Raw genomic sequence first — 1,153,433 nt, 5'->3', positions numbered from 1 at the left:
GCAATTCTGCCCCGCTTTCAAGTCCTCTTGGCAGCCTTACTTCAATATATTTTTGGACGATAGCTGTCATTTATAACTCTGCAGGTTTGCGAATTACAGTGCCCCTGAGCTCCTTTCTTCAACTCGCTTTCTTTTGAGCTGGCCACGAACCCGCAGGATTGCTTCAGGCCCTAATCTGTTTCCAGCCTGGCACGCTGAGCCTTTGGTTAATTCCTCTTCCTGGTGGGAAATGAGAGTTCAATTTGCCCGTCAGGACACCTCCAGCTAGTCTCTCATTGGTTCTCCCTATTCTAGTTCATCTTCCACAGGAATTGCAAATTGGGCCAAACAGGAGGTTAAAGACACTGACTCTCCAAGTGGGGAGAATGTTAGTAAAGGGTCTGCAAAGTTGAACCCGAGTAGCAGGGGAAGAAATCTGAGATGCATTTAAAAACGTTTCCCGATCACACTGCAGACCATACTCTGGGTTCCCCATGCATGTTTTAGCTGAAGGAAGAATCCCTTAAACCAGGAGAGTTGGGACCCATGGAATGGGTACCATTCAATATGACTTCAAAGGGTCTGCATTTGCTCACCGAATCTCACCAATCCTATCAGCCCCAAGTGTCCAGCCTTATGTGTCACCAAGCTCTGGGTGTAGATGTGGTAAATCCAGGTTGCATCACAAGCCCTGAATAAATTATTTAAGAATTGCTCTCTATTTCACTGTCATTGTGTTTTCTTTAAGGAATTTATTTTTATAATGGGATTTATCTGATTTTCACTACTGCTTTTATGCCTCTGTACACATGCATGATTCTCTTACAGAGACATATAAATCCATAGGTTTTAAGATTCTTACTAGTCAGGTATATTCCTAGGCGTTGAATATGGGGTGTTGAGTCCTTTTCCTTGAGCCAGGAGTAGGTCTGGTCTATTACATAATTGGCTTATGGAACGGTATCTGTGCTAATTTCAATCTCTGGTTTTATGAAGCTCCCCAACTCACCTTTCCCCTTAAGCAAGCATAAGGTGGTATTCTAAGTTTGAGACACTGTTCTGTTTTGTAATTCAGTTCCTGTGTAGCCAAGTTTACATTTCGTGTATTAAAGATATCTTATGATGTTTCTTTTTCTGTGTGACTTATTTCACTTAGAATCATCGTACCTGGATCCACTCGTTATGCTGCTACGGGCCTCATAACATAGATTTCATTGCTGAGTGATATTGCATTTTACATAAGCACCACAACTTCTTTATCCATTTTTCACTTTCTGGGATATTGAAATGGTACCGTAAACGAGGTTCTTGTAAACACAGCTGTCCCACAATTGGGGTGAATGTGTCTTTTTGATTTTAATTTCCCTAAGCTATAGAACCATAAGTGGAAGTGCCCTAGGCTCTGTTACTTTGTTTTTTAGATGTTTCAGGAAACACCATACACTTCTCCAGAGTGGCTGTTGGCAATTTACATCCTGCTCATCAGCATATAAGGCTCCCTGTTCTCCATGGCCTGTCCTGCCTTTCTGGGTTTTACACTTTTTTCAGATGGCCCTTTCGACCGGGGGGAAGTGAGACTTCATTGTAGTGCAGATTTCCTTTGCAAGCTTGCTTGGTTGGCCAAAAAGGGCATATGCGTTCTTTCCTGAATATATTCAGGAAAAAACACATACGCCCTTTTTGGCCAAGTGCATCATTGTCGACGTTCTGCCTCTTTTCTTATGCTTTAAATGCAATTCCAGTCTACCTCCTGAAATCGGTTAACTGCAATTGTGCCCCGCTTTCAAGTCCTCTTGGTAGCCTTACTTCAATATAATTTTGGACGATAGCTGTCATTTATATGTCGGCAGGTTTGTGAATTACAGTGTCCCTGAGCTCCTTTCTTCAACTCGCTTTCATGTGAGCTGGCCGCAAAACCACTAGATCCCTTCAGGCCGTAATCTTGTTCCCACACTGCACACTGAGCCTTTGGTTAATTCCTCTTCCTGGTGGGACATGAGAGTTAAATTTGCCGGGCCAGACAGCTACAGCTAGTCTCTCATTGGTTCTCCCTATTACACGTCATCTTCCACAGAAATTGCAAACTGGGTCAAACAGGAGGTTAAAGGCACTGACTCTCCAAGTGGGGAGAGTGTTAGTAAACAAACTGGAATGTTGAACCCGAGTACCAGTACCGGAGATACATTTAAAAACTTTTCCCGATCATACGGTGGACCATACTCTGGGTTCCCCATGCATGTTTTAGCGGAAGAAATAGTCCCTTATACCTGGAGAGTTGGCACCCATGGAATGGTTACCATGCAATATGACTTCACAGGGTCTGCATTTGCTCACCGAACCTCACCAATCCTATCAGCCCCAAGTGTCCAGACTTATGTGTCACCCCGCTCCGGGTGTAGAAGTTGAAAATCCAGCTTGCATCACAAGCCCTGAATGAATTATCTAAGAATTGCTCTCTATTTCACTGTCATTGTGTTTTGTTTAAGAAATGTATTTTTATAATGGGATTTAGTGGATTTTCACTGCTGCGTTTATGCCAGTTTACACATGCTTGATTCTCTTATGGAGACATATAAATCCATAGGTTTTAAGATTCTTACTAGTCAGGTATATTCCTAGGCATTGAATATGGGGTTTTGAGTCCATTTCGCTGAGCAAGGAGTAGGTCTTGCCTATTACGTATTTGGCTTATGGAACGGTATTTGTGCTAATTTCAATTTCTGGTTTATGCAGCACCCCAACTCACCTTTCCACTTAAGCAAGCATAAGGTGGTTTTCTACATTTGAGACCCTGTTCTGTTTTGTAATTCATTTCCTGTGTAGCCAACTTTACATTCCGTGTATTAGTGATATCTTATGATGTTTCTTTTTCTGTGTGACTTATTTCACTTAGAATCATCGTACCTGAATCCACTCATTATACTGCTATGGGCCTGATGACATAGATTTCATTGCTGAGTGATATTGCATTGTATGTAAGTACCACAACTTCTTTATCGATTTTTTGCTTTCTGGGATATTGAACTTCTACCGTAAACGAGGTCCTTGTAAACAGAGCCATGCCAAACTCTGGGGTGGTTGTGTCTTTTGAATTTAATTTCCCTAAGCTATAGGACCATAAGTGGAAGTCCCTAGGCTCTGTTGCTTTGTTTTTTAGATGTTTCAGGAAACACTATACACTTCACCAGAGTGGCTGTTGGCAATTTACATCATGCCCATCAGCATAACAAGGCTCCCTGTTCTCCATGGCCTGTCCTGCTTTTCTGAATTTTACTCTTTTTTCAGACGGCCCTCTTAACCGGGGGCAGTGAGACATCATTGTAGTGCCGATTTCCTTCGCAAGCTTGCTTGGTTGGCCAAAAAGGGCGTATGCGTTTTTTCCTGAATATATTCAGGAAAAAACGCATACGCCCTTTTTGGCCAAGTGCATCACTGTCGACGTTCTGCCTCTTTTCCTATGCTTTAAATGCAATTCTAGTCTACCTCCTGAAATCGGTTTCCTGCAATTCTGCCCCGCTTTCAAGTCCTCTTGGCAGCCTTACTTCAATATATTTTTGGACGATAGCTGTCATTTATAACTCTGCAGGTTTGCGAATTACAGTGCCCCTGAGCTCCTTTCTTCAACTCGCTTTCTTTTGAGCTGGCCACGAACCCGCAGGATTGCTTCAGGCCCTAATCTGTTTCCAGCCTGGCACGCTGAGCCTTTGGTTAATTCCTCTTCCTGGTGGGAAATGAGAGTTCAATTTGCCCGTCAGGACACCTCCAGCTAGTCTCTCATTGGTTCTCCCTATTCTAGTTCATCTTCCACAGGAATTGCAAATTGGGCCAAACAGGAGGTTAAAGACACTGACTCTCCAAGTGGGGAGAATGTTAGTAAAGGGTCTGCAAAGTTGAACCCGAGTAGCAGGGGAAGAAATCTGAGATGCATTTAAAAACGTTTCCCGATCACACTGCAGACCATACTCTGGGTTCCCCATGCATGTTTTAGCTGAAGGAAGAATCCCTTAAACCAGGAGAGTTGGGACCCATGGAATGGGTACCATTCAATATGACTTCAAAGGGTCTGCATTTGCTCACCGAATCTCACCAATCCTATCAGCCCCAAGTGTCCAGCCTTATGTGTCACCAAGCTCTGGGTGTAGATGTGGTAAATCCAGGTTGCATCACAAGCCCTGAATAAATTATTTAAGAATTGCTCTCTATTTCACTGTCATTGTGTTTTCTTTAAGGAATTTATTTTTATAATGGGATTTATCTGATTTTCACTACTGCTTTTATGCCTCTGTACACATGCATGATTCTCTTACAGAGACATATAAATCCATAGGTTTTAAGATTCTTACTAGTCAGGTATATTCCTAGGCGTTGAATATGGGGTGTTGAGTCCTTTTCCTTGAGCCAGGAGTAGGTCTGGTCTATTACATAATTGGCTTATGGAACGGTATCTGTGCTAATTTCAATCTCTGGTTTTATGAAGCTCCCCAACTCACCTTTCCCCTTAAGCAAGCATAAGGTGGTATTCTAAGTTTGAGACACTGTTCTGTTTTGTAATTCAGTTCCTGTGTAGCCAAGTTTACATTTCGTGTATTAAAGATATCTTATGATGTTTCTTTTTCTGTGTGACTTATTTCACTTAGAATCATCGTACCTGGATCCACTCGTTATGCTGCTACGGGCCTCATAACATAGATTTCATTGCTGAGTGATATTGCATTTTACATAAGCACCACAACTTCTTTATCCATTTTTCACTTTCTGGGATATTGAAATGGTACCGTAAACGAGGTTCTTGTAAACACAGCTGTCCCACAATTGGGGTGAATGTGTCTTTTTGATTTTAATTTCCCTAAGCCATAGAACCATAAGTGGAAGTGCCCTAGGCTCTGTTACTTTGTTTTTTCGATGTTTCAGGAAACACCATACACTTCTCCAGAGTGGCTGTTGGCAATTTACATCCTGCTCATCAGCATATAAGGCTCCCTGTTCTCCATGGCCTGTCCTGCCTTTCTGGGTTTTACACTTTTTTCAGATGGCCCTTTCGACCGGGGGGAAGTGAGACTTCATTGTAGTGCAGATTTCCTTTGCAAGCTTGCTTGGTTGGCCAAAAAGGGCATATGCGTTCTTTCCTGAATATATTCAGGAAAAAACACATACGCCCTTTTTGGCCAAGTGCATCATTGTCGACGTTCTGCCTCTTTTCTTATGCTTTAAATGCAATTCCAGTCTACCTCCTGAAATCGGTTAACTGCAATTGTGCCCCGCTTTCAAGTCCTCTTGGTAGCCTTACTTCAATATAATTTTGGACGATAGCTGTCATTTATATGTCGGCAGGTTTGTGAATTACAGTGTCCCTGAGCTCCTTTCTTCAACTCGCTTTCATGTGAGCTGGCCGCAAAACCACTAGATCACTTCAGGCCGTAATCTTGTTCCCACACTGCACACTGAGCCTTTGGTTAATTCCTCTTCCTGGTGGGACATGAGAGTTAAATTTGCCGGGCCAGACAGCTACAGCTAGTCTCTCATGGGTTCTCCCTATTCCTGTTCATTTCCCGCAGAAATTGCAAACTGGGCCAAACAGGAGGTTTAAGGCGCTGACTTTCCAAGTGGGGAGAGTGTTAATAAACCTCTGGAATGTTGCACCCGAGTACCAGGGGACGACAACTGAGACACATTTGAACACGTTTCCCGATCACACGGTGGATCATACACTGGGTTCCACATGCATGTTTTAGCTGAAGGAAGAATCCCTTAAACCTGGAGAGTTGAGACCCATGGAATGGGTACCATGCAATATGACTTCAAAGGGTCTGCATTTGCTCACTGAACCTCACCATTCCTATAACTGCTGCGCTTATGCCGCTATACACACGCTTGATTCTCTTTTGGAGACGTATAAATCCATAGGTTTTAAGATTCTTACTAGTCATGTATATCCTTAGGCGTTTAATATGGCGTGTTGAGTCCACTTCGTTGAGCAAGGATTAGCTCTGGTCTATTACATATTTGGCTTATGGAACGGTATCTGTGCTAATTTCAATCTCTTGTTTTATGCAGCACCCCAACTCACCTTTCCCCTTAAGCAAGCATAAGTTGGTTTTCTACATTTGAGACCCTGTTCTGTTTTGTAATTCAGTTCCTGTGTAGCCAAGTTTACATTCCGTGTATTAGAGATATCTTTTGATGTTTCTTTTTCTGTGTGACTTATTTCACTTAGAATCATCGTACCTGAATCCACTCATTATTCTGCTATGGGCCTGATGACATAGATTTCGTTGCTGAGTGATATTGCATTGTACGTAAGTACCACAACTTCTTTATCCATTTTTTGCTTTCTGTGATTTTGAACTTGTACCGTAAACGAGGTTCTTGTAAACAGAGCCGTTCCAAACTTTGGGGTGGCTGTGTCTTTTTGATTTTAATTTCCCTAAGCTATAGGACCGTAAGTGGAAGTGCCCTAGACTCTGTTGCTTTGTTTTTTAGATGTTTCAGGAAACACCATACACTTCTCCAGAGTGGCTTTTGGCAATTTACATCCCGCCCATCAGCATAACAAGGCTCCCAGTTCTCCATGGCCTGTCCTGCCTTTCTGGATTTTACACTTTTTTCAGATGGCCCTTTTGACCGGGGGGCAGTGAGACTTCATTGTAGTGCAGATTTCCTTTGCAAGCTTGCTTGGTTGGCCAAAAAGGGCGTATGCGTTTTTTCCTGAATATATTCAGGAAAAAACGCATACGCCCTTTTTGGCCAAGTGCATCATTGTGGACGTTCTGCCTCTTTTCCTATGCTTTACATGCAATTCCAGTCTACCTCCTGAAATCGGTTTCCTGCAATTCTGCCCCGCTTTCAAGTCCTCTTGGCAGCCTTACTTCAATATACTTTTGGACGATAGCTGTCATTTATAACCCTGCAAGTTTGTGAATTATAGTGCCCCTGAGCTCCTTTCTTCAACTCGCTTTCTTGTGAGCTGGCCGCAACACCGCAGGATTGCTTCAGGCCCTAGTGTGGTTCCGGCATGGCAAGCTGAACCTTTGGTTAATTCCTCTTCCTGTTGGGAAATGAGAGTTAAATTTGCCCGTCCAGACACCTCCAGCTAGTCTCTCATAGGTTCTCCATATTCCTGTTCATTTTCCGCAGAAATTGCAAACTGGGCCAAACAGGAGGTTAAAGGCACTGACTCTCCAAGTGGGGAGAGTGTTAGTAAAGCGTCTGGAATGTTGCACCCGAGTACCAGGGGACGAAAACTGAGACACATTTGAACACGTTTCCCGATCACACGGTGGATCATACGATGGGTTCCACATGCATGTTTTAGCTGAAGGAAGAATCCCTTAAACCTGGAGAGTTGAGACCCATGGAATGGGTACCATGCAATATGACTTCAAAGGGTCTGAATTTGCTCACCAAACCTCACCAATCCTATCACTGCTGCGTTTATGCCGCTGTACACACGCTTGATTCTCTTTCGGAGACATATAAATCCATAGGTTTTAAGATTCTTACTAGTCAGTTATATTCTTAGGCGTTTAATATGGGGTGTTGAGGCCACTTTGTTGAGCAAGAAGTAGCTCTTCTCTATTATATATTTGGCTTATGGAACGGTATCTGTGTTAATTTCAATCTCTGGTTTTATGCAGCACCCCAACTCACCTTTCCCCTTAAGCAAGCATAAGTTCGTTTTCTACATTTGAAACCCTGTTCTGTTTTGTAATTCAGTTCCTGTGTAGCGAAGTTTACATTCCGTGTAGTAGAGATATCTTTTGATGTTTCTTTTCCTGTGTGACTTATTTCACATAGAATCATCGTACCTGAATCCACTCATTATGCTGCTATGGGCCTGATGACATAGATTTCATTGCTGAGTGATATTGCATTGTACGTAAATACCACAACTTCTTTATCCATATTTCACTTTCTGCGATATTGAACTTGTACCGTAAACGAGGTTCTTGTAAACAGAGCCATCCCAAATTTTGGGGTGGCTGTGTCTTTTTGATTTCAATTTCCCTAAGCTATAGGACAATAAGTGGAAGTGCCCTAGGCTCTGTTACTTTGTTTTTTAGATGTTTCAGGAAACACCATACACTTCTCCAGAGTGGCTGTTGGCAATTTACATCCCGCCCATCAGCATAACAAGGTTTCAGTTCTCCATGGTCTGTCCTGCCTTTCTGGATTTTACACATTTTTCAGATGGCCCTTTTGACCAGGGGGAAGTGAGACTTCATTGTAGTGCAGATTTCCTTTGCAACCTTGCTTAGTTGGCCAAAAAGGGCGTATGCGTTTTTTCCTGAATATATTCAGGAAAAAACGCATACGCCCTTTTTGGCCAAGTGCATCATTGTGGACGTTCTGCCTCTTTTCCTATGCTTTAAATGCAATTTGTGTCTACTTCCTGAAATCAGTTTCCTGCAATTCTGCCCCGCTTTCAAGTCCTGTTGGCAACCTTACTTCAATATATTTTTGGACGATAGCTGTCATTTATAACTCTGCAGGTTTGTGAATTACAGTGCCCCTGAGCTCCTTTCTTCAACTCGCTTTCTTGTGAGGTGGCCGCAACACCGCATGATTGCTTCAGGCCCTAGTGTGGTTCCGGCACGGCATGCTGATCCTTTGGTTAATTCCTCTTCCTGGTGGGAAATGAGAGTTAAATATACCTGTCCAGACACCTCCAGCTAGTCTCTCATGGGTTCTCCCTATTCCTGTTCATTTCCCGCAGAAATTGCAAACTGGGCCAAACAGGAGGTTTAAGGCGCTGACTTTCCAAGTGGGGAGAGTGTTAATAAACCTCTGGAATGTTGCACCCGAGTACCAGGGGACGACAACTGAGACACATTTGAACACGTTTCCCGATCACACGGTGGATCATACACTGGGTTCCACATGCATGTTTTAGCTGAAGGAAGAATCCCTTAAACCTGGAGAGTTGAGACCCATGGAATGGGTACCATGCAATATGACTTCAAAGGGTCTGCATTTGCTCACTGAACCTCACCATTCCTATAACTGCTGCGCTTATGCCGCTATACACACGCTTGATTCTCTTTTGGAGACGTATAAATCCATAGGTTTTAAGATTCTTACTAGTCATGTATATCCTTAGGCGTTTAATATGGCGTGTTGAGTCCACTTCGTTGAGCAAGGATTAGCTCTGGTCTATTACATATTTGGCTTATGGAACGGTATCTGTGCTAATTTCAATCTCTTGTTTTATGCAGCACCCCAACTCACCTTTCCCCTTAAGCAAGCATAAGTTGGTTTTCTACATTTGAGACCCTGTTCTGTTTTGTAATTCAGTTCCTGTGTAGCCAAGTTTACATTCCGTGTATTAGAGATATCTTTTGATGTTTCTTTTTCTGTGTGACTTATTTCACTTAGAATCATCGTACCTGAATCCACTCATTATTCTGCTATGGGCCTGATGACATAGATTTCGTTGCTGAGTGATATTGCATTGTACGTAAGTACCACAACTTCTTTATCCATTTTTTGCTTTCTGTGATTTTGAACTTGTACCGTAAACGAGGTTCTTGTAAACAGAGCCGTTCCAAACTTTGGGGTGGCTGTGTCTTTTTGATTTTAATTTCCCTAAGCTATAGGACCGTAAGTGGAAGTGCCCTAGACTCTGTTGCTTTGTTTTTTAGATGTTTCAGGAAACACCATACACTTCTCCAGAGTGGCTTTTGGCAATTTACATCCCGCCCATCAGCATAACAAGGCTCCCAGTTCTCCATGGCCTGTCCTGCCTTTCTGGATTTTACACTTTTTTCAGATGGCCCTTTTGACCGGGGGGCAGTGAGACTTCATTGTAGTGCAGATTTCCTTTGCAAGCTTGCTTGGTTGGCCAAAAAGGGCGTATGCGTTTTTTCCTGAATATATTCAGGAAAAAACGCATACGCCCTTTTTGGCCAAGTGCATCATTGTGGACGTTCTGCCTCTTTTCCTATGCTTTACATGCAATTCCAGTCTCCCTCCTGAAATCGGTTTCCTGCAATTCTGCCCCGCTTTCAAGTCCTCTTGGCAGCCTTACTTCAATATACTTTTGGACGATAGCTGTCATTTATAACCCTGCAAGTTTGTGAATTACAGTGCCCCTGAGCTCCTTTCTTCAACTCGCTTTCTTGTGAGCTGGCCGCAACACCGCAGGATTGCTTCAGGCCCTAGTGTGGTTCCGGCATGGCAAGCTGAACCTTTGGTTAATTCCTCTTCCTGTTGGGAAATGAGAGTTAAATTTGCCCGTCCAGACACCTCCAGCTAGTCTCTCATAGGTTCTCCATATTCCTGTTCATTTTCCGCAGAAATTGCAAACTGGGCCAAACAGGAGGTTAAAGGCACTGACTCTCCAAGTGGGGAGAGTGTTAGTAAAGCGTCTGGAATGTTGCACCCGAGTACCAGGGGACGAAAACTGAGACACATTTGAACACGTTTCCCGATCACACGGTGGATCATACGATGGGTTCCACATGCATGTTTTAGCTGAAGGAAGAATCCCTTAAACCTGGAGAGTTGAGACCCATGGAATGGGTACCATGCAATATGACTTCAAAGGGTCTGAATTTGCTCACCAAACCTCACCAATCCTATCACTGCTGCGTTTATGCCGCTGTACACACGCTTGATTCTCTTTCGGAGACATATAAATCCATAGGTTTTAAGATTCTTACTAGTCAGGTATATTCTTAGGCGTTTAATATGGGGTGTTGAGGCCACTTTGTTGAGCAAGAAGTAGCTCTTCTCTATTATATATTTGGCTTATGGAACGGTATCTGTGTTAATTTCAATCTCTGGTTTTATGCAGCACCCCAACTCACCTTTCCCCTTAAGGAAGCATAAGTTCATTTTCTACATTTGAAACCCTGTTCTGTTTTGTAATTCAGTTCCTGTGTAGCGAAGTTTACATTCCGTGTAGTAGAGATATCTTTTGATGTTTCTTTTCCTGTGTGACTTATTTCACATAGAATCATCGTACCTGAATCCACTCATTATGCTGCTACGGGCCTGATGACATAGATTTCATTGCTGAGTGATATTGCATTGTACGTAAATACCACAACTTCTTTATCCATATTTCACTTTCTGCGATATTGAACTTGTACCGTAAACGAGGTTCTTGTAAACAGAGCCATCCCAAATTTTGGGGTGGCTGTGTCTTTTTGATTTCAATTTCCCTAAGCTATAGGACAATAAGTGGAAGTGCCCTAGGCTCTGTTACTTTGTTTTTTAGATGTTTCAGGAAACACCATACACTTCTCCAGAGTGGCTGTTGGCAATTTACATCCCGCCCATCAGCATAACAAGGTTTCAGTTCTCCATGGTCTGTCCTGCCTTTCTGGATTTTACACATTTTTCAGATGGCCCTTTTGACCGGGGGGAAGTGAGACTTCATTGTAGTGCAGATTTCCTTTGCTACCTTGCTTAGTTGGCCAAAAAGGGCGTATGCGTTTTTTCCTGAATATATACAGGAAAAAACGCATACGCCCTTTTTGCCCAAGTGCATCATTGTGGACGTTCTGCCTCTTTTCCTATGCTTTAAATGCAATTTGTGTCTACTTCCTGAAATCAGTTTCCTGCAATTCTGCCCCGCTTTCAAGTCCTGGTGGCAACCTTACTTCAATATATTTTTGGACGATAGCTGTCATTTATAACTCTGCAGGTTTGTAAATTACAGTGCCCCTGAGCTCCTTTCTTCAACTCGCTTTCTTGTGAGGTGGCCGCAACACCGCATGATTGCTTCAGGCCCTAGTGTGGTTCCGGCACGGCATGCTGATCCTTTGGTTAATTCCTCTTCCTGGTGGGAAATGAGAGTTAAATATACCCGTCCAGACACCTCCAGCTAGTCTCTCATGGGTTCTCCCTATTCCTGTTCATTTCCCGCAGAAATTGCAAACTGGGCCAAACAGGAGGTTTAAGGCGCTGACTTTCCAAGTGGGGAGAGTGTTAGTAAAGCGTCTGGAATGTTGCACCTGAGTACCAGGGTACGAAAACTGAGACACATTTGAACACGTTTCCTGATCACACGGTGGATCATACTCTGGGTTCCACATGCATGTTTTAGCTGAAGGAAGAATCCCTTAAACCTGGAGGGTTGAGACCCATGGAATGGGTACCATGCAATATGACTTCAAAGGGTCTGCATTTGCTCACCGAACCTCCCCAATCCTATCACTGCTGCATTTATGCTGCTGTACACATGCTTGATTCTCTTTCGGAGACATATAAATCCATAGGTTTTAAGATTCTTACTAGTCAGGTACATTCTTAGGCGTTTAATATGGGGTGTTGAGTCCATTTCGTTGAGCAAGGAGTAACTCTTGTTTATTCTATATTTGGCTTAAGGAACTTTATCTGTGCTCATTTCAATCTCTGGTTTTATGCAGCACCCCAACTCACCTTTCCCCTTAAGCAAGCATAAGTTGGTTTTCTAAATTTGAGACCGTTTTCTGTTTTGTAATTCAGTTCCTGTGTAGCCAAATTTACATTTCGTGTATTAGTGATATCTTATGATGTTTCTTTTTCTGTGTGACTTAATTCAGTTAGAATCATCATACCTGAATCCACTCATTATGCTGCTACGGGCCTGATGACGTAGATTTCATTGCTGAGTGATATTGCATTGTATGTAAGTACCACAACTTCTTTATCCATTTTTCGCTTTCTGCGATATTGAACTTGTACCGTAAATGAGTTTCTTGTAAACAGAGCCGTCCCAAAGTTTGGGGTGGCTGTGTCTTTTTGATTTTTATTTCCCTAAGCTATAGGACCATAAGTGGAAGTGCCCTAGGCTCTGTTGCTTTGTTTTTTAGATGTTTCAGGAAACACCATACACTTCTCCAGAGTGGCTGTTGGCAATTTACATCCCACCCATCAGCATAACAAGGCTCCCAGTTCTCCATGGCCTGTCCTGCCTTTCTGGATTTTACACTTTTTTCAGATGACCCTTTTGACCGGGGTGAAGTGAGACTTCATTGTAATGCAGATTTCCTTTGCAAGCTTGCTTGGTTGGCCAAAAAGGGCGTATGCGTTTTTTCCTGAATATATTCAGGAAAAAACGCATACGCCCTTTTTGGCCAAGTGCACCATTTTTGACGTTCTGCCTCTATTCCTATGCTTTAAATGCAATTCCAGTCTACCTCCTGAAATTGGTTTCGTGCAATTCTGCCCCGCTTTCAAGTCCTCTTGGCAGCCTTACTTCAGTATATTTTTGGATGATAGCTGTCATTTATAACTCTGCAGGTTTGTGAATTACAGTGCCCCTGAGCTCCTTTCTTCAACTCGCTTTCTTGTGAGCTGGCCGCAACACCGCAGGATTGCTTCAGGCCCTAATCTGGTTCCGGCATGGCATGCTGAGCCTTTGGTTAATTCGTCTTCCTTGTGGGAAATGAGAGTTAAATTTGCCCGTCCAGACACCTCCAGCTTGTCTCTCATTGGTTCTCCATATTCCTGTGCATCTTCCGCAGAAATTGCAAACTGGGCCAAACAGGAGGTTACAGGCACTGACTCTCCAAGTCGGGAGAGTGTTTGTAAAGTGTCTGGAATGTTGCACCCGAGTACCAGGGGACGAAAACTGAGACACATTTAAACACGTTTCCCGATCACACGGTGGATCATACTCTGGGTTCCACATGCATGTTTTAGCTAAAGGAAGAATCCCTTAAACCTGGAGAGTTGAGACCCATGGAATGGCTACCATGCAATATGACTTCAAAGGGTCTGCATTTGCTCACCGAACCTCACCAATCCTATCACTGCTGTGCTTATGTCGCTGTACACATGCTTGATTCTCTTTCAGAGACATATAAATCCATAGGTTTTAAGATATTTACTAGTCAGGTATATTCTTAGGCGTTTAATATGGGGTGTTGAGTCCACTTCGTTGAGCAAGGAGTAACTCTTGTCTATTACATATTTGGCTTATGGAACGGTATCTGTGCTAATTTCAATCTCTGGTTTTATGCAGCACCCCAACTCACCTTTCCCCTTAAGCAACCATAAGTTGATTTTCTAAATTTGAGACCCTGTTCTGTTTTGTAATTCAGTTCCTGTGTAGCCAAGTTTACATTCCGTGTATTAGTGATAGCTTATGATGTTTCTTTTTCTTTGTGACTTATTTCACTTAGAATCATCGTACCTGAATCCACTGATTATGCTGCTATGGGCCTGATGACATAGATTTCATTGCTGAGTGATATTACTTTGTACGTAAGTACCACAACTTCTTTATCCATTTTTCGCTTTCTGCTATATTGAACTTGTACCGTAAACGAGGTTCTTGTAAACAGAGCCGGCCCAAAGTTTCGGGTGGCTGTGTCTTTTTGATTTTAATTTCCCTAACCTATAGGACGATAAGTGGAAGTGCCCTAGGCTCTGTTGCTTTCTTTTTGGATGTTTCAGGAAACACCATACACTTCTCCAGAGTGGCTGTTGGCAATTTACATCCCGCCCATCAGCATAACAAGGTTCCCAGTTCTCCATGGCCTGTCCTGCCTTTCTTGATTTTACACATTTGTCAGATGGCCCTTTTGACGGGGGGGAAGTGAGACTTCATTTTAGTGCAGATTTCCTTTGCAAGCTTGCTTCGTTGTCCAAAAAGGGCGTATGTGTTTTTTCCTGAATATATTCAGGAACTAGGCCTGAATATATTCAGGAAAAAATGCATATCCCGTTTTTGACCAAGTGCATCATTGTGGACGTTCTGCCTCTTTTCCTATGCTTTAAATGCAATTCCAGTCTAACTCCTGAAATCGGTTTCCTGCAATTCTGCCCCGCTTTCAAGTCCTCTTGGCAGCCTTACTTCAATATATTTTTGGATGATATCTGTCATTTATAACTCTGTAGGTTTGTGAATTACAGTGCCCCTGAGCTCCTTTCTTCAACTCGCTTTCTTGTGAGCTGGCCGCAACACCGCAGGATTGCTTCAGCCCCTAGTGTGGTTCTGGCACGGCATGCTGAGCCTTTGGTTAATTCCTCTTCCTGGTGGGAAATGAGAGTTAAATTTGCCCGTCCAGAAACCTCCACCTAGTCTCTCATTGGTTCTCCCTATTCCTGTTCATCTTCCGCAGAAATTGCAAACTAGGCCACACAGGAGGTTAAAGGCACTGACTCTCCAAGTGGGGAGAGTGTTAGTACAGCATCTGCAATGTTGCACCCGAGTACCAGGGGACGAAAACTGAGACACATTTGAACACGTTTCCCGATCACACGGTGGATCATACTCTGGGTTCCACATGCATGTTTTAGCTGAAGGAAGAATCCCTTAAACCTGGAGAGTTGAGACCCATGGAATGAGTACCATGCAATATGACTTCAAAGGGAATGCATTTACTCACCGAACCTCAGCAATCCTATCACTGCTACATTTATGCCACTGTACACACGCTTGATTCTCTTTCGGAGACATATAAATCCATAGGTTTTAAGATTCTTAGTAGTCAGGTATATTCTTCGGCATTTAATATGAGGTTTTGAGTCAATTTCATTGAGCAAGCAGTAGCTCTTGTCTGTTACATATTTGGCTTATGGAACGGTATCTGTGCTAATTTCAATCTCTGGTTTTATGCAGCACCCCAACTCACCTTTCCCCTTAAGCAAGCATAAGTTGGTTTTCTACATTTGACCCTGTTCTGTTTTGTAATTCAGTTCCTGTGTAGCCAAGTTTACATTCCGTGTAGTAGTGATATCTTTTGATGTTTCTTTTTCTGTGTGACTTATTTCACTTAGAATCATCATACCTGAATCCACTCATTATGCTGCTACGGGCCTGATGACATAGATTTCATTGCTGAGTGATATTGCATTGTACGTAAATACCACACTTTCTTTATCCATATTTCGCTTTCTGCGATATTGAACTTGTACCGTAAACGAGGTTTTTGTAAACAGAGCCGTCCCAAACTTTGGGGTGGCTGTGTCTTTTTGATTTTAATTTCCCTAAGTTATAGGACAATAAGTGGAAGTGCCCTAGGCTCTGTTACCTTGTTTTTTAGATGTTTCAGGAAACACCATACACTTCTCCAGAGTGGCTGTTGGCAATTTACATCCCGCCCATCAGCATAACAAGGCTCTAGTTCTCCATGGCCTGTCCTGCCTTTCTGGATTTTACACTTTTTTCAGATGGCCCTTTTGACCGGCGGGAAGTGAGACTTCATTGTAGTGCAGATTTCCTTTGCAAGCTTGCTTGGTTGGCCAAAAAGGGCGTATGCGTTTTTTCCTGAATATATTCAGGAAAAAACGCATACGCCCTTTTTGGCCAAGTGCATCATTGTGGACGTTCTGCCTCTTTTCCTATGTTTTAAATGCAATTTGAGTCTACTTCCTGAAATCGGTTTCCTGCAATTCTGCCCCGCTTTCAAGTCCTGTAGGCAGCCTTACTTCAATATATTTTTGGACGATAGCTGTCATTTATAACTCTGCAGGTTTGTGAATGACAGTGCCCCTGAGCTCCTTTCTTCAACTCGCTTTCTTGTGAGGTGGCCTCAACACCGCATGATTGTTTCAGGCCCTAGTGTGGTTCCGGCACGGCATGCTGAGCCTTTGGTTAATTCCTCTTCCTGGTGGGAAATGAGAGTTAAATTTACCCGTCCAGACACCTCTAGGTAGTCTCTCATGGGTTCTCCCTATTCCTGTTCATTTCCCGCAGAAATTGCAAACTGGGCCAAACAGGAGGTTTAAGGCACTGACTCTCCAAGTGGGGAGAGTGTTAATAAACGTCTGGAATGTTGCACCCGAGTACCAGGGGACGACAACTGAGACACATTTGAACACGTTTCCCGATCACATGGTGGATCATACGCTGGGTTCCACATGCATGTTTTAGCTGAAGGAAGAATCCCTTAAACCTGGAGAGTTGAGACCCATGGAATGGGTACCATGCAATATGACATCAAAGGGTCTGCATTTGCTTACTGAACCTCACCATTCGTATAACTGCTGCGCTTATGCTGCTGTACACACGCTTGATTCTCTTTCGGAGACCTATAAATCCATAGGTTTTAAGATTCTTACTAGTCAGGTATATCCTTAGGCGTTTAATATGGCGTGTTGAGTCCACTTCGTTGAGCAAGGATTAGCTCTGGTCTATTACATATTTGGCTTATGGAACGGTATCTGTGCTAATTTCAATCTCTTGTTTTATGCAGCACCCCAACTCACCTTTCCCCTTAAGCAAGCATAAGTTGGTTTTCTACATTTGAGACCCTGTTCTGTTTTGTAATTCAGTTCCTGTGTAGCCAAGTTTACATTCCGTGTATTAGAGATATCTTATGATGTTTCTTTTTCTGTGTGACTTATTTCACTTAGAATCATCGTACCTGAATCCACTCATTATGCTGCTACGGGCCTGATGACATAGATTTCATTGCTGAGTGATATTGCATTGTACGTAAGTACCACAACTTCTTTATCCATTTTTTGCTTTCTGTGATATTGAACTTGTACTGTAAACGAGGTTCTTGTAAACAGAGCCGTCCCAAACTTTGGGGTGGCTGTGTCTTTTTGATTTTAAATTCCCTAAGCTATAGGACCGTAAGTGGAAGTGCCCTAGACTCTGTTTCTTTGTTTTTTAGATGTTTCAGGAAACACCATACACTTCTCCAGAGTGGCTGTTGGCAATTTACATCCCACCCATCAGCATAACAAGGCTCCCAGTTCTCCATGGCCTGTCCTGCCTTTCTGGATTTTACACTTTTTTCAGATGGCCCTTTTGACCGAGGGTCAGTGAGACTTCATTGTAGTGCAGATTTCCTTTGCAAGCTTGCTTGGTTGGCCAAAAAGGGCGTATGCGTTTTTTCCTGAATATATTCAGGAAAAAAAGCATACGCCCTTTTTGGCCAAGTGCATCATTGTGGACGTTCTGCCTCTTTTCCTATGCTTTACATGCAATTCCAGTCTACCTCCTGAAATCGGTTTCCTGCAATTCTGCCCCGCTTTCAAGTCCTCTTGGCAGCCTTACTTCAATATACTTTTGGACGATAGCTGTCATTTATAACTCTGCAAGTTTGTGAATTACAGTGCCCCTGAGCTCCTTTCTTCAACTCGCTTTCTTGTGAGCTGGCCGCAACACCGCAGGATTGCTTCAGGCCCTAGTGTGGTTCCGGCATGGCAAGCTGAACCTTTGGTTAATTCCTCTTCCTGTTGGGAAATGAGAGTTAAATTTGCCCGTCCGGACACCTCCAGCTAGTCTCTCATTGGTTCTCCATATTCCTGTTCATTTTCCACAGAAATTGCAAACTGGGCCAAACAGGAGGTTAAAGGCACTGACTCTCCAAGTGGGGAGAGTGTTAGTAAAGCGTCTGGAATGTTGCACCCAAGTACCAGGGGATGAAAACTGAGACACATTTGAACACGTTTCCCGATCACATGGTGGATCATACTCTGGGTTCCACATGCATGTTTTAGCTGAAGGAAGAATCCCTTAAACCTGGAGAGTTGAGACCCATGGAATGGGTACCATGCAATATGACTTCAAAGGGTCTGCATTTGCTCACCAAACCTCACCAATCCTATCACTGCTGCGTTTATGCCGCTGTACACACGCTTGATTCTCTTTCGGAGACATATAAATCCATAGGTTTTAAGATTCTTACTAGTCAGATATGTTCTTAGGCGTTTAATATGGGGTGTTGAGGCCACTTCGTTGAGCAAGAAGTAGCTCTTGTCTATCATATATTTCGCTTATGGAACGGTATCTGTGCTAATTTCAATCTCTGGTTTTATGCAGCACCCCAACTCACCTTTCCCCTTAAGCAAGCATAAGTTGGTTTTCTACATTTGAGACCCTGTTCTGTTTTGTAATTCAGTTCCTGCGTAGCCAAGTTTACATTCCGTGTAGTAGTGATAACTTTTGATGTTTCTTTTTCTGTGTGACTTATTTCACTTAGAATCATCGTACCTGAATCCACTCATTATGCTGCTACGGGCCTGATGACATAGATTTCATTGCTGAGTGATATTGCATTGTACGTAAATACCACACCTTCTTTATCCATATTTCGCTTTCTGCGATATTGAACTTGTACCGTAAATGAGGTTCTTGTAAACAGAGCCATCCCAAACTTTGGGGTGGCTGTGTCTTTTTGATTTTAATTTCCCTAAGCTATAGGACCATAAGTGGAAGTGCCCTAGGCTCTGTTGCTTTGTTTTTTGTATGTTTCAGGAAACACCATACACTTCTCCAGAGTGGCTGTTGGCAATTTACATCCCGCCCATCAGCATAACAAGGCTCCCAGTTCTCCATGGCCTGTCCTGCCTTTTTGGATTTTACACTTTTTTCAGATGGCCCTTTTGACCGGGGGGAAGTGCGACTTCATTGTAGTGCAGATTTCCTTTGCAAGCTTGCTTGGTTGGCAAAAAAGTGCGTATGCGTTTTTTCCTGAATATATTCAGGAAAAAATGCACACGCCCTTTTTGGCCAAGTGCATCATTGTGGACGTTCTGCCTCTTTTCCTATGCTTTAAATGCAATTCCAGTCTATCTCCTGAAATCGGTTTCCTGCAATTCTGCCTTGCTCTCAGTGCCTCTTCATAGCCTTACCTCAATATACTTTTGGAAAATAGTTGGCCTTTATAACTCTGTAGGTTTTTGAATTGCAGTGGCCCTTACCTCCATTTTTCATCTCTTATTTTTGTGATCTTGCCTCATATCCACAGGATTTCTTCAGGCCCTATTCTTCTCTGGGGCGCCTTGCTCTGCCTTTGGTTAATTATTCTTCCTGATGTGAAATTAGAGTGACATGTGCCCATTGAAACCGCTACAGCTATTTTCTCACTGGTTCCCCCTATTCCCATTCATCCTCCGCACTAACTGCGGACTGTGCGATACCGGAACTTAAAGGCATTGACTCTCCATGTGGGGATGTTGTTAGTAAAGTGGCTGGAATGTTGATCCGGAGCCCCAGGAGAGGAAAATGAGGTGCGTTTTAGAAACCTTTCCCGATCATATGGTATACCATCCGCTGGATTTCCCATGCATGGTTTAGCTGTAGGAAGATTCCCTTCAACCTCGAGTGTTGGGACCCTTGGAATGAGTAGCATGAAGTATTGCATTAAACTTTCGGCAGTTGCTCACCTAAGCTCACCAATCCTCTCAGCCCCAAGTGTCCAGCCTTATGTCTTATCCAGCTGTGGGTTTATATGTGGTCATTCCAGGTTGCATCACAGCCCCTGAGCGAATTTTGTAAGAATTTTTCTCTCTTTCTTTTTTTCTGCGTTTTGGTTTTAAAATTTATTTCTATAATGGGGTTTAGCTCATTTTCACTGCTGTGTTTGTGCCGCTCTGCGCACACTTGATTCCCTTATGGAGATATATCAATACATGGGTTTTAAGATTCTTATTACTCAGATATATTTCTCTGCGGTGTATAGGGTGTGTTGAGGCCAGTTCATTGAGCAAGGTGTAGATCTTGTCTAATACCTATTTGGTTTATTGAACGGTATCTGTGCTAATTTCAAACTCTGGTTTTATGCATCACCCCACCTCTCCTTTCCCCTTAAGCTGACATAAGTGTGTTTTCTAAATGTGAGACACTGTTCTGTTTTGTAATTCATTTTTTGTGCAGCCATATTTATCCTCCCTCTATAAGTGATATCTTATGATATGTTTCTTTTTCTGTTTGACTTATTTCAAGTAGTATTATCGGACCTAAATCCACTCTTTATCGTTCTACTAGCCTTATTACCTTGATTTCATGGTGAAGAGATATTCCATTGTACATAAGTACCACATTTTCTTTATCTATTGTTCTCTTTCCTGGGATATTTAAGGTGTACTGAAGTTGAGGTTCTTGTAAACAGAGTAGCCCTAAACTGTGGTGTGCTTGTGTCTTGTTGATTTTTAGACTTCCCTAGATATACTCCCGTGATTGGAAGTGCCCTATGCTCTGTAGCTCTGTTTTTTAGATGATTTAGGAACCACCATACACTTCTCCAGAGTGGCTCTCGGCAGTTGACACGCTGTCCATCAGCGTATAAAGGCTCCCTGTTCTCCATGGCCTGTCCTGCATTTCTGGTTTTTACAATTTTTTCGGATGGCCCTTTTGACCGGTGGGAAATGAGACTTTTTTGTTGTGCACATTTGCATTGCTTGCTTGCTTGGTTGCCCATAAAGTGCGTATGCGTTTTTTCCTGGATATATTCAGGAAAAAACGCATACTCCCTTTTGGGCCAACTGCATCATTGTCGAAATTCTGCCGCTTTTCATGTGCTTTAAAGACGAGTCCAATCTATCTCTTGAAATCTGTTTCTTGCAATTCTGTCTTGCATTCAGATCCTCTTCTTTGCCTTACCTCAACATATTTTTGGACGTTAGTTTTCATTTATAACTCTGCAGGTTTGTGAATTGCAGTGACCCTGAGCTCCACTTTTTAAGTTGCTCTTTTGTGAGCTGGCCTCAAAGCCGCAGGATTGCTTCAGGCCCTATTTTGGCTCCGGCGAGGCGGGCTGAGCCTTTTTTTAATTCTTATTCTTAATGGGAAATTAGAGTGACATGTGCCCGTCCAAACCCCTACAACTATTCTCTCATTGGTTCCCCCTCTTCCCGTTCATCCTCCTCACAATTTGCAAAATGTGTGAAACAGAAGTTTAAATGTGCTGATTCTCTAAGTGGGGAGATTCTAAGTACCGTGGCTGGAATGATGAACAGGAGCACCAGGACAGGATAAATGAGGTGCATTTTAGACACATCTCCCGATCACATGGTGTACAGTCCTCTGGGTTTTCCATGCATGTTTTAGCTGTAGGAAGATGCCTTGAACCTGCAGATTTGGGACCCATTGAATGGGTACCAGGTAGTATTACTTTAAAGGGTGTGCATTTCCTCACCCAACCTCACATTTCTCTTAGCGTGAACAGTTTCCAGCCTTATGTCTCATCCTGCTGTGGGTCTAGATGTGTTCAATCCATGTTGCATCACCGTCCCTGAGGAAAAGTTGTAAGAGGTTTTCTCTGTCTCTCTGTCGTTTATTTTTTTCAATTTATTACTATATTGGTTACAGCTGATTTTCAAAGCTCTGTTTCTTGCTGCTGTACATCCACTTGATTCACGTACAGAGAGACATCAATAAATTCTTTTTCAGATTCTTACCAGTCATAGATATTCTTTTCCGGTGACTTGAGTGTGCTGAGTGCAGTTCTTTTAGCTACCGTGTAGGCCTTGTTGATTATCAGTTTGGTATTTGGAATGGTATCTTTGCTAATTTCAACCTCCTGGATGATGCCTCACCCCTCCCCACCTTTCCCGTTTAGCAGCCTTACGCGTGTTTTCTACATATTTGACTATGTTTTTGTTTTGTAATTTATTTCATGTGTAGCCATTTTGGATTCCACCTTTAAGTGATATCTTATGATATGTGTCTTTTTCTTTTTGAATTATGTCACTTAGAATGATCATACGTAACTCCTCCGGAGTTGTTACAACTGGCCATATTTCATTGATTTCCAGGCTGAGTAATATTCCACTCTACATAAGTACCACATCTCTATCCATTTTTTCCCTCCAGAGACATTTAAGTTATATCCTAGTCGAGGATCTTTTAAACAGAGAGGCAGTAAACATTGGGGTGCCTGTGTCCTGTCGATTTTTGTTTTTCCCAAGATATACGCCCATGAATGCAAGTGCCCTATGCTCTGTAGCTCATTTTTTAGATGCTTTAGTAAACACAATACACTTCTCCAGAATGGCCGTTGGCAATATACATTTCCAGTATAAGCCTCACAGGGCTCCCTCTTCTCCTTGCCCTGTCCTGCATTTCTGGTGTTTACACTTTATGAGGATGGCTCTTCTGACTGATGCGAAGTGATATCTTTTGTAGTATTGATTTCCAGTGCCCACCTGTTTGGTTGGCTAAAAAAGTGTATGCCCTTTTCTTGAATATATACAGAAAAAAACGCATACAGCCTTTTTGGCCAACTGCAATGTTGGCAATGTTCAGCCCCTTTTCTTGTGCTTAATGGCGAGTCCTTTCTACCTCCTCAAATCCCTTTCCTGCCATTCTCCCTTGCTTACCAATCCTTTTCTCTGACTTTCCTCAAGACATTTTTCAGTGATAGATATTTTCAACTCTGCAGTTTCGTGAATTTTACTGCCCCTGAGTTCCATTTTTCAACTTGTGTTTATGGGAACTGGCCACAAAGCAGTGGGATTTCCTCAAGCCCTATACTGTTTCCATGGGCAACCTTAGCCTTTCGTCAATTCGTCTTCCTGATTGGAAATTAGAGTGACATGTGCCTGTCTGAACACCTAGGACTTGTCTCTCATTGTTCCTCATCCTTCCGCTTCATCCTCTGGACAAATTCCAAACTGTACGCAACAGGATGTTGACAGTGCTGACATCTCCAAGTGGGGAGACTGTTAGTAAAGACGCTGGAGGGGTGAACCCGAGCACCAGGAGATGAGGAGATGAGATGCCTTTTCCAAACTCTTCCCGATCAGACGGTATACCATCCTCTGGGTGTGACAGACATGTTTTAGCAGTAGGAAGAGTCCCATTCATGTAAGGAGAACACCAGGGCTTTTTCAAAATCAGTGTCTCCCCGAAATCCAAACTGGGGAATTTTTTAAGCTACGGCTACACATATGTTCATTAAGGGCCTTGGGAAGTAGGCAGAGTCCAAACTTTAGATGATTGAAGTCTTCAGGGTCAGAAGCACTCACCACCGGCTTCCCTTAGGTTACACTTTAACTGTCATTGATAGATGATGTCAATAAAAATATCTATTCTTTTTCCGATTATTTCCCCTTATAGGTTATTGCAAAATATTGAGTGTAGTTCCCTGTGCTATCCAGTAGTTCCTTGTTGATGATCTATTTTATACATAGCAGTGTGTATGTGTTAATTCCAAACTGTTAATTTATCCCTCCTCCCACCTTTCCCCTTTGGTAATAATAAATTATAAGATTTTATACTTCTCAGAAATGGGGGAGCTGAAAGAGAGGTATCATTTTCAATGGAAAAGCATTTAAAACAAGATTGAAGCTTTAACCAAGATTATTAGATGTACATCCTTGGAAAGAAATCACTTCATTTCTCTAATATTGACCTGACAAATAAGACAAACCTTTTCACTGAACTTGCTTATAATAAAGTGATGGAAATATCAAATGGAAGTGTTAGAAACATCTTATTTTACCCGAGCCTTATAAACTGTTCTATGTTAACTACAGTTTGGCTCACACATCTGTTCATTGAAGTTACAATAGTCTCAATTTCTGTTACTGATCCTCCAGAGTGGACCCCAACAAGTGGCCCCCTGCCCAGTGTCATTGGGGCCAACAGATCGAGACTGAGTTTGGTTCACAAGCAAAGGAAACTTTATATTTTGATCAGAGAATGGAGAGGTGAGAGCATGCACTACCCCGTGGGCTGTGGGCTGGGCTGCTGTGTAGAGATCCTGTCAGAGTCAGTGGGAGGGAGGGGGCGGAGCTCTCGAGAGCCGGGTTGGCTGCAGCTCAGGCTCTATATCTCGGAGTCTGCACTGGGCCCCAGGAGCTGAGGTGTCGACCCAGCCATTCTGCACTAGGAAATCTGGTCTGAAGTGCCGGGTGTGGAACCTCTGCATGCGGGACCCTAGGAGCACGTGAAATTAGACAAAGCACAAAGGATAAAAAAGGTCAGACTTGACTTTATTGCCCAGATTCTATTTTTATCTCCCAGAGATTTTTAATGGGCTTTGCTGGGGACAAACCCCTCCTCTGCCTTTTGTCCCGTTCCTCATTCTTGGAGTGCTGAGGGTGCAGACCCTTCTTCTGTAACTGCTGAGTGCTGAGTTGGGAGCCCTCATACCAGGGGACGAGGGTCAGAACTTCTCCCCAGCAGCCTCCAGGTGACGTTGATTGGCCCCAGGACCCCTGCCTCCCTGCTCGTCCGCCTGAGCACCAGCATTGGAAGTGTTATAGATTCTAATGACCTTTAAGGGTCCAGGAAAGAGATGTGCAGAGACGCTGTGGGGGCCGGTTTCACCCCGCCCCACATTTGTTCGGCCACCTTAGGCTGACCGTTTCTGCCAGCCTAGATGCTCTGACCAGTAGTCTGCTCTTTCTTCAATTAGGCCCCTGAATTAACGTAAAAACAGCACCAGGTGTCAGAGCCCTGCCCGCTCAACTCCCAGACAGTCCAGGGTCAGTGGTGATCAAGGACCATGATGGCCACTGAGTCAACAGCCTTTTGAAGTAAACAGGAGTCCAGCCGGTCTTATTGGCCACCATCATCACGGTGTCTGTAGGCTTTTCTATGGTGACAGTGTGATATACGGTTCCCCCACCAAGATTATTATCTCCCCTCCGGGTGCAGTAAGTCCTGCAAGCAGTAGTCTACTCCTTCGGGACACACTATTGTTGTTTTATGAGAGAAACTCCAGGTCAAGTGATGTTCACACGAGTCGTCATGGTGCCCTGTTGCCCCCGGTTATCTCTCTGGATGTTGGAGTTGGAGGGCCTCCTCACTCGAGGTCGGTGTGCCCACGGAGCGAACCCTGCAACTTCAGGGCATGGTTGGTGATTAGGATCACCACGTGGGGTCCTTTTCCCTTAGGAGGGAGGTGGCCTTTTGGGCTGCTGATTTCCAGGTTTTTAGATACCGCCAGTATCTTGGCCAGATGTGGCAGTGGGCCAAGCCCCTTGGTGACTGTAGTTGATCCTACCTGGATGGCATTCTTGCGTTGTTTCATTTCAAGTGGTCCCAGTTTTTGCACTAATTCTCCAATGGCGATTCACCTTTCAACAGGAATGTAAAGGTCAAAGGGTTTAGCTCAATTAGGGAGTTCCAGGGCAAGGGTCTGAATTGACTGCTCTTTCCATTCTTGAAAGGCCACTTCTGGATTCTGTTCAAAAGGATCATCATCTTTTCCTTTCAGTGTTTCATATAGAGGCCCAGCTAGTAGACTGTAGTTAGGGATCCAAAAGCAGCAAACCCTGGCCTCCCCAGGAACCCCTAAGCTGTCTTCTAGTTTTAGAAAGGGGTAAGGCTGCAAATGGTTTCTTCCCTTTCCTGGGATGGGCTTCTCTGACCTTGTGTGAGAATGAAGCCCAGGCAGGTCACCGCAGTCTGTGATATTTGAGCTTTTTCTTGGACAACTTCTATCCTTTATTGGCTTGGTAGTTCAGAGGCCTCCTTAGTAGGGCTGGCGATCAGAATGTCATCTGCATATTGAAGGAGGGTTTCCTTTTCCAGAGGTAGAACTTTTCGGTCTTTAGCTAAGCTTTCCCCAAAGATGGTGTGGGAATTTTTGAACCCTTGGGGCAAGACGGCCCGGAAGTATTGTTTTAGTTGTATGTTGAGTCCTGCCACTCACAAGCCAAAATTTCTTGTGACTCTGGGACTAATGGAATACAAAAGAAGGCATCATTGAAGACTAATACAGAATACCATGTCCTGGTGGTTGGTAGAATGACCAGCAGGGTGTAGGAATCAGGAGCAACTGGAGGTATATCCTCGGTGGCTTCACTGACTGTCCTGACATCCTTTACCAGGTCCCCAGCTGCCCATGGGGCTCTCGTGGTCAGGCCAATCCCAGGATATGGAGCTCTCCTGGGCAGGTACCCCACCCCCAACCCAGCCCACGGGGCTCTCATGGTCAGGCCCCTCCCAGGATACAGAGCTACCCTTGCAGGTACCGTGGCAGGGCTGGGCACACAGGAACCGTGCACATAGCCCTCATTGAAGAGCACCCCAAGCTCACCTGTCACTCAGAGCTGACACAGAGCACCTCAGAGCAGGACTTGAACTAACAAACAGCAGCTCCGACAGGTCTGTGACCCTGGGCATCACTCTGTGTGGCCTCCCTCCACCTGGTCTTCCAGAGACTTCCACTGCACCCAGGGCACCAGGCCTCTGTCTCCAACCACCACCCACCCCTCCTCTCCCTGACTCCTGGGTTCCTCTCATTAGGAGAGGGTTTTCTTGAAGTTGTCTCCCACTCATGGGCCAGATAAAATGATTAGAAAACAAGCCAAAGCTGCAGCCCCTTGTCTATCCTGACTCTCAGGAGCCCACACCTGTTCCTTGGACCTGGCCGGTTCAGCAAGTTCCATTTTCTGCAACTGTGAGCCCCTGAGGGGTGATGATTGGCTGACCTGGGCAGCCTTACCATGCCGGCCAGCCCTCCCCAGGTGTGCCTGGGTTGAGATCAATATAAATACCACTCCAGGCAGCAAGAGCCCCTGCAGCTGTGCCTGACGCCATTTTCTCTGCCCTGTCAGCAGTCTCGGGGCTGGGCTGGTGGGAGGGAGTGAGAGGCCACGGCTTTGTGGGTGGCCCAGTGTGAGTGGGGCTCTGCTGGACTTTCTGCAGCAGTTGCCAGGCTGCCACCTGCTAAAGAAGAGGATGTGTCACCCATACCTGCTGCTGGAATTTCTCCCTGGGCAGAGGTGAGGAAGGAAAAAAGCAGTGGGGGCAGGGACAGGACGGGTATCTCAGGCAGGGAAATGGAAATCTTCCAGAAGAGCACCCAGGGCCAGGACCATCCTGGCTGGCCTGCAGGCACCAAGTCAGCTGGCATGCTGTCACTCGTGTGGCTCCATGGCCCTTCCTCTAGGCTTTCAAGTCCTTGTATATATTCAGGTGTTTTACCTGCGAAGGGTGGGAACAGTTCAGCAGCAACTGGCCTGGGGCTCAGCTCACGTTTACTCCCAGATGCCTCGGCACGGTGCCCCAGCTTTGCAATGAGGACGCTTGTTGTGTGGGGGCTGCTGGCTGAATGGGAGACGATTCCCCACCACTGACCAACTTCAGAATTGTTTACAACTGGAGCAAGTGCCCTGATACGGTTTTCCTCTGAGTAACTGGTGGGTTCTGTTTTTTATTTTCTCTTTTTCGTTTTTGGTTCAAGGTAGATTTTATTCCTCTTTTTTGTATTTACAGATATAAGCATGGAAATGATTTATTCATATAAATACATGTATGTGAAGGGCATAATTGTTTTTTCTGTTTTATTTTTTAAATTTTATTTCTTTTTAATTTTGAATTTTATTTTATATTTTTATACAGCAGGTTCTTATTGGTTATCTATTTTATACATATAAATGTTTACATGCCAATCCCAATCTCTCAACTCCTCCCACCACCACCCCCCCAAGAGCTTTCCCCCCTTGTTGTCCATATGATTGTTGTCTACATCTGTTGCTCTATTTATGCCTTGCAAAACGGTTAATCTGTACAGTTTTTCTAGGTTCCACATATATGCATGAATATACAAGATTTGTTTTTCTCTTTCTGACTTACTTCACTCTGTATGACAGTCTCTAGATCCATCGACGTCTCTACAAATGACCCAATTTCATTCCTTTCATGGCTTAGTAATATTCCATTTTATATATGTACCACATCTTTCTGCATTCGTCTGTGTGTGGGCATTTAGGTTGCTTCCATTACCTCGATATTGTAAATAGTGATGCAATGAACATTGCGGTGAATGTCTCTTTTTGATTTATGGTTTTGTCTGGGTATATCTCCAGTACTGGGATTGCTGTATCATATGGTAATTCTATTATTAGTTTCTTAAGAAACTCCATATTGTTCTCCATAGTGACTGTATCAATTTATATTCCCAACAATAGTGGAAGAGGCTTCCTTTTCTCCACACCCTTTCCAGCATTTGTTGTTTGTAGATTTTCAGATGATGCCCATTCTAACAGGTGTGAGGTGATACCTCATTGTTGAGTCCATTTCGTTGAGCAAGGGGTAGGTCTTGTCTATTACATATTTGGCTTATGGAACGGTATCTGTGCTAATTTCAAACTCTGGTTTTATGCAGCACCCCAACTCACCTTTCCCCTTAAGCAAGCATAAGTTGGTTTTCTAAACTTGAGACCGTGTTCTGTTTTGTAATTCAGTTCCTGTGTAGCCAAGTTTACATTCCGTGCATTAGTGATACCTTATGATGTTTCTTTTTCTGTGTGACTTATTTCACTTAGAATCATCGTGCCTCAATCCACTCATTATTCTGGTACAGGCCTGGTGACACAGATTTCATTGCTGAGTGGTATTCTGTTGTACGTAAGTACCGCAACTTCTTTATCAATTATTTGTTCTCTGGGATATTTAACTTGTACTGTAGAAGAGGTTCCTGTAAACAGAGCCGTCCCAAATTTTGGGGTGGCTGTGTCTTTTTGATTTTAATTTCCCTAAGCTATAGGACCATAAGTGGAAATGCCCTAGACTCTGTTGCTTTGTTTTTCAGATGTATCAAGAAACACCATACACTTCTCCAGAGTGGCTGTTGGCAATTTACATCCCACCCATCAGCATAACAAGGCTCCTTTTTCCCCATGGCCTGTCTTGCCTTTCTGGATTTTACACTTTTCTCAGATGGCCCTTTAGACCGGGGGGAAGTGACACTTCATAGTAGTTCGGATTTCCATTGCAAGCTTTCTTGGTTTGCCAAAAAGGGCGTATGTGTTTTTTCCTGAATATATTCAGGAACAAACTCATACGCCCTTTTTTGCCAAGTGCATCATTGTCGATGTTCTGCCTCTTTTCCTATGCTTTAAATGCAAATCCAGTCTACCTCCTGAAATCGGTTTCCTGAAATTCTGCCCCGCTTTCAAGTCCTCTTCGCAGCCTTACTTCAATATATTTTTGGACGTTATCTGTCATTTATAACTCTGCAGGTTTGTGAATTACAGGGCCCCTGAGCTCCTTTCTTCAACTCGCTTTCTTGTGAGCTGGCTGCAAACCCGCAAGACTGCTTCAGGCCCTAATCTGCTTCTGGCAGGGCACGCTGAGCCTTTGGCTAATTCCTCTTCCTGGTGAGAAATGAGTGTTAAATATGCCCGTCCAGACACCTACCTCACTCTCAACCCCTTGGTGATGTGGGTCCTCTGGTTTGTGGCCACCTTTGCTGGGTTCCTCACCTTTCGATGATGTGGCCCCACTAGTGTGAGGACACTCCTGCCTGGTTCTCATCCACGTGGTTATGTGGACCCCCTGGTGAGAGTCTGTTTCTGGCTGTGTTCCTCACCCTTCTGTGAGGGAGACCCTCTGCTGATAGGTCACTCCTGCATGGCTGGCACACATTGCCTTGGTGAAGTCAGCCGTGTGGTGGCAGTTGGAGCGTGCTGGGAATCTCCTCCCCCCGGTGATGAGGGCCCTCTGGTGTCAGGCCCTAACTGCTGGGCTCACCAACTTTTCTTAGTGAGCCCAATGATGCTTGGGCACTCCTCTTAGGATCCCATCTCCATGGGGATGTGGGCCTTCTGCTCTGAGGTCCCAACGGCTGGGTTGCTCACAGTTTCATGATGTGGGCTCTCTGCTGTTAGTTCACTCCTGCCTGCATCCCATAGCTTCTGTGCTCTCGGCCGCCTGCTGGGAGGTTCCAACTGCTGGATTCCTCACCTTTCTTATTCTTTGGGCCCTCTGTTTTTAGGCTACTCCTGCCTGCCTCACACCCATTCCCTTTGTGATATGTGTCCTCTGATTTGAGGCCACATGTGCTGGGTTCCGCACCTTTCGATGATGTGGCCCCACTAGAGGGAAGACAGTCCTGACTGGTTCCCATCCCCTTGCTGATGTGGGCCCTCAGGTGAGAGTCTGATCCTGGCTGGGTTCCTCACCCTTCTGTGAGGTGGGTCCTCTGCTGTAAGGTCAATCATGCCTGTCTGGCACACGTCACCTTGGCGACGTGGGCCCTCTGGTGGCAGTTGGAGTGTGCTGGGATCCTCCTCCCCTCGGTGATGATGGCCCTCTTGCCTTAGGCCATAACTGCTGGGCTCCCCACATTTTCTGATGTGTGCCAAGTGAGTGAGGACACTCTTGCCAGGTTCCCATCCCCATGGGGATATGGGCCTTCTGCTCTGAGGTCAAAACGGCTGGCTTGCTCACAGTACCATGATGTGGGCCCTCTGCTGTGAGTTCACTCCGGCAAGGATCCATTATCATCGGTGCTCTGAGCCGCCTGCTGGGAGGTTCCAACTGCTGGATTCCTCAACTTTTTTATTCTATGTGCCCTCTGTTGTGAGGCTCCTCCTGCCTGCCTCACTGCCAGCCCCTTGGTGATGACTGTCCTATGGCTTGAGGCCACATGTGCTGCATTCCTCACCTTTCAATGATGTGGCCCCACTCGTGTGAGGACACTCCTGCCTGGTTCCCATCCCCTTGGTGAGGTGGGCCCTCTGGCGAGTCTAATCCTGGCTGGGTTCCTCAACGTTCTGTGAGGTAGGCCCTCTGCTGTGAGGTCACTCCTGCCTGGCTGGCACACGTCACCTTGGAGACGTGAGCTCTCTGGTGGCAGTTGGAGCATGCAAGGTGCCTCCTCCTCTCGGTGATGACGGCCCTCTGGCGTCAGGCCCTAAATGGTGGGCTCCCCACATTTTCTGATGTGCGCCCAGTGGTGCGAGGACACTCCAGCCAGGTTCCCATTCCCATGGGGATGTGGGCCTTCTGCGCTGAGGTCCCAACGCCTGGGTTGCTCACAGTTTTATGATGTGGGCCCTCTGTTGTCAGTTCACTGTGGCCTGGATCCCATAGCCTCAGTGTTCTGGGCCGCCTGCTGGAAGGTCTAAATGCTGGAATCCTCACGTTTTTTATATTATGTGCCCTGTGTTGTGAGGCTACTCCTGCCTGCCTCACTCCAAGGCCCTTGGTGATGTGGGTCCTCTGGTTTGAGGACACATGTGCTGGGTTCCTCACCTTAAGATGATGAGGCCCCACTGGTGTGAGGATAATCCTGACTGGTTCCCATCCCCTTTGTGATGTGGGTCCTCTGGTGAGAGTCTGATCCTGGCTGGGTTCCTCACCCATCTGTGAGGTGGGCCCTGTACTATCAGGTAACTCTTGCCTGGCTTGCTCACCTCGCCTTGTTGACATGAGCCCTCTGGTGATACTTGGACCCTGCTGGGAGCCTCCTCACCTCTGTGATGAGGGCCCTCTGACGTCAGGCCCTAACTGCTGGGCTCCCCAACTTTTCTTAGTGAGCCCAGTGATGCTCGGGCACTCCTCTTAGGTTCCCATCTCCATGGGGATGTGGGCCTTCTGCTCTGAGGTCCCAACGGCTGGGTTGATCACAATTTCATGATGTGGGCTCTCGTGTTAGTTCACTGTGGCCTGGATCCCATAGCCTCTGTGCCTTTGGCCGCCTGCTGGGAGGTTCCAACTGCTCGATTCCTCAACTTTTGTATTCTATGGGTCCTGTTTTGTGATGTTCCTCCTGCCTGTCTCACTCGCAACCCCTTCGTGATGTGGGTCTTCTGGTTTGAGGCCACATGTGCTGGGTTCCGCAACTTTCTATGATGTGGCCCCACTGGTGTGAGGACACTCCTGCCTGGTTCCCATCCCCTTGGTGATGTGGGCCTTCTGGTGACAGTCTTATCCTGGCTGGGTTCCTCACTCTTCTGTGAGGTAGGCCCTCTGCTGTGAGGTCAATCCTTCCTGACTTGCACACATCACCTTGGCGACATGAGCCCTCTGTTGGCAAACGGAACCTGCTGGGAGCCTCCTGCCCTCGGTGATGATGGCCCTCTAGCATCAGGCCCTAACTGCTGGGCTCCCCACGTTTTCTGATGTGAGCCCAGTGATGCCAGGACACTCCTGTCAGGTTCCCATCCCCATGGGGATGTGGGCTTTCTGCTCTGAGGTCCCAACGCCTGGGTTGCTCACAGTTTCATGATGTGGGCTCTCTGGTGTTAGTTCACTCCTGCCTGCATCCCATAGCTTCTGTGCTCTCGGCCGCCTGCTGGGAGGTTCCAAATGCTGGATTCCTCACCTTTTTTATTCTTTGGGCCCTCTGTTTTTAGGCTACTCCTACCTGCCTCACTCCCAACCCCTTTGTGATGTATGTCCTCTGATATGAGGCCACATGTGCTGGGTTCCTCACCTTTTGATGATGTGGCCCCACTGGTGGGAGGACAGTCCTGACTGGTTCCCATCCCCTTGGTGTTGTGGGCCCTCTGGCGAGAGTCTCATCCTGCCTCGGTTCCTCACCCTTCTGTGAGATAGGCCCTCTGCTGTGAGGTCACTACTGCCTGGCTGGCGCATGCCACCTTGTAGACGTGGGCCCTCTGTTGGCAGTTGGAACCTGCTGGGAGTCTCCTCCCCTCAGTTATGAGGGCCCCCTGGTGTCAGGCCCTAACTGCTGGGCTCCTAACATTTTCTGATATGTGCTAAGTGGTGCGAAGCCACTCCTGCCAGGTTCCCATCCCAATGGGGATGTGGGCCTTCTGTTCTGAGGTCCCAACGGCTGGGCTGCTCACAGGTTCATGATGTGGGCCCTCTGCTGTGAGTTCACTGCGGCCTGGATCCCATAGCCTCAGTGCTCTGGGCCTCTTGCTGGGAGGTTCCAACTGCTGGATTCCTCAACTTTTATATTCTATGGACCCTGTGTTGTGAGGCCGGTCCTGCCAGCCTCATTCCGAACCCCTTGGTGATGTGGTTCCTCTGGTTTGAGGCTACATGTGCTGGGATCCTCACCTTTCGATGATGTTGTCCCACTGGTGTGGGGACACTCTTGCCTGGTTCCCATCCCCTTGGTGATGTGGGCGCTCTGGTGAGAGTCTGATCCTGGCTGTGTTCCTCACCCTTCTGTGAGGTAGGCCCTCTGTTTTGAGGTCACTCCTGCCGGGCTGGCACACATCACCTTCGCGACGTTGGCCCTGTGGTGGCAGCTGGAGCCTGCTGGGAGCCTCCTCCCCTCAGTGATGAGTGCCCTCTAGCGTCAGGCCCTAACTTCTGAGCACCCCACGTTTTCTGATGTGAGCCCAGTGATGCCAGGACACTCCTGTCATGTTCCCATCACCATGGGGATGTGGGCCTTCTGCTCTGAGGTCCCAATGTCTGGGTTGCTCACAGGTTCATGATGTGGGCTGTCTGGTGTTAGTTCACTCCGGCCTGCATCCCCTAGCCTCTGTGCTCTGGGCCGCCTGCTGGGAGGTTCCAAATGCTGGATTCCTCACCTTTCTTATTTTTGGGCCCTCTGTTATGAGGCTCCTCCTGCCTGCCTCACTCCCAGCCCCTTGGTGATGGGTGTCCTATGGTTTGAAGCCACATGTTCTGGGTTCCTCACCTTTAGATGATGTGGCCCTACTCATGTGAGGACACTCCTGCCTGGTTCCAATCTATTTGGTGATGTGGGCCCTCTGGTGCGAGTCTGATCCTCACTGGGTTCGTCACACTTCTCTGAGGTGGGCCCTCTGCTGTGAGGTCATTCGTGCCTGGTTGGCACACATCACCTTGGCGACGTCAGCCCTCTGGTGGCAGTTGGAGCCTGCTGGGAGCCTCCTTCCCTTGGTGATGAGGGTCCTCTGGCGTCAGGCCCTAACTGCTGGTCGCCCAAAATTTTCTGATACGTTCTCAGTGGTGCGAGGACACTCCTACCAGATTTCCATCCCCATGGGGATGTGGGCCTCCTGCTCTGAGGTCCCAATGGCTGGGTTGCTCAGTTTCATGACATGGGCCCTCTTCTGTGAGTTCACTGTGGCCTGGATCCCATAGCCTCGGTGCTCTGGGCCGCCTGCTGGGAGGTTCCAACTGCTGGATTCCTCACTTTTTTATTCTATGGGCCCAGTGTTGTGAGGCTACTCCTGCCTGCCTCACTCCGAGGCCCTTGGTGATGTGGGTCCTCTGCTTTGAGGACACATGTGCTGAGTACCTCACCTTTCGATGATGTGGCCCCACTGATGTGAAGACACTCCTGCCTGGTTCACATCCTCTTGGTGATCTGAGCCCTCTGGTGAGAGTCTGATGTTGGCTGGGTTTCTCACCCTTCTGTGAGGTGGGACCTCTGTTGTGAGGTAACTCCTGCCTGGCCTGCTCACGTTGCCTTGGCAATGTGAGCCCTCAGGTGGCAGTTGGAGCCTGCTGGGAATCTCCTCCCCTCAGTTATGAGAGCTCTGGATAAAACACATATACCCTTTTTTGCCAAGTGCATTATTTTCCAAGTTCTGTCTATTTTCCTATGCTTTAAGAGCGACTCAAGTGTACCTTCTGAAATCGGTTTCCAGCAATTCTGCCCCGCATTCAAGTCCTCTTCGCAGCCTTACTTCAGTATATTTTTGGACGATAGCTGTCATTTATAACTCCACAGGTTTGTGAATTACAGTGCCTCTCAACTCCTTTCTTCAACTCGCTTTCTTGTGAGCTGGCCGCAACACCGAAGGATGGCTTCAGGCCCTAGTGTGGTTCCGGTATGGCACGCTGAGCCTTTGGTTAATTCCTCTTCCTGGTGGGAAATGAGAGTTAAATTTGCCCGTCCAGACACCTCTAGCTAGTCTCTCATGGGTTCTCCCTATTCCTGTTCATTTTCCACAGAAATTGAAAACTGGGCCAAACAGGAGGTTAAAGGCACTGACTCTCCAAGTGGGGAGAGTGTTAGTAAAGCATCTGGAATGTTGCACCCGAGTACCAGGGGACGAAAACTGAGACACATTTAAACACGTTTCCCGATCACACGGTGGATCATACTCTGGGTTCCACATGCATGTTTTAGCTGAAGGAAGAATCCCTTAAACCTGGAGAGTTGAGACCCATGGAATGGGTACCATGCAATATGACTTCAAAGGTTCTGCTTTTGCTCACTGAACCTCACCAATCCTATCTCTGCTGCGTTTATGCAGCTGTACACACGCTTGATTCTCTTTCGGAGACATATAAATCCATAGGTTTTAAGATTCATACTAGTCAGGTATATTCTTAGGCGTTTAATATGGGGTGTTGAGTCCATTTCGTTGAGCAAGGAGTAGCTCTTGTCTATTACACATTTGGCTTATGGAATGGTATCTGTGCTAATTTCAATCTCTGGTTTTATGCAGCACCCCAACTCACCTTTCCCCTTAAGCAAGCATAAGATGGTTTTCTACATTTGAAACCCTGTTCTGTTTTGTAATTCAGTTCCTGTGTAGCCAAGTTTACATTCCGTGTATTAGTGATATCTTATGATGTTTCTTTTTCTGTGTGACTTATTTCACTTAGAATCATCGTACCTGAATCCACTCATTATGCTGCTACGGGCCTGATGACATAGATTTCATTGCTGAGTGATATTGCTTTGTACGTAGGTACCACAATTTCTTTATCCATTTTTCGCTTTCTGTGATATTGAACTTGTACCGTAAACGAGGTTCTTGTAAACAGAGCCGTCCCAAACTTTGGGGTGGCTGTGTCTTTTTGATTTTAATTTCCCTAAGCTATAGGACCATAAGTGGAAGTGCCCTAGGCTCTGTTGCTTTTTTTTTAGATGTTTCTGGAAACACTATACACTTCTCCAGAGTGGCCGTTGGCAATTTACATCCCACCCATCAGCATAACAAGGCTCCCAGTTGTCCATGGCCTGTCCTGCCTTTCTGGATTTTACACTTTTTTCAGATGGCCCTTTTGACTGTGGGGAAGAGAGACTTCATTGTAGTGCAGATATCCTCTGCAAGCTTGCTTGGTTGGACAAAAAGGGCGTATGTGTTTTTCCTGAATATATTCAGGAAAAAACGCATAAGTCCTTTTTGGCCAAGTGCATCATTGTGGACGTACTGCCTCTTTTCCTATGCTTTACATGCAATTCCAGTCTACCTCCTGAAAGCGGTTTCCTGCAATTCTGCCCCGCTTTCAAGTCCTCTTGGCAGCCTTACTTCAATATATTTTTGGACGATAGCTGTCATTTATAACTCTGCAGGTTTGTGAATTACAGTGCCCCTGAGATCCTTTCTTCAACTCTCTTTCTTGTGAGCTGGCCGCAACACCACAGGATTGCTTCAGGCCCTAGTGTGGTTCCTGCATGGCATGCTGAGCCTTTGGTTAATTCCTCTTCCTGGTGGGAAATGAGAGTTAAATTTGCCCATCCAGACACCTCCAGCTAGTCTCTCATTGGTTCTCCCTATTCCTGTTCATCTTCCTCAGAAATTGCAACTGGGCCAAACAGGAGGTTAAAGGCACTTACTCTCCAAGTGGGCAGAGTGGTAGTAAAGCATCTGAAATGTTGCACCCAAGTACCAGAGGACAAAAACTGAGACACATTTGAACATGTTTCCCGATCATATGGTGGATCATACTCTGGGTTCCACATGCATGTTTTAGCTGAAGCAAGAATCCCTTAAACCTGAAGAGTTAAGACCCATGGAATGGGTACCATGCAATATGACTTCAAAGGGTCTGCATTTGCTCACTGAACCTCACCAATCCTATCACTGCTGCGTTTATACCGCTGTACACACGCTTGATTCTCTTTCGCAGACATAGAAATCCATAGGTTTTAAGATCTTACTAGTCAGGTATATTCTTAGGCGTTTAATATGGGTTGTTGAGTCCACTTCGTTGAGCAAGGAGTAGCTCTTGTCTATTACATATTTGGCTTATGGAACGGTATCTGTGCTAATTTCAATCTCTGGTTTATGCAGCACCCGAACTCACCTTTCCCCTTAAGCAAGCATAAGTTGGTTTTCTACATTTGAGACCCTGTTCTGTTTTGGAATTCAGTTCCTGTGTAGCCAAGTTTACATTCTGTGTATTAGTGATATCTTATGGTGTTTCTTTTTCTGTGTGACTTATTTCACTTAGAATCATCGTACCTGAATCCACTCATTATGCTGCTACGGGCCTGATGACATAGATTTCATTGCTGAGTGATATTGAATTGTACATAAGTATCACAACTTCTTTATCCATTTTTCACTTTCTGCGATATTGAACATGTACCGTAAACAATGTTCTTGTAAACAGAGCCGTTCCAAACCTTGGGGTGGCTGTGTCTTTTTGATTTTCATTTCCCTAATCTATAGGACCATAAGTGGAATTGCCCTAGGCTCCTTTGCTGTGTTTATTAGATGTTTCAGGAAACACCATACACTTCTCGAGAGTGGCTGTTGGCAATTTACATGCCGCCCATCAGCATAACAAGGCTCCCAGTTGTTCATGGCCTGTCCTGCCTTTCTGGATTTTACACTTTTTTCAGATGGCCCTTTTGACTGGGGGGAAGTGAGACTTCATTGTAGTGCAGACTTCCTTTGCAAGCTTGCTTGGTTGGCCAAAAAGTGCGTATGTGTTTTTCCTGAATATATTCAGGAAAAAATGCATACGCCCTTTTTGGCCAACTGCATCATTGTGGACGTTCTGCCTCTTTTCCTATGCTTTACATGCAATTCCAGTCTACCTCCTGAAATCGGTTTCTGCAATTCTGCCCCGCTTTCAAGTCCTCTTGGCAGCCTTACTTCAATATATTTTTGGACGATAGCTGTCATTTATAGCTCTGCAGGTTTGTGAATTACAGTGCCCCTGAGGTCCTGTCTTCAGCTTGCTTTCTTGTGAGCTGGCCGCAACACCAGAGGATTGCTTCAGGCCCTAGTGTGGTTCCGGCATGGCACGCTGAGCCTTTGGTTAATTCCTCTTCCTGGTGGGAAATGAGAGTTAAATTTGCCCGTCCAGACACCTCCAGCCACTCTCTCATGGGTTCTCCCTATTCCTGTTCATTTTCCGCAGAAATTGCAAACTTGGCCAAACAGGAAGTTAAAGGCACTGATTCTCCAAGTGGGGAGAGTGTTAGTAAAGCGTCTGGAATGTTGCACCCGAGTACAAGGGGACAAAAACTGAGACACATTTGAACACGTTTCCCGATCACACGGTGGATCATACTCTGGCTTCCACATGCATGTTTTAGCTGAAGGAAGAATCCCTTAAACCTGGAGAGTTGAGACCCATGGAATAGGTACCATGCAATATGACTTCAAAAGGTCTGCATTTGCTCACCGATCCTCACCAATCCTATCACTGCTGCATTTATGATGCTGTACACACGCTTGGTTCTCTTTCGGAGACATATAAATCCATAGGTTTTAAGATGCTTACTAGTCAGGTGTATTCTTAGGCGTTTAATATGTGGTGTTGAGTCCACTTCGTTGAGCAAGGAGTAGCTCTTATTTATTAAATATTTGGCTTATGGAACAGTATCTGTGCTAATTTCAATCTCTGGTTTATGCAGCACCCCAACTCACCTTTCCGCATAAGCAAGGATAAGTTGGTTTCCTATATTTGAGACCCTGTTCTGTTTTGCAATACAGTTCCTGTGTAGCCACGTTTACATTCCGTGTATTAGTGATATCTTGTGATGTTTCTTTTTCTGTATGACTTATTTCACTTAGAATCATCGTACCTGAATCCACTCATTATGCTGCTACGGGCCTGATGACATAGATTTCATTGCTGAGTGATATTGCATTGTACGTAAGTACCACAAGTTCTTTATCCATTTTTCGCTTTCTGTGATATTGAACTTGTACTGTAAACGAGGTTCTTGTAAACAGAGCCGTCCCAAACTTTGGGGTGGCTGTGTCTTTTTGATTTTAATTTCCCTAAGCTATAGGACCATAAGTGGAAGTACCCTAGGCTCTGTTGCTTTGTTTTTTAGATGTTTCAGGAAACACCATACACTTCTCCAGAGTGGCTGTTGGCAATTTACATCCCGCCCATCAGCATAACAAGTCTCACCGTTTTCCATGGCCTGTCCTGCCTTTCTGGATTTTACACTTTTTCAAATGGCCCTTTTGACTGGGGGGCAGTGAGACTTCATTGTAGTGCAGATTTCCTTTGTAAGCTTGCTTGGTTGGTGAAAAATGGCGTATCGGTTTTTTCATGAATATATTCAGGAAAAAACGCACACGCCGTTTTTGGCCAAGTGCATCATTGTGGACGTTCTGCCTCTTTTCCTATGCTTTACATGCAATTCCAGTCTACCTCCTGAAATCGGTTTCCTGCAATTCTGCCCCGCTTTCAAGTCCTCTTGGCGGCCTTACTTCAATATATTTTTGGACGATAGCTGTCATTTATAACTATGCAGTTTTGTGAATTACAGTGCCCCTGAGCTCCTTTCTTCAACTTGCTTTCTTGTGAGCTGGCCGCAACACCGCAGGATTGCTTCAGTCCCTAGTGTGGTTCCGGCATGGCACGCTGAGCCTTTGGTTAATTCCTCTTCCTGGTGAGAAATGAGAGTTAAATTTGCCCGTCCAGACACCTCCAGCTAGTCTCTCATTGGTTCTCCCTATTCCTGTTCATTTTCCGCAGAAATTGCAAACTGGGCCAAACAGGAGGTTAAAGGCACTGACTCTCCAAGTGGGGAGAGTGTTAGTAAAGCATCTGGAATGTTGCACCCGAGTCCCAGGGGACAAAAACTGAGACACATTTGAACACGTTTCCCGATCACACGGTGGATCATCCTCTGGGTTCCACATGCATGTTTTAGCTGAAGGAAGAATCCCTTAAACCTGGAGAGTTGAGACCCATGGAATGGGTACCATGCAATATGACTTCAAAGGGTCTGCATTTGCTCAATGAACCTCACCAATCCTATCACTGCTGCGTTTATGCTGCTGTACACACGCTTGATTCTCTTTCGGAGACATATATATCCATAGGTTTTAAGATTCTTACTAGTCAGGTATATTCTTAGGCGTTAAATATGGGGTGTTGAGTCTACTTCGTTGAGCAAAGAGTAGCTCTTGTCTATTACATATTTGGCTTCTGGAATGGTATCTGTGCTAATTTCAATCTCTGGTTTTATGCAGCACCCCAACTCACCTTTCCCCTTAAGCAAGTATAAGTTGGTTTTCTACATTTGAGGCCCTGTTCTGTTTTGTAATTCAGTTCCTGTGTAGCCAAGTTTACATTCCGTGTAGTAGTGATATCTTATGATGTTTCTTTTTCTGTGTGACTTATTTCACTTAAAATCATCGTACCTGCATCCACTCATTATGCTGCTACGGGCCTGATGACATAGATTTCATTGCTGAGTGATATTGTATTGTACATAAGTACCACAACTTCTTTATCCATTTTTCGCTTTCTGTGATATTGAACTTGTACCGTAAACGAGGTTCTTGTAAACAGAGCCATCCCAAACTTTGGGGTGGCTGTGTCTTTTTGATTTTAATTTCCCTAAGCTATAGGACCCTAAGTGGAAGTGCCCTAGGCTCTGTTGCTTTGTTTTTTAGATGTTTCAGGAAACACCATACACTTCTCCAGAGTGGCTGTTGGCAATTTACATCCCGCCCATCAGCATAACAAGGCTCCCAATTCTCCATGGCCTTTCCTGCCTTTCTGGATTTTACACTTTTTTCAGATGGCCCTTTTGACCAAGGGGCAGTGAGACTTCATTGTACTGCAGATATCCTTTACACGCTTGCTTGGTTGGCCAAAACGGGCGTATGCGTTTTTTCCTGAATATATTCAGGAAAAAACGCATACGCCCTTTTTGGCCAAGTGCATCATTGTGGACGTTCTGCCTCTTTTCCTATGCTTTACATGCAATTCCAGTCTACCTCCTGAAATCGGTTTCCTGCAATTCTGCCCCGCTTTCAAGTCCTCTTGGCAACCTTACTTCAAAATATTTTTGGACGAGAGCTGTCATTTATAACTCTGCAGTTTTGTGAATTACAGTGACCCTGAGCTCCTGTCTTCAACTCGCTTTCTTGTGAACTGGCCGCAACACCGCAGGATTGCTTCATGCCCTAGTGTAGTTCCGTCATGGCACGCTGAGCCTTTTGTTAATTCCTCTTCCTGGTGGGAAATGAGAGTTAAATTTGCCCGTCCAGACACCTCCAGCTAGTCTCTCATTGGTTCTCCCTATTCCTGTTCATCTTCCGCAGAAATTGCAAACTGGGCCAAACAGGAGGTTAAATGCCCTGACTCTCCAAGTGGGGAGAGTGTTAGTAAAGTGTCTGGAATGTTGCACCCGAGTACCAGTGGATGAAAACTGAGACACATTTGAACACGTTTCCCGATCACACGATGGATCATACTCTGGGTTCCACATGCATGTTTTAGCTGAAGGAAGAATCCCTTAAACCTGGAGAGTTGAGACCCATGGAATGGGTACCATGCAATATGACTTCAAAGGGTCTGCATTTGCTCAATGAACCTCAACAATCCTACCACTGCTGCGTTTATGCCACTGTACACATGCTTGATTCTCTTTCGGAGACATATAAATCCATAGGTTTTAAGATTCTTACTAGTCAGGTATATTCTTAGGCGTTTAATATGGGGTGTTGAGTCCACTTCGTTGAGCAAGGAGTAGCTATTGTCTATTACATATTTGGCTTATGGAACGGTATCTGTGCTAATTTCAATCTCTGGTTTTATGCAGCACCCCATCTCACCTTTCCCCTTAAGCAAGCATAAGTTGGTTTTCTACATTTGAGACCGTGTTCTGTTTTGTAATTCAGTTCCTGTGTAGCCAAGTTTACATTCCGTGTAGTAGTGATATCTTATGATGTTTCTTTTTCTGTGTGACTTATTTCACTTAGAATCATCATACCTGAATCCACTCATTATGCTGCTACGGGCCTGATGACATAGATTTCATTGCTGAGTGATATTGCATTGTACGTAAGTACCACAACTTCTTTATCCATTTTTCGCTTTCTGTGATATTGAACTTGTACCGTAAACGAGGTTCTTGTAAACAGAGCTGTCCCAAAATTTGGGGTGGCTGTGTCTTTTTGATTTTAATTTTCCTAAGCTATAGGACCATAAGTGGAAGTGCCCTAGGCTCTGTTGCTTTGTTTTTTAGATGTTTCAGGAAACACCATACACTTCTCCAGAGCGGCTGTTGGCAATTTACATCCCGCCCATCAGCATAACAAGGCTCCCAGTTCTCCATGGCCTGTCCTGTCTTTCTGGATTTTACACTGTTTTCAGATGGCCCTTTTGACCGGGGGGCAGTGAGACTTCATTGTAGTGCACATTTCCTTTGCAAGCTTGCTTGGTTGGCCAAAAAGCGCGTATGCGTTTTTTCCTGAATATATTCAGGAAAAAACGCATACGCCCTTTTTGGCCAAGTGCATCATTGTGGAAGTTCTGCGTCTTTTCCTATGCTTTACATGCAATTCCAGTCTACCTCCTGAAATCGGTTTCCTGCAATTCTACCCCGCTTTGAAGTCCTCTTGGCAGCCTTACTTCAATATATTTTTGGACGATAGCTGTCATTTATAACTCTGCAGGTTTGTGAATGACAGTGCCCCTGAGCTCCTTTCTTCAACTCGCTTTCTTGTGAGCTGGCCGCAACACCGCCGGATTGCTTCAGTCCCTTGTGTGGTTCCGGCATGGCACGCTGAGCCTTTGGTTAATTCCTCTTCCTGGTGGGAAATGAGAGTTAAATTTGCCCGACCAGACACCTCCAGCTAGTCTCTCATTGGTTCTCCCTATTCCTGTTCATTTTCCGCAGAAATTGCAAACAGGGCCAAACAGGAGGTTAAAGGCACTGACTCTCCAAGTGGGGAGAGTGTTAGTAAAGCGTCTGGAATGTTGCACCCGAGTACCAGGGGATGAAAACTGAGACACATTTGAACACGTTTCCCGATCACACGGTGGATCATACTCTGGGTTCCACATGCATGTTTTAGCTGAAGGAAGAATCCCTGAAACCTGGAGAGTTGAGACCCATGGAATGGGTACCATGCAATATGACTTCAAAGGGTCTGCATTTGCTCGATGAACCTCACCAATCCTAACACTGCTGCGTTTATGTCACTGTACACATGCTTGATCCTCTTTCGGAGACATATAAATCCATAGGTTTTAAGACTCTTACTAGTCAGGTATATTCTTAGGCGTTTAATATGGGGTGTTGAGTCCACTTCGTTGAGCAAGGAGTAGCTCTTGTCTATTACATATTTGGCTTATGGAACGGTATCTGTGCTAATTTCAATCTCTTGTTTTATGCAGCACCCCAACTCACTTTTCCCCTTAAGCAAGCATAAGTTGGTTTTCTACATTTGAAACCCTGTTCTGTTTTGTAATTCAGTTCCTGTGTAGCCAAGTTTACATTCCGTGTAGTAGTGATATCTTATGATGTTTCTTTTTCTGTGTGACTTATTTCACTTAGAATCATCGTACCTGAATCCACTCATTATGCTGCTACGGGCCTGATGACATAGATTTCATTGCTGAGTGATATTGCATTGTACGTAAGTACCACAACTTCTTTATCCATTTTTCGCTTTCTGTGATATTGAACTTGTACCGTAAACGAGGTTCTTGTAAACAGAGCCGTCCCAAAATTTGGGGTGGCTGTGTCTTTTTGATTTTAATTTTCCTAAGCTATAGGACCATAAGTGGAAGTGCCCTAGGCTCTGTTGCTTTGTTTTTTAGATGTTTCAGGAAACACCATACACTTCTCCAGAGTGGCTGTTGGCAATTTACATCCCGCCCATCAGCATAACAAGGCTCCCAGTTCTCCATGGCCTGTCCTGTCTTTCTGGATTTTACACTGTTTTCAGATGGCCCTTTTGACCGGGGGGCAGTGAGACTTCATTGTAGTGCACATTTCCTTTGCAAGCTTGCTTGGTTGGCCAAAAAGCGCGTATGCGTTTTTTCCTGAATATATTCAGGAAAAAACGCATACGCCCTTTTTGGCCAAGTGCATCATTGTGGAAGTTCTGCGTCTTTTCCTATGCTTTACATGCAATTCCAGTCTACCTCCTGAAATCGGTTTCCTGCAATTCTACCCCGCTTTGAAGTCCTCTTGGCAGCCTTACTTCAATATATTTTTGGACGATAGCTGTCATTTATAACTCTGCAGGTTTGTGAATGACAGTGCCCCTGAGCTCCTTTCTTCAACTCGCTTTCTTGTGAGCTGGCCGCAACACCGCCGGATTGCTTCAGTCCCTTGTGTGGTTCCGGCATGGCACGCTGAGCCTTTGGTTAATTCCTCTTCCTGGTGGGAAATGAGAGTTAAATTTGCCCGACCAGACACCTCCAGCTAGTCTCTCATTGGTTCTCCCTATTCCTGTTCATTTTCCGCAGAAATTGCAAACAGGGCCAAACAGGAGGTTAAAGGCACTGACTCTCCAAGTGGGGAGAGTGTTAGTAAAGCGTCTGGAATGTTGCACCCGAGTACCAGGGGATGAAAACTGAGACACATTTGAACACGTTTCCCGATCACACGGTGGATCATACTCTGGGTTCCACATGCATGTTTTAGCTGAAGGAAGAATCCCTGAAACCTGGAGAGTTGAGACCCATGGAATGGGTACCATGCAATATGACTTCAAAGGGTCTGCATTTGCTCAATGAACCTCACCAATCCTAACACTGCTGCGTTTATGCCACTGTACACATGCTTGATTCTCTTTCGGAGACATATAAATCCATAGGTTTTAAGATTCTTACTAGTCAGGTATATTCTTAGGCGTTTAATATGGGGTGTTGAGTCCACTTCGTTGAGCAAGGAGTAGCTCTTGTCTATTACATATTTGGCTTATGGAATGGTATCTGTGCTAATTTCAATCTCTTGTTTTATGCAGCACCCCATCTCACCTTTCACTTTAAGCAAGAATAAGTTGGTTTTCTACATTTGAGACCCTGTTCTGTTTTGTAATTCAGTTCCTGGGTAGCCAAGTTTACATTCCGTGTAGTAGTGATATCTTAGGATGTTTCTTTTTCTGTGTGACTTATTTCACTTAGAATCATCGTACCTGAATCCACTCATTATGCTGCTACGGGCCTGATGACATAGATTTCATTGCTGAGTGATATTGCATTGTACATAAGTACCACAACTTCTTTATCCATTTTTCACTTTCTGCGATATTGAACTTGTACCGTAAACGAGGTTCTTGTAAACAGTGCCGGCCCAAATTTTGGGGTGGCTGTGTCTTTTTGATTTAAATTTCCCTAAGCTATAGGAGCATAAGTGGAAGTGCCCTAGGCTCTGTTGCTTTGTTTTTTAGATGTTTCAGGAAACACCATACACTTCTCCAGAGTGGCTGTTGGCAATTTACATCCCGCCCATCAGCATAACAAGGCTCCCAGTTCTCCATGGCCTGTCCTGCCTTCTGGATTTTACACTTTTTTCAGATGGCCCTTTTGACTGGGGTGCAGTGAGACGTCATTGTAGTGCAGATTTCCTTTGGAAGCTTGCTTGGTTGGCCAAAAAGGGCGTATGCGTTTTTTCCTGAACATATTCAGGAAAAAACGCATAGGCACTTTTTGGCCAAGTGCATCACTGTGGACGTTCTGCCACTTTTCCTATACTTTACATGCAATTCCAGTCTACCTCCTGAAATCAGTTTCCTGCAATTCTGCCCCGCTTTCAAGTCCTCTTGGCAGCCTTACTTCAATATATTTTTGGACGATAGCTGTCATTTATAACTCTGCAGGTTTGTGAATTACAGTGCCCCTGAGGTCCTGTCTTCAGCTTGCTTTCTTGTGAGCTAGTCGCAACACCGCAGGATTGCTTCAGGCCCTAGTGTGGTTCCGGCATGGCACGCTGAGCCTTTGGTTAATTCCTCTTCCTGGTGGGAAATGAGAGTTAAATTTGCCCGTCCAGACACCTCCAGCCAGCCTCTCATTGGTTCTCCCTATTCCTGTTCATTTTCCGCAGAAATTGCAACCTTGGCCAAACAGGAGGTTAAAGGCACTGATTCTCCAAGTGGGGAGAGTGTTAGTAAAGCGTCTGGAATCTTGCACCCGAGTACAAGGGGACAAAAACTGAGACACATTTGAACACGTTTCCCGATCACACGGTGGATCATACTCTGGGTTCCACATGCATGTTTTAGCTGAAGGAAGAATCCCTTAAACCTGGAGAGTTGAGACCCATGGAATAGGTACCATGCAATATGACTTCAAAGGGTCTGCATTTGCTCACCGATCCTCACCAATCCTATCACTGTTGCATTTATGATGCTGTACACACGCTTGGTTCTCTTTCGGAGACATATAAATCCATAGGTTTTAAGATGCTTACTAGTCAGGTATATTCTTAGGCGTTTAATATGTGGTGTTGAGTCCACTTCGTTGAGCAAGGAGTAGCTCTTGTCTATTACATATTTGGCTTATGGAATGGTATCTGTGCTAATTTCAATCTCTTGTTTTATGCAGCACCCCATCTCACCTTTCACTTTAAGCAAGAATAAGTTGGTTTTCTACATTTGAGACCCTGTTCTGTTTTGTAATTCAGTTCCTGGGTAGCCAAGTTTACATTCCGTGTAGTAGTGATATCTTATGATGTTTCTTTTTCTGTGTGACTTACTTCACTTAGAATCATAGTACCTGAATCCACTCATTATGCTGCTACGTGCCTGATGACATAGATTTCATTGCTGAGTGATATTGCATTGTACGTAAGTACCACAACGTCTTTATCCATTTTTCGCTGTCTGTGATATTGAACTTGTACTGTAAACGAGGTTCTTGTAAACAGAGCCGTCCCAAACTTTGGGGTGGCTGTGTCTTTTTGATTTTAATTTCCCTAAGCTATAGGACCATAAGTGGAAATGCCCTAGGCTCTGTTGCTTTGTTTTGTAGATGTTTCAGGAAACACCATACACTTCTCCAGAGTGGCTCTTGGCAATTTACATCCCGCCCATCAGCATAACAAGGCTCCCAGTTCTCCATGGCCTGTCCTGCCTTTCTGGATTTTACACTTTTTTCTGATGGCCCTTTTGACCGGGGGGCCGTGAGACTTCATTGTAGTGCAGATTTCCTTTGCAAGCTTGCTTGGTTGGCCAGAAAGTGCGTATGCGTTTTTTCCTGAATATATTCAGGAGAAAACGCATACACACTTTTTGGCCAAGTGCATCATTGTGGACGTTCTGCCTATTTTCCTATGCTTTACATGCAATTCCAGTCTACCTCCTGAAATCGGTTTCCTGCAATTCTGCCCTGCTTTCAAGTCCTCTTGGCAGCCTAACTTCAATATATTATTGGACGATAGCTGTCATTTATAACTCTGCAGGTTTGTGAATTACAGTGCCCCTGAGCTCCTTTCTTCAACTCGCTTTCTTGTGAGCTGGCCGCAACACCTCAGGATTGCTTCAGGCCCTAGTGTGGTTCCGGCATGGCACGCTGAGCCTTTGGTTAATTCCTCTTCCAGGTGGGAAATGAGAGATAAATTTGCCCGTCCAGCCACCTCCAGCTAGTCTCTCATTGGTTCTCCCTATTCCTGTTCATTTTCTGCAGAAATTGCAAACTGGGCCACACAGGTGGTTAAAGGCAGTGACTCTCCAAGTTGGGAGAGTGTTAGTAAAGCGTCTGGAAGGTTGCACCCGAGTACCAGGGGACGATAACTGAGACACATTTGAAGACGTTTCCTGATCACACGGTGGATCATACTCTGGGTTCCACATGCATGTTTTAGCTGAAGGAAGAATCCCTTAAACCTGGAGAGTTGAGATCCATGGAATGGGTACCATGCAATATGACTTCAAAGGGTCTGCATTTGCTCACCGATCCTCACCAATCCTATCACTGCTGAGTTTATGCCGCTGTATACACGCTTGATTCTCTTTCGGAGACATAGAAATCCATAGGTTTTAAGATTCTTACTAGTCAGGTGTATTGTTAGGCGTTTCATATTGGGTGTTGAGTCCACTTCGTTGAGCAAGGAGTAGCTCTTGTCTATTACATATTTGGCTTATGGAACGGTATCTGTGCTAATTTCAATCTCTGGTTTTATGCAGCAGCCCAACTCACCTTTCCCCTTAAGCAAGCATAAGTTGGTTTTCTACATTTGAGACCCGGTTCTGTTTTGTAATTCAGTTCCTGTGTAGCCAAGTTTACATTCCGTGTAGTAGTGATATCTTATGATGTTTCTCTTTCTGTGTGACTTATTTCACTTAGAATCATCGTACCTGAATCCACTCATTATGCTGCTACGTGCCTGATGACATAGATTTCATTGCTGAGTGATATTGCATTGTACGTAAGTACCACGACTTCTTTATCCATTTTTCGCTTTCTGTGATATTGAACTTGTACCATAAACGAGGTTCTTGTAAACAGAGCCATACCAAACTTTGGGGTGGCTGTGTCTTTTTGATTTTAATTTCCCTAAGCTATAGGACCATAAGTGGAAGTTCTCTAGGCTCTGTTGCTTTGTTTTTTAGATGTTTCAGGAAACACCAAAAACTTCTCCAGAGCGGCTGTTGGCAATTTACATCCTGCCCATCAGCATAACAAGGCTCCCAGTTCTCCATGGCCTGTTGTGCCTTTCTGGATTTTACACTTTTTTCAGATGCCCCTTTTGACCTGTGGGAAGTGAGACTTCATTGTAGTGCAGATTTCCTTTGCAAGCTTGCTTGGTTGGCTAAAAAGGGCGTATGCGTTTTTTCCTGAATATATTCAGGAAAAAACGCATACGCCCTTTTTACCCAAGTGCATCATTGTGGACGTTCTGCCTCTTTTCCTATGCTTTACATGCAATTCCAGTCTACATCCTGAAATCAGTTTCCTGCAATTCTGCCCCGCTTTCAAGTCCTCTTGGCAGCCTTACTTCAATATATTTTTGGACGATAGCTGTCATTTATAACTCTGCAGGTTTGTGAATTACAGTGCCCCTGAGCTCCTTTCTTCAACTCGCTTTCTTGTGAGCTGTCCGCAACACCGCAGGATTGCTTCAGCCCCTAGTGTGTTTCCGGCATGGCACGCTGAGCCTTTGGTTAATTCCTCTTCCTGTTGGGAAATGAGAGTTAAATTTGCCCGTCCAGACACCTCCAGCTAGTCTCTCATTGGTTCTCCCTATTCCTGTTCATTTTCCGCAGAAATTGCAAACTGGGCCAAACAGGAGGTTAAAGGCACTGACTCTCCAAGTGGGGAGAGTGTTAGTAAAGCGTCTGGAATGTTGCACCCGAGTACCGGGGGACTAAATCTGAGACACATTTGAACACGTTTCCCGATCACACGGTGGATCATACTCTGGGTTCCACATGCATGTTTTAGCTGAAGGAAGAATCCCTTAAACCTGGAGAGTTGAGACCCATGGAATGGGTACTATGCAATATGACTTCAAAGGGTCTGCATTTGCTCACCGAACCTCACCAATCCTATCACTGCTGCGTTTATTCCGCTCTACACATGCTTGATTCTCTTTCGGAGACATATAAATCCATAGGTTTTAAGATTCTTACTAGCCAGGTATATTGTTAGGCGTTTAATATGGGGTGTTGAGTCCACTTCGTTGAGCAAGCAGTAGCTCTTGTCTGTTACATATTTGGCTTATTGAACAGTATCTGTGCTAATTTCAATCTCTGGTTTTATGCAGCACCCCAACTCACCTTTCCCCTTAAGCAAGCATAAGTTGGTTTTCTACATTTGAGACCCTGTTCTGTTTTGTAATTCAGTTCCTGTGTAGCCAAGTTTACATTCCGTGTAGTAGTGATATCTTATGATGTTTCTTTTTCTGTGTGACTTATTTCACTTAGAATCATCGTACCTGAATCCACTCATTATGCTGCTACGGGCCTGATGACATAGATTTCATTGCTGAGTGATATTGCATTGTACGTAAGTACCACAAGTTCTTTATCCATTTTTCGCATTCTGTGATATTGAACTTGTACCGTAAATGAGGTTCTTGTAAACACAGCCATCCCAAACTTCGGGGTGGCTGTGTCTTTTTGATTTTAATTTCCCTAAGCTATAAGACCATAAGTGGAAGTGCCCTAGGCTCTGTTGCTTTGTTTTTTAGATGTTTCAGGAAACACCATACACTTCTCCAGATTGGCTGTTGGCAAATTACATCCCGCCCATCAGCATAACAAGGCTCCCAGTTCTCCATGGCCTGTCCTGCCTTTCTGGATTTTACACTTTTTTCAGATGGCCCTTTTGACTGGGGGGCAGTGACACTTCATTGTAGTGCAGATTTCCTTTGCAAGCTTGCTTCCTTGGCCAAAAAGGGCGTATGCGTTTTTTCATGAATATATTCAGGAAAAAACACATATAACCTTTTTGGCCAAGTGCATCATTGTGGACGTTCTGCCTCTTTTCCTATGCTTTACATGCAATTCCAGTCTACCTCCTGAAATCGGTTTCCTGCAATTCTGCCCCGCTTTCAAGTCCTCTTGGCAGCCTTACTTCAATATATTTTTGGACGATAGCTGTCATTTATAACTCTGCAGGTTTGTGAATTACAGTGCCCCTGAGCTCGTTTCTTCAACTCGCATTCTTGTGAGCTGGCCACAACATGGCAGGATTGCTTCAGGTCCTAGAGTGGTTCTGGCATGGCACGCTGAGCCTTTGGTTAATTCCTCTTCCTGGTGGGAAATGAGAGTTATATTTGCTCGTCCAGACACCTCCAGCTAGTCTCTCATTGGTTCTCCCTATTCCTGTTCATTTTCCGCAGAAATTGCAAACTGGGCCAAACAGGAGGTTAAAGGCACTGACTCTCCAAGTGGGGAGAGTGTTAGTAAAGCATCTGGAATGTTGCACCCGAGTACCAGGGGACGAAAACTGAGAGACATTTGAACACATTTCCCGATCAAATGGTGGATCATACTCTGGGTTCCACATGCATGTTTTAGATGAAGGAAGAATCCCTTAATCCTGGATAGTTGAGACCCTCGGAATGGGTACCAGGCAATATGACTTCAAAGGGTCTGCATTTGCTCACCGAACCTCACCAATCCTATCACTGCTGCGTTTATGCCGCTGTACACACGCTTGATTCTCTTTCAGAGACATATAAATCCATAGGTTTTAAGATTCTTACTAGTCAGGTATATTCTTAGGCGTTTAATATGGGGTGTTGTGTCCACATCGTTGAGCAAGGAGTAGCTCTTGTCTATTACATATTTGGCTTATGGAACGGTATCTGTGCTAATTTCAATCTCTGGTTTTATGCAGCACCCCAGCTCACCTTTCCCCTTAAGCAAGCATAAGATGGTTTTCTACATTTGAGACCCTGTTCTGTTTTGTAATTCAGTTCCTGTGTAGCCAAGTTTACATTCTGTGTAGTAGTGATATCTTATGATATTTCTTTTTCTGTGTCACTTATTTCACTTAGAATCATCGTACCTGAATCCACTCATCATGCTGCTACAGGCCTGATGACGTAGATTTCATTGCTGAGTGATATTGCATTGTACGTAAGTTCCACAACGTCTTTATCCATTTTTCACTTTCTGTGATATTGAACTTGTACCGTAAACGAGGTTCTTGTAAACAGAACCGTCCCAAACTTTGGGGTGGCTGTGTCTTTTTGATTTTAATTTCCCTAAGCTCTAGGACCATAAGTGGAAGTGCCCTAGGCTCTGTTGCTTTGTTTTTTAGACGTTTCAGGAAACACCATAGACTTTTCCAGAGTGGCTGTTAGCAATTTACATCCCGCCCATCAGCATAACAAGGCTCCCATTTCTCCATGGCCTGTCCTGCCTTTCTGGATTTTACACTTTTTTCAGATGGCCCTTTCGACCAGGGGGACGTGAGATTTCATTGTAGTGCAGATTTCCTTTGCAAGATTGCTTTGTTGCCCAAAAAGGGCGTATGCGTTTTTTCCTGAATATATTGAGGAAAAAACGCATATGCCCTTTTTGGCCAAGTGCATCATTGTGGACGTTCTGCCTCTTTTCCTATGCTTTACATGCAATTCCAGTCTACCTCCTGAAATCGGTTTCCTGCAATTCTGCCCCGCTTTCAAGTCCTCTTGGCAGCCTTACTTCAATATATTTTTGGACGATAGCTGTCATTTATAACTCTGCAGGTTTGTGAATTACAGTTCCCCTGAGCTCCTTTCTTCAACTCGCTTTCTTGTGAGCTGGCCGCAACACCGCAGGATTTCTTCAGCCCCTAGTGTGGTTCTGCACGGCATGCTGAGCTTTTGGTTAATTCCTCTTCCTGGTGGGGAATGAGAGTTAAATTTGCCCGTCCAGACACCTCCAGCTTGTCTCTCATTGGTTTTCCCTTTTCCTGTTCATCTTCCACAGAAATTGCAACCTGGGCCAAACAGGAGGTTAAAGGCACTGACTCTCAAACTGCGGAGAGTGTTAGTAAAGCGTCTGGAATGTTGCACACGAGTACCAGGGGACGAAAACTGAGACACATTTGAACACGTTTCCCAATCACACGGTGGATCATACTCTGGGAACCACATGCATATTTTAGCTGAAGGAAGAATCCCTTAAACCTGGAGAGTTGAGACCCATAGCATGGGTACCATGCATTATGACTTCAAAGGGTTTGCATTTGCTCACTGAACCTCACGAATCCTATCACTGTTGCATTTATGCCGCTGTACACACGCTTGATTCTCTTTCGGAGACATAGAAATCCATAGGTTGTAAGATTCTTACTAGTCAGGTTTATTCTCAGACGTTTAATATGGGGTGTTGAGTCCACTTCGTTGAGCAAGGAGTAGCTCTTGTCTATTACATATTTGGCTTATGGAACGGTATCTGTGCTAATTTCCATCTCTGGTTTTATTCAGCACCCCAACTCACCTTTCCCCTTAAGCAAGCATAAGTTGGTTTTCTACATTTGAGACCCGGTTCTGTTTTGTAATTCAGTTCCTGTGTAGCCAAGTTTACATTCCCTATAGTAGTGATATCTTATGATGTTTCTTTTTCTGTGTGACTTATTTCAGTTAGAATCATCGTACCTGAATCCACTTATTATGCTGCTATGGGCCTGATGTCATAGATTTCATTGCTGAGTGATATTGCATTGTACGTAATTACCACAACTTCTTTATCCATTTTTCGCTCTCTGTGATATTGAACTTGTAACGTAAACGAGGTTCTTGTAAACAGAGCCGTCCCAAACTTTGGGGTGGTTGTGTCTTTTTGATTTTAATTTCCCTAAGCTATAGGACCATAAGTGGAAGTGCCCTAGGCTCTGTTGCTTTGTTTTATAGATATTTCAGGAAACACCATACACTTCTCCAGAGTGGCTGTTGGCAATTCACATCCCGCCCATCAGCATAACAAGGCTCCCAGTTCTCCATGGCCTGTCCTGCCTTTCTGGATTTTACACTTTTTTCAGATGGCCCTTTTGACCGGGGGGCAGTGAGACTTCATTGTAGTGCAGATTTCCTTTGCAAGCTTGCTTGGTTGGCCACAAAGGGCGTATGCGTTTTTTCATGAATATATTCAGGAAAAAAACACATACGCCCTTTTTGGCCAAGTGCATCATTGTGGACGTTCTGCCTCTTTTCCTATGCTTTACATGCAATTCCAGTCTACCTCCTGAAATCGGTTTCCTGCAATTCTGCCCCGCTTTCATGTCCTCTTGGCAGCCTTACTTCAATATATTTTTGGACGATAGCTGTCATTTATAACTCTGCAGGTTTGTGAATTAGAGTGTCCCGAGCTCCTTTCTTCAACTCGCTTTCTTGTGAGCTGGCCGCAACACCGCAAGATTGCTTCAGGCCCTAGTGTGGTTCCGGCATGGCATGCTGAGCCTTTGGTTAATTCCTCTTCCTGGTGTTAAGTGAGAGTTAAATTTGCCCGTCCAGACACCTCCAGCTAGTCTCTCATTGGTTCTCCCTATTCCTGTTCATTTTCTGCAGAAATTGCAAACTGGGCCAAACAAGAGGTTAAAGGCACTGACTCTCCAAGTGGGGAGAGTGTTAGTAAAGCTTCTGGAATGTTGCACCCGAGTACCAGGGGACGAAAACTGAGACACGTTTGAACACGTTTCCCGATCACATGGTGGATCATACTCTGGGTTCCACATGCATGTTTTGGCTGAAGGAAGAATCCCTTAAACCTGGAGAGTTGAGACCCATGGAATGGGTACCATGCAATATGACTTCAAAGGGTCTGCATTTGCTCACCGAACCTCACAAATCCTATCACTGCTGTGTTTATGCCGCTGTACACACATTTGATTCTCTTTCGGAGACATATAAATCCATAGGTTTTAAGATTCTTACTAGTCAGGTATATTCTTAGGCCTTTAATATGCGGTTTTGAGTCCACTTCGTTGAGCAAGGAGTAGCTCTTGTCTATTACATATTTGGCTTATTGAACGGTATCTGTGCTAATTTCAATCTCTGGTTTTATGCAGCACCCCAACTCACCTTTCCCCTTAAGCAAGCATAAGTTGGTTTTCTACATTTGAGACCCTGTTCTGTTTTGTAATTCAGTTCCTGTGTAGCCAAGTTTACATTCCGTGTAGTAGTGATATCTTATGGTGTTTCTTTTTCTGTGTGACTTATTTCGCTTAGAATCATCGTACCTGAATCCACTCATTATGTTGCTATGGGCCTGATGACATAGATTTCATTGCTGAGTGATATTGCATTGTACATAAGTACCACAACTTCTTTATCCATTTTTCGCTTTCTGCGATATTGAACTTGTACCGTAAACGAGGTTCTTGTAAACAGAGCCGTCCCAAACTTTGGGGTGGCTGTGTCTTTTTGATTTTAATTTCCCTAAGCTATAGGACCATAAGTGGAAGTGCCCTAGGCTCTGTTGCTTTGTTTTTTGGATGTTTCAGGAAACACCATACACTTCTCCAGAGTGGCTGTTGGCAATTTACATCCCGCCCATCAGCACAACAAGGCTCCCAGGTCTCCATGGCCTGTCCTGCCTTTCTGGATTTTACACTTTTTTCAGATGGCCCTTTTGACCGGGAGGCAGTCAGACTTCATTTTAGTGCAGATTTCCTTTGCAAGCTTGCTTGGTTGGCCAAAAAGGGAGTATGAGTTTTTTCCTGAATATATTCAGGAAAAAACTCATACTCCCTTTTTGGATAAGTGCATCATTGTGGACATTTTGCCTCTTTTCCTATGCTTTACATTCAATTCCAGTCTACCTCCTGAAATCGGTTTCCTGCAATTCTGCCCCGCTTTCAAGTCCTCTTGGCAGCCTTACTTCAATATATTTTTGGATGATAGCTGTCAATTATAACTCTGCAGGTTTGTGAATTACAGTGCTCCTGAGCTCCTTTCTTCAACTCGCTTTCTTGTGAGCTGGCCGCAACACTGCAGGATTGCTTCAGGCCCTAGTGTGGTTCCGGCATGGCATGCTGAGCCTTTGGTTAATTCCTCTTTCTGGTGGGAAGTGAGAGTTAAATTTGCCCGTCCATACACCTCCAGCTAGTCTTTCGTTAGTTCTCCCTATTCCTGTTCATTTTCCGCAGAAATTGCAAACTGGGCCAAACAGGAGGTTAAAGGCACTGACTCTCCAAGTGGGGAGAGTGTTAGTAAAGCGTCTGGATTGTTGCACCCGAGTACCTGGGGACGAAAACTGAGACACATTTGAACACGTTTCCCGATCACACGGTGGATCATACTCTGGGTTCCACATGCATGTTTTAGCTGAAGGAAGAATCCCTTAAACCTGGAGAGTTGAGACCCATGGAATGGGTACCATGCAATATGACTTCAAAGGGTCTGCATTTGCTCACTGAACCTCACCAATCCTATTACTGCTGTGCTTATGCCACTGTACACACGCTTGATTCTCTTTCGGAGACATATAAATCCATAGGTTTTAAGATTCTTACTAGTCAGGTATATTCTTAGGCGTTTAATATGGGGTGTTGAGTCCACTTCGTTGAGCAAGGAATAGCTCTTGTCTATTACATATTTGTCTTATGGAACGGTATCTGTGCTAATTTCAATCTCTGGTTTTATGCAGCACCCCAACTCACCTTTCCCCTTAAGCAAGCATAAGTTGGTTTTCTACATTTGAGACCCTGTTCTGTTTTGTAATTCAGTTCCTGTGTAGCCAAGTTTACATTCCGTGTATTAGTGATATCTTATGATGTTTCTTTTTCTGTGTGACATATTTCACTTAGAATCATCGTACCTGAATCCACTCATTATGCTGCTACGGGCCTGATGACATAGATTTCATTGCTGAGTGATATTGCATTGTACGTAAGTACCACAACGTCTTTATCCATTTTTCCCTTTCTGTGATATTGAACTTGTACCGTACGAGGTTCTTGTAAACAGAGCCGTCCCAAACTTTGGGGTGGCTGTGTCTTTTTGATTTTAATTTCCCTAAGTTATAGTACCATAAGTGGAAGTGCCCTAGGCTCTGTTGCTTTCTTTTTTGGATGTTTCAGGAAACACCATACACTTCTCCAGAGTGGCTGTTGGCAATTTACATCCCGCCCATCAGCACAACAAGGCTCCCAGGTCTCCATGGCCTGTCCTGCCTTTCTGGATTTTACACTTTTTTCAGATGGCCCTTTTGACCGGGGGGCAGTGAGACTTCATTGTAGTGCAGATTTCCTTTGTAAGCTTGCTTGGTTGGTGAAAAATGGCGTATCGGTTTTTTCATGAATATATTCAGGAAAAAACGCATACGCCGTTTTTGGCCAAGTGCATCATTGTGGACGTTCTGCCTCTTTTCCTATGCTTTACATGCAATTCCAGTCTACCTCCTGAAATCGGTTTCCTGCAATTCTGCCCCGCTTTCAAGTCCTCTTGGCGGCCTTACTTCAATATATTTTTGGACGATAGCTGTCATTTATAACTATGCAGTTTTGTGAATTACAGTGCCCCTGAGCTCCTTTCTTCAACTCGCTTTCTTGTGAGCTGGCCGCAACACCGCAGGATTGCTTCAGCCCCTAGTGTGTTTCCGGCATGCCACGCTGAGCCTTTGGTTAATTCCTCTTCCTGGTGGGAAATGAGAGTTAAATTTGCCCGTCCAGACACCTCCAGCTAGTCTCTCATTGGTTCTCCCTATTCCTGTTCATTTTCCACAGAAATTGCAAACTGGGCCAAACAGGAGGTTAAAGGCACTGACTCTCCAAGTGGGGAGAGTGTTAGTAAAGCATCTGAAATGTTGCACCCGAGTACCAGGGGACTAAAACTGAGACACATTTGAACACGTTTCCCGATCACACGGTGGATCATACTCTGGGTTCCACATGCATGTTTTAGCTGAAGGAAGAATCCCTTAAACCTGGAGAGTTGAGACCCATGGAATGGGTACCATGCAATATGACTTCAAAGGGTCTGCATTTGCTCACCGAACCTCACCAATCCTATCACTGCTGCGTTTATGTCGCTCTACACATGCTTGATTCTCTTTCGGAGACATATAAATCCATAGGTTTTAAGATTCTTACTAGTCAGGTATATTGTTTGGCGTTTAATATGGGGTGTTGAGTCCACTTTGTTGAGCAAGGAGTAGCTCTTGTCTATTACATATTTGGCTTATGGAACGGTATCTGTGCTAATTTCAATGTCTGGTTTTATGCAGCACCCCAACTCACCTTTCCCCTTAAGCAAGCATAAGTTGGTTTTCTACATTTGAGACCCTGTTCTGTTTTGTAATTCAGTTCCTGTGTAGCCAAGTTTACATTCCGTGTATTACTGATATCTTATGATGTTTCTTTTTCTGTGTGACTTATTTCACTTAGAATCATCATACCTGAATCCTCTCATTCTGCTGCTACGGGACTGATGACATAGATTTCATTGCTGAGTGATATTGCATTGTACGTAAGTACCACAACTTCTTTATCCATTTTTCGCTTTCTGCGATATTGAACTTGTACCGTAAACGAGGTTCTTGTCAACAGAGCCGTCCCAAACTTTGGAGTGGCTGTGTCTTTTCGATTTTAATTTCCCTAAGGTATAGGACCGTAAGTGGAAGTGCCCTAGGCTCTGTTGCTTTGTTTTTTAGATGTTTCAGGAAACACCATACACTTCTCCAGAGTGACTGTTGGCAATTTACATCCTGCCCATCAGCATAACAAGGCTCCCAGTTCCCCATGGCCTGTCCTGCTTTTCTGCATTTTACACTTTTTTCAGATGGCCCTTTTGACTGGGGGGAGGTGAGACTTCATTGTATTGCAGATTTCCTTTGCAAGCTTGCTTGTTTTGTCAGAAAGGGCGTATGCGTTTCTTCCTGAATATATTCAGGAAAAAACGCATATGCCCTTTTTGGCCAAATGCATGATTGTCGAGGTTCTGAGTCTTTTCATATGTTTTCAATGCAATTCCAGTCTACCTCCTGAAATCAGTTTCCTGCAATTCTGCCTTGCTCTCAGTGCCTCTTCATAGCCTTACCTCAATATACTTTTGGAAAATAGTTGGCCTTTATAACTCTGCAGGTTTTTGAATTGCAGTTGCCCTTAGTTCCATTTTTCAGCTCTTATTTTTGTGATCTTGCCTCATATCCACAGGATATCTTCAGGCCCTATTCTTCTTCTGGGGGGCCTTGCTCTGCCTTTGGTTAATTCTTCTTCCTATGTGAAATTAGAGTGACATGTGGCCATTGAAACCGCTACAGCTATTTTCTCACTGGTTCCCCCTATTCCCATTCATCGTCTGCACTAACTGCAGACTGTTTAATACCAGAACTTAAAGGCATTGACTCTCCATGTGGGGATGTTCTTAGTAAAGTGACTGGAATGTTGATCCGGAGCCCCTGGAGAGGAAAATGAGGTGCGTTTTAGAAACCTTTCCCGATCATATGGTATACCATCTGCTGGATTTCCCATGCATGGTTTAGCTGTAGGAAGATTCCCTTCAACCTGGAGTGTTGGGACCCTTGGAATGAGTAGCATGAAGTATTTCATTAAACTTTCGGCAGTTGCTCACCAAAGCTCACCAATCCTCTCAGCCCCAAGTGTCCAGCCTTATGTCTTATCTAGCTGTGGGTTTGTATGTGGTCATTCCAGGTTGCATCACAGCCCCTGAGCGAATTTTGTAAGAATTTTTCTCTCTTTCATTGTTTCTGCGTTTTGGTTTTAAAATTTATTTCTATAATGGGGTTTAGCTCATTTTCACTGCTGTGTTTGTGCCGCTCTGCGCACACTTGATTCCCTTATGGAGATATATCAATACATGGGTTTTAAGATTCTTATTACTCAGATATATTTCTCTGCGGTGTATAGGGTGTGTTGAGGCCAGTTCATTGAGCAAGGTGTAGATCTTGTCTAATACCTATTTGGTTTATTGAACGGTATCTGTGCTAATTTCAAACTCTGGTTTTATGCATCACCCCACCTCTCCTTTCCCCTTAAGCTGACATAAGAGTGTTTTCTAAATGTGAGACAGTGTTCTGTTTTGTAATTCATTTTTTGTGCAGCCATATTTATCCTCCCTCTATAAGTGATATCTTATGATATGTTTCTTTTTCTGTTTGACTTATTTCAAGTAGTATTGTCGGAGCTAAATCCACTCTTTATCCTTCTACTAGCCTTATTACATTGATTTCATGGTGAAGAGATATTCCATTGTACATAAGTACCACATTTTCTTTATCCATTGTTCTCTTTCCTGGGATATTTAAGGTGTACTGAAGTTGAGGTTCTTGTAAACAGAGTAGCCCTAAACTGTGGTGTGCTTGTGTCTTGTTGATTTTTAGACTTCCCTAGATATACTCCCGTGATTGGAAGTGCCCTATGCTCTGTAGCTCTGTTTTTTAGATGATTTAGGAACCACCATACACTTCTCCAGAGTGGCTCTCGGCAGTTCACACACTGTCCATCAGTGTATAAAGGCTCCCTGTTCTCCATGGCCTGTCCTGCATTTCTCGTTTTTACAATTTTTTCGGATGGCCCTTTTGACAGGTGGGAAATGAGACTTCTTTGTTGTGCACATTTGCATTGCTTGCTTGCTTGGTTGCCCATAAAGTGCGTATGCGTTTTTTCCTGGATATATTCAGGAAAAAACGCATACTCCCTTTTGGGCCAACTGCATCATTGTCGAAATTCTGCCGCTTTTCATGTGCTTTAAAGACGAGTCCAATCTATCTCTTGAAATCTGTTTCTTGCAATTCTGTCTTGCATTCAGATCCTCTTCTTTGCCTTACCTCAACATATTTTTGGACGTTAGTTTTCATTTATAACTCTGCAGCTTTGTGAATTGCAGTGACCCTGAGCTCCATTTTTTAAGTTGCTCTTTTGTGAGCTGGCCTCAAAGCCGCAGGATTGCTTCAGGCCCTATTTTGGCTCCGGCGAGGCGGGCTGAGCCTTTTTTTAATTCTTATTCTTAATGGGAAATTAGAGTGACATGTGCCCGTCCAAACCCCTACAACTATTCTCTCATTGGTTCCCCCTCTTCCCGTTCATCCTCCTCACAATTTGCAAAATGTGTGAAACAGAAGTTTAAATGTGCTGATTCTCTAAGTGGGGAGATTCTAAGAAACGTGGCTGGAATGATGAACAGGAGCACCAGGAGAGGATAAATGAGGTGCATTTTAGACACATCTCCCGATCACATGGTGTACAGTCCTCTGGGTTTTCCATGCATGTTTTAGCTGTAGGAAGATTCCTTGAACCTGCAGATTTGGGACCCATTGAATGGGTACCAGGTAGTATTACTTTAAAGGGTGTGCATTTCCTCACCCAAGCTCACATTTCTCTTAGCGCGAACAGTTTCCAGCCTTATGTCTCATCCTGCTGTGGGTCTAGATGTGTTCAATCCACGTTGCATCACCGTCCCTGAGGAAAAGTTGTAAGAGATTTTCTCTGTCTCTGTCGTTTATTTTTTTCAATTTATTACTATATTGGTTACAGCTGATTTTCAAAGCTCTGTTTCTTGCTGCTGTACATCCACTTGATTCACGTACAGAGAGACATCAATAAATTCTTTTTCAGATTCTTACCAGTCATAGATATTCTTTTCCGGTGACTTGAGTGTGCTGAGTGCAGTTCTTTTAGCTACCGTGTAGGCCTTGTTGATTATCAGTTTGGTATTTGGAATGGTATCTTTGCTAATTTCAACCTCCTGGATGATGCCTCACCCCTCCCCACCTTTCCCGTTTAGCAGCCTTATGCATGTTTTCTACATATTTGACTATGTTTTTGTTTTGTAATTTATTTCATGTGTAGCCATTTTGGATTCCACCTTTAAGTGATATCTTATGATATGTGTCTTTTTCTTTTTGAATTATGTCACTTAGAATGATCATACATAACTCCTCCGGAGTTGTTACAACTGGCCATATTTCATTGATTTCCAGGCTGAGTAATATTCCACTCTACATAAGTACCACATCTCTATCCATTTTTTCCCTCCAGAGACATTTAAGTTATATCCTAGTCGAGGATCTTTTAAACAGAGAGGCAGTAAACATTGGGGTGCCTGTGTCCTCTCGATTTTTGTTTTTCCCAAGATATACGCCCATGAGTGCAAGTGCCCTATGCTCTGTAGCTCATTTTTTAGATGCTTTAGTAAACACAATACACTTCTCCAGAATGGCCGTTGGCAATATACATTTCCACTATAAGCCTCACAGGGCTCCCTCTTCTCCTTGCCCTGTCCTGCATTTCTGGTGTTTACACTTTATGAGGATGGCTCTTCTGACTGATGCGAAGTGATATCTTTTGTAGTATTGATTTCCAGTGCCCACCTGTTTGGTTGGCTAAAAAAGTGTATGCCCTTTTCTTGAATATATACAGAGAAAAACGCATACAGCCTTTTTGGCCAACTGCAATGTTGGCAATGTTCAGCCCCTTTTCTTGTGCTTAATGGCGAGTCCTTTCTACCTCCTCAAATCCCTTTCCTGCCATTCTCCCTTGCTTACCAATCCTTTTCTCTGACTTTCCTCAAGACATTTTTCAGTGATAGATATTTTCAACTCTGCAGTTTCGTGAATTTTACTGCCCCTGAGTTCCATTGTTCAACTTGTGTTTATGGGAACTGACCACAAAGCAGTGGGATTTCCTCAAGCCCTATACTGTTTCCATGGGCAACCCTAGCCTTTGGTCAATTCATCTTCCTGATTGGAAATTAGAGTGACATGTGCCTGTCTGAACACCTAGGACTTGTCTCTCATTGTTCCTCTTCCTTCCGCTTCATCCTCTGGACAAATTCCAAACTGTACGCAACAGGATGTTGACAGTGCTGACATCTCCAAGTGGGGAGACTGTTAGTAAAGACGCTGGAGGGGTGAACCCGAGCACCAGGAGATGAGGAGATGAGATGCCTTTTCCAAACTCTTCCCGATCAGACGGTATACCATCCTCTGGATGTGACAGACATGTTTTAGCAGTAGGAAGAGTCCCATTCATGTAAGGAGAACACCAGGGCTTTTTCAAAATCAGTGTCTCCCCGAAACCCAAACTGGGGAGTTTTTTAAGCTATGGCTACACATATGTTCATTAAGGGCCTTGGGAAGTAGGCAGAGTCCAAACTTTAGATGATTGAAGTCTTCAGGGTCAGAAGCACTCACCACCGGCTTCCCTTAGGTTACACTTTAACTGTCATTGATAGATGATGTCAATAAAAATATCTATTCTTTTTCCGATTATTTCCCCTTATAGGTTATTGCAAAATATTGAGTGTAGTTCCCTGTGCTATCCAGTAGTTCCTTGTTGATGATCTATTTTATACATAGCAGTGTGTATGTGTTAATTCCAAACTGTTAATTTATCCCTCCTCCCACCTTTCCCCTTTGATAATAATAAATTATAAGATTTTATACTTCTCAGAAATGGGGGAGCTGAAAGAGAGGTATCATTTTCAATGGAAAAGCATTTAAAACAAGATTGAAGCTTTAACCAAGATTATTAGATGTACATCCTTGGAAAGAAATCACTTCATTTCTCTAATATTGACCTGACAAATAAGACAAACCTTTTCACTGAACTTGCTTATAATAAAGCGATGGAAATATCAAATGGAAGTGTTAGAAACATCTTATTTTACCCGAGCCTTATAAACTGTTCTACGTTAACTACAGTTTGGCTCACACATCTGTTCATTGAAGTTACAATAGTCTCAATTTCTGTTAGTGATCCTCCAGAGTGGACCCCAACAAGTGTCCCCCTGCCCAGTGTCATTGGGGCCAACAGATCGAGACTGAGTTTGGTTCACAAGCAAAGGAAACTTTATATTTTGATCAGAGAATGGAGAGGTGAGAGCATGCACTACCCCGTGGGCTGTGGGCTGGGCTGCTGTGTAGAGATCCTGTCAGAGTCAGTGGGAGGGAGGGGGCGGAGCTCTCGAGAGCCGGGTTGGCTGCAGCTCAGGCTCTATATCTCGGAGTCTGCACTGGGCCCCAGGAGCTGAGGTGTCGACCCAGCCATTCTGCACTAGGAAATCTGGTCTGAAGTGCCGGGTGTGGAACCTCTGCATGCGGGACCCTAGGAGCACGTGAAATTAGACAAAGCACAAAGGATAAAAAAGGTCAGACTTGACTTTATTGCCCAGATTCTATTTTTATCTCCCAGGGATTTTTAATGGGCTTTGCTGGGGACAAACCCCTCCTCTGCCTTTTGTCCCGTTCCTCATTCTTGGAGTGCTGAGGGTGCAGACCCTTCTTCTGTAACTGCTGAGTGCTGAGTTGGGAGCCCTCATACCAGGGGACGAGGGTCAGAACTTCTCCTCAGCAGCCTCCAGGTGACGTTGATTGGCCCCAGGACCCCTGCCTCCCTGCTCGTCCGCCTGAGCACCAGCATTGGAAGTGTTATAGATTCTAATGACCTTTAAGGGTCCAGGAAAGAGATGTGCAGAGACGCTGTGGGGGCCGGTTTCACCCCGCCCCACATTTGTTCGGCCACCTTAGGCTGACCGTTTCTGCCAGCCTAGATGCTCTGACCAGTAGTCTGCTCTTTCTTCAATTAGGCCCCTGAATTAACGTAAAAACAGCACCAGGTGTCAGAGCCCTGCCCGCTCCATTCCCAGACAGGCCAGGGTCAGTGGTGATCAAGGACCATGATGGCCACTGAGTCAACAGCCTTTTGAAGTAAACAGGAGTCTATCCGGTCTTATTGGCCACCATCATCACGGTTTCTGTAGGCTTTTCTATGGTGACAGTGTGATATACGGTTCCCCCGCCAAGATTATTAGCTCCCCTCTGGGTGCAGTAAATCCTGCAAGCAGTAGTCTACTCCTTCAGGACACACTATTGTTGTTTTATGAGAGAAACTCCAGGTCAAGTGATGTTCACACGAGTCATCATGGTGCCCTGTTGCCCCCGGTTATCTCTCTGGATGTTGGAGTTGGAGGGCCTCCTCACTCGAGGTCGGTGTGCCCACGGAGCGAACCCTGCAACTTCAGGGCATGGTTGGTGATTAGGATCACCACGTGGGGTCCTTTTCCCTTAGGAGGGAGGTGGCCTTTTGGGCTGCTGATTTCCAGGTTTTTAGATACCGCCAGTATCTTGGCCAGATGTGGCAGTGGGCCAAACCCCTTGGTGACTGTAGTTGATCCTACCTGGATGGCATTCTTGCGTTGTTCCATTTCAAGTGGTCCCAGTTTTTGCACTAATTCTCCAATGGCGATTCACCTTTCACCAGGAATGGAAAGGTCAAAGGGTTTAGCTCAATTAGGGAGTTCCAGGGCAAGGGTCTGAATTGACTGCTCTTTCCATTCTTGAAAGGCCACTTCTGGATTCTGTTCAAAAGGATCATCATCTTTTCCTTTCAGTGTTTCATACAGAGGCCCAGCTAGTAGACTGTAGTTAGGGATCCAGAAGCAGCAAACCCTGGCCTCCCCAGGAACCCCTAAGCTGTCTTCTAGTTTTAGAAAGGGGTAAGGCTGCAAATGGTTTCTTCCCTTTCCTGGGATGGGCTTCTCTGACCTTGTGTGAGAATGAAGCCCAGGCAGGTCACTGCAGTCTGTGATATTTGAGCTTTTTCTTGGACAACTTCTATCCTTTATTGGCTTGGTAGTTCAGAGGCCTCCTTAGTAGGGCTGGTGATCAGAATGTCGTCTGCATATTGAAGGAGGGTTTCCTTTTCCAGAGGTAGAACTTTTTGGTCTTTTGCTAAGCTTTCCCCAAAGATGGTGTGGGAATTTTTGAACCCTTGGGGCAAGACGGCCCGGAAGTATTGTTTTAGTTGTATGTTGAGTCCTGCCACTCACAAGCCAAAATTTCTTGTGACTCTGGGACTAATGGAATACAAAAGAAGGCGTTATTGAAGACTAATACAGAATAACATGTCCTGGTGGTTGGTAGAATGACCAGCAGGGTGTAGGAATCAGGAGCAACTGGAGGTATATCCTCGGTGGCTTCACTGACTGTCCTGACATCCTTTACCAGGTCCCCAGCAGCCCATGGGGCTCTCGTGGTCAGGCCAATCCCAGGATATGGAGCTCTCCTGGGCAGGTACCCCACCCCCAACCCAGCCCACGGGGTTCTCATGGTCAGGCCCCTCCCAGGATACAGAGCTACCCTTGCAGGTACCGTGGCAGGGCTGGGCACACAGGAACCGTGCACATAGCCCTCATTGAAGAGCACCCCCAGCTCACCTGTCGCTCAGAGCTGACACAGAGCACCTCAGAGCAGGACTTGAACTAACAAACAGCAGCTCCGACAGGTCTGTGACCCTGGGCATCACTCTGTGTGGCCTCCCTCCACCTGGTCTTCCAGAGACTTCCACTGCACCCAGGGCACCAGGCCTCTGTCTCCAACCACCACCCACCCCTCCTCTCCCTGACTCCTGGGTTCCTCTCATTAGGAGAGGGTTTTCTTGAAGTTGTCTCCCACTCATGGGCCAGATAAAATGATTAGAAAACAAGGCAAAGCTGCAGCCCCTTGTCTATCCTGACTCTCAGGAGCCCACACCTGTTGCTTGGACCTGGCCGGTTCAGCAAGTTCCATTTTCTGCAACTGTGAGCCCCGAGGGTTGATGATTGGCTGACCTGGGCAGCCTTACAGTGCGGGCCAGCCCCCCCCAGGTGTGCCTGGGTTGAGATCAATATAAATACCACTCCAGGCAGCAAGAGCCCCTGCAGCTGTGCCTGACGCCATTTTCTCTGCCCTGTCAGCAGTCTCGGGGCTGGGCTGGTGGGAGGGAGTGAGAGGCCATGGCTTTGTGGGTGGCCCAGTGTGAGTGGGGCTCTGCTGGACTTTCTGCAGCAGTTGCCAGGCTGCCACCTGCTAAAGAAGAGGATGTGTCACACATACCTGCTGCTGGAATTTCTCCCTGGGCAGAGGTGAGGAAGGAAAAAAGCAGTGGGGGCAGGGACAGGACGGGTATCTCAGGCAGGGAAACGGAAATCTTCCAGAAGAGCACCCAGGGCCAGGACCATCCTGGCTGGCCTGCAGGCACCAAGTCAGCTGGCATGCTGTCACTCGTGTGGCTCCATGGCCCTTCCTCTAGGCTTTCAAGTCCTTGTATATATTCAGGTGTTTTACCTGGGAAGGGTGGGAACAGTTCAGCAGTAACTGGCCTGGGGCTCAGCTCACGTTTACTCACAGATGCCTCGGCACGGTGCCCCAGCTTTGCAATGAGGACGCTTGTTGTGTGGGGGCTGCTGGCTGAATGGGAGACGATTCCCCACCACTGACCAACTTCAGAATTGTTTACAACTGGAGCAAGTGCCCTGATACGGGTTTCCTCTGAGTAACTGGTAGGTTCTGTTTTTTTTTTCTTTTTCGTTTTTGGTTCAAGGTAGATTTTATTCCTCTTTTTTGTATTTACAGATATAAGCATGGAAATAATTTATTCATATAAATACATGTATGTGAAGGGAATAATAGTTTTTTCTGTTTTATTTTTTAAATTTTATTTCTTTTTAATTTTGAATTTTATTTTATATTTTTATACAGCAGGTTCTTATTGGTTATCTCTTTTATACATATAAATGTTTACATGCCAATCCCAATCTCTCAACTCCTCCCACCACCACCCCCTCAAGAGCTTTCCCCTCTTGTTGTCCATACGATTGTTGTCTACATCTGTTGCTCTATTTATGCCTTGCAAAACGGTTAATCTGTACAGTTTTTCTAGGTTCCACATATATGCATGAATATACAAGATTTGTTTTTCTCTTTCTGACTTACTTCACTCTGTATGACAGTCTCTAGATCCATCGACCTCTCTACAAATGACCCAATTTCATTCCTTTCATGGCTTAGTAATATTCCATTTTATATATGTACCACATCTTTATGCATTCGTCTGTGTGTGGGCATTTAGGTTGCTTGCATTACCTCGATATTGTAAATAGTGATGATGCAATGAACATTGCGGTGAATGTCTCTTTTTGATTTATGGTTTTGTCTGGGTATATGTCCAGTACTGGGATTGCTGTATCATATGGTAATTCTATTATTAGTTTCTTAAGAAACTCCATATTGTTCTCCATAGTGACTGTATCAATTTATATTCCCAACAATAGTGGAAGAGGGTTCCTTTTCTCCACACCCTTTCCAGCATTTGTTGTTTGTAGATTTTCAGATGATGCCCATTCTAACAGGTGTGAGGTGATACCTCATTGTTGAGTCCATTTCGTTGAGCAAGGGGTAGGTCTTGTCTATTATATATTTGGCTTATGGAACGGTATCTGTGCTAATTTCAAACTCTGGTTTTATGCAGAACCACAACTCAACTTTCCCCTTAAGCAAGCATAAGTTGGTTTTCTAAACTTGAGACCCTGTTCTGTTTTGTAATTCAGTTCATGTGTAGCCAAGTTTACATTCCGTGCATTAGTGATACCTTATGATGTTTCTTTTTCTGTGTGACTTATTTCACTTAGAATCATCGTGCCTCAATCCACTCATTATGCTGGTACAGGCCTGGTGACACAGATTTCATTGCTGAGTGGTATTCTGTTGCACGTAAGTACCGCAACTTCTTTATCAATTATTTGTTCTCTGGGATATTTAACTTGTACTGTAGAAGAGGTTCCTGTAAACAGAGCCATCCCAAATTTTGGGGTGGCTGTGTCTTTTTGATTTTAATTTCCCTAAGCTATAGGACCATAAGTGGAAATGCCCTAGACTCTGTTGCTTTGTTTTTCAGATGTATCAGGAAACACCATACACTTCTCCAGAGTGGCTGTTGGCAATTTACATCCCGCCCATCAGCATAACAAGGCTCCTTTTTCCCCATGGCCTGTCTTTCCTTTCTGGATTTTACACTTTTTTCAGATGGCCCTTTAGACTGGGGGGAAGTGACACTTCATAGTAGTTCGGATTTCCATTGCAAGCTTGCTTGGTTTGCCAAAAAGGGCGTTTGTGTTTTTTCCTGAATATATTCAGGAACAAACTCATACGCCCTTTTTTGCCAAGTGCATCATTGTCGATATTCTGCCTCTTTTCCTATGCTTTAAATGCAAATCCAGTCTACCTCCTGAAATCAGTTTCCTGAAATTCTGCCCCGCTTTCAAGTCCTCTTCGCAGCCTTACTTCAATATATTTTTGGACGTTATATGTCATTTATAACTCTGCAGGTTTGTGAATTACAGGGCCCCTGAGCTCCTTTCTTCAACTCGCTTTCTTGTGAGCTGGCCGCAAACCCGCAAGACTGCTTCAGGCCCTAATCTGCTTCTGGCAGGGCACGCTGAGCCTTTGGTTAATTCCTCTTCCTGGTGGGAAATGAGTGTTAAATATGCCCGTCCAGACACCTACCTCACTCTCAACCCCTTCGTGATGTGGGTCCTCTGGTTTGTGGCCACCTTTGCTGGGTTCCTCACCTTTCGATGATGTGGCCCCACTAGTGTGAGGACACTCCCGCCTGGTTCTCATCCACGTGGTTATGTGGACCCCCTGGTGAGAGTCTGTTCCTGGCTGTGTTCCTCACCCTTCTGTGAGGGAGACCCTCTGCTGATAGGTCACTCCTGCATGGCTGGCACACATTGCCTTGGTGAAGTCAGCCGTGTGGTGGCAGTTGGAGCGTGCTGGGAATCTGCTCCCCCCGGTGATGAGGGCCCTCTTCGGTCAGGCCCTAACTGCTGGGCTCACCAACTTTTCTTAGTGAACCCAGTGATGCTTGGGCACTCCTCTTAAGATCCCATCTCCATGGGGATGTGGGCCTTCTGCTCTGAGGTCCCAACGGCTGGGTTGTTCACATTTTCATGATGTGGGCTCTCTGGTGTTAGTTCACAGAGGCCTGGATCCCATAGCCTCTGTGCTCTTGGCCGCCTGCTGGGAGGTTCCAACTGCTGGATTCCTCACTTTTTTAATTTTTTGGGCCCTCTGTTGTGATGCTCCTCCTGCCTGCCTCACTCCCAGCCCCTTCGTGATGTGTGTTGTCTGGTTTGAGGCCACATGTGCTGGGTTCCTCACCTTTCGATGATGTGGGACCAATGGTCTTAGGAGACTCCTGCATGGTTCACATCCCCTTGGTGATGTGGGCCCTCTGTTGAGAGTCTGATCCTGGCTGGGTTCCTCACCCATCTGTGAGGTGGGCCGTCTGCTGTGAGGTCACTTCTGCCTGGCTTGCTCACCTCGCCTTGTGGACATGAGCCCTCTGGTGGCACTTGGATCCTGCTGGGAGCCTCCTCCCCTAGGTGATGAGGGCCCTCTGGCATCACTCCCTAACTGCTGGGCTCCCCACATTTTGTGATGTGCACCCAGTGGTGCGAGGACACTCCAGCCAGGTTCCCATCCCCATGGGGATGTGGGCTTTCTGCTCTGAGGTCCCAACGCCTGGGTTGCTCACAGTTTCATGATGTGGGCTCTCTGCTGTTAGTTCACTCCTGCCTGCATCCCATAGCTTCTGTGCTCTCGGCCGCCTGCTAGGAGGTTCCAAATGCTGGATTCCTCACCTTTTTTATTCTTTGGGCCCTCTGTTTTTAGGCTACTCCTACTTGCCTCACTCCCATCCCCTTTGTTATGTATGTCCTCTGATATGAGGCCACATGTGCTGGGTTCCTCACCTTTCGATGATGTGGCCCCACTGGTGGGAGGACACTCCTGACTGGTTCCCATCCCCTTGGTGTTGTGGGCCCTCTGGTGAGAGTCTCATCCTGCCTCGGTTCCTCACCCTTCTGTGAGATAGGCCCTCTGTTGTGAGGTCACTACTGCCTGGCTGGCGCATGCCACCTTGTAGACGTGGGCCCTCTGTTGGCAGTTGGAACCTGCTGGGAGTCTCCTCCCCTCAGTTATGAGGGCCCCCTGGCGTCAGGCCCTAACTGATGGGCTCCTAACATTTTCTGATATGTGCTAAGTGGTGTGAAGCCACTCCTGCCAGGTTCCCATCCCAATGGGGATGTGGGCCTTCTGTTCTGAGGTCCCAACGGCTGGGCTGCTCACAGGTTCATGATGTGGGCCCTCTGCTGTGAGTTCACTGCGGCCTGGATCCCATAGCCTCGGTGCTCTGGGCCACTTGCTGGGAGGTTCCAACTGCTGGATTCCTCAACTTTTATATTCTATGGACCCTGTGTTGTGAGGCCGGTCCTGCCAGCCTCATTCCGAACCCCTTGGTGATGTGGTTCCTCTGGTTTGAGGACACATGTGCTGGGATCCTCACCTTTCGATGATGTTGTCCCACTGGTGTGGGGACACTCCTGACTGGTTCCCATCCCCTTGGTGATGTGGGCACTCTGGTGAGAGTCTGATCCTGGCTGTGTTCCTCACCCTTCTGTGAGGTGGGCCCTCTGCTGTGAGGTCACTCCTGCTGGGCTGGCACACATTGCCTTGGCAACGTTGGCCCTCTGGTGGCAGCTGGAGCCTGCTGGGAGCCTCCTCCTCTCGGTGATGAGTGCCCTCTTGTGTCAGGCCCTAACTTCTGAGCACCCCACGTTTTCTGATGTGAGCCCAGTGATGCCAGGACACTCCTGTCATGTTCCCATCACCATGGGGATGTGGGCCTTCTGCTCTGAGGTCCCAATGTCTGGGTTGCTCACAGTTTCATGATGTGGACTGTCTGGAGTTAGTTCACTCTGGCCTGGATCCCCTAACCTCTGTGCTCTCGGCCGCCTGCTGGGAGGTTCCAACTGCTGGATTCCTCACCTTTCTTATTTTTGGGCCCTCTGTTATGAGGCTCCTCCTGCCTGCCTCACTCCCAGCCCCTTGGTGATGGGTTTCCTATGGTTTGAAGCCACATGTTCTGGGTTCCTCACCTTTAGATGATGTGGCCCTACTCATGTGAGGACACTCATGCCTGGTTCCAATCCATATGGTGATGTGGGCCCTCTGGTGCGAGTCTGATCCTCACTGGGTTCGTCACACTTCTCTGAGGTGGGCCCTCTGCTGTGAGGTCATTCGTGCCTGGTTGGCACACATCGGCTTGGGGACGTCAGCCCTCTGGTGACTGTTGGAGCCTGCTGGGAGCCTCCTTCCCTTGGTGATGAGGGTCCTCTGGCGTCAGGCCCTAACTGCTGGTCTCCCAAAATTTTCTGATATGTTCTCAGTGGTGCGAGGACACTCCTACCAGATTTCCATCCCCATGGGGATGTGGGCCTCCTGCTCTGAGGTCCCAATGCCTGGGTTGCTCAGTTTCATGACATGGGCCCTCTTCTGTGAGTTCACTGTGGCCTGGATCCCATAGCCTCAGTGCTCTGGGCCACCTGCTGGGAAGTTCCAACTGCTGAATTCTTCACTTTTTTATTCTATGGGCCCAGTGTTGTGAGACTACTCTTGCCTGCCTCACTCCGAGGCCCTTGGTGATGTGGGTCCTCTGGTTTGAGGACACATGTGCTGAGTACCTCACCTTTCGATGATGTGGCCCCACTGGTGTGAAGACACTCCTGCCTGGTTCCCATCCCCTTGGTGATGTGGGCCCTCTGGTGAGAGTCTGATGTTGGCTGGGTTTCTCACCCTTCTGTGAGGTGGGACCTCTGCTGTGAGGTAAGTTCTGCCTGGCTTGCTCACATTGCCTTGGCAATATGAGCATTCAGGTGGCAGTTGGAGCCTGCTGGGAATCTCCTCCCCTCTGTTATGAGAGCTCTGGATAAAACACATATGCCCTTTTTTGCCAAGTGCATTATTTTCCAAGTTCTGTCTCTTTTCCTATGCTTTAAGAGCGACTCCCGTGTACCTTCTGAAATCGGTTTCCAGCAATTCTGCAACGCATTCAAGTCCTCTTCGCAGCCTTACTTCAGTATAATTTTAGATGATAGCTGTCATTTATAACTCCACAGGATTGTGAATTACAGTGAACCTGAGCTCCTTTCTTCAACTCGCTTTCTTGTGAGCTGGCCACAACACCACAGGATCTCTTCAGACCCTAATCTAGTTCCAGCATGGCACGCGGAGCCTTTCGTTCATTCGTCTTCCTGGTGGGAAATGAGAGTTAAATTTGCCCGTCCAGACACCTACAGATAGTCTCCCATTGCTTCTCCTTATTCCTGTTCATCTTCCGAAGAAATTGCAAACTGGGCCAAACAGGAGGTTAAAGGCACTGACTCGCAAAGTGGGGAGAGTGTTAGTAAAGCGTCTGGCAAGTTGCAGCAAGGAGCAGGGGACGTAAAATGAGATACATTTGACCACGTTTCCCGATCACACGGTGGATCATACTCTGTGTTCCTCATGCATGTTTTAGCTGAAGGAAGAATCCCTTACACCGGGAGAGTTGGGCCCCATGGAATGGGTACCATGCAATATGACTTCAAAGGGTCTGCATTTGCTCACCGAACCTCACCAATCCTATCACTGCTGCGTTTATGCCGCTGTACACACACATAATTCTCTTTCGGAGACATATCAATCCATAGGTTTTAAGATTCTTACTATTCAGGTATATTCTTAGGCGTTTAATATGGCGTGTTGAGTCCACTTCGTTGAGCAAGGAGTAGCTCTTGTCTATTACATATTTGGCTTATGGAACGGTATCTGTGCTAATTTCAATCTCTGGTTTTATGCAGCACCCCAACTCACCTTTCCCCTTAAGCAAGCATAAGTTGGTTTTCTACATTTGAGACCCTGTTCTGTTTTGTAATTCAGTTCCTGTGTAGCCAAGTTTACATTCCGTGTAGTAGTGATATCTTATGATTTTTCTTTTTCTGTGTGACTTATTTCACTTAGAATCATCGTACCTGAATCCACTCATTATGCTGCTACGTGCCTGATGACATAGATTTCATTGCTGAGTGATATTGCATTGTACGTAAGTACCACAACTTCTTTATCCATTTTTCGCTTTCTGCGATATTGAACTTGTACCGTAAATGAGGTTCTTGTAAACAGAGCCGTCCCAAACTTTGGGGTGGCTGTGTCTTTTTGATTTTAATTTCCCTAAGCTATAGGACCATAAGTGGAAGTGCCCTAGGCTCTGTTGCTTTGTTTTTTAGATGTTTCAGGAAACACCATACACTTCTCCAGAGTGGCTGTTGGCAATTTACATCCCGCCCATCAGCATAACAAGGCTCCCATTTCTCCATGGCCTGTCCTTCCTTTCCAGATTTTACACTTTTTTCAGATGGCCTTTTTGACCGGGGGGCAGTGAGACTTCATTGTAGTGCAGATTTCCTTTGCAAGCTTGCTTGGTTGGCCAAAAAGGGCATATGCGTTTTTTCCTGAATATATTCAGGAAAAAACGCATATGCCCTTTTTGGCCAAGTGCATCATTGTGGACGTTCTGCCTCTTTTCCTATGCTTTACATGCAATTCCAGTCTACCTCCTGAAATCGGTTTCCTGCAATTCTGCCCCGCATTCAAGTCCTCTTGGCAGACTTACTTCAGTATATTTTTGGACGATAGCTGTCATTTTTAACTCTGAAGGTTTGTGAATTACAGTGCCCCTGAGCTCCTTTCTTCAACTCGCTTTCTTGTGAGCTGGCCGCAACACCGCAGGATTGCTTCAGGCCCTAGTGTGGTCCCGGCATGGCACGCTGAGCCTTTGGTTAATTCCTCTTCCTGGTGGGAAATGAGAGTTAAATTTGCCCGTCCAGACACCTCCAGCTAGTCTCTCATTGTTTCTCACTATTCCTGTTCATTTTCCGCAGAAATTGCAAACTGGGCCAAACAGGAGGTTAAAGGCACTGACTCTCCAAGTGGGGAGAGTGTTAGTAAATCGTCTGGAATGTTGCACCTGAGTACCAGGGAACGAAAACTGAGACACATTTGAACACGTTTCCCGATCACACGGTGGATCATACTCTGGGTTCCACATGCATGTTGTATCTGAAGGAAGAATCCCTTAAACCTGGAGAGTGGAGACCCATGGAATCGGTCCCATGCAATATGACTTCAAAGGGTCTGCATTTGCTCACCGAACCTCACCAATCCTACAACTGCTGTGTTTATGCCGCTGTACACATGCTTCAATCTCTTTCGGAGACATATAAATCCATAGGTTTTAAGATTCTTACTAGTCAGGTATATTCTTAGGCATTTAATATGGGGTGTTGAGTCCACTTCGTTGAGCAAGGAGTAGCTCTTGTCTATTACATATTTGGCTTATGGAATGGTATCTGTGCTCATTTCAATCTATGGTTTTACGCAGCGCCCCAACTCACCTTTCCCCTTAAGCAAGCATAAGTTGGTTTTCTACATTTGAGACCCTGTTCTGTTTTGTAATTCAGTTCCTGTGTAGCCAAGTTTACATTCCGTGTAGTAGTGATATCTTATAATGTTTCTTTTTCTGTGTGACTTATTTCACTTAGAATCTTCGTACCTAAATCCACTAGTTATGCTGCTACAGCCTGATAACATATATTTCATTGCTGATTGATACTGCATTGTATGTAAGTACCACAACTTCTTTATCCGTTTTTCGCTTTCTGCGATATTGAACTTGTACCGTAAATGAGGTTCTTGTAAACAGAGCTGTCCCAAACTTTGGGTTGGCTGTGTCTTTTTGATTTTAATTTCCCTAAGCCCTAGGACCATAAGTGGAAGTGCCCTAGGCTGTGTTGCTTTGTTTTTTAGATGTTTCAAGAAACACCATACACTTCTCCAGAGTGGCTGTTGGCAATTTACATCCCACCCATCAGCATAGCATGGCGCCCAGTTCTCCATGGCCTGTCCTGCCTTTCTGGATTTTACAACTTTTTCAGATGGCCCTTTTGACCGGCGGGAAGTGAGACTTCATTGTAGTGCAGATTTCCTTTGCAAGCTTGCTTGGTTGGCCAAGGAAGAAACGCATACGCCCTTTTGGCCAAGTGCATCATTGTGGACGTTCTGCCTCTTTTCCTATGCTTTACATGCAATTCCAGTCTACCTCCTGAAATTGATTTCCTGCAATTCTGTCCCAATTTCAAGTCCTCCTGTGAGCCTTACTTCAATATATTTTTGGATGATAGCTGTCATTTATAACTCTGCAGGTTTGTGAATTACAATGCCCCTGACATCCTTTGTTCAACTCGCTTTCTTGTGAGCTGGCCGCAACACAGCATGATTGCTTCAGGCCCTAGTGTGGTTCCGGCATGGCACGCTGAGCCTTTGGTTCATTCCTCTTCCTGGTGGGAAATGAGAGTTAAATTTGCCTATCCAGACACCTCCAGCTAGTATCTCATTGGTTCTCCCTATTCCTGTTCATTTTGCGCAGAAATTGCAAACTGGGCCAAACAGGAGGTTAAAGGCACTGACTCTCCAAGTGGGGAGAGTGTTAGTAAAGCGTCTGGAATGTTGCACCGGAGTACCAAGGGACGAAATCTGAGACACATTTGAACATGTTTCCCGATCACACGGTGGATCATACTCTGGGTTCCACATGCATGTTTTAGCTGAAGGAAGAATCCCTTAAACCTGGAGAGTTGAGACCCATGGAATGGGTACCATGCAATATGACTTCAAATGGTCTGCATTTGCTCACCGAACCTCACCAATCCTATCACTGCTGTGCTTATGCCGCTGTACACATGCTTGATTCTCTTTCGGAGACATATAAATCCATAGGTTTTAAGATTCTTACAAGTCAGATATATTCTTAGGCGTTTAATATGGGGTGTTGAGTCCACTTCGTTGAGCAAGGAGTAGCTCTTGTCTATTACATATTTGGCTTATGGAACGGTATCTGTGCTAATTTCAATCTCTGGTTTTATGCAGCACCCCAACTCACCTTTCCCCTTAAGCAAGCATACGTTGGTTTTCTACATTTGAGACCCTGTTCTGTTTTGTAATTCAGTTCCTGTGTAGCCAAGTTTACATTCCGTGTAGTAGTGATATCTTATGATGTTTCTTTTTCTGTGTGACTTATTTCATTTAGAATCATCGTACCTGAATCCACTCATTATGCTGCTACGGTCCTGATGACATAGATTTCATTGCTGAGTGATATTGCATTGTACGTAAGTACCACAACTTCTTTATCCATTTTTCGCTTTCTGTGATATTGAACTTGTACCCTAAACGAGGTTCTTGTAAACAGAGCCGTCCCAAAATTTGGGGTGGCTGTGTCTTTTTGATTTTAATTTCCCTAAGCTATAGGACCATATGGGGAAGTGCCCTAGGCTCTGTTGCTTTGTTTTTTAGATGTTTCAGGAAACACCATACACTTCTCCAGAGTGGCTGTTGGCAATTTACATCCCGCCCATCAGCATAACAAGGCTCCCAGTTCTCCATGGCCTGTCCTGCCTTTCTGGATTTTACACTTTTTTCAGATGGCCCTTCTGACCAGGGGGAAGTGAGACTTCATTGTAGTGCAGATTTCCTTTGCAAGCTTGCTTGGTTGGCCAAAAAGTGCGTATGCGTTTTTTTCCTGAATATATTCAGGAAAAAACGCATACGCCCTTTTTGGCCAAGTGCATCATTGTGGACGTTCTGCCTCTTTTCCTATGCTTTACATGCAATTCCAGTCTACCTCCTGAAATCGGTTTCCTGCAATTCTGCCCCGCTTTCAAGTCCTCTTGGCAGCCTTACTTCAACATATTTTTGGACGATAGCTGTCATTTATAACTCTACAGGTTGTGAGTTACAGTGCCCCTGAGCTCCTTTGTTCAACTCGCTTTCTTGTGAGCTGGCCGCAACACCGCAGGATTGCTTCAGGCCCTAGTGTGGTTCCAGGAAGGCACTCTGAGACTTTGGTTAATTCCTCTTCCTGGAGGGAAATGAGAGTTAAATTTGCCCGTCCAGACACCTCTAGCTAGTTTCTCATCTGCTCTCACTATTCCTGTTCATCTTACGCAGAAATTGCAAACTGGGCCAAACAGGAGGTTAAAGACACTGACTCTCCAAGTGGGGAGAGTGTTAGTAAAGCGTCTGGAATGTTGCACCCGAGTACCAGGGGACAAAAACTGAGACACATTTGAAAACGTTTCCCGATCACACGGTGGATCATACTCTGGGTTCCCCATGCATGTTTTAGCTGAAGGAAGAATCCCTTAAACCTGGAGAGTTGAGACCCATGGAATGGGTACCATGCAATATGACTTCAAAGGGTCTGCATTTGCTCACCGAACCTCACCAATCCTATCACTGCTGTGTTCATGCCGCTGTACACACGCTTCATTCACTTTCAGAGACGTATAAATCCATAGGTTTTAAGATTCTTACTAGTCAGGTATATTCTTAGGCGTTTAATATGGGGTGTTGAGTCCACTTCGTTGAGCAATGAGTAGCTCTTGTCTATTACATATTTGGCTTATGGAACGGTATCTGTGCTAATTTCAATCTCTGGTTTTATGCAGCACCCCAACTCACCTTTCCCCTTAAGCAAGCATAAGTTGGTTTTCTACATTTGAGACCCTGTTCTGTTTTGTAATTCAGTTCCTTGTGTACCCAAGTTTACATTCGGTGTAGTTGTGATATCTTATGATGTTTCTTTTTCTCTGTGACTTATTTCACTTAGAATCATCGTACCTGAATCCACTCATTATGCTGCTACGGGCCTGATGACATAGATTTCATTGCTGAGTGATATTGCATTGTACGTAATTACCACAACTTCTTTATCTATTTTTCGCTTTCTGTGATATTGAACTTGTACCCTAAACGAGGTTCTTGTAAACAGAGCCATCCCAAACTTTGGGGTGGCTGTGTCTTTTTTATTTTAATTTCCCTAATCTATAGGACCATAAGTGGAAGTGCCCTAGGCTCTGTTGCTTTGTTTTTTAGATGTTTCAGGAAACACCATACACTTCTCCAGAGTGGCTGTTGGCAATTTACATCCCGCCCATCAGCATAAGAAGGCTCCCAGTTCTCCATGGCCTGTCCTGCCTTCCTGAATTTTACACTTTTTTCAGATGGCCCTTTTGACCGGGGGACAGTGAGACTTCATTGTAGTACAGATTTCCTTTGCTAGCTTGCTTGGTTGGCCAAAAAGGGTGTATGCGTTTTTTCCTGAATATATTCAGGAAAAAATGCATACGCACTTTTTGGCCAAGTGCATCATTGTGGACGTTCTGCCTCTTTTCCTATGCTTTACATGCAATTCCAGTCTACCTCCTGAAATGGGTTTCCTGAAATTCTGCCCCACTTTCAAGTCCTCTTGGCAGCCTTACTTCAATATATTTTTGGACAATACCTGTCATTTATAACTCTGCATGTTTGTGAATTACAGTGCCCCTGAGCTCCTTTCTTCAACTCGCTTTCTTGTGAGCTGGCCGCAACACCGCAGGATTGCTTCAGGCCCTAGTGTGGTTCCGGCATGGCACACTGAGCCTTTGGTTCATTCCTCTTCCTGGTGGGAAATGAGAGTTAAATTTGCCTATCCAGACACCTCCAGCTAGTATCTCATTTGTTCTCCTTATTCCTGTTCATTTTGCGCAGAAATTGCAAACTGGGCCAAACAGGAGGTTAAAGGCACTGACTCTCCAAGTGGGGAGAGTGTTAGTAAAGCGTCTGGAATGTTGCACCGGAGTACCAAGGGACGAAATCTGAGACACATTTGAACATGTTTCCCGATCACACGGTGGATCATACTCTGGGTTCCCCATGCATGTTTTAGCTGAAGGAAGAATCCCTTAAACATGGAGAGTGGAGACCCATGGAATGCGTAGCATGCAATATGACTTCAAGGGGTCTGCATTTGCTCACCGAACCTCACCAATCCTATCACTGCTGCGTTCATGCCGCTGTACACACGCTTCATTCTCTTTCAGAGATGTATAAATCCATAGGTTTTAAGATTCTTACAAGTCAGGTATATTCTTAGGCGTTTAATATGGGGTGTTGAGTCCACTTCGTTGAGCAAGGAGTAGCTCTTGTCTATTATATATTTGGCTTATGGAACGGTACCTGTGCTAATTTCAATCTCTGGTTTTATGCAGCACCCCAACTCACCTTTCCCCTTAAGCAAGCATAAGTTGGTTTTCTACTTTTGAGACCCTGTTCTGTTTTGTAATTCAGTTCCTTGTGTACCCAAGTTTACATTCGGTGTAGTTGTGATATCTTATGATGTTTCTTTTTCTGTGTGACTTATTTCACTTAGAATCATCGTACCTGAATCCACTCATTATGCTGCTACGGGCCTGATGACATAGATTTCATTGCTGAGTGATATTGCATTGTACGTAATTACCACAACTTCTTTATCTATTTTTCGCTTTCTGTGATATTTAACTTGTACCCTAAACGAGGTTCTTGTAAACAGAGCCATCCCTAACTTTGGGGTGGCTGTGTCTTTTTTATTTTAATTTCCCTAATCTATAGGACCATAAGTGGAAGTGCCCTAGGCTCTGTTGCTTTGTTTTTTAGATGTTTCAGGAAACACCATACACTTCTCCAGAGTGGCTGTTGGCAATTTACATCCCGCCCTTCAGCATAAGAAGGCTCCCAGTTCTCCATGGCCTGTCCTGCCTTTCTGAATTTTACACTTTTTTCAGATGGCCCTTTTGACCGGGGGGCAGTGAGACTTCATTGTAGTACAGATTTCCTTTGCTAGCTTGCTTGGTTGGCCAAAAAGGGCGTATGCGTTTTTTCCTGAATATATTCAGGAAAAAATGCATACGCCCTTTTTGGCCAAGTGCATCATTGTGGACGTTCTGCCTCTTTTCCTATGCTTTACATGCAATTCCAGTCTACCTCCTGAAATGGGTTTCCTGCAATTCTGCCCCACTTTCAAATCCTCTTGGCAGCCTTACTTCAATATATTTTTGGACAATAGCTGTCATTTATAACTCTGCATGTTTGTGAATTACAGTGCCCCTGAGCTCCTTTCTTCAACTCGGTTCTTGTGAGCTGGCCGCAACACCACAGGTTTGTTTCAGGGCCTAGTGTGGTTCCGGCATGGCACGCTGAGCCTTTGGTTAATTCCTCTTCCTGGTGGGAAATGAGAGTTAAATTTGCCCGTCCAGACACCTGCAGCTAGTCTCTCATTGGTTCTCCCTATTCCTGTTCATCTTCTGCAGAAATTGCAAACTGGGCAAAACAGGCGGTTAAAGGCACTGACTCTCCAAGTGGGGAGAGTGTTAGTAAAGCGTCTGGAATGTTGCCCCCAAGTACCAGGGGACGAAATCTGAGACACATTTGAACACGTTTCCCGATCACATGGTGGATCATTCTCTGGGTTCCACATGCATGTTTTAGCTGAAGGAAGAATCCCTTAAACCTGGAGAGTTGAGACCCATGGAATGGGTACCATAAAATATGACTTCAAAGGGTCTTCATTTGCTCACCGAATCTCACCAATCCTATCACTGCTGCGCTTATGCCGCCATACACACGCTTGATTCTCTTTCGGAGACATATAAATCCATAGGTTTTAAGATTCTTTCTAGTCAGGTATATTCTTAGGCGTTTAATATGGGGTGTTGAGTCCATTTCGTTGATCAAGGAGTAGCTCTTGTCTATTACATATTTGGCTTATGGAACGGTATCTGTGCTCATTTCAATCTCTCGTTTTATGCAGCGCCCCAACTCACCTTTCGCCTTAAGCAAGCATAAGTTTGTTTTCTACATTTGAGACCGTGTTCTGTTTTGTAATTCAGTTCCTGTGTTGCCAAGTTTGCATTCCGTGTATTAGTGATATGTTATGATGGTTCTTTTTCTGTGTGACTTATTTCACTTAGAATCATCGTAACTGAATCCACTCATTATGCTGCTACGGGCCTGATAACATAGATTTCATTGCTGAGTGATATTGAATTGTACGTAAGTACCACAACTTCTTTATCCATTTTTCGCTTTCTGTGATATTGAACTTGTACCGTAAACGAGGTTCTTGTAAACAGAGCCGTCCCAAACTTTGGGGTGGCTGTGTCATTTTGATTTTAATTTCCCTAAGCTATAGGACCATAAGTGGAAGTGCCCTAGGCTCTGTGGCTTTGTTTTTTAGATGTTTCAGGAAACACACTACACTTCTCCAGAGTGGCTGTTGGCAATTTACATCCCGCCCATCAGCAGAACAAGGCTCCCAGTTCTCCATGGCCTGTCCTGCCTTTCTGGATTTTACACTTTTTTCCGATGGCCCTTTTGACCGGGGGGATGTGAGACTTCATTGTAGTGCAGATTTCCTTTGCAAGCTTGCTTGGTTGGCCAAAAAGGGCGTATGCGTTTTTTTCCTGAATATATTCAGGAAAAACGCATACGCCCTTTTTGGCCAAGTGCATCATTGTGGACGTTCTGCCTCTTTTCCTATGCTTTACATGCAATTCCAGTCTACCTCCTGAAATCGGTTTCCTGCAATTCTGCCCCGCTTTCAAGTCCTCTTGGCAGCCTTACTTCAACATATTTTTGGACGATAGCTGTCATTTATAACTCTGCAGGTTTGTGAATTACAGTGCCCCTGAACTCCTTTGTTCTACTCGCTTTCTTGTGAGCTGGCAGCAACACCGCAGGATTGCTTCAGGCCCTAGTGTGGTTCCAGCAAGGCACTCTCAGCCTTTGGTTAATTCCTCTTCCTGGAGGGAAATGAGAGTTAAATTTGCCCGTCCAGACACCTCTAGCTAGTCTCTCATCTGTTCTCACTATTCCTGTTCATCTTACGCAGAAATTGCAAACTGGGCCAAACAGGAGGTTAAAGACACTGACTCTCCAAGTGGGGAGAGTGTTAGTAAAGCGTCTGGAATGTTGCACCCGAGTACCAGGGGACGAAACCTGAGACACATTTGAACACGTTTCCCGATCACACAGTGGATCATACTCTGGGTTCCCCATGCATGTTTTAGGTGAAGGAAGAATCCCTTAAACATGGAGAGTGGAGACCCATGGAATGCGTAGCATGCAATATGACTTCAAGGGGTCTGCATTTGCTCACCGAACCTCACCAATCCTATCACTGCTGCGTTCATGCCGCTGTACACACGCTTCATTCTCTTTCAGAGATGTATAAATCCATAGGTTTTAAGATTCTTACAAGTCAGGTATATTCTTAGGCGTTTAATATGGGGTGTTGAGTCCACTTCATTGAGCAAGGAGTAGCTCTTGTCTATTACATATTTGGCTTATGGAACGGTATCTGTGCTAATTTCAATCTCTGGTTTTATGCAGCACCCCAACTCACCTTTCCCGTTAAGCAAGCATAAGTTGGTTTTCTACATTTGAGACCCTGTTCTGTTTTGTAATTCAGTTCCTGTGTGGCCAAGTTTATATTCCGTGTAGTAGTGATATCTTATGATATTTCTTTTACTGTGTGACTTATTTCACTTAGAATCATCGTACCTGAATCCACTCATTATGCTGTTATGGGCCTGATGACATAGATTTCAGTGCTGAGTGATATTGCATTGTACGTAAGTACCACAACTTCTTTATCCATTTTTCGCTTTCTGCGATATTGAACTTGTACCGTAAATGAGGTTCTTGTAAACAGAGCCGTCCCAAACTTTGGGGTGGCTGTGTCTTTTTGATTTTAATTTCTCTAAGCTATAGGACCATAAGTGGAAGTGCCGTAGGCTCTGTTGCTTTGTTTTTTGGATGTTTCAGGAGACACCATACACTTCTCCAGAGTGGCTGTTGGCAATTTACATCCCGCCCACCAGCATAACAAGGCTCCCAGTTCTCCATGGCCTGTCCTGCCTTTCTGGATTTTACACTTTTTTCAGATGGCCCTTTTGACCGGGGGACAGTGAGACTTCATTGTTGTGCAGATATCCTTTGCAAGCTTGCTTGGTTGACCAAAAGGGCGTATGCATTTTTTCCTGAATATATTCAGGAAAAAACGCATACACCCTTTTTGTCCAAGTGCATCATTGTGGACGTTCTGCCTCTTTTCCTATGCTTTACATGCAATTCCTGTCTACCTCCTGCAATCCGTTTCATGCAATTCTGCCCCGCATTCAAGTCCTCTTGGCAGCCTTACTTCAATATAGTTTTAGACGATAGCTGTCATTTATAATTCTGCAGGTTTGTGAATTACAGTGCCCCTGAGCTCCTTTCTTCAACTCGCTTTCTTGTGAGCTGGCAGCAACACCGCAGGATTGCTTCAGGCCCTAGTGTGGTTCCGGCATGGCACGCTGAGCCTTTGGTTCATTCCTCTTCCTGGTGGGAAATGAGAGTTAAATTTGCCCGTCCAGACACCTCCAGCTAGTCTCTCATTGGTTCTCCCTATTCGTGATCATTTTCCGCAGAAATTGCAAACTGGGCCAAACAGGAGGTTAAAGGTACTGACTCTCCAAGTGGGGAGAGTGTTAGTAAAGCGTCTGGAATGTTGCACCCGAGTACCAGGGGACGAAAACTGAGACACATTTGAACACGTTTCCCGATCACACGGTGGATCATACTCTGGGTTCCACATGCATGTTTTAGCTGAAGGAAGAATCCCTTAAACCTGGAGAGTTGAGACCCATGGAATGGGTACCATGCAATATGACTTCAAAGGGTCTGCATTTGCTCACCAAACCTCACCAATCCTATCACTGCTGCGTTTATGCCGCTGTACACATGCTTGATTCTCTTTCGGAGACATATAAATCCATAGGTTTTAAGATTCTTACTAGTCAGGTATATTCTTAGGCGTTTAATTTGGGGTGTTGAGTCCACTTCGTTGAGCAAGGAGTAGCTATTGTCTATTACATATTTGGCTTATGGAACGGTATCTGTGCTAATTTCAATCTCTGGTTTTATGTAGCACCCCAACTCACCTTTCCCCTTAAGCAAGCATAAGTTGGTTTTCTACATTTGAGACCCAGTTCAGTTTTGTAGTTCAGTTCCTGTGTAGCCAAGTTTACATTCCGTGTAGTAGTGATATCTTATGATGTTTCTTTTTCTGTGTGACTTATTTCACTTAGAATCATAGTACCTGAATCCACTCATTATGCTGCTACGGACCTGATGACAAAGATTTCATTGCTGAGTGATATTGCATTGTATGTAAGTACCACAACTTCTTTATCCATTTTTCGCTTTCTGTGATATTGAACTTGTACAGTAAACGAGGTTTTTGTAAACAGAGCCATCCCAAATATTGGGGTGGCTGTGTCTTTTTGATTTTAATTTTTCTAAGCTATAGCACCATAAGAGGAAGTGCCCTAGGCTCTGTTGCTTTGTTTTTTAGATGTTTCAGGAAACACCATACACTTCTCCAGAGTGGCTGTTGGCAATTTACATCCTGCCATCAGCATAACAAGGCTCCCAGTTCTCCATGGCCTGTCCTGCCTTTCTGGATTTTACCTTTTTTCAGATGGCCCTTTTGACCGGGGGGCTGTGAGACTTCATTGTAGTGCATATTTCCATTACAAGCTTGCTTGTTTGGCCAAAAGTGGCGTATGCGTTTTTTCCTGAATATATTCAGGAAAAAACGCATACGCCCTTTTTGGCCAAGTGCATCATTGTGGACGTTCTGCCTCTTTTCCTATTCTTTACATGCAATTCCCTTCTACCTCCTCAAATCGTTTTCCTGCAATTCTGCCCCGCTTTCAAGTCCTCTTGGCAGCCTTACTTCAATATATTTTTGGACGATAGCTCTCATTTATAACTCTGCAGGTTTGTGAATTACAGTGCCCCTGAGCTCCTTTCTTCAACTCGCTTTCTTGTGAGCTGGCCGCAAAACCTCAGGATTGCTTCAGGCCCTAGTGTGGTTCCGGCATGGCACGCTGAGCCTTTGGTTAATTCCTCTTCCTGGTGGGAAATGAGAGTTAATTTGCCCGTCCAGACACCTCCAGCTGGTCTCTAATTGGTTCTCCCTATTCCTGTTCTTCTTCCACAGAAATTGCAAACTGGGCAAAACAGGAGGTTAAAGGCACTGACTCTCCAAGTGGGGAGAGTGTTAGTAAAGCGTTTGGAATGTTGCACCCCAGTACCAGGGGACGAAAACTGAGACACATTTGAACACGTTTCACGGTCACACGGTGGATCATACTCTGGGTTCCACATGCAAGTTTTAGCTGAAGGAAGAATCCCTTAAACCTGGAGAGTTGAGACCCATGGAATGGGTACCATGCAATATGACTTCAAAGGGTCTGCATTTGCTCACCGAACCTCACCAATCCTATCACTGCTGCGTTTATGCCGCTATACACACGCTTGTTTCTCTTTCAGAGACATATAAATCCATAGGTTTTAAGATTCTTACTAGTCAGGTATATTCTTAGGCGTTTAATATGGGGTGTTGAGTCCACTTCGTTGAGCAAGGAGTAGCTCTTGTCTGTTACATATTTGGCTTATGGAATGGTATCTGTGCTAATTTCAATCTCTGGTTTTATGTAGCACCCCAACTCACCTTTCCCCTTAAGCAAGCATAAGTTGGTTTTCTACATTTGAGACCCTGTTCTGTTTTGTAATTCAGTTCCTGTGTAGCCAAGTTTAAATTCCGTGTATTAGTGATATCTTATGATGTTTCTTTTTCTGTGTGACTTATTTCACTTAGAATCATCGTACCTGAATCCACTCATTATGCTGCTACGGGCCTGATGACATAGATTTCATTGCTGAGTGATATTGCATTGTACGTAATTACCACAACTTCTATATCTATTTTTCGCTTTCTGTGATATTTAACTTGTACCGTAAACGAGGTTCTTGTAAACAGAGCCATCCGAAATTTTGGGGTGGCTGTGTCTTTTTTATTTTAATTTCCCTAATCTATAGGACCATAAGTGGAAGTGCCCTAGGCTCTGTTGCTTTGTTTTTTAGATGTTTCAGGAAACACCATACACTTCTCCAGAGTGGCTGTTGGCAATTTACATCCCGCCCATCAGCATAAGAAGGCTCCTAGTTCTCCATGGCCTGTCCTGCCTTTCTGGATTTTACACTTTTTTCAGATGGCCCTTTTGACCGGGGGACAGTGAGACTTCATTGTTGTGCAGATATCCTTTGCAAGCTTGCTTGGTTGGCCATAAAGGGCGTATGCGTTTTTTTCCTGAATATATTCAGGAAAAAACGCATACACCCTTTTCGTCCAAGTGCATCATTGTGGACGTTCTGCCTCTTTTCCTATGCTTTACATGCAATTCCTGTCTACCTCCTGCAATCCGTTTCATGCAATTCTGCCCCGCTTTCAAGTCGTCTTGGCAGCCTTACTTCAATATAGTTTTGGACGATAGCTGTCATTTATAATTCTGCAGGTTTGTGAATTACAGTGCCCCTGAGCTCCTTTCTTAAACTCGCTTTCTTCTGAGCTGGCAGCAACACCGCAGGACTGCTTCAGGCCCTAGTGTGGTTCCGGCATGGCATGCTGAGCCTTTGGTTCATTCCTCTTCCTGGTGGGAAATGAGAGTTAAATTTGCCCGTCCAGACACCTCCAGCTAGTCTCTCATTGGTTCTCCCTATTCCTGTTCATCTTCCGCAGAAATTGCAAACTGGGCCAAACAGGAGGTTAAAGGTACTGACTCTCCAAGTGGGGAGAGTGTTAGTAAAGCGTCTGGAATGTTGCACCCGAGTACCAGGGGACGAAAACTGAGACACATTTGAACACGTTTCCCGATCACACGGTGGATCATACTCTGGGTTCCACATGCATGTTTTAGCTGAAGGAAGAATCCCTTAAACCTGGAGAGTTGAGACCCATGGAATGGGTACCAGGCAATATGACTTCAAAGGGTCTGCATTTGCTCACCGAACCTCACCAATCCTATCACTGCTGCGCTTATGCCGCCATACACACGCTTGATTCTCTTTCGGAGACATATAAATCCATAGGTTTAAGATTCTTTCTAGTCAGGTATATTCTTAGGCGTTTAATATGGGGTGTTGAGTCCATTTCGTTGATCAAGGAGTAGCTCTTGTCTGTTACATATTTGGCTTATGGAACGGTATCTGTGCTCATTTCAATCTCTGGTTTTATGCAGCGCCCCAACTCACCTTTCGCCTTAAGCAAGCATATGTTGGTTTTCTACATTTGAGACCGTGTTCTGTTTTGTAATTCAGTTCCTGTGTTGCCAAGTTTGCATTCCGTGTATTAGTGATATCTTATGATGGTTCTTTTTCTGTGTGACTTATTTCACTTAGAATCATCGTAACTGAATCCACTCATTATGCTGCTACGGGCCTGATAACATAGATTTCATTGCTGAGTGATATTGAATTGTACGTAAGTACCACAACTTCTTTATCCATTTTTCGCTTTATGTGATATTGAACTTGTACTGTAAACGAGGTTCTTGTAAACAGAGCCGTCTGAATCTTTGGGGTAGCTGTGTCTTTTTGATTTTAATTTCCCTAAGCTATAGGACCATAAGTGGAAGTGCCCTAGGCTCTGTGGCTTTGTTTTTTAGATGTTTCAGGAAACACCATACACTTCTCCAGAGTGGCTGTTGGCAATTTACATCCCGCCCATCAGCAGAACAAGGCTCCCAGTTCTCCATGGCCTGTCCTGCCTTTCTGGATTTTACACTTTTTTCCGATGGCCCTTTTGACCGGGGGGATGTGAGACTTCATTGTAGTGCAGATTTCCTTTGCAAGCTTGCTTGGTTGGCCAAAAAGGGCGTATGCGTTTTTTTCCTGAATATATTCAGGAAAAAACGCATACGCCCTTTTTGGCCAAGTGCATCATTGTGGACGTTCTGCCTCTTTTCCTATGCTTTACATGCAATTCCAGTCTACCTCCTGAAATCGGTTTCCTGCAATTCTGCCCCGCTTTCAAGTCCTCTTGGCAGCCTTACTTCAACATATTTTTGGACGATAGCTGTCATTTATAACTTTGCAGTTTTGTGAATTACAGTGCCCCTGAGCTCCTTTGTTCAACTCGCTTTCTTGTGAGCTGGCAGCAACACCGCAGGATTGCTTCAGGCCCTAGTGTGGTTCCAGCAAGGCACTCTGAGCCTTTGGTTAATTCCTCTTCCTGGAGGGAAATGAGAGTTAAATTTGCCCGTCCAGACACCTCTAGCTAGTCTCTCATCTGTTCTCACTATTCCTGTTCATTTTCCGCAGAAAGTGCAAACTGGGCCAAACAGGAGGTTAAAGGCACTGACTCTCCAAGTGGGGAGAGTGTTAGTAAAGCTTCTGGAATGTTGCACCCGAGTACCAGGGGACGAAACCTGAGACACATTTGAACACGTTTCCCGATCACAGAGTGGATCATACTCTGGGTTCCCCATGCATGTTTTAGCTGAAGGAAGAATCCCTTAAACATGGAGAGTGGAGACCCATGGAATGCGTAGCATGCAATATGACTTCAAGGGGTCTGCATTTGCTCACCGAACCTCACCAATCCTATCACTGCTGCGTTCATGCCACTGTACACACGCTTCATTCTCTTTCAGAGATGTATAAATCCATAGGTTTTAAGATTCTTACAAGTCAGGTATATTCTTAGGCGTTTAATATGGGGTGTTGAGTCCACTTCATTGAGCAAGGAGTAGCTCTTGTCTATTACATATTTGGCTTATGGAACGGTATCTGTGCTAATTTCAATCTCTGATTTTATGCAGCACCCCAACTCACCTTTCCCCTTAAGCAAGCATAAGTTGTTTTTCTACATTTGAGACCCTGTTCTGTTTTGTAATTCAGTTCCTGTGTAGCCAAGTTTACATTCCGTGTAGTAGTGATATCTTATGATGTTTCTTTTTCTGTGTGACTTATTTCACTTAGAATCATCGTACCTGAATCCACTCATTATGCTGCTACGGGCCTGATGACATAGATTTCATTGCTGAGTAATATTGAATTGTACGTAAGTACCACAACTTCTTTATCCATTTTTCGCTTTATGTGATATTGAACTTGTACCATAAATGAGGTTCTTGTAAACAGAGCTGTCCCAAACTTTGGGGTGGCTGTGTCTTTTTTATTTTAATTTCTCTAATCTATAGGACCATAAGTGGAAGTGCCCTAGGCTCTGTTGCTTTGTTTTTTGGATGTTTCAGGAAACACCATACACTTCTCCAGAGTGGCTGTTGGCAATTTACATCCCGCCCACCAGCATAACAAGGCTCCCAGTTCTCCATGGCCTGTCCTGCCTTTCTGGATTTTACACTTTTTTCAGATGGCCCTTTTGACTGGGGGACAGTGAGACTTCATTGTTGTGCAGATATCCTTTGCAAGCTTGCTTGGTTGGCCATAAAGGGCGTATGCATTTTTTCCTGAATATATTCAGGAAAAAACGCATACACCCTTTTTGTCCAAGTGCATCATTGTGGACGTTCTGCCTCTTTTCCTATGCTTTACATGCAATTCCTGTCTACCTTCTGCAATCCGTTTCATGCAATTCTGCCCCGCTTTCAAGTCGTCTTGGCAGCCTTACTTCAATATAGTTTTGGACGATAGCTGTCATTTATAATTCTGCAGGTTTGTGAATTACAGTGCCCCTGAGCTCCTTTCTTCAACTCGCTTTCTTCTGAGCTGGCAGCAACACCGCAGGACTGCTTCAGGCCCTAGTGTGGTTCCGGCATGGCACGCTGAGCCTTTGGTTCATTCCTCTTCCTGGTGGGAAATGAGAGTTAAATTTGCCCGTCCAGACACCTCCAGCTAGTCTCTCATTGGTTCTCCCTATTCCTGTTCATCTTCCGCAGAAATTGCAAACTGGGCCAAACAGGAGGTTAAAGGCACTGACTCTCCAAGTGGGGAGAGTGTTAGTAAAGCGTCTGGAATGTTGCACCCGAGTACCAGGGGACGAAAACTGAGACACATTTGAACATGTTTCCCGATCACACGGTGGATCATACTTTGGGTTCCACATGCATGTTTTAGCTGAAGGAAGAATCCCTTAAACCTGGAGAGTTGAGACCCATGGAATGGGTACCATGCAATATGACTTCAAAGGGTCTGCATTTGCTCACCGAACCTCACCAATCCTATCACTGCTGCGTTTATGCCGCTGTACACACGCTTGATTCTCTTTCGGAGACTTATAAATCCATAGGTTTTAAGATTCTTACTAGTCAGGTATATTCTTAGGCGTTTAATATGGGGTGTTGAGTCCACTTCGTTGAGCAAGGAGTAGCTCTTGTCTATTACATATTTGGCTTATGGAACGGTATCTGTGCTAATTTCAATCTCTGGTTTTATGTAGCACCCCAACTCACCTTTCCCCTTAAGCAAGCATAAGTTGGTTTTCTACATTTGAGACCCTGTTCTGTTTTGTAATTCAGTTCCTGTGTAGCCAAGTTTACATTCCGTGTAGTAGTGATATCTTATGATGTTTCTTTTTCTGTGTGTCTTATTTCACTTAGAATCATCGTACCTGAATCCACTCATTATGCTGCTACGGGCTTGATGACATAGATTTCATTGCTGAGTGATATTGCATTGTATGTAAGTACCACAACTTCTTTATCCATTTTTCGCTTTCTGTGATATTGATCTTGTACCGTAAACGAGGTTCTTGTAAACAGAGCCATCCCAAACTTTGGGGTGGCTGTGTCTTTTTGATGTTAATTTCTCTAAGCTATAAGACCATAAGAGGAAGTGCCGTAGGCTCTGTTGCTTTGTTTTTTAGATGTTTCAGGAAACACCATACACTTCTCCAGAGTGGCTGTTGGCAATTTACATCCTGCCATCAGCATAACAAGGCTCCCAGTTCTCCATGGCCTGTCCTGCCTTTCTGGATTTTACCTTTTTTCCGATGGCCCTTTTGACCGGGGGGCAGTGACACTTCATGTAGTGCAGATTTCCATTACAAGCTTGCTTGGTTGGCCAAAAAGGGCGTATGCGTTTTTTCCTGAATATATTCAGGAAAAAACGCATACGCCCTTTTTGGCCAAGTGCATCATTGTGGACGTTCTGCCTCTTTTCCTATGCTTTACATGCAATTCCAGTCTACCTCCTGAAATCCGTTTCATGCAATTCTGCCCCGCTTTCAAGTCCTCTTGGCAGCCTTACTTCAATATAGTTTTGGATGATAGCTGTCATTTATAATTCTGCATGTTTGTGAATTACAGTGCCCCTGAGCTCCTTTCTTCAACTCGCTTTGTTGTGAGCTGGCAGCAACACCGCAGGATTGCTTCAGGCCCTAGTGTGGTTCCGGCATGGCACGCTGAGCCTTTGGTTAATTCCTTTTCCTGGTGGGAAATGAGAGTTAATTTGCCCGTCCAGACACCTCCAGCTAGTCTCTCATTGGTTCTCCCTATTCCTGTTCATCTTCCACAGAAATTGCAAACTGGGCCAAACAGGAGGTTAAAGGCACTGACTCTCCAAGTGGGGAGAGTGTTAGTAAAGTGTCTGGAATGTTGCACCCCAGTACCAGGGGACGAAAACTGAGACACATTTGAACACGTTTCCCGGTCACATGGTGGATCATACTCTGGGTTCCACATGCATGTTTTAGCTGAAGGAAGAATCCCTTAAACCTGGAGAGTTGAGACCCATGGAATGGGTACCATGCAATATGACTTCAAAGGGTCTGCATTTGCTCACCGAACCTCACCAATCCTATCACTGCTGCGTTTATGCCGCTGTACACACGCCTGTTTCTCTTTCGGAGACATATAAATCCATAGGTTTTAAGATTCTTACTAGTCAGGTATATTCTTAGGCGTTTAATATGGGGTGTTGAGTCCACTTCATTGAGCAATGAGTAGCTCTTGTCTATTACATATTTGGCTTATGGAACGGTATCTGTGCTAATTTCAATCTCTCGTTTTATGTAGCACCCCAACTCACCTTTCCCCTTAAGCAAGCATAAGTTGGTTTTCTACATTTGAGACCCTGTTCTGTTTTGTAATTCAGTTCCTGTGTAGCCAAGTTTACATTCCGTGTAGTAGTGATATCCTATGACGTTTCTTTTTCTGTGTGACTTATTTCACTTAGAATCATCGTACCTGAATCCACTCATTATGCTGCTACGGGCCTGATGACATAGATTTCATTGCTGAGTGATATTGCATTGTACGTAAGTACCACAACTTCTTTATCCATTTTTCGCTTTCTGTGATATTGAACTTGTACCGTAAACGAGGTTCTTGTAAACAGAGCCATCCCAAACTTTGGGGTGGCTGTGTCTTTTTGATTTTAATTTCCCTAAGCTATAGGACCATAAGTGGAATTGCCCTAGGCTCTGTTGCTTTGTTTTTTGGATGTTTCAGGAAACACCATACACTTCTCCAGAGTGGCTGTTGGCAATTTACATCCCACCCATCAGCATAACAAGGCTCCCAGTTCTCTATGGCCTGTCCTGCCTTTCTGGATTTTACACTTTTTTCCTATGACCCTTTTGATCAGGGGGCAGTGAGACTTCATTGTTGTGCAGATTTCCTTTGCCAGCTTGCTTGGTTGGCCAAAAAGGTCGTATGCATTTTTTCCTGAATATATTCAGAAAAAACGCATTCGCCCTTTTTGGCCAAGTGCATCATTGTGGACATTCTGCCTCTTTTCCTATGCTTTACATGCAATTCCAGTCTACCTCCTGAAATCTGTTTCATGCAATTCTGCCCCGCTTTCAAGTCCTCTTGGCAGCCTTACTTCAATATAGTTTTGGACGATAGCTGTCATTTATAACTCTGCAGGTTTGTGAATTACAGTGCCCCTGAGCTCCTTTCTTCAACTCGCTTTCTTGTGAGCTGGCCGCAACACCGCAGGAATGCTTCAGGCCCTAGAGTGGTTCCAGCACGGCATGCTGAGACTTTGGTTAATTCCTATTCCTGGTGGGACATGAGAGTTAAATTTGCCCGTCCAGACACCTTCAGCTAGTCTCCCATTTGTTCTCCCTATTCGTGTTCATTTTCCGCAGAAATTGCAAACTGGGCCAAACAGGAGGTTAAAGGCACTGACTCTCCAAGTGGGGATAGTGTTAGTTAAGAGTCTGGAATGTTGCACCCGAGTACCAGGGGACAAAAACTGAGACACATTTGAAAACGTTTCCGGATCATACGGTGGATCATACTCTGGGTTCCACATGCATGTTTTAGCTGAAGGAAGAATCCCTTAAACCTGGAGAGTTGAGACCAATGGAATGGGTACCATGCAATATGACTTCAAAGGGTCTGCATTTGCTCACCGAACCTCACCAATCCTATCACTGCTGTGTTTATGCCCCTGTACACACACTTGATTCTCTTTCGGAGACATATATATCCATAGGTTTTAAGATTCTTACTAGTCAGGTATATTCTTAGGCGTTTAATAAGGGGGGTTGAGTCCACTTCGTTGACCAAGGAGTAGCTCTTGTCTATTACATATTTGGCTTATGGAACGGTATCTGTGCTAATTTCAATCTCTGGTTTTATGCAGCACCCCAACTCACCTTTCCCCTTAAGCAAGCATAAGTTGGTTTTCTACATTTGAGACCCAGTTCTGTTTTGTAATTCAGTTCCTGTGTAGCCAAGTTTACATTCCATGTAGTAGTGATATCTTATGATGTTTCTTTTTCTGTGTGACTTATTTCACTTAGAATCTTCGTACCTGAATCCATTCATTATGCTGCTACGGGCCTGATGACATAGATTTCATTGCTGAGTGATATTGCATTGTACGTAAGTACCACAAATTCTTTATCCATTTTTCGCTTTCTGTGATATTGAACTTGTACCGTAAACGAGGTTCTTGTAAACAGAGCCATCCCAAACTTTGGGGTGGCTGTGTCTTTTTGATTTTAATTTCTCTAAGCTATAGTACCATAAGAGGAAGTGCCCTAGGCTCTGTTGCTTTGTTTTTTAGATGTTTCAGGAAACACCATACACTTCTCCAGAGTGGCTGTTGGCAATTTACATCCTGCCATCAGCATAACAAGGCTCCCAGTTCTCCATGGCCTGTCCTGCCTTTCTGGATTTTACCTTTTTTCAGATGGCCCTTTTGACCGGGGGGCAGTGAGACTTCATTGTAGTGCAGATTTCCATTACAAGCTTGCTTGGTTGGCCAAAAAGGGCGTATGCGTTTTTTCCTGAATATATTCAGGAAATAACGCATACACCCTTTTTGGCCAAGTGCATCATTGGGGACGTTCTGCCTCTTTTCCTATGCTTTACATGCAATTCCAGACTACCTCCTGAAATCCGTTTCATGCAATTCTGCCCCGCTTTCAACTCCTCTTGGCAGCCTTACTTCAATATAGTTTTGGACGATAGCTGTCATTTATAATTCTGCAGGTTTGTGAATTACAGTGCCCCTGAGCTCCTTTCTTCAACTCGCTTTGTTGTGAGCTGGCAGCAACACCGCTGGATTGCTTCAGGCCCTAGTGTGGTTCCGGCATGGCACGCTGAGCCTTTGGTTAATTCCTCTTCCTGGTGGGAAATGAGAGTTAATTTGCCCGTCCAGACACCTCCAGCTGGTCTCTCATTGGTTTTCCCTATTCCTGTTCATCTTCCACAGAAATTGCAAACTGGGCCAAACAGGAGGTTAAAGGCACTGACTCTCCAAGTGGGGAGAGTGTTAGTAAAGCGTTTGGAATGTTGCACCCCAGTACCAGGGGACGAAAACTGAGACACATTTGAACTCGTTTCCCGGTCACACGGTGGATCATACTCTGGGTTCCACATGCATGTTTTAGCTGAAGGAAGAATCCCTTAAACCTGGAGAGTTGAGACCCATGGAATGGGTACCATGCAATATGACTTCAAAGGGTCTGCATTTGCTCACCGAACCTCACCAATCCTATCACTGCTGCGTTTATGCCGCTGTACACACGCTTGTTTCTCTTTCGGAGACATATAAATCCATAGGTTTTAAGATTCTTACTAGTCAGGTATATTCTTAGGCGTTTAATATGGGGTGTTGAGTCCACTTCGTTGAGCAAGGAGTAGCTCTTGTCTATTACATATTTGGCTTATGGAATGGTATCTGTGCTAATTTCAATCTCTGTTTTTATGTAGCACCCCAACTCACCTTTCCCCTTAAGCAAGCATAAGTTGGTTTTCTACATTTGAGACCCTGTTCTGTTTTGTAATTCAGTTCCTGTGTAGCCAAGTTTACATTCCGTGTATTAGTGATATCTTATGATGTTTCTTTTTCTGTGTGACTTATTTCACTTAGAATCATCGTACCTGAATCCACTCATTATGCTGCTATGGGCCTGATGACATAGATTTCATTGCTGAGTGATATTGCATTGTACGTAAGTACCACAACTTCTTTATCCATTTTTCGCTTTCTGCGATATTGAAGTTGTACCGTAAATGAGGTTCTTGTAAACAGAGCCATCCCAAACTTTGAGGTGGCTGTGTCTTTTTGATTTTAATTTCTCTAAGCTATAGGACCATAAGTGGAAGTGCCCTAGGCTCTGTTGCTTTGTTTTTCGGATGTTTCAGGAAACACCATACACTTCTCCAGAGTGGCTGTTGGCAATTTACATCCCGCCCATCAGCATAACAAGGCTCCCAGTTCTCCATGGCCTGTCCTGCCTTTCTGGATTTTACAATTTTTTCTGATGGCCCTTTTGACAGGGGGGCAGTGAGACTTCATTGTTGTGCAGATTTCCTTTGCAAGCTTGCTTGGTTGGCCAAAAAGGGCGTATGCATTTTTTCCTGAATACATTCAGAAAAAAACGCATACACCCTTTTTGTCCAAGTGCATCATTGTGGACGTTCTGCCTCTTTTCCTATGCTTTACATGCAATTCCTGTCTACCTCCTGCAATCCGTTTCATGCAATTCTGCCCCGATTTCAAGTCCTCTTGGCAGCCTTACTTCAATATAGTTTTGGACGATAGCTGTCATTTATAATTCTGCAGGTTTGTGAATTACAGTGCCCCTGAGCTCCTTTCTTCAACTCGCTTTCTTCTGAGCTGGCAGCAACACCGCAGGATTGCTTCAGGCCCTAGTGTGGTTCCAGCATGGCAGGCTGAGCCTTTGGTTAATTCCTCTTCCTGGTTGGAAATGAGAGTTAAATTTGCCCGTCCAGACACCTCCAGCTAGTCTCTCATTGGTTCTCCCTATTCCTGTTCATCTTCCGCAGAAATTGCAAACTGGGCCAAACAGGAGGTTAAAGGCACTGACTCTCCAAGTGGGGAGAGTGTTAGTAAAGCGTCTGGAATGTTGCACCCGAGTACCAGGGGACGAAAACTGAGACACATTTGAACACGTTTCCCGATCACACGGTGGATCATACTCTGGGTTCCACATGCATGTTTTAGCTGAAGGAAGAATCCCTTAAACCTGGAGAGTTGAGACCCATGGAATGGGTACCATGCAATATGACTTCAAAGTGTCTGCATTTGCTCACCGAACCTCACCAATCCTATCACTGCTGCGTTTATGCCGCTGTACACACGCTTGATTCTCTTTCGGAGACATATAAATCCATAGGTTTTAAGATTCTTACTAGTCAGGTATATTCTTAGGCGTTTAATATGGGGTGTTGAGTCCACTTCGTTGAGCAAGGAGTAGCTCTTGTGTATTACATACTTTTCTTATGGAGTGGTATCTGTGCTAATTTCAATCTCTGGTTTTATGTAGCACCCCAACTCACCTTTCCCCTTAAGCAAGCATAAGTTGGTTTTCTACATTTGAGACCCTGTTCTGTTTTGTAATTCAGTTCCTGTGTAGCCAAGTTTACATTCCGTGTAGTAGTGATATCCTATGATGTTTATTTTTCTGTGTGACTTATTTCACTTAGAATCATCGTACCTGAATCCACTCATTATGCTGTTACGGGCCTGATAACATAGATTTCATTGCTGAGTGCTATTGCATTGTACATAAGTACCACAACTTCTTTATCCATTTTTCGCTTTCTGTGATATTGAACTTGTACCGTAAACGAGGTTCTTGTAAACAGAGCCCTCCCAAACTTTGGGGTGGCTGTGTCTTTTTGATTTTAATTTCCCTAAGCTATAGGACCATAAGTGGAAGTGCCCTAGGCTTTGTTGCATTCTTTTTTGGATGTTTCAGGAAACACCATACACTTCTCCAGAGTGGCTGTTGGCAATTTACATCCCGCCCATCAGCATAACAAGGTTCCCAGTTCTTCATGGCCTGTACTGCCTTTCTGGATTTTACACTCTTTTCAGATGGCCCTTTTGACTGGGGGGCAGTGAGAATTCATTGTTGTGCAGATTTCCTTTGCACGCTTGCTTGGTTGGCCAAAAAGGGCGTATGCGTTTTTTCCTGAATATATTCAGGAAAAAACGCATACGCCCTTTTTGGCCAAGTGCATCATTGTGGACGTTCTGCCTCTTTTCCTATGCTTTACATGCAATTCCAGTCTACCTCCTGAAATCCGTTTCATGCAATTCTGCCCCGTTTTCAAGTCCTCTTGGCAGCCTTACTTCAATATATTTTTGGACGATAGCTGTGATTTATACCTCTGCAGGTTTGTGAATGACAGTGCCCCTGAGCTCCTTTCTTCAACTCGCTTTCTTGTGAGCTGGCCGCAACACCGCAGGATTGCTTCACGCCCTAGTGTGTTTCCGGCACGGCACGCTGAGACTTTGGTTAATTCCTCTTCCTGGTGGGAAATGAGTCTTAAATTTGCCCGTCCAGACACCTCCAGCTAGTCTCTCATTGGTTCTCCCTATTCCTGTTCATCTTCCGCAGAAATTGCAAACTGGGCCAAACAGGAGGTTAAAGGCACTGACTCTCCAAGTGGGGAGAGTGTTAGTAAAGCATCTGGAATGTTGCACCCGAGTACCAGGGGACGAAAACTGAGACAGATTTGAACACGTTTCCCGATCACACGGTGGATCATACTCTGGGTTCCACATGCATGTTTTAGCTGAAGGAAGAATCCCTTAAACCTGGAGAGTTGAGACCGATGGAATGGGTTCTATGCAATATGACTTCAAAGGGTCTGCATTTGCTCACCGAACCTCACCAATCCTATCACTGCTGCGTTTATGCCACTGTACGCACGCTTGATTCTCTTTTGGAGACATATAAATCCATAGGTTTTAAGATTCTTACTAGTCAGGTATATTCTTAGGCGTTTAATATGCGGTGTTGATTCCACTTCGTTGAGCAAGCAGTAGCTCTTTTCTATTACATATTTGGCTTATGGAACGCTATCTGTGCTCATTTCAATCTCTGGTTTTATGCAGCACCCAACTCACCTTTCCCCTTAAGCAAGCATAAGTTGCTTTTCTACATTTGGAACCCTGTTCTGTTTTGTAATTCAGTTCCTCTGTAGCCAAGTTTACATTCCGTGTATTAGATGTATCTTATGATGTTACTTTTTCTGTGTGACTTATTTCACTTAGAATCATCGTACCTGAATCCACTCATTATGCTGCTATGGGTCTGATGACATATATTTTATTGCTGAATGATATTGCATTGTACGTAAATACCACAACTTCTTTATCCGTTTTTCGCTTTCTGTGATATTGAACTTGTACCGTAAATGAGGTTCTTGTAAACAGAGCCCTCCCAAACATTTGGGCGGCTGTGTCTTTTTGATTTTAATTTCTCTAAGCTATAGGACCATAAGTGGAAGTGCCCTAGGCTCTGTTGCTTTGTTTTCTAGATGTTTCAGGAAACACCATACACTTCTCCAGAGTGGCTGTTGGCAATTTACATCCCGCCCATGAGCATAACAAGCATCCCAATTCTCCATGGTCTATCCAGCCTTTCTGGATTTTACACTTTTTTCAGATGGCCCTTTTGACTGGGGGGCAGGGAGACTTCATTGTTGTGCAGATTTCCTTTGCAAGCTTGCTTGGTTGGCCAAAAAGGGCGTATGGGTCTTTTCCTGAATATATTCAGGAAAAAACGCAAACGCTCCTTTTGGACAAGTGCATCATTGTGGACGTTCTGCCTCTTTTCCTATGCTTTACATGCAATTCCAGTCTACCTCCTGAAATCGGTTTCCTGCAATTCTGCCCCACTTTCAAGTCCTCTTGGCAGCCTTACTTCAATATATTTTTGCACCATAGTTGTCATTTATAACTCTGCAGGTTGTGAATTACAGTGCCCCTGAGCTCCTTTCTTCAACTCGCTTTCTTGTGATCTGGCCGCAACACCGCAGTATTGCTTCAGGCCCTAGTGTCGTTCCGGCACGGCACGCTGAGCCTTTGGTTAATTCCTCTTCCTGGTGGGAAATGAGAGTTAAATTTGCCTGTCCAGACACCTCCAGCTAGTCTCTAATTGGTTCTCCCTATTCCTGTTCATTTTCCGCAGAAATTGCAAACTGGGCCCAACAGGAGGTTAAAGGCACTGACTCTCCAAGTGGGGAGAGTGTTAGTAAAGCGTCTGGAATGTTGCACCCGAGTACCAGGGGATGAAAACTGAGACACATTTGAACACGTTTCCCGATCACACGGTGGATCATACTCTGGGTTCCACATGCATGTTTTAGCTGAAGGAAGAATCCCTTAAACCTGGAGAGTTGAGACCCATGGAATGGGTACCATGCAATATGACTTCAAAGGGTCTGCATTTGGTCACCGAACCTCACCAATCCTATCACTGCTGCATTTGTGTCGCTGTACACACGCTTGATTCTCTTTCGGAGACATATAAATCCATAGGTTTTAAGATTCTTACTAGTCAGGTATATTCTTAGGCGTTTAATATGGGGTGTTGAGTCCACTTCGTTGAGCAAGGAGTAGCTCTTGTCTATTACATATTTGGCTTATGGAACGGTATCTGTGCTAATTTCAATCTCTGGTTTTATGCAGCACCCCAACTCACCTTTCCCCTTAAGCAAGCATAAGTTGGTTTTCTACATTTGAGACCCTGTTCTGTTTTGTAATTCAGTTCCTGTGTAGCCAAGGTTACATTCCGTGTATTAGTGATATCTTATGATGTTTGTTTTCTGTGTGACTTATTTCACTTAGAATCATCGTACCTGAATCCACTCATTATGCTGCTACGGGCCTGATGACATAGATTTCATTGCTGAGTGATATTGCATTGTACGTAAGTACCACAACTTCTTTATCCATTTTTCGCTTTCTGTGATATTGAACTTGTACCGTAAACGAGGTTCTTGTAAACAGAGCCTTCGCAAAATTTGAGGTGGCTGTGTCTTTTTGATTTTAATTTCCCTAAGCTATAGGACCATAAGTGGAAGTGCCCTAGGCTCTGTTGCTTTGTTTTTTAGATGTTTCAGGAAACACCATACACTTCTCCAGAGTGGCTGTTGGCAATTTACATCCCGCCCATCAGCATAACAAGGCTCCCAGTTCTCCATGGCCTGTCCTGCCTTTCTGGATTTTACACTTTTTTCAGACGGCCCTTTTGACCGGGGGGAACTGAGACTTCATTGTAGTGCAGATTTCCTTTGCAAGCTTGCTTGGTTGGCCAAAAAGGGCGTATGCGTTTTTTACTGAATATATTCAGGAAAAAACGCATATGCCCTTTTTGGCCAAGTGCATCATTGTGGACGTTCTGCCTCTTTTCCTATGCTTTACATGCAATTCCAGTCTACCTCCTGAGATCGGTTTCCTGCAATTCTGCCCCGCTTTCAAGTCCTCTTGGCAGCCTTACTTTAATATATTTTTGGACGATAGCTGTCATTTATAACTCTTCAGGTATGTGAATTACAGTGCCCCTGAGCTCCTTTCTTCAACTGGCTTTCTTGTGAGCTGGCCGCAACACTGCAGTATTGCTTCAGGCCCTAGTGTGGTTCCCTCATGGCACGCTTAGCCTTTGGTTAATTCCTCTTCCTGGTGGGAAATGAGACTTAAATTTGCCCGTCCAGACACCTCCAGCTAGTCTCTCATTGGTTCTCCCTATTCCTTTTCATCTTCCGCAGAATTTGCAAACTGGGCCAACCAGGAGGTTAAAGGCACTGACTCTCCAAGTGGAGAGAGTGTTAGTAAAGTGTCTGGAATGCTGCACCCGAGTACCAGGGGACGAAAACTGAGACACATTTGAACACGTTTCCTGATCACACGGTGGATCATACTCTGGGTTCCACACACATGTTTTAGCTGAAGGAAGAATCCCTTAAAGCTGGAGAGTTGAGACCCATGGAATGGGTACCATGCAATAAGACTTCAAAGGGTCTGCATTTGCTCACCGAACCTCACCAATCCTATCACTGCTGCATTTATGCCGCTGTACACACGCTTGATTCTCTTTCGGAGACATATAAATCCATAGGTTTTAAGATTCTTACTAGTCAGGTATATTCTTAGGCGTTTAATATGGGGTGTTGAGTCCACTTCGTTGAGCAAGGAGTAGCTCTTGTCTATTACATATTTGGCTTATGGAACGGTATCTGTGCTAATTTCAATCTCTGGTTTTATGCAGCACCCCAACTCACCTTTCCCCTTAAGCAAGCATAAGTTGGTTTTCTACATTTGAGACCCGGTTCTGTTTTGTAATTCAGTTCCTGTGTAGCCAAGTTTACATTCCCTGTAGTAGTGATATCTTATGAGGTTTCTTTTTCTGTGTGACTTATTTCACTTAGAATCATCGTACCTGAATCCACTGATTATGCTGCTACGGGCCTGATGACATAGATTTCATTGCTGAGTGATATTGCATTGTACGTAAGTACCACAACTTCTTTATCCATTTTTCGCTTTCTGTGATATTGAACTTGTACCGTAAACGAGGTTCTTGTAAACAGAGCCGGCCCAAACTTTGGGGTGGCTGTGTCTTTTTGATTTTAATTTCCCTAAGCTATAGGACCATAAGTGGAAGTGCCCTAGGCTCTGTTGCTTGGTTTTTTGGATGTTTCAGGAAACACCATACACTTCTCCAGAGTGGCTGTTGGCAATTTACATCCCGCCCATCAGCATAACAAGGCTCCCAGTTTTCCATGGCCTGTCCTGCCTTTCTGGATTTTACACTTTTCTCAGATGGTCCTTTTGACTGGGGGGCAGTGAGACTTCATTGTAGTGCAGATTTCCTTTGCAAGCTTGCTTGGTTGGCCAAAAGGGCGTATGCGTTTTTTCCTGAATAAAAAAAAAAAAAACGCATAGGCTCTTTTTGGCCAAGTGCATCATTGTGGACATTCTGCCTCTTTTCCTATGCTTTATGCAATTCCAGTCTACCTCCTGAAATCGGTTTCCTGCAATTCTGCCCCGCTTTCAAGTCCTCTTGGCAGCCTTACTTCAATATATTTTTGGACGATAGCTGTCATTTATAACTCTGCAGGTTTGTGAATTACAGTGCCCCTGAGCTCCTTTCTTCAACTGGCTTTCTTGTGAGCTGGCCGCAACACCGCAGGATTGCTTCAGGCCCTAGTGTGGTTCCTGCACCGCACGCTTAGCCTTTGGTTAATTCCTCTTCCTGGTGGGAAATGAGACTTAAATTTGCCCGTCCAGACACCTCCAGCTAGTCTCTCATTGTTTCTCCCTATTCCTGTTCATCTTCCGCAAAAATTGCAAACTGGGCCAACCGGGAGGTTAAAGGCACTCACTCTCCAAGTGGGGAGAGGGTTAGTAAAGCGTCTGGAATGTTGTGCCCGTGTACCAGGGGATGAAAATGGAGACACATTTGAACACGTTTCCCGAACACACAGTGGATCATACTCTGGGTTCCACATGCATGTTTTAGCTGAAGGAAGAATCTTTTAAACCTGGAGAGTTGAGAACCATGGAATGGGTACCATGCAATATGACTTCAAAGGGTCGCATTTGCTCACCGAGCGTCACCAATCCTATCACTGCTGCATTTATGCCGCTGTCCACACGCTTGATTCTCTTTCGGAGACATATAAATCCATAGGTTTTAAGTTTCTTACTAGTCAGGTATATTCTTTGGCGTTTAATATGGGGGGTTGAGTCCACTTCGTTGAAAAAGGAGTAGCTCTTGTCTATTACATATTTGGCTTATGGAATGGTATCTGTGCTAATTTCAATCTCTGGTTTTATGCAGCACCCCAACTCACCTTTCCCCTTAAGCAAGCATAAGTTGGTTTTCTACATTTGAGAACCTGTTCTGTTTTGTAATTCAGTTCCTGTGTAGCCAAGTTTACATTCCGTGTAGTAGTGATATCTTATGATGTTTATTTTTCTGTGTGACTTATTTCACTTAGAATCTTCGTATCTGAATCCACTCATTATGCTGCTACCGGCCTGATGACATAGATTTCATTGCTGAGTGCTATTGCATTGTACGTAAGTCCCACAACTTCTTTATCCATTTTTCGCTTTCTGTGATATTGAACTTGTACCGTAAATGAGGTTCTTGTAAACAGAGCCATCCCAAACTTTGGGGTGGCTGTGTCTTTTTGATTTTAATTTCCCTAAGCTATAGGACCATAAGTGGAAGTGCCCTAGGCTTTGTTGCATTCTTTTTTGGATGTTTCAGGAAACACCATACACTTCTCCAGAGTGGCTGTTGGCAATTTATATCCCACCCATCAGCATAACAAGATTCCCAGTTCTTCATGGCCTGTCCTGCCTTTCTGGATTTTACACTTTTTTCAGATGGCCCTTTTGATTGGGGGGCAGTGAGAATTCATTGTTGTGCAGATTTCCTTTGCAAGCTTGCTTTGTTGGCCAAAAAGGGCGTATGCGTTTTTTCCTGAATATATTCAGGAAAAAACGCATACGCCCTTTTTGGCCAAGTGCATCATTGTGGACGTTCTGCCTCTTTTCCTATGCTTTACATGCAATTCCAGTCTACCTCCTGAAATCGGTTTCCTGCAATTCTGCCCCGCTTTCAAGTCCTCTTGGCAGCCTTACTTCAATATATTTTTGGACGATAGCTGTGATTTATACCTCTGCAGGTTTGTGAATGACAGTGCCCCTGAGCTCCTTTCTTCAACTCGCTTTCTTGTGAGCTGGCCGCAACACCGCAGGATTGCTTCAGGCCCTAGTGTGGTTCCGGCATGGCACGCTGAGCCTTTGGTTAATTCCTCTTCCTGGTGGGAAATGAGAGTTAAATTTGCCCGTCCAGACACCTCCAGCTAGTCTCTCATTGGTTCTCCCTATTCCTGTTCCTTTTCCGCAGAAATTGCAAACTGGGCCAAACAGGAGGTTAAAGGCACTGACTCTCCAAGTGGGGAGAGTGTTAGTAAAACGTCTGGAATGTTGCACCCGAGTACCAGGGGACAAAAACTGAGGCACATTTGAACACGTTTCCCGATCACACGGTGGATCATACTCTGGGTTCCACATGCATGTTTTAGCTGAAGGAAGAATCCCTTAAACCTGGAGAGTTGAGACCCATGGAATGGGTACCATGCAATATGACTTCAAAGGGTCGCATTTGCTCACTGAACCACACCAATCCTATCACTGCTGCATTTATGCCGCTGTCCACACGCTTGATTCTCTTTCGGAGACATATAAATCCATAGGTTTTAAGATTCTTACTAGTCAGGTATATTCTTAGGCGTTTAATATGGGGTGTTGAGTCCACTTCGTTGAGCAAGGAGTAGCTCTTGTCTATTACATATTTGGCTTATGGAACGGTATCTGTGCTAATTTCAATCTGTGGTTTTATGTAGCACCCCAACTCACCTTTCCCCTTAAGCAAGCATAAGTTGGTTTTCTACATTTTAGACACTGTTCTGTGTTGTAATTCAGGTCCTGTGTAGCCATTTTTACATTCCTTGTATTAGTGATATCTTATGATGTTTCTTTTTCTGTGTGACTTATTTCACTTTGAATCATCGTACCTGAATCCACTCATTATGCTGCTACGGGCCTGGTGACATAGATTTCACTGCTGAGTGATATTGCATTGTACGTAAGTACCACAACTTCTTTATCCATTTCTCACTTTCTGCGATATTGAACTTGTACCGTAAACGAGGTTCTTGTAAACAGAGCCGTCCCAAACTTTGGGGTGGCTGTGTCTTGTTGATTTTAATTTCCCTAAGCTACAGGACCATAAGTGGAAGTGCCCTATGCTCTGTTGATTTTTTTTTAGATGATTCAGGAAACACCATACACTTCTCCAGAGTGACTGTTGGCAATTTACATCCCGCCCATCAGCATAACAAGGCTCCCAGTTCTCCATGGCCTGTCCTGCCTTTCTGGATTTTACACTTTTTTCAGATGTCCCTTTTGACCGGGGGGCAGTGAGACTTCATTGTAGTGCAGATTGGCTTTGCAAGTTTGCTTGGTTGGCCAAAAAGGGCATATGCGTTTTTTCCTGAATATATTCAGGAAAAAACGCATATGCCCTTTTTGGCCAAGTGCATCATTGTGAACGTTCTGCCTCTTTTCCTATGCTTTACATGCAACTCCAGTCTACCTCCTGAAATCGGTTTCCTGCAATTCTGCCTCACTTTCAAGTCCTCTTGGCAGCCTTACTTAAATATAATTTTGGACGATAGCTGTCATTTATAACTCTGCAGGTTTGTGAATTACAGTACCCCTAAGCTCCTTTCTTCAACTCGCTTTCTTGTGAGCTGGCCGCAACACCGCAGGATTGCTTCAGGCCCTAGTGTGCTTCCGGCATGGCACGCTGAGCCTTTGGTTAATTCCTCTTCCTGGTGGGAAATGAGTGTTAAATATGCCCGTCCAGACACCTACCTCACTCTCAACCCCTTGGTGATGTGGGTCCTCTGGTTTGTGGCCACCTTTGCTGGTTTACTCAACTTTCGATGATGTGGCCCCACTAGTGTGAGGACACTCCTGCCTGGTTCTCATCCACGTGGTTATGTGGACCCCCTGGTGAGAGTCTGTTCCTGGCTGTGTTCCTCACCCTTCTGTGAGGGAGACCCTCTGCTGATAGGTCACTCCTGCATGGCTGGCACACATTGCCTTGGTGAAGTCAGCCATGTGGTGGCAGTTGGAGCGTGCTGGGAATCTCCTCCCCCCGGTGATGAGGGCCATCTTGCGTCAGGCCCTAACTGCTGGGCTCACCAACTTTTCTTAGTGAGCCCAGTGATGCCTTGGCACTCCTCTTAGGATCCCATCTCCATGGGGATGTGGGCCTTCTGCTCTGAGGTCCCAACGGCTGGGTTGTTCACATTTTCATGATGTGGGCTCTCTGGTGTTAGTTCACAGAGGCCTGGATCCCATAGCCTCTGTGCTCTTGGCCCCCTGCTGGGAGGTTCCAACTGCTGGATTCCTCACTTTTTAAATTTTTTGGGCCCTCTGTTGTGAGGATCCTCCTGCCTGCCTCACTCCCAGCCCCTTCGTGATGTGTGTCGTCTGGTTTGAGGCCACAAGTGCTGGGTTCCTCACCTTTCGATGATGTGGGACCAATGGTCTTAGGAGACTCCTGCATGGTTCACATCCCCTTGGTGATGTGGGCCCTCTGTTGAGAGTCTGATCCTGGCTGGGTTCCTCACCCATCTGTGAGGTGGGCCGTCTGCTGTGAGGTCACTCCTGCCTGGCTTGCTCACCTCGCCTTGTGGACATGAGCCCTCTGGTGGCACTTGGAGCCTGCTGGGAGCCTCCTCCCCTCGGTGATGAGGGCCCTCTGGTGTCAGGCCCTAACTGCTGGGCTCCCCACATTTTGTGATGTGCGCCCAGTGGTGCGAGGACACTCCAGCCAGGTTCACATCCCCATTGGGATGTGGGCCTTCTGCTCTGAGGTCCCAACGCCTGGGTTGCTCACAGTTTCATGATGTGGGCTCTCTGTTGTTAGTTCACTCCTGCCTGCATCCCATAGCTTCTGTGCTCTCGGCCGCCTGCTGGGAGGTTCCAACTGCTGAATTCCTCACCTTTCTTATTCTTTGGGCCCTCTGTTTTTAGGCTACTCCTGCCTGCCTCACTCCCATTCCCTTTGTGGTATGTGTCCTCTGATTTGAGTCCACATGTGCTGGGTTCCGCACCTTTCGATGATGTGGCCCCACTGGAGGGAAGACAGTCCTGACTGGTTCCCATCCCCTTGCAGATGTGGGCCCTCAGGTGAGAGTCTGATCCTGGCTGGGTTCCTCACCCTTCTGTGAGGTGGGCCCTCTGCTGTGAGGTCAATCATGCCTGTCTGGCACACGTCACCTTGGCGACGTGGGCCCTCTGGTGGTAGTTGCAGTGTGCTGGGATCCTCCTCTGCTCAGTGATGAGGGCCCTCTTGCCTTAGGCCATAACTGCTGGGCTCCCCACATTTTCTGATGTGCACCAAGTGAGTGAGGACACTCTTGCCAGGTTCCCATCCCCATGGGGATATGGGCCTTCTGCTCTGAGGTCAAAACTGCTGGCTTGCTCACAGTACCATGATGTGGGCCCTCTGCTGTGAGTTCACTCCGGCAAGGATCCCTTATCATCGGTGCTCTGAGCCGCCTGCTGGGAGGTTCCAACTGCTGGATTCCTCAACTTTTTTATTCTATGTGCCCTCTGTTGTGAGGCTCCTCCTGCCTGCCTCACTGCCAGCCCCTTGGTGATGACTGTCCTATGGCTTGAGGCCACATGTGCTGCGTTCCTCACCTTTCGATGATGTGGCCCCACTCGTGTGAGGACACTCCTGCCTGGTTCCCATCCCCTTGGTGAGGTGGGCCCTCTGGCGAGAGTCTAATCCTGGCTGGGTTCCTCAACGTTCTGTGAGGTAGGCCCTCTGCTGTGAGGTCACTCCTGCCTGGCTGGCACACCTCACCTTGGAGACATGAGCCCTCTGGTGGCAGTTGGAGCGTGCAGGGTGCCTCCTCCTCTCGGTGATGACGGCCCTCTGGCGTCAGGCCCTAAATGGTGGGCTCCCCACATTTTCTGATGTGCGCCCAGTGGTGCGAGGACACTCCAGCCAGGTTCCCATTCTCATGGGGATGTGGGCCTTCGGCGCTGAGGTCCCAACGCCTGGGTTGCTCACAGTTTTATGATGTGGGCCCTCTGCTGTGAGTTCACTGTGGCCTGGCTTCCATAGCCTTGGTGTTCTGGGCCTCCTGCTGGAAGGTCTAAATGCTGGAATCCTCACGTTTTTTATATTATGTGCCCTGTGTTGTGAGGCTACTCCTGCCTGCCTCACTCCAAGGCCCTTGGTGATGTGGGTCCTCTGGTTTGAGGACACATGTGCTGGGTTCCTCACCTTAAGATGATGAGGCCCCACTGGTGTGAGGATAATCCTGACTGGTTCCCATCCCCTTTGTGATGTGGGTCCTCTGGTGAGAGTCTGATCCTGGCTGGGTTCCTCACCCATCTGTGAGGTGGGCCCTGTACTATCAGGTAACTCTTGCCTGGCTTGCTCACCTCACCTTGTTGACATGAGCCCTCTGGTGGCACTTGGACCCTGCTGGGAGCCTCCTCACCTCTGTGATGAGGGCCCTCTGACGTCAGGCCCTAACTGCTGGGCTCCCCAACATTTCTTAGTGAGCCCAGTGATGCTCGGGCACTCCTCTTAGGTTCCCATCTCCATGGGGATGTGGGCCTTCTGCTCTGAGGTTCCAACGGCTGGGTTGATCACAATTTCATGATGTGGGCTCTCTGGTGTTAGTTCACTGTGGCCTGGATCCCATAGCCTCTGTGCTCTTGGCCGCCTGCTGGGAGGTTCCAACTGCTCGATTCCTCAAGTTTTGTATTCTATGGGTCCTGTGTTGTGATGCTCCTCCTGCCTGCCTCACTCGCAACCCCTTCGTGATGTGGGTCTTCTGGTTTGAGGCCACATGTGCTGGGTTCCGCAACTTTCAATGATGTGGCCCCACTGGTGTGAGGACACTCCTGCCTGGTTCCCATCCCCTTGGTGATGTGGGCCTTCTGGTGACAGTCTTATCCTGCCTGGGTTCCTCACTCTTCTGTGAGGTAGGCCCTCTGTTGTGAGGTCAACCCTGCCTGACTTGCACACATCACCTTGGCGACGTGGGCCCTCTGTTGGCACATGGATCCAGCTGGGAGCCTCCTGCCCTCGGTGATGACGGCCCTCTAGCATCAGGCCCTAACTGCTGGGCTCCCCACGTTTTCTGATGTGAGCCCAGTGATGCCAGGACACTCCTGTCAGGTTCCCATCCCCATGGGGATGTGGGCTTTCTGCTCTGAGGTCCCAACGCCTGGGTTGCTCACAGTTTCATGATGTGGGCTCTCTGGTGTTAGTTCACTCCTGCCTGCATCCCATAGCTTCTGTGCTCTCGGCCGCCTGCTGGGAGGTTCCAAATGCTGGATTCCTCACCTTTTTTATTCTTTGGGCCCTCTGTTTTTAGGCTACTCCTACCTGCCTCACTCCCATCCCCTTTGTGATGTATGTCCTCTGATATGAGGCCACATGTGCTGGGTTCCTCACCTTTCGATGATGTGGCCCCACTGGTGGGAGGACAGTCCTGACTGGTTCCCATCCCCTTCGTGTTGTGGGCCCTCTGGCGAGAGTCTCATCCTGCCCCGGTTCCTCACCCTTCTGTGAGATAGGCCCTCTGCTGTGAGGTCACTACTGCCTGGCTGGTGCATGCCACCTTGTAGACGTGGGCCCTCTGTTGGCAGTTGGAACCTGCTGGGAGTCTCCTCCCCTCAGTTATGAGGGACCCCTGGCGTCAGGCCCTAACTGCTGGGCTCCTAACATTTTGTGATATGAGCTAAGTGGTGCGAAGCCACTCCTGCCAGGTTCCCATCCCAATGGGGATGTGGGCTTTCTGTTCTGAGGTCCCAACGGCTGGGCTGCTCACAGGTTCATGATGTGGGCCCTCTGCTGTGAGTTCACTGCGGCCTGGATCCCATAGCCTCGGTGCTCTGGGCCACTTGCTGGGAGGTTCCAACTGCTGGATTCCTCAACTTTTATATTCTGTGGACCCTGTGTTGTGAGGCCGGTCCTGCCAGCCTCATTCCGAACCCATTGGTGATGTGGTTCCTCTGGTTTGAGGACACATGTGCTGGGATCCTCACCTTTTGATGATGTTGTCTCACTGGTGTGGGGACACTCCTGACTGGTTCCCATCCCCTTGGTGATGTGGGCCCACTGGTGAGAGTCTGATCCTGGCTGTGTTCCTCACCCTTCTGTGAGGTGGGCCCTGTGCTGTGAGGTCACTCCTGCCGGGCTGGCACACATCGTCTTGGCGACGTTGGCCCTCTGGTGGCAGCTGGAGCCTGCTGGGAGCCTCCTCCTCTCGGTGATGAGTGCCCTCTAGCGTCAGGCTCTAACTTCTGAGCACCCCACTTTTTCTGATGTGAGCCCAGTGATGCCAGGACACTCCTGTCCTGTTCCCATCACCATGGGGATGTGGGCCTTCTGCTCTGAGGTCCCAATGTCTGGGTTGCTCACAGTTTCATGATGTGGGCTGTCTGGTGTTAGTTCACTCTGGCCTGGATCCCCTAGCCTCTGTGCTCTGGGCCGCCTGCTGGGAGGTTCCAACTGCTGGATTCCTCACCTTTCTTATTTTTGGGCCCTCTGTTATGAGGCTCCACCTGCCTGCCTCACACCCAGCCCCTTGGTGATGGGTGTCCTATGGTTTGAAGCCACATGTTCTGGGTTCCTCACCTTTAGATGTTGTGGCCCTACTCATGTGAGGACACTCCTGCCTGTTTCCAATCCATTTGGTGATGTGGGCCCTCTGGTGCAAGTCTGATCCTGACTGGGTTCGTCACACTTCTCTGAGGTGGGCCCTCTGCTGTGAGGTCATTCGTGCCTGGTTGACACACATCGCCTTGGTGACGTCAGCCCTCTGGTGGCAGTTGGAGCCTGCTGGGAGCCTCCTTCCCTTGGTGATGAGGGTCGTCTGGCGTCAGGCCCTAACTGCTGGTCGCCCAAAATTTTCTGATACGTTCTCAGTGGTGCGAGGACACTCCTACCAGATTTCCATCCCCATGGGGATGTGGGCCTCCTGCTCTGAGGTCCCAATGGCTGGGTTGCTCAGTTTCATGACATGGGCCCTCTTCTGTGAGTTCACTGTGGCCTGGATCCCATAGCCTTGGTGCTGTGGGCCGCCTGCTGGGAGGTTCCAACTGCTGGATTCCTCACTTTTTTATTCTATGGGCCCAGTGTTTTGAGGCTACTCCTGCCTGCCTCACTCCGAGGCCCTTGGTGATGTGGGTCCTCTGGTTTGAGGACACATGTGCTGAGTACCTCACCTTTCGATGATGTGGCCCCACTGGTGTGAAGACACTCCTGCCTGGTTCCCATCCCCTTGGTGATGTGGGCCCTCTGGTGAGAGTCTGATGTTGGGTGGGTTTCTCACCCTTCTGTGAGGTGGGACCTCTGCTGTGAGGTAAATCCTGCCTGGCTTGCTCACGATGCCTTGGCAATGTGAGCCTTCAGGTGGCAGTTGGAGCCTGCTGGGAATCTCCTCCCCTCAGTTATGAGAGCTCTGGATAAAACATATATGCCCTTTTTTGCCAAGTGCATTATTTTCCAAGTTCTGTCTCTTTTCTTATGCTTTAAGAGCGACTCCCGTGTACCTTCTGAAATCAGTTTCCAGCAATTCTGCCCCGCATTCAAGTCCTCTTGGCAGCCTTACTTCAATATATTTTTGGACGATAGCTGTCATTTATAACTCTGCAGGTTTGTGAATTACAGTGCCCCTGAGCTCCTTTCTTCAACTCGCTTTCTTGTGAGCTGGCCGCAACACCGCAGGATTGCTTCAGGCCCTAGTGTGGTTCCGGCACGGCACGCTGAGCCTTTGGATAATTCTTCTTCCTGGTGGGAAATGATAGTTAAATTTGCGTGTCCAGACACCTCCAGCTAGTCTCTCATTGGTTCTCCCTATTCCTGTTCATTTTCCGCAGAAATTGCAAACTGGGCCAAACAGGAGTTTAAAGGCATTGACTCTCCAAGTGGGGAGTGTGTTAGTAAAGCGTCTGGAATGTTGCACCCGAGTACCAGGGGATGAAAACTGAGACACATTTGAACACGTTTCCAGATCACACGGTGGATCATACTCTGGGTTCCACATGCATGTTTTAGCTGAAGGAAGAATCCCTTAAACCTGGAGATTTGAGACCCATGGAATGGGTACCATGCAATATGACTTCAAAGGGTCTGCATTTGCTCACCAAACCTCTCCAATCCTATCACTGCTGCGTTTATGCAGCTGTACACACGCTTGATTGTCTTTTGGAGACATATAAATCCATAGGTTTTAAGATTCTTACTAGTCAGGTATATTCTTAGGCGTTTAATATGGGGTGTTGAGTCCACTTCGTTGAGCAAGGAGTAGCTCTTTTCTATTACGTATTTGGCTTATGGAACGGTATCTGTGCTAATTTCAATCTCTGGTTTTATGCAACACCCCAACTCACCTTTCCCCTTAAGCAAGCATAAGTTGGTTTTCTACATTTGAGACCCTGTTCTGTTTTGTAATTCAGTTCCTGTGTAGCCAAGTTTACATTCCGTGTAGTAGTGATATCTTATGATGTTTCTTTTTCTGTGTGACTTATTTCACTTAGAATCATCGTACCTGAATCCACTCATTATGCTGCTATGGGCCTGATGACATAGATTTCATTGCTGAGTGATATTGCATTGTACGTAAGTACCACATCTTCTTTATCCATTTTTCACTTTCCGTGATATTGAACTTGTACCTTAAAGAAGTTCTTGTAAACAGAGCCGTCCCAAACTTTTGGGTGGCTGTGTCTTTTTGATTTTAATTTCCCTAAGCTATAGGACCATAAGTGGAAGTGCCCTAGGCTCTGTTGCTTTGTTTTTTGGATGTTTCAGGAAACACCATACACTTCTCCAGAGTGGCTGTTGGCAATTTACATCCCGCCCATCAGCATAACAAGGCTCCCAGTTCTCCATGGCCTGTCCTGCCTTTCTGGATTTTACACTTTTTTCAGATGGGCCTTTTGACTGGGGGGCAGTGAGATTTCATTGTAGTGCAGATTTCCTTTGCAAGCTTGCTTGGTTGGCCAAAAATGGCGTATGGGTTTTTTCATGAATATATTCAGGAAAAAACGCATACGCCCTTTTTGTCCAAGTGCATCATTGTGGACTTTCTGCCTCTTTTCCTATGCTTTACATGCAATTCCAGTCTACCTCCTGAAATCGGTTTCCTGCAATTCTGCCCCACATTCAAGTCCTCTTGGCAGCCTTACTTCAATATATTTTTGGAAGATAGCTGTCATTTATAACTCTGCAGGTTTGTGAATGACAGTGCCCCTGAGCTCCTTTCTTCAACTCGCTTTCTTGTGAGGTGGCCGCAACACCGCAGGATTGCTTCAGGTCCTAGTGTGGTTCCGGCATGACACGCTGAGCCTTTGGTTAATTCCTCTTCCTGGTGGGAAATGAGAGTTAAATTTGCCCGTCCAGACACCTCCAGGTAGTCTCTCATTGGTTCTCCCTATTCCTGTTCATTTTCCACAGAAATTGCAAACTGGGCCAAACAGGAGGTTAAAGGCACTGACTCTCCAAGTGGGGAGAGTGTTAGTAAAGTGTCTGGAATGTTGCACCCGACTACCAGGGGACGAGAAACTGAGACACATTTGAACACGTTTCCCGATCACACGGTAGATCATACTCTGGGTTCCACATGTATGATTTAGCTGAAGGAAGAATCCCTTAAACCTGGAGAGTTGAGACCCATGGAATGTGTACCATGCAATATGACTGCAAAGGGTCTGCATTTGCTCACTGAACTTCACCAATCCTATCACTGCTGCATTTATGTCGCTGTACACACGCTTGATTCTCTTTCGGAGACATATAAATCCATAGGTTTTAAGATTCTTACTAGTCAGGTATATTCTTAGGCGTTTAATAGGGGGTGTTGAGTCCACTTCATTGAGCAAGGAGTAGTTCTTGTCTATTACATATTTGGCTTATGGAACGGTATCTGTGCTAATTTCAATCTCTGGTTTTATGCAGCACCCCAACTCACCTTTCCCCTTAAGCAAGCATAAGTTGGTTTTCTACATTTGAGACCCGGTTCTGTTTTGTAATTCAGTTCCTGTGTAGCCAAGTTTACATTCCCTGTAGTAGTGATATCTTATGATGTTTCTTTTTCTGTGTGACTTATTTCACTTAGAATCATCGTACCTGAATCCACTCATTATGCTGCTACGGGCCTGATGTCATAGATTTCATTGCTGAGTGATATTGCATTGTACGTAAGTACCACATCTTCTTTATCCATTTTTCGCTTTCTGTGAAATTGAACTTGTACCGGAAACGAGGTTCTTGTAAACAGAGCCGGCCCAAATTTTGGGGTGGCTGTGTCTTTTTGATTTTAATTTCCCTAAGCTATAGGACCATAAGTGGAATTGCCTTAGACTCTGTTGCTTTGTTTTCTAGATGTTTCAGGAAACACCATACACTTCTCCAGAGTGGCTGTTGGCAATTTACATCCCGCCCATCAGCATAACAAGGCTCCCAGTTCTCCATGGCCTGTCCTGCCTTTCTGGATTTTATACTTTTTTCAGATGGCCCTTTTGACCGGGGGGAAGTGAGATTTCATTGTAGTGCAGATTTCCTTTGCAAGCTTGCTTGGTTGGCCAAAAAGGGCGTATGCGTTTTTTCCTGAATATATTCAGGAAAAAACGCATACGCACCTTTTGGCCAAGTGCATCATTGTGGACGTTCTTCCTCTTTTCCTATGCTTTACATGCAATTCCAGTCTACCTCCTGAAATCGGATTCCTGCATTTCTGCCCCGCTTTCAAGTCCTCTTGGCAGCCTTACTTCAATATATTTTTGGACGATAGCTGTCATTTATAACTCTGCAGGTTTGTGAATAACAGTGCCCCTCAGCTCGTTTCTTCAACTCGCATTCTTGTGAGCTGGCCACAACACAGCAGGATTGCTTCAGGCCCTAGAGTGGTTCTGGCATGGCACGCTGAGCCTTTGGTTAATTCCTCTTCCTGGTGGGAAATGAGAGTTAAATTTGCCCGTCCAGACACCTCCAGCTAGTCTCTCATTGGTTCTCCCTATTCCTGTTCATTTTCCGCAGAAATTGCAAACTGGGCCAAACAGGGTTTAAAGGCACTGACTCTCCAAGTGGGGAGAGTGTTAGTAAAGCATCTGGAATGTTGCACCCGAGTACCAGGTGACGAAAACTGAGAGACATTTGAACACATTTCCCAATCACACGGTGGATCATACTCTGGGTACCACATGCATGTTTTAGCTGAAGGAAGAATCCCTTAAACTTGGATAGTTGAGACCCATGGCATGGGTACCATGCATTATGACTTCAAAGGGTCTGCATTTGCTCACTGAACCTCACCAATCCTATCACAGCTGCGTTTATGCCACTGTACACACGCTTGATTCTCTTTCGGAGACATATAAATCCATAGGTTTTAAGATTCTTACTAGTCAGGTATATTCTTAGGCGTTTAATATGGGGTGTTGAGTCCACTTCGTTGAGCAAGGAGTAGCTCTTGTCTATTACATATTTGGCTTATGGAACGGTATCTGTGCTAATTTCAATCTCTGGTTGTATGCAGCACCCCAACTCACCTTTCCCCTTCAGCAAGCATAAGTTGGTTTTCTACATTTGAGACCCTGTTCTGTTTTGTATTTCAGTTCCTGTGTAGCCAAGTTTACATTCCGTGTAGTAGTGATATCTTATGATGTTTCTTTTTCTGTGTGACTTATTTCACTTAGAATCATCGTACCTGAATCCACTCATTACGTTGCTACAGGCCTGATGACATAGATTCATTGCTGAGTGATATTGCATTGTACGTAAGTACCACAACGTCTTTATCGATTTTTCACTCTCTGTGATATTGAACTTGTACCATAAACGAGATTCTTGTAAACAGAACCGTCCCAACCTTTGGGGTGGCTGTGTCTTTCTGATTTTAATTTCCCTAAGCTCTAGGACCATAAGCGGAAGTGCCCTAGGCTCTGTTGCTTTGTTTTGTAGATGTTTCAGGAAACACCATACACTTCTCCAGAGTGGCTGTTGGCAATTTACATCTCGCCCATCAGCATAACAAGGCTCCCAGTTCTCCATGGCCTGTCCTGCCTTTCTGGATTTTACACTTTTTTTCAGATGGCCCTTTTGACTTGGGGGCAGTGAGACTTCATTGTAGTGCAGATTTCCTTTTTAAGCTTCCTTGGTTGTCCAAAAAGGGCATATGCGTTTTTTCCTGAATATATTCAGGAAAAAACGCATACGCTCTTTTTGGCCAAGTGCATCATTGTGGACGTTCTGCCTCTTTTCCTATGCTTTACATGCAATATCAGCCTACCTCCTGAAATCGGTTTCCTGTAATTCTGCCCCACTTTCAAGTCCTCTTGGCAGCCTTACTTCAATATATTTTTGAACGATAGCTGTCATTTATAACTCTGCAGGTTTGTGAATTACAGTGCCCCTGAGCTCCTTCCTTCAACTCGCTTTCTTGTGAGCTGGCCGCAACACCGCAAATTGCTTCAGGCCCTAGTGTGGTTCCGGCATGGCACGCTGAGCCTTTGGTTAATTCCTCTTCCTGGTGGGAAATGAGAGTTAAATTTGCCCGTCCAGACACCTCCAGCTAGTCTCTCATTGATTCTCCCTATTCCTGTTCATTTTCCGCAGAAATTGCAAACTGGGCCAAACAGGAGGTTAAAGGCACTGACTGTCCAACTGGGGAGAGTGTTAGTAAAGCGTCTGGAATGTTGCAGCCGAGTACCAGGGGACGAAAACTGAGACACATTTGAACACGTTTCCCAATCACATGGTGGATCATACTCTGGGTTCCGCATGCATGTTTTAGCTGAAGGAAGAATACTTAAACCAGGAGAGTTGAGACCCATGGAATGGGTACCATGCAATATGACTTCAAAGGGTCTGCATTTGCTCACTAAACCTCACCAATACTATCACTGCTGCGTTTATGCCGCTGTACACACGTTTGATTCTCTTTCGGAGACATATAATTCCATAGGTTTTAAGATTCTTACTAGTCAGGTATATTCTTAGGCGTTTAATATGGGGTGTTGAGTCCACTTCGTTGAGGAAGGAGTAGCTCTTGTCTATTACATATTTGGCTTATGGAACGGTATCTGTGCTAATTTCAATCTCTGGTTTTATGCAGCACCCCAACTCACCTTTCGCCTTAAGCAAGCATAAGTTGGTTTTTTATATTTGAGACCCTGTTCTGTTTTGTAATTCAGTTCCTCTGTAGCCAAGTTTATATTCCGTGTAGTAGTGATACCTTATGATGTTTCTTTTTCTGTGTGACTTATTTCACTTAGAATCATCGTACCTGAATCCACTCATTATTCTGCTATGGGCCTGATGACATAGATTTCATTGCTGAGTGATATTGCATTGTACGTAAGTACCACAACTTCTTTATCCATTTTTCGCTTTCTGTGATATTCAACTTGTACTGTAAACGAGGTTCTTGTAAACAGAGCCGTTCCAAACTTTGGGGTGACTGTGTCTTTTTTATTTTAATTTCCCTAAGCTATAGGACCATAAGTGGAATTGCCCTAGGCTCTGTTGCTTTGTTTTTTAGATGTATCAGGAAACACCATGCACTTCTCCAGAGTGGCTGTTGGCAATTTACATCCCACCCATCAGCATAACATGGCTCCCAGTTCTCCATGGCCTGTCCTGCCTTTCTGGATTTTACACTTTTTTCAGATGGCCCTTTTGACCGGGGGTCAGTGAGACTTCATTGTAGTGCAGATTTCCTTTGCAAGCTTGCTTGGTTGGCCAAAAACGGCGTATGCGTTTTTTCCTGAATATATGCAGGAAAACACGCATACGCCCTTTTTGGCCAAGTGCATCATTGTGGAGGTTCTGCCTCTTTTCCTATGCTTTACATGCAATTCCAGTCTACCTCCTGAAATCGGTTTCCTGCAATTCTGCCCCGCTTTCAAGTCCTCTTGGCAGCCTTACTTCAATATATTTTTGGACGATAGCTGTCATTTATAACTCTGCAGGTTTGTGAATTACAGTGCCCCTGAGCTCCTTTCTTCAACTCGCTTTCTTGTGAGCTGGCCGCAACACCGCAGGATTGCTTCAGGCCGTAGTGTGGTTCCGGCATGGCACGCTGAGCCTTTGGTTAATTCCTCTTCCTGGTGGGAAATGAGAGTTAAATTTGCCCGTCCAGACACCTCCAGCTAGTCTCTCATTGGTTCTCCCTATTCCTGTTCATTTTCCGCAGAAATTGCAAACTGGGCCAAACAGGAGTTTAAAGGCACTGACTCTCCAAGTGGGGAGAGTGTTAGTAAAGTATCTGGAATGTTGCACCCTAGTACCAGGGGACAAAAACTGAGACACATTTGAACACATTTCCCAATCACACGGTGGATCATACTCTGGGTTCCACATGCATGTTTTAGCTGAAGGAAGAATCCCTTAAACCTGGAGATTTGAGACCCATGGAATGGGTACCATGCAATGTGAATTCAAAGGGTCTGCATTTGCTCACCGAACCTCACCAATTCTATAACTGCTGCGCTTATGCCACTGTACACACCCTTGATTCTCTTTCAGAGAGATATAAATCGATAGGTTTTATGATTCTTACTAGTCAGGTATATTCTTAGGCGTTTAATATGGCGTGTTGATTCCACTTCGTTCAACAAGGAGTAGCTCTTGTCTATTACATATTTGGCTTATGGAATGGTATCTGTGCCAATTTCAATCTCTGGTTTCATGCAGCACCCCTACTCACCTTTCCCCTTCAGCAAGCATAAGTTGGTTTTCTACATTTGAGACCCAGTTCTGTTTTGTAATTCAGTTCCTGTGTAGCCAAGTTTACATTCCGTGTAATAGTGATATCTTATGATGTTTCTTTTTCTGTGTGACTTATTTCACTTAGAATCATTGTAGGTAAATCCACTCATTATGCTGCTATGGGCCTGATGACATAGATTTCATTGCTGAGTGATACTGCATTGGACGTAAGTACCACAACTTCTTTATCCATTTTTTGCTTTCTGTGATATTGAAGTTATACCATAAACTAGGTTCTTGTAAACAGAGGCGTCCCATTGGGGTGGCTGTGTCTTTTTGATTTTAATTTCCCTAAGCTATAGGACCATATGTGGAAGTGCCCTATGCTCTGTTGCTTTGTTTTTTAGATGTTTCAGGAAACACCATACACTTGTCCAGAGTGGCTGTTGGCAATTTACATCCCGCCCATCAGCATAACAAGGCTCCCAGTTCTCCATGGCCTGTCCTGACTTTCTCGATTTTACACTTTTTTCAGATGGCCCTTTTGACCAGGGGGAAGTGAGACTTCATTGTAGTGCAGATTTCCTTTGCAAGCTTGCTTGGTTGCCCAAAAAGGGCGTATGCGTTTTTTCCTGAATATATTCAGGAAAAAACGCAAACACACTTTTTGGCCAAGTGCATCATTGTGGACGTTCTGCCTCTTTTCCTATGCTTTACATGCAACTCCACTCTACCTCCTGAAATCGGTTTCCTGCAATTCTGCTCCACTTTCAAGTGCTCTTGGCAGCCTTACTTCAATATATTTTTGGACGATAGCTGTCATTTATAATTCTGCAAGTTTGTGAATTACAGTGCCCATGAGCCCCTTTCTTCAACTCGCTTTCTTGTGAGCTGGCTGCAACACAGCAGGATTGCTTCAGGCCCTAGTGTGGTTACGGCATGGTACGCTGAGCCTTTGGTTAATTCCTCTTCCTGGTGGGAAATGAGAGTTAAATTTGCCCGTCCAGACACCTCCAGCTAGTCTCTCATTGGTTCTCTCTATTCCTGTTCATTTTCCGCAGAAATTGCAAACTGGGCCAAACAGGAGGTTAAAGGCACTGACTGTCCAACTGGGGAGAGTGTTAGTACAGCATCTGGAACGTTGCACCCGAGTACCAGGGGACGAAAACTGAGACACATTTCAACACGTTTCCCGATCACACGGTGGATCATACTCTGGGTTCCACATGCATGTTTTACTGAAGGAAGAATCCCTTAAACCTGGAGAGTTGAGACCCATGGAATTGGTACCATGCAATATGATTTCAAAGGGTCTGCATTTGCTCACCGAACCTCACCACTCCAACACTGCTGCATTTATGCCGCTGTACACATGCTTGATTCTCTTTCAGAGACATATAAATCCATAGGTTTTAAGATTCTTACTAGTCAGGTATATTCTTAGGCGTTTAATATGGGGTGTTGAGTCCACTTCGTTGAGCAAGGAGTTGCTCTTTTCTATTACATATTTGGCTTATAGAAGGGTATCTGTGCTAATTTCAATCTCTGGTTTTATGCAGCACCCCAAATCACCTTTCCCCTTAAACAAGCATAAGTTGGTTTTCTACATTTGAGATCCTGTTCTGTTTTGTAATTCAGTTCCTGTGTAGCCAAGTTTACATTCCGTGTAGTAGTGATATCTTATGATGTTTCATTTTCTGTGTGACTTATTTCACTTACAATCATCGTAACTGAATCCAGTCATTATGCTGCTACGGGCCTGATGACATAGATTGCATTGCTGAGTGATATTGCATTGTACGTAAGTACCACAAATTCTTTATCCATTTTTCGGTTTCTGTGATATTGAACTTGTACCGTAAATCAGGTTCTTGTAAACAGTGCCGTCCCAGACTTTGGGGTGGCTGTGTCTTTTTGATTTTAATTTCCCTAAGCTATAGGACCATAAGAGGAAGTGCGCTAGGCTCTGTTACCTTGTTTTTTAGATGTTTCAGGAAACACCATACACTTCTCCAGAGTGGCTGTTGGCAATTTACATCCCGCCCATCAGCATAACAAGGCTCCAGTTCTCCATGGCCTGTCCTGCCTTTCTGGATTTTACACTTTTTTCAGATGGCCCTTTTGACTGGGGGGCAGTGAGACTTCATTGTAGTGCAGATTTCCTTTGCAACCTTGCTTGGTTGGCCAAACAGGGCGTATGCGTGTTTTCCTGAATATATTCAGGAAAACACGCATATGCCCTGTTTGGCCAAGTGCATCATTGTGGACGTTCTGCCTCTTTTCCTATGTTTTAAATGCAATTTGAGTCTACTTCCTGAAATCGGTTTCCTGCAATTCTGCCCTGCTTTCAATTCCTGTTGGCAGCCTTACCTCAATATATTTTTGGACGATAGCTGTCATTTATAACTCTGCAGGTTTGTGAATTACAGTGCCCCTGAGCTCCTTTCTTCAACTGGCTTTCTTGTGATGTGGCCGCAACACCGCATGATTGCTTCAGGCCCTAGTGTGGTTCCGGCACGGCATGCTGAGCCTTTGTTTAATTCCTCTTCCTGGTGGGAAATGAGAGTTAAATTTACCCGTCCAGACACCTCCAGCTAGTCTCTCATGGGTTCTCCCTATTCCTGTTCATTTCCCGCAGAAATTGCAAACTGGGCCAAACAGGAGGTTTAAGGCACTGACTCTCCAAGTGGGGAGAGTGTTAATAAACGTCTGGAATGTTGCACCCGAGTACCAGGGGACGACAACTGAGACACATTTGAACACGTTTCCCGATCAAACGGTGGATCATACGCTGGGTTCCACATGCATGTTTTAGCTGAAGGAAGAATCCCTTAAACCTGGAGAGTTGAGACCCATGGAATGGGTACCATGCAATATGACATCAAAGGGTCTGCATTTGCTTACTGAACCTCACCATTCCTATAACTGCTGCGCTTATGCTGCTCTACACACGCTTGGTTCTCTTTTGGAGACCTATAAATCCATAGGTTTTAAGATTCTTACTAGTCAGGTATATCCTTAGGCGTTTAATATGGCGTGTTGAGTCCACTTCGTTGAGCAAGGATTAGCTCTGGTCTATTACATATTTGGCTTATGGAACGGTATCTGTGCTAATTTCAATCTCTTGTTTTATGCAGCACCCCAAGTCACCTTTCCCCTTAAGCAAGCATAAGTTGGTTTTCTACATTTGAGTCCCTGTTCTGTTTTGTAATTCAGTTCCTGTGTAGCCAAGTTTACATTCCGTGTATTAGAGATATTTTATGATATTTCTTTTTCTGTGTGACTTATTTCACTTAGAATCATCGTACCTGAATCCACTCATTATGCTGCTACGGGCCTGATGACATAGATTTCATTGCTGAGAGATATTGCATTGTACGTAAGTACCACAACTTCTTTATCCATTTTTTGCTTTCTGTGATATTGAACTTGTACCGTAAACGAGGTTCTTGTAAACAGAGCCGTCCCAAACTTTGGGGTGGCTGTGTCTTTTTGATTTTAATTTCCCTAAGCTATAGTACCGTAAGTGGAAGTGCCCTAGGCTCTGTTGCTTTGTTTTTTAGATGTTTCAGGAAACACCATACACTTCTCCAGAGTGGCTGTTGGCAATTTACATCCCGCCCATCAGCATAACAAGGCTCCCAGTTCTCCATGGCCTGTCCTGCCTTTCTGGATTTTACACTTTTTTCAGATGGCCCTTTTGACCGGGGGGCAGTGAGACTTCATTGTGATGCAGAATTCCTTTGCAAGCTTGCTTGGTTGGCCAAAAAGGGCGTATGCGTTTTTTCCTGAATATATTCAGGAAAAAACGCATACGCCCTTTTTGTCCAAGTGCATCATTGTGGAGGTTCTGCCTCTTTTCCTATGCTTTACATGCAATTCCAGTCTACCTCCTGAAATCGGTTTCCTGCAATTCTGCCCCGCTTTCAAGTCCTCTTGGCAGCCTTACTTCAATATATTTTTGGACGATAGCTGTCATTTACAACTCTGCAGGTTTTTGAATAACAGTGCCCCTGAGCTCCTTTCTTCAACTCGCTTTCTTGTGAGCTGGCCGCAACACCGCAGGATTGCTTCAGGCCCTAGTGTGGTTCCGGCATGGCAAGCTGAACCTTTGGTTAATTCCTCTTCCTGTTGGGAAATGAGAGTTAAATTTGCCCGTCCGGACACCTCCAGCTAGTCTCTCATTGGTTCTCCATATTCCTGTTCATTTTCCGCAGAAATTGCAAACTGGGCCAAACAGGAGGTTAAAGGCACTGACTCTCCAAGTGGGGAGAGTGTTAGTAAAGCGTCTGGAATGTTGCAGCCGAGTACCAGGGGACGAAAACTGAGACACATTTGAACACATTTCCCGATCACACGGTGGATCATACTCTGGGTTCCACATGCATGTTTTAGCTGAAGGAAGAATCCCTTAAACCTGGAGAGTTGAGACCCATGGAATGGGTACCATGCAATATGACTTCAAAGGGTCTGCATTTGCTCACCGAACCTCACCAATCCTATCACTGCTGCATTAATGCCGCTGTACACACGCTTGATTCTCTTTCGGAGACATATAAATCCATAGGTTTTAAGATTCTTACTAGTCAGATATATTCTTAGGCGTTTAATATGGGGTGTTGAGTCCACTTCGTTGAGCAAGAAGTAGCTCTTGTCTATTATATATTTGGCTTATGGAACGGTATCTGTGCTAATTTCAATCTCTGGTTTTATGCCGCAACCCAACTCACCTTTCCCCTTAAGCAAGCATAAGTTGGTTTTGTACATTTGAGACCCTGTTCTGTTTTGTAATTCAGTTCCTGTGTAGCCAAGTTTACATTCCGTGTAGTAGTGATATCTTTTGATGTTTCTTTTTCTGTGTGACTTATTTCACTTAGAATCATCGTACCTGAATCCACTCATTATGCTGCTACGGGCCTGATGACATAGATTTCATTGCTGAGTGATATTGCATTGTACGTAAATACCACACCTTCTTTATCCATATTTCGCTTTCTGCGATATTGAACTTGTACCGTAAACGAGGTTCTTGTAAACAGAGCCGTCCCAAACTTTGAGGTGGCTGTGTCTTTTTGATTTCAATTTCCCTAAGCTATAGGACAATAAGTGGAAGTGCCCTAGGCTCTGTTACCTTGTTTTTTAGATGTTTCAGGAAACACCATACACTTCTCCAGAGTGGCTGTTGGCAATTTACATCCCGCCCATCAGCATAACAAGGCTCCAGTTCTCCATGGCCTGTCCTGCCTTTCTGGATTTTACACTTTTTTCAGATGGCCCTTTTGACCGGGGGGAAGTGAGACTTCATTGTAGTGCAGATTTCCTTTGCAACCTTGCTTAGTTGGCCAAAAAGGGCGTATGCGTTTTTTCCTGAATATATTCAGGAAAAAACGCATACGCCCTTTTTGGCCAAGTGCATCATTGTGGACGTTCTGCCTCTTTTCCTATGTTTTAAATGCAATTTGAGTCTACTTCCTGAAATCGGTTTCCTGCAATTCTGCCCCGCTTTCAAGTCCTCTTGGCAGCCTTACTTCAATATATTTTTGGACGATAGCTGTCATTTATAACTCTGCAGGTTTGTGAATTACAGTGCCCCTGAGCTCCTTTCTTCAACTCGCTTTCTTGTGAGGTGGCCGCAACACCGCATGATTGCTTCAGGCCCTAGTGTGGTTCCGGCACGGCATGCTGAGCCTTTGGTTAATTCCTCTTCCTGGTGGGAAATGAGAGTTAAATTTACCCGTCCAGACACCTCCAGCTAGTCTCTCATTGGTTCTCCCTATTCCTGTTCATTTCCCGCAGAAATTGCAAACTGGGCCAAACAGGAGTTTTAAGGCACTGACTCTCCAAGTGGGGAGAGTGTTAATAAACGTGTGGAATGTTGCACCCGAGTACCAGGGGACGACAACTGAGAAACATTTGAACACGTTTCCTGATCACACACTGGATCATACGCTGGGTTCCACATGCATGTTTTAGCTGAAGGAAGAATCCCTTAAACCTGGAGAGTTGAGACCCATGGAATGGGTACCATGCAATATGACATCAAAGGGTCTGCATTTGCTTACTGAACCTCACCATTCCTATCACTGCTGCGCTTATGCTGCTGTACACACGCTTGATTCTCTTTCGGAGACCTATAAATCCATAGGTTTTAAGATTCTTACTAGTCAGGTATATCCTTAGGCGTTTAATATGGCGTGTTGAGTCCACTTCGTTGAGCAAGGATTAGCTCTGGTCTATTACATATTTGGCTTATGGAACGGTATGTGTGCTAATTTCAATCTCTTGTTTTATGCAGCACCCCAACTCACCTTTCCCCTTAAGCAAGCATAAGTTGGTTTTCTACATTTGAGACCCTGTTCTGTTTTGTAATTCAGTTCCTGTGTAGCCAACTTTACATTCCGTGTATTAGAGATATTTTATGATGTTTCTTTTTCTGTGTGACTTATTTCACTTAGAATCATCGTACCTGAATCCACTCATTATGCTGCTACGGGCCTGATGCCATAGATTTCATTGCTGAGTGATATTGCATTGTACGTAAATACCACACCTTCTTTATCCATATTTCGCTTTCTGCGATATTGAACTTGTACCGTAAACGAGGTTCTTGTAAACAGAGCCGTCCCAAACTTTGGGGTGGCTGTGTCTTTTTGATTTCAATTTCCCTAAGCTATAGGACAATAAGTGGAAGTGCCCTAGGCTCTGTTACCTTGTTTTTTAGATGTTTCAGGAAACACCATACACTTCTCCAGAGTGGCTGTTGGCAATTTACATCCCGCCCATCAGCATAACAAGGCTCCAGTTCTCCATGGCCTGTCCTGCCTTTCTGATTTTACACTTTTTTCAGATGGCCCTTTTGACCGGGGGGAAGTGAGACTTCATTGTAGTGCAGATTTCCTTTGCAACCTTGCTTAATTGGCCAAAAAGGGCGTATGTGTTTTTTCCTGAATATATTCAGGAAAAAACGCATACGCCCTTTTTGGCCAAGTGCATCATTGTGGACGTTCTGCCTCTTTTCCTATGTTTTAAATGCAATTTGTGTCTACTTCCTGAAATCCGTTTCCTGCAATTCTGCCCCGCTTTCAAGTCCTGTTGACAGCCTTACTTCAATATATTTTTGGACGATAGCTGTCATTTATAACTCTGCATGTTTGTGAATTACAGTGCCCCTGAGCTCCTTTCTTCAACTCGCTTTCTTGTGAGGTGGCCGCAAGACCGCATGATTGCTTCAGGCCCTAGTGTGGTTCCGGCACGGCATGCTGAGCCTTTGGTTAATTCCTCTTCCTGGTCGGAAATGAGAGTTAAATTTACCCGTCCAGACACCTCCAGCTAGTCTCTCATTGGTTCTCCCTATTCCTGTTCATTTTCCGCAGAAATTGCAAACTGGGCCAAACAGGAGGTTAAAGGCACTGACTCTCCAAGTGGGGAGAGTGTTAGTAAAGCGTCTGGAATGTTGCACCCGAGTACCAGGGGACGAAAACTGAGACACATTTGAACACGTTTCCCGATCACACAGTGGATCATACTCTGGGTTCCACATGCATGTTTTAGCTGAAGGAAGAATCCCTTAAACCTGGAGAGTTGAGACCCATGGAATGGGTACCATGCAATATGACATCAAAGGGTCTGCATTTGCTTACTGAACCTCACCATTCCTATAACTGCTGCGCTTATGCTGCTGTACACACGCTTGATTCTCTTTCGGAGACCTATAAATCCATAGGTTTTAAGATTCTTACTAGTCAGGTATATCCTTAGGCATTTAATATGGCGTGTTGAGTCCACTTCGTTGAGCAAGGATTAGCTCTGGTCTATTACATATTTGGCTTATGGAACGGTATCTGTGCTAATTTCAATCTCTTGTTTTATGCAGCACCCCAACTCACCTTTCCCCTTAAGCAAGCATAAGTTGGTTTTCTACATTTGAGACCCTGTTCTGTTTTGTAATTCAGTTCCTGTGTAGCCAAGTTTACATTCCGTGTAGTAGTGATATCTTTTGATGTTTCTTTTTCTGTGTGACTTATTTCACTTAGAATCATCGTACCTGAATCCACTCATTATGCTGCTACGGGCCTGATGCCATAGATTTCATTGCTGAGTGATATTGCATTGTACGTAAATACCACACCTTCTTTATCCATATTTCGCTTTCTGCGATATTGAACTTGTACCGTAAACGAGGTTCTTGTAAACAGAGCCATCCCAAACTTTGGGGTGGCTGTGTCTTTTTGATTTCAATTTCCCTAAGCTATAGGACAATAAGTGGAAGTGCCCTAGGCTCTGTTACCTTGTTTTTTAGATGTTTCAGGAAACACCATACACTTCTCCAGAGTGGCTGTTGGCAATTTACATCCCGCCCATCAGCATAACAAGGCTCCAGTTCTCCATGGCCTGTCCTGCCTTTCTGGATTTTACACTTTTTTCAGATGGCCCTTTTGACCGGGGGGAAGTGAGACTTCATTGTAGTGCAGATTTCCTTTGCAACCTTGCTTAGTTGGCCAAAAAGGGCGTATGTGTTTTTTCCTGAATATATTCAGGAAAAAACACATACGCCCTTTTTGGCCAAGTGCATCATTGTGGACGTTCTGCCTCTTTTCCTATGCTTTAAATGCAATTTGCGTCTACTTACTGAAATCGGTTTCCTGCAATTCTGCCCCGCTTTCAAGTCCTGTTGGCAGCCTTACTTCAATATAGTTTTGGAAGATAGCTGTCATTTATAACTCTGCAGGTTTGTGAATTACAGTTCCCCTAAGCTCCTTTCTTCAACTCGCTTTATTGTGAGCTGGCCGCAACACCGCAGGATTGCTTCAGGCCCTAGTGTGGTTCCGGCATGGCACGCTGAGCCTTTGGTTAATTCCTCTTCCTGGTGGGAAATGAGAGTTAAATTTGCCCGTCCAGACACCTCCAGCTAGTCTCTCATTGGTTCTCTCTATTCCTGTTCATTTTCCGCAGAAATTGCAAACTGGGCCAAACAGGAGGTTAAAGGCACTGACTCTCCAAGTGGGGAGAGTGTTAGTAAAGCGTCTGGAATGTTGCACCCGAGTACCAGGGGACGAAAACTGAGACACATTTGAACAGGTTTCCCGATCACACGGTGGATCATACTCTGGGTTCCACATGCATGTTTTAGCTGAAGGAGGAATCCCTTAAACCTGGAGAGTTGAGACCCATGGAATGGGTACCATGCAATATGACTTCAAAGGGTCTGCATTTGCTCACCGAACCTCACCAATCCTATCACTGCTGCATTTATGCCGCTGTACACACGCTTGATTCTCTTTCGGAGACATATAAATCCATAGGTTTTAAGTTTCTTACTAGTCAGGTATATTCTTAGGCGTTTAATATGGGTGTTGAGTCCACTTCGTTGAGCAAGGAGTAGCTCTTGTCTATTACATATTTGGCTTATGGAACGGTATCTGTGCTAATTTCAATCTCTAGTTTTATGCAGCACCCCAACTCACCTTTCCCCTTAAGCAAGCATAAGTTGGTTTTCTACATTTGAGACCCTGTTCTGCTTTGTAATTCAGTTCCTGTGTAGCCAAGTTTACATTCCGTGTATTAGTGATATCTTATGATGTTTCAATTTCTGTGTGACTTATTTCACTTAGAATCATCGTACCTGAATCCACTCATTATGTTGCTATGGGCCTGATGACATAGATTTCATTGCTGAGTGATATTGCATTGTACGTAAGTACCACAACTTCTTTATCCATTTTTCACTTTCTGCGATATTGAACTTGTACCGTAAACGAGGTTCTTGTAAACAGAGCTGTCCCAAACTTTGGGGTGGCTGTGTCTTTTTGATTTTAATTTCCCTAAGTTATAGGACCATAAGTGGAATTGCCCTAGGCTCTGTTGCTTTGTTTTGTAGATGTTTCAGGAAACACCATACACTTCTCCCGAGTGGCTGTTGGCAATTTATATCCCGCCCATCAGCATAACAAGGCTCCCAGTTCTCCATGGCCTGTCCTGCCTTTCTGGATTTTACACTTTTTTCAGAAGGCCCTTTTGACCAGGGGGCAGTGAGACTTCATTGTAGTGCAGATTTCCTTTGCAAGCTTGCTTGGTTGGCCAAAAAGTGCGTATGGGTTTTTTCCTGAATATATTCAGGAAAAAACGCATATGCCCTTTTTGACCAAGTGCATCATTGTGGACGTTCTGCCTCTTTTCCTATGCTTTACATGCAATTCCAGTCTACCTCCTGAAATCGGTTTCCTGCAATTCTGCCCCACTTTCAAGTCCTCTTGGCAGCCTTACTTCAATATATTTTTGGACGATAGCTGTCATTTATAACTCTGCAGGTTTGTGAATTACAGTGCCCCTGAGCTCCTTTCTTCAACTCGCTTTTTGTGAGCTGGCTGCAACACCGCAGGATTGCTTCAGGCCCTAGTGTGGTTCCGGCATGGCACGCTGAGCCTTTGGTTAATTCCTCTTCCTGGTGGGAAATGAGAGTTAAATTTGCCCGTCCAGACACCTCCAGCTAGTCTCTCATGGGTTCTCCCTATTCCTGTTTATTTTCCGCAGAATTTGCAAACTGGGCCAAACAGGAGGTTAAAGGCACTGACTCTCCAAGTGGGGAGAGTGTTAGTAAAGCGTCTGGAAAGTTGCACCCGAGTACCAGGGGACGAAAACTGAGACACATTTGAACACGTTTCCCGATCACACGGTGGATCATACTCTGGGTTCCATATGCATGATTTAGCTGAAGGAAGAATCCCTTAAACGTGGAGAGTTGAGACCCATGGAATGGATACCATGCAATATAACTTCACAGGGTCTGCATTTGCTCACCGATCCTCAGCAATCCTATCACTGCTGCATTTATGCCGCTGTCCAGACGCTTGATTCTCTTTCGGAGACATATAAATCCATAGGTTTTAAGATTCTTACTAGTCAGGTATATTCTTAGGCGTTTAATATGGGGTGTTGAGTCCACTTCGTTGAGCAAGGAGTAGCTCTTGTCTATTACATATTTGGCTTATGGAATGGTGTCTGTGGTAATTTCAATCTCTGGTTTTATGCAGCACCCCAACTCACCTTTCCCCTTAAGCAAACATAAGTTGGTTTTCTACATTTGAGACCCTTTTCTGTTTTGGAATTCAGTTGATGTGTAGCCAAGTTTACATTCCGTGCAGTAGTGATATCTTATGATGTTTCTTTTTCTGTGTGACTTATTTCACTTAGAATCATCGTACCTGAACCCACTCATTATGCTGCTACGGGCCTGATGACATAGATTTCATTGCTGAGTGATATTGTATTGTACGTAAATACCACATCTTCTTTATCTATTTTTCACTTTCTGTGATATTGAAATTGTACCGTAAACGAGGTTCTTGTAAACAGAGCCGACCCAAACTTTGGGGTGGCTGTGTCTTTTTGATTTTAATTTCCCTAAGCTATAGGACCATAAGTGGAAGAGCCCTAGGCAATGTTGCTTTGTTTCTTAGATGTTTCAGGAAACACCATTCAGTTCTCCAGAGTGGCTGTTGGCAATTTACATCCCGCCCATCAGCATATCAAGGCTCCCAGTTCTCCATGGCCTGTTCTGCCTTTCTGGATTGTACACTTTTTTCAGATGGCCCTTTTGACCGGGGGGCAGTGAGACTTCATTGTAGTGCAGATTTCCTTTGCAAGCTTGCTTGGTTGGCCAAAAAGGGCGTATGGGTTTTTTCCTGAATATATTCAGGAAAAAACGCATACGCCCTTTTTGGCCAAGTGCATCATTGTGCACGTTCTGCCTCTTTTCCTATGCTTTACATGCAATTCCAGTCTACCTCCTGAAATCGGTTTCCTGCAATTCTGGCCCGCTTTCAAGTCCTCTTGGCAGCCTTAGTTCAATATACTTTTGGACAATAGCTGTCATTTATAACTCTGCAGGTTTGTGAATTTCAGTGCCCCTGAGCTCCTTTCTTCAACACGCTTTCTTGTGAGCTGGCCGCAACACCGCAGGATTGCTTCAGGCCCTAGTGTGGTTCCGGCATGGCACGCTGAGCCTTTGGATAATTCCTCTTCCTGGTGGGAAATGAGAGTTAAATTTGCCCGTCCAGACACCTCCAGCTAGTCTCTCATTGGTTCTCCCTATTCCTGTTCATCTTACGCAGAAATTGCAAACTGGGCCAAACAGGAGGTTAAAGGCAGTGACTCTCCAAGTGGGGAGAGTGTTAGTAAAGCGTCTGGAATGTTGCACCCGAGTACCAGAGGACGAAAACTGAGACACATTGCAACACGTTTCCCGATCACATGTGGATCATACTCTGGGTTCCTCATGCATGTTTTAGCTGAAGAAAGAATCCCTTAAACCTGGAGACTTGAGACCCATGGAATGGGTACCATGCAGTATGACTTCAAAGGGTCTGCATTTGCTCACCGAACCTCACCAATCCTATCACTGCTGCGTTCATGCCACTGTACACATGCTTGATTCTCTTTCGGAGACATATAAATCCATAGGTTTTAAGATTCTTACTAGTCAGGTATATTCTTAGGCGTTAAATATGGCGTCTTGAGTCCACTACGTTGAGCAAGGAGTAGCTCTTGTCTATTACATATTTGGCTTATGGAACGGTATCTGTGCTAATTTCAATCTCTGGTTTTATGCAGCACCCCAACTCACCTTTCCCCTTAAGCAAGCATAAGTTGGTTTTCTACATTTGAGACCCTGTTCTGTTTTGTAATTCAGTTCCTGTGTAGCCAAGTTTACATTCCGTGTATTAGTGATATCTTATGACGTTTCTTTTTCTGTGTGACTTATTTCACTTAGAATCATCGTACCTGAATCCACTCATTATGCTGCTACGGGCCTGATGACATAGATTTCATTGCTGAGTGATATTGCATTGTAGGTAAGTACCACAACTTCTTTATCCATTTTTCGCTTTCTGTGATATTGAACTTGTACCGTAAACGAGGTTCTTGTAAACAGAGCCGTCCCAAACTTTGGGGTGGCTGTGTCCTTTTGATTTTAATTTCCCTAAGCTATAGGACCATATGTGGAAGTGCCCTAGGCTCTGTTGCTTTGTTTTGTAGATGTTTCAGGAAACACCATACACTTCTCCAGAGAGGCTGTTGGCAATTTACATCCCGCCCATCAGCATAACAAGGCTCCCAGTTCTCCATGGCCTGTCCTGCCTTTCTGGATTTTACACGTTTTTCAGATGGCCCTTTTGACCGGGGGGCAGTGAGACTTCATTGTAGTGCAGATTTCCTTTGCAAGCTTGCTTGGTTGGCCAAAAAGTGTGTATGCGTTTTTTCCTGAATATATTCAGGAAAAAACGCATACGCCCTTTTTGGCCAAGTGCATCTTTGTGGACGTTCTGCCTCTTTTCCTATGCTTTACATGCAATTCCAGTCTACCTCCTGAAATCGGTTTCCTGCAATTCTGCCCCGCTTTCGAGTCCTCTTGGCAGCCTTACTTCAATATATTTTGGGACGATAGCTGTCATTTATAACTCTGCAGGTTTGTGAATTACAGTGCCCCTGAGCTCCTTTCTTCAACTCGCTTTCTTGTGAGCTGGCCGCAACACTGCAAGATTGCTTCAGGCCCTAGTGTGGTTCCGGCACAGCACGCTGAGCCTTTGGTTAATCCTCTTCCTGTTGGGAAATGAGAGTTAAATTTGCCCGTCCAGACACCTCCAGCTAGTCTCTCATTGGTTCTCCCTATTCCTGTTCATTTTCCGCAGACATTGTAAACTGGGCCAAACAGGAGGTTAAAGGCACTGACTCTCTAAGTGGGAAGAGTGTTAGTGAAGCGTCTGGAATGTTGCACCCGTGTACCAGGGGACGAAAACTGAGACACATTTGAACACGTTTCCCGATCACACGGTGGATCATACTCTGGGTTCCACATGCATGATTTAGCTGAAGGAAGAATCCCTTAAACCTGGAGAGTTGAGACCCATGGAATGGATACCATGCAATATAACTTCAAAGGGTCTGCATTTGCTCACCGATCCTCAGCAATCCTATCACTGCTGCATGTATGCCGCTGTACACACGCTTGGTTCTCTTTCAGAGGCATATAAATCCATAGGTTTTAAGATTCTTACTAGTCAGGTATATTCTTAGGCGTTTAATATGCGGTGTTGAGTCCACTTCGTTGAGCAAGGACTAGCTCTTGTCTATTACATATTTGGCTTATGGAATGGTATCTGTGCTAATTTCAATCTCTGGTTTTATGCAGCACCCCAACTCACCTTTCCCCTTAAGCAAACATAAGTTGGTTTTCTACATTTGAGACCCTGTTCTGTTTTGGAATTCAGTTGATGTGTAGCCAAGTTTACATTCCGTGCAGTAGTGATATCTTATGATGTTTCTTTTTCTCTGTGACTTATTTCACTTAGAATCATCGTACCTGAATCCACTCATTATGCTGCTATGGGCCTGATGACATAGATTTCATTGCTGAGTGATATTGCCTTGTACGTAAGTACCAAAACTCCTTTATCCATTTTTCGCTTTCTGCGATATTGAACTTGTATCGTAAACGAGGTTCTTGTAAACAGAGCCATCCCAAACTTTCCGGTGGTTGTGTCTTTTGGATTTTAATTTCCCTAAGCTATAGGACCATAAATTGAAGTGCCCTAGGCTCTGTTGCTTTGTTTTTTAGATGTTTTAGTAAACACCATACACTTCTCCAGAGTGGCTCTTGGCAATTTACATCCCGCCCATCAGCATGACAAGGCTCCCAGTTCTCCATGGCTTGTCCTGCATTTCTGGATTTTACAGTTTTTTCAGATGGCCCTTCTGACCGTGGGGCAGTGAGACTTCATTGTAGTGCAGATTTCTTTGCAAGCTTGCTTGGTTGGCCAATAAGGGCGTATGCGTTTTTTCATGAATATATTCAGGAAAAAACGCATACGCCCTTTTTGGCCAAGTGCATCATTGTGGACGTTCTGCCTCTTTTCCTATGCTTTACATGAAATTCCATTCTACCTCCTGAAATCGGATTCCTGCAATTCTGCCCCGCTTGCAAGTCCTCTTGGCATCCTTACTTCAATATATTTTTGGACGATAGCTGTCATTTATAACTCTGCAGGTTTGTGAATTACAGTGACCCTGATCTCCTTTCTTCAACTCGCTTTATTGTGAGCTGGCCGCAACATCGCGTGATTGCTTCAGGCCCTAGTGTGGTTCTGGCACGGCACACAGAGCCTTTGGTTAATTCCCCTTCCTGGTGGGAAATGGGAATTAAATTTGCCCGTCCAGACACCTCCAGCTAGTCTCTCATTGATTCTCCCTATTCCTGTTCATCTTCCGCAGAAATTGCAAACTGGGCCAAACAGGAGGTTAAAGGCACTGACTCTCCATGTGGGCAGAGTGTTAGTAAAGCGTCTGGAATGTTGCACCCAAGTACCAGCGGATGAAAACTGAGACACATTTGAACACATTTCCCGATCACACGGTGGATCATACTGTGGGTTCCACATGCATGTTTTAGCTAAAAGAAGAATCCTTTAAACCTGGAGAGTTGAGACCCATGGAATGGGAACCATGCAATATGACTTCAAAGGGTCTGCATTTGCTCACCGAACCTCACCAATCCTATCACTGCTTTGTTTATGCCACTGTACACACGCTTGATTCCCTTTCAGAGACATATAAATCCATAGGTTTTAAGATTCTTAGTAGTCAGCTATATTCTTAGGTGTTTAATATGCGGGGTTGTGTCCACTTCGTTGAGCAAGGTGTAGCTCTTGTCTATTACATATTTGGCTTATGGAATGGTATCTGTGCTAATTTCAATCTCTTGTTTTATGCAGCACCCCAACTCACCTTTCCCCTTAAGCAAGCATAAGTTGGTTTTATACATTTGAGACCCTGTTCTGTTTTGTAATTTAGTTCCTGTGTAGCCAAGTTTACATTCCATGTATTAGTGATATCTTATGATGTTTCTTTATCTCTGTGATTAATTTCACTTAGAATCATCGTACCTGAATCCACTCATTATGCTGCTACGGGCCTGATGACATAGATTTCATTGCTGAGTGATATTGCATTGTACATAAGTACCACAACTTCTTTATCCATTTTTCGCTTTCTGTGATATTGAACTTGTACCGTAAACGAGGTTCTTGTAAACAGAGCCGTCCCAAAATTTGGGGTGGCTGTGTCTTTTTGATTTTAATTTCCCTAAGCTATAGGACCATAAGTGGAAGTGCCCTAGGCTCTGTTGCTTTGTTTTTTAGATGTTTCAGGAAACACCATACACTTCTCCAGAGTGGCTGTTGGCAATTTACATCCTGCCCATCACCAAAACAAGGCTGCCAGTTCTCCATGGCCTGTCCTGACTTTCTGAATTTTACACATTTTTCAGATGGCCCTTTTGAACCGGGGGCAGTGAGACTTCATTGTAGTGCAGATTTCCTTTGCAAGCTTGCTTGGTTGGCCAAAAAGTTCGTATGCGTTTTTTCCTGAAAATATTCCTGAATATATTCTAGAAAAAACGCATACGCCCTTTTTGGCCAAGTGCATCATTGTGGACGTTCTGCCTCTTTTCCTATGCTTCACATGCAATTCCAGTCTACCTCCTGAAATTGGTTTCCTGCAATTCTGCCCCGCATTCAAGTCCTCTTGCCAGCCTTACTTCAATATATTTTTGGACGATAGCTGTCATTTATAACTCTGCAGGTTTGTGAATTACAGTGCCCCTGAGCTCCTTTCTTCAACTCGCTTTCTTGTGAGCTGGCCGCAACACCGCAGGATTGCTTTAGGTCCTAGTGTGGTTCCGGCATGGCACGCTGAGCCTTTGGTTAATTCTTCTTCCTGGTGGGAAATGGGAGTTAAATTTGCCCGTCCAGACACCTCCAGCTAGTCTCTCATTGGTTCTCCGTATTCCTGTTCATTTTCCGCAGAAATTGCAAACTGGGCCAAACAGGAGGTTAAAGGCACTGACTCTCCAAGTAGGGAGAGTGTTAGTAAAGCGTCTGGAATGTTGCACCCGAGTACCAGGGGACGAAAACTGAGACACATTTGAACACGTTTCCCGATCACACGGTGGATCATACTCTGGGTTCCACATGCATGTTTTAGCTGAAGGAAGAATCCCTTAAACATGGAGAGTTGAGAGCCATGGAATGGGTACCATGCAATATGACTTCAAAGGGTCTGCATTAGCTCACCGAACCTCACCAATCCTATTACTGCTGCGTTTATGCCGCTGTACACATGCTTGATTCTCTTTCGGAGACATATAAATCCATAGGTTTTAAGATTCTTACTAGTCAGGTATATTCTTAGGCGTTTAATATGGCATCTTCAGTCCACTTCGTTGAGCAAGGAGTAGCTCCTGTCTATTACACATTTGGCTTATAGAACGGTATCTGTGCCAATTTCAATCTCTGGTTTCATTCAGCACCCCAACTCACCATTCCCCTTAAGCAAGCATAAGTTGGTTTTCTACATTGGAGACCCTGTTCTGTTTTGTAATTCAGTTCCTGTGTAGCCAAGTTTACATTCCGTGTAGTAGTGATATCTTATGATGTTTCTTTTTCTGTGTGACTTATTTCACTTAGAATCATCGTACCTGAATCCACTCATTATGCTGCTACCGGCCTGATGACATAGATTTCATTGCTGAGTGATATTGCATTCTACATAAGTACCACAACTTCTTTATCCATTTTTCGCTTTCTGCGATATTGAACTTGTACCGTAAACGAGGTTCTTGTACACAGATCCGTCCCAAAATTTGGGTTGGCCATGTCTTTTTGATTTTAATTTCCCTAAGCTATAGGACCATAAGTGGAAGTGCCCTAGGCTCTGTTGCTTTGTTTTTTAGATGTTTCAGGAAACACCATACACTTCTCCAGAGTGGCTGTTGGCAATTGACATCCCGCCCATCAGCATAACAAGGCTCCCAGTTCTCCATGGCCTGTCCTGCCTTTCTGGAATTTAACCTTTTTTCAGATGGCCCTTTTGTCTGGGGGGCAGTGAGACTTCATTGTAGTGCAGATTTCCATTTCAAGCTTGCTTGGTTGGCCAAAAAGGGCGTATGCGTTTTTTCCTGAATATATTCAGGAAAAAACGCATACGCCCTTTTTGGCCAAGTGCATCATTGTGGACGTTCTGCCTCTTTTCCTCTGCTTTACATGTAATTGCAGTCTACCTCCTGAAATCGGTTTCCTGCAATTCTGCCCCGCTTTCAAGTCCTCTTGGCAACCTTACTTCAATATATTTTTGGACGATAGCTGTCATTTATAACTCTGCAGGTTTGTGAATTACAGTGCCCCTGAGCTCCTTTCTTCAACTCGCTTTCTTGTGAGCTGGCCGCAAGACCGCAGGATTGCTTCAGGCCCTAGTGTGTTTCCGACATGACACGCTGAGCCTTTGGTTAATTCCTCTTCCTGGTGGGAAATGAGAGTTAAATTTGCCCGTCCAGACACCTCCTGCTAGTCTCTCATTGGTTCTCCCTATTCCTGTTCATCTTCCGCAGAAATTGCAAACTGGGCCAAACAGGAGGTTAAAGGCACTCACTCTCCAAGTGGGGAGAGTGTTAGTAAAGCGTCTGGAATGTTGCACCCGAGTACCAGGGGATGAAAACTGAGACACATTTGAACACGTTTCCCGATCACACGGTGGATCATACTCTGTGTTCCAGATGCATGTTTTAGCTGCAGGAAGAATCCCTTAAACCTGGAGACTTGAGACCCATGGAATGGGTACCATGCAGTATGACTTCAAAGGGTCTGCATTTGCTCACCGAACCTCACAAATCCTATCACTGCTGTGCTTATGCCGCTGTACACACGCTTGATTCTCTTTCGGAGACATATAAATCCATAGGTTTTAAGAATCTTACTAGTCAGGTATATTCTTAGGCCTTTAATATGGGGTGTTGAGTCTACTTCGTTGAGCAAGGAGTAGCTCTTGTCTATTACATATTTAGCTTATGGAACGGTATCTGTGCTCATTTCAATCTCTGGTTTTATGCAGCGCCCCAACTTACCTTTCTCCTTAAGCAAGCATAAGTTGGTTTTCTACATATGAGACCCTGTTCTGTTTTGTAATTCAGTTCCTGTGTAGCCAAGTTTACATTCCGTGTATTAGTGATATCTTATGATGTTTCTTTTTCTGTGTGACTTATTTCACTTTGAATCATCGTACCTGAATCCACTCAGTATGCTGCTACGGGCCTGATGACATAGATTTCATTGCTGAGTGATATTGCATTGTACGTAAGTACCACAACGTGTTTATCTATTTTTCGCTTTCTGCGATATTGAACTTGTACCGTAAACGAGGTTTTTGTAAACAGAGCCATCCCAAATTTTGGGGTGGTTGTGTCTTTTTGATTTTAATTTCCGTAAGCTATAGGACCATAAGTTGAAGTGCCCTAGGCTCTGTTGCTTTGTTTTTTAGATGTTTCAGGAAACACCATACACTTCTCCAGAGTGGCTGTTGGCAATTTACATCCCGCCCATCAGCATAACAAGGCTCCCAGTTCTCCATGGCCTGTCCTTCCTTTCTGGATTTTACACTTTTTTCGGATGGTCCTTTTGACCGGGGGGCAGTGAGACTTCATTGTAGTGCAGATTTCCTTTGCAAGCTTGTTTGCTTGGCCAAAAAGTGCGCATGCGTTTTTTCCTGAATATATTCAGGAAAAAACGCATACGCCCTTTTTGGCCAAGTGCATCGTTGTGGATGTTCTGCCTCTTTTCCTATGCTTTACATGCAACTCCAGTCTACCTCCTGAAATCGGTTTCCTGCAATTCTGCCCCGCTTTCAAGTCCTCTTGGCAGCCTTACTTCAATATATTTTTGCACGATAGCTGTCATTTATAACTCTGCAGGTTTGTGAATGACAGTGCCCCTGAGCTCCTTTCTTCTACTCGCTTTCTTGTGAGCTGGCCGCAACACGCAGGATTGCTTCAGGCCCTAGTGTGGTTCTGGCATGGCACGCTGAGCCTTTGGTTAATTCCTCTTCCTGGTGGGAAATGAGAGTTAAATTTGCCCGTCCAGACACCTCCAGCTAGTCTCTCATTAGTTCTCCCTATTGCTGTTCATTTTCCGCAGAAATTGCAAACTGGGCCAAACAGGAGGTTAAAGGCACTGACTCTCCAAGTGGGGAGAGTGTTAGTAAAGCGTCTGGAATGTTGCACTCGAGTACCAGGGGACGAAAACTGAGACACATTTACACACGTTTCCCAATCACACGGTAGATCATACTCTGGGTTCCACAAGCATGTTTTAGCTGAAGGAAGAATACCTTAAACCATGAGAGTTGAGACCCATGGAATGGGTACCATGCAATATGTCTTCAAATGGTCTGCATTTGCTCACCGAACCTCACCAATCCTATCACTGCTGCGTTTATGCCACTGTACACACGCTTGATTCTCTTTCGGAGACATAGAAATCCATAGGTTTTAAGATTCTTACTAGTCAGGTATATTCCTAGGCGTTGAAAATGGGGTGTTGAGTCCATTTCGTTGAGCATGGAGTAGCTCTTGTCTATTATATATTTGGCATATGGAACGGTATCTGTGCTAATATCAATCTCTGGTTTTATGCAGCACCCCAACTCACATTTCCCCTAAAGCAAGCATAAGTTGGTTTTCTACAATTGAGACCCTGTTCTGTTTTGTAATTCAGTTCCTGTGTAGCCAAGTTTGCATTCCGTGTATTAGTGATATCTTATGATGTTTCTTTTTCTGTGTGACTTATTTCACTTAGAATCATCGTACCTGTATCCACTCATTATGCTGCTACGGGCCTGATGACATAGAGTTCATTGCTGTTTGATATTGCATTGTACGTAAGTACCACAACTTCTTTATCCATTTTTCGCTTTCTGTGATGTTGAACTTGTACCATAAATGTGGTTCTTGTAAACAGAGTCATCCCAAACTTTGGGGTGGCTGTGTCTTTTTGATTTTAATTTCCCTAAGCTATAGGACCATAAGTGGAAGTGCCCTAGGCTCTGTTGCTTTGTTTTTTAGAGGTTTCAGGAAACACCATACACTTCTCCAGAGTGGCTGTTGGTAATTTACATCCCACCCATCAGCATGACAAGGCTCCCAGTTCTCCATGGCCTGTCCTTCCTTTCTGCATTTTACAGTTTTTTCAGATGGCCCTCTTGACCTGGGGGCAGTGAGACTTCATTGCAGTGCAGATTTCCTTTGCAAGCTTGCTTGGTTGGCCAAAAAGGGCGTATGCGTTTTTTCCTGAATATATTCAGGAAAAAACGCATACGCCCTTTTTGGCCAAGTGCATCATTGTGGACGTTCTTCCTCTTTTACTATGCTTTACATGCAATTCCATTCTACCTCCTGAAATCGGTTTCCTGCAATTCTGCCCCGCTTTCAAGTCCTCTTGGCAGCCTTACTTCAATATATTTTGGGACGATAGCTCTCATTTATATCTCTGCAGGTTTGTGAATGAGAGTGCCCCTGAGCTCCTTTCTTCAACTCGCTTTCTTGTGAGCTGGCCGCAACACCGCAGGATTGCTTCAGGCCCTAATGTGGTTCTGGCACGGCATGCTGAGCCTTTGGTTAATTCCTCTTCCTGGTGGGAAATGAGAGTTAAATTTGCCCATCCAGACACCTCCAGCTAGCCTGTCATTGGTTCTCCCTATTTCTGTTCATTTTCCGCAGAAATTGCAAACTGGGCCAAACAGGAGGTTGAAGGCACTGACTCTCCAAGTGGGGAGAGTGTTTGTAAAGCATCTGGAATGTTGCACCCAAGTACCAGGGGACGAAAACTGAGACACATTTGAACACGTTTCCCGATCACATGGTGGATCATACTCTGGGTTCCACATGCGTCTTTTAGCTGAAGGAAGAATCCCTTAAACCTGGAGAGTTGAGACCCATGGATTGGGTACCATGCAATATGACTTCAAAGGGTCTGCATTTGCTCACTGAACCTCACCAATCCTATCACTGCTGCGTTTATGCCGCTGTACACACGCTTGATTGTCTTTCGGAGACATATAAATCCGTAGGTTTTAAGATTCTTACTAGTCAGGTATATTCTTAGTCGTTTACTATGGGGTGTTGAGTCCATTTCGTTGAGCAAGGAGTAGCTGTTGTCTATTACATATTTGGCTTATGGAACGGTATCTGTGCTCATTTCAATCTCTGGTTTTATGCAGCGCCCGAACTCACCTTTCGCCTTAAGCAAGCATAAGTTGGCTTTCTACATTTGAGACCGTGTTCTGTTTTGTAATTCAGTTCCTGTGTAACCAAGTTTACATTCCGTTTATTAGTGATATCTTATGATGTTTCTTTTTCTGTGTGACTTATTTCACTTAGAATCATCGTACCTGAATCCACTCATTATGCAGCTACGGGCCTGATGACATATATTTCATTGCTGAGTGATATTGCATTGTACGTAAGTACAACAATTTCTTTATCCATTTTTCGCTTTCTGCGATATTGAACTTGTACCGTAAATAAGGTTCTTTTAAACCGAGCCGGCCCAAACTTTGGGGTGGCTGTGTCTTTTTGATTTTAATTTTCCTAAGCTATAGGACCATAAGTAGAAGTGCCCTAGGCTCTGTTGCTTTGTTTTTTAGATGTTTCAGGAAACACCATACACTTCTCCAGAGTGGCTGTTGGCAATTTACATCCCGCCCATCAGCATAACAAGGCTCCAGTTCTCCATGGCCTGTCCTGTCTTTCTGGATTTTATACTTTTTTCAGATGGCCCTTTTGACCGGGAGGCAGTGAGACTTCATTGTAGTGCAGATTTCCTTTGCAAGCTTGCTTGGTTGGCCAAAAAGGGCGTATGCGTTTTTTCCTGAATATATTCAGGAAAAAACGCATACGCCCTTTTTGGCCAAGTGCATCATTGTGGACGTTCTGCCTCTTTTCCTATGCTTTACATGCAATTCCAGTCTACCTCCTGAAATCGGTTTCCTGCAATTCTGCCCCGCTTTCAAGTCCTCTTGGCAGCCTTACTTCAATATATTTTTGGACGATAGCTGTCATTTATAACTCTGCAGGTTTGTGAATTACAGTGCCCCTGAGCTCCTTTCTTCAACTCGCTTTTTGTGAGCTGGCTGCAACACCGCATGATTGCTTCAGGCCCTAGTGTGGTTCCGGCACGGCATGCTGTGCCTTTGGTTAATTCCTCTTCCTGGTGGGAAATGAGAGTTAAATTTGCCCGTCCAGACACCTCCAGCTAGTCTCTCATTGGTTCTCCATATTCCTGTTCATCTTCTGCAGAAACCGCAAACTGTTCGAAACAGGAGGTTAAAGGAACTGACTCTCCAAGTGGGGAGAGTGTTAGTAAAGCGTCTGGAATGTTGCACCCGAGTACCAGGGGACGAAAACTGAGACACATTTGAACACGTTTCTCGATACACGGAGGATCATACTCTGGGTTCCACATGCATGTTTTAGCTGAAGGAAGAATCCCTTAAACCTGGAGAGTTGAGACCCATGGAATTGGCACCATGCAATATGACTTCAAAGGGTCTGCATTTGCTCACCGAACCTCACCAATCCTATAACTGCTGCGCTTATACCGCTGTACACATGCTTGATTCTCTTTCGGAGACATATAAATCTATAGGTTTTAAGATTCTTACTAGTCAGGTATATTCTTAGGCGTTTAATATGTGGTGTTGAGTCCATTTCGTTGAGCAAGGAGTAGCTCTTGTCTATTACATATTTTGCTTACGGAACGGTATCGGTGCTCATTTCAATCTCTGGTTTTATGCAGCGCCCCAACTCACCTTTCTCCTTAAGCAAGCATAAGTTGGTTTTCTACATTTGAGACCCTGTTCTGTTTTGTAATTCAGTTCCTGTGTAGCAAGTTTACATTCCGTGTATTAGTGATATCTTATGATGTTTCTTTTTCTGTGTAACTTATTTCACTTTGAATCATTGTACCTGAATCCACTCATTATGCTGCTACAGGCCTGATGACATAGATTTCATTGCTGAGTGATATTGCATTGTACATAAGTACCACAAGTTCTTTATCCACTTTTCGCTTTATGTGATATTGAACTTGTACCGTAAACGAGATTCTTGTAAACAGAGCAGTCCCAAACTTTGCGGTGGCTGTGTCTTTTTGATTTTAATTTCCGTAAGCTATCGGACCATAAGTTGAAGTGCCCTAGGCTCTGTTGCTTTGTTTTTTAGATGTTTCAGGAAACACCATACACTTCTCCAGAGTGGCTTTTGGCAATTTACATCCTGCCCTTCAGCATAACAAGGCTCCCAGTTCTCCATGGCCTGTCTTGCCTTTCTGGATTTTAAACTTTTTTCAGATGGCCCTTTTGACCGGGGGGCAGTGAGACTTCATTGTAGTGCAGATTTCCTTTGCAAGCTTGCTTGGTTGGCCAAAAAGGGCGTATGCGTTTTTTCCTGAATATATTCAGGAAAAAACGCATACGCCCTTTTTGGCCAAGTGCATCATTGTGGACGTTCTGCCTCTTTTCCTATGCTTTACATGCAACTCCAGTCTACCTCCTGATATTGGTTTCCTGCAATTCTGCCCCACTTTCAAGTCCTGTTGGCAGCCTTACTTTAATATATTTTTGGATGATAGCTGTCATTTATAACTCTGCAGCTTTGTGAATTACAGTGCCCTTGAGCTCCTTTCTTCAACTCGCTTTCTTGTGAGCTGGCCACAACACTGCAGGATTGCTTCAGGCCCTAGTGTGGTTCCGGCATGGCACTCTGAGAGTTTGGTTAATTCCTTTTACTGGTGGGAAATGAGAGTTAAATTTGCCCGTCCAGACACCTCCAGCTAGTCTCTCATGGGTTCTCCCTATTCCTGTTCATTTTCCCCAGAAATTGCAAACTGGGCCAAACAGGAGGTTAAAGGCACTGACTCTCCACTTGGGGAGAGTTTTAGTAAAGCGTCTGGAATGTTGCACCCGAGTACCAAGGGATGAAAACTGAGACACATTTGAACACGTTTCCCAATCACACGGTGGATCATACTCTGGGTTCCACATGCCTGTTTTAGCTGAAGGAAGAATCCCTTAAACCTGGAGAGTTGAGACCCATGGAATGGGTACCATGCAATATGACTTCAAAGGGTCTGCATTTGCTCACCGAACCTCACCAATCCTATCACTGCTGCATTTATGCCGCTGTAAACATGCTTGACTCTCTTTCGGAGACATATAAATCCATAGGTTATAAGATTCTTACTAGTCAGGTATATTGTTAGGCATTTCATATGGGGTGTTGAGTCCATTTCGTTGAGCAAGGAGTTGCTATTGTCTATTACATATTTGGCTTATGGAACGGTATCTGTGCTAATTTCAATCTCTGGTTTTATGCAGCACCCCAACTCACCTTTCCCCTTAAGCAAGCATAAATTGGTTTTCTACATTTGAGACCCTGTTCTGTTTTGTAATTCAGTTCCTGTGTAGCCAAGTTTACATTCCTTGTAGTAGTGATATCTTATGATGTTTCTTTTTCTGTGTGACTTATTTCACTTAGAATCATCGTACCTGAATCCACTCATTATGCTGCTACGGGCCTGATGACATAGATTTCTTTGCTGAGTGATATTGCATTGTACGTAAGTACCACAACTTATTTATCCATATTTCGTTTTCTGCGATATTGAACTTGTACCGTTAATGAGGTTCTTGTAAACAGAGCCGTCCCAAATTTTGGGGTGGCTGTGTCTTTTTGATTTTAATATCCCTAAGCTATAGGACCATAAGTGGAAGTGCCCTAGGCTCTGCTGCTTTGTTTTTTAGATGTTTCAGGAAACACCATACACTTCTCCAGAGTGGCTGTTGGCAATTTACATCCCACCCATCAGCATAACAAGGCTCCCAGTTCTCCATGGCCTGTCCTGCCTTTCTGGATTTTACACTTTTTTCAGATGGCCATTTTGACCAGGGGGCAGTGAGACTTCATTGTAGTGCAGATTTCCTTTGCAAGCTTGCTTGGTTGGCAAAAAAGTGCGTATGCGTTTTTTCCTGAATATATTCAGGAAAAAACGCCTACGCCCTTTTTGGCCAAGTGCATGATTGTGGACGTTCTGCCTCTTTTCCTATGCTTTACATGCAATTGCAGTCTACCTCCTGAAATCGGTTTCCTGCAATTCTGCCCAGCTTTCAAGTCCTCTTGGCAGCCTTACTTCAATATATTTTTGCACGATAGCTGTCATTTATAACTCTGCAGGTTTGTGAATGACAGTGCCCCTGAGCTCCTTTCTTCAACTCGCTTTCTTGTGAGCTGGCCGCAACACCGCATGATTGCTTCAGGCCCTAGTGTGGTTCCGGCCTGGCATGCTGAGCCTTTGGTTAATTCCTCTTCCTGGTGGGAAATGAGAGTTAAATTTGCCCGTCCAGACACCTCCAGCTAGTCTCTCATTGGTTCTCCCTATTCCTGTTCATCTTCCGCAGAAATTGCCAACTGGGCCAAACAGGAGGTTAAAGGCACTGACTCTCCAAGTGGGGAGAGTGTTAGTAAAGCGTCTGGAATGTTGCACCCAAGTACCAGGGGACGAAAACTGAGACACATTTGAACACGATTCCCGATCACACAGTGGATCATACTCTGGGTTCCACATGCATGTTTTAGCTGAAGGAAGAATCCCTTAAACCTGGAGAGTTGAGACCCATGGAATGGGTAGCATACAATATGACTTCAAAGGGTCTGCATTTGCTCACGGAACCTCACCAGTCCTATTACTGCTGCACTTATGCCGCTCTACACACGCTTGATTCTCTTTCGGAGACATATAAATCCATAGGTTTTAAGATTCTTACTAGTCAGGTATATTCTTAGGCGTTTAATATGTGGTGTTGAGTCCATTTCGTTGAGCAAGGAGTAGCTCTTGTCTGTTACATATTTTGCTTACGGAACGGTATCTGTGCTAATTTCAATCTCTTGTTTTATGCAGCACCCCAACTCACCTTTCCCCTTAAGCAAGCATAAGTTGGTTTTCTACATTTGAGACCCTGTTCTGTTTTGTAATTCAGTTCCTGTGTAGCTAAGTTTACATTCCGTGTATTAGAGATATCTTATGATGTTTCTTTTTCTGTGTGACTTATTTCACTTAGAATCATCGTACCTGAATCCACTCATTATGCTGCTACGGGCGTGATGACATAGATTTCATTGCTGAGTGATATTGCATTGTACGTAAGTACCACAACTTCTTTATCCATTTTTCGTTTTCTGTGATATTGAACTTGTACCGTAAACGAGGTTCTTGTAAACAGAACCGTCCCAAACTTTGGGGTGGCTGTGTCTTTTTTATTTTAATTTCCCTAAGCTATAGGACCGTAAGTGGAAGTGCCCTAGACTCTGTTGCTTTGTTTTTTAGATGTTTCAGGAAACACCATACACTTCTCCAGAGTAGCTGTTGGCAATTTACATCCCGCCCATCAGCATAACAAGGCTCCCAGTTCCCCATGGCCTGTCCTGCCTTTCTGGATTTTACACTTTTTTCAGATGGCCCTTTTGACCGGGGGGCAGTGAGACTTCATTGTAGTGCAGATTTCCTTTGCAAGCTTGCTTGGTTGGCCAAAAAGGGCGTATGCGTTTTTTGCTGAATATATTCATCAAAAAATGCATATGCCCTTTTCGGCCAAGTGCATCATTGTGGACGTTCTGCCTCTTTTCCTATGCTTTACGTGCAATTCCAGTCTACATCCTGAAATCGGTTTCCTGCAATTCTGCCCCGCTTTCAAGTCCTCTTGGCAGCCTTACTTCAATATATTTTTGGGCGATAGCTGTCATTTATAACTCTGCAGTTTTCTGAATGACAGTGCCCCTGAGCTCCTTTCTTCAACTCGCTTTCTTGTGAGCTGGCCGCAACACCGCAGGATTGCTTCAGGCCCTAGTGTGGTTCCAGCATGACACGTTGAGCCTTTGGTTAATTCCTCTTCCTGATGGGAAATGAGAGTTAAATTTGTCCATCCAGACACCTCCAGGTAGTCTCTCATTGGTTCTCCCTATTCCTGTTCATTTTCCGCAGAAATTGCAAACTGGGCCAAACAGGAGGTTAAAGGCACTGACTCTCCAAGTGGGGAGAGTGTTAGTAAAGCATCTGGAATGTTGAACCCGAGTACCAGGGGATGAAATCTGAGACACATTTGAACACGTTTCCCGATCACACGGTGGATCATACTCTGGGTTCCACATGCATGTTTTAGCTGAAGGAAGAATCCCTTAAACCTGGAGAGTTGAGACCCATGGAATGGGTACCCTGCAATATGACTTCAAAGGGTCTGCATTGGCTGACCGAACCTCACCAATCCTATCACTGCTCCGTTTATGCCACTGGACACACACTTGATTCTCTTTCGGAGACATATAAATCCATACGTTTTAAGATTCTTACTAGACAGGTATATTCTTAGGCGTTTAATATGGGGTGTTGAGTCCACTTCGTTCAGCAAGGAGTTCCTCTTGTCTATTACATATTTGGCTTATGGAACGGTATCTGTGCTAATTTCAATCTCTGGTTTCATGCAGCACCCCAACTCACCTTTCCCGTTAAGCAAACATAAGTTGGTTTTCTACATTTGAGACCCTGTTCTGTTTTGTAATTCAGTTCCTGTGTAGCCAAGTTTACATTCTGTGTAGTAGTGATATCTTATGATATTTCTTTTTCTGTGTGACTTATTTCACTTAGAATCATCGTACCTGAATCCACTCATTATGCTGCTATGGGCCTGATGACATAGATTTCATTGCTGCTTGATATTGCATTGTACGTATGTACCACAACTTCTTTATCCATTTTTCACATTCTGTGATATTGAACTTGTACCGTAAAGGAGGTTCTTGTAAACAGAGCCATCCCAAACTTTGGGGTGGCTGTGTCTTTTTGATTTTAATTTCCCTAAGCTATAGGACCATAAGTGGAAGTGCCCTAGGCTCTGTTGCTTTGTTTTTTAGGTGTTTCAGGAAACACCATACACTTCTCCAGAGTGGCTGTTGGCAATTTACATCCCGCCCATCAGCATAACAAAGCTCCCCATTCTCCATGGCCTGTCCTGCCTTTCTGGATTTTACACTTTTTTCAGATGGCCCTTTTGACCAGGGGGAAGTGAGACTTCATTGTAGTGCAGATTTCCTTTGCAAGCTTGCTTGGTTGCCCAAAAAGGGCGTATGCATTTTTTCCTGAATATATTCAGGAAAAAATGCATACGATCTTTTAGGCCAAGTGCATCATTGTGGACGTTCTGCCTCTTTTCCTATGCTTTATATGCAATTCCAGTCTACCTCCTGAAATCGGTTTCCTGCAATTCTGCCCCGCTTGCAAGTCCTCTTGGCAGCCTTACTTCAATATATTTTTGGAGGATAGCTGTCATTTATAACTCTGCAGGTTTGTGAATGACAGTGACCCTTAGCTCCTTTCTTCAACTTGCTTTCTTGTGAGGTGGCCGCAACACCGCAGGATTGCTTCAGGCCCTAGTGTGGTTCCATCACGGCAAGCTGAGCCTTTGGTTAATTCCTCTTCCTGCTGGGAAATGAGAGTTAAATTTGCCCGTCCAGACACCTCCAGCTAGTCTCTCATTGGTTCTCCTTATTCCTGTTCATCTTACGCAGAAATTGCAAACTGGGCCAAACAGGAGGTTAAACGCACTGACTCTCCAAGTGGGGAGAGTGTTAATAAAGCGTCTGGAATGTTGCACCCGAGGACCAGGGGACGAAAACTGAGACACATTTGAACACGTTCCCCGATCACACTGTGGATCATACTCTGGGTTCCACATGCATGTTTTAGCTGAAGGAAGAATCCCTTAAACCTGGAGAGTTGAGACCCATGGAATGGGTACCATGCAATATGACTCAAAGGGTCTGCATTTGCTCACCGATCCTCACCAATCCTATCACTGCTGCATTTATGCCGCTGTACACATGCTTGATTCTCTTTCGGAGACATATAAATCCATAGGTTTTAAGATTCTTTCTAGTCAGGTATATTCTTAGGCGTTTAATATGGGATGTTGTGTCCACTTCGTTGAGCAAGGAGTAGCTCTTGTCTATTACATATTTGGCTTATGGAACAGTATCTGTGCTAATTTCAATCTCTGGTTTTATGCAGCACCCCAACCCACCTTTCCCGTTAAGCAAGCATAAGTTGGTTTTCTACATTTGAGACCCTGTTCTGTTTTGTAATTCAGTTCCTCTGTAGCCAAGTTTACATTCCGTGTATTAGTGATATCTTATGATGTTTCTTTTTCTGTGTGACTTATTTCACTTAGAATCATCGTACCTGAAACCACTCATTAGGCTGCTACGGGCCTGATGACATAGATTTCATTGCTGAGTGATATTCCATTGTACGTAATTACCACAACTTCTTTACCCATTTTTCGCTTTCTGCGATATTGAACTTGTACCGTAAACGAGGTTCTTGTACACAGAGCCGTCCAAAACTTTGGGGTGGCTGTGTCTTTTTGATTTTAATTTCCCTAAGCTATAGGACCATAAGTGGAACTGCCCTAGGCTCTGTTGCTTTGTTTTTTAGATGTTTCAGGAAACACCATACACTTGTCCAGAGTGGCTGTTGACAATTTACATCCCGCCCATGAGCATAACAAGGCTCCCAGTTCTCCATGGCCTGTCCTGCCTTTCTGGATTTTACACTTTTTTCAGATGGCCCTTTTGACCGGGGGGATGTGAGTTTTCATTGTAGTGCAGATTTCCTTTGCAATCTTGCTTGGTTGGTCAAAAAGTGCGTATGCGTTTTTTCCTGAATATATTCAGGAAAAAACGCATATACACTTTTTGCCCATTTGCATCATTGTGGACGTTCTGCCTCCTTTCCTATGCTTTAAATGCAATTGCAGTCTACCTCCTGAAATCGGTTTCCTGCAATTCTGCCCCGCTTTCAACTCCTCTTGGCAGCCTTACTTCAATATGTTTTTGGAAGATAGCTGTCATTTATAACTCTGCAGGTTTGTGAATTACAGTGCCCCTGAGCTCCTTTCTTCAACTCGCTTTCTTGTGAGCTGGCCACAACACTGCAGGATTGTTTCAGCCCCTAGTGTTGTTCCGGCACAGCATGCTGAGCCTTTGGTTAATTCTTCTTCCTGGTGGGAAATGAGAGTTAAATTTGCCCATCCAGACACTTCCAGCTAGTCTCTCATTGGTTCTCCCTATTCCTGTACATCTTCCGCAGAAATTGCAAACTGGGCCAAACAGGAGGTTAAAGGCACTGACTCTCCAATTGGGGAGAGTGTTAGTAAAGCGTCTGGAATGTTGCACCCGAGTACCAGGGGACGAAATCTGAGACACATTTGAACACATTTCCCAATGACATGGTGGATCATACTCTGGGTTCCACATGCATGTTTTAGCTGAAGGAAGAATTCCTAAACCTCGAGAGTTGAGACCCATGGATGGGTACCATGCAATATGACTTCAAAGGGTCTGCTTTTGCTCACCGAACCTCACAAATCCTATCACTGCTGTGCTTATGCCGCTGTACACATGATTGATTTTCTTTCGGAGACATATAAATCCATAGGTTTTAAGATTCTTACTAGTCAGGTATATTCTTAGGCGTTTAATATAGGTTGTTGTGTCCACTTCGTTGAGCAAGGAGTAGCTCTTGTCTATTACATATTTGGCTTATGGAACGGTATCTGTGCTAATTTCCATCTCTGGTTTTATGCAGCACCCCAACTCACCTTTCCCCTTAAGCAAGCATAAGTTGGTTTTCTACATTTGAGACCCTGTTCTGTTTTGTAATTCAGTTCCTGTGTAGCCAAGTTTACATTCCGTGTAGTAGTGATATGTTATGATGTTTCTTTTTCTGTGTGACTTATTTCACTTAGAATCATCGTACCTGAATCCACTCATTATGCTGCTACGGGCCTGATGACATAGATTTCATTGCTGAGTGATATTGTATTGTACGCAAATACCACAACTTCTTTATCCATATTTCGCTTTCTGCGATATTGAACTTGTACCGAAATGAGGTTCTTGTTAACAGAGCCATCCCAAACTTTGGGGTGGCTGTGTCTTTTTGATTTCAATTTCCCTAAGCTATAGGACAATAAGTGGAAGTGCCCTAGGCTCTGTTACCTTGTTTTTTACATGTTTCAGGAAACACCATACACTTCTCCAGAGTGGCTGTTGGCAATTTACATCCCGCCCATCAGCATAACAAGGCTCCAGTTCTCCATGGCCTGTCCTGACTTTCTGGATTGTACACTTTTTTCAGATGGCCCTTTTGACCGGGGGGCAGTGAGACTTCATTGTAGTGCAGATTTCCTTTGCAACCTTGCTTAGTTGGCCAAAAAGTGCGTATGTGTTTTTTCCTGAATATATTCAGGAAAAAACGCATACGCCCTTTTTGGCCAAGTGCATCATTGTGGACGTTCTGCCTCTTTTCCTATGTTTTAAATGCAATTTGAGTCTACTTCCTGAAATCGGTTTCCTGAAATTCTGCCCCACTTTCAAGTCCTGTTGGCAGCCTTACTTCAATATATTTTTGGACGATAGCTGTCATTTATAACTCTGCAGGTTTGTGAATTACAGTGCCCCTGAGCTCCTTTCTCCAACTCGCTTTCTTGTGAGGTGGCCGCAACACCGCATGATTGCTTCAGGCCCTAGTGTGGTTCCGGCACGGCATGCTGAGCCTTTGGTTAATTCCTCTTCCTGGTGTGAAATGAGAGTTAAATTTACCCGTCCAGACACCTCCAGCTAGTCTCTCATGGGTTCTCCCTATTCCTGTTCATTTCCCGCAGAAATTGCAAACTGGGCAAAACAGGAGGTTTAAGGCACTGACTCTCCAAGTGGGGAGAGTGTTAATAAACGTCTGGAATGTTGCACCCGAGTACCAGGGGACGACAACTGAGACACATTTGAACACGTTTCCCGATCACATGGTGGATCATACGCTGGGTTCCACATGCATGTGTTAGCTGAAGGAAGAATCCCTTAAACCTGGAAAGTTGAGACCCATGGAATGGGTACCATGCAATATGACATCAAAGGGTCTGCATTTGCTCACTGAACCTCACCATTCCTATAACTGCTGCGCTTATGCCGCTGTACACACGCTTGATTCTCTTTCGGAGACATATAAATCCATAGGTTTTAAGATTCATACTAGTGAGGTATATCCTTAGGCGTTTAATATGGCGTTTTGAGTCCACTTCGTTGAGCAAGGAGTAGCTCTGGTCTATTACATATTTAGCTTATGGAACGGTATCTGTGCTAATTTCAATCTCTTGTTTTATGCAGCACCCCAACTCACCTTTCCCCTTAAGCAAGCATAAGTTGGTTTTCTACATTTGAGACCCTGTTCTGTTTTGTAATTCAGTTCCTGTGTAGCCAAGTTTACATTCCGTGTATTAGAGATATCTTATGATGTTTCTTTTTCTGTGTGACTTATTTCACTTAGAATCATCGTACCTGAATCCACTCATTATGCTGCTACGGGCCTGATGACATAGATTTCATTGCTGAGTGATATTGCATTGTACGTAAGTACCACAACTTCTTTATCCATTTTTCACTTTCTGCGATATTGAACTTGTACCGTAAACGAGGTTCTTGTAAACAGAGCCGTCCCAAACTTTGTGGTGGCTGTGTCTTTTTTATTTTAATTTCCCTAAGCTATAGGACCGTAAGTGGAAGTGCCCTAGACTCTGTTGCTTTGTTTTTTAGATGTTTCAGGAAACACCATACACTTCTCCAGAGTAGCTGTTGGCAATTTACATCCCGCCCATCAGCATAACAAGGCTCCCAGTTCTCCATGGCCTGTCCTGCCTTTCTGGATTTTACACTTTTTTCAGATGGCCCTTTTGACCGGGGGGCAGTAAGACTTCATTGTAGTGCAGATTTCCTTTGCAAGCTTGCTTGGTTGGCCAAAAAGGGCGTATGCATTTTTTCGTGAATACATTCAGGAAAAAACGCATACACCCTTTTTGTCCAAGTGCATCATTGTGGACGTTCTGCCTCTATTCCTATGCTTTACATGCACTTCCAGTCTACCTCCTGAAATCGGTTTCCTGCAATTCTGCCCCGCTTTCAAGTCCTCTTGGCAGCCTTACTTCAATATACTTTTGGACGATAGCTGTCATTTATAACTCTGCATGTTTGTGAATGACAGTGCCCCTGAGCTCCTTTCTTCAACTTGCTTTCTTGTGAGCTGGCCGCAACACCGTAGGATTGCTTCAGCCCCTAGTGTGGTTTCGGCACAGCATGCTGAGCCTTTGGTTAATTCCTCTTCCTGGTGGGAAATGAGAGTTAAATTTGCCCGTCCAGACACCTCTAGCTAGTCTCTCATTGATTCTCCCTATTCCTTTTCATCTTCCGCAGAAATTGGAAACTGGGCCAAACAGGAGGTTAAAGGCACTGACTCTCCAAGTGAGGAGAGTGTTAGTAAAGCGTCTGGAATGTTGCACCGGAGTACCAGGGGATGAAAACTGAGACAGATTTGAACACGTTTCCCAATCACATGGTCGATCATACACTGGGTTCCACATGCATGTTTTAGCTGAAGGAAGAATCCCTTAAACCTGGAGAGTTGAGACCCATGGAATGGGTACCGTGCAATATGACTTCAAAGGGTCTGCATTGGCTCACCGAACCTCACCAATCCTATCATTGCTGTGTTTATGCCGCTGTACATATGCTTGATTCTCTTTCAGAGACATATAAATCCATAAGTTTTAAGATTCTTACTAGTCAGGTATATTCTTAGGCGTTTAATATGGGGTGTTGAGTCCACTTCGTTGAGCAAGGAGTAGCTCTTGTCTATTACATATTTGGCTTATGGAACGGTATCTGTGCCAATTTCAATCTCTGGTTTCATGCAGAACCCCAACTCACCATTCCCCTTAAGCAAGCATATGTTGGTTTTCTACATTGGAGACCCTGTTCTGTTTTGTAATTCAGTTCCTGTGTAGCCAAGTTTACATTCCGTGTATTAGTGATATCTTATGATGTTTCTTTTTCTCTTTGACTTATTTCACTTAGAATCATCGTACCTGAATCCACTCATTATGCTGCTACGGGCCTGATGACATAGATTTCATTGCTGAGTGATATTGCATTGTACGTAGGTACCACAAATTCTTTATCCATTTATCGCTTTCTGTGATATTGAACTTGTACCGTAAACGAGGTTCTTGTAAACAGAGCTGTCCCAAACTTTGGGGTGGCTGTGTCTTTTTGATTTTAATTTCCCTAAGCTATAGGACCATATGTGGAAGTGCCCTAGGCTCTGTTACTTTGTTTTTTAGATGTTTCAGGAAACACCATACACTTCTCCAGAGTGGCTGTTGGCAATTTACATCCCGACCATCAGCATAACAAGGCTTCCCTTTCTCCATGGCATGTCCTGCCTTTCTGGATTTTACACTTTTTTCAGATGGCCCTTTTGACCCGGGGGAAGTGAGACTTCATTGTAGTGCAGATTTCCTTTGCAAGCTTGCTTGGTTGGCCAAAAAGGGCGTATGCGTTTTTTCCTGAATATATTCAGGAAAAAACGCATACGCCCTTTTTGGCCAAGTGCATCATTGTGGACGTTCTGCCTCTTTTCCTATGCTTTACATGCAATTCCAGTCTACCTCCTGAAATCAGTTTCCTGCAATTCTGCCCCGCTTTCAAGTCCTCTTGGCAGCCTTACTTCAATATATTTTTGGACGATAGCTGTCATTTATAACTCTGCAGGTTTGTGAATGACAGTGCCCCTGAGCTCCTTTCTTCAACTCGCTTTCTTGTGAGCTGGCCGCAACACCGCAGGATTGCTTCAGCCCCTAGTGTTTTTCCGGCACAGCATGCTGAGCCTTTGGTTAATTCCTCTTCCTGGTGGGAAATGAGAGTTATATTTGTCCGTCCAGACACCTCCAGCTAGTCTCTCATTGATTCTCCCTATTCCTGTTCATCTTCCGCAGAAATTGCAAACTGGGCCAAACAGGAGGTTAAAGGCACTGACTCTCCAAGTGGGGAGAGTGTTAGTAAAGCGTCTGGAATGTTGCACCCGAGTACCAGGGGACGAAAACTGAGACACATTTGAACACGTTTCTCGATCACACGGTGGATCATACTCTGGGTTCCACATGCATGTTTTAGCTGAAGGAAGAATCCCTTAAACCTGGAGAGTTGAGACCCATGGAATGGGTACCATGCAATATGACTTCAAAGGGTCTGCATTTGCTCACGGAACCTCACCAATCCTATCACTGCTGCGCTTATGCCGCTGTACACACGCTTGATTCTCTATCGGAGACATATAAATCCATAGGTTTTAAGATTCTTACTAGTCAGGTACATTCTTAGGCGTTTAATATGGGGTGTTGAGTCCACTTCGTTGAGCAAGGAGTAGCTCTTGTCTATTACATATTTGGCTTATGGAACGGTATCTGTGCTAATTTCCATCTCTGGTTTTATGCAGCACCCCAACTCACCTTTCCCCTTAAGCAAGCATAAGTTGGTTTTCTACCTTTGAGACCCTGTTCTGTTTTGTAATTCAGTTCCTGTGTAGCCAAGTTTATATTCCGTGTAGTAGTGATATCTTATGATGTTTCTTTCTCTGTGTGACTTATTTCACTTAGAATCATCGTACCTGAATCCACTCATTATGCTGCTACGGGCCTGATGACATAGATTTCATTGCTGAGTGATATTGCATTGTACGTAAGTACCACAACTTCTTTATCCATTTATCACTTTCTGTGATATTGAACTTGTACCTTAAACGAGGTTCTTGTAAACAGAGCCGTCCCAAACTTTGGGGTGGCTGTGTCTTTTTGATTTTAATTTCCCTAAGCTATAGGACCATAAGTGGAAGTGCCCTAGGCTCTGTTGCTTTGTTTTTTAGATGTTTCAGGAAACAGCATACACTTCTCCAGAGTGGCTGTTGGGAATTTACATACCGCCCATCAGCATAACAAGTCTCCCCGTTCTCCATGGCGTGTCCTGCCTTTCTGGCTTTTACACTTTTTTCAGATGGCCCTTTTGACTGCGGGGAAGTGAGACTTCATTGTAGTGCAGATTTCCTTTGCAACCTTGCTTAGTTGGCCAAAAAGTGCGTATGTGTTTTTTCCTGAATATATTCAGGAAAAAACGCATACGCCCTTTTTGGCCAAGTGCATCATTGTGGACGTTCTGCCTCTTTTCCAATGTTTTACATGCAATTTGAGTCTACTTCCTGAAATCGGTTTCCTGCAATTCTGCCCCTTTTTCAAGTCCTGTTGGCAGCCTTACTTCAATATATTTTTGGACGATAGCTGTTATTTATAACTCTGCAGGTTTGTGCATTACAGTGCCCCTGAGCTCCTTTCTTCAACTCGCTTTCTTGTGAGCTGGCCGCAACACTACAGGATTGCTTCAGGCCCTAGTGTGGTTCCGACATGGCACGCTGAGCCGTTGGTTAATTCCTCTTCCTGGTGGGAAATGAGAGTTAAATTTGCCCGTCCAGACACCTCCAGCTAGTCTCTCATTGGTTCTCCCTATTCCTGTACATCTTCCGCAAAAATTGCAAACTGGGCCAAACAGGAGGTTAAAGGCACTGACTCTCCAAGTGGGTAGAGTGTTAGTAAAGCATATGGAATGTTGCACCCGAGTACCAGGGGACGAAAACTGAGACACATTTGAACACGTTTCCCGATCACACAGTGGATCATACTCTGGGTTCTACATGCATGTTTTAGCTGAAGGAAGAATCCCTTAAACCTGGAGAGTTGAGACCCATGGAATGGGTACCATGCAATATGACTTCAAAGGGTCTGCATTTGCTCACCAAACCTCACCAATCCTATCACTGCTGCGTTTATGCCGCTGTACACACGCTTGATTCTCGTTCGGAGACATATAAATCCATAGGTTTTAAGATTCTTATTAGTCAGGAATATTCTTAGGCGTTTAATATGAGGTGTTGAGTCAATTTCGTTGAGCAAGGAGTAGCTCTTGTCTATTACATATTTCTCTTATGGAACGGTATCTGTGCTAATTTCAATCTCTGGTTTTATGCAGCACCCCAACTCACCTTTCCCCTTAAGCAAGTATAAGTTGGTTTTCTACATTTGAGACCCTGTTCTGTTTTGTAATTCAGTTCCTGTGTAGCCAAGTTTACATTCCATGTAGTAGTGATATCTTACGATGTTTCTTTTTCTGTGTGACTTATTTCATTTAGAATCATCGCACCTGAAGCCACTCATTATGCTGCTACGGGCCTGATGACATAGATTTCATTGCTGAGTGATACTGCATTGTACGTAAATACCAAAACTTCTTTATCCATTTTTCGCTTTCTGCGATATTGAACTTGTACCGTAAACGAGGTTCTTGTAAACAGAGCCGTCCCAAACTTTGGGGTGGCTGTGTCTTTTTGATTTCAATTTCCCTAAGCTATTGGACAATAAGTGGAAGTGCACTAGGCTCTGTTACTTTGTTTTTTAGATGTTTCAGGAAACACCATTCACTTCTCCAGAGTGGCTGTTGGCAATTAACATCCCGCCCTTCAGCATAACAAGGCTCCCAGTTCTCCATGGCCTGTTCTGCGTTTCTGGATTTTACACTTTTTTTCAGATGGCCCTTTTGACCGCGGGGAAGTGAGACTTTACTGTAGTGCAGATTTCCTTTGCAAGCTTGCTTGGTTGGCCAAAAAGGGCGTATGTATTTTTTCCTGAATATATTCAGGAAAAAACGCATACGCTCTTTTAGGCCAAGTGCATCATTGTGGACGTTCTGCCTCTTTTCCTATGCTTTACATGCAATTCCAATCTACCTCCTGAAATCGGTTTCCTGCAATTCTGCCCCGCTTTCAAGTCCTCTTGGCAGCCTTAGTTCAATATATTTTTGGACGATAGCTGTCATTTATAACTCTGCAGGTTTCTGAATTACAGTGCCCCTGAGCTCCTTTCTTCAACTCGCTTTCTTGTGAGCTGGCCGCAACACCGCAGGTCAGCTTCAGGCCCTAGTGTGGTTCCGGCATGGCACGCTGTGCCTTTGGTTAATTCCTCTTCCTGGTGGGAAATGAGAGTTAAATTTGCCCGTCCAGACACCTCCAGCTAGTCTCTCATTGGTTCTCCCTATTCCTGTTCATCTTCCGCAGAAATTGCAAACTGGGCCAAACAGGAGGTTAAAGGCACTGACTCTCCAAGTGGGGAGAGTGTTAGTAAAGCGTCTGGAATGTTGCACCCGAGTACCAGGGGACGAAAACTGAGACACATTTGAACACGTTTCCCTATCACACGGTGGATCATACTCTGGGTTCCACATGCATGTTTTAGCTGAAGGAAGAATCCCTTAAACCTGGAGAGTTGAGACTCATGGAATGAGTACCATGCAATATGACTTCAAAGGGTCTGCATTTGCTCACCGAACCTCACCAATCCTATCACTGCTGCATTTATGCCACTGTACACATGCTTGATTCTCTTTCGGAGACATATAAATCCATAGGTTTTAAGATTCTTACTAGTCAGGTATATTCTTAGGCGTTTAATATGGGGTGTTGAGTCAATTTCGTTGAGCAAGGAGTAGCTCTGGTCTATTACATATTTGGCTTATGGAACAGTATCTGTGCTAATTTCAATCTCTGGTTTTATGCAGCACCCCAACTCACCTTTCCCCTTAAGCAAGCATAAGTTGATTTTCTACATTTGAGACCCTGTTCTGTTTTGTAATTCAGTTCCTGTGTAGCCAAGTTTACATTCCGTGTAGTAGTGATATCTTATGATGTTTCTTTTTCTGTGTGACTTATTTCACTTAGAATCATCGTACCTGAATCCACTCCTTATGCTGCTATGGGCCTGATGACATAGATTTCATTGCTGAGTGATATTGCATTGTACGTAAGTACCACAACTTCTTTATCCATTTTTCGCTTCCTGTGATATTGAACTTGTACCGTAAACGAGGTTCTTGTAAACAGAGCCATCCCAAACTTTGGGGTGGCTGTGTCTTTTTGATTTTAATTTCCCTATGCTATAGGACCATAAGTGGAAGTGCCCTAGGCTCTGTTGCTTTGTTTTTTAGATGTTTCAGGAAACACCATACACTTCTCCAGAGTGGCTGTTGGCAATTTACATCGCGCCCATCAGCATAACAAGGCTCCCAGTTATTCATGGCCTGTCCTACCTTTCTGGATTTTACACTTTTTTCAGATGGCCCTTTTGACCGGGGGAAATTGAGACTTCATTGTAGTGCAGATTTCCTTTGCAAGCTTGCTTGGTTGGCCAAAAAGTGCGTATGCTTTTTTTCCTGAATATATTCAGGAAAAAACACATACGCCCTTTTTGGCCAAGTGCATCATTGTGGACGTTCTGCCTCTTTTTCTATGCTTTACATGCAATTCCAGTCTACCTCCTGAAATCGGTTTCCTGCAATTCTGCCCCGCTTTCAAGTCCTCTTGGCAGCCTTACTTCAATATATTTTTGGACCATAGCTGTCATTTATAACTCTGCAGGTTTGTGAATGACAGTGCCCCTGAGCTCCTTTCTTCAACTCGCTTTCTTGTGAGCTGGCCGCAACACCGCAGGATTGCTTCAGCCCCTACTGTTGTTCCGGCACAGCATGCTGAGCCTTTGGTTAATTCCTCTTCCTGGTGGGAAATGAGAGTTAAATTTCCCGTCCAGACACCTCCAGCTAGTCTCTCATTGGTTCTCCCTATTCCTGTTCATCTTCTGCAGAAACTGCAAACTGTTCCAAATAGGAGGTTAAAGGCACTGACTCTCCAGGTGGGGAGAGTGTTAGTAAAGCCTCTGGAATGTTGCACCCGAGTACCAGGGGACGAAAACTGAGACACATTTGAACACGTTTCCCGATCACACGGTGGATCATACTCTGGGATCCACATGCATCTTTTAGCTGAAGGAAGAATCCCTTAAACCTGGAGAGTTGAGACCCATGGAATGGGTACCATGCAATATGACTTCAAAGGGTCTGCATTTGCTCACCAAACCTCACCAATCCTATCACTGTTGCGCTTATGCTGCTGTACACATGCTTGTTTGTCTTTCGGAGACATATAAATGCATAGGTTTTAAGATTCTTACTAGTCAGGTATATGCTTAGTCGTTTAATATGGCGTCTTCAGTCCACTCCGTTGAGCAAGGAGTAGCTCTTGTCTATTACATATTTGGCTTATGGAACGGTATCTGTGCCAATTTCAATCTCTGGTTTCATGCAGAACCCCAACTCACCATTCCCCTTAAGCAAGCATATGTTGGTTTTCTACATTGGAGACACTGTTCTGTTTTGTAATTCAGTTCCTGTGTAGCCAAGTTTACATTCTCTGTAGTAGTGATAACTTATGATGTTTCTTTTTCTCTGTGACTTATTTCACTTAGAATCATCGTACCTGAATCCACTCATTAGGCTGCTACGGGCCTGATGACATAGATTTCATTGCTGAGTGATATTGCATTGTACGTAAGTACCACAACTTCTTTATCAATTTTTCGCTTTCTGCGATATTGAACTTGTACCGTAAACGAGGTTCTTGTAAACAGAGCCGTCCCAAACTTTGTCGTGGCTGTGTCTTTTTGATTTTAATTTCCCTAAGCTATAGGACCATAAGTGGAAGTGCCCTAGGCTCTGTTGCTTTGTTTTTTAGCTGTTTCAGGAAACACCATACACTTCTCCAGAGTGGCTGTTGGCAATTTACATCCCGCCCATCGGCATAACAAGGCTCCAGGTTCTCCATGGCCTCTCCTGCCTTTCTGGATTTTACACTTTTTTCAGATGGCCGTTTTGACCGGGGGGAAGTGAGACATCATTGTAGTGCAGATTTCCTTTGCAAGCTTGCTTGGTTGGCCAAAAAGGGCGTATTTATTTTTTCCTGAATATATTCAGGTAAAAACTCATACGCTCTTTTAGGCCAAGTGCATCATTGTGGACGTTCTGCCTCTTTTCCTATGCTTTACATGCAATTCCAATCTACCTCCTGAAATCGGTTTCCTGCAATTCTGCCCCGCTTTCAAGTCCTCTTGGCAGCCTTAGTTCAATATATTTTTGGACGATAGCTGTCATTTATAACTCTGCATGTTTCTGAATGACAGTGCCCCTGAGCTCCTTTCTTCAACTCGCTTTCTTGTGAGCTGGCCGCAACACCGCAGGTCAGCTTCAGGCCCTAGTGTGGTTCCGGCACGGCATGCTGTGCCTTTGGTTAATTCCTCTTCCTGGTGGGAAATGAGAGTTAAATTTGCCCGTCCAGACACCTCCAGCTAGTCTCTCATTGGTTCTCCATATTCCTGTTCATCTTCTGCAGAAACCGCAAACTGTTCGAAACAGGAGGTTAAAGGAACTGACTCTCCAAGTGGGGAGAGTGTTAGTAAAGCGTCTGGAATGTTGCACCCGAGTACCAGGGGACGAAAACTGAGACACATTTGAACACGTTTCCCGATCACACGGTGGATCATACTCTGGGTTCCACATGCATGTTTTAGCTGAAGGAAGAATCCCTTAAACCTGGAGAGTTGAGACCCATGGAATGGGTACCATGCAATATGACTTCAAAGGGTCTGCATTTGCTCACCGAACCTCACCAATCCTATCACTGTTGCGCTTATGCCGCTGTACACATGCTTGATTCTCTTTCGGAGACATATAAATGCATAGGTTTTAAGATTCTTATTAGTCAGGTATATTCTTAGGCGTTTAATATGGGGTGTTGAGTCCACTTCGTTGAACAAGGAGTAGCTCTTGTCTATTACATATTTGGCTTATGGAACGGTATCTGTGCTAATTTCAATCTATGGTTTTATATAGCACACCAACTCACCTTTCCCCTTAAGCAAGCATAAGTTGGTTTTCTACATTTGAGACCCTGTTCTGTTTTGTAATTCAGTTCCTGTGTAGCCAAGTTTACATTCCGTGTAGTAGTGATATCTTTTGATGTTTCTTTTTCTGTGTGACTTATTTCACTTAGAATCATCGTACCTGAATCCACTCATTATGCTGCTACGGGCCTGATGACATAGATTTCATTGCTGAGTGATATTGCATTGTACGTAAGTACCACAACTTCTTTATCCATTTTTTGCTTTCTGTGATATTGAACTTGTACCGTAAACGAGGTTCTTGTAAACAGAGCCGTCCCAAACTTTGGGGTGGCTGTGTCTTTTGATTTTAATTTCCCTAAGCTATAGGACCGTAAGTGGAAGTGCCCTAGGCTCTGTTGATTTGTTTTTTGGATGTTTCAGGAAACACCATACACTTCTCCAGAGTGGCTGTTGGCAATTTACATCCCGCCCATCAGCATAACAAGGCTCCCAGATCTCCATGGCCTGTCCTGCCTTTCTGGATTTTACACACTTTTCAGATGGCGCTTTTGACCGTGGGGCAGTGAGACTTCATTGTAGTGCAGATTTTCTTTGCAAGCTTGCTTGGTTGGCCAAAAAGTGCAAATGCCTTTTTTCATGAATATATTCAGGAAAAAACGTATATGCCCTTTTTGGCCAAGTGCATCATTGTGGACCTTCTGCCTCTTTTTTTATGCTCTACTTGCAATTCCAGTCTACCTCCTGAAATCGGTTTCCTGCAATTCTGCCCCACTTTCAAGTCCTCTTGGCAGCCTTACTTCAATATATTTTTGAACGATAGCTGTCATTTATAACTCTGCAGGTTTGTGAATCACAGTGCCCCTGAGCTCCTTTCTTCAACTCGCTTTCTTGTGAGCTGGCCGCAACACTGCAGGATTGCTTCAGGCCCTAGTGTGGTTTCGGCATGGCACGCTGAGCCTTTGGTAAATTCCTCTTCCTGGTGGGAAATGAGAGTTAAATTTGCCCGTCCAGACACCTCCAGCTAGTCTCTCATTGGTTCTCCCTATTCCTGTTTATCTTACGCAGAAATTGCAAACTGGGCCAAACAGGAGGTTAAAGGCACTGACTCTCCAAGTGGGGAGAGTGTTAGTAAAGCGTCTGGAATGTTGCACCCGAGTACCAGGGGACAAAAACTGAGACACATTTGAACACGTTTCCCGATCACACGGTGGATCATACTCTGGGTTCCACATGCATGTTTTAGCTGAAGGAAGAATCCCTTAAACCTGGAGAGTTGAGACCCATGGAATGGGTACCATGCAATATGACTTCAAAGGGTCTGCATTTGCTCACCGAATCTCACCAATCCTATCACTGCTGCGTTTATGCCACTTACACACGCTTGATTCTCTTTCAGAGACATATAAATTCATAGGTTTTAAGATTCTTACTAGTCAGGTATATTCTTAGGCATTTAATATGGGGTGTTGAGTCCACTTCGTTGAGCAAGGAGTAGCTCTTGTCTATTACATATTTGGCTTATGAAACGGTATCTGTGCTAATTTCAATCTCTGGTTTTATGCAGCACCCAACTCACCTTTCCCCTTAAGCAAGCATAAGTTGGTTTTCTACATTTGAGGCCCTGTTCTGTTTTGTAATTCAGTTCCTGTGTAGCCAAGTTTACATTCCGTGTATTAGTGATATCTTATGATGTTTCTATTTCTGTGTGACTTATTTCACTTAGAATCATCGTACCTGAATCCACTCATTATGCTGCTACGGGCCTGATGAGATAGATTTCATTGCTGAGTGATATTGCATTGTACGTATGTACCACAAGTCATTTATCCATTTTTTGCTCTCTGTGATATTGAACTTGTACCGTAAACGAGGTTCTTGTAAACAGAGCCGTCTGAAACTTTGGGGTGGCTGTGTCTTTTTGATTTTAATTTCCCTAAGCTATAGGACCATAAGTGGAAGTGCCCTATGCTCTGTTGCTTTGTTTTTTGGATGTTTCAGGAAACACCATACACTTCTCCAGAGTGGCTCTTGGCAATTTACATCCCACCCACCAGCATAACAAGGCTCCCAGTTCTCCATGGCCTGTCCTGCCTTTCTGGATTTTACACGTTTTTCAGATGGCCCGTTTGACCGGGGGGCAGTGAGACTTCATTGTAGTGCAGATTTCCTTTGCAAGCTTGCTTGGTTGGCCAAAAAGAGCGTATGCATTTTTTCCTGAATATATTCAGGAAAAAACGCATACGCTCTTTTTGGCCAAGTGCATCATTGTGGACGTTCTGCCTCTTTTCCTATGCTTTACATGCAATTCCAATCTACCTCCTGAAATCGGTTTCCTGCAATTCTGGTCCACTTTCAAGTCCTCTTGGCAGCCTTACTTCAATATATTTTTGTACGATAGCTGTCACTTATAACTCTGCAAGTTTGTGAATTACAGTGCCCTTGAGCTGCTTTCTTCAATTCGCTTTCTTGTGAGCTCACCGCAACACCGCAGGATTACTTCAGGCCCTAGTGTGGTTCCGGCACAGCACGCTGAGCCTTTGGTTAATTCCTCTTCCTGGTGGGAAATGAGAGTTAAATTTGCCCGTCCAGACACCTCCAGCTAGTCTCTCACTGGTTCTCCCTATTCCTGTTCATTTTCCGCAGTTATTGCAAACTGGGCCAAACAGGAGTTTAAAGGCACTGACTCTCCAAGTGGGGAGAGTGTTAGTAAAGCTTCTGGAATGTTGCACCCATGTACCAGGGTACGAAAACTGAGACATATTTGAACACATTTCCCGATCACACGGTGGGTCATACTCTGGGTTCCACATGCTTGTTTTAGCTGAAGTAAGAATCCCTTAAACCTGGAGAGTTGAGACCCATGGAATGGGTACCATTCAATATGACTTCAAAGGGTCTGCGTTTGCTCACCGAACCTCACCAATCGTATCACTGCTGCGTTTATTCCGCTGTACACACGCTTGATTCTCTTTCGGAGACATATAAATCCATAGGTTTTAAGATTCTTACTAGTCAGGTATTTTCTTGGGTGTTTAATATGGCGTCTTGAGTCCACTTCATTGAGCAAGGAGTAGCTCTTGTCTATTACATATTTGGCTTATGGAACGGTATCTGTGCTAATATCAATCTCTGGTTTTATGCAGCACCCCAACTCACCTTTCCCCTTAAGCAAGCATAAGTTGGTTTTCTACATTTGAGACCCTGTTCTGTTTTGTAATTCAGTTCCTGTGTAGCCAAGTTTACATTCCGTGTAGTAGTGATATGTTATGATGTTTCTTTTTCTGTGTGACTTATTTCACTTAGAATCATCGTACCTGAATCCACTCATTATGCTGCTACGGGCCTGATGACATAGATTTCATTGCTGAGTGATATTGCATTGTACGTAAGTACCACAACTTCTTTATCCATTTTTCGCTTTCTGTGATATTGAACTAGTACCGTAAACGAGGTTCTTGTAAACAGAGCCGTCCCAAATTTTGGGGTGGCTGTGTCTTTTTGATTTTAATTTCCCTAATCTATAGGACCATAAGTGGAAGTGCCCTAGGCTCTGTTGCTTTGTTTCTTAGATGTTTCAGGAAACACCATACACTTCTCCAGAGTGGCTGTTGGCAATTTACATCCCGCCCATCAGCATAACAAGGCTCCCAGTTCTCCATGGCCTGTCCTGCCTTTCTGGATTTTACACTTTATTCAGATGGCCGTTGTGACCTGGGGGCAGTGAGACTTCATTGTAGTGCAGATTTCCATTGCAAGCTTGCTTGGTTGGCCAAAAAGGGCGTATGCATTTTTTCCTGAATATATTCAGGAAAAAACGCATACGCCCTTTTTGGCCAAGTGCATCATTGTCGACGTTCTGCCTCTTTTCCTATGCTTTAAATGCAATTCCAGTCTACCTCCTGAAATCGGCTTCCTGCAATTCTGCCCCGGTTTCAAGTCCTCTTGGCAGCCTTAATTCAGTATATTTTTGGACGATAGCTGTCATTTATAACTCTGCAGGTTTGTGAATTACAGTGCCCCGAGCTCCTTTCTTCACCTTGCTTTCTTGTGAGCTGGCCGCAACACCGCAGGATTGCTTCAGGCCCTAGTGTGGTTCCGGCAAAGCACACTGAGCCTTTGGTTAATTCCTATTCCTGGTGGGAAATGAGAGTTAAATTTGCCCGTCCAGACACCTCCAGCTAGTCTCTCATTGGTTCTCCCTATTCCTGTTCATTTTCCGCAGATATTGCAAACTGGGCCAAACAGGAGGTTAAAGGCACTGACTCTCCAAGTGGGGAGAGTGTTAGTAAAGCGTCTGGAATGTTGCACCCAAGTACCAGGGGACGAAAACTGCGACATATTTGAACACATTTCCCGATCACACGGTGGGTCATACTCTGGGTTCCACATGCTTGTTTTAGCTGAACGAAGAATCCCTTAAACCTGGAGAGTTGAGACCCATGGAATGGGTACCATGCAATATGACTTCAAAGGGTCTGCGTTTCCTCACCGAACCTCACCAATCCTATCACTGCTGCGTTTATGCCGCTGTACACACGCTTGATTCTCTTTCGGAGACATATAAATCCATAGGTTTTAAGATTCTTACTAGTCAGGTATATTCTTAGGCGTTTAATATGTGGTGTTGAGTCCACTTCGTTGATCAAGGAGTAGCTCTTGTCTATTACATATTTGGCTTATGGAACGGTATCTGTGCTAATTTCAATCTCTGGTTTTATGCAGCACCCCAACTCACCTTTCCCCTTAAGCAAGCATAAGTTGGTTTTCTACATTTGAGACCCTGTTCTGTTTTGTAATTCAGTTCCTGTGTAGACAAGTTTACATTCCGTGTAGTAGTGATAACTTATGATGTTTCTTTTTCTGTGTGACTTATTTCACTTAGAATCATCGTACCTGAATGCACTCATTATGCTGCTACGGGCCTGATGACATAGATTTCATTGCTGAGTGATATTGCATTGTAGGTAAGTACCACATCTTCTTTATCCATTTTTCGCTTTCTGTGATATTGAACTTGTACCGTAAACCAGGTTCTTGTAAACAGAGCCGTCCCACACTTTGGGGTGGCTGTGTCCATTTGATTTTAATTTCCCTAAGCTATAGGACCAGAAGTGGAAGTGCCCTAGGCTCTGTTGCTTTGCTTTTGGATGTTGCAGGAAACACCATACACTTCTCCAGAGTGGCTGATGGCAAGTTACATCCCGCCCATCAGCATAACAAGGCTCCCAGTTCTCCATGGCCTGTCCTGCCTTTCTAGATTTTACACTTTTTACAGATTACCCTTTTGACCGGGGGAAGTGAGACTTCATTGTAGTGCAGATTCCATTTGCAAACTTGCTTGGTTGTCCAAAAAGGGCGTATGCGTTTTTTCCTGAATATAATCAGGAAACAAAGCATACGCCCTTTTAGTCCAAGTGCATCATTGTGGACGTTTTGCCTCTTTTCCTATGCTTTACATGCAATTCCAGTCTACCTCTTGAAATCGGTTTCCTGCAATTCTGCCACGCTTTCAAGTCCTCTTGGCAGGCTTACTTCAATATATTTTTGGACGATAGCTGTCATTTATAACTCTGCAGATTTGTGAATTACAGTGCCCCTGAGCTCCTTTCTTCAACTCGCTTTCTTGTGAGCTGGCCGCAACACCGCAGGGTTGCTCCAGGCCCTAGTGTGGTTCCGGCATGGCACGCCGAGCCTTTGGTTAATTCCTCTTCCTGGTGGGAAATGAGAGTTAAATTTGCCCGTCCAGACACCTCCAGCTAGTCTCTCATTGGTTCTCCCTATTCCTGTTCATCTTCCGCAGAAATTGCAAACTGGGCCAAACAGGATTTTAAAGGCACTGACTCTCCAAGTGGGGAGAGTGTTAGTAAAGTGTCTGGAATGTTGCACCTGAGTACCAGGGGATGAAAACTGAGACACATTTGAACACGTTTCCCGATCACACGGTGGATCATACTCTGGGTTCCACATGCATGTTTTAGCTGAAGGAAGAATCCCTTAAACCTGGAGAGATGAGACCCTTGGAATGGGTACCATGCAATATGACTTCAAAGGTCTGCATTTGCTCACCGAACCTCACCAATCCTATCACTGCTGCGTTTATGCTGCTGTACACACGCTTGATTCTCTTTCGGAGACTTATCAATGCATAGGTTTAAGATTCTTCCTAGTCAGGTATATTCTTAGGTGTTTAATATGGGGTGTTGTGTCCACTTCGTTGAGCAAGCAGTAGCTTTTGTCTATTACATATTTGGCTTATGGAACGGTATCTGTGCTCATTTCAATCTCTGGTTTCATGCAGCACCCCAACTCACCTTTCCCCTTAATCAGGCATAAGTTGGTTTTCTACATTTGAGACCCTGTTCTGTTTTGTAATTCAGTTCCTGTGTAGCCGAGTTTACATTCCGTGTATTAGTGATATCTTATGATATTTCTTTTTCTGTGTGACTTATTTCACTTAGAATCATCGTACCTGAATCCACTCATTATGCTGCTACAGGCTTGATGACATAGATTTCATTGATGAGTGATATTGCATTGTACATAAGTACCACAACTTCTTTATCCATTTATCGCTTTCTGTGATATTTAACTTGTACCGTAAACGAGGTTCTTGTAAACAGAGCCGTCCCAAACTTTGGTGTGGCTCTGTCTTTTTGATTTTAATTTCCCTAAGCTATAGGTCCATAAGTGGAAGTGCCCTATGCTCTGTTGCTTTGTATTTTAGATGTTTCAGGAAACACCATACACTTCTCCAGAGTGGCTGTTGGCAATTTACATCCCGCCCATCAGCATAACAAGGCTCCCAGTTCTCCATGGCCTGTCCTGCCTTTCTGGATTTTACACTGTTTTCAGATGGCCCTTTTGACCGGGGGGCAGTGAGACTTCATTGTAGTGCAGATTTCCTTTGCAAGCTTGCTTGGTTGGCCAAAAAGGGCGTATGCGTTTTTTCCTGAATATATTCAGGAAAAAACGCATACGCCCTTTTTGGCCAAGGGCATCATTGTGGACGTTCTGCCTCTTTTCCTATGCTTTACATGCAATTCCAGTCTACCTCCTGAAATTGGTTTCCTGCAATTCTGCCCCGCTTTCAAGTCCTCTTGGCAGCCTTACTTCAATATATTTTTGGACGGTAGCTGTCACTTATAACTCTGCAGTTTTGTTAATTACAGTGCCCCTGAGCTCCTTTCTTCAACTCGCTTTCTGTGAGCTGGCCGCAACACCACAGGATTGCTTCAGGCCCTAGTGTGGTTCCGGCACGGCACGCTGAGACTTTGGTTAATTCCTCTTCCTGGTGGGAAATGAGAGTTAAATTTGCCCATCCAGAAACCTCCAGCTAGTCTCTCATTGGTTCTCCCTATTCCTGTTCATCTTCCGCAGAAATTGCAAACTGGGCCAAACAGGAGGTTAAAGGCACTGACTCTCCAAGTGCGGAGAGTGATATTAAAGCGTCTGGAATGTTGCACCAGAGTACCAGGGGACGAAAACTGAGACACACTTGAACACGTTTCACGATCACACGGTGGATCATACTCTGGGTTCCACATGCATGTTTTAGCTGAAGGAAGAATCCCTTAAACCTGGAGAGTTGAGACCGATGGAATGGGTACCATGCAATATGACTTCAAAGGGTCTGCATTTACTCACGGAACCTCACCAATCGTATCACTGCCGCGTTTATGCTGCTGTACACACGCTTGATTCTCCTTCGGAGACATATAAATCCATAGGTTTTAAGATTCTTACTAGTCAGGTATATTCTTAGGCATTTAATATGGGGTGTTGAGTCCAGTTCGTTGAGCAAGGAGTAGCTCTTGTCTATTACATATTTGGCTTATGGAACGGTATCTGTGCTAATTTCAATCTCTGGTTTTATGCATCACCCCAACTCACCTTTCCCCTTAAGCAAGCATAAGTTGGTTTTCTACATTTGAGACCCTGTTCTGTTTTGTAATTCAGTTCCTGTGTAGCCAAGTTTACATTCCGTGTATTAGTGATAACTTACGAATTTTCATTTTCTGTGTGACTTATTTCACTTAGAATCATCGTACCTGAATCCACTCATTATGCTGTTACGGGCCTGATGACATAGATTTCATTGCTGAGTGATATTGCATTGTACATAAGAACCACAACTTCTTTATCCATTTTTCGCTTTCTGCGATATTGAACTTGTACCCTAAACGAGGTTCTTGTAAACAGAGCCGTCCCGAACTTTGGGGTGGCTGTGTCTTTTTGATTTTAATTTCCCTAAGCTATAGGACCATAAGTGGAAGTGCCCTAGGCTTTGTTGCATTCTTTTTTGGATGTTTCAGGAAACACCATACACTTCTCCAGAGTGGCTGTTGGCAATTTACATCCCGCCCATCAGCATAACAAGGCTCCCAGTTCTCCATGGCCTGTCCTGCCTTTCTGGATTTTACACTTTTTTCAGATGGCCCTTTTGACTGGGGGGCAGTGAGACTTCATTGTTGTGCAGATTTCCTTTGCAAGCTTGCTTGGTTGGCCAAAAAGGGCGTATGCGTTTTTTCCTGAATTTATTCAGGAAAAAACGCATACGCCCTTTTTGGCCAAGTGCATCATTGTGGACGTTCTGCCTCTTTTCCTATGCTTTACATGCAATTCCAGTCTACCTCCTGAAATCCGTTTCATGCAATTCTGCCCCATTTTCAAGTCCTCTTGGCAGCCTTACTTCAATATAGTTTTCGACGATAGCTGTCATTTATAATTATGCAGATTTTTGAATGACAGTGCCCCTGAGCTCCTTTCTTCAACTCGCTTTCTTGTGAGCTGGCAGCAACACCGCAGGTTTGCTTCAGGCCCTAGTGTGGTTCCGGCATGGCACGCTGAGCCTTTGGTTAATTCCTCTTCCTGGTGGGAAATGAGACTTAAATTTGCCCGTCCAGACACCTCCAGCTAGTCTCTCATTAGTTCTCCATATTCCTGTTCATTTTCCACAGAAATTGCAAACTGGGCCAAACAGGAGGCTAAAGGCATGACTCTCCAAGTGGTGAGAGTGTTAGTAAAGCGTCTGGAATGTTGCACCCGAGTACCAGGGGTTGAAAACTGAGACACATTTGAACACATTTCCCGATCACACGGTGGATCATACTCTGGGTTCCACATGCATGTTTTAGCTGAAGGAAGAATCCCTTAAACCTGGAGAGTTGAGACCCATGGAATGGGTACCATGCAATATGACTTCAAAGGGTCTGCATTTGCTCACCGAACCTCACCAATCCTATCACTGCTGCGTTTATGCCACTGTACACACGCTTGATTCTCTTTTGGAGACATATAAATCCATAGGTTTTAAGATTCTTACTAGTCAGGTATATTCTTATGCGTTTAATATGGGGGGTTGAGTCCACTTCGTTGAGCAAGGAGTAGCTCTTGTCTATTACATATTTGGCTTATGGAACGGTATCTGTGCTAATTTCAATCTGTGGTTTTATGCAGCACCCCAACTCACCTTTCCCCTTAAGCAAGCATAAGTTGGTTTTCTACATTTGAGACCCTGTTCTGTTTTGTAATTCAGTCCCTGTGTAGCCAAGTTTACATTCCGTGTAGTAGTGATATCTTATGATGTTTCTTTTTCTGTGTGACTTATTTAACTTAGAATCATCGTACCTGAATCCACTCATTATGCTGCTACGGGCCTGATGACATAGATTTCATTGCTGAGTGATATTGCATTGTACGTAAATCCCACAACTTCTTTTTTTTTTTTTAAACATCTTTATTGGAGCATAATTCCTTTACAATGGTATGTTAGTTTCAGCTTCACAACAAAATGAATCAGTTATATATATACATATGTTCCCATATCTCTTCCTGCTTGCGTCACCCTCCCTCCCACCCTCCCTATCCCACGCCTCCAGGCGGTCACAAAGCACCGAGCTGATCTCCCTGTGCTATGCAGCTGCTTCCCACTAGCTATCTATTTTAGGTTTCGTAGTGTATATATGTCCATGCCTCTTTATTGCTTTGTCACCGTTTACCCTTCCCCCTCCCCATAGCCTCAAGTCCATTCTCTAGTAAGTCTGTGTCTTTATTCCTGTTTCACCCCTAGGTTTTTCATGACATTTTTTTTTCTTAAATTCCATATATATGTGTTAGCATACGGTATTTGTCTCTCTCTTTCTGACTTACTTCACTGTGTATGACAGACTCTAGGTCTATCCACCTCATTACAAATAGCTCAATTTCGTCTCTTTTTATGGCTGAGTAATATTCCATTGTATATATGTGCCACATCTTCTTTATCTATTCGTCCGATGATGGACACTTAGGTTGTTTCCATCTCTGGGCTATTGTAAATAGAGCTGCAATGAACATTTTGGTACATGACTCTTTTTGAATTATGGTTTTCTCAGGGTATATGCCCAGTAGTGGGATTGCTGGGTCATATGGTAGTTCTATTTGTAGCTTTTTAAGGAACCTCCATACTGTTCTCCACAGTGGCTGTATCAATTTACATTCCCACCAACAGTGTAAGAGGGTTCCCTTTTCTCCACACCCTCTCCAGCATTTATTGTTTCTAGATTTTTTGATGATGGCCATTCTGACTGGTGTGAGATGATATCTCATTGTAGTTTTGATTTGCATTTCTCTAATGATTAGTGATGTTGAGCATTCTTTCATGTGTTTGTTGGCACTCTGTATATCTTCTTTGGAGAAATGTCTATTTAGGTCTTCTGCCCATTTTTGGATTGGGTTGTTTGTTCTTTTGTTATTAAGCTGCATGAGCTGCTTATAAATTTTGGAGATTAATCCTTTGTCAGTTGCTTCATTTGCAAATATTTTCTCCCATTCTGAGGGTTGTCTTTTGGTCTTCTTTATGGTTTCCTTTGCTGCGCAAAAGCTTTTAAGTTTCATTAGGTCCCATTTGTTTACTTTTGTTTTTATTTCCATTTCTCTAGGAGGTGGGTCAAAAAGGATCTTGCTGTGATTTATGTCATAGAGTGTTCTGCCTATGTTTTCCTCTAAGAGTTTGATAGTTTCTGGCCTTATATTTAGGTCTTGAATCCATTTTGAGCTTATTTTTGTGTATGGTGTTAGGGAGTGATCTAATCTCATACTTTTACATGTAGCTGTCCAGTTTTCCCAGCACCACTTATTGAATAGGCTGTCCTTTCTCCACTGTACATTTCTGCCTCCTTTGTCAAAGATAAGGTGACCATATGTGCGTGGGTTTATCTCTGGGCTTTCTATCCTGTTCCATTGATCTATATTTCTGTTTTTGTGCCAGTACCATACTGTCTTGATTACTGTAGCTTTGTAGTATAGTCTGAAGTCAGGAAGCCTGATTCCTCCAGCTCCATTTTTCGTTCTCAAGATTGCTTTGGCTATTCGGGGTCTTTTGTGTTTCCATACAAATTGTGAGATTTTTTGTTCTAGTTCTGTGAAAAATGCCAGTGGTAGTTTCATAGGGATTGCATTGAATCTGTAGATTGCTTTGGGTAGTAGAGTCATTTTCACAATGTTGATTCTTCCAATCCAAGAACATGGTATATCTCTCCATCTATTTGTATCATTTTTAATTTCTTTCATCAGTGTCTTATAATTTTCTGCATACAGGTCTTTTGTCTCCTTAGGTAGGTTTATTCCTAGGTATTTTATTCTTTTTGTTGCAATGGTAAATGGGAGTGTTTTCTTGATTTCACTTTCAGATTTTTCATCCTTAGTGTATAGGAATGCCAGAGATTTCTGTGCATTAATTTTGTATCCTGCTACTTTACCAAATTCATTGATTAGCTCTAGTAGTTTTCTGGTAGCATCTTTAGGATTCTGTATGTATAGTATCATGTCATCTGCAAACAGTGACAGCTTTACTTCTTCTTTTCCGATTTGGATTCCTTTTATTTCCTTTTCTTCTCTGATTGCTGTGGCTACAACTTCCAAAACTATGTTGAATAAGAGTGGTGAGAGTGGGCAACCTTGTCTTGTTCCTGATCTTAGTGGAAATGTTTTCAGTTTTTCACCATTGAGGATGATGTTGGCTGTGGGTTTGTTATATATGGCCTTTATTATGTTGAGGAAAGTTCTCTCTATGCCTACTTTCTGCAGGGTTTTTATCATAAATGGGTGTTGAATTTTGTCAAAAGTTTTCTCTGCATCTATTGAGATGATCATATGGTTTTTCTCCTTCAATTTGTTAATATGTTGTATCACGTTGATTGATTTGCGTATATTGAAGAATCCTTGCATTCCTGGAATAAACCCCACTTGATCATGGTGTATGATCCGTTTAATGTGCTGTTGGATTCTGTTTGCTAGTATTTTGTTGAGGATCTTTGCATCTATGTTCATCAGTGATATTGGCCTGTAGTTTTCTTTCTTTGTGACATCCTTGTCTGGTTTTGGTATCAGGGTGATGGTGGCCTCGTAGAATGAGTTGGGGAGTGTTCCTCCCTCTGCTATATTTTGGAAGAGTCTGAGAAGGATAGGTGATAGCTCTTCTCTAAATGTTTGATAGAATTCGCCTGTGAAGCCATCTGGTCCTGGGCTTTTGCTTGTTGGAAGATTTTTAATCACAGTTTCAATTTCAGTGCTTGTGATTGGTCTGTTCATATTTTCTATTTCTTCCTGATTCAGTCTTGGCAGGTTGTGCCTTTCTAAGAATTTGTCCATTTCTTCCACGTTGTCCATTTTATTGGCATAGAGTTGCTTGTAGTAATCTCTCATGATCTTTTGTATTTCTGCAGTGTCAGTTGTTACTTCTCCTTTTTCATTTCTAATTCTATTGATTTGAGTCTTCTCCCTTTTTTTCTTGATGAGTCTGGCTAATGGTTTATCAATTTTGTTTATCCTTTCAAAGAACCAGCTTTTAGTTTTATTGATCTTTGCTATCGTTTCCTTCATTTCTTTTTCATTTATTTCTGATCTGATTTTTATGATTTCTTTCCTCCTGCTAACTTTGGGGTTTTTTTGTTCTTCTTTCTCTAATTGCTTTAGGTGCAAGGTTAGGTTGTTTATTCGAGATGTTTCCTGTTTCTTAAGGTAAGATTGTATTGCTATAAACTTCCCTCTTAGAACTGCTTTTGCTGCATCCCATAGATTTTGAGTCGTCGTGTCTCCATTGTCATTTGTTTCTAGGTATTTTTTGATTTCCCCTTTGATTTCTTCAGTGATCACTTCGTTATTAAGTAGTGTATTGTTTAGCCTCCATGTGTTTGTATTTTTTACAGATCTTCTCCTGTGATTGATATCGAGTCTCATAGCGTTGTGGTCGGAAAAGATACTTGATACAATTTCAATTTTCTTAAATTTACCAAGGCTTGATTTGTGACCCAAGATATGATCTATCCTGGAGAATGTTCCATGAGCACTTGAGAAAAATGTGTATTCTGTTGTTTTTGGATGGAATGTCCTATAAATATCAATTAACTCCATCTCATTTAATGTATCATTTAAAGCTTGTGTTTCCTTATTTATTTTCATTTTGGATGATCTGTCCATTGGTGAAAGTGGGGTGTTAAAGTCCCCTACTATGAATGTGTTACTGTCGATTTCCCCTTTTATGGTTGTCAGTATTTGCCTTATGTATTGAGGTGCACCTATGTTGGGTGCATAAATATTTACAATTGTTATACCTTCCTCTTGGATCGATCCCTTGATCATTATGTAGTGTCCTTCTTTGTCTCTTCTAATAGTCTTTGTTTTAAAGTCTATTTTGTCTGATATGAGAATTGCTACTCCAGCTTTCTTTTGGTTTCCATTTGCATGAAATACCTTTTTCCATCCCCTTACTTTCAGTCTGTATGTGTCTCTAGGTCTGAAGTGGGTCTCTTGTAGACAGCAAATATATGGGTCTTGTTTTTGTATCCATTCAGCCAATCTGTGTCTTTTGGTGGGAGCATTTAGTCCATTTACATTTAAGGTAATTATCGATATGTGTGTTCCCATTCCCATTTTCTTAATTGTTTTGGGTTTGTTATTGTAGGTCTTTTCCTTCTTTTGTGTTTCTTGCCTAGAGAAGTTCCTTTAGCAGTTGTTGTAGAGCTGGTTTGGTGGTGCTGAACTCTCTCAGCTTTTGCTTGTCTGTAAAGGTTTTAATTTCTCCATCAAATCTGAATGAGATCCTTGCTGGGTAGAGTAATCTTGGTTGCAGGTTTTTCTCCTTCAACACTTTCAATATGTCCTGCCACTCCCTTCTGGCTTGCAGAGTTTCTGCTGAAAGATCAGCTGTTAACCTTATGGGGATTCCTTTGTGTGTTATTTGTTGTTTTTCCCTTGCTGCTTTTAATATGTTTTCTTTGTATTTAATTTTTGACAGTTTGATTAATATGTGTCTTGGCGTATTTCTCCTTGGATTTATCCTGTATGGGACTCTCTGTGCTTCCTGGACTTGATTAACTATTTCCTTTCCCATATTAGGGAAGTTTTCAACTATAATCTCTTCAAATATTTTCTCAGTCCCTTTCTTTTTCTCTTCTTCTTCTGGAACCCCTATAATTCGAATGTTGGTACGTTTAATGTTGTCCCAGAGGTCTCTGAGACTGTCCTCAGTTCTTTTCATTCTTTTTTCTTTATTCTGCTCTGCAGTAGTTATTTCCACTATTTTATCTTCCAGGTCACTTATCCGTTCTTCTGCCTCAGTTATTCTGCTATTGATCCCATCTAGAGTACTTTTAATTTCATTTATTGTGTTGTTCATCGTTGCTTGTTTCATCTTTAGTTCTTCTAGGTCCTTGTTAACTGATTCTTGCATTTTGTCCATTCTATTGTCCATTCTATCTCCAAGATTTCGGATCAACTTTACTATCATTATTCTGAATTCTTTTTCAGGTAGACTGGCTATTTCCTCTTCATTTGTTAGGTCTGATGGGTTTTTATCTTGCTCCTTCATCTGCAGTGTGTTTTTCTGTCTTTTCATTTTGCTTATCTTACTGTGTTTGGGGTCTCCTTTTTTGCAGGCTGAAGGTTCGTAGTTCCTGTTGTTTTTTGTGTCTGTCCCCAGTGGCTAAGGTTGGTTCAATGGGTTGTGTAGGCTTCCTGGTGGAGGGTACTAGTGCCTGTGTTCTGGTGGATGAGGCTAGATCTTGTCTTTCTGGTGGGCAGGTCCACGTCTGGTGGTGTGTTTTGGGGTGTCTGTAGACTTATTATGATTTTGGGCCGCCTCTCTGCTAATGGGTGGGGTTGTGTTCCTGTCTTGCTAGTTGTTTGGCATAGGATGTCCAGCACTGTAGCTTGCTGGTCGTTGAGTGAAGCTGGGTGCTGGCGTTGAGATGGAGATCTCTCGGAGATTTTTGCTGTTTGATATTATGTGCAGCTGGGAGGTCTCTTGTGGATCAGTGTCCTGAAGTTGGCTCTCCCACCTCAGAGGCACAGCACTGACTCCTGGCTGCAGCACCAAGCGCCTTTCATCCACAGGGCTCCTTAATTTGGGATGATTCGTTGTCTATTCAGGTATTCCACAGATGCAGGGTATATCAAGTTGATTGTGGAGCTTTAATCCGCTGCTTCTGAGGCTGCTGGGAGAGATTTCCCTTTCTCTTCTTTGTTCTCACAGTTCCCAGGGGCTCAGCTTTGGATTTAGCCCCGCCTGTGCGTGTAGGTCGCCGGAGGGCGTCTGTTCTTTGCTCAGACAGGACGGGGTTAAAGGAGCCGCTGATTCAGAGGCTGTGGCTCACTCAGGCCCGGGGGTAGGGACGGGCACGGAGTGTGGGGTGGGCCTGCGGCGGCAGAGGCCGACGAGACGTTGCAGCCTGAGGCGCGCCTGTGCGTTCTCCCGGGGGAGTTGTCCCTGGATCCCGGGACCCTGGCAGTGGCGGGCTGCACAGGCTCCCCGGAAGGGCGTGTGGCTAGTGACCTGTGTTCGCACACAGGCCTCCCGGTGGCGGCAGCAGCGGCCCTAGCGTCTCATGTCTGTCTCTGGGCTCCGCACTTTTAGCCACGGCTCGCGCCCGTCCCTGGAGCTCTCTCAAGCAGCGTTCTTAATCCCCTCTCCTCGTGCACCAGGAAACAAAGAGGGACGTAAAAGTCTCTTGCCTCTTCGGCAGTTCCAGACTTCTCCCCGGACTCTCTCCCGGCCAGCCGCGGTGCATTAACGCCCTGCAGGCTGTGTTCACGCCGCCAACCTCAGTCCTCTCCCGGCGCTCCGACAAAAGCCGGAGCCTCAGCTCCCAGTCCCGCCCGCCCCGGCGGGCGAGCAGACAAGCCTCTCGGCTGGCGAGTTCCGGTCGGCCCGATCCTCTGCGCTGGAATCTGTCCGCTTTGCCCTCCGCACCCCTGTTGCTGTGCTCTCCTCCGCGGCTCCCAAGCTCCCCCACTCCGCCTCCCGAAGTCTCCACCCGCGAAGGGGCTTCCTAGTGTGTGGACACTTTTCCTCCTTCACAGCTCTCTCCCGCTGGTGCAGGACCCGTCCCTGTACTTTTGTCTCTGTTTAGTTTTTTCTTTTGCCCTACCCAGGTACGTGGGGGGTTTCTTGCCTTTTGGCAGGTCTGAGGTATTCTGCCAGCGTTCAGTAGATGCTCTGTAGGAGTTGTTCCACGCGTAGATGTATTTCTGGTGTATCTGTGGGGAGGAACGTGATCTCCGCGTCTTACTCTTCCGCCATCTTCCCCACAACTTCTTTATCCATTTTTCGCTTTCTGTGATATTGAACTTGTACTGTAAATGAGGTTCTTGTAAACAGAGACGTCCCAAACTTCGGGGTGGCTGTGTCTTTTTGATTTTAATTTCCCTAAGCTATAGGACCATAAGTGGAAGTGCCCTAGGCTCTGTTGCTTTGTTTTTTAGATGTTACAGGAAACACCATACACTTCTCCAGAGTGGCTGCTGGCAATTTACATCCCGCCCATCAGCATAACAAGGCTCCCAGTTCTCCATGGCCTATCCTGCCTTTCTGGATTTTACACTTTTTTCAGATGGCCCTTTTGACCAGGGGGAAGTGAGACTTCATTGTAGTGCAGATTTCCTTTGCAAGCTTGCTTGGTTGGCCAAAGGGGCGTATGCGTTTTTTCCTGAATATATTCAGAAAAAAACGCATACGCCCCTTTTGGACAAGTGCATCATTGTGGACGTTCTGCCTCTTCTCCTATGCTTTACATGCAATTCCAGTCTACCTCCTGAAATCGGTTTCCTGCAATTCTGCCCCGCTTCCAAGTCCTCTTGGCAGCCTTACTTCAATATATTTTTGGACGATAGCTGTGATTTATACCTCTGCAGGTTTGTGAATGACAGTGCCCCTGAGCTCCTTTCTTCAACTGGCTTTCTTGTGAGCTGGCCGCAACACCGCAGGATTGCTTCAGGCCCTAGTGTGGTTCCCACACGGCACGCTTAGCCTTTGGTTAATTCCTCTTCCTGGTGGGAAATGAGACTTAAATTTGCCCTTCCAGACACCTCCGGCTAGTCTCTCATTGGTTCTCCCTCTTCCTGTTCATCTTCCGCAGAAATTGCAAACTGGGCCAACCAGGAGGTTAAAGGCACTGACTCTCCAAGTGGGGAGAGGGTTAGTAAAGCATCTGGAATGTTGTGCCCGTGTACCAGGGGACGAAAATGGAGACACATTTGAACACGTTTCCCGAACACACGGTGGATCATACTCTGGGTTCCACATGCATGTTTTAGCTGAAGGAAGAATCCCTTAAAACTGGAGAGTTGAGACCCATGGAATGGGTACCATGCAATATGACTTCAAAGGGTCTGCATTTGCTCACCGAACCTCTCCAATCCTATCACTGCTGCATTTATGCCGCTGTCCACACGCTTGATTCTCTTTCGGAGACATATAAATCCATAGGTTTTAAGTTTCTTACTAGTCAGGTATATTCTTTGGCGTTTAATATGGGGGGTTGAGTCCACTTCGTTGAAAAAGGAGTAGCTCTTGTCTATTACATATTTGGCTCATGGAATGGTATCTGTGCTAATTTCAATCTCTGGTTTTATGCAGCACCCCAACTCACCTTTCCCCTTAAGCAAGCATAAGTTGGTTTTCTACATTTGAGAACCTGTTCTGTTTTGTAATTCAGTTCCTGTGTAGCCAAGTTTACATTCCGTGTAGTAGTGATATCTTATGATGTTTCTTTTTCTGTGTGACTTATTTCACTTAGAATCTTCGTATCTGAATCCACTCATTATGCTGCTACCGGCCTGATGACATAGATTTCATTGCTGAGTGATATTGCATTGTACGTAAGTCCCACAACTTCTTTATCCATTTTTCGCTTTCTGTGATATTGAACTTGTACCGTAAACGAGGTTCTTGTAAACAGAGCCGTCCCAAACTTTGGGGTGGCTGTATCTTTTTGATTTTAATTTCCCTAAGCTATAGGACCATAAGTGGAAGTGCCCTAGGCTCTGTTGCTTTGTTTTTTAGATGTTTCAGGAAACACCATACACTTCTCCAGAGTGGCTGTTGGCAATTTACATCCCGCCCATCAGCATAACAAGGTTCCCAGTTCTCCATGGCCTGTCCTGCCTTTCTGGATTTTACACTTTTTTCAGATGGCCCTTTTGACCAGGGGGCAGTGAGACTTCATTGTAGTACAGATTTCCTTTGCAAGCTTGCTTGGTTGGCCAAAAAGGAGCGTATGCGTTTTTTCCTCAATATATTCAGGAAAAAACACATACGCCCTTTTTGGCCAAGTGCATCATTGTGGACGTTCTGCCTCTTTTCCTATGCTTTACATGCAATTCCAGTCTACCTCCTGAAATCCGTTTCCTGCAATTCTGCCCCGCTTTCAAGTCCTCTTGGCAGCCTTACTTCAATATATTTTTGGACGATAGCTGTCATTTATACCTCTGCAGGTTTGTGAATGACAGTGCCCCTGAGCTCCTTTCTTCAACTCGCTTTCTTGTGAGCTGGCCGCAACACCACAGGATTGCTTTAGGCCCTAGTGTGGTTCCAGCATGGCACGCTGAGCCTTTGGTTAATTCCTCTTCCTGGTGGGAAATGAGAGTTAATTTTGCCCGTCCAGACACCTCCAGCTAGTCTCTCATTGGTTCTCCCTATTCCTGTTCATTTTCCGCAGAAATTGCAAACTGGGCCAAACAGGAGGTTAAAGGCACTGACTCTCCAAGTGGGGAGAGTGTTATTAAAGCGTCTGGAATGTTGCACCCGAGTACCAGGGGACAAAAACTGAGACACACTTGAACACGTTTCCTGATCACACGGTGGATCATACTCTGGGTTCCACATGCATGTTTTAGCTGAAGGAAGAATCCCTTAAACCTGCAGATTTGAGACCCATGGAACGGGTACCATGCAATATGACTTCAAAGGGTCTGCATTTGCTCACCGAACCTCACCAATCCTATCACTGCTGCATTTATGCCGCTGTACACACGCTTCATTCTCTTTCGGAGACATATAAATCCATAGGTTTTAAGATTCTTACTAGTCAGGTATATTCTTAGGCGTTTAATACGGGGTGTTGAGTCCACTTCGTTGAGCAAGGAGTAGCTCTTGTCTATTACATATTTGGCTCATGGAATGGTATCTGTGCTAATTTCAATCTCTGGTTTTATGCAGCACCCCAACTCACCTTTCCCCTTAAGCAAGCATAAGTTGGTTTTCTACATTTGAGACCCTGTTCTGTTTTGTGATTCAGTTCCTGTGTAGCCAAGTGTACATTCCGTGTAGTAGTGATATCTTATGATGATTCTTTTTCTGTGTGACATATTTCACTTAGAATCATCGTACCTGAATTCACTCATTATGCTGCTACGGGCCTGATGACATACATTTCATTGCCGAGTGATATTGCATTGTACGTAAGTACCACAACTTCTTTATCCATTTTTCGCTTTCTGTGATATCGAACTTGTTCCGTAAACGAGGTTCTTGTAAACAGAGCCGTCCCAAAATTTGGGGTGGCTGTGTCTTTTTGATTTTAATTTCCCTAAGCTATAGGACCATAAGTGGAAGTGCCCTAGGCTCTGTTGCTTTGTTTTTTGGATGTTTCAGGAAACACCATACACTTCTCCAGAGTGGCTGTTGGCAATTTACATCCCGCCCATCAGCATAACAAGGCTCCCAGTTCTCCATGGCCTGTCCTGCCTTTCTGGATTTTACACATTTTTCAGATGGCGCTTTTGACTGGGGGGCAGTGAGAGTTCATTTTTGTGCAGATTTCCTTTGCAAGCTTGCTTGGTTGGCCAAAAAGGGCGTATGCATTTTTTCCTGAATATATTCAGGAAAAAACGCATATGCACTTTTTGGCCAAGTGCATCATTGTGGATGTTCTGCCTCTTTTCCTATGCTTTACATGCAATTCCAGTCTACCTCCTGAAATCGGTTTGCTGCAATTCTGCCCCGCTTTCAAGTCCTCTTGGCAGCCTTTCTTCAATATAGTTTTGGACGATACCTGTCATTTATAACTCTGCAGGTTGTGAATTACAGTGCCCCTGAGCTCCTTTCTTCAACTTGCTTTCTTGTGAGCTGGCAGTAACACCGCAGGATTGCTTCAGGCCCTAGAGTGGTTCCGGCATGGCACGCTGAGCCTTTGGTTAATTCCTCTTCCTGGTGGGAAATGAGAGTTAAATTTTCCAGTCCAGACACCTCCAGCTAGTCTCTCATTGGTTCTCCCTATTCCTGTTCATCTTCCGCAGAAATTGCAAACTGGGCCAAACAGGAGGCTAAAGGCACTGACTCTCCAAGTGTGGAGAGTGTTAGTAAAGCGTGTGGAATGTTGCACCAGAGTACCAGGGGACGAAAACTGAGACACACTTGAACACGTTTCACAATCACACGGTGGATCATACTCTGGGTTCCACATGCATGTTTTAGCTGAAGGAAGAATCCCTTAAACCTGGAGAGTTGAGACCCATGGAACGGGTACCATGCAATATGACTTCAAAGGGTCTGCATTTGCTCACCGAACCTCACCAATCCTATCACTGCTGCGTTTATGCCACTGTACACACGCTTGATTCTCCTTCGGAGACATATAAATCCATAGGTTTTAAGATTCTTACTAGTCAGGTATATTCTTAGGCATTTAATATGGGGTGTTGAGTCCAGTTCGTTGAGCAAGGAGTAGCTCTTGTCTGTTACATATTTGGCTTATGGAATGGTATCTGTGCTAATTTCAATCTCTGGTTTTATGCAGCACCCCAACTCACCTTTCCCCTTAAGCAAGCATAAGTTGGTTTTCTACATTTGAGGCCCTGTTCTGTTTTGTAATTCAGTTCCTGTGTAGCCAAGTTTACATTCCGTGTATTAGTGATAACTTACGATGTTTCTTTTTCTGTGTGACTTATTTCACTTAGAATCATCGTGCCTCAATCCACTCATTATGCTGGTACAGGCCTGGTGACACAGATTTCATTGCTGAGTGGTATTCTGTTGTACGTAAGTACCGCAACTTCTTTATAAATTATTTGTTCTCTGCGATATTTAACTTGTACTGTAGAAGAGTTTCCTGTAAACAGAGCCGTCCCAAATTTTGGGGTGGCTGTGTCTTTTTGATTTTAATTTCCCTAAGCTATAGGACCATAAGTGGAAATGCCCTAGACTCTGTTGCTTTGCTTTTCAGATGTATCAGGAAACACCATACACTTCTCCAGAGTGGCTGTTGGCAATTTACATCCCGCCCATCAGCATAACAAGGCTCCTTTTTCCACATGGCCCGTCTAGCCTTTCTGGATTTTACACTTATTTCAGATGGCCGTTTAGACCGGGGAGAAGTGACACTTCATAGTAGTTCGGATTTCCATTGCAAGCTTGCTTGGTTTGCCAAAAAGGGCATATGTGTTTTTTCCTGAATATATTCAGGAACAAACTCATACGCCCTTTTTTGCCAAGTGCATCATTGTGGATGTTCTGCCTCTTTTCCTATGCTTTAAATGCAATTCCAGTCTACCTCCCGAAATCGGTTTCCTGCAATTCTGCGCTGCTTTCAAGTCCTCTTGGCAGCCTTATTACAATATATTTTTGGACGATAGCTGTCATTTATAACTCTGCAGGTTTGTGAATGACAGTGCCCCTGAGCTGCTTTCTTCAACTCGCTTTCTTGTGAGCTGGCCGCAACACCACAGGATTGTTTCAGGCCCTAGTGTGGTTCCGGCACGGCACGCTGAGCCTTTGGTTAATTCCTCTTCTTGGTGGGAAATAAGAGTTAAATTTGCCCGTCCAGACACCTCCAGCTAGTCTCACATTTGTTTTCCCTATTCCTGTTCATCTTCCGCAGAATTTGCAAACTGGGCCAAAAGGAGGTTAAAGGCACTGACTCTCCAAGTGGGGAGAGTGTTAGTAAAGCGTGTGGAATGTTGCACCCGGGTACCAGGGGACGAAAACTGAGACACATTTGAACACGTTTCCTGATCACACTGTGGATTATACTCTGGGTTCCACATGCATGTTTTAGCTGAAGGAAGAATCCCTTAAACCTGGAGAGTTGAGACCCATGGAATGGGTACCATGCAATATGACTTCAAAGGGTCTGCGTTTGCTCACCGAACCTCACCAATCCTATCACTGCTGTGTTTATGCCGCTGTACGCACGCTTGATTCTCTTACGGAGACATATAAATCCATAGGTTTTAAGATTCTTACTAGTCAGGTATATTCTAAGGCGTTTAATATGGGGTGTTGAGTCCACTTCGTTGAGCAAGGAGTAGCTCTTGTCTATTGCATATTTGGCTTATGGAATGGTATCTGTGCTAATTTTAATCTCTGGTTTTATGCAGCACCCAAACTCACTTTTCCCCTTAAGCAAGCATAAGTTGGTTTTCTACATTTGAGCCCCTGTTCTGTTTTGTAATTCAGTTCCTGTGTAGCCAAGTTTACATTCCATGTAGTAGTGATATGTTATGATGTTTCTTTTTCTGTGTGACTTATTTCACTTAGAATCATCGTACCTGAATCCACTCATTATGCTGCTATGGGCCTGATGACGTAGATTTCATTGCTGAGTGATATTTTATTGTACGCAAATTCCACAACTTCTTTATCCATATTTCGCTTTCTGCGATATTGAACTTGTACCGTAAACGAGGTTCTTGTTAACAGAGCCATCCCAAACTTTGGGGTGGCTGTGTCTTTTTGATTTCAATTTCCCTAAGCTATAGGACAATAAGTGGAAGTGCCCTAGGCTCTGTTACCTTGTTTTTTAGATGTTTCAGGAAACACCATACACTTCTCCAGAGTGGCTGTTGGCAATTTACATCCCGCCCATCAGCATAACAAGGCTCCAGTTCTCCATGGCCTGTCCTGCTTTTCTGGATTTTACACTTTTTTCAGATGGCCCTTTTGACCGGGGGGAAGTGAGACTTCATTGTAGTGCAGATTCCTTTGCAACCTTGCTTAGTTGGCCAAAAAGGGCGTATGTGTTTTTTCCTGAATATATTCAGGAAAAAACGCATACGCCCTTTTTGGCCAAGTGCATCATTGTGGACGTTCTGCCTCTTTTCCTATGTTTTAAATGCAATTTGAGTCTACTTCCTGAAATCGGTTTCCTGCAATTCTGCCCCGCTTTCAAGTCCTGTTGGCAGCCTTACTTCAATATATTTTTGGACGATAGCTGTCATTTATAACTCTGCAGGTTTGTGAATTACAGTGCCCCTGAGCTCCTTTCTTCAACTCGCTTTCTTGTGAGGTGGCCGAAACACCACATGATTGCTTCAGGCCCTAGTGTGGTTCCGGCACGGCATGCTGAGCCTTTGGTTAATTCCTCTTTCTGGTGGGAAATGAGAGTTAAATTTACCCGTCCAGACACCTCCAGCTAGTCTCTCATGGGTTCTCCCTATTCCTGTTCATTTCCCGCAGAAATTGCAAACTGGGCCAAACAGGAGGTTTAAGGCACTGACTCTCCAAGTGGGGAGAGTGTTAATAAACGTCTGGAATGTTGCACCCAAGTACCAGAGGACAAAAACTGAGACACATTTGAACATGTTTCCCGATCATATGGTGGATCATACTCTGGGTTCCACATGCATGTTTTAGCTGAAGCAAGAATCCCTTAAACCTGAAGAGTTAAGACCCATGGAATGGGTACCATGCAATATGACTTCAAAGGGTCTGCATTTGCTCACTGAACCTCACCAATCCTATCACTGCTGCGTTTATACCGCTGTACACACGCTTGATTCTCTTTCGCAGACATAGAAATCCATAGGTTTTAAGATCTTACTAGTCAGGTATATTCTTAGGCGTTTAATATGGGTTGTTGAGTCCACTTCGTTGAGCAAGGAGTAGCTCTTGTCTATTACATATTTGGCTTATGGAACGGTATCTGTGCTAATTTCAATCTCTGGTTTATGCAGCACCCGAACTCACCTTTCCCCTTAAGCAAGCATAAGTTGGTTTTCTACATTTGAGACCCTGTTCTGTTTTGTAATTCAGTTCCTGTGTAGCCAAGTTTACATTCCGTGTATTAGTGATATCTTATGGTGTTTCTTTTTCTGTGTGACTTATTTCACTTAGAATCATCGTACCTGAATCCACTCATTATGCTGCTACGGGCCTGATGACATAGATTTCATTGCTGAGTGATATTGAATTGTACATAAGTATCACAACTTCTTTATCCATTTTTCACTTTCTGCGATATTGAACATGTACCGTAAACAATGTTCTTGTAAACAGAGCCGTTCCAAACCTTGGGGTGGCTGTGTCTTTTTGATTTTCATTTCCCTAATCTATAGGACCATAAGTGGAATTGCCCTAGGCTCCTTTGCTGTGTTTATTAGATGTTTCAGGAAACACCATACACTTCTCCAGAGTGGCTGTTGGCAATTTACATGCCGCCCATCAGCATAACAAGGCTCCCAGTTGTCCATGGCCTGTCCTGCCTTTCTGGATTTTACACTTTTTTCAGATGGCCCTTTTGACTGGGGGGAAGTGAGACTTCATTGTAGTGCAGACTTCCTTTGCAAGCTTGCTTGGTTGGCCAAAAAGGGCGTATGCGTTTTTCCTGAATATATTCAGGAAAAAACGCATACGCCCTTTTTGGCCAACTGCATCATTGTGGACGTTCTGCCTCTTTTCCTATGCTTTACATGCAATTCCAGTCTACCTCCTGAAATCGGTTTCTGCAATTCTGCCCCGCTTTCAAGTCCTCTTGGCAGCCTTACTTCAATATATTTTTGGACGATAGCTGTCATTTATAGCTCTGCAGGTTTGTGAATTACAGTGCCCCTGAGGTCCTGTCTTCAGCTTGCTTTCTTGTGAGCTGGCCGCAACACCACAGGATTGCTTCAGGCCCTAGTGTGGTTCCGGCATGGCACGCTGAGCCTTTGGTTAATTCCTCTTCCTGGTGGGAAATGAGAGTTAAATTTGCCCGTCCAGACACCTCCAGCCACTCTCTCATGGGTTCTCCCTATTCCTGTTCATTTTCCGCAGAAATTGCAAACTTGGCCAAACAGGAAGTTAAAGGCACTGATTCTCCAAGTGGGGAGAGTGTTAGTAAAGCGTCTGGAATGTTGCACCCGAGTACAAGGGGACAAAAACTGAGACACATTTGAACACGTTTCCCGATCACACGGTGGATCATACTCTGGGTTCCACATGCATGTTTTAGCTGAAGGAAGAATCCCTTAAACCTGGAGAGTTGAGACCCATGGAATAGGTACCATGCAATATGACTTCAAAAGGTCTGCATTTGCTCACCGATCCTCACCAATCCTATCACTGCTGCATTTTTGATGCTGTACACACGCTTGGTTCTCTTTCGGAGACATATAAATCCATAGGTTTTAAGATGCTTACTAGTCAGGTATATTCTTAGGCGTTTAATATGTGGTGTTGAGTCCACTTCGTTGAGCAAGGAGTAGCTCTTATTTATTAAATATTTGGCTTATGGAACGGTATCTGTGCTAATTTCAATCTCTGGTTTTATGCAGCACCCCAACTCACCTTTCCGCATAAGCAAGGATAAGTTGGTTTCCTATATTTGAGACCCTGTTCTGTTTTGCAATACAGTTCCTGTGTAGCCACGTTTACATTCCGTGTAGTAGTGATATCTTGTGATGTTTCTTTTTCTGTATGACTTATTTCACTTAGAATCATCGTACCTGAATCCACTCATTATGCTGCTACGGGCCTGATGACATAGATTTCATTGCTGAGTGATATTGCATTGTACGTAAGTACCACAAGTTCTTTATCCATTTTTCGCTTTCTGTGATATTGAACTTGTACTGTAAACGAGGTTCTTGTAAACAGAGCCGTCCCAAACTTTGGGGTGGCTGTGTCTTTTTGATTTTAATTTCCCTAAGCTATAGGACCATAAGTGGAAGTACCCTAGGCTCTGTTGCTTTGTTTTTTAGATGTTTCAGGAAACACCATACACTTCTCCAGAGTGGCTGTTGGCAATTTACATCCCGCCCATCAGCATAACAAGTCTCACCGTTTTCCATGGCCTGTCCTGCCTTTCTGGATTTTACACTTTTTCAAATGGCCCTTTTGACTGGGGGGCAGTGAGACTTCATTGTAGTGCAGATTTCCTTTGTAAGCTTGCTTGGTTGGTGAAAAATGGCGTATCGGTTTTTTCATGAATATATTCAGGAAAAAACGCACACGCCGTTTTTGGCCAAGTGCATCATTGTGGACGTTCTGCCTCTTTTCCTATGCTTTACATGCAATTCCAGTCTACCTCCTGAAATCGGTTTCCTGCAATTCTGCCCCGCTTTCAAGTCCTCTTGGCGGCCTTACTTCAATATATTTTTGGACGATAGCTGTCATTTATAACTATGCAGTTTTGTGAATTACAGTGCCCCTGAGCTCCTTTCTTCAACTCGCTTTCTTGTGAACTGGCCGCAACACCGCAGGATTGCTTCATGCCCTAGTGTAGTTCCGTCATGGCACGCTGAGCCTTTTGTTAATTCCTCTTCCTGGTGGGAAATGAGAGTTAAATTTGCCCGTCCAGACACCTCCAGCTAGTCTCTCATTGGTTCTCCCTATTCCTGTTCATCTTCCGCAGAAATTGCAAACTGGGCCAAACAGGAGGTTAAATGCCCTGACTCTCCAAGTGGGGAGAGTGTTAGTAAAGTGTCTGGAATGTTGCACCCGAGTACCAGTGGATGAAAACTGAGACACATTTGAACACGTTTCCCGATCACACGATGGATCATACTCTGGGTTCCACATGCATGTTTTAGCTGAAGGAAGAATCCCTTAAACCTGGAGAGTTGAGACCCATGGAATGGGTACCATGCAATATGACTTCAAAGGGTCTGCATTTGCTCAATGAACCTCAACAATCCTACCACTGCTGCGTTTATGCCACTGTACACATGCTTGATTCTCTTTCGGAGACATATAAATCCATAGGTTTTAAGATTCTTACTAGTCAGGTATATTCTTAGGCGTTTAATATGGGGTGTTGAGTCCACTTCGTTGAGCAAGGAGTAGCTCTTGTCTATTACATATTTGGCTTATGGAACGGTATCTGTGCTAATTTCAATCTCTGGTTTTATGCAGCACCCCATCTCACCTTTCACTTTAAGGAAGAATAAGTTTGTTTTCTACATTTGAGACCCTCTTCTGTTTTGTAATTCAGTTCCTGGGTAGCCAAGTTTACATTCCGTGCAGTAGTGATATCTTATGATGTTTTTATTTCTGTGTGACTTATTTCACTTAGAATCATCGTACCTGAATCCACTCATTATGCTGCTACGGGCCTGATGACATAGATTTCATTGCTGAGTGATATTGCATTGTACATAAGTACCACAACTTCTTTATCCATTTTTCACTTTCTGCGATATTGAACTTGTACCGTAAACGAGGTTCTTGTAAACAGTGCCGGCCCAAATTTTGGGGTGGCTGTGTCTTTTTGATTTAAATTTCCCTAAGCTATAGGAGCATAAGTGGAAGTGCCCTAGGCTCTGTTGCTTTGTTTTTTAGATGTTTCAGGAAACACCATACACTTCTCCAGAGTGGCTGTTGGCAATTTACATCCCGCCCATCAGCATAACAAGGCTCCCAGTTCTCCATGGCCTGTCCTGCCTTCTGGATTTTACACTTTTTTCAGATGGCCCTTTTGACTGGGGTGCAGTGAGACGTCATTGTAGTGCAGATTTCCTTTGGAAGCTTGCTTGGTTGGCCAAAAAGGGCGTATGCGTTTTTTCCAGAACATATTCAGGAAAAAACGCATAGGCACTTTTTGGCCAAGTGCATCACTGTGGACATTCTGCCACTTTTCCTATACTTTACATGCAATTCCAGTCTACCTCCTGAAATCAGTTTCCTGCAATTCTGCCCCGCTTTCAAGTCCTCTTGGCAGCCTTACTTCAATATATTTTTGGACGATAGCTGTCATTTATAACTCTGCAGGTTTGTGAATTACAGTGCCCCTGAGGTCCTGTCTTCAGCTTGCTTTCTTGTGAGCTAGTCGCAACACCGCAGGATTGCTTCAGGCCCTAGTGTGGTTCCGGCATGGCACGCTGAGCCTTTGGTTAATTCCTCTTCCTGGTGGGAAATGAGAGTTAAATTTGCCCGTCCAGACACCTCCAGCCAGTCTCTCATTGGTTCTCCCTATTCCTGTTCATTTTCCGCAGAAATTGCAACCTTGGCCAAACAGGAGGTTAAAGGCACTGATTCTCCAAGTGGGGAGAGTGTTAGTAAAGCGTCTGGAATCTTGCACCCGAGTACAAGGGGACAAAAACTGAGACACATTTGAACACGTTTCCCGATCACACGGTGGATCATACTCTGGGTTCCACATGCATGTTTTAGCTGAAGGAAGAATCCCTTAAACCTGGAGAGTTGAGACCCATGGAATAGGTACCATGCAATATGACTTCAAAGGGTCTGCATTTGCTCACCGATCCTCACCAATCCTATCACTGTTGCATTTATGATGCTGTACACACGCTTGGTTCTCTTTCGGAGACATATAAATCCATAGGTTTTAAGATGCTTACTAGTCAGGTATATTCTTAGGCGTTTAATATGTGGTGTTGAGTCCACTTCGTTGAGCAAGGAGTAGCTCTTGTCTATTACATATTTGGCTTATGGAACGGTATCTGTGCTAATTTCAATCTCTTGTTTTATGCAGCACCCCAACTCACTTTTCCCCTTAAGCAAGCATAAGTTGGTTTTCTACATTTGAAACCCTGTTCTGTTTTGTAATTCAGTTCCTGTGTAGCCAAGTTTACATTCCGTGTAGTAGTGATATCTTATGATGTTTCTTTTTCTGTGTGACTTATTTCACTTAGAATCATCGTACCTGAATCCACTCATTATGCTGCTACGGGCCTGATGACATAGATTTCATTGCTGAGTGATATTGCATTGTACGTAAGTACCACAACTTCTTTATCCATTTTTCGCTTTCTGTGATATTGAACTTGTACCGTAAACGAGGTTCTTGTAAACAGAGCTGTCCCAAAATTTGGGGTGGCTGTGTCTTTTTGATTTTAATTTTCCTAAGCTATAGGACCATAAGTGGAAGTGCCCTAGGCTCTGTTGCTTTGTTTTTTAGATGTTTCAGGAAACACCATACACTTCTCCAGAGCGGCTGTTGGCAATTTACATCCCGCCCATCAGCATAACAAGGCTCCCAGTTCTCCATGGCCTGTCCTGTCTTTCTGGATTTTACACTGTTTTCAGATGGCCCTTTTGACCGGGGGGCAGTGAGACTTCATTGTAGTGCACATTTCCTTTGCAAGCTTGCTTGGTTGGCCAAAAAGCGCGTATGCGTTTTTTCCTGAATATATTCAGGAAAAAACGCATACGCCCTTTTTGGCCAAGTGCATCATTGTGGAAGTTCTGCGTCTTTTCCTATGCTTTACATGCAATTCCAGTCTACCTCCTGAAATCGGTTTCCTGCAATTCTACCCCGATTTGAAGTCCTCTTGGCAGCCTTACTTCAATATATTTTTGGACGATAGCTGTCATTTATAACTCTGCAGGTTTGTGAATGACAGTGCCCCTGAGCTCCTTTCTTCAACTCGCTTTCTTGTGAGCTGGCCGCAACACCGCCGGATTGCTTCAGTCCCTTGTGTGGTTCCGGCATGGCACGCTGAGCCTTTGGTTAATTCCTCTTCCTGGTGGGAAATGAGAGTTAAATTTGCCCGACCAGACACCTCCAGCTAGTCTCTCATTGGTTCTCCCTATTCCTGTTCATTTTCCGCAGAAATTGCAAACAGGGCCAAACAGGAGGTTAAAGGCACTGACTCTCCAAGTGGGGAGAGTGTTAGTAAAGCGTCTGGAATGTTGCACCCGAGTACCAGGGGATGAAAACTGAGACACATTTGAACACGTTTCCCGATCACACGGTGGATCATACTCTGGGTTCCACATGCATGTTTTAGCTGAAGGAAGAATCCCTGAAACCTGGAGAGTTGAGACCCATGGAATGGGTACCATGCAATATGACTTCAAAGGGTCTGCATTTGCTCGATGAACCTCACCAATCCTAACACTGCTGCGTTTATGCCACTGTACACATGCTTGATCCTCTTTCGGAGACATATAAATCCATAGGTTTTAAGACTCTTACTAGTCAGGTATATTCTTAGGCGTTTAATATGGGGTGTTGAGTCCACTTCGTTGAGCAAGGAGTAGCTCTTGTCTATTACATATTTGGCTTATGGAATGGTATCTGTGCTAATTTCAATCTCTTGTTTTATGCAGCACCCCATCTCACCTTTCACTTTAAGCAAGAATAAGTTGGTTTTCTACATTTGAGACCCTGTTCTGTTTTGTAATTCAGTTCCTGGGTAGCCAAGTTTACATTCCGTGTAGTAGTGATATCTTAGGATGTTTCTTTTTCTGTGTGACTTATTTCACTTAGAATCATCGTACCTGAATCCACTCATTATGCTGCTACGGGCCTGATGACATAGATTTCATTGCTGAGTGATATTGCATTGTACATAAGTACTACAACTTCTTTATCCATTTTTCACTTTCTGCGATATTGAACTTGTACCGTAAACGAGGTTCTTGTAAACAGTGCCGGCCCAAATTTTGGGGTGGCTGTGTCTTTTTGATTTAAATTTCCCTAAGCTATAGGAGCATAAGTGGAAGTGCCCTAGGCTCTGTTGCTTTGTTTTTTAGATGTTTCAGGAAACACCATACACTTCTCCAGAGTGGCTGTTGGCAATTTACATCCCGCCCATCAGCATAACAAGGCTCCCAGTTTTCCATGGCCTGTCCTGCCTTCTGGATTTTACACTTTTTTCAGATGGCCCTTTTGACTGGGGTGCAGTGAGACGTCATTGTAGTGCAGATTTCCTTTGGAAGCTTGCTTGGTTGGCCAAAAAGGGCGTATGCGTTTTTTCCTGAACATATTCAGGAAAAAACGCATAGGCACTTTTTGGCCAAGTGCATCACTGTGGACGTTCTGCCACTTTTCCTATACTTTACATGCAATTCCAGTCTACCTCCTGAAATCAGTTTCCTGCAATTCTGCCCCGCTTTCAAGTCCTCTTGGCAGCCTTACTTCAATATATTTTTGGACGATAGCTGTCATTTATAACTCTGCAGGTTTGTGAATTACAGTGCCCCTGAGGTCCTGTCTTCAGCTTGCTTTCTTGTGAGCTAGTCGCAACACCGCAGGATTGCTTCAGGCCCTAGTGTGGTTCCGGCATGGCACGCTGAGCCTTTGGTTAATTCCTCTTCCTGGTGGGAAATGAGAGTTAAATTTGCCCGTCCAGACACCTCCAGCCAGTCTCTCATTGGTTCTCCCTATTCCTGTTCATTTTCCGCAGAAATTGCAACCTTGGCCAAACAGGAGGTTAAAGGCACTGATTCTCCAAGTGGGGAGAGTGTTAGTAAAGCGTCTGGAATCTTGCACCCGAGTACAAGGGGACAAAAACTGAGACACATTTGAACACGTTTCCCGATCACACGGTGGATCATACTCTGGGTTCCACATGCATGTTTTAGCTGAAGGAAGAATCCCTTAAACCTGGAGAGTTGAGACCCATGGAATAGGTACCATGCAATATGACTTCAAAGGGTCTGCATTTGCTCACCGATCCTCACCAATCCTATCACTGTTGCATTTATGATGCTGTACACACGCTTGGTTCTCTTTCGGAGACATATAAATCCATAGGTTTTAAGATGCTTACTAGTCAGGTATATTCTTAGGCGTTTAATATGTGGTGTTGAGTCCACTTCGTTGAGCAAGGAGTAGCTCTTGTCTATTACATATTTGGCTTATGGAACGGTATCTGTGCTAATTTCAATCTCTTGTTTTATGCAGCACCCCAAGTCACTTTTCCCCTTAAGCAAGCATAAGTTGGTTTTCTACATTTGAAACCCTGTTCTGTTTTGTAATTCAGTTCCTGTGTAGCCAAGTTTACATTCCGTGTAGTAGTGATATCTTATGATGTTTCTTTTTCTGTGTGACTTATTTCACTTAGAATCATCGTACCTGAATCCACTCATTATGCTGCTACGGGCCTGATGACATAGATTTCATTGCTGAGTGATATTGCATTGTACGTAAGTACCACAACTTCTTTATCCATTTTTCGCTTTCTGTGATATTGAACTTGTACCGTAAACGAGGTTCTTGTAAACAGAGCTGTCCCAAAATTTGGGGTGGCTGTGTCTTTTTGATTTTAATTTTCCTAAGCTATAGGACCATAAGTGGAAGTGCCCTAGGCTCTGTTGCTTTGTTTTTTAGATGTTTCAGGAAACACCATACACTTCTCCAGAGCGGCTGTTGGCAATTTACATCCCGCCCATCAGCATAACAAGGCTCCCAGTTCTCCATGGCCTGTCCTGTCTTTCTGGATTTTACACTGTTTTCAGATGGCCCTTTTGACCGGGGGGCAGTGAGACTTCATTGTAGTGCACATTTCCTTTGCAAGCTTGCTTGGTTGGCCAAAAAGCGCGAATGCGTTTTTTCCTGAATATATTCAGGAAAAAACGCATACGCCCTTTTTGGCCAAGTGCATCATTGTGGAAGTTCTGCGTCTTTTCCTATGCTTTACATGCAATTCCAGTCTACCTCCTGAAATCGGTTTCCTGCAATTCTACCCCGCTTTGAAGTCCTCTTGGCAGCCTTACTTCAATATATTTTTGGACGATAGCTGTCATTTATAACTCTGCAGGTTTGTGAATGACAGTGCCCCTGAGCTCCTTTCTTCAACTCGCTTTCTTGTGAGCTGGCCGCAACACCGCCGGATTGCTTCAGTCCCTTGTGTGGTTCCGGCATGGCACGCTGAGCCTTTGGTTAATTCCTCTTCCTGGTGGGAAATGAGAGTTAAATTTGCCCGACCAGACACCTCCAGCTAGTCTCTCATTGGTTCTCCCTATTCCTGTTCATTTTCCGCAGAAATTGCAAACAGGGCCAAACAGGAGGTTAAAGGCACTGACTCTCCAAGTGGGGAGAGTGTTAGTAAAGCGTCTGGAATGTTGCACCTGAGTACCAGGGGATGAAAACTGAGACACATTTGAACACGTTTCCCGATCACACGGTGGATCATACTCTGGGTTCCACATGCATGTTTTAGCTGAAGGAAGAATCCCTGAAACCTGGAGAGTTGAGACCCATGGAATGGGTACCATGCAATATGACTTCAAAGGGTCTGCATTTGCTCGATGAACCTCACCAATCCTAACACTGCTGCGTTTATGCCACTGTACACATGCTTGATCCTCTTTCGGAGACATATAAATCCATAGGTTTTAAGACTCTTACTAGTCAGGTATATTCTTAGGCGTTTAATATGGGGTGTTGAGTCCACTTCGTTGAGCAAGGAGTAGCTCTTGTCTATTACATATTTGGCTTATGGAATGGTATCTGTGCTAATTTCAATCTCTTGTTTTATGCAGCACCCCATCTCACCTTTCACTTTAAGCAAGAATAAGTTGGTTTTCTACATTTGAGACCCTGTTCTGTTTTGTAATTCAGTTCCTGGGTAGCCAAGTTTACATTCCGTGTAGTAGTGATATCTTAGGATGTTTCTTTTTCTGTGTGACTTATTTCACTTAGAATCATCGTACCTGAATCCACTCATTATGCTGCTACGGGCCTGATGACATAGATTTCATTGCTGAGTGATATTGCATTGTACATAAGTACCACAACTTCTTTATCCATTTTTCACTTTCTGCGATATTGAACTTGTACCGTAAACGAGGTTCTTGTAAACAGTGCCGGCCCAAATTTTGGGGTGGCTGTGTCTTTTTGATTTAAATTTCCCTAAGCTATAGGAGCATAAGTGGAAGTGCCCTAGGCTCTGTTGCTTTGTTTTTTAGATGTTTCAGGAAACACCATACACTTCTCCAGAGTGGCTGTTGGCAATTTACATCCCGCCCATCAGCATAACAAGGCTCCCAGTTCTCCATGGCCTGTCCTGCCTTCTGGATTTTACACTTTTTTCAGATGGCCCTTTTGACTGGGGTGCAGTGAGACGTCATTGTAGTGCAGATTTCCTTTGGAAGCTTGCTTGGTTGGCCAAAAAGGGCGTATGCGTTTTTTCCTGAACATATTCAGGAAAAAACGCATAGGCACTTTTTGGCCAAGTGCATCACTGTGGACGTTCTGCCACTTTTCCTATACTTTACATGCAATTCCAGTCTACCTCCTGAAATCAGTTTCCTGCAATTCTGCCCCGCTTTCAAGTCCTCTTGGCAGCCTTACTTCAATATATTTTTGGACGATAGCTGTCATTTATAACTCTGCAGGTTTGTGAATTACAGTGCCCCTGAGGTCCTGTCTTCAGCTTGCTTTCTTGTGAGCTAGTCGCAACACTGCAGGATTGCTTCAGGCCCTAGTGTGGTTCCGGCATGGCACGCTGAGCCTTTGGTTAATTCCTCTTCCTGGTGGGAAATGAGAGTTAAATTTGCCCGTCCAGACACCTCCAGCCAGTCTCTCATTGGTTCTCCCTATTCCTGTTCATTTTCCGCAGAAATTGCAACCTTGGCCAAACAGGAGGTTAAAGGCACTGATTCTCCAAGTGGGGAGAGTGTTAGTAAAGCGTCTGGAATCTTGCACCCGAGTACAAGGGGACAAAAACTGAGACACATTTGAACACGTTTCCCGATCACACGGTGGATCATACTCTGGGTTCCACATGCATGTTTTAGCTGAAGGAAGAATCCCTTAAACCTGGAGAGTTGAGACCCATGGAATAGGTACCATGCAATATGACTTCAAAGGGTCTGCATTTGCTCACCGATCCTCACCAATCCTATCACTGTTGCATTTATGATGCTGTACACACGCTTGGTTCTCTTTCGGAGACATATAAATCCATAGGTTTTAAGATGCTTACTAGTCAGGTATATTCTTAGGCGTTTAATATGTGGTGTTGAGTCCACTTCGTTGAGCAAGGAGTAGCTCTTGTCTATTACATATTTGGCTTATGGAACGGTATCTGTGCTAATTTCAATCTCTTGTTTTATGCAGCACCCCAACTCACTTTTCCCCTTAAGCAAGCATAAGTTGGTTTTCTACATTTGAAACCCTGTTCTGTTTTGTAATTCAGTTCCTGTGTAGCCAAGTTTACATTCCGTGTAGTAGTGATATCTTATGATGTTTCTTTTTCTGTGTGACTTATTTCACTTAGAATCATCGTACCTGAATCCACTCATTATGCTGCTATGGGCCTGATGACATAGATTTCATTGCTGAGTGATATTGCATTGTACGTAAGTACCACAACTTCTTTATCCATTTTTCGCTTTCTGTGATATTGAACTTGTACCGTAAACGAGGTTCTTGTAAACAGAGCCGTCCCAAAATTTGGGGTGGCTGTGTCTTTTTGATTTTAATTTTCCTAAGCTATAGGACCATAAGTGGAAGTGCCCTAGGCTCTGTTGCTTTGTTTTTTAGATGTTTCAGGAAACACCATACACTTCTCCAGAGCGGCTGTTGGCAATTTACATCCCGCCCATCAGCATAACAAGGCTCCCAGTTCTCCATGGCCTGTCCTGTCTTTCTGGATTTTACACTGTTTTCAGATGGCCCTTTTGACCGGGGGGCAGTGAGACTTCATTGTAGTGCACATTTCCTTTGCAAGCTTGCTTGGTTGGCCAAAAAGCGCGTATGCGTTTTTTCCTGAATATATTCAGGAAAAAATGCATATGCCCTTTTTGGCCAAGTGCATCATTATGGAAGTTCTGCGTCTTTTCCTATGCTTTACATGCAATTCCAGTCTACCTCCTGAAATCGGTTTCCTGCAATTCTACCCCGCTTTGAAGTCCTCTTGGCAGCCTTACTTCAATATATTTTTGGACGATAGCTGTCATTTATAACTCTGCAGGTTTGTGAATGACAGTGCCCCTGAGCTCCTTTCTTCAACTCGCTTTCTTGTGAGCTGGCCGCAACACCGCCGGATTGCTTCAGTCCCTTGTGTGGTTCCGGCATGGCACGCTGAGCCTTTGGTTAATTCCTCTTCCTGGTGGGAAATGAGAGTTAAATTTGCCCGTCCAGACACCTCCAGCTAGTCTCTCATTGGTTCTCCCTATTCCTGTTCATTTTCCGCAGAAATTGCAAACAGGGCCAAACAGGAGGTTAAAGGCACTGACTCTCCAAGTGGGGAGAGTGTTAGTAAAGCGTCTGGAATGTTGCACCCGAGTACCAGGGGATGAAAACTGAGACACATTTGAACACGTTTCCCGATCACACGGTGGATCATACTCTGGGTTCCACATGCATGTTTTAGCTGAAGGAAGAATCCCTGAAACCTGGAGAGTTGAGACCCATGGAATGGGTACCATGCAATATGACTTCAAAGGGTCTGCATTTGCTCGATGAACCTCACCAATCCTAACACTGCTGCGTTTATGCCACTGTACACATGCTTGATTCTCTTTCGGAGACATATAAATCCATAGGTTTTAAGATTCTTACTAGTCAGGTATATTCTTAGGCGTTTAATATGGGGTGTTGAGTCCACTTCGTTGAGCAAGGAGTAGCTCTTGTCTATTACATATTTGGCTTATGGAATGGTATCTGTGCTAATTTCAATCTCTTGTTTTATGCAGCACCCCATCTCACCTTTCACTTTAAGCAAGAATAAGTTGGTTTTCTACATTTGAGACCCTGTTCTGTTTTGTAATTCAGTTCCTGGGTAGCCAAGTTTACATTCCGTGTAGTAGTGATATCTTAGGATGTTTCTTTTTCTGTGTGACTTATTTCACTTAGAATCATCGTACCTGAATCCACTCATTATGCTGCTACGGGCCTGATGACATAGATTTCATTGCTGAGTGATATTGCATTGTACGTAAGTACCACAACTTCTTTATCCATTTTTCACTTTCTGCGATATTGAACTTGTACCGTAAACGAGGTTCTTGTAAACAGTGCCGGCCCAAATTTTGGGGTGGCTGTGTCTTTTTGATTTAAATTTCCCTAAGCTATAGGAGCATAAGTGGAAGTGCCCTAGGCTCTGTTGCTTTGTTTTTTAGATGTTTCAGGAAACACCATACACTTCTCCAGAGTGGCTGTTGGCAATTTACATCCCGCCCATCAGCATAACAAGGCTCCCAGTTCTCCATGGCCTGTCCTGCCTTCTGGATTTTACACTTTATTCAGATGGCCCTTTTGACTGGGGGGCAGTGAGACTTCATTGTAGTGCAGACTTCCTTTGCAAGCTTGCTTGGTTGGCCAAAAAGGGCGTATGCGTTTTTTCCTGAACATATTCAGGAAAAAACGCATAGGCACTTTTTGGCCAAGTGCATCACTGTGGACGTTCTGCCACTTTTCCTATACTTTACATGCAATTCCAGTCTACCTCCTGAAATCGGTTTCCTGCAATTCTGCCCCGCTTTCAAGTCCTCTTGGCAGCCTTACTTCAATATATTTTTGGACGATAGCTGTCATTTATAACTCTGCAGGTTTGTGAATTACAGTGCCCCTGAGGTCCTGTCTTCAGCTTGCTTTCTTGTGAGTTAGTCGCAACACCGCAGGATTGCTTCAGGCCCTAGTGTGGTTCCGGCATGGCACGCTGAGCCTTTGGTTAATTCCTCTTCCTGGTGGGAAATGAGAGTTAAATTTGCCCGTCCAGACACCTCCAGCCAGTCTCTCATTGGTTCTCCCTATTCCTGTTCATTTTCCGCAGAAATTGCAACCTTGGCCAAACAGGAGGTTAAAGGCACTGATTCTCCAAGTGGGGAGAGTGTTAGTAAAGCGTCTGGAATGTTGCACCCGAGTACAAGGGGACAAAAACTGAGACACATTTGAACACGTTTCCCGATCACACGGTGGATCATACTCTGGGTTCCACATGCATGTTTTAGCTGAAGGAAGAATCCCTTAAACCTGGAGAGTTGAGACCCATGGAATAGGTACCATGCAATATGACTTCAAAGGGTCTGCATTTGCTCACCGATCCTCACCAATCCTATCACTGCTGCATTTATGATGCTGTACACACGCTTGGTTCTCTTTCGGAGACATATAAACCCATAGGTTTTAAGATGCTTACTAGTCAGGTATATTCTTAGGCGTTTAATATGTGGTGTTGAGTCCACTTCATTGAGCAAGGAGTAGCTCTTGTCTATTACATATTTGGCTTATGGAACGGTATCTGTGCTAATTTCAATCTCTGGTTTTATGCAGCAGCCCAACTCACCTTTCCCCTTAAGCAAGCATAAGTTGGTTTTCTACATTTGAGACCCGGTTCTGTTTTGTAATTCAGTTCCTGTGTAGCCAAGTTTACATTCCGTGTAGTAGTGATATCTTATGATGTTTCTTTTTCTGTGTGACTTACTTCACTTAGAATCATAGTACCTGAATCCACTCATTATGCTGCTACGTGCCTGATGACATAGATTTCATTGCTGAGTGATATTGCATTGTACGTAAGTACCACGACTTCTTTATCCATTTTTCGCTTTCTGTGATATTGAACTTGTACCATAAACGAGGTTCTTGTAAACAGAGCCGTCCCAAACTTTGGGGTGGCTGTGTCTTTTTGATTTTAATTTCCCTAAGCTATAGGACCATAAGTGGAAATGCCCTAGGCTCTGTTGCTTTGTTTTGTAGATGTTTCAGGAAACACCATACACTTCTCCAGAGTGGCTCTTGGCAATTTACATCCCGCCCATCAGCATAACAAGGCTCCCAGTTCTCCATGGCCTGTCCTGCCTTTCTGGATTTTACACTTTTTTCAGATGGCCCTTTTGACCGGGGGGCCGTGAGACTTCATTGTAGTGCAGATTTCCTTTGCAAGCTTGCTTGGTTGGCCAGAAAGTGCGTATGCGTTTTTTCCTGAATATATTCAGGAGAAAACGCATACACACTTTTTGGCCAAGTGCATCATTGTGGACGTTCTGCCTATTTTCCTATGCTTTACATGCAATTCCAGTCTACCTCCTGAAATCGGTTTCCTGCAATTCTGCCCTGCTTTCAAGTCCTCTTGGCAGCCTAACTTCAATATATTATTGGACGATAGCTGTCATTTATAACTCTGCAGGTTTGTGAATTACAGTGCCCCTGAGCTCCTTTCTTCAACTCGCTTTCTTGTGAGCTGGCCGCAACACCGCAGGATTGCTTCAGGCCCTAGTGTGGTTCCGGCATGGCACGCTGAGCCTTTGGTTAATTCCTCTTCCGGGTGGGAAATGAGAGATAAATTTGCCCGTCCAGCCACCTCCAGCTAGTCTCTCATTGGTTCTCCCTATTCCTGTTCATTTTCTGCAGAAATTGCAAACTGGGCCACACAGGTGGTTAAAGGCAGTGACTCTCCAAGTTGGGAGAGTGTTAGTAAAGCGTCTGGAAGGTTGCACCCGAGTACCAGGGGACGATAACTGAGACACATTTGAAGACGTTTCCCGATCACACGGTGGATCATACTCTGGGTTCCACATGCATGTTTTAGCTGAAGGAAGAATCCCTTAAACCTGGAGAGTTGAGATCCATGGAATGGGTACCATGCAATATGAATTCAAAGGGTCTGCATTTGCTCACTGAACCTCACCAATCCTATCACTGCTGCATTAATGCCACTGTACACATGCTTGATTGTCTTTCGGACACATATAAATCCATAGGTTTTAAGATTCTTACTAGACAGGTATATTTTTAGGCGTTTAATATGGGGTGTTGAGTCCACTTCGTTGAGCAAGGAGTAGCTCTTGTCTATTACATATTTGGCTTATGGAACGGTATCTGTGCTAATTTCAATCTCTGGTTTTATGCAGCAGCCCAACTCACCTTTCCCCTTAAGCAAGCATAAGATGGTTTTCTACATTTGAGACCCGGTTCTGTTTTGTAATTCAGTTCCTGTGTAGCCAAGTTTACATTCCGTGTAGTAGTGATATCTTATGATGTTTCTCTTTCTGTGTGACTTATTTCACTTAGAATCATCGTACCTGAATCCACTCATTATGCTGCTACGTGCCTGATGACATAGATTTCATTGCTGAGTGATATTGCATTGTACGTAAGTACCACGACTTCTTTATCCATTTTTCGCTTTCTGTGATATTGAACTTGTACCATAAACGAGGTTCTTGTAAACAGAGCCATACCAAACTTTGGGGTGGCTGTGTCTTTTTGATTTTAATTTCCCTAAGCTATAGGACCATAAGTGGAAGTTCTCTAGGCTCTGTTGCTTTGTTTTTTAGATGTTTCAGGAAACACCAAAAACTTCTCCAGAGCGGCTGTTGGCAATTTACATCCCGCCCATCAGCATAACAAGGCTCCCAGTTCTCCATGGCCTGTTGTGCCTTTCTGGATTTTACACTTTTTTCAGATGCCCCTTTTGACCTGTGGGAAGTGAGACTTCATTGTAGTGCAGATTTCCTTTGCAAGCTTGCTTGGTTGGCTAAAAAGGGCGTATGCGTTTTTTCCTGAATATATTCAGGAAAAAACGCATACGCCCTTTTTACCCAAGTGCATCATTGTGGACGTTCTGCCTCTTTTCCTATGCTTTACATGCAATTCCAGTCTACATCCTGAAATCAGTTTCCTGCAATTCTGCCCCGCTTTCAAGTCCTCTTGGCAGCCTTACTTCAATATATTTTTGGACGATAGCTGTCATTTATAACTCTGCAGGTTTGTGAATGACAGTGCCCCTGAGCTCCTTTCTTCAACTCGCTTTCTTGTGAGCTGGCCGCAACACCGCAGGATTGCTTCAGGCCCTAGTGTGGTTCCGGCATGGCATGCTGAGCCTTTGGTTAATTCCTCTTCCTGGTGGGAAATGAGAGTTAAATTTGCCCGTCCAGACACCTCCAGCTAATCTCTCATTGGTTCTCCCTATTCCTGTTTATCTTCTGCAGAAATTGCAAACTGGGCCATACAGGAGGTTAAAGACACTGACTCTCCAAGTGGGGAGAGTGTTAGTAAAGCGTCTGGAATGTTGCACCCGAGTACCAGGGGAGGAAAACTGAGACACATTTGAACACGTTTCCCGATCAAATGGTGGATCATACTCTGGGTTCCACATGCATATTTTAGCTGAAGGAAGAATCCCTTAAACCTGGAGAGTTGAGACCCATGGAATGGGTACCATGCAATATGAGTTCAAAGGGTCTGCATTTACTCTCCGAACCTCACCAATCCTATCACTGCTGCGTTTATGCCGCTGTACACAGGCTTGATTCTCTTTCGGAGACATATAATTCCAAAGATTTTAAGATTCTTACTAGTCAGGTATATTCTTAGGCATTTAATATGGGGTGTTGAGTGCACTTCGTTGAGCATGGAGTAGCTCTTGTCTATTACATATTTGGCTTATGGAACGGTATCTGTGCTAATTTCAATCTCTGGTTTTATGCAGCACCCCAACTCACCTTTCCCCTTAAGCAAGCATAAGTTGGTTTACTACATTTGAGACCCTGTTCTCTTTTGTAATTCAGTTCCTGTGTAGCCAAGTTTACATTCCGTGTAGTAGTGACATCTTATGATGTTTCTTTTTCTGTGTGACTTATTTCACTTAGAATCATCGTACCTGAATCCACTCATTATGCTGCTACGGGCCTGATGACATAGATTTCATTGCTGAGTGTTATTGCATTGTACGTAAGTACCACAACTTCTTTATAAATTTTTCGCTTTCTGCGATATTGTACTTGTACCGTAAACGAGGTTCTTGTAAACACAGCCATCCCAAATTTTGGGGTGGCTGTGTCTTTTTTATTTTAATTTCCCTAAGCTATAGGACCATAAGTGGAAGTGCCCTATTCTCTGTTGCTTTGTTTTTTGGATGTTTCAGGAAACACCATACACTTCTCCAGAGTGGCTGTTGGCAATTTACATCCCGCCCATCAGCATAACAAGACTCCCAGTTCTCCATGGCCAGTCCTGCCTTTCTGGATTTTATGCTTTTTTCAGATGGCACTTTTGACCGGGTCACAGTGAGACTTCATTGTAGTGCAGATTTCGTTTGCAAGCTTGCTTTGTTGGCAAAAAAGGGCGTATGCGTTTTTTCTTGAATATATTCAGGAAAAAACGCATACGCCCTTTTTGGCCAAGTGCAACACTGTGGACGTTCTGCCTCTTTTCCTATGCTTTACATGCAACTCCAGTCTACCTCCTGAAATCGGTTTCCTGCAATTCTGCCCCGCTTTCAAGTACTCTTGGCAGCCTTACTTCAATATATTTTTGGACGATAGCTGTCATTTATAACTCTGCAGGATTCTGAATTACAGTGCCGCTGACCTCCTTTCTTCAACTCGCTTTCTTGTGAACTGGCCGCAACACCGCAGGATTGCTTCAGGCCCTAGTGTGGTTCCGGCATGGCACGCTGAGCCTTTGGTTAATTCCTCTTCCCGGTGGGAAGTGAGAGTTAAATTTGCCCGTCCAGACACCTCCAGGTAGTCTCTCATTGGTTCTCCCTATTCCTGTTCATTTTCCGCAGAAATTGCAAACTGGGCCAAACAAGAGTTTAAAGGCACTGACTCTCCAAATGGGGAGAGTGTTACTAAAGTGTCTGGAATGTTGCACCCGAGTACCAGGGGATGAAAACTGAGACACATTTGAACACGTTTCCCGATCACACGGTGGATCATACTCTGGGTTCCACATGCATGTTTTAGCTGAAGGAAGAATCCCTTAAACCTGGAGAGTTGAGACCCATGGAATGGGTACCATGCAATATGGCTTCAAAGGGTCTGCATTTGCTCACCGAACCTCACCAATCCTATCACTGCTGCCTTTATGCCACTCTACAAACGCTTGATTCTCTTTCGGAGACATATAAATCCATAGGTTTTAAGATTCTTACTAGTCAGGTATATTCTTAGGCGTTTAATATGGGGTGTTGAGTCCACTTCGTTGAACAAAGAGTAGCTCTAGTCTATTATATATTTGGCTTATGGAACAGTATCTGTGTTAATTTCAATCTCTGGTTTTATGCAGCACCCCAACTCACCTTTCCCCGTAAGCAATCATAAGTTGGTTTTCTACATTTGAGACCCTGTTCTGTTTTGTAATTCAGTTCCTGTGTAGCCAAGTTTACATTCCGTGTAGTAGTGATATCTTATGATGTTTCTTTTTCTGTGTGACTTATTTCACTTAGAATCATCATACCTGAATCCACTCATCATACTGCTATGGGCCTGATGACATAGATTTCATTGTGGAGTGATATTGCATTGTACGTAAGTACCACAACGTCTTTATCCATTTTTAGCTTTCTGTGATATTGAACTTGTACCGTAAACGAGGTTCTTGTAAACAGAGCCGTCCCAAACTTTAGGGTGGCTGTGTCTTTTAGATTTTAATTTCCCTAATCTATAGGACCATAAGTGCAAGTGCCCTAGGCTCTGTTGCTTTGTTATTTAGATGTTTCAGGAAACACCATACACTTCTCCAGAGTGGCTGTTGGCAATTCACATCCCGCCCATCAGCATAACAAGGCTCCCAGTTCTCCATGGCCTGTCCTGCCTTTCTGGATTTTACACTTTTTTCAGATGGCCCTTTTGACCGGGGGGGCAGTGAGACTTCATTGTAGTGCAGATTTCCTTTGTAAGCTTGCTTGGTTGGCGAAAAATGGCGTATGGGTTTTTTCATGAATATATTCAGGAAAAAACGCATACGCCCTTTTTGGCCAAGTGCATCATTGTGGACGTTCTGCCTCTTTTCCTATGCTTTACATGCAATTCCAGTCTACCTCCTGAAATCGGTTTCCTGCAATTCTGCCCCGCTTTCAAGTCCTCTTGGCAGCCTTACTTCAATATATTTTTGGACGATAGCTGTCATTTATAACTCTGCAGGTTTGTGAATTACAGTGCCCCTGAGCTCCTTTCTTCAACTCGCTTTCTTGTGAGCTGTCCGCAACACCGCAGGATTGCTTCAGCCCCTAGTGTGTTTCCGGCATGGCACGCTGAGCCTTTGGTTAATTCCTCTTCCTGGTGGGAAATGAGAGTTAAATTTGCCCGTCCAGACACCTCCAGCTAGTCTCTCATTGGTTCTCCCTATTCCTGTTCATTTTCCGCAGAAATTGCAAACTGGGCCAAACAGGAGGTTAAAGGCACTGACTCTCCAAGTGGGGAGAGTGTTAGTAAAGCGTCTGGAATGTTGCACCCGAGTACCGGGGGACTAAATCTGAGACACATTTGAACACGTTTCCCGATCACACGGTGGATCATACTCTGGGTTCCACATGCATGTTTTAGCTGAAGGAAGAATCCCTTAAACCTGGAGAGTTGAGACCCATGGAATGGGTACTATGCAATATGACTTCAAAGGGTCTGCATTTGCTCACCGAACCTCACCAATCCTATCACTGCTGCGTTTATTCCGCTCTACACATGCTTGATTCTCTTTCGGAGACATATAAATCCATAGGTTTTAAGATTCTTACTAGCCAGGTATATTGTTAGGCGTTTAATATGGGGTGTTGAGTCCACTTCGTTGAGCAAGCAGTAGCTCTTGTCTGTTACATATTTGGCTTATTGAACAGTATCTGTGCTAATTTCAATCTCTGGTTTTATGCAGCACCCCAACTCACCTTTCCCCTTAAGCAAGCATAAGTTGGTTTTCTACATTTGAGACCCTGTTCTGTTTTGTAACTCAGTTCCTGTGTAGCCAAGTTTACATTCCGTGTAGTAGTGATATCTTATGATGTTTCTTTTTCTGTGTGACTTATTTCACTTAGAATCATCGTACCTGAATCCACTCATTATGCTGCTACGGGCCTGATGACATAGATTTCATTGCTGAGTGATATTGCATTGTACGTAAGTACCACAAGTTCTTTATCCATTTTTCGCATTCTGTGATATTGAACTTGTACCGTAAATGAGGTTCTTGTAAACACAGCCATCCCAAACTTCGGGGTGGCTGTGTCTTTTTGATTTTAATTTCCCTAAGCTATAAGACCATAAGTGGAAATGCCCTAGGCTCTGTTGCTTTGTTTTTTAGATGTTTCAGGAAACACCATACACTTCTCCAGATTGGCTGTTGGCAATTTACATCCCGCCCATCAGCATAACAAGGCTCCCAGTTCTCCATGGCCTGTCCTGCCTTTCTGGATTTTACACTTTTTTCAGATGGCCCTTTTGACTGGGGGGCAGTGAGACTTCATTGTAGTGCAGATTTCCTTTGCAAGCTTGCTTCCTTGGCCAAAAAGGGCGTATGCGTTTTTTCATGAATATATTCAGGAAAAAACACATATGCCCTTTTTGGCCAAGTGCATCATTGTGGACGTTCTGCCTCTTTTCCTATGCTTTACATGCAATTCCAGTCTACCTCCTGAAATCGGTTTCCTGCAATTCTGCCCCGCTTTCAAGTCCTCTTGGCAGCCTTACTTCAATATATTTTTGGACGATAGCTGTCATTTATAACTCTGCAGGTTTGTGAATTACAGTGCCCCTGAGCTCGTTTCTTCAACTCGCATTCTTGTGAGCTGGCCACAACATGGCAGGATTGCTTCAGGCCCTAGAGTGGTTCTGGCATGGCACGCTGAGCCTTTGGTTAATTCCTCTTCCTGGTGGGAAATGAGAGTTATATTTGCCCGTCCAGACACCTCCAGCTAGTCTCTCATTGGTTCTCCCTATTCCTGTTCATTTTCCGCAGAAATTGCAAACTGGGCCAAACAGGAGGTTAAAGGCACTGACTCTCCAAGTGGGGAGAGTGTTAGTAAAGCATCTGGAATGTTGCACCCGAGTACCAGGGGACGAAAACTGAGAGACATTTGAACACATTTCCCGATCAAATGGTGGATCATACTCTGGGTTCCACATGCATGTTTTAGATGAAGGAAGAATCCCTTAATCCTGGAGAGTTGAGACCCTTGGAATGGGTACCAGGCAATATGACTTCAAAGGGTCTGCATTTGCTCACCGAACCTCACCAATCCTATCACTGCTGCGTTTATGCCGCTGTACACACGCTTGATTCTCTTTCAGAGACATATAAATCCATAGGTTTTAAGATTCTTACTAGTCAGGTATATTCTTAGGCGTTTAATATGGGGTGTTGTGTCCACATCTTTGAGCAAGGAGTAGCTCTTGTCTATTACATATTTGGCTTATGGAACGGTATCTGTGCTAATTTCAATCTCTGGTTTTATGCAGCACCCCAGCTCACCTTTCCCCTTAAGCAAGCATAAGATGGTTTTCTACATTTGAGACCCTGTTCTGTTTTGTAATTCAGTTCCTGTGTAGCCAAGTTTACATTCTGTGTAGTAGTGATATCTTATGATATTTCTTTTTCTGTGTCACTTATTTCACTTAGAATCATCGTACCTGAATCCACTCATCATGCTGCTACAGGCCTGATGACGTAGATTTCATTGCTGAGTGATATTGCATTGTACGTAAGTTCCACAACGTCTTTATCCATTTTTCACTTTCTGTGATATTGAACTTGTACCGTAAACGAGGTTCTTGTAAACAGAACCGTCCCAAACTTTGGGGTGGCTGTGTCTTTTTGATTTTAATTTCGCTAAGCTCTAGGACCATAAGTGGAAGTGCCCTAGGCTCTGTTGCTTTGTTTTTTAGATGTTTCAGGAAACACCATAGACTTTTCCAGAGTGGCTGTTAGCAATTTACATCCCGCCCATCAGCATAACAAGGCTCCCATTTCTCCATGGCCTGTCCTGCCTTTCTGGATTTTACACTTTTTTCAGATGGCCCTTTCGACCAGGGGGACGTGAGATTTCATTGTAGTGCAGATTTCCTTTGCAAGATTGCTTTGTTGCCCAAAAAGGGCGTATGCGTTTTTTCCTGAATATATTGAGGAAAAAACGCATATGCCCTTTTTGGCCAAGTGCATCATTGTGGACGTTCTGCCTCTTTTCCTATGCTTTACATGCAATTCCAGTCTACCTCCTGAAATCGGTTTCCTGCAATTCTGCCCCGCTTTCAAGTCCTCTTGGCAGCCTTACTTCAATATATTTTTGGACGATAGCTGTCATTTATAACTCTGCAGGTTTGTGAATTACAGTTCCCCTGAGCTCCTTTCTTCAACTCGCTTTCTTGTGAGCTGGCCGCAACACCGCAGGATTTCTTCAGCCCCTAGTGTGGTTCTGCACGGCATGCTGAGCTTTTGGTTAATTCCTCTTCCTGGTGGGGAATGAGAGTTAAATTTGCCCGTCCAGACACCTCCAGCTTGTCTCTCATTGGTTTTCCCTTTTCCTGTTCATCTTCCACAGAAATTGCAACCTGGGCCAAACAGGAGGTTAAAGGCACTGACTCTCAAACTGCGGAGAGTGTTAGTAAAGCGTCTGGAATGTTGCACACGAGTACCAGGGGACGAAAACTGAGACACATTTGAACACGTTTCCCAATCACACGGTGGATCATACTCTGGGAACCACATGCATATTTTAGCTGAAGGAAGAATCCCTTAAACCTGGAGAGTTGAGACCCATAGCATGGGTACCATGCATTATGACTTCAAAGGGTTTGCATTTGCTCACTGAACCTCACGAATCCTATCACTGTTGCATTTATGCCGCTGTACACACGCTTGATTCTCTTTCGGAGACATAGAAATCCATAGGTTGTAAGATTCTTACTAGTCAGGTTTATTCTCAGACGTTTAATATGGGGTGTTGAGTCCACTTCGTTGAGCAAGGAGTAGCTCTTGTCTATTACATATTTGGCTTATGGAACGGTATCTGTGCTAATTTCCATCTCTGGTTTTATTCAGCACCCCAACTCACCTTTCCCCTTAAGCAAGCATAAGTTGGTTTTCTACATTTGAGACCCTGTTCTGTTTTGTAATTCAGTTCCTGTGTAGCCAAGTTTACATTCCGTGTATTAGTGATATCTTATGATGTTTCTTTTTCTGTGTGACATATTTCACTTAGAATCATCGTACCTGAATCCACTCATTATGCTGCTACGGGCCTGATGACATAGATTTCATTGCTGAGTGATATTGCATTGTACGTAAGTACCACAACGTCTTTATCCATTTTTCCCTTTCTGTGATATTGAACTTGTACCGTACGAGGTTCTTGTAAACAGAGCCGTCCCAAACTTTGGGGTGGCTGTGTCTTTTTGATTTTAATTTCCCTAAGTTATAGGACCATAAGTGGAAGTGCCCTAGGCTCTGTTGCTTTCTTTTTTGGATGTTTCAGGAAACACCATACACTTCTCCAGAGTGGCTGTTGGCAATTTACATCCCGCCCATCAGCACAACAAGGCTCCCAGGTCTCCATGGCCTGTCCTGCCTTTCTGGATTTTACACTTTTTTCAGATGGCCCTTTTGACCGGGGGGCAGTGAGACTTCATTGTAGTGCAGATTTCCTTTGTAAGCTTGCTTGGTTGGTGAAAAATGGCGTATCAGTTTTTTCATGAATATATTCAGGAAAAAACGCATACGCCGTTTTTGGCCAAGTGCATCATTGTGGACGTTCTGCCTCTTTTCCTATGCTTTACATGCAATTCCAGTCTACCTCCTGAAATCGGTTTCCTGCAATTCTGCCCCGCTTTCAAGTCCTCTTGGCGGCCTTACTTCAATATATTTTTGGACGATAGCTGTCATTTATAACTATGCAGTTTTGTGAATTACAGTGCCCCTGAGCTCCTTTCTTCAACTCGCTTTCTTGTGAGCTGGCCGCAACACCGCAGGATTGCTTCAGCCCCTAGTGTGTTTCTGGCATGCCACGCTGAGCCTTTGGTTAATTCCTCTTCCTGGTGGGAAATGAGAGTTAAATTTGCCCGTCCAGACACCTCCAGCTAGTCTCTCATTGGTTCTCCCTATTCCTGTTCATTTTCCACAGAAATTGCAAACTGGGCCAAACAGGAGGTTAAAGGCACTGACTCTCCAAGTGGGGAGAGTGTTAGTAAAGCATCTGAAATGTTGCACCCGAGTACCAGGGGACTAAAACTGAGACACATTTGAACACGTTTCCCGATCACACGGTGGATCATACTCTGGGTTCCACATGCATGTTTTAGCTGAAGGAAGAATCCCTTAAACCTGGAGAGTTGAGACCCATGGAATGGGTACCATGCAATATGACTTCAAAGGGTCTGCATTTGCTCACCGAACCTCACCAATCCTATCACTGCTGCGTTTATGTCGCTCTACACATGCTTGATTCTCTTTCGGAGACATATAAATCCATAGGTTTTAAGATTCTTACTAGTCAGGTATATTGTTTGGCGTTTAATATGGGGTGTTGAGTCCACTTTGTTGAACAAGGAGTAGCTCTTGTCTATTACATATTTGGCTTATGGAACGGTATCTGTGCTAATTTCAATGTCTGGTTTTATGCAGCACCCCAACTCACCTTTCCCCTTAAGCAAGCATAAGTTGGTTTTCTACATTTGAGACCCTGTTCTGTTTTGTAATTCAGTTCCTGTGTAGCCAAGTTTACATTCCGTGTATTACTGATATCTTATGATGTTTCTTTTTCTGTGTGACTTATTTCACTTAGAATCATCATACCTGAATCCTCTCATTCTGCTGCTACGGGACTGATGACATAGATTTCATTGCTGAGTGATATTGCATTGTACGTAAGTACCACAACTTCTTTATCCATTTTTCGCTTTCTGCGATATTGAACTTGTACCGTAAACGAGGTTCTTGTCAACAGAGCCGTCCCAAACTTTGGAGTGGCTGTGTCTTTTCGATTTTAATTTCCCTAAGGTATAGGACTGTAAGTGGAAGTGCCCTAGGCTCTGTTGCTTTGTTTTTTAGATGTTTCAGGAAACACCATACACTTCTCCAGAGTGACTGTTGGCAATTTACATCCTGCCCATCAGCATAACAAGGCTCCCAGTTCCCCATGGCCTGTCCTGCTTTTCTGCATTTTACACTTTTTTCAGATGGCCCTTTTGACTGGGGGGAGGTGAGACTTCATTGTATTGCAGATTTCCTTTGCAAGCTTGCTTGGTTTGTCAGAAAGGGCATATGCGTTTCTTCCTGAATATATTCAGGAAAAAACGCATATGCCCTTTTTGGCCAAATGCATGATTGTCGAGGTTCTGAGTCTTTTCATATGTTTTCAATGCAATTCCAGTCTACCTCCTGAAATCAGTTTCCTGCAATTCTGCCTTGCTCTCAGTGCCTCTTCATAGCCTTACCTCAATATACTTTTGGAAAATAGTTGGCCTTTATAACTCTGCAGGTTTTTGAATTGCAGTTGCCCTTAGTTCCATTTTTCAGCTCTTATTTTTGTGATCTTGCCTCATATCCACAGGATATCTTCAGGCCCTATTCTTCTTCTGGGGGGCCTTGCTCTGCCTTTGGTTAATTCTTCTTCCTATGTGAAATTAGAGTGACATGTGGCCATTGAAACCGCTACAGCTATTTTCTCACTGGTTCCCCCTATTCCCATTCATCGTCTGCACTAACTGCAGACTGTTTAATACCGGAACTTAAAGGCATTGACTCTCCATGTGGGGATGTTCTTAGTAAAGTGGCTGGAATGTTGATCCGGAGCCCCTGGAGAGGAAAATGAGGTGCGTTTTAGAAACCTTTCCCGATCATATGGTATACCATCTGCTGGATTTCCCATGCATGGTTTAGCTGTAGGAAGATTCCCTTCAACCTGGAGTGTTGGGACCCTTGGAATGAGTCGCATGAAGTATTGCATTAAACTTTCGGCAGTTGCTCACCAAAGCTCACCAATCCTCTCAGCCCCAAGTGTCCAGCCTTATGTCTTATCTAGCTGTGGGTTTGTATGTGGTCATTCCAGGTTGCATCACAGCCCCTGAGCGAATTTTGTAAGAATTTTTCTCTCTTTCATTGTTTCTGCGTTTTGGTTTTAAAATTTATTTCTATAATGGGGTTTAGCTCATTTTCACTGCTGTGTTTGTGCCGCTCTGCGCACACTTGATTCCCTTATGGAGATATATCAATACATGGATTTTAAGATTCTTATTACTCAGATATATTTCTCTGCGGTGTATAGGGTGTGTTGAGGCCAGTTCATTGAGCAAGGTGTAGATCTTGTCTAATACCTATTTGGTTTATTGAACGGTATCTGTGCTAATTTCAAACTCTGGTTTTATGCATCACCCCACCTCTCCTTTCCCCTTAAGCTGACATAAGAGTGTTTTCTAAATGTGAGACAGTGTTCTGTTTTGTAATTCATTTTTTGTGCAGCCATATTTATCCTCCCTCTATAAGTGATATCTTATGATATGTTTCTTTTTCTGTTTGACTTATTTCAAGTAGTATTGTCGGAGCTAAATCCACTCTTTATCCTTCTACTAGCCTTATTACATTGATTTCATGGTGAAGAGATATTCCATTGTACATAAGTACCACATCTTCTTTATCCATTGTTCTCTTTCCTGGGATATTTAAGGTGTACTGAAGTTGAGGTTCTTGTAAACAGAGTAGCCCTAAACTGTGGTGTGCTTGTGTCTTGTTGATTTTTAGACTTCCCTAGATATACTCCCGTGATTGGAAGTGCCCTATGCTCTGTAGCTCTGTTTTTTAGATGATTTAGGAACCACCATACACTTCTCCAGAGTGGCTCTCGGCAGTTCACACACTGTCCATCAGTGTATAAAGGCTCCCTGTTCTCCATGGCCTGTCCTGCATTTCTCGTTTTTACAATTTTTTCGGATGGCCCTTTTGACAGGTGGGAAATGAGACTTCTTTGTTGTGCACATTTGCATTGCTTGCTTGCTTGGTTGCCCATAAAGTGCGTATGCGTTTTTTCCTGGATATATTCAGGAAAAAACGCATACTCCCTTTTGGGCCAACTGCATCATTGTCGAAATTCTGCCGCTTTTCATGTGCTTTAAAGACGAGTCCAATCTATCTCTTGAAATCTGTTTCTTGCAATTCTGTCTTGCATTCAGATCCTCTTCTTTGCCTTACCTCAACATATTTTTGGACGTTAGTTTTCATTTATAACTCTGCAGCTTTGTGAATTGCAGTGACCCTGAGCTCCATTTTTTAAGTTGCTCTTTTGTGAGCTGGCCTCAAAGCCGCAGGATTGCTTCAGGCCCTATTTTGGCTCCGGCGAGGCGGGCTGAGCCTTTTTTTAATTCTTATTCTTAATGGGAAATTAGAGTGACATGTGCCCGTCCAAACCCCTACAACTATTCTCTCATTGGTTCCCCCTCTTCCCGTTCATCCTCCTCACAATTTGCAAAATGTGTGAAACAGAAGTTTAAATGTGCTGATTCTCTAAGTGGGGAGATTCTAAGAAACGTGGCTGGAATGATGAACAGGGGCACCAGGAGAGGATAAATGAGGTGCATTTTAGACACATCTCCCGATCACATGGTGTACAGTCCTCTGGGTTTTCCATGCATGTTTTAGCTGTAGGAAGATTCCTTGAACCTGCAGATTTGGGACCCATTGAATGGGTACCAGGTAGTATTACTTTAAAGGGTGTGCATTTCCTCACCCAAGCTCACATTTCTCTTAGCGTGAACAGTTTCCAGCCTTATGTCTCATCCTGCTGTGGGTCTAGATGTGTTCAATCCACGTTGCATCACCGTCCCTGAGGAAAAGTTGTAAGAGATTTTCTCTGTCTCTGTCGTTTATTTTTTTCAATTTATTACTATATTGGTTACAGCTGATTTTCAAAGCTCTGTTTCTTGCTGCTGTACATCCACTTGATTCACGTACAGAGAGACATCAATAAATTCTTTTTCAGATTCTTACCAGTCATAGATATTCTTTTCCGGTGACTTGAGTGTGCTGAGTGCAGTTCTTTTAGCTACCGTGTAGGCCTTGTTGATTATCAGTTTGGTATTTGGAATGGTATCTTTGCTAATTTCAACCTCCTGGATGATGCCTCACCCCTCCCCACCTTTCCCGTTTAGCAGCCTTATGCATGTTTTCTACATATTTGACTATGTTTTTGTTTTGTAATTTATTTCATGTGTAGCCATTTTGGATTCCACCTTTAAGTGATATCTTATGATATGTGTCTTTTTCTTTTTGAATTATGTCACTTAGAATGATCATACATAACTCCTCCGGAGTTGTTACAACTGGCCATATTTCATTGATTTCCAGGCTGAGTAATATTCCACTCTACATAAGTACCACATCTCTATCCATTTTTTCCCTCCAGAGACATTTAAGTTATATCCTAGTCGAGGATCTTTTAAACAGAGAGGCAGTAAACATTGGGGTGCCTGTGTCCTCTCGATTTTTGTTTTTCCCAAGATATACGCCCATGAGTGCAAGTGCCCTATGCTCTGTAGCTCATTTTTTAGATGCTTTAGTAAACACAATACACTTCTCCAGAATGGCCGTTGGCAATATACATTTCCACTATAAGCCTCACAGGGCTCCCTCTTCTCCTTGCCCTGTCCTGCATTTCTGGTGTTTACACTTTATGAGGATGGCTCTTCTGACTGATGCGAAGTGATATCTTTTGTAGTATTGATTTCCAGTGCCCACCTGTTTGGTTGGCTAAAAAAGTGTATGCCCTTTTCTTGAATATATACAGAGAAAAACGCATACAGCCTTTTTGGCCAACTGCAATGTTGGCAATGTTCAGCCCCTTTTCTTGTGCTTAATGGCGAGTCCTTTCTACCTCCTCAAATCCCTTTCCTGCCATTCTCCCTTGCTTACCAATCCTTTTCTCTGACTTTCCTCAAGACATTTTTCAGTGATAGATATTTTCAACTCTGCAGTTTCGTGAATTTTACTGCCCCTGAGTTCCATTGTTCAACTTGTGTTTATAGGAACTGACCACAAAGCAGTGGGATTTCCTCAAGCCCTATACTGTTTCCATGGGCAACCCTAGCCTTTGGTCAATTCATCTTCCTGATTGGAAATTAGAGTGACATGTGCCTGTCTGAACACCTAGGACTTGTCTCTCATTGTTCCTCTTCCTTCCGCTTCATCCTCTGGACAAATTCCAAACTGTACGCAACAGGATGTTGACAGTGCTGACATCTCCAAGTGGGGAGACTGTTAGTAAAGACGCTGGAGGGGTGAACCCGAGCACCAGGAGATGAGGAGATGAGATGCCTTTTCCAAACTCTTCCCGATCAGACGGTATACCATCCTCTGGATGTGACAGACATGTTTTAGCAGTAGGAAGAGTCCCATTCATGTAAGGAGAACACCAGGGCTTTTTCAAAATCAGTGTCTCCCCGAAACCCAAACTGGGGAGTTTTTTAAGCTATGGCTACACATATGTTCATTAAGGGCCTTGGGAAGTAGGCAGAGTCCAAACTTTAGATGATTGAAGTCTTCAGGGTCAGAAGCACTCACCACCGGCTTCCCTTAGGTTACACTTTAACTGTCATTGATAGATGATGTCAATAAAAATATCTATTCTTTTTCCGATTATTTCCCCTTATAGGTTATTGCAAAATATTGAGTGTAGTTCCCTGTGCTATCCAGTAGTTCCTTGTTGATGATCTATTTTATACATAGCAGTGTGTATGTGTTAATTCCAAACTGTTAATTTATCCCTCCTCCCACCTTTCCCCTTTGATAATAATAAATTATAAGATTTTATACTTCTCAGAAATGGGGGAGCTGAAAGAGAGGTATCATTTTCAATGGAAAAGCATTTAAAACAAGATTGAAGCTTTAACCAAGATTATTAGATGTACATCCTTGGAAAGAAATCACTTCATTTCTCTAATATTGACCTGACAAATAAGACAAACCTTTTCACTGAACTTGCTTATAATAAAGTGATGGAAATATCAAATGGAAGTGTTAGAAACATCTTATTTTACCTGAGCCTTATAAACTGTTCTACGTTAACTACAGTTTGGCTCACACATCTGTTCATTGAAGTTACAATAGTCTCAATTTCTGTTAGTGATCCTCCAGAGTGGACCCCAACAAGTGTCCCCCTGCCCAGTGTCATTGGGGCCAACAGATCGAGACTGAGTTTGGTTCACAAGCAAAGGAAACTTTATATTTTGATCAGAGAATGGAGAGGTGAGAGCATGCACTACCCCGTGGGCTGTGGGCTGGGCTGCTGTGTAGAGATCCTGTCAGAGTCAGTGGGAGGGAGGGGGCGGAGCTCTCGAGAGCCGGGTTGGCTGCAGCTCAGGCTCTATATCTCGGAGTCTGCACTGGGCCCCAGGAGCTGAGGTGTCGACCCAGCCATTCTGCACTAGGAAATCTGGTCTGAAGTGCCGGGTGTGGAACCTCTGCATGCGGGACCCTAGGAGCACGTGAAATTAGACAAAGCACAAAGGATAAAAAAGGTCAGACTTGACTTTATTGCCCAGATTCTATTTTTATCTCCCAGGGATTTTTAATGGGCTTTGCTGGGGACAAACCCCTCCTCTGCCTTTTGTCCCGTTCCTCATTCTTGGAGTGCTGAGGGTGCAGACCCTTCTTCTGTAACTGCTGAGTGCTGAGTTGGGAGCCCTCATACCAGGGGACGAGGGTCAGAACTTCTCCTCAGCAGCATCCAGGTGACGTTGATTGGCCCCAGGACCCCTGCCTCCCTGCTCGTCCGCCTGAGCACCAGCATTGGAAGTGTTATAGATTCTAATGACCTTTAAGGGTCCAGGAAAGAGATGTGCAGAGACGCTGTGGGGGCCGGTTTCACCCCGCCCCACATTTGTTCGGCCACCTTAGGCTGACCGTTTCTGCCAGCCTAGATGCTCTGACCAGTAGTCTGCTCTTTCTTCAATTAGGCCCCTGAATTAACGTAAAAACAGCACCAGGTGTCAGAGCCCTGCCCGCTCCATTCCCAGACAGGCCAGGGTCAGTGGTGATCAAGGACCATGATGGCCACTGAGTCAACAGCCTTTTGAAGTAAACAGGAGTCTAGCCGGTCTTATTGGCCACCATCATCACGGTTTCTGTAGGCTTTTCTATGGTGACAGTGTGATATACGGTTCCCCCGCCAAGATTATTAGCTCCCCTCTGGGTGCAGTAAATCCTGCAAGCAGTAGTCTACTCCTTCGGGACACACTATTGTTGTTTTATGAGAGAAACTCCAGGTCAAGTGATGTTCACACGAGTCATCATGGTGCCCTGTTGCCCCCGGTTATCTCTCTGGATGTTGGAGTTGGAGGGCCTCCTCACTCGAGGTCGGTGTGCCCACGGAGCGAACCCTGCAACTTCAGGGCATGGTTGGTGATTAGGATCACCACGTGGGGTCCTTTTCCCTTAGGAGGGAGGTGGCCTTTTGGGCTGCTGATTTCCAGGTTTTTAGATACCGCCAGTATCTTGGCCAGATGTGGCAGTGGGCCAAACCCCTTGGTGACTGTAGTTGATCCTACCTGGATGGCATTCTTGCGTTGTTCCATTTCAAGTGGTCCCAGTTTTTGCACTAATTCTCCAATGGCGATTCACCTTTCACCAGGAATGGAAAGGTCAAAGGGTTTAGCTCAATTAGGGAGTTCCAGGGCAAGGGTCTGAATTGACTGCTCTTTCCATTCTTGAAAGGCCACTTCTGGATTCTGTTCAAAAGGATCATCATCTTTTCCTTTCAGTGTTTCATACAGAGGCCCAGCTAGTAGACTGTAGTTAGGGATCCAGAAGCAGCAAACCCTGGCCTCCCCAGGAACCCCTAAGCTGTCTTCTAGTTTTAGAAAGGGGTAAGGCTGCAAATGGTTTCTTCCCTTTCCTGGGATGGGCTTCTCTGACCTTGTGTGAGAATGAAGCCCAGGCAGGTCACCGCAGTCTGTGATATTTGAGCTTTTTCTTGGACAACTTCTATCCTTTATTGGCTTGGTAGTTCAGAGGCCTCCTTAGTAGGGCTGGTGATCAGAATGTCGTCTGCATATTGAAGGAGGGTTTCCTTTTCCAGAGGTAGAACTTTTTGGTCTTTTGCTAAGCTTTCCCCAAAGATGGTGTGGGAATTTTTGAACCCTTGGGGCAAGACGGCCCGGAAGTATTGTTTTAGTTGTATGTTGAGTCCTGCCACTCACAAGCCAAAATTTCTTGTGACTCTGGGACTAATGGAATACAAAAGAAGGCGTCATTGAAGACTAATACAGAATACCATGTCCTGGTGGTTGGTAGAATGACCAGCAGGGTGTAGGAATCAGGAGCAACTGGAGGTATATCCTCGGTGGCTTCACTGACTGTCCTGACATCCTTTACCAGGTCCCCAGCAGCCCATGGGGCTCTCGTGGTCAGGCCAATCCCAGGATATGGAGCTCTCCTGGGCAGGTACCCCACCCCCAACCCAGCCCACGGGGCTCTCATGGTCAGGCCCCTCCCAGGATACAGAGCTACCCTTGCAGGTACCGTGGCAGGGCTGGGCACACAGGAACCGTGCACATAGCCCTCATTGAAGAGCACCCCCAGCTCACCTGTCGCTCAGAGCTGACACAGAGCACCTCAGAGCAGGACTTGAACTAACAAACAGCAGCTCCGACAGGTCTGTGACCCTGGGCATCACGCTGTGTGGCCTCCCTCCACCTGGTCTTCCAGAGACTTCCACTGCACCCAGGGCACCAGGCCTCTGTCTCCAACCACCACCCACCCCTCCTCTACCTGACTCCTGGGTTCCTCTCATTAGGAGAGGGTTTTCTTGAAGTTGTCTCCCACTCATGGGCCAGATAAAATGATTAGAAAACAAGGCAAAGCTGCAGCCCCTTGTCTATCCTGACTCTCAGGAGCCCACACCTGTTCCTTGGACCTGGCCGGTTCAGCAAGTTCCATTTTCTGCAACTGTGAGCCCCGAGGGTTGATGATGGGCTGACCTGGGCAGCCTTACAGTGCGGGCCAGCCCCCCCCAGGTGTGCCTGGGTTGAGATCAATATAAATACCACTCCAGGCAGCAAGAGCCCCTGCAGCTGTGCCTGACGCCATTTTCTCTGCCCTGTCAGCAGTCTCGGGGCTGGGCTGGTGGGAGGGAGTGAGAGGCCATGGCTTTGTGGGTGGCCCAGTGTGAGTGGGGCTCTGCTGGACTTTCTGCAGCAGTTGCCAGGCTGCCACCTGCTAAAGAAGAGGATGTGTCACACATACCTGCTGCTGGAATTTCTCCCTGGGCAGAGGTGAGGAAGGAAAAAAGCAGGGGGGGCAGGGACAGGACGGGTATCTCAGGCAGGGAAACGGAAATCTTCCAGAAGAGCACCCAGGGCCAGGACCATCCTGGCTGGCCTGCAGGCACCAAGTCAGCTGGCATGCTGTCACTCGTGTGGCTCCATGGCCCTTCCTCTAGGCTTTCAAGTCCTTGTATATATTCAGGTGTTTTACCTGGGAAGGGTGGGAACAGTTCAGCAGTAACTGGCCTGGGGCTCAGCTCACGTTTACTCACAGATGCCTCGGCACGGTGCCCCAGCTTTGCAATGAGGACGTTTGTTGTGTGGGGGCTGCTGGCTGAATGGGAGACGATTCCCCACCACTGACCAACTTCAGAATTGTTTACAACTGGAGCAAGTGCCCTGATACGGGTTTCCTCTGAGTAACTGGTAGGTTCTGTTTTTTTTTTCTTTTTCGTTTTTGGTTCAAGGTAGATTTTATTCCTCTTTTTTGTATTTACAGATATAAGCATGGAAATAATTTATTCATATAAATACATGTATGTGAAGGGAATAATAGTTTTTTCTGTTTTATTTTTTAAATTTTATTTCTTTTTAATTTTGAATTTTATTTTATATTTTTATACAGCAGGTTCTTATTGGTTATCTCTTTTATACATATAAATGTTTACATGCCAATCCCAATCTCTCAACTCCTCCCACCACCACCCCCTCAAGAGCTTTCCCCTCTTGTTGTCCATACGATTGTTGTCTACATCTGTTGCTCTATTTATGCCTTGCAAAACGGTTAATCTGTACAGTTTTTCTAGGTTCCACATATATGCATGAATATACAAGATTTGTTTTTCTCTTTCTGACTTACTTCACTCTGTATGACAGTCTCTAGATCCATCGACCTCTCTACAAATGACCCAATTTCATTCCTTTCATGGCTTAGTAATATTCCATTTTATATATGTACCACATCTTTATGCATTCGTCTGTGTGTGGGCATTTAGGTTGCTTGCATTACCTCGATATTGTAAATAGTGATGATGCAATGAACATTGCGGTGAATGTCTCTTTTTGATTTATGGTTTTGTCTGGGTATATGTCCAGTACTGGGATTGCTGTATCATATGGTAATTCTATTATTAGTTTCTTAAGAAACTCCATATTGTTCTCCATAGTGACTGTATCAATTTATATTCCCAACAATAGTGGAAGAGGGTTCCTTTTCTCCACACCCTTTCCAGCATTTGTTGTTTGTAGATTTTCAGATGATGCCCATTCTAACAGGTGTGAGGTGATACCTCATTGTTGAGTCCATTTCGTTGAGCAAGGGGTAGGTCTTGTCTATTATATATTTGGCTTATGGAACGGTATCTGTGCTAATTTCAAACTCTGGTTTTATGCAGAACCACAACTCAACTTTCCCCTTAAGCAAGCATAAGTTGGTTTTCTAAACTTGAGACCCTGTTCTGTTTTGTAATTCAGTTCATGTGTAGCCAAGTTTACATTCCGTGCATTAGTGATACCTTATGATGTTTCTTTTTCTGTGTGACTTATTTCACTTAGAATCATCGTGCCTCAATCCACTCATTATGCTGGTACAGGCCTGGTGACACAGATTTCATTGCTGAGTGGTATTCTGTTGCACGTAAGTACCGCAACTTCTTTATCAATTATTTGTTCTCTGGGATATTTAACTTGTACTGTAGAAGAGGTTCCTGTAAACAGAGCCATCCCAAATTTTGGGGTGGCTGTGTCTTTTTGATTTTAATTTCCCTAAGCTATAGGACCATAAGTGGAAATGCCCTAGACTCTGTTGCTTTGTTTTTCAGATGTATCAGGAAACACCATACACTTCTCCAGAGTGGCTGTTGGCAATTTACATCCCGCCCATCAGCATAACAAGGCTCCTTTTTCCCCATGGCCTGTCTTTCCTTTCTGGATTTTACACTTTTTTCAGATGGCCCTTTAGACTGGGGGGAAGTGACACTTCATAGTAGTTCGGATTTCCATTGCAAGCTTGCTTGGTTTGCCAAAAAGGGCGTTTGTGTTTTTTCCTGAATATATTCAGGAACAAACTCATACGCCCTTTTTTGCCAAGTGCATCATTGTCGATATTCTGCCTCTTTTCCTATGCTTTAAATGCAAATCCAGTCTACCTCCTGAAATCAGTTTCCTGAAATTCTGCCCCGCTTTCAAGTCCTCTTCGCAGCCTTACTTCAATATATTTTTGGACGTTATATGTCATTTATAACTCTGCAGGTTTGTGAATTACAGGGCCCCTGAGCTCCTTTCTTCAACTCGCTTTCTTGTGAGCTGGCCGCAAACCCGCAAGACTGCTTCAGGCCCTAATCTGCTTCTGGCAGGGCACGCTGAGCCTTTGGTTAATTCCTCTTCCTGGTGGGAAATGAGTGTTAAATATGCCCGTCCAGACACCTACCTCACTCTCAACCCCTTCGTGATGTGGGTCCTCTGGTTTGTGGCCACCTTTGCTGGGTTCCTCACCTTTCGATGATGTGGCCCCACTAGTGTGAGGACACTCCCGCCTGGTTCTCATCCACGTGGTTATGTGGACCCCCTGGTGAGAGTCTGTTCCTGGCTGTGTTCCTCACCCTTCTGTGAGGGAGACCCTCTGCTGATAGGTCACTCCTGCATGGCTGGCACACATTGCCTTGGTGAAGTCAGCCGTGTGGTGGCAGTTGGAGCGTGCTGGGAATCTGCTCCCCCCGGTGATGAGGGCCCTCTTCGGTCAGGCCCTAACTGCTGGGCTCACCAACTTTTCTTAGTGAACCCAGTGATGCTTGGGCACTCCTCTTAAGATCCCATCTCCATGGGGATGTGGGCCTTCTGCTCTGAGGTCCCAACGGCTGGGTTGTTCACATTTTCATGATGTGGGCTCTCTAGTGTTAGTTCACAGAGGCCTGGATCCCATAGCCTCTGTGCTCTTGGCCGCCTGCTGGGAGGTTCCAACTGCTGGATTCCTCACTTTTTTAATTTTTTGGGCCCTCTGTTGTGATGCTCCTCCTGCCTGCCTCACTCCCAGCCCCTTCGTGATGTGTGTTGTCTGGTTTGAGGCCACATGTGCTGGGTTCCTCACCTTTCGATGATGTGGGACCAATGGTCTTAGGAGACTCCTGCATGGTTCACATCCCCTTGGTGATGTGGGCCCTCTGTTGAGAGTCTGATCCTGGCTGGGTTCCTCACCCATCTGTGAGGTGGGCCGTCTGCTGTGAGGTCACTTCTGCCTGGCTTGCTCACCTCGCCTTGTGGACATGAGCCCTCTGGTGGCACTTGGATCCTGCTGGGAGCCTCCTCCCCTAGGTGATGAGGGCCCTCTGGCATCACTCCCTAACTGCTGGGCTCCCCGCATTTTGTGATGTGCACCCAGTGGTGCGAGGACACTCCAGCCAGGTTCCCATCCCCATGGGGATGTGGGCTTTCTGCTCTGAGGTCCCAACGCCTGGGTTGCTCACAGTTTCATGATGTGGGCTCTCTGCTGTTAGTTCACTCCTGCCTGCATCCCATAGCTTCTGTGCTCTCGGCCGCCTGCTAGGAGGTTCCAAATGCTGGATTCCTCACCTTTTTTATTCTTTGGGCCCTCTGTTTTTAGGCTACTCCTACTTGCCTCACTCCCATCCCCTTTGTTATGTATGTCCTCTGATATGAGGCCACATGTGCTGGGTTCCTCACCTTTCGATGATGTGGCCCCACTGGTGGGAGGACACTCCTGACTGGTTCCCATCCCCTTGGTGTTGTGGGCCCTCTGGTGAGAGTCTCATCCTGCCTCGGTTCCTCACCCTTCTGTGAGATAGGCCCTCTGTTGTGAGGTCACTACTGCCTGGCTGGCGCATGCCACCTTGTAGACGTGGGCCCTCTTTTGGCAGTTGGAACCTGCTGGGAGTCTCCTCCCCTCAGTTATGAGGGCCCCCTGGCGTCAGGCCCTAACTGATGGGCTCCTAACATTTTCTGATATGTGATAAGTGGTGTGAAGCCACTCCTGCCAGGTTCCCATCCCAATGGGGATGTGGGCCTTCTGTTCTGAGGTCCCAACGGCTGGGCTGCTCACAGGTTCATGATGTGGGCCCTCTGCTGTGAGTTCACTGCGGCCTGGATCCCATAGCCTCGGTGCTCTGGGCCACTTGCTGGGAGGTTCCAACTGCTGGATTCCTCAACTTTTATATTCTATGGACCCTGTGTTGTGAGGCCGGTCCTGCCAGCCTCATTCCGAACCCATTGGTGATGTGGTTCCTCTGGTTTGAGGACACATGTGCTGGGATCCTCACCTTTCGATGATGTTGTCCCACTGGTGTGGGGACACTCCTGACTGGTTCCCATCCCCTTGGTGATGTGGGCACTCTGGTGAGAGTCTGATCCTGGCTGTGTTCCTCACCCTTCTGTGAGGTGGGCCCTCTGCTGTGAGGTCACTCCTGCTGGGCTGGCACACATTGCCTTGGCAACGTTGGCCCTCTGGTGGCAGCTGGAGCCTGCTGGGAGCCTCCTCCTCTCGGTGATGAGTGCCCTCTTGTGTCAGGCCCTAACTTCTGAGCACCCCACGTTTTCTGATGTGAGCCCAGTGATGCCAGGACACTCCTGTCATGTTCCCATCACCATGGGGATGTGGGCCTTCTGCTCTGAGGTCCCAATGTCTGGGTTGCTCACAGTTTCATGATGTGGACTGTCTGGAGTTAGTTCACTCTGGCCTGGATCCCCTAACCTCTGTGCTCTCGGCCGCCTGCTGGGAGGTTCCAACTGCTGGATTCCTCACCTTTCTTATTTTTTGGCCCTCTGTTATGAGGCTCCTCCTGCCTGCCTCACTCCCAGCCCCTTGGTGATGGGTTTCCTATGGTTTGAAGCCACATGTTCTGGGTTCCTCACCTTTAGATGATGTGGCCCTACTCATGTGAGGACACTCATGCCTGGTTCCAATCCATATGGTGATGTGGGCCCTCTGGTGCGAGTCTGATCCTCACTGGGTTCGTCACACTTCTCTGAGGTGGGCCCTCTGCTGTGAGGTCATTCGTGCCTGGTTGGCACACATCGGCTTGGGGACGTCAGCCCTCTGGTGACTGTTGGAGCCTGCTGGGAGCCTCCTTCCCTTGGTGATGAGGGTCCTCTGGCGTCAGGCCCTAACTGCTGGTCTCCCAAAATTTTCTGATATGTTCTCAGTGGTGCGAGGACACTCCTACCAGATTTCCATCCCCATGGGGATGTGGGCCTCCTGCTCTGAGGTCCCAATGCCTGGGTTGCTCAGTTTCATGACATGGGCCCTCTTCTGTGAGTTCACTGTGGCCTGGATCCCATAGCCTCAGTGCTCTGGGCCACCTGCTGGGAGGTTCCAACTGCTGAATTCTTCACTTTTTTATTCTATGGGCCCAGTGTTGTGAGACTACTCTTGCCTGCCTCACTCCGAGGCCCTTGGTGATGTGGGTCCTCTGGTTTGAGGACACATGTGCTGAGTACCTCACCTTTCGATGATGTGGCCCCACTGGTGTGAAGACACTCCTGCCTGGTTCCCATCCCCTTGGTGATGTGGGCCCTCTGGTGAGAGTCTGATGTTGGCTGGGTTTCTCACCCTTCTGTGAGGTGGGACCTCTGCTGTGAGGTAAGTTCTGCCTGGCTTGCTCACATTGCCTTGGCAATATGAGCATTCAGGTGGCAGTTGGAGCCTGCTGGGAATCTCCTCCCCTCTGTTATGAGAGCTCTGGATAAAACACATATGCCCTTTTTTGCCAAGTGCATTATTTTCCAAGTTCTGTCTCTTTTCCTATGCTTTAAGAGCGACTCCCGTGTACCTTCTGAAATCGGTTTCCAGCAATTCTGCAACGCATTCAAGTCCTCTTCGCAGCCTTACTTCAGTATAATTTTAGATGATAGCTGTCATTTATAACTCCACAGGATTGTGAATTACAGTGAACCTGAGCTCCTTTCTTCAACTCGCTTTCTTGTGAGCTGGCCACAACACCACAGGATCTCTTCAGACCCTAATCTAGTTCCAGCATGGCACGCGGAGCCTTTCGTTCATTCGTCTTCCTGGTGGGAAATGAGAGTTAAATTTGCCCGTCCAGACACCTACAGATAGTCTCCCATTGCTTCTCCTTATTCCTGTTCATCTTCCGAAGAAATTGCAAACTGGGCCAAACAGGAGGTTAAAGGCACTGACTCGCCAAGTGGGGAGAGTGTTAGTAAAGCGTCTGGCAAGTTGCAGCAAGGAGCAGGGGACGAAAAATGAGATACATTTGACCACGTTTCCCGATCACACGGTGGATCATACTCTGTGTTCCTCATGCATGTTTTAGCTGAAGGAAGAATCCCTTACACCGGGAGAGTTGGGACCCATGGAATGGGTACCATGCAATATGACTTCAAAGGGTCTGCATTTGCTCACCGAACCTCACCAATCCTATCACTGCTGCGTTTATGCCGCTGTACACACACATAATTCTCTTTCGGAGACATATCAATCCATAGGTTTTAAGATTCTTACTATTCAGGTATATTCTTAGGCGTTTAATATGGCGTGTTGAGTCCACTTCGTTGAGCAAGGAGTAGCTCTTGTCTATTACATATTTGGCTTATGGAACGGTATCTGTGCTAATTTCAATCTCTGGTTTTATGCAGCACCCCAACTCACCTTTCCCCTTAAGCAAGCATAAGTTGGTTTTCTACATTTGAGACCCTGTTCTGTTTTGTAATTCAGTTCCTGTGTAGCCAAGTTTACATTCCGTGTAGTAGTGATATCTTATGATTTTTCTTTTTCTGTGTGACTTATTTCACTTAGAATCATCGTACCTGAATCCACTCATTATGCTGCTACGTGCCTGATGACATAGATTTCATTGCTGAGTGATATTGCATTGTACGTAAGTACCACAACTTCTTTATCCATTTTTCGCTTTCTGCGATATTGAACTTGTACTGGAAACGAGGTTCTTGTAAACAGAGCCGGCCCAAATTTTGGGGTGGCTGTGTCTTTTTGATTTTAATTTCCCTAAGCTATAGGACCATAAGTGGAAGTGCCCTAGGCTCTGTTGCTTTGTTTTTTAGATGTTTCAGGAAACACCATACACTTCTCCAGAGTGGCTGTTGGCAATTTACATCCCGCCCATCAGCATAACAAGGCTCCCATTTCTCCATGGCCTGTCCTTCCTTTCCAGATTTTACACTTTTTTCAGATGGCCTTTTTGACCGGGGGGCAGTGAGACTTCATTGTAGTGCAGATTTCCTTTGCAAGCTTGCTTGGTTGGCCAAAAAGGGCGTATGCGTTTTTTCCTGAATATATTCAGGAAAAAACGCATACGCCCTTTTTGGCCAAGTGCATCATTGTGGACGTTCTGCCTCTTTTCCTATGCTTTACATGCAATTCCAGTCTACCTCCTGAAATCGGTTTCCTGCAATTCTGCCCCGCATTCAAGTCCTCTTGGCAGACTTACTTCAGTATATTTTTGGACGATAGCTGTCATTTTTAACTCTGAAGGTTTGTGAATTACAGTGCCCCTGAGCTCCTTTCTTCAACTCGCTTTCTTGTGAGCTGGCCGCAACACCGCAGGATTGCTTCAGGCCCTAGTGTGGTCCCGGCATGGCACGCTGAGCCTTTGGTTAATTCCTCTTCCTGGTGGGAAATGAGAGTTAAATTTGCCCGTCCAGACACCTCCAGCTAGTCTCTCATTGTTTCTCACTATTCCTGTTCATTTTCCGCAGAAATTGCAAACTGGGCCAAACAGGAGGTTAAAGGCACTGACTCTCCAAGTGGGGAGAGTGTTAGTAAATCGTCTGGAATGTTGCACCTGAGTACCAGGGAACGAAAACTGAGACACATTTGAACACGTTTCCCGATCACACGGTGGATCATACTCTGGGTTCCACATGCATGTTGTATCTGAAGGAAGAATCCCTTAAACCTGGAGAGTGGAGACCCATGGAATCGGTCCCATGCAATATGACTTCAAAGGGTCTGCATTTGCTCACCGAACCTCACCAATCCTACAACTGCTGCGTTTATGCCGCTGTACACATGCTTCAATCTCTTTCGGAGACATATAAATCCATAGGTTTTAAGATTCTTACTAGTCAGGTATATTCTTTGGCATTTAATATGGGGTGTTGAGTCCACTTCGTTGAGCAAGGAGTAGCTCTTGTCTATTACATATTTGGCTTATGGAATGGTATCTGTGCTCATTTCAATCTATGGTTTTACGCAGCGCCCCAACTCACCTTTCCCCTTAAGCAAGCATAAGTTGGTTTTCTACATTTGAGACCCTGTTCTGTTTTGGAATTCAGTTCCTGTGTAGCCAAGTTTACATTCCGTGTAGTAGTGATATCTTATAATGTTTCTTTTTCTGTGTGACTTATTTCACTTAGAATCATCGTACCTAAATCCACTAGTTATGCTGCTACAGCCTGATAACATATATTTCATTGCTGATTGATACTGCATTGTATGTAAGTACCACAACTTCTTTATCCGTTTTTCGCTTTCTGCGATATTGAACTTGTACCGTAAATGAGGTTCTTGTAAACAGAGCTGTCCCAAACTTTGGGTTGGCTGTGTCTTTTTGATTTTAATTTCCCTAAGCCCTAGGACCATAAGTGGAAGTGCCCTAGGCTGTGTTGCTTTGTTTTTTAGATGTTTCAAGAAACACCATAAACTTCTCCAGAGTGGCTGTTGGCAATTTACATCCCACCCATCAGCATAGCATGGCGCCCAGTTCTCCATGGCCTGTCCTGCCTTTCTGGATTTTACAACTTTTTCAGATGGCCCTTTTGACCGGCGGGAAGTGAGACTTCATTGTAGTGCAGATTTCCTTTGCAAGCTTGCTTGGTTGGCCAAGGAAGAAACGCATACGCCCTTTTGGCCAAGTGCATCATTGTGGACGTTCTGCCTCTTTTCCTATGCTTTACATGCAATTCCAGTCTACCTCCTGAAATTGATTTCCTGCAATTCTGTCCCAATTTCAAGTCCTCCTGTGAGCCTTACTTCAATATATTTTTGGATGATAGCTGTCATTTATAACTCTGCAGGTTTGTGAATTACAATGCCCCTGACATCCTTTGTTCAACTCGCTTTCTTGTGAGCTGGCCGCAACACAGCATGATTGCTTCAGGCCCTAGTGTGGTTCCGGCACGGCACGCGGAGCATTTAGTTTATTCCTCTTCCTGGTGGGAAATGAGAGTTAAATTTGCCCGTCCAGACACCTCCAGCTAGTCTCTCATTGGTTCTCCCTATTCCTGTTCATTTTCCACAGAAATTGGAAACTGGGCCAAACAGGAGGTTAAAGGCACTGACTCTCCAAGTGGGGAGACTGTTAGTAAAGCGTCTGGAATGTTGCACCCGAGTACCAGAGGAGGAAAACTGAGACACATTTGAACACGTTTCCCGATCACATGGTGGATCATACTCTGGGTTCCACATGCATGTTTTAGCTGAAGGAAGAATCCCTTAAACCTGGAGAGTTGAGACCCATGGAATGGGTACCATGCAATATGACTTCAAAGGGTCTGCATTTGCTCACCGAACCTCACCAATCCTATCACTGCTGCGTTTATGCCACTGTACACACGCTTGATTCTCTTTCAGAGACATATAAATCCATAGGTTTTAACATTCTTACTAGTCAGGTATATTCTTAGGCGTTTAATATGGGGCGTTGAGTCCACTTCGTTGAGCAAGGAGTAGCTGTTGTCTATTACATATTTGGCTTATGGAACGGTATCTGTGCTAATTTCAATCTCCGGTTTTATGCAGCACTCCAACTCACCTTTCCCCTTAAGCAAACATCAGTTGGTTTTCTACATTTGAGACCCTGCTCTGTTTTGTAATTCAGTTCCTGAGTAGCCAAGTTTACATTCCGTGTAGTAGTGATATGTTATGATGTTTCTTTTTCTGTGTGACTTATTTCACTTAGAATCATCGTACCTGAATCCACTCATTATGTTGCTATGGGCCTGATGACATAGATTTCATTGCTGAGTGATATTGCATTGTACGTAAGTACCACAACGTCTTTATCTATTTTTCGCTTTCTCTGATATTGAACTTGTATCGTAAACGAGGTTCGTGTAAACAGAGCTGTCCCAAACTTTGGGGTGGCTGTGTCTTTTTGATTTTAATTTCCCTAAGCTATAGGACCATAAGTGGAAGTGCCCTAGGCTCTGTTGCTTTGTTTTTTAGATGTTTCAGGAAACACCATACACTTCTCCAGAGTGGCTCTTGGCAATTTACATCCCGCCCATCAGCATAACAAGGCTCCCAGTTCTCCATGGCCTGTCCTGCCTTTCTGGATTTTACACTTTTTTCAGATGGCCCTTTGACTGGGGGGCAGTGAGACTTCATTGTAGTGCAGATTTCCTTTGCAAGCTTGCTTGGTTGGCCAAAAAGGGCGTATGCGTTTTTTCCTGAATATATTCAGGAAAAAACACATACGCCCTTTCTGGCCAAGTGCATCATTGTGGACGTTCTGCCTCTTTTCCTATGCTTTACATGCAATTCCAGTCTACCTCCTGAAATCGGTTTCCTGCAATTCTGCCCCGCTTTCAAGTCCTCTTGGCAGCCTTACTTCAACATATTTTTGGACGATAGCTGTCATTTATAACTCTGCAGGTTTGTGCATTACAGTGCCCCTGAGCTCCTTTGTTCAACTCGCTTTCTTGTGAGCTGGCCGCAACACCGCAGGATTGCTTCAGGCCCTAGTGTGGTTCCAGGAAGGCACTCTGAGCCTTTGGTTAATTCCTCTTCCTGGAGGGAAATGAGAGTTAAATTTGCCCGTCCAGACACCTCTAGCTAGTTTCTCATCTGCTCTCACTATTCCTGTTCATCTTACGCAGAAATTGCAAACTGGGCCAAACAGGAGGTTAAAGACACTGACTCTCCAAGTGGGGAGAGTGTTAGTAAAGCGTCTGGAATGTTGCACCCGAGTACCAGGGGACAAAAACTGAGACACATTTGAAAACGTTTCCCGATCACACAGTGGATCATACTCTGGGTTCCCCATGCATGTTTTAGCTGAAGGAAGAATCCCTTAAACCTGGAGAGTTGAGACCCATGGAATGGGTACCATGCAATATGACTTCAAAGGGTCTGCATTTGCTCACCGAACCTTACCAATCCTATCACTGCTGCGTTCATGCCGCTGTACACACGCTTCATTCACTTTCAGAGACGTATAAATCCATAGGTTTTAAGATTCTTACTAGTCAGGTATATTCTTAGGCGTTTAATATGGGGTGTTGAGTCCACTTCGTTGAGCAAGGAGTAGCTCTTGTCTATTACATATTTGGCTTATGGAACGGTATCTGTGCTAATTTCAATCTCTGGTTTTATGCAGCACCCCAACTCACCTTTCCCCTTAAGCAAGCATAAGTTGGTTTTCTACATTTGAGACCCTGTTCTGTTTTGTAATTCAGTTCCTTGTGTACCCAAGTTTACATTCGGTGTAGTTGTGATATCTTATGATGTTTCTTTTTCTGTGTGACTTATTTCACTTAGAATCATCGTACCTGAATCCACTCATTATGCTGCTACGGGCCTGATGACATAGATTTCATTGCTGAGTGATATTGCATTGTACGTAATTACCACAACTTCTTTATCTATTTTTCGCTTTCTGTGATATTGAACTTGTACCCTAAACGAGGTTCTTGTAAACAGAGCCATCCCAAACTTTGGGGTGGCTGTGTCTTTTTTATTTTAATTTCCCTAATCTATAGGACCATAAGTGGAAGTGCCCTAGGCTCTGTTGCTTTGTTTTTTAGATGTTTCAGGAAACACCATACACTTCTCCAGAGTGGCTGTTGGCAATTTACATCCCGCCCATCAGCATAAGAAGGCTCCCAGTTCTCCATGGCCTGTACTGCCTTTCTGGATTTTATAATTTTTTCAGATGGCCCTTTTGACCGGGGGGAAGTGAGACTTCATTGTACTGCAGATTTCCTTTGCAAGTTTGCTTGGTTGGCCAAAAAGGGCGTATGCGTTTTTTCCTGAATATATTCAGAAAAAACACATACGCCCTTTTTGGCCAACTGCATCATTGTGGACGTTCTGCCTCTTTTCCTATGCTTTACATGCAATTCCAGTCTACCTCCTGAAATGGGTTTCCTGCAATTCTGCCCCACTTTCAAGTCCTCTTGGCAGCCTTACTTCAATATATTTTTGGACAATAGCTGTCATTTATAACTCTGCATGTTTGTGAATTACAGTGCCCCTGAGCTCCTTTCTTCAACTCGCTTTCTTGTGAGCTGGCCGCAACACCGCAGGATTGCTTCAGGCCCTAGTGTGGTTCCGGCATGGCACGCTGAGCCTTTGGTTCATTCCTCTTCCTGGTGGGAAATGAGAGTTAAATTTGCCTACCCAGACACCTCCAGCTAGTATCTCATTGGTTCTCCCTATTCCTGTTCATTTTGCGCAGAAATTGCAAACTGGGCCAAACAGGAGGTTAAAGGCACTGACTCTCCAAGTGGGGAGAGTGTTAGTAAAGCGTCTGGAATGTTGCACCGGAGTACCAAGGGACGAAATCTGAGACACATTTGAACATGTTTCCCGATCACACGGTGGATCATACTCTGGGTTCCACATGCATGTTTTAGCTGAAGGAAGAATCCCTTAAACCTGGAGAGTTGAGACCCATGGAATGGGTACCATGCAATATGACTTCAAATGGTCTGCATTTGCTCACCGAACCTCACCAATCCTATCACTGCTGTGCTTATGCCGCTGTACACATGCTTGATTCTCTTTCGGAGACATATAAATCCATAGGTTTTAAGATTCTTACAAGTCAGATATATTCTTAGGCGTTTAATATGGGGTGTTGAGTCCACTTCGTTGAGCAAGGAGTAGCTCTTGTCTATTACATATTTGGCTTATGGAACGGTATCTGTGCTAATTTCAATCTCTGGTTTTATGCAGCACCCCAACTCACCTTTCCCCTTAAGCAAGCATACGTTGGTTTTCTACATTTGAGACCCTGTTCTGTTTTGTAATTCAGTTCCTGTGTAGCCAAGTTTACATTCCGTGTAGTAGTGATATCTTATGATGTTTCTTTTTCTGTGTGACTTATTTCATTTAGAATCATCGTACCTGAATCCACTCATTATGCTGCTACGGTCCTGATGACATAGATTTCATTGCTGAGTGATATTGCATTGTACGTAAGTACCACAACTTCTTTATCCATTTTTCGCTTTCTGTGATATTGAACTTGTACCCTAAACGAGGTTCTTGTAAAGAGAGCCGTCCCAAAATTTGGGGTGGCTGTGTCTTTTTGATTTTAATTTCCCTAAGCTATAGGACCATATGGGGAAGTGCCCTAGGCTCTGTTGCTTTGTTTTTTAGATGTTTCAGGAAACACCATACACTTCTCCAGAGTGGCTGTTGGCAATTTACATCCCGCCCATCAGCATAACAAGGCTCCCAGTTCTCCATGGCCTGTCCTGCCTTTCTGGATTTTACACTTTTTTCAGATGGCCCTTCTGACCAGGGGGAAGTGAGACTTCATTGTAGTGCAGATTTCCTTTGCAAGCTTGCTTGGTTGGCCAAAAAGTGCGTATGCTTTTTTTTCCTGAATATATTCAGGAAAAAACGCATACGCCCTTTTTGGCCAAGTGCATCATTGTGGACGTTCTGCCTCTTTTCCTATGCTTTACATGCAATTCCAGTCTACCTCCTGAAATCGGTTTCCTGCAATTCTGCCCCGCTTTCAAGTCCTCTTGGCAGCCTTACTTCAACATATTTTTGGACGATAGCTGTCATTTATAACTCTACAGGTTGTGAATTACAGTGCCCCTGAGCTCCTTTGTTCAACTCGCTTTCTTGTGAGCTGGCCGCAACACCGCAGGATTGCTTCAGGCCCTAGTGTGGTTCCAGGAAGGCACTCTGAGACTTTGGTTAATTCCTCTTCCTGGAGGGAAATGAGAGTTAAATTTGCCCGTCCAGACACCTCTAGCTAGTTTCTCATCTGCTCTCACTATTCCTGTTCATCTTACGCAGAAATTGCAAACTGGGCCAAACAGGAGGTTAAAGACACTGACTCTCCAAGTGGGGAGAGTGTTAGTAAAGCGTCTGGAATGTTGCACCCGAGTACCAGGGGACAAAAACTGAGACACATTTGAAAACGTTTCCCGATCACACGGTGGATCATACTCTGGGTTCCCCATGCATGTTTTAGCTGAAGGAAGAATCCCTTAAACCTGGAGAGTTGAGACCCATGGAATGGGTACCATGCAATATGACTTCAAAGGGTCTGCATTTGCTCACCGAACCTCACCAATCCTATCACTGCTGTGTTCATGCCGCTGTACACACGCTTCATTCACTTTCAGAGACGTATAAATCCATAGGTTTTAAGATTCTTACTAGTCAGGTATATTCTTAGGCGTTTAATATGGGGTGTTGAGTCCACTTCGTTGAGCAATGAGTAGCTCTTGTCTATTACATATTTGGCTTATGGAACGGTATCTGTGCTAATTTCAATCTCTGGTTTTATGCAGCACCCCAACTCACCTTTCCCCTTAAGCAAGCATAAGTTGGTTTTCTACATTTGAGACCCTGTTCTGTTTTGTAATTCAGTTCCTTGTGTACCCAAGTTTACATTCGGTGTAGTTGTGATATCTTATGATGTTTCTTTTTCTCTGTGACTTATTTCACTTAGAATCATCGTACCTGAATCCACTCATTATGCTGCTACGGGCCTGATGACATAGATTTCATTGCTGAGTGATATTGCATTGTACGTAATTACCACAACTTCTTTATCTATTTTTCGCTTTCTATGATATTGAACTTGTACCCTAAATGAGGTTCTTGTAAACAGAGCCATCCCAAACTTTGGGGTGGCTGTGTCTTTTTTATTTTAATTTCCCTAATCTATAGGACCATAAGTGGAAGTGCCCTAGGCTCTGTTGCTTTGTTTTTTAGATGTTTCAGGAAACACCATACACTTCTCCAGAGTGGCTGTTGGCAATTTACATCCCGCCCATCAGCATAAGAAGGCTCCCAGTTCTCCATGGCCTGTCCTGCCTTTCTGAATTTTACACTTTTTTCAGATGGCCCTTTTGACCGGGGGACAGTGACACTTCATTGTAGTACAGATTTCCTTTGCTAGCTTGCTTGGTTGGCCAAAAAGGGCGTATGCGTTTTTTCCTGAATATATTCAGGAAAAAATGCATACGCACTTTTTGGCCAAGTGCATCATTGTGGACGTTCTGCCTCTTTTCCTATGCTTTACATGCAATTCCAGTCTACCTCCTGAAATGGGTTTCCTGAAATTCTGCCCCACTTTCAAGTCCTCTTGGCAGCCTTACTTCAATATATTTTTGGACAATACCTGTCATTTATAACTCTGCATGTTTGTGAATTACAGTGCCCCTGAGCTCCTTTCTTCAACTCGCTTTCTTGTGAGCTGGCCGCAACACCGCAGGATTGCTTCAGGCCCTAGTGTGGTTCCGGCATGGCACGCTGAGCCTTTGGTTCATTCCTCTTCCTGGTGGGAAATGAGAGTTAAATTTGCCTATCCAGACACCTCCAGCTAGTATCTCATTGGTTCTCCTTATTCCTGTTCATTTTGCGCAGAAATTGCAAACTGGGCCAAACAGGAGGTTAAAGGCACTGACTCTCCAAGTGGGGAGAGTGTTAGTAAAGCGTCTGGAATGTTGCACCCGAGTACCAAGGGACGAAATCTGAGACACATTTGAACATGTTTCCCGATCACACGGTGGATCATACTCTGGGTTCCCCATGCATGTTTTAGCTAAAGGAAGAATCCCTTAAACATGGAGAGTGGAGACCCATGGAATGCGTAGCATGCAATATGACTTCAAGGGGTCTGCATTTGCTCACCGAACCTCACCAATCCTATCACTGCTGCGTTCATGCCGCTGTACACACGCTTCATTCTCTTTCAGAGATGTATAAATCCATAGGTTTTAAGATTCTTACAAGTCAGGTATATTCTTAGGCGTTTAATATGGGGTGTTGAGTCCACTTCGTTGAGCAAGGAGTAGCTCTTGTCTATTACATATTTGGCTTATGGAACGGTACCTGTGCTAATTTCAATCTCTGGTTTTATGCAGCACCCCAACTCACCTTTCCCCTTAAGCAAGCATAAGTTGGTTTTCTACTTTTGAGACCCTGTTCTGTTTTGTAATTCAGTTCCTTGTGTACCCAAGTTTACATTCGGTGTAGTTGTGATATCTTATGATGTTTCTTTTTCTGTGTGACTTATTTCACTTAGAATCATCGTACCTGAATCCACTCATTATGCTGTTACGGGCCTGATAACATAGATTTCATTGCTGAGTGATATTGAATTGTACGTAAGTACCACAACTTCTTTATCCATTTTTCGCTTTCTGTGATATTGAACTTGTACCGTAAACGAGGTTCTTGTAAACAGAGCCGTCCCAAACTTTGGGGTGGCTGTGTCATTTTGATTTTAATTTCCCTAAGCTATAGGACCATAAGTGGAAGTGCCCTAGGCTCTGTGGCTTTGTTTTTTAGATGTTTCAGGAAACACCCTACACTTCTCCAGAGTGGCTGTTGGCAATTTACATCCCGCCCATCAGCAGAACAAGGCTCCCAGTTCTCCATGGCCTGTCCTGCCTTTCTGGATTTTACACTTTTTTCCGATGGCCCTTTTGACCGGGGGGATGTGAGACTTCATTGTAGTGCAGATTTCCTTTGCAAGCTTGCTTGGTTGGCCAAAAGGGCGTATGCGTTTTTTTCCTGAATATATTCAGGAAAAACGCATACGACCTTTTTGGCCAAGTGCATCATTGTGGACGTTCTGCCTCTTTTCCTATGCTTTACATGCAATTCCAGTCTACCTCCTGAAATCGGTTTCCTGCAATTCTGCCCCGCTTTCAAGTCCTCTTGGCAGCCTTACTTCAACATATTTTTGGACGATAGCTGTCATTTATAACTCTGCAGGTTTTTGAATTACAGTGCCCCTGAACTCCTTTGTTCTACTCGCTTTCTTGTGAGCTGGCAGCAACACCGCAGGATTGCTTCAGGCCCTAGTGTGGTTCCAGCAAGGCACTCTCAGCCTTTGGTTAATTCCTCTTCCTGGAGGGAAATGAGAGTTAAATTTGCCCGTCCAGACACCTCTAGCTAGTCTCTCATCTGTTCTCACTATTCCTGTTCATCTTACGCAGAAATTGCAAACTGGGCCAAACAGGAGGTTAAAGACACTGACTCTCCAAGTGGGGAGAGTGTTAGTAAAGCGTCTGGAATGTTGCACCCGAGTACCAGGGGACGAAACCTGAGACACATTTGAACACGTTTCCCGATCACACAGTGGATCATACTCTGGGTTCCCCATGCATGTTTTAGGTGAAGGAAGAATCCCTTAAACATGGAGAGTGGAGACCCATGGAATGCGTAGCATGCAATATGACTTCAAGGGGTCTGCATTTGCTCACCGAACCTCACCAATCCTATCACTGCTGCGTTCATGCCGCTGTACACACGCTTCATTCTCTTTCAGAGATGTATAAATCCATAGGTTTTAAGATTCTTACAAGTCAGGTATATTCTTAGGCGTTTAATATGGGGTGTTGAGTCCACTTCATTGAGCAAGGAGTAGCTCTTGTCTATTACATATTTGGCTTATGGAACGGTATCTGTGCTAATTTCAATCTCTGGTTTTATGCAGCACCCCAACTCACCTTTCCCCTTAAGCAAGCATAAGTTGGTTTTCTACATTTGAGACCCTGTTCTGTTTTGTAATTCAGTTCCTGTGTGGCCAAGTTTATATTCCGTGTAGTAGTGATATCTTATGATATTTCTTTTACTGTGTGACTTATTTCACTTAGAATCATCGTACCTGAATCCACTCATTATGCTGTTATGGGCCTGATGACATAGATTTCAGTGCTGAGTGATATTGCATTGTACGTAAGTACCACAACTTCTTTATCCATTTTTCGCTTTCTGCGATATTGAACTTGTACCGTAAATGAGGTTCTTGTAAACAGAGCCGTCCCAAATTTTGGGGTGGCTGTGTCTTTTTGATTTTAATTTCTCTAAGCTATAGGACCATAAGTGGAAGTGCCCTAGGCTCTGTTGCTTTGTTTTTTGGATGTTTCAGGAGACACCATACACTTCTCCAGAGTGGCTGTTGGCAATTTACATCCCGCCCACCAGCATAACAAGGCTCCCAGTTCTCCATGGCCTGTCCTGCCTTTCTGGATTTTACACTTTTTTCAGATGGCCCTTTTGACCGGGGGACAGTGAGACTTCATTGTTGTGCAGATATCCTTTGCAAGCTTGCTTGGTTGACCAAAAGGGCGTATGCATTTTTTCCTGAATATATTCAGGAAAAAACGCATACACCCTTTTTGTCCAAGTGCATCATTGTGGACGTTCTGCCTCTTTTCCTATGCTTTACATGCAATTCCTGTCTACCTCCTGCAATCCGTTTCATGCAATTCTGCCCCGCATTCAAGTCCTCTTGGCAGCCTTACTTCAATATAGTTTTAGACGATAGCTGTCATTTATAATTCTGCAGGTTTGTGAATTACAGTGCCCCTGAGCTCCTTTCTTCAACTCGCTTTCTTGTGAGCTGGCAGCAACACCGCAGGATTGCTTCAGGCCCTAGTGTGGTTCCGGCATGGCACGCTGAGCCTTTGGTTCATTCCTCTTCCTGGTGGGAAATGAGAGTTAAATTTGCCCGTCCAGACACCTCCAGCTAGTCTCTCATTGGTTCTCCCTATTCGTGATCATTTTCCGCAGAAATTGCAAACTGGGCCAAACAGGAGGTTAAAGGTACTGACTCTCCAAGTGGGGAGAGTGTTAGTAAAGCGTCTGGAATGTTGCACCCGAGTACCAGGGGACGAAAACTGAGACACATTTGAACACGTTTCCAGAACACACGGTGGATCATACTCTGGGTTCCACATGCATGTTTTAGCTGAAGGAAGAATCCCTTAAACCTGGAGAGTTGAGACCCATGGAATGGGTACCATGCAATATGACTTCAAAGGGTCTGCATTTGCTCACCAAACCTCACCAATCCTATCACTGCTGCGTTTATGCCGCTGTACACATGCTTGATTCTCTTTCGGAGACATATAAATCCATAGGTTTTAAGATTCTTACTAGTCAGGTATATTCTTAGGCGTTTAATTTGGGGTGTTGAGTCCACTTCGTTGAGCAAGGAGTAGCTCTTGTCTATTACATATTTGGCTTATGGAACGGTATCTGTGCTAATTTCAATCTCTGGTTTTATGTAGCACCCCAACTCACCTTTCCCCTTAAGCAAGCATAAGTTGGTTTTCTACATTTGAGACCCAGTTCAGTTTTGTAGTTCAGTTCCTGTGTAGCCAAGTTTACATTCCGTGTAGTAGTGATATCTTATGATGTTACTTTTTCTGTGTGACTTATTTCACTTAGAATCATAGTACCTGAATCCACTCATTATGCTGCTACGGACCTGATGACAAAGATTTCATTGCTGAGTGATATTGCATTGTATGTAAGTACCACAACTTCTTTATCCATTTTTCGCTTTCTGTGATATTGAACTTGTACAGTAAACGAGGTTTTTGTAAACAGAGCCATCCCAAATATTGGGGTGGCTGTGTCTTTTTGATTTTAATTTTTCTAAGCTATAGCACCATAAGAGGAAGTGCCCTAGGCTCTGTTGCTTTGTTTTTTAGATGTTTCAGGAAACACCATACACTTCTCCAGAGTGGCTGTTGGCAATTTACATCCTGCCATCAGCATAACAAGGCTCCCAGTTCTCCATGGCCTGTCCTGCCTTTCTGGATTTTACCTTTTTTCAGATGGCCCTTTTGACCGGGGGGCTGAGAGACTTCATTGTAGTGCATATTTCCATTACAAGCTTGCTTGTTTGGCCAAAAGTGGCGTATGCGTTTTTTCCTGAATATATTCAGGAAAAAACGCATACGCCCTTTTTGGCCAAGTGCATCATTGTGGACGTTCTGCCTCTTTTCCTATTCTTTACATGCAATTCCCTTCTACCTCCTCAAATCGTTTTCCTGCAATTCTGCCCCGCTTTCAAGTCCTCTTGGCAGCCTTACTTCAATATATTTTTGGACGATAGCTCTCATTTATAACTCTGCAGGTCTGTGAATTACAGTGCCCCTGAGCTCCTTTCTTCAACTCGCTTTCTTGTGAGCTGGCCGCAAAACCTCAGGATTGCTTCAGGCCCTAGTGTGGTTCCGGCATGGCACGCTGAGCCTTTGGTTAATTCCTCTTCCTGGTGGGAAATGAGAGTTAATTTGCCCGTCCAGACACCTCCAGCTGGTCTCTAATTGGTTCTCCCTATTCCTGTTCTTCTTCCACAGAAATTGCAAACTGGGCAAAACAGGAGGTTAAAGGCACTGACTCTCCAAGTGGGGAGAGTGTTAGTAAAGCGTTTGGAATGTTGCACCCCAGTACCAGGGGACGAAAACTGAGACACATTTGAACACGTTTCACGGTCACACGGTGGATCATACTCTGGGTTCCACATGCAAGTTTTAGCTGAAGGAAGAATCCCTTAAACCTGGAGAGTTGAGACCCATGGAATGGGTTGCATGCAATATGACTTCAAAGGGTCTGCATTTGCTCACCGAACCTCACCAATCCTATCACTGCTGCGTTTATGCCACTATACACACGCTTGTTTCTCTTTCAGAGACATATAAATCCATAGGTTTTAAGATTCTTACTAGTCAGGTATATTCTTAGGCGTTTAATATGGGGTGTTGAGTCCACTTCGTTGAGCAAGGAGTAGCTCTTGTCTGTTACATATTTGGCTTATGGAATGGTATCTGTGCTAATTTCAATCTCTGGTTTTATGTAGCACCCCAACTCACCTTTCCCCTTAAGCAAGCATAAGTTGGTTTTCTACATTTGAGACCCTGTTCTGTTTTGTAATTCAGTTCCTGTGTAGCCAAGTTTAAATTCCGTGTATTAGTGATATCTTATGATGTTTCTTTTTCTGTGTGACTTATTTCACTTAGAATCATCGTACCTGAATCCACTCATTATGCTGCTACGGGCCTGATGACATAGATTTCATTGCTGAGTGATATTGCATTGTACGTAATTACCACAACTTCTATATCTATTTTTCGCTTTCTGTGATATTTAACTTGTACCGTAAACGAGGTTCTTGTAAACAGAGCCATCCGAAATTTTGGGGTGGCTGTGTCTTTTTTATTTTAATTTCCCTAATCTATAGGACCATAAGTGGAAGTGCCCTAGGCTCTGTTGCTTTGTTTTTTAGATGTTTCAGGAAACACCATACACTTCTCCAGAGTGGCTGTTGGCAATTTACATCCCGCCCATCAGCATAAGAAGGCTCCCAGTTCTCCATGGCCTGTCCTGTCTTTCTGAATTTTACACTTTTTTCAGATGGCCCTTTTGACCGCGGGGCAGTGAGACTTCATTGTAGTACAGATTTCCTTTGCTAGCTTGCTTGGTTGGCCAAAAAGGGCGTATGCGTTTTTTCCACAATATATTCATGAAAAAATGCATACGCCCTTTTTGGCCAAGTGCATCATTGTGGACGTTCTGCCTCTTTTCCTATGCTTTACATGCAATTCCAGTCTACCTCCTGAAATGGGTTTCCTGCAATTCTGCCCCACTTTCAAGTCCTCTTGGCAGCCTTACTTCAATATATTTTTGGACAATAGCTGTCATTTATAACTCTGCATGTTTGTGAATTTCAGTGCCCCTGAGCTCCTTTCTTCAACTCGCTTTCTTGTGAGCTGGCCGCAACACCGCAGGATTGCTTCAGGCCCTAGTGTGGTTCCGGCATGGCACGCTGAGCCTTTGGTTAATTCCTCTTCCTGGTGGGAAATGAGAGTTAAATTTGCCCGTCCAGACACCTGCAGCTAGTCTCTCATTGGTTCTCCCTATTCCTGTTCATCTTCTGCAGAACTTGCAAAATGGGCCAAACAGGAGGTTAAAGGCACTGACTCTCCAAGGGGGAGATTGTTAGTAAAGCGTCTGGAATGTTGCCCCCGAGTACCAGGGGACGAAATCTGAGACACATTTGAACATGTTTCCCGATCACACGGTGGATCATTCTCTGGGTTCCACATGCATGTTTTAGCTGAAGGAAGAATCCCTTAAACCTGGAGAGTTGAGACCCATGGAATGGGTACCAGGCAATATGACTTCAAAGGGTCTGCATTTGCTCACCGAACCTCACCAATCCTATCACTGCTGCGCTTATGCCGCCATACACACGCTTGATTCTCTTTCGGAGACATATAAATCCATAGGTTTTAAGATTCTTACAAGTCAGGTATATTCTTAGGCGTTTAATATGGGGTGTTGAGTCCACTTCGTTGAGCAAGGAGTAGCTCTTGTCTATTACATATTTGGCTTATGGAACGGTATCTGTGCTAATTTCAATCTCTGATTTTATGCAGCACCCCAACTCACTTTTCCCCTTAAGCAAGCATAAGTTGGTTTCTACATTTGAGACCCTGTTCTGTTTTGTAATTCAGTTCCTGTGTGGCCAAGTTTACATTCCGTGTAGTAGTGATATCTTATGATATTTCTTTTTCTGTGTGACTTATTTCACTTAGAATCATCGTACCTGAGTCCACTCATTATGCTGCTATGGGCCTGATGACATAGATTTCATTGCTGAGTGATATTGAATTGTACGTAAGTACCACAACTTCTTTATCCATTTTTCGATTTATGTGATATTGAACTTGTACCGTAAATGAGGTTCTTGTAAACAGAGCCGTCCCAAACTTTGGGGTGGCTGTGTCTTTTTTATTTTAATTTCCCTAAGCTATAGGACCATAAGTGGAAGTGCCCTAGGCTCTGTTGCTTTGTTTTTTGGATGTTTCAGGAAACACCATACACTTCTCCAGAGTGGCTGTTGGCAATTTACATCCCGCTCACCAGCATAACAAGGCTCCTAGTTCTCCATGGCCTGTCCTGCCTTTCTGGATTTTACACTTTTTTCAGATGGCCCTTTTGACCGGGGGACAGTGAGACTTCATTGTTGTGCAGATTTCCTTTGCAAGCTTGCTTGGTTGGCCATAAAGGGCGTATGCGTTTTTTTCCTGAATATATTCAGGAAAAAACGCATACACCCTTTTCGTCCAAGTGCATCATTGTGGACGTTCTGCCTCTTTTCCTATGCTTTACATGCAATTCCTGTCTACCTCCTGCAATCCGTTTCATGCAATTCTGCCCCGCTTTCAAGTCGTCTTGGCAGCCTTACTTCAATATAGTTTTGGACGATAGCTGTCATTTATAATTCTGCAGGTTTGTGAATTACAGTGCCCCTGAGCTCCTTTCTTAAACTCGCTTTCTTCTGAGCTGGCAGCAACACCGCAGGACTGCTTCAGGCCCTAGTGTGGTTCCGGCATGGCATGCTGAGCCTTTGGTTCATTCCTCTTCCTGGTGGGAAATGAGAGTTAAATTTGCCCGTCCAGACACCTCCAGCTAGTCTCTCATTGGTTCTCCCTATTCCTGTTCATCTTCCGCAGAAATTGCAAACTGGGCCAAACAGGAGGTTAAAGGTACTGACTCTCCAAGTGGGGAGAGTGTTAGTAAAGCGTCTGGAATGTTGCACCCGAGTACCAGGGGACGAAAACTGAGACACATTTGAACACGTTTCCCGATCACACGGTGGATCATACTCTGGGTTCCACATGCATGTTTTAGCTGAAGGAAGAATCCCTTAAACCTGGAGAGTTGAGACCCATGGAATGGGTACCAGGCAATATGACTTCAAAGGGTCTGCATTTGCTCACCGAACCTCACCAATCCTATCACTGCTGCGCTTATGCCGCCATACACACGCTTGATTCTCTTTCGGAGACATATAAATCCATAGGTTTAAGATTCTTTCTAGTCAGGTATATTCTTAGGCGTTTAATATGGGGTGTTGAGTCCATTTCGTTGATCAAGGAGTAGCTCTTGTCTGTTACATATTTGGCTTATGGAACGGTATCTGTGCTCATTTCAATCTCTGGTTTTATGCAGCGCCCCAACTCACCTTTCGCCTTAATCAAGCATATGTTGGTTTTCTACATTTGAGACCGTGTTCTGTTTTGTAATTCAGTTCCTGTGTTGCCAAGTTTGCATTCCGTGTATTAGTGATATCTTATGATGGTTCTTTTTCTGTGTGACTTATTTCACTTAGAATCATCGTAACTGAATCCACTCATTATGCTGCTACGGGCCTGATAACATAGATTTCATTGCTGAGTGATATTGAATTGTACGTAAGTACCACAACTTCTTTATCCATTTTTCGCTTTATGTGATATTGAACTTGTACTGTAAACGAGGTTCTTGTAAACAGAGCCGTCTGAATCTTTGGGGTAGCTGTGTCTTTTTGATTTTAATTTCCCTAAGCTATAGGACCATAAGTGGAAGTGCCCTAGGCTCTGTGGCTTTGTTTTTTAGATGTTTCAGGAAACACCATACACTTCTCCAGAGTGGCTGTTGGCAATTTACATCCCGCCCATCAGCAGAACAAGGCTCCCAGTTCTCCATGGCCTGTCCTGCCTTTCTGGATTTTACACTTTTTTCCGATGGCCCTTTTGACCGGGGGGATATGAGACTTCATTGTAGTGCAGATTTCCTTTGCAAGCTTGCTTGGTTGGCCAAAAAGGGCGTATGCGTTTTTTTCCTGAATATATTCAGGAAAAAACGCATACGCCCTTTTTGGCCAAGTGCATCATTGTGGACGTTCTGCCTCTTTTCCTATGCTTTACATGCAATTCCAGTCTACCTCCTGAAATCGGTTTCCTGCAATTCTGCCCCGCTTTCAAGTCCTCTTGGCAGCCTTACTTCAACATATTTTTGGACGATAGCTGTCATTTATAACTCTGCAGTTTTGTGAATTACAGTGCCCCTGAGCTCCTTTGTTCAACTCGCTTTCTTGTGAGCTGGCAGCAACACCGCAGGATTGCTTCAGGCCCTAGTGTGGTTCCAGCAAGGCACTCTGAGCCTTTGGTTAATTCCTCTTCCTGGAGGGAAATGAGAGTTAAATTTGCCCGTCCAGACACCTCTAGCTAGTCTCTCATCTGTTCTCACTATTCCTGTTCATTTTCCGCAGAAATTGCAAACTGGGCCAAACAGGAGGTTAAAGGCACTGACTCTCCAAGTGGGGAGAGTGTTAGTAAAGCTTCTGGAATGTTGCACCCGAGTACCAGGGGACGAAACCTGAGACAAATTTGAACACGTTTCCCGATCACAGAGTGGATCATACTCTGGGTTCCCCATGCATGTTTTAGCTGAAGGAAGAATCCCTTAAACATGGAGAGTGGAGACCCATGGAATGCGTAGCATGCAATATGACTTCAAGGGGTCTGCATTTGCTCACCGAACCTCACCAATCCTATCACTGCTGCGTTCATGCCACTGTACACACGCTTCATTCTCTTTCAGAGATGTATAAATCCATAGGTTTTAAGATTCTTACAAGTCAGGTATATTCTTAGGCGTTTAATATGGGGTGTTGAGTCCACTTCATTGAGCAAGGAGTAGCTCTTGTCTATTACATATTTGGCTTATGGAACGGTATCTGTGCTAATTTCAATCTCTGATTTTATGCAGCACCCCAACTCACCTTTCCCCTTAAGCAAGCATAAGTTGGTTTTCTACATTTGAGACCCTGTTCTGTTTTGTAATTCAGTTCCTGTGTAGCCAAGTTTACATTCCGTGTAGTAGTGATATCTTATGATGTTTCTTTTTCTGTGTGACTTATTTCACTTAGAATCATCGTACCTGAATCCACTCATTATGCTGCTACAGGCCTGATGACATAGATTTCATTGCTGAGTAATATTGAATTGTACGTAAGTACCACAACTTCTTTATCCATTTTTCGCTTTATGTGATATTGAACTTGTACCATAAATGAGGTTCTTGTAAACAGAGCTGTCCCAAACTTTGGGGTGGCTGTGTCTTTTTTATTTTAAATTCTCTAATCTATAGGACCATAAGTGGAAGTGCCCTAGGCTCTGTTGCTTTGTTTTTTGGATGTTTCAGGAAACACCATACACTTCTCCAGAGTGGCTGTTGGCAATTTACATCCCGCCCACCAGCATAACAAGGCTCCCAGTTCTCCATGGCCTGTCCTGCCTTTCTGGATTTTACACTTTTTTCAGATGGCCCTTTTGACCGGGGGACAGTGAGACTTCATTGTTGTGCAGATATCCTTTGCAAGCTTGCTTGGTTGGCCATAAAGGGCGTATGCATTTTTTCCTGAATATATTCAGGAAAAAACGCATACACCCTTTTTGTCCAAGTGCATCATTGTGGACGTTCTGCCTCTTTTCCTATGCTTTACATGCAATTCCTGTCTACCTTCTGCAATCCGTTTCATGCAATTCTGCCCCGCTTTCAAGTCGTCTTGGCAGCCTTACTTCAATATAGTTTTGGACAATAGCTGTCATTTATAATTCTGCAGGTTTGTGAATTACAGTGCCCCTGAGCTCCTTTCTTAAACTCGCTTTCTTCTGAGCTGGCAGCAACACCGCAGGACTGCTTCAGGCCCTAGTGTGGTTCCGGCATGGCAGGCTGAGCCTTTGGTTCATTCCTCTTCCTGGTGGGAAATGAGAGTTAAATTTGCCCGTCCAGACACCTCCAGCTAGTCTCTCATTGGTTCTCCCTATTCCTGTTCATCTTCCGCAGAAATTGCAAACTGGGCCAAACAGGAGGTTAAAGGCACTGACTCTCCAAGTGGGGAGAGTGTTAGTAAAGCGTCTGGAATGTTGCACCCGAGTACCAGGGGACGAAAACTGAGACACATTTGAACATGTTTCCCGATCACACGGTGGATCATACTCTGGGTTCCACATGCATGTTTTAGCTGAAGGAAGAATCCCTTAAACCTGGAGAGTTGAGACCCATGGAATGGGTACCATGCAATATGACTTCAAAGGGTCTGCATTTGCTCACCGAACCTCACCAATCCTATCACTGCTGCGTTTATGCCGCTGTACACACGCTTGATTCTCTTTCGGAGACATATAAATCCATAGGTTTTAAGATTCTTACTAGTCAGGTATATTCTTAGGCGTTTAATATGGGGTGTTGAGTCCACTTCGTTGAGCAAGGAGTAGCTCTTGTCTATTACATATTTGGCTTATGGAACGGTATCTGTGCTAATTTCAATCTCTGGTTTTATGTAGCACCCCAACTCACCTTTCCCCTTAAGCAAGCATAAGTTGGTTTTCTACATTTGAGACCCTGTTCTGTTTTGTAATTCAGTTCCTGTGTAGCCAAGTTTACATTCCGTGTAGTAGTGATATCTTATGATGTTTCTTTTTCTGTGTGTCTTATTTCACTTAGAATCATCGTACCTGAATCCACTCATTATGCTGCTACGGGCTTGATGACATAGATTTCATTGCTGAGTGATATTGCATTGTATGTAACTACCACAACTTCTTTATCCATTTTTCGCTTTCTGTGATATTGATCTTGTACCGTAAACGAGGTTCTTGTAAACAGAGCCATCCCAAACTTTGGGGTGGCTGTGCCTTTTTGATGTTAATTTCTCTAAGCTATAAGACCATAAGAGGAAGTGCCGTAGGCTCTGTTGCTTTGTTTTTTAGATGTTTCAGGAAACACCATACACTTCTCCAGAGTGGCTGTTGGCAATTTACATCCTGCCATCAGCATAACAAGGCTCCCAGTTCTCCATGGCCTGTCCTGCCTTTCTGGATTTTACCTTTTTTCCGATGGCCCTTTTGACCGGGGGGCAGTGACACTTCATGTAGTGCAGATTTCCATTACAAGCTTGCTTGGTTGGCCAAAAAGGGCGTATGCGTTTTTTCCTGAATATATTCAGGAAAAAACGCATATGCCCTTTTTGGCCAAGTGCATCATTGTGGACGTTCTGCCTCTTTTCCTATGCTTTACATGCAATTCCAGTCTACCTCCTGAAATCCGTTTCATGCAATTCTGCCCCGCTTTCAAGTCCTCTTGGCAGCCTTACTTCAATATAGTTTTGGACGATAGCTGTCATTTATAATTCTGCAGGTTTGTGAATTACAGTGCCCCTGAGCTCCTTTCTTCAACTCGCTTTGTTGTGAGCTGGCAGCAACACCGCAGGATTGCTTCAGGCCCTAGTGTGGTTCCGGCATGGCACGCTGAGCCTTTGGTTAATTCCTTTTCCTGGTGGGAAATGAGAGTTAATTTGCCCGTCCAGACACCTCCAGCTAGTCTCTCATTGGTTCTCCCTATTCCTGTTCATCTTCCACAGAAATTGCAAACTGGGCCAAACAGGAGGTTAAAGGCACTGACTCTCCAAGTGGGGAGAGTGTTAGTAAAGCGTTTGGAATGTTGCACCCCAGTACCAGGGGACGAAAACTGAGACACATTTGAACACGTTTCCCGGTCACACGGTGGATCATACTCTGGGTTCCACATGCATGTTTTAGCTGAAGGAAGAATCCCTTAAACCTGGAGAGTTGAGACCCATGGAATGGGTACCATGCAATATGACTTCAAAGGGTCTGCATTTGCTCACCGAACCTCACCAATCCTATCACTGCTGCGTTTATGCCGCTGTACACACGCTTGTTTCTCTTTCGGAGACATATAAATCCATAGGTTTTAAGATTCTTACTAGTCAGGTATATTCTTAGGCGTTTAATATGGGGTGTTGAGTCCACTTCGTTGAGCAAGGAGTAGCTCTTGTCTATTACATATTTGGCTTATGGAATGGTATCTGTGCTAATTTCAATCTCTGTTTTTATGTAGCACCCCAACTCACCTTTCCCCTTAAGCAAGCATAAGTTGGTTTTCTACATTTGAGACCCTGTTCTGTTTTGTAATTCAGTTCCTGTGTAGCCAAGTTTACATTCCGTGTATTAGTGATATCTTATGATGTTTCTTTTTCTGTGTGACTTATTTCACTTAGAATCATCGTACCTGAATCCACTCATTATGCTGCTATGGGTCTGATGACATAGATTTCATTGCTGAGTGATATTGCATTGTACGTAAGTACCACAACTTCTTTATCCATTTTTCGCTTTCTGCGATATTGAAGTTGTACCGTAAATGAGGTTCTTGTAAACAGAGCCATCCCAAACTTTGAGGTGGCTGTGTCTTTTTGATTTTAATTTCTCTAAGCTATAGGACCATAAGTGGAAGTGCCCTAGGCTCTGTTGCTTTGTTTTTCGGATGTTTCAGGAAACACCATACACTTCTCCAGAGTGGCTGTTGGCAATTTACATCCCGCCCATCAGCATAACAAGGCTCCCAGTTCTCCATGGCCTGTCCTGCCTTTCTGGATTTTACAATTTTTTCTGATGGCCCTTTTGACAGGGGGGCAGTGAGACTTCATTGTTGTGCAGATTTCCTTTGCAAGCTTGCTTGGTTGGCCAAAAAGGGCGTATGCATTTTTTCGTGAATACATTCAGGAAAAAACGCATACACCCTTTTTGTCCAAGTGCATCATTGTGGACGTTCTGCCTCTTTTCCTATGCTTTACATGCCATTCCTGTCTACCTCCTGCAATCCGTTTCATGCAATTCTGCCCCGCTTTCAAGTCCTCTTGGCAGCCTTACTTCAATATAGTTTTGGACGATAGCTGTCATTTATAATTCTGCAGGTTTGTGAATTACAGTGCCCCTGAGCTCCTTTCTTCAACTCGCTTTCTTCTGAGCTGGCAGCAACACCGCAGGATTGCTTCAGGCCCTAGTGTGGTTCCAGCATGGCAGGCTGAGCCTTTGGTTAATTCCTCTTCCTGGTTGGAAATGAGAGTTAAATTTGCCCGTCCAGACACCTCCAGCTAGTCTCTCATTGGTTCTCCCTATTCCTGTTCATCTTCCGCAGAAATTGCAAACTGGGCCAAACAGGAGGTTAAAGGCACTGACTCTCCAAGTGGGGAGAGTGTTAGTAAAGCGTCTGGAATGTTGCACCCGAGTACCAGGGGACGAAAACTGAGACACATTTGAACACGTTTCCCGGTCACACGGTGGATCATACTCTGGGTTCCACATGCATGTTTTAGCTGAAGGAAGAATCCCTTAAACGTGGAGAGTTGAGACCCATGGAATGGGTACCATGCAATATGACTTCAAAGGGTCGCATTTGCTCACCGAACCTCACCAATCCTATCACTGCTGCATTTATTCTGCTGTCCACACGCTTGATTCTCTTTCGGAGACATATAAATCCATAGGTTTTAAGATTCTTACTAGTCAGGTATATTCTTAGGCGTTTAATATGGGGTGTTGAGTCCACTTCGTTGAGCAAGGAGTAGCTCTTGTCTATTACATATTTGGCTTATGGAACGGTATCTGTGCTAATTTCAATCTCTGGTTTTATGCAGCACCCCAACTCACCTTTTCCCTTAAGCAAGCATAAGTTGGTTTTCTACATCTGAGACCCTGTTCTGTTTTGTAATTCAGTTCCTGTGTAGCCAAGTTTACATTCCGTGTAGTAGTGATATCTTATGATGTTTCTTTTTCTGTGTGACTTATTTCACTTAGAATCATCGTACCTGAATCCATTCATTATGCTGCTACGGGCCTGATGACATAGATTTCATTGCTGAGTGATATTGCGTTGTACGTAAGTACCACAACTTCTTTATCCATTTTTCGCTTTCTGTGATATTGAACTTGTACCATAAACGAGGTTCTTGTAAACAGAGCCGTCCCAAACTTTGGGGTGGCTGTGTCTTTTTGATTTTAATTTCCCTAAGCTATAGGACCATAAGTGGAAGTGCCCTAGGCTCTGTGGCTTTGTTTTTTAGATGTTTCAAGAAACACCATACACTTCTCCAGAGTGGCTGTTGGCAATTTACATCCCGCCCATAAGCATAACAAGGCTCCCTGTTCTCCATGGCCTGTCCTGCCTTTCTGGATTTTACACTTTTCTCAGATGGTCCTTTTAACTGGGGGGCAGTGAGACTTCATTGTAGTGCAGATTTCCTTTGCAAGCTTGCTTGGTTGGCCAAAAGGGCGTATGCGTTTTTTCCTGAATATATAAAAAAAAAACGCATAGGCGCTTTTTGGCCAAGTGCATCATTGTGGACATTCTGCCTCTTTTCCTATGCTTTATGCAATTCCAGTCTACCTCCTGAAATCGGTTTCCTGCAATTCTGCCCCGCTTTCAAGTCCTCTTGGCAGCCTTACTTCAATATATTTTTGGACGATAGCTGTCATTTATACCTCTGCAGGTTTGTGAATTACACTGTCCCTGAGCTCCTTTCTTCAACTGGCTTTCTTGTGAGCTGGCCGCAACACCGCAGGATTGCTTCAGGCCCTAGTGTGGTTCCCGCACCGCACGCTTAGCCTTTGGTTAATTCCTCTTCCTTGTTGGGAAATGAGACTTAAATTTGCCCGTCCAGACACCTCCAGCTAGTCTCTCATTGTTTCTCCCTATTCCTGTTCATCTTCCGCAAAAATTGCAAACTGGGCCAACCAGGAGGTTAAAGGCACTCACTCTCCAAGTGGGGAGAGGGTTAGTAAAGCGTCTGGAATGTTGTGCTCGTGTACCAGGGGACGAAAATGGAGACACATTTGAACACGTTTCCCGAACACACGGTGGATCATACTCTGGGTTTCTCATGCATGTTTTAGCTGAAGGAAGAATCCCTTAAACCTGGAGAGTTGAGACCCATGGAATGGGTACCATGCAATATGACTTCAAAGGGTCTGCAGTTGCTCACCGAACCTCACCAGTCGTATCACTGGTGCATATATGCTGCTGTACACACGCTTGATTCTCTTTCGGAGACATATAAATCCATAGGTTTTAAGATTCTTACTAGTCAGGTATATTCTTAGGCGTTTAATATGGGGTGTTGAGTCCACTTCGTTGAGCAAGGATTAGCTCTGGTCTATTACATATTTGGCTTATGGAACGGTATCTGTGCTAATTTCAATCTCTTGTTTTATGCAGCACCCCAGCTCACCTTTCCCCTTAAGCAAGCATAAGTTGGTTTTCTACATTTGAGACCCTGTTCTGTTTTGTAATTCAGTTCCTGTGTAGCCAAGTTTACATTCCGTGTAGTAGTGATATCTTATGATGTTTCTTTTTCTGTGTGACTTATTTCACTTAGAATCATCGTACCTGAATCCACTCATTATGCTGCTATGGGCCTGATGGCATAGATTTCATTGCTGAGTGATATTGCATTGTACGTAAGTACCACAACTTCTTTATCCATTTTTCGCTTTCTGTGATATTGAACTTGTACCGTAAACGAGGTTCTTGTAAACAGAGCCGTCCCAAACATTGGGGTGGCTGTGTCTTTTTGATTTTAATTTCCCTAAGCTATAGGACCATAAGTGGAAGTGCCCTAAGCTCTGTTACTTTGTTTTTTAGATGTTTCAGGAAACACCATACACTTCTCCAGAGTGGCTGTTGGCAATTTACATCCCGCCCGTCAGCATAACAAGGCTCCCAGTTCTCCATGGCCTGTCCTTCTTTTCTGGATTTTACACTTTTTTCAGATGCCCTTTTGACCGGGGGGCAGTGAGACTTCATTGTAGTGCAGATTTCCTTTGCAAGCTTTCTTGGTTGGCCAAAAAGGGCGTATGCGTTTTTTCCTGAATATATTCAGGAAAAAACGCATACGCCCTTTTTGGCCAAGTGCATCATTGTGGACGTTCTGCCTCTTTTCCTATGCTTTACATGCAATTCCAGTCTACCTCCTGAAATTGGTTTCCTGCAATTCTGCCCCATATTCAAGTCCTCTTGGCAGCCTTACTTCAGTATATTTTTGAACGATAGCTGTCATTTATAACTCTGCAGTTTTGTGAATTACAGTGCCCCTGAGCTCCTTTCTTCAACTCGCTTTCTTGTGAGCTGGCCGCAACACCGCGGGATTGCTTCAGGCCCTAGTGTGGTTCCGGCATGGCACGCTGAGCCTTTGGTTAATTCCTCTTCCTGGTGGGAAATGAGAGTTAAATTTGCCCGTCCAGACACCTCCAGCTAGTCTCTCATTGGTCCTCCCCATTCCTGGTCATTTTCCGTGGAAAATGCAAACTGGGCCAAACAGGAGGTTAAAGGCACTGACTCTCCAAGTGGAGAGAGTGTTAGTAAAGTGTCTGGAATGTTGCACCCGAGTACCAGGGGACGAAAACTGAGACACATTTGAACACGTTTCCTGATCACACGGTGGATCATACTCTGGGTTCCACACACATGTTTTAGCTGAAGGAAGAATCCCTTAAAGCTGGAGAGTTGAGACCCATGGAATGGGTACCATGCAATAAGACTTCAAAGGGTCTGCATTTGCTCACCGAACCTCACCAATCCTATCACTGCTGCATTTATGCCGCTGTACACACGCTTGATTCTCTTTCGGAGACATATAAATCCATAGGTTTTAAGATTCTTACTAGTCAGGTATATTCTTAGGCGTTTAATATGGGGTGTTGAGTCCACTTCGTTGAGCAAGGAGTAGCTCTTGTCTATTACATATTTGGCTTATGGAACGGTATCTGTGCTAATTTCAATCTCTGGTTTTATGTAGCACCCCAACTCACCTTTCCCCTTAAGCAAGCATAAGTTTGTTTTCTACATTTTAGACCCTGTTCTGTGTTGTAATTCAGTTCCTGTGTAGCCATTTTTACATTCCTTGTATTAGTGGTATCTTATGATGTTTCTTTTTCTGTGTGACTTATTTCACTTAGAATCATCGTACCTGAATCCACTCATTATGCTGCTACGGGCCTGGTGACATAGATTTCACTGCTGAGTGATATTGCATTGTACGTAAGTACCACAACTTCTTTATCCATTTCTCACTTTCTGCGATATTGAACTTGTACTGTAAACGAGGTTCTTGTAAACAGAGCCGTCCCAAACTTTGTGGTGGCTGTGTCTTGTTGATTTTAATTTCCCTAAGCTACAGGACCATAAGTGGAAGTTCCCTATGCTCTGTTGTTTTTTTTAAAATGATTCAGGAAACACCATACACTTCTCCAGAGTGGCTGTTGGCAATTTACATCCCGCCCATCTGCATAACAAGGCTCCCAGTTCTCCATGGCCTGTCCTGCCTTTCTGGATTTTACACTTTTTTCAGATGTCCCTTTTGACCGGGGGGCAGTGAGACTTCATTGTAGTGCAGATTTGCTTTGCAAGTTTGCTTGGTTGGCCAAAAAGGGCATATGCGTTTTTTCCTGAATATATTCAGGAAAAAACGCATATGCCCTTTTTGGCCAAGTGCATCATTGTGAACGTTCTGCCTCTTTTCCTATGCTTTACATGCAACTCCAGTCTACCTCCTGAAATCGGTTTCCTGCAATTCTGCCTCACTTTCAAGTCCTCTTGGCAGCCTTACTTAAATATAATTTTGGACGATAGCTGTCATTTATAACTCTGCAGGTTTGTGAATTACAGTACCCCTAAGCTCCTTTCTTCAACTCGCTTTCTTGTGAGCTGGCCGCAACACCGCAGGATTGCTTCAGGCCCTAGTGTGCTTCCGGCATGGCACGCTGAGTCTTTGGTTAATTCCTCTTCCTGGTGGGAAATGAGTGTTAAATATGCCCGTCCAGACACCTACCTCACTCTCAACCCCTTGGTGATATGGGTCCTCTGGTTTGTGGCCACCTTTGCTGGGTTACTCAACTTTCGATGATGTGGCCCCACTAGTGTGAGGACACTCCTGCCTGGTTCTCATCCACGTGGTTATGTGGACCCCCTGGTGAGAGTCTGTTCCTGGCTGTGTTCCTCACCCTTCTGTGAGGGAGACCCTCTGCTGATAGGTCACTCCTGCATGGCTGGCACACATTGCCTTGGTGAAGTCAGCCATGTGGTGGCAGTTGGAGCGTGCTGGGAATCTCCTCCCCCCGGTGATGAGGGCCATCTTGCGTCAGGCCCTAACTGCTGGGCTCACCAACTTTTCTTAGTGAGCCCAGTGATGCCTTGGCACTCCTCTTAGGATCCCATCTCCATGGGGATGTGGGCCTTCTGCTCTGAGGTCCCAACGGCTGGGTTGTTCACATTTTCATGATGTGGGCTCTCTGGTGTTAGTTCACAGAGGCCTGGATCCCATAGCCTCTGTGCTCTTGGCCCCCTGCTGGGAGGTTCCAACTGCTGGATTCCTCACTTTTTAAATTTTTTGGGCCCTCTGTTGTGAGGATCCTCCTGCCTGCCTCACTCCCAGCCCCTTCGTGATGTGTGTCGTCTGGTTTGAGGCCACATGTGCTGGGTTCCTCACCTTTCGATGATGTGGGACCAATGGTCTTAGGAGACTCCTGCATGGTTCACATCCCCTTGGTGATGTGGGCCCTCTGTTGAGAGTCTGATCCTGGCTGGGTTCCTCACCCATCTGTGAGGTGGGCCGTCTGCTGTGAGGTCACTCCTGCCTGGCTTGCTCACCTCGCCTTGTGGACATGAGCCCTCTGGTGGCACTTGGAGCCTGCTGGGAGCCTCCTCCCCTCGGTGATGAGGGCCCTCTGGTGTCAGGCCTTAACTGCTGGGCTCCCCACATTTTGTGATGTGCGCCCAGTGGTGCGAGGACACTCCAGCCAGGTTCACATCCCCATTGGGATGTGGGCCTTCTGCTCTGAGGTCCCAACGCCTGGGTTGCTCACAGTTTCATGATGTGGGCTCTCTGTTGTTAGTTCACTCCTGCCTGCATCCCATAGCTTCTGTGCTCTCGGCCGCCTGCTGGGAGGTTCCAACTGCTGAATTCCTCACCTTTCTTATTCTTTGGGCCCTCTGTTTTTAGGCTACTCCTGCCTGCCTCACTCCCATTCCCTTTGTGATATGTGTCCTCTGATTTGAGTCCACATGTGCTGGGTTCCGCACCTTTCGATGATGTGGCCCCACTGGAGGGAAGACAGTCCTGACTGGTTCCCATCCCCTTGCAGATGTGGGCCCTCAGGTGAGAGTCTGATCCTGGCTGGGTTCCTCACCCTTCTGTGAGGTGGGCCCTCTGCTGTGAGGTCAATCATGCCTGTCTGGCACACGTCACCTTGGCGACGTGGGCCCTCTGGTGGTAGTTGCAGTGTGCTGGGATCCTCCTCTGCTCAGTGATGAGGGCCCTCTTGCCTTAGGCCATAACTGCTGGGCTCCCCACATTTTCTGATGTGCACCAAGTGAGTGAGGACACTCTTGCCAGGTTCCCATCCCCATGGGGATATGGGCCTTCTGCTCTGAGGTCAAAACGGCTGGCTTGCTCACAGTACCATGATGTGGGCCCTCTGCTGTGAGTTCACTCCGGCAAGGATCCCTTATCATCGGTGCTCTGAGCCGCCTGCTGGGAGGTTCCAACTGCTGGATTCCTCAACTTTTTTATTCTATGTGCCCTCTGTTGTGAGGCTCCTCCTGCCTGCCTCACTGCCAGCCCCTTGGTGATGACTGTCCTATGGCTTGAGGCCACATGTGCTGCGTTCCTCACCTTTCGATGATGTGGCCCCACTCGTGTGAGGACACTCCTGCCTGGTTCCCATCCCCTTGGTGAGGTGGGCCCTCTGGCGAGAGTCTAATCCTGGCTGGGTTCCTCAACGTTCTGTGAGGTAGGCCCTCTGCTGTGAGGTCACTCCTGCCTGGCTGGCACACCTCACCTTGGAGACATGAGCCCTCTGGTGGCAGTTGGAGCGTGCAGGGTGCCTCCTCCTCTCGGTGATGACGGCCCTCTGGCGTCAGGCCCTAAATGGTGGGCTCCCCACATTTTCTGATGTGCGCCCAGTGGTGCGAGGACACTCCAGCCAGGTTCCCATTCTCATGGGGATGTGGGCCTTCGGCGCTGAGGTCCCAACGCCTGGGTTGCTCACAGTTTTATGATGTGGGCCCTCTGCTGTGAGTTCACTGTGGCCTGGCTTCCATAGCCTTGGTGTTCTGGGCCTCCTGCTGGAAGGTCTAAATGCTGGAATCCTCACGTTTTTTATATTATGTGCCCTGTGTTGTGAGGCTACTCCTGCCTGCCTCACTCCAAGGCCCTTGGTGATGTGGGTCCTCTGGTTTGAGGACACATGTGCTGGGTTCCTCACCTTAAGATGATGAGGCCCCACTGGTGTGAGGATAATCCTGACTGGTTCCCATCCCCTTTGTGATGTGGGTCCTCTGGTGAGAGTCTGATCCTGGCTGGGTTCCTCACCCATCTGTGAGGTGGGCCCTGTACTATCAGGTAACTCTTGCCTGGCTTGCTCACCTCACCTTGTTGACATGAGCCCTCTGGTGGCACTTGGACCCTGCTGGGAGCCTCCTCACCTCTGTGATGAGGGCCCTCTGACGTCAGGCCCTAACTGCTGGGCTCCCCAACATTTCTTAGTGAGCCCAGTGATGCTCGGGCACTCCTCTTAGGTTCCCATCTCCATGGGGATGTGGGCCTTCTGCTCTGAGGTTCCAACGGCTGGGTTGATCACAATTTCATGATGTGGGCTCTCTGGTGTTAGTTCACTGTGGCCTGGATCCCATAGCCTCTGTGCTCTTGGCCGCCTGCTGGGAGGTTCCAACTGCTCGATTCCTCAAGTTTTGTATTCTATGGGTCCTGTGTTGTGATGCTCCTCCTGCCTGCCTCACTCGCAACCCCTTCGTGATGTGGGTCTTCTGGTTTGAGGCCACATGTGCTGGGTTCCGCAACTTTCAATGATGTGGCCCCACTGGTGTGAGGACACTCCTGCCTGGTTCCCATCCCCTTGGTGATGTGGGCCTTCTGGTGACAGTCTTATCCTGCCTGGGTTCCTCACTCTTCTGTGAGGTAGGCCCTCTGTTGTGAGGTCAATCCTGCCTGACTTGCACACATCACCTTGGCGACGTGGGCCCTCTGTTGGCACATGGATCCAGCTGGGAGCCTCCTGCCCTCGGTGATGACGGCCCTCTAGCATCAGGCCCTAACTGCTGGGCTCCCCACGTTTTCTGATGTGAGCCCAGTGATGCCAGGACACTCCTGTCAGGTTCCCATCCCCATGGGGATGTGGGCTTTCTGCTCTGAGGTCCCAACGCCTGGGTTGCTCACAGTTTCATGATGTGGGCTCTCTGGTGTTAGTTCACTCCTGCCTGCATCCCATAGCTTCTGTGCTCTCGGCCGCCTGCTGGGAGGTTCCAAATGCTGGATTCCTCACCTTTTTTATTCTTTGGGCCCTCTGTTTTTAGGCTACTCCTACCTGCCTCACTCCCATCCCCTTTGTGATGTATGTCCTCTGATATGAGGCCACATGTGCTGGGTTCCTCACCTTTCGATGATGTGGCCCCACTGGTGGGAGGACAGTCCTGACTGGTTCCCATCCCCTTCGTGTTGTGGGCCCTCTGGCGAGAGTCTCATCCTGCCCCGGTTCCTCACCCTTCTGTGAGATAGGCCCTCTGCTGTGAGGTCACTACTGCCTGGCTGGTGCATGCCACCTTGTAGACGTGGGCCCTCTGTTGGCAGTTGGAACCTGCTGGGAGTCTCCTCCCCTCAGTTATGAGGGACCCCTGGCGTCAGGCCCTAACTGCTGGGCTCCTAACATTTTCTGATATGAGCTAAGTGGTGTGAAGCCACTCCTGCCAGGTTCCCATCCCAATGGGGATGTGGGCTTTCTGTTCTGAGGTCCCAACGGCTGGGCTGCTCACAGGTTCATGATGTGGGCCCTCTGCTGTGAGTTCACTGCGGCCTGGATCCCATAGCCTCGGTGCTCTGGGCCACTTGCTGGGAGGTTCCAACTGCTGGATTCCTCAACTTTTATATTCTGTGGACCCTGTGTTGTGAGGCCGGTCCTGCCAGCCTCATTCCGAACCCATTGGTGATGTGGTTCCTCTGGTTTGAGGACACATGTGCTGGGATCCTCACCTTTTGATGATGTTGTCTCACTGGTGTGGGGACACTCCTGCCTGGTTCCCATCCCCTTGGTGATGTGGGCCCACTGGTGAGAGTCTGATCCTGGCTGTGTTCCTCACCCTTCTGTGAGGTGGGCCCTGTGCTGTGAGGTCACTCCTGCCGGGCTGGCACACATCGTCTTGGCGACGTTGGCCCTCTGGTGGCAGCTGGAGCCTGCTGGGAGCCTCCTCCTCTCGGTGATGAGTGCCCTCTAGCGTCAGGCCCTAACTTCTGAGCACCCCACTTTTTCTGATGTGAGCCCAGTGATGCCAGGACACTCCTGTCCTGTTCCCATCACCATGGGGATGTGGGCCTTCTGCTCTGAGGTCCCAATGTCTGGGTTGCTCACAGTTTCATGATGTGGGCTGTCTGGTGTTAGTTCACTCTGGCCTGGATCCCCTAGCCTCTGTGCTCTGGGCCGCCTGCTGGGAGGTTCCAACTGCTGGATTCCTCACCTTTCTTATTTTTGGGCCCTCTGTTATGAGGCTCCACCTGCCTGCCTCACACCCAGCCCCTTGGTGATGGGTGTCCTATGGTTTGAAGCCACATGTTCTGGGTTCCTCACCTTTAGATGTTGTGGCCCTACTCATGTGAGGACACTCCTGCCTGTTTCCAATCCATTTGGTGATGTGGGCCCTCTGGTGCAAGTCTGATCCTGACTGGGTTCGTCACACTTCTCTGAGGTGGGCCCTCTGCTGTGAGGTCATTCGTGCCTGGTTGACACACATCGCCTTGGTGACGTCAGCCCTCTGGTGGCAGTTGGAGCCTGCTGGGAGCCTCCTTCCCTTGGTGATGAGGGTCCTCTGGCGTCAGGCCCTAACTGCTGGTCGCCCAAAATTTTCTGATACGTTCTCAGTGGTGCGAGGACACTCCTACCAGATTTCCATCCCCATGGGGATGTGGGCCTCCTGCTCTGAGGTCCCAATGGCTGGGTTGCTCAGTTTCATGACATGGGCCCTCTTCTGTGAGTTCACTGTGGCCTGGATCCCATAGCCTTGGTGCTGTGGGCCGCCTGCTGGGAGGTTCCAACTGCTGGATTCCTCACTTTTTTATTCTATGGGCCCAGTGTTTTGAGGCTACTCCTGCCTGCCTCACTCCGAGGCCCTTGGTGATGTGGGTCCTCTGGTTTGAGGACACATGTGCTGAGTACCTCACCTTTCGATGATGTGGCCCCACTGGTGTGAAGACACTCCTGCCTGGTTCCCATCCCCTTGGTGATGTGGGCCCTCTGGTGAGAGTCTGATGTTGGGTGGGTTTCTCACCCTTCTGTGAGGTGGGACCTCTGCTGTGAGGTAAATCCTGCCTGGCTTGCTCACGATGCCTTGGCAATGTGAGCCTTCAGGTGGCAGTTGGAGCCTGCTGGGAATCTCCTCCCCTCAGTTATGAGAGCTCTGGATAAAACATATATGCCCTTTTTTGCCAAGTGCATTATTTTCCAAGTTCTGTCTCTTTTCTTATGCTTTAAGAGCGACTCCCGTGTACCTTCTGAAATCAGTTTCCAGCAATTCTGCCCCGCATTCAAGTCCTCTTGGCAGCCTTACTTCCATATATATTTTTGGACGATAGCTGTCATTTATAACTCTGCAGGTTTGTGAATTACAGTGCCCCTGAGCTCCTTTCTTCAACTCGCTTTCTTGTGAGCTGGCCGCAACACCGCAGGATTGCTTCAGGCCCTAGTGTGGTTCCGGCACGGCACGCTGAGCCTTTGGATAATTCTTCTTCCTGGTGGGAAATGATAGTTAAATTTGCGTGTCCAGACACCTCCAGCTAGTCTCTCATTGGTTCTCCCTATTCCTGTTCATTTTCCGCAGAAATTGCAAACTGGGCCAAACAGGAGTTTAAAGGCATTGACTCTCCAAGTGGGGAGTGTGTTAGTAAAGCGTCTGGAATGTTGCACCCGAGTACCAGGGGATGAAAACTGAGACACATTTGAACACGTTTCCAGATCACACGGTGGATCATACTCTGGGTTCCACATGCATGTTTTAGCTGAAGGAAGAATCCCTTAAACCTGGAGATTTGAGACCCATGGAATGGGTACCATGCAATATGACTTCAAAGGGTCTGCATTTGCTCACCAAACCTCTCCAATCCTATCACTGCTGCGTTTATGCAGCTGTACACACGCTTGATTGTCTTTTGGAGACATATAAATCCATAGGTTTTAAGATTCTTACTAGTCAGGTATATTCTTAGGCGTTTAATATGGGGTGTTGAGTCCACTTCGTTGAGCAAGGAGTAGCTCTTTTCTATTACGTATTTGGCTTATGGAACGGTATCTGTGCTAATTTCAATCTCTGGTTTTATGCAACACCCCAACTCACCTTTCCCCTTAAGCAAGCATAAGTTGGTTTTCTACATTTGAGACCCTGTTCTGTTTTGTAATTCAGTTCCTGTGTAGCCAAGTTTACATTCCGTGTAGTAGTGATATCTTATGATGTTTCTTTTTCTGTGTGACTTATTTCACTTAGAATCATCGTACCTGAATCCACTCATTATGCTGCTATGGGCCTGATGACATAGATTTCATTGCTGAGTGTTATTGCATTGTACGTAAGTACCACATCTTCTTTATCCATTTTTCACTTTCCGTGATATTGAACTTGTACCTTAAAGAAGTTCTTGTAGACAGAGCCGTCCCAAACTTTGGGGTGGCTGTGTCTTTTTGATTTTAATTTCCCTAAGCTATAGGACCATAAGTGGAAGTGCCCTAGGCTCTGTTGCTTTGTTTTTTGGATGTTTCAGGAAACACCATACACTTCTCCAGAGTGGCTGTTGGCAATTTACATCCCGCCCATCAGCATAACAAGGCTCCTAGTTCTCCATGGCCTGTCCTGCCTTTCTGGATTTTACACTTTTTTCAGATGGCCCTTTTGACTGGGGGGCAGTGAGACTTCATTGTAGTGCAGATTTCCTTTGCAAGCTTGCTTGGTTGGCCAAAAATGGCGTATGGGTTTTTTCATGAATATATTCAGGAAAAAACGCATACACCCTTTTTGTCCAAGTGCATCATTGTGGACTTTCTGCCTCTTTTCCTATGCTTTACATGCAATTCCAGTCTACCTCCTGAAATCGGTTTCCTGCAATTCTGCCCCACATTCAAGTCCTCTTGGCAGCCTTACTTCAATATATTTTTGGAAGATAGCTGTCATTTATAACTCTGCAGGTTTGTGAATGACAGTGCCCCTGAGCTCCTTTCTTCAACTCGCTTTCTTGTGAGGTGGCCGCAACACCGCAGGATTGCTTCAGGCCCTAGTGTGGTTCCGGCATGACACACTGAGCCTTTGGTTAATTCCTCTTCCTGGTGGGAAATGAGAGTTAAATTTGCCCGTCCAGACACCTCCAGGTAGTCTCTCATTGGTTCTCCCTATTCCTGTTCATTTTCCACAGAAATTGCAAACTGGGCCAAACAGGAGGTTAAAGGCACTGACTCTCCAAGTGGGGAGAGTGTTAGTAAAGTGTCTGGAATGTTGCACCCGACTACCAGGGGACGAGAAACTGAGACACATTTGAACACGTTTCCCGATCACACGGTAGATCATACTCTGGGTTCCACATGTATGATTTAGCTGAAGGAAGAATCCCTTAAACCTGGAGAGTTGAGACCCATGGAATGTGTACCATGCAATATGACTGCAAAGGGTCTGCATTTGCTCACCGAACCTCACCAATCCTATCACTGCTGCATTTATGTCGCTGTACACACGCTTGATTCTCTTTCGGAGACATATAAATCCATAGGTTTTAAGATTCTTACTAGTCAGGTATATTCTTAGGCGTTTAATAGGGGGTGTTGAGTCCACTTCATTGAGCAAGGAGTAGTTCTTGTCTATTACATATTTGGCTTATGGAACGGTATCTGTGCTAATTTCAATCTCTGGTTTTATGCAGCACCCCAACTCACCTTTCCCCTTAAGCAAGCATAAGTTGGTTTTCTACATTTGAGACCCGGTTCTGTTTTGTAATTCAGTTCCTGTGTAGCCAAGTTTACATTCCCTGTAGTAGTGATATTTTATGATGTTTCTTTTTCTGTGTGACTTATTTCACTTAGAATCATCGTACCTGAATCCACTCATTATGCTGCTACGGGCCTGATGTCATAGATTTCATTGCTGAGTGATATTGCATTGTACGTAAGTATCACAACTTCTTTATCCATTTTTCGCTTTCTGTGATATTGAACTTGTACCGTAAACGAGGTTCTTGTAAACAGAGCCGGCCCAAATTTTGGGGTGGCTGTGTCTTTTTGATTTTAATTTCCCTAAGCTATAGGACCATAAGTGGAATTACCTTAGCCTCTGTTGCTTTGTTTTCTAGATGTTTCAGGAAACACCATACACTTCTCCAGAGTGGCTGTTGGCAATTTACATCCCGCCCATCAGCATAACAAGGCTCCCAGTTCTCCATGGCCTGTCCTGCCTTTCTGGATTTTATACTTTTTTCAGATGGCCCTTTTGACCGGGGGGAAGTGAGATTTCATTGTAGTGCAGATTTCCTTTGCAAGCTTGCTTGGTTGGCCAAAAAGGGCGTATGCGTTTTTTCCTGAATATATTCAGGAAAAAACGCATACGCACCTTTTGGCCAAGTGCATCATTGTGGACGTTCTTCCTCTTTTCCTATGCTTTACATGCAATTCCAGTCTACCTCCTGAAATCGGATTCCTGCATTTCTGCCCCGCTTTCAAGTCCTCTTGGCAGCCTTACTTCAATATATTTTTGGACGATAGCTGTCATTTATAACTCTGCAGGTTTGTGAATAACAGTGCCCCTCAGCTCGTTTCTTCAACTCGCATTCTTGTGAGCTGGCCACAACACGGCAGGATTGCTTCAGGCCGTAGAGTGGTTCTGGCATGGCACGCTGAGCCTTTGGTTAATTCCTCTTCCTGGTGGGAAATGAGAGTTAAATTTGCCCGTCCAGACACCTCCAGCTAGTCTCTCATTGGTTCTCCCTATTCCTGTTCATTTTCCGCAGAAATTGCAAACTGGGCCAAACAGGGGTTAAAGGCACTGACTCTCCAAGTGGGGAGAGTGTTAGTAAAGCATCTGGAATGTTGCACCTGAGTACCAGGTGACGAAAATTGAGAGACATTTGAACACATTTCCCAATCACACGGTGGATCATACTCTGGGTACCACATGCATGTTTTAGCTGAAGGAAGAATCCCTTAAACTTGGATAGTTGAGACCCATGGCATGGGTACCATGCATTATGACTTCAAAGGGTCTGCATTTGTTCACTGAACCTCACCAATCCTATCACAGCTGCGTTTATGCCACTGTACACACGCTTGATTCTCTTTCGGAGACATATAAATCCATAGGTTTTAAGATTCTTACTAGTCAGGTATATTCTTAGGCGTTTAATATGGGGTGTTGAGTCCACTTCGTTGAGCAAGGAGTAGCTCTTGTCTATTACATATTTGGCTTATGGAACGGTATCTGTGCTAATTTCCATCTCTGGTTTTATGCAGCACGCCAACTCACCTTTTCCCTTAAGCAAGCATAAGTTGGTTTTCTACATTTGAGACCCTGTTCTGTTTTGTAATTCAGTTCCTGTGTAGCCAAGTTTACATTCCGTGTAGTAGTGATATCTTATGATGTTTCTTTTTCTGTGTGACTTATTTCACTTAGAATCATCGTACCTGAATCCATTCATTATGCTGCTACGGGCCTGATGACATAGATTTCATTGCTGAGTGATATTGCGTTGTACGTAAGTACCACAACTTCTTTATCCATTTTTCGCTTTCTGTGATATTGAACTTGTACCGTAAACGAGGTTCTTGTAAACAGAGCCGTCCCAAACTTTGGGGTGGCTGTGTCTTTTTTATTTTAATTTCCCTAAGCTATAGGACCATAAGTGGAAGTGCCCTAGGCTCTGTTGCTTTGTTTTTTAGATTTTTCAGGAAACACCATACACTTCTCCAGAGTGGCTGTTGGCAATTTACATCCCGCCCATCAGCATAACAAGGCTCCCAGTTCTCCATGGCCTGTCCTGCCTTTCTGGATTTTACACTTTTTTCAGATGTCCCTTTTGACCGGGGGGCAGTGAGACTTCATTGTAGTGCAGATTTGCTTTGCAAGTTTGCTTGGTTGACCAAAAAGGGCATATGCGTTTTTTCCTGAATATATTCAGGAAAAAACGCATATGCCCTTTTTGGCCAAGTGCATCATTGTGAACGTTCTGCCTCTTTTCCTATGCTTTACATGCAACTCCAGTCTACCTCCTGAAATCGGTTTCCTGCAATTCTGCCTCACTTTCAAGTCCTCTTGTCAGCCTTACTTAAATATAATTTTGGACGATAGCTGTCATTTATAACTCTGCAGGTTTGTGAATTACAGTACCCCTGAGCTCCTTTCTTCAACTCGCTTTCTTGTGAGCTGGCCGCAACACCGCAGGATTGCTTCAGGCCCTAGTGTGCTTCCGGCATGGCACGCTGAGCCTTTGGTTAATTCCTCTTCCTGGTGGGAAATGAGTGTTAAATATGCCCGTCCAGACACCTACCTCACTCTCAACCCCTTGGTGATGTGGGTCCTCTGGTTTGTGGCCACCTTTGCTGGGTTACTCAACTTTCGATGATGTGGCCCCACTAGTGTGAGGACACTCCTGCCTGGTTCTCATCCACGTGGTTATGTGGACCCCCTGGTGAGAGTCTGTTCCTGGCTGTGTTCCTCACCCTTCTGTGAGGGAGACCCTCTGCTGATAGGTCACTCCTGCATGGCTGGCACACATTGCCTTGGTGAAGTCAGCCGTGTGGTGGCAGTTGGAGCGTGCTGGGAATCTCCTCCCCCCGGTGATGAGGGCCATCTTGTGTCAGGCCCTAACTGCTGGGCTCACCAACTTTTCTTAGTGAGCCCAGTGATGCCTTGGCACTCCTTTTAGGATCCCATCTCCATGGGGATGTGGGCCTTCTGCTCTGAGGTCCCAACGGCTGGGTTGTTCACATTTTCATGATGTGGGCTCTCTGGTGTTAGTTCACAGAGGCCTGGATCCCATAGCCTCTGTGCTCTTGGCCCCCTGCTGGGAGGTTCCAACTGCTGGATTCCTCACTTTTTAAATTTTTTGGGCCCTCTGTTGTGAGGATCCTCCTGCCTGCCTCACTCCCAGCCCCTTCGTGATGTGTGTCGTCTGGTTTGAGGCCACAAGTGCTGGGTTCCTCACCTTTCGATGATGTGGGACCAATGGTCTTAGGAGACTCCTGCATGGTTCACATCCCCTTGGTGATGTGGGCCCTCTGTTGAGAGTCTGATCCTGGCTGGGTTCCTCAACGTTCTGTGAGGTAGGCCCTCTGCTGTGAGGTCACTCCTGCCTGGCTGGCACACCTCACCTTGGAGACGTGAGCCCTCTGGTGGCAGTTGGAGCGTGCAGGGTGCCTCCTCCTCTCGGTGATGACGGCCCTCTGGCGTCAGGCCGTAAATGGTGGGCTCCCCACATTTTCTGATGTGCGCCCAGTGGTGCGAGGACACTCCAGCCAGGTTCCCATTCTCATGGGGATGTGGGCCTTCGGCGCTGAGGTCCCAACGCCTGGGTTGCTCACAGTTTTATGATGTGGGCCCTCTGCTGTGAGTTCACTGTGGCCTGGCTTCCATAGCCTTGGTGTTCTGGGCCGCCTGCTGGAAGGTCTAAATGCTGGAATCCTCACGTTTTTTATATTATGTGCCCTGTGTTGTGAGGCTACTCCTGCCTGCCTCACTCCAAGGCCCTTGGTGATGTGGGTCCTCTGGTTTGAGGACACATGTGCTGGGTTCCTCACCTTAAGATGATGAGGCCCCACTGGTGTGAGGATAATCCTGACTGGTTCCCATCCCCTTTGTGATGTGGGTCCTCTGGTGAGAGTCTGATCCTGGCTGGGTTCCTCACCCATCTGTGAGGTGGGCCCTGTACTATCAGGTAACTCTTGCCTGGCTTGCTCACCTCACCTTGTTGACATGAGCCCTCTGGTGGCACTTGGACCCTGCTGGGAGCCTCCTCACCTCTGTGATGAGGGCCCTCTGACGTCAGGCCCTAACTGCTGGGCTCCCCAACATTTCTTAGTGAGCCCAGTGATGCTCGGGCACTCCTCTTAGGTTCCCATCTCCATGGGGATGTGGGCCTTCTGCTCTGAGGTTCCAACGGCTGGGTTGATCACAATTTCATGATGTGGGCTCTCTGGTGTTAGTTCACTGTGGCCTGGATCCCATAGCCTCTGTGCTCTTGGCCGCCTGCTGGGAGGTTCCAACTGCTCGATTCCTCAAGTTTTGTATTCTATGGGTCCTGTGTTGTGATGCTCCTCCTGCCTGCCTCACTCGCAACCCCTTCGTGATGTGGGTCTTCTGGTTTGAGGCCACATGTGCTGGGTTCCGCAACTTTCAATGATGTGGCCCCACTGGTGTGAGGACACTCCTGCCTGGTTCCCATCCCCTTGGTGATGTGGGCCTTCTGGTGACAGTCTTATCCTGCCTGGGTTCCTCACTCTTCTGTGAGGTAGGCCCTCTGTTGTGAGGTCAATCCTGCCTGACTTGCACACATCACCTTGGCGACGTGGGCCCTCTGTTGGCACATGGATCCAGCTGGGAGCCTCCTGCCCTCGGTGATGACGGCCCTCTAGCATCAGGCCCTAACTGCTGGGCTCCCCACGTTTTCTGATGTGAGCCCAGTGATGCCAGGACACTCCTGTCAGGTTCCCATCCCCATGGGGATGTGGGCTTTCTGCTCTGAGGTCCCAACGCCTGGGTTGCTCACAGTTTCATGATGTGGGCTCTCTGGTGTTAGTTCACTCCTGCCTGCATCCCATAGCTTCTGTGCTCTCGGCCGCCTGCTGGGAGGTTCCAAATGCTGGATTCCTCACCTTTTTTATTCTTTGGGCCCTCTGTTTTTAGGCTACTCCTACCTGCCTCACTCCCATCCCCTTTGTGATGTATGTCCTCTGATATGAGGCCACATGTGCTGGGTTCCTCACCTTTCGATGATGTGGCCCCACTGGTGGGAGGACAGTCCTGACTGGTTCCCATCCCCTTCGTGTTGTGGGCCCTCTGGCGAGAGTCTCATCCTGCCCCGGTTCCTCACCCTTCTGTGAGATAGGCCCTCTGCTGTGAGGTCACTACTGCCTGGCTGGTGCATGCCACCTTGTAGACGTGGGCCCTCTGTTGGCAGTTGGAACCTGCTGGGAGTCTCCTCCCCTCAGTTATGAGGGACCCCTGGCGTCAGGCCCTAACTGCTGGGCTCCTAACATTTTCTGATATGAGCTAAGTGGTGTGAAGCCACTCCTGCCAGGTTCCCATCCCAATGGGGATGTGGGCTTTCTGTTCTGAGGTCCCAACGGCTGGGCTGCTCACAGGTTCATGATGTGGGCCCTCTGCTGTGAGTTCACTGCGGCCTGGATCCCATAGCCTCGGTGCTCTGGGCCACTTGCTGGGAGGTTCCAACTGCTGGATTCCTCAACTTTTATATTCTGTGGACCCTGTGTTGTGAGGCCGGTCCTGCCAGCCTCATTCCGAACCCATTGGTGATGTGGTTCCTCTGGTTTGAGGACACATGTGCTGGGATCCTCACCTTTTGATGATGTTGTCTCACTGGTGTGGGGACACTCCTGCCTGGTTCCCATCCCCTTGGTGATGTGGGCCCACTGGTGAGAGTCTGATCCTGGCTGTGTTCCTCACCCTTCTGTGAGGTGGGCCCTGTGCTGTGAGGTCACTCCTGCCGGGCTGGCACACATCGTCTTGGCGACGTTGGCCCTCTGGTGGCAGCTGGAGCCTGCTGGGAGCCTCCTCCTCTCGGTGATGAGTGCCCTCTAGCGTCAGGCCCTAACTTCTGAGCACCCCACTTTTTCTGATGTGAGCCCAGTGATGCCAGGACACTCCTGTCCTGTTCCCATCACCATGGGGATGTGGGCCTTCTGCTCTGAGGTCCCAATGTCTGGGTTGCTCACAGTTTCATGATGTGGGCTGTCTGGTGTTAGTTCACTCTGGCCTGGATCCCCTAGCCTCTGTGCTCTGGGCCGCCTGCTGGGAGGTTCCAACTGCTGGATTCCTCACCTTTCTTATTTTTGGGCCCTCTGTTATGAGGCTCCACCTGCCTGCCTCACACCCAGCCCCTTGGTGATGGGTGTCCTATGGTTTGAAGCCACATGTTCTGGGTTCCTCACCTTTAGATGTTGTGGCCCTACTCATGTGAGGACACTCCTGCCTGTTTCCAATCCATTTGGTGATGTGGGCCCTCTGGTGCAAGTCTGATCCTGACTGGGTTCGTCACACTTCTCTGAGGTGGGCCCTCTGCTGTGAGGTCATTCGTGCCTGGTTGACACACATCGCCTTGGTGACGTCAGCCCTCTGGTGGCAGTTGGAGCCTGCTGGGAGCCTCCTTCCCTTGGTGATGAGGGTCCTCTGGCGTCAGGCCCTAACTGCTGGTCGCCCAAAATTTTCTGATACGTTCTCAGTGGTGCGAGGACACTCCTACCAGATTTCCATCCCCATGGGGATGTGGGCCTCCTGCTCTGAGGTCCCAATGGCTGGGTTGCTCAGTTTCATGACATGGGCCCTCTTCTGTGAGTTCACTGTGGCCTGGATCCCATAGCCTTGGTGCTGTGGGCCGCCTGCTGGGAGGTTCCAACTGCTGGATTCCTCACTTTTTTATTCTATGGGCCCAGTGTTTTGAGGCTACTCCTGCCTGCCTCACTCCGAGGCCCTTGGTGATGTGGGTCCTCTGGTTTGAGGACACATGTGCTGAGTACCTCACCTTTCGATGATGTGGCCCCACTGGTGTGAAGACACTCCTGCCTGGTTCCCATCCCCTTGGTGATGTGGGCCCTCTGGTGAGAGTCTGATGTTGGGTGGGTTTCTCACCCTTCTGTGAGGTGGGACCTCTGCTGTGAGGTAAATCCTGCCTGGCTTGCTCACGATGCCTTGGCAATGTGAGCCTTCAGGTGGCAGTTGGAGCCTGCTGGGAATCTCCTCCCCTCAGTTATGAGAGCTCTGGATAAAACATATATGCCCTTTTTTGCCAAGTGCATTATTTTCCAAGTTCTGTCTCTTTTCTTATGCTTTAAGAGCGACTCCCGTGTACCTTCTGAAATCAGTTTCCAGCAATTCTGCCCCGCATTCAAGTCCTCTTGGCAGCCTTACTTCAATATATTTTTGGACGATAGCTGTCATTTATAACTCTGCAGGTTTGTGAATTACAGTGCCCCTGAGCTCCTTTCTTCAACTCGCTTTCTTGTGAGCTGGCCGCAACACCGCAGGATTGCTTCAGGCCCTAGTGTGGTTCCGGCACGGCACGCTGAGCCTTTGGATAATTCTTCTTCCTGGTGGGAAATGATAGTTAAATTTGCGTGTCCAGACACCTCCAGCTAGTCTCTCATTGGTTCTCCCTATTCCTGTTCATTTTCCGCAGAAATTGCAAACTGGGCCAAACAGGAGTTTAAAGGCATTGACTCTCCAAGTGGGGAGTGTGTTAGTAAAGCGTCTGGAATGTTGCACCCGAGTACCAGGGGATGAAAACTGAGACACATTTGAACACGTTTCCAGATCACACGGTGGATCATACTCTGGGTTCCACATGCATGTTTTAGCTGAAGGAAGAATCCCTTAAACCTGGAGATTTGAGACCCATGGAATGGGTACCATGCAATATGACTTCAAAGGGTCTGCATTTGCTCACCAAACCTCTCCAATCCTATCACTGCTGCGTTTATGCAGCTGTACACACGCTTGATTGTCTTTTGGAGACATATAAATCCATAGGTTTTAAGATTCTTACTAGTCAGGTATATTCTTAGGCGTTTAATATGGGGTGTTGAGTCCACTTCGTTGAGCAAGGAGTAGCTCTTTTCTATTACGTATTTGGCTTATGGAACGGTATCTGTGCTAATTTCAATCTCTGGTTTTATGCAACACCCCAACTCACCTTTCCCCTTAAGCAAGCATAAGTTGGTTTTCTACATTTGAGACCCTGTTCTGTTTTGTAATTCAGTTCCTGTGTAGCCAAGTTTACATTCCGTGTAGTAGTGATATCTTATGATGTTTCTTTTTCTGTGTGACTTATTTCACTTAGAATCATCGTACCTGAATCCACTCATTATGCTGCTATGGGCCTGATGACATAGATTTCATTGCTGAGTGATATTGCATTGTACGTAAGTACCACATCTTCTTTATCCATTTTTCACTTTCCGTGATATTGAACTTGTACCTTAAAGAAGTTCTTGTAAACAGAGCCGTCCCAAACTTTTGGGTGGCTGTGTCTTTTTGATTTTAATTTCCCTAAGCTATAGGACCATAAGTGGAAGTGCCCTAGGCTCTGTTGCTTTGTTTTTTGGATGTTTCAGGAAACACCATACACTTCTCCAGAGTGGCTGTTGGCAATTTACATCCCGCCCATCAGCATAACAAGGCTCCCAGTTCTCCATGGCCTGTCCTGCCTTTCTGGATTTTACACTTTTTTCAGATGGCCCTTTTGACTGGGGGGCAGTGAGATTTCATTGTAGTGCAGATTTCCTTTGCAAGCTTGCTTGGTTGGCCAAAAATGGCGTATGGGTTTTTTCATGAATATATTCAGGAAAAAACGCATACGCCATTTTTGTCCAAGTGCATCATTGTGGACTTTCTGCCTCTTTTCCTATGCTTTACATGCAATTCCAGTCTACCTCCTGAAATCGGTTTCCTGCAATTCTGCCCCACATTCAAGTCCTCTTGGCAGCCTTACTTCAATATATTTTTGGACGATAGCTGTCATTTATAACTGTGCAGGTTTGTGAATGACAGTGCCCCTGAGCTCCTTTCTTCAACTCGCTTTCTTGTGAGGTGGCCGCAACACCGCAGGATTGCTTCAGGTCCTAGTGTGGTTCCGGCATGACACGCTGAGCCTTTGGTTAATTCCTCTTCCTGGTGGGAAATGAGAGTTAAATTTGCCCGTCCAGACACCTCCAGGTAGTCTCTCATTGGTTCTCCCTATTCCTGTTCATTTTCCACAGAAATTGCAAACTGGGCCAAACAGGAGGTTAAAGGCACTGACTCTCCAAGTGGGGAGAGTGTTAGTAAAGTGTCTGGAATGTTGCACCCGACTACCAGGGGACGAGAAACTGAGACACATTTGAACACGTTTCCCGATCACACGGTAGATCATACTCTGGGTTCCACATGTATGATTTAGCTGAAGGAAGAATCCCTTAAACCTGGAGAGTTGAGACCCATGGAATGTGTACCATGCAATATGACTGCAAAGGGTCTGCATTTGCTCACCGAACTTCACCAATCCTATCACTGCTGCATTTATGTCGCTGTACACACGCTTGATTCTCTTTCGGAGACATATAAATCCACAGGTTTTAAGATTCTTACTAGTCAGGTATATTCTTAGGCGTTTAATATGGGGTGTTGAGTCCACTTCGTTGAGCAAGGAGTAGCTCTTTTCTATTACGTATTTGGCTTATGGAACGGTATCTGTGCTAATTTCAATCTCTGGTTTTATGCAACACCCCAACTCACCTTTCCCCTTAAGCAAGCATAAGTTGGTTTTCTACATTTGAGACCCGGTTCTGTTTTGTAATTCAGTTCCTGTGTAGCCAAGTTTACATTCCCTGTAGTAGTGATATCTTATGATGTTTCTTTTTCTGTGTGACTTATTTCACTTAGAATCATCGTACCTGAATCCACTCATTATGCTGCTACGGGCCTGATGTCATAGATTTCATTGCTGAGTGATATTGCATTGTACGTAAGTACCACAACTTCTTTATCCATTTTTCGCTTTCTGTGAAATTGAACTTGTACCGGAAACGAGGTTCTTGTAAACAGAGCCGGCCCAAATTTTGGGGTGGCTGTGTCTTTTTGATTTTAATTTCCCTAAGCTATAGGACCATAAGTGGAATTGCCTTAGACTCTGTTGCTTTGTTTTCTAGATGTTTCAGGAAACACCATACACTTCTCCAGAGTGGCTGTTGGCAATTTACATCCCGCCCATCAGCATAACAAGGCTCCCAGTTCTCCATGGCCTGTCCTGCCTTTCTGGATTTTATACTTTTTTCAGATGGCCCTTTTGACCGGGGGGAAGTGAGATTTCATTGTAGTGCAGATTTCCTTTGCAAGCTTGCTTGGTTGGCCAAAAAGGGCGTATGCGTTTTTTCCTGAATATATTCAGGAAAAAACGCATACGCACCTTTTGGCCAAGTGCATCATTGTGGACGTTCTTCCTCTTTTCCTATGCTTTACATGCAATTCCAGTCTACCTCCTGAAATCGGATTCCTGCATTTCTGCCCCGCTTTCAAGTCCTCTTGGCAGCCTTACTTCAATATATTTTTGGACGATAGCTGTCATTTATAACTCTGCAGGTTTGTGAATAACAGTGCCCCTCAGCTCGTTTCTTCAACTCGCATTCTTGTGAGCTGGCCACAACACAGCAGGATTGCTTCAGGCCCTAGAGTGGTTCTGGCATGGCACGCTGAGCCTTTGGTTAATTCCTCTTCCTGGTGGGAAATGAGAGTTAAATTTGCCCGTCCAGACACCTCCAGCTAGTCTCTCATTGGTTCTCCCTATTCCTGTTCATTTTCCGCAGAAATTGCAAACTGGGCCAAACAGGGTTTAAAGGCACTGACTCTCCAAGTGGGGAGAGTGTTAGTAAAGCATCTGGAATGTTGCACCCGAGTACCAGGTGACGAAAACTGAGAGACATTTGAACACATTTCCCAATCACACGGTGGATCATACTCTGGGTACCACATGCATGTTTTAGCTGAAGGAAGAATCCCTTAAACTTGGATAGTTGAGACCCATGGCATGGGTACCATGCATTATGACTTCAAAGGGTCTGCATTTGCTCACTGAACCTCACCAATCCTATCACAGCTGCGTTTATGCCACTGTACACACGCTTGATTCTCTTTCGGAGACATATAAATCCATAGGTTTTAAGATTCTTACTAGTCAGGTATATTCTTAGGCGTTTAATATGTGGTGTTGAGTCCACTTCGTTGAGCAAGGAGTAGCTCTTGTCTATTACATATTTGGCTTATGGAACGGTATCTGTGCTAATTTCAATCTCTGGTTGTATGCAGCACCCCAACTCACCTTTCCCCTTCAGCAGGCATAAGTTGGTTTTCTACATTTGAGACCCTGTTCTGTTTTGTAATTCAGTTCCTGTGTAGCCAAGTTTACATTCCGTGTAGTAGTGATATCTTATGATGTTTCTTTTTCTGTGTGACTTATTTCACTTAGAATCATCGTACCTGAATCCACTCATTACGTTGCTACGGGCCTGATGACATAGATTCATTGCTGAGTGATATTGCATTGTACGTAAGTACCACAACGTCTTTATCGATTTTTCACTCTTTGTGTTATTGAACTTGTACCATAAACGAGATTCTTGTAAACAGAACCGTCCCAACCTTTGGGGTGGCTGTGTCTTTCTGATTTTAATTTCCCTAAGCTCTAGGACCATAAGCGGAAGTGCCCTAGGCTCTGTTGCTTTGTTTTGTAGATGTTTCAGGAAACACCATACACTTCTCCAGAGTGGCTGTTGGCAATTTACATCTCGCCCATCAGCATAACAAGGCTCCCAGTTCTCCATGGCCTGTCCTGCCTTTCTGGATTTTACACTTTTTTTCAGATGGCCCTTTTGACTTGGGGGCAGTGAGACTTCATTGTAGTGCAGATTTCCTTTTTAAGCTTCCTTGGTTGTCCAAAAAGGGCATATGCGTTTTTTCCTGAATATATTCAGGAAAAAACGCATACGCTCTTTTTGGCCAAGTGCATCATTGTGGACGTTCTGCCTCTTTTCCTATGCTTTACATGCAATATCAGCCTACCTCCTGAAATCGGTTTCCTGTAATTCTGCCCCACTTTCAAGTCCTCTTGGCAGCCTTACTTCAATATATTTTTGAACGATAGCTGTCATTTATAACTCTGCAGGTTTGTGAATTACAGTGCCCCTGAGCTCCTTCCTTCAACTCGCTTTCTTGTGAGCTGGCCGCAACACCGCAAATTGCTTCAGGCCCTAGTGTGGTTCCGGCATGGCACGCTGAGCCTTTGGTTAATTCCTCTTCCTGGTGGGAAATGAGAGTTAAATTTGCCCGTCCAGACAACTCCAGCTAGTCTCTCATTGGTTCTCCCTATTCCTGTTCATTTTCCGCAGAAATTGCAAACTGGGCCAAACAGGAGGTTAAAGGCACTGACTGTCCAAGTGGGGAGAGTGTTAGTAAAGCGTCTGGAATGTTGCAGCCGAGTACCAGGGGACGAAAACTGAGACACATTTGAACACGTTTCCCAATCACATGGTGGATCATACTCTGGGTTCCGCATGCATGTTTTAGCTGAAGGAAGAATACTTAAACCAGGAGAGTTGAGACCCATGGAATGGGTACCATGCAATATGACTTCAAAGGGTCTGCATTTGCTCACTAAACCTCACCAATACTATCACTGCTGCGTTTATGCCGCTGTACACACGTTTGATTCTCTTTCGGAGACATATAATTCCATAGGTTTTAAGATTCTTACTAGTCAGGTATATTCTTAGGCGTTTAATATGGGGTGTTGAGTCCACTTCGTTGAGGAAGGAGTAGCTCTTGTCTATTACATATTTGGCTTATGGAACGGTATCTGTGCTAATTTCAATCTCTGGTTTTATGCAGCACCCCAACTCACCTTTCGCCTTAAGCAAGCATAAGTTGGTTTTTTATATTTGAGACCCTGTTCTGTTTTGTAATTCAGTTCCTGTGTAGCCAAGTTTATATTCCGTGTAGTAGTGATACCTTATGATGTTTCTTTTTCTGTGTGACTTATTTCACTTAGAATCATCGTACCTGAATCCACTCATTATTCTGCTATGGGCCTGATGACATAGATTTCATTGCTGAGTGATATTGCATTGTACGTAAGTACCACAACTTCTTTATCCATTTTTCGCTTTCTGTGATATTCAACTTGTACTGTAAACGAGGTTCTTGTAAACAGAGCCGTTCCAAACTTTGGGGTGACTGTGTCTTTTTTATTTTAATTTCCCTAAGCTATAGGACCATAAGTGGAATTGCCCTAGGCTCTGTTGCTTTGTTTTTTAGATGTATCAGGAAACACCATGCACTTCTCCAGAGTGGCTGTTGGCAATTTACATCCCACCCATCAGCATAACATGGCTCCCAGTTCTCCATGGCCTGTCCTGCCTTTCTGGATTTTACACTTTTTTCAGATGGCCCTTTTGACCGGGGGGCAGTGAGACTTCATTGTAGTGCAGATTTCCTTTGCAAGCTTGCTTGGTTGGCCAAAAACGGCGTATGCGTTTTTTCCTGAATATATGCAGGAAAACACGCATACGCCCTTTTTGGCCAAGTGCATCATTGTGGACGTTCTGCCTCTTTTCCTATGCTTTACATGCAATTCCAGTCTACCTCCTGAAATCGGTTTCCTGCAATTCTGCCCCGCTTTCAAGTCCTCTTGGCAGCCTTACTTCAATATATTTTTGGACGATAGCTGTCATTTATAACTCTGCAGGTTTGTGAATTACAGTGCCCCTGAGCTCCTTTCTTCAACTCGCTTTCTTGTGAGCTGGCCGCAACACCGCAGGATTGCTTCAGGCCGTAGTGTGGTTCCGGCATGGCACGCTGAGCCTTTGGTTAATTCCTCTTCCTGGTGGGAAATGAGAGTTAAATTTGCCCGTCCAGACACCTCCAGCTAGTCTCTCATTGGTTCTCCCTATTCCTGTTCATTTTCCACAGAAATTGCAAACTGGGCCAAACAGGAGTTTAAAGGCACTGACTCTCCAAGTGGGGAGAGTGTTAGTAAAGTATCTGGAATGTTGCACCCTAGTACCAGGGGACAAAAACTGAGACACATTTGAACACATTTCCCGATCACACGGTGGATCATACTCTGGGTTCCACATGCATGTTTTAGCTGAAGGAAGAATCCCTTAAACCTGGAGATTTGAGACCCATGGAATGGGTACCATGCAATGTGAATTCAAAGGGTCTGCATTTGCTCACCGAACCTCACCAATTCTATAACTGCTGCGCTTATGCCACTGTACACACCCTTGATTCTCTTTCAGAGAGATATAAATCGATAGGTTTTATGATTCTTACTAGTCAGGTATATTCTTAGGCGTTTAATATGGCGTGTTGATTCCACTTCGTTCAACAAGGAGTAGCTCTTGTCTATTACATATTTGGCTTATGGAATGGTATCTGTGCCAATTTCAATCTCTGGTTTCATGAAGCACCCCTACTCACCTTTCCCCTTCAGCAAGCATAAGTTGGTTTTCTACATTTGAGACCCTGTTCTGTTTTGTAATTCAGTTCCTGTGTAGCCAAGTTTACATTCCGTGTAATAGTGATATCTTATGATGTTTCTTTTTCTGTGTGACTTATTTCACTTCGAATCATCGTACCTGAACCACTCATTATGCTGCTAAGGGCCTGATGACATAGATTTCATTGCTGAGTGATATTGCATTGTATGTAAGTACTATAGCTTCTTTATCCATTTTTCGCTTTCTGTGATATTGAACTTATACCGTAAACGAGGTTCTTGTAAACAGAGCCGTCCCAAAATTTGGGGTGGCTGTGTCTTTTTGATTTTAATTTCCCTAAGTTATAGGACCATAAGTGGAAGTGCCCTAGGCTCTGTTGCTTTGTTTTTTAGATGTTTCAGGAAACACCATATACTTCTCCAGAGTGGCTGTTGGCAATTTACATCCCGCCCATCAGCATAACAAGGCTCCCAGTTCTCCATGGCCTGTCCTGCCTTTCTGGATTTTACACTTTTTTCAGATGGCCCTTTTGACCGGGGGACAGTGAGACTTCATTGTAGTGCAGATTTCCTTTGCAAGCTTGCTTGGTTGGCCAAAAAGTGCGTATGCGTTTTTTCCTGAATATATTCAGGAAAAAACGCATACACACTTTTTGGCCAAGTACATCATTGTGGACATTCTGTATCTTTTCCTAAGCTTTACATGCAATTCCAGTCTACCTCCTGAAATCGGTTTCCTGCAATTCTGCCCCGCTTTCAAGTCCTCTTGGCAGCCTCACTTCAATATATTTTTGGACGATAGCTGTCATTTATAACCCTCCAGGTTTGTGAATTACAGTGCCCCTGAGCTCCTTTCTTCAGCTCGCTTCCTTGTGAGCTGGCCGCAACACCGCAGGATTGCTTCAGGCCCTACTGTGGTTCTGGCATGGCATGCTGAGCATTTGGTTAATTCCTCTTCCTGGTGGGAAATGAGAGTTAAATTTGCCCGTCCAGACACCTCCAGCTAGTCTCTCATTGGTTCTCCCTATTGCTGTTCATTTTCCGCAGAAATTGCAAACTGGGACAAACAGGAGGTTAAAGGCACTGACTCTCCAAGTGGGGAGAGTGTTAGTAAAGCATCTGGAATGTTGCACCTGAGTACCGGGGGACGAAAACTGAGACACATTTGAACACGTTTCCCGATCACACGGTGGATCATACTCTGGGTTCCACATGCATGTTTTAGCTGAGGGAAGAATACTTAAACCTGGAGAGTTGAGACCCATGGAATTGGTACCATGCAATATGACTTCAAAGGGTCTGCATTTGCTGACCGAACCTCACCAATCCTATCACTGCTGCGCTTATGCCACTGTACACACGCTTGATTCTCTTTCAGAGACATATAAATCCATAGGTTTTAAGATTCTTACTAGTCAGGTATATTCTTAGGCGTTTAATATTTCGTCTTGAGTCCACTTCGTTGAGCAAGGAGTAGCTCTTGTCTATTACATGTTTGGCTTATGGAACGGTATCTGTGCCAATTTCAATCTCTGGTTTCATGCACTGCCCCAACTCACCTTTCCCCTTAAGCAAGCATAAGTTGGTTTTCTACATTTGAGACCCTGTTCTGTTTTGTAATTCAGTTCCTGTGTAGACAAGTTTACATTCCGTGTATTAGGGATATCTTATGATGTTTCTTTTTCTGTGTGACTTATTTCACTTAGAATCATTGTAGGTAAATCCACTCATTATGCTGCTATGGGCCTGATGACATAGATTTCATTGCTGAGTGATACTGCATTGGACGTAAGTACCACAACTTCTTTATCCATTTTTTGCTTTCTGTGATATTGAAGTTATACCATAAACTAGGTTCTTGTAAACAGAGGCGTCCCATTGGGGTGGCTGTGTCTTTTTGATTTTAATTTCCCTAAGCTATAGGACCATTTGTGGAAGTGCTCTATGCTCTGTTGCTTTGTTTTTTAGATGTTTCAGGAAACACCATACACTTGTCCAGAGTGGCTGTTGGCAATTTACATCCCGCCCATCAGCATAACAAGGCTCCCCGTTCTCCATGGCCTGTCCTGACTTTCTCGATTTTACACTTTTTTCTGATGGCCCTTTTGACCAGGGGGAAGTGAGACTTCATTGTAGTGCAGATTTCCTTTGCAAGCTTGCTTGGTTGCCCAAAAAGGGCGTATGCGTTTTTTCCTGAATATATTCAGGAAAAAACGCAAACACACTTTTTGGCCAAGTGCATCATTGTGGACGTTCTGCCTCTTTTCCTATGCTTTACATGCAACTCCACTCTACCTCCTGAAATCGGTTTCCTGCAATTCTGCTCCACTTTCAAGTGCTCTTGGCAGCCTTACTTCAATATATTTTTGGACGATAGCTGTCATTTATAATTCTGCAAGTTTGTGAATTACAGTGCCCCTGAGCCCCTTTCTTCAACTCGCTTTCTTGTGAGCTGGCTGCAACACAGCAGGATTGCTTCAGGCCCTAGTGTGGTTACGGCATGGTACGCTGAGCCTTTGGTTAATTCCTCTTCCTGGTGGGAAATGAGAGTTAAATTTGCCCGTCCAGACACCTCCAGCTAGTCTCTCATTGGTTCTCTCTATTCCTGTTCATTTTCCGCAGAAATTGCAAACTGGGCCAAACAGGAGGTTAAAGGCACTGACTGTCCAACTGGGGAGAGTGTTAGTACAGCATCTGGAACGTTGCACCCGAGTACCAGGGGACGAAAACTGAGACACATTTGAACACGTTTCCCGATCACACGGTGGATCATACTCTGGGTTCCACATGCATGTTTTACTGAAGGAAGAATCCCTTAAACCTGGAGAGTTGAGACCCATGGAATGGGTACCATGCAATATGATTTCAAAGGGTCTGCATTTGCTCACCGAACCTCACCACTCCAACACTGCTGCATTTATGCCGCTGTACACATGCTTGATTCTCTTTCAGAGACATATAAATCCATAGGTTTTAAGATTCTTACTAGTCAGGTATATTCTTAGGCGTTTAATATGGGGTGTTGAGTCCACTTCGTTGAGCAAGGAGTTGCTCTTTTCTATTACATATTTGGCTTATAGAAGGGTATCTGTGCTAATTTCAATCTCTGGTTTTATGCAGCACCCCAAATCACCTTTCCCCTTAAACAAGCATAAGTTGGTTTTCTACATTTGAGATCCTGTTCTGTTTTGTAATTCAGTTCCTGTGTAGCCAAGTTTACATTCCGTGTAGTAGTGATATCTTATGATGTTTCATTTTCTGTGTGACTTATTTCACTTACAATCATCGTAACTGAATCCAGTCATTATGCTGCTACGGGCCTGATGACATAGATTGCATTGCTGAGTGATATTGCATTGTACGTAAGTACCACAAATTCTTTATCCATTTTTCGGTTTCTGTGATATTGAACTTGTACCGTAAATCAGGTTCTTGTAAACAGTGCCGTCCCAGACTTTGGGGTGGCTGTGTCTTTTTGATTTTAATTTCCCTAAGCTATAGGACCATAAGAGGAAGTGCGCTAGGCTCTGTTGCTTTGTTTTGTAGATGTTTCAGGAAACACCATACACTTCTCCAGAGTGGCTTTTGGCAATTTACATCCCGCCCATCAGCATAACAAGGCTCCCAGTTCTCCAAGGCCTGTCCTGCCTTTCTGGATTTTACACTTTTTTCAGATGGCCCTTTTGACTGGGGGGCAGTGAGACTTCATTGTAGTGCAGATTTCCTTTGCAACCTTGCTTGGTTGGCCAAACAGGGCGTATGCGTGTTTTCCTGAATATATTCAGGAAAACACGCATATGCCCTGTTTGGCCAAGTGCATCATTGTGGACGTTCTGCCTCTTTTCCTATGTTTTAAATGCAATTTGAGTCTACTTCCTGAAATCGGTTTCCTGCAATTCTGCCCTGCTTTCAATTCCTGTTGGCAGCCTTACCTCAATATATTTTTGGACGATAGCTGTCATTTATAACTCTGCAGGTTTGTGAATTACAGTGCCCCTGAGCTCCTTTCTTCAACTGGCTTTCTTGTGATGTGGCCGCAACACTGCATGATTGCTTCAGGCCCTAGTGTGGTTCCGGCACGGCATGCTGAGCCTCTGTTTAATTCCTCTTCCTGGTGGGAAATGAGAGTTAAATTTACCCGTCCAGACACCTCCAGCTAGTCTCTCATGGGTTCTCCCTATTCCTGTTCATTTCCCGCAGAAATTGCAAACTGGGCCAAACAGGAGGTTTAAGGCACTGACTCTCCAAGTGGGGAGAGTGTTAATAAACGTCTGGAATGTTGCACCCGAGTACCAGGGGACGACAACTGAGACACATTTGAACACGTTTCCCGATCAAACGGTGGATCATACGCTGGGTTCCACATGCATGTTTTAGCTGAAGGAAGAATCCCTTAAACCTGGAGAGTTGAGACCCATGGAATGGGTACCATGCAATATGACATCAAAGGGTCTGCATTTGCTTACTGAACCTCACCATTCCTATAACTGCTGCGCTTATGCTGCTCTACACACGCTTGATTCTCTTTTGGAGACCTATAAATCCATAGGTTTTAAGATTCTTACTAGTCAGGTATATCCTTAGGCGTTTAATATGGCGTGTTGAGTCCACTTCGTTGAGCAAGGATTAGCTCTGGTCTATTACATATTTGGCTTATGGAACGGTATCTGTGCTAATTTCAATCTCTTGTTTTATGCAGCACCCCAAGTCACCTTTCCCCTTAAGCAAGCATAAGTTGGTTTTCTACATTTGAGTCCCTGTTCTGTTTTGTAATTCAGTTCCTGTGTAGCCAAGTTTACATTCCGTGTATTAGAGATATCTTATGATATTTCTTTTTCTGTGTGACTTATTTCACTTAGAATCATCGTACCTGAATCCACTCATTATGCTGCTACGGGCCTGATGACATAGATTTCATTGCTGAGAGATATTGCATTGTACGTAAGTACCACAACTTCTTTATCCATTTTTTGCTTTCTGTGATATTGAACTTGTACCGTAAACGAGGTTCTTGTAAACAGAGCCGTCCCAAACTTTGGGGTGGCTGTGTCTTTTTGATTTTAATTTCCCTAAGCTATAGTACCGTAAGTGGAAGTGCCCTAGGCTCTGTTGCTTTGTTTTTTAGATGTTTCAGGAAACACCATACACTTCTCCAGAGTGGCTGTTGGCAATTTACATCCCGCCCATCAGCATAACAAGGCTCCCAGTTCTCCATGGCCTGTCCTGCCTTTCTGGATTTTACACTTTTTTCAGATGGCCCTTTTGACAGGGGCGAAGTGAGACTTCACTGTTGTGCAGATTTCCTTTGCAACCTTGCTTAGTTGGCCAAAAAGGGCGTATGTGTTTTTTCCTGAATATATTCAGGAAAAAACGCATACGCCCTTTTTGGCCAAGTGCATCATTGTGGAGGTTCTGCCTCTTTTCCTATGCTTTACATGCAATTCCAGTCTACCTCCTGAAATCGGTTTCCTGCAATTCTGCCCCACTTTCAAGTCCTGTTGGCAGCCTTACTTCAATATACTTTTGGACGATAGCTGTCATTTATAACTCTGCAGGATTGTGAATTACAGTGCCCCTGAGCTCCTTTCTTCAACTCGCTTTCTTGTGAGCTGGCCGCAACACCGCAGGATTGCTTCAGGCCGTAGTGTGGTTCCGGCATGGCACGCTGAGCCTTTGGTTAATTCCTCTTCCTGGTGGGAAATGAGAGTTAAATTTGCCCGTCCAGACACCTCCAGCTAGTCTCTCATTGGTTCTCCCTATTCCTGTTCATTTTCCACAGAAATTGCAAACTGGGCCAAACAGGAGTTTAAAGGCACTGACTCTCCAAGTGGGGAGAGTGTTAGTAAAGTATCTGGAATGTTGCACCCTAGTACCAGGGGACAAAAACTGAGACACATTTGAACACATTTCCCGATCACACGGTGGATCATACTCTGGGTTCCACATGCATGTTTTAGCTGAAGGAAGAATCCCTTAAACCTGGAGATTTGAGACCCATGGAATGGGTACCATGCAATGTGAATTCAAAGGGTCTGCATTTGCTCACCGAACCTCACCAATTCTATAACTGCTGCGCTTATGCCACTGTACACACCCTTGATTCTCTTTCAGAGAGATATAAATCGATAGGTTTTATGATTCTTACTAGTCAGGTATATTCTTAGGCGTTTAATATGGCGTGTTGATTCCACTTCGTTCAACAAGGAGTAGCTCTTGTCTATTACATATTTGGCTTATGGAATGGTATCTGTGCTAATTTCAATCTCTGGTTTCATGAAGCACCCCTACTCACCTTTCCCCTTCAGCAAGCATAAGTTGGTTTTCTACATTTGAGACCCTGTTCTGTTTTGTAATTCAGTTCCTGTGTAGCCAAGTTTACATTCCGTGTAATAGTGATATCTTATGATGTTTCTTTTTCTGTGTGACTTATTTCACTTCGAATCATCGTACCTGAACCACTCATTATGCTGCTAAGGGCCTGATGACATAGATTTCATTGCTGAGTGATATTGCATTGTATGTAAGTACTATAGCTTCTTTATCCATTTTTCGCTTTCTGTGATATTGAACTTATACCGTAAACGAGGTTCTTGTAAACAGAGCCGTCCCAAAATTTGGGGTGGCTGTGTCTTTTTGATTTTAATTTCCCTAAGTTATAGGACCATAAGTGGAAGTGCCCTAGGCTCTGTTGCTTTGTTTTTTAGATGTTTCAGGAAACACCATATACTTCTCCAGAGTGGCTGTTGGCAATTTACATCCCGCCCATCAGCATAACAAGGCTCCCAGTTCTCCATGGCCTGTCCTGCCTTTCTGGATTTTACACTTTTTTCAGATGGCCCTTTTGACCGGGGGACAGTGAGACTTCATTGTAGTGCAGATTTCCTTTGCAAGCTTGCTTGGTTGGCCAAAAAGTGCGTATGCGTTTTTTCCTGAATATATTCAGGAAAAAACGCATACACACTTTTTGGCCAAGTACATCATTGTGGACATTCTGTATCTTTTCCTAAGCTTTACATGCAATTCCAGTCTACCTCCTGAAATCGGTTTCCTGCAATTCTGCCCCGCTTTCAAGTCCTCTTGGCAGCCTCACTTCAATATATTTTTGGACGATAGCTGTCATTTATAACCCTCCAGGTTTGTGAATTACAGTGCCCCTGAGCTCCTTTCTTCAGCTCGCTTCCTTGTGAGCTGGCCGCAACACCGCAGGATTGCTTCAGGCCCTACTGTGGTTCTGGCATGGCATGCTGAGCATTTGGTTAATTCCTCTTCCTGGTGGGAAATGAGAGTTAAATTTGCCCGTCCAGACACCTCCAGCTAGTCTCTCATTGGTTCTCCCTATTGCTGTTCATTTTCCGCAGAAATTGCAAACTGGGACAAACAGGAGGTTAAAGGCACTGACTCTCCAAGTGGGGAGAGTGTTAGTAAAGCATCTGGAATGTTGCACCTGAGTACCGGGGGACGAAAACTGAGACACATTTGAACACGTTTCCCGATCACACGGTGGATCATACTCTGGGTTCCACATGCATGTTTTAGCTGAGGGAAGAATACTTAAACCTGGAGAGTTGAGACCCATGGAATTGGTACCATGCAATATGACTTCAAAGGGTCTGCATTTGCTGACCGAACCTCACCAATCCTATCACTGCTGCGCTTATGCCGCTGTACACACGCTTGATTCTCTTTCAGAGACATATAAATCCATAGGTTTTAAGATTCTTACTAGTCAGGTATATTCTTAGGCGTTTAATATTTCGTCTTGAGTCCACTTCGTTGAGCAAGGAGTAGCTCTTGTCTATTACATGTTTGGCTTATGGAACGGTATCTGTGCCAATTTCAATCTCTGGTTTCATGCACTGCCCCAACTCACCTTTCCCCTTAAGCAAGCATAAGTTGGTTTTCTACATTTGAGACCCTGTTCTGTTTTGTAATTCAGTTCCTGTGTAGACAAGTTTACATTCCGTGTATTAGGGATATCTTATGATGTTTCTTTTTCTGTGTGACTTATTTCACTTAGAATCATTGTAGGTAAATCCACTCATTATGCTGCTATGGGCCTGATGACATAGATTTCATTGCTGAGTGATACTGCATTGGACGTAAGTACCACAACTTCTTTATCCATTTTTTGCTTTCTGTGATATTGAAGTTATACCATAAACTAGGTTCTTGTAAACAGAGGCGTCCCATTGGGGTGGCTGTGTCTTTTTGATTTTAATTTCCCTAAGCTATAGGACCATTTGTGGAAGTGCTCTATGCTCTGTTGCTTTGTTTTTTAGATGTTTCAGGAAACACCATACACTTGTCCAGAGTGGCTGTTGGCAATTTACATCCCGCCCATCAGCATAACAAGGCTCCCCGTTCTCCATGGCCTGTCCTGACTTTCTCGATTTTACACTTTTTTCTGATGGCCCTTTTGACCAGGGGGAAGTGAGACTTCATTGTAGTGCAGATTTCCTTTGCAAGCTTGCTTGGTTGCCCAAAAAGGGCGTATGCGTTTTTTCCTGAATATATTCAGGAAAAAACGCAAACACACTTTTTGGCCAAGTGCATCATTGTGGACGTTCTGCCTCTTTTCCTATGCTTTACATGCAACTCCACTCTACCTCCTGAAATCGGTTTCCTGCAATTCTGCTCCACTTTCAAGTGCTCTTGGCAGCCTTACTTCAATATATTTTTGGACGATAGCTGTCATTTATAATTCTGCAAGTTTGTGAATTACAGTGCCCCTGAGCCCCTTTCTTCAACTCGCTTTCTTGTGAGCTGGCTGCAACACAGCAGGATTGCTTCAGGCCCTAGTGTGGTTACGGCATGGTACGCTGAGCCTTTGGTTAATTCCTCTTCCTGGTGGGAAATGAGAGTTAAATTTGCCCGTCCAGACACCTCCAGCTAGTCTCTCATTGGTTCTCTCTATTCCTGTTCATTTTCCGCAGAAATTGCAAACTGGGCCAAACAGGAGGTTAAAGGCACTGACTGTCCAACTGGGGAGAGTGTTAGTACAGCATCTGGAACGTTGCACCCGAGTACCAGGGGACGAAAACTGAGACACATTTGAACACGTTTCCCGATCACACGGTGGATCATACTCTGGGTTCCACATGCATGTTTTACTGAAGGAAGAATCCCTTAAACCTGGAGAGTTGAGACCCATGGAATGGGTACCATGCAATATGATTTCAAAGGGTCTGCATTTGCTCACCGAACCTCACCACTCCAACACTGCTGCATTTATGCCGCTGTACACATGCTTGATTCTCTTTCAGAGACATATAAATCCATAGGTTTTAAGATTCTTACTAGTCAGGTATATTCTTAGGCGTTTAATATGGGGTGTTGAGTCCACTTCGTTGAGCAAGGAGTTGCTCTTTTCTATTACATATTTGGCTTATAGAAGGGTATCTGTGCTAATTTCAATCTCTGGTTTTATGCAGCACCCCAAATCACCTTTCCCCTTAAACAAGCATAAGTTGGTTTTCTACATTTGAGATCCTGTTCTGTTTTGTAATTCAGTTCCTGTGTAGCCAAGTTTACATTCCGTGTAGTAGTGATATCTTATGATGTTTCATTTTCTGTGTGACTTATTTCACTTACAATCATCGTAACTGAATCCAGTCATTATGCTGCTACGGGCCTGATGACATAGATTGCATTGCTGAGTGATATTGCATTGTACGTAAGTACCACAAATTCTTTATCCATTTTTCGGTTTCTGTGATATTGAACTTGTACCGTAAATCAGGTTCTTGTAAACAGTGCCGTCCCAGACTTTGGGGTGGCTGTGTCTTTTTGATTTTAATTTCCCTAAGCTATAGGACCATAAGAGGAAGTGCGCTAGGCTCTGTTGCTTTGTTTTGTAGATGTTTCAGGAAACACCATACACTTCTCCAGAGTGGCTTTTGGCAATTTACATCCCGCCCATCAGCATAACAAGGCTCCCAGTTCTCCAAGGCCTGTCCTGCCTTTCTGGATTTTACACTTTTTTCAGATGGCCCTTTTGACTGGGGGGCAGTGAGACTTCATTGTAGTGCAGATTTCCTTTGCAACCTTGCTTGGTTGGCCAAACAGGGCGTATGCGTGTTTTCCTGAATATATTCAGGAAAACACGCATATGCCCTGTTTGGCCAAGTGCATCATTGTGGACGTTCTGCCTCTTTTCCTATGTTTTAAATGCAATTTGAGTCTACTTCCTGAAATCGGTTTCCTGCAATTCTGCCCTGCTTTCAATTCCTGTTGGCAGCCTTACCTCAATATATTTTTGGACGATAGCTGTCATTTATAACTCTGCAGGTTTGTGAATTACAGTGCCCCTGAGCTCCTTTCTTCAACTGGCTTTCTTGTGATGTGGCCGCAACACTGCATGATTGCTTCAGGCCCTAGTGTGGTTCCGGCACGGCATGCTGAGCCTCTGTTTAATTCCTCTTCCTGGTGGGAAATGAGAGTTAAATTTACCCGTCCAGACACCTCCAGCTAGTCTCTCATGGGTTCTCCCTATTCCTGTTCATTTCCCGCAGAAATTGCAAACTGGGCCAAACAGGAGGTTTAAGGCACTGACTCTCCAAGTGGGGAGAGTGTTAATAAACGTCTGGAATGTTGCACCCGAGTACCAGGGGACGACAACTGAGACACATTTGAACACGTTTCCCGATCAAACGGTGGATCATACGCTGGGTTCCACATGCATGTTTTAGCTGAAGGAAGAATCCCTTAAACCTGGAGAGTTGAGACCCATGGAATGGGTACCATGCAATATGACATCAAAGGGTCTGCATTTGCTTACTGAACCTCACCATTCCTATAACTGCTGCGCTTATGCTGCTCTACACACGCTTGATTCTCTTTTGGAGACCTATAAATCCATAGGTTTTAAGATTCTTACTAGTCAGGTATATCCTTAGGCGTTTAATATGGCGTGTTGAGTCCACTTCGTTGAGCAAGGATTAGCTCTGGTCTATTACATATTTGGCTTATGGAACGGTATCTGTGCTAATTTCAATCTCTTGTTTTATGCAGCACCCCAAGTCACCTTTCCCCTTAAGCAAGCATAAGTTGGTTTTCTACATTTGAGTCCCTGTTCTGTTTTGTAATTCAGTTCCTGTGTAGCCAAGTTTACATTCCGTGTATTAGAGATATCTTATGATATTTCTTTTTCTGTGTGACTTATTTCACTTAGAATCATCGTACCTGAATCCACTCATTATGCTGCTACGGGCCTGATGACATAGATTTCATTGCTGAGAGATATTGCATTGTACGTAAGTACCACAACTTCTTTATCCATTTTTTGCTTTCTGTGATATTGAACTTGTACCGTAAACGAGGTTCTTGTAAACAGAGCCGTCCCAAACTTTGGGGTGGCTGTGTCTTTTTGATTTTAATTTCCCTAAGCTATAGTACCGTAAGTGGAAGTGCCCTAGGCTCTGTTGCTTTGTTTTTTAGATGTTTCAGGAAACACCATACACTTCTCCAGAGTGGCTGTTGGCAATTTACATCCCGCCCATCAGCATAACAAGGCTCCCAGTTCTCCATGGCCTGTCCTGCCTTTCTGGATTTTACACTTTTTTCAGATGGCCCTTTTGACCGGGGGGCAGTGAGACTTCATTGTGATGCAGAATTCCTTTGCAAGCTTGCTTGGTTGGCCAAAAAGGGCGTATGCGTTTTTTCCTGAATATATTCAGGAAAAAACGCATACGCCCTTTTTGGCCAAGTGCATCATTGTGGAGGTTCTGCCTCTTTTCCTATGCTTTACATGCAATTCCAGTCTACCTCCTGAAATCGGTTTCCTGCAATTCTGCCCCGCTTTCAAGTCCTGTTGGCAGCCTTACTTCAATATACTTTTGGACGATAGCTGTCATTTATAACTCTGCAAGTTTGTGAATTACAGTGCCCCTGAGCTCCTTTCTTCAACTCGCTTTCTTGTGAGCTGGCCGCAACACCGCAGGATTGCTTCAGGCCCTAGTGTGGTTCCGGCATGGCAAGCTGAACCTTTGGTTAATTCCTCTTCCTGTTGGGAAATGAGAGTTAAATTTGCCCGTCTGGACACCTCCAGCTAGTCTCTCATTGGTTCTCCATATTCCTGTTCATTTTCCGCAGAAATTGCAAACTGGGCCAAACAGGAGGTTAAAGGCACTGACTCTCCAAGTGGGGAGAGTGTTAGTAAAGCGTCTGGAATGTTGCAGCCGAGTACCAGGGGACGAAAACTGAGACACATTTGAACACATTTCCCGATCACACGGTGGATCATACTCTGGGTTCCACATGCATGTTTTAGCTGAAGGAAGAATCCCTTAAACCTGGAGAGTTGAGACCCATGGAATGGGTACCATGCAATATGACTTCAAAGGGTCTGCATTTGCTCACCAAACCTCACCAATCCTATCACTGAGCGTTTATGCCGCTGTACACACCCTTGATTCTCTTTCGGAGACATATAAATCCATAGGTTTTAAGATTCTTACTAGTCAGATATATTCTTAGGCGTTTAATATGGGGTGTTGAGTCCACTTCGTTGAGCAAGAAGTAGCTCTTGTCTATTATATATTTGGCTTATGGAACGGTATCTGTGCTAATTTCAATCTCTGGTTTTATGCAGCAACCCAACTCACCTTTCCCCTTAAGCAAGCATAAGTTGGTTTTGTACATGTGAGACCCTGTTCTGTTTTGTAATTCAGTTCCTGTGTAGCCAAGTTTACATTCCGTGTAGTAGTGATATCTTTTGATGTTTCTTTTTCTGTGTGACTTATTTCACTTAGAATCATCGTACCTGAATCCACTCATTATGCTGCTACGGGCCTGATGACATAGATTTCATTGCTGAGTGATATTGCATTGTACGTAAATACCACACCTTCTTTATCCATATTTCGCTTTCTGCGATATTGAACTTGTACCGTAAACGAGGTTCTTGTAAACAGAGCCGTCCCAAACTTTGAGGTGGCTGTGTCTTTTTGATTTCAATTTCCCTAAGCTATAGGACAATAAGTGGAAGTGCCCTAGGCTCTGTTACCTTGTTTTTTAGATGTTTCAGGAAACACCATACACTTCTCCAGAGTGGCTGTTGGCAATTTACATCCCGCCCATCAGCATAACAAGGCTCCAGTTCTCCATGGCCTGTCCTGCCTTTCTGGATTTTACACTTTTTTCAGATGGCCCTTTTGACCGGGGGGAAGTGAGACTTCATTGTAGTGCAGATTTCCTTTGCAACCTTGCTTAGTTGGCCAAAAAGGGCGTATGCGTTTTTTCCTGATTCAGGAAAAAACGCATACGCCCTTTTTGGCCAAGTGCATCATTGTGGACGTTCTGCCTCTTTTCCTATGTTTTAAATGCAATTTGAGTCTACTTCCTGAAATCGGTTTCCTGCAATTCTGCCCCGCTTTCAAGTCCTCTTGGCAGCCTTACTTCAATATATTTTTGGACGATAGCTGTCATTTATAACTCTGCAGGTTTGTGAATTACAGTGCCCCTGAGCTCCTTTCTTCAACTCACTTTCTTGTGAGGTGGCCGCAACACCGCATGATTGCTTCAGGCCCTAGTGTGGTTCCGGCACGGCATGCTGAGCCTTTGGTTAATTCCTCTTCCTGGTGGGAAATGAGAGTTAAATTTACCCGTCCAGACACCTCCAGCTAGTCTCTCATGGGTTCTCCCTATTCCTGTTCATTTCCCGCAGAAATTGCAAACTGGGCCAAACAGGAGTTTTAAGGCACTGACTCTCCAAGTGGAGAGAGTGTTAATAAACGTGTGGAATGTTGCACCCGAGTACCAGGGGATGAAAACTGAGACACATTTGAACACGTTTCCTGATCACACAGTGGATCATACGCTGGGTTCCACATGCATGTTTTAGCTGAAGGAAGAATCCCTTAAACCTGGAGAGTTGAGACCCATGGAATGGGTACCATGCAATATGACATCAAAGGGTCTGCATTTGCTTACTGAACCTCACCATTCCTATCACTGCTGCGCTTATGCTGCTGTACACACGCTTGATTCTCTTTCAGAGACCTATAAATCCATAGGTTTTAAGATTCTTACTAGTCAGGTATATCCTTAGGCGTTTAATATGGCGTGTTGAGTCCACTTCGTTGAGCAAGGATTAGCTCTGGTCTATTACATATTTGGCTTATGGAACGGTATCTGTGCTAATTTCAATCTCTGGTTTTATGCAGCACCCCAACTCACCTTTCCCCTTAAGCAAGCATAAGTTGGTTTTCTACATTTGAGACCCTGTTCTGTTTTGTAATTCATTTCCTGTGTAGCCAAGTTTACATTCCGTGTATTAGAGATATTTTATGATGTTTCTTTTTCTGTGTGACTTATTTCACTTAGAATCATCGTACCTGAATCCACTCATTATGCTGCTACGGGCCTGATGCCATAGATTTCATTGCTGAGTGATATTGCATTGTACGTAAATACCACACCTTCTTTATCCATATTTCGCTTTCTGCGATATTGAACTTGTACCGTAAACGAGGTTCTTGTAAACAGAGCCGTCCCAAACTTTGGGGTGGCTGTGTCTTTTTGATTTCAATTTCCCTAAGCTATAGGACAATAAGTGGAAGTGCCCTAGGCTCTGTTACCTTGTTTTTTAGATGTTTCAGGAAACACCATACACTTCTCCAGAGTGGCTGTTGGCAATTTACATCCCGCCCATCAGCATAACAAGGCTCCAGTTCTCCATGGCCTGTCCTGCCTTTCTGATTTTACACTTTTTTCAGATGGCCCTTTTGACCGGGGGGAAGTGAGACTTCATTGTAGTGCAGATTTCCTTTGCAACCTTGCTTAATTGGCCAAAAAGGGCGTATGTGTTTTTTCCTGAATATATTCAGGAAAAAACGCATACGCCCTTTTTGGCCAAGTGCATCATTGTGGACGTTCTGCCTCTTTTCCTATGTTTTAAATGCAATTTGTGTCTACTTCCTGAAATCCGTTTCCTGCAATTCTGCCCCGCTTTCAAGTCCTGTTGACAGCCTTACTTCAATATATTTTTGGACGATAGCTGTCATTTATAACTCTGCATGTTTGTGAATTACAGTGCCCCTGAGCTCCTTTCTTCAACTCGCTTTCTTGTGAGGTGGCCGCAAGACCGCATGATTGCTTCAGGCCCTAGTGTGGTTCCGGCACGGCATGCTGAGCCTTTGGTTAATTCCTCTTCCTGGTGGGAAATGAGAGTTAAATTTACCCGTCCAGACACCTCCAGCTAGTCTCTCATTGGTTCTCCATATTCCTGTTCATTTTCCGCAGAAATTGCAAACTGGGCCAAACAGGAGGTTAAAGGCACTGACTCTCCAAGTGGGGAGAGTGTTAGTAAAGCGTCTGGAATGTTGCACCCGAGTACCAGGGGACGAAAACTGAGACACATTTGAACACGTTTCCCGATCACACAGTGGATCATACTCTGGGTTCCACATGCATGTTTTAGCTGAAGGAAGAATCCCTTAAACCTGGAGAGTTGAGACCCATGGAATGGGTACCATGCAATATGACATCAAAGGGTCTGCATTTGCTTACTGAACCTCACCATTCCTATAACTGCTGCGCTTATGCTGCTGTACACATGCTTGATTCTCTTTCGGAGACCTATAAATCCATAGGTTTTAAGATTCTTACTAGTCAGGTATATCCTTAGGCATTTAATATGGCGTGTTGAGTCCACTTCGTTGAGCAAGATTAGCTCTGGTCTATTACATATTTGGCTTATGGAACGGTATCTGTGCTAATTTCAATCTCTTGTTTTATGCAGCACCCCAACTCACCTTTCCCCTTAAGCAAGCATAAGTTGGTTTTCTACATTTGAGACCCTGTTCTGTTTTGTAATTCAGTTCCTGTGTAGCCAAGTTTACATTCCGTGTAGTAGTGATATCTTTTGATGTTTCTTTTTCTGTGTGACTTATTTCACTTAGAATCATCGTACCTGAATCCACTCATTATGCTGCTACCGGCCTGATGACATAGATTTCATTGCTGAGTGATATTGCATTGTACGTAAATACCACACCTTCTTTATCCATATTTCGCTTTCTGCGATATTGAACTTGTACCGTAAACGAGATTCTTGTAAACAGAGCCGTCCCAAACTTTGGGGTGGCTGTGTCTTTTTTATTTCAATTTCCCTAAGCTATAGGACAATAAGTGGAAGTGCCCTAGGCTCTGTTACCTTGTTTTTTAGATGTTTCAGGAAACACCATACACTTCTCCAGAGTGGCTGTTGGCAATTTACATCCCGCCCATCAGCATAACAAGGCTCCAGTTCTCCATGGCCTGTCCTGCCTTTCTGGATTTTACACTTTTTTCAGATGGCCCTTTTGACCGGGGGGAAGTGAGACTTCATTGTAGTGCAGATTTCCTTTGCAACCTTGCTTAGTTGGCCAAAAAGGGCGTATGTGTTTTTTCCTGAATATATTCAGGAAAAAACGCATACGCCCTTTTTGGCCAAGTGCATCATTGTGGACGTTCTGCCTCTTTTCCTATGCTTTAAATGCAATTTGCGTCTACTTACTGAAATCGGTTTCCTGCAATTCTGCCCCGCTTTCAAGTCCTGTTGGCAGCCTTACTTCAATATATTTTTGGACGATAGCTGTCATTTATAACTCTGCAGGTTTGTGAATTACAGTGCCCCTGAGCTCCTTTCTTCAACTCGCTTTCTTGTGAGGTGGCCGCAACACCGCATGATTGCTTCAGGCCCTAGTGTGGTTCCGGCACGGCATGCTGAGCCTTTGGTTAATTCCTCTTCCTGGTGGGAAATGAGAGTTAAATTTACCCGTCCAGACACCTCCAGCTAGTCTCTCATGGGTTCTCCCTATTCCTGTTCATTTCCCGCAGAAATTGCAAACTGGGCCAAACAGGAGTTTTAAGGCACTGACTCTCCAAGTGGGGAGAGTGTTAATAAACGTGTGGAATGTTGCACCCGAGTACCAGGGGACGACAACTGAGAAACATTTGAACACGTTTCCTGATCACACACTGGATCATACGCTGGGTTCCACATGCATGTTTTAGCTGAAGGAAGAATCCCTTAAACCTGGAGAGTTGAGACCCATGGAATGGGTACCATGCAATATGACATCAAAGGGTCTGCATTTGCTTACTGAACCTCACCATTCCTATCACTGCTGCGCTTATGCTGCTGTACACACGCTTGATTCTCTTTTGGAGACCTATAAATCCATAGGTTTTAAGATTCTTACTAGTCAGGTATATCCTTAGGCGTTTAATATGGCGTGTTGAGTCCACTTCGTTGAGCAAGGATTAGCTCTGGTCTATTACATATTTGGCTTATGGAACGGTATGTGTGCTAATTTCAATCTCTTGTTTTATGCAGCACCCCAACTCACCTTTCCCCTTAAGCAAGCATAAGTTGGTTTTCTACATTTGAGACCCTGTTCTGTTTTGTAATTCAGTTCCTGTGTAGCCAAGTTTACATTCCGTGTATTAGAGATATTTTATGATGTTTCTTTTTCTGTGTGACTTATTTCACTTAGAATCATCGTACCTGAATCCACTCATTATGCTGCTACGGGCCTGATGCCATAGATTTCATTGCTGAGTGATATTGCATTGTACGTAAATACCACACCTTCTTTATCCATATTTCGCTTTCTGCGATATTGAACTTGTACCGTAAACGAGGTTCTTGTAAACAGAGCCGTCCCAAACTTTGGGGTGGCTGTGTCTTTTTGATTTCAATTTCCCTAAGCTATAGGACAATAAGTGGAAGTGCCCTAGGCTCTGTTACCTTGTTTTTTAGATGTTTCAGGAAACACCATACACTTCTCCAGAGTGGCTGTTGGCAATTTACATCCCGCCCATCAGCATAACAAGGCTCCAGTTCTCCATGGCCTGTCCTGCCTTTCTGATTTTACACTTTTTTCAGATGGCCCTTTTGACCGGGGGGAAGTGAGACTTCATTGTAGTGCAGATTTCCTTTGCAACCTTGCTTAATTGGCCAAAAAGGGCGTATGTGTTTTTTCCTGAATATATTCAGGAAAAAACGCATACGCCCTTTTTGGCCAAGTGCATCATTGTGGACGTTTTGCCTCTTTTCCTATGTTTTAAATGCAATTTGTGTCTACTTCCTGAAATCCGTTTCCTGCAATTCTGCCCCGCTTTCAAGTCCTGTTGACAGCCTTACTTCAATATATTTTTGGACGATAGCTGTCATTTATAACTCTGCATGTTTGTGAATTACAGTGCCCCTGAGCTCCTTTCTTCAACTCGCTTTCTTGTGAGGTGGCCGCAAGACCGCATGATTGCTTCAGGCCCTAGTGTGGTTCCGGCACGGCATGCTGAGCCTTTGGTTAATTCCTCTTCCTGGTGGGAAATGAGAGTTAAATTTACCCGTCCAGACACCTCCAGCTAGTCTCTCATTGGTTCTCCCTATTCCTGTTCATTTTCCGCAGAAATTGCAAACTGGGCCAAACAGGAGGTTAAAGGCACTGACTCTCCAAGTGGGGAGAGTGTTAGTAAAGCGTCTGGAATGTTGCACCCGAGTACCAGGGGACGAAAACTGAGACACATTTGAACACGTTTCCCGATCACACAGTGGATCATACTCTGGGTTCCACATGCATGTTTTAGCTGAAGGAAGAATCCCTTAAACCTGGAGAGTTGAGACCCATGGAATGGGTACCATGCAATATGACATCAAAGGGTCTGCATTTGCTTACTGAACCTCACCATTCCTATAACTGCTGCGCTTATGCTGCTGTACACACGCTTGATTCTCTTTCGGAGACCTATAAATCCATAGGTTTTAAGATTCTTACTAGTCAGGTATATCCTTAGGCATTTAATATGGCGTGTTGAGTCCACTTCGTTGAGCAAGGATTAGCTCTGGTCTATTACATATTTGGCTTATGGAACGGTATCTGTGCTAATTTCAATCTCTTGTTTTATGCAGCACCCCAACTCACCTTTCCCCTTAAGCAAGCATAAGTTGGTTTTCTACATTTGAGACCCTGTTCTGTTTTGTAATTCAGTTCCTGTGTAGCCAAGTTTACATTCCGTGTAGTAGTGATATCTTTTGATGTTTCTTTTTCTGTGTGACTTATTTCACTTAGAATCATCGTACCTGAATCCACTCATTATGCTGCTACGGGCCTGATGCCATAGATTTCATTGCTGAGTGATATTGCATTGTACGTAAATACCACACCTTCTTTATCCATATTTCGCTTTCTGCGATATTGAACTTGTACCGTAAACGAGGTTCTTGTAAACAGAGCCGTCCCAAACTTTGGGGTGGCTGTGTCTTTTTGATTTCAATTTCCCTAAGCTATAGGACAATAAGTGGAAGTGCCCTAGGCTCTGTTACCTTGTTTTTTAGATGTTTCAGGAAACACCATACACTTCTCCAGAGTGGCTGTTGGCAATTTACATCCCGCCCATCAGCATAACAAGGCTCCAGTTCTCCATGGCCTGTCCTGCCTTTCTGGATTTTACACTTTTTTCAGATGGCCCTTTTGACCGGGGGGAAGTGAGACTTCATTGTAGTGCAGATTTCCTTTACAACCTTGCTTAGTTGGCCAAAAAGGGCGTATGTGTTTTTTCCTGAATATATTCAGGAAAAAACACATACGCCCTTTTTGGCCAAGTGCATCATTGTGGACGTTCTGCCTCTTTTCCTATGCTTTAAATGCAATTTGCGTCTACTTACTGAAATCGGTTTCCTGCAATTCTGCCCCGCTTTCAAGTCCTGTTGGCAGCCTTACTTCAATATATTTTTGGACGATAGCTGTCATTTATAACTCTGCATGTTTGTGTATTACAGTGCCCCTGAGCTCCTTTCTTCAACTCGCTTTCTTGTGAGGTGGCCGCAAGACCGCATGATTGCTTCAGGCCCTAGTGTGGTTCCGGATGGCATGCTGAGCCTTTGGTTAATTCCTCTTCCTGGTGGGAAATGAGAGTTAAATTTACCCGTCCAGACACCTCCAGCTAGTCTCTCATGGGTTCTCCCTATTCCTGTTCATTTCCCGCAGAAATTGCAAACTGGGCCAAACAGGAGGTTTAAGGCACTGACTCTCCAAGTGGGGAGAGTGTTAATAAACGTCTGGAATGTTGTACCCGAGTACCAGGGGACGACAACTGAGACACATTTGAACACGTTTCCCGATCACACGGTGGATCATATGCTGGGTTCCACATGCATGTTTTAGCTGAAGGAAGAATCCCTTAAACTTGGAGAGTTGAGACCCATGGAATGGGTACCATGCAATATGACATCAAAGGGTCTGCATTTGCTTACTGAACCTCACCATTCCTATCACTGCTGCACTTATGCTGCTGTACACACGCTTGATTCTCTTTCGGAGACCTATAAATCCATAGGTTTTAAGATTCTTACTAGTCAGGTATATCCTTAGGCGTTTAATATGGTGTGTTGAGTCCACTTCGTTGAGCAAGGATTAGCTCTGGTCTATTACATATTTGGCTTATGGAACGGTATCTGTGCTAATTGCAATCTCTTGTTTTATGCAGCACCCCAACTCACCTTTCCCCTTAAGCAAGCATAAGTTGGTTTTCTACATTTGAGACCCTGTTCTGTTTTGTAATTCAGTTCCTGTGTAGCCAAGTTTACATTCCGTGTATTAGAGATATCTTATGATGTTTCTTTTTCTGTGTGACTTATTTCACTTAGAATCATCGTACCTGAATCCACTCATTATGCTGCTACGGGCCTGATGACATAGATTTCATTGCTGAGTGATATTGCATTGTACGTAAGTACCACAACTTCTTTATCCATTTTTTGCTTTCTGTGATATTGAACTTGTCCCGTAAACGAGGTTCTTGTAAACAGCGCCGTCCCAAACTTTGGGGTGGCTGTGTCTTTTTGATTTTAATTTCCCTAGGCTATAGGACCATAAGTGGAAGTGCCCTAGACTCTGTTGCTTTGTTTTTCAGATGTTTCAGGAAACACCATACACTTCTCCAGAGTTGCTGTTGGCAATTTACATACCGCCTTTCAGCATAACAAGGCTCCCAGTTCTCCATAGCCTGTCCTGCCTTTCTGGATTTTACACTTTTTTCAGATGGCCCTTTTGACCGGGGGGAAGTGAGACTTCATTGTAGTGCAGATTTCCTTTGCAAGCTTGCTTGGTTGGCCAAAAAGGGCATATGCGTTTTTTCTTTAATATATTCAGGAAAAAACGCATACGCGCTTTTTGGCCAAGTGCATCATTGTGGACGTTCTGCCTCTTTTCCTATGCTTTACATGCAATTCCAGTCTACCTCCTGAAATCGGTTTCCTGCAATTCTGCCCCGCTTGCAAGTCCTCTTGGCAGTCTTACTTCAATATAATTTTGGATGATAGCTGTCATTTATAACTCTGCAGGTTTGTGAATGACAGTGACCCTGAGCTCCTTTCTTCACCTTGCTTTCTTGTGAGCTGGCCGCAACACCGCAGGATTGCTTCAGGCCCTAGTGTGGTTCTGGCACGGCACGCTCACCCTTTGGTTAATTCCTCTTCCTGGTGGGAAATGACAGTTAAATTTGCCCGTCCAGACACCTCCAGCTAGTCTCTCATTGGTTCTCCCTATTCCTGTTCACTTTCCGCAGAAATTGCAAACTGGGCCAAACAGGAGGTTAAAGGCATTGACTCTCCAAGTGGGGAGAGTGTTAGTAAAGCGTCTGGAATGTTGCACCCGAGTACCAGGGGACGAAAACTGAGACACATGTGAACACGTTTCCCGATCACATGGTGGATCATACTCTGGGTTCCACATGCATGTTTTAGCTGAAGGAAGAATCCCTTAAACCTGGAGAGTTGAGACCCATGGAATGGGTACCATGCAATATGACTTCACAGGGTCTGCATTTGCTCACCAAACCTCACCAATCCTATCACTGTTGCGCTTATGCTGCTGTACACATGCTTGATTCACTTTCGGAGACATATAAATCCATAGGTTTTAAGATTCTTACTAGTCAGGTATATACTTAGGCGTTTAATATGTCATCTTCAGTCCACTTCGTTCAGCAAGGAGTAGCTGTTGTCTATTACATATTTGGCTTATGGAACGGTATCTGTGCCAATTTCAATCTCTGGTTTCATGCAGCACCCCAACTCACCATTCCCCTTAATCAAGCATATGTTGGTTTTCTACATTGGAGACACTGTTCTGTTTTGTAATTCAGTTCCTGTGTAGCCAAGTTTACATTCTGTGTAGTAGTGATATCTTATGATGTTTCTTTTTCTCTGTGACTTATTTCACTTAGAATCATCGTACCTGAATCCACTCATTAGGCTGCTATGGGCCTGATGACATAGATTTCATTGCTGAGTGATATTCCATTGTACGTAAGTACCACAACTTCTTTATCCATTTTTCGCTTTCTGTGATATTGAACTTGTACCGTAAACGAGGTTCTTGTAAACAGAGCCGTCCCAAACTTTGGGGTGGCTGTGTCTTTTTGATTTTAATTTCCCTAAGCTATAGGACAATAAGTGGAAGTTCCCTAGGCTCTGTTACTTTGTTTTTTAGATGTTACAGGAAACACCATACACTTCTCCAGAGTGGCTGTTGGCAATTTATATCCCGCCCATCAGCATAACAAGGCTCAAGTTCTCCATGGCCTGTCCTGCCTTTCTGGATTTTACACTTTTTTCAGATGGCCCTTTTGACCTGGGGGCAGTGAGACTTCATTGTTGTGCAGATTTCCTTTGCAAGCTTGCTTGGTTGGCCGAAAAGTGCGTATGCGTTTTTTCCAGAATATATTCAGGAAAAAACGCTTACGCCGTTTTTGGCCAAGTGCATCACTGTGGACGTTCTGCCTCTTTTCCTATGCTTTAAGTGCAATTCCAGTCTACCACTTGAAATCGCTTTCCTGCAATTCTGCCCCATATTCAAGTCCTCTTGGCAGCCTTACTTCAATATATATTTGCACGATAGCTGTCATTTATAACTCTGCAGGTTTGTGAATTACAGTGCCCCTGAGCTCCTTTCTTCAACTCGCTTTCTTGTGAGCTGGCTGCAACACCGCATTATTGCTTCAGGCCCTAGTGTTGTTCTGGCATGGCACGCTGAGCCTTTGGTTAATTCCTCTTCCTGGTGGGAAATGAGAGTTAAATTTGCCCGTCTAGACTCCTCCAGCTAGTTTCTCATTGGTTCTCCCTATTCCTGTTCATTTTCCGCAGAAATTGCAAACTGGGCCATACAGGAGGTTAAAGGCACTGACTCTCCAAGTGGGGATAGTGTTAGGAAAGCGTCTGGAATGTTGCACCCGAGTACCAGGGGACGAAAACTGAGACACATTTGAACACGTTTCCCGATCACACGGTGGATCATACTCTGGGTTCCACATGCATGTTTTAGCTGAAGGAAGAATCCCTTAAACCTGGAGAGTTGAGACCCATGGAATGGGTACCATGCAATATGACTTCAAAGGGTCTGCATTTGCTAACCAAACCTCACCAATCCTATCACTGCTGCGTTTATGCCGCTGTACACACGGTTGATTCTCTTTCGGAGACATATAAATCCATAGGTTTTAAGATTCTTACTAGTCAGATATATTCTTAGGCGTTTAATATGGGGTGTTGAGGCCACTTCGTTGAGCAAGAAGTAGCTCTTGTCTATTATATATTTGGCTTATGGAACGGTATCTGTGCTAATTTCAATCTCTGGTTTTATGCAGCACCCCAACTCACCTTTCCCCTTAAGCAAGCATAAGTTCGTTTTCTACATTTGAGACCCTGTTCTGTTTTGTAATTCAGTTCCTGTGTAGCCAAGTTTACATTCCGTGTAGTAGTGATATCCTTTGATGTTTCTTTTTCTGTGTGACTTATTTCACTTAGAATCATCGTACCTGAATCCACTCATTATGCTGCTACGGGCCTGATGACATAGATTTCATTGCTGAGTGATATTGCATTGTACGTAAATACCACACCTTCTTTATCCATATTTCGCTTTCTGTGATATTGAACTTGTACCGTAAACGAGGTTCTTGTAAACAGAGCCGTCCCAAAGTTTGGGGTGGCTGTGTCTTTTTGATTTCAATTTCCCTAAGCTATAGGACAATAAGTGGAAGTGCCCTAGGCTCTGTTACCTTGTTTTTTAGATGTTTCAGGAAACACCATACACTTCTCCAGAGTGGCTGTTGGCAGTTTACATCCCGCCCATCAGCATAACAAGCCTCCCAGTTCTCAATGGCCTGTCCTGCCTTTCTGGATTTTACACTTTTTTCAGATGGCCCTTTTGACCGGGGGGAAGTGAGACTTCATTGTAGTGCAGATTTCCTTTGCAACCTTGCTTAGTTGGCCAAAAAGGGCGTATGTGTTTTTTCCTGAATATATTCAGGAAAAAACGCATACGCCCTTTTTGGCCAAGTGCATCATTGTGGATGTTCTGCCTCTTTTCCTATGTTTTAAATGCAATTTGACTCTACTTCCTGAAATCGGTTTCCTGCAATTCTGCCCCGCTTTCAAGTCCTGTTGACAGCCTTACTTCAATATAATTTTGGACGATAGCTGTCATTTATAACTCTGCAGGTTTGTGAATTACAGTGCCCCTGAGCTCCTTTCTTCAACTCACTTTCTTGTGAGGTGGCCGCAACACCGCATGATTGCTTCAGGCCCTAGTGTGGTTCCGGCACGGCATGCTGAGCCTTTGGTTAATTCCTCTTCCTGGTGGGAAATGAGAGTTAAATTTGCCCGTCTAGACTCCTCCAGCTAGTTTCTCATTGGTTCTCCCTATTCCTGTTCATTTTCCGCAGAAATTGCAAACTGGGCCATACAGGAGGTTAAAGGCACTGACTCTCCAAGTGGGGATAGTGTTAGGAAAGCGTCTGGAATGTTGCACCCGAGTACCAGGGGACGAAAACTGAGACACATTTGAACACGTTTCCCGATCACACGGTGGATCATACTCTGGGTTCCACATGCATGTTTTAGCTGAAGGAAGAATCCCTTAAACCTGGAGAGTTGAGACCCATGGAATGGGTACCATGCAATATGACTTCAAAGGGTCTGCATTTGCTAATCAAACCTCACCAATCCTATCACTGCTGCGTTTATGCCGCTGTACACACGGTTGATTCTCTTTCGGAGACATATAAATCCATAGGTTTTAAGATTCTTACTAGTCAGATATATTCTTAGGCGTTTAATATGGGGTGTTGAGGCCACTTCGTTGAGCAAGAAGTAGCTCTTGTCTATTATATATTTGGCTTATGGAACGGTATCTGTGCTAATTTCAATCTCTGGTTTTATGCAGCACCCCAACTCACCTTTCCCCTTAAGCAAGCATAAGTTCGTTTTCTACATTTGAGACCCTGTTCTGTTTTGTAATTCAGTTCCTGTGTAGCCAAGTTTACATTCCGTGTAGTAGTGATATCCTTTGATGTTTCTTTTTCTGTGTGACTTATTTCACTTAGAATCATCGTACCTGAATCCACTCATTATGCTGCTACGGGCCTGATGACATAGATTTCATTGCTGAGTGATATTGCATTGTACGTAAATACCACACCTTCTTTATCCATATTTCGCTTTCTGTGATATTGAACTTGTACCGTAAACGAGGTTCTTGTAAACAGAGCCGTCCCAAAGTTTGGGGTGGCTGTGTCTTTTTGATTTCAATTTTCCTAAGCTATAGGACAATAAGTGGAAGTGCCCTAGGCTCTGTTACCTTGTTTTTTAGATGTTTCAGGAAACACCATACACTTCTCCAGAGTGGCTGTTGGCAGTTTACATCCCGCCCATCAGCATAACAAGCCTCCCAGTTCTCAATGGCCTGTCCTGCCTTTCTGGATTTTACACTTTTTTCAGATGGCCCTTTTGACCGGGGGGAAGTGAGACTTCATTGTAGTGCAGATTTCCTTTGCAACCTTGCTTAGTTGGCCAAAAAGGGCGTATGTGTTTTTTCCTGAATATATTCAGGAAAAAACGCATACGCCCTTTTTGGCCAAGTGCATCATTGTGGATGTTCTGCCTCTTTTCCTATGTTTTAAATGCAATTTGACTCTACTTCCTGAAATCGGTTTCCTGCAATTCTGCCCCGCTTTCAAGTCCTGTTGACAGCCTTACTTCAATATAATTTTGGACGATAGCTGTCATTTATAACTCTGCAGGTTTGTGAATTACAGTGCCCCTGAGCTCCTTTCTTCAACTCACTTTCTTGTGAGGTGGCCGCAACACCGCATGATTGCTTCAGGCCCTAGTGTGGTTCCGGCACGGCATGCTGAGCCTTTGGTTAATTCCTCTTCCTGGTGGGAAATGAGAGTTAAATTTACCCGTCCAGACACCTCCAGCTAGTCTCTCATGGGTTCTCCCTATTCCTGTTCATTTCCTGCAGAAATTGCAAACTGGGCCAAACAGGAGGTTTAAGGCACTGACTCTCCAAGTGGGGAGAGTGTTAATAAACGTCTGGAATGTTGCACCCGAGTACCAGGGGACGACAACTGAGACACATTTGAAAACGTTTCCCGATCACACGGTGGATCATATGCTGGGTTCCACATGCATGTTTTAGCTGAAGGAAGAATCCCTTAAACCTGGAGAGTTGAGACCCATGGAATGGGTACCATGCAATATGACATCAAAGGGTCTGCATTTGCTTACTGAACCTCACCATTCCTATAACTGCTGCGCTTATGCTGCTGTACACACACTTGATTCTCTTTCAGAGACCTATAAATCCATAGGTTTTAAGATTCTTACTAGTCAGGTATATCCTTAGGCGTTTAATATTGAGTGTTGAGTCCACTTCGTTGAACAAGGATTAGCTCTGGTCTATTACATATTTGGCTTATGGAACGGTATCTGTGCTAATTTCAATCTCTTGTTTTATGCAGCACCCCAACTCACCTTTCCCCTTAAGCAAGCATAAGTTGGTTTTCTACATTTGAGACCCTGTTCTGTTTTGTAATTCAGTTCCTGTGTAGCCAAGTTTACATTCCGTGTATTAGAGATATCTTTTGATGTTTCTTTTTCTGTGTGACTTATTTCACTTAGAATCATCGTACCTGAATCCACTCATTATGCTGCTACGGGCCTGATGACATAAATTTCATTGCTGAGTGATATTGAATTGTACGTAAGTACCACAACTTCTTTATCCATTTTTTGCTTTCTGTGATATTGAACTTGTACTGTAAACGAGGTTCTTGTAAACACAGCCGTCCCAAACTTTGGGGTGGCTGTGTCTTTTTGATTTTAATTTCCCTAAGCTATAGGACAATAAGTGGAAGTGCCCTAGGCTCTGTTACCTTGTTTTTTAGATGTTTCAGGAAACACCATACACTTCTCCAGAGTGGCTGTTGGCAATTTACATCCCGCCCATCAGCATAACAAGGCTCCAGTTCTCCATGGCCTGTCCTGCCTTTCTGGATTTTACACTTTTTTCAGATGGCCCTTTTGACAGGGGCGAAGTGAGACTTCACTGTTGTGCAGATTTCCTTTGCAACCTTGCTTAGTTGGCCAAAAAGGGCGTATGTGTTTTTTCCTGAATATATTCAGGAAAAAACGCATACGCCCTTTTTGGCCAAGTGCATCATTGTGGACGTTCTGCCTCTTTTCCTATGCTTTACATGCAATTCCAGTCTACCTCCTGAAATCGGTTTCCTGCAATTCTGCCCCGCTTGCAAGTCCTGTTGTCAGCCTTACTTCAATATATTTTTGGACGATAGCTGTCATTTATAACTCTGCAAGTTTGTGAATTACAGTGCCCCTGAGCTCCTTTCTTCAACTCGCTTTCTTCTGAGCTGGCCGCAACACCGCAGGATTGCTTCAGGCCCTAGTGTGGTTCCGGCATGGCAAGCTGAACCTTTGGTTAATTCCTCTTCCTGGTGGGAAATGAGAGTTAAATTTGCCCGTCCAGACACCTCCAGGTAGTGTCTCATTGGTTCTCCTTATTCCTGTTCATTTTCCGCAGAAATTGCAAACTGGGCAAAACAGGAGGTTAAAGGCACTGACTCTCCAAGTGGGGATAGTGTTAGTAAAGCGTCTGGAATGTTGCACCCGAGTACCAGGGGACGAAAACTGAGACACATGTGAACACGTTTCCCGATCACACGGTGGATCATACTCTGGGTTCCACATGCATGTTTTAGCTGAAGGAAGAATCCCTTAAACCTGGAGAGTTGAGACCCATGGATTGGGTACCATGCAATATGACTTCAAAGGGTCTGCATTTGCTCACCAAACCTCACCAATCCTATCACTGTTGCGCTTATGCTGCTGTACACATGCTTGATTCTCTTTCGGAGACATATAAATCCATAGGTTTTAAGATTCTTACTAGTCAGGTATATTCTTAGGAGTTTAATATGTCATCTTCAGTCCACTTCGTTCAGCAAGGAGTAGCTGTTGTCTATTACATATTTGGCTTATGGACGGTATCTGTGCCAATTTCAATCTCTGGTTTCATGCAGCACCCCAACTCACCATTCCCCTTAATCAAGCATATGTTGGTTTTCTACATTGGAGACACTGTTCTGTTTTGTAATTCAGTTCCTGTGTAGCCAAGTTTACATTCTGTGTAGTAGTGATATCTTATGATGTTTCTTTTTCTCTGTGACTTATTTCACTTAGAATCATCGTACCTGAATCCACTCATTAGGCTGCTATGGGCCTGATGACATAGATTTCATTGCTGAGTGATATTCCATTGTACATAAGTACCACAACTTCTTTATCCATTTTTCGCTTTCTGTGATATTGAACTTGTACCGTAAACGAGGTTCTTGTAAACAGAGCCGTCCCAAACTTTGGGGTGGCTGTGTCTTTTTGATTTTAATTTCCCTAAGCTATAGGACAATAAGTGGAAGTTCCCTAGGCTCTGTTACTTTGTTTTTTAGATGTTACAGGAAACACCATACACTTCTCCAGAGTGGCTGTTGGCAATTTATATCCCGCCCATCAGCATAACAAGGCTCCAGTTCTCCATGGCCTGTCCTGCCTTTCTGGATTTTACACTTTTTTCAGATGGCCCTTTTGACCTGGGGGCAGTGAGACTTCATTGTTGTGCAGATTTCCTTTGCAAGCTTGCTTGGTTGGCCGAAAAGTGCGTATGCGTTTTTTCCAGAATATATTCAGGAAAAAACGCTTACGCCGTTTTTGGCCAAGTGCATCACTGTGGACGTTCTGCCTCTTTTCCTATGCTTTAAGTGCAATTCCAGTCTACCACCTGAAATCGCTTTCCTGCAATTCTGCCCCATATTCAAGTCCTCTTGGCAGCCTTACTTCAATATATATTTGCACGATAGCTGTCATTTATAACTCTGCAGGTTTGTGAATTACAGTGCCCCTGAGCTCCTTTCTTCAACTCGCTTTCTTGTGAGCTGGCTGCAACACCGCATTATTGCTTCAGGCCCTAGTGTTGTTCTGGCATGGCACGCTGAGCCTTTGGTTAATTCCTCTTCCTGGTGGGAAATGAGAGTTAAATTTGCCCGTCTAGACTCCTCCAGCTAGTTTCTCATTGGTTCTCCCTATTCCTGTTCATTTTCCGCAGAAATTGCAAACTGGGCCATACAGGAGGTTAAAGGCACTGACTCTCCAAGTGGGGATAGTGTTAGGAAAGCGTCTGGAATGTTGCACCCGAGTACCAGGGGACGAAAACTGAGACACATTTGAACACGTTTCCCGATCACACGGTGGATCATACTCTGGGTTCCACATGCATGTTTTAGCTGAAGGAAGAATCCCTTAAACCTGGAGAGTTGAGACCCATGGAATGGGTACCATGCAATATGACTTCAAAGGGTCTGCATTTGCTAACCAAACCTCACCAATCCTATCACTGCTGCGTTTATGCCGCTGTACACACGGTTGATTCTCTTTCGGAGACATATAAATCCATAGGTTTTAAGATTCTTACTAGTCAGATATATTCTTAGGCGTTTAATATGGGGTGTTGAGGCCACTTCGTTGAGCAAGAAGTAGCTCTTGTCTATTATATATTTGGCTTATGGAACGGTATCTGTGCTAATTTCAATCTCTGGTTTTATGCAGCACCCCAACTCACCTTTCCCCTTAAGCAAGCATAAGTTCGTTTTCTACATTTGAGACCCTGTTCTGTTTTGTAATTCAGTTCCTGTGTAGCCAAGTTTACATTCCGTGTAGTAGTGATATCCTTTGATGTTTCTTTTTCTGTGTGACTTATTTCACTTAGAATCATCGTACCTGAATCCACTCATTATGCTGCTACGGGCCTGATGACATAGATTTCATTGCTGAGTGATATTGCATTGTACGTAAATACCACACCTTCTTTATCCATATTTCGCTTTCTGTGATATTGAACTTGTACCGTAAACGAGGTTCTTGTAAACAGAGCCGTCCCAAAGTTTGGGGTGGCTGTGTCTTTTTGATTTCAATTTTCCTAAGCTATAGGACAATAAGTGGAAGTGCCCTAGGCTCTGTTACCTTGTTTTTTAGATGTTTCAGGAAACACCATACACTTCTCCAGAGTGGCTGTTGGCAGTTTACATCCCGCCCATCAGCATAACAAGCCTCCCAGTTCTCAATGGCCTGTCCTGCCTTTCTGGATTTTACACTTTTTTCAGATGGCCCTTTTGACCGGGGGGAAGTGAGACTTCATTGTAGTGCAGATTTCCTTTGCAACCTTGCTTAGTTGGCCAAAAAGGGCGTATGTGTTTTTTCCTGAATATATTCAGGAAAAAACGCATACGCCCTTTTTGGCCAAGTGCATCATTGTGGATGTTCTGCCTCTTTTCCTATGTTTTAAATGCAATTTGACTCTACTTCCTGAAATCGGTTTCCTGCAATTCTGCCCCGCTTTCAAGTCCTGTTGACAGCCTTACTTCAATATAATTTTGGACGATAGCTGTCATTTATAACTCTGCAGGTTTGTGAATTACAGTGCCCCTGAGCTCCTTTCTTCAACTCACTTTCTTGTGAGGTGGCCGCAACACCGCATGATTGCTTCAGGCCCTAGTGTGGTTCCGGCACGGCATGCTGAGCCTTTGGTTAATTCCTCTTCCTGGTGGGAAATGAGAGTTAAATTTACCCGTCCAGACACCTCCAGCTAGTCTCTCATGGGTTCTCCCTATTCCTGTTCATTTCCTGCAGAAATTGCAAACTGGGCCAAACAGGAGGTTTAAGGCACTGACTCTCCAAGTGGGGAGAGTGTTAATAAACGTCTGGAATGTTGCACCCGAGTACCAGGGGACGACAACTGAGACACATTTGAACACGTTTCCCGATCACACGGTGGATCATATGCTGGGTTCCACATGCATGTTTTAGCTGAAGGAAGAATCCCTTAAACCTGGAGAGTTGAGACCCATGGAATGGGTACCATGCAATATGACATCAAAGGGTCTGCATTTGCTTACTGAACCTCACCATTCCTATAACTGCTGCGCTTATGCTGCTGTACACACGCTTGATTCTCTTTCAGAGACCTATAAATCCATAGGTTTTAAGATTCTTACTAGTCAGGTATATCCTTAGGCGTTTAATATTGAGTGTTGAGTCCACTTCGTTGAACAAGGATTAGCTCTGGTCTATTACATATTTGGCTTATGGAACGGTATCTGTGCTAATTTCAATCTCTTGTTTTATGCAGCACCCCAACTCACCTTTCCCCTTAAGCAAGCATAAGTTGGTTTTCTACATTTGAGACCCTGTTCTGTTTTGTAATTCAGTTCCTGTGTAGCCAAGTTTACATTCCGTGTATTAGAGATATCTTTTGATGTTTCTTTTTCTGTGTGACTTATTTCACTTAGAATCATCGTACCTGAATCCACTCATTATGCTGCTACGGGCCTGATGACATAAATTTCATTGCTGAGTGATATTGAATTGTACGTAAGTACCACAACTTCTTTATCCATTTTTTGCTTTCTGTGATATTGAACTTGTACTGTAAACGAGGTTCTTGTAAACACAGCCGTCCCAAACTTTGGGGTGGCTGTGTCTTTTTGATTTTAATTTCCCTAAGCTATAGGACAATAAGTGGAAGTGCCCTAGGCTCTGTTACCTTGTTTTTTAGATGTTTCAGGAAACACCATACACTTCTCCAGAGTGGCTGTTGGCAATTTACATCCCGCCCATCAGCATAACAAGGCTCCAGTTCTCCATGGCCTGTCCTGCCTTTCTGGATTTTACACTTTTTTCAGATGGCCCTTTTGACAGGGGCGAAGTGAGACTTCACTGTTGTGCAGATTTCCTTTGCAACCTTGCTTAGTTGGCCAAAAAGGGCGTATGTGTTTTTTCCTGAATATATTCAGGAAAAAACGCATACGCCCTTTTTGGCCAAGTGCATCATTGTGGACGTTCTGCCTCTTTTCCTATGCTTTACATGCAATTCCAGTCTACCTCCTGAAATCGGTTTCCTGCAATTCTGCCCCGCTTGCAAGTCCTGTTGTCAGCCTTACTTCAATATATTTTTGGACGATAGCTGTCATTTATAACTCTGCAAGTTTGTGAATTACAGTGCCCCTGAGCTCCTTTCTTCAACTCGCTTTCTTCTGAGCTGGCCGCAACACCGCAGGATTGCTTCAGGCCCTAGTGTGGTTCCGGCATGGCAAGCTGAACCTTTGGTTAATTCCTCTTCCTGGTGGGAAATGAGAGTTAAATTTGCCCGTCCAGACACCTCCAGGTAGTGTCTCATTGGTTCTCCTTATTCCTGTTCATTTTCCGCAGAAATTGCAAACTGGGCAAAACAGGAGGTTAAAGGCACTGACTCTCCAAGTGGGGATAGTGTTAGTAAAGCGTCTGGAATGTTGCACCCGAGTACCAGGGGACGAAAACTGAGACACATGTGAACACGTTTCCCGATCACACGGTGGATCATACTCTGGGTTCCACATGCATGTTTTAGCTGAAGGAAGAATCCCTTAAACCTGGAGAGTTGAGACCCATGGATTGGGTACCATGCAATATGACTTCAAAGGGTCTGCATTTGCTCACCAAACCTCACCAATCCTATCACTGTTGCGCTTATGCTGCTGTACACATGCTTGATTCTCTTTCGGAGACATATAAATCCATAGGTTTTAAGATTCTTACTAGTCAGGTATATTCTTAGGAGTTTAATATGTCATCTTCAGTCCACTTCGTTCAGCAAGGAGTAGCTGTTGTCTATTACATATTTGGCTTATGGAACGGTATCTGTGCCAATTTCAATCTCTGGTTTCATGCAGCACCCCAACTCACCATTCCCCTTAATCAAGCATATGTTGGTTTTCTACATTGGAGACACTGTTCTGTTTTGTAATTCAGTTCCTGTGTAGCCAAGTTTACATTCTGTGTAGTAGTGATATCTTATGATGTTTCTTTTTCTCTGTGACTTATTTCACTTAGAATCATCGTACCTGAATCCACTCATTAGGCTGCTATGGGCCTGATGACATAGATTTCATTGCTGAGTGATATTCCATTGTACGTAAGTACCACAACTTCTTTATCCATTTTTCGCTTTCTGTGATATTGAACTTGTACCGTAAACGAGGTTCTTGTAAACAGAGCCGTCCCAAACTTTGGGGTGGCTGTGTCTTTTTGATTTTAATTTCCCTAAGCTATAGGACAATAAGTGGAAGTTCCCTAGGCTCTGTTACTTTGTTTTTTAGATGTTACAGGAAACACCATACACTTCTCCAGAGTGGCTGTTGGCAATTTATATCCCGCCCATCAGCATAACAAGGCTCCAGTTCTCCATGGCCTGTCCTGCCTTTCTGGATTTTACACTTTTTTCAGATGGCCCTTTTGACCTGGGGGCAGTGAGACTTCATTGTTGTGCAGATTTCCTTTGCAAGCTTGCTTGGTTGGCCGAAAAGTGCGTATGCGTTTTTTCCAGAATATATTCAGGAAAAAACGCTTACGCCGTTTTTGGCCAAGTGCATCACTGTGGACGTTCTGCCTCTTTTCCTATGCTTTAAGTGCAATTCCAGTCTACCACCTGAAATCGCTTTCCTGCAATTCTGCCCCATATTCAAGTCCTCTTGGCAGCCTTACTTCAATATATATTTGCACGATAGCTGTCATTTATAACTCTGCAGGTTTGTGAATTACAGTGCCCCTGAGCTCCTTTCTTCAACTCGCTTTCTTGTGAGCTGGCTGCAACACCGCATTATTGCTTCAGGCCCTAGTGTTGTTCTGGCATGGCACGCTGAGCCTTTGGTTAATTCCTCTTCCTGGTGGGAAATGAGAGTTAAATTTGCCCGTCTAGACTCCTCCAGCTAGTTTCTCATTGGTTCTCCCTATTCCTGTTCATTTTCCGCAGAAATTGCAAACTGGGCCAAACAGGAGGTTAAAGGCACTGACTCTCCAAGTGGGGATAGTGTTAGGAAAGCGTCTGGAATGTTGCACCCGAGTACCAGGGGACGAAAACTGAGACACATTTGAACACGTTTCCCGATCACACGGTGGATCATACTCTGGGTTCCACATGCATGTTTTAGCTGAAGGAAGAATCCCTTAAACCTGGAGAGTTGAGACCCATGGAATGGGTACCATGCAATATGACTTCAAAGGGTCTGCATTTGCTAATCAAACCTCACCAATCGTATCACTGCTGCGTTTATGCCGCTGTACACACGGTTGATTCTCTTTCGGAGACATATAAATCCATAGGTTTTAAGATTCTTACTAGTCAGATATATTCTTAGGCGTTTAATATGGGGTGTTGAGGCCACTTCGTTGAGCAAGAAGTAGCTCTTGTCTATTATATATTTGGCTTATGGAACGGTATCTGTGCTAATTTCAATCTCTGGTTTTATGTAGCACCCCAACTCACCTTTCCCCTTAAGCAAGCATAAGTTCGTTTTCTACATTTGAGACCCTGTTCTGTTTTGTAATTCAGTTCCTGTGTAGCCAAGTTTACATTCCGTGTAGTAGTGATATCCTTTGATGTTTCTTTTTCTGTGTGACTTATTTCACTTAGAATCATCGTACCTGAATCCACTCATTATGCTGCTACGGGCCTGATGACATAGATTTCATTGCTGAGTGATATTGCATTGTACGTAAATACCACACCTTCTTTATCCATATTTCGCTTTCTGTGATATTGAACTTGTACCGTAAACGAGGTTCTTGTAAACAGAGCCGTCCCAAAGTTTGGGGTGGCTGTGTCTTTTTGATTTCAATTTTCCTAAGCTATAGGACAATAAGTGGAAGTGCCCTAGGCTCTGTTACCTTGTTTTTTAGATGTTTCAGGAAACACCATACACTTCTCCAGAGTGGCTGTTGGCAGTTTACATCCCGCCCATCAGCATAACAAGCCTCCCAGTTCTCAATGGCCTGTCCTGCCTTTCTGGATTTTACACTTTTTTCAGATGGCCCTTTTGACCGGGGGGAAGTGAGACTTCATTGTAGTGCAGATTTCCTTTGCAACCTTGCTTAGTTGGCCAAAAAGGGCGTATGTGTTTTTTCCTGAATATATTCAGGAAAAAACGCATACGCCCTTTTTGGCCAAGTGCATCATTGTGGATGTTCTGCCTCTTTTCCTATGTTTTAAATGCAATTTGACTCTACTTCCTGAAATCGGTTTCCTGCAATTCTGCCCCGCTTTCAAGTCCTGTTGACAGCCTTACTTCAATATAATTTTGGACGATAGCTGTCATTTATAACTCTGCAGGTTTGTGAATTACAGTGCCCCTGAGCTCCTTTCTTCAACTCACTTTCTTGTGAGGTGGCCGCAACACCGCATGATTGCTTCAGGCCCTAGTGTGGTTCCGGCACGGCATGCTGAGCCTTTGGTTAATTCCTCTTCCTGGTGGGAAATGAGAGTTAAATTTACCCGTCCAGACACCTCCAGCTAGTCTCTCATGGGTTCTCCCTATTCCTGTTCATTTCCTGCAGAAATTGCAAACTGGGCCAAACAGGAGGTTTAAGGCACTGACTCTCCAAGTGGGGAGAGTGTTAATAAACGTCTGGAATGTTGCACCCGAGTACCAGGGGACGACAACTGAGACACATTTGAACACGTTTCCCGATCACACGGTGGATCATATGCTGGGTTCCACATGCATGTTTTAGCTGAAGGAAGAATCCCTTAAACCTGGAGAGTTGAGACCCATGGAATGGGTACCATGCAATATGACATCAAAGGGTCTGCATTTGCTTACTGAACCTCACCATTCCTATAACTGCTGCGCTTATGCTGCTGTACACACGCTTGATTCTCTTTCAGAGACCTATAAATCCATAGGTTTTAAGATTCTTACTAGTCAGGTATATCCTTAGGCGTTTAATATTGAGTGTTGAGTCCACTTCGTTGAACAAGGATTAGCTCTGGTCTATTACATATTTGGCTTATGGAACGGTATCTGTGCTAATTTCAATCTCTTGTTTTATGCAGCACCCCAACTCACCTTTCCCCTTAAGCAAGCATAAGTTGGTTTTCTACATTTGAGACCCTGTTCTGTTTTGTAATTCAGTTCCTGTGTAGCCAAGTTTACATTCCGTGTATTAGAGATATCTTTTGATGTTTCTTTTTCTGTGTGACTTATTTCACTTAGAATCATCGTACCTGAATCCACTCATTATGCTGCTACGGGCCTGATGACATAAATTTCATTGCTGAGTGATATTGAATTGTACGTAAGTACCACAACTTCTTTATCCATTTTTTGCTTTCTGTGATATTGAACTTGTACTGTAAACGAGGTTCTTGTAAACACAGCCGTCCCAAACTTTGGGGTGGCTGTGTCTTTTTGATTTTAATTTCCCTAAGCTATAGGACAATAAGTGGAAGTGCCCTAGGCTCTGTTGCTTTGTTTTTTAGATGTTTCAGGAAACACCGTACACTTGTTCAGAGTGGCTGTTGGCAATTTACATCCCGCCCATCAGCATAACAAGGCTCCCAGTTCTCCATGGCCTGTCCTGCCTTTCTGGATTTTACACTTTTTTCAGATGGCCCTATTGACCGGGGGGCAGTGAGACTTCATTGTTGTGCAGATTTCCTTTGCAAGCTTGCTTGGTTGGCCAAAAAGTGCGTATGCATTTTTTCCAGAATATATTCAGGAAAAAACGCATATGCCGTTTTTGGCCAAGTGCATCACTGTGGACGTTCTGCCTCTTTTCCTATGCTTTAAGTGCAATTCCAGTCTACCACCTGAAATCGCTTTCATGCAATTCCGCCCCATATTCAAGTCCTCTTGGCAGCCTTACTTCAATATATTGTTGGAGGATAGCTCTCATTTATAACTCTGCAGGTTTGTGAATTACAGTGCCCCTGAGCTCCTTTCTTCAACTCGCTTTCTTGTGAGCTGGCTGCAACACCGCATTATTGCTTCAGGCCCTAGTGTTGTTCTGGCATGGCACGCTGAACCTTTGGTTAATTCCTCTTCCTGGTGGGAAATGAGAGTTAAATTTGCCCGTCCAGACACCTCCAGCTAGTCTCTCATTGGTTCTCCCTATTCCTGTTCATTTTCCGCAGAAATTGCAAACTGGGCCAAACAGGAGGTTAAAGGCACTGACTCTCCAAGTGGGGATAGTGTTAGTAAAGCGTCTGGAATGTTGCACCCGAGTACCAGGGGACGAAAACTGAGACACATTTGAACACGTTTCCCGATCACACGGTGGATCATACTCTGGGTTCCACATGCATGTTTTAGCTGAGGGAAGAATCCCTTAAACCTGGAGAGTTGAGACCCATGGAATGGGTACCATGCAATATGACTTCAAAGGGTCTGCATTTGCTCACCAAACCTCACCAATCCTATCACTGCTGCGTTTATGCCGCTGTACACACGCTTGATTCTCTTTTGGAGACATATAAATCCATAGGTTTTAAGATTCTTACTAGTCAGATATATTCTTAGGCGTTTAATATGGGGTGTTGAGGCCACTTCGTTGAGCAAGGAGTAGCTCTTGTCTATTATATATTTGGCTTATGGAACGGTATCTGTGCTAATTTCAATCTCTGGTTTTATGTAGCACCCCAACTCACCTTTCCCCTTAAGCAAACATAAGTTGGTTTTCTACATTTGAGACCCTTTTCTGTATTGTAATTCAGTTCCTGTGTAGCCAAGTTTACATTCTGTGTTGTAGTGATATCTTTTGATGTTTCTTTTTCTGTGTGACTTATTTCACTTAGAATCATCGTACCTGAATCCACTCATTATGCTGCTACGGGCCTGATGACATAGATTTCATTGCTGAGTGATATTTCATTGTACGCAAATACCACAACTTCTTTATCCATTTTTTGCTTTCTGCGATATTGAACTTGTACCGTAAAGGAGGTTCTTGTAAACAGAGCCGTCCCAAACTTTGGGGTGGCTGTGTCTTTTTGATTTCAATTTCCCTAAGCTATAGGACAATAAGTGGAAGTTTCCTAGGCTCTGTTACTTTGTTTTTTAGATGTTACAGGAAACACCATACACTTCTCCAGAGTGGCTGTTGGCAATTTATATCCCGCCCATCCGCATAACAAGGTTCCAGTTCTACATGGCCTGTCCTGACTTTCTGGATTTTACAATTTTTTCAGATGGCCCTTTTAACAGGGGGGAAGTGAGACTTCATTGTAGTGCAGATTTCCTTTTCAACCTTGCTTAGTTGGCCAAAAAGGGCGTATGTGTTTTTTCCTGAATATATTCAGAAAAAACCGCATACGCCCTTTTTGGCCAAGTGCATCGTTGTGGACGTTCTGCCTCTTTTCCTATGCTTTAAATGCAATTTGAGTCTACTTCCTGAAATCGGTTTCCTGCAATTCTGCTCCGCTTTCAAGTCCTGTTGGCAGCCTTACTTCAATATATTTTTGGATGATAGCTGTCATTTATAACTCTGCAGGTTTGTGAATTACAGTGCCCCTGAGCTCCTTTCTTCAACTCGCTTTCTTGTGAGGTGGCCGCAACACCACATGATTGCTTCAGGCCCTAGTGTGGTTCCGGCACAGCATGCTGAGCCTTTGGTTAATTCCCCTTCCTGGTGGGAAATGAGAGTTAAATTTGCCCGTCCAGACAACTCCAGCTAGTCTCTCATTGATTCTCCCTATTCCTGTTCATCTTCCGCAGAAATTGCAAACTGGGCCAAACAGGAGGTTAAAGGCACTGACACTCCAAGTGGGGAGAGTGTTAGTAAAGCGTCTGGAAAGTTGCACCCGAGTACCAGGGGACGAAAACTGAGACACATTTGAACACGTTTCCCGATCACACGGTGGATCATACTCTGGGTTCCACATGCATGTTTTAGCTGAAGGAAGAATCCCTTAAACCTGGAGAGTTGAGACCCATGGATTGGGTACCACGCAATATGACTTCAAAGGGTCTGCATTTGCTCACCGAACCTCACCAATCCTATCACTGTTGCGCTTATGCCGCTGTACACATGCTTGTTTCTCTTTCGGAGACATATAAATCCATAGGTTTTAAGATTCTTACTAGTCAGGTATATTCTTAGGCGTTTAATATGGCGTCTTCAGTCCACTTCGTTCAGCAAGGAGTAGCTGTTGTCTATTACATATTTGGCTTATGGAACGGTATCTGTGCCAATTTCAATCTCTGGTTTCATGCAGCACCCCAACTCACCATTCCCCTTAAGCAAGCATGTGTTGGTTTTCTACATTGGAGACACTGTTCTGTTTTGTAATTCAGTTCCTGTGTAGCCAAGTTTACATTCTGTGTAGTAGTGATATCTTATGATGTTTCTTTTTCTCTGTGACTTATTTCACTTAGAATCATCGTACCTGAATCCACTCATTATGCTGCTATGGGCCTGATGACATAGATTTCATTGCTGAGTGATATTGCATTGTACGTAAATACCACAACTTCTTTATCCATATTTCACTTTCTGCGATATTGAACTTGTACCGTAAACGAGGTTCTTGTAAACAGAGCCATCCCAAATTTTTGGGTGGCTGTGTCTTTTTGATTTCAATTTCCCTAAGCTATAGGACAATAAGTGGAAGTGCCCTAGGCTCTGTTACTTTGTTTTTTAGATGTTTCAGGAAACACCATACACTTCTCCAGAGTGGCTGTTGGCAATTTACATCCCGCCCATCAGCATAACAAGGCTTCAGTTCTCCATGGTCTGTCCTGCCTTTCTGGATTTTACACTTTTTTCAGATGGCCCTTTTGACCGGGGGGAAGTGACACTTCATTGTAGTGCAGATTTCCTTTGCAACCTTGCTTAGTTGGCCAAAAAGGGCGTATGAGTTTTTTCCTGAATATATTCAGGAAAAAACGCATACGCCCTTTTTGGCCAAGTGCATCATTGTGGACGTTCTGCCTCTTTTCCTATGCTTTAAATGCAATTTGTGTCTACTTCCTGAAATCAGTTTCCTGCAATTCTGCCCCGCTTTCAAGTCCTGTTGGCAGCCTTACTTCAATATATTTTTTGACGATAGCTGTCATTTATAACTCTGCAGGTTTGTGAATTACAGTGCCCCTGAGCTCCTTTCTTCAACTCGCTTTCTTGTGAGGTGGCCGCAACACCGCATGATTGCTTCAGGCCCTAGTGTGGTTCCGGCACGGCATGCTGATCCTTTGGTTAATTCCTCTTCCTGGTGGGAAATGAGAGTTAAATTTACCCGTCCAGACACCTCCAGCTAGTCTCTCATGGGTTCTCCCTATTCCTGTTCATTTCCCGCAGAAATTGCAAACTGGGCCAAACAGGAGGTTTAAGGCGCTGACTCTCCAAGTGGGGAGAGTGTTAATAAACGTCTGGAATGTTGCACCCGAGTACCAGGGGACGACAACTGAGACACATGTGAACACGTTTCCCGATCACACGGTGGATCATACGCTGGGTTCCACATGCATGTTTTAGCTGAAGGAAGAATCCCTTAAACCTGGAGAGTTGAGACCCATGGAATGGGTACCATGCAATATGACTTCAAAGGGTCTGCATTTGCTCACTGAACCTCACCATTGCTATAACTGCTGCGCTTATGCCGCTATACACACGCTTGATTCTCTTTTGGAGACGTATAAATCCATAGGTTTTAAGATTCTTACTAGTCAGGTATATCCTTAGGCGTTTAATATGGCATGTTGAGTCCACTTCGTTGAGCAAGGAGTAGCTCTGGTCTATTACATATTTGGCTTATGGAACGGTATCTGTGCTAATTTCAATCTCTTGTTTTATGCAGCACCCCAACTTACCTTTCCCGTTAAGCAAGCATAAGTTGGTTTTCTACATTTGAGACCCTGTTCTGTTTTGTAATTCAGTCCCTGTGTAGCCAAGTTTACATTCCGTGTAGTAGTGATATCTTATGATGTTTCTTTTTCTGTGTGACTTATTTCACTTAGAATCATCGTACCTGAATCCACTCATTATGCTGCTACGGGCCTGATGACATAGATTTCATTGCTGAGTGATATTGCATTGTACGTAAGTACGACAACTTCTCTATCCATTTTTTGCTTTCTGTGATATTGAACTTGTACCGTAAACGAGGTTCTTGTAAACAGAGCCGTCCCAAACTTTGGGGTGGCTGTGTCTTTTTGATTTTAATTTCCCTAAACTATAGGACCATAAGTGGAAGTGCCCTAGGCTCTGTTGCTTTGTTTTTTAGATGTTTCAGGAAACACCATACACTTGTCCAGAGTGGCTGTTGGCAATTTACATCCCGCCCATCAGCATAACAAGGCTCCCAGTTCTCCATAGCCTGTCCTGCCTTTCTGGATTTTACACTTTTTTCAGATGGCCCTTTTGACCGGGGGGAAGTGAGACTTCATTGTAGTGCAGATTTCCTTTGCAAGCTTGCTTGGTTGGCCTAAAACTGCGTATGCGTTTTTTCCTGAATATATTCAGGAAAAAATGCATACGCTCTTTTTGGCCAAGTGCATCATTTTCGAGGTTCTGACTTTCTTCATATATTTTCAATGCAATTCCAGTCTACCTCCTGAAATCGGTTTCCTGCAATTCTGCCTTGCTTTCATTGCGTCTTCATAGCATTATCTCAATATATTTTTTGAAAATAGTTGGCCTTTATAACTCTGCATGTTTTTGAATTGCAGTGGCCCTTAGCTCCATTTTTCAGCTCTTATTTTTGTGATTTTGCCTCACAACCACAGGATTCCTTCAGGCCCTATTCTTCTGGGGCACTTTGCCGTGCCTTTGGTTAATTCTTCTTACTGATGTGAAATTAGAGTGACATGTGCCCATTGAAACCGCTACTGCTAGTTTCTCACTGGTTCCCCCTATTCCTATTCATCCTCCGCACTAACTGCAGACTGTGCGATACCAGAACTTAAAGGCATTGACTCTCCATGTGGGGATGTTGTTAGTAAAGTGGCTGGAATGTTGATCCGGAGCCCCAGGAGAGGAAAAATGAGGTGCGTTTTAGAAAGCTTTCCCGATCATATGGTATACCAGTCGCTGGGTTTCCCATGCATGGTTTAGCTGTAGGAAGATTCCCTTCAACCTGGAGTGTTGGGACCCTTGGAATGAGTAGCATGAAGTATTGCATTAAACTTTCGGCAGTTGCTCACCAAAGCTCACCAATCCTCTCAGCCCCAAGTGTCCAGCCTTATGTCTTATCCAGCTGTGGGTTTATATGTGGTCAATCCAGGTTGCATCACAGCCCGTGAGCGAATTTTGTAAGAATTTTTCTCTCTTTGATTGTTTCTGCGTTTTGTTTTTAAAATTTATTTCTATAATGGGGTTTAGCTCATTTTCACTGCTGTGTTTGTGCCGCTCTGTACACACTTGATTTCCTTATGGACATATACCAATACATGGGTTTTAAGATTCTTATTACTCAGATATATTTCTCTGCGGTGTATAGGGTGTGTTGAGGCCAGTTCATTGAGCAAGATGTAGATCTTGTCTAATACCTATTTGGTTTATTGAACGGTATCTGTGCTAATTTCAAACTCTGGTTTTATGCATCACCCCACCTCTCCTTGCCCCTTAAGCTGACATGAGTGTGTTTTCTAAATGTGAGACACTGTTCTGTTCTGTAATTCATTTCTTGTGCAGCCATATTTACCCTCCCTCTATAAGTGATATCTTATGATATGTTTCTTTTTCTGTTTGACTTATTTCAAGTGGTATTATCGGACCTAAATCCACTCTTTATCCTTCTACTAGCCTTATTACATTGATTTCATGGTGAAGAGATATTCCATTGTACATAAGTACCACATCTTCTTTATCCATTGTTCTCTTTCCTGGGATATTTAAGGTGTACTGAAGTTGAGGTTCTTGTAAACAGAGTAGCCCTAAACTGTGGTGTGCTTGTGTCTTTTTGATTTTTAGACTTCCCTAGATATACTCCCATGATTGGAAGTGTCCTATGCTCTGTAGCTCTGTTTTTTAGATGATTTAGGAACCACCATACACTTCTCCAGAGTGGCTCTCGGCAGTTCACACACTGCCCATCAGCGTATAAAGGCTCCTTGTTCTCCATGGCCTGTCCTGCATTTCTGGTTTTTACAATTTTTTAGGATGGCCCTTTTGACTGGTGGGAAATGAGACTTCTTTGTTGTGCACATTTGCATTGCTTGCTTGCTTCGTTGACCATAAAGTGCGTATGCGTTTTTTCCTGGATATAATCAGGAAAAAACGCATACGCCCTTTTGGGCCAACTGCATCATTGTCGAAATTCTGCCGCTTGTCATGTGCTTTAAAGACGAGTCCAATCTATCTCTTGAAATCTGTTTCTTGCAATTCTGTCTTGCATTCAGATCCTCTTCTTTGCCTTACCTCAACATAGTTTTGGACGTTAGTTTTCATTTATAACTCTGCAGGTTTGTGAATTGCAGTGACCCTGAGCTCCATTTTTTAAGTTGCTCTTTTGTGAGCTGGCCTCAAAGCCGCAGGATTGCTTCAGGCCCTATTTTGGCTGCGGCGAGGTGGGCTGAGCCTTTTTTCAATTCTTATTCTTAATGGGAAATTAGAGTGATATGTGCCCGTCCAAACCCCTACAACTATTCTCTCATTGGTTCCCCCTCTTCCCGTTCATCCTCCTCACAATTTGCAAAATGTGTGAAACAGAAGTTGAAATGTGCTGATTCTCCAAGTGGGGAGATTCTAAGTAACGTGGCTGGAATGGTGAACAGGAGCACCAGGAGAGGATAAATGAGGTGCATTTTAGACACATCTCCCGATCACATGGTGTACAGTCCTCTGGGTTTTCCATGCATGTTTTAGCTGTAGGAAGATCCCTTGAACCTGCAGATTTGGGACCCATTGAATGGGTACCAGGTAGTATTACTTTCAAGGGTGTGCATTTCCTCACCCAACCTCACATTTCTCTTAGTGCAAACAGTTTCCAGCCTTATGTCTCATCCTGCTGTGGGTCTAGATGTGTTCAATCCATGTTGCATCACCGTCCCTGAGGAAAAGTTGTAAGAGGTTTTCTCTGTCTCTCTGTCGTTTATTTTTCTCAATTTATTACTATATTGGTTACAGCTGATTTTCAAAGCTCTGTTTCTTGCTGCTGTACATCCACTTGATTCACGTACAGAGGGACATCAGTAAATTCCTTTTCAGATTCTTACCAGTCGTATATATTCTTTTCCGGTGACTTGAGTGTGCTGAGTGCAGTTCTTTTAGCTACCGCGTAGGCCTTGTTGATTATCAGTTTGGTATTTGGAATGGTATCTTTGCTAATTTCAACCTCCTGGATGATGCCTCACCCCTCCCCACCTTTCCCGTTTAGCAGCCTTATGCATGTTTTCTACATATTTGACTATGTTTTTGTTTTGTAATTTATTTCATGTGTAGCCATTTTGGATTCCACCTTTAAGTGATATCTTATGATATGTGTCTTTTTCTTTTTGAATTATGTCACTTAGAATGATCATACGTAACTCCTCCGGAGTTGTTACAACTGGCCATATTTCATTGATTTCCAGGCTGAATAATATTCCACTCTACCTAAGTACCACATCTCTATCCATTTTTTCTCTCCAGAGACATTTAAGTTATATCCCAGTCGAGGATCTTTTAAACAGAGAGGCAGTAAACATTGGGGTGCCTGTGTCCTCTCGATTTTTGTTTTTCCCAAGATATACGCCCATGAGTGCAAGTGCCCTATGCTCTGTAGCTCATTTTTTAGATGCTTTAGTAAACACAATACACTTCTCCAGAATGGCCGTTGGCAATATACATTTCCACTATAAGTCTCACAGGGCTCCCTCTTCTCCTTGCCCTGTCCTGCATATCTGTTGTTTACGCTTTATGAGGATGGCTCTTCTGACTGATGCGAAGTGATATCTTTTGTAGTATTGACTTCCAGTGCCCACCTGTTTGCTTGGCTAAAAAAGTGTATGCCCTTTTCTTGAATATATACAGAAAAAAACGCATACACCCTTTTTGGCCAACTGCAATGTTGGCAATGTTCAGCTCCTTTTCTTGTGCTTAATGGCGAGTCCTTTCTACCTCCTCAAATCCCTTTCCTGCCATTCTCCCTTGCTAACAAGTCCTTTTCTCTGACATTCCTCAAGACATTTTTCAGTGATGGATATTTTCAACTCTGAAGTTTCGTGAATTTTACTGCCCCTGAGTTCCATTGTTCAACTTGTGTTTATGGGAACTGGCCACAAAGCAGCGGGATTTCCTCAAGCCCTATACTCTTTCCATGGGCAACCCTAGCCTTTGGTCAATTCGTCTTCCTGATTGGAAATTAGAGTGACATGTGCCTGTCTGAACACCTAGGACTTGTCTCTCATTGTTCCTCATCCTTCCGCTTCATCCTCTGGACAAATTCCAAACTGTACACAACAGGATGTTGACAGTGCTGACATCTCCAAGTGGGGAGACTGTTAGTAAAGACGCTGGAGGGGTGAACCCGAGCACCAGGAGATGAGGAGATGAGATGCCTTTTCCAAACTCTTCCCGATCAGACGGTATACCATCCTCTGGGTGTGACAGACATGTTTTAGCAGTACGAAGAGTCCCATTCATGTAAGGAGAACACCAGGGCTTTTTCAAAATCAGTGTCTCCCCGAAACCCAAACTGGGGAGTTTTTTAAGCTACGGCTACACATATGTTCATTAAGGGCCTTGGGAAGTAGGCAGAGTCCAAACTTTAGATGATTGAAGTCTTCAGGGTCAGAAGCACTCACCACCGGCTTCCCTTAGGTTACACTTTAACTGTCATTGATAGATGATGTCAATAAAAATATCTATTCTTTTTCCGATTATTTCCCCTTATAGGTTATTGCAAAATGTTGAGTGTAGTTCCCTGTGCTATCCAGTAGTTCCTTGTTGATGATCTATTTTATACATAGCAGTGTGTATGTGTTAATCCCAAACTGTTAATTTATCCCTCCTCCCACCTTTCCCCTTTGGTAATAATAAATTATAAGATTTTATACTTCTCAGAAATGGGGGAGCTAAAAGAGAGGTATCATTTTCAATGGAAAAGCATTTAAAACAAGATTGAAGCTTTAACCAAGATTATTAGATGTACATCCTTGGAAAGAAATCACTTCGTTTCTCTAATATTGACCTGACAAATAAGACAAACCTTTTCACTGAACTTGCTTATAATAAAGTGATAGAAATATCAAATGGAAGTGTTAGAAACATCTTATTTTACCCGAGCCTTATACACTGTTCTATGTTAACTACAGTTTGGCTCACACATCTGTTCATTGAGGTTACAATAGTCTCAATTTCTGTTACTGATCCTCCAGAGTGGACCCCAACAAGTGTCCCCCTGCCCAGTGTCATTGGGGCCAAGAGATCGAGACTGAGTTTGGTTCACAAGCAAAGGAAACTTTATATTTTGATCAGAGAATGGAGAGGTGAGAGCATGCACTACCCCGTGGGCTGTGGGCTGGGCTGCTGTGTAGAGATCCTGTCAGAGTCAGTGGGAGGGAGGGGGCGGAGCTCTCGAGGGCCGGGTTGGCTGCAGCTCAGGCTCTATATCGCGGAGTCTGCACTGGGCCCCAGGAGCTGAGGTGTCGACCCAGCCATTCTGCACTAGGAAATCTGGTCTGAAGTGCCGGGTGTGGAACCTCTGCATGCGGGACCCTAGGAGCACATGAAATTAGACAAAGCACAAAGGATAAAAAAGGTTAGACTTGACTTTATTGCCCAGATTCTATTTTTATCTCCCAGGGATTTTTAATGGGCTTTGCTGGGGACAAACCCCTCCTGTGCCTTTTGTCCCGTTCCTCATTCTTGGAGTGCTGAGGGTGCAGACCCTTCTTCTGTAACTGCTGAGTGCTGAGTTGGGAGCCCTCATACCAGGGGACGAGGGTCAGAACTTCTCCCCAGCAGCCTCCAGGTGATGTTGATTGTCCCCAGGCCCCCTGCCTCCCTGCTCGTCCACCTGAGCACCAGCATTGGAAGTGTTATAGATTCTAATGACCTTTAAGGGTCCAGGAAAGAGATGTGCAGAGACGCTGTGGGTCCGGTTTCACCCCGCCCCACATTTGTTCGGCCACCTTAGGCTGACAGTTTCTGCCAGCCTAGATGCTCTGACCAGTAGTCTGCTCGTTCTTCAATTAGGCCCCTGAATTAACGTACAAACAGCACCAGGTGTCAGAGCCCTGCCCGCTCAACTCCCAGACAGTCCAGGGTCAGTGGTGATCAAGGACCATGATGGCCACTGAGTCAACAGCCTTTTGAAGTAAACAGGAGTCCAGCCGGTCTTATTGGCCACCATCATCACGGTGTCTGTAGGCTTTTCTATGGTGACAGTGTGATATACTGTTCCCCCGCCAAGATTATTAGCTCCCCTATGGGTGCAGTAAGTCCTGCAAGCAGTAGTCTACTCTTTTGGGACACACTCTTGTTGTTTTATGAGAGAAACTCCAGGTCAAGTGATGTTCACACGAGTCATCATGGTGCCCTGTTGCCCCCGGTTATCTCTCTGGATGTTGGAGTTGGAGGGCCTCCTCAATCGAGGTCGGTGTGCCCACGGAGCGAACCCTGCAACTTCAGGGCATGGTTGGTGGTTAGGATCACCACGTGGGGTCCTTTTCCCTTAGGAGGGAGGTGGCCTTTTGGGTTGCTGATTTCCAGGTTTTTAGATACCGCCAGTATCTTGGCCAGATGTGGCAGTGGGCCAAGCCCCTTGGTGACTGTAGTTTATCCTACCTGGATGGCATTCTTGCATTGTTCCATTTCAAGTGGTCCCGGTTTTTGCACTAATTCTCCAATGGCGATTCACCTTTCACCAGGAATGTAAAGGTCAAAGGGTTTAGCTCAATTAGGGAGTTCCAGGGCAAGGGTCTGAATTGACTGCTCTTTCCATTCTTGAAAGGCCACTTCTGGATTCTATTCAAAAGGATCATCATCTTTTCCTTTCAGTGTTTCATATAGAGGCCCAGCTAGTAGACTGTAGTTAGGGATCCAGAAGCAGCAAACCCTGGCCTCCCCAGGAACTCCTAAGCTGTCTTCTAGTTTTAGAAAGGGGTAAGGCTGAAAATGGTTTCTTCCCTTTCCTGGGATGGGCTTCTCCGACCTTGTGTGAGAATGAAGCCCAGGCAGGTCACCGCAGTCTGTGATATTTGAGCTTTTTCTTGGACAACTTCAATCCTTTTTTGTCTTGGTAGTTCAGAGGCCTCCTTAGTAGGGCTGGCGATCAGAATGTCGTCTGCGTACTGAAGGAGGATTTCCTTTTCCAGAGGTAGAACTTTTAGGTCTTTAGCTAAGCTTTCCCCAAAGATGGTGTGGGAATTTTTGCACCCTTGGGGCAAGACGGCCCGGAAGTATTGTTTTAGTTGTATGTTGAGTCCTGCCACTCACAAGCCAAAATTTCTTGTGACTCTGGGACTAATGGAATACAAAAGAAGGCATCATTGAAGACTAATACAGAATACCATGTCCTGGTGGTTGGTAGAATGACCAGCAGGGTGTAGGAATCAGGAGCAACTGGAGGTATATCCTCGGTGGCTTCACTGACTGTCCTGACATCCTTTACCAGGTCCCCAGCAGCCCATGGGGCTCTCGTGGTCAGGCCAATCCCAGGATATGGAGCTCACCTGGGCAGGTACCCCACCCACACCCCAGCCCACGGGGCTCTCGTGGTCAGGCCCCTCCCAGGATACAGAGCTACCCTTGCAGGTACCGTGGCAGGGCTGGGCACACAAGAACCGTGCCCATAGCCCTCATTGCAGAGCACCCCCAGCTCACCTGTTGCTCAGAGCTGACACAGAGCACCTCAGAGCAGGACTTGAACTAACAAACAGCAGCTCCGACGGGTCTGTGACCCTGGGCATCACTCTGTGCGGCCTCCCTCCACCTGGTCTTCCAGAGACTTCCACTGCACCCGGGGCACCAGGCCTCTGTCTCCAACCACCACCCACCCCTCCTCTCCCTGACTCCTGGGTTCCTCTCATTAGGAGAGTGTTTTCTTGAAGTTGTCTCCCACACATGGGCCAGATAAAATGATTAGAAAACAAGCCAAAGCTGCAGCCCCTTGTCTATCCTGACTCTCAGGAGCCCACACCTGTTCCTTGGACCTGGCCGGTTCAGCAAGTTCCATTTTCTGCAACTGTGAGCCCCTGAGGGGTGATGATTGGCTGACCTGGGCAGCCTTACCGTGCCGGCCAGCCCTCCCCAGGTGTGCCTGGGTTGAGATCAATATAAATACCACTCCAGGCAGCAAGAGCCCCTGCAGCTGTGCCTGACGCCATTTTCTCTGCCCAGTCAGCAGTCTCGGGGCTGGGCTGGTGGGAGGGAGTGAGAGGCCACGGCTTTGTGGGTGGCCCAGTGTGAGTGGGGCTCTGCTGGACTTTCTGCAGCAGTTGCCAGGCTGCCACCTGCTAAAGAAGAGGATGTGTCACCCATACGTGCTGCTGGAATTTCTCCCTGGGCAGAGGTGAGGAAGGAAAAAAGCAGTGGGGGCAGGGACAGGACGGGTATCTCAGGCAGGGAAATGGAAATCTTCCAGAAGAGCACCCAGGGCCAGGACCATCCTGGCTGGCCTGCAGGCACCAAGTCGGCCGGCATGCTGTCACTCATGTGGCTTTATGGCCCTTCCTCTAGGATTTCAAGTCCTTGTATATATTCAGGTGTTTTACCTGGGACAGGTGGGAATAGTTCAGCAGCAACTGGCCTGGGGCTCAGCTCACGTTTACTCACAGATGCCTCGGCACGGTGCCCCAGCTTTGCAATGAGGACGCTTGTTGCGTGGGGGCTGCTGGCTGAATGGGAGACGATTCCCCACCACTGACCAACTTCAGAATTGTTTACAACTGGAGCAAGTGCCCTGATACGGTTTTCCTCTGTGTAACTGGTGGGTTCTGTGTTTTTTTTCTCTTTTTCGTTTTTGGTTCAAGGTACATTTTATTCCTCTTTTTTGTATTTATAGATATAAGCATGGAAATAATTTATTCATATAAATACATGTATGTGAAGGGAATAATTGTTTTTTCTGTTTTATTTTTTAAATTTTATTTCTTTTTAATTTTGAATTTTATTTTATATTTTTATACAGCAGGTTCTTATTGGTTATCTATTTTATACATATAAATGTATACATGCCAATCCCAGTCTCTCAACTCCTCCCACCACCACCACCCCAACAGCTTTCCCCCCTTGTTGTCTATACATTTGTTGTCTACATCTGTTGCTCTATTTATGCCTTGCAAAATGGTTAATCTGTACAGTTTTTCTAGGTTCCACATATATGCATGAATATACAAGATTTGTTTTTCTCTTTCTGACTTACTTCACTCTGTATGACAGTCTCTAGATCCATCGACGTCTCTACAAATGACCCAATTTCATTCCTTTTCATGGCTTAGTAATATTCCATTTTATATATGTACCACATCTTTATGCATTCATCTGTGTGTGGGCATTTAGGTTGCTTCCATTACCTCGATATTGTAAATAGTGATGCAATGAACATTGCGGTGAATGTCTCTGTTTGATTTATGGTTTTGTCTGGGTATATGTCCAGTACTGGGATTGCTGTATCATATGGTAATTCTATTGTTAGTTTCTTAAGAAACTCCATATTGTTCTCCATAGTGACTGTATCAATTTATATTCCCAACAATAGTGGGAAAGGGTTCCTTTTCTCCACACCCTTTCCAGCATTTTTTGTTTGTAGATTTTCTGATGATGCCCATTCTATCAGGTGTGAGGTGATACCTCATTGTTGAGTCCATTTTGTTGAGCAAGGGGTAGGTCTTGTCTATTACATATTTGGCTTATGAAACGGTATCTGTGCTAATTTCAAACTCTGGTTTTATGCGGCACCCCAACTCACCTTCCCCCTTAAGAAACCATAAGTCGGTTTTCTAAACTTGAGATCCTGTTCTGTTTTGTAATTCAGTTCATGTGTAGCCAAGTTCACATTCTGTGTATTAGTCATATCTTATGTTGTTTCTTTTTCTGTGTGAATTATTTCAGTTAGAATCATCATACCTGAATCCACTCATTATGCTGCTACGGGCCTGATGACATAGATTTCATTGCTGAGTGACATTGCATTGTACATAAGTACCACAACTTCTTTATCCATTTTTCTCTTTCTGCGATATTGAACTTGTACCGTAAAGGAGGTTCTTGTAAACAGATCCGTTCCAAACTTTGGGCTGGCTGTGTCTTTTTGATTTTAATTTCCCTAAGCTATAGGACCATAAGTGGAAGTGCCCTAGGCTCTGTTGCTCTGTTTTTAGATGTTTCAGGAAACACCACACAATTCTCCCGAGTGGCTGTTGGCAATTTACATCCCGCCCATCAGCATAACAAGGCTCCCAGTTCTCCATGGCCTGTCCTGCCTGTCTGGATTTTACACTTTTTTCAAATGGCCCTTTTGACTGGGGGGAAGTGAGACTTCATTGTAGTGCAGATTTCCTTTGCAAGCTTGCTTGGTTGGCCAAAAAGGGCGTATGCGTTTTTTCCTGAATATATTCAGGAAAAAACGCATACACCGTTTTTGTCCAAGTGCATCATTGTCCACGTTCTGCCTCTCTTCCTATGCTTTAAATGCAATTCCAGTCTACCTCTTGAAATCGGTTTCCTGCAATTCTGCCCCGCTTTCAAGTCCTCTTGGCAGCCTTACTTCAGTATATTTTTGGACGATAGCTGTCATTTATAACTCTGCAGGTTTGTGAATGACAGTGCCCCTGAGCTCCTTTCTTCAACTCGCTTTCTTGTGAGCTGGCCGCAACACCGCAGGATTGCTTCAGGCCCTAATCTGGTTCCGGCACGGCATGCTGAGCCTTTGGTTAATTCTTCTTCCTGGTGGGAAATGAGAGTTAAATTTGCCCATCCAGACACCTCCAGCTAGTCTCTCATTGGTCCTCCCTATTCCTTTTCCTCTTCCGCAGAAATTGCAAACTGGGCCAAACAGAAGTTTAAAGGCACTGACTCTCCAAGTGGGGAGAGTGTTAGTAAAGCGTCTGGAATGTTGCACCCGAGTACCATGGGACGAAAACTGACACATATTTGAACACGTCTCCGGATCACACGGTTGATCATACTCTGGGTTCCACATGCATGTTTCAGCTGAAGGAAGATTCCCTTAAACCTGGAGAGTTGAGACCCGTGGAATGGGTACCATGCAATATGACTTCCAAGGGTCTTCATTTGCTCACCGAACCTCTCCAATCCTATCACTGCTGCGTTTATGCCCCTGTACTCACACTTGATTCTCTATCGGAGACATAGCAATCCATAAGTTTTAAAATACTTACTAGTCAGGTACATTTTTAGGTGTTTAATATGGGGTGTTGAGTCCATTTCGTTAGCAAGGAGTAGCTCTTATCTATTCCATATTTGGCTTAAGGAACTTTATCTGTGCTCATTTCAATCTCTGGTTTTATGCAGCACCCCAACTCACCTTTCCCCTTAAGCAAGCATAAGTTGTTTTTCTAAATTTGAGACCATGTTCTGTTTTGTAATTCAGTTCCTGTGTAGCCAAGTTTCCATTCCGTGTATTAGTGATATCATATGATGTTTCTTGTTCTGTGTGACTTATTTCAGTTAGAATCATCATACTTGAACCCACTCATTTTCTGCTACAGGCCTGATGACATAGATTTCATTGCTGAGTGAGATTGCATTGTACGTAAGTACCACAACTTCTTTATCCACTTTTCACTTTCTGCAATATTGAACTTGTACCATAAACGAGGTTCTTGTAAACAGAGCCGTCCCAAACTTTGGGGTGCTTGTGTCTTTTTGATTTTAATTTCCCTAAGATATAGGATCATAAGTGGAAGTGCCCTAGGCTCTGTTGCTTTGTTTTTTAGATGTTTCAGGAAACACCATACACTTCTCTGAGTGGCTGTTGGCAATTTACATCCCGCCCATCAGCATAACATGGCTCCCAGTTCTCCATGGCCTGTCCTGCCTTTCTGGATTTTACACTTTTTTCAGGCGGCCCTTTTGACTGGGGGGAAGTGAGACTTCATTATAGTGCAGATTTCCTTTGGAAGCTTGCTTGGTTGGCCAAAAAGGGCGTATGCGTTTTTTCCTGAATATATTCAGGAAGAAACGCATACGCCCTTTTTGGCCAAGTGCATCATTGTCGACGTTCTGCCTCTTTTCCTATGCTTTAAATGCAATTCCAGTCTACCTCCTGAAATCGGTTTCCTGAATTCTGCCCCGCTTTCAAGTCCTCTTGGAAGCCTTACTTCAGTATATTTTTTGACGATAGCTGTCATTTATAACTCTGCAGGTTTGTGAATTACAGTGACCCTCAGCTCCTGTCTTCAACTCGCTTTCTTGTGAGCTGGCCGCAACACCGCAGGATTGCTTCAGGCCCTAATCTGGTTCTGGCACGGCATGCTGAGCCTTTGGTTAATTCCTCTTCCTGGTGGGAAATGAGAGTTAAATTTGCCCGTCCAGACACCTCCAGCTAGTCTCTCATTGGTCCTCCCTATTCCTGTTCATCTTCCGCAGAAATTGCAAACTGGGCCAAACAGGAGGTTAAAGGCACTGACTCTCCAAGTGGGGAGAGTGTTAGTAAAGCGTCTGGAATGTTGCACCCGAGTACCAGGGGACGAAAACTGAGACACATTTGAACACGTTTCCCGATCACACAGTGGATCATACTCTGGGTTCCACATGCATGTTTTAGCTGAAGGAAGAATCCCTTAAACCTGGAGAGTTGAGACCCATGGAATGGGTACCATGCAAGATGACTTCAAAGGGTCTGCATTTGCTCACCGAACCTCACCAATCCTATCACTGCTGCATTTATGCTGCTGTACACACGCTTGATTCTCTTTCGGAGACATATAAATCCATAGGTTTTAAGATTCTTACTAGTCAGGTATATTCTTAGGCGTTTAATATGGCGTGTTGTGTCCACTACCTTGAGCAAGCAGTAGCTCTTGTCTATTACATATTTGGCTTATGGAACGGTATCTGTGCTCATTTCAATCTCTGGTTTTATGCAGCACCCCAACTCACCTTTCCCCTTAAGCAAGCATAAGTTGGTTTCCTACATTTGAGATGCTGTTCTGTTTTGTAATTCAGTTCCTGGGTAGCCAAGTTTACATTCCGTGTAGTAGTGATATCTTATGATTTTTCTTTTTCTGTGTGACTTATTTCACTTAGAATCATCGTACCTAAATCCACTCATTATGCTGCTACGGGCCTGATGACATAGATTTCATTGCTGAGTGGTATTGCATAGTACGTAAGTACCACAACGTCTTTATCCATTTTTCGCTTTCTGTGATATTGGAGTTGTACCGTAAACGAGGTTCTTGTAAACAGAGCCGTCCCAAACTTTGGGGTGGCTGTGTCTTTTTGATTTTAATTTCCCTAAGCTATAGGACCATAAGTGGAAGTGCCCTAGGCTCTGTTGCTTTGTTTTGTAGATGTTTCAGGAAACACCATACACTTCTCCAGAGTGGCTGTTGGCAATTTACAGCCCGCCCATCAGCATAACAAGGCTCCCAGTTCTCCATGGCCTGTCCTGCCTTTCTGGATTTTACACTTTTTTCAGATGGCCCTTTTGACCGGGGGACAGTGAGACTTCATTGTAGTGCAGATTTCCTTTGCAAGCTTGCTTGGTTGGCGAAAAAGGGCGTATGCGTTTTTTCCTGAATATATTCAGGAAGAAATGCATACGCGCTTTTTGGCCAAGTGCATCATTGTGGACGTTCTGCCTCTTTTCCTATGCTTTACATGCAATTCCACTCTACCTCCTGAAATCGGTTTCCTGCAATTCTGCCCCGTATTCAAGTCCTCTTGGCAGCCTTACTTCAATATATTTTTGGACAATAGCTATCATTTATAACTCTGCAGGTTTGTGAATGACAGTGCCCCTGAGCTCCTTTCTTCAACTCGCTTTCTTCTGAGCGGCCGCAACACAACATGATTGCTTCAGGCCCCTGTGTGGTTCTGGCACGGCACGCTGAGCATTTGGTTAATTACTCTTCCTTGTGGGAAATGAGAGTTAAATTTGCCCGTCCAGACACCTCCAGCTAGTCTCTCATAGGTTCTCCCTATTCCTGTTCATTTTCCGCAGAAATTGCAAACTGGGCCAAACAGAAGGTTAAAGGCCCTGACTCTCCAAGTCAGGAGAGTGTTAGTAAAGCATCTGGAATGTTGCACCCGAGTACCAGGGGACGAAAACTGAGACACATTTGAACACGATTCCGGATCACACGGTGGATCATACTCTGGGTAACACATGCATGTTTTAGCTGAAGGAAGAATCCCTTAAACCTGGAGAGTTGAGATCCATGGAATGGGTACCATGCAAGATGACTTCAAAGGGTCTGCATTTGCTCACCGAACCTCACCAATCCTATCACTGCTGCGTTTATGCTGCTGTACACACGCTTGATTCTCTTTCGGAGACATATAAATCCATAGGTTTTAAGATTCTTACTAGTCAGGTATATTCTTAGGCGTTTAATATGGCGTGTTGTGTCCACTACCTTGAGCAAGCAGTAGCTCTTGTCTATTACATATTTGGCTTATGGAACGGTATCTGTGCTCATTTCAATCTCTGGTTTTATGCAGTACCCCAACTCACCTTTCCCCTTAAGCAAGCATAAGTTGGTTTTCTACATTTGAGACCCTGTTCTGTTTTGTAATTCAGTTCCTGTGTAGCCAAGTTTACATTCCGTGTAGTAGTGATATCTTATGATGTTTCTTTTTCTGTGTGACTTGTTTCACTTAGAATCATCGTACCTGAATCCACTCATTATGCTGCTACGGGCCTGATGACATAGATTTCATTGCTGAGTGATACTGCATTGTATGTAAGTACCACAAATTCTTTATCCATTTTTCGCTTTCTGTGATATTGAACTTGTACCGTAAAAGAGGTTCTTGTAAACAGAGCCGTCCCAAAATTTGGGGTGGCTGTGTGTTTTTGATTTTAATTTCCCTAAACCATAGGACCATAAGTGGAAGTGCCCTAGGCTCTGTTGCTTTGTTTTTTAGATGTTTAGGAAAAACCATACACTTCTCCAGAGTGGCTGTTGGCAATTTACATCCCTCCCATCATAATAACAAGGCTCCCAGTTCTCCATGGCCTGTCCTGCCTTTCTGGATATTACACTTTTTTCAGATGGCCCTTTTGACCGGGGGGCAGTGAGAGTTCATTGTAGTGCAGATTTCCTTTGCAAGCTTGGTTTGTTGGCCAAATAGTTCATATGCGTTTTTTCTTGAATATATTCAGGAAAAAACGCATACTTCCTTTTTGGCCAAGTGCATCATTGTGGACGTTCTGCCTCTTTTCCTATGCTTTACATGCAATTCCAGTCTACCTCCTGAAATCGGTTTCCTGCAATTCTGCCCCGCTTTCAAGTCCTCTTGGCAGCCTTACTTCAATATATTTTTGGACGATAGCTGTCATTTATAACTCTGCAGGTTTGTGAATTACAGTGCCCCTGAGCTCCTTTCTTCAACTCGCATTCTTGTGAGCTGGCCGCAACACCGCAGGATTGCTTCAGGCCCTAGTGTGGTTCCGGCATGGCACGCTGAGCCTTTGGTTAATTCCTCTTCCTGGTGGGAAATGAGAGTAAAATTTGCCCGTCCAGACACCTCCAGCTAGTCTCTCATTGGTTCTCCCTATTCCTGTTCATTTTCCTCAGAAATTGCAAACTGGGCCAAACAGGAGGTTAAAGGCACTGACTCTCCAAGTGGGGAGAGTGTTAGTAAAGCGTCTGGAATGTTGCACCCGTGTACCAGGGGACGAAAACTGAGACACATTTGAACACATTTCCCGATCACACGGTGGATCATACTCTGGGTTCCACATGCATGTTTTAGCTGAAGGAAGAATCCCTTAAACCTGGAGAGTTGAGACCCATGGAATGGGTACCATGCAATATGACTTCAAAGGGTCTGCATTTGCTCACCGAACCTCACCAATCCTATCACTGCTGCATTTATGCTGCTGTACACACGCTTGATTCTCTTTCGGAGACGTATAAATCCATAGGTTTTAAGATTCTTACTAGTCAGGTATATTCTTAGGCGTTTAATATGGGGTGTTGAGTCCAATCGTTGAGCAAGGAGTAGCTCTTGTCTATTACATATTTGGCTTACGGAATGGTATCTGTGCTAATTTCAATCTCTGGTTTTATGCAGCACCCCAACTCACCTTTCCCCTTAAGCAAGCATAAGTTGGTTTTCTACATTTGAGACCGTGTTCTGTTTTGTAATTCAGTTCCTGTGTAGGCAAGTTTACTTTCCGTGTATTTGTGATATTTTATGATGTTTCTTTTTCTGTGTGACTTATTTCACTTAGAATCATCGTACCTGAATCCACTCATTATGCTGCTATGGGCCTGATGACATAGATTTCCTTGCTGAGTGATATTGCATTGTACGTAAGTACCACAACTTCTTTATCAATTTTTCGCTTTCTGCGATATTGAACTTGTACCGTAAACGAGGTTTTTGTAAACAGAGCCGTCCCAATCTTTGGGGTGCTCTGTCTTTTTAATTTCCCTAAGCTATAGGACCATAAGTGGAAGTGCCCTAGGCTCTGTTGCTTTGTTTTTTGGATGTTTCAGGAAACACCATACAGTTCTCCACAGTGGCTGTTGGCAATTTACATCCCGCCCATCAGCATAACAAGGCTCCCAGTTCTCCGTGGCCTGTCCTGCCTTTCTGGATTTTACACTTTTTTCAGATGGCCCTTTTGACCGGGGGGCAGTGAGACTTCATTGTAGTGCAGATTTCCTTTGCAAGCTTGCTTGGTTGCCAAAAAGAGCGTATGCGTTTTTTGCTGAATATATTCAGGAAAAAACGCATACGCCCTTTTTGGCCAAGTGCATCATTGTGGACGTTCTGCCTCTTTTCCTATGCTTTAAATGCAATTCCAGTCTACCTCCTGAAATCGGTTTCCTGCAATTCTGCCCCGCTTTCAAGTCCTCTTGGCAGCCCTACTTCAATATAGTTTTGGACGATAGCTGTCATTTATAACTCTGTAGGTTTGTGAATTACAGTGCCCCTGAGCTCCTTTCTTCAACTTGCTTTCTTGTGAGCTGTCAACAACACCGCAGGATTGCTTCAGGCCCTAGTGTGGTTCCGGCATGGCACGCTGAGCCTTTGGTTAATTCGTCTTCCTGGTGGGAAATGAGAGTTAAATTTGCCCGTCCAGACACCTCCAGCTAGTCTCTCATTGGTTCTCCCTATTCCTGTTCATCTTCCACAGAAATTGCAAACTGGGCCAAACAGGAGGTTAAAGGCACTGACTCTCCAAGTTGGGAGAGTGTTAGTAAAGCGTCTGGAATGTTGCACCCGAGTACCAGGGAGACCAGGAGTACCAGGAGAGGAAAATGAGGTGCGTTTTAGAAACCTTTTCCGATCATATGGTATACCATCTGCTGGATTTCCCATGCATGGTTTAGCTGTAGGAAATTTCCCTTCAACCTGCAGTGTTGGGACCCTTGGAATGAGTAGCATGAAGTATTGCATTAAACTTTCGGCAGTTGCTCACCAAAGCTCACCAATCCTCTCAGCCCCAAGTGTCCAGCCTTATGTCTTATCCAGCTGTGGGTTTATATGTGGTCATTCCAGGTTGCATCACAGCCCCTGAGCGAATTTTGTAAGAATTTTTCTCTCTTTCATTGTTTCTGCGTTTTGGTTTTAAAATTTATTTCTATAATGGGGTTTAGCTCATTTCCACTGCTGTGTTTGTGCCGCTCTGCACACACTTGATTCCCTTATGTAGATATATCAATACATGGGTTTTAAGATTCTTATTACTCAGATATATTTCTCTGCGGTGTATAGGGTGTGTTGAGGCCAGTTCATTGAGCAAGGTGTAGATCTTGTCTAATACCTATTTGGTTTATTGAATGGTATCTGTGCTAATTTCAAACTCTGGATTTATGCATCACCCCACCTCTCCTTTCCCCTTAAGCTGACATAAGTGTGTTTTCTAAATGTGAGACACTGTTCTGTTTTGTAATTCATTTTTTGTGCAGCCATATTTATCCTCCCTCTATAAGTGATATCTTATGATATGTTTCTTTTTCTGTTTGACTTATTTCAAGTAGTATTATCGGACCTAAATCCACTCTTTATCCTTCTACTAGCCTTATTACATTGATTTCATGGTGAAGAGATATTCCATTGTACATAAGTACCACATTTTCTTTATCCATTGTTCTCTTTCCTGGGATATTTAAGGTGTACTGAAGGTGAGGTTCTTGTAAACAGAGTAGCCCTAAACTGTGGTGTGCTTGTGTCTTGTTGATTTTTAGACTTCCCTAGATATACTCCCGTGATTGGAAGTGCCCTATGCTCTGTAGCTCTGTTTTTTAGATGATTTAGGAACCACCATACACTTCTCCAGAGTGGCTCTCGGCAGTTCACACACTGTCCATCAGCGTATAAAGGCTCCCTGTTCTCCATGGCCTGTCCTGCATTTCTGGTTTTTACAATTTTTTCGGATGGCCCTTTTGACCGGTGGGAAATGAGACTTCTTTGTTGTGCACATTTGCATTGCTTGCTTGCTTGGTTGCCCATAAAGTGCGTATGCGTTTTTTCCTGGATATATTCAGGAAAAAACGCATACTCCCTTTTGGGCCAATTGCATCATTGTCGAAATTCTGCCGCTTTTCATGTGCTTTAAAGACGAGTCCAATCTATCTCTTGAAATCTGTTTCTTGCATTCTGTCTTGCATTCAGATCCTCTTCTTTGCCTTACCTCAACATATTTTTGGACGTTAGTTTTCATTTATAACTCTGCAGGTTTGTGAATTGCAGTGACCCTGAGCTCCATTTTTTAAGTTGCTCTTTTGTGAGCTGGCCTCAAAGCCGCAGGATTGCTTCAGGCCCTATTTTGGCTCCGGCGAGGCGGGCTGAGCCTTTTTTTAATTCTTATTCTTAATGGGAAATTAGAGTGACATGTGCCCGTCCAAACCCCTACAACTATTCTCTCATTGGTTCCCCCTCTTCCCGTTCATCCTCCTCACAATTTGCAAAATGTGTGAAACAGAAGTTTAAATGTGCTGATTCTCTAAGTGGGGAGATTCTAAGTAACGTGGCTGGAATGATGAACAGCAGCACCAGGAGAGGATAAATGAGGTGCATTTTAGACACATCTCCCGATCACATGGTGTACAGTCCTCTGGGTTTTCCATGCATGTTTTAGCTGTAGGAAGATTCCTTGAACCTGCAGATTTGGGACCCATTGAATGGGTACCAGGTAGTATTACTTTAAAGGGTGTGCATTTCCTCACCCAACCTCACATTTCTCTTAGTGCGAACAGTTTCCAGCCTTATGTCTCATCCTGTTGTGGGTCTAGATGTGTTCAATCCATGTTGCATCACCGTCCCTGAGGAAAAGTTGTAAGAGGTTTTCTCTGTCTCTCTGTCGTTTATTTTTTTCAATTTATTACTATATTGGTTACAGCTGATTTTCAAAGCTCTGTTTCTTGCTGCTGTACATCCACTTGATTCACGTACAGAGAGACATCAATAAATTCTTTTTCAGATTCTTACCAGTCATAGATATTCTTTTCCGGTGACTTGAGTGTGCTGAGTGCAGTTCTTTTAGCTACCGTGTAGGCCTTGTTGATTATCAGTTTGGTATTTGGAATGGTATCTTTGCTAATTTCAACCTCCTGGATGATGCCTCACCCCTCCCCACCTTTCCCGTTTAGCAGCCTTACGCGTGTTTCCTACATATTTGACTATGTTTTTGTTTTGTAATTTATTTCATGTGTAGCCATTTTGGATTCCACCTTTAAGTGATATCTTATGATATGTGTCTTTTTCTTTTTGAATTATGTCACTTAGAATGATCATACGTAACTCCTCCGGAGTTGTTACAACTGGCCATATTTCATTGATTTCCAGGCTGAGTAATATTCCACTCTACATAAGTACCACATCTCTATCCATTTTTTCCCTCCAGAGACATTTAAGTTATATCCTAGTCGAGGATCTTTTAAACAGAGAGGCAGTAAACATTGGGGTGCCTGTGTCCTCTCGATTTTTGTTTTTCCCAAGATATACGCCCATGAGTGCAAGTGCCCTATGCTCTGTAGCTCATTTTTTAGATGCTTTAGTAAACACAATACACTTCTCCAGAATGGCCGTTGGCAATATACATTTCCACTATAAGCCTCACAGGGCTCCCTCTTCTCCTTGCCCTGTCCTGCATTTCTGGTGTTTACACTTTATGAGGATGGCTCTTCTGACTGATGCGAAGTGATATCTTTTGTAGTATTGATTTCCAGTGCCCACCTGTTTGCTTGGCTAAAAAAGTGTATGCCCTTTTCTTGAATATATACAGAAAAAAACTCATACAGCCTTTTTGGCCAACTGCAATGTTGGCAATGTTCAGCCCCTTTTCTTGTGCTTAATGGCGAGTCCTTTCTACCTCCTCAAATCCCTTTCCTGCCATTCTCCCTTGCTTACCAATCCTTTTCTCTGACTTTCCTCAAGACATTTTTCAGTGATAGATATTTTCAACTCTGCAGTTTTGTGAATTTTACTGCCCCTGAGTTCCATTGTTCAACTTGTGTTTATGGGAACTGGCCACAAAGCAGTGGGATTTCCTCAAGCCCTATACTGTTTCCATGGGCAACCCTAGCCTTTGGTCAATTCGTCTTCCTGATTGGAAATTAGAGTGACATGTGCCTGTCTGAACACCTAGGACTTGTCTCTCATTGTTCCTCATCCTTCCGCTTCATCCTCTGGACAAATTCCAAACTGTACGCAACAGGATGTTGACAGTGCTGACATCTCCAAGTGGGGAGGCTGTTAGTAAAGACGCTGGAGGGGTGAACCCGAGCACCAGGAGATGAGGAGATGAGATGCCTTTTCCAAACTCTTCCCGATCAGACGGTATACCATCCTCTGGATGTGACAGACATTTTTTAGCAGTAGGAAGAGTCCCATTCATGTAAGGAGAACACCAGGGCTTTTTCAAAATCTGTGTCTCCCCGAAACCCAAACTGGGGAGTTTTTTAAGCTACGGCTACACATATGTTCATTAAGGGCCTTGGGAAGTAGGCAGAGTCCAAACTTTAGATGATTGAAGTCTTCAGGGTCAGAAGCACTCACCACCGGCTTCCCTTAGGTTACACTTTAACTGTCATTGATAGATGATGTCAATAAAAATATCTATTCTTTTTCCGATTATTTCCCCTTATAGGTTATTGCAAAATATTGAGTGTAGTTCCCTGTGCTATACAGTAGTTCCTTGTTGATGATCTATTTTATACATAGCAGTGTGTATGTGTTAATTCCAAACTGTTAATTTATCCCTCCTCCCACCTTTCCCCTTTGGTTATAATAAATTATAAGATTTTATACTTCTCAGAAATGGGGGAGCTGAAAGAGAGGTATCATTTTCAATGGAAAAGCATTTAAAACAAGATTGAAGCTTTAACCAAGATTATTAGATGTACATCCTTGGAAAGAAATCACTTCATTTCTCTAATATTGACCTGACAAATAAGACAAACCTTTTCACTGAACTTGCTTATAATAAAGTGATAGAAATATCAAATGGAAGTGTTAGAAACATCTTATTTTACCCGAGCCTTATAAACTGTTCTATGTTAACTACAGTTTGGCTCACACATCTGTTCATTGAAGTTACAATAGTCTCAATTTCTGTTACTGATCCTCCAGAGTGGACCCCAACAAGTGTCCCCCTGCCCAGTGTCATTGGGGCCAACAGATCGAGACTGAGTTTGGTTCACAAGCAAAGGAAACTTTATATTTTGATCAGAGAATGGAGAGGTGAGAGCATGCACTACCCCGTGGGCTGTGGGCTGGGCTGCTGTGTAGAGATCCTGTCAGAGTCAGTGGGAGGGAGGGGGCGGAGCTCTCGAGGGCCGGGTTGGCTGCAGCTCAGGCTCTATATCGCGGAGTCTGCACTGGGCCCCAGGAACTGAGGTGTCGACCCAGCCATTCTGCACTAGGAAATCTGGTCTGAAGTGCCGGGTGTGGAACCTCTGCATGCGGGACCCTAGGAGCACGTGAAATTAGACAAAGCACAAAGGATAAAAAAGGTCAGACTTGACTTTATTGCCCAGATTCTATTTTTATCTCCCAGGGATTTTTAATGGGCTTTGCTGGGGACAAATCCCTCCTCTGCCTTTTGTCCCGTTCCTCATTCTTGGAGTGCTGAGGGTGCAGACCCTTCTTCTGTAACTGCTGAGTGCTGAGTTGGGAGCCCTCATACCAGGGGACGAGGGTCAGAACTTCTCCCCAGCAGCCTCCAGGTGACGTTGATTGGCCCCAGGACCCCTGCCTCCCTGCTCGTCGGCCTGAGCACCAGCATTGGAAGTGTTATAGATTCTAATGACCTGTAAGGGTCCAGGAAAAAGATGTGCAGAGACGCTGTAGGGGCTGATTTCACCCCACCCCACATTTGTTTGGCCACCTTAGGCTGACCGTTTCTGCCAGCCTAGATGCTCTGACCAGTAGTCTGCTCTTTCTTCAATTAGGCCCCTGAATTAACGTACAAACAGCACCAGGTGTCAGAGCCCTGCCCGCTCAACTCCCAGACAGTCCAGGGTCAGTGGTGATCAAGGACCATGATGGCCACTGAGTCAACAGCCTTTTGAAGTAAACAGGAGTCCAGCCGGTCTTATTGGCCACCATCATCACGGTGTCTGTAGGCTTTTCTATGGTGACAGTGTGATATACGGTTCCCCAGCCAAGATTATTAGCTCCCCTCTGGGTGCAGTAAGTCCTGCAAGCAGTAGTCTACTCCTTCGGGACACACTATTGTTGTTTTATGAGAGAAACTCCAGGTCAAGTGATGTTCACACGAGTCGTCATGGTGCCCTGTTGCCCCCGGTTATCTCTCTGGATGTTGGAGTTGGAGGGCCTCCTCACTCGAGGTCGGTGTGCCCATGGAGCGAACCCTGCAACTTCAGGGCATGGTTGGTGATTAGGATCACCACGTGGGGTCCTTTTCCCTTAGGAGGGAGGTGGCCTTTTGGGCTGCTGATTTCCAGGTTTTTAGATACCGCCAGTATCTTGGCCAGATGTGGCAGTGAGCCAAGCCCCTTGGTGACTGTAGTTTATCCTACCTGGATGGCATTCTTGCGTTGTTCCATTTCAAGTGGTCCCAGTTTTTGCACTAATTCTCCAATGGCGATTCACCTTTCACTGGGAATGTAAAGGTCAAAGTGTTTAGCTCAATTAGGGAGTTCCAGGGCAAGGGTCTGAATTGACTGCTCTTTCCATTCTTGAAAGGCCACTTCTGGATTCTGTTCAAAAGGATCATCATCTTTTCCTTTCAGTGTTTCATATAGAGGCCCAGCTAGTAGACTGTAGTTAGGGATCCAGAAGCAGCAAACCCTGGCCTCCCCAGGAACCCCTAAGCTGTCTTCTAGTTTTAGAAAGGGGTAAGGCTGCAAATGGTTTCTTCCCTTTCCTGGGATGGGCTTCTCTGACCTTGTGTGAGAATGAAGCCCAGGCAGGTCACCGCAGTCTGTGATATTTGAGCTTTTTCTTGGACAACTTCTATCCTTTATTGGCTTGGTAGTTCAGAGGCCTCCTTCGTAGGGCTGGCGATCAGAATGTCATCTGCATATTGAAGGAGGGTTTCCTTTTCCAGAGGTAGAACTTTTCGGTCTTTAGCTAAGCTTTCCCCAAAGATGGTGTGGGAATTTTTGAACCCTTGGGGCAAGACGGCCCAGAAGTATTGTTTTAGTTGTATGTTGAGTCCTGCCACTCACAAGCCAAAATTTCTTGTGACTCTGGGACTAATGGAATACAAAAGAAGGCATCATTGAAGACTAATAGAGAATACCATGTCCTGGTGGTTGGTAGAATGACCAGCAGGGTGTAGGAATTAGGAGCAACTGGAGGTATATCCTCGGTGGCTTCACTGACTGTCCTGACATCCTTTACCAGGTCCCCAGCAGCCCATGGGGCTCTCATGGTCAGGCCAATCCCAGGATATGGAGGTCTCCTGGGCAGGTACCCCACCCCCAACCCAGCCCACGGGGCTCACATGGTCAGGCCCCTCCCAGGATACAGAGCTACCCTTGCAGGTACCGTGGCAGGGCTGGGCACACAGGAACCATGCACATAGCCCTTATTGAAGAGCACCCCCAGCTCACCTGTTGCTCAGAGCTGACACAGAGCACCTCAGAGCAGGACTTGAACTAACAAACAGCAGCTCCGACAGGTCTGTGACCCTGGGCATCACTCTGTGTGGCCTCCCTCCACCTGGTCTTCCAGAGACTTCCACTGCACCCAGGGCACCAGGCCTCTGTCTCCAACCACCACCCACCCCCTCCTCTCCCTGACTCCTGGGTTCCTCTCATTAGGAGAGGGTTTTCTTGAAGTTGTCTCCCACTCATGGGCCAGATAAAATGATTAGAAAACAAGCCAAAGCTGCAGCCCCTTGTCTATCCTGACTCTCAGGATCCCACACCTGTTCCTTGGACCTGGCCTGTTCAGCAAGTTCCATTTTCTGCAACTGTGAGCCCCTGAGGGGTGATGATTGGTTGACCTGGGCAGCCTTACCGTGCTGGCCAGCCCTTCCCAGGTGTGCCTGGGTTGAGATCAATATAAATACCACTCCAGGCAGCAAGAGCCCCTGCAGCTGTGCCTGACGCCATTTTCTCTGCCCTGTCAGCAGTCTCGGGGCTGGGCTGGTGGGAGGGAGTGAGAGGCCACGGCTTTGTGGGTGGCCCAGTGTGAGTGGGGCTCTGCTGGACTTTCTGCAGCAGTTGCCAGGCTGCCACCTGCTAAAGAAGAGGATGTGTCACCCATACGTGCTGCTGGAATTTCTCCCTGGGCAGAGGTGAGGAAGGAAAAAAGCAGTGGGGGCAGGGACAGGACGGGTATCTCAGGCAGGGAAATGGAAATCTTCCAGAAGAGCACCCAGGGCCAGGACCATCCTGGCTGGCCTGCAGGCACCAAGTCAGCTGGCATGCTGTCACTCGTGTGGCTCCATGGCCCTTCCTCTAGGCTTTCAAGTCCTTGTATATATTCAGGTGTTTTACCTGGGAAGGGTGGGAACAGTTCAGCAGTAACTGGCCTGGGGCTCAGCTCACGTTTACTCACAGATGCCTCGGCATGGTGCCCCAGCTTTGCAATGAGGACGCTTGCTGTGTAGGGGCTGCTGGCTGAATGGGAGATGATTCCCCACCACTGACCAACTTCAGAATTGTTTACAACTGGAGCAAGTGCCCTGATACGGTTTTCCTCTGAGTAACTGGTGGGTTCTGTTTTTTTTTTCTCTTTTTCGTTTTTGGTTCAAGGTAGATTTTATTCCTCTTTTTTGTATTTACAGATATAAGCATGGAAATAATTTATTCATATAAATACATGTATGTGAAGGGAATAATTGTTTTTTCTGTTTTATTTTTTAAATTTTATTTCTTTTTAATTTTGAATTTTATTTTATATTTTTATACAGCAGGTTCTTATTGGTTATCTATTTTATACATATAAATGTTTACATGCCAATCCCAATCTCTCAACTCCTCCCACCACCACCCCTCCAAGAGCTTTCCCCCCTTGTTGTCCATACGATTGTTGTCTACATCTGTTGCTCTATTTATGCCTTGCAAAACGGTTAATCTGTACAGTTTTTCTAGGTTCCACATATATGCATGAATATACAAGATTTGTTTTTCTCTTTCTGACTTACTTCACTCTGTATGACAGTCTCTAGATCCATCGACGTCTCAACAAATGACCCAATTTCATTCCTTTCATGGCTTAGTAATATTCCATTTTATATATGTACCACATCTTTATGCATTCGTCTGTCTGTGGGCATTTAGGTTGCTTCCATTACCTCGATATTGTAAATAGTGATGCAATGAACATTGCGGTGAATGTCTCTTTTTGATTTATGGTTTTGTCTGGGTATATGTCCAGTACTGGGATTGCTGTATCATATGGTAATTCTATTATTAGTTTCTTAAGAAACTCCATATTGTTCTCCATAGTGACTGTATCAATTTATATTCCCAACAATAGTGGAATAGGGTTCCTTTTCTCCACACCCTTTCCAGCATTTGTTGTTTGTAGATTTTCGGATGATGCCCATTCTAACAGGTGTGAGGTGATACCTCATTGTTGAGTCCATTTCGTTTAGCAAGGGGTAGGTCTTGTCTATTACATATTTGGCTTATGGAACGGTATCTGTGCTAATTTCAAACTCTGGTTTTATGCAGCGCCCCAACTCACCTTTCCCCTTAAGCAAGCATAAGTTGGTTTTCTAAACTTGAGACCCTGTTCTGTTTTGTAATTCAGTTCATGTGTAGCCAAGTTTACATTCCGTGCATTAGTGATACCTTATGATGTTTCTTTTTCTGTGTGACTTATTTCACTTAGAATCATCGTGCCTCAATCCACTCATTATGCTGGTACAGGCCTGGTGACACACATTTCATTGCTGAGTGGTATTCTGTTGTACGTAAGTACCGCAACTTCTTTATCAATTATTTGTTCTCTGGGATATTTAACTTGTACTGTAGAAAAGGTTCTTGTAAACAGAGCCGTCCCAAATTTTGGGGTGGCTGTGTCTTTTTGATTTTAATTTTCCTAAGCTATAGGACCATAAGTGGAAATGCCCTAGACTCTGTTGCTTTGTTTTTCAGATGTATCAGGAAACACCATACACTTCTCCAGAGTGGCTGTTGGCAATTTACATCCCGCCTATCAGCATAACAAGGCTCCTTTTTCCCCATGGCCTGTCTTGCCTTTCTGGATTTTCCACTTTTCTCAGATGGCCCTTTAGACCAGGAGGAAGTGACACTTCATAGTAGTTCGGATTTCCATTGCAAGCTTGCTTGGTTTTCCAAAAAGGGCGTATGTGTTTTTTCCTGAATATATTCAGAAACAAACGCATACGCCCTTTTTTGCCAAGTGCATCATTGTCGATGTTCTGCCTCTTTTCCTATGCTTTAAATGCAAATCCAGTCTACCTCCTGAAATCGGTTTCCTGCATTTCTGCCCCGCTTTCAAGTCCTCTTCGCAGCCTTACTTCAATATATTTTTGGACGATAGCTGTCATTTATGACTCTGCAGGTTTGTGAATGACAGTGCCCCTGAGCTCCTTTCTTCAAGTCGCTTTCTTGTGAGCTGGCCGCAACACCGCAGGATTGCTTCAGGCCCTAGTGTCGTTCTGGCATGGCACGCTGAGCCTTTGGTTAATTCCTCTTCCTGGTGGGAAATGAGAGTTAAATTTGCCCGTCCAGACACCTCCAGCTAGTCTCTCATTGGTTCTCCCTATTCCTGTTCATTTTCCACAGAAATTGCAAACTGGGCCAAACAGGAGGTTAAAGGCACTGACTCTCCAAGTGGGGAGAGTGTTAGTAAAGCGTCTGGAATGTTGCACCCGAGTACCAGGGGACGAAAACTGAGACACATTTGAACACGTTTCCCGATCACACGGTGGATCGTACTCTGGGTTCCACATGCATGTTTTAGCTGAAGGAAGAATCCCTTAAACGTGGAGAGTTGAGACCCATGGAATGGGTACCATGCAATATGACTTCAAAGGGTCTGCATTTGCTCACCGAACCTCAACAATCCTATCACTGCTGCGTTTATGCCGCTGTACACACGCTTGATTCTCTTTCGGAGACATAGAAATCCATAGGATTTAAGATTCTTACTAGTCAGGTATATTCTTAAGCGTTTAATATGGGTTGTTGAGTCCACTTTGTTGAGCAAGGAGTAGCTCTTGTCTATTATATATTTGGCTTATGTAACGGTATCTGTGCTAATTTCAATCTCTGGTTTTATGCAGCACCCCAACTCACCTTTCCCGTTAAGCAAGCATAAGTTGGTTTTCTACATTTGACACCCTGTTCTGTTTTGTAATTCAGTTCCTGTGTAGCCAAGTTTACATTCCGTGTATTAGTGATATCTTATGATGTTTCTTTTTCTGTGTGACTTACTTCACTTAGAATCATCGTACCTGAATCCACTCATTATGCTGCTACGGGCCTGATGACATAGATTTCATTGCTGAGTGATATTGCATTGTACGTAAGTACCACAACTTCTTTATCCATTTTTTGCTTTCTGTGATGTTGAACTTGTACCGTAAACGAGGTTCTTGTAAACAGAGCCGTCCCAAACTTTGGGGTGGCTGTGTCTTTTTGATTTTAATTTCCCTAAGCTATAGGACCATAAGTGGAAGTGCCGTATGCTCTGTTGCTTTGTTCTTTAGATGTTTCAGGAAACACCATACACTTCTCCAGAGTGGCTGTTGGCAAGTTACATCCTGCCCATCAGCATAACAAGGCTCCCAGTTCTCCATGGCCTGTCCTGCCTTTCTGGATTTTACACTTTTTTCAGATGGCCCTTTTGACTGGGGGGAAGTGAGACTTCATTGTAGTGCAGTTTTCTCTGCAAGATTGCTTTGTTGGACAAAAAGGGCGTATGCGTTTTTTCCTGAATATATTCAGGGAAAAACGCATACGCACTTTTTGGCCAAGTGCATCATTGTGGACGTTCTGCCTCTTTTCCTATGCTTTACATGCAATTCCAGTCTACCTCCTGAAATCGGTTTCCTGCAATTCTGCGCCGCTTTCAAATCCTCTTGGCAGCCTTACCTCAATATATTTTTGGACGATAGCTGTCATTTATAACTCTGCAGGTTTGTGAATTAAAGTGCCCCTGAGCTTCTTTCTTCAACTCGCTTTCTTGTGAGCTGGCCGCAACACCCCAGGATTGCTTCAGGCCCTAGTGTGGTTCCGGCACGGCACGCTGAGCCTCTGGTTAATTCCTCTTCCTGGTGGGAATTGAGAGATAAATTTGCCAGTCCAGACACCTCCAGCTAATCTCTCTTTGGTTCTCCCTATTCCTGTTCATTTTCCACAGAAATTGCAAACTGGGCCAAACAGGAGGTTAAAGGCTCTGACTCTCCAAGTGGGGAGAGTGTTAGTAAAGCGTCTGGAATGTTGCACCTGAGTACCAAGGGACGAAAACTGAGACACATTTGAACACGTTTCCCTATCACACGGTGGATCATACTCTGGGTTCCACATGCATGTTTTAGCTGAAGGAAGAATCCCTTAATCCTGGAGAGTTGAGACCCATGGAATGGGTACCATGTAATATGACTTCAAAGGGTATGCATTTGCTCACCGAACCTCACCAATCCTATCACTGCTGCGTTTATGCTGCTGTACACACACATGATTCTCTTTCGGAGACATATAAATCCATAGGTTTTAAGATTCTTACTAGTGAGGTATATTCTTAGGCGTTTAATATGGGGTGTTGAGTCCATTTCGTTGAGCAAAGAGTACTTCTTGTCTATTATATATTTGGCTTATGGAATGGTATCTGTGCTAATTTCAATCTCTTGTTTTATGCAACACCCCAACACACCTTTCACCTTAAGCAAGTATAATTCGGTTTTCTACATTTGAGACCCTGTTCTGTTTTGTAATTCAGTTCCTGTGTAGCCAAGTTTACATTCCCTTTATTAGTGATATCTTATGATGTTTCTTTTTCTTTGTGACTTATTTCACTTAGAATCATCGTACCTGAATCCACTCATTATTGTGCTACGGGCCTGATGACATAGATTTCATTGCTGAGTGATATTGCATTGTACGTAAGTACCACAACTGCTTTTTCGATTTTTCGCTTTCTGCGATATTGCACTTGTACCGTAAACGAGGTTCTTGTAAACAGAGCCGTCCCAAACTTTGGGGTGGCTGTGTCTTTTTGATTTTAATTTCTCTAAGCTATAGGACCATAAGTGGAAGTGCCCTAGCCTCTGTTGCTTTGTTTTTTGGATGTTTCAGGAAACACCATACACTTCTCCAGAGTGGCTGTTGGCCATTTACATCCCGCCCATCAGCATAACAAGGCTCCCAGTTCTCCATGGCCTGTCCTGCCTTTCTGGATTTTACACTTTTTTCAGATGGCCCTTTTGACCGGGGGAAGTGAGACTTCATTGTAGTGCAGATTTCCTTTGCATGCTTGCTTGGTTGGCCGGAAAGGGCGTATGCGTTTCTTCCTAAATATATTCAGGAAAAAACGTATACGCCCTTTTTGGCCAAGTATATGATTGTCAATGTTCTGAGTCTTTTCATATGTTTTCAATGCAATTCCTGTCTACCTCCTGAAATCGGTTTCCTGCAATTCTGCCCCGCTTTCAAGTCCTCTTGGCAGCCTTACTTCAATATATTTTTGGACGATAGCTGTCATTTATAACTCTGCAGGTTTGTGAATTACAGTGCCCCTGAGCTCCTTTCTTCAACTCGCTTTCTTGTGAGCTGGCCGCAACACCGCAGGATTGCTTCAGGACCTAGTGTGGTTCCAGCACGGCACGCTGAGCCTTTGGTTAATTCCTCTTCCTGGTGGGAAATGAGAGTTAAATTTGCCTGTCCAGACACCTCCAGCTAGTCTCTCATTGGTTCTCCCTATTCCTGTTCATTTTCCGCAGAAATTGCAAACTGGGCTAAACAGGAGGTTAAAGGCACTGACTCTCCAAGTGGGGAGAGTGTTAGTAAAGCGTCTGGAATGTTGCACCTGAGTACCAGGGGACGAAAACTGAGACACATTTGAACACGTTTCTCGATCACACGGTGGATCATACTCTGGGTTCCACATGCATGTTTTAGCTGAAGGAAGAATCCCTTAAACCTGGACAGTTGAGACCCATGGAATGGGTACCATGCAATATGACTTCAAAGGGTCTGCATTTGCTCACCGAACCTCTCCAGTCCTATCACTGCTGCGTTTTTGCCGCTGTACACATGCTTGATTCTCTTTCGGAGACATATAAATCCATAGGTTTTTTTTTTTTTTAACATCTTTATTGGGGTATCATTGCTTTACAATGATGTGTTAGTTTCTGCTTTATAACAAAGTGAATCAGTTATACATATACATATTTTCCCATATCTCTTCCCTCTTGCGTCTCCCTCCCTCCCACCCTCCCTATCCCACCCCTCCCGGCTGTCACAAAGCACCAAACCAATATCCCTCTGCCATGCGGCTGCTTCCCACTAGCTATCTACCTTACTACGTTTGTTAGTGTGTATATGTCCATGACTCTCTCTCGCCCCGTCACAGCTCACCCTTCCCCCTCCCCATAACCTCAAGTCTGTTCTCTAGGAGGTCTGCGTCTTTATTCCTGCCTTACCCCTAGGTTCTTCATGACATTTTTTTCTTAAATTCCATATATATGTGTTAGCATACGGTATTTGTCTTTTTCTTTCTGACTTACTTCACTGTGTATGACAGACTCTAGGTCTATCCACCTCATTACAAATAGCTCAATTTCATTTCTTTTTATGGCTGAGTAATATTCCATTGTATATATGTGCCACATCTTCTTTATCCATTCATCCGATGACGGGCACTTAGGTTGTTTCCATCTCTGGGCTATTGTAAATAGAGCTGCAATGAACATTTTGGTACATGACTCTTTTTGAATTTCGGTTTTCTCAGGGTATATGCCCAGTAGTGGGATTGCTGGGTCATATGGTAGTTCTATTTGTAGTTTTTTAAGGAACCTCCATACTGTTCTCCATAGTGGCTGAACCAATTCACATTCCCACCAGCAGTGCAAGAGGTTTCCCTTTTCTCCACACCCTCTCCAGCATTTATTGTTTCTAGATTTTTTGATGATGGCCATTCTGACTGGTGTGAGATGATATCTCATTGTAGTTTTGATTTGCATTTCTCTAATGATTAATGATATTGAGCATTCTTTCATGTGTTTGTTGGCAGACTGTATATCTTCTTTGGAGAAATGTCTATTTAGGTCTTCTGCCCATTTTTGGATTGGGTTGTTTGTTTTTTTTGTTATTGAGCTGCATGAGCTGCTTGTAAATTTTGGAGATTAATCCTTTGTCGGTTGCTTCATTTGCAAATATTTTCTCCCATTCTGAGGGTTGTCTTTTGGTCTTGTTTATGGTTTCCTTTGCTGTGCAAAAGCTTTGAAGTTTCATTAGGTCCCATTTGTTTATTTCTGTTTTTATTTCCATTACTCTAGGAGGTGGGTCAGAAAGAATCTTGCTGTGATTTATGTCATAGAGTGTTCTGCCTATGTTTTCCTCTAAGAGTTTGATAGTTTCTGGCCTTATATTTAGGTCTTGAATCCATTTTGAGCTTATTTTTGTGTATGGTGTTAGGGAGTGATCTAATCTCATACTTTTACATGTACCTGTCCAGTTTTCCCAGCACCACTTATTGAAGAGGCTGTCCTTTCTCCACTGTACATTCCTGCCACCTTTATCAAAGATAAGGTGTCCATATGTGCATGGGTTTATCTCTGGGCTTTCTATCCTGTTCCATTGATCTATCTTTCTGTTTTTGTGCCAGTACCATACCGTCTTGATAACTGTAGCTTTGTAATATAGTCTGAAGTCAGGGAGCCTGATTCCTCCAGTTCCTTTTTTTGTTCTCAAGATTGCTTTGGCTATTCGGGGTCTTTTGTGTTTCCATACAAATTGCGAAATTTTTTGTTCTAGTTCTGTGAAAAATGCCAGTGGTAGTTTGATAGGGATTGCATTGAATCTATAGATTGCTTTGGGTAGTAGAGTCATTTTCACAATGTTGATTCTTCCAATCCAAGAACATGGTATATGTCTCCATCTATTTGTATCATCTTTAATTTCTTTCATCAGTGTCTTATAATTTTCTGCATACAGGTCTTTTGTCTCCTTAGGTAGGTTTATTCCTAGATATTTTATTCTTTTTGTTACAATGGTAAATGGGAGTGTTTTCTTGATTTCACTTTCAGATTTTCATCATTAGTATATAGGAATGCCAGAGATTTCTGTGCATTAATTTTGTATCCTGCCACTTTACCAAATTCATTGATTAGCTCTAGTAGTTTTCTGGTAGCATCTTTAGGATTCTCTATGTATAGGATCATGTCATCTGCAAACAGTGACAGCTTTACTTCTTCTTTTCCGATTTGGATTCCTTTTATTTCCTTCTCTTCTCTGATTGCTGTGGCTAAAACTTCCAAAACTATGTTGAATAAGAGTGGTGAGAGTGGGCACCCTTGTCTTGTTCCTGATCTTAGTGGAAATGCTTTCAGTTTTTCCCCATTGAGGATGATGTTTGCTGTGGGCTTGTCGTATATGGCCTTTATTATGTTGAGGAAAGTTCCCTCTATGCCTACTTTCTGCAGGGTTTTTATCATAAATGGGTGTTGAATTTTGTCAAAAGCTTTCTCTGCATCTATTGAGATGATCATATGGTTTTTCTCCTTCAATTTGTTAATATGGTTTATCACATTGATAGATTTGCGTATATTGAAGAATCCTTGCATTCCTGGAATAAACCCCACTTGATCATGGTGTATGATCCTTTTAATGTGCTGTTGGATTCTGTTTGCTAGTATTTTGTTGAGGATTTTTGCATCTATGTTCATCAGTGATATTGGTCTGTAGTTTTCTTTCTTTGTGACATCCTTGCCTGGTTTTGGTATCAAGGTGACGGTGGCCTCGTAGAAGGAGTTTGGGAGTGTTCCTCCCTCTACTATATTTTGGAAGAGTTTGAGAACGATAGGTGTTAGCTCTTCTCTAAATGTTTGATAGAATTCGCCTGTGAAGCCATCTGGTCCTGGGCTTTTCTTTGTTGGAAGATTTTTAATCACAGTTTCAATTTCAGTGCTTGTGATTGGTCTGTTCATATTTTCTATTTCTTCCTGATTCAGTCTTGGCAGGTTGTGCATTTCTAAGAATTTGTCCATTTCTTCCAGATTGTCCATTTTATTGGCATAGAGTTGCTTGTAGTAATCTCTCATGATCTCTTTTATCTCTGCAGTGTCAGTTGTTACCTCTCCTTTTTCATTTCTAATTCTATTGATTTGAGTCTTCTCCCTTTTTTTCTTGATGAGTCTGGCTAGTGGTTTATCAATTTTGTTTATCTTCTCAAAGAACCAGCTTTTAGTTTTATTGATCTTTGCTATTGTTTCCTTCATTTCTTTTTCATTTATTTCTGATCTGATTTTTATGATTTCTTTCCTTCTGCTAGCTTTGGGTTTTTTTTGTTCTTCTTTCTCTAATTGCTTGAGGTGCAAGGTTAGGTTGTTTATTCTAGATGTTTCCTGCTTCTTAAGGTGGGCTTGTATTACTATAAACTTCCCCCTTAGAACTGCTTTTGCTGCATCCCACAGGTTTTGGGTCGTTGTGTCTCCATTGTCATTTGTTTCTAGGTATTTTTTGATTTCCTCTTTGATTTCTTCAGTGATCACTTCATTATTAAGTAGTGTATTGTTTAGCCTCCATGTGTTTGTATTTTTTACAGATCTTTTCCTGTAATTGATATCTAGTCTCATGGCGTTGTGGTCAGAAAAGATACTTGATACAATTTCAATTTTCTTAAATTTACCAAGGCTTGATTTGTGACCCAAGATATGATCTATCCTGGAGAATGTTCCATGAGCACTTGAGAAAAATGTGTATTCTGTTGTTTTTGGATGGAGTGTCCTATAAATATCAATTAAGTCCATCTTGTTTAATGTATCATTTAAAGCTTGTGTTTCCTTATTTATTTTCATTTTGGGTGATCTGTCCATGGGTGAAAGTGGGGTGTTTAAGTCCCCTACTATGAATGTGTTACTGTCGATTTCCCCTTTTATGGCTGTTAGTATTTGCCTTATGTATTGAGGTGCTCCTATGTTGGGTGCATAAATATTTACAATTGTTATATCTTCTTCTTGGATCGATCCCTTGATCATTATGTAGTGTCCTTCTTTGTCTCTTTTAATAGTCCTTATTTTAAAGTCTATTTTGTCTGATATGAGAATTGCTACTCCAGCTTTCTTTTGGTTTCCATTTGCATGGAATATCTTTTTCCATCCCCTTACTTTCAGTCTGTATGTGTCTCTAGGTCTGAAGTGGGTCTCTTGTAGACAGCATATATAAGGGTCTTGTTTTTGTATCCATTCAGCTAATCTGTGTCTTTTGGTGGGAGCATTTAGTCCATTTACATTTAAGGTAATTATCGATATGTATGTTCCTATTCCCATTTTCTAAATTGTTTTGGGTTCGTTATTATAGGTCTTTTCCTTCTCTTGTGTTTCTTGCCTAGAGAAGATCCTTTAGCATTTGTTGTAAAGCTGGTTTGGTGGTGCTGAACTCTCTCAGCTTTTGCTTGTCTGTAAAGATTTTAATTTCTCCATCAAATCTGAATGAGATCCTTGCTGGGTAGAGTAGTCTTGGCTGCAGGTTTTTCTCCTTCATCACTTTCAGTATGTCCTGCCACTCCCTTCTGGCTTGTAGGGTTTCTGCTGAGAGATCAGCTGTTAACCTTATGGGGATTCCCTTATGTGTTATTTGTTGTTTTTCCCTTGCTGCTTTTAATATGCTTTCTTTGTATTTAATTTTTGACAGTTTGATTAATATGTGTCTTGGCGTATTTCTCCTAGTATTTATCCTGTATGGGACTCTCTGTGCTTCCTGGACTTGATTAACTATTTCCTTTCCCATATTAGGGAAATTTTCAACTATAATCTCTTCAAATATTTTCTCAGTCCCTTTCTTTTTCTCTTCTTCTTCTGGAACCCCTATAATTCGAATGTTGGTGCGTTTAATGTTGTCCCAGAGGTCTCTGAGACTGTCCTCAGTTCTTTTCATTCTTTTTTCTTTATTCTGCTCTGCAGTAGTTATTTCCACTATTTTATCTTCCAGGTCACTTATCCGTTCTTCTGCCTCAGTTATTCTGCTATTGATCCCATCTAGAGTATTTTTAATTTCATTTATTGTGTTGTTCATCGTTGCTTGTTTCATCTTTAGTTCTTCTAGGTCCTTGTTAACTGATTCTTGCATTTTGTCCATTCTATTGTCCATTCTATCTCCAAGATTTCGGATCAACCTTACTATCATTATTCTGAATTCTTTTTCAGGTAGACTGCCTATTTCCTCTTCATTTGTTAGGTCTGGTGCATTTTTATCTTGCTCCTTTATCTGCTGTGTGTTTTTCTGTTTTCTCATTGTGCTTATCTTACTGTGTTTGGGGTCTCCTTTTTGCAGGCTGCAGGTTCGTAGTTCCTCCTGTTTTTGATGTCTGTCTCCAGTGGCTAAGGTTGGTTCAATGGATTGTGTAGGCTTCCTGGTGGAGGGGACTAGTGCCTGTGTTGTGGTGGATGAGGCTGGATCTTGTCTCTCTAGTGGGCAGGTTCACATCTGGTGGTGTGTTTTGGGGTGTCTGTGGCCTTATTATGATTTTAGACTGCCTCTCTGTTAATGGGTGGGGTTGTGTTCCTGTTTTGCTAGTTGTTTGGCACAGGTTGTCCAGTACTGTGGCTTGCTGGTCGTTGAGTGAAGCTGGGTGCTGGTGTTAAGATGGAGGTCTCTGGGAGATTTTCGCCGTTTGATATTATGTGGAGCTGGGAGGTCTCTTGTGGACCAGTGTCCTGAAGTTGGCTCTCCTACCTCAGAGGCAGAGCCCTGACTCCTGGCTGGAGCACCAAGAGCCTTTCATCCACATGGCTCAGAATAAAAGGGAGAAAAAGTAGAGGGAATTAGTAGAAGTATGAGGAAAGAAAGAAGGAAAGGAGGGAAGGAAGGAGGGAAGGAAGGAAGGAAGGAAGGAAGAAAGAAAGAAAGAAAGAAGCAACGAAGGAAGGAAGGCAAGAAGGAACGAAAGGAGGGAGGGAGGGAGGGAGGAAGGAAGGAAGGAAGGAGGGAAAGAAGGAAAAACAGAAAGAAAGAAGATACAGTAAAAATAAAATAAAGTATAATAAAGTTATTGAATTAAAAAATTCTTATTTAGGAAAAAAAACAAGGGACGGATAGAACCTTAGGACAAATGTTGGAAGCAAAGCTATACAGACAAAATCTTACACAGAAGTGTACACATACACCCTCACTAAAAGAGGTAAAGGGGGAAAAATCATAAATCTTGCTGTCAGAGACCACCTCCTCAATTTGGGATGATTCATTGTCTAAAGGAGGGAAGGAAGGAAGGAAAGAAAGAAAGAAAAAGAAAGGATGAAGGTAAAGTATAATAACGTTCTTAAAATTAAAATTGATTATTAAGAAAAAAATTTTAAGAAAAAACCATGAAGGGATAGAACCCTAGGACAAATGGTGGAAGCAAGACTATACAGACAAGATCTCACACAGAAGCATACACATACACATTCACAAAAAGAGGAATAGGGGAAAAAATCATAGATCTTGCTCCCAAAGTCCACCTCCTTAATTTGGGATGATTGGCTGTCTATTCATGTATTCCACAGATGCAGGGTACATCAAGTTGATTGTGGAGCTTTAATCCGCTGCTTCTGAGGCTGCTGGGAGAGATTTCCCTTTCTCTTCTTTGTTCTCACAGCTCACAGGGGCTCAGCTTTGGATTTGGCCCTGCCTCTGCGTGTAGGTCGCTGGAGGGCGTCTGTTTTTTGCTCAGACAGGACGGGGTTAAAGGAGCCGCTGATTCGGGGGTTCTGGCGTACTGAGGCTGGCGGGGAGGGAGGGGCATGGAATGCGGGGCGGGCCTGCGGCGGCAAAGTCTGGCGTGACCCTGCACCAGCCCGAGGCCCGCCGTGCGCTCTCCCGGGGAAGTCGTCCCCGGATCCCGGGAACCCGGCAGTGGCGGGCTGCACAGGCTCCACGGAAGAGGGGTGTGGAGAGCGACCTGTGCTCGCACACAGGCCCCTTGGTGGCGGCAGCAGCAGCCCCAACGTCTCCCGCCCGCCTCTGGGGTCCGCGCCTCCAGCTGCGGCTTGTGCCCGTCTCTGGAGTCCGCACCCTCAGCCGCGGCTCGCGCCCGTCTCTGGGGTCCGCGCCCTCAGCCGCGGCTCACGCCCGTCTCTGGGGTCCGCGCTTTCAGCCGCGGCTCGCGCCCGTCTCTGGGGTCCGCGCTTTCAGCCGCGGCTCGCGTCCGTCTCTGGGGTCCGCGCTTTCAGCCGCGGCTCGCGTCCGTCTCTGGAGTTCCTTTAAGCAGCATTCTTAAACCCCTCTCCTCAAGCACCAGGAAACAAAGAGGGAAGAAAAAGTCTCTTGCCTCTTCGGCAGGTGCAGACTTTTCCCCGGACTCCCTCCCGGCTAGCTGTGGTGCACTAACCCCTTCAGGCTATGTTCAAGCCGCCAACCCCCGTCCTCTCCCTGCGCTCCGTCCGAAACCGAAACCCGAGCCTCAGAGCCTCAGCTCGCAGCACCGCCCGCCCCGGCGGGTGAGCAGACAAGCCTCTCGGGCTGGTGAGTGCCGGTCAGCACCGATCCTCTGTGCGGGAATCTCCCCGATTTGCCCTCCGCACCCGTTGCTGTGCACTCCTCCGCAGGTTCGAAGCTCCCCCCTCCGCCTCCCGCAGTCTCCGCCCGCAAAGGGGCTTCCTAGCGTGTGGAAACTTTTCCTCCTTCACAGCTCCCTCCCACTGGTGCAGGTGCCGTCCCTATCCTTTTGTCTCTTTATTCTTTTTTTCTTTTGCCCTACCCAGGTACGCGGGGAGTTTCTTGCCTTTTGGGAGGTCTGAGGTCTTCTGCCAGCCTACAGTAGGTGATCTGTAGCAGTTGTTCCACGTGTAGATGTATTTCTGGTGTATCTGTGGGGAGGAAGGTGATCTCCGCATCTTACTCTTCCACCATCTTCCTGCTCCTGGATCAATCCATAGGTTTTAAGATTCTTACTAGTCAGGTATATTCTTAGGCGTTTAATATGGGGTGTTGAGTCACTTCGTTGAGCAAGGAGTAGCTCTTGTCTATTACATATTTGGCTTATGGAACGGTATGTGTGCTAATTTTTATCTCTGGTTTTATGCAGTACCCCAACTCGCCTTTCCCCTTAAGCAAGCATAAGTTGGTTTTCTACATTTGAGACCCTGTTCTGTTTTGTAATTCAGTTCCTGTGTAGCCAAGTTTACATTCCGTGTAGTAGTGATATCTTATGATGTTTCTTTTTCTGTGTGACTTATTTCACTTAGAATAATCGTAAATGAATCCACTCATTATGCTGCTACGGGCCTGATGACATAGATTTCATTGCTGAGTGATATTGCATTGTACGTAAGTACCACAACATCTCTATCCATTTTTCGCTTTCTGCGATATTGAACTTGTACCGTAAACGAGGTTCTTGTAAACAGAGCCGTCCCAAACTTTGGGGTGGCTGTGTCTTTTTGATTTTAATTTCCCTAAGCTATAGGACCATAAGTGGAAGTGCCCTAGGCTCTGTTGCTTTGTTTTTTAGATGTTTCAGGAAACACCATACACTTCTCCAGAGTGGCTGTTGGCAATTTCCATCCCACCCAGCAGCATAACAAGGCTCCCAGTTCTCCATGGCCTGTCCTGCCTTTCTGGGTTTTACACTTTTTTCAGATGGCCCTTTTGACCGGGGGGAAGTGAGACTTCATTGTAGTGCAGATTTCCTTTGCAAGCTTGCTTGGTTGGCCAAAAAGGGCGTATGCATTTTTTTCTGAATATATTCAGGAAAAAACGCATACATCCTTTTTGGCCAAGTGCATCATTGTGGACGTTCTGCCTCTTTTCCTATGCTTTACATGCAATTCCAGTCTATCTCCTGAAAGTGGTTTCTTGAAATTGTGCCCCTCTTTCAAGTCCTCTTGGAAGCCTTACTTCAATATATTTTTGGACGATAGCTGTCATTTATAACTCTGCAGGTTTGTGAATGACAGTGCCCCAGAGCTCCTTTCTTCAACACGCTTTCTTGTGAGCTGGCCGCAACACCGCAGGATTGCTTCAGGCCCTAGTGTGTTTCCGGCATGGCACGCTGAGCCTTTGGTTAATTCCTCTTCCTGGTGGGAAATCAGAGTTAAATTTGCCCGTCCAGACACCTCCAGCTAGTCTCTCATTGGTTCTCCCTATTCCTGTTCATCTTCCGCAGAAATTGCAAACTGGGCCAAACAGGAGGTTAAAGGCACTGACTCTCCAAGTGGGGAGAGTGTTAGTAAAGCGTCTGGAATGTTGTACCCGAGTACCAGGGGACGAAAACTGAGACACATTTGAACACGTTTCCCGATCACACGGTGGATCATACTCTGGGTTCCACATGCATGTTTTAGCTGAAGGAAGAATCCCTTAAACCTGGACAGTTGAGACCCATGGAATGGGTACCATGCAATATGACTTCAAAGGGTCTGCATTTGCTCACCGAACCTCACCAATCCTATCACTGCTGCGTTTATGCTGCTGTACACACGCTTGATTCTCTTTTGGAGACATATAAATCCATAGGTTTTAAGATTCTTACTAGTCAGGTATATTCTTAGGCGTTTAATATGGGGTGTTGCGTCACTTCGTTGAGCAAGTGGTAGCTCTTGTCTATTACATATTTGGCTTATGGAACGGTATCTGTGCTAATTTCAATCTCTGGTTTTATGCAGCACCCCAACTCACCTTTCCCCTTCAGCAAGCATAAGTTGGTTTTCTACATTTGAGACCCTGTTCTGTTTTGTAATTCATTTCCTGTGTAGCCAAGTTTACATTCCGTGTAGTAGTGATATCTTATGATGTTTCTTTTTCTCTGTGACTTATTTCACTTAGAATCATCGTACCTGAATCCACTCCTTATGCTGCTACGGGCCTGATGACATAGATTTCATTGCTGAGTCATATTGCATTGTACGTAACTACCACAACTTCTTTATCCATTTTTCGCTTTCTGCGATATTGAACTTGTACCGTAAACGAGGTTCTTGTAAACAGAGCCGTCCCAAACTTTGGGGTGGCTGTGTCTTTTTGATTTTAATTGCCCTAAGCTATAGGACCATAAGTGGAAGTGCCCTAGGCTCTGTTGGTTTGTTTTTTAGATGTTTCAGGAAACACCATACACTTCTCCAGAGTGGCTGTTGGCAATTTCCATCCTGCCCAGCAACATAAGAAGGCTCCCATGGCCTGTTCTGCCTTTCTGGATTTTACACTTTTTTCAGATGGCCCTTTTGACCGGGGGGAAGTGAGACTTCATTGTAGTGCAGATTTCCTTTGCAAGCTTGCTTGGTTGGCCAAAAAGTGCGTATGTGTGTTTTCCTGAATGTATTCAGGAAAAAACGCAAACGCCCTTTATGGCCAAGTGCATCGTTGTGGACGTTCTGCCTCTTTTCCTATGCTTTACATGCAATTCCTGTCTACCTCCTGAAATCGGTTTCCTGCAATTCTACCCCGCTTTCAAGTCCTCTTCGCACCCATACTTCAATATATTTTTGGACTATAGCTGTCATTTATAACTCTGCAGTTTTGTGAATTACAGGGCCCCTGAGCTGCTTTCTTCAACTCGCTTTCTTGTGATCTGGCCGCAAACCTGCAAGACTGCTTCAGGCCCTAATCTGCTTCTAGCAGGGCATGCTGAGCCTTTGGTTAATTCCTCTTCCTGGTGGGAAATGAGTGTTAAATATGCCCGTCCAGACACCTACCTCACCCTCAACCCCTTCATGATGTGGGTCCTCTGGTTTGTGGCCACCTTTGCTGGGTTCCTCACCTTTCGATGATGTGGTCCCACTAGTGTGAGGATACTCCTGCCTGGTTCTCATCCACGTGGTTATGTGGACCCCCTGGTGAGAGTCTGTTCCTGGCTGTGTTCCTCACCCTTCTGTGAGGGAGACCCTCTGCTGATAGGTCACTCCTGCATGGCTGGCACACATTGCCTTGGTGAAGTCAGCCGTGTGGTGGCAGTTGGAGCGTGCTGGGAATCTCCTCCCACCAGTGATGAGGGCCCTCTTGGCTCAGGCCCTAACTGCTGGGCTCACCAACTTTTCTTAGTGAGCCCAATGATGCTTGGGCACTCCTCTTAGGATCCCATCTCCATGGGGATGTGGGCCTTCTGCTCTGAGGTTCCAACGGCTGGGTTGTTCACATTTTCATGATGTGGGCTCTCTGGTGTTAGTTCACAGAGGCCTGGATCCCATAGCCTCTGTGCTCTTGGCCGCCTGTTGGGAGGTTCCAACTGCTGGATTCCTTACTTTTTTAATTTTTTTGGCCCTCTGTTGTGAGGATCCTCCTGCCTGCCTCGCTCCCAGCCCCTTCGTGATGTGTGTCGTCTGGTTTGAGGCCACATGTGCTGGGTTCCTCACCTTTTGATGATGTGGGACCAATGGTCTTAGGAGACTCCTGCCTGGTTCACATCCCCTTGGTGATGTGGGCCCTCTGTTGAGAGTCTGATCCTGGCTGGGTTCCTCACCCATCTGTGAGGTGGGCCGTCTGCTGTGAGGTCACTCCTGCCTGGCTTGCTCACCTCGCCTTGTGGACATGAGCCCTCTGGTGGCACTTGGAGCCTGCTGGGAGCCTCCTCCCCTCGGTGATGAGGGCCCTCTGGCGTCAGGCCCTAACTGCTGGGCTCCCCACATTTTGTGATGTGTGCCCAGTGGTGCGAGGACACTCCAGCCAGGTTCACATCCCCATTGGGATGTGGGCCTTCTGCTCTGAGGTCCCAACGCCTGGGTTGCTCACAGTTTCATGATGTGGGCTCTCTGCTGTTAGTTCACTCCTGCCTGCATCCCATAACTTCTGTGCTCTCGGTCGCCTGCTGGGAGGTTCCAACTGCTGGATTCCTCACCTTTCTTATTCTTCGGGCCCTCTGTTTTCAGGCTACTCCTGCCTGCCTCACTCCCATTCTCTTTGTGATATGTGTCCTCTGATTTGAGGTCACATGTGCTGCGTTCCGCACCTTTCGATGATGTGGCCCCACTGGAGGGAAGACAGTCCTGACTGGTTCCCATCCCCTTGCTGATGTGGACCCTCAGGTGAGAGTCTGATCCTGGCTGGGTTCCTCACCCTTCTGTGAGGTGGGCCCTCTGCTGTGAGGTCAATCATGCCTGTCTGGCACACGTCACCTTGGCGACGTGGGCCCTCTGGTGGCAGTTGGAGTGTGCTGGGATCCTCCTCCCCTCGGTGATGAGGGCCCTCTTGCCTTAGGCCATAACTGCTGGGCTCCCCACATTATCTGATGTGCACCAAGTGAGTGAGGACACTCTTGCCATGTTCCCATCCCCATGGGGATATGGGCCTTCTGCTCTGAGGTCAAAACGGCTGGCTTGCTCACAGTACTATGATGTGGGCCCTCTGCTGTGAGTTCATTCCGGCAAGGATCCCTTATCATCGGTGCTCTGAGCCGCCTGCTGGGAGGTTCCAACTGCTGGATTCCTCAACTTTTTTATTCTATGTGCCCTCTGTTGTGAGGCTCCTCCTGCCTGCCTCACTGCCAGCCCCTTGGTGATGACTGTCCTATTGCTTGAGGCCACATGTGCTGCGTTCCTCACCTTTCGATGATGTGGCCCCACTCGTGTGAGGACACTCCTGCCTGGTTCCCATCCCCTTGGTGAGGTGGGCTCTCTGGCGAGAGTCTAATCCTGGCTGGGTTCCTCAACGTTCTGTGAGGTTGGCCCTCTGCTGTGAGGTCACTCCTGCCTGGCTGGCACACATCACCTTGGAGACGTGAGCCCTCTGGTGGCAGTTGGAGCATGCAGGGTGCCTCCTCCTCTCGGTGATGATGGCCCTCTGGCGTCAGGCCCTAAATGGTGGGCTCCCCACATTTTCTGATGTGTGCCCAGTGGTGCGAGGACACTCCAGCCAGGTTCCCATTCCCATGGGGATGTGGGCCTTCTGCGCTGAGGTCCCAACGCCTGGGTTGCTCACAGTTTTATGATGTGGGCCCTCTGCTGTGAGTTCACTGCGGCCTGGATCCCATAGCCTCGGTGTTCTGAGCCGCCTGCTGGAGGTCTAAATGCTGGAATCCTCACGTTTTTTATATTATGTGCCCTGTGTTGTGAGGCTACTCCTGCCTGCCTCACTCCAAGGCCCGTGGTGATGTGGGTCCTCTGGTTTGAGGACACATGTGCTGGGTTCCTCACCTTAAGATGATGAGGCCCCACTGGTGTGAGGATAAACCTGACTGGTTCCCATCCCCTTTGTGATGTGGGTCCTCTGGTGAGAGTCTGATCCTGCCTGGGTTCCTCACCCATCTGTGAGGTGGGCCCTCTACTATCAGGTAACTCTTGCCTGGCTTGCTCACCTCGCCTTGTTGACATTAGCCCTCTGGTGGCACTTGGACCCTGCTGGGAGCCTCCTCACCTCTGTGATGAGGGCCCTCTGACGTCAGGTCCTAACTGCTGGGCTCCCCAACTTTTCTTAGTGAGCCCAGTGATGCTCGGGCACTCCTCTTAGGTTCCCATCTCCATGGGGATGTGGGCCTTCTGCTCTGAGGTTCCAACGGCTGGGTTGATCACAATTTCATGATGTGGGCTCTCTGGTGTTAGTTCACTGTGGCCTGGATCCCATAGCCTCTGTGCTCTTGACCGCCTGCTGGGAGGTTCCAACTGCTGGATTCCTCACTTTTTTAATTTTTTTGGCCCTCTGTTGTGAGGATCCTCCTGCCTGCCTCACTCCCAGTCCCTTCGTGATGTGTGTCCTCTGGTTTGAGGCCACATGTGCTGGGTTCCTCACCTTTCGATGATGTGGGACCAATGGTCTTAGGAGACTCCTGCCTGGTTCACATCCCCTTGGTGATGTGGGCCCTCTGTTGAGAGTCTGATCCTGGCTGGGTTCCTCACCCTTCTGTGAGGTGGGCCGTCTGCTGTGAGGTCACTCCTGCCTGGCTTGCTCACCTCGCCTTGTGGACATGAGCCCTCTGGTGGCACTTGGAGCCTGCTGGGAGCCTCCTCCCCTCGGTGATGAGGGCCCTCTGGCATCAGACCCTAACTGCTGGGCTCCCCACATTTTGTGATGTGCGCCCAGTGGTTCGAGGACACTCCATCCAGGTTCACATCCCCATTGGGATGTGGGCCTTCTGCTCTGAGGTCCCAACGCCTGGGTTGCTCACAGTTTCATGATGTGGGCTCTCTGCTGTTAGTTCACTCCTGCCTGCATCCCATAACTTCTGTGCTCTCGGTCGCCTGCTGGGAGGTTCCAACTGCTGGATTCCTCACCTTTCTTATTCTTCGGGCCCTCTGTTTTTAGGCTACTCCTGCCTGCCTCACTCCCCTCCCCTTTGTGATGTATGTCTTCTGATATGAGGCCGCATGTGCTGGGTTCCTCACCTTTCGATGATGTGGCCCCACTGGTGAGAGGACAGTCCTGACTGGTTCCCATCCCCTTGGTGTTGTGAGCCCTCTGGCGAGAGTCTCATCCTGCCTCGGTTCCTCACCCTTCTGTGAGATAGGCCCTCTGCTGTGAGGTCACTACTGCCTGGCTGGCGCATGCCACCTTGTAGACGTGGGCCATCTGTTGGCAGTTGGAACCTGCTGGGAGTCTCCTCCCCTCAGTTATGAGGGCCCCCTGGCGTCAGACCCTAACTGCTGGGCTCCTAACATTTTCTGATATGTGCTAAGTGGTGCGAGGCCACTCCTGCCAGGTTCCCATCCCAATGGGGATGTGGGCCTTCTGTTCTGAGGTCCCAACGGCCGGGCTGCTCACAGGTTCATGATGTGGGCCCTCTGCTGTGAGTTCACTGCGGCCTGGATCCCATAGCCTCAGTGCTCTGGGCCACTTGCTGGGAGGTTCCAACTGCTGGATTCCTCAACTTTTATATTCTGTGGACCCTGTGTTGTGAGGCCGGTCCTGCCAGCCTAATTCTGAACCCCTTGGTGATGTGGTTCCTCTGGTTTGAGGCTACATGTGCTGGGATCCTCACCTTTCGATGATGTTGTCCCACTGGTGTGGGGACACTCCTGCCTGGTTCCCATCCCCTTGGTGATGTGGGCCCACTGGTGCGAGTCTGATCCTGACTGGGTTCGTCACACTTCTCTGAGGTGAGCCCTCTGCTGTGAGGTCATTCGTGCCTGGTTGGCACACATCGCCTTGGCGACGTCAGCCCTCTGGTGGCAGTTGGAGCCTGCTGGGAGCCTCCTTCCCTTGGTGATGAGGGTCCTCTGGCGTCAGGCCCTAACTGCTGGTCTCCCAAAATTTTCTGATACGTTCTCAGTGGTGCGAGGACACTCCTACCAGATTTCCATCCCCATGTGGATGTGGGCCTCCTGCTCTGAGGTCCCAATGGCTGGGTTGCTCAGTTTCATGACATGGGTCCTCTTCTGTGAGTTCACTGTGGCCTGGATCCCATAGCCTCGGTGCTCTGGGCCACCTGCTGGGAGGTTCCAACTGCTGGATTCCTCACTTTTTTATTCTATGGGCCCTGTGTTGTGAGGCTACTCCTGCCTGCCTCACTCCGAGGCCCTTGGTGATGTGGGTCCTCTGGTTTGAGGACACATTTGCTGAGTACCTCACCTGTCAATGATGTGGCCCCACTGGTGTGAAGACACTCCTGCCTGGTTCCCATCCCCTTGGTGATGTGGACCCTCTGGTGAGAGTCTGATGTTGGCTGGGTTTCTCACCCTTCTGTGAGGTGGGACCTCTGCTGTGAGGTAACTCCTGCCTGGCTTGCTCACGTTGCCTTGGTAACGTGAGCCCTCAGGTGGCAGTTGGAGCCTGCTGGGAATCTCCTCCCCTCAGTTATGAGAGCTCTGGATAAAACACATATGCACTTTTTTGCCAAGTGCATTATTTTCCAAGTTCTCTCTCTTTCCTATGCTTTAAGAGCGACTCCCGTATACCTTCTGAAATCAGTTTCCTGCAATTCTGCCCCGCTTTCAAGTCCTCTTGGCAGCGTAACTTCAATATATTTTTGGACCATAGTTGTCATTTATAACTCTGCATGTTTTTGAATGACAGTGCCCCTGAGCTCCTTTCTTCAACTCGCTTTCTTGTGAGCTCTCCGCAACACCGCAGGATTGCTTCAGGCCCTAGTTTGGTTCCGGCATGGCACGCTGAGCCTTTGGTTAATTCCTCTTCCTGGTGGGAAATGAGAGTTAAATTTGCCCGTCCAGACACCTCCAGCTAGTCTCTCATTGGTTCTCCCTATTCCTGTTCATTTTCCACAGAAATTGCAAACTGGGCCAAACAGAAGGTGAAAGACACTGATTCTCCAAGTGGGGAGAGTGTTAATAAAGCATCCGGAATGTTGTACCCGAGTACCAGGGGATGAAAACTGAGACACATTTGAACACGTTTCCCGATCACACGGTGGATCATACTCCGGGATCCACATGCATGTTTTAGCTGAAGGAAGAATCTCTTAAAGCTGGCGAGTTGAGACCCATGGAATGGGTACCATGCAGTATGACTACATAGGGTCTGCATTTGCTCACCGAACCTCACCAATCCTATCACTGCTGCATTTATGCCGCTGCACACACGATTGATTCTCTTTCGGAGACATATAAATCCATAGGTTTTAAGATTCTTACTAGTCAGGTATATTCTTAGGCGTTTAATATGGTGTGTTGAGTCCACTTCGTTGAGCAAGGAGTAGCTCTTGTCTATTACATATTTGGCTTATGGAATGGTATCTGTGCTAATTTCAATCTCTGGTTTTATGTAGCACCCCAACTCACCTTTCCCCTTAAGCAAGCATAAGTTGGTTTTCTACATTTGAGACCCTGTTCTGTTTTGTAATTCAGTTCCTGTGTAGCCAAGTTTACATTCCGTGTAGTAGTGATATCTTATGATGTTTCTTTTTCTGTGTGACCTATTTCACTTAGATTCATCGTACCTGAATCCACTCATTATGCTGCTACGGGCCTGATGACATAGATTTCATTGCTGAGTGATATTGCATTGTACGTAAGTACCACAACTTCTTTATCCATTTTTTGCTTTCTGTGAAATTGAACTTGTACCGTATACGAGGTTCTTGTAAACAGAGCTGTCCCAAAATTTGGGGTGGCTGTGTCTTTTTGATTTTAATTTCCCTAAGCTATAGGACCATAAATGGAAGTGCCCTAGGCTCTGTTGCTTTGTTTCTTAGATGTTTCAGGAAACACCATACACTTCTCCAGAGTGGCTGTTGGCAATTTACATCCCGCCCATCAGCATAACAAGGCTCCCATTTCTCCATGGCCTGTCCGGCCTTTCTGGATTTTACCCTTTTTTCAGATGGCCCTTTTGACCGGGGGGCAGTGAGACTTCATTGCAGTGCAGATTTCCTTTGCAAACTTGCTTGGTTGGCCAAAAAGGGCGTATGCGTTTTTTCCTGAATATATTCAGGAAAAAACGCATACGCCCTTTTTGGCCAAGTGCATCATTTTGGACGTTCTGCCTCTTTTCCTATGCTTTACATGCAATTCCACTCTACCTCCTGAAATTGGTTTCCTGCAATTCTGCCCCACTTTCAAGTCCTCTTGGCAGCCTTACTTCAATATATTTTTGGACGATAGCTGTCATTTATAACTCTGCAGTTTTGTGAATTACAGTGCCCCTGAGCTCCTTTCTTCAACTCGCTTTCTTGTGAGCTGCCCGCAACCCCGCAGGATTGCTTCAGGCCCTAGTGTGGTTCCGGCATGGCACGCTGAGTCTTTGGTTAACTCCTCTTCCTGGTGGGAAATGAGAGTTAAATTTGCCCGTCCAGACACCTCAAGCTAGTCTCTCATTGGTTCTCCTTATTCCTGTTCATCTTACGCAGAAATTGCAAACTGGGCCAAACAGGAGGTTAAAGACACTGACTCTCCAAGTGGGGAGAGTGTAAGTAAAGCATCTGGAATGTTGCACCCTCATACCAGGGGACGTAAACTGAGACACATTTGAACACATTTCCCGATCACACGGTGGATCATACTCTGGGTTCCACATGCATGTTTTAGCTGATGGAAGAATCCCTTAAACCTGGAGAGTTGAGACCCATTGAATGGGTACCATGCAATATGACTTCAAAGGGTCTGCATTTGCTCACTGATCCTCACCAATCCTATCACTGCTGCGCTTATGCCACTGTACACACGCTTGATTCTCTTTTGGAGACATATAAATCCATAGGTTTTAAGATTCTTACTAGTCAGGTATATTCTTAGGTGTTTAATATGTGGTGTTGTGTCCTCTTCGTTGAGCAAGGAGTAGCTCTTGTCTATTACATATTTGGCTTATGGAACGGTATCTGTGCTAATTTCAATCTCTGGTTTTATGCAGCATCCCAACTCACCTTTCCCCTTAAGCAAGCATAAGTTGGTTTTCTACATTTGAGACCCTGTTCTGTTTTGTAATTTAGTTCCTGTGTAGCCAAGTTTACATTCCATGTATTAGTGATATCTTATGATGTTTCTTTATCTCTGTGATTAATTTCACTTAGAATCATCGTACCTGAATCCACTCATTATGCTGCTACGGGCCTGATGACATAGATTTCATTGCTGAGTGATATTGCATTGTACATAAGTACCACAACTTCTTTATCCATTTTTCGCTTTCTGTGATATTGAACTTGTACCGTAAACGAGGTTCTTGTAAACAGAGCCCTCCCAAAATTTGGGGTGGCTGTGTCTTTTTGATTTTAATTTCCCTAAGCTATAGGACCATAAGTGGAAGTGCCCTAGGCTCTGTTGCTTTGTTTTTTAGATGTTTCAGGAAACACCATACACTTCTCCAGAGTGGCTGTTGGCAATTTACATCCCGCCCATCAGCATAACAAGGCTCCCAGTTCTCCATGGCCTGTCCTGCCTTTCTGGATTTTACACTTTTTTCAGATGGCCCTTTTGACCGGGGGGCACTGAGACTTCATTGCAGTGCACAATTCCTTTGCAAGCTTGCTTGGTTGGCCAAAAAGGACGTATGCGTTTTTTCCTGAATATATTCAGGAAAAAACGCATATGCCCTTTTTGGCCAAGTGCATCATTGTGGACGTTCTGCCTCTTTTCCTATGCTTTACATGCAATTCCTGTCTACCTCCTGAAATCGGTTTCCTGCAATTCTGCCCCGCTTTCAAGTCCTCTTGGCAGCCTTACTTCAATATATTTTTGGACGATAGCTGTCATTTATAACTCTGCAGTTTTGTGAATTACAGTGCCCCTGAGCTCCTTTCTTCAACTCGCTTTCTTGTGAGCTGGCCGCAACAGTGCAAGATTGCTTCAGGCCCTAGTGTGGTTCCGGCATGGCACGCTGAGCCTTTGGTTAATTCCTCTTCCTGGTGGGAAATGAGAGTTAAATTTGCCCGTCCAGCCACCTCCAGCTAGTCTCTCATTGGTTCTCCCAATTCCTGTTCATCTTACGCAGAAATTGCAAACTGGAACAAACAGGAGGTAAAGGCCCAGACTCTCCAAGTGGGGAGAGTTTTAGTAAAGCATCTGGAATGTTGCACCCGAGTACCAGGGGATGAAAACTGTGACACATTTGAACACGTTTCCCGATCACACGGTGGATCATACTCTGGGTTCCACATGCATGTTTTAGCTGAAGGAAGAATCCCTTAAACCTGGAGAGTTGAGATCCATGGAATGGGTACCATGCAATAGGACTTCAAACGGTCTGCATTTGCTCACCGATCCTCACCAATCCTATCACTGCTGCGCTTATGCCGCTGTACACATGCTTGATTCTCTTTCGGAGACATATAAATCCATAGGTTTTAAGATTCTTACTAGTCAGGTATATTCTTAGGCTTTTAATATGGCGTCTTGAGTCCACTTCGTTGAGCAAGGAGTAGCTCTTGTCTATTACATATTTGGCTTATGGAACGGTGTCTGTGCTAATTTCAATCTATGGTTTTATGCAGCACCCCAACTCACCTTTCCCCTTAAGCAAGCATAAGTTGGTTTTCTACATCTGAGACCCTGTTCTGTTTTGTAATTCAGTTCCTGTGTAGCCAAGTTTACATTCCGTGTATTAGTGATATCTTATGATGTTTCTTTTTCTGTGTGACTTATTTCACTTAGAATCATTGTACCTGAATCCACTGATTATGCTGCTATGGGCCTGATGATATAAATTTCATTGCTGAGTGATATTGCATTGTACGTAAGTACCAGAATTTCTTTATCCATTTTTCGCTTTCTGTGATATTGAACTTGTACCATAAACGAGGTTCTTGTAAACAGAGCGGTCCCAAACTTTGGGGTGGCTGTGTCTCTTTGATTTTAATTTCCCTAAGCTATAGGGCCATAAGTGGAAGTGCCCTAGGCTCTGTTGCTTTGTTTTTTAGATGTTTCAGGAAACACCATACACTTCTCCAGAGTGGCTGTTGGCAATTTACATCCCGCCCATCAGCATAACAAGGCTCCCAGTTCTCCATGGCCTGTCCTGCCTTTCTGGATTTTACACTTTTTTCAGATGGCCCTTTTGACCGGGGGGCAGTGAGACTTCATTGTAGTGCAGATTTCCTTTGCAAGCTTGCTTGGTTGGCCAAAAAGGGCGTATGCATCTTTTCCTAAATATATTCAGGAAAAAACGCATACGCCCTTTTTGGCCAAGTGCATCATTGTGGACGTTCTGCCTCTTTTCCTATGCTTTACATGCAATTCCTGTCTACCTCCTGAAATCGGTTTCCTGCAATTCTGCCCCGCTTTCAAGTCCTCTTGGCAGCCTTACTTCAATATATTTTTGAACGAAAGCTGTCATTTATAACTCTGCAGGTTTGTGAATTACAGTGTCCCTGAGCTCCTTTCTTCAACTCGCTTTCTTGTGAGCTGCCCGCAACCCCGCAGGATTGCTTCAGGCCCTAGTGTGGTTCCGGCATGGCACGCTGAGCCTTTGGCTAATTCCTCTTCCTGGTGGGAAATGAGAGTTAAATTTGCCCGTCCAGACACCTCCAGCTAGTCTCTCATGGGTTCTCCCTATTCCTGTTCATTTTCCGCAGAAATTGCAAACTGGGCCAAACAGGAGGTTAAAGGCACTGACTCTCCAAGTGGGGAGAGTGTTAGTAAAGCGTCTGGAATGTTGCGCACGAGTACCAGGGGACGAAAACTGAGACCCATTTGAACACGTTTCCCGAACACACGGTGGATCATACTCTGGGTTCCACATGCATGTTTTAGCTGAAGGAAGAATCCCTTAAACCTGGAGAGTTGAGACCCATGGAATGGGTACCATGCAATATGACTTCATAGGTTCTGCATTTGCTCACCGAACATCACCAATCCTATCACTGCTGCGTTTATGCCGCTGTACACACGCTTGATTCTCTTTCGGAGACATATAAATCCATAGGTTTTAAGATTCTTACTAGTCAGGTATATTCTTAGGCTTTTAATATGGCGTCTTGAGTCCACTTCGTTGAGCAAGGAGTAGCTCTTGTCTATTACATATTTGGCTTATGGAACGGTATCTGTGCTAATTTCAATCTCTGGTTTTATGCAGCACCCCAACTCACCTTTCCCCTTAAGCAAGCATAAGTTGGTTTTCTACATTTGAGACCCTGTTCTCTTTTGTAATTCAGTTCCTGTGTAGCCAAGTTTACATTCCGTGTAGTAGTGATATGTTATGATGTTTCTTTTTCTGTGTGACTTATTTCACTTAGAATCATTGTACCTGAAGCCACTGATTATGCTGCTACGGGCCTGATGACATAAATTTCATTGCTGAGTGAAATTGCATACTACGTAAGTATCACAATGTCTTTATCCATTTTTCGCTTTCTGTGATATTGAACTTGTACCGTAAACGAGGTTCTTGTAAACAGAGCTGTCCCAAACTTTGGGGTGGCTGTGTCTTTTTGATTTTAATTTCCCTAAGCTATAGGACCATAAGTGGAAGTGCCCTAGGCTCTGTTGCTTTGTTTTTTAGATGTTTCAGGAAACACCATACACTTCTCCAGAGTGGCTTTTGGCAATTTACATCCCGCCCATCAGCATAACAAGGCTCCCAGTTCTCCATGGCCTGTCCTGCCTTTCTGGATTTTACACGTTTTTCAGATGGCCCTTTTGACTGGGGGGCAGTGAGACTTCATTTTAGTGCAGATTTCCTTTGCAAGCTTGCTTGGTTGGCCAAAAAGGGCGTATGCGTTTTTTCCTGAATATATTCAGGAAAAAACGCATACGCCCTTTTTGGCCAAGTGCATCATTGTGGACGTTCTGCCTCTTTTCCTATGCTTTACATGCAATTCCAGTCTACCTCCTGAAATCGGTTTCCTGCAATTCTGTCCCGTTTTCAAGTCCTCTTGGCAGCCTTACTTCAATATATTTTTGGACGATAGCTATCATTTATAACTCTGCAGTTTGTGAATTAGAGTGCCCCTGAGCTCCTTTCTTCAACTCGCTTTCTTGTGAGCTGGCCACAACACCGCAGGATTGGTTCAGGCCCTAGTGTGGTTCCGGCATGGCACGCTGAGCCTTTGGTTAATTAGTCTACCTGGTGGGAAATGAGAGTTAAATTTGCTCGTCCAGGCACCTCTAGCTAGTCTCTCATTGGTTCTCCCTATTCCTGTTCATTTTCCGCAGAAATTGCAAACTGGGCCAAACAGGAGGTTAAAGGCACTGACTCTCCAAGTGGGGAGAGTGTTAGTAAAGCGTCTGGAATGTTGCACCCGCGTACCTGGGGACGAAAACTGAGACACATTTGAACACGTTTCCCGATCACACGGTGGATCATACTCTGGGTTCCACATGCATGTTTTAGCTGAAGGAAGAATCCCTTAAACCTGGAGAGTTGAGACCCATGGAATGGGTACCATGCAATATGATTACAAAGGGTCTGCATTTGCTCACCGAACCTCACCAATCCTATCACTGCTGCGTTTATGCCGCTGTACACATGCTTGATTCTCTTTCGGAGACATATAAATCCATAGGTTTTAAGATTCTTACTAGTCAGGTATATTCTTAGGCTTTTAATATGGCGTCTTGAGTCCACTTCGTTGAGCAAGGAGTAGCTCTTGTCTATTACATATTTGGCTTATGGAACGGTATCTGTGCTAATTTCAATCTCTGGTTTTATGCAGCACCCCAACTCACCTTTCCCCTTAAGCAAGCATAAGTTAGTTTTCTACGTTTGAGACCCTGTTCTGTTTTGTAATTCAGTTCCTGTGTAGCCAAGTTTACATTCCATGTATTAGTGATTTCTTATGATGTTTCTTTATCTCTGTGAATAATTTCACTTAGAATCATCGTACCTGAATCCACTCATTATGCTGCTATGGGCCTGATGACATAGATTTAATTGCTGAGTGATATTGCATTGTACATAAGTACCACAACTTCTTTATCCATTTTTCGCTTTCTGTGATATTGAACTTGTACCGTAAACGAGGTTCTTCTAAACAGAGCCGTCCCAAAATTTGGGGTGGCTGTGTCTTTTTGATTTTAATTTCCCTAAGCTATAGGACCATAAGTGGAAGTGCCCTAGGCTCTGTTGCTTTGTTTTTTAGATGTTTCAGGAAACACCATACACTTCTCCAGAGTGGCTGTTGGCAATTTACATCCCGCCCATCAGCATAACAAGGCTCCCAGTTCTCCATGGCCTGTCCGGCCTTTCTGGACTTTACACTTTTTTCAGATGGCCCTTTTGACCGGGGGACAGTGAGACTTCATTGTAGTGCACAATTCCTTTGCAAGCTTGCTTGGTTGGCCAAAAAGGACGTATGCGTTTTTTCCTGAATATATTCAGGAAAAAACGCATATGCCCTTTTTGACCAAGTGCATCATTGTGGACGTTCTGCCTCTTTTCCTATGCTTTACATGCAATTCCAGTCTACCTCCTGAAATCGGTTTCCTGCAATTCTGACCCGCTTTCAAGTCCTCTTGGCAGCCTTACTTCAATAAATTTTTGGACGATAGCTGTCATTTATAACTCTGCAGGTTTGTGAATTACAGTGCCCCTGAACTCCTTTCTTTAACTCGCTTTCTTGTGAGCTGTCCGCAACACCACAGGATTGCTTCAGGCCCTAGTGTGGTTCCGCATGGCATGCTGAGCCTTTGGTTAATTCCTCTTCCTGGTGGGAAATGAGAGTTAAATTTGCCCGTCCAGACACCTTCAGCTAGTCTCTCATTGGTTCTCCCTATTTCTGTTCATTTTCCGCAGAAATTGCAAACTGGGCCAAACAGGAGGTTAAAGGCACTGACTCTCCAAGTGGGGAGAGTGTAAGTAAAGCATGTGGAATGTTGCACCCTCATACCAGGGGACGTAAACTGAGAAACATTTGAACACATTTCCCGATCACACGGTGGATCATACTCTGGGTTCCACATGCATGTTTTACCTGATGGAAGAATCCCTTAAACCTGGAGAGTTGAGACCCATGGAATGGGTACCATGCAATATGACTTCAAAGGGTCTTCATTTGCTCACCGATCCTCACCAATCCTATCACTGCTGCGCTTATGCCACTGTACACACGCTTGATTCTCTTTTGGAGACATATAAATCCATAGGTTTTAAGATTCTTACTAGTCAGGTATATTCTTAGGCGTTTACTATGTGATTTTGTGTCCTCTTCATTGAGCAAGGAGTAGCTCTTGTCTATTACATATTTGGCTTATGGAACGGTATCTGTGCTAATTTCAATCTCTGGTTTTATGCAGCACCCCAACTCACCTTTCCCCTTAAGCAAGCATACGTTGGTTTCTACATTTGAGACCCTGTTCTGTTTTGTAATTCAGTTCCTTTTAGCCAAGTTTACATTCTGTGTAGTAGTGATATCTTATGATGTTTCTTTATCTCTGTGACTTACTTCACTTAGAATCATCGTACCTGAATCCACTCATTATGCTGCTACGGGCATGATGACATAGATTTCATTGCTGAGTTATATTGCATTGTACATAAGTACCACAACTTCTTTATCCATTTTTCACTTTCTGTGATATTGAACTTGTACAGTAAACGAGGTTCTTGTAAACAGAGCCGTCCCAAAGATTGGGGTGGCTGTGTCTTTTTGATTTTAATTTCCCTAAGCTATAGGACCATAAGTGGAAGTGCCCTAGGCTCTGTTGCTTTGTTTCTTAGATGTTTCAGGAAACACCATACACTGCTCCAGAGAGGCTGTTGGAAATTTACATCCCGCCCATCAGCATACCAAGGCTCCCAGTTCTCCATGGCCTGTCTTGATTTTCTGGATTTTACACTTTTTTCAGATGGCCCTTTTGCCCGGGGGGCAGTGAGACTTCATTGTAGTGCAGATTTCCTTTGCAAGCTTGCTTGGTTGGCCAAAAAGGGCGTATACGTTTTTTCCTCAATATATTCAGGAAAAAACGCATACGCCCTTTTTGGCCAAGTGCATCATTGTGGACGTTCTGCCTCTTTTCCTAAGCTTTACATGCAATTCCAGTCTACCTCCTGAAATCGCTTTCCTGCAATTCTGCCCCGCTTTCAAGTCCTCTTGGCAGCCTTACTTCAATATATTTTTGGACCATAGCTGTCATTTATAACTCTGCAGGTTTGTGAATTACACTGCCCCTGAGCTGCTTTCTTCAACTCGCTTTCTTGTGAGCTGGCCGCAGCACCGCAGGATTGCTTCAGGCCCTAGTGTGGTTCCGGCATGGCACGCTGAGCCTTTGGTTAATTCCTCTTCCTGGTGGGAAATGAGAGATAAATTTGCACGTCCAGACACCTCCAGCTAGTCTCTCATTGGTTCTCCCTATTCCTGTTCATCTTCCGCAGAAATTGCAAACTGGGCCAAACAGGAGGTTAAAGGCACTGACTCTCCAAGTGGGGAGAGTGTTAGTAAAGCGTCTGGAATGGTGCACCCAAGTACCAGGGGACGAAAACTGAGACACATTTGAACATGTTTCCCGATCACACGGTGGATCATACTCTGGGTTCCACATGCATGTTTTATCTGAAGGAAGAATCCCTTAAACCTGGAGAGTTGAGACCCATGGAATGGGTACCATGCAATATGACTTCAAAGGGTCTGCATTTGTTCACCGAACCTCACCAATCCTATCACTGCTGCGTTTTTGCCGCTGTACACACGCTTGATTCTCTTTCAGAGACATATAAATCCATAGGTTTTAAGATTCTTACTAGTCAGGTATATTCTTAGGCGTTTAATATGGGGTGTTGAGTCCACTTCGTTGAGCAAGGAGTAGTTCTTGACTATTACATATTTGGCTTATGGAACGGTATCTGTGCTAATTTCAATCTCTGGTTTTATGCAGCACCCCAACTCACCTTTCCCCTTAAGCAAGCATAAGTTGGTTTTCTACATTTGAGACCGTGTTCTGTTTTGTAATTCAGTTCCTGTGTAGCCAAGTTTATATTCCGTGTAGTAGTGATATCTTATGATGTTTCTTTTTCTGTGTGACTTATTTCACTTAGAATCATCGTACCTGAATCCACTCATTATGCTGCTACGGGCCTGATGACATAGATTTCATTGCTGAGTGATATTGCATTGTACGTAAGTACCACAACTTCTTTATCCATTTTTCGCTTTCTGTGATATTGAACTTGTACCGTAAACGAGGTTCTTGTCAACAGAGCCGCCCCAAACTTTGGGGTGGCTGTGTCTTTTTGATTTTAATTTCCCTAAGCTATAGGACCATAAGTGGAAGTGCCCTAGGCTCTGTTGCTTTGTTTTGTAGATGTTTCAGTAAACACCATACACTTCTCCAGAGTGGCTGTTGGCAATTTACATCCCGCCCATCAGCATAACAAAGCTCCCAGTTCTCCATGGCCTGTCCTGCCTTTCAGGATTTTACACTTTTTTCAGATGGCCCTTTTGACCGGGGGGGCAGTGTGACTTGATTGTAGTGCACATTTCCTTTGCAAGCTTGCTTGGTTGGCCAAAAAGGGCGTATGCGTTTTTTCCTGAATATATTCAGGAAAAAACGCATACGCCCTTTTTGGCCAAGTGCATCATTGTGGACTTTCTGCCTCTTTTCCTATGCTTTACATGCAATTCCAGACTACCTCCTGAAATGGGTTTCCTGCAATTCTGCCCTGCTCTCAAGTCCTCTTGGCAGCCTTACTTCATTATATCTTTGGACGATAGCTGTCATTTATAACTCTGCAGTTTTGTGAATTACAGTGCCCCTGAGCTCCTTTCTTCAACTCGCTTTCTTGTGACCTGGCCGCAACACCGCAGGATTGCTTCAGGCCCTAGTGTCGTTCCGGCACGGCACGCTGAGCCTTTGGTTAATTCTCCTTCCTTGTGGGAAATGAGAGTTAAATTTGCCCTTCCAGACACCTCCAGCTGGTCTCTCATTGATTCTGCCTATTCCTGTTCATCTTTCGCAGAAATTGCAAACTGGGCCAAAAAGGAGGTTAAAGGCACTGACTCTCCAAGTGGGGAGAGTGTTAGTACAGCATCTGGAATGTTGCACCTGAGTACCAGGGAAAGAAAACTGAGACACATTTGAACACGTTTTCTGATCACACGGTGGATTATACTCTGGGTTACAGATGTATGTTTTAGCTGAAGGAAGAATCCCTTAAACCTGGAGAGTTGAGACCCATGGAATGGGTACCATGCAATATGACTTCAAAGGGTCTGCATTAGATCACCGAACCTCACCAATCTTATCACTGCTGCGTTTATGCCACTGTACACACGCTTGATTCTCTTTCGGAGACATATAAATCCATAGGTTTTAAGATTATTACTAGTCAGGTATATTCTAAGGCCTTTAATATGGGGTGTTGTGTCCTCTTCGTTGAGCAAGGAGTAGCTCTTGTCTATTACATATTTGGCTTATGGAACGGTATATGTGCCAATTTCAATCTCTGGTTTCATGCAGCACCCCAACTCACCATTCCCCTTATGCAAGCATATGTTGGTTTTCTATATTTGAGACCCTGTTCTCTTTTGTAATTCAGTTCCTGTGTATCCAAGTTTACATTCCGTGTAGTAGTGATATCTTATGAAGTTTCTTTTTCTGTGTGACTTATTTCACTTAGAATCATCGTACCTGAATCCACTCATTATGCTGCTACGGGCCTGATGACATAGATTTCATTGCTGAGTGATATTGCATTGTACGTAAGTACCACAACTTCTTTATCCATTTTTCGCTTTCTGCGATATTGATCTTGTACCGTAAACGAGGTTCTTGTAAACAGAGCCGCCCCAAACTTTGGGGTGGCTGTGTCTTTTTTATTTTAATTTCCCTAAGCTATAGGACCATAAGTGGAAGTGCCCTAGACTCTGTTGCTTTGTTTTTTAGATGTTTCAGGAAACACCATACACGTCTCCAGAGTGGCTGTTGGCAATTTACATCCCGCCCATCAGCATAACAAGGCTCCCAGTTCTCCATGGCCTGTCCTGCCATTCTGGATTTTACACTTTTTTCAGATAGCCCTTTTTACCGGGGGTAAGTGAGACTTCATTGTAGTGCAGATTTCCTTTGCAAGCTTGCTTGGTTGGCCAAACAGGACGTATGCGTTTTTTCCTGAATATATTCAGGAAAAAACGCATACGCCCTTTTTGGCCAAGTGCATCATTGTCGATGTTCTGCCTCATTTCCTATGCTTTAAATGCAATTCCAGTCTACTTCCTGAAATCAGTTTCCTGCAATTCTGCCCCGCTTTCAAGTCCTCTTGGCAGCCTTACTTCAGTATATTTTTGGACGATAGCTGTCATTTATAACTCTGCAGGTTTGTGAATTACAGTGCCCCTGAGCTCCTTTCTTCAACTCGCTTTCTTGTGAGCTGGCCGCAACACCGCAGGATTGCTTCAGGCCCTAATTTGGTTCCGGCACGGCACGCGGAGTCTTTGGTTAATTCCTCTTCCTGGTGGGTAATGAGAGTTAAATTTGCCCGTCCAGACACCTCCAGCTAGTCTCTCATTGGTTCTCCCTATTCCTTTTCATCTTCCGCAGAAATTGCAAACTGGGACAAACAAGATGTTAAAGGCACTGACTCTCCACGTGGGGAGAGTGTTAGTAAAGCTTCTGGAATGTTGCACCCGAGTACCAGGGGACGAAAACTGTGACATATTTGAACACGTCTCCTGATCACACGGTTGATCCTACTCTGGGTTCCACATGCATGTTTTAGCTGAAGGAAGAATCCCTTAAACCTGGAGAGTTGATACCTGTGGAATGGGTACCATGGAATATGACTTCAAAGGGTCTTCATTTGCTCACCGAACCTCTCCAATCCTATCACTGCTTGGTTTATGCCCCTGTACACACGCTTGATTCTCTTTCGGAGACATAGAAATCCATACGTTTAAAGATACTTACTAGTCAGGTACATTCTTAGGCGTTTAATATGGGGTGTTGAGTCCATTTCGTTGAGCATGGAGTAGCTCTTGTCTATTACATGTTTGGCTTAAGGAAATTTTTCTGTGCTCATTTCAATCTCTGGTTTTATGCAGCACCCCAACTCACCTTTCCCCTTAAGCAAGCATAAGTTGGCTTTCTAAATTTGAGACCCTGTTCTGTTTTGTAATCCAGTTCCTGTTTAGCCAAGTTTACATTCCGTGTATTAGTGATATCTAATGATGTATCTTTTTCTGTGTGACTTATTTCAATTAGAATCATCATACCTGAATCCACTCATTATGCTGCTACGGGCCTGATGACATAGATGTCATTGCTGAGTGATATTGCATTGTACGTAAGTACCACAACTTCTTTATCCATTTTTCACTTTCTGCGATATTGAACTTGTACCGTAAACGAGGTTCTTGTAAACAGAGCCGTTCCAAATTTTGGGGTGGCTGTGTCTTTTTGATTTTAATTTCCCTAAGCTATAGGACCATAAGTGGAAGTGCCCTAGGCACTGTTGCTTCGTTTTTTAGATGTTTCAGGAAACACCATACACTTCTCCAGAGTGGCTGTTGGCAATTTACATCCCGCCCATCAGCATAACAAGGCTCCCAGTTCTCCGTGGCCTGTCCTGCCTTTCTGGATTTTACACTTTTTTTAGATGGCCCTTTTGACCGGGGGGCAGTGAGACTTCATTGTAGTGCAGATTTCCATTGCAAGCTTTCTTGGTTGGCCAAAAAGGTCGTATGCGTTTTTTCCTGAATATATTCAGGAAAAAACGTATACGGCCTTTGTGGCCAAGTGCATCATTGTGGACGTTCTGCCTCTTTTCCTATGCTTTACATGCAATTCCAGTCTACCTCCTGAAATCGGTTTCCTGCAATTCTGTCCCGCTTTCAAGTCCTCTTGGCAGCCTTACTGCAATATATTTTTGGACGATAGCTGTCATTTATAACTCTGCAGGTTTGTGAATTACAGTGCCCCTGAGCTCCTTTCTTCAACTCGCTTTCTTGTGAGCTGGCCACAACACCGCATGATTGCTTCAGGCCCTAGTGTGGTTCCGGCATGGCACGCTGAGCCTTTGGTTAATTCCTCTTCCTGGTGGGAAATGAGAGTTAAATTTGCCCGTCCAGACACCTCCAGTTAGTCTCTCATTGGTTCTCCCTATTCCTGTTCCTCTTCCGCAGAAATTGCAAACTGGGCCAAACAGGAGGTTAAAGGCACTGACTCTCCAAGTGGGGAGAGTGTTAGTAGAGCGTCTGGAATGTTGCACCCGAGTACCAGGGGACGAAAACTGAGACACATTTGAACACGTTTCCCGATCACATGGTGGATCATACTCTGGGTTCCACATGCATGTTTTAGCTGAAGGAAGAATCCCTTAAACCTGGAGAGTTGAGACCCATGGAATGGGTACCATGCAATATGACTTCAAAGCGTCTGCATTTGCTCACCAAACCTCACCAATCCTATCACTGCTGTGTTTATGCCGCTGTACACACGCTTGATTCTCTTTCGGAGACATATAAATCCATAAGTTTTAAGATTCTTACTAGTCAGGTATATTCTTAGGCGTTTAATATGTTGTGTTGAGTCCACTTCGTTGAGCAAGGAGTAGCTCTTGTCTATTATATATTTGGCTCTTGGAACGGTATCTGTGCTAATTTCAATCTATGGTTTTATGCAGCACCCCAACTCACCTTTACCCTTAAGCAAGCATAAGTTGGTTTTCTACATTTGAGACCCTGTTCTGTTTTGTAATTCAGTTCCTGTGTATCCAAGTTTACATTCCGTGTTTTAGTGATATCTTATGATTTTTCTTTTTCTGTGTGACTTATTTCACTTAGAATCATCGTACCTGAATCCACTCATTATGTTACTACGGGCCTGATGACATAGATTTCATTGCTGAGTGATATTGCATTGTACATAAGTGCCACAACTTCTTTATACATTTTTCGCTTTCTGCGATATTGAACTTGTACCGTAAACGAGGTTCTTGTAAACAGAGACGGCCCAAACTTTGGGGTGGCTGTGTCTTTTTGATTTTAATTTCCCTAAGCTATAGGACCATAAGTGGAAGTGCCCTAGGCTCTGTTGCTTTGTTTTTTAGATGTTTCAGGAAACACCATAGACTTCTCCAGAGTGGCTGTTGGCAATTTACATCCCGCCCATCAGCATAACAAGGCTCCCAGTTCTCCGTGACCTGTCCTGCCTTTCTGGATTTTACACTTTTTTCATATGGCCCTTTTGACTGGGGTGAAGTGAGACATCATTTTAGTGCAGATATCCTTTGCAAGCTTGCTTGGTTGGCCAAAAAGGGCGTATGTGTTTTTTCCTGAATATATTCAGGAAAAAACGCATACGCCCTTTTTGGCCAAGTGCATCATTGTGGACGTTCTGCCTCTTTTCCTATGCTTTACATGCAATTCCAGTCTACCTCCTGAAATCGGTTTCCTGCAATTCTGCCCCGCTTTCAAGTCCTCTTGGCAGCCTTACTTCAATATATTTTTGAACGATAGCTGTCATTTATAACTCTGCAGGTTTGTGAATGACAGTGCCCCTGAGCTCCTTTCTTCAACTCGCTTTCTTGTGAGCAGGCCGCAACACCGCAGGATTGCTTCAGGCCCTAGTGTGGTTCCGGCACGGCACGCTGAGCCTTTGGTTAATTCCTCTTCCTGGTGGGAAATGAGAGTTAAATTTGCCCGTCCGGACACCTCCAGCTAGTCTCTTATTGCTTCTCCCTATTCCTGTTCATTTTCCGCAGAAATTGCAAACTGGGCCAAACAGGAGGTTAAAGGCACTGACTCTCCAAGTGGGGAGAGTGTTAGTAAAGCGTCTGGAATGTTTCACCTGAGTACCAGGGGACGAAAACTGAGACACATTTGAACACGTTTCTCGATCACATGGTGGATCATACTCTGGGTTCCACATGCATGTTTTAGCTGAAGGAAGAATCCCTTAAACCTGGAGAGTTGAGACCCATGGAATGGGTACCATGCAGTATGACTTCAAAGGGTCTGCATTTGCTCACCGAACCTCTCCAGTCCTATCACTGCTGCGTTTATGCCGCTGTACACACGCTTGATTCTCTTTCGGAGACATATAAATCCATAGGTTTTTTTTTTTTTAACATCTTTATTGGGGTATAATTGCTTTACAATGATGTGTTAGTTTCTGCTTTATAACAAAGTGAATCAGTTATACATATACATATGTTCCCATATCTCTTCCCTCTTGCGTCTCCCTCCCTCCCACCCTCCCTATCCCACCCCTCCAGGCTGTCACAAAGCACCCAGCCAATATCCCTCTGCCATGCGGCTGCTTCCCACTAGCTATCTACCTTACTACGTTTGTTAGTGTGTATATGTCCATGACTCTCTCTCGCCCCGTCACAGCTCACCCTTCCCCCTCCCCATAACCTCAAGTCCGTTCTCTAGGAGGTCTGCGTCTTTATTCCTGCCTTACCCCTACGTTCTTCATGACATTTTTTTCTTAAATTCCATATATATGTGTTAGCATACGGTATTTGTCTTTTTCTTTCTGACTTACTTCACTGTGTATGACAGACTCTAGGTCTATCCACCTCATTACAAATAGCTCAATTTCATTTCTTTTTATGGCTGAGTAATATTCCATTGTATATATGTGCCACATCGTCTTTATCCGTTCATCCGATGACGGGCACTTAGGTTGTTTCCATCTCTGGGCTATTGTAAATAGAGCTGCAATGAACATTTTGGTACATGACTCTTTTTGAATTTCGGTTTTCTCAGGGTATATGCCCAGTAGTGGGATTGCTGGGTCATATGGTAGTTCTATTTGTAGTTTTTTAAGGAACCTCCATACTGTTCTCCATAGTGGCTGAACCAATTCACATTCCCACCAGCAGTGCAAGAGGTTTCCCTTTTCTCCACACCCTCTCCAGCATTTATTGTTTCTAGATTTTTTGATGATGGCCATTCTGACTGGTGTGAGATGATATCTCATTGTAGTTTTGATTTGCATTTCTCTAATGATTAATGATATTGAGCATTCTTTCATGTGTTTGTTGGCAGACTGTATATCTTCTTTGGAGAAATGTCTATTTAGGTCTTCTGCCCATTTTTGGATTGGGTTGTTTGTTTTTTTTGTTATTGAGCTGCATGAGCTGCTTGTAAATTTTGGAGATTAATCCTTTGTCGGTTGCTTCATTTGCAAATATTTTCTCCCATTCTGAGGGTTGTCTTTTGGTCTTGTTTATGGTTTCCTTTGCTGTGCAAAAGCTTTGAAGTTTCATTAGGTCCCATTTGTTTATTTCTGTTTTTATTTCCATTACTCTAGGAGGTGGGTCAGAAAGAATCTTGCTGTGATTTATGTCATAGAGTGTTCTGCCTATGTTTTCCTCTAAGAGTTTGATAGTTTCTGGCCTTATATTTAGGTCTTTAATCCATTTTGAGCTTATTTTTGTGTATGGTGTTAGGGAGTGATCTAATCTCATACTTTTACATGTACCTGTCCAGTTTTCCCAGCACCACTTATTGAAGAGGCTGTCCTTTCTCCACTGTACATTCCTGCCACCTTTATCAAAGATAAGGTGTCCATATGTGCATGGGTTTATCTCTGGGCTTTCTATCCTGTTCCATTGATCTATCTTTCTGTTTTTGTGCCAGTACCATACCGTCTTGATAACTGTAGCTTTGTAGTATAGTCTGAAGTCAGGGAGCCTGATTCCTCCAGTTCCTTTTTTTGTTCTCAAGATTGCTTTGGCTATTCGGGGTCTTTTGTGTTTCCATACAAATTGCGAAATTTTTTGTTCTAGTTCTGTGAAAAATGACAGTGGTAGTTTGATAGGGATTGCATTGAATCTATAGATTGCTTTGGGTAGTAGAGTCATTTTCACAATGTTGATTCTTCCAATCCAAGAACATGGTATATGTCTCCATCTATTTGTATCATCTTTAATTTCTTTCATCAGTGTCTTATAATTTTCTGCATACAGGTCTTTTGTCTCCTTAGGTAGGTTTATTCCTAGATATTTTATTCTTTTTGTTGCAATGGTAAATGGGAGTGTTTTCTTGATTTCACTTTCAGATTTTCATCATTAGTATATAGGAATGCCAGAGATTTCTGTGCATTAATTTTGTATCCTGCCACTTTACCAAATTCATTGATTAGCTCTAGTAGTTTTCTGGTAGCATCTTTAGGATTCTCTATGTATAGGATCATGTCATCTGCAAACAGTGACAGCTTTACTTCTTCTTTTCCGATTTGGATTCCTTTTATTTCCTTCTCTTCTCTGATTGCTGTGGCTAAAACTTCCAAAACTATGTTGAATAAGAGTGGTGAGAGTGGGCACCCTTGTCTTGTTCCTGATCTTAGTGGAAATGCTTTCAGTTTTTCCCCATTGAGGATGATGTTTGCTGTGGGCTTGTCGTATATGGCCTTTATTATGTTGAGGAAAGTTCCCTCTATGCCTACTTTCTGCAGGGTTTTTATCATAAATGGGTGTTGAATTTTGTCAAAAGCTTTCTCTGCATCTATTGAGATGATCATATGGTTTTTCTCCTTCAATTTGTTAATATGGTTTATCACATTGATAGATTTGCGTATATTGAAGAATCCTTGCATTCCTGGAATAAACCCCACTTGATCATGGTGTATGATCCTTTTAATGTGCTGTTGGATTCTGTTTGCTAGTATTTTGTTGAGGATTTTTGCATCTATGTTCATCAGTGATATTGGTCTGTAGTTTTCTTTCTTTGTGACATCCTTGCCTGGTTTTGGTATCAAGGTGACGGTGGCCTCGTAGAAGGAGTTTGGGAGTGTTCCTCCCTCTACTATATTTTGGAAGAGTTTGAGAACGATAGGTGTTAGCTCTTCTCTAAATGTTTGATAGAATTCGCCTGTGAAGCCATCTGGTCCTGGGCTTTTCTTTGTTGGAAGATTTTTAATCACAGTTTCAATTTCAGTGCTTGTGATTGGTCTGTTCATATTTTCTATTTCTTCCTGATTCAGTCTTGGCAGGTTGTGCATTTCTAAGAATTTGTCCATTTCTTCCAGATTGTCCATTTTATTGGCATAGAGTTGCTTGTAGTAATCTCTCATGATCTCTTTTATCTCTGCAGTGTCAGTTGTTACCTCTCCTTTTTCATTTCTAATTCTATTGATTTGAGTCTTCTCCCTTTTTTTCTTGATGAGTCTGGCTAGTGGTTTATCAATTTTGTTTATCTTCTCAAAGAACCAGCTTTTAGTTTTATTGATCTTTGCTATTGTTTCCTTCATTTCTTTTTCATTTATTTCTGATCTGATTTTTATGATTTCTTTCCTTCTGCTAGCTTTGGGTTTTTTTTGTTCTTCTTTCTCTAATTGCTTGAGGTGCAAGCTTAGGTTGTTTATTCTAGATGTTTCCTGCTTCTTAAGGTGGGCTTGTATTGCTATAAACTTCCCCCTTAGAACTGCTTTTGCTGCATCCCACAGGTTTTGGGTCGTTGTGTCTCCATTGTCATTTGTTTCTAGGTATTTTTTGATTTCCTCTTTGATTTCTTCAGTGATCACTTCATTATTAAGTAGTGTATTGTTTAGCCTCCATGTGTTTGTATTTTTTACAGATCTTTTCCTGTAATTGATATCTAGTCTCATGGCGTTGTGGTCAGAAAAGATACTTGATACAATTTCAATTTTCTTAAATTTACCAAGGCTTGATTTGTGACCCAAGATATGATCTATCCTGGAGAATGTTCCATGAGCACTTGAGAAAAATGTGTATTCTGTTGTTTTTGGATGGAGTGTCCTATAAATATCAATTAAGTCCATCTTGTTTAATGTATCATTTAAAGCTTGTGTTTCCTTATTTATTTTCATTTTGGGTGATCTGTCCATGGGTGAAAGTGGGGTGTTTAAGTCCCCTACTATGAATGTGTTACTGTCGATTTCCCCTTTTATGGCTGTTAGTATTTGCCTTATGTATTGAGGTGCTCCTATGTTGGGTGCATAAATATTTACAATTGTTATATCTTCTTCTTGGATCGATCCCTTGATCATTATGTAGTGTCCTTCTTTTTCTCTTTTAATAGTCCTTATTTTAAAGTCTATTTTGTCTGATATGAGAATTGCTACTCCAGCTTTCTTTTGGTTTCCATTTGCATGGAATATCTTTTTCCATCCCCTTACTTTCAGTCTGTATGTGTCTCTAGGTCTGAAGTGGGTCTCTTGTAGACAGCATATATAAGGGTCTTGTTTTTGTATCCATTCAGCTAATCTGTGTCTTTTGGTGGGAGCATTTAGTCCATTTACATTTAAGGTAATTATCGATATGTATGTTCCTATTCCCATTTTCTAAATTGTTTTGGGTTCGTTATTATAGGTCTTTTCCTTCTCTTGTGTTTCTTGCCTAGAGAAGATCCTTTAGCATTTGTTGTAAAGCTGGTTTGGTGGTGCTGAACTCTCTCAGCTTTTGCTTGTCTGTAAAGGTTTTAATTTCTCCATCAAATCTGAATGAGATCCTTGCTGGGTAGAGTAGTCTTGGCTGCAGGTTTTTCTCCTTCATCACTTTCAGTATGTCCTGCCACTCCCTTCTGGCTTGTAGGGTTTCTGCTGAGAGATCAGCTGTTAACCTTATGGGGATTCCCTTATGTGTTATTTGTTGTTTTTCCCTTGCTGCTTTTAATATGCTTTCTTTGTATTTAATTTTTGACAGTTTGATTAATATGTGTCTTGGCGTATTTCTCCTAGTATTTATCCTGTATGGGACTCTCTGTGCTTCCTGGACTTGATTAACTATTTCCTTTCCCATATTAGGGAAGTTTTCAACTATAATCTCTTCAAATATTTTCTCAGTCCCTTTCTTTTTCTCTTCTTCTTCTGGAACCCCTATAATTTGAATGTTGGTGCGTTTAATGTTGTCCCAGAGGTCTCTGAGACTGTCCTCAGTTCTTTTCATTCTTTTTTCTTTATTCTGCTCTGCAGTAGTTATTTCCACTATTTTATCTTCCAGGTCACTTATCCGTTCTTCTGCCTCAGTTATTCTGCTATTGATCCCATCTAGAGTAGTTTTAATTTCATTTATTGTGTTGTTCATCGTTGCTTGTTTCATCTTTAGTTCTTCTAGGTCCTTGTTAACTGATTCTTGCATTTTGTCCATTCTATTGTCCATTCTATCTCCAAGATTTCGGATCAACCTTACTATCATTATTCTGAATTCTTTTTCAGGTAGACTGCCTATTTCCTCTTCATTTGTTAGGTCTGGTGCATTTTTATCTTGCTCCTTTATCTGCTGTGTGTTTTTCTGTTTTCTCATTGTGCTTATCTTACTGTGTTTGGGGTCTCCTTTTTGCAGGCTGCAGGTTCGTAGTTCCTCCTGTTTTTGATGTCTGTCTCCAGTGGCTAAGGTTGGTTCAATGGATTGTGTAGGCTTCCTGGTGGAGGGGACTAGTGCCTGTGTTGTGGTGGATGAGGCTGGATCTTGTCTCTCTAGTGGGCAGGTTCACATCTGGTGGTGTGTTTTGGGGTGTCTGTGGCCTTATTATGATTTTAGACTGCCTCTCTGCTAATGGGTGGGGTTGTGTTCCTGTTTTGCTAGTTGTTTGGCACAGGTTGTCCAGTACTGTGGCTTGCTGGTCGTTGAGTGAAGCTGGGTGCTGGTGTTAAGATGGAGGTCTCTGGGAGATTTTCGCCGTTTGATATTATGTGGAGCTGGGAGGTCTCTTGTGGACCAGTGTCCTGAAGTTGGCTCTCCTACCTCAGAGGCAGAGCCCTGACTCCTGGCTGGAGCACCAAGAGCCTTTCATCCACATGGCTCAGAATAAAAGGGAGAAAAAGTAGAGGGAATTAGTAGAAGTATGAGGAAAGAAAGAAGGAAAGGAGGGAAGGAAGGAGGGAAGGAAGGAAGGAAGGAAGGAGGGAAGGAAGGAAGGAAGGAAGGAAGAAAGAAAGAAAGAAAGAAGCAACGAAGGAAGGAAGGCAAGAAGGAACGAAAGGAGGGAGGGAGGGAGGGAGGAAGGAAGGAAGGAAGGAGGGAAAGAAGGAAAAACAGAAAGAAAGAAGATACAGTAAAAATAAAATAAAGTATAATAAAGTTATTGAATTAAAAAATTCTTATTTAGGAAAAAAACAAGGGACGGATAGAACCTTAGGACAAATGTTGGAAGCAAAGCTATACAGACAAAATCTTACACAGAAGTGTACACATACACCCTCACTAAAAGAGGTAAAGGGGGAAAAATCATAAATCTTGCTGTCAGAGACCACCTCCTCAATTTGGGATGATTCATTGTCTAAAGGAGGGAAGGAAGGAAGGAAAGAAAGAAAGAAAAAGAAAGGATGAAGGTAAAGTATAATAACGTTCTTAAAATTAAAATTGATTATTAAGAAAAAAATTTTAAGAAAAAACCATGAAGGGATAGAACCCTAGGACAAATGGTGGAAGCAAGACTATACAGACAAGATCTCACACAGAAGCATACACATACACATTCACAAAAAGAGGAATAGGGGAAAAAATCATAGATCTTGCTCCCAAAGTCCACCTCCTTAATTTGGGATGATTGGCTGTCTATTCATGTATTCCACAGATGCAGGGTACATCAAGTTGATTGTGGAGCTTTAATCCGCTGCTTCTGAGGCTGCTGGGAGAGATTTCCCTTTCTCTTCTTTGTTCTCACAGCTCACAGGGGCTCAGCTTTGGATTTGGCCCTGCCTCTGCGTGTAGGTCGCTGGAGGGCGTCTGTTTTTTGCTCAGACAGGACGGGGTTAAAGGAGCCGCTGATTCGGGGGTTCTGGCGTACTGAGGCTGGCGGGGAGGGAGGGGCATGGAATGCGGGGCGGGCCTGCGGCGGCAAAGTCTGGCGTGACCCTGCACCAGCCCGAGGCCCGCCGTGCGCTCTCCCGGGGAAGTCGTCCCCGGATCCCGGGAACCCGGCAGTGGCGGGCTGCACAGGCTCCACGGAAGAGGGGTGTGGAGAGCGACCTGTGCTCGCACACAGGCCCCTTGGTGGCGGCAGCAGCAGCCCCAACGTCTCCCGCCCGCCTCTGGGGTCCACGCCTCCAGCTGCGGCTTGTGCCCGTCTCTGGAGTCCGCACCCTCAGCCGCGGCTCGCGCCCGTCTCTGGGGTCCGCGCCCTCAGCCGCGGCTCACGCCCGTCTCTGGGGTCCGCGCTTTCAGCCGCGGCTCGCGCCCGTCTCTGGGGTCCGCGCTTTCAGCCGCGGCTCGCGTCCGTCTCTGGGGTCCGCGCTTTCAGCCGCGGCTCGCGTCCGTCTCTGGAGTTCCTTTAAGCAGCATTCTTAAACCCCTCTCCTCAAGCACCAGGAAACAAAGAGGGAAGAAAAAGTCTCTTGCCTCTTCGGCAGGTGCAGACTTTTCCCCGGACTCCCTCCCGGCTAGCTGTGGTGCACTAACCCCTTCAGGCTATGTTCAAGCCGCCAACCCCCGTCCTCTCCCTGCGCTCCGTCCGAAACCGAAACCCGAGCCTCAGAGCCTCAGCTCGCAGCACCGCCCGCCCCGGCGGGTGAGCAGACAAGCCTCTCGGGCTGGTGAGTGCCGGTCAGCACCGATCCTCTGTGCGGGAATCTCCCCGATTTGCCCTCCGCACCCGTTGCTGTGCACTCCTCCGCAGGTTCGAAGCTCCCCCCTCCGCCTCCCGCAGTCTCCGCCCGCAAAGGGGCTTCCTAGCGTGTGGAAACTTTTCCTCCTTCACAGCTCCCTCCCACTGGTGCAGGTGCCGTCCCTATCCTTTTGTCTCTTTATTCTTTTTTTCTTTTGCCCTACCCAGGTACGCGGGGAGTTTCTTGCCTTTTGGGAGGTCTGAGGTCTTCTGCCAGCCTACAGTAGGTGATCTGTAGCAGTTGTTCCACGTGTAGATGTATTTCTGGTGTATCTGTGGGGAGGAAGGTGATCTCCGCATCTTACTCTTCCGCCATCTTCCTGCTCCTGGATCAATCCATAGGTTTTAAGATTCTTACTAGTCAGGTATATTCTTAGGCGTTTAATATGGGGTGTTGAGTCACTTCGTTGAGCAAGGAGTAGCTCTTGTCTATTACATATTTGGCTTATGGAACGGTATGTGTGCTAATTTTTATCTCTGGTTTTATGCAGTACCCCAACTCGCCTTTCCCCTTAAGCAAGCATAAGTTGGTTTTCTACATTTGAGACCCTGTTCTGTTTTGTAATTCAGTTCCTGTGTAGCCAAGTTTACATTCCGTGTAGTAGTGATATCTTATGATGTTTCTTTTTCTGTGTGACTTATTTCACTTAGAATAATCGTAAATGAATCCACTCATTATGCTGCTACGGGCCTGATGACATAGATTTCATTGCTGAGTGATATTGCATTGTACGTAAGTACCACAACATCTTTATCCATTTTTCGCTTTCTGCGATATTGAACTTGTACCGTAAACGAGGTTCTTGTAAACAGAGCCGTCCCAAACTTTGGGGTGGCTGTGTCTTTTTGATTTTAATTTCCCTAAGCTATAGGACCATAAGTGGAAGTGCCCTAGGCTCTGTTGCTTTGTTTTTTAGATGTTTCAGGAAACACCATACACTTCTCCAGAGTGGCTGTTGGCAATTTCCATCCCACCCAGCAGCATAACAAGGCTCCCAGTTCTCCATGGCCTGTCCTGCCTTTCTGGGTTTTACACTTTTTTCAGATGGCCCTTTTGACCGGGGGGAAGTGAGACTTCATTGTAGTGCAGATTTCCTTTGCAAGCTTGCTTGGTTGGCCAAAAAGGGCGTATGCATTTTTTTCTGAATATATTCAGGAAAAAACGCATACATCCTTTTTGGCCAAGTGCATCATTGTGGACGTTCTGCCTCTTTTCCTATGCTTTACATGCAATTCCAGTCTACCTCCTGAAAGTGGTTTCTTGAAATTGTGCCCCTCTTTCAAGTCCTCTTGGAAGCCTTACTTCAATATATTTTTGGACGATAGCTGTCATTTATAACTCTGCAGGTTTGTGAATGACAGTGCCCCAGAGCTCCTTTCTTCAACACGCTTTCTTGTGAGCTGGCCGCAACACCGCAGGATTGCTTCAGGCCCTAGTGTGTTTCCGGCATGGCACGCTGAGCCTTTGGTTAATTCCTCTTCCTGGTGGGAAATCAGAGTTAAATTTGCCCGTCCAGACACCTCCAGCTAGTCTCTCATTGGTTCTCCCTATTCCTGTTCATCTTCCGCAGAAATTGCAAACTGGGCCAAACAGGAGGTTAAAGGCACTGACTCTCCAAGTGGGGAGAGTGTTAGTAAAGCGTCTGGAATGTTGTACCCGAGTACCAGGGGACGAAAACTGAGACACATTTGAACACGTTTCCCGATCACACGGTGGATCATACTCTGGGTTCCACATGCATGTTTTAGCTGAAGGAAGAATCCCTTAAACCTGGACAGTTGAGACCCATGGAATGGGTACCATGCAATATGACTTCAAAGGGTCTGCATTTGCTCACCGAACCTCACCAATCCTATCACTGCTGCGTTTATGCTGCTGTACACACGCTTGATTCTCTTTTGGAGACATATAAATCCATAGGTTTTAAGATTCTTACTAGTCAGGTATATTCTTAGGCGTTTAATATGGGGTGTTGCGTCACTTCGTTGAGCAAGTGGTAGCTCTTGTCTATTACATATTTGGCTTATGGAACGGTATCTGTGCTAATTTCAATGTCTGGTTTTATGCAGCACCCCAACTCACCTTTCCCCTTCAGCAAGCATAAGTTGGTTTTCTACATTTGAGACCCTGTTCTGTTTTGTAATTCAGTTCCTGTGTAGCCAAGTTTACATTCCGTGTAGTAGTGATATCTTATGATGTTTCTTTTTCTCTGTGACTTATTTCACTTAGAATCATCGTACCTGAATCCACTCATTATGCTGCTACGGGCCTGATGACATAGATTTCATTGCTGAGTCATATTGCATTGTACGTAACTACCACAACTTCTTTATCCATTTTTCGCTTTCTGCGATATTGAACTTGTACCGTAAACGAGGTTCTTGTAAACAGAGCCGTCCCAAACTTTGGGGTGGCTGTGTCTTTTTGATTTTAATTGCCCTAAGCTATAGGACCATAAGTGGAAGTGCCCTAGGCTCTGTTGGTTTGTTTTTTAGATGTTTCAGGAAACACCATACACTTCTCCAGAGTGGCTGTTGGCAATTTCCATCCTGCCCAGCAACATAAGAAGGCTCCCATGGCCTGTCCTGCCTTTCTGGATTTTACACTTTTTTCAGATGGCCCTTTTGACCGGGGGGAAGTGAGACTTCATTGTAGTGCAGATTTCCTTTGCAAGCTTGCTTGGTTGGCCAAAAAGTGCGTATGTGTGTTTTCCTGAATGTATTCAGGAAAAAACGCAAACGCCCTTTATGGCCAAGTGCATCGTTGTGGACGTTCTGCCTCTTTTCCTATGCTTTACATGCAATTCCTGTCTACCTCCTGAAATCGGTTTCCTGCAATTCTGCCCCGCTTTCAAGTCCTCTTCGCACCCATACTTCAATATATTTTTGGACTATAGCTGTCATTTATAACTCTGCAGTTTTGTGAATTACAGGGCCCCTGAGCTGCTTTCTTCAACTCGCTTTCTTGTGAGCTGGCCGCAAACCTGCAAGACTGCTTCAGGCCCTAATCTGCTTCTAGCAGGGCATGCTGAGCCTTTGGTTAATTCCTCTTCCTGGTGGGAAATGAGTGTTAAATATGCCCGTCCAGACACCTACCTCACCCTCAACCCCTTCATGATGTGGGTCCTCTGGTTTGTGGCCACCTTTGCTGGGTTCCTCACCTTTCGATGATGTGGTCCCACTAGTGTGAGGATACTCCTGCCTGGTTCTCATCCACGTGGTTATGTGGACCCCCTGGTGAGAGTCTGTTCCTGGCTGTGTTCCTCACCCTTCTGTGAGGGAGACCCTCTGCTGATAGGTCACTCCTGCATGGCTGGCACACATTGCCTTGGTGAAGTCAGCCGTGTGGTGGCAGTTGGAGCGTGCTGGGAATCTCCTCCCACCAGTGATGAGGGCCCTCTTGGCTCAGGCCCTAACTGCTGGGCTCACCAACTTTTCTTAGTGAGCCCAATGATGCTTGGGCACTCCTCTTAGGATCCCATCTCCATGGGGATGTGGGCCTTCTGCTCTGAGGTTCCAACGGCTGGGTTGATCACAATTTCATGATGTGGGCTCTCTGGTGTTAGTTCACAGAGGCCTGGATCCCATAGCCTCTGTGCTCTTGGCCGCCTGTTGGGAGGTTCCAACTGCTGGATTCCTTACTTTTTTAATTTTTTTGGCCCTCTGTTGTGAGGATCCTCCTGCCTGCCTCGCTCCCAGTCCCTTCGTGATGTGTGTCGTCTGGTTTGAGGCCACATGTGCTGGGTTCCTCACCTTTTGATGATGTGGGACCAATGGTCTTAGGAGACTCCTGCCTGGTTCACATCCCCTTGGTGATGTGGGCCCTCTGTTGAGAGTCTGATCCTGGCTGGGTTCCTCACCCATCTGTGAGGTGGGCCGTCTGCTGTGAGGTCACTCCTGCCTGGCTTGCTCACCTCGCCTTGTGGACATGAGCCCTCTGGTGGCACTTGGAGCCTGCTGGGAGCCTCCTCCCCTCGGTGATGAGGGCCCTCTGGCGTCAGGCCCTAACTGCTGGGCTCCCCACATTTTGTGATGTGTGCCCAGTGGTGCGAGGACACTCCAGCCAGGTTCACATCCCCATTGGGATGTGGGCCTTCTGCTCTGAGGTCCCAACGCCTGGGTTGCTCACAGTTTCATGATGTGGGCTCTCTGCTGTTAGTTCACTCCTGCCTGCATCCCATAACTTCTGTGCTCTCGGTCGCCTGCTGGGAGGTTCCAACTGCTGGATTCCTCACCTTTCTTATTCTTCGGGCCCTCTGTTTTCAGGCTACTCCTGCCTGCCTCACTCCCATTCTCTTTGTGATATGTGTCCTCTGATTTGAGGTCACATGTGCTGCGTTCCGCACCTTTCGATGATGTGGCCCCACTGGAGGGAAGACAGTCCTGACTGGTTCCCATCCCCTTGCTGATGTGGACCCTCAGGTGAGAGTCTGATCCTGGCTGGGTTCCTCACCCTTCTGTGAGGTGGGCCCTCTGCTGTGAGGTCAATCATGCCTGTCTGGCACACGTCACCTTGGCGACGTGGGCCCTCTGGTGGCAGTTGGAGTGTGCTGGGATCCTCCTCCCCTCGGTGATGAGGGCCCTCTTGCCTTAGGCCATAACTGCTGGGCTCCCCACATTATCTGATGTGCACCAAGTGAGTGAGGACACTCTTGCCATGTTCCCATCCCCATGGGGATATGGGCCTTCTGCTCTGAGGTCAAAACGGCTGGCTTGCTCACAGTACTATGATGTGGGCCCTCTGCTGTGAGTTCATTCCGGCAAGGATCCCTTATCATCGGTGCTCTGAGCCGCCTGCTGGGAGGTTCCAACTGCTGGATTCCTCAACTTTTTTATTCTATGTGCCCTCTGTTGTGAGGCTCCTCCTGCCTGCCTCACTGCCAGCCCCTTGGTGATGACTGTCCTATTGCTTGAGGCCACATGTGCTGCGTTCCTCACCTTTCGATGATGTGGCCCCACTCGTGTGAGGACACTCCTGCCTGGTTCCCATCCCCTTGGTGAGGTGGGCTCTCTGGCGAGAGTCTAATCCTGGCTGGGTTCCTCAACGTTCTGTGAGGTTGGCCCTCTGCTGTGAGGTCACTCCTGCCTGGCTGGCACACATCACCTTGGAGACGTGAGCCCTCTGGTGGCAGTTGGAGCATGCAGGGTGCCTCCTCCTCTCGGTGATGATGGCCCTCTGGCGTCAGGCCCTAAATGGTGGGCTCCCCACATTTTCTGATGTGTGCCCAGTGGTGCGAGGACACTCCAGCCAGGTTCCCATTCCCATGGGGATGTGGGCCTTCTGCGCTGAGGTCCCAACGCCTGGGTTGCTCACAGTTTTATGATGTGGGCCCTCTGCTGTGAGTTCACTGCGGCCTGGATCCCATAGCCTCGGTGTTCTGAGCCGCCTGCTGGAGGTCTAAATGCTGGAATCCTCACGTTTTTTATATTATGTGCCCTGTGTTGTGAGGCTACTCCTGCCTGCCTCACTCCAAGGCCCGTGGTGATGTGGGTCCTCTGGTTTGAGGACACATGTGCTGGGTTCCTCACCTTAAGATGATGAGGCCCCACTGGTGTGAGGATAAACCTGACTGGTTCCCATCCCCTTTGTGATGTGGGTCCTCTGGTGAGAGTCTGATCCTGCCTGGGTTCCTCACCCATCTGTGAGGTGGGCCCTCTACTATCAGGTAACTCTTGCCTGGCTTGCTCACCTCGCCTTGTTGACATTAGCCCTCTGGTGGCACTTGGACCCTGCTGGGAGCCTCCTCACCTCTGTGATGAGGGCCCTCTGACGTCAGGTCCTAACTGCTGGGCTCCCCAACTTTTCTTAGTGAGCCCAGTGATGCTCGGGCACTCCTCTTAGGTTCCCATCTCCATGGGGATGTGGGCCTTCTGCTCTGAGGTTCCAACGGCTGGGTTGATCACAATTTCATGATGTGGGCTCTCTGGTGTTAGTTCACTGTGGCCTGGATCCCATAGCCTCTGTGCTCTTGACCGCCTGCTGGGAGGTTCCAACTGCTGGATTCCTCACTTTTTTAATTTTTTTGGCCCTCTGTTGTGAGGATCCTCCTGCCTGCCTCACTCCCAGTCCCTTCGTGATGTGTGTCCTCTGGTTTGAGGCCACATGTGCTGGGTTCCTCACCTTTCGATGATGTGGGACCAATGGTCTTAGGAGACTCCTGCCTGGTTCACATCCCCTTGGTGATGTGGGCCCTCTGTTGAGAGTCTGATCCTGGCTGGGTTCCTCACCCTTCTGTGAGGTGGGCCGTCTGCTGTGAGGTCACTCCTGCCTGGCTTGCTCACCTCGCCTTGTGGACATGAGCCCTCTGGTGGCACTTGGAGCCTGCTGGGAGCCTCCTCCCCTCGGTGATGAGGGCCCTCTGGCGTCAGGCCCTAACTGCTGGGCTCCCCACATTTTGTGATGTGTGCCCAGTGGTTCGAGGACACTCCATCCAGGTTCACATCCCCATTGGGATGTGGGCCTTCTGCTCTGAGGTCCCAACGCCTGGGTTGCTCACAGTTTCATGATGTGGGCTCTCTGCTGTTAGTTCACTCCTGCCTGCATCCCATAACTTCTGTGCTCTCGGTCGCCTGCTGGGAGGTTCCAACTGCTGGATTCCTCACCTTTCTTATTCTTCGGGCCCTCTGTTTTTAGGCTACTCCTGCCTGCCTCACTCCCCTCCCCTTTGTGATGTATGTCTTCTGATATGAGGCCGCATGTGCTGGGTTCCTCACCTTTCGATGATGTGGCCCCACTGGTGAGAGGACAGTCCTGACTGGTTCCCATCCCCTTGGTGTTGTGAGCCCTCTGGCGAGAGTCTCATCCTGCCTCGGTTCCTCACCCTTCTGTGAGATAGGCCCTCTGCTGTGAGGTCACTACTGCCTGGCTGGCGCATGCCACCTTGTAGACGTGGGCCATCTGTTGGCAGTTGGAACCTGCTGGGAGTCTCCTCCCCTCAGTTATGAGGGCCCCCTGGCGTCAGACCCTAACTGCTGGGCTCCTAACATTTTCTGATATGTGCTAAGTGGTGCGAGGCCACTCCTGCCAGGTTCCCATCCCAATGGGGATGTGGGCCTTCTGTTCTGAGGTCCCAATGGCCGGGCTGCTCACAGGTTCATGATGTGGGCCCTCTGCTGTGAGTTCACTGCCGCCTGGATCCCATAGCCTCAGTGCTCTGGGCCACTTGCTGGGAGGTTCCAACTGCTGGATTCCTCAACTTTTATATTCTGTGGACCCTGTGTTGTGAGGCCGGTCCTGCCAGCCTAATTCTGAACCCCTTGGTGATGTGGTTCCTCTGGTTTGAGGCTACATGTGCTGGGATCCTCACCTTTCGATGATGTTGTCCCACTGGTGTGGGGACACTCCTGCCTGGTTCCCATCCCCTTGGTGATGTGGGCCCACTGGTGCGAGTCTGATCCTGACTGGGTTCGTCACACTTCTCTGAGGTGAGCCCTCTGCTGTGAGGTCATTCGTGCCTGGTTGGCACACATCGCCTTGGCGACGTCAGCCCTCTGGTGGCAGTTGGAGCCTGCTGGGAGCCTCCTTCCCTTGGTGATGAGGGTCCTCTGGCGTCAGGCCCTAACTGCTGGTCTCCCAAAATTTTCTGATACGTTCTCAGTGGTGCGAGGACACTCCTACCAGATTTCCATCCCCATGGGGATGTGGGCCTCCTGCTCTGAGGTCCCAATGGCTGGGTTGCTCAGTTTCATGACATGGGTCCTCTTCTGTGAGTTCACTGTGGCCTGGATCCCATAGCCTCGGTGCTCTGGGCCACCTGCTGGGAGGTTCCAACTGCTGGATTCCTCACTTTTTTATTCTATGGGCCCTGTGTTGTGAGGCTACTCCTGCCTGCCTCACTCCGAGGCCCTTGGTGATGTGGGTCCTCTGGTTTGAGGACACATTTGCTGAGTACCTCACCTGTCAATGATGTGGCCCCACTGGTGTGAAGACACTCCTACCTGGTTCCCATCCCCTTGGTGATGTGGACCCTCTGGTGAGAGTCTGATGTTGGCTGGGTTTCTCACCCTTCTGTGAGGTGGGACCTCTGCTGTGAGGTAACTCCTGCCTGGCTTGCTCACGTTGCCTTGGTAACGTGAGCCCTCAGGTGGCAGTTGGAGCCTGCTGGGAATCTCCTCCCCTCAGTTATGAGAGCTCTGGATAAAACACATATGCACTTTTTTGCCAAGTGCATTATTTTCCAAGTTCTCTCTCTTTCCTATGCTTTAAGAGCGACTCCCGTATACCTTCTGAAATCAGTTTCCTGCAATTCTGCCCCGCTTTCAAGTCCTCTTGGCAGCGTAACTTCAATATATTTTTGGACCATAGCTGTCATTTATAACTCTGCAGGTTTTTGAATGACAGTGCCCCTGAGCTCCTTTCTTCAACTCGCTTTCTTGTGAGCTCTCCGCAACACCGCAGGATTGCTTCAGGCCCTAGTTTGGTTCCGGCATGGCACGCTGAGCCTTTGGTTAATTCCTCTTCCTGGTGGGAAATGAGAGTTAAATTTGCCCGTCCAGACACCTCCAGCTAGTCTCTCATTGGTTCTCCCTATTCCTGTTCATTTTCCACAGAAATTGCAAACTGGGCCAAACAGAAGGTTAAAGACACTGATTCTCCAAGTGGGGAGAGTGTTAATAAAGCATCCGGAATGTTGTACCCGAGTACCAGGGGATGAAAACTGAGACACATTTGAACACGTTTCCCGATCACACGGTGGATCATACTCTGGGTTCCACATGCATGTTTTAGCTGAAGGAAGAATCCCTTAAACCTGGAGATTTGAGACCCATGGAATGGGTACCATGCAATATGACTTCAAAGGGTCTGCATTTGCTCACCAAACCTCTCCAATCCTATCACTGCTGCGTTTATGCAGCTGTACACACGCTTGATTGTCTTTTGGAGACATATAAATCCATAGGTTTTAAGATTCTTACTAGTCAGGTATATTCTTATGTGTTTAATATGGGGTTTTGTGTCCTCTTCGTTGAGCAGGGACTAGCTCTTGTCAATTACATATTTGGCTTATGGAACGGTATCTGTGCTAATTTCAATCTCTGGTTTTATGCAGCACCCCAACTCACCTTTCCCCTTAAGCAAGCATAAGTTGGTTTTCTACATTTGAGACACTGTTCTGTTTTGTAGTTCAGTTCCTGTGTAGCCAAGTTTACATTCCGTGTAGTAGTGATATTTTATGATGTTTCTTTTTCTGTGTGACTTATTTCAGTTAGAATCATCATACCTGAATCCACTCATTATGCTGCTACGGGCCTGATGACATAGATTTCATTTCTGAGTGATATTGCATTGTACGTAAGTACCACAACTTCTTTATCCATTTTCCGCTTTCTGCGATATTGAACTTGTACCATAAATGCGGTTCTTGTAAAGAGAGCCATCCCAAACTTTCGGGTGGCTGTGTGTTTTTGATTTTAATTTCCCTAAGCTATAGGACCATAAGTGGAAGTGCCCTAGGCTCTGTTGCTTTGTTTTTTAGATGTTTCAGGAAACACCATACACTTGTCCAGAGTGGCTGTTGGCAATTTACATCCCGGCCATCAGCATAACAAGGCTCCCAGTTCTCCATGGCCTGTCCTGCCTTTCTGGATTTTACAATTTTTTCAGATGGCCCTTTTGACCGGGGGAAGTGAGACTTCATTGTACTGCAGATTTCCTTTGCAAGTTTGCTTGGTTGGCCAAAAAGGGCGTATGCGTTTTTTCCTGAATATATTCAGGAAAAAACACATACGCCCTTTCTGGCCAAGTGAATCATTGTGGACGTTCTGCCTCTTTTCCTATGCTTTACATGCAATTCCAGTCTACCTCCTGAAATCGGTTTCCTGCAATTCTGCCCCACTTTCAAGTCCTCTTGGCAGCCTTACTTCAATATACTTTTGGACGATAGCTGTCATTTATAACTCTGCAAGTTTGTGAATTACAGTGCCCCTGAGCTCCTTTCTTCAACTCGCTACTTGTGAGGTGGCCGCAACACCGCATGATTGCTTCAGGCCCTAGTGTGGTTCCGGCACGGCATGCTGAGCCTTTGGTTAATTCCCCTTCCTGGTGGGAAATGAGAGTTAAATTTGCCCGTCCGGACACCTCCAGCTAGTCTCTCATTGATTCTCCCTATTCCTGTTCATCTTCCGCAGAAATTGCAAACTGGGCCAAACAGGAGGTTAAAGGCACTGACTCTCCAAGTGGGGAGAGTGTTAGTAAAGCAACTGGAATGTTGCACACGAGTACCAGGGGACGAAAACTGAGACACATTTGAACACATTTCCCGATCACACGGTGGATCATACTCTGGGTTCCACATGCATGTTTTAGCTGAAGGAAGAATCACTTAAACCTGGAGAGTTGAGACCCATGGAATGGGTACCATGGTCAAAGGGTCTGCATTTGCTCACTGAACTTAACCAATCCTATCACTGTTGCGTTTATGCCGCTGTACACACGTTTGTTTCTCTTTCGGAGACATATAAATCCATAGGTTTTAAGATTCTTACTAGTCAGGTATATTCTTAGGCGTTTAATATGGCGTCTTCAGTCCACTTCGTTGAACAAGGAGTAGCTCTTGTCTATTACATATTTGGCTTATGGAATGGTATCTATGCTAATTTCAATTTCTGGTTTTATGCAGCACCCCAACTCACCTTTCCCCTTAAGCAAGCATAAGTTGGTTTTCTACATTTGAGACCCTTTTCTGTTTTGTAATTCAGTTCCTGTGTAGCCAAGTTTACATTCCGTGTATTAGTGATATCTTATGATGTTTCTTTTTCTGTGTGACTTATTTCACTTAGAATCATCGTACCTGAATCCATTCATTATGTTGCTATGAGCCTGATGACATAGATTTCATTGCTGAGTGATATTGCATTGTACGTAAGTACCACAACTTCTTTATCCATTTTTCGCTTTCTGTGATATTGAACTTGTACCGTAAATGAGGTTCTTGTAAACAGAATTGTCCCAAACTTTGGGGTGGCTGTGTCTTTTTGATTTTAATTTCCTTAAGCTATAGGACCATAAGTGGAATTGCCCTAGGCTCTGTTGCTTTGTCTTGTAGATGTTTCAGAAAACACCATACACTTCTCCAGAGTGGCTGTTGGCAATTTACATCCCACCCATCAGCATAACAAGGCTCCCAGTTCTCCATGGCCTGTCCTGCCTTTCTGGATTTTACACTTTTTTCAGATGGCCCTTTTGACCGGGTGGCAGTGAGACTTCATTGTAGTGCAGATTTCCTTTGCAAGCTTGCTTGGTTGGCCAAAAAGTGCGTATGCGTTTTTTCCTGAATATATTCAGGAAGAAACGCATACTCCCTTTTTGGCGAAGTGCATCATTGTGCACTTTCTGCCCCTTTTCCTATGCTTTACATGCAATTCCAGTCTACCTCCTGAAATCGGTTTCCTGCAATTCTGCCCCGCTTTCAAGTCCTCTTGGCAGCCTTACTTCAATATATTTTTGGACGATAGCTGTCATTTATAACTCTGCAGGTTTGTGAATTACAGTGCCCCTGAACTCCTTCCTTCAACTCTCTTTCTTGTGAGCTGGCCGCAACACCACAGTATTGCTTCAGGCCCTAGTGTGGTTCTGGCATGGCATGCTGAGCCTTTGGTTAATTCCTCTTCCTGGTGGGAAATGAGAGTTAAATTTGCCCGTCCAGACACCTCCAGCTAGTCGTTCATGGGTACTCCCTATTCATGTTCATCTTCCACAGAAATTGCAAACTGGGCCAAACAGGAGGTTAAAGGCACTGAGTCTCCAAGTGGGGAGAGTGTTAGTAAAGTGTCTGGAATGTTGCAAACGAGTACAAGGGGACGAAAACTGAGACACATTTGAACACGTTTCCCGATCACATGGTGGATCATACTCTGGGTTCCACATGCATGTTTTAGCTGAAGGAAGAATCCCTTAAACCTGGAGAGTTGAGACCCTTGGAATGGGTACCATGCAATATGACTTCAAAGGGTCTGCATTTGCTCACCGAACCTCACCAATCCTATCACTGCTGCGTTTATGCCGCTGTACACATGCTTCATTCTCTTTCAGAGACATATAAATCCATAGGTTTTAAGATTCTTACTAGTCAGGTATATACTTAGGCGTTTAATATGGGGTGTTGAGTCCACTTCGTTGAGCAAGGAGTAGCTCTTTTCTACTACGTATTTGGCTTATTGAACGGTATCTGTGCTAATTTCAATCTCTGGTTTTATGCAGCACCCCAACTCACCTTTCCCCTTAAGCAAGCATAAGTTGGTTTTCTACATTTCAGACACTGTTCTGTTTTGTAATTCAGTTCCTGTGTAGCCAAGTTTACATTCCATGTAGTAGTGATATCTTATGATGTTTCTTTTTCTGTGTGACTTATTTCACTTAGAATCATCGTACCTGAATCCACTCATTATCCTGCTACGGGCCTGATGACATAGATTTCACTGCTGAGTGATATTGCATTGTACGTAAGTACCACAACTTGTTTATCCATTTTTCGCTTTCTGCGATATTGAACTTGTACCGTAAACGAGGTTCTTGTAAACAGAGCTGTCCCAAACTTTGGGGTGGCTGTGTCTTTTTGATTTTAATTTCCCTAAGCTATAGGACCATAAGTTGAAGTGCCCTATGGTTTGTGGATTTTTTTTTTAGATGATTCAGGAAACACCATACACTTCTCCAGAGTGGCTGTTGGCAATTTACATCCCGCCCATGAGCATAACAAGGCACCCAGTTCTCCATGGCCTGTCCTGCCTTTCTGGATTTTACACTTTTTTCAGATGTCCCTTTTGACCAGGGGGCAGTGAGACTTCATTGTAGTGCAGATTTGCTTTAAAAGTTTGCTTGGTTGGCCAAAAAGAACGTATGCGTTTTTTCTTGAATATATTCAGGAAAAAACGCATACGCCCTTTTTGGCCAAGTGCATCATTGTGGACGTTCTGCCTCTTTTCCTATGCTTTACATTCAACTCCAGTCTACCTCCTGAAATCGGTTTCCTGCAATTCTGCCCTGCTTTCAAGTCCTCTCGGCAGCCTTACTTAAATATAGTTTTGGAAGATAGCTGTCATTTATAACTCTGCAGGTTTGTGAATTACAGTTCCCCTATGCTCCTTTCTTCAACTCGCTTTATTGTGAGCTGGCCGCAACACCGCAGGATTGCTTCAGGCCCTAGTGTGGTTCCGGCATGGCACACTGAGCCTTTGGTTAATTCCTCTTCCTGGTGGGAAATGAGAGTTAAATTTGCCCGTCCAGACACCTCCAGCTAGTCTCTCATTGGTTCTCTCTATTCCTGTTCATTTTCCGCAGAAATTGCAAACTGGGCCAAACAGGAGGTTAAAGGCACTGACTCTCCAAGTGGGGAGAGTGTTAGTAAAGCGTCTGGAATGTTGCACCCGAGTACCAGGGGACGAAAACTGAGACACATTTGAACAGGTTTCCCGATCACACGGTGGATCATACTCTGGGTTCCACATGCATGTTTTAGCTGAAGGAGGAATCCCTTAAACCTGGAGAGTTGAGACCCATGGAATGGGTACCATGCAATATGACTTCAAAGGGTCTGCATTTGCTCACCGAACCTCACCAATCCTATCACTGCTGCATTTATGCCGCTGTACACACGCTTGATTCTCTTTCGGAGACATATAAATCCATAGGTTTTAAGTTTCTTACTAGTCAGGTATATTCTTAGGCGTTTAATATGGGTGTTGAGTCCACTTCGTTGAGCAAGGAGTAGCTCTTGTCTATTACATATTTGGCTTATGGAACGGTATCTGTGCTAATTTCAATCTCTAGTTTTATGCAGCACCCCAACTCACCTTTCCCCTTAAGCAAGCATAAGTTGGTTTTCTACATTTGAGACCCTGTTCTGCTTTGTAATTCAGTTCCTGTGTAGCCAAGTTTACATTCCGTGTATTAGTGATATCTTATGATGTTTCTTTTTCTGTGTGACTTATTTCACTTAGAATCATCGTACCTGAATCCACTCATTATGTTGCTATGGGCCTGATGACATAGATTTCATTGCTGAGTGATATTGCATTGTACGTAAGTACCACAACTTCTTTATCCATTTTTCACTTTCTGCGATATTGAACTTGTACCGTAAACGAGGTTCTTGTAAACAGAGCTGTCCCAAACTTTGGGGTGGCTGTGTCTTTTTGATTTTAATTTCCCTAAGTTATAGGACCATAAGTGGAATTGCCCTAGGCTCTGTTGCTTTGTTTTTTAGATGTTTCAGGAAACACCATACACTTCTCCAGAGTGGCTGTTGGCAATTTACATCCCGCCCATCAGCATAACAAGGCTCCCAGTTCTCCATGGCCTGTCCTGCCTTTCTGGATTTTACACTTTTTTCAGAAGGCCCTTTTGACCAGGGGGCAGTGAGACTTCATTGTAGTGCAGATTTCCTTTGCAAGCTTGCTTGGTTGGCCAAAAAGTGCGTATGGGTTTTTTCCTGAATATATTCAGGAAAAAACGCATACGCCCTTTTTGACCAAGTGCATCATTGTGGACGTTCTGCCTCTTTTCCTATGCTTTACATGCAATTCCAGTCTACCTCCTGAAATCGGTTTCCTGCAATTCTGCCCCACTTTCAAGTCCTCTTGGCAGCCTTACTTCAATATATTTTTGGACGATAGCTGTCATTTATAACTCTGCAGGTTTGTGAATTACAGTGCCCCTGAGCTCCTTTCTTCAACTCGCTTTTTGTGAGCTGGCTGCAACACCGCAGGATTGCTTCAGGCCCTAGTGTGGTTCCGGCATGGCACGCTGAGCCTTTGGTTAATTCCTCTTCCTGGTGGGAAATGAGAGTTAAATTTGCCCGTCCAGACACCTCCAGCTAGTCTCTCATGGGTTCTCCCTATTCCTGTTTATTTTCCGCAGAATTTGCAAACTGGGCCAAACAGGAGGTTAAAGGCACTGACTCTCCAAGTGGGGAGAGTGTTAGTAAAGCGTCTGGAAAGTTGCACCCGAGTACCAGGGGACGAAAACTGAGACACATTTGAACACGTTTCCCGATCACACGGTGGATCATACTCTGGGTTCCACATGCATGATTTAGCTGAAGGAAGAATCCCTTAAACGTGGAGAGTTGAGACCCATGGAATGGATACCATGCAATATAACTTCAAATGGTCTGCATTTGCTCACCGATCCTCAGCAATCCTATCACTGCTGCATTTATGCTGCTGTCCAGATGCTTGATTCTCTTTCGGAGACATATAAATCCATAGGTTTTAAGATTCTTACTAGTCAGGTATATTCTTAGGCGTTTAATATGGGGTGTTGAGTCCACTTCGTTGAGCAAGGAGTAGCTCTTGTCTATTACATATTTGGCTTATGGAATGGTGTCTGTGGTAATTTCAATCTCTGGTTTTATGCAGCACCCCAACTCACCTTTCCCCTTAAGCAAACATAAGTTGGTTTTCTACATTTGAGACCCTGTTCTGTTTTGGAATTCAGTTGATGTGTAGCCAAGTTTACATTCCGTGCAGTAGTGATATCTTATGATGTTTCTTTTTCTGTGTGACTTATTTCACTTAGAATTATCGTACCTGAACCCACTCATTATGCTGCTACGGGCCTGATGACATAGATTTCATTGCTGAGTGATATTGTATTGTACGTAAATACCACAACTTCTTTATCTATTTTTCACTTTCTGTGATATTGAAATTGTACCGTAAACGAGGTTCTTGTAAACAGAGCCGACCCAAACTTTGGGGTGGCTGTGTCTTTTTGATTTTAATTTCCCTAAGCTATAGGACCATAAGTGGAAGAGCCCTAGGCAATGTTGCTTTGTTTCTTAGATGTTTCAGGAAACACCATTCAGTTCTCCAGAGTGGCTGTTGGCAATTTACATCCCGCCCATCAGCATATCAAGGCTCCCAGTTCTCCATGGCCTGTCCTGCCTTTCTGGATTGTACACTTTTTTCAGATGGCCCTTTTGACCGGGGGGCAGTGAGACTTCATTGTAGTGCAGATTTCCTTTGCAAGCTTGCTTGGTTGGCCAAAAAGGGCGTATGGGTTTTTTCCTGAATATATTCAGGAAAAAACGCATACGCCCTTTTTGGCCAAGTGCATCATTGTGCACGTTCTGCCTCTTTTCCTATGCTTTACATGCAATTCCAGTCTACCTCCTGAAATCGGTTTCCTGCAATTCTGGCCCGCTTTCAAGTCCTCTTGGCAGCCTTAGTTCAATATACTTTTGGACAATAGCTGTCATTTATAACTCTGCAGGTTTGTGAATTTCAGTGCCCTGAGCTCCTTTCTTCAACACGCTTTCTTGTGAGCTGGCCGCAACACCGCAGGATTGCTTCAGGCCCTAGTGTGGTTCCGGCATGGCACGCTGAGCCTTTGGATAATTCCTCTTCCTGGTGGGAAATGAGAGTTAAATTTGCCCGTCCAGACACCTCCAGCTAGTCTCTCATTGGTTCTCCCTATTCCTGTTCATCTTACGCAGAAATTGCAAACTGGGCCAAACAGGAGGTTAAAGGCAGTGACTCTCCAAGTGGGGAGAGTGTTAGTAAAGCGTCTGGAATGTTGCACCCGAGTACCAGAGGACGAAAACTGAGACACATTGCAACACGTTTCCCGATCACATGTGGATCATACTCTGGGTTCCTCATGCATGTTTTAGCTGAAGAAAGAATCCCTTAAACCTGGAGACTTGAGACCCATGGAATGGGTACCATGCAGTATGACTTCAAAGGGTCTGCATTTGCTCACCGAACCTCACCAATCCTATCACTGCTGCGTTCATGCCACTGTACACATGCTTGATTCTCTTTCGGAGACATATAAATCCATAGGTTTTAAGATTCTTACTAGTCAGGTATATTCTTAGGCGTTAAATATGGCGTCTTGAGTCCACTACGTTGAGCAAGGAGTAGCTCTTGTCTATTACATATTTGGCTTATGGAACGGTATCTGTGCTAATTTCAATCTCTGGTTTTATGCAGCACCCCAACTCACCTTTCCCCTTAAGCAAGCATAAGTTGGTTTTCTACATTTGAGACCCTGTTCTGTTTTGTAATTCAGTTGATGTGTAGCCAAGTTTACATTCCGTGTATTAGTGATATCTTATGACGTTTCTTTTTCTGTGTGACCTATTTCACTTAGAATCATCGTACCTGAATCCACTCATTATGCTGCTACGGGCCTGATGACATAGATTTCATTGCTGAGTGATATTGCATTGTAGGTAAGTACCACAACTTCTTTATCCATTTTTCGCTTTCTGTGATATTGAACTTGTACCGTAAACGAGGTTCTTGTAAACAGAGCCGTCCCAAACTTAGGGGTGGCTGTGTCCTTTTGATTTTAATTTCCCTAAGCTATAGGACCATATGTGGAAGTGCCCTAGGCTCTGTTGCTTTGTTTTGTAGATGTTTCAGGAAACACCATACACTTCTCCAGAGAGGCTGTTGGCAATTTACATCCCGCCCATCAGCATAACAAGGCTCCCAGTTCTCCATGGCCTGTCCTGCCTTTCTGGATTTTACACGTTTTTCAGATGGCCCTTTTGACCGGGGGGCAGTGAGACTTCATTGTAGTGCAGATTTCCTTTGCAAGCTTGCTTGGTTGGCCAAAAAGGGCGTATGCGTTTTTTCCTGAATATATTCAGGAAAAAACGCATACGCCCTTTTTGGCCAAGTGCATCTTTGTGGACGTTCTGCCTCTTTTCCTATGCTTTACATGCAATTCCAGTCTACCTCCTGAAATCGGTTTCCTGCAATTCTGCCCCGCTTTCGAGTCCTCTTGGCAGCCTTACTTCAATATATTTTGGGACGATAGCTGTCATTTATAACTCTGCAGGTTTGTGAATTACAGTGCCCCTGAGCTCCTTTCTTCAACTCGCTTTCTTGTGAGCTTGCCGCAACACTGCAAGATTGCTTCAGGCCCTAGTGTGGTTCCGGCACAGCACGCTGAGCCTTTGGTTAATCCTCTTCCTGTTGGGAAATGAGAGTTAAATTTGCCCGTCCAGACACCTCCAGCTAGTCTCTCATTGGTTCTCCCTATTCCTGTTCATTTTCCGCAGACATTGTAAACTGGGCCAAACAGGAGGTTAAAGGCACTGACTCTCTAAGTGGGAAGAGTGTTAGTGAAGCGTCTGGAATGTTGCACCCGTGTACCAGGGGACGAAAACTGAGACACATTTGAACACGTTTCCCGATCACACGGTGGATCATACTCTGGGTTCCACATGCATGATTTAGCTGAAGGAAGAATCCCTTAAACCTGGAGAGTTGAGACCCATGGAATGGATACCATGCAATATAACTTCAAAGGGTCTGCATTTGCTCACCGATCCTCAGCAATCCTATCACTGCTGCATTTATGCCGCTGTACACACGCTTGGTTCTCTTTCAGAGGCATATAAATCCATAGGTTTTAAGATTCTTACTAGTCAGGTATATTCTTAGGCGTTTAATATGCGGTGTTGAGTCCACTTCGTTGAGCAAGGACTAGCTCTTGTCTATTACATATTTGGCTTATGGAATGGTATCTGTGCTAATTTCAATCTCTGGTTTTATGCAGCACCCCAACTCACCTTTCCCCTTAAGCAAACATAAGTTGGTTTTCTACATTTGAGACCCTGTTCTGTTTTGGAATTCAGTTGATGTGTAGCCAAGTTTACATTCCGTGCAGTAGTGATATCTTATGATGTTTCTTTTTCTCTGTGACTTATTTCACTTAGAATCATCGTACCTGAATCCACTCATTATGCTGCTACGGGCCTGATGACATAGATTTCATTGCTGAGTGATATTGCCTTGTACGTAAGTACCAAAACTCCTTTATCCATTTTTCGCTTTCTGCGATATTGAACTTGTATCGTAAACGAGGTTCTTGTAAACAGAGCCATCCCAAACTTTCCGGTGGTTGTGTCTTTTGGATTTTAATTTCCCTAAGCTATAGGACCATAAATTGAAGTGCCCTAGGCTCTGTTGCTTTGTTTTTTAGATGTTTTAGTAAACACCATACACTTCTCCAGAGTGGCTCTTGGCAATTTACATCCCGCCCATCAGCATGACAAGGCTCCCAGTTCTCCATGGCTTGTCCTGCATTTCTGGATTTTACAGTTTTTTCAGATGGTCCTTCTGACCGTGGGGCAGTGAGACTTCATTGTAGTGCAGATTTCCTTTGCAAGCTTGCTTGGTTGGCCAATAAGGGCGTATGCGTTTTTTCATGAATATATTCAGGAAAAAACGCATACGCCCTTTTTGGCCAAGTGCATCATTGTGGACGTTCTGCCTCTTTTCCTATGCTTTACATGAAATTCCATTCTACCTCCTGAAATCGGATTCCTGCAATTCTGCCCCGCTTGCAAGTCCTCTTGGCATCCTTACTTCAATATATTTTTGGACGATAGCTGTCATTTATAACTCTGCAGGTTTGTGAATTACAGTGACCCTGATCTCCTTTCTTCATCTCGCTTTATTGTGAGCTGGCCGCAACATCGCGTGATTGCTTCAGGCCCTAGTGTGGTTCTGGCACGGCACACAGAGCCTTTGGTTAATTCCCCTTCCTGGTGGGAAATGGGAATTAAATTTGCCCGTCCAGACACCTCCAGCTAGTCTCTCATTGATTCTCCCTATTCCTGTTCATCTTCCGCAGAAATTGCAAACTGGGCCAAACAGGAGGTTAAAGGCACTGACTCTCCATGTGGGCAGAGTGTTAGTAAAGCGTCTGGAATGTTGCACCCAAGTACCAGCGGATGAAAACTGAGACACATTTGAACACATTTCCCGATCACACGGTGGATCATACTGTGGGTTCCACATGCATGTTTTAGCTAAAAGAAGAATCCTTTAAACCTGGAGAGTTGAGACCCATGGAATGGGAACCATGCAATATGACTTCAAAGGGTCTGCATTTGCTCACCGAACCTCACCAATCCTATCACTGCTTTGTTTATGCCACTGTACACACGCTTGATTCCCTTTCAGAGACATATAAATCCATAGGTTTTAAGATTCTTAGTAGTCAGCTATATTCTTAGGTGTTTAATATGCGGGGTTGTGTCCACTTCGTTGAGCAAGGTGTAGCTCTTGTCTATTACACATTTGGCTTATAGAACGGTATCTGTGCCAATTTCAATCTCTGGTTTCATTCAGCACCCCAACTCACCATTCCCCTTAAGCAAGCATAAGTTGGTTTTCTACATTGGAGACCCTGTTCTGTTTTGTAATTCAGTTCCTGTGTAGCCAAGTTTACATTCCGTGTAGTAGTGATATCTTATGATGTTTCTTTTTCTGTGTGACTTATTTCACTTAGAATCATCGTACCTGAATCCACTCATTATGCTGCTACCGGCCTGATGACATAGATTTCATTGCTGAGTGATATTGCATTCTACATAAGTACCACAACTTCTTTATCCATTTTTCGCTTTCTGCGATATTGAACTTGTACCGTAAACGAGGTTCTTGTACACAGATCCGTCCCAAACTTTGGGTTGGCCATGTCTTTTTGATTTTAATTTCCCTAAGCTATAGGACCATAAGTGGAAGTGCCCTAGGCTCTGTTGCTTTGTTTTTTAGATGTTTCAGGAAACACCATACACTTCTCCAGAGTGGCTGTTGGCAATTGACATCCCGCCCATCAGCATAACAAGGCTCCCAGTTCTCCATGGCCTGTCCTGCCTTTCTGGAATTTAACCTTTTTTCAGATGGCCCTTTTGTCTGGGGGGCAGTGAGACTTCATTGTAGTGCAGATTTCCTTTGCAAGCTTGCTTGGTTGGCCAAAAAGGGCGTATGCGTTTTTTCCTGAATATATTCAGGAAAAAACGCATACGCACTTTTTGGCCAAGTGCATCATTGTGGACGTTCTGCCTCTTTTCCTCTGCTTTACATGTAATTGCAGTCTACCTCCTGAAATCGGTTTCCTGCAATTCTGCCCCGCTTTCAAGTCCTCTTGGCAACCTTACTTCAATATATTTTTGGACGATAGCTGTCATTTATAACTCTGCAGGTTTGTGAATTACAGTGCCCCTGAGCTCCTTTCTTCAACTCGCTTTCTTGTGAGCTGGCCGCAAGACCGCAGGATTGCTTCAGGCCCTAGTGTGTTTCCGACATGACACGCTGAGCCTTTGGTTAATTCCTCTTCCTGGTGGGAAATGAGAGTTAAATTTGCCCGTCCAGACACCTCCTGCTAGTCTCTCATTGGTTCTCCCTATTCCTGTTCATCTTCCGCAGAAATTGCAAACTGGGCCAAACAGGAGGTTAAAGGCACTCACTCTCCAAGTGGGGAGAGTGTTAGTAAAGCGTCTGGAATGTTGCACCCGAGTACCAGGGGATGAAAACTGAGACACATTTGAACACGTTTCCCGATCACACGGTGGATCATACTCTGTGTTCCAGATGCATGTTTTAGCTGAAGGAAGAATCCCTTAAACCTGGAGACTTGAGACCCATGGAATGGGTACCATGCAGTATGACTTCAAAGGGTCTGCATTTGCTCACCGAACCTCACAAATCCTATCACTGCTGTGCTTATGCCGCTGTACACACGCTTGATTCTCTTTCGGAGACATATAAATCCATAGGTTTTAAGAATCTTACTAGTCAGGTATATTCTTAGGCCTTTAATATGGGGTGTTGAGTCTACTTCGTTGAGCAAGGAGTAGCTCTTGTCTATTACATATTTAGCTTAGGGAACGGTATCTGTGCTCATTTCAATCTCTGGTTTTATGCAGCGCCCCAACTCACCTTTCTCCTTAAGCAAGCATAAGTTGGTTTTCTACATATGAGACCCTGTTCTGTTTTGTAATTCAGTTCCTGTGTAGCCAAGTTTACATTCCGTGTATTAGTGATATCTTATGATGTTTCTTTTTCTGTGTGACTTATTTCACTTTGAATCATCGTACCTGAATCCACTCATTATGCTGCTACGGGCCTGATGACATAGATTTCATTGCTGAGTGATATTGCATTGTACGTAAGTACCACAACGTGTTTATCTATTTTTCGCTTTCTGCGATATTGAACTTGTACCGTAAACGAGGTTTTTGTAAACAGAGCCATCCCAAATTTTGGGGTGGTTGTGTCTTTTTGATTTTAATTTCCGTAAGCTATAGGACCATAAGTTGAAGTGCCCTAGGCTCTGTTGCTTTGTTTTTTAGATGTTTCAGGAAACACCATACACTTCTCCAGAGTGGCTGTTGGTAATTTACATCCCACCCATCAGCATGACAAGGCTCCCAGTTCTCCATGGCCTGTCCTTCCTTTCTGCATTTTACAGTTTTTTCAGATGGCCCTTTTGACCTGCGGGCAGTGAGACTTCATTGCAGTGCAGATTTCCTTTGCAAGCTTGCTTGGTTGGCCAAAAAGGGCGTATGCGTTTTTTCCTGAATATATTCAGGAAAAAACGCATACGCCCTTTTTGGCCAAGTGCATCATTGTGGACGTTCTTCCTCTTTTACTATGCTTTACATGCAATTCCATTCTACCTCCTGAAATCGGTTTCCTGCAATTCTGCCCCGCTTTCAAGTCCTCTTGGCAGCCTTACTTCAATATATTTTGGGACGATAGCTCTCATTTATATCTCTGCAGGTTTGTGAATGAGAGTGCCGCTGAGCTCCTTTCTTCAACTCGCTTTCTTGTGAGCTGGCCGCAACACCGCAGGATTGCTTCAGGCCCTAATGTGGTTCTGGCACGGCATGCTGAGCCTTTGGTTAATTCCTCTTCCTGGTGGGAAATGAGAGTTAAATTTGCCCATCCAGACACCTCCAGCTAGTCTGTCATTGGTTCTCCCTATTTCTGTTCATTTTCCGCAGAAATTGCAAACTGGGCCAAACAGGAGGTTGAAGGCACTGACTGTCCAAGTGGGGAGAGTGTTTGTAAAGCATCTGGAATGTTGCACCCAAGTACCAGGGGACGAAAACTGAGACACATTTGAACACGTTTCCCGATCACATGGTGGATCATACTCTGGGTTCCACATGCGTCTTTTAGCTGAAGGAAGAATCCCTTAAACCTGGAGAGTTGAGACCCATGGATTGGGTACCATGCAATATGACTTCAAAGGGTCTGCATTTGCTCACTGAACCTCACCAATCCTATCACTGCTGCGTTTATGCCGCTGTACACACGCTTGATTGTCTTTCGGAGACATATAAATCCGTAGGTTTTAAGATTCTTACTAGTCAGGTATATTCTTAGTCGTTTACTATGGGGTGTTGAGTCCATTTCGTTGAGCAAGGAGTAGCTGTTGTCTATTACATATTTGGCTTATGGAACGGTATCTGTGCTCATTTCAATCTCTGGTTTTATGCAGCGCCCGAACTCACCTTTCGCCTTAAGCAAGCATAAGTTGGCTTTCTACATTTGAGACCGTGTTCTGTTTTGTAATTCAGTTCCTGTGTAACCAAGTTTACATTCCGTGTATTAGTGATATCTTATGATGTTTCTTTTTCTGTGTGACTTATTTCACTTAGAATCATCGTACCTGAATCCACTCATTATACAGCTACGGGCCTGATGACATATATTTCAATGCTGAGTGATATTTCATTGTACGTAAGTACAACAATTTCTTTATCCATTTTTCGCTTTCTGCGATATTGAACTTGTACCGTAAATAAGGTTCTTGTAAACCGAGCCGGCCCAAACTTTGGGGTGGCTGTGTCTTTTTGATTTTAATTTTCCTAAGCTATAGGACCATAAGTAGAAGTGCCCTAGGCTCTGTTGCTTTGTTTTTTAGATGTTTCAGGAAACACCATACACTTCTCCAGAGTGGCTGTTGGCAATTTACATCCCGCCCATCAGCATAACAAGGCTCCAGTTCTCCATGGCCTGTCCTGCCTTTCTGGATTTTATACTTTTTTCAGATGGCCCTTTTGACCGGGAGGCAGTGAGACTTCATTGTAGTGCAGATTTCCTTTGCAAGCTTGCTTGGTTGGCCAAAAAGGGCGTATGCGTTTTTTCCTGAATATATTCAGGAAAAAACGCATACGCCCTTTTTGGCCAAGTGCATCATTGTGGACGTTCTGCCTCTTTTCCTATGCTTTACATGCAATTCCAGTCTACCTCCTGAAATCGGTTTCCTGCAATTCTGCCCCGCTTTCAAGTCCTCTTGGCAGCCTTACTTCAATATATTTTTGGACGATAGCTGTCATTTATAACTCTGCAGGTTTGTGAATTACAGTGCCCCTGAGCTCCTTTCTTCACCTTGCTTTCTTGTGAGCTGGCCGCAACACCGCAAGATTGTTTCAGGCCCTAGTGTGGTTCCAGCATGGCACTCTGAGCATTTGGTTAATTCCTCTTCCTGTTGGGAAATGAGAGTTAATTTTGCCCGTCCAGACACCTCCAGCTAGTCTGTCATTGGTTCTCCCTATTCCTGTTCATTTTCTGTAGAAATTGCAAAGTGGACCAAACAGGAGGTTAAAGGCACTGACTCTCCAAGTGGGGAGAGTGTTAGTAAAGCGTCTGGAATGTTGCACCCGAGTACCAGGGGACGAAAACTGAGACACATTTGAACACGTTTCTCGATCACACGGAGGATCATACTCTGGGTTCCACATGCATGTTTTAGCTGAAGGAAGAATCCCTTAAACCTGGAGAGTTGAGACCCATGGAATTGGCACCATGCAATATGACTTCAAAGGGTCTGCATTTGCTCACCGAACCTCACCAATCCTATAACTGCTGCGCTTATACCACTGTACACATGCTTGATTCTCTTTCGGAGACATATAAATCTATAGGTTTTAAGATTCTTACTAGTCAGATATATTCTTAGGCGTTTAATATGTGGTGTTGAGTCCATTTCGTTGAGCAAGGAGTAGCTCTTGTCTATTACATATTTTGCTTACGGAACGGTATCGGTGCTCATTTCAATCTCTGGTTTTATGCAGCGCCCCAACTCACCTTTCTCCTTAAGCAAGCATAAGTTGGTTTTCTACATTTGAGACCCTGTTCTGTTTTGTAATTCAGTTCCTGTGTAACCAAGTTTACATTCCGTGTATTAGTGATATCTTATGATGTTTCTTTTTCTGTGTAACTTATTTCACTTTGAATCATTGTACCTGAATCCACTCATTATGCTGCTACAGGCCTGATGACATAGATTTCATTGCTGAGTGATATTGCATTGTACATAAGTACCACAAGTTCTTTATCCACTTTTCGCTTTATGTGATATTGAACTTGTACCGTAAACGAGATTCTTGTAAACAGAGCAGTCCCAAACTTTGCGGTGGCTGTGTCTTTTTGATTTTAATTTCCGTAAGCTATAGGACCATAAGTTGAAGTGCCCTAGGCTCTGTTGCTTTGTTTTTTAGATGTTTCAGGAAACACCATACTCTTCTCCAGAGTGGCTGTTGGCAATTTACATCCCGCCCTTCAGCATAACAAGGCTCCCAGTTCTCCATGGCCTGTCTTGCCTTTCTGGATTTTAAACTTTTTTCAGATGGCCCTTTTGACCGGGGGGCAGTGAGACTTCATTGTAGTGCAGATTTCCTTTGCAAGCTTGCTTGGTTGGCCAAAAAGGGCGTATGCGTTTTTTCCTGAATATATTCAGGAAAAAACGCATACGCCCTTTTTGGCCAAGTGCATCATTGTGGACGTTCTGCCTCTTTTCCTATGCTTTACATGCAACTCCAGTCTACCTCCTGAAATCGGTTTCCTGCAATTCTGCCCCGCTTTCAAGTCCTCTTGGCAGCCTTACTTCAATATATTTTTGGACGATAGCTGTCATTTATAACTCTGCAGGTTTGTGAATTACAGTGCCCCTGAGCTCCTTTCTTCACCTTGCTTTCTTGTGAGCTGGCCGCAACACCGCAAGATTGCTTCAGGCCCTAGTGTGGTTCCAGCATGGCACTCTGAACATTTGGTTAATTCCTCTTCCTGTTGGGGAATGAGAGTTAAATTTGCCCGTCCAGACACCTCCAGCTAGTCTGTCATTGGTTCTCCCTATTCCTGTTCATTTTCTGTAGAAATTGCAAAGTGGGCCAAACAGGAGGTTAAAGGCACTGACTCTCCAAGTGGGGAGAGTGTTAGTAAAGCGTCTGGAATGTTGCACCCGAGTACCAGGGGACGAAAACTGAGACACATTTGAACACGTTTCTCGATACACGGAGGATCATACTCTGGGTTCCACATGCATGTTTTAGCTGAAGGAAGAATCCCTTAAACCTGGAGAGTTGAGACCCTTGGAATGGGTTCCATGCAATATTACTTCAAAGGGTCTGCATTTGCTCACCGAACCTCACCAATCCTATCACGGCTGCGTTTATGCTGCTGTACACACGCTGGATTCTCTTTCAGAGACATATAAATCCATAGGTTTTAAGATTCTTACTAGTCAGGTATATTTTTAGGCGTTTAAAATGGGGTGTTGAGTCCACTTCGTTGAGCAAGGACTAGATCTTGTTATTATATATTTGGCTTATGGAATGATATCTGTGCTAATTTCAATCTCTGGTTTTATGCAGCACCCCAACTCTCCTTTCCCCTTAAGCAAGCATAAGTTGGTTTTCTACATTGGAGACACTGTTCTGTTTTGTAATTCAGTTCCTGTGTAGGAAGTTTACATTCCGTGTTTTAGTGATATCTTATGATGTTTCTTTCTCTGTGTGACTTATTTCACTTAGAATAATCGTTCCTGAATCCACTCATTATGCTGCTACGGGCCTGATGACATAGAGTTCATTGCTGAGTGATATTGCATTGTACGTAAGTACCACAACTTCTTTATCCATTTTTCGCTTTCTGTGATGTTGAACTTGTACCATAAACGTGGTTCTTGTAAACAGAGTCATCCCAAATTTTGGGGTGGCTGTGTCTTTTTGATTTTAATTTCCCTAAGCTATAGGACCATAAGTGGAAGTGCCCTAGGCTCTGTTGCTTTGTTTTTTAGAGGTTTCAGGAAACACCATACACTTCTCCAGAGTGGCTGTTGGTAATTTACATCCCACCCATCAGCATGACAAGGCTCCCAGTTCTCCATGGCCTGTCCTTCCTTTCTGCATTTTACAGTTTTTTCAGATGGCCCTTTTGACCTGGGGGCAGTGAGACTTCATTGCAGTGCAGATTTCCTTTGCAAGCTTGCTTGGTTGGCCAAAAAGGGCGTATGCGTTTTTTCCTGAATATATTCAGGAAAAAACGCATACGCCCTTTTTGGCCAAGTGCATCATTGTGGACGTTCTTCCTCTTTTACTATGCTTTACATGCAATTCCATTCTACCTCCTGAAATCGGTTTCCTGCAATTCTGCCCCGCTTTCAAGTCCTCTTGGCAGCCTTACTTCAATATATTTTGGGGCGATAGCTCTCATTTATATCTCTGCAGGTTTGTGAATGAGAGTGCCGCTGAGCTCCTTTCTTCAACTCGCTTTCTTGTGAGCTGGCCGCAACACCGCAGGATTGCTTCAGGCCCTAATGTGGTTCTGGCACGGCATGCTGAGCCTTTGGTTAATTCCTCTTCCTGGTGGGAAATGAGAGTTAAATTTGCCCATCCAGACACCTCCAGCTAGTCTGTCATTGGTTCTCCCTATTTCTGTTCATTTTCCGCAGAAATTGCAAACTGGGCCAAACAGGAGGTTGAAGGCACTGACTCTCCAAGTGGGGAGAGTGTTTGTAAAGCATCTGGAATGTTGCACCCAAGTACCAGGGGACGAAAACTGAGACACATTTGAACACGTTTCCCGATCACATGGTGGATCATACTCTGGGTTCCACATGCGTCTTTTAGCTGAAGGAAGAATCCCTTAAACCTGGAGAGTTGAGACCCATGGATTGGGTACCATGCAATATGACTTCAAAGGGTCTGCATTTGCTCACTGAACCTCACCAATCCTATCACTGCTGCGTTTATGCCGCTGTACACACGCTTGATTGTCTTTCGGAGACATATAAATCCGTAGGTTTTAAGATTCTTACTAGTCAGGTATATTCTTAGTCGTTTACTATGGGGTGTTGAGTCCATTTCGTTGAGCAAGGAGTAGCTGTTGTCTATTACATATTTGGCTTATGGAACGGTATCTGTGCTCATTTCAATCTCTGGTTTTATGCAGCGCCCGAACTCACCTTTCGCCTTAAGCAAGCATAAGTTGGCTTTCTACATTTGAGACCGTGTTCTGTTTTGTAATTCAGTTCCTGTGTAACCAAGTTTACATTCCGTGTATTAGTGATATCTTATGATGTTTCTTTTTCTGTGTGACTTATTTCACTTAGAATCATCGTACCTGAATCCACTCATTATGCAGCTACGGGCCTGATGACATATATTTCATTGCTGAGTGATATTGCATTGTACGTAAGTACAACAATTTCTTTATCCATTTTTCGCTTTCTGCGATATTGAACTTGTACCGTAAATAAGGTTCTTGTAAACCGAGCCGGCCCAAACTTTGGGGTGGCTGTGTCTTTTTGATTTTAATTTTCCTAAGCTATAGGACCATAAGTAGAAGTGCCCTAGGCTCTGTTGCTTTGTTTTTTAGATGTTTCAGGAAACACCATACACTTCTCCAGAGTGGCTGTTGGCAATTTACATCCCGCCCATCAGCATAACAAGGCTCCAGTTCTCCATGGCCTGTCTTGCCTTTCTGGATTTTAAACTTTTTTCAGATGGCCCTTTTGACCGGGGGGCAGTGAGACTTCATTGTAGTGCAGATTTCCTTTGCAAGCTTGCTTGGTTGGCCAAAAAGGGCGTATGCATTTTTTCCTGAATATATTCAGGAAAAAACGCATACGCCCTTTTTGGCCAAGTGCATCATTGTGGACGTTCTGCCTCTTTTCCTATGCTTTACATGCAACTCCAGTCTACCTCCTGAAATCGGTTTCCTGCAATTCTGCCCCGCTTTCAAGTCCTCTTGGCAGCCTTACTTCAATATATTTTTGGACGATAGCTGTCATTTATAACTCTGCAGCTTTGTGAATTACAGTGCCCTTGAGCTCCTTTCTTCAACTCGCTTTCTTGTGAGCTGGCCACAACACTGCAGGATTGCTTCAGGCCCTAGTGTGGTTCCGGCATGGCACTCTGAGACTTTGGTTAATTCCTTTTTCTGGTGGGAAATGAGAGTTAAATTTGCCCGTCCAGACACCTCCAGCTAGTCTCTCATGGGTTCTCCCTATTCCTGTTCATTTTCCCCAGAAATTGCAAACTGGGCCAAACAGGAGGTTAAAGGCACTGACTCTCCACTTGGGGAGAGTTTTAGTAAAGCGTCTGGAATGTTGCACCCGAGTACCAAGGGATGAAAACTGAGACACATTTGAACACGTTTCCCAATCACACGGTGGATCATACTCTGGGTTCCACATGCCTGTTTTAGCTGAAGGAAGAATCCCTTAAACCTGGAGAGTTGAGACCCATGGAATGGGTACCATGCAATATGACTTCAAAGGGTCTTCATTTGCTCACCGAACCTCACCAATCCTATCACTGCTGCATTTATGCCGCTGTAAACATGCTTGATTCTCTTTAGGAGACATATAAATCCATAGGTTATAAGATTCTTACTAGTCAGGTATATTGTTAGGCGTTTCATATGGGGTGTTGAGTCCATTTCGTTGAGCAAGGAGTTGCTATTGTCTATTACATATTTGGCTTATGGAACGGTATCTGTGCTAATTTCAATCTCTGGTTTTATGCAGCACCCCAACTCACCTTTCCCCTTAAGCAAGCATAAATTGGTTTTCTACATTTGAGACCCTGTTCTGTTTTGTAATTCAGTTCCTGTGTAGCCAAGTTTACATTCCTTGTAGTAGTGATATCTTATGATGTTTCTTTTTCTGTGTGACTTATTTCACTTAGAATCATCGTACCTGAATCCACTCATTATGCTGCTACGGGCCTGATGACATAGATTTCTTTGCTGAGTGATATTGCATTGTACGTAAGTACCACAACTTCTTTATCCATATTTCGTTTTCTGCGATATTGAACTTGTACCGTTAATGAGGTTCTTGTAAACAGAGCCGTCCCAAATTTTGGGGTGGCTGTGTCTTTTTGATTTTAATATCCCTAAGCTATAGGACCATAAGTGGAAGTGCCCTAGGCTCTGCTGCTTTGTTTTTTAGATGTTTCAGGAAACACCATACACTTCTCCAGAGTGGCTGTTGGCAATTTACATCCCACCCATCAGCATAACAAGGCTCCCAGTTCTCCATGGCCTGTCCTGCCTTTCTGGATTTTACACTTTTTTCAGATGGCCATTTTGACCAGGGGGCAGTGAGACTTCATTGTAGTGCAGATTTCCTTTGCAAGCTTGCTTGGTTGGCAAAAAAGTGCGTATGCGTTTTTTCCTGAATATATTCAGGAAAAAACGCCTACGCCCTTTTTGGCCAAGTGCATGATTGTGGACGTTCTGCCTCTTTTCCTATGCTTTACATGCAATTGCAGTCTACCTCCTGAAATCGGTTTCCTGCAATTCTGCCCCGCTTTCAAGTCCTCTTGGCAGCCTTACTTCAATATATTTTTGCACGATAGCTGTCATTTATAACTCTGCAGGTTTGTGAATGACAGTGCCCCTGAGCTCCTTTCTTCAACTCGCTTTCTTGTGAGCTGGCCGCAACACCGCATGATTGCTTCAGGCCCTAGTGTGGTTCCGGCCTGGCATGCTGAGCCTTTGGTTAATTCCTCTTCCTGGTGGGAAATGAGAGTTAAATTTGCCCGTCCAGACACCTCCAGCTAGTCTCTCATTGGTTCTCCCTATTCCTGTTCATCTTCCGCAGAAATTGCCAACTGGGCCAAACAGGAGGTTAAAGGCACTGACTCTCCAAGTGGGGAGAGTGTTAGTAAAGCGTCTGGAATGTTGCACCCAAGTACCAGGGGACGAAAACTGAGACACATTTGAACACGATTCCCGATCACACAGTGGATCATACTCTGGGTTCCACATGCATGTTTTAGCTGAAGGAAGAATCCCTTAAACCTGGAGAGTTGAGACCCATGGAATGGGTAACATACAATATGACTTCAAAGGGTCTGCATTTGCTCACGGAACCTCACCAGTCCTATTACTGCTGCACTTATGCCGCTCTACACACGCTTGATTCTCTTTCGGAGACATATAAATCCATAGGTTTTAAGATTCTTACTAGTCAGGTATATTCTTAGGCGTTTAATATGTGGTGTTGAGTCCATTTCGTTGAGCAAGGAGTAGCTGTTGTCTGTTACATATTTTGCTTACGGAACGGTATCTGTGCTAATTTCAATCTCTTGTTTTATGCAGCACCCCAACTCACCTTTCCCCTTAAGCAAGCATAAGTTGGTTTTCTACATTTGAGACCCTGTTCTGTTTTGTAATTCAGTTCCTGTGTAGCCAAGTTTCCATTCCGTGTATTAGAGATATCTTATGATGTTTCTTTTTCTGTGTGACTTATTTCACTTAGAATCATCGTACCTGAATCCACTCATTATGCTGCTACGGGCGTGATGACATAGATTTCATTGCTGAGTGATATTGCATTGTACGTAAGTACCACAACTTCTTTATCCATTTTTCGTTTTCTGTGATATTGAACTTGTACCGTAAACGAGGTTCTTGTAAACAGAACCGTCCCAAACTTTGGGGTGGCTGTGTCTTTTTTATTTTAATTTCCCTAAGCTATAGGACCGTAAGTGGAAGTGCCCTAGACTCTGTTGCTTTGTTTTTTAGATGTTTCAGGAAACACCATACACTTCTCCAGAGTAGCTGTTGGCAATTTACATCCCGCCCATCAGCATAACAAGGCTCCCAGTTCCCCATGGCCTGTCCTGCCTTTCTGGATTTTACACTTTTTTCAGATGGCCCTTTTGACCGGGGGGCAGTGAGACTTCATTGTAGTGCAGATTTCCTTTGCAAGCTTGCTTGGTTGGCCAAAAAGGGCGTATGCGTTTTTTGCTGAATATATTCATCAAAAAATGCATATGCCCTTTTCGGCCAAGTGCATCATTGTGGACGTTCTGCCTCTTTTCCTATGCTTTACGTGCAATTCCAGTCTACATCCTGAAATCGGTTTCCTGCAATTCTGCCCCGCTTTCAAGTCCTCTTGGCAGCCTTACTTCAATATATTTTTGGGCGATAGCTGTCATTTATAACTCTGCAGTTTTCTGAATGACAGTGCCCCTGAGCTCCTTTCTTCAACTCGCTTTCTTGGTAGCTGGCCGCAACACCGCAGGATTGCTTCAGGCCCTAGTGTGGTTCCAGCATGGCACGTTGAGCCTTTGGTTAATTCCTCTTCCTGATGGGAAATGAGAGTTAAATTTGTCCATCCAGACACCTCCAGGTAGTCTCTCATTGGTTCTCCCTATTCCTGTTCATTTTCCGCAGAAATTGCAAACTGGGCCAAACAGGAGGTTAAAGGCACTGACTCTCCAAGTGGGGAGAGTGTTAGTAAAGCATCTGGAATGTTGAACCCGAGTACCAGGGGATGAAATCTGAGACACATTTGAACACGTTTCCCGATCACACGGTGGATCATACTCTGGGTTCCACATGCATGTTTTAGCTGAAGGAAGAATCCCTTAAACCTGGAGAGTTGAGACCCATAGAATGGGTACCCTGCAATATGACTTCAAAGGGTCTGCATTGGCTGACCGAACCTCACCAATCCTATCACTGCTCCGTTTATGCCACTGGACACACACTTGATTCTCTTTCGGAGACATAAAAATCCATACGTTTTAAGATTCTTACTAGACAGGTATATTCTTAGGCGTTTAATATGGGGTGTTGAGTCCACTTCGTTCAGCAAGGAGTTCCTCTTGTCTATTACATATTTGGCTTATGGAACGGTATCTGTGCTAATTTCAATCTCTGGTTTCATGCAGCACCCCAACTCACCTTTCCCGTTAAGCAAACATAAGTTGGTTTTCTACATTTGAGACCCTGTTCTGTTTTGTAATTCAGTTCCTGTGTAGCCAAGTTTACATTCCGTGTAGTAGTGATATCTTATGATATTTCTTTTTCTGTGTGACTTATTTCACTTAGAATCATCGTACCTGAATCCACTCATTATGCTGCTATGGGCCTGATGACATAGATTTCATTGCTGCTTGATATTGCATTGTACGTATGTACCACAACTTCTTTATCCATTTTTCACATTCTGTGATATTGAACTTGTACCGTAAAGGAGGTTCTTGTAAACAGAGCCATCCCAAACTTTGGGGTGGCTGTGTCTTTTTGATTTTAATTTCCCTAAGCTATAGGACCATAAGTGGAAGTGCCCTAGGCTCTGTTGCTTTGTTTTTTAGGTGTTTCAGGAAACACCATACACTTCTCCAGAGTGGCTGTTGGCAATTTACATCCCGCCCATCAGCATAACAAAGCTCCCCATTCTCCATGGCCTGTCCTGCCTTTCTGGATTTTACACTTTTTTCAGATGGCCCTTTTGACCGGGGGAAGTGAGACTTCATTGTAGTGCAGATTTCCTTTGCAAGCTTGCTTGGTTGCCCAAAAAGGGCGTATGCATTTTTTCCTGAATATATTCAGGAAAAAATGCATACGATCTTTTAGGCCAAGTGCATCATTGTGGACGTTCTGCCTCTTTTCCTATGCTTTATATGCAATTCCAGTCTACCTCCTGAAATCGGTTTCCTGCAATTCTGCCCCGCTTGCAAGTCCTCTTGGCAGCCTTACTTCAATATATTTTTGGAGGATAGCTGTCATTTATAACTCTGCAGGTTTGTGAATGACAGTGACCCTTAGCTCCTTTCTTCAACTTGCTTTCTTGTGAGCTGGCCGCAACACCGCAGGATTGCTTCAGGCCCTAGTGTGGTTCCATCACGGCAAGCTGAGCCTTTGGTTAATTCCTCTTCCTGCTGGGAAATGAGAGTTAAATTTTGCCCGTCCAGACACCTCCAGCTAGTCTCTCATTGGTTCTCCTTATTCCTGTTCATCTTACGCAGAAATTGCAAACTGGGCCAAACAGGAGGTTAAACGCACTGACTCTCCAAGTGGGGAGAGTGTTAATAAAGCGTCTGGAATGTTGCACCCGAGGACCAGGGGACGAAAACTGAGACACATTTGAACACGTTCCCCGATCACACTGTGGATCATACTCTGGGTTCCACATGCATGTTTTAGCTGAAGGAAGAATCCCTTAAACCTGGAGAGTTGAGACCCATGGAATGGGTACCATGCAATATGACTCAAAGGGTCTGCATTTGCTCACCGATCCTCACCAATCCTATCACTGCTGCATTTATGCCGCTGTACACACGCTTGATTCTCTTTCGGAGACATATAAATCCATAGGTTTTAAGATTCTTTCTAGTCAGGTATATTCTTAGGCGTTTAATATGGGATGTTGTGTCCACTTCGTTGAGCAAGGAGTAGCTCTTGTCTATTACATATTTGGCTTATGGAACAGTATCTGTGCTAATTTCAATCTCTGGTTTTATGCAGCACCCCAACCCACCTTTCCCGTTAAGCAAGCATAAGTTGGTTTTCTACATTTGAGACCCTGTTCTGTTTTGTAATTCAGTTCCTCTGTAGCCAAGTTTACATTCCGTGTATTAGTGATATCTTATGATGTTTCTTTTTCTGTGTGACTTATTTCACTTAGAATCATCGTACCTGAAACCACTCATTAGGCTGCTACGGGCCTGATGACATAGATTTCATTGCTGAGTGATATTCCATTGTACGTAATTACCACAACTTCTTTACCCATTTTTCGCTTTCTGCGATATTGAACTTGTACCGTAAACGAGGTTCTTGTACACAGAGCCGTCCAAAACTTTGGGGTGGCTGTGTCTTTTTGATTTTAATTTCCCTAAGCTATAGGACCATAAGTGGAACTGCCCTAGGCTCTGTTGCTTTGTTTTTTAGATGTTTCAGGAAACACCATACACTTGTCCAGAGTGGCTGTTGACAATTTACATCCCGCCCATGAGCATAACAAGGCTCCCAGTTCTCCATGGCCTGTCCTGCCTTTCTGGATTTTACACTTTTTTCAGATGGCCCTTTTGACCGGGGGGATGTGAGTTTTCATTGTAGTGCAGATTTCCTTTGCAATCTTGCTTGGTTGGTCAAAAAGTGCGTATGCGTTTTTTCCTGAATATATTCAGGAAAAAACGCATATACACTTTTTGGCCATTTGCATCATTGTGGACGTTCTGCCTCCTTTCTTATGCTTTAAATGCAATTGCAGTCTACCTCCTGAAATCGGTTTCCTGCAATTCTGCCCCGCTTTCAACTCCTCTTGGCAGCCTTACTTCAATATGTTTTTGGAAGATAGCTGTCATTTATAACTCTGCAGGTTTGTGAATTACAGTGCCCCTGAGCTCCTTTCTTCAACTCGCTTTCTTGTGAGCTGGCCACAACACTGCAGGATTGTTTCAGCCCCTAGTGTTGTTCCGGCACAGCATGCTGAGCCTTTGGTTAATTCTTCTTCCTGGTGGGAAATGAGAGTTAAATTTGCCCATCCAGACACTTCCAGCTAGTCTCTCATTGGTTCTCCCTATTCCTGTACATCTTCCGCAGAAATTGCAAACTGGGCCAAACAGGAGGTTAAAGGCACTGACTCTCCAATTGGGGAGAGTGTTAGTAAAGCGTCTGGAATGTTGCACCCGAGTACCAGGGGACGAAATCTGAGACACATTTGAACACATTTCCCAATGACATGGTGGATCATACTCTGGGTTCCACATGCATGTTTTAGCTGAAGGAAGAATTCCTAAACCTGGAGAGTTGAGACCCATGGATGGGTACCATGCAATATGACTTCAAAGGGTCTGCTTTTGCTCACCGAACCTCACAAATCCTATCACTGCTGTGCTTATGCCGCTGTACACATGATTGATTTTCTTTCGGAGACATATAAATCCATAGGTTTTAAGATTCTTACTAGTCAGGTATATTCTTAGGCGTTTAATATAGGTTGTTGTGTCCACTTCGTTGAGCAAGGAGTAGCTCTTGTCTATTACATATTTGGCTTATGGAACGGTATCTGTGCTAATTTCCATCTCTGGTTTTATGCAGCACCCCAACTCACCTTTCCCCTTAAGCAAGCATAAGTTGGTTTTCTACATTTGAGACCCTGTTCTGTTTTGTAATTCAGTTCCTGTGTAGCCAAGTTTACATTCCGTGTAGTAGTGATATGTTATGATGTTTCTTTTTCTGTGTGACTTATTTCACTTAGAATCATCGTACCTGAATCCACTCATTATGCTGCTACGGGCCTGATGACATAGATTTCATTGCTGAGTGATATTGTATTGTACGCAAATACCACAACTTCTTTATCCATATTTCGCTTTCTGCGATATTGAACTTGTACCGAAATGAGGTTCTTGTTAACAGAGCCATCCCAAACTTTGGGGTGGCTGTGTCTTTTTGATTTCAATTTCCCTAAGCTATAGGACAATAAGTGGAAGTGCCCTAGGCTCTGTTACCTTGTTTTTTAGATGTTTCAGGAAACACCATACACTTCTCCAGAGTGGCTGTTGGCAATTTACATCCCGCCCATCAACATAACAAGGCTCCAGTTCTCCATGGCCTGTCCTGCCTTTCTGGATTGTACACTTTTTTCAGATGGCCCTTTTGACCGGGGGGCAGTGAGACTTCATTGTAGTGCAGATTTCCTTTGCAACCTTGCTTAGTTGGCCAAAAAGTGCGTATGTGTTTTTTCCTGAATATATTCAGGAAAAAACGCATACGCCCTTTTTGGCCAAGTGCATCATTGTGGACGTTCTGCCTCTTTTCCTATGTTTTAAATGCAATTTGAGTCTACTTCCTGAAATCGGTTTCCTGAAATTCTGCCCCACTTTCAAGTCCTGTTGGCAGCCTTACTTCAATATATTTTTGGACGATAGCTGTCATTTATAACTCTGCAGGTTTGTGAATTACAGTGCCCCTGAGCTCCTTTCTCCAACTCGCTTTCTTGTGAGGTGGCCGCAACACCGCATGATTGCTTCAGGCCCTAGTGTGGTTCCGGCACGGCATGCTGAGCCTTTGGTTAATTCCTCTTCCTGGTGTGAAATGAGAGTTAAATTTACCCGTCCAGACACCTCCAGCTAGTCTCTCATGGGTTCTCCCTATTCCTGTTCATTTCCCGCAGAAATTGCAGAATGGGCAAAACAGGAGGTTTAAGGCACTGACTCTCCAAGTGGGGAGAGTGTTAATAAACGTCTGGAATGTTGCACCCGAGTACCAGGGGACGACAACTGAGACACATTTGAACACGTTTCCCGATCACATGGTGGATCATACGCTGGGTTCCACATGCATGTGTTAGCTGAAGGAAGAATCCCTTAAACCTGGAAAGTTGAGACCCATGGAATGGGTACCATGCAATATGACATCAAAGGGTCTGCATTTGCTCACTGAACCTCACCATTCCTATAACTGCTGCGCTTATGCCGCTGTACACACGCTTGATTCTCTTTCGGAGACATATAAATCCATAGGTTTTAAGATTCATACTAGTGAGGTATATCCTTAGGCGTTTAATATGGCGTGTTGAGTCCACTTCGTTGAGCAAGGAGTAGCTCTGGTCTATTACATATTTGGCTTATGGAACGGTATCTGTGCTAATTTCAATCTCTTGTTTTATGCAGCACCCCAACTCACCTTTCCCCTTAAGCAAGCATAAGTTGGTTTTCTACATTTGAGACCCTGTTCTGTTTTGTAATTCAGTTCCTGTGTAGCCAAGTTTACATTCCGTGTATTAGAGATATCTTATGATGTTTCTTTTTCTGTGTGACTTATTTCACTTAGAATCATCGTACCTGAATCCACTCATTATGCTGCTACGGGCCTGATGACATAGATTTCATTGCTGAGTGATATTGCATTGTACGTAAGTACCACAACTTCTTTATCCATTTTTCACTTTCTGCGATATTGAACTTGTACCGTAAACGAGCTTCTTGTAAACAGAGCCGTCCCAAACTTTGTGGTGGCTGTGTCTTTTTTATTTTAATTTCCCTAAGCTATAGGACCGTAAGTGGAAGTGCCCTAGACTCTGTTGCTTTGTTTTTTAGATGTTTCAGGAAACACCATACACTTCTCCAGAGTAGCTGTTGGCAATTTACATCCCGCCCATCAGCATAACAAGGCTCCCAGTTCTCCATGGCCTGTCCTGCCTTTCTGGATTTTACACTTTTTTCAGATGGCCCTTTTGACCGGGGGGCAGTGAGACTTCATTGTAGTGCAGATTTCCTTTCCAAGCTTGCTTGGTTGGCCAAAAAGGGCGTATGCGTTTTTTCCTGAATATATTCAGGAAAAAACGCATACGCCCTTTTTGGCCAAGTGCATCATTGTGGACGTTCTGCCTCTATTCCTATGCTTTACATGCACTTCCAGTCTACCTCCTGAAATCGGTTTCCTGCAATTCTGCCCCGCTTTCAAGTCCTCTTGGCAGCCTTACTTCAATATACTTTTGGACGATAGCTGTCATTTATAACTCTGCATGTTTGTGAATGACAGTGCCCCTGAGCTCCTTTCTTCAACTCGCTTTCTTGTGAGCTGGCCGCAACACCGTAGGATTGCTTCAGCCCCTAGTGTGGTTTCGGCACAGCATGCTGAGCCTTTGGTTAATTCCTCTTCCTGGTGGGAAATGAGAGTTAAATTTGCCCGTCCAGACACCTCTAGCTAGTCTCTCATTGATTCTCCCTATTCCTTTTCATCTTCCGCAGAAATTGGAAACTGGGCCAAACAGGAGGTTAAAGGCACTGACTCTCCAAGTGAGGAGAGTGTTAGTAAAGCGTCTGGAATGTTGCACCGGAGTACCAGGGGATGAAAACTGAGACACATTTGAACACGTTTCCCAATCACATGGTCGATCATACACTGGGTTCCACATGCATGTTTTAGCTGAAGGAAGAATCCCTTAAACCTGGAGAGTTGAGACCCATGGAATGGGTACCGTGCAATATGACTTCAAAGGGTCTGCATTGGCTCACCGAACCTCACCAATCCTATCATTGCTGTGTTTATGCCGCTGTACATATGCTTGATTCTCTTTCAGAGACATATAAATCCATAAGTTTTAAGATTCTTACTAGTCAGGTATATTCTTAGGCGTTTAATATGGGGTGTTGAGTCCACTTCGTTGAGCAAGGAGTAGCTCTTGTCTATTACATATTTGGCTTATGGAACGGTATCTGTGCCAATTTCAATCTCTGGTTTCATGCAGAACCCCAACTCACCATTCCCCTTAAGCAAGCATATGTTGGTTTTCTACATTGGAGACCCTGTTCTGTTTTGTAATTCAGTTCCTGTGTAGCCAAGTTTACATTCCGTGTATTAGTGATATCTTATAATGTTTCTTTTTCTCTTTGACTTATTTCACTTAGAATCATCGTACCTGAATCCACTCATTATGCTGCTACGGGCCTGATGACATAGATTTCATTGCTGAGTGATATTGCATTGTACGTAGGTACCACAAATTCTTTATCCATTTATCGCTTTCTGTGATATTGAACTTGTACCGTAAACGAGGTTCTTGTAAACAGAGCTGTCCCAAACTTTGGGGTGGCTGTGTCTTTTTGATTTTAATTTCCCTAAGCTATAGGACCATATGTGGAAGTGCCCTAGGCTCTGTTACTTTGTTTTTTAGATGTTTCAGGAAACACCATACACTTCTCCAGAGTGGCTGTTGGCAATTTACATCCCGACCATCAGCATAACAAGGCTTCCCTTTCTCCATGGCATGTCCTGCCTTTCTGGATTTTACACTTTTTTCAGATGGCCCTTTTGACGCGGGGGAAGTGAGACTTCATTGTAGTGCAGATTTCCTTTGCAAGCTTGCTTGGTTGGCCAAAAAGGGCGTATGCGTTTTTTCCTGAATATATTCAGGAAAAAACGCATACGCCCTTTTTGGCCAAGTGCATCATTGTGGACGTTCTGCCTCTTTTCCTATGCTTTACATGCAATTCCTGTCTACCTCCTGAAATCAGTTTCCTGCAATTCTGCCCCGCTTTCAAGTCCTCTTGGCAGCCTTACTTCAATATATTTTTGGACGATAGCTGTCATTTATAACTCTGCAGGTTTGTGAATGACAGTGCCCCTGAGCTCCTTTCTTCAACTCGCTTTCTTGTGAGCTGGCCGCAACACCGCAGGATTGCTTCAGCCCCTAGTGTTTTTCCGGCACAGCATGCTGAGCCTTTGGTTAATTCCTCTTCCTGGTGGGAAATGAGAGTTATATTTGTCCGTCCAGACACCTCCAGCTAGTCTCTCATTGATTCTCCCTATTCCTGTTCATCTTCCGCAGAAATTGCAAACTGGGCCAAACAGGAGGTTAAAGGCACTGACTCTCCAAGTGGGGAGAGTGTTAGTAAAGCGTCTGGAATGTTGCACCCGAGTACCAGGGGACGAAAACTGAGACACATTTGAACACGTTTCTCGATCACACGGTGGATCATACTCTGGGTTCCACATGCATGTTTTAGCTGAAGGAAGAATCCCTTAAACCTGGAGAGTTGAGACCCATGGAATGGGTACCATGCAATATGACTTCAAAGGGTCTGCATTTGCTCACGGAACCTCACCAATCCTATCACTGCTGCGCTTATGCCGCTGTACACACGCTTGATTCTCTATCGGAGACATATAAATCCATAGGTTTTAAGATTCTTACTAGTCAGGTACATTCTTAGGCGTTTAATATGGGGTGTTGAGTCCACTTCGTTGAGCAAGGAGTAGCTCTTGTCTATTACATATTTGGCTTATGGAACGGTATCTGTGCTAATTTCCATCTCTGGTTTTATGCAGCACCCCAACTCACCTTTCCCCTTAAGCAAGCATAAGTTGGTTTTCTACATTTGAGACCCTGTTCTGTTTTGTAATTCAGTTCCTGTGTAGCCAAGTTTATATTCCGTGTAGTAGTGATATCTTATGATGTTTCTTTCTCTGTGTGACTTATTTCACTTAGAATCATCGTACCTGAATCCACTCATTATGCTGCTACGGGCCTGATGACATAGATTTCATTGCTGAGTGATATTGCATTGTACGTAAGTACCACAACTTCTTTATCCATTTATCACTTTCTGTGATATTGAACTTGTACCTTAAACGAGGTTCTTGTAAACAGAGCCGTCCCAAACTTTGGGGTGGCTGTGTCTTTTTGATTTTAATTTCCCTACGCTATAGGACCATAAGTGGAAGTGCCCTAGGCTCTGTTGCTTTGTTTTTTAGATGTTTCAGGAAACAGCATACACTTCTCCAGAGTGGCTGTTGGGAATTTACATACCGCCCATCAGCATAACAAGTCTCCCCGTTCTCCATGGCGTGTCCTGCCTTTCTGGCTTTTACACTTTTTTCAGATGGCCCTTTTGACTGCGGGGAAGTGAGACTTCATTGTAGTGCAGATTTCCTTTGCAACCTTGCTTAGTTGGCCAAAAAGTGCGTATGTGTTTTTTCATGAATATATTCAGGAAAAAACGCATACGCCCTTTTTGGCCAAGTGCATCATTGTGGACGTTCTGCCTCTTTTCCAATGTTTTACATGCAATTTGAGTCTACTTCCTGAAATCGGTTTCCTGCAATTCTGCCCCTTTTTCAAGTCCTGTTGGCAGCCTTACTTCAATATATTTTTGGACGATAGCTGTTATTTATAACTCTGCAGGTTTGTGCATTACAGTGCCCCTGAGCTCCTTTCTTCAACTCGCTTTCTTGTGAGCTGGCCGCAACACTAGAGGATTGCTTCAGGCCCTAGTGTGGTTCCGACATGGCACGCTGAGCCGTTGGTTAATTCCTCTTCCTGGTGGGAAATGAGAGTTAAATTTGCCCGTCCAGACACCTCCAGCTAGTCTCTCATTGGTTCTCCCTATTCCTGTACATCTTCCGCAAAAATTGCAAACTGGGCCAAACAGGAGGTTAAAGGCACTGACTCTCCAAGTGGGTAGAGTGTTAGTAAAGCATATGGAATGTTGCACCCGAGTACCAGGGGACGAAAACTGAGACACATTTGAACACGTTTCCCGATCACACAGTGGATCATACTCTGGGTTCTACATGCATGTTTTAGCTGAAGGAAGAATCCCTTAAACCTGGAGAGTTGAGACCCATGGAATGGGTACCATGCAATATGACTTCAAAGGGTCTGCATTTGCTCACCAAACCTCACCAATCCTATCACTGCTGCATTTATGCCGCTGTACACACGCTTGATTCTCGTTCGGAGACATATAAATCCATAGGTTTTAAGATTCTTAGTAGTCAGGAATATTCTTAGGCGTTTAATATGAGGTGTTGAGTCAATTTCGTTGAGCAAGGAGTAGCTCTTGTCTATTACATATTTCTCTTATGGAACGGTATCTGTGCTAATTTCAATCTCTGGTTTTATGCAGCACCCCAACTCACCTTTCCCCTTAAGCAAGTATAAGTTGGTTTTCTACATTTGAGACACTGTTCTGTTTTGTAATTCAGTTCCTGTGTAGCCAAGTTTACATTCCATGTAGTAGTGATATCTTACGATGTTTCTTTTTCTGTGTGACTTATTTCATTTAGAATCATCGCACCTGAAGCCACTCATTATGCTGCTACGGGCCTGATGACATAGATTTCATTGCTGAGTGATACTGCATTGTACGTAAATACCAAAACTTCTTTATCCATTTTTCGCTTTCTGCGATATTGAACTTGTACCGTAAACGAGGTTCTTGTAAACAGAGCCGTCCCAAACTTTGGGGTGGCTGTGTCTTTTTGATTTCAATTTCCCTAAGCTATTGGACAATAAGTGGAAGTGCACTAGGCTCTGTTACTTTGTTTTTTAGATGTTTCAGGAAACACCATTCACTTCTCCAGAGTGGCTGTTGGCAATTAACATCCCGCCCTTCAGCATAACAAGGCTCCCAGTTCTCCATGGCCTGTCCTGCGTTTCTGGATTTTACACTTTTTTTCAGATGGCCCTTTTGACCGCGGGGAAGTGAGACTTTACTGTAGTGCAGATTTCCTTTGCAAGCTTGCTTGGTTGGCCAAAAAGGGCGTATGTATTTTTTCCTGAATATATTCAGGAAAAAACGCATACGCTCTTTTAGGCCAAGTGCATCATTGTGGACGTTCTGCCTCTTTTCCTATGCTTTACATGCAATTCCAATCTACCTCCTGAAATCGGTTTCCTGCAATTCTGCCCCGCTTTCAAGTCCTCTTGGCAGCCTTAGTTCAATATATTTTTGGACGATAGCTGTCATTTATAACTCTGCAGGTTTCTGAATTACAGTGCCCCTGAGCTCCTTTCTTCAACTCGCTTTCTTGTGAGCTGGCCGCAACACCGCAGGTCAGCTTCAGGCCCTAGTGTGGTTCCGGCATGGCACGCTGTGCCTTTGGTTAATTCCTCTTCCTGGTGGGAAATGAGAGTTAAATTTGCCCGTCCAGACACCTCCAGCTAGTCTCTCATTGGTTCTCCCTATTCCTGTTCATCTTCCGCAGAAATTGCAAACTGGGCCAAACAGGAGGTTAAAGGCACTGACTCTCCAAGTGGGGAGAGTGTTAGTAAAGCGTCTGGAATGTTGCACCCGAGTACCAGGGGACGAAAACTGAGACACATTTGAACACGTTTCCCTATCACACGGTGGATCATACTCTGGGTTCCACATGCATGTTTTAGCTGAAGGAAGAATCCCTTAAACCTGGAGAGTTGAGACTCATGGAATGAGTACCATGCAATATGACTTCAAAGGGTCTGCATTTGCTCACCGAACCTCACCAATCCTATCACTGCTGCATTTATGCCACTGTACACATGCTTGATTCTCTTTCGGAGACATATAAATCCATAGGTTTTAAGATTCTTACTAGTCAGGTATATTCTTAGGCGTTTAATATGGGGTGTTGAGTCAATTTCGTTGAGCAAGGAGTAGCTCTGGTCTATTACATATTTGGCTTATGGAACAGTATCTGTGCTAATTTCAATCTCTGGTTTTATGAAGCACCCCAACTCACCTTTCCCCTTAAGCAAGCATAAGTTGATTTTCTACATTTGAGACCCTGTTCTGTTTTGTAATTCAGTTCCTGTGTAGCCAAGTTTACATTCCGTGTAGTAGTGATATCTTATGATGTTTCTTTTTCTGTGTGACTTATTTCACTTAGAATCATCGTACCTGAATCCACTCCTTATGCTGCTATGGGCCTGATGACATAGATTTCATTGCTGAGTGATATTGCATTGTACGTAAGTACCACAACTTCTTTATCCATTTTTCGCTTCCTGTGATATTGAACTTGTACCGTAAACGAGGTTCTTGTAAACAGAGCCATCCCAAACTTTGGGGTGGCTGTGTCTTTTTGATTTTATTTTCCCTATGCTATAGGACCATAAGTGGAAGTGCCCTAGGCTCTGTTGCTTTGTTTTTTAGATGTTTCAGGAAACACCATACACTTCTCCAGAGTGGCTGTTGGCAATTTACATCCCGCCCATCAGCATAACAAGGCTCCCAGTTATTCATGGCCTGTCCTACCTTTCTGGATTTTACACTTTTTTCAGATGGCCCTTTTGACCGGGGGAAATTGAGACTTCATTGTAGTGCAGATTTCCTTTGCAAGCTTGCTTGGTTGGCCAAAAAGTGCGTATGCTTTTTTTCCTGAATATATTCAGGAAAAAACACATACGCCCTTTTTGGCCAAGTGCATCATTGTGGACGTTCTGCCTCTTTTTCTATGCTTTACATGCAATTCCAGTCTACCTCCTGAAATCGGTTTCCTGCAATTCTGCCCCGCTTTCAAGTCCTCTTGGCAGCCTTACTTCAATATATTTTTGGACCATAGCTGTCATTTATAACTCTGCAGGTTTGTGAATGACAGTGCCCCTGAGCTCCTTTCTTCAACTCGCTTTCTTGTGAGCTGGCCGCAACACCGCAGGATTGCTTCAGCCCCTAGTGTTGTTCCGGAACAGTATGCTGAGCCTTTGGTTAATTCCTCTTCCTGGTGGGAAATGAGAGTTAAATTTCCCGTCCAGACACCTCCAGCTAGTCTCTCATTGGTTCTCCCTATTCCTGTTCATCTTCTGCAGAAACTGCAAACTGTTCCAAATAGGAGGTTAAAGGCACTGACTCTCCAGGTGGGGAGAGTGTTAGTAAAGCCTCTGGAATGTTGCACCCGAGTACCAGGGGACGAAAACTGAGACACATTTGAACACTTTTCCCGATCACACGGTGGATCATACTCTGGGATCCACATGCATGTTTTAGCTGAAGGAAGAATCCCTTAAACCTGGAGAGTTGAGACCCATGGAATGGGTACCATGCAATATGACTTCAAAGGGTCTGCATTTGCTCACCAAACCTCACCAATCCAATCACTGCTGCTTTTATGCCGCTGTACACACGCTTGATTCTCTTTCGGAGACATATAAATCCATAGGTTTTAAGATTCTTACTAGTCAGGTATATTCTTAGGAGTTTAATATGGCGTCTTCAGTCCACTTCGTTGAACAAGGAGTAGCTCTTGTCTATTACATATTTGGCTTATGGAACGGTATCTGTGCCAATTTCAATCTCTGGTTTCATGCAGCACCCCAACTCACCATTCCCCTTAAGCAAGCATATGTTGGTTTTCTACATTGGAGACACTGTTCTGTTTTGTAATTCAGTTCCTGTGTAGCCAAGTTTACATTCTGTTTAGTAGTGATATTTTATGATGTTTCTTTTTCTCTGTGACTTATTTCACTTAGAATCATCGTACCTGAATCCACTCATTAGGCTGCTACGGGCCTGATGACATAGATTTCATTGCTGAGTGATATTGCATTGTACGCAAATACCACAACTTCTTTATCCATATTTCACTTTCTGCGATATTGAACTTGTACCGTAAATGAGCTTCTTGTAAAAAGAGCCGTCCCAAACTTTGGGGTGGCTGTGTCTTTTTGATTTCAATTACCCTAAGCTATAGGACAATAAGTGGAGGTGCCCTAGGCTCTGTTACCTTGTTTTTTAGATGTTTCAGGAAACACCATACACTTCTCCAGAGTGGCTGTTGGGAATTTACATCCCGCCCATCAGCATAACAAGGCTCCAGTTCTCCATGGCCTGTCATGCCTTTCTGGATTTTACACTTTTTTCTGATGGCCCTTTTGACCGGGGGGAAGTGAGACTTCATTGTAGTGCAGATTTCTTTGCAACCTTGCTTAGTTGGCCAAAAAGTGCGTATGTGTTTTTTCCTAAATATATTCAGGAAAAAACGCATACGCCCTTTTTGGCCAAGTGCATCATTGTGGACGTTCTGCCTCTTTTCCTATGTTTTAAATGCAATTTGAGTCTACTTCCTGAAATCGGTTTCCTGCAATTCTGCCCCGATTTCAAGTCCTGTTGGCAGCCTTACTTCAATATATTTTCGGACGATAGGTGTCATTTATAACTCTGCAGGTTTGTGAATTACAGTGCCCCTGAGCTCCTTTCTTCAACTCGCTTTCTTGTGAGGTGGCCGCAACACCGCATGATTGCTTCAGGCCCTAGTGTGGTTCCGGCACAGCATGCTGAGCCTTTGGTTAATTCCTCTTCCTGGTGGGAAATGAGAGTTAAATTTACCCGTCCAGACACCTCCAGCTAGTCTCTCATGGGTTCTCCCTATTCCTGTTCATTTCCCGCAGAAATTGCAAACTGGGCCAAACAGGAGGTTAAAGGCACTGACTCTCCAAGTGGGGAGAGTGTTAATAAACGTCTGGAATATTGCACCCGAGTACCAGGGGACGACAACTGAGACACATTTGAACACATTTCCCGATCACACGGTGGATCATACGCTGGGTTTCACATGCATGTTTTAGCTGTAGGAAGAATCCCTTAAACCTGGAGAGTTGAGACCCATGGAATGGGTACCATGCAATATGACATCAAAGGGTCTGCATTTGCTCACTGAACCTCACCATTCCTATAACTGCTACGCTTATGCCATTGTACACACGCTTGATTCTCTTTCGGAGACCTATAAATCCATAGGTTTTAAGATTCTTACTAGTCAGGTATATCCTTAGGCGTTTAATATGGCGTGTTGAGTCCACTTTCTTGAGCAAGGAGTAGCTCTGGTCTATTATATATTTGGCTTATGGAACGGTATCTGTGCTAATTTCAATCTCTTCTTTTATGCAGCACCCCAACTCACCTTTCCCCTTAAGCAAGCATAAGTTGGTTTTCTACATTTGAGACCCTGTTCTGTTTTGTAATTCAGTTCCTGTGCAGCCAAGTTTACATTCCGTGTATTAGAGATATCTTATGATGTTTCTTTTTCTGTGTGACTTATTTCACTTAGAATCATCGTACCTGAATCCACTCATTATGCTGCTTCGGCCCTGATGATATAGATTTCATTGCTGAGTGATATTGCATTGTACGTAAGTACCACAACTTCTTTATCCATTTTTCGCTTTCTGTGATATTGAACTTGTACCGTAAACGAGGTTCTTGTAAACAGAGCCGTCCCAAACTTTGGGGTGGCTGTGTCTTTTTCATTTTAATTTCCCTAAGCTAAAGGACCATAAGTGGAAGTGCCCTAGGCTCTGTTGCTTTGTTTTTTAGATGTTTCAGGAAACACCATACACTTCTCCAGAGTGGCTGTTGGCAATTTACATCCCGCCCATCAGCATAACAAGGCTCCCAGTTCTCCATGGCCTGTCCTGCCTTTCTGGATTTTACACTTTTTTCAGATGGCCCTTTTGACCGGGGGAAAGTGAGACTTCATTGTAGTGCAGATTTCCTTTGCAAGCTTGCTTGGTTGGCCAAAAAGGGCGTATGCGTTTTTTCCTGAATATATTCAGGAAAAAACGCATACGCCCTTTTTGGCCAAGTGCATCATTGTGGAGGTTCTGCCTCTTTTCCTATGCTTTACATGCAATTCCAGTCTACCTCCTGAAATCGGTTTCCTGCAATTCTGCCCCGCTTTCAAGTCCTCTTCGCAGCCTTACTTCAATATATTTTTGGACGATAGCTGTCCTTTATAACTCTGCAGTTTTGTGAATGACAGTGCCCCTGAGCTCCTTTCTTCAACTCGCTTTCTTGTGAGCTGGCCGCAACACCGCAGGATTGCTTCAGCCCCTAGTGTTGGTCCGGCACAGCATGCTGAGCCTTTGGTTAATTCCTCTTCCTGGTGGGAAATGAGAGTTAAATTTGCCCGTCCAGACACCTCCAGCTAGTCTCTCATTGGTTCTCCCTATTCCTGTTCATCTTCCGCAGAAACTGCAAACTGTTCCAAAGAGGAGGTTAAAGGCACTGACTCTCCAAGTGGGGAGAGTGTTAGTAAAGCCTCTGGAATGTTGTACCCGAGTACCAGGGGACGAAAACTGAGACACATTTGAACACATTTCCCGATCACACGGTGGATCATACTCTGGGTTCCACATGCATGTTTTAGCTGAAGGAAGAATCCCTTAAACCTGGAGAGTTGAGACCCATGGAATGGGTACCATGCAATATGACTTCAAAGGGTCTGCATTTGCTCACCAAACCTCACCAATCCTATCACTGTTGCGCTTATGCTGCTGTACACATGCTTGTTTGTCTTTTGGAGACATATAAATGCATAGGTTTTAAGATTCTTACTAGTCAGGTATATGCTTAGTCGTTTAATATGGCGTCTTCAGTCCACTCCGTTGAGCAAGGAGTAGCTATTGTCTATTACATATTTGGCTTATGGAACGGTATCTGTGCCAATTTCAATCTCTGGTTTCATGCAGAACCCCAACTCACCATTCCCCTTAAGCAAGCATATGTTGGTTTTCTACATTGGAGACACTGTTCTGTTTTGTAATTCAGTTCCTGTGTAGCCAAGTTTACATTCTCTGTAGTAGTGATAACTTATGATGTTTCTTTTTCTCTGTGACTTATTTCACTTAGAATCATCGTACCTGAATCCACTCATTAGGCTGCTACGGGCCTGATGACATAGATTTCATTGCTGAGTGATATTGCATTGTACGTAAGTACCACAACTTCTTTATCAATTTTTCGCTTTCTGCGATATTGAACTTGTACCGTAAACGAGGTTCTTGTAAACAGAGCCATCCCAAACTTTGTCGTGGCTGTGTCTTTTTGATTTTAATTTCCCTAAGCTATAGGACCATAAGTGGAAGTGCCCTAGGCTCTGTTGCTTTGTTTTTTAGCTGTTTCAGGAAACACCATACACTTCTCCAGAGTGGCTGTTGGCAATTTACATCCCGCCCATCGGCATAACAAGGCTCCCAGTTCTCCATGGCCTCTCCTGCCTTTCTGGATTTTACACTTTTTTCAGATGGCCGTTTTGACCGGGGGGAAGTGAGACTTCATTGTAGTGCAGATTTCCTTTGCAAGCTTGCTTGGTTGGCCAAAAAGGGCGTATTTATTTTTTCCTGAATATATTCAGGTAAAAACTCATACGCTCTTTTAGGCCAAGTGCATCATTGTGGACGTTCTGCCTCTTTTCCTATGCTTTACATGCAATTCCAATCTACCTCCTGAAATCGGTTTCCTGAAATTCTGCCCCGCTTTCAAGTCCTCTTGGCAGCCTTAGTTCAATATATTTTTGGACGATAGCTGTCATTTATAACTCTGCATGTTTCTGAATGACAGTGCCCCAGAGCTCCTTTCTTCAACTCGCTTTCTTGTGAGCTGGCCGCAACACCGCAGGTCAGCTTCAGGCCCTAGTGTGGTTCCGGCACGGCATGCTGTGCCTTTGGTTAATTCCTCTTCCTGGTGGGAAATGAGAGTTAAATTTGCCCGTCCAGACACCTCCAGCTAGTCTCTCATTGGTTCTCCATATTCCTGTTCATCTTCCGCAGAAACCGCAAACTGTTCGAAACAGGAGGTTAAAGGAACTGACTCTCCAAGTGGGGAGAGTGTTAGTAAAGCGTCTGGAATGTTGCACCCGAGTACCAGGGGACGAAAACTGAGACACATTTGAACACGTTTCCCGATCACACGGTGGATCATACTCTGGGTTCCACATGCATGTTTTAGCTGAAGGAAGAATCCCTTAAACCTGGAGAGTTGAGACCCATGGAATGGGTACCATGCAATATGACTTCAAAGGGTCTGCATTTGCTCACCGAACCTCACCAATCCTATCACTGTTGCGCTTATGCCGCTGTACACATGCTTGATTCTCTTTCGGAGACATATAAATGCATAGGTTTTAAGATTCTTACTAGTCAGGTATATTCTTAGGCGTTTAATATGGGGTGTTGAGTCCACTTCGTTGAACAAGGAGTAGCTCTTGTCTATTACATATTTGGCTTATGGAACGGTATCTGTGCTAATTTCAATCTATGGTTTTATATAGCACACCAACTCACCTTTCCCCTTAAGCAAGCATAAGTTGGTTTTCTACATTTGAGACCCTGTTCTGTTTTGTAATTCAGTTCCTGTGTAGCCAAGTTTACATTCCGTGTAGTAGTGATATCTTTTGATGTTTCTTTTTCTGTGTGACTTATTTCACTTAGAATCATCGTACCTGAATCCACTCATTATGCTGCTACGGGCCTGATGACATAGATTTCATTGCTGAGTGATATTGCATTGTACGTAAGTACCACAACTTCTTTATCCATTTTTTGCTTTCTGTGATATTGAACTTGTACCGTAAACGAGGTTCTTGTAAACAGAGCCGTCCCAAACTTTGGGGTGGCTGTGTCTTTTTGATTTTAATTTCCCTAAGCTATAGGACCGTAAGTGGAAGTGCCCTAGACTCTGTTGCTTTGTTTTTTAGATGTTTCAGGAAACACCATACACTTCTCCAGAGTGGCTGTTGGCAATTTACATCCCGCCCATCAGCATAACAAGGCTCCCCATTCTCCATGGCCTGTCCTACCTTTCTGGATTTTACACTTTTTTCAGATGGCCGTTTTGACCGGGGGGAAGTGAGACTTCAGTGTAGTGCAGATTTCCTTTGCAAGCTTGCTTGGTTGGCCAAAAAGGGCGTATGCGTTTTTTCCTGAATATATTCAGGAAAAAACGCATACGCCCTTTTTGGCCAAGTGCATCATTGTGGACGTTCTGCCTCTTTTCCTATGCTTTACATGCAATTCCAGTCTACCTCCTGAAATTGGTTTCCTGCAATTCTGCCCCGCTTTCAAGTCCTCTTGGCATCCTTACTTCAATATACTTTTGGACAATAGCTGTCATTTATAACTCTGCAGGTTTGTGAATTACAGTGCCCCTGAGCTCCTTTCTTCAACACGCTTTCTTGTGAGCTGGCCGCAACACCGCAGGATTGCTTCTGGCCCTAGTGTTGTTCCGGCATGGCACGCTGAGCCTTTGGATAATTCCTCTTCCTGGTGGGAAATGAGAGTTAAATTTGCCCGTCCAGACACCTCCAGCTAGTCTCTCATTGGTTCTCCCTATTCCTGTTCATCTTACGCAGAAATTGTAAACTGGGCCAAACAGGAGGTTAAAGGCACTGACTCTCCAAGTGGGGAGAGTGTTAGTAAAGCGTCTGGAATATTGCACCCGAGTACCAGAGGATGAAAACGGAGACACATTTGAACACGTTTCCCGATCACATGTGGATCATACTCTGGGTTCCTCATGCATGTTTTAGCTGAAGATAGAATCCCTTAAACCTGGAGAGTTGAGACCCATGGAATGGGTACCATGCAGTATGACTTCAAAGGGTCTGCATTTGCTCACCGAACCTCACCAATCCTATCACTGCTGCGTTTATGCCACTGTACACACGCTTGATTCTCTTTCGGAGACATATAAATCCATAGGTTTTAAGATTCTTACTAGTCAGGTATATTCTTAGGCGTTTAATATGGCGTCTTGAGTCCACTTCGTTGAGCAAGGAGTAGCTCTTGTCTATTACATATTTGGCTTATGGAACGGTATCTGTGCTAATTTCAATCTCTGGTTTTATGCAGCACCCCAACTCACCTTTCCCCTTAAGCAAGCATAAGTTGGTTTTCTACATTTGAGACCCTGTTCTGTTTTGTAATTCAGTTCCTGTGTAGCCAAGTTTACATTCCGTGTATTAGTGATATCTTATGATGTTTCTTTTTCTGTGTGACTTATTTCACTTAGAATCATCGTACCTGAATCCACTCGTTATGCTGCTACGGGCCTTATGACATAGATTTCATTGCTGAGTGATATTGCATTGTACGTAAGTACCACAACTTCTTTATCCATTTTTCGCTTTCTGTGATATTGAACTTGTACCGTAAACGAGGTTCTTGTAAACAGAGCCGTCCCAAACTTTGTGGTGGCTGTGTCTTTTTGATTTTAATTTCCCTAAGCTATAGGACCATAAGTGGAAGTGCCCTAGGCTCTGTTGCTTTGTATTTTAGATGTTTCAGGAAACACCACACACTTCTCTAGAGTGGCTGTTGGTAATTTTCATCCCGCACATCAGCATAACAAGGCTCCCAGTTCTCCATGGCCTGTCCTGCCTTTCTGGATTTTACACTTTTTTCAGACGGCCCTTTTGACTGGGGGGCAGTCAGACTTCATTGTAGTGCAGATTTCCTTTGGAAGCTTGCTTGGTTGGCCAACAAGGGCGTATGCGTGTTTTCTTGAATATATTCAGGAAAAAACGTATACGCACTTTTTATCCAAGTGCATCATTGTGGACGTTCTGCCTCTTTTCCTATGCTTTACATGCAATTCCAGTCTACCTCCTGAAATCGGTTTCCTGCAATGCTGTCCCGCTTTCAAGTCCTCTTGGCAACCTTACTTCAATATATTTTTGGACGATAGCTGTCATTTATAACTCTGCAGGTTTGTGAATGACAGTGCCCCTGAGCTCCTTTCTTCAACTCGCTTTCTCGTGAGCTGGCCGCAACACCGCAGGATTGCTTCAGGCCCTAGTGTGGTTCCGGCTTGGCACGCTGAGCCTTTGGTTTATTTCTCTTCTTTGTGGGAAATGAGAGTTAAATTTGCCCGTCCAGACACCTCCAGCTAGTCTCTCATTGGTTCTCCCTCTTCCTGTTCATCTTCCACAGAAATTGCAAACTGGGCCAAACAGGAGGTTAAAGGCACTGACTCTCCAAGTTGGGAGAGTGTTAGTAAAGCGTCTGGAATGTTGCACCCGAGTACCAGGGGACGAAACCTGAGACATATTTGAACACGTTTCCCGATCACACAGTGGATCATACTCTAGTTTCCCCATGCATGTTTTAGCTGAAGGAAGAATCCCTTAAACCAGGAGAGTTGAGACTCATGGAATGGGTACCATGCAATATGACTTCAAAGGGTCTGCATTTGCTCACCGAACCTCACCAATCCTATCACTGCTGCGTTTATGCCGCTGTACACACGCTTGATTCTCTTTCGGAGACATATAAATCCATAGGTTTTAAGATTCTTACTAGTCAGCTATATTCTTAGGCGTTTAATATGCAGTGTTGAGTCCACTTCGTTGAGCCAGCAGTAGCTGTTTTCTATTACATATTTGGCTTATGGAATGGTATCTGTGCTCATTTCAAGCTCTGGTTTTATGCAGCACCCCAACTCACCTTTCCCCTTAAGCAAGCATAAGTTGGTTTTCTACATTTGAGACCCTGTTCTGTTTTGTAATTCAGTTCCTGTGTAGCCAAGTTTACATTCCGTGTAGTAGTGATATCTTATGATGTTTCTTTTTTTGTGTGACTTATTTCACTTAGAATCATCGTACCTGAATCCACTCATTATGCTGCTACGGGCCTGATGACATATATTTCATTGCTGTGTGATATTTCATTGTACGTAAGTACCAGAACTTCTTTATCCATTTTTTGCTTTCTGCTATATTGAACTTGTACCGTAAACCAGTTTCTTGTAAACACAGCCGTCCCAAATTTGGGGTGGCTGTGTCTTTTTGATTTTAATTTCTATAAGCTGTAGGACCATAAGTGGAAGTGCCCTAGGCTCTGTTGCTTTGTTTTTTGGATGTTTCAGGAAACACCATACACTTCTCCAGAGTGGCTGTTGGCAGTTTTCATCCCGCCCAGCAGCATAACAAGGCTCCCAGTTCTCCATGGCCTGTCCTGCCTTTCTGGATTGTACACTTTTTTCAGATGGCCCTTTTAACCGGGGGGCAGTGAGACTTCATTTTAGTTCAGATTTCCTTTGCAAGCTTGCTTCGTTGGCCAAAAAGTGCGTATGCGTGTTTTCCTGAATATATTCAGGAAAACACGCATACGCCCTTTTTAGCGAAGTGCATCATTGTGGACGTTCTGCCTCTTTTCCTATGCTTTACATGCAATTCCTGTCTGCCTCCTGAAATCGGTTTCCTGCAATTCTGCCCCGCTTTCACGTCCTCTTTGCAGCCTTACTTCAATATATTTTTGGACGATAGCTGTCATTTATAACTCTGCAGGTTTGTGAATTACAGTGCCCCTGAGCTCCTTTCTTCAACTCGCTTTCTTGTGAGCTGGCCGCAACACCGCAAGATTGCTTCAGGCCCTAGTGTGGTTCCGGCACGGCACGCTGAGCCTTTGGTTAATTCCTCTTCCTGGTGGGAAATGAGAGTTAAATTTGCCCGTCCAGACACCTCCAGCTAGTCTCTAATGTGTTCTCCCTATTCCTGTTCATCTTCGGCAGAAATTGCAAACTGGGCCATCGGGAGGTTAAAGGCACTGACTCTCCTAGTGGGGAGAATGATAGTAAAGCGTCTGGAATGTTGCACCCGAGTACCAGGGGACGAAAACTGAGACACATTTGAACACGTTTACCGATCACACGGTGGATCATACTCTGGGTCCCACATGCATGTTTTAGCTGAAGGAAGAATCCCTTAAACCTGGAGAGTTGAGACCCATGGAATTGGCACCATGCAATATGACTACAAAGGGTATGCATTTGCTCACTAAACCTCACCAATCCTATCACTGCTCCGTTTATGCCACTGTACACACGCTTGATTCTCTTTCAGAGACATATAAATCCATAGGTTTTAAGATTCTTACTAGTCAGGTATATTCTTAGGCGTTTAATATGGGGTGTTGAGTCCACTTCATTGAGCAAGGAATAGCTCTTGTGTATTACATATTTGGCTTATGGAATGGTATCTGTGCTAATTTCAATCTCTGGTTTTATGCAGCACCCCAACTCACCTTTCCCCTTAAGCGAGCATAAGTTGGTTTTCTACATTTGAGACCCTGTTCTGTTTTGTAATTCAGTTCCTGTGTAGCCAAGTTTACATTCCGTGTATTAGTGATATCTTATGATGTTTCTTTTTCTGTGTGACTTATTTCACTTAGAATCATCGTACCTGAATCCACTCGTTATGCTGCTACGGGCCTTATGACATAGATTTCATTGCTGAGTGATATTGCATTGTACGTAAGTACCACAACTTCTTTATCCATTTTTCGCTTTCTGTGATATTGAACTTGTACCGTAAACGAAGTTCTTGTAAACAGAGCCGTCCCAAACTTTGGGGTGGCTGTGTCTTTTTGATTTTAATTTCCCTAAGCTATAGGACCATAAGTGGAAATGCCCTAGGCTCTGTTGCTTTGTTTTTTAGATGTTTCAGGAAACACCATACACTTCTCCAGAGTGGCTGTTGGCAATTTACATCCCGCCCATCAGCATAACAAGGCTCCCAGTTCTCCATGGCCTGTCCTGCCTTTCTGGATTGTACACTTTTTTCAGATGGCCCTTTTGACCGTGGGGCAGTGAGACTTCATTGTAGTGCGGATATCCCTTGCAAGCTTGCTTGGTTGGCCAAAAAGGACGTATGCGTTTTTTCCTGAATATATTCAGGAAAAAACGCATACGCCCTTTTTAGCCAAGTGCATCATTGTGGACGTTCTGCCTCTTTTCCTATGCTTTACATGCAAATCCTGTCTACCTCCTGAAATTGGTTTCCTGCAATTGTGCCCCGCTTTCAACTCCTCTTGGCAGCCTTAATTCAATATATTTTTGAACGATAGCTGTCATTTATAACTCTGAAGTTTTGTGAATTACAGTGCCCTTGAGCTCCTTTCTTCAACTCGCTTTCTTGTGAGCTGGCCGCAACACCGCATGATTGTTTCAGGCCCTAGTGTTTTTCCAGCATGGCACGCTGAGCCTTTGGTTAATTCCTCTTCCTGGTGGGAAATGAGAGTTAAATTTGCCCGTCCAGACACCTCCAGCTAGTCTCTCATTGGTTCTCCCTATTCCTGTTCATTTTCCGCAGAAATTGCAAACTGGGCCAAAAAGGAGGTTAAAGGCACTGACTCTCCATGTGGGGAGAATGTTAGTAAAGCGTCTGGAATGTTGCACCCGAGTACCAGAGTACGAAAAATGAGACACATTTGAACACGATTCCCGATCACACGGTGGATCATACTCTGGGTTCCACATGCATGTTTTAGCTGAAGGAAGAATCCCTTAAACCTGGAGAGTTGAGACCCATGGAATGGGTACCATGCAATATGACTTCAAAGGGTCTGCATTTGCTCACCAAACCTCACCAATCCTATCACTGCTGCGTTTATGCTGCTGTACACACGCTTGATTCTCTTTCGGAGACTTATCAATGCATAGGTTTTAAGATTCTTACTAGTGAGGTATATTCTTAGGCGTTTAATATGGGGTGTTGAGTCCACTTCGTTGAGCAAGGAGTAGGTCTAGTCTATTACATATTTGGCTTATGGAACTGTATCTGTGCTAATTTCAATCTCTGGTTTTATGCAGCACCCCAACTCACCTTTCCCCTTAAGCAAGCATAAGTTGGTTTTCTACATTTGAGACCCTGTTCTGTTTTGTAATTCAGTCCCTGTGTAGCCAAGTTTACATTCCGTGTAGTAGTGATATCTTATGATGTTTCTTTTTCTGTGTGACTTATTTCACTTAGAATCTTCGTACCTGAATCCACTCTTTAGGCTGCTACGGGCCTGATGACATAGATTTCATTGCTGAATGATATTGCATTGTACGTAAGTACCACAACTTCTTTATCCATTTTTCGCTTTCTGTGATATTGAACTTGTACCGTAAACGAGGTTCTTGTAAACAGAGCCGTCCCAAACTTTGGGGTGGCTGTATCTTTTTGATTTTAATTTCCCTAAGCTATAGGACCATAAGTGGAAGTGCCCTAGGCTCTGATGCTTTGTTTTTTAGATGTTTCAGGAAACACCATACTCTTCTCCAGAGTGGCTGTTTGCAATTTACATTCCGCCCATCAGCATAACAAGGCTCCCAGTTCTCCATGGCCTTTCCTGCCTTTCTGGATTTTACACTTTTTTCAGATGGCCCTTTTGACCGGGGGGCAGTGAGACTTCATTGTAGTGCAGATTTCCTTTGCAAGCTTGCTTGGTTGGCCAAAAAGGGCATATGCGTTTTTTCCTCAATATATTCAGGAAAAAATGCATACGCCCTTTTTAGCCAAGTGCATGATTGTGGACGTTCTGCCTCTTTTCCTATGCTTTACATGCAATTCCAGTCTACCTCCTGAAATCGGTTTTCTGCAATTCTGCCTTGCTGTCAGTGCCTCTTCATAGCCTTACCTCAATATACTTTTGGAAAATAGTTGGCATTTATAACTCGGCAGGTTTTTGAATTGCAGTTGCCCTTAGTTCCATTTTTCAGCTCTTATTTTTGTGATCTTGCCTCATATCCACATGATTTCTTCAGGCCCTATTCTTCTTCTGGGGCTCCTTGCTGTGCCTTTGGTTAATTCTTCTTCCTATGTGAAATTAGAGTGACATGTGCCCATTGAAACCACTACAGCTATTTTCTCACTGGTTCCCCCTATTCCCATTCATCCTCCGCACTAACTGCAGACTGCGATACCGGAACTTAAAGGCATTGACTCTCCATGTGGGGATGTTGTTAGTAAAGGTGCTGGAATATTGATCCGGAGCCCCAGGAGAGGAAAATGAGGTGCGTTTTAGAAACCTTTCCCGATCATATGGTATACCATCTGCTGGATTTCCCATGCATGGTTTAGCTGTAGGAAGATTCCCTTCAACCTGGAGTGTTGGGACCCTTGGAATGAGTAGCATGAAGTATTGCATTAAACTTTCGGCAGTTGCTCACCAAAGCTCACCAATCCTCTCAGCCCCAAGTGTCCAGCCTTATGTCTTATCCAGCTGTGGGTTTATATGTGGTCATTCCAGGTTGCATCACAGCCCCTGAGCGAATTTTGTAAGAATTTTTCTCTCTTTCATTGTTTCTGCGTTTTGTTTTTAAAATTTATTTCTATAATGGGGTTTAGCTCATTTTCACTGCTGTGTTTGTGCCACTCTGCACACACTTGATTCCCTTATGGAGATATATCAATACATGGGTTTTAAGATTCTTATTACTCAGACATATTTCTCTGTGGTGTATAGGGTGTGTTGAGGCCAGTTCATTGAGCAAGGTGTAGATCTTGTCTAATACCTATTTGGTTTATTGAACGGTATCTGTGCTAATTTCAAACTCTGGTTTTATGCATCACCCCACCTCTCCTTTCCCCTTAAGCTGACATAAGTGTGTTTTCTAAATGTGAGACACTGTTCTGTTTTGTAATTCATTTTTTGTGCAGCCATATTTATCCTCCCTCTATAAGTGATATCTTATGATATGTTTCTTTTTCTGTTTGACTTATTTCAAGTAGTATTATCGGACCTAAATCCACTCTTTATCCTTCTACTAGCCTTATTACATTGATTTCATGGTGAAGAGATATTCCATTGTACATAAGTACCACATTTTCTTTATCCATTGTTCTCTTTCCTGGGATATTTAAGGTGTACTGAAGGTGAGGTTCTTGTAAACAGAGTAGCCCTAAACTGTGGTGTGCTTGTGTCTTGTTGATTTTTAGACTTCCCTAGATATACTCCCGTGATTGGAAGTGCCCTATGCTCTGTAGCTCTGTTTTTTAGATGATTTAGGAACCACCATACACTTCTCCAGAGTGGCTCTCGGCAGTTCACACACTGTCCATCAGCGTATAAAGGCTCCCTGTTCTCCATGGCCTGTCCTGCATTTCTGGTTTTTACAATTTTTTCGGATGGCCCTTTTGACCGGTGGGAAATGAGACTTCTTTGTTGTGCACATTTGCATTGCTTGCTTGCTTGGTTGCCCATAAAGTGCGTATGCGTTTTTTCCTGGATATATTCAGGAAAAAACGCATACTCCCTTTTGGGCCAACTGCATCATTGTCGAAATTCTGCCGCTTTTCATGTGCTTTAAAGACGAGTCCAATCTATCTCTTGAAATCTGTTTCTTGCAATTCTGTCTTGCATTCAGATCCTCTTCTTTGCCTTACCTCAACATATTTTTGGACGTTAGTTTTCATTTATAACTCTGCAGGTTTGTGAATTGCAGTGACCCTGAGCTCCATGTTTTAAGTTGCTCTTTTGTGAGCTGGCCTCAAAGCCGCAGGATTGCTTCAGGCCCTATTTTGGCTCCGGTGAGGCGGGCTGAGCCTTTTTTTAATTCTTATTCTTAATGGGAAATTAGAGTGACATGTGCCCGTCCAAACCCCTACAACTATTCTCTCATTGGTTCCCCCTCTTCCCGTTCATCCTCCTCACAATTTGCAAAATGTGTGAAACAGAAGTTTAAATGTGCTGATTCTCTAAGTGGGGAGATTCTAAGTAACGTGGCTGGAATGATGAACAGGAGCACCAGGAGAGGATAAATGAGGTGCATTTTAGACACATCTCCCGATCACATGGTGTACAGTCCTCTGGGTTTTCCATGCATGTTTTAGCTGTAGGAAGATGCCTTGAACCTGCAGATTTGGGACCCATTGAATGGGTACCAGGTAGTATTACTTTAAAGGGTGTGCATTTCCTCACCCAAGCTCACATTTCTCTTAGCGCGAACAGTTTCCAGCCTTATGTCTCATCCTGCTGTGGGTCTAGATGTGTTCAATCCATGTTGCATCACCGTCCCTGAGGAAAAGTTGTAAGAGGTTTTCTCTGTCTCTCTGTCGTTTATTTTTTTCAATTTATTACTATATTGGTTACAGCTGATTTTCAAAGCTCTGTTTCTTGCTGCTGTACATCCACTTGATTCACGTACAGAGAGACATCAATAAATTCTTTTTCAGATTCTTACCAGTCATAGATATTCTTTTCCGGTGACTTGAGTGTGCTGAGTGTAGTTCTTTTAGCTACCGTGTAGGCCTTGTTGATTATCAGTTTGGTATTTGGAATGGTATCTTTGCTAATTTCAACCTCCTGGATGATGCCTCACCCCTCCCCACCTTTCCCGTTTAGCAGCCTTACGTGTGTTTTCTACATATTTGACTATGTTTTTGTGTTGTAATTTATTGCATGTGTAGCCATTTTGGATTCCACCTTTAAGTGATATCTTATGATATGTGTCTTTTTCTTTTTGAATTATGTCACTTAGAATGATCATACGTAACTCCTCCGGAGTTGTTACAACTGGCCATATTTCATTGATTTCCAGGCTGAGTAATATTCCACTCTACATAAGTACCACATCTCTATCCATTTTTTCCCTCCAGAGACATTTAAGTTATATCCTAGTCGAGGATCTTTTAAACAGAGAGGCAGTAAACATTGGGGTGCCTGTGTCCTCTCGATTTTTGTTTTTCCCAAGATATACGCCCATGAGTGCAAGTGCCCTATGCTCTGTAGCTCATTTTTTAGATGCTTTAGTAAACACAATACACTTCTCCAGAATGGCCGTTGGCAATATACATTTCCACTATAAGCCTCACAGGGCTCCCTCTTCTCCTTGCCCTGTCCTGCATTTCTGGTGTTTACACTTTATGAGGATGGCTCTTCTGACTGATGCGAAGTGATATCTTTTGTAGTATTGATTTCCAGTGCCCACCTGTTTGGTTGGCTAAAAAAGTGTATGCCCTTTTCTTGAATATATACAGAAAAAAACGCATACAGCCTTTTTGGCCAACTGCAATGTTGGCAATGTTCAGCCCCTTTTCTTGTGCTTAATGGCGAGTCCTTTCTACCTCCTCAAATCCCTTTCCTGCCATTCTCCCTTGCTTACCAATCCTTTTCTCTGACTTTCCTCAAGACATTTTTCAGTGATAGATATTTTCAACTCTGCAGTTTCATGAATTTTACTGCCCCTGAGTTCCATTGTTCAACTTGTGTTTATGGGAACTGGCCACAAAGCAGTGGGATTTCCTCAAGCCTTATACTCTTTCCATGGGCAACCCTAGCCTTTGGTCAATTCATCTTCCTGATTGGAAATTAGAGTGGCATGTGCCTGTCTGAACACCTAGGACTTGTCTCTCATTGTTCCTCATCCTTCCGCTTCATCCTCTGGACAAATTCCAAACTGTACGCAACAGGATGTTGACAGTGCTGACATCTCCAAGTGGGGAGACTGTTAGTAAAGACGCTGGAGGGGTGAACCCGAGCACCAGGAGATGAGGAGATGAGATGCCTTTTCCAAACTCTTCCCGATCAGACGGTATACCATCCTCTGGGTGTGACAGACATGTTTTAGCAGTAGGAAGAGTCCCATTCATGTAAGGAGAACACCAGGGCTTTTTCAAAATCAGTGTCTCCCCGAAACCCAAACTGGGAAGTTTTTTAAGCTACGCTACACATATGTTCATTAAGGGCCTTGGGAAGTAGGCAGAGTCCAAACTTTAGATGATTGAAGTCTTCAGGGTCAGAAGCACTCACCACCGGCTTCCCTTAGGTTACACTTTAACTGTCATTGATAGATGATGTCAATAAAAATATCTATTCTTTTTCCGATTATTTCCCCTTATAGGTTATTGCAAAATATTGAGTGTAGTTCCCTGTGCTATACAGTAGTTCCTTGTTGATGATCTATTTTATACATAGCAGTGTGTATGTGTTAATTCCAAACTGTTAATTTATCCCTCCTCCCACCTTTCCCCTTTGGTAATAATAAATTATAAGATTTTATACTTCTCAGAAATGGGGGAGCTGAAAGAGAGGTATCATTTTCAATGGAAAAGCATTTAAAACAAGATTGAAGCTTTAACTAAGATTATTAGATGTACATCCTTGGAAAGAAATCACTTCATTTCTCTAATATTGACCTGACAAATAAGACAAACCTTTTCACTGAACTTGCTTATAATAAAGTGATGGAAATATCAAATGGAAGTGTTAGAAACATCTTATTTTACCCAAGCCTTCTAAACTGTTCTATGTTAACTACAGTTTGGCTCACACATCTGTTCATTGAAGTTACAATAGTCTCAATTTCTGTTACTGATCCTCCAGAGTGGACCCCAACAAGGGTCCCGCTGCCCAGTGTCATTGGGGCCAACAGATCGAGACTGAGTTTGGTTCACAAGCAAAGGAAACTTTATATTTCGATCAGAGAATGGAGAGGTGAGAGCATGCACTACCCCGTGGGCTGTGGGCTGGGCTGCTGTGTAGAGATCCTGTCAGAGTCTCTGACAGGAGGGAGGGAGGGGGAGGAGCTCTCGAGGGCCGGGTTGGCTGCAGCTCAGGCTCTATATCTCGGAGTCTGCACTGGGCCCCAGGAGCTGAGGTGTCGACCCAGCCATTCTGCACTAGGAAATCTGGTCTGAAGTGCCGGGTGTGGAACCTCTGCATGCGGGACCCTAGGAGCACGTGAAATTAGACAAAGCACAAAGGATAAAAAAGGTCAGACTTGACTTTATTGCCCAGATTCTATTTTTATCTCCCAGGGATTTTTAATGGGCTTTGCTGGGGACAAACCCCTCCTCTGCCTTTTGTCCCATTCCTCATTCTTGGAGTGCTGAGGGTGCAGACCCTTCTTCTGTAACTGCTGAGTGCTGAGTTGGGAGCCCTCATACCAGGGAACGAGGGTCAGAACTTCTCCCCAGCAGCCTCCAGGTGACGTTGATTGGCCCTAGGACCCCTGCCTCCCTGCTCGTCCACCTGAGCACCAGCATTGGAAGTGTTATAGATTCTAATGACCTGTAAGGGTCCAGGAAAGACATGTGCAGAGACGCTGTGGGGGCCGGTTTCACCCCGCCCCACATTTGTTCGGCCACCTTAGGCTGACCGTTTCTGCCAGCCTAGATGCTCTGACCAGTAGTCTGCTCTTTCTTCAATTAGGCCCCTGAATTAACGTAAAAACAGCACCAGGTGTCAGAGCCCTGCCCGCTCAACTCCCAGACAGTCCAGGGTCAGTGGTGATCAAGGACCATGATGGCCACTGAGTCAACAGCCTTTTGAAGTAAACAGGAGTCCAGCCGGTCTTATTGGCCACCATCATCACGGTGTCTGTAGGCTTTTCTATGGTGACAGTGTGATATACGGTTCCCCAGCCAAGATTATTAGCTCCCCTCCGGGTGCAGTAAGTCCTGCAAGCAGTAGTCTACTCCTTCGGGATACACTATTGTTGTTTTATGAGAGAAACTCCAGGTCAAGTGATGTTCACACGAGTCGTCATGGTGCCCTGTTGCCCCCGGTTATCTCTCTGGATGTTGGAGTTGGAGGGCCTCCTCACTCGAGGTCGGTGTGCCCACGGAGCGAACCCTGCAACTTCAGGGCATGGTTGGTGATTAGGATCACCACGTGGGGTCCTTTTCCCTTAGGAGGGAGGTGGCCTTTTGGGCTGCTGATTTCCAGGTTTTTAGATACCGCCAGTATCTTGGCCAGATGTGGCAGTGGGCCAAGCCCCTTGGTGACTGTAGTTTATCCTACCTGGATGGCATTCTTGCGTTGTTCCATTTCAAGTGGTCCCAGTTTTTGCACTAATTCTCCAATGGCGATTCACCTTTCACTGGGAATGGAAAGGTCAAAGGGTTTAGCTCAATTAGGGAGTTCCAGGGCAAGGGTCTGAATTGACTGCTCTTTCCATTCTTGAAAGGCCACTTCTGGATTATGTTCAAAAGGATCATCATCTTTTCCTTTCAGTGTTTCATATAGAGGCCCAGCTAGTAGACTGTAGTTAGGGATCCAGAAGCAGCAAACCCTGGCCTCCCCAGGAACCCCTAAGCTGTCTTCTAGTTTTAGAAAGGGGTAAGGTTGCAAATGGTTTCTTCCCTTTCCTGGGATGGGCTTCTCCGACCTTGTGTGAGAATGAAGCCCAGGCAGGTCACCGCAGTCTGTGATATTTGAGCTTTTTCTTGGACAACTTCTATCCTTTATTGGCTTGGTAGTTCAGAGGCCTCCTTAGTAGGGCTGGCGATTAGAATGTCATCTGCATATTGAAGGAGGGTTTCCTTTTCCAGAGGTAGAACTTTTCGGTCTTTAGCTAAGCTTTCCCCAAAGATGGTGTGGGAATTTTTGAACCCTTGGGGCAAGACGGCCCGGAAGTATTGTTTTAGTTGTATGTTGAGTCCTGCCACTCACAAGCCAAAATTTCTTGTGACTCTGGGACTAATGGAATACAAAAGAAGGCATCATTGAAGACTAATAGAGAATACCATGTCCTGGTGGTTGGTAGAATGACCAGCAGGGTGTAGGAATCAGGAGCAACTGGAGGTATATCCTCGGTGGCTTCACTGACTGTCCTGACATCCTTTACCATGTCCCCAGCAGCCCATGGGGCTCTCGAGGTCAGGCCAATCCCAGGATATGGAGCTCTCCTGGGCAGGTACCCCACCCCCAACCCAGCCCACGGGGATCTCATGGTCAGGCCCCTCCCAGGATACAGAGCTACCTTTGCAGGTACCGTGGCAGGGCTGGGCACACAGGAACCGTGCACATAGCCCTCATTGAAGAGCAACCCCAGCTCACCTGTCGCTCAGAGCTGACACAGAGCACCTCAGAGCAGGACTTGAACTAACAAACAGCAGCTCCGACAGGTCTGTGACCCTGGGCATCACTCTGTGTGGCCTCCCTCCACCTGGTCTTCCAGAGACTTCCACTGCACCTGGGGCACCAGGCCTCTGTCTCCAACCACCACCCACCCCCTCCCCTCCCTGACTCCTGGGTTCCTCTCATTAGGAGAGGGTTTTCTTGAAGTTGTCTCCCACTCATGGGCCAGATAAAATGATTAGAAAACAAGCCAAAGCTGCAGCCCCTTGTCTATCCTGACTCTCAGGAGCCCACACCTGTTCCTTGGACCTGGCCGGTTCAGCAAGTTCCATTTTCTGCAACTGTGAGCCCCTGAGGGGTGATGATTGGCTGACCTGGGCAGCCTTACCGTGCTGGCCAGCCCTCCCCAGGTGTGCCTGGGTTGAGATCAATATAAATACCACTCCAGGCAGCAAGAGCCCCTGCAGCTGTGCCTGACGCCATTTTCTCTGCCCTGTCAGCCGTCTCGGGGCTGGGCTGGTGGGAGGGAGTGAGAGGCCACGGCTTTGTGGGTGGCCCAGTGTAAGTGGGGCTCTGCTGGACTTTCTGCAGCAGTTGCTAGGCTGCCACCTGCTAAAGAAGAGGATGTGTCACCCATACGTGCTGCTGGAATTTCTCCCTGGGCAGAGGTGAGGAAGGAAAAAAGCAGTGGGGGCAGGGACAGGACGGGTATCTCAGGCAGGGAAATGGAAATCTTCCAGAAGAGCACCCAGGGCCAGGACCATCCTGGCTGGCCTGCAGGCACCAAGTCAGCTGGCATGCTGTCACTCGTGTGGCTCCATGGCCCTTCCTCTAGGCTTTCAAGTCCTTGTATATATTCAGGTGTTTTACCTGGGAAGGGTGGGAACAGTTCAGCAGCAACTGGCCTGGGGCTCAGCTCACGTTTACTCACAGATGCCTCGGCATGGTGCCCCAGTTTTGCAATGAGGACGCTTGTTGTGTGGGGGCTGCTGGCTGAATGGGAGACGATTCCCCACCACCGACCAACTTCAGAATTGTTTACAACTGGAGCAAGTGCCCTGATACGGTTTTCCTCTGAGTAACTGGTGGGTTCTGTTTTTTTTTTCTCTTTTTCGTTTTTGGTTCAAGGTAGATTTTATTCCTCTTTTTTGTATTTACAGATATAAGCATGAAAACAATTTATTCATATAAATACATGTATGTGAAGGGAATAATTGTTTTTTCTGTTTTATTTTTTAAATTTTATTTCTTTTTAATTTTGAATTTTATTTTATATTTTTATACAGCAGGTTCTTATTGGTTATCTATTTTATACATATAAATGTTTACATGCCAATCCCAATCTCTCAACTCCTCCCACCACCACCCCCCCAAGAGCTTTCCCCCCTTGTTGTCCATACGATTGTTGCCTACATCTGTTGCTCTATTTATGCCTTGCAAAACAGTTAATCTGTACAGTTTTTCTAGGTTCCACATATATGCATGAATATACAAGATTTGTTTTTCTCTTTCTGACTTACTTCACTCTGTATGACAGTCTCTAGATCCATCGACGTCTCTACAAATGACCCAATTTCATTCCTTTCATGGCTTAGTAATATTCCATTTTATATATGTACCACATCTTTATGCATTCGTCTGTCTGTGGGCATTTAGGTTGCTTCCATTACCTCGATATTGTAAATAGTGATGCAATGAACATTGCGTTGAATGTCTCTTTTTGATTTATGGTTTTGTCTGTGTATATGTCCAGTACTGGGATTGCTGTATCATATGGTAATTCTATTATTAGTTTCTTAAGAAACTCCATATTGTTCTCCATAGTGACTGTATCAATTTATATTCCCAACAATAGTGGAAGAGGCTTCCTTTTCTCCACACCCTTTCCAGCATTTGTTGTTTGTAGATTTTCAGATGATGCCCATTCTAACAGGTGTGAGGTGATACCTCATTGTTGAGTCCATTTCGTTGAGCAAGGGGTAGGTCTTGTCTATTACATATTTGGCTTATGGAACGGTATCTGTGCTAATTTCAAACTCTGGTTTTATGCAGCACCCCAACTCACCTTTCCCCTTAAGCAAGCATAAGTTGGTTTTCTAAACTTGGGACCCTGTTCTGTTTTGTAATTCAGTTCATGTGTAGCCAAGTTTACATTCCGTGCATTAGTGATACCTTATGATGTTTCTTTTTCTGTGTGACTTATTTCACTTAGAATCATCGTGCCTCAATCCACTCATTATGCTGGTACAGGCCTTGTGACACAGATTTCATTGCTGAGTGGTATTCTGTTGTACGTATACCGCAACTTCTTTATCAATTATTTGTTCTCTGGGATATTTAACTTGTCCTGTAGAAGAGGTTCCTGTAAACAGAGCCATCCCAAATTTTAGGGTGGCTGTGTCTTTTTGATTTTAATTTCCCTAAGCTATAGGACCATAAGTGGAAGTGCCCTAGGCTCTGTTGCTTTGTTTTTCAGATGTATCAGGAAACACCATACACTTCTCCAGAGTGGCTGTTGGCAATTTACATCCCGCCCATCAGCATAACAAGGCTCCTTTTTCCCCATGGCCTGTCTTGCCTTTCTGGATTTTACACTTTTTTCAGATGGCCCTTTAGACCGGGGGGAAGTGACACTTCATAGTAGTTCGGATTTCCATTGCAAGCTTGCTTGGTTTGCCAAAAAGGGCGTATGTGTTTTTTCCTGAATATATTCAGGAACAAACTCATATGCCCTTTTTTGCCAAGTGCATCATTGTCGATGTTCTGCCTCTTTTCCTATGCTTTAAATGCAAATCCAGTCTACCTCCTGAAATCGGTTTCCTGAAATTCTGCCCCGCTTTCAAGTCCTCTTCACAGCCTTACTTCAATATATTTTTGGACGTTATCTGTCATTTATAACTCTGCAGGTTTGTGAATTACAGGGTCCCTGAGCTCCTTTCTTCAAGTCGCTTTCTTGTGAGCTGGCCGCAAACCCACAAGACTGCTTCAGGCCCTAATCTGCTTCTGGCTGGGCATGCTGAGCCTTTGGTTAATTCCTCTTCCTGGTGGGAAATGAGTGTTAAATATGCCCGTCCAGACACCTACCTCACTCTCAACCGCTTGGTGATGTGGGTCCTCTGGTTTGTGGCCACCTTTGCTGGGTTCCTCACCTTTCGATGATGTGGCCCCACTAGTGTGAGGACACTCCTGTCTGGTTCTCATCCTCGTGGTTATGTGGACCCCCTGGTGAGAGTCTGTTCCTGGCTGTGTTCCTCACCCACCTGTGAGGGAGACCCTCTGCTGATAGGTCACTCCTGCATGGCTGGCACACATTGCCTTGGTGAAGTCAGCCGTGTGGTGGCAGTTGGAGCGTGCTGGGAATCTCCTCCCCCCGGTAATGAGGGCCCTCTTGCGATAGGCCCTAACTGCTGGGCTCACCAACTTTTCTTAGTGAGCCCAATGATGCTTGGGCACTCCTCTTAGGATCCCATCTCCATGGGGATGTGGGCCTTCTGCTCTGAGGTCCCAACGGCTGAGTTGTTCACATTTTCATGATGTGGGCTCTCTGGTGTTAGTTCACAGAGGCCTGGATCCCATAGCCTCTGTGCTCTTGGCCGCCTGCTGGGAGGTTCCAACTGCTGGATTCCTCACTTTTTTAATTTTTTGGGCCCTCTGTTGTGAGGATCCTCCTGCCTGCCTCACTCCCAGCCCCTTCGTGATGTGTGTCGTCTGGTTTGAGGCCACATGTGCTGGGTTCCTCACCTTTGGATGATGTGGGACCAATGGTCTTAGGAGACTCCTGCCTGGTTCATATCCCCTTGGTGATGTGGGCCCTCTGTTGAGAGTCTGATCCTGGCTGGGTTCCTCACCCTTCTGTGAGGTGGGCCGTCTGCTGTGAGGTCACTCCTGCCTGGCTTGCTCACCTCGCCTTGTGGACATGAGCCCTCTGGTGGCACTTGGAGCCTGCTGGGAGCCTCCTCCCCTCAGTGATGAGGGCCCTCTGGCGTCAGGCCCTAACTGCTGGGCTCCCCACATTTTGTGATGTGCGCCCAGTGGTGCGAGGACACTCCAGCCAGGTTCACATCCCCATTGGGATGTGGGCCTTCTGCTCTGAGGTCCCAACGCCTGGGTTGCTCACAGTTTCATGATGTGGGCTCTCTGCTGTTAGTTCACTCCTGCCTTCATCCCATAGCTTCTGTGCTCTCGGCCGCCTGCTGGGAGGTTCCAACTGCTGGATTCCTCACCTTTCTTATTCTTTGGGCCCTCTGTTTTTAGGCTACTCCTGCCTGCCTCACTCCCATTCCCTTTGTGATATGTGTCCTCTGATTTGAGGCCACATGTGCTGGGTTCCGCACCTTTCGATGATGTGGCCCCACTGGAGGGAAGACAGTCCTGACTGGTTCCCATCCCCTTGCTGATATGGGCCCTCAGGTGAGAGTCTGATCCTGGCTGGGTTCCTCACCCTTCTGTGAGGTGGGCCCTCTGCTGTGAGGTCAATCATGCCTGTCTGGCACACGTCACCTTGGCAACGTGGGCCCTCTGGTGGCAGTTGGAGTGTGCTGGGATCCTCCTCCCCTCGGTGATGAGGGCCCTCTTGCCTTAGGCCATAACTGCTGGGCTCCCCACATTTTCTGATGTGCGCCAAGTGAGCGAGGACACTCTTGCCAGCTTCCCATCCCCATGGGGATATGGGCCTTCTGCTCTGAGGTCAAAACGGCTGGCTTGCTCACAGTACCATGATGTGGGCCCTCTGCTGTGAGTTCACTCCGGCAAGGATCCCTTATCATCGGTGCTCTGAGCCGCCTGCTGGGAGGTTCCAACTGCTGGATTCCTCAAATTTTTTATTCTATGTGCCCGCTGTTGTGAGGCTCCTCCTGCCTGCCTCACTGCCAGCCCCTCGGTGATGACTGTCCTATGGCTTGAGGCCACATGTGCTGCGTTCCTCACCTTTCGATGATGTGGCCCCACTGGTGTGAGGACATTCCTGCCTGGTTCCCATCCCCTTGGTGAGGTGGGCCTTCTGGTGACAGTCTTATCCTGGATGGGTTCCTCACTCTTCTGTGAGGTAGGCCCTCTGCTGTGAGGTCAATCCTGCTTGACTTGCACACATCACCTTGGAGACGTGAGCCCTCTGGTGGCAGTTGGAGCATGCAGGGTGCCTCCTCCTCTCGGTGATGATGGCCCTCTGGCGTCAGGCCCTAAATGGTGGGCTCCCCACATTTTCTGATGTGTGCCCAGTGGTGCGAGGACACTCCAGCCAGGTTCCCATTCCCATGGGGATGTGGGCCTTCTGCGCTGAGGTCCCAACGCCTGGGTTGCTCACAGTTTTATGATGTGGGCCCTCTGCTGTGAGTTCACTGCGGCCTGGATCCCATAGCCTCGGTGTTCTGAGCCGCCTGCTGGAGGTCTAAATGCTGGAATCCTCACGTTTTTTATATTATGTGCCCTGTGTTGTGAGGCTACTCCTGCCTGCCTCACTCCAAGGCCCGTGGTGATGTGGGTCCTCTGGTTTGAGGACACATGTGCTGCGTTCCTCACCTTAAGATGATGAGGCCCCACTGGTGTGAGGATAAACCTGACTGGTTCCCATCCCCTTTGTGATGTGGGTCCTCTGGTGAGAGTCTGATCCTGCCTGGGTTCCTCACCCATCTGTGAGGTGGGCCCTCTACTATCAGGTAACTCTTGCCTGGCTTGCTCACCTCGCCTTGTTGACATTAGCCCTCTGGTGGCACTTGGACCCTGCTGGGAGCCTCCTCACCTCTGTGATGAGGGCCCTCTGACGTCAGGTCCTAACTGCTGGGCTCCCCAACTTTTCTTAGTGAGCCCAGTGATGCTCGGGCACTCCTCTTAGGTTCCCATCTCCATGGGGATGTGGGCCTTCTGCTCTGAGGTTCCAACGGCTGGGTTGATCACAATTTCATGATGTGGGCTCTCTGGTGTTAGTTCACTGTGGCCTGGATCCCATAGCCTCTGTGCTCTTGACCGCCTGCTGGGAGGTTCCAACTGCTGGATTCCTCACTTTTTTAATTTTTTTGGCCCTCTGTTGTGAGGATCCTCCTGCCTGCCTCACTCCCAGTCCCTTCGTGATGTGTGTCCTCTGGTTTGAGGCCACATGTGCTGGGTTCCTCACCTTTCGATGATGTGGGACCAATGGTCTTAGGAGACTCCTGCCTGGTTCACATCCCCTTGGTGATGTGGGCCCTCTGTTGAGAGTCTGATCCTGGCTGGGTTCCTCACCCTTCTGTGAGGTGGGCCGTCTGCTGTGAGGTCACTCCTGCCTGGCTTGCTCACCTCGCCTTGTGGACATGAGCCCTCTGGTGGCACTTGGAGCCTGCTGGGAGCCTCCTCCCCTCGGTGATGAGGGCCCTCTGGCATCAGACCCTAACTGCTGGGCTCCCCACATTTTGTGATGTGCGCCCAGTGGTTCGAGGACACTCCATCCAGGTTCACATCCCCATTGGGATGTGGGCCTTCTGCTCTGAGGTCCCAACGCCTGGGTTGCTCACAGTTTCATGATGTGGGCTCTCTGCTGTTAGTTCACTCCTGCCTGCATCCCATAACTTCTGTGCTCTCGGTCGCCTGCTGGGAGGTTCCAACTGCTGGATTCCTCACCTTTCTTATTCTTCGGGCCCTCTGTTTTTAGGCTACTCCTGCCTGCCTCACTCCCCTCCCCTTTGTGATGTATGTCTTCTGATATGAGGCCGCATGTGCTGGGTTCCTCACCTTTCGATGATGTGGCCCCACTGGTGAGAGGACAGTCCTGACTGGTTCCCATCCCCTTGGTGTTGTGAGCCCTCTGGCGAGAGTCTCATCCTGCCTCGGTTCCTCACCCTTCTGTGAGATAGGCCCTCTGCTGTGAGGTCACTACTGCCTGGCTGGCGCATGCCACCTTGTAGACGTGGGCCATCTGTTGGCAGTTGGAACCTGCTGGGAGTCTCCTCCCCTCAGTTATGAGGGCCCCCTGGCGTCAGACCCTAACTGCTGGGCTCCTAACATTTTCTGATATGTGCTAAGTGGTGCGAGGCCACTCCTGCCAGGTTCCCATCTCAATGGGGATGTGGGCCTTCTGTTCTGAGGTCCCAACGGCCGGGCTGCTCACAGGTTCATGATGTGGGCCCTCTGCTGTGAGTTCACTGCGGCCTTGATCCCATAGCCTCAGTGCTCTGGGCCACTTGCTGGGAGGTTCCAACTGCTGGATTCCTCAACTTTTATATTCTGTGGACCCTGTGTTGTGAGGCCGGTCCTGCCAGCCTAATTCTGAACCCCTTGGTGATGTGGTTCCTCTGGTTTGAGGCTACATGTGCTGGGATCCTCACCTTTCGATGATGTTGTCCCACTGGTGTGGGGACACTCCTGCCTGGTTCCCATCCCCTTGGTGATGTGGGCCCACTGGTGCGAGTCTGATCCTGACTGGGTTCGTCACACTTCTCTGAGGTGAGCCCTCTGCTGTGAGGTCATTCGTGCCTGGTTGGCACACATCGCCTTGGCGACGTCAGCCCTCTGGTGGCAGTTGGAGCCTGCTGGGAGCCTCCTTCCCTTGGTGATGAGGGTCCTCTGGCGTCAGGCCCTAACTGCTGGTCTCCCAAAATTTTCTGATACGTTCTCAGTGGTGCGAGGACACTCCTACCAGATTTCCATCCCCATGGGGATGTGGGCCTCCTGCTCTGAGGTCCCAATGGCTGGGTTGCTCAGTTTCATGACATGGGTCCTCTTCTGTGAGTTCACTGTGGCCTGGATCCCATAGCCTCGGTGCTCTGGGCCACCTGCTGGGAGGTTCCAACTGCTGGATTCCTCACTTTTTTATTCTATGGGCCCTGTGTTGTGAGGCTACTCCTGCCTGCCTCACTCCGAGGCCCTTGGTGATGTGGGTCCTCTGGTTTGAGAACACATTTGCTGAGTACCTCACCTGTCAATGATGTGGCCCCACTGGTGTGAAGACACTCCTGCCTGGTTCCCATCCCCTTGGTGATGTGGACCCTCTGGTGAGAGTCTGATGTTGGCTGGGTTTCTCACCCTTCTGTGAGGTGGGACTTCTGCTGTGAGGTAACTCCTGCCTGGCTTGCTCACGTTGCCTTGGTAACGTGAGCCCTCAGGTGGCAGTTGGAGCCTGCTGGGAATCTCCTCCCCTCAGTTATGAGAGCTCTGGATAAAACACATATGCACTTTTTTGCCAAGTGCATTATTTTCCAAGTTCTCTCTCTTTCCTATGCTTTAAGAGCGACTCCCGTATACCTTCTGAAATCAGTTTCCTGCAATTCTGCCCCGCTTTCAAGTCCTCTTGGCAGCGTAACTTCAATATATTTTTGGACCATAGCTGTCATTTATAACTCTGCAGGTTTTTGAATGACAGTGCCCCTGAGCTCCTTTCTTCAACTCGCTTTCTTGTGAGCTCTCCGCAACACCGCAGGATTGCTTCAGGCCCTAGTTTGGTTCCGGCATGGCACGCTGAGCCTTTGGTTAATTCCTCTTCCTGGTGGGAAATGAGAGTTAAATTTGCCCGTCCAGACACCTCCAGCTAGTCTCTCATTGGTTCTCCCTATTCCTGTTCATTTTCCACAGAAATTGCAAACTGGGCCAAACAGAAGGTTAAAGACACTGATTCTCCAAGTGGGGAGAGTGTTAATAAAGCATCCGGAATGTTGTACCCGAGTACCAGGGGATGAAAACTGAGACACATTTGAACACGTTTCCCGATCACACGGTGGATCATACTCTGGGTTCCACATGCATGTTTTAGCTGAAGGAAGAATCCCTTAAACCTGGAGAGTTGAGACCCATGGAATGGGTACCATGCAATATGACTTCAAAGGGTCTGCATTTGCTCACCGATCCTCACCAGTCCTATCACTGCTGCGCTTATGCCGCTGTACACACGCTTGATTCTCTTTCGGAGATATGTAAATCCATAGGTTTTAAGATTCTTATTAGTCAGGTATATTCTTATGTGTTGAATATGGGGTTTTGTGTCCTCTTCGTTGAGCAGGGACTAGCTCTTGTCAATTACATATTTGGCTTATGGAACGGTATCTGTGCTAATTTCAATCTCTGGTTTTATGCAGCACCCCAACTCACCTTTCCCCTTAAGCAAGCATAAGTTTGTTTTCTACATTTGAGACACTGTTCTGTTTTGTAGTTCAGTTCCTGTGTAGCCAAGTTTACATTCCGTGTAGTAGTGATATCTTGTGATGTTTCTTTTTCTGTGTGACTTTTTGCACTTAGAATCGTCATACCTGAATCCACTCATTGTGCTGCTACGGGCCTGATGACATAGAGTTCATTGCTGAGAGATATTGCATTTTACGTAAGTACCACAACTTCTTTATCCATTTTTCGCTTTCTGTGATATTGAACTTGTACCGTAAACGAGGTTCTTGTAAACAGAGCCGTCCCAAACTTTGGGGTGGCTGTGTCTTTTTGATTTTAATTTCCCTAAGCTATAGGACCATAAGTGGAAGTGCCCTATGCTCTGTTGCTTTGTTTTTTAGATGTTTCAGGAAACACCATACACTTCTCCAGAGTGGCTGTTGGCAATTTATATCCGGCCCATCAGCATAACAAGGCTCCCAGTTCTCCATGTCCTATTCTGCCTTTCTGGATTTAACACTTTTTTCAGATGGCCCTTTTGACCGGGGGGCACTGAGACTTCATTGCAGTGCAGATTTCTTTGCAAGCTTGCTTGGTTGGCCAAAAAGGGCGTATGCGTTTTTTCCTGAATATATTCAGGAAAAAACGCATACGCCCTTTTTGGCCAAGTGCATCATTGTGGACGTTCTGCCTCTTTTCCTATGCTTTACATGCAATTCCTGTCTACCTCCTGAAATCGCTTTCCTGCAATTCTGCCCCGCTTTCAAGTCCTCTTCGCAGCCTTACTTCAATATATTTTTGAACGATAGCTGTCATTTATAACTCTGCAGGTTTGTTAATTACAGTTTCCCTGAGCTCCTTTCTTCAACTCGCTTTCTCGTGAGCTGGCCGCAACACCGCAGGATTGCTTCAGGCCCTAGTGTGGTTCCGGCATGGCACGCTGAGTCTTTGGTTAACTCCTCTTCCTGGTGGGAAATGAGAGTTAAATTTGTGCGTCCAGACACCTCCAGCTAGTCTCTCATTGGTTCTCCCTATTCCTGTTCATCTTACGCAGAAATTGCAAACTGGGCCAAACAGGAGTTTAAAGGCACTGACTCTCCAAGTGGGGAGAGTGTTAGTAAAGCGTCTGGAATGTTGTACTTCAGTACCAGAGGACAAAAACTGAGACACATTTGAACACATTTCCCGATCACACGGTGGATCATACTCCGGGTTCCACATGCATGTTTTAGCTGAAGGAAGAATCCCTTAAACCTGGACAGTTGAGACCCATGGAATGGGTACCATGCAGTATGACTACATAGGGTCTGCATTTGCTCACCGAACCTCACCAATCCTATCACTGCTGCATTTATGCCGCTGCACACACGCTTGATTCTCTTTCGGAGACATATAAATCCATAGGTTTTAAGATTCTTACTAGTCAGGTATATTCTTAGGCGTTTAATATGGAGTGTTGAGTCCACTTCGTTGAGCAAGGAGTAGCTCTTGTCTATTACATATTTGGCTTATGGAATGGTATCTGTGCTAATTTCAATCTCTGGTTTTATGTAGCACCCCAACTCACCTTTCCCCTTAAGCAAGCATAAGTTGGTTTTCTACATTTGAGACCCTGTTCTGTTTTGTAATTCAGTTCCTGTGTAGCCAAGTTTACATTCCGTGTAGTAGTGATATCTTATGATGTTTCTTTTTCTGTGTGACCTATTTCACTTAGATTCATCGTACCTGAATCCACTCATTATGCTGCTACGGGCCTGATGACATAGATTTCATTGCTGAGTGATATTGCATTGTACGTAAGTACCACAACTTCTTTATCCATTTTTTGCTTTCTGTGAAATTGAACTTGTACCGTATACGAGGTTCTTGTAAACAGAGCTGTCCCAAAATTTGGGGTGGCTGTGTCTTTTTGATTTTAATTTCCCTAAGCTATAGGACCATAAATGGAAGTGCCCTAGGCTCTGTTGCTTTGTTTCTTAGATGTTTCAGGAAACACCATACACTTCTCCAGAGTGGCTGTTGGCAATTTACATCCCGCCCATCAGCATAACAAGGCTCCCATTTCTCCATGGCCTGTCCGGCCTTTCTGGATTTTACCCTTTTTTCAGATGGCCCTTTTGACCGGGGGGCAGTGAGACTTCATTGCAGTGCAGATTTCCTTTGCAAACTTGCTTGGTTGGCCAAAAAGGGCGTATGCGTTTTTTCCTGAATATATTCAGGAAAAAACGCATACGCCCTTTTTGGCCAAGTGCATCATTTTGGACGTTCTGCCTCTTTTCCTATGCTTTACATGCAATTCCACTCTACCTCCTGAAATTGGTTTCCTGCAATTCTGCCCCACTTTCAAGTCCTCTTGGCAGCCTTACTTCAATATATTTTTGGACGATAGCTGTCATTTATAACTCTGCAGTTTTGTGAATTACAGTGCCCCTGAGCTCCTTTCTTCAACTCGCTTTCTTGTGAGCTGCCCGCAACCCCGCAGGATTGCTTCAGGCCCTAGTGTGGTTCCGGCATGGCATGCTGAGCCTTTGGTTAATTCCTCTTCCTGGTGGGAAATGAGAGTTAAATTTGCCCGTCCAGACACCTCCAGCTAGTCTCTCATTGGTTCTCCTTATTCCTGTTCATCTTACGCAGAAATTGCAAACTGGGCCAAACAGGAGGTTAAAGACACTGACTCTCCAAGTGGGGAGAGTGTAAGTAAAGCATCTGGAATGTTGCACCCTCATACCAGGGGACGTAAACTGAGACACATTTGAACACATTTCCCGATCACACGGTGGATCATACTCTGGGTTCCACATGCATGTTTTAGCTGATGGAAGAATCCCTTAAACCTGGAGAGTTGAGACCCATTGAATGGGTACCATGCAATATGACTTCAAAGGGTCTGCATTTGCTCACTGATCCTCACCAATCCTATCACTGCTGCGCTTATGCCACTGTACACACGCTTGATTCTCTTTTGGAGACATATAAATCCATAGGTTTTAAGATTCTTACTAGTCAGGTATATTCTTAGGTGTTTAATATGTGGTGTTGTGTCCTCTTCGTTGAGCAAGGAGTAGCTCTTGTCTATTACATATTTGGCTTATGGAACGGTATCTGTGCTAATTTCAATCTCTGGTTTTATGCAGCACCCCAACTCACCTTTCCCCTTAAGCAAGCATAAGTTGGTTTTCTACATTTGAGACCCTGTTCTGTTTTGTAATTTAGTTCCTGTGTAGCCAAGTTTACATTCCATGTATTAGTGATATCTTATGATGTTTCTTTATCTCTGTGATTAATTTCACTTAGAATCATCGTACCTGAATCCACTCATTATGCTGCTACGGGCCTGATGACATAGATTTCATTGCTGAGTGATATTGCATTGTACATAAGTACCACAACTTCTTTATCCATTTTTCGCTTTCTGTGATATTAAACTTGTACCGTAAACGAGGTTCTTGTAAACAGAGCCCTCCCAAAATTTGGGGTGGCTGTGTCTTTTTGATTTTAATTTCCCTAAGCTATAGGACCATAAGTGGAAGTGCCCTAGGCTCTGTTGCTTTGTTTTTTAGATGTTTCAGGAAACACCATACACTTCTCCAGAGTGGCTGTTGGCAATTTACATCCCGCCCATCAGCATAACAAGGCTCCCAGTTCTCCATGGCCTGTCCTGCCTTTCTGGATTTTACACTTTTTTCAGATGGCCCTTTTGACCGGGGGGCACTGAGACTTCATTGCAGTGCACAATTCCTTTGCAAGCTTGCTTGGTTGGCCAAAAAGGACGTATGCGTTTTTTCCTGAATATATTCAGGAAAAAACGCATACGCCCTTTTTGACCAAGTGCATCATTGTGGACGTTCTGCCTCTTTTCCTATGCTTTACATGCAATTCCAGTCTACCTCCTGAAATCGGTTTCCTGCAATTCTGCCCCGCTTTCAAGTCCTCTTGGCAGCCTTACTTCAATATATTTTTGGACGATAGCTGTCATTTATAACTCTGCAGGTTTGTGAATTACAGTGTCCCTGAGCTCCTTTCTTCAACTCGCTTTCTTGTGAGCTGGCCGCAACAGCGCAAGATTGCTTCAGGCCCTAGTGTGGTTCCGGCATGGCACGCTGAGCCTTTGGTTAATTCCTCTTCCTGTTGGGAAATGAGAGTTAAATTTACCCGTCCAGCCACCTCCAGCTAGTCTCTCATTGGTTCTCCCAATTCCTGTTCATCTTACGCAGAAATTGCAAACTGGAACAAACAGGAGGTAAAGGCCCAGACTCTCCAAGTGGGGAGAGTTTTAGTAAAGCATCTGGAATGTTGCACCCGAGTACCAGGGGATGAAAACTGTGACACATTTGAACACGTTTCCCGATCACACGGTGGATCATACTCTGGGTTCCACATGCATGTTTTAGCTGAAGGAAGAATCCCTTAAACCTGGAGAGTTGAGATCCATGGAATGGGTACCATGCAATAGGACTTCAAACGGTCTGCATTTGCTCACCGATCCTCACCAATCCTATCACTGCTGCGCTTATGCCGCTGTACACATGCTTGATTCTCTTTCGGAGACATATAAATCCATAGGTTTTAAGATTCTTACTAGTCAGGTATATTCTTAGGCTTTTAATATGGCGTCTTGAGTCCACTTCGTTGAGCAAGGAGTAGCTCTTGTCTATTACATATTTGGCTTATGGAACGGTATCTGTGCTAATTTCAATCTCTGGTTTTATGCAGCACCCCAACTCACCTTTACCCTTAAGCAAGCATAAGTTGGTTTTCTACATCTGAGACCCTGTTCTGTTTTGTAATTCAGTTCCTGTGTAGCCAAGTTTACATTCCGTGTATTAGTGATATCTTATGATGTTTCTTTTTCTGTGTGACTTATTTCACTTAGAATCATTGTACCTGAATCCACTGATTATGCTGCTATGGGCCTGATGATATAAATTTCATTGCTGAGTGATATTGCATTGTACGTAAGTACCAGAATTTCTTTATCCATTTTTCGCTTTCTGTGATATTGAACTTGCACCATAAACGAGGTTCTTGTAAACAGAGCGGTCCCAAACTTTGGGGTGGCTGTGTCTCTTTGATTTTAATTTCCCTAAGCTATAGGGCCATAAGTGGAAGTGCCCTAGTCTCTGTTGCTTTGTTTTTTAGATGTTTCAGGAAACACCATACACTTCTCCAGAGTGGCTGTTGGCAATTTACATCCCGCCCATCAGCATAACAAGGCTCCCAGTTCTCCATGGCCTGTCCTGCCTTTCTGGATTTTACACTTTTTTCAGATGGCCCTTTTGACCGGGGGGCAGTGAGACTTCATTGTAGTGCAGATTTCCTTTGCAAGCTTGCTTGGTTGGCCAAAAAGGGCGTATGCGTCTTTTCCTGAATATATTCAGGAAAAAACGCATACGCCCTTTTTGGCCAAGTGCATCATTGTGGACGTTCTGCCTCTTTTCCTATGCTTTACATGCAATTCCTGTCTACCTCCTGAAATCGGTTTCCTGCAATTCTGCCCCGCTTTCAAGTCCTCTTGGCAGCCTTACTTCAATATATTTTTGGACGAAAGCTGTCATTTATAACTCTGCAGGTTTGTGAATTACAGTGTCCCTGAGCTCCTTTCTTCAACTCGCTTTCTTGTGAGCTGGCCGCAACACCGCAAGATTGCTTCAGGCCCTAGTGTGGTTCCGGCATGGCACGCTGAGCCTTTGGCTAATTCCTCTTCCTGGTGGGAAATGAGAGTTAAATTTGCCCGTCCAGACACCTCCAGCTAGTCTCTCATTGGTTCTCCCTATTCCTGTTCATTTTCCGCAGAAATTGCAAACTGGGCCAAACAGGAGGTTAAAGGCACTGACTCTCCAAGTGGGGAGAGTGTTAGTAAAGCGTCTGGAATGTTGCGCACGAGTACCAGGGGACGAAAACTGAGACCCATTTGAACACGTTTCCCGAACACACGGTGGATCATACTCTGGGTTCCACATGCATGTTTTAGCTGAAGGAAGAATCCCTTAAACCTGGAGAGTTGAGACCCATGGAATGGGTACCATGCAATATGACTTCATAGGTTCTGCATTTGCTCACCGAACATCACCAATCCTATCACTGCTGCGTTTATGCCGCTGTACACACGCTTGATTCTCTTTCGGAGACATATAAATCCATAGGTTTTAAGATTCTTACTAGTCAGGTATATTCTTAGGCTTTTAATATGGCGTCTTGAGTCCACTTCGTTGAGCAAGGAGTAGCTCTTGTCTATTACATATTTGGCTTATGGAACGGTATCTGTGCTAATTTCAATCTCTGGTTTTATGCAGCACCCCAACTCACCTTTCCCCTTAAGCAAGCATAGGTTGGTTTTCTACATTTGAGACCCTGTTCTGTTTTGTAATTCAGTTCCTGTGTAGCCAAGTTTACATTCCGTGTAGTAGTGATATGTTATGATGTTTCTTTTTCTGTGTGACTTATTTCACTTAGAATCATTGTACCTGAATCCACTGATTATGCTGCTACGGGCCTGATGACATAAATTTCATTGCTGAGTGAAATTGCATACTACGTAAGTATCACAATGTCTTTATCCATTTTTCGCTTTCTGTGATATTGAACTTGTACCGTAAACGAGGTTCTTGTAAACAGAGCTGTCCCAAACTTTGGGGTGGCTGTGTCTTTTTGATTTTAATTTCCCTAAGCTATAGGACCATAAGTGGAAGTGCCCTAGGCTCTGTTGCTTTGTTTTTTAGATGTTTCAGGAAACACCATACACTTCTCCAGAGTGGCTTTTGGCAATTTACATCCCGCCCATCAGCATAACAAGGCTCCCAGCTCTCCATGGCCTGTCCTGCCTTTCTGGATTTTACACGTTTTTCAGATGGCCCTTTTGACTGGGGGGCAGTGAGACTTCATTTTAGTGCAGATTTCCTTTGCAAGCTTGCTTGGTTCGCCAAAAAGGGCGTATGCGTTTTTTCCTGAATATATTCAGGAAAAAACGCATACGCCCTTTTTGGCCAAGTGCATCATTGTGGACGTTCTGCCTCTTTTCCTATGCTTTACATGCAATTCCAGTCTACCTCCTGAAATCGGTTTCCTGCAATTCTGCCCCGTTTTCAAGTCCTCTTGGCAGGCTTACTTCAATATATTTTTGGACGATAGCTATCATTTATAACTCTGCAGGTTTGTGAATTAGAGTGCCCCTGAGCTCCTTTCTTCAACTCGCTTTCTTGTGAGCTGGCCACAACACCGCAGGATTGGTTCAGGCCCTAGTGTGGTTCCGGCATGGCACGCTGAGCCTTTGGTTAATTAGTCTACCTGGTGGGAAATGAGAGTTAAATTTGCTCGTCCAGGCACCTCTAGCTAGTCTCTCATTGGTTCTCCCTATTCCTGTTCATTTTCCGCAGAAATTGCAAACTGGGCCAAACAGGAGGTTAAAGGCACTGACTCTCCAAGTGGGGAGAGTGTTAGTAAAGCGTCTGGAATGTTGCACCCGCGTACCAGGGGACGAAAACTGAGACACATTTGAACACGTTTCCCGATCACACGGTGGATCATACTCTGGGTTCCACATGCATGTTTTAGCTGAAGGAAGAATCCCTTAAACCTGGAGAGTTGAGACCCATGGAATGGGTACCATGCAATATGATTACAAAGGGTCTGCATTTGCTCACCGAACCTCACCAATCCTATCACTGCTGCGTTTATGCCGCTGTACACATGCTTGATTCTCTTTCGGAGACATATAAATCCATAGGTTTTAAGATTCTTACTAGTCAGGTATATTCTTAGGCTTTTAATACGGCGTCTTGAGTCCACTTCGTTGAGCAAGGAGTAGCTCTTGTCTATTACATATTTGGCTTATGGAACAGTATCTGTGCTAATTTCAATCTCTGGTTTTATGCAGCACCCCAACTCACCTTTCCCCTTAAGCAAGCATAAGTTGGTTTTCTACGTTTGAGACCCTGTTCTGTTTTGTAATTCAGTTCCTGTGTAGCCAAGTTTACATTCCATGTATTAGTGATTTCTTATGATGTTTCTTTATCTCTGTGAATAATTTCACTTAGAATCATCGTACCTGAATCCACTCATTATGCTGCTATGGGCCTGATGACATAGATTTAATTGCTGAGTGATATTGCATTGTACATAAGTACCACAACTTCTTTATCCATTTTTCGCTTTCTGTGATATTGAACTTGTACCGTAAACGAGGTTCTTCTAAACAGAGCCGTCCCAAAATTTGGGGTGGCTGTGTCTTTTTGATTTTAATTTCCCTAAGCTATAGGACCATAAGTGGAAGTGCCCTAGGCTCTGTTGCTTTGTTTTTTAGATGTTTCAGGAAACACCATACACTTCTCCAGAGTGGCTGTTGGCAATTTACATCCCGCCCATCAGCATAACAAGGCTCCCAGTTCTCCATGGCCTGTCCGGCCTTTCTGGACTTTACACTTTTTTCAGATGGCCCTTTTGACCGGGGGACAGTGAGACTTCATTGTAGTGCACAATTCCTTTGCAAGCTTGCTTGGTTGGCCAAAAAGGACGTATGCGTTTTTTCCTGAATATATTCAGGAAAAAACGCATATGCCCTTTTTGACCAAGTGCATCATTGTGGACGTTCTGCCTCTTTTCCTATGCTTTACATGCAATTCCAGTCTACCTCCTGAAATCGGTTTCCTGCAATTCTGCCCCGCTTTCAAGTCCTCTTGGCAGCCTTACTTCAATAAATTTTTGGACGATAGCTGTCATTTATAACTCTGCAGGTTTGTGAATTACAGTGCCCCTGAACTCCTTTCTTTAACTCGCTTTCTTGTGAGCTGTCCGCAACACCACAGGATTGCTTCAGGCCCTAGTGTGGTTCCGCATGGCATGCTGAGCCTTTGGTTAATTCCTCTTCCTGGTGGGAAATGAGAGTTAAATTTGCCCGTCCAGACACCTCCAGCTAGTCTCTCATTGGTTCTCCCTATTTCTGTTCATTTTCCGCAGAAATTGCAAACTGGGCCAAACAGGAGGTTAAAGGCACTGACTCTCCCAGTGGGGAGAGTGTAAGTAAAGCATGTGGAATGTTGCACCCTCATACCAGGGGACGTAAACTGAGACACATTTGAACACATTTCCCGATCACACGGTGGATCATACTCTGGGTTCCACATGCATGTTTTACCTGATGGAAGAATCCCTTAAACCTGGAGAGTTGAGACCCATGGAATGGGTACCATGCAATATGACTTCAAAGGGTCTTCATTTGCTCACCGATCCTCACCAATCCTATCACTGCTGCGCTTATGCCACTGTACACACGCTTGATTCTCTTTTGGAGACATATAAATCCATAGGTTTTAAGATTCTTACTAGTCAGGTATATTCTTAGGCGTTTACTATGTGATTTTGTGTCCTCTTCATTGAGCAAGGAGTAGCTCTTGTCTATTACATATTTGGCTTATGGAACGGTATCTGTGCTAATTTCAATCTCTGGTTTTATGCAGCACCCCAACTCACCTTTCCCCTTAAGCAAGCATACGTTGGTTTCTACATTTGAGACCCTGTTCTGTTTTGTAATTCAGTTCCTTTTAGCCAAGTTTACATTCTGTGTAGTAGTGATATCTTATGATGTTTCTTTATCTCTGTGATTTATTTCACTTAGAATCATCGTACCTGAATCCACTCATTATGCTGCTACGGGCATGATGACATAGATTTCATTGCTGAGTTATATTGCATTGTACATAAGTACCACAACTTCTTTATCCATTTTTCACTTTCTGTGATATTGAACTTGTACAGTAAACGAGGTTCTTGTAAACAGAGCCGTCCCAAAGATTGGGGTGGCTGTGTCTTTTTGATTTTAATTTCCCTAAGCTATAGGACCATAAGTGGAAGTGCCCTAGGCTCTGTTGCTTTGTTTCTTAGATGTTTCAGGAAACACCATACACTGCTCCAGAGTGGCTGTTGGAAATTTACATCCCGCCCATCAGCATACCAAGGCTCCCAGTTCTCCATGGCCTGTCCTGACTTTCTGGATTTTACACTTTTTTCAGATGGCCCTTTTGCCCGGGGGGCAGTGAGACTTCATTGTAGTGCAGATTTCCTTTGCAAGCTTGCTTGGTTGGCCAAAAAGGGCGTATACGTTTTTTCCTGAATATATTCAGGAAAAAACGCATACGCCCTTTTTGGCCAAGTGCATCATTGTGGACGTTCTGCCTCTTTTCCTAAGCTTTACATGCAATTCCAGTCTACCTCCTGAAATCGCTTTCCTGCAATTCTGCCCCGCTTTCAAGTCCTCTTGGCAGCCTTACTTCAATATATTTTTGGACCATAGCTGTCATTTATAACTCTGCAGGTTTGTGAATTACACTGCCCCTGAGCTGCTTTCTTCAACTCGCTTTCTTGTGAGCTGGCCGCAGCACCGCAGGATTGCTTCAGGCCCTAGTGTGGTTCCGGCATGGCACGCTGAGCCTTTGGTTAATTCCTCTTCCTGGTGGGAAATGAGAGATAAATTTGCACGTCCAGACACCTCCAGCTAGTCTCTCATTGGTTCTCCCTATTCCTGTTCATCTTCCGCAGAAATTGCAAACTGGGCCAAACAGGAGGTTAAAGGCACTGACTCTCCAAGTGGGGAGAGTGTTAGTAAAGCGTCTGGAATGGTGCACCCAAGTACCAGGGAAAGAAAACTGAGACACATTTGAACACGTTTTCTGATCACACGGTGGATTATACTCTGGGTTACAGATGTATGTTTTAGCTGAAGGAAGAATCCCTTAAACCTGGAGAGTTGAGACCCATGGAATGGGTACCATGCAATATGACTTCAAAGGGTCTGCATTAGATCACCGAACCTCACCAATCTTATCACTGCTGCGTTTATGCCACTGTACACACGCTTGATTCTCTTTCGGAGACATATAAATCCATAGGTTTTAAGATTATTACTAGTCAGGTATATTCTAAGGCCTTTAATATGGGGTGTTGTGTCCTCTTCGTTGAGCAAGGAGTAGCTCTTGTCTATTACATATTTGGCTTATGGAACGGTATATGTGCCAATTTCAATCTCTGGTTTCATGCAGCACCCCAACTCACCATTCCCCTTATGCAAGCATATGTTGGTTTTCTATATTTGAGACCCTGTTCTCTTTTGTAATTCAGTTCCTGTGTATCCAAGTTTACATTCCGTGTAGTAGTGATATCTTATGAAGTTTCTTTTTCTGTGTGACTTATTTCACTTAGAATCATCGTACCTGAATCCACTCATTATGCTGCTACGGGCCTGATGACATAGATTTCATTGCTGAGTGATATTGCATTGTACGTAAGTACCACAACTTCTTTATCCATTTTTCGCTTTCTGCGATATTGATCTTGTACCGTAAACGAGGTTCTTGTAAACAGAGCCGCCCCAAACTTTGGGGTGGCTGTGTCTTTTTTATTTTAATTTCCCTAAGCTATAGGACCATAAGTGGAAGTGCCCTAGGCTCTGTTGCTTTGTTTTTTAGATGTTTCAGGAAACACCATACACTTCTCCAGAGTGGCTGTTGGCAATTTACATCCCGCCCATCAGCATAACAAGGCTCCCAGTTCTCCATGGCCTGTCCTGCCATTCTGGATTTTACACTTTTTTCAGATAGCCCTTTTTACCGGGGGTAAGTGAGACTTCATTGTAGTGCAGATTTCCTTTGCAAGCTTGCTTGGTTGGCCAAACAGGACGTATGCGTTTTTTCCTGAATATATTCAGGAAAAAACGCATACGCCCTTTTTGGCCAAGTGCATCATTGTCGATGTTCTGCCTCATTTCCTATGCTTTAAATGCAATTCCAGTCTACTTCCTGAAATCAGTTTCCTGCAATTCTGCCCCGCTTTCAAGTCCTCTTGGCAGCCTTACTTCAGTATATTTTTGGACGATAGCTGTCATTTATAACTCTGCAGGTTTGTGAATTACAGTGCCCCTGAGCTCCTTTCTTCAACTCGCTTTCTTGTGAGCTGGCCGCAACACCGCAGGATTGCTTCAGTCCCTAATTTGATTCCGGCACGGCACGCGGAGTCTTTGGTTAATTCCTCTCCCTGGTGGGTAATGAGAGTTAAATTTGCCCGTCCAGACACCTCCAGCTAGTCTCTCATTGGTTCTCCCTATTCCTTTTCATCTTCCGCAGAAATTGCAAACTGGGACAAACAAGAGGTTAAAGGCACTGACTCTCCAAGTGGGGAGAGTGTTAGTAAAGCTTCTGGAATGTTGCACCCGAGTACCAGGGGACGAAAACTGTGACATATTTGAACACGTCTCCTGATCACACGGTTGATCCTACTCTGGGTTCCACATGCATGTTTTAGCTGAAGGAAGAATCCCTTACACCAGGAGAGCTGGGACCCATGGAATGCGTACCATGCAATATGATTTCAAAGGGTCTGCATTTGCTCACCGAACCTCTCCAATCCTATCACTGCTTGGTTTATGCCCCTGTACACACGCTTGATTCTCTTTCGGAGACATAGAAATCCATACGTTTTAAGATACTTACTAGTCAGGTACATTCTTAGGCGTTTAATATGGGGTGTTGAGTCCATTTCGTTGAGCATGGAGTAGCTCTTGTCTATTACATGTTTGGCTTAAGGAAATTTTTCTGTGCTCATTTCAATCTCTGGTTTTATGCAGCACCCCAACTCACCTTTCCCCTTAAGCAAGCATAAGTTGGCTTTCTAAATTTGAGACCCTGTTCTGTTTTGTAATCCACTTCCTGTTTAGCCAAGTTTACATTCCGTGTATTAGTGATATCTAATGATGTATCTTTTTCTGTGTGATTTATTTCAATTAGAATCATCATACCTGAATCCACTCATTATGCTGCTACGGGACTGATGACATAGATGTCATTGCTGAGTGATATTGCATTGTACGTAAGTACCACAACTTCTTTATCTATTTTTCACTTTCTGCGATATTGAACTTGTACCGTAAACGAGGTTCTTGTAAACAGAGCCGTTCCAAATTTTGGGGTGGCTGTGTCTTTTTGATTTTAATTTCCCTAAGCTATAGGACCATAAGTGGAAGTGCCCTAGGCACTGTTGCTTCGTTTTTTAGATGTTTCAGGAAACACCATACACTTCTCCAGAGTGGCTGTTGGCAATTTACATCCCGCCCATCAGCATAACAAGGCTCCCAGTTCTCCGTGGCCTGTCCTGCCTTTCTGGATTTTACACTTTTTTTAGATGGCCCTTTTGACCGGGGGGCAGTGAGACTTCATTGTAGTGCAGATTTCCATTGCAAGCTTTCTTGGTTGGCCAAAAAGGTCGTATGCGTTTTTTCCTGAATATATTCAGGAAAAAACGTATACGGCCTTTTTGGCCAAGTGCATCATTGTGGACGTTCTGCCTCTTTTCCTATGCTTTACATGCAATTCCAGTCTACCTCCTGAAATCGGTTTCCTGCAATTCTGTCCCGCTTTCAAGTCCTCTTGGCAGCCTTACTGCAATATATTTTTGGACGATAGCTGTCATTTATAACTCTGCAGGTTTGTGAATTACAGTGCCCCTGAGCTCCTTTCTTCAACTCGCTTTCTTGTGAGCTGGCCACAACACCGCATGATTGCTTCAGGCCCTAGTGTGGTTCCGGCATGGCATGCTGAGCCTTTGGTTAATTCCTCTTCCTGGTGGGAAATGAGAGTTAAATTTGCCCGTCCAGACACCTCCAGTTAGTCTCTCATTGGTTCTCCCTATTCCTGTTCCTCTTCCGCAGAAATTGCAAACTGGGCCAAACAGGAGGTTAAAGGCACTGACTCTCCAAGTGGGGAGAGTGTTAGTAGAGCGTCTGGAATGTTGCACCCGAGTACCAGGGGACGAAAACTGAGACACATTTGAACACGTTTCCCGATCACATGGTGGATCATACTCTGGGTTCCACATGCATGTTTTAGCTGAAGGAAGAATCCCTTAAACCTGGAGAGTTGAGACCCATGGAATGGGTACCATGCAATATGACTTCAAAGCGTCTGCATTTGCTCACCAAACCTCACCAATCCTATCACTGCTGCGTTTATGCCGCTGTACACACGCTTGATTCTCTTTCGGAGACATATAAATCCATAAGTTTTAAGATTCTTACTAGTCAGGTATATTCTTAGGCGTTTAATATGTTGTGTTGAGTCCACTTCGTTGAGCAAGGAGTAGCTCTTGTCTATTATATATTTGGCTCTTGGAACGGTATCTGTGCTAATTTCAATCTATGGTTTTATGCAGCACCCCAACTCACCTTTACCCTTAAGCAAGCATAAGTTGGTTTTCTACATTTGAGACCCTGTTCTGTTTTGTAATTCAGTTCCTGTGTATCCAAGTTTACATTCCGTGTTTTAGTGATATCTTATGATGTTTCTTTTTCTGTGTGACTTATTTCACTTAGAATCATCGTACCTGAATCCACTCATTATGTTACTACGGGCCTGATGACATAGATTTCATTGCTGAGTGATATTGCATTGTACATAAGTACCACAACTTCTTTATACATTTTTCGCTTTCTGCGATATTGAACTTGTACCGTAAACGAGGTTCTTGTAAACAGAGCCGGCCCAAACTTTGGGGTGGCTGTGTCTTTTTGATTTTAATTTCCCTAAGCTATAGGACCATAAGTGGAAGTGCCCTAGGCTCTGTTGCTTTGTTTTTTAGATGTTTCAGGAAACACCATAGACTTCTCCAGAGTGGCTGTTGGCAATTTACATCCCGCCCATCAGCATAACAAGGCTCCCAGTTCTCCGTGACCTGTCCTGCCTTTCTGGATTTTACACTTTTTTCAGATGGCCCTTTTGACTGGGGTGAAGTGAGACATCATTTTAGTGCAGATATCCTTTGCAAGCTTGCTTGGTTGGCCAAAAAGGGTGTATGTGTTTTTTCCTGAATATATTCAGGAAAAAACGCATACGCCCTTTTTGGCCAAGTGCATCATTGTGGACGTTCTGCCTCTTTTCCTATGCTTTACATGCAATTCCAGTCTACCTCCTGAAATCTGTTTCCTGCAATTCTGCCCCGCTTTCAAGTCCTCTTGGCAGCCTTACTTCAATATATTTTTGAACGATAGCTGTCATTTATAACTCTGCAGGTTTGTGAATGACAGTGCCCCTGAGCTCCTTTCTTCAACTCGCTTTCTTGTGAGCAGGCCGCAACACTGCAGGATTGCTTCAGGCCCTAGTGTGGTTCCGGCACGGCACGCTGAGCCTTTGGTTAATTCCTCTTCCTGGTGGGAAATGAGAGTTAAATTTGCCTGTCCAGACACCTCCAGCTAGTCTCTTATTGCTTCTCCCTATTCCTGTTCATTTTCCGCAGAAATTGCAAACTGGGCCAAACAGGAGGTTAAAGGCACTGACTCTCCAAGTGGGGAGAGTGTTAGTAAAGCGTCTGGAATGTTTCACCTGAGTACCAGGGGACGAAAACTGAGACACATTTGAACACGTTTCTCGATCACATGGTGGATCATACTCTGGGTTCCACATGCATGTTTTAGCTGAAGGAAGAATCCCTTAAACCTGGAGAGTTGAGACCCATGGAATGGGTACCATGCAGTATGACTTCAAAGGGTCTGCATTTGCTCACCGAACCTCTCCAGTCCTATCACTGCTGCGTTTATGCCGCTGTACACACGCTTGATTCTCTTTCGGAGACATATAAATCCATAGGTTTTTTTTTTTTAACATCTTTATTGGGGTATAATTGCTTTACAATGATGTGTTAGTTTCTGCTTTATAACAAAGTGAATCAGTTATACATATACATATGTTCCCATATCTCTTCCCTCTTGCGTCTCCCTCCCTCCCACCCTCCCTATCCCACCCCTCCAGGCTGTCACAAAGCACCCAGCCAATATCCCTCTGCCATGCGGCTGCTTCCCACTAGCTATCTACCTTACTACGTTTGTTAGTGTGTATATGTCCATGACTCTCTCTCGCCCCGTCACAGCCCACCCTTCCCCCTCCCCATAACCTCAAGTCCGTTCTCTAGGAGGTCTGCGTCTTTATTCCTGCCTTACCCCTAGGTTCTTCATGACATTTTTTTCTTAAATTCCATATATATGTGTTAGCATACGGTATTTGTCTTTTTCTTTCTGACTTACTTCACTGTGTATGACAGACTCTAGGTCTATCCACCTCATTACAAATAGCTCAATTTCATTTCTTTTTATGGCTGAGTAATATTCCATTGTATATATGTGCCACATCGTCTTTATCCGTTCATCCGATGACGGGCACTTAGGTTGTTTCCATCTCTGGGCTATTGTAAATAGAGCTGCAATGAACATTTTGGTACATGACTCTTTTTGAATTTCGGTTTTCTCAGGGTATATGCCCAGTAGTGGGATTGCTGGGTCATATGGTAGTTCTATTTGTAGTTTTTTAAGGAACCTCCATACTGTTCTCCATAGTGGCTGAACCAATTCACATTCCCACCAGCAGTGCAAGAGGTTTCCCTTTTCTCCACACCCTCTCCAGCATTTATTGTTTCTAGATTTTTTGATGATGGCCATTCTGACTGGTGTGAGATGATATCTCATTGTAGTTTTGATTTGCATTTCTCTAATGATTAATGATATTGAGCATTCTTTCATGTGTTTGTTGGCAGACTGTATATCTTCTTTGGAGAAATGTCTATTTAGGTCTTCTGCCCATTTTTGGATTGGGTTGTTTGTTTTTTTTGTTATTGAGCTGCATGAGCTGCTTGTAAATTTTGGAGATTAATCCTTTGTCGGTTGCTTCATTTGCAAATATTTTCTCCCATTCTGAGGGTTGTCTTTTGGTCTTGTTTATGGTTTCCTTTGCTGTGCAAAAGCTTTGAAGTTTCATTAGGTCCCATTTGTTTATTTCTGTTTTTATTTCCATTACTCTAGGAGGTGGGTCAGAAAGAATCTTGCTGTGATTTATGTCATAGAGTGTTCTGCCTATGTTTTCCTCTAAGAGTTTGATAGTTTCTGGCCTTATATTTAGGTCTTTAATCCATTTTGAGCTTATTTTTGTGTATGGTGTTAGGGAGTGATCTAATCTCATACTTTTACATGTACCTGTCCAGTTTTCCCAGCACCACTTATTGAAGAGGCTGTCCTTTCTCCACTGTACATTCCTGCCACCTTTATCAAAGATAAGGTGTCCATATGTGCATGGGTTTATCTCTGGGCTTTCTATCCTGTTCCATTGATCTATCTTTCTGTTTTTGTGCCAGTACCATACCGTCTTGATAACTGTAGCTTTGTAGTATAGTCTGAAGTCAGGGAGCCTGATTCCTCCAGTTCCTTTTTTTGTTCTCAAGATTGCTTTGGCTATTCGGGGTCTTTTGTGTTTCCATACAAATTGCGAAATTTTTTGTTCTAGTTCTGTGAAAAATGCCAGTGGTAGTTTGATAGGGATTGCATTGAATCTATAGATTGCTTTGGGTAGTAGAGTCATTTTCACAATGTTGATTCTTCCAATCCAAGAACATGGTATATGTCTCCATCTATTTGTATCATCTTTAATTTCTTTCATCAGTGTCTTATAATTTTCTGCATACAGGTCTTTTGTCTCCTTAGGTAGGTTTATTCCTAGATATTTTATTCTTTTTGTTGCAATGGTAAATGGGAGTGTTTTCTTGATTTCACTTTCAGATTTTCATCATTAGTATATAGGAATGCCAGAGATTTCTGTGCATTAATTTTGTATCCTGCCACTTTACCAAATTCATTGATTAGCTCTAGTAGTTTTCTGGTAGCATCTTTAGGATTCTCTATGTATAGGATCATGTCATCTGCAAACAGTGACAGCTTTACTTCTTCTTTTCCGATTTGGATTCCTTTTATTTCCTTCTCTTCTCTGATTGCTGTGGCTAAAACTTCCAAAACTATGTTGAATAAGAGTGGTGAGAGTGGGCACCCTTGTCTTGTTCCTGATCTTAGTGGAAATGCTTTCAGTTTTTCCCCATTGAGGATGATGTTTGCTGTGGGCTTGTCGTATATGGCCTTTATTATGTTGAGGAAAGTTCCCTCTATGCCTACTTTCTGCAGGGTTTTTATCATAAATGGGTGTTGAATTTTGTCAAAAGCTTTCTCTGCATCTATTGAGATGATCATATGGTTTTTCTCCTTCAATTTGTTAATATGGTTTATCACATTGATAGATTTGCGTATATTGAAGAATCCTTGCATTCCTGGAATAAACCCCACTTGATCATGGTGTATGATCCTTTTAATGTGCTGTTGGATTCTGTTTGCTAGTATTTTGTTGAGGATTTTTGCATCTATGTTCATCAGTGATATTGGTCTGTAGTTTTCTTTCTTTGTGACATCCTTGCCTGGTTTTGGTATCAAGGTGACGGTGGCCTCGTAGAAGGAGTTTGGGAGTGTTCCTCCCTCTACTATATTTTGGAAGAGTTTGAGAACGATAGGTGTTAGCTCTTCTCTAAATGTTTGATAGAATTCGCCTGTGAAGCCATCTGGTCCTGGGCTTTTCTTTGTTGGAAGATTTTTAATCACAGTTTCAATTTCAGTGCTTGTGATTGGTCTGTTCATATTTTCTATTTCTTCCTGATTCAGTCTTGGCAGGTTGTGCATTTCTAAGAATTTGTCCATTTCTTCCAGATTGTCCATTTTATTGGCATAGAGTTGCTTGTAGTAATCTCTCATGATCTCTTTTATCTCTGCAGTGTCAGTTGTTACCTCTCCTTTTTCATTTCTAATTCTATTGATTTGAGTCTTCTCCCTTTTTTTCTTGATGAGTCTGGCTAGTGGTTTATCAATTTTGTTTATCTTCTCAAAGAACCAGCTTTTAGTTTTATTGATCTTTGCTATTGTTTCCTTCATTTCTTTTTCATTTATTTCTGATCTGATTTTTATGATTTCTTTCCTTCTGCTAGCTTTGGGTTTTTTTTGTTCTTCTTTCTCTAATTGCTTGAGGTGCAAGGTTAGGTTGTTTATTCGAGATGTTTCCTGCTTCTTAAGGTGGGCTTGTATTGCTATAAACTTCCCCCTTAGAACTGCTTTTGCTGCATCCCACAGGTTTTGGGTCGTTGTGTCTCCATTGTCATTTGTTTCTAGGTATTTTTTGATTTCCTCTTTGATTTCTTCAGTGATCACTTCATTATTAAGTAGTGTATTGTTTAGCCTCCATGTGTTTGTATTTTTTACAGATCTTTTCCTGTAATTGATATCTAGTCTCATGGCGTTGTGGTCAGAAAAGATACTTGATACAATTTCAATTTTCTTAAATTTACCAAGGCTTGATTTGTGACCCAAGATATGATCTATCCTGGAGAATGTTCCATGAGCACTTGAGAAAAATGTGTATTCTGTTGTTTTTGGATGGAGTGTCCTATAAATATCAATTAAGTCCATCTTGTTTAATGTATCATTTAAAGCTTGTGTTTCCTTATTTATTTTCATTTTGGGTGATCTGTCCATGGGTGAAAGTGGGGTGTTTAAGTCCCCTACTATGAATGTGTTACTGTCGATTTCCCCTTTTATGGCTGTTAGTATTTGCCTTATGTATTGAGGTGCTCCTATGTTGGGTGCATAAATATTTACAATTGTTATATCTTCTTCTTGGATCGATCCCTTGATCATTATGTAGTGTCCTTCTTTGTCTCTTTTAATAGTCCTTATTTTAAAGTCTATTTTGTCTGATATGAGAATTGCTACTCCAGCTTTCTTTTGGTTTCCATTTGCATGGAATATCTTTTTCCATCCCCTTACTTTCAGTCTGTATGTGTCTCTAGGTCTGAAGTGGGTCTCTTGTAGACAGCATATATAAGGGTCTTGTTTTTGTATCCATTCAGCTAATCTGTGTCTTTTGGTGGGAGCATTTAGTCCATTTACATTTAAGGTAATTATCGATATGTATGTTCCTATTCCCATTTTCTAAATTGTTTTGGGTTCGTTATTATAGGTCTTTTCCTTCTCTTGTGTTTCTTGCCTAGAGAAGATCCTTTAGCATTTGTTGTAAAGCTGGTTTGGTGGTGCTGAACTCTCTCAGCTTTTGCTTGTCTGTAAAGGTTTTAATTTCTCCATCAAATCTGAATGAGATCCTTGCTGGGTAGAGTAGTCTTGGCTGCAGGTTTTTCTCCTTCATCACTTTCAGTATGTCCTGCCACTCCCTTCTGGCTTGTAGGGTTTCTGCTGAGAGATCAGCTGTTAACCTTATGGGGATTCCCTTATGTGTTATTTGTTGTTTTTCCCTTGCTGCTTTTAATATGCTTTCTTTGTATTTAATTTTTGACAGTTTGATTAATATGTGTCTTGGCATATTTCTCCTAGTATTTATCCTGTATGGGACTCTCTGTGCTTCCTGGACTTGATTAACTATTTCCTTTCCCATATTAGGGAAGTTTTCAACTATAATCTCTTCAAATATTTTCTCAGTCCCTTTCTTTTTCTCTTCTTCTTCTGGAACCCCTATAATTCGAATGTTGGTGCGTTTAATGTTGTCCCAGAGGTCTCTGAGACTGTCCTCAGTTCTTTTCATTCTTTTTTCTTTATTCTGCTCTGCAGTAGTTATTTCCACTATTTTATCTTCCAGGTCACTTATCCGTTCTTCTGCCTCAGTTATTCTGCTATTGATCCCATCTAGAGTATTTTTAATTTCATTTATTGTGTTGTTCATCGTTGCTTGTTTCATCTTTAGTTCTTCTAGGTCCTTGTTAACTGATTCTTGCATTTTGTCCATTCTATTGTCCATTCTATCTCCAAGATTTCGGATCAACCTTACTATCATTATTCTGAATTCTTTTTCAGGTAGACTGCCTATTTCCTCTTCATTTGTTAGGTCTGGTGCATTTTTATCTTGCTCCTTTATCTGCTGTGTGTTTTTCTGTTTTCTCATTGTGCTTATCTTACTGTGTTTGGGGTCTCCTTTTTGCAGGCTGCAGGTTCGTAGTTCCTCCTGTTTTTGATGTCTGTCTCCAGTGGCTAAGGTTGGTTCAATGGATTGTGTAGGCTTCCTGGTGGAGGGGACTAGTGCCTGTGTTGTGGTGGATGAGGCTGGATCTTGTCTCTCTAGTGGGCAGGTTCACATCTGGTGGTGTGTTTTGGGGTGTCTGTGGCCTTATTATGATTTTAGACTGCCTCTCTGCTAATGGGTGGGGTTGTGTTCCTGTTTTGCTAGTTGTTTGGCACAGGTTGTCCAGTACTGTGGCTTGCTGGTCGTTGAGTGAAGCTGGGTGCTGGTGTTAAGATGGAGGTCTCTGGGAGATTTTCGCCGTTTGATATTATGTGGAGCTGGGAGGTCTCTTGTGGACCAGTGTCCTGAAGTTGGCTCTCCTACCTCAGAGGCAGAGCCCTGACTCCTGGCTGGAGCACCAAGAGCCTTTCATCCACATGGCTCAGAATAAAAGGGAGAAAAAGTAGAGGGAATTAGTAGAAGTATGAGGAAAGAAAGAAGGAAAGGAGGGAAGGAAGGAGGGAAGGAAGGAAGGAAGGAAGGAAGAAAGAAAGAAAGAAAGAAGCAACGAAGGAAGGAAGGCAAGAAGGAAAGAAAGGAGGGAGGGAGGGAGGGAGGAAGGAAGGAAGGAAGGAGGGAAAGAAGGAAAAACAGAAAGAAAGAAGATACAGTAAAAATAAAATAAAGTATAATAAAGTTATTGAATTAAAAAATTCTTATTTAGGAAAAAAAACAAGGGACGGATAGAACCTTAGGACAAATGTTGGAAGCAAAGCTATACAGACAAAATCTTACACAGAAGTGTACACATACACCCTCACTAAAAGAGGTAAAGGGGGAAAAATCATAAATCTTGCTGTCAGAGACCACCTCCTCAATTTGGGATGATTCATTGTCTAAAGGAGGGAAGGAAGGAAGGAAAGAAAGAAAGAAAAAGAAAGGATGAAGGTAAAGTATAATAACGTTCTTAAAATTAAAATTGATTATTAAGAAAAAAATTTTAAGAAAAAACCATGAAGGGATAGAACCCTAGGACAAATGGTGGAAGCAAGACTATACAGACAAGATCTCACACAGAAGCATACACATACACATTCACAAAAAGAGGAATAGGGGAAAAAATCATAGATCTTGCTCCCAAAGTCCACCTCCTTAATTTGGGATGATTGGCTGTCTATTCATGTATTCCACAGATGCAGGGTACATCAAGTTGATTGTGGAGCTTTAATCCGCTGCTTCTGAGGCTGCTGGGAGAGATTTCCCTTTCTCTTCTTTGTTCTCACAGCTCACAGGGGCTCAGCTTTGGATTTGGCCCTGCCTCTGCGTGTAGGTCGCTGGAGGGCGTCTGTTTTCTGCTCAGACAGGACGGGGTTAAAGGAGCCGCTGATTCGGGGGTTCTGGCGTACTGAGGCTGGCGGGGAGGGAGGGGCATGGAATGCGGGGCGGGCCTGCGGCGGCAAAGTCTGGCGTGACCCTGCACCAGCCCGAGGCCCGCCGTGCGCTCTCCCGGGGAAGTCGTCCCCGGATCCCGGGAACCCGGCAGTGGCGGGCTGCACAGGCTCCACGGAAGAGGGGTGTGGAGAGCGACCTGTGCTCGCACACAGGCCCCTTGGTGGCGGCAGCAGCAGCCCCAACGTCTCCCGCCCGCCTCTGGGGTCCGCGCCTCCAGCTGCGGCTTGTGCCCGTCTCTGGAGTCCGCACCCTCAGCCGCGGCTCGCGCCCGTCTCTGGGGTCCGCGCCCTCAGCCGCGGCTCGCGCCCGTCTCTGGGGTCCGCGCTTTCAGCCGCGGCTCGCGCCCGTCTCTGCGGTCCGCGCTTTCAGCCGCGGCTCGCGTCCGTCTCTGGGGTCCGCGCTTTCAGCCGCGGCTCGCGTCCGTCTCTGGAGTTCCTTTAAGCAGCATTCTTAAACCCCTCTCCTCAAGCACCAGGAAACAAAGAGGGAAGAAAAAGTCTCTTGCCTCTTCGGCAGGTGCAGACTTTTCCCCGGACTCCCTCCCGGCTAGCTGTGGTGCACTAACCCCTTCAGGCTATGTTCAAGCCGCCAACCCCCGTCCTCTCCCTGCGCTCCGTCCTAAACCGAAACCCGAGCCTCAGAGCCTCAGCTCGCAGCACCGCCCGCCCCGGCGGGTGAGCAGACAAGCCTCTCGGGCTGGTGAGTGCCGGTCGGCACCGATCCTCTGTGCGGGAATCTCCCCGATTTGCCCTCCGCACCCGTTGCTGTGCACTCCTCCGCAGGTTCGAAGCTCCCCCCTCCGCCTCCCGCAGTCTCCGCCCGCAAAGGGGCTTCCTAGCGTGTGGAAACTTTTCCTCCTTCATAGCTCCCTCCCACTGGTGCAGGTGCCGTCCCTATCCTTTTGTCTCTTTATTCTTTTTTTCTTTTGCCCTACCCAGGTACGCGGGGAGTTTCTTGCCTTTTGGGAGGTCTGAGGTCTTCTGCCAGCCTACAGTAGGTGATCTGTAGCAGTTGTTCCACGTGTAGATGTATTTCTGGTGTATCTGTGGGGAGGAAGGTGATCTCCGCATCTTACTCTTCCGCCATCTTCCTGCTCCTGGATCAATCCATAGGTTTTAAGATTCTAACTAGTCAGGTATATTCTTAGGCGTTTAATATGGGGTGTTGAGTCACTTCGTTGAGCAAGGAGTAGCTCTTGTCTATTACATATTTGGCTTATGGAAAGGTATGTGTGCTAATTTTTATCTCTGGTTTTATGCAGTACCCCAACTCGCCTTTCCCCTTAAGCAAGCATAAGTTGGTTTTCTACATTTGAGACCCTGTTCTGTTTTGTAATTCAGTTCCTGTGTAACCAAGTTTACATTCCGTGTATTAGTGATATCTTATGATGTTTGTTTTTCTGTGTGACTTATTTCACTTAGAATAATCGTAAATGAATCCACTCATTATGCTGCTATGGGCCTGATGTCATAGATTTCATTGCTGAGTGATATTGCATTGTACGTAAGTACCACAACATCTTTATCCATTTTTCGCTTTCTGTGATATTGAACTTGCACCGTAAACGAGGTTCTTGTAAACAGAGCCGTCCCAAACTTTGGGGTGGCTGTGTCTTTTTGATTTTAATTTCCCTAAGCTATAGGACCATAAGTGGAAGTACCCTAGGCTCTGTTGCTTTGTTTTTTAGATGTTTCAGGAAACACCATACACTTCTCCAGAGTGGCTGTTGGCAATTTCCATCCCACCCAGCAGCATAACAAGGCTCCCAGTTCTCCATGGCCTGTCCTGCCTTTCTGGGTTTTACACTTTTTTCAGATGGCCCTTTTGACCGGGGGGAAGGGAGACTTCATTGTAGTGCAGATTTCCTTTGCAAGCTTGCTTGGTTGGCCAAAAAGGGCGTATGCGTTTTTTCCTGAATATATTCAGGAAAAAACGCATACATCCTTTTTGGCCAAGTGCATCATTGTGGACGTTCTGCCTCTTTTCCTATGCTTTACATGCAATTCCAGTCTACCTCCTGAAATCGGTTTCCTGCAATTCTGCCCCGCTTTCAAGTCCTCTTGGAAGCCTTACTTCAATATATTTTTGGATGATACCTGTCATTTATAACTCTGCAGGTTTGTGAATGACAGTGCCCCAGAGCTCCTTTCTTCAACACGCTTTCTTGTGACCTGGCCGCAACACCGCAGGATTGCTTCAGGCCCTAGTGTGGTTCCGGCATGGCACACTGAGCCTTTGGTTAATTCCTCTTCCTGGTGGGAAATCAGAGTTAAATTTGCCCGTCCAGACACCTCCAGCTAGTCTCTCATTGGTTCTCCCTATTCCTGTTCATCTTCCGCAGAAATTGCAAACTGGGCCAAACAGGAGGTTAAAGGCACTGACTCTCCAAGTGGGGAGAGTGTTAGTAAAGCATCTGGAATGTTGCACCCGAGTACCAGGGGATGAAAACTGAGACACATTTGAACACGTTTCCCGATCACACGGTGGATCATACTCTGGGTTCCACATGCATGTTTTAGCTGAAGGAAGAATCCCTTAAACCTGGAGAGTTGAGACCCATGGAATGGGTACCATGCAATATGACTTCAAAGGGTCTGCATTTGCTCACCGAACCTCACCAATCCTATCACTGCTGCGTTTATGCTGCTGTACACACGCTTGATTCTCTTTTGCAGACATATAAATCCATAGGTTTTAAGATTCTTACTAGTCAGGTATATTCTTAGGCGTTTAATATGGGGTGTTGCGTCACTTCGTTGAGCAAGGAGTAGCTCTTGTCTATTACATATTTGGCTTATGGAACGGTATCTGTGCTAATTTCAATCTCTGGTTTTATGCAGCACCCCAACTCACCTTTCCCCTTCAGCAAGCATAAGTTGGTTTTCTACATTTGAGACACTGTTCTGTTTTGTAATTCAGTTCCTGTGTAGCCAAGTTTACATTCCGTGTAGTAGTGATATCTTATGATGTTTCTTTTTCTCTGTGACTTATTTCACTTAGAATCATCGTACCTGAATCCACTCATTATGCTGCTGTGGGCCTGATGACATAGATTTCATTGCTGAGTGATATTGCATTGTATGTAACTACCACAACTTCTTTATCCATTTTTCGCTTTCTGCGATATTGAACTTGTACCGTAAACGAGGTTCTTGTAAACAGAGCCGTCCCAAACTTTGGGGTGGCTGTGTCTTTTTGATTTTAATTTCCCTAAGCTATAGGACCATAAGTGGAAGTGCCCTAGGCTCTGTTGCTTTGTTTTTTAGATGTTTCAGGAAACACCATACACTTCTCCAGAGTGGCTGTTGGCAATTTCCATCCTGCCCAGCAATATAAGAAGGCTCCCAGTTCTCCATGGCCTGTCCTGCCTTTCTGGATTTTACACTTTTTTCAGATGGCCCTTTTGACCGGGGGGAAGTGAGACTTCATTGTAGTGCAGATTTCCTTTGCAAGCTTGCTTGGTTGGCCAAAAAGTGCGTATGTGTGTTTTCCTGAATGTATTCAGGAAAAAACGCAAACGCCCTTTATGGCCAAGTGCATCGTTGTGGACGTTCTGCCTCTTTTCCTATGCTTTACATGCAATTCCAGTCTACCTCCTGAAATCGGTTTCCTGCAATTCTGCCCCGCTTTCAAGTCCTCTTCGCACCCATACTTCAATATATTTTTGGACTATAGCTGTCATTTATAACTCTGCAGTTTTGTGAATTACAGGGCCCCTGAGCTCCTTTCTTCAACTCGCTTTCTTGTGAGCTGGCCGCAAACCTGCAAGACTGCTTCAGGCCCTAATCTGCTTCTGGCAGGGCATGCTGAGCCTTTGGTTAATTCCTCTTCCTGGTGGGAAATGAGTGTTAAATATGCCCGTCCAGACACCTACCTGACCCTCAACCCCTTCATGATGTGGGTCCTCTGGTTTGTGGCCACCTTTGCTGGGTTCCTCACCTTTCGATGATGTGGTCCCACTAGTGTGAGGACACTCCTGCCTGGTTCTCATCCACGTGGTTATGTGGACCCCCTTGTGAGAGTCTGTTCCTGGCTGTGTTCCTCACCCTTCTGTGAGGGAGACCCTCTGCTGATAGGTCACTCCTGCATGGCTGGCACACATTGCCTTGGTGAAGTCAGCCGTGTGGTGGCAGTTGGAGCGTGCTGGGAATCTCCTCCCACCAGTGATGAGGGCCCTCTTGGCTCAGGCCCTAACTGCTGGGCTCACCAACTTTTCTTAGTGAGCCCAATGATGCTTGGGCACTCCTCTTAGGATCCCATCTCCATGGGGATGTGGGCCTTCTGCTCTGAGGTTCCAACGGCTGGGTTCTTCACATTTTCATGATGTGGGCTCTCTGGTGTTAGTTCACAGAGGCCTGGATCCCATAGCCTCTGTGCTCTTGGCCGCCTGCTGGGAGGTTCCAACTGCTGGATTCCTCACTTTTTTAATTTTTTTGGCCCTCTGTTGTGAGGATCCTCCTGCCTGCCTCACTCCCAGCCCCTTCGTGATGTGTGTCGTCTGGTTTGAGGCCACATGTGCTGGGTTCCTCACCTTAAGATGATGAGGCCCCACTGGTGTGAGGATAAACCTGACTGGTTCCCATCCCCTTTGTGATGTGGGTCCTCTGGTGAGAGTCTGATCCTGCCTGGGTTCCTCACCCATCTGTGAGGTGGGCCCTCTACTATCAGGTAACTCTTGCCTGGCTTGCTCACCTCGCCTTGTTGACATTAGCCCTCTGGTGGCACTTGGACCCTGCTGGGAGCCTCCTCACCTCTGTGATGAGGGCCCTCTGACGTCAGGTCCTAACTGCTGGGCTCCCCAACTTTTCTTAGTGAGCCCAGTGATGCTCGGGCACTCCTCTTAGGTTCCCATCTCCATGGGGATGTGGGCCTTCTGCTCTGAGGTTCCAACGGCTGGGTTGATCACAATTTCATGATGTGGGCTCTCTGGTGTTAGTTCACTGTGGCCTGGATCCCATAGCCTCTGTGCTCTTGACCGCCTGCTGGGAGGTTCCAACTGCTGGATTCCTCACTGTTTTAATTTTTTTGGCCCTCTGTTGTGAGGATCCTCCTGCCTGCCTCACTCCCAGTCCCTTCGTGATGTGTGTCCTCTGGTTTGAGGCCACATGTGCTGGGTTCCTCACCTTTCGATGATGTGGGACCAATGGTCTTAGGAGACTCCTGCCTGGTTCACATCCCCTTGGTGATGTGGGCCCTCTGTTGAGAGTCTGATCCTGGCTGGGTTCCTCACCCTTCTGTGAGGTGGGCCGTCTGCTGTGAGGTCACTCCTGCCTGGCTTGCTCACCTCGTCTTGTGGACATGAGCCCTCTGGTGGCACTTGGAGCCTGCTGGGAGCCTCCTCCCCTCAGTGATGAGGGCCCTCTGGCGTCAGGCCCTAACTGCTGGGCTCCCCACATTTTGTGATGTGTGCCCAGTGGTGCGAGGACACTCCAGCCAGGTTCACATCCCCATTGGGATGTGGGCCTTCTGCTCTGAGGTCCCAACGCCTGGGTTGCTCACAGTTTCATGATGTGGGCTCTCTGCTGTTAGTTCACTCCTGCCTGCATCCCATAACTTCTGTGCTCTCAGTCGCCTGCTGGGAGGTTCCAACTGCTGGATTCCTCACCTTTCTTATTCTTCGGGCCCTCTGTTTTCAGGCTACTCCTGCCTGCCTCACTCCCATTCTCCTTGTGATATGTGTCCTCTGATTTGAGGTCACATGTGCTGGGTTCCGCACCTTTCGATGATGTGGCCCCACTGGAGGGAAGACAGTCCTGACTGGTTCCCATCCCCTTGCTGATGTGGACCCTCAGGTGAGAGTCTGATCCTGGCTGGGTTCCTCACCCTTCTGTGAGGTGGGCCCTCTGCTGTGAGGTCAATCATGCCTGTCTGGCACACGTCACCTTGGCGATGTGGGCCCTCTGGTGGCAGTTGGAGTGTGCTGGGATCCTCCTCCCCTCGGTGATGAGGGCCCTCTTGCCTTAGGCCATAACTGCTGGGCTCCCCACATTATCTGATGTGCACCAAGTGAGTGAGGACACTCTTGCCATGTTCCCATCCCCATGGGGATATGGGCCTTCTGCTCTGAGGTCAAAACGGCTGGCTTGCTCACAGTACTATGATGTGGGCCCTCTGCTGTGAGTTCACTCCGGCAAGGATCCCTTATCATCGGTGCTCTGAGCCGCCTGCTGGGAGGTTCCAACTGCTGGATTCCTCAACTTTTTTATTCTATGTGCCCTCTGTTGTGAGGCTCCTCCTGCCTGCCTCACTGCCAGCCCCTTGGTGATGACTGTCCTATTGCTTGAGGCCACATGTGCTGCGTTCCTCACCTTTCGATGATGTGGCCCCACTCGTGTGAGGACACTCCTGCCTGGTTCCCATCCCCTTGGTGAGGTGGGCTCTCTGGCGAGAGTCTAATCCTGGCTGGGTTCCTCAACGTTCTGTGAGGTTGGCCCTCTGCTGTGAGGTCACTCCTGCCTGGCTGGCACACATCACCTTGGAGACGTGAGCCCTCTGGTGGCAGTTGGAGCATGCAGGGTGCCTCCTCCTCTCGGTGATGATGGCCCTCTGGTGTCAGGCCCTAAATGGTGGGCTCCCCACATTTTCTGATGTGCGCCCAGTGGTGCGAGGACACTCCAGCCAGGTTCCCATTCCCATGGGGATGTGGGCCTTCTGCGCTGAGGTCCCAACGCCTGGGTTGCTCACAGTTTTATGATGTGGGCCCTCTGCTGTGAGTTCACTGCGGCCTGGATCCCATAGCCTCGGTGTTCTGAGCCACCTGCTGGAGGTCTAAATGCTGGAATCCTCACGTTTTTTATATTATGTGCCCTGTGTTGTGAGGCTACTCCTGCCTGCCTCACTCCAAGGCCCGTGGTGATGTGGGTCCTCTGGTTTGAGGACACATGTGCTGGGTTCCTCACCTTAAGATGATGAGGCCCCACTGGTGTGAGGATAAACCTGACTGGTTCCCATCCCCTTTGTGATGTGGGTCCTCTGGTGAGAGTCTGATCCTGCCTGGGTTCCTCACCCATCTGTGAGGTGGGCCCTCTACTATCAGGTAACTCTTGCCTGGCTTGCTCACCTCGCCTTGTTGACATTAGCCCTCTGGTGGCACTTGGACCCTGCTGGGAGCCTCCTCACCTCTGTGATGAGGGCCCTCTGACGTCAGGTCCTAACTGCTGGGCTCCCCAACTTTTCTTAGTGAGCCCAGTGATGCTCGGGCACTCCTCTTAGGTTCCCATCTCCATGGGGATGTGGGCCTTCTGCTCTGAGGTTCCAACGGCTGGGTTGATCACAATTTCATGATGTGGGCTCTCTGGTGTTAGTTCACTGTGGCCTGGATCCCATAGCCTCTGTGCTCTTGACCGCCTGCTGGGAGGTTCCAACTGCTGGATTCCTCACTTTTTTAATTTTTTTGGCCCTCTGTTGTGAGGATCCTCCTGCCTGCCTCACTCCCAGTCCCTTCGTGATGTGTGTCCTCTGGTTTGAGGCCACATGTGCTGGGTTCCTCACCTTTCGATGATGTGGGACCAATGGTCTTAGGAGACTCCTGCCTGGTTCACATCCCCTTGGTGATGTGGGCCCTCTGTTGAGAGTCTGATCCTGGCTGGGTTCCTCACCCTTCTGTGAGGTGGGCCGTCTGCTGTGAGGTCACTCCTGCCTGGCTTGCTCACCTCGCCTTGTGGACATGAGCCCTCTGGTGGCACTTGGAGCCTGCTGGGAGCCTCCTCCCCTCGGTGATGAGGGCCCTCTGGCATCAGACCCTAACTGCTGGGCTCCCCACATTTTGTGATGTGCGCCCAGTGGTTCGAGGACACTCCATCCAGGTTCACATCCCCATTGGGATGTGGGCCTTCTGCTCTGAGGTCCCAACGCCTGGGTTGCTCACAGTTTCATGATGTGGGCTCTCTGCTGTTAGTTCACTCCTGCCTGCATCCCATAACTTCTGTGCTCTCGGTCGCCTGCTGGGAGGTTCCAACTGCTGGATTCCTCACCTTTCTTATTCTTCGGGCCCTCTGTTTTTAGGCTACTCCTGCCTGCCTCACTCCCCTCCCCTTTGTGATGTATGTCTTCTGATATGAGGCCGCATGTGCTGGGTTCCTCACCTTTCGATGATGTGGCCCCACTGGTGGGAGGACAGTCCTGACTGGTTCCCATCCCCTTGGTGTTGTGAGCCCTCTGGCGAGAGTCTCATCCTGCCTCGGTTCCTCACCCTTCTGTGAGATAGGCCCTCTGCTGTGAGGTCACTACTGCCTGGCTGGCGCATGCCACCTTGTAGACGTGGGCCATCTGTTGGCAGTTGGAACCTGCTGGGAGTCTCCTCCCCTCAGTTATGAGGGCCCCCTGGCGTCAGGCCCTAACTGCTGGGCTCCTAACATTTTCTGATATGTGCTAAGTGGTGCGAGGCCACTCCTGCCAGGTTCCCATCCCAATGGGGATGTGGGCCTTCTGTTCTGAGGTCCCAACGGCCGGGCTGCTCACAGGTTCATGATGTGGGCCCTCTGCTGTGAGTTCACTGCGGCCTGGATCCCATAGCCTCAGTGCTCTGGGCCACTTGCTGGGAGGTTCCAACTGCTGGATTCCTCAACTTTTATATTCTGTGGACCCTGTGTTGTGAGGCCGGTCCTGCCAGCCTAATTCTGAACCCCTTGGTGATGTGGTTCCTCTGGTTTGAGGCTACATGTGCTGGGATCCTCACCTTTCGATGATGTTGTCCCACTGGTGTGGGGACACTCCTGCCTGGTTCCCATCCCCTTGGTGATGTGGGCCCACTGGTGCGAGTCTGATCCTGACTGGGTTCGTCACACTTCTCTGAGGTGAGCCCTCTGCTGTGAGGTCATTCGTGCCTGGTTGGCACACATCGCCTTGGCGACGTCAGCCCTCTGGTGGCAGTTGGAGCCTGCTGGGAGCCTCCTTCCCTTGGTGATGAGGGTCCTCTGGCGTCAGGCCCTAACTGCTGGTCTCCCAAAATTTTCTGATACGTTCTCAGTGGTGCGAGGACACTCCTACCAGATTTCCATCCCCATGGGGATGTGGACCTCCTGCTCTGAGGTCCCAATGGCTGGGTTGCTCAGTTTCATGACATGGGTCCTCTTCTGTGAGTTCACTGTGGCCTGGATCCCATAGCCTCGGTGCTCTGGGCCACCTGCTGGGAGGTTCCAACTGCTGGATTCCTCACTTTTTTATTCTATGGGCCCTGTGTTGTGAGGCTACTCCTGCCTGCCTCACTCCGAGGCCCTTGGTGATGTGGGTCCTCTGGTTTGAGGACACATTTGCTGAGTACCTCACCTGTCAATGATGTGGCCCCACTGGTGTGAAGACACTCCTGCCTGGTTCCCATCCCCTTGGTGATGTGGGCCCTCTGGTGAGAGTCTGATGTTGGCTGGGTTTCTCACCCTTCTGTGAGGTGGGACCTCTGCTGTGAGGTAACTCCTGCCTGGCTTGCTCACGTTGCCTTGGTAACGTGAGCCCTCAGGTGGCAGTTGGAGCCTGCTGGGAATCTCCTCCCCTCAGTTATGAGAGCTCTGGATAAAACACATATGCACTTTTTTGCCAAGTGCATTATTTTCCAAGTTCTCTCTCTTTCCTATGCTTTAAGAGCGACTCCCGTATACCTTCTGAAATCAGTTTCCTGCAATTCTGCCCCGCTTTCAAGTCCTCTTGGCAGCCTAACTTCAATATATTTTTGGACCATAGCTGTCATTTATAACTCTGCAGGTTTTTGAATGACAGTGCCCCTGAGCTCCTTTCTTCAACTCGCTTTCTTGTGAGTTCTCCGCAACACCGCAGGATTGCTTCAGGCCCTAGTTTGGTTCCGGCATGGCACGCTGAGCCTTTGGTTAATTCCTCTTCCTGGTGGGAAATGAGAGTTAAATTTGCCCGTCCAGACACCTCCAGCTAGTCTCTCATTGGTTCTCCCTATTCCTGTTCATTTTCCACAGAAATTGCAAACTGGGCCAAACAGAAGGTTAAAGGCACTGATTCTCCAAGTGGGGAGAGTGTTAATTAAGCATCCGGAATGTTGCACCCGAGTACCAGGGGACGAAAACTGAGACACATTTGAACACGTTTCCCGATCACACGGTGGATCATACTCTGGGTTGACACATGCATGTTTTAGCTGAAGGAAGAATCCCTTAAACATGGAGGGTTGAGACGCATGGAATGGATACCATGCAATATGACTTCAAAGGGTCTGCATTTGCTCACCGAACCTCACCAATCCTATCACTGCTGCGTTTATGCCACTGTACACACGCTTGATTCTCTTTCGGAGACATATAAATCCATAGGTGATAAGATTCTTACTAGTCAGGTACATTCTTAGGCGTTTAATATGGGGTGTTGAGTCCACTTCGTTGAGAAAGGAGTAGCTCTTGTCTATTACATATTTGGCTTATGGAACGGTATCTGTGCTAATTTCAATCTCTGGTTTTATGCAGCACCCCAACTCATCTTTCCCCTTAAGCAAGCATATGTTGGGTTTCTACGTTTGAGACCCTGTTCTGTTTTGTAATTCAGTTCCTGTGTAGCCAAGTTTACATTCCGTGTAGTAGTGATATCTTATGATGTTTCTTTTTCTGTGTTACTTATTTCACTTAGAATCATCGTACCTGAATCCACTCATTATGCTGCTATGGGCCTGATGAGATAGATTTCATTGCTGAGTGATATTGCATTGTACATAAGTACCACAACTTCTTTATCCATTTTTCGCTTTCTGTGATATAGAACTTGTACTGTAAACGAGGTTCTTGTACACAGAGCCGTCCCAAACCATGGGTGGCTGTGTCTTTTTGAATTTAATTTCCCTAAGCTAGAGGACCATAAGTTGAAGTGCCCTAGGCTCTGTTGCTTTGTTTTTTAGATGTTTCAGGAAACACCATACACTTCTCCAGAGTGGCTGTTGGCAATTTACATCCCGCCCATCAGCATAACAAGGCTCCCAGTTCTCCATGGCCTGTCCTGCCTTTCTGGATTTTACACTTTTTTCAGATGGCCCTTTTGACCAGGGGGCAGTGAGACTTCATTGTAGTCCAGATTTCCTTTGCAGGCTTGCTTGGTTGGCCAAAAACGGCGTATGCGTTTTAACTGAATATATTCAGGAAAAAACTCATACGCCCTTATTGGCCAAGTGCATCATTGTGGACATTCTGCCTCTTTTCCTATGCTTTACATGCAATTCCAGTCTACCTCCTGAAATCGGTTTCCTGCAATTCTGCCCCGCTTTCAAGTCCTCTTGGCAGACTTACTTCAATATATTTTTGGACGATAGCTGTCATTTATAACTCTGCAGGTTTGTGAATGACAGTGCCCCTGAGCTCCTTTCTTCAACTTGCTTTCTTGTGAGCTGGCCGCAACACTGCAGGATTGCTTCAGACCCTAGTGAGGTTCCAGCCTGGCATGCTGAGCCTTTGGTTAATTCCTCCTCCTGGTGGGAAATGAGAGTTAAATTTGCCCGTCCAGACACCTCCAGCTAGTCTCTCATTGGTTCTCCCTATTCCTGTTCATTTTCCGCAGAAATTGCAAACTGGGCCAAACAGGAGGTTAAAGGCACTGACTCTCCAAGTCGGGAGAGTGTTAGTAAAGCGTCTGGAATGTTGCACCGAGTACCAGGGGATGAAAACTGAGACACATTTGAACACGTTTGCCAATCACACGGTGGATAATACTCTGGGTTCCACATGCATGTTTTAGCTGAAGGAAGAATCCCTTAAACCTGGAGAGTTGAGACCCATGGAATGGGTACCATGCAATAGGACTTCAAAGGGTCTGCATTTGCTCACCGATCCTCACCAATCCTATCACTGCTGCGCTTATGCCGCTGTACACATGCTTGATTCTCTTTCGGAGACATATAAATCCATAGGTTTTAAGATTCTTACTAGTCAGGTATATTCTTAGGCTTTTAATATGGCGTCTTGAGTCCACTTCATTGAGCAAGGAGTAGCTCTTGTCTATTACATATTTGGCTTATGGAACGGTATCTGTGCTAATTTCAATCTCTGGTTTTATGCAGCACCCCAACTCACCTTTCCCCTTAAGCAAGCATAAGTTGGTTTTCTACATTTGAGACCCTGTTCTGTTTTGTAATTCAGTTCCTGTGTAGCCAAGTTTACATTCCGTGTATTAGTGATATCTTATGATGTTTCTTTTTCTGTGTGACTTATTTCACTTAGAATCATTGTACCTGAATCCACTGATTATGCTGCTATGGGCCTGATGATATAAATTTCATTGCTGAGTGATATTGCATTGTACGTAAGTACCAGAATTTCTTTATCCATTTTTCGCTTTCTGTGATATTGAACTTGTACCGTAAACGAGGTTCTTGTAAACAGAGCGGTCCCAAACTTTGGGGTGGCTGTGTCTTTTTGATTTTAATTTCCCTAAGCTATAGGGCCATAAGTGGAAGTGCCCTAGGCTCTGTTGCTTTGTTTTTTAGATGTTTCAGGAAACACCATACACTTCTCCAGAGTGGCTGTTGGCAATTTACATCCCGCCCATCAGCATAACAAGGCTCCCAGTTCTCCATGGCCTGTCCTGCCTTTCTGGATTTTACACTTTTTTCAGATGGCCCTTTTGACCGGGGGGCAGTGTGACTTGATTGTAGTGCAGATTTCCTTTGCAAGCTTGCTTGGTTGGCCAAAAACGGCGTATGCGTCTTTTCCTGAATATATTCAGGAAAAAACGCATACGCCCTTTTTGGCCAAGTGCATCATTGTGGACGTTCTGCCTCTTTTCCTATGCTTTACATGCGATTCCAGTCTACCTCCTGAAATCGGTTTCCTGCAATTCTGCCCCGCTTTCAAGTCCTCTTGGCAGCCTTACTTCAATATATTTTTGGACGATAGCTGTCATTTATAACTCTGCAGGTTTGTGAATTACAGTGCCCCTGAACTCCTTTCTTCAACTCGCTTTCTTGTGTGCTGGCGGCAACACCACAGGATTGCTTCAGGCCCTAGTGTGGTTCCGCATGGCATGCTGAGCCTTTGGTTAATTCCTCTTCCTGGTGGGAAATGAGAGTTAAATTTGCCCGTCCAGACACCTGCAGCTAGTCTCTCATTGGTTCTCCCTGTTCCTGTTCATTTTCCGCAGAACTTGCAAACTGGGCCAAACAGGAGGATAAAGGCACTGACTCTCCAAGTGGGGAGAGTGTAAGTAAAGCATGTGGAATGTTGCACCCTCATACCAGGGGACGTAAACTGAGACACATTTGAACACATTTCCCGATCACACGGTGGATCATACTCTGGGTTCCACATGCATGTTTTAGCTGATGGAAGAATCCCTTAAACCTGGAGAGTTGAGACCCATGGAATGGGTACCATGCAATATGACTTCAAAGGGTCTTCATTTGCTCACCGATCCTCACCAATCCTATCACTGCTGCGCTTATGCCACTGTACACACGCTTGATTCTCTTTTGGAGACATATAAATCCATAGGTTTTAAGATTCTTACTAGTCAGGTATATTCTTAGGCATTTACTATGTGATTTTGTGTCCTCTTCGTTGAGCAAGGAGTAGCTCTTGTCTATTACATATTTGGCTTATAGAACGGTATCTGTGCTAATTTCAATCTCTGGTTTTATGCAGCACCCGAACTCACCTTTCCCCTTAAGCAAGCATACGTTGGTTTCTACATTTGAGACCCTGTTCTGTTTTGTTATTCAGTTCCTTTTAGCCAAGTTTACATTCTGTGTAGTAGTGATATCTTATGATGTTTCTTTATCTCTGTGATTTATTTCACTTAGAATCATCGTACCTGAATCCACTCATTATGCTGCTACGGGCATGATGACATAGATTTCATTGCTCAGTTATATTGCATTGTACATAAGTACCACAACTTCTTTATCCATTTTTCACTTTCTGTGATATTGAACTTGTACAGGAAACGAGGTTCTTGTAAACAGAGCCGTCCCAAAGATTGGGGTGGCTGTGTCTTTTTGATTTTAATTTCCCTAAGCTATAGGACCATAAGTGGAAGTGCCCTAGGCTCTGTTGCTTTGTTTTTTAGATGTTTCAGGAAACACCATACACTTCTCCAGAGTGGCTGTTGGCAATTTACATCCCGCACATCAGCATACCAAGGCTCCCAGTTCTCCATGTTCTGTCCTGCCTTTCTGGATTTTACACTTTTTTCAGATGGCCCTTTTGACCGGGGGGCACTGAGACTTCATTGCAGTGCAGATTTCCTTTGCAAGCTTGCTTGGTTGGCCAAAAAGGGCGTATGCGTTTTTTCCTGAATATATTCAAGAAAAAACGCATACGCCCTTTTTGACCAAGTGCATCATTGTGGACGTTCTGCCTCTTTTCCTATGCTTTACATGCAATTCCACTCTACCTCCTGAAATCGTTTTCCTGCAATTCTGCCCCGCTTTCAAGTCCTCTTGGCAGCCTTACTTCAATATATTTTTGGACGATAGCTGTTATTTATAACTCTGCAGTTTTGTGAATTACAGTGCCCTTGAGCTCCTTTCTTCAACTCGCTTTCTTGTGAGCTGGCCGCAACACCGCAAGATTGCTTCAGGCCCTAGTGTGGTTCAGGCATGGCACGCTGAGCCTTTGGTTAATTCCTCTTCCTGTTGGGAAATCAGAGTTAAATTTACCCGTCCAGCCACCTCCAGCTAGTCTCTCATTGGTTCTCCCAATTCCTGTTCATCTTACGCAGAAATTGCAAACTGGAACAAACAGGAGGTAAAGGCCCAGACTCTCCAAGTGGGGAGAGTTTTAGTAAAGCATCTGGAATGTTGCACCCGAGTACCAGGGGATGAAAACTGTGACACATTTGAACACGTTTCCCGATCACACGGGGGATCATACTCTGTGTTCCACATGCATGTTTTAGCTGAAGGAAGAATCCCTTAAACCTGGAGAGTTGAGATCCATGGAATGGGTACCATGCAATAGGACTTCAAAGGGTCTGCATTTGCTCACCGATCCTCACCAATCCTATCACTGGTGCGCTTATGCCGCTGTACACATGCTTGATTCTCTTTCGGAGACATATAAATCCATAGGTTTTAAGATTCTTACTAGTCAGGTATATTCTTAGGCTTTTAATATGGCGTGTTGAGTCCACTTCGTTGAGCAAGGAGTAGCTCTTGTCTATTACATCTTTGGCTTATGGAACGGTATCTGTGCTAATTTCAATCTCTGGTTTTATGCAGCACCCCAACTCACCTTTCCCCTTAAGCAAGCATAAGTTGGTTTTCTACATCTGAGACCCTGTTCTGTTTTGTAATTCAGTTCCTGTGTAGCCAAGTTTACATTCCGTGTATTAGTGATATCTTATGATGTTTCTTTTTCTGTGTGACTTATTTCACTTAGAATCATTGTACCTGAATCCACTGATTATGCTGCTATGGGCCTGATGATATAAATTTCATTGCTGAGTGATATTGCATTGTACGTAAGTACCAGAATTTCTTTATCCATTTTTCGCTTTCTGTGATATTGAACTTGTACCGTAAACGAGGTTCTTGTCAACAGAGCCGCCCCAAACTTTGGGGTGGCTGTGTCTTTTTGATTTTAATTTCCCTAAGCTATAGGACCATAAGTGGAAGTGCCCTAGGCTCTGTTGCTTTTTTATTTAGATGTTTCAGGAAACACCATACACTTCTCCAGAGTGGCTGTTGGCAATTTACATCCCGCCCATCAGCATAACAAGGCTCCCAGTTCTCCATGGCCTGTCCTGCCTTTCTGGATTTTACACCTTTTTCAGATGGCCCTTTTGACCAGGGGGCAGTGAGACTTCATTGTAGTGCAGATTTCCTTTGCAAGCTTGCTTGGTTGGCCAAAAAGAGCGTATGCGTTTTTTCCTCAATATATTCAGGAAAAAACGCATACGCCCTTTTTGGCCAAGTGCATCATTGTGGACGTTCTGCCTCTTTTCCTATTCTTTAAATGCAATGCCAGTCTACCTCCTGAAATCGGTTTCCTGCAATTCTGCCCCGATTTCAAGTCCTCTTGGCAGCCTTACTTCAATATATTTCTGGACGATAGCTGTCATTTATAACTCTGCAGGTTTCTGAATGACAGTGCCCCTGAGCTCCTTTCTTCAACTCGCTTTCTTGTGATCTGCCCGCAACACCGCAGGATTGCTTCAGGACCTAGTGTGGTTCCGGCATGGCACGCTGAGCCTTTGGTTAATTCCTCTTCCTGGTGGGAAATGAGAGTTAAATTTGCCCGTCCAGTCACCTCCAGCTAGTCTCTCATGGGTTCTCCCTATTCCTGTTCATGTTCCGCAGAAATTGCAAACTGGGCCAAACATGAGGTTAAAGGCACTGACTCTCCAAGTGGGGAGAGTGTTAGTAAAGCGTCTGGAATGTTACACCCGAGTACCAGGGGATGAAAACTGAGACACATTTGAACACGTTTCCTGATCACACGGTGGATCATACTCTGGTTTCCACATGAATTTTTTAGTTGAAGGTAGTATCCCTTAAACCTGGAGAGTTGAGACCCATGGAATGGGTACAATGCAATATGACTTCAAAGGGTCTGCATTTGCCCCCCGAACCTCACCAGTCCTATCACTGCTGCGCTTATGCCGCTGTACACATGCTTGATTCTCTTTCGGAGACATATAAATCCATAGGTTTTAAGATTCTTACTAGTCAGGTATATTCTTAGGCGTTTAATATGGCGTCTTGAGTCCACTTCGTTTTGCAAGGAGTAGCTCTGGTCTATTACATATTTGGCTTATAGAACGGTATCTGTTCTAATTTCAATCTCTGGTTTCATGCAACACCCCAACTCAACTTTCCCCTTAAGGAAGCATACATTGGTTTTCAACTTTTGAGACCCTGTTCTGTTTTGTAATTCAGTTCCTGTGTAGCCAAGTTTACATTCCGTGTAGTAGTCATATCTTATGATGTTTCTTTTTCTGTGTGACTTATTTCACTTAGAATCATCGTACCTGAATCCACTCATTATGCTGCTATGGTACTGATGACATAGATTTCATTGCTGAGTGATATTGCATTGTACGTAAGTACCAAAACGTCTTTATCCATTTTTCGCTTTCTGTGATATTGAACTTGTACCGTAAACGAGGTTCTTGTAAACAGAGCCCTCCCAAACTTTGGGGTGGCTGTGTCTTTTTGATTTTAATTTCCCTAAGCTATAGGACCATAAGTGGAAGTGCCCTAGGCTCTGTTGCTTTGTTTTGTAGATGTTTCAGTAAACACCATACACTTCTCCAGAGTGGCTGTTGGCAATTTACATCCCGCCCATCAGCATAACAAAGCTCCCAGTTCTCCATGGCCTGTCCTGCCTTTCTGGATTTTACACTTTTTTCAGATGGCCCTTTTGACCGGGGGGCAGTGTGACTTGATTGTAGTGCAGATTTCCTTTGCAAGCTTGCTTGCTTGGCCAAAAAGTGCGTATGTGTTTTTTCCTGAATATATTCAGGAAAAAACGCATACGCCCTTTTTGGCCAAGTGCATCATTGTGGACATTCTGCCTCTTTTCCTATGCTTTACATGCAATTCCAGACTACCTCCTGAAATGGGTTTCCTGCAATTCTGCCCTGCTTTCAAGTCCTCTTGGCAGCCTTACTTCAATATATCTTTGGACGATAGCTGTCATTTATAACTCTGCAGTTTTGTGAATTACAGTGCCCCTGAGCTCCTTTCTTCAACTCGCTTTCTTGTGACCTGGCCGCAACACCGCAGGATTGCTTCAGGCCCTAGTGTCGTTCCGACACGGCACGCTGAGCCTTTGGTTAATTCTCCTTCCTTGTGGGAAATGAGAGTTAAATTTGCCCTTCCAGACACCTCCAGCTGGTCTCTCATTGATTCTGCCTATTCCTGTTCATCTTTCGCAGAAATTGCAAACTGAGCCAAAAAGGAGGTTAAAGGCACTGACTCTCCAAGTGGGGAGAGTGTTAGTACAGCATCTGGAATGTTGCGCCTGAGTACCAGGGAAAGAAAACTGAGACACATTTGAACACGTTTTCCGATCACACGGTGGATTATACTCTGGGTTACAGATGTATGTTTTAGCTGAAGGAAGAATCCCTTAAACCTGGAGAGTTGAGACCCATGGAATGGGTACCATGCAATATGACTTCAAAGGGTCTGCATTAGATCACCGAACCTCACCAATCTTATCACTGCTGCGTTTATGCCGCTGTACACACGCTTGATTCTCTTTCGGAGACATATAAATCCATAGGTTTTAAGATTATTACTAGTCAGGTATATTCTAAGGCCTTTAATATGGGGTGTTGTGTCCTCTTCGTTGAGCAAGGAGTAGCTCTTCTCTATTACATATTTGGCTTATGGAACGGTATATGTGCCAATTTCAATCTCTGGTTTCATGCAGCACCCCAACTCACCATTCCCCTTATGCAAGCATATGTTGGTTTTCTATATTTGAGACCCTGTTCTCTTTTGTAATTCAGTTCCTGTGTATCCAAGTTTACATTCCGTGTAGTAGTGATATCTTATGAAGTTTCTTTTTCTGTGTGACTTATTTCACTTAGAATCATCGTACCTGAATCCACTCATTATGCTGCTACGGGCCTGATGACATAGATTTCATTGCTGAGTGATATTGCATTGTACGTAAGTACCACAACTTCTTTATCCATTTTTCGCTTTCTGCAATATTGATCTTGTACTGTAAACGAGGTTCTTGTAAACAGAGCCGCCCCAAACTTTGGGGTGGCTGTGTCTTTTTTATTTTAATTTCCCTAAGCTATAGGACCATAAGTGGAAGTGCCCTAGGCTCTGTTGCTTTGTTTTTTAGATGTTTCAGGAAACACCATACACTTCTCCAGAGTGGCTGTTGGCAATTTACATCCCGCCCATCAGCATAACAAGGCTCCCAGTTCTCCATGGCCTGTCCTGCCATTCTGGATTTTACACTTTTTTCAGATAGCCCTTTTGACCGGGGGTAAGTGAGACTTCATTGTAGTGCAGATTTCCTTTGCAAGCTTGCTTGGTTGGCCAAACAGGACGTATGCGTTTTTTCCTGAATATATTCAGGAAAAAACGCATACGCCCTTTTTGGCCAAGTGCATCATTGTCGATGTTCTGCCTCATTTCCTATGCTTTAAATGCAATTCCAGTCTACTTCCTGAAATCAGTTTCCTGCAATTCTGCCCCACTTTCAAGTCCTCTTGGCAGCCTTACTTCAGTATATTTTTGGACGATAGCTGTCATTTATAACTCTGCAGGTTTGTGAATTACAGTGCCCCTGAGCTCCTTTCTTCAACTCGCTTTCTTGTGAGCTGGCCGCAACACCGCAGGATTGCTTCAGGCCCTAATCTGGTTCCGGCACGGCACGCGGAGTCTTTGGTTAATTCCTCTTCCTGGTGGGTAATGAGAGTTAAATTTGCCCGTCCAGACACCTCCAGCTAGTCTCTCATTGGTTCTCCCTATTCCTTTTCATCTTCCGCAGAAATTGCAAAGTGGGACAAACAAGAGGTTAAAGGCACTGACTCTCCAAGTGGGGAGAGTGTTAGTAAAGCTTCTGGAATGTTGCACCCGAGTACCAGGGGACGAAAACTGTGACATATTTGAACACGTCTCCTGATCACACGGTTGATCCTACTCTGGGTTCCACATGCATGTTTTAGCTGAAGGAAGAATCCCTTAAACCTGGAGAGTTGATACCTGTGGAATGGGTACCATGGAATATGACTTCAAAGGGTCTTCATTTGCTCACCGAACCTCTCCAATCCTATCACTGCTTGGTTTATGCCCCTGTACACACGCTTGATTCTCTTTCGGCGACATAGAAATCCATACGTTTTAAGATACTTACTAGTCAAGTACATTCTTAGGCGTTTAATATGGGTTGTTGAGTCCATTTCGTTGAGCAAGGAGTAGCTCTTGTCTATTCCATATTTGGCTTAAGGAACTTTATATGTGCTCATTTCAATCTCTGGTTTTATGCAGCACCCCAACTCACCTTTCCCCTTAAGCAAGCATAAGTTGGTTTTCTAAATATGAGACCCTGTTCTGTTTTGTAATCCAGTTCCTGTGTAGCCAAGTTTACATTCCGTGTATTAGTGATATCTTATGATGTTTCTTTTTCTGTGTGACTTATTTCAGTTAGAATCATCATACCTGAAATCACTCATTATTCTGCTATGGGCCTGATGACATACATTTCATTGCTGAGTGATATTGCATTGTACGTAAGTACCACAACTTCTTTATCCATTTTTCACTTTCTGCGATATTGAACTTGTACCGTAAACGAGGTTCTTGTAAACAGAGCTGTTCCAAAATTTGGGGTGGCTGTGTCTTTTTGATTTTAATTTCTCTAAGCTATAGGACCATAAGTGGAAGTGCCCTAGGCTCTGTTGCTTTGTTTGTTAGACGTTTCAGGAAACACCATACACTTTTCCAGAGTGGCTGTTGGCAATTTACATCCCGCCCATCAGCATAAGAAGGCTCCCAGTTCTCCATGGCCTGTCCTGCCTTTCTGGATTTTACACTTTTTTCAGATGGCCCTTTTGACCGGGGGGAAGTGAGACTTCATTGTAGTGCAGATTTCCTTTGCAAGCTTGCTTGGTTGGCCAAACAGGACGTATGCATTTTTTCCTGAATATATTCAGGAAAAAACGCATACGCCCTTTTTGGCCAAGTGCATCATTGTCGATGTTCTGCCTCATTTCCTATGCTTTAAATGCAATTCCAGTCTACCTCCTGAAATCAGTTTCCTGCAATTCTGCCCCGCTTTCAAGTCCTCTTGGCAGCCTTACTTCAGTATATTTTTGGACGATAGCTGTCATTTATAACTCTGCAGGTTTGTGAATTACAGTGCCCCTGAGCTCCTTTCTTCAACTCGCTTTCTTGTGAGCTGGCCGCAACACCGCAGGATTGCTTCAGGCCCTAATCTGGTTCCGGCATGGCACGCGGAGTCTTTGGTTAATTCCTCTTCCTGGTGGGTAATGAGAGTTAAATTTGCCCGTCCAGACACCTCCAGCTAGTCTCTCATTGGTTCTCCCTATTCCTTTTCATCTTCCGCAGAAATTGCAAACTGGGACAAACAAGAGGTTAAAGGCACTGACTCTCCAAGTGGGGAGAGTGTTAGTAAAGCTTCTGGAATGTTGCACCCGAGTACCAGGGGATGAAAACTGTGACATATTTGAACACGTTTCCTGATCACACGGTTGATCCTACTCTGGGTTCCACATGCATGTTTTAGCTGAAGGAAGAATCCCTTAAACCTGGAGAGTTGAGACCTGTGGAATGGGTACCATGGTATATGACTTCAAAGGGTCTTCATTTGCTCACCGAACCTCTCCAATCCTATCACTGCTTGGTTTATGCCCCTGTACACACGCTTGATTCTCTTTCAGAGACATAGCAATCCATACGTTTTAAGATACTTACTAGTCAGGTACATTCTTAGGCGTTTAATATGGGGTGTTGAGTCCATTTCGTTGAGCATGGAGTAGCTCTTGTCTATTACATGTTTGGCTTAAGGAAATTTTTCTGTGCTCATTTCAATCTCTGGTTTTATGCAGCACCCCAACTCACCTTTCCCCTTAAGCAAGCATAAGTTGGCTTTCTAAATTTGAGACCCTGTTCTGTTTTGTAATCCAGTTCCTGTTTAGCCAAGTTTACATTCCGTGTATTAGTGATATCTAATGATGTTTCTTTTTCTGTGTGACTTATTTCAATTAGAATCATCATACCTGAATCCACTCATTATGCTGCTACGGGCCTGATGACATAGATGTCATTGCTGAGTGATATTGCATTGTACGTAAGTACCACAACTTCTTTATCCATTTTTCACTTTCTGCGATATTGAACTTGTACCGTAAACGAGGTTCTTGTAAACAGAGCCGTTCCAAACTTTGGGGTGGCTGTGTCTTTTTGATTTTAATTTCCCTAAGCTATAGGACCATAAGTGGAAGTGCCCTAGGCACTGTTGCTTCGTTTTTTAGATGTTTCAGGAAACACCATACACTTCTCCAGAGTGGCTGTTGGCAATTTACATCCCGCCCATCAGCATAACAAGGCTCCCAGTTCTCCATGGCCTGTCCTGCCTTTCTGGATTTTACACTTTTTTTAGATGACCCTTTTGACCGGGGGGCAGTGAGACTTCATTGTAGTGCAGATTTCCTTTGCAAGCTTGCTTGGTTGGCCCAAAAGTGCGTATGCCTTTTTTCCTGAATATATTCCTGGGATATATTCAGGAAAAAACGCATATGCCGTTTTTGGCCAAGTGCATCATTGTGGACGTTCTGCCTCTTTTCCTATGCTTTACATGCAATTCCAGTCTACCTCCTGAAATCGGTTTCGTGCAATTCTACCCCGCTTTCAAGTCCTCTTGGCAGCCTTACTTCAATATATTTTTGGACGATAGTTGTCATTTTTAACTCTGCAGGTTTGTGAATGACTGTGCCCCTGAGCTCCTTTCTTCAACTCGCTTTCTTGTGAGCTGGTCGCAACACCGCAGGATTGCTTCAGGCCCTAGTGTGGTTCTGGCATGGCACACTGAGCCTTTGGTTAATTCCTCTTCCTGGTGGGAAATGAGAGTTAAATTTGCCCGTCCAGACACCTCCAGCTAGTCTCTCATTGGTTCTCCCTATTCCTGTTCATCTTACGCAGAAATTGCAAACTGGGCCAAACAGGAGGTTAAAGGCACTGACTCTCCAAGTGGGGAGAGTGTTAGTAGAGCGTCTGGAATGTTGCACCCGAGTACCAGGGGACGAAAACTGAGACACATTTGAACACGTTTCCCGATCACATGGTGGATCATACTCTGGGTTCCACATGCATGTTTTAGCTGAAGGAAGAATCCCTTAAACCTGGAGAGTTGAGACCCATGGAATGGGTACCATGCAATAGGACTTCAAAGCGTCTGCATTTGCTCACCAAACCTCACCAATCCTATCACTGCTGCGTTTATGCCGCTGTACACACGCTTGATTCTCTTTCGGAGACATATAAATCCATAAGTTTTAAGATTCTTACTAGTCAGGTATATTCTTAGGCGTTTAATATGTTGTGTTGAGTCCACTTCGTTGAGCAAGGAGTAGCTCTTGTCTATTATATATTTGGCTCTTGGAACGGTATCTGTGCTAATTTCAATCTCTGGTTTTATGCAGCACCCCAACTCACCTTTACCCTTAAGCAAGCATAAGTTGGTTTTCTACATTTGAGACCCTGTTCTGTTTTGTAATTCAGTTCCTGTGTATCCAAGTTTACATTCCGTGTTTTAGTGATATCTTATGATGTTTCTTTTTCTGTGTGACTTATTTCACTTAGAATCATCGTACCTGAATCCACTCATTATGGTACTACGGGCCTGATGACATAGATTCCATTGCTGAGTGATATTGCATTGTACGTAAGTACCACAACTTCTTAATACATTTTTCGCTTTCTGCGATATTGAACTTGTACGGTAAATGTGGTTCTTGTAAACAGAGCCGTCTCAAACTTTGGGGTGGCTGTGTCTTTTTGATTTTAATTTCCCTAAGCTATGGGACCATAAGTGGAAGTGCCCTAGGCTCTGTTGCTTTGTTTTTTAGATGTTTCAGGAAACAGCATACACTTCTCCAGAGTGGCTATTGGCAATTTACATCCCGCCCATCAGCATAACAAGGCTCCCAGTTCTCCATGGCCTGTCCTGCCTTTCTGGATTTTACACTTTTTTCAGATGGCCCTTTTGACAGGAGGGCAGTGAGACTTCATTGTAGTGCAGATTTCCTTTGCAAGCTTGCTTGGTTGGCCAAAAAGGGCGTATGCGTTTTTTCCTGAATATATTCAGGAAAAAACGCATACGCCCTTTTTGGCCAAGTGCATCATTGTGGACGTTCTGCCTCTTTTCCTATGCTTTACATGCAATTCCAGTCTACCTCCTGAAATCGGTTTCCTGCAATTCTGCCCCGCTTTCAAGTCCTCTTGGCAGGCTTACTTCAATATATTTTTGGAGGATAGCTGTCATTTATAACTCTGCAGGTTTGTGAATTACACTGCCCCTGAGCTCCTTTCTTCAACTCGCTTTCTTGTGAGCTGGCTGCAACACCGCAGGCTTGCTTCAGGCCCTACTGTGGTTCCGGCATGGCACGCTGAGCCTTTGGTTAATTCCTCTTCCTGGTGGGAAATGAGAGTTAAATTTGCCCGTCCAGACACCTCCAGCTAGTCTCTCATTCGTTCTCCCTATTCCTGTTAATTTTCTGCAGAAATTGCAAACTGTGCCAAACAGGAGGTTAAAGGCACTGACTCTACAAGAGGGCAGAGTGTTAGTAAAGCGTCTTGAATGTTGTACCCGAGTACCAGGGGACGAAAACTGAGAAACATTTGAACACGTTTCCCGATCACACGGTGGATCATACTCTGGGTTGACACATGCATGTTTTAGCTGAAGGAAGAATCCCTTAAACATGGAGGGTTGAGACGCATGGAATGGATACCATGCAATATGACTTCAAAGGGTCTGCATTTGCTCACCGAACCTCACCAATCCTATCACTGCTGCGTTTATGCCGCTGTACACACGCTTGATTCTCTTTCGGAGACATATAAATCCATAGGTGATAAGATTCTTACTAGTCAGGTACATTCTTAGGCGTTTAATATGGGGTGTTGTGTCCACTTCGTTGAGCAAGGAGTAGCTCTTGTCTATTACATATTTGGCTTATGGAACGGTATCTGTGCTAATTTCAATCTCTGGTTTTATGCAGCACCCCAACTCACCTTTCCCCTTAAGCAAGCATAAGTTGGTTTTCGACATTTGAGACCGTGTTCTCTTTTGTAATTCAGTTCCTGTGTAGCCAAGTTTACATTCCGTGTAGTAGTGATATCTTATGATGTTTCTTTTTCTGTGTGATTTATTTCACTTAGAGTCATCATACCTGAATCCACTCATTATGCTGCTACGGGCCTGATGACATAGATTTCATTGCTGAGTGATATTGCATTGTACGTAAGTACCACAACTTCTTTATCTATTTTTCACTTTTTGCGATATTGAACTTGTACCGTAAACGAGGTTCTTGTAAACAGAGCCATCCCAAACTCTGGGGTGGCTGTGTCTTTTTGATGTTAATTTCCCTAAGCTATAGGACCATAAGTGGAAGTGCCCTAGGCTCTGTTGCTTTGTTTTTTAGATGTTTCAGGAAACACCATAGACTTCTCCAGAGTGGCTGTTGGCAATTTACATCCCGCCCATCAGCATAAGAAGGCTCCCAGTTTTCCATGGCCTGTCCTGCCTTTCTGGATTTTACACTTTTTTCAGATGGCCCTTTTGACCGGGGGGCAGTGAGACTTCATTGTAGTGCAGATTTCCTTTGCAAGCTTGCTTGGTTGGCCAAAAAGTGCGTATGCATTTTTTCCTGAATATATTCAGGAAAAAACGCATACGCCCTTTTAGGCCAAGTGCATCATTGTGGACGTTCTGCCTCTTTTCCTATGCTTTACATGCAATTCCAGTCTACCTCCTGAAATCGGTTTCCTGCAATTCTGCCCCGCTTTCAAGTCCTCTTGGCAGCCTTACTTCAATATATTTTTGGACGATAGCTGTCATTTATAACTCTGCAGGTTTGTGAATTACAGTGCCCCTGAGCTCCTTTCTTCAACTTGCTTTCTTGTGAGATGGCCGCAACACTGCAGGATTGCTTCAGGCCCTAGTGTGGTTCCGGCCTGGCATGCTGAGCCTTTGGTTAATTCCTCCTCCTGGTGGGAAATGAGAGTTAAATTTGCCCGTCCAGACACCTCCAGCTAGTCTCTCATGGGTTCTCCCTATTCCTGTTCATTTTCCGCAGAAATTGCAAACTGGGCCAAAAGGAGGTTAAAGGCACTGACTCTCCAAGTGGGGAGAGTGTTAGTAAAGCGTCTGGAATGTTGCAGCCAAGTACCAGGGGACGAAAACTGAGACACATTTGAACACGTTTGCCGATCACACGGTGGATCATACTCTGGGTTCAACATGCATGTTTTAGCTGAAGGAAGAATCCCTTAAACCTGGAGAGTTGAGACCCATGGAATGGGTACCATGCAATATGACTTCAAAGGGTCTGCATTTGCTCACCAAACCTCACCAATCCTATCACTGCTGCGTTTATGCCGCTGTAAACACGCTTGATTCTCTTTTGGAGACATATAAATACATAGGTTTTCATGTTATTGCCAGTCAGGTATATTCTTAGGCGTTTAATATGGGGTGTTGAGTCCACTTCGTTGAGAAAGGAGTAGCTCTTGTCTATTACATATTTGGCTTTTGGAATGGTATCTGTGCTAATTTCAATCTCTGGTTTTATGCAGCACCCCAACTCATCTTTCCCGTTAAGCAAGCATATGTTGGGTTTCTACGTTTGAGACCCTGTTCTGTTTTGTAATTCAGTTCCTGTGTAGCCAAGTTTACATTCCGTGTAGTAGTGATATCTTATGATGTTTCTTTTTCTGTGTTACTTATTTCACTTAGAATCATCGTACCTGAATCCACTCATTATGCTGCTATGGGCCTGATGAGATAGATTTCATTGCTGAGTGATATTGCATTGTACATAAGTACCACAACTTCTTTATCCATTTTTCGCTTTCTGTGATATAGAACTTGTACTGTAAACGAGGTTCTTGTACACAGAGCCGTCCCAAACCTTGGGTGGCTGTGTCTTTTTGAATTTAATTTCCCTAAGCTAGAGGACCATAAGTTGAAGTGCCCTAGGCTCTGTTGCTTTGTTTTTTAGATGTTTCAGGAAACACCATACACTTCTCCAGAGTGGCTGTTGGCAATTTACATCCCGCCCATCAGCATAACAAGGCTCCCAGTTCTCCATGGCCTGTCCTGCCTTTCTGGATTTTACACTTTTTTCAGATGGCCCTTTTGACCGGGGGGAAGTGAGACTTCATTGTAGTGCACATTTCCTTTGCAAGCTTGCTTGGTTGGCCAAAAAGGGCGTATGCATTTTTTCCTGAATATATTCAGGAAAAAACGCATACGCCCTTTTTGGCCAAGTGCATCATTGTGGAGGTTCTGCCTCTTTTAATATGCTTTAAATGCAATTCCAGTCTACCTCCTGAACTCGGTTCCTGCAATTCTTCACCGCGTTCAAGTCCTCTTGGCAGCCTTACTTCAATATATTTTTGGAGGATAGCTGCCATTTATAACTCTGCAGGTTTGTGAATGACAGTGCCCCTGAGCTTCTTTCTTCAACTCGCTTTCTTGTGAGCTGGCCACAACACCGCAGGATTGCTTCAGGCCCTAGTGTGGTTCCGGCACGGCACGCTGAGCCTTTGTTTAATTCCTCTTCCTGGTGGGAAATAAGAGTTAAATTTGCCCGTCCAGACACCTCCAGCTAGTCTCTCATTGGTTCTCCCTATTCCTGTTCATCTTACGCAGAAATTGCAAACTGGGCCGAACAGGAGTTTAAAGGCACTGACTCTCCAAGTGGGGAAAGTGTTAGTAAAGCGTCTGGAATGTTGCACCCGAGTACCAGGGGACGAAAACTGAGACACATCTGAACACGTTTCCCGATCACATGGTGGATGATACGCTGGGTTCCACATGCATGTTTTAGCTGAAGGAAGAATCCCTTAAACCTGGAGAGTTGCGACCCATGGAATGGGTACCATGCAATATGACTTCAAAGGGTCTGCATTTGCTCACCGAACCTCACCAATCCTATCACTGCTGTGTGTATGCCGCTGTACACACGCTTGATTTTCTTTCGGAGACATATAAATCCATAGGTTTTAAGATTCTTACTAGTCAGGTATATTCTTAGGCGTTTAATATGAGGTGTTTAGTCCATTTCGTTCAGCAAGGAGTAGTTCTTTTCTGTTACATATTTGGCTTATGGAACGGTATCTGTGCTAATTTCAATCTCTTGTTTTATGCAGCACCCCAACTCACCTTTCCCCTTAAGCAAGCATAAGATGGTTTTCTACATTTGAGACCCTGTTCTGTTTTGTAATTCAGTTCCTGTGTAGCCAAGTTTACATTACATGTATTAGTGATATCTTATGGTATTTATTTTTCTGTGTACCTTATTTCACTTAGAATCATCGTACCTAAATCCACTCATTATGCTGCTACGGGCCCGATGACATAGGTTTCATTGCTGTGTGTTATTGCACTGTACGTAAGTACCACAACTTCTTTATCCATTTTTTGCTCTGTGATATTGAACTTGTACCGTAAACGAGGTTCTTGTAAACAGAGCCATCCCAAATTTTGGGGTGGCTGTGTCTTTTTGATTTTAATTTCCTTAAGCTATAGGACCATAAGTGAAAGTGCCCTAGGCTCTGTTGCTTTGTTTCTTAGGTGTTTCAGGAAACACCATACACTTCTCCAGAGTGGCTGTGGGTAATTTACATCCCGCTCACCAGCATAACAAGGCTCCCAGTTCTCCATGGCCTGTCCTTCCTTTCTGGATTTTACACTTTTTTCAGATGGCCCTTTTGACCGGGGGGAAGTGAGACTTCATTGTAGTGCAGATTTGACTTGCAAGCTTGCTTGGTTGGCCAAAAAGGGCGTATGCTTTTTTTCCTGAATATATTCAGGAAAAAACGCATACGCCCTTTTTGGCCAAGTGCATCATTGTGGACGTTCTGCCTCTTTTAATATGCTTTAAATGCAATTCCAGTCTACCTCCTGAAATTGGTTTCCTGCAATTCTGCCCCGCTTTCAAGTCCTCTTGGCAGCCTTACTTCAATATATTTTTGGAAGATAGCTGTCATTTATAACTCTGCAGGTTTGTGAATTACAGTGCCCCTAAGCTCCTTTCTTCAACTCGCTTTCTTGTGAGCTGGCCGCAACACCGCAGGATTACTTCAAACCCTAGTGTGGTTTCGGAACCGCACGCTGAGCCTTTGGTTAATTCCTCTTCCTGGTGGGAAATGAGAGTTAAATTTGCCCGTCCAGACACCTCCAGCTAGTCTCTGATTGGTTCTCCCTATTCCTGTTCAACTTACGCAGAAATTGCAAACTGGGCCAAACAGGAGGTTAAAGGCACTGAGTCTCTAAATGTGGAGAGTGTTAGTAAAGTGTCAGGAATCTTGCATACGTGTACCAGGGGACGAAAACTGAGACACATTTGAACACGTTTCCCGATCACACGGTGTATCATACTCTGGGTTCCACATGCATGTTTTAGCTGAAGGAAGAATCCCTTAAACATGGAGAGTTGAGACCCATGGAATGGGTAACATGCAATATGACTTCACAGAGTCTGCATTTGCTCACCAAACCTCACCAGTCCTATCAATGCTGCGTTTATGCCACTATACACATGCTTGATTCTCTTTCGGAGACATATAAATCCATAGGTTTTAAGATTCTTAGTAGTCAGGTATATTCTTAGGCGTTTAATATGGAGGGTTGAGTCCACTTCGTTGAGCAAGCAGTAGCTCTTGTCTATTACATATTTGGCTTATAGAACGGTATCTGTGCTAATTTCAACCTCTGGTTTTTAGCAGCACCCCAACTCACCTTTCCCCTTAAGCAAGCATAAGTTGGTTTTCTACATTTGAGACCCTGTTCTGTTTTGTAATTCAGTTCCTGTGTAGCCAAGTATACATTCCGTGTAGTAGTGATATCTTATGATATTTCTTTCTCTGTGTGACTTATTTCACTTAGAATCATCGTATCTGAATCCACTCATTATGCTGCTACGGGCCTGATGACATAGATTTCATTGCTGAGTGATATTGCATTGTACGTAAGTACCACAACTTCTTTATCCATTTTTCGCTTTCTGTGATATTGAACTTGTACTGGAAACGAAGTTCTTGTACACAGAGCCATCCCAAACTTTGGGGTGGCTGTGTCTTTTTGATTTTAATTTCCCTATGCTATAGGACTATAAGTGGAAGTGCCCTAGGCTCTGTTGCTTTGTTTTTTAGATGTTTCAGGAAACACCATACACTTCTCCAGAGTGTCTGTTGGCAATTTACATCCCGCCCATCAGCATAACAATGCTCCGAGTTCTCCATGGCCTGTCCTGCCTTTCTGGATTTTACACTTTTTTCAGATGGCCCTTTTGACCTGGGGGAAGTGAGACTTCATTGTAGTGCAGATTTCCCTTGCAAGCTTGCTTGGTTGGCCAAAAAGGGCATGTGCGTTTTTTCCTGAATATATTCAGGAAAAAACGCATATGCCCTTTTTGGCCAAGTGCATCATTGTGGACGTTCTGCCTCTTTTCCTATGCTTTACATGCAATTCCAGTCTACCTCCTGAAATCGGTTTCCTGCAATTCTGCCCCGCTTTCAAGTTCTCTTGGCAGCCTTACTTCAATATATTTTTGGACGATAGCTGTCATTTATAACTCTGCAGGATTGTGAGTTATAGTGCCCCTGAGCTCCTTTCTTCAACTCGCTTTCTTGTAAGCAGGCCGCAACACTGGAAGGATTGCTTCAGGCCCTAGTGTGGCTCCGGCACGGCACACTGAGCTTTTGGTTAATTCCTCTTCCTGGTGGGAAATGAGAGTTAAATTTGCCCGTCCAGACACCTCCAGCTAGTCTCGCATTTGTTCTCCCTATTCCTGTACATCCTCCGCAGAAATTGCAAACTGGGCCAAACAGGAGGTTAAAGGCACTGACTCTCCAAGTGAGGAGAGTGTTAGTAAAGCGTCTGGAATATTGCACCCGAGTATCAGGGGACGAAAACTGAGACACATTTGAACACATTTCCCAATCACATGGTGGATCATACTCTGGGTTCCACATGCATGTTTTAGCTGAAGGAACAATCCCTTAAACATGGAGAGTTGAGACCCATGGAATGGGTACCATGCAATATGACTTCAAAGGGTCTGCATTTGCTCACCGAACCTCACCAATCCTATCACTGCTGCGTTTATGCCGCTGTACACATGCTTGATTCTCTTTCGGAGACATATAAATCCATAGGTTTTAAGATTCTTACTAGTCAGGTATATTCTTAGGCGTTTAATATGGCGTCTTCAGTCCACTTCGTTGAGGAAGGAGTAGCTCTTGTCTATTACATATTTGGCTTATGGAACGGTATCTGTGCCAATTTCAATCTCTGGTTTCATGCAGCACCCCAACTCACCTTTCCCCTTAAGCAAGCATATGTTGGTTTTCTACATTGCAGCCCCTGTTCTGTTTTGTAATTCAGTTCCTGTGTAGCCAAGTTTACATTCCGTGTAGTAGTGATATCTTATGATGTTTCTTTTTCTGTGTGACTTATTTCACTTAGAATCATCGTACCTGAATCCACTCATTATGCTGCTATGGGCCTGATGACATAGATTTCATTGCTGAGTGATATAGCATTGTACGTAAGTACCACAACTTCTTTATCCATTTTTCGCTTTCTGCGATATTGAACTTGTACCGTAAACGAGGTTCTTGTAAACAGAGCCGTCCCAAACTTTGGGGTGGCTGTGTCTTTTTGATTTTAATTGCCCTAAGCTATAGAACCATAAGTGGAAGTGCCCTAGGCTCTGTTGCTTTGTTTTTTAGATGGTTCAGGAAACACCATACACTTCTCCAGAGTGGCTGTTGGCAATTTACATCCTGCCCATCAGCATAACAAGGCTCCCAGTTCTCCATGGCCTGTCCTGCCTTTCTGGATTTTACACTTTTTTTCAGATGGCCCTTTTGACCGGGGGGAAGTGAGACTTCATTGTAGTGCAGACTTCCTTTGCAAGCTTGCTTGGTTGGCCAAAAAGGGCGTATGCGTTTTTTCCTGAATATATTCAGGAAAAAACGCATACGACCTTTTTGGCCAAGTGCATCATTGTGGACGTTCTGCCTCTTTTCCTATGCTTTAAATGAAATTCCAGTCTATCTCCTGAAATCGGTTTCCTGCAATTCTGCCTTGCTCTCAGTGCCTCTTCATAGCCTTACCTCAATATACTTTTGGAAAATAGTTGGCCTTTATAACTCTGCAAGTTTTTGAATTGCAGTGGCCCTTAGCTCCAAGTTTCAGCTCTTATTTTTGTGATCTTGCCTCATATCCACAGGATTTCTTCAGGCCCTATTCTTCTCTGGGGCGCCTTGCTCTGCCTTTGGTTAATTATTCTTACTGATGTGAAATTAGAGTGACATGTGCCCATTGAAACCGCTACAGCTATTTTCTCACTGGTTCCCCCTATTCCCATTCATCCTCTGCACTAACTGCAGACTGTGCGATACCGGAACTTAAAGGCATTGACTCTCCATGTGGAGATGTTTTTAGTAAAGTGGCTGGAATGTTGATCCGGAGCCCCAGGAGAGGAAAATGATGTGCGTTTTAGAAACCTTTCCCGATCATATGGTATACCATCCGCTGGATTTCCCATGCATGGTTTAGCTCTAGGAAGATTCGCTTCAACCTGGAGTGTTGGGACCCTTGGAATGAGTAGCATGAAGTATTGCATTAAACTTTCGGCAGTTGCTCACCAAAGCTCACCAATCCTCTCAGCCCCAAGTGTCCAGCCTTATGTCTTATCCAGCTGTGGGTTTATATGTGGTCATTCCAGGTTGCATCACAGCCCCTGAGTGAATTTTGTAAGAATTTTTCTCTCTTTCATTGTTTCTGCGTTTTGGTTTTAAAATTTATTTCTATAATGGGGTTTAGCTCATTTTCACTGCTGTGTTTGTGCCGCTCTGCACACACTTGATTCCCTTATGGAGATATATCAATACATGGGTTTTAAGATTCTTATTACTCAGATATATTTCTCTGCGTTGTATAGGGTGTGTTGAGGCCAGTTCATTGAGCAAGGTGTAGATCTTGTCTAATACCTATTTGGTTTATTGAATGGTATCTGTGCTAATTTCAAACTCTGGTTTTATGCATCACCCCACCTCTCCTTTCCCCTTAAGCTGACATAAGTGTGTTTTCTAAATGTGAGACACTGTTGTGTTTTGTAATTCATTTTTTGTGCAGCCATATTTATCCTCCCTCTATAAGTGATATCTTATGATATGTTTCTTTTTCTGTTTGACTTATTTCAAGTAGTATTATCGGACCTAAATCCACTCTTTATCCTTCTACTAGCCTTATTACATTGATTTCATGGTGAAGAGATATTCCATTGTACATAAGTACCACATTTTCTTTATCTATTGTTCTCTTTCCTGGGATATTTAAGGTGTACTGAAGTTGAGGTTCTTGTAAACAGAGTAGCCCTAAACTGTGGTGTCCTTTGTCTTGTTGATTTTTAGACTTCCCTAGATATACTCCCGTGATTGGAAGTGCCCTATGCTCTGTAGCTCTGTTTTTTAGATGATTTAGGAACCACCATACACTTCTCCAGAGTGGCTCTCGGCAGTTCACACACTGTCCATCAGCGTATAAAGGCTCCCTGTTCTCCATGGCCTGTCCTGCATTTCTGGTTTTTACGCTTTTTTCGGATGGCCCTTTTGACCGGTGGGAAATGAGACTTCTTTGTTGTGCACATTTGCATTGCTTGCTTGCTTGTTTGCCCATAAAGTGCGTATGCGTTTTTTCCTGGATATATTCAGGAAAAAACGCATACTCCCTTTTGGGCCAACTGCATCATTGTCGAAATTCTGCCGCTTTTCATGTGCTTTAAAGACGAGTCCAATCTATCTCTTGAAATCTGTTTCTTGCAATTCTGTCTTGCATTCAGATCCTCTTCTTTGCCTTACCTCAACATATTTTTGGACGTTAGTTTTCATTTATAACTCTGCAGGTTTGTGAATTGCAGTGACCCTGAGCTCCATTTTTTAAGTTGCTCTTTTGTGAGCTGGCCTCAAAGCCGCAGGATTGCTTCAGGCCCTATTTTGGCTCCGGCGAGGCGGGCTGAGCCTTTTTTTAATTCTTATTCTTAATGGGAAATTAGAGTGACATGTGCCCGTCCAAACCCCTACAACAATTCTCTCATTGGTTCCCCCTCTTCCCGTTCATCCTCCTCACAATTTGCAAAATGTGTGAAACAGAAGTTTAAATGTGCTGATTCTCTAAGTGGGGAGATTCTAAGTAACGTGGCTGGAATGATGAACAGGAGCACCAGGAGAGGATAAGTGAGGTGCATTTTAGACACATCTCCCGATCACATCGTGTACAGTCCTCTGGGTTTTCCATGCATGTTTTAGCTGTAGGAAGATGCCTTGAACCTGCAGATTTGGGACCCATTGAATGGGTACCAGGTAGTATGACTTTAAAGGGTGTGCATTTCCTCACCCAACCTCACATTTCTCTTAGCGCGAACAGTTTCCAGCCTTATGTCTCATCCTGCTGTGGGTCTAGATGTGTTCAATCCATGTTGCATCACCGTCCCTGAGGAAAAGTTGTAAGAGGTTTTCTCTGTCTCTCTGTCGTTTATTTTTTTCAATTTATTACTATATTGGTTACAGCTGATTTTCAAAGCTCTGTTTCTTGCTGCTGTACATCCACTTGATTCACGTACAGAGAGACATCAATAAATTCTTTTTCAGATTCTTACCAGTCATAGATATTCTTTTCCGGTGACTTGAGTGTGCTGAGTGCAGTTCTTTTAGCTACCGTGTAGGCCTTGTTGATTATCAGTTTGGTATTTGGAATGGTATCTTTGCTAATTTCAACCTCCTGGATGATGCCTCACCCCTCCCCACCTTTCCCGTTTAGCAGTCTTAAGCGTGTTTTCTACATATTTGACTATGTTTTTGTTTTGTAATTTATTTCATGTGTAGCCATTTTGGATTCCACCTTTAAGTGATATCTTATGATATGTGTCTTTTTCTTTTTGAATTATGTCACTTAGAATGATCATACGTAACTCCTCCGGAGTTGTTACAACTGGCCATATTTCATTGATTTTCAGGCTGAGTAATATTCCACTCTGCATAAGTACCACATCTCTATCCATTTTTTCCCTCCAGAGACATTTAAGTTATATCCCAGTCGAGGATCTTTTAAACAGAGAGGCAGTAAACATTGGGGTGCCTGTGTCCTCTCGATTTTTGTTTTTCCCAAGATATACGCCCATGAGTGCAAGTGCCCTATGCTCTGTAGCTCATTTTTTAGATGCTTTAGTAAACACAATACACTTCTCCAGAATGGCCGTTGGCAATATACATTTCCACTATAAGCCTCACAGGGCTCCCTCTTCTCCTTGCCCTGTCCTGCATTTCTGGTGTTTACACTTTATGAGGATGGCTCTTCTGACTGATGCGAAGTGATATCTTTTGTAGTATTGATTTCCAGTGCCCACCTGTTTGGTTGGCTAAAAAAGTGTATGCCCTTTTCTTGAATATATACAGAAAAAAATGCATACAGCCTTTTTGGCCAACTGCAATGTTGGCAATGTTCAGCCCCTTTTCTTGTGCTTAATGGCGAGTCCTTTCTACCTCCTCAAATCCCTTTCCTGCCATTCTCCCTTGCTTACCAATCTTTTTCTCTGACTTTCCTCAAGACATTTTTCAGTGATAGATATTTTCAACTCTGCAGTTTCGTGAATTTTACTGCCCCTGAGTTCCATTGTTCAACTTGTGTTTATGGGAACTGGCCACAAAGCAGTGGGATTTCCTCAAGCCCTATACTGTTTCCATGGGCAACCTTAGCCTTTGGTCAATTCGTCTTCCTGATTGGAAATTAGAGTGACATGTGCCTGTCTGAACACCTAGGACTTGTCTCTCATTGTTCCTCATCCTTCCGCTTCATCCTCTGGACAAATTCCAAACTGTACGCAACAGGATGTTGACAGTGCTGACATCTCCAAGTGGGGAGACTGTTAGTAAAGACGCTGGAGGGGTGAACCCGAGCACCAGGAGATGAGGAGATGAGATGCCTTTTCCAAACTCTTCCCGATCAGACGGTATACCATCCTCTGGGTGTGACAGACATGTTTTAGCAGTAGGAAGAGTCCCATTCATGTAAGGAGAACACCAGGGCTTTTTCAAAATCAGTGTCTCCCCGAAACCCAAACTGGGGAGTTGTTTAAGCTACGGCTACACATATGTTCATTAAGGGCCTTGGGAAGTAGGCAGAGTCCAAACTTTAGATGATTGAAGTCTTCAGGGTCAGAAGCACTCACCACCGGCTTCCCTTAGGTTACACTTTAACTGTCATTGATAGATGATGTCAATAAAAATATCTATTCTTTTTCCGATTATTTCCCCTTATAGGTTATTGCAAAATATTGAGTGTAGTTCCCTGTGCTATCCAGTAGTTCCTTGTTGATGATCTATTTTATACATAGCAGTGTGTATGTGTTAATTCCAAACTGTTAATTTATCCCTCCTCCCACCTTTCCCCTTTGGTAATAATAAATTATAAGATTTTCTACTTCTCAGAAATGGGGGAGCTGAAAGACAGGTATCATTTTCAATGGAAAAGCATTTAAAACAAGATTGAAGCTTTAACCAAGATTATTAGATGTACATCCTTGGAAAGAAATCACTTCATTTCTCTAATATTGACCTGACAAATAAGACAAACCTTTTCACTGAACTTGCTTATAATAAAGTGATGGAAATATCAAATGGAAGTGTTAGAAACATCTTATTTTACCCGAGCCTTATAAACTGTTCTATGTTAACTACAGTTTGGCTCACACATCTGTTCATTGAAGTTACAATAGTCTCAATTTCTGTTACTGATCCTCCAGAGTGGACCCCAACAAGGGTCCCCCTGCCCAGTGTCATTGGGGCCAACAGATCGAGACTGAGTTTGGTTCACAAGCAAAGGAAACTTTATATTTTGATCAGAGAATGGAGAGGTGAGAGCATGCACTACCCCGTGGGCTGTGGGCTGGGCTGCTGTGTAGAGATCCTGTCAGAGTCAGTGGGAGGGAGGGGGCGGAGCTCTCGAGGGCCGGGTTGGCTGCAGCTCAGGCTCTATATCTCGGAGTCTGCACTGGGCCCCAGGAGCTGAGGTGTCGACCCAGCCATTCTGCACTAGGAAATCTGGTCTGAAGTGCCGGGTGTGGAACCTCTGCATGCGGGACCCTAGGAGCACGTGAAATTAGACAAAGCACAAAGGATAAAAAAGGTCAGACTTGACTTTATTGCCCAGATTCTATTTTTATCTCCCAGGGATTTTTAATGGGCTTTGCTGGGGACAAACCCCTCCTCTGCCTTTTGTCCCGTTCCTCATTCTTGGAGTGCTGAGGGTGCAGACCCTTCTTCTGTAACTGCTGAGTGCTGAGTTGGGAGCCCTCATACCAGGGGACGAGGGTCAGAACTTCTCCCCAGCACCCTCCAGGTGACGTTGATTGGCCCCAGGACCCCTGCCTCCCTGCTCGTCCGCCTGAGCACCAGCATTGGAAGTATTATAGATTCTAATAACCTTTAAGGGTCCAGGAAAGAGATGTGCAGAGACGCTGTGGGGGCCGATTTCACCCCGCCCCACATTTGTTCGGCCACCTTAGGCTGACCATTTCTGCCAGCCTAGATGCTCTGACCAGTAGTCTGCTCTTTCTTCAATTAGGCCCCTGAATTAACATACAAACAGCACCAGGTGTCAGAGCCCTGCCCGCTCAACTCCCAGACAGTCCAGGGTCAGTGGTGATCAAGGACCATGATGGCCACTGAGTCAACAGCCTTTTGAAGTAAACAGGAGTCCAGCCGGTCTTATTGGCCACCATCATCACGGTGTCTGTAGGCTTTTCTATGGTGACAGTGTGATATACGGTTCCCCCGCCAAGATTATTAGCTCCACTCCGGGTGTAGTAAGTCCTGCAAGCAGTAGTCTACTCCTTCGGGACACACTATTGTTGTTTTATGAGAGAAACTCCAGGTCAAGTGATGTTCACACGAGTCGTCATGGTGCCCTGTTGCCCCCGGTTATCTCTCTGGATGTTGGAGTTGGAGGGCCTCCTCACTCGAGGTCGGTGTGCCCACGGAGCGAACCCTGCAACTTCAGGGCATGGTTGGTGATTAGGATCACCACGTGGGGTCCTTTTCCCTTAGGAGGGAGGTGGTCTTTTGGGCTGCTGATTTCCAGGTTTTTAGATACCGCCAGTATCTTGGCCAGATGTGGCAGTGGGCCAAGCCCCTTGGTGACTGTAGTTTATCCTACCTGGATGGCATTCTTGCGTTGTTCCATTTCAAGTGGTCCCGGTTTTTGCACTAATTCTCCAATGGCGATTCACCTTTCACCGGGAATGGAAAGGTCAAAGGGTTTAGCTCAATTAGGGAGTTCCAGGGCAAGGGTCTGAATTGGCTGCTCTTTCCATTCTTGAAAGGCCACTTCTGGATTCTGTTCAAAAGGATCATCATCTTTTCCTTTCAGTGTTTCATATAGAGGCCCAGCTAGTAGACTGTAGTTAGGGATCCCGAAGCAGCAAACCCTGGCCTCCCCAGGAACCCCTAAGCTGTCTTCTAGTTTTAGAAAGGGGTAAGGCTGCAAATGGTTTCTTCCCTTTCCTGGGATGGGCTTCTCTGACCTTGTGTGAGAATGAAGCCCAGGCAGGTCACCGCAGTCTGTGATATTTGAGCTTTTTCTTGGACAACTTCTATCCTTTATTGGCTTGGTAGTTCAGAGGCCTCCTTAGTAGGGCTGGCAATCAGAATGTCATCTGCATATTGAAGGAGGGTTTCCTTTTCCAGAGGTAGAACTTTTCGGTCTTTCGCTAAGCTTTCCCCAAAGATAGTGTGGGAATTTTTGAACCCTTGGGGCAAGACGGCCTGGAAGTATTGTTTTAGTTGTATGTTGAGTCCTGCCACTCACAAGCCAAAATTTCTTGTGACTCTGGGACTAATGGAATACAAAAGAAGGCATCATTGAAGACTAATACAGAATACCATGTCCTGGTGGTTGGTAGAATGACCAGCAGGGTGTAGGAATCAGGAGCAACTGGAGGTATATCCTCGGTGGCTTCACTGACTGTCCTGACATCCTTTACCAGGTCCCCAGCAGCCCGTGGGGCTCTCGTGGTCAGGCCAATCCCAGGATATGGAGGTCTCCTGGGCAGGTACCCCACCCTCAACCCAGCCCACGGGGCTCTCATGGTCAGGCCCTTCCCAGGATACAGAGCTACCCTTGCAGGTACCGTGGCAGGACTGGGCACACAGGAACCGTGCACATAGCCCTCATTGAAGAGCACCCCCAGCTCACCTGTCGCTCAGAGCTGACACAGAGCACCTCAGAGCAGGACTTGAACTAACAAACAGCAGCTGCGACAGGTCTGTGACCCTGGGCATCACTCTGTGTGGCCTCCCTCCACCTGGTCTTCCAGAGACTTCCACTGCACCCAGGGCACCAGGTCTCTGTCTCCAACTACCACCCACCCTCTCCTCTCCCTGACTCCTGGGTTCCTCTCATTAGGAGAGGGTTTTCTTGAAGTTGTCTCCCACTCATGGGCCAGATAAAATGATTAGAAAACAAGCCAAAGCTGCAGCCCCTTGTCTATCCTGACTCTCAGGAGCCCACACCTGTTCCTTGGACCTGGCCCGGTTCAGCAAGTTCCATTTTCTGCAACTGTGAGCCCCTGAGGGGTGATGATTGGCTGACCTGAGCAGCCTTACCTTGCCGGCCAGCCCTCCCCAGGTGTGCCTGGGTTGAGATCAATATAAATACCACTCCAGGCAGCAAGAGCCCCTGCAGCTGTGCCTGACGCCATTTTCTCTGCCCTGTCAGCAGTCTCGGGGCTGGGCTGGTGGGAGGGAGTGAGAGGCCACGGCTTTGTGGGTGACCCAGTGTGAGTGGGGCTCTGCTGGACTTTCTGCAGCAGTTGCCAGGCTGCCACCTGCTAAAGAAGAGGATGTGTCACCCATACGTGCTGCTGGAATTTCTCCCTGGGCAGAGGTGAGGAAGGAAAAAAGCAGTGGGGGCAGGGACAGGACGGGTATCTCAGGCAGGGAAATGGAAATCTTCCAGAAGAGCACCCAGGGCCAGGACCATCCTGGCTGGCCTGCAGGCACCAAGTCAGCTGGCATGCTGTCACTCGTGTGGCTCCATGGCCCTTCCTCTAGGCTTTCAAGTCCTTGTATATATTCAGGTGTTTTACCTGGGAAGGGTGGGAACAGTTCAGCAGCAGCTGGCCTGGGGCTCAGCTCACGTTTACTCACAGATGCCTCGGCACGGTGCCCCAGCTTTGCAATGAGGACGCTTGTTGTGTGGGGGCTGCTGGCTGAATGGGAGACGATTCCCCACCACTGACCAACTTCAGAATTGTTTAAAACTGGAGCAAGTGCCCTGCTACGGTTTTCCTCTGAGTAACTGGTGGGTTCTGTTTTTTTTTTCTCTTTTTCGTTTTTGGTTCAAGGTAGATTTTATTCCTCTTTTTTGTATTTACAGATATAAGCATGGAAATAATTTATTCATATAAATACATGTATGTGAAGGGAATAATTGTTTTTTCTGTTTTATTTTTTAAATTTTATTTCTTTTTAATTTTGAATTTTATTTTATATTTTTATACAGCAGGTTCTTATTGGTTATCTATTTTATACATATAAATGTTTACATGCCAATCCCAATCTCTCAACTCCTCCCACCACCACCTCCCCAAGAGCTTTCCCCCATTGTTGTCCATACAATTGTTGTCTACATCTGTTGCTCTATTTATGCCTTGCAAAACGGTTAATCTGTACAGTTTTTCTAGGTTCCACATATATGCATGAATATACAAGATTTGTTTTTCTCTTTCTGACTTACTTCACTCTGTATGACAGTCTCTAGATCCATCGATGTCTCTACAAATGACCCAATTTCATTCCTTTCATGGCTTAGTAATATTCCATTTTATATATGTACCACATCTTTATGCATTCGTCTGTCTGTGGGCATTTAGGTTGCTTCCATTACCTCGATATTGTAAATAGTGATGCAATGAACATTGCAGTGAATGTCTCTTTTTGATTTATGGTTTTGTCTGGGTATATGTCCAGTACTGGGATTGCTGTATCATATGGTAATTCTATTATTAGTTTCTTAAGAAACTCCATATTGTTCTCCATAGTGACTGTATCAATTTATATTCCCAACAATAGTGGAAGAGGGTTCCTTTTCTCCACACCCTTTCCAGCATTTGTTGTTTGTAGATTTTCAGACGATGCCCATTCTAACAGGTGTGAGGTGATACCTCATTGTTGAGTCCATTTCGTTGAGCAAGGTGTAGGTCTTGTCTATAACATATTTGGGTTATGGAATGGTATCTGTGCTAATTTCAAACTCTGGTTTTATGCAGCGCCCCAACTCACCTTTCCCCTTAAGCAAGCATAAGTTGGTTTTCTAAACTTGAGACCCTGTTCTGTTTTGTAATTCAGTTCATGTGTAGCCAAGTTTACATTCCGTGCCTTAGTGATACCTTATGATGTTTCTTTTTCTGTGTGACTTATTTCACTTAGAATCATCGTGCCTCAATCCACTCATTATGCAGGTACAGGCCTGGTGACACAGATTTCATAGCTGAGTGGTATTCTGTTGTACGTAAGTACCGCAACTTCTTTATCAATTATTTGTTCTCTGGGATATTTAACTTGTACTGTAGAAGAGGTTCCTGTAAACAGAGCCGTCCCAAATTTTGGGGTGGCTGTGTCTTTTTGATTTTAATTTCCCTAAGCTATAGGACCATAAGTGGAAATGTCCTAGACTCTGTTGCTTTGTTTTTCAGATGTATCAGGAAACACCATATACTTCTCCAGAGTGGCTGTTGGCAATTTACATACCGACCATCAGCATAAAAAGGCTCCTTTTTCCCCATGGCCTGTCTTGTCTTTCTGGATTTTACACTTTTTTTCAGATGGCCCTTTAGACCGGGGGGAAGTGACACTTCATAGTAGTTCGGATTTCCATTGCAAGCTTGCTTGGTTTGCCAAAAAGGGCGTATGTGTTTTTTCCTGAATATATTCAGGAACAAACTCATACGCCCTTTTTTGCCAAGTGCATCATTGTCAATGTTCTGCCTCTTTTCCTATGCTTTAAATGCAAATCCAGTCTACCTCCTGAAATTGGTTTCCTGAAATTCTGCCCCGCTTTCAAGTCCTCTTCGCAGCCTTACTTCAATATATTTTTGGACGTTATCTGTCATTTATAACTCTGCAGGTTTGTGAATTACAGGGCCCCTGAGCTCCTTTCTTCAACTCGGTTTCTTGTGAGCTGGCCGCAAACCCGCAAGACTGCTGCAGGCCCTAATCTGCTTCTGGCAGGGCACGCTGAGCCTTTGGTTAATTCCTCTTTCTGGTTGGAAATGAGTGTTAAATATGCCGGTCCAGACACCTACCTCACTCTCAACCCCTTGGTGATGTGGGTTCTCTGGTTTGTGGCCACCTTTGCTGGGGTCCTCACCTTTCGATGATGTGGCCCCACTAGTGTGAGGACACTCCTGCCTGGTTCTCATCCACGTGGTTATGTGGACCCCCTGGTGAGAGTCTGTTCCTGGCTGTGTTCCTCACCCTTCTGTGAGGGAGACCCTCTGCTGATAGGTCACTCCTGCATGGCTGGCACACATTGCTTTGGTGAAGTCAGCCGTGTGGTGGCAGTTGGAGCGTGCTGGGAATCTCGTCCCCCCGGTGATGAGGGCCCTCTTTCGTCAGGCCCTAACTGCTGGACTCACCAACTTTTCTTAGTGAGCCCAGTGATGCTTTGGCACTCCTCTTAGGATCCCATCTCCATGGGGATGTGGGCCTTCTGCTCTGAGGTCCCAACGGCTGGGTTGTTCACATTTTCATGATGTGGGCTCTCTGGTGTTAGTTCACAGAGGCCTGGATCCCATAGCCTCTGTGCTCTTGGCCGCCTGCTGGGAGGTTCCAACTGCTGGATTCCTCACTTTTTTAATTTTTTGGGCCCTTTGTTGTGAGGATCCTCCTGCCTGCCTCACTCCCAGCCCCTTCGTGATGTGTGTCGTCTGGTTTGAGGCCACATGTGCTGGGTTCCTCACCTTTCGATGATGTGGGACCAATGGTCTTAGGAGACTCCTGCCTGGTTCACATCCCCTTGGTGATGTGGGCCCTCTGTTGAGAGTCTGATCCTGGCTGGGTTCCTCACCCATCTGTGAGGTGGGCCGTCTGCTGTGAGGTCACTCCTGCCTGGCTTGCTCACCTCGCCTTGTGGACATGAGCCCTCTGGTGGCACTTGGAGCCTGCTGGGAGCCTCCTCCCCTCGGTGATGAGGGCCCTCTGGCGTCAGGCCCTAACTGCTGGGCTCCCCACATTTTGTGATGTGCGCCCAGTGGTGCGAGGACACTCCAGCCAGGTTCACATCCCCATTGGGATGTGGGCCTTCTGTTCTGAGGTCCCAACGCCTGGGTTGCTCACAGTTTCATGATGTGGGCTCTCTGCTGTTAGTTCACTCCTGCCTGCATCCCATAGCTTCTGTGCTCTCGGCCGCCTGCTGGGAGGTTCCAACTTCTGGATTCCTCACCTTTCTTATTCTTTGGGCCCTCTGTTTTTAGGCTACTCCTGCCTGCCTCACTCCCATTCCCTTTGTGATATGTGTCCTCTGATTTGAGGCCACATGTGCTGGGTTCCGCACCTTTTGATGATGTGGCCCCACTGGAGGGAAGACAGTCCTGACTGGTTCCCATCCCCTTGCTGATGTGGGCCCTCAGGTGAGAGTCTGATCCTGGCTGGGTTCCTCACCCTTCTGTGAGGTGGGCCCTCTGCTGTGAGGTCCACCATGCCTGTCTGGCACACATCACCTTGGCGACGTGGGCCCTCTGGTGGCAGTTGGAGTGTGCTGGGATCCTCCTCCCCTCGGTGATGAGGGCCCTCTTGCCTTAGGCCATAACTGCTGGGCTCCCCACATTTTCTGATGTGCGCCGAGTGAGTGAGGACACTCTTGCCAGGTTCCCATCCCCATGGGGATATGGGCCTTCTGCTCTGAGGTCAAAACGGCTGGCTTGCTCACAGTACCATGATGTGGGCCCTCTGCTGTGAGTTCACTCTGGCAAGGATCCCTTATCATTGGTGCTCTGAGCCGCCTGCTGGGAGGTTCCAACTGCTGGATTCCTCAACTTTTTTATTCTATGTGCCCTCTGTTGTGAGGCTCCTCCTGCCTGCCTCACTGCCAGCCCCTTGGTGATGAATGTCCTATGGCTTGAGGCCACATGTGCTGCGTTCCTCACCTTTCGATGATGTGGCCCCACTCGTGTGAGGACACTCCTGCCTGGTTCCCATCCCCTTGGTGAGGTGGGCTCTCTGGCGAGAGTCTAATCCTGGCTGGGTTCCTCAACGTTCTGTGAGGTAGGCCCTCTGCTGTGAGGTCACTCCTGCCTGGCTGGCACACGTCACCTTGGAGACGTGAGCCCTCTGGTGGCAGTTGGAGCATGCAGGGTGCCTCCTCCTCTCGGTGATGACGGCCCTCTGGTGTCAGGCCCTAAATGGTGGGCTCCCCACATTTTCTGATGTGCGCCCAGTGGAGCGAGGACACTCCAGCCAGGTTCCCATTCCCATGGGGATGTGGGCCTTCTGTGCTGAGGTCCCAACGCCTGGGTTGCTCACAGTTTTATGATGTGGGCCCTCTGCTGTGAGTTCACTGTGGCCTGGATCCCATAGCCTAGGTGTTCTGGGCCGCCTGCTGGAAGGTCTAAATGCTGGAATCCTCACGTTTTTTATATTATGTGCCCTGTGTTGTGAGGCTACTCCTGCCTGCCTCACTCCAAGGCCCTTGGTGATGTGGGTCCTCTGGTTTGAGGACACATGTGCTGGGTTCCTCACCTTAAGATGATGAGGCCCCACTGGTGTGAGGATAATCCTGACTGGTTCCCATCCCCTTTGTGATGTGGGCCCTCTGGTGAGAGTCTGATCATGGCTGGGTTCCTCACCCATCTGTGAGGTGGGCCCTCTACTATCAGGTAACTCTTGCCTGGCTTGCTCACCTCGCCTTGTTGACATGAGCCCTCTGGTGGCACTTGGACCCTGCTGGGAGCCTCCTCACCTCTGTGATGAGGGCCCTCTGACGTCAGGCCCTAACTGCTGGGCTCCCCAACTTTTCTTAGTGAGCCCAGTGATGCTCGGGCACTCCTCTTAGGTTCCCATCTCCATGGGGATGTGGGCCTTCTGCTCTGAGGTTCCAACGGCTGGGTTGATCACAATTTCATGATGTGGGCTCTCTGGTGTTAGTTCACTGTGGCCTGGATCCCATAGCCCCTGTGCTCTTGGCCGCCTGCTGGGAGGTTCCAAATGCTCGATTCCTAAACTTTTGTATTCTATGGGTCCTGTGTTGTGATGCTGCTCCTGCCTGCCTCACTCGCAACCCCTTCGTGATGTGGGTCTTCTGGTTTGAGGCCACATGTGCTGGGTTCCGCAACTTTCAATGATGTGGCCCCACTGGTGTGAGGACACTCCTGCCTGGTTCCCATCCCCTTGGTGATGTGGGCCTTCTGGTGACAGTCTGATCCTGGCTGGGTTCCTCACTCTTTTGTGAGGTAGGCCCTCTGCTGTGAGGTCAATCCTGCCTGACTTGCACACATCACCTTGGCGACGTGGGCCCTCTGTTGGCACATGGAACCTGCTGGGAGCCTCCTGCCCTCGGTGATGACGGCCCTCTAGCATCAGGCCCTAACTGCTGGGCTCGCCACGTTTTCTGATGTGAGCCCAGTGATGCCAGGACACTCCTGTCAGGTTCCCATCTCCATGGGGATGTGGGCTTTCTGCTCTGAGGTCCCAACACCTGGGTTGCTCACAGTTTCATGATGTGGGCTCTCTGCTGTTAGTTCACTCCTGCCTGCATCCCATAACTTCTGTGCTCTCGGTCGCCTGCTGGGAGGTTCCAAATGCTGGATTCCTCACCTTTTTTATTCTTTGGGCCCTCTGTTTTTAGGCTACTCCTACCTGCCTCAATCCCATCCCCTTTGTGATGTATGTCCTCTGATATGAGGCCACATGTGCTGGGTTCCTCACCTTTCGATGATGTGGCCCCACTGGTGGGAGGACAGTCCTGACTGGTTCCCAACCCCTTGGTGTTGTGGGCCCTCTGGCGAGAGTCTCATCCTGCCTCGGTTCCTCACCCTTCTGTGAGATAGGCCCTCTGCTGTGAGGTCACTACTGCCTAGCTGTTGCATGCCACCTTGTAGACGTGCGCCCTCTGTTGGCAGTTGGAACCTGCTGGGAGTCTCCTCCCCTCAGTTATGAGGGCCCCCTGGCGTCAGGCCCTAACTGCTGGGCTCCTAACATTTTCTGATATGTGCTAAGTGGTGCGAAGCCACTCCTGCCAGGTTCCCATCCCATTGGGGATGTGGGCCTTCTGTTCTGAGGTCCCAACGGCTGGGCTGCTCACAGGTTCATGATGTGGGCCCTCTGCTGTGAGTTCACTGCGGCCTGGATCCCATAGCCTCGGTGCTCTGGGCCACTTGCTGGGAGGTTCCAACTGCTGGATTCCTCAACTTTTATATTCTATGGACTCTGTGTTGTGAGGCCGGTCCTGCCAGACTCATTCCGAACCCCTTGGTGATGTGGTTCCTCTGGTTTGAGACTACATGTGCTGGGATCCTCACCTTTCGATGATGTTGTCCCACTGGTGTGGGGACACTCCTGTCTGGTTCCCATCCCCTTGGTGATGTGGGCTCTCTGGTGAGAGTCTGATCCTGGCTGTGTTCCTCACCCTTCTGTGAGGTGGGCCCTCTGCTGTAAGGTCACTCCTGCCGGGCTGGCACACATCGCCTTGGCGACGTTGGCCCTCTGGTGGCAGCTGGAGCCTGCTGGGAGACTCCTCCTCTCGGTGATGAGTGCCCTCTAGCGTCAGGCCCTAACTTCTGAGCACCCCACGTTTTCTGATGTGAGCCCAGTGATTCCAGGACACTCCTGTCATGTTCCCATCACCATGGGGATGTGGGCCTTCTGCTCTGAGGTCCCAATGTCTGGGTTGCTCACAGTTTCATGATGTGGGCTGTCTGGTGTTAGTTCACTCCGGCCTGGATCCCCTAGCCTCTGTGCTCTGGGCCGCCTGCTGGGAGGTTCCAACTGCTGGATTCCTCACCTTTCTTATTTTTGGGCCCTCTGTTGTGAGGCTCCTCCTGCCTGCCTCACTCCCAGCCCCTTGGTGATGGGTGTCCTATGGTTTGAAGCCACATGTTCTGGGTTCCTCAACTTTAGATGATGTGGCCCTACTCATGTGACTACACTCCTGCCTGGTTCCAATCCATTTGGTGATGTGGGCCCTCTGGTGCGAGTCTGATCCTGACTGGGTTCGTCACACTTCTCTGAGGTGGGCCCTCTGCTGTGAGGTCATTCGTGCCTGGTTGGCACACATCGCCTTGGCGACGTCAGCCCTCTGGTGGCAGTTGGAGCCTGCTGGGAGCCTCCTTCCCTTGATGATGAGGGTCCTCTGGCGTCAGGCCCTAACTGCTGGTCGCCCAAAATTTTCTGATACGTTCTCAGTGTTGCGAGGACACTCCTACCAGATTTCCATCCCCATGGGGATGTGGGCCTCCTGCTCTGAGGTTCCAATGGCTGGTTTGCTCAGTTTCATGACATGGGCCCTCTTCTGTGAGTTCACTGTGGCCTGGATCCCATAGCCTCGGTGCTCTGGGCCGCCTGCTGGGAGGTTCCAACTGCTGGATTCCTCACTTTTTTATTCTATGGGCCCAGTGTTGTGAGGCTACTCCTGCCTGCCTCACTCCGAGGCCCTTGGTGATGTGGGTCCTCTGGTTTGAGGACACATGTGCTGAGTACCTCACCTTTCGATGATGTGGCCCACTGGTGTGAAGACACTCCTGCCTGGTTCCCATCCCCTTGGTGATGTGGACCCTCTGGTGAGAGTCTGATGTTGGCTGGGTTTCTCACCCTTCTGTGAGGTGGGACCTCTGCTGTGAGGTAACTCCTGCCTGGCTTGCTCACGTTGCCTTTGCAATGTGATCCCTCAGGTGGTAGTTGGAGCCTGCTGGGAATCTCCTCCCCTCAGTTATGAGAGCTCTGGATAAAACACATATGCCCTTTTTTGTCAAGTGCATTATTTTCCAAGTTCTGTCTCTTTTGCTATGCTTTAAGAGCGACTCCCGTGTACCTTCTGAAATCGGTTTCCAGCAATTCTGCCCCGCTTTCAAGTCCTCTTCGCAGCCTTGCTTCAGTATAATTTTGGATGATAGCTGTCATTTATACTTCCGCAGGTTAGTTAATTACAGTGCCCCTCAGCTCCTTTCTTCAACTCGCCTTCTTGTGAGCTGGCCGCAAAACCGCAGGATCTCCTCAGGCCCTAATCTAGTTTGAGCACGGCACGCGGAGCCATTGGTTCATTCGTCTTCCTGGTGGGAAATGAGAGTAAAATTTGCCCGTCCAGACGCCTACAGAGAGTCTCCCATTGCTTCTCTTTATTCCTGTTCATCTTCCGAAGAAATTGCAAACTGGGCCAAACAGGAGGTTAAAGGCACTGACTCTCCAAGTGGGGAGAGTGTTAGTAAAGCGTCTGGAATGTTGCACCCGAAAACCAGGGAATGAAAACAGAGACACATTTGAACACGTTTCCTGATCACACGGTGGATCATACTCTGGGTTCCACATGCATGTTTTAGCTGAAGGAAGAATCCCTTAAACCTGGAGAGTTGAAACCCATGGAATGGGTACCATGCAATATGAATTCAAAGGGTCTGCATTTGCTCACCGAACCTCACCAATCCTATCACTGCTGCGTTTATGCCGCTGTACACACGCTTGATTCTCTTTCAGAGACATATAAATACATAGGTTTTAAGATTCTTACTAGTCAGGTATATTCTTAGGCGTTTAATATGGGGTGTTGAGTCCACTTCGTTGAGCAAGGAGTAGCTCTTTTCTATTATATATTTGGCTTATGGAACGGTATCTGTGCTAATTTCAATCTCTGGTTTTATGCAGCACCCCAACTCAACTTTCCCCTTAAGCAAAAATAAGTTGGTTTTCTACATTTGAGACCATGTTCTGTTTTGTAATTCAGTTCCTGGGTAGCCAAGTTTACATTCCGTGTAGTAGTGATATCTTATAATATTTCTTTTTCTCTGTGACTTATTTCACTTAGAATCATCGTACCTGAATCCACTCATTATGCTGCTATGGGCCTGATGACATAGATTTCATTGCTGAGTGATATAGCATTGTACGTAAGTACCACAACATCTTTATCCATTTTTCGCTTTCTGTGATATTGAACTTGTACCGTAAACGAGGTTCTTGTAAACAGAGCCGTCCCAAACTTTGGGGTAGCTGTGTCTTTTTGATTTTAATTTCCCTATGCTATAGGACCATAAGTGGAAGTACCCTAGGCTCTGTTGCTTTGTTTCTTAGATGTTTCAGGAAACACCATTCACTTCTCCAGAGTGGCTGTTGGCAATTTACATCCCGCCCATCAGCATAACAAGGCTCCCAGTTCTCCATGGCCTATCCTGCCTTTCTGGATTTTACACTTTTTTCAGTTGGCCCTTTTGACTGGGGGGCAGTGAGACTTCAATGTAGTGCAGATTTCCTTTGCAAGCTTGCTTGTTTGGCCAAAAAGGGCGTATGCGTTTTTTCCTGAATATATTCAGGAAAAAACGCATACGCCCTTTTTGGCCAAGTGCATCATTGTGAACGTTCTGCCTCTTTTCCTATGCTTTACATGCAATTCCAGTGTACCTCCTGAAATCGGTTTCCTGCAATTCTGTCCCGCTTTCAAGTCCTCTTGGCAGCCTTACTTCAATATATTTTTGGACGATAGCTGTCATTTATAACTTTTCAGATTTGTGAATTACAGTGCCCCTGAGCTCCTTTCTTCAACTCGCTTTCTTGTGAGCTGGCCGCAACACTGCAGGATTGCTTCAGGCCCTACTGTGGTTCCGGCATGGCACGCTGAGCCTTTGGTTAATTCCTCTTCCTGGTGGGAAATGAGAGTTAAATTTGCCCGTCCAGACACCTCCAGCTAGTCTCTCATTGGTTCTCCCTATTCCTGTTCATTTTCTGGAGAATTTGCAAGCTGGGCCAAACAGGAGGTTAAAGGCATTGACTATCCAAGTGGGGAGAGTGACAGTAAAGCGTCTGGAATGTTGCACCCGAGTACCAGGGGACGAAAACAGACACATTTGAACACGTTTCCCAATCACACGGTGAATCATACTCTGGGTTCCACATACATGTTTTAGCTGAAGGAAGTATCCCTTAAACCTGGAGAGTTGAGACCCATGGAATGGGTACCATGCACTATGACTTCAAAGGGTGTGCATTTGCTCACCGAACCTCACCAATCCTATCACTGCTGCTTTTTTGCCACTGTACACACGCTTGATTCTCTTTCGGAGATATATAAATCAATAGGTTTTAAGATTCTTACTAGTCAGGTATATTCTTAGGCGTTTAATATGGAGTGTTGAGTCCACTTCGTTGAGCAAGGAGTAGCTCTTGTCTATTACATATTTGGCTTATGGAACGGTATCTGTGCTAATTTCAATCTCTGGTTTTATGCAGCACCCCAACTCACCTTTCCCCTTAAGCAAGCATAAGTTGGTTTTCTACATTTGAGACCCTGTTCTGTTTTGTAATTCAGTTCCTGTGTAGCCAAGTTTACATTCCATTTAGTAGTGATATCTTATGATTCTTTTTCTGTGTGACTTATTTCACTTAGAATAATCGTACCTGAATCCACTCATTATGCTGCTACGGGCCTGATGATATAGATTTCATTGCTGAGTGATATTGCATTGTATGTAAGTACCACAACTTCTTTATCCATTTTTCGCTTTCTGTGATATTGAACTTGTACCATAAACGAAGTTCTTGTAAACAGAGCCGTCCCAAACTTTGGAGTGGCTGTGTCTTTTTGATTTTAATTTCCCTAAGCTATAGGACCATTAGTGGAAGTGACCTAGGCTCTTTTGCTATTTTTTTAGATGTTTCAGGAAACACTATACACTTCTCCAGAGTGGCTGTCGGCAATTTACGTCCTGCCCATCAGCATAACAAGGCTTCCAGTTCTCCATGGCCTGTCCTGCCTTTCTGGATTTTACACTTTTTTCAGATGGCCCTTTTGACCCGGGGGCAGTGAGACTTCATTGTAGTGCAGATTTCCTTTGCAAGCTTGCTTGGTTGGCCAAAAAGTGCGTATGCGTTTTTTCCTGGACATATTAGGAAAAAACGCATACGCACTTTTTGGCCAAGTGCATCATTGTGGACGTTCTGCCTCTATTCCTATGCTTTAAAAGCAATTCCAGTCTACCTCCTGAAATGGGTTTCCTGCAATTCTGCCCCGCTTTCAAGTCCTCTTGGCAGCCTTACTTCAATATATTTTTGGACGATAGCTGTCATTTATAACTCTGTAGGTTTTCGAATTACAGTACCCCTGAGCTCCTTTCTTCAACTCGCTTTCTTGTGAGCTGGCCGCAACACCGCAGGATTGCTTCAGGCCCGAGTGTATTTCCAGCATGGCACAATGAGCCTTTGGTTAATTCCTCTTCCTGGTGGGAAATGAGAGTTAAATTTGCCCGTACAGACACCTCCAGCTAGTCGCTCATTGGTTCTCCCTATTCCTGTTCATTTTCCGCAGAAATTGCAAACTGGGCCAAACAGGAGGTTAAAGGCACTGACTCTCCTAGTGGGGAGAGTGTTAGTAAAGCGTCTGGAATGTTGCACCCGAGTACCAGGGGACGAAAACTGAGACACATTTGAACACGTTTCCCGATCACATGGTGGATCATACTCTGGGTTCCACATGCATGTTTTAGCTGAAGGAAGAATCACTTAAACCTGGAGAGTTGAGACCCATGGAATGGGTACAATGCAATATGACTTCAAAGGGTCTGCATTTGCTCACCGAACCTCACCAATCCTATCACTGCTGCGTTTATGTCACTGTACACACGCTTGATTCTCTTTCAGAGACATATAAATCCATAGGTTTTAAGATTCGTAATAGTCAGGTATATTCTTAGGCGTTTAATATGGCGTCTTGAGTCCACTTCGCTGAGCAAGGAGTAGCTCTTGTCTATTATATATTTGGCTTATGGAACGGTATCTGTGCTAATTTCAATCTCTGGTTTTATGCAGCACCCCAACTCACCTTTCCCCTTAAGCAAGCATAAGTTGGTTTTCTATATTTGAGACCCTGTTCTGTTTTGTAATTCAGTTCCTGTGTAGCCAAGTTTACATTCCGTGTAGTAGTGATATCTTATGATGTTTCTTTTTCTGTTTGACTTATTTCGCTTAGAATCATCGTACCTGAATCCACTCATTATGCTGCTACGGGCCTGATGACATAGATTTCATTGCTGAGTGATATTGCATTGTACGTAAGTACCACAACTTCTTTATCCATTTTTCGCTTTCTGTGATATTGAACTTGTACCGTAAACGAGGTTCTTGTAAACAGAGCCGTTCCAAAATTTGGGGTGGCTGTGTCTATTTGATTTTAATTTCCCTATGCTATAGGACCATAAGTGGAAGTGCCCTAGGCTCTGTTGCTTTGTTTCTTACATGTTTCAGGAAACACCATACACTTCTCCAGAGTGGCTGTTGGCAATTTACATCCCGCCCATCAGCATAACAAGGCTCCCAGTTCTCCATGGCCTGTCCTGCCTTTCTGGATTTTACACTTTTCAGATGGCCCTTTTGACAGGGGGGGCAGTGAGACTTCATTGTAGTGCAGATTTCCTTTGCAAGCTTGCTTGGTTGGCCAAAAAGGGCGTATGCGTTTTTTCCTGAATATATTCAGGAAAAAACGCATACGCCCTTTTTGGCCAAGTGCATCATTGTGGACGTTCTGCCTCTTTTCCTATGCTGTACCTGCAATTCCAGTCTACCTCCTGAAATGGGTTTCCTGCAATTCTGCCCCGCTTTCAAGTCCTCTTGGCAGCCTTACTTCAATATATTTTTGGACGATAGCTGTCATTTATAACTCTGGAGGTTTGTGAATTACAGTGTCCCTGAGCTCCTTTCTTCAACTCGCTTTCTTGTGAGGTGGCCGCAACACCGCAGGATTGCTTCAGGCCCCAGTGTGGTTCCGGCATGGCACGCTGAGCCTTTGGTTAATTCCTCTTCCTGGTGGGAAATGAGAGTTAAATTTGCCCATCCAGACACCTCCAGCTAGTCTCTCATTGGTTCTCCCTATTCCTGTTCATCCTACGCAGAAATTGCAAACTGGGCCAAACAGGAGGTTAACGGCATTGACTCTCCAAGTGGGGAGAGTGTTAGTAAAGCGTCTGGAATGTTGCACCCGAGTACCAGGGGATGAAAACTGAGACACATTTGAACACGTTTCCCGATCACATGGAGGATCATATTCTGGGTTCCACATGCATGTTTTAGCTGAAGGAAGAATCCCTTAAACCTGGAGAGTTGAGACCCATGGAATGGGTACCATGCAATATGATGTCAAAGGGTCTGCATTTGCTCACCGAGCCTCACCAATCCTATAACTGCTGCGTTTATGCCGTTGTACACATGCTTGATTCTCTTTCGGAGACATATAAATCCATAGGTTTGAAGATTCTTACTAGTCAGGTATATTCTTAGCCATTTAATATGGGGTGTTGGTTCCACTTTGTTGAGCAAGGAGTAGCTCTTATCTGTTACATATTGGGCTTATGAAACGGTATCTGTGCTAATTTCAATCTCTGGTTTTATGCAGCACCCCAACTCACCTTTCCCCTTAAGCAAGCATAAGTTGGTTTTCTACATTTGAGACCCTGTTCTGTTTTGTAATTCAGTTCCTGTGTAGCCAAGTTTACATTCCGTGTAGTAGTCATATCTTATGATGTTTCTTTTTCTGTGTGACTTATTTCACTTAGAATCATCGTACCTGAATCCACTCATTATGCTGCTACGGGTCTGATGACATAGATTTCATTGCTGAGTGATATTGCATTGTACGTAAGTACCACATCTTCTTTATCCATTTTTCGCTTTCTGTGATATTGAACTTGCACCGTAAACGAGGTTCTTGTAAACAGAGCCGTCCCAAACTTTGGGGTGGCTGTGTCTTTTTGATTTTAATTTCCCTAAGCTATAGGACCATAAGTGGAAGTGCCCTAGGCTCTGTTGCTTTGTTTCTTAGATGTTTCAGGAAACACCATACACTTCTCCAGAGTGGCTATTGGCAATTTACATCCCGCCCATCAGCATAACAAGGCTCCCAGTTCTCCATGGCCTGTCCTGCCTTTCTGGATTTTACACATTTTTCAGATGGCCCTTTTGACCCGGGGGAAGTGAGACTTCATTGTAGTGCAGATTTCCTTTGCAAGCTTGCTTGGTTGGCCAAAAAGGGCGTATGCGTTTTTTCCTGAATATATTCAGGAAAAAACGCATACGCCCTTTTTGGCCAAGTGCATCATTGTGGACGTTCTGCCTCTTTTCCTATGCTTTAAATGCAGTTCCAGTCTACCTCCTGAAATTGGTTTCCTGCAATTCTGCCCTGCTTTCAAGTCCTCTTGGCAGACATACTTCAATATATTTTTGGACGATAGCTGTCAGTTATAACTCTACAGGTTTGTGAATTACAGTGCCCCTGAGCTCCTTTCTTCAACTCGCTTTCTTGTGAGCTGACCGCAACACCACAGGATTGCTTCAGGCCCTAGTGTGATTCCGGTATGCAACGCTGAGCCTTTGGTTAATTCCTCTTCCTGGTGGGAAATGAGAGTTAAATTTGCCCGTCCAGACACCTCCAGCTAGTCTCTCATTGGTTCTCCCTATTCCTGTTCATCCTACACAGAAATTGCAAACTGGGCCAAACAGGAGGTTAACGGCATTGACTCTCCAAGTGGGGAGAGTGTTAGTAAAGCGTCTGGAATGTTGCACCCGAGTACCAGGGGATGAAAACTGAGACACATTTGAACACGTTTCCCGATCACACGGTGGATCATACTCTGGGTTCCACATGCATGTTTTAGCTGAAGGAAGAATCCCTTAAACCTGGAGAGTTGAGACCCATGGAATGGGTACCATGAAATATGACTTCAAAGGGTCTGCAGTTGCTCACTGCACCTCACCAATCCTATCACTGCTGCGTTTATGCCGCTGTACACACGCTTGATTCTCTTTCGGAGACATATAAATACATAGGTTTTAAGATTCTTACTAGTCAGGTATATTCTTAGGCGTTTAATATGGGGTGTTGAGTCCACTTCGTTGAGCAAGGAGTAGCTCTTGTCTATTACATATTTGGCTTAAGGAATGGTATCTGTGCTAATTTCAATCTCTGGTTTTATGCAGCACCCCAACTCACCTTTCCCCTTAAGCAAGCATAAGTTGGTTTTCGACATTTGAGACCCTGTTCTGTTTTGTAATTCAGTTCCTGTGTAGCCAAGTTTACATTCTGTGTAGTAGTGATCTCTTATGATGTTTCTTTTTCTGTGTGACTTATTTCACTTTGAATCATCGTACCTGAATCCACTCATTATGCTGCTACGGGCCTGATGACATAGATTTCATTGCTGAGTGATATTGCATTGTACGTAAGTACCACAACGTCTTTATCCATTTTTGCTTTCTGTGATATTGAACTTGTACCGTAAACGAGCTTCTTGTAAACAGAGCCGTCCCAAACTTTGGGGTGGCTGTGTCTTTTTGATTTTAATTTCCCTAAGCTATAGGACCATAAGTGGAAATGCCCTAAGCTCTGTTGCTTTGTTTTTTAGATGTTTCAGGAAACACCATACACTTCTCCAGAATGGCTGTTGGCAATTTACATCCCGCCCATCAGCATAACAAGGCTCCCAGTTCTCCATGGCCTGTCCTGCCTTTCTGCATTTTACACTGTTTTCAGATGGCCCTTTTGACCGGGGGACAGTGAGACTTCATTGTAGTGCAGATTTCCTTTGCAAGCTTGCTTGGTTGGCCGAAAAGCACGTATGCGTTTTTTCCTGAATATATTCAGGAAAAAACACATACGCCCTTCTTGGCCAAGTGCATCATTGTGGACGTTCTGCCTCTATTCCTATGCTTTAAATGCAATTCCAGTCTACCTCCTGAAATCGGTTTCCTGCAATTTTGCCCCGATTTCAAGTCCTCTTGGCAGTCTTACTTCAATATATTTTTGGACGATAGCTGTCATTTATAACTCTGTAGGTTTTCGAATTACAGTACCCCTGAGCTCCTTTCTTCAACTCGCTTTCTTGTGAGCTGGCCGCAACACTGCAGGATTGCTTCAGGCCCGAGTGTGTTTCCAGCATGGCACAATGAGCCTTTGGTTAATTCCTCTTCCTGGTGGGAAATGAGAGTTAAATTTGCCCGTACAGACACCTCCAGCTAGTCGCTCATTGGTTCTCCCTATTCCTGTTCATTTTCCGCAGAAATTGCAAACTGGGCCAAACAGGAGGTTAAAGGCACTGACTCTCCAAGTGGGGAGAGTGTTAGTAAAGCATCTGGAATGTTGCACCCGAGTACCAGGGGACGAAAACTGAGACACATTTGAACACGTTTCCCGATCACATGGTGGATCATACTCTGGGTTCCACATGCATGTTTTAGCTGAAGGAAGAATCACTTAAACCTGGAGAGTTGAGACCCATGGAATGGGTACCATGCAATATGACTTCAAAGGGTCTGCATTTGCTCACCGAACCTCACCAATCCTATCACTGCTGCGTTTATGTCACTGTACACACGCTTGATTCTCTTTCAGAGACATATAAATCCATAGGTTTTAAGATTCGTAATAGTCAGGTATATTCTTAGGCGTTTAATATGGCGTCTTGAGTCCACTTCGCTGAGCAAGGAGTAGCTCTTGTCTATTATATATTTGGCTTATGGAACGGTATCTGTGCTAATTTCAATCTCTGGTTTTATGCAGCACCCCAACTCACCTTTCCCCTTAAGCAAGCATAAGTTGGTTTTCTATATTTGAGACCCTGTTCTGTTTTGTAATTCAGTTCCTGTGTAGCCAAGTTTACATTCCGTGTAGTAGTGATATCTTATGATGTTTCTTTTTCTGTTTGACTTATTTCGCTTAGAATCATCGTACCTGAATCCACTCATTATGCTGCTACGGGCCTGATGACATAGATTTCATTGCTGAGTGATATTGCATTGTACGTAAGTACCACAACTTCTTTATCCATTTTTCGCTTTCTGTGATATTGAACTTGTACCGTAAACGAGGTTCTTGTAAACAGAGCCGTTCCAAAATTTGGGGTGGCTGTGTCTATTTGATTTTAATTTCCCTATGCTATAGGACCATAAGTGGAAGTGCCCTAGGCTCTGTTGCTTTGTTTCTTACATGTTTCAGGAAACACCATACACTTCTCCAGAGTGGCTGTTGGCAATTTACATCGGGCCCATCAGCATAACAAGGCTCCCAGTTCTCCATGGCCTGTCCTGCCTTTCTGGATTTTACACTTTTTTCAGATGGCCCTTTTGACCATGGGGCAGTGAGACTTCATTGTAGTGCAGATTTCCTTTGCAAGCTTGCTTGGTTGGCCAAAAAGGGCGTATGCGTTTTTTCCTGAATATATTCAGGAAAAAACGCATACGCCCTTTTTGGCCAAGTACATCATTGTGGAGGTTCTGCCTCTTTTCTTATGCTTTATATGCAATTCCAGTCTACCTCCTGAAATCGGTTTCCTGCAATTCTGCCCCGCTTTCAAGTCATTTTGGCAGTCTTACTTCAATATATTTTTGGACGATAGCTCTCATTTATAACTCTGCAGGTTTGTGAATTACAGTGCCCCTGAGCTCCTTTCTTCAACTCGCTTTCTTGTGAGCTGGCCGCAACACCGCAGGATTGCTTCAGTCCCTAGTGTGGTTCCGGCACGGCACGCTGAGCCTTTGGTTAATTCCTCTTCCTGGTGGGAAATGAGAGTTAAATTTGCCCGTCCAGACACCTCCAGCTAGTCTCTCATTCATTCTCCCTATTCCTGTTCATTTTCCGCAGAAATTGCAAACTGGGCCAAACAGGAGGTTAAAGGCACTGACTCTCCAAGTGGGGAGAGTGTTAGTAAAGCGTCTGGAATGTTGCACCCGAGTACCAGGGGACGAAAACTGAGACACATTTGAATACGTTTCCCGATCACACGGTGGATCATATTCTGGGTTCCACATGCATGTTTTAGCTGAAGGAAGAATCCCTTAAACCTGGAGAGTTGAGACCCATGGAATGGGTACCATGCAATATGACTTCAAAGCGTCTGCATTTGCTCACCGAACCTCACCAATCGTATCACTGCTGCGTTTATGCCGCTGTACACACGCTTGATTCTCTTTCGGAGACATATAAATCCATAGGTTTTAAGATTGTTACTAGTCAGGTATATTCTTAGGCATTTAATATGGGGTGTTGGGTCCACTTCATTGAGCAAGGAGTAGCTGTTGTCTATTACATATTTGGCTTATGGAACGGTATCTGTGCTAATTTCAATCTCTGGTTTTATGCAGCACCCCAACTCACCTTTCCCCTTAAGCAAGCATAAGTTGGTTTTCTACATTTGAGACCCTGTTCTGTTTTGTAATTCAGTTCCTGTGTAGCCAAGTTACATTCCGTGTAGTAGTGATATCTTATGATGTTTCTTTTTCTCTGTGACTTATTTCACTTAGAATCATCATACCTGAATCCACTCGTTATGCTGCCACGGGCCTGATGACATAGATTTCATTGCTGAGTGATATTGCATTGTACGTAAGTACCACAACTTCTTTATCCATTTTTCGCTTTCTGTGATATTGAAATTGTACCGTAAACGAGGTTCTTGTAAACAGAGCCATCCCCAAATTTGGGGTGGCTGTGTGTTTTTCATTTTAATTTCCCTATGCTATAGGACCATACGAGGTAGTGCCCTAGGCTCTGTTGCTTTGTTTCTTAGATGTTTCAGGAAACACCATACACTTCTCCAGAGTGGCTGTTGGCAATTTACATCTCGCCCATCAGCATAACAAGGTTCCCAGTTCTCCATGGCCTGTCCTGACTTTCTGGATTTTACACTTTTTTCAGATGGCCCTTTTTACAGGGGGGGCAGTGAGACTTCATTGTAGTGCAGATTTCCTTTGCAAACTTGCTTGGTTGGCCAAAAAGGGCGTATGCGTTTTTTCCTGAATATATTCAGGAAAAAACGCATACGCCCTTTTTGGCCAAGTGCATCATTGTGGACGTTCTGCCTCTTTTCCTATGCTGTACCTGCAATTCCAGTCTACCTCCTGAAATGGGTTTCCTGCAATTCTGCCCCGCTTTCAAGTCCTCTTGGCAGCCTTACTTCAATATATTTTTGGACGATAGCTGTCATTTATAACTCTGGAGGTTTGTGAATTACAGTGTCCCTGAGCTCCTTTCTTCAACTCGCTTTCTTGTGAGGTGGCCGCAACACCGCAGGATTGCTTCAGGCCCCAGTGTGGTTCCGGCATGGCACGCTGAGCCTTTGGTTAATTCCTCTTCCTGGTGGGAAATGAGAGTTAAATTTGCCCATCCAGACACCTCCAGCTAGTCTCTCATTGGTTCTCCCTATTCCTGTTCATCCTACGCAGAAATTGCAAACTGGGCCAAACAGGAGGTTAACGGCATTGACTCTCCAAGTGGGGAGAGTGTTAGTAAAGCGTCTGGAATGTTGCACCCGAGTACCAGGGGATGAAAACTGAGACACATTTGAACACGTTTCCCGATCACATGGAGGATCATATTCTGGGTTCCACATGCATGTTTTAGCTGAAGGAAGAATCCCTTAAACCTGGAGAGTTGAGACCCATGGAATGGGTACCATGCAATATGATGTCAAAGGGTCTGCATTTGCTCACCGAGCCTCACCAATCCTATAACTGCTGCGTTTATGCCGCTGTACACATGCTTGATTCTCTTTCGGAGACATATAAATCCATAGGTTTGAAGATTCTTACTAGTCAGGTATATTCTTAGCCATTTAATATGGGGTGTTGGTTCCACTTTGTTGAGCAAGGAGTAGCTCTTATCTGTTACATATTGGGCTTATGAAACGGTATCTGTGCTAATTTCAATCTCTGGTTTTATGCAGCACCCCAACTCACCTTTCCCCTTAAGCAAGCATAAGTTGGTTTTCTACATTTGAGACCCTGTTCTGTTTTGTAATTCAGTTCCTGTGTAGCCAAGTTTACATTCCGTGTAGTAGTCATATCTTATGATGTTTCTTTTTCTGTGTGACTTATTTCACTTAGAATCATCGTACCTGAATCCACTCATTATGCTGCTACGGGTCTGATGACATAGATTTCATTGCTGAGTGATATTGCATTGTACGTAAGTACCACATCTTCTTTATCCATTTTTCGCTTTCTGTGATATTGAACTTGCACCGTAAACGAGGTTCTTGTAAACAGAGCCGTCCCAAACTTTGGGGTGGCTGTGTCTTTTTGATTTTAATTTCCCTAAGCTATAGGACCATAAGTGGAAGTGCCCTAGGCTCTGTTGCTTTGTTTCTTAGATGTTTCAGGAAACACCATACACTTCTCCAGAGTGGCTATTGGCAATTTACATCCCACCCATCAGCATAACAAGGCTCCCAGTTCTCCATGGCCTGTCCTGCCTTTCTGGATTTTACACATTTTTCAGATGGCCCTTTTGACCCGGGGGAAGTGAGACTTCATTGTAGTGCAGATTTCCTTTGCAAGCTTGCTTGGTTGGCCAAAAAGGGCGTATGCGTTTTTTCCTGAATATATTCAGGAAAAAACGCATACGCACTTTTTGGCCAAGTGCATCATTGTGGACGTTCTGCCTCTTTTCCTATGCTTTAAATGCAGTTCCAGTCTACCTCCTGAAATTGGTTTCCTGCAATTCTGCCCTGCTTTCAAGTCCTCTTGGCAGACATACTTCAATATATTTTTGGACGATAGCTGTCAGTTATAACTCTACAGGTTTGTGAATTACAGTGCCCCTGAGCTCCTTTCTTCAACTCGCTTTCTTGTGAGCTGACCGCAACACCACAGGATTGCTTCAGGCCCTAGTGTGATTCCGGTATGCAACGCTGAGCCTTTGGTTAATTCCTCTTCCTGGTGGGAAATGAGAGTTAAATTTGCCCGTCCAGACACCTCCAGCTAGTCTCCCATTGGTTCTCCCTATTCCTGTTCATCTTTCGCAAAAATTGCAAACTGAGCCAAACAGGAGGTTAAAGGCACTGACTCTCCAAGTGGGTAGAGTGTTAGTAAAGCACACGGAATGTTGCACCCGAGTACCAGGGGACGAAAACTGAGACACATTTGAACACGTTTCCCGATCACATGGAGGATCATATTCTGGGTTCCACATGCATGTTTTAGCTGAAGGAAGAATCCCTTAAACCTGCAGAGTTGAGACCCATGGAATGGGTACCATGCAATATGATGTCTAGGGTCTGCATTTGCTTACTGAACCTCACCAATCCTATCACTGCTGCGTTTATGCCGCTGTACACACGCTTGATTCTCTTTCGGAGACATATCAATCCATAGGTTTTAAGATTCTTACTAGTCAGGTATATTCTTAGGCGTTTAATATGGGGTGTTGAGTCCACTTCGTTGAGCAAGGAGTAGCTCTTGTCTATTACATATTTGGCTTATGGATCGGTATCTGTGCTAATTTCAATCTCTGGTTTTATGCAGCACCCGAACTCACCTTTCCCCTTAAGCAAGCATAAGTCAGTTTTCTACATTTGAGACCCTGTTCTGTTTTGTAATTCAGTTCCTGTGTAGCCAAGTTTACATTCCGTGTAGTAGTGATATCTTATGATGTTTCTTTTTCTCTGTGACTTATTTCACTTAGAATCATCGTACCTGAATCCACTCATTATGCGGCTTCGGCCCTGATGACATAGATTTCATTGCTGAGTGATATTGCATTGTATGTAAGTACCACAACTTCTTTATCCATTTTTCGCTTTCTGTGATATTGAACTTGTACCGTAAACGAGGTTCTTGTAAACAGAGATGCCCAAACTTTTGGGTGGCTGTGTCTTTTTGATTTTAATTTCCCTAAGTTATAGGACCATAAGTGAAAGTGCCCTAGGCTCTGTTGCTTTGTTTTTTAGATGTTTCAGGAAACGCCATACACTTCTGCAGAGTGGCTGTTGGCAATTTACATCCCGCCCATCAGCATAACAAGGCTCCCAGTTCTCCATGGCCTGTCCTGCCTTTCTGGATTTTACACTTTTTATTAGATGGCCCTTTTGACCAGGGGGAAGTGAGACTTCATTGTAGTGCAGATTTCTTTGCAAGATTGCTTGGTTGGCCAAAAAGGGCATATGCGTTTTTTCCTGAATATATTCAGGAAAAAACGCACACGCCCTTTTTAGCCAAGTGCATCATTGTGGACGTTCTGCCTCTTTTCCTATGCTTTAAATGCAATTCCAGTCTACCTCCTGAAATCGGTTTCCTGCAATTCTGTCCCGCATTCAAGTCCTCTTGGCAGCCTTACTTCAATATATTTCTGGACGATAGCTGTCATTTATAATTCTGCAGGTTTGTGAATTACAGTGCCCCTGAGCTCCTTTCTTCAACTCGCTTTCTTGTGAGCTGGCTGCAACACCGCAGGATTGCTTCAGGCCCTAGTGTGGTTCCGGCACAGGACACTGAGCCTTTGGTTAATTCCTCTTCCTGGTGGGAAATGAGAGTTAAATTTGCCCGTCCAGACACCTCCAGCTAGTCTCTCATTGGTTCTCCGTATTCCTGTTCATCTTCCTCAGAAATTGCAACTGGGCCAAACAGGAGGTTAAAGGCACTGACTCTCCAAGTGGGTACAGTGTTAGTAAAGCACACGGAATGTTGCACCCGAGTACCAGGGGACGAAAACTGAGACACATTTGAACACGTTTCCCTATCACATGGAGGATCATATTCTGGGTTCCACATGCATGTTTTAGCTGAAGGAAGAATCCCTTAAACCTGGAGAGTTGAGACCCATGGAATGGGTACCATGCAATATGATGTCAAAGGGTCTGCATTTGCTCACCGAGCCTCACCAATCCTATAACTGCTGCGTTTATGCCGCTGTACACATGCTTGATTCTCTTTCGGAGACATATAAATCCATAGGTTTGAAGATTCTTACTAGTCAGGTATATTCTTAGCCATTTAATATGGGGTGTTGGTTCCACTTTGTTGAGCAAGGAGTAGCTCTTATCTGTTACATATTGGGCTTATGAAACGGTATCTGTGCTAATTTCAATCTCTGGTTTTATGCAGCACCCCAACTCACCTTTCCCCTTAAGCAAGCATAAGTTGGTTTTCTACATTTGAGACCCTGTTCTGTTTTGTAATTCAGTTCCTGTGTAGCCAAGTTTACATTCCGTGTAGTAGTCATATCTTATGATGTTTCTTTTTCTGTGTGACTTATTTCACTTAGAATCATCGTACCTGAATCCACTCATTATGCTGCTACGGGTCTGATGACATAGATTTCATTGCTGAGTGATATTGCATTGTACGTAAGTACCACATCTTCTTTATCCATTTTTCGCTTTCTGTGATATTGAACTTGCACCGTAAACGAGGTTCTTGTAAACAGAGCCGTCCCAAACTTTGGGGTGGCTGTGTCTTTTTGATTTTAATTTCCCTAAGCTATAGGACCATAAGTGGAAGTGCCCTAGGCTCTGTTGCTTTGTTTCTTAGATGTTTCAGGAAACACCATACACTTCTCCAGAGTGGCTATTGGCAATTTACATCCCGCCCATCAGCATAACAAGGCTCCCAGTTCTCCATGGCCTGTCCTGCCTTTCTGGATTTTACACATTTTTCAGATGGCCCTTTTGACCCGGGGGAAGTGAGACTTCATTGTAGTGCAGATTTCCTTTGCAAGCTTGCTTGGTTGGCCAAAAAGGGCGTATGCGTTTTTTCCTGAATATATTCAGGAAAAAACGCATACGCACTTTTTGGCCAAGTGCATCATTGTGGACGTTCTGCCTCTTTTCCTATGCTTTAAATGCAGTTCCAGTCTACCTCCTGAAATTGGTTTCCTGCAATTCTGCCCTGCTTTCAAGTCCTCTTGGCAGACATACTTCAATATATTTTTGGACGATAGCTGTCAGTTATAACTCTACAGGTTTGTGAATTACAGTGCCCCTGAGCTCCTTTCTTCAACTCGCTTTCTTGTGAGCTGACCGCAACACCACAGGATTGCTTCAGGCCCTAGTGTGATTCCGGTATGCAACGCTGAGCCTTTGGTTAATTCCTCTTCCTGGTGGGAAATGAGAGTTAAATTTGCCCGTCCAGACACCTCCAGCTAGTCTCCCATTGGTTCTCCCTATTCCTGTTCATCTTTCGCAAAAATTGCAAACTGAGCCAAACAGGAGGTTAAAGGCACTGACTCTCCAAGTGGGTAGAGTGTTAGTAAAGCACACGGAATGTTGCACCCGAGTACCAGGGGACGAAAACTGAGACACATTTGAACACGTTTCCCGATCACATGGAGGATCATATTCTGGGTTCCACATGCATGTTTTAGCTGAAGGAAGAATCCCTTAAACCTGCAGAGTTGAGACCCATGGAATGGGTACCATGCAATATGATGTCTAGGGTCTGCATTTGCTTACTGAACCTCACCAATCCTATCACTGCTGCGTTTATGCCGCTGTACACACGCTTGATTCTCTTTCGGAGACATATCAATCCATAGGTTTTAAGATTCTTACTAGTCAGGTATATTCTTAGGCGTTTAATATGGGGTGTTGAGTCCACTTCGTTGAGCAAGGAGTAGCTCTTGTCTATTACATATTTGGCTTATGGATCGGTATCTGTGCTAATTTCAATCTCTGGTTTTATGCAGCACCCGAACTCACCTTTCCCCTTAAGCAAGCATAAGTCAGTTTTCTACATTTGAGACCCTGTTCTGTTTTGTAATTCAGTTCCTGTGTAGCCAAGTTTACATTCCGTGTAGTAGTGATATCTTATGATGTTTCTTTTTCTCTGTGACTTATTTCACTTAGAATCATCGTACCTGAATCCACTCATTATGCGGCTTCGGCCCTGATGACATAGATTTCATTGCTGAGTGATATTGCATTGTATGTAAGTACCACAACTTCTTTATCCATTTTTCGCTTTCTGTGATATTGAACTTGTACCGTAAACGAGGTTCTTGTAAACAGAGATGCCCAAACTTTTGGGTGGCTGTGTCTTTTTGATTTTAATTTCCCTAAGTTATAGGACCATAAGTGAAAGTGCCCTAGGCTCTGTTGCTTTGTTTTTTAGATGTTTCAGGAAACGCCATACACTTCTGCAGAGTGGCTGTTGGCAATTTACATCCCGCCCATCAGCATAACAAGGCTCCCAGTTCTCCATGGCCTGTCCTGCCTTTCTGGATTTTACACTTTTTATTAGATGGCCCTTTTGACCAGGGGGAAGTGAGACTTCATTGTAGTGCAGATTTCTTTGCAAGATTGCTTGGTTGGCCAAAAAGGGCATATGCGTTTTTTCCTGAATATATTCAGGAAAAAACGCACACGCCCTTTTTAGCCAAGTGCATCATTGTGGACGTTCTGCCTCTTTTCCTATGCTTTAAATGCAATTCCAGTCTACCTCCTGAAATCGGTTTCCTGCAATTCTGTCCCGCATTCAAGTCCTCTTGGCAGCCTTACTTCAATATATTTCTGGACGATAGCTGTCATTTATAATTCTGCAGGTTTGTGAATTACAGTGCCCCTGAGCTCCTTTCTTCAACTCGCTTTCTTGTGAGCTGGCTGCAACACCGCAGGATTGCTTCAGGCCCTAGTGTGGTTCCGGCACAGGACACTGAGCCTTTGGTTAATTCCTCTTCCTGGTGGGAAATGAGAGTTAAATTTGCCCGTCCAGACACCTCCAGCTAGTCTCTCATTGGTTCTCCGTATTCCTGTTCATCTTCCTCAGAAATTGCAACTGGGCCAAACAGGAGGTTAAAGGCACTGACTCTCCAAGTGGGTACAGTGTTAGTAAAGCACACGGAATGTTGCACCCGAGTACCAGGGGACGAAAACTGAGACACATTTGAACACGTTTCCCTATCACATGGAGGATCATATTCTGGGTTCCACATGCATGTTTTAGCTGAAGGAAGAATCCCTTAAACCTGGAGAGTTGAGACCCATGGAATGGGTACCATGCAATATGATGTCAAAGGGTCTGCATTTGCTCACCGAGCCTCACCAATCCTATAACTGCTGCGTTTATGCCGCTGTACACATGCTTGATTCTCTTTCGGAGACATATAAATCCATAGGTTTGAAGATTCTTACTAGTCAGGTATATTCTTAGCCATTTAATATGGGGTGTTGGTTCCACTTTGTTGAGCAAGGAGTAGCTCTTATCTGTTACATATTGGGCTTATGAAACGGTATCTGTGCTAATTTCAATCTCTGGTTTTATGCAGCACCCCAACTCACCTTTCCCCTTAAGCAAGCATAAGTTGGTTTTCTACATTTGAGACCCTGTTCTGTTTTGTAATTCAGTTCCTGTGTAGCCAAGTTTACATTCCGTGTAGTAGTCATATCTTATGATGTTTCTTTTTCTGTGTGACTTATTTCACTTAGAATCATCGTACCTGAATCCACTCATTATGCTGCTACGGGTCTGATGACATAGATTTCATTGCTGAGTGATATTGCATTGTACGTAAGTACCACATCTTCTTTATCCATTTTTCGCTTTCTGTGATATTGAACTTGTACCATAAATGAGGTTCTTGTAAACAGAGCCGTCCCAAACTTTGGGGTGGCTGTGTCTTTTTGATTTTAATTTCCCTAAGCTATAGGACCATAAGTGGAAGTGCCCTAGGCTCTGTTGCTTTGTTTCTTAGATGTTTCAGGAAACACCATACACTTCTCCAGAGTGGCTATTGGCAATTTACATCCCGCCCATCAGCATAACAAGGCTCCCAGTTCTCCATGGCCTGTCCTGCCTTTCTGGATTTTACACATTTTTCAGATGGCCCTTTTGACCCGGGGGAAGTGAGACTTCATTGTAGTGCAGATTTCCTTTGCAAGCTTGCTTGGTTGGCCAAAAAGGGCGTATGCGTTTTTTCCTGAATATATTCAGGAAAAAACGCATACGCCCTTTTTGGCCAAGTGCATCATTGTGGACGTTCTGCCTCTTTTCCTATGCTTTAAATGCAGTTCCAGTCTACCTCCTGAAATTGGTTTCCTGCAATTCTGCCCTGCTTTCAAGTCCTCTTGGCAGACATACTTCAATATATTTTTGGACGATAGCTGTCAGTTATAACTCTACAGGTTTGTGAATTACAGTGCCCCTGAGCTCCTTTCTTCAACTCGCTTTCTTGTGAGCTGACCGCAACACCACAGGATTGCTTCAGGCCCTAGTGTGGTTCCGGCACGGGACGCTGAGCCTTTGGTTAATTCCTCTTCCTGGTGGGAAATGAGAGTTAAATTTGCCCGTCCAGACACCTCCAGCTAGTCTCTCATTGGTTCTCCGTATTCCTGTTCATCTTCCTCAGAAATTGCAACTGGGCCAAACAGGAGGTTAAAGGCACTGACTCTCCAAGTGGGTACAGTGTTAGTAAAGCACACGGAATGTTGTACCCGAGTACCAGGGGACGAAAACTGAGACACATTTGAACACGTTTCCCTATCACATGGAGGATCATATTCTGGGTTCCACATGCATGTTTTAGCTGAAGGAAGAATCCCTTAAACCTGGAGAGTTGAGACCCATGGAATGGGTACCATGCAATATGATGTCAAAGGGTCTGCATTTGCTCACCGAGCCTCACCAATCCTATAACTGCTGCGTTTATGCCGCTGTACACATGCTTGATTCTCTTTCGGAGACATATAAATCCATAGGTTTGAAGATTCTTACTAGTCAGGTATATTATTAGCCATTTAATATGGGGTGTTGGTTCCACTTTGTTGAGCAAGGAGTAGCTCTTATCTGTTACATATTGGGCTTATGAAACGGTATCTGTGCTAATTTCAATCTCTGGTTTTATGCAGCACCCCAACTCACCTTTCCCCTTAAGCAAGCATAAGTTGGTTTTCTACATTTGAGACCCTGTTCTGTTTTGTAATTCAGTTCCTGTGTAGCCAAGTTTACATTCCGTGCAGTAGTCATATCTTATGATGTTTCTTTTTCTGTGTGACTTATTTCACTTAGAATCATCGTACCTGAATCCACTCATTATGCTGCTACGGGTCTGATGACATAGATTTCATTGCTGAGTGATATTGCATTGTACGTAAGTACCACATCTTCTTTATCCATTTTTCGCTTTCTGTGATATTGAACTTGTACCGTAAACGAGGTTCTTGTAAACAGAGCCGTCCCAAACTTTGGGGTGGCTGTGTCTTTTTGATTTTAATTTCCCTAAGCTATAGGACCATAAGTGGAAGTGCCCTAGGCTCTGTTGCTTTGTTTCTTAGATGTTTCAGGAAACACCATACACTTCTCCAGAGTGGCTATTGGCAATTTACATCCCGCCCATCAGCATAACAAGGCTCCCAGTTCTCCATGGCCTGTCCTGCCTTTCTGGATTTTACACATTTTTCAGATGGCCCTTTTGACCCGGGGGAAGTGAGACTTCATTGTAGTGCAGATTTCCTTTGCAAGCTTGCTTGGTTGGCCAAAAAGGGCGTATGCGTTTTTTCCTGAATATATTCAGGAAAAAACGCATACGCCCTTTTTGGCCAAGTGCATCATTGTGGACGTTCTGCCTCTTTTCCTATGCTTTAAATGCAGTTCCAGTCTACCTCCTGAAATTGGTTTCCTGCAATTCTGCCCTGCTTTCAAGTCCTCTTGGCAGACATACTTCAATATATTTTTGGACGATAGCTGTCAGTTATAACTCTACAGGTTTGTGAATTACAGTGCCCCTGAGCTCGTTTCTTCAACTCGCTTTCTTGTGAGCTGACCGCAACACCACAGGATTGCTTCAGGCCCTAGTGTGATTCCGGTATGCAACGCTGAGCCTTTGGTTAATTCCTCTTCCTGGTGGGAAATGAGAGTTAAATTTGCCCGTCCAGACACCTCCAGCTAGTCTCCCATTGGTTCTCCCTATTCCTGTTCATCTTTCGCAAAAATTGCAAACTGAGCCAAACAGGAGGTTAAAGGCACTGACTCTCCAAGTGGGTAGAGTGTTAGTAAAGCACACGGAATGTTGCACCCGAGTACCAGGGGACGAAAACTGAGACACATTTGAACACGTTTCCCGATCACATGGAGGATCATATTCTGGGTTCCACATGCATGTTTTAGCTGAAGGAAGAATCCCTTAAACCTGCAGAGTTGAGACCCATGGAATGGGTACCATGCAATATGATGTCTAGGGTCTGCATTTGCTTACTGAACCTCACCAATCCTATCACTGCTGCGTTTATGCCGCTGTACACACGCTTGATTCTCTTTCGGAGACATATCAATCCATAGGTTTTAAGATTCTTACTAGTCAGGTATATTCTTAGGCGTTTAATATGGGGTGTTGAGTCCACTTCGTTGAGCAAGGAGTAGCTCTTGTCTATTACATATTTGGCTTATGGATCGGTATCTGTGCTAATTTCAATCTCTGGTTTTATGCAGCACCCGAACTCACCTTTCCCCTTAAGCAAGCATAAGTCAGTTTTCTACATTTGAGACCCTGTTCTGTTTTGTAATTCAGTTCCTGTGTAGCCAAGTTTACATTCCGTGTAGTAGTGATATCTTATGATGTTTCTTTTTCTCTGTGACTTATTTCACTTAGAATCATCGTACCTGAATCCACTCATTATGCGGCTTCGGCCCTGATGACATAGATTTCATTGCTGAGTGATATTGCATTGTATGTAAGTACCACAACTTCTTTATCCATTTTTCGCTTTCTGTGATATTGAACTTGTACCGTAAACGAGGTTCTTGTAAACAGAGATGCCCAAACTTTTGGGTGGCTGTGTCTTTTTGATTTTAATTTCCCTAAGTTATAGGACCATAAGTGAAAGTGCCCTAGGCTCTGTTGCTTTGTTTTTTAGATGTTTCAGGAAACGCCATACACTTCTGCAGAGTGGCTGTTGGCAATTTACATCCCGCCCATCAGCATAACAAGGCTCCCAGTTCTCCATGGCCTGTCCTGCCTTTCTGGATTTTACACTTTTTATTAGATGGCCCTTTTGACCAGGGGGAAGTGAGACTTCATTGTAGTGCAGATTTCTTTGCAAGATTGCTTGGTTGGCCAAAAAGGGCATATGCGTTTTTTCCTGAATATATTCAGGAAAAAACGCACACGCCCTTTTTAGCCAAGTGCATCATTGTGGACGTTCTGCCTCTTTTCCTATGCTTTAAATGCAATTCCAGTCTACCTCCTGAAATCGGTTTCCTGCAATTCTGTCCCGCATTCAAGTCCTCTTGGCAGCCTTACTTCAATATATTTCTGGACGATAGCTGTCATTTATAATTCTGCAGGTTTGTGAATTACAGTGCCCCTGAGCTCCTTTCTTCAACTCGCTTTCTTGTGAGCTGGCTGCAACACCGCAGGATTGCTTCAGGCCCTAGTGTGGTTCCGGCACAGGACACTGAGCCTTTGGTTAATTCCTCTTCCTGGTGGGAAATGAGAGTTAAATTTGCCCGTCCAGACACCTCCAGCTAGTCTCTCATTGGTTCTCCGTATTCCTGTTCATCTTCCTCAGAAATTGCAACTGGGCCAAACAGGAGGTTAAAGGCACTGACTCTCCAAGTGGGTACAGTGTTAGTAAAGCACACGGAATGTTGCACCCGAGTACCAGGGGACGAAAACTGAGACACATTTGAACACGTTTCCCTATCACATGGAGGATCATATTCTGGGTTCCACATGCATGTTTTAGCTGAAGGAAGAATCCCTTAAACCTGGAGAGTTGAGACCCATGGAATGGGTACCATGCAATATGATGTCAAAGGGTCTGCATTTGCTCACCGAGCCTCACCAATCCTATAACTGCTGCGTTTATGCCGCTGTACACATGCTTGATTCTCTTTCGGAGACATATAAATCCATAGGTTTGAAGATTCTTACTAGTCAGGTATATTATTAGCCATTTAATATGGGGTGTTGGTTCCACTTTGTTGAGCAAGGAGTAGCTCTTATCTGTTACATATTGGGCTTATGAAACGGTATCTGTGCTACTTTCAATCTCTGGTTTTATGCAGCACCCCAACTCACCTTTCCCCTTAAGCAAGCATAAGTTGGTTTTCTACATTTGAGACCCTGTTCTGTTTTGTAATTCAGTTCCTGTGTAGCCAAGTTTACATTCCGTGTAGTAGTCATATCTTATGATGTTTCTTTTTCTGTGTGACTTATTTCACTTAGAATCATCGTACCTGAATCCACTCATTATGCTGCTACGGGTCTGATGACATAGATTTCATTGCTGAGTGATATTGCATTGTACGTAAGTACCACATCTTCTTTATCCATTTTTCGCTTTCTGTGATATTGAACTTGTACCATAAATGAGGTTCTTGTAAACAGAGCCGTCCCAAACTTTGGGGTGGCTGTGTCTTTTTGATTTTAATTTCCCTAAGCTATAGGACCATAAGTGGAAGTGCCCTAGGCTCTGTTGCTTTGTTTCTTAGATGTTTCAGGAAACACCATACACTTCTCCAGAGTGGCTATTGGCAATTTACATCCCGCCCATCAGCATAACAAGGCTCCCAGTTCTCCATGGCCTGTCCTGCCTTTCTGGATTTTACACATTTTTCAGATGGCCCTTTTGACCCGGGGGAAGTGAGACTTCATTGTAGTGCAGATTTCCTTTGCAAGCTTGCTTGGTTGGCCAAAAAGGGCGTATGCGTTTTTTCCTGAATATATTCAGGAAAAAACGCATACGCCCTTTTTGGCCAAGTGCATCATTGTGGACGTTCTGCCTCTTTTCCTATGCTTTAAATGCAGTTCCAGTCTACCTCCTGAAATTGGTTTCCTGCAATTCTGCCCTGCTTTCAAGTCCTCTTGGCAGACATACTTCAATATATTTTTGGACGATAGCTGTCAGTTATAACTCTACAGGTTTGTGAATTACAGTGCCCCTGAGCTCCTTTCTTCAACTCGCTTTCTTGTGAGCTGACCGCAACACCACAGGATTGCTTCAGGCCCTAGTGTGGTTCCGGCACGGGACGCTGAGCCTTTGGTTAATTCCTCTTCCTGGTGGGAAATGAGAGTTAAATTTGCCCGTCCAGACACCTCCAGCTAGTCTCTCATTGGTTCTCCGTATTCCTGTTCATCTTCCTCAGAAATTGCAACTGGGCCAAACAGGAGGTTAAAGGCACTGACTCTCCAAGTGGGTACAGTGTTAGTAAAGCACACGGAATGTTGTACCCGAGTACCAGGGACGAAAACTGAGACACATTTGAACACGTTTCCCTATCACATGGAGGATCATATTCTGGGTTCCACATGCATGTTTTAGCTGAAGGAAGAATCCCTTAAACCTGGAGAGTTGAGACCCATGGAATGGGTACCATGCAATATGATGTCAAAGGGTCTGCATTTGCTCACCGAGCCTCACCAATCCTATAACTGCTGCGTTTATGCCGCTGTACACATGCTTGATTCTCTTTCGGAGACATATAAATCCATAGGTTTGAAGATTCTTACTAGTCAGGTATATTATTAGCCATTTAATATGGGGTGTTGGTTCCACTTTGTTGAGCAAGGAGTAGCTCTTATCTGTTACATATTGGGCTTATGAAACGGTATCTGTGCTAATTTCAATCTCTGGTTTTATGCAGCACCCCAACTCACCTTTCCCCTTAAGCAAGCATAAGTTGGTTTTCTACATTTGAGACCCTGTTCTGTTTTGTAATTCAGTTCCTGTGTAGCCAAGTTTACATTCCGTGCAGGAGTCATATCTTATGATGTTTCTTTTTCTGTGTGACTTATTTCACTTAGAATCATCGTACCTGAATCCACTCATTATGCTGCTACGGGTCTGATGACATAGATTTCATTGCTGAGTGATATTGCATTGTACGTAAGTACCACATCTTCTTTATCCATTTTTCGCTTTCTGTGATATTGAACTTGTACCGTAAACGAGGTTCTTGTAAACAGAGCCGTCCCAAACTTTGGGGTGGCTGTGTCTTTTTGATTTTAATTTCCCTAAGCTATAGGACCATAAGTGGAAGTGCCCTAGGCTCTGTTGCTTTGTTTCTTAGATGTTTCAGGAAACACCATACACTTCTCCAGAGTGGCTATTGGCAATTTACATCCCGCCCATCAGCATAACAAGGCTCCCAGTTCTCCATGGCCTGTCCTGCCTTTCTGGATTTTACACATTTTTCAGATGGCCCTTTTGACCCGGGGGAAGTGAGACTTCATTGTAGTGCAGATTTCCTTTGCAAGCTTGCTTGGTTGGCCAAAAAGGGGGTATGCGTTTTTTCCTGAATATATTCAGGAAAAAACGCATACGCCCTTTTTGGCCAAGTGCATCATTGTGGACGTTCTGCCTCTTTTCCTATGCTTTAAATGCAGTTCCAGTCTACCTCCTGAAATTGGTTTCCTGCAATTCTGCCCTGCTTTCAAGTCCTCTTGGCAGACATACTTCAATATATTTTTGGACGATAGCTGTCAGTTATAACTCTACAGGTTTGTGAATTACAGTGCCCCTGAGCTCGTTTCTTCAACTCGCTTTCTTGTGAGCTGACCGCAACACCACAGGATTGCTTCAGGCCCTAGTGTGATTCCGGTATGCAACGCTGAGCCTTTGGTTAATTCCTCTTCCTGGTGGGAAATGAGAGTTAAATTTGCCCGTCCAGACACCTCCAGCTAGTCTCCCATTGGTTCTCCCTATTCCTGTTCATCTTTCGCAAAAATTGCAAACTGAGCCAAACAGGAGGTTAAAGGCACTGACTCTCCAAGTGGGTAGAGTGTTAGTAAAGCACACGGAATGTTGAACCCGAGTACCAGGGGACGAAAACTGAGACACATTTGAACACGTTTCCCGATCACATGGAGGATCATATTCTGGGTTCCACATGCATGTTTTAGCTGAAGGAAGAATCCCTTAAACCTGCAGAGTTGAGACCCATGGAATGGGTACCATGCAATATGATGTCTAGGGTCTGCATTTGCTTACTGAACCTCACCAATCCTATCACTGCTGCGTTTATGCCGCTGTACACACGCTTGATTCTCTTTCGGAGACATATCAATCCATAGGTTTTAAGATTCTTACTAGTCAGGTATATTCTTAGGCGTTTAATATGGGGTGTTGAGTCCACTTCGTTGAGCAAGGAGTAGCTCTTGTCTATTACATATTTGGCTTATGGATCGGTATCTGTGCTAATTTCAATCTCTGGTTTTATGCAGCACCCAACTCACCTTTCCCCTTAAGCAAGCATAAGTCAGTTTTCTACATTTGAGACCCTGTTCTGTTTTGTAATTCAGTTCCTGTGTAGCCAAGTTTACATTCCGTGTAGTAGTGATATCTTATGATGTTTCTTTTTCTCTGTGACTTATTTCACTTAGAATCATCGTACCTGAATCCACTCATTATGCGGCTTCGGCCCTGATGACATAGATTTCATTGCTGAGTGATATTGCATTGTATGTAAGTACCACAACTTCTTTATCCATTTTTCGCTTTCTGTGATATTGAACTTGTACCGTAAACGAGGTTCTTGTAAACAGAGATGCCCAAACTTTTGGGTGGCTGTGTCTTTTTGATTTTAATTTCCCTAAGTTATAGGACCATAAGTGAAAGTGCCCTAGGCTCTGTTGCTTTGTTTTTTAGATGTTTCAGGAAACGCCATACACTTCTGCAGAGTGGCTGTTGGCAATTTACATCCCGCCCATCAGCATAACAAGGCTCCCAGTTCTCCATGGCCTGTCCTGCCTTTCTGGATTTTACACTTTTTATTAGATGGCCCTTTTGACCAGGGGGAAGTGAGACTTCATTGTAGTGCAGATTTCTTTGCAAGATTGCTTGGTTGGCCAAAAAGGGCATATGCGTTTTTTCCTGAATATATTCAGGAAAAAACGCACACGCCCTTTTTAGCCAAGTGCATCATTGTGGACGTTCTGCCTCTTTTCCTATGCTTTAAATGCAATTCCAGTCTACCTCCTGAAATCGGTTTCCTGCAATTCTGTCCCGCATTCAAGTCCTCTTGGCAGCCTTACTTCAATATATTTCTGGACGATAGCTGTCATTTATAATTCTGCAGGTTTGTGAATTACAGTGCCCCTGAGCTCCTTTCTTCAACTCGCTTTCTTGTGAGCTGGCTGCAACACCGCAGGATTGCTTCAGGCCCTAGTGTGGTTCCGGCACGGCACGCTGAGCCTTTGGTTAATTCCTCTTCCTGGTGGGAAATGAGAGTTAAATTGGCCCGTCCAGACACCTCCAGCTAGTCTCTCATTGGTCCTCCCTATTCCTGTTCACGTTCCGCAGAAATTGCAAACTGGGCCAAACAGGAGGTTAAAGGCACTGACTCTCCAAGTGGGGAGAGTGTTAGTAAAGCGTCTGGAATGTTGCACCCGAGTACCAGGGGACGAAAACTGAGACACATTTGAACACGTTTCCCTATCACATGGAGGATCATACTCTGTGTTCCACATGCATGTTTTAGCTGAAGGAAGAATCCCTTAAACCTGGAGAGTTGAGACCCATGGAATGGGTACCATGCAATATGACTTCAAAGGGTCTGCATTTGCTCCCCGAACCTCACCAATCCTATCACTGCCACATTTATGCCACCGTACACACGCTTGATTCTCTTTCGGAGACATATAAATCCATAGGTTTTAAGATTCTTACTAGTCAGGTATATTCTTAGGCGTTTAATATGCGGTGTTGAGTCCACTTCGTTGAGCAAGGAGTAGCTCTTGTCTGTTACATATTTGGCGTATGGAACGGTATCTGTGCTCATTTCAAGCTCTGGTTTTATGCAGCACCCCAACTCACCTTTCCCCTTAAGCAAGCATAAGTAGGTTTTCTACATTTGAGACCCTGTTCTGTTTTGTAATTCAGTTCCTGTGTAGCCAAGTTTACATTCCGTTTATTAGTGATATCTTATGATGTTTCTTTTTCTGTGTGACTTATTTCACTTAGAATCATCGTACCTGAATCCACTCATTATGCTGCTACGGTCCTGATGACATAGATTTCATTGCTGAGTGATATTGCATTGTACGTAAGTACCACAACGTCTTTATCCATTTTTCGCTTTCTGCGATATTGAACTTCTACCGTAACCGAGGTTCTTGTAAACAGAGTCATCCCAAACTTTGGGGTGGCTGTGTCTTTTTTATTTTAATTTCCCTAAGCTATAGGACCATAACTGGAAGTGCCCCAGGCTCTGTTGCTTTGTTTTTTAGATATTTCAGGAAACACCATACACTTCTCCAGAGTGGCTGTTGGCAATTTACATCCCGCCCATCAGCATAACAAGGCTCCCAGTTCTACATGGCCTGTCCTGCCTTTCTGGATTTTACACTTTTTATTAGATGGCCCTTTTGACCAGGGGGAAGTGAGACTTCATTGTAGTGCAGATTTCTTTGCAAGATTGCTTGGTTGGCCAAAAAGGGCATATGCGTTTTTTCCTGAATATATTCAGGAAAAAACGCACACGCCCTTTTTAGCCAAGTGCATCATTGTGGACGTTCTGCCTCTTTTCCTATGCTTTAAATGCAATTCCAGTCTACCTCCTGAAATCGGTTTCCTGCAATTCTGTCCCGCATTCAAGTCCTCTTGGCAGCCTTACTTCAATATATTTCTGGACGATAGCTGTCATTTATAATTCTGCAGGTTTGTGAATTACAGTGCCCCTGAGCTCCTTTCTTCAACTCGCTTTCTTGTGAGCTGGCTGCAACACCGCAGGATTGCTTCAGGCCCTAGTGTGGTTCCGGCACGGCACGCTGAGCCTTTGGTTAATTCCTCTTCCTGGTGGGAAATGAGAGTTAAATTGGCCCGTCCAGACACCTCCAGCTAGTCTCTCATTGGTCCTCCCTATTCCTGTTCACGTTCCGCAGAAATTGCAAACTTGGCCAAACAGGAGGTTAAAGGGACTGACTCTCCAAGTGGGGAGAGTGTTAGTAAAGCGTCTGGAATGTTGCACCCGAGTACCAGGGGACGAAAACTGAGACACATTTGAACACGTTTCCCTATCACATGGAGGATCATACTCTGTGTTCCACATGCATGTTTTAGCTGAAGGAAGAATCCCTTAAACCTGGAGAGTTGAGACCCATGGAATGGGTACCATGCAATATGACTTCAAAGGGTCTGCATTTGCTCCCCGAACCTCACCAATCCTATCACTGCCACATTTATGCCACCGTACACACGCTTGATTCTCTTTCGGAGACATATAAATCCATAGGTTTTAAGATTCTTACTAGTCAGGTATATTCTTAGGCGTTTAATATGCGGTGTTGAGTCCACTTCGTTGAGCAAGGAGTAGCTCTTGTCTGTTACATATTTGGCGTATGGAACGGTATCTGTGCTCATTTCAAGCTCTGGTTTTATGCAGCACCCCAACTCACCTTTCCCCTTACGCAAGCATAAGTAGGTTTTCTACATTTGAGACCCTGTTCTGTTTTGTAATTCAGTTCCTGTGTAGCCAAGTTTACATTCCGTTTATTAGTGATATCTTATGATGTTTCTTTTTCTGTGTGACTTATTTCACTTAGAATCATCGTACCTGAATCCACTCATTATGCTGCTACGGTCCTGATGACATAGATTTCATTGCTGAGTGATATTGCATTGTACGTAAGTACCACAACGTCTTTATCCATTTTTCGCTTTCTGCGATATTGAACTTCTACCGTAACCGAGGTTCTTGTAAACAGAGTCATCCCAAACTTTGGGGTGGCTGTGTCTTTTTTATTTTAATTTCCCTAAGCTATAGGACCATAACTGGAAGTGCCCCAGGCTCTGTTGCTTTGTTTTTTAGATATTTCAGGAAACACCATACACTTCTCCAGAGTGGCTGTTGGCAATTTACATCCCGCCCATCAGCATAACAAGACTTCCAGTTCTACATGGCCTGTCCTGCCTTTCTGGATTTTACACTTTTTTCAGATGGCCCTTTTGACCGGGGGGCAGTGAGACTTCATTGTAGTGCAGATTTCCTTTGCAAGCTTGCTTGGTTGGCCAAAAAGGGCGTATGCGTTTTTTCCTGAATACATTCAGGAAAAAACGCATACGCACTTTTTGGCCAAGTGCATCATTGTGGACGTTCTGCCTCTTTTCCTATGCATTACATGCAATTCCAGTCTACCTCCTGAAATGGGTTTCCTGCAATTCTGCCCCGCTTTCAAGTCCTCTTGGCAGCCTTACTTCAATATATTTTTGGACGATAGCTGTCATTTTTAACTCTGCAGGTTTGTGAATTACAGTGCCCCTGAGCTACTTTCTTCAACTCGCTTTCTTGTGAGCTGGCTGCAACACCGCAGGATTGCTTCAGGCCTTAGTGTGGTTCTGGCACGGCATGCTGAGCCTTTGGTTAATTCCTCTTCCTTGTGGGAAATGAGAGTTAAATTTGCCTGTCCAGACACCTCCAGCTAGTCTCTCATTGGTTATCCCTATTCCTGTTCATCTTACGCAGAAATTGCAAACTGGGCCAAACAGGAGGTTAAAGGCACTGACTCTCCAAGTGGGGAGAGTGTTAGTAAAGCGTCTGGAATGTTGCACCTGAGTACCAGGGGACGACAACTGAGATACATTTGAACACGTTTCCCGATCACACGGTGGATCATACTCTGGGTTCCACATGCATGTTTTAGCTGAAGGAAGAATCCCTTAAACCTGGAGAGTTGAGACCCATGGAATGGGTACCATGAAATATGACTTCAAAGGGTCTGCATTTGCTCACCGAACCTCACCAGTCCTATTCCTGCTGCGTTTATGCCGCTGTAAACATGCTTGATTCTCTTTCGGAGACATATCAATCCATAGGTTTTATGATTCTTACTAGTCAGGTATATTCTTAGGCGTTTAATATGGGGTGTTGAGTCCACTTCGTTGAGCAAGTTGTAGCTCTTGTCTATTACATATTTATCTTATGGAAGGGTATCTGTGCTAATTTCAATCTCTGGTTTTATGCAGCACCCCAACTCACCTTTCCCCTTAAGCAAGCATAAGTTGATTTTCTACATTTGAGACCCTGTTCTGTTTTGTAATTCAGTTCCTGTGTAGCCAAGTTTACATTCCGTGTAGTAGTCATATCTTATGATGTTTCTTTTTCTGTGTGACTTATTTCACTTAGAATCATCGTACCTGAATCCACTCATTATGCTGCTACGGGTCTGATGACATAGATTTCATTGCTGAGTGATATTGCATTGTACGTAAGTACCACATCTTCTTTATCCATTTTTCGCTTTCTGTGATATTGAACTTGCACCGTAAACGAGGTTCTTGTAAACAGAGCCGTCCCAAACTTTGGGGTGGCTGTGTCTTTTTGATTTTAATTTCCCTAAGCTATAGGACCATAAGTGGAAGTGCCCTAGGCTCTGTTGCTTTGTTTCTTAGATGTTTCAGGAAACACCATACACTTCTCCAGAGTGGCTATTGGCAATTTACATCCCGCCCATCAGCATAACAAGGCTCCCAGTTCTCCATGGCCTGTCCTGCCTTTCTGGATTTTACACATTTTTCAGATGGCCCTTTTGACCCGGGGGAAGTGAGACTTCATTGTAGTGCAGATTTCCTTTGCAAGCTTGCTTGGTTGGCCAAAAAGGGCGTATGCGTTTTTTCCTGAATATATTCAGGAAAAAACGCATACGCACTTTTTGGCCAAGTGCATCATTGTGGACGTTCTGCCTCTTTTCCTATGCTTTAAATGCAGTTCCAGTCTACCTCCTGAAATTGGTTTCCTGCAATTCTGCCCTGCTTTCAAGTCCTCTTGGCAGACATACTTCAATATATTTTTGGACGATAGCTGTCAGTTATAACTCTACAGGTTTGTGAATTACAGTGCCCCTGAGCTCCTTTCTTCAACTCGCTTTCTTGTGAGCTGACCGCAACACCACAGGATTGCTTCAGGCCCTAGTGTGGTTCCGGCACGGGACGCTGAGCCTTTGGTTAATTCCTCTTCCTGGTGGGAAATGAGAGTTAAATTTGCCCGTCCAGACACCTCCAGCTAGTCTCTCATTGGTTCTCCGTATTCCTGTTCATCTTCCTCAGAAATTGCAACTGGGCCAAACAGGAGGTTAAAGGCACTGACTCTCCAAGTGGGTAGAGTGTTAGTAAAGCACACGGAATGTTGCACCCGAGTACCAGGGGACGAAAACTGAGACACATTTGAACACGTTTCCCTATCACATGGAGGATCATATTCTGGGTTCCACATGCATGTTTTAGCTGAAGGAAGAATCCCTTAAACCTGGAGAGTTGAGACCCATGGAATGGGTACCATGCAATATGATGTCAAAGGGTCTGCATTTGCTCACCGAGCCTCACCAATCCTATAACTGCTGCGTTTATGCCGCTGTACACATGCTTGATTCTCTTTCGGAGACATATAAATCCATAGGTTTGAAGATTCTTACTAGTCAGGTATATTATTAGCCATTTAATATGGGGTGTTGGTTCCACTTTGTTGAGCAAGGAGTAGCTCTTATCTGTTACATATTGGGCTTATGAAACGGTATCTGTGCTAATTTCAATCTCTGGTTTTATGCAGCACCCCAACTCACCTTTCCCCTTAAGCAAGCATAAGTTGGTTTTCTACATTTGAGACCCTGTTCTGTTTTGTAATTCAGTTCCTGTGTAGCCAAGTTTACATTCCGTGCAGTAGTCATATCTTATGATGTTTCTTTTTCTGTGTGACTTATTTCACTTAGAATCATCGTACCTGAATCCACTCATTATGCTGCTACGGGTCTGATGACATAGATTTCATTGCTGAGTGATATTGCATTGTACGTAAGTACCACATCTTCTTTATCCATTTTTCGCTTTCTGTGATATTGAACTTGTACCGTAAACGAGGTTCTTGTAAACAGAGCCGTCCCAAACTTTGGGGTGGCTGTGTCTTTTTGATTTTAATTTCCCTAAGCTATAGGACCATAAGTGGAAGTGCCCTAGGCTCTGTTGCTTTGTTTCTTAGATGTTTCAGGAAACACCATACACTTCTCCAGAGTGGCTGTTGGCAATTTACATCCCGCCCATCAGCATAACAAGGCTCCCAGTTCTCCATGGCCTGTCCTGCCTTTCTGGATTTTACACTTTTTTCAGATGGCCCTTTTGTCTGGGGGGCAGTGAGACTTCATTGTAGTGCAGATTTCCTTTGCAAACTTGCTTGCTTGGCGAAAAAGGGCGTATGCGTTTTTTCCTGAATATATTCAGGAAAAAACGCATACGCCCTTTTTGGCCAAGTGCATCATTGTGGACGTTCTGCCTCTTTTCCTATGCTTTACATGCAATTCCAGTCTACCTCCAGAAATTGGTTTCCTGCAATTCTGCCCCGCTTTCAAATCCTCTTGGCAGCCTTACTTCAATATACTTTTGGACGATAGCTGTCATTTATAACTCTGCAGGTTTGTGAATTACAGTGCCCCTGAGCTCCTTTCTTCAACTCGCTTTCTTGTGAGCTGGCCGCAACACCGCAGGATTGCTTTAGGCCCTAGTGTGGTTCCGGCATGGCACGCTGAGCCTTTGGTTAATTCCTCTTCCTGGTGGGGAATGAGAGTTAAATTTGCCCATCCAGACACCTCCAGCTAGTCTCTCATTGGTTCTCCCTATTCCTGTTCATTTTCCACAGAAATTGCAAACTGGGCCAAACAGGAGGTTAAAGGCACTGACTCTCCAAGTGAGGAGAGTGTTAGTAAAGCGTCTGGAATGTTGCACCCGAGTACCAGGGGATGAAAACTGAGACACATTTGAACACGTTTCCCGATCACATGGTGGATCATACTCTGGGTTCCACATGCATGTTTTAGCTGAAGGAAGAATCCCTAAAACCTGGAGAGTTGAGACCCATGGAATGGGTACCATGCAATATGACTTCCAAGGGTCTGCATTTGCTCACCGAACATCACCAATCCTATCACGACTGCGCTTATGCCGCTGTACACACACTTGATTCTCGTTCAGGGACATATAAATCCATAGGTTTTAAGATTATTACTAGTCAGGTATATTCTTAGGCGTTTAATATGGGGTGTTGAGTCCACTTCGTTGAGCAAGGAGTAGCTCTTGTCTATTACATATTTGGCTTATGGAATGTATCTGTACTAATTTCAATCTCTGGTTTTATACAGCACCCCAACTCACCTTTCCCCTTAAGCAAGCATAAGTTGGTTTTCTACATTTGAGACACTGTTCTGTTTTGTAATTCAGTTCCTGTGTAGCCAAGTTTACATTCCGTGTATTAGTGATACCTTATGATGTTTCTTTTCTGTGTGACTTATTTCACTTACAATCATCGTACCTGAATCCACTCATTATGCTCCTACGGGCCTGATGACATAGATTTTATTGCTGAGTGATATTGCATTGTACGTAAGTACCACAACTTCTTTATCCATTTTTCGCTTTCTGTGATATTGAACTTGTACCGTAAACGAGGTTCTTGTAAACAGAGCCGTCCCAAACTTTGGGGTGGCTGTGTCTTTTTTATTTCAATTTCCCTAAGCTGTAGGACCATAAGTGGAAGTGCCCTAGGCTCTGTTGCTTTGTTTTTTAGATGTTTCAGGAAACACCATACACTTCTCCAGAGTGGCTGTTGGCAATTTACATCCCGCCCATCAGCATAACAAGGCTCCCAGTTCTCCATGGCCTGTCCTGCCTTTCTGGATTTTACACTTTTTTCAGATGGCCCTTTTGACCGGGGGGCAGTGAGACTTCAGTGTAGTGCAGATTTCCTTTGCAAGCTTGCTTGGTTGGCCAAAAAGGGCGTATGCGTTTTTTCCTGAATATATTCCTGAATATATTCAGGAAAAAACGCATACGCCCTTTTTGGCCAAGTGCATCATTGTGGACGTTCTGCCACTTTTCCTATGCTTTACATGCAATTCCAGTCTACCTCCAGAAATTAGTTTCCTGCAATTCTGCCCCGCTTTCAAATCCTCTTGGCAGCCTTACTTCAATATACTTTTGCACGATAGCTGTCATTTATAACTCTGCAGGTTTGTGAATTACAGTGACCCTGAGCTCCTTTCTTCAACTCGCTTTCTTGTGAGCTGGCCGCAACACCGCAGGATTGCTTTAGGCCCTAGTGTGGTTCCGGCATGGCACGCTGAGCCTTTGGTTAATTCCTCTTCCTGGTGGGAAATGAGAGTTAAATTTGCCCGTCCAGACACCTCCAGCTAGTCTATCATTGGTTCTCCCTATTCCTGTTCATTTTCCGCAGAAATTGCAAACTGGGCCAAACAGGAGGTTAAAGGCACTGACTCTCCAAGTGAGGAGAGTGTTAGTAAAGCGTCTGGAATGTTGCACCCGAGTACCAGGGGAGGAAAACTGAGACACATTTGAACACGTTTCCCGATCACATGGTGGATCATACTCTGGGTTCCACATGCATGTTTTAGCTGAAGGAAGAATCCCTTAAACATGGAGAGTTGAGACCCATGGAATGGGTACCATACAATATGACTTCAAAGGGTCTGCATTTGCTCACTGAACCTCACCAATCCTATCACTGTTGCGTTTATGCCACTGTACACACGCTTGATTCTCTTTCGGAGACATATAAATCCATAGGTTTTAAGATTCTTACTAGTCAGGTATATTCTTAGGCGTTTAATATGGGGTGTTGGGTCCACTTCGTTGAGCAAGGAGTAGCTCTTGTCTATTACATATTTGGCTTATGGAATGGTGTCTGTGCTAATTTCAATCTCTGGTTTTATGCAGCACCCCAACTCACCTTTCCCCTTAAGCAAGCATAAGTTGGTTTTCTACATTTGAGACCCTGTTCTGTTTTGTAATTCATTTCCTGTGTAGCCAAGTTGACATAACGTGTAGTAGTTATATCTTATGATGTTTCTTTTTCTGTGTGACTTATTTCACTTAGAATCATCGTACCTGAACCCACTCATTATGCTCCTATGGGCCTGATGACATAGATTGCATTGCTGAGTGATATTGCATTCTACGTAAGTACCACAACTTCTTTATCCATTTTTTGCTTTCTGTGATATTGAACTTGTACCGTAAACGAGGTTCTTGTAAACAGACCCGTCCCAAACTTTGGGGTGGCTGTGTCTTTTTGATTTTAATTTCCCTATGCTATAGGACCATAAGTGGAAGTGCCCTAGGCTCTGTTGCTTTGTTTTTTAGATGTTTCAGGAAACACCATACACTTCTCCAGAGTGGCTGTTGGCAATTTACATCCCGCCCATCAGCATAACAAGGCTCCCAGTTCTCCATGGCCAGTCCTGCCTTTCTGGATTTTACACTTTTTTCAGATGGACCTTTTGACCAGGGGGCAGTGAGACTACATTTTAGTGCAGATTCCCTTTGCAAGCTTGCTTGGTTGGCCAAAAAGTGCGTATGCGTTTTTTCCTGAATATATTCAGGAAAAAACTCATACGCCCTTTTTGGCCAAGTGCATCATTGTGGACGTTCTGCCTCTTTTCCTATGCTTTACATGCAATTCCAGTCTACCTCCTGAAGTCGGTTTCCTGCAATTCTTCCCCGCTTTCAAGTCGTCTTCGCAGCCTTACTTCAATATATTTTTGGACGATAGCTGTCATTGATAACTCTGCAGGTTTGTGAATTACAGTGCCCCTGAGCTCCTTTCTTCAACTCGCTTTCTTGTGAGCAGGCCGCAACACCGGAAGCATTGCTTCAGGCCCTAGTGTGGCTCCGGCACGGCACACTGAGGTTTTGGTTAATTCCTCTTCCTGGTGGGAAATGAGAGTTAAATTTGCCCGTCCAGACACCTCCAGCTAGTCTCACATTTGTTCTCCCTATTCCTGTTCATTTTCCGCAGAAATTGCAAACTGGGCCAAACAGGAGATTAAAGGCCCTGACTCTCCAAGTGGGGAGAGAGTTAGTAAAGCGTCTGGAATGTTGCCTCCGAGTACCAGGGCACGAAAACTGAGACACATTTGAACACGTTTCCCGATCACACGGTGGATCATACTCTGGGTTCCACATGCATGTTTTAGCTGAAGGAAGAATCCCTAAAACCTGGAGAGTTGAGACCCATGGAATGGGTACCATGCAATATGACTTCCAAGGGTCTGCATTTGCTCACCGAACCTCACCAATCCTATAACGACTGCGCTTATGCCGCTGTACACACACTTGATTCTCGTTCAGGGACATATAAATCCATAGGTTTTAAGATTCTTACTAGTCAGGTATATTCTTAGGCGTTTAATATGGGGTGTTGAGTCCACTTCGTTGAGCAAGGAGTAGCTCTTGTCTATTACATATTTGGCTTATGGAATGTATCTGTGCTAATTTCAATCTCTGGTTTTATACAGCACCCCAACTCACCTTTCCCCTTAAGCAAGCATAAGTTGGTTTTCTACATTTGAGACACTGTTCTGTTTTGTAATTCAGTTCCTGTGTAGCCAAGTTTACATTCCGTGTATTAGTGATACCTTATGATGTTTCTTTTCTGTGTGACTTATTTCACTTACAATCATCGTACCTGAATCCACTCATTATGCTCCTACGGGCCTGATGACATAGATTTTATTGCTGAGTGATATTGCATTGTACGTAAGTACCACAACTTCTTTATCCATTTTTTGCTTTCTGTGATATTGAACTTGTACTGTAAACGAGATTCTTGTAAACAGAGCCGTCCCAAACTTTGGGGTGGCTGTGTGTTTTTGATTTTAATATCCCTAAGCTATAGGACCATAAGTGGAAGTGCCCTAGGCTCTGTTGCTTTGTTTTTTGGATGTTTCAGGAAACACCATACACTTCTCCAGAGTGGCTGTTGGCAATTTACATCCCGCCCATCAGCATAACAAGGCTCCTAGTTCTCCATGGCCTGTCCTGCGTTTCTGAATTTTACACTTTTTTCAGATGGCCCTTTTGACCGGGGGCTGTGAGACTTCATTGTAGTGCAGATTTCCTTTGCAAGCTTGCTTGGTTGGCCAAAAAGGGTGTATGCGTTTTTTACTAAATATATTCAGGAAAAAACGCATACGCCCTTTTTGGCCAAGTGCATCATTGTGGACGTTCTGCCTCTTTTCCTATGCTTTACATGCAATTCCAGTCTACCTCCTGATATCGGTTTCCTGCAATTCTGCCCCGCTTTGAAGTCGTCCTGGCAGCCTTACTTCAATATATTTTTGGACGATAGCTGTCATTTATAACTCTGCAGGTTTGTGAATGACAGTGCCCCTGAGCTCCTTTCTTTAACTCGCTTTCTTGTGAGCTGGCCGCAAAACCGCAGGATTGCTTCAGGCACTAGTGTGGTTCCGGCACGGCACGCTGAGCCTTTGGTTAATTCCTCTTCCTGGTGGGAAATGAGAGTTAAATTTGCCCGTCCAGACACCTCCAGCTAGTCTCTCATTGGTTCTCCCTATTCCTGTTCATCCTACGCAGAAATTGCAAACTGGGCCAAACAGGAGGTTAACGGCATTGACTCTCCAAGTGGGGAGAGTGTTAGTAAAGCGTCTGGAATTTTGCACCCGAGTACCAGGGGATGAAAACTGAGACACATTTGAACATGATTCCCGATCACATGGTGGATCATACTCTGGGTTCCACATGCATGTTTTAGCTGAAGGAAGAATCCCTTAAACCTGGAGAGTTGAGACCCATGGAATGGGTACCATGCAATATGACTTCAAAGGGTCTGCATTTGCTCACCGAACCTCACCAATCCTATCACTGCTGCGTTTATGCCGCTGTACACACGCTTGATTCTCTTTCGGAGACATATAAATCCATAGGTTTTAAGATTCTTACTAGTCACGTATATTCTTAGGCGTTTAATATGGGGTGTTGAGTCCACTTCGTTGAGCAAGGAGTAGCTCTTGTTTATTACATATTTGGCTTATGGAACGGTATCTGTGCTAATTTCAATCTCTGGTTTCATGCAGCACCCCAACTCACCATTCCCCTTAAGCAAGCATATGTTGGTTTTCTACATTTGAGACCCTATTCTGTTTTGTAATTCAGTTCCTGTGTACCCAAGTTTACATTCCGTGTATTAGTGATATCTTATGATGTTTCTTTTTCTCTGTGACTTATTTCACTTAGAATCATCGTACCTGAATCCACTCATTCTGTTGCTACGGGCCTGATGACATAGATTTCATTGCTGAGTGATATTGCATTGTACGTAAGTACCACAACTTCTTTATCCATTTTTCGCTTTCTGTGATATTGAACTTGTACCATAAACGAGGTTCTTGTAAACAGAGCCGTCCCAAAATTTGGGGTGGCTGTGTCTTTTTGATTTTAATTTCCCTAAGCTGTAGGACCATAAGTGGAAGTGCCCTAGGCTCTGTTGCTTTGTTTTTTAGATGTTTCAGGAAACACCATACACTTCTCCAGAGTGGCTGTTGGCAATTTACATCCCGCCCATCAGCATAACAAGGCTCCCAGTTCTCCATGGCCTGTCCTGCCTTTCTGGATTTTACACTTTTTTCAGATGGCCCTTTTGACCGGGGGAAGTGAGACTTCATTGTAGTGCAGATTTCCTTTGCAAGCTTGCTTGGTTGGCCAAAAAGGGCGTATGCGTTTTTTCCTGAATATATTCCTGAATATATTCAGGAAAAAACGCATACGCCCTTTTTGGCCAAGTGCATCATTGTGGACGTTCTGCCACTTTTCCTATGCTTTACATTCAATTCTAGTCTACCTCCAGAAATTGGTTTCCTGCAATTCTGCCCCGCTTTCAAGTCCTCTTGGCAGCCTTACTTCAATATACTTTTGGACGATAGCTGTCATTTATAACTCTGCAGATTTGTGAATTACAGTGACCCTGAGCTCCTTTCTTCAACTCGCTTTCTTGTGAGCTGGCCGCAACACCGCAGGATTGCTTTAGGCCCTAGTGTGGTTCCGGCATGGCACGCTGAGCCTTTGGTTAATTCCTCTTCCTGGTGGGAAATGAGAGTTAAATTTGCCCGTCCAGACACCTCCAGCTAGTCTATCATTGGTTCTCCCTATTCCTGTTCATTTTCCGCAGAAATTGCAAACTGGGCCAAACAGGAGGTTAAAGGCACTGACTCTCCAAGTGAGGAGAGTGTTAGTAAAGCGTCTGGAATGTTGCACCCGAGTACCAGGGGATGAAAACTGAGACACATTTGAACACGTTTCCCGATCACATGGTGGATCATACTCTGGGTTCCACATGCATGTTTTAGCTGAAGGAAGAATCCCTTAAACATGGAGAGTTGAGACCCATGGAATGGGTACCATGCAATATGACTTCCAAGGGTCTGCATTTGCTCACCGAACATCACCAATCCTATCACGACTGCGCTTATGCCGCTGTACACACACTTGATTCTCGTTCAGGGACATATAAATCCATAGGTTTTAAGATTCTTACTAGTCAGGTATATTCTTAGGCGTTTAATATGGGGTGTTGAGTCCACTTCGTTGAGCAAGGAGTAGCTCTTGTCTATTACATATTTGGCTTATGGAATGTATCTGTGCTAATTTCAATCTCTGGTTTTATACAGCACCCCAACTCACCTTTCCCCTTAAGCAAGCATAAGTTGGTTTTCTACATTTGAGACACTGTTCTGTTTTGTAATTCAGTTCCTGTGTAGCCAAGTTTACATTCCGTGTATTAGTGATATCTTATGATGTTTCTTTTTCTGGGTGACTTATTTCACTTAGAATCATCGTACCTGAATCCACTCATTATGCTGCTACGGGCCTGATGACATAGATTTCATTGCTGAGTGATATTGCATTGTACGTAAGTACCACAACTTCTTTATCCATTTTTCGCTTTCTGTGATATTGAACTTGTTCTGTAAACGAGGTTCTTGTAAACAGAGCCGTCCCAAACTTTGGGGTAGCTGTGTCTTTTTGATTTTAATTTCCCTAAGTTATAGGACCATAAGTGGAAGTGCCCTAGGCTCTGTTGCTTTGTTTTGTAGATAATTCAGGAAACACCATACACTTCTCCAGAGTGGCTGTTGGCAATTTACATCCCGCCCATCAGCATAACAAGTCTCCCAGTTCTCCATGGCCAGTCCTGCCTTTCTGGATTTTACACTTTTTTCAGATGGCCCTTTTGACCGGGGGACAGTGAGACTTCATTGTAGTGTAGATTTACATTGCAAGCTTGCTTGGTTGGCCAAAACGGGCGTATGCGTTTTTTCCTGAATATATTCAGGAAAAAACGCATACGCCCTTTTTGTCCAAGTGCATCATTGTGGACGTTCTGCCTCGTTTCCTATGCTTTACATGCAATTCCAGTCTACCTCCTGAAATCGGTTTCCTGCAATTCTGCGCTGCTTTCAAGTCCTCTTGGCAGCCTTACTTCAATATATTTTTGGACGATAGGTGTCATTTATAACTCTGCAGGTTTGTGAATTACAGTGCCCCTGAGCTCCTTCCTTCAACTCGCTTTCTTGTGAGCTGGCCGCAACACCGCAGGATTGCTTCAGGCCCTAGTGTGGTTCCGGCATGGCACGCTGAGCCTTTGATTAATTCCTCTTCCTGGTGGGAAATGAGAGTTAAATTTGCCCGTCCAGACACCTCCAGCTAGTCTCTCATTTGTTCTCCCTATTCCTGTTCATCTTCCACAGAAATTGCAACTGGGCCAAACAGCAGGTTAAAGCCACTGACTCTCCATGTGGGTAGAGTGTTAGTAAAGCAACTGAAATGTTGCACCCAAGTACCAGAGGACCAAAACTGAGACACATTTGAACATGTTTCCCGATCACATGGTGGATCATACTTTGGGTTCCACATGCATGTTTTAGCTGAAGGAAGAATCCCTTAAACCTGGAGAGTTGAGACCCGTGGAATGGGTACCATACAATATGACTTCAAAGGGTCTGCCTTTACTCACTGAACCTCACCAATCCTATCACTGCTGCGTTTATACCGCTGTACACACGCTTGATTCTCTTTCAGAGACATATAAATCCATAGGTTTTAAGATTCTTACTAGTCAGGTATATTCTTAGGCGTTTAATATCGGGTGTTTAGTGCACTTCGTTGAGCAAGGAGTAGCTCTTCACTATTACATATTTGGCTTATGGGAACAGTATCTGTGCTAATTTCAATCTCTGATTTTATGCAGCACCCAAACTCACCTTTCCCCTTAAGCAAGCATAAGTTGGTTTTCTACATTTGAGACCCTGTTCTGTTTTGTAATTCAGTTCCTGTGTAGCCAAGTTGACATTCTGTGTAGTAGTGATATCTTATGATGTTTCTTTTTCTGTGTGACTTATTTCACTTAAAATTGTCGTACCTGAATCCACTCATTATGCTGCTACGGGCTTGATGACATAGATTTCATTGCTGAGTGATATTGCATTGTACGTAAGTTCCACAACTTCTTTATCCATTTTTCGCTTTCTGTGATATTGAACTTGTACTGTAAACGAGGTTCTTGTAAACAGAGCCATTCCAAACCTTGGGGTAGCTGTGTCTTTTTGATATTAATTTCCCTAAGCTATAGGACCATAATTGGAATGCCCTAGGATCTGTTGCTTTGTTTTTCAGATGTTTCAGGAAACACCATAGACTTCTCCAGAGTGGCTGTTGGCAATTTACATCCCACCCATCAGCATAACAAGGCTCCCAGTTCTCCATGGCCTGTCCTGCCTTTCTGGATTTTACACTTTTTTCAGATGCCCCTTTTGACCGGGAGGAAGTAAGACTTCATTGTAGTGCAGATTTCCTTTGCAAGCTTTCTTGGTTGGCCAAAAAGGGCGTGTGCGTTTTTTCCTGAATATAGTCAGGAAAAAACTCATACGCCCTTTTTGTCCAAGTGCATCATTGTGGACGTTCTGCCTCTTTTCCTATGCTTTACATGCAATTCCAGTCTACCTCCTGAAATCGGTTTCCTGCAATTCTGCCCCGCTTTCAAGTCCTCTTGGCAGTCTTACTTCAATATATTTTTGGACGATAGCGCTCATTTGTAACTCTGCAGGTTTGTGAATTACAGTGTCCCTGAGCTCCTTTCTTCAACTCGCTTTCTTGTGAGCTGGCCGCAACACCGCAGGATTGCTTCAGGCCCTAGTGTGGTTCTGGCACAGCACGCTGAGCCTTTGGTTAATTCCTCTTCCTGGTGGGAAATGAGAGTTAAATTTGCCCGTCCAGATACCTCCAGCTAGTCTCTCATGGGTTCTCCCTATTCCTGTTCATTTTCCGCAGAAATTGCAAACTGGGCCAAACAGGAGGTTAAAGGCCCTGACTCTCCAAGTGGGGAGAGAGTTAGTAAAGTGTCTGGAATGTTGCCTCCGAGTAACAGGGGTCGAAAACTGAGACACATTTGAAAACGTTTCCCGATCACACGGTGGATCATACTCTGGGTTCCACATGCATGTTTTAGCTGAAGGAAGAATCCCTTAAACCTGGAGAGTTGAGACCCATGGAATGGGTACCATGCAATATGACTTCAAAGGGTCTGCATTTGCTCACCGAACCTCACCAATCCTATCACTGCTGCATTTATGCCGCTCTACACTCGCTTGATTCTCTTTCGGAGACATATAAATCCATAGGTTTTAAGATTCTTACTAGTCAGGTATATTCTTAGGCATTTAATATGGGGTGTTGAGTCCACTTCGTTGAGCAAGGAGTAGCTCTTGTGTATTACATATTTGGCTTATGGAACGGTATCTGTGCTAATTTCAATCTCTGGTTTTATGCAGCACCCCAACTCACCTTTCCCCTTAAGCAAGCATAGTTGGTTTTCTACATTTGAGACCCTGTTCTGTTTTGGAATTCAATTCCTGTGTAGCCAAGCTTACATTCCGTGTAGTAGTGATATCTTATGATGTTTCTTTTTCTGAGTGACTTATTTCACTTAGAATCATCGTACCTGAATCCACTCATTATGCTGCTATGGGCCTGATGACATAGATTTCATTGCTGAGTGATATTGCATTGTACGTAAGTACCACAACTTCTTTATCCATTTTTCGCATTCTGTCATATTGAACTTGTACCGTAAACGAGGTTCTTGTAAACAGAGCCGGCCCAAACTTTGGGGTGGCTGTGTCTTTTTGATTTCAATTTCCCTAAGCTATAGGACCATAAGTGGAAGTGCCCTAGGCTCTGTTGCTTTGTTTTTTAGATGTTTCAGGCAACACCATACACTTCTCCAGAGTGGCTGTTGGCAATTTACATCCCGCCCATCAGCATAACAAGGCTCCCAGTTCTCCATGGCCTGTCCTGCCTTTCTGTATTTTACACTTCTTTCAGATGGCCCTTTTGACGGGGGGCAGTGAGACTTCATTGTAGTGCAGATTTCCTTTGCAAGCTTGCTTGGTTGGCCAAAAAGGGCGTATGCGTTTTTTCCTGAATATATTCAGGAAAAAACGCATACGCCCTTTTTGGCCAAGTGCATCATTGTGGACGTTCTGCCTCTTTTCCTCTGCTTTACATGCAATTCCAGTCTACCTCCTGAAATCGGTTTCCTGCAATTCTGCCCCAGTTTCAAGTCCTCTTGGGAGCCTTACTTCAATATATTTTTGGACGATAGCTGTCATTTATAACTCTGCAGGTTTGTGAATTACAGTGTCCCTGAGCTCCTTTCTTCAACTCGCTTTCTTGTGAGCTGGCCGCAACGCCGCCGGATTGCTTCAGGCCCTAGTGTGTTTCCGGCATGGCATGCTGAGCCTTTGGTTAACTCCTCTTCCTGGTGGAAAATGAGAGTTAAATTTGCCCGTCCAGACACCTCCAACTAGTCTCTCATTAGTTCTCCCTATTCCTGTTCATCTTCCACAGAAATTGCAAACTGGGCCAAACAGGAGGTTAAAGGCACTGACTCTACAAGTGGGGAGAGTGTTAGTAAAGCGTCTGGAATGTTGCACCCGAGGACCAGGGGACAAAAACTGAGACACATTTGAACACGTTCCCCGATCACACTGTCGATCATACTCTGGGTTCCACATACATGTTTTAGCTGAAGGAAGAATCCCTTAAACCTGGAGAGTTGAGACACATGTAATGGGTACCATGCAATATGACTTCAAAGGGTCTGCATTTGCTCACCGATCCTCACCAATCCTATCACTGCTGCGTTTATGCCACTGTACACACTCTTGATTCTCTTTCGGAGACATATAAATCCATAGGTTTTAAGATTTTTAGTAGTCAGGTATATTCTTAGGCGTTTAATATGAGGTGTTTAGTCCACTTCGTTGAGCAAGGAGTAGCTCTGGTCTATTACATATTTGGCTTATGGAACGGTATCTGTGCTAATTTCAATCTCTTGTTTTATGCAGCACCCCAACTCACCTTTCCCCTTAAGCAAGCATAAGTTGGTTTTCTACATTTGAGACCCTGTTCTGTTTTGTAATTCAGTTCCTGTGTAGCCAAGTTTACATTCCGTGTATTAGAGATATCTTATGATGTTTCTTTTTCTGTGTGATTTATTTCACTTAGAATCATCGTACCTGAATCCACTCGTTATGCTCCTACGGGCCTGATGACATAGATTTCATTGCTGAGTGATATTGCATTGTACGTAAGTACGACAACTTCTTTATCCATTTTTCGCTTTCTGTGATATTGAACTTGTACCATAAACGAGGTTCTTGTAAACACAGCCGTCCCAAACTATGGGGTGGCTTTGTCTTTTTGATTTTAATTTCCCTAAGCTATAGGACCGTAAGTGGAAGTGCCCTAGACTTTGTTGCTTTGTTTTTTAGATGTTTCAGGAAACCCCATACACTTCTCCAGAGTGGCTGTTGGCAATTTATATCCCGCCCATCAGCATAACAAGGCTCCCAGTTCTCCATGGCCTGTCCTGCGTTTCTGGATTTTACACTTTTTTCAGATGGCCCTTTTGACCGGGGGGCAGTGAGACTTCATTGTAGTGCAGATTTCCTTTGCAAACTTGCTTGGTTGGCCAAAAAGGTCGTATGCGTTTTTTCCTGAATATATTCAGGAAAAAACGCATACGCACTTTTTGGCCAAGTGCATCATTGTGGACGTTCTGCCTCGTTTCCTATGCTTTACATGCAATTCCAGTCTACCTCCTGAAATCGGTTGCCTGCAATTCAACCCCGCTCTCAAGTCCTCTTGGCAGCCTTACTTGAATATACTTTTGGACGATAGCTGTCATGTATAACTCTGCGAGTTTGTGAATGAGAGTGCCCCTGAGCTCCTTTCTTCAACTCGCTTTCTTGTGAGCTGGCCGCAACACCGCAGGATTGCTTCAGGCCCTAGTGTGCTTCCGGCATGGCAAGCTGAACCTTTGGTTAATTCCTCTTCCTGTTGGGAAATGAGAGTTAAATTTGCCCGTCCGGACACCTCCAGCTAGTCTCTCATTGGTTCTCCATATTCCTGTTCATTTTCCGCAGAAATTGCAAACTGGGCCAAACAGGAGGTTAAAGGCACTGACTCTCCAAGTGGGGAGAGTGATAGTAAAGCGTCTGGAATGTTGCAACCGAGTACCACGGGATGAAAACTGAGACACATTTGAACACGTTTCTCGATCACACAGTGGATCATACTCTGGGTTCCACATGCATGTTTTAGCTGAAGGAAGAATCCCTTAAACCTGGAGAGTTGAGACCCATGTAATGGGTACCATGCAATATGACTTCAAAGGGTCTGCATTTGTTCACCGAACTTCAACAATCCTATCACTGCTGCGTTTATGCTGCTGTACACACGCTTGATTCTCTTTCAGAGACATAGCAATCCATAGGTTTTAAGATACTTACTAGTCAGGTTCATTCTTAGGCGTTTAATATGGGGTGTTGAGTCCATTTCGTTGAGCATGGAGTAGCTCTTGTCTATTACATATTTGGCTTAAGGAACTTTATCTATGCTCATTTCAACCTCTGGTTTTATGCAGCACCCCAACTCACCTTTCCCCTTAAGCAAGCATAAGTTGGTTTTCTACATTTGAGACCCTGTTCTGTTTTGTAATTCAGTTCCTGTGTAGCCAAGTTTACATTCCGTGTAGTAGTGATATCTTATGATGTTTCTTTTTCTGTGTGACTTATTTCAGTTAGAATCATCATACCTGAACCCACATATTTTCTGCTACAGGCCGGTTGAAATAGATTTCATTGCTGAGTGATATTGCATTGTACGTAAGTACCACAACTTCTTTATCCATTTTTCACTTTCTGCGATATTGAAATTGTACCATAAACGAGGTTCTTGCAAACACAGCTGTCCCAAACTTTGGGGTGGCTGTGTCTTTTTGATTTTAATTTCCCTAAGCTATAGGACCATAAGTGGAAGAGCCCTAGGCTCTGTTGCTTTGTTTTTAGATGTTTCAGGAAACACCATACACTTCTCCGAGTGGCTGTTGGCAATTTACATCCCGCCTATCAGCATGACAAGGCTCCCAGTTCTCCATGGCCTGTCCTGCCTTTCTGGATTTTACACTTTTTTCAGATGGCCCTTTTGACTCGGGGGCAGTGAGACTTCATTGTAGTGCAGATTTCCTTTGCAAGCTTGCTTGCTTGGCCAAAAAGGGCGTATGCGTTTTTTCCTGAATATATTCAGGAAAAAACGCATATGCCCTTTTTGGCCAAGTGCATCATTGTGGACGTTATGCCTCTTTTCCTATGCTTTACATGCAATTCCAGTCTACCTCCTGAAATCGGTTTCCTGCAATTCTGCCCCACTTTCAAGTCCTCTTGGCAGGCTTACTTCAGGATATTTTTGACGATAGCTGTAATTTATAACTCTGCAGGTTTGTGAATTACAGTGCCCCTGAGCTCCTTTCTTCATCTCACTTTCTTGTGAGCTGGCCGCAACACCGCAGGATTGCTTCAGGCCCTAATCTGGTTCCAGCACGGCACGCTGAGCCTTTTGTTAATTCCTCTTCCTGGTGGGAAATGAGAGTTAAATTTGCCCGTGCAGACACCTCCAGCTAGTCTCTCACTGGTCCTCCCTATTCCCGTTCATCTTCCGCAGAAATTGCAAACTTGGCCAAACAGGAGGTTAAAGGCACTGACTCTCCAAGTGGGGAGAGTGTTAGTAAAGCGTCTGGAATGTTGCACCCGAGTACCAGGGGACAAAAACTGACACATATTTGAACATGTCTCCGGATCACACGGTTGATCATACTCTGGGTTCCACATGCATGTTTCAGCTGAAGGAAGAATCCCTTAAACCTGGAGAGTTGAGACCCGTGGAATGGGTACCATGCAATATGACTTCAAAGGGTCTTCATTTGCTCACCGAACCTCTCCAATCCTATCACTGCTGCGTTTATGCCCCTGTACACACGCTTGATTCTCTTTCAGAGACATAGCAATCCATAGGTTTTAAGATTCTTACTAGTCAGGTACATTCTTAGGCATTTAATATGGGGTGTTGAGCCCATTTCGTTGAGCAAGGAGTAGCTCTTGTCTATTTCATATTTGGCTTAAGGAACTTTATCTGTGCTCATTTCAATCTCTGGTTTTATGCAGCACCCCAACTCACCTTTTCCCTTAAGCAAGCATAAGTTGGTTTTCTAAATTTGAGACCCTGTTCTGTTTTGTAATTCCGTTCCTGTGTAGCCAAGTTTACATTCCGTGTATTAGTGATATCTTATGATGTTTCTTTTTCTGTGTGACTTATTTCAGTTAGAATCATCATACCTGAATCCACTCTATGCTGCTATGGCCCTGATGACATAGATTTCATTGCTGAGTGATATTGCATTGTACGTAAGTACCACAACTTCTTTATCCATTTCTCAATTTCTGCGATATTGAACTTGTACCGTAAACGAGGTTCTTGTATACAGAGCCGTCCCAAACTTTGGGGTGGCTGTGTCTTTTGGATTTCAATTTCCCTAAGCTATAGGACCATAAGTGGAAGTGCCCTAGGCTCTGTTGCTCTGTTTTTAGATGTTTCAGGAAACACCATACACTTGTCCAGAGTGGCTGTTGGCAATTTACATCCCGCCCATCAGCATAACAAGGCTCCCAGTTCTCCATGCCCTGTCCTGCCTGTCTGGATTTTACACTTTTTTCAGATGGCCCTTTTGACCGGGGAGCAGGGAGACTTCATTGTAGTGCAGATTTCCTTTGCAAGCTTGCTTGGTTGGCCAAAAAGGGCGTATGCGTTTTTTCCTGAATATATTCAGGAAAAAACGCATACGCCCTTTTTGGCCAAGTGCATCATTGTGAACGTTCTGCCTCCTTTCCTATGCTTTACATGCAATTCCAGTGTACCTCCTGAAATCGGTTTCCTGCAATTCTGCCCCGCTTTCAAGTCCTCTTGGCAGCCTTACTTCAATATATTTTTGGATGATAGCTGTCATTTATAACTCTGCAGGTTTGTGTATGACAGTTCCACTGAGCTCCTTTCTTCATCTCACTTTCTTGTGAGCTGGCCGCAACACCACCGGATTGCTTCAGTCCCTAGTGTGGTTCCGGCACGGCACGCCGAGCCTTTGGTTAATTCCTCTTCCTGGTGGGAAATGAGAGTTAAATTTGCCCGTCCAGACACCTCCACCTAGTCTCTCATTGGTTCTCCCTATTCCTGTTCATCTTACGCAGAAATTGCCAACTGGGCCAAACAGGAGGTTAAAGGCACTGACTCTCCAAGTGGGGAGAGTGTTAGTAAAGCGTCTGGAATGTTGCACCCGAGTACCAGGGGACGAAAACTGAGACACATTTGAACACGTTTGCCGATCACACTGTGGATCATACTCTGGGTTCCATATGCATGTTTTAGCTGAAGGAAGAATCCCTTAAACCTGGAGAGTTGAGACCCATGGAATGGGTACCATGCAATATGACTTCAAAGGGTCTTCATTTGCTCACCGATACTCTCCAATACTATCACTGCTGCGTTTAGGCCGCTGTACACATGCTTGATTCTCTTTCGGAGACACAGCAATCCATAACTTTTAAGATACTTACTAGTCAGGTACATTCTTAGGCGTTTAATATGGGGTGTTGAGTCCATTTTGTTGAGCAAGGAGTAGCTCTTGTCTATTACATATTTGGCTTAAGGAAGTTTATCTGTGCTCATTTCAATCTCTGGTTTTATGCAGCACCTCAACTCACCTTTCCCCTTAAGCAAGCATAAGTTGGTTTTCTAAATTTGAGACCCTGTTCTGTTTTGTAATCCAGTTCCTGTGTAGCCAAGTTTACATTCCGTGTAGTAGTGATATCTTATGATGTTTCTTTTTCCGTGTGACTTAATTCAGTTAGATTCATCATAGCTGAATCCACTCATTATGCTGCTACGGGGCTGATGACATAGATTTCATTGCTGAGTGATATTGCATTGTACATAAGTACCACAACTTCTTTATCCATTTTTCGCTTTCTGCGATATTGAACTTGTACCGTAAACGAGGTTCTTGTAAACAGAGTCGTCCCAAACTTTGGGGTGGCTCTGTCTTTTTTATTTTAATTTTCCTACGCTATAGGACCATAAGTGGAAGTGCCCTAGGCTCTGTTGCTTTGTTTTTTAGATGTTTCAGGAAGCACCATACACTTCTCCTGAGTGGCTGTTGACCATTTACATCCCGCCCATCAGCATAACAAGGCTCCCAGTTCTCCATGGCCTGTCCTGCCTTTCTGGATTTTACACTTTTTTCAGATGGCCCTTTGACCGGGGGGAAGTGAGACTTCATTGTAGTGCAGATTTCCTTTGCAAGCTTGCTTGGTTGGCCAAAAAGTGCGTATGAGTTTCGTCCTGAATATATTCAGGAAAAAACTCATATGCCCTTTTTGGCCAAGTGCATCATTGTGGACGTTCTGCCTCTTTTCCTATGCTTTAAATGCAATTCCAGTCTACCTCCTGAAATCGGTTTCCTGCAATTCTGCCCCGCTTTCAAATCCTCTTGGCAGCCTTACTTCAGTATATTTTTGGACGATAGCTGTCATTTATAACTCTGCATGTTTGTGAATTACAGTGCCCCTGAGCTCCTTTCTTCAACTCGCTTTCTTGTGAGCTGACCGCAACACCGCAGGATTTCTTCAGGCCCTAATCTGGTTCCGGAACGGCACACTGAGCCTTTGGTTAATTCCTCTTCCTGGTGGGGAATGAGAGTTAAATTTGCCCGTCCAGACACCTCCAGCTAGTCTCTCATTGTTTCTCCCTATTCCTGTTCATCTTCCGCAGAAATTGCAAACTGGGCCAAACAGGAGGTTAAAGGCACTGACTCTCCAAGTTGGGAGAGTGTTAGTAAAGTGTTTGGAATGTTGCACCCGAGTACCAGGGTACGAGAACTGAGACATATTTGAACACGTCTCGCGATCACATGGTTGATCATACTCTGGGTTCCACATGCATGTTTTAGCTGAAGGAAGAATCCCTTAAACCTGGAGAGTTGAGACCCGTGGAATGGGTACCATGCAATATGACTTCAAAGGGTCTGCATTTGCTCACCGAACCTCTCCAATCCTATCACTGCTGCGTTTATGCCCCTGTACACACGCTTGATTCTTTTTCAGTGACATAGCAATCCATAGGTTTTAAGATACTTACTAGTCAGGTACATTGTTAGGCGTTTAATATGGGGTGTTGAGTCCATTTCGTTGAGCAAGGAGTAGCTCTTGTCTATTACATATTTGGCTTAAGGAACTTTATCTGTGCTCATTTCAATCTCTGGTTTTATGCAGCACCCCAACTCACCTTTCCACTTGAGCAAGCATAAGTTGGTTTTCTGAATTTGAGACCCAGTTCTGTTTTGTAATTCAGTTCCTGTGTAGCCATGTTTACATTCCGTGTTTTAGTGATATCTTATGATATTTCTTTTTCTGTGTGACTTATTTCTGTTAGAATCATCATACCTGAATCCACTCATTATGCTGCTACGGGCCTGATGACATAGATTTCACTGCTGAGTGATATTGCATTGTAGGTAAATACCACAATTTCTTTATCCATTTTTCGCTTTCTGCGATATTGAACTTGTACCGTAAACGAGGTTTTTGTAAACAGAGCCAACCCAAACTTTGGGGTGGTTGTGTCTTTTTGATTTTAATTTCCCTAAGCTATAGGACCATAAGTGGAAGTGCCCTAGGCTCTGTTGCTTTGTTTTTTAGATATTTCAGGAAACACCATACACTTCTCCAGAGTGGCTGTTGGCAATTTACATCCCGCCCATCAGCATAACAAGGCTAGCAGTTCTCCATGGCCTGTCCTGCCTTTCTGGATTTTACACTTTTTTCAGATGGCCGTTTTGACCGGGGGGAAGTGAGACTTCATTGTAGTGCAGATTTCCTTTGCAAGCTTGCTTGGTTGGCCAAAAAGGGCGTATGCGTTTTTTCCTGAATATATTCAGGAAAAAACGCATACGCCCTTTTTGTCCAACTGTATCATTGTGCACGTTCTGCCTCTTTTCCTATGCTTTAAATGCAATTCCAGTCTACCTCCTGAAATCGGTTTCCTGCAATTCTGCCCCGCTTTCAAGTCCTCTTGGCAGCCTTACTTCAGTATATTTTTGGACGATAGCTGTCATTTATAATTCTGCAGGTTTGTGAATTACAGTGTCCCTGAGCCCCTTTCTTCAACTCGCTTTCTTGTGAGCTGCCCACAACACCGCAGGATTGCTTCAGGCCCTAATCTGCTTCTGGCACTGCACGCTGAGCCTTTGGTTATTCCTCTTCCTGGTGGGAAATGAGAGTTAAATTTGCCCGTCCAGACACCTCCAGCTAGTCTCTCATTGGTTCTCCCTATTCCTGTTCATCTTCCGGAGAAATTGCAAACTGGGCCAAACAGGAGCTTAAAGGCACTGACTCTCCAAGTCGGTAGAGTGTTAGTAAAGCGTCTGCAATGTTGCACTCGAGTACCAGGGGACGAAAACTGAGACATATTTGAACACGTTTCCCGATCACATGGTTGATCATACTCTGGGTTCCACATGCATGTTTCAGCTAAAGGAAGAATCCCTTAAACCTGGAGAGTTGAGACCCGTGGAATGGGTACCATGCAATATGACTTCAAAGGTTCTTCATTTGCTCACCGAACCTCTCCATCCTATCACTGCTGCGTTTATGCCCCTGTACTCACGCTTGATTCTCTTTCAGAGACATAGCAATCCATAGGTTTTAAGATACTTACTAGTCAGGTACATTATTAGGCGTTTAATATGGTGTTTTGAGTCCATTTCGGTGAGCAAGGAGTAGCTCTTGTCTATTCCATATTTGGCTTAAGGAACTTTATCTGTGCTCATTTCAATCTCTGGTTTTATGCAGCACCCCAACTCACCTTTCCCCTTCAGCAAGCATAAGTTGGTTTTCTAAATTTGAGACTCTGTTCTGTTTTGTAATCCAGTTCCTGTGTAGCCAAGATTACATTCTGTGTATTAGTGATATCTTATGATGTTTCTTTTTCTGTGTGACTTATTTCACTTAGAATCATCATACCTGAATCCACTCATTATGCTTCTATGGGGCTGATGACATAGATTTCATTGCTGAGTGATATTGCATTCTACGTAAGTACCACAACTTCTTTATCCATTTTTCGCTTTCTGCGATATTGAACTTTTACCGTAAACGAGGTTCTTGTAAACAGAGCTGTCCCAAACTTTGGGGTGGCTGTGTCTTTTTGATTTTAATTTCCCTAAGCTATAGGACCATAAGTGGAAGTGCCCTAGGCTCTGTTGCTTTGTTTTTTAGATGTTTCAGGAAACACCATACACTTCTCCAGAGTGGCTGTTGGCAATTTACATCCCGCCCATCAGCATAACAAGGCTCCCAGTTCTCCATGGCCTGTCCTGCCTTTCTGGATTTTACACTTTTTACAGATGGCCCTTTTGACCGGGGGAAGTGAGACTTCATTGTAGTGCAGATTTCCTTTGCAAGCTTGCTTGGTTGGCCAAAAAGGGCGTATGCGTTTTTTCCTGAACATATTCAGGAAAAAACGCATACGCCCTTTTTGGCCAAGTGCATCATTGTGCACGTTCTGCCTCTTTTCCTATGCTTTAAATGCAATTCCTGTCTACTTCCTGAAATCAGTTTCCTACAATTCTGCCCCAGTTTGCAGTCCTCTTGGCAGCCTTACTTCAGTATATTTTTGGACGATAGCTGTCATTTATAACTCTGCAGGTTTGTGAATTACAGTGTCCCTGAGCTCCTTTCTTCAACTCCCTTTCTTGTGAGCTGGCCACAACACCGCAGGATTGCTTCAGGCCCTAATCTGGTTCCGGCACGGCACACTGAGCCTTTGGTTAATTCCTCTTCCTGGTGGGAAATGAGAGTTAAATTTGCCCGTCCAGACACCTCCAGCTAGTCTCTCATTGGTTCTCCCTATTCCTGTTCATCTTCCGTGGAATTTGCAAACAGGGCCAAACAGGAGGTTAAAGGCACTGACTCTCCAAGTGGGGAGACTGTTAGTCAAGCGTCTGGAATGTTGCACCCGAGTACCAGGGGATGAGAACTGAGACATATTTGAACACATCTCCCGATCACACGGTTGATCATACTGTGGGTTCCACATGCATGTTTCAGCTGAAGGAAGAATCCCTTAAACCTGGAGAGTTGAGACCCGTGGAATGGGTACCATGCAATATGACTTCAAAGGGTCTTCATTTGCTCACCGAACCTCTCCAATCCTATCAGTGCTGTGTTTATGCCCCTGTGCACATGCTTGATTCTCTTTCGGAGACATAGCAATCCATAGGTTTTAAGATTCTTACTAGTCAGGTACATTCTTAGGCATTTAATATGGGGTGTTGAGTCCATTTTGTTGAGCAAGGAGTAGCTCTTGTATATTACATATTTGGCTTATGGAACGGTATCTGTGCTAATTTCAATCTCTGGTTTTATGTAGCACCCCAACTCACCTTTCCCCTTAAGCAAGCATAAGTTGGTTTTCTACATTTGAGACCCTGTTCTGTTTTGTAATTCAGTTCCTGTGTAGCCAAGATTACATTCCGTGTATTAGTGATATCTTATGATGTTTCTTTTTCTGTGTGACTTATTTCAGTTAGAATCATCATACCTGAATCCACTCTATGCTGCTACGGGCCTGATGACATAGATTTCATTGCTGAGTGATATTGCATTGTACGTAAGTACGACAACTTCTTTATCCATTTTTCACTTTCTGCGGTATTGAACTTGTACCATAAACGAGGTTCTTGTAAACAGAGCCATCAGAAACATTTGGGTGGCTGTGTCTTTTTGATTTTAATTTCCCTAAGCTATAGGACCATAAGTGGAAGTGCCCTAGGCTCTGTTGCTTTGTTTTTTAGATGTTTCAGGAAACACCATACACTTCTCCCCAGTGGCTGTTGGCAATTTACATCCCGCCCATCAGCATAAAAAGGCTCCCAGTTCTCCATGGCCTGTCCTGCCTTTCTGGATTTTACACTTTTTTCAGATGGCCCTTTGGACCGGGGGGAAGTGAGACTTCATTGTATTGCAGATTTCCTTTGCAAGCTTGCTTGGTTGGCCAAAAAGGACGTATGTGTTTTTTCCTGAATATATTCAGGAAAAATCGCATATGTCCTTTTTGGTCAAGTGCATCATTGTGGACGTTCTGCCTCTTTTCCTATGCTTTAAATGCAATTCCAGTCTACCTCCTGAAATCGGTTTCCTGCAATTCTGCCCCGCTTTCGAGTCCTCTTGGCAGCCTTACTTCAGTATATTTTTGGACGATAGCTGTCATTTATAACTCTGCAGGTTTGTGAGTTACAGTGCCCCTGAGCTACTTTCTTCAACTCGCTTTCTTGTGAGCTGGCCGCAACACCACAGGATTGCTTCAGGCCCTAATCTGGTTCCGGCACGGCACGCTGAGCCTTTGGTTAATTCCTCTTCCTGGTGGGAAATGAGAGTTAAATTTGCCCGTCCAGACACCTACAGCTAGTCTCTCATTGGTTCTCCCTATTCCTGTACATCTTCCGCGGAATTTGCAAACAGGGCCAAACAGGAGGTTAAAGGCACTGACTGTCCAAGTCGGGAGACTGTTAGGAAAGCGTCTGGAATGTTGCACCCGAGTACCAGGGGATGAGACCTGAGACATATTGGAACACGTCTCCCGATCACACGGTTGATCATACTCTGGGTTCCACATGCATGTTTTAGCTGAAGGAGGAATCACTTAAACCTGGAGAGTTGAGACCCATGGAATGGGTACCATGCAATATGACTTCAAAGGGTCTTCATTTGCTCACCGAACCTCTCCAATCCTATCACTGCTGCGTTTATGCCCCTGTACTCACGCTTGATTCTCTTTCAGAGGCATAGCAATCCATAGGTTTTAAGATACTTACAAGTCAGGTACAGTGTTAAGCGTTTAATATGGGGTTTTTAGTCCATTTCGTTGAGCAAGGAGTAGCTCTTGTCTATTACATATTTGGCTTAAGGAACATTATCTGTGCTCATTTCAATCTCTGGTTTTATGCAGCACCCCAACTCACCTTTCCCCTTTAGCAAGCATAAGTTAGTTTTCTAAATTTGAGACCCTGTTCTGTTTTGTAATTCAGTTCCTGTGTAGCCACGTTTACATTCCGTGTATTAATGATATCTTATGATGTTTCTTTTTCTCTGTGACTTATTTCAGTTAGAATCATCATAACTGAATCCACTCATTATGCTGCTACGGGCCTGATGACATAGATTTCATTGCTGAGTGATATTGCATTCTACGTAAGTACCACAACTTCTTTATCCATTTTTCGCGTTCTGCGATATTGAACTTGTACCGTAAACGAGGTTCTTGTAAACAGAGCCATCCCAAACTTTGGGGTGGCTGTGTCTGTTTGATTTTAATTTTCCTAAGCTATAGGACCATAAGTGGAAGTGCCCTAGGCTCTGTTGCTTTGTTTTTTAGATGTTTCAGGAAACACCATACACTTCTCCAGAGTGGCTGTTGGCAATTTACATCCCACCCATCAGCATAACAAGGCTCCCAGTTCTCCATGGCCTGTCCTGCCTTTCTGGATTTTACACTTTTTTCAGATGGCACTTTTGACCGGGGGGAGGTGAGACTTCATTGTAGTGCAGATTTCCTTTGCAAGCTTGCTTGGTTGGCCAAAAAGGGCGTGTGCGTTTTGTCCTGAATATATTCAGGAAAAAACGCATACGCCCTTTTTGGCCAAGTGCATCATTGTGGACGTTCTGCCTCTTTTCCTATGCTTTACATGCAATTCCAGTCTACCTCCTGAAATCGGTTTCCTGCAATTCTGCCCCACTTTCAAGTCCTCTTGGCCGCCTTACTTCAATATATTTTTGGACGATAGCTGTCATTTATAACTCTGCAGGTTTGTGAATGACAGTGCCCCTGAGCTCCTTTCTTCAACTCGCTTTTTGTGAGCTGGCCGCAACACCGCAGGGTTGCTTCAGCACTAGTGTGATTCCGGAACGGCACACTCAGCCTGTGGTTAATTCTTCATCCTGGTGGGAAATGAGAGTTAAATTTGCCCCTAGAGACACCTCCAGCTAGTCTCTCATTGGTTCTCCCTATTCCTGTTCGTCTTCAGCAGATATTGCAAACTGGGCCAAACAGGAGGTTAAAGGCACTGACTCTCCAAGTGGGGAGAGTGTTAGTAAAGCGTCTGGAATGTTGCACCCGAGTACCAGGGGACGAAAACTGAGACACATTTGAACACATTTCCCCAACACACAGTTGATCATACTCTGGGTTCCACATGCATGTTTTAGCTGAAGGAAGAATCCCTTAAACCTGGAGAGTTGAGACCCTTGGAATGGGTACCATGCAATATGACTTCAAAGGGTCTGCATTTGCTCACCGAACTTCACCAATACTATCACTGCTGCATTTAGGCCGCTGTACACACGCTTGATTCTCTTTCGGAGACATATAAATCCATAGGTTTTTAGATTCTTACTAGTCAGGTATATTCTTAGGCGTTTAATATGGGGTGTTGAGTCCCCTTCGTTGAGCAAGGAGTAGCTCTTGTCTATTACATATTTGGCTTATGGAACGGTATCTGTGCTAATTTCAATCTCTGGTTTTATGCAGCACCCCAACTCACCTTTCCCCTTAAGCAAGCATAAGTTGGTTTTCTACATTTGAGACTCTGTTCTGTTTTGTAATTCAGTTCCTGTGTAGCCAAGTTTACATTCCGTCTAGTAGTGATATCTTATGATGTTTCTTTTTCTTTGTGACTTATTTCACTTAGAATCATCATACCTGAATCCACTCATTATGCTGCTACGGGCCTGATGACATAGATTTCATTGCTGAATGATATTGCATTGTACGTAAGTACCACAACTTCTTTATCCATTTTTCGCTTTCTGTGATATTGAACTTGTACCGTAAACGAGGTTCTTGTAAACAAAGCCGTCCCAAACTTTGGGGTGGCTGTGTCTTTTTGATTTTAATTTCCGTAATCTATAGGACCATAATTGGACATGCACCAGGCTCTGTTGCTTGTTTTTTACATGTTTCAGGAAACACCATACACTTCTCCAGAGTGGCTGTTGGCAATTTACATCCCATCCATCAGCATAACAAGGCTCCCAGTTCTCCATGGCCTGTCCTGCCTTTCTGGATTTTACACTTTTTTCAGATGTCCCTTTTGACCGTGGGGCAGTGAGACTTCATTGTAGTGCAGATTTCCTTTGCAAGCTTGCTTGGTTGGCCAAAAAGGGCGCATGCGTTTTTTCCTGAATATATTCAGGAAAAAAAGCATACGCCCTTTTTGGCCAAGTGCATCATTGTGGACGTTCTGCCTCTTTTCCTATGCTTTACATGCAATTCCAGTCTACATCCTGAAATCGGTTTCCTGCAATTCTGCCTCGCTTTCAAGTCCTCTTGGCGGCCATACTTCAATATATTTTTGGACGATAGCTGTCATTTATAACTCTGCAGGTTTGTGAATGACAGTGCCCCTGAGCTACTTTCTTCAACTCGCTTTCTTGTGAGCTGGCCGCAATAGCGCAGGATTGCTTCAGGCCCTAGTGTGGTTCCGGCATGGCACGCTGAGCCTTTGGTTAATTCCTCTTCCTGGTGTGAAATGATAGTTAAATTTGCCCATCCAGACACCTCCAGCTAGTCTCTCATTTGTTCTCCATATTCCTGTTCATCTTCGGCAGAAATTGCAAACTGCGCCAAACAGGAGGTTAAAGGCACTGACTCTCCAAGTGGGGAGAGTGTTAGTAAAGCGTCTGGAATGTTGCACCCGAGTTCCGGGAGACGAAAACTGAAACACATTTAAACAAGTTTCCCGATCACATGGTGGATCATACTGTGGGTTCCACATGCATGTTTTAGCTGAAGGAAGAATCCCTTAAACCTGGAGAGTTGAGACCCATGGAATGGGTACCATGCAATATGACTTCAAAGGGTCTTCATTTGCTCACCGAACCTCTCCAATCCTATCACTGCTGCGTTTATGCCCCTGTACTCACGCTTGATTCTCTTTCAGAGGCATAGCAATCCATAGGTTTTAAGATACTTACAAGTCAGGTACAGTGTTAAGCGTTTAATATGGGGTTTTTAGTCCATTTCGTTGAGCAAGGAGTAGCTCTTGTCTATTACATATTTGGCTTAAGGAACATTATCTGTGCTCATTTCAATCTCTGGTTTTATGCAGCACCCCAACTCACCTTTCCCCTTTAGCAAGCATAAGTTGGTTTTCTAAATTTGAGACCCTGTTCTGTTTTGTAATTCAGTTCCTGTGTAGCCACGTTTACATTCCGTGTATTAATGATATCTTATGATGTTTCTTTTTCTGTGTGACTTATTTCAGTTAGAATCATCATAACTGAATCCACTCATTATGCTGCTACGGGCCTGATGACATAGATTTCATTGCTGAGTGATATTGCATTCTACGTAAGTACCACAACTTCTTTATCCATTTTTCGCGTTCTGCGATATTGAACTTGTACCGTAAACGAGGTTCTTGTAAACAGAGCCATCCCAAACTTTGGGGTGGCTGTGTCTGTTTGATTTTAATTTTCCTAAGCTATAGGACCATAAGTGGAAGTGCCCTAGGCTCTGTTGCTTTGTTTTTTAGATGTTTCAGGAAACACCATACACTTCTCCAGAGTGGCTGTTGGCAATTTACATCCCGCCCATCAGCATAACAAGGCTCCCAGTTCTCCATGGCCTGTCCTGCCTTTCTGGATTTTACACTTTTTTCAAATGGCACTTTTGACCGGGGGGAGGTGAGACTTCATTGTAGTGCAGATTTCCTTTGCAAGCTTGCTTGGTTGGCCAAAAAGGGCGTATGCGTTTTTTCCTGAATATATTCAGGAAAAAACGCATACGCCCTTTTTGCCCAAGTGCATCATTGTGCACGTTCTGCCTCTTTTCCTATGCTTTAAATGCAATTCCTGTCTACTTCGTGAAATCAGTTTCCTGCAATTCTGCCCCAGTTTGCAGTCCTCTTGGCAGCCTTACTTCAGTATATTTTTGGACGATAGCTGTCATTTATAACTCTGCAGGTTTGTGAATTACAGTGTCCCTGAGCTGCTTTCTTCAACTCCCTTTCTTGTGAGCTGGCCGCAACACCGCAGGATTGCTTCAGGCCCTAATCTGGTTCCGGCACGGCATGCTGAGCCTTTGGTTAATTCCTCTTCCTGGTGGGAAATGAGAGTTAATTTTGCCCGTCCAGACACCTCCAGCTAGTCTCTCATTGGTTCTCCCTATTCCTGTTCATCTTCCACAGAAATTGCAAACTGGGCCAAACAGGAGTTTAAAGTCATTGACTCTCCAAGTGGGGAGAGTGTTAGTAAAGCGTCTGCAATGTGGCACCCGAGTACCAGGGGACGAGAATTGAGACATATTTGAACACATCTCCCGATCACACGGTTGATTATACTGTGGGTTCCACATGTATGTTTTACCTGAAGGAAGAATCCCTTAAACCTGGAGAGTTGAGACCCGTGGAATGGGTACCATGCAATATGACTTCAAAGGGTCTTCATTTGCTCACCAAACCTCTCCAATCCTATCACTGCTGCGTTTATGCCCCTGTGCACATGCTTGATTCTCTTTCGGAGACATAGCAATCCATAGGTTTTAAGATACTTACTAGTCAGGTACATTCTTAGGCATTTAATATGGGGTGTTGAGTCCATTTCGTTGAGCAAGGAGTAGCTCTTGTCTATTCCATATTTGGCTTAAGGAACTTTATCTGTGCTCATTTCAATCTCTGGTTTTATGCAGCACCCCAACTCACCTTTCCCCTTAAGCAAGCCTAAGGTGGTTTTCTAAATTTGAGACCCTGTTCTGTTTTGTAATTCCGTTCCTGTGTAGCCAAGATTACATTCCGTGTATTAGTGATATCTTATGATGTTTCTTTTTCTGTGTGACTTATTTCAGTTAGAATCATCATACCTGAATCCACTCTATGCTGTTACGGGCCTGATGACATAGATTTCATTGCTGAGAGATATTGCATTGTACGTAAGTACCACAACTTCTTTATCCATTTTTCACTTTCTGCGATATTGAACTTGTACCGTAAACGAGGTTCTTGTAAACAGAGCCGTCCCAAACGTTGGGGTGGCTGTGTCTTTTTGATTTTAATTTCCCTAAGCTATAGGACCATAAGTCGAAGTGCCCTAGGCTCTGTTGCTTTGTTTTTTAGATGTTTCAGGAAACACCATACACTTCTCCAGAGTGGCTGTTGGCAATTTACATCCCACTCCTCAGCATAACAAGGCTCCCAGTTCTCCATGGCCTGTCCTGCCTTTCTGGATTTTACACTTTTTTCAGATGGCCCTTTTGACCGGGGGGAAGTGAGACTTCATTGTAGTGCAGATTTCCTTTGCAAGCTTGCTTGGTTGGCCAAAAAGGGCGTATGCGTTTTTTCCTGAATATATTCAGGAAAAAACGCATACGCCCTTTTTGGCCAAGTGCACCATTGTGGACGTTCTGCCTCTTTTCCTATGCTTTAAATGCAATTCCAGTCTACCTCCTGAAATCGTTTTCCTGCAATTCTGCCCCGCTTTCAAGTCCTCTTGGCAGCCTTACTTCAGTATATTTTTGGACGATAGCTGTCATTTATAACTCTGCAGGTTTGTGAATGACAGTGCCCCTGAGCTCCTTTCTTCAACTCGCTTTATTGTGAGCTGGCCGCAACACCGCAGGATTGCTTCAGGCCCTAATCTGGTTCCGGCACGGCACGCTGAGCCTTTGGTTAATTCCTCTTCCTGGTGGGAAATGAGAGTTAAATTTTCCCGTCCTGATACCTCCAGCTTGTCTCTCATTGGTTCTCCATATTCCTGTTCATCTTCCGCAGAAATTGCAAACTGGGCCAAACAGGAGGTTAAAGGCACTGACTCTCCAAGTGGGGAGAGTGTTAGTAAAGCATCTGGAATGTTGCACCCGAGTACCAGGGGATGAAAACTGAGACACATTTGAACACGTTTCCCGATCACACGGTGGATCATACTCTGGGTTCCACATGCATGTTTTAGCTGAAGGAAGAATCCCTTTAACCTGGAGAGTTGAGACCCATGGAATGGGTACCATGCAATATGACTTCAAAGGGTCTGCATTTGCTCACCGAACCTCACCAATCCTATCACTGCTGCATTTATGCCGCTGTACACATGCTTGATTCTCTTTCGGAGACATATAAATCCATAGGTTTTAAGATTATTACTAGTCAGGTATATTCTTAGGCGTTCAATATGGGGTGTTGAGTCCACTTCATTGAGCAAGGAGTAGCTCTTGTCTATTACATATTTGGCTTATGGAACGGTATCTGTGCTAATTTCAATCTCTGGTTTTATGCAGCACCCCAACTCACCTTTCCCCTTAAGCAAGCATAAGTTGGTTTTCTACATTTGAGACCCTGTTCTGTTTTGTAATTCAGTTCCTGTGTAGCCAAGTTTACATTCCGTGTAGTAGTGATATCTTATGATGTTTCTTATTCTCTGTGATTTATTTCACTTAGAATCATCGTACCTGAATCCACTCATTATGCTGCTACGGGCCTGATGACATAGATTTCATTGCTGAGTGATATTGCATTGTACGTAAGTACCACAACTTCTTTATCCATTTTTCGCTTTCTGTGATATTGAACTTGTACCGTAAACGAGGTTCTTGTAAACAGAGCCGGCCCAATCTTTGGGGTGGCTGTGTCTTTTTGATTTTAATTTCCCTAAGCTATAGGACCATAAGTGGAAGTGCCCTAGGCTCTGTTGCTTTGTTTTTTTGATGTTTCAGGAAACACCATACACTTCTCCAGAGTGGCTGTTGGCAATTTACATCCCGCCCATCAACATAACAAGGCTCCCAGTTCTCCATGGCCTGTCCTGCCATTCTGGATTTTACACATGTTTCAGATGTCCCTTTTTACCAGGGGGCACTGAGACTTCATTATAGTGCAGATTTCCTTTGCAAGCTTGCTTGGTTGGCCAAAAAGGGCGTATGCGTTTTTTCCTGAATATATTCAGGAAAGAACACATACGCCCTTTTTGGCCAAGTGCATCATTGTGGACGTTCTGCCTCTTTTCCTATGCTTTACATGCAATTCCAGTCTACCTCCTGAAATCGGTTTCCTGCAATTCTGCCCCACTTTCAAGTCCTCTTGGCCGCCTTACTTCAATATATTTTTGGACGATAGCTGTCATTTATAACTCTGCAGGTTTGTGAATGACAGTGCCCCTGAGCTCCTTTCTTCAACTCGCTTTTTGTGAGCTGGCCGCAACACCGCAGGGTTGCTTCAGCACTAGTGTGATTCCGGAACGGCACACTCAGCCTGTGGTTAATTCTTCATCCTGGTGGGAAATGAGAGTTAAATTTGCCCCTAGAGACACCTCCAGCTAGTCTCTCATTGGTTCTCCCTATTCCTGTTCGTCTTCAGCAGATATTGCAAACTGGGCCAAACAGGAGGTTAAAGGCACTGACTCTCCAAGTGGGGAGAGTGTTAGTAAAGCGTCTGGAATGTTGCACCCGAGTACCAGGGGACGAAAACTGAGACACATTTGAACACATTTCCCCAACACACAGTGGATCATACTCTGGGTTCCACATGCATGTTTTAGCTGAAGGAAGAATCCCTTAAACCTGGAGAGTTGAGACCCTTGGAATGGGTACCATGCAATATGACTTCAAAGGGTCTGCATTTGCTCACCGAACTTCACCAATACTATCACTGCTGCATTTAGGCCGCTGTACACACGCTTGATTCTCTTTCGGAGACATATAAATCCATAGGTTTTTAGATTCTTACTAGTCAGGTATATTCTTAGGCGTTTAATATGGGGTGTTGAGTCCCCTTCGTTGAGCAAGGAGTAGCTCTTGTCTATTACATATTTGGCTTATGGAACGGTATCTGTGCTAATTTCAATCTCTGGTTTTATGCAGCACCCCAACTCACCTTTCCCCTTAAGCAAGCATAAGTTGGTTTTCTACATTTGAGACTCTGTTCTGTTTTGTAATTCAGTTCCTGTGTAGCCAAGTTTACATTCCGTCTAGTAGTGATATCTTATGATGTTTCTTTTTCTTTGTGACTTATTTCACTTAGAATCATCGTACCTGAATCCACTCATTATGCTGCTACGGGCCTGATGACATAGATTTCATTGCTGAATGATATTGCATTGTACGTAAGTACCACAACTTCTTTATCCATTTTTCGCTTTCTGTGATATTGAACTTGTACCGTAAACGAGGTTCTTGTAAACAAAGCCGTCCCAAACTTTGGGGTGGCTGTGTCTTTTTGATTTTAATTTCCGTAATCTATAGGACCATAATTGGACATGCACCAGGCTCTGTTGCTTGTTTTTTACATGTTTCAGGAAACACCATACACTTCTCCAGAGTGGCTGTTGGCAATTTACATCCCATCCATCAGCATAACAAGGCTCCCAGTTCTCCATGGCCTGTCCTGCCTTTCTGGATTTTACACTTTTTTCAGATGTCCCTTTTGACCGTGGGGCAGTGAGACTTCATTGTAGTGCAGATTTCCTTTGCAAGCTTGCTTGGTTGGCCAAAAAGGGCGCATGCGTTTTTTCCTGAATATATTCAGGAAAAAAAGCATACGCCCTTTTTGGCCAAGTGCATCATTGTGGACGTTCTGCCTCTTTTCCTATGCTTTACATGCAATTCCAGTCTACATCCTGAAATCGGTTTCCTGCAATTCTGCCTCGCTTTCAAGTCCTCTTGGCGGCCATACTTCAATATATTTTTGGACGATAGCTGTCATTTATAACTCTGCAGGTTTGTGAATGACAGTGCCCCTGAGCTACTTTCTTCAACTCGCTTTCTTGTGAGCTGGCCGCAATAGCGCAGGATTGGTTCAGGCCCTAGTGTGGTTCCGGCATGGCACGCTGAGCCTTTGGTTAATTCCTCTTCCTGGTGTGAAATGATAGTTAAATTTGCCCATCCAGACACCTCCAGCTAGTCTCTCATTTGTTCTCCATATTCCTGTTCATCTTCGGCAGAAATTGCAAACTGCGCCAAACAGGAGGTTAAAGGCACTGACTCTCCAAGTGGGGAGAGTGTTAGTAAAGCGTCTGGAATGTTGCACCCGAGTTCCGGGGGACGAAAACTGAAACACATTTAAACAAGTTTCCCGATCACATGGTGGATCATACTCTGGGTTCCACATGCATGTTTTAGCTGAAGGAAGAATCCCTTAAACCTGGAGAGTTGAGACCCATGGAATGGGTACCATGCAATATGACTTCAAAGGGTCTGCATTTGCTCACCGAACCTTACCAATCCTATCACTGCTGCGTTTATGCCGCTGTACACACGCTTGATTCTCTTTTGGAGACATATAAATCCATAGGTTTTAAGATTGTTACTAGTCAGGTGTATTCTTAGGCGTTTAATATGGGGTGTTGAGTCCACTTCGTTGTGCAAGGAGTAGCTCTTGTCTATTACATATTTGGCTTATGGAACGGTATCTGTGCTAATTTCTTTTTTTTTTCTTTTTTGTTTTTTTTTAGATTCATACATGTTTAAATTTCAATCCTTTCTATTAAAAGATCAGGATCAATTAATTTAACATCTTTTTTTTTTATGAAAGAAAAAGAATATTCATTTATTTTTAATGACTTATTAGAACAAATACCTATAGATATCATTATATATATGATATATAAATTAATTATACAATATATCATGTATTAATTATTAAAACATACTCTGGTAAATATTATATATTCAATATGAAACAGGAGGAAAGGGGTCAGGGCACAACCTTTAAAAGAATTACATAGACCAAGGACACAACATAAACTGATTAGAACAAAATAGGTCCAAGATGGCGGACGAGTCTACTTCCACTAGACCTTGAGCCTCAGTATACACTCATTGTAACACATTAGCAAGCTAAGCGACACACCCACATGTGCCACGACAGTTCCAAGGATGACCATAAAGGTCAAAAAGTGGGCGGTGGCTCAATTCCTAGAAATCCCCACCCCTTCCCCAAAATAGCTGGAATACTCCTCCCACTCATCAGCGTATGAAATTACTCACCCCTATAAAACTAACAACCCCATACCCTGGTGCTGCCCTCGCCTTCTTTTTTTTTTATTTTTTTTTTCTTTTTTTTATAGGTATACCTGGATTTAATTCTCACTTCTACCGCTTGGTAGCTGGATAGCCTTAGGCAAGTTTCATACCTCCCTGAAATTCACTTAATTCAGTCTGTAAAATGGCATAATAACTTATTATAGCATCCTTTTAGGAATTTTAAATCAGTTCTTGAAATAAAAGTACACAATATATAGACAAGTATGGATTCCTCAATAGATGTTTGACCTTTCATTTCTCCAGTATCCCACCCACATCAAATAAAGAAAAATACTTTTTAAAATTTACAAATATTTCATTGTTGTAAAGTTAAAGCCATAAAAATAATCAAATGGCCTACTATCATACCGTTAGAAGAAAAAAAAAAGGTGTTCATGAGAGTTCCATATTAGAATACAAGTTTTCCTTAGGCACCTGTTTATGTATGCTATTCTGCTCTTTACAATAAATAATTAAATTTAAAAGACTTAATTCCTCACTTTTAAGACCTTATTAGTTTACAAATTACATATTGACCTATGCTAAATTTTATACCGACCCATGCTAATGAATTCAGTACAGAAAACAAAAAACACTGCACTCAAGCAAACTACATATATATATATATATATATATATATAACTTATATGAGAATTGCTACTCCAGCTTTCTTTTGGTTTCCATTTGCATGAAATACCTTTTTCCATCCCCTTACTTTCAGTCTGTATGTGTCTCTAGGTCTGAAGTGGGTCTCTTGTAGACAGCAAATATATGGGTCTTGTTTTTGTATCCATTCAGCCAATCTGTGTCTTTTGGTGGGAGCATTTAGTCCATTTACATTTAAGGTAATTTTCGATATGTGTGTTCCCATTCCCATTTTCTTAATTGTTTGGGGTTTGTTATTGTAGGTCTTTTCCTTCTTTTGTGTTTCTTGCCTAGAGAAGTTCCTTTAGCAGTTGTTGTAGAGCTGGTTTGGTGGTGCTGAACTCTCTCAGCTTTTGCTTGTCTGTAAAGGTTTTAATTTCTCCATCAAATCTGAATGAGATCCTTGCTGGGTAGAGTAATCTTGGTTGCAGGTTTTTCTCCTTCAACACTTTGAATATGTCCTGCCACTCCCTTCTGGCTTGCAGAGTTTCTGCTGAAAGATCAGCTGTTAACCTTATGGGGATTCCCTTGTGTGTTATTTGTTGTTTTTCCCTTGCTGCTTTTAATATGTTTTCTTTGTATTTAATTTTTGACAGTTTGATTAATATGTGTCTTGGCGTATTTCTCCTTGGATTTATCCTGTATGGGACTCTCTGTGCTTCCTGGACTTGATTAACTATTTCCTTTCCCATATTAGGGAAGTTTTCAACTATAATCTCTTCAAATATTTTCTCAGTCCCTTTCTTTTTCTCTTCTTCTTCTGGAACCCCTATAATTCGAATGTTGGTGCATTTAATGTTGTCCCAGAGGTCTCTGAGACTGTCCTCAGTTCTTTTCATTCTTTTTTCTTTATTCTGCTCTGCAGTAGTTATTTCCATTATTTTATCTTCCAGGTCACTTATCCGTTCTTCTGCCTCAGTTATTCTGCTATTGATCCCATCTAGAGTACTTTTAATTTCATTTATTGTGTTGTTCATCGTTGCTTGTTTCATCTTTAGTTCTTCTAGGTCCTTGTTAACTGATCCTTGCATTTTGTCCATTCTATTGTCCATTCTATCTCCAAGATTTCGGATCAACCTTACTATCATTATTCTGAATTCTTTTTCCGGTAGACTGCCTATTTCCTCTTCATTTGTTAGGTCTGGTGGGTTTTTATCTTGCTCCTTCATCTGCTGTGTGTTTTTCTGTGTTTTCATTTTGCTTATCTTACTGTGTTTGTGGTCTCCTTTTTTGCAGGCTGAAGGTTCGTAGTTCCTGTTGTTTTTTGTGTCTGTCCCCAGTGGCTAAGGTTGGTTCAGTGGGTTGTGTCGGCTTCCTGGTGGAGGGTACTAGTGCCTGTGTTCTGGTGGATGAGGCTGGATCTTGTCTTTCTGGTGGGCAGGTCCACGTCTGGTGGTGTGTTTTGGGGTGTCTGTGGACTTATTATGATTTTGGGCAGCCTCTCTGCTAATGGGTGGGGTTGTGTTCCTGTCTTGCTAGTTGTTTGGCATAGGATGTCCAGCACTGTAGCTTGCTGGTCGTTGAGTGAAGCTGGGTGCTGGCGTTGAGATGGAGATCTCTCGGAGATTTTTGCTGTTTGATATTATGTGCAGCTGGGAGGCCTCTTGTGGACCAGTGTCCTGAAGTTGGCTCTCCCACCTCAGAGGCACAGCACTGACTCCTGGCTGCAGCACCAAGAGTCTTTCATCCACAGGGCTCCTTAATTTGGGATGATTTGTTGACTATTCATGTATTCCACAGATGCAGGGTATATCAAGTTGATTGTGGAGCTTTAATCCGCTGCTTCTGAGGCTGCTGGGAGAGATTTCCCTTTCTCTTCTGGGTTCTCACAGCTCCCAGGGGCTCAGCTTTGGATTTGGCCCCGCCTGTGCATGTAGGTCGCCGGAGGGCGTCTGTTCTTTGCTCAGACAGGACGGGGTTAAAGGAGCCGCTGATTCGGAGGCTCTGGCTCACTCAGGCCGGGGGGTAGGGAGGGTCACGGAGTGTGGGGCGGGCCTGCAGCGGCAGAGGCCGGCGTGACGTTGCAGCCTGAGGCGCGCCGCACGATCTCCCAGGCGAGTTGTCCCTGGATCCCGGGACCCTGGCAGTGGCGGGCTGCACAGGCTCCCCGGAAGGGCGTGTGGCTAGTGACCTGTGTTCGCACACAGGCCTCCTGGTGGTGGCAGCAGCGGCCTTAGCATCTCATGTCCGTCTCTGGGCTCCGCACTTTTAGCCGCGGCTCGCGCCCGTCCCTGGAGCTCTCTCAAGCAGCGTTCCCAATCCCCTCTCCTCGTGCACCAGGAAACAAAGAGGGACGTAAAAGTCTCTTGCCTCTTCGGCAGGTCCAGACTTTTCCCCGGACTCTCTCCCGGCTAGCCGTGGTGCACTATCGCCCTGCAGGCTGTGTTCACGCCGCCAACCTCAGTCCTCTCCCGGCGCTCCGACAAAAGCCGGAGCCTCAGCTCCCAGTCCCACCCGCCCCGGCGGGCGAGCAGAAAAGCCTCTTGGCTGGTGAGTTCCGGTCGGCCCGATCCTCTGCGCTGGAATCTGTCCGCTTTGCCCTCCGCGCCCCTGTTGCTGTGCTCTCCTCCGCGGCTCCCAAGCTCCCCCACTCCGCCTCCCGAAGTCTCCACCTGCGAAGGGGCTTCCTAGTGTGTGGACACTTTTCCTCCTTCACAGCTGGTGCAGGACCCGTCCCTATCCTTTTGTCTCTGTTTAGTTTTTTCTTTTGCCCTAACCAGGTACGTGGGGGGTTCCTTGCCTTTTGGGAGGTCTGAGGTCTTCTGCCAGCGTTCAGTAGGTGCTCCGTAGGAGTTGTTCCACGTGTAGATGTATTTCTGGTGTATCTGTGGGGAGGAAGGTGATCTCCGCGTCATACTCTTCCGCCATCTTCCCGGAAGTCCTCTGTGCTAATTTCAATCTCTGGTTTTATGCAGCACCCCAACTCACCTTTCCCCTTAAGCAAGCATAAGTTGGTTTTCTACATTTGAGACCCTGTTCTGTTTTGTACTTCAGTTCCTGTGTAACCAAGTTTACATTCCGTATAGTAGAGATATCTTATGATGTTTCTTTTTCTATGTGCCTTATTTGTCTTAGAATCATCGTACCTGAATCCACTCAATATGCTGCTACGGGCCTGATGACATAGATTTCATTGCTGAGTGATATTGCATTGGACGTAAGTACCACAACTTCTTTATCCATTTTTCGCTTTCTGCGATATTGAACTTGTACCGTAAACGAGATTCTTGTAAACAGAGCCGTCCCAAACTTTCGGGTGGCTGTGTCTTTTTGATTTTAATTTCCCTAAGCTATAGGACCATAAGTGGAAGTGCCCTAGGCTCTGTTGCTTGTTTTTTAGATGTTTCAGGAAACACCATACACTTCTCCAGAGTGGCTGTTGGCAATTTACATCCCGCCCATCAGCATAACAAGGCTCCCAGTTCTCCATGGCCTGTCCTGCCTTTCTGGATTTTACACTTTTTTCAGATGGCCCTTTTGACCGGGGGGCAGTGAGACTTCATTGTAGTGCAGATTTCCTTTGCAAGCTTGCTTGGTTGGCCAAAAAGGGCGCATGCGTTTTTTCCTGAATATATTCAGAAAAAAACGCATGCGCCCTTTTTGGCCAAGTGCATCATTGTGGACGTTCTGCCTCTTTTCCTATGCTTTACATGCAATTCCAGTCTACCACCTGAAATCGGTTTCCTGCAATTCTGCCCCACTTTCAAGTCCTCTTGGCAGCCTTCCTTCATATATTTTTGGACGATAGCTGTCATTTATAACTCTGCAGGTTTGTGAATGACAGTACCCCTGAGCTACTTTCTTCAACTCGCTTTCTTGTGAGCTGGCCGCAATAGCGCAGGATTGCTTCAGGCCCTAGTGTGGTTACGGCACGGCACGCTGAGCCTTTGGTTAATTCCTCTTCCTGGTGTGAAATGAGAGTTAAATTTGCCCATCCAGACACCTCCAGCTAGTCTCTCATTGGTTCTCCATATTCCTGTTCATCTTCGGCAGAAATTGCAAACTGCGCCAAACAGGAGGTTAAAGGCACTGACTCTCCAAGTGGGGAGAGTGTTAGTAAAGAGTCTGGAATGTTGCACCCGAGTACCGGGGGACGAAAACTGAAACACATTTAAACAAGTTTCCCGATCACACGGTGGATCATACTCTGGGTTCCACATGCATGTTTTAGCTGAAGGAAGAATCCCTTAATCCTGGAGAGTTGAGACCCATGGAATGGGTACCATGTAATATGACTTCAAAGGGTCTGCATTTGCTCACCGAACCTCACCAATGCTATCACTGCTGCCTTTATGCCGCTGTACACATGCTTGATTCTCTTTTGGAGACATAGAAATCCATAGGTTTTAACATTCTTACTAGTCAGGTATATTCTTAGGCGTTTAATATCGCGTCTTGAGTCCACTTCGTTGAGCAAGGAGTAGCTCTTGTCTATTACATATTTGGCTTATGGAACGGTATCTGTGCTAATTTCAATCTCTGGTTTTATGCAGCACCCCAACTCACCTTTCCCCTTAAGCAAGCATATGTTGGTTTTCTACATTTGAGACCCTGTTCTGTTTTGTAATTCAGTTCCTGTGTAGCCAAGTTTCCATTCCGTGTAGTAGTGATATCTTATGATGTTTCTTTTTCTGTGTGACTTATTTCACTTAGAATCATCGTACCTGAATCCACTCATTATGCTGCTATGGGCCTGATGACATAGATTTCATTGCTGAGTGATATTGCATTGTACGTAAGTACCACAATGTCTTTATCCATTTTTCGCTTTCTGTGATATTGAACTTGTACCGTAAACGAGGTTCTTGTAAACAGAGCCGTCCCAAACTTTGGAGTGGCTGTGTCTTTTTGATTTTAATTTCCCTACGCTATAGGACCATATGTGGAAGTGACCTAGGCTCTGTTTTTTTGTTTTTTAGATGTTTCAGGAAACACCATACACTTCTCCAGAGTGGCTGTTGGCAGTTTACATCCCGCCCATCAGCATAACAAGGCTCCCAGTTCTCCATGGCCTGTCCTGCCTTTCTGGATTTTACACTTTTTTCAGATGGCCCTTTTACCGGGGGGGAGTGAGACTTCATTGTAGTGCAGATTTCCTTTGCAAGCTTGCTTGGTTGGCCAAAAAGGGTGCATGCGTTTTTTCCTGAATATATTCAGGAAAAAACGCATACGCCCTTTTTGGCCAACTGCATCATTGTGGACGTTCTGCCTCTTTTCCTATGCTTTACATGCAATTCCAGTCTACCTCCTGAAATCGGTTTCCTGCAATTCTGCCCCGCTTTCAAGTCCTCTTGGCAGCCTTACTTCAATATATTTTTGGACGATAGCTGTCATTTATGACTCTGCAGGTTTGTGAATTACAGTGCCCCTGAGCTCCTTTCTTCAACTCGCTTTCTTGTGAGCTGGCCGCAACACCGCAGGATTGCTTCAGGCCCTAGTGTGGTTCCGGCACGGCACGCTGAGCCTTTGGTTAATTCCTGTTCCTGGTGGGAAATGAGAGTTAAATTTGCCCGTCCAGACACCTCCAGCTAGCCTCTCATTGGTTCTCCCTATTCCTGTTCATTTTCTGCAGAAATTGCAAACTGGGCCAAACAGGAGGTTAAAGACACTGACTCTCCAAGTCGGGAGAGTGTTAGTAAAGCGTCTGGAATGTTGCACCCGAGTACCAGGGGACGAAAACTGAGACACATGTGAACACGTTTCCTGAACACACGGTGGATCATACTCTGGGTTCCACATGCATGTTTTAGCTGAAGGAAGAATCCCTTAAACCTGGAGAGTTGAGACCCATGGAATGGGTACCATGCAATATGACTTCAAAGGGTCTGCATTTGCTCACCGAACCTCACCAGTGCTATCAGTACTGCCTTTATGCCGCTGTACACACGCTTGATTCTCTTTCGGAGACATAGAAATCCATAGGTTTTAAGATTCTTACTAGTCAGGTATATTCTTAGGCGTTTAATATGGGGTGTTGAGTCCACTTCGTTGAGCAAGGAGTAGCTCTAGTCTATTACATATTTGGCTTATGGAACGGTATCTGTGCTAATTTCAATCTCTGGTTTTATGCAGCACCCCAACTCACCTTTCCCCTTAAGCAAGCATAAGTTGGTTTTCTACATTTGAGACCCTGTTCTGTTTTGTAATTCAGTTCCTGTGTAGCCAAGTTTCCATTCCGTGTAGTAGTGATATCTTATGATGTTTCTTTTCTGTGTGACTTATTTCACTTAGAATCGTCGTACCTGAATCCACTCATTATGCTGCTATGGGCCTGATGACATAGATTTCATTGCTGAGTGATATTGCATTGTACGTAAGTACCACAACGTCTTTATCCATTTTTCGCTTTCTGTGATATTGAACTTGTACAGTACACGAGGTTCTTGTAAACAGAGTCGGACCAAAATTTGGGGTGGCTGTGTCTTTTTGATTTTAATTACCCTACGCTATAGGACCATAAGTAGAAGTGCCCTAGGCTCTGTTGCTTTGTTTTGTAGATGTTTCAGGAAACACCATACACTTCTCCAGAGTGGCTGTTGGCAATTTACATCTCGCCCATCAGCATAACAAGGCTCCCAGTTCTCCATGGCCTGTCCTGCCTTTCTGGATTTTACACTTTTTTCAGATGGCCCTTTTGACCGGGGGGCAGTGAGACTTCATTGTAGTGCAGATTTCCTTTGCAAGCTTGCTTGGTTGGCCAAAAAGGGCGTATGCGTTTTTTCCTGAATATATTCAGGAAAAAACGCATACGCCCTTTTTGGCCAAGTGCATCACTGTGGACATCTGCCTCTTTTCCTATTCTTTACATGCAATTCCAGTCTACCTCCTGAAATCGGTTTCCTGCAATTCTGCCCCGCTTTCAAGTCCTCTTGGCAGCCTTACTTCAATATATTTTTGGACGATAGCTGTCATTTATAGCTCTGCAGGTTTGTGAATTACAGTGCCCCTGAGCTCCTTTCTTCAACTCACTTTCTTGTGAGCTGGCCGCAACACCACAGGATTGCTTCAGGCCCTAGTGTGGTTCCCGCACGGCACGCTGAGCCTTTGGTTAATTCCTGTTCCTGGTGGGAAATGAGAGTTAAATTTGCCCGTCCAGACACCTCCAGCTGGTCTCTCATTGGTTCTCCCTATTCCTGTTCATCTTCCGCAGAAATTACAAACTGGGCAAAACAGGAGTTTAAAGGCACTGACTCTCCAAGTGGGGAGACTGTTAGTAAATCATCTGGAATGTTGCACCCGAGTACCTGGGGACGAAAACTGAGACACATTTGAACACGTTTCCCGATCACACGGTGGATCAGACTCTGGGTTCCACATGCATGTTTTAGCTGAAGGAAGAATCCCTTAAACCTGGAGAGTTGAGACCCATGGAATGGGTACCATGCAATATGACTTCAAAGGGTCTGCATTTGCTCACCGAACCTCACCAATCCTATCACTGCTGCGTTTATGCCGCTGTAACACGCTTGATTCTCTTTCGGAGACATATAAATCCATAGGTTTTAAGATTCTTACTAGTCAGGTATATTCTTAGGCGTTTAATATGGGGTGTTGAGTCCACTTTGTTGAGCAAGGAGTAGCTCTTGTCTATTACATATTTGGCTTATGGAATGGTATCTGTGCTAATTTCAATCTCTGGTTTTATGTAGCACCCCAACTCACCTTTCCCCTTAAGCAAGCATAAGTTGGTTTTCTACATTTGAGACCCTGTTCTGTTTTGTAATTCAGTTCCTGTGTAGCCAAGTTTACATTCCGTGTAGTAGAGATATCTTATGATGTTTCTTTTTCTATGTGCATTATTTCACTTAGAATCATTGTACCTGCATCCACTCATTATGCTGCTACGGGCCTGATGACATAGATATCATTGCTGAGTGATATTGCATTGTACGTAAGTACCACAAATTCTTTATCCATTTTTCGCTTTCGCGATATTGAACTTGTACCGTAAACGAGGTTGTTGTAAACAGAGCTGTCCCAAACTTTCGGGTGGCTGTGTGTTTTTGATTTTAATTTCCCTAAGCTATAGGACCATAAGTGGAAGTGCCCTAGGCTCTGTTGCTTTGTTTTTTAGATGTTTCAGGAAACACCATACACTTCTCCAGAGTGGCTGTTGGCAATTTACATCCCGCCCATCAGCATAACAAGGCTCCCAGTTCTCCATGGCCTGTCCTGCCTTTCTGGATTTTACACTTTTTTCAGATGGCCCTTTTGACTGGGGGGAAGTGAGACTTCATTGTAGTTCAGATTTCCTTTGCAAGCTTGCTTGGTTTGCCAGAAAGGGCGTATGCGTTTCTTCCTGAATATATTCAGGAAAAAACGCATACGCCCTTTTGGGCCAACTGCATCATTGTCGAAATTCTGCCGCTTTTCATGTGCTTTAAAGACGAGTCCAATCTATGTCTTGAAATCTGTTTCTTGCAATTCTGTCTTGCATTCAGATCCTCTTCTTTGCCTTACCTCAACATATTTTTGGACGTTAGTTTTCATTTATAACTCTGCAGGTTTGTGAATTGCAGTGACCCTGAGCTCCATTTTTTAAATTGCTGTTTTGTGAGCTGGCCTCAAAGCCGCAGGATTTCTTCAGGCCCTATTTTGGCTCTGGCGAGGTGGGCTGAGCCTTTTTTTAATTCTTATTCTTAATGGGAAATTAGAGTGACATGTGCCCATCCAAACCCCTACAACTATTCTCTCATTGGTTCCCCCTCTTCCCGTTCATCCTCCTCACAATTTGCAAAATGTGTGAAACAGAAGTTTAAATGTGCTGATTCTCTAAGTGGGGAGATTCTAAGTAACGTGGCTGGAATGGTGAACAGGAGCACCAGGAGAGGATAAATGAGGTGCATTTTAGACACATCTCCCGATCACATGGTGTACAGTCCTCTGGGTTTTCCATGCATGTTTTAGCTGTAGGAAGATTCCTTGAACCTGCAGATTTGGGACCCATTGAATGGGTACCAGGTAGTATTACTTTAAAGGGTGTGCATTTCCTCACCCAACTTCACATTTCTCTTAGCGCGAACAGTTTCCAGCCTTATGTCTCATCCTGCTGTGGGTCTAGATGTGTTCAATCCACGTTGCATCACCGTCCCTGAGGAAAAGTTGTAAGAGGTTTTCTCTGTCTCTCTGTCGTTTATTTTTTTCAATTTATTACTATATTGGTTACAGCTGATTTTCAAAGCTCTGTTTCTTGCTGCTGTACATCCACTTGATTCACGTACAGAGAGACATCAATAAATTCTTTTTCAGATTCTTACCAGTCATAGATATTCTTTTCCGGTGACTTGAGTGTGCTGAGTGCAGTTCTTTTAGCTACCGTGTAGGCTTTGTTGATTATCAGTTTGGTATTTGGAATGGTATCTTTGCTAATTTCAACCTCCTGGATGATGCCTCACCCCTCCCCACCTTTCCCGTTTAGCCGCCTTACGCGTTTTCTACATATTTGACTATGTTTTTGTTTTGTAATTTATTTCATGTGTAGCCATTTTGGATTCCACCTTTAAGTGATATCTTATGATATGTGTCTTTTTCTTTTTGAATTATGTCACTTAGAATGATCATACGTAACTCCTCCGGAGTTGTTACAACTGGCCATATTTCATTGATTTCCAGGCTGAGTAATATTCCACTCTGCATAAGTACCACATCTCTATCCATTTTTTCCCTCCAGAGACATTTAAGTTATATCCTAGTCGAGGATCTTTTAAACAGAGAGGCAGTAAACATTGGGGTGCCTGTGTCCTCTCGATTTTTGTTTTTCCCAAGATATACGCCCATGAGTGCAAGTGCCCTATGCTCTGTAGCTCATTTTTTAGATGTTTTAGTAAACACAATACACTTCTCCAGAATGGCCGTTGGCAATATACATTTCCACTATAAGCCTCACAGGGCTCCCTCTTCTCCTTGCCCTGTCCTGCATTTCTGGTGTTTACACTTTATGAGGATGGCTTTTCTGACTGATGCGAAGTGATATCTTTTGTAGTATTGATTTCCAGTGCCCACCTGTTTGGTTGGCTAAAAAAGTGTATGCCCTTTTCTTGAATATATACAGAAAAAAACGCATACAGCCTTTTTGGCCAACTGCAATGTTGGCAATGTTCAGCCCCTTTTCTTGTGCTTAATGGCAAGTCCTTTCTACCTCCTCAAATCCCTTTCCTGCCATTCTCCCTTGCTTACCAATCCTTTTCTCTGACTTTCCTCAAGACATTTTTCAGTGATAGATATTTTCAACTCTGCAGTTTCGTGAATTTTACTGCCCCTGAGTTCCATTGTTCAACTTGTGTTTATGGGAACTGGCCACAAAGCAGTGGGATTTCCTCAAGCCCTATACTGTTTCCATGGGCAACCCTAGCCTTTGGTCAATTCGTCTTCCTGATTGGAAATTAGAGTGACATGTGCCTGTCTGAACACCTAGGACTTGTCTCTCATTGTTCCTCATCCTTCCGCTTCATCCTCTGGACAAATTCCAAACTGTACGCAACAGGATGTTGACAGTGCTGACATCTCCAAGTGGGGAGACTGTTAGTAAAGACGCTGGAGGGGTGAACCCGAGCACCAGGAGATGAGGAGATGAGATGCCTTTTCCAAACTCTTCCCGATCAGATGGTATACCATCCTCTGGGTGTGACAGACATGTTTTAGCAGTAGAAAGAGTCCCATTCATGTAAGGAGAACACCAGGGCTTTTTCAAAATCAGTGTCTCCCCGAAACCCCAACTGGGGAATTTTTTAAGCTACGGCTACACATATGTTCATTAAGGGCCTTGGGAAGTAGGCAGAGTCCAAACTTTAGATGATTGAAGTCTTCAGGGTCAGAAGCACTCACCACCGGCTTCCCTTAGGTTACACTTTAACTGTCATTGATAGATGATGTCAATAAAAATATCTATTCTTTTTCCGATTATTTCCCCTTATAGGTTATTGCAAAATATTGAGTGTAGTTCCCTGTGCTATCCAGTAGTTCCTTGTTGATGATCTATTTTATACATAGCAGTGTGTATGTGTTAATTCCAAACTGTTAATTTATCCCTCCTCCCACCTTTCCCCTTTGATAATAATAAATTATAAGATTTTATACTTCTCAGAAATGGGGGAGCTGAAAGAGAGGTATCATTTTCAATGGAAAAGCATTTAAAACAAGATTGAAGCTTTAACCAAGATTATTAGATGTACATCCTTGGAAAGAAATCACTTCATTTCTCTAATATTGACCTGACAAATAAGACAAACCTTTTCACTGAACTTGCTTATAATAAAGTGATGGAAATATCAAATGGAAGTGTTAGAAACATCTTATTTTACCCGAGCCTTCTAAACTGTTCTATGTTAACTACAGTTTGGCTCACACATCTGTTCATTGAGGTTACAATAGTCTCAATTTCTGTTACTGATCCTCCAGAGTGGACCCCAACAAGTGACCCCCTGCCCAGTGTCATTGGGGTCAACAGATCGAGACTGAGCTTGGTTCACGAGCAAAGGAAACTTTATATTTTGATCAGAGAATGGAGAGGTGAGAGCATGCACTACCCCGTGGGCTGTGGGCTGGGCTGCTGTGTAGAGATCCTGTCAGAGTCAGTGGGAGGGAGGGGGCGGAGCTCTCGAGGGCCGGGTTGGCTGCAGCTCAGGCTCTATATCTCGGAGTCTGCACTGGACCCCAGGAGCTGAGGTGTTGACCCAGCCATTCTGCACTAGGAAATCTGGTCTGAAGTGCCGGGTGTGGAACCTCTGCATGCGGGACCCTAGGAGCACGTGAAATTAGACAAAGCACAAAGGATAAAAAAGGTCAGACTTGACTTTATTGCCCAGATTCTATTTTTATCTCCCAGGGATTTTTAATGGGCTTTGCTGGGGACAAACCCCTCCTCTGCCTTTTGTCCCGTTCCTCATTCTTGGAGTGCTGAGGGTGCAGACCCTTCTTCTGTAACGGCTGAGTGCTGAGTTGGGAGCCCTCATACCAGGGGACGAGGGTCAGAACTTCTCCCCAGCAGCCTCCAGGTGACGTTGATTGGCCCCAGGACCCCTGCCTCCCTGCTCGTCCGCCTGAGCACCAACATTGGAAGTGTTATAGATTCTAATGACCTTTAAGGGTCCAGGAAAGAGATGTGCAGAGACGCTGTGGGGGCCGGTTTCACCCCGCCCCACATTTGTTCGGCCACCTTAGGCTGACCGTTTCTGCCAGCCTAGATGCTCTGACCAGTAGTCTGCTCTTTCTTCAATTAGGCCCCTGAATTAACGTAAAAACAGCACCAGGTGTCAGAGCCCTGCCCGCTCAACTCCCAGACAGTCCAGGGTCAGTGGTGATCAAGGACCATGATGGCCACTGAGTCAACAGCCTTTTGAAGTAAACAGGAGTCCAGCCGGTCTTATTGGCCACCATCATCACGGTGTCTGTAGGCTTTTCTATGGTGACAGTGTGATATACGGTTCCCCCACCAAGATTATTAGCTCCCCTCCGGGTGCAGTAAGTCCTGCAAGCAGTAGTCTATTCCTTCGGGACACACTATTGTTGTTTTATGAGAGAAACTCCAGGTCAAGTGATGTTCACACGAGTCGTCATGGTGCCCTGTTGCCCCCGGTTATCTCTCTGGATGTTGGAGTTGGAGGGCCTTCTCACTCGAGGTCGGTGTGCCCACGGAGCGAACCCTGCAACTTCAGGGCATGGTTGGTGATTAGGATCACCACGTGGGGTCCTTTTCCCTTAGGAGGGAGGTGGCCTTTTGGGCTGCTGATTTCCAGGTTTTTAGATACCGCCAGTATCTTGGCCAGATGTGGCAGTGGGCCAAGCCCCTTGGTGACTGTAGTTTATCCTACCTGGATGGCATTCTTGCGTTGTTCCATTTCAAGTGGTCCCAGTTTTTGCACTAATTCTCCAATGGCGATTCACCTTTCACCAGGAATGTAAAGGTCAAAAGGTTTAGCTCAATTAGGGAGTTCCAGGGCAAGGGTCTGAATTGACTGCTCTTTCCATTCTTGAAAGGCCACTTCTGGATTTTGTTCAAAAGGATCATCATCTTTTCCTTTCAGTGTTTCATATAGAGGCCCAGCTAGTAGACTGTAGTTAGGGATCCAGAAGCAGCAAACCCTGGCCTCCCCAGGAACCCCTAAGCTGTCTTCTAGTTTTAGAAAGGGGTAAGGCTGCAAATGATTTCTTCCCTTTCCTGGGATGGGCTTCTCTGACCTTGTGTGAGAATGAAGCCCAGGCAGGTCACCGCAGTCTTTGATATTTGAGCTTTTTCTTGGACAACTTCTATCCTTTATTGGCTTGGTAGTTCAGAGGCCTCCTTAGTAGGGCTGGCGATCAGAATGTCATCTGCATATTGAAGGAGGGTTTCCTTTTCCAGAGGTAGAACTTTTCGGTCTTTAGCTAAGCTTTCCCCAAAGATGGTGTGGGAATTTTTGAACCCTTGGGGCAAGACGGCCTGGAAGTATTGTTTTAGTTGTATGTTGAGTCCTGCCACTCACAAGCCAAAATTTCTTGTGACTCTGGGACTAATGGAATACAAAAGAAGGCATCATTGAAGACTAATACAGAATACCATGTCCTGGTGGTTGGTAGAATGACCAGCAGGATGTAGGAATCAGGAGCACCTGGAGGTATATCCTCGGTGGCTTCACTGACTGTCCTGACATCCTTTACCAGGTCCCCAGCAGCCCATGGGGCTCTCGTGGTCAGGCCAATCCCAGGATATGGAGCTCTCCTGGGCAGGTACCCCACCCCCAACCCAGCCCATGGGGCTCTCATGGTCAGGCCCCTCCCAGGATACAGAGCTACCCTTGCAGGTACCGTGGCAGGGCTGGGCACACAGGAACCGTGCACATAGCCCTCATTGAAGAGCACCCCCAGCTCACCTGTCACTCAGAGCTGACACAGAGCACCTCAGAGCAGGACTTGAACTAACAAACAGCAGCTCCGACAGGTCTGTGACCCTGGGCATCACTCTGTGTGGCCTCCCTCCACCTGGTCTTCCAGAGACTTCCACTGCACCCAGGGCACCAGGCCTCTGTCTCCAACCACCACCCACCCCCTCCTCTCCCTGACTCCTGGGTTCCTCTCATTAGGAGAGGGTTTTCTTGAAGTTGTCTCCCACTCATGGGCCAGATAAAATGATTAGAAAACAAGCCAAAGCTGCAGCCCCTTGTCTATCCTGACTCTCAGGAGCCCACACCTGTTCCTTGGACCTGGCCGGTTCAACAAGTTCCATTTTCTGCAACTGTGAGCCCCTGAGGGGTGATGATTGGCTGACCTGGACAGCCTTACCGTGCTGGCCAGCCCTCTCTAGGTGTGCCTGGGTTGAGATCAATATAAATACCACTCCAGGCAGCAAGAGCCCCTGCAGCTGTGCCTGACACCATTTTCTCTGCCCTGTCAGCAGTCTCGGGGCTGGGCTGGTGGGAGGGAGTGAGAGGCCATGGCTTTGTGGGTGGCCCAGTGTGAGTGGGGCTCTGCTGGACTTTCTGCAGCAGTTGCCAGGCTGCCACCTGCTAAAGAAGAGGATGTGTCACCCATACCTGCTGCTGGAATTTCTCCCTGGGCAGAGGTGAGGAAGGGAAAAAGCAGTGGGGGCAGGGACAGGACGGGTATCTCAGGCAGGGAAATGGAAATCTTCCAGAAGAGCACCCAGGGCCAGGACCATCCTGGCTGGCCTGCAGGCACCAAGTCAGCTGGCATGCTGTCACTCGTGTGGCTCCATGGCCCTTCCTCTAGGCTTTCAAGTCCTTGTATATATTCAGGTGTTTTACCTGGGAAGGGTGGGAACAGTTCAGCAGCAACTGGCCTGGGGCTCAGCTCACGTTTACTCACAGATGCCTCGGCACGGCGCCCCAGCTTTGCAATGAGGACGCTTGTTGTGTGGGGGCTGCTGGCTGAATGGGAGACGATTCCCCACCACTGACCAACTTCAGAATTGTTTACAACTGGAGCAAGTGCCCTGATACGGTTTTCCTCTGAGTAACTGGTGGGTTCTGTTTTTTTTTTTTTCTCTTTTTCGTTTTTGGTTCAAGGTAGATTTTATTCCTCTTTTTTGTATTTACAGATATAAGCATGGAAATAATTTATTCATATAAATACATGTATGTGAAGGGAATAATTGTTTTTTCTGTTTTATTTTTTAAATTTTATTTCTTTTTAATTTTGAATTTTATTTTATACTTTTATACAGCAGGTTCTTATTGGTTATCTATTTTATACATATAAATGTTTACATGCCAATCCCAATCTCTCAACTCCTCCCACCACCACCCCCCCAAGAGCTTTCCCCCCTTGTTGTCCATACGATTGTTGTCTACATCTGTTGCTCTATTTATGCCTTGCAAAACGGTTAATCTGTACAGTTTTTCTAGGTTCCACATATATGCATGAATATACAAGATTTGTTTTTCTCTTTCTGACTTACTTCACTCTGTATGACAGTCTCTAGATCCATCGACGTCTCTACAAATGACCCAATTTCATTCCTTTCATGGCTTAGTAATATTCCATTTTATATATGTACCACAGCTTTATGCATTCGTCTGTCTGTGGGCATTTAGGTTGCTTCCATTACCTCGATATTGTAAATAGTGATGCAATGAACATTGCGGTGAATGTCTCTTTTTGATTTATGGTTTTGTCTGGGTATATGTCCAGTACTGGGATTGCTGTATCATATGGTAATTCTATTATTAGTTTCTTAAGAAACTCCATATTGTTCTCCATAGTGACTGTATCAATTTATATTCCCAACAATAGTGGAAGAGGCTTCCTTTTCTCCACACCCTTTCCAGCATTTGTTGTTTGTAGATTTTCAGATGATGCCCATTCTAACAGGTGTGAGGTGATACCTCATTGTTGAGTCCATTTCGTTGAGCAAGGGGTAGGTCTTGTCTATTACATATTTGGCTTATGGAACGGTATCTGTGCTAATTTCAAACTCTGGTTTTATGCAGCACCCCAACTCACCTTTCCCCTTAAGCAAGCATAAGTTGGTTTTCTAAACTTGAGACCCTGTTCTGTTTTGTAATTCAGTTCATGTGTAGCCAAGTTTACATTCCGTGCATTAGTGATACCTTATGATGTTTCTTTTTCTGTGTGACTTATTTCACTTAGAATCATCGTGCCTCAATCCACTCATTATGCTGGTACAGGCCTGGTGACACAGATTTCATTGCTGAGTGGTATTCTGTTGTACGTAAGTACCGCAACTTCTTTATCAATTATTTGTTCTCTGGGATATTTAACTTGTACTGTAGAAGAGGTTCCTGTAAATAGAGCCGTCCCAAATTTTGGGGTGGCTGTGTCTTTTTGATTTTAATTTCCCTAAGCTATAGGACCATAAGTGGAAATGCCCTAGACTCTGTTGCTTTGTTTTTCAGATGTATCAGGAAACACCATACACTTCTCCAGAGTGGCTGTTGGCAATTTACATCCCGCCCATCAGCATAACAAGGCTCCTTTTTCCCCATGGCCTGTCTTGCCTTTCTGGATTTTACACTTATCTCAGATGGCCCTTTAGACTGGGGGGAAGTGACACTTCATAGTAGTTCGGATTTCCATTGCAAGCTTGCTTGGTTTGCCAAAAAGGGCGTATGCGTCTTTTCCTGAATATATTCAGGAACAAACTCATACGCCCTTTTTTGCCAAGTGCATCATTGTCGATGTTCTGCCTCTTTTCCTATGCTTTAAATGCAAATCCAGTCTACCTCCTGAAATCAGTTTCCTGCAATTCTGCCCCGCTTTCAAGTCCTCTTCGCAGCCTTACTTCAATATATTTTTGGACGTTATCTGTCATTTATAACTCTGCAGGTTTGTGAATTACAGTGCCCCTTAGCTCCTTTCTTCAACTCGCTTTCTTGTGAGCTGGCCGCAAATCCGCAAGACTGCTTCAGGCCCTAATCTGCTTCTGGCAGGGCATGCTGAGCCTTTGTTTAATTCCTCTTCCTGGTGGGAAATGAGTGTTAAATATGCCGGTCCAGACACCTACCTCACTCTCAACACCTTGGTGATGTGGGTCCTCTGGTTTGTGGCCACCTTTGCTGGGTTCCTCACCTTTCGATGATGTGGCCCCACTAGTGTGAGGACACTCCTGCCTGGTTCTCATCCACGTGGTTATGTGGACCCCCTGGTGAGTGTCTGTTCCTGGCTGTGTTCCTCACCCTTCTGTGAGGGAGACCCTCTGCTGATAGGTCACTCCTGCATGGCTGGCACACATTGCCTTGGTGAAGTCAGCCGTGTGGTGGCAGTTGGAGCGTGCTGGGAATCTCCTCCCCCCGGTGATGAGGGCCCTCTTGCGTCAGGCCCTAACTGCTGGGCTCACCAACTTTTCTTAGTGAGCCCAATGATGCTTGGGCACTCCTCTTAGGATCCCATCTCCATGGGGATGTGGGCCTTCTGCTCTGAGGTCCCAACGGCTGGGTTGTTCACATTTTCATGATGTGGGCTCTCTGGTGTTAGTTCACAGAGGCCTGGATCCCATAGCCTCTGTGCTCTTGGCCGCCTGCTGGGAGGTTCCAACTGCTGGATTCCTCACTTTTTTAATTTTTTGGGCTCTCTGTTGTGAGGATCCTCCTGCCTGCCTCACTCCCAGCCCCTTCGTGATGTGTGTCGTCTGGTTTGAGGCCACATGTGCTGGGTTCCTCACCTTTTGATGATGTGGGACCAATGGTCTTAGGAGACTCCTGCCTGGTTCACATCCCCTTGGTGATGTGGGCCCTCTGTTGAGAGTCTGATCCTGGCTGGGTTCCTCACCCATCTGTGAGGTGGGCCGTCTGCTGTGAGGTCACTCCTGCCTGGCTTGCTCACCTCGCCTTGTGGACATGAGCCCTCTGGTGGCACTTGGAGCCTGCTGGGAGCCTCCTCCCCTCAGTGATGAGAGGCCTCTGGTGTCAGGCCCTAACTGCTGGGCTCCCCACATTTTGTGATGTGCGCCCAGTGGTGCGAGAACACTCCAGCCAGGTTCACATCCCCATTGGGATGTGGGCCTTCTGCTCTGAGGTCCCAATGCCTGGGTTGCTCACAGTTTCATGATGTGGGCTCTCTGCTGTTAGTTCACTCCTGCCTGCATCCCATAGCTTCTGTGCTCTCGGCCACCTGCTGGGAGGTTCCAACTGCTGGATTCCTCACCTTTCTTATTCTTTGGGCCCTCTGTTTTTAGGCTACTCCTGCCTGCCTCACTCCCATTCCCTTTGTGATATGTGTCCTCTGAGTTGAGGCCACATGTGCTGGGTTCCGCACCTTTCGATGATGTGGCCCCACTGGAGGGAAGACAGTCCTGACTGGTTCCCATCCCCTTGCTGATGTGGGCCCTCAGGTGAGAGTCTGATCCTGGCTGGGTTCCTCACCCTTCTGTGAGGTGGGCCCTCTGCTGTGAGGTCAATCATGCCTGTCTGGCACACGTCACCTTGGCGACGTGGGCCCTCTGGTGGCAGTTGGAGTGTGCTGGGACCCTCCTCCCCTCGGTGATGAGGGCCCTCTTGCCTTAGGCCATAACTGCTGGGCTCCCCACATTTTCTGATGTGCGCCAAGTGAGTGAGGACACTCTTGCCAGCTTCCCATCCCCATGGGGATATGGGCCTTCTGCTCTGAGGTCAAAACGGCTGGCTTGCTCACAGTACCATGATGTGGGCCCTCTGCTGTGAGTTCACTCCGGCAAGGATCCCTTATCATCGGTGCTCTGAGCCGCCTGTTGGGAGGTTCCAACTGCTGGATTCCTCAAATTTTTTATTCTATGTGCCCGCTGTTGTGAGGCTCCTCCTGCCTGCCTCACTGCCAGCCCCTCGGTGATGACTGTCCTATTGCTTGAGGCCACATGTGCTGGTTCCTCACCTTTCGATGATGTGGCCCCACTCGTGTGAGGACACTCCTGCCTGGTTCCCATCCCCTTGGTGAGGTGGGCCCTCTGGCGAGAGTCTAATCCTGGCTGGGTTCCTCAACGTTCTGTGAGGTAGGCCCTCTGCTGTGAGGTCACTCCTGCCTGGCTGGCACACGTCACCTTGGAGACGTGAGCCCTCTGGTGGCAGTTGGAGCATGCAGGGTGCCTCCTCCTCTCGGTGATGACAGCCCTCTGTCGTCAGGCCCTAAATGGTGGGCTCCAAACATTTTCTGATGTGCGCCCAGTGGTGCGAGGACACTCCAGTCAGGTTCCCATTCCCATGGGGATGTGGGCCTTCTGCGCTGAGGTCCCAACGCCTGGGTTGCTCACAGTTTTATGATGTGGGCCCTCTGCTGTGAGTTCACTGTGGCCTGGATCCCATACCTCGGTGTTCTGGGCCACCTGCTGGAAGGTCTAAATTCTGGAATCCTCACGTTTTTTATATTATGTGCCCTGTGTTGTGAGGCTACTCCTGCCTGCCTCACTCCAAGGCCCTTGGTGATGTGGATCCTCTGGTTTGAGTACACATGTGCTGGGTTCCTCACCTTAAGATGATGAGGCCCCACTGGTGTGAGGATAATCCTGACTGGTTCCCATCCCCTTTGTGATGTGGGTCTTCTGGTGAGAGTCTGATCCTGGCTGGGTTCCTCACCCATCTGTGAGGTGGGCCCTCTACTATCAGGTAACTCTTGCCTGGCTTGCTCACCTCGTCTTGTTGACATGAGCCCTCTGGTGGCACTTGGACCCTGCTGGGAGCCTCCTCACCTCTGTGATGAGGGCCCTCTGACGTCAGGCCCTAACTGCTGGGCTCCCCAACTTTTCTTAGTGAGCCCAGTGATGCTCGGGCACTCCTCTTAGGTTCCCATCTCCATGGGGATGTGGGCCTTCTGCTCTGAGGTTCCAACGGCTGGGTTGATCAAAATTTCATGATGTGGACTCTCTGGTGTTAGTTCACTGTGGCCTGGATCCCATAGCCTCTGTGCTCTTGGCTGCCTGCTGGGAGGTTCCAACTGCTCGATTCCTCAACTTTTGTATTCTATGGGTCCTGTTTTGTGATGCTCCTCCTCCCTGCCTCACTCACAACCCCTTCGTGATGTGGGTCTTCTGGTTTGAGGCCACATGTGCTGGGTTCCGCAACTTTCTATGATGTGGCCCCACTGGTGTGAGGACACTCCTGCCTGGTTCCCATCCCCTTGGTGATGTGGGCCTTCTGGTGACAGTCTTATCCTGGCTGGGTTCCTCACTCTTCTGTGAGGTAGGCCCTCTGCTGTGAGGTCATTCGTGCCTGGTTGGCACACATCGCCTTGGCGACGTCAGCCCTCTGGTGGCAGTTGGAGCCTGCTGGGAGCCTCCTTCCCTTGGTGATGAGGGTCCTCTGGCGTCAGGCCCTAACTGCTGGTCTCCCAAAATTTTCTGATACATTCTCAGTGGTGCGAGGACACTCCTACCAGATTTCCATCCCCATGGGGATGTGGGCCTCCTGCTCTGAGGTCCCAATGGCTGGGTTGCTCAGTTTCATGACATGGGCCCTCTTCTGTGAGTTCACTGTGGCCTGGATTCCATAGCCTCGGTGCTCTGGGCCGCCTGCTGGGAGGTTCCAACTGCTGGATTCCTCACTTTTTTATTCTATGGGCCCAGTGTTGTGAGGCTACTCCTGCCTGCCTCACTCCGAGGTCCTTTGTGATGTGGGTCCTCTGGTTTGAGGACACATGTGCTGAGTACCTCACCTTTCGAAGATGTGGCCCCACTGGTGTGAAGACACTCCTGCCTGGTTCCCATCCTCTTGGTGATGTGGGCCCTCTGGTGAGAGTCTGATGTTGGCTGGGTTTCTCACCCTTCTGTGAGGTGGGACCTCTGCTGTGAGGTAACTCCTGCCTGGCCTGCTCACATTGCCTTGGCAATGTGAGCCCTGAGGTGGCAGATGAAGCCTGCTGGGAATCTGCTCCCCTCAGTTATGAGAGCTCTGGATAAAACACAGATACACTTTTTTGCGAAGTGCATTATTTTCCAGCTTCTGTCTCTTTTCCTATGCTTTAAGAGCGACTCCCGTGTACCTTCTGAAATCGGTTTCCAGCAATTATGCCCCGCATTCAAGTTCTCTTCGCAGCCTTACTTCAGTATAATTTTGGATGATAGCTGTCATTTATAACTCCGCAGGTTTGTGAATTACAGTGCCCCTCAACTCCTTTCTTCAACTCGCTTTCTTGTGAGCTGGCCGCAACACCGCAGGATGGTTTCAGGACCTAGTGTGGTTCCGGCATGGCACGCTGAGCCTTTGGTTAATTCCTCTTCCTGGTGGGAAATGAGAGTTAAATTTGCCCGTCCAGACACCTCCAGCTAGTCTCTCATTGGTTCTCCCTATTCCTGTTCATTTTCCGCAGAAATTGCAAACTGGGCCAAACAGGAGGTTAAAGGCACTGAGTCTCCAAGTGGGGAGAGTGTTAGTAAAGCGTCTGGAATGTTGCACCCAAGTACCAGGTGACGAAAAATGAGACACATTTGAACACGTTTCCCGATCACACGGTGGATCATACTCTGGGTTCCACATGCATGTTTTAGCTGAAGGAAGAATCCCTTAAACCTGGAGAGTTGAGACCCATGGAATGGGTACCATGCAATATGACTTCAAAGGGTCTGCATTTGCTCACCAAACCTCACCAATCCTATCACTGCGCTTATGCTGCTGTACACACGCTTGATTCTCTTTCGGAGACATATAAATACATAGGTTTCAAGATTCTTACTAATCAGGTATATTCTTAGGCGTTTAATATGGGATGTTGAATCCACTTTGTTGAGCAAGGAGTAGCTCTTGTCTATTACATATTTGGCTTATGGAACGGTATCTGTGCTAATTTCAATCTCTGGTTTTATGCAGCACCCCAACTCACCTTTCCCCTTAAGCAAGCATAAGTAGGTTTTCTACATTTGAGACCCTGTTCTGTTTTGTAATTCAGTTCCTGTATAGCCAAGTTTACATTCCGTGTATTAGTGATATCTTATGATGTTTCTTTTTCTCTGTGACTTATTCCACTTACAATCATCGTACCTGAATCCACTCATTATGCTGCTATGGGCCTGATGACATAGATTTCATTTCTGAGTGATATTGCTTTGTACGTAAGTATCAAAACCTCTTTATCCATTTTTCGCTTTCTGTGATATTGAACTTGTACCGTAAACGACGTTCTTGTAAACAGAGCCGTCCAAAACTTTGGGGTGGCTGTGTCTTTTTGATTTTAATTTCCTTGAGCTATAGGACCATAAGTGTACATTCACTAGGCTCTGTTGCTTTGTTTTGTAGATGTTTCAGGAAACACCATTCACTTCTCCACAGTGCCTGTTGACAATTTACATCCCACCCATCAGCATAACAAGGCTCCCAGTTCTCCATGGCCTGTCCTGCCTTTCTGGATTTTACACTTTTTTCAGATGGCCCTTTTGACCGGGGGGCAGTGAGACTTCATTGTAGTGCAGATTTCCTTTGCAAGCTTGCTTGGTTGGCCAAAAAGGGCGTATGCGTTTTTTCCTGAATATATTCAGGAAAAAACGCATACGCCCTTTTTGGCCAAGTGCATCATTGTGGACGTTCTGCCTCTTTTCCTATGCTTTACATGCAATTCCAGTCTACCTCCTGAAATGGCATTCCTGCAATTCTGCCCCGCTTTCAAGTCCTCTTGGTAGCCTTACTTCAATATATTTTAGGACGATAGCTGTCATTTATAACTCTGCAGGTTTGTGAATGACAGTGCCCCTGAGCTCCTTTCTTCAACTCGCTTTCTTGTGAGCTGGCCGCAACACCGCAGGATTGCTTCAGGCTCTAGTGTGGTTCCGGCACGGCACGCTGAGCCTTTGGTAATTCCTCTTCCTGGTGGGAAATGAGAGTTAAATTTTCCCGTCCAGACACCTCCAGCTAGTCTCTCATTAGTTCTCCCTCTTCCTGTTCATCTTCCGCAGAAATTGCAAACTGGGCCAAACAGGAGGTTAAAGGCACTGACTCTCCAAGGCGGAGAGTGTTAGTAAAGCGTCTGGAATGTTGCACCCGAGTACCAGGGGACGAAAACTGAGACACATTTGTACACGTTTCCCGATCACACGGTGGATCATACTCTGGGTTCCACATGCATGTTTTAGTTGAAGGAAGAATCCCTTAAACCTGGAGAGTTGAGACCCATGGAATGGGTACCATGAAATATGACTTCAAAGGGTCTGCATTTCCTCACCGAACCTCACCAATCCTATCACTGCTGCGTTTATGCCACTGTACACATGCTTGATTCTCTTTCGCAGACATATAAATCCATAGGTTTTAAGATTCTTACTAGTCAGGTATATTCTTAGGCGTTTAATATGGGGTGTTGAGTCCACTTCGTTGAGCAAGGAGTAGCTCTTGTCTATTACATATTTGGCTTATGGAATGGTATCTGTGTTAATTTCAATCTCTGGTTTTATGCAGCACCCCAACTCACCTTTCCCCTTAAGCAAGCATAAGTTGGTTTTCTACATTTGAGACCCTGTTCTGTTTTGTAATTCAGTTCCTGGGTAGCCAAGTTTACATTCCGTGTAGTAGTGATATCTTAGGATGTTTCTTTTTCTGTGTGACTTATTTCACTTAGAATCATCGTACCTGAATCCACTCACTATGCTGCTATGGGCCTGATGACATAGATTTCATTGCTGACTGATATTGCATTGTACGTAAGTACCACAACTTCTTTATCCATTTTTCGCTTTCTGTGATATTGAACTTGTACAGTAAACGAGATTCTTGTAAACAGAGCCGGCCCAAACATTGGGGTGGCTGTGTCTTTTTGATTTTAATTTCCCTAAGCTATAGGACCATAAGTGGAAGTGCCCTAGGCTCTGTTGCTTTGTTTTTTAGATGTTTCAGGAAACACCATACACTTCTCCAGAGTGGCTGTTGGCAATTTACATCCCGCCCATCATAATAACAAGGCTCCCAGTTCTCCATGGCCTGTCCTGCCTTTCTGGATATTACACTTTTTTCAGATGGCCCTTTTGACCGGGGGGCAGTGAGACTTCATTGTAGTGCAGATTTCCTTTGCAAGCTTGCTTGGTTGGCCAAAAAGGGCATATAAGTATTTTCCTGAATATATTCAGGAAAAAACGCATACACCCTTTTTGGCCAAGTGCATCATTGTGGACATTCTGCCTCTTTTCCTATGCTTTACATGCAATTCCAGTCTACCTCCTGAAATTTGTTTCCTGCAATTCTGCCCCACTTTCAAGTCCTCTTGGCAGCCTTACTTCAATATATTTTTGGACGATAGCTGTCATCTATAACTCTGCAGGTTTGTGAATTACAGTGTCCCTGAGCTCCTTTCTTCAACTCGCTTTCTTGTGAGCTGGCCGCAACACCGCAGGATTGCTTCAGGCCTTAGTGTGGTTACGGCACGGCACGCTGAGCCTTTGGTTAATTCCTCTTCCTGGTGGGAAATGAGAGTTAAATTTGCCCGTCCAGACACCTCCAGCTAGTCTCTCATTGGTTCTCCCTATTCCTGTTCATTTTCCACAGAAATTGCAAACTGGGCCAAACAGGAGGTTAAAGGCACTGACTCTCCATGTGGGGAGAGTGTTAGTAAAGCGTCTGGAATGTTGCACCTGAGTACCAGGGGACGAAAACTGAGACACATTTGAACACATTTCCTGATCACACGGTGGATCATACTCTGTGTTCCACATACATGTTTTAGCTGAAGGAAGAATCCCTTAAACCTGGAGAGTTGAGACCCATGGAATGGGTACCATGCAATATGACTTCAAAGGGTCTGCATTTGCTCACTGAACCTCACCAATCCTATCACTGCTGCGTTTATGCCGCTGTACACACGCTTGATTCTCTTTCGGAGACATAGAAATCCATAGGTTTTAAGATTCTTACTAGTCAGGTATATTCTTAGGCATTTTATATGGGGCGTTGAGTCCACTTCGTTGAGCAAGGAGTAGCTCTTGTCTATTACATATTTGGCTTATGGAATGGTATCTGTGCTAATTTCAATCTCTGGTTTTATGCAGCACCCCAACTCACCTTTCCCCATAAGCAAGCATAAGTTGGTTTTCTGCATTTGAGACCCTGTTCTGGTTTGTAATTCAGTTCCTGTGTAGCCAAGTTTACATTCCGTGTAGTAGTGATATCTTATGATGTTTCTTTTTCTGTGTGACTTATTTCACTTAGAATCATCTTACCTGAATCCACTCATTCTGTTGCTACGAGCCTGATTACATAGACTACATTGCTGAGTGATATTGCATTGTACGTAAGTACCACTAATTCTTTCTCCATTTTTCGCTTTCTGCGATATTGAACTTGTACCGCAAACGAGGTTCTTGTTAACAGAGCCGTCCCAAACTTTCGGGTGGCTGTGTCTTTTTGACTTTAATTTCCCTAAGCTATAGGAACATAAGTGGAAGTGCCCTAGGCTCTGTTGCTTTGTTTTTTAGATGTTTCAGAAAACACCATACACTTCTCCAGAGTGGCTGTTGGCAATTTACATCCCGCCCATCAGCATAACAAGGCTCCCAGTTCCCCATAGCCTTTCCTGCCTTTCTGGATTTTACACTTTTTCCAGATGGCCCTTTTGACCGGGGGGGCAGTGAGACTTCATTGTAGTGCAGATTTCTTTGCAAGCTTGCTTAGTTGGCCAAAAAGGGCGTATGCATTTTTTCCTGAATATATTCAGGAAAAAACGCATACGCCCTTTTTGGCCAAGTGCATCATTGTGGACGTTCTGCTTCTTTTCTTATGCTTTACATGCAATTCCAGTCTACCTCCTGAAATCGGTTTCCTGCAATTCTGCCCCGCTTTCAAGTCCTCTTGGTAGCCTTACTTCAATATATTTTTGGACGATAACTGTCATTTATAACTCTGCAGGTTTGTGAATTACAGTGCCCCTGAGCTCCTTTCTTCAACTCGCTTTCTTGCGAGCTGGCCGCAACACTGCAGGATTGTTTCAGGCCCTAGTGTGATTCTGGCATGGCATGCTGAGGCTTTGTTTAATTCCTCTTCCTGGTGGGAAATGAGAGTTAAATTTTCCAGTCCAGACACCTCCAGCTAGTCTCTGATTGGTTCTCCCTATTCCTGTTCATCTTACGCAGTAATTGCAAACTGGCAAAAACAGGAGGTTAAAGGCACTGACTCTCCAAGTGGGGAGAGTGTTAGTAAAGAGTCTGGAATGTTGCACCCGAGTACCGGGGGATGAAAACTGAGACACATTTGAACACGTTTCCCGATCACATGGTGGATCATACTCTGGGTTCCACATGCATGTTTTAGCTGAAGGAAGAATCCCTTAAACCTGGAGAGTTGAGACCCATGGAATGGGTACCATGCAATATGACTTCAAAGGGTCTGCATTTGCTCACCGAACCTCACCAGTCCTATCACTGCTGCGCTTATGCTGCTGTACACACGCTTGATTCTCTTTCAGAAACATATAAATCCATAGGTTTTAAGATTCTTACTAGTCAGGTATATTCTTAGGCGTTTAATATGGGGTGTTGAGTCCACTTCGTTGAGCAAGGAGTAGCTCTTGTCTATTACATATTTGGCTTATGGAACGGTATCTGTGCTAATTTCAATCTCTGGTTTTATGCAGCACCCCAACTCACCTTTCCCGTTAAGCAAGCATAAGTTGGTTTTCTACATTTGAGACCCTGTTCTCTTTTGTAATTCAGTTCCTGTGTAGCCAAGTTTACATTCCGTGTAGTAGTGATATCTTATGATGTTTCTTTTTCTGTGTGACTTATTTCACTTAGAATCATCGTACCTGAATCCACTCATTATGCTGCTATGGGCCTGATGACATAGATTTCATTGCTGAGTGATATTGCATTGTACGTAATTACTACAACATCTTTATCCTTTTTTCGCTTTCTCTGATATTGAACTTGTACCGTAAACGAGGTTCTTGCAAACAGAGCCATCCCAGACTTTGGGGTGCCTGTGTCTTTTTGATTTTAATTTCACTAAGCTATAGGACCATAAGAGGAAGTGCCCTAGGCTCTGTTGCTTTGTTTTTTAGATGTTTCAAGAAACACCATACACTTCTCCAGAGTGGCTGTTGGCAATTTACAGCCCGCCCATCAGCATAACAAGGCTCCCAGTTCTCCATGGCCTGTCCTGCCTTTCTGGATTTTACACTTTTTTCAGATGGCCCTTTTGACCAGGGGGCAGTGAGACTTCATTGTAGTGCAGGTTTCCTTTGCGAGCTTCCTTAGTTGGCCAAAAAGTGTGTACGCATTTTTTCCTGTATATATTCAAGAAAAAACCCGTACGCCCTTTTTGGCCAAGTGCATCATTGTGGACGTTCTGCCTCTTTTCCTATGCTTTACATGCAATTCCAGTCTACCTCCTGAAATCGGTTTCCTGCAATTCTGCCCCGCTTTCAAGTCCTCTTGGAAGCCTTACTTCAATATATTTTTGGACGATAGCTGTCATTTATAACTCTGCAGGTTTGTGAATGACAGTGCCCCTGAGCTCCTTTCTTCAACTCTCTTTCTTGTGAGCTTGCCGCAACACCGCAGGATTGCTTCAGGCCCTAGTGTGGTTCTGGCACGGCACGCTGATCCTTTGGTTAATTCCTCTTCCTGGTGGGAAATGAGAGTTAAATTTGCCCGTCCAGACACCTCCAGCTAGTCTCTCATTGGTTCTCCCTATTCCTGTTCATTTTCCGCAGAAATTGCAAACTGGGCCAAACAGGAGGTTAAAGGCACTGACTCTCCAAGTGGGGAGAGTGTTAGTAAAGCGTCTGGAATGTTGCACCCGAGTTCCAGGGGATGAAAACTGAGACACATTTGAACACGTTTCCCGATCACACGGTGGATCATACTCTGGGTTCCACATGCATGTTTTAGCTGAAGGAAGAATCCCTTAAACCTGGAGAGTTGAGACCCATGGAATGGGTACCATGCAATATGACTTCAAAGGGTCTGCATTTGCTCACCGAACCTCACCAATCCTATCACTGCTGCGTTTATGCTGCTGTACACACGCTTGATTCTCTTTCGGAGACATATAAATCCATAGGTTTTAAGATTCTTACTAGTCAGGTATATTCTTAGGCGTTTAATATGGGGTGTTCTGTCCTCTTCGTTGAGTTAGGAGTAGCTCTTGTCTATTACATATTTGGCTTATGGAATGGTATCTGTGCTAATTTCAATCTCTGGTTTTATGCAGCACCCAAACTCACCTTTCCCCTTAAGCAAGCATAAGTTGGTTTTCTACATTTGAGACCCTGTTCTGTTTTGTAATTCAGTTCCTGTGTAGTCAAGTTTACATTCCGTGTATTGGTGATATCTTATGATGTTTCTTTTTCTGTGTGACTTATTTCACTTAGAATCATCGTACCTGAATCCACTCATTATGCTGCTACGGGCCTGATGACATAGATTTCATTGCTGAGTGATATTGCATTGTACGTAAGTACCACAACTTCTTTATCCATTTCTTGCTTTCTGCAATACTGAACTTGTACCATAAACGAGGTTCTTGTAAACAGAGCCGTCCCAAACTTTGGGGTGGCTGTGTCTTTTTGATTTTAATTTCCCTAAACTATAGGACCATAATTGGAAGTGCCCTAGGCTCTGTTTCTTTGTTTTTTAGATGTTTCAAGAAACACCATACACTTCTCCAGAGTGGCTATTGGCAATTTACATCCCGCCCAGCAGCATAACAAGGCTCCCAGTTCTCCATGGCCTGTCCTGCGTTTCTGGATTTTACACTTTATTCAGATGGCCCTTTTGACCGGGGGGCAGTGAGACTTCATTTTAGTGCAGATTCCCTTTGCAAGCTTGCTTGGTTGGCCAAAAAGGGCGTATGCGTTTTTTCCTGAATATATTCAGGAAAAAACGCATACGCCCTTTTTGGCCAAGTGCATCATTGTGGACGTTCTGCCTCTTTTCCTATGCTTTACATGCAGTTCCAGTCTACCTCCTGAAATCAGTTTCCTGCAATTCTGCCCCGCTTTCAAGTCCTCTTGGCAGCCTTACTTCAATATATTTTTGGACGATAGCTGTCATTTATAACTCTGCAGGTTTGTGAATGACAGTGCCCCGGAGCCCCTTTCTTCAACTCGCTTTCTTGTGAGCTGGCCGCAACACCGCAGGATTGCTTCAGGCCCTAGTGTGGTTCCGGCATGGCACGCTGAACCTTTGGTTAATTCCTCTTCCTGGTGAGAAATGAGAGTTAAATTTGCCCGTCCAGACACCTCCAGCTAGTCTCTCATTGGTTCTCCCTATTCCTGTTCATTTTCCGCAGAAATTGCAAACTGGCCCAAACAGGAGGTTAAAGGCACTGACTCTCCAAGTGGGGAGAGTGTTAGTAAAGCGTCTGGAATGTTGCACCCGAGTTCCAGGGGACGAAAACTGAGACACATTTGAACACGTTTCCCGATCACACGGTGGATCATACTCTGGGTTCCACATGCATGTTTTAGCTGAAGGAAGAATCCCTTAAACCTGGAGAGTTGAGACCCATGGAATGGGTACCAAGAAATATGACTTCAAAGGGTCTGCATTTGCTCACCGAACCTCACCAATCCTATCACTGCTGCATTTATGCTGCTGTACACATGCTTGATTCTGTTTCGGAGACATATAAATCCATAGGTTTTAAGATTCTTACTAGTCAGGTATATTCTTAGGCGTTTAATATGGGGTGTTGAGTCCACTTCGTTGAGCAAGGAGTAGGTCTTGTCTATTACATATTTGGCTAATGGAACGGTATCTGTGCTAATTTCAATCTCTGGTTTTATGCAGCACCCCAACTCACCTTTCCCCTTAAGCAAGCATAAGTTGGTTTTCTACATTTGAGACCCTGTTCTGTTTTGTAATTCAGTTCCTGTGTAGCCAAGTTTACATTCCGTGTAGTAGTGATATCTTATGATGTTTCTTTTTCTGTGTGACTTATTTCACTTAGAATGATCATACCTGAATCCACTCATTATGCTGCTACGGGCCTGATGACATAGATTTCATTGCTGAGTGATATTGCATTGTACGTAAGTGCCACAACTTCTTTATCCATTTTTCGCTTTCTGTGATACTGAACTTGTACCGTAAAAGAGGTTCTTGTCAACAGAGCCGTCCCAAACTTTGGGGTGGCTGTGTCTTTTTGATTTTAATTTCCCTAAGCTATAGGACCATAAGTGGAAGTGCCCTAGGCTCTGTTGCTTTGTTTTGTAGATGTTTCAGGAAACACCATACACTTCTCCAGACTGGCTGTTGGCAATTTACATCCCGCCCATCAGCATAACAAGGCTCCCAGTTCTCCATGGCCTGTCCTGCCTTTCTGGATTTTACACTTTTTTCAGATGGCCCTTTTGACAGGGGAGCAGTGAGACTTCATTGTAGTGCAGATTTCCTTTGCAAGCTTGCTTGTTTGGCCAAAAAGGGCGTATGCGTTTTTTCCTGAATATATTCAGGAAAAAACGCATACGCCCTTTTTGGCCAAGTGCATCATTGTGGACGTTCTGCCTCTTTTCCTATGCTTTACATGCAATTCCAGTCTACCTCCTGAAATCGGTTTCCTGCAATTCTGCCCCGCTTTCAAGTCCTCTTGGCAGCCTTACTTCAATATATTTTTGGACGATAGCTGTCATTTATAACTCTGCAGGTTTGTGAATGACAGTGCCCCTGAGCTCCTTTCTTCAACTCGCTTTCTTGTGAGCTGGCCGCAACACCGCAGGATTGCTTCAGACCCTAGTGTGGTTCTGGCATGGCAAGCTGAGCCTTTGGTTAATTCCTCTTCCTGGTGGGAAATGAGAGTTAAATTTGCCCGTCCAGACACCTCCAGCTAGTCTCTCATTGGTTCTCCCTATTCCTGTTCATCTTCCGCAGAAATTGCAAACTGGGCCAAACAGGAGGTTAAAGGCACTGACTCTCCAAGTGGGGAGAGTGTTAGTAAAGCGTCTGGAATGTTGCACCCGAGTTCCAGGGGATGAAAACTGAGACACATTTGAACACGTTTCCCGATCACACGGTGGATCATACTCTGGGTTCCACATGCATGTTTTAGCTGAAGGAAGAATCCCTTAAACCTGGAGAGTTGAGACCCATGGAATGGGTACCATGCAATATGACTTCAAAGGGTCTGCATTTGCTCACCGAACCTCACCAATCCTATCACTGCTGCGTTTATGCTGCTGTACACACGCTTGATTCTCTTTCGGAGACATATAAATCCATAGGTTTTAAGATTCTTACTAGTCAGGTATATTCTTAGGCGTTTAATATGGGGTGTTCTGTCCTCTTCGTTGAGTTAGGAGTAGCTCTTGTCTATTACATATTTGGCTTATGGAATGGTATCTGTGCTAATTTCAATCTCTGGTTTTATGCAGCACCCAAACTCACCTTTCCCCTTAAGCAAGCATAAGTTGGTTTTCTACATTTGAGACCCTGTTCTGTTTTGTAATTCAGTTCCTGTGTAGTCAAGTTTACATTCCGTGTATTGGTGATATCTTATGATGTTTCTTTTTCTGTGTGACTTATTTCACTTAGAATCATCGTACCTGAATCCACTCATTATGCTGCTACGGGCCTGATGACATAGATTTCATTGCTGAGTGATATTGCATTGTACGTAAGTACCACAACTTCTTTATCCATTTCTTGCTTTCTGCAATACTGAACTTGTACCATAAACGAGGTTCTTGTAAACAGAGCCGTCCCAAACTTTGGGGTGGCTGTGTCTTTTTGATTTTAATTTCCCTAAACTATAGGACCATAATTGGAAGTGCCCTAGGCTCTGTTTCTTTGTTTTTTAGATGTTTCAAGAAACACCATACACTTCTCCAGAGTGGCTATTGGCAATTTACATCCCGCCCAGCAGCATAACAAGGCTCCCAGTTCTCCATGGCCTGTCCTGCGTTTCTGGATTTTACACTTTATTCAGATGGCCCTTTTGACCGGGGGGCAGTGAGACTTCATTTTAGTGCAGATTCCCTTTGCAAGCTTGCTTGGTTGGCCAAAAAGGGCGTATGCGTTTTTTCCTGAATATATTCAGGAAAAAACGCATACGCCCTTTTTGGCCAAGTGCATCATTGTGGACGTTCTGCCTCTTTTCCTATGCTTTACATGCAGTTCCAGTCTACCTCCTGAAATCAGTTTCCTGCAATTCTGCCCCGCTTTCAAGTCCTCTTGGCAGCCTTACTTCAATATATTTTTGGACGATAGCTGTCATTTATAACTCTGCAGGTTTGTGAATGACAGTGCCCCGGAGCCCCTTTCTTCAACTCGCTTTCTTGTGAGCTGGCCGCAACACCGCAGGATTGCTTCAGGCCCTAGTGTGGTTCCGGCATGGCACGCTGAACCTTTGGTTAATTCCTCTTCCTGGTGAGAAATGAGAGTTAAATTTGCCCGTCCAGACACCTCCAGCTAGTCTCTCATTGGTTCTCCCTATTCCTGTTCATTTTCCGCAGAAATTGCAAACTGGCCCAAACAGGAGGTTAAAGGCACTGACTCTCCAAGTGGGGAGAGTGTTAGTAAAGCGTCTGGAATGTTGCACCCGAGTTCCAGGGGACGAAAACTGAGACACATTTGAACACGTTTCCCGATCACACGGTGGATCATACTCTGGGTTCCACATGCATGTTTTAGCTGAAGGAAGAATCCCTTAAACCTGGAGAGTTGAGACCCATGGAATGGGTACCATGAAATATGACTTCAAAGGGTCTGCATTTGCTCACCGAACCTCACCAATCCTATCACTGCTGCATTTATGCTGCTGTACACATGCTTGATTCTGTTTCGGAGACATATAAATCCATAGGTTTTAAGATTCTTACTAGTCAGGTATATTCTTAGGCGTTTAATATGGGGTTTTGAGTCCACTTCGTTGAGCAAGGAGTAGGTCTTGTCTATTACATATTTGGCTAATGGAACGGTATCTGTGCTAATTTCAATCTCTGGTTTTATGCAGCACCCCAACTCACCTTTCCCCTTAAGCAAGCATAAGTTGGTTTTCTACATTTGAGACCCTGTTCTGTTTTGTAATTCAGTTCCTGTGTAGCCAAGTTTACATTCCGTGTAGTAGTGATATCTTATGATGTTTCTTTTTCTGTGTGACTTATTTCACTTAGAATGATCATACCTGAATCCACTCATTATGCTGCTACGGGCCTGATGACATAGATTTCATTGCTGAGTGATATTGCATTGTACGTAAGTGCCACAACTTCTTTATCCATTTTTCGCTTTCTGTGATACTGAACTTGTACCGTAAAAGAGGTTCTTGTCAACAGAGCCGTCCCAAACTTTGGGGTGGCTGTGTCTTTTTGATTTTAATTTCCCTAAGCTATAGGACCATAAGTGGAAGTGCCCTAGGCTCTGTTGCTTTGTTTTGTAGATGTTTCAGGAAACACCATACACTTCTCCAGACTGGCTGTTGGCAATTTACATCCCGCCCATCAGCATAACAAGGCTCCCAGTTCTCCATGGCCTGTCCTGCCTTTCTGGATTTTACACTTTTTTCAGATGGCCCTTTTGACAGGGGAGCAGTGAGACTTCATTGTAGTGCAGATTTCCTTTGCAAGCTTGCTTGTTTGGCCAAAAAGGGCGTATGCGTTTTTTCCTGAATATATTCAGGAAAAAACGCATACGCCCTTTTTGGCCAAGTGCATCATTGTGGACGTTCTGCCTCTTTTCCTATGCTTTACATGCAATTCCAGTCTACCTCCTGAAATCGGTTTCCTGCAATTCTGCCCCGCTTTCAAGTCCTCTTGGCAGCCTTACTTCAATATATTTTTGGACGATAGCTGTCATTTATAACTCTGCAGGTTTGTGAATGACAGTGCCCCTGAGCTCCTTTCTTCAACTCGCTTTCTTGTGAGCTGGCCGCAACACCGCAGGATTGCTTCAGACCCTAGTGTGGTTCTGGCATGGCAAGCTGAGCCTTTGGTTAATTCCTCTTCCTGGTGGGAAATGAGAGTTAAATTTGCCCGTCCAGACACCTCCAGCTAGTCTCTCATTGGTTCTCCCTATTCCTGTTCATCTTCCGCAGAAATTGCAAACTGGGCCAAACAGGAGGTTAAAGGCACTGACTCTCCAAGTCGGGAGAGTGTTAGTAAAGCGTCTGGAATGTTGCACCCGAGTACCAGGGGACGAAAACTGAGACACACTTGAACACGTTTCCCGATCACACGGTGGATCATACTCTGGGTTCCACGTGCATGTTTTAGCTGAAGGAAGAATCCCTTAAACCTGGAGAGTTGAGACCCATGGAATGCGTACCATGCAATATGACTTCAAACGGTCTGCATTTGCTCACCGAACCTCACCAATCCTATCACTGCTGCGTTTATGCCGCTGTACACACGCTTGATTCTCTTTCGGAGACATATAAATCCATAGGTTTTAAGATTCTTACTAGTCAGGTATATTCTTAGGCGTTTAATATGGGGTGTTGAGTCCACTTCGTTGAGCAAGGAGTAGCTCTTGTCTATTAAATATTTGGCTTATGGAACGGTATCTGTGCTAATTTCAATCTCTGGTTTTATGCAGCACCCCAACTCACCTTTCCCCTTAAGCAAGCATACGTTGGTTTTCTACATTTGAGACCCTGTTCTGTTTTGTAATTCAGTTCCTTTGTAGCCAAGTTTACATTCCGTGTATTAGTGATATCTTATGATGTTTCTTTTCTGTGTGAATTATTTCACTTAGAATCATTGTACCTGAATCCACTCATTCTGCTGCTACGGGCCTGATGACATAGATTTCATTGCTGAGTGATATTGCATTGTACGTTAGTACCACAACGTCTTTATCCATTTTTCCCTTTCTGTGATATTGAACTTTTACCGTAAACGAGGTTCTTGTAAACAGAGCCGTCCCAAACTTTGGGGTGGCTGTGTCTTTTTGATTTTAATTTCCCTAAGCTATAGAACCATAAGTGGAAGTGCCCTAGGCTCTGTTGCTTTGTTTCTTAGATGTTTCAGGAAACACCATACACTTCTCCAGAGTGGCTGTTGGCAATTTACATCCCGCCCATCAGCATAACAAGGCTCCCAGTTCTCCATGGCCAGTCCTGCCTTTCTGGATTTTACACTTTTTTCAGATGGACCTTTTGACCAGGGGGCAGTGAGACTTCATTTTAGTGCAGATTCCCTTTGCAAGCTTGCTTGGTTGGCCAAAAAGTGCGTATGCGTTTTTTCCTGAATATATTCAGGAAAAAACGCATACGCCCTTTTTGGCCAAGTGCATCATTGTGGACGTTCTGCCTCTTTTCCTATGCTTTACATGCAGTTCCAGTCTACCTCCTGAAATCAGTTTCCTGCAATTCTGCCCCGCTTTCCAGTCCTCTTGGCAGCCTTACTTCAATATGTTTTTGGACGATAGCTGTCATTTATAACTCTGCAGGTTTGTGAATGACAGTGCCCCTGAGCTCCTTTCTTCAACTCGCTTTCTTGTGAGCTGGCCGCAACACCGCAGGATTGCTTCAGGCCCTAGTGTGGTTCCGGCATGGCACGCTGAACCTTTGGTTAATTCCTCTTCCTGGTGAGAAATGAGAGTTAAATTTGCCCGTCCAGACACCTCCAGCTAGTCTCTCATTGGTTCTCCCTATTCCTGTTCATTTTCCGCAGAAATTGCAAACTGGGCCAAACAGGAGGTTAAAGGCACTGACTCTCCAAGTGGGGAGAGTGTTAGTAAAGCGTCTGGAATGTTGCACCCGAGTACCAGTGGACGAAAACTGAGACACATTTGAACACGTTTCCCGATCACACGGTGGATCATACTCTGGGTTCCACATGCATGTTTTAGCTGAAGGAAGAATACTTAAACCTGGAGAGTTGAGACCCATGGAATGGGTACCATGAAATATGACTTCAAAGGGTCTGCATTTGCTCACCGAACCTCACCAATCCTATCACTGCTGCATTTATGCTGCTGTACACATGCTTGATTCTGTTTCGGAGACATATAAATCCATAGGTTTTAAGATTCTTACTAGTCAGGTATATTCTTAGGCGTTTAATATGGGGTGTTGAGTCCACTTCGTTGAGCAAGGAGTAGGTCTTGTCTATTACATATTTGGCTAATGGAACGGTATCTGTGCTAATTTCAATCTCTGGTTTTATGCAGCACCCCAACTCACCTTTCCCCTTAAGCAAGCATAAGTTGGTTTTCTACATTTGAGACCCTGTTCTGTTTTGTAATTCAGTTCCTGTGTAGCCAAGTTTACATTCCGTGTAGTAGTGATATCTTATGATGTTTCTTTTTCTGCGTGACTTATTTCACTTAGAATGATCATACCTGAATCCACTCATTATGCTGTACGGGCCTGATGACATAGATTTCATTGCTGAGTGATATTGCATTGTACGTAAGTGCCACAACTTCTTTATCCATTTTTCGCTTTCTGTGATAGTGAACTTGTACCGTAAACGAGGTTCTTGTCAACAGAGCCGTCCCAAACTTTGGGGTGGCTGTGTCTTTTTGATTTTAATTTCCCTAAGCTATAGGACCATAAGTTGAAGTGCCCTAGGCTCTGTTGCTTTGTTTCTTAGATGTTTCAGGAAACACCATAGACTTCTCCAGAGTGGTTGTTGGCAATTTACATCCCGCCCATCAGCATAACAAGGCTCCCAGTTCTCCATGGCCTGTCCTGCCTTTCTGGATTTTACACTTTTTTCAGATGGCCCTTTTGACCGGGGGGCAGTGAGACTTCATTGTAGTGCAGATTTCCTTTGCAAGCTTGCTTGTTTGGCCAAAAAGGGCGTATGCGTTTTTTCCTGAATATATTCAGAAAAAAACACATTCGCCCTTTTTGGCCAAGTGCATCATTGTGGACGTTCTGCCTCTTTTCCTATGCTTTACATGCAATTCCAGTCTACCTCCTGAAATCGGTTTCCTGCAATTCTGCCCCGCTTTCAAGTCCTCTTGGCAGCCTTACTTCAATATATTTTTGGACGATAGCTGTCATTTATAACTCTGCAGGTTTGTGAATTACAGTGCCCCTGAGCTCCTTTCTTCAACTCGCTTTCTTGTGAGCTGGCCGCAACACCACAGGATTGCTTCAGGCCGTAGTGTGGTTCCGGCACGGTACGCTGAGCCTTTGGTTAATTCCTCTTCCTGGTGGGAAATGAGAGTTAAATTTGCCCGTCCAGACACCTCCAGCTAGTCTCTCATTGGTTCTCCCTATTCCTGTTCATCTTCCGCAGAAATTGCAAACTGGGCCAAACAGGAGGTTAAAGGCACTGACTCTCCAAGTCGGGAGAGTGTTAGTAAAGCGTCTGGAATGTTGCACCCGAGTACCAGGGGACGAAAACTGAGACACATTTGAACACGTTTCCCGATCACACTGTGGATCATACTCTGGGTTCCACATGCATGTTTTAGCTGAAGGAAGAATCCCTTAAACCTGGAGAGTTGAGACCCATGGAATGCGTACCATGCAATATGACTTCAAACGGTCTGCATTTGCTCACCGAACCTCACCAATCCTATCACTGCTGCGTTTATGCCGCTGTACACACGCTTGATTCTCTTTCGGAGACATATAAATCCATAGGTTTTAAGATTCTTACTAGTCAGGTATATTCTTAGGCGTTTAATATGGGGTGTTGAGTCCACTTCGTTGAGCAAGGAGTAGCTCTTGTCTATTACATATTTGGCTTATGGAACGGTATCTGTGCTAATTTCAATCTCTGGTTTTATGCAGCACCCCAACTCACCTTTCCCCTTAAGCAAGCATACGTTGGTTTTCTACATTTGAGACCCTGTTCTGTTTTGTAATTCAGTTCCTTTGTAGCCAAGTTTACATTCCGTGTATTAGTGATATCTTATGATGTTTCTTTTCTGTGTGAATTATTTCACTTAGAATCATTGTACCTGAATCCACTCATTCTGCTGCTACGGGCCTGATGACATAGATTTCATTGCTGAGTGATATTGCATTGTACGTAAGTACCACAACGTCTTTATCCATTTTTCCCTTTCTGTGATATTGAACTTTTACCGTAAACGAGGTTCTTGTAAACAGAGCCGTCCCAAACTTTGGGGTGGCTGTGTCTTTTTGATTTTAATTTCCCTAAGCTATAGAACCATAAGTGGAAGTGCCCTAGGCTCTGTTGCTTTGTTTCTTAGATGTTTCAGGAAACACCATACACTTCTCCAGAGTGGCTGTTGGCAATTTACATCCCGCCCATCAGCATAACAAGGCTCCCAGTTCTCCATGGCCAGTCCTGCCTTTCTGGATTTTACACTTTTTTCAGATGGACCTTTTGACCAGGGGGCAGTGAGACTTCATTTTAGTGCAGATTCCCTTTGCAAGCTTGCTTGGTTGGCCAAAAAGTGCGTATGCGTTTTTTCCTGAATATATTCAGGAAAAAACGCATACGCCCTTTTTGGCCAAGTGCATCATTGTGGACGTTCTGCCTCTTTTCCTATGCTTTACATGCAGTTCCAGTCTACCTCCTGAAATCAGTTTCCTGCAATTCTGCCCCGCTTTCCAGTCCTCTTGGCAGCCTTACTTCAATATATTTTTGGACGATAGCTGTCATTTATAACTCTGCAGGTTTGTGAATGACAGTGCCCCTGAGCTCCTTTCTTCAACTCGCTTTCTTGTGAGCTGGCCGCAACACCGCAGGATTGCTTCAGGCCCTAGTGTGGTTCCGGCATCGCACGCTGAACCTTTGGTTAATTCCTCTTCCTGGTGAGAAATGAGAGTTAAATTTGCCCGTCCAGACACCTCCAACTAGTCTCTCATTGGTTCTCCCTATTCCTGTTCATTTTCCGCAGAAATTGCAAACTGGGCCAAACAGGAGGTTAAAGGCACTGACTCTCCAAGTGGGGAGAGTGTTAGTAAAGCGTCTGGAATGTTGCACCCGAGTACCAGGGGACGAAAACTGAGACACATTTGAACACGTTTCCCGATCACACGGTGGATCATACTCTGGGTTCCACATGCATGTTTTAGCTGAAGGAAGAATACTTAAACCTGGAGAGTTGAGACCCATGGAATGGGTACCATGAAATATGACTTCAAAGGGTCTGCATTTGCTCACCGAACCTCACCAATCCTATCACTGCTGCATTTATGCTGCTGTACACATGCTTGATTCTGTTTCAGAGACATATAAATCCATAGGTTTTAAGATTCTTAATAGTCAGGTATATTCTTAGGCGTTTAATATGGGGTGTTGAGTCCACTTCGTTGAGCAAGGAGTAGGTCTTGTCTATTACATATTTGGCTAATGGAACGGTATCTGTGCTAATTTCAATCTCTGGTTTTATGCAGCACCCCAACTCACCTTTCCCCTTAAGCAAGCATAAGTTGGTTTTCTACATTTGAGACCCTGTTCTGTTTTGTAATTCAGTTCCTGTGTAGCCAAGTTTACATTCCGTGTAGTAGTGATATCTTATGATGTTTCTTTTTCTGTGTGACTTATTTCACTTAGAATGATCATACCTGAATCCACTCATTATGCTGCTACGGGCCTGATGACATAGATTTCATTGCTGAGTGATATTGCATTGTACGTAAGTGCCACAACTTCTTTATCCATTTTTCGCTTTCTGTGATACTGAACTTGTACCGTAAACGAGGTTCTTGTCAACAGAGCCGTCCCAAACTTTGGGGTGGCTGTGTCTTTTTGATTTTAATTTCCCTAAGCTATAGGACCATAAGTTGAAGTGCCCTAGGCTCTGTTGCTTTGTTTCTTAGATGTTTCAGGAAACACCATACACTTCTCCAGAGTGGCTGTTGGCTATTTACATCCCGCCCATCAGCATAACAAGGCTCCCAGTTCTCCATGGCCTGTCCTGCCTTTCTGGATTTTACACTTTTTTCAGATGGCCCTTTTGACCGGGGGGCAGTGAGACTTCATTGTAGTGCAGATTTCCTTTGCAAGCTTGCTTGTTTGGCCAAAAAGGGCGTATGCGTTTTTTCCTGAATATATTCAGAAAAAAACACATACGCCCTTTTTGGCCAAGTGCATCATTGTGGACGTTCTGCCTCTTTTCCTATGCTTTACATGCAATTCCAGTCTACCTCCTGAAATCGGTTTCCTGCAATTCTGCCCCGCTTTCAAGTCCTCTTGGCAGCCTTACTTCAATATATTTTTGGACGATAGCTGTCATTTATAACTCTGCAGGTTTGTGAATGACAGTCCCCCTGAGCTCCTTTCTTCAACTCGCTTTCTTGTGAGCTGGCCGCAACACCACAGGATTGCTTCAGGCCGTAGTGTGGTTCCGGCACGGTACGCTGAGCCTTTGGTTAATTCCTCTTCCTGGTGGGAAATGAGAGTTAAATTTGCCCGTCCAGACACCTCCAGCTAATCTCTCATTGGTTCTCCCTATTCCTGTTCATCTTCCGCAGAAATTGCAAACTGGGCCAAACAGGAAGTTAAAGGCACTGACTCTCCAAGTCGGGAGAGTGTGAGTAAAGCTTCTGGAATGTTGCACCCGAGTACCAGGGGACGAAAACTGAGACACATTTGAACACGTTTCCCGATCACACGGTGGATCATATTCTGGGTTCCACATGCATGTTTTAGCTGAAGGAAGAATCCCTTAAACCTGGAGAGTTGAGACCCATGGAATGGGTACCATGCAATATGACTTCAAACAGTCTGCATTTGCTCACCGAACCTCACCAATCCTATCACTGCTGCGTTTATGCCGCTGTACACACGCTTGATTCTCTTTCGGAGACATATAAATCCATAGGTTTTAAGATTCTTACTAGTCAGGTATATTCTTAGGCGTTTAATATGGGGTGTTGAGTCCACTTCGTTGAGCAAGGAGTAGCTCTTGTCTATTACATATTTGGCTTATGGAACGGTATCTGTGCTAATTTCAATCTCTGGTTTTATGCAGCACCCCAACTCACCTTTCCCCTTAAGCAAGCATGCGTTGGTTTTCTACATTTGAGACCCTGTTCTGTTTTGTAATTCAGTTCCTGTGTAGCCAAGTTTACATTCCGTGTATTAGTGATATCTTATGATGTTTCTTTTCTGTGTGAATTATTTCACTTAGAATCATTGTACCTGAATCCACTCATTCTGCTGCTACGGGCCTGATGACATAGATTTCATTGCTGAGTGATATTGCATTGTACGTAAGTACCACAACGTCTTTATCCATTTTTCCCTTTCTGTGATATTGAACTTTTACCGTAAACGAGGTTCTTGTAAACAGAGCCGTCCCAAACTTTGGGGTGGCTGTGTCTTTTTGATTTTAATTTCCCTAAGCTATAGAACCATAAGTGGAAGTGCCCTAGGCTCTGTTGCTTTGTTTCTTAGATGTTTCAGGAAACACCATACACTTCTCCAGAGTGGCTGTTGGCAATTTACATCCCGCCCATCAGCATAACAAGGCTCCCAGTTCTCCATGGCCAGTCCTGCCTTTCTGGATTTTACACTTTTTTCAGATGGACCTTTTGACCAGGGGGCAGTGAGACTTCATTGTAGTGCAGATTTCCTTTGCAAGTTTGCTTTGTTTGCCAAAAAGTGCGTATGCGTTTTCTCCTGAATATATTCAGGAGAAAACGCATACCCTCTTTTTGGCCAAGTGCATCATTGTGGACGTTCTGCCTCTTTTCCTATGCTTTACACGCAATTCCAGTCTACATCCTGAAATCGGTTTCCTGCAATTCTGCCCCACTTTCAGGTCCTCTTGGCAGCCTTACTTCAATATATTTTTGGACGATAGCTGTCATTTATAACTCTGCAGGTTTGTGAATCACAGTGCCCCTGAGCTCCATTCTTCAACTCGCTTTCTTGTGAGCTGGCCGCAACACCGCAGGATTGCTTCATGCCCTAGTGTGGTTCCTGCATGGCACGCTGAGCCTTTGGTTAATTCCGCTTCCTGGTGGGAAATGAGAGTTAAATTTGCCCATCGAGACACCTCCACCTAGTCTCTCATTGGTTCTCCCTATTCCTGTTCATCTTCCACAGAAATTGCAAACTGAGCCAAACAGGAGTTTAAAGGCACTGACTCTCCAAGTGGGGAGAGTGTTAGTAAAGCATCTGGAATGTTGCACCCGAGTAACAGGGGAGGAAAACTGAGACACATTTGAACACGTTTCCCGATCACACGGTGGATCATACTCTCGGTTCCACATGCATGTTTTAGCTGAAGGAAGAATCCCTTAAACCTGGAGAGTTGAGACCCATGGAATGGGTACCATGCAATATGACTTCAAAGGGTCTGCATTTGCTCACCGAACCTCACCAATCCTATCACTGCTGCATTTATGCCGCTGTACACACGCTTGATTCTCTTTCGGAGACATATAAATCCATAGGTTTTAAGATTCTTACTAGTTAGGTATATTCTTAGGCGTTTAATATGGGGTGTTTAGTTCACTTCGTTGAGCAAGGAGTAGCTGTTGTCTATAACATATTTGGCTTATGGAACGGTATCTGTGCTAATTTCAATCTCTGGTTTTATGCAGCACCCCAACTCACCTTTCCCCTTAAGCAAGCATAAGTTTGTTTTCTACATTTGAGACCCTGTTCTGTTTTGTAATTCAGTTCCTGTGTAGCCAAGTTTACATTCCGTGTAGTAGTGATATGTTATGATGTTTCTTTTTCTGTGTGACTTATTTCACTTAGAATCATTGTACCTGAATCCACTCATTATGCTGCTCCGGACCTGATGACATAGATTTCATTGCTGAGTGATATTGCATTGGACGTAAGTACCACAACTTCTTTATCCACTTTTCGCCTTCTGTGATATTGAACTTGTACCGTAAACGAGGTTCTTGTAAACAGAGCCGTCTCAAACTTTGGGGTGGCTGTGTCTTTTTGATTTTAATTTCCCTATGCTATAGGACCATAAGTGGAAGTGCCCTAGGCTCTGTTGCTTTGTTTTTTAGGTGTTTCAGAAAACACCATACACTTCTCCAGAGTGGCTGTTGGCAATTTACATCCCGCCCATCAGCATAACAAGGCTCCCAGTTCTCCATGGCCTGTCCTGCCTTTCTGGATTTTACACTTTTTTCAGATGGCCTTTTTGACCGGGGGGCAGTGAGACTTCATTGTAGTGCACATTTCCTTTGCAAGCTTGCTTGGTTGGCCAAAAAGGGCGTATGCATTTTTTCCTGAATATATTCAGGAAAAAACACATACGCCCTTTTTGACCAAGTGCATCATTGTGGACGTTCTGCCTCCTTTCCTATGCTTTACATGCAATTCCAGTCTACCTCCTGAAATCGGTTTCCTGCAATTCTGCCCCGCTTTCAAGTCCTCTTGGCAGCCTTACTTCAATATATTTTTGGACGATAGCTGTCATTTATAACTCTGCAGGTTTGTGAATGACAGTGCCCCTGAGCTCCTTTCTTCAACTCGCCTTCTTGTTAGCTGGCCGCAACACCGCAGGATTGCTTCAGGCCCTAGTGTGGTTCTGGCATGGCACGCTGAGCCTTTGGTTAATTCCTTTTCCTGGTGGGAAATGAGAGTTAAATTTGCCCGTCCAGACACCTCCAGCTCGTCTCTCATTGGTTCTCCCTATTCCTGTTCATCTTACGCAGAAATTGCAAACTGGGCCAAACAGGAGGTTAAAGACACTGACTCTCCAAGTGGGGAGAGTGTTAGTAAAGCGTCTGGAATGTTGCACCCAAGTACCAGGGGACGAAAACTGAGACACATTTGAACACGTTTCCCGATCACATGGTGGATCATACTCTGGGTTCCACATGCATGTTTTAGCTGAAGGAAGAATCCCTTAAACCTGGAGAGTTGAGACCCATGTAATGGGTACCATGCAATATGACTTCAAAGGGTCTGCATTTGCTCACCGAACCTCACCAATTCTATCACTGCTGCGTTTATGCTGCTGTACACACGCTTGATTCCCTTTTGGAGACATATAAATCCATAGGTTGTAAGATTCTTACTAGTCAGGTATATTCTTAGGCGTTTAATATGCGGTGTTGAGTTCACTTCTTTGAGCAAGGAGTAGCTCTTGTCTATTACATATTTGGCTTATGGAACAGTATCTATGCTAATTTCAATCATTGGTTTTATGCAGCACCCCAACTCACCTTTCCCCTTAAGCAAGCATAAGTTGGTTTTCTACATTTGAGACCCTGTTCTGTTTTGTAATTCAGTTCCTGTGTAGCCAAGTTTACATTCCGTGTAGTAGTGATAACTTATGATGTTTCTTTTTCTGTGTGACTTATTTCACTTAGAATCATCATACCTGAATCCACTGATTATCCTGCTACGGGCCTGATGACATAGATTTCATTGCTGAGTGATATTGCACTGTACGTAAGTACCACAACTTCTTTATCCATTTTTCGCTTTCTGTGATATTGAACTTGTACCATGAACGACGTTCTTGTAAACACAGCCGTCCCAAACTTTGGGGTGGCTGTGTCATTTTGATTTTAATTTCCCTAAACTATAGGACCATAAGTGGAAGTGCCCTAGGCTCTGTTGCTTTGTTTTTTGGATGTTTCAGGAAACACCATACACTTCTCCAGAGTGGCTGTTGGCAATTTACATCCCGCCCATCAGCATAACAAGGCTCCCGGTTCTCCATGGCCTGTCCTGCCTTTCTGGATTTTACACTTTTTTCAGATGGCCCTTTTGACCAGGGGGAAGTGAGATGTCATTGTAGTGCAGATTTCCTTTGCAAACTTGCTTGGTTGACCAAAAAGGGCGTATGAGTTTTTTCCTGATTCAGGATATAACGCATACGCCCTTTTTGGCCAAGTGCATCATTGTGGACGTTCTGCCTCTTTTCCTATGCTTTACATGCAATTCATCTCTACCTCCTGAAATCGGTTTCCTGCAATTCTGCCCCGCTTTCAAATCCTCGTGGCAGCCTTACTTTAATATATTTTTGGATGATAGCTGTCATTTATACCTCTGCAGGTTTGTGAATTACAGTGCCCCTGAGCTCCTTTCTTCAACTCGCTTTCTTGTGAGCTGGCCGCAACACTGCAGGATTGCTTCAGGCCCTAGAGTGGTTCCGGCATGGCATGCTGAGCCTTTGGTTAATTTCTCTTCCTGGTGGGAAATGAGAGTTAACTTTGCCCCTCCAGACACCTCCAGCTAGTCTCTCATTGGTTCTCCCTATTCCTGTTCATTTTCCGCAGAAATTGCAAACTGGGCCAAACAGGAGGTTAAAGGCACTGACTCTCCAAGTGGGGAGAGTGTTAGTAAAGCATCTGGAATGTTGCGCCCGTGTACCTGGGGACGTAAACTGAGACACATTTGAACACGTTTCCCGATCACACGGTGGATCATACTCTGGGTTCCACATGCATGTTTTAGTTGAAGGAAGAATCCGTTTAAGCTGGAGAGTTGAGACCCATGGAATGGGTACCATGCAATATGACTTCATAGGGTCTGCAGTTGCTCACCAAACCTCAACAATCCTATCACTGCTGTGTTTATGCCGCTGTACACATGCTTGATTCTCTTTCGGAGACATATAAATCCATAGGTTTTAAGATTCTTACTAGTCAGGTATATTCTTAGGCGTTTAATATGGGGTGTTGAGTCCACTTCGTTGAGCAAGGAGTAGCTCTTGTCTTTTACATATTTGCCTTATGGAATGGTATCTGTGCTAATTTCAATCTCTGGTTTTATGCAGCACCCCAACTCACCTTTCCCCTTAAGTAAGCATAAGTTGGTTTTCTACATTTGAGACCCTGTTCTGTTTTGTAATTCAGTTCCTGTGTAGCCAAGTTTACATTCCGTGTAGTAGTGACATGTTATGATGTTTCTTTTTCTGTGTGACTTATTTCACTTAGAATCATCGTACCTGAATCCACTCATTATGCTGCTACGGGCCTGATGACATAGATTTCATTGCTGAGGGATATTGCATTGTACGTAAGTACCACAACTTCTTTATCCATTTTTCGCTTTCTGTGATATTGAACTTGTACCGTACAAGAGGTTCTTGTAAACAGAGCTGTCCCAAACATTATGATGGCTGTGTCTTTTTGAGTTTAATTTCCCTAAGCTATAGGACCATAAGTGGAAGTGCCCTAGGCTCTGTTGCTTTGTTTTTTAGATGTTTCAGGAAACACCATACACTTCTCCAGAGTGGCTGTTGGCAATTTACATGCCGCCCATCAGCATAACAAGGCTCGCAGTTCTCCATGGCCTGTCCTGCCTTTCTGGACTTTACACTCTTTTCAGATGGCCCTTTTGACCGGGGGGCAGTGAGACTTCATTGTAGTGCAGATTTCCTTTGCAGGCTTGCTTGGTTGGCCAAAAAGGGCGTATGCGTTTTTTCCTGAATATATTCAGGAAAAAACTCATACGCTCTTTTTGGCCAAGTGCATCATTGTGGACGTTCTGCCTCTTTTCCTATGCTTTACATGCAATTCCAGTCTACCTCCTGAAATCGGTTTCCTGCAATTCTGCCCCGCTTTCAAGTCCTCTTGGCAGCCTTATTTCAATATATTTTTGGACGATAGCTGTCATTTATAACTCTGCAGGTTTGTGAATGACAGTGCCCCTGAGCTCCTTTCTTCAACTCGCTTTCTTGTGAGCTGGCCGCAACACCGCAGGATTGCTTCAGGCCGTAGTGTGGTTCAGGCATGGCATGCTGAGCCTTTGGTTAATTCCTCTACCTGGTGGGAAATGAGAGTTAAATTTGCCCGTCCAGACACCTCCAGCTAGTCTCTCATTGGTTCTTCCTATTCCTGTTCATTTTCCGCAGAAATTGCAAACTGGGCCAAACAGGAGGTTAAAGGCACTGACTCTCCAAGTGGGGAGAGTGTTAGTAAAGCGTCTGGAATGTTGCACCCGAGTAACAGGGGACGAAAACTGAGACACATTTGAACACGTTTCCTGATCACACGGTGGATCATACTCTGGGTTCCACATGCATGTTTTAGCTGAAGGAAGAATCCCTTAAACCTGGAGAGTTGAGACCCATGGAATGGGTACCATGCAATATGACTTCAAAGGGTCTGCATTTGCTCACCGAACCTCACCAATCCTATCACTGCTGCATTTATGCCAGTGTACACATGCTTGATTCTCTTTCGGAGACATATAAATCCATAGGTTTTAAGATTCTTACTAGTCAGGTATATTCTTAGGCGTTTAATATGGGGTGTTGAGTCCACTTCGTTGAGCAAGGAGTAGCTCTTGTGTATTACATATTTGGCTTATGGAACGGTATGTGTGCTAATTTCAATCTCTGGTTTTATGCAGCTCCCCAACTCACCTTTCCCCTTAAGCAAGCATAAGTTGGTTTTCTACATTTGAGACCCTGTTCTGTTTTGTAATTCAGTTCCTGTGTAGCCAAGTTTACATTCCGTGTAGTAGTGATATCTTATGATGTTTCTTTTTCTGTGTGACTTATTTCACTTAGAATCATCGTACCTGAATCCACTCATTTTTCTGCTACGGGCCTCATTACATAGATTTCATTGCTGAGTGATACTGCATTGTATGTAAGTACCACAACTTCTTTATCCATTTTTCGCTTTCTCTGATATTGAACTTGTACCGTAAAAGAGGTTCTTGTAAACAGAGCCGTCCCAAAATTTGGGTTGGCTGTGTCTTTTTGATTTTAATTTCCCTAAACCATAGGACCATATGTGGAAGTGCCCTAGGCTCTGTTGCTTTGTTTTTTAGATGTTTAGGAAACACCATAATCTTCTCCAGAGTGGCTGTTGGCAATTTACATCCCGCCCATCAGCATAACAAGGCTCCTTTTTCCCCATGGCGTGTCTTGCCTTTCTGGATTTTACACTTTTTTCAGATGGCCCTTTAGACCGGGGGGAAGTGACACTTCATAGTAGTTCGGATTTCCATTGCAAGCTTGCTTGGTTTGCCAAAAAGGGCGTATGTGTTTTTTCCTGAATATATTCAGGAACAAACTCATACGCCCTTTTTTGCCAAGTGCATCATTGTCGATGTTCTGCCTCTTTTCCTATGCTTTAAATGCAAATCCAGTCTACCTCCTGAAATCGGTTTCCTGCAATTCTGCCCCGCTTTCAAGTCCTCTTCGCAGCCTTACTTCAATATATTTTTGGACGTTATCTGTCATTTATAACTCTGCAGGTTTGTGAATTACAGGGCCCCTGAGCTCCTTTCTTCAACTCGCTTTCTTGTGAGCTGGCCGCAAACCCACAAGACTGCTTCAGGCCCTAATCTGCTTCTGGCAGGGCACGCTGAGCCTTTGTTTAATTTCTCTTCCTGGTGGGAAATGAGTGTTAAATATGCCCGTCCAGACACCTACCTCACTCTCAACCCCTTGGTGATGTGGGTCCTCTGGTTTGTGGCCACCTTTGCTGGGTTCCTCACGTTTCGATGATGTGGCCCCACTAGTGTGAGGACACTCCTGCCTGGTTCTCATCCACGTGGTTATGTGGACCCCCTGGTGAGAGTCTGTTCCTGGCTGTGTTCCTCACCCTTCTGTGAGGGAGACCCTCTGCTGATAGGTCACTCCTGCATGGCTGGCACACATTGCCTTGGTGAAGTCAGCCGTGTGGTGGCAGTTGGAGCGTGCTGGGAATCTCCTCCCACCGGTGATGAGGGCCCTCTTCGGTCAGGCCCTAACTGCTGGGCTCACCAACTTTTCTTAGTGAGCCCAGTGATGCTTGGGCACTCCTCTTAGGATCCCATCTCCATGGGGATGTGGGCCTTCTGCTCTGAGGTCCCAACGGCTGGGTTGTTCACATTTTCATGATGTGGGCTCTCTGGTGTTAGTTCACAGAGGCCTGGATCCCATAGCCTCTGTGCACTTGGCCACCTGCTGGGAGGTTCCAACTGCTGGATTCCTCACTTTTTTAATTTTTTGGGCCCTCTGTTGTGAGGATCCTCCTGCCTGCCTCACTCCCAGCCCCTTCGTGATGTGTGTCGTCTGGTTTGAGGCCACATGTGCTGGGTTCCTCACCTTTCGATGATGTGGGACCAATGGTCTTAGGAGACTCCTGCCTGGTTCACATCCCCTTGGTGATGTGGGCCCTCTGTTGAGAGTCTGATCCTGGCTGGGTTCCTCCCCCATCTGTGAGGTGGGCCGTCTGCTGTGAAGTCACTCCTGCCTGGCTTGCTCACCTCGCCTTGTGGACATGAGCCCTCTGGTGGCACTTGGAGCCTGCTGGGAGCCTCCTCCCCTCGGTGATGAGGGCCCTCTGGCGTCAGGCCCTAACTGCTGGGCTCCCCACATTTTGTGATGTGTGCCCAGTGGTGCGAGGACACTCCATCCAGGTTCACATCCCTATTGGGATGTGGGCCTTCTGCTCTGAGGTCCCAACCCCTGGGTTGCTCACAGTTTCATGATGTGGGCTCTCTGCTGTTAGTTCACTCCTGTCTGCATCCCATAGCTTCTGTGCTCTCGGCCGCCTGCTGGGAGGTTCCAACTGCTGGATTCCTCACCTTTCTTATTCTTTGGGCCCTCTGTTTTTAGGCTACTGCTGCCTGCCTCACTCCCATTCCCTTTGTGATATGTGTCCTCTGATTTGAGGCCACATGTGCTGGGTTCCGCACCTTTCGATGATGTGGCCCCACTGGAGGGAAGACAGTCCTGACTGGTTCCCATCCCCTTGCAGATGTGGGCCCTCAGGTGAGAGTCTGATCCTGGCTGGGTTCCTCACCCTTCTGTGAGGTGGGCCCTCTGCTGTGAGGTCAATCATGCCTGTCTGGCACACGTCACCTTGGCGACGTGGGCCCTCTGGTGGTAGTTGGAGTGTGCTGGGATCCTCCTCCCCTCGGTGATGAGGGCCCTCTTGCCTTAGGCCATAACTGCTGGGCTCCCCACATTTTCTGATGTGCACCAAGTGAGTGAGGACACTCTTGCCAGGTTCCCATCCCCATGGGGATATGGGCCTTCTGCTCTGAGGTCAAAACGGCTGGCTTGCTCACAGTACCATGATGTGGGCCCTCTGCTGTGAGTTCACTCCGGCAAGGATCCCTTATCATCGGTGCTCTGAGCCGCCTGCTGGGAGGTTCCAACTGCTGGATTCCTCAACTTTTTTATTCTATGTGCCCTCTGTTGTGAGGCTCCTCCTGCCTGCCTCACTGCCAGCCCCTTGGTGATGACTGTCCTATGGCTTGAGGCCACATGTGCTGCATTCCTCACCTTTCGATGATCTGGCCCCACTCGTGTGAGGACACTCCTGCCTGGTTCCCATCCCCTTGGTGAGGTGGGCCCTCTGGCGAGAGTCTAATCCTGGCTGGGTTCCTCAACGTTCTGTGAGGTAGGCCCTCTGCTGTGAGGTCACTCCTGCCTGGCTGGCACACGTCACCTTGGAGACATGAGCCCTCTGGTGGCAGTTGGAGCGTGCAGGGTGCCTCCTCCTTTTGGTGATGACGGCCCTCTGGCGTCAGGCCCTAAATGGTGGGCTCCCCACATTTTCTGATGTGCGCCCAGTGGTGCGAGGACACTCCAGCCAGGTTCCCATTCCCATGGGGATGTGGGCCTTCTGCGCTGAGGTCCCAACGCCTGGGTTGCTCACAGTTTTATGATGTGGGCCCTCTGCTGTGAGTTCACTGTGGCCTGGTTCCCATAGCCTCAGTGTTCTGGGCCGCCTGCTGGAAGGTCTAAATGCTGGAATCCTCACGTTTTTTATATTATGTGCCCTGTGTTGTGAGGCTACTCCTGCGTTCCTCACTCCAAGGCCCTTGGTGATGTGGGTCCTCTGGTTTGAGGACACATGTGCTGGGTTCCTCACCTTAAGATGATGAGGCCCCACTGGTGTGAGGATAATCCTGACTGGTTCCCATCCCCTTTGTGATGTGGGCCCTCTGGTGAGAGTCTGATCCTGGCTGCGTTCCTCACCCATCTGTGAGGTGAGCCCTCTACTATCAGGTAACTCTTGCCTGGCTTGCTCACCTCGCCTTGTTGACATGAGCCCTCTGGTGGCACTTGGACCCTGCTGGGAGCCTCCTCACCTCTGTGATGAGGGCCCTCTGACGTCAGGCCCTAACTGCTGGGCTCCCCAACTTTTCTTAGTGAGCTCAGTGATGCTCGGACACTCCTCTTAGGTTCCCATCTCCACGGGGATGTGGGCCTTCTGCTCTGAGGTTCCAACAGCTGGGTTGATCACAATTTCATGATGTGGGCTCTCTGGTGTTAGTTCACTGTGGCCTGGATGCCATAGCCTCTGTGCTCTGGGCCGCCTGCTGGGAGGTTCCAACTTCTCGATTCATCAACTTTTGTATTCTATGGGTCCTGTGTTGTGATGCTCCTCCTGCCTGCCTCACTCGCAACCCCTTCGTGATGTGGGTCTTTTGGTTTGAGGCCACATGTGCTGGGTTCCGCAACTTTCAATGATGTGGCCCCACTGGTGTGAGGACACTCCTGCCTGGTTCCCATCCCCTTGGTGATGTGGGCCTTCTGGTGACAGTCTTATCCTGGCTGGGTTCCTCACTCTTCTGTGAGGTAGGCCCTCTGCTGTGAGGTCACTCCTGCCTGACTTGCACACATCACCTTGGCGACGTGGGCCCTCTGTTGGCACATGGAACCTGCTGGGAGCCTCCTGCCCTCGGTGATGATGGCCCTCTAGCATCAGGCTCTAACTGCTGGGCTCCCCACGTTTTCTGATGTGAGCCCAGTGATGCCAGGACACTTCTGTCAGGTTCCCATCCCCATGAGGATGTGGGCTTTCTGCTCTGAGGTCCCAACGCCTGGGTTGCTCACAGTTTCATGATGTGGGCTCTCTGCTGTTAGTTCACTCCTGCCTGCATCCCATAGCTTCTGTGCTCTCGGCCGCCTGCTGGGCGGTTCCAAATCCTGGATTCCTCACCTTTTTTATTCTTTGGGCCCTCTGTTTTTAGGCTACTCCTACCTGCCTCACTCCCATCCCCTTTGTGATGTATGTCCTCTGATATGAGGCCGCATGTGCTGGGTTCCTCACCTTTCGATGATGTGGCCCCACTGGTGGGAGGACAGTCCTGACTGGTTCCCATCCCCTTGGTGTTGTGGGCCCTCTGGCGAGAGTCTCATCCTGCCTCGGTTCCTCACCCTTCTGTGAGATAGGCCCTCTGCTGTGAGGTCACTACTGCCTGGCTGGCGCATGCCACCTTGTAGACGTGGGCCCTCTGTTGACAGTTGGAACCTGCTGGGAGTCTCCTCCCCTCAGTTATGAGGGCCCCTGGCGTCAGGCCCTAACTGCTGGGCTCCTAACATTTTCTGATATGTGCTAAGTGGTGCGAAGCCACTCCTGCCAGGTTCCCATCCCAATGGGGATGTGGGTCTTCTGTTCTGAGGTCCCAACGGCTGGGCTGCTCACAGGTTCATGATGTGGGCCCTCTGCTGTGAGTTCACTGCGGCCTGGATCCCATAGCCTCGGTGCTCTGGGCCACTTGCTGGGAGGTTCCAACTGCTGGATTCCTCAACTTTTATATTCTATGGACCCTGTGTTGTGAGGCCGGTCCTGCCAGCCTCATTCTGAACCCCTTGGTGATGTGGTTCCTGTGGTTTGAGGCTACATGTGCTGGGATCCTCACCTTTCGATGATGTTGTCCCACTGGTGTGGGGACACTCCTGCCTGGTTCCCATCCCCTTTGTGATGTGGGCCCTCTGGTGAGAGTCTGATCCTGTCTGTGTTCCTCACCCTTCTGTGAGGTGGGCCCTCTGCTGTGAGGTCACTCCTGCCGGGCTGGCACACATCGCCTTGGCGACGTTGGCCCTCTGGTGGCAGCTGGAGCCTGCTGGGAGCCTCCTCCTCTCGGTGATGAGTGCCCTCTAGCGTCAGGCCCTAATTTCTGAGCACCCCACGTTTTCTGATGTGAGCCCAGTGATGCCAGGACACTCCTGTCATGTTCCCATCACCATGGGGATGTGGGTCTTCTGCTCTGAGGTCCCAATGTCTGGGTTGCTCACAGTTTCATGATGTGGGCTGTCTGGTGTTAGTTCACTCCGGCATGGATCCCCTAGCCTCTGTGTTCTTGGCCGCCTGCTGGGAGGTTCCAACTGCTGGATTCCTCACCTTTTTTATTTTTGGGCCCTCTGTTATGAGGCTCCTCCTGCCTGCCTCACTCCCAGCCCCTTGGTGATGGGTGTCCTATGGTTTGAAGCCACATGTTCTGGGTTCCTCACCTTTAGATGATGTGGCCCTACTCATGTGAGGACACTCCTGCCTGGTTCCAATCCATTTGGTGATGTGGGCCCTCTGGTGCGAGTCTGATCCTCACTGGGTTCGTCACACTTCTCTGAGGTGGGCCCTCTGCTGTGAGGTCATTCGTGCCTGGTTGGCACACATCGCCTTGGCGACGTCAGCCCTCTGGTGGCAGTTGGAGCCTGCTGGGAGCCTCCTTCCATTGGTGATGAGGGTCCTCTGGCGTCAGGCCTGAACTGCTGGTTGCCCAAAATTTTCTGATACGTTCTCAGTGGTGCGAGGACACTCCTACCAGATTTCCATCCCCGTGGGGATGTGGGCCTCCTGCTCTGAGGTCCCAATGGCTGGGTTGCTCAGTTTCATGACATGGGCCCTCTTCTGTGAGTTCACTGTGGCCTGGATCCCATAGCCTCGGTGATCTGGGCCGCCTGCTGGGAGGTTCCAACTGCTGGATTCCCCACTTTTTTATTCTATGGGCCCAGTGTTGTGAGGCTACTCCTGCCTGCCTCACTCCGAGGCCCTTGGTGATGTGGGTCCTCTGGTTTGGGGACACATGTGCTGAGTACCTCACCTTTCGATGATGAGGCCCCACTGGTGTGAAGACACTCCTGCCTGGTTCCCATCCCCTTGGTGATGTGGGCCCTCTGGTGAGAGTCTGATGTTGGCTGGGTTTCTCACCCTTCTGTGAGGTGGGACATCTGCTGTGAGGTAACTCCTGCCTGGCTTGCTCACGTTGCCTTGGCAACGTGAGCCCTCAGGTGGCAGTTGGAGCCTGCTGGGAATCTCCTCCCCTCAGTTATGAGAGCTCTGGATAAAACACATATGCCCTTTTTTGCCAAGTGCATTATTTTCCAAGTTCTGTCTCTTTTCCTATGCTTTAAGAGCGACTCCCTTGTACCTTCTGAAATCGGTTTCCAGCAATTCTGCCCCGCATTCAAGTCCTCTTCGCAGCCTTACTACAGTATAATTTTGGATGATAGCTGTCATTTATAACTCCGCAGGTTTGTGAATTACAGTGCCCCTCAGCTCTTTTCTTCAACTCGCTTTCTTGTGAGCTGTCCGCAAAACCACAGGATCTTTTCAGGCCCTAATCTAGTTCCAGCATGGCACGTGGAGCCTTTGGTTCATTCGTCTTCCTGGTGGGAAATGAGAGTTAAATTTGCCCGTCCAGACACCTACAGATAGGCTCCCATTGCTTCTCCTTATTCCTGTTCATCTTCCAAAGAAATTGCAAACTGGGCCACACAGGAGGTTAAAGGCACTGACTCTCCAAGTGGGGAGAGTGTTAGTAAAGTGTCTGGAAAGTTGCACCGAGTAGCAGGGGACGAAAAATGAGATACATTTGAACACGTTTGCCGATCACACGGTGGATCATACTCTAGGTTCCACATACATGTTTTAGCTGAAGGAAGAATCCCTTACACCAGGATAGTTGGGACCCATGGAATGCGTACCATGCAATATGATTTCAAAGGGTCTGCATTTGCTCACCAAACCTCACCAATCCTATCACTGCTGCGTTTATGCCGTTGTACACACACTTAATTCTCTTTTGGAGACATATAAATCCATAGGTTTTAAGATTCTTACTAGTCAGGTATATTCTTAGGCGTTTAATATGGCATGTTGAGTCCACTTCATTGAGCAAGGAGTAGCTCTTGTCTATTACATATTTGGCTTATGGAACGGTATCTGTGCTAATTTCAATCTCTGGTTTTATGCAGCACCCCAACTCACCTTTCCCCTTAAGCAAGCATAAGTTGGTTTTCTACACTTGAGACCCTGTTCTGTTTTGTAATTCAGTTCCTGTGTAGCCAAGTTTACATTCCGTGTAGTAGTGATATCTTATGTTGTTTCTCTTTATGTGTGACTTATTTCACTTAGAATCATTGTACCTGAATCCACTCATTATGCTTCTACGGGCCTGATGGCATAGATTTCATTGCTGAGTGATATTGCATTGTACATAAGTACCACAACTTCTTTATCCAGTTTTCGCTTTCTGCAATATTCAACTTGTCCCGTAAACGAGGTTCTTGTAAACAGAGCCATCCCAAACTTTGGGTTGGCTGTGCTTTTTGATTTTAATTTCCCTAAGCTATAGGACCATAAGTGGAAGTGCCCTAGGCTCTGTTGCTTTGTGTTTTAGATGTTTCAGGAAACACCATACACTTCTCCAGAGTGGCTGTTGGCAATTTACATCCCGCCCATCAGCATAACAAGGCTCTCAGTTCTCCATGGCCTGTCCTGCCTTTCTGGATTTTAAAGTTTTTGCAGATGGCCCTTTTGTCCGGGGGGCAGTGAGACTTCATTGTAGTACAGATTTCCTTTGCAAGCTTGCTTGGTTGGCCAAAAAGGGCGTATGCGTTTTTTCCTGAATATATTCAGGAAAAAACGCATACGCCCTTTTTGGCCAAGTGCATCATTGTGGACGTTCTGCCTCTTTTCTTATGCTTTAAATGCAATTCCAGTCTACCTCCTAAAATCGGTTTCCTGCAATTCTGCCCCGCTTTCAAGTCCTCTTGGCAGCCTTACTTCAATATATTTTTGGACGATAGCTGTCATTTATAACTCTGCAGGTTTGTGAATTACAGGGCCCCTGAGCTCCTTTCTTCAACTCGCTTTCTTGTGAGCTGGCCGCAACACCGCTGGATTGCTTCAGGCCCTAGTGTGGTTCCAGCATGGCACGCTGAGCCTTTGGTTAATTCCTCTTCCTGGTGGGAAATGAGAGTTAAATTTGCCCGTCCAGACACCTCCAGCTAGTGTGTCATTGGTTCTCCCTATTCCTGTTCATTTTTCGCAGAAATTGCAAACTGGGCCAAACAGGAGGTTAAAGGCACTGACTCTCCAAGTGGGGAGAGTGTTAGTAAAGCGACTGGAATGTTGCACCCGAGTTCCAGGTGATGAAAACTGAGATACATTTGAACACGTTTCCCGATCACACGGTGGATCATACTCTGGGTTCCACATGCATGATTAAGCTGAAGGAAGAATCCCTTAAACCTGGATAGTTGAGACCCATGGAATGGGTACCATGCAATATGACTTCAAAGGGTCTGCATTTGCTCACCGAACCTCACCAATCCTATCACTGCTGCGTTTATGCCACTGTACACACGCTTGATTCTCTTTCGGAGATATATAAATCCATAGGTTTTAAGATTCTTACTAATCAGGTATATTCTTATGGCATTTAATATGGCGTCTTGAGTCCACTTCGTTGAGCAAGGAGTAGCTCTGGTCTATTACATATTTGGCTTATGGAACGGTATCTGTGCTAATTTCAATTTCTGGTTTTATGCAGCACCCCAACTCACCTTTCCCCTTAAGCAAGCATAAGTTGGTATTCTACATTTGAGACCCTGTTCTGTTTTGTAATTCAGTTCCTGTGTAGCCAAGTTTACATTCCGCGTAGCAGTGATATCAAATGATGTTTCTTTTTCTCTGTGACTTATTTCACTTAGAATCATCGTACCTGAATCCACTCATTATGCTGCTACGGGCCTGATGACATAGATTTCATTGCTGAGTGATATTGCATTGTACGTAAGTACCACAACTTCTTTATCCATTTTTCGCTTTTTGTGATATTGAACTTCTACCGTAAACGAGGTTCTTATAAACAGAGCCGTCCCAAATTTTGGGGTGGCTGTGTCTTTTTGATTTTAATTTCCCTAAACTAGAGGACCATAAGTGGAAGTGCCCTAGGCTCTGTTGCTTTGTTTTTTAGATGTTTCAGGAAACACCATACATTTCTCCAGAGTGGCTGTTGGCAATTTACATCCTGCCCATCAGCATAACAAGGCTCCCAGTTCTCCATGGCCTGTCCTGCCTTTCTGGATTTTACACTTTTTTCAGATGGCCCTTTTGACCGGGGGGCAGTGAGACTTCATTGTACTGCAGATTTCCTTTGCAAGCTTGCTTGGTTGGCCAAAAAGGGCGTATGCGTTTTTTCCTGAATATATTCAGGAAAAAACGCATACGCCCTTTTTGGCCAAGTGCATCATTGTGGACGTTCTGCCTCTTTTCCTATGCTTTACATGCAATTCCAGTCTACTTCCTGAAATCGGTTTCCTGCAATTCTGCCCCGTTTTCAAGTCATCTTGGCAGCCTTACTTCAATATATTTTTGGAAGATAGCTGTCATTTATAACTCTGCAGGTTTTTGAATAACAGTGCCCCTGAGCTCCTTTCTTCAACTCGCTTTCTTGTGAGCTGGCCGCAACACCGCAGGATAGCTTCAGGCCCTAGTGTGGTTCCGGCACGGCATGCTGAGCCTTTGGTTAATTCTTCTTCCTGGTGGGAAATGAGAGTTAAATTTGCCCGTCCAGACACCTCCAGCTAGTCTCTCATTGGTTCTCCCTATTCCTGTTCATTTTCCACAGAAATTGCAAACTGGGCCAAACAGGAGGTTAAAGGCACTGACTCTCCAAGTGGGGAGAGTGTTGGTAAACCGTCTGGAATGTTGCACCCGAGTACCAGGGGACGAAAACTGAGACACATTTGAACACGTTTCCCGATCACACGGTGGATCATACTCTGGATTCCACATGCATGTTTTAGCTGAAGGAAGAATCCCTTAAACATGGAGAGTTGAGACGCATGGAATGGGTACCATGCAATATGACTTCAAAGGGTCTGCATTTGCTCACCGATCCTCACCAATCCTATCACTGCTGCGTTTATGCCACTTACACACGCTTGATTCTCCTTCAGAGACATATAAATCCATAGGTTTTAAGATTCTTACTAGTCAGGTATGTTGTTAGGCGTTTAATATGGGGTGTTGAGTCCGCTTCGTTGCGCAAGGAGTAGCTCTTGTCTATTACATATTTGGCTTATGGAACAGTATCTGTGCTAATTTCAATCTCTGGTTTTATGCAGCACCCAAACTCACCTTTCCCCTTAAGCAAGCATAAGTTGGTTTTCTACATTTGAGACCCTGTTCTGTTTTGTAATTCAGTTCCTCTGTAGCCAAGTTTACATTCCGTGTATTAGTGATATCTTATGATGTTTCTTTTTCTGTGTGACTTATTTCACTTAGAATCATCGTACCTGAATTCACTCATTATGCTGCTATGGGCCTGATGACATAGATTTCATTGCTGAGTGATATTGCATTGTACATAAGTAGCACAACTTCTTTATCCATTTTTCGCTTTTTGTGATATTGAACTTGTACCGTCAAGGAGGTTCTTGTAACCAGAGCCATCCCAAACTTTGGGGTGGCTGTGTCTTTTTAATTTTAATTTCCCTAATCTATAGGACCATAAGTGGAAGTGCCCTAGGCTCTGTTGCTTTGTTTTGTAGATGTTTCAGGAAACACCATACACTTCTCCAGAGTGGCTGTTGGCAATTTACATCCCGCCCATCAGCATAACAAGGCTCCCAGTTCTCCATGGCCTGTCCTGCCTTTCTGGATTTTACACTTTTTTCAGATGGCCCTTTTGACCGGGGGGCAGTGAGACTTCATTGTAGTGCAGATTTCCTTTGCAAGCTTGCTTGGTTGGCCAAAAAGGGCGTATGCGTTTTTTCCTGAATATATTCAGGAAAAAACGCATACGCCCTTTTTGGCCAAGTGCATCATTGTGGACGTTCTGCCTCTTTTCCTATGCTTTACATGCAATTCCAGTCTACCTCCTGAAATCGGTTTCCTGCAATTCTGCCCCGCTTTCAAGTCCTCTTGGCAGCCTTACTTCAATATATTTTTGGATGATAGCTGTCATTTATAACTCTGCAGGTTTGTGAATGACAGTGCCACTGAGCTCCTTTCTTCAACTCGCTTTCTTGTGAGCTGGCCGCAACACAGCAGGATTGCTTCAGGCCCTAGTGTGGTTCCGGCATGGCATGCTGAGCCTTTGGTGAATTCCTCTACCTGGTGGGAAATGAGAGATAAATTTGCCCGTCCAGACACCTCCAGCTAGTCTCTCATTGGTTCTCCCTATTCCTGTTCATTTTCCGCAGAAATTTCAAACTGGGCCAAACAGGAGTTTAAAGGCACTGACTCTCCAAGTGGGGAGAGTGTTAGTAAAGCGTCTGGAATGTTGCACCCGAGTACCAGGGGACGAAAACTGAGACACATGTGAACACGTTTCCCGATCACACGGTGGATCATACTCTGGGTTCCACATGCATGATTAAGCTGAAGGAAGAATCCCTTAAACCTGGAGAGTTAAGACCCATGGAATGGGTACCATGCAATATGACTTCAAAGGGTCTGCATTTGCTCACCAAACCTCACCAATCCTATCACTGCTGCGTTTATGCCACAGTACACACGCTTGATTCTCTTTCGGAGATATATAAATCCATAGGTTTTAAGATTCTTACTAATCAGGTATATTCTTATGGCATTTAATATGGCGTCTTGAGTCCACTTCGTTGAGCAAGGAGTAGCTCTGGTCTATTACATATTTGGCTTATGGAACGGTATCTGTGCTAATTTCAATTTCTGGTTTTATGCAGCACCCAAACTCACCTTTCCCCTTAAGCAAGCATAAGTTCGTATTCTACATTTGAGACCCTGTTCTGTTTTGTAATTCAGTTCCTGTGTAGCCAAGTTTACATTCCACGTAGTAGTGATATCAAATGATGTTTCTTTTTCTCTGTGACTTATTTCACTTAGAATCATCGTACCTGAATCCACTCATTATGCTGCTACGGGCCTGATGACATAGATTCCATTGCTGAGTGATATTGCATTGTACGTAAGTAAGACAACTTCTTTATCCATTTTTCGCTTTTTGTGATATTGAACTTCTACCGTAAATGAGGTTCTTGTAAACAGAGCCGTCCCAAACTTTGGGGTGGCTGTGTCTTTTTGATTTTAATTTCCCTAAACTATAGGACCATAAGTGGAAGTGCCCTAGGCGGTGTTGCTTTGTTTTTTAGATGTTTCAGGAAACACCATACACTTCTCCAGAGTGGCTGTTGGCAATTTACATCCCGCCCATCAGCATAACAAGGCTTCCAGTTCTCCATGGCCTGTCCTGCCTTTCTGGATTTTACACTTTTTTCAGATGGCCCTTTTGACCGGGGGGCAGTGAGACTTCATTGTTGTGCAGATTTCCTTTGCAAGCTTGCTTGGTTGGCCAAAAAGGGCGTATGCGTTTTTTCCTGAATATATTCAGGAAAAAACGCATACGCCATTTTTGGCCAAGTGCATCATTGTGGACGTTCTGCCTCTTTTCCTATGCTTTACATGCAATTCCAGTCTACTTCCTGAAATCGGTTTCCTGCAATTCTGCCCCGTTTTCAAGTCATCTTGGCAGCCTTACTTCAATATATTTTGGAACATAGCTGTCATTTATAACTCCGCAGGTTTGTGAATTACAGTGCCCCTCAGCTCTTTTCTTCAACTCGCTTTCTTGTGAGCTGTCCGCAAAACCACAGGATCTTTTCAGGTCCTAATCTAGTTCCAGCATGGCACGTGGAGCCTTTGGTTCATTCGTCTTCCTGGTGGGAAATGAGAGTTAAATTTGCCCGTCCAGACACCTACAGATAGGCTCCCATTGCTTCTCCTTATTCCTGTTCATCTTCCAAAGAAATTGCAAACTGGGCCACACAGGAGGTTAAAGGCACTGACTCTCCAAGTGGGGAGAGTGTTAGTAAAGTGTCTGGAAAGTTGCACCGAGTAGCAGGGGACGAAAAATGAGATACATTTGAACACGTTTGCCGATCACACGGTGGATCATACTCTAGGTTCCACATACATGTTTTAGCTGAAGGAAGAATCCCTTACACCAGGATAGTTGGGACCCATGGAATGCGTACCATGCAATATGATTTCAAAGGGTCTGCATTTGCTCACCAAACCTCACCAATCCTATCACTGCTGCATTTATGCCGTTGTACACACACTTAATTCTCTTTTGGAGACATATAAATCCATAGGTTTTAAGATTCTTACTAGTCAGGTATATTCTTAGGCGTTTAATATGGCATGTTGAGTCCACTTCATTGAGCAAGGAGTAGCTCTTGTCTATTACATATTTGGCTTATGGAACGGTATCTGTGCTAATTTCAATCTCTGGTTTTATGCAGCACCCCAACTCACCTTTCCCCTTAAGCAAGCATAAGTTGGTTTTCTACACTTGAGACCCTGTTCTGTTTTGTAATTCAGTTCCTGTGTAGCCAAGTTTACATTCCGTGTAGTAGTGATATCTTATGTTGTTTCTCTTTATGTGTGACTTATTTCACTTAGAATCATCGTACCTGAATCCACTCATTATGCTTCTACGGGCCTGATGGCATAGATTTCATTGCTGAGTGATATTGCATTGTACATAAGTACCACAACTTCTTTATCCAGTTTTCGCTTTCTGCAATATTCAACTTGTCCCGTAAACGAGGTTCTTGTAAACAGAGCCATCCCAAACTTTGGGTTGGCTGTGTCTTTTTGATTTTAATTTCCCTAAGCTATAGGACCATAAGTGGAAGTGCCCTAGGCTCTGTTGCTTTGTGTTTTAGATGTTTCAGGAAACACCATACACTTCTCCAGAGTGGCTGTTGGCAATTTACATCCCGCCCATCAGCATAACAAGGCTCTCAGTTCTCCATGGCCTGTCCTGCCTTTCTGGATTTTAAAGTTTTTGCAGATGGCCCTTTTGTCCGGGGGGCAGTGAGACTTCATTGTAGTACAGATTTCCTTTGCAAGCTTGCTTGGTTGGCCAAAAAGGGCGTATGCGTTTTTTCCTGAATATATTCAGGAAAAAACGCATACGCCCTTTTTGGCCAAGTGCATCATTGTGGACGTTCTGCCTCTTTTCTTATGCTTTAAATGCAATTCCAGTCTACCTCCTAAAATCGGTTTCCTGCAATTCTGCCCCGCTTTCAAGTCCTCTTGGCAGCCTTACTTCAATATATTTTTGGACGATAGCTGTCATTTATAACTCTGCAGGTTTGTGAATTACAGGGCCCCTGAGCTCCTTTCTTCAACTCGCTTTCTTGTGAGCTGGCCGCAACACCGCTGGATTGCTTCAGGCCCTAGTGTGGTTCCAGCATGGCACGCTGAGCCTTTGGTTAATTCCTCTTCCTGGTGGGAAATGAGAGTTAAATTTGCCCGTCCAGACACCTCCAGCTAGTGTGTCATTGGTTCTCCCTATTCCTGTTCATTTTTCGCAGAAATTGCAAACTGGGCCAAACAGGAGGTTAAAGGCACTGACTCTCCAAGTGGGGAGAGTGTTAGTAAAGCGACTGGAATGTTGCACCCGAGTTCCAGGTGATGAAAACTGAGATACATTTGAACACGTTTCCCGATCACACGGTGGATCATACTCTGGGTTCCACATGCATGATTAAGCTGAAGGAAGAATCCCTTAAACCTGGATAGTTGAGACCCATGGAATGGGTACCATGCAATATGACTTCAAAGGGTCTGCATTTGCTCACCGAACCTCACCAATCCTATCACTGCTGCGTTTATGCCACTGTACACACGCTTGATTCTCTTTCGGAGATATATAAATCCATAGGTTTTAAGATTCTTACTAATCAGGTATATTCTTATGGCATTTAATATGGCGTCTTGAGTCCACTTCGTTGAGCAAGGAGTAGCTCTGGTCTATTACATATTTGGCTTATGGAACGGTATCTGTGCTAATTTCAATTTCTGGTTTTATGCAGCACCCCAACTCACCTTTCCCCTTAAGCAAGCATAAGTTGGTATTCTACATTTGAGACCCTGTTCTGTTTTGTAATTCAGTTCCTGTGTAGCCAAGTTTACATTCCGCGTAGCAGTGATATCAAATGATGTTTCTTTTTCTCTGTGACTTATTTCACTTAGAATCATCGTACCTGAATCCACTCATTATGCTGCTACGGGCCTGATGACATAGATTTCATTGCTGAGTGATATTGCATTGTACGTAAGTACCACAACTTCTTTATCCATTTTTCGCTTTTTGTGATATTGAACTTCTACCGTAAACGAGGTTCTTATAAACAGAGCCGTCCCAAATTTTGGGGTGGCTGTGTCTTTTTGATTTTAATTTCCCTAAACTAGAGGACCATAAGTGGAAGTGCCCTAGGCTCTGTTGCTTTGTTTTTTAGATGTTTCAGGAAACACCATACATTTCTCCAGAGTGGCTGTTGGCAATTTACATCCTGCCCATCAGCATAACAAGGCTCCCAGTTCTCCATGGCCTGTCCTGCCTTTCTGGATTTTACACTTTTTTCAGATGGCCCTTTTGACCGGGGGGCAGTGAGACTTCATTGTACTGCAGATTTCCTTTGCAAGCTTGCTTGGTTGGCCAAAAAGGGCGTATGCGTTTTTTCCTGAATATATTCAGGAAAAAACGCATACGCCCTTTTTGGCCAAGTGCATCATTGTGGACGTTCTGCCTCTTTTCCTATGCTTTACATGCAATTCCAGTCTACTTCCTGAAATCGGTTTCCTGCAATTCTGCCCCGTTTTCAAGTCATCTTGGCAGCCTTACTTCAATATATTTTTGGAAGATAGCTGTCATTTATAACTCTGCAGGTTTTTGAATAACAGTGCCCCTGAGCTCCTTTCTTCAACTCGCTTTCTTGTGAGCTGGCCGCAACACCGCAGGATAGCTTCAGGCCCTAGTGTGGTTCCGGCACGGCATGCTGAGCCTTTGGTTAATTCTTCTTCCTGGTGGGAAATGAGAGTTAAATTTGCCCGTCCAGACACCTCCAGCTAGTCTCTCATTGGTTCTCCCTATTCCTGTTCATTTTCCACAGAAATTGCAAACTGGGCCAAACAGGAGGTTAAAGGCACTGACTCTCCAAGTGGGGAGAGTGTTGGTAAACCGTCTGGAATGTTGCACCCGAGTACCAGGGGACGAAAACTGAGACACATTTGAACACGTTTCCCGATCACACGGTGGATCATACTCTGGATTCCACATGCATGTTTTAGCTGAAGGAAGAATCCCTTAAACATGGAGAGTTGAGACGCATGGAATGGGTACCATGCAATATGACTTCAAAGGGTCTGCATTTGCTCACCGATCCTCACCAATCCTATCACTGCTGCGTTTATGCCACTTACACACGCTTGATTCTCCTTCAGAGACATATAAATCCATAGGTTTTAAGATTCTTACTAGTCAGGTATGTTGTTAGGCGTTTAATATGGGGTGTTGAGTCCGCTTCGTTGCGCAAGGAGTAGCTCTTGTCTATTACATATTTGGCTTATGGAACAGTATCTGTGCTAATTTCAATCTCTGGTTTTATGCAGCACCCAAACTCACCTTTCCCCTTAAGCAAGCATAAGTTGGTTTTCTACATTTGAGACCCTGTTCTGTTTTGTAATTCAGTTCCTCTGTAGCCAAGTTTACATTCCGTGTATTAGTGATATCTTATGATGTTTCTTTTTCTGTGTGACTTATTTCACTTAGAATCATCGTACCTGAATTCACTCATTATGCTGCTATGGGCCTGATGACATAGATTTCATTGCTGAGTGATATTGCATTGTACATAAGTAGCACAACTTCTTTATCCATTTTTCGCTTTTTGTGATATTGAACTTGTACCGTCAAGGAGGTTCTTGTAACCAGAGCCATCCCAAACTTTGGGGTGGCTGTGTCTTTTTAATTTTAATTTCCCTAATCTATAGGACCATAAGTGGAAGTGCCCTAGGCTCTGTTGCTTTGTTTTGTAGATGTTTCAGGAAACACCATACACTTCTCCAGAGTGGCTGTTGGCAATTTACATCCCGCCCATCAGCATAACAAGGCTCCCAGTTCTCCATGGCCTGTCCTGCCTTTCTGGATTTTACACTTTTTTCAGATGGCCCTTTTGACCGGGGGGCAGTGAGACTTCATTGTAGTGCAGATTTCCTTTGCAAGCTTGCTTGGTTGGCCAAAAAGGGCGTATGCGTTTTTTCCTGAATATATTCAGGAAAAAACGCATACGCCCTTTTTGGCCAAGTGCATCATTGTGGACGTTCTGCCTCTTTTCCTATGCTTTACATGCAATTCCAGTCTACCTCCTGAAATCGGTTTCCTGCAATTCTGCCCCGCTTTCAAGTCCTCTTGGCAGCCTTACTTCAATATATTTTTGGATGATAGCTGTCATTTATAACTCTGCAGGTTTGTGAATGACAGTGCCACTGAGCTCCTTTCTTCAACTCGCTTTCTTGTGAGCTGGCCGCAACACAGCAGGATTGCTTCAGGCCCTAGTGTGGTTCCGGCATGGCATGCTGAGCCTTTGGTGAATTCCTCTACCTGGTGGGAAATGAGAGATAAATTTGCCCGTCCAGACACCTCCAGCTAGTCTCTCATTGGTTCTCCCTATTCCTGTTCATTTTCCGCAGAAATTTCAAACTGGGCCAAACAGGAGTTTAAAGGCACTGACTCTCCAAGTGGGGAGAGTGTTAGTAAAGCGTCTGGAATGTTGCACCCGAGTACCAGGGGACGAAAACTGAGACACATGTGAACACGTTTCCCGATCACACGGTGGATCATACTCTGGGTTCCACATGCATGATTAAGCTGAAGGAAGAATCCCTTAAACCTGGAGAGTTAAGACCCATGGAATGGGTACCATGCAATATGACTTCAAAGGGTCTGCATTTGCTCACCAAACCTCACCAATCCTATCACTGCTGCGTTTATGCCACAGTACACACGCTTGATTCTCTTTCGGAGATATATAAATCCATAGGTTTTAAGATTCTTACTAATCAGGTATATTCTTATGGCATTTAATATGGCGTCTTGAGTCCACTTCGTTGAGCAAGGAGTAGCTCTGGTCTATTACATATTTGGCTTATGGAACGGTATCTGTGCTAATTTCAATTTCTGGTTTTATGCAGCACCCAAACTCACCTTTCCCCTTAAGCAAGCATAAGTTCGTATTCTACATTTGAGACCCTGTTCTGTTTTGTAATTCAGTTCCTGTGTAGCCAAGTTTACATTCCACGTAGTAGTGATATCAAATGATGTTTCTTTTTCTCTGTGACTTATTTCACTTAGAATCATCGTACCTGAATCCACTCATTATGCTGCTACGGGCCTGATGACATAGATTCCATTGCTGAGTGATATTGCATTGTACGTAAGTAAGACAACTTCTTTATCCATTTTTCGCTTTTTGTGATATTGAACTTCTACCGTAAATGAGGTTCTTGTAAACAGAGCCGTCCCAAACTTTGGGGTGGCTGTGTCTTTTTGATTTTAATTTCCCTAAACTATAGGACCATAAGTGGAAGTGCCCTAGGCGGTGTTGCTTTGTTTTTTAGATGTTTCAGGAAACACCATACACTTCTCCAGAGTGGCTGTTGGCAATTTACATCCCGCCCATCAGCATAACAAGGCTTCCAGTTCTCCATGGCCTGTCCTGCCTTTCTGGATTTTACACTTTTTTCAGATGGCCCTTTTGACCGGGGGGCAGTGAGACTTCATTGTTGTGCAGATTTCCTTTGCAAGCTTGCTTGGTTGGCCAAAAAGGGCGTATGCGTTTTTTCCTGAATATATTCAGGAAAAAACGCATACGCCATTTTTGGCCAAGTGCATCATTGTGGACGTTCTGCCTCTTTTCCTATGCTTTACATGCAATTCCAGTCTACTTCCTGAAATCGGTTTCCTGCAATTCTGCCCCGTTTTCAAGTCATCTTGGCAGCCTTACTTCAATATATTTTGGAACATAGCTGTCATTTATAACTCCGCAGGTTTGTGAATTACAGTGCCCCTCAGCTCTTTTCTTCAACTCGCTTTCTTGTGAGCTGTCCGCAAAACCACAGGATCTTTTCAGGTCCTAATCTAGTTCCAGCATGGCACGTGGAGCCTTTGGTTCATTCGTCTTCCTGGTGGGAAATGAGAGTTAAATTTGCCCGTCCAGACACCTACAGATAGGCTCCCATTGCTTCTCCTTATTCCTGTTCATCTTCCAAAGAAATTGCAAACTGGGCCACACAGGAGGTTAAAGGCACTGACTCTCCAAGTGGGGAGAGTGTTAGTAAAGTGTCTGGAAAGTTGCACCGAGTAGCAGGGGACGAAAAATGAGATACATTTGAACACGTTTGCCGATCACACGGTGGATCATACTCTAGGTTCCACATACATGTTTTAGCTGAAGGAAGAATCCCTTACACCAGGATAGTTGGGACCCATGGAATGCGTACCATGCAATATGATTTCAAAGGGTCTGCATTTGCTCACCAAACCTCACCAATCCTATCACTGCTGCATTTATGCCGTTGTACACACACTTAATTCTCTTTTGGAGACATATAAATCCATAGGTTTTAAGATTCTTACTAGTCAGGTATATTCTTAGGCGTTTAATATGGCATGTTGAGTCCACTTCATTGAGCAAGGAGTAGCTCTTGTCTATTACATATTTGGCTTATGGAACGGTATCTGTGCTAATTTCAATCTCTGGTTTTATGCAGCACCCCAACTCACCTTTCCCCTTAAGCAAGCATAAGTTGGTTTTCTACACTTGAGACCCTGTTCTGTTTTGTAATTCAGTTCCTGTGTAGCCAAGTTTACATTCCGTGTAGTAGTGATATCTTATGTTGTTTCTCTTTATGTGTGACTTATTTCACTTAGAATCATCGTACCTGAATCCACTCATTATGCTTCTACGGGCCTGATGGCATAGATTTCATTGCTGAGTGATATTGCATTGTACATAAGTACCACAACTTCTTTATCCAGTTTTCGCTTTCTGCAATATTCAACTTGTCCCGTAAACGAGGTTCTTGTAAACAGAGCCATCCCAAACTTTGGGTTGGCTGTGTCTTTTTGATTTTAATTTCCCTAAGCTATAGGACCATAAGTGGAAGTGCCCTAGGCTCTGTTGCTTTGTGTTTTAGATGTTTCAGGAAACACCATACACTTCTCCAGAGTGGCTGTTGGCAATTTACATCCCGCCCATCAGCATAACAAGGCTCTCAGTTCTCCATGGCCTGTCCTGCCTTTCTGGATTTTAAAGTTTTTGCAGATGGCCCTTTTGTCCGGGGGGCAGTGAGACTTCATTGTAGTACAGATTTCCTTTGCAAGCTTGCTTGGTTGGCCAAAAAGGGCGTATGCGTTTTTTCCTGAATATATTCAGGAAAAAACGCATACGCCCTTTTTGGCCAAGTGCATCATTGTGGACGTTCTGCCTCTTTTCTTATGCTTTAAATGCAATTCCAGTCTACCTCCTAAAATCGGTTTCCTGCAATTCTGCCCCGCTTTCAAGTCCTCTTGGCAGCCTTACTTCAATATATTTTTGGACGATAGCTGTCATTTATAACTCTGCAGGTTTGTGAATTACAGGGCCCCTGAGCTCCTTTCTTCAACTCGCTTTCTTGTGAGCTGGCCGCAACACCGCTGGATTGCTTCAGGCCCTAGTGTGGTTCCAGCATGGCACGCTGAGCCTTTGGTTAATTCCTCTTCCTGGTGGGAAATGAGAGTTAAATTTGCCCGTCCAGACACCTCCAGCTAGTGTGTCATTGGTTCTCCCTATTCCTGTTCATTTTCCGAAGAAATTGCAAACTGGGCCAAACAGGAGGTTAGAGGCACTGACTCTCCAAGTGGGGAGAGTGTTAGTAAAGCGACTGGAATGTTGCACCCGAGTTCCAGGTGATGAAAACTGAGATACATTTGAACACGTTTCCCGATCACACGGTGGATCATACTCTGGGTTCCACATGCATGATTAAGCTGAAGGAAGAATCCCTTAAACCTGGATAGTTGAGACCCATGGAATGGGTACCATGCAATATGACTTCAAAGGGTCTGCATTTGCTCACCGAACCTCACCAATCCTATCACTGCTGCGTTTATGCCACTGTACACACGCTTGATTCTCTTTCGGAGATATATAAATCCATAGGTTTTAAGATTCTTACTAATCAGGTATATTCTTATGGCATTTAATATGGCGTCTTGAGTCCACTTCGTTGAGCAAGGAGTAGCTCTGGTCTATTACATATTTGGCTTATGGAACGGTATCTGTGCTAATTTCAATTTCTGGTTTTATGCAGCACCCCAACTCACCTTTCCCCTTAAGCAAGCATAAGTTGGTATTCTACATTTGAGACCCTGTTCTGTTTTGTAATTCAGTTCCTGTGTAGCCAAGTTTACATTCCGCGTAGCAGTGATATCAAATGATGTTTCTTTTTCTCTGTGACTTATTTCACTTAGAATCATCGTACCTGAATCCACTCATTATGCTGCTACGGGCCTGATGACATAGATTTCATTGCTGAGTGATATTGCATTGTACGTAAGTACCACAACTTCTTTATCCATTTTTCGCTTTTTGTGATATTGAACTTCTACCGTAAACGAGGTTCTTATAAACAGAGCCGTCCCAAATTTTGGGGTGGCTGTGTCTTTTTGATTTTAATTTCCCTAAACTAGAGGACCATAAGTGGAAGCTCCCTAGGCTCTGTTGCTTTGTTTTTTAGATGTTTCAGGAAACACCATACATTTCTCCAGAGTGGCTGTTGGCAATTTACATCCTGCCCATCAGCATAACAAGGCTCCCAGTTCTCCATGGCCTGTCCTGCCTTTCTGGATTTTACACTTTTTTCAGATGGCCCTTTTGACCGGGGGGCAGTGAGACTTCATTGTACTGCAGATTTCCTTTGCAAGCTTGCTTGGTTGGCCAAAAAGGGCGTATGCGTTTTTTCCTGAATATATTCAGGAAAAAACGCATACGCCCTTTTTGGCCAAGTGCATCATTGTGGACGTTCTGCCTCTTTTCCTATGCTTTACATGCAATTCCAGTCTACTTCCTGAAATCGGTTTCCTGCAATTCTGCCCCGTTTTCAAGTCATCTTGGCAGCCTTACTTCAATATATTTTTGGAAGATAGCTGTCATTTATAACTCTGCAGGTTTTTGAATAACAGTGCCCCTGAGCTCCTTTCTTCAACTCGCTTTCTTGTGAGCTGGCCGCAACACCGCAGGATAGCTTCAGGCCCTAGTGTGGTTCCGGCACGGCATGCTGAGCCTTTGGTTAATTCCTCTTCCTGGTGGGAAATGAGAGTTAAATTTGCCCGTCCAGACACCTCCAGCTAGTCTCTCATTGGTTCTCCCTATTCCTGTTCATTTTCCACAGAAATTGCAAACTGGGCCAAACAGGAGGTTAAAGGCACTGACTCTCCAAGTGGGGAGAGTGTTGGTAAACCGTCTGGAATGTTGCACCCGAGTACCAGGGGACGAAAACTGAGACACATTTGAACACGTTTCCCGATCACACGGTGGATCATACTCTGGATTCCACATGCATGTTTTAGCTGAAGGAAGAATCCCTTAAACATGGAGAGTTGAGACGCATGGAATGGGTACCATGCAATATGACTTCAAAGGGTCTGCATTTGCTCACCGATCCTCACCAATCCTATCACTGCTGCGTTTATGCCACTTACACACGCTTGATTCTCCTTCAGAGACATATAAATCCATAGGTTTTAAGATTCTTACTAGTCAGGTATGTTGTTAGGCGTTTAATATGGGGTGTTGAGTCCGCTTTGTTGCGCAAGGAGTAGCTCTTGTCTATTACATATTTGGCTTATGGAACAGTATCTGTGCTAATTTCAATCTCTGGTTTTATGCAGCACCCAAACTCACCTTTCCCCTTAAGCAAGCATAAGTTGGTTTTCTACATTTGAGACCCTGTTCTGTTTTGTAATTCAGTTCCTCTGTAGCCAAGTTTACATTCCGTGTATTAGTGATATCTTATGATGTTTCTTTTTCTGTGTGACTTATTTCACTTAGAATCATCGTACCTGAATTCACTCATTATGCTGCTATGGGCCTGATGACATAGATTTCATTGCTGAGTGATATTGCATTGTACATAAGTAGCACAACTTCTTTATCCATTTTTCGCTTTTTGTGATATTGAACTTGTACCGTCAACGAGGTTCTTGTAACCAGAGCCATCCCAAACTTTGGGGTGGCTGTGTCTTTTTAATTTTAATTTCCCTAATCTATAGGACCATAAGTGGAAGTGCCCTAGGCTCTGTTGCTTTGTTTTGTAGATGTTTCAGGAAACACCATACACTTCTCCAGAGTGGCTGTTGGCAATTTACATCCCGCCCATCAGCATAACAAGGCTCCCAGTTCTCCATGGCCTGTCCTGCCTTTCTGGATTTTACACTTTTTTCAGATGGCCCTTTTGACCGGGGGGCAGTGAGACTTCATTGTAGTGCAGATTTCCTTTGCAAGCTTGCTTGGTTGGCCAAAAAGGGCGTATGCGTTTTTTCCTGAATATATTCAGGAAAAAACGCATACGCCCTTTTTGGCCAAGTGCATCATTGTGGACGTTCTGCCTCTTTTCCTATGCTTTACATGCAATTCCAGTCTACCTCCTGAAATCGGTTTCCTGCAATTCTGCCCCGCTTTCAAGTCCTCTTGGCAGCCTTACTTCAATATATTTTTGGATGATAGCTGTCATTTATAACTCTGCAGGTTTGTGAATGACAGTGCCACTGAGCTCCTTTCTTCAACTCGCTTTCTTGTGAGCTGGCCGCAACACAGCAGGATTGCTTCAGGCCCTAGTGTGGTTCCGGCATGGCATGCTGAGCCTTTGGTGAATTCCTCTACCTGGTGGGAAATGAGAGATAAATTTGCCCGTCCAGACACCTCCAGCTAGTCTCTCATTGGTTCTCCCTATTCCTGTTCATTTTCCGCAGAAATTTCAAACTGGGCCAAACAGGAGTTTAAAGGCACTGACTCTCCAAGTGGGGAGAGTGTTAGTAAAGCGTCTGGAATGTTGCACCCGAGTACCAGGGGACGAAAACTGAGACACATGTGAACACGTTTCCCGATCACACGGTGGATCATACTCTGGGTTCCACATGCATGATTAAGCTGAAGGAAGAATCCCTTAAACCTGGAGAGTTAAGACCCATGGAATGGGTACCATGCAATATGACTTCAAAGGGTCTGCATTTGCTCACCAAACCTCACCAATCCTATCACTGCTGCGTTTATGCCACAGTACACACGCTTGATTCTCTTTCGGAGATATATAAATCCATAGGTTTTAAGATTCTTACTAATCAGGTATATTCTTATGGCATTTAATATGGCGTCTTGAGTCCACTTCGTTGAGCAAGGAGTAGCTCTGGTCTATTACATATTTGGCTTATGGAACGGTATCTGTGCTAATTTCAATTTCTGGTTTTATGCAGCACCCAAACTCACCTTTCCCCTTAAGCAAGCATAAGTTCGTATTCTACATTTGAGACCCTGTTCTGTTTTGTAATTCAGTTCCTGTGTAGCCAAGTTTACATTCCACGTAGTAGTGATATCAAATGATGTTTCTTTTTCTCTGTGACTTATTTCACTTAGAATCATCGTACCTGAATCCACTCATTATGCTGCTACGGGCCTGATGACATAGATTCCATTGCTGAGTGATATTGCATTGTACGTAAGTACCACAACTTCTTTATCCATTTTTCGCTTTTTGTGATATTGAACTTCTACCGTAAATGAGGTTCTTGTAAACAGAGCCGTCCCAAACTTTGGGGTGGCTGTGTCTTTTTGATTTTAATTTCCCTAAACTATAGGACCATAAGTGGAAGTGCCCTAGGCGGTGTTGCTTTGTTTTTTAGATGTTTCAGGAAACACCATACACTTCTCCAGAGTGGCTGTTGGCAATTTACATCCCGCCCATCAGCATAACAAGGCTCCCAGTTCTCCATGGCCTGTCTTGCCTTTCTGGATTTTACACTTTTTTCAGATGGCCCTTTTGACCGGGGGGCAGTGAGACTTCATTGTTGTGCAGATTTCCTTTGCAAGCTTGCTTGGTTGGCCAAAAAGGGCGTATGCGTTTTTTCCTGAATATATTCAGGAAAAAACGCATACGCCATTTTTGGCCAAGTGCATCATTGTGGACGTTCTGCCTCTTTTCCTATGCTTTACATGCAATTCCAGTCTACTTCCTGAAATCGGTTTCCTGCAATTCTGCCCCGTTTTCAAGTCATCTTGGCAGCCTTACTTCAATATATTTTGGAACATAGCTGTCATTTATAACTCTGCAGGTTTGTGAATTACAGTGCCCCTGAGCTCCTTTCTTCAACTCGCTTTCTTGTGAGCTGGCCGCGACACCGCAGGATAGCTTCAGGCCCTAGTGTGGTTCCGGCATGGCACGCTGAGCCTTTGGTTAATTCCTCTTCCTGGTGGGAAATGAGAGTTAAATTTGCCCGTCCAGACACCTCCAGCTAGTCTCTCATTGGTTCTCCCTATTCCTGTTCATTTTCCGCAGAAATTGCAAACTGGCCCAAACAGGAGGTTAAAGGCACTGACTCTCCAAGTGGGGAGAGTGTTAGTAAAGCATCTGGAATGTTGCACCCGAGTACCAGGGGACGAAAACTGAGACACATTTGAACACGTTTCCCGATCACACGGTGGATCATACTCTGGGTTCCACATGCATGTTTTAGCTGAAGGAAGAATCCCTTAAACCTGGAGAGTTGAGACCCATGGAATGGGTACCATGCAATATGACTTCAAAGGGTCTGCATTTGCTCACCGATCCTCACCAATCCTATCACTGCTGCATTTATGCCACTTACACACGCTTGATTCTCCTTCAGAGACATATAAATCCATAGGTTTTAAGATTCTTACTAGTCAGGTATGTTGTTAGGCGTTTAATATGGGGTGTTGAGTCCACTTCGTTGTGCAAGGAGTAGCTCTTGTCTATTACATATTTGGCTTATGGAACGGTATCTGTGCTAATTTGAATCACTGTTTTTATGCAGCACCCCAACTCACCTTTCCCCCTAAGCAAGCATAAGTTGGTTTTCTACATTTGAGACCCTGTTCTGTTTTGTAATTCAGTTCCTCTGTAGCCAAGTTTACATTCCGTGTATTAGTCATATCTTATGATGTTTCTTTTTCTGTGTGACTTATTTCACTTAGAATCATCGTACCTGAATTCACTCATTATGCTGCTACGGGCCTGATGACATAGATTTCATTGCTGAGTGATATTGCATTGTACATAAGTAGCACAACTTCTTTATCCATTTTTCGCTTTTTGTGATATTGAACTTGTACCGTCAACGAGGTTCTTGTAACCAGAGCCATCCCAAACTTTGGGGTGGCTGTGTCTTTTTAATTTTAATTTCCCTAATCTATAGGACCATAAGTGGAAGTGCCCTAGGCTCTGTTGCTTTGTTTTTTACATGTTTCAGGAAACACCATACACTTCTCCAGAGTGGCTGTTGGCAATTTACATCCCGCCCATCAGCATAACAAGGCTCCCAGTTCTCCATGGCCTGTCCTGCCTTTCTGGATTTTACACTTTTTTCAGATGGCCCTTTTGACCGGGGGGCAGTGAGACTTCATTGTAGTGCAGATTTCCTTTGCAAGCTTGCTTGGTTGGCCAAAAAGGGCGTATGCGTTTTTTCCTGAATATATTCAGGAAAAAACGCATACGCCCTTTTTGGCCAAGTGCATCATTGTGGACGTTCTGCCTCTTTTCCTATGCTTTACATGCAATTCCAGTCTACCTCCTGAAATCGGTTTCCTGCAATTCTGCCCCGCTTTCAAGTCCTCTTGGCAGCCTTACTTCAATATATTTTTGGATGATAGCTGTCATTTATAACTCTGCAGGTTTGTGAATGACAGTGCCACTGAGCTCCTTTCTTCAACTCGCTTTCTTGTGAGCTGGCCGCAACACAGCAGGATTGCTTCAGGCCCTAGTGTGGTTCCGGCACGGCACGCTGAGCCTTTGGTGAATTCCTCTACCTGGTGGGAAATGAGAGTTAAATTTGCCTGTCCAGACACCTCCAGCTAGTCTCTCATTGGTTCTCCCTATTCCTGTTCATTTTCCGCAGAAATTGCAAACTGGGCCAAACAGGAGGTTAAAGGCACTGACTCTCCAAGTGGGGAGAGTGTTAGTAAAGCGTCTGGAATGTTGCACCCGAGTACCAGGGGACGAAAACTGAGACACATGTGAACACGTTTCCCGAACACACGGTGGATCATACTCTGGGTTCCACATGCATGATTAAGCTGAAGGAAGAATCCCTTAAACCTGGAGAGTTAAGACCCATGGAATGGGTACCATGCAATATGACTTCAAAGGGTCTGCATTTGCTCACCAAACCTCACCAATCCTATCACTGCTGCGTTTATGTCACAGTACACACGCTTGATTCTCTTCCGGAGACATATAAATCCATAGGTTTTAAGATTCTTACTAGTCAGGTATATTCTTATGGCATTTAATATGGCGTCTTGAGTCCACTTCGTTGAGCAAGGAGTAGCTCTTGATTATTCCATATTTGGCTAATGGAACGGTATCTGTGCTAATTTCAATTTCTGGTTTTATGCAGCACCCCAACTCACCTTTCCCCTTAAGCAAGCATAAGTTGGTTTTCTACATTTGAGACCCTGTTCTGTTTTGTAATTCAGGTCCTGTGTGTCAAGTTTACATTCCGTGTAGTAGTGATATCTTATGATGTTTCTTTTTCTGTGTGACTTATTTCACTTAGAATCATCGTACCTGAATCCACTCATTATGCTGCTACGGGCCTGATGACATAGATTCCATTGCTGAGTGATATTGCATTGTACGTAAGTACCACAACTTCTTTATCCATTTTTCGCTTTCTGTGATATTGAACTTCTACCGTAAACGAGGTTCTTGTAAACAGAGCCGTCCCAAACTTTGGGGTGGCTGTGTCTTTTTGATTTTAATTTCCCTAAACTATAGGACCATAAGTGGAAGTGCCGTAGACGGTGTTGCTTTGTTTTTTAGATGTTTCAGGAAACACCATACACTTCTCCAGAGTAGCTGTTGGCAATTTACATCCCGCCCATCAGCATAACAAGGCTCCCAGTTCTCCATGGCCTGTCCTGCCTTTCTGGATTTTACACTTTTTTCAGATGGCCTTTTTGACCGGGGGGCAGTGAGACTTCATTGTAGTGCAGATTTCCTTTGCAAGCTTGCTTGGTTGGCCAAAAAGGGCGTATGCGTTTTTTCCTGAATATATTCAGGAAAAAACGCATACACCCTTTTTGACCAAGTGCATCATTGTGGACGTTCTGCCTCTTTTCCTATGCTTTACATGCAATTCCAGTCTACCTCCTGAAATCGGATTCCTGCAATTCTGCCCCGTTTTCAAGTCCTCTTGGCAGCCTTACTTCAATATAGTTTTGGACGATAGCTGTCATTTATAACTCTGCAGGTTTGTGAATGACAGTGCCCCTGAGCTCCTTTCTTCAACTCGCTTTCTTGTGAGCTGGCCGCAACACCGCAGGATTTCTTCAGGCCCTAGTGTGGTTCCAGCATGGCACGTTGAGCCTTTGGTTAATTCCTCTTCCTGGTGGGAAATGAGAGTTAAATTTGCCTGTCCAGACACCTCCAGCTAGTCTCTCATTGGTTCTCCCTATTCCTGTTCATTTTCCACAGAAATTGCAAACTGGGCCTAACAGGAGGTTAAAGCACTGACTCTCCAAGTGGGGAGAGTGTTAGTAAAGCGTCTGGAATGGTGCACCCGAGTACCAGGGGACGAAAACTGAGACACATTTGAACACGTTTCCCGATTACATGGTGGATCGTACTGTGGGTACAACATGCATGTTTTAGCTGAAGGAAGAATCCCTTAAACCTGGAGAGTTGAGACCCATGGAATGGGTACCATGCAATATGACTTCAAAGGGTCTGCATTTGCTCACCGAACATCACCAATCCTATCACTGCTGTGTTTATGCCGCTGTACACACGCTTGGTTCTCTTTTGGAGACATATAAATCCATAGGTTTTAAGATTCTTACTAGTCAGGTATATTCTTAGGCGGTTAATATGGGGTGTTGAGTCCACTTCGTTGAGCAAGGAGTAGCTCTTGTCTATTACATATTTGGCTTATGGAACGGTATCTGTGCTAATTTCAATCTCTGGTTTTATGCAGCACCCCAACTCACCTTTCCCCTTAAGCAAGCATAAGTTGGTTTTCTACATTTGAGACCCTGTTCTGTTTTGTAATTCAGTTCCTGTGTAGCCAAGTTTACATTCCATGTTTTAGTGATATCTTATGATGTTTCTTTTTCTGTGTGACTTATTTCACTTAGAATCATCGTACCTGAATCCACTCATTATGCTGCTATGGGCCTGATGACATAGATTTCATTGCTGAGTGATATTGCATTGTACATAAGGACCACAACTTCTTTATCCATTTTTCACTTTCTGTGATATTGAACTTGTACCGTAAACGAGGTTCTTGTAAACAGAGCCGTCCCAAAATTTGGGGTGGCTGTGTCATTTTGATTTTAATTTCCCTGAGCTATAGGACCATAAGTGGACGTGCCCTAGGCTCTGTTGCTTTGTTTTGTAGATGTTTCAGGAAACACCATACACTTCTCCAGAGTGGCTGTTGGCAATTTACAGCCCACCCATCAGCATAACAAGGCTCCCAGTTCTCCATGGCCTGTCCTGCCTTTCTGGATTTTACACTTTTTTCAGATGGCCCTTTTGACCGGGGGGAAGTGAGACTTCATTTTAGTGCAGATTTCCTTTGCAAGCTTGCTTGGTTGGCCAAAAAGGGCGTATGCGTGTTTTCCTGAATATATTCAGGAAGAAACGCATATGCCCTTTTTGGCCAAGTGCATCATTGTGGACGTTCTGCCTCTTTTCCTATGCTTTACATGCAATTCCAGTCTACCTCCTGAAATCGGTTTCCTGCAATTCTACCCCGCTTTCAAGTCCTCTTGGCAGCCTTACTTCAATATAATTTTGGACGATAGCTGTCATTTATAACTCTGCAGTTTTGTGAATAACAGTGCCCCTGAGCTCCTTTCTTCAACTCGCTTTCTTGTGAGCTGGCCACAACATCAGGATTGCTTCAGGCCTTAGTGTGGTTCCGGCACAGCACGCTGAGCCTTTGGTTAATTCCTCTTCCTGGTGGGAAATGAGAGTTAAATTTGCCCGTCCAGACACCTCCAGCTAGTCTCTCATTGGTTCTCCCTATTCCTGTACGTTTTCTGCAGAAAATGCAAACTGGGCCAAACAGGAGGTTAAAGGCACTGACTCTCCAAGTGGGGAGAGTGTTAGTAAAGCGTCTGGAATGTTGCACCCGAGTACCAGGGGATGAAAACTGAGACACATTTGAACACATTTCCCGATCACATGGTGGATCATACTCTGGGTTCCACATGCATGATTTAGCTGAAGGAAGAATCCCTTAAACCTGGAGAGTTGAGACCCATGGAATGGGTACCATGCAATATGACTTCAAAGGGTCTGCATTTGCTCACCGAAACTCACCAATCCTATCACTGCTGCGTTTATGCCGCTGTACACACGCTTCGTTCTCTTTCGGAGACATATAAATCCATAGGTTTTAAGATTCTTACTAGTCAGGTATATTCTTAGGCGGTTAATATGGGGTGTTGAGTCCACTTCGTTGAGCAAGGAGTAGCTCTTGTCTATTACATATTTGGCTTCTGGAATGGTATCTGTGCTAATTTCAATCTCTGGTTTTATGCGGCACCCCAACTCACCTTTCCCCTAAGCAAGCATAAGTTGGTTTTCTACATTTGAGACCCTGTTCTGTTTTGTAATTCAGTTCCTGTGTAGCCAAGTTTACATTCCGTGTATTAGTGATATCTTATGATATTTAGTTTTCTGTGTGACTTATTTCACTTAGAATCATTGTACCTGAATCCACTCATTATGCTGCTATGGGCCTGATGACATAGATTTCATTGCTGAGTGATATTGCATTGTACGTAAGTACCACAACTTCTTTATCCATTTTTCGCTTTCTGCGATATTGAACTTGTACCGTAAAAGAGGTTCTTGTAAACAGAGCCGTCCCAAACTTTGGGGTGGCTGTGTCTTTTTGATTTTAATTTCCCTAAGCTATAGGACCATAAGTGGAAGTGCCCTAGGCTCTGTTGCTTTGTTTTTTAGATGTTTCAGGAAACACCATACACTCCTCCAGAGTGGCTGTTGGCAATTTACATCCCGCCCATCAGCATAACAAGGCTCCCAGTTCTCCATGGCCTGTCCTGCCTTTCTGGATTTTACACTTTTTTCAGATGGCCCTTTTGACCGGGGGGCAGTGAGACTTCATTGTAGTGCAGATTTCCTTTGCAAGCTTGCTTGGTTGGCCAAAAAGGGCGTATGCGTTTTTTCCTGAATATATTCAGGAAGAAACGCATACGCCCTTTTTGGCCAAGTGCATCATTGTGGACGTTCTGCCTCTTTTCCTATGCTTTACATGCAATTCCAGTCTACCTCCTGAAATCGGTTTCCTGCAATTCTGCCCCGATTTCAAGTCCTCTTGGCAGCCTTACTTCAATATATGTTTGGACCATAGCTGTCATTTATAACTCTGCAGGTTTTTGAATTACAGTGCCCCTGAGCTCCTTTCTTCAACTCGCTTTCTTGTGAGCTGGCCGCAACACCGCAGGATTGCTTCAGACCCTAGTGTGGTTCCGGCATGGCAAGCTGAGCCTTTGGTTAATTCCTCTTCCTGGTGGGAAATGAGAGTTAAATTTGCCCGTCCAGACACCTCCAGCTAGTCTCTCATTGGTTCTCCCTATTCCTGTTCATTTTCCGCAGAAATTGCAAACTGGGCCAAACAGGAGGTTAAAGGCACTGACTCTCCAAGTGGGGAGAGTGTTAGTAAAGCGTCTGGAATGTTGCACCCGAGTTCCAGGGGACGAAAACTGAGACACATTTGAACACGTTTCCCGATCACACGGTGGATCATACTCTGGGTTCCACATGCATGTTTTAGCTGAAGGAAGAATCCCTTAAACCTGGAGAGTTGAGACCCATGGAATGGGTACCATGCAATATGACTTCAAAGGGTCTGCATTTGCTCACCAAACCTCACCAATCCTATCACTGCTGCGTTTATGCTGCTGTACACACGCTTGATTCTCTTTCAGAGACATATAAATCCATAGGTTTTAAGATTATTACTAGTCAGGTATATTCTTAGTCGTTTAATATGGGGTGTTGTGTCCTCTTCGTTGAGTTAGGAGTAGCTCTTGTCTATTAAATATTTGGCTTATGGAATGGTATCTGTGCTAATTTCAATCTCTGGTTTTATGCAGCACCCAAACTCACCTTTCCCCTTAAGCAAGCATAAGTTGGTTTTCTACATTTGAGACCCTGTTCTGTTTTGTAATTCAGTTCCTGTGTAGCCAAGTTTACATTCCGTGTAGTAGTGATATCTTATGATGTTTCTTTTTATGTGTGACGTATTTCACTTAGAATCATCGTAACTAAATCCACTCATTATGCTGCTATGGGCCTGATGACATAGATTTCATTGCTGAGTGATATTGCATTGTACGTAAGTACCACAACTTCTTTATCCATTTTTTGCTTCCTGTGATATTGAACTTGTACCGTAAACGAGGTTCTTGTAAACAGAGCCGTCCCAAACTTTAGGGTTGCTGTGTGTTTTTGATTTTAATTTCTCTAAGCTATAGGACCATAAGTGGAAGTGCCCTAGGCTCTGTTACTTTGTTTTTTAGATGTTTCAGGAAACACCATACACTTCTCCAGAGTGGCTGTTGGCAATTTACATCCCGCCCATCAGCATAACAAGGCTTCCAGTTCTCCATGGCCTGTCCTGCCTTTCTGGATTTTACACTTTTTTCAGTTGGCCCTTTTGACCGGGGGCAGTGAGACTTCATTGTAGTGCAGATTTCCTTTGCAAGCTTGCTTCGTTGGCCAAAAGGGCGTATGCGTTTTTTCCTGAATATATTCAGGAAAAAACGCATGCGCACTTGTTGGCCAAGTGCATCATTGTGGACGTTCTTCCTCTTTTCCTATGCTTTACATGCAATTCCAGTCTACCTCCTGAAATCGGTTTCCTGCAATTCTGCCCCGCTTTCAAGTCCTCTTGGCAGCCTTACTTCAATATATTTTTGGACGATAGCTGTAATTTATAACTCTGCAGGTTTGTGAATGACAGTGCCTCTGAGCTCCTTTCTTCAACTCGCTTTCTTGTGAGCTGGCCGCAACACCGCAGGATTGCTTCAGGCCCTAGTGTGGTTCCGGCATGGCACACTGAGCCTTTGGTTAATTTTCTTCCCGGTGGGAAATGAGAGTTAAATTTGCCCGTCCAGACACCTCCAGCTAGTCTCTCATTGGTTCTCCCTATTCCTGTTCATTTTCCGCAGAAATTGCAAACTGGGCCAAACAGGAGGTTAAAGGCACTGACTCTCCAAGTGGGGAGAGTGTCAGTAAAGCGTCTGGAATGTTGCACCCGAGTACCAGGGGACGAAAACTGAGACACATTTGAACACGTTTCCTGATCACACGGTGGATCATACTCTGGGTTCCACATGCATGTTTTAGCTGAAGGAAGAATCCCTTAAACCTGGAGAGTTGAGACCCATGGAATGGGTACCATGCAATATGACTTCAAAGGGTCTGCATTTGCTCACCGAAACTCACCAATCCTATCACTGCTGCGTTTATGCCGCTGTACACACGCTTCGTTCTCTTTCGGAGACATATAAATCCATAGGTTTTAAGATTCTTACTAGTCAGGTATATTCTTAGGCGGTTAATATGGGGTGTTGAGTCCACTTCGTTGAGCAAGGAGTAGCTCTTGTCTATTACATATTTGGCTTCTGGAATGGTATCTGTGCTAATTTCAATCTCTGGTTTTATGCGGCACCCCAACTCACCTTTCCCCTAAGCAAGCATAAGTTGGTTTTCTACATTTGAGACCCTGTTCTGTTTTGTAATTCAGTTCCTGTGTAGCCAAGTTTACATTCCGTGTATTAGTGATATCTTATGATATTTAGTTTTCTGTGTGACTTATTTCACTTAGAATCATTGTACCTGAATCCACTCATTATGCTGCTATGGGCCTGATGACATAGATTTCATTGCTGAGTGATATTGCATTGTACGTAAGTACCACAACTTCTTTATCCATTTTTCGCTTTCTGCGATATTGAACTTGTACCGTAAAAGAGGTTCTTGTAAACAGAGCCGTCCCAAACTTTGGGGTGGCTGTGTCTTTTTGATTTTAATTTCCCTAAGCTATAGGACCATAAGTGGAAGTGCCCTAGGCTCTGTTGCTTTGTTTTTTAGATGTTTCAGGAAACACCATACACTCCTCCAGAGTGGCTGTTGGCAATTTACATCCCGCCCATCAGCATAACAAGGCTCCCAGTTCTCCATGGCCTGTCCTGCCTTTCTGGATTTTACACTTTTTTCAGATGGCCCTTTTGACCGGGGGGCAGTGAGACTTCATTGTAGTGCAGATTTCCTTTGCAAGCTTGCTTGGTTGGCCAAAAAGGGCGTATGCGTTTTTTCCTGAATATATTCAGGAAGAAACGCATACGCCCTTTTTGGCCAAGTGCATCATTGTGGACGTTCTGCCTCTTTTCCTATGCTTTACATGCAATTCCAGTCTACCTCCTGAAATCGGTTTCCTGCAATTCTGCCCCGCTTTCAAGTCCTCTTGGCAGCCTTACTTCAATATATGTTTGGACCATAGCTGTCATTTATAACTCTGCAGGTTTTTGAATTACAGTGCCCCTGAGCTCCTTTCTTCAACTCGCTTTCTTGTGAGCTGGCCGCAACACCGCAGGATTGCTTCAGACCCTAGTGTGGTTCCGGCATGGCAAGCTGAGCCTTTGGTTAATTCCTCTTCCTGGTGGGAAATGAGAGTTAAATTTGCCCGTCCAGACACCTCCAGCTAGTCTCTCATTGGTTCTCCCCATTCCTGTTCATTTTCCGCAGAAATTGCAAACTGGGCCAAACAGGAGGTTAAAGGCACTGACTCTCCAAGTGGGGAGAGTGTTAGTAAAGCGTCTGGAATGTTGCACCCGAGTTCCAGGGGACGAAAACTGAGACACATTTGAACACGTTTCCCGATCACACGGTGGATCATACTCTGGGTTCCACATGCATGTTTTAGCTGAAGGAAGAATCCCTTAAACCTGGAGAGTTGAGACCCATGGAATGGGTACCATGCAATATGACTTCAAAGGGTCTGCATTTGCTCACCAAACCTCACCAATCCTATCACTGCTGCGTTTATGCTGCTGTACACACGCTTGATTCTCTTTCAGAGACATATAAATCCATAGGTTTTAAGATTATTACTAGTCAGGTATATTCTTAGTCGTTTAATATGGGGTGTTGTGTCCTCTTCGTTGAGTTAGGAGTAGCTCTTGTCTATTACATATTTGGCTTATGGAATGGTATCTGTGCTAATTTCAATCTCTGGTTTTATGCAGCACCCAAACTCACCTTTCCCCTTAAGCAAGCATGAGTTGGTTTTCTACATTTGAGACCCTGTTCTGTTTTGTAATTCAGTTCCTGTGTAGCCAAGTTTACATTCCGTGTAGTAGTGATATCTTATGATGTTTCTTTTTATGTGTGACGTATTTCACTTAGAATCATCGTAACTAAATCCACTCATTATGCTGCTATGGGCCTGATGACATAGATTTCATTGCTGAGTGATATTGCATTGTACGTAAGTACCACAACTTCTTTATCCATTTTTTGCTTCCTGTGATATTGAACTTGTACCGTAAACGAGGTTCTTGTAAACAGAGCCGTCCCAAACTTTAGGGTTGCTGTGTGTTTTTGATTTTAATTTCTCTAAGCTATAGGACCATAAGTGGAAGTGCCCTAGGCTCTGTTACTTTGTTTTTTAGATGTTTCAGGAAACACCATACACTTCTCCAGAGTGGCTGTTGGCAATTTACATCCCGCCCATCAGCATAACAAGGCTTCCAGTTCTCCATGGCCTGTCCTGCCTTTCTGGATTTTACACTTTTTTCAGTTGGCCCTTTTGACCGGGGGCAGTGAGACTTCATTGTAGTGCAGATTTCCTTTGCAAGCTTGCTTCGTTGGCCAAAAGGGCGTATGCGTTTTTTCCTGAATATATTCAGGAAAAAACGCATGCGCACTTGTTGGCCAAGTGCATCATTGTGGACGTTCTTCCTCTTTTCCTATGCTTTACATGCAATTCCAGTCTACCTCCTGAAATCGGTTTCCTGCAATTCTGCCCCGCTTTCAAGTCCTCTTGGCAGCCTTACTTCAATATATGTTTGGACCATAGCTGTCATTTATAACTCTGCAGGTTTTTGAATTACAGTGCCCCTGAGCTCCTTTCTTCAACTCGCTTTCTTGTGAGCTGGCCGCAACACCGCAGGATTGCTTCAGACCCTAGTGTGGTTCCGGCATGGCAAGCTGAGCCTTTGGTTAATTCCTCTTCCTGGTGGGAAATGAGAGTTAAATTTGCCCGTCCAGACACCTCCAGCTAGTCTCTCATTGGTTCTCCCCATTCCTGTTCATTTTCCGCAGAAATTGCAAACTGGGCCAAACAGGAGGTTAAAGGCACTGACTCTCCAAGTGGGGAGAGTGTTAGTAAAGCGTCTGGAATGTTGCACCCGAGTTCCAGGGGACGAAAACTGAGACACATTTGAACACGTTTCCCGATCACACGGTGGATCATACTCTGGGTTCCACATGCATGTTTTAGCTGAAGGAAGAATCCCTTAAACCTGGAGAGTTGAGACCCATGGAATGGGTACCATGCAATATGACTTCAAAGGGTCTGCATTTGCTCACCGATCCTCACCAATCCTATCACTGCTGCATTTATGCCACTTACACACGCTTGATTCTCCTTCAGACACATATAAATCCATAGGTTTTAAGATTCTTACTAGTCAGGTATGTTGTTAGGCGTTTAATATGGGGTGTTGAGTCCACTTCGTTGTGCAAGGAGTAGCTCTTGTCTATTACATATTTGGCTTATGGAACGGTATCTGTGCTAATTTGAATCACTGTTTTTATGCAGCACCCCAACTCACCTTTCCCCCTAAGCAAGCATAAGTTGGTTTTCTACATTTGAGACCCTGTTCTGTTTTGTAATTCAGTTCCTCTGTAGCCAAGTTTACATTCCGTGTATTAGTCATATCTTATGATGTTTCTTTTTCTGTGTGACTTATTTCACTTAGAATCATCGTACCTGAATTCACTCATTATGCTGCTACGGGCCTGATGACATAGATTTCATTGCTGAGTGATATTGCATTGTACATAAGTAGCACAACTTCTTTATCCATTTTTCGCTTTTTGTGATATTGAACTTGTACCGTCAACGAGGTTCTTGTAACCAGAGCCATCCCAAACTTTGGGGTGGCTGTGTCTTTTTAATTTTAATTTCCCTAATCTATAGGACCATAAGTGGAAGTGCCCTAGGCTCTGTTGCTTTGTTTTTTACATGTTTCAGGAAACACCATACACTTCTCCAGAGTGGCTGTTGGCAATTTACATCCCGCCCATCAGCATAACAAGGCTCCCAGTTCTCCATGGCCTGTCCTGCCTTTCTGGATTTTACACTTTTTTCAGATGGCCCTTTTGACCGGGGGGCAGTGAGACTTCATTGTAGTGCAGATTTCCTTTGCAAGCTTGCTTGGTTGGCCAAAAAGGGCGTATGCGTTTTTTCCTGAATATATTCAGGAAAAAACGCATACGCCCTTTTTGGCCAAGTGCATCATTGTGGACGTTCTGCCTCTTTTCCTATGCTTTACATGCAATTCCAGTCTACCTCCTGAAATCGGTTTCCTGCAATTCTGCCCCGCTTTCAAGTCCTCTTGGCAGCCTTACTTCAATATATTTTTGGATGATAGCTGTCATTTATAACTCTGCAGGTTTGTGAATGACAGTGCCACTGAGCTCCTTTCTTCAACTCGCTTTCTTGTGAGCTGGCCGCAACACAGCAGGATTGCTTCAGGCCCTAGTGTGGTTCTGGCATGGCATGCTGAGCCTTTGGTGAATTCCTCTACCTGGTGGGAAATGAGAGTTAAATTTGCCCGTCCAGACACCTCCAGCTAGTCTCTCATTGGTTCTCCCTATTCCTGTTCATTTTCCGCAGAAATTTCAAACTGGGCCAAACAGGAGTTTAAAGGCACTGACTCTCCAAGTGGGGAGAGTGTTAGTAAAGCGTCTGGAATGTTGCACCCGAGTACCAGGGGACGAAAACTGAGACACATGTGAACACGTTTCCCGAACACACGGTGGATCATACTCTGGGTTCCACATGCATGATTAAGCTGAAGGAAGAATCCCTTAAACCTGGAGAGTTAAGACCCATGGAATGGGTACCATGCAATATGACTTCAAAGGGTCTGCATTTGCTCACCAAACCTCACCAATCCTATCACTGCTGCGTTTATGTCACAGTACACACGCTTGATTGTCTTTCGGAGATATATAAATCCATAGGTTTTAAGATTCTTACTAGTCAGGTATATTCTTATGGCATTTAATATGGCGTCTTGAGTCCACTTCGTTGAGCAAGGAGTAGCTCTGGTCTATTACATATTTGGCTTATGGAACGGTATCTGTGCTAATTTCAATTTCTGGTTTTATGCAGCACCCAAACTCACCTTTCCCCTTAAGCAAGCATAAGTTGGTTTTCTACATTTGAGACCCTGTTCTGTTTTGTAATTCAGTTCCTGTGTAGCCAAGTTTACATTCCACATAGTAGTGATATCAAATGATGTTTCTTTTTCTCTGTGACTTATTTCACTTAGAATCATCGTACCTGAATCCACTCATTATGCTGCTACGGGCCTGATGACATAGATTCCATTGCTGAGTGATATTGCATTGTACGTAAGTACCACAACTTCTTTATACATTTTTCGCTTTTTGTGATATTGAACTTCTACCGTAAATGAGGTTCTTGTAAACAGAGCCGTCCCAAACTTTGGGGTGGCTGTGTCTTTTTGATTTTAATTTCCCTAAACTATAGGACCATAAGTGGAAGTGCCGTAGGCGGTGTTGCTTTGTTTTTTAGATGTTTCAGGAAACACCATACACTTCTCCAGAGTAGCTGTTGGCAATTTACATCCCGCCCATCAGCATAACAAGGCTCCCAGTTCTCCATGGCCTGTCCTGCCTTTCTGGATTTTACACTTTTTTCAGATGGCCTTTTTGACCGGGGGGCAGTGAGACTTCATTGTAGTGCAGATTTCCTTTGCAAGCTTGCTTGGTTGGCCAAAAAGGGCGTATGCGTTTTTTCCTGAATATATTCAGGAAAAAACGCATACACCATTTTTGACCAAGTGCATCATTGTGGACGTTCTGCCTCTTTTCCTATGCTTTACATGCAATTCCAGTCTACTTCCTGAAATCGGTTTCCTGCAATTCTGCCCCGTTTTCAAGTCATCTTGGCAGCCTTACTTCAATATATTTTGGAAGATAGCTGTCATTTATAACTCTGCAGGTTTGTGAATTACAGTGCCCCTGAGCTCCTTTCTTCAACTCGCTTTCTTGTGAGCTGGCCGCGACACCGCAGAATAGCTTCAGGCCCTAGTGTGGTTCCGGCACGGCACGCTGAGCCTTTGGTTAATTCCTCTTCCTGGTGGGAAATGAGAGTTAAATTTGCCCGTCCAGACACCTCCAGCTAGTCTCTCATTGGTTCTCCCTATTCCTGTTCATTTTCCGCAGAAATTGCAAACTGGGCCAAACAGGAGGTTAAAGGCACTGACTCTCCAAGTGGGGAGAGTGTTAGTAAAGCATCTGGAATGTTGCACCCGAGTACCAGGGGACAAAAACTGAGACACATTTGAACACGTTTCCCGATCACACGGTGGATCATACTCTGGGTTCCACATGCATGTTTTAGCTGAAGGAAGAATCCCTTAAACATGGAGAGTTGAGACCCATGGAATGGGTACCATGCAATATGACTTCAAAGGGTCTGCATTTGCTCACCGAACCTCACCAATACTATCACTGCTGCATTTATGCCACTGTACACACGCTTGATTCTCTTTCGGAGACATATAAATCCATAGGTTTTAAGGTTCTTACTAGTCAGGTATATACTTAGGCATTTAATATGGCGTCTTGAGTCCACTTCGTTGAGCAAGGAGTAGCTCTTGATTATTCCATATTTGGCTAATGGAACGGTATCTGTGTTAATTTCAATCTCTGCTTTTATGCAGCACCCCAACTCACCTTTCCCCTTAAGCAAGCATAAGTTGGTTTTCTACATTTGAGACCCTGTTCTGTTTTGTAATTCAGGTCCTGTGTAGCCAAGTTTACATTCCGTGTAGTAGTGATATCTTATGATGTTTCTTTTTCTGTGTGACTTATTTCACTTAGAATCATTGTACCTGAATCCACTGATTATGCTCCTACGGGCCTGATGACATAAATTTCATTGCTGAGTGATATTGCTTTGTACGTAAGTACCACAACTTCTTTATCCATTTTTCGCTTTCTGTTATATTGAACTTGTACCGTAAACGAGGTTCTTATAAACAGAGCAGTCCCAAACTTTGGGGTGGCTGTGTCTTTTTGATTTTAATTTCCCTCAGCTATAGGACCATAATTGGAAGTGCCCTAGGCTCTGTTGCTTTGTTTTTTAGATGTTTCAGGAAACACCATACACTTCTCCAGAGTGGCTGTTGGCAATTTACATCCCGCCCATCAGCATAACAAGGCTCCCAGTTCTCCATGGCCTGTCCTGCCTTTCTGGATTTTACACTTTTTTCAGATGGCCCTTTTGACCGGGGGACAGTGAGACTTCATTGTAGTGCAGATTTCCTTTGCAAGCTTGCTTGGTTGGCCAAAAAGTGTGTATGCGTTTTTTCCTGAATATATTCAGGAAAAAACGCATACGCCCTTTTTGGCCAAGTGCATCATTGTGGACGTTCTGCCTCTTTTCCTATGCTTTACATGCAATTCCAGTCTACCTCCTGAAATCGGATTCCTGCAATTCTGCCCTGCTTTCAAGTCCTCTTGGCAGCCTTACTTCAATATAGTTTTGGACGATAGCTGTCATTTATAACTCTGCAGGTTTGTGAATGACAGTGCCCCTGAGCTCCTTTCTTCAACTCGCTCTCTTGTGAGCTGGCCGCAACACCGCAGGATTTCTTCAGGCCCTAGTGTGGTTCCAGCATGGCACGTTGAGCCTTTGGTTAATTCCTCTTCCTGGTGGGAAATGAGAGTTAAATTTGCCTGTCCAGACACCTCCAGCTAGTCTCTCATTGGTTCTCCCTATTCCTGTTCATTTTCCACAGAAATTGCAAACTGGGCCTAACAGGAGGTTAAAGCACTGACTCTCCAAGTGGGGAGAGTGTTAGTAAAGCGTCTGGAATGGTGCACCCGAGTACCAGGGGACGAAAACTGAGACACATTTGAACACGTTTCCCGATTACATGGTGGATCGTACTGTGGGTACAACATGCATGTTTTAGCTGAAGGAAGAATCCCTTAAACCTGGAGAGTTGAGACCCATGGAATGGGTACCATGCAATATGACTTCAAAGGGTCTGCATTTGCTCACCGAACATCACCAATCCTATCACTGCTGTGTTTATGCCGCTGTACACACGCTTGGTTCTCTTTTGGAGACATATAAATCCATAGGTTTTAAGATTCTTACTAGTCAGGTATATTCTTAGGCGGTTAATATGGGGTGTTGAGTCCACTTCGTTGAGCAAGGAGTAGCTCTTGTCTATTACATATTTGGCTTATGGAACGGTATCTGTGCTAATTTCAATCTCTGGTTTTATGCAGCACCCCAACTCACCTTTCCCCTTAAGCAAGCATAAGTTGGTTTTCTACATTTGAGACCCTGTTCTGTTTTGTAATTCAGTTCCTGTGTAGCCAAGTTTACATTCCATGTTTTAGTGATATCTTATGATGTTTCTTTTTCTGTGTGACTTATTTCACTTAGAATCATCGTACCTGAATCCACTCATTATGCTGCTATGGGCCTGATGACATAGATTTCATTGCTGAGTGATATTGCATTGTACATAAGGACCACAACTTCTTTATCCATTTTTCACTTTCTGTGATATTGAACTTGTACCGTAAACGAGGTTCTTGTAAACAGAGCCGTCCCAAAATTTGGGGTGGCTGTGTCATTTTGATTTTAATTTCCCTGAGCTATAGGACCATAAGTGGACGTGCCCTAGGCTCTGTTGCTTTGTTTTGTAGATGTTTCAGGAAACACCATACACTTCTCCAGAGTGGCTGTTGGCAATTTACAGCCCACCCATCAGCATAACAAGGCTCCCAGTTCTCCATGGCCTGTCCTGCCTTTCTGGATTTTACACTTTTTTCAGATGGCCCTTTTGACCGGGGGGAAGTGAGACTTCATTTTAGTGCAGATTTCCTTTGCAAGCTTGCTTGGTTGGCCAAAAAGGGCGTATGCGTGTTTTCCTGAATATATTCAGGAAGAAACGCATATGCCCTTTTTGGCCAAGTGCATCATTGTGGACGTTCTGCCTCTTTTCCTATGCTTTACATGCAATTCCAGTCTACCTCCTGAAATCGGTTTCCTGCAATTCTACCCCGCTTTCAAGTCCTCTTGGCAGCCTTACTTCAATATAATTTTGGACGATAGCTGTCATTTATAACTCTGCAGTTTTGTGAATAACAGTGCCCCTGAGCTCCTTTCTTCAACTCGCTTTCTTGTGAGCTGGCCACAACACCTCAGGATTGCTTCAGGCCCTAGTGTGGTTCCGGCACAGCACGCTGAGCCTTTGGTTAATTCCTCTTCCTGGTGGGAAATGAGAGTTAAATTTGCCCGTCCAGACACCTCCAGCTAGTCTCTCATTGGTTCTCCCTATTCCTGTACGTTTTCTGCAGAAAATGCAAACTGGGCCAAACAGGAGGTTAAAGGCACTGACTCTCCAAGTGGGGAGAGTGTTAGTAAAGCGTCTGGAATGTTGCACCCGAGTACCAGGGGATGAAAACTGAGACACATTTGAACACATTTCCCGATCACATGGTGGATCATACTCTGGGTTCCACATGCATGATTTAGCTGAAGGAAGAATCCCTTAAACCTGGAGAGTTGAGACCCATGGAATGGGTACCATGCAATATGACTTCAAAGGGTCTGCATTTGCTCACCGAAACTCACCAATCCTATCACTGCTGCGTTTATGCCGCTGTACACACGCTTCGTTCTCTTTCGGAGACATATAAATCCATAGGTTTTAAGATTCTTACTAGTCAGGTATATTCTTAGGCGGTTAATATGGGGTGTTGAGTCCACTTCGTTGAGCAAGGAGTAGCTCTTGTCTATTACATATTTGGCTTCTGGAATGGTATCTGTGCTAATTTCAATCTCTGGTTTTATGCGGCACCCCAACTCACCTTTCCCCTAAGCAAGCATAAGTTGGTTTTCTACATTTGAGACCCTGTTCTGTTTTGTAATTCAGTTCCTGTGTAGCCAAGTTTACATTCCGTGTATTAGTGATATCTTATGATATTTAGTTTTCTGTGTGACTTATTTCACTTAGAATCATTGTACCTGAATCCACTCATTATGCTGCTATGGGCCTGATGACATAGATTTTATTGCTGAGTGATATTGCATTGTACGTAAGTACCACAACTTCTTTATCCATTTTTCGCTTTCTGCGATATTGAACTTGTACCGTAAAAGAGGTTCTTGTAAACAGAGCCGTCCCAAACTTTGGGGTGGCTGTGTCTTTTTGATTTTAATTTCCCTAAGCTATAGGACCATAAGTGGAAGTGCCCTAGGCTCTGTTGCTTTGTTTTTTAGATGTTTCAGGAAACACCATACACTCCTCCAGAGTGGCTGTTGGCAATTTACATCCCGCCCATCAGCATAACAAGGCTCCCAGTTCTCCATGGCCTGTCCTGCCTTTCTGGATTTTACACTTTTTTCAGATGGCCCTTTTGACCGGGGGGCAGTGAGACTTCATTGTAGTGCAGATTTCCTTTGCAAGCTTGCTTGGTTGGCCAAAAAGGGCGTATGCGTTTTTTCCTGAATATATTCAGGAAGAAACGCATACGCCCTTTTTGGCCAAGTGCATCATTGTGGACGTTCTGCCTCTTTTCCTATGCTTTACATGCAATTCCAGTCTACCTCCTGAAATCGGTTTCCTGCAATTCTGCCCCGCTTTCAAGTCCTCTTGGCAGCCTTACTTCAATATATGTTTGGACCATAGCTGTCATTTATAACTCTGCAGGTTTTTGAATTACAGTGCCCCTGAGCTCCTTTCTTCAACTCGCTTTCTTGTGAGCTGGCCGCAACACCGCAGGATTGCTTCAGACCCTAGTGTGGTTCCGGCATGGCAAGCTGAGCCTTTGGTTAATTCCTCTTCCTGGTGGGAAATGAGAGTTAAATTTGCCCGTCCAGACACCTCCAGCTAGTCTCTCATTGGTTCTCCCTATTCCTGTTCATTTTCCGCAGAAATTGCAAACTGGGCCAAACAGGAGGTTAAAGGCACTGACTCTCCAAGTGGGGAGAGTGTTAGTAAAGCGTCTGGAATGTTGCACCCGAGTTCCAGGGGACGAAAACTGAGACACATTTGAACACGTTTCCCGATCACACGGTGGATCATACTCTGGGTTCCACATGCATGTTTTAGCTGAAGGAAGAATCCCTTAAACCTGGAGAGTTGAGACCCATGGATTGGGTACCATGCAATATGACTTCAAAGGGTCTGCATTTGCTCACCAAACCTCACCAATCCTATCACTGCTGCGTTTATGCTGCTGTACACACGCTTGATTCTCTTTCAGAGACATATAAATCCATAGGTTTTAAGATTATTACTAGTCAGGTATATTCTTAGTCGTTTAATATGGGGTGTTGTGTCCTCTTCGTTGAGTTAGGAGTAGCTCTTGTCTATTAAATATTTGGCTTATGGAATGGTATCTGTGCTAATTTCAATCTCTGGTTTTATGCAGCACCCAAACTCACCTTTCCCCTTAAGCAAGCATAAGTTGGTTTTCTACATTTGAGACCCTGTTCTGTTTTGTAATTCAGTTCCTGTGTAGCCAAGTTTACATTCCGTGTAGTAGTGATATCTTATGATGTTTCTTTTTATGTGTGACGTATTTCACTTAGAATCATCGTAACTAAATCCACTCATTATGCTGCTATGGGCCTGATGACATAGATTTCATTGCTGAGTGATATTGCATTGTACGTAAGTACCACAACTTCTTTATCCATTTTTTGCTTCCTGTGATATTGAACTTGTACCGTAAACGAGGTTCTTGTAAACAGAGCCGTCCCAAACTTTAGGGTTGCTGTGTGTTTTTGATTTTAATTTCTCTAAGCTATAGGACCATAAGTGGAAGTGCCCTAGGCTCTGTTACTTTGTTTTTTAGATGTTTCAGGAAACACCATACACTTCTCCAGAGTGGCTGTTGGCAATTTACATCCCGCCCATCAGCATAACAAGGCTCCCAGTTCTCCATGGCCTGTCCTGCCTTTCTGGATTTTACACTTTTTTCAGTTGGCCCTTTTGACCGGGGGCAGTGAGACTTCATTGTAGTGCAGATTTCCTTTGCAAGCTTGCTTCGTTGGCCAAAAGGGCGTATGCGTTTTTTCCTGAATATATTCAGGAAAAAACGCATGCGCACTTGTTGGCCAAGTGCATCATTGTGGACGTTCTTCCTCTTTTCCTATGCTTTACATGCAATTCCAGTCTACCTCCTGAAATCGGTTTCCTGCAATTCTGCCCCGCTTTCAAGTCCTCTTGGCAGCCTTACTTCAATATATTTTTGGACGATAGCTGTAATTTATAACTCTGCAGGTTTGTGAATGACAGTGCCTCTGAGCTCCTTTCTTCAACTCGCTTTCTTGTGAGCTGGCCGCAACACCGCAGGATTGCTTCAGGCCCTAGTGTGGTTCCGGCATGGCACACTGAGCCTTTGGTTAATTTTCTTCCCGGTGGGAAATGAGAGTTAAATTTGCCCGTCCAGACACCTCCAGCTAGTCTCTCATTGGTTCTCCCTATTCCTGTTCATTTTCCGCAGAAATTGCAAACTGGGCCAAACAGGAGGTTAAAGGCACTGACTCTCCAAGTGGGGAGAGTGTTAGTAAAGCGTCTGGAATGTTGCACCCGAGTACCAGGGGACGAAAACTGAGACACATTTGAACACGTTTCCTGATCACACGGTGGATCATACTCTGGGTTCCACATGCATGTTTTAGCTGAAGGAAGAATCCCTTAAACCTGGAGAGTTGAGACCCATGGAATGGGTACCATGCAATATGACTTCAAAGGGTCTGCATTTGCTCACCGAAACTCACCAATCCTATCACTGCTGCGTTTATGCCGCTGTACACACGCTTCGTTCTCTTTCGGAGACATATAAATCCATAGGTTTTAAGATTCTTACTAGTCAGGTATATTCTTAGGCGGTTAATATGGGGTGTTGAGTCCACTTCGTTGAGCAAGGAGTAGCTCTTGTCTATTACATATTTGGCTTCTGGAATGGTATCTGTGCTAATTTCAATCTCTGGTTTTATGCGGCACCCCAACTCACCTTTCCCCTAAGCAAGCATAAGTTGGTTTTCTACATTTGAGACCCTGTTCTGTTTTGTAATTCAGTTCCTGTGTAGCCAAGTTTACATTCCGTGTATTAGTGATATCTTATGATATTTAGTTTTCTGTGTGACTTATTTCACTTAGAATCATTGTACCTGAATCCACTCATTATGCTGCTATGGGCCTGATGACATAGATTTCATTGCTGAGTGATATTGCATTGTACGTAAGTACCACAACTTCTTTATCCATTTTTCGCTTTCTGCGATATTGAACTTGTACCGTAAAAGAGGTTCTTGTAAACAGAGCCGTCCCAAACTTTGGGGTGGCTGTGTCTTTTTGATTTTAATTTCCCTAAGCTATAGGACCATAAGTGGAAGTGCCCTAGGCTCTGTTGCTTTGTTTTTTAGATGTTTCAGGAAACACCATACACTCCTCCAGAGTGGCTGTTGGCAATTTACATCCCGCCCATCAGCATAACAAGGCTCCCAGTTCTCCATGGCCTGTCCTGCCTTTCTGGATTTTACACTTTTTTCAGATGGCCCTTTTGACCGGGGGGCAGTGAGACTTCATTGTAGTGCAGATTTCCTTTGCAAGCTTGCTTGGTTGGCCAAAAAGGGCGTATGCGTTTTTTCCTGAATATATTCAGGAAGAAACGCATACGCCCTTTTTGGCCAAGTGCATCATTGTGGACGTTCTGCCTCTTTTCCTATGCTTTACATGCAATTCCAGTCTACCTCCTGAAATCGGTTTCCTGCAATTCTGCCCCGCTTTCAAGTCCTCTTGGCAGCCTTACTTCAATATATGTTTGGACCATAGCTGTCATTTATAACTCTGCAGGTTTTTGAATTACAGTGCCCCTGAGCTCCTTTCTTCAACTCGCTTTCTTGTGAGCTGGCCGCAACACCGCAGGATTGCTTCAGACCCTAGTGTGGTTCCGGCATGGCAAGCTGAGCCTTTGGTTAATTCCTCTTCCTGGTGGGAAATGAGAGTTAAATTTGCCCGTCCAGACACCTCCAGCTAGTCTCTCATTGGTTCTCCCCATTCCTGTTCATTTTCCGCAGAAATTGCAAACTGGGCCAAACAGGAGGTTAAAGGCACTGACTCTCCAAGTGGGGAGAGTGTTAGTAAAGCGTCTGGAATGTTGCACCCGAGTTCCAGGGGACGAAAACTGAGACACATTTGAACACGTTTCCCGATCACACGGTGGATCATACTCTGGGTTCCACATGCATGTTTTAGCTGAAGGAAGAATCCCTTAAACCTGGAGAGTTGAGACCCATGGAATGGGTACCATGCAATATGACTTCAAAGGGTCTGCATTTGCTCACCAAACCTCACCAATCCTATCACTGCTGCGTTTATGCTGCTGTACACACGCTTGATTCTCTTTCAGAGACATATAAATCCATAGGTTTTAAGATTATTACTAGTCAGGTATATTCTTAGTCGTTTAATATGGGGTGTTGTGTCCTCTTCGTTGAGTTAGGAGTAGCTCTTGTCTATTACATATTTGGCTTATGGAATGGTATCTGTGCTAATTTCAATCTCTGGTTTTATGCAGCACCCAAACTCACCTTTCCCCTTAAGCAAGCATAAGTTGGTTTTCTACATTTGAGACCCTGTTCTGTTTTGTAATTCAGTTCCTGTGTAGCCAAGTTTACATTCCGTGTAGTAGTGATATCTTATGATGTTTCTTTTTATGTGTGACGTATTTCACTTAGAATCATCGTAACTAAATCCACTCATTATGCTGCTATGGGCCTGATGACATAGATTTCATTGCTGAGTGATATTGCATTGTACGTAAGTACCACAACTTCTTTATCCATTTTTTGCTTCCTGTGATATTGAACTTGTACCGTAAACGAGGTTCTTGTAAACAGAGCCGTCCCAAACTTTAGGGTTGCTGTGTGTTTTTGATTTTAATTTCTCTAAGCTATAGGACCATAAGTGGAAGTGCCCTAGGCTCTGTTACTTTGTTTTTTAGATGTTTCAGGAAACACCATACACTTCTCCAGAGTGGCTGTTGGCAATTTACATCCCGCCCATCAGCATAACAAGGCTTCCAGTTCTCCATGGCCTGTCCTGCCTTTCTGGATTTTACACTTTTTTCAGATGGCCCTTTTGACCGGGGGCAGTGAGACTTCATTGTAGTGCAGATTTCCTTTGCAAGCTTGCTTCGTTGGCCAAAAGGGCGTATGCGTTTTTTCCTGAATATATTCAGGAAAAAACGCATGCGCACTTGTTGGCCAAGTGCATCATTGTGGACGTTCTTCCTCTTTTCCTATGCTTTACATGCAATTCCAGTCTACCTCCTGAAATCGGTTTCCTGCAATTCTGCCCCGCTTTCAAGTCCTCTTGGCAGCCTTACTTCAATATATTTTTGGACGATAGCTGTAATTTATAACTCTGCAGGTTTGTGAATGACAGTGCCTCTGAGCTCCTTTCTTCAACTCGCTTTCTTGTGAGCTGGCCGCAACACCGCAGGATTGCTTCAGGCCCTAGTGTGGTTCCGGCATGGCACACTGAGCCTTTGGTTAATTTTCTTCCCGGTGGGAAATGAGAGTTAAATTTGCCCGTCCAGACACCTCCAGCTAGTCTCTCATTGGTTCTCCCTATTCCTGTTCATTTTCCGCAGAAATTGCAAACTGGGCCAAACAGGAGGTTAAAGGCACTGACTCTCCAAGTGGGGAGAGTGTCAGTAAAGCGTCTGGAATGTTGCACCCGAGTACCAGGGGACGAAAACTGAGACACATTTGAACACGTTTCCTGATCACACGGTGGATCATACTCTGGGTTCCACATGCATGTTTTAGCTGAAGGAAGAATCCCTTAAACCTGGAGAGTTGAGACCCATGGAATGGGTACCATGCAATATGACTTCAAAGGGTCTGCATTTGCTCACCGAACCTCACCAATCCTATCACTGCTGCGCTTATGCCGCTGTACACACGCTTGATTCTCTTTCGGAGTCATATAAATCCATAGGTTTTAAGATTCTTACTAGTCAGGTATATTCTTAGGCGTTTAATATGGGGTGTTGTGTCCTCTTCGTTGAGCAAGGAGTAGCTCTTGTCTATTACATATTTGGCTTCTAGAACAGTATCTGTGTAAATTTCAATCTCTGGTTTCATGCAGCAATCCAACTCACCTTTCCCCTTAAGCAAGCATAAGTTGGTTTTCTACATTTGAGACCCTGTTCTGTTTTGTAATTCAGTTCCTGTGTAGTCAAGTTTACATTCCGTGTATTAGTGATATCTTATGATATTTAGTTTTCTGTGTGACTTATTTCACTTAGAATCATCGTACCTGAATCCACTCATTATGCTGCTATGGGCCTGATGACATAGATTTCATTGCTGAGTGATATTGCATTGTACGTAAGTACCACAACTTCTTTATCCATTTTTCGCTTTCTGCGATATTGAACTTGTACCGTAAAAGAGGTTCTTGTAAACAGAGCCGTCCCAAACTTTGGGGTGGCTGTGTCTTTTTGATTTTAATTTCCCTAATCTATAGGACCATAAGTGGAAGTGCCCTAGGCTCTGTTGCTTTGTTTTTTAGATGTTTCAGGAAACACCATACACTCCTCCAGAGTGGCTGTTGGCAATTTACATCCCGCCCATCAGCATAACAAGGCTCCCAGTTCTCCATGGCCTGTCCTGCCTTTCTGGATTTTACACTTTTTTCAGATGGCCCTTTTGACTGGGGGGCAGTGAGACTTCATTGTAGTGCAGATTTCCTTTGCAAGCTTGCTTGGTTGGCCAAAAAGGGCGTATGCGTTTTTTCCTGAATATATTCAGGAAGAAACGCATACGCCCTTTTTGGCCAAGTGCATCATTGTGGACGTTCTGCCTCTTTTCCTATGCTTTACATGCAATTCCAGTCTACCTCCTGAAATCGGTTTCCTGCAATTCTGCCCCGATTTCAAGTCCTCTTGGCAGCCTTACTTCAATATATGTTTGGACCATAGCTGTCATTTATAACTCTGCAGGTTTTTGAATTACAGTGCCCCTGAGCTCCTTTCTTCAACTCGCTTTCTTGTGAGCTGGCCGCAACACCGCAGGATTGCTTCAGACCCTAGTGTGGTTCCGGCATGGCAAGCTGAGCCTTTGGTTAATTCCTCTTCCTGGTGGGAAATGAGAGTTAAATTTGCCCGTCCAGACACCTCCAGCTAGTCTCTCATTGGTTCTCCCTATTCCTGTACATTTTCCGCAGAAATTGCAAACTGGGCCAAACAGGAGGTTAAAGGCACTGACTCTCCAAGTGGGGAGAGTGTTAGTAAAGCGTCTGGAATGTTGCACCCGAGTTCCAGGGGACGAAAACTGAGACACATTTGAACACGTTTCCCGATCACACGGTGGATCATACTCTGGGTTCCACATGCATGTTTTAGCTGAAGGAAGAATCCCTTAAACCTGGAGAGTTGAGACCCATGGAATGGGTACCATGCAATATGACTTCAAAGGGTCTGCATTTGCTCACCGAACCTCACCAATCCTATCACTGCTGCGTTTATGCTGCTGTACACACGCTTGATTCTCTTTCGGAGACATATAAATCCATAGGTTTTAAGATTATTACTAGTCAGGTATATTCTTAGGCGTTTAATATGGGGTGTTGTGTCCTCTTCGTTGAGTTAGGAGTAGCTCTTGTCTATTACATATTTGGCTTCTGGAATGGTATCTGTGTAAATTTCAATCTCTGGTTTCATGCAGCAATCCAACTCACCTTTCCCCTTAAGCAAGCATAAGTTGGTTTTCTACATTTGAGACCCTGTTCTGTTTTGTAATTCAGTTCCTGTGTAGCCAAGTTTACATTCCGTGTATTAGTGATATCTTATGATATTTAGTTTTCTGTGTGACTTATTTCACTTAGAATCATCGTACCTGAATCCACTCATTATGCTGCTATGGGCCTGATGACATAGATTTCATTGCTGAGTGATATTGCATTGTACGTAAGTACCACAACTTCTTTATCCATTTTTCGCTTTCTGCGATATTGAACTTGTACCGTAAAAGAGGTTCTTGTAAACAGAGCCGTCCCAAACTTTGGGGTGGCTGTGTCTTTTTGATTTTAATTTCCCTAAGCTATAGGACCATAAGTGGAAGTGCCCTAGGCTCTGTTGCTTTGTTTTTTAGATGTTTCAGGAAACACCATACACTCCTCCAGAGTGGCTGTTGGCAATTTACATCCCGCCCATCAGCATAACAAGGCTCCCAGTTCTCCATGGCCTGTCCTGCCTTTCTGGATTTTACACTTTTTTCAGATGGCCCTTTTGACCGTGGGGCAGTGAGACTTCATTGTAGTGCAGATTTCCTTTGCAAGCTTGCTTGGTTGGCCAAAAAGGGCGTATGCGTTTTTTCCTGAATATATTCAGGAAGAAACGCATACGCCCTTTTTGGCCAAGTGCATCATTGTGGACGTTCTGCCTCTTTTCCTATGCTTTACATGCAATTCCAGTCTACCTCCTGAAATCGGTTTCCTGCAATTCTGCCCCGCTTTCAAGTCCTCTTGGCAGCCTTACTTCAATATATGTTTGGACCATAGCTGTCATTTATAACTCTGCAGGTTTTTGAATTACAGTGCCCCTGAGCTCCTTTCTTCAACTCGCTTTCTTGTGAGCTGGCCGCAACACCGCAGGATTGCTTCAGACCCTAGTGTGGTTCCGGCATGGCAAGCTGAGCCTTTGGTTAATTCCTCTTCCTGGTGGGAAATGAGAGTTAAATTTGCCCGTCCAGACACCTCCAGCTAGTCTCTCATTGGTTCTCCCTATTCCTGTTCATTTTCCACAGAAATTGCAAACTGGGCCAAACAGGAGGTTAAAGGCACTGACTCTCCAAGTGGGGAGAGTGTTAGTAAAGCGTCTGGAATGTTGCACCCGAGTTCCAGGGGACGAAAACTGAGACACATTTGAACACGTTTCCCGATCACACGGTGGATCATACTCTGGGTTCCACATGCATGTTTTAGCTGAAGGAAGAATCCCTTAAACCTGGAGAGTTGAGACCCATGGAATGGGTACCATGCAATATGACTTCAAAGGATCTGCATTTGCTCACCGAACCTCACCAATCCTATCACTGCTGCGTTTATGCTGCTGTACACATGCTTGATTCTCTTTTGGAGACATATAAATCCATAGGTTTTAAGATTATTACTAGTCAGGTATATTCTTAGGCGTTTAATATGGGGTGTTGTGTCCTCTTCGTTGAGTTAGGAGTAGCTCTTGTCTATTACATATTTGGCTTATGGAATGGTATCTGTGCTAATTTCAATCTCTGGTTTTATGCAGCACCCAAACTCACCTTTCCCCTTAAGCAAGCATAAGTTGGTTTTCTACATTTGAGACCCTGTTCTGTTTTGGAATTCAGTTCCTGTGTAGCCAAGTTTACATTCCGTGTAGTAGTGATATCTTATGATGTTTCTTTTTCTGTGTGACTTATTACACTTAGAATCATCGTACCTGAATCCACTCATTATGCTGTTACGGGCCTGATGACATAGATTTCATTGCTGAGTGATATTGCATTGTACGTAAGTACCACAACTTCTTTATCCATTTTTCGCTTTCTGTGATATTGAACTTGTACCGTAAACGAGGTTCTTGTAAACAGAGCCGTGCCAAACTTTGGGGTGGCTGTGTCTTTTTGATTTTAATTTCCCTAAGCTATAGGACCATAAGTGGAAGTGCCCTAGGCTCTGTTGCTTTGTTTTTTGGATGTTTCAGGAAACACCATACACTTTTCCAGAGTGGCTGTTGGCAGTTTACATCCCGCCTATCAGCATAACAAGGCTCCCAGTTCTCCATGGCATGTCCTGCCTTTCTGGATTTTACAGTTTCTTCAGATGGCCCATTTGACCGGGGGCAGTGAGACTTCATTGTAGTGCAGATTTCCTTTGCAAGCTTGCTTGGTTGGCCAAAAAGGGCGTATGCGTTTTTTCCTGAATATATTCAGGAAAAAATGCATACGCCATTTTTGGCCAAGTGCATCATTGTGGACGTTCTGCCTCTTTTCGTATGCTTTACATGCAATTCCAGTCTACCTCCTGAAATCGGTTTCCTGACATTCTGCCCCGCTTTCAAGTCGTCTTGGCAGCCTTACTTCAATATATTTTTGGACGATAGCTGTCATTTATAACTCTGCAGGTTTGTGTATTACAGTGTCCCTGAGCTCCTTTCTTCACCTCGCTTTCTTGTGAGCAGGCCGCAACACCGCAGGATTGCTTCAGGCCCTTGGTTCCGGCATGGCACGCTGAGCCTTTGGTTAATTCCTCTTCCTGGTGGGAAATGAGAGTTAAATTTGCCCGTCCAGACACCTCCAGCTACTCTCTCATTGGTTCTCCCTATTCCTGTTCATTTTCCGCAGAAATTGCAAACTGGGCCAAACAGGAGGTTAAAGGCACGGACACTCCAAGTGAGGAGAGTGTTAGTAAAGCTTCTGGAATGTTGCACCCGAGTACCAGGGGATGAAAACTGAGACACATTTGAACACGTTTCCCGATCACACGGTGGATCATACTCTGGGTTCCACATGCATGTTTTAGCTGAAGGAAGAATCCCTTAAACCTGGAGAGTTGAGACCCATGGAATGGGTACCATGCAATATGACTTCAAAGGGTCTGCATTTGCTCACCGAACATCACCAATCCTATCACTGCTCCTCTTATGCCGCTGTACACATGCTTGATTCTCTTTCAGAGACATATAAATCCATAGGTTTTAAGATTCTTACTAGTCAGGTATATTCTTAGGCGTTTAATATGGAGTGTTGAGTCCACTCGTTGAGCAAGGAGTAGCTCTTGTCTATTACATATTTGGCTTATGGAACGGTAACTGTGCTAATTTCAATCTCTGGTTTTATGCACCACCCCAACTCACCTTTCCCCTTAAGCAAGCATAAGTTGGTTTTCTACATTTGAGACCCTGTTCTGTTTTGTAATTCAGTGCCTGTGTAGCCAAGTTTACATTCCGTGTAGTAGTGATATCTTATGATGTTTCTTTTTCTCTGTTTCTTATTCACCTAGAATCATCGTACCTGAATCCACTCATTATGCTGCTACGGGCCTGATGACATAGATTTCATTGCTGATTGATATTGCATTGGACGTAAGAACTACAACGTCTTTATCCATTTTTCGCTTTCTGCGATATTGAACTTGTACCGTAAACGAGGTTCTTGTAAACAGAGCCGTCCCAAACTTTGGGGTGGCTGTGTCTTTTTGATTTTAATTTCCCTAAGGTATAGGACCATAAGTGGAAGTGCCCTGGGCTCTGTTGCTTTGTTTTGTAGATGTTTCAGGAAACACCATACACTTCTCCAGAGTGGCTGTTGGCAATTTACATCCCGACCATCAGCATAACAAGGCTCCCAGTTCTCCATGGCCTGTCCTGCGTTTCTGGATTTTACACATTTTTCAGATTGCCCTTTTGACTGGGGGGAAGTGAGACTTCATTGTAGTGCAGATTTCCTTTGCAAGCTTGCTTGGTTGGCCCAAAAGTGCCTATGCGTTTTTTCCTGAATATATTCCTGGAATATATTCAGGAAAAAACGCATACGCCGTTTTTGGCCAAGTGCATCATTGTGGACGTTCTGCCTCTTTTCCTATGCTTTACATGCAATTGCAGTCTACCTCCTGAAATCGGTTTCCTGCAATTCTACCCCGCTTTCAAGTCCTCTTGGCAGCCTTACTTCAATATATTTTTGGACGATAGTTGTCATTTTTAACTCTGCAGGTTTGTGAATGACAGTCCCCCTGAGCTCCTTTCTTCAACTCGCTTTCTTGTGAGCTGGTCGCAACACCGCAGGATTGCTTCAGGCCCTAGTGTGGTTCCTGCACGGCACACTGAGCCTTTGGTTAATCTCTTCCTGGTGGGAAATGAGAGTTAAAGTTGCCTGTCCAGACACCTCCAGCTAGTCTCTCATTGGCTCTCCCTATTCGTGTTCATTTTCCGCAGAAATTGCAAACTGGGCCAAACAGGAGCTTAAAGGCACTGACTCTCCAAGTGGGGAGAGTGTTAGTAGAGCATCTGGAATGTTGCGCCCGAGTACCAGGGGACGAAACCTGAGACACGTTTGAACACGTTTCTCGATCACACGGTGGATCATACTCTGGGTTCCACATGCATGTTTTAGCTGAAGGAAGAATCCTTTAAACCTGGAGAGTTGAGAACCATGGAATGGGTACCATGCAATATGACTTCAAAGGGTCTGCATTTGCTCACCAAACCTCTCCAGTCCTATCACTGCTGCGTTTATGGCACTGTACACACGCTTGATTCTCTTTCGGAGACATATAAATCCATAGGTTTTTTTTTTTTTAACATCTTTATTGGGGTATAATTGCTTTACAATGATGTGTTAGTTTCTGCTTTATAACAAAGTGAATCAGTTATACATATACATATTTCCCATATCTCTTCCCTCTTGCGTCTCCCTCCCTCCCACCGTCCCTATCCCACCCCTCCAGGCTGTCACAAAGCACCAAGCCAATATCCCTCTGCCATGCGGCTGCTTCCCACTAGCTATCTACCTTACTACGTTTGTTAGTGTGTATATGTCCATGACTCTCTCTCGCCCCGTCACAGCTCACCCTTCCCCCTCCCCATAACCTCAAGTCGGTTCTCTAGGAGGTCTGCGTCTTTATTCCTGCCTTACCCCTAGGTTCTTCATGACATTTTTTTTTCTTAAATTCCATATATATGTGTTAGCATACGGTATTTGTCTTTTTCTTTCTGACTTACTTCACTGTGTATGACAGACTCTAGGTCTATCCACCTCATTACAAATAGCTCAATTTCATTTCTTTTTATGGCTGAGTAATATTCCATTGTATATATGTGCCACATCTTCTTTATCCATTCATCCGATGATGGGCACTTAGGTTGTTTCCATCTCCGGGCTATTGTAAATAGAGCTGCAATGAACATTTTGGTACATGACTCTTTTTGAATTTCGGTTTTCTCAGGGTATATGCCCAGTAGTGGGATTGCTGGGTCATATGGTAGTTCTATTTGTAGTTTTTTAAGGAACCTCCATACTGTTCTCCATAGTGGCTGAACCAATTCACATTCCCACCAGCAGTGCAAGAGGGTTCCCTTTTCTCCACACCCTCTCCAGCATTCATTGTTTCTAGATTTTTTGATGATGGCCGTTCTGACTGGTGTGAGATGATATCTCATTGTAGTTTTGATTTGCATTTCTCTAATGATTAATGATATTGAGCATTCTTTCATGTGTTTGTTGGCAGACTGTATATCTTCTTTGGAGAAATGTCTATTTAGGTCTTCTGCCCATTTTTGGATTTTGTTGTTTGTTTTTTTGTTATTGAGCTGCATGAGCTGCTTGTAAATTTTGGAGATTAATCCTTTGTCGGTTGCTTCATTTGCAAATATTTTCTCCCATTCTGAGGGTTGTCTTTTGGTCTTGTTTATGGTTTCCTTTGCTGTGCAAAAGCTTTGAAGTTTCATTAGGTCCCATTTGTTTATTTCTGTTTTTATTTCCATTACTCTAGGAGGTGGGTCAGAAAGAATCTTGCTGTGATTTATGTCATAGAGTGTTCTGCCTATGTTTTCCTCTAAGAGTTTGATAGTTTCTGGCCTTATATTTAGGTCTTGAATCCATTTTGAGCTTATTTTTGTGTATGGTGTTAGGGAGTGATCTAATCTCATACTTTTACATGTACCTGTCCAGTTTTCCCAGCACCACTTATTGAAGAGGCTGTCCTTTCTCCACTGTACATTCCTGCCACCTTTATCAAAGATAAGGTGTCCATATGTGCATGGGTTTATCTCTGGGCTTTCTATCCTGTTCCATTGATCTATCTTTCTGTTTTTGTGCCAGTACCATACCGTCTTGATAACTGTAGCTTTGTAGTATAGTCTGAAGTCAGGGAGCCTGATTCCTCCAGTTCCTTTTTTTGTTCTCAAGATTGCTTTGGCTATTTGGGGTCTTTTGTGTTTCCATACAAATTGCGAAATTTTTTGTTCTAGTTCTGTGAAAAATGCCAGTGGTAGTTTGATAGGGATTGCATTGAATCTATAGATTGCTTTGGGTAGTAGAGTCATTTTCACAATGTTGATTCTTCCAATCCAAGAACATGGTATATGTCTCCATCTATTTGTATCATCTTTAATTTCTTTCATCAGTGTCTTATAATTTTCTGCATACAGGTCTTTTGTCTCCTTAGGTAGGTTTATTCCTAGATATTTTATTCTTTTTGTTGCAATGGTAAATGGGAGTGTTTTCTTGATTTCACTTTCAGATTTTTCATCATTAGTATATAGGAATGCCAGAGATTTCTGTGCATTAATTTTGTATCCTGCCACTTTACCAAATTCATTGATTAGCTCTAGTAGTTTTCTGGTAGCATCTTTAGGATTCTCTATGTATAGGATCATGTCATCTGCAAACAGTGACAGCTTTACTTCTTCTTTTCCGATTTGGATTCCTTTTATTTCCTTCTCTTCTCTGATTGCTGTGGCTAAAACTTCCAAAACTATGTTGAATAAGAGTGGTGAGAGTGGGCACCCTTGTCTTGTTCCTGATCTTAGTGGAAATGCTTTCAGTTTTTCCCCATTGAGGATGATGTTTGCTGTGGGCTTGTCGTATATGGCCTTTATTATGTTGAGGAAAGTTCCCTCTATGCCTACTTTCTGCAGGGTTTTTATCATAAATGGGTGTTGAATTTTGTCAAAAGCTTTCTCTGCATCTATTGAGATGATCATATGGTTTTTCTCCTTCAATTTGTTAATATGGTTTATCACATTGATAGATTTGCGTATATTGAAGAATCCTTGCATTCCTGGAATAAACCCCACTTGATCATGGTGTATGATCCTTTTAATGTGCTGTTGGATTCTGTTTGCTAGTATTTTGTTGAGGATTTTTGCATCTATGTTCATCAGTGATATTGGTCTGTAGTTTTCTTTCTTTGTGACATCCTTGCCTGGTTTTGGTATCAAGGTGATGGTGGCCTCGTAGAAGGAGTTTGGGAGTGTTCCTCCCTCTGCTATATTTTGGAAGAGTTTGAGAAGGATAGGTGTTAGCTCTTCTCTAAATGTTTGATAGAATTCGCCTGTGAAGCCATCTGGTCCTGGGCTTTTCTTTGTTGGAAGATTTTTAATCACAGTTTCAATTTCAGTGCTTGTGATTGGTCTGTTCATATTTTCTATTTCTTCCTGATTCAGTCTTGGCAGGTTGTGCATTTCTAAGAATTTGTCCATTTCTTCCAGATTGTCCATTTTATTGGCATAGAGTTGCTTGTAGTAATCTCTCATGATCTCTTTTATCTCTGCAGTGTCAGTTGTTACCTCTCCTTTTTCATTTCTAATTCTATTGATTTGAGTCTTCTCCCTTTTTTTCTTGATGAGTCTGGCTAGTGGTTTATCAATTTTGTTTATCTTCTCAAAGAACCAGCTTTTAGTTTTATTGATCTTTGCTATTGTTTCCTTCATTTCTTTTTCATTTATTTCTGATCTGATTTTTATGATTTCTTTCCTTCTGCTAGCTTTGGGTTTTTTTTGTTCTTCTTTCTCTAATTGCTTGAGGTGCAAGGTTAGGTTGTTTATTCGAGATGTTTCCTGCTTCTTAAGGTGGGCTTGTATTGCTATAAACTTCCCCCTTAGAACTGCTTTTGCTGCATCCCACAGGTTTTGGGTCGTTGTGTCTCCATTGTCATTTGTTTCTAGGTATTTTTTGATTTCCTCTTTGATTTCTTCAGTGATCACTTCATTATTAAGTAGTGTATTGTTTAGCCTCCATGTGTTTGTATTTTTTACAGATCTTTTCCTGTAATTGATATCTAGTCTCATGGCGTTGTGGTCAGAAAAGATACTTGATACAATTTCAATTTTCTTAAATTTACCAAGGCTTGATTTGTGACCCAAGATATGATCTATCCTGGAGAATGTTCCATGAGCACTTGAGAAAAATGTGTATTCTGTTGTTTTTGGATGGAGTGTCCTATAAATATCAATTAAGTCCATCTTGTTTAATGTATCATTTAAAGCTTGTGTTTCCTTATTTATTTTCATTTTGGATGATCTGTCCATGGGTGAAAGTGGGGTGTTTAAGTCCCCTACTATGAATGTGTTACTGTCGATTTCCCCTTTTATGGCTGTTAGTATTTGCCTTATGTATTGAGGTGCTCCTATGTTGGGTGCATAAATATTTACAATTGTTATATCTTCTTGGATCGATCCCTTGATCATTATGTAGTGTCCTTCTTTGTCTCTTTTAATAGTCCTTATTTTAAAGTCTATTTTGTCTGATATGAGAATTGCTACTCCAGCTTTCTTTTGGTTTCCATTTGCATGGAATATCTTTTTCCATCCCCTTACTTTCAGTCTGTATGTGTCTCTAGGTCTGAAGTGGGTCTCTTGTAGACAGCATATATAAGGGTCTTGTTTTTGTATCCATTCAGCTAATCTGTGTCTTTTGGTGGGAGCATTTAGTCCATTTACATTTAAGGTAATTATCGATATGTATGTTCCTATTCCCATTTTCTAAATTGTTTTGGGTTCGTTATTATAGGTCTTTTCCTTCTCTTGTGTTTCTTGCCTAGAGAAGATCCTTTAGCATTTGTTGTAAAGCTGGTTTGGTGGTGCTGAACTCTCTCAGCTTTTGCTTGTCTGTAAAGGTTTTAATTTCTCCATCAAATCTGAATGAGATCCTTGCTGGGTAGAGTAGTCTTGGCTGCAGGTTTTTCTCCTTCATCACTTTCAGTATGTCCTGCCACTCCCTTCTGGCTTGTAGGGTTTCTGCTGAGAGATCAGCTGTTAACCTTATGGGGATTCCCTTATGTGTTATTTGTTGTTTTTCCCTTGCTGCTTTTAATATGCTTTCTTTGTATTTAATTTTTGACAGTTTGATTAATATGTGTCTTGGCGTATTTCTCCTAGTATTTATCCTGTATGGGACTCTCTGTGCTTCCTGGACTTGATTAACTATTTCCTTTCCCATATTAGGGAAGTTTTCAACTATAATCTCTTCAAATATTTTCTCAGTCCCTTTCTTTTTCTCTTCTTCTTCTGGAACCCCTATAATTCGAATGTTGGTGCGTTTAATGTTGTCCCAGAGGTCTCTGAGACTGTCCTCAGTTCTTTTCATTCTTTTTTCTTTATTCTGCTCTGCAGTAGTTATTTCCACTATTTTATCTTCCAGGTCACTTATCCGTTCTTCTGCCTCAGTTATTCTGCTATTGATCCCATCTAGAGTATTTTTAATTTCATTTATTGTGTTGTTCATCGTTGCTTGTTTCATCTTTAGTTCTTCTAGGTCCTTGTTAACTGATTCTTGCATTTTGTCCATTCTATTGTCCATTCTATCTCCAAGATTTCGGATCAACCTTACTATCATTATTCTGAATTCTTTTTCAGGTAGACTGCCTATTTCCTCTTCATTTGTTAGGTCTGGTGCATTTTTATCTTGCTCCTTTATCTGCTGTGTGTTTTTCTGTTTTCTCATTTTGCTTATCTTACTGTGTTTGGGGTCTCCTTTTTGCACGCTGCAGGTTCGTTTTTGATGTCTGTCTCCAGTGGCTAAGGTTGGTTCAATGGGTTGTGTAGGCTTCCTGGTGGAGGGGACTAGTGCCTGTGTTGTGGTGGATGAGGCTGGATCTTGTCTCTCTAGTGGGCAGGTTCACGTCTGGTGGTGTGTTTTGGGGTGTCTGTGGCCTTATTATGATTTTAGACTGCCTCTCTGCTAATGGGTGGGGTTGTGTTCCTGTTTTGCTAGTTGTTTGGCACAGGTTGTCCAGTACTGTGGCTTGCTGGTCGTTGAGTGAAGCTGGGTGCTGGTGTTAAGATGGAGGTCTCTGGGAGATTTTCGCCATTTGATATTATGTGGAGCTGGGAGGTCTCTTGTGGACCAGTGTCCTGAAGTTGGCTCTCCTACCTCAGAGGCAGAGCCCTGACTCCTGGCTGGAGCACCAAGAGCCTTTCATCCACACGGCTCAGAATAAAAGGGAGAAAAAGTAGAGGGAATTAGTAGAAGTATGAGGAAAGAAAGAAGGAAAGGAGGGAAGGAAGGAGGGAAGGAAGGAAGGAAGGAAGGAAGAAAGAAAGAAAGAAGCAACGAAGGAAGGAAGGCAAGAAGGAACGAAAGGAGGGAGGGAGGGAGGGAGGAAGGAAGGAAGGAAGGAGGGAAAGAAGGAAAAACAGAAAGAAAGAAGATACAGTAAAAATAAAATAATGTATAATAAAGTTATTGAATTAAAAAATTCTTATTTAGGAAAAAAAAAAGGGACGGATAGAACCTTAGGACAAATGTTGGAAGCAAAGCTATACAGACAAAATCTTACACAGAAGCGTACACATACACCCTCACTAAAAGAGGTAAAGGGGGAAAAATCATAAATCTTGCTGTCAGAGACCACCTCCTCAATTTGGGATGATTCATTGTCTAAAGGAGGGAAGGAAGGAAGGAAGGAAAGAAAGAAAGAAAAAGAAAGGATGAAGGTAAAGTATAATAACGTTCTTAAAATTAAAATTGATTATTAAGAAAAAAATTTTAAGAAAAAACCATGAAGGGATAGAACCCTAGGACAAATGGTGGAAGCAAGACTATACAGACAAGATCTCACACAGAAGCATACACATACACATTCACAAAAAGAGGAATAGGGAAAAAAATCATAGATCTTGCTCCCAAAGTCCACCTCCTTAATTTGGGATGATTGGCTGTCTATTCATGTATTCCACAGATGCAGGGTACATCAAGTTGATTGTGGAGCTTTAATCCGCTGCTTCTGAGGCTGCTGGGAGAGATTTCCCTTTCTCTTCTTTGTTCTCACAGCTCACAGGGGCTCAGCTTTGGATTTGGCCCTGCCTCTGCGTGTAGGTCGCTGGAGGGCGTCTGTTTTCTGCTCAGACAGGACGGGGTTAAAGGAGCCGCTGATTCGGGGGTTCTGGCGTACTGAGGCTGGCGGGGAAGGAGGGGCATGGAATGCGGGGCGGGCCTGCGGCGGCAAAGTCTGGCGTGACCCTGCACCAGCCCGAGGCCCGCCGTGCACTCTCCCAGGGAAGTCATCCCCGGATCCCGGGAACCCGGCAGTGGCGGGCTGCACAGGCTCCGCGGAAGAGGGGCGTGGAGAGCGACCTGCGCTCACACACAGGCCCCTTGGTGGCGGCAGCTGCAGCCCCAACGTCTCCCGCCCGCCTCTGGGGTCCGCGCCTCCAGCTGCGGCTTGTGCCCGTCTCTGGAGTCCGCACCCTCAGCCGTGGCTCGCGCCCGTCTCTGGGGTCCGCGCCCTCAGCAGCGGCTCGCGCCCGTCTCTGGGGTCCGCGCCCTCAGCCGCGGCTCACGCCCGTCTCTGGGGTCCGCGCTTTCAGCCGCGGCTCACGCCCGTCTCTGGGGTCCGCGCTTTCAGCCGCGGCTCGTGCCCGTCTCTGGGGTCCGCGCTTTCAGCCACGGCTCGCGCCCGTCTCTGGGGTCCGCGCTTTCAGCCGCGGCTCGCGCCCATCTCTGGAGTTCCTTTAAGCAGCATTCTTAAACCCCTCTCCTCAAGCACCAGGAAACAAAGAGGGAAGAAAAAGTCTCTTACCTCTTCGGCAGGTGCAGACTTTTCCCCGGACTCCCTCCCAGCTAGCTGTGGTGCACTAACCCCTTCAGGCTATGTTCAAGCCGCCAACCCCAGTCCTCTCCCTGCGCTCCGTCCGAAACCGAAACCCGAGCCTCAGAGCCTCAGCTCGCAGACCCCGCCCGCCCCGGCGGGTGAGCAGACAAGCCTCTTGGGCTGGTGAGTCCCGGTCAGCACCGATCCTCTGTGCGGGAATCTCCCCGATTTGCCCTCCGCACCCGTTGCTGTGCACTCCTCCGCAGGTTTAAAGCTCCCCCCCCCGCCTCCCGCAGTCTCCGCCCGCGAAGGGGCTTCCTAGTGTGTGGAAACTTTTCCTCCTTCACAGCTCCCTCCCACTGGTGCAGGTGCCGTCCCTATCCTTTTGTCTCTGTTTATTCTTTTTTCTTTTGCCCTACCCAGGTACGTGGGGAGTTTCTTGCCTTTTGGGAGGTCTGAGGTCTTCTGCCAGCCTTCAGTAGGTGATCTGTAGGAGTTGTTCCACGTGTAGATGTATTTCTGGTGTATCTGTGGGGAGGAAGGTGATCTCCGCATCTTACTCTTCCGCCATCTTCCTGCTCCTGGATCAATCCATAGGTTTTAAGATTCTTACTAGTCAGGTATATTCTTAGGCGTTTAATATGGGGTGTTGAGTCACTTCGTTGAGCAAGGAGTAGCTCTTGTCTATTACATATTTGGCTTATGGAACGGTATCTGGGCTAATTTCTATCTCTGGTTTTATGCAGTACCGCAACTCACCTTTCCCCTTAAGCAAGCATAAGTTGGTTTTCTACATTTGAGACACTGTTCTGTTTTGTAATTCAGTTCCTGTGTAGCCAAGTTTACATTCCGTGTAGTAGTGATATCTTACGATGTTTCTTTTTCTCTGTGACTTATTTCACTTAGAATCATCGTAACTGAATCCACTCATTATGCTGCTACGGGCCTGATGACATAGATTTCATTGCTGAGTGATATTGCATTGTACGTAAGTACCACAACTTCTTTATCCATTTTTCTCTTTCTGCGATATTGAACTTGTACCGTAAACGAGGTTCTTGTAAACAGAGCCGTCCCAAACTTTGGGGTGGCTGTGTCTTTTTGATTTTAATTTCCCTAAGCTATAGGACCATAAGTGGAAGTGCCCTAGGCTCTGTTGCTTTGTTTTTTAGATGTTTCAGGAAACACCATACACTTCTCCAGAGTGGCTGTTGGCAATTTCCATCCCGCCCAGCAGCATAACAAGGCTCCCAGTTCTCCATGGCTTGTCCTGCCTTTCTGGATTTTACAATTTTTTCAGATGGCCCTTTTGACCGGGGGGAAGTGAGACTTCATTGTAGTGCAGATTTCTTTTGCAAGCTTGCTTGGTTGGCCAAGGAAGAAACGCATACGCCCTTTTGGCCAAGTGCATCATTGTGGACGTTCTGCCTCTTTTCCTATGCTTTACATGCAATTAGAGTCTACCTCCTGAAATCGGTTTCCTGCAATTCTGCCCCGCTTTCAAGTCCTCTTGGCAGCCTTACTTCAATATATTTTTGGACGATAGCTGTCATTTTTACCTCTGCAGGTGTGTGAATGAGAGTGCCCCTGAGCTCCTTACTTCAACTCGCTTTCTTGTGAACTGGCCGCAACACCACAGGATTGATTCAGGCCCTAGTGTAGTTCTGGCACGGCACGCTGAGCCTTTGTTTAATTCGTCTTCCTTGTGGGAAATGAGAGTTAAGTTTGCCCGTCTAGACACCTCCAGCTAGTCTCTCATTGGTTCTCCCTATTCCTGTTCATCTTACGCAGAAATTGCAAATTGGGCCAAACAGGAGGTTAAAGGCACTGACTCTCCAAGTGGGGAGAGTGTTAGTAAAGCGTCTGGAATGTTGCACCCGAGTACCAGGGGAGAAAAACTGAGACACATTTGAACACGTTTCCCGATCACACGGTGGATCATACTCTGGGTTCCACATGCATGTTTTAGCTGAAGGAAGAATCCCTTAAACTTGGAGAGTTGAGAACCATGGAATGGGTACCATGCAATATGACTTCAAAGGGTCTGCATTTGCTCACCGAACCTCACCAATCCTCTCACTGCTGCGTTTATGCTGCTGTACACACGCTTGATTCTCTTTCGGAGACGTATAAATCCATAGGTTGTAAGATTCTTACTAGTCAGGTATATTCTTAGGCGTTTAATATGGGGTGTTGAGTTCACTTCGTTGAGCAAGGAGTAGCTCTTGTTATTACATATTTGGCTTATGGAATGGTATCTGTGCTAATTTCAATCTCTGGTTTTATGCAGCACCCCAACTCACCTTTCCCCTTAAGCAAGCATAAGTTGGTTTTCTACATTTGAGACCCTGTTCTGTTTTGTAATTCAGTTCCTGTGTAGCCAAGTTTACATTCCGTGTATTAGAGATATCTTATGATGTTTCTTTTTCTCTGTGACTTATTTCACTTAGAATCATCGTACCTGAATCCACTCATTATGCTGCTACGTGCCTGATTACATAGATTTCATTGCTGAGTGATATTGCATTGTACGTAAATACCACAACTTCTTTATTCATTTTTCGCTTTCTGCGATATTAAACTTGTACCGTAAACGAGGTTCTTGTAAACACAGCTGTCCCAGACTATGGGGTGGCTGTGTCTTTTTGATTTTAATTTCCGTAAGCTATAGGACCATAAGTGGAAGTGTCCTAGGCTCTGTTGCTTTGTTTTTTGGATGTTTCAGGAAACACCATACACTTCTCCAGAGTGGCTGTTGGCAATTTACATCGCGCCCATCAGCATAAAAAGGCACCCAGTTCTCCATGGCCTGTCCCGCCTTTCTGGATTTTACACTTTTTACAGATGACACTTTTGACTGGGGGGGAAGAGAGACTTCATTGTAGTGCAGATTTCCCTTGCAAGCTTGCTTGGTTGGTCAAAAAGGGCATATGAGTTTTTTCCTGAATATATTCAGGAAAAAACGCATACGCCTTTTTTGGCCAAGTGCACCATTGTGGACTTCTGCCTGTTTTCCTATGCTTTAAATGCAATTCCAGTCTACCTCCTGAAATCGGTTTCCTGCAATTCTGCCCCTCTCTCAAGTCCTCTTGGCAGCGTTACTTCAATACATTTTTGGACGATAGCTGTCATTTATAACTCTGCAGGTTTGTGAATTACAGTACCTCTGAGCTCCTTTCTTCAACTCGCTTTCTTGGGCGCTGGCCGCAACACCGCAGGATTGCTTCAGCCCCTAGTGTGGTTCCGGCACGGCACGCTGAGCCTTTGGTTAATTCCTCTTCCTGGTGGGAAATGAGAGTTAAATTTTCCCGTCCAGACACCTCCAGCTAGTCTCTCATTGGTTCTCCCTATTCCTGTTCATTTTCCGCAGAAATTGCAAACTGGGCCAAACAGGAGGTTAAAGGCACTGACTCTCCAAGTGGGGAGAGTGTTAGTAAAGCGTCTGGAATGTTGCGCCCGAGTACCAGGGGACGAAAACTGAGACACATTTGAACACGTTTCTCGATCACACGGTGGATCATACTCTGGGTTCCACATGCATGTTTTAGCTGAAGGAAGAATCCTTTAAACCTGAAGAGTTGAGAACCATGGAATGGGTACCATGCAATATGACTTCAAAGGGTCTGCATTTGCTCACCGAACCCCACCAATCCTATCATTGCTGCGTTTATGCCACTGTACACACGCTTGATTCTCTTTCGGAGACATATAAATCCATAGGTTGTAAGATTCTTACTAGTCAGGTATATTCTTAGGCGTTTAATATGGGGTGTTGAGTCCACTTCGTTGAGCAAGGAGTAGCTCTTGTCTATTATATATTTGGCTAATGGAACGGTATCTGTGCTAATTTCAATCTCTGGTTTTATGCAGCACCCCAACTCACCTTTGCCCTTAAGCAAGCATAAGTTGGTTTTCTACATTTGAGACCCTGTTCTGTTTTGGAATTCCGTTCCTTTGTAACCAAGTTTACGTTCTGTGTAGTAGTGATATCTTATGATGTTTCTTTTTCTGTGTGACTTATTTCACTTAGAATCATCGTACCTGAATCCACTCATTATGCTGCTACGGGCCTGATGACATAGATTTCATTGCTGAGTGATACTGCATTGGACGTAAGTACCACAACTTCTTTATCCATTTTTCGCTTTCTGTTATATTGAACTTGTACCGTAAACGAGGTTCTTGTAAACAGAGCTGGCCCAAACTTTGGGGTGGCTGTGTCTTTTTGATTTTAATTTCCCTAAGCTATAGGACCATAAGTGGAAGTGCCCTAGGCTCTGTTGCTTTGTTTTCTGGATGTTTCAGGAAATACCATACACTTCTCCAGAGTGGCTGTTGGCAATTTACATCCCGCCCAGCAGCATAACAAGGCTCCCAGTTCTCCATGGCCTTTCCTGCCTTTCTGGATTTTATACTTTATTCAGATGGCCCTTTTGACCGGGGGGCAGTGAGACTTCATTGTAGTGCAGATTTCCTTTGCAAGCTTGCTTGGTTGGCCAAAAAGAACGTATGCGTTTTTTCCTGTATATATTCAGGAAAAAACGCATACATCCTTTTTGGCCAAGTGCATCATTGTGGACGTTCTGCCTCTTTTCCTATGCTTTACATGCAATTCCAGTCTACCTCCTGAAATTGGTTTCTTGAAATTCTGCCCCGCTTTCAAGTCCTCTTGGAAGCCTTACTTCAATATAATTTTGGACGATAGCTGTCATTTATAACTCTGCAGGTTTGTGAATGACAGTGTCCCAGAGCTCCTTTCTTCAACTCGCTTTCTTGTGAGCTGGCCGCAACACCGCAGGATTGCTTCAGGCCCTAGTGTTGTTCTGGCATGGCACGCTGAGCCTTTGGTTAATTCTTCTTCCTGGTGGGAAGTGAGAGTTAAATTTGCCCGTCTGGACACCTCCAGCTAGTCTCTCATGTGTTCTCCCTATTCCTCTTCATTTTCCGCAGAAATTGCAAACTGGGCCAAACAGGAGGTTAAAAGCACTGACTCTCCAAGTGGGGAGAGTGTTAGTAAAGCGTCTGGAATGTTGCACCCGAGTACCAGGGGACGAAAACTGAGACACATTTGAGCACGTTTCCCGATCACACGGTGGATCGTACTCTGGGGTCCACATGCATGGTTTAGCTGAAGGAAGAATCCCTTAAACCTGGAGAGTTGAGACCCATGGAATGGGTACCATGCAATATGACTTCAAAGGGTCTTCATTTGCTCACCGAACCTCTCCAATCCTATCACTGCTACGTTTATTCCGCTGTACACACGCTTGATTCTCTTTCGGAGACATAGAAATCCATAGGTTTTAAGATTCTTACTAGTCAGGTATATTCTTAGGCGTTTAATATGGGGTGTTGAGTCCACTTCATTGAGCAAGGAGTAGCTCTTGTCTATTACATATTTGGCTTATGGAACGGTATCTGTGCTAATTTCAATCTCTGGTTTTATGCAGCACCCCAACTCACCTTTCCCCTTAAGCAAGCATAAGTTGGTTTTCTACATTTGAGACCCTGTTCTGTTTTATAATTCAGTTCCTGTGTAGCCAAGTTTCCATTCCGTGTATTAGTGATATCTTACGATGTTTCTTTTTCTCTGTGACTTATTTCACTTAGAATCATCGTACCTGAATCCACTCATTATGCTGCTATGGGCCTGATGACATAGATTTCATTGCTGAGTGATATTGCATTGTACGTAAGTACCACAACTTCTTTATCCATTTTTCGCTTTCTGCGATATTGAACTTGTACCGTAAACGAGGTTCTTGTAAACAGAGCCGTCCCAAACTTTGGGGTGGCTGTGTCTTTTTGATTTTAATTGCCCTAAGCTATAGGAACATAAGTGGAAGTGCCCTAGGCTCTGTTGCTTTGTTTTTTAGATGTTTCAGGAAACACCATACACTTCTCCAGAGTGGCTGGTGGCAATTTCCATCCCGCCCAGCAGCATAATAAGGCTCCCAGTTCTCCATGGCCTGTCCTGCGTTTCTGGATTTTACACTTTTTTCAGATGGCCCTTTTGACCGGGGGGCAGTGAGAGTTCATTGTAGTGCAGATTTCCTTTGGAAGCTTGCTTGGTTGGCCAAAAAGGGCGTATGCGTTTTTTCCTGAATATATTCAGGAAAAAAGTCATACGCCCTTTTTGGCCAAGTGCATCATTGTGGACGTTCTGCCTCTTTTCCTATGCTTTAAATGCAATTCCAGTCTACCTCCTGAAATCGGTTTCCTGCAATTCTGCCCCGCTTTCAAGTCCTCTTGGCAGCCTTACTTCAATATATTTTTGGACGATAGCTGTCATTTTTACCTCTGCAGGTGTGTGAATGAGAGTGCCCCTGAGCTCCTTTCTTCAACTCGCTTTCTTGTGAGCTGGCCGCAACACCACTGGATTGATTCAGGCCCTAGTGTAGTTCCGGCACGGCACGCTGAGCTTTTGTTTAATTCCTCTTCCTGGTGGGAAATGAGAGTTAAATTTTCCCGTCCAGACACCTCCAGCTAGTCTCTCATTGGTTCTCCCTATTCCTGTTCATCTTACGCAGAAATTGCAAACTGGGCCAAACAGGAGGTTAAAGGCACTGACTCTCCAAGTGGGGAGAGTGTTAGTAAAGCGTCTGGAATGTTGCACCCGAGTACCAGGGGAGGAAAACTGAGACACATTTGAACACGTTTCCCGATCACACAGTGGATCATACTCTGGGTTCCACATGCATGTTTTAGCTGAAGGAAGAATCCCTTAAACCTGGAGAGTTGAGACCCATGGAATGGGTACCATGCAATATGACTTCAAAGGGTCTGCATTTGCTCACCGATCCTCACCAATCCTATCACTGCTGCGTTTATGCTGCTGTACACACACTTGATTCTCTTTCGGAGATGTATAAATCCATAGGTTGTAAGATTCTTACTAGTCAGGTATATTTTTAGGCGTTTAATATGGGGTGTTGAGTTCACTTCGTTGAGCAAGGAGTAGCTCTTGTTATTACATATTTGGCTTATGGAATGGTATCTGTGCTAATTTCAATCTCTGGTTTTATGCAGCACCCAAACTCACCTTTCCCCTTAACCAAGCATAAGTTGGTTTTCTACATTTGAGACCCTGTTCTGTTTTGGAATTCAGTTCCTGTGTAGCCAAGTTTACATTCCGTGTATTAGAGATATCTTATGATGTTTCTTTTTCTCTGTGACTTATTTCACTTAGAATCATCGTAGCTGAATCCACTCATTATGCTGCTACGGGCCTGATTACATAGATTTCATTGCTGAGTGATATTGCATTGTACGTAAGTACCACAACTTCTTTATCCATTTTTTGCTTTCTGCGATATTAAACTTGTACCGTAAACAAGGTTCTTGTAAACACAGCCGTCCCAAACTATGGGGTGGCTGTGTCTTTTTGATTTTAATTTCCCTAAGCTATAGAACCATAAGTGGAAGTGCCCTAGGCTCTGTTCCTTTGTTTTTTGGATGTTTCAGGAAACACCATACACTTCTCCAGAGTGGGTGTTGGCAATTTACATCGCGCCCAGCAGCATTAAAAGGCTCCCAGTTCCCCATGGCCTGTCCCGCCTTTCTGGATTTTACACTTTTTTCAGATGGCCCTTTTGACCGGGGGGAAGAGAGACTTCATTGTAGTGCAGATTTCCCTTACAAGCTTGCTTGGTTGGCCAAAAAGGGCGTATGAGTTTTTCCCTGAATATATTCAGGGAAAAACGCATACGCACTTTTTGGCCAAATGCACCATTGTGGACGTTCTGCCTCTTTTCCTATGCTTTAAATGCAATTCCAGTCTACCTCCTGAAATCGGTTTCCTGCAATTCTTCCCCTCTTTCATGTCCTTTTGGCAGCCTTACTTCAATATATTTTTGGACGATAGCTGTCATTTATAACTCTGCAGGTTTGTGAATTACAGTGCCCCTGAGCTCCTTTCTTCAACTCGCTGTGTTGTGAGCTGGCCGCAACACCGCAGGATTGCTTCAGGCCCTAGTGTGGTTCCGGCAGAGCACGCTGAGCCTTTGGTTAATTCCACTTCCTGTTGGGAAATGAGAGTTCAATTTGCCCGTCCAGACACCTCCAGCTAGTCTCTCATTGGTTCTCCCAATTCTGTACATTTTCCGAAGAAATTGCAAACTGGGCCAAACAGGAGGTTAAAAGCACTGACTCTCCAAGTGAGGAGAGTGTTAGTAAAGCATCTGGAATGTTGCACCCGAGTACCAGGGGACGAAAACTGAGACACATTTGAACACGTTTCCCGATCACACGGTGAATCATACTCTGGGTTCCACATGCATGTTTTAGCTTAAGGAACAATCCCTTAAACCTGGAGAGTGGAGACCCATGGAATGGGTACCATGCAATATGACTTCAAACGGTCTCCATTTGCTCACCGATCCTCACCAATCCTATCACTGCTGCGTTTATGCCACTGTACACACGCTTGATTCTCTTTCGGAGACATATAACTCCATAGGTTTTAAGATTCTTACTAGTCAGGTATATTCTTAGGCGTTTAATATGGGGTGCTGAGTCCACTTCGTTGAGCAAGGAGTAGCTCTTGTCTATTACATATTTGGCTTATGGAACGGTATCTGTGTTAATTTCAATCTCTGGTTTTATGCAGCACCCCAACTCACCTTTCCCCTTAAGCAAGCATAAGTTGGTTTTCTACATTTGAGACCCTGTTCTGTTTTGTAATTCAGTTCCTGTGTAGCCAAGTTTACATTCCGTGTATTAGTGATATCTTATGATGTTTCTTTTTCTGTGTGACTTATTTCACTTAGAATCATCATACCTGAATCCACTCATTATGCTGCTACGGGCCTGATGACATAGATTTCATTGCTGAGTGATATTGCATTGTACGTAAGTACCACAACTTCTTTATCCATTTTTCGCTTTTTGTGATATTGAACTTGTACCGTAAACGAGGTTCTTGTAAACACAGCCGTCCCAAACTTTGGGGTGGCTGTGTCTTTTTGATTTTAATTTCCCTAAGCTATAGGACCATAAGTGGAAGTGCCCTATGCTCCGTTGCTTTGTTTTCTAGATGTTTCAGGAATCACCATACACTTCTCCAGAATGGCTGTTGGCAACTTACATCCCACCCATCAGCATAACAAGGCTCCCAGTTCTCCATGGCCTGTCCTGCCTTTCTGGATTTTACACTTTTTTCAGATGGCCCTTTTGACCGGGGGGCAGTGAGAGTTCATTGTAGTGCAGATTTCCTTTGCAAGCTTGCTTGGTTGGCCAAAAAGGGCGTATGCGTTTTTTCCTGAATATATTCAGGAAAAAAGTCATACGCCCTTTTTGGCCAAGTGCATCATTGTGGACGTTCTGCCTCTTTTCCTATGCTTTAAATGCAATTCCAGTCTACCTCCTGAAATCGGTTTCCTGCAATTCTGCCCCGCTTTCAAGTCCTCTTGGCAGCCTTACTTCAATATATTTTTGGACGATAGCTGTCATTTTTACCTCTGCAGGTGTGTGAATGAGAGTGCCCCTGAGCTCCTTTCTTCAACTCGCTTTCTTGTGAGCTGGCCGCAACACCACTGGATTGATTCAGGCCCTAGTGTAGTTCCGGCACGGCACGCTGAGCCTTTGTTTAATTCCTCTTCCTGGTGGGAAATGAGAGTTAAATTTTCCCGTCCAGACACCTCCAGCTAGTCTCTCATTGGTTCTCCCTATTCCTGTTCATCTTACGCAGAAATTGCAAACTGGGCCAAACAGGAGGTTAAAGGCACTGACTCTCCAAGTGGGGAGAGTGTTAGTAAAGCGTCTGGAATGTTGCACCCGAGTACCAGGGGAGGAAAACTGAGACACATTTGAACACGTTTCCCGATCACACAGTGGATCATACTCTGGGTTCCACATGCATGTTTTAGCTGAAGGAAGAATCCCTTAAACCTGGAGATTTGAGACCCATGGAATGGGTACCATGCAATATGACTTCAAAGGGTCTGCATTTGCTCACCGATCCTCACCAATCCTATCACTGCTGCGTTTATGCTGCTGTACACACACTTGATTATCTTTCGGAGATGTATAAATCCATAGGTTGTAAGATTCTTACTAGTCAGGTATATTTTTAGGCGTTTAATATGGGGTGTTGAGTTCACTTCGTTGAGCAAGGAGTAGCTCTTGTTATTACATATTTGGCTTATGGAATGGTATCTGTGCTAATTTCAATCTCTGGTTTTATGCAGCACCCAAACTCACCTTTCCCCTTAAGCAAGCATAAGTTGGTTTTCTACATTTGAGACACTGTTCTGTTTTGGAATTCAGTTCCTGTGTAGCCAAGTTTACATTCCGTGTATTAGAGATATCTTATGATGTTTCTTTTTCTCTGTGACTTATTTCACTTAGAATCATCGTAGCTGAATCCACTCATTATGCTGCTACGGGCCTGATTACATAGATTTCATTGCTGAGTGATATTGCATTGTACGTAAGTACCACAACTTCTTTATCCATTTTTTGCTTTCTGCGATATTAAACTTGTACCGTAAACAAGGTTCTTGTAAACACAGCCGTCCCAAACTATGGGGTGGCTGTGTCTTTTTGATTTTAATTTCCCTAAGCTATAGAACCATAAGTGGAAGTGCCCTAGGCTCTGTTCCTTTGTTTTTTGGATGTTTCAGGAAACACCATACACTTCTCCAGAGTGGGTGTTGGCAATTTACATCGCGCCCATCAGCATTAAAAGGCTCCCAGTTCCCCATGGCCTGTCCCGCCTTTCTGGATTTTACACTTTTTTCAGATGGCCCTTTTGACCGGGGGGGAAGAGAGACTTCATTGTAGTGCAGATTTCCCTTACAAGCTTGCTTGGTTGGCCAAAAAGGGCGTATGAGTTTTTTCCTGAATATATTCAGGGAAAAACGCATACACACTTTTTGGCCAAATGCACCATTGTGGACGTTCTGCCTCTTTTCCTATGCTTTAAATGCAATTCCAGTCTACCTCCTGAAATCGGTTTCCTGCAATTCTTCCCCTCTTTCATGTCCTTTTGGCAGCCTTACTTCAATATATTTTTGGACGATAGCTGTCATTTATAACTCTGCAGGTTTGTGAATTACAGTGCCCCTGAGCTCCTTTCTTCAACTCGCTGTGTTGTGAGCTGGCCGCAACACCGCAGGATTGCTTCAGGCCCTAGTGTGGTTCCGGCAGAGCACGCTGAGCCTTTGGTTAATTCCACTTCCTGTTGGGAAATGAGAGTTCAATTTGCCCGTCCAGACACCTCCAGCTAGTCTCTCATTGGTTCTCCCAATTCCTGTTCATTTTCCGAAGAAATTGCAAACTGGGCCAAACAGGAGGTTAAAAGCACTGACTCTCCAAGTGAGGAGAGTGTTAGTAAAGCATCTGGAATGTTGCACCCGAGTACCAGGGGACGAAAACTGAGACACATTTGAACACGTTTCCCGATCACACGGTGAATCATACTCTGGGTTCCACATGCATGTTTTAGCTTAAGGAACAATCCCTTAAACCTGGAGAGTTGAGACCCATGGAATGGGTACCATGCAATATGACTTCAAAGGGTCTCCATTTGCTCACCGATCCTCACCAATCCTATCACTGCTGCGTTTATGCCACTGTACACACGCTTGATTCTCTTTCGGAGACATATAACTCCATAGGTTTTAAGATTCTTACTAGTCAGGTATATTCTTAGGCGTTTAATATGGGGTGCTGAGTCCACTTCGTTGAGCAAGGAGTAGCTCTTGTCTATTACATATTTGGCTTATGGAACGGTATCTGTGTTAATTTCAATCTCTGGTTTTATGCAGCACCCCAACTCACCTTTCCCCTTAAGCAAGCATAAGTTGGTTTTCTACATTTGAGACCCTGTTCTGTTTTGGAATTCAGTTCCTGTGTAGCCAAGTTTACATTCCGTGTATTAGTGATATCTTATGATGTTTCTTTTTCTGTGTGACTTATTTCACTTAGAATCATCGTACCTGAATCCACTCATTATGCTGCTACGGGCCTGATGACATAGATTTCATTGCTGAGTGATATTGCACTGTACGTAAGTACCAAATTTCTTTATCTATTTTTCGCTTTCTGTGATATTGAACTTGTACCGTAAACGAGGTTCTTGTAAACAGAGCTGTCCCAATCTTTAGGGTGGCTGTGTCTTTTTTATTTTAATTTGCCTAAGCTATAGGACCATAAGTGGAAGTGCCCTAGGCTCCGTTGCTTTGTTTTCTAGATGTTTCAGGAAACACCATACACTTCTCCAGAGTGGCTGTTGGCAATTTACATCCCGCCCATCAGCATAACAAGGCTCCCAGTTCTCCATGGCCTGTCCTGCCTTTCTGGATTTTACACTTTTTTCAGATGGCCCTTTTGACCGGGGAGCAGTGAGAGTTCATTGTAGTGCAGATTTCCTTTGCAAGCTTGCTTGGTTGGCCAAAAAGGGCGTATGCGTTTTTTCCTGAATATATTCAGGAAAAAAGTCATACGCCCTTTTTGGCCAAGTGCATCATTGTGGACGTTCTGCCTCTTTTCCTATGCTTTAAATGCAATTCCAGTCTACCTCCTGAAATCGGTTTCCTGCAATTCTGCCCCGCTTTCAAATCCTCTTGGCAGCCTTACTTCAATATATTTTTGGACGATAGCTGTCATTTTTACCTCTGCAGTTGTGTGAATGAGAGTGCCCCTGAGCTCCTTTCTTCAACTTGCTTTCTTGTGAGCTGGCCGCAACACCACTGGATTGATTCAGGCCCTAGTGTAGTTCCGGCACGGCACGCTGAGCCTTTGTTTAATTCCTCTTCCTGGTGGGAAATGAGAGTTAAATTTTCCCGTCCAGACACCTCCAGCTAGTCTCTCATTGGTTCTCCCTATTCCTGTTCATCTTACGCAGAAATTGCAAACTGGGCCAAACAGGAGGTTAAAGGCACTGACTCTCCAAGTGGGGAGAGTGTTAGTAAAGCGTCTGGAATGTTGCACCCGAGTACCAGGGGAGGAAAACTGAGACACATTTGAACACGTTTCCCGATCACACAGTGGATCATACTCTGGGTTCCACATGCATGTTTTAGCTGAAGGAAGAATCCCTTAAACCTGGAGATTTGAGACCCATGGAATGGGTACCATGCAATATGACTTCAAAGGGTCTGCATTTGCTCACCGATCCTCACCAATCCTATCACTGCTGTGTTTATGCTGCTGTACACACGCTTGATTCTCTTTCGGAGACGTATAAATCCATAGGTTGTAAGATTCTTACTAGTCAGGTATATTTTTAGGCGTTTAATATGGGGTGTTGAGTTCACTTCGTTGAGCAAGGAGTAGCTCTTGTTATTACATATTTGGCTTATGGAATGGTATCTGTGCTAATTTCAATCTCTGGTTTTATGCAGCACCCAAACTCACCTTTCCCCTTAAGCAAGCATAAGTTGGTTTTCTACATTTGAGACCCTGTTCTGTTTTGGAATTCAGTTCCTGTGTAGCCAAGTTTACGTTCCGTGTAGTAGTGATATCTTATGATGTTTCTTTTTCTGTGTGACTTATTTCACTTAGAATCATCGTACCTGAATCCACTCATTATGCTGCTACGGGCCTGATTACACAGATTTCATTGCTGAGTGATACTGCATTGGACGTAAGTACCACAACTTCTTTATCCATTTTTCACTTTCTGTGATATTGAACTTGTACCGTAAACGAGGTTCTTGTAAACAGAGCTGGCCCAAACTTTTGGGTGGCTGTGTCTTTTTGATTTTAATTTCCCTAAGCTATAGGACCATAAGTGGAAGTGCCCTAGGCTCTGTTCCTTTGTTTTTTGGATGTTTCAGGAAACACCATACACTTCTCCAGAGTGGCTGTTGGCAATTTACATCCCGCCCATCAGCATAACAAGGCTCCCAGTTCCCCATGGCCTGTCCCGCCTTTCTGGATTTTACACTTTTTTCAGATGGCCCTTTTGACCGGGGGGGAAGAGAGACTTCATTGTAGTGCAGATTTCCCTTGCAAGCTTGCTTGGTTGGCCAAAAAGGGCGTATGAGTTTTTTCCTGAATATATTCAGGAAAAAACGCATACGCACTTTTTGGCCAAATGCACCATTGTGGACGTTCTGCCTCTTTTCCTATGCTTTAAATGCAATTCCAGTCTACCTCCTGAAATCGGTTTCCTGCAATTCTTCCCCTCTTTCATGTCCTTTTGGCAGCCTTACTTCAATATATTTTTGGACGATAGCTGTCATTTATAACTCTGCAGGTTTGTGAATTATAGTGCCCCTGAGCTCCTTTCTTCAACTCGCTGTGTTGTGAGCTGGCCGCAACACCACAGGATTGCTTCAGGCCCTAGTGTGGTTCCGGCAGAGCACGCTGAGCCTTTGGTTAATTCCTCTTCCTGGTGGGAAATGAGAGTTAAATTTGCCCGTCCAGACACCTCCAGCTAGTCTCTCATTGGTTCTCCCAATTCCTGTTCATTTTCCGAAGAAATTGCAAACTGGGCCAAACAGGAGGTTAAAAGCACTGACTCTCCAAGTGAGGAGAGTGTTAGTAAAGAATCTGGAATGTTGCACCCGAGTACCAGGGGACGAAAACTGAGACACATTTGAACACGTTTCCCGATCACACGGTGAATCATACTCTGGGTTCCACATGCATGTTTTAGCTGAAGGAACAATCCTTTAAACCTGGAGAGTTGAGAACCATGGAATGGGTACCATGCAATATGACTTCAAAGGGTCTGCATTTGCTCAACGAACCTCACCAATCCTATCAATGCTGCGTTTAGGCTGCTGTACACACGCTTCATTCTCTTTCGGAGACATATAAATCCATAGGTTTTAAGATTCTTACTAGTCAGGTTTATTCTTAGGCGTTTAATGTGGGGTGTTGAGTCCACTTCGTTGAGCAAGGAGTAGCTCTTGTCTATTACATATTTGGCTTATGGAACGGTATCTGTGCTAATTTCAATCTCTGGTTTTATGCAGCACCCAACTCACCTTTCCCCTTAAGCAAGCATAAGTTGGTTTTCTACATTTGAGACCCTGTTCTGTTTTGGAATTCAGTTCCTGTGTAGCCAAGTTTACTTTCCGTGTAGTAGTGATATCTTATGATGTTTCTTTTTCTGTGTGACTTATTTCACTTAGAATCATCGTACCTGAATCCACTCATTATGCTGCTACGGGCCTGATTACACAGATTTCATTGCTGAGTGATACTGCATTGGACGTAAGTACCACAACTTCTTTATCCATTTTTCACTTTCTGTGATATTGAACTTGTACCGTAAACGAGGTTCTTGTAAACAGAGCTGGCCCAAACTTTTGGGTGGCTGTGTCTTTTTGATTTTAATTTCCCTAAGCTATAGGACCATAAGTGGAAGTGCCCTAGGCTCTGTTCCTTTGTTTTTTGGATGTTTCAGGAAACACCATACACTTCTCCAGAGTGGCTGTTGGCAATTTACATCCCGCCCATCAGCATAACAAGGCTCCCAGTTCCCCATGGCCTGTCCTGCCTTTCTGGATTTTACACTTTTTTCAGATGGCCCTTTTGACCGGGGGGGAAGAGAGACTTCATTGTAGTGCAGATTTCCCTTGCAAGCTTGCTTGGTTGGCCAAAAAGGGCGTATGAGTTTTTTCCTGAATATATTCAGGAAAAAACGCATACGCACTTTTTGGCCAAATGCACCATTGTGGACGTTCTGCCTCTTTTCCTATGCTTTAAATGCAATTCCAGTCTACCTCCTGAAATCGGTTTCCTGCAATTCTTCCCCTCTTTCATGTCCTTTTGGCAGCCTTACTTCAATATATTTTTGGACGATAGCTGTCATTTATAACTCTGCAGGTTTGTGAATTATAGTGCCCCTGAGCTCCTTTCTTCAACTCGCTGTGTTGTGAGCTGGCCGCAACACCGCAGGATTGCTTCAGGCCCTAGTGTGGTTCCGGCAGAGCATGCTGAGCCTTTGGTTAATTCCTCTTCCTGGTGGGAAATGAGAGTTCAATTGGCCCGTCCAGACACCTCCAGCTAGTCTCTCATTGGTTCTCCCAATTCCTGTTCATTTTCCGAAGAAATTGCAAACTGGGCCAAACAGGAGGTTAAAGGTATGGACTCTCCAAGTGAGGAGAGTGTTAGTAAAGCGTCTGGAATGTTGCACCCGAGTACCAGGGAAGGAAAACTGAGACACATTTGAACACGTTTCCCGATCACACAGTGGATCATACTCTGGGTTCCACATGCATGTTTTAGCTGAAGGAAGAATCCCTTAAACCTGAAGAGTTGAGACCCATGGAATGGGTACCATGCAATATGACTTCAAAGGGTCTGCATTTGCTCACCGAACCCCACCAATCCTATCATTGCTGCGTTTATGCCACTGTACACACGCTTGATTCTCTTTCGGAGACATATAAATCCATAGGTTTTAAGATTCTTACTAGTCAGGTATATTCTTAGGCGTTCAATATGGAGTGTTGAGTCCACTCGTTGAGCAAGGAGTAGCTCTTGTCTATTACATATTTGGGTTATGGAACGGTTACTGTCCTAATTTCAATCTCTGGTTTTATGCAGCACCCCAACTCACCTTTCCCCTTAAGCAAGCATAAGTTGGTTTTCTACATTTGAGACCCTGTTCTCTTTTGTAATTCAGTTCCTGTGTAGCCAAGTTTACATTCCGTGTAGTAGTGATATCTTATGATGTTTCTTTTTCTGTGTGACTTATTTCACTTAGAATCATCGTACCTGAATCCACTCATTATGCTGCTACGGGCCTGATTACACAGATTTCATTGCTGAGTGATATTGCATTGTACGTAAGTACCACAACTTCTTTATCCATTTTTCGCTTTCTGTGATATTGAACTTGTACCGTAAACGAGGTTCTTGTAAACAGAGCTGTCCCAAACTTTGGGGTGGCTGTGTCTTTTTGATTTTAATTTCCCTAAGCTATAGGACCATAAGTGGAAGTGCCCTAGGCTCTGTTGCTTTGTTTTTAGGATGTTTCAGGAAACACCATACACTTCTCCAGAGTGGCTGTTGGCAATTTACATCCCGCCCATCAGCATAACAAGGCTCCCAGTTCTCCATGGCCTGTACTGCCTTTCTTGATTTTACACTTTTTTCAGATGGCCCATTTGACCGGGGGCAGTGAGACTTCATTGTAGTGCAGATTTCCTTTGCAAGCTTGCTTAGTTGGCCAAAAAGTGCGTATGCTTTTTTTCCTGAATATATTCAGGAAAAAACAAATATGCCATTTTTGGCCAAGTGCATCATTGTGGACGTTCTGCCTCTTTTCCTATGCTTTACATGCAATTATAGTCTACCTCCTGAAATTGGTTTCCTGCCATTCTGCCCCGCTTTCAAGTCCTCTTGGCAGCCTTACTTCAATATATTTTTGGATGATAGCTGTCATTTATAACTCTGCAGGTGTGTGAATGAGAGTGCCCCTGAGCTCCTTTCTTCAACTCGCTGTGTTGTGAGCTGGCCGCAACACCGCAGGATTGATTCAGGCCCTAGTGTAGTTCTGGCACGGCACGCTGAGCCTTTGGTTAATTCCTCTTCCTTGTGGGAAATGAGAGTTAAATTTGCCCGTCCAGACACCTCCAGCTAGTCTCTCATTAGTTCTCCCTATTCCTGTTCATCTTACGCAGAAATTGCAAACTGGGCCAAACAGGAGGTTAAAGGCACTGACTCTCCAAGTGGGGAGAGTGTTAGTAAAGCGTCTGGAATGTTGCACCCGAGTTCCAGGGGACGAAAACTGAGACACATTTGAACACGTTTCCCGATCACACGGTGGATCATACTCTGGGTTCCACATGCATGTTTTAGCTGAAGGAAGAATCCCTTAAACCTGGAGAGTTGAGACTCATGGAATGGGTACCATGCAATATGACTTCAAAGGGTCTGCATTTGCTCAACGAACCTCACCAATCCTATCACTGCTGCGTTTATGCCGCTGTACACACGCTTGATTCTCTTTCAGAGACATATAAATCCATAGGTTTTAAGATTATTACTAGTCAGGTATATTCTTAGGCGTTTAATATGGGGTGTTGTGTCCTATTCGTTGAGCAAGGAGTAGCTCTTGTCTATTACATATTTGGCTTCTGGAATGGTATCTGTGTAAATTTCAATCTCTGGTTTCATGCAGCAATCCAACTCACCTTTCCCCTTAAGCAAGCATAAGTTGGTTTTCTACATTTGATACCCTGTTCTGTTTTGTAATTCAGTTCCTGTGTAGCCAAGTTTACATTCCGTGTATTAGTGATATCTTATGATATTTCTTTTTCTGTGTGACTTATTTCACTTAGAATCATTGTACCTGAATCCACTCATTATGCTGTTACGGGCCTGATGACATAGATTTCATTGCTGAGTGATATTGCATTGTACGTAAGTACCACAACTTCTTTATCCATTTTTCGCTTTCTGTGATATTGAACTTGTACTGTAAACGAGGTTCTTGTAAACACAGCCGTCCCAAACTTTGGGGTGGCTGTGTCTTTTTGATTTTAATTTCCCTAAGCTATAGGACCATAAGTGGAAGTGCCCTAGGTTCTGTTGCTTTGTTTTTTGGATGTTTCAGGAAACACCATACACTTCTCCAGAGTGGCTGTTGGCAATTTACATCCCGCCCATCAGCATAACAAGGCTCCCAGTTCTCCATGGCCTGTCCTGACTTTCTGGATTTACACTTTTTTCAGATTGCCCTTTTGACCGGGGGGCAGTGAGAGTTCATTGTAGTGCAGATTTCCTTTGCAAGCTTGCTTGGTTGGCCAAAAAGGGCGTATGCGTTTTTTCCTGAATATATTCAGGAAAAAAGTCATACGCCCTTTTTGGCCAAGTGCATCATTGTGGACGTTCTGCCTCTTTTCCTATGCTTTAAATGCAATTCCAGTCTACCTCCTGAAATCGGTTTCCTGCAATTCTGCCCCGCTTTCAAGTCCTCTTGGCAGCCTTACTTCAATATATTTTTGGACGATAGGTGTCATTTTTACCTCTGCAGGTGTGTGAATGAGAGTGTCCCTGAGCTCCTTTCTTCAACTCGCTTTCTTGTGAGCTGGCCGCAACACCACTGGATTGATTCAGGCCCTAGTGTAGTTCCGGCATGGCAAGCTGAGCCTTTGTTTAATTCCTCTTCCTTGTGGGAAATGAGAGTTAAATTTTCCCGTCCAGACACCTCCAGCTAGTCTCTCATTGGTTCTCCCTATTCCTGTTCATCTTACGCAGAAATTGCAAACTGGGCCAAACAGGAGGTTAAAGGCACTGACTCTCCAAGTGGGGAGAGTGTTAGTAAAGCGTCTGGAATGTTGCACCCGAGTACCAGGGGATGAAAACTGAGACAGATTTGAACACTTTTCCTGATCACACGGTGGATCATACTCTGGGTTCCACATGCATGTTTTAGCTGAAGGAAGAATCCCTTAAACCTGGAGAGTTGAGACCCATGGAATGGGTACCATGAAATATGACTTCAAAGGGTCTGCATTTGCTCACCGATCCTCACCAATCCTATCACTGCTGCGTTTATGCTGCTGTACACACGCTTGATTCTCTTTCGGAGACGTATAAATCCATAGGTTGTAAGATTCTTACTAGTCAGGTATATTCTTAGGCGTTTAATATGGGGTGTTGAGTTCACTTCATTGGGCAAGGAGTAGCTCTTGTTATTACATATTTGGCTTATGGAATGGTATCTGTGCTAATTTCAATCTCTGGTTTTATGCAGCACCCCAACTCACCTTTCCCCTTAAGCAAGCATAAATTGGTTTTCTACATTTGAGACACTGTTCTGTTTTGGAATTCAGTTCCTGTGTAGCCAAGTTTACATTCCGTGTATTAGAGATACCTTATGATGTTTCTTTTTCTGTGTGACTTATTTCACTTAGAATCATCGTAGCTGAATCCACTCATTATGCTGCTACGGGCCTGATTACATAGATTTCATTGCTGAGTGATATTGCATTGTTCGTAAGTACCACAACTTCTTCATCCATTTTTTGATTTCTGCGATATTAAACTTGTACCGTAAACAAGGTTCTTGTAAACACAGCCGTCCCAAACTATGGGGTGGCTGTGTCTTTTTGATTTTAATTTCCCTAAGCTATAGGACCATAAGTGGAAATGCCCTAGGCTCTGTTCCTTTGTTTTTTGGATGTTTCAGGAAACACCATACACTTCTCCAGAGTGGCTGTTGGCAATTTACATCGCGCCCATCAGCATTAAAAGGCTCCCAGTTCTCCATGGCCTGTCCCGCCTTTCTGGATTTTACACCTTTTTCAGATGGCCCTTTTGACCGGGGGGGAAGAGAGACTTCATTGTAGTGCAGATTTCCCTTGCAAGCTTGCTTGGTTGGCCAAAAAGGGCGTATGAGTTTTTTCCTGAATATATTCAGGAAAAAACGCATACGCACTTTTTGGCCAAATGCACCATTGTGGACGTTCTGCCTCTTTTCCTATGCTTTACATGCAATTACAGTCTGCCTCCTGAAATCGGTTTCCTGCAATTCTTCCCCTCTTTCATGTCCTCTTGGCAGCCTTACTTCAATATATTTTTGGACGATAGCTGTCATTTATAACTCTGCAGGTTTGTGAATTACAGTGCCCCTGAGCTCCTTTCTTCAACTCGCTTTCTTGGGCGCTGGCCGCAACACTGCAGGATTGCTTCAGCCCCTAGTGTGGTTCCGGCACGGCACGCTGAGCCTTTGGTTAATTCCTCTTCCTGGTGGGAAATGAGAGTTAAATTTGCCCGTCCGGACACCTCCAGCTAGTCTCTCATTGGTTCTCCCTATTCCTGTTCATTTTCCGCAGAAATTGCAAACTGGGCCAAACAGGAGGTTAAAGGTATGGACTCTCCAAGTGAGGAGAGTGTTATTAAAGTGTCTGGAATGTTGCACCCGAGTACCAGGGGAGGAAAACTGAGACACATTTGAACACGTTTCCCAATCACACGGTGGATCATACTCTGGGTTCCACATGCATGTTTTAGCTGAAGGAAGAATCCCTTAAACCTGGAGAGTTGAGACCCATGGAATGGGTACCATGCAATATGACTTCAAAGGGTCTGCATTTGCTCAACGAACCTCACCAATCCTATCACTGCTGCGTTTATGCCGCTGTACACACGCTTGATTCTCTTTCGGAGACATATAAATCCATATGTTTTAAGATTCTTACTAGTCAGGTATATTCTTAGGCGTTTAATATGGGGTGTTGAGTCCACTTCGTTGAGCAAGGAGTAGCTCTTGTCTATTACATATTTGGCTTATGGAATGGTATCTGTGCTAATTTCAATCTCTGGTTTTATGCAGCACCCCAACTCACCTTTCCCCTTAAGCAAGCATAAGTTGGTTTTCTACATTTGAGACCCTGTTCTGTTTTGTAATTCAGTTCCTGTGTAGCCAAGTTTACATTCCGTGTATTAGAGATATCTTATGATGTTTCTTTTTCTCTGTGACTTATTTCACCTAGAATCATCGTAGCTGAATCCACTCATTATGCTGCTACGGGCCTGATTACATAGATTTCATTGCTGAGTGATATTGCATTGTACGTAAGTACCACAACTTCTTTATCCATTTTTTGCTTTCTGCGATATTAAACTTGTACCGTAAACAAGGTTCTTGTAAACACAGCCGTCCCAACCTATGGGGTGGCTGTGTCTTTTTGATTTTAATTTCCCGAAGCTATAGGACCATAAGTGGAAGTGCCCTAGGCTCTGTTCCTTTGTTTTTTGTATGTTTCAGGAAACACCATACACTTCTCCAGAGTGGCTGTTGGCAATTTACATCACGCCCATCAGCATTAAAAGGCTCCCAGTTCCCCATGGCCTGTCCCGCCTTTCTGGATTTTACACTTTTTTCAGATGGCCCTTTTGACCGGGGGGGGAAGAGAGACTTCATTGTAGTGCAGATTTCCTTTGCAAGATTGCTTGGTTGGCCAAAAAGCACGTATGCTTTTTTTCCTGAATATATTCAGGAAAAAATGCATACGCCCTTTTTGGCCAAGTGCATCATTGTGGACGTTCTGCCTCTTTTCCTCTGCTTTACATGGAATTGCAGTCTACCTCCTGAAATCGGTTTCCTGCCATTCTGCCCCACATTGAAGTCCTCTTGGAAGCCTTACTTCAATATATTTTTGGACGATAGCTGTCATTTATAACTCTGCAGGTTTGTGAATTACAGTGCCCCTGAGCTCCTTTCTTCAACTCGCTGTCTTGTGTGCAGGCCGCAACACCACAGGATTGCTTCAGACCCTAGTGTGGTTCCGGCATGGCACGCTGAGCCTTTGGTTAATTCCTCTTCCTGGTGGGAAATGAGAGTTAAATTTGCCCGTCCAGACACCTCCAGCTAGTCTCTCATTGGTTCTCCCTATTCCTGTTCATTTTCCGCAGAAATTGCAAACTGGGCCAAACAGGAGGTTAAAGGCACTGACTCTCCAAGTGAGGAGAGTGTTAGTAAAGCGTCTGGAATGTTGCACCCGAGTACCAGGGGATGAAAACTGAGACACATTTGAACACGTTTCCCGATCACATAGTGGATCATACTCTGGGTTCCACATGCATGTTTTAGGTGAAGGAAGAATCCCTTAAACCTGGAGAGTTGAGACGCATGGAATGGGTACCATGCAATATGACTTCAAAGGGTCTGCATTTGCTCACCGAACTTCACCAATCCTATCACTGCTGCTCTTATGCCGCTGTACACATGCTTGATTCTCTTTCGGAGACATATAAATCCATAGGTTTTAAGATTATTACTAGTCAGGTATATTCTTAGGCGTTTAATATGGGGTGTTGAGTCCACTCGTTGAGCAAGGAGTAGCTCTTGTCTACTACATATTTGGCTTATGGAACGGTAACTGTGCTAATTTCAATCTCTGGTTTTATGCAGCACTTCAACTCACCTTTCCCCTTAAGCAAGCATAAGTTGGTTTTCTACATTTGAGACCCTGTTCTGTTTTGTAATTCAGTGCCTGTGTAGCCAAGTTTACATTCCGTGTAGTAGTGATATCTTATGATGTTTCTTTTTCTGTGTGACTTATTTCATGTAGAATCATCGTACCTGAATCCACTCATTATGCTGCTACGGGCCTGATGACATAGATATCATTGCTGAGTGATATTGCATTGGACGAAAGTACTACAAAGTCTTTATCCATTTTTCGCTTTCTGCGATATTGAACTTGTACCGTAAATGAGGTTCTTGTAAACAGAGCCGTCCCAAACTTTTGGGTGGCTGTGTCTTTTTGATTTTAATTTCCCTAAGCTATAGGACCATAAGTGGAAGTGCCCTAGGCTCTGTTGCTTTGTTTTTTAGATGTTTCAGGAAACACCATACACTTCTCCAGAGTGGCTGTTGGCAATTTACATCCCGCCCATCAGCATAAAAAGGCTCCCAGTTCTCCATGGCCTGTCCTGCGTTTCTGGATTTTACACATTTTTCAGATGGCCCTTTTGACTGGGGGGAAGTGAGACTTCATTGTAGTACAGATTTCCTTTGCAAGCTTGCTTCGTTGGCCCAATAGTGCCTATGCGTTTTTTCCTGAATATATTCCTGGAATATATTCAGGAAAAAACGCATACGCCGTTTTTGGCCAAGTGCATCATTGTGGACGTTCTGCCTCTTTTCCTATGCTTTACATGCAATTCCAGTCTACCTCCTGAAATCGGTTTCCTGCAATTCTACCCTGCTTTCAAGTCCTCTTGGCAGCCTTACTTCAATATATTTTTGGACGATAGTTGTCATTTTTAACTCTGCAGGTTTGTGAATGACAGTTCCCCTGAGCTCCTTTCTTCAACTCGCTTTCTTGTGAGCTGGTCGCAACACCGCAGGATTGCTTCAGGCCCTAGTGTGGTTCCAGCACGGCACACTGAGCCTTTGGTTAATTCCTCTTCCTGGCGGGAAATGAGAGTTAAATTTGCCCGTCCAGACACCTCCAGCTAGTCTCTCATTGGTTCTCCCTATTGCTGTTCATTTTCCGCAGAATTTGCAAACTGGGCCAAACAGGAGGTTAAAGGCACGGACTCTCCAAGTGAGGAGAGTGTTAGTAAAGCGTCTGGAATGTTGCACCCGAGTACCAGGGGATGGAAACTGAGACACATTTGAACACGTTTCCCGATCACATGGTGGATCATACTCTGGGTTCCACATGCATGTTTTAGCTGAAGGAAGAATCCCTTAAACCTGGAGAGTTGAGACCCATGTAATGGGTACCATGCAATATGACTTCAAAGGGTCTGCATTTGCTCAACGAACCTCACCAATCCTATCACTGCTGCGTTTATGCCGCTGTACACACGCTTGATTCTCTTTCGGAGACATATAAATCCATAGGTTTTCAGATTCTTACTAGTCAGGTATATTCTTAGGCGTTTAATATGGAGTGTTGATTCCTCTCGTTGAGCAAGGAGTAGCTCTTGTCTATTACATATTTGGGTTATGGAACGGTAACTGTCCTAATTTCAATCTCTGGTTTTATGCAGCACCCCAACTCACCTTTCCCCTTAAGCAAGCATAAGTTGGTTTTCTACATTTGAGACCCTGTTCTGTTTTGGAATTCAGTTCCTGTGTAGCCAAGTTTACATTCCGTGTAGTAGTGATATCTTATGATGTTTCTTTTTCTGTGTGACTTATTACACTTAGAATCATCGTACCTGAATCCACTCATTATGCTGTTACGGGCCTGATGACATAGATTTCATTGCTGAGTGATATTGCATTGTACGTAAGTACCACAATTTCTTTATTCATTTTTCGCTTTCTGTGATATTGAACTTGTACCGTAAACGAGGTTCTTGTAAACAGAGCCGTCCCAAACTTTGGGGTGGCTGTGTCTTTTTGATTTTAATTTCCCTAAGCTCTAGGACCATAAGTGGAACTGCCCTAGGCTCTGTTGCTTTGTTTTTTGGATGTTTCAGGAAACACCATACACTTTTCCAGAGTGGCTGTTGGCAGTTTACATCCCGCCTATCAGCATAACAAGGCTCCCAGTTCTCCATGGCCTGTCCTGTCTTTCTGGATTTTACAGTTTCTTCAGATGGCCCATTTGACCGGGGGCAGTGAGACTTCATTGTAGTGCAGATTTCCTTTGCAAGCTTGCTTGGTTGGCCAAAAAGGGCGTATGCGTTTTTTCCTGAATATATTCAGGAAAAAATGCATACGCCATTTTTGGCCAAGTGCATCATTGTGGACGTTCTGCCTCTTTTCCTATGCTTTACATGCAATTCCAGTCTACCTCCTGAAATCGGTTTCCTGACATTCTGCCCCGCTTTCAAGTCGTCTTGGCAGCCTTACTTCAATATATTTTTGGATGATAGCTGTCATTTATAACTCTGCAGGTTTGTGAATTACACTGTCCCTGAGCTCCTTTCTTCACCTCGCTTTCTTGTTAGCTGGCCGCAACACCGCAGGATTGCTTCAGGCCCTAGTGTGGTTCCGGCATGGCACGCTGAGCCTTTGGTTAATTCCTCTTCCTGGTGGGAAATGAGAGTTAAATTTGCCCGTACAGACACCTCCAGCTACTCTCTCATTGGTTCTCCCTATTCCTGTTCATTTTCCGCAGAAATTGCAAACTGGGCCAAACAGGAGGTTAAAGGCACGGACTCTCCAAGTGAGGAGAGTGTTAGTAAAGTTTCTGGAATGTTGCACCCGAGTACCAGGGGATGAAAACTGAGACACATTTGAACACGTTTCCCGATCACACGGTGGATCATACTCTGGGTTCCACATGCATGTTTTAGCTGAAGGAAGAATCCCTTAAACCTGGAGAGTTGAGACCCATGGAATGGGTACCATGCAATATGACTTCAAAGGGTCTGCATTTGCTCACCGAACATCACCAATCCTATCACTGCTGCTCTTATGCCGCTGTACACATGCTTGATTCTCTTTCAGAGACATATAAATCCATAGGTTTTAAGATTCTTACTAGTCAGGTATATTCTTAGGCGTTTAATATGGAGTGTTGAGTCCACTCGTTGAGCAAGGAGTAGCTCTTGTCTATTACATATTTGGCTTATGGAACGGTAACTGTGCTAATTTCAATCTCTGGTTTTATGCAGCACCCCAACTCACCTTTCCCCTTAAGCAAGCATAAGTTGGTTTTCTACATTTGAGACCCTGTTCTGTTTTGTAATTCAGTGCCTGTGTAGCCAAGTTTACATTCCGTGTAGTAGTGATATCTTATGATGTTTCTTTTTCTCTGTGACTTATTCACGTAGAATCATCGTACCTGAATCCACTCATTATGCTGCTACGGGCCTGATGACATAGATTTCATTGCTGATTGATATTGCATTGGACGTAAGAACTACAACGTCTTTATCCATTTTTCGCTTTCTGCGATATTGAACTTGTACCGTAAACGAGGTTCTTGTAAACAGAGCCGTCCCAAACTTTGGGGTGGCTGTGTCTTTTTGATTTTAATTTCCCTAAGGTATAGGACCATAAGTGGAAGTGCCCTAGGCTCTGTTGCTTTGTTTTGTAGATGTTTCAGGAAACACCATACACTTCTCCAGAGTGGCTGTTGGCAATTTACATCCCGACCATCAGCATAACAAGGCTCCCAGTTCTCCATGGCCTGTGCTGCGTTTCTGGATTTTACACATTTTTCAGATTGCCCTTTTGACTGGGGGGAAGTAAGACTTCATTGTAGTGCAGATTTCCTTTGCAAGCTTGCTTGGTTGGCCCAAAAGTGCCTATGCGTTTTTTCCTGAATATATTCCTGGAATATATTCAGGAAAAAACGCATACGCCGTTTTTGGCCAAGTGCATCATTGTGGACGTTCTGCCTCTTTTCCTATGCTTTACATGCAATTCCAGTCTACCTCCTGAAATCGGTTTCCTGCAATTCTACCCCGCTTTCAAGTCCTCTTGGCAGCCTTACTTCAATATATTTTTGGACGATAGTTGTCATTTTTAACTCTGCAGGTTTGTGAATGACAGTGCCCCTGAGCTCCTTTCTTCAACTCGCTTTCTTGTGAGCTGGTGGCAACACCGCAGGATTGCTTCAGGCCCTAATGTGGTTCCTGCACGGCACACTGAGCCTTTGGTTAATCTCTTCCTGGTGGGAAATGAGAGTTAAAGTTGCCTGTCCAGACACCTCCAGCTAGTCTCTCATTGGCTCTCCCTATTCGTGTTCATTTTCCGCAGAAATTGCAAACTGGGCCAAACAGGAGGTTAAAGGCACTGACTCTCCAAGTGGGGAGAGTGTTAGTAGAGCATCTGGAATGTTGCGCCCGAGTACCAGGGGACAAAACCTGAGACACGTTTGAACACGTTTCTCGATCACACGGTGGATCATACTCTGGGTTCCACATGCATGTTTTAGCTGAAGGAAGAATCCTTTAAACCTGGAGAGTTGAGAACCATGGAATGGGTACCATGCAATATGACTTCAAACGGTCTGCATTTGCTCACCAAACCTCTCCAGTCCTATCACTGCTGCGTTTATGGCACTGTACACACGCTTGATTCTCTTTCGGAGACATATAAATCCATAGGGTTTTTTTTTTTAACATCTTTATTGGGGTATAATTGCTTTACAATGATGTGTTAGTTTCTGCTTTATAACAAAGTGAATCAGTTATACATATACATATTTCCCATATCTCTTCCCTCTTGCGTCTCCCTCCCTCCCACCCTCCCTATCCCACCCCTCCAGGCTGTCACAAAGCACCAAGCCAATATCCCTCTGCCATGCGGCTGCTTCCCACTAGCTATCTACCTTACTACGTTTGTTAGTGTGTATATGTCCATGACTCTCTCTCGCCCCATCACAGCTCACCCTTCCCCCTCCCCATAACCTCAAGTCGGTTCTCTAGGAGGTCTGCGTCTTTATTCCTGCCTTACCCCTAGGTTCTTCATGACATTTTTTTTCTTAAATTCCATATATATGTGTTAGCATACGGTATTTGTCTTTTTCTTTCTGACTTACTTCACTGTGTATGACAGACTCTAGGTCTATCCACCTCATTACAAATAGCTCAATTTCATTTCTTTTTATGGCTGAGTAATATTCCATTGTATATATGTGCCACATCTTCTTTATCCATTCATCCGATGATGGGCACTTAGGTTGTTTCCATCTCCGGGCTATTGTAAATAGAGCTGCAATGAACATTTTGGTACATGACTCTTTTTGAATTTCGGTTTTCTCAGGGTATATGCCCAGTAGTGGGATTGCTGGGTCATATGGTAGTTCTATTTGTAGTTTTTTAAGGAACCTCCATACTGTTCTCCATAGTGGCTGAACCAATTCACATTCCCACCAGCAGTGCAAGAGGGTTCCCTTTTCTCCACACCCTCTCCAGCATTCATTGTTTCTAGATTTTTTGATGATGGCCATTCTGACTGGTGTGAGATGATATCTCATTGTAGTTTTGATTTGCATTTCTCTAATGATTAATGATATTGAGCATTCTTTCATGTGTTTGTTGGCAGACTGTATATCTTCTTTGGAGAAATGTCTATTTAGGTCTTCTGCCCATTTTTGGATTGGGTTGTTTGTTTTTTTGTTATTGAGCTGCATGAGCTGCTTGTAAATTTTGGAGATTAATCCTTTGTCGGTTGCTTCATTTGCAAATATTTTCTCCCATTCTGAGGGTTGTCTTTTGGTCTTGTTTATGGTTTCCTTTGCTGTGCAAAAGCTTTGAAGTTTCATTAGGTCCCATTTGTTTATTTCTGTTTTTATTTCCATTACTCTAGGAGGTGGGTCAGAAAGAATCTTGCTGTGATTTATGTCATAGAGTGTTCTGCCTATGTTTTCCTCTAAGAGTTTGATAGTTTCTGGCCTTATATTTAGGTCTTGAATCCATTTTGAGCTTATTTTTGTGTATGGTGTTAGGGAGTGATCTAATCTCATACTTTTACATGTACCTGTCCAGTTTTCCCAGCACCACTTATTGAAGAGGCTGTCCTTTCTCCACTGTACATTCCTGCCACCTTTATCAAAGATAAGGTGTCCATATGTGCATGGGTTTATCTCTGGGCTTTCTATCCTGTTCCATTGATCTATCTTTCTGTTTTTGTGCCAGTACCATACCGTCTTGATAACTGTAGCTTTGTAGTATAGTCTGAAGTCAGGGAGCCTGATTCCTCCAGTTCCTTTTTTTGTTCTCAAGATTGCTTTGGCTATTTGGGGTCTTTTGTGTTTCCATACAAATTGCGAAATTTTTTGTTCTAGTTCTGTGAAAAATGCCAGTGGTAGTTTGATAGGGATTGCATTGAATCTATAGATTGCTTTGGGTAGTAGAGTCATTTTCACAATGTTGATTCTTCCAATCCAAGAACATGGTATATGTCTCCATCTATTTGTATCATCTTTAATTTCTTTCATCAGTGTCTTATAATTTTCTGCATACAGGTCTTTTGTCTCCTTAGGTAGGTTTATTCCTAGATATTTTATTCTTTTTGTTGCAATGGTAAATGGGAGTGTTTTCTTGATTTCACTTTCAGATTTTTCATCATTAGTATATAGGAATGCCAGAGATTTCTGTGCATTAATTTTGTATCCTGCCACTTTACCAAATTCATTGATTAGCTCTAGTAGTTTTCTGGTAGCATCTTTAGGATTCTCTATGTATAGGATCATGTCATCTGCAAACAGTGACAGCTTTACTTCTTCTTTTCCGATTTGGATTCCTTTTATTTCCTTCTCTTCTCTGATTGCTGTGGCTAAAACTTCCAAAACTATGTTGAATAAGAGTGGTGAGAGTGGGCACCCTTGTCTTGTTCCTGATCTTAGTGGAAATGCTTTCAGTTTTTCCCCATTGAGGATGATGTTTGCTGTGGGCTTGTCGTATATGGCCTTTATTATGTTGAGGAAAGTTCCCTCTATGCCTACTTTCTGCAGGGTTTTTATCATAAATGGGTGTTGAATTTTGTCAAAAGCTTTCTCTGCATCTATTGAGATGATCATATGGTTTTTCTCCTTCAATTTGTTAATATGGTTTATCACATTGATAGATTTGCGTATATTGAAGAATCCTTGCATTCCTGGAATAAACCCCACTTGATCATGGTGTATGATCCTTTTAATGTGCTGTTGGATTCTGTTTGCTAGTATTTTGTTGAGGATTTTTGCATCTATGTTCATCAGTGATATTGGTCTGTAGTTTTCTTTCTTTGTGACATCCTTGCCTGGTTTTGGTATCAAGGTGATGGTGGCCTCGTAGAAGGAGTTTGGGAGTGTTCCTCCCTCTGCTATATTTTGGAAGAGTTTGAGAAGGATAGGTGTTAGCTCTTCTCTAAATGTTTGATAGAATTCGCCTGTGAAGCCATCTGGTCCTGGGCTTTTCTTTGTTGGAAGATTTTTAATCACAGTTTCAATTTCAGTGCTTGTGATTGGTCTGTTCATATTTTCTATTTCTTCCTGATTCAGTCTTGGCAGGTTGTGCATTTCTAAGAATTTGTCCATTTCTTCCAGATTGTCCATTTTATTGGCATAGAGTTGCTTGTAGTAATCTCTCATGATCTCTTTTATCTCTGCAGTGTCAGTTGTTACCTCTCCTTTTTCATTTCTAATTCTATTGATTTGAGTCTTCTCCCTTTTTTTCTTGATGAGTCTGGCTAGTGGTTTATCAATTTTGTTTATCTTCTCAAAGAACCAGCTTTTAGTTTTATTGATCTTTGCTATTGTTTCCTTCATTTCTTTTTCATTTATTTCTGATCTGATTTTTATGATTTCTTTCCTTCTGCTAGCTTTGGGTTTTTTTTGTTCTTCTTTCTCTAATTGCTTGAGGTGCAAGGTTAGGTTGTTTATTCTAGATGTTTCCTGCTTCTTAAGGTGGGCTTGTATTGCTATAAACTTCCCCCTTAGAACTGCTTTTGCTGCATCCCACAGGTTTTGGGTCGTTGTGTCTCCATTGTCATTTGTTTCTAGGTATTTTTTGATTTCCTCTTTGATTTCTTCAGTGATCACTTCATTATTAAGTAGTGTATTGTTTAGCCTCCATGTGTTTGTATTTTTTACAGATCTTTTCCTGTAATTGATATCTAGTCTCATGGCGTTGTGGTCAGAAAAGATACTTGATACAATTTCAATTTTCTTAAATTTACCAAGGCTTGATTTGTGACCCAAGATATGATCTATCCTGGAGAATGTTCCATGAGCACTTGAGAAAAATGTGTATTCTGTTGTTTTTGGATGGAGTGTCCTATAAATATCAATTAAGTCCATCTTGTTTAATGTATCATTTAAAGCTTGTGTTTCCTTATTTATTTTCATTTTGGATGATCTGTCCATGGGTGAAAGTGGGGTGTTTAAGTCCCCTACTATGAATGTGTTACTGTCGATTTCCCCTTTTATGGCTGTTAGTATTTGCCTTATGTATTGAGGTGCTCCTATGTTGGGTGCATAAATATTTACAATTGTTATATCTTCTTCTTGGATCGATCCCTTGATCATTATGTAGTGTCCTTCTTTGTCTCTTTTAATAGTCCTTATTTTAAAGTCTATTTTGTCTGATATGAGAATTGCTACTCCAGCTTTCTTTTGGTTTCCATTTGCATGGAATATCTTTTTCCATCCCCTTACTTTCAGTCTGTATGTGTCTCTAGGTCTGAAGTGGGTCTCTTGTAGACAGCATATATAAGGGTCTTGTTTTTGTATCCATTCAGCTAATCTGTGTCTTTTGGTGGGAGCATTTAGTCCATTTACATTTAAGGTAATTATCGATATGTATGTTCCTATTCCCATTTTCTAAATTGTTTTGGGTTCGTTATTATAGGTCTTTTCCTTCTCTTGTGTTTCTTGCCTAGAGAAGATCCTTTAGCATTTGTTGTAAAGCTGGTTTGGTGGTGCTGAACTCTCTCAGCTTTTGCTTGTCTGTAAAGGTTTTAATTTCTCCATCAAATCTGAATGAGATCCTTGCTGGGTAGAGTAGTCTTGGCTGCAGGTTTTTCTCCTTCATCACTTTCAGTATGTCCTGCCACTCCCTTCTGGCTTGTAGGGTTTCTGCTGAGAGATCAGCTGTTAACCTTATGGGGATTCCCTTATGTGTTATTTGTTGTTTTTCCCTTGCTGCTTTTAATATGCTTTCTTTGTATTTAATTTTTGACAGTTTGATTAATATGTGTCTTGGCGTATTTCTCCTAGTATTTATCCTGTATGGGACTCTCTGTGCTTCCTGGACTTGATTAACTATTTCCTTTCCCATATTAGGGAAGTTTTCAACTATAATCTCTTCAAATATTTTCTCAGTCCCTTTCTTTTTCTCTTCTTCTTCTGGAACCCCTATAATTCGAATGTTGGTGCGTTTAATGTTGTCCCAGAGGTCTCTGAGACTGTCCTCAGTTCTTTTCATTCTTTTTTCTTTATTCTGCTCTGCAGTAGTTATTTCCACTATTTTATCTTCCAGGTCACTTATCCGTTCTTCTGCCTCAGTTATTCTGCTATTGATCCCATCTAGAGTATTTTTAATTTCATTTATTGTGTTGTTCATCGTTGCTTGTTTCATCTTTAGTTCTTCTAGGTCCTTGTTAACTGATTCTTGCATTTTGTCCATTCTATTGTCCATTCTATCTCCAAGATTTCGGATCAACCTTACTATCATTATTCTGAATTCTTTTTCAGGTAGACTGCCTATTTCCTCTTCATTTGTTAGGTCTGGTGCATTTTTATCTTGCTCCTTTATCTGCTGTGTGTTTTTCTGTTTTCTCATTTTGCTTATCTTACTGTGTTTGGGGTCTCCTTTTTGCAGGCTGCAGGTTCGTTTTTGATGTCTGTCTCCAGTGGCTAAGGTTGGTTCAATGGGTTGTGTAGGCTTCCTGGTGGAGGGGACTAGTGCCTGTGTTGTGGTGGATGAGGCTGGATCTTGTCTCTCTAGTGGGCAGGTTCACGTCTGGTGGTGTGTTTTGGGGTGTCTGTGGCCTTATTATGATTTTAGACTGCCTCTCTGCTAATGGGTGGGGTTGTGTTCCTGTTTTGCTAGTTGTTTGGCACAGGTTGTCCAGTACTGTGGCTTGCTGGTCGTTGAGTGAAGCTGGGTGCTGGTGTTAAGATGGAGGTCTCTGGGAGATTTTCGCCGTTTGATATTATGTGGAGCTGGGAGGTCTCTTGTGGACCAGTGTCCTGAAGTTGGCTCTCCTACCTCAGAGGCAGAGCCCTGACTCCTGGCTGGAGCACCAAGAGCCTTTCATCCACACGGCTCAGAATAAAAGGGAGAAAAAGTAGAGGGAATTAGTAGAAGTATGAGGAAAGAAAGAAGGAAAGGAGGGAAGGAAGGAGGGAAGGAAGGAAGGAAGGAAGGAAGAAAGAAAGAAAGAAGCAACGAAGGAAGGAAGGCAAGAAGGAACGAAAGGAGGGAGGGAGGGAGGGAGGAAGGAAGGAAGGAAGGAGGGAAAGAAGGAAAAACAGAAAGAAAGAAGATACAGTAAAAATAAAATAATGTATAATAAAGTTATTGAATTAAAAAATTCTTATTTAGGAAAAAAAAAAGGGAGGGATAGAACCTTAGGACAAATGTTGGAAGCAAAGCTATACAGACAAAATCTTACACAGAAGCGTACACATACACCCTCACTAAAAGAGGTAAAGGGGGAAAATCATAAATCTTGCTGTCAGAGACCACCTCCTCAATTTGGGATGATTCATTGTCTAAAGGAGGGAAGGAAGGAAGGAAGGAAAGAAAGAAAGAAAAAGAAAGGATGAAGGTAAAGTATAATAACGTTCTTAAAATTAAAATTGATTATTAAGAAAAAAATTTTAAGAAAAAACCATGAAGGGATAGAACCCTAGGACAAATGGTGGAAGCAAGACTATACAGACAAGATCTCACACAGAAGCATACACATACACATTCACAAAAAGAGGAATAGGGAAAAAAATCATAGATCTTGCTCCCAAAGTCCACCTCCTTAATTTGGGATGATTGGCTGTCTATTCATGTATTCCACAGATGCAGGGTACATCAAGTTGATTGTGGAGCTTTAATCCGCTGCTTCTGAGGCTGCTGGGAGAGATTTCCCTTTCTCTTCTTTGTTCTCACAGCTCACAGGGGCTCAGCTTTGGATTTGGCCCTGCCTCTGCGTGTAGGTCGCTGGAGGGCGTCTGTTTTTTGCTCAGACAGGACGGGGTTAAAGGAGCCGCTGATTCGGGGGTTCTGGCGTACTGAGGCTGGCGGGGAAGGAGGGGCATGGAATGCGGGGCGGGCCTGCGGCGGCAAAGTCTGGCGTGACCCTGCACCAGCCCGAGGCCCGCCGTGCACTCTCCCGGGGAAGTCATCCCCGGATCCCGGGAACCCGGCAGTGGCGGGCTGCACAGGCTCCGCGGAAGAGGGGCGTGGAGAGCGACCTGCACTCACACACAGGCCCCTTGGTGGCGGCAGCAGCAGCCCCAACGTCTCCCGCCCGCCTCTGGGGTCCGCGCCTCCAGCTGCGGCTTGTGCCCGTCTCTGGAGTCCGCACCCTCAGCCGTGGCTCGCGCCCGTCTCTGGGGTCCGCGCCCTCAGCAGCGGCTCGCGCCCGTCTCTGGGGTCCGCGCCCTCAGCCGCGGCTCACGCCCGTCTCTGGGGTCCGCGCTTTCAGCCGCGGCTCACGCCCGTCACTGGGGTCCGCGCTTTCAGCCGCGGCTCGTGCCCGTCTCTGGGGTCCGCGCTTTCAGCCACGGCTCGCGCCCGTCTCTGGGGTCCGCGCTTTCAGCCGCGGCTCGCGCCCGTCTCTGGAGTTCCTTTAAGCAGCATTCTTAAACCCCTCTCCTCAAGCACCAGGAAACAAAGAGGGAAGAAAAAGTCTCTTACCTCTTCGGCAGGTGCAGACTTTTCCCCGGACTCCCTCCCAGCTAGCTGTGGTGCACTAACCCCTTCAGGCTATGTTCAAGCCGCCAACCCCAGTCCTCTCCCTGCGCTCCGTCCGAAACCGAAACCCGAGCCTCAGAGCCTCAGCTCGCAGACCCCGCCCGCCCCGGCGGGTGAGCAGACAAGCCTCTTGGGCTGGTGAGTCCCGGTCAGCACCGATCCTCTGTGCGGGAATCTCCCCGATTTGCCCTCCGCACCCGTTGCTGTGCACTCCTCCGCAGGTTTGAAGCTCCCCCCCCGCCTCCCGCAGTCTCCGCCCGCGAAGGGGCTTCCTAGTGTGTGGAAACTTTTCCTCCTTCACAGCTCCCTCCCACTGGTGCAGGTGCCGTCCCTATCCTTTTGTCTCTGTTTATTCTTTTTTCTTTTGCCCTACCCAGGTACGTGGGGAGTTTCTTGCCTTTTGGGAGGTCTGAGGTCTTCTGCCAGCCTTCAGTAGGTGATCTGTAGGAGTTGTTCCACGTGTAGATGTATTTCTGGTGTATCTGTGGGGAGGAAGGTGATCTCCGCATCTTACTCTTCCGCCATCTTCCTGCTCCTGGATCAATCCATAGGTTTTAAGATTCTTACTGGTCAGGTATATTCTTAGGCGTTTAATATGGAGTGTTGAGTCACTTCGTTGAGCAAGGAGTAGCTCTTGTCTATTACATATTTGGCTTATGGAACGGTATCTGGGCTAATTTCTATCTCTGGTTTTATGCAGTACCCCAACTCACCTTTCCCCTTAAGCAAGCATAAGTTGGTTTTCTACATTTGAGACCCTGTTCTGTTTTGTAATTCAGTTCCTGTGTAGCCAAGTTTACATTCCGTGTAGTAGTGATATCTTATGATGTTTCATTTTCTGTGTGACTTATTTCACTTAGAATCATCGTACCTGAATCCACTCATTATGCTGCTACGGGCCTGATGACATAGATTTCATTGCTGAGTGATATTGCATTGTACGTAAGTACCACAACTTCTTTATCCATTTTTCGCTTTCTGTGATATTGAACTTGTACCGTAAACGAGGTTCTTGTAAACAGAGCCGTCCCAAACTTTCGGGTGGCTGTGTCTTTTCGATTTTAATTTCCCTAAGCTATAGGACCATAAGTGGAAGTGCCCTAGGCTCTGTTGCTTTGTTTTTTAGATGTTTCAAGAAACACCATACACTTCTCCAGAGTGGCTGTTGGCAATTTACATCCCGCCCAGCAGCATAACAAGTCTCCCAGTTCTCCATGGCCTTCCTGCCTTTCTGGATTTTATACTTTATTCAGATGGCCCTTTTGACCGGGGGGCAGTGAGACTTCATTGTAGTGCAGATTTCCTTTGCAAGCTTGCTTGGTTGGCCAAAAAGGGCGTATGAGTTTTTTCCTGAATATATTCAGGAAAAAACGCATACATCCTTTTTGGCCAAGTGCATCATTGTGGACGTTCTGCCTCTTTCCTATGCTTTACATGCAATTCCAGTCTACCTCCTGAAATTGGTTTCTTGAAATTCTGCCCCGCTTTCAAGTCCTCTTGGAAGCCTTACTTCAATATAATTTTGGACGATAGCTGTCATTTATAACTCTGCAGGTTTGTGAATGACAGTGTCCCAGAGCTCCTTTCTTCAACTCGCTTTCTTGTGAGCTGGCCGCAACACCGCAGGATTGCTTCAGGCCCTAGTGTTGTTCTGGCATGGCACGCTGAGCCTTTGGTTAATTCTTCTTCCTGGTGGGAAGTGAGAGTTAAATTTGCCCGTCTGGACACCTCCAGCTAGTCTCTCATGTGTTCTCCCTATTCCTCTTCATTTTCCGCAGAAATTGCAAACTGGGCCAAACAGGAGGTTAAAAGCACTGACTCTCCAAGTGGGGAGAGTGTTAGTAAAGCATCTGGAATGTTGCACCCGAGTGCCAGGGGACGAAAACTGAGACACATTTGAGCACGTTTCCCGATCACACGGTGGATCGTACTCTGGGGTCCACATGCATGGTTTAGCTGAAGGAAGAATCCCTTAAACCTGGAGAGTTGAGACCCATGGAATGGGTACCATGCAATATGACTTCAAAGGGTCTGCATTTGCTCACCGAACCTCTCCAATCCTATCACTGCTACGTTTATTCCGCTGTACACACGCTTGATTCTCTTTCGGAGACATAGAAATCCATAGGTTTTAAGATTCTTACTAGTCAGGTATATTCTTAGGCGTTTAATATGGGGTGTTGAGTCCACTTCATTGAGCAAGGAGTAGCTCTTGTCTATTACATATTTGGCTTATGGAACGGTATCTGTGCTAATTTCAATCACTGGTTTTATGCAGCACCCCAACTCACCTTTCCCCTTAAGCAAGCATAAGTTGGTTTTCTACATTTGAGACCCTGTTCTGTTTTATAATTCAGTTCCTGTGTAGCCAAGTTTCCATTCCGTGTATTAGTGATATCTTACGATGTTTCTTTTTCTCTGTGACTTATTTCACTTAGAATCATCGTACCTGAATCCACTCATTATGCTGCTATGGGCCTGATGACATAGATTTCATTGCTGAGTGATATTGCATTGTACGTAAGTACCACAACTTCTTTATCCATTTTTCGCTTTCTGCGATATTGAACTTGTACCGTAAACGATGTTCTTGTAAACAGAGCCGTCCCAAACTTTGGGGTGGCTGTGTCTTTTTGATTTTAATTGCCCTAAGCTATAGGACCATAAGTGGAAGTGCCCTAGGCTCTGTTGCTTTGTTTTTTAGATGTTTCAGGAAACACCATACACTTCTCCAGAGTGGCTGTTGGCAATTTCCATCCCGCCCAGCAGCATAATAAGGCTCCCAGTTCTCCATGGCCTGTCCTGCGTTTCTGGATTTTACACTTTTTTCAGATGGCCCTTTTGACCGGGGGGAAGTGAGACTTCATTGTAGTGCAGATTTCTTTTGCAAGCTTGCTTGGTTGGCCAAGGAAGAAACGCATACGCCCTTTTGGCCAAGTGCATCATTGTGGACGTTCTGCCTCTTTTCCTATGCTTTACATGCAATTCCAGTCTACCTCCTGAAATCGGTTTCCTGCAATTCTGCCCCGCTTTCAAGTCCTCTTGGCAGCCTTACTTCAATATATTTTTGGACGATAGCTGTCATTTTTACCTCTGCAGGTGTGTGAATGAGAGTGCCCCTGAGCTCCTTACTTCAACTCGCTTTCTTGTGAACTGGCCGCAACACCACAGGATTGATTCAGGCCCTAGTGTAGTTCCGGCACGGCACGCTGAGCCTTTGGTTAATTCCTCTTCCTGGTGGGAAATGAGAGTTAAATTTGCCCGTCCAGACACCTCCAGCTAGTCTCTCATTGGTTCTCCCTATTCCTGTTCATTTTCCGCAGAAATTGCAAACTGGGCCAAACAGGAGGTTAAAGGCACTGACTCTCCAAGTGGGGAGAGTTTTAGTAAAGCGTCTGGAATGTTGCGCCCGAGTACCAGGGGACGAAAACTGAGACACATTTGAACACGTTTCCTGATCACACGGTGGATCATACTCTGGGTTCCACATGCATGTTTTAGCTGAAGGAAGAATACTTAAACCTGGAGAGTTGAGACCCATGGAATGGGTACCATGCAATATGACTTCAAAGGGTCTGCATTTGCTCACCGAACCTCACCAATCCTATCATTGCTGCGTTTATGCCGCTGTACACTCGCTTGATTCTCTTTCGGAGACTTATAAATCCATAGGTTTTAAGATTCTTACTAGTCAGGTATATTCTTAGGCGTTCAATATGGAGTTTTGAGTCCACTCGTTGAGCAAGGAGTAGCTCTTGTCTATTACATATTTGGGTTATGGAACGGTAACTGTCCTAATTTCAATCTCTGGTTTTATGCAGCACCCCAACTCACCTTTCCCCTTAAGCAAGCATAAGTTGGTTTTCTACATTTGAGACCCTGTTCTCATTTGTAATTCAGTTCCTGTGTAGCCAAGTTTACATTCCGTGTAGTAGTGATATCTTATGATGTTTCTTTTTCTGTGTGACTTATTTCACTTAGAATCATCGTACCTGAATCCACTCATTATGCTGCTACGGGCCTGATTACAGAGATTTCATTGCTGAGTGATATTGCATTGTACGTAAGTACCACAACTTTTTTATCCATTTTTCGCTTTCTGTGATATTGAACTTGTACCGTAAACGAGGTTCTTGTAAACAGAGCCGGCCCAAACTTTGGGGTGGCTGTGTCTTTTTGATTTTAATTTCCCTAAGCTATAGGACCATAAGTGGAAGTGCCCTAGGCTCTGTTGCTTTGTTTTTTGGATGTTTCAGGAAACACCATACACTTCTCCAGAGTGGCTGTTGGCAATTTACATCCCGCCCATCAGCATAACAAGGCTCCCAGTTCTCCATGGCCTGTCCTGCCTTTCTGGGTTTTACACTTTTTTCAGATGGCGCATTTGACCAGGGGCAGTGAGACTCATTGTAGTGCAGATTTCCTTTGCAAGCTTGCTTGGTTGGCCAAAAAGGGCGTATGCATTTTTTCCTGAATATATTCTGGAAAAAACGCATACACCATTTTTGGCCAAGTGCATCATTGTGGACGTTCTGCCTCTTTTCCTATGTTTTACATGCAATTCCAGTCTACCTCCGGAAATCGGTTTCCTGCAATTCTGTCCCACTTTCAAGTCCTCTTGGAAGCCTTACTTCAATATAATTTTGGACGATAGCTGTCATGTATAACTCTGCAGGTTTGTGAATTACAGTGCCCCTGAGCTCCTTTCTTCAACTCGCTGTGTTGTGAGCTGGCCGCAACACCGCAGGATTGCTTCAGGTCCTAGTGTGGTTCCGGCATGGCACGCTGAGCCTTTGGTTAATTCCTCTTCCTGGTGGGAAATGAGAGTTCAATTTGCCCGTCCAGACACCTCCAGCTAGTCTCTCATTGGTTCTCCCAATTCCTGTTCATTTTCCGAAGAAATTGCAAACTGGGCCAAACAGGAGGTTAAAAGCACTGACTCTCCAAGTGAGGAGAGTGTTAGTAAAGCGTCTGGAATGTTGCACCCGAGTACCAGGGGAGGAAAACTGAGACATATTTGAACACGTTTCCCGATCACACGGTGGATCATACTCTGGGTTCCACATGCATGTTTTAGCTGAAGGAAGAATCCCTTAAACCTGGAGAGTTGAGACCCATGGAATGGGTACCATGCAATATGACTTCAAAGGGTCTGCATTTACTCAACGAACCTCACCAATCCTATCACTGCTGCGTTTATGCCGCTGTACACACGCTTGATTCTCTTTCGGAGACATATAAATCCATAGGTTTTAAGATTCTTACTAGTCAGGTATATTCTTAGGCGTTTAATATGGGGTGTTGAGTCCACTTCGTTGAGCAAGGAGTAGCTCTTGTCTATTACATATTTCGCTTATGGAACGGTATCTGTGCTAATTTCAATCTCTGGTTTTATGCAGCACCCCAACTCACCTTTCCCCTTAAGCAAGCATAAGTTGGTTTTCTACATTTGAGACCCTGTTCTGTTTTGGAATTCAGTTCCTGTGTAGCCAAGTTTACGTTCCGTGTAGTAGTGATATCTTATGATGTTTCTTTTTCTGTGTGACTTATTTCACTTAGAATCATCGTACCTGAATCCACTCATTATGCTGCTACGGGCCTGATTACACAGATTTCATTGCTGAGTGATACTGCATTGGACGTAAGTACCACAACTTCTTTATCCATTTTTCACTTTCTGTGATATTGAACTTGTACCGTAACCGAGGTTCTTGTAAACAAAGCTGGCCCAAACTTTGGGTGGCTGTCTCTTTTTGATTTTAATTTCCCTAAGCTATAGGACCATAAGTGGAAGTGCCCTAGGCTCTGTTCCTTTGTTTTTTGGATGTTTCAGGAAACACCATACACTTCTCCAGAGTGGCTGTTGGCAATTTACATCCCGCCCATCAGCATAACAAGGCTCCCAGTTCCCCATGGCCTGTCCCGCCTTTCTGGATTTTACACTTTTTTCAGATGGCCCTTTTGACCGGGGGGGAAGAGAGACTTCATTGTAGTGCAGATTTCCCTTGCAAGCTTGCTTGGTTGGCCAAAAAGGGCGTATGAGTTTTTTCCTGAATATATTCAGGAAAAAACGCATACGCACTTTTTGGCCAAATGCACCATTGTGGACGTTCTGCCTCTTTTCCTCTGCTTTAAATGCAATTCCAGTCTACCTCCTGAAATCGGTTTCCTGCAATTCTTCCCCTCTTTCATGTCCTTTTGGCAGCCTTACTTCAATATATTTTTGGACGATAGCTGTCATTTATAACTCTGCAGGTTTGTGAATTATAGTGCCCCTGAGCTCCTTTCTTCAACTCGCTGTGTTGTGAGCTGGCCGCAACACCGCAGGATTGCTTCAGGCCCTAGTGTGGTTCCGGCAGAGCACGCTGAGCCTTTGGTTAATTCCTCTTCCTGGTGGGAAATGAGACTTCAATTTGCCCGTCCAGACACCTCCAGCTAGTCTCTCATTGGTTCTCCCAATTCCTGTTCATTTTCCGAAGAAATTGCAAACTGGGCCAAACAGGAGGTTAAAAGCACTGACTCTCCAAGTGAGGAGAGTGTTAGTAAAGAATCTGGAATGTTGCACCCGAGTACCAGGGGACGAAAACTGAGACACATTTGAACACGTTTCCCGATCACACGGTGAATCATACTCTGGGTTCCACATGCATGTTTTAGCTGAAGGAACAATCCTTTAAACCTGGAGAGTTGAGAACCATGGAATGGGTACCATGCAATATGACTTCAAAGGGTCTGCATTTGCTCAACGAACCTCACCAATCCTATCAATGCTGCGTTTAGGCCGCTGTACACACGCTTCATTCTCTTTCAGAGACATATAAATCCATAGGTTTTAAGATTCTTACTAGTCAGGTATATTCTTAGGCGTTCAATATGGGGTGTTGAGTCCACTTCGTTGAGCAAGGAGTAGCTCTTGTCTATTACATATTTGGCTTATGGAACGGTATCTGTGCTAATTTCAATCTCTGGTTTTATGCAGCACCCAACTCACCTTTCCCCTTAAGCAAGCATAAGTTGGTTTTCTACATTTGAGACCCTGTTCTCTTTTGTAATTCAGTTCCTGTGTAGCCAAGTTTACGTTCCGTGTAGTAGTGATATCTTATGATGTTTCTTTTTCTGTGTGACTTATTTCACTTAGAATCATCGTACCTGAATCCACTCATTATGCTGCTACGGGCCTGATTACAGAGATTTCATTGCTGAGTGATATTGCATTGTTCGTAAGTACCACAACTTCTTTATCCATTTTTTGATTTCTGCGATATTAAACTTGTACCGTAAACAAGGTTCTTGTAAACACAGCCGTCCCAAACTATGGGGTGGCTGTGTCTTTTTGATTTTAATTTCCCTAAGCTATAGGACCATAAGTGGAAATGCCCTAGGCTCTGTTCCTTTGTTTTTTGGATGTTTCAGGAAACACCATACACTTCTTCAGAGTGGCTGTTGGCAATTTACATCGCGCCCATCAGCATTAAAAGGCTCCCAGTTCTCCATGGCCTGTCCCGCCTTTCTGGATTTTACACTTTTTTCAGATGGCCCGTTTGACCGGGGGGGAAGAGAGACTTCATTGTAGTGCAGATTTCCCTTGCAAGCTTGCTTGGTTGGCCAAAAAGGGCGTATGAGTTTTTTCCTGAATATATTCAGGAAAAAACGCATACGCACTTTTTGGCCAAATGCACCATTGTGGACGTTCTGCCTCTTTTCCTATGCTTTAAATGGAATTCCAGTCTACCTCCTGAAATCGGTTTCCTGCAATTCTTCCCCTCTTTCATGTCCTCTTGGCAGCCTTACTTCAATATATTTTTGGATGATAGCTGTAATTTATAACTCTGCAGGTTTGTGAACTACAGTGTCCCTGAGCTCCTTTCTTCAACTCGCTGTCTTGTGAGCTGGCCGCAACACCGCAGGATTGCTTCAGGCCCTAGTGTGGTTCCGGCAGAGCACGCTGAGCCTTTGGTTAATTCCTCTTCCTGGTGGGAAATGAGAGTTCAATTTGCCCGTCCACACACCTCCAGCTAGTCTCTCATTGGTTCTCCCAATTCCTGTTCATTTTCCGAAGAAATTGCAAACTGGGCCAAACAGGAGGTTAAAAGCACTGACTCTCCAAGTGAGGAGAGTGTTAGTAAAGCTTCTGGAATGTTGCACCCGAGTACCAGGGGACGAAAACTGAGACACATTTGAACACGTTTCCCGATCACACGGTGAATCATACTCTGGGTTCCACATGCATGTTTTAGCTGAAGGAACAATCCCTTAAACCTGGAGAGTTGAGACGCTTGGAATGGGTACCATGCAATATGACTTCAAAGGGTCTGCATTTGCTCACCGATCCTCACCAATCCTATCACTGCTGCGTTTATGCCGCTGTACACACGCTTGATTCTCTTTCGGAGACATAGAAATCCATAGGTTTTAAGATTCTTACTAGTCAGGTATATTCTTAGGTGCTTAATATGGGGTGCTGAGTCCACTTCGTTGAGCAAGGAGTAGCTCTTGTCTATTACATATTTGGCTTATGGAACGGTATTTGTGTTAATTTCAATCTCTGGTTTTATGCAGCACCCCAACTCACCTTTCCCCTTAAGCAAGCATAAGTTGGTTTTCTACATTTGAGACCCTGTTCTGTTTTGTAATTCAGTTCCTGTGTAGACAAGTTTACATTCTGTGTATTAGTGATATCTTATGATGTTTCTTTTTCTGTGTGACTTATTTCACTTAGAATCATCGTACCTGAATCCACTCATTATGCTGCTACGGGCCTGATGACATAGATTTCATTGCTGAGTGATATTGCACTGTACGTAAGTACCAAACTTCTTTATCTATTTTTCGCTTTCTGTGATATTGAACTTGTACCGTAAACGAGGTTGTTGTAAACAGAGCTGTCCCAATCTTTAGGGTGGCTGTGTCTTTTTGATTTTAATTTGCCTAAGCTATAGGACCATAAGTGGAAGTGCCCTATGCTCCGTTGCTTTGTTTTCTAGATGTTTCAGGAAACACCATACACTTCTCCAGAGTGGCTGTTGGCAATTTACATCCCGCCCATCAGCATAACAAGGCTCCCAGTTCTCCATGGCCTGTCCTGCCTTTCTGGATTTTACACATTTTTCAGATGGCCCTTTTCACCGGGGGGCAGTGAGACTTCATTGTAGTGCAGATTTCCTTTGCAAGCTTGCTTGGTTGTCCAAAAACAGCGTATGCGCTTCTTCCTGAATATATTCAGGAAAAAACACATATGCCCTTTTTGGCCAAGTGCACCATTGTGGACGTTCTGCCTGTTTTCCTATGCTTTAAATGAAATTCCAGTCTACCTCCTGAAATCGGTTTCCTGCAATTCTGCCCCGCTTTCAAGTCCTCTTGGCAGCGTTACTTCAATACATTTTTGGACGATAGCTGTCATTTATAACTCTGCAGGTTTGTGAATTACAGTGCCCCTGAGCTCCTTTCTTCAACTCGCTGTGTTGTGAGCTGGCCGCAACACTGCAGGATTGCTTCAGCCCCTAGTGTGGTTCTGGCACGGCACGCTGAGCCTTTGGTTAATTCCTCTTCCTGGTGGGAAATGAGAGTTAAATTTGCCCGTCCGGACACCTCCAGCTAGTCTCTCATTGGTTCTCCCTATTCCTGTTCATTTTCCGAAGAAATTGCAAACTGGGCCAAACAGGAGGTTAAAGGTATGGACTCTCCAAGTGAGGAGACTGTTAGTAAAGTGTCTGGAATGTTGCACCCGAGTACCAGGGGAGGAAAACTGAGACACATTTGAACACGTTTCCCGATCACACGGTGGATCATACTCTGGGTTCCACATGCATGTTTTAGCTGAAGGAAGAATCCCTTAAACCTGGAGAGTTGAGACCCATGGAATGGGTACCATGCAATATGACTTCAAAGGGTCTGCATTTGCTCAATGAACCTCACCAATCCTATCACTGCTGCGTTTATGCCGCTGTACACACGCTTGATTCTCTTTCGGAGACATATAAATCCATAGGTTTTAAGATTCTTACTAGTCTGGTATATTCTTAGGCGTTTAATATGGGGTGTTGAGTCCACTTCGTTGAGCAAGGAGTAGCTCTTGTCTATTACATATTTGGCTTATGGAATGGTATCTGTGCTAATTTCAATCTCTGGTTTTATGCAGCACCCCAACTCACCTTTCCCCTTAAGCAAGCATAAGTTGGTTTTCTACATTTGAGACCCTGTTCTGTTTTGTAATTCAGTTCCTGTGTAGCCAAGTTTACATTCCGTGTATTAGAGATATCTTATGATGTTTCTTTTTCTCTGTGACTTATTTCACTTAGAATCATCGTAGCTGAATCCACTCATTATGCTGCTACGGGCCTGATTACATAGATTTCATTGCTGAGTGATATTGCATTGTACGTATGTACCACAACTTCTTTATCCATTTTTTGCTTTCTGCGATATTAAACTTGTACCGTAAACAAGGTTCTTGTAAACACAGCCGTCCCAACCTATGGGGTGGCTGTGTCTTTTTGATTTTAATTTCCCTAAGCTATAGGACCATAAGTGGAAGTGCCCTAGGCTCTGTTCCTTTGTTTTTTGGATGTTTCAGGAAACACCATACACTTCTCCAGAGTGGCTGTTGGCAATTTACATCACGCCCATCAGCATTAAAAGGCTCCCAGTCCCCATGGCCTGTCCCGCCTTTCTGGATTTTACACTTTTTTCAGATGGCCCTTTTGACCGGGGGGGAAGAGAGACTTCATTGTAGTGCAGATTTCCCTTGCAAGCTTGCTTGGTTGGCCAAAAAGGGCGTATGAGTTTTTTCCTGAATATATTCAGGAAAAAACGCATACGCACTTTTTGGCCAAATGCACCATTGTGGACGTTCTGCCTCTTTTCCTATGCTTTAAATGGAATTCCAGTCTACCTCCTGAAATCGGTTTCCTGCAATTCTGCCCCGCTTTCAAGTCCTCTTGGCAGCCTTACTTCAATACATTTTTGGACGATAGCTGTCATTTATAACTCTGCAGGTTTGTGAATTACAGTGCCCCTGAGCTCCTTTCTTCAACTCGCTTTCTTGTTAGCTGGTCGCAACACCGCAGGATTGCTTCAGGCCCTAGTGTGGTTCCGGCATGGCACGCTGAGCCTTTGGTTAATTACTCTTCCTGGTGGGAAATGAGAGTTAAATTTGCCCGTCCAGAAACTTCCAGCTAGTCTCTCATTGGTTCTCTCTATTCCTGTTCATTTTCCGCAGAAATTGCAAACTGGGCCAAACAGGAGGTTAAAGGCACGGACTCTCCAAGTGAGGAGAGTCTTAGTAAAGCGTCTGGAATATTGCACCCGAGTACCAGGGGATGAAAACTGAGACACATTTGAACACGTTTCCCAATCACACGGTGGATCATACTCTGGGTTCCACATGCATGTTTTAGCTGAAGGAAGAATCCCTTAAACCTGGAGAGTTGAGACCCATGGAATGGGTACCATGCAATATGACTTCAAAGGGTCTGCATTTGCTCACCGAACCTCACCAATCCTATCACTGCTGCGTTTATGCCGCTGTACACACGCTTGATTCTCTTTCGGAGACATATAAATCCATAGGTTTTAAGATTCTTACTAGTCAGGTATATTCTTAGGCGTTCAATATGGAGTGTTGAGTTCACTCGTTGAGCAAGGAGTAGCTCTTGTCTATTACATATTTGGGTTATGGAACGGTAACTGTCCTAATTTCAATCTCTGGTTTTATGCAGCACCCCAACTCACCTTTCCCCTTAAGCAAGCATAAGTTGGTTTTCTACATTTGAGACCCTGTTCTGTTTTGGAATTCAGTTCCTGTGTAGCCAAGTTTACATTCCGTGTAGTAGTGATATCTTATGATGTTTCTTTTTCTGTGTGACTTATTTCACTTAGAATCATCGTACCTGAATCCACTCATTATGCTGCTACGGGCCTGATTACAGAGATTTCATTGCTGAGTGATATTGCATTGTACGTAAGTACCACAACTTCTTTATCCATTTTTCGCTTTCTGTGATATTGAACTTGTACTGTAAATGAGGTTCTTGTAAACAGAGCCGTCCCAAACTTTGGGGTGGCTGTGTCTTTTTGATTTTAATTTCCCTAAGCTATAGGACCATAAGTGGAAGTGCCCTAGGCTCTGTTGCTTTGTTTTTTGGATGTTTCAGGAAACACCATACACTTCTCCAGAGTGGCTCTTGGCAATTTACATCCCTGCCATCAGCATAACAAGGCTCCCAGTTCTCCATGGCCTGTCCTGCCTTTCTTGATTTTACACTTTTTTCAGATGGCCCATTTGACCGGGGGCAGTGAGACTTCATTGTAGTGCAGATTTCCTTTGCAAGCTTGCTTGGTTGGCCAAAAAGCACGTATGCTTTTTTTCCTGAATATATTCAGGAAAAAATGCATACGCCCTTTTTGGCCAAGTGCATCATTGTGGACGTTCTGCCTCTTTTCCTCTGCTTTACATGCAATTGCAGTCTACCTCCTGAAATCGGTTTCCTGCCATTCTGCCCCACTTTCAAGTCCTCTTGGAAGCCTTACTTCAATATATTTTTGGACGATAGCTGTCATTTATAACTCTGCAGGTTTGTGAATTACAGTGCCCCTGAGCTCCTTTCTTCAACTCGCTGTCTTGTGTGCAGGCCGCAACACCGCAGGATTGCTTCAGACCCTAGTGTGGTTCCGGCATGGCACGCTGAGCCTTTGGTTAATTCCTCTTCCTGGTGGGAAATGAGAGTTAAATTTGCCCGTCCAGACACCTCCAGCTAGTCTCTCATTGGTTCTCCCTATTCCTGTTCATTTTCCGCAGAAATTGCAAACTGGGCCAAACAGGAGGTTAAAGGCACTGACTCTCCAAGTGAGGAGAGTGTTAGTAAAGCGTCTGGAATGTTGCACCCGAGTACCAGGGGATGAAAACTGAGACACATTTGAACACGTTTCCCGATCACATGGTGGATCATACTCTGGGTTCCACATGCATGTTTTAGCTGAAGGAAGAATCCCTTAAACCTGGAGAGTTGAGACCCATGGAATGGGTACCATGCAATATGACTTCAAAGGGTCTGCATTTGCTCACCGAACTTCACCAATCCTATCACTGCTGCTCTTATGCCACTATACACATGCTTGATTCTCTTTCGGAGACATATAAATCCATAGGATTTAAGATTATTACTAGTCAGGTATATTCTTAGGCGTTTAATATGGGGTGTTGAGTCCACTCGTTGAGCAAGGAGTAGCTCTTGTCTACTACATATTTGGCTTATGGAATGGTAACTGTGCTAATTTCAATCTCTGGTTTTATGCAGCACTTCAACTCACCTTTCCCCTTAAGCAAGCATAAGTTGGTTTTCTACATTTGAGACCCTGTTCTGTTTTGTAATTCAGTGCCTGTGTAGCCAAGTTTACATTCCGTGTATTAGTGATATCTTATGATGTTTCTTTTTCTGTGTGACTTATTTCATGTAGAATCATCGTACCTGAATCCACTCATTATGCTGCTACGGGCCTGATGACATAGATTTCATTGCTGAGTGATATTGCATTGGACGTAAGTACTACAAAGTCTTTATCCATTTTTCGCTTTCTGCGATATTGAACTTGTACCGTAAACGAGGTTCTTGTAAACAGAGCCGTCCCAAACTTTTGGGTGGCTGTGTCTTTTTGATTTTAATTTCCCTAAGCTATAGGACCATAAGTGGAAGTGCCCCAGGCTCTGTTGCTTTGTTTTTTAGATGTTTCAGGAAACACCATACACTTCTCCAGAGTGGCTGTTGGCAATTTACATCCCGCCCATCAGCATAAAAAGGCTCCCAGTTCTCCATGGCCTGTCCTGCGTTTCTGGATTTTACACATTTTTCAGATGGCCCTTTTGACTGGGGGGAAGTGAGACTTCATTGTAGTACAGATTTCCTTTGCAAGCTTGCTTCGTTGGCCCAAAAGTGCCTATGCGTTTTTTCCTGAATATATTCCTGGAATATATTCAGGAAAAAACGTATATACCGTTTTTGGCCAAGTGCATCATTGTGGACGTTCTGCCTCTTTTCCTATGCTTTACATGCAATTCCAGTCTACCTCCTGAAATCGGTTTCCTGCAATTCTACCCTGCTTTCAAGTCCTCTTGGCAGCCTTACTTCAATATATTTTTGGACGATAGTTGTCATTTTTAACTCTGCAGGTTTGTGAATGACAGTGCCCCTGAGCTCCTTTCTTCAACTCGCTTTCTTGTGAGCTGGTCGCAACACCGCAGGATTGCTTCAGGCCCTAGTGTGGTTCCAGCACGGCACACTGAGCCTTTGGTTAATTCCTCTTCCTGGTGGGAAATGAGAGTTAAATTTGCCCGTCCAGACACCTCCAGCTAGTCTCTCATTGGTTCTCCCTATTCCTGTTCATTTTCCGCAGAATTTGCAAACTGGGCCAAACAGGAGGTTAAAGGCACGGACTCTCCAAGTGAGGAGAGTGTTAGTAAAGCGTCTGGAATGTTGCACCCGAGTACCAGGGGATGGAAACTGAGACACATTTGAACACGTTTCCCGATCACATGGTGGATCATACTCTGGGTTCCACATGCATGTTTTAGCTGAAGGAAGAATCCCTTAAACCTGGAGAGTTGAGACCCATGTAATGGGTACCATGCAATATGACTTCAAAGGGTCTGCATTTGCTCAACGAACCTCACCAATCCTATCACTGCTGCGTTTATGCCGCTGTACACACGCTTGATTCTCTTTCGGAGACATATAAATCCATAGGTTTTCAGATTCTTACTAGTCAGGTATATTCTTAGGCGTTTAATATGGAGTGTTGATTCCTCTCGTTGAGCAAGGAGTAGCTCTTGTCTATTACATATTTGGGTTATGGAACGGTAACTGTCCTAATTTCAATCTCTGGTTTTATGCAGCACCCCAACTCACCTTTCCCCTTAAGCAAGCATAAGTTGGTTTTCTACATTTGAGACCCTGTTCTGTTTTGGAATTCAGTTCCTGTGTAGCCAAGTTTACATTCCGTGTAGTAGTGATATCTTATGATGTTTCTTTTTCTGTGTGACTTATTACACTTAGAATCATCGTACCTGAATCCACTCATTATGCTGTTACGGGCCTGATGACATAGATTTCATTGCTGAGTGATATTGCATTGTACGTAAGTACCACAACTTCTTTATCCATTTTTCGCTTTCTGTGATATTGAACTTGTACCGTAAACGAGGTTCTTGTAAACAGAGCCGTCCCAAACTTTGGGGTGGCTGTGTCTTTTTGATTTTAATTTCCCTGAGCTATAGGACCATAAGTGGAACTGCCCTAGGCTCTGTTGCTTTGTTTTTTGGATGTTTCAGGAAACACCATACACTTTTCCAGAGTGGCTGTTGGCAGTTTACATCCCACCTATCAGCATAACAAGGCTCCCAGTTCTCCATGGCCTGTCCTGCCTTTCTGGATTTTACAGTTTCTTCAGATGGCCCATTTGACCGGGGGCAGTGAGACTTCATTGTAGTGCAGATTTCCTTTGCAAGCTTGCTTGGTTGGCCAAAAAGGGCGTATGCGTTTTTTCCTGAATATATTCCTGGAATATATTCAGGAAAAAACGCATACGCCGTTTTTGGCCAAGTGCATCATTGTGGACGTTCTGCCTCTTTTCCTATGCTTTACATGCAATTCCAGTCTACCTCCTGAAATCGGTTTCCTGCAATTCTTCCCTGCTTTCAAGTCCTCTTGGCAGCCTTACTTCAATATATTTTTGGACGATAGTTGTCATTTTTAACTCTGCAGGTTTGTGAATGACAGTGCCCCTGAGCTCCTTTCTTCAACTCGCTTTCTTGTGAGCTGGTCGCAACACCGCAGGATTGCTTCAGGCCCTAGTGTGGTTCCTGCACGGCACACTGAGCCTTTGGTTAATCTCTTCCTGGTGGGAAATGAGAGTTAAAGTTGCCTGTCCAGACACCTCCAGCTAGTCTCTCATTGGCTCTCCCTATTCGTGTTCATTTTCCGCAGAAATTGCAAACTGGGCCAAACAGGAGGTTAAAGGCACTGACTCTCCAAGTGGGGAGAGTGTTAGTAGAGCATCTGGAATGTTGCGCCCGAGTACCAGGGGACGAAACCTGAGACACGTTTGAACACGTTTCTCGATCACACGGTGGATCATACTCTGGGTTCCACATGCATGTTTTAGCTGAAGGAAGAATCCTTTAAACCTGGAGAGTTGAGAACCATGGAATGGGTACCATGCAATATGACTTCAAAGGGTCTGCATTTGCTCACCAAACCTCTCCAGTCCTATCACTGCTGCGTTTATGGCACTGTACACACGCTTGATTCTCTTTCGGAGACATATAAATCCATAGGTTTTTTTTTTTTTAACATCTTTATTGGGGTATAATTGCTTTACAATGATGTGTTAGTTTCTGCTTTATAACAAAGTGAATCAGTTATACATATATATATTTCCCATATCTCTTCCCTCTTGCGTCTCCCTCCCTCCCACCCTCCCTATCCCACCCCTCCAGGCTGTCACAAAGCACCAAGCCAATATCCCTCTGCCATGCGGCTGCTTCCCACTAGCTATCTACCTTACTACGTTTGTTAGTGTGTATATGTCCATGACTCTCTCTCGCCCCGTCACAGCTCACACTTCCCCCTCCCCATAACCTCAAGTCGGTTCTCTAGGAGGTCTGCGTCTTTATTCCTGCCTTACCCCTAGGTTCTTCATGACATTTTTTTTTCTTAAATTCCATATATATGTGTTAGCATACGGTATTTGTCTTTTTCTTTCTGACTTACTTCACTGTGTATGACAGACTCTAGGTCTATCCACCTCATTACAAATAGCTCAATTTCATTTCTTTTTATGGCTGAGTAATATTCCATTGTATATATGTGCCACATCTTCTTTATCCATTCATCCGATGATGGGCACTTAGGTTGTTTCCATCTCCGGGCTATTGTAAATAGAGCTGCAATGAACATTTTGGTACATGACTCTTTTTGAATTTCGGTTTTCTCAGGGTATATGCCCAGTAGTGGGATTGCTGGGTCATATGGTAGTTCTATTTGTAGTTTTTTAAGGAACCTCCATACTGTTCTCCATAGTGGCTGAACCAATTCACATTCCCACCAGCAGTGCAAGAGGGTTCCCTTTTCTCCACACCCTCTCCAGCATTCATTGTTTCTAGATTTTTTGATGATGGCCATTCTGACTGGTGTGAGATGATATCTCATTGTAGTTTTGATTTGCATTTCTCTAATGATTAATGATATTGAGCATTCTTTCATGTGTTTGTTGGCAGACTGTATATCTTCTTTGGAGAAATGTCTATTTAGGTCTTCTGCCCATTTTTGGATTTTGTTGTTTGTTTTTTTGTTATTGAGCTGCATGAGCTGCTTGTAAATTTTGGAGATTAATCCTTTGTCGGTTGCTTCATTTGCAAATATTTTCTCCCATTCTGAGGGTTGTCTTTTGGTCTTGTTTATGGTTTCCTTTGCTGTGCAAAAGCTTTGAAGTTTCATTAGGTCCCATTTGTTTATTTCTGTTTTTATTTCCATTACTCTAGGAGGTGGGTCAGAAAGAATCTTGCTGTGATTTATGTCATAGAGTGTTCTGCCTATGTTTTCCTCTAAGAGTTTGATAGTTTCTGGCCTTATATTTAGGTCTTGAATCCATTTTGAGCTTATTTTTGTGTATGGTGTTAGGGAGTGATCTAATCTCATACTTTTACATGTACCTGTCCAGTTTTCCCAGCACCACTTATTGAAGAGGCTGTCCTTTCTCCACTGTACATTCCTGCCACCTTTATCAAAGATAAGGTGTCCATATGTGCATGGGTTTATCTCTGGGCTTTCTATCCTGTTCCATTGATCTATCTTTCTGTTTTTGTGCCAGTACCATACCGTCTTGATAACTGTAGCTTTGTAGTATAGTCTGAAGTCAGGGAGCCTGATTCCTCCAGTTCCTTTTTTTGTTCTCAAGATTGCTTTGGCTATTTGGGGTCTTTTGTGTTTCCATACAAATTGCGAAATTTTTTGTTCTAGTTCTGTGAAAAATGCCAGTGGTAGTTTGATAGGGATTGCATTGAATCTATAGATTGCTTTGGGTAGTAGAGTCATTTTCACAATGTTGATTCTTCCAATCCAAGAACATGGTATATGTCTCCATCTATTTGTATCATCTTTAATTTCTTTCATCAGTGTCTTATAATTTTCTGCATACAGGTCTTTTGTCTCCTTAGGTAGGTTTATTCCTAGATATTTTATTCTTTTTGTTGCAATGGTAAATGGGAGTGTTTTCTTGATTTCACTTTCAGATTTTTCATCATTAGTATATAGGAATGCCAGAGATTTCTGTGCATTAATTTTGTATCCTGCCACTTTACCAAATTCATTGATTAGCTCTAGTAGTTTTCTGGTAGCATCTTTAGGATTCTCTATGTATAGGATCATGTCATCTGCAAACAGTGACAGCTTTACTTCTTCTTTTCCGATTTGGATTCCTTTTATTTCCTTCTCTTCTCTGATTGCTGTGGCTAAAACTTCCAAAACTATGTTGAATAAGAGTGGTGAGAGTGGGCACCCTTGTCTTGTTCCTGATCTTAGTGGAAATGCTTTCAGTTTTTCCCCATTGAGGATGATGTTTGCTGTGGGCTTGTCGTATATGGCCTTTATTATGTTGAGGAAAGTTCCCTCTATGCCTACTTTCTGCAGGGTTTTTATCATAAATGGGTGTTGAATTTTGTCAAAAGCTTTCTCTGCATCTATTGAGATGATCATATGGTTTTTCTCCTTCAATTTGTTAATATGGTTTATCACATTGATAGATTTGCGTATATTGAAGAATCCTTGCATTCCTGGAATAAACCCCACTTGATCATGGTGTATGATCCTTTTAATGTGCTGTTGGATTCTGTTTGCTAGTATTTTGTTGAGGATTTTTGCATCTATGTTCATCAGTGATATTGGTCTGTAGTTTTCTTTCTTTGTGACATCCTTGCCTGGTTTTGGTATCAAGGTGATGGTGGCCTCGTAGAAGGAGTTTGGGAGTGTTCCTCCCTCTGCTATATTTTGGAAGAGTTTGAGAAGGATAGGTGTTAGCTCTTCTCTAAATGTTTGATAGAATTCGCCTGTGAAGCCATCTGGTCCTGGGCTTTTCTTTGTTGGAAGATTTTTAATCACAGTTTCAATTTCAGTGCTTGTGATTGGTCTGTTCATATTTTCTATTTCTTCCTGATTCAGTCTTGGCAGGTTGTGCATTTCTAAGAATTTGTCCATTTCTTCCAGATTGTCCATTTTATTGGCATAGAGTTGCTTGTAGTAATCTCTCATGATCTCTTTTATCTCTGCAGTGTCAGTTGTTACCTCTCCTTTTTCATTTCTAATTCTATTGATTTGAGTCTTCTCCCTTTTTTTCTTGATGAGTCTGGCTAGTGGTTTATCAATTTTGTTTATCTTCTCAAAGAACCAGCTTTTAGTTTTATTGATCTTTGCTATTGTTTCCTTCATTTCTTTTTCATTTATTTCTGATCTGATTTTTATGATTTCTTTCCTTCTGCTAGCTTTGGGTTTTTTTTGTTCTTCTTTCTCTAATTGCTTGAGGTGCAAGGTTAGGTTGTTTATTCTAGATGTTTCCTGCTTCTTAAGGTGGGCTTGTATTGCTATAAACTTCCCCCTTAGAACTGCTTTTGCTGCATCCCACAGGTTTTGGGTCGTTGTGTCTCCATTGTCATTTGTTTCTAGGTATTTTTTGATTTCCTCTTTGATTTCTTCAGTGATCACTTCATTATTAAGTAGTGTATTGTTTAGCCTCCATGTGTTTGTATTTTTTACAGATCTTTTCCTGTAATTGATATCTAGTCTCATGGCGTTGTGGTCAGAAAAGATACTTGATACAATTTCAATTTTCTTAAATTTACCAAGGCTTGATTTGTGACCCAAGATATGATCTATCCTGGAGAATGTTCCATGAGCACTTGAGAAAAATGTGTATTCTGTTGTTTTTGGATGGAGTGTCCTATAAATATCAATTAAGTCCATCTTGTTTAATGTATCATTTAAAGCTTGTGTTTCCTTATTTATTTTCATTTTGGATGATCTGTCCATGGGTGAAAGTGGGGTGTTTAAGTCCCCTACTATGAATGTGTTACTGTCGATTTCCCCTTTTATGGCTGTTAGTATTTGCCTTATGTATTGAGGTGCTCCTATGTTGGGTGCATAAATATTTACAATTGTTATATCTTCTTCTTGGATCGATCCCTTGATCATTATGTAGTGTCCTTCTTTGTCTCTTTTAATAGTCCTTATTTTAAAGTCTATTTTGTCTGATATGAGAATTGCTACTCCAGCTTTCTTTTGGTTTCCATTTGCATGGAATATCTTTTTCCATCCCCTTACTTTCAGTCTGTATGTGTCTCTAGGTCTGAAGTGGGTCTCTTGTAGACAGCATATATAAGGGTCTTGTTTTTGTATCCATTCAGCTAATCTGTGTCTTTTGGTGGGAGCATTTAGTCCATTTACATTTAAGGTAATTATCGATATGTATGTTCCTATTCCCATTTTCTAAATTGTTTTGGGTTCGTTATTATAGGTCTTTTCCTTCTCTTGTGTTTCTTGCCTAGAGAAGATCCTTTAGCATTTGTTGTAAAGCTGGTTTGGTGGTGCTGAACTCTCTCAGCTTTTGCTTGTCTGTAAAGGTTTTAATTTCTCCATCAAATCTGAATGAGATCCTTGCTGGGTAGAGTAGTCTTGGCTGCAGGTTTTTCTCCTTCATCACTTTCAGTATGTCCTGCCACTCCCTTCTGGCTTGTAGGGTTTCTGCTGAGAGATCAGCTGTTAACCTTATGGGGATTCCCTTATGTGTTATTTGTTGTTTTTCCCTTGCTGCTTTTAATATGCTTTCTTTGTATTTAATTTTTGACAGTTTGATTAATATGTGTCTTGGCGTATTTCTCCTAGTATTTATCCTGTATGGGACTCTCTGTGCTTCCTGGACTTGATTAACTATTTCCTTTCCCATATTAGGGAAGTTTTCAACTATAATCTCTTCAAATATTTTCTCAGTCCCTTTCTTTTTCTCTTCTTCTTCTGGAACCCCTATAATTCGAATGTTGGTGCGTTTAATGTTGTCCCAGAGGTCTCTGAGACTGTCCTCAGTTCTTTTCATTCTTTTTTCTTTATTCTGCTCTGCAGTAGTTATTTCCACTATTTTATCTTCCAGGTCACTTATCCGTTCTTCTGCCTCAGTTATTCTGCTATTGATCCCATCTAGAGTATTTTTAATTTCATTTATTGTGTTGTTCATCGTTGCTTGTTTCATCTTTAGTTCTTCTAGGTCCTTGTTAACTGATTCTTGCATTTTGTCCATTCTATTGTCCATTCTATCTCCAAGATTTCGGATCAACCTTACTATCATTATTCTGAATTCTTTTTCAGGTAGACTGCCTATTTCCTCTTCATTTGTTAGGTCTGGTGCATTTTTATCTTGCTCCTTTATCTGCTGTGTGTTTTTCTGTTTTCTCATTTTGCTTATCTTACTGTGTTTGGGGTCTCCTTTTTGCAGGCTGCAGGTTCGTTTTTGATGTCTGTCTCCAGTGGCTAAGGTTGGTTCAATGGGTTGTGTAGGCTTCCTGGTGGAGGGGACTAGTGCCTGTGTTGTGGTGGATGAGGCTGGATCTTGTCTCTCTAGTGGGCAGGTTCACGTCTGGTGGTGTGTTTTGGGGTGTCTGTGGCCTTATTATGATTTTAGACTGCCTCTCTGCTAATGGGTGGGGTTGTGTTCCTGTTTTGCTAGTTGTTTGGCACAGGTTGTCCAGTACTGTGGCTTGCTGGTCGTTGAGTGAAGCTGGGTGCTGGTGTTAAGATGGAGGTCTCTGGGAGATTTTCGCCATTTGATATTATGTGGAGCTGGGAGGTCTCTTGTGGACCAGTGTCCTGAAGTTGGCTCTCCTACCTCAGAGGCAGAGCCCTGACTCCTGGCTGGAGCACCAAGAGCCTTTCATCCACACGGCTCAGAATAAAAGGGAGAAAAAGTAGAGGGAATTAGTAGAAGTATGAGGAAAGAAAGAAGGAAAGGAGGGAAGGAAGGAGGGAAGGAAGGAAGGAAGGAAGGAAGAAAGAAAGAAAGAAGCAACGAAGGAAGGAAGGCAAGAAGGAACGAAAGGAGGGAGGGAGGGAGGGAGGAAGGAAGGAAGGAAGGAGGGAAAGAAGGAAAAACAGAAAGAAAGAAGATACAGTAAAAATAAAATAATGTATAATAAAGTTATTGAATTAAAAAATTCTTATTTAGGAAAAAAAAAAGGGAGGGATAGAACCTTAGGACAAATGTTGGAAGCAAAGCTATACAGACAAAATCTTACACAGAAGCGTACACATACACCCTCACTAAAAGAGGTAAAGGGGGAAAATCATAAATCTTGCTGTCAGAGACCACCTCCTCAATTTGGGATGATTCATTGTCTAAAGGAGGGAAGGAAGGAAGGAAGGAAAGAAAGAAAGAAAAAGAAAGGATGAAGGTAAAGTATAATAACGTTCTTAAAATTAAAATTGATTATTAAGAAAAAAATTTTAAGAAAAAACCATGAAGGGATAGAACCCTAGGACAAATGGTGGAAGCAAGACTATACAGACAAGATCTCACACAGAAGCATACACATACACATTCACAAAAAGAGGAATAGGGAAAAAAATCATAGATCTTGCTCCCAAAGTCCACCTCCTTAATTTGGGATGATTGGCTGTCTATTCATGTATTCCACAGATGCAGGGTACATCAAGTTGATTGTGGAGCTTTAATCCGCTGCTTCTGAGGCTGCTGGGAGAGATTTCCCTTTCTCTTCTTTGTTCTCACAGCTCACAGGGGCTCAGCTTTGGATTTGGCCCTGCCTCTGCGTGTAGGTCGCTGGAGGGCGTCTGTTTTTTGCTCAGACAGGACGGGGTTAAAGGAGCCGCTGATTCGGGGGTTCTGGCGTACTGAGGCTGGCGGGGAAGGAGGGGCATGGAATGCGGGGCGGGCCTGCGGCGGCAAAGTCTGGCGTGACCCTGCACCAGCCCGAGGCCCGCCGTGCACTCTCCCGGGGAAGTCATCCCCGGATCCCGGGAACCCGGCAGTGGCGGGCTGCACAGGCTCCGCGGAAGAGGGGCGTGGAGAGCGACCTGCGCTCACACACAGGCCCCTTGGTGGCGGCAGCAGCAGCCCCAACGTCTCCCGCCCGCCTCTGGGGTCCGCGCCTCCAGCTGCGGCTTGTGCCCGTCTCTGGAGTCCGCACCCTCAGCCGTGGCTCGCGCCCGTCTCTGGGGTCCGCGCCCTCAGCAGCGGCTCGCGCCCGTCTCTGGGGTCCGCGCCCTCAGCCGCGGCTCACGCCCGTCTCTGGGGTCCGCGCTTTCAGCCGCGGCTCACGCCCGTCACTGGGGTCCGCGCTTTCAGCCGCGGCTCGTGCCCGTCTCTGGGGTCCGCGCTTTCAGCCACGGCTCGCGCCCGTCTCTGGGGTCCGCGCTTTCAGCCGCGGCTCGCGCCCGTCTCTGGAGTTCCTTTAAGCAGCATTCTTAAACCCCTCTCCTCAAGCACCAGGAAACAAAGAGGGAAGAAAAAGTCTCTTACCTCTTCGGCAGGTGCAGACTTTTCCCCGGACTCCCTCCCAGCTAGCTGTGGTGCACTAACCCCTTCAGGCTATGTTCAAGCCGCCAACCCCAGTCCTCTCCCTGCGCTCCGTCCGAAACCGAAACCCGAGCCTCAGAGCCTCAGCTCGCAGACCCCGCCCGCCCCGGCGGGTGAGCAGACAAGCCTCTTGGGCTGGTGAGTCCCGGTCAGCACCGATCCTCTGTGCGGGAATCTCCCCGATTTGCCCTCCGCACCCGTTGCTGTGCACTCCTCCGCAGGTTTGAAGCTCCCCCCCCGCCTCCCGCAGTCTCCGCCCGCGAAGGGGCTTCCTAGTGTGTGGAAACTTTTCCTCCTTCACAGCTCCCTCCCACTGGTGCAGGTGCCGTCCCTATCCTTTTGTCTCTGTTTATTCTTTTTTCTTTTGCCCTACCCAGGTACGTGGGGAGTTTCTTGCCTTTTGGGAGGTCTGAGGTCTTCTGCCAGCCTTCAGTAGGTGATCTGTAGGAGTTGTTCCACGTGTAGATGTATTTCTGGTGTATCTGTGGGGAGGAAGGTGATCTCCGCATCTTACTCTTCCGCCATCTTCCTGCTCCTGGATCAATCCATAGGTTTTAAGATTCTTACTGGTCAGGTATATTCTTAGGCGTTTAATATGGAGTGTTGAGTCACTTCGTTGAGCAAGGAGTAGCTCTTGTCTATTACATATTTGGCTTATGGAACGGTATCTGGGCTAATTTCTATCTCTGGTTTTATGCAGTACCCCAACTCACCTTTCCCCTTAAGCAAGCATAAGTTGGTTTTCTACATTTGAGACCCTGTTCTGTTTTGTAATTCAGTTCCTGTGTAGCCAAGTTTACATTCCGTGTAGTAGTGATATCTTATGATGTTTCATTTTCTGTGTGACTTATTTCACTTAGAATCATCGTACCTGAATCCACTCATTATGCTGCTACGGGCCTGATGACATAGATTTCATTGCTGAGTGATATTGCATTGTACGTAAGTACCACAACTTCTTTATCCATTTTTCGCTTTCTGTGATATTGAACTTGTACCGTAAACGAGGTTCTTGTAAACAGAGCCGTCCCAAACTTTCGGGTGGCTGTGTCTTTTCGATTTTAATTTCCCTAAGCTATAGGACCATAAGTGGAAGTGCCCTAGGCTCTGTTGCTTTGTTTTTTAGATGTTTCAAGAAACACCATACACTTCTCCAGAGTGGCTGTTGGCAATTTACATCCCGCCCAGCAGCATAACAAGTCTCCCAGTTCTCCATGGCCTTCCTGCCTTTCTGGATTTTATACTTTATTCAGATGGCCCTTTTGACCGGGGGGCAGTGAGACTTCATTGTAGTGCAGATTTCCTTTGCAAGCTTGCTTGGTTGGCCAAAAAGGGCGTATGAGTTTTTTCCTGAATATATTCAGGAAAAAACGCATACATCCTTTTTGGCCAAGTGCATCATTGTGGACGTTCTGCCTCTTTCCTATGCTTTACATGCAATTCCAGTCTACCTCCTGAAATTGGTTTCTTGAAATTCTGCCCCGCTTTCAAGTCCTCTTGGAAGCCTTACTTCAATATAATTTTGGACGATAGCTGTCATTTATAACTCTGCAGGTTTGTGAATGACAGTGTCCCAGAGCTCCTTTCTTCAACTCGCTTTCTTGTGAGCTGGCCGCAACACCGCAGGATTGCTTCAGGCCCTAGTGTTGTTCTGGCATGGCACGCTGAGCCTTTGGTTAATTCTTCTTCCTGGTGGGAAGTGAGAGTTAAATTTGCCCGTCTGGACACCTCCAGCTAGTCTCTCATGTGTTCTCCCTATTCCTCTTCATTTTCCGCAGAAATTGCAAACTGGGCCAAACAGGAGGTTAAAAGCACTGACTCTCCAAGTGGGGAGAGTGTTAGTAAAGCATCTGGAATGTTGCACCCGAGTGCCAGGGGACGAAAACTGAGACACATTTGAGCACGTTTCCCGATCACACGGTGGATCGTACTCTGGGGTCCACATGCATGGTTTAGCTGAAGGAAGAATCCCTTAAACCTGGAGAGTTGAGACCCATGGAATGGGTACCATGCAATATGACTTCAAAGGGTCTGCATTTGCTCACCGAACCTCTCCAATCCTATCACTGCTACGTTTATTCCGCTGTACACACGCTTGATTCTCTTTCGGAGACATAGAAATCCATAGGTTTTAAGATTCTTACTAGTCAGGTATATTCTTAGGCGTTTAATATGGGGTGTTGAGTCCACTTCATTGAGCAAGGAGTAGCTCTTGTCTATTACATATTTGGCTTATGGAACGGTATCTGTGCTAATTTCAATCACTGGTTTTATGCAGCACCCCAACTCACCTTTCCCCTTAAGCAAGCATAAGTTGGTTTTCTACATTTGAGACCCTGTTCTGTTTTATAATTCAGTTCCTGTGTAGCCAAGTTTCCATTCCGTGTATTAGTGATATCTTACGATGTTTCTTTTTCTCTGTGACTTATTTCACTTAGAATCATCGTACCTGAATCCACTCATTATGCTGCTATGGGCCTGATGACATAGATTTCATTGCTGAGTGATATTGCATTGTACGTAAGTACCACAACTTCTTTATCCATTTTTCGCTTTCTGCGATATTGAACTTGTACCGTAAACGATGTTCTTGTAAACAGAGCCGTCCCAAACTTTGGGGTGGCTGTGTCTTTTTGATTTTAATTGCCCTAAGCTATAGGACCATAAGTGGAAGTGCCCTAGGCTCTGTTGCTTTGTTTTTTAGATGTTTCAGGAAACACCATACACTTCTCCAGAGTGGCTGTTGGCAATTTCCATCCCGCCCAGCAGCATAATAAGGCTCCCAGTTCTCCATGGCCTGTCCTGCGTTTCTGGATTTTACACTTTTTTCAGATGGCCCTTTTGACCGGGGGGAAGTGAGACTTCATTGTAGTGCAGATTTCTTTTGCAAGCTTGCTTGGTTGGCCAAGGAAGAAACGCATACGCCCTTTTGGCCAAGTGCATCATTGTGGACGTTCTGCCTCTTTTCCTATGCTTTACATGCAATTCCAGTCTACCTCCTGAAATCGGTTTCCTGCAATTCTGCCCCGCTTTCAAGTCCTCTTGGCAGCCTTACTTCAATATATTTTTGGACGATAGCTGTCATTTTTACCTCTGCAGGTGTGTGAATGAGAGTGCCCCTGAGCTCCTTACTTCAACTCGCTTTCTTGTGAACTGGCCGCAACACCACAGGATTGATTCAGGCCCTAGTGTAGTTCCGGCACGGCACGCTGAGCCTTTGGTTAATTCCTCTTCCTGGTGGGAAATGAGAGTTAAATTTGCCCGTCCAGACACCTCCAGCTAGTCTCTCATTGGTTCTCCCTATTCCTGTTCATTTTCCGCAGAAATTGCAAACTGGGCCAAACAGGAGGTTAAAGGCACTGACTCTCCAAGTGGGGAGAGTTTTAGTAAAGCGTCTGGAATGTTGCGCCCGAGTACCAGGGGACGAAAACTGAGACACATTTGAACACGTTTCCTGATCACACGGTGGATCATACTCTGGGTTCCACATGCATGTTTTAGCTGAAGGAAGAATACTTAAACCTGGAGAGTTGAGACCCATGGAATGGGTACCATGCAATATGACTTCAAAGGGTCTGCATTTGCTCACCGAACCTCACCAATCCTATCATTGCTGCGTTTATGCCGCTGTACACTCGCTTGATTCTCTTTCGGAGACTTATAAATCCATAGGTTTTAAGATTCTTACTAGTCAGGTATATTCTTAGGCGTTCAATATGGAGTTTTGAGTCCACTCGTTGAGCAAGGAGTAGCTCTTGTCTATTACATATTTGGGTTATGGAACGGTAACTGTCCTAATTTCAATCTCTGGTTTTATGCAGCACCCCAACTCACCTTTCCCCTTAAGCAAGCATAAGTTGGTTTTCTACATTTGAGACCCTGTTCTCATTTGTAATTCAGTTCCTGTGTAGCCAAGTTTACATTCCGTGTAGTAGTGATATCTTATGATGTTTCTTTTTCTGTGTGACTTATTTCACTTAGAATCATCGTACCTGAATCCACTCATTATGCTGCTACGGGCCTGATTACAGAGATTTCATTGCTGAGTGATATTGCATTGTACGTAAGTACCACAACTTTTTTATCCATTTTTCGCTTTCTGTGATATTGAACTTGTACCGTAAACGAGGTTCTTGTAAACAGAGCCGGCCCAAACTTTGGGGTGGCTGTGTCTTTTTGATTTTAATTTCCCTAAGCTATAGGACCATAAGTGGAAGTGCCCTAGGCTCTGTTGCTTTGTTTTTTGGATGTTTCAGGAAACACCATACACTTCTCCAGAGTGGCTGTTGGCAATTTACATCCCGCCCATCAGCATAACAAGGCTCCCAGTTCTCCATGGCCTGTCCTGCCTTTCTGGGTTTTACACTTTTTTCAGATGGCGCATTTGACCAGGGGCAGTGAGACTCATTGTAGTGCAGATTTCCTTTGCAAGCTTGCTTGGTTGGCCAAAAAGGGCGTATGCATTTTTTCCTGAATATATTCAGGAAAAAACGCATACACCATTTTTGGCCAAGTGCATCATTGTGGACGTTCTGCCTCTTTTCCTATGTTTTACATGCAATTCCAGTCTACCTCCGGAAATCGGTTTCCTGCAATTCTGTCCCACTTTCAAGTCCTCTTGGAAGCCTTACTTCAATATAATTTTGGACGATAGCTGTCATGTATAACTCTGCAGGTTTGTGAATTACAGTGCCCCTGAGCTCCTTTCTTCAACTCGCTGTGTTGTGAGCTGGCCGCAACACCGCAGGATTGCTTCAGGTCCTAGTGTGGTTCCGGCATGGCACGCTGAGCCTTTGGTTAATTCCTCTTCCTGGTGGGAAATGAGAGTTCAATTTGCCCGTCCAGACACCTCCAGCTAGTCTCTCATTGGTTCTCCCAATTCCTGTTCATTTTCCGAAGAAATTGCAAACTGGGCCAAACAGGAGGTTAAAAGCACTGACTCTCCAAGTGAGGAGAGTGTTAGTAAAGCGTCTGGAATGTTGCACCCGAGTACCAGGGGAGGAAAACTGAGACATATTTGAACACGTTTCCCGATCACACGGTGGATCATACTCTGGGTTCCACATGCATGTTTTAGCTGAAGGAAGAATCCCTTAAACCTGGAGATTTGAGGCCCATGGAATGGGTACCATGTAATATGACTTCAAAGGGTCTGCATTTGCTCACCAAACCTCACCAATCCTATCACTGCTGTGTTTATGTCGCTGTACACATGCTTGATTCTCTTTCGGAGACATATAAATCCATAGGTTTTAAGATTCTTACTAGTCAAGTATATTCTTAGGCATTTAATATGGCGTCTTGAGTCCACTTCTTTGAGCAAGGTGTAGCTCTTGTCTATTACGTATTTGGCTTATGGAACTGTATCTGTGCTAATTTCAATCTCTGGTTTTATGCAGCACCCCAACTCACCTTTCCCCTTAAGCAAGCATAAGTTGGTTTTCTACATTTGAGACCCTGTTCTGTTTTGTAATTCAGTTCCTGTGTAGCCAAGTTTACATTCCATGTAGTAGTGATATCTTATGATGTTTCTTTTACTGTGTGACTTATTTCACTTAGAATCATTGTACCTGAATACACTGATTATGCTGCTACGGGCCCGATGACATAAATTTCATTGCTGAGTGATATTGCTTTGTACGTAAGTACCACAACTTCTTTATCCATTTTTCGCTTCCTGTGATATTGAACTTGTACCGTAAACGAGGTTCTTGTAAACAGAGCCGTCCCAAACTTTAGGGTTGCTGTGTGTTTTTGATTTTAATTTCTCTAAGCTATAGGACCATAAGTGGAAGTGCCCTAGGCTCTGTTACTTTGTTTTTTAGATGTTTCAGGAAACACCATACACTTCTCCAGAGTGGCTGTTGGCAATTTACATCCCGCCCATCAGCATAACAAGGCTTCCAGTTCTCCATGGCCTGTCCTGCCTTTCTGGATTTTACACTTTTTTCAGTTGGCCCTTTTGACCGGGGGCAGTGAGACTTCATTGTAGTGCAGATTTCCTTTGCAAGCTTGCTTCCTTGGCCAAAAGGGCGTATGCGTTTTTTCCTGAATATATTCAGGAAAAAACGCATGCGCACTTTTTGGCCAAGTGCATCATTGTGGACGTTCTGCCTCTTTTCCTACGCTTTACATGCAATTCCAGTCTACCTCCTGAAATCGGTTTCCTGCAATTCTGCCCCGCTTTCAAGTCCTCTTGGCAGCCTTACTTCAATATATTTTTGGACGATAGCTGTAATTTATAACTCTGCAGGTTTGTGAATGACAGTGCCTCTGAGCTCCTTTCTTCAACTCGCTTTCTTGTGAGCTGGCCGCAACACCGCAGGATTGCTTCAGGCCCTAGTGTGGTTCCGGCATGGCACACTGAGCCTTTGGTTAATTTTCTTCCCGGTGGGAAATGAGAGTTAAATTTGCCCGTCTAGACACCTCCAGCTAATCTCTCATTGGTTCTCCCTATTCCTGTTCATTTTCCGCAGAAATTGCAAACTGGGCCAAACAGGAGGTTAAAGGCACTGACTCTCCAAGTGGGGAGAGTGTCAGTAAAGCGTCTGGAATGTTGCACCCGAGTACCAGGGGACGAAAACTGAGACACATTTGAACACGTTTCCTGATCACACGGTGGATCATACTCTGGGTTCCACATGCATGTTTTAGCTGAAGGAAGAATCCCTTAAACCTGGAGAGTTGAGACCCATGGAATGGGTACCATGCAATATGACTTCAAAGGGTCTGCATTTGCTCACCGAACCTCACCAATCCTATCACTGCTGCACTTATGCCGCTGTACACACGCTTGATTCTCTTTCGGAGTCATATAAATCCATAGGTTTTAAGATTCTTACTAGTCAGGTATATTCTTAGGCGTTTAATATGTGGTGTTGTGTCCTCTTCGTTGAGCAAGGAGTAGCTCTTGTCTATTACATGTTTGGCTTATGGAACGGTATCTGTGTAAATTTCAATCTCTGGTTTCATGCAGCAATCCAACTCACCTTTCCCCTTAAGCAAGCATAAGTTGGTTTTCTACATTTGAGACCCTGTTCTGTTTTGTAATTCAGTTCCTGTGTAGCCAAGTTTACATTCCGTGTATTAGTGATATCTTATGATATTTAGTTTTCTGTGTGACTTATTTCACTTAGAATCATCGTACCTGAATCCACTCATTATGCTGCTATGGGTCTGATGACATAGATTTCATTGCTGAGTGATATTGCATTGTACGTAAGTACCACAACTTCTTTATCCATTTTTCGCTTTCTGCGCTATTGAACTTGTACCGTAAAAGAGGTTCTTGTAAACAGAGCCGTCCCAAACTTTGGGGTGGCTGTGTCTTTTTGAATTTAATTTCCCTAAGCTATAGGACCATAAGTGGAAGTGCCCTAGGCTCTGTTGCTTTGTTTTTTAGATGTTTCAGGAAACACCATACACTTCTCCAGATTGGCTGTTGGCAATTTACATCCAGCCCATCAGCATAACAAGGCTCCCAGTTCTCCATGGCCTGTCCTGCCTTTCTGGATTTTACACTTTTTTCAGATGGCCCTTTTGACCGGGGGGCAGTGAGACTTCATTGTAGTGCAGATTTCCTTTGCGAGCTTGCTTAGTTGGCCAAAAAGTGTGTACGCGTTTTTTCCTGTATATATTCAAGAAAAAACCCGTACGCCCTTTTTGGCCAAGTGCATCATTGTGGACGTTCTGCCTCTTTTCCTATGCTTTACATGCAATTCCAGTCTACCTCCTGAAATCGGTTTCCTGCAATTCTGCCCCGCTTTCAAGTCCTCTTGGCAGCCTTACTTCAATATATTTTTGGACGATACCTGTCATTTATAACTCTGCAGGTTTGTGAATGACAGTGCCCCTGAGCTCCTTTCTTCAACTCGCTTTCTTTTGAGCTGGCCGCAACACCGCAGGATTGCTTCAGGCCCTAGTGTGGTTCTGGCATGGCACGCTGAGCCTTTAGTTAATTCCTCTTCCTGGTGGGAAATGAGAGTTAAATTTGCCCGTCCAGACACCTCCAGCTAGTCTCTCATTGGTTCTCCCTTTTCCTGTTCATTTTCCGCAGAAATTGCAAACTGGGCCAAACAGGAGGTTAAAGGCACTGACTCTCCAAGTGGGGAGAGTGTTAGTAAAGCATCTGGAATGTTGCACCCGAGTTCCAGGGGACGAAAACTGAGACACATTTGAACACGTTTCCCGATCACTCGGTGGATCATACTCTGGGTTCCACATGCATGTTTTAGCTGAAGGAAGAATCCCTTAAACCTGGAGAGTTGAGACCCATGGAATGGGTACCATGCAATATGACTTCAAAGGGTCTGCATTTGCTCACCGAACCTCACCAATCCTATCACTGCTGCGTTTATGCTGCTGTACATACGCTTGATTCTCTTTCGGAGACATATAAATCCATAGTTTTTTTTTTTTTTTAACATCTTTATTCGGGTATAATTGCTTTACAATGATGTGTTAGTTTCTTCTTTATAACAAAGTGAATCAGTTATACATATACATATGTTCCCATATCTCTTCCCTCTTGCGTCTCCCTCCCTCCCACCCTCCCTATCCCACCCCTCCAGGCTGTCACAAAGCACCAAGCCAATATCCCTCTGCCATGCGGCTGCTTCCCACTAGCTATCTACCTTACTACGTTTGTTAGTGTGTATATGTCCATGACTCTCTCTCGCCCCGTCACAGCTCACACTTCCCCCTCCCCATAACCTCAAGTCCCTTCTCTGGGAGATCTGCGTCTTTATTCCTGCCTTACCCCTAGGTTCTTCATGACATTTTTTCCCTTAAATTCCATATATATGTGTTAGCATACGGTATTTGTCTTTTTCTTTCTGACTTACTTCACTGTGTATGACAGACTCTAGGTCTATCCACCTCATTACAAATAGCTCAATTTCATTTCTTTTTATGGCTGAGTAATATTCCATTGTATATAGGTGCCACATCTTCTTTATCCATTCATCCGATGATGGGCACTTAGGTTGTTTCCATCTCCGGGCTATTGTAAATAGAGCTGCAATGAACATTTTGGTACATGACTCTTTTTGAATTTCGGTTTTCTCAGGGTATATGCCCAGTAGTGGGATTGCTGGGTCATATGGTAGTTCTATTTGTAGTTTTTTAAGGAACCTCCATACTGTTCTCCATAGTGGCTGAACCAATTCACATTCCCACCAGCAGTGCAAGAGGGTTCCCTTTTCTCCACACCCTCTCCAGCATTCATTGTTTCTAGATTTTTTGATGATGGCCATTCTGACTGGTGTGAGATGATATCTCATTGTAGTTTTGATTTGCATTTCTCTAATGATTAATGATATTGAGCATTCTTTCATGTGTTTGTTGGCAGAGTGTATATCTTCTTTGGAGAAATGTCTATTTAGGTCTTCTGCCCATTTTTGGATTTTGTTGTTTGTTTTTTTGTTATTGAGCTGCATGAGCTGCTTGTAAATTTTGGAGATTAATCCTTTGTCGGTTGCTTCATTTGCAAATATTTTCTCCCATTCTGAGGGTTGTCTTTTGGTCTTGTTTATGGTTTCCTTTGCTGTGCAAAAGCTTTGAAGTTTCATTAGGTCCCATTTGTTTATTTCTGTTTTTATTTCCATTACTCTAGGAGGTGGGTCAGAAAGAATCTTGCTGTGATTTATGTCATAGAGTGTTCTGCCTATGTTTTCCTCTAAGAGTTTGATAGTTTCTGGCCTTATATTTAGGTCTTGAATCCATTTTGAGCTTATTTTTGTGTATGGTGTTAGGGAGTGATCTAATCTCATACTTTTACATGTACCTGTCCAGTTTTCCCAGCACCACTTATTGAAGAGGCTGTCCTTTCTCCACTGTACATTCCTGCCACCTTTATCAAAGATAAGGTGTCCATATGTGCATGGGTTTATCTCTGGGCTTTCTATCCTGTTCCATTGATCTATCTTTCTGTTTTTGTGCCAGTACCATACCGTCTTGATAACTGTAGCTTTGTAGTATAGTCTGAAGTCAGGGAGCCTGATTCCTCCAGTTCCTTTTTTTGTTCTCAAGATTGCTTTGGCTATTTGGGGTCTTTTGTGTTTCCATACAAATTGCGAAATTTTTTGTTCTAGTTCTGTGAAAAATGCCAGTGGTAGTTTGATAGGGATTGCATTGAATCTATAGATTGCTTTGGGTAGTAGAGTCATTTTCACAATGTTGATTCTTCCAATCCAAGAACATGGTATATGTCTCCATCTATTTGTATCATCTTTAATTTCTTTCATCAGTGTCTTATAATTTTCTGCATACAGGTCTTTTGTCTCCTTAGGTAGGTTTATTCCTAGATATTTTATTCTTTTTGTTGCAATGGTAAATGGGAGTGTTTTCTTGATTTCACTTTCAGATTTTTCATCATTAGTATATAGGAATGCCAGAGATTTCTGTGCATTAATTTTGTATCCTGCCACTTTACCAAATTCATTGATTAGCTCTAGTAGTTTTCTGGTAGCATCTTTAGGATTCTCTATGTATAGGATCATGTCATCTGCAAACAGTGACAGCTTTACTTCTTCTTTTCCGATTTGGATTCCTTTTATTTCCTTCTCTTCTCTGATTGCTGTGGCTAAAACTTCCAAAACTGTGTTGAATAAGAGTGGTGAGAGTGGGCACCCTTGTCTTGTTCCTGATCTTAGTGGAAATGCTTTCAGTTTTTCCCCATTGAGGATGATGTTTGCTGTGGGCTTGTCGTATATGGCCTTTATTATGTTGAGGAAAGTTCCCTCTATGCCTACTTTCTGCAGGGTTTTTATCATAAATGGGTGTTGAATTTTGTCAAAAGCTTTCTCTGCATCTATTGAGATGATCATATAGTTTTTCTCCTTCAATTTGTTAATATGGTTTATCACATTGATAGATTTGCGTATATTGAAGAATCCTTGCATTCCTGGAATAAACCCCACTTGATCATGGTGTATGATCCTTTTAATGTGCTGTTGGATTCTGTTTGCTAGTATTTTGTTGAGGATTTTTGCATCTATGTTCATCAGTGATATTGGTCTGTAGTTTTCTTTCTTTGTGACATCCTTGCCTGGTTTTGGTATCAAGGTGATGGTGGCCTCGTAGAAGGAGTTTGGGAGTGTTCCTCCCTCTGCTATATTTTGGAAGAGTTTGAGAAGGATAGGTGTTAGCTCTTCTCTAAATGTTTGATAGAATTCGCCTGTGAAGCCATCTGGTCCTGGGCTTTTCTTTGTTGGAAGATTTTTAATCACAGTTTCAATTTCAGTGCTTGTGATTGGTCTGTTCATATTTTCTATTTCTTCCTGATTCAGTCTTGGCAGGTTGTGCATTTCTAAGAATTTGTCCATTTCTTCCAGATTGTCCATTTTATTGGCATAGAGTTGCTTGTAGTAATCTCTCATGATCTCTTTTATCTCTGCAGTGTCAGTTGTTACCTCTCCTTTTTCATTTCTAATTCTATTGATTTGAGTCTTCTCCCTTTTTTTCTTGATGAGTCTGGCTAGTGGTTTATCAATTTTGTTTATCTTCTCAAAGAACCAGCTTTTAGTTTTATTGATCTTTGCTATTGTTTCCTTCATTTCTTTTTCATTTATTTCTGATCTGATTTTTATGATTTCTTTCCTTCTGCTAGCTTTGGGTTTTTTTTGTTCTTCTTTCTCTAATTGCTTGAGGTGCAAGGTTAGGTTGTTTATTCTAGATGTTTCCTGCTTCTTAAGGTGGGCTTGTATTGCTATAAACTTCCCCCTTAGAACTGCTTTTGCTGCATCCCACAGGTTTTGGGTCGTTGTGTCTCCATTGTCATTTGTTTCTAGGTATTTTTTGATTTCCTCTTTGATTTCTTCAGTGATCACTTCATTATTAAGTAGTGTATTGTTTAGCCTCCATGTGTTTGTATTTTTTACAGATCTTTTCCTGTAATTGATATCTAGTCTCATGGCGTTGTGGTCAGAAAAGATACTTGATACAATTTCAATTTTCTTAAATTTACCAAGGCTTGATTTGTGACCCAAGATATGATCTATCCTGGAGAATGTTCCATGAGCACTTGAGAAAAATGTGTATTCTGTTGTTTTTGGATGGAGTGTCCTATAAATATCAATTAAGTCCATCTTGTTTAATGTATCATTTAAAGCTTGTGTTTCCTTATTTATTTTCATTTTGGATGATCTGTCCATGGGTGAAAGTGGGGTGTTTAAGTCCCCTACTATGAATGTGTTACTGTCGATTTCCCCTTTTATGGCTGTTAGTATTTGCCTTATGTATTGAGGTGCTCCTATGTTGGGTGCATAAATATTTACAATTGTTATATCTTCTTCTTGGATCGATCCCTTGATCATTATGTAGTGTCCTTCTTTGTCTCTTTTAATAGTCCTTATTTTAAAGTCTATTTTGTCTGATATGAGAATTGCTACTCCAGCTTTCTTTTGGTTTCCATTTGCATGGAATATCTTTTTCCATCCCCTTACTTTCAGTCTGTATGTGTCTCTAGGTCTGAAGTGGGTCTCTTGTAGACAGCATATATAAGGGTCTTGTTTTTGTATCCATTCAGCTAATCTGTGTCTTTTGGTGGGAGCATTTAGTCCATTTACATTTAAGGTAATTATCGATATGTATGTTCCTATTCCCATTTTCTAAATTGTTTTGGGTTCGTTATTATAGGTCTTTTCCTTCTCTTGTGTTTCTTGCCTAGAGAAGATCCTTTAGCATTTGTTGTAAAGCTGGTTTGGTGGTGCTGAACTCTCTCAGCTTTTGCTTGTCTGTAAAGGTTTTAATTTCTCCATCAAATCTGAATGAGATCCTTGCTGGGTAGAGTAGTCTTGGCTGCAGGTTTTTCTCCTTCATCACTTTCAGTATGTCCTGCCACTCCCTTCTGGCTTGTAGGGTTTCTGCTGAGAGATCAGCTGTTAACCTTATGGGGATTCCCTTATGTGTTATTTGTTGTTTTTCCCTTGCTGCTTTTAATATGCTTTCTTTGTATTTAATTTTTGACAGTTTGATTAATATGTGTCTTGGCGTATTTCTCCTAGTATTTATCCTGTATGGGACTCTCTGTGCTTCCTGGACTTGACTAACTATTTTCTTTCCCATATTAGGGAAGTTTTCAACTATAATCTCTTCAAATATTTTCTCAGTCCCTTTCTTTTTCTCTTCTTCTTCTGGAACCCCTATAATTCGAATGTTGGTGCGTTTAATGTTGTCCCAGAGGTCTCTGAGACTGTCCTCAGTTCTTTTCATTCTTTTTTCTTTATTCTGCTCTGCAGTAGTTATTTCCACTATTTTATCTTCCAGGTCACTTATCCGTTCTTCTGCCTCAGTTATTCTGCTATTGATCCCATCTAGAGTATTTTTAATTTCATTTATTGTGTTGTTCATCGTTGCTTGTTTCATCTTTAGTTCTTCTAGGTCCTTGTTAACTGATTCTTGCATTTTGTCCATTCTATTGTCCATTCTATCTCCAAGATTTCGGATCAACCTTACTATCATTATTCTGAATTCTTTTTCAGGTAGACTGCCTATTTCCTCTTCATTTGTTAGGTCTGGTGCATTTTTATCTTGCTCCTTTATCTGCTGTGTGTTTTTCTGTTTTCTCATTTTGCTTATCTTACTGTGTTTGGGGTCTCCTTTTTGCAGGCTGCAGGTTCGTTTTTGATGTCTGTCTCCAGTGGCTAAGGTTGGTTCAATGGGTTGTGTAGGCTTCCTGGTGGAGGGGACTAGTGCCTGTGTTGTGGTGGATGAGGCTGGATCTTGTCTCTCTAGTGGGCAGGTTCACGTCTGGTGGTGTGTTTTGGGGTGTCTGTGGCCTTATTATGATTTTAGACTGCCTCTCTGCTAATGGGTGGGGTTGTGTTCCTGTTTTGCTAGTTGTTTGGCACAGGTTGTCCAGTACTGTGGCTTGCTGGTCGTTGAGTGAAGCTGGGTGCTGGTGTTAAGATGGAGGTCTCTGGGAGATTTTCGCCGTTTGATATTATGTGGAGCTGGGAGGTCTCTTGTGGACCAGTGTCCTGAAGTTGGCTCTCCTACCTCAGAGGCAGAGCCCTGACTCCTGGCTGGAGCACCAAGAGCCTTTCATCCACACGGCTCAGAATAAAAGGGAGAAAAAGTAGAGGGAATTAGTAGAAGTATGAGGAAAGAAAGAAGGAAAGGAGGGAAGGAAGGAGGGAAGGAAGGAAGGAAGGAAGGAAGAAAGAAAGAAAGAAGCAACGAAGGAAGGAAGGCAAGAAGGAACGAAAGGAGGGAGGGAGGGAGGGAGGAAGGAAGGAAGGAAGGAGGGAAAGAAGGAAAAACAGAAAGAAAGAAGATACAGTAAAAATAAAATAATGTATAATAAAGTTATTGAATTAAAAAATTCTTATTTAGGAAAAAAAAAGGGAGGGATAGAACCTTAGGACAAATGTTGGAAGCAAAGCTATACAGACAAAATCTTACACAGAAGCGTACACATACACCCTCACTAAAAGAGGTAAAGGGGGAAAATCATAAATCTTGCTGTCAGAGACCACCTCCTCAATTTGGGATGATTCATTGTCTAAAGGAGGGAAGGAAGGAAGGAAGGAAAGAAAGAAAGAAAAAGAAAGGATGAAGGTAAAGTATAATAACGTTCTTAAAATTAAAATTGATTATTAAGAAAAAAATTTTAAGAAAAAACCATGAAGGGATAGAACCCTAGGACAAATGGTGGAAGCAAGACTATACAGACAAGATCTCACACAGAAGCATACACATACACATTCACAAAAAGAGGAATAGGGAAAAAAATCATAGATCTTGCTCCCAAAGTCCACCTCCTTAATTTGGGATGATTGGCTGTCTATTCATGTATTCCACAGATGCAGGGTACATCAAGTTGATTGTGGAGCTTTAATCCGCTGCTTCTGAGGCTGCTGGGAGAGATTTCCCTTTCTCTTCTTTGTTCTCACAGCTCACAGGGGCTCAGCTTTGGATTTGGCCCTGCCTCTGCGTGTAGGTCGCTGGAGGGCGTCTGTTTTTTGCTCAGACAGGACGGGGTTAAAGGAGCCGCTGATTCGGGGGTTCTGGCGTACTGAGGCTGGCGGGGAAGGAGGGGCATGGAATGCGGGGCGGGCCTGCGGCGGCAAAGTCTGGCGTGACCCTGCACCAGCCCGAGGCCCGCCGTGCACTCTCCCGGGGAAGTCATCCCCGGATCCCGAGAACCCGGCAGTGGCGGGCTGCACAGGCTCCGCGGAAGAGGGGCGTGGAGAGCGACCTGCGCTCACACACAGGCCCCTTGGTGGCGGCAGCAGCAGCCCCAACGTCTCCCGCCCGCCTCTGGGGTCCGCGCCTCCAGCTGCGGCTTGTGCCCGTCTCTGGAGTCCGCACCCTCAGCCGTGGCTCGCGCCCGTCTCTGGGGTCCGCGCCCTCAGCAGCGGCTCGCGCCCGTCTCTGGGGTCCGCGCCCTCAGCCGCGGCTCGCGCCCGTCTCTGGGGTCCGCGCTTTCAGCCGCGGCTCACGCCCGTCTCTGGGGTCTGCACTTTCAGCCGCGGCTCGTGCCCGTCTCTGGGGTCCGCGCTTTCAGCCACGGCTCGCGCCCGTCTCTGGGGTCCGCGCTTTCAGCCGCGGCTCGCGCCCGTCTCTGGAGTTCCTTTAAGCAGCATTCTTAAACCCCTCTCCTCAAGCACCAGGAAACAAAGAGGGAAGAAAAAGTCTCTTACCTCTTCGGCAGGTGCAGACTTTTCCCCGGACTCCCTCCCAGCTAGCTGTGGTGCACTAACCCCTTCAGGCTATGTTCAAGCCGCCAACCCCAGTCCTCTCCCTGCGCTCCGTCCGAAACCGAAACCCGAGCCTCAGAGCCTCAGCTCGCAGACCCCGCCCGCCCCGGCGGGTGAGCAGACAAGCCTCTTGGGCTGGTGAGTCCCGGTCAGCACCGATCCTCTGTGCGGGAATCTCCCCGATTTGCCCTCCGCACCCGTTGCTGTGCACTCCTCCACAGGTTTGAAGCTCCCCCCCCGCCTCCCGCAGTCTCCGCCCGCGAAGGGGCTTCCTAGTGTGTGGAAACTTTTCCTCCTTCACAGCTCCCTCCCACTGGTGCAGGTGCCGTCCCTATCCTTTTGTCTCTGTTTATTCTTTTTTCTTTTGCCCTACCCAGGTACGTGGGGAGTTTCTTGCCTTTTGGGAGGTCTGAGGTCTTCTGCCAGCCTTCAGTAGGTGATCTGTAGGAGTTGTTCCACGTGTAGATGTATTTCTGGTGTATCTGTGGGGAGGAAGGTGATCTCCGCATCTTACACTTCCGCCATCTTCCTGCTCCTGGATCAATCCATAGGTTTTAAGATTCTTACTGGTCAGGTATATTCTTAGGCGTTTAATATGGAGTGTTGAGTCACTTCGTTGAGCAAGGAGTAGCTCTTGTCTATTACATATTTGGCTTATGGAACGGTATCTGGGCTAATTTCTATCTCTGGTTTTATGCAGTACCCCAACTCACCTTTCCCCTTAAGCAAGCATAAGTTGGTTTTCTACATTTGAGACCCTGTTCTGTTTTGTAATTCAGTTCCTGTGTAGCCAAGTTTACATTCCGTGTAGTAGTGATATCTTATGATGTTTCTTTTTATGTGTGACGTATTTCACTTAGAATCATCGTACCTAAATCCACTCATTATGCTGCTACGGGCCTGATGACATAGATTTCATTGCTGAGTGATATTGCATTGTACGTAAGTACCACAACTTCTTTATCCATTTTTCGCTTTCTGTGATATTGAACTTGTACCGTAAACGAGGTTCTTGTAAACAGAGCCGTCCCAAACTTTCGGGTGGCTGTGTCTTTTCGATTTTAATTTCCCTAAGCTATAGGACCATAAGTGGAAGTGCCCTAGGCTCTGTTGCTTTGTTTTTTAGATGTTTCAGGAAACACCATACACTTCTCCAGAGTGGCTGTTGGCAATTTACATCCCGCCCAGCAGCATAACAAGGCTCCCAGTTCTCCATGGCCTTCCTGCCTTTCTGGATTTTATACTTTATTCAGATGGCCCTTTTGACCGGGGGGCAGTGAGACTTCATTGTAGTGCAGATTTCCTTTGCAAGCTTGCTTGGTTGGCCAAAAAGGGCGTATGAGTTTTTTCCTGAATATATTCAGGAAAAAACGCATACGCACTTTTTGGCCAAATGCACCATTGTGGACGTTCTGCCTCTTTTCCTATGCTTTACATGCAATTCCAGTCTACCTCCTGAAATTGGTTTCTTGAAATTCTGCCCCGCTTTCAAGTCCTCTTGGAAGTCTTACTTCAATATAATTTTGGACGATAGCTGTCATTTATAACTCTGCAGGTTTGTGAATGACAGTGTCCCAGAGCTCCTTTCTTCAACTCGCTTTCTTGTGAGCTGGCCGCAACACCGCAGGATTGCTTCAGGCCCTAGTGTTGTTCTGGCATGGCAGGCTGAGCCTTTGGTTAATTCTTCTTCCTGGTGGGAAGTGAGAGTTAAATTTGCCCGTCTGGACACCTCCAGCTAGTCTCTCATGTGTTCTCCCTATTCCTCTTCATTTTCCGCAGAAATTGCAAACTGGGCCAAACAGGAGGTTAAAAGCACTGACTCTCCAAGTGGGGAGAGTGTTAGTAAAGCGTCTGGAATGTTGCACCCGAGTACCAGGGGAGAAAAACTGAGACACATTTGAGCACGTTTCCCGATCACACGGTGGATCGTACTCTGGGGTCCACATGCATGGTTTAGCTGAAGGAAGAATCCCTTAAACCTGGAGAGTTGAGAACCATGGAATGGTTACCATGCAATATGACTTCAAAGGGTCTGCATTTGCTCACCGAACCTCTCCAATCCTATCACTGCTAAGTTTATTCCGCTGTACACACGCTTGATTCTCTTTTGGAGACATAGAAATCCATAGGTTTTAAGATTCTTACTAGTCAGGTATATTCTTAGGCGTTTAATATGGGGTGTTGAGTCCACTTCATTGAGCAAGGAGTAGCTCTTGTCTATTACATATTTGGCTTATGGAATGGTGTCTGTGCTAATTTCAATCTCTGGTTTTATGCAGCACCGCAACTCACCTTTCCCCTTAAGCAAGCATAAGTTGGTTTTCTACATTTGAGACCCTGTTCTGTTTTATAATTCAGTTCCTGTGTAGCCAAGTTTCCATTCCGTGTATTAGTGATATCTTACGATGTTTCTTTTTCTCTGTGACTTATTTCACTTAGAATCATCGTACCTGATTCCACTCATTATGCTGCTACGGGCCTGATGACATAGATTTCATTGCTGAGTGATATTGCATTGTACGTAAGTGCCACAACTTCTTTATCCATTTTTTGCTTTCTGCGATATTGAACTTGTACCGTAAACGAGGTTCTTGTAAACAGAGCCGTCCCAAACTTTGGGGTGGCTGTGTCTTTTTGATTTTAATTGCCCTAAGCTATAGGACCATAAGTGGAAGTGCCCTAGGCTCTGTTGCTTTGTTTTTTAGATGTTTCAGGAAACACCATACACTTCTCCAGAGTGGCTGTTGGCAATTTACATCCCGCCCATCAGCATAACAAGGCTCCCAGTTCTCCATGGCCTGTCCTGCCTTTCTGGATTTTACGCTTTTTTCAGATGGCCCTTTTGACCGGGGGGAAGTGAGACTTCATTGTAGTGCAGATTTCTTTTGCAAGCTTGCTTGGTTGGCCAAGGAAGAAACGCATACACCCTTTTGGCCAAGTGCATCATTGTGGACGTTCTGCCTCTTTTCCTATGCTTTACATGCAATTCCAGTCTACCTCCTGAAATCGGTTTCCTGCAATTCTGCCCCGCTTTCAAGTCCTCTTGGCAGCCTTACTTCAATATATTTTTGGACGATAGCTGTCATTTTTACCTCTGCAGGTGTGTGAATGAGAGTGCCCCTGAGCTCCTTACTTCAACTCGCTTTCTTGTGAACTGGCCGCAACACCACAGGATGGATTCAGGCCCTAGTGTAGTTCCGGCACGGCACCCTGAGCCTTTGTTTAATTCGTCTTCCTTGTGGGAAATGAGAGTTAAATTTGCCCGTCCAGACACCTCCAGCTAGTCTCTCATTGGTTCTCCCTATTCCTGTTCATCTTACGCAGAAATTGCAAACTGGGCCAAACAGGCGGTTAAAGGCACTGACTCTCCAAGTGGGGAGAGTGTTAGTAAAGCGTCTGGAATGTTGCACCCGAGTACCAGGGGAGAAAAACTGAGACACATTTGAACATGTATCCCGATCACACGGTGGATCATAATCTGGGTTCCACATGCATGCTTTAGCTGAAGGAAGAATCCCTTAAACTTGGAGAGTTGAGAACCATGGAATGGGTACCATGCAATATGACTTCAAAGGGTCTGCATTTGCTCACCGAACCTCACCAATCCTCTCACTGCTGCGTTTATGCTGCCGTACACACGCTTGATTCTCTTTCGGAGACGTATAAATCCATAGGTTTTAAGATTCTTACTAGTCAGGTTTATTCTTAGGCGTTTAATATGGGGTGTTGAGTCCACTTCGTTGAGCAAGGAGTAGCTCTTGTCTATTACATATTTGGCTTATGGAACGGTATCTGTGCTAATTTCAATCTCTGGTTTTATGCAGCACCCCAACTCACCTTTGCCCTTAAGCAAGCATAAGTTGGTTTTCTACATTTGAGACCCTGTTCTGTTTTGGAATTCAGTTCCTGTGTAGCCAAGTTTACGTCCCGTGTAGTAGTGATATCTTATGATGTTTCTTTTTCTGTGTGACTTATTTCACTTAGAATCATCGTACCTGAATCCACTCATTATGCTGCTACAGGCCTGATGACATAGATTTCATTGCTGAGTGATACTGCATTGGACGTAAGTACCACAATTTCTCTATCCATTTTTCGCTTTCTGTGATATTGAACTTGTACCGTAAACGAGGTTCTTGTAAACAGAGCCGGCCCAAACTTTGGGGTGGCTGTGTCTTTTTGATTTTAATTTCCCTAAGCTATAAGACCATAAGTGGAAGTGCCCTAGGCTCTGTTGCTTTGTTTTTTAGATGTTTCAGGAAACACCATACACTTCTCCAGATTGGCTGTTGGCAATTTACATCCAGCCCATCAGCATAACAAGGCTCCCAGTTCTCCATGGCCTGTCCTGCCTTTCTGGATTTTACACTTTTTTCGATGGCCCTTTTGACCGGGGGCAGTGAGACTTCATTGTAGTGCAGATTTCCTTTGCAAGCTTGCTTGGTTGGCCAAAAAGGGCGTATGCGTTTTTTCCTGAATATATTCAGGAAAAAACGCATACGCAATTTTTGGCCAAGTGCATCATTGTGGACGTTCTGCCTCTTTTCCTATGCTTTACATGCAATTCCTGTCTACCTCCTGAAATCGGTTTCCTGCAATTCTGCCCCGCTTTCAAGTCCTCTTGGCAGCCTTACTTCAATATATTTTTGGACGATAGCTGTCATTTATAACTCTGCAGGTTTGTGAATGACAGTGCCCCTGAGCTCCTTTCTTCAACTCGCTCTCTTGTGAGCTGGCCGCAACACCGCAGGATTGCTTCACGCCCTAGTGTGGTTCGGCATGGCACGCTGAGCCTTTGGTTAATTCCTCTTCCTGGTGGGAAATGAGAGTTAAATTTGCCTGTCCAGACACCTCCAGCTAGTCTCTCATTGGTTCTCCTATTCCTGTTCATTTTCCACAGAAATTGCAAACTGGGCCTAACTGGAGGTTAAAGGCACTGACTCTCCAAGTAGGGAGAGTGTTAGTAAAGCGTCTGGAATGTTGCACCTGAGTACCAGGGGACGAAAACTGAGACACATTTGAACACGTTTCCCGATCACACGGTGGATCGTACTCTGGGTTCCACATGCATGTTTTAGCTGAAGGAAGAATCCCTTAAACCTGGAGAGTTGAGACCCATGGAATGGGTACCATGCAATATGACTTTAAAGGGTCTGCATTTGCTCACCGAACCTTACCAATCCTATCACTGCTGCGTTTATGCCGCTGTACACACGCTTGGTTCTCTTTCGGAGACATAGAAATCCATAGGTTTTAAGATTCTTACTAGTCAGGTATATTCTTAGGCGTTTAATATGGGGTGTAGAGTCCACTTCGTTGAGCAAGGAGTAGCTCTTCTTATTATATATTTGGCTTCTGGAACGGTATCTGTGTTAATTTCAATCACTGGTTTTATGCAGCACCCCAACTCACCTTTCCCCTTAAGCAAGCATTAGTTGGTTTTCTACATTTGAGACCCTGTTCTGTTTTGTAATTCAGTTCCTGTGTAGCCAAGTTTTCATTCGGTGTATTAGTCATATCTTATGATGTTTCTTTTTCTGTGTGACTTATTTCACTTAGAATCATCGTACCTGAATCCACTCATTATGCTGCTATGGGCCTGATGACATAGATTTCATTGCTGAGTGATATTGCATTGTACGTAAGTACCACAACTTCTTTATCCATTTTTCACTTTCTGTGATATTGAACTTGTACCGTAAATGAGGTTCTTGTAAACAGAGCCATCCCAAAACTTGGGGTGGCTGTGTCTTTTTGATTTTAATTTCCGTAAGCTATAGGACCATAAGTGGAAGTGCTCTAGGCTCTGTTGCTTTGTTTTTTAGATGTTTCAGGAAACACCATACACTTCTTCAGAGTGGCTGTTGGCAATTTACATCCCACCCATCAGCATAACAAGGCTCCCAGTTCTCCATGGCCTGTCCTGCCTTTCTGGATTTTACACTTTTTTCAGATGGCCCTTTTGACCGGGGGGCAGTGAGACTTCATTGTAGTGCAGATTTCTTTTGCAAGCTTGCTTGGTTGGCCAAAAACTGTGTATGCGTTTTTTCCTGAATATATTCAGGAAAAAACGCATACGCCCTGTTTGGCCAAGTGCATCATTGTGGACGTTCTACCTCTTTTCCTATGCTTTACATGCAATTCCAGTCTAAATCCTGAAATCGGTTTCCTGCAATTCTGCCCCGCTTTCAAGTCCTCTTGGCAGCCTTACTTCAATATACTTTTGGACGATAACTGTCATTTATAACTCTGCAGGTTTGTGAATTACAGTGCCCCTGAGCTCCTTTCTTCAACTTGCTTTCTTGTGAGCTGGCCGCAACACCGCAGGTTTGCTTCAGGCCCTACTGTGGTTCCGGCATGGCACGCTGAGCCTTTGGTTAATTCCTCTACCTGGTGGGAAATTAGAGTTAAATTTGCCCGTCCAGACACCTCCAGCTAGTCTCTCATTGGTTCTCCCTATTCCTGTTCATTTTCCGCAGAAATTGCAAACTGGGCCAAACAGGAGGTTAAAGGCACTGACTCTCCAAGTGGGGAGAGTGTTAGTAAAGCGTCTGGAATGTTGCACCCAAGTACCAGGGGATGAAAACTGAGACACATTTGAACACGTTTCCCGATCACATGGTGGATCATACTCTGGGTTCCACATGCATGTTTTAGCTGAAGGAAGAATCCCTTAAACCTGGAGATTTGAGGCCCATGGAATGGGTACCATGTAATATGACTTCAAAGGGTCTGCATTTGCTCACCAAACCTCACCAATCCTATCACTGCTGTGTTTATGTCGCTGTACACATGCTTGATTCTCTTTCGGAGACATATAAATCCATAGGTTTTAAGATTCTTACTAGTCAAGTATATTCTTAGGCATTTAATATGGCGTCTTGAGTCCACTTCTTTGAGCAAGGTGTAGCTCTTGTCTATTACGTATTTGGCTTATGGAACTGTATCTGTGCTAATTTCAATCTCTGGTTTTATGCAGCACCCCAACTCACCTTTCCCCTTAAGCAAGCATAAGTTGGTTTTCTACATTTGAGACCCTGTTCTGTTTTGTAATTCAGTTCCTGTGTAGCCAAGTTTACATTCCATGTAGTAGTGATATCTTATGATGTTTCTTTTACTGTGTGACTTATTTCACTTAGAATCATTGTACCTGAATACACTGATTATGCTGCTACGGGCCCGATGACATAAATTTCATTGCTGAGTGATATTGCTTTGTACGTAAGTACCACAACTTCTTTATCCATTTTTCGCTTCCTGTGATATTGAACTTGTACCGTAAACGAGGTTCTTGTAAACAGAGCCGTCCCAAACTTTAGGGTTGCTGTGTGTTTTTGATTTTAATTTCTCTAAGCTATAGGACCATAAGTGGAAGTGCCCTAGGCTCTGTTACTTTGTTTTTTAGATGTTTCAGGAAACACCATACACTTCTCCAGAGTGGCTGTTGGCAATTTACATCCCGCCCATCAGCATAACAAGGCTTCCAGTTCTCCATGGCCTGTCCTGCCTTTCTGGATTTTACACTTTTTTCAGTTGGCCCTTTTGACCGGGGGCAGTGAGACTTCATTGTAGTGCAGATTTCCTTTGCAAGCTTGCTTCCTTGGCCAAAAGGGCGTATGCGTTTTTTCCTGAATATATTCAGGAAAAAACGCATGCGCACTTTTTGGCCAAGTGCATCATTGTGGACGTTCTGCCTCTTTTCCTACGCTTTACATGCAATTCCAGTCTACCTCCTGAAATCGGTTTCCTGCAATTCTGCCCCGCTTTCAAGTCCTCTTGGCAGCCTTACTTCAATATATTTTTGGACGATAGCTGTAATTTATAACTCTGCAGGTTTGTGAATGACAGTGCCTCTGAGCTCCTTTCTTCAACTCGCTTTCTTGTGAGCTGGCCGCAACACCGCAGGATTGCTTCAGGCCCTAGTGTGGTTCCGGCATGGCACACTGAGCCTTTGGTTAATTTTCTTCCCGGTGGGAAATGAGAGTTAAATTTGCCCGTCTAGACACCTCCAGCTAATCTCTCATTGGTTCTCCCTATTCCTGTTCATTTTCCGCAGAAATTGCAAACTGGGCCAAACAGGAGGTTAAAGGCACTGACTCTCCAAGTGGGGAGAGTGTCAGTAAAGCGTCTGGAATGTTGCACCCGAGTACCAGGGGACGAAAACTGAGACACATTTGAACACGTTTCCTGATCACACGGTGGATCATACTCTGGGTTCCACATGCATGTTTTAGCTGAAGGAAGAATCCCTTAAACCTGGAGAGTTGAGACCCATGGAATGGGTACCATGCAATATGACTTCAAAGGGTCTGCATTTGCTCACCGAACCTCACCAATCCTATCACTGCTGCACTTATGCCGCTGTACACACGCTTGATTCTCTTTCGGAGTCATATAAATCCATAGGTTTTAAGATTCTTACTAGTCAGGTATATTCTTAGGCGTTTAATATGTGGTGTTGTGTCCTCTTCGTTGAGCAAGGAGTAGCTCTTGTCTATTACATGTTTGGCTTATGGAACGGTATCTGTGTAAATTTCAATCTCTGGTTTCATGCAGCAATCCAACTCACCTTTCCCCTTAAGCAAGCATAAGTTGGTTTTCTACATTTGAGACCCTGTTCTGTTTTGTAATTCAGTTCCTGTGTAGCCAAGTTTACATTCCGTGTATTAGTGATATCTTATGATATTTAGTTTTCTGTGTGACTTATTTCACTTAGAATCATCGTACCTGAATCCACTCATTATGCTGCTATGGGTCTGATGACATAGATTTCATTGCTGAGTGATATTGCATTGTACGTAAGTACCACAACTTCTTTATCCATTTTTCGCTTTCTGCGATATTGAACTTGTACCGTAAAAGAGGTTCTTGTAAACAGAGCCGTCCCAAACTTTGGGGTGGCTGTGTCTTTTTGAATTTAATTTCCCTAAGCTATAGGACCATAAGTGGAAGTGCCCTAGGCTCTGTTGCTTTGTTTTTTAGATGTTTCAGGAAACACCATACACTTCTCCAGATTGGCTGTTGGCAATTTACATCCAGCCCATCAGCATAACAAGGCTCCCAGTTCTCCATGGCCTGTCCTGCCTTTCTGGATTTTACACTTTTTTCAGATGGCCCTTTTGACCGGGGGGCAGTGAGACTTCATTGTAGTGCAGATTTCCTTTGCGAGCTTGCTTAGTTGGCCAAAAAGTGTGTACGCGTTTTTTCCTGTATATATTCAAGAAAAAACCCGTACGCCCTTTTTGGCCAAGTGCATCATTGTGGACGTTCTGCCTCTTTTCCTATGCTTTACATGCAATTCCAGTCTACCTCCTGAAATCGGTTTCCTGCAATTCTGCCCCGCTTTCAAGTCCTCTTGGCAGCCTTACTTCAATATATTTTTGGACGATACCTGTCATTTATAACTCTGCAGGTTTGTGAATGACAGTGCCCCTGAGCTCCTTTCTTCAACTCGCTTTCTTTTGAGCTGGCCGCAACACCGCAGGATTGCTTCAGGCCCTAGTGTGGTTCTGGCATGGCACGCTGAGCCTTTAGTTAATTCCTCTTCCTGGTGGGAAATGAGAGTTAAATTTGCCCGTCCAGACACCTCCAGCTAGTCTCTCATTGGTTCTCCCTTTTCCTGTTCATTTTCCGCAGAAATTGCAAACTGGGCCAAACAGGAGGTTAAAGGCACTGACTCTCCAAGTGGGGAGAGTGTTAGTAAAGCATCTGGAATGTTGCACCCGAGTTCCAGGGGACGAAAACTGAGACACATTTGAACACGTTTCCCGATCACTCGGTGGATCATACTCTGGGTTCCACATGCATGTTTTAGCTGAAGGAAGAATCCCTTAAACCTGGAGAGTTGAGACCCATGGAATGGGTACCATGCAATATGACTTCAAAGGGTCTGCATTTGCTCACCGAACCTCACCAATCCTATCACTGCTGCGTTTATGCTGCTGTACATACGCTTGATTCTCTTTCGGAGACATATAAATCCATAGTTTTTTTTTTTTTTTAACATCTTTATTCGGGTATAATTGCTTTACAATGATGTGTTAGTTTCTTCTTTATAACAAAGTGAATCAGTTATACATATACATATGTTCCCATATCTCTTCCCTCTTGCGTCTCCCTCCCTCCCACCCTCCCTATCCCACCCCTCCAGGCTGTCACAAAGCACCAAGCCAATATCCCTCTGCCATGCGGCTGCTTCCCACTAGCTATCTACCTTACTACGTTTGTTAGTGTGTATATGTCCATGACTCTCTCTCGCCCCGTCACAGCTCACACTTCCCCCTCCCCATAACCTCAAGTCCCTTCTCTGGGAGATCTGCGTCTTTATTCCTGCCTTACCCCTAGGTTCTTCATGACATTTTTTCCCTTAAATTCCATATATATGTGTTAGCATACGGTATTTGTCTTTTTCTTTCTGACTTACTTCACTGTGTATGACAGACTCTAGGTCTATCCACCTCATTACAAATAGCTCAATTTCATTTCTTTTTATGGCTGAGTAATATTCCATTGTATATAGGTGCCACATCTTCTTTATCCATTCATCCGATGATGGGCACTTAGGTTGTTTCCATCTCCGGGCTATTGTAAATAGAGCTGCAATGAACATTTTGGTACATGACTCTTTTTGAATTTCGGTTTTCTCAGGGTATATGCCCAGTAGTGGGATTGCTGGGTCATATGGTAGTTCTATTTGTAGTTTTTTAAGGAACCTCCATACTGTTCTCCATAGTGGCTGAACCAATTCACATTCCCACCAGCAGTGCAAGAGGGTTCCCTTTTCTCCACACCCTCTCCAGCATTCATTGTTTCTAGATTTTTTGATGATGGCCATTCTGACTGGTGTGAGATGATATCTCATTGTAGTTTTGATTTGCATTTCTCTAATGATTAATGATATTGAGCATTCTTTCATGTGTTTGTTGGCAGAGTGTATATCTTCTTTGGAGAAATGTCTATTTAGGTCTTCTGCCCATTTTTGGATTTTGTTGTTTGTTTTTTTGTTATTGAGCTGCATGAGCTGCTTGTAAATTTTGGAGATTAATCCTTTGTCGGTTGCTTCATTTGCAAATATTTTCTCCCATTCTGAGGGTTGTCTTTTGGTCTTGTTTATGGTTTCCTTTGCTGTGCAAAAGCTTTGAAGTTTCATTAGGTCCCATTTGTTTATTTCTGTTTTTATTTCCATTACTCTAGGAGGTGGGTCAGAAAGAATCTTGCTGTGATTTATGTCATAGAGTGTTCTGCCTATGTTTTCCTCTAAGAGTTTGATAGTTTCTGGCCTTATATTTAGGTCTTGAATCCATTTTGAGCTTATTTTTGTGTATGGTGTTAGGGAGTGATCTAATCTCATACTTTTACATGTACCTGTCCAGTTTTCCCAGCACCACTTATTGAAGAGGCTGTCCTTTCTCCACTGTACATTCCTGCCACCTTTATCAAAGATAAGGTGTCCATATGTGCATGGGTTTATCTCTGGGCTTTCTATCCTGTTCCATTGATCTATCTTTCTGTTTTTGTGCCAGTACCATACTGTCTTGATAACTGTAGCTTTGTAGTATAGTCTGAAGTCAGGGAGCCTGATTCCTCCAGTTCCTTTTTTTGTTCTCAAGATTGCTTTGGCTATTTGGGGTCTTTTGTGTTTCCATACAAATTGCGAAATTTTTTGTTCTAGTTCTGTGAAAAATGCCAGTGGTAGTTTGATAGGGATTGCATTGAATCTATAGATTGCTTTGGGTAGTAGAGTCATTTTCACAATGTTGATTCTTCCAATCCAAGAACATGGTATATGTCTCCATCTATTTGTATCATCTTTAATTTCTTTCATCAGTGTCTTATAATTTTCTGCATACAGGTCTTTTGTCTCCTTAGGTAGGTTTATTCCTAGATATTTTATTCTTTTTGTTGCAATGGTAAATGGGAGTGTTTTCTTGATTTCACTTTCAGATTTTTCATCATTAGTATATAGGAATGCCAGAGATTTCTGTGCATTAATTTTGTATCCTGCCACTTTACCAAATTCATTGATTAGCTCTAGTAGTTTTCTGGTAGCATCTTTAGGATTCTCTATGTATAGGATCATGTCATCTGCAAACAGTGACAGCTTTACTTCTTCTTTTCCGATTTGGATTCCTTTTATTTCCTTCTCTTCTCTGATTGCTGTGGCTAAAACTTCCAAAACTGTGTTGAATAAGAGTGGTGAGAGTGGGCACCCTTGTCTTGTTCCTGATCTTAGTGGAAATGCTTTCAGTTTTTCCCCATTGAGGATGATGTTTGCTGTGGGCTTGTCGTATATGGCCTTTATTATGTTGAGGAAAGTTCCCTCTATGCCTACTTTCTGCAGGGTTTTTATCATAAATGGGTGTTGAATTTTGTCAAAAGCTTTCTCTGTATCTATTGAGATGATCATATGGTTTTTCTCCTTCAATTTGTTAATATGGTTTATCACATTGATAGATTTGCGTATATTGAAGAATCCTTGCATTCCTGGAATAAACCCCACTTGATCATGGTGTATGATCCTTTTAATGTGCTGTTGGATTCTGTTTGCTAGTATTTTGTTGAGGATTTTTGCATCTATGTTCATCAGTGATATTGGTCTGTAGTTTTCTTTCTTTGTGACATCCTTGCCTGGTTTTGGTATCAAGGTGATGGTGGCCTCGTAGAAGGAGTTTGGGAGTGTTCCTCCCTCTGCTATATTTTGGAAGAGTTTGAGAAGGATAGGTGTTAGCTCTTCTCTAAATGTTTGATAGAATTCGCCTGTGAAGCCATCTGGTCCTGGGCTTTTCTTTGTTGGAAGATTTTTAATCACAGTTTCAATTTCAGTGCTTGTGATTGGTCTGTTCATATTTTCTATTTCTTCCTGATTCAGTCTTGGCAGGTTGTGCATTTCTAAGAATTTGTCCATTTCTTCCAGATTGTCCATTTTATTGGCATAGAGTTGCTTGTAGTAATCTCTCATGATCTCTTTTATCTCTGCAGTGTCAGTTGTTACCTCTCCTTTTTCATTTCTAATTCTATTGATTTGAGTCTTCTCCCTTTTTTTCTTGATGAGTCTGGCTAGTGGTTTATCAATTTTGTTTATCTTCTCAAAGAACCAGCTTTTAGTTTTATTGATCTTTGCTATTGTTTCCTTCATTTCTTTTTCATTTATTTCTGATCTGATTTTTATGATTTCTTTCCTTCTGCTAGCTTTGGGTTTTTTTTGTTCTTCTTTCTCTAATTGCTTGAGGTGCAAGGTTAGGTTGTTTATTCTAGATGTTTCCTGCTTCTTAAGGTGGGCTTGTATTGCTATAAACTTCCCCCTTAGAACTGCTTTTGCTGCATCCCACAGGTTTTGGGTCGTTGTGTCTCCATTGTCATTTGTTTCTAGGTATTTTTTGATTTCCTCTTTGATTTCTTCAGTGATCACTTCATTATTAAGTAGTGTATTGTTTAGCCTCCATGTGTTTGTATTTTTTACAGATCTTTTCCTGTAATTGATATCTAGTCTCATGGCGTTGTGGTCAGAAAAGATACTTGATACAATTTCAATTTTCTTAAATTTACCAAGGCTTGATTTGTGACCCAAGATATGATCTATCCTGGAGAATGTTCCATGAGCACTTGAGAAAAATGTGTATTCTGTTGTTTTTGGATGGAGTGTCCTATAAATATCAATTAAGTCCATCTTGTTTAATGTATCATTTAAAGCTTGTGTTTCCTTATTTATTTTCATTTTGGATGATCTGTCCATGGGTGAAAGTGGGGTGTTTAAGTCCCCTACTATGAATGTGTTACTGTCGATTTCCCCTTTTATGGCTGTTAGTATTTGCCTTATGTATTGAGGTGCTCCTATGTTGGGTGCATAAATATTTACAATTGTTATATCTTCTTGGATCGATCCCTTGATCATTATGTAGTGTCCTTCTTTGTCTCTTTTAATAGTCCTTATTTTAAAGTCTATTTTGTCTGATATGAGAATTGCTACTCCAGCTTTCTTTTGGTTTCCATTTGCATGGAATATCTTTTTCCATCCCCTTACTTTCAGTCTGTATGTGTCTCTAGGTCTGAAGTGGGTCTCTTGTAGACAGCATATATAAGGGTCTTGTTTTTGTATCCATTCAGCTAATCTGTGTCTTTTGGTGGGAGCATTTAGTCCATTTACATTTAAGGTAATTATCGATATGTATGTTCCTATTCCCATTTTCTAAATTGTTTTGGGTTCGTTATTATAGGTCTTTTCCTTCTCTTGTGTTTCTTGCCTAGAGAAGATCCTTTAGCATTTGTTGTAAAGCTGGTTTGGTGGTGCTGAACTCTCTCAGCTTTTGCTTGTCTGTAAAGGTTTTAATTTCTCCATCAAATCTGAATGAGATCCTTGCTGGGTAGAGTAGTCTTGGCTGCAGGTTTTTCTCCTTCATCACTTTCAGTATGTCCTGCCACTCCCTTCTGGCTTGTAGGGTTTCTGCTGAGAGATCAGCTGTTAACCTTATGGGGATTCCCTTATGTGTTATTTGTTGTTTTTCCCTTGCTGCTTTTAATATGCTTTCTTTGTATTTAATTTTTGACAGTTTGATTAATATGTGTCTTGGCGTATTTCTCCTAGTATTTATCCTGTATGGGACTCTCTGTGCTTCCTGGACTTGATTAACTATTTCCTTTCCCATATTAGGGAAGTTTTCAACTATAATCTCTTCAAATATTTTCTCAGTCCCTTTCTTTTTCTCTTCTTCTTCTGGAACCCCTATAATTCGAATGTTGGTGCGTTTAATGTTGTCCCAGAGGTCTCTGAGACTGTCCTCAGTTCTTTTCATTCTTTTTTCTTTATTCTGCTCTGCAGTAGTTATTTCCACTATTTTATCTTCCAGGTCACTTATCCGTTCTTCTGCCTCAGTTATTCTGCTATTGATCCCATCTAGAGTATTTTTAATTTCATTTATTGTGTTGTTCATCGTTGTTTGTTTCATCTTTAGTTCTTCTAGGTCCTTGTTAACTGATTCTTGCATTTTGTCCATTCTATTGTCCATTCTATCTCCAAGATTTCGGATCAACCTTACTATCATTATTCTGAATTCTTTTTCAGGTAGACTGCCTATTTCCTCTTCATTTGTTAGGTCTGGTGCATTTTTATCTTGCTCCTTTATCTGCTGTTTTTTATCTTGCTCCTTTATCTGCTGTGTGTTTTTCTGTTTTCTCACTTTGCTTATCTTACTGTGTTTGGGGTCTCCTTTTTGCAGGCTGCAGGTTCGTAGTTCCTCCTGTTTTTGATGTCTGTCTCCAGTGGCTAAGGTTGGTTCAATGGGTTGTGTAGGCTTCCTGGTGGAGGGGACTAGTGCCTGTGTTGTGGTGGATGAGGCTGGATCTTGTCTCTCTAGTGGGCAGGTTCACGTCTGGTGGTGTATTTTGGGGTGTCTGTGGCCTTATTATGATTTTAGACTGCCTCTCTGCTAATGGGTGGGGTTGTGTTCCTGTTTTGCTAGTTGTTTGGCACAGGTTGTCCAGCACTGTGGCTTGCTGGTCGTTGAGTGAAGCTGGGTGCTGGTGTTAAGATGGAGGTCTCTGGGAGATTTTCACCGTTTGATATTATGTGGAGCTGGGAGGTCTCTTGTGGACCAGTGTCCTGAAGTTGGCTCTCCTACCTCAGAGGCAGAGCCCTGACTCCTGGCTGGAGCACTAAGAGCCTTTCATCCACACGGCTCAGAATAAAAGGGAGAAAAAGTAGAGGGAATTAGTAGAAGTATGAGGAAAGAAAGAAGGAAAGGAGGGAAGGAAGGAGGGAAGGAAGGAAGGAAGGAAGAAAGAAAGAAAGAAGCAACGAAGGAAGGAAGGCAAGAAGGAACGAAAGGAGGGAGGGAGGGAGGGAGGAAGGAAGGAAGGAAGGAGGGAAAGAAGGAAAAACAGAAAGAAAGAAGATACAGTAAAAATAAAATAAAGTATAATAAAGTTATTGAATTAAAAAATTCTTATTTAGGAAAAAAAAAAGGGACGGATAGAACCTTAGGACAAATGTTGGAAGCAAAGTTATACAGACAAAATCTTACACAGAAGCGTACACATACACCCTCACTAAAAGAGGTAAAGGGGGAAAAATCATAAATCTTGCTGTCAGAGACCACCTCCTCAATTTGGGATGATTCATTGTCTAAAGGAGGGAAGGAAGGAAGGAAAGAAAGAAAGAAAAAGAAAGGATGAAGGTAAAGTATAATAACGTTCTTAAAATTAAAATTGATTATTAAGAAAAAAATTTTAAGAAAAAACCATGAAGGGATAGAACCCTAGGACAAATGGTGGAAGCAAGACTATACAGACAAGATCTCACACAGAAGCATACACATACACATTCACAAAAAGAGGAATAGGGAAAAAAATCATAGATCTTGCTCCCAAAGTCCACCTCCTTAATTTGGGATGATTGGCTGTCTATTCATGTATTCCACAGATGCAGGGTACATCAAGTTGATTGTGGAGCTTTAATCCGCTGCTTCTGAGGCTGCTGGGAGAGATTTCCCTTTCTCTTCTTTGTTCTCACAGCTCACAGGGGCTCAGCTTTGGATTTGGCCCTGCCTCTGCGTGTAGGTCGCTGGAGGGCGTCTGTTTTTTGCTCAGACAGGACGGGGTTAAAGGAGCCGCTGATTCGGGGGTTCTGGCGTACTGAGGCTGGTGGGGAGGGAGGGGCATGGAATGCGGGGCGGGCCTGCGGCGGCAAAGTCTGGCGTGACCCTGCACCAGCCCGAGGCCCACCGTGCGCTCTCCCGGGGAAGTCGTCCCCGGATCCCGGGAACCCGGCAGTGGCGGGCTGCACAGGCTAAGCGGAAGAGGGGCGTGGAGAGCGACCTGCGCTCGCACACAGGCCCCTTGGTGGCGACAGCAGCAGCCCCAAAGTCTCCCGCCCTCCTCTGGGGTCCGCGCCTCCAGCTGCGGCTTGTGCCTGTCTCTGGAGTCCGCACCCTCAGCCGCGGCTCGCGCCCGTCTCTGGGGTCCGCGCTTTCAGCCGCGGCTCGCGCCCGTCTCTGGGGTCCGCGCTTTCAGCCGCGGCTCGCGCCCGTCTCTGGGGTCCGCGCTTTCAGCCGCGGCTCGCGCCCGTCTCTGGGGTCCGCGCTTTCAGCCGCGGCTCGCGCCCGTCTCTGGAGTTCCTTTAAGCAGCATTCTTAAACCCCTCTCCTCAAGCACCAGGAAACAAAGAGGGAAGAAAAAGTCTCTTATGGCTTCAGCACGTGCAGACTTTTCCCCAGACTCCCTCCCGGCTACCTGTGGTGCACTAACCCCTTCAGGCTATGTTCAAGCCGCCAACCCCAGTCCTCTCCCTGCGCTCCGTCCGAAACCGAAACCCGAGCCTCAGAGCCTCAGCTCGCAGCCCCGCCCGCCCCAGCGGGTGAGCAGACAAGCCTCTCGGGCTGGTGAGTCCCGGTCGGCACCAATCCTCTGTGTGGGAATCTCCCCGATTTGCCCTCCGCACCCATTGCTGTGCACTCCTCCGCAGGTTCGAAGCTCCGCCCTCCGCCTCCTGCAGTCTCCGCCCGCGAAGGGGCTTCCTAGTGTGTGGAAACATTTCCTCCTTCACAGCTCCCTCCCACTTGTGCAGGTGAAGTCCCTATACTTTTGTCTCTGTTTATTCTTTATTTCTTTTGCCCTACCCAGGTACGCGGGGAGTTTCTTGCCTTTTGGAAGGTCTGAGGTCTTCTGCCAGCCTTCAGTAGGTGATCTGTAGGAGTTGTTCCACGTGTAGATGTATTTCTGGTGTATCTCTGGGGAGGAAGGTGATCTCCGCATCTTACTCTTCTGCCATCTTCCTGCTCCTGGATCAATCCATAGGTTTTAAGATTCTTACTACTCAGGTATATTCTTAGGCGTTTAATATGGGGTGTTGAGTCACTTCATTGAGCAAGGAGTAGCTCTTGTCTATTACATATTTGGCTTATGGAACGGTATGTGTGCTAATTTCTATCTCTGGTTTTATGCAGTACCCCAACTCACCTTTCGCCTTAAGCAAGCATAAGTTGGTTTTCTACATTTGAGACCCTGTTCTGTTTTGTAATTCAGTTCCTGTGTAGCCAAGTTTACATTCCGTGTATTAGTGATATCTTATGATGTTTCTTTTTCTGTGTGACTTATTTCACTTAGAATAATCGTAAATGAATCCACTCATTATGCTGCTATGGGCCTGATGACATAGATTTCATTTCTGAGTGATATTGCATTGTACGTAAGTACCACAACTTCTTTATCCATTTTTCGCTTTCTGCGATATTGAACTTGTACCGTAAACGAGGTTCTTGTAAACAGAGCCGTCCCAAACTTTGGGGTGGCTGTGTCTTTTTGATTTTAATTTCCCTAAGCTATAGGACCATAAGTGGGAGTGCCCTAGTCTCTGTTGCTTTGTTTTTTAGATGTTTCAGGAAACACCATACACTTCTCCAGAGTGGCTGTTGGCAATTTCCATCCCGCCCAGCAGCATAACAAGGCTCCCAGTTCTCCATGGCCTGTCCTGCCTTTCTGGATTTTATACTTTATTCAGATGGCCCTTTTGACCGGGGGTAAGTGAGACTTCATTGTAGTGCAGATTTCCTTTACAAGCTTGCTTGGTTGGCCAAAAAGTGCGTATGCATTTTTTCCTGAATATATTCAGGAAAAAACGCATACATCCTTTTCGGCCAAGTGCATCATTGTGGACGTTCTGCCTCTTTTCCTATGCTTTACATGCAATTCCAGTCTACCTCCTGAAATTGGTTTCTTGAAATTCTACCCCGCTTTCAAGTCCTCTTGAAAGCCTTACTTCAATATATTTTTGGACGATAGCTGTCATTTATAACTCTGCAGGTTTGTGAATGACAGTGCCCCAGAGCTCCTTTCTTCAACACGCTTTCTTGTGAGCTGGCCGCAACACCGCATGATTGCTTCAGGCCCTAGTGTGGTTCCGGCATGGCACGCTGAGCCTTTGGTTAATTCCTCTTCCTGGTGGGAAATGAGAGTTAAATTTGCCCGTCCAGACACCTCCAGCTAGTCTCTCATTGGTTCTCCCTATTCCTGTTCATCTTCCGCAGAAATTGCAAACTGGGCCAAAGAGCAGTTTAAAGGCACTGACTCTCCTAGTGGGGAGAGTGTTAGTAAAGCGTCTGGAATGTTGCACGCGAGTACCAGGGGATGAAAACTGAGACACATTTGAACACGTTTCCCGATCACACAGTGGATCATACTCTGGGTTCCACATGCATGTTTTAGCTGAAGGAAGAATCCCTTAAACTGGGAGAGTTGAGACCCATGGAATGGGTACCATGCAATATGACTTCAAAGGGTCTGTATTTGCTCACCGAACGTCACCAATCCTATCACTGCTGCGTTTATGCTGCTGTACACACGCTTGATTCTCTTTCGGAGACATATAAATCCATAGGTTTTAAGATTCTTACTAGTCAGGTGTATTCTTAGGCGTTGAATATGTGGTGTTGCGTCACTTCATTGAGCAATGAGTAGCTCTTGTCTATTACATATTTGGCTTATGGAACGGTATCTGTGCTAATTTCAATCTCTGGTTTTATGCAGCACCGCAACTCACCTTTCCCCTTCAGCAAGAATAAGTTGGTTTTCTACATTTGAGACGCTGTTCTGTTTTGTAATTCAGTTCCTGTGTAGCCAAGTTTACATTCCGTGTAGTAGTGATATCTTATGATGTTTCTTTTTCTATGTGACTTATTTCACTTAGAATCATCGTACCTAAATCCACTCACTATGCTGCTATGGGCCTGATGACATAGATTTCATTGCTGAGTGATATTGCATTGTACGTAATTACCACAACTTCTTTATCCATTTTTCGCTTTCTGCGATATTGAACTTGTACCGTAAACGAGGTTCTTGTAAACAGAGCCATCCCAAACTTTGGGGTGGCTGTGTCTTTTTGATTTTAATTTCCCTAAGCTATAGGACCATAAGTGGAAGTGCCCTAGGCTCTGTTGCTTTGTTTTTTAGATGTTTCAGGAAACACCATACACTTCTCCAGAGTTGCTGTTGGCAATTTCCATACTGCCCAGCAGCATAACAAGGCTCCCAGTTCTCCATGGCCTGTCCTGCCTTTCTGGATTTTACACTTTTTTCAGATGGCCCTTTTGACCGGGGGGAAGTGAGACTTCATTGTAGTGCAGATTTCCTTTGCAAGCTTGCTTGGTTGGCCAAAAAGGGAGTATGCGTGTTTTCCTGAATTTATTCAGGAAAAAACGCAAACGCCCTTTTTGGCCAAGTGCATCATTGTGGACGTTCTGCCTCTTTTCCTATGCTTTAAATGCAATTCCAGTCTACCTCCTGAAATCGGTTTCCTGCAATTCTGCCCCGCTTTCAAGTCCTCTTGGCAGACTTACTTCAATATATTTTTGGAGGATAGCTGTCATTTATAACTCTGCAGGTTTGTGAATTACAGTGCCCCTGAGCTCCTTTCTTCAACTCGCTTTCTTGTGAGCTGGCCGCAACACCACAGGATTGCTTCAGGCCCTAGTGTGGTTCCGGCATGGCATGCTGAACCTTTGGTTAATACCTCTTCCTGGTGGGAAATGAGAGTTAAATTTGCCCGTCTGGACACCTCCAGATAGTCTCTCATTGGTTCTCCCTATTCCTGTTCATCTTCCGCAGAAATTGCAAACTGGGCCAAACAGGAGGTTAAAGGCCCTGAGTCTCCAAGTGGCGATAGTGTTACTACTGCGTCTGGAAAGTTGCACCCGAATACCAGGGGACAGAAACTGAGACACATTTGAACACGTTTCCCGATCACACGGTGGATCATACCCTGGGTTCCACATGCATGTTTTAGCTGAAGGAAGAATCCCTTAAACCTGGAGAGTTGAGACCCATGGAATGGGTACCATGCAATATGACTTCAAAGGGTCTGCATTTGCTCACCGAACCTCTCCAATCCTATCACTGCTGCGTTTATGCCCCTCTACACATGCTTGATTCTCTTTCGAAGACATAGCAATGCACAGGTTTTAAGATACTTACTAGTCAGGTACATTCTTAGGCGTTTACTATGGGGTGATGAGCCCATTTCGTTGAGCAAGGAGTAGCTCTTGTCTATTACATATTTGGTTTAAGGAACTTTATCTGTGCTCATTTCAATCTCTGGTTTTATGCAGCACCCCAACTCACCTTTCCCCTTAAGCAAGCATAAGTTGGTTTTCTAAATTTGAGACCCTGTTCTGTTTTGTAATCCAGTTCCTGTGTAGCCAAGTTTACATTCCGTGTATTACTGATATCTTATGATGTTTCTTTTTCTGTGTGACTTATTTCAGTTAGAATCATCATACCTGAATCCACTCATTATGCTGCTACGGGCCTGATGACATAGATTTCATTGCTGAGTGATATTGCATTTTTCGTAAGTACCACAACTTCTTTATCCATTTTTCACTTTCTGCGATATTGAACTTGTACTGTAAACGAGGTTCTTGTAAACAGAGCCGTCCCAAACTTTGGGGTGGCTGTGTCTTTTTGATTTTAATTTGCCTAAGCTATAGGACCATAAGTGGAAGTGCCCTAGGCTCTGTTGCTTTGTTTTTTTGATGTTTCAGGAAACACCATACACTTCTCCAGAGTGGCTGTTGGCAATTTACATCCCGCCCATCAGCATAACAAGGCTCCCTGTTCACCATGGCCTGTCCTGCCTTTCTGGATTTTACACTTTTTTCAGTTGGCCGTTTTGACCGGGGGGAAGTGAGACTTCATTGTAGTGCAGATTTCCTTTGCAAGCTTGCTTGGTTGGCCAAAAAGGGCGTATGCATTTTTTCCTAAAAACGCATACGCGCTTTTTGGCCTAGTGCATCGTTGTCGACGTTCTGCCTCTTTTCCTATGCTTTAAATGCAATTCCAGTGTACCTCCTGAAATCGGTTTCCTGCAATTCTGCCCCGCTTTCAAGTCCTCTTGGCAGCCTTACTTCAGTATATTTTTGGACGATAGCTGTCATTTATAACTCTGCAGGTTTGTGAATGACAGTGCCCCTGAGCTCCTTTCTTCAACTCGCTTTCTTGTGAGCTGGCCGCAACACCGCAGGATTGCTTCAGGCCCTAGTGTGGTTCCGGCACGGCACGCTGAGCCTTTGGTTAATTCCTGTTCCTGGTAGGAAATGAGAGTTAAATTTGCCCTTCAGACACCTCCAGCTAGTCTCTCATTGGTTCTCCCTATTCCTGTTCATCTTCCGCAGAAATTGCAAACTGGGCCAAACAGGAGGTTAAAGGCACTGACTCTCCAAGTCGGGAGAGTGTTAGTAAAGCGTCTGGAATGTTGCATCCGAGTACCAGGGGACGAAAACTGAGACACATTTGAACACATTTCCCGATCACACGGTGGATAATACTCTGGGTTCCACATGCATGTTTTAGCTGAAGGAAGAATCCCTTCATCCTGGAGAGTTGATACCCATGGAATGGGTACCATGCAATATGACTTCAAAGGGTCTGCATTTGCTCACCGAATCTCACCTATCCTATGAGCCCCATGTGTCCAGCCTTATGTGTCACCCAGCTCTAGGTTTAGATGTTGTAAATCCAGGTTGCATCACAAGCCTTGTATGAATTTCTTAAGTATTGCTCTCTGTTTCACTGTCATTGTGTTTTCTTTAAGAAATTTATTGTTATTATGGGATTTAGCTGATTTTCACTGCTGCGTTTATGCCGCTGTAGACGCGCTTGATTCTCTTACGGAGATATATAAATCCATAGGTTTTATGATTCTTACTAGTCAGGTATATTCCCAGGCGTTGAATATGGGGTGTTGAGTCCATTTCGTTGAGCAAGGAGTAGCTCTTGTCTATTACATATTTGACTTATGGAACGGTATCTGTGCTCATTTCAATCTCTGGTTTTATGAGGCACCCCAACTCACCTTTCCCCTTAAGCAAGCATAAGTTGGTTTTCTAAATTTGAGACCCTGTTTTGTTTTGTAATTCAGTTCCTGTGTAGCCAAGTTTACATTCCGTGTATTAGTGATATCTTATGATGTTTCTTTTTCTGTGTGACTTATTTCAATTAGAATCATCATACCTGAATCCACTCATTATGCTGCTACGGTCCTGATGACATAGATTTCATTGCTGAGTGATATTGCATTGTACGTAAGTACCACAAATTCTTTATCCATTTTTCGCTTTCTGCGATATTGAACTTGTACCGTAAACGAGGTTCTTGTAAACAGAGCTATCCCAATCTTGGGGTGGCTGTGTCTTTTTGATTTTAATTTCCCTAAGCTATAGGACCATAAGTGGAAGTGCCCTAGGCTCTGTTGCTTTGTGTTTTAGATGTTTCAGGAAACACCATACACTTCCCCAGAGTTGCTGTTGGCAATTTACATCCTACCCATCGGCATAAGAAGGCTCCCAGTTCTCCATGTCCTGTCCTGCCTTTCTGGATTTTACACTTTTTCAGATGGCCCTTTTGACCGGGGGGAAGTGAGACTTCATTGTAGTGCAGATTTCCTTTGCAAGCTTGCTTGGTTGGCCAAAAAGGGCGTATGCGTTTTTTCCTGAATATATTCAGGAAAAAACGCATACGCCCTTTTTGGCCAAGTGCATCATTGTCGACGTTCTGCCTCTTTTCCTATGCTTTAAATGCAGTTCCAGTCTACCTCCTGAAATCGGTTTCCTGCAATTCTGCCCCGCTTTCAAGTCCTCTTGGCAGCCTTACTTCAGTATATTTTTGGACGATAGCTGTCATTTATAACTCTGCAGGTTTGTGAATTACAGTGCCCCTGAGCTCCTTTCTTCAACTCGCTTTCTTGTGAGCTGGCCGCAACACTGCAGGATTGCTTCAGGCCCTAATCTGGTTCCGGCACGGCACGCTGAGCCTTTGGTTAATTCCTCTTCCTGGTGGGAAATGAGAGTTAAATTTGCCCGTCCAGACACCTCCAGCTAATCTCTCATTGGTTCTCCCTATTCCTGTTCATCTTCTGCAGAAATTGCAAACTGGGCCAAACAGGAGGTTAAAGGCACTGACTCTCCAAGTCGGGAGAGTGTAAGTAAAGCGTCTGGAATGTTGCACCCGAGTACCAGGGGACGAGAACTGAGACATATTGGAACACGTCTCCCGATCACACGGTTGATCATACTCTGGGTTCCACATGCATGTTTTAGCTGAAGGAAGAATCCCTTAAACATGGAGAGTTGAGACCCGTGGAATGGGTACCATGCAATATGAGTTCAAAGGGTCTTCATTTGCTCACCGAACATCTCCAATCGTATCACTGCTGCGTTTATGCCCCTGTACACACGCTTGATTCTCTTTCAGAGACATAGCAATCCATAGGTTTTAACATACTTACTAATCAGGTACATTCTTAGGCGTTTAATATGGGGTGTTGAATCCATCTCGTTGAGCAAGGAGTAGCTCTTGTATATTACATATTTGGCTTAAGGAACTTTATCTGTGCTCATTTCAATCTCTGGTTTTATGCAGCACCCCAACTCACCTTTCCCCTTAGGCAAGCATAAGTTGGTTTTCTAAATTTGAGACCCTGTTCTGTTTTGTAATCAAGTTCCTGTGTAGCCAAGTTTACATTCCGTGTATTACTGATATCTTATGATGTTTCTTTTTCTGTGTGACTTATTTCAGTTAGAATCATCATACCTGAATCCACTCATTATGCTGCTACAGGCCTGATGACATAGATTTCATTGCTGAGTGATATTGCATTGTGCGTAAGTACCACAACTTCTTTATCCATTTTTCACTTTCAGCAATATTGAACTTGTACCGTAAACGAGGTTCTTGTAAACAGAGCCGTCCCAACCTTTGGGGTAGCTGTGTCTTTTTGATTTTAATTTCCCTAAGCTATAGGACCATAAGTGGAAGTGCCCTAGGCTCTGTTGCTTTTTTTTTAGATGTTTCAGGAAACACCATACACTTCTCCTGAGTGGCTGTTGGCCATTTACATCCCACCCATCAGCATAACAAGGCTCCCAGTTCTCCATGGCCTTTCCTGCCTTTCTGGATTTTACACTTTTTCAGATGGCCCTTTTGACCGGGGGGAAGTGAGACTTCATTGTAGTGCAGATTTCCTTTGCAAGCTTGCTTGGTTGGCCGAAAAGTGCGTATGCGTTTTTTCCTGAATATATTCAGGAAAAAACGCATACCCCCTTTATGGCCAAGTGCATCATTGTCGACGTTCTGCCTCTTTTCCTATGCTTTAAATGCAATTCCAGTCTACCTCCTGAAATCGGTTTCCTGCAATTCTGCCTTGCTTTCAATGCGTCTTCATAGCCTTACCTCAATATATTTTTTGAAAATAGTTGGCCTTTATAACTCTGCATGTTTTTGAATTGCAGTGGCCCTTAGCTCCATTTTTCAGCTCTTATTTTTGTGATTTTGCCTCACAACCACAGGATTCCTTCAGGCCCTATTCTTCTGGGGCACCTTGCTGTGCCTTTGGTTAATTCTTCTTACTGATGTGAAATTAGAGTGACATGTGCCCATTGAAACTGCTACAGCTATTTTCTCACTGGTTCCCCCTATTCCTATTCATCCTCCGCACTAACTGCAGACTGTGCGATACCAGAACTTAAAGGCATTGACTCTCCATGTGGGGATGTTGTTAGTAAAGTGGCTGGAATGTCGATCCGGAGCCCCAGGAGAGGAAAAATGAGGTGCGTTTTAGAAAGCTTTCCCGATCATATGGTATACCAGTCGCTGGGTTTCCCAAGCATGGTTTAGATGTAGGAAGATTCCCTTCAACCTGGAGTGTTGGGACCCTTGGAATGAGTAGCATGAAGTATTGCATTAAACTTTCGGCAGTTGCTCACCAAAGCTCACCAATCCTCTCAGCCCCAAGTGTCCAGCCTTATGTCTTATCCAGCTGTGGGTTTATATGTGGTCAATCCAGGTTGCATCACAGCCCCTGAGCAAATTTTGTAAGAATTTTTCTCTCTTTCATTGTTTCTGCGTTTTGTTTTTAAAATTTATTTCTATAATGGGGTTTAGCTCATTTTCACTGCTGTGTTTGTGCCGCTCTGCACACACTTGAGTCCCTTATGGACATATATCAATACATGGGTTTTAAGATTCTTATTACTCAGATATATTTCTCTGCAGTGTATAGGGTGTGTTGAGGCCAGTTCATTGAGCAAGATGTAGATCTTGTCTAATACCTATTTGGTTTATTGAACGGTATCTGTGCTAATTTCAAACTCTGGTTTTATGCATCACCCCACCTCTCCTTTCCCCTTAAGCTGACATAAGTGTGTTTTCTAAATGTGAGACACTGTTCTGTTCTGTAATTCATTTCTTGTGCAACCATATTTACCCTCCGTCTATAGGTGATATCTCATGATATGTTTCTTTTTCTGTTTGACTTATTTCAAGTAGTATTATCGGACCTAAATCCACTCTTTATCCTTCTACTAGCCTTATTACATTGATTTCATGGTGAAGAGATATTCCATTGTACATAAGTACCACATCTTCTTTATCCATTGTTCTCTTTCCTGGGATATTTAAGGTGTACTGAAGTTGAGGTTCTTGTAAACAGAGTAGCCCTAAACTGTGGTGTGCTTGTTGATTTTTAGACTTCCCTAGATATACTCCCATGATTGGAAGTGTCCTATGCTCTGTAGCTCTGTTTTTTAGATGATTTAGGAACCACCATACACTTCTCCAGAGTGGCTCTCGGCAGTTCACACACTGCCCATCAGCATATAAAGGCTCCCTGTTCTCCATGGCCTGTCCTGCATTTCTGGTTTTTACAATTTTTTAGGATGGCCCTTTTGACCGGTGGGAAATGAGACTTCTTTGTTGTGCACATTTGCATTGATTGCTTGCTTCGTTGACCATAAAGTGCGTAAGCGTTTTTTCCTGGATATAATCAGGAAAAAACGCATACGCCCTTTTGGGCCAACTGCATCATTGTCGAAATTCTGCCGCTTTTCATGTGCTTTAAAGACGAGTCCAATCTATCTCTTGAAATCTGTTTCTTGCAATTCTGTCTTGCATTCAGATCCTCTTCTTTGCCTTACCTCAACATAGTTTTGGACGTTAGTTTTCATTTATAACTCTGCAGGTTTGTGAATTGCAGTGACCCTGAGCTCCATTTTTTAAGTTGCTCTTTTGTGAGCTGGCCTCAAACCCGCAGGATTGCTTCAGGCCCTATTTTGGCTCCGGCGAGGCGGGCTGAGCCTTTTTTCAATTCTTATTCTTAATGGGAAATTAGAGTGATATGTGCCCGTCCAAACCCCTACAACTATTCTCTCATTGGTTCCCCCTCTTCCCATTCATCCTCCTCACAATTTGCAAAATGTGTGAAACAGAAGTTGAAATGTGCTGATTCTCCAAGTGGGGAGATTCTAAGTAACGTGGCTGGAATGGTGAACAGGAGCACCAGGAGAGGATAAATGAGCTGCATTTTAGACACATCTCCCGATCACATGGTGTACAGTCCTCTGGGTTTTCCATGCATGTTTTAGCTGTAGGAAGATCCCTTGAACCTGCAGATTTGGGACCCATTGAATGGGTACCAGGTAGTATTACTTTCAAGGGTGTGCATTTCCTCACCCAACCTCACATTTCTCTTAGTGCAAACAGTTTCCAGCCTTATGTCTCATCCTGCTGTGGGTCTAGATGTGTTCAATGCATGTTGCATCACCGTCCCTGAGGAAAAGTTGTAAGAGGTTTTCTCTGTCTCTCTGTCGTTTAGTTTTTTCAATTTATTACTATATTGGTTACAGCTGATTTTCAAAGCTCTGTTTCTTGCTGCTGTACATCCACTTGATTCACGTACAGAGAGACATCAGTAAATTCTTTTTCAGATTCTTACCAGTCGTATATATTCTTTTCCGGTGACTTGAGTGTGCTGAGTGCAGTTCTTTTAGCTACCGTGTAGGCCTTGTTGATTATCAGTTTGGTATTTGGAATGGTATCTTTGCTAATTTCAACCTCCTGGATGATGCCTCACCCCTCCCCACCTTTCCCGTTTAGCAGCCTTACGCGTTTTCTACATATTTGACTATGTTTTTGTTTTGTAATTTATTTCATGTGTAGCCATTTTGGATTCCACCTTTAAGTGATATCTTATGATATGTGTCTTTTTCTTTTTGAATTATGTCACTTAGAATGATCATACGTAACTCCTCCGGAGTTGTTACAACTGGCCATATTTCATTGATTTCCAGGCTGAATAATATTCCACTCTACCTAAGTACCACATCTCTATCCATTTTTTCCCTCCAGAGACATTTAAGTTATATCCTAGTCAAGGATCTTTTAAACAGAGAGGGGGTAAACATTGGGGTGCCTGTGTCCTCTCGATTTTTGTTTTTCCCAAGATATACGCCCATGAGTGCAAGTGCCCTATGCTCTGTAGCTCATTTTTTAGATGCTTTAGTAAACACAATACACTTCTCCAGAATGGCCGTTGGCAATATACATTTCCACTATAAGTCTCACAGGGCTCCCTCTTCTCCTTGCCCTGTCCTGCATTTCTGTTGTTTACGCTTTATGAGGATGGCTCTTCTGACTGATGCGAAGTGATATCTTTTGTAGTATTGACTTCCAGTGCCCACCTGTTTGGTTGGCTAAAAAAGTGTATGCCCTTTTCTTGAATATATACAGAAAAAAACGCATACACCCTTTTTGGCCAACTGCAAAGTTGGCAATGTTCAGCTCCTTTTCTTGTGCTTAATGGCGAGTCCTTTCTACCTCCTCAAATCCCTTTCCTGCCATTCTCCCTTGCTTACAAGTCCTTTTCTCTGACTTTCCTCAAGACATTTTTCAGTGATGGATATTTTCAACTCTGCAGTTTCGTGAATTTTACTGCCCCTGAGTTCCATTGTTCAACTTGTGTTTATGGGAACTGGCCACAAAGCAGCGGGATTTCCTCAAGCCCTATACTGTTTCCATGGGCAACCCTAGCCTTTGGTCAATTCGTCTTCCTGATTGGAAATTAGAGTGACATGTGCCTGTCTGAACACCTAGGACTTGTCTCTCATTGTTCCTCATCCTTCCGCTTCATCCTCTGGACAAATTCCAAACTGTACGCAACAGGATGTTGACAGTGCTGACATCTCCAAGTGGGGAGACTGTTAGTAAAGACGCTGGAGGGGTGAACCCGAGCACCAGGAGATGAGGAGATGAGATGCCTTTTCCAAACTCTTCCCGATCAGATGGTATACCATCCTCTGGGTGTGACAGACATGTTTTAGCAGTAAGAAGAGTCCCATTCATGTAAGGAGAACACCAGGGCTTTTTCAAAATCAGTGTCTCCCCGAAACCCAAACTGGGGAATTTTTTAAGCTACGGCTACACATATGTTCATTAAGGGTATTGGGAAGTAGGCAGAGTCCAAACTTTAGATGATTGAAGTCTTCAGGGTCAGAAGCACTCACCACCAGCTTCCCTTAGGTTACACTTTAACTGTCATTGATAGATGATGTCAATAAAAATATCTATTCTTTTTCAGATTATTTCCCCTTATAGGTTATTGCAAAATGTTGAGTGTAGTTCCCTGTGCTATCCAGTAGTTCCTTGTTGATGATCTATTTTATACATAGCAGTGTGTATGTGTTAATCCCAAACTGTTAATTTATCCCTCCTCCCACCTTTCCCCTTTGGTAATAATAAATTATAAGATTTTATACTTCTCAGAAATGGGGGAGCTGAAAGAGAGGTATCATTTTCAATGGAAAAGCATTTAAAACAAGATTGAAGCTTTAACCAAGATTATTAGATGTACATCCTTGGAAAGAAATCACTTCGTTTCTCTAATATTGACCTGACAAATAAGACAAACCTTTTCACTGAACCTGCTTATAATAAAGTGATGGAAATATCAAATGGAAGTGTTAGAAACATCTTATTTTACCCGAGCCTTATACACTGTTCTATGTTAACTACAGTTTGGCTCACACATCTGTTCATTGAGGTTACAATAGTCTCAATTTCTGTTACTGATCCTCCAGAGTGGACCCCAACAAGTGTCCCCCTGCCCAGTGTCATTGGGGCCAACAGATCAAGACTGAGTTTGGTTCACAAGCAAAGGACACTTTATATTTTGATCAGAGAATGGAGAGGTGAGAGCATGCACTACCCCGTGGGCTGTGGGCTGGGCTGCTGTGTAGAGATCCTGTCAGATTCAGTGGGAGGGAGGGGGCGGAGCTCTCGAGGGCCGGGTTGGCTGCAGCTCAGGCTCTATATCTCGGAGTCTGCACTGGGCCCCAGGAGCTGAGATGTCGACCCAGCCATTCTGCACTAGGAAATCTGGTCTGAAGTGCCGGGTGTGGAACCTCTGCATGCGGGACCCTAGGAGCACGTGAAATTAGACAAAGCACAAAGGATAAAAAAGGTCAGACTTGACTTTATTGCCCAGATTCTATTTTTATCTCCCAGGGATTTTTAATGGGCTTTGCTGGGGACAAACCCCTCCTCTGCCTTTTGTCCCGTTCCTCATTCTTGGAGTGCTGAGGGTGCAGACCCTTCTTCTGTAACTGCTGAGTGCTGAGTTGGGAGCCCTCATACCCGGGGGCGAGGGTCAGAGCTTCTCCCCAGCAGCCTCCAGGTGACGTTGATTGTCCCCAGGCCCCCTGCCTCCTTGCTCGTCTGCCTGAGCACCAGCATTGGAAGTGTTATAGATTCTAATGACCTTTAAGGGTCCAGGAAAGAGATGTGCAGAGATGCTGTGGGGCCGGTTTCACCCCGCCCCACATTTGTTCGGCCACCTTAGGCTGACCGTTTCTGCCAGCCTAGATGCTCTGACCAGTAGTCTGCTCTTTCTTCAATTAGGCCCCTGAATTAACGTACAAACAGCACCAGGTGTCAGAGCCCTGCCCGCTCAACTCCCAGACAGTCCAGGGTCAGTGGTGATCAAGGACCATGATGGCCACTGAGTCAACAGCCTTTTCAAGTAAACAGGAATCCAGCCGGTCTTATTGGCCACCATCATCACGGTGTCTGTAGGCTTTTCTATGGTGACAGTGTGATATACAGTTCCCCCGCCAAGATTATTAGCTCCCCTCTGGGTGCAGTAAGTCCTGCAAGCAGTAGTCTACTCTTTTGGGACACACTCTTGTTGTTTTATGAGAGAAACTCCAGGTCAAGTGATGTTCACATGAGTCGTCATGGTGCCCTGTTGCCCCCGGTTATCTCTCTGGATGTTGGAGTCGGAGGGCCTCCTCACTCGAGGTCGGTGTGCCCACGGAGCGAACCCTGCAACTTCAGGGCATGGTTGGTGGTTAGGATCACCACGTGGGGTCCTTTTCCCTTAGGAGGGAGGTGGCCTTTTGGGCTGCTGATTTCCAGGTTTTTAGATACCGCCAGTATCTTGGCCAGATGTGGCAGTGGGCCAAGCCCCTTGGTGACTGTAGTTTATCCTACCTGGATGGCATTCTTGCATTGTTCCATTTCAAGTGGTCCCAGTTTTTGCACTAATTCTCCAATGGCGATTCACCTTTCACCGGGAATGTAAAGGTCAAAGGGTTTAGCTAAATTAGGGAGTTCCACAGCAAGGGTCTGAATTGACTGCTCTTTCCATTCTTGAAAGGCCACTTCTGGATTCTATTCAAAAGGATCATCATCTTTTCCTTTCAGTGTTTCATCTAGAGGCCCAGCTAGTAGACTGTAGTTAGGGATCCAGAAGCAGCAAACCCTGGCCTCCCCAGGAACCCCTAAGCTGTCCTCTAGTTTTAGAAAGGGGTAAGGCTGAAAATGGTTTCTTCCCTTTCCTGGGATGGGCTTCTCTGACCTTCTGTGAGAATGAAGCCCAGGCAGGTCACCGCAGTCTGTGATATTTGAGCTTTTTCTTGGACAACTTCTATCCTTTATTGGCTTGGTAGTTCAGAGGCCTCCTTAGTAGGGCTGGCGATCAGAATGTCATCTGCGTATTGAAGGAGGGTTTCCTTTTCCAGAGGTAGAACTTTTAGGTCTTTACCGAAGCTTTCCCCAAAGACGGTGTGGGAATTTTTGAACCCTTGGGGCAAGACGGCCCGGAAGTATTGTTTTAGTTGTATGTTGAGTCCTGCCACTCACAAGCCAAAATTTCTTGTGACTCTGGGACTAATGGAATACAAAAAAAGGCATCATTGAAGACTAATACAGAATACCATGTCCTGGTGGTTGGTAGAATGACCAGCAGGGTGTAGGAATTAGGAGCAACTGGAGGTATATCCTCTGTGGCTTCACTGACTGTCCTGACATCCTTTACCAGGTCCCCAGCAGCCCATGGGGCTCTCGTGGTCACACCAATCCCAGGATACAGAGCTACCCTTGCAGGTACCGTGGCAGGGCTGGTCACACAGGAACCATGCACATAGCCCTCATTGCAGAGCACCCCCAGCTCACCTGTCTCTCAGAGCTGACACAGAGCACCTCAGAGCAGGACTTGAACTAACAAACAGCAGCTGCAACAGGTCTGTGACCCTGGGCATCACTCTGTGCGGCCTCCCTCCACCTGGTCTTCCAGAGACTTCCACTGCACCCGGGGCACCAGGGCTCTGTCTCCAACCACCACCCACCCCTCCTCTCCCTGACTCCTGGGTTCCTCTCATTAGGAGAGGGTTTTCTTGAAGTTGTCTCCCACTCATGGGCCAGATAAAATGATTAGAAAACAAGCCAAAGCTGCAGCCCCTTGTCTATCCTGACTCTCAGGAGCCCATACCTGTTCCTTGGACCTGGCCGGTTCAGCAAGTTCCATTTTCTGCAACTGTGAGACCCTGAGGGGTGATGATTGGCTGACCTGGGCAGCCTTACCGTGCTGGCCAGCCTTCCCCAGGTGTGCCTGGGTTGAGATCAATATAAATACCACTCCAGGCAGCAAGAGCCCCTGCAGCTGTGCCTGAAGCCATTTTCTCTGCTCTGTCAGCAGTCTCGGGGCTGGGCTGGTGGGAGGGAGTGAGAGGCCACAGCTTTGTGGGTGGCCCAGAGTGAGTGGGGCTCTGCTGGACTTTCTGCAGCAGTTGCCAGGCTGCCACCTGTTAAAGAAGAGGATGTGTCACCCATACCTGCTGCTGGAATTTCTCCCTGGGCAGAGGTGAGGAAGGAAAAATGCAGTGGGGGCAGGGACAGGACGGGTATCTCAGGCAGGGAAATGGAAATCTTCCAGAAGAGCACCCAGGGCCAGGACCATCCTGGCTGGCCTGCAGGCACCAAGTCGGCTGGCATGCTGTCACTCGTGTGGCTCCATGGCCCTTCCTCTAGGCTTTCAAGTCCTTGTACATATTCAGGTGTTTTACCTGGGTAGGTTGGGAACAGTTCAGCAGCAGCTGGCCTGGGGCTCATCTCACGTTTACTCACAGATGCCTCGGCACAGTCCCCCAGGCTTGTAATGAGGACACTCCTTGCGGGGGGGCTGCTGGCTGCATGTGAGACGATTCCCCACCTCTGACCAACTTCAGAATTGTCTACCACTGGAGCAAGTGCTCTGATAGGGTTTTCATCTGTATAACTGGTGGGTTCTGTTTTGTTTTTTTCTTTTTTGTTTCAAGGTAGGTTTTATTCCTCTTTTTTGTACTTACGGATGCAAGCATGGAAATAATTCATTCATATAAATACATGTATGTGAAGGGAATAACTTTTTTCCATTTTTTAGAAAATTTTATTTTTCATTTTATTTTATTTATTTTTTTTACAGCAGGTTCTTATTGGTTATCTATTTTATACATATAACTGTATACATGTCAATCCCAATCTCCCAACTCCTCCCACCGCCACCCCCCCCATGGCTTTCCCCTCTTTGTGTCCATATATTTGTTCTCTACATCTGTGTCTCTATTTCTTCCCTTCAAACTGGTTCATCTGTACCATTTTTCTAGGTTCCACATATATGCGTTAATATACAATATTTGTTTTTCTCTTTCTGACTTACTTCACTCTGTATGACAGTCTCTAGATCCATCGACGTCTCTACAAATGACCCAATATCATTCCTTTTTATGGCTAATAGTCCATTTTATATATGTACCACATCTTTATCCATTCATCTGTCTGTGGGCATTTAGATTGCTTCCATTACCTGGTTATTGTAAATAGTGCTGCAATGAACATTGTGGTGAATGTGTCTTTTTGATTTATGGTTTTCTCTGGGTATATGCCCAGTAGTGGGTTGCTGGATCATATGGTAATTCTATTTTTAGTTTTTTAAGGAGCCTCCATACTGTTCTCCATAGTGACTATCAATTTACATTCCCACCAATCGTGGAAGAGGGTTCCTTTTCTCCACACCCTCTCCAGCATTTGTTGTTTGTAGATTTTCTGATGATGCCCATTCTAACAGGTGTGAGGTGATACCTCATTGTAGTTTTGATTTGCATTTCTCTAATAATTAGTGAGGTAGAGCAGCTTTTCATGTGCTCCTTGGCCATCTCTACGTCTTCTTGGAAGAAATGTCTATTTAGATCTTCTGCCCATTTTTGTATTGGGTTGTTTGTTTTTTTAATATTGAGCTGCATGAGCTGTTTATATATATTGGAGATTAATCCTTTGTCCATTGATTCAGTTGCAAATATATTCTCCCATTCTGAGGGTTGTCTTTTTGTGTTTGTAGTTTCCATTGTTTTGCAGAAGCTTTTACGTTTCATTAGGTCCCATTTGTTTAGTTTTCTTTTTTATGTCATTACTCTAAGAGGTGGATCAAAAAAGATCTTGCTGTGATTTATGTTAGAGTATTCTTCCTATGTTTTCCTCTAAGAGTTTTATACTGTCCGGTCTTACATTAAGGTCTCTAATCCATTTTGAATTTATTTTTGTGTATGGTGTTAGGGGGTGTTCTAATTTCATTCTTTTACATGTAGCTGTCCATTTTTCCCAACACCACTGATTGAAGACACTGTCTTTTCTCCATTGTATAGTCTTGCCTACTTTGTCATAGATTAGTTGACCATAGGTGTGTAGGTTTATCTCTGGGCTTCTTTCTTTTTTATTTTCCTTTTACACCTTTATTGGAGTATAATTGCTTTACAATGGAGTGTTAGTTTCTGCTGTATAACAAAGTGAATCAATTATACATATACATATATCACCATATCCCCTCCCTCTTACATCTCCCTCCCACCCTCCACATCCCACCCCTTTAGGTGGTCGCAAAGCACCGAGCTGATCTCCCTGTGCTATGTGGCTGCTTCCCAGTAGCTATCGATGTTACATTTGGTAATGTATATATGTCCATGGCACTCTCTCACTTCGTCCCAGCTTACCCTTCCCCCTCCCCGTGTCCTCAAGTCCTTTCTCTATGTCTGTGTCCTTAATCCTGTCCTGCCCCTAGGTTCTTCATAAACCTTTTTCTTTAGATTCCATATATCTCTGTTAGCACACGGTATTTATTTTTCTCTTTCTGACTTACTTCACTGTGTAGGACAGACTCTAAGTCCATCCCCCTCACTACAAATAACTCAGTTTTGTTTCTTTTTATGGCTGAGTAATATTCCATTTATATATGTGCCAGATATTCTTTATCCATTCATCTGTCGATGGACACTTAGGTTGCTTCCATGTCCTGGCTATTGTAAGTAGAACTGCAATGAACATTGTTGTATATAACTCTTTTTGAATTATGGTTTTCTCAGGGCAAATGCCCAGTAGTTGGATTGCTGGGTCGTATGGTACTTCTATTTTTAGTTTTTTAAGGAACCTCTATACTGTTATCCCTAGTGGGTATAGCAATTTACATTCCCAGCAACAGTGCAAGAACGTTCCCTTTTCTCCAGTAAATGCCTCTCCAGCATTTATTGTTTGTAGATTTTTTGATGATTGCCATTCTGACTGCTGGGAGGTGATACCTCACTGTAGTTTTGATTTGCATTTCTCTAATGATTAGTGATGTTCAGCATCCTTTCATGTGTTTATTGGCAATCTGTATATCTCCTTTGGAGAAATGTCTATTTAGGTCTTCTGCCCATTTTTGGATTGTGTTGTTTGTTTTTGTGATATTGAGCTACACGAGCTGCTTGTAAATTTTGGAGATTAATCTTTTGTCATTTGCTTCATTTGAAAACATTTTCTCCCATTCTGAGGGTTGTATTTTCGTCTTGTTTATGTTTTCCTTTGCTGTGCAAAAGCTTTGAAGTTTCATTAGGTCCCATTTGTTTATTTTTGTTTTTATTTCCACTTCTCTAGGAGGTGGGTCAAAAAGGATCTTGCTGTGATTTATGTCATAGAGTGTTCTGCCTATGTTTTCCTCTAATAATTTTATAGTGTCTGGTCTAACATTTAGATCTCTAATTCATTTTGAGTTTATTTTTGTGTATGGTGTTATGGAGTGTTCTAATTTCATTCTTTCACGTGTAGTTGTCCAGTTTTCCCAGCACCACTTACTGAAGAGACTGTCTTTTCTTCATTGTATATCTTTGCCTCCTTTGTCATAGATGAGTTAGCCATAGGTACATAGGTTTATCTCTGGGCTTTCTATCTTGTTCAATTGATCTATATTTCTGTTTTTGTGCCAGTACCATATAGTCTTGATTAATGTAGCTTTGTAGTATAGTCTGAAGTTAGGAAGTCTGATTCCTCCAGCTCTTTTAATTTCCCTCAAGACTGCTTTGGCTATTCGGGGTCTTTTGTGTCTCCGTACAAATTTTAAGATTTTTTTGTTCTAGTTCTGTAGAAAATGCCAGTGGTATTTGATAGGGATTGCATTGAATCTGTAGCTTGCTTTGGGTACTATAGTCATTTTCACAATATTGATTCTTCTAATCCAAGAACATGGTTTATACCTCCATATGTTTATATCATCTTTGATTTCTTTCAGCAGTGTCTTATAGTTTTCTGAGTACAGGTCTTTTACCTCCTTATGTAGGTTCATTCCTCCGTATTTTATTCTTTTTGTTGCAATGGTGAATGAGATTGTTTCCTTAATTTCTCTTTCTGATCTTTCATTGTTAGTGTATAGGAATGCAAGAGATTTCTGTGCATTAATTTTGTATCCTGCAACTTTACCAAATTCATTGATTAGCTCTAGTAGTTTTCTGGTGGCATCTTTAGGATTCACTATGTGTAGTATCGTGTCATTTGCAAACAGTGACAATTTTACTTCTTCTTTTCCAATTTGTATTCCTTTTATTTCCTTTTCTTCTCTGATTACTGTGTCTAGGACTTCCAAAACTATGTTGAGTAATAGTGGTGAGAGTGGACATCCTTGTCTTGTTCCTGATCTTAGAGGAAATGCTTTTAGTTTTTCACTATTGAGAATGATGTTTGCTGTGGGTTTGTCATATACTGCCTTTATTATGTTGAGGTAGATTCCCTCTATGCCCACTTTTTGGAGACTTTTAATCATAAATTGGTGTTGAATTTTGTCGAAAGCTTTTCCTGCATCTATTGGGATGATCATATTTTTATTCTACAATTTGTTAATATGGTGTATCACATTGATTGATTTGTGTATATTGAAGAATTCTTGCATCCCTGGGATAAACCCCACCTGATCATGGTGCATGATCCTTTTAATGTGTTGTTCAATTCTGTTTCCTAGTATTTTGTTGAGGATTTTTACATCTATATTAATCAGTGATATTGGTCTCTAATTTTCTTTTTCTGTAGTATCTTTGTCTGGTTTTGGTATCAGGGTTATGGTGGCCTCATATAATGAGTTTGGGAGTGTTCCTTCCCCTGAAAAGTTCTGAAGAGTTTGAGAAGCTTGGGTGTTAGCTCTTGTCTAAATGTTTGATAGAATTCACCTCTGATGCCATCTAGTTCTGGACTTTTGTTTGTTGGAAGATTTTTAATCACACTTTCAATTTCATTACTTGTGATAGGTCTGTTCATATTTTCTATTTCTTCCCGGTTCAGTCTTGGAAGGTTATACCTTTCTAAGAATTTGTCCATTTCTTCCAGGTTGTCCATTTTATTGGCATAGAGTTGCTTGTAGAGGTCTCTTAGGATGCTTTGTATTTCTGTGGTGTCTGTTACAACTTCTCCTTTTTCATTTCTAATTTTATTGATTTGAGTCCTCTCCCTCTTTTACTTGAGTCTGGCTACAGGTTTATCATTTTTGTTTATCTTCTCAAAGAACCAGCTTTTAGTTTTATTGATCTTTGCTATTGTTTTTATTTCATTTATTTCTGCTCTGATCTTTATGATTTCTTTCCTTCTATTAACTTTGGGTTTTGTTCTTCGTTCTCTAGTTCCTTTAGGTGTAGGGTTAGATTGTTTATTTGAGATTTTTCTGGTTTCTTGAGGTAGGCTTTTATTGCTATAAACTTCCCTCTTAGAACTGCTTTTGCTGCATCCCATAGGTTTTCAATCATCGTGTTTTTGTTGTCATTTGTCTCTAGGTAGTTTTTGATTTCCTCTTTTATTTCTTCAGTGATCTCTTGGTTATTTAGAAACGTATTGTTTAGCCTCCATGTGTTTGTTTTTTACGTTATTTTCCCTGTAATTGAGTTCTAATCTCATAGCATTGTGGTCGGAACAGCTGCTTGATATGATTTCAGTTTTCTTAAATTTACTGAGGCTTTATTTGTGACCCAAGATGTGATCTATCCCGGAGAATGTTCCGTGTACCATTGAGAAGAACTTGTAGTCTGCTGTTTTTGGATGGAATGTCCTATAAATATCCATTAAATCTATCTGGTCTATTGTGTCATTTAAAGCTTGTGTTTCCTTATTAATTTTCTGTCTGGATGATCTCCATTGGTGTAAGTGAGGTGTTAAAGTCCCTTGCTATTATTGTGTTACTGTTGATTTCCTCTTTTATAGCTGTTAGCAGTTGCCTTATATATTGAGGTGTTCCTGTGTTGGGTACATATATATTTATAATTGTTATATCTTGGATTGATCCCTTGATCATTATGTAGTGTCCTTCCTTGTCTCTTGTAACATTCTTTATTTTAAAATCTATTTTATCTGATATGAGTATTGCTACTCCAGCTTTCTTTTGATTTTCATTTGCATGGAATATATTTTTCCATCCCCTCACTTTCAGTCTGTATGTGTCCCTAGGTCTGAAATGGGTCTCTTGTAGACAGCATATATATGGATCTTGTTTTTGTATCCATTCAGTGAGCCTGTGTCATTTGGTTGGAGCATTTAATCCATTCATGTTTAAGGTAATTATCAATATGTATGTTCCTATTATTATTTTCTTAATTGTTATGGGTTTGTCTTAGTGGGTCCTTTTCTTCTCTTGTGTTTCCCACTTAGAGAAGTTCCTTTAGCATTTGTTGTAGAGCTGGTTTCATGGTGCTGAATTCTCTTAGCTTTTGCTTGTCTGTAAAGCTTTTGATTTCTCCATCAAATCTGAATGAGATACTTGCTGGGTGGAGTACTCTTGGTGGTAGGTTCTTCCCTTTCATCACGTTAAATTTATCATGCCACTCCCTTCTGTAGATTTTCTGCTGAGAAATCAGCTGTTAACCTTATGGGAGTTCCGTTGTATGTTGTCATTTTTCCCTTGTTGCTTTCAATAATTTTTCTTTGTCTTTAATTTTTTCAATTTGATTACTGTGTGTCTCGGCATTTTTCTCTTTTGGTTTATCCTGCTTGGGACTCTCTGCGCTTCGTGGACTTCGGTGGCTATTTCTTTTCCCATGCTAGGGAAGTTTTCAACTATAATCTCTTCAGATATTTTCTCGAGTCCTTTCTCTCTCTGTTCTCCATCTGGGACCCCTATAATGCGAATGTTGTTGCATTTAATGTTGTCCCAGAAGTCTCTTAAGTTGTCTTCATTTATTTTCATTCTTTTTCTTTATTCTGTTCCATGGCAGTGATTTCCACCTTTCTGTCTTCCAGGTCACTTATCCGTTCTTCTGTCACAGTTATTCTGCTACTGATTCCTTCTAGTGTATTTTTCATTTCAGTTATTGTATTGTTCATCTCTGTTTGTTTGTTCTTTAATTCTTCTAGATGTTTGTTCCTTAATTCTTCTAGGTCTTTGTTAAGCATTTCTTGCATCTTCTCGATCTTTGCCTCCATTATTTTTCTAAGGTCTTGGATCATCTTCACTATCATTATTCTGAATTCTTTTACTGGAAGGTTACCTATCCCCACTTCATTTCGTTGTTTTTCTGAGGATTTATCTTGTTCCTTGATCTGGTATAAAGTCCTCTGCTTTTTCATTTTCTCTATCTTTCTGTGAATGTGGTTTTCCTTCCACAGGCTGCAGAATTGTAGTTCTTCTTGCTTCTGCTGTCTGCTCTCCAGTGATTGAGTCTATCTGAGAGGCTTGTGCAAGCTTCCTTATGCAAGGGACTGGTGGTGGGTAGAGCTGGGTGTTGCTCTGGTGGGCAGAGCTTTAATCTGCTTGTCTGTGGATTAAATAAAAGTTTAATAAAAAGTTTAATCCACTTGTCTGCTGATGCATGGGGCTGGGTTCCCTCCCTGTTGGTTGTTTGGACTGAGGCGACCCAGCACTGGAGCCTACCTTGCTCTTGGTGAGGCTAATGGTGGACTCTGGGAGAGTTCACGCCAAGGAGTATTTCCCAGAACTTCTGCTGTCAGTGTCGTTGTCCCCATGGTGAGCCGCAGCCACACCCCACTTCTGCAGGAGACCCTCTAAAACTAGCAGCTAGGTATGATCATTCACCTATGGGGTGACTGCTCCTTCCCCTGGGTCCTGATGTGCACACTACTTTGTGTGTGTCCTCCAAGAGGGGAGTCTCTGTTGAGACTCTGAGTCTCTGAGTGCAGTTGAGACTCTGAGTGGAGTCACACAGACTCTGGGTCCTGTGAAGCTTCAATGTTTTGTGGTTCTAGAAATCCTATAGGAGACGGTCCACAGCAGGTGAAGCTAATGCTGTCATAGAGGTGGTGAAACCAAAGATCTGCAGTTCCGACTAGAGGTGCTGATGTACAAACAGGACAAAATCATCTCATGTGAATGTAGTTCAGGCATGTTTAAAATGAATGCAGTCATGTTAATGCCTAACATCTTCTATCTTGTGCCTCTCCTCAAGGACCCCCTCCTCAGTTCCTGAGGCTCCTGTAAGTCATGTACAGGGGAATGGAGAGTGGGCTCTGTCCAGTCTGAGCCCTGAGTTACCCTGTGTGTATCTTAGGATACTTTGTATTTCTGTGGTGGCTCTTGTAACATCATCTCTTTCAGTTCTGATTTATTTGGGCCCTCTCTTTTAAAAAAAGTACTACTGTTGTCTTTTATTCTTTACAGAAGTTTAATAAGTGTTTGATCTACTACCCTTACTCTATGTATACTTGTTGCCGTGAGATTTTTACTTTTGTTTGTTTTCTTGTTACTGTCAATAATTAGTGAGAATTCTTTTAAGCTACCTTCAACATTGCTTATAAAGCTGCTTTATTAGTGATGACAGAGCTTTAATGGAAGTCGTGTTCTGGTTGTAAACTAGAATGCAATGTGCCAGCAAAAAGTCCCTTAAGTGTATGTCTCATTACTTCTTGTTCTTTTTTTTTCCTTTTTTCTCTCTTTTTTTCTTGTTCTTTTTTTAATTTTTATTTTTTATCAGAGCAAATTTGATTAAAATGTTTTGTTTGTTCTAGGTGTGTAAGATGTGGTTCTTTTACACATATACATGTATCTATACTTCTTCAGATCGTTTTCTCATGTAGCTTGTGACACAATGTTGAGTAGTCTTCTCTTGGTATTCCGTAGGTCTTTGGTGATTATATATTTCACATGTGTTTCTATATCTATGTTAACCCCAATATCCTAATATATCCAGTCCTCACACCTTTCCATTTGGTGAACCTTAACTTTGTTTAATTAATCTGTGATTGCCTTTCTCTGTGGAAATATCTTCATTGGTATCAATTTTTAGCTAACACCTATAAGTGATATTATAGGATATGTGTCTTTTGCTGTCTGACTTAGTACAATTTGCCTGATTACCTCTAGAATCATCTACGGTGCTGCAAATGGCATTGTTTCATTTTTTTCCCTAGATAATATTCCATCTGTACATGTACCAGTTCTTCTTTGTCCACTCACCTCTTGATGGACTTTTTGGTTGCCTCCATGTCTTAGCTATTGTAATACTGCTGCACTGCACATTTGCCTGCCTGTGTCTTTCCGATTCTGTCTTCTTATGTTATAGGCCCAAGAGTGGGCCTCCTGTATCATATAGTATCTCAGGGTTTACCGTTTAAATGCACCACGATTCTGTGCTCATTAGTGGCTCTTTCCAGGTTACATCTCACTTAAAATTGAGGGTATGCATTTCTCCACAACACCTTCAGCATTTATTTATTTATTTATTTATTTTTAACATCTTTATTGAAGTATAATTGCTTTACAATGGTGTGCTAGCTTGTGCTTTACAACAAAATGAATCAGTTATACATATACATATGTTCCCATATCACTTCCCTCTTGCGTCTCCCTCCCTCCCACCCTCCCTCCCCTCCAGGCGGTCACAAAGCACCGAGCTGATCTCCCTGTGCCATGCTGCTGCTTCCCACTAGCTATCTACCTTACGTTTGGGAGTGTATATATGTCCATGCCTCTCTCTCCCTTTGTCACAGCTTACCCTTCCCCCTCCCCATATCCTCAAGTCCATTCTCTAGTAGGTCTCTGTCTTTATTCCTGTTTTACCCCTAGGTTCTTCATGACATTTTTTTTTCTTAAATTCCAGGTATATGTGTTAGCATACGGTATTTGTCTCTCTCTTTCTGACTTACTTCACTGTGTATGACAGACTCTAGGTCTATCCACCTCATTACAAATAGCTCAATTTCGTTTCTTTTTATGGCTTCAGCATTTATTGTTTGTAGTTTTCTTGCTGATGGATATTCTGACTGGTGTGAGCTGATACCTCTTTGTGGTTGAATTTGCATATGACTCATAATCCTTTGAAATTGAGCTTTAAGGCATGTCCTTTTTATTTTTCAAACTGTGATTACAGCTTAGCTCTTCAAAGTGTTTTCTAAAGTATGTGTTACATTTTGAAATTTATTGGCCATTACCTCCCTCAAAACATTTTGAGGGCAGGTTTCATTTACAGCCCTGCAGTACTTGTTCACATGAAGTGACCATTAGCACAGGCTTTAAAGCTGCTTTTGCAGGTAATGGCCAGATTGCGGCAGCCTTTCTTTGTTCCCCATGCTGGTACTAGGGAAACAGAGCTTCCGGCCAGTGGTCTTCCTCGGTTATAAATTAGAGTGGAATGTGCCCGGATAAACCCCCAAAGGCTGATGTCTCCTTATTTTTGTTTGTTTTTTAAATTTAATTTATATTTTTATCGGAGTAATATTCAATTGTGTATATGGACCACTTCTTGGTGCATAGCTCTGTTGAGGGACATTTTCGTTGCTTCCAAGTGTTGGCTATATTAAGTATTGCTGGAGTGCAAGATTGCCAGCCTGTGACTTTTTGATTCTCATTTTCTCAGGTGATAGGCCCAGCAGTGGGTGTGATTGATTGACTAGTAGCTCAATGTTTACCTTTTCAAAGCACCTCCATTGTGTTTTCATTAGTGACTCTTACCATGTCTCCCTTAGAACCGAGGGTACGAACTTCTCCACAATCCCTTCAGCATTTATAGTTTGCAGCATTTTTGCTAATGGCCAATCTGACTGCTGTGACCTGATAAGTTTTTGTGATTTGGGTTTGCATGACTTTAAAAATTCCTAAAATTCATCATTTTCCATGCCTTTTTCCTTTCTGTTAAAAATCAAGTGTGAGTACAATATATCTCTTGAAGCTCTCTTCTTGGAAGGTTGCCCTCTTTTGAATTTTTGGTGGATATTCGACCCCAGGATTTTTTTGCAGGGCAGATGTCATTACAGAACTGCAAGTTTGGTGAATATTTAGTGACCATTAGCACTGGGTTTAAAGCTGCTGTTGTGGGAAACGGCCACAAGGAGGCAGCATTTGTCCTTTCCCAAATCTGAGTACTAGGGCAGCAGAGCCTTTCTGGAAGTCGTGGTCCTAGGTTTTAAGTTAGAATGGAATGTGCCAGGAGGAACGCCCATAAGTTTATGTCTCATTACATCTTGGTTTTTAAAATTTATTTAATCGGGGTAATGATTAGATATTGTTTGTCCAGATGTACACAATCTGGTTCATTTGTACAATATATATGTCTATTCATGTTCAGATCCTCTTCCCATGTAAAATATTACAGTGTTCCGTAGACCTCCCTTGCTATATGGTCCGTCTTTTTGATATATGTTTATTATATGTATTTGTATACGTATGGTAACGTTAATCTTAATTTATCCATTCTGCCCACCTTTCCTTTTAGATAAGCATACTTAATTTCTAAGTCTGTGAGTGTCTTTCTCTGTGGAAATATGTTCATTTGTGTTAGTTATTAGATAACGCCTATAAGTGATATCATAGGATATAGGTCTTTTGCTTTCTGACTTACCTCATATTCTGTGATTATCTCCAAGCTCATCTATGGCACCTCAAATAGCAGTGTTTCATTGTTTTCCATGGCTAATATTCTATTGTGAACGTGGACCACTTCTTCTTCATCCATACATCTGTTGATGGACATTTTGGTGGCTTCACTGTCTTGGCTATTGTGAATAAGGCTGCAGTGCAGCTTTTGCAGCCCGCGTCTTCTCGATTCTGGTCTTCTCGATTCTGGTCTTCTCAGGTGAGAGGCCCAGTGGTGTGACTGCTGCATCGAATGGTATCTCAACTTTTACTTTTAATCATAGCTCCTTTCTGTTCTCATTATTGGCTCTTACCAAGTTACATCTCACCAGCAGCTAGAGGGTACACAGTTCTCTAAAACCCCTTCAGAATTTATTGTTTGTAGACCTTTTGCTGATGGTCAGTCGACTGGTGTGAGTTGAAACCTTTTTGTACATTAGATTTGCATGAGTCTAATAATTCCTGAGGTTGAGCTTTCACCCATTTTCCTTTTTTTAAACAAGAGAGTGAGTCAAACTTACCTCTTCATACTATCGTCTTGAAAAATCTGTCAGTTTTGAATTTTATTGTCCATTCCCTACCTCAGCACAGTTGTTTAGGGCAGGTGTCCTTTGCAGCCCTGAGTCCTTGTGAATGTTAAGAGAACATTAGCTGTGGGCTTAACGCTGCTCTTGCGGAAAACGGCCACAAGGCAGCAGAATTTCTACATTTCCAACTCTGGGTTTTTGGGCAGCAGAGCCTTCCTGGAAATCGTGTTAGTAGGCTGCAAATTAGAGTGGAATGTGCCAGAGCACATCCCCAAGAGCTTATATCTCCTTACTTCTTGTTTGTTTTATAAATTTAATTTTTATTAATTATCAGAGCAAACTTGATAAAAATATTTTGTTTCTCCTAGGTGTACAGAATCTGGTTCATTATATCAATGTATCTGTCATTTATCTTTGCATTCTTTACCGTGTAGGTTATTACAGAGTGTTGCCTAGACCTCTCTTGGTATTCCATAGGTATTTTGTGATTATATATTTCATATGTATTAGTACATGTCTGTTAACCCTCATATCCTAGTTCACACATTCCTTACACTTTTCCATTTGGTTAAACATAATTTTTTTTTCTTAATCTATGCTTTTCCTTCTCTTGGAAATAAGTTCATGAGTATCAACTTTTAGGTAACACCTAGAAGTGATGTCATAGGATATCTGTCTTTCACTTTCTTTCTTTAATTTGAGTGATTATCTCTAGGTCCTTATATGGTGGTGCAAACGGCACTGTTTCATTGTTTTCCATGGCTAATATTCCATTGTTTACATGGACCACTTCCTCTTTGTGCATTTTTCTGTTGATGGACATTTTGGTTTCTTCCAAGTCTTGGCTATGTTAAATATTCCTGCAGTACAGGATTGCCAGCCTGTGTCTTTTCCATTCTGCTCTGCTCAGGTGATAGGCACATCAAAGGACCTACCAGATCACATGGTAGCTCAATTTTTACCCTTAAACGCACCTCCATTATGTTCTCACTACTGGCTGTTACCAGTTTACATCTCCCCAGCAGCTGGAGGGTACACAGTTCTCTGAAACCCCTTCAGCATTTATTCTTTGTAGACTTTTTGCTGAAGAACATTCTGACGGCTGTGAGGTGAACATTTTTGTAATTGGATTTGCATGGCTTTATTCATTGCTGATGTTGCGCATTTTTCAATTTCCTTTTATTTTAAAGAGAAAAAAAGAAAAGACAAAATGTGCGTAAAATATACATCTTGACATTGTCTTCTTGAAATGTTGACGTCTTTTGAATTTTCTGGTCGATTACGACCCCAGGACATTTTTTGAGGCCCGGTGTCCTTTACAGTGCTGCACATATTTTGAATATTAAGTGAACATTACCTCTTGGTTTAAAGCTGCTGTTGTGTGAAACAGCCACAAGGCGGCAGCATTTCTCCTTTACCAAATCTGGTTACCAGGGCAACAGAGCCTTAATGGAAGTCCTGTTCTAGGTTGAAAATTAGAATGGGATGTGCCAGGAAAAATTCCTTTCAGTTTATGTCTCATTATTTCTTGTTCATATTTTTAATTTAATTTTTATTTTTTATCGCAGCAAATTTGATTACAATGTTTTTTTTTTTGTTCTAGGTGTGCAAGATGTGGTTCTTTCACACACATATATATATCTATTCTTCTTTGGAACCTTTTCCCAGGTAGGTTATGACACAATGTTGAGTAGTCTTCTCTTGGTATTCCGTAGGTCTTTGGTGATTATATATTTCACATGTGTTTCTATATCTATGTTAACCCCAATATCGTAATGTATCCAATCCTCACACCTTTCGATTTGGGGAACCATAAGTTTGTTCAATGAATCTGTGATTGCCTTTCTCTGTGGAAATATCTTCATTGTTATCAATTTTCAGGTAACACCTATAAGTGATATACGTTAGGTGTCTTTCGCTTTCTCACTTACTACAAGTTGCATGGTTACCTCTAGACTCATCTATGGTGCTGCAAATGGCATTGTTTCATTTTTTTCCCGAGCTAATATTCCATCTCTACATGTAACAGTTCCTCTTTGTCCACTCATCTGTTGATGGACTTTTGGTTGCTTCCATGTCTTGGCTATTGTAATACTGCTGCAGTGCAGATTTGCCTGCCTGTGTCTTTCCAATTATGTCTTCTTATGTTATAGGCCCAGGAGTGGGCCTGCTGGATCATATAGTAGCTCAATGTTTACCTTTTAAAGGCACCTCCACCCTGTTCCCATTAGTGACTCTTACCAGGTTATGTCCCACTTCAAATTAAGGGTATGCATTTCTCCACAACCTCTTCAGCATTGATCATTTGTAGTTTCTTTCCTGATGGTTATTCTGAATGGTGTGAGCTGATACCTCTGTGTGGTTGGATTTGCATGTGTCTCATAATCCTTTGAAATTGAGCTTTCAGGCATGTCCTTTTATTTTTCAAACGGTTATTACAGCTTAGTTCTTCAAATGGTTTTCTTGAAATATGTGCCACATTTTGAAATACTTTGGCCTTTATCTCCCGCAAAACATGATGAAGGCAGGTTTCCTTTACAGCCCTGCAGGACTTGTTCATATGAAGTGAAAATTAGCATAGGTTTTAAAGCTGCTTTTGCAGGTAATGGCCAGAGGGTGGAGCATTTCATAATTCTATGAAACGTAACTGAACACACAATATATATTTTTTCTTTTAAATTTCCATTGTTACTTTTTTAAAGTACAATTATAATTGAAGTTCTTTGTAACAAGTGAAATTTAAAAAATTAAAGGAAAAGATAATATTTTACCACTTGCCATCCTTTCCCATTTACTGAAACGACCAGCATAATGTGTAGAGTTCTCATTTTATCCAGGTGTTCTATACATCTGGAATATCATGCTTCTCACTGTAGAAAAACAGATTTAGCTCTCACACTTTTTATAAGCTACATAACAGTCCATAGAACAGAAGTACCAACTATTTCAGACTTAGCTTTTTGAGGGACACTCAGGTTACTTTCTGTTTTATTTTGTTGTTCTTTTTCTGGGGGGGGGTAGGAGTTTATTATTTATTTATTTATTTTTGTTGTGTTGGGTCTGAGTTTCCATGTGAGGGCTTTCTCTAGTTGTGGCAAGTGGGGGGCCACTCTTGATCTCGGTGCGTGGGCCTCTCACTATTGCGGCCTCTCTTTTTGCAGAGCACAGGCTCCAGATGCGAGGGCTCACTGGTTGTGGCTTATGGGCCTAGTTGCTCCATGGCATGTGGGATCCTCCCAGACCAGGGCTCGAACCTGTGTCCCCTGCATTAGCAGGCAGATTCTAACCACCGCACCACCAGCGAAGCCCCCTATTTTGTTGTTCTGCTAGTTTGTTTTAACCCAAGAAAATATTTTTTTAAATACAAAAAAACAAAATTAAGCTAGGGGTAAGGATTAGGGTTTAGGGTAAGGTTTAGGGTTAGGATACGGGTTAGGATTATTGTATGGCTTAGAGTATGGTTTAGGGTTATGGTTATGGTACGGGTTAGTGTTAGGGTACAGTTTAGGGTATGGCTATGGTTTAGTGTTAGGGTACGGGTTAAGGTATGGGTTAGTGTTAGGGTATGGGTTAGGATTAGGGTATGGTTTACATTCAGGGTTATGGTTAGGTTTAGTGTATGGGTTAGTGTTAGGTACGGGTTAGGATAAGGGTTAGGGTTAGGTTTAGTGTTAAGGAAGGGGTACAGTTTAGGGTACAGTATAGGGAACAACAAAGGGTTAGGGTTAGGGTACGTGTTAGGGTACAGTTTAGTGTTAGTGTATGGGAGAGGATTAAGGTATGGTTTAGGGTAAGGTTTAGGGTTAGGGTTAGGGAACGGGTATGGTTTGGGGTACAGTTTAGGGTATGACCACGGGTTAGGAGTAGGGTAAGTGTTAGGGTATGGTTTAGTGTTAGTGTACAGGTTAGGATTATGGTACGGGATAGTGTAAGGGTTAGGGTTAGGGAATGGGTACAGATTAGGTTACAGGTTAGGGTATGACAACGGGTTAGGGTTAGGGTACGTGTTAGTGTATGGGTTAGGATTAGGGTACGGGTTAGGTTATGGGTTAATGTTAGGGGATGGGTTAGGATTAGGGTACGGGTTATGGTACGGTTTAGGGAAAGGGTTAGGATATGGGGTAGGGTAAGGATAAAGTTTAGTGTATGGCTATGTGTTACTGTTAGGGTACATGTTAGCATACGGGTTAGTGTTTGTATACAGCTTAAGGTAAGGGTTAGGGTTAGGGAACGGGTACGGTCTCAGGTACAGGTTAGGGTACGGTAGCGGGATAGGGTTAGGGTACGTGTTAGGATGAGACTTCATTGTAGTGCGGATTTCCATTGCACGCTTCCTTGGTTGGCAAAAAAGGCCGTATGCGTTTTTTCCTGGATATATTCAGGAAAAAACGCATATGCATTTTTTGGCCAAGTGCATCGCTGTCGAAGTTCTGCCGCTTTTCATATGCTTTAAATGCAGTTTCCATCTACCTCCTGAAATATATTTCCTGCAATTGTGCTGTGCTTTCAAGTCCTCTTTGCAGCCTTACCTCAATATATTTTTGGACGATAGCTGTCATTTATAACTCTGCAGGTTTATGAATTGCAGTGCCCCTGAGCTCCTTTTTTCAACTCGCTTTCTGTGAGCTGGCCACAAATCAACAGGATTGCTTCAGGCCCTATTCTGGTTCCGGCACGGCACACTGAGTCTTTGGTTAATTCTACATCCTGGTGGGAAATTAGAGTGAAATGTGCCCGTCCAAACACCTACAGCTAGTCTCTCATTGGTTCTCCCTATTCCCGTTCATCCTCTGCAGAAATTGCAGAGTGTGCCAAACAGGAGGTTACAAGCACTGACTCTCCAAGTGGGGAGACTGTTAGTAAAGTGTCTGGAATGGCGAACCCGAGTACCAGCGGACGAATAATGAGATACGTTTTAGAAACCTTGCCCGATCACACTGTGGACCATCCTCTGGGTTTCCCATGCATGTTTTAGCTGTAGGAAGAATCCCTTAAACCAGGAGAGTTGGGACCCATGGAATGGGTAGCATACAGTATTACTTCAAAGGGTCTCCATTTGCTCACCGAACCTCACCAATCCTCTCAGCCCCAAATGTCCTGCCTTATGTCTCACCCAGCTGTGGGTGTAGATGTGGTAAATCCAAGTTTCGTCACAAGCCCTGAACGAATTATTTAAGAACTTTCTCTCCTTCACTGTCTTTGTGTTTTGATTTTGAAATTTATTTTAATAATGGGGTTTAGCTGATTTTCACTGCTGTGTTTATGCCGCTCGATGCACACTTGATTCTCTTACGGAGACATATAAATACATATGTTTTAATATTCTTATTGTCAGATATATTCCTCTGCAGTGAATAGGCGGTGTTGAGTCTAATTCATTGAGCAAGGAGTATATCTCGTCTATTACTGGCTTATGGAACTGTATCTGTGCTAATTTCAATCTCTGGTTTTACGTAGCACCCCAACTCATCATTCCCCTTAAGAAAGCATAAGTTTGTTTTCTAAATGTGAGACTCTGTTCTGTTTTGTAATTCAGTTCATGTGTAGCCAAGTTTACATTCCCTCTATAAGTGATATCTTATGATAAGTTTCTTTTTCTGTGTGACTTATTTCCTTTAATCATTGTACCTAAATCCATTCATTATGCTTGTACGGGCCAGACGACATTGATTTCTTTGCTGAGTGATGTTCCATTGTACATAAGTATGAAAACTTCTTTATCCATTTCTCTCTTTCAAGGATATATAATTTGTACCATAGTCGAGACTCTTGTAAACAGAGCAGCCCTAAACTTTGGGGTGGTTGTTTCTTGTTATTTTAATTTTCCTGAGTTATAGTGCTATAAGTAGGTTTAGGGTTAGGGTTAAGGTTAGGGTTAGGGAACGGGTATGGTTTAAGATGCGACAATGGTTTAGAGTGAGCGAAAGTGTTAGGGTACAGGTCAGTGTTAGTGTACCGTTTAGGATTAGGGTAAGTGTTAGGGTAATGTTTCAGGTTAGGGTTATGGTTAGGGAATGGGGATGGTTTAGGGTAGAAGTTAGGGTACGACAACAGTTTAGGGATAGCGTACATGTAAGGGTAAGAGTTAGTGTTAGCGTACGGGTTAGGATTAGGGGACGGGTTAGGGTAAGGCTTCGGGTAAGGGTTAGGGTTAGTGTTAGGGATAGGGGACGGTGACCGTTTAGGGAACAGGTTAGGGTATGACAATGGTTGAGAGTCAGCATTCGTGTTAGGGTATGAGTTAGAGTTAGCGTATGGGTTAGGATTAGGGGACCGGATAGGGTAAGACTTCGGGTAAGGGTTAGAGATAGGGTTAGGGGATGGGGAAAGTTTAGGGTACAGGTTAGGGTACAACAAGAGTTTAGGGTGAGCGTACGTGTTAGGGTATGGGTTAGTGTTAGAATACGGGTTAGAATTAGGGGACGGGTTATGGTAAGGCTTCAGGTAAAGTTTAAGGTTAGGATTAGGGGACTGGGAAGGTTTAGGGTACAGGTTAGGGAACGACGATGGTTTAGGGTGAGTTTACATGTTAGGGCATGGGTTAGTGTTAGCATACGGGTTAGGATTAGGGGACAGGTTAAGGTAAGGCTTCGGGTAAAGGTTAGGGTTAGGGTAAGGGGACGGGGAAGGTTTAGAGTACAGTTTAGGTTACGACAATGGTTTAGGGTGAGTGTACGTGTTAGGGTACGGGTTAGTTTAGCGTACGGGTTAGGATTAGGGGACGGGTTAGGGTAAGGCTTCAGGTAAGGATTAGGGTTAGGAGAGGGGGACAGTTTAGGGTACAGGTTAGGGTGTGACAGTGGTTTAGGGTGACCGTACGTGTTAGGGTATGGGTTAGTGTTAGCGTACGGGTTAGGATTAGGTGACGGGTTAGGGTAAGGCTTCAGGTAAGGGTTAGGGTTAGGGTTAGGGTTAAGGGACGGGGACAGTTTAGGGTACAGATTAGGGTACTACAACAGTTTAGGGTGAGTGTACGTGTTAGGATAAGAGTTAGTGTTAGCGTACGGGTTAGGATGAGGGGACAGGATGGGATAAGGCTTCCGGTAAGTGTTAGGGTTAGGCTTATGGGACGGGGACGGTTTAGGGTACATGTTAGGGTACAACAACGGTTTAGGGTGAGCATAGGTATTAGAGTACAGGTTAGTGTTAGGGTATGGCTTAGGATTAGGGGACGAGTTAGGGTAAGGCCTCGGGTAAGTGTTAGGGTTAGGGGACAGTGTCGGATTAGGGTACAGTTTAGGGTACGACAATGGTTAAGGGTGAGCGTACGTGTTAGGGTACAGGATAGTGTCAGCGTATGAGTAAGGATTAGGGGAAAGTTTAGGGTACGGCTTCCAGTAAGGGGTACGGTTAGGGTTAGGGAATGGAGACGGTTTAGGGCACAGGTTAGGGTACAACAACGGTTTAGGGTGAGCATAAGTGTTAGGGTATGGGTTAGTGTTAGCGTACGGGTTAGGATTAGGGGACGGGTTAGGGTAAGGCTTCGGGTAAGGGTTAGGGTTACGGTTAGGGGACGGGGACGGTTTATGGTACAGGTTAGGGTACGACAAAGGTTTAGAGTGAGGCGTATGTGTTAGGGTATGGGTTAGTGTTAGCGTACTGGTTAGGATTAGGGGACGGGTTAGGGTAAGGCTTCGGTTAAGGGTTAGGGTTAGGGGACGGGGACGGGGACAGTTTAGGGGACAGGTAAGTGTACGACAACGGTTTAGGGTGAGTGTAAGTGTGAGGGCACGGGTTAGTGTTATCGTACGGGTTAGGATTAGGGGACGGGTTAGGGTAAGGCTTCGGGTAGGGGTTAGGGTTAGGTAAGGGTTAGGGTTACTGTTAGGGTTAGGTGGACAGGGACGGTTTTGGGTACAGGTTAAGGTACGACAATGGTTTAGGGTAAGCATACGTGTGAGGGCACGGGTTATTGTTAGCGTAAGGGTTAGGATTAGGGGACGGGTTAGGGTTAGGGTTAGGGGACGGGGACGGTTTAGGGGACAGGTTAGGATACGACAACGGTTTAGGGTGAGTATACGCATGAGGGCACGGTTTAGTGTTAGCGTACGGGTTAGGATTAGGGGACGGGTTAGGGTAAGGCTTCGGGTAAGGGTTAGGTTTAGGGTTAGGGTTAGGAGACGGGGACGGTTTAGGGGACAGGTTTGGGTACGACAACAGTTTAGGGTGAGTGTACGTGTGAGGGCACTGGTTAGTGTTAGCGTATGGGTTAGGATTAGGGGATGGGTTAGGGTAAGGCTTCGGGAAAGGGTTAGGGTTAGGGTTAGGGTTAGGGGATGGGGACGGTTTAGGGGACAGGTTAGGGTATGACAACGGTTTAGGGTAAGCGTATGTGTGAGGGCACAGATTAGTGTTAGCGTACGGGTTAGTATTAGGGGACGGGTTAGGGTAAGGCTTCGGGTAAGGGTTAGGGTTAGGGGACGGGGAAGGTTTAGGGGACAGGTTAGGTTACGACAATAGTTTAGGGTGAGCGTACGTGTGAGGGCACGGGTTAGTGTTAGCGTAGGCGTTAGGATTAGAGGATGGGTTCGGGTAAGGCTTCGGGTAAGTGTTAGGGTTAGAGTTAGGGGACGGGGACGGTTTAGGGGACAGGTTAGGGAACGACAACGGTTTAGGGTGAGCGTACGCGTGAGGGCACGGTTTAGTGTTAGCGTAAGGGTTAGGATTAGTGGACGGGTTAGGTTACGTCTTCGGGTAAGGGTTAGGGTTCGGGTTAGGGTTAGGGGACGGGGATGGTTTATGGGACAGCTCAGGGTACGACAACGGTTTAGGGTGAGCATACATGTGAGGGCACGGGTTAGTGTTAGCGTACGGGTTAGGATTAGGGGACGGGTTAGGGTAAGGCTTCGGGTAAGTGTTAGGGTTAGGGTTAGGATTAGGGGACGGGGACGGGGACGGTTTAGGGGACAGGTTAGGGTACGACAACGGTTTAGGGTGAGCGTACTTGTGAGGGCATGGGTTAGTGTTAGCGTACGGGTTAGGATTAGGGGACAGGTTAGTCTAAGGCTTAGGGTAAGGGTTAGGGTTAGAGTTATGGTTAGGGTTAGGGGACGGGGACGGTTTAGGGGACAGGTTAGGGTACGACAATGGTTTAGGGTGAGCGTACATGTGAGGGCAGGGGTTAGTGATAGCGTACGGGTTAGGATTAGGCGACGGGTTAGGGTAAGGCTTCGGGTTAGGTTTAGAGTTAGTGTTAGGGGACGGGGACGGTTTAGGGAACAGGTTAGGGTATGACAACGGTTTAGGGTAAGCGTACGTGTGAGGGAACGGGTTAGTCTTAGCGTATTGGTTAGGATAAGGGGACGGGTTAGGGTAAGGCTTCGGGTAAGTGTTAGGGTTAGGGTTAGTGTTAGGGTTAGGGTTAGGTTTAGGGTTAGGGAACGGGGACGGTTTAGGGGACAGTTTAGGGTATGACAACGGTTTAGGGTGAGCGTACGTGCGAGGGCACGGGTTAGTGTTACCGTACGGGTTAGGATTAGGGGATGGGTTAGGTTAAGGCTTCAGGTTAGGGTTGGTTAGGGGACGGGTACGGTTTAGGAGACAGGTTAGGGTAAGACAACGGTCTGTGGTGAGCGTACGTGTGAGGGCACAGGTTAGTGTTAGTGTACAGTTTGGGATTAGGGGACGGGTTAGGGTAAGACTTCTGGTAAGAGTTAAGGTTAGGGTTAGGGTTAGGGGATGGGGACGGTTTAGGGGACAGGTTAGGGTACGACAATGTTTTAGGGTGAGCATACGTGTGAGGGCACGGGTTACTGTTAGCGTACGGGTTAGGATAAGGGAACGGGTTAGGGTAAGGCTTCGGGTAAGTGTGAGGGTTAGGGTTAGGGTTAGGGTTAGGGAACGGGGACGGTTTAGGGGACAGGTTAGGGTACAACAACGGTTTAGGGTGAGCGTACTTGTGAGGGCACTGGTTAGTGTAAGCGTACGGGTTAGGATTTGGTGATGGGTTAGGGTAAGGCTTCGGGTAAGGGTTCGGATTAGGGTTCGGGCTACGGTTATGGTGAGGCTTAGGGGATGGGGACGGTTTAGGGGACAGGTTAGAGTACACCAACGGTTTAGGGTGACTGTAAGTGTGAGGGCACGGGTTAGTGTTAGCGAACGGGTTAGGATTACGGGATGGGTTAGGGTAAGGCTTCGGGTAAGGGTTAGGGTTAGGGTTAGGGTTAGGGTCAGGGGATGGGGACGGTTTAGGGGACAGTTTAGGTTACGACAATGGTTTAGGGTGAGAGTACGTGTGACGGCACGGGTTAGTGTTAGCGAACGGGTTAGGATTAGGTGATGGGTTAGGGTAAGGCATCGAGTAAGGGTTAGGGTTAGGGTTAGGGTTAAGGTTAGGGGATGGGGACGGTTTAGGGGACAGGTTAGGCTATGACAACGGTTTAGGGTGAGCGTACGTGTGAGGGCACGGATTAGTGTTAGCGTACGGGTTAGTATTAGGGGACGGGTTAGGGTAAGGCTTCGGGTAAGGGTTAGTGTTACGAGAAGGGGACGGTTTAGGGGACATGTTAAGGTACGACAATGGTTTAGGGTGAGCGTACGTGTGAGGGCACGGGTTAGTGTTAGCGTACGGGTTAGGATTAGGGGATGGGTTAGGTAAGGCTTCGGGTAAGGTTTAGGGTTAGGGTTAGGGTTAGGGGACGGGGACGGTTTAGGGGACAGGGTAGGGTACGACAACGGTTTAGGGTGAGCGTACGTGTGAGGGCATTGGTTAGTATTAGCGTACGGATTAGTATTAGGGGACGGGTTAGGGTAAGGTTAGGGTTAGTGTTAGGCTTAGGGGACGGGGATGGTTTAGGGGACAGGTTAGGGTACGTCAACGATTTAGGGTGAGCGTACGTGTAAGGGCACGGGTTAGTGTTAGCGTAAGGGTTAGGATTAGGGGACGGGTGAGGGGAAAGCTTCTGGGAAAGATTAGGGTTTGGGTTCGGGCTAGGGTTAGGGTTAGGGGACGGGGACGGTTTAGGGTCCAGGTGAGTGTATGTCAACGGTTTAGGGGGAGCGTACGTGTGAGGGCACGGGTTAGTGTTAGCGTACGGGTTAGGATTAGGGGACGGGTGAGGGTAAGGCTTCGAGGAAAGGTTAGGGTTAGGGTTCGGGCTAGGGTTAGGGTAAGGGGACAAGGACGGTTTAGGGTCCAGGTGAGTGTACGACAACGGTTTAGGGGGAGGGTACGTGTGAGGGCACGGGTTACTGTTAGCGTACGGGTTAGGATTGGGGACGGGTGAGGGGAAGGCTTCGGGGAAGTGTTAGGGTTAGGGTTCGGACTAGGGTTAGGGTTAGGGGACGGGGACGGTTTAGGGTCCAGGTGAGGGTACGACAACGGTTTAGGGGGAGCGTACGTGTGAGGGCACGGGTTAGTGTTAGTGTACAGGTTAGGATTAGGGGACGGGTGAGGGGAAGGTTTCGGGGAAGTGTTAGGGTTAGGGTTCGGGCTAGGGTTAGGGTTAGGGGACGGGGACGGTTTAGTGTCCAGGTGAGGGTACGACAACGGTTTAGGGGGCGCGTACGTGTGAGGGCACGGGTTAGTGTTAGCGTACGGGTTAGGATTAGGGGACGGTTGATGGGAAGGCTTCAGGGAAGTTTTAGGGTTAGGGTTCCGGCTAGGGTTAGGGTTAGGGGATGGAGACGGTTTAGGTTCCAGGTGAGGGTACGACATCGGTTTAGGAGGAGGGTACGTGTGAGGGCACGGGTTAGTGTTAGCGTACGGGTGAGGATTAGGGGACGGGTGAGGGGAAGGCTTCGGGGAAGGGTTAGTGTTAGGGTTCGGGCTAGCGTTAGGGTTAGGGGACGGAGACAGTTTAGGGTCCAGGTGAGGGTACGACAACGGTTTAGGGGGAGTGTACGTGTGAGGGCACGGGTTAGTGTTAGCGTACGGGTTAGGATTAGGGGACGGGTGAGGGGAAGGCTTCGGGGAAGGGTTAGTGTTAGGGTTCGGGCTAGGGTTAGGTTTAGGGGACGGGGACGGTTTAGGGTCCAGGTGAGGGTACGACAACGGTTTAGGGAGAGTGTACGTGTGAGGGCATGGGTTAGTGTTAGCGTACGGGTTAGGATTAGGGGACGTGTGAGGGGAAGGCTTCGGGGAAGGGTTAGGGTTAGGGTTCGGGCTAGGGTTAGGTTTAGGGGATGGGCACGGTATAGGGTCCAAGTGAGGGTACGACAATGGTTTAGGGGGAGTGTACGTGTGAGGGCACGGGTTTGTGTTAGCGTACGGGTTAGGATTAAGGGACGGGTGAGGGGAAGGCTTCGGGGAAGGGTTAGGTTTAGGGTTCGGGCTAGGGTTAGGATTAGGGGACGGGGACGGTTTAGGGTCCAGGTGAGGGTACGACAACGGTTTAGGGGGAGCGTACGTGTAAGGGCACGGGTTAGTGTTAGCGTACGGGTTAGGATTAGGGGACGGGTGAGGGTAAGGCTTCGGGAAGGTTTAGGGTTAGGGTTCTGGCTAGGGTTAGGGTTAGGGGATGGGGACGGTTTAGGGTCCAGGTGAGGGTACAACAGCGGTTTAGGGGTAGCGTATGTGTGAGGGCACGGGTTAGTGTTAGCGTACGGGTTAGGATTAGGGGACGAGTGAGGGGAAGGCTTCGGGTAAGGGTTAGGGTTAGGGTTCGGGCTAGGGTTAGGTTTAGGGGACGTGGACGGTTTAGGGTCAAGGAGAGGGTATGACAGCCGTTTAGGGGGAGCGTACGTGTGAGGGCACGGATTAGTGTTAGCGTACGGGTTAGGATTAGTGGACGGGTGAGGGGAAGGCTTCGGGTAGGGGTTAGGGTTAGGTAAGGGTTAGGGTTACTGTTAGGGTTAGGTGGACAGGGACGGTTTTGGGTACAGGTTAAGGTACGACAATGGTTTAGGGTAAGCATACGTGTGAGGGCACGGGTTATTGTTAGCGTAAGGGTTAGGATTAGGGGACGGGTTAGGGTTAGGTTTAGGGTTAGGGTTAGGGGACGGGGACGGTTTAGGGGACAGGTTAGGATACGACAACGGTTTAGGGTGAGTATACGCGTGAGGGCACGGTTTAGTGTTAGCGTACGGTTTAGGATTAGGGGACGGGTTAGGGTAAGGCTTCGGGTAAGGGTTAGGTTTAGGGTTAGGGTTAGGAGACGGGGACGGTTTAGGGGACAGGTTTGGGTACGACAACAGTTTAGGGTGAGTGTACGTGTGAGGGCACTGGTTAGTGTTAGCGTATGGGTTAGGATTAGGGGATGGGTTAGGGTAAGGCTTCGGGAAAGGGTTAGGGTTAGGGTTAGGGTTAGGGGATGGGGACGGTTTAGGGGACAGGTTAGGGTATGACAACGGTTTAGGGTAAGCGTATGTGTGAGGGCACAGATTAGTGTTAGCGTACGGGTTAGTATTAGGGGACGGGTTAGGGTAAGGCTTCGGGTAAGGGTTAGGGTTAGGGGACGGGGAAGGTTTAGGGGACAGGTTAGGTTACGACAATAGTTTAGGGTGAGCGTACGTGTGAGGGCACGGGTTAGTATTAGCGTACGCGTTAGGATTAGAGGATGGGTTCGGGTAAGGCTTCGGGTAAGTGTTAGGGTTAGGGTTAGAGTTAGGGGACGGGGACGGTTTAGGGGACAGGTTAGGGAACGACAACGGTTTAGGGTGAGCGTACGCGTGAGGGCACGGTTTAGTGTTAGCGTAAGGGTTAGGATTAGTGGATGGGTTAGGTTACGTCTTCGGGTAAGGGTTAGGGTTCGGGTTAGGGTTAGGGGACGGGGATGGTTTATGGGACAGCTCAGGGTATGACAACGGTTTAGGGTGAGCATACATGTGAGGGCACGGGTTAGTGTTAGCGTACGGGTTAAGATTAGGGGACGGGTTAGGGTAAGGCTTCGGGTAAGTGTTAGGGTTAGGGTTAGGATTAGGGGACGGGGACGGGGACGGTTTAGGGGACAGGTTAGGGTACGACAACGGTTTAGGGTGAGCGTACTTGTGAGGGCATGGGTTAGTGTTAGCGTAAGGGTTAGGATTAGGGGACAGGTTAGTCTAAGGCTTAGGGTAAGTGTTAGGGTTAGAGTTATGGTTAGGGTTAGGGGACGGGGACGGTTTAGGGCACAGGTTTGGGTACGACAACGGTTTAGGGTGAGCGTACGTGTGAGGGCATGGGTTAGTGTTAGCGTACGGGTTAGGATTAATGACGGGTTAGGGTAAGGCTTCGGGTAAGATGTAGGTTTAGGGTTAGGGTTAGGGTTAGGGGACAGGGACGCTTTAGGGGACAGGTTAGGGTATGACAACGGTTTAGGGTGAGCGTACGTCTGAGGGCATGGGTTAGTGTTAGCGTATGGTTTAGGATTAGGGGACGGGTTAGGGTAAGGCTTCGGGTAAGGGTTAGGGTTAGGTTTAGGGTTAGGGTTAGGGTACGACAACGGTTTAGTGTGAGTGTACCTCTGAGGGCATGGGTTAGTGTTAGCGTAGGGATTAGGATTAGTTGACGGGATCGAGTAAGGCTTTGGGTATGGGTTAGGGTTAGGGTTAGGGTTAGGGGACGGGGATGGTTTAGGGTACAGGTTAGGGTATGAAAACGGTTTAGGGTGAGCATACGTGTGAGGGCACGGGTTATTGTTAGCGTAAGGGTTAGGATTAGGGGACGGGTTAGGGTTAGGGTTAGGGGACGGGGACGGTTTAGGGGACAGGTTAGGATACGACAACGGTTTAGGGTGAGTATACGCATGAGGGCACGGTTTAGTGTTAGCGTACGGGTTAGGATTAGGGGACGGGTTAGGGTAAGGCTTCGGGTAAGGGTTAGGTTTAGGGTTAGGGTTAGGAGACGGGGACGGTTTAGGGGACAGGTTTGGGTACGACAACAGTTTAGGGTGAGTGTACGTGTGAGGGCACTGGTTAGTGTTAGCGTATGGGTTAGGATTAGGGGATGGGTTAGGGTAAGGCTTCGGGAAAGGGTTAGGGTTAGGGTTAGGGTTAGGGGATGGGGACGGTTTAGGGGACAGGTTAGGGTATGACAACGGTTTAGGGTAAGCGTATGTGTGAGGGCACAGATTAGTGTTAGTGTACGGGTTAGTATTAGGGGACGGGTTAGGGTAAGGCTTCGGGTAAGGGTTAGGGTTAGGGGACGGGGAAGGTTTAGGGGACAGGTTAGGTTACGACAATAGTTTAGGGTGAGCGTACGTGTGAGGGCACGGGTTAGTGTTAGCGTAGGCGTTAGGATTAGAGGATGGGTTCGGGTAAGGCTTCAGGTAAGTGTTAGGGTTAGGGTTAGAGTTAGGGGACGGGGACGGTTTAGGGGACAGGTTAGGGAACGACAACGGTTTAGGGTGAGCGTACGCGTGAGGGCACGGTTTAGTGTTAGCGTAAGGGTTAGGATTAGTGGACGGGTTAGGTTACGTCTTCGGGTAAGGGTTAGGGTTCGGGTTAGGGTTAGGGGACGGGGATGGTTTATGGGACAGCTCAGGGTACGACAACGGTTTAGGGTGAGCATACATGTGAGGGCACGGGTTAGTGTTAGCGTACGGGTTAGGATTAGGGGACGGGTTAGTGTAAGGCTTCGGGTAAGTGTTAGGGTTAGGGTTAGGATTAGGGGACGGGGACGGGGACGGTTTAGGGGACAGGTTAGGGTACGACAACGGTTTAGGGTGAGCGTACTTGTGAGGGCATGGGTTAGTGTTAGCGTACGGGTTAGGATTAGGGGACAGGTTAGTCTAAGGCTTAGGGTAAGGGTTAGGGTTAGAGTTATGGTTAGGGTTAGGGGACGGGGACGGTTTAGGGGACAGGTTAGGGTACGACAATGGTTTAGGGTGAGCGTACATGTGAGGGCAGGGGTTAGTGATAGCGTACGGGTTAGGATTAGGCGACGGGTTAGGGTAAGGCTTCGGGTTAGGTTTAGAGTTAGTGTTAGGGGACGGGGACGGTTTAGGGAACAGGTTAGGGTATGACAACGGTTTAGGGTAAGCGTACGTGTGAGGGAACGGGTTAGTCTTAGCGTATTGGTTAGGATAAGGGGACGGGTTAGGGTAAGGCTTCGGGTAAGTGTTAGGGTTAGGGTTAGTGTTAGGGTTAGGGTTAGGTTTAGGGTTAGGGAACGGGGACGGTTTAGGGGACAGGTTAGGGTATGACAACGGTTTAGGGTGAGCGTACGTGCGAGGGCACGGGTTAGTGTTACCGTACGGGTTAGGATTAGGGGATGGGTTAGGTTAAGGCTTCAGGTTAGGGTTGGTTAGGGGACGGGTACGGTTTAGGAGACAGGTTAGGGTAAGACAACGGTCTGTGGTGAGCGTACGTGTGAGGGCACAGGTTAGTGTTAGTGTACAGTTTGGGATTAGGGGACGGGTTAGGGTAAGACTTCTGGTAAGAGTTAAGGTTAGGGTTAGGGTTAGGGGATGGGGATGGTTTAGGGGACAGGTTAGGGTACGACAATGTTTTAGGGTGAGCATACGTGTGAGGGCACGGGTTACTGTTAGCGTACGGGTTAGGATAAGGGAACGGGATAGGGTAAGGCTTCGGGTAAGTGTGAGGGTTAGGGTTAGGGTTAGGGTTAGGGAACGGGGACGGTTTAGGGGACAGGTTAGGGTACAACAACGGTTTAGGGTGAGCGTACTTGTGAGGGCACTGGTTAGTGTAAGCGTACGGGTTAGGATTTGGTGATGGGTTAGGGTAAGGCTTCGGGTAAGGGTTCGGATTAGGGTTCGGGCTACGGTTATGGTGAGGCTTAGGGGATGGGGACGGTTTAGGGGACAGGTTAGAGTACACCAACGGTTTAGGGTGACTGTAAGTGTGAGGGCACGGGTTAGTGTTAGCGAACGGGTTAGGATTACGGGATGGGTTAGGGTAAGGCTTCGGGTAAGGGTTAGGGTTAGGGTTAGGGTTAGGGTCAGGGGATGGGGACGGTTTAGGGGACAGTTTAGGTTACGACAATGGTTTAGGGTGAGAGTACGTGTGACGGCACGGGTTAGTGTTAGCGAACGGGTTAGGATTAGGTGATGGGTTAGGGTAAGGCATCGAGTAAGGGTTAGGGTTAGGGTTAGGGTTAGGGTTAGGGGATGGGGACGGTTTAGGGGACAGGTTAGGCTATGACAACGGTTTAGGGTGAGCGTACGTGTGAGGGCACGGATTAGTGTTAGCGTACGGGTTAGTATTAGGGGACGGGTTAGGGTAAGGCTTCGGGTAAGGGTTAGTGTTACGAGAAGGGGACGGTTTAGGGGACATGTTAAGGTACGACAATGGTTTAGGGTGAGCGTACGTGTGAGGGCACGGGTTAGTGTTAGCGTACGGGTTAGGATTAGGGGATGGGTTAGGTAAGGCTTCGGGTAAGGTTTAGGGTTAGGGTTAGGGTTAGGGGACGGGGACGGTTTAGGGGACAGGGTAGGGTACGACAACGGTTTAGGGTGAGCGTACGTGTGAGGGCATTGGTTAGTATTAGCGTACGGATTAGTATTAGGGGACGGGTTAGGGTAAGGTTAGGGTTAGTGTTAGGCTTAGGGGACGGGGATGGTTTAGGGGACAGGTTAGGGTACGTCAACGATTTAGGGTGAGCGTACGTGTAAGGGCACGGGTTAGTGTTAGCGTAAGGGTTAGGATTAGGGGACGGGTGAGGGGAAAGCTTCTGGGAAAGATTAGGGTTTGGGTTCGGGCTAGGGTTAGGGTTAGGGGACGGGGACGGTTTAGGGTCCAGGTGAGGGTATGTCAACGGTTTAGGGGGAGCGTACGTGTGAGGGCACGGGTTAGTGTTAGCGTACGGGTTAGGATTAGGGGACGGGTGAGGGTAAGGCTTCGAGGAAAGGTTAGGGTTAGGGTTCGGGCTAGGGTTAGGGTAAGGGGACAAGGACGGTTTAGGGTCCAGGTGAGTGTACGACAACGGTTTAGGGGGAGGGTACGTGTGAGGGCACGGGTTACTGTTAGCGTACGGGTTAGGATTGGGGACGGGTGAGGGGAAGGCTTCGGGGAAGTGTTAGGGTTAGGGTTCGGACTAGGGTTAGGGTTAGGGGACGGGGACGGTTTAGGGTCCAGGTGAGGGTACGACAACGGTTTAGGGGGAGCGTACGTGTGAGGGCACGGGTTAGTGTTAGTGTACAGGTTAGGATTAGGGGACGGGTGAGGGGAAGGTTTCGGGGAAGTGTTAGGGTTAGGGTTCGGGCTAGGGTTAGGGTTAGGGGACGGGGACGGTTTAGTGTCCAGGTGAGGGTACGACAACGGTTTAGGGGGCGCGTACGTGTGAGGGCACGGGTTAGTGTTAGCGTACGGGTTAGGATTAGGGGACGGTTGATGGGAAGGCTTCAGGGAAGTTTTAGGGTTAGGGTTCCGGCTAGGGTTAGGGTTAGGGGATGGAGACGGTTTAGGTTCCAGGTGAGGGTACGACATCGGTTTAGGAGGAGGGTACGTGTGAGGGCACGGGTTAGTGTTAGCGTACGGGTGAGGATTAGGGGACGGGTGAGGGGAAGGCTTCGGGGAAGGGTTAGTGTTAGGGTTCGGGCTAGCGTTAGGGTTAGGGGACGGAGACAGTTTAGGGTCCAGGTGAGGGTACGACAACGGTTTAGGGGGAGTGTACGTGTGAGGGCACGGGTTAGTGTTAGCGTACGGGTTAGGATTAGGGGACGGGTGAGGGGAAGGCTTCGGGGAAGGGTTAGTGTTAGGGTTCGGGCTAGGGTTAGGTTTAGGGGACGGGGACGGTTTAGGGTCCAGGTGAGGGTACGACAACGGTTTAGGGAGAGTGTACGTGTGAGGGCATGGGTTAGTGTTAGCGTACGGGTTAGGATTAGGGGACGTGTGAGGGGAAGGCTTCGGGGAAGGGTTAGGGTTAGGGTTCGGGCTAGGGTTAGGTTTAGGGGATGGGCACGGTATAGGGTCCAAGTGAGGGTACGACAATGGTTTAGGGGGAGTGTACGTGTGAGGGCACGGGTTTGTGTTAGCGTACGGGTTAGGATTAAGGGACGGGTGAGGGGAAGGCTTCGGGGAAGGGTTAGGTTTAGGGTTCGGGCTAGGGTTAGGATTAGGGGACGGGGACGGTTTAGGGTCCAGGTGAGGGTACGACAACGGTTTAGGGGGAGCGTACGTGTAAGGGCACGGGTTAGTGTTAGCGTACGGGTTAGGATTAGGGGACGGGTGAGGGTAAGGCTTCGGGAAGGTTTAGGGTTAGGGTTCTGGCTAGGGTTAGGGTTAGGGGATGGGGACGGTTTAGGGTCCAGGTGAGGGTACAACAGCGGTTTAGGGGTAGCGTATGTGTGAGGGCACGGGTTAGTGTTAGCGTACGGGTTAGGATTAGGGGACGAGTGAGGGGAAGGCTTCGGGTAAGGGTTAGGGTTAGGGTTCGGGCTAGGGTTAGGTTTAGGGGACGTGGACGGTTTAGGGTCAAGGAGAGGGTATGACAGCCGTTTAGGGGGAGCGTACGTGTGAGGGCACGGATTAGTGTTAGCGTACGGGTTAGGATTAGTGGACGGGTGAGGGGAAGGCTTCGGGTAGGGGTTAGGGTTAGGTAAGGGTTAGGGTTACTGTTAGGGTTAGGTGGACAGGGACGGTTTTGGGTACAGGTTAAGGTACGACAATGGTTTAGGGTAAGCATACGTGTGAGGGCACGGGTTATTGTTAGCGTAAGGGTTAGGATTAGGGGACGGGTTAGGGTTAGGTTTAGGGTTAGGGTTAGGGGACGGGGACGGTTTAGGGGACAGGTTAGGATACGACAACGGTTTAGGGTGAGTATACGCGTGAGGGCACGGTTTAGTGTTAGCGTACGGTTTAGGATTAGGGGACGGGTTAGGGTAAGGCTTCGGGTAAGGGTTAGGTTTAGGGTTAGGGTTAGGAGACGGGGACGGTTTAGGGGACAGGTTTGGGTACGACAACAGTTTAGGGTGAGTGTACGTGTGAGGGCACTGGTTAGTGTTAGCGTATGGGTTAGGATTAGGGGATGGGTTAGGGTAAGGCTTCGGGAAAGGGTTAGGGTTAGGGTTAGGGTTAGGGGATGGGGACGGTTTAGGGGACAGGTTAGGGTATGACAACGGTTTAGGGTAAGCGTATGTGTGAGGGCACAGATTAGTGTTAGCGTACGGGTTAGTATTAGGGGACGGGTTAGGGTAAGGCTTCGGGTAAGGGTTAGGGTTAGGGGACGGGGAAGGTTTAGGGGACAGGTTAGGTTACGACAATAGTTTAGGGTGAGCGTACGTGTGAGGGCACGGGTTAGTATTAGCGTACGCGTTAGGATTAGAGGATGGGTTCGGGTAAGGCTTCGGGTAAGTGTTAGGGTTAGGGTTAGAGTTAGGGGACGGGGACGGTTTAGGGGACAGGTTAGGGAACGACAACGGTTTAGGGTGAGCGTACGCGTGAGGGCACGGTTTAGTGTTAGCGTAAGGGTTAGGATTAGTGGATGGGTTAGGTTACGTCTTCGGGTAAGGGTTAGGGTTCGGGTTAGGGTTAGGGGACGGGGATGGTTTATGGGACAGCTCAGGGTACGACAACGGTTTAGGGTGAGCATACATGTGAGGGCACGGGTTAGTGTTAGCGTACGGGTTAGGATTAGGGGACGGGTTAGGGTAAGGCTTCGGGTAAGTGTTAGGGTTAGGGTTAGGATTAGGGGACGGGGACGGGGACGGTTTAGGGGACAGGTTAGGGTACGACAACGGTTTAGGGTGAGCGTACTTGTGAGGGCATGGGTTAGTGTTAGCGTAAGGGTTAGGATTAGGGGACAGGTTAGTCTAAGGCTTAGGGTAAGTGTTAGGGTTAGAGTTATGGTTAGGGTTAGGGGACGGGGACGGTTTAGGGCACAGGTTTGGGTACGACAACGGTTTAGGGTGAGCGTACGTGTGAGGGCATGGGTTAGTGTTAGCGTACGGGTTAGGATTAATGACGGGTTAGGGTAAGGCTTCGGGTAAGATGTAGGTTTAGGGTTAGGGTTAGGGTTAGGGGACAGGGACGCTTTAGGGGACAGGTTAGGGTATGACAACGGTTTAGGGTGAGCGTACGTCTGAGGGCATGGGTTAGTGTTAGCGTATGGTTTAGGATTAGGGGACGGGTTAGGGTAAGGCTTCGGGTAAGGGTTAGGGTTAGGTTTAGGGTTAGGGTTAGGGTACGACAACGGTTTAGTGTGAGTGTACCTCTGAGGGCATGGGTTAGTGTTAGCGTAGGGATTAGGATTAGTTGACGGGATCGAGTAAGGCTTTGGGTATGGGTTAGGGTTAGGGTTAGGGTTAGGGGACGGGGATGGTTTAGGGTACAGGTTAGGGTATGAAAACGGTTTAGGGTGAGCATACGTGTGAGGACACGAGTTAGTGTTAGCATATGGGTTAGGATTAGGGAAAAAGTTAGGGTTAGGATTAGGGTTAGTGTTAGGGGACGGGGATGGTTTATGGGACAGGTTAGGGTACGACAACGGTTTAGGGTGAGGGTACGTGTGAGGGCACGGGTTAGTGTTAGCTTACGTGTTAGGATTAGGGGACGGGTTAGGGTAAGGCTTCCGGTAAGGGTTAAGGTTAGGGGATGGGGACGGTTTAGGGGACAGGTTAGGGTACGACAATGGTTTAGGGTGAGCATACATGTGAGGGCAGGGGTTAGTGATAGTGTACGGGTTAGGATTAGGCGACAGGTTAGGGTAAGGCTTCGGGTTAGGTTTAGAGTTAGTGTTAGGGGACGGGGACGGTTTAGGGAACAGGTTAGGGTACGACAATGGTTTAGGGTAAGCGTACGTGTGAGGGAACGGGTTAGTTTTAGCGTATTGGTTAGGATAAGGGGACGGGTTAGGGTAAGGCTTCGGGTAAGTGTTAGGGTTAGGGTTAGTGTTAGGGTTAGGGTTAGGTTTAGGGTTAGGGAACGGGGACGGTTTAGGGGACAGGTTAGGGTATGACAACGGTTTAGGGTGAGCGTACGTGCGAGGGCACGGGTTAGTGTTACCGTACGGGTTAGGATTAGGGGATGGGTTAGGTTAAGGCTTCAGGTTAGGGTTGGTTAGGGGACGGGTACGGTTTAGGAGACAGGTTAGGGTAAGACAACGGTCTGTGGTGAGCGTACGTGTGAGGGCACAGGTTAGTGTTAGTGTACGGTTTGGGATTAGGGGACGGGTTAGGGTAAGACTTCTGGTAAGAGTTAAGGTTAGGGTTAGGGTTAGGGGATGGGGACGGTTTAGGGGACAGGTTAGGGTACGACAATGTTTTAGGGTGAGCATACGTGTGAGGGCACGGGTTACTGTTAGCGTACGGGTTAGGATAAGGGAACGGGTTAGGGTAAGGCTTCGGGTAAGTGTGAGGGTTAGGGTTAGGGTTAGGGTTAGGGAACGGGGACGGTTTAGGGGACAGGTTAGGGTACAACAACGGTTTAGGGTGAGCGTACTTGTGAGGGCACTGGTTAGTGTAAGCGTACGGGTTAGGATTAGGTGATGGGTTAGGGTAAGGCTTCGGGTAAGGGTTCGGATTAGGGTTCGGGCTACGGTTATGGTGAGGGTTAGGGGACGGGGACGGTTTAGGGGACAGGTTAGAGTACACCAACGGTTTAGGGTGACTGTACGTGTGAGGGCACGGGTTAGTGTTAGCGAACGGGTTAGGATTACGGGATGGGTTAGGGTAAGGCTTCGGGTAAGGGTTAGGGTTAGGGTTAGGGTCAGGGGATGGGGACGGTTTAGGGGACAGTTTAGGTTACGACAATGGTTTAGGGTGAGAGTACGTGTGACGGCACGGGTTAGTGTTAGCGAACGGGTTAGGATTAGGTGATGGGTTAGGGTAAGGCATCGAGTAAGGGTTAGGGTTAGGGTTAGGGTTAGGGTTAGGGGATGGGGACGGTTTAGGGGACAGGTTAGGCTATGACAACGGTTTAGGGTGAGCGTACGTGTGAGGGCACGGATTAGTGTTAGCGTACGGGTTAGTATTAGGGGACGGGTTAGGGTAAGGCTTCGGGTAAGGGTTAGTGTTACGAGAAGGGGACGGTTTAGGGGACATGTTAAGGTACGACAATGGTTTAGGGTGAGCGTACGTGTGAGGGCACGGGTTAGTGTTAGCGTACGGGTTAGGATTAGGGGATGGGTTAGGTAAGGCTTCGGGTAAGGTTTAGGGTTAGGGTTAGGGTTAGGGGACGGGGACGGTTTAGGGGACAGGGTAGGGTACGACAACGGTTTAGGGTGAGCGTACGTGTGAGGGCATTGGTTAGTATTAGCGTACGGATTAGTATTAGGGGACGGGTTAGGGTAAGGTTAGGGTTAGTGTTAGGCTTAGGGGACGGGGATGGTTAGGGTTAGGGTTAGGGTTAGGGTTACGTTTCGGGCTAGGGTTAGGGTTAGGGGACGGGGACGGTTTAGGGTCCAGGTGAGGGTACGACAACGGTTTAGGGGGAGCGTACGTGTGAGGGCACGGGTTAGTGTTAGCGTACGGGTTAGGATTACGGGACGGGTGAGGGGAAGGCTTCTGGGAAGTGTTAGGGTTAGGGTTCGGGCTAGGGTTAAGGTTAGGGGACGGGGACGGTTTAGGGTCCAGGTGAGGGTAGGGTTAGGGTTAGTGGGAGCGTACGTGTGAGGGCACGGGTTAGTGTTAGCGTACGGGTTAGGATTAGGGGACGGGTGAGGGGAAGGCTTCGGACAAGGGTTAGGGTTAGGGTTCGAGCTAGGATTACGGTTAGGGGACGGGGACGGTTTAGGGTCCAGGTTAGGGTACGACAACGGTTTAGGGGGAGCGTACGTGTGAGGGCATGGGTTAGTCTTAGCGTACGGGTTAGGATTAGGGGACGGTTAGGGGAAGGCTTCGGGGAAGGGTTAGGGTTAGGGTTCGGGCTAGGTTTAGGGTTAGGGGACGTGGAAGGTTTAGGGTCCAGGAGAGGGTACGACAACCGTTTAGGGGGAGTGTACGTGTGAGGGCATGGGTTAGTGTTAGCGTACGGGTTAGGATTAGGGGACGGCTGAGGGGAAGGCTTCGGGGAAGGGTTAGGGTTAGGGTTCCGGCTAGGGTTAGGGTTAGGGGACGGGGACGGTTTAGGGTCCAGGTGAGGGTACGACAACGGTTTAGGGTGAGCGAACGTGTGAGGGCATGGTTTAGTGTTAGCGTACGGGTTAGGATTAGGGTACGGGTGAGGGGAAGTCTTCGGGGATGGGTTAGGGTTAGGTTTCCGGCTAGGGTTAGGGTTAGGGGACCGGGACGGTTTAGGGTCAAGGTGAGGGTACGACAACGCTTTAGGGGGAGCGTACGTGTGAGGGCACGGGTTAGTGTTAGCGTACGGGTTAGGATTCGGGGACGGGTGAGGGGAAGGCTTCGGGGAAGGGTTAGGTTTAGGGTTCTGGCTAGGGTTAGTGTTACGGGACGGGGACGGTTTAGGGTCCAGGTGAGGGTACGACAACGGTTTAGGGGAAGCGTACATGTGAGGGCACGGGTTAGTGTTAGCGTACGGGTTAGGAATAGGGGACGGGTGAGGGGAAGGCTTCGCGGAAGGGTTAGGGTTAGGATTCGGGCTAGAGTTAGGTTTAGGGGACGGGGACGGTTTAGGGTCCAGGTGAGGGTACGACCACGATTTAGGGGGAGCGTAGGTGTGAGGGCACGGGTTAGTGTTAGTGAACGGATTAGGATTAGGGGACGGGTGAGGGGAAGGCTTCGGGGAAGGTTTAGTGTTAGGGTTCGGGCTAGGGTTAGGGTTAGGGGACGGGGACGGTTTAGGGTCCAGGTGAGGGTACGACAACGGTTTAGGGGGAGCATACGTGTGAGGGCACGGTTTAGTGTTAGCGTACGGGTTAGGATTAGGGGACGAGTGATTTGAAGGCTTCGGGGAAGGTTTAGGGTTAGGGTTCGGTCTAGGGTTAGGGTTAGGGGACGGGGACGGTTTAGGGTCAAGGTGAGGGTACGAAAACGTTTTACGGGGAGCGTACGTGTGAGGGCATGGGTTATTGTTAGCGTACGGGTTAGGATTAGGGGACGGGTGAGGGGAAGGCTTCGGGGAAGTGTTAGGGTTAGGGTTCGGGCTAGGTTTAGGGTTAGGGGACGGGGGCGGTTTAGGGTCCAGGTGAGGGTACGACAACGGTTTAGGGGGAGCGTACGTGTGAGGGCAGGGGTTAGTGTTAGTGAACGGATTAGGATTAGGGGACGGGTGAGGGGAAGGCTTCGGGGAAGTGTTAGGGTTAGGGTTTTGGTTAGGGTTAGAATTAGGGGACGGGGACGGTTTAGGTTCCAGGTGAGGGTATGACAACTGTTTAGGGGCAGCGTACGTGTGAGGGCATGGGTTAGTGTTACCGTACTGGTTAGGATTAGGGGAAGGGTGAGGAGAAGGCTTCGGGGAAGGGTTAGGTTTAGGGTTCGGGCTAGGGTTAGGGTTAGGGGACGGGGACGGTTTAGGGTCCAGGTGAGGGTACGACAACTCTTTAGGGGGAACGTACGTGTGAGGGCACGGGTTAGTGTTAGCATACTGGTTAGGATTAAGGTACGGGTGAGGGGAAGGCTTCGGGGAAGGTTTAGGGTTAGGGTTCGGGCTAGGGTTAGGATTAGGGGACGGGGACGGTTTAGGGTCCAGGTGAGGGTACGATAACGGTTTAGGGTGAACGTACGTGTGAGACCATGGGTTAGTGTTAGCGTACGGGTTAGGATTAGGGGACGGGTGAGGGGAAGGCTTCGGGGAAGGGTTAGGGTTAGGGTTCGGGCTAGGGTTAGGGTTAGGGGACGGGGACGGTTTAGGGTCCAGGTGAGGGTACGACAACGGTTTAGAGGGATCGTACGTGTGAGGGCACGGGTTAGTGTTAGCGTACGGGTTAGGATTAGGGGACGGGTGAGGGGAAGGCTTCGGGGAAGTGTTAGGTTTAGGGTACGGGCTAGGGTTAGTGTTAGGGTTCGGGGAAGGTTTAGGGTTCAGGTGAGGGTACGACAACGGTTTAGGGGAAGCGTACGTGTGAGGGCACGGATTAGTGTTAGCGTACGGGTTAGGATTAGGGGACGGGTGAGTGTAAGGCTTCGGGAAGGTTTAGGTTTAGGGTTCGGGCTAGGGTTAGGGTTAGGGGACGGGGACGGTTTAGGGTCCAGGTGAGGGTACGACAACGGTTTAGGGGGACCGTACATGTGAGGGCACGGGTTAGTGTTAGCGTACGGGTTATGATTAGGGGACGGGTGAGGGGAAGGCTTCGAGGAAGGTTTAGGTTTAGGGTTCGGGATAGGGTTAGGTTTAGGGGACGGGGACGGTTTAGGGTCCAGGTGAGGGTACGACAACGGTTTAGGGGGAGTGTACGTGTGAGGGCACGGGTTAGTGTTAACGTACGGGTTACGATTAGGGGACGGGTGAGTTGAAGGCTTCGGGGAAGGGTTAGGTTTAGGGTTCGGGCTAGGGTTAGGTTTAGGGGACGGGGACGGTTTAGGGTCCAGGTGAGGGTACGACAACGGTTTAGGGGGAGCGTACGTGTAAGGGCACGGGTAAGTGTTAGCGTACGGGTTAGGATTAGGTGACGGGTGAGGGGAAGGCTTCGGGGAAGGGTTAGGGTTAGGGTTCGGGCTCTGGTTAAGGTTAGGGGACGGGGACGGTTTAGGGTCCAGTTGAGGGTATGACAACGGTTTAGGGGGAGCATACGTGTGAGGGCACGGGTTAGTGTTAGCGTACGGGTTAGGATTAGGGGACGGGTGAGTGGAAGGCTTCGGGGAAGGTTTAGGGTTAGGGTTCCGGCTAGGGTTAAGGTTAGGGGACGGGGACGGTTTAGGGTCCAGGTGAGGGTACGACAACGGTTTAGGGTGAGCGTACGTGTGAGGGCACGGGTTAGTGTTAGCGTACGGGTTAGGATTAGGGGACGGGTGAGGGGAAGGCTTCGGGGAAGGTTTAGGGTTAGGGTTCGGGCTAGGGTTAGGGTTAGGGGACGGGGACGGTTTAGGGTCCAGGTGAGGGTACGACAACGGTTTAGGGGGAGCATACGTGTGAGGGCACGGGTTAGTGTTAGCGTACGGGTTAGGATTAGGGGACGGGTGAGTTGAAGGCTTCGGGGAAGGGTTAGGGTTAGGGTTCGGACTATGGTTAGGGTTAGGGGACGGGGACAGTTTAGGTTCCAGGTGAGGGTATGACATCGGTTTAGGAGGAGGGCACATGTGAGGGCACGGGTTAGTGTTAGCGTACGGGTTAGGATTAGGGGACGGGTGAGGGGAAGGCTTCGGGGAATGGTTAGGGTTAGGGTTCGGGCTCTGGTTAGGGTTAGGGTACGGGGACCGTTTAGGGTCCAGGTGAGGGTACGACAATGGTTTAGGGTGAGCGTACATGTGAGGGCACGGGTTAGTGTTAGCGTACGGTTTAGGATTAGGGGACGGGTGAGTGGAAGGCTTCGGGGAAGGTTTAGGGTTAGGGTTCGGGCTAGGGTTAAGTTTAGGGGACGGGGATGGTTTAGGGTCCAGGTGAGGGTACGACAACGGTTTAGGGTGAGCGTACGTGTGAGGGCACGGGTTAGTGTTAGCGTACTGGTTAGGATTAGGGGACGGGTGAGGGGAAGGCTTCGGGGAAGGGTTAGGGTTAGGGTTCGGACTAGGGTTAGGGTTAGGGGACGGGGACAGTTTAGGTTCCAGGTGAGGGTATGACATCGGTTTAGGAGGAGGGCACATGTGAGGGCACGGGTTAGTGTTAGCGTACGGGTTAGGATTAGGGGACGGGTGAGGGGAAGGCTTCGGGGAACGGTTAGGTTTAGGGTTCGGGCTAGGGTTAGGGTTAGGGGATGGGGACAGTTTAGGGTCCAAGTGAGGGTACGAAAACGTTTTACGGGGAGCGTACGTGTGAGGGCACGGGTTAGTGTTAGCGTACGGGTTAGGATTAGGGGACGGGTGAGGGGAAGGCTTCGGGGAAGGTTTAGGGTTAGGGTTCGGGCTAGGGTTAGGATTAGGGGACGGGGACGGTTTAGGGTCCAGGTGAGGGTACGATAACGGTTTAGGGTGAACGTACGTGTGAGACCATGGGTTAGTGTTAGCGTACGGGTTAGGATTAGGGGACGGGTGAGGGGAAGGCTTCGGGGAAGGGTTAGGGTTAGGGTTCGGGCTAGGGTTAGGGTTAGGGGACGGGGACGGTTTAGGGTCCAGGTGAGGGTACGACAACGGTTTAGAGGGATCGTACGTGTGAGGGCACGGGTTAGTGTTAGCGTACGGGTTAGGATTAGGGGACGGGTGAGGGGAAGGCTTCGGGGAAGTGTTAGGTTTAGGGTACGGGCTAGGGTTAGTGTTAGGGTTCGGGGAAGGTTTAGGGTTCAGGTGAGGGTACGACAACGGTTTAGGGGAAGCGTACGTGTGAGGGCACGGATTAGTGTTAGCGTACGGGTTAGGATTAGGGGACGGGTGAGTGTAAGGCTTCGGGAAGGTTTAGGTTTAGGGTTCGGGCTAGGGTTAGGGTTAGGGGATGGGGACGGTTTAGGGTCCAGGTGAGGGTACGACAACGGTTTAGGGGGACCGTACATGTGAGGGCACGGGTTAGTGTTAGCGTACGGGTTATGATTAGGGGACGGGTGAGGGGAAGGCTTCGAGGAAGGTTTAGGTTTAGGGTTCGGGATAGGGTTAGGTTTAGGGGACGGGGACGGTTTAGGGTCCAGGTGAGGGTACGACAACGGTTTAGGGGGAGTGTACGTGTGAGGGCACGGGTTAGTGTTAACGTACGGGTTATGATTAGGGGACGGGTGAGTAAGACTTCGGGGAAGGTTTAGGGTTACGGTTCGGGCTAGGGTTAGGTTTAGGGGATGGGGACGGTTTAGGGTCCAGGTGAGGGTACGACAACGGTTTAGGGGGAGCGTACGTGTAAGGGCACGGGTAAGTGTTAGCGTACGGCTTAGGATTAGGGGACGGGTGAGGGGAAGGCTTTGGGGAAGGGTTAGGGTTAGGGTTCGGGCTCTGGTTAGGTTTAGGGGACGGGGAAGGTTTAGGGTCCAGGTGAGGGTGCGACAACGATTTACGGGGAGCGTACGTGTGAGGGCACGGGTTAGTGTTAGCGTACGGGTTAGGATTAGGGGACGGGTGAGGGGAAGGCTTCGGGGAAGGTTTAGGGTTAGGGTTCGGGCTAGGGTTAGGGTAAGGGGACGGGGACGGTTTAGGGTCCAGGTGAGGGTACGACAATGGTTTAGGGGGAGCATATGTGTGAGGGCATGGGTTAGTGTTAGCGTACGGGTTAGGATTAGGGGACGGGTGAGTTGAAGGCTTCGGGGAAGGGTTAGGTTTAGGGTTCGGGCTAGGGTTAGGTTTAGGGGACGGGGACGGTTTAGGGTCCAGGTGAGGGTACGACAACGGTTTAGGGGGAGCGTACGTGTAAGGGCACGGGTAAGTGTTAACGTACGGGTTAGGATTAGGTGACGGGTGAGGGGAAGGCTTCGGGGAAGGGTTAGGGTTAGGGTTCGGGCTCTGGTTAAGGTTAGGGGACGGGGACGGTTTAGGGTCCAGTTGAGGGTATGACAACGGTTTAGGGGGAGCATACGTGTGAGGGCACGGGTTAGTGTTAGCGTACGGGTTAGGATTAGGGGACGGGTGAGTGGAAGGCTTCGGGGAAGGTTTAGGGTTAGGGTTCCGGCTAGGGTTAAGGTTAGGGGACGGGGACGGTTTAGGGTCCAGGTGAGGGTACGACAACGGTTTAGGGTGAGCGTACGTGTGAGGGCACGGGTTAGTGTTAGCGTACGGGTTAGGATTAGGGGACGGGTGAGGGGAAGGCTTCGGGGAAGGTTTAGGGTTAGGGTTCGGGCTAGGGTTAGGGTTAGGGGACGGGGACGGTTTAGGGTCCAGGTGAGGGTACGACAACGGTTTAGGGGGAGCATACGTGTGAGGGCACGGGTTAGTGTTAGCGTACGGGTTAGGATTAGGGGACGGGTGAGTTGAAGGCTTCGGGGAAGGGTTAGGGTTAGGGTTCGGTCTACGGTTAGGGTTAGGGTACAGACACGATTTAGGGTCCAGGTGAAGGTACGACAACGATTCACGGGGAGCGTACGTGTGAGGGCACGGGTTAGTGTTAGCGTACGGGTTAGGATTAGGGGACGGGTGAGAGGAAGGCTTCGGGGAAGTGTTAGGGTTAGGGTTCGGGCTAGGGTTAGGGTTAGGGGACGGGGACGGTTTAGGGTCCAGGTGAGGGTATGACATCGGTTTAGGGGGAGCGTACGTGTGAGGGCATGGGTTAGTGTTAGCGTACGGGTTAGGATTAGGTGACGGGTGAGGGGAAGGCTTCGGGGAAAGGATAGGGTTGGGTTAGGGTTAGGGGACGGGGACGGTTTACGGTCCAGGTGAGGTTACGACAACGGTTTAGGGGGAGCGTACATGTGAGGGCACGGGTTAGTGTTAGTGTACGGGTTAGGATTAGGGTATGGGTGAGGGGAAGGCTTCGGGGAAGGGTTAAGGTTAGGGTTTGGGCTAGGGTTAGGGTTAGGGAACGGGGACGATTTAGGGTCCAGGTGACGGTACGACAACCTTTCACGGGGAGCGTACGTGTGAGGGCACGTGTTAGTTTTAGCATACGGGTTAGGATTAGGGGATGGGTGAGAGGAAGGCTTCGGGTAAGGGTTAGGGTTAGATTTCGGGCTAGGGTTAGGGTTAGGGGACGGGGACGATTTAGGGTCCAGGTGAGGGTAGACAGCGGTTTAGGGGGACCGTACGTGTGAGGGCACGGGTTAGTGTTAGCGTACGGGTTAGGATTAGGGGACGGGTGAGGAGAAGGCTTCGGAGAAGGGTTAGGGTTAGGGTTCGGGCTAGGGTTAGGGTTAGGGGACGGGGACGTTTTAGGGTCCAGGTGAGGGTACGACAACGGTTTAGGGGGAGCGTACGTGTGAGGGCATGGGTTAGTGTTAGCGTGCGGGTTAGGATTAGGGGTCGTGTGAGAGGAAGGCTTCGGGGAAGTGTTAGGGTTAAGGTTCAGACTAGGGTTAGGGTTAGGGGTCAGGGACGGTTTAGAGTCCAGGTGAGGGTACGACAACGGTTTAGGGGGAGCGTACGTGTGAGGGCACGGGTTAGTGTGAACGTATGGGTTAGGATTAGGGGACGGGTGAGGGGAAGGCTTCGGGGAAGTGTTAGGGTTAGGGTTCGGGCTAGGGTTAGGTGTAGGGGACGGGGACGGATTAGGGTCCAGGTGAGAGTACGACAACGGTTTAGGGGGCGCGTACGTGTGAGGGCACGGGTTAGTGTTAGCGTACGGGTTAGGATTAGGGGACGGGTGAGGGGAAGGCTTCGAGGAAGGGTTAGGGTTAGGGTTCGGGCTAGGGTTAGGGTTAGGGGATGGGGACGGTTTAGGGTCAAGGTGAGTGTATGACAACGGTTTAGGGGGAGGGTACGTGTGAGGGCACGGGTTAGTGTTAGCATATGGGTTAGGATTAGGGGACGGGTGAGGGGAAGGCTTCCGGGAAGTTTTAGGGTTAGGGTTCGGGCTAGGGTTAGGGTTAGGGGACGGGGACGGTTTAGGGTCCAGGTGAGGGTACAACCGTTAGAGGGAGCGTACGTGTGAGGGCATGGGTTAGTGTTAGCATACGGGTTAGGATTAGGTGACGGGTGAGGGGAAGGTTTCGGGGAAAGGTTAGGGTTAGGGTTAGGGTTAGGGGACGGGGATGGTTTAGGGTCCAGGTGAGGGTACGACAACCGTTTAGGGGGAGCATACGTGTGAGGGCACGGGTTAGTGTTAACGTCCGGGTTAGGATTAGGGGATGGGTGGGGGAAGGCTTCGGGGAAGGGTTAGGGTTAGGGTTTGGGCTAGGGTTAGGTTTAGGGAACGGGGACGGTTTAGGGACCAGGTGACGGTACGACAACCTTTCACGGGGAGCGTACGTGTGAGGGCACATGTTAGTTTTAGCATATGGGTTAGGATTAGGGGACGGGTGAGGGGAAGGCTTCGGGGAAGAGTTAGGGTTAGATTTTGGGCTAGGGTTAGGGTTACGGGACGGGGACGATTTAGGGGCCAGGTGAGGGTACGACAACGGTTTAGGGGGAGTGTACGTGTGAGGGCATGGGTTAGTGTTAGCGTACGGGTTAGGATTAGGGGACGGGTGAGTGGAAGGCTTCCGGGAAGGGTTAGGTTTAGGGTTAGGGTTACGGGAAGGGGACGGTTTAGGGTCCAGGTGAGGGTACGACAACGTTTTAGGGGGAGCGTACGTGTGAGGGCACGGGTTAGTGTGAACGTACGGGTTAGGATTAGGGGACGGGTGAGGGGAAGGTATCAGGGAAGGGTTAGGGTTAGGGTTCGGGCTAGGGTTAGTGTTACGGGACGGGGACGGTTTAGGGTCCAGGTGAGGGTACGACAACGGTTTAGGGTGAGCGTACGTGTGAGACCATGGGTTAGTGTTTCCGTACGTGTTAGGATTAGGGGACGGGTGAGGGGAAGGCTTCGGGGATGGGTTATGGTTAGTGTTCGGGCTAGGGTTAGGGTTAGGGGACGGGGACGATTTAGGGTCCAGGTGAGGGTACGACAACGGTTTAGGGGGAGCATACGTGTGAGGGTATGGGTTAGTGTTAGCGTACGGGTTAGGATTAGGGGACGTGTGAGAGGAAGGCTTCAGGGAAGTGTTAGGGTTAAGGTTCGGGCTAGGGTTAGGTTTAGGGGTCAGGGACGGTTTAGAGTCAAGGTGAGGGTACGACAACGGTTTAGGGGGAGCGTACGTGTGAGGGCACGGTTTAGTGTTAGCATACGGGTTAGGATTAGCGGACGGGTGAGGGGAAGGCTTCGGGGAAGGGTTAGGGTTAGGGTTTGGGCTAGGGTTAGGTTTAGGGGACGGGGACGGTTTAGGGTCCAGGTGAGAGTACGACAACGGTTTAGGGGGAGCGTACGTGTGAGGGCACGGGTTAGTGTTAACGTACGTGTTAGGATTAGGGGACGTGTGAGGGGAAGGCTTCGAGGAAGGGTTAGGGTTAGGATTCGGGCTACGGTTAGGGTTAGGGGACGGGGAGGGTTTAGGGTCCAGGTGAGTGTATGACAACGGTTTAGGGGGAGCGTACGTGTGAGGGCACGGGTTAGTGTTAGCGTATGGGTTAGGATTAGGGGACGGGTGAGGGGAAGTCTTCGGGGAAGTTTTAGGGTTAGGGTTCGGGCTAGGGTTAGGGTTAGGGGACGGGGACGGTTTAGGGTCCAGGTGAGGGTACAATTTTAGGGGGAGCGTACGTGTGAGGGCACGGGTTAGTGTTAGAGTACGGGTTAGGATTAGGGGACGGGTGACGGGAAGGCTTCGGGGAAGGGTTAGGGTTAGGTTTCGGGCTAGCGTTAGGGTTAGGGGACGGGGAAGGTTTAGGGTCCAGGTGAGGGTACGACAACGGTTTAGGCTGAGCGTATGTGTGAGATCATGGGTTAGTGTTTGCGTACAGGTTAGGATTAAGGGACAGGTGAGGGGAAGGCTTCAGAGAAGGGTTAGGGTTAGGGGTCGGGCTTGGGTTAGGGTTAGGGGACGGGGATGGTTTAGGGACCAGGTGAGGGTACGACAACGGTTTAGGGGGAGCGTACGTGTGAGGGCATGGGTTAGTGTTAGCGTACTGGTTAGGATTAGAGGAAGGGTGAGTGGAAGGCTTCGGGGAAGTTTTAGGGTTAGGGTTCGGGCTAGGGTTAGGGTTAGGGGATGGGGACGGTTTAGGGTCCACGTGAGGGTATGACAACGGTTTAGGGGGAGCGTACCTGTGAGGGCATGGGTTAGTGTTAGCGTACGGGTTAGGATTAGGGGACGGGTGAGGGGAAGGCTTCTGGGAAAGGTTAGGGTTAGGGTTAGGGTTAGGGGACGGGGACGGTTTAGGGTCCAGGTGAGGGTAGGTTTAGGGTTAGTGGGAGCGTACGTGTGAGGGCACGGGTTAGTGTTAGCGTACGGGTTAGGATTAGGGGACGGGTGAGGGGAAGGCTTCGGACAAGGGTTAGGGTTAGGGTTCGGGCTAGGATTACGGTTACGGGACGGGGACGGTTTAGGGTCCAGGTGAGGGTACGACAACGGATTAGGGGGAGCGTACGTGTGAGGGCACGGGTTAGTGTTAGCGTACGGGTTAGGATTAGGGGACGGGTGAGGGGAAGGCTTCGGGGAAGTGTTAGGGTTAGGGTTCGGACTAGGGTTAGGGTTAGGGGACGGGGACGGTTTAGGGTCCAGGTGACGGTACGACAACGGTTTAGGGGGAGCGTACGTGTGAGGGCATGGGTTAGTCTTAGCGTACGGGTTAGGATTAGGTGACGGGTGAGGGGAAGGCTTCGGGGAACGGTTAGGGTTAGGGTTCGCGCTAGGGTTAGGGTTAGGGGACGTGGAAGGTTTAGGGTCCAGGAGAGGGTACGACAACCGTTTAGGGGGAGTGTAGGTGTGAGGGCACGGGATAGTGTTAGCGTACGGGTTAGGATTACGGGACAGGTGAGGGGAAGGCTTCGGGGAAGGGTTAGGGTTAGGGTTCAGGCTAGGGTTAGGGTTAGGGGACGGGGAGGGTTTAGGGTCCAGGTGAGGGTACGACAATGGTTTAGGGTGAGCGTACCTGTGAGAGCACGGGTTAGTGTTAACGTACGGGTTAGGATTAGGGTACGGGTGAGGGGAAGTCTTCGGGGACGGGTTAGGGTTAGGTTTCCGGCTAGGGTTAGGGTTAGGGGACCGGGATGGTTTAGGGTCCAGGTGAGGGTACGACAACGCTTTAGGGGGAGCGTACGTGTGAAGGCACGGGTTAGTGTTAGCGTACTGGTTAGGATTAGAGGACGGGTGAGGGGAAAGCTTCGGGGAAGGTTTAGGGTTAGGGTTCGGGCTAGGGTTAGGGTTAGGGGACGGGGACGGTTTAGGGTCCAGGTGAGTTTACGAAAACCGTTTTGGGGGAGCGTAGGTATGAGGGCACGGGTTAGTGTTAGCGTATGGGTTAGTATTAGTGGACGGGTTAGGGGAAGGCTTCGGGGAAGGGTTAGGGTTAGGGTTCGGGTTAGGCTTAGGGTAGGGGACGGGGACGGTTTAGGGTCCAGGTGAGGGTACGACAACCGTTTAGGAGGAGGGTACGTGTGAGGGCACGGGTTAGTGTTAGCGTACGGTTTACGATTAGGGGACGGGTGAGGGGAAGGCTTCGCGGAAGGGTTAGGGTTAGGATTCGGGCTAGAGTTAGGTTTAGGGGACGGGGACGGTTTAGAGTCCAGGTGAGGGTACGACCACGCTTTAGGGGGAGCGTACGTTTGAGGGCACAGGTTAGTGTTAGCTTCCGGTTAGGAATAGGGGACGGTTGAGGGGAAGGCATCGGGGAAGGGTTAGGGTTAGGGTTCGGGCTAGGGTTAGGGTTAGGGGACGGGGAGGGTTTAGGGTCCAGGTGAGCGTACGACAACGTTTTAGGGGGAGCGTACGTGTGAGGGCATGGATTAGTGTTAGCGTACGGGTTAGGATTAGGGGACGGCTGAGGGGAAGGCTTCGGGGAAGGGTTAGTGTTAGGGTTCGGGCTAGGGTTAGGGTTAGGGGACGGGGACGGTTTAGGGTCCAGGTGAGTGTACAACGACGGCTTAGGGGGAGCATACGTGTGAGGGCACGGGTTAGTGTTAGCGTACGGGTTAGGATTAGGGGACGGTTGGGGGAAGGCTTCGGGGAAGTGTTAGGGTTAGGGTTCGGACTTGGGTTAGGGTTAGGGGACGGGGAGGGTTTAGGGTCCAGGTGAGAGCACGACAACGGTTTAGGGGGATCGTACGTGTGAGGGAACGGGTTAGTGTTAGCGTACGGGTTAGGATTAGGGGAAAGGTGAGGGGAAGGTTTCCGGGAAGTGTTAGGGTTAGGGTTCGGGCTAGGGCTAGGGTTAGGGGACGTGGACAGTTTAGGGTCCAGGAGAGGGTACGACAATCGTTTAGGGGGAGCGTAGGTGTGAGGGCACGGGTTAGTGTTAGCGTACGGGTAAGGATTAGGGGACGGGTGAGGGGAAGGCTTCGGGGAAGGGTTAGGGTTAGGGTTCGGGCTAGGTTTAGGGTTAGGGGACGGGGGCGGTTTAGGGTCCAGGTGAGGGTACGACAACGGTTTAGGGGGAGCGTACGTGTGAGGGCACGGGTTAGTGTTAGTGAACGGATTAGGATTAGGGGACGTGTGAAGGGAAGGCTTCGGGGAAGGGTTAGGGTTAGGGTTTTGGTTAGGGTTAGAATTAGGGGACGGGAACGGTTTAGGGTGCAGGTGAGGGTACGAAAACGTTTTACGGAGAGCGTACGTGTGAGGGCATGGGTTATTGTTAACGTACGGGTTAGGATTAGGGGACGGGTGAGGGGAAGGCTTCGGGGAAGGGTTAGGGTTAGGGTTCGGGCTAGGTTTAGGGTTAGGGGACGGGGGCGGTTTAGGGTCCAGGTGAGGGTAGGACAACGGTTTAGGGTGAGCGTACGTGTGAGGGCACGGGTTAGTGTTAGTGTACGGGTTAGGATTAGGGGACGGGTGAGGGGAAGGCTTCGGGGAAGGGTTAGGGTTAGGGTTCGGGCTAGGGTTAGGGTTAGGGAATGGGGACGGTTTACGGTCCAGGTGAGGTTACGACAACGGTTTAGAGGGAGTGTACGTGTGAGGGCACGGTTTAGTGTTAGCGTACGGGTTACGATTAGGGGACGGGTGAGGGGAAGGCTTCGGGGAAGTGTTAGGGTTAGGGTTCGGGCTAGTGTTAGGGTTACGGGTCAGGGACGGTTTAGGGTCCAGGTGAGGGTATGACAACGGTTTAAGGGGAGCGTACGTGTGGGGGCACGGGTTAGTGTTAGCGTACGGGTTAGGATTAGGGGACGGGTGAGGGGAAGGCTTCGTGGAAGTGTTAGGGTTAGGTTTCGGGCTAGGGTTAGTGTTAGGGGACGGGGACGGTTTAGGGTCCAGGTGAGGGTACGACAACGGTTTAGGGGGAGTGTACGTGTGAGGGCACGGGTTAGTGTTAGCGTACGGGTTAGGATTAGGGGACGGGTGAGGGGAAAGCTTCGGGGAAGGGTTAGGATTAGTGTTCGGGCTAGGGTTAGTGTTAGGGGACGGGGACGGTTTAGGGTCCAGGTGAGGTTACGACAACGGTTTAGGGGGAGCATACGTGTGAGGGCACGGGTTAGTGTTAGCGTACGGGTTAGGATTAGGGGACGGGTGAGGGGAAGGCTTTGGTGAAGGGTTAGGGTTAGGGTTCGGTCTAGGGTTAGGGTTAGGGGATGGGGACGGTTTAGGGTCCAGGTGAGGGTACGACAACGGTTTAGGGGGAGCGTACGTGTGAGGGCACGGGTTAGTGTTAACGTACGGTTTACGATTAGGGGACGGGTGAGGGGAAGGCTTCGGGGAAGTGTTAGGGTTAGGGTTCGGGCTAGGGTTAGGGTTAGGGGACGGGGACGGTTTAGGGTCCAGGTGAGGGTGCGACAACTGTTTAGGGGGAGCGTACGTGTAAGGGCACGGGTTATTGTTAGCATACGGGTTAGGATTAGGGGACCGGTGAGGGTAAGGCTTCGGGAAGGTTTAAGGTTAGGGTTCGGGCTAGGGTTAGGGTTAGGGGATGGGGACGGTTTAGGGTCCAGGTGAGGGTACGACAGCGGTTTAGGGGTAGCGTATGTGTGAGGGCATGGGTTAGTCTTAGCGTACGGGTTAGGATTATGGGACGGGTGAGGGGAAGGCTTCGGGGAACGGTTAGGGTTAGGGTTCGCGCTAGGGTTAGGGTTAGGGGACGTGGATGGTTTAGGGTCCAGGAGAGGGTACGACAACCGTTTAGGTGGAGTGTAGGTGTGAGGGCACGGGTTAGTGTTAGCGTACGGGTTAGGATTACGGGACGGGTGAGGGGAAGGCTTCGGGGAAGTGTTAGGGTTAGGGTTCAGGCTAGGGTTAGGGTTATGGGACGGGGAGGGTTTAGGGTCCAGGTGAGGGTACGACAATGGTTTAGGGTGAGCGTAAGTGTGAGAGTACGGGTTAGTGTTAACGTACGGGTTAGGATTAGGGTACGGGTGAGGGGAAGTCTTCGGGGACGGGTTAGGGTTAGGTTTCCGGCTAGGGTTAGGGTTAGGGGACCGGGATGGTTTAGGGTCCAGGTGAGGGTACGACAACGCTTTAGGGGGAGCGTACATGTGAGGGCACGGGTTAGTGTTAGCGTACTGGTTAGGATTAGAGGACGGGTGAGGGGAAAGCTTCGGGGAAGGTTTAGGGTTAGGGTTCGGGCTAGGGTTAGGGTTAGGGGACGGGGACGGTTTAGGGTCCAGGTGAGTTTACGAAAACCGTTTTTGGGGAGCGTAGGTGTGAGGGCACGGGTTAGTGTTAGCGTATGGGTTAGTATTAGTGGACGGGTGAGGGGAAGGCTTCGGGGAAGGGTTAGGGTTAGGGTTCGGGTTAGGCTTAGGGTAGGGGACGGGGACGGTTTAGGATCTAGGTGAGGGTACGACAACCGTTTAGGAGGAGGGTACGTGTGAGGGCACGGGTTAGTGTTAGCGTACGGTTTACGATTAGGGGACGGGTGAGGGGAAGGCTTCGCGGAAGGGTTAGGGTTAGGATTCGGGCTAGAGTTAGGTTTAGGGGACGGGGACGGTTTAGAGTCCAGGTGAGGGTACGACCACGCTTTAGGGGGAGCGTACGTTTGAGGGCACAGGTTAGTGTTAGATTCCGGTTAGGAATAGGGGACGGTTGAGGGGAAGGCATCGGGGAAGGGTTAGGGTTAGGGTTCGGGCTAGGGTTAGGGTTAGGGGACGGGGAGGGTTTAGGGTCCAGGTGAGCGTACGACAACGTTTTAGGGGGAGCGTACGTGTGAGGGCATGGGTTAGTGTTAGCGTACGGGTTAGGATTAGGGGACGGCTGAGGGGAAGGCTTCGGGGAAGGGTTAGTGTTAGGGTTCGGGCTAGGGTTAGGGTTAGGGGACGGGGACGGTTTAGGGTCCAGGTGAGTGTACAACGACGGTTTAGGGGGAGCATACGTGTGAGGGCACGGGTTAGTGTTAGCGTACGGGTTAGGATTAGGGGACGGTTGGGGGAAGGCTTCGGGGAAGTGTTAGGGTTAGGGTTCGGACTTGGGTTAGGGTTAGGGGACGGGGAGGGTTTAGGGTCCAGGTGAGAGCACGACAACGGTTTAGGGGGATCGTACGTGTGAGGGAACGGGTTAGCGTTAGCGTACGGGTTAGGATTAGGGGAAAGGTGAGGGGAAGGCTTCGGGGAAGTGTTAGGGTTAGGGTTCGGGCTAGGGCTAGGGTTAGGGGACGTGGACGGTTTAGGGTCCAGGAGAAGGTACGACAATCGTTTAGGGGGAGCGTAGGTGTGAGGGCACGGGTTAGTGTTAGCGTACGGGTAAGGATTAGGGGACGGGTGAGGGGAAGGCTTCGGGGAAGGGTTAGGGTTAGGGTTCGGGCTAGGTTTAGGGTTAGGGGACAGGGGCGGTTTAGGGTCCAGGTGAGGGTACGACAACGGTTTAGGGGGAGCGTACGTGTGAGGGCACGGGTTAGTGTTAGTGAACGGATTAGGATTAGGGGACGTGTGAAGGGAAGGCTTCGGGGAAGGGTTAGGGTTAGGGTTTTGGTTAGGGTTAGAATTAGGGGACGGGAACGGTTTAGGGTCCAGGTGAGGGTATGACAACTGTTTAGGGGGAGCGTACGTGTGAGGGCACGGGTTAGTGTTATCGTACTGGTTAGGATTAGGGGAAGGGTGAGGAGAAGGCTTCGGGGAAGGGTTAGGTATAGGGTTCGTGCTAGGGTTAGAGTTAGGAGACGGGGACGGTTTAGGGTTCAGGTGAGGGTACGACAACGGTTTAGGGTGAGCGTACGTGTGAGGCCATCGGTTATTGTTAGCGTACGGGTTAGGATTAGGGGAAGGGTGAGGAGAAGGCTTCGCGGAAGGGTTAGGGTTAGATTTCGGGCTAGGGTTAGGGTTAGGGGATGGGGACGATTTAGGGGCCAGGTGAGGGTACGACAACGGTTTAGGGGGAGCGTACATGTGAGGGCATGGGTTAGTGTTAGCGTACGGGTTAGGATTAGGGGACGGGGACGATTTAGGGGCCAGGTGAGGGTACGACAACGGTTTAGGGGGAGCGTACCTGTGAGGGCATGGGTTAGTGTTAGCGTACGGGTTAGGATTAGGGGACGGGTGAGTGGAAGGCTTCCGGGAAGGGTTAGGTTTAGGGTTAGGGTTAGGGGACGGGGATGGTTAGGGTCCAGGTGATGGTACGACAACGTTTTAGGGGGAGCGTACGTGTGAGGGCACGGGTTAGTGTGAACGTACGGGTTAGGATTAGGGGACGGGTGAGGGGAAGGTATCAGGGAAGGGTTAGGGTTAGGGATCGGGCTAGGGTTAGTGTTACGGGACGGGGACGGTTTAGGGTCCAGGTGAGGGTACGACAACGGTTTAGGGTGAGCGTACGTGTGAGACCATGGGTTAGTGTTTCCGTACGGGTTAGGATTAGGGGACGGGTGAGGGGAAGGCTTCGGGGAAGGGTTAGGGTTAGGGTTCGGGCTAGGGTTAGGGTTAGGAGACGGGGACGGTTTAGGGTCCAGGTGAGGGTACGACAACGGTTTAGAGGGAGCGTACGTGTGAGGGCACGGGTTAGTGTTAGCGTACGGGTTAGGATTAGGGAACGGGTGAGGGGAAGGCTTCGGGGAAGGGTTAGGGTTAGTGTACGGGCTAGGGTTAGGGTTAGGGGACGGGGACGGTTTAGGGTCCATGTGAGGGTATGACAACGGTTTAGGGTGAGCGTACGTATGAGGGCACGGGTTAGTGTTAGTGTACGGGTTAGGATTAGGGGACGGGTGAGGGGAAGGCTTCGGGGAAGGGTTATGGTTAGTGTTCGGGCTAGGGTTAGGGTTAGGGGACGGGGACGATTTAGGGTCCAGGTGAGGGTACGACAACGGTTTAGGGGGAGCATACGTGTGAGGGTATGGGTTAGTGTTAGCGTAAGGGTTAGGATTAGGGGACGTGTGAGAGGAAGGCTTCGGGGAAGTGTTAGGGTTAAGGTTCGGGCTAGGGTTAGGTTTAGGGGTCAGGGACGGTTTAGAGTCCAGGTGAGGGTACGACAACGGTTTAGGGGGAGCGTACCTGTGAGGGCACGGTTTAGTGTTAGCATACGGGTTAGGATTAGCGGACGGGTGAGGGGAAGGCTTTGGGGAAGGGTTAGGGTTAGGGTTCGGGCTAGGGTTAGGTTTAGGGGACGGGGAGGGTTTACGGTCCAGGTGAGAGTACGACAACGGTTTAGGGGGAGCGTACGTGTGAGGGCACGGGTTAGTGTTAGCGTACGTGTTAGGATTAGGGGACGGGTGAGCGGAAGGCTTCGAGGAAGGGTTAGGGTTAGGATTCGGGCTAGGGTTAGGGTTAGGGGACGGGGACGGTTTAGGGTCCAGGTGAGTGTATGACAACGGTTTAGGGGGAGCGTACGTGTGAGGGCACGGGTTAGTGTTAGCGTATGGGTTAGGATTAGGGGACGGGTGAGGGGAAGGCTTCGGGGAAGTTTTAGGGTTAGGGTTCGGGCTAGGGTTAGGGTTAGGGGACGGGGACGGTTTAGGGTCCAGGTGAGGGTACAATTTTAGGGGGAGCGTACGTGTGAGGGCACGGGTTAGTGTTAGCGTACGGGTTAGGATTAGGGGACGGGTGACGGGAAGGCTTCGGGGAAGGGTTAGGGTTAGGTTTCGGGCTAGTGTTAGGGTTAGGGGACGGGGAAGGTTTAGGGTCCAGGTGAGGGTACGACAACGGTTTAGGCTGAGCGCATGTGTGAGATCATGGGTTAGTGTTTGCGTACGGGTTAGGATTAAGGGACAGGTGAGGGGAAGGCTTCAGAGAAGGGTTAGGGTTAGGGGTCGGGCTAGGGTTAGGGTTAGGGGACGGGGATGATTTAGGGACCAGGTGAGGGTACGACAACGGTTTAGGGGGAGCGTACGTGTGAGGGAATGGGTTAGTGTTAGCGTACTGGTTAGGATTAGAGGAAGGGTGAGTGGAAGGCTTCGGGGAAGGGTTAGGGATAGGGTTAGGGTTAGGGGACGGGGACAGTTTAGGGTCCAGGTGAGGGTACGACAACAGTTTAGGGGGAGCGTACGTGTGAGGGCACGGGTTAGTGTTAGCGTACGGGTTAGGATTAGGGGACGGGTGAGTGGAAGGCTTCGGAGAAGGGTTAGGGTTAGGTTTCGGGCTAGGGTTAGGGTTAGGGGATGGGGACGGTTTAGGGTCCACGTGAGGGTATGACAACGGTTTAGGGGGAGCGTACCTGTGAGGGCATGGGTTAGTGTTAGCGTACTGGTTAGGATTAGGGGACGGGTGAGGGGAAGGCTTCTGGGAAATGTTAGGGTTAGGGTTAGGGTTAGGGGACGGGGACGGTTTAGGGTCCATGTGAGGGTACGACAACGGTTTAGAGGGAGCGTACGTGTGAGGGCACGGGTTAGTGTTAGCATATGTGTTAGGATTAGGGGACAGTTGAGGGGAAGGCTTCGTGGAAGTGTTAGGGTTAGGGTTCGGTCTAGGGTTAGGGTTAGGGGACGGGGACGGTTTAGGGTCCAGGTGAGGGTGCGACAACTGTTTAGGGGGAGCGTACGTGTAAGGGCACGGGTTAGTGTTAGCGTACGGGTTAGGATTAGGGGACGGGTGAGGGTAAGGCTTCGGGAAGGTTTAGGGTTAGGGTTCAGGCTAGGGTTAGGGTTAGGGGATGGGGACGGTTTAGGGTCCAGGTGAGGGTACGACAGTGGTTTAGGGGTAGCGTATGTGTGAGGGCACGGGTTAGTGTTAGCGTACGGGTTAGGAATAGGGGACGGGTGAGGGGAAGGCTTCGGGCAAGGGTTAGGTTTAGGGTTCGGGCTAGGGTTAGGTTTAGGGGACGTGGACGGTTTAGGGTCAAGGAGAGGGTATGACAACCGTTTAGGGGGAGCGTACGTGTGAGGGCATGGGTTAGTGTTAGCGTACGGGTTAGGATTAGGGGACGGGTGAGGGGAAGGCTTCGGGGAAGTGTTAGGGTTAGGTTTCGGGCTAGGGTTAGGGTTAGGGGACGGGGACGGTTTAGGGTCCAGGTGAGGGTACGACAACGGTTTAGGGGGAGCGTACGGGAGAGGGCATGGGTTAGTGTTAGCGTACGGGTTAGGATTACGGGACGGGTGAGGGGAAGGCTTCTGGGAAGTGTTAGCGTTAGGGTTCGGGCTAGGGTTGAGGTTAGGGGACGGGGATGGTTTAGGGTCCAGGTGAGGGTAGGGTTAGGGTTAGTGGGAGCGTACGTGTGAGGGCACGGGTTAGTGTTAGCGTACGGGTTAGGATTAGGGAACGGGTGAGGGGAAGGCTTCGGACAAGGGTTAGGGTTAGGTTTCGGGCTAGGATTACGGTTAGGGGACGGGGACGGTTTAGGGTCCAGGTGAGGGTACGACAACGGATTAGGGGGAGCGTACGTGTGAGGGCACGGGTTAGTGTTAGCGTACGGGTTAGGATTATGGGACGGGTGAGGGGAAGGCTTCGGGGAAGTGTTAGGGTTAGGGTTCGGACTAGGGTTAGGGTTAGGGGACGGGGACGGTTTAGGGTCTAGGTGACGGTACAACAACGGTTTAGGGGGAGCGTACGTGTGAGGGCATGGGTTAGTCTTAGCGTACGGGTTAGGATTAGGGGACGGGTGAGGGGAAGGCTTCGGGGAACGGTTAGGGTTAGGGTTCGGGCTAGGGTTAGGGTTAGGGGACGTGGAAGGTTTAGGGTCCAGGAGAGGGTACGACAACCGTTTAGGGGGAGTGTAGGTGTGAGGGCAAGGGTTAGTGTTAGCATACGGGTTAGGATTACGGGACGGGTGAGGGGAAGGCTTCGGGGAAGGGTTAGGGTTAGGGTTCAGGCTAGGGTTAGGGTTAGGGGACGGGGAGGGTTTAGGGTCCAGGTGAGGGTACGACAATGGTTTAGGGTGAGCGTACGTGTGAGAGCACGGGTTAGTGTTAACGTACGGGTTAGGATTAGGGTACGGGTGAGGGGAAGTCTTCGGGGACGGGTTAGGGTTAGGTTTCCGGCTAGGGTTAGGGTTAGGGGACCGGGACGGTTTAGAGTCAAGGTGAGGGTACGACAACGCTTTAGGGGGAGCGTACGTGTGAGGGCACGGGTTAGTGTTAGCGTACTGGTTAGGATTAGAGGACGGGTGAGGGGAAAGCTTCGGGGAAGGTTTAGGGTTAGGGTTCGAGCTAGGGTTAGGGTTAGGGGACGGGGACGGTTTAGGGTACAGGTGAGTTTACGAAAACCGTTTTGGGGGAGCGTAGGTGTGAGGGCACGGGTTAGTGTTAGCGTATGGGTTAGTATTAGTGGACGGGTGAGGGGAAGGCTTCGGGGAAGAGTTAGGGTTAGGGTTCGGGTTAGGCTTAGGGTAGGGGACGGGGACGGTTTAGGGTACAGGTGAGGGTACGACAACCGTTTAGGAGGAGCGTACGTGTGAGGGCACGGGTTAGTGTTAGCGTACGGTTTACGATTAGGGGACGGGTGAGGGGAAGGCTTCGCAGAAGGGTTAGGGTTAGGATTCGGGCTAGAGTTAGGTTTAGGGGACGGGGACGGTTTAGAGTCCAGGTGAGGGTACGACCACGCTTTAGGGGGAGCGTACGTTTGAGGGCACAGGTTAGTGTTAGCTTCCGGTTAGGAATAGGGGACGGTTGAGGGGAAGGCATCGGGGAAGGGTTAGGGTTAGGGTTCGGTCTAGGGTTAGGGTTAGGGGACGGGGAGGGTTTAGGGTCCAGGTGAGCGTACGACAACGTTTTAGGGGGAGCGTACGTGTGAGGGCATGGGTTAGTGTTAGCGTACGGGTTAGGATTAGGGGACGGCTGAGGGGAAGGCTTCGGGGAAGGGTTAGTGTTAGGGTTCGGGCTAGGGTTAGGGTTAGGGGACGGGGACGGTTTAGGGTCCAGGTGAGTGTACGACGACGGTTTAGGGGGAGCGTACGTGTGAGGGCACGGGTTAGTGTTAGCGTACGGTTTAGGATTAGGGGACGGTTGGGGGAAGGCTTCGGGGAAGTGTTAGGGTTAGGGTTCGGACTTGGGTTAGGGTTAGGGGACGGGGAGGGTTTAGGGTCCAGGTGAGAGCATGACAACGGTTTAGGGGGAGCGTACGTGTGAGGGAACGGGTTAGTGTTAGCGTACGGGCTAGGATTAGGGGAAAAGTGAGGGGAAGGCTTCGGGGAAGTGTTAGGGTTAGGGTTCGGGCTAGGGTTAGGGTTAGGGGACGGGGACGGTTTAGGGTCCAGGTGAGGGTACGACAACGGTTTAGGGGGAGCATACGTTTGAGGGCACGGGTTAGTGTTAGCGTACGGGTTAGGATTAGGGGACGGGTGAGGGGAAGGCTTCGGGGAAGGGTTAGGGTTAGGGTTCGGGCTAGGGTTAGGGTTAGGGGACGGGGACAGTTTAGGGTCTAGGTGAGGGTACGAAAACGTTTTACGGGGAGCGTACGTGTGAGGGCATGGGTTATTGTTAGCGTACGGGTTAGGATTAGGGGACGGGTTAGGGGAAGGCTTCGGGGAAGGGTTAGGGTTAGGGTTCGGGCTAGGTTTAGGGTTACGGGACGGGGGCAGTTTAGGGTCCAGGTGAGGGTACGACAACGGTTTAGGGGGAGCGTACGTGTGAGGGCACGGGTTAGTGTTAGTGAACGGATTAGGATTAGGAGACGGGTGAGGGGAAGGCTTCGGGGAAGGGTTAGGTTTAGGGTTTTGGTTAGGGTTAGAATTAGGGGACGGGGACGGTTTAGGTTCCAGGTGAGGGTATGACAACTGTTTAGGGGGAGCGTACGTTTGAGGGCACGCGTTAGTGTTACCGTACTGGTTAGGATTAGGGGAAGGGTGAGGAGAAGGCTTCGGGGAAGGGTTAGGTTTAGGGTTCGTGCTAGGGTTAGGGTTAGGGGACGGGGACGGTTTAGGGTCCAGGTGAGGGTACGACAACGGTTTAGGGTGAGCGTACGTGTGAGGGCATGGGTTATTGTTAGAGTACGGGTTAGGATTAGGGGACGGGTGAGGGGAAGGCTTCGGGGAAGGGTTACGGTTAGGGTTCGGGCTAGGGTTAGTGTTACGGGACGGGGCCAGTTTAAGGTCCAGGTGAGGGTACGACAATAGTTTAGGTGGAGCGTACGTGTGAGGGCACAGGTTGGTGTTAGCGTAGTGGTTACGATTAGGGGACGGGTGAAGGGAAGGCTTCAGGGAAGGATTAGGGTTAGGGTTCGGGCTAGGGTTAAGGTTAGGGGACGGGGACAGTTTAGGGTCCAGGTGAGAGTAGGGTTAGGGTTAGTGGGAACGTACGTGTGAGGGCACGGGTTAGTGTTAGCATACGGGTTAGGATTAGGAGACGGGTGAGGGGAAGGCTTCGGGGAAGGGTTAAGTTTAGGGTTCGGGCTAAGCTTAGTGTTAGGGGACGGGGACGGTTTAGGGTCCAGGTGAGGGTACGACAACGGTTTAGGGGGAGCGTACATGTGAGGGCACGAGTTAGTGTTAGCATACTGGTTAGGAATAAGGTACGGGTGAGGGGAAGGCTTCGGGGAAGGGTTAGGTTTAGGGTTTGGGCTAGTGTTAGTCTTAGGGTATGGGGACTGTTTAGGGTCCAGGTGAGGGTACGACAACGCTTTAGAGGGAGCGTACGTGTGAGGGCACGGGTTAGTGTTAGCGTACAGGTTAGGATTAGGGGACGGTGAGGGGAAGGCTTAGGGGAAGGGTTATGGTTAGGGTTCGGGCTAGGGTTAGTGTTAGGTGATGGCGACGGTTTAGGGTCCAGGTGAGGGTACGACAACGGTTTAGGGGGAGCGTACGTGTGAGGACACGGGTTAGTGTTAGCGTACTGGTTAGGATTAGGGGACGGGTGAGGGGAAGGCTTCGTGGAAGGGTTAGGGTTAAGGTTCGGGCTAGGGTTAGTGTTAGGGGACGGGGACGGTTTACGGTCCAGGTGAGGGTACGACAAGGTTTAGGGGGAGCGTACATGTGAGGGCACGGGTTAGTGTTAGCGTACGGGTTAGGATTAGGGGACGGGTGAGGGGAAGGCTTCCGGGAAGGGTTAGGGTTAGGGTTCGGGCTAGGGTTAGGCTTAGGGGACGGGGACAGCATAGGGTCTAGGTGAGGGTAGGACAACGGTTTAGGGGGAGCGTATGTGTGAGGGTACGGGTTAGTGTTAGCGTACGGGACAGGATTAGGGGACGGGTGAGGGGAAGTCTTCGGAGAAGAGTTAGAGTTAGGGTTCAGGCTAGGGTTAGAGTTAGGGGACGGGGACGTTTTAGGGTCCAGGTGAGGGTACGACAACGGTTTAGGGGGAGCGTATGTGTGAGGGCATGAGTTAGTGTTAGCGTATGGGTTAGGATTAGGGTACGGGTGAGGGTAAGGCTTCGGGAAGGTTTAGGTTTAGGGTTCGGGCTAGGGTTAGGGTTAGGGGACGGGGACGGTTTAGGGTCCAGATGAGAGTACGACAACGGCTTAGGGGGAGCATACGTGTGAGGGCACGGGTTAGTGTTAGCGTATGGGTTAGGATTAGGGGACGGGTGAGGGGAAGGCTTCGAGGAAGAGTTAGGGTTAGGGTTCGGGCTAGGATTAGGTTTAGGGGACGGGGACGGTTTAGGGTCCAGGTGAGGGTACGACAACGGTTTAGGGGGCGCGTACGTGTTAGGGCACGGGTTAGTGTTAGCGTACGGGTTAGGATTAGGGGACGGGTGAGGGGAAGGCTTCGGGGAAGTGTTAGGGTTAGGGTTAGTTTTAGGGGACGGGGATGGTTTAGGCTCCAGGTGAGGGTACGACAAGGGTTTAGGGGGAGCGTACGTGTGAGGGCACGGGTTACTGTTAGCGTACGGCTTAGGATTAGGGGACGGGTTAGTGGAAGGCTTCGGGGAAGTGTTAGGGTTAGGGTTCGGGCTAGGGTTAGGGTTAGTGGACGGGGACAGTTTAGGTTCCAGGTGAGGGTATGACATCGGTTTAGGAGGAGGGTACGTGTGAGGGCACGGGTTAGTGTTAGCGTATGGGTTAGGATTAGGGGACGGGTGAGGGGAAGGCTTCGGGGAAGGTTTAGGGTTAGGGTTCTGGCTAGGGTTAGGGTTAGGGGACGGGGACGGTTTAGGCTCCAGGTGAGGGTACGACAACGGTTTAGGGGGAGCATACGTGTGAGGGCACGCGTTAGTGTTAGCGTACGGGTTAGGATTAGGGGACGAATGAGTTGAAAGTTTCGGGGAAGGGTTAGGGTTAGGGTTCGGTCTAGGGTTAGGGTTAGGGGACGGGGATGGTTTAGGGTCCAGGTGAGGGTACGACAACGGTTTAGGGGGAGCGTACGTGTGTGGGCACGGGTTAGTGTTAGCGTACGGGTTAGGATTAGGGGACGGGTGAGGGGAATGCTTCGGGGAAGGGTTAGGGTTAGGTTTCGGGCTAGGGTTAGGGTTAGGGGACGGGGACGGTTTAGGGTCCAGGTGAGGGTACGACAACGGTTTAGAGGGAGCGTACGTGTGAGGGCACGGGTTAGTGTTAACGTACGGGTTAGGATTAGGGGACGGGTGAGGGGAAGGCTTCGGGGAAGTGTTAGGTTTAGGGTATGGGCTAAGGTTAGTGTTAGGGTTCGGGGATGGTTTAGGGTTCAGGTGAGGGTACGACAACGGTTTAGGGGAAGCGTACGTGTGAGGGCACGGGTTAGTGTTAGCGTACGGGTTAGGATTAGGGGACGGGTGAGGGGAAGGCTTTGGGGAAGGGTTAGGGTTAGGGTTCGGGCTAGGGTTAGGGTTAGGGGACGGGGACGCTTTTGGGTCCAGGTGAAGGTACGACAACGGTTTAGGGGGAGCGTACGTGTGAGGGCACGGGTTAGTGTTAACGTACGGGTTAGGATTAGGGGATGGGTGAGTGGAAGGCTTCGGGAAGGTTTAGGGTTAGGGTTCGGGTTAGGGTTAGGGTTAGGGGACGGGGACGGTTTAGGGTCCAGGTGAGGGTACGACAACGGTTTAGGGGAGCGTACGTTTGAGGGCACGGGTTATTGTTAGCGTACGGGTTAGGATTAGGGGACGGTTGAGGGGAAGACTTCGGGGAAGAGTTAGGGTTAGGGTTTGGGCTAGGGTTAGGGTTAGGGGACGGGGACGGTTTAGGGTCCAGGTGAGGGTACGACAACGGTTTAGGGGGAGCGTACATGTGAGGGCACGGGTTAGTTTTAGCGTACGGGTTAGGATTAGGGGACGGGTGAGCGGAAGGCTTCCGGGAAGGGTTAGGGTTAGGGTTCGGGCTAGGGTTAGGCTTAGGGGACGGGGACAGCTTAGGGTCTAGGTGAGGTACGACAACAGTTTAGGGGGAGCGTACGTGTGAGGGCACAGGTTAGTGTTAGCGTACGGGATAGGATTAGGGGACGGGTGAGGGGAAGTCTTCGGATTAGGATTAGGATTAGGTTTCGGGCTAGGGTTAGGGTTAGGGGACGGGGACGGTTTAGGGTCCAGGTGAGGGTACGACAACGGTTTAGGGGGAGCGTATGTGTGAGGGTATGAGTTAGTGTTAGCGTACGGGTTAGGATTAGGGGACGGGTGAGGGTAAGGCTTCGGGAAGGTTTAGGTTTAGGGTTCGGGCTAGGGTTAGGGTTAGGGGACGGGGACGCTTTAGGGTCCAGGTTAGAGTACGACAACGGTTTAGGGGGAGCGTACATGTGAGGGAACGGGTTAGTGTTAGCGTAAGGGTTAGGATTAGGTGACGGGTGAGGGGAAGGCTTCGAGGAAGAGTTAGGGTTAGGGTTCGGGCTAGGATTAGGTTTAGGGGACGGGGACGGTTTAGGGTCCAGGTGAGGGTTTGACAACGGTTTAGGGGGCGCGTACGTGTGAGGGCACGGGTTAGTGTTAGCGTACGGGTTAGGATTAGGGGACGGGTGAGGGGAAGGCTTAGGGGAAGGGTTATGGTTAGGGTTCGGGCTAGTGTTAATGTTAGGGGATGGCAACGGTTTAGGGTCCAGGTGAGGGTACGACAACGGTTTAGGGGTAGCGTACGTGTGAGGGCACGGGTTAGTGTTAGCGTACAGGTTAGGATTAAGGGACGGGTGAGGGGAAGGCTTCGGGGAAGGGTTAGGGTTAGGGTTCGGGCTAGGGTTAGGGTTAGGGGACGGGGACGCTTTTGGGTCCAGGTGAAGGTACGACAACGGTTTAGGGGGAGCGTACGTGTGAGGGCACGGGTTAGTGTTAACGTACGGGTTAGGATTAGGGGATGGGTGAGTGGAAGGCTTCGGGAAGGTTTAGGGTTAGGGTTCGGGTTAGGGTTAGGGTTAGGGGACGGGGACGGTTTAGGGTCCAGGTGAGGGTACGACAACGGTTTAGGGGAGCGTACGTTTGAGGGCACGGGTTATTGTTAGCGTACGGGTTAGGATTAGGGGACGGTTGAGGGGAAGACTTCGGGGAAGAGTTAGGGTTAGGGTTTGGGCTAGGGTTAGGGTTAGGGGACGGGGACGGTTTAGGGTCCAGGTGAGGGTACGACAACGGTTTAGGGGGAGCGTACATGTGAGGGCACGGGTTAGTTTTAGCGTACGGGTTAGGATTAGGGGACGGGTGAGCGGAAGGCTTCCGGGAAGGGTTAGGGTTAGGGTTCGGGCTAGGGTTAGGCTTAGGGGACGGGGACAGCTTAGGGTCTAGGTGAGGTACGACAACAGTTTAGGGGGAGCGTACGTGTGAGGGCACAGGTTAGTGTTAGCGTACGGGATAGGATTAGGGGACGGGTGAGGGGAAGTCTTCGGATTAGGATTAGGATTAGGTTTCGGGCTAGGGTTAGGGTTAGGGGACGGGGACGGTTTAGGGTCCAGGTGAGGGTACGACAACGGTTTAGGGGGAGCGTATGTGTGAGGGTATGAGTTAGTGTTAGCGTACGGGTTAGGATTAGGGGACGGGTGAGGGTAAGGCTTCGGGAAGGTTTAGGTTTAGGGTTCGGGCTAGGGTTAGGGTTAGGGGACGGGGACGCTTTAGGGTCCAGGTTAGAGTACGACAACGGTTTAGGGGGAGCGTACATGTGAGGGAACGGGTTAGTGTTAGCGTAAGGGTTAGGATTAGGTGACGGGTGAGGGGAAGGCTTCGAGGAAGAGTTAGGGTTAGGGTTCGGGCTAGGATTAGGTTTAGGGGACGGGGACGGTTTAGGGTCCAGGTGAGGGTTTGACAACGGTTTAGGGGGCGCGTACGTGTGAGGGCACGGGTTAGTGTTAGCGTACGGGTTAGGATTAGGGGACGGGTGAGGGGAAGGCTTAGGGGAAGGGTTATGGTTAGGGTTCGGGCTAGTGTTAGTGTTAGGGGATGGCAACGGTTTAGGGTCCAGGTGAGGGTACGACAACGGTTTAGGGGTAGCGTACGTGTGAGGGCACGGGTTAGTGTTAGCGTACAGGTTAGGATTAAGGGACGGGTGAGGGGAAGGCTTCGGGGAAGGGTTAGGGTTAGGGTTCGGGCTAGGGTTAGGGTTAGGGGACGGGGACGGTTTAGGGTCCAGGTGAGGGTATGACAACGGTTTAGGGGGAGCGTACGTGTGAGGGCACGGGTTAGTGTTAGCGTACGGGTTAGGATTAGGGGACGGGTGAGGGGAAGGCTTCGGGGAAGGGTTAGGGTTAGGGTTTCGGCTAGGGTTAAGGTTAGGGGACGGGGACGGTTTAGGGTCCAGGTGAGGGTAGGGTTAGGGTTAGTGGGAGCGTACGTGTGAGGGCACGGGTTAGTGTTAGCGTACGGCTTAGGATTAGGGGACGGGTGAGGGGAAGGCTTCGGGGAAGTGTTAGGGTTAGGGTTCCGGCTAGGGTTAGGGTTAGGAGACGGGGACGGTTTAGGTTCCAGGTGAGGGTACGACATCGGTTTAGGAGGAGGGTACGTGTGAGCGCACGGGTTAGTGTTAGCGTACGGGTTAGGATTAGGGGACGGGTGAGGGGAAGGCTTCAGGGAAGGGTTAGGGTTAGTGTTCGGGCTAGGTTTAGGGTTAGGGGACGGGGAGTGTTTAGGGTTCAGGTGAGAGTACGACAACGGTTTAGGGGGAGCGTACGTGTGAGGGCACGGGTTAGTGTTAGCGTACGGGTTAGGATTAGGGGACGGGTGAGGGGAAGGCTTCGGGGAAGGGTTAGGGATAGGTTTCGGGCTAGGGTTAGGTTTCGGGCTAGGGTTAGGTTTAGGCGACGGGGACGGTTTAGGGTCCAGGTGAGGGTACGACAACAGTTTAGGGGGAGCGTACGTGTGAGGGCACGGGTAAGTGTTAACGTACGGGTTAGGATTAGGGGACGGGTGAGTGGAAGGCTTCGGGGAAGGTTTAGGGTTACGGTTCGGGCTAGGGTTAGGGTTAGGGGACGGGGACGGTTTAGGGTCCAGGTGAGTGTATGACAACAGTTTAGGGGGAGTGTACATGTGAGGGCACGGGTTAGTGTTAGCGTACGGGTTAGGATTAGGGGATGGGTGAGGGGAAGGCTTCGGGGAAGGGTTAGGGTTAGGGTTCGGGCTAGGGTTATGGTTAAGGGACGGGGACGGTTTACGGTCCAGGTGAAGTTACGACAACGGTTTAGGGGGAGCGTACATGTGAGGGCATGGGTTAGTGTTAGGATACGTGTTAGGATTAGGGGACGGGTGAGGGGAAGGCTTCGGGGAAGGTTTAGGGTTAGGGTTCGGGCTAGGGTTAGGGTAAGGGGACGGGGACGGTTTAGGGTCCAGGTGAGGGTACGACAATGGTTTAGGGGGAGCATACGTGTGAGGGCACGGGTTAGTGTTAGCGTACGGGTTAGGATTAGGGGACGGGTGAGTTGAAGGCTTCGGGGAAGGGTTAGGTTTAGGGTTCGGGCTAGGGTTAGGTTTAGGGGATGGGGACGGTTTAGGGTCCAGGTGAGGGTACGACAACGGTTTAGGGGGAGCGTACGTGTATGGGCATGGGTAAGTGTTAGCGTACGGGTTAGGATTAGGGGACGGGTGAGGGGAAGGCTTCGGGGAAGGGTTAGCGTTAGGGTTCGGGCTCTGTTTAGGGTTAGGGGATGGGGACGGTTTAGGGTCCAGGTGAGGGTACGACAACGGTTTAGGGGGAGCGTACGTTTGAGGGCACGGGTTAGTGTTAGCGTACGGGTTAGGATTAGGGGACGGGTGAATGGTAGGCTTCGGGGAAGTTTTAGGGTTAGGGTTCGGGCTAGGGTTAAGGTTAGGGGACGGGGACGGTTTAGGGTTCAGGTGAGGGTACGACAAAGGTTTAGGGTGAGCGTACGTGTGAGGGCACGGGTTAGTGTTAGCGTACGGGTTAGGATTAGGGGACGGGTGAGGGGAAGGCTTCGGGGAAGGTTTAGTGTTAGGGTTCGGGCTAGGGTTAGGGTTAGGGGACGGGGACGGTTTAGGGTCCAGGTGAGGGTACGACAACGGTTTAGGGGGAGCATACGTGTGAGGGCACGGGTTAGTGTTAGCGTACGGGTTAGGATTAGGGGACGGGTGAGTTGAAGGCTTCGGGGAAGGGTTAGGTTAGGGTTCGGTCTAGGGTTAGGGTTAGGGTACAGACACGGTTTAGGGTCCAGGTGAGGGTACGAAAACGGTTTAGGGGGAGTGTACGTGTGAGGGCACGGGTTAGTGTTACCGTACGGGTTAGGATTAGGGGACGGGTGAGTGGAAGGCTTCGGGGAAGGGTTAGGGTTAGTGTTCGGGCTAGGGTGAGGTTTAGGGGACGGGGACGGTTTACAGTCCAGGTGAGGGTACGACAGCAGTTTAGAGGGAGCGTACGTGTGAGGGCACGAGTTAGTGTTAGCGTACGTGTTAGGATTAGGGGACGGGTGAGGGGAAGGCTTCGGCGAAGGGTTAGGGTTAGTGTTCGGGCTAGGGTTAGGGTTAGGGGACGGGGACGATTTAGGGTCCAGGTGAGGGTACGACAACGGTTTAGGGGGAGCGTACGTGTGAGGGCATGGGTTAGTGTTAGCGTATGGGTTAGGATTAGGGAACGTGTGAGGGGAAGGCTTCGGGGAAGTGTTAGGGTTAGGGTTCGGGCTAGGGTTAGGGTTAGGGGTCAGGAACGGTTTAGAGTCCACGTGAGGGTACGACAACCGTTTAGGTGGAGCGTACGTGAGAGGGCATGGGTTACGGTTAGCGTACGTGTTAGGATTAGGGGACGGGTGAGGGGAAGGCTTCGGGGAAGTGTTAGGGTTAGGGTTCCGGCTAGGGTTAGGGTTAGGGGACGGGGACAGTTTAGGTTCCAGGTGAGGGTACGACAACGGTTTAGGGGGAGCGTACGTGTGAGGGCACGGGTTAGTGTTAGCATACGGGTTAGGATTAGGGGACGGGTGAGGGGAAGGCTTCGGGGAAGGGTTAGGGTTAGGGTTCGGGCTAGGGTTAGGGTTAGGGGACGGGGACGGTTTAGGTTCCAGGTGAGTGTACGATAACAGTTTAGGGGGAGCGTACGTGTAAGGGCACGGGTTAGTGTTAACGTACGGGTTAGGATTAGGGGACGGGTGAGGGGAAGGCTTCGGGGAAGGGTTAGGGCTACGGTTCGGGCTAGGGTTAGGGTTAGGGGACGGGGACGCTTTAGGGTCCAGGTGAGGGTATGACATCGGTTTAGCGGGAGCGTACGTGTGAGGGCATGGGTTAGTGTTAGCGTACGGGTTAGGATTAGGTGACGGGTGAGGGGAAGGCTTCGGGGAAAGGATAGGGTTGGGTTAAGGTTAGGGGACCGGGACGGTTTACGGTCCAGGTGAGGTTACGACAATGGTTTAGGGGGAGCGTACATGTGAGGGCACGGGTTAGTGTTAGTGTACGGGTTAGGATTAGGGGACGGGTGAGGGGAAGGCTTCGGGGAAGGGTTAAGGTTAGGGTTCGGGCTAGGGTTAGGGTTAGGGAACGGGGACGGTTTAGGGTCCAGGTGACGGTACGACAACCTTTCACAGGGAGCGTACGTGTGAGGGCACGTGTTAGTTTTAGCATACGGGTTAGGATTAGGGGATGGGTGAGGGGAAGGCTTCGGGGAAGGGTTAGGGTTAGATTTCAGACTAGGGTTAGGGTTAGGGGACGGGGACGATTTAGGGTCCAGATGATGGTACGACAACGGTTTAGGGGGACCGTACGTGTGAGGGCACGGTTTAGTGTTAGCGTACGGGTTAGGATTAGGGGACGGGTGAGGGGAAGGCTTCGGAGAAGGGTTAGGGTTAGGGTTCGGGCTAGGGTTAGGGTTAGGGGACGGGGACGTTTTAGGGTCCAGGTGAGGGTACCACAACGGTTTAGGGGGAGCGTACGTGTGAGGGCATGGGTTAGTGTTAGCGTACTGGTTAGGATTAGGGGTCGTGTGAGAGGAAGGCTTCGGGAAAGTGTTAGGGTTAAGGTTCAGGCTAGGGTTAGGGTTAGGGGTCAGGGACGGTTCAGAGTCCAGGTGAGGGTACGACAACGGTTTAGGGGGATCTTACGTGTGAGGGCACGGGTTAGTGTTAGCGTACGGGTTAGCATTAGGGGACGGGTGAGGGGAAGGCTTCGGGGAAGGGTTAGGGTTAGGTTTCGGGCTAGGGTTAGGGGACGGGGACGGGGACGGTTTAGGGTCAAGGTGAGGGTATGACAACGGTTTAGGGGGAGCGTACATGTGAGGGCATGGGTTAGTGTTAGCGTACGGGTTAAGATTAGGGGACGTGTGAGAGGAAGGCTTCGGGGAAGGGTTAGGGTTAGCGTTTCGGCTAGGTTTAAGGTTAGGGTACGGGGACGGTTTAGGGTCCAGGTGAGGGTAGGGTTAGGGTTAGTGGGAGCGTACATGTGAGGCCACGGGTTAGTGTTAGCGTACGGGTTAGGATTAGGGGACGGGTGAGGGGAAGGCTTCAGGGAAGGGTTAAGTTTAGGGTTCGGGCTAGGGTTAGGTATAGGGGACGGGGAAGGTTTAGGGTCCAGGTGAGAGTACGACAACGGTTTAGGGGGAGCATACGTGTGAGGGCACGGGTTAGTGTTAGCGTACGGGTTAGGATTAGGGGACGGGTGAGGGGAAGGCTTTGGGGAAGGGTTAGGGTTAGGGTTAGGGTTAGGGGATGGGGCCGGTTTAGGATCCGTGTGAGTGTATGACAACGGTTTAGTGGGAGCGTACGTGTGAGGGCACGGGTTAGTGTTAGCGTATGGGTTAGGATTAGGGGACGGGTGAGGGGAAGGCTTCGGAGAAGGGTTAGGGTTAGGGTTCGGTCTAGGGTTAGGGTTAGGGGACGAGGACGGTTTAGGGTCCAGGTGAGGGTACGACAACAGTTTAGGGGGAGCGTACGTGTGAGGGCACGGGTTAGTTTTAGCGTACGGGTTAGGATTAGGGGACGGGTGAGGGGAAGGCTTCGGAGAAGGGTTAGGGTTAGGTTTCGGGCTAGGGTTAGGGTTAGGGGATGGGGACGGTTTAGGGTCCACGTGAGGGTATGACAACGGTTTAGGGGGAGCGTACCTGTGAGGGCATGGGTTAGTGTTAGCGTACGGGTTAGGATTAGGGGACGGGTGAGGGGAAGGTTTCTGGGAAAGGTTAGGGTTAGGGTTAGGGTTAGGGGACGGGGACGGTTTAGGGTCCAGGTGAGGGTATGACAACGGTTCACGGGGAGCGTACGTGTGAGGGCACGGGTTAGTGTTAGCGTACGGGTTAGGATTAGGGGACGGGTGAGGGGAAGGCTTCGGGGAAGGGTTAGGGTTAGCGTTCGGGCTAGGGTTAGGGTTAGGGGACGGGGACGGTTTAGGGTCCAGGTGAGGGTACGACAACGGTTTAGAGGGAGCGTACGTGTGAGTGCACGGGTTAGTGTTAGCGTACGTGTTAGGATTAGGGGACACTTGAGGGGAAGGCTTCGGGGAAGGGTTAGGGTTAGGGTTCCGGCTAGGGTTAGTGTTATGGGACGGGGATGGTTTAGGGTCCAGGTGAGGGTACGACAACAGTTTAGGGGGAGCATACGTGTGAGGGCACGGGTTAGTGGTAGCGTACGGTTTAGGATTAGGGGACGGGTGAGGTGAAGGCTTTGGGGAAGCATTATGGTTAGGGTTCGGGCTAGGGTTAGGGTTAGGGGACGGGGACGGTTTAGGGTCCAGATGAGGGTACGACAACGGTTTAGGGGGAGCATACGTGTGAGGGCACGGTTTAGTGTTAGCGTACGGCTTAGGATTAGGGGACGGGTGAGGGGAAGGCTTCGGGGAAGGGTTAGGGTTAGGGTTCGGGCTAGGGTTAGGGTTAGGGGACGGGGACGGTTTAGGGTCCAGGTGAGGGTACGGCAAGGGTTTAGGGGTAGCGTACGTGAGAGGGTACGAGTTCGTGTTAGCGTACGGGTAAGGATTAGGGGACGGGTGAGGGGAAGGCTTCGGGGAAGGGTTAGGGTTTAGGGTTCGGGCTAGGGTTAACTTTAGGACACGGGGACGGTTTAGGGTCCACGTGAGGGTACGACAACTGTTTAGGGGAGGTTTACGTGTGAGGGCACGGGTTTGTGTTAGCGTACGGGTTAGGATTAGGGGACGGGTGAGGAGAAGGCTTCGGGGAAGGGTTAGGGTTAGGGTTCGGGCTAGGTTTAGGTTTAGGGGACGGGGACGATTTAGGGTCCAGGTGAGGGTACGACAACGGTTTAGGGGGAGCGTACATGTGAGGGCACGGATTAGTGTTAGTGTACGGGTTAGGATTAGGGGACGGGTGAGGGGAAGTCTTCGGGGAAGGGTTAGGGTTAGGGTTCGGGCTAGGGTTAGGTTTAGGGGACGGGGACTGTTTAGGGTCCAGGTGAGTGTACGACAACGGTTTAGGGTGAGCGTACGTGTGAGGGCACGGGTTAGTGTTAGCGTACGGGTTAGGATTAGGGGACGGGTGAGGGGAAGGCTTCGGCGAAGGGTTAGGGTTAGGGTTCGGGCTAGGGTTAGGGTTAGGGGACAGGGACGGTTTACGGTCCAGGTGAGGTTACGACAACGGTTTAGGGGGAGCGTACATGTGAGGGCACGGGTTAGTGTTAGTGTACGGGTTAGGATTAGGGGACGGGTGAGGGGAAGGCTTCGGGGAAAGGTTAAAGTTAGGGTTCGGGCTTGGGTTAGGGTTAGGGAACGGGGACGGTTTAGTGTCCAGGTGACGGTACGACAACATTTCACGGGGAGCATACGTGTGAGGGCACGTGTTAATTATAGCATACGGGTTAGGATTAGGGGATGATGTGGGAAGGCTTCGGGGAAGGCTTAGTGTTAGGGTTAGGGCTAGGGTTAGGGTTACGGGACGGGGACGGTTTAGGGTGCAGGTGAGTGTACGATAACGGTTTAAGGGGAGGGTACGTGTGAGGGCACGGGTTACTGTTAGCGTACGAGTTAGGATTAGAGGACGGGTGAGGTGAAGGCTTCGGGGAAGTGTTAGGGATAGGGTTCGGGCTAGGGTTAGGGTTATGGGACGGGGATGGTTTAGGGTTCAGGTGAGCGTACGAGAACAGTTTAGGGGGAGCGTACGTGTGAGGGCACGGGTTAGTGTTAGCGTACGGGTTAGGATTAGGGGACGCGTTAGGGGAAGGTTTCGGGGAAGTGTTAGGGTTAGGGTTCGGGCTAGGGTTAAGGTTAGGGGACGGGGACTGTTTAGGGTCCAGGTGAGGGTACGACAACGGTTTAGGGTGAGCGTACGTGTGAGGGCACGGGTTAGTGTTAGCGTACGGGTTAGGATTAGGGGACGGGTGAGGGGAAGGCTTCGGGGAAGGTTTAGGGTTAGGGTTCGGGCTAGGGTTAGGGTGAGGGGATTTGGACGGTTTAGGGTCCAGGTGAGGGTACGACAACGATTCACGGGTAGCGTACCTGTGAGGGCATGGGTTAGTGTTAGCGTACGAGTTACGATTAGGGGACGGGTGAGGGGAAGGCTTCTGGTAAAGGTTAGGGTTAGGGTTAGGGTTAGGGGACGGGGACGGTTTTGGGTCCAGGTGAGGGTACGACAACGGTTCACGGGGAGCGTACGTGTGAGGGCACGTGTTAGTTTTAGCATACGTGTTAGGATTAGGGGACGTGTGAGGGGAAGGCTTCGGGGAAGGGTTAGAGTTAGTGTTCGGGCTGGGGTTAGTGTTAGGGTTCAGGGACAGTTTAGAGTCCAGGTGAGGGTACGACAACGGTTTAGGGGGAGCATACGTGTGAGGGCACGGGTTAGTGTTAGCGTACGGGTTAGGATTAGGGGACGGGTGAGGGGAAGGCTTCGAGGAAGGGTTAGGGTTAGGGTTCGGGCTAGGGTTAGAGTTAGGGGACGCGGACGGTTTAGGGTCCAGGTGAGGGTATGACAACAGTTTAGGGGGAGCGTACGTGTGAGGGCACGGGTGAGTGTTAGCGTACGGGTTAGGAATAGGGGACGGGTGAGGGGAAGGCTTCGGAGAAGGATTAGGGTTAGGGTTCGGGCTAGGGCTAGGGTTAGGGGACAGGGACGGTTTAGGGTCCAGGTGAGGGTACGACAACGGTTTAGGGGGAGCGTACGTGTGAGGGCACGGGTTAGTGTTAGCGTACGGGTTAGGATTAGGGGACGGGTAAGGGGAAGGCTTCGGGGAAGGTTTAGGGTTAGGATTCGGGCTAGGGTTAGGGTGAGGGGATTTGGACGGTTTAGGGTCCAGGTGAGGGTACGACAACGGTTCACGGGGAGCGTACCTGTGAGGGCATGGGTTAGTGTTAGTGTACGTGTTAGGATTAGGGGACGGGTGAGGGGAAGGCTTCTGGGAAAGGTTAGGGTTAGGGTTAGGGTTAGGGGACGGGGACGGTTTTGGGTCCAGTTGAGGGTACGACAAAGGTTCACGGGGAGCGTACGTGTGAGGGCACGTGTTAGTTTTAGCATACGGGTTAGGATTAGGGGATGGGTGAGGGGAAGCCTTCGGGGAAGGGTTAGAGTTAGTGTTCGGGCTGGGGTTAGTGTTAGGGTTCAGGGACGGTTTAGAGTCCAGGTGAGGGTACGACAACGGTTTAGGGGGAGCCTAAGTGTGAGGGCATGGGTTAGTGTCAGCGTACGGGTTAGGATTAGGGGACGTGTGAGGGGAAGGCTTTGTGGAAGTGTTAGGGTTAGGGTTCGGGCTAGGTTTAGGGTTAGGTGTCAGGGACGGTTTAGAGTCCAGGTGAGGGTACGACAACGGTTTAGGGGGAGCATACGTGTGAGGGCATGGGTTAGTGTTAGCGTACGGGTTAGGATTAGGGGACGGGTGAGGGGAAGGCTTCGAGGAAGGGTTAGTGTTAGGGTTCGGGCTAGGGTTAGAGTTAGGGGACGCGGACGGTTTAGGGTCCAGGTGAGGGTACGACAACAGTTTAGGGGGAGCGTACGTGTGAGGGCACTGGTGAGTGTTAGCGCACGGGTTAGGAATAGGGGACGGGTGAGGGGAAGGCTTCGGAGAAGCATTAGGGTTAGGGTTCGGGCTAGGGTTAGGGTTAGGGGACGGGGACGGTTTAGGGTCCAGGTGAGGGTACGACAATGGTTTAGGGGGAGCGTACGTGTGAGGGCACGGGTTAGTGTTAGCATACGGGTTAGGATTAGGGGACGGGTGAGGGGAAGGCTTCGGGGAAGGGTTAGGTTTAGGGTTCAGGCTAAGGTTAGGTTTAGGGGACGGGGATGGTTTAGGGTCCACGTGAGAGTAGACAACGGTTTAGGTGGAGCGTACTTTTGAGGGCACGGGTTAGTGTTAGCGTACGGGTTAGAATTAGGGGACGGGTGAGGGGAAGTCTTCGGGGAAGGGTTAGGGTTAGAGTTCGGGCTAGGGTTAGGTTTAGGGAACGGGGACGGTTTAGGGTCCACGTGAGGATATGACAACGGTTTAGGGGGAACTTACGTGTGAATGCACGGGTTAGTGTTAGCGTATGGGTTAGGATTAGGGGACGGGTGAGGGGAAGGCTTTGGGGAAGGATTAGGGTTCGGGCTAGGGTTAGGGTTAGGGGACGGGGACGGTTTAGGGTCCAGGTGAGGGTACGACAATGGTTTAGGGGGAGCGTACGTGTGAGGGCACGGGTTAGTGTTAGCGTACGGGTTAGGATTAGGGGACGGGTGAGGGGAAGGCTTCGGGGAAGGGTTAGCGTTAGGGTTCGGGCTAGGGTTAGGCTTAGGGGATGGGGAGGGTTTAGGGTCCAGGTGAGGGTACGACAACGGTTTAGGGTGAGCGTACGTGTGAGACCATGGGTTAGTGTTTGCGTATGGGTTAGGATTAGGGGACGGGTGAGGGGAAGGCTTCGGGGAAGTGTTAGTGTTAGGGTTCGGGCTAGGGTTAGGGTTAGGGGACGGGGACGGTTTAGGGTCCAGGTGAGGGTACGACAACGGTATAGAGGGAGCGTACGTGTGAGGGCATGGGTTAGTGTTAGCGTACGTGTTAGGATTAGGGAACGGGTGAGGGGAAGGCTTCGGAGAAGGGTTAGGGTTAGTGTTCGGGCTAGGGTTAGGGTTAGGGGACGGGGACGGTTTAGGTTCCAGGTGAGGGTACGACAAAGGTTTAGGGGGAGCATACGTGTGAGGGCACGGGTTACTGTTAGCGTGCGCATTAGGATTAGGGGACGGGTGAGGGGAAGGCGTCGGGGAATGGTTAGGGTTAGGGTTCGGTCTAGGGTTAGGGTTAGGGCACGGGGATGGTTTAGGGTCCAGGTGAGGGTACGACAACTGTTTAGGGGGAGCGTACGTGTGAGGGCAAGGGTTAGTGTTAACGTACGGGTTAGGATTAGGGGACGTGTGAGGGGAAGGCTTCGGGGAAGGGTTAGGGTTAGGGTTAGGGCTAGGGTTAGGGTTAGGGGACGGGGACGGTTTAGGGTACAGGTGAGGGTACGACAACGGTTTAGGGTGAGCGTACATGTGAGGGCACGGGTTAGTGTTAGCGTACGGGTTAGGATTAGGGGACGGGTGAGGGGAAGGCTTCGGGGAAGGGTTAGGGTTAGGGTTCGGGCTAGGGTTAGGGTTAGGGGACGGGGACGGTTTACGGTCCAGGTGAGGTTACGACAACGGTTTAGGGGGAGCGTACATGTGAGGGCACGGGTTAGTGTTAGTGTACGGGTTAGGATTAGGCAACGGTTGAGGGGAAGCCTTCGGGGAAGGGTTAGGGTTAGGGTTTTGGTTAGGGTTAGAATTAGGGGTCAGGGACGGTTTAGAGTCCAGGTGAGGGTACGAAAACGGTTTAGGGGGAGCATACTTGTAAGGGCACGGGTTAGTGTTAGCGTACGGGTTAGGATTAGGGGACGGGTGAGGGGAAGGCTTCGGGGAAGGTTTAGGGTTAGGGTTCGGGCTAGGGTTAGGGTGAGGGGATTTGGACGGTTTAGGGTCCAGGTGAGGGTACGACAACGATTCACGGGTAGCGTACCTGTGAGGGCATGGGTTAGTGTTAGCGTACGAGTTACGATTAGGGGACGGGTGAGGGGAAGGCTTCTGGTAAAGGTTAGGGTTAGGGTTAGGGTTAGGGGACGGGGACGGTTTTGGGTCCAGGTGAGGGTACGACAACGGTTCACGGGGAGCGTACGTGTGAGGGCACGTGTTAGTTTTAGCATACGTGTTAGGATTAGGGGACGTGTGAGGGGAAGGCTTCGGGGAAGGGTTAGAGTTAGTGTTCGGGCTGGGGTTAGTGTTAGGGTTCAGGGACGATTTAGAGTCCAGGTGAGGGTACGACAACGGTTTAGGGGGAGCCTAAGTGTGAGGTCATGGGTTAGTGTTAGCGTACGGGTTAGGATTAGGGGACGTGTGAGGGGAAGGCTTCGGGGAAGTGTTAGGGTTAGGGTTCGGGCTAGGTTTAGGGTTAGGGGTCAGGGACGGTTTAGAGTCCAGGTGAGGGTACGACAACAGTTTAGGGGGAGCGTACGTGTGAGGGCACGGGTGAGTGTTAGCGTACGGGTTAGGAATAGGGGACGGGTGAGGGGAAGGCTTCGGAGAAGGATTAGGGTTAGGGTTCGGGCTAGGGCTAGGGTTAGGGGACAGGGACGGTTTAGGGTCCAGGTGAGGGTACGACAATGGTTTAGGGGGAGCGTAGGTGTGAGGGCACGGGTTAGTGTTAGCGTACGGGTTAGGATTAGGGGACGGGTAAGGGGAAGGCTTCGGGGAAGGTTTAGGGTTAGGGTTCGGGCTAGGTTTAGGTTTAGGGGACGGGGACGATTTAGGGTCCAGGTGAGGGTACGACAACGGTTTAGGGGGAGCGTACATGTGAGGGCACGGATTAGTGTTAGTGTACGGGTTAGGATTAGGGGACGGGTGAGGGGAAGTCTTCGGGGAAGGGTTAGGGTTAGGGTTCGGGCTAGGGTTAGGTTTAGGGGACGGGGACTGTTTAGGGTCCAGGTGAGTGTACGACAACGGTTTAGGGTGAGCGTACGTGTGAGGGCACGGGTTAGTGTTAGCGTACGGGTTAGGATTAGGGGACGGGTGAGGGGAAGGCTTCGGCGAAGGGTTAGGGTTAGGGTTCGGGCTAGGGTTAGGGTTAGGGGACAGGGACGGTTTACGGTCCAGGTGAGGTTACGACAACGGTTTAGGGGGAGCGTACATGTGAGGGCACGGGTTAGTGTTAGTGTACGGGTTAGGATTAGGGGACGGGTGAGGGGAAGGCTTCGGGGAAAGGTTAAAGCTAGGGTTCGGGCTTGGGTTAGGGTTAGGGAACGGGGACGGTTTAGTGTCCAGGTGACGGTACGACAACATTTCACGGGGAGCATACGTGTGAGGGCACGTGTTAATTTTAGCATACGGGTTAGGATTAGGGGACGGGTGAGGGGAAGGCTTCGGGGAAGGTTTAGTGTTAGTGTTCGGGCTAGGGTTAGGGTTAAGGGACGGGGACGATTTAGGGTCCACGTGAGGGTACGACAACGGTTTAAGGGGAGCGTACGTGTGAGGGCATGGGTTAGTGTTAGCGTACGGGTTAGGATTAGAGGACGTGTGAGGGGAAGGCTTCGGGGAAGTGTTAGGGTTAGGGATCAGGCTAGGGTTAGGTTTAGGGGTCAGGGACGGTTTAGAGTCCAGGTGAGGGTACGATAACGGTTTAGGGGGAGCGTACGTGTGAGGGCACGGGTTAGTGTTAGCATACGGGTTAGGATTAGCTGATGGGTGAGGGGAAGGCTTCGGGGAAGGCTTAGGGTTAGGGTACGGGCTAGGGTTAGGTTTAGGGGACGGGGATGGTTTAGGGTCCAGCTGAGAGTACGACAACGGTTTAGGGGGAGCATACTTGTAAGGGCACGGTTTAGTGTTAGCGTACGGGTTAGGATTAGGGGACGGGTGAGGGGAAGGCTTCGAGGAAGGGTTAGGGTTAGGGTTCGGGCTAGGGTTAGGGTTAGGGGACGGGGACGGTTTAGGGTCCATGTGAGGATACGACAACGTTTTAGGGGGAGCATACATGAGAGTGCATGGGTTAGTGTTAGTGTACGGGTTAGGATTAGGGGACGGGTGAGGGGAAGGTTTCGGCGAAGGGTGAAGGTTAGTGTTCGGGCTAGGGTTAGGGTTAGGGGACGGGGACGGTTTAGGGTCCAGGTGAGGGTACGACAACGGTTCACGGGGAGCGTACATGTGAGGGCACGGGTTAGTGTTAGCGTACGGGTTAGGATTAGGGGATGATGTGGGAAGGCTTCGGGGAAGTGTTAGGGATAGGGTTCGGGCTAGGGTTAGGGTTATGGGACGGGGATGGTTTAGGGTTCAGGTGAGGGTACGAGAACAGTTTAGGGGGAGCGTACGTGTGAGGGCACGGGTTAGTGTTAGCGTACGGGTTAGGATTAGGGGACGCGTTAGGGGAAGGTTTCGGGGAAGTGTTAGGGTTAGGGTTCGGGCTAGGGTTAAGGTTAGGGGACGGGGACTGTTTAGGGTCCAGGTGAGGGTACGACAACGGTTTAGGGTGAGCGTACGTGTGAGGGCACGGGTTAGTGTTAGCGTACGGGTTAGGATTAGGGGACGGGTGAGGGGAAGGCTTCGGGGAAGGTTTAGGGTTAGGGTTCGGGCTAGGGTTAGGGTGAGGGGATTTGGACGGTTTAGGGTCCAGGTGAGGGTACGACAACGATTCACGGGTAGCGTACCTGTGAGGGCATGGGTTAGTGTTAGCGTACGAGTTACGATTAGGGGACGGGTGAGGGGAAGGCTTCTGGTAAAGGTTAGGGTTAGGGTTAGGGTTAGGGGACGGGGACGGTTTTGGGTCCAGGTGAGGGTACGACAACGGTTCACGGGGAGCGTACGTGTGAGGGCACGTGTTAGTTTTAGCATACGTGTTAGGATTAGGGGACGTGTGAGGGGAAGGCTTCGGGGAAGGGTTAGAGTTAGTGTTCGGGCTGGGGTTAGTGTTAGGGTTCAGGGACGGTTTAGAGTCCAGGTGAGGGTATGACAACGGTTTAGGGGGAGCATACGTGTGAGGGCACGGGTTAGTGTTAGCGTACGGGTTAGGATTAGGGGACGGGTGAGGGGAAGGCTTCGAGGAAGGGTTAGGGTTAGGGTTCGGGCTAGGGTTAGAGTTAGGGGACGCGGACGGTTTAGGGTCCAGGTGAGGGTATGACAACAGTTTAGGGGGAGCGTACGTGTGAGGGCACGGGTGAGTGTTAGCGTACGGGTTAGGAATAGGGGACGGGTGAGGGGAAGGCTTCGGAGAAGGATTAGGGTTAGGGTTCGGGCTAGGGCTAGGGTTAGGGGACAGGGACGGTTTAGGGTCCAGGTGAGGGTACGACAACGGTTTAGGGGGAGCGTACGTGTGAGGGCACGGGTTAGTGTTAGCGTACGGGTTAGGATTAGGGGACGGGTAAGGGGAAGGCTTCGGGGAAGGTTTAGGGTTAGGATTCGGGCTAGGGTTAGGGTGAGGGGATTTGGACGGTTTAGGGTCCAGGTGAGGGTACGACAACGGTTCACGGGGAGCGTACCTGTGAGGGCATGGGTTAGTGTTAGTGTACGTGTTAGGATTAGGGGACGGGTGAGGGGAAGGCTTCTGGGAAAGGTTAGGGTTAGGGTTAGGGTTAGGGGACGGGGACGGTTTTGGGTCCAGTTGAGGGTACGACAAAGGTTCACGGGGAGCGTACGTGTGAGGGCACGTGTTAGTTTTAGCATACGGGTTAGGATTAGGGGATGGGTGAGGGGAAGCCTTCGGGGAAGGGTTAGAGTTAGTGTTCGGGCTGGGGTTAGTGTTAGGGTTCAGGGACGGTTTAGAGTCCAGGTGAGGGTACGACAACGGTTTAGGGGGAGCCTAAGTGTGAGGGCATGGGTTAGTGTCAGCGTACGGGTTAGGATTAGGGGACGTGTGAGGGGAAGGCTTTGTGGAAGTGTTAGGGTTAGGGTTCGGGCTAGGTTTAGGGTTAGGTGTCAGGGACGGTTTAGAGTCCAGGTGAGGGTACGACAACGGTTTAGGGGGAGCATACGTGTGAGGGCATGGGTTAGTGTTAGCGTACGGGTTAGGATTAGGGGACGGGTGAGGGGAAGGCTTCGAGGAAGGGTTAGTGTTAGGGTTCGGGCTAGGGTTAGAGTTAGGGGACGCGGACGGTTTAGGGTCCAGGTGAGGGTACGACAACAGTTTAGGGGGAGCGTACGTGTGAGGGCACTGGTGAGTGTTAGCGCACGGGTTAGGAATAGGGGACGGGTGAGGGGAAGGCTTCGGAGAAGCATTAGGGTTAGGGTTCGGGCTAGGGTTAGGGTTAGGGGACGGGGACGGTTTAGGGTCCAGGTGAGGGTACGACAATGGTTTAGGGGGAGCGTACGTGTGAGGGCACGGGTTAGTGTTAGCATACGGGTTAGGATTAGGGGACGGGTGAGGGGAAGGCTTCGGGGAAGGGTTAGGTTTAGGGTTCAGGCTAAGGTTAGGTTTAGGGGACGGGGATGGTTTAGGGTCCACGTGAGAGTAGACAACGGTTTAGGTGGAGCGTACTTTTGAGGGCACGGGTTAGTGTTAGCGTACGGGTTAGAATTAGGGGACGGGTGAGGGGAAGTCTTCGGGGAAGGGTTAGGGTTAGAGTTCGGGCTAGGGTTAGGTTTAGGGAACGGGGACGGTTTAGGGTCCACGTGAGGATATGACAACGGTTTAGGGGGAACTTACGTGTGAATGCACGGGTTAGTGTTAGCGTATGGGTTAGGATTAGGGGACGGGTGAGGGGAAGGCTTTGGGGAAGGATTAGGGTTCGGGCTAGGGTTAGGGTTAGGGGACGGGGACGGTTTAGGGTCCAGGTGAGGGTACGACAATGGTTTAGGGGGAGCGTACGTGTGAGGGCACGGGTTAGTGTTAGCGTACGGGTTAGGATTAGGGGACGGGTGAGGGGAAGGCTTCGGGGAAGGGTTAGCGTTAGGGTTCGGGCTAGGGTTAGGCTTAGGGGATGGGGAGGGTTTAGGGTCCAGGTGAGGGTACGACAACGGTTTAGGGTGAGCGTACGTGAGAGACCATGGGTTAGTGTTTGCGTATGGGTTAGGATTAGGGGACGGGTGAGGGGAAGGCTTCGGGGAAGTGTTAGTGTTAGGGTTCGGGCTAGGGTTAGGGTTAGGGGACGGGGACGTTTTAGGGTCCAGGTGAGGGTACGACAACGGTATAGAGGGAGCGTACGTGTGAGGGCATGGGTTAGTGTTAGCGTACGTGTTAGGATTAGGGAACGGGTGAGGGGAAGGCTTCGGAGAAGGGTTAGGGTTAGTGTTCGGGCTAGGGTTAGGGTTAGGGGACGGGGACGGTTTAGGTTCCAGGTGAGGGTACGACAAAGGTTTAGGGGGAGCATACGTGTGAGGGCACGGGTTACTGTTAGCGTGCGCGTTAGGATTAGGGGACGGGTGAGGGGAAGGCGTCGGGGAATGGTTAGGGTTAGGGTTCGGTCTAGGGTTAGGGTTAGGGCACGGGGATGGTTTAGGGTCCAGGTGAGGGTACGACAACTGTTTAGGGGGAGCGTACGTGTGAGGGCAAGGGTTAGTGTTAACGTACGGGTTAGGATTAGGGGACGTGTGAGGGGAAGGCTTCGGGGAAGGGTTAGGGTTAGGGTTAGGGCTAGGGTTAGGGTTAGGGGACGGGGACGGTTTAGGGTACAGGTGAGGGTACGACAACGGTTTAGGGTGAGCGTACATGTGAGGGCACGGGTTAGTGTTAGCGTACGGGTTAGGATTAGGGGACGGGTGAGGGGAAGGCTTCGGGGAAGGGTTAGGGTTAGGGTTCGGGCTAGGGTTAGGGTTAGGGGACGGGGACGGTTTACGGTCCAGGTGAGGTTACGACAACGGTTTAGGGGGAGCGTACATGTGAGGGCACGGGTTAGTGTTAGTGTACGGGTTAGGATTAGGCAACGGTTGAGGGGAAGCCTTCGGGGAAGGGTTAAGTTTAGGGTTCGGGCTAGGGTTAGGGTTAGGGGTCAGGGACGGTTTAGAGTCCAGGTGAGGGTACGACAACGGTTTAGGGGGAGCATACTTGTAAGGGCACGGGTTAGTGTTAGCGTACGGGTTAGGATTAGGGGACGGGTGAGGGGAAGGCTTCGAGGAAGGGTTAGGGTTAGGGTTCGGGCTAGGGTTAGGGTTAGGGGACGGGGACGGTTTAGGGTCCATGTGAGGATACGACAACGTTTTAGGGGGAGCATACATGAGAGGGCATGGGTTAGTGTTAGTGTACGGGTTAGGATTAGGGGACGGGTGAGGGGAAGGTTTCGGCGAAGTGTTAAGGTTAGTGTTCGGGCTAGGGTTAGGGTTAGGGGACGGGGACGGTTTAGGGTCCAGGTGAGGGTACGACAGCGGTTCACGGGGAGCGTACATGTGAGGGCACGGGTTAGTGTTAGCGTACGGGTTAGGATTAGGGGATGATGTGGGAAGGCTTCGGGGAAGGCTTAGTGTTAGGGTTAGGGCTAGGGTTAGGGTTACGGGACGGGGACGGTTTAGGGTGCAGGTGAGTGTACGATAACGGTTTAAGGGGAGTGTACGTGTGAGGGCACAGGTTACTGTTAGCGTACAAGTTAGGATTAGAGGACGGGTGAGGTGAAGGCTTCGGGGAAGTGTTAGGGATAGGGTTCGGGCTAGGGTTAGGGTTATGGGACGGGGATGGTTTAGGGTTCAGGTGAGGGTACGAGAACAGTTTAGGGGGAGCGTACGTGTGAGGGCACGGGTTAGTGTTAGCGTACGGGTTAGGATTAGGGGACGCGTTAGGGGAAGGTTTCGGGGAAGTGTTAGGGTTAGGGTTCGGGCTAGGGTTAAGGTTAGGGGACGGGGACTGTTTAGGGTCCAGGTGAGGGTACGACAACGGTTTAGGGTGAGCGTACGTGTGAGGGCACGGGTTAGTGTTAGCGTACGGGTTAGGATTAGGGGACGGGTGAGGGGAAGGCTTCGGGGAAGGTTTAGGGTTAGGGTTCGGGCTAGGGTTAGGGTGAGGGGATTTGGACGGTTTAGGGTCCAGGTGAGGGTACGACAACGATTCACGGGTAGCGTACCTGTGAGGGCATGGGTTAGTGTTAGCGTACGAGTTACGATTAGGGGACGGGTGAGGGGAAGGCTTCTGGTAAAGGTTAGGGTTAGGGTTAGGGGACGGGGACGGTTTTGGGTCCAGGTGAGGGTACGACAACGGTTCACGGGGAGCGTACGTGTGAGGGCACGTGTTAGTTTTAGCATACGTGTTAGGATTAGGGGACGTGTGAGGGGAAGGCTTCGGGGAAGGGTTAGAGTTAGTGTTCGGGCTGGGGTTAGTGTTAGGGTTCAGGGACGGTTTAGAGTCCAGGTGAGGGTACGACAACGGTTTAGGGGGAGCCTAAGTGTGAGGGCATGGGTTAGTGTTAGCGTACGGGTTAGGATTAGGGGACGTGTGAGGGGAAGGCTTCGGGGAAGTGTTAGGGTTAGGGTTCGGGCTAGGTTTAGGGTTAGGGGTCAGGGACGGTTTAGAGTCCAGGTGAGGGTACGAAAACAGTTTAGGGGGAGCGTACGTGTGAGGGCACGGGTGAGTGTTAGCGTACGGGTTAGGAATAGGGGACGGGTGAGGGGAAGGCTTCGGAGAAGGATTAGGGTTAGGGTTCGGGCTAGGGCTAGGGTTAGGGGACAGGGACGGTTTAGGGTCCAGGTGAGGGTACGACAATGGTTTAGGGGGAGCGTAGGTGTGAGGGCACGGGTTAGTGTTAGCGTACGGGTTAGGATTAGGGGACGGGTAAGGGGAAGGCTTCGGGGAAGGTTTAGGGTTAGGATTCGGGCTAGGGTTAGGGTGAGGGGATTTGGATGGTTTAGGGTCCAGGTGAGGGTACGACAACGGTTCACGGGGAGCGTACCTGTGAGGGCATGGGTTAGTGTTAGCGTACGTGTTAGGATTAGGGGACGGGTGAGGGGAAGGCTTCTGGGAAAGGTTAGGGTTAGGGTTAGGGTTAGGGAACGGGGACGGTTTTGGGTCCAGTTGAGGGTACGACAACGGTTCACGGGGAGCGTACGTGTGAGGGCACGTGTTAGTTTTAGCATACGGGTTAGGATTAGGGGATGGGTGAGGGGAAGGCTTCGGGGAAGGGTTAGAGTTAGTGTTCGGGCTGGGGTTAGTGTTAGGGTTCAGGGACGGTTTAGAGTCCAGGTGAGGGTACGACAACGGTTTAGGGGGAGCCTAAGTGTGAGGGCATGGGCTAGTGTCAGCGTACGGGTTAGGATTAGGGGACGTGTGAGGGGAAGGCTTTGTGGAAGTGTTAGGGTTAGGGTTCGGGCTAGGTTTAGGGTTAGGTGTCAGGGACGGTTTAGAGTCCAGGTGAGGGTACGACAACGGTTTAGGGGGAGCATACGTGTGAGGGCACGGGTTAGTGTTAGCGTACGGGTTAGGATTAGGGGACGGGTGAGGGGAAGGCTTCGAGGAAGGGTTAGTGTTAGGGTTCGGGCTAGGGTTAGAGTTAGGGGACGCGGAAGGTTTAGGGTCCAGGTGAGGGTACGACAACAGTTTAGGGGGAGCGTACGTGTGAGGGCACTGGTGAGTGTTAGCGCACGGGTTAGGAATAGGGGACGGGTGAGGGGAAGGCTTCGGAGAAGCATTAGGGTTAGGGTTCGGGCTAGGGTTAGGGTTAGGGGACGGGGAATGTTTAGGGTCCAGGTGAGGGTACGACAACGGTTTAGGGGGAGCGTACGTGTGAGGGCATGGGTTAGTGTTAGCGTACGGTTTAGGATTAGGGGATGGGTGAGGGGTAGGCTTCGGGGAAGGGTTAGGGTTAGGGTTAGGGGACGGGGACGGTTTAGGGTCCAGGTGAGAGTACGACAACGTTTTAGGGGGAGCGTACGTATGAGGGCACGGGTTAGTGTTAGCGTACGGGTTAGGATTAGGGGACGGGTGAGGGGAAGGCTTCGGGGAAGGGTTAGGGTTAGGGTTCGGGCTAGGGTTAGGGTTAGGGGACGGGGACGGTTTAGGGTCCAGGTGAGGGTACGACAACGGTTTAGAGGGAACGTACGTGTGAGGGCACGGGTTAGTGTTAGCGTACGTTTTAGGATTAGGGGACGGGTGAGGGGAAGGCTTCCGAGAAGGGTTAGGATTAGTGTTCGGGCTAGGATTAGGGTTAGGGGACGGGGACGGTTTAGGGTCCAGGTGAGGGTACGACAACGGTTTGGGGGGAGTATACGTGTGAGGGCACGGGTTAGTGTTAGCGTACGCGTTAGGATTAGGGGACGGGTGAGGGGAAGGCGTCGGGGAAGGGTTAGGGTTAGGGTTCGGTCTAGGGTTAGGGTTAGGGCACGGGGATGGTTTAGGGTCCAGGTGAGGGTACGACAACGGTTTAGGGGGAGCGTACGTGTGAGGGCACGGGTTAGTGTTAACGTACGTGTTAGGATTAGGGGACGGGTGAGGGGAAGGCTTCGGGGAAGGGTTAGGGTTAGGGTTCGGGCTAGGGTTAGGGTTAGGGGACGGGGACGCGTTAGGGTACAGGTGAGGGTACGACAACTGTTTGGGGGAGTGTACATGTGAGGCCACGGGTTAGTGTTAGTGTACGCGTTAGGATTAGGGGACGGGTGAGGGGAAGGCTTCGTGGAAGGGTTAGGGTTAGTGTTTGGGCTAGGGTTAGGGTTAGGGGACGGGGACCATTTAGGGTCCAGGTGAGGGTACGACAATGGTTTAGGGGGAGCGTACGTGTGAGGGCACGGGTTAGTGTTAGCATACGGGTTAGGATTAGGGGACGGGTGAGGGGAAGGCTTCGGGGAAGGGTTAGGTTTAGGGTTCAGGCTAAGGTTAGGTTTAGGGGACGGGGATGGTTTAGGGTCCACGTGAGAGTAGACAACGGTTTAGGTGGAGCGTACTTTTGAGGGCACGGGTTAGTGTTAGCGTACGGGTTAGAATTAGGGGACGGGTGAGGGGAAGTCTTCGGGGAAGGGTTAGGGTTAGAGTTCGGGCTAGGGTTAGGTTTAGGGAACGGGGACGGTTTAGGGTCCACGTGAGGATATGACAACGGTTTAGGGGGAACTTACGTGTGAATGCACGGGTTAGTGTTAGCGTATGGGTTAGGATTAGGGGACGGGTGAGGGGAAGGCTTTGGGGAAGGATTAGGGTTCGGGCTAGGGTTAGGGTTAGGGGACGGGGACGGTTTAGGGTCCAGGTGAGGGTACGACAATGGTTTAGGGGGAGCGTACGTGTGAGGGCACGGGTTAGTGTTAGCGTACGGGTTAGGATTAGGGGACGGGTGAGGGGAAGGCTTCGGGGAAGGGTTAGCGTTAGGGTTCAGGCTAGGGTTAGGCTTAGGGGATGGGGAGGGTTTAGGGTCCAGGTGAGGGTACGACAACGGTTTAGGGTGAGCGTACGTGTGAGACCATGGGTTAGTGTTTGCGTATGGGTTAGGATTAGGGGACGGGTGAGGGGAAGGCTTCGGGGAAGTGTTAGTGTTAGGGTTCGGGCTAGGGTTAGGGTTAGGGGACGGGGACGGTTTAGGGTCCAGGTGAGGGTACGACAACGGTATAGAGGGAGCGTACGTGTGAGGGCATGGGATAGTGTTAGCGTACGTGTTAGGATTAGGGAACGGGTGAGGGGAAGGCTTCGGAGAAGGGTTAGGGTTAGTGTTCGGGCTAGGGTTAGGGTTAGGGGATGGGGACGGTTTAGGTTCCAGGTGAGGGTATGACAAAGGTTTAGGGGGAGCATACGTGTGAGGGCACGGGTTACTGTTAGCGTGCGCGTTAGGATTAGGGGACGGCTGAGGGGAAGGCGTCGGGGAATGGTTAGGGTTAGGGTTCGGTCTAGGGTTAGGGTTAGGGCACGGGGATGGTTTAGGGTCCAGGTGAGGGTACGACAACTGTTTAGGGGGAGCGTACGTGTGAGGGCAAGGGTTAGTGTTAACGTACGGGTTAGGATTAGGGGACGTGTGAGGGGAAGGCTTCGGGGAAGGGTTAGGGTTAGGGCTAGGGTTAGGGTTAGGGGACGGGGACGGTTTAGGGTCCAGGTGAGGGTACGACAACGGTTTAGGGTGAGCGTACATGTGAGGGCACGGGTTAGTGTTAGCGTACGGGTTAGGATTAGGGGACGGGTGAGGGGAAGGCTTCGGGGAAGGGTTAGCGTTAGGGTTCGGGCTAGGGTTAGGCTTAGGGGATGGGGAGGGTTTAGGGTCCAGGTGAGGGTACGACAACGGTTTAGGGTGAGCGTACGTGTGAGACCATGGGTTAGTGTTTGCGTATGGGTTAGGATTAGGGGACGGGTGAGGGGAAGGCTTCGGGGAAGTGTTAGTGTTAGGGTTCGGGCTAGGGTTAGGGTTAGGGGACGGGGACGGTTTAGGGTCCAGGTGAGGGTACGACAACGGTATAGAGGGAGCGTACGTGTGAGGGCATGGGATAGTGTTAGCGTACGTGTTAGGATTAGGGAACGGGTGAGGGGAAGGCTTCGGAGAAGGGTTAGGGTTAGTGTTCGGGCTAGGGTTAGGGTTAGGGGATGGGGACGGTTTAGGTTCCAGGTGAGGGTATGACAAAGGTTTAGGGGGAGCATACGTGTGAGGGCACGGGTTACTGTTAGCGTGCGCGTTAGGATTAGGGGACGGCTGAGGGGAAGGCGTCGGGGAATGGTTAGGGTTAGGGTTCGGTCTAGGGTTAGGGTTAGGGCACGGGGATGGTTTAGGGTCCAGGTGAGGGTACGACAACTGTTTAGGGGGAGCGTACGTGTGAGGGCAAGGGTTAGTGTTAACGTACGGGTTAGGATTAGGGGACGTGTGAGGGGAAGGCTTCGGGGAAGGGTTAGGGTTAGGGCTAGGGTTAGGGTTAGGGGACGGGGACGGTTTAGGGTCCAGGTGAGGGTACGACAACGGTTTAGGGTGAGCGTACATGTGAGGGCACGGGTTAGTGTTAGCGTACGGGTTAGGATTAGGGGACGGGTGAGGGGAAGGCTTCGGGGAAGGGTTAGGGTTAGGGTTCGGGCTAGGGTTAGGGTTAGGGGACGGGGATGGTTTACGGTCCAGGTGAGGTTACGACAACGGTTTAGGGGAGTGTACGTATGAGGGCACGGGTTAGTTTTAGCGTACGGGTTAGGATTAGGGGACGGTTTAGGGGAAGTCTTCGGGGAAGGGATAGGGTTAGGGTTCGTGCTAGGGTTAGGGTTAGGGGACGGGGACGGTTTAGGGTCCAGTTGAGGGTACAACAACGGTTTATGGGAGGCGTACGTGTGAGGGCACGGGTTAGTGTTAGCGTACGGGTTAGGATTAGGGGACGTGTGAGGGGAAGGCTTCGGGGAAGGGTTAGGGTTAGGGTTCGGGCTAGGGTTAGGGTTAGGGGACGGGGACGGTTTAGGGTCCAGGTAAGAGTACGACAACGGTTTAGGGAGAGCGTACGTGTGAGGGCACGGGTTAGTGTTAGCGTACGGCTTAGGAATAGGGGACGGGTGAGGGGAAGGCTTCGGGGAAGTTTTAGGGTTAGGGTTCGGGCTAGGGTTAGGGTTAGGGGACGGGGACGGTTCAGTGTCCAGGTGAGTGTATGACAACATTTTCGGGGGAGAGTACGTGTGAGGGCACGGGTTAATGTTAGCGTACGGGTTAGGACTAGGGGATGGGTTAGGTGAAGGCTTCGGGTAAGTGTTAGTGTGGATCATACTCTGGGTTCCACATGCATGTTTTAGCTGAAGGAAGAATCCCTTAAACGTGGAGAGTTCAGACCCGTGGAATGGGTACCATGCAATATGACTTCAAAGGGTCTTCATTTGTTCACCGAACCTCTCCAATCCTATCACTGCTGCGTTTATGCCCATGTTATCACGCTTGATTCTCTTTCAGAGACATAGCAATCCATAGGTTTTAAGATTCTTACTAGTCAGGTACATTCTTAGGTGTTTAATATGGGGTGTTGAGTTCATTTCGTTAGCAAGGAGTAGCTCTTGTCTATTCCATATTTGGCTTAAGGAACTTTATCTGTGCTCATTTCAATCTGTGGTTTTATGCAGCACCCCAACTCACCTTTCTCCTTAAGCAAGCATAAGTTGGTTTTCTAAATTTGAGACCCTGTTCTGTTTTGTAATTCAGTTCCTGTGTAGCCAAGTTTCCATTCCGTGTATTAGTGATATCATATGATGTTTCTTTTTCTGTGTGACTTATTTCAGTTAGAATCATCATACTTGAACCCACTTATTTTCTGCTACAGGCCTGATGACATAGATTTCATTGCTGAGTGATATTGCATTGTACGTAAGTACCACAACTTCTTTATCCATTTTTCACTTTCTGCGATATTGAACTTGTACCATAAACGAGGTTCTTGTAAACAGAGCTGTCCCAAACATTGGGGTGGCTGTGTCTTTTTGATTTTAATTTCCCTAAGCTATAGGACCATAAGTGGAAGTGCCCTAGGCTCTGTTGCTTTCTTTTTTAGATGTTTCAGGAAACACCATACACTTCTCCCGAGTGGCTGTTGGCAATTTACATCCCGCCCATCAGCATAACAAGGCTCCCAGTTCTCCATGGCCTGTCCTGCCTTTCTGGATTTTACACTTTTTTCAGATGGCCCTTTTGACCTGGAGGAAGTGAGACTTCATTGTAGTGCAGATTTCCTTTGCAAGCTTGCTTGTTTGGCCAAAAAGGGCGTATGCGTTTTTTCCTGAATATATTCAGGAAAAAACGCATACGCCCTTTTTGGCCAAGTGCATCACTGTCGACGTTCTGCCCCTTTTCCTATGCTTTAAAAGCAATTCCAGTCTACCTCCTGAAATCGGTTTCCTGCAATTCTGCCCCGCTTTCAAGTCCTCTTGGCAGCCTTACTTCAGTATATTTTTGGACGATAGCTGTCATTTATAACTCGGCAGGTTTGTGAATTACAGTGCCCCTGAGCTCCTTTCTTCAACTCGCTTTCTTGTGAGCTGGCCGCAACACCGCAGGATTGCTTCAGGCCCTAATCTGGTCCGGTACGGCATGCTGAGCCTTTGGTTAATTCCTCTTCCTGGTGGGAAATGAGAGTTAAGTTTGCCCGTCCAGACACCTCCAGCTAGTCTCTCTTCGGTTCTCCCTATTCCTGTTCATCTTCCACAGAAATTGCAAACTGGGCCAAACAGGAGGTTAAAGGCACTGACTCTCCAAATCGGGAGAGTGTTAGTAAAGAGTCTGGAATGTTGCATCCGAGTATCAGGGGTCGAAAACTGAGACATATTGGAACACGTCTCCCGATCACACGGTAGATCATACTCTGGGTTCCACATGCATGTTTTAGCTGAAGGAAGAATCCCTTAAACCTGGAGAGTTGAGACCCATGGAATGGGTACCATGTAATATGACATCAAAGGGTCTTCATTTGCTCACCGAACCTCTCCAATCCTATCAGTGCTGCATTTATGCCCCTGTACACATGCTTGATTCTCTTTCGGAGACATAGCAATCCATAGGTTTTAAGATAGTTTCTAGTCAGGTACATTCTTAGGTGTTTAATATGGGGTGTTGAGTCCATTTCGTTGAACAAAGAGTAGCTCTTGTCTATTACATATTTGGCTTAAGGAACTTTATTTGTGCTCATTTCAAACTCTGGTTTTATGCAGCACCCCAACTCACCTTTCCCCTTAAGCAAGCATAAGTTGGTTTTCTGAATTTGAGAACCTGTTCTGTTTTGTAATTCAGTGCCTGTGTAGCCAAATTTACATTCCGTGTATTAGTGATAACTTATGATGTTTCTTTTTCTGTGTGACTTATTTCAGTTAGAATCATCATACCTGAATCCACTCATTATGCTGCTACGGGCCTGATGACATACATTTCATTTCTGAGTGATTTTGCATTGTACGTAAGTACCACAACTTCTTTATCCATTTTTTGCTTTCTGCGATATTGAACTTGTACCGTAAACGAGGTTCTTGTAAAGAGAGCTGTCCCAAACATTGGGGTGGCTGTGTCTTTTTGATTTTTATTTCCCTAAGCTATAGGACCATAAGTGGAAATGCCCTAGACTCTGTTGCTTTGTTTTTCAGATGTATCAGGAAACACCATACACTTCTCCAGAGTGGCTGTTGGCAATTTACATCCCGCCCATCAGCATAACAAGGCTCCTATTTCCCCATGGCCTGTCTTGCCTTTCTGGATTTTACACTTTTCTCAGGTGGCCCTTTAGACCGGGGGGAAGTGACACTTCATAGTAGTTCGGATTTCCATTTCAAGCTTGCTTGGTTTGCCAAAAAGGGCGTATGTGTTTTTTCCTGAATATATTCAGGAACAAACTCATACGCCCTTTTTTGCCAAGTGCATCATTGTCGATGTTCTGCCTCTTTTTCTATGCTTTAAATGCAAATCCAGTCTACCTCCTGAAATCGGTTTCCTGAAATTCTTCCCCGCTTTCAAGTCCTCTTCGCAGCCTTACTTCAATATATTTTTGGACGTTATCTGTCATTTATAACTCTGCAGGTTTGTGAATTACAGGGTCCCTGAGCTCCTTTCTTCAACTCGCTTTCTTGTGAGCTGGCCGCACACCCGCAAGACTGCTTCAGGCCCTAATCTGCTTCTGGCAGGGCACGCTGAGCCTTTGGTTAATTCCTCTTCCTGGTGGGAAATGAGTGTTAAATATGCCCGTCCAGACACCTACCTCATTCTCAACCCCTTGGTGATGTGGGTCCTCTGGTTTGTGGCCACCTTTGCTGGGTTCCTCACCTTTCGATGATGTAGCCCCACTAGTGTGAGGACACTCCTGCCTGGTTCTCATCCACGTGGTTATGTGGACCCTCTGGTGAGAGTCTGTTCCTGGCTGTGTTCCTCACCCTTCTGTGAGGGAGACCCTCTGCTGATAAGTCACTCCTGCATGGCTGGCACACATTGCCTTGGTGAAGTCAGCCGTGTGGTGGCAGTTGGAGCGTGCTGGGAATCTCCTCCCCCCGGTGATGAGGGCCCTCTTGCGTCAGGCCCTAACTGCTGGGCTCACCAACTCTTCTTAGTGAGCCCAATGATGCTTGGGCACTCCTCTTAGGATCCCATCTCCATGGGGATGTGGGCCTTCTGCTCTGAGGTCCCAACGGCTGGGTTGTTCACATTTTCATGATGTGGGCTCTCTGGTGTTAGTTCACAGAGGCCTGGATCCCATAGCCTCTGTGATCTTGGCCGCCTGCTGGGAGGTTCCAACTGCTGGATTCCTCACTTTTTTAATTTTTTGGGCCCTCTGTTGTGAGGATCCTCCTGCCTGCCTCACTCCCAGCCCCTTCGTGATGTGTGTCGTCTGGTTTGAGGCCACATGTGCTGGGTTCCTCACCTTTCGATGATGTGGGACCAATGGTCTTAGGAGACTCCTGCCTGGTTCACATCCCCTTGGTGATGTGGGCCCTCTGTTGAGAGTCTGATCCTGGCTGGGTTCCTCCCCCATCTGTGAGGTGGGCCGTCTGCTGTGAAGTCACTCCTGCCTGGCTTGCTCACCTCGCCTTGTGGACATGAGCCCTCTGGTGGCACTTGGAGCCTGCTGGGAGCCTCCTCCCCTCGGTGATGAGGGCCCTCTGGCGTCAGGCCCTAACTGCTGGGCTCCCCACATTTGGTGATGTGCGCCCAGTGGTGTGAGGACACTCCAGCCAGGTTCACATCCCCATTGGGATGTGGGCCTTCTGCTCTGAGGTCCCAACGGCTGGGTTGTTCACAGTTTCATGATGTGGGCTCTCTGCTGTTAGTTCACTCCTGCCTGCATCCCATAGCTTCTGTGCTCTCGGCCGCCTGCTGGGAGGTTCCAACTGCTGGATTCCTCACCTTTCTTATTCTTTGGGCCCTCTGTTTTTAGGCTACTCCTGCCTGCCTCACTCCCATTCCCTTTGTGATATGTGTCCTCTGATTTGAGGCCACATGTGCTGGGTTCCGCACCTTTCGATGATGTGGCTCCACTGGAGGGAAGACAGTCCTGACTGGTTCCCATCCCCTTGCTGATGTGGGCCCTCAGGTGAGAGTCTGATCCTGGCTGGGTTCCTCACCCTTCTGTGAGGTGGGCCCTCTGCTGTGAGGTCAATCATGCCTGTCTGGCACACGTCACCTTGGCGACGTGGGCCCTCTGGTGGCAGTTGGAGTGTGCTGGGATCCTCCTCCCCTCGGTGATGAGGGCCCTCTTGCCTTAGGCCATAACTGCTGGGCTCTCCACATTTTCTGATGTGTGCCAAGTGAGTGAGGACACTCTTGCCAGCTTCCCATCCCCATGGGGATATGGGCCTTCTGCTCTGAGGTCAAAACGGCTGGCTTGCTCACAGTACCATGATGTGGGCCCTCTGCTGTGAGTTCACTCCGGCAAGGATCCCTTATCATCGGTGCTCTGAGCCGCCTGCTGGGAGGTTCCAACTGCTGGATTCCTCAACTTTTTTATTCTATGTGCCCTCTGTTGTGAGGCTCCTCCTGCCTGCCTCACTGCCAGCCCCTTGGTGATGACTGTCCTATGGCTTGAGGCCACATGTGCTGCGTTCCTCACCTTTCGATGATGTGGCCCCACTCGTGTGAGGACACTCCTGCCTGGTTCCCATCCCCTTGGTGAGGTGGGCCCTCTGGCGAGAGTCTAATCGTGGCTGGGTTCCTCAACGTTCTGTGACGTAGGCCCTCTGCTGTGAGGTCACTCCTGCCTGGCTGGCACACGTCACCTTGGCGACATGAGCCCTCTGGTGGCAGTTGGAGCATGCAGGGTGCCTCCTCCTTTTGGTGATGACGGCCCTCTGGCGTCAGGCCCTAAATGGTGGGCTCCCCACATTTTCTGATGTGCGCCCAGTGGTGCGAGGACACTCCAGCCAGTTTCCCATTCCCATGGGGATGTGGGCCTTCTGCGCTGAGGTCCCAACGCCTGGGTTGCTCAGAGTTTTATGATGTGGGCCCTCTGCTGTGAGTTCACTGCGGCCTGGATCCCATAGCCTCGGTGTTCTGGGCCGCCTGCTGGAAGGTCTAAATGCTGGAATCCTCACGTTTTTTATATTATGTGCCCTGTGTTGTGAGGCTACTCCTGCCTGCCTCACCTCAAGGCCCTTGGTGATGTGGGTCCTCTGGTTTGAGGACACATGTGCTAAGTTCCTCACCTTTCGATGATGTGGGACCAATGGTCTTAGGAGACTCCTGCCTGGTTCACATCCCCTTGGTGATGTGGGCCCTCTGTTGAGAGTCTGATCCTGGCTGGGTTCCTCACCCTTCTGTGAGGTGGGCTGTCTGCTGTGAGGTCACTCCTGCCTGGCTTGCTCACCTCGCTTTGTGGACATGAGCCCTCTGGTGGCACTTGGAGCCTGCTGGGAGCCTCCTCCCCTCTGTGATGAGGGCCCTCTGGCGTCAGGCCCTAACTGCTGGGCTCCCCACATTTTGTGATGTGCCCCCAGTGGTTCGAGGACACTCGAGCCAGGTTCACATCCCCATTGGGATGTGGGCCTTCTGCTCTGAGGTCCCAACGGCTGGGTTGTTCACAGTTTCATGATGTGGGCTCTCTGCTGTTAGTTCACTCTGGCCTGGATGCCATAGCCTCTGTGCTCTGGGCCACCTGCTGGGAGGTTCCAACTGCTCGATTCCTCAACTTTTGTATTCTATGGGTCCTGTGTTGTGATGCTACTCCTGCCTGCCTCACTCGCAACCACTTCGTGATGTGGGTCCTCTGGTTTGAGGCCACATGTGCTGGGTTCCGCAACTTTCAATGATGTGGCCCCACTGGTGTGAGGACACTCCTGCCTGGTTCCCATCCCCTTGGTGATGTGGGCCTTCTGGTGACAGTCTTATTCTGGCTGGGTTCCTCACTCTTCTGTGAGGTAGGCCCTCTGCTGTGAGGTTAATCCTGCCTGACTTGCACACATCACCTTGGCGACGTGGGCCCTCTGTTGGCACATGGAACCTGCTGGGAGCCTCCTGCCCTCGGTGATGACGGCCCTCTAGCATCAGGCCCTAACTGCTGGGCTCCCCACGTTTTCTGATGTGAGCCCAGTGATGCCAAGACACTCCTGTCAGGTTCCCATCTCCATGGGGATGTGGGCTTTCTGCTCTGAGGTCCCAACGCCTGGGTTGCTCACAGTTTCATGATGTGGGCTCTCTGCTGTTAGTTCACTCCTACCTGCATCCCATAGCTTCTGTGCTCTCGGCCGCCTGCTGGGAGGTTCCAAATGCTGGATTCCTCACCTTTTTTATTCTTTGGGCCCTCTGTTTTTAGGCTACTCCTACCTGCCTCACTCCCATCCCCTTTGTGATGTATGTCCTCTGATATGAGGCCGCATGTGCTGGGTTCCTCACCTTTCGATGATGTGGCCCCACTGGTGGGAGGACAGTCCTGACTGGTTCCCATCCCCTTGGTGTTGTGGGCCCTCTGGCGAGAGTCTCATCCTTCCTCGGTTCCTCACCCTTCTGTGAGATAGACCCTCTGCTGTGAGGTCACTACTGCCTGGCTGGTGCATGCCACCTTGTAGACGTGGGCCCTCTGTTGGCAGTTGGAACCTGCTGGGAGTCTCCTCCCCTCAGTTATGAGGGCCCCCTGGCATCAGGCCCTAACTGCTGGGCTCCTAACATTTTCTGATATGTGCTAAGTGGTGCGAGGCCACTCCTGCCAGGTTCCCATCCCAATGGGGATGTGGGCCTTCTGTTCTGAGGTCCCAATGGCTGCGCTGCTCACAGGTTCATGATGTGGGCCCTCTGCTGTGAGTTCACTGCGGCCTGGATCCCATAGCCTCGGTGCTCTGGGCTGCTTGCTGGGAGGTTCCAACTGCTGGATTCCTCAACTTTTATATTCTATGGACCCTGTGTTGTGAGGCCAGTCCTGCCAGCCTAATTCTGAACCCCTTGGTGATGTGGTTCCTCTGGTTTGAGGCTACATGTGCTGGGATCCTCACCTTTCGATGATGTTGTCCCACTGGTGTGGGGACACTCCTGCCTGGTTCCATCCCCTTGGTGATGTGGGCCCTCTGGTGAGAGTCTGATCCTGGCTGTGTTCCTCACCCTTCTGTGAGGTGGGCCCTCTGCTGTGAGGTCACTCCTGCCGGGCTGGCACACATCGCCTTGGCAACGTTGGCCCTCTGGTGACAGCTGGAGCCTGCTGGGAGCCTCCTCCCCTCGGTGATGAGTGCCCTCTAGCGTCAGGCCCTAACTTCTGAGCACCCCACGTTTTCTGATGTGAGCCCAGTGATGCCAGGACACTCCTGTCATGTTCCCATCACCATGGGGATGTGGGCCTTCTGCTCTGAGGTCCCAATGTCTGGGTTGCTCACAGTTTCATGATGTGGGCTGTCTGGTGTTAGTTCACTCCGGCCTGGATCCCCTAGCCTCTGTGCTCTGGGCCACCTGCTGGGAGGTTCCAACTACTGGATTCCTCACCTTTCTTATTTTTGGGCCCTCTGTTGTGAGACTCCTCCTGCCTACCTCACTCCCAGCCCCTTGGTGATGGGTGTCCTATGGTTTGAAGTCACATGTTCTGGGTTCCTCACATTTAGATGATGTGGCCCTACTCATGTGAGGACACTCCTGCCTGGTTCCAATCCATTTGGTGATGTGGGCTCTCTGGTGCGAGTCTGATCCTGACTGGGTTCGTCACACTTCTCTGAGGTGGGCCCTCTGCTGTGAGGTCATTCGTGCCTGGTAGGCACACATCGCCTTGGCGACGTCAGCCCTCTGGTGGCAGTTGGAGCCTGCTGGGAGCCTCCTTCCCTTGGTGATAAGGGTCCTCTGGCGTCAGGCGCTAACTGCTGGTCTCCCAAAATTTTCTGATACGTTCTCAGTGGTGTGAGGACACTGCTACCAGATTTCCATCCCCATGGGAATGTGGGCCTCCTGCTCTGAGGTCCCAATGGCTGGGTTGCTCAATTTCATGCCATGGGCCCTCCTCCGTGAGTTCACTGTGGCCTGGATCCCATAGCCTCGGTGCTCTGGGCCGCCTGCTGGGAGGTTCCAACTGCTGGATTCCTCACTTTTTTATTCTATGGACCCAGTGTTGTGAGGCTACTCCTGCCTTCCTCACTCCGAGGTCTATGGTGCTGTGAGTCCTATGGTTTGAGGACACATGTGCTGAGTACCTCACCTTTCGATGATGTGGCCCCACTGGTGTGAAGACACTCCTGCCTGGTTCCCATCCTCTTGGTGATGTGGGCCCTCTGGTGAGAGTCTGATGTTGGCTGGGTTTCTCACCCTTCTGTGAGGTGGCCCTCTGCTGTGAGGTAACTCCTGCCTGGTTTGCTCACATTGCCTTGGCAACGTGAGCCCTCAGGTGGCAGTTGGAGCCTGCTGGGAATCCCCTCCCCTCGGTCATGAGAGCTCTGGATAAAACACATATGCCCTTTTTTGCCAAGTGCATTATTTTCCAAGTTGTGTCTCTTGTCCTATGCTTTAAATGCAATTCCAGTCTACCTCCTGAAATCGGTTTCCTGCAATTCTGCCCTGCTTTCAAGTCCTCTTGGCAGCCTTACTTCAATATATTTTTGGACCATAGCTGTCATTTATAACTCTGCAGGTTTGTGAATGACAGTGCCCCTGAGCTCCTATCTTCAACTCGCTTTATTGTGAGCTGGACGGAACGCCACAGGATTGCTTCAGGCCCTAGTGTGGTTCAGGCACGGCACGTTGTGCCTTTGGTTAATTCCTCTTCCTGGTGGGAAATGAGAGTTAAATTTGCCCGTCCAGACACCTCCAGCTAGTGTCTCATTGGTTCTCCCTATTCCTGTTCATTTTCTGCAGAAATTGCAAACTGGGCCAAACAGGAGGTTAAAGGCACTGACTCTCCAAGTGGGGTGAGTGTTAGTAAAGCGTCTGGAATGTTGCACCCGAGTACCAGGGGACGAAAACTGAGACACATTTGAACACGTTTCCTGATCACACGGTGGATCATACTCTGGGTTCCACATGCATGTTTTAGCTGAAGGAAGAATCCCTTAAACCTGGAGAGTTGAGACCCATGGAATGGGTACCATGCAATATGACTTCAAAGGGTCTGCATTTGCTCACCGAACCTCACCAATCCTATCACGGCTGCATTTATTCTGCTCTACACATGCTTGATTCTCTTTCGGAGACATATAAATCCATAGGTTTTAAGATTCTTACTAGTCAGGTATATTCTTAGGCGGTTAATATGGGGTGTTGAGTCTACTTCGTTGAGCAAGGAGTAGCTCTTGTCTATTACATATTTGGCTTATGGAACGGTATCTGTGCTAATTTCAATCTCTGGTTTTATGCAGCACCCCAACTCACATTTCCCCTTAAGCAAGCATAAGTTGGTTTTCTACATTTGAGACCCTGTTCTGTTTTGTAATTCAGTTCCTGTGTAGACAAGTTTAAATTCCGTGTATTAGTGATATCTTATGATGTTTCTTTTTCTGTGTGACTTATTTCACTTAGAATCATCGTACCTGAATCCACTCATTATGCTGCTATGGGCCTGATGACATAGATTTCATTGCTGAGTGATATTGCATTGTACGTAAGTACCACAAATTCTTTATCCATTTTTCGCTTTCTGTGATATTGAACTTGTACCGTAAACGAGGTTCTTGTGAACAGAGCCCTCCCAAACTTTGGGGTGGCTGCGTATTTTTGATTTTAATTTTCCTTAGCTATAGGACCATAAGTGGAAGTGCCCTAGGCTCTGTTGCTTTGTTTTTTAGATGTTTCAGGAAACACCATACACTTCTCCAGAGTAGCTGTTGGCAATTTGCATCCCGCCCATCAGAATAACAAGGCTCCCAGTTCTCCGTGGCCTGTCCTGCCTTTCTGGATTTTACACTTTTTTCAGATGGCCCTTTTGACCGGGGGGCAGTGAGACTTCATTGTAGTGCAGATTTCCTTTGCAAGCTTGCTTGGTACGCCAAAAAGTGCGTATGCGTTTTTTCCTGAATATATTCAGGAAAAAATGCATACGCCCTTTTTGGCCAAGTGCATCATTGTGGACGTTCTGCCTCTTTTCCTATGCTTTACATGCAATTCCAGTCTACCTCCTGAAATCGGATTACTGCAATTCTGTCCCACTTTCAACTCCTCTTGGCAGCCTTACTTCAATATATTTTTGTACGATAGCTGTCATTTATAACTCTGCAGGTTTGTGAATGACAGTGCCCCTGAGCTCCTATCTTCAACTCGCTTTCTTGTGAGCTGGCCGCAACACCGCAGGATTGCTTCAGGTCCTAGTGTGGTTCCGGCATGGCACGCTGAGCCTTTGTTTAATTCCTCTTCCTGGTGGGAAATGAGAGTTAAATTTGCCCGTCCAGACACCTCCAGCTAGTCTCTCATTGGTTCTCCATATTCCTGTTCATTTTCCGCAGAAATTGCAAACTGGGCCAAACAGGAGGTTAAAGGCACTGACTCTCCAAGGCGGGAGAGTGTTAGTAAAGCATGTGGAATGTTGCACCCGAGTACCAGGGGATGAAACCTGAGACACATTTGAACACGTTTCCCAATCACACGGTGGATCATACTCTGGGTTCCACATGCATGTTTTAGCTGCAGGTAGAATCCCTTAAACCTGGAGAGTTGAGACCCATGGAATGGGTAGCATGCAATATGACTTCAAAGGGTCTGCATTTGCTCACCGAACCTCACCAATCCTATCGCTGCTGTGTTTATGCCGCTGTACACACGCTTGATTCTCTTTCGGAGACATATAAATCCATAGGTTTTAAGATTCTTACTAGTCAGGTATATTCTTAGGCGTTTAAAATGGCGTCTTTAGTTCACTTCGTTGCGCAAGTTGTAGCTCTTGTCTATTACATATTTGGCTTATGGAACGGTATCTGTGCTAATTTCAATCTCTGGTTTTATGCAACACCCCAACTCACCTTTCCCCTTAAGCAAGCATAAGTTGGTTTTCTACATTTGAGACCCTGTTCTGTTTTGTAATTCAGTTCCTGTGTATCCAAGTTTACATTCTGTGTAGTAGTGATAACTTACGATGTTTCTGTTTCTGTGTCACTTATTTCACTTAGAATCATCGTACCTGAATCCACTCATTATGCTGCTACGGGCCTGATGACATAGATTTCATTGCTGAGTGATATTGCATTGGAAGTAAGTACCACAACTTCTTTATCCATTTTTCGCTTTCTGTGATATTGAAATTGTACCGTAAACGAGGTTCTTGTAAACAGAGCCGTCCCAAATTTTGGGGTGGCTGTGTCTTTCTGATTTTAATTTCCCCAAGCTATAGGACCATAAGTGAAAGCGCACTAGGGTCTGTTGCTTTGTTTTTTAGATGTTTCAGGAAACACCATACACTTCTCCAGAGTGGCTGTTGGCAATTTACATCCGGCCCATCAGCATAACAAGGCTCCCAGGTCTCCATGGTCTGTCCTGCCTTTCTGGATTTTACACTTTTTTCAGATGGCCCTTTTGACCGGGGGGCAGTGAGACTTCATTGTAGTGCAGATTTCCTTTGCAAGCTTGCTTGGTTGGCCAAAAAGGGCGTATGCATTTTTTCCTGAATATATTCAGGAAAAAACGCATACGCCCTTTTTGGCCAAGTGCATGATTGTCGATGTTCTGAGTCTTTTCCTATGCTTTACATGCAATTCCAGTCTACCTCCTGAAATCGGTTTCCTGCAATTCTGCCTTGCTCTCAGTGCCTCTTCATAGCCTTACCTCAATATACTTTTGGAAAATAATTGGCCTTTATAACTCTGCAGATTTTTGAATTGCAGTTGCCCTTAGTTCCATTTTTCAGCTCTTATTTTTGTGATCTTGCCTCATATCCACAGGATTTCTTCAGGCCCTATTCTTCTTCTGGGGCACCTTGCTGTGCCTTTGGTTAATTCTTCTTCCTATGTGAAATTAGAGTGACATGTGGCTATTGAAACCGCTACAGCTATTTTCTCACTGGTTCCCCCTATTCCCATTCATCCTCCGCACTAACTGCAGACTGTGCGATGCCGGAACTTAAAGGCATTGACTCTCCATGTGGGGATGTTGTTAGTAAAGTGGCTGGAATGTTGATCTGGAGCCCCAGGAGAGGAAAATGAGGTGCATTTTAGAAACCTTTCTCGATCATATTGTATACCATCTGCTGGATTTCCCATGCATGGTTTAGCTGTAGGAAGATTCCCTTCAACCTGGAGTGTTGGGACCCTTGGAATGAGTAGCATGAAGTATTGCATTAAACTTTCTGCAGTTGCTCACCAAAGCTCACCAATCCTCTCAGCCCCAAGTGTCCAGCCTTATGTCTTATCCAGCTGTGGGTTTATATGTGGTCATTCCAGGTTGCATCACAGCCCCTGAGTGAATTTTGTAAGAATTTTTCTCTCTTTCATTGTTTCTGCGTTTTGGTTTTAAAATTTATTTCTATAATGGGGTTTAGCTCATTTTCACTGCTGTGTTTGTGCCACTCTGCACACACTTGATTCCCTTATGGAGATATATCAATACATGGGTTTTAAGATTCTTATTACTCAGATATATTTCTCTGCGGTGTATAGGGTGTGTTGAGGCCAGTTCATTGAGCAAGGTGTAGATCTTGTCTAATACCTATTTGGTTTATTGAACGGTATCTGTGCTAATTTCAAACTCTGGTTTTATGCATCACCCCACCTCTCCTTTCCCCTTAAGCTGACATAAGTGTGTTTTCTAAATGTGAGACACTGTTGTGTTTTGTAATTCATTTTTTGTGCAGCCATATTTATCCTCCCTCTATAAGTGATATCTTATGATATGTTTCTTTTTCTGTTTGACTTATTTCAAGTAGTATTATCAGACCTAAATCCACTCTTTATCCTTCTACTAGCCTTATTACATTGATTTCATGGTGAAGAGATATTCCATTGTACATAAGTACCACATTTTCTTTATCCATTGTTCTCTTTCCTGGGATATTTAAGGTGTACTGAAGTTGAGGTTCTTGTAAACAGAGTAGCCCTAAACTGTGGTGTGCTTGTGTCTTGTTGATTTTTAGACTTCCCTAGATATACTCCCGTGATTGGAAGTGCCCTATGCTCTGTAGCTCTGTTTTTTAGATGATTTAGGAACCACCATACACTTCTCCAGAGTGGCTCTCGGCAGTTCACACACTGTCCATCAGCGTATAAAGGCTCCCTGTTCTCCATGGCCTGTCCTGCATTTCTGGTTTTTACAATTTTTTAGGATGGCCCTTTTGACCGGTGGGAAATGAGACTTCTTTGTTGTGCACATTTGCATTGCTTGCTTGCTTGGTTGCCCATAAAGTGCGTATGGGTTTTTTCCTGGATATATTCAGGAAAAAACGCATACTCCCTTTTGGGCCAACTGCATCTTTGTCGAAATTCTACCGCTTGTCATGTGCTTTAAAGACGAGTCCAATCTATCTCTTGAAATCTGTTTCTTGCAATTCTGTCTTGCATTCAGATCCTCTTCTTTGCCTTACCTCAACATATTTTTGGACGTTAGTTTTCATTTATAACTCTGCAGGTTTGTGAATTGCAGTGACCCTGAGCTCCATGTTTTAAGTTGCTCTTTTGTGAGCTGGCCTCAAAGCCGCAGGATTGCTTCAGGCCCTATTTTGGCTCCGGCGAGGCGGGCTGAGCCTTTTTTAAATTCTTATTCTTAATGGGAAATTAGAGTGACATGTGCCCGTCCAAACCCCTACAACTATTCTCTCATTGGTTCCCCCTCTTCCCGTTCATCCTCCTCACAATTTGCAAAATGTGTGAAACAGAAGTTTAAATGTGCTGATTCTCTAAGTGGGGAGATTCTAAGTAACGTGGCTGGAATGATGAACAGGAGCACCAGGAGAGGATAAATGAGGTGCATTTTAGACACATCTCCCGATCACATGGTGTACAGTCCTCTGGATTTTCCATGCATGTTTTAGCTGTAGGAAGATTCCTTGAACCTGCAGATTTGGGACCCATTGAATGGGTACCAGGTAGTATTACTTTAAAGGGTGTGCATTTCCTCACCCAACCTCACATTTCTCTTAGCGCGAACAGTTTCCAGCCTTATGTCTCATCCTGCTGTGGGTCTAGATGTGTTCAATCCATGTTGCATCACCGTCCCTGAGGAAAAGTTGTAAGAGGTTTTCTCTGTCTCTCTGTCGTTTATTTTTTTCAATTTATTACTATATTGGTTACAGCTGATTTTCAAAGCTCTGTTTCTTGCTGCTGTACATCCACTTGATTCACGTACAGAGAGACATCAATAAATTCTTTTTCAGATTCTTACCAGTCATAGATATTCTTTTCCGGTGACTTGAGTGTGCTGAGTGCAGTTCTTTTAGCTACCGCGTAGGCCTTGTTGATTATCAGTTTGGTATTTGGAATGGTATCTTTGCTAATTTCAACCTCCTGGATGATGCCTCACCCCTCCCCACCTTTCCCGTTTAGCAGCCTTACGCGTGTTTTCTACATATTTGACTATGTTTTTGTTTTGTAATTTATTTCATGTGTAGCCATTTTGGATTCCACCTTTAAGTGATATCTTATGATATGTGTCTTTTTCTTTTTGAATAATGTCACTTAGAATGATCATACGTAACTCCTCCGGAGTTGTTACAACTGGCCATATTTCATTGATTTCCAGGCTGAGTAATATTCCACTCTACATAAGTACCACATCTCTATCCATTTTTTTCCCTCCAGAGACATTTAAGTTATATCCTAGTCGAGGATCTTTTAAACAGAGAGGCAGTAAACATTGGGGTGCCTGTGTCCTCTCGATTTTTGTTTTTCCCAAGATATACGCCCATGAGTGCAACTGCCCTATGCTCTGTAGCTCATTTTTTAGATGCTTTAGCAAACACAATACACTTCTCCAGAATGGCCGTTGGCAATATACATTTCCACTATAAGCCTCACAGGGCTCCCTCTTCTCCTTGCCCTGTCCTGCATTTCTGGTGTTTACACTTTATGAGGATGGCTCTTCTGACTGATGCGAAGTGATATCTTTTGTAATATTGATTTCCAGTGCCCACCTGTTTGGTTGGCTAAAAAAGTGTATGCCCTTTTCTTGAATATATACAGAAAAAAATGCATACAGCCTTTTTGGCCAACTGCAATGTTGGCAATGTTCAGCCCCTTTTCTTGTGCTTAATGGCGAGTCCTTTCTACCTCCTCAAATCCCTTTCCTGCCATTCTCCCTTGCTTACCAATCCTTTTCTCTGACTTTCCTCAAGACATTTTTCAGTGATAGATATTTTCAACTCTGCAGTTTTGTGAATTTTACTGCCCCTGAGTTCCATTGTTCAACTTGTGTTTATGGGAACTGGCCACAAAGCAGTGGGATTTCCTCAAGCCCTATACTGTTTCCATGGGCAACCCTAGCCTTTGGTCAATTCGTCTTCCTGATTGGAAATTAGAGTGACATGTGCCTGTCTGAACACCTAGGACTTGTCTCTCATTGTTCCTCATCCTTCCGCTTCATCCTCTGGACAAATTCCAAACTGTACGCAACAAGATGTTGACAGTGCTGACATCTCCAAGTGGGGAGACTGTTAGTAAAGACGCTGGAGGGGTGAACCCGAGCACCAGGAGATGAGGAGATGAGATGCCTTTTCCAAACTCTTCCCGATCAGACGGTATACCATCCTCTGGGTGTGACAGACATGTTTTAGCAGTAGGAAGAGTCCCATTCATGTAAGGAGAACACCAGGGCTTTTTCAAAATCAGTGTCTCCCCGAAACCCAAACTGGGGAATTTTTTAAGCTACGGCTACACATATGTTCATTAAGGGCCTTGGGAAGTAGGCAGAGTCCAAACTTTAGATGATTGAAGTCTTCAGGGTCAGAAGCACTCACCACCGGCTTCCCTTAGGTTACACTTTAACTGTCATTGATAGATGATGTCAATAAAAATATCTATTCTTTTTCCGATTATTTCCCCTTATAGGTTATTGCAAAATATTGAGTGTAGTTCCCTGTGCTATCCAGTAGTTCCTTGTTGATGATCTATTTTATACATAGCAGTGTGTATGTGTTAATTCCAAACTGTTAGTTTATCCCTCCTCCCACCTTTCCCCTTTGGTAATAATAAATTATAAGATTTTATACTTCTCAGAAATGGGGGAGCTGAAAGAGAGGTATCATTTTCAATGGAAAAGCATTTAAAACAAGATTGAAGCTTTAACCAAGATTATTAGATGTACATCCTTGGAAAGAAATCACTTCATTTCTCTAATATTGACCTGACAAATAAGACAAACCTTTTCACTGAACTTGCTTATAATAAAGTGATGGAAATATCAAATGGAAGTGTTAGAAACATCTTATTTTACCCGAGCCTTATACACTGTTCTATGTTAACTACAGTTTGGCTCACACATCTGTTCATTGAGGTTACAATAGTCTCAATTTCTGTTACTGATCCTCCAGAGTGGACCCCAACAAGTGTCCCCCTGCCCAGTGTCATTGGGGCCAACAGATCAAGACTGAGTTTGGTTCACAAGCAAAGGACACTTTATATTTTGATCAGAGAATGGAGAGGTGAGAGCATGCACTACCCCGTGGGCTGTGGGCTGGGCTGCTGTGTAGAGATCCTGTCAGATTCAGTGGGAGGGAGGGGGCGGAGCTCTCGAGGGCCGGGTTGGCTGCAGCTCAGGCTCTATATCTCGGAGTCTGCACTGGGCCCCAGGAGCTGAGGTGTCGACCCAGCCATTCTGCACTAGGAAATCTGGTCTGAAGTGCCGGGTGTGGAACCTCTGCATGCGGGACCCTAGGAGCACGTGAAATTATACAAAGCACAAAGGATAAAAAAGGTCAGACTTGACTTTATTGCCCAGATTCTATTTTTATCTCCCAGGGATTTTTAATGGGCTTTGCTGGGGACAAACCCCTCCTCTGCCTTTTGTCCCGTTCCTCATTCTTGGAGTGCTGAGGGTGCAGACCCTTCTTCTGTAACTGCTGAGTTGGGAGCCCTCATACCAGGGGACGAGGGTCAGAACTTCTCCCCAGCAGCCTCCAGGTGACGTTGATTGGCCCCAGGACCCCTGCGTCCCTGCTCGTCCGCCTGAGCACCAGCATTGGAAGTGTTATAGATTCTAATGACCTTTAAGGGTCCAGGAAAGAGATGTGCAGAGACGCTGTGGGGGCCGGTTTCACCCCGCCCCACATTTGTTCGGCCACCTGAGGCTGACCGTTTCTGCCAGCCTAGATGCTCTGACCAGTAGTCTGCTCTTTCTTCAATTAGGCCCCTGAATTAACGTAAAAACAGCACCAGGTGTCAGAGCCCTGCCCGCTCAACTCCCAGACAGTCCAGGGTCAGTGGTGATCAAGGACCATGATGGCCACTGAGTCAACAGCCTTTTGAAGTAAACAGGAGTCCAGCCGGTCTTATTGGCCACCATCATCACGGTGTCTGTAGGCTTTTCTATGGTGACAGTGTGATATACGGTTCCCCCGCCAAGATTATTAGCTCCCCTCCGGGTGCAGTAAGTCCTGCAAGCAGTAGTCTACTCCTTCGGGACACACTATTGTTGTTTTATGAGAGAAACTCCAGGTCAAGTGATGTTCACACGAGTCGTCATAGTGCCCTGTTGCCCCCAGTTATCTCTCTGGATGTTGGAGTTGGAGGGCCTTCTCACTCGAGGTCGGTGTGCCCACGGAGCGAACCCTGCAACTTCAGGGCATGGTTGGTGATTAGGATCACCACGTGGGGTCCTTTTCCCTTAGGAGGGAGGTGGCCTTTTGGGCTGCTTATTTCCAGGTTTTTAGATACCGCCAGTATCTTGGCCAGATGTGGCAGTGGGCCAAGCCCCTTGGTGACTGTAGTTTATCCTACCTGTATGGCATTCTTGCATTGTTCCATTTCAAGTGGTCCCAATTTTTGCACTAATTCTCCAATGGCGATTCACCTTTCACCGGGAATGTAAAGGTCAAAGGGTTTAGCTCAATTAGGGAGTTCCAGGGCAAGGGTCTGAATTGACTGCTCTTTCCATTCTTGAAAGGCCACTTCTGGATTCTGTTCAAAAGGATCATCATCTTTTCCTTTCAGTGTTTCATATAGAGGCCCAGCTAGTAGACTGTAGTTAGGGATCCAGAAGCAGCAAAACCTGGCCTCCCCAGGAACCCCTAAGCTGTCTTCTAGTTTTAGAAAGGGGTAAGGCTGCAAATGGTTTCTTCCCTTTCCTGGGATGGGCTTATCTGACCTTGTGTGAGAATGAAGCCCAGGCAGGTCACCGCAGTCTGTGATATTTGAGCTTTTTCTTGGACAACTTCTATCCTTTATTGGCTTGGTAGTTCAGAGGCCTCCTTAGTAGGGCTGGCGATCAGAATGTCATCTGCATATTGAAGGAGGGTTTCCTTTTCCAGAGGTAGAACTTTTCGGTCTTTAGCTAAGCTTTCCCCAAAGATGGTGTGGGAATTTTTGAACCCTTGGGGCAAGACGGCCCGGAAGTATTGTTTTAGTTGTATGTTGAGTCCTGCCACTCACAAGCCAAAATTTCTTTTGACTCTGGGACTAATGGAATACAAAAGAAGGCATCATTGAAGACTAACACAGAATACCATGTCCTGGTGATTGGTAGAATGACCAGCAGGGTGTAGGAATCAGGAGCACCTGGAGGTATATCCTCGGTGGCTTCACTGACTATCCTGACATCCTTTACCAGGTCCCCAGCAGCCCATGGGGCTGTCGTGGTCAGGCCAATCCCAGGATATGGAGCTCTCCTGGGCAGGTACCCCACCCCCAACCCAGCCCACGGGGCTCTCGTGGTCAGGCCCCTCCCAGGATACAGAGCTACCCTTGCAGGTACCGTGGCAGGGCTGGGCACACAGGAACCGTGCACATAGCCCTCATTGAAGAGCACCCCCAGCTCACCTGTCGCTCAGAGCTGACACAGAGCACCTCAGAGCAGGACTTGAACTAACAAACAGCAGCTCCGACAGGTCTGTGACCCTGGGCATCACTCTGTGTGGCCTCCCTCCACCTGGTCTTCCAGAGACTTCCACTGCACCCAGGGCACCAGGCCTCTGTCTCCAACCACCACCCACCCCTCCTCTCCCTGACTCCTGGGTTCCTCTCATTAGGAGAGGGTTTTCTTGAAGTTGTCTCCCACTCATGGGCCAGATAAAATGATTAGAAAACAAGCCAAAGCTGCAGCCCCTTGTCTATCCTGACTCTCAGGAGCCCACACCTGTTCCTTGGACCTGGCCGGTTCAGCAAGTTCCATTTTCTGCAACTGTGAGCCCCTGAGGGGTGATGATTGGCTGACCTGGGCAGCCTTACCGTGCCGGCCAGCCCTCCCCAGGTGTGCCTGGGTTGAGATCAATATAAATACCACTCCAGGCAGCAAGAGCCCCTGCAGCTGTGCCTGACGCCATTTTCTCTGCCCTGTCAGCAGTCTCGGGGCTGGGCTGGTGGGAGGGAGTGAGAGGCCACGGCTTTGTGGGTGGCCCAGTGTGAGTGGGGCTCTGCTGGACTTTCTGCAGCAGTTGCCAGGCTGCCACCTGCTAAAGAAGAGGATGTGTCACCCATACCTGCTGCTGGAATTTCTCCCTGGGCAGAGGTGAGGAAGGAAAAAAGCAGTGGGGGCAGGGACAGGACGGGTATCTCAGGCAGGGAAATGGAAATCTTCCAGAAGAGCACCCAGGGCCAGGACCATCCTGGCTGGCCTGCAGGTACCAAGTCAGCTGGCATGCTGTCACTCGTGTGGCTCCATGGCCCTTCCTCTAGGCTTTCAAGTCCTTGTATATATTCAGGTGTTTTACCTGGGAAGGGTGGGAACAGTTCAGCAGCAACTGGCCTGGGGCTCAGCTCACGTTTACTCACAGATGCCTCGGCACGGTGCCCCAGCTTTGCAATGAGGACGCTTGTTGTGTGGGGGCTGCTGGCTGAATGGGAGACGATTCCCCACCACTGACCAACTTCAGAATTGTTTACAACTGGAGCAAGTGCCCTGATACGGTTTTCCTCTGAGTAACTTGTGGGTTCTGTTTTTTTTTTTTCTCTTTTTCGTTTTTGGTTCAAGGTAGATTTTATTCCTCTTTTTTGTATTTACAGATATAAGCATGGAAATAATTTATTCATATAAATACATGTATGTGAAGGGAATAATTGTTTTTTCTCTTTTATTTTTTAAATTTTATTTCTTTTTAATTTTCAATTTTATTTTATATTTTTATACAGCAGGTTCTTATTGGTTATCTATTTTATACATATAAATGTTTACATGCCAATCCCAATCTCTCAACTCCTCCCACCACCACCCCTCCAAGAGCTTTCCCCCCTTGTTGTCCATACGATTGTTGTCTACATCTGTTGCTCTATTTATGCCTTGCAAAACGGTTAATCTGTACAGTTTTTCTAGGTTCCACATATATGCATGAATATACAAGATTTGTTTTTCTCTTTCTGACTTACTTCACTCTGTATGACAGTCTCTAGATCCATCGACGTCTCTACAAATGACCCAATTTCATTCCTTTCATGGCTTAGTAATATTCCATTTTATATATGTACCACATCTTTATGCATTCGTCTGTCTCTGGGCATTTAGGTTGCTTCCATTACCTCGATATTGTAAATAGTGATGCAATGAACATTGCGGTGAATGTCTCTATTTGATTTATGGTTTTGTCTGGGTATATGTCCAGTACTGGGATTGCTGTATCATATGGTAATTCTATTATTAGTTTCTTAAGAAACTCCATATTGTTCTCCATAGTGACTGTATCAATTTATATTCCCAACAATAGTGGAAGAGGCTTCCTTTTCTCCACACCCTTTCGAGCATTTGTTGTTTGTAGATTTTCAGATGATGCCCATTCTAACAGGTGTGAGGTGATACCTCATTGTTGAGTCCATTTCGTTGAGCAAGGGGTAGGTCTTGTCTATTACATATTTGGCTTATGGAACGGTATCTGTGCTATTTTCAAACTCTGGTTTTATGCAGCACCCCAACTCACCTTTCCCCTTAAGCAAGCATAAGTTGGTTTTCTAAACTTGAGACCCTGTTCTGTTTTGTAATTCAGTTCATGTGTAGCCAAGTTTACATTCCGTGCATTAGTGATACCTTATGATGTTTCTTTTTCTGTGTGACTTATTTCACTTAGAATCATCATGCCTCAATCCACTCATTATGCTGGTACAGGCCTGGTGACACAGATTTCATTGCTGAGTGGTATTCTGTTGTACGTAAGTACCGCAACTTCTTTATCAATTATTTGTTCTCTGGGATATTTAACTTGTACTGTAGAAGAGGTTCCTGTAAACAGAGCCGTCCCAAATTTTGGGGTGGCTGTGTCTTTTTGATTTTAATTTCCCTAAGCTATAGGACCATAAGTGGAAATGCCCTAGACTCTGTTGCTTTGTTTTTCAGATGTATCAGGAAACACCATACACTTCTCCAGAGTGTCTGTTGGCAATTTACATCCCGCCCATCAACATAAAAAGGCTCCTTTTTTCCCATGGCCTGTCTTGCCTTTCTGGATTTTACACTTTTTTCAGATGGCCCTTTAGACCGGGGGGAAGTGACACTTCATAGTAGTTCGGATTTCCATTGCAAGCTTGCTTGGTTTGCCAAAAAGGGCGTATGCATCTTTTCCTGAATATATTCAGGAACAAACTCATACGCCCTTTTTTGCCAAGTGCATCACTGTCGATGTTCTGCCTCTTTTCCTATGCTTTAAATGCAAATCCAGTCTACCTCCTGAAATCGGTTTCCTGCAATTCTGCCCCGCTTTCAAGTCCTCTTCGCAGCCTTACTTCAATATATTTTTGGACGTTATCTGTCATTTATAACTCTGCAGGTTTGTGAATTACAGGGCCCCTGAGCTCCTTTCTTCAACTCGCTTTCTTGTGAGCTGGCCGCAAACCTGCAAGACTGCTTCAGGCCCTAATCTGCTTCTGGCAGGGCACGCTGAGCCTTTGGTTAATTCCTCTTCCTGGTGGGAAATGAGTGTTAAATATGCCCGTCCAGAAACCTACCTCACTCTCAACCCCTTGGTGATGTGGGTCCTCTGGTTTGTGGCCACCTTTGCTGGGTTCCTCACCTTTCGATGATGTGGCCCCACAAGTGTGAGGACACTCCTGCCTGGTTCTCATCCACGTGGTTATGTGGACCCCCTGGTGAGAGTCTGTTCCTGGCTGTGTTCCTCACCCACCTGTGAGGGAGACCCTCTGCTGATAGGTCACTCCTGCATGGCTGGCACACATTGCCTTGGTGAAGTCAACCGTGTGGTGGCAGTTGGAGCGTGCTGGGAATCTCCTCCCCCCGGTGATGAGGGCCCTCTTGCGTCAGGCCCTAACTGCTGGGCTCACCAACTTTTCTTAGTGAGCCCAATGATGCTTGGGCACTCCTCTTAGGATCCCATCTCCATGGGGATGTGGGCCTTCTGCTCTGAGGTCCCAACGGCTGGGTTGTTCACATTTTCATGATGTGGGCTCTCTGGTGTTAGTTCACAGAGGCCTGGATCCCATAGCCTCTGTGCTCTTGGCCGCCTGCTGGGAGGTTCCAACTGCTGGATTCCTCACTTTTTTAATTTTTTGGGCCCTCTGTTGTGAGGATCCTCCTGCCTGCCTCACTCCCAGCCCCTTCGTGATGTGTGTCGTCTGGTTTGAGGCCACATGTGCTGGGTTCCTCACCTTTCGATGATGTGGGACCAATGGTCTTAGGAGACTCCTGCCTGGTTCACATCCCCTTGGTGATGTGGGCCCTCTGTTGAGAGTCTGATCCTGGCTGGGTTCCTCCCCCATCTGTGAGGTGGGCCCTCTGCTGTGAGGTCAATCATGCCTGTCTGGCACACGTCACCTTGGCGACGTGGGCCCTCTGGTGGCAGTTGGAGTGTGCTGGGAGCCTCCTCCCCTCGGTGATGAGGGCCCTCTTGCCTTAGGCCATAACTGCTGGGCTCCCCACATTTTCTGATGTGCGCCAAGTGAGTGAGGACACTCTTGCCAGCTTCCCATCCCCATGGGGATATGGGCCTTCTGCTCTGAGGTCAAAACGGCTGGCTTGCTCACAGTACCATGATGTGGGCCCTCTGCTGTGAGTTCACTCTGGCAAGGATCCCTTATCATCGGTGCTCTGAGCCGCCTGCTGGGAGGTTCCAACTGCTGGATTCCTCAACTTTTTTATTCTATGTGCCCTCTGTTGTGAGGCTCCTCCTGCCTGCCTCACTGCCAGCCCCTTGGTGATGACTGTCCTATGGCTTGAGGCCACATGTGCTGCGTTCCTCACCTTTCGATGATGTGGCCCCACTCATGTGAGGACACTCCTGCCTGGTTCCAATCCCCTTGGTGAGGTGGGCCCTCGGGCGAGAGTCTAATCCTGGCTGGGTTCCTCAACGTTCTGTGACGTAGGCCCTCTGCTGTGAGGTCACTCCTGCCTGGCTGGCACACATCACCTTGGAGACGTGAGCCCTCTGGTGGCAGTTGGAGCATGCAGGGTGCCTCCTCCTCTCGGTGATGACGGCCCTCTGGCGTCAGGCCCTAAATGGTGGGCTCCCCACATTTTCTGATGTGCGCCCAGTGTTGCGAGGACACTCCAGCCAGGTTCCCATTCCCATGGGGATGTGGGCCTTCTGCGCTGAGGTCCCAACGCCTGGGTTGCTCACAGTTTTATGATGTGGGCCCTCTGCTGTGAGTTCACTGTGGCCTGGATCCCATAGCCTCAGTGTTCTGGGCCGCCTGCTGGAAGGTCTAAATGCTGGAATCCTCACGTTTTTTATATTATGTACCCTGTGTTGTGAGGCTACTCCTGCCTGCCTCACTCCAAGGCCCTTGGTGATGTGGGTCCTCTGGTTTGAGGACACATGTGCTGGGTTCCTCACCTTAAGATGATGAGGCCCCACTGGTGTGAGGATAATCCTGACTGGTTCCCATCCCCTTTGTGATGTGGGTCCTCTGGTGAGAGTCTGATCCTGGCTGGGTTCCTCACCCATCTGTGAGGTGGGCCCTCTACTATCAGGTAACTCTTGCCTGGCTTGCTCACCTCGCCTTGTTGACATGAGCCCTCTGGTGGCACTTGGACCCTGCTGGGAGCCTCCTCACCTCTGTGATGAGGGCCCTCTGACGTCAGGCCCTAACTGCTGGGCTCCCCAACTTTTCTTAGTGAGCCCAGTGATGCTCGGGCACTCCTCTTAGGTTCCCATCTCCATGGGGATGTGGGCCTTCTGCTCTGAGGTTCCAACGGCTGGGTTGAGCACAATTTCATGATGTGGACTCTCTGGTGTTAGTTCACTGTGGCCTGGATCCCATAGCCTCTGTGCTCTTGGCCGCCTGCTGGGAGGTTCCAACTGCTCGATTCCTCAACTTTTGTATTCTATGGGTCCTGTTTTGTGATGCTCCTCCTGCCTGCCTCACTCGCAACCCCTTCGTGATGTGGGTCTTCTGGTTTGAGGCCACATGTGCTGGGTTCCTCACCTTTCGATGATGTGGCCCCACTGGTGGGAGGACAGTCCTGACTGGTTCCCATCCCCTTGGTGTTGTGAGCCCTCTGGCGAGAGTCTCATCCTGCCTTGGTTCCTCACCCTTCTGTGAGATAGGCCCTCTGCTGTGAGTTCACTACTGCCTGGCTGGCGCATGCCACCTTGTAGACGTGGGCCCTCTGTTGGCAGTTGGAACCTGCTGGGAGTCTCCTCCCCTCAGTTATGAGGGCCCCCTGGCGTCAGGCCCTAACTGCTGGGCTCCTAACATTTTCTGATATGTGCTAAGTGGTGCGAAGCCACTCCTGCCAGGTTCCCATCCCAATGGGGATGTGGGCCTTCTGTTCTGAGGTCCCAACGGCTGGGCTGCTCACAGGTTCATGATGTGGGCCCTCTGCTGTGAGTTCACTGCGGCCTGGATCCCATAACCTCGGTGTTCTGGGCCGTTTGCTGGGAGGTTCCAGCTGCTGGATTCCTCAACTTTTATATTCCATGGACCCTGTGTTGTGAGGCCGGTCCTGCCAGCCTCATTCCGAACCCCTTGGTGATGTGGTTCCTCTGGTTTGAGGCTACATGTTCTGGGATCCTCACCTTTCGATGATGTTGTCCCACTGGTGTGGGGACACTCCTGCCTGGTTCCCATCCCCTTGGTGATGTGGGCCCTCTGGTGAGAGTCTGATCCTGGCTGTGGTCCTCACCCTTCTGTGAGGTGGGCCCTCTGCTGTGAGGTCACTCCTGCCGGGCTGGCACACATCGCCTTGGTGACGTTGGCCCTCTGGTGGCAGCTGGAGCCTGCTGGGAGCCTCCTCCCCTCGGTGATGAGTGCCCTGTAGCATCAGGCCCTAACTTCTGAGCACCCCACGTTTTCTGATGTGAGCCCAGTGATGCCAGGACACTCCTGTCATGTTCCCATCACCATGGGGATGTAGGCCTTCTGCTCTGAGGTCCCAATGTCTGGGTTGCTCACAGTTTCATGATGTGGGCTGTCTGGTGTTAGTTCACTCCAGCCTGCATCCCCTAGCCTCTGTGCTCTGGGCCGCCTGCTGGGAGGTTCCAAATGCTGGATTCCTCACCTTTCTTATTTTTGGGCCCTCTGTTATGAGGCTCCTCCTGCCTGCCTCACTCCCAGCCCCTTGGTGATGGGTGTCCTATGGTTTGAAGCCACATGTTCTGGGTTCCTCACCTTTAGATGATGTGGCCCTACTCATGTGAGGACACTCCTGCCTGGTTCCAATCCATTTGGTGATGTGGGCCCTCTGGTGTGAGTCTGATCCTGACTGGGTTCGTCACACTTCTCTGAGGTGGGCGCTCTGCTGTGAGGTCATTCGTGCCTGGTTGGCACACATCGCCTTGGCGACGTCAGCCCTCTGGTGGCAGTTGGAGCCTGCTGGGAGCCTCCTTCCCTTGGTGATGAGGGTCCTCTGGCATCAGGCCCTAACTGCTGGTCTCCCAAAATTTTCTGATACGTTCTCAGTGGTGCGAGGACCCTCCTACCAGATTTCCATCCCCATGGGGATGTGGGCCTCCTGCTCTGAGGTCCCAATGGCTGGGTTGCTCAGTTTCATGACATGGGCCCTCTTCTGTGAGTTCACTGTGGCCTGGATCCCATAGCCTCGGTGCTCTGGGGCGCCTGCTGGGAGGTTCCAACTGCTGGATTCCTCACTTTTTTATTCTATGGGCCCAGTGTTGTGAGGCTACTCCTGCCTGCCTCACTCCGAGGTCCTTGGTGATGTGGGTCCTCTGGTTTGAGGACACATGTGCTGAGTACCTAACCTTTCGATGATGTGGCCTCACTGGTGTGAAGACACTCCTGCCTGGTTCCCATTCTCTTGGTGATGTGGGCCCTCTGGTGAGAGTCTGATGTTGGCTGGGTTTCTCACCCTTCTGTGAGGTGGGACCTCTGCTGTGAGGTAACTCCTGCCTGGCCTGCTCACATTGCCTTGGCAATGTGAGCCTTCAGGTGGCAGTTGGAGCCTGCTGGGAATCTCCTCCCCTCAGTTATGAGAGCTCTGGAAAAAATGCATACGCCCTTTTTGGCCAAGTGCATCATTGTGGACGTTCTGACTTTTTTCCTATGTTTTACATACAATTCCAGTCTACCTCCTGAAATCGGTTTCCTGCAATTCTGCCCAAATTTCAAGTCGTCTTGGCAGCCTTACTTCAATATATTTTTGGACGATAGCTGTCATTTATAACTCTGCAGGTCTGTGAATGACAGACCCCCTGAGCTACTTTCTTCAACTCGCTTTCTTGTGACCGGGTCGCAACACCGCAGGATTGCTTCAGGCCCTAGTGTGGTTACGGCATGGCACACTGTGCCTTTGGTTAATTCCTGTTCCTGGTGGGAAATGAGAGTTAAATTTGCCCGTCCAGACACCTCCAGCTAGTCTCTCATTGGTTCTCCCCATTCCTGTTCATCTTCCGCAGAAATTGCAAACTGGGTCAAACAGGAGGTTAAAGGCACTGACTCTCCAAGTGGGGAGAGTGTTAGTAAAGCGTCTGGAATGTTGCACCCAAGTACCAGGGGACAAAAACTGAGACACATTTGAATACGTTTCCCAGTCACACGGTGGATCATACTCTGGGTTCCACATGCATGTTTTAGCTGAAGGAAGAATCCCTTAAACCTGGAGAGTTTAGACCCATGGAATGGGTACCATGCAATATGACTTCAAAGGGTCTGCATTTGCTCACCGAACCTCACCAATCCTATCACTGCTGCGTTTATGCCGCTATACACACGCTTGATTCTCTTTCGGAGACATATCAATCCATAGGTTTTAAGATTCTTACTAGTCAGGTATATTTTTAGGCGTTTAATATGGGGTGTTGAGTCCACTTTGTTGAGCAAGGAGTAGCTCTTGTCTAATACATATTTGGCTTATGGAACGGTATCTGTGCTAATTTCAATCTCTGGTTATATATAGCACCCCAACTCACCTTTCCCCTTAAGCAAGCATAAGTTGGTTTTCTACATTTGAGACCCTGTTTTGTTTTGTAATTCAATTCCTGGGTAGCCAAGTTTACATTCCGTGTATTAGTGATATCTTATGATATTTCTTTTTCTGTGTGCCTTATTTCACTTAGAATCATCGTACCTGAATCCACTCATTATGCTGCTACGGGCCTGATGACATAGATTTCATTGCTGAGTGATATTACATTGTACGTAAGTACCACAACTTTTTTATCCATTTTTCGCTTTCTGCGATATTGAACTTGTACCGTAAACGGGGTTCTTGTCAACAGAGCCGTCCCAAACTTTGGGGTGGCTGTGTCTTTCTGATTTTAATTTCCCTAAGCTATAGGACCATAAGTGGAAGTGCCCTAGGGTCTGTTGCTTTGTTTTTTAGATGTTTCAGGAAACACCATACACTACTCCAGAGTGGCTGTTGGCAATTTACATCTGGCCCATCAGCATGACAAGGATCCCAGGTCTCCATGGCCTGTCCTGCCTTTCTGGATTTTACACATTTTTCAGATGGCCCTTTTGACCGGGGGGCAGTGAGACTTCATTGTAGTGCAGATTCCGTTTGCAAACTTGCTTCCTTGGCCAAAAAGGGCGTATGCGTTTTTTCCTGAATATATTCAGGAAAAAACGCATACGCCCTTTTTGGCCAAGTGCATCATTGTGGACGTTCTCCTTCTTTTCCTATGCTTTACATGCAATTCCAGTCTACCTCCTGAAATCTGTTTCCTGCAATTCTGCCCCGCTTTCAAGTCCTCTTGGCAGCCTTACTTCAATATATTTTTGGACGATAGCTGTCATTTATAACACTGCAGGTTTGTGAATGACAGACACCCTGAGCTCCTTTCTTCAACTCGCTTTCTTGTGAGCTGGCCGCAACACCGCAGGATTGCTTCAGGCCCTAGTGTGTTGCCGGGACGGCATGCTGATACTTTGCTTAATTCCTCTTCCTGGTGGGAAATGAGAGTTAAATTTGCCCGTCCAGACACCTCCAGCTAGTCTCTCATTGGTTCTCCCTATTCCTGTTCATCTTACGGAGAAATTGCCAACTGGGCCAAACTGGACGTTAAAGGCCCTGACTCTCCAAGTGGGGAGAGTGTTAGTAAAGCGTGTGGAATGTTGCACCCGAGTACCAGGGGACGAAAACTGAGACACATTTGAACACGTTTCCCGATCACACGGTGGATCATACTCTGGGTTCCACATGCATGTTTTAACTGAAGGAAGAATACTTAAACCTGGAGAGTTGAGACCCATGGAATGGGTACCATGCAATATGACCTCAAAAGGTCTGCATTTGCTCACCGAACGTCACCAATCCTATCAATGCTGCGTTTATGCTGCTGTACATATGCTTGATTCTCTTTCGGTGACATATAAATGCATAGGTTTTAAGATTCTTACTAGTCAGGTATATTCTTATGCGTTTAATATGGGGTGTTGAGTCCACTTCGTTGAGCAAGGAGTAGCTCTTGTCTATTTCATATTTGGCTTATGGAACGGTATCTGTGCTAATTTCAATCTCTGGTTTTATGCAGTACCCCAACTCACCTTTCCCCGTAAGCAAGCATAAGTTGGTTTTCTACATTTGAGACCCTGTTCTGTTTTGTAATTCAGTTCCTGTGTAGCCAAGTTTACATTCCGTGTAGTAGTGATATCTTATGATGTTTCTTTTTCTGTGTGACTTATTTCACTTAGAATCATCGTACCTGAATCCATTCATTATGTTGCTATGGGCCTGATGACATAGATTTCACTGCTGAGTGATATTGCATTGTACGTAAGTACCACAACTTCTTTATCCATTTTTCGCTTTCTGTGATATTGAACTTGTACCGTAAACGAGGTTCTTGTAAACAGAGCCATCCCAAACTTTGGGGTGGCTGTGTCTTTTTGATTTTAATTTCCCTAATCTATAGGACCATAAGGGGAAGTGCCCTAGGCTCTGTTGCTTTGTTTTCTAGATGTTTCAGGAAACACCATAGACTTCTCCAGACTGGCTGTTGGCAATTTACATCCCGCCCATCAGCATAAAAAGGCTCCTAGCTCTCCATGGCCTGTCCTGCCTTTCTGCATTTTACACTTTTTTCAGATGGCCCTTTTGACTGGGGGGCAGTGAGACTTCATTGTAGTGCAGATTTCCTTTGCAAGCTTGCTTGGTTGGCCAGAAAGGGCGTATGCGTTTTTTCCTGAATATATTCAGGAAAAAATGCATACGCCCTTTTTGGCCAAGTGCATCATTGTGGACGTTCTGCCTCTTTTCCTATGCTTTAAATGCAATTCCAGTCTACCTCCTGAAATCGGTTTCCTGCAATTCTGCCCCGCTTTCAAGTCCTCTTGGCAGCCTTACTTCAATATATTTTTGGACGATAGCTGTCATTTATAACTCTGCAAGTTTGTGAATGACAGTGCCCCTGAGCTCCTTTCTTCAACTCGCTTTCTTGTGAGCTGGCCGAAACACCGCCGGATTGCTTCAGGCCCTAGTGTGGTTCCGGCACGGCATGCTAAGCCTTTGGTTAATTCCTCTTCCTGGTGGGAAATGAGAGTTAAATTTGCCCGTCCAGACACCTCCAGCTAGTCTCTCATTGGTTCTCCCTATTCCTGTTCATTTTCCGCAGAAATTGCAAACTGGGCCAAACAGGAGGTTAAACGCTCTGACTTTCCAAGTGGGGAGAGTGTTAGTAAAGCGTCTGGAATGTTGCACCCGAGTACCAGGGGACGAAAACTGAGACACATTTGAACACGTTTCCCGATCACATGGTGGATCATACTCTGGTTTCCACATGCATGTTTTAGCTGAAGGAAGAATCCCTAAAACCTGGAGAGTTGAGACCCATGGAATGGGTACCATGCAATATGACTTCAAAGGGTCTGCATTTGCTCACCGAACCTCACCAGTCCTATCACTGCTGAGTTTATGCCGCTGTACACACGCTTGATTCTCTTTCGGAGACATATAAATCCATTGGTTTTAAGATTCTTACTAGTCAGGTATATTCTTAGGCGTTTAATATGGGGTGTTGAGAACACTTCGTTGAGCAAGGAGTAGCTCTTGTATATTACACATTTGGCTTATGGAACGGTATCTGTGCTAATTTCAATCTCTGGTTTTATGCAGCACCCCAACTCACCTTTCCCCTTAAGCAAGCATAAGTTGGTTTTCTACATTTGAGACGCTGTTCTGTTTTGTAATTCAGTTCCTGTGTAGCCAAGTTTACATTCCGTGTAGTAGTGATATCTTATGATATTTCTTTTTCTGTGTGACTTATTTCACTTAGATTTATCGTACCTGAATCCACTCATTATGCTGCTACGGGCCTGATGACATAGATTTCATTGCTGAGTGATATTGCATTGTACGTAAGTACCACAACTTCTTTATCCATTTTTCGCTTTCTGTGATATTGAACTTGTACCGTAAACGAGGTTCTTGTAAACAGAGCCGTCCCAAACTTTGGTGTGGCTGTGTCTTTTTGATTTTAATTTCCCTATGCTATAGGACCATAAGTGGAAGTGCCCTAGGCTCTGTTGCTTTGTTTTTTAGATGTTTCAGGAAACACCATAGACTTCTCCAGAGTGGCTGTTGGCAATTTACATCCCGCCCATCAGCATAACAAGGCTCCCAGTTCTCCATGGCCTGTCCTGCCTTTCTGGATTTTACACTTTTTTCAGATGGCCCTTTTGACCAGGGGGCAGTGAGACTTCATTGTAGTGCAGATTTCCTTTGCAAGCTTGCTTGGTTGGCCAAAAAGGGCGTATGCGTTTTTTCCTGAATATATTCAGGAAAAAACGCATACGCCCTTTGTGGCCAAGTGCATCATTGTGGACGTTCTACTTCTTTTCCTATGCTTTACATGCAATTCCAGTCTACCTGCTGAAATCGGTTTCCTGCAATTCTGCCCCACTTTCAAGTCCTCTTGGCAGCCTTACTTCAATATATTTTTGGACGATAGCTGTCATTTATAACTCTGCAGGTTTGTGAATGACAGTGCCCCTGAGCTCCTTTCTTCAACTCGCTTTCTTGTGAGCTGGCCGCAATACTGCAGGATTGCTTCAGGCCCTAGTGTGGTTCTGGCATGGCACGCTGAGCCTTTGGTTAATTCCTCTTCCTGCTGGGAAATGAGAGTTAAATTTGCCCATCCAGACACCTCCAGCTAGTCTCTCATTGGTTCTCCCTATTCCTGTTCATTTTCCGCAGAAATTGCAAACTGGGCCAAACAGGAGGTTAAAGGCTCTGACTTTCCAAGTGGGGAGAGTGTTAGTAAAGCATCTGGAATGTTGCACCCGAGTACCAGGGGACGAAAACTGAGACACATTTGAACACGTTTCCCGAGCACACGGTGGATCATACTCTGGGTTCCACATGCATGTTTTAGCTGAAGGAAGAATCCCTAAAACCTGGAGAGTTGAGACCCATGGAATGGGTACCATGCAATATGACTTCAAAGGGTCTGCATTTGCTCACCGAAGCTCACCAATCCTATCACTGCTGAGTTTATGCCGCTGTACACACGCTTGATTCTCTTTCAGAGACGTATAAATCCATAGGTTTTAAGATTCTTACTAGTCAGGTATATTCTTAGGCGTTTAATATGGGGTGTTGAGTCCACTTCGTTGAGCAAGGAGTAGCTCTTGTCTATTACATATTTGGCTTATGGAACGGTATCTGTGCTAATTTCAATCTCTGGTTTTATGCAGCACCCCAACTCACCTTTCCCCTTAAGCAAGCATAAGTTGGTTTTCTACATTTGAGACCCTGTTCTGTTTTGTAATTCAGTTCCTGTGTAGCCAAGTTTACATTCCGTGTAGTAGTGATATCTTATGATGTTTCTTTTTCTGTGTGACATATTTCACTTAGAATCATCGTACCTGAATCCACTCATTATGCTGCTACGGGCCTGATGACATAGATTTCATTGCTGAGTGATATGGTATTGTACGTAAGTACCACAACTTCTTTATCCATTTTTCGCTCTCTGTGATATTGAACTTGTACCGTAAACGAGGTTCCTGTACACAGAGCCGTCCCAAACTTTGGGGTGGCTGTGTCTTTTTGATTTTAATTTCCCTAAGCTATAGGACCATAAGTGGAAGTGTCCTAGGCTCTGTTGCTTTGTTTCTTAGATGTTTCAGGAAACACCATACACTTCTCGAGAGTGGCTGTTGGCAATTTACATCCCGCCCATAGCATAACAAGGCTCCCAGTTCTCCATGGCCTGTCCTGCCTTTCTGGATTTTACACATTTTTCTCATGGCCCTTTTGACCGGGGGGCAGTGAGACTTCTTTGTAGTGCAGATTTCCTTTGCAAGCTTGCTTGGTTGGCCAAAAAGTGCGTATGCGTTTTTTCCACAATATATTCAGGAAAAAACGCATATGCCCTTTTTGGCCAAGTGCATCATTGTGGACGTTCTGCCTCTTTTCCTATGCTTTACATGCAATTCCAGTCTACCTCCTGAAATCGGTTTCCTGCAATTCTGCCCCACTTTCAAGTCCTCTTGGCAGCCTTACTTCAATATATTTTTGGACCATAGCTGTCATTTATAACTCTGCAGGTTTGTGAATGACAGTGCCCCTGAGCTCCTTTCTTCAACTCGCTTTCTTGTGAGCTGGCCGCAACACCGAAGGATTGCTTCAGGCCCTAGTGTGGTTCCGGCATGGCATGCTGAGCCTTTGGTTAATTCCTCTTCCTGGTAGGAAGTGAGAGTTAAATTTGCATGTCCAGACACCTCCAGCTAGTCTATCATTGGTTCTCCCTATTCCTGTTCATTTTCCGCAGAAATTGAACACTGGGCCAAACAAGAGGTTAAGGGCACTGACTCTCCAAGTGGGGAGAGTGTTAGAAGAGCGTCTGGAATGTTGCACCGAGTACCAGGAGACGAAAACTGAGACACATTTGAACACGTTTCCCGATCACACTCTGGGTTCCACATGCATGTTTTAGCTAAAGGAAGAATACTTAAACCTGGAGAGTTGAGACCCATGGAATGGGTACCATGCAATATGACTTCAAAGGGTCTGCATTTGCTCACCGAACCTCACCAATCCTATCACTGCTGCGTTTATGCTGCTGTACACACGCTTGATACTCTTTCGGAGACATATAAATCCATAGGTTTTAAGATTCTTACTAGTCAGGTATATTCTTAGGTGTTTAATATGGGGTGTTGAGTCCACTTCGTTGAGCAAGGAGTAGCTCTTGTCTATTACATATATGGCTTATGGAACGGTATCGGTGCTAATTTCAATCTCTGGTTTTATGCAGCACCCCCACTCACCTTTCCCTATAAGCAAGCAGAAGTTGGTTTTCTACATTTGAGACCCTGTTCTGTTTTGTAATTCAGTTCCTGTGTAGCCAAGTTTACATTCCGTGCAGTAGTGATATCTTATGATGTTTCTTTTTCTGTGTGACTTATTTCACTTAGAATCATCGTACCTGAATCCACTCATTATGCTGCTATGGGCCTGATGACATAGATTTCATTGCTGAGTGATATTGCATTGTACATAAGTACCACAACTTCTTTATCCATTTTTCGCTTTCTGCGATATTGAACTTCTACCGTAAGCGAGTTTCCTCTACACAGATCCGTCCCAAACTTTGGGGGTGGCTGTGTCTTTTTGATTTTAATTTCCCTAAGCTATAGGACCATAAGTGGAAGTGCTCTAGGCTCTGTTGCTTTGTTTTTTAGATGTTTCAGGAAACACCATACACTTCTCCAGAGTGGCTGTTGGCAATTTACATCCCGCCCATAGCATAACAAGGCTCCCAGTTCTCCATGGCCTGTCCTGCCTTTCTGGATTTTACACTTTTTTCAGATGGCCCTTTTGACCAGGGGGCAGTGAGACTTCATTGTAGTGCAGATTTCCTTTGCAAGCTTGCTTGGTTGGCCAAAAAGGGCGTATGCGTTTTTTCCACAATATATTCAGGAAAAAACGCATATGCCCTTTGTGGCCAAGTGCATCATTGTGGACGTTCTGCCTCTTTTCCTATGGTTTACATGCAATTCCAGTCTACCTCCTGAAATCGGTTTCCTGCAATTCTGCCCCACTTTCAAGTCCTCTTGGCAGCCTTACTTCAATATATTTTTGGACGATAGCTGTCATTTATAACTCTGCAGGTTTGTGAATGACAGTGCCCCTGAGCTCCTTTCTTCAACTCGCTTTCTTGTGAGCTGGCCGAAACACCGCCGGATTGCTTCAGGCCCTAGTGTGGTTCCGGCACGGCATGCTGAGCCTTTGGTTAATTCCTCTTCCTGGTGGGAAATGAGAGTTAAATTTGCCCGTCCAGACACCTCCAGCTAGTCTCTCATTGGTTCTCCTTATTCCTATTCATTTTCCACAGAAATTCACAACTGGGCCAAACAGGAGTTTAAAGGCACTGACTCTCCAAGTGGGGAAAGTGTTAGTAAAGCATCTGGAATGTTGCACCCGAGTACCAGGGGACGAAAACTGAGACACATTTGAACACGTTTCCCGATCACACCGTGAATCATGCTCTGGGTTCCACATGCATGTTTTAGCTGAAGGAAGAATCCCTTAAACCAGGAGAGTTGAGACCCATGGAATGGGTACCATGCAATATGACTTCAAAAGGTCTGCATTTCCTCACTGAACCTCACCAATCCTATCAATGCTGCATTTATGTCGCTGTACATATGCTTGATTCTCTTTCGGAGACATATAAATCCATGGGTTTTAAGATTCTTACTAGTCAGGTATATTCTTATGCGTTTAATATGGGGTGTTGAGTCCACTTCGTTGAGCAAGGAGTAGCTCTTGTCTATTACACATTTGGCTTATGGAACGGTATCTGTGCTCATTTCAATCTCTGGTTTTATGCAGCACCCCAACTCACCTTTCCCGTTAAGCAAGCATAAGTTGGTTTTCTACGTTTGAGACCGTGTTCTGTTTTGTAATTCAGTTCCTGTGTAGCCAAGTTTACATTCCGTGTAGTAGTGATATCTTATGATGTTTCTTTTTCTGTGTGACTTATTTCACTTAGAATCATCGTACCTGAATCCACTCATTATGCTGCTATGGGCCTGATGACATAGATTTCATTGCTGAGTGATATTGCATTGTACGTAAGTACCACAACTTCTTTATCCATTTTTTGCTTTCTGTGATATTGAACTTGTACAGTAAACGAGGTTTTTGTAAACATAGCCGTCCCAAACTTTGGGGTGGCTGTGTCTTTTTTATTTAAATTTCCCTAAGCTATAGGACCATAAGTGGGAGTGCCCTAGGCTCTGTTGCTTTGTTTTTTAGATGTTTCAGGAAACACCATACACTTCTCCCGAGTGCCTGTTGGCAATTTACATCCCGCCCATCAGCATAACAAGGCTCCCAGTTCTCCATGGCCTGTCCTGTCTTTCTGGATTTTACACTTTTCAGATGGCCCTTTTGACTGGGGGGCAGTGAGACTTCTTTGTAGTGCAGATTTCCTTTGCAAGCTTGCTTGGTTGGCCAAAAAGTGCGTATGCGTTTTCTCCTGAATATATTCAGGAAAAAACGCAAACGCACTTTTTGGCCAAGTCCATCATTGTGGACGTTCTGCCTCTTTTCCTATGCTTTACATGCAATTCCAGTCTACCTCCTGAAATCGGTTTCCTGCAATTCTGCCCCGCTTTCAAGTCCTCTTGGCAGCCTTACTTCAATATATTTTTGGACGATAGCTGTCATTTATAACTCTGCAGGTTTGTGAATTACAGTGCCCCTGAGCTCCTTTCTTCAACTCGCTTTCTTGTGAGCTGGGCGCAACACCGCCGGATTGCTTCAGGCCCTAGTGTGGTTCCGGCACGGCACGCTGAGCCTTTGGTTAATTCCTCTTCCTGGTGGGAAATGAGAGTTAAATTTGCCCGTCCAGACACCTCCAGCTAGTCTCTCATTGGTTCTCCCTATTCCTGTTCATTTTCCGCAGAAATTGCAAACTGGGCCAAACAGGAGTTTAAAGGCACTGACTCTCCAAGTGGGGAGAGTGTTAGTAAAGCATCTGGAATGTTGCACCCGAGTACCAGGGGACGAAAACTGAGACACATTTGAACACATTTCCCGATCACACGGCGGATCATACTCTGGGTTCCACATGCATGTTTTAGCTGAAGGAAGAATCCCTTAAACCTGGAGAATTGAGACCCATGGAATGGGTACCATGCAATATGACTTCAAAGGGTCTGCATTTGCTCACCGAACCTCATCAATCCTATCACTGCTGCGTTTATGCCGCTGTACACACGCTTGATTCTCCTTTGGAGACATATAAATCCATAGGTTTTAAGATTCTTACTAGTCAGGTATATTCTTAGGCGTTTAATATGGGGTGTTGAGTCCACTTCGTTGAGCAAGGAGTAGCTCTTGTCTACTACACATTTGGCTTATGGAACAGTATCTGTGCTCATTTCAATCTCTGGTTTTATGCAGCACCCCAACTCACCTTTCCCGTTAAGCAAGCATAGGATGGTTTTCTACATTTGAGACCGTGTTCTGTTTTGTAATTCAGTTCCTGTGTAGCCAAGTTTACATTCCGTGTAGTAGTGATATCTTATGATGTTTCTTTTTCTGTGTGACTTATTTCACTTAGAATCATCGTACCTGAATCCACTCATTATGCTGCTATGGGCCTGATGACATAGATTTCATTGCTGAGTGATATTGCATTGTACGTAAGTACCACAACTTCTTTATCCATTTTTTGCTTTCTGTGATATTGAACTTGTACAGTAAACGAGGTTCTTGTAAACAGAGCTGTCCCAAACTTTGGGGTGGCTGTGTCTTTTTGATTTTAATTTCCCTAAGCTATAGGACCATAAGTGGAGTGCCCTAGGCTCTGTTGCTTTGTTTTTTAGATGTTTCAGGAAACACCATACACTTCTCCCGAGTGCCTGTTGGCAATTTACATCCCGCCCATCAGCATAACAAGGCTCCCAGTTATCCATGGCCTGTCCTGCCTTTCTGGGTTTACATTTTTCAGATGGCCCTTTTGACTGGGGGGCAGGGAGTCTTCATTGTAGTGCAAATTTCCTTTGCAAGCTTGCTTGGTTGGCCAAAAAGGGCGTATGCGTTTTCTCCTGAATATATTCAGGAAAAAACGCATACGCACTTTTTGGCCAAGTGCATCATTGTGGACGTTCTGCCTCTTTTCCTATGCTTTACATGCAATTCCAGTCTACCTCCTGAAATCGGTTTCCTGCAATTCTGCCCCGCTTTCAAGTCCTCTTGGCAGCCTTACTTCAATATATTTTTGGACGATAGCTGTCATTTATAACTCTGCAGGTTTGTGAATTACAGTGCCCGTGAACTCCTTTCTTCAACTCGCTTTCTTGTGAGCTGGGCGCAACACCGCAGGATTGCTTCAGGCCCTAGTGTGGTTCCGGCACGGCACACTGAGCCTTTGGTTAATTCCTCTTCCTGGTGGGAAATGAGAGTTAAATTTGCCCGTCTAGACACCTCCAGCTAGTCTCTCACTGGTTCTCCCTATTCCTGTTCATTTTCCACAGAAATTGCAAACTGGGCCAAACAGGAGGTTAAAGGCACTGACTCTCCAAGTGGGGAGAGTGTTAGTAAAGCGTCTGGAATGTTGCCCCCGAGTTCCAGGGGACGAAAACTGAGACACATTTGAACACGTTTCCCGATCACATGGTGGATCATACTCTGGGTTCCACATGCATGTTTTAGCTGAAGGAAGAATCCCTTAAACCTGGAGAGTTGAGACCCATGGAATGGGTACCATGCAATATGACTTCAAAGGGTCTGCATTTGCTCACCGAACCTCACCAATCCTATCACTGCTGCGTTTATGCTACTGTACACACGCTTGATTCTCTTTCGGAGACATATAAATCCATAGGTTTTAAGATTTTTAATAGTCAGGTATATTCTTAGGCGTTTAATATGGTGTGTTGAGTCCACTTCGTTGAGCAAGGAGTAGCTCTTGAGTATTACATATTTGGCTTATGGAATGGTATCTGTGCTAATTTCAATCTCTGATTTTATGCAGCACCCCAACTCACCTTTCCCCTTAAGCAAGCATAAGTTGGTTTTCTACATTTGAGACCCTGTTCTGTTTTGTAATTCAGTTCCTGTGTAGCCAAGTTTACATTCCGTGTAGTAGTGATATCTTATGATGTTTCTTTTTCTCTGTGACTTATATCACTTAGATTCATCGTACCTGAATCCACTCATTATGCTGCTATGGGCATGATGAGATAGATTTCATTGCTGAGTGATATTCCATTGTACGTATGTACCGCAACTTCTTTATCCATTTTTTGCTTTCTGTCATATTGAACTTGTACCGTAAACGAGGTTCTTGTAAACAGAGCTGTCCCAAACTTTGGGGTGGCTGTGTCTTTTTCATTTAAATTTCCCTAAGCTATAGGACCATAAGTGTAAGTGCCCTAGGCTCTGTTGCTTTGTTTTTTAGATATTTCAGGAAACACCATACACTTCTCCAGAGTGGCTGTTGGCAATTTACATCCCGCCCATCAGCATAACAAGGCTCCCAGTTCTCCATGGCCTGTCCTGCCTTTCTGGATTTTACACTTTTTTCAGATGGCCCTTTTGACCTGGGGGCAGTGAGACTTCATTGTAGTGCAGATTTCCTTTGCAAGCTTGCTTGGTTGGCCAAAAAGGGCGTATGCGTTTTTTCCTGAATATATTCAGGAAAAAACGCATATGCCCTTTGTGGCCAAGTGCATCATTGTGGACGTTCTACCTCTTTTCCTATGCTTTACATGCAATTCCAGTCTACCTCCTGAAATCGGTTTCCTGCAATTCTGCCCCACTTTCAAGTCCTCTTGGCAGCCTTACTTCAATATATTTTTGGACGATAGCTGTCATTTATAACTCTGCAGGTTTGTGAATGACAGTGCCCCTGAGCTCCTTTCTTCAACTCGCTTTCTTGTGAGCTGGCCGCAATACTGCAGGATTGCTTCAGGCCCTAGTGTGGTTCTGGCATGGCACGCTGAGCCTTTGGTTAATTCCTCTTCCTGGTGGAAATGAGAGTTAAATTTGCCCGTCCAGACACCTCCAGCTAGTCTCTCATTGGTTCTCCCTATTCCTGTTCATTTTCCGCAGAAATTGCAAACTGGGCCAAACAGGAGGTTAAAGGCTCTGACTTTCCAAGTGGGGAGAGTGTTAGTAAAGCATCTGGAATGTTGCACCCGAGTACCAGGGGACGAAAACTCAGACACATTTGAACACGTTTCCCGAGCACACGGTGGATCATACTCTGGGTTCCACATGCATGTTTTAGCTGAAGGAAGAATCCCTAAAACCTGGAGAGTTGAGACCCATGGAATGGGTACCATGCAATATGATTTCAAAGGGTTTGCATTTGCTCACCGAACCTCACCAGTCCTATCACTGCTGAGTTTATGCCGCTGTACATACGCTTGATTCTCTTTCGGAGATATATAAATCCATAGGTTTTAAGATTCTTACTAGTCAGGTATATTCTTAGGCGTTTAATATGGGGTGTTGAGTCCACTTCGTTGAGCAAGGAGTAGCTCTTGTCTATTACATATTTGGCTTATGGAACGGTATCTGTGCTAATTTCAATCTCTGGTTTTATGCAGCACCCCAACTCACCTTTCCCCTTAAGCAAGCATAAGTTGGTTTTCTACATTTGAGACCCTGTTCTGTTTTGTAATTCAGTTCCTGTGTAGCCAAGTTTACATTCCCTGTAGTAGTGATATCTTATGATGTTTCTTTTTCTGTGTGACATATTTCACTTAGAATCATCGTACCTGAATCCACTCATTATGCTGCTACGGGCCTGATGACATAGATTTCATTGCTGAGTGATATTGCTTGTACGTAAGTACCACAACTTCTTTATCCATTTTTCGCTCTCTGTGATACTGAACTTGTACCGTAAACGAGGTTCCTCTACACAGAGCCGTCCAAAACTTTGGGGTGGCTGTGTCTTTTTGATTTTAATTTCCCTAAGCTATAGGACCATAAGTGGAAGTGTCCTACGCTCTGTTGCTTTGTTTCTTAGATGTTTCAGGAAACACCATACACTTCTCGAGAGTGGCTGTTGGCAATTTACATCCCGCCCATAGCATAACAAGGCTCCCAGTTCTCCATGGCCTGTCCTGCCTTTCTGGATTTTACACATTTTTCTCATGGCCCTTTTGACCGGGGGGCAGTGAGACTTCTTTGTAGTGCAGATTTCCTTTGCAAGCTTGCTTGGTTGGCCAAAAAGGGCGTATGCGTTTTTTCCTGAATATATTCAGGAAAAAACGGATACGCCCTTTTTGGCCAAGTGCATCATTGTGGACGTTCTGCCTCTTTTCCTATGCTTTACATGCAATTCCAGTCTACCTCCTGAAATCGGTTTCCTGCAATTCTGCCCCACTTTCAAGTCCTCTTGGCAGCCTTACTTCAATATATTTTTGGACGATAGCTGTCATTTATAACTCTGCAGGTTTGTGAATTACAGTGCCCCTGAGCTCCTTTCTTCAACTCGCTTTCTTGTGAGCTGGCCGCAACACCGAAGGATTGCTTCAGGCCCTAGTGTGGTTCCGGCATGGCACGCTGAGCCTTTGGTTAATTCCTCTTCCTGGTGGGAAGTGAGAGTTAAATTTGCCCGTCCAGACACCTCCAGCTAGTCTCTCATTGGTTCTCCCTATTCCTGTTCATTTTCCGCAGAAATTGAACACTGGGCCAAACAAGAGGTTAAGGGCACTGACTCTCCAAGTGGGGAGAGTGTTAGAAGAGCGTCTGGAATGTTGCACCGAGTACCAGGAGACGAAAACTGAGACACATTTGAACACTTTTCCCGATCACACGGTGGATCACACTCTGGGTTCCACATGCATGTTTTAGCTGAAGGAAGAATACTTAAACCTGGAGAGTTGAGACCCATGGAATGGGTACCATGCAATATGACTTCAAAGGGTCTGCATTTGCTCACCGAACCTCACCAATCCTATCACTGCTGCGTTTATGCTGCTGTACACACGCTTGATACTCTTTCGGAGACATATAAATCCATAGGTTTTAAGATTCTTACTAGTCAGGTATATTCTTAGGTGTTTAATATGGGGTGTTGAGTCCACTTCGTTGAGCAAGGAGTAGCTCTTGTCTATTACATATATGGCTTATGGAACGGTATCGGTGCTAATTTCAATCTCTGGTTTTATGCAGCACCCCCACTCACCTTTCCCTATAAGCAAGCAGAAGTTGGTTTTCTACATTTGAGACCCTGTTCTGTTTTGTAATTCAGTTCCTGTGTAGCCAAGTTTACATTCCGTGTAGTAGTGATATCTTATGATGTTTCTTTTTCTGTGTGACTTATTTCACTTAGAATCATCGTACCTGAATCCACTCATTATGCTGCTATGGGCCTGATGACATAGATTTCATTGCTGAGTGATATTGCATTGTACGTAAGTACCACAACTTCTTTATCCATTTTTCGCTTTCTGCGATATTGAACTTCTACCGTAAACGAGGTTCCTCTACACAGATCCGTCCCAAACTTTGGGGTGGCTGTGTCTTTTTGATTTTAATTTCCCTAAGCTATAGGACCATAAGTGGAAGTGCTCTAGGCTCTGTTGCTTTGTTTTTTAGATGTTTCAGGAAACACCATACACTTCTCCAGAGTGGCTGTTGGCAATTTACATCCCGCCCATAGCATAACAAGGCTCCCAGTTCTCCATGGCCTGTGCTGCCTTTCTGGATTTTACACTTTTTTCAGATGGCCCTTTTGACCAGGGGGCAGTGAGACTTCATTGTAGTGCAGATTTCCTTTGCAAGCTTGCTTGGTTGGCCAAAACGGGCGTATGTGTTTTTTCCACAATATATTCAGGAAAAAACGCATATGCCCTTTGTGGCCAAGTGCATCATTGTGGACGTTCTGCCTCTTTTCCTATGCTTTACATGCAATTCCAGTCTACCTGCTGAAATCGGTTTCCTGCAATTCTGCCCCACTTTCAACTCCTCTTGGCAGCCTTACTTCAATATATTTTTGGACGATAGCTGTCATTTATAACTCTGCAGGTTTGTGAATGACAGTGCCCCTGAGCTCCTTTCTTCAACTCGCTTTCTTGTGAGCTGGCCGCAATACTGCAGGATTGCTTCAGGCCCTAGTGTGGTTCTGGCATGGCACGCTGAGCCTTTGGTTAATTCCTCTTCCTGGTGGAAATGAGAGTTAAATTTGCCCGTCCAGACACCTCCAGCTAGTCTCTCATTGGTTCTCCCTATTCCTGTTCATTTTCCGCAGAAATTGCAAACTGGGCCAAACAGGAGGTTAAAGGCTCTGACTTTCCAAGTGGGGAGAGTGTTAGTAAAGCATCTGGAATGTTGCACCCGAGTACCAGGGAACGAAAACTGAGACACATTTGAACACGTTTCCCGAGCACACGGTGGATCATACTCTGGGTTCCACATGCATCTTTTAGCTGAAAGAAGAATCCCTAAAACCTGGAGAGTTGAGACCCATGGAATGGGTACCATGCAATATGACTTCAAAGGGTCTGCATTTGCTCACCGAACCTCACCAATCCTATCACTGCTGCGTTTATGCCGCTGTACACACGCTTGATTCTCTTTCAGAGACATATAAATCCATAGGTTTTAAGATTCTTACTAGTCAGGTATATTCCTAGGGGTTTAATATGGCATCTTGAGTCCACTTCGTTGAGCAAGGATTAGCTCTAGTCTATTACATATTTGGCTTATGGAAAGGTATCTGTGCTAATTTCAATCTCTTGTTTTATGCAGCTCCCCAACACACCTTTCCCCTTAAGCAAGCATAAGTTGGTTTTCTACATTTGAGACCCTGTTCTGTTTTGTAATTCAGTTCGTGTGTAGCCAAGTTTACATTCCATGTAGTAGTGATATCTTATGATGTTTCTTTTTCTGTGTGACTTATTTCACTTAGAATCATCGTACCTGAATCCACTCATTATGCTGCTATGGGCCTGATGACATAGATTTCATTGCTGAGTGATATTGCATTGTACGTAAGTACCACAACGTCTTTATCCATTTTTCGCGTTCTGCAATATTGAACTTGTACCGTAAACGAGGATCTTGTAAGCAGAGCCATCCCAAACATTGGGGTGGCTGTGTCTTTTTGATTTTAATTTCCCTAAGCTATAGGACCATAAGTGGAAGTGACCTAGGCTCTGTTGCTTTGTTTTTTAGATGTTTCAGGAAACACCATACACTTCTCCAGAGTGGCTGTTGGCAATTTACATCCCGCCCATCAGCATAACAAGGCTCCCAGGTCTCCATGGCCTATCCTGCCTTTATGGATTTTACACTTTTTTCAGATGGCCCTTTTGACCGGGGGGCAGTGATTTCATTGTAGTGCAGATTTCCTTTGCAAGCTTGCTTGGTTGGCCAAAAAGGGCGTATGCGTTTTTTCCTGAATATATTCAGGAAAAAACGCATACGCCCTTTTTGGCCAAGTGCATCATTGTGGACGTTCTCCTTCTTTTCCTATGGTTTACATGCAATTCCAGTCTACCTCCTGAAATCGGTTTCCTGCAATTCTGCCCCGCTTTCAAGTCCTCTTGGCAGCCTTACTTCAATATATTTTTGGACGATAGCTGTCATTTATAACACTGCAGGTTTGTGAATTACAGTGCCCCTGAGCTCCTTTCTTCAACTCGCTTTCTTGTGAGCTGGCCGCAACACCGCAGGATTGCTTCAGGCCCTAGTGTGTTGCCGGGACGGCATGCTGATACTTTGCTTAATTCCTCTTCCTGGTGGGAAATGAGAGTTAAATTTGCCCGTCCAGACACCACCAGCTAGTCTCTCATTGGTTCTCCCTATTCCTGTTCATCTTACGCAGAAATTGCCAACTGGGCCAAACTGGACGTTAAAGGCACTGACTCTCCAAGTGGGGAGAGTGTTAGTAAAGCGTGTGGAATGTTGCACCCGAGTACCAGGGGACGAAAACTGAGACACATTTGAACACGTTTCCCGATCACACGGTGGATCATACTCTGGGTTCCACATGCATGTTTTAGCTGAAGGAAGAATACTTAAACCTGGAGAGTTGCGACCCATGGAATGGGTACCATGCACTATGACTTCAAAGTGTCTGCATTTGCTGACCGAACCTCACCAATCCTATCACTGCTGAGTTTATGCCGCTGTACACACGCTTGATTCTCTTTCAGAGACATATAAATCCATAGGTTTTAAGATTCTTACTAGTCAGGTATATTCTTAGGCATTTAATATGGGGTGTTGAGTGCACCTCGTTGAGCAAGGAGTAGCTCTTGTCTATTATATATTTGGCTTATGGAACGGTATCTGTGCTCATTTCAATCTCTGGTTTTATGCAGCACCCCAACTCACCTTTCCCCTTAAGCAAGCATAAGTTGGTTTTCTACATTTGAGACACTGTTCTGTTTTGTAATTCAGTTCCTGTGTAGCCAAGTTTACATTCCGTGTAGTAGTGATATCTTATGATGTTTCTTTTTCTGTGTGACTTATTTCACTCAGAATCATCGTACCTGAATCCACTCATTATGCTGCTACGGGCCTGATGACATAGATTTCATTGCTGAGTGATATTACATTGTACGTATGTACCGCAACTTCTTTATCCATTTTTTGCTTTCTGTCATATTGAACTTGTACCGTAAACGAGGTTCTTGTAAACAGAGCTGTCCCAAACTTTGGGGTGGCTGTGTCTTTTTCATTTAAATTTCCCTAAGCTATAGGACCATAAGTGTAAGTGCCCTAGGCTCTGTTGCTTTGTTTTTTAGATATTTCAGGAAACACCATACACTTCTCCAGAGTGGCTGTTGGCAATTTACATCCCGCCCATCAGCATAACAAGGCTCCCAGTTCTCCATGGCCTGTCCTGCCTTTCTGGATTTTACACTTTTTTCAGATGGCCCTTTTGACTGGGGGGCAGTGAGACTTCATTGTAGTGCAGATTTCCTTTGCAAGCTTGCTTGGTTGCCCAAAAGGTCGTATGCGTTTTTTCCTGAATATATTCAGGAAAAAACGCATACGCCCTTTTTGGCCAAGTGCATCATTGTGGACGTTGTGCCTCTTTTCCTATGCTTTACATGCAATTCCAGTCTACCTCCTGAAATCGGTTTCCTGCAATTCTGCCCGCTTTCAAGTCCTCTTGGCAGCCTTACTTCAATATATTTTTGGACGATAGCTGTCATTTATAACTCTGCAGGTTTGTGAATTACAGTGCCCCTGAGCTCCTTTCTTTAACTCGCTTTCCTGTGAGCTGGCCGCAACACCGCAGGATTGCTTCAGGTCCTAGTGTGGTTCTGGCATGGCACGCTGAGCCTTTGGTTAATTCCTCTTCCTGGTGTAAATGAGAGTTAAATTTGCCCGTCCAGACACCTCCAGCTAGTCTCTCATTGGTTCTCCCTATTCCTGTTCATTTTCCGCAGAAATTGCAAACTGGGCCAAACAGGAGGTTAAACGCTCTGACTTTCCAAGTGGGGAGAGTGTTAGTAAAGCGTCTGGAATGTTGCACCCGAGTACCAGGGGACGAAAACTGAGACAATTTTGAACACGTTTCCCGATCACATGGTGGATCATACTCTGGTTTCCACATGCATGTTTTAGCTGAAGGAAGAATCCCTAAAACCTGGAGAGTTGAGACCCATGGAATGGGTACCATGCAATATGACTTCAAAGGGTCTGCATTTGCTCACCGAACCTCACCAGTCCTATCACTGCTGAGTTTATGCCGCTGTACACACGCTTGATTCTCTTTCGGAGACATATAAATCCATTGGTTTTAAGATTCTTACTAGTCAGGTATATTCTTAGGCGTTTAATATGGGGTGTTGAGAACACTTCGTTGAGCAAGGAGTAGCTCTTGTATATTACACATTTGGCTTATGGAACGGTATCTGTGCTAATTTCAATCTCTGGTTTTATGCAGCACCCCAACTCACCTTTCCCCTTAAGCAAGCATAAGTTGGTTTTCTACATTTGAGACCCTGTTCTGTTTTGTAATTCAGTTCCTGTGTAGCCAAGTTTACATTCCGTGTAGTAGTGATATCTTATGATATTTCTTTTTCTGTGTGACTTATTTCACTTAGATTCATCGTACCTGAATCCACTCATTATGCTGCTACGGGCCTGATGACATAGATTTCATTGCTGAGTGATATTGCATTGTACGTAAGTACCACAACTTCTTTATCCATTTTTCGCTTTCTGTGATATTGAACTTGTACCGTAAACGAGGTTCTTGTAAACAGAGCCGTCCCAAACTTTGGTGTGGCTGTGTCTTTTTGATTTTAATTTCCCTATGCTATAGGACCATAAGTGGAAGTGCCCTAGGCTCTGTTGCTTTGTTTTGTAGATGTTTCAGGAAACACCATAGACTTCTCCAGAGTGGCTGTTGGCAATTTACATCCCGCCCATCAGCATAACAAGGCTCCCAGTTCTCCATGGCCTGTCCTGCCTTTCTGGATTTTACACTTTTTTCAGATGGCCCTTTTGACTGGGGGCAGTGAGACTTCATTGTAGTGCAGATTTCCTTTGCAAGCTTGCTTGGTTGGCCAAAAAGGGCGTATGCGTTTTTTCCTGAATATATTCAGGAAAAAACGCATATGCCCTTTGTGGCCAAGTGCATCATTGTGGACGTTCTACTTCTTTTCCTATGCTTTACATGCAATTCCAGTCTACCTCCTGAAATCGGTTTCCTGCAATTCTGCCCCACTTTCAACTCCTCTTGGCAGCCTTACTTCAATATATTTTTGGACGATAGCTGTCATTTATAACTCTGCAGGTTTGTGAATGACAGTGCCCCTGAGCTCCTTTCTTCAACTCGCTTTCTTGTGAGCTGGCCGCAATACTGCAGGATTGCTTCAGGCCCTAGTGTGGTTCTGGCATGGCACGCTGAGCCTTTGGTTAATTCCTCTTCCTGGTGGAAATGAGAGTTAAATTTGCCCGTCCAGACACCTCCAGCTAGTCTCTCATTGGTTCTCCCTATTCCTGTTCATTTTCCGCAGAAATTGCAAACTGGGCCAAACAGGAGGTTAAAGGCTCTGACTTTCCAAGTGGGGAGAGTGTTAGTAAAGCATCTGGAATGTTGCACCCGAGTACCAGGGAACGAAAACTGAGACACATTTGAACACGTTTCCCGAGCACACGGTGGATCATACTCTGGGTTCCACATGCATCTTTTAGCTGAAAGAAGAATCCCTAAAACCTGGAGAGTTGAGACCCATGGAATGGGTACCATGCAATATGACTTCAAAGGGTCTGCATTTGCTCACCGAACCTCACCAATCCTATCACTGCTGCGTTTATGCCGCTGTACACACGCTTGATTCTCTTTCAGAGACATATAAATCCATAGGTTTTAAGATTCTTACTAGTCAGGTATATTCCTAGGGGTTTAATATGGCATCTTGAGTCCACTTCGTTGAGCAAGGATTAGCTCTAGTCTATTACATATTTGGCTTATGGAAAGGTATCTGTGCTAATTTCAATCTCTTGTTTTATGCAGCTCCCCAACACACCTTTCCCCTTAAGCAAGCATAAGTTGGTTTTCTACATTTGAGACCCTGTTCTGTTTTGTAATTCAGTTCGTGTGTAGCCAAGTTTACATTCCATGTAGTAGTGATATCTTATGATGTTTCTTTTTCTGTGTGACTTATTTCACTTAGAATCATCGTACCTGAATCCACTCATTATGCTGCTATGGGCCTGATGACATAGATTTCATTGCTGAGTGATATTGCATTGTACGTAAGTACCACAACGTCTTTATCCATTTTTCGCGTTCTGCAATATTGAACTTGTACCGTAAACGAGGATCTTGTAAGCAGAGCCATCCCAAACATTGGGGTGGCTGTGTCTTTTTGATTTTAATTTCCCTAAGCTATAGGACCATAAGTGGAAGTGACCTAGGCTCTGTTGCTTTGTTTTTTAGATGTTTCAGGAAACACCATACACTTCTCCAGAGTGGCTGTTGGCAATTTACATCCCGCCCATCAGCATAACAAGGCTCCCAGGTCTCCATGGCCTGTCCTGCCTTTATGGATTTTACACTTTTTTCAGATGGCCCTTTTGACCGGGGGGCAGTGAGTTCATTGTAGTGCAGATTTCCTTTGCAAGCTTGCTTGGTTGGCCAAAAAGGGCGTATGCGTTTTTTCCTGAATATATTCAGGAAAAAACGCATACGCCCTTTTTGGCCAAGTGCATCATTGTGGACGTTCTCCTTCTTTTCCTATGGTTTACATGCAATTCCAGTCTACCTCCTGAAATCGGTTTCCTGCAATTCTGCCCCGCTTTCAAGTCCTCTTGGCAGCCTTACTTCAATATATTTTTGGACGATAGCTGTCATTTATAACACTGCAGGTTTGTGAATTACAGTGCCCCTGAGCTCCTTTCTTCAACTCGCTTTCTTGTGAGCTGGCCGCAACACCGCAGGATTGCTTCAGGCCCTAGTGTGTTGCCGGGACGGCATGCTGATACTTTGCTTAATTCCTCTTCCTGGTGGGAAATGAGAGTTAAATTTGCCCGTCCAGACACCACCAGCTAGTCTCTCATTGGTTCTCCCTATTCCTGTTCATCTTACGCAGAAATTGCCAACTGGGCCAAACTGGACGTTAAAGGCACTGACTCTCCAAGTGGGGAGAGTGTTAGTAAAGCGTCTGGAATGTTGCACCCGAGTACCAGGGGACGAAAACTGAGACACATTTGAACACGTTTCCCGATCACACGGTGGATCATACTCTGGGTTCCACATGCATGTTTTAGCTGAAGGAAGAATACTTAAACCTGGAGAGTTGCGACCCATGGAATGGGTACCATGCACTATGACTTCAAAGTGTCTGCATTTGCTGACCGAACCTCACCAATCCTATCACTGTTGAGTTTATGCCGCTGTACACACTCTTGATTCTCTTTCAGAGACATATAAATCCATAGGTTTTAAGATTCTTACTAGTCAGGTATATTCTTAGGCATTTAATATGGGGTGTTGAGTGCACCTCGTTGAGCAAGGAGTAGCTCTTGTCTATTATATATTTGGCTTATGGAACGGTATCTGTGCTCATTTCAATCTCTGGTTTTATGCAGCACCCCAACTCACCTTTCCCCTTAAGCAAGCATAAGTTGGTTTTCTACATTTGAGACACTGTTCTGTTTTGTAATTCAGTTCCTGTGTAGCCAAGTTTACATTCCGTGTAGTAGTGATATCTTATGATGTTTCTTTTTCTGTGTGACTTATTTCACTCAGAATCATCGTACCTGAATCCACTCATTATGCTGCTACGGGCCTGATGACATAGATTTCATTGCTGAGTGATATTACATTGTACGTATGTACCGCAACTTCTTTATCCATTTTTTGCTTTCTGTCATATTGAACTTGTACCGTAAACGAGGTTCTTGTAAACAGAGCTGTCCCAAACTTTGGGGTGGCTGTGTCTTTTTCATTTAAATTTCCCTAAGCTATAGGACCATAAGTGTAAGTGCCCTAGGCTCTGTTGCTTTGTTTTTTAGATATTTCAGGAAACACCATACACTTCTCCAGAGTGGCTGTTGGCAATTTACATCCCGCCCATCAGCATAACAAGGCTCCCAGTTCTCCATGGCCTGTCCTGCCTTTCTGGATTTTACACTTTTTTCAGATGGCCCTTTTGACTGGGGGGCAGTGAGACTTCATTGTAGTGCAGATTTCCTTTGCAAGCTTGCTTGGTTGCCCAAAAGGTCGTATGCGTTTTTTCCTGAATATATTCAGGAAAAAACGCATACGCCCTTTTTGGCCAAGTGCATCATTGTGGACGTTGTGCCTCTTTTCCTATGCTTTACATGCAATTCCAGTCTACCTCCTGAAATCGGTTTCCTGCAATTCTGCCCGCTTTCAAGTCCTCTTGGCAGCCTTACTTCAATATATTTTTGGACGATAGCTGTCATTTATAACTCTGCAGGTTTGTGAATTACAGTGCCCCTGAGCTCCTTTCTTTAACTCGCTTTCCTGTGAGCTGGCCGCAACACCGCAGGATTGCTTCAGGTCCTAGTGTGGTTCTGGCATGGCACGCTGAGCCTTTGGTTAATTCCTCTTCCTGGTGTAAATGAGAGTTAAATTTGCCCGTCCAGACACCTCCAGCTAGTCTCTCATTGGTTCTCCCTATTCCTGTTCATTTTCCGCAGAAATTGCAAACTGGGCCAAACAGGAGGTTAAACGCTCTGACTTTCCAAGTGGGGAGAGTGTTAGTAAAGCGTCTGGAATGTTGCACCCGAGTACCAGGGGACGAAAACTGAGACAATTTTGAACACGTTTCCCGATCACATGGTGGATCATACTCTGGTTTCCACATGCATGTTTTAGCTGAAGGAAGAATCCCTAAAACCTGGAGAGTTGAGACCCATGGAATGGGTACCATGCAATATGACTTCAAAGGGTCTGCATTTGCTCACCGAACCTCACCAGTCCTATCACTGCTGAGTTTATGCCGCTGTACACACGCTTGATTCTCTTTCGGAGACATATAAATCCATTGGTTTTAAGATTCTTACTAGTCAGGTATATTCTTAGGCGTTTAATATGGGGTGTTGAGAACACTTCGTTGAGCAAGGAGTAGCTCTTGTATATTACACATTTGGCTTATGGAACGGTATCTGTGCTAATTTCAATCTCTGGTTTTATGCAGCACCCCAACTCACCTTTCCCCTTAAGCAAGCATAAGTTGGTTTTCTACATTTGAGACCCTGTTCTGTTTTGTAATTCAGTTCCTGTGTAGCCAAGTTTACATTCCGTGTAGTAGTGATATCTTATGATATTTCTTTTTCTGTGTGACTTATTTCACTTAGATTCATCGTACCTGAATCCACTCATTATGCTGCTACGGGCCTGATGACATAGATTTCATTGCTGAGTGATATTGCATTGTACGTAAGTACCACAACTTCTTTATCCATTTTTAGCTTTCTGTGATATTGAACTTGTACCGTAAACGAGGTTCTTGTAAACAGAGCCGTCCCAAACTTTGGTGTGGCTGTGTCTTTTTGATTTTAATTTCCCTATGCTATAGGACCATAAGTGGAAGTGCCCTAGGCTCTGTTGCTTTGTTTTGTAGATGTTTCAGGAAACACCATAGACTTCTCCAGAGTGGCTGTTGGCAATTTACATCCCGCCCATCAGCATAACAAGGCTCCCAGTTCTCCATGGCCTGTCCTGCCTTTCTGGATTTTACACTTTTTTCAGATGGCCCTTTTGACTGGGGGCAGTGAGACTTCATTGTAGTGCAGATTTCCTTTGCAAGCTTGCTTGGTTGGCCAAAAAGGGCGTATGCGTTTTTTCCTGAATATATTCAGGAAAAAACGCATATGCCCTTTGTGGCCAAGTGCATCATTGTGGACGTTCTACTTCTTTTCCTATGCTTTACATGCAATTCCAGTCTACCTCCTGAAATCGGTTTCCTGCAATTCTGCCCCACTTTCAACTCCTCTTGGCAGCCTTACTTCAATGTATTTTTGGACGATAGCTGTCATTTATAACTCTGCAGGTTTGTGAATGACAGTGCCCCTGAGCTCCTTTCTTCAACTCGCTTTCTTGTGAGCTGGCCGCAATACTGCAGGATTGCTTCAGGCCCTAGTGTGGTTCTGGCATGGCACGCTGAGCCTTTGGTTAATTCCTCTTCCTGGTGGAAATGAGAGTTAAATTTGCCCGTCCAGACACCTCCAGCTAGTCTCTCATTGGTTCTCCCTATTCCTGTTCATTTTCCGCAGAAATTGCAAACCGGGCCAAACAGGAGGTTAAGGGCACTGACTCTCCAAGTGGGGAGAGTGTTAGAAGAGCGTCTGGAATGTTGCACCGAGTACCAGGAGACGAAAACTGAGACACATTTGAACACGTTTCCCGATCACACTCTGGGTTCCACATGCATGTTTTAGCTGAAGGAAGAATACTTAAACCTGGAGAGTTGAGACCCATGGAATGGGTACCATGCAATATGTCTTTAAAGGGTCTGCATTTGCTCACCGAACCTCACCAATCCTATCACTGCTGCGTTTATGCTGCTGTACACACGCTTGATACTCTTTCGGAGACATATAAATCCATAGGTTTTAAGATTCTTACTAGTCAGGTATATTCTTAGGTGTTTAATATGGGGTGTTGAGTCCACTTCGTTGAGCAAGGAGTAGCTCTTGTCTATTACATATATGGCTTATGGAACGGTATCGGTGCTAATTTCAATCTCTGGTTTTATGCAGCACCCCCACTCACCTTTCCCTATAAGCAAGCAGAAGTTGGTTTTCTACATTTGAGACCCTGTTCTGTTTTGTAATTCAGTTCCTGTGTAGCCAAGTTTACATTCCGTGTAGTAGTGATATCTTATGATGTTTCTTTTTCTGTGTGACTTATTTCACTTAGAATCATCGTACCTGAATCCACTCATTATGCTGCTATGGGCCTGATGACATAGATTTCATTGCTGAGTGATATTGCATTGTACGTAAGTACCACAACTTCTTTATCCATTTTTCGCTTTCTGCGATATTGAACTTCTACCGTAAGCGAGGTTCCTCTACACAGATCCGTCCCAAACTTTGGGGTGGCTGTGTCTTTTTGATTTTAATTTCCCTAAGCTATAGGACCATAAGTGGAAGTGCTCTAGGCTCTGCTGCTTTGTTTTTTAGATGTTTCAGGAAACACCATACACTTCTCCAGAGTGGCTGTTGGCAATTTACATCCCGCCCATAGCATAACAAGGCTCCCAGTTCTCCATGGCCTGTCCTGCCTTTCTGGATTTTACACTTTTTTCAGATGGCCCTTTTGACCAGGGGGCAGTGAGACTTCATTGTAGTGCAGATTTCCTTTGCAAGCTTGCTTGGTTGGCCAAAAAGGGCGTATGCGTTTTTTCCACAATATATTCAGGAAAAAACGCATATGCCCTTTGTGGCCAAGTGCATCATTGTGGACGTTCTGCCTCTTTTCCTATGGTTTACATGCAATTCCAGTCTACCTCCTGAAATCGGTTTCCTGCAATTCTGCCCCACATTCAAGTCCTCTTGGCAGCCTTACTTCAGTATATTTTTGGACGATAGCTGTCATTTATAACTCTGCAGGTTTGTGAATGACAGTGCCCCTGAGCTCCTTTCTTCAACTCGCTTTCTTGTGAGCTGGCCGAAACACCGCCGGATTGCTTCAGGCCCTAGTGTGGTTCCGGCACGGCATGCTGAGCCTTTGGTTAATTCCTCTTCCTGGTGGGAAATGAGAGTTAAATTTGCCCGTCCAGACACCTCCAGCTAGTCTCTCATTGGTTCTCCTTATTCCTATTCATTTTCCACAGAAATTGACAACTGGGCCAAACAGGAGTTTAAAGGCACTGACTCTCCAAGTGGGGAAAGTGATAGTAAAGCATCTGGAATGTTGCACCCGAGTACCAGGGGACGAAAACTGAGACACATTTGAACACGTTTCCCGATCACACTGTGAATCATACTCTGGGTTCCACATGCATGTTTTAGCTGAAGGAAGAATCCCTTAAACCAGGAGAGTTGAGACCCATGGAATGGGTACCATGCAATATGACTTCAAAAGGTCTGCATTTCCTCACTGAACCTCACCAATCCTATCAATGCTGCATTTATGTCGCTGTACATACGCTTGATTCTCTTTCGGAGACATATAAATCCATGGGTTTTAAGATTCTTACTAGTCAGGTATATTCTTAGGCGTTTAATATGGGGTGTTGAGTCCACTTCGTTGAGCAAGGAGTAGCTCTTGTCTATTACATATTTGGCTTATGGAACGGTATCTGTGCTAATTTCAATCTCTGGTTTTATGCAGCACCCCAACTCACCTTTCCCCTTAAGCAAGCATAAGTTGGTTTTCTACATTTGAGACCCTGTTCTGTTTTGTAATTCAGTTCCTGTGTAGCCAAGTTTACATTCCCTGTAGTAGTGATATCTTATGATGTTTCTTTTTCTGTGTGACATATTTCACTTAGAATCATCGTACCTGAATCCACTCATTATGCTGCTACGGGCCTGATGACATAGATTTCATTGCTGAGTGATATTGCTTGTACGTAAGTACCACAACTTCTTTATCCATTTTTCGCTCTCTGTGATATTGAACTTGTACCGTAAACGAGGTTCCTGTACACAGAGCCGTCCAAAACTTTGGGGTGGCTGTGTCTTTTTGATTTTAATTTCCCTAAGCTATAGGACCATAAGTGGAAGTGTCCTACGCTCTGTTGCTTTGTTTCTTAGATGTTTCAGGAAACACCATACACTTCTCGAGAGTGGCTGTTGGCAATTTACATCCCGCCCATAGCATAACAAGGCTCCCAGTTCTCCATGGCCTGTCCTGTCTTTCTGGATTTTACACTTTTCAGATGGCCCTTTTGACTGGGGGGCAGTGAGACTTCTTTGTAGTGCAGATATCTTTTGCAAGCTTGCTTGGTTGGCCAAAAAGTGCGTATGCGTTTTCTCCTGAATATATTCAGGAAAAAACACATACGCACTTTTTGGCCAAGTCCATCATTGTGGACGTTCTGCCTCTTTTCCTATGCTTTACATGCAATTCCAGTCTACCTCCTGAAATCGGTTTCCTGCAATTCTGCCCCGCTTTCAAGTCCTCTTGGCAGCCTTACTTCAATATATTTTTGGACGATAGCTGTCATTTATAACTCTGCAGGTTTGTGAATTACAGTGCCCCTGAACTCCTTTCTTCAACTCGCTTTCTTCTGAGCTGGGCGCAACACCGCCGGATTGCTTCAGGCCCTAGTGTGGTTCCGGCACGGCACGCTGAGCCTTTGCTTAATTCCTCTTCCTGGTGGGAAATGAGAGTTAAATTTGCCCGTCCAGACACCTCCAGCTAGTCTCTCATTGGTTCTCCCTATTCCTGTTCATTTTCCGCAGAAATTGCAAACTGGGCCAAACAGGAGTTTAAAGGCACTGACTCTCCAAGTGGGGAGAGTGTTAGTAAAGCATCTGGAATGTTGCACCCGAGTACCAGGGGACGAAAACTGAGACACATTTGAACACATTTCCCGATCACACGGTGGATCATACTCTGGGTTCCACATGCATGTTTTAGCTGAAGGAAGAATCCCTTAAACCTGGAGAGTTGAGACCCATGGAATGGGTACCATGCAATATGACTTCAAAGGGTCTGCATTTGCTCACCGAACCTCATCAATCCTATCACTGCTGCGTTTATGCCGCTGTACACACGCTTGATTCTCCTTTGGAGACATATAAATCCATAGGTTTTAAGATTCTTACTAGTCAGGTATATTCTTAGGCGTTTAATATGGGGTGTTGAGTCCACTTCGTTGAGCAAGGAGTAGCTCTTGTCTACTACACATTTGGCTTATGGAACGGTATCTGTGCTCATTTCAATCTCTGGTTTTATGCAGCACCCCAACTCACCTTTCCCGTTAAGCAAGCATAGGATGGTTTTCTACATTTGAGACCGTGTTCTGTTTTGTAATTCAGTTCCTGTGTAGCCAAGTTTACATTCCGTGTAGTAGTGATATCTTATGATGTTTCTTTTTCTGTGTGACTTATTTCACTTAGAATCATCGTACCTGAATCCACTCATTATGCTGCTATGGGCCTGATGACATAGATTTCATTGCTGAGTGATATTGCATTGTACGTAAGTACCACAACTTCTTTATCCATTTTTTGCTTTCTGTGATATTGAACTTGTACAGTAAACGAGGTTCTTGTAAACAGAGCTGTCCCAAACTTTGGGGTGGCTGTGTCTTTTTCATTTAAATTTCCCTAAGCTATAGGACCATAAGTGGAAGTGCCCTAGGCTCTGTTGCTTTGTTTTTTAGATGTTTCAGGAAACACCATACACTTCTCCCGAGTGCCTGTTGGCAATTTACATCCCACCCATCAGCATAACAAGGCTCCCAGTTCTCCATGGCCTGTCCTGCCTTTCTGGATTTTACATTTTTCAGATGGCCCTTTTGACTGGGGGGCAGGGAGTCTTCATTGTAGTGCAGATTTCCTTTGCAAGCTTGCTTGGTTGGCCAAAAAGGGCGTATGCGTTTTCTCCTGAATATATTCAGGAAAAAACGCATAAGCACTTTTTGGCCAAGTGCATCATTGTGGACGTTCTGCCTCTTTTCCTATGCTTTACATGCAATTCCAGTCTACCTCCTGAAATCGGTTTCCTGCAATTCTGCCCCGCTTTCAAGTCCTCTTGGCAGCCTTACTTCAATATATTTTTGGACGATAGCTGTCATTTATAACTCTGCAGGTTTGTGAATTACAGTACCCCTGAACTCCTTTCTTCAACTCTCTTTCTTGTGAGCTGGGCGCAACACCGCAGGATTGCTTCAGGCCCTAGTGTGGTTCCGGCACGGCACGCTGAGCCTTTGGTTAATTCCTCTTCCTGGTGGGAAATGAGAGTTAAATTTGCCCGTCTAGACACCTCCAGCTAGTGTCTCACTGGTTCTCCCTATTCCTGTTCATTTTCCACAGAAATTGCAAACTGGGCCAAACAGGAGTTTAAAGGCACTGACTCTCCAAGTGGGGAGAGTGTTAGTAAAGCGTCTGGAATGTTGCACCCGAGTACCAGGGTACGAAAACTGAGACACATTTGAACACGTTTCCCGATCACACGGTGGATCATACTCTGGGTTCCACATGCATGTTTTAGCTGAAGGAAGAATCCCTTAAACCTGGAGAGTTGAGACCCATGGAATGGGTACCATGCAATATGACTTCAAAGGGTCTGCATTTGCTCACCGAACCTCACCAATCCTATCACTGCTGCGTTTATGCTACTGTACACACGCTTGATTCTCTTTCGGAGACATATAAATCCATAGGTTTTAAGATTTTTACTAGTCAGGTATATTCTTAGGCGTTTAATATGGTGTGTTGAGTCCACTTCGTTGAGCAAGGAGTAGCTCTTGAGTATTACATATTTGGCTTATGGAATGGTATCTGTGCTAATTTCAATCTCTGATTTTATGCAGCACCCCAACTCACCTTTCCCCTTAAGCAAGCATAAGTTGGTTTTCTACATTTGAGACCCTGTTCTGTTTTGTAATTCAGTTCCTGTGTAGCCAAGTTTACATTCCGTGTAGTAGTGATATCTTAAGATGTTTCTTTTTTTCTGTGACTTATATCACTTAGATTCATCGTACCTGAATCCACTCATTATGCTGCTATGGGCATGATGAGATAGATTTCATTGCTGAGTGATATTCCATTGTACGTATGTACCGCAACTTCTTTATCCATTTTTTGCTTTCTGTCATATTGAACTTGTACCATAAACGAGGTTCTTGTAAACAGAGCTGTCCCAAACTTTGGGGTGGCTGTGTCTTTTTCATTTAAATTTCCCTAAGCTATAGGACCATAAGTGTAAGTGCCCTAGGCTCTGTTGCTTTGTTTTTTAGATATTTCAGGAAACACCATACACTTCTCCAGAGTGGCTGTTGGCAATTTACATCCCGCCCATCAGCATAACAAGGCTCCCAGTTCTCCATGGCCTGTCCTGCCTTTCTGGATTTTACACTTTTTTCAGATGGCCCTTTTGACCTGGGGGCAGTGAGACTTCATTGTAGTGCAGATTTCCTTTGCAAGCTTGCTTGGTTGGCCAAAAAGGGCGTATGCGTTTTTTCCTGAATATATTCAGGAAAAAACGCATATGCCCTTTGTGGCCAAGTGCATCATTGTGGACGTTCTACCTCTTTTCCTATGCTTTACATGCAATTCCAGTCTACCTCCTGAAATCGGTTTCCTGCAATTCTGCCCCACTTTCAAGTCCTCTTGGCAGCCTTACTTCAATATATTTTTGGACGATAGCTGTCATTTATAACTCTGCAGGTTTGTGAATGACAGTGCCCCTGAGCTCCTTTCTTCAACTCGCTTTCTTGTGAGCTGGCCGCAACACCGAAGGATTGCTTCAGGCCCTAGTGTGGTTCCGGCATGGCACGCTGAGCCTTTGGTTAATTCCTCTTCCTGGTGGGAAGTGAGAGTTAAATTTGCCCGTCCAGACACCTCCAGCTAGTCTCTCATTGGTTCTCCCTATTCCTGTTCATTTTCCGCAGAAATTGCAAACTGGGCCAAACAGGAGGTTAAAGGCTCTGACTTTCCAAGTGGGGAGAGTGTTAGTAAAGCGTCTGGAATGTTGCACCCGAGTACCAGGGAACGAAAACTGAGACACATTTGAACACGTTTCCCGATCACACTCTGGGTTCCACATGCATGTTTTAGCTGAAAGAAGAATCCCTAAAACCTGGAGAGTTGAGACCCATGGAATGGGTACCATGCAATATGACTTCAAAGGGTCTGCATTTGCTCACCGAACCTCACCAATCCTATCACTGCTGCGTTTATGCCGCTGTACACACGCTTGATTCTCTTTCAGAGACATATAAATCCATAGGTTTTAAGATTCTTACTAGTCAGGTATATTCCTAGGGGTTTAATATGGCGTCTTGTGTCCACTTCGTTGAGCAAGGATTAGCTCTAGTCTATTACATATTTGGCTTATGGAAAGGTATCTGTGCTAATTTCAATCTCTTGTTTTATGCAGCTCCCCAACACACCTTTCCCCTTAAGCAAGCATAAGTTGGTTTTCTACATTTGAGACCCTGTTCTGTTTTGTAATTCAGTTCGTGTGTAGCCAAGTTTATATTCCGTGTAGTAGTGATATCTTATGATGTTTCTTTTTCTGTGTGACTTATTTCACTTAGAATCATCGTACCTGAATCCACTCATTATGCTGCTATGGGCCTGATGACATAGATTTCATTGCTGAGTGATATTGCATTGTACGTAAGTACCACAACGTCTTTATCCATTTTTCGCGTTCTGCGATATTGAACTTGTACCGTAAACGAGGATCTTGTAAGCAGAGCCATCCCAAACATTGGGGTGGCTGTGTCTTTTTGATTTTAATTTCCCTAAGCTATAGGACCATAAGTGGAAGTGACCTAGGCTCTGTTGCTTTGTTTTTTAGATGTTTCAGGAAACACCATACACTTCCTCAGAGTGGCTGTTGGCAATTTACATCCCGCCCATCAGCATAACAAGGCTCCCAGGTCTCCATGGCCTGTCCTGCCTTTATGGATTTTACACTTTTTTCAGATGGCCCTTTTGACCGGGGGGCAGTGAGTTCATTGTAGTGCAGATTTCCTTTGCAAGCTTGCTTGGTTGGCCAAAAAGGGCGTATGCGTTTTCTCCTGAATATATTCAGGAAAAAACGCATACGCCCTTTTTGGCCAAGTGCATCATTGTGGACGTTCTCCTTCTTTTCCTATGCTTTACATGCAATTCCAGTCTACCTCCTGAAATCGGTTTCCTGCAATTCTGCCCCGCTTTCAAGTACTCTTGGCAGCCTTACTTCAATATATTTTTGGACGATAGCTGTCATTTATAACACTGCAGGTTTGTGAATTACAGTGCCCCTGAGCTCCTTTCTTCAACTCGCTTTCTTGTGAGCTGGCCACAACACCGCAGGATTGCTTCAGGCCCTAGTGTGTTGCCGGGACGGCATGCTGATACTTTGCTTAATTCCTCTTCCTGGTGGGAAATGAGAGTTAAATTTGCCCGTCCAGACACCTCCAGCTAGTCTCTCATTGGTTCTCCATATTCCTGTTCATCTTACGCAGAAATTGCCAACTGGGCCAAACTGGACGTTAAAGGCACTGACTCTCCAAGTGGGGAGAGTGTTAGTAAAGCGTCTGGAATGTTGCACCCGAGTACCAGGGGACGAAAACTGAGACACATTTGAACACGTTTCACGATCACACGGTGGATCATACTCTGGGTTCCACATGCATGTTTTAGCTGAAGGAAGAATACTTAAACCTGGAGAGTTGAGACCCATGGAATGGGTACCATGCAATATGACTTCAAAGTGTCTGCATTTGCTCACCGAACCTCACCAATCCTATCACTGCTGCGTTTATGCTGCTGTACACACGCTTGATTCTCTTTCGGAGACATATAAATCCATAGGTTTTAAGATTCTTACTAGTCAGGTATATTCTTAGGCGTTTAATATGTGGTGTTGAGTCCACTTCGTTGAGCAAGGAGTAGCTCTTGTCTATTACATATTTGGCTCTTGGAACGGTATCTGTGCTAATTTCAATCTCTGGTTTTATGCAGCACCCCCACTCACCTTTCTCTATAAGCAAGCAGAAGTTGGTTTTCTACATTTGAGACCCTGTTCTGTTTGGTAATTCAGTTCCTGTGTAGCCAAGTTTACATTCCGTGTAGTAGTGATATCTTATGATGTTTCTTTTTCTGTGTGACTTATTTCACTTAGAATCATCGTACCTGAATCCACTCTTTATGCTGCTATGGGCCTGATGACATAGATTTCATTGCTGAGTGATATTGCATTGTACGTAAGTACCACAACTTCTTTATCCATTTTTCGCTTTCTGCGATATTGAACTTCTACCGTAAACGAGGTTCCTGTACACAGAGCCGTCCCAAACTTTGGGGTGGCTGTGTCTTTTTGATTTTAATTTCCCTAAGCTATAGGACCATAAGTGGAAGTGACCTAGGCTCTGTTGCTTTGTTTTTTAGATGTTTCAGGAAACACAATACACTTCTCCAGGGTGGCTGTTGGCAATTTACATCCCGCCCATCAGCATAACAAGGCTCCCAGTTCTCCATGGCCTGTCCTGCCTTTCTGGATTTTACACATATTTCTGATGGCCCTTTTGACCCGGGGGCAGTGAGACTTCATTGTAGTGCAGATTTACTTTGCAAGCTTGCTTGCTTGTCCAAAAAGGGCGTATGCATTTTTTCCTGAATATATTCAGGAAAAAACGCATACGCCCTTTTTGGCCAAGTGCATCATTGTGGACGTTCAGCCTCTTTTCCTATGCTTTACATGCAATTCCAGTCTACCTCCTGAAATCAGTTTCCTGCAATTCTGCCCCACTTTCAAGTCCTCTTGGCAGCCTTACTTCAATATATTTTTGGACGATAGCTGTCATTTATAACTCTGCAGGTTTGTGAATGACAGTGCCCCTGAGCTCCTTTCTTCAACTCGCTTTCTTGTGAGCTGGCCGCAACACCGCAGGATTGCTTCAGGCCCTAGTGTAGTTCCGGCATGGCACGCTGAGCCTTTGGTTAATTCCTCTTCTTGGTGGGAAATGAGAGTTAAATTTGCCCGTCCAGACACCTCCAGCTAGTCTATCATTGGTTCTCCCTATTCCTGTTCATTTTCCACAAAAATTGAAAACTGGGCCAAACAGGAGGTTAAGGGCACTGACTCTCCAAGTGGCGAGAGTGTTAGTAAAGCGTCTGGAATGTTGCACCGAGTACCAGGAGACGAAAACTGAGACACATTTGAACACGTTTCCCGATCACACGGTGGATCACACTCTGGGTTCCACATGCATGTTTTAGCTGAAGGAAGAATACTTAAACCTGGAGAGTTGAGAGCCATGGAATGGGTACCATGCAATATGACTTCAAAGGGTCTGCATTTGCTCACCGAACCTCACCAATCCTATCACTGCTGTGTTTATGCCGCTGTACACATGCTTGATACTCTTTCGGAGACATATAAATCCATAGGTTTTAAGATTCTTACTAGTCAGGTATATTCTTAGGCGTTTAATATGGGGTGTTGAGTCCACTTCGTTGAGCAAGGAGTAGCTCTTGTCTATTACATATTTGGCTTATAGAACGGTATCTGTGCTAATTTCAATCTCTGGTTTTATGCAGCATCCCAACTCACCTTTCCCCTTAAGCAAGCATAAGTTGGTTTTCTACATTTGAGACCCTGTTCTGTTTTGTAATTCAGTTCCTGTGTAGCCAAGTTTACATTCCGTGTAGTAGTGATATCTTATGATGTTTCTTTTTCTGTGTGACTTATTTCACTTAGAATCATCGTACCTGAATCCACTCATTATGCTGCTACGGGCCTGATGACATAGATTTCATTTCTGAGTGATATTGCATTGTACGTAAGTACCACAACTTCTTTATCCATTTTTCGCTTTCTGCGATATTGAACTTGTACCATAAACAAGGATCCTGAACACAGAGCCGTCCCAAACATTGGGGTGGCTGTGTCTTTTTGATTTTAATTTCCCTAAGCTATAGGACCATAAGTGGAAGTGCCCTAGGCTCTGTTGCTTTGTTTTTTAGATGTTTCAGGAAACACAATACACTTCTCCAGGGTGGCTGTTGGCAATTTACATCCCGCCCATCAGCATCACAAGGCTCCCAGGTCTCCATGGCCTGTCCTGCCTTTCTGGATTTTACACTTTTTTCAGATGGCCCTTTTGACCAGGGGGCAGTGAGACTTCATTGTAGTGCAGATTTCCTTTGCAAGCTTGCTTGGTTGGCCAAAAAGCGCGTATGCGTTTTTTCCTGAATATATTCAGGAAAAAACGCATACGCCCTTTTTGGCCAAGTGCATCATTGTGGACGTTCTGCCTCTTTTCCTATGCTTTACATGCAATTCCAGTCTACCTCCTGAAATCGGTTTCCTGCAATTCTGCCCCGCTTTCAAGTCCTCTTGGCAGGCTTACTTCAATATATTTTTGGACGATAGCTGTCATTTATAACTCTGCAGGTTTGTGAATTACAGTGCCCCTGAGCTCCTTTCTTCAACTCGCTTTCTTGTGAGCTGGCCGTAACACCACAGGATTGCTTCAGGCCCTAGTATGGTTCCGGTATGGCATGCTGATACTTTGCTTAATTCCTCTTCCTGGTGGGAAATGACAGTTCAATTTGCCCGTCTAGACACCTCCAGCTAGTCTCTCATTGGTTCTCCCTATTCCTGTTCATCTTACGCAGAAATTGCCAACTGTGCCAAACTGGACATTAGAAGCACTGACTCTCCAAGTGGGGAGAGTGTTCGTAAAGCGTCTGGAATGTTGCACCCGAGTACCAGGGGATGAGAACTGAGACACATTTGAACACGTTTCCCGATCACACAGTAGATCATACTCTGGGTTCCACATGCATGTTTTAGCTGAAGGAAGAATCCCTTAAACCTGGAGAGTTGAGACCCATGGAATGGGTACCATGCAATATGACTGCAAAGGGTCTGAATTTGCTCACCGAACCTCACCAATCCTATAACTGCTACGTTTATGCTGCAGTACACACTCTTGATTCTCTTTCAGAGACATATAAATCCATAGGTTGTAAGATTCTTACTAGTCAGGTATATTCTTAGGCGTTTAATATGGGGTGTTGAGTCCACTTCGTTGAGCAAGGAGTAGCTCTTGTCTATTACATATTTGGCTTATGGAACAGTATCTGTGCTAATTTCAATCTCTGGTTTTATGCAGCACCCCCACTCACCTTTCCCTATAAGGAAGCAGAAGTTGGTTTTCTACATTTGAGACCCTGTTCTGTTTTGTAATTCAGTTCCTGTGTAGCCAAGTTTACATTCCGTGTAGTAGTGATATCTTATGATATTTCTTTTTCTGTGTGACTTATTTCACTTAGAATCGTCGTATCTGAATCCACTCATTATGCTGCTACGGGCCTTATGACATAGATTTCATTGCTGAGTGATATTGCATTCTACGTAAGCACCACAACATCTTTATCCATTTTTCGCTTTCTGTGATATTGAACTTGTACTGTAAATGAGGTTCCTGTAGACAGAGCCGTCCCAAACTTTGGGGTGGCTGTGTCTTTTTGATTTTAAATTCCCTAAGCTATAGGACCATAAGTGGAAGTGCCCTAGGCTCTGTTGCTTTGTTTTTTGGATGTTTCAGGAAACACCATACACTTCTCCAGAGTGGCTGTTGGCAATTTACATCCCGCCCATCAGCATAACAAGGCTCCCAGTTCTCCATGGCCTGTGCTGCCTTTCTGGATTTTACACTTTTCTCAGATGACCCTTTTGACCGGGGGGCAGTGAGACTTCATTGTAGTGCAGATTTCCTTTGCAAGCTTGCTTGGTTGGCCAAAAAGTGCGTATGCATTTTTTCCTGAATATATTCAGGAAAAAACGCATACACCCTTTTTGGCCAAGTGCATCATTGTGGACGTTCTGCCTCTTTTCCTCTGCTTTACATGCAATTCAAGTCTACCTCTTGAAATCGGTTTCCTGCAATTCTGCCCCACATTCAAGTCCTCTTGGCAGCCTTACTTCAATATATTTTTGGACGATAGCTGTCATTTATAACTCTGCAGGTTTGTGAATGACAGTGCCCCTGAGCTCCTTTTTTCAACTCGCCTTCTTGTGAGCTGACCGCAACACCGCAGGATTGCTTCAGGCCCTAGTGTGGTTCCGGCATGGCACGCTGAGCCTTTGGTTAATTCCTCTTCTTGGTGGGAAATGAGAGTTAAATTTGCCCGTCCAGACACCTCCACCTAGTCTCTCATTGGTTCTCCCTATTCCTGTTCATTTTCCGCAGAAATTGAAAACTGGGCCAAACAGGAGGTTAAGGGCACTGACTCTCAAAGTGGGGAGAGTGTTAGAAGATCATCTAGAATGTTGCACCGAGTACCAGGAGACGAAAACTGAGACACATTTGAACATGTTTCCCGATCACACGGTGGATCACACTCTGGGTTCCACATGCATGTTTTAGCTGAAGGAAGAATACTTAAACCTGGACAGTTGAGACCCATGGAATGGGTACCATGCAATATGACTTCAAAGGGTCTGCATTTGCTCACCGAACCTCACCAATCCTATCACTGCTGCGTTTATGCTGCTGTACACACGCTTGATACTCTTTCGGAGACATATAAATCCATAGGTTTTAAGATTCTTACTAGTCAGGTATATTCTTAGGTGTTTAATATGGGGTGTTGAGTCCACTTCGTTGAGCAAGGTGTAGCTCTTGTCTATTACATATATGGCTTATGGAACGGTATCGGTGCTAATTTCAATCTCTGGTTTTATGCAGCAGCCCCACTCACCTTTCCCTATAAGCAAGCAGAAGTTGGTTTTCTACATTTGAGACCCTGTTCTGTTCTGTAATTCAGTTCCTGTGTAGCCAAGTTTACATTCCGTGTAGTAGTGATATCTTATGATGTTTCTTTTTCTGTGTGACTTATTTCACTTAGAATCATCGTACCTGAATCCACTCATTATGCTGCTATGGGCCTGATGACATAGATTTCATTGCTGAGTGATATTGCATTGTACGTAAGTACCACAACTTCTTTATCCATTTTTCGCTTTCTGCGATATTGAACTTCTACCGTAAACGAGGTTCCTCTACACAGATCCGTCCCAAACTTTGGGGTGGCTGTGTCTTTTTGATTTTAATTTCCCTAAGCTATAGGACCATAAGTGGAAGTGCTCTAGGCTCTGTTGCTTTGTTTTTTAGATGTTTCAGGAAACACCATACACTTCTGCAGAGTGGCTGTTGGCAATTTACATCCCGCCCATAGCATAACAAGGCTCCCAGTTCTCCATGGCCTGTCCTGCCTTTCTGGATTTTACACTTTTTTCAGATGGCCCTTTTGACCAGGGGGCAGTGAGACTTCATTGTAGTGCAGATTTCCTTTGCAAGCTTGCTTGGTTGGCCAAAACGGGCGTATGCATTTTTTCCACAATATATTCAGGAAAAAACACATATGCCCTTTGTGGCCAAGTGCATCATTGTGGACGTTCTGCTTCTTTTCCTATGCTTTACATGCAATTCCTGTCTACCTCCTGAAATCGGTTTCCTGCAATTCTGCCCCACTTTCAACTCCTCTTGGCAGCCTTACTTCAATGTATTTTTGGACGATAGCTATCATTTATAACTCTGCAGGTTTGTGAATGACAGTGCCCCTGAGCTCCTTTCTTCAACTCGCTTTCTTGTGAGCTGGCCGCAATACTGCAGGATTGCTTCAGGCCCTAGTGTGGTTCTGGCATGGCACGCTGAGCCTTTGGTTAATTCCTCTTCCTGGTGGAAATGAGAGTTAAATTTGCCCGTCCAGAAACCTCCAGCTAGTCTCTCATTGGTTCTCCCTATTCCTGTTCATTTTCCGCAGAAATTGCAAACTGGGCCAAACAGGAGGTTAAAGGCTCTGACTTTCCAAGTGGGGAGAGTGTTAGTAAAGCGTCTGGAATGTTGCACCCGAGTACCAGGGGACGAAAACTCAGACACATTTGAACACGTTTCCCGATCACACGGTGGATCATACTCTGGGTTCCACATGCATGTTTTAGCTGAAAGAAGAATACTTAAACCTGGAGAGTTGAGAGCCATGGAATGGGTACCATGCAATATGACTTCAAAGGGTCTGCATTTGCTCACCGAACCTCACCAATCCTATCACTGCTGCGTTTATGCCGCTGTACACACGCTTGATTCTCTTTCAGAGACATATAAATCCATAGGTTTTAAGATTCTTACTAGTCAGGTATATTCTTAGGGGTTTAATATGGCGTCTTGAGTCCACTTCGTTGAGCAAGGATTAGCTCTAGTCTATTACATATTTGGCTTATGGAAAGGTATCTGTGCTAATTTCAATCTCTTGTTTTATGCAGCTCCCCAACACACCTTTCCCCTTAAGCAAGCATAAGTTGGTTTTCTACATTTGAGACCCTGTTCTGTTTTGTAATTCAGTTCGTGTGTAGCCAAGTTTACATTCCGTGTAGTAGTGATATCTTATGATGTTTCTTTTTCTCTGTGACTTATTTCACTTAGAATCATCGTACCTGAATCCACTCATTATGCTGCTATGGGCCTGATGACATAGATTTCATTGCTGAGTGATATTGCATTGTACGTAAGTACCACAACTTCTTTATCCATTTTTCGCTTTCTGCGATATTGAACTTCTACCGTAAACGAGGTTCCTGTACACAGAGCCGTCCCAAACTTTGGGGTGGCTGTGTCTTTTTGATTTTAATTTCCCTAAGCTATAGGACCATAAGTGGAAGTGACCTAGGCTCTGTTGCTTTGTTTTTTAGATGTTTCAGGAAACACAATACACTTCTCCAGGGTGGCTGTTGGCAATTTACATCCCGCCCATCAGCATAACAAGGCTCCCAGTTCTCCATGGCCTGTCCTGCCTTTCTGGATTTTACACATATTTCTGATGGCCCTTTTGACCCGGGGGCAGTGAGACTTCATTGTAGTGCAGATTTACTTTGCAAGCTTGCTTGCTTGTCCAAAAAGGGCGTATGCATTTTTTCCACAATATATTCAGGAAAAAACGCATACGCCCTTTTTGGCCAAGTGCATCATTGTGGACGTTCAGCCTCTTTTCCTATGCTTTACATGCAATTCCAGTCTACCTCCTGAAATCAGTTTCCTGCAATTCTGCCCCACTTTCAAGTCCTCTTGGCAGCCTTACTTCAATATATTTTTGGACGATAGCTGTCATTTATAACTCTGCAGGTTTGTGAATGACAGTGCCCCTGAGCTCCTTTTTTCAACTCGCCTTCTTGTGAGCTGACCGCAACACCGCAGGATTGCTTCAGGCCCTAGTGTGGTTCCGGCATGGCACGCTGAGCCTTTGGTTAATTCCTCTTCCTGGTGGGAAATGAGAGTTAAATTTGCCCGTCCAGACACCTCCACCTAGTCTCTCATTGGTTCTCCCTATTCCTGTTCATTTTCCGCAGAAATTGAAAACTGGGCCAAACAGGAGGTTAAGGGCACTGACTCTCAAAGTGGGGAGAGTGTTAGAAGATCATCTAGAATGTTGCACCGAGTACCAGGAGACGAAAACTGAGACACATTTGAACACGTTTCCCGATCACACGGTGGATCACACTCTGGGTTCCACATGCATGTTTTAGCTGAAGGAAGAATACTTAAACCTGGACAGTTGAGACCCATGGAATGGGTACCATGCAATATGACTTCAAAGGGTCTGCATTTGCTCACCGAACCTCACCAATCCTATCACTGCTGCGTTTATGCTGCTGTACACACGCTTGATACTCTTTCGGAGACATATAAATCCATAGGTTTTAAGATTCTTACTAGTCAGGTATATTCTTAGGTGTTTAATATGGGGTGTTGAGTCCACTTCGTTGAGCAAGGAGTAGCTCTTGTCTATTACATATATGGCTTATGGAACGGTATCGGTGCTAATTTCAATCTCTGGTTTTATGCAGCAGCCCCACTCACCTTTCCCTATAAGCAAGCAGAAGTTGGTTTTCTACATTTGAGACCCTGTTCTGTTCTGTAATTCAGTTCCTGTGTAGCCAAGTTTACATTCCGTGTAGTAGTGATATCTTATGATGTTTCTTTTTCTGTGTGACTTATTTCACTTAGAATCATCGTACCTGAATCCACTCATTATGCTGCTATGGGCCTGATGACATAGATTTCATTGCTGAGTGATATTGCATTGTACGTAAGTACCACAAATTCTTTATCCATTTTTCGCTTTCTGCGATATTGAACTTCTACCGTAAACGAGGTTCCTCTACACAGATCCGTCCCAAACTTTGGGGTGGCTGTGTCTTTTTGATTTTAATTTCCCTAAGCTATAGGACCATAAGTGGAAGTGCTCTAGGCTCTGTTGCTTTGTTTTTTAGATGTTTCAGGAAACACCATACACTTCTGCAGAGTGGCTGTTGGCAATTTACATCCCGCCCATAGCATAACAAGGCTCCCAGTTCTCCATGGCCTGTCCTGCCTTTCTGGATTTTACACTTTTTTCAGATGGCCCTTTTGACCAGGGGGCAGTGAGACTTCATTGTAGTGCAGATTTCCTTTGCAAGCTTGCTTGGTTGGCCAAAACGGGCGTATGCATTTTTTCCACAATATATTCAGGAAAAAACACATATGCCCTTTGTGGCCAAGTGCATCATTGTGGACGTTCTGCTTCTTTTCCTATGCTTTACATGCAATTCCTGTCTACCTCCTGAAATCGGTTTCCTGCAATTCTGCCCCACTTTCAACTCCTCTTGGCAGCCTTACTTCAATGTATTTTTGGACGATAGCTATCATTTATAACTCTGCAGGTTTGTGAATGACAGTGCCCCTGAGCTCCTTTCTTCAACTCGCTTTCTTGTGAGCTGGCCGCAATACTGCAGGATTGCTTCAGGCCCTAGTGTGGTTCTGGCATGGCACGCTGAGCCTTTGGTTAATTCCTCTTCCTGGTGGAAATGAGAGTTAAATTTGCCCGTCCAGAAACCTCCAGCTAGTCTCTCATTGGTTCTCCCTATTCCTGTTCATTTTCCGCAGAAATTGCAAACTGGGCCAAACAGGAGGTTAAAGGCTCTGACTTTCCAAGTGGGGAGAGTGTTAGTAAAGCGTCTGGAATGTTGCACCCGAGTACCAGGGGACGAAAACTCAGACACATTTGAACACGTTTCCCGATCACACGGTGGATCATACTCTGGGTTCCACATGCATGTTTTAGCTGAAAGAAGAATACTTAAACCTGGAGAGTTGAGAGCCATGGAATGGGTACCATGCAATATGACTTCAAAGGGTCTGCATTTGCTCACCGAACCTCACCAATCCTATCACTGCTGCGTTTATGCCGCTGTACACACGCTTGATTCTCTTTCAGAGACATATAAATCCATAGGTTTTAAGATTCTTACTAGTCAGGTATATTCTTAGGGGTTTAATATGGCGTCTTGAGTCCACTTCGTTGAGCAAGGATTAGCTCTAGTCTATTACATATTTGGCTTATGGAAAGGTATCTGTGCTAATTTCAATCTCTTGTTTTATGCAGCTCCCCAACACACCTTTCCCCTTAAGCAAGCATAAGTTGGTTTTCTACATTTGAGACCCTGTTCTGTTTTGTAATTCAGTTCGTGTGTAGCCAAGTTTACATTCCGTGTAGTAGTGATATCTTATGATGTTTCTTTTTCTCTGTGACTTATTTCACTTAGAATCATCGTACCTGAATCCACTCATTATGCTGCTATGGGCCTGATGACATAGATTTCATTGCTGAGTGATATTGCATTGTACGTAAGTACCACAACTTCTTTATCCATTTTTCGCTTTCTGCGATATTGAACTTCTACCGTAAACGAGGTTCCTGTACACAGAGCCGTCCCAAACTTTGGGGTGGCTGTGTCTTTTTGATTTTAATTTCCCTAAGCTATAGGACCATAAGTGGAAGTGACCTAGGCTCTGTTGCTTTGTTTTTTAGATGTTTCAGGAAACACAATACACTTCTCCAGGGTGGCTGTTGGCAATTTACATCCCGCCCATCAGCATAACAAGGCTCCCAGTTCTCCATGGCCTGTCCTGCCTTTCTGGATTTTACACATATTTCTGATGGCCCTTTTGACCCGGGGGCAGTGAGACTTCATTGTAGTGCAGATTTACTTTGCAAGCTTGCTTGCTTGTCCAAAAAGGGCGTATGCATTTTTTCCTGAATATATTCAGGAAAAAACGCATACGCCCTTTTTGGCCAAGTGCATCATTGTGGACGTTCAGCCTCTTTTCCTATGCTTTACATGCAATTCCAGTCTACCTCCTGAAATCAGTTTCCTGCAATTCTGCCCCACTTTCAAGTCCTCTTGGCAGCCTTACTTCAATATATTTTTGGACGATAGCTGTCATTTATAACTCTGCAGGTTTGTGAATGACAGTGCCCCTGAGCTCCTTTCTTCAACTCGCTTTCTTGTGAGCTGGCCGCAACACCGCAGGATTGCTTCAGGCCCTAGTGTAGTTCCGGCATGGCACGCTGAGCCTTTGGTTAATTCCTCTTCTTGGTGGGAAATGAGAGTTAAATTTGCCCGTCCAGACACCTCCAGCTAGTCTATCATTGGTTCTCCCTATTCCTGTTCATTTTCCACAAAAATTGAAAACTGGGCCAAACAAGAGGTTAAGGGCACTGACTCTCCAAGTGGGGAGAGTGTTAGAAGAGCATCTGGAATGTTGCACCAAGTACCAGGAGACGAAAACTGAGACACATTTGAACACGTTTTCCGATCACACGGTGGATCACACTCTGGGTTCCACATGCATGTTTTAGCTGAAGGAAGAATACTTAAACCTTGAGAGTTGAGACCCATGGAATGGGTGCCAGGCAATATGACTTCAAAGGGTCTGCATTTGCTCACCGAACCTCACCAATCCTATCACTGCTGCCTTTATGCTACTGTACACACCCTTGATTCTCTTTCGGAGACATATAAATCCATAGGTTTTAAGATTCTTACTAGTCAGGTATATTCTTAGACGTTTAATATGGGGTGTTGAGTCCACTTCGTTGAGCAAGGAGTAGCTCTTGTCTATTACATATTTGGCTTATGGAACGGTATCTGTGCTAATTTCAATCTCTGGTTTTATGCAGCATCCCAACTCACCTTTCCCCTTAAGCAAGCATAAGTTGGTGTTCTCAATTTGAGTCCCTGTTCTGTTTTGTAATTCAGTTCCTGTGTAGCCAAGTTTACATTCCGTGTAGTAGTGATATCTTATGATGTTTCTTTTTCTGTGTGACTTATTTCACTTAGAATCATCGTACCTGAATCCACTCTTTATGCTGCTATGGGCCTGATGACATAGATTTCATTTCTGAGTGATATTGCATTGTACGTAAGTACCACAACTTCTTTATCCATTTTTCGCTTTCTGCGATATTCAACTTGTACCGTAAACGAGGTTCCTGTACACAGAGCCGTCCCAAACTTTGGGGTGGCTGTGTCTTTTTGATTTTAATTTCCCTAAGCTATAGGACCATATGTGGAAGTGCCCTAGGCTCTGTTGCTTTGTTTTTTAGATGTTTCAGGAAACACAATACACTTCTCCAGGGTGGCTGTTGGCAATTTACATCCCGCCCATCAGCATAACAAGGCTCCCAGTTCTCCATGGCCTGTCCTGCCTTTCTGGATTTTACACATTTTTCAGATGGCCCTTTTGACCCGGGGGCAGTGAGACTTCATTGTAGTGCAGATTTACTTTGCAAGCTTGCTTGCTTGTCCAAAAAGGGCGTATGCGTTTTTTCCTGAATATATTCAGGAAAAAAGGCATACGCCCTTTTTGGCCAAGTGCATCATTGTGGACGTTCAGCCTCTTTTCCTATGCTTTACATGCAATTCCAGTCTACCTCCTGAAATCGGTTTCCTGCAATTCTGCCCCGCTTTCAAGTCCTCTTGGCAGCCTTACTTCAATATATTTTTGGACGATAGCTGTCATTTATAACTCTGCAGGTTTGTGAATGACAGTGTCCCTGAGATCCTTTCTTCAACTCGCTTTCTTGTGAGCTGGCCGCAACACCGCAGGATTGCTTCAGGCCCTAGTGTGGTTCCGGCATGGCACGCTGAGCGTTTGGTTAATTCCTCTTCTTGGTGGGAAATGAGAGTTAAATTTGCCCGTCCAGACACCTCCAGCTAGTCTCTCATTGGTTCTCACTATTCCTGTTCATTTTCCACAAAAATTGAAAACTGGGCCAAACAGGAGGTTAAGGGCACTGACTCTCCAAGTGGGGAGAGTGTTAGAAGAGCGTCTGGAATGTTGCACCGAGTACCAGGAGACGAAAACTGAGACACATTTGAACACGTTTCCCGATCACACGGTGGATCACACTCTGGGTTCCACATGCATGTTTTAGCTGAAGGAAGAATACTTGAACCTGGAGAGTTGAGAGCCATGGAATGGGTACCATGCAATATGACTTCAAAGGGTCTGCATTTGCTCACGAAACCTCACCAATCCTTTCACTGCTGTGTTTATGCCGCTGTACACACGATTGATTCTCTTTCGGAGACATATAAATCCATAGGTTTTAAGATTCTTACTAGTCAGGTATATTCTTAGGCATTTAATATGGGGTGTTGAGTCCACTTCGTTGAGCAAGGAGTAGCTCTTGTCTATTACATATTTGGCTTATGGAATGGTATCTGTGCTAATTTCAATCTCTGGTTTTATGCAGCACCCCAACTCACCTTTCCCCTTAAGCAAGCATATGTTGGTTTTCTACATTTGAGACCCTGTTCTGTTTTGGAATTCAGTTCCTGTGTAGCCAAGTTTACATTCCGTTTAGTAGGGATATCTTATGATGTTTCTTTTTCTGTGTGACTTATTTCACTTAGAATCATCGTACCTGAATCCACTCATTATGCTGCTACGGGCCTGATGACATAGATTACATTGCTGAGTGATATTGCATTGTACGTAAGTACCACAACTTCTTTATCCATTTTTCGCTTTCTGCGATATTGAAGTTGTACTGTAAACGAGGTTCTTGTAAACAGAGCCATCCCAAACTCTGGGGTGGCTGTGTCTTTTTGATTTTAATTTCCCTAAGCTATAAGACCATAAGTGGAAGTGCCCTAGGCTCTGTTGCTTTGTTTTTTAGATGTTTCAGTAAACACCATAGACTTGTCCAGAGTGGCTGTTGGCAATTTACATCCCGCCAATCAGCATAACAAGTCTCCCAGTTCTCCATGGCCTGTCCTGCCTTTCTGGATTTTACAGTTTTTTCAGATGGCCCTTTTGACCGGGGGGCAGTGAGACTTCATTGTAGTGCAGATTTCCTTTGCAAGCTTGCTTGGTTGGCCAAAAAGGGTGTATGCGATTTTTCATGAGGAAAAAACGCATACGCCCTTTTTGGCCAAGTGCATCATTGTGGACGTTCTGCCTCTTTTCCTATGCTTTACATGCAATTCCAGTCTACCTCCTGAAATCGGTTTCCTGCAATTCTGCCCTGCTTTCAAGTCCTCTTGGCAGGCTTACTTCAATATATTTTTGGACAATAGCTGTCATTTTTTACTCTGCAGGTGTGTGAATGAGAGTGCCCCTGAGCTCCTTTCTTTCAACTCGCTTTCTTGTGAGCTGGCCACAACACCGCAGGATTGCTTCATGCCCTAGTGTAATTCCGGCACGGCACGCTGAGCCTTTGGTTAATTCCTCTTCCTGGTGGGAAATGAGAGTTAAATTTGCCCGTCCAGACACCTCCAGCTAGTCTTTCATTGGTTCTCCCTATTGCGGTTCATCTTACGCAGAAATTGTAAACCGGGCCAAACAGGAGGTTAAAGGCACTGACTCTCCAAGTGGGGAGAGTGTTAGTAAAGCGTCTGGAATGTTGCACCCGAGTACCAGGGGACGAAAACTGAGACACATTTGAACACGTTTCCAGATCACACGGTGGATCATACTCTGGGTTCCACATGCATGTTTTAGCTGAAGGAAGAATCCCTTAAACCTGGAGAGTTGAGACCCATGGAATGGGTACCATGCAATATGACTTCAAAGGGTCTGCATTTGCTCACCGAACCTCACCAATCCTATCACTGCTGCGTTTATGCCGCTGTACACACGCTTGATTCTCTTTCAGAGACATATAAATCCATAGGTTTTAAGATTCTTACTAGTCAGGTATATTCTTAGGCGTTTAATATGGGGTGTTGAGTGCACTTCGTTGAGCAAGGAGTAGCTCTTGTCTATTACATATTTCGCTTATGGAACGGTATCTGTGCTAATTTCAATCTCTGGTTTTATGCAGCATCCCAACTCACCTTTCCCCTTAAGCAAGCATAAGTTGGTTTTCTACATTTGAGACCCTGTTCTGTTCTGTAATTCAGTTCCTGTGTAGCCAAGTTTACATTCCGTGTAGTAGTGATATCTTATGATGTTTCTTTTTCTGTGTGACTTATTTCACTTAGAATCATCATACCTGAATCCACTCATTATGCTGCTACGGGCCTGATGACATAGATTTCATTGCTGAGTGATATTGCATTGTACGTAAGTACCACAACTTCTTTATCCATTTTTCGCTTTCTGTGATATTGAACTTGTACCGTAAACGAGGTTCTTGTAAACAGAGCTGTCCCAAACTTTGGGGTGGCTGTGTCTTTTTGATTTTAATTTCCCTAAGCTATAGGACCATAAGTGGAAGTGCCCTAGGCTCTGTTGCTTTGTTTTTTTGATGTTTCAGGAAACACCATACACTTCTCCAGAGTGGCTGTTGGCAATTTACATCACGCCCATCAGCATAACAAGGCTCCCAGTTCTCCATGGCCTGTCCTGCCTTTCTGGATTTTACACTTTTTTCAGATTGCCCTTTTGACCGGGGGGCAGTGAGACTTCATTGTAGTGCAGATTTCCTTTGCAATCTTGCTTGGTTAACCAAAAAGTGCATATGCGTTTTTTCCTGTATATATTCAGGAAAAAACGCATACGCCCTTTTTGGCCAAGTGCATCATTGTGGACGTTCTGCCTCTTTTCCTATGCTTTACATGCAATTCCAGTCTACCTCCTGAAATCGGTTTCCTGCTATTCTGCCCCACTGTCAAATCCTCTTGGCAGCCTTACTTCAATATATTTTTGGACGATAGCTGTCATTTATAACTCTGCAGGTTTGTGAATGACAGTGCCCCTGAGCTCCTTTCTTCAACTCGCTTTCTTGTGAGCTGGCCGGAACACTGCAGGATTGTTTCAGGCCCTAGTGTGGTTCCAGAATGGCACTCTGAGCCTTTGGTTACTTCCTCTTCCTGGTGGGAAATGAGAGTTAAATTTGCGCGTTCAGACACCTCCAGCTAGTCTCTCATTGGTTCTCCCTATTCCTGTTCATTTTCAACAGAAATTGCAAACTGCGCCAAACAGAAGGTTAAAGGCACTGACTCTCCAAGTGGGGAGAGTGTTAGTAAAGCGTCTGGAATGTTGCACCCGAGTACGAGGGGACGAAAACTGAGACACATTTGAACACGTTTCCCGATCACACAGTGGATCATACTCTGGGTTCCACATGCATGTTTTAGCTGAAGGAAGAATCCCTTAAACTTGGAGAGTTGAGACCCATGGAATGGGTACCATGCAATATGATTTCAAAGGGTCTTCCTTTGCTTACCGATACTCACCAATCCTATCACTGCTGCGTTTATGCCGCTGTACACACGCTTGATTCTCTTTCGTAGACATATAAATCCATAGGTTTTTAGATTCTTACTAGTCAGGTATATTCTTAGGCGTTTAATATGGGGTGTTGAGTCCACTTCGTTGAGCAAGGAGTAGCTCTTGTTATTACATATTTGGCTTATGGAATGGTATCTGTGCTAATTTCAATCTCTGGTTTTATGCAGCACCCCAACTCACCTTTCCCCTTAAGCAAGCATAAGTTGGTTTTCTACATTTGAGACCCTGTTCTGTTTTGTAATTCAGTTCCTGTGTAGCCAAGTTTACATTCCGTGTAGTAATGATATCTTATGATGTTTCTTTTTCTGTGTGACTTATTTCACTTAGAATCATCATACCTGAATCCACTCATTATGCTGCTACGGGCCTGATGACATAGATTTCATTGCTGAGTGATATTGCATTGTACGTAAGTACCACAACTTCTTTATCCATTTTTTGCTTTCTGCGATATTGTACTTGTACCATAAACGAGGTTCTTGTAAACAGGGCCATCCCAAAATTTGGGGTGGCTGTGTCTTTTTGATTTTAATTTCCCTAAGCTATAGGACCATAAGTGGAAGTGCCCTAGGCTCTGTTGCTTTGTTTTTTAGATGTTTCCGGAAACACCATAGACTTCTCCAGAGTGGCTGTTGGCAATTTACATCCCGCCCATCAGCATAACAAGTCTCCCAGTTCTCCATGGCCTGTCCTGCCTTTCTGGATTTTACAGTTTTTTCAGATGGCCCTTTTGACCTGGGGGCAGTGAGACTTCATTGTAGTGCAGATTTCCTTTGCAAGCTTGCTTGGTTGGCCAAAAAGTGTGTATGCGATTTTTCATGGGGAAAAAACGCATACGCCCTTTTTGGCCAAGTGCATCATTGTGGACGTTCTGCCTCTTTTCCTATGCTTTACATGCAATTCCAGTCTACCTCCTGAAATCGGTTTCCTGCAATTCATCCCCGCTTTCAAGTCCTCTTGCAGGCTTACTTCAATATATTTTTGGACGATAGCTGTCATTTTTAACTCTGCAGGTGTGTGAATGTGAGTGCCCCTGAGCTCCTTTCTTTCAACTCGCTTTCTTGTGAGCTGGCCACAACACCGCAGGATTGCTTCATGCCCTAGTGTAATTCCGGCACGGCACGCTGAGCCTTTGGTTAATTCCTCTTCCTGGTGGGAAATGAGAGTTTAATTTGCCCGTCCAGACACCTCCATCTAGTCTCTCATTGGTTCTCCCTATTGCGGTTCATCTTACGCAGAAATTGTAAACCGGGCCAAACAGGAGGTTAAAGGCACTGACTCTCCAAGTGGGGAGAGTGTTAGTAAAGCGTCTGGAATGTTGCACCCGAGTACCAGGGGACGAAAACTGAGACACATTTGAACACGTTTCCCGATCACACGGTGGATCGTACTCTGGGTTCCACATGCATGTTTTAGCTGAAGGAAGAATCCCTTAAACCTGCAGAGCTGAGACCCTTGGAATGGGTACCATGCAATATGACTTCAAATGGTCTGCATTTGCTCACCGAACCTCACCAGTCCTATCACTGCTGAGTTTATGCCGCTGTACACATGCTTGATTCTCTTTCAGAGACATATAAATCCATAGGTTTTAAGATTCTTACTAGTCAGGTATATTCTTAGGCTTTTAATATGGGGTGTTGAGTCCACTTCGTTGAGCAAGGAATAGCTCTTGTCTATTACATATTTGGCTTATGGAATGGTATCTGTGCTAATTTCCATCTCTGGTTTTATGCAGCATGCCAACTCACCTTTCCCCTTAAGAAATCATAAGTTGGTTTTCTACTTTTGAGACCCTGTTGTGTTTTGTAATTCAGTTCCTGTGTAGCCAAGTTTACATTCCGTATAGTAGTGATATCTTATGATGTTTCTTTTTCTGTGTGACTTATTTCACTTAGAATCATCGTACCTGAATCCACTCATTATGCTGCTACGGGCTTGATGACATAGATTTCATTGCTGAGTGATATTGCATTGTACATATATACCACAACTTCTTTATCCATTTTTCGCTTTCAGCAATATTGAACTTGTACCGTAAACGATGTTCTTGTAAACAGAGCCATCCCAAACTTTGGGGTGGCTGTGTCTTTTTGATTTTAATTTCCGTAAGTTATAGGACCATAAGTGGAAGTGACCTAGGCTCTGTGGCTTTGTTTTTTGGATGTTTCAGGAAACACCATACACTTCTCCAGAGTGGCTGTTGGCAATTTACATCCCGCCCATCAGCATAACAAGGCTCCCAGGTATCCATGGCCTGTCCTGCCTTTCTGGATTTTACACTTTTTTCAGATGGCCCTTTGACCGGGGGGAAGTGAGACTTCATTGTAGTGCAGATTTCCTTTGCAAGCTTGCTTGGTTGGCCAGAAAGGGCGTATGCGTTTCTTCCTGAATATATTCAGGAAAAAACGCATACGCCCTTTTTGGCCAAGTGCATCATTGTCGACGTTCTGAGTCTTTTCATATGTTTTCAATGCAATTCCAGTCTACCTCCTGAAATCGGTTTCCTGCAATTCTGCCTTGCTCTCAGTGCCTCTTCATAGCCTTACCTCAATATACTTTTGGAAAATTGTTGGCCTTTATAACTCTGCACGTTTTTGAATTGCAGTGGCTTTTAGCTCCATTTTTCAGCTCTTATTTTTGTGATCTTGCCTCATATCCACAGGATTTCTTCAGGCCCTATTCTTCTTCTGTGGCGCCTTGCTCTGCCTTTGGTTAATTCTTCTTCCTGATGTGAAATTAGAGTGACATGTTCCCATTGAAACCACTACAGCTATTTTCTCACTGGTTCCCTCTATTCCCATTCATCCTCCGCAGTAAGTGCAGACTGTGCGATACCGGAACTTAAAGGCATTGACTCTCCATGTGGAGATGTTGTTAGTAAAGTGGCTGGAATTTTGATCCGGAGCCCCAGGAGATGAAAATGAGGTGCGTTTTAGAAACCTTTCCTGATCATATGGTATACCATCCGCTGAATTTCCCATGCATGGTTTAGCTGTAGGAAGATTCCCTTCAACCTGGAGTGTTGGGACCCTTGGAATGAGTAGCATGAAGTATTGCATTAAACTTTCGGCAGTTGATCACCAAAGCTCACCAATCCTCTCAGCCCCAAGTGTCCAGCCTTATGTCTTATCCAGCTGTGGGTTTATATGTGGTCATTCCAGGTTACATCACAGCCCCTGAGCGAATTTTGTAAGAATTTTTCTCTCTTTCATTGTTTCTGTTTTTGGTTTTAAAATTTATTTGTATAATGGGGTTTAGCTCATTTTCACTGCTGTGTTTGTGTCGTTCTGTGCACACTTGATTCCCTTATGGAGATATATCAATACATGGGTTTTAAGATTCTTATTACTCAGATATATTTCTCTGCAGTGTATAGGGTGTGTTGAGGCCAGTTCATTGAGCAAGGTGTAGATCTTGTCTAATACCTATTTGGTTTATTGAATGGTATCTGTGCTAATTTCAAACTCTGGTTTTATGCATCACCCCACCTCTCCTTTCCCCTTATGCTGACATAAGCGTGTTTTCTAAATGTGATACACTGTTCTGTTTTATAATTCATTTTTTGTGCAGCCATATTTATCCTCCCTCTATAAGTGATATCTTATGATATGTTTCTTTTTCTGTTTGACTTATTTCAAGTAGTATTATCGGACCTAAATCCACTCTTTATCCTTCTACTAGCCTTATTACATTGATTTCATGGTGAAGAGATATTCCATTGTACATAAGTACCACATTTTCTTTATCCATTGTTCTCTTTCCTGGGATATTTAAGGTGTACTGAAGTTGAGGTTCTTGTAAACAGAGTAGCCCTAAACTGTGGTGTGCTTGTGTCTTGTTGATTTTTAGACTTCCCTAGATATACTTCCATGATTGGAAGTGCCCTATGCTCTGTAGCTCTGTTTTTTAGATGATTTAGGAACCACCATACACTTCTCCAGAGTGGCTCTCGGCAGTTCACACACTGTCCATCAGCGTATAAAGGCTCCCTGTTCTCCATGGCCTGTCCTGCATTTCTGGTTTTTACAATTTTTTCGGATGGCCCCTTTGACCGGTGGGAAATGAGACTTCTTTGTTGTGCACATTTGCATTGCTTGCTTGCTTTGTTGCCCATAAAGTGCGTATGCGTTTTTTCCTGGATATATTCAGGAAAAAATGCATACTCCCTTTTGGGCCAACTGCATCATTGTCAAAATTCTGCCGCTTTACATGTGCTTTAAAGACGAGTCCAATCTATCTCTTGAAATCTGTTTCTTGCAATTCTGGCTTGCATTCAGATCCTCTTCTTTGCCTTACCTCAACATATTTTTGGACATTAGTTTTCATTTATAACTCTGCAGGTTTGTGAATTGCAGTGACCCTGAGCTCCATTTTTTAAGTTGCTCTTTTGTGAGCTGGCCTCAAAGCCGCAGGATTGCTTCAGGCCCTATTTTGGCTCTGGCGAGGCGGGCTGAGCCTTTTTTTAATTCTTATTCTTAATGGGAAATTAGAGTGACATGTGCCCGTCCAAACCCCTACAACTATTCTCTCATTGGTTCCCCCTCTTCCCGTTCATCCTCCTCACAATTTGCAAAATGTGTGAAACAGAAGTTTAAATGTGCTGATTCTCTAAGTGGGGAGATTCTAAGTAACGTGGCTGGAATGATGAACAGGAGCACCAGGAGAGGATAAATGAGGTGCATTTTAGACACATCTCCTGATCACATGGTGTACAGTCCTCTGGGTTTTCCATGCATGTTTTAGCTGTAGGAAGATTCCTTGAACCTGCAGATTTGGGACCCATTGAATGGGTACCAGGTAGTATTACTTTAAAGGGTGTGCATTTCCTCACCCAACCTCACATTTCTCTTAGCGCGAACAGTTTCCAGCCTTATGTCTCATCCTGCTGTGGGTCTAGATGTGTTCAATCCATGTTGCATCACCGTCCCTGAGGAAAAGTTGTAAGAGGTTTTCCCTGTCTCTCTGTCGTTTATTTTTTTCAATTTATTACTATATTGGTTACAGCTGATTTTCAAAGCTCTGTTTCTTGCTGCTGTACATCCACTTGATTCACGTACAGAGAGACATCAATAAATTCTTTTTCAGATTCTTACCAGTCATAGATATTCTTTTCCGGTGACTTGAGTGTGCTGAGTGCAGTTCTTTTAGCTACCGTGTAGGCCTTGTTGATTATCAGTTTGGTATTTGGAATGGTATCTTTGCTAATTTCAACCTCCTGGATGATGCCTCACCCCTCCCCACCTTTCCCGTTTAGCAGCCTTACGCGTGTTTTCTACATATTTGACTATGTTTTTGTTTTGTAATTTATTTCATGTGTAGCCATTTTGGATTCCACCTTTAAGTGATATCTTATGATATGTGTCTTTTTCTTTTTGAATTATGTCACTTAGAATGATCATACGTAACTCCTCCGGAGTTGTTACAACTGGCCATATTTCATTGATTTCCAGGCTGAGTAATATTCCACTCTACATAAGTACCACATCTCTATCCATTTTTTCCCTCCAGAGACATTTAAGTTATATCCTAGTCGAGGATCTTTTAAACAGAGAGGCAGTAAACATTGGGGTGCCTGTGTCCTCTCGATTTTTGTTTTTCCCAAGATATACGCCCATGAGTGCAAGTGCCCTATGCTCTGTAGCTCATTTTTTAGATGCTTTAGTAAACACAATACACTTCTCCAGAATGGCCGTTGGCAATATACATTTCCACTATAAGCCTCACAGGGCTCCCTCTTCTCCTTGCCCTGTCCTGCATTTCTGGTGTTTACACTTTATGAGGATGGCTCTTCTGACTGATGTGAAGTGATATCTTTTGTAGTATTGATTTCCAGTGCCCACCTGTTTGGTTGGCTAAAAAAGTGTATGCCCTTTTCTTGAATATATACAGAAAAAAACGCATACAGCCTTTTTGGCCAACTGCAATGTTGGCAATGTTCAGCCCCTTTTCTTGTGCTTAATGGCGAGTCCTTTCTACCTCCTCAAATTCCTTTCCTGCCATTCTCCCTTGCATACCAATCATTTTCTCTGACTTTCCTCAAGACATTTTTCAGTGATAGATATTTTCAACTCTGCAGTTTTGTGAATTTTACTGCCCCTGAGTTCCATTGTTCAACTTGTGTTTATGGGAACTGGCCACAAAGCAGTGGGATTTCCTCAAGCCCTATACTGTTTCCATGGGCAACCCTAGCCTTTGGTCAATTCGTCTTCCTGATTGGAAATTAGAGTGACATGTGCCTGTCTGAACACCTAGGACTTGTCTCTCATTGTTCCTCATCCTTCCGCTTCATCCTCTGGACAAATTCCAAACTGTACGCAACAAGATGTTGACAGTGCTGACATCTCCAAGTGGGGAGACTGTTAGTAAAGATGCTGGAGGGGTGAACCCGAGCACCAGGAGATGAGGAGATGAGATGCCTTTTCCAAACTCTTCCCGATCAGACGGTATACCATCCTCTGGGTGTGACAGACATGTTTTAGCAGTAGGAAGAGTCCCATTCATGTAAGGAGAACACCAGGGCTTTTTCAAAATCAGTGTCTCCCCCAAACCCAAACTGGGGAATTTTTTAAGCTACGGCTACACATATGTTCATTAAGGGCCTTGGGAAGTAGGCAGAGTCCAAACTTTAGATGATTGAAGTCTTCAGGGTCAGAAGCACTCACCACCAGCTTCCCTTAGGTTACACTTTAACTGTCATTGATAGATGATGTCAATAAAAATATCTATTCTTTTTCCGATTATTTCCCCTTATAGGTTATTGCAAAATGTTGAGTGTAGTTCCCTGTGCTATCCAGTAGTTCCTTGTTGATGATCTATTTTATACATAGCAGTGTGTATGTGTTAATCCCAAACTGTTAATTTATCCCTCCTCCCACCTTTCCCCTTTGGTAATAATAAATTATAAGATTTTATAATTCTCAGAAATGGGGGAGCTGAAAGAGAGGTATCATTTTCAATGGAAAAGCATTTAAAACAAGATTGAAGCTTTAACCAAGATTATTAGATGTACATCCTTGGAAAGAAATCACTTCATTTCTCTAATATTGACCTGACAAATAAGACAAACCTTTTCACTGAACTTGCTTATAATAAAGTGATGGAAATATCAAATGGAAGTGTTAGAAACATCTTATTTTACCCGAGCCTTATACACTGTTCTATGTTAACTACAGTTTGGCTCACACATCTGTTCATTGAAGTTACAATAGTCTCAATTTCTGTTACTGATCCTCCAGAGTGGACCCCAACAAGGGTCCCCCTGCCCAGTGTCATTGGGGCCAACAGATCGAGACTGAGTTTGGTTCCCAAGCAAAGGAAACTTTATATTTTGATCAGAGAATGGAGAGGTGAGAGCATGCACTACCCCGTGGGCTGTGGGCTGGGCTGCTGTGTAGAGATCCTGTCAGAGTCAGTGGGAGGGAGGGGGCGGAGCTCTCGAGGGCCGGGTTGGCTGCAGCTCAGGCTCTATATCTCGGAGTCTGCACTGGGCCCCAGGAGCTGAGGTGTCGACCCAGCCATTCTGCACTAGGAAATCTGGTCTGAAGTGCCGGGTGTGGAACCTCTGCATGCGGGACCCTAGGAGCACGTGAAATTAGACAAAGCACAAAGGATAAAAAAGGTCAGACTTGACTTTATTGCCCAGATTCTATTTTTATCTCCCAGGGATTTTTAATGGGCTTTGCTGGGGACAAACCCCTCCTCTGCCTTTTGTCCCGTTCCTCATTCTTGGAGTGCTGAGGGTGCAGACCCTTCTTCTGTAACGGCTGAGTGCTGAGTTGGGAGCCCTCATACCAGGGGACGAGGGTCAGAACTTCTCCCCAGCAGCCTCCAGGTGACGTTGATTGGCCCCAGGACCCCTGCCTCCCTGCTCGTCCGCCTGAGCACCAGCATTGGAAGTGTTATAGATTCTAATGACCTTTAAGGGTCCAGGAAAGAGATGTGCAGAGACACTGTGGGGGCCGATTTCATCCCGCCCCACATTTGTTCGGCCACCTTAGGCTGACCGTTTCTGCCAGCCTAGATGCTCTGACCAGTAGTCTGCTCTTTCTTCAATTAGGCCCCTGAATTAATGTAAAAACAGCACCAGGTGTCAGAGCCCTGCCCGCTCAACTCCCAGACAGTCCAGGGTCAGTGGTGATCAAGGACCATGATGGCCACTGAGTCAACAGCCTTTTGAAGTAAACAGGAGTCCAGCCGGTCTTATTGGCCACCATCATCACGGTGTCTGTAGGCTTTTCTATGGTGACAGTGTGATATATGGTTCCCCCGCCAAGATTATTAGCTCCCCTCCGGGTGCAGTAAGTCCTGCAAGCAGTAGTCTACTCCTTCGGGACACACTATTGTTGTTTTATGAGAGAAACTCCAGGTCAAGTGATGTTCACACGAGTCGTCATGGTGCCCTGTTGCCCCCGGTTATGTCTCTGGATGTTGGAGTTGGAGGGCCTCCTCACTCGAGGTCGGTGTGCACACGGAGAGAACCCTGCAAATTCAGGGCATAGTTGGTGATTAGAATCACCACGTGGGGTCCTTTTCCCTTAGGAGGGAGGTGGCCTTTTGGGCTGCTGATTTCCAGGTTTTTAGATACCACCAGTATCTTGGCCAGATGTGGCAGTGGGCCAAGCCCCTTGGTGACTGTAGTTTATCCTACCTGGATGGCATTCTTGCGTTGTTCCATTTCAAGTGGTCCCAGTTTTTGCACTAATTCTCCAATGGCGATTCACCTTTCACCGGGAATGTAAAGGTCAAAGGGTTTAGCTCAATTAGGGAGTTCCAGGGCAAGGGTCTGAATTGACTGCTCTTTCCATTCTTGAAAGGCCACTTCTGGATTCTGTTCAAAAGGATCATCATCTTTTCCTTTCAGTGTTTCATATAGAGGCCCAGCTAGTAGACTGTAGTTAGGGATCCAGAAGCAGCAAAACCTGGCCTCCCCAGGAACCCCTAAGCTGTCTTCTAGTTTTAGAAAGGGGTAAGGCTGCAAATGGTTTCTTCCCTTTCCTGGGATGGGCTTATCTGACCTTGTGTGAGAATGAAGCCCAGGCAGGTCACCGCAGTCTGTGATATTTGAGCTTTTTCTTGGACAACTTCTATCCTTTATTGGCTTGGTAGTTCAGAGGCCTCCTTAGTAGGGCTGGCGATCAGAATGTCATCTGCATATTGAAGGAGGGTTTCCTTTTCCAGAGGTAGAACTTTTCGGTCTTTAGCTAAGCTTTCCCCAAAGATGGTGTGTGAATTTTTGCACCCTTGGGGCAAGACGGCCCGGAAGTATTGTTTTAGTTGTATGTTGAGTCCTGCCACTCACAAGCCAAAATTTCTTGTGACTCTGGGACTAATGGAATACAAAAGAAGGCATCATTGAAGACTAATACAGAATACCATGTCCTGGTGATTGGTAGAATGACCAGCAGGGTGTAGGAATCAGGAGCACCTGGAGGTATATCCTCGGTGGCTTCACTGACTGTCCTGACATCATTTACCAGGTCCCCAGCAGCCCATGGGGCTCTCGTGGTCAGGCCAATCCCAGGATATGGAGCTCTCCTGGGCAGGTACCCCACCCCCAACCCAGCCCACGGGGCTCTCGTGGTCAGGCCCCTCCCAGGATACAGAGCTACCCTTGCAGGTACCGTGGCAGGGCTGGGCACACAGGAACCGTGCACATAGCCCTCATTGAAGAGCACCCCCAGCTCACCTGTCACTCAGAGCTGACACAGAGCACCTCAGAGCAGGACTTGAACTAACAAACAGCAGCTGCAACAGGTCTGTGACCCTGGGCATCACTCTGTGCGGCCTCCCTCCACCTGGTCTTCCAGAGACTTCCACTGCACCCAGAGCACCAGGCCTCTGTCTCCAACCACCACCCACCCCTCCTCTCCCTGACTCCTGGGTTCCTCTCATTAGGAGAGGGTTTTCTTGAAGTTGTCTCCCACTCATGGGCCAGATAAAATGATTAGAAAACAAGCCAAAGCTGCAGCCCCTTGTCTATCCTGACTCTCAGGAGCCCACACCTGTTCCTTGGACCTGGCCGGTTCAGCAAGTTCCCTTTTCTGCAACTGTGAGCCCCTGAGGGGTGATGATTGGCTGACCTGGGCAGCCTTACCGTGCCGGCCAGCCCTCCCCAGGTGTGCCTGGGTTGAGATCAATATAAATACCACTCCAGGCAGCAAGAGCCCCTGCAGCTGTGCCTGACGCCTTTTTCTCTGCCCTGTCAGCAGTCTCGGGGCTGGGCTGGTGGGAGGGAGTGAGAGGCCACAGCTTTGTGTGTGGCCCAGTGTGAGTGGGGCTCTGCTGGACTTTCTGCAGCAGTTGCCAGGCTGCCACCTGCTAAAGAAGAGGATGTGTCACCCATACCTGCTGCTGGAATTTCTCCCTGGGCAGAGGTGAGGAAGGAAAAAAGCAGTGGGGGCAGGGACAGGACGGGTATCTCAGGCAGGGAAATGGAAATCTTCCAGAAGAGCACCCAGGGCCAGGACCATCCTGGCTGGCCTGCAGGCACCAAGTAAGCTGGCATGCTGTCACTCGTGTGGCTCCATGGCCCTTCCTCTAGGCTTTCAAGTCCTTGTATATATTCAGGTGTTTTACCTGGGAAGGGTGGGAACAGTTCAGCAGCAACTGGCCTGGGGCTCAGCTCACGTTTACTCACAGATGCCTCGGCATGGTGCCCCAGCTTTGCAATGAGGACGCTTGTTGTGTGGGGGCTGCTGGCTGAATGGGAGATGATTCCCCACCACTGACCAACTTCAGAATTGTTTACAACTGGAGCAAGTGCCCTGATACGGTTTTCCTCTGTGTAACTGGTGGGTTCTGTTTTTTTTTTTCTCTTTTTCATTTTTGGTTCAAGGTAGATTTTATTCCTCTTTTTTGTATTTACAGATATAAGCATGGAACTAATTTATTCATATAAATACATGTATGTGAAGGGAATAATTGTTTTTTCTGTTTTATTTTTAAATTTTATTTCTTTTTAATTTTGAATTTTATTTTATATTTTTATACAGCAGGTTCTTATTGGTTATCTATTTTATACATATAAATGTTTACATGCCAATCCCAATCTCTCAACTCCTCCCACCACCACCCCCCCAAGAGCTTTCCCCCCTTGTTGTCCATACGTTTGTTGTCTACATCTGTTGCTCTATTTATGCCTTGCAAAACGGTTAATCTGTACAGTTTTTCTAGGTTCCACATATATGCATGAATATACAAGATTTGTTTTTCTCTTTCTGACTTACTTCACTCTGTATGACAGTCTCTAGATCCATCGACGTCTCTACAAATGACCCAATTTCATTCCTTTCATGGCTTAGTAATATTCCATTTTATATATGTACCACATCTTTATGCATTCGTCTGTCTGTGGGCATTTAGGTTGCTTCCATTACCTCGATATTGTAAATAGTGATGCAATGAACATTGCGGTGAATGTCTCTTTTTGATTTTTGGTTCTGTCTGGGTATATGTCCAGTACTGGGATTGCTGTATCATATGGTAATTCTATTATTAGTTTCTTAAGAAACTCCATATTGTTCTCCATAGTGACTGTATCAATTTATATTCCCAACAATAGTGGAAGAGGCTTCCTTTTCTCCACACCCTTTCCAGCATTTGTTGTTTGTAGATTTTCAGATGATGCCCATTCTAACAGGTGTGAGGTGATACCTCATTGTTGAGTCCATTTCGTTGAGCAAGGGGTAGGTCTTGTCTATTACATATTTGGCTTATGGAACGGTATCTGTGCTAATTTCAAACTCTGGTTTTATGCAGCACCCCAACTCACCTTTCCCCTTAAGCAAGCATAAGTTGGTTTTCTAAACTTGAGACCCTGTTCTGTTTTGTAATTCAGTTCATGTGTAGCCAAGTTTACATTCCGTGCATTAGTGATACCTTATGATGTTTCTTTTTCTGTGTGACTTATTTCACTTAGAATCATTGTGCCTCAATCCACTCATTATGCTGGTACAGGCCTGGTGACACAGATTTCATTGCTGAGTGGTATTCTGTTGTACGTAAGTACCGCAACTTCTTTATCAATTATTTGTTCTCTGGGATATTTAACTTGTACCGTAGAAGAGGTTCCTGTAAACAGAGCCGTCCCAAATTTTGGTGTGGCTGTGTCTTTTTGATTTTAATTTCCCTAAGCTATAGGACCATAAGTGGAAATGCCCTAGACTCTGCTGCTTTGTTTTTCAGATGTATCAGGAAACACCATACACTTCTCCAGAGTGGCTGTTGGCAATTTACATCCCGCCCATCAACATAACAAGGCTCCTTTTTCCCCATGGCCTATCTTGCCTTTCTGGATTTTACACTTTTTTCAGATGGCCCTTTAGACCGGGGGGAAGTGACACTTCATAGTAGTTCGGATTTCCATTGCAAGCTTGCTTGGTTGGCCAAAAAGGGTGTATGTGTTTTTTCCTGAATATATTCAGGAACAAACTCATACGCCCTTTTTTGCCAAGTGCATCATTGTCGATGTTCTGCCTCTTTTCTATGCTTTAAATGCAAATCCAGTCTACCTCCTGAAATTGGTTTCCTGAAATTCTGCCCCGCTTTCAAGTCCTCTTCGCAGCCTTACTTCAATATATTTTTGGACATTATCTGTCATTTATAACTCTGCAGGTTTGTGAATTACAGGGCCTCTGAGCTCCTTTCTTCAACTCGCTTTCTTGTGAGCTGGCCGCAAACCCGCAAGACTGCTTCAGGCCCTAATCTGCTTCTGGCAGGGCACACTGAGCCTTTGGTTAATTCCTCTTCCTGTTGGGAAATGAGTGTTAAATATGCCCGTGCACACACCTACCTCACTCTCAACCCCTTGGTGCTGTGGGTACTCTGGTTTGTGGCCAACTTGGCCACCTTTGCTGGGTTCCTCACCTTTCGATGATGTGGCCCCACTAGTGTGAGGACACTCCTGCCTGGTTCTCATCCACGTGGTTATGTGGACCCCCTGGTGAGAGTCTGTTCCTGGCTGTGTTCCTCACCCTTCTGTGAGGGAGACCCTCTGTTGATAGGTCATTCCTGCATGGCTGGCACACATTGCCTTGGTGAAGTCAGCCCTCTGGTGGCAGTTGGAGCGTGCTGGGAATCTCCTACCCCCAGTGATGAGGGCCCTCTTGCGTCAGGCCCTAACTGCTGGGCTCACCAACTTTTCTTAGTGAGCCCAATGATGCTTGGGCACTCCTCTTAAGATCCCATCTCCATGGGGATGTGGGCCTTCTGCTCTGAGGTCCCAACGGCTGGGTTGTTCACATTGTCATGATGTGGGCTCTCTGGTGTTAGTTCACAGAGGCCTGGATCCCATAGCCTTTGTGATCTTGGCCACCTGCTGGGAGGTTCTAACTGCTGGATTCCTCACTTTTTTAATTTTTTGGGCCCTCTGTTGTGAGGATCCTCCTGCCTGCCTCACTCCCAGCCCCTTCGTGATGTGTGTCGTCTGGTTTGAGGCCACATGTGCTGGGTTCCTCACCTTTCAATGATGTGGGACCAATGGTCTTAGGAGACTCCTGCCTGGTTCACATACCCTTGGTGATGTGGGCCCTCTGTTGAGAGTCTGATCCTGGCTGGGTTCCTCACCCATCTGTGAGGTGTGCCCTCTGCTGTGAGGTCACTCCTGCCTGGTTTGCTCACCTCGCCTTGTGGACATGAGCCCTCTGGTGGCACTTGGAGCCTGCTGGGAGCCTCCTCCCCTCAGTGATGAGGGCCCTCTGGCGTCAGGCCCTAACTGCTGGGCTCCCCACATTTTGTGATGTGCGCCCAGTGGTGCGAGGACACTCCAGCCAGGTTCACATCCCCATTGGGATGTGGGCCTTCTGCTCTGAGGTCCCAACGTCTGGGTTGCTCACAGTTTCATGATGTGGGCTGTCTGGTGTTAGTTCACTCTGGCCTGGATCCCCTAGCCTCTGTGCTCTGGGCCGCCTGCTGGGAGGTTCCAACTGCTGGATTCCTCACCTTTCTTATTTTTGGGCCCTCTGTTGTGAGGCTCCTCCTGCCTGCCTCACTCCCAGCCCCTTGGTGATGGGTGTCCTATGGTTTGAAGCCACATGTTCTGGGTTCCTCACCTTTAGATAATGTGGCCCTACTCATGTGAGGACACTCCTGCCTGGTTCCAATCCATTTGGTGATGTGGGCCCTCTGGTGCAAGTCTGATCCTGACTGGGTTCGTCACACTTCTCTGAGGTGGGCCCTCTGCTGTGAGGACATTCGTGCTTGGTTGGCACACATCACCTTGGCGACGTCAGCCCTCTGGTGGCAGTTGGAGCCTGCTGGGAGCCTCCTTCCCTTGGTGATGAGGGTCCTCTGGCGTCAGGCCCTAACTGCTGGTCTCCCAAAATTTTCTGATACGTTCTCAGTGGTGCGAGGACACTCCTACCAGATTTCCATCCCCATGGGGATGTGGGCCTCCTGCTCTGAGGTCCCAATGGCTGGGTTGCTCAGTTTCATGACATGGGCCCTCTTCTGTGAGTTCACTGTGGCCTGGATCCCATAGCCTCGGTGCTCTTGGCCGCCTGCTGGGAGGTTCCAACTGCTGGATTCCTCACTTTTTTATTCTATGGGCCCAGTGTTGTGAGGCTACTCCTGCCTGCCTCACTCCGAGTCCCTTGGTGATGTGGGTCCTCTGGTTTGAGGACACATGTGCTGAGTACCTCACCTTTCGATGATGTGGCCCCACTGGTGTGAAGACACTCCTGCCTGGTTCCCATCCCCTTGGTGATGTGGGGCCTCTGGTGAGAGTCTGATGTTGGCTGGGTTTCTCACCCGTCTGTGAGGTGGGACCTCTGCTGTGAGGTAACTCCTGCCTGGCTCGCTCACGTGGCCTTGGCAACGTGAGCCCTCAGGTGGCAGTTGGAGCCTGCTGGGAATCTCCTCCCCTCGGTTATGAGAGCTCTGGATAAAACACATAAGCCCTTTTTTGCCAAGTGCATTATTTTCCAAGTTCTGTCTCTTTTCCTATGCTTTAAGAGCGACTCCCGTGTACCTTCTGAAATCGGTTTCCTGCAATTCTGCCCCGCTTTCAACTCCTCTTGGCAGCCTTACTTCAATATATTTTTGGACGATAGCTGTCATTTATAACTCTGCAGGTTGTGAATGACAGTGCCCCTGAGCTCCGTTCTTCAACTTGCTTTCTTGTGAGCTCTCCGCAACACCGCAGGATTGCTACAGGCCCTAGTGTGGTTCTGGCATGGCTCGCTGAGCCTTTAGTTATTTCCTCTTCCTGGTGGGAAATGAGAGTTAAATTTGTCCGTCCAGACACCTCCAGCTAGTCTCTCATTGGTTCTCCCTATTCATGTTCATCTTCAAGAGAAATTGCAAACTGGGCCAAACAGGAGGTTAAAGGCACTGACTCTCCAAGTGGGGAGAGTGTTAGTAAAGCGTCTGGAATGTTGCACCCGAGTACCAGGGGACGAATACTGAGACACATTTGAACACGTTTCCCGATCACGCGGTGGATCATACTCTGGGTTCCACATGCATGTTTTAGCTGAAGGAAGAATCCCTTAAACCTAGAGAGTTGAGACCCATGGAATGGGTACCATGCAATATGACTTCAAAGGGTCTGCATTTGCTCACCGAACCTCACCAATCCTATCACTGCTGCGTTTATGCCACTGTACACACGCTTGATTCTCTTTCAGAAACATATAAATCCATAGGTTTTAAGATTCTTACTAGTCAGGTATATTCTTAGGTGTTTAATATGTGGTGTTGAGTCCACTTCGTTGAGCAAGGAGTAGCTCTTGTCTATTACATATTTGGCTTATGGAATGGTATCTGTGCTAATTTCAATCTCTGGTTTTATGCAACACCCCAACTCACCTTTCCCCTTAAGCAAGCATAAGTTGGTTTTCTACATTTGAGACCCTGTTCTGTTTTGTAATTCAGTTCCTGTGTAGCCAAGTTTACATTCCGTGCTTTAGTGATATCTTATGATGTTTCTTTTTCTGTGTGACTTATTTCACTTAGAATCATCGTACCTGAATCCACTCATTATGCTACTACGGGCCTGATGACATAGATTTCATTGCTGAGTGATATTGCATTGTACGTAAGTACCACAACTTCTTTATCCATTTTTCGCTTTCTGCGATATTGAACTTGTACTGTAAACGAGGTTCTTGTAAACAGAGCCGTCTCTAACTTTGGGGTGGCTGTGTCTTTTTGATTTTAATTTCCCTAAGCTATAGGACCATAAGTGGAAGTGCCCTAGGCTCTGTTGCTTTGTTTTTTAGATGTTTCATGAAACACCATACACTTCTCCAGAGTGGCTGTTGGCAATTTACATCCCGCCCATCAGCATAACAAGGCTCCCAGTTCTCCATGGCCTGTCCTGCCTTTCTGGATTTTACACTTTTTTCAGATGGCCCTTTTGACCGGGGGGAAGTGAGACTTCATTTTAGTGCAGATATCCTTTGCAAGCTTGCTTGGTTGGCCAAAAAGGGCGTATGCTTTTTTTCCTGAATATATTCAGGAAAAAACGCATACGCCCTTTTTGGCCAAGTGCATCATTGTGGACGTTCTGCCTCTTTTCCTATGCTTTATATGCAATTCCAGTCTACCTCCTGAAATCGGTTTCCTGCAATTCTGCTCCGCTTTCAAGTCCTCTTGGCAGCCTTACTTCAATATATTTTTGGACGATAGCTGTCATTTATAACTCTGCAGGTTTGTGAATTACAGTGTCCCTGAGCTCCTTTCTTCAACTCGCTTTCTTGTGAGCAGGCCGCAACACTGCAGGATTGCTTCAGGCCCTAGTGTGGTTCCGGCACGGCACGCTGAGCCTTTGGTTAATTCCTCTTCCTGGTGGGAAATGAGAGTTAAATTTGCCCGTCCAGACACCTCCAGCTAGTCTCTCATTGGTTCTCCCTATTCCTGTTCATTTTCCGCAGAAATTGCAAACTGGGCCAAACAGGAGGTTAAAGGCACTGACTCTCCAAGTGGGGAGAGTGTTAGTAAAGCGTCTGGAATGTTGCACCCGAGTACCAGGGGACGAAAACTGAGACACATTTGAACACGTTTCCCGATCACACGGTGGATCATACTCTGTGTTCCACATGCATGTTTTAGCTGAAGGAAGAATCCCTTAAACCTGGAGAGTTGAAACCCATGGAATGGTACCATGCAATATGACTTCAAAGGGTCTACATTTGCTCACCGAACCTCTCCAGTCCTATGACTGCTGCGTTTATGCCGCTGTACACACGCTTGATTCTCTTTCGGAGACATATAAATCCATAGGTTTGTTTTTTTTAACATCTTTATTGGGGTATAATTGCTTTACAATGATGTGTTAGTTTCTGCTTTATAACAAAGTGAATCAGTTATACATATACATATGTTCCCATATCTCTTCCCTCTTGTGTCTCCCTCCCTCCCACACTCCCTATCCCACCCCTCCAGGCTGTCAGAAAGCACCAAGCCAATATCCCTCTGCCATGCGGCTGCTTCCCACTAGCTATCTACCTTACTACGTTTGTTAGTGTGTATATGTCCATGACTCTCTCTCGCCCCGTCACAGCTCACCCTTCCCCCTCCCCATAACTTGAAGTCCGTTCTCTGGGAGGTCTGCGTCTTTATTCCTGCCTTACCCCTAGGTTCTTCATGACATTTTTTCCCTTAAATTCCATATATATGTGTTAGCATACGGTATTTGTCGTTTTCTTTCTGACTTACTTCACTGTGTATGACAGACTCTAGGTCTATCCACCTCATTACAAATAGCTCAATTTCATTTCTTTTTATGGCTGAGTAATATTCCATTGTATATAGGTGCCACATCTTCTTTATCCATTCATCCGATGATGGGCACTTAGGTTGTTTCCATCTCCGGGCTATTGTAAATAGAGCTGCAATGAACATTTTGGTACATGACTCTTTTTGAATTTCGGTTTTCTCAGGGTATATGCCCAGTAGTGGGATTGCTGGGTCATATGGTAGTTCTATTTGTAGTTTTTTAAGGAACCTCCATACTGTTCTCCATAGTGGCTGAACCAATTCACATTCCCACCAGCAGTGCAAGAGGGTTCCCTTTTCTCCACACCCTCTCCAGCATTCATTGTTTCTAGATTTTTTGATGATGGCCATTCTGACTGGTGTGAGATGATATCTCATTGTAGTTTTGATTTGCATTTCTCTAATGATTAATGATATTGAGCATTCTTTCATGTGTTTGTTGGCAGACTGTATATCTTCTTTGGAGAAATGTCTATTTAGGTCTTCTGCCCATTTTTGGATTGGGTTGTTTGTTTTTTTGTTATTGAGCTGCATGAGCTGCTTGTAAATTTTGGAGATTAATCCTTTGTCGGTTGCTTCATTTGCAAATATTTTCTCCCATTCTGAGGGTTGTCTTTTGGTCTTGTTTATGGTTTCCTTTGCTGTGCAAAAGCTTTGAAGTTTCATTAGGTCCCATTTGTTTATTTCTGTTTTTATTTCCATTACTCTAGGAGGTGGGTCAGGAAGAATCTTGCTGTGATTTATGTCATAGAGTGTTCTGCCTATGTTTTCCTCTAAGAGTTTGATAGTTTCTGGCCTTATATTTAGGTCTTGAATCCATTTTGAGCTTATTTTTGTGTATGGTGTTAGGGAGTGATCTAATCTCATACTTTTACATGTACCTGTCCAGTTTTCCCAGCACCACTTATTGAAGAGGCTGTCCTTTCTCCACTGTACATTCCTGCCACCTTTATCAAAGATAAGGTGTCCATATGTGCATGGGTTTATCTCTGGGCTTTCTATCCTGTTCCATTGATCTATCTTTCTGTTTTTGTGCCAGTACCATACCGTCTTGATAACTGTAGCTTTGTAGTATAGTCTGAAGTCAGGGAGCCTGATTCCTCCAGTTCCTTTTTTTGTTCTCAAGATTGCTTTGGCTATTTGGGGTCTTTTGTGTTTCCATACAAATTGCGAAATTTTTTGTTCTAGTTCTGTGAAAAATGCCAGTGGTAGTTTGATAGGGATTGCATTGAATCTATAGATTGCTTTGGGTAGTAGAGTCATTTTCACAATGTTGATTCTTCCAATCCAAGAACATGGTATATGTCTCCATCTATTTGTATCATCTTTAATTTCTTTCATCAGTGTCTTATAATTTTCTGCATACAGGTCTTTTGTCTCCTTAGGTAGGTTTATTCCTAGATATTTTATTCTTTTTGTTGCAATGGTAAATGGGAGTGTTTTCTTGATTTCACTTTCAGATTTTTCATCATTAGTATATAGGAATGCCAGAGATTTCTGTGCATTCATTTTGCATCCTGCCACTTTACCAAATTCATTGATTAGCTCTAGTAGTTTTCTGGTAGCATCTTTAGGATTCTCTATGTATAGGATCATGTCATCTGCAAACAGTGACAGCTTTACTTCTTCTTTTCCGATTTGGATTCCTTTTATTTCCTTCTCTTCTCTGATTGCTGTGGCTAAAACTTCCAAAACTATGTTGAATAAGAGTGGTGAGAGTGGGCACCCTTGTCTTGTTCCTGATCTTAGTGGAAATGCTTTCAGTTTTTCCCCATTGAGGATGATGTTTGCTGTGGGCTTGTCGTATATGGCCTTTATTATGTTGAGGAAAGTTCCCTCTATGCCTACTTTCTGCAGGGTTTTTATCATAAATGGGTGTTGAATTTTGTCAAAAGCTTTCTCTGCATCTATTGAGATGATCATATGGTTTTTCTCCTTCAATTTGTTAATATGGTTTATCACATTGATAGATTTGCGTATATTGAAGAATCCTTGCATTCCTGGAATAAACCCCACTTGATCATGGTGTATGATCCTTTTAATGTGCTGTTGGATTCTGTTTGCTAGTATTTTGTTGAGGATTTTTGCATCTATGTTCATCAGTGATATTGGTCTGTAGTTTTCTTTCTTTGTGACATCCTTGCCTGGTTTTGGTATCAAGGTGATGGTGGCCTCGTAGAAGGAGTTTGGGAGTGTTCCTCCCTCTGCTATATTTTGGAAGAGTTTGAGAAGGATAGGTGTTAGCTCTTCTCTAAATGTTTGATAGAATTCGCCTGTGAAGCCATCTGGTCCTGGGCTTTTCTTTGTTGGAAGATTTTTAATCACAGTTTCAATTTCAGTGCTTGTGATTGGTCTGTTCATATTTTCTATTTCTTCCTGATTCAGTCTTGGCAGGTTGTGCATTTCTAAGAATTTGTCCATTTCTTCCAGATTGTCCATTTTATTGGCATAGAGTTGCTTGTAGTAATCTCTCATGATCTCTTTTATCTCTGCAGTGTCAGTTGTTACCTCTCCTTTTTCATTTCTAATTCTATTGATTTGAGTCTTCTCCCTTTTTTTCTTGATGAGTCTGGCTAGTGGTTTATCAATTTTGTTTATCTTCTCAAAGAACCAGCTTTTAGTTTTATTGATCTTTGCTATTGTTTCCTTCATTTCTTTTTCATTTATTTCTGATCTGATTTTTATGATTTCTTTCCTTCTGCTAGCTTTGGGTTTTTTTTGTTCTTCTTTCTCTAATTGCTTGAGGTGCAAGGTTAGGTTGTTTATTCTAGATGTTTCCTGCTTCTTAAGGTGGGCTTGTATTGCTATAAACTTCCCCCTTAGAACTGCTTTTGCTGCATCCCACAGGTTTTGGGTCGTTGTGTCTCCATTGTCATTTGTTTCTAGGTATTTTTTGATTTCCTCTTTGATTTCTTCAGTGATCACTTCATTATTAAGTAGTGTATTGTTTAGCCTCCATGTGTTTGTATTTTTTACAGATCTTTTCCTGTAATTGATATCTAGTCTCATGGCGTTGTGGTCAGAAAAGATACTTGATACAATTTCAATTTTCTTAAATTTACCAAGGCTTGATTTGTGACCCAAGATATGATCTATCCTGGAGAATGTTCCATGAGCACTTGAGAAAAATGTGTATTCTGTTGTTTTTGGATGGAATGTCCTATAAATATCAATTAAGTCCATCTTGTTTAATGTATCATTTAAAGCTTGTGTTTCCTTATTTATTTTCATTTTGGATGATCTGTCCATGGGTGAAAGTGGGGTGTTTAAGTCCCCTACTATGAATGTGTTACTGTCGATTTCCCCTTTTATGGCTGTTAGTATTTGCCTTATGTATTGAGGTGCTCCTATGTTGGGTGCATAAATATTTACAATTGTTATATCTTCTTCTTGGATCGATCCCTTGATCATTATGTAGTGTCCTTCTTTGTCTCTTTTAATAGTCCTTATTTTAAAGTCTATTTTGTCTGATATGAGAATTGCTACTCCAGCTTTCTTTTGGTTTCCATTTGCATGGAATATCTTTTTCCATCCCCTTACTTTCAGTCTGTATGTGTCTCTAGGTCTGAAGTGGGTCTCTTGTAGACAGCATATATAAGGGTCTTGTTTTTGTATCCATTCAGCTAATCTGTGTCTTTTGGTGGGAGCATTTAGTCCATTTACATTTAAGGTAATTATCGATATGTATGTTCCTATTCCCATTTTCTAAATTGTTTTGGGTTCGTTATTATAGGTCTTTTCCTTCTCTTGTGTTTCTTGCCTAGAGAAGATCCTTTAGCATTTGTTGTAAAGCTGGTTTGGTGGTGCTGAACTCTCTCAGCTTTTGCTTGTCTGTAAAGGTTTTAATTTCTCCATCAAATCTGAATGAGATCCTTGCTGGGTAGAGTAGTCTTGGCTGCAGGTTTTTCTCCTTCATCACTTTCAGTATGTCCTGCCACTCCCTTCTGGCTTGTAGGGTTTCTGCTGAGAGATCAGCTGTTAACCTTATGGGGATTCCCTTATGTGTTATTTGTTGTTTTTCCCTTGCTGCTTTTAATATGCTTTCTTTGTATTTAATTTTTGACAGTTTGATTAATATGTGTCTTGGCGTATTTCTCCTAGTATTTATCCTGTATGGGACTCTCTGTGCTTCCTGGACTTGATTAACTATTTCCTTTCCCATATTAGGGAAGTTTTCAACTATAATCTCTTCAAATATTTTCTCAGTCCCTTTCTTTTTCTCTTCTTCTTCTGGAACCCCTATAATTCGAATGTTGGTGCGTTTAATGTTGTCCCAGAGGTCTCTGAGACTGTCCTCAGTTCTTTTCATTCTTTTTTCTTTATTCTGCTCTGCAGTAGTTATTTCCACTATTTTATCTTCCAGGTCACTTATCCGTTCTTCTGCCTCAGTTATTCTGCTATTGATCCCATCTAGAGTATTTTTAATTTCATTTATTGTGTTGTTCATCGTTGCTTGTTTCATCTTTAGTTCTTCTAGGTCCTTGTTAACTGATTCTTGCATTTTGTCCATTCTATTGTCCATTCTATCTCCAAGATTTCGGATCAACCTTACTATCATTATTCTGAATTCTTTTTCAGGTAGACTGCCTATTTCCTCTTCATTTGTTAGGTCTGGTGCATTTTTATCTTGCTCCTTTATCTGCTGTGTGTTTTTCTGTTTTCTCATTTTGCTTATCTTACTGTGTTTGGGGTCTCCTTTTTGCAGGCTGCAGGTTTGTAGTTCCTCCTGTTTTTGATGTCTGTCTCCAGTGGCTAAGGTTGGTTCAGTGGGTTGTGTAGGCTTCCTGGTGGAGGGGACTAATGCCTGTGTTGTGGTTGATGAGGCTGGATCTTGTCTCTCTAGTGGGCAGGTTCACGTCTGGTGGTGTGTTTTGGGGTGTCTGTGTCCTTATTATGATTTTAGACTGCCTCTCTGCTAATGGGTGGGGTTGTGTTCCTGTTTTGCTAGTTGTTTGGCACAGGTTGTCCAGCACTGTGGCTTGCTGGTCGTTGAGTGAAGCTGGGTGCTGGTGTTAAGATGGAGGTCTCTGGGAGATTTTCGCCATTTGATATTATGTGGAGCTGGGAGGTCTCTTGTGGACCAGTGTCCTGAAGTTGGCTCTCCTACCTCAGAGGCAGAGCCCTGACTCCTGGCTGGAGCACCAAGAGCCTTTCATCCACACGGCTCAGAATAAAAGGGAGAAAAAGTAGAGGGAATTAGTAGAAGTATGAGGAAAGAAAGAAGGAAAGGAGGGAAGGAAGGAGGGAAGGAAGGAAGGAAGGAAGGAAGAAAGAAAGAAAGAAGCAACGAAAGAAAGAAGGCAAGAAGGAATGAAAGGAGGGAGGGAGGGAGGAAGGAAGGAAGGAAGGAGGGAAAGAAGGAAAAACAGAAAGAAAGAAGATACAGTAAAAATAAAATAATGTATAATAAAGTTATTGAATTAAAAAATTCTTATTTAGGAAAAAAAAAAAGGGACGGATAGAACCTTAGGACAAATGTTGGAAGCAAAGCTATACAGACAAAATCTTACACAGAAGCGTACACATACACCCTCACTAAAAGAGGTAAAGGGGGAAAAATCATAAATCTTGCTGTCAGAGACCACCTCCTCAATTTGGGATGATTCATTGTCTAAAGGAGGGAAGGAAGGAAGGAAAGAAAGAAAGAAAAAGAAAGGACGAAAGTAAAGTATAATAACGTTCTTAAAATTAAAATTGATTATTAAGAAAAAAATTTTAAGAGAAAACCATGAAGGGATAGAACCCTAGGACAAATGGTGGAAGCAAGACTATACAGACAAGATCTCACACAGAAGCATACACATACACATTCACAAAAAGAGGAATAGGGAAAAAAATCATAGATCTTGCTCCCAAAGTCCACCTCCTTAATTTGGGATGATTGGCTGTCTATTCATGTATTCCACAGATGCAGGGTACATCAAGTTGATTGTGGAGCTTTAATCCGCTGCTTCTGAGGCTGCTGGGAGAGATTTCCCTTTCTCTTCTTTGTTCTCACAGCTCACAGGGGCTCAGCTTTGGATTTGGCCCTGCCTCTGCGTGTAGGTCGCTGGAGGGCGTCTGTTTTTTGCTCAGACAGGACGGGGTTAAAGGAGCCGCTGATTCGGGGGTTCTGGCATACTGAGGCTGGCGGGGAGGGAGGGGCATGGAATGCAGGGCGGGCCTGCGGCGGCAAAGTCTGGCGTGACCCTGCACCAGCCCGAGGCCCGCCGTGCGCTCTCCCGGGGAAGTCGTCCCCGGATCCCGGGAACCCAGCAGTGGCGGGCTGCACAGGCTCCGTGGAAGAGGGGCGTGGAGAGCGACCTGCGCTCGCACACAGGCCCCTTGGTGGCGGCAGCAGCAGCCCCAACGTCTCCCGCCCGCCTCTGGGGTCCGCGCCTCCAGCTGCGGCTTGTGCCCGTCTCTGGAGTCCGCACCCTCAGCCGCGGCTCGCGCCCGTCTCTGGGGTCCGCGCCCTCAGCAGCGGCTCGCGCCCGTCTCTGGGGTCCGCGCTTTCAGCCGCGGCTCACGCCCGTCTCTGAGGTCCGCGCTTTCAGCCGCGGCTCACGCCCGTTTCTGGGGTCCGCGCTTTCAGCCGTGGCTCGCGCCCGTCTCTGGGGTCCGCGCTTTCAGCCGTGGCTCGCGCCCGTCTCTGGAGTTCCTTTAAGCAGCATTCTTAAACCCCTCTCCTCAAGCACCAGGAAACAAAGAGGGAAGAAAATGTCTCTTGCCTCTTCGGCAGGTGCAGACTTTTCCCCGGACTCCCTCTGGGCTACCTGTGGTGCACTAACCCCTTCAGGCTATGTTCAAGCCGCCAACCCCAGTCCTCTCCCTGTGCTCCGTCCGAAACCGAAACCCGAGCCTCAGAGCCTCAGCTCGCAGCCCCGCCCGCCCCGGCGGGGGAGCAGACAAGCCTCTCGGGCTGGTGAGTGCCGGTCGGCACCGATCCTCTGTGCGGGAATCTCCCCGATTTGCCCTCCGCACCCGTTGCTGTGCACTCCTACGCAGGTTCAAACCTCCCCCTCCGCCTCCCGCAGTCTCCGCCCGCGAAGGGGCTTCCTAGTGTGTGGAAACTTTTCCTCCTTCACAGCTCCCTCCCACTGGTGCAGGTGCCATCCCTATCCTTTTGTCTCTGTTTATTCTTTTTTTCTTTTGCCCTACCCAGGTACGTGGGGCGTTTCTTGCCTTTTGGGAGGTCTGAGGTCTTCTGCCAGCCTTCAGTAGGTGATCTGTAGGAGTTGCTCCACGTGTAGATGTATTTCTGGTGTATCTGTGGGGAGGAAGGTGATCTCCGCATCTTACACTTCTGCAATCTTCCTGCTCCTGGATCAATCCATAGGTTTTAAGATTCTTACTAGTCAGGTATATTTTTAGGCGTTTAATATGGGGTGTAGAGTCACTTCGTTGAGCAAGGAGTAGCACTTGTCTATTACATATTTGGCTTATGGAAAGGTATCTGTGCTAATTTCTATCTCTGGTTTTATGCAGTACCCCAACTCACCTTTCCCCTTAAGCAAGCATAAGTTGGTTTTCTACATTTGAGACCCTGTTCTGTTTTGTAATTCAGTTCCTGTGTAGCCAAGTTTACATTCCGTGTAGTAGTGATATCTTATGATGTTTCTTTTTCTGTGTGACTTATTTCACTTAGAATCATCGTAAATGAATCCACTCATTATGCTGCTACGGGCCTGATGACACAGATTTCATTGCTGAGTGATATTGCATTGTACGTAAGTACCACAACTTCTTTATCCATTTTTTCTTTCTGTTATATTGAACTTGTACCGTAAACGAGGTTCTTGTAAACAGAGCCGTACCAAACTTTGGGGTGGCTGTGACTTTTTGATTTTAATTTCCCTAAGCTATAGGATGATAAGTGGAAGTGCCCTATGATCTGTTGCTTTGTTTTTTAGATGTTTCAGGAAACACCATACACTTCTCCAAAGTGGCTGATGGCAATTTACATCCCGCCCGTCAGCATAACAAGGCTCGCAGTTCTCCATGGCCTGTCCTGCCTTTCTGGATTTTACACTTTTTTCAGATGGCCCTTTTGACCCGGGGGAAGTGAGACTTCATTTTAGTGCAGATTTCCTTTGCAAGCATGCTTGGTTGGCCAAAAAGTGCGTATGCGTTTTTTCCTGAACATATTCAGGAAAAAACGCATACGCACTTTTTGGCAAAGTGCATCATTGTGGACGTTCTGCCTCTTTTCCTATGCTTTACATGCAATTCCAGTCTGCCTCCTGAAATCGGTTTCCTGCAATTCTGACCCGCTTTCAAGTCCTCTTGGCAGCCTTAGTTCAATATATTTTTGGACGATAGGTGTCATGTATAACTCTGTAGGTTTGTGAATTGCAGTGCCCCTGAGCTCCTTTCTTCAACTCGCTTTCTTGTGAGCTGGCCGCAACACCGCAGGATTGCTTCAGGCCCTAGTGTGGTTCCGTCACGGCATGCTGAGCCTTTGGTTAATTCCTCTTCCTGGTGGGAAATGAGAGTTAAATTTGCCCGTCCAGACACCTCCAGCTAGTCTCTCATTGGTTCTCCCTATTCCTGTTCATCTTCCGCAGAAATTGCAAACTGGGCCAAACAGGAGGTTAAAGGCACTGACTCTCCAAGTGGGGAGAGTGTTAGTAAAGCGTCTGGAATATTGCACCCGAGTACCAAGGGACGAAAACTGAGACACATTTGAACACGTTTCCTGATAACATGGTGGATCATACTCCGGGTTCCATATGCATGTTTTAGCTGAATGAAGAATCCCTTAAACCTGGAGAGTTGAGACCCATGGAATGGGTACCATGCAATATGACTTCAAAGGGTCTGCATTTGCTCACCGAACCTCAACAGTCCTATCACTGCTGCGCTTATGCTGCTGTACACATGCTTGATTCTCTATCGGAGACATATAAATCGATAGGTTTTAAGATTCTTACTAGTCAGGTATATTCTTAGGCATTTAATATAGGGTGTTGAGTCCACTTCGTTGAGAACGGAGTAGCTCTCTTTATTACATATTTGGCTTATGGAACGGTATCTGTGCTAATTTCAATCTCTGGTTTTATGCAGCACCCCAACTCACCTTTCCCCTTAAGCAAGCATAAGTTGGTTTTCTACATTTGAGACCCTGTTCTGTTTTGTAATTCAGTTCCTGTGTAGCCAAGTTTATATTACGTGTATTAGTGATATCTTATGATGTTTCTTTTTCTGTGTGACTTATTTCACTTAGAATCATCATACCTGAATCCACTCATTATGCTACTACGGGGCTGATGACATAGATTTCATTGCTGAGTGATATTGAATTGTACGTAAGTAACACAACTTCTTTATCCATTTTTCGCTTTCTGTGATATTGAACTTGTACCGTAAACGAGGTTCTTGTAAACAGAGCCATCCCAAAATTTAGGGTGGTTGTGTCTTTTTGATTTTAATTTCCCTAAGCTATAGGACCATAAGTGGAAGTGCCCTAGGCTCTATTGCTTTGTTTTTTAGATGTTTCAGGAAACACCATAGACTTCTCCAGATTGGCTGTTGGCAATTTTCATCCCGCCCATCCGTATAACAAGGCTCCCAGTTCTCCATGGCCTGTCCTGCCTTTCTGGATTTTACACTTTTTTCAGATGGCCCTTTTGACCGGAGGGCAGTGAGACTTCATTGTACTGCAGATTTCCTTTGCAAGCTTGCTTGGTTGGCCAAAAAGGGCGTATGAGTTTTTTCCTGAATATATTCAGGAAAAAACGCGTATGCCCTTTTTGGCCAAGTGCACCACTGTGGACGTTCTGCCTCTTTTCCTACGCTTTACATGCAATTCCAGTCTACCTCCTGAAATTGGTTTCCTGTAATTCTGCCCCGCTTTCAAGTCCTCTTGGCAGCCTTACTTCAATATATTTTTGGACGATAGCTGTCATTTATAACTCTGCAGGTTTGTGAATTACAGTGCCCCTGAGCTCCTTTCTTCAACTCGCTTTCTTGTGAGCTGGCCGCAACACCGCAGGATTGCTTCAGGCACTAGTGTGGTTCCGGCATGGCACGCTGAGCCTTTGGTTAATTCCTCTTCCTGATGGGAAATGAGAGTTAAATTTGCCCGTCCAGACACCTCCAGCTAGTCTCTCATTGCTTCTCCCTATTCCTGTTCATTTTCCGCAGAAATTGCAAACTGGGCCAAACAGGATGTTAAAGGCACTGACTCTCCAAGTGGGGAGAGTGTTAGTAAAGCGTCTGGAATGTTGCACCCGAGTACCAGGGGACGAAAACTGAGACACATTTGAACACGTTCCCCGATCACACGGTGGATCATACTCTGGGTTCCACATGCATGTTTTAGCTGAAGGAAGAATCCCTTAAACCTGGAGAGTTGAGACCCATGGAATGGGTACCATGCAATATGACTTCAAAGGGTCTGCATTTCCTCACTGAACCTCACCAATCCTATCACTGCTGCGTTTGTGCTGCTGTACACACGCTTGATTCTCTTTCGGAGACATATAAATCTATAAGTTTTAAGATTCTTACTAGTCAGGTATATTCTTAGGCGTTTAATATGGGGTGTTGAGTCCACTTCGTTGAGCAAGTAGTAGCTCTTGTCTATTACATATTTGGCTTATGGAACGGTATCTGTGCTAATTTCAATCTCTGGTTTTATGCAGCACCCCAAGTCACCTTTCCCCTTAAGCAAGCATAAGTTGGTTTTCTACATTTGAGACCCTGTTCTGTTTTGTAATTCAGTTCCTGTGTAGCCAAGGTTACATTCCGTGTATTAGTGATATCTTATAATGTTTGTTTTCTGTGTGACTTATTTCACTTAGAATCATCGTACCTGAATCCACTCATTATGCTGCTACGGGCCTGATGACATAGATTTCATTGCTGACTGATATTGCATTGTACGTAAGTACCACAAATTCTTTATCCATTTTTCACTTTCTGTGATATTGAACTTGTACCGTAAACGAGTTCTTGTAAACAGAGCCGGCCCAAACTTTGGGGTGGCTGTGTCTTTTTGATTTTAGTTTCCCTAACCTATAGGACCATAAGTGGAAGTGCCCTAGGTTCTGTTGCTTTGTTTTTTGGATGTTTCAGGAAACACCATACACTTCTCCAGAGTGGCTCTTGGCAATTTACATCCCGCCAATCAGCATAACAAGGCTCCCAGTTCTCCATGGCCTGTCCTGCCTTTCTGGATTTTACACTTTTTTAAGATGGCCCTTTTGACCAGTGAGCAGTGAGACTTCATTGTAGTGCAGATTTCCTTTGCAAGCTTGCTTGGTTGGCCAAAAAGGGCGTATGCGTTTTTTCCTGAATATATTCAGGAAAAACCGCATACGCACTTTTTGGCCAAGTGCATCATTGTGGACATTCTGCCTCTTTTCCTATGCTTTACATGCAATTCCTGTCTACCTCCTGAAATCGGTTTCCTGCAATTCTGACCCGCTTTCAAGTCCTCTTGGCAGCCTTACTTCAATATATTTTTGGATGATTGCTGTCATTTATAATTCTGCAGGTTTGTGAATAGCAGTGCCCCTAAGCTCCTTTCTTCAACTCGCTTTCTTGTGAGCTGGCCTCAACACTGCAGGATTGCTTCAGGCCCTAGTGTGGTTCCAGCATTGCACGCTGAGCCTTTGGTTAATTCCTCTTCCTGGTGGGAAATGAGAGTTAAATTTGCCCGTCCAGACACCTCCAGCTAGTCTCTCATTGGTTCTCCCTATTCCTGTTCATCTTCCGCAGAAATTGCAAACTGGGCCAAAGAGGAGGTTAAAGGCACTGACTCTCCAAGTGGGGAGAGTGTTAGTAAAGCGTCTGGAATGTTGCACCCGAGTACCAGGGGAAGAAAACTGAGACACATTTGAACACGTTTCCCGATCACATGGTGGATCATACTCTGGGTTCCACATGCATGTTTTAGCTGAAGGAAGAATCCCTTAAACCTGGAGAGTTGAGACCCATGGAATGGGTACCATGCAATATGACTTCAAAGGGTCTGCGTTTGCTCACCGAAACTCAACAATCCTATCACTGCTGCGTTTATGCCGCTGTACACACGCTTGATTCTCTTTCGGAGACATATAAATCCATAGGTTTTAAGGTTATTACTAGTCAGGTATATTCTTAGGCGTTTAATATGGCGTCTGGAGTCCACTTCGTTGAGCAAGGAGTAGCTCTTGTCTATTACATATTTGGCTTATGGAACGGTATTTGTGCCAATTTCAATCTCTGGTTTCATGCAGCACCCCAACTCACCATTCCCCTTAAGCAAGCATGAGTTTGTTTTCTACATTTGAGACACTGTTCTGTTTTGTAATTCAGTTACTGTGTAGCCAAGTTTACATTCCGTGTAGTAGTGATATCTTATACTGTTTCTTTTTCTGTGTGACTTATTTCACTTAGAATCATCGTACCTAAATCCACTCATTATGGTGCTATGGGCCTGATGACATATATTTAATTGCTGAGTGATATTGCATTGTACGTAAGTACCACAACTTCTTTACCCATTTTTCGCTTTCTGTGATATTGAACTTGTACCGTAAACGAGGTTCATGTAAACAGAGCCATCCCAAACTTTGGGGTGGCTGTGTCTTTTTGATTTTAATTTCCCTAAGCTATAGGAAGATATGTAGAAGTGCCCTAGGCTCTGTTGCTTTGTTTTTTGGATGTTTCAGGAAACACCATACACTTCTCCAGAGTGGCTGTTTGCAATTTACATCCAGCCCATCAGCATAACAAGGCTCCCAGTTCTCCATGGCCTGTCCTGCCTTTCTGGATTTTACACTTTTTTCAGATGGCCCTTTTGACCAGGGGGAAGTGAGACTTCATTTTAGTGCAGATATCATTTGCAAGCTTGCTTGGTTGGCCAAAATGTGGGTATGCATTTCTTCCTGAATATATTCAGGAAGAAACGCATACGCCCTTTTTGGCCAAGTGCATCATTGTGGACGTTCTGCCTCTTTTCCTATGCTTGACATGCAATTCCAGTCTACCTCCTGAAATCGGTTTCCTGCAATTCTGCCCCGCTTTCAAGTCCTCTTGGCAGCCTTACTTCAATATATTTTTGGACGATAGCTGTCATTTATAACTCTGTAGGTTTGTGAATGACAGTGCCCCTGAGCTTCTTTCTTCAACTCGCTTTCTTGTGAGCTGGCCACAACACCGCAGGATTGCTTCAGGCCCTAGAGTGGTTCTGGCATGGCACGCTGAGCCTTTGGTTAATTCCTCTTCCTGGTGGGAAATGAGAGTTAAATTTGCCCATCCAGACACCTCCAGCTAGTCTCTCATTGGTTCTCCCTATTCCTGTTCATTTTCCGCAGAAATTGCAAACTGGGCCAAAGAGGAGGTTAAAGGCACTGACTCTGCAAGTGGGGAGAGTGTTAGTGAAGCGTCTGGAATGTTGCACCCAAGTACCAGGGGAAAAAAACTGAGACACATTTGAACACGTTTCCTGATCACACGGTGGATCATACTCTGGGTTCCACATGCATGTTTTAGCTGAAGGAAGAATCCCTTACACCTGGAGAGTTGAGACCCATGGAATGGATACCATGCAATATGACTTCAAAGGGTCTGCATTTGCTCACCGAACCTCACCAATCCTATCACTGCTTCGTTTATGCCACTGTACTCACGCTTGATTCTCTTTCAGAGACATATAAATCCATAGGTTTTAAGATTCTTACTAGTCAGGTATATTCTTAGGCATTTAATATGGGGTGTTGAGTCCACTTCGTTGAGCAAGGAGTAGCTCTTGTCTATTACATATTTGGCTTATGGAATGGTATCTGTGCTAATTTCAATCTCTGGTTTTATGCAGCACCCCCACTCACCTTTCCCCTTAAGCAAGCATAAGTTGGTTTTCTACATTTGAGACCCTGTTCTGTTTTGTAATTCAGTTCCTGTGTAGCCAAGTTTACATTCCGTGTATTAGTGATATCTTATGGTGTTTCTTTTATTTGTGACTTATTTCACTTAGAATCATCGTACCTGAATCCACTCATTATGCTGCTATGGGCCTGATGACATATATTTCACTGCTGAGTGATATTGCATTGTACGTAAGTACCACAACTTCTTTATCCATTTTTCGCTTTCTGTGATATTGAACTTGTACCGTAAACGAGGTTCTTGTAAACAGAGCCATCCCAAACTTTGGGGTGGCTGTGTCTTTTTGATTTTAATTTTCCTAAACTACAGGAACATATGTGGAAGTGCCCTAGGCTCTGTTGCTTTGTTTTTTAGATGTTTCAGGAAACACCATACACTTCTCCAGAGTGGCTGTTGGAAATTTACATCCAGCCCATCAGCATAACAAGGCTCCCAGTTCTCCATGGCCTGTCCTGCCTTTCTGGATTTTACACTTTTTTCAGATGGCCCTTTTGACCGGGGGGAAGTGAGAGTTCATTTTAGTGCAGATATCCTTTGCAAGCTTGCTTGGTTGGCAAAAAAGGGCGTATGCGTTTTTTCCTGAATATATTCTGGAAAAAACGCATACTTCATTTTTGGCCAAGTGCATCATTGTGGACGTTCTGCCTCTTTTCCTATGCTTTACATGCAATTCCAGTCTACCTCCTGAAATCAGTTTCCTGCAATTCTACGCCGCTTTCAACTCCTCTTGGCAGCCTTACTTCAATATATTTTTGGACGATAGCTGTCATTTATAACTCTGCAGGTTTGTGAATGACAGTGCCCCTGAGCTCTTTTCTTCAACTCGCTTACTTGTGAGCTGGCCGCAACACCGCAGGATTGCTTCAGGCACTAGTGTTGTTCCAGCATGGCACGCTGAGCCTGTGGTTAATTCCTCTTCCTTGTGGGAAATGAGAGTTAAATTTGCCCGGCCAGAAACCTCCAGCTAGTCTCTCATTGGTTCTCCCTATTCCTGTTCATCTCCAGCAGAAATTCCAAACTGGGCCAAACAGGAGGTTAAAGGCACTGACTCTCCAAGTGGGGAGAGTGTTAGTAAAGTGTCTGGAATGTTGCACCCGAGTACCAGGGGACGAAAACTGAGACACATTTGAACACGTTTCCCGATCACACGGTGGATCACACTCTGGGTTCCACATGCATGTTTTAGCTGAAGGAAGAATCCCTTAAACCTGGAGAGTTGAGACCCATGGAATGGGTACCATGCAATATGACTTCAAAGGGTCTGCATTTGCTCACCGAACCTCACCAATCCTATCACTGCTGCGTTTGTGCCGCTGTACACACGCTTGGTTCTCTTTTAGAGACATATAAATCCATAAGTTTTAAGATTCTTACTAGTCAGCTATATTCTTAGGCGTTTAATATGGGGTGTTGAGTCCAGTTCGTTGAGCAAGGAGTAGCTCTTGTCTATTATATATTTGGCTTATGGAACGGTATCTGTGCTAATTTCAATGTCTGGTTTTATGCAGCACCCCTACTCACCTTTCCCCTTAAGCAAGCATAAGTTGGTTTTCTACATTTGAGACCCTGTTCTGTTTTGTAATTCAGTTCCTGTGTAGCCAAGTTTATATTACGTGTATTAGTGATATCTTATGATGTTTCTTTTTCTGTGTGACTTATTTCACTTAGAATCATCATACCTGAATCCACTCATTATGCTACTATGGGCCTGATGACATAGATTTCATTGCTGAGTGATATTGCATTGTACGTAAGTGACACAACTTCTTTATCCATTTTTCGCTTTCTGTGATATTGAACTTGTACCGTAAACGAGGTTCTTGTAAACAGAGCCATCCCAAAATTTAGGGTGGTTGTGTCTTTTTGATTTTAATTTCCCTAAGCTATAGGACCATAAGTGGAAGTGCCCTAGGCTATGTTGCTTTGTTTTTTAGATGTTTCAGGAAACACCATAGACTTCTCCAGATTGGCTGTTGGCAATTTTCATCTCGCCCATCAGTATAACAAGGCTCCCAGTTCTCCATGGCCTGTCCTGCCTTTCTGGATTTTACAGTTTTTTCAGATGGCCCTTTTGACCGGAGGGCAGTGAGACTTCATTGTACTGCAGATTTCCTTTGCAAGCTTGCTTGGTTGGCCAAAAAGGGCGTATGAGTTTTTTCCTGAATATATATTCAGGAAAAAACGCATATGCCCTTTTTGGCCAAGTGCACCATTGTGGACGTTCTGCCTCTTTTCCTATGCTTTACATGCAATTCCAGTCTACCTACTGAAATTGGTTTCCTGTAATTCTGCCCCGCTTTCAAGTCCTCTTGGCAGCCTTACTTCAATATATTTTTGGACGATAGCTGTCATTTATAACTCTGCAGGTTTGTAATTACAGTGCCCCTGAGCTCCTTTCTTCAACTCGCTTTCTTGTGAGCTGGCCACAACACAGCAGGATTGCTTCTGGCCCTAGTGAGGTTCTGGCACGGCATGCAGAGCCTTTGGTTAATTCCTCTTCCTGGTGGGAAATGAGAGTTAAATTTGCCCGTCCAGACACCTCCAGCTAGTCTCTCATTGGTTCTCCCTATTCCTGTTCATCTTACACAGAAATTGCAAACTGGGCCAAACAGGAGTTTAAAGGTACTGACTCTCCAAGTGGGGAGAGTGTTAGTAAAGCATCTGGAATGTTGCACCCGAGTACCAGGGGACGAAAACTGAGACACATTTGAACACGTTTCCTGATCACACGGTGGATCATACTTTGGGTTCCACATGCATGTTTTAGCTGAAGGAAGAATCCCTTAAACCTGGAGAGTTGAGACCCATGGAATGGGAACCATGCAGTATGACTTCAAAGCGTCTGCTTTGCTCACCGAACCTCACCAATCCTATCACTGCTGCCTTTATGCCGCTGTACACATGCTTGATTCTCTTTCAGAGACATATAAATCCATAGGTTGTAAGATTCTTACTAGTCAGGTATATTCTTAGGCGTTTAATATGGGGTGTTGAGTCCACTTCGTTGAGCAAGGAGTAGCTCTTGTCTATTACATATTTGGCTTATGGAACGGTATCTGTGCTAATTTCAATCTCTGGTTTTATGCAGCACCCCAACTCACCTTTCCTCTTAAGCAAGCATAAGTTGGTTTTCTACATTTGAGACCCTGTTCTGTTTTGTAATTCAGTTCCAGTGTAGCCAAGTTTACAGTCCGTGTAGTAGTGATATCTTATAATATTTCTTTTTCTGTGTGACTTATTTCACTTAGAATCATTGTACCTGAATCCACTCATTATGCTGCTATGGGCCTGTTGACATAGATTTCATTGCTGAGTGATATTGCATTGTACGTAAGTACCACAACTTCTTTATCCATTTTTCGCTTTCTGTGATATTGAACTTGTACTGTAAACGAGGTTCTTGTAAACAGAGCCGTCCCAAACTTTGGGGTGGCTGTGTCTTTTTGATTTTAATTTCCCTAAGCTATAGGACCATAAGTGGAAGTGCCCTAGGCTCTGTTGCATTGTTTTTTGGATGTTTCAGGAAACACCATACACTTCTCCAGAGTGGCTGTTGGCAATTTACATCACGCCCATCAGCATAACAAGGCTCCCAGTTCTCCATGGCCTGTCCTGCCTTTCTGGATTTTACACTTTTTTCAGATGGCCGTTTTGACCAGGGGGCAGTGAGACTTCATTGTAGTGCAGATTTCCTTTGCAAGCTTGCTTGGTACGCCAAAAAGTGCGTATGCTTTTTCTCCTGAATATATTCAGGAAAAAACACATATGCCCTTTTTGGCCAAGTGCATCATTGTGGACGTTCTGCCTCTTTTCCTATGTTTTACATGCAATTCCTGTCTACCTCCTGAAATCGGTTTCCTGCAATTCTGCCCCGCGTTCAAGTCCTCTTGGCATCCTTACTTCAATATATTTTTGGACGATAGCTGTCATTTATAACTCTGCAGGTTTGTGAATGACAGTGCCCCTGAGCTCCTTTCTTCAACTCGCTTTCTTGTGAGCTGGCCGCAACACCGCAGGATTGCTTCAGGCCCTAGTGTGGTTCCGGCATGGCACGCTGAGCCTTTGGTTAATTCCTCTTCCTGGTGGGAAATGAGAGTTAAATTTGCCTGTCCAGACACCTCCAGCTAGTCTCTCATTGGTTCTCCCTATTCCTGTTCATCTTCCGCAGAAATTGCAAACTGTGCCAACAGGAGGTTAAAGGCACTGACTCTCCAAGTGGGGAGAGTGTTAGTAAAGCGTCTGGAATGTTGCACCCGAGTACCAGGGGACGAAAACTGAGACACATTTGAACACGTTTCCCGATCACAAGGTGGATCATACTCTGGGTTCCACATGCATGTTTTAGCTGAAGGAAGAATCCCTTAAACCTGAAGAGTTGAGACCCATGGAAATGGTACCATGCAATATGACTTCAAAGGGTCTGCATTTGCTCACCGAACCTCACCAATCCTATCACTGCTGTGTTTATGTCACTGTACACACGCTTGATTCCCTTTCGGAGACATATAAATCCATAGGTTTTAAGATTCTTAGTAGTCAGGTATATTCTTAGGTGTTTAATATGCGGTGTTGTGTCCACTTCGTTGAGCAAGGTGTAGCTCTTGTCTATTACATATTTGGCTTATGGAAAGGTATCTGTGCTAATTTCAATCTCTGGTTTTATGCAGCACCCCAACTCACCTTTCCCCTTAAGCAAGCATAAGTTGGTTTTCTACATTTGAGACCCTGTTCTGTTTTGTAATTCAGTTCCTGTGTAGCCAAGTTTATATTACGTGTATTAGTGATATCTTATGATGTTTCTTTTTCTGTGTGACTTATTTCACTTAGAATCATCATACCTGAATCCACTCATTATGCTACTATGGGCCTGATGACATAGATTTCATTGCTGAGTGATATTGCATTGTACGTAAGTGACACAACTTCTTTATCCATTTTTCGCTTTCTGTGATATTGAACTTGTACCGTAAACGAGGTTCTTGTAAACAGAGCCATCCCAAAATTTAGGGTGGTTGTGTCTTTTTGATTTTAATTTCCCTAAGCTATAGGACCATAAGTGGAAGTGCCCTAGGCTATGTTGCTTTGTTTTTTAGATGTTTCAGGAAACACCATAGACTTCTCCAGATTGGCTGTTGGCAATTTTCATCTCGCCCATCAGTATAACAAGGCTCCCAGTTCTCCATGGCCTGTCCTGCCTTTCTGGATTTTACAGTTTTTTCAGATGGCCCTTTTGACCGGAGGGCAGTGAGACTTCATTGTACTGCAGATTTCCTTTGCAAGCTTGCTTGGTTGGCCAAAAAGGGCGTATGAGTTTTTTCCTGAATATATATTCAGGAAAAAACGCATATGCCCTTTTTGGCCAAGTGCACCATTGTGGACGTTCTGCCTCTTTTCCTATGCTTTACATGCAATTCCAGTCTACCTACTGAAATTGGTTTCCTGTAATTCTGCCCCGCTTTCAAGTCCTCTTGGCAGCCTTACTTCAATATATTTTTGGACGATAGCTGTCATTTATAACTCTGCAGGTTTGTAATTACAGTGCCCCTGAGCTCCTTTCTTCAACTCGCTTTCTTGTGAGCTGGCCACAACACAGCAGGATTGCTTCTGGCCCTAGTGAGGTTCTGGCACGGCATGCAGAGCCTTTGGTTAATTCCTCTTCCTGGTGGGAAATGAGAGTTAAATTTGCCCGTCCAGACACCTCCAGCTAGTCTCTCATTGGTTCTCCCTATTCCTGTTCATCTTACACAGAAATTGCAAACTGGGCCAAACAGGAGTTTAAAGGTACTGACTCTCCAAGTGGGGAGAGTGTTAGTAAAGCATCTGGAATGTTGCACCCGAGTACCAGGGGACGAAAACTGAGACACATTTGAACACGTTTCCTGATCACACGGTGGATCATACTTTGGGTTCCACATGCATGTTTTAGCTGAAGGAAGAATCCCTTAAACCTGGAGAGTTGAGACCCATGGAATGGGAACCATGCAGTATGACTTCAAAGCGTCTGCTTTGCTCACCGAACCTCACCAATCCTATCACTGCTGCCTTTATGCCGCTGTACACATGCTTGATTCTCTTTCAGAGACATATAAATCCATAGGTTGTAAGATTCTTACTAGTCAGGTATATTCTTAGGCGTTTAATATGGGGTGTTGAGTCCACTTCGTTGAGCAAGGAGTAGCTCTTGTCTATTACATATTTGGCTTATGGAACGGTATCTGTGCTAATTTCAATCTCTGGTTTTATGCAGCACCCCAACTCACCTTTCCTCTTAAGCAAGCATAAGTTGGTTTTCTACATTTGAGACCCTGTTCTGTTTTGTAATTCAGTTCCAGTGTAGCCAAGTTTACAGTCCGTGTAGTAGTGATATCTTATAATATTTCTTTTTCTGTGTGACTTATTTCACTTAGAATCATTGTACCTGAATCCACTCATTATGCTGCTATGGGCCTGTTGACATAGATTTCATTGCTGAGTGATATTGCATTGTACGTAAGTACCACAACTTCTTTATCCATTTTTCGCTTTCTGTGATATTGAACTTGTACTGTAAACGAGGTTCTTGTAAACAGAGCCGTCCCAAACTTTGGGGTGGCTGTGTCTTTTTGATTTTAATTTCCCTAAGCTATAGGACCATAAGTGGAAGTGCCCTAGGCTCTGTTGCATTGTTTTTTGGATGTTTCAGGAAACACCATACACTTCTCCAGAGTGGCTGTTGGCAATTTACATCACGCCCATCAGCATAACAAGGCTCCCAGTTCTCCATGGCCTGTCCTGCCTTTCTGGATTTTACACTTTTTTCAGATGGCCGTTTTGACCAGGGGGCAGTGAGACTTCATTGTAGTGCAGATTTCCTTTGCAAGCTTGCTTGGTACGCCAAAAAGTGCGTATGCTTTTTCTCCTGAATATATTCAGGAAAAAACACATATGCCCTTTTTGGCCAAGTGCATCATTGTGGACGTTCTGCCTCTTTTCCTATGTTTTACATGCAATTCCTGTCTACCTCCTGAAATCGGTTTCCTGCAATTCTGCCCCGCGTTCAAGTCCTCTTGGCATCCTTACTTCAATATATTTTTGGACGATAGCTGTCATTTATAACTCTGCAGGTTTGTGAATGACAGTGCCCCTGAGCTCCTTTCTTCAACTCGCTTTCTTGTGAGCTGGCCGCAACACCGCAGGATTGCTTCAGGCCCTAGTGTGGTTCCGGCATGGCACGCTGAGCCTTTGGTTAATTCCTCTTCCTGGTGGGAAATGAGAGTTAAATTTGCCTGTCCAGACACCTCCAGCTAGTCTCTCATTGGTTCTCCCTATTCCTGTTCATCTTCCGCAGAAATTGCAAACTGTGCCAACAGGAGGTTAAAGGCACTGACTCTCCAAGTGGGGAGAGTGTTAGTAAAGCGTCTGGAATGTTGCACCCGAGTACCAGGGGACGAAAACTGAGACACATTTGAACACGTTTCCCGATCACAAGGTGGATCATACTCTGGGTTCCACATGCATGTTTTAGCTGAAGGAAGAATCCCTTAAACCTGAAGAGTTGAGACCCATGGAAATGGTACCATGCAATATGACTTCAAAGGGTCTGCATTTGCTCACCGAACCTCACCAATCCTATCACTGCTGTGTTTATGTCACTGTACACACGCTTGATTCCCTTTCGGAGACATATAAATCCATAGGTTTTAAGATTCTTAGTAGTCAGGTATATTCTTAGGTGTTTAATATGCGGTGTTGTGTCCACTTCGTTGAGCAAGGTGTAGCTCTTGTCTATTACATATTTGGCTTATGGAAAGGTATCTGTGCTAATTTCAATCTCTGGTTTTATGCAGCACCCCAACTCACCTTTCCCCTTAAGCAAGCATAAGTTGGTGTTGTACATTTGAGCCACTGTTCTGTTTTGTAATTCAGTTACTGTGTAGCCAAGTTTACATTCCGTGTATTAGTGATATGTTATGATGTTTCTTTTTCTCTGTGACATATTTCACTTAGAATCATCGTACCTGAATCCACTCATTATGCTGCTACGGGCCTGATGACATAGGTTTCATTGCTGAGTGATATTGCATTGTACGTAAGTACCACATCTTCTTTATCCATTTTTCGATTTCTGTGATATTGAACTTGTACCGTAAATGAGGTTCTTGTAAACAGAGCCGTCCCAAACTTTGGGGTGGCTGTGTCTTTTTTATTTTAATTTTACTACGCTGTAGGACCATAAGTGGAAGTGCCCTAGGCTCTGTTGCTTTGTTTTTTAGATGTTTCATGAAACACCATACACTTCACCAGAGTGGCTCTTGGCAATTTACATCCCGCCCATCAGCATAACAAGGCTCCCAGTTCTCCATGGCCTGTCCTGCCTTTCTGGATTTTACACTTTTTTAAGATGGCCCTTTTGACCAGGGGGCAGTGAGACTTCATTGTAGTGCAGATTTCCTTTGCAAGCTTGCTTGGTTGGCCATAAAGGGCGTATGCGTTTTTTCCTGAATATATTCAGGAAAAAACGCATACGCCCTTTTTGGCTAAGTGCATCATTGTGGACGTTCTGCCTCTTTTCCTATGTTTTACATGCAATTCCAGTCTACCTCCTGAAATCCGTTTCCTGCTATTTTGCCCCGCTTTCAAGTCCTCTTGGCAGCCTTACTTCAATATATTTTTGGACGATAGCTGTCATTTATAACTCTGCAGGTTTGTGAATGACAGTGCCCCTGAGCTCCTTTCTTCAACTCGCTTTCTTGTGAGCTGGCCGCAACACCGCAGGATTGCTTCAGGCCCTAATGTGGTTCCGACAGGGCACGCTGAGCCTTTGGTTAATTCCTCTTCCTGGTGGGAAGTGAGAGTTAAATTTGCCCGTCCAGACACCTCCACCTAATCTCTCATTGGTTCTCCCTATTCCTGTTCATTTTCCGCAGAAATTGAAAACTGGGCCAAACAGGAGGTTAAGGGCACTGACTCTCAAAGTAGGGAGAGTGTTAGAAGATCATCTGGAATGTTGCACCGAGTATCAGGAGACGAAAACTGAGACACATTTGAACACGTTTCCCGATCACACGGTGGATCACACTCTGGGTTCCACATGCATGTTTTAGCTGAAGGAAGAATACTTAAACCTGGAGAGTTGAGACGCATGGAATGGGTACCATGCAATATGACTTCAAAGGGTCTGCATTTGCTCACCGAACCTCACCAATCCTATCACTGCTGCGTTTATGCCGCTGTACACACGCTTGATACTCTTTCGAAGACATATAAATCCATAGGTTTTAAGATTCTTACTAGTCAGGTATATTCTTATGCGTTTAATATGGGGTGTTGAGTCCACTTCGTTGAGCAAGGAGTATCTCTTGTCTATTACATATTTGGCTTATAGAACAGTATCTGTGCTAATTTCAATCTCTGGTTTTATGCAGCATCCCAACTCACCTTTCCCCTTAAGCAAGCATAAGTTGGTGTTCTCAATTTGAGTCCCTGTTCTGTTTTGTAATTCAGTTCCTGTGTAGCCAAGTTTACATTCCGTGTAGTAGTGATATCTTATGATGTTTCTTTTTCTGTGTGACGTATTTCACTTAGAATCATCGTACCTGAATCCACTCATTATGCTGCTATGGGCCTGATGACATAGATTTCATTGCTGAGTGATATTGCATTGTACGTAAGTACCACAACTTCTTTATCCATTTTTCGCATTCTGTCATATTGAACTTGTACCGTAAATGAGGTTCTTGTAAACAGAGCCGGCCCAAACTTTGGGGTGGCTGTGTCTTTTTGATTTTAATTTCCCTAAGCTATAGGACCATAAGTGGAAGTGCCCTAGGCTCTGTTGCTTTGTTTTTTACATGTTTCAGGAAACACCATACACTTCTCCAGAGTGGCTGTTGGCAATTTACATCCCGCCCATCAGCATAACAAGGCTCCCAGTTCTCCATGGCCTGTCCTGCCTTTCTGGATTTTACACTTTTTTCAGATAGCCCTTTTGACCGGGGGGCAGTGAGACTTCATTGTAGTGCAGATTTCCTTTGCAAGCTTGCTTGGTTGGCCAAAAAGTGCGTATGCGTTTTTTCCTGAATATATTCAGGAAAAAACGCATATGCCGTTTTTGGTCAAGTGCATCATTGTGGACGTTCTTCCTATTTTACTATGCTTTACATGCAATTCCAGTCTACCTCCTGAAATCTGTTTCCTGCAATTCTGCCCCGCTTTCCAGTCCTCTTGGCAGCCTTACTTCAATATATTTTTGGACGATAGCTGTCATTTATAACTCTGCAGGTTTGTAAATGACAGTGCCACTGAGATCCTTTCTTCAACTCTCTTTCTTGTGAGCTGGCCGCAACACCGCAGGATTGCTTCAGCCACTAGTGTGGTTCCGGCATGGCACGCTGAGCCTTTGGTTAATTCCTCTTCCTTGTGGGAAATGAGAGTTAAATTTGCCCGTCCAGACACCTCCAGCTAGTCTCTCATTGGTTCTCCCTATTCCTGTTCATCTTACACAGAAATTGCAAACTGGACCAAACAGGATGTTAAAGGCACTGACTCTCCAAGAGTGGAGAGTGTTAGTAAAGCGTCTGGAATGTTGCACCCGAGTACCAGGGGACGAAAACTGATACACATTTGAACATGTTTCCTGATCACACGGTGGATCATACTCTGGGTTCCACATGCATGTTTTAGTTGAAGGAAGAATCTCTTAAACCTGGAGAGTTGAGACCCATGGAATGTGTACCATGCACTATGACTTCAAAGGGTCTGCATTTGCTCACCGAACCTCACCAATCCTATTACTGCTGCATTTATGTCGCTGTACACACGCTTGATTCTCTTTCGGAGACATATAAATCCATAGGTTTTAAGATTCTTTCTAGTCAGGTATATTCTTAGGCGTTTAATATGCGGTGTGGAGTCCACTTCATTGAGCAAGGAATAGCTCTTGTTTATTACATATTTGGCTTATGGAATGGTATGTGTGCCAATTTCAATCTCTGGTTGCATGCAGCACCCCAACACACCTTTGCACTTATGCAAGCATAAGTTGGTTTTCTACATTTGAGACCCTGTACTGTTTTGTAATTCAGTTCCTGTGTAGCCAAGTTTACATTTCGTGTAGAAGTGATATCTTATGATGTTTCTTTTTCTGAGTGACTTATTTCACTTAGAATCATCGTACCTGAATCCACTTATCATGCTTCTACGGGCCTCATGACATGGATTTCATTGCTGAGTGATATTGCATTGTGCGTAAGTACCACAACTTCTTTATGCATTTTTCACTTTCTGCGATATTGAACTTGTACCGTAAACGAGGTTCTTGTAAACAGAGCCGTCGCAAACTTTGGGGTGGCTGTGTCTTTTTGATTTTAATTTCCCTAACCTATAGGACTATAAGTGGAAGTTCCCTAGGCTCTGTTGCTTTGTTTTTTGGATGTTTCAGGAAACACCATACACTTCTCCAGAGTGGCTGTTGGCAATTTACATCCCGCCCATCAGCATAACAAGGCTCCCAGTTCTCCATGGCCTGTCCTGCCTTTCTGGATTTTACACTTTTTTAAGATGGCCCTTTTGAACGCGGGGTAGTGACACTTCATTGTAGTGCACATGTCCTTTGCAAGCTTGCTTGGTTGGCCAAAAAGTGCGTATGCGTTTTTTCCTGGATATATTCAGGAAAAACGCATACGCCCTTTTTGGCCAAGTGCATCATTGTGGACGTTCTGCCTCTTTTCCTATGCTTTACATGCAATTCCAGTCTACCTCCTGAAATCGGTTTCCTGCAATTCTGCCCCACTTTCAAGTGCTCTTGGCAGCCTTACTTCAATATATTTTTGGACGATAGCTGTCATTTATAACTCTGCAGGTTTGTGAATTACAGTGAACCTGAGCTCCTTTCTTCAACTCGCTTTCTTGTGAGCTGTCCGCAACACCGCAGTATTGCTTCAGGCCCTAGTGTGTTTCCGGCATGGCACGCTGAGCCTTTGCTTAATTCCTCTTCCTGGTGGGAAATGAGAGTTAAATTTGCCCGTCCAGACACCTCCAGCTAGTCTCTCATTGGTTCTCACTATTCCTGTTCATCTTCCGCAGAAATTGCAAACTGCGCCAAACAGGAGGTTAAAGGCACTGACTCTCCAAGTGGGGAGAGTGTTAGTAAAGCCTCTGGAATGTTGCACCCATGTACCAGGGGACGAAATTTGAGACACATTTGAACACGTTTCCCAATCACATGGTGGATCATACTCTGGGTTCCACATGCATATTTTAGCTGAAGGAAGAATCCCTTAAACCTGGAGAGTTGAGACCCATGGAATGAGTACCATGCAATATGACTTAAAAGGGTCTGCATTTGCTCACCGAACCTCACCAGGCCTATCATTTCTGCATTTATGCCGCTGTACACACACTTGATTCTCTTTCGCAGACATATAAATCCATAGGTTTTAAGATTCGTACTAGTCAGGTATATTCTTAGGCGTTTAATATGCGGTGTTGTGTCCTCTTCGTTGAGCAAGGAGTAGCTCTTGTCTATTACATATTTGGCTTATGGAACGGTATCTGTGCTAATTTCAATCTCTGGTTTTATGCAGCTCCCCAATTCACCTTTCCCCTTAAGCAAGCATAAGACGGTTTTCTTCATTTGAGACCCTCTTCTGTTTTGTAATTCAGTTCCTGTGTAGCCAAGTTTACATTCCGTGTATTAGTGATATCTTATGATGTTTCTTTTTCTGTGTGACTTATTTCACTTAGAATCATCGTACCTGAATCCACTCATTATGCTGCTACGGGCCTGATGACATAGATTTCATTGCTGAGTGATATTGCATTGTACGTAAGTAACACAATTTCTTTATCCATTTTTCGCTTTCTGTGATATTGAACTTGTACCGTAAACGAGGTTCTTGTAAACAGAGCCATCCCAAAATTTGGGGTGGCTGTGTCTTTTTGATTTTAATTTCCCTAAGCTATAGGACCATAAGTGGAAGTGCCTTAGGCTCTGTTGCTTTGTTTCTTAGATGTTTCAGGAAACACCATTCACTTCTGCAGAGTGGCTGTTGGCAATTTACATCCCGCCCATCAGCATAACAAGGCTCCCAGTTCTCCATGGCCTGTCCTGCCTTTCTGGATTTTACACTTTTTTCAGAAGGCCCTTTTGACCAGGGAGGCAGTGAGACTTCATTGTAGTGCAGATTTCTTTTGCAAGCTTACTTGGTTGGCCAAAAAGTGCGTATGCGTTTTTTCCTGAATATATTCAGGAAAAAACGCATACGCCGTTTTTGGCCAAGTGCATCATTTTGGACGTTCTGCCTCTTTTCCTATGCTTTACATGCAATTCCAGTCTACCTCCTGAAATCGGTTTCCTGCAATTCTGCCCCGCTTTCAAGTCCTCTTGGGAGCCTTACTTCAATATATTTTTGGACGATAGCTGTCATTTATAACTCTGCAGGTTTGTGAATTACAGTGCCCCTGAGCTCCTTTCTTCAACTCACTTTATTGTGAGCTGGCCGCAACACCACATGATTGCTTCAGGCCCTAGTGTGGTTCCGGCACAGCACGCTGAGCCTTTGGTTAATTCCTCTTCCTGGGGTGAAATGAGAGTTAAATTTGCCCGTCCAGACACCTCCAGCTAGTCTCTCATTGGTTCTCCCTATTCCTGTTCATTTTCCGCAGAAATTGCAAACTGGGCCAAACAGGAGGTTAAAGGCACTGACTCTCCAAGTGGGGAGAGTGTTAGTAAAGCGTCTGGAATGTTGCGCCCGAGTACCATGGGACGAAAACTGAGACACATTTGAACATGTTTCCCGAACACATGGTGGATCATACTCTGGGTTTCACATGCATGTTTTAGCTGAAGGAAGAATCCCTTAAACCTGGAGAGTTGAGACCCATGGAATGGGTACCATGCAATATGACTTCAAAGGGTCTGCATTTGCTCCCCGAACCTCACCAATCCTATCACTGCTGCGTTTATGCCGCTGTACACACGCTTGATTCTCTTTCGGAGACATATAAATCCATAGGTTTTAAGATTCTTACTAGTCAGGTATATTTTTAGGCGTTTAATATGGGGTGTTGAGTCCACTTCGTTGAGCAAGGAGTAGCTCTTGTCTATTACATATTTGGCTTATGGAACGGTATCTGTTCTAATTTCAGTCTCTGGTTTTATGCAGCACCCCAACTCACCTTTCCCCTTAAGCAAGCATAAGTTGGTTTTCTACATTTGACACCCTCTTCTGCTTTGTAATTCAGTTCCTGTGTAGCCAAGTTTACATTCCGTGTAGTAGTGATATCTTATGATGTTTCTTTTTCTGTGTGAATTATTTCAGTTAGAATCATCGTACCTGAATCCACTCATTATGCTGCTATGGGCCTGATGACATAGATTTCATTGCTGAGTGATATTGCATTGTACATAAGTACCACAACTTCTTTATCCATTTTTTGCTTTATGTGATATTGAACTTGTACCGAAAACGAGGTTCTTGTAAACAGAGCCATCCCAAACTTTGGGGTGGCTGTGTCTTTTTGATTTTAATTTCCCTAAGCTATAGGACCATAAGTGGAAGTGCCCTAGGCTCTGTTGCTTTGTTTTTTAGATGTTTCAGGAAACACCATACACTTCTCCCGAGTGGCTGTTGGCAATTTACATCCCACCCATCAGCATAACAAGGCTCCCAGTTCTCCTTGACCTGTCCTGCCTTTCTGGATTTTACACTTTCTCAGATGGCCCTTTTGACCAGGGGGCAGTGAGACTTCATTGTAGTGCAGATTTCCTTTGCAAGCTTGCTTGGTTGGCCAAAAAGGGCGTATGCGTTTTTTCCTGAATATATTCAGGAAAAAACGCATACGCCCTTTTTGGCCAAGTGCATGATTGTTGATGTTCTGAGTCTTTTCCTATGCTTTAACTGCAATTCCAGTCTACCTCCTGAAATCGGTTTCCTGCAATTCTGCCTTGCTCTCAGTGCCTCTTCATAGCCTTACCTCAATATACTTTTGGAAAATAGTTGGCCTTTATAACTCTGCAGATTTTTGAATTGCAGTTGCCCTTAGTTCCATTTTTCAGCTCTTATTTTTGTGATCTTGCCTCATATCCACAGGATTTCTTCAGGCACTATTCTTCTTCTGGGGCACCTTGCTGTGCCTTTGGTTAATTCTTCTTCCTATGTGAAATTAGAGTGACATGTGGCCATTGAAACCGCTACAGCTATTTTCTCACTGGTTCCCCCTATTCCCATTCATCCTCCGCACTAACTGCAGACTGTGCGATGCCGGAACTTAAAGGCATTGACTCTCCATGTGGGGATGTTGTTAGTAAAGTGGCTGGAATGTTGATCCGGAGCCCCAGGAGAGGAAAATGAGGTGCATTTTAGAAACCTTTCCCGATCATATGGTATACCATCTGCTGGATTTCCCATGCATGGTTTAGCTGTAGGAAGATTCCCTTCAACCTGGAGTGTTGGGACCCTTGGAATGAGTAGCATGAAGTATTGCATTAAACTTTCGGCAGTTGCTCACCAAAGCTCACCAATCCTCTCAGCCCCAAGTGTCCAGCCTTATGTCTTATCCAGCTGTGGGTTTATATGTGGTCATTCCAGGTTGCATCACAGCCCCTGAGTGAATTTTGTAAGAATTTTTCTCTTTCATTGTTTCTGCATTTTGGTTTTAAAATTTATTTCTATAATGGGGTTTAGCTCATTTTCACTGCTGTGTTTGTGCCGCTCTGCACACACTTGATTCCCTTATGGAGATATATCAATACATGGGTTTTAAGATTCTTATTACTCAGATATATTTCTCTGTGGTGTATAGGGTGTGTTGAGACCAGTTCATTGAGCAAGGTGTAGATCTTGTTTAATACCTATTTGGTTTATTGAACGGTATCTGTGCTAATTTGAAACTCTGGTTTTATGCATCACCCCACCTCTCCTTTCCCCTTAAGCTGACATAAGTGTGTTTTCTAAATGTGAGACACTGTTCTGTTTTGTAATTCATTTTTTGTGCAGCCATATTTATCCTCCCTCTATAAGTGATATCTTATGATATGTTTCTTTTTCTGTTTGACTTATTTCAAGTAGTATTATCGGACCTAAATCCACTCTTTATCCTTCTACTAGCCTTATTACATTGATTTCATGGTGAAGAGATATTCCATTGTGCATAAGTACCACATTTTCTTTATCCATTGTTCTCTTTCCTGGGATATTTAAGGTGTAGTGAAGTTGAGGTTCTTGTAAACAGAGTAGCCCTAAACTGTGGTGTGCTTGTGTCTTGTTGATTTTTAGACTTCCCTAGATATACTCCCGTGATTGGAAGTGCCCTATGCTCTGTAGCTCTGTTTTTTAGATGATTTAGGAACCACCATACACTTCTCCAGAGTGGCTCTCGGCAGTTCACACACTGTCCATCAGCGTATAAAGGCTCCCTGTTCTCCATGGCCTGTCCTGCATTTCTGGTTTTTACAATTTTTTCGGATGGCCCTTTTGACCGGTGGGAAATGAGACTTCTTTGTTGTGCACATTTGCATTGCTTGCTTGCTTGGTTGCCCATAAAGTGCGTATGCGTTTTTTCCTGGATATATTCAGGAAAAAACGCATACTCCCTTTTGGGCCAACTGCATCATTGTCGAAATTCTGCCACTTTTCATGTGCTTTAAAGACGAGTCCAATCTATCTCTTGAAATCTGTTTCTTGCAATTCTGTCTTGCATTCAGATCCTCTTCTTTGCCTTACCTCAACATATTTTTGGACGTTAGTTTTCATTTATAACTCTGCAGGTTTGTGAATTGCAGTGACGCTGAGCTCCATTTTTTAAGTTGCTCTTTTGTGAGCTGGCCTCAAAGCCGCAGGATTGCTTCAGGCCCTATTTTGGCTCTGGCGAGGCGGGCTGAGCCTTTTTTTAATTCTTATTCTTAATGGGAAATTAGAGTGACATGTGCCCGTCCAAACCCCTACAACTATTCTCTCATTGGTTCCCCCTCTTCCCGTTCATCCTCCTCACAATTTGCAAAATGTGTGAAACAGAAGTTTAAATGTGCTGATTCTCTAAGTGGGGAGATTCTAAGTAACGTGGCTGGAATGATGAACAGGAGCACCAGGAGAGGATAAATGAGGTGCATTTTAGACACATCTCCCGATCACATGGTGTACAGTCCTCTGGGTTTTCCATGCATGTTTTAGCTGTAGGAAGATTCCTTGAACCTGCATATTTGGGACCCATTGAATGGGTACCAGGTAGTATTACTTTAAAGGGTGTGCATTTCCTCACCCAACCTCACATTTCTCTTAGCGTGAACAGTTTCCAGCCTTATGTCTCATCCTGCTGTGGGTCTAGATGTGTTCAATCCATGTTGCATCACCGTCCCTGAGGAAAAGTTGTAAGAGGTTTTCTCTGTCTCTCTGTCATTTATTTTTTTCAATTTATTACTATATTGGTTACAGCTGATTTTCAAAGCTCTGCTTCTTGCTGCTGTACATCCACTTGATTCACGTACAGAGAGACATCAATAAATTCTTTTTGAGATTCTTAGCAGTCGTATATATTCTTTTCCGGTGACTTGAGTGTGCTGAGTGCAGTTCTTTTAGCTACCGCGTAGGCCTTGTTGATTATCAGTTTGGTATTTGGAATGGTATCTTTGCTAATTTCAACCTCCTGGATGATGTCTCACCCCTCCCCACCTTTCCCGTTTAGCAGCCTTACGCATTTTCTACATATTTGACTATGTTTTTGTTTTGAAATTTATTTCATGTGTAGCCATTTTGGATTCCACCTTTAAGTGATATCTTATGATATGTGTCTTTTTCTTTTTGAATTATGTCACTTAGAATGATCATACGTAACTCCTCCGGAGTTGTTACAACTGGCCATATTTCATTGATTTCCAGGCTGAATAATATTCCACTCTACATAAGTACCACATCTCTATCCATTTTTTCCCTCCAGAGACATTTAAGTTATATCCTAGTCGAGGATCTTTTAAACAGAGAGGCAGTAAACATTGGGGTGCCTGTGTCCTCTCGATTTTTGTTTTTCCCAAGATATACGCCCATGAGTGCAAGTGCCCTATGCTCTGTAGCTCATTTTTTAGATGCTTTAGTAAACACAATACACTTCTCCAGAATGGCCGTTGGCAATATACATTTCCACTATAAGCCTCACAGGGCTCCCTCTTCTCCTTGCCCTGTCCTGCATTTCTGGTGTTTACACTTTATGAGGATGGCTCTTCTGACTGATGCGAAGTGATATCTTTTGTAGTATTGATTTCCAGTGCCCACCTGTTTGGTTGGCTAAAAAAGTGTATGCCCTTTTCTTGAATATATACAGAAAAAAACGCATACAGCCTTTTTGGCCAACTGCAATGTTGGCAATGTTGGCAATGTTCAGCCCCTTTTCTTGTGCTTAATGGCGAGTCCTTTCTACCTCCTCAAATCACTTTCCTGCCATTCTCCCTTGCTTACCAATCCTTTTCTCTGACTTTCCTCAAGACATTTTTCAGTGATAGATATTTTCAACTCTGCAGTTTCGTGAATTTTACTGCCCCTGAGTTCCATTGTTCAACTTGTGTTTATGGGAACTGGCCACAAAGCAGTGGGATTTCCTCAAGCCCTATACTGTTTCCATGGGCAACCCTAGCCTTTGGTCAATTCGTCTTCCTGATTGGAAATTAGAGTGACATGTGCCTGTCTGAACACCTAGGACTTGTCTCTCATTGTTCCTCATCCTTCCGCTTCATCCTCTGGACAAATTCCAAACTGTACGCAACAGGATGTTGACAGTGCTGACATCTCCAAGTGGGGAGACTGTTAGTAAAGACGCTGGAGGGGTGAACCCGAGCACCAGGAGATGAGGAGATGAGATGCTTTTCCAAACTCTTCCCGATCAGACGGTATACCATCCTCTGGGTGTGACAGACATGTTTTAGCAGTAGGAAGAGTCCCATTCATGTAAGGAGAACACCAGGGCTTTTTCAAAATCAGTGTCTCCCCGAAACCCAAACTGGGGAATTTTTTAAGCTACGGCTACACATATGTTCATTAAGGGCCTTGGGAAGTAGGCAGAGTCCAAACTTTAGATGATTGAAGTCTTCAGGGTCAGAAGCACTCACCACCGGCTTCCCTTAGGTTACACTTTAACTGTCATTGATAGATGATGTCAATAAAAATATCTATTCATTTTCCGATTATTTCCCCTTATAGGTTATTGCAAAATATTGAGTGTAGTTCCCTGTGCTATCCAGTAGTTCCTTGTTGATGATCTATTTTATACATAGCAGTGTGTATGTGTTAATTCCAAACTGTTAATTTATCCCTCCTCCCACCGTTCCCCTTTGGTAATAATAAATTATAAGATTTTATACTTCTCAGAAATGGGGGAGCTGAAAGAGAGGTATCATTTTCAATGGAAAAGCATTTAAAACAAGATTGAAGCTTTAACCAAGATTATTAGATGTACATCCTTGGAAAGAAATCACTTCATTTCTCTAATATTGACCTGACAAATAAGACAAACCTTTTCACTGAACTTGCTTATAATAAAGTGATGGAAATATCAAATGGAAGTATTAGAAACATCTTATTTTACCCGAGCCTTCTAAACTGTTCTATGTTAACTACAGTTTGGCTCACACATCTGTTCATTGAAGTTACAATAGTCTCAATTTCTGTTACTGATCCTCCAGAGTGGACCCCAACAAGTGACCCCCTGCCCAGTGTCATTGGGGCCAACAGATCGAGACTGAGTTTGGTTCACAAGCAAAGGAAACTTTATATTTTGATCAGAGAATGGAGAGGTGAGAGCATGCACTACCCCGTGGGCTGTGGGCTGGGCTGCTGTGTAGAGATCCTGTCAGATTCAGTGGGAGGGAGGGGGCGGAGCTCTCGAGGGCCGGGTTGGCTGCAGCTCAGGCTCTATATCTCGGAGTCTGCACTGGGCCCCAGGAGCTGAGGTGTCGAACCCAGCCATTCTGCACTAGGAAATCTGGTCTGAAGTGCCAGGTGTGGAACCTCTGCATGTGGGACCCTAGGAGCACATGAAATTAGACAAAGCACAAAGGATAAAAAAGGTTAGACTTGACTTTATTGCCCAGATTCTATTTTTATCTCCCAGGGATTTTTAATGGGCTTTGCTGGGGACAAACCCCTCCTCTGCCTTTTGTCCCGTTCCTCATTCTTGGAGTGCTGAGGGTGCAGACCCTTCTTCTGTAACTGCTGAGTGCTGAGTTGGGAGCCCTCATACCCGGGGGCGAGGGTCAGAGCTTCTCCCCAGCAGCCTCCAGGTGACGTTGATTGTCCCCAGGCCCCCTGCCTCCCTGCTCGTCCACCTGAGCACCAGCATTGGAAGTGTTATAGATTCTAATGACCTTTAAGGGTCCAGGAAAGAGATGTGCAGAGATGCTGTGGGGCCGGTTTCACCCCCCCCCACATTTGTTCGGCCACCTTAGGCTGACCGTTTCTGCCAGCCTAGATGCTCTGACCAGTAGTCTGCGCTTTCTTCAATTAGGCCCCTGAATTAACGTACAAACAGCACCAGGTGTCAGAGCCCTGCCCGCTCAACTCCCAGACAGTCCAGGGTCAGTGGTGATCAAGGACCATGACGGCCACTGAGTCAACAGCCTTTTGAAGTAAACAGGAGTCCAGCCGGTCTTATTGGCCACCATCATCATGGTGTCTGTAGGCTTTTCTATGGTGACAGTGTGATATACAGTTCCCCCGCCAAGATTATTAGCTCCCCTCTGGGTGCAGTAAGTCCTGCAAGCAGTAGTCTACTCTTTTGGGACACACTCTTGTTGTTTTATGAGAGAAACTCCAGGTCAAGTGATGTTCACACGAGTCGTCATGGTGCCCTGTTGCCCCCGGTTATCTCTCTGGATGTTGGAGTCGGAGGGCCTCCTCACTCGAGGTCGGTGTGCCCACGGAGCGAACCCTGCAACTTCAGGGCATGGTTGGTGGTTAGGATCACCACGTGGGGTCCTTTTCCCTTAGGAGGGAGGTGGCCTTTTGGGCTGCTGATTTCCAGGTTTTTAGATACCGCCAGTATCTTGGCCAGATGTGGCAGTGGGCCAAGCCCCTTGGTGACCGTAGTTTATCCTACCTGGATGGCATTCTTGCATTGTTCCATTTCAAGTGGTCCCAGTTTTTGCACTAATTCTCCAGTGGTGATTCACCTTTCACCGGGAAAGTAAAGGTCAAAGGGTTTAGCTAAATTAGGGAGTTCCAGGGCAAGGGTCTGAATTGACTGCTCTTTCCATTCTTGAAAGGCCACTTCTGGATTCTATTCAAAAGGATCATCATCTTTTCCTTTCAGTGTTTCATCTAGAGGCCCAGCTAGTAGACTGTAGTTAGGGATCCAGAAGCAGCAAACCCTGGCCTCCTCAGGAACCCCTAAGCTGTCTTCTAGTTTTAGAAAGGGGTAAGGCTGAAAATGGTTTCTTCCCTTTCCTGGGATGGGCTTCTCCGACCTTCTGTGAGAATGAAGCCCAGGCAGGTCACCGCAGTCTGTGATATTTGAGCTTTTTCTTGAACAACTTCTATCCTTTATTGGCTTGGTAGTTCAGAGGCCTCCTTAGTAGGGCTGGCGATCAGAATGTCGTCTGCGTACTGAAGGAGGGTTTCCTTTTCCAGAGGTAGAACTTTTAGGTCTTTAGCTAAGCTTTCCTCAAAGATAGTGTGTGAATTTTTGCACCCTTGGGGCAAGACGGCCCGGAAGTATTGTTTTAGTTGTATGTTGAGTCCTGCCACTCACAAGCCAAAATTTCTTGTGACTCTGGGACTAATGGAATACAAAAGAAGGCATCATTGAAGACTAATACAGAATACCATGTCCTGGTGGTTGGTAGAATGACCAGCAGGGTGTAGGAATCAGGAGCACCTGGAGGTATATCCTCGGTGGCTTCACTGACTGTCCTGACATCATTTACCAGGTCCCCAGCAGCCCATGGGGCTCTCGTGGTCAGGCCAATCCCAGGATATGGAGCTCTCCTGGGCAGGTACCCCACCCCCAACCCAGCCCACGGGGCTCTCGTGGTCAGGCCCCTCCCAGGATACAGAGCTACCCTTGCAGGTACTGTGGCAGGGCTGGGCACACATGAACTGTGCACATAGCCCTCATTGCAGAGCACCCCCAGCTCACCTGTTGCTCAGAGCTGACACAGAGCACCTCAGAGCAGGACTTGAACTAACAAACAGCAGCTGTGACAGGTCTGTGACCCTGGGCATCACTCTGTGCAGCCTCCCTCCACCTGGTCTTCCAGAGACTTCCACTGCACCCAGAGCACCAGGCCTCTGTCTCCAACCACCACCCACCCCTCCTCTCCCTGACTCCTGGGTTCCTCTCATTAGGAGAGGGTTTTCTTGAAGTTGTCTCCCACTCATGGGCCAGATAAAATGATTAGAAAACAAGCCAAAGCTGCAGCCCCTTGTCTATCCTGACTCTCAGGAGCCCACACCTGTTCCTTGGACCTGGCCGGTTCAGCAAGTTCCATTTTCTGCAACTGTGAGCCCCTGAGGGGTGATGATTGGCTGACCTGGGCAGCCTTACTGTGCCGGCCAGCCTTCCCCAGGTGTGCCTGGGTTGAGATCAATATAAATACCACTCCAGGCAGCAAGAGCCCCTGCAGCCGTGCCTGACACCATTTTCTCTGCCCTGTCAGCAGTCTCGGGGCTGGGCTGGTGGGAGGGAGTGAGAGGCCACGGCTTTGTGGGTGGCCCAGTGTGAGTGGGGCTCTGCTGGACTTTCTGCAGCAGTTGCCAGGCTGCCACCTGCTAAAGAAGAGGATGTGTCACCCATACCTGCTGCTGGAATTTCTCCCTGGGCAGAGGTGAGGAAGGAAAAAAGCAGTGGGGGCAGGGACAGGACGGGTATCTCAGGCAGGGAAATGGAAATCTTCCAGAAGAGCACCCAGGGCCAGGACCATCCTGGCTGGCCTGCAGGCACCAAGTCGGCCGGCATGCTGTCACTCGTGTGGCTCTATGGCCCTTCCTCTAGGCTTTCAAGTCCTTGTATATATTCAGGTGTTTTACCTGGGACGGGTGGGAATAGTTCAGCAGCAACTGGCCTGGGGCTCAGCTCACGTTTACTCACAGATGCCTCGGCACGGTGCCCCAGCTTTGCAATGAGGACGCTTATTGCGTGGGGGCTGCTGGCTGAATGGGAGACGATTCCCCACCACTGACCAACTTCAGAATTGTTTACAACTGGAGCAAGTGCCCTGATACGGTTTTCCTCTGTGGAACTGGTGGGTTCTGTGTTTTTTTTCTCTTTTTCGTTTTTGGTTCAAGGTAGATTTTATTCCTCTTTTTTGTATTTACAGATATAAGCATGGAAATAATTTATTCATATAAATACATGTATGTGAAGGGAATAATTGTTTTTTCTGTTTTATTTTTAAATTTTATTTCTTTTTAATTTTGAATTTTATTTTATATTTTTATACAGCAGGTTCTTATTGGTTATCTATTTTATACATATAAATATATACATGCCAATCCCAGTCTCTCAACTCCTCCCACCACCACCACCCCAACAGCTTTCCCCCCTTGTTGTCCATACATTTGCTGTCTACATCTGCTGCTCTATTTATGCCTTGCAAAATGGTTAATCTGTACAGTTTTTCTAGGTTCCACATATATGCATGAATATACAAGATTTGTTTTTCTCTTTCTGACTTACTTCACTCTGTATGACAGTCTCTAGATCCATCGACGTCTCTACAAATGACCCAATTTCATTCCTTTTCATGGCTTAGTAATATTCCATTTTATATATGTACCACAGCTTTATGCATTCGTCTGTCTGTGGGCATTTAGGTTGCTTCCATTACCTCGATATTGTAAATAGTGATGCAATGAACATTGCGGTGAATGTCTCTTTTTGATTTATGGTTTTGTCTGGGTATATGTCCAGTACTGGGATTGCTGTATCATATGGTAATTCTATTATTAGTTTCTTAAGAAACTCCATATTGTTCTCCATAGTGACTGTATCAATTTATATTCCCAACAATAGTGGAAGAGGCTTCCTTTTCTCCACACACTTTCCAGCATTTGTTGTTTGTAGATTTTCAGATGATGCCCATTCTAACAGGTGTGAGGTGATACCTCATTGTTGAGTCCATTTCGTTGAGCAAGGGGTAGGTCTTGTCTATTACATATTTGGCTTATGGAACGGTATCTGTGCTAATTTCAAACTCTGGTTTTCTGCAGCACCCCAACTCACCTTTCCCCTTAAGCAAGCATAAGTTGGTTTTCTAAACTTGAGACCCTGTTCTGTTTTGTAATTCAGTTCATGTGTAGCCAAGTTTACATTCCGTGCATTAGTGATACCTTATGATGTTTCTTTTTCTGTGTGACTTATTTCACTTAGAATCATCGTGCCTCAATCCACTCATTATGCTGGTACAGGCCTGGTGACACAGATTTCATTGCTGAGTGGTATTCTGTTGTACGTAAGTACCGCAACTTCTTTATCAATTATTTGTTCTCTGGGATATTTAACTTGTACTGTAGAAGAGGTTCCTGTAAACAGAGCCGTCCCAAATTTTGGGGTGGCTGTGTCTTTTTGATTTTAATTTCCCTAAGCTATAGGACCATAAGTGGAAATGCCCTAGACTCTGTTGCTTTGTTTTTCAGATGTATCAGGAAACACCATACACTTCTCCAGAGTGTCTGTTGGCAATTTACATCCCGCCCATCAGCATAACAAGGCTCCTTTTTCCCCATGGCCTGTCTTGCCTTTCTGGATTTTACACTTTTCTCAGATGGCCCTTTAGACCGGGGGGAAGTGACACTTCATAGTAGTTCGGATTTCCATTGCAAGCTTGCTTGGTTTGCCAAAAAGGGCGTATGCATCTTTTCCTGAATATATTCAGGAACAAACTCATACGCCCTTTTTTGCCAAGTGCATCATTGTCGATGTTCTGCCTCTTTTCCTATGCTTTAAATGCAAATCCAGTCTACCTCCTGAAATCGGTTTCCTGCAATTCTGCCCCGCTTTCAAGTCCTCTTCGCAGCCTTACTTCAATATATTTTTGGACGTTATCTGTCATTTATAACTCTGCAGGTTTGTGAATTACAGGGCCCCTGAGCTCCTTTCTTCAACTCGCTTTCTTGTGAGCTGGCCGCAAACCCGCAAGACTGCTTCAGACCCTAATCTGCTTCTGGCAGGGCACGCTGAGCCTTTGGTTAATTCCTCTTCCTGGTGGGAAATGAGTGTTAAATATGCCCGTCCAGACACCTACCTCACTCTCAACCCCTTGGTGATGTGGGTCCTCTGGTTTGTGGCCACCTTTGCTGGGTTCCTCACCTTTCGATGATGTGGCCCCACAAGTGTGAGGACACTCCTGCCTGGTTCTCATCCACGTGGTTATGTGGACCCCCTGGTGAGAGTCTGTTCCTGGCTGTGTTCCTCACCCACCTGTGAGGGAGACCCTCTGCTGATAGGTCACTCCTGCATGGCTGGCACACATTGCCTTGGTGAAGTCAGCCGTGTGCTGGCAGTTGGAGCGTGCTGGGAATCTCCTCCCCCCGGTGATGAGGGCCCTCTTGCGTCAGGCCCTAACTGCTGGGCTCACCAACTTTTCTTAGTGAGCCCAATGATGCTTGGGCACTCCTCTTAGGACCCCATCTCCATGGGGATGTGGGCCTTCTGCTCTCAGGTCCCAACGGCTGGGTTGTTCACATTTTCATGATGTGGGCTCTCTGGTGTTAGTTCACAGAGGCCTGGATCCCATAGCCTCTGTGCTCTTGGCCGCCTGCTGGGAGGTTCCAACTGCTGGATTCCTCACCTTTCTTATTCTTTGGGCCCTCTGTTTTTAGGCTACTCCTGCCTGCCTCACTCCCATTCCCTTTGTGATATGTGTCCTCTGATTTGAGGCCACATGTGCTGGGTTCCGCACCTTTCGATGATGTGGCCTCACTGGAGGGAAGACAGTCCTGACTGGTTCCCATCCCCTTGCTGATGTGGGCCCTCAGGTGAGAGTCTGATCCTGGCTGGGTTCCTCACCCTTCTGTGAGGTGGGCCCTCTGCTGTGAGGTCAATCATGCCTGTCTGGCACACGTCACCTTGGCGACGTGGGCCCTCTGGTGGCAGTTGGAGTGTGCTGGGATCCTCCTCCCCTCGGTGATGAGGGCCCTCTTGCCTTAGGCCATAACTGCTGGGCTCCCCACATTTTCTGATGTGCGCCAAGTGAGTGAGGACACTCTTGCCAGCTTCCCATCCCCTTGGGGATATGGGCCTTCTGCTCTGAGGTCAAAACGGCTGGCTTGGTCACAGTACCATGATGTGGGCCCTCTGCTGTGAGTTCACTCCGGCAAGGATCCCTTATCATCGGTGCTCTGAGCCGCCTGCTGGGAGGTTCCAACTGCTGGATTCCTCAACTTTTTTATTCTATGTGCCCTCTGTTGTGAGGCTCCTCCTGCCTGTCTCACTGCCAGCCCCTTGGTGATGACTGTCCTATGGCTTGAGGCCACATGTGCTGCGTTCCTCACCTTTTGATGATGTGGCCCCACTCATGTGAGGACACTCCTGCCTGGTTCCCATCCCCGTGGTGAGGTGGGCCCTCGGGCGAGAGTCTAATCCTGGCTGGGTTCCTCAACGTTCTGTGAGGTAGGCCCTCTGCTGTGAGGTCACTCCTGCCTGGCTGGCACACGTCACCTTGGAGACGTGAGCCCTCTGGTGGCAGTTGGAGCATGCAGGGTGCCTCCTCCTGTCGGTGATGACGGCCCTCTGGCGTCAGGCCCTAAATGGTGGGCTCCCCACATTTTCTGATGTGCGCCCAGTGGCGCGAGGACACTCCAGCCAGGTTCCCATTCCCATGGGGATGTGGGCCTTCTGCGCTGAGGCCCCAACGCCTGGATTGCTCACAGTTTTATGATGTGGGCCTTCTGCTGTGAGTTCACTGTGGCCTGGATCCCATAGCCTCGGTGTTCTGAGCCGCCTGCTGGAAGGTCTAAATGCTGGAATCCTCACGTTTTTTATATTATGTGCCCTGTGTTGTGAGGCTACTCCTGCCTGCCTCACTCCAAGGCCCTTGGTGATGTGGGTCCTCTGGTTTGAGGACACATGTGCTGGGTTCCTCACCTTAAGATGATGAGGCCCCACTGGTGTGAGGATAATCCTGACTGGTTCCCATCCCCTTTGTGATGTGGGTCCTCTGGTGAGAGTCTGATCCTGCCTGGGTTCCTCACTCATCTGTGAGGTGGGCCCTCTACTATCAGGTAACTCTTGCCTGGCTTGCTCACCTCGCCTTGTTGACATGAGCCCTCTGGTGGCACTTGGACCCTGCTGGGAGCCTCCTCACCTCTGTGATGAGGGCCCTCTGACGTCAGGCCCTAACTGCTGGGCTCCCCAACTTTTCTTAGTGAGCCCAGTGATGCTCGGGCACTCCTCTTAGGTTCCCATCTCCATGGGGATGTGGGCCTTCTGCTCTGAGGTTCCAACGGCTGGGTTGATCACAATTTCATGATGTGGGCTCTCTGGTGTTAGTTCACTGTGGCCTGGATCCCATAGCCTCTGTGCTCTTGGCCGCCTACTGGGAGGTTCCAACTGCTCGATTCCTCAACTTTTGTATTCTATGGGTCCTGTTTTGTGATGCTCCTCCTGCCTGCCTCACTCGCAACCCCTTCGTGATGTGGGTCTTCTGGTTTGAGGCCACATGTGCTGGGTTCCTCACCTTTCGATGATGTGGCCCCACTGGTGGGAGGACAGTCCTGACTGGTTCCCATCCCCTTGGTGTTGTGAGCCCTCTGGCGAGAGTCTCATCCTGCCTCGGTTCCTCACCCTTCTGTGAGATAGGCCCTCTGCTGTGAGGTCACTACTGCCTGGCTGGCGCATGCCACCTTGTAGACGTGGGCCCTCTGTTGGCAGTTGGAACCTGCTGGGAGTCTCCTCCCCTCAGTTATGAGGGCCCCCTGGCGTCAGGCCCTAACTGCTGGGCTCCTAACATTTTCTGATATGTGCTAAGTGGTGCGAAGCCACTCCTGCCAGGTTCCCATCCCAATGGGGATGTGGGCCTTCTGTTCTGAGGTCCCAACGGCTGGGCTGCTCACAGGTTCATGATGTGGGCCCTCTGCTGTGAGTTCACTGCGGCCTGGATCCCATAACCTCGGTGCTCTGGGCCGTTTGCTGGGAGGTTCCAACTGCTGGATTCCTCAACTTTTATATTCTATGGACCCTGTGTTGTGAGGCCGGTCCTGCCAGCCTCATTCCGAACCCCTTGGTGATGTGGTTCCTCTGGTTTGAGGCTACATGTGCTGGGATCCTCACCTTTCGATGATGTTGTCCCACTGGTGTGGGGACACTCCTGCCTGGTTCCCATCCCCTTGGTGATGTGGGCCCTCTGGTGAGAGTCTGATCCTGGCTGTGGTCCTCACCCTTCTGTGAGGTGGGCCCTCTGCTGTGAGGTCACTCCTGCCGGGCTGGCACACATCGCCTTGGCGACGTTGGCCCTCTGGTGGCAGCTGGAGCCTGCTGGGAGCCTCCTCCCCTCGGTGATGAGTGCCCTGTAGCGTCAGGCCCTAACTTCTGAGCACCCCACGTTTTCTGATGTGAGACCAGTGATGCCAGGACACTCCTGTCATGTTCCCATCACCATGGGGATGTGGGCCTTCTGCTCTGAGGTCCCAATGTCTGGGTTGCTCACAGTTTCATGATGTGGGCTGTCTGGTGTTAGTTCACTCCGGCCTGCATCCCCTAGCCTCTGTGCTCTGGGCCGCCTGCTGGGAGGTTCCAAATTCTGGATTCCTCACCTTTCTTATTTTTGGGCCCTCTGTTATGAGGCTCCTCCTGCCTGCCTCACTCCCAGCCCCTTGGTGATGGGTGTCCTATGGTTTGAAGCCACATGTTCTGGGTTCCTCACCTTTAGATGATGTGGCCCTACTCATGTGAGGACACTCCTGCCTGGTTCCAATCCATTTGGTGATGTGGGCCCTCTGGTGCGAGTCTGATCCTGACTGGGTTCGTCACACTTCTCTGAGGTGGGCGCTCTGCTGTGAGGTCATTCGTGCCTGGTTGGCACACATTGCCTTGGCGACGTCAGCCCTCTGGTGGCAGTTGGAGCCTGCTGGGAGACTCCTTCCATTGGTGATGAGGGTCCTCTGGCATCAGGCCCTAACTGCTGGTCTCCCAAAATTTTCTGATACGTTCTCAGTGGTGCGAGGACACTCCTACCAGATTTCCATCCCCATGGGGATGTGGGCCTCCTGCTCTGAGGTCCCAATGGCTGGGTTGCTCAGTTTCATGACATGGGCCCTCTTCTGTGAGTTCACTGTGGCCTGGATCCCATAGCCTCGGTGCTCTGGGCCACCTGCTGGGAGGTTCCAACTGCTGGATTCCTCACTTTTTTATTCTATGGGCCCAGTGTTGTGAGGCTACTCCTGCCTGCCTCACTCCGAGGTCCTTGGTGATGTGGGTCCTCTGGTTTGAGGACACATGTGCTGAGTACCTAACCTTTCGATGATGTGGCCTCACTGGTGTGAAGACACTCCTGCCTGGTTCCCATTCTCTTGGTGATGTGGGCCCTCTGGTGAGAGTCTGATGTTGGCTGGGTTTCTCACCCTTCTGTGAGGTGGGACCTCTGCTGTGAGGTAACTCCTGCCTGGCCTGATCACATTGCCTTGGCAATGTGAGCCCTCAGGTGGCAGTTGGAGCCTGCTGGGAATCTCCTCCCCTCAGTTATGAGAGCCCTGGATAAAACACATATGCCCTTTTTTGCCAAGTGCATTATTTTCCAAGTTCTGTCTCTTTTCCTATGCTTTAAGAGCGACTCCCGTGTACCTTCTGAAATCAGTTTCCAGGAATTCTGCCCCGTATTCAAGTCCTCTTCGCAGCCTTACTTCAGTATAATTTTGGATGATAGCTGTCATTTATAACTCCGCAGGTTTGTGAATTACAGTGCCCCTGAGCTCCTTTCTTCAACTCGCTTTCTTCTGAGCTGGCCGCAAAACCGCAGGATCTCTTCAGGCCCTAATCTAGTTCCAGCATGGCACGCGGAGCCTTTGGTTCATTCGTCTTCCTGGTGGGAAATGAGAGTTAAATTTGCCCTTCCAGACACCTACAGATAGTCTCACATTGCTTCTCCTTATTCCCGTTCATCTTCCGAAGAAATTGCAAACTGGTCCAAACAGGAGGTTAAAGGCACTGACTCTCCAAGTGGGGAGAGTGTTACTAAAGCGTCTGGAATGTTGCACCCGAGTACCAGGGGACGAAAACTGAGACACATTTGAACACGTTTCCCGATCACACGGTGGATCATACTCTTGTTTCCACATGCATGTTTTAGCTGAAGGAAGAATCCCTTAAACCTGGAGAGTTGAGACCCATGGAATGGGTACCATGCAATATGACTTCAAAGGGTCTGCATTTGCTCACCGAACCTCACCAATGCTATCACTGCTGCATTTATGCCGCTGTACACACGCTTGATTCTCTTTCAGAGACATAAATCCATAGGATTTAAGATTCTTACTAGTCAGGTATATTTTTAGGCGTTTAATATGGGGTGTTGAGTCCACTTCGTTGAGCAAGGAGTAGCTCTTGTCTATTACTATTTGGCTTCTGGAACGGTATATGTGCTAATTTCAATCTCTGGTTTTATGCAGCACCCCAACTCACCTTTCCCCTTAAGCAAGCATACGTTGGTTTTCTACATTTGAGACCCTGTTCTGTTTTGTAATTCAGTTCCTGTGTAGCCAAGTTTACATTCCGTGTAGTAGTGATATCTTATGATGTTTCTTTTTCTGTGTGACTTATTTCACTTAGAATCATCGTACCTGAATCCACTCATTATGCTGCTATGGGCCTGATGACATAGATTTCATTGCTGAGTGATATTGCATTGTACGTAAGTACCACAACTTCTTTATCCATTTTTCGCTTTCTGTGATATTGAACTTGTACCGTAAACGAGGTTCTTGTAAACAGAGCCGTCCCAAACTTTGGGGTGGCTGTGTCTTTTTGATTTTAATTTCCCTAAGCTATAGGACCATAAGTGGAAGTGCCCTAGGCTCTGTTGCTTTGTTTTTTAGATGTTTCAGGAAACACCATACACTTATCCAGAGTGGCTGTTGGCAATTTACATCCCGCCCATCAGCATAACAAGGCTCCCAGTTCTCCATGGCCTGTCCTGCCTTTCTGGATTTTACACTTTTTTCAAATGGCCAGTTTGACCGGGGGGCAGTGAGACTTCATTGTAGTGCAGATTTCATTTGCAAGCTTGCTTGGTTCGCCAAAAAGGGCGTATGCGTTTTTTCCTGAATATATTCAGGAAAAAACACATACGCCCTTTTTGCCCAAGTGCATCATTGTGTACGTTCGGCCTCTTTTCCTATGCTTTACATGCATTTCCCGTCTACCTCCTGAAATCGGTTTCTTGCAATTCTACCCCGCTTTCAAGTCCTCTTGGCAGCCTTACTTCAATATATTTTTGGACGATAGCTGTCATTTATAACTCTGCAGGTTTGTGAATGACAGTGCCCCTGAGCTCCTTTCTTCAACTTGCTTTCTTGTGAGCTGGCCGCAACGCCGCCGGATTGCTTCAGGCCCTAGTGTGTTTCTGGCATGGCATGCTGAGCCTTTGGTTAACTCCTCTTCCTGGTGGAAAATGAGAGTTAAATTTGCCCGTCCAGACACCTCCAGCTAGTCTCTCATTGGTTCTCCCTATTGCGGTTCATTTTCTGCAGAAATTGCAAACTGGGCCAAACAGGAGGTTAAAGGCACTGACTCTCCAGGTGGGGAGAGTGATAGTAAAGCGTCTGGAATGTTGCACCCGAGTACCAGGGGACGAAAACTGAGACACATTAGAACACGTTTCCCGAGTACTCGGTGGATCATACTCTGCGTTCCACATGCATGATTTACCTGAAGGAAGAATCCCTTAAACCAGGAGAGTTGAGACCCATGGAATGGGTACCATGCAATATGACTTCAAAGGGTCTGCATTTGCTCACCGAACCTCACCAATCCTATCACTGCTGCGTTTATGCCACGGTACATACACTTGATTCTCTTTCAGAGACATATAAATCCATAAGTTTTAAGATTCTTACTAGTCAGGTATATTCTTAGGCGTTTAATATGGGGTGTTGAGTCCACTTCGTTGAGCAAGGAGTAGCTCTTGTCTATTATATATTTGGCTTATGGAAAGGTATCTGTGCCAATTTCAATCTCTGGTTTCATGCAGCACCTCAACTCACCTTTCCCCTTAAGCAAGCATAAGTTGGTTTTCTACATTTGAGAACCTGTTCTGTTTTGTAATTCAGTTCCTGTGTAGCCAAGTTTACATTCCGTGTAGTAGTGATATCTTATGATGTTTCTTTTTCTGTGTGACTTATTTCACTTAGAATCATCGTACCTGAACCCACTCATTATGCTGCTACGGGCCTGATGACATAGATTTCATTGCTGAGTGATATTGCATTGTACGTAAGTACCACAACTTCTTTATCCATTTTTCGCTTTCTGTGATATTGAACTTGTACCATAAACGAGGTTCTTGTAAACAGAGCCGTCCCAAACTTTGGGGTGGTTGTGTCTTTTTGATTTTAATTTCCCTAAGCTATAGGACCATAATTGGAAGTGCCCTAGGCTCTGTTGCTTTGTTTTTTAGATGTTTCAGGAAACACCATACACTTCTTCAGAGTGGCTGTTGGCAATTTACATCCCGCCCATCAGCATAACAAGGCTCCCAGTTCTCCATGGCCTGTCCTGCCTTTCTGGATTTTACACTTTTTTCAGATGGCCCTTTTGACCGGGGGAAGTGAGACTTCATTGTAGTGCAGATTTCCTTTGCAAGCTTGCTTGGTTGGCCAAAAAGGGCGTATGCGTTTTTTCCTGAATATATTCCTGAATATATTCAGGAAAAAACGCATACGCCCTTTTTGGCCAAGTGCATCATTGTGGACGTTCTGCCTCTTTTCCTATGCTTTACATGCAATTCCAGTCTACCTCCTGAAATTGGTTTCCTGCAATTCTGCCCCGCTTTCAAGTTCTCTTGGCAGCCTTACTTTAATATATTTTTGGACGATAGCTGTCATTTATAACACTGCAGGTTTTTGAATTACAGTGCCCCTGAGCTCCTTTCTTCAACTCGCTTTCTTGTGAGCTCGCCGCAACACCGCAGGATTGCTTCAGGCCCTAGTGTGGTTCCGGCATGGCACGCTGAGCCTTTGGTTAATTCCTCTTCTTGGTGGGAAATGAGAGTTAAATTTGCCCGTCCAGACACCTCCAGCTAGTCTCTCATTGGTTCTCCCTATTCCTGTTCATTTTCCGCAGAAATTGCAAACTGGGCCAAACAGGAGGTTAAAGGCACTGACTCTCCAAGTGAGGAGAGAGTTAGTAAAGCGTCTGGAATGTTGCACCCGAGTACCAGGGGATGAAAACTGAGACACATTTGAACACGTTTCCCGATCACATGGTGGATAATACACTGGGTTCCACAGGCATGTTTTAGCTGAAGGAAGAATCCCTTAAACCTGGAGAGTTTAGACCCATGGAATGGGTAGCATGCAATATGACTTCAAAGGGTCTGCATTTGCTCACTGAACCTCACCAATCCTATCACTGCTGCGTTTATGCCGCTGTACACACGCTTGATTCTCTTTTGGAGACATATAAATCCATAGGTTTTAAGATTCTTACTAGTCAGGTAATTTCTTAGGCGTTTAATATGTGGTGTTGAGTCCTCTTCGTTGAGCAAGGTGTAGCTCTTGTCTATTACATATTTGGCTTATGGAACGGTATCTGTGCTAATTTCAATCTCTGGTTTTATGCAGCACCCCAACTCACCTTTCCCCTTAAGCAAGCATAAGTTGGTTTTCTACATTTGAGACACTGTTCTGTTTTGTAATTCAGTTCCTGTGTAGCCAAGTTTACATTCCGTGTAGTAGTGATATCTTATGATGTTTCTTTTTCTGTGTGACTTATTTCACTCAGAATCATCGTACCTGAATCCACTCATTATGCTGCTACGGGCCTGATGACATAGATTTCATTGCTGAGTGATATTGCACTGTACGTAAGTACCACAACTTCTTTATGCATATTTCGCTTTCTGCGATATTGAACTTGTACCGTACACGAGGTTCGTGTAAATAGAGCCGTCTGAAACTTTGGGGTGGCTGTGTCTTTTTGATTTTAATTTCCCTAAGCTATAGAACCATAAGTGGAAGTGCCCTAGGCTCTGTTGCTTTGTTTTTTAGATGTTTCAGGAAACACCATACACTTCTCCACAGTGGCTGTTGGCAATTTACATCCCGCCCATCAGCATAACAAGGCTCCAGTTCTCCATGGCCTGTCCTGCCTTTCTGGATTTTACACTTTTTTCAGATTGCCCTTTTGACGGGGGGGAAGTGAGAATTCATTGTAGTGCAGATATCCTTTGCAAGCTTGCTTGGTTGGCCAAAAAGGGCGTATGCGTTTTTTCCTGAATATATTCATGAAAAAATGCATATGCCCTTTTTGGCCATGTGCATCATTGTGGACGTTCTGCCTCTTTTCCTATGCTTTACATGCAATTCCAGTCTACCTCCTGAAATCGGTTTCCTGCAATTCTGCCCCGCTTTCAAGTCCTCTTGGCAGCCTTACTTCAATATATTTTTGGACGATAGCTGTCATTTATAACTCTGCAGGTTTGTGAATGACAGTGCCCCTGAGCTCCTTTCTTCAACTCGCTTTCTTCTGAGCTGGCCGCAAAACCGCAGGATCTCTTCAGGCCCTAATCTAGTTCCAGCATGGCACGCGGAGCCTTTGGTTCATTCGTCTTCCTGGTGGGAAATGAGAGTTAAATTTGCCCTTCCAGACACCTACAGATAGTCTCACATTGCTTCTCCTTATTCCCGTTCATCTTCCGAAGAAATTGCAAACTGGTCCAAACAGGAGGTTAAAGGCACTGACTCTCCAAGTGGGGAGAGTGTTACTAAAGCGTCTGGAATGTTGCACCCGAGTACCAGGGGACGAAAACTGAGACACATTTGAACACGTTTCCCGATCACACGGTGGATCATACTCTGGGTTCCACATGCATGTTTTAGCTGAAGGAAGAATCCCTTAAACCTGGAGAGTTGAGACCCATGGAATGGGTACCATGCAATATGACTTCAAAGGGTCTGCATTTGCTCACCGAACCTCACCAATGCTATCACTGCTGCATTTATGCCGCTGTACACACGCTTGATTCTCTTTCAGAGACATAAATCCATAGGATTTAAGATTCTTACTAGTCAGGTATATTTTTAGGCGTTTAATATGGGGTGTTGAGTCCACTTCGTTGAGCAAGGAGTAGCTCTTGTCTATTACTATTTGGCTTCTGGAACGGTATATGTGCTAATTTCAATCTCTGGTTTTATGCAGCACCCCAACTCACCTTTCCCCTTAAGCAAGCATACGTTGGTTTTCTACATTTGAGACCCTGTTCTGTTTTGTAATTCAGTTCCTGTGTAGCCAAGTTTACATTCCGTGTAGTAGTGATATCTTATGATGTTTCTTTTTCTGTGTGACTTATTTCACTTAGAATCATCGTACCTGAATCCACTCATTATGCTGCTATGGGCCTGATGACATAGATTTCATTGCTGAGTGATATTGCATTGTACGTAAGTACCACAACTTCTTTATCCATTTTTCGCTTTCTGTGATATTGAACTTGTACCGTAAACGAGGTTCTTGTAAACAGAGCCGTCCCAAACTTTGGGGTGGCTGTGTCTTTTTGATTTTAATTTCCCTAAGCTATAGGACCATAAGTGGAAGTGCCCTAGGCTCTGTTGCTTTGTTTTTTAGATGTTTCAGGAAACACCATACACTTATCCAGAGTGGCTGTTGGCAATTTACATCCCGCCCATCAGCATAACAAGGCTCCCAGTTCTCCATGGCCTGTCCTGCCTTTCTGGATTTTACACTTTTTTCAAATGGCCAGTTTGACCGGGGGGCAGTGAGACTTCATTGTAGTGCAGATTTCATTTGCAAGCTTGCTTGGTTCGCCAAAAAGGGCGTATGCGTTTTTTCCTGAATATATTCAGGAAAAAACACATACGCCCTTTTTGCCCAAGTGCATCATTGTGTACGTTCGGCCTCTTTTCCTATGCTTTACATGCATTTCCCGTCTACCTCCTGAAATCGGTTTCTTGCAATTCTACCCCGCTTTCAAGTCCTCTTGGCAGCCTTACTTCAATATATTTTTGGACGATAGCTGTCATTTATAACTCTGCAGGTTTGTGAATGACAGTGCCCCTGAGCTCCTTTCTTCAACTTGCTTTCTTGTGAGCTGGCCGCAACGCCGCCGGATTGCTTCAGGCCCTAGTGTGTTTCTGGCATGGCATGCTGAGCCTTTGGTTAACTCCTCTTCCTGGTGGAAAATGAGAGTTAAATTTGCCCGTCCAGACACCTCCAGCTAGTCTCTCATTGGTTCTCCCTATTGCGGTTCATTTTCTGCAGAAATTGCAAACTGGGCCAAACAGGAGGTTAAAGGCACTGACTCTCCAGGTGGGGAGAGTGATAGTAAAGCGTCTGGAATGTTGCACCCGAGTACCAGGGGACGAAAACTGAGACACATTAGAACACGTTTCCCGAGTACTCGGTGGATCATACTCTGCGTTCCACATGCATGATTTACCTGAAGGAAGAATCCCTTAAACCAGGAGAGTTGAGACCCATGGAATGGGTACCATGCAATATGACTTCAAAGGGTCTGCATTTGCTCACCGAACCTCACCAATCCTATCACTGCTGCGTTTATGCCACGGTACATACACTTGATTCTCTTTCAGAGACATATAAATCCATAAGTTTTAAGATTCTTACTAGTCAGGTATATTCTTAGGCGTTTAATATGGGGTGTTGAGTCCACTTCGTTGAGCAAGGAGTAGCTCTTGTCTATTATATATTTGGCTTATGGAAAGGTATCTGTGCCAATTTCAATCTCTGGTTTCATGCAGCACCTCAACTCACCTTTCCCCTTAAGCAAGCATAAGTTGGTTTTCTACATTTGAGAACCTGTTCTGTTTTGTAATTCAGTTCCTGTGTAGCCAAGTTTACATTCCGTGTAGTAGTGATATCTTATGATGTTTCTTTTTCTGTGTGACTTATTTCACTTAGAATCATCGTACCTGAACCCACTCATTATGCTGCTACGGGCCTGATGACATAGATTTCATTGCTGAGTGATATTGCATTGTACGTAAGTACCACAACTTCTTTATCCATTTTTCGCTTTCTGTGATATTGAACTTGTACCATAAACGAGGTTCTTGTAAACAGAGCCGTCCCAAACTTTGGGGTGGTTGTGTCTTTTTGATTTTAATTTCCCTAAGCTATAGGACCATAATTGGAAGTGCCCTAGGCTCTGTTGCTTTGTTTTTTAGATGTTTCAGGAAACACCATACACTTCTTCAGAGTGGCTGTTGGCAATTTACATCCCGCCCATCAGCATAACAAGGCTCCCAGTTCTCCATGGCCTGTCCTGCCTTTCTGGATTTTACACTTTTTTCAGATGGCCCTTTTGACCGGGGGAAGTGAGACTTCATTGTAGTGCAGATTTCCTTTGCAAGCTTGCTTGGTTGGCCAAAAAGGGCGTATGCGTTTTTTCCTGAATATATTCCTGAATATATTCAGGAAAAAACGCATACGCCCTTTTTGGCCAAGTGCATCATTGTGGACGTTCTGCCTCTTTTCCTATGCTTTACATGCAATTCCAGTCTACCTCCTGAAATTGGTTTCCTGCAATTCTGCCCCGCTTTCAAGTTCTCTTGGCAGCCTTACTTTAATATATTTTTGGACGATAGCTGTCATTTATAACACTGCAGGTTTTTGAATTACAGTGCCCCTGAGCTCCTTTCTTCAACTCGCTTTCTTGTGAGCTCGCCGCAACACCGCAGGATTGCTTCAGGCCCTAGTGTGGTTCCGGCATGGCACGCTGAGCCTTTGGTTAATTCCTCTTCTTGGTGGGAAATGAGAGTTAAATTTGCCCGTCCAGACACCTCCAGCTAGTCTCTCATTGGTTCTCCCTATTCCTGTTCATTTTCCGCAGAAATTGCAAACTGGGCCAAACAGGAGGTTAAAGGCACTGACTCTCCAAGTGAGGAGAGAGTTAGTAAAGCGTCTGGAATGTTGCACCCGAGTACCAGGGGATGAAAACTGAGACACATTTGAACACGTTTCCCGATCACATGGTGGATAATACACTGGGTTCCACAGGCATGTTTTAGCTGAAGGAAGAATCCCTTAAACCTGGAGAGTTTAGACCCATGGAATGGGTAGCATGCAATATGACTTCAAAGGGTCTGCATTTGCTCACTGAACCTCACCAATCCTATCACTGCTGCGTTTATGCCGCTGTACACACGCTTGATTCTCTTTTGGAGACATATAAATCCATAGGTTTTAAGATTCTTACTAGTCAGGTAATTTCTTAGGCGTTTAATATGTGGTGTTGAGTCCTCTTCGTTGAGCAAGGTGTAGCTCTTGTCTATTACATATTTGGCTTATGGAACGGTATCTGTGCTAATTTCAATCTCTGGTTTTATGCAGCACCCCAACTCACCTTTCCCCTTAAGCAAGCATAAGTTGGTTTTCTACATTTGAGACACTGTTCTGTTTTGTAATTCAGTTCCTGTGTAGCCAAGTTTACATTCCGTGTAGTAGTGATATCTTATGATGTTTCTTTTTCTGTGTGACTTATTTCACTCAGAATCATCGTACCTGAATCCACTCATTATGCTGCTACGGGCCTGATGACATAGATTTCATTGCTGAGTGATATTGCACTGTACGTAAGTACCACAACTTCTTTATGCATATTTCGCTTTCTGCGATATTGAACTTGTACCGTACACGAGGTTCGTGTAAATAGAGCCGTCTGAAACTTTGGGGTGGCTGTGTCTTTTTGATTTTAATTTCCCTAAGCTATAGAACCATAAGTGGAAGTGCCCTAGGCTCTGTTGCTTTGTTTTTTAGATGTTTCAGGAAACACCATACACTTCTCCAGAGTGGCTGTTGGCAATTTACATCCCGCCCATCAGCATAACAAGGCTCCAGTTCTCCATGGCCTGTCCTGCCTTTCTGGATTTTACACTTTTTTCAGATTGCCCTTTTGACGGGGGGGAAGTGAGAATTCATTGTAGTGCAGATATCCTTTGCAAGCTTGCTTGGTTGGCCAAAAAGGGCGTATGCGTTTTTTCCTGAATATATTCAGGAAAAAATGCATATGCCCTTTTTGGCCATGTGCATCATTGTGGACGTTCTGCCTCTTTTCCTATGCTTTACATGCAATTCCAGTCTACCTCCTGAAATCGGTTTCCTGCAATTCTGCCCCGCTTTCAAGTCCTCTTGGCAGCCTTACTTCAATATATTTTTGGACGATAGCTGTCATTTATAACTCTGCAGGTTTGTGAATGACAGTGCCCCTGAGCTCCTTTCTTCAACTCGCTTTCTTGTGAGCTGGCCGCAACACCGCAGGATTGCTTCAGGCCCTAGTGTGATTCCGGCATGGCACGCTGAGCCTTTGGTTAATTCCTCTTCCTGGTGGGAAATGAGAGTTAAATTTGCCCGTCCAGTCACCTCCAGCTAGTCTCTCATTGGTTCTCCCTATTCCTGTTCATCTTTCGCAGAAATTGTAAACTGGGCTAAACAGGAGGTTAAAGGCACTGACTCTCCAAGTGGGGAGAGTGTTAGTAAAGCGTCTGGAATGTTGCACCCGAGTACAAGGGGACGAAAACTGAGACACATTTGAACACGTTTCCCGAGTACTCGGTGGATCATACTCTGCGTTCCACATGCATGATTTACCTGAAGGAAGAATCCCTTAAACCAGGAGAGTTGAGACCCATGGAATGGGTACCATACAATATGACTTCAAAGGGTCTGCATTTGCTCACCAAACCTCACTGATCCTATTACTGCTGCTCTTATGCCGCTGTACACACGCTTCATTCTCTTTCGGAGACATATAAATCCATAGGTTTTAAGATTCTTACTAGTCAGGTATATTCTTAGGCGTTTAATATGGCGTCTTGTGTCCTCTTCGTTGAGCAAGGAGTAGCTCTTGTCTATTACATATTTGGCTTATGGAATGGTATCTGTGCTAATTTCAATCTCTGGTTTTATGCAGCACCCCAACTCACCTTTCCCCTTAAGCAAGCATAAGTTGGTTTTCTGCATTTGAGACCCTGTTCTGTTTTGTAATTCAGTTCCTGTGTAGCCAAGTTGACATTCGGTGTATTAGTGATATCTTATGATGTTTCTTTTTCTGTGTGACTTATTTCACTTAGAATCATCGTACCTGAATCCACTCATTATGCTGCTACGGGCCTGATGACATAGATTTCATTGCTGAGTAATATTGCATTGTACGTAAGTACCACAACTTCTTTATCCATTTTTCGCTTTCTGCGATATTGAACTTGTACCGTAAACGAGGTTCTTGTATACAGAGCCGTCCCAAACATTTGGGTGGCTGTGTCTTTTTGATTTTAGTTTCCCTAAGCTATAGGACCATAAGTGGAAGTGCCCTAGGCTCTGTTGCTTTGTTTTTTAGATGTTTCAGGAAACACCGTACACTTCTCCAGAGTGGCTGTTGGCAATTTACATCCCGCCCATCAGCATAACAAGGCTCCCAGTTCTCCATGGCCTGTCCTGCCTTTCTGGATTTTACACTTTTTTCAGATGGCCCTTTTTACCTGTGGGAATTGAGACTTCATTGTAGTGCAGATTTCCTTTGCAAGCTTGCTTGGATGGCCAAAAGTGGCGTATGAGTTTTTTCTTGAATATATTCAGGAAAAAACGCATACGTCATTTTTGGCCAAGTGCATCATTGTGGACGTTCTGCCTCTTTTCCTATGCTTTACATGCAATTCCAGTCTACCTCCTGAAATCGGTTTCCTGCAATTCTGCCCCGCTTTCAAGTCCTCTTGGCAGCCTTACTTCAATATATTTTTGGACGATAGCTGACATTTATAAGTCTGCAGGTTTGTGAATTACAGTGCCCCTGAGCTCCTTTCTTCAACTCACATTCTTGTGAGCTGGCCGCAACACAGCAGGATTGCTTCAGGCCCTAGTGTGGTTCCGGCATGGCACGCTGAGCCTTTGATTAATTCCTTTTCCTGGTGGGAAATGAGAGTTAAATTTGCCCGTCCAGACACCTCCAGCTAGTCTCTCATTGGTTCTCCCTATTCCTGTTCATTTTCCGCAGAAATTGCAAACTGGGCCAAAGAGGAGGTTAAAGGCACTGACTCTCCAAGTGGGGAGAGTGTTAGTAAGGCGTCTGGAATGTTGCACCCGAGTACCAGGGGACGAAAACTGAGACACATTTGAACACATTTCCCGATCACACGGTGGATCATACTCTGGGTTCCACATGCATGTTTTAGCTGAAGGAAGAATCCCTTAAACCTGGAGAGTTGAGACCCATGGAATGGGTACCATGTAATATGACTTCAAAGGGTGTGCATTTGCTCACCGCACCTCACCAATCCTATCACTGCTGCGTTTATGCCACTGTACACACGTTTGATTCTCTTTCGGAGACATATAAATCCGTAGGTTTTAAGATTCTTGGTAGTCCGGTATATTCTTAGGCGTTTAATATGGGGTGTTGAGTCCACTTCGTTGAGCAAGGAGTAGTGTTGTCTATTACAATTTGGCTTATGGAATGGTATCTGGGCTAATTTCAATCTCTGGTTTTATGCAGCACCCCAACTCACCTTTCCCCTTAAGCAAGCATAATTTGGTTTTCTACATTTGAGACCCTGTTCTGTTTTGTAATTCAGTTCCTGTGTAGCCAAGTTTACATTCCGTGTAGTTGTGATATCTTATGATGTTTCTTTTTCTGTGTGACTTATTTCACTTAGAATCATCGGACCTGAATCCACTCATTATGCTGCTATGGGCCTGATGACATAGATTTCATTGCTGAGTGATATTGCATTGTACGTAAGTACCACAACGTCTTTATCCATTTTTCGCTTTCTGCGATACTGAACTTGTACCGTAAACGAGGTTCTTGTAAACAGAGCCATCCCAAACTTTGGGGTGGCTGTGTCTTTTTGATTTTAATTTCCCTAAGCTATAGGACCATAAGTGGAAGTGCCCTAGGCTCTGTTGCTTTGTTTTTTAGATGTTTCAGGAAACACCATACACTTCTCCAGAGTGGTTGTTGGCAATTTACATCCCACCCATCAGCATAACAAGGCTCCCAGTTCTCCATGGCCTGTCCTGCCTTTCTGGATTTTACACTTTTTTCAGATGACCCTTTTCACGGGGGGGCAGTGAGACTTCATTGTAGTGCAGATTTCCTTTGCAAGCTTGCTTGGTTGCCCAAAAAGGGCGTATGCGTTTTTTCCTGAATATATTCAGGAAAAAATGCATACGCCCTTTTTGGCCAAGTGCATCATTGTGGACGTTCTGCCTCTTTTCCTATGCTTTACATGCAATTCCAGTCTACCTCCTGAATTCGGTTTCCTGCAATTCTTCCCCGCTCTCAAGTCCTCTTGGCAGCCTTACTTCAATATATTTTTCGACGATAGCTGTCGTTTATAACTCTGCAGGTTTGTGAATTACAGTGCCCCTGACCTAATTTCTTCAACTCGCTTTCTTGTGACCTGGCCGCAACACTGCATGATTGCTTCAGACCCTAGTGTGGTTCCAGCATAGCAAGCTGAGCCTTTGGTTAATTCCTCTTCCTAGTGGGAAATGAGAGTTAAATTTGCCCGTCCAGACACCTCCAGCTAGTCTCTCATTGGTTCTCCCTATTTCTGTTCATTTTCCGCAGAAATTGCAAACTGGGCCAAACAGGAGGTTAAAGGCACTGACTCTCCAAGTGGGGAGAGTGTTAGTAAACCGTCTGGAATGTTGCACCCGAGTACCAGGGGACAAAAACTGAGACACATTTGAACACGTTTCCTGATCACATGGTGGATCATACTCTGGGTTCCACATGCATGTTTTAGCTGAAGGAAGAATCCCTTAAACCTGGAGAGTTGAGACCCATGGAATGGGTACCATGCAATATGACTTCAAAGGGTCTGCATTTGCTCACCGAACCTCACCAATCCTATCACTGTTGCGTTTATGCCACTGTACACACGTTTGATTGTCTTTCGGAGACATATAAATCCATAGGTTTTAAGATTCTTAGTAGTCCGGTATATTCTTAGGCGTTTAATATGGGGTGTTGAGTCCACTTCGTTGAGCAAGGAGTAGCTCTTGTCTATTACTATTTGGCTTCTGGAACGGTATATGTGCTAATTTCAATCTCTGGTTTTATGCAGCACCCGAACTCACCTTTCCCCTTAAGCAAGCATAAGTTGGTTTACTACATTTGAGACCCTGTTCTGTTTTGTAATTCAGTTCCTGTGCAGCCAAGTTTACATTCCGTGTAGTAGTGATATCTTATGATGTTTCTTTTTCTGTGTGACTTATTTCACTTAGAATCATCGTACCTGAATCCACTCATTATGCTGCTATGGGCCTGATGACATAGATTTCATTGCTGAGTGATATTGCATTGTACGTAAGTACCACAACTTCTTTATCCATTTTTCGCTTTCTGTGATATTGAACTTGTACCGTAAATGAGGTTATTGTAAACAGAGCCATCCCACACTTTGTGGTGGCTGTGTCTTTTTGATTTTAATTTCCCTAAGCTATAGGACCATAAGTGGAAGTGCCCTAGGCTCTGTTGCTTTGTTTTTTAGATGTTTCAGGAAACACCATACACTTCTCCAGAGTGGCTGTTGGCAATTTACATCCCGCCCATCAGCATAACAAGGCTCCCAGTTCTCCATGGCCTGTCCTGCCTTTCTGGATTTTACACTTTTTTCAGATGGCCCTTTTGACCATGGGGCAGTGAGACTTCATTGTAGTGCAGATTTCCTTTGCAATCTTGCTTTGTTGGCCAAAAAGGGCGTATGCGTTTTTTCCTGAATATATTCAGGAAAAAAAGCATACGTCCTTTTTGGCCAAGTGCATGATTGTGGACGTTCTGCCTCTTTTCCTATGCTTCACATGCAATTCCAGTCTACCTCCTGAAATCGGTTTCCTGCAATTCTGCCCTGCTTTCAAGTCCTCTTGGCAGCCTTACTTCAATATATTTTTGGACGATAGCTGTCATTTATAACTCTGCAGATTTCTGAATTACAGTGCCCCTGAGCTCCTTTCTTCAACTCGCTTTCTTTTGAGCTGGCCGCAACACCGCAGGATTGCTTCAGGCCCTAGTGTGGTTCCGGCATGGCACGCTGAGCCTTTGGTTAATTCCTCTTCCTGGTGGGAAATGAGAGTTAAATTTGCCCGTCCAGACACCTCCAGCTAGTCTCTCATTGGTTCTCCCTATTCCTGTTCATTTTCCGCAGAAATTGGAAACTGGGCCAAACAGGAGGTTAAAGGCACTGACTCTCCAAGTGGGGAGAGTGTTAGTAAAGCGTCTGGAATGTTGCACCCTACTACCAGGGGACGAAAACTGAGACACATTTGAACACGTTTCCCGAACACACGGTGGATCATACTCTGGGTTCCACATGCATGTTGTAGCTGAAGGAAGAATCCCTTAAACCTGGAGAGTTGAGACCCATGGAATGGGTCCCATGCAATATGACTTCAAAGGGTCTGCATTTGCTCACCGAACCTCACCAATCCTATCACTGCTGCGTTTCTGCCGCTGTACACACGCTTGATTCTCTTTTGGAGACATATAAATCCATAGGTTTTAAGATTCTTACTAGTCAGGTATATTCTTAGGCGTTTAATATGGGGTGTTGAGTCCACTTCGTTGAGCAAGGAGTAGTACTTGTCTATTACATATTTGGCTTATGGAACGGTATCTGTGCTAATTTCTCTCTTTCTTTATGCAGCACCGCAACTCACCTTTCCCCTTAAGCAAGTATAAGTTGATTTTCTACATTTGAGACCCTGTTCTGTTTTGTAATTCAGTTCCTGTGTAGCCAAGTTTACATTCCGTGTAGTAGTGATATCTTATGATGTTTCTTTTTCTGTGTGACTTATTTCACTTAGAATCATCGGACCTGAATCCACTCATTATGCTGCTATGGGCCTGATGACATAGATTTCATTGCTGAGTGATATTGCATTGTACGTAAGTACCACAACTTCTTTATCCATTTTTCGCTTTCTGTGATATTGAAATTGTACCGTAAAACAGGTTCTTGTAAACACAGCCGTCCCAAAATTTGGGGTGGCTGTGTCTTTTTGATTTTAATTTCCCTAAGCTATAGGACCATAAGGGGAAGTGCCCTAGGCTCTGTTGCTTTGTTTTTTAGATGTTTCAGGAAACACCATACACTTCTCCAGAGTGGTTGTTGGCAATTTACATCCCGCCCATCAGCATAACAAGGCTCCCAGTTCTCCATGGCCTGTCCTGCCTTTCAGGATTTTACACTTTTTTCAGATGGCCCTTTTCACGGTGGGGCAGTGAGACTTCATTGTAGTGCAGATTTCCTTTGCAAGCTTGCTTGGTTGCCCAAAAAGGGCGTATGCGTTTTTTCCTGAATATATTCAGGAAAAAATGCATACGCCCTTTTTGGCCAAGTGCATCATTGTGGACGTTCTGCCTCTTTTCCTATGCTTTACATGCAATTCCAGTCTACCTCCTGAAATCGGTTTCCTGCAATTCTGCCCCGCTCTCAAGAACTCTTGGCAGCCTTACTTCAATATATTTTTCGATGATACCTGTCGTTTATAACTCTGCAGGTTTGTGAATTACAGTGCCCCTGACCTAATTTCTTCAACTCGCTTTCTTGTGACCTGGCCGCAACACTGCATGATTGCTTCAGACCCTAGTGTGGTTCCAGCATAGCAAGCTGAGCCTTTGGTTAATTCCTCTTCCTAGTGGGAAATGAGAGTTAAATTTGCCCGTCCAGACACCTCCAGCTAGTCTCTCATTGGTTCTCCCTATTTCTGTTCATTTTCCGCAGAAATTGCAAACTGGGCCAAACAGGAGGTTAAAGGCACTGACTGTCCAAGTGGGGAGAGTGTTAGTAAAGAGTCTGGAATGTTGCACCCGAGTACCAGGGGACGAAAACTGAGACACATTTGAACACGTTTCCCGATCACATGGTGGATCATACTCTGGGTTCCACATGCATGTTTTAGCTGAAGGAAGAATCCCTTAAACCTGGAGAGTTGAGACCCATGGAATGGGTACCATGTAATATGACTTCAATGGGTCTGCATTTGCTCACCGCACCTCACCAATCCTATCACTGCTGCGTTTATGCCTCTGTACACACGCTTGATTCTCTTTCGGAGACATATAAATCCATAGGTTTTAAGATTCTTACTAGTCAGGTATATTCTTAGGCGTTTAATATGGGGTGTTGAGTCCACTTCGTTGAGCAAGAAGTAGCTCTTGTCTATTACATATTTGGCTTATGGAACGGTATCTGTGCTAATTTCTCTCTGGCTTTATGTAGCACCCCAACTCACCTTTCCCCTTAAGCAAGTATAAGTTGGTTTTCTACATTTGAGACCCTGTTCTGTTTTGTAATTCAGTTCCTGTGTAGCCAAGTTTACATTCCGTGTAGTAGTGATATCTTATGATGTTTCTTTTTCTGTGTGACTTATTTCACTTAGAATCATCGTACCTGAATCCACTCATTATGCTGCTACGGACCTGATGACATAGATTTCATTGCTGAGTGATATTGCATTGTACGTAAGTACCACAAATTCTTTATCCATTTTTTGCTTTCTGTGATATTGAACTTGTACCGTAAACGAGGTTCTTGTAAACAGAGCCGTCCCAAACTTTGGGGTGGCTATGTCTTTTTGATTTTAATTTCCCTAAGCTATAGGACCATAAGTGGAAGTGCCCTAGGCTCTGTTGCTTTGTTTTTTAGATGTTTCAGGAAACACCATACACTTCTCCAGAGTGGCTGTTGGCAATTTACATCCCGCCCATCAGCATAACAAGGCTCCCAGTTCTCCATGGCCTGTCCAGCCTTTCTGGATTTTACACTTTTTTCAGATGGCCCTTTTGACCGGGGGGCAGTGAGACTTCATTTTAGTGCAGATTTCCTTTGCAAGCTTGCTGGGTTGGCCAAAAAGTGCGTATGCGTTTTTTCCTGAATATATTCAGGAAAAAAAGCATACGCCCTTTTTGGCCACGTGCATCATTGTCGACGTTCTGCTTCTTTTCCTATGTTTTACATGCAATTCCAGTCTACCTCCTGAAATCGGTTTCCTGCAATTCTGCCCCGCTTTCAAGTCCTCTTGGCAGCCTTACTTCAATATATTTTTGGACGATAGCTGTCATTTATAACTCTGCAGGTTTGTGAATTACAGTGCCCCTGAGCTCCTTTCTTCAACTCGCTTTCTTGTGAGCTGGCCGCAACACCGCAGGATTGCTTCAGGCCCTAGTGTAGTTCCGGCATGGCACGCTGAGCCTTTGGTTAACTCCTCTTCCTGGTGGGAAATGAGAGTTAAATTTTCCCGTCCAGACATCTCAAGCTAGTCTCTCACTGGTTCTCCCTATTCCTGTTCTTTTTCCGCAGAAATTGCAAACTGGGCCAAACAGGAGGTTAAAGGCACTGACTCTCCAAGTGGGGAGAGTGTTAGTAAAGCGTCTGGAATGTTGCACCCGAGTACCAGGGGACGAAAAATGAGACACATTTGAACACATTTCCCGATCACACGGTGGATCATACTCTGGGTTCCACATGCATGTTTTAGCTGAAGGAAGAGTCCCTTAAACCTGTAGAGTTGAGACCCATGGAATGGGTACCATGTAATATGACTGCAAAGGGTGTGCATTTGCTCACCGCACCTCACCAATCCTATCACTGCTGCGTTTATGCCACTGTACACACGCTTGATTCTCTTTCAGAGACATATAAATCCATAGGTTTTAAGATTCTTAGTAGTCCGGTATATTCTTAGGCGTTTAATATGGGGTGTTGAGTCCACTTCGTTGAGCAAGGAGTAGCTCTTGTCTATTACAATTTGGCTTCTGGAACGGTATATGTGTTAATTTCAATCTCTGGTTTTATGTAGCACCCGAACTCACCTTTCCCCTTAAGCAAGCATAAGTTGGTTTACTACATTTGAGACCCTGTTCTGTTTTGTAATTCAGTTCCTGTGTAGTCAAGTTTACATTCCGTGTAGTAGTGATATCTTATGATGTTTCTTTTTCTGTGTGACTTATTTCACTTAGAATCATCGTACCTGAATCCACTCATTATGCTGCTTCGGGCCTGATGACATAGATTTCATTGCTGAGTGATATTGCATTGTACGTAAGTACCACAACTTCTTTATCCATTTTTCACTTTCTGTGATATTGAACTTGTACCGTAAATGAGGTTATTGTAAACAGAGCCATCCCACACTTTGTGGTGGCTGTGTCTTTTTGATTTTAATTTCCCTAAGCTATAGGACCATAAGTGGAAGTGCCCTAGGCTCTGTTGCTTTGTTTTTTAGATGTTTCAGGAAACACCATACACTTCTCCAGAGTGGCTGTTGGCCATTTACATCCCGCCCATCAGCATAACAAGGCTCCCAGTTCTCCATGGCCTGTCCTGCCTTTCTGGATTTTACACTTTTTTCAGATGGCCCTTTTGACCGGGGGCAGTGAGACTTCATTGTAGTGCAGATTTCCTTTGCAAGCTTGCTTGGTTGGCCAAAAAGTGCGTATGCGTTTTTTCCTGAATATATTCAGGAAAAAACGCATACGTCCTTTTTGGCCAAGTGCATCATTGTGGACGTTCTGCCTCTTTTCCTATGCTTCACATGCAATTCCAGTCTACCTCCTGAAATCGGTTTCCTGCAATTCTGCCCTGCTTTCAAGTCCTCTTGGCAGCCTTACTTCAATATATTTTTGGACGATAGCTGTCATTTATAACTCTGCAGGTTTGTGAATTACAGTGCCCCTGAGCTCCTTTCTTCAACTCGCTTTCTTGTGAGCTGGCCACAACACCGCAGGATTGCTTCAGGCCCTAGTGTGGTTCCGGCATGGCATGCTGAGCCTTTGGTTAATTCCTCTTCCTGGTGGGAAATGAGAGTTAAATTTGCCCGTCCAGACACCTCCAGCTAGTCTCTCATTGGTTCTCCCTATTCCTGTTCATTTTCCGCAGAAATTGGAAACTGGGCCAAACAGGAGGTTAAAGGCACTGACTCTCCAAGTGGGGAGAGTGTTAGTAAAGCGTCTGGAATGTTGCACCCGAGTACCAGGGGACGAAATCTGAAACACATTTGAACACGTTTCCCGAACACACGGTGGATCATACTCTGGGTTCCACATGCATGTTTTAGCTGAAGGAAGAATCCCTTAAACCTGGAGAGTTGAGACCCATGGAATGGGTACCATGCAATATGATTTCAAAGGGTCTGCATTTGCTCACCGAACCTCACCAATCCTATCACTGCTGCGTTTCTGCCGCTGTACACACGCTTGATTCTGTTTTGGAGACCTATAAATCCATAGGTTTTAAGATTCTTACTAGTCAGGTATATTCTTAGGCGTTTAATATGGGGTGTTGAGTCCACTTCGTTGAGCAAGGAGTAGCTCTTGTCTATTACATATTTGGCTTATGGAACGGTATCTGTGCTAATTTCAATCTCTGGTTTTATGCAGCACCCCAACTCACCTTTCCCCTTAAGCAAGCATAAGTTGGTTTTCTACATTTGAGACCCTGTTCTGTTTTGTAATTCAGTTCCTGTGTAGCCAAGTTTACATTCCGTGTAGTAGTGATATCTTATGATGTTTCTTTTTCTGTGTGACTTATTTCACTTAGAATCATCGGACCTGAATCCACTCATTATGCTGCTACGGGCCTGATGACATAGATTTCATTGCTGAGTGATATTGCATTGTACGTAAGTACCACAACTTCTTTATCCATTTTTCGCTTTCTGTGATATTGAACTTGTACCGTAAACGAGGTTCTGGTAAACAGAGCCGGCCCAAACTTTGGGGTGGCTGTTTCTTTTTGATTTTAATTTCCCTAAGCTATAGGACCATAAGTGGAAGTGCCCTAGGCTCTGTTGCTTTGTTTTTTAGATGTTTCAGGAAACACCATACACTTCTCCAGAGTGGCTGTTGGCAATTTACATCCCACCCATCAGCATAACAAGGCTCCCAGTTCGCCATGGCCTGTCCTGCCTTTCTGGATTTTACACTTTTTTCAGATGGCCCTTTTGACCGGGGGGCAGTGAGACTTCATTGTAGTGCAGATTTCCTTTGCAAGCTTGCTTGGTTGGCCAAAAAGGGCGTATGCGTTTTTTCCTGAATATATTCAGGAAAAAACACATACGCCCTTTTTGGCCAAGTGCATCATTGTGGACGTTCTGCCTCTTTTCCTATGCTTTACATGCAATTGCAGTCTACCTCCTGAAATCGGTTTCCTGCAATTCTGCCCCGCTTTCAAGTCCTCTTGGCAGCCTTACTTCAATATATTTTTGGACGATAGCTGTCATTTATAACTCTGCAGGTTTGTGAATTACAGTGCCCCTGAGCTCCTTTCTTCAACTCGCTTTCTTGTGAGCTGGCCGCAACACCGCAGGATTGCTTCAGGCCCTAGTGTGGTTCCTCACGGCACGCTGAGCCTTTGGTTAATTCCTCTTCCTGGTGGGAAATGGGAGTTAAATTTTCCCGTCCAGACACCTCCAGCTAGTCTCTCATTGGTTCTCCCTATTCCTGTTCATTTTCCGCAGAAATTGCAAACTGGGCCAAACAGGAGGTTAAAGGCACTGACTCTCCAAGTGGGGAGAGTGTTAGTAAAGCGTCTGGAATGTTGCACCCGAGTACCAGGGGACGAAAACTGAGACACATTTGAACACGCTTCCAGATCACACGGTGGATCATACTCTGGGTTCCACATGCATGTTTTAGCTGAAGGAAGAATCCCTTAAACCTGGAGAGTTGAGACCCATGGAATGGGTACCATGCAATATGACTTCAAAGGGTCTGCATTTGCTCACCGAACCTCACCAATCCTATCACTGCTGCGTTTATGCCGCTGTACACACGCTTGATTCTCTTTCGGAGACATATAAATCCATAGGTTTTAAGATTCTTACTAGTCGGGTATATTCTTAGGCGTTTAATATGGGGTGTTGAGTCCACTTCGTTGAGCAAGGAGTAGCTCTTGTCTATTACATATTTGGCTTATGGAATGGTATCTGTGCTAATTTCAATCTCTGGTTTTATGCAGCACCCCAACTCACCTTTCCCCTTAAGCAAGCATAAGTTGGTTTTCTACATTTGAGACCCTGTTGTGTTTTGTAATTCAGTTCCTGTGTAGCCAAGTTTACATTCCGTGTAGTAGTGATATCTTATGATGTTTCTTTCTCTGTGTGACTTATTTCACTTAGAATCATCATACCTGAATCCACTCATTATGCTGCTACGGGCCTGATGATATAGATTTCATTGCTGAGTGATAATGCATTGTGCGTAAGTACCACAACTTCTTTATCCATTTTTCGCTTTCTGCGATATTGAACTTGTACCGTAAACGAGGTTCTTGTAAACAGAGCCGTCCCAAACTTTGGGGTGGCTGTGTCTTTTTGATTTTAATTTCCCTAAGCTATAGGACCATAAGTAGAAGTGCCCTAGGCTCTGTTGCTTTGTTTATTGGATGTTTCAGGAAACACCATACACTTCTCCAGAGTGGCTGTTGGCAATTTACATCCCACCCATCAGCATAACAAGGCTCCCAGTTCTCCATGACCTGTCCTGCCTTTCTGGATTTTACACTTTTTTCAGATGGCCCTTTTGACCGGGGGGCAGTGAGACTTCATTGTAGTGCAGATTTCCTTTGCAAGCTTGCTTGGTTGGCCAGAAAGGGCGTATGCGTTTCTTCCTGAATATATTCAGGAAGAAACGCATACGCCCTTTTTGGCCAAGTTCATGATTGTCGATGTTCTGAGTCTTTTCATATGTTTTCAATGCAATTCCAGTCTACCTCCTGAAATCGGTTTCCTGCAATTCTGCCTTGCTGTCAGTGCCTCTTCATAGCCTTACCTCAATATCCTTTGGAAAATAGTTGGCCTTTATAACTCTGCAGGTTTTTGAATTGCAGTTGCCCTTAGTTCCATTTTTCAGCTCTTATTTTTGTGATCTTGCCTCATATCCACAGGATTTCTTCAGGCCCTATTCTTCTTCTGGGGCGCCTTGCTGTGCATTTGGTTAATTCTTCTTCCTATGTGAAATTAGAGTGACATGTGGCCATTGAAACCACTACAGCTATTTCCTCACTAGTTCCCCCTATTCCCATTCATCCTCCGCACTAACTGCAGACTGTGCGATACCGGAAGTTAAAGGCATTGACACTCCATGTGGGGATGTTGTTAGTAAAGCAGCTGGAATGTTGATCCGGAGCCCCAGGAGAGGAAAATGAGGTGCGTTTTAGAAACCTTTCCCGATGATACGGTATACCATCTGCTGGATTTCCCATGCATGGTTTAGCTGTAGGAAGATTCCCTTCAACCTGCAGTGTTGGGACCCTTGGAATGAGTAGCATGAAGTATTGCATTAAACTTTCGGCAGTTGCTCACCAAAGCTCACCAATCCTCTCAGCCCCAAGTGTCCAGCCTTATGTCTTATCCAGCTGTGGGTTTATATGTGGTCATTCCAGGTTGCATCACAGCCCCTGAGCGAATTTTGTAAGAATTTTTCTCTCTTTCATTGTTTCTGCGTTTTGTTTTTAAAATTTATTTCTATAATGGGGTTTAGCTCATTTTCACTGCTGTGTTTGTGCTGCTCTGCACACACTTGATTCCCTTATGAAGATATATTAATACATGGGTTTTAAGATTCTTATTACTCAGATATATTTCTGTGTAGTGTATAGGGTGTGTTGAGGCCAGTTCATTGAGCAAGGTGTAGATCTTGTCTAATACCTATTTGGTTTATTGAACGGTATCTGTGCTAATTTCAAACTCTGGTTTTATGCATCACCCCACCTCTCCTTTCCCCTTAAGCTGACATAAGTGTGTTTTCTAAATGTGAGACACTGTTCTGTTCTGTAATTCATTTCTTGTGCAGCCATATTTACCCTCCCTCTATAAGTGATATCTTATGATATGTTTCTTTTTCTGTTTGACTTATTTCAAGTAGTATTATCGGACCTAAATCCACTCTTTATCCTTCTACTAGCCTTATTTCATTGATTTCATGGTGAAGAGATATTCCATTGTACATAAGTACCACATCTTCTTTATCCATTGTTCTCTTTCCTGGGATATTTAAGGTGTACTGAAGTTGAGGTTCTTGTAAACAGAGTAGCCCTAAACTGTGGTGTGCTTGTGTCTTGTTGATTTTTAGACTTCCCTAGATATACTCCCATGATTGGAAGTGTCCTATGCTCTGTAGCTCTGTTTTTTAGATGATTTAGGAACCACCATACACTTCTCCAGAGTGGCTCTCGGCAGTTCACACACTGCCCATCAGCGTATAAAGGCTCCCTGTTCTCCATGGCCTGTCCTGCATTTCTGGTTTTTACAATTTTAGACACATCTCCCGATCACATGGTGTACAGTCCTCTGGGTTTTCCATGCATGTTTTAGCTGTAGGAAGATCCCTTGAACCTGCAGATTTGGGACCCATTGAATGGGTACCAGGTAGTATTACTTTAAAGGGTGTGCATTTCCTCACCCAACCTCACATTTCTCTTAGCGCGAACAGTTTCCAGCCTTATGTCTCATCCTGCTGTGGGTCTAGATGTGTTCAATCCATGTTGCATCACCGTCCCTGAGGAAAAGTTGTAAGAGGTTTTCTCTGTCTCTCTGTCGTTTATTTTTTTCAATTTATTACTATATTGGTTACAGCTGATTTTCAAAGCTCTGTTTCTTGCTGCTGTACATCCACTTGATTCACGTACAGAGAGACATCAATAAATTCTTTTTGAGATTCTTACCAGTCGTATATATTCTTTTCCGGTGACTTGAGTGTGCTGAGTGCAGTTCTTTTAGCTACCGCGTAGGCCTTGTTGATTATCAGTTTGGTATTTGGAATGGTATCTTTGCTAATTTCAACCTCCTGGATGATGTCTCACCCCTCCCCACCTTTCCCGTTTAGCAGCCTTATGCGTGTTTTCTACATATTTGACTATGTTTTTGTTTTGTAATTTATTTCATGTGTAGCCATTTTGGATTCCACCTTTAAGTGATATCTTATGATATGTGTCTTTTTCTTTTTGAATTATGTCACTTAGAATGATCATACGTAACTCCTCCGGAGTTGTTACAACTGGCCATATTTCATTGATTTCCAGGCTGAATAATATTCCACTCTACCTAAGTACCACATCTCTATCCATTTTTTCTCTCCAGAGACATTTAAGTTATATCCTAGTCGAGGATCTTTTAAACAGAGAGGGGGTAAACATTGGGGTGCCTGTGTCCTCTCGATTTTTGTTTTTCCCAAGATATACGCCCATGAGTGCAAGTGCCCTATGCTCTGTAGCTCATTTTTTAGATGCTTTAGTAAACACAATACACTTCTCCAGAATGGCCGTTGGCAATATACATTTCCACTATAAGTCTCACAGGGCTCCCTCTTCTCCTTGCCCTGTCCTGCATTTCTGTTGTTTACGCTTTATGAGGATGGCTCTTCTGACTGATGCGAAGTGATATCTTTTGTAGTATTGACTTCCAGTGCCCACCTGTTTGGTTGGCTAAAAAAGTGTATGCCCTTTTCTTGAATATATACAGAAAAAAACGCATACACCCTTTTTGGCCAACTGCAATGTTGGCAATGTTCAGCCCCTTTTCTTGTGCTTAATGGCGAGTCCTTTCTACCTCCTCAAATCCCTTTCCTGCCATTCTCCCTTGCTTACAAGTCCTTTTCTCTGACTTTCCTCAAGACATTTTTCAGTGATGGATATTTTTAACTCTGCAGTTTCGTGAATTTTACTGCCCCTGAGTTCCATTGTTCAACTTGTGTTTATGGGAACTGGCCACAAAGCAGCGGGATTTCTTCAAGCCCTATACTGTTTCCATGGGCAACCCTAGCCTTTGGTCAATTCGTCTTCCTGATTGGAAATTAGAGTGACATGTGCCTGTCTGAACACCTGGGACTTGTCTCTCATTGTTCCTCATCCTTCCGCTTCATCCTCTGGACAAATTCCAAACTGTACGCAACAGGATGTTGACAGGGCTGACATCTCCAAGTGGGGAGACTGTTAGTAAAGACGCTGGATGGGTGAACCCGAGCACCAGGAGATGAGGAGATGAGATGCCTTTTCCAAACTCTTCCCGATCAGATGGTATACCATCCTCTGGGTGTGACAGACATGTTTTAGCAGTAAGAAGAGTCCCATTCATGTAAGGAGAACACCAGGGCTTTTTCAAAATCAGTGTCTCCCCGAAACCCAAACTGGGGAATTTTTTAAGCTACGGCTACACATATGTTCATTAAGGGCCTTGGGAAGTAGGCAGAGTCCAAACTTTAGATGATTGAAGTCTTCAGGGTCAGAAGCACTCACCACCAGCTTCCCTTAGGTTACACTTTAACTGTCATTGATAGATGATGTCAATAAAAATATCTATTCTTTTTCAGATTATTTCCCCTTATAGGTTATTGCAAAATGTTGAGTGTAGTTCCCTGTGCTGTACAGTAGTTCCTTGTTGATGATCTATTTTATACATAGCAGTGTGTATGTGTTAATCCCAAACTGTTAATTTATCCCTCCTCCCACCTTTCCCCTTTGGTAATAATAAATTATAAGATTTTATACTTCTCAGAAATGGGGGAGCTGAAAGAGAGGTATCATTTTCAATGGAAAAGCATTTAAAACAAGATTGAAGCTTTAACCAAGATTATTAGATGTACATCCTTGGAAAGAAATCACTTCATTTCTCTAATATTGACCTGACAAATAAGACAAACCTTTTCACTGAACCTGCTTATAATAAAGTGATGGAAATATCAAATGGAAGTGTTAGAAACATCTTATTTTACCCGAGCCTTATACACTGTTCTATGTTAACTACAGTTTGGCTCACACATCTGTTCATTGAGGTTACAATAGTCTCAATTTCTGTTACTGATCCTCCAGAGTGGACCCCAACAAGTGTCCCCCTGCCCAGTGTCATTGGGGCCAACAGATCGAGACTGAGTTTGGTTCACAAGCAAAGGAAACTTTATATTTTGATCAGAGAATGGAGAGGTGAGAGCATGCACTACCCCGTGGGCTGTGGGCTGGGCTGCTGTGTAGAGATCCTGTCAGAGTCAGTGGGAGGGAGGGGGCGGAGCTCTCGAGGGCCGGGTTGGCTGCAGCTCAGGCTCTATATCTCGGAGTCTGCACTGGGCCCCAGGAGCTGAGGTGTCGAACCCAGCCATTCTGCACTAGGAAATCTGGTCTGAAGTGCCAGGTGTGGAACCTCTGCATGTGGGACCCTAGGAGCACATGAAATTAGACAAAGCACAAAGGATAAAAAAGGTTAGACTTGACTTTATTGCCCAGATTCTATTTTTATCTCCCAGGGATTTTTAATGGGCTTTGCTGGGGACAAACCCCTCCTCTGCCTTTTGTCCCGTTCCTCATTCTTGGAGTGCTGAGGGTGCAGACCCTTCTTCTGTAACTGCTGAGTGCTGAGTTGGGAGCCCTCATACCCGGGGGCGAGGGTCAGAGCTTCTCCCCAGCAGCCTCCAGGTGACGTTGATTGTCCCCAGGCCCCCTGCCTCCCTGCTCGTCCACCTGAGCACCAGCATTGGAAGTGTTATAGATTCTAATGACCTTTAAGGGTCCAGGAAAGAGATGTGCAGAGATGCTGTGGGGCCGGTTTCACCCCGCCCCACATTTGTTCGGCCACCTTAGGCTGACCGTTTCTGCCAGCCTAGATGCTCTGACCAGTAGTCTGCGCTTTCTTCAATTAGGCCCCTGAATTAACGTACAAACAGCACCAGGTGTCAGAGCCCTGCCCGCTCAACTCCCATACAGTCCAGGGTCAGTGGTGATCAAGGACCATGACGGCCACTGAGTCAACAGCCTTTTGAAGTAAACAGGAGTCCAGCCGGTCTTATTGGCCACCATCATCATGGTGTCTGTAGGCTTTTCTATGGTGACAGTGTGATATACAGTTCCCCCGCCAAGATTATTAGCTCCCCTCTGGGTGCAGTAAGTCCTGCAAGCAGTAGTCTACTCTTTTGGGACACACTCTTGTTGTTTTATGAGAGAAACTCCAGGTCAAGTGATGTTCACACGAGTCGTCATGGTGCCCTGTTGCCCCCGGTTATCTCTCTGGATGTTGGAGTCGGAGGGCCTCCTCACTCGAGGTCGGTGTGCCCACGGAGCGAACCCTGCAACTTCAGGGCATGGTTGGTGGTTAGGATCACCACGTGGGGTCCTTTTCCCTTAGGAGGGAGGTGGCCTTTTGGGCTGCTGATTTCCAGGTTTTTAGATACCGCCAGTATCTTGGCCAGATGTGGCAGTGGGCCAAGCCCCTTGGTGACCGTAGTTTATCCTACCTGGATGGCATTCTTGCATTGTTCCATTTCAAGTGGTCCCAGTTTTTGCACTAATTCTCCAGCGGTGATTCACCTTTCACCGGGAAAGTAAAGGTCAAAGGGTTTAGCTAAATTAGGGAGTTCCAGGGCAAGGGTCTGAATTGACTGCTCTTTCCATTCTTGAAAGGCCACTTCTGGATTCTATTCAAAAGGATCATCATCTTTTCCTTTCAGTGTTTCATCTAGAGGCCCAGCTAGTAGACTGTAGTTAGGGATCCAGAAGCAGCAAACCCTGGCCTCCCCAGGAACCCCTAAGCTGTCTTCTAGTTTTAGAAAGGGGTAAGGCTGAGAATGGTTTCTTCCCTTTCCTGGGATGGGCTTCTCCGACCTTCTGTGAGAATGAAGCCCAGGCAGGTCACCGCAGTCTGTGATATTTGAGCTTTTTCTTGGACAACTTCTATCCTTTATTGGCTTGGTAGTTCAGAGGCCTCCTTAGTAGGGCTGGCGATCAGAATGTCGTCTGCGTACTGAAGGAGGGTTTCCTTTTCCAGAGGTAGAACTTTTAGGTCTTTAGCTAAGCTTTCCTCAAAGATAGTGTGGGAATTTTTGCACCCTTGGGGCAAGACGGCCCGGAAGTATTGTTTTAGTTGTATGTTGAGTCCTGCCACTCACAAGCCAAAATTTCTTGTGACTCTGGGACTAATGGAATACAAAAGAAGGCATCATTGAAGACTAATACAGAATACCATGTCCTGGTGGTTGGTAGAATGACCAGCAGGGTGTAGGAATTAGGAGCAACTGGAGGTATATCCTCGGTGGCTTCACTGACTGTCCTGACATCATTTACCAGGTCCCCAGCAGCCCATGGGGCTCTCGTGGTCAGGCCAATCCCAGGATATGGAGCTCTCCTGGGCAGGTACCCCACCCCCAACCCAGCCCACGGGGCTCTCGTGGTCAGGCCCCTCCCAGGATACAGAGCTACCCTTGCAGGTACCGTGGCAGGGCTGGGCACACATGAACTGTGCACATAGCCCTCATTGCAGAGCACCCCCAGCTCACCTGTCGCTCAGAGCTGACACAGAGCACCTCAGAGCAGGACTTGAACTAACAAACAGCAGCTGCGACAGGTCTGTGACCCTGGGCATCACTCTGTGCGGCCTCCCTCCACCTGGTCTTCCAGAGACTTCCACTGCACCCAGAGCACCAGGCCTCTGTCTCCAACCACCACCCACCCCTCCTCTCCCTGACTCCTGGGTTCCTCTCATTAGGAGAGGGTTTTCTTGAAGTTGTCTCCCACTCATGGGCCAGATAAAATGATTAGAAAACAAGCCAAAGCTGCAGCCCCTTGTCTATCCTGACTCTCAGGAGCCCACACCTGTTCCTTGGACCTGGCCGGTTCAGCAAGTTCCATTTTCTGCAACTGTGAGCCCCTGAGGGGTGATGATTGGCTGACCTGGGCAGCCTTACTGTGCCGGCCAGCCTTCCCCAGGTGTGCCTGGGTTGAGATCAATATAAATACCACTCCAGGCAGCAAGAGCCCCTGCAGCCGTGCCTGACACCATTTTCTCTGCCCTGTCAGCAGTCTCGGGGCTGGGCTGGTGGGAGGGAGTGAGAGGCCACGGCTTTGTGGGTGGCCCAGTGTGAGTGGGGCTCTGCTGGACTTTCTGCAGCAGTTGCCAGGCTGCCACCTGCTAAAGAAGAGGATGTGTCACCCATACCTGCTGCTGGAATTTCTCCCTGGGCAGAGGTGAGGAAGGAAAAAAGCAGTGGGGGCAGGGACAGGACGGGTATCTCAGGCAGGGAAATGGAAATCTTCCAGAAGAGCACCCAGGGCCAGGACCATCCTGGCTGGCCTGCAGGCACCAAGTCGGCCGGCATGCTGTCACTCGTGTGGCTCTATGGCCCTTTCTCTAGGCTTTCAAGTCCTTGTATATATTCAGGTGTTTTACCTGGGACGGGTGGGAATAGTTCAGCAGCAACTGGCCTGGGGCTCAGCTCATGTTTACTCACAGATGCCTCGGCACGGTGCCCCAGCTTTGCAATGAGGACGCTTATTGCGTGGGGGCTGCTGGCTGAATGGGAGACGATTCCCCACCACTGACCAACTTCAGAATTGTTTACAACTGGAGCAAGTGCCCTGATACGGTTTTCCTCTGTGGAACTGGTGGGTTCTGTGTTTTTTTTCTCTTTTTCGTTTTTGGTTCAAGGTAGATTTTATTCCTCTTTTTTGTATTTACAGATATAAGCATGGAAATAATTTATTCATATAAATACATGTATGTGAAGGGAATAATTGTTTTTTCTGTTTTATTTTTAAATTTTATTTCTTTTTAATTTTGAATTTTATTTTATATTTTTATACAGCAGGTTCTTATTGGTTATCTATTTTATACATATAAATATATACATGCCAATCCCAGTCTCTCAACTCCTCCCACCACCACCACCCCAACAGCTTTCCCCCCTTGTTGTCCATACATTTGCTGTCTACATCTGCTGCTCTATTTATGCCTTGCAAAATGGTTAATCTGTACAGTTTTTCTAGGTTCCACATATATGCATGAATATACAAGATTTGTTTTTCTCTTTCTGACTTACTTCACTCTGTATGACAGTCTCTAGATCCATCGACGTCTCTACAAATGACCCAATTTCATTCCTTTTCATGGCTTAGTAATATTCCATTTTATATATGTACCACAGCTTTATGCATTCGTCTGTCTGTGGGCATTTAGGTTGCTTCCATTACCTCGATATTGTAAATAGTGATGCAATGAACATTGCGGTGAATGTCTCTTTTTGATTTATGGTTTTTTCTGGGTATATGTCCAGTACTGGGATTGTTGTATCATATGGTAATTCTATTGTTAGTTTCTTAAGAAACTCCATATTGTTCTCCATAGTGACTGTATCAATTTATATTCCCAACAATAGTGGAAGAGGGTTCCTTTTCTCCACACCCTTTCCAGCATTTTTTGTTTGTAGATTTTCTGATGATGCCCATACTATCAGGTGTGAGGTGGTACCTCATTGTTGAGTCCATTTCGTTGAGCAAGGAGTACCTCTTGTCTATTACATATTTGGCTTAAGGGACTTTATCTGTGCTCATTTCTATCTCTGGTTTTCTGCAGCACCCCAACTCACCTTTCCCCTTAAGCAAGCATAAGTTGGTTTTCTAAATTTGAGACCCTGTTCTCTTTTGTAATCCAGTTCCTGTGTAGCCAAGTTTACATTCCAGGTATTAGTGATATCTTATGATGTTTCTTTTTCTTGTGATTTATTTCAGTTAGAATCATCATACCTGAATCCACTCATTATGCTGCTACGGGCCTGATGACATAGATTTCATTGCTGAGTGATATTGCATTGTACGTAAGTACCGAAACTTCTTTATCCATTTTTTAATTTCTGCTATATTGAACTTGTCCCGTAAACGAGGTTCTTGTAAAGAGAGCCATCCCAAACTTTGGGGTGGCTGTGTCTTTTTGATTTTAATTTCCCTAAGCTATAGGACCATAAGTGAAAGTGCCCTAGGCTCTGTTGCTTTGTTTTTTAGATGTTTCAGGAAACACCATACACTTCTCCGGAGTGGCTGTTGGCAATTTACATCCCGCCCATCAGCATAACAAGGCTCCCAGTTCTCCATGGCCTGTCCTGCCTTTCTGGATTTTACACTTTTTTCAGATGGCCCATTTGACCGGGGGGAAGTGAGACTTCATTGTAGTGCAGATTTCCTTTGCAAGCTTGCTTGGTTGGCCAAAAAGGGCGTATGCGTTTTTTCCTGAATATATTCAGGAAAAAACGCATACGCCCTTTTTGGCCAAGTGCATCATTGTCGACGTTCTGCCTCTTTTCCTATGCTTTAACTGCAATTCCAGTCTACCTCCTGAAATCGGTTTCCTGCAATTCTGCCTTGCTTTCAATGCCTCTTCATAGCCTTTCCTTAATATACTTTTTGATAATAGCTGTCATTTATAACTCTGCTCGTTTTTGAATTGCAGTGGCCCTTAGCTCCATTTTTTAGCTCTTATTTTTGTGATCTTGCCTCATAACCTCAGGATTCCTTCAGGCCCTATTCTTCTTCTGGGATGCCTTGTTGTGCCTTTGGTTAATTCTTCTTACTGATGTGAAATTAGAGTGACATGTGCCCATTGAAACCGCTACAGCTAGTTTCTCACTGGTTCCCCCTATTCCCATTCATCCTCCACACAAACTGCAGACTGTGCGATACCGGAACTTAAAGGCATTGACACTCCATGTGGGGTTGTTGTTAGTAAAGCAGCTGGAATGTCGATCCGGAGCCCCAGGAGAGGAACAATGAGGTGCGTTTTAGAAACCTTTCCCGATCATATGGTATACCAGTCGCTGGGTTTCCCAAGCATGGTTTAGCTGTAGGAAGATTCCCTTCAACCTGCAGTGTTGGGACCCTTGGAATGAGTAGCATGAAGTATTGCATTAAACTTTCGGCAGTTGCTCACCAAAGCTCACCAATCCTCTCAGCCCCAAGTGTCCAGCCTTATGTCTTATCCAGCTGTGGGTTTATATGTGGTCAATCCAGGTTGCATCACAGCCCCTGAGCGAATATTGTAAGAATTTTTCTCTCTTTCATTGTTTCTGCGTTTTGTTTTTAAAATTTATTTCTATAATGGGGTTTAGCTCATTTTCACTGCTGTGTTTGTGCTGCTCTGCACACACTTGATTCCCTTATGAAGATATATCAATACATGGGTTTTAAGATTCTTATTACTCAGATATATTTCTGTGTAGTGTATAGGGTGTGTTGAGGCCAGTTCATTGAGCAAGGTGTAGATCTTGTCTAATACCTATTTGGTTTATTGAACGGTATCTGTGCTAATTTCAAACTCTGGTTTTATGCATCACCCCACCTCTCCTTTCCCCTTAAGCTGACATAAGTGTGTTTTCTAAATGTGAGACACTGTTCTGTTCTGTAATTCATTTCTTGTGCAGCCATATTTACCCTCCCTCTATAAGTGATATCTTATGATATGTTTCTTTTTCTGTTTGACTTATTTCAAGTAGTATTATAGGACCTAAATCCACTCTTTATCCTTCTACTAGCCTTATTTCATTGATTTCATGGTGAAGAGATATTCCATTGTACATAAGTACCACATCTTCTTTATCCATTGTTCTCTTTCCTGGGATATTTAAGGTGTACTGAAGTTGAGGTTCTTGTAAACAGAGTAGCCCTAAACTGTGGTGTGCTTGTGTCTTGTTGATTTTTAGACTTCCCTAGATATACTCCCATGATTGGAAGTGTCCTATGCTCTGTAGCTCTGTTTTTTAGATGATTTAGGAACCACCATACACTTCTCCAGAGTGGCTCTCGGCAGTTCACACACTGCCCATCAGCGTATAAAGGCTCCCTGTTCTCCATGGCCTGTCCTGCATTTCTGGTTTTTACAATTTTAGACACATCTCCCGATCACATGGTGTACAGTCCTCTGGGTTTTCCATGCATGTTTTAGCTGTAGGAAGATCCCTTGAACCTGCAGATTTGGGACCCATTGAATGGGTACCAGGTAGTATTACTTTAAAGGGTGTGCATTTCCTCACCCAACCTCACATTTCTCTTAGCGCGAACAGTTTCCAGCCTTATGTCTCATCCTGCTGTGGGTCTAGATGTGTTCAATCCATGTTGCATCACCGTCCCTGAGGAAAAGTTGTAAGAGGTTTTCTCTGTCTCTCTGTCGTTTATTTTTTTCAATTTATTACTATATTGGTTACAGCTGATTTTCAAAGCTCTGTTTCTTGCTGCTGTACATCCACTTGATTCACGTACAGAGAGACATCAATAAATTCTTTTTGAGATTCTTACCAGTCGTATATATTCTTTTCCGGTGACTTGAGTGTGCTGAGTGCAGTTCTTTTAGCTACCGCGTAGGCCTTGTTGATTATCAGTTTGGTATTTGGAATGGTATCTTTGCTAATTTCAACCTCCTGGATGATGTCTCACCCCTCCCCACCTTTCCCGTTTAGCAGCCTTATGCGTGTTTTCTACATATTTGACTATGTTTTTGTTTTGTAATTTATTTCATGTGTAGCCATTTTGGATTCCACCTTTAAGTGATATCTTATGATATGTGTCTTTTTCTTTTTGAATTATGTCACTTAGAATGATCATACGTAACTCCTCCGGAGTTGTTACAACTGGCCATATTTCATTGATTTCCAGGCTGAATAATATTCCACTCTACCTAAGTACCACATCTCTATCCATTTTTTCTCTCCAGAGACATTTAAGTTATATCCTAGTCGAGGATCTTTTAAACAGAGAGGGGGTAAACATTGGGGTGCCTGTGTCCTCTCGATTTTTGTTTTTCCCAAGATATACGCCCATGAGTGCAAGTGCCCTATGCTCTGTAGCTCATTTTTTAGATGCTTTAGTAAACACAATACACGTCTCCAGAATGGCCGTTGGCAATATACATTTCCACTATAAGTCTCACAGGGCTCCCTCTTCTCCTTGCCCTGTCCTGCATTTCTGTTGTTTACGCTTTATGAGGATGGCTCTTCTGACTGATGCGAAGTGATATCTTTTGTAGTATTGACTTCCAGTGCCCACCTGTTTGGTTGGCTAAAAAAGTGTATGCCCTTTTCTTGAATATATACAGAAAAAAACGCATACACCCTTTTTGGCCAACTGCAATGTTGGCAATGTTCAGCCCCTTTTCTTGTGCTTAATGGCGAGTCCTTTCTACCTCCTCAAATCCCTTTCCTGCCATTCTCCCTTGCTTACAAGTCCTTTTCTCTGACTTTCCTCAAGACATTTTTCAGTGATGGATATTTTCAACTCTGCAGTTTCGTGAATTTTACTGCCCCTGGGTTCCATTGTTCAACTTGTGTTTATGGGAACTGGCCACAAAGCAGCGGGATTTCCTCAAGCCCTATACTGTTTCCATGGGCAACCCTAGCCTTTGGTCAATTCGTCTTCCTGATTGGAAATTAGAGTGACATGTGCCTGTCTGAACACCTAGGACTTGTCTCTCATTGTTCCTCATCCTTCCGCTTCATCCTCTGGACAAATTCCAAACTGTACGCAACAGGATGTTGACAGTGCTGACATCTCCAAGTGGGGAGACTGTTAGTAAAGACGCTGGATGGGTGAACCCGAGCACCAGGAGATGAGGAGATGAGATGCCTTTTCCAAACTCTTCCCGATCAGATGGTATACCATCCTCTGGGTGTGACAGACATGTTTTAGCAGTAAGAAGAGTCCCATTCATGTAAGGAGAACACCAGGGCTTTTTCAAAATCAGTGTCTCCCCGAAACCCAAACTGGGGAATTTTTTAAGCTACGGCTACACATATGTTCATTAAGGGCCTTGGGAAGTAGGCAGAGTCCAAACTTTAGATGATTGAAGTCTTCAGGGTCAGAAGCACTCACCACCAGCTTCCCTTAGGTTACACTTTAACTGTCATTGATAGATGATGTCAATAAAAATATCTATTCTTTTTCAGATTATTTCCCCTTATAGGTTATTGCAAAATGTTGAGTGTAGTTCCCTGTGCTGTACAGTAGTTCCTTGTTGATGATCTATTTTATACATAGCAGTGTGTATGTGTTAATCCCAAACTGTTAATTTATCCCTCCTCCCACCTTTCCCCTTTGGTAATAATAAATTATAAGATTTTATACTTCTCAGAAATGGGGGAGCTGAAAGAGAGGTATCATTTTCAATGGAAAAGCATTTAAAACAAGACTGAAGCTTTAACCAAGATTATTAGATGTACATCCTTGGAAAGAAATCACTTCATTTCTCTAATATTGACCTGACAAATAAGACAAACCTTTTCACTGAACCTGCTTATAATAAAGTGATGGAAATATCAAATGGAAGTGTTAGAAACATCTTATTTTACCCGAGCCTTATACACTGTTCTATGTTAACTACAGTTTGGCTCACACATCTGTTCATTGAGGTTACAATAGTCTCAATTTCTGTTACTGATCCTCCAGAGTGGACCCCAACAAGTGTCCCCCTGCCCAGTGTCATTGGGGCCAACAGATCGAGACTGAGTTTGGTTCACAAGCAAAGGAAACTTTATATTTTGATCAGAGAATGGAGAGGTGAGAGCATGCACTACCCCGTGGGCTGTGGGCTGGGCTGCTGTGTAGAGATCCTGTCAGAGTCAGTGGGAGGGAGGGGGCGGAGCTCTCGAGGGCCGGGTTGGCTGCAGCTCAGGCTCTATATCTCGGAGTCTGCACTGGGCCCCAGGAGCTGAGGTGTCGAACCCAGCCATTCTGCACTAGGAAATCTGGTCTGAAGTGCCAGGTGTGGAACCTCTGCATGTGGGACCCTAGGAGCACATGAAATTAGACAAAGCACAAAGGATAAAAAAGGTTAGACTTGACTTTATTGCCCAGATTCTATTTTTATCTCCCAGGGATTTTTAATGGGCTTTGCTGGGGACAAACCCCTCCTCTGCCTTTTGTCCCGTTCCTCATTCTTGGAGTGCTGAGGGTGCAGACCCTTCTTCTGTAACTGCTGAGTGCTGAGTTGGGAGCCCTCATACCCGGGGGCGAGGGTCAGAGCTTCTCCCCAGCAGCCTCCAGGTGACGTTGATTGTCCCCAGGCCCCCTGCCTCCCTGCTCGTCCACCTGAGCACCAGCATTGGAAGTGTTATAGATTCTAATGACCTTTAAGGGTCCAGGAAAGAGATGTGCAGAGATGCTGTGGGGCCGGTTTCACCCCGCCCCACATTTGTTCGGCCACCTTAGGCTGACCGTTTCTGCCAGCCTAGATGCTCTGACCAGTAGTCTGCGCTTTCTTCAATTAGGCCCCTGAATTAACGTACAAACAGCACCAGGTGTCAGAGCCCTGCCCGCTCAACTCCCATACAGTCCAGGGTCAGTGGTGATCAAGGACCATGACGGCCACTGAGTCAACAGCCTTTTGAAGTAAACAGGAGTCCAGCCGGTCTTATTGGCCACCATCATCACGGTGTCTGTAGGCTTTTCTATGGTGACAGTGTGATATACAGTTCCCCCGCCAAGATTATTAGCTCCCCTCTGGGTGCAGTAAGTCCTGCAAGCAGTAGTCTACTCTTTTGGGACACACTCTTGTTGTTTTATGAGAGAAACTCCAGGTCAAGTGATGTTCACACGAGTCGTCATGGTGCCCTGTTGCCCCCGGTTATCTCTCTGGATGTTGGAGTCGGAGGGCCTCCTCACTCGAGGTCGGTGTGCCCACGGAGCGAACCCTGCAACTTCAGGGCATGGTTGGTGGTTAGGATCACCACGTGGGGTCCTTTTCCCTTAGGAGGGAGGTGGCCTTTTGGGCTGCTGATTTCCAGGTTTTTAGATACCGCCAGTATCTTGGCCAGATGTGGCAGTGGGCCAAGCCCCTTGGTGACCGTAGTTTATCCTACCTGGATGGCATTCTTGCATTGTTCCATTTCAAGTGGTCCCAGTTTTTGCACTAATTCTCCAGCGGTGATTCACCTTTCACCGGGAAAGTAAAGGTCAAAGGGTTTAGCTAAATTAGGGAGTTCCAGGGCAAGGGTCTGAATTGACTGCTCTTTCCATTCTTGAAAGGCCACTTCTGGATTCTATTCAAAAGGATCATCATCTTTTCCTTTCAGTGTTTCATCTAGAGGCCCAGCTAGTAGACTGTAGTTAGGGATCCAGAAGCAGCAAACCCTGGCCTCCCCAGGAACCCCTAAGCTGTCTTCTAGTTTTAGAAAGGGGTAAGGCTGAGAATGGTTTCTTCCCTTTCCTGGGATGGGCTTCTCCGACCTTCTGTGAGAATGAAGCCCAGGCAGGTCACCGCAGTCTGTGATATTTGAGCTTTTTCTTGGACAACTTCTATCCTTTATTGGCTTGGTAGTTCAGAGGCCTCCTTAGTAGGGCTGGCGATCAGAATGTCGTCTGCGTACTGAAGGAGGGTTTCCTTTTCCAGAGGTAGAACTTTTAGGTCTTTAGCTAAGCTTTCCTCAAAGATAGTGTGGGAATTTTTGCACCCTTGGGGCAAGACGGCCCGGAAGTATTGTTTTAGTTGTATGTTGAGTCCTGCCACTCACAAGCCAAAATTTCTTGTGACTCTGGGACTAATGGAATACAAAAGAAGGCATCATTGAAGACTAATACAGAATACCATGTCCTGGTGGTTGGTAGAATGACCAGCAGGGTGTAGGAATTAGGAGCAACTGGAGGTATATCCTCGGTGGCTTCACTGACTGTCCTGACATCATTTACCAGGTCCCCAGCAGCCCATGGGGCTCTCGTGGTCAGGCCAATCCCAGGATATGGAGCTCTCCTGGGCAGGTACCCCACCCCCAACCCAGCCCACGGGGCTCTCGTGGTCAGGCCCCTCCCAGGATACAGAGCTACCCTTGCAGGTACCGTGGCAGGGCTGGGCACACATGAACTGTGCACATAGCCCTCATTGCAGAGCACCCCCAGCTCACCTGTCGCTCAGAGCTGACACAGAGCACCTCAGAGCAGGACTTGAACTAACAAACAGCAGCTGCGACAGGTCTGTGACCCTGGGCATCACTCTGTGCGGCCTCCCTCCACCTGGTCTTCCAGAGACTTCCACTGCACCCAGAGCACCAGGCCTCTGTCTCCAACCACCACCCACCCCTCCTCTCCCTGACTCCTGGGTTCCTCTCATTAGGAGAGGGTTTTCTTGAAGTTGTCTCCCACTCATGGGCCAGATAAAATGATTAGAAAACAAGCCAAAGCTGCAGCCCCTTGTCTATCCTGACTCTCAGGAGCCCACACCTGTTCCTTGGACCTGGCCGGTTCAGCAAGTTCCATTTTCTGCAACTGTGAGCCCCTGAGGGGTGATGATTGGCTGACCTGGGCAGCCTTACTGTGCCGGCCAGCCTTCCCCAGGTGTGCCTGGGTTGAGATCAATATAAATACCACTCCAGGCAGCAAGAGCCCCTGCAGCCGTGCCTGACACCATTTTCTCTGCCCTGTCAGCAGTCTCGGGGCTGGGCTGGTGGGAGGGAGTGAGAGGCCACGGCTTTGTGGGTGGCCCAGTGTGAGTGGGGCTCTGCTGGACTTTCTGCAGCAGTTGCCAGGCTGCCACCTGCTAAAGAAGAGGATGTGTCACCCATACCTGCTGCTGGAATTTCTCCCTGGGCAGAGGTGAGGAAGGAAAAAAGCAGTGGGGGCAGGGACAGGACGGGTATCTCAGGCAGGGAAATGGAAATCTTCCAGAAGAGCACCCAGGGCCAGGACCATCCTGGCTGGCCTGCAGGCACCAAGTCGGCCGGCATGCTGTCACTCGTGTGGCTCTATGGCCCTTTCTCTAGGCTTTCAAGTCCTTGTATATATTCAGGTGTTTTACCTGGGACGGGTGGGAATAGTTCAGCAGCAACTGGCCTGGGGCTCAGCTCACGTTTACTCACAGATGCCTCGGCACGGTGCCCCAGCTTTGCAATGAGGACGCTTATTGCGTGGGGGCTGCTGGCTGAATGGGAGACGATTCCCCACCACTGACCAACTTCAGAATTGTTTACAACTGGAGCAAGTGCCCTGATACGGTTTTCCTCTGTGGAACTGGTGGGTTCTGTGTTTTTTTTCTCTTTTTCGTTTTTGGTTCAAGGTAGATTTTATTCCTCTTTTTTGTATTTACAGATATAAGCATGGAAATAATTTATTCATATAAATACATGTATGTGAAGGGAATAATTGTTTTTTCTGTTTTATTTTTAAATTTTATTTCTTTTTAATTTTGAATTTTATTTTATATTTTTATACAGCAGGTTCTTATTGGTTATCTATTTTATACATATAAATATATACATGCCAATCCCAGTCTCTCAACTCCTCCCACCACCACCACCCCAACAGCTTTCCCCCCTTGTTGTCCATACATTTGCTGTCTACATCTGCTGCTCTATTTATGCCTTGCAAAATGGTTAATCTGTACAGTTTTTCTAGGTTCCACATATATGCATGAATATACAAGATTTGTTTTTCTCTTTCTGACTTACTTCACTCTGTATGACAGTCTCTAGATCCATCGACGTCTCTACAAATGACCCAATTTCATTCCTTTTCATGGCTTAGTAATATTCCATTTTATATATGTACCACAGCTTTATGCATTCGTCTGTCTGTGGGCATTTAGGTTGCTTCCATTACCTCGATATTGTAAATAGTGATGCAATGAACATTGCGGTGAATGTCTCTTTTTGATTTATGGTTTTTTCTGGGTATATGTCCAGTACTGGGATTGTTGTATCATATGGTAATTCTATTGTTAGTTTCTTAAGAAACTCCATATTGTTCTCCATAGTGACTGTATCAATTTATATTCCCAACAATAGTGGAAGAGGGTTCCTTTTCTCCACACCCTTTCCAGCATTTTTTGTTTGTAGATTTTCTGATGATGCCCATACTATCAGGTGTGAGGTGGTACCTCATTGTTGAGTCCATTTCGTTGAGCAAGGAGTACCTCTTGTCTATTACATATTTGGCTTAAGGGACTTTATCTGTGCTCATTTCTATCTCTGGTTTTCTGCAGCACCCCAACTCACCTTTCCCCTTAAGCAAGCATAAGTTGGTTTTCTAAATTTGAGACCCTGTTCTCTTTTGTAATCCAGTTCCTGTGTAGCCAAGTTTACATTCCAGGTATTAGTGATATCTTATGATGTTTCTTTTTCTTGTGATTTATTTCAGTTAGAATCATCATACCTGAATCCACTCATTATGCTGCTACGGGCCTGATGACATAGATTTCATTGCTGAGTGATATTGCATTGTACGTAAGTACCGAAACTTCTTTATCCATTTTTTAATTTCTGCTATATTGAACTTGTCCCGTAAACGAGGTTCTTGTAAAGAGAGCCATCCCAAACTTTGGGGTGGCTGTGTCTTTTTGATTTTAATTTCCCTAAGCTATAGGACCATAAGTGAAAGTGCCCTAGGCTCTGTTGCTTTGTTTTTTAGATGTTTCAGGAAACACCATACACTTCTCCGGAGTGGCTGTTGGCAATTTACATCCCGCCCATCAGCATAACAAGGCTCCCAGTTCTCCATGGCCTGTCCTGCCTTTCTGGATTTTACACTTTTTTCAGATGGCCCATTTGACCGGGGGGAAGTGAGACTTCATTGTAGTGCAGATTTCCTTTGCAAGCTTGCTTGGTTGGCCAAAAAGGGCGTATGCGTTTTTTCCTGAATATATTCAGGAAAAAACGCATACGCCCTTTTTGGCCAAGTGCATCATTGTCGACGTTCTGCCTCTTTTCCTATGCTTTAACTGCAATTCCAGTCTACCTCCTGAAATCGGTTTCCTGCAATTCTGCCTTGCTTTCAATGCCTCTTCATAGCCTTTCCTTAATATACTTTTTGATAATAGCTGTCATTTATAACTCTGCTCGTTTTTGAATTGCAGTGGCCCTTAGCTCCATTTTTTAGCTCTTATTTTTGTGATCTTGCCTCATAACCTCAGGATTCCTTCAGGCCCTATTCTTCTTCTGGGATGCCTTGTTGTGCCTTTGGTTAATTCTTCTTACTGATGTGAAATTAGAGTGACATGTGCCCATTGAAACCGCTACAGCTAGTTTCTCACTGGTTCCCCCTATTCCCATTCATCCTCCGCACAAACTGCAGACTGTGCGATACCGGAACTTAAAGGCATTGACACTCCATGTGGGGTTGTTGTTAGTAAAGCAGCTGGAATGTCGATCCGGAGCCCCAGGAGAGGAACAATGAGGTGCGTTTTAGAAACCTTTCCCGATCATATGGTATACCAGTCGCTGGGTTTCCCAAGCATGGTTTAGCTGTAGGAAGATTCCCTTCAACCTGCAGTGTTGGGACCCTTGGAATGAGTAGCATGAAGTATTGCATTAAACTTTCGGCAGTTGCTCACCAAAGCTCACCAATCCTCTCAGCCCCAAGTGTCCAGCCTTATGTCTTATCCAGCTGTGGGTTTATATGTGGTCAATCCAGGTTGCATCACAGCCCCTGAGCGAATATTGTAAGAATTTTTCTCTCTTTCATTGTTTCTGCGTTTTGTTTTTAAAATTTATTTCTATAATGGGGTTTAGCTCATTTTCACTGCTGTGTTTGTGCTGCTCTGCACACACTTGATTCCCTTATGAAGATATATCAATACATGGGTTTTAAGATTCTTATTACTCAGATATATTTCTGTGTAGTGTATAGGGTGTGTTGAGGCCAGTTCATTGAGCAAGGTGTAGATCTTGTCTAATACCTATTTGGTTTATTGAACGGTATCTGTGCTAATTTCAAACTCTGGTTTTATGCATCACCCCACCTCTCCTTTCCCCTTAAGCTGACATAAGTGTGTTTTCTAAATGTGAGACACTGTTCTGTTCTGTAATTCATTTCTTGTGCAGCCATATTTACCCTCCCTCTATAAGTGATATCTTATGATATGTTTCTTTTTCTGTTTGACTTATTTCAAGTAGTATTATCGGACCTAAATCCACTCTTTATCCTTCTACTAGCCTTATTTCATTGATTTCATGGTGAAGAGATATTCCATTGTACATAAGTACCACATCTTCTTTATCCATTGTTCTCTTTCCTGGGATATTTAAGGTGTACTGAAGTTGAGGTTCTTGTAAACAGAGTAGCCCTAAACTGTGGTGTGCTTGTGTCTTGTTGATTTTTAGACTTCCCTAGATATACTCCCATGATTGGAAGTGTCCTATGCTCTGTAGCTCTGTTTTTTAGATGATTTAGGAACCACCATACACTTCTCCAGAGTGGCTCTCGGCAGTTCACACACTGCCCATCAGCGTATAAAGGCTCCCTGTTCTCCATGGCCTGTCCTGCATTTCTGGTTTTTACAATTTTAGACACATCTCCCGATCACATGGTGTACAGTCCTCTGGGTTTTCCATGCATGTTTTAGCTGTAGGAAGATCCCTTGAACCTGCAGATTTGGGACCCATTGAATGGGTACCAGGTAGTATTACTTTAAAGGGTGTGCATTTCCTCACCCAACCTCACATTTCTCTTAGCGCGAACAGTTTCCAGCCTTATGTCTCATCCTGCTGTGGGTCTAGATGTGTTCAATCCATGTTGCATCACCGTCCCTGAGGAAAAGTTGTAAGAGGTTTTCTCTGTCTCTCTGTCGTTTATTTTTTTCAATTTATTACTATATTGGTTACAGCTGATTTTCAAAGCTCTGTTTCTTGCTGCTGTACATCCACTTGATTCACGTACAGAGAGACATCAATAAATTCTTTTTGAGATTCTTACCAGTCGTATATATTCTTTTCCGGTGACTTGAGTGTGCTGAGTGCAGTTCTTTTAGCTACCGCGTAGGCCTTGTTGATTATCAGTTTGGTATTTGGAATGGTATCTTTGCTAATTTCAACCTCCTGGATGATGTCTCACCCCTCCCCACCTTTCCCGTTTAGCAGCCTTATGCGTGTTTTCTACATATTTGACTATGTTTTTGTTTTGTAATTTATTTCATGTGTAGCCATTTTGGATTCCACCTTTAAGTGATATCTTATGATATGTGTCTTTTTCTTTTTGAATTATGTCACTTAGAATGATCATACGTAACTCCTCCGGAGTTGTTAAAACTGGCCATATTTCATTGATTTCCAGGCTGAATAATATTCCACTCTACCTAAGTACCACATCTCTATCCATTTTTTCTCTCCAGAGACATTTAAGTTATATCCTAGTCGAGGATCTTTTAAACAGAGAGGGGGTACACATTGGGGTGCCTGTGTCCTCTCGATTTTTGTTTTTCCCAAGATATACGCCCATGAGTGCAAGTGCCCTATGCTCTGTAGCTCATTTTTTAGATGCTTTAGTAAACACAATACACGTCTCCAGAATGGCCGTTGGCAATATACATTTCCACTATAAGTCTCACAGGGCTCCCTCTTCTCCTTGCCCTGTCCTGCATTTCTGTTGTTTACGCTTTATGAGGATGGCTCTTCTGACTGATGCGAAGTGATATCTTTTGTAGTATTGACTTCCAGTGCCCACCTGTTTGGTTGGCTAAAAAAGTGTATGCCCTTTTCTTGAATATATACAGAAAAAAACGCATACACCCTTTTTGGCCAACTGCAATGTTGGCAATGTTCAGCCCCTTTTCTTGTGCTTAATGGCGAGTCCTTTCTACCTCCTCAAATCCCTTTCCTGCCATTCTCCCTTGCTTACAAGTCCTTTTCTCTGACTTTCCTCAAGACATTTTTCAGTGATGGATATTTTCAACTCTGCAGTTTCGTGAATTTTACTGCCCCTGGGTTCCATTGTTCAACTTGTGTTTATGGGAACTGGCCACAAAGCAGCGGGATTTCCTCAAGCCCTATACTGTTTCCATGGGCAACCCTAGCCTTTGGTCAATTCGTCTTCCTGATTGGAAATTAGAGTGACATGTGCCTGTCTGAACACCTAGGACTTGTCTCTCATTGTTCCTCATCCTTCCGCTTCATCCTCTGGACAAATTCCAAACTGTACGCAACAGGATGTTGACAGTGCTGACATCTCCAAGTGGGGAGACTGTTAGTAAAGACGCTGGAGGGGTGAACCCGAGCACCAGGAGATGAGGAGATGAGATGCCTTTTCCAAACTCTTCCCGATCAGATGGTATACCATCCTCTGGGTGTGACAGACATGTTTTAGCAGTAAGAAGAGTCCCATTCATGTAAGGAGAACACCAGGGCTTTTTCAAAATCAGTGTCTCCCCGAAACCCAAACTGGGGAATTTTTTAAGCTACGGCTACACATATGTTCATTAAGGGCCTTGGGAAGTAGGCAGAGTCCAAACTTTAGATGATTGAAGTCTTCAGGGTCAGAAGCACTCACCACCAGCTTCCCTTAGGTTACACTTTAACTGTCATTGATAGATGATGTCAATAAAAATATCTATTCTTTTTCAGATTATTTCCCCTTATAGGTTATTGCAAAATGTTGAGTGTAGTTCCCTGTGCTGTACAGTAGTTCCTTGTTGATGATCTATTTTATACATAGCAGTGTGTATGTGTTAATCCCAAACTGTTAATTTATCCCTCCTCCCACCTTTCCCCTTTGGTAATAATAAATTATAAGATTTTATACTTCTCAGAAATGGGGGAGCTGAAAGAGAGGTATCATTTTCAATGGAAAAGCATTTAAAACAAGACTGAAGCTTTAACCAAGATTATTAGATGTACATCCTTGGAAAGAAATCACTTCATTTCTCTAATATTGACCTGACAAATAAGACAAACCTTTTCACTGAACCTGCTTATAATAAAGTGATGGAAATATCAAATGGAAGTGTTAGAAACATCTTATTTTACCCGAGCCTTATACACTGTTCTATGTTAACTACAGTTTGGCTCACACATCTGTTCATTGAGGTTACAATAGTCTCAATTTCTGTTACTGATCCTCCAGAGTGGACCCCAACAAGTGTCCCCCTGCCCAGTGTCATTGGGGCCAACAGATCGAGACTGAGTTTGGTTCACAAGCAAAGGAAACTTTATATTTTGATCAGAGAATGGAGAGGTGAGAGCATGCACTACCCCGTGGGCTGTGGGCTGGGCTGCTGTGTAGAGATCCTGTCAGAGTCAGTGGGAGGGAGGGGGCGGAGCTCTTGAGGGCCGGGTTGGCTGCAGCTCAGGCTCTATATCTCGGAGTCTGCACTGGGCCCCAGGAGCTGAGGTGTCGAACCCAGCCATTCTGCACTAGGAAATCTGGTCTGAAGTGCCAGGTGTGGAACCTCTGCATGTGGGACCCTAGGAGCACATGAAATTAGACAAAGCACAAAGGATAAAAAAGGTTAGACTTGACTTTATTGCCCAGATTCTATTTTTATCTCCCAGGGATTTTTAATGGGCTTTGCTGGGGACAAACCCCTCCTCTGCCTTTTGTCCCGTTCCTCATTCTTGGAGTGCTGAGGGTGCAGACCCTTCTTCTGTAACTGCTGAGTGCTGAGTTGGGAGCCCTCATACCCGGGGGCGAGGGTCAGAGCTTCTCCCCAGCAGCCTCCAGGTGACGTTGATTGTCCCCAGGCCCCCTGCCTCCCTGCTCGTCCACCTGAGCACCAGCATTGGAAGTGTTATAGATTCTAATGACCTTTAAGGGTCCAGGAAAGAGATGTGCAGAGATGCTGTGGGGCCGGTTTCACCCCGCCCCACATTTGTTCGGCCACCTTAGGCTGACCGTTTCTGCCAGCCTAGATGCTCTGACCAGTAGTCTGCGCTTTCTTCAATTAGGCCCCTGAATTAACGTACAAACAGCACCAGGTGTCAGAGCCCTGCCCGCTCAACTCCCATACAGTCCAGGGTCAGTGGTGATCAAGGACCATGACGGCCACTGAGTCAACAGCCTTTTGAAGTAAACAGGAGTCCAGCCGGTCTTATTGGCCACCATCATCACGGTGTCTGTAGGCTTTTCTATGGTGACAGTGTGATATACAGTTCCCCCGCCAAGATTATTAGCTCCCCTCTGGGTGCAGTAAGTCCTGCAAGCAGTAGTCTACTCTTTTGGGACACACTCTTGTTGTTTTATGAGAGAAACTCCAGGTCAAGTGATGTTCACACGAGTCGTCATGGTGCCCTGTTGCCCCCGGTTATCTCTCTGGATGTTGGAGTCGGAGGGCCTCCTCACTCGAGGTCGGTGTGCCCACGGAGCGAACCCTGCAACTTCAGGGCATGGTTGGTGGTTAGGATCACCACGTGGGGTCCTTTTCCCTTAGGAGGGAGGTGGCCTTTTGGGCTGCTGATTTCCAGGTTTTTAGATACCGCCAGTATCTTGGCCAGATGTGGCAGTGGGCCAAGCCCCTTGGTGACCGTAGTTTATCCTACCTGGATGGCATTCTTGCATTGTTCCATTTCAAGTGGTCCCAGTTTTTGCACTAATTCTCCAGCGGTGATTCACCTTTCACCGGGAAAGTAAAGGTCAAAGGGTTTAGCTAAATTAGGGAGTTCCAGGGCAAGGGTCTGAATTGACTGCTCTTTCCATTCTTGAAAGGCCACTTCTGGATTCTATTCAAAAGGATCATCATCTTTTCCTTTCAGTGTTTCATCTAGAGGCCCAGCTAGTAGACTGTAGTTAGGGATCCAGAAGCAGCAAACCCTGGCCTCCCCAGGAACCCCTAAGCTGTCTTCTAGTTTTAGAAAGGGGTAAGGCTGAGAATGGTTTCTTCCCTTTCCTGGGATGGGCTTCTCCGACCTTCTGTGAGAATGAAGCCCAGGCAGGTCACCGCAGTCTGTGATATTTGAGCTTTTTCTTGGACAACTTCTATCCTTTATTGGCTTGGTAGTTCAGAGGCCTCCTTAGTAGGGCTGGCGATCAGAATGTCGTCTGCGTACTGAAGGAGGGTTTCCTTTTCCAGAGGTAGAACTTTTAGGTCTTTAGCTAAGCTTTCCTCAAAGATAGTGTGGGAATTTTTGCACCCTTGGGGCAAGACGGCCCGGAAGTATTGTTTTAGTTGTATGTTGAGTCCTGCCACTCACAAGCCAAAATTTCTTGTGACTCTGGGACTAATGGAATACAAAAGAAGGCATCATTGAAGACTAATACAGAATACCATGTCCTGGTGGTTGGTAGAATGACCAGCAGGGTGTAGGAATTAGGAGCAACTGGAGGTATATCCTCGGTGGCTTCACTGACTGTCCTGACATCATTTACCAGGTCCCCAGCAGCCCATGGGGCTCTCGTGGTCAGGCCAATCCCAGGATATGGAGCTCTCCTGGGCAGGTACCCCACCCCCAACCCAGCCCACGGGGCTCTCGTGGTCAGGCCCCTCCCAGGATACAGAGCTACCCTTGCAGGTACCGTGGCAGGGCTGGGCACACATGAACTGTGCACATAGCCCTCATTGCAGAGCACCCCCAGCTCACCTGTCGCTCAGAGCTGACACAGAGCACCTCAGAGCAGGACTTGAACTAACAAACAGCAGCTGCGACAGGTCTGTGACCCTGGGCATCACTCTGTGCGGCCTCCCTCCACCTGGTCTTCCAGAGACTTCCACTGCACCCAGAGCACCAGGCCTCTGTCTCCAACCACCACCCACCCCTCCTCTCCCTGACTCCTGGGTTCCTCTCATTAGGAGAGGGTTTTCTTGAAGTTGTCTCCCACTCATGGGCCAGATAAAATGATTAGAAAACAAGCCAAAGCTGCAGCCCCTTGTCTATCCTGACTCTCAGGAGCCCACACCTGTTCCTTGGACCTGGCCGGTTCAGCAAGTTCCATTTTCTGCAACTGTGAGCCCCTGAGGGGTGATGATTGGCTGACCTGGGCAGCCTTACTGTGCCGGCCAGCCTTCCCCAGGTGTGCCTGGGTTGAGATCAATATAAATACCACTCCAGGCAGCAAGAGCCCCTGCAGCCGTGCCTGACACCATTTTCTCTGCCCTGTCAGCAGTCTCGGGGCTGGGCTGGTGGGAGGGAGTGAGAGGCCACGGCTTTGTGGGTGGCCCAGTGTGAGTGGGGCTCTGCTGGACTTTCTGCAGCAGTTGCCAGGCTGCCACCTGCTAAAGAAGAGGATGTGTCACCCATACCTGCTGCTGGAATTTCTCCCTGGGCAGAGGTGAGGAAGGAAAAAAGCAGTGGGGGCAGGGACAGGACGGGTATCTCAGGCAGGGAAATGGAAATCTTCCAGAAGAGCACCCAGGGCCAGGACCATCCTGGCTGGCCTGCAGGCACCAAGTCGGCCGGCATGCTGTCACTCGTGTGGCTCTATGGCCCTTTCTCTAGGCTTTCAAGTCCTTGTATATATTCAGGTGTTTTACCTGGGACGGGTGGGAATAGTTCAGCAGCAACTGGCCTGGGGCTCAGCTCACGTTTACTCACAGATGCCTCGGCACGGTGCCCCAGCTTTGCAATGAGGACGCTTATTGCGTGGGGGCTGCTGGCTGAATGGGAGACGATTCCCCACCACTGACCAACTTCAGAATTGTTTACAACTGGAGCAAGTGCCCTGATACGGTTTTCCTCTGTGGAACTGGTGGGTTCTGTGTTTTTTTTCTCTTTTTCGTTTTTGGTTCAAGGTAGATTTTATTCCTCTTTTTTGTATTTACAGATATAAGCATGGAAATAATTTATTCATATAAATACATGTATGTGAAGGGAATAATTGTTTTTTCTGTTTTATTTTTAAATTTTATTTCTTTTTAATTTTGAATTTTATTTTATATTTTTATACAGCAGGTTCTTATTGGTTATCTATTTTATACATATAAATATATACATGCCAATCCCAGTCTCTCAACTCCTCCCACCACCACCACCCCAACAGCTTTCCCCCCTTGTTGTCCATACATTTGCTGTCTACATCTGCTGCTCTATTTATGCCTTGCAAAATGGTTAATCTGTACAGTTTTTCTAGGTTCCACATATATGCATGAATATACAAGATTTGTTTTTCTCTTTCTGACTTACTTCACTCTGTATGACAGTCTCTAGATCCATCGACGTCTCTACAAATGACCCAATTTCATTCCTTTTCATGGCTTAGTAATATTCCATTTTATATATGTACCACAGCTTTATGCATTCGTCTGTCTGTGGGCATTTAGGTTGCTTCCATTACCTCGATATTGTAAATAGTGATGCAATGAACATTGCGGTGAATGTCTCTTTTTGATTTATGGTTTTTTCTGGGTATATGTCCAGTACTGGGATTGTTGTATCATATGGTAATTCTATTGTTAGTTTCTTAAGAAACTCCATATTGTTCTCCATAGTGACTGTATCAATTTATATTCCCAACAATAGTGGAAGAGGGTTCCTTTTCTCCACACCCTTTCCAGCATTTTTTGTTTGTAGATTTTCTGATGATGCCCATACTATCAGGTGTGAGGTGGTACCTCATTGTTGAGTCCATTTCGTTGAGCAAGGAGTACCTCTTGTCTATTACATATTTGGCTTAAGGGACTTTATCTGTGCTCATTTCTATCTCTGGTTTTCTGCAGCACCCCAACTCACCTTTCCCCTTAAGCAAGCATAAGTTGGTTTTCTAAATTTGAGACCCTGTTCTCTTTTGTAATCCAGTTCCTGTGTAGCCAAGTTTACATTCCAGGTATTAGTGATATCTTATGATGTTTCTTTTTCTTGTGATTTATTTCAGTTAGAATCATCATACCTGAATCCACTCATTATGCTGCTACGGGCCTGATGACATAGATTTCATTGCTGAGTGATATTGCATTGTACGTAAGTACCGAAACTTCTTTATCCATTTTTTAATTTCTGCTATATTGAACTTGTCCCGTAAACGAGGTTCTTGTAAAGAGAGCCATCCCAAACTTTGGGGTGGCTGTGTCTTTTTGATTTTAATTTCCCTAAGCTATAGGACCATAAGTGAAAGTGCCCTAGGCTCTGTTGCTTTGTTTTTTAGATGTTTCAGGAAACACCATACACTTCTCCGGAGTGGCTGTTGGCAATTTACATCCCGCCCATCAGCATAACAAGGCTCCCAGTTCTCCATGGCCTGTCCTGCCTTTCTGGATTTTACACTTTTTTCAGATGGCCCATTTGACCGGGGGGAAGTGAGACTTCATTGTAGTGCAGATTTCCTTTGCAAGCTTGCTTGGTTGGCCAAAAAGGGCGTATGCGTTTTTTCCTGAATATATTCAGGAAAAAACGCATACGCCCTTTTTGGCCAAGTGCATCATTGTCGACGTTCTGCCTCTTTTCCTATGCTTTAACTGCAATTCCAGTCTACCTCCTGAAATCGGTTTCCTGCAATTCTGCCTTGCTTTCAATGCCTCTTCATAGCCTTTCCTTAATATACTTTTTGATAATAGCTGTCATTTATAACTCTGCTCGTTTTTGAATTGCAGTGGCCCTTAGCTCCATTTTTTAGCTCTTATTTTTGTGATCTTGCCTCATAACCTCAGGATTCCTTCAGGCCCTATTCTTCTTCTGGGATGCCTTGTTGTGCCTTTGGTTAATTCTTCTTACTGATGTGAAATTAGAGTGACATGTGCCCATTGAAACCGCTACAGCTAGTTTCTCACTGGTTCCCCCTATTCCCATTCATCCTCCGCACAAACTGCAGACTGTGCGATACCGGAACTTAAAGGCATTGACACTCCATGTGGGGTTGTTGTTAGTAAAGCAGCTGGAATGTCGATCCGGAGCCCCAGGAGAGGAACAATGAGGTGCGTTTTAGAAACCTTTCCCGATCATATGGTATACCAGTCGCTGGGTTTCCCAAGCATGGTTTAGCTGTAGGAAGATTCCCTTCAACCTGCAGTGTTGGGACCCTTGGAATGAGTAGCATGAAGTATTGCATTAAACTTTCGGCAGTTGCTCACCAAAGCTCACCAATCCTCTCAGCCCCAAGTGTCCAGCCTTATGTCTTATCCAGCTGTGGGTTTATATGTGGTCAATCCAGGTTGCATCACAGCCCCTGAGCGAATATTGTAAGAATTTTTCTCTCTTTCATTGTTTCTGCGTTTTGTTTTTAAAATTTATTTCTATAATGGGGTTTAGCTCATTTTCACTGCTGTGTTTGTGCTGCTCTGCACACACTTGATTCCCTTATGAAGATATATCAATACATGGGTTTTAAGATTCTTATTACTCAGATATATTTCTGTGTAGTGTATAGGGTGTGTTGAGGCCAGTTCATTGAGCAAGGTGTAGATCTTGTCTAATACCTATTTGGTTTATTGAACGGTATCTGTGCTAATTTCAAACTCTGGTTTTATGCATCACCCCACCTCTCCTTTCCCCTTAAGCTGACATAAGTGTGTTTTCTAAATGTGAGACACTGTTCTGTTCTGTAATTCATTTCTTGTGCAGCCATATTTACCCTCCCTCTATAAGTGATATCTTATGATATGTTTCTTTTTCTGTTTGACTTATTTCAAGTAGTATTATCGGACCTAAATCCACTCTTTATCCTTCTACTAGCCTTATTTCATTGATTTCATGGTGAAGAGATATTCCATTGTACATAAGTACCACATCTTCTTTATCCATTGTTCTCTTTCCTGGGATATTTAAGGTGTACTGAAGTTGAGGTTCTTGTAAACAGAGTAGCCCTAAACTGTGGTGTGCTTGTGTCTTGTTGATTTTTAGACTTCCCTAGATATACTCCCATGATTGGAAGTGTCCTATGCTCTGTAGCTCTGTTTTTTAGATGATTTAGGAACCACCATACACTTCTCCAGAGTGGCTCTCGGCAGTTCACACACTGCCCATCAGCGTATAAAGGCTCCCTGTTCTCCATGGCCTGTCCTGCATTTCTGGTTTTTACAATTTTAGACACATCTCCCGATCACATGGTGTACAGTCCTCTGGGTTTTCCATGCATGTTTTAGCTGTAGGAAGATCCCTTGAACCTGCAGATTTGGGACCCATTGAATGGGTACCAGGTAGTATTACTTTAAAGGGTGTGCATTTCCTCACCCAACCTCACATTTCTCTTAGCGCGAACAGTTTCCAGCCTTATGTCTCATCCTGCTGTGGGTCTAGATGTGTTCAATCCATGTTGCATCACCGTCCCTGAGGAAAAGTTGTAAGAGGTTTTCTCTGTCTCTCTGTCGTTTATTTTTTTCAATTTATTACTATATTGGTTACAGCTGATTTTCAAAGCTCTGTTTCTTGCTGCTGTACATCCACTTGATTCACGTACAGAGAGACATCAATAAATTCTTTTTGAGATTCTTACCAGTCGTATATATTCTTTTCCGGTGACTTGAGTGTGCTGAGTGCAGTTCTTTTAGCTACCGCGTAGGCCTTGTTGATTATCAGTTTGGTATTTGGAATGGTATCTTTGCTAATTTCAACCTCCTGGATGATGTCTCACCCCTCCCCACCTTTCCCGTTTAGCAGCCTTATGCGTGTTTTCTACATATTTGACTATGTTTTTGTTTTGTAATTTATTTCATGTGTAGCCATTTTGGATTCCACCTTTAAGTGATATCTTATGATATGTGTCTTTTTCTTTTTGAATTATGTCACTTAGAATGATCATACGTAACTCCTCCGGAGTTGTTAAAACTGGCCATATTTCATTGATTTCCAGGCTGAATAATATTCCACTCTACCTAAGTACCACATCTCTATCCATTTTTTCTCTCCAGAGACATTTAAGTTATATCCTAGTCGAGGATCTTTTAAACAGAGAGGGGGTACACATTGGGGTGCCTGTGTCCTCTCGATTTTTGTTTTTCCCAAGATATACGCCCATGAGTGCAAGTGCCCTATGCTCTGTAGCTCATTTTTTAGATGCTTTAGTAAACACAATACACGTCTCCAGAATGGCCGTTGGCAATATACATTTCCACTATAAGTCTCACAGGGCTCCCTCTTCTCCTTGCCCTGTCCTGCATTTCTGTTGTTTACGCTTTATGAGGATGGCTCTTCTGACTGATGCGAAGTGATATCTTTTGTAGTATTGACTTCCAGTGCCCACCTGTTTGGTTGGCTAAAAAAGTGTATGCCCTTTTCTTGAATATATACAGAAAAAAACGCATACACCCTTTTTGGCCAACTGCAATGTTGGCAATGTTCAGCCCCTTTTCTTGTGCTTAATGGCGAGTCCTTTCTACCTCCTCAAATCCCTTTCCTGCCATTCTCCCTTGCTTACAAGTCCTTTTCTCTGACTTTCCTCAAGACATTTTTCAGTGATGGATATTTTCAACTCTGCAGTTTCGTGAATTTTACTGCCCCTGGGTTCCATTGTTCAACTTGTGTTTATGGGAACTGGCCACAAAGCAGCGGGATTTCCTCAAGCCCTATACTGTTTCCATGGGCAACCCTAGCCTTTGGTCAATTCGTCTTCCTGATTGGAAATTAGAGTGACATGTGCCTGTCTGAACACCTAGGACTTGTCTCTCATTGTTCCTCATCCTTCCGCTTCATCCTCTGGACAAATTCCAAACTGTACGCAACAGGATGTTGACAGTGCTGACATCTCCAAGTGGGGAGACTGTTAGTAAAGACGCTGGAGGGGTGAACCCGAGCACCAGGAGATGAGGAGATGAGATGCCTTTTCCAAACTCTTCCCGATCAGATGGTATACCATCCTCTGGGTGTGACAGACATGTTTTAGCAGTAAGAAGAGTCCCATTCATGTAAGGAGAACACCAGGGCTTTTTCAAAATCAGTGTCTCCCCGAAACCCAAACTGGGGAATTTTTTAAGCTACGGCTACACATATGTTCATTAAGGGCCTTGGGAAGTAGGCAGAGTCCAAACTTTAGATGATTGAAGTCTTCAGGGTCAGAAGCACTCACCACCAGCTTCCCTTAGGTTACACTTTAACTGTCATTGATAGATGATGTCAATAAAAATATCTATTCTTTTTCAGATTATTTCCCCTTATAGGTTATTGCAAAATGTTGAGTGTAGTTCCCTGTGCTGTACAGTAGTTCCTTGTTGATGATCTATTTTATACATAGCAGTGTGTATGTGTTAATCCCAAACTGTTAATTTATCCCTCCTCCCACCTTTCCCCTTTGGTAATAATAAATTATAAGATTTTATACTTCTCAGAAATGGGGGAGCTGAAAGAGAGGTATCATTTTCAATGGAAAAGCATTTAAAACAAGACTGAAGCTTTAACCAAGATTATTAGATGTACATCCTTGGAAAGAAATCACTTCATTTCTCTAATATTGACCTGACAAATAAGACAAACCTTTTCACTGAACCTGCTTATAATAAAGTGATGGAAATATCAAATGGAAGTGTTAGAAACATCTTATTTTACCCGAGCCTTATACACTGTTCTATGTTAACTACAGTTTGGCTCACACATCTGTTCATTGAGGTTACAATAGTCTCAATTTCTGTTACTGATCCTCCAGAGTGGACCCCAACAAGTGTCCCCCTGCCCAGTGTCATTGGGGCCAACAGATCGAGACTGAGTTTGGTTCACAAGCAAAGGAAACTTTATATTTTGATCAGAGAATGGAGAGGTGAGAGCATGCACTACCCCGTGGGCTGTGGGCTGGGCTGCTGTGTAGAGATCCTGTCAGAGTCAGTGGGAGGGAGGGGGCGGAGCTCTCGAGGGCCGGGTTGGCTGCAGCTCAGGCTCTATATCTCGGAGTCTGCACTGGGCCCCAGGAGCTGAGGTGTCGAACCCAGCCATTCTGCACTAGGAAATCTGGTCTGAAGTGCCAGGTGTGGAACCTCTGCATGTGGGACCCTAGGAGCACATGAAATTAGACAAAGCACAAAGGATAAAAAAGGTTAGACTTGACTTTATTGCCCAGATTCTATTTTTATCTCCCAGGGATTTTTAATGGGCTTTGCTGGGGACAAACCCCTCCTCTGCCTTTTGTCCCGTTCCTCATTCTTGGAGTGCTGAGGGTGCAGACCCTTCTTCTGTAACTGCTGAGTGCTGAGTTGGGAGCCCTCATACCCGGGGGCGAGGGTCAGAGCTTCTCCCCAGCAGCCTCCAGGTGACGTTGATTGTCCCCAGGCCCCCTGCCTCCCTGCTCGTCCACCTGAGCACCAGCATTGGAAGTGTTATAGATTCTAATGACCTTTAAGGGTCCAGGAAAGAGATGTGCAGAGATGCTGTGGGGCCGGTTTCACCCCGCCCCACATTTGTTCGGCCACCTTAGGCTGACCGTTTCTGCCAGCCTAGATGCTCTGACCAGTAGTCTGCGCTTTCTTCAATTAGGCCCCTGAATTAACGTACAAACAGCACCAGGTGTCAGAGCCCTGCCCGCTCAACTCCCATACAGTCCAGGGTCAGTGGTGATCAAGGACCATGACGGCCACTGAGTCAACAGCCTTTTGAAGTAAACAGGAGTCCAGCCGGTCTTATTGGCCACCATCATCACGGTGTCTGTAGGCTTTTCTATGGTGACAGTGTGATATACAGTTCCCCCGCCAAGATTATTAGCTCCCCTCTGGGTGCAGTAAGTCCTGCAAGCAGTAGTCTACTCTTTTGGGACACACTCTTGTTGTTTTATGAGAGAAACTCCAGGTCAAGTGATGTTCACACGAGTCGTCATGGTGCCCTGTTGCCCCCGGTTATCTCTCTGGATGTTGGAGTCGGAGGGCCTCCTCACTCGAGGTCGGTGTGCCCACGGAGCGAACCCTGCAACTTCAGGGCATGGTTGGTGGTTAGGATCACCACGTGGGGTCCTTTTCCCTTAGGAGGGAGGTGGCCTTTTGGGCTGCTGATTTCCAGGTTTTTAGATACCGCCAGTATCTTGGCCAGATGTGGCAGTGGGCCAAGCCCCTTGGTGACCGTAGTTTATCCTACCTGGATGGCATTCTTGCATTGTTCCATTTCAAGTGGTCCCAGTTTTTGCACTAATTCTCCAGCGGTGATTCACCTTTCACCGGGAAAGTAAAGGTCAAAGGGTTTAGCTAAATTAGGGAGTTCCAGGGCAAGGGTCTGAATTGACTGCTCTTTCCATTCTTGAAAGGCCACTTCTGGATTCTATTCAAAAGGATCATCATCTTTTCCTTTCAGTGTTTCATCTAGAGGCCCAGCTAGTAGACTGTAGTTAGGGATCCAGAAGCAGCAAACCCTGGCCTCCCCAGGAACCCCTAAGCTGTCTTCTAGTTTTAGAAAGGGGTAAGGCTGAGAATGGTTTCTTCCCTTTCCTGGGATGGGCTTCTCCGACCTTCTGTGAGAATGAAGCCCAGGCAGGTCACCGCAGTCTGTGATATTTGAGCTTTTTCTTGGACAACTTCTATCCTTTATTGGCTTGGTAGTTCAGAGGCCTCCTTAGTAGGGCTGGCGATCAGAATGTCGTCTGCGTACTGAAGGAGGGTTTCCTTTTCCAGAGGTAGAACTTTTAGGTCTTTACCGAAGCTTTCCTCAAAGATAGTGTGGGAATTTTTGCACCCTTGGGGCAAGACGGCCCGGAAGTATTGTTTTAGTTGTATGTTGAGTCCTGCCACTCACAAGCCAAAATTTCTTGTGACTCTGGGACTAATGGAATACAAAAGAAGGCATCATTGAAGACTAATACAGAATACCATGTCCTGGTGGTTGGTAGAATGACCAGCAGGGTGTAGGAATTAGGAGCAACTGGAGGTATATCCTCGGTGGCTTCACTGACTGTCCTGACATCATTTACCAGGTCCCCAGCAGCCCATGGGGCTCTCGTGGTCAGGCCAATCCCAGGATATGGAGCTCTCCTGGGCAGGTACCCCACCCCCAACCCAGCCCACGGGGCTCTCGTGGTCAGGCCCCTCCCAGGATACAGAGCTACCCTTGCAGGTACCGTGGCAGGGCTGGGCACACATGAACTGTGCACATAGCCCTCATTGCAGAGCACCCCCAGCTCACCTGTCGCTCAGAGCTGACACAGAGCACCTCAGAGCAGGACTTGAACTAACAAACAGCAGCTGCGACAGGTCTGTGACCCTGGGCATCACTCTGTGCGGCCTCCCTCCACCTGGTCTTCCAGAGACTTCCACTGCACCCAGAGCACCAGGCCTCTGTCTCCAACCACCACCCACCCCTCCTCTCCCTGACTCCTGGGTTCCTCTCATTAGGAGAGGGTTTTCTTGAAGTTGTCTCCCACTCATGGGCCAGATAAAATGATTAGAAAACAAGCCAAAGCTGCAGCCCCTTGTCTATCCTGACTCTCAGGAGCCCACACCTGTTCCTTGGACCTGGCCGGTTCAGCAAGTTCCATTTTCTGCAACTGTGAGCCCCTGAGGGGTGATGATTGGCTGACCTGGGCAGCCTTACTGTGCCGGCCAGCCTTCCCCAGGTGTGCCTGGGTTGAGATCAATATAAATACCACTCCAGGCAGCAAGAGCCCCTGCAGCCGTGCCTGACACCATTTTCTCTGCCCTGTCAGCAGTCTCGGGGCTGGGCTGGTGGGAGGGAGTGAGAGGCCACGGCTTTGTGGGTGGCCCAGTGTGAGTGGGGCTCTGCTGGACTTTCTGCAGCAGTTGCCAGGCTGCCACCTGCTAAAGAAGAGGATGTGTCACCCATACCTGCTGCTGGAATTTCTCCCTGGGCAGAGGTGAGGAAGGAAAAAAGCAGTGGGGGCAGGGACAGGACGGGTATCTCAGGCAGGGAAATGGAAATCTTCCAGAAGAGCACCCAGGGCCAGGACCATCCTGGCTGGCCTGCAGGCACCAAGTCGGCCGGCATGCTGTCACTCGTGTGGCTCTATGGCCCTTTCTCTAGGCTTTCAAGTCCTTGTATATATTCAGGTGTTTTACCTGGGACGGGTGGGAATAGTTCAGCAGCAACTGGCCTGGGGCTCAGCTCACGTTTACTCACAGATGCCTCGGCACGGTGCCCCAGCTTTGCAATGAGGACGCTTATTGCGTGGGGGCTGCTGGCTGAATGGGAGACGATTCCCCACCACTGACCAACTTCAGAATTGTTTACAACTGGAGCAAGTGCCCTGATACGGTTTTCCTCTGTGGAACTGGTGGGTTCTGTGTTTTTTTTCTCTTTTTCGTTTTTGGTTCAAGGTAGATTTTATTCCTCTTTTTTGTATTTACAGATATAAGCATGGAAATAATTTATTCATATAAATACATGTATGTGAAGGGAATAATTGTTTTTTCTGTTTTATTTTTAAATTTTATTTCTTTTTAATTTTGAATTTTATTTTATATTTTTATACAGCAGGTTCTTATTGGTTATCTATTTTATACATATAAATATATACATGCCAATCCCAGTCTCTCAACTCCTCCCACCACCACCACCCCAACAGCTTTCCCCCCTTGTTGTCCATACATTTGCTGTCTACATCTGCTGCTCTATTTATGCCTTGCAAAATGGTTAATCTGTACAGTTTTTCTAGGTTCCACATATATGCATGAATATACAAGATTTGTTTTTCTCTTTCTGACTTACTTCACTCTGTATGACAGTCTCTAGATCCATCGACGTCTCTACAAATGACCCAATTTCATTCCTTTTCATGGCTTAGTAATATTCCATTTTATATATGTACCACAGCTTTATGCATTCGTCTGTCTGTGGGCATTTAGGTTGCTTCCATTACCTCGATATTGTAAATAGTGATGCAATGAACATTGCGGTGAATGTCTCTTTTTGATTTATGGTTTTTTCTGGGTATATGTCCAGTACTGGGATTGTTGTATCATATGGTAATTCTATTGTTAGTTTCTTAAGAAACTCCATATTGTTCTCCATAGTGACTGTATCAATTTATATTCCCAACAATAGTGGAAGAGGGTTCCTTTTCTCCACACCCTTTCCAGCATTTTTTGTTTGTAGATTTTCTGATGATGCCCATACTATCAGGTGTGAGGTGGTACCTCATTGTTGAGTCCATTTCGTTGAGCAAGGAGTACCTCTTGTCTATTACATATTTGGCTTAAGGGACTTTATCTGTGCTCATTTCTATCTCTGGTTTTCTGCAGCACCCCAACTCACCTTTCCCCTTAAGCAAGCATAAGTTGGTTTTCTAAATTTGAGACCCTGTTCTCTTTTGTAATCCAGTTCCTGTGTAGCCAAGTTTACATTCCAGGTATTAGTGATATCTTATGATGTTTCTTTTTCTTGTGATTTATTTCAGTTAGAATCATCATACCTGAATCCACTCATTATGCTGCTACGGGCCTGATGACATAGATTTCATTGCTGAGTGATATTGCATTGTACGTAAGTACCGAAACTTCTTTATCCATTTTTTAATTTCTGCTATATTGAACTTGTCCCGTAAACGAGGTTCTTGTAAAGAGAGCCATCCCAAACTTTGGGGTGGCTGTGTCTTTTTGATTTTAATTTCCCTAAGCTATAGGACCATAAGTGAAAGTGCCCTAGGCTCTGTTGCTTTGTTTTTTAGATGTTTCAGGAAACACCATACACTTCTCCGGAGTGGCTGTTGGCAATTTACATCCCGCCCATCAGCATAACAAGGCTCCCAGTTCTCCATGGCCTGTCCTGCCTTTCTGGATTTTACACTTTTTTCAGATGGCCCATTTGACCGGGGGGAAGTGAGACTTCATTGTAGTGCAGATTTCCTTTGCAAGCTTGCTTGGTTGGCCAAAAAGGGCGTATGCGTTTTTTCCTGAATATATTCAGGAAAAAACGCATACGCCCTTTTTGGCCAAGTGCATCATTGTCGACGTTCTGCCTCTTTTCCTATGCTTTAACTGCAATTCCAGTCTACCTCCTGAAATCGGTTTCCTGCAATTCTGCCTTGCTTTCAATGCCTCTTCATAGCCTTTCCTTAATATACTTTTTGATAATAGCTGTCATTTATAACTCTGCTCGTTTTTGAATTGCAGTGGCCCTTAGCTCCATTTTTTAGCTCTTATTTTTGTGATCTTGCCTCATAACCTCAGGATTCCTTCAGGCCCTATTCTTCTTCTGGGATGCCTTGTTGTGCCTTTGGTTAATTCTTCTTACTGATGTGAAATTAGAGTGACATGTGCCCATTGAAACCGCTACAGCTAGTTTCTCACTGGTTCCCCCTATTCCCATTCATCCTCCGCACAAACTGCAGACTGTGCGATACCGGAACTTAAAGGCATTGACACTCCATGTGGGGTTGTTGTTAGTAAAGCAGCTGGAATGTCGATCCGGAGCCCCAGGAGAGGAACAATGAGGTGCGTTTTAGAAACCTTTCCCGATCATATGGTATACCAGTCGCTGGGTTTCCCAAGCATGGTTTAGCTGTAGGAAGATTCCCTTCAACCTGCAGTGTTGGGACCCTTGGAATGAGTAGCATGAAGTATTGCATTAAACTTTCGGCAGTTGCTCACCAAAGCTCACCAATCCTCTCAGCCCCAAGTGTCCAGCCTTATGTCTTATCCAGCTGTGGGTTTATATGTGGTCAATCCAGGTTGCATCACAGCCCCTGAGCGAATATTGTAAGAATTTTTCTCTCTTTCATTGTTTCTGCGTTTTGTTTTTAAAATTTATTTCTATAATGGGGTTTAGCTCATTTTCACTGCTGTGTTTGTGCTGCTCTGCACACACTTGATTCCCTTATGAAGATATATCAATACATGGGTTTTAAGATTCTTATTACTCAGATATATTTCTGTGTAGTGTATAGGGTGTGTTGAGGCCAGTTCATTGAGCAAGGTGTAGATCTTGTCTAATACCTATTTGGTTTATTGAACGGTATCTGTGCTAATTTCAAACTCTGGTTTTATGCATCACCCCACCTCTCCTTTCCCCTTAAGCTGACATAAGTGTGTTTTCTAAATGTGAGACACTGTTCTGTTCTGTAATTCATTTCTTGTGCAGCCATATTTACCCTCCCTCTATAAGTGATATCTTATGATATGTTTCTTTTTCTGTTTGACTTATTTCAAGTAGTATTATCGGACCTAAATCCACTCTTTATCCTTCTACTAGCCTTATTTCATTGATTTCATGGTGAAGAGATATTCCATTGTACATAAGTACCACATCTTCTTTATCCATTGTTCTCTTTCCTGGGATATTTAAGGTGTACTGAAGTTGAGGTTCTTGTAAACAGAGTAGCCCTAAACTGTGGTGTGCTTGTGTCTTGTTGATTTTTAGACTTCCCTAGATATACTCCCATGATTGGAAGTGTCCTATGCTCTGTAGCTCTGTTTTTTAGATGATTTAGGAACCACCATACACTTCTCCAGAGTGGCTCTCGGCAGTTCACACACTGCCCATCAGCGTATAAAGGCTCCCTGTTCTCCATGGCCTGTCCTGCATTTCTGGTTTTTACAATTTTAGACACATCTCCCGATCACATGGTGTACAGTCCTCTGGGTTTTCCATGCATGTTTTAGCTGTAGGAAGATCCCTTGAACCTGCAGATTTGGGACCCATTGAATGGGTACCAGGTAGTATTACTTTAAAGGGTGTGCATTTCCTCACCCAACCTCACATTTCTCTTAGCGCGAACAGTTTCCAGCCTTATGTCTCATCCTGCTGTGGGTCTAGATGTGTTCAATCCATGTTGCATCACCGTCCCTGAGGAAAAGTTGTAAGAGGTTTTCTCTGTCTCTCTGTCGTTTATTTTTTTCAATTTATTACTATATTGGTTACAGCTGATTTTCAAAGCTCTGTTTCTTGCTGCTGTACATCCACTTGATTCATGTACAGAGAGACATCAATAAATTCTTTTTGAGATTCTTACCAGTCGTATATATTCTTTTCCGGTGACTTGAGTGTGCTGAGTGCAGTTCTTTTAGCTACCGCGTAGGCCTTGTTGATTATCAGTTTGGTATTTGGAATGGTATCTTTGCTAATTTCAACCTCCTGGATGATGTCTCACCCCTCCCCACCTTTCCCGTTTAGCAGCCTTATGCGTGTTTTCTACATATTTGACTATGTTTTTGTTTTGTAATTTATTTCATGTGTAGCCATTTTGGATTCCACCTTTAAGTGATATCTTATGATATGTGTCTTTTTCTTTTTGAATTATGTCACTTAGAATGATCATACGTAACTCCTCCGGAGTTGTTACAACTGGCCATATTTCATTGATTTCCAGGCTGAATAATATTCCACTCTACCTAAGTACCACATCTCTATCCATTTTTTCTCTCCAGAGACATTTAAGTTATATCCTAGTCGAGGATCTTTTAAACAGAGAGGGGGTAAACATTGGGGTGCCTGTGTCCTCTCGATTTTTGTTTTTCCCAAGATATACGCCCATGAGTGCAAGTGCCCTATGCTCTGTAGCTCATTTTTTAGATGCTTTAGTAAACACAATACACGTCTCCAGAATGGCCGTTGGCAATATACATTTCCACTATAAGTCTCACAGGGCTCCCTCTTCTCCTTGCCCTGTCCTGCATTTCTGTTGTTTACGCTTTATGAGGATGGCTCTTCTGACTGATGCGAAGTGATATCTTTTGTAGTATTGACTTCCAGTGCCCACCTGTTTGGTTGGCTAAAAAAGTGTATGCCCTTTTCTTGAATATATACAGAAAAAAACGCATACACCCTTTTTGGCCAACTGCAATGTTGGCAATGTTCAGCCCCTTTTCTTGTGCTTAATGGCGAGTCCTTTCTACCTCCTCAAATCCCTTTCCTGCCATTCTCCCTTGCTTACAAGTCCTTTTCTCTGACTTTCCTCAAGACATTTTTCAGTGATGGATATTTTCAACTCTGCAGTTTCGTGAATTTTACTGCCCCTGGGTTCCATTGTTCAACTTGTGTTTATGGGAACTGGCCACAAAGCAGCGGGATTTCCTCAAGCCCTATACTGTTTCCATGGGCAACCCTAGCCTTTGGTCAATTCGTCTTCCTGATTGGAAATTAGAGTGACATGTGCCTGTCTGAACACCTAGGACTTGTCTCTCATTGTTCCTCATCCTTCCGCTTCATCCTCTGGACAAATTCCAAACTGTACGCAACAGGATGTTGACAGTGCTGACATCTCCAAGTGGGGAGACTGTTAGTAAAGACGCTGGATGGGTGAACCCGAGCACCAGGAGATGAGGAGATGAGATGCCTTTTCCAAACTCTTCCCGATCAGATGGTATACCATCCTCTGGGTGTGACAGACATGTTTTAGCAGTAAGAAGAGTCCCATTCATGTAAGGAGAACACCAGGGCTTTTTCAAAATCAGTGTCTCCCCGAAACCCAAACTGGGGAATTTTTTAAGCTACGGCTACACATATGTTCATTAAGGGCCTTGGGAAGTAGGCAGAGTCCAAACTTTAGATGATTGAAGTCTTCAGGGTCAGAAGCACTCACCACCAGCTTCCCTTAGGTTACACTTTAACTGTCATTGATAGATGATGTCAATAAAAATATCTATTCTTTTTCAGATTATTTCCCCTTATAGGTTATTGCAAAATGTTGAGTGTAGTTCCCTGTGCTGTACAGTAGTTCCTTGTTGATGATCTATTTTATACATAGCAGTGTGTATGTGTTAATCCCAAACTGTTAATTTATCCCTCCTCCCACCTTTCCCCTTTGGTAATAATAAATTATAAGATTTTATACTTCTCAGAAATGGGGGAGCTGAAAGAGAGGTATCATTTTCAATGGAAAAGCATTTAAAACAAGACTGAAGCTTTAACCAAGATTATTAGATGTACATCCTTGGAAAGAAATCACTTCATTTCTCTAATATTGACCTGACAAATAAGACAAACCTTTTCACTGAACCTGCTTATAATAAAGTGATGGAAATATCAAATGGAAGTGTTAGAAACATCTTATTTTACCCGAGCCTTATACACTGTTCTATGTTAACTACAGTTTGGCTCACACATCTGTTCATTGAGGTTACAATAGTCTCAATTTCTGTTACTGATCCTCCAGAGTGGACCCCAACAAGTGTCCCCCTGCCCAGTGTCATTGGGGCCAACAGATCGAGACTGAGTTTGGTTCACAAGCAAAGGAAACTTTATATTTTGATCAGAGAATGGAGAGGTGAGAGCATGCACTACCCCGTGGGCTGTGGGCTGGGCTGCTGTGTAGAGATCCTGTCAGAGTCAGTGGGAGGGAGGGGGCGGAGCTCTCAAGGGCCGGGTTGGCTGCAGCTCAGGCTCTATATCTCGGAGTCTGCACTGGGCCCCAGGAGCTGAGGTGTCGAACCCAGCCATTCTGCACTAGGAAATCTGGTCTGAAGTGCCAGGTGTGGAACCTCTGCATGTGGGACCCTAGGAGCACATGAAATTAGACAAAGCACAAAGGATAAAAAAGGTTAGACTTGACTTTATTGCCCAGATTCTATTTTTATCTCCCAGGGATTTTTAATGGGCTTTGCTGGGGACAAACCCCTCCTCTGCCTTTTGTCCCGTTCCTCATTCTTGGAGTGCTGAGGGTGCAGACCCTTCTTCTGTAACTGCTGAGTGCTGAGTTGGGAGCCCTCATACCCGGGGGCGAGGGTCAGAGCTTCTCCCCAGCAGCCTCCAGGTGACGTTGATTGTCCCCAGGCCCCCTGCCTCCCTGCTCGTCCACCTGAGCACCAGCATTGGAAGTGTTATAGATTCTAATGACCTTTAAGGGTCCAGGAAAGAGATGTGCAGAGATGCTGTGGGGCCGGTTTCACCCCGCCCCACATTTGTTCGGCCACCTTAGGCTGACCGTTTCTGCCAGCCTAGATGTTCTGACCAGTAGTCTGCGCTTTCTTCAATTAGGCCCCTGAATTAACGTACAAACAGCACCAGGTGTCAGAGCCCTGCCCGCTCAACTCCCATACAGTCCAGGGTCAGTGGTGATCAAGGACCATGACGGCCACTGAGTCAACAGCCTTTTGAAGTAAACAGGAGTCCAGCCGGTCTTATTGGCCACCATCATCACGGTGTCTGTAGGCTTTTCTATGGTGACAGTGTGATATACAGTTCCCCCGCCAAGATTATTAGCTCCCCTCTGGGTGCAGTAAGTCCTGCAAGCAGTAGTCTACTCTTTTGGGACACACTCTTGTTGTTTTATGAGAGAAACTCCAGGTCAAGTGATGTTCACACGAGTCGTCATGGTGCCCTGTTGCCCCCGGTTATCTCTCTGGATGTTGGAGTCGGAGGGCCTCCTCACTCGAGGTCGGTGTGCCCACGGAGCGAACCCTGCAACTTCAGGGCATGGTTGGTGGTTAGGATCACCACGTGGGGTCCTTTTCCCTTAGGAGGGAGGTGGCCTTTTGGGCTGCTGATTTCCAGGTTTTTAGATACCGCCAGTATCTTGGCCAGATGTGGCAGTGGGCCAAGCCCCTTGGTGACCGTAGTTTATCCTACCTGGATGGCATTCTTGCATTGTTCCATTTCAAGTGGTCCCAGTTTTTGCACTAATTCTCCAGCGGTGATTCACCTTTCACCGGGAAAGTAAAGGTCAAAGGGTTTAGCTAAATTAGGGAGTTCCAGGGCAAGGGTCTGAATTGACTGCTCTTTCCATTCTTGAAAGGCCACTTCTGGATTCTATTCAAAAGGATCATCATCTTTTCCTTTCAGTGTTTCATCTAGAGGCCCAGCTAGTAGACTGTAGTTAGGGATCCAGAAGCAGCAAACCCTGGCCTCCCCAGGAACCCCTAAGCTGTCTTCTAGTTTTAGAAAGGGGTAAGGCTGAGAATGGTTTCTTCCCTTTCCTGGGATGGGCTTCTCCGACCTTCTGTGAGAATGAAGCCCAGGCAGGTCACCGCAGTCTGTGATATTTGAGCTTTTTCTTGGACAACTTCTATCCTTTATTGGCTTGGTAGTTCAGAGGCCTCCTTAGTAGGGCTGGCGATCAGAATGTCGTCTGCGTACTGAAGGAGGGTTTCCTTTTCCAGAGGTAGAACTTTTAGGTCTTTAGCTAAGCTTTCCTCAAAGATAGTGTGGGAATTTTTGCACCCTTGGGGCAAGACGGCCCGGAAGTATTGTTTTAGTTGTATGTTGAGTCCTGCCACTCACAAGCCAAAATTTCTTGTGACTCTGGGACTAATGGAATACAAAAGAAGGCATCATTGAAGACTAATACAGAATACCATGTCCTGGTGGTTGGTAGAATGACCAGCAGGGTGTAGGAATTAGGAGCAACTGGAGGTATATCCTCGGTGGCTTCACTGACTGTCCTGACATCATTTACCAGGTCCCCAGCAGCCCATGGGGCTCTCGTGGTCAGGCCAATCCCAGGATATGGAGCTCTCCTGGGCAGGTACCCCACCCCCAACCCAGCCCACGGGGCTCTCGTGGTCAGGCCCCTCCCAGGATACAGAGCTACCCTTGCAGGTACCGTGGCAGGGCTGGGCACACATGAACTGTGCACATAGCCCTCATTGCAGAGCATCCCCAGCTCACCTGTCGCTCAGAGCTGACACAGAGCACCTCAGAGCAGGACTTGAACTAACAAACAGCAGCTGCGACAGGTCTGTGACCCTGGGCATCACTCTGTGCGGCCTCCCTCCACCTGGTCTTCCAGAGACTTCCACTGCACCCAGAGCACCAGGCCTCTGTCTCCAACCACCACCCACCCCTCCTCTCCCTGACTCCTGGGTTCCTCTCATTAGGAGAGGGTTTTCTTGAAGTTGTCTCCCACTCATGGGCCAGATAAAATGATTAGAAAACAAGCCAAAGCTGCAGCCCCTTGTCTATCCTGACTCTCAGGAGCCCACACCTGTTCCTTGGACCTGGCCGGTTCAGCAAGTTCCATTTTCTGCAACTGTGAGCCCCTGAGGGGTGATGATTGGCTGACCTGGGCAGCCTTACTGTGCCGGCCAGCCTTCCCCAGGTGTGCCTGGGTTGAGATCAATATAAATACCACTCCAGGCAGCAAGAGCCCCTGCAGCCGTGCCTGACACCATTTTCTCTGCCCTGTCAGCAGTCTCGGGGCTGGGCTGGTGGGAGGGAGTGAGAGGCCACGGCTTTGTGGGTGGCCCAGTGTGAGTGGGGCTCTGCTGGACTTTCTGCAGCAGTTGCCAGGCTGCCACCTGCTAAAGAAGAGGATGTGTCACCCATACCTGCTGCTGGAATTTCTCCCTGGGCAGAGGTGAGGAAGGAAAAAAGCAGTGGGGGCAGGGACAGGACGGGTATCTCAGGCAGGGAAATGGAAATCTTCCAGAAGAGCACCCAGGGCCAGGACCATCCTGGCTGGCCTGCAGGCACCAAGTCGGCCGGCATGCTGTCACTCGTGTGGCTCTATGGCCCTTTCTCTAGGCTTTCAAGTCCTTGTATATATTCAGGTGTTTTACCTGGGACGGGTGGGAATAGTTCAGCAGCAACTGGCCTGGGGCTCAGCTCACGTTTACTCGCAGATGCCTCGGCACGGTGCCCCAGCTTTGCAATGAGGACGCTTATTGCGTGGGGGCTGCTGGCTGAATGGGAGACGATTCCCCACCACTGACCAACTTCAGAATTGTTTACAACTGGAGCAAGTGCCCTGATACGGTTTTCCTCTGTGGAACTGGTGGGTTCTGTGTTTTTTTTCTCTTTTTCGTTTTTGGTTCAAGGTAGATTTTATTCCTCTTTTTTGTATTTACAGATATAAGCATGGAAATAATTTATTCATATAAATACATGTATGTGAAGGGAATAATTGTTTTTTCTGTTTTATTTTTAAATTTTATTTCTTTTTAATTTTGAATTTTATTTTATATTTTTATACAGCAGGTTCTTATTGGTTATCTATTTTATACATATAAATATATACATGCCAATCCCAGTCTCTCAACTCCTCCCACCACCACCACCCCAACAGCTTTCCCCCCTTGTTGTCCATACATTTGCTGTCTACATCTGCTGCTCTATTTATGCCTTGCAAAATGGTTAATCTGTACAGTTTTTCTAGGTTCCACATATATGCATGAATATACAAGATTTGTTTTTCTCTTTCTGACTTACTTCACTCTGTATGACAGTCTCTAGATCCATCGACGTCTCTACAAATGACCCAATTTCATTCCTTTTCATGGCTTAGTAATATTCCATTTTATATATGTACCACAGCTTTATGCATTCGTCTGTCTGTGGGCATTTAGGTTGCTTCCATTACCTCGATATTGTAAATAGTGATGCAATGAACATTGCGGTGAATGTCTCTTTTTGATTTATGGTTTTTTCTGGGTATATGTCCAGTACTGGGATTGTTGTATCATATGGTAATTCTATTGTTAGTTTCTTAAGAAACTCCATATTGTTCTCCATAGTGACTGTATCAATTTATATTCCCAACAATAGTGGAAGAGGGTTCCTTTTCTCCACACCCTTTCCAGCATTTTTTGTTTGTAGATTTTCTGATGATGCCCATACTATCAGGTGTGAGGTGGTACCTCATTGTTGAGTCCATTTCGTTGAGCAAGGAGTACCTCTTGTCTATTACATATTTGGCTTAAGGGACTTTATCTGTGCTCATTTCTATCTCTGGTTTTCTGCAGCACCCCAACTCACCTTTCCCCTTAAGCAAGCATAAGTTGGTTTTCTAAATTTGAGACCCTGTTCTCTTTTGTAATCCAGTTCCTGTGTAGCCAAGTTTACATTCCAGGTATTAGTGATATCTTATGATGTTTCTTTTTCTTGTGATTTATTTCAGTTAGAATCATCATACCTGAATCCACTCATTATGCTGCTACGGGCCTGATGACATAGATTTCATTGCTGAGTGATATTGCATTGTACGTAAGTACCGAAACTTCTTTATCCATTTTTTAATTTCTGCTATATTGAACTTGTCCCGTAAACGAGGTTCTTGTAAAGAGAGCCATCCCAAACTTTGGGGTGGCTGTGTCTTTTTGATTTTAATTTCCCTAAGCTATAGGACCATAAGTGAAAGTGCCCTAGGCTCTGTTGCTTTGTTTTTTAGATGTTTCAGGAAACACCATACACTTCTCCGGAGTGGCTGTTGGCAATTTACATCCCGCCCATCAGCATAACAAGGCTCCCAGTTCTCCATGGCCTGTCCTGCCTTTCTGGATTTTACACTTTTTTCAGATGGCCCATTTGACCGGGGGGAAGTGAGACTTCATTGTAGTGCAGATTTCCTTTGCAAGCTTGCTTGGTTGGCCAAAAAGGGCATATGCTTTTTTTCCTGAATATATTCAGGAAAAAACGCATACGCCCTTTTTGGCCAAGTGCATCATTGTCGACGTTCTGCCTCTTTTCCTATGCTTTAACTGCAATTCCAGTCTACCTCCTGAAATCGGTTTCCTGCAATTCTGCCTTGCTTTCAATGCCTCTTCATAGCCTTTCCTTAATATACTTTTTGATAATAGCTGTCATTTATAACTCTGCTCGTTTTTGAATTGCAGTGGCCCTTAGCTCCATTTTTTAGCTCTTATTTTTGTGATCTTGCCTCATAACCTCAGGATTCCTTCAGGCCCTATTCTTCTTCTGGGATGCCTTGTTGTGCCTTTGGTTAATTCTTCTTACTGATGTGAAATTAGAGTGACATGTGCCCATTGAAACCGCTACAGCTAGTTTCTCACTGGTTCCCCCTATTCCCATTCATCCTCCGCACAAACTGCAGACTGTGCGATACCGGAACTTAAAGGCATTGACACTCCATGTGGGGTTGTTGTTAGTAAAGCAGCTGGAATGTCGATCCGGAGCCCCAGGAGAGGAACAATGAGGTGCGTTTTAGAAACCTTTCCCGATCATATGGTATACCAGTCGCTGGGTTTCCCAAGCATGGTTTAGCTGTAGGAAGATTCCCTTCAACCTGCAGTGTTGGGACCCTTGGAATGAGTAGCATGAAGTATTGCATTAAACTTTCGGCAGTTGCTCACCAAAGCTCACCAATCCTCTCAGCCCCAAGTGTCCAGCCTTATGTCTTATCCAGCTGTGGGTTTATATGTGGTCAATCCAGGTTGCATCACAGCCCCTGAGCGAATATTGTAAGAATTTTTCTCTCTTTCATTGTTTCTGCGTTTTGTTTTTAAAATTTATTTCTATAATGGGGTTTAGCTCATTTTCACTGCTGTGTTTGTGCTGCTCTGCACACACTTGATTCCCTTATGAAGATATATCAATACATGGGTTTTAAGATTCTTATTACTCAGATATATTTCTGTGTAGTGTATAGGGTGTGTTGAGGCCAGTTCATTGAGCAAGGTGTAGATCTTGTCTAATACCTATTTGGTTTATTGAACGGTATCTGTGCTAATTTCAAACTCTGGTTTTATGCATCACCCCACCTCTCCTTTCCCCTTAAGCTGACATAAGTGTGTTTTCTAAATGTGAGACACTGTTCTGTTCTGTAATTCATTTCTTGTGCAGCCATATTTACCCTCCCTCTATAAGTGATATCTTATGATATGTTTCTTTTTCTGTTTGACTTATTTCAAGTAGTATTATCGGACCTAAATCCACTCTTTATCCTTCTACTAGCCTTATTTCATTGATTTCATGGTGAAGAGATATTCCATTGTACATAAGTACCACATCTTCTTTATCCATTGTTCTCTTTCCTGGGATATTTAAGGTGTACTGAAGTTGAGGTTCTTGTAAACAGAGTAGCCCTAAACTGTGGTGTGCTTGTGTCTTGTTGATTTTTAGACTTCCCTAGATATACTCCCATGATTGGAAGTGTCCTATGCTCTGTAGCTCTGTTTTTTAGATGATTTAGGAACCACCATACACTTCTCCAGAGTGGCTCTCGGCAGTTCACACACTGCCCATCAGCGTATAAAGGCTCCCTGTTCTCCATGGCCTGTCCTGCATTTCTGGTTTTTACAATTTTAGACACATCTCCCGATCACATGGTGTACAGTCCTCTGGGTTTTCCATGCATGTTTTAGCTGTAGGAAGATCCCTTGAACCTGCAGATTTGGGACCCATTGAATGGGTACCAGGTAGTATTACTTTAAAGGGTGTGCATTTCCTCACCCAACCTCACATTTCTCTTAGCGCGAACAGTTTCCAGCCTTATGTCTCATCCTGCTGTGGGTCTAGATGTGTTCAATCCATGTTGCATCACCGTCCCTGAGGAAAAGTTGTAAGAGGTTTTCTCTGTCTCTCTGTCGTTTATTTTTTTCAATTTATTACTATATTGGTTACAGCTGATTTTCAAAGCTCTGTTTCTTGCTGCTGTACATCCACTTGATTCACGTACAGAGAGACATCAATAAATTCTTTTTGAGATTCTTACCAGTCGTATATATTCTTTTCCGGTGACTTGAGTGTGCTGAGTGCAGTTCTTTTAGCTACCGCGTAGGCCTTGTTGATTATCAGTTTGGTATTTGGAATGGTATCTTTGCTAATTTCAACCTCCTGGATGATGTCTCACCCCTCCCCACCTTTCCCGTTTAGCAGCCTTATGCGTGTTTTCTACATATTTGACTATGTTTTTGTTTTGTAATTTATTTCATGTGTAGCCATTTTGGATTCCACCTTTAAGTGATATCTTATGATATGTGTCTTTTTCTTTTTGAATTATGTCACTTAGAATGATCATACGTAACTCCTCCGGAGTTGTTACAACTGGCCATATTTCATTGATTTCCAGGCTGAATAATATTCCACTCTACCTAAGTACCACATCTCTATCCATTTTTTCTCTCCAGAGACATTTAAGTTATATCCTAGTCGAGGATCTTTTAAACAGAGAGGGGGTAAACATTGGGGTGCCTGTGTCCTCTCGATTTTTGTTTTTCCCAAGATATACGCCCATGAGTGCAAGTGCCCTATGCTCTGTAGCTCATTTTTTAGATGCTTTAGTAAACACAATACACGTCTCCAGAATGGCCGTTGGCAATATACATTTCCACTATAAGTCTCACAGGGCTCCCTCTTCTCCTTGCCCTGTCCTGCATTTCTGTTGTTTACGCTTTATGAGGATGGCTCTTCTGACTGATGCGAAGTGATATCTTTTGTAGTATTGACTTCCAGTGCCCACCTGTTTGGTTGGCTAAAAAAGTGTATGCCCTTTTCTTGAATATATACAGAAAAAAACGCATACACCCTTTTTGGCCAACTGCAATGTTGGCAATGTTCAGCCCCTTTTCTTGTGCTTAATGGCGAGTCCTTTCTACCTCCTCAAATCCCTTTCCTGCCATTCTCCCTTGCTTACAAGTCCTTTTCTCTGACTTTCCTCAAGACATTTTTCAGTGATGGATATTTTCAACTCTGCAGTTTCGTGAATTTTACTGCCCCTGGGTTCCATTGTTCAACTTGTGTTTATGGGAACTGGCCACAAAGCAGCGGGATTTCCTCAAGCCCTATACTGTTTCCATGGGCAACCCTAGCCTTTGGTCAATTCGTCTTCCTGATTGGAAATTAGAGTGACATGTGCCTGTCTGAACACCTAGGACTTGTCTCTCATTGTTCCTCATCCTTCCGCTTCATCCTCTGGACAAATTCCAAACTGTACGCAACAGGATGTTGACAGTGCTGACATCTCCAAGTGGGGAGACTGTTAGTAAAGACGCTGGATGGGTGAACCCGAGCACCAGGAGATGAGGAGATGAGATGCCTTTTCCAAACTCTTCCCGATCAGATGGTATACCATCCTCTGGGTGTGACAGACATGTTTTAGCAGTAAGAAGAGTCCCATTCATGTAAGGAGAACACCAGGGCTTTTTCAAAATCAGTGTCTCCCCGAAACCCAAACTGGGGAATTTTTTAAGCTACGGCTACACATATGTTCATTAAGGGCCTTGGGAAGTAGGCAGAGTCCAAACTTTAGATGATTGAAGTCTTCAGGGTCAGAAGCACTCACCACCAGCTTCCCTTAGGTTACACTTTAACTGTCATTGATAGATGATGTCAATAAAAATATCTATTCTTTTTCAGATTATTTCCCCTTATAGGTTATTGCAAAATGTTGAGTGTAGTTCCCTGTGCTGTACAGTAGTTCCTTGTTGATGATCTATTTTATACATAGCAGTGTGTATGTGTTAATCCCAAACTGTTAATTTATCCCTCCTCCCACCTTTCCCCTTTGGTAATAATAAATTATAAGATTTTATACTTCTCAGAAATGGGGGAGCTGAAAGAGAGGTATCATTTTCAATGGAAAAGCATTTAAAACAAGACTGAAGCTTTAACCAAGATTATTAGATGTACATCCTTGGAAAGAAATCACTTCATTTCTCTAATATTGACCTGACAAATAAGACAAACCTTTTCACTGAACCTGCTTATAATAAAGTGATGGAAATATCAAATGGAAGTGTTAGAAACATCTTATTTTACCCGAGCCTTATACACTGTTCTATGTTAACTACAGTTTGGCTCACACATCTGTTCATTGAGGTTACAATAGTCTCAATTTCTGTTACTGATCCTCCAGAGTGGACCCCAACAAGTGTCCCCCTGCCCAGTGTCATTGGGGCCAACAGATCGAGACTGAGTTTGGTTCACAAGCAAAGGAAACTTTATATTTTGATCAGAGAATGGAGAGGTGAGAGCATGCACTACCCCGTGGGCTGTGGGCTGGGCTGCTGTGTAGAGATCCTGTCAGAGTCAGTGGGAGGGAGGGGGCGGAGCTCTCGAGGGCCGGGTTGGCTGCAGCTCAGGCTCTATATCTCGGAGTCTGCACTGGGCCCCAGGAGCTGAGGTGTCGAACCCAGCCATTCTGCACTAGGAAATCTGGTCTGAAGTGCCAGGTGTGGAACCTCTGCATGTGGGACCCTAGGAGCACATGAAATTAGACAAAGCACAAAGGATAAAAAAGGTTAGACTTGACTTTATTGCCCAGATTCTATTTTTATCTCCCAGGGATTTTTAATGGGCTTTGCTGGGGACAAACCCCTCCTCTGCCTTTCGTCCCGTTCCTCATTCTTGGAGTGCTGAGGGTGCAGACCCTTCTTCTGTAACTGCTGAGTGCTGAGTTGGGAGCCCTCATACCCAGGGGCGAGGGTCAGAACTTCTCCCCAGCAGACCCCAGATGACGTTGATTGTCCCCAGGACCCCTGCCTCCTTGCTCGTCCTCCTGAGCACCAACATTGGAAGTGTTATAGATTCTAATGACCTTTAAGGGTCCAGGAAAGAGATGTGCAGAGACGCTGTGGGGGCCAGTTTCACCACACCCCACATTTGTTCGGCCACCTTAGGCTGACCGTTTCTGCCAGCCTAGATGCTCTGACCAGTAGTCTGTGCTTTCTTCAATTAGGCCCCTGAATTAACGTACAAACAGCACCAGGTGTCAGAGCCCTGCCCGCTCAACTCCCAGACAGTCCAGGGTCAGTGGTGATCAAGGACCATGATGGCCACTGAGTCAACAGCCTTTTGAAGTAAACAGGAGTCCAGCCGGTCTTATTGGCCACCATCATCAGGGTGTCTGTAGGCTTTTCTATGGTGACAGTGTGATATACGGTTCCCCCGCCAAGATTATTAGCTCCCCTCTGGGTGCAGTAAGTCCTGCAAGCAGTAGTCTACTCTTTTGGGACACACTCTTGTTGTTTTATGAGAGAAACTCCAGGTCAAGTGATGTTCACACGAGTCGTCATGGTGCCCTGTTGCCCCCAGTTATCTCTCTGGATGTTGGAGTTGGAGGGCCTCCTCACTCGAGGTCGGTGTGCCCACGGAGCGAACCCTGCAACTTCAGGGCATGGTTGGTGGTTAGGATCACCACGTGGGGTCCTTTTCCCTTAGGAGGGAGGTGGCCTTTTGGGCTGCTGATTTCCAGGTTTTTAGATACCGCCAGTATCTTGGCCAGATGTGGCAGTGGGCCAAGCCCCTTGGTGACCATAGTTTATCCTACCTGGATGGCATTCTTGCATTGTTCCATTTCAAGTGGTCCCAGTTTTTGCACTAATTCTCCAATGGCGATTCACCTTTCACCGGGAATGTAAAGGTCAAAGGGTTTAGCTAAATTAGGGAGTTCCAGGGCAAGGGTCTGAATTGACTGCTCTTTCCATTCTTGAAAGGCCACTTCTGGATTCTATTCAAAAGGATCATCATCTTTTCCTTTCAGTGTTTCATCTAGAGGCCCAGCTAGTAGACTGTAGTTAGGGATCCAGAAGCAGCAAACCCTGGCCTCCCCAGGAACCCCTAAGCTGTCTTCTAGTTTTAGAAAGGGGTAAGGCTGAGAATGGTTTCTTCCCTTTCCTGGGATGGGCTTCTCCGACCTTCTGTGAGAATGAAGCCCAGGCAGGTCACCGCAGTCTGTGATATTTGAGCTTTTTCTTGGACAACTTCTATCCTTTATTGGCTTGGTAGTTCAGAGGCCTCCTTAGTAGGGCTGGCGATCAGAATGTCATCTGCGTATTGAAGGAGGGTTTCCTTTTCCAGAGGTAGAACTTTTAGGTCTTTACCGAAGCTTTCCCCAAAGACGGTGTGGGAATTTTTGAACCCTTGGGGCAAGATGGCCCGGAAGTATTGTTTTAGTTGTATGTTGAGTCCTGCCACTCACAAGCCAAAATTTCTTGTGACTCTGGGACTAATGGAATACAAAAGAAGGCATCATTGAAGACTAATACAGAATACCATGTCCTGGTGGTTGGTAGAATGACCAGCAGGGTGTAGGAATTAGGAGCAACTGGAGGTATATCCTCGGTGGCTTCACTGACTGTCCTGACATCCTTTACCAGGTCCCCAGCAGCCCATGGGGCTCTAGTGGTCAGACCAATCCCAGGATACAGAGCTACCCTTGCAGGTACCGTGGCAGGGCTGGGCACACAGGAACCATGCACATAGCCCTCATTGCAGAGCTCCCCCAGCTCACCTGTCTCTCAGAGCTGACACAGAGCACCTCAGAGCAGGACTTGAACTAACAAACAGCAGCTGCAACAGGTCTGTGACCCTGGGCATCACTCTGTGCGGCCTCCCTCCACCTGGTCTTCCAGAGACTTCCACTGCACCCGGGGCACCAGGCCTCTGTCTCCAACCACCACCCACCCCTCCTCTCCCTGACTCCTGGGTTCCTCTCATTAGGAGAGGGTTTTCTTGAAGTTGTCTCCCACTCATGGGCCAGATAAAATGATTAGAAAACAAGCCAAAGCTGCAGCCCCTTGTCTATCCTGACTCTCAGGAGCCCATACCTGTTCCTTGGACCTGGCCGGTTCAGCAAGTTCCATTTTCTGCAACTGTGAGCCCCTGAGGGGTGATGATTGGCTGACCTGGGCAGCCTTACCGTGCTGGCCAGCCCTCCCCAGGTGTGCCTGGGTTGAGATCAATATAAATACCACTCCAGGCAGCAAGAGCCCCTGCAGCCGTGCCTGACACCATTTTCTCTGCCCTGTCAGCAGTCTCGAGGCTGGGCTGGTGGGAGGGAGTGAGAGGCCACGGCTTTGTGGGTGGCCCAGTGTGAGTGGGGCTCTGCTGGACTTTCTGCAGCAGTTGCCAGGCTGCCACCTGCTAAAGAAGAGGATGTGTCACCCATACCTGCTGCTGGAATTTCTCCCTGGGCAGAGGTGAGGAAGGAAAAATGCAGTGGGGGCAGGGACAGGACGGGTATCTCAGGCAGGGAAATGGAAATCTTCCAGAAGAGCACCCAGGGCCAGGACCATCCTGGCTGGCCTGCAGGCACCAAGTCGGCTGGCATGCTGTCACTCGTGTGGCTCCATGGCCCTTCCTCTAGGCTTTCAAGTCCTTGTACATATTCAGGTGTTTTACCTGGGTAGGTTGGGAACAGTTCAGCAGCAGCTGGCCTGGGGCTCATCTCACGTTTACTCACAGATGCCTCGGCACGGTCCCCCAGGCTTGTAATGAGGACACTCCTTGCGGGGGGGCTGCTGGCTGCATGCGAGACGATTCCCCACCTCTGACCATCTTCAGAATTGTCTACCACTGGAGCAAGTGTCCTGATAGGGTTTTCATCTGTATAACTGGTGGGTTCTGTTTTGTTTTTTTCTTTTTTGTTTCAAGGTAGGTTTTATTCCTCTTTTTTGTACTTATGGATGTAAGCATGGAAATAATTCATTCATATAAATACATGTATGTGAAGGGAATAACTTTTTTCCTTTTTTTAGAAAATTTTATTTTTCATTTTATTTTATTTATTTTTTTTACAGCAGGTTCTTATTGGTTATCTATTTTATACATATAAATGTATACATGTCAATCCCAATCTCCCAACTCCTCCCACCGCCACCCCCCCCCATGGCTTTCCCCTCTTTGTGTCCATATATTTGTTCTCTACATCTGTGTCTCTATTTCTTCCCTTCAAACCGGTTCATCTGTACCATTTTTCTAGGTTCCACATATATGCGTTAATATACAATATTTGTTTTTCTCTTTCTGACTTACTTCACTCTGTATGACAGTCTCTAGATCCATCGACGTCTCTACAAATGACCCAATATCATTCCTTTTTATGGCTAATAGTCCATTTTATATATGTACCACATCTTTATCCATTCGTCTGTCTGTGGGCATTTAGGTTGCTTCCATTACCTGGCTATTGTAAATAGTGCTGCAATGAACATTGTGGTGAATGTGTCTTTTTGATTTATGGTTTTCTCTGGGTATATGCCCAGTAGTGGGTTGCTGGATCATATGGTAATTCTATTTTTAGTTTTTTAAGGAACCTCCATACTGTTCTCCATAGTGACTATCAATTTACATTCCCACCAATCGTGGAAGAGGGTTCCTTTTCTCCACACCCTCTCCAGCATTTGTTGTTTGTAGATTTTCTGATGATGCCCATTCTAACAGGTGTGAGGTGATACCTCATTGTAGTTTTGATTTGCATTTCTCTAATAATTAGTGAGGTAGAGCAGCTTTTCATGTGCTCCTTGGCCATCTCTACGTCTTCTTGGAAGAAATGTCTATTTAGATCTTCTGCCCATTTTTGTATTGGGTTGTTTGTTTTTTTAATATTGAGCTGCATGAGCTGTTTATATATATTGGAGATTAATCCTTTGTCCATTGATTCAGTTGCAAATATATTCTCCCATTCTGAGGGTTGTCTTTTTGTGTTTGTAGTTTCCATTGCTTTGCAGAAGCTTTTACGTTTCATTAGGTCCCATTTGTTTAGTTTTCTTTTTTATGTCATTACTCTAAGAGGTGGATCAAAAAAGATCTTGCTGTGATTTATGTTAGAGTATTCTTCCTATGTTTTCCTCTAAGAGTTTTATACTGTCCGGTCTTACATTAAGGTCTCTAATCCATTTTGAATTTATTTTTGTGTATGGTGTTAGGGGGTGTTCTAATTTCATTCTTTTACATGTAGCTGTCCATTTTTCCCAGCACCACTGATTGAAGACACTGTCTTTTCTCCATTGTATAGTCTTGCCTACTTTGTCATAGATTAGTTGACCATAGGTGTGTAGGTTTATCTCTGGGCTTCTTTCTTTTTTATTTTCCTTTTACACCTTTATTGGAGTATAATTGATTTAAAATGGAGTGTTAGTTTCTGCTGTATAACAAAGTGAATCAATTATACATATACATATATCACCATATCCCCTCCCTCTTACATCTCCCTCCCACCCTCCACATCCCACCCCTTTAGGTGGTCGCAAAGCACCGAGCTGATCTCCCTGTGCTATGTGGCTGCTTCCCAGTAGCTATCGATGTTACATTTGGTAATGTATATATGTCCATGGCACTCTCTCACTTCGTCCCAGCTTACCCTTCCCCCTCCCCGTGTCCTCAAGTCCTTTCTCTATGTCTGTGTCCTTAATCCTGTCCTGCCCCTAGGTTCTTCATAAACCTTTTTCTTTAGATTCCATATATCTCTGTTAGCACACGGTATTTATTTTTCTCTTTCTGACTTACTTCACTGTGTAGGACAGACTCTAAGTCCATCCCCCTCACTACAAATAACTCAGTTTTGTTTCTTTTTATGGCTGAGTAATATTCCATTTATATATGTGCCAGATATTCTTTATCCATTCATCTGTCGATGGACACTTAGGTTGCTTCCATGTCCTGGCTATTGTAAGTAGAACTGCAATGAACATTGTTGTATATAACTCTTTTTGAATTATGGTTTTCTCAGGGCAAATGCCCAGTAGTTGGATTGCTGGGTCGTATGGTACTTCTATTTTTAGTTTTTTAAGGAACCTCTATACTGTTATCCCTAGTGGGTATAGCAATTTACATTCCCAGCAACAGTGCAAGAACGTTCCCTTTTCTCCAGTAAATGCCTCTCCAGCATTTATTGTTTGTAGATTTTTTGATGATTGCCATTCTGACTGCTGGGAGGTGATACCTCACTGTAGTTTTGATTTGCATTTCTCTAATGATTAGTGATGTTCAGCATCCTTTCATGTGTTTATTGGCAATCTGTATATCTCCTTTGGAGAAATGTCTATTTAGGTCTTCTGCCCATTTTTGGATTGTGTTGTTTGTTTTTGTGATATTGAGCTACACGAGCTGCTTGTAAATTTTGGAGATTAATCTTTTGTCATTTGCTTCATTTGAAAACATTTTCTCCCATTCTGAGGGTTGTATTTTCGTCTTGTTTATGTTTTCCTTTGCTGTGCAAAAGCTTTGAAGTTTCATTAGGTCCCATTTGTTTATTTTTGTTTTTATTTCCACTTCTCTAGGAGGTGGGTCAAAAAGGATCTTGCTGTGATTTATGTCATAGAGTGTTCTGCCTATGTTTTCCTCTAATAATTTTATAGTGTCTGGTCTAACATTTAGATCTCTAATTCATTTTGAGTTTATTTTTGTGTATGGTGTTATGGAGTGTTCTAATTTCATTCTTTCACGTGTAGTTGTCCAGTTTTCCCAGCACCACTTACTGAAGAGACTGTCTTTTCTTCATTGTATATCTTTGCCTCCTTTGTCATAGATGAGTTAGCCATAGGTACATAGGTTTATCTCTGGGCTTTCTATCTTGTTCAATTGATCTATATTTCTGTTTTTGTGCCAGTACCATATAGTCTTGATTAATGTAGCTTTGTAGTATAGTCTGAAGTTAGGAAGTCTGATTCCTCCAGCTCTTTTAATTTCCCTCAAGACTGCTTTGGCTATTCGGGGTCTTTTGTGTCTCCATACAAATTTTAAGATTTTTTTGTTCTAGTTCTGTAGAAAATGCCAGTGGTATTTGATAGGGATTGCATTGAATCTGTAGCTTGCTTTGGGTACTATAGTCATTTTCACAATATTGATTCTTCTAATCCAAGAACATGGTTTATACCTCCATATGTTTATATCATCTTTGATTTCTTTCAGCAGTGTCTTATAGTTTTCTGAGTACAGGTCTTTTACCTCCTTATGCAGGTTCATTCCTCCGTATTTTATTCTTTTTGTTGCAATGGTGAATGAGATTGTTTCCTTAATTTCTCTTTCTGATCTTTCATTGTTAGTGTATAGGAATGCAAGAGATTTCTGTGCATTAATTTTGTATCCTGCAACTTTACCAAATTCATTGATTAGCTCTAGTAGTTTTCTGGTGGCATCTTTAGGATTCACTATGTGTAGTATCGTGTCATTTGCAAACAGTGACAATTTTACTTCTTCTTTTCCAATTTGTATTCCTTTTATTTCCTTTTCTTCTCTGATTACTGTGTCTAGGACTTCCAAAACTATGTTGAGTAATAGTGGTGAGAGTGGACATCCTTGTCTTGTTCCTGATCTTAGAGGAAATGCTTTTAGTTTTTCACTATTGAGAATGATGTTTGCTGTGGGTTTGTCATATACTGCCTTTATTATGTTGAGGTAGATTCCCTCTATGCCCACTTTTTGGAGACTTTTAATCATAAATTGGTGTTGAATTTTGTCGAAAGCTTTTCCTGCATCTATTGGGATGATCATATTTTTATTCTACAATTTGTTAATATGGTGTATCACATTGATTGATTTGTGTATATTGAAGAATTCTTGCATCCCTGGGATAAACCCCACCTGATCATGGTGCATGATCCTTTTAATGTGTTGTTCAATTCTGTTTCCTAGTATTTTGTTGAGGATTTTTACATCTATATTAATCAGTGATATTGGTCTCTAATTTTCTTTTTCTGTAGTATCTTTGTCTGGTTTTGGTATCAGGGTTATGGTGGCCTCATATAATGAGTTTGGGAGTGTTCCTTCCCCTGAAAAGTTCTGAAGAGTTTGAGAAGATTGGGTGTTAGCTCTTGTCTAAATGTTTGATAGAATTCACCTCTGATGCCATCTAGTTCTGGACTTTTGTTTGTTGGAAGATTTTTAATCACACTTTCAATTTCATTACTTGTGATAGGTCTGTTCATATTTTCTATTTCTTCCCGGTTCAGTCTTGGAAGGTTATACCTTTCTAAGAATTTGTCCATTTCTTCCAGGTTGTCCATTTTATTGGCATAGAGTTGCTTGTAGAGGTCTCTTAGGATGCTTTGTATTTCTGTGGTGTCTGTTACAACTTCTCCTTTTTCATTTCTAATTTTATTGATTTGAGTCCTCTCCCTCTTTTACTTGAGTCTGGCTACAGGTTTATCATTTTTGTTTATCTTCTCAAAGAACCAGCTTTTAGTTTTATTGATCTTTGCTATTGTTTTTATTTCATTTATTTCTGCTCTGATCTTTATGATTTCTTTCCTTCTATTAACTTTGGGTTTTGTTCTTCGTTCTCTAGTTCCTTTAGGTGTAGGGTTAGATTGTTTATTTGAGATTTTTCTGGTTTCTTGAGGTAGGCTTTTATTGCTATAAACTTCCCTCTTAGAACTGCTTTTGCTGCATCCCATAGGTTTTCAGTCATCGTGTTTTTGTTGTCATTTGTCTCTAGGTAGTTTTTGATTTCCTCTTTTATTTCTTCAGTGATCTCTTGGTTATTTAGAAACGTATTGTTTAGCCTCCATGTGTTTGTTTTTTACGTTATTTTCCCTGTAATTGAGTTCTAATCTCATAGCACTGTGGTCGGAACAGCTGCTTGATATGATTTCAGTTTTCTTAAATTTACTGAGGCTTTATTTGTGACCCAAGATGTGATCTATCCCGGAGAATGTTCCGTGTACCATTGAGAAGAACTTGTAGTCTGCTGTTTTGGGATGGAATGTCCTATAAATATCCATTAAATCTATCTGGTCTATTGTGTCATTTAAAGCTTGTGTTTCCTTATTAATTTTCTGTCTGGATGATCTCCATTGGTGTAAGTGAGGTGTTAAAGTCCCTTGCTATTATTGTGTTACTGTTGATTTCCTCTTTTATAGCTGTTAGCAGTTGCCTTATATATTGAGGTGTTCCTGTGTTGGGTACATATATATTTATAATTGTTATATCTTGGATTGATCCCTTGATCATTATGTAGTGTCCTTCCTTGTCTCTTGTAACATTCTTTATTTTAAAATCTATTTTATCTGATATGAGTATTGCTACTCCAGCTTTCTTTTGATTTTCATTTGCATGGAATATATTTTTCCATCCCCTCACTTTCAGTCTGTATGTGTCCCTAGGTCTGAAATGGGTCTCTTGTAGACAGCATATATATGGATCTTGTTTTTGTATCCATTCAGTGAGCCTGTGTCATTTGGTTGGAGCATTTAATCCATTCATGTTTAAGGTAATTATCAATATGTATGTTCCTATTATTATTTTCTTAATTGTTATGGGTTTGTCTTAGTGGGTCCTTTTCTTCTCTTGTGTTTCCCACTTAGAGAAGTTCCTTTAGCATTTGTTGTAGAGCTGGTTTCATGGTGCTGAATTCTCTTAGCTTTTGCTTGTCTGTAAAGCTTTTGATTTCTCCATCAAATCTGAATGAGATACTTGCTGGGTGGAGTACTCTTGGTGGTAGGTTCTTCCCTTTCCTCACGTTAAATTTATCATGCCACTCCCTTCTGTAGATTTTCTGCTGAGAAATCAGCTGTTAACCTTATGGGAGTTCCGTTGTATGTTGTCATTTTTCCCTTGTTGCTTTCAATAATTTTTCTTTGTCTTTAATTTTTTCAATTTGATTACTGTGTGTCTCGGCATTTTTCTCTTTTGGTTTATCCTGCCTGGGACTCTCTGCGCTTCGTGGACTTTGGTGGCTATTTCTTTTCCCATGCTAGGGAAGTTTTCAACTATAATCTCTTCAGATATTTTCTCGAGTCCTTTCTCTCTCTGTTCTCCATCTGGGACCCCTATAATGCGAATGTTGTTGCATTTAATGTTGTCCCAGAAGTCTCTTAGGTTGTCTTCATTTATTTTCATTCTTTTTCTTTATTCTGTTCCATGGCAGTGATTTCCACCTTTCTGTCTTCCAGGTCACTTATCCGTTCTTCTGTCACAGTTATTCTGCTACTGATTCCTTCTAGTGTATTTTTCATTTCAGTTATTGTATTGTTCATCTCTGTTTGTTTGTTCTTTAATTCTTCTAGGTGTTTGTTCCTTAATTCTTCTAGGTCTTTGTTAAGCATTTCTTGCATCTTCTCGATCTTTGCCTCCATTATTTTTCTAAGGTCTTGGATCATCTTCACTATCATTATTCTGAATTCTTTTACTGGAAGGTTACCTATCCCCACTTCATTTCGTTGTTTTTCTGAGGATTTATCTTGTTCCTTGATCTGGTATAAAGCCCTCTGCCTTTTCATTTTCTCTATCTTTCTGTGAATGTGGTTTTCCTTCCACAGGCTGCAGAATTGTAGTTCTTCTTGCTTCTGCTGTCTGCTCTCCAGTGATTGAGTCTATCTGAGAGGCTTGTGCAAGCTTCCTTATGCAAGGGACTGGTGGTGGGTAGAGCTGGGTGTTGCTCTGGTGGGCAGAGCTTTAATCTGCTTGTCTGTGGATTAAATAAAAGTTTAATAAAAAGTTTAATCCGCTTGTCTGCTGATGCATGAGGCTGGGTTCCCTCCCTGTTGGTTGTTTGGACTGAGGCGACCCAGCACTGGAGCCTACCTTGCTCTTGGTGAGGCTAATGGTGGACTCTGGGAGAGTTCACGCCAAGGAGTATTTCCCAGAACTTCTGCTGTCAGTGTCGTTGTCCCCATGGTGAGCCGCAGCCACACCCCACCTCTGCAGGAGACCCTCTAAAACTAGCAGCTAGGTATGATCATTCACCTATGGGGTGACTGCTCCTTCCCCTGGGTCCTGATGTGCACACTACTTTGTGTGTGTCCTCCAAGAGGGGAGTCTCTGTTGAGACTCTGAGTCTCTGAGTGCAGTTGAGACTCTGAGTGGAGTCGCACAGACTCTGGGTCCTGTGAAGCTTCGATGTTTTGTGGTTCTAGAAATCCTATAGGAGACGGTCCACAGCAGGTGAAGCTAATGCTGTCATAGAGGTGGTGAAACCAAAGATCTGCAGTTCCGACTAGAGGTGCTGATGTACAAACAGGACAAAATCATCTCATGTGAATGTAGTTCAGGCATGTTTAAAATGAATGCAGTCATGTTAATGCCTAACATCTTCTATCTTGTGCCTCTCCTCAAGGACCCCCTCCTCAGTTCCTGAGGCTCCTGTAAGTCATGTACAGGGGAATGGAGAGTGGGCTCTCTCCAGTCTGAGCCCTGAGTTACCCTGTGTGTATCTTAGGATACTTTGTATTTCTGTGGTGGCTCTTGTAACATCATCTCTTTCAGTTCTGATTTATTTGGGCCCTCTCTTTTAAAAAAAGTACTACTGTTGTCTTTTATTCTTTACAGAAGTTTAATAAGTGTTTGATCTACTACCCTTACTCTATGTATACTTTTTGCCGTGAGATTTTTACTTTTGTTTGTTTTCTTGTTACTGTCAATAATTAGTGAGAATTCTTTTAAGCTACCTTCAACATTGCTTATAAAGCTGCTTTATTAGTGATGACAGAGCTTTAATGGAAGTCGTGTTCTGGTTGTAAACTAGAATGCAATGTGCCAGCAAAAAGTCCCTTAAGTGTATGTCTCATTACTTCTTGTTCTTTTTTTTTCCTTTTTTCTCTCTTTTTTTTCTTGTTCTTTTTTTAATTTTTATTTTTTATCAGAGCAAATTTGATTAAAATGTTTTGTTTGTTCTAGGTGTGTAAGATGTGGTTCTTTTACACATATACATGTATCTATACTTTTTCAGATCGTTTTCTCATGTAGCTTGTGACACAATGTTGAGTAGTCTTCTCTTGGTATTCCGTAGGTCTTTGGTGATTATATATTTCACATGTGTTTCTATATCTATGTTAACCCCAATATCCTAATATATCCAGTCCTCACACCTTTCCATTTGGTGAACCTTAACTTTGTTTAATGAATCTGTGATTGCCTTTCTCTGTGGAAATATCTTTATTGGTATCAATTTTTAGCTAACACCTATAAGTGATATTATAGGATATGTGTCTTTTGCTGTCTGACTTAGTACAATTTGCCTGATTACCTCTAGAATCATCTATGGTGCTGCAAATGGCATTGTTTCATATTTTTCCCTAGATAATATTCCATCTGTACATGTACCAGTTCTTCTTTGTCCACTCACCTCTTGATGGACTTTTTGGTTGCCTCCATGTCTTAGCTATTGTAATACTGCTGCACTGCACATTTGCCTGCCTGTGTCTTTCCGATTCTGTCTTCTTATGTTATAGGCCCAAGAGTGGGCCTCCTGTATCATATAGTATCTCAGGGTTTACCATTTAAATGCACCACGATTCTGTGCTCATTAGTGGCTCTTTCCAGGTTACATCTCACTTAAAGTTGAGGGTATGCATTTCTCCACAACACCTTCAGCATTTATTTATTTATTTATTTTTAACATCTTTATTGAAGTATAATTGCTTTACAATGGTGTGCTAGCTTGTGCTTTACAACAAAATGAATCAGTTATACATATACATATGTTCCCATATCACTTCCCTCTTGCATCTCCCTCCCTCCCACCCTCCCTCCCCTCCAGGCAGTCACAAAGCACCGAGCTGATCTCCCTGTGCCATGCTGCTGCTTCCCACTAGCTATCTACCTTACGTTTGGGAGTGTATATATGTCCATGCCTCTCTCTCCCTTTGTCACAGCTTACCCTTCCCCCTCCCCATATCCTCAAGTCCATTCTCTAGTAGGTCTCTGTCTTTATTCCTGTTTTACCCCTAGGTTCTTCATGACATTTTTTTTTCTTAAATTCCAGGTATATGTGTTAGCATACGGTATTTGTCTCTCTCTTTCTGACTTACTTCACTGTGTATGACAGACTCTAGGTCTATCCACCTCATTATAAATAGTTCAATTTCGTTTCTTTTTATGGCTTCAGCATTTATTGTTTGTAGTTTTCTTGCTGATGGATATTCTGACTGGTGTGAGCTGATACCTCTTTGTGGTTGAATTTGCATATGACTCATAATCCTTTGAAATTGAGCTTTAAGGCATGTCCTTTTTATTTTTCAAACTGTGATTACAGCTTAGCTCTTCAAAGTGTTTTCTAAAGTATGTGTTACATTTTGAAATTTATTGGCCATTACCTCCCTCAAAACATTTTGAGGGCAGGTTTCATTTACAGCCCTGCAGTACTTGTTCACATGAAGTGACCATTAGCACAGGCTTTAAAGCTGCTTTTGCAGGTAACGGCCAGATTGCGGCAGCCTTTCTTTGTTCCCCATGCTGGTACTAGGGAAACAGAGCTTCCGGCCAGTGGTCTTCCTCGGTTATAAATTAGAGTGGAATGTGCCCGGATAAACCCCCAAAGGCTGATGTCTCCTTATTTTTGTTTGTTTTTTAAATTTAATTTATATTTTTATCGGAGTAATATTCCATTGTGTATATGGACCACTTCTTGGTGCATAGCTCTGTTGAGGGACATTTTCGTTGCTTCCAAGTGTTGGCTATATTAAATATTGCTGGAGTGCAAGATTGCCAGCCTGTGACTTTTTGATTCTCATTTTCTCAGGTGATAGGCCCAGCAGTGGGTGTGATTGATTGACTAGTAGCTCAATGTTTACCTTTTCAAAGCACCTCCATTGTGTTTTCATTAGTGGCTCTTACCATGTCTCCCTTAGAACCGAGGGTACGAACTTCTCCACAATCCCTTCAGCATTTATAGTTTGCAGCATTTTTGCTAATGGCCAATCTGACTGCTGTGACCTGATAAGTTTTTGTGATTTGGGTTTGCATGACTTTAAAAATTCCTAAAATTCATCATTTTCCATGCCTTTTTCCTTTCTGTTAAAAATCAAGTGTGAGTACAATATATCTCTTGAAGCTCTCTTCTTGGAAGGTTGCCCTCTTTTGAATTTTTGGTGGATATTCGACCCCAGGATTTTTTTGCAGGGCAGATGTCATTACAGAACTGCAAGTTTGGTGAATATTTAGTGACCATTAGCACTGGGTTTAAAGCTGCTGTTGTGGGAAACGGCCACAAGGAGGCAGCATTTGTCCTTTCCCAAATCTGAGTACTAGGGCAGCAGAGCCTTTCTGGAAGTCGTGGTCCTAGGTTTTAAGTTAGAATGGAATGTGCCAGGAGGAACGCCCATAAGTTTATGTCTCATTACATCTTGGTTTTTAAAATTTATTTAATCGGGGTAATGATTAGATATTGTTTGTCCAGATGTACACAATCTGGTTCATTTGTACAATATATATGTCTATTCATGTTCAGATCCTCTTCCCATGTAAAATATTACAGTGTTCCGTAGACCTCCCTTGCTATATGGTCCGTCTTTTTGATATATGTTTATTATATGTATTTGTATACGTATGGTAACGTTAATCTTAATTTATCCATTCTGCCCACCTTTCCTTTTAGATAAGCATACTTAATTTCTAAGTCTGTGAGTGTCTTTCTCTGTGGAAATATGTTCATTTGTGTTAGTTATTAGATAACGCCTATAAGTGATATCATAGGATATAGGTCTTTTGCTTTCTGACTTACCTCATATTCTGTGATTATCTCCAAGCTCATCTATGGCACCTCAAATAGCAGTGTTTCATTGTTTTCCATGGCTAATATTCTATTGTGAACGTGGACCACTTCTTCTTCATCCATACATCTGTTGATGGACATTTTGGTGGCTTCACTGTCTTGGCTATTGTGAATAAGGCTGCAGTGCAGCTTTTGCAGCCCGCGTCTTCTCGATTCTGGTCTTCTCAGGTGAGAGGCCCAGTGGTGTGACTGCTGCATCGAATGGTATCTCAACTTTTACTTTTAATCATAGCTCCTTTCTGTTCTCATTATTGGCTCTTACCACGTTACATCTCACCAGCAGCTAGAGGGTACACAGTTCTCTAAAACCCCTTCAGAATTTATTGTTTGTAGACCTTTTGCTGATGGTCAGTCGACTGGTGTGAGTTGAAACCTTTTTGTACATTAGATTTGCATGAGTCTAATAATTCCTGAGGTTGAGCTTTCACCCATTTTCCTTTTTTTAAACAAGAGAGTGAGTCAAACTTACCTCTTCATACTATCGTCTTGAAAAATCTGTCAGTTTTGAATTTTATTGTCCATTCCCTACCTCAGCACAGTTGTTTAGGGCAGGTGTCCTTTGCAGCCCTGAGTCCTTGTGAATGTTAAGAGAACATTAGCTGTGGGCTTAACGCTGCTCTTGCAGAAAACGGCCACAAGGCAGCAGAATTTCTACATTTCCAACTCTGGGTTTTTGGGCAGCAGAGCCTTCCTGCAAATCGTGTTAGTAGGCTGCAAATTAGAGTGGAATGTGCCAGAGCACATCCCCAAGAGCTTATATCTCCTTACTTCTTGTTTGTTTTATAAATTTAATTTTTATTAATTATCAGAGCAAACTTGATAAAAATATTTTGTTTCTCCTAGGTGTACAGAATCTGGTTCATTATATCAATGTATCTGTCATTTATCTTTGCATTCTTTACCGTGTAGGTTATTACAGAGTGTTGCCTAGACCTCTCTTGGTATTCCATAGGTATTTTGTGATTATATATTTCATATGTATTAGTACATGTCTGTTAACCCTCATATCCTAATTCACACATTCCTTACACTTTTCCATTTGGTTAAACATAATTTTTTTTCTTAATCCATGCTTTTCCTTCTCTTGGAAATAAGTTCATGAGTATCAACTTTTAGGTAACACCTAGAAGTGATGTCATAGGATATCTGTCTTTCACTTTCTTTTTTTAATTTGAGTGATTATCTCTAGGTCCTTATATGGTGGTGCAAACGGCACTGTTTCATTGTTTTCCATGGCTAATATTCCATTGTTTACATGGACCACTTCCTCTTTGTGCATTTTTCTGTTGATGGACATTTTGGTTTCTTCCAAGTCTTGGCTATGTTAAATATTCCTGCAGTACAGGATTGCCAGCCTGTGTCTTTTCCATTCTGCTCTGCTCAGGTGATAGGCACATCAAAGGACCTACCAGATCACATGGTAGCTCAATTTTTACCCTTAAACGCACCTCCATTATGTTCTCATTACTGGCTGTTACCAGTTTACATCTCCCCAGCAGCTGGAGGGTACACAGTTCTCTGAAACCCCTTCAGCATTTATTCTTTGTAGACTTTTTGCTGAAGAACATTCTGACGGCTGTGAGGTGAACATTTTTGTAATTGGATTTGCATGGCTTTATTCATTGCTGATGTTGCGCATTTTTCAATTTCCTTTTATTTTAAAGAGAAAAAAAAGAAAAGACAAAATGTGCGTAAAATATGCCTCTTGACATTGTCTTCTTGAAATGTTGACGTCTTTTGAATTTTCTGGTCGATTACGACCCCAGGACATTTTTTGAGGCCCGGTGTCCTTTACAGTGCTGCACATATTTTGAATATTAAGTGAACATTACCTCTTGGTTTAAAGCTGCTGTTGTGTGAAACAGCCACAAGGCGGCAGCATTTCTCCTTTACCAAATCTGGTTACCAGGGCAACAGAGCCTTAATGGAAGTTCTGTTCTAGGTTGAAAACTAGAATGGGATGTGCCAGGAAAAATTCCTTTCAGTTTATGTCTCATTATTTCTTGTTCATATTTTTAATTTAATTTTTATTTTTTATCGCAGCAAATTTGATTACAATGTTTTTTTTTTTGTTCTAGGTGTGCAAGATGTGGTTCTTTCACACACATACATATATCTATTCTTCTTTGGAACCTTTTCCCAGGTAGGTTATGACACAATGTTGAGTAGTCTTCTCTTGGTATTCCGTAGGTCTTTGGTGATTATATATTTCACATGTGTTTCTATATCTATGTTAACCCCAATATCGTAATGTATCCAATCCTCACACCTTTCGATTTGGGGAACCATAAGTTTGTTCAATGAATCTGTGATTGCCTTTCTCTGTGGAAATATCTTCATTGTTATCAATTTTCAGGTAACACCTATAAGTGATATACGTTAGGTGTCTTTCGCTTTCTCACTTACTACAAGTTGCATGGTTACCTCTAGACTCATCTATGGTGCTGCAAATGGCATTGTTTCATTTTTTTCCCGAGCTAATATTCCATCTCTACATGTAACAGTTCCTCTTTGTCCACTCATCTGTTGATGGACTTTTGGTTGCTTCCATGTCTTGGCTATTGTAATACTGCTGCAGTGCAGATTTGCCTGCCTGTGTCTTTCCAATTATGTCTTCTTATGTTATAGGCCCAGGAGTGGGCCTGCTGGATCATATAGTAGCTCAATGTTTACCTTTTAAAGGCACCTCCACCCTGTTCCCATTAGTGACTCTTACCAGGTTATGTCCCACTTCAAATTAAGGGTATGCATTTCTCCACAACCTCTTCAGCATTGATCATTTGTAGTTTCTTTCCTGATGGTTATTCTGAATGGTGTGAGCTGATACCTCTGTGTGGTTGGATTTGCATGTGTCTCATAATCCTTTGAAATTGAGCTTTCAGGCATGTCCTTTTATTTTTCAAACGGTTATTACAGCTTAGTTCTTCAAATGGTTTTCTTGAAATATGTGCCACATTTTGAAATACTTTGGCCTTTACCTCCCGCAAAACATGATGAAGGCAGGTTTCCTTTACAGCCCTGCAGGACTTGTTCATATGAAGTGAAAATTAGCATAGGTTTTAAAGCTGCTTTTGCAGGTAATGGCCAGAGGGTGGAGCATTTCATAATTCTATGAAACGTAACTGAACACACAATATATATTTTTTCTTTTAAATTTCCATTGTTACTTTTTTAAAGTACAATTATAATTGAAGTTCTTTGTAACAAGTGAAATTTAAAAAATTAAAGGAAAAGATAATATTTTACCACTTGCCATCCTTTCCCATTTACTGAAACGACCAGCATAATGTGTAGAGTTCTCATTTTATCCAGGTGTTCTATACATCTGGAATATCATGCTTCTCACTGTAGAAAAACAGATTTAGCTCTCACACTTTTTATAAGCTACATAACAGTCCATAGAACAGAAGTACCAACTATTTCAGACTTAGCTTTTTGAGGGACACTCAGGTTACTTTCTGTTTTATTTTGTTGTTCTTTTTCTGGGGGGGCGGTAGGAGTTTATTATTTATTTATTTATTTTTGTTGTGTTGGGTCTGAGTTTCCATGTGAGGGCTTTCTCTAGTTGTGGCAAGTGGGGGGCCACTCTTGATCTCGGTGCGTGGGCCTCTCACTATTGCGGCCTCTCTTGTTGCAGAGCACAGGCTCCAGATGCGAGGGCTCACTGGTTGTGGCTTATGGGTCTAGTTGCTCCATGGCATGTGGGATCCTCCCAGACCAGGGCTCGAACCTGTGTCCCCTGCATTAGCAGGCAGATTCTAACCACCGCACCACCAGCGAAGCCCCCTATTTTGTTGTTCTGCTAGTTTGTTTTAACCCAAGAAAATATTTTTTTAAATACAAAAAAACAAAATTAAGCTAGGGGTAAGGATTAGGGTTTAGGGTAAGGTTTAGGGTTAGGATACGGGTTAGGATTATTGTACGGCTTAGAGTATGGTTTAGGGTTAGGGTTATGGTACGGGTTAGTGTTAGGGTACAGTTTAGGGTATGGCTATGGTTTAGTGTTAGGGTACGGGTTAAGGTATGGGTTAGTGTTAGGGTATGGGTTAGGATTAGGGTATGGTTTACATTCAGGGTTATGGTTAGGTTTAGTGTATGGGTGAGTGTTAAGTACGGGTTAGGATAAGGGTTAGGGTTAGGTTTAGTGTTAAGGAAGGGGTACAGTTTAGGGTACAGTATAGGGAACAACAAAGGGTTAGGGTTAGGGTACGTGTTAGGGTACAGTTTAGTGTTAGTGTACGGGTTAGGATTAAGGTATGGTTTAGGGTAAGGTTTAGGGTTAGGGTTAGGGAACGGGTATGGTTTGGGGTACAGTTTAGGGTATGACCACGGGTTAGGAGTAGGGTAAGTGTTAGGGTACGGTTTAGTGTTAGTGTACAGGTTAGGATTATGGTACGGGATAGTGTAAGGGTTAGGGTTAGGGTTAGGGAATGGGTACAGATTAGGTTACAGGTTAGGGTATGACAACGGGTTAGGGTTAGGGTACGTGTTAGTGTATGGGTTAGGATTAGGGTACGGGTTAGGTTATGGGTTAATGTTAGGGGATGGGTTAGGATTAGGGTACGGGTTATGGTACGGTTTAGGGAAAGGGTTAGGATATGGGGTAGGGTAAGGATAAAGTTTAGTGTATGGCTATGTGTTACTGTTAGGGTACATGTTAGCATACGGGTTAGTGTTTGTGTACAGCTTAAGGTAAGGTTTAGGGTTAGGGAACGGGTACGGTCTCAGGTACAGGTTAGGGTACGGTAGCGGGATAGGGTTAGGGTACGTGTTAGGATGAGACTTCATTGCAATGCGGATTTCCATTGCACGCTTCCTTGGTTGGCAAAAAAGGCCGTATGCGTTTTTTCCTGGATATATTCAGGAAAAAACGCATATGCATTTTTTGGCCAAGTGCATCGCTGTCGAAGTTCTGCCGCTTTTCATATGCTTTAAATGCAGTTTCCATCTACCTCCTGAAATATATTTCCTGCAATTGTGCCGTGGTTTCAAGTCCTCTTTGCAGCCTTACCTCAATATATTTTTGGACGATAGCTGTCATTTATAACTCTGCAGGTTTATGAATTGCAGTGCCCCTGAGCTCCTTTTTTCAACTCGCTTTCTGTGAGCTGGCCACAAATCAACAGGATTGCTTCAGGCCTTATTCTGGTTCCGGCACGGCACGCTGAGTCTTTGGTTAATTCTACATCCTGGTGGGAAATTAGAGTGAAATGTGCCCGTCCAAACACCTACAGCTAGTCTCTCATTGGTTCTCCCTATTCCCGTTCATCCTCCGCAGAAATTGCAGAGTGTGCCAAACAGGAGGTTACAAGCACTGACTCTCCAAGTGGGGAGACTGTTAGTAAAGTGTCTGGAATGGCGAACCCGAGTACCAGCGGACGAATAATGAGATACGTTTTAGAAACCTTGCCCGATCACACTGTGGACCATCCTCTGGGTTTCCCATGCATGTTTTAGCTGTAGGAAGAATCCCTTAAACCAGGAGAGTTGGGACCCATGGAATGGGTAGCATACAGTATTACTTCAAAGGGTCTCCATTTGCTCACCGAACCTCACCAATCCTCTCAGCCCCAAATGTCCTGCCTTATGTCTCACCCAGCTGTGGGTGTAGATGTGGTAAATCCAAGTTTCGTCACAAGCCCTGAACGAATTATTTAAGAACTTTCTCTCCTTCACTGTCTTTGTGTTTTGATTTTGAAATTTATTTTAATAATGGGGTTTAGCTGATTTTCACTGCTGTGTTTATGCCGCTCGATGCACACTTGATTCTCTTACGGAGACATATAAATACATATGTTTTAATATTCTTATTGTCAGATATATTCCTCTGCAGTGAATAGGTGGTGTTGAGTCTAATTCGTTGAGCAAGGAGTATATCTCGTCTATTACTGGCTTATGGAACTGTATCTGTGCTAATTTCAATCTCTGGTTTTACGTAGCACCCCAACTCATCATTCCCCTTAAGAAAGCATAAGTTTGTTTTCTAAATGTGAGACTCTGTTCTGTTTTGTAATTCAGTTCATGTGTAGCCAAGTTTACATTCCCTCTATAAGTGATATCTTATGATAAGTTTCTTTTTCTGTGTGACTTATTTCCTTTGAATCATTGTACCTAAATCCATTCATTGTGCTTGTACGGGCCAGACGACATTGATTTCATTGCTGAGTGATGTTCCATTGTACATAAGTATGAAAACTTCTTTATCCATTTCTCTCTTTCAAGGATATATAATTTGTACCGTAGTCGAGACTCTTGTAAACAGAGCAGCCCTAAACTTTGGGGTGGTTGTTTCTTGTTATTTTAATTTTCCTGAGTTATAGTGCTATAAGAAGGTTTAGGGTTAGGGTTAAGGTTAGGGTTAGGGAACGGGTATGGTTTAGGATGCGACAGTGGTTTAGAGTGAGCGAAAGTGTTAGGGTACAGGTCAGTGTTAGTGTACCGTTTAGGATTAGGGTAAGTGTTAGGGTAATGCTTCAGGTTAGGGTTATGGTTAGGGAATGGGGATGGTTTAGGGTAGAAGTTAGGGTACGACAACAGTTTAGGGATAGCGTACATGTAAGGGTAAGAGTTAGTGTTAGCGTACGGGTTAGGATTAGGGGACGGGTTAGGGTAAGGCTTCGGGTAAGGGTTAGGGTTAGCGTTAGGGATAGGGGACGGTGACCGTTTAGGGAACAGGTTAGGGTATGACAATGGTTGAGAGTCAGCATTCGTGTTAGGGTATGAGTTAGAGTTAGCGTATGGGTTAGGATTAGGGGACCGGATAGGGTAAGACTTCGGGTAAGGGTTAGGGATAGGGTTAGGGGATGGGGAAAGTTTAGGGTACAGGTTAGGGTACGACAAGAGTTTAGGGTGAGCGTACGTGTTAGGGTATGGGTTAGTGTTAGAATACGGGTTAGAATTAGGGGACGGGTTATGGTAAGGCTTCAGGTAAAGTTTAAGGTTAGGATTAGGGGACTGGGAAGGTTTAGGGTACAGGTTAGGGAACGACGATGGTTTAGGGTGAGTGTACATGTTAGGGCATGGGTTAGTGTTAGCATACGGGTTAGGATTAGGGGACAGGTTAAGGTAAGGCTTCGGGTAAAGGTTAGGGTTAGGGTTAGGGGACGGGGAAGGTTTAGAGTACAGTTTAGGTTACGACAATGGTTTAGGGTGAGTGTACGTGTTAGGGTACGGGTTAGTTTAGCGTACGGGTTAGGATTAGGGGACGGGTTAGGGTAAGGCTTCAGGTAAGGATTAGGGTTAGGAGAGGGGGGCAGTTTAGGGTACAGGTTAGGGTGTGACAGCGGTTTAGGGTGACCGTACGTGTTAGGGTATGGGTTAGTGTTAGCGTACGGGTTAGGATTAGGTGACGGGTTAGGGTAAGGCTTCAGGTAAGGGTTAGGGTTAGGGTTAGGGTTAAGGGACGGGGACGGTTTAGGGTACAGATTAGGGTACTACAACGGTTTAGGGTGAGTGTACGTGTTATGATAAGAGTTAGTGTTAGCGTACGGGTTAGGATGAGGGGACAGGATGGGATAAGGCTTCCGGTAAGTGTTAGGGTTAGGCTTATGGGACGGGGACGGTTTAGGGTACATGTTAGGGTACAACAACGGTTTAGGGTGAGCATAGGTATTAGAGTACAGGTTAGTGTTAGGGTATGGCTTAGGATTAGGGGACGAGTAAGGGTAAGGCCTCGGGTAAGTGTTAGGGTTAGGGGACAGTGTCGGATTAGGGTACAGTTTAGGGTACGACAATGGTTAAGGGTGAGCGTACGTGTTAGGGTACAGGATAGTGTCAGCGTACGAGTAAGGATTAGGGGAAAGTTTAGGGTACGGCTTCCAGTAAGGGGTACGGTTAGGGTTAGGGAATGGAGACAGTTTAGGGCACAGGTTAGGGTACAACAACGGTTTAGGGTGAGCATAAGTGTTAGGGTATGGGTTAGTGTTAGCGTACAGGTTAGGATTAGTGGACGGGTTAGCGTAAGGCTTCGGGTAAGGGTTAGGGTTACGGTTAGGGGACGGGGACGGTTTATGGTACAGGTTAGGGTACGACAAAGGTTTAGGGTGAGGCGTACGTGTTAGGGTATGGGTTAGTGTTAGCGTACTGGTTAGGATTAGGGGACGGGTTAGGGTAAGGCTTCGGTTAAGGGTTAGGGTTAGGGGACGGGGACAGTTTAGGGGACAGGTAAGTGTACGACAACGGTTTAGGGTGCGCGTAAGTGTGAGGGCACGGGTTAGTGTTATCGTACGGGTTAGGATTAGGGGACGGGTTAGGGTAAGGCTTCGGGTAGGGGTTAGGGTTAGGTAAGGGTTAGGGTTACTGTTAGGGTTAGGTGGACAGGGACGGTTTTGGGTACAGGTTAAGGTACAACAATGGTTTAGGGTAAGCATACGTGTGAGGGCACGGGTTATTGTTAGCGTAAGGGTTAGGATTAGGGGACGTGTTAGGGTTAGGGTTAGGGGACGAGGACGGTTTAGGGGACAGGTTAGGATACGACAACGGTTTAGGATGACTGTACGCGTGAGGGCACGGTTTAGTGTTAGCGTACGGGTTAGGATTAGGGGACGGGTTAGGGTAAGGCTTCGGGTAAGGGTTAGGTTTAGGGTTAGGGTTAGGGGACGGGGACGGTTTAGGGGACAGGTTTGGGTACGACAAAGGTTTAGGGTGAGCGTACGTGTGAGGGCACTGGTTAGTGTTAGCGTATGGGTTAGGATTAGGGGACGGGTTAGGGTAAGGCTTCGGGTAAGGGTTAGGGTTAGGGTTAGGGTTAGGGGATGGGGACGGTTTAGGGGACAGGTTAGGGTACGACAACGGTTTAGGGTGAGCGTATGTGTGAGGGCACGGATTAGTGTTAGCGTACGGGTTAGTATTAGGGGACGGGTTAGGGTAAGGCTTCGGGTAAGGGTTAGGGTTAGGGGACGGGGAAGGTTTAGGGGACAGGTTAGGGTACGACAATAGTTTAGGGTGAGCGTACGTGTGAGGGCACGGGTTAGTGTTAGCGTACGCGTTAGGATTAGAGGATGGGTTCGGGTAAGGCTTCGGGTAAGTGTTAGGGTTAGGGTTAGAGTTAGGGGACGGGGACGGTTTAGGGGACAGGTTAGGGAACGACAACGGTTTAGGGTGAGCGTACGCTTGAGGGAACGGTTTAGTGTTAGCGTAAGGGTTAGGATTAGTGGACGGGTTAGGTTACGTCTTCGGGTAAGGGTTAGGGTTAGGGTTAGGGGACGGGGATGGTTTATGGGACAGGTCAGGGTACGACAACGGTTTAGTGTGAGCATACGTGTGAGGGCACGGGTTAGTGTTAGCGTACGGGTTAGGATTAGGGGACGGGTTAGGGTAAGGCTTCGGGTAAGTGTTAGGGTTAGGGTTAGGATTAGGGGACGGGGACGGGGACGGTTTAGGGGACAGGTTAGGGTACGACAACGGTTTAGGGTGAACGTACTTGTCAGGGCATGGGTTAGTGTTAGCGTACGGGTTAGGATTAGGGGACAGGTTAGTCTAAGGCTTAGGGTAAGGGTTAGGGTTAGGGTTAGAGTTATGGTTAGGGTTAGGGGACGGGGACGGTTTAGGGGACAGGTTAGGGTATGACAATGGTTTAGGGTGTGCGTACGTGTAAGGACACGGGTTACTGTTAGCGTACGGGTTAGGATTAGGGGACGGGTTAGGTTAAGGCTTCAGGTTAGGGTTGGTTAGGGGATGGGGACGGTTTAGGAGACAGGTTAGGGTACGACAACGGTCTGTGGTGAGCGTACGTGTGAGGGCACAGGTTAGTGTTATCGTACGGTTTGGGATTAGGGGACGGGTTAGGGTAAGACTTCTGGTAAGGGTTAGGGTTAGGGTTAGGGTTAGGGGATGGGGACGGTTTACGGGACAGGTTAGGGTGCGACAATGGTTTAGTGAGAGCGTACGTGTGAGGGCATGGGTTAGTGTTAGCATACGGGTTAGGATTAGGGGACGGGTTAGGTTAAGGCTTTGGGTAAGGTTTAGGGTTAGGGTTAGGGGACGGGGACAGGGATGGTTTAGGGGACAGGTTAGGGTACGACAACGGTTTAGGGTGAGCGTACGTGTGAGGGCATGGGTTAGTGTTAGCGTACGGATTAGTATTAGGGGACGGGTTAGGGTTAGTGTTAGGGTTAGGGGACGGGGACGGTTTAGGGGACAGGTTAGGGTACGACAACGGTTTAGGGTGAGCGTACGTGTGAGAGCAGGGGTTAGTGATAGCGTACGGTTAGGATTAGGCGACGGGTTAGGGTAATGCTTTGGGTAAGGTTTAGGGTTAGGTTTAGGGGACGGGGATGGTTTAGGGGACAGGTTTGGGTACGACAACGGTTTAGGGTGAGCGTACGTGTGAGGGCATGGGTTAGTATTAGCGTACGGGTTAGGATTAACGACGGGTTAGGGTAAGGCTTCGGGTAAGATGTAGGTTTAGGGTTAGGGTTAAGGTTAGGGTTAGGGGACGGGGATGCTTTAGGGGACAGGTTAGGGTATGACAACGGTTTAGGGTGAGCGTACGTCTGAGGGCACGGGTTAGTGTTAGCGTATGGTTTAGGATTAGGGGACGGGTTAGGGTAAGGCTTCGGGTAACGGTTAGGGTTAGGGTTAGGGGAAGGGAAGGTTTAGGGAACAGGTTAGGGTACGACAATGGTTTAGGGTAAGCATAAGTGTGAGGGCACGGGTTAGTCTTAGCGTACGGGTTAGGATTACGGGATGGGTTAGGGTAAGGCTTCGGGTAAGGGTTAGGGTTAGGTTTAGGGTTAGGGTTAGGGGACGGGGACGGTTTAGGGGACTGGTTAGGGTACGACAACGGTTTAGTGTGAGTGTACCTCTGAGGGCATGGGTTAGTGTTAGCGTAGGGATTAGGATTAGTGGACGGGATCGAGTAAGGCTTTGGGTATGGGTTAGGGTTAGGGTTAGGGTTAGGGGACGGGGATGGTTTAGGGTACAGGTTAGGGTATGAAAACGTTTTAGGGTGAGCATACGTGTGAGGGCACGAGTTAGTGTTAGCATATGGGTTAGGATTAGGGAACAAGTTAGGGTTAGGATTAGGGTTAGTGTTAGGGGACGGGGACAGTTTATGGGACAGGTTAGGGTATGACAAAGGTTTAGGGTGAGGGTACGTGTGAGGGCACGGGTTAGTGTTAGCTTACGTGTTAGGATTAGGGGACGGGTTAGGGTAAGGCTTCGGGTAAGGGTTAAGGTTAGGGGACGGGAACGGTTTAGGGGACAGGTTAGGGTACGACAACGGTTTAGGGTGAGCGTACATGTGAGGGCAGGGGTTAGTGATAGCGTACAGTTTAGGATTAGGCGATGGGTTAGGGTAAGGCTTCGGGTTAGGTTTAGGGTTAGTGTTAGGGGACGGGGACGGTTTAGGGAACAGGTTAGGGTACGACAATGGTTTAAGGTAAGCGTACGTGTGAGGGAACGGGTTAGTCTTAACGTATTGGTTAGGATAAGGGGACGGGTTAGGGTAAGGCTTCGGGTAAGTGTTAGGGTTAGGGTTAGTGTTAGGGTTAGGGTTAGGTTTAGGGTTAGGGAACGGGGACGGTTTAGTGGACAGGTTAGGGTATGACAACGGTTTAGGGTGAGCGTACGTGCGAGGGCACGGGTTAGTGTTACCGTACGGGTTAGGATTAGGGGATGGGTTAGGTTAAGTCTTCAGGTTAGGGTTGGTTAGGGGACGGGTACGGTTTAGGAGACAGGTTAGTGTAAGACAACGGTCTGTGGTGAGCGTACGTGTGAGGGCACAGGTTAGTGTTAGCGTACGGTTTGGGATTAGCGGATGGGTTAGGGTAAGACTTCTGGTAAGAGTTAAGTTTAGGGTTAGGGTTAGGGGATGGTGACGGTTTAGGGGACAGGTTAGGGTACGACAATGTTTTAGGGTGAGCGTACGTGTGAGGGCACGGGTTACTGTTAGCGTACGGGTTAGGATTAGGGAACGGGTTAGGGTAAGGCTTCGGGTAAGTGTGAGGGTTAGGGTTAGGGTTAGGGAACGGGGACGGTTTAGGGGACAGGTTAGGGTACAACAACGGTTTAGGGTGAGCGTACTTGTGAGGGCACTGGTTAGTGTAAGCGTACGGGTTAGGATTTGGTGATGGGTTAGGGTAAGGCTTCGGGTAAGTGTTCGGATTAGCGTTCGGGCTAGGGTTATGGTGAGGGTTAGGGGACGGGGACGGTTTAGGGGACAGGTTAGGGTACACCAACGGTTTAGGGTGAGTGTACGTGTGAGGGCACGGGTTAGTGTTAGCGAACGGGTTAGGATTACGGGATGGGTTAGGGTAAGGCTTCGGGTAAGGGTTAGGGTTAGGGTTAGGGTCAGGGGATGGGGATGGTTTAGGGGACAGGTTAGGTTACGACAATGGTTTAGGGTGAGAGTACGTGTGACGGCACGGGTTAGTGTTAGCGAATGGGTTAGGATTAGGTGATGGGTTAGGGTAAGGCATCGAGTAAGGGTTAGGGTTAGGGTTAGGGGTTGGGGACGATTTAGGGGACAGGTTAGGGTACGACAACGGTTTAGGGTGACCGTACGTGTGAGGGCACGGATTAGTGTTAGCGTACGGGTTAGTATTAGGGGACGGGTTAGGGTAAGGTTTCGGGTAAGGGTTAGTGTTACGGGAAGGGGACGGTTTAGGGGACAGGTTAGGGTACGCCAACTGCTTATGGTGAGCGTTCGTGTGAGGGCACGTGTTAGTGTTAGCATAGGGGTTAGGATTAGGGGATGCTTTAGGGTAAGGCTTCGGGTAAGGTTTAGTGTTAGAGTTAGGGTTAGGGTTAGGGGACGGGGACGGTTTAGGGGACAGCTTAGGGTACCACAGCGTTTTAGGGTGAGCATACGTGTGAGGGCACGGGTTATCGTTAGAGTACGGGTTAGGATTAGGGGACAGGTTAGGGTAAGGCTTTGGGTAGGGTTAGGGTTAGGGTTAGGGGACGGGGACATTTTAGGGGACAGGTTAGGGTACCACAGCGGTTTAGGGTGAGCGTACGTGTGAGGGCATGGGTTAGTGTTAGCGTACGGGTTAGGATTAGGGGACGCGTTAGGGTAAGGCTTCGGGTAAGGGTTAGTGTTAGGGGACGGGGACGGGGACGGGGACGGTTTAGGGGACAGGTTAGGGTACGACAACGGTTTAGGGTGAGCGTATGTGTGAGGGCACGGGTTAGTATTAGCGTACGGGTTAGGATTAGGGGACGGGTTACGGTAAGGCTTCGGGTAAGGTTTAGGGCTAGGGTTTGGGGACAGAGACGGTTTAGGGGACAGGTTAGGGTACGACAACGGTTTAGGTTGAGCGTACATGTGAGGGAATGGGTTAGTGTTAGCGTACGGGTTAGGATTAGGGGACGGGTTAGGGTAAGGTTTCGGTTAAGGGTTAGGGTTAGGGTTAGTGTTAAGGTTATTGTTAGGGTTAGGGTTAGGATTAGGGGACAGGGACGGTTTAGGGGACAGGTTAGGGTACAACAACAGTTTAGGGTGAGCGTACATTTGAGGGCATGGGTTAGTGTTACCGTACGATTTAGGATTAGGGGATGGGTTAGGGTAAGGCTTCGGGTAAGGGTTATGGTTAGGGTTAGGGTTAGGGTCAGGGGACGAGGACGGTTTAGGGGACAGGTTAGGGTATGACAACGGTTTAGGGTGATCATACGTGTGAGGGAACGGGTTAGTGTTAGTGTACGAGTTAGGATTATGGGACAGGTTAGTGTAAGGCTTCGGGTAAGGGTTAGGGTTAGGTATAGGGAATGGGGACGGTTTAGGGGACAGGTTAGGGTATGACAAGCTTTTAGGGTGAGCGTACATGTGTGGTCACGGGTTAGTGTTAGCGTACGAGTTAGGATTAGGGGACGGGTCAGCGTAAGGCTTCGGGTAAGTCTTAGTGTAAGGATTAGGGTAAGGTTTAGGGTATGGGGACGGATTTGGGGACAGTTTAGGGTACGAAAACAGTTTAGAGTGAACGTATGTGTGAGGGCAGGGGTTAGTGTTAGCGTACGAGTTACGATTAGGGGACGGGCTAGGGTAAGGCTTCGGGTAAGTGTTAGGGTTAGGGTTAGGGGATGGGAACGGTTTAGGGGACAGGTTAGTGTACGCCAACGGTTTAGGGTGAGCATACGTGTGAGGGCACGGGTTAGTGTTAGCGTACGGGTTAGGATTAGAGGACGGGTTAGGGTAAGGCTTCGGGTAAGTGTTAGGGTTAGGGTTAGGGTTATGGGATGGGGATGTTTTAGGGGACTGGTTCGGGTATGACAATGGTTTAGGGTGAGCGTAAGTTTGAGGGCACGTGTTAGTGTTAGCGTACGGGTTAGGTTTAGGGGACGGGTTAAGTTAAGGCTTCGTGTTAGGGTTTTGGTTAGGGGATGGGGACAGTTTAGGGTCCAGGTGAGGGTAAGACAACGGTTCATGGCGAGCGTACGTGTGAGGGCACGGGTTAGTGTTAGTGTACGGCTTAGGATTAGGGGACGGTTTAGGGTAAGGCTTCGGATAAGGGCCAGGGTTAGGGTTAGTGTAGGGGACGGGGATGGTTTAGGGTACAGGTGAGGGTACGACAACGGTTTATGGCGAGCATACGTGTGAGGGCACAGGATACTGTTAGCGTACGGGTTAGGATTAGGGGATGGGTGAGGGGAAGGCTTCGGGGAAGGGTTAGGGTTAGGGTTCGGGCTAGGGATAGGGTTAGGGGACGGCGACGGTTTAGGGTCCAGGTGAGGGTATGACAACGGTTTAGGGTGAGCGTACGAGTGAGGGCACAGGTTAGTGTTAGCGTATGGGTTAGTATTAGTGGACAGGTGAGAGGAAGGCTTCGGGGAAGTGTTAGGGTTAGCGTTCGGGCTAGGGTTAAGGTAAGGGGACGGGGACAGTTTAGGGTCCAGGTGAGGGTACAACAATGGTTTAGGGGGAGCGTACGTGTCGGGGCACGGGTTAGTGTTAGCATACGGGTTAGGATTAGGGGACGGGTGAGGGGAAGGCTTTGGGGAATGGTTAGGGTTAGGGTTCGGGCTAGGGTTAGGGTTAGGGTACTGGGATGGTTTAGGGTCCAGGTGAGTGTACGACAACGGTTTAAGGGGAGCATACATGTGAGGGCACGGGTTAGTGTTAGCGTACGGGTTAGGATTAGGGGACGGGTGAGGGGAAGGCTTCGGGGAAGGGTTAGGGTTAGGGTTCGGGCTAGGGTTAGGGTTAAGGGACGGGGACGGTTTAGGGTCCAGGTGAGGGTAAAACAATGGTTTAAGGGGAGCGTACGTGTGAGGGCACGGGTTAGTGTTGGCATACGGGTTAGGATTAGGGGACGGGTGAGGGGAAGGCTTCGGGGAAGGGTTAGGTTTAGGGTTCGGGCTAGGGTTAGGGTTAGGGGACGGGGACGGTTTAGGGTCCTGGTGAGGGTAAGACAACGGTTTAGGGGCAGGGAACGTGGGAGGGCATGGGTTAGTGTTAGCGTACGGGTGAGGATTAGGGGACGGGTGAGGGGAAGGTTTAGGGTTAGATTTCGGGCTAGGTTTAGGGTTAGGGGAAGGTGACGGTTTAGGGTCCAGGTGAGGGTACGACAACGGTTTAGGGGAACGTACGTGTGAGGGCACGGGTTAGTGTTAGCGTACGGGTTAGGATTAGGGGACGGGTGAGGGGAAGGCTTCGGGGAAGGGTTAGGGTTAGGGTTCGGGCTAGGGTAGGGTTAGGGGACGGGGATGGTTTAGGGTCCAGGTGAGGGTACAACAACAGTTTAGGGAGAGCGTACGTGTGAGGGCACGGGTTAGTGCTAGAGTACGGCTTAGGATTAGGGGACGGGTGAGGGGAAGGCTTCGGGGAAGGGTTAGGGTTAGGGTTCGGTCTAGGGTTAGCGTTAGGGCACGGAGACGGTTTAGGGTCCAGGTGAGGGTACGACATTGGTTTAGGGCGAGCGTACATTTGAGGGCACGGGTTACTGTTAGCGTACGGGTTAGTATTAGGGGACGTGTGAGGGGAAGGCTTCGGGAAGGGTTAGGGTTAGGGTTCGTGCTAGGGTTAGGGTTAGGGTACGGGAACGGTTTAGGGTCCAAGTGAGGGGACGACAATCGTTTTGGGGGAACGTACGTGTCAGGGCACGGGTTAGTGTTAGCGTACGGCTTAGGATTACGGGACGGGTGAGGGGAAGGCTTCGGGGAAGGGTTAGGTTTTGGGTTAGGGCTAGGGGTATCGTTAGGGGATGGGGACGGTTTAGGGTCCAGGTGAGAGTACGACAACGGTTTAGGGGGAGCGTACGTGTGAGGGCACGGGTTACTGTTAGCGTACGGGTTACGATTAGGGGACGGGTGGGGGAAGGCTTCGGGGAAGGGTTAAGTTTAGGGTTCGGGCTAAGGTTAGGGTTAGGGGACGGGGACGGTTTAGGGTCCAGGTGAGGGTACGACAACGGTTTAGGGGGAGCGTACGTGTGAGGGCACGGGTTAGTGTTAGCATACTGGTTAGGATTAGGGGACGGGTGAGGGGAATGATTCGGGGCAGTGTTGGGGTTAGGGTTCGGGCTAGTGTTAGTCTTAGGGTACGGGGACGGTTTAAGATCCAGGTGAGGGTATGACAACGGTTTTGGGGGAGCTTATGTGTGAGGGCACGGGTTAGTGTCAGCGTACGGGTTAGGATTAGGGGACGGGTGAGGGGAAGTCTTCGGGGAAGGGTTAGGGTTAGGGTTCGGGTTAGGCTTAGGGTTAGGGGACGGGGATGGTTTAGGGTCCAGGTGAGGGTACGACAACCGTTTAGGAGGAGGGTACGTGTGAGGACATGGGTTAGTGCTAGCGTACGGCTTACGATTAGGGGACGTGTGAGGGGAAGGCTTCGCTGAAGGGTTAGGGTTAGGGTTCGGGCTAGAGTTAGGTTTAGGGGATGGGGAGGGTTTACGGTCCAGGTGACGGTATGACAACGGTTTAGGGGGAGCGTACATGTGAGGGCACAGGTTAGTGTTAGCGTACGGGTTAGGATTAGGGGACGGCTGAGGGGAAGGCTTCGGGGAAGGGTTAGGGTTAGGGTTCAGGCTAGGGTTAGGGTTAGGGCATGGGGACGGTTTAGGGTCCAGGTGAGGGTACGACAACGGTTTAGGGGGACCGTACGTGTGAGGGCACGGGTTAGTGTTAGCGTACGGGTTAGTATTAGGGGACGGGTGAAGGGAAGGCTTCGCGGAAGGGTTAGGGTTAGGGTTCGGGCTAGGGTTAGGTTTAGGGAACAGGGACGGTTTAGGGTCCATGTGAGGGTACGACAACGGTTTAGGGGGAGCGTACGTGTGAGGCCACGGGTTAATGTTAGCGTACGGGTTAGGATTAGGGGACGGGTGAGGGGAAGGCTTCGGGGAAGTGTTAGGGTTAGGGTTCGTGCTAGGGTTACGCGTAGGGTACGGGGACGGTTTAGCGTCCAGGTGAGGGTACGACAGCGGTTAAGGGGGAGCGTACGTGTGAGGGCACGGGTTAGTGTTAGCATACGGGTTAGGATTAGCAGACGGGTGAGGGGAAGGCTTCGATGAAGGGTTAGGGTTAGTGTTCGGGCTAAGGTGAGCTTTAGGGGACGGGGATGGTTTAGGGTCCAGGTGAGGGTACGACAACGGTTTAGGGGGAGCGTACGTGTGAGGGCACGGGTTAGTGTTAGCGTACGGTTTAGGATTAGGGGACGGGTGAGGGGAAGGCTTCGAGGAATGGTTAGGGTTAGGGTTCGGGCTAGGGTTAGGTTTAGGGGACGGGGACGGTTCAGGGTCCAGGTGAGAGTACGACAACATTTTAGGGGGTGCGTACGTGTGAGGCCACGGGTTAGTGTTAGCGTACGGGTTAGGATTAGGGGACGGGTGAGGGGAAGGCTTCAGGGAAGGGTTAGGGTTAGGGTTCGGGCTAGGGTTAGGGGACGGGGAGGTTTTAGGGTCCAGGTGAGGGTACGACAACTGTTAAGGGTGAGCGTACGTGTGAGACCATGGGTTAGTGTTAGCGTACGGGTTAGGATTAGGGGACGGGTGAGGGGAAGGCTTCGGGGAAGTGTTAGGGTTAGGGTTTCGGCTAGGTTTAGGGTTAGGGGACTGGGACGGTTTACGGTCCAGCTGAGGTAATGACAACGGTTTAGGGGGAGCATACCTGTGAGGGCACGGGTTAGTGTTAGTGTACGGGTTAGGATTATGGGACGGGTGAGGGGAAGGCTTCAGGGAATGGTTAGGGTTAGGGTTCGGGCTAGGTTTAGGGTTAGGGAACGGGGACGGTTTAGGGTCCAGGTGAGGGTTCGACAACCTTTCACGGGGAGCGTACGTGTGAGGACACGTGTTAGTTTTAGCATACGGGTTAGGATTAGGGGACGGGTGAGGGGAAGGCTTCGGTGAAGTGTTAGGGTTAGTGTTCGGGCTAGGGATAGGGTTAGGGGACGGGGACAGTTTAGGGTCCAGGTGAGGGTACGACAGCGGTTTAGGGGGAGCGTACGTGTGAGGGCACGGGTTAGTGTTAGCGTACAGGTTAGGATTAGGGGACGGGTGAGGGGAAGGCTTCGGGGAAGGGTTAGGGTTAGGGTTCGGGCTAGGGTTAGGTTTAGGGAATGGGGACGGTTTAGGGTCCAGGTGAGGGTACGACAACGGTTTAGGGGGAACGTACGTGTGAGGGCACGGGTTAGTGTTAGCGTATGGGTTAGGATTAGGGGACGGGTGAGGGGAAGGCTTCGGGGAAGGGTTACGTTTAGGGTTCGGGCTAGGGTTAGGGTTAGGGGTCGGGGACGGTTTAGGGTCCAGGTGAGGGTACGACAACGGTTTAGGGGGAGGGTAAGTGTGAGGGCACGGGTTAGTGTTAGCGTACGGGTTAGGATTAGAAGACGTGTGAGGGGAAGGCTTTGGGGAAGGGTTAGGGTTAGGGTTCGGGCTAGGGTTAGGGTTAGGGGACGGGGACGGTTTAGGGTCCAGGTGAGGGTATGACAACGGTTTAAGGGGAGCGTACGTGTGAGGGCACGGGTTAGTGTTAGCGCACGGGTTAGGATTAGGGGACGGGTGAGAGGAAGGCTTCGGGGAAGGGTTAGGGTTAGGGTTCGGGTTAGGGTTACGGTTAGGGGACGGGGCCGGTTAGGGTCCAGGTGAGGTTAGGACAACGGTTTACGGGGAGCGTACGTGTGAGGGCCCGGTTTAGTGTTAGCGTATGGGTTAGGATTAGGGGATGGGTGAGGAGAACGCTTCGGGGAAGGGTTAGGGTTAGGGTTCGGGCTAGGGTTAGGGTTAGGGGACGGGGACGGTTTTGGCTCCAGGTGAGGGTACGACAACGGTTTAGGGGGAGCGTACGTGTGAGGGCACGGGTTAGTGTTAGCGTATGGGTTAGGATTAGGGGACGGTGCGGGGAAGGGTTCGGGCAAGGGTTAGGGTTAGGGTTTGGGCTAGGGTTAGGGTTAAGGGACGGAGACGGTTTAGGGTCCAGGTGAGGGTATGACAACGGTTTAACGGGAGCGTACGTGAGAGGGCACGCATTAGTGTTAGCGTACGGGTCAGGATTAGGGTACGGGTGAGGGGAAGGCTTCGAGGAAGGGTTAGGGTTAGGGTTCGTGCTAGGGTTAGGGTTAGGGGACGGGGACTGTTTAGGGTCCAGGTGAGGGTACGAGAACGGTTTAGAGGGAGCGTACGGGTGAGGGCACGGGTTAGTGTTAGCGTACGAGTTAGGATTAGGGGACGCGTGAAGGGAAGGCTTCGGGGAAGTGTTAGGGTTAGGGTTCTGGCTAGGGTTAGGGTTAGGGGACGGGGATGGTTTAGGGTCCAGGTGAGGGTACGACAACGGCTTAGGAGGAGCGTACGTATGAGGGCATGGGTTAGTGTTAGCGTACGGGTTAGGATTAGGGGACGGGTGAGGGGAAGGCTTCGGGGAAATGTTAGTGTTAGGGTTAGGGTTAGGGGACGGGGACGGTTTAGTGTCTAGGTGAGAGTATGACAACGGTTTAAGGGGAGCGTACGTGTGAGGGCACACATTAGTGTTAGCGTACGGGTTAGGATTAGGGGACGGGTGAGGGGAAAGCTTCGGGGAAGGGTTAGGGTTATGGTTCGGGCTAGGGTTAGGGTTAGAGGATGGGGATGGTTTAGGGTCCAGGTGAGGGTACGACAACGGTTGAGGGGGAGCGTACGTGTGAGGGCATGGGTTAGTGTTAGCGTATGGGTTAGGATTAGGGGACGTGTGAGGAGAAGGCTTCGGGGAAGTGTTAGGGTTAGGGTTCGGGTTCGGGTTAGGGTTAGGTGTCAGGGACGGTTTAGAGTCCAGGTGAGGGTACAACAAAGGTTTAGGGGGAGCGTACGTGTGAGGGCACGGGTTAGTGTTAGCATACGGGTTAGGATTAGCAGACGGGTGCGGGGAAGGCATTGGGGAAGGGTTAGGGTTAGGGTTCGGGCTAGGGTTAGGTTTAGGGGACGGGGACGGTTTAGGGTCCAGGTGAGAGTACGACAACTGTTTAGGGGGAGCATACGTGTGAGGGCATGGGTTAGTGTTAGCGTACGGGTTAGGATTAGGGGACGGGTGAGGGGTAAGCTTCGGGGAAGGGTTAGGGTTATGGTTCGGGCTAGGGTTAGGGTTAGAGGATGGGGACGGTTTAGGGTCCAGGTGAGGGTACGACAACGGTTTAAGGGGAGCGTACGTGTGAGGGCACGGGTTAGTGTTAGCGTACGGGTTAGGATTAGGGGACGGGTGAGGGGAAGGCTTCGGGGAAGGGTTAGGGTTAGGGTTCGGGCTAGGGATAGGCTTAGGGGACGGGGACGGTTTAGGGTCCAGGTGAGGGTACGAAAACGGTTTAGGGGGAGCGTACGTGTGAGGGCACAAGTTAGTGTTAGCGTACGGGTTAGGATTAGGGGACGGGTGAGGGCAAGGCTTCGGGGAAGGGTTAGGGTTAGTGTTCTGGCTACGGTTAGGGTTAGGGGACGGGGACGGTTTAGGGTCCAGGTGAGGGTACGACAACCTTTCACGGGGAACGTACGTGTGAGGGCACGTGTTAGTTTTAGCATACGGGTTAGGATTAGGGGACGGGTGAGGGGAAGGCTTCGGGGAAATGTTAGGGTTAGTGTTAGGTTTAGGGGACGGGGACGGTTTAGGGTCCAGGTGAGGGTACGACAACAGTTTACGGGGAGCCTACGTGTGAGGGCACGGGTTAGTGTTAACGTACGGGTTAGGATTAGGGGACGGTTGAGGGGAAGGCTTCGGGGAATCGTTAGGATTGGGGTTCGGGCTAGGGTTAGGGTTAGGGGATGGGGACGGTTTAGGGTCCAGGTGAGGGTACGACAACGGTTTAGGGGGAGCGTACGTGTGAGGGCACGGGTTAGTGTTAGCGTATGGGTCAGGATTAGGGGACGGGTTAGGGGAAGGCTTCGAGGAAGGGTTAGGGTTAGGGTTCGTGCTAGGGTTAGGGTTAGGGGACGGGGATGGTTTAGGGTCCAGGTGAGGGTACGAGAACGGTTTAGAGGGAGCGTACGGGTGAGGGCACGGGTTAGTGTTAGCGTACGAGTTAGGATTAGGGGACGGGTGAAGGGAAGGCTTCGGGGAAGTGTTAGGGTTAGGGTTCGGGCTAGGGTTAGGGTTAGGGGACGGGGACGGTTTAGGGTACAAGTGAGGGTACGACAACGGTTTAGGGGGAGCGTACGTGTGAGGGCATGGGTTAGTGTTAGCGTACGGGTTAGGATTAGGGGACGGGTGAGGGGATGGCTTCGGGGAAATGTTAGTGTTAGGGTTAGGGTTAGGGGACGGGGACGGTTTAGGGTCCAGGTGAGGGTACGACAACGTTTTACGGGGAGCGTACGTGTGAGGGCACAGGTTAGTGTTAACGTACGGGTTAGGATTAGGGGATGGGTGAGGGGAAGGCTTCGGGGAAGGGTTAGTGTTAGGGTTCGGGCTAGGTTTAGGGTTAGAGGATGGGGACGGTGTAGGGTACAGGTGAGGGTACGACAACCTTTCACGGGGAGCGTACGTGTGAGGGAACGTGTTGGTTTTAGCATACGGGTTAGGATTAGGGGACGGGTGAGGGGAAGGCTTAGGAGAAGGTTTAGGGTTAGTGTTCGGGCTAGGGTTAGGGTTAGGAGATGGGGACGATTTAGGGTCCAGGTGAGGGTACGACAACGGTTTAGGGGGAGCGTACGTGTGAGGGCATGGGTTAGTGTTAGCATACGGGTTAGGATTAGGGGACGTGTGAGGGGAAGGCGTCGGGGAAGTGTTAGTGTTAGGGTTCGGGCTAGGGTTAGGGTTAGGTGTCAGGGACGGTTTAGAGTCCAGGTGAGGGTACAACAACGGTTTAGTGGGAGCGTACGTGTGAGGGCACAGGTTAGTGTTAGTATACGGGTTAGGATTAGCAGATGGGTGTGGGGAAGGCTTCGGGGAAGGGTTAAGGTTAGGGTTCGGGCTAGGGTTAGGTTTAGGGGACGGGGACGGTTTAGGGTCCAGGTGAGAGTACGACAACTGTTTAGGGGCAGCATACGTGTGAGGGCACGGGTTAGTGTTAGCGTACGGGTTAGGATTAGGGGACGGGTGAGGGGAAGGCTTCGGGGAAGGTTTAGCGTTAGTGTTCGGGCTAGGGTTAGGGGACGGGGACGATTTAGGGTCCAGGTGAGGGTACGACAACGGTTTAGGTGGAGCGTACGTGTGAGGGCATGGGTTAGTGTTAGCGTACGGGTTAGGATTAGGGGACGGGTGAGGGGAAGGCTTCGGGCAAGGGTTAGGGTTAGGGTTTGGGCTAGGGTTAGGGTTAGGGGACGGGGACGGTTTAGTGTCTAGGTGAGAGTATGACAACGGTTTAAGGGGAGCGTACGTGTGAGGGCACACATTAGTGTTAGCGTACGGGTTAGGATTAGGGGACGGGTGAGGGGAAAGCTTCGGGGAAGGGTTAGGGTTATGGTTCGGGCTAGGGTTAGGGTTAGAGGATGGGGATGGTTTAGGGTCCAGGTGAGGGTACGACAACGGTTTAGGGGGAGCGTACGTGTGAGGGCATGGGTTAGTGTTAGCGTATGGGTTAGGATTAGGGGACGTGTGAGGGGAAGGCTTCGGGGAAGTGTTAGGGTTAGGGTTCGGGTTAGGGTTAGGGTTAGGTGTCAGGGACGGTTTAGAGTCCAGGTGAGGGTACAACAAAGGTTTAGGGGGAGCGTACGTGTGAGGGCAAGGGTTAGTGTTAGCATACGGGTTAGGATTTGCAGACGGGTGCGGGGAAGGCATTGGGGAAGGGTTAGGGTTAGGGTACGGGCTAGGGTTAGGTTTAGGGGACGGGGACGGCTTAGGGTCTAGGTGAGAGTACGACAACTGTTTAGGGGGAGCATACGTGTGAGGGCACGGGTTAGTGTTAGCGTACGGGTTAGGATTAGGGGACGGGTGAGGGGTAAGCTTCGGGGAAGGGTTAGGGTTATGGTTCGGGCTAGGGTTAGGGTTAGAGGATGGGGACGGTTTAGGGTCCAGGTGAGGGTACGACAACGGTTTAAGGGGAGCGTACGTGTGAGGGCACGGGTTAGTGTTAGCGTACGGGTTAGGATTAGGGGACGGGTGAGGGGAAGGCTTCGGGGAAGGGTTAGGGTTAGGGTTCGGGCTAGGGATAGGCTTAGGGGACGGGGACGGTTTAGGGTCCAGGTGAGGGTACGACAACGGTTTAGGGGGAGCGTACGTGTGAGGGCACAAGTTAGTGTTAGCGTACGGGTTAGGATTAGGGGACGGGTGAGGGCAAGGCTTCGGGGAAGGTTTAGGGTTAGTGTTCTGGCTACGGTTGGGGTTAGGGGACGGGGACGGTTTAGGGTCCAGGTGAGGGTACGACAACCTTTCACGGGGAACGTACGTGTGAGGGCACGTGTTAGTTTTAGCATACGGGTTAGGATTAGGGGACGGGTGAGAGGAAGGCTTCGGGGAAGGTTTAGGGTTAGTTTTCGGGCTAGGGTTATGGTTAGGGGACGGGGACGATTTAGGGTCCAGGTGAGGGTACGACAACGGTTTAGGGGGATCGTACGTGTGAGGGCATGGGTTAGTGTTAGCGTACGGGTTAGGATTAGGGGACGTGTGAGGGGAAGGCTTCGGGGAAGTGTTAGGGTTAGGGTTCGGGTTAGGGTTAGGGTTAGGTGTCAGGGACGGTTTAGAGTCCAGGTGAGGGTACAACAAAGGTTTATAGGGAGCGTTCGTGTGAGGGCACGGGTTAGTGTTAGCATACGGGTTAGGATTAGCAGACGGGTGTGGGGAAGGCTTCGGGGAAGAGTTAGGTTTAGGGTTCGGACTAGGGTTAGGTTTAGGGGACGGGGACGGTTTAGGGTCCAGGTGAGAGTACGACAACGGTTTAGGGGGAGCATACGTGTGAGGGCACGGGTTAGTGTTAGCGTACGGGTTAGGATTAGGGGACGGGTGTGGGGAAGGCTTCGAGGAAGGGTTAGGGTTAGGGTTCGGGTAGGGTTAGGGTTAGGGGACGGGGACGGTGTAGGGTCCAGGTGAGGGTATTACAACGGTTTAGGGGGAGCGTACGTGTGAGGGCACGGGTTAGTGTTAGCGTACGGGTTAGGATTAGGGGACGGGTGAGGGGAAGGCTTCGGGGAAGGGTTAGGTTTAGGGTTCGGTCTAGGGTTAGGGTTAGGGGACGGGGATGGTTTAGGGTCCAGGTGAGGGTACGACAACGGTTTAGGGGGAGCGTACGTGTGAGCGCATGGGTTAGTGTTAGCATACGGGTTAGGATTAGGGGACGGGTGAGGGGAAGGCTTCGGGGAAGGGTTAGGTTTAGGGTTAGGATTAGGGGACGGGGACGGTTTAGGGTCCAGGTGAGGGTACGACAACGGTTTAGGGGGAACGTACGTGTGAGGCCATAGCTTTGTGTTAGCATACGGGTTAGAATTAGGGGACGGGTGAGGGGAAGGCTTCGGGGAAGGTTTAGGGTTAGTGTTCGGGCTAGGGTTAGGTTTATGGGACGGGGACAGTTTAGGGTCCAGGTGAGGGTACGACAACAGTTTAGGGGGAGCGTACGTGTGAGGGCACTGGTTAGTGTTCGCGTACGGGTTAGGATTATGGGACGGGTGAGGGGAAGGCTTCGGGGAAGGGTTAAGGTTAGGGTTTGGGCTAGGGTCCAGGTGAGGGTACGACAACCTTTCACGGGGAGCGTACGTGTGAGGGCACGTGTTAGTTTTAGCATACGGGTTAGGAGTACGGGACGGGTGAGGGGAAGGTTTCAGGGAAGAGTTAGGGTTAGGGTTCGGGCTAGGGATAGGGTTAGGGAACGGGGACGGTTTAGGGTCCAGGTGAGTGTACGACAACTGTTAGGGGTGAGCGTACGTGTGAGACCATGGGTTAATGTTAGCGTACGGGTTAGGATTAGGGGACGGGTGAGGGAAGGCTTCGGGGAAGGGTTAGGGTTAGGGTTCGGGCTAGGGTTAGGGTTAGGGGACGGGGACGGTTTAGGGTCCAGGTGAGGGTACGACAATGGTTTAGGGGGAGCGTACGTGTGAGGGCACGGGTTAGTGTTAACGTACGGGTTAGGATTAGGGGATGGGTGAGGGGAAGGCTTCGGGGAAGTGTTAGGGTTAGTGTTCGGGCTAGGGTTAGGGTTAGGGGACGGGGACGGTGTAGGGTACAGGTGAGGGTACGACAATGGTTTAGGGTGAGCGTACGTGTGAGGGCACAGATTAGTGTTAGCGTACGTGTTAGGATTAGGGGACGGGTGAGGGGAAGGCTTCGAAGAAAGTTTAGAGTTACGGTTCGGGCTAGGGTTAGGGTTAGGGGACGGGGACGGTTTAGGGTCCAGGTGAGGGTACGACAACGGTTTAGGGGGAGCGTACGTGTGAGGGCATGGGTTAGTGTTAGCGTACGGGTTAGGAATAGGGGACGCTTGAGGGGAAGGCTTCGGGGAAGCGTTAGTGTTAGGGTTCGGTCTAGGGTTAGGGTTAGGGGACGGGGACGGTTTAGGGTCCAGGTGAGGGTACGACAACAGTGAGGGGGAGCGTACGTGTGAGGGCACGGGTTAGTCTTAACGTACGTGTTAGGATTAGGGGACGGGTGAGGGGAAGGCTTCGGGGAAGGGTTACGGTTAGGGTTCGGGCTAGGGTTAGCGTTAGGGGACGGGGAAGGTTTAGGGTCCAAGTGAGGGTACGACAACGGTTTAGGGGGAGCGTACGTGTGAGGGCAGGGGTTAGTGTTAGCATACGGGTTAGGATTAGGGGACAGGTGAGGGGAAGGCTTCGGGTAAAGGTTAGGGTTAGGGTTAGGGTTAGGGGACGGGGACGGTTTAGGGTCCAGGTGAGGGTACGACAACGTTTTAGGGGGAGCGTACGTGTGAGGCCACGGGTTATTGTTAGCGTACGGGTTAGGATTAGGGGACGGGTGAGGGGAAGGCTTCGGGGAAGTGTTAGCTTTAGGGTTCGGGCTAGGGTTAGGTTTAGGGAACGGGGACGGTTTAGGGTCCAGCTGAGGGTACGACAAAGGTTTAGGGGGAGCGTACGTGTGAGGGCATGGTTTAGTGTTAGCGTACGGGTTAGGATTAGGGGACGGGTGAGGGGAAGGCTTCGGGGAATGGTTAGGGTTAGGGTTCGGGCTAGGGTTAGGGTTAAGGGCGGGGACTGTTTAGGGTCCAGGTGAGGGTACGACAACGGTTTACGGGGAGCGTACGTGTGAGGGCACGGTTTAGTGTTAGCGTATGGGTTAGGATTAGGGGACGGGTGAGGGGAAGGCTTCGGGGAAGGGTTAAGTTTCGGGTTCGGGCTCGGGTTAGGGTTAGGGGACGGGGACGGTTTTGGGTCCAGGTGAGGGTATGAAAACGGTTTAGGGGGAGTGTACGTGTGAGGGAACGGGTTAGTGTTAGCGTACGG

This window comes from Orcinus orca, chromosome 1 (assembly GCF_937001465.1).
Source record: "Orcinus orca chromosome 1, mOrcOrc1.1, whole genome shotgun sequence".
NCBI lineage: Eukaryota > Metazoa > Chordata > Mammalia > Artiodactyla > Delphinidae > Orcinus > Orcinus orca.
The sequence above is the reverse complement of the archived record's forward strand: the minus strand, read 5'-3'. Positions refer to the sequence as shown.